At 41.4% G+C, this 1153433-nt stretch overlaps 1 protein-coding gene and 1 long non-coding RNA gene across 9 annotated transcripts; both read right to left on the reverse strand.

Annotated features, from left to right (window-relative positions):
* Nucleotides 1–130316: 130316 nt before the first annotated feature.
* Nucleotides 130317–907914, reverse strand: LINGO2 (leucine rich repeat and Ig domain containing 2). 8 transcript variants are annotated; one of them, XR_012639613.1, is made up of 5 exons: nt 907632–907914; nt 624572–624650; nt 498651–498734; nt 400676–400835; nt 130317–130400 (listed from the first exon to the last, which is right to left on the reverse strand). XR_012639613.1 is itself a non-coding variant. In XM_074953495.1 (5 exons), the coding sequence occupies exon 5, from the start codon at nt 176568–176570 to the stop codon at nt 174750–174752; it is 1821 nt and encodes a 606-aa protein (XP_074809596.1). In that variant the 5' UTR covers nt 176571–176606; nt 400676–400835; nt 498651–498734; nt 624572–624650; nt 907632–907914; the 3' UTR covers nt 161125–174749. The 8 variants fall into 8 exon arrangements, 4 of the variants coding, with proteins under 4 accessions (XP_074809596.1, XP_074809594.1, XP_074809597.1 ...); XM_074953495.1 differs by lacking the exon at nt 130317–130400 and adding an exon at nt 161125–176606; XM_074953493.1 differs by lacking the exons at nt 130317–130400; nt 400676–400835; nt 498651–498734; nt 624572–624650; nt 907632–907914 and adding exons at nt 161125–176606; nt 203507–203554; nt 256715–256729.
* A 103303-nt stretch (nt 907915–1011217) lies between these two features.
* On the reverse strand, nt 1011218–1058096 carry LOC141987063 (uncharacterized). The gene is made up of 3 exons (XR_012639433.1): nt 1057968–1058096; nt 1039212–1039346; nt 1011218–1011361 (listed from the first exon to the last, which is right to left on the reverse strand). It is a non-coding gene; the product is annotated as an uncharacterized LOC141987063 (long non-coding RNA).
* Nucleotides 1058097–1153433: the final 95337 nt, after the last annotated feature.

The following is a 1153433-nucleotide window of genomic DNA, read 5'->3' on the forward strand; positions in this document are numbered from 1 at the left end:
ATCCCCAGCCATTTTGTGCTCCATATAAGGATTCCTTTGTGCTTATTAAGCAACTTCTAGACAGCGCTTGAGTCATGCCCCAATGTTGCCTAATGTCATTCTGGCAGTTTTTTGGGGAAGCTGGAATGGTACTTCCGGTATTTGCATTCCAGCACTACTATTTTTAGGACTGGAACAGTGCTTGTGGATACTAGCGATGTACGTTATTTTACTTTGCCAAAAGCATTGTGGTATCCCAGACACAATGTGCTGAAGGGATAGCATGCAAGTCTCTTCATTGCTTCTCTGTTTTCATGAGCTTCCATATTTGGATCAGTGGCAGAACAAACAGTTGGAATTTACGGATAGTTTGAAAAGCATTTTCAAATACTGTAGATCCTCAAGTACTAAAAATTTCCTTGCCCCTCTCCTATTGTGCTTCCAAAATCATTATGGTTATTTCACTATGACTCTAATTCTAGCTGTACTTGGTCACACCAAGCAATTATGTAGCAAAAAGAATGATAGTTGCTCAGTACCACTACAGTTGCCAAGAATCATATCCTTTCCATATGGAAAAGTGTTAGAACTCTGGATACAACTCAACTATATAATGGTCTTTTGGAAACAGCCAAATGTGAGAGCATGTCTTTCATTAGAGTGAATACACTCCACCTGTAAACACATCTAGCAAGATCTTTAAGTTATATGTGGACTACTTATACTGCACTGTAACCTTTTATTAACAACAGTGCAGCTTGGATGCCTTTAAACCAATTACAGATACTGGCTTCTATCCTAGATATATTCTAGTAGAGCCCACTGTTGCAGTGCTACTCAGGCAAAACTTCCACTGAACTCTGAGCCTGGAGTGAAAGCTAAACCTAAAGCTCTGGTCATTTTGCTGTGGCTGTTTGTTCTCCCTGTGATCAGTCTTGTTCCCATAGAAGTCTGTAGCAAAAGCTCCCCTTGATTTGAATGAGAGCAGCCTTGGGCCCATATGCAATAAGAAATTTCCCACTATAGCTGTCAGGAGCGAGTTTGCCCTTTGAATGAAACCTTGGGCCTGATTCTCCATTGCCCTGTACCTTGTACAGTCATTTTCCCCACTACAAAGAGGGTGTAAAATGCTACCATGTTGATTAGGTAGCATTTCACACCCATTTGCCTTGATCTAGATAACTGCACAAGGTGCATGGTAATGGAGAATCATGGCCCTTGTCTAGGGCTTGCTACCTTGTTTTCATGTTTATTGTTTGTCTAGGTCTGTCAGATACTATTCCTTCTTTGTGCTTCAATTTCATGTGTCCCTATATCAGAGGAGGTCTGTGTGGCTAAAAAAATAGAAAAATAAGGACAAAAATAATTGAAATTGTGTTTTTGACTAACTGTGGAGACTCCACAAAGAGTAGGTTTACGTCTGATGGAAGCTACTGTTTATATCGTTTGGCGTGTGCATTTTCTGTTAGGAATGTTATTTCTACCTTATGGACTCCTTGTGTGATATCAAGGTTTATTCTGCATTCCTTGACTGTATATTTCACCTATAATGTCTTCACTGTCATATGGTTGTAAACAATACCTTGTTTATGTTCAGTGTTCTGCATAAGTATACATGCTACTCTGTTTCTACCAGTGACTCAGTTAAAATGTATCAAACATTTAAAAATTAAAAATGAATACATCTCTGTAGAGATTTGATGCTCATGAGACTTTATGATATTACCTCACTTATAATACCACATCATTGCTGAATGCAGGGCTGAATTTGATATGTGGAGAATTTTCCTTAACTTTCTTAGGGTATGACTACACTACCCGCCGGATTGGCGGGTAGTGATCGATCCCTGATCACTCTGCCGTCGACTCCTGTACTCCACCGCGGCGGGAGGCGGAAGCAGAGTCGAGGGGGAGCGGCGGCAGTCGACCCTGCGCCGTGAGGATGCGAGGTACGTCAACCTAAGATACGTCAACTTTAGCTACGCTATTCTCGTAGCTGAAGTTGCGTATCTTAGGTCGATCCCCTCCACCCCCATGTAGACCAGGCCTCAGATAGAAATTGAGAGTATTATCTGGATACCAATTCTAGTATGTAGGGGCCACGTTTTTTTGTGAAACGAAAAACACATACAAACCCAGAAGTGGTTGGATATAGATAACTATGGAGAAAATATATACTGCACTGGCATTTGCTGTCAAAAACAAGATAAACAGAAACTAGGAAAAACCGTTTTTTCCATTTTGTTTCTATCCTCAAGGGAGAAGAATTAAGACTGAAAAATAGGGCCTTTAACTCTCTTCATTCAGGCAAAAATCCTCTTGAATTCTATAGGAGCTTTTTCTGAGCAAGGTCTGTTAAATAATGCCCAAAATATTGGCATAAATTTAAACCAGACATGGATCAACCAGAAAACTGGTAATTAGACAGAATGGAGTAATCTTTTGCCCTGGAGGACAGTGATGTGTCTGTTTCCCTACAGTAAATGTCACAGGAAGTTATTGAATATTTTGTCTCTCCACTTTCAAGTCAATCCAAGGAGAATTCCATGTATCCTTGCGGATTAGAGTTTAATTTATAGTTTCCTAAGTAGCTGGCAGACTGTACAGAGCAGAGGAATAGAAGTATGTAGTATTATAAAAATAGTTTTCATAGGAGGAACACGAGAAATCTAGGTTCTGATGATGAATGTGGATGGGGTTCACAGTCACTCTCATTAAAAAGCCTAAAATACTAGATGGGACTTTGAATTCTAGTCCAACTGATTTTCTTTGTAAACACACTATCACTATTGTCAGGAAATCAAAGGAATGTATTCATACCACAGCACAAGCAGCAGACTCTTTTTGGAAGCAAGGATTACAAGGGTGCGATTGCCATCTGTTATTCTAAACCAAATTCAGACATCAGACAAGATCGGAAACTGCTTTTCAAATTTTTTTTTTTTTTTTGTAAAATATAAAATCTATTTATCTGTTCTCATACAGTGGATGTACATAACCTGTCAGTCAACATGGAGTAAACAAACAGTGGACTTCCCCTTTGTCCCTTGGCCTATTCTCACAATGCCTGCCCTCTGAAGAAAGATTAAACAACATAAGGCTAAATCCTGCAGTCCTCACTCAATCCAAGGTCTCACTGAAGCCACTGGTGCTCTATAAATAAACACAGCAACAGTGTCAGAGAATAAACCTCTCTCTCTCTATTGAAATCAGTATTGGAGATGAGAAGCCACAGCAGGGGTTCGCACAGCCTCTGCAATACATTTCTCTTGCTGATGATTTCACAACAGCCCATTGCTGAGAAGTACCTAAGGAACAAGGATAAGTGATAGCTGCTCATGAGCAGTTAGCAGCTGACATCTGAGCTCTTGTGTTTAAGAAGGGTTCACTGAATTCAGGTGGGGTTCCTTGTGTGCTGCAGTGCAGCTAGAAAAGCGGACTAATCCATTTGCCCCCATGGCCACAGCACACTCAGCATCTAGAGCCAAGCAAGGCAACGTGGTAGATCATCTCTATGCCACCAAATGCATGAGCACTTCCAGTAATTCAAATCTTCCCTGGCAGCTTGGAAGCTCTATTTTCTGATATGGTTTGCCTATGTAGCTTGTGAAGCACCACCACCACCAACAGCTTGGATCTCACTTAATAGTTGCTACTGTTTTTGTTTGTCAGTCAGATGCCATGTGAATTTACATGCTGGAGTACTTAATACAGCAAAGACGTCAATATCTCTGACAGAGGAGTTCACAGTTGAGCCAACTCCTTGAAACTCTCCAATGTCATTACGTAAAGTGCACTTACATTTTAACAGCTGCCATTCATTTGACATTTCTAACAGGAAGAAGGCTTTTTTGGAAGAAATGTAGCTGGTTTAGTTTAATATCCTCTATCCCGCACTGAGGGCAGGTGCCATACACTCAGGATATGAGCCACTGTGGTGCATTGTGAAGAGAGAGTCTTATAATCTACCATATAATAGGTGGAATTCTAGTGCCATTTGACTTGAGATCAGTACAGAGCCATCAGCAAAAATTGCAGGGTGTGAACATAGTCACCATATACTGCTAAGTGGTCTGTATAAAATGGGTTCAACAGGCTCACACAATTTTCCAGTGGAGTGGTGCTGATTTCATTAACATTAATGTGTTGGTATGAATTTGCACGGTTGTCCGCAGAACCAGCAGAGAGTCCACAGATGCAATGATCATGGAAGCTAAACTACTCTCTCACCCTGAGAGATGATTCATCCTGACCTGGTCCAGGTCAGGGTTGAGGCACTCTAGCCCCACACTATGTGGGAGCCTGTCCTTCTGGCGCTCATGCTGAGCCTCTTTTGTGAGTAAATAGAAGGGATTGACTTCCAGGGTTATCAATCGAGTACTTTTCATCAGCTATAAAAATCAAACAAAGCAAACAAACCACTCCCACCGTATTGGTTGGTTTCATATGTCTGAAAGGGAATATCTTCTTACAGAGGTTTAAATTAGTTGATCCACAGAATCCAACAATTTCTGCAGCATAGACAATTTAGAAAGCTTCATCAATGAAGACATTAAATTATTCTTCCCCCCTTTTTAAATTTATAGGGTGGCCATAGACAGACAGACAAAATGTTACTGGTACAGACACTTTCCCCCCTAAAACTCTAAGATAAGCCCCCAACTATTCAGTTATTCCAACAAGAATGCCAAATACAACACCACCAGTGGCTTTTGTGTGGTGCATACTAGTCCTCTGTCTAGTCCTCACCAGCTCATTTTACACAGGCCAGTAAACAGCCATCTGCTGTTGCCGACTTCTGCACTCTACTAACCTATACCAGATCCATTACCAATCTCCTTGGCTATCCATTCTCTCTACATGTTCTTTTTATAAATGCTTTATACAAAAATGTGAACAAGTGCACCAAACATCTTTAGTAACTAAAGTATGAAGCCAGTCTTGCTCCTTTTCAGAAGTTATGCAAGACTTGTCTGGGGATGTGTGTGAGAGGTGAGGACAACATTTTGTTGGTAAAGCAGCGAGTAAGAAAATGCTGAAGATACAAACACCATATATGCAAACACCAGCATCATATATATGCATATATATGCAAACACCAGCATCATCTAAGCACAACTGTTTTGTAGCTACTTCAGTTCCCTCTTTTCTCAGAAGTGCATTGAATGGGAGGGGTGGGAAGCAGAAAGTTTTAGCTCATAAGGTGGGGTCCTGAGAGCCTTCACTCCCTGTCAAGGTTCCTTCCCCACTCTGAACTCTAGGGTACAGATGCGGGGACCTGCATGAAAGACCCCCTAAGCTTATTCTTACCAGCTCAGGTTAAAAACTTCCCCAAGGTACAAACTTTGCCTTGTCCTTGAACCATATGCTGCCATCACCAAGCATGTTAAACAAAGAACAGGGAAAGAGCCCACTTGGAGACGTCTTTCCCCAAAATATCCCCCCAAGCCCTACACCCCCTTTCCTGGGGAAGGCTTGATAATAATCCTCACCAATTGGTACAAATGAACACAGACCCAAACCCTTGGATCTTAAGAACAATAAAAAAATCAATCAGGTTCTTAAAAGAAGAATTTTAATTAAAAAAAAAAGATAAAAGAATCACCTCTGTAAAATCAGGATGGTAAATACCTTACAGGGTAATCAGATTCAAAACATAGGCAAAACCTTAAGTTACAAAAAGACACAAAACAGGAATATACATTTCCTCCAGCACAGCTTATTTTACAAGCCATTAAACAAAAGAAAATCTAATGCATTTTCTAGCTAGATTACTCACTAACTTTACAAGAGTTGTAAGGCTTACATTCCTGATCTGTTCCCGGCAAAAGCATCACACAAACAGACCAAACCCTTTGTTCCCCCCCACCTCCAGATTTGAAAGTATCTTGTCCCCTCATTGGTCATTTTGGGTCAGGTGCCAGCGAGCTTACCTTAGCTTCTTAACCCTTTACAGGTGAAAGGGTTTTGCCTGTGGCCAGGAGGGATTTTATAGCACTGTATACAGAAAGGTGGTTATCCTTCCCTTTATATTTATGACACTCCCATTGGTACTCAGCACTTAACTTTGCATCTCAGAGGATCAGGCCACAGTCTACAAAAGCATGGCAATTCTTAGCAAAATAACCATTCACTTGTGCTCACAATAGCTGTGTGTTCCTACCAGTACTATATCTACCAATGCACATGAGTGATGGGATTTTCAAAGGGCACTAAGGAAATTCAGTGCCCAACTCCCAATGACTTTTTTTGGTGGAAAAGTTTTATCTTAATTTCCTTTTACCCATTCATTTTTTAAAAGGCTGTAGGTCCAGTGTTATTAATCTGGCACTTCTCTCCATGCACATATAACCAATGCTTATAAAATAAGGCACTTTGTCCCTCTCTAGTGGCTAGAGCACATGGAGGTATGAGTCTTCAAAAGCAATTATTATTGTATTGATTATTATTTGTGTTACTTTAGTGCCTAGGATCCTCAGTCATGGACAAGGACCTCAGAAACAATGCCTCCACGAGCTCTCTTCTGTATGCTTATACTTCCCAGTCACGAGCAAAACTCCTATTAACATCAGTGGGAATGGGATTGGGCTTTAAGGAAGGAAGGACTGATCCAAATCCCACTGAAGTAAATGGAAGGTCTCTCACTGACTTCAGTGGGTTTCGGACCAGGCTAGAAGTGCTTTGTTAAAACCAGCTAAACTGACAAATCAGGACATGGGAAGAGCAGATCCATACTGAGTATAATAAATAGTTTCTTTTCCATGATCAGAGCTATTTGAAAAGAAATCCATTTCCTTGTTCAGTTCAAATTTACATTTTGGTCCTTTAGAATTAAGAAATAATACCAAATAGTGTCACTTTAAGGAAGAAAAGGTCTGATATATTTTGGAAGGCTCTTTAGTAAGATCTACAAATGTGACACTTGTACTGTTTTTTATAATTGCATTGAAGTATCTGTCCTAAGTCAAAGTGCATTAGCAACATGAAGGTTGGCTCATTGCCACCCACAATAACTGTGATGATGTAGATCAATGGACTTGTGAAATGAATACCATAGACCTTCACATACACAACTTCTCATAGGAAATGTCCATGGATCACTTAGGACCAAATCCTATGATGCTTACTTAGACTAAGGGTTGGTCTACATGCAGTTTATGCACTGATAACTAAATCAGTATCATATGACCACATCCTGGATCTCAGGGTGCAGTCTGAACAACTGGGGCACAATCCCAATTAGAGAAAAATAACCAAATCAGTCACACAGTTGCATGGAATCCTTTGGGATTGTTGAGGATGAAAGCTGAGATATAACTCAAAGGTGCCTGATTCCAATTTCACTTTCCCCACTGGGTATCATGAATAACTCCACTCAAGTCAATGGAGTTAAGCGATTGTAAATTAGATGCAAGATCAGAATAGGGCCCAATCTTCCAGGAACAAATGCTACCAGACTTGAAGAGTCTTCTTGATCTCCTTGCCCTATCTTAGGAAGTATCAGGAGCCTGTACATTCTTGAGGCAGCAAATGCTGTTGCTACTGCACCTTAATGCTATGCTGCATACCACTGCAAAGAGTTTGTAGCAATCATGTGTGAGGAACATTTTCCCATGTTGAGCTATTATGCCTCAAAAATCCAGAGGAGCCAATCACTACCATATATAGATCCCTGACACAGTGTCTTTAATCTCTGGGTATAGTGAACAAACCAGTAGAGAATGGCACACATAGTAGGCCAATTCAGCTTTCCATTACACTGGTGTAAGTCAATGGAACTGAACTTGTGAGCCAAATTCCGCTTTCATCTTTTTCTTGTCCATAACGTCTGTTCCCTTGCAGTAGCCTACAAAGGTGCTGGAGTTCTTGCTTACGATGACTGTTCAGAAATTTACACTCTGCCTTGTCCTGACAGCACCTTCTTTCAAACTTCTAATCAAATGGTCATCGGGACTTGATCCTCCTTCCCAACTAAAGGCACACAAGTCCTGTTTCTGAATATCGATTCCACAATATGTGCTAATCACACTACTATTCAGTGTATTTATTTTGGGTAGAAAACATCCCAAGAGCAGGAGGACACCAGGATAACTGTACTGCGGGTTTTTTGCTATGCTGCAGATTGTTCTTCTGCTGAAACATGGTTTTTATCTTTTCGCGCTGACACAACTGCCAAATGATGTCTGCAGGCCAAAACCTCAGCTGATATCAATCGGTATCAAAGTTGATTTGAATCAGCTGAGGATCTGGTCCTGCATGTCTGCCCTAATGCTTTGAGATGTAATGCTGGCAATACTTTTTGTTGTTGTTATTACAGATTCTTAAATACAGTGAGTCACAAAAACAGGACTTCTAACTGTTTGCCCTGAATATTTGTAGGGCGCCAGTCATCTTCCTATATAAGCAGTATCACATCTCCAGTTATGGCCAAGTCTCGCACTTTTATATCTCATTTCCAGTCACCTTTAATTTTACAACAGTGTAGTGTTTGGGAAGTGCACCATACAGTTTCACAGAAAATCTCTGCATTTTATTGTCTTATAGTTAATGTCAAGTGATGTTACATAATGTAATATGGCCTTCTTCTTCTTCCCACCTCCATTGTATGTCCTCTCTAAAGACCATTCCCTTTATCTTCTGCCCATAGAGATGGCATGTAAATAGAGGATGGCTCAATTACAGCAATCTTCTATTTAATCAGGGTGGGACAAATTCCACCCATATATCTGTCTACAGCATCTGGTTCACATCTCTACCACTCTGTTGTCATCAGGATATAACCCTTTACAGAACCATTCCAATTCTACAACTGATACTGTAACCGTGAGCCTTCTCTGTTTTGGTTCCTGTGCTTTACAGGTTTCAAAATCGGTTCATCCTAAACAGTGTTCAAGGATGTAGTTAGCATTCAGGCCTCCATGTGGTCTAGCCACTAGAGAGGGACAAAGTGCCTTATTTTATAAGCATTGGTTATATGGGCATGGAGAGAAGTGCCAGATTAGTAACACTGGACCCACAGCCTTTAAAAAAAATAAATGGGTAAAAGGAAATTAAGATAAAACTTTTTCCCCCCCAAAAGTCCTTAGTGCCCTTTCAAAATCCCATCACTCATGTGCAAATAGCATTTGAGGACAAAGTCACTCAATTAACATGCAATTGTAGTTATTGTGTGCACAAATTAGACAACATCTGCAGGTGGTGGGTTTTTTTGTTTGTTTGTTTTTTGTTTTTAAATCAGTCCTAGGGTATCCAAAGCCAAACTCCAAAATGCAGTTTTTTACATTGCAGATATGCCGGTGACTCAGGCGTTTATATAATGTAGAAATTTTTTTTCCTTCCCACTTCAAGCCTAAAAGAATAATCAGTACCTGAGCATCTGGAAACTTCCTGTCATGAAGCCTACAATTCACCATTTAAATTACTTGGAATAATTTAGGCTTTAATTGTAGTTAGTTTTAAAATATGAATGTTACTGTCGTGGTGCCGTCTGAAAGATCTATAATTAAGTACCCTAGGTAACTAATTATGCACAGACATGCTCAGAATTAGTAACATCTGAAGCTAAAACATCACCTTAAGTGAAATATGTAACTTTAATCTACTTCCATATTAACGTTATGCAAAAACAACACACAGATGCCTAACAGAGCCTCATAACACAAGGCATTAGAGTAGAGGCATAACCAACTCAGGATGGCAGCTAAAAAGTTTTTCAAAAAGACTAAGCAAAGGTATTTTAAAATTTGCTCTGATTAGAGGTACAGAGAGTACAGAGGAGATCCTGGTGTTATTAGTCTCCCAGGTATCATAAGAGAAAGGTATGAGATCTGTACATGTTCTAGTCAAACTCCATGAAGCAAGAGGTGAATAATGGAAAAAAAACCACAGTTCATTGGAATCGCAGTAACCAAAATATAACAGATGCCAAGGTAAGAACACTAATGGGGAGATTTTAAAATAGACAAAGGGCAGTTAGGTGCCCAACTCAGACTGAAAAGTCCCTTTGTAAATATCCTCCAAAAGCCTCCAGAAAAATTCATCAAGCTAATCATGATTTCCAGGAACTCCGCCTGACAGGGCCCTGAGATGCTTACATTGCTTAATGGAATGGGGGGGGGGGGGGGGAAACCAGCTAAAATAAACTTTTAAAAAAAGAAAAATGATGAATTTGTGCCGTAAAATAATTTCTTAAAAAACAAAAACCAACCAAACAAAAAAAAAACAGGTTACAAATTTATAGCAGCTATAGGAAAACTAAGATCAAAATGCCATAGGGTTGTATTCTTTCCATTATACCAACAAGTGGTAAAAAGGGTCTTAAAGTAATGATCCTCATTCCAAATCCCCAGGTGTACAATGCTAGCAGTTCTAGACAAACTCTAAGAAGTGCATTGTCAGGAGCCAGCCAGTGCTCTGTACATGGTATGCCTACTAATTTCAGTGGGAGGCACAGTTAAGACTCTCTAACTTTTGCTTTTGTCTAGGTGAAATCTTGGCCCCAGTAAAGTCAATGGGAGTTTTGCCTGCAGGAGGTTTACAGGAGGTTTAATCTGATATTCAGGACTATGCTGAAAATTGTGTATTGGGTTAGAAAAAAAAATCTAGCAAATGTATGTGTGGGGGGAGGGAGTGGGGAAGACTGTGGAGAAGGTTGTCATAAGTTATTGAAAATAGAGGAACCGAAAGAAAAAGATTTTGGAAGAGCTATGAAGAAATTTGCAACCTCAATATTTGGCTGATTTCTTTTAAAAAGAATCAGTGTTGTGCAATTTCTGGTATCTGGTTTTTGGTTTCTTTTCATGTCTTCAGCTTGGCTTATTCCTCTACAGTGTATTGTAATCACAACATTAGGCAGTTTTAAAAGGAAAACGCCTTAAAAAGATTTAATGAAGCAGGGCGCTCATTGAAAAGAGAGGCTTAGAAACATAATTTAATGCAGGTCACCTTTCCTGTCATATTGAAAAGGTTAGAGAAATTAAGAAAATACACAGCAGTAAACACCATATATTTCTCCTGGGAACTTTTTGCCCCCACCTTCCCAGCTGAATTGTCAGATGTGGTTTTTTAAATTAAATTCTCCAGGCCAAAGTAGGCCCTGGTATAAGTGGATGCAATGCCATTTGTTTGAAAGAGGACACACTGTTGCAGAGTTCTCAGTGTGATTAGCAATCTGGCTATTAGTGAATGTTTTGAAGCTGGCTTAAAATGGAGGCCAAAAGGCTGGGTCGGCATCTTCCAGTGTGTTTTTTTCCAAGTAATATACTGAAAATGTTATGGATGTATTATGATAGAAAGTTTTAGAGCACATTTATTCCTAATGAGTTTCTAATGAGATTCTAAGGCCACTATGGTGGTAGCACTATGGATGTTACTGAAACACACACACACACACACACACACACTTTACTTACTTGAAAGGGATGGCTTATGACTTTTGAAGTCCACTGTTGTCAGAGATTTGGTAGCAGTTTATAGGGGCCTTTAGATACATGTATATAGTTCAGTCTAGTTCCATCTGTCTGCTTTACCCCCCTTCTCAGGGCTGATACCCTATTCAAGAAGGCACTACGTTAGTTGAAATGATAATTAAAATGCAAGCAAGCAAGCAAGCAGGCAGAATATACTGGAAGTTGAACCAGCCTCTTTGTTCCTTTCAGAGTAAGAATTAATATTCATGCTACTAATACTCACTTTACATTTTCAAAGCTCTGTGCAAATATTAACCAATGAAAGGAGCCCAGAAAGTGCTCTCACTTGGAGTAAGGTCTTTTCTCACGGCTTCATTTACAGTATAAATGTAACCATGTTTGAACATATCTCAGTTGTGGGTAGGGCAGGAGCCTGTATGGTTGTGGCCAAACTGTTATAACCATAAATAACCCTGCTGTAGCCCTGACCATTAAGTGGTTCCATCCTTAACAGGACCATAACATGCGACAAGTCCACATAAGCAAGACCAAATCTTGTTATAAACTCTGGGGCACACCGCTTTAACAGGATAAACTGCATAGTGTAGATGAGGACTTAATAAGGCAGCTGCACATACTCTCCGCAGCAGAAATTAACTCTTCTTATTACTGTTTTACCATAGTGCTTATGAGCCCTCGTCATGGATCCCCACTGCGCTAGGTGCTCTACACACGCAGAACAAAAAGACTGTCCTTGGACCATTATCTCTTTGCCCTGCCCTGTGACTGCCACACTCCTGCCAGTGCTCCTGAGTTCTGGCCGGTGAACCATCAGGCTAGTCCATGACTTCTCTTGAGCAGATTGCTAATCATTCCAAACTCAGTATGGGGGTTGTGAACGGGACAAAATGAGGCTATAAATAAATAAAATTTATACCAGATTTCCAAAGGCAGAAAGCAAATGCACTGCCCCACTAGTCCTCAAATATTTTACTCATTGGTGCCTGGGCCCACTAATTTTTATATACAAGTATAAAAATATTTCTGTTTGATTAAGCCCTAGCAAAATGAAATTTTCCAAATGCTGCAAGTAATAACCACCATCTTGAACTCAGTAGACAGAGTTTTAATTTATCTTAGTGAAGATTACTTAAGATTTCTCTGCCATGACTGTAAACATAAAACATCATGATGGCACTCAGTCACTGAGAATAAATTCTTGATGTTATTACCCTGATATAACTGTAAAATACTCCAATCTAATGGCTGTTAATTAGCCATTGTTCTTTGAATCTGTTGATTAACTGCTGGGTATTTCAATCAACGCTTTGTAGTAACAACTTCTGAGTTTGTGTTGGTGTTTTACAAACCTTTGTCTTGGTTTGGCGGCTGGATCCCATTATTTGTTTAAGCAAGCACCCCCTACAACAGTTCCATGGCAGTTTGCATTAGGGGGTCAATGTGGATAACCTCCACCTATAATTTGACTAATTTTTTTTTTTTAAAAGTCAAGAGTTGTTGCTATCAAAGGGCTGGTTTTGGAGTAGTCCAATGCATACACAACCAGTTTTGTTGGTGATGTACCAGTTGCCCAGTGAGGTGTGCACCAATGTAAATAATCCAATTCATGGCTACTACTCTTTCCCCATGTGTGTGTGTGTGTAATGCTGCACCCCCTAGTTGGGTTGTTGGCAACAGGGACTGAACCTGGGACCTGTGATCTAAAAGCACAAGCCTCTACTGTCTGCTTGCTGAGGCGCTCCTCCTGCAGCAGCCTGCCCCCAGAGCTCTGGATCTCCTTTATCTTCCATTTCCACATCAGCCCCTTCTTGGCTGTCACATAGGAGTTGAGCTCACTCCGGTCACAGTTCATCATCTCCTTCTGGTTCAGCCACACGAGCTCTTCGGTAGTGGCACTGATGAAGGCATGCAGGCTCTCCAACTGCCATAGATACACCTTGGATGAGTTCAGCAGTTTAGCGTGCTGCAGACCCTGCTCACTCAGGCATTCTTATTAGGCATCCTGCAGAATGGACCATAGGCTGGGCCTCATCAGCACATGCTCATTCCATTTTGGCTGGAACTCTTTGATGAGCTGGTGAAGGCCCCAATGACTGCCTAGACGAGGCTCCATATTCCCATCTCATTTGGGACTATTGATCAGCCTATGGTTTTCCCTGACCCAGGCCAGCTGGTCTTGGAGGTTTTGCAAAGTGACACTGTCCAGCTCCTGCTAGGGCTGCTGGGTGCCTGACAGGGTCAGCTGGATGACCTGTGGGGACCCTGACTTCAGGATTGGTTATACTCTATGCTGATGGTGACCAGGCACTCATGCAGATGGTGAACATTGCAGGGAGACAGGGGAGCGTGGCACTGCCTGGCTCACACAGACATGCTGTAGGGCCAGGGTAGGGTCTCTGAAGGATGGGAGTGGAGTGTGGCACTGTCTGAATGCACGCAGGCCGAGGGGCCAGATGGGAAAGGAGTCACGTGGCACTACTTGGAGTATACATATGCTGCCAAACCAAGAGAGGCCAGAGCCAGGAGTGCTGCACGGTTTCCGTTACATATCCCACTCTGATCTGCACTGTGGGAGAGGCAGGAAGATGCTTCCCTGCCCCATGGAAGATTTCTAGTTTATATTATTAATCCTTCAGGACAGAGGCTTGTCTTTCTATAAGTCTTTAAAGAACTCTGCATACCCATAACTCTGTATCAATAGATAATAGCCATGATTTAGTCCTCCTGAGTTCCAGGAGCTCATGAACACCTGCAGCCAGCATCTCTATGGCTGTGAGGCTCAGGCGGTTTTGCAGACCTCTGCGGAGGAAATTTTCCCTTTGTTAGCAAGTCAGAAGACATTGCTGAACCCCATGGGGCAGAGGGGAGGGGAGGTATGCTGCCGTTGCTTCTTCTCCTCCTCTCCCTGCTGTGACCCTCCTTCAGTCACTCCATATAACATGAGGACTAAGCCTTAAATGCAGCCACTTTGGAATCTGCAGGACCCCACTCCCGAACTTCATTTGTTCCTGGTGATATGCCTTCTCACAGTATTTCCTCTCCCTCCTTATTGGTGGTTCTGTGTAGGTGGTTCAAGCTATGGCACTGCAAGTAGAAGGCTAAATGAGCATAAACTGCGGCCTAATCAAGTGACTTCACAGAGGGTTCCACGTTTGCTTAAATGGCTATGTATATAGGTATCAGAAGACCAGATCTATTTCTCTCTTAAAAGGGAGTCTGTCAAGGTAAATTAGACCTAGATATTTACCAGCCTTTCAACCACGCTTTATCAAGTCTTAGCTGAGGATTCCGCTGATACAACTTGTCTTACCACAGTACGTAAGATTTTTATCTTGGCAATGTTTCTTTTAAATAGCCTAATATCTTCTACTGGGTTTAACTGAGAGAAGGGTTGTATTTCATGAGAGTATCACGTGTCAAGTGCAGCACTGTCTCTACAGGCACACAGCAAGTGTTCGCATGCTATACCATCAATCAGGCAAACCCCTGCTGCTGGTGTTTTGTTCTTTTGAATCTTACAAGTACACATCTCCTCCTCCAAGGATAATCAAAACTACACTAACCCTACCACACAAAAGGCCAGACTCAGACTTGGTGAAAGCAGGTGCTACTCCATTGCCTCTCAATGGAATTGCATCTGTTTACTTCAAGACTGAATTTGTATCATGTTCTTACTGACTGATATTTTGTGGAGATTTTAATATTTTTTTACCTAAGTTTATTAAATCTCTGAAATAACTACAAAGACCAGGAGTCAAATATTTCATATGCAGAATTCTATATAAAAGAAAAAAATGTCAATCCCTGCTGAGAAGGCCATAGACACAAATTTTAGCTAATATTTATATATTTCAGAAATAGAATTGAAGAGTTCTCAGCATACAGAGAAAAAAACCGAAGAATTAAAAAATATAGAGTACCATAAAATATTGATATTAGGGAAGCAAAGATCATCATGGATATATTACTTACATTCTAATCTCTCTGGGTCATAACCTGTGTGTATGGTACCCAACACAATACAGACTGATCCTGATTAGGGATTCTGTAATAGAAAGAATAAATAATAATAAAACAAGAGCATCTGAAGCTTAGTCTTCATTTGCAGAATTTGGGGTTCTTTTCATTATTATTAAACTGAGGCAACAGAAATAATTATCTCTGACTTCAATAATGCTAATACTTTTAATCTTATTAATATAATTTGGGTGGGAAGTGATAGTGAGATCTTTGGAACCCAAATAAATGAATTTACAACATGAAGTTAATACTTTTCTGCGTTGATCATGGGTCATTCTAGAAATGTCAGGGGAAATTAAAGTTTTGTTTGTACAGATGTGCAGGTTTCTTTTCTGCATCCAGACTTCAATCATCATTCAACATTGTTCATCATCTTTATTCGTGGAGGTCAGTGACCTACCAGGTGTTGAGGCTCAGTTGGAATCCCTTAGGAGGGCTTCTCAGGGGATAGAATCATAGACTCGTAGGACTGGAAGGGACCTCAAGAGGTCTTCTAGTCCAGTCCCCTTCACTCAAGGCAGGACTAAGTATTATCTAGACCATCTCCCTCATCTTCTTGTATTCTCCAGTAGCGGAATCAGGCCTGAGAAGCAGTTGATAGTAGCCAGTCCTGTGGTAGCAGAATGGGGAGCAGGCTACCAATGGGGCTCAGCAGCCCCTTTTCCTGGTATATGGGATGTAGGGTTCTGAGCCTCTTCCCCCCCATCCAGAAACTGCTTCAGGACAGCCTCCAGCCATTAAAGTGAGCACATGGCGGCCTAGTCAGTGGTTCCCTTCTTTCACCCCGACTCCCAGTCTCACCAAAAGCATACTATGTTCTGTCCCCCCTCTGGCACCTCCCTCCATTATCTAGATTAGGAACCACTTCTTGATGGATCGGGGTGTGAAGGAAAGGCCCAGAAGTAGCTTCCCTAATCCAGCTAGCCACCTCTGGGGCCAGGATCTCTCCCTGCAAGGCCGATGAAATCTCCTGAGGTTCTGCGCTATTGTTCCAGCTCCTGCTGAAAACATCTTTCAGAGCTGCTGGCCCTCTAATTCATGTCCTCAATGGATGGTGTCCCTACAGCTATACCAGGTGTGGGTCTTGCAATCAAGAAAGTGGGGAAAGCGGGAGGAAGAGAGAATAAGCAGTAAAAAATTAATTTTATTCTTTCTTGTTTGACTAGGGAGCCGGAAATGGAGAAAGACACTAAAAGAAGCCCAGACCAAGGGGGCATAAGAGAGTTAGCCCTTCACAAAGCATTACTGATGAGGTTTCTGTAATGATACATTCATAAAATTAAAAGGAGACAGTAAGTGTTACAGTCTTTCAGCTTCTGGCTCTTTTTAAGCTGCCAGACTCTGTCATTAGATCCCTTCTCTCACTCCTCTGTTGATGAGGTAATTACCGTACCGTATTTGGACCTGCTAATTCCTCTCACATAGAAGCCAACAATCCCAGATGTTGAGTCTGCGAAAGTAATGGTGTCTCTCCTATGAGCCTCAATGAAAAATAGGCCATTTGAAAAACTTACATCCAGAGGAGCTCAATGAAATAACTTATTTGTAAATGTTCATAGCTGCTGTCATGGAAACATGAGTTCATTCCAGTGACCAGCCTAAAGAAAAACCTGCTCCACAACATTGCAATCTACATAACATTTTCATTGGAATCTTGTTTACTCAGGTCAGGCCACCACAAAGTAAAACAAAATGCTGGTTTCTATTGATACTCCAAGAAACAAAGAGGTCTTATAAGGAGTAGATTGTTACATTTCACAAAGAACATGACAAGATATTTCACACAGCTGCTCTAAGAGTAAAAACAATTCTTGTCTAATATGGCTCAGCAGTCACTCCCTAACAGATATATCAAGAGAAACCAAATTATGACATGCCTAAGACAAATGTTAATGTTGATCTTTGCAGACTTGGTTATTATTTTGTTCTTTACTATAGTTTCAATGAGTTTGTCTGGTACTGAAGTCAGGCTTACCGTCCTGTAATTGCTGGGATCACCTCTGGAGCCCTTTTAAAAAATTGACGTCACATTAGCTATCCTCCAGTCATTTGGTACAGAAGCTGATTTAAATGATAGGTTACAGACTAGAGTTAGTAGTTTCTCCAATTTCACATTTGAGTTCTTCCTATTACTCTGAGAGGTTCATCTTTAGTTTCTGCAATTGTACAGTAAAACCCCTTTGACTGGAACACTAATCATTCTGATTAAGAGTTTTTTTAAAAAGAAATCTGAAAACACTTTGAGACATTTAATAAAAAACACACAAACAGAAATTTAGTTCATTTCCCACCTCTATTTGGCAACAATGTCAAAGACCAGTGCTTACTGTAACAATCTCCTACCTATTTAACATCTGACTGGCCACCACTTAGTTTCTGACCCCCCTCCAAGAGTGTCATGAGCCAAGCAGCCGTCATTGGGCCAATATCTGTGGGCTAAACCAGCTCTTTGGAAGTTATCCTAATAAAGCAGGCCCTGAGAAAGACCCTGCCATGAAGTTGGATGTGCACAGGTAGATTTCTGCATCCACAAATATCCAGTTACAGGATCAGGGTCTAAATGTAGTAAACTTTAAAACTAAACATTGTAAATACTGAGAAGTAACACTTTCAATATAGTTATTACAAAAATGGATATATCTTTCTGTCCATTCATACTATAAAGGGAGGTCACTATTAAAAGTGAATAATCTTAGAAATTTGTGCTTATTCAAGACAACTTTACAGAGCCTACACACAGAGATTTATAGATTCACAGGCCAGAAGGGACCATTGTGATCATCTAGTCTGACCTCCTGTAAAATTTCCCATAAAACAGGCCATTATTCCCCAAAATAATTCTTGGAACAGATCTTTCAGAAAAACAGCCAATCTTGATTTAAAAATCAGTCAGTGACGGACAATCTACCACAACCCCAGGTATACTATTCCAATGGTTATTACTCACTCTTAAAAATTTACACCTTATTTCCAGTCTGAATTTGTTTACCTTCCAGTCATTGGATTATGTTATGCTTTTCTTTGCTAGACTGAAGAGCCCATTATTAAGTATGTGGTCCCTATGTATATACGTGTAGACTGTAAAAAGGTCACCCCTTAATCTTCTCTTTGCTCGACTCAAAGAGCTATTTAGTTGATCATTATGAGGCATATTTTATAATCCTTTAATCATTCTCATGGCTCTTCACTGAACCTTCTACAATTTATCAACAGCCTTCTTGAATTGTGGGCACCAGAATTGGTATTCTAGCAGTGGTCGCATCAGTGCCAAATACAGAGGTAAAATAGCCTCTTTACTTCTGCTCGAGGGACTATGTAGTAATTAAAAATCCCATTAACTGCTCTTCTCCAACTTGCAATGTATAATAATGTTTTTCCTCCAGCCCTGAAGTAGCTCTGAAATGTCCAGTCTTAACTAAAACCTACACTTACTCCCTCTGATCTATAGCAGCTGTAAAAAGATTAAACAAAAAAAGGTTCCCTCATGGTGTTTTTTTTTATTGTGTTGTGAGGACTGATTGATTAATGTTTGTTCTGTACTTTGAAATGATAGAGTGCTATATAAATCCTAAGTAGTATTACTGTAAGACATCAAATGTGCACAAAAAACCCCCTTTAGCTTCATGTATAATCTCCTATCCTCCTCCACAAAAAAACATCTGAACAGAAGGGCAGCTTGACAATCTTTAGGTGACTATTCACGTATCCTGCACAAATGGAGCAATGGATTCATTAATATGACCCCTTGACTGTGCTAGGAGATATGCTTCCAGTATATGCTGGGAGGATTTCTGCAACAGTCTGCAAAGAAGTGGAGAGGAGGATCCTTCAAAGGGTGATCATTGTTAAATGGAAAACTCAGAACCACCTATTTTAAAAAGAAAACATATGCACAAAATAAAAGTTGCCACAGGCATTTTACAGCCCAATGAGCCTACGGTCTTACTGACCTTGGCAGTAACCCAGCTTTATGCTTTATATGATGACCAATGGTGGGTTTTTTAAAAAAAAAATATCCCTCCAATGTACATTATGCAGAAGCTACACAACTTCCTGTAATCGAACAGGCTTTTCTTTTCCAGCTTGAGGATACATATTGATTACGGCAAATGCAAGGAGTGGGGGTGGGGAATCCTATTTTTGTTTACAGGGTGAAGCCTGCTTTATTCAGCCATCTAAGGGGTCAGCAAAAATTGGGTCTAAGCAGAGCAGGTCTTTAGTCAAAGTTCAAAACAAAATTGTGTTAAAAAAAAACAACCACCACCCAAAGACCCTTGGGAATACTTCATAAATTAATAGACTGTTAGGCCAGAAGGGACCATTGTGATCATCTAGTCTGGCCTCTTGCATAATACAGGTCATAACTTCACTGAATTGATTCCTGCTTGAATTAGATCTTCTATTTTAGAGAATCCTCCTATTTTATTAAATAATTTCTAGCAATGGTGAATCCACCACAATCTTTGTTAAGTTGTTCCAATGGTTAATTACCCTCACTGTTAAACTGGGATGTAAGGTATACATTTTAAAAATTATCTAGCTTCAGCATCTAGCCATTGGATCATATACTTTTTGTCTATTACATTAAAGAGCCCTTGGACATCAACTTTCTACTCCTCCTTAATCGTCTCTTTGATAAGCAAAATAAATTGAGCTCCTGGAGTATCTCATTACCAGACATGTTTTCCAATCCTTTAATCATTCTTCTGGCTCTTCTCTGAACCCTCTGCAATTTATTAACATCCTTCTTGAATTGTTGACACCAGAGCTGGACACAGCATTCCAGCAGTGGTCATACAAGTGCCAAATACAGAGAGGTAAAATAACCGCTCTACTCTTACTTGGTAATCCCCAATTCATACGTCTAAGGATTGCAATTAGTCATTTTGGCCACAGCATCACACTGAGTTCATGTACAGTTGATTATACACCATGACCACTAAATCCGGTTGAGAGTCGTTTCTTCCCAGGATAGAGTCCCCAGTCCCGCAAGCATGGCATACAACCTTTGTTCCTAGATGTATACATTTACCTATATTGAAACACATTGTTTGAGTGCACGCAGTTTACCAAGAGATCCAGATCACTCTGTATGAGTGACCTGTTCTCTTCATTATTTACCAATCCACGGATCTTTGTCTCACCTGCAAACTTCATCAGTGATGATTTGATGTTTTCTTCAAGGTCATTGACAAAATGTTAAACAACATAAAGCCAAGAACTGATCCCTGTGGGATCCCACTAGAAATATACCCAGTTGATAATAACTTCCTATTTACAATTACATTTTGAGACCTATTAGTTAGCAAATTTTTAGTCCATTTAATATGCCAAGTTGATTTGCATCATTCTAGTTTCTTAATCAATCAATTTCTTATGCAGAACCAAGTCAAATGCCTATTGAAGCCAAAGTGTCCATGTTATTACCTTTATCAACCAAACCTATAATCATAGAAAAAAATCAGACAAGTTGGACAAAATCTATTTTCCATAAACCCAATTTGATTAGCATTAATTGTTTTACCCTCCTTTAATGCTTTATTAATCAAGTTGCATATCACCCACTCCATTATTTTGTCTGGGATTGATAGGCCTGTCAACCTGACATCATTACCTAGGTCATCCCCTTTACAGTTCCTAAATATTGGCACCACAAGAAATGTCTTCAAGTCTTCTGAATCTTTTCCAGTGTTCCAAGACTTAGTGCAAGCCTCTGAATGCCAGATGCTGCGACTGGTAGACAGGGGATGGATCACATGACAATTGCCCTACTCTGTTCATTCCCTTTGAAGCATCTGGCATTGGCTATGGTTGGAAGACAGGATACAGGGCTAGATGGACCATTGGTCTGACCAACTATGGCCATTCTTATATTTTTAGAACAGCTCTTTTAAAACTATGACCTATAAAGGAGGTCAGACTACATTATGACGATGGTCCCTTCTGGCCTTAAAATTATGAATCTAAGTTATGGGGACGTGCTGATTTTAAAGTGTCAGTCTTTAGTAGCTGCTGTTTTACTTCCTCCTGAATTATGTTGGAATGAAAAGTATTTTATCATCATCATCAGAGGTGAACACACCATCTGCCTTTTTCTCCCAAACACAGAACAGAAATATTTATGAACTTTTCTACCTTATCTGCATCATTGTTGATAAGTCTACCATACAGTGACGGGCCATTGCCATTGTTAGGATTCTTTTTGTCCCTAATCTATTTACACTCCTACTTTAAAGTGACAAGATGGGTGAGGTAATATCTTTTATTGGACCAACTTCTGTTGGTGAAAGAGACAAGCTTTCAAGCTTACACAGAGCGCTTCTTGAGATTTGGGAAAATTACTCCAAGTTTGTCTTTCATGAACAGAAGATGGTCCAGTAAAAGATATTACCTTACCCACCTTGTCTTTCTAATGTCCGGGGACCGACATGGCTACAGTATAACTTTAAAGTATCCACTTAAGAGTTTTTTAATTTGCTCCTCACTGCCCTTTTCACTGTAATTTACACTAAAATGTCCCTCTCTTACTATAGCGTAAGGTAACGATGAAGTATACCAGATCCAGCAGTGCTTTTTTATTTTTAAATATAGGATTCCTATTCAAGTTTCCATGTGGTAGTGTTTAGTCATCTTCCACACGACTAGTTCTGTGCTTGGGTATCAAACTGGTTCCTTTATCTTGGCACACATTAAGTATCCAAATCATTGTGTGCTGCTTGCATCATTACATAGGCGCGATCTGTGACGTGAACACAAGTGTTGACAGATGTAGCTGTTATTAGGAACTTGGAAGTGATAGCACAGCAACATCTTGTGAACAATTTATGTTTTACTGAGTCTCATATACCATCTTTAGTAAGTCAATCATCTTGTACGGACCCTGCAGCTCTAGAGATTTATTGCTGTAGACTGTTCAGCTGGTGTTAAAATATGTCAAGTTCCCTTATTTAAAGGAGAATCCAGTTGCACACTTCAAGTTCTGGTCAGGACTGAGGTCAGCCAAAATGCTCTATGAAGTTGATTCTACATCACTTACAGTCTTTACATCAAGTCTGAATGTCTTTCTAAAAGTGGTGCTATGGGCCTGATGCAGAAATCATTGGGTGAGGTTGTGTGGGTCAGGGAGAAGGTCAAACTAGATTGTCATAATGGTCCCTTCTGACCTTAAAAATCTGAATTACAGTTGTTTCCAGTTGTTTCCCACAGAGTTCAAAACTCAACCCTAACAAGGGAAATTGATGGTTTAGTTTTAGAGGGAAAACTAAATACTTCATGTTGATGGCAAAGTAACTACTGTTTTGTTGGTATAGAGAGTGTTCTGGGTTAAGGGTGGTCCCCTGCCCCTCTGGGGTGTCACACTACCAAATATCAAATGCAGTAACAGCAGGCTACTTCCCTTTGTCTTCAGATCCCTGTGCTCTTTTAACTATGAACAGCAGGCTGAGGTAGAGGAGAAATTTTAAAAAGTCAGGCTTATTCATACTTCTAAGCTTGTGGCAAAGTGACTCATCTGATTGTGCGCTGCACTGTGGTTAGGTGCAGCGCTCTCTCTCTAGTCCTGCCAACCAGGTCCACCGACAGTTCCTTTTTGTCTTGTGAATCCCCCACCCACCCCATCCTGGGTGATCTTTGCTCTCACCCCTACCAGGGTAAAACAAGGTTTTCACTCAATAGACCCAGGACCTCACACCAGCTCCACAGCCCTGGTCCATACCCAGTAGTGCTTCTGGCCCTTTCTGTTTGGGGTCTTCCCACTGGTCTTCCTGGTGAGGCTGCCTCTACTCTGGGTTCCAGCCCAGGGATCCTTACAGCAAGTGCTTAAGGTCTGTCTGGCCAGAACTCTTGCTTCTTCCTTTGGGTACTTCCTGCACTGGCTCACTTTCTCTTCAGAGGGCTCATATTCTCAGCAGAAGTCTGCCTAAGGTGACCAGATAGCAAGTGTAAAAAAATCGGGATGTGGGTGGGGAGGGTAATAGGTGCTATATAAGAAAAAGCCCCCCAAATCGGGACTGTCCCTATAAAATCGGGACATCTGGTCACCCTAGGTCTGCCCCAAGGTCAAGCCCCTAGTCCCAGTTCTTAAGGCAACAAAGGAAAGGAAACTAATTTAACAGAAATAAAAGGCAGTACCAGCTCCTCTGTGCTACCAGATTCCTCCAGCCTTCTATCCTACCCGTCTGTGCTCACAGGCTACTGAAGGTAGCTTGGTCCCCTTGCTGTGTGCCTTCTGGGGACAGAGGGTGAGAGCTCCATCTGCCTCCCTAAGGTGAGGCCTTCTGAATGGCGCATCTGCTTTTTTAAGTCTCCTCCTTCAAGACTGCCATGCTTTGCAGTGCAGTGGGACAGGGCTGATGGAGCTGAAAGGGATTCTTTAACCCCTTCTTGTCTGGTGTGATGTCTATACACCCTGTCACAAACCTATAAGAAGCTATTAGCTAAATGGTCACAAAAATGGTATTAGGAAATAGAAGCAGAACACAGTGCTCCACCCTACACACTAAATAAGAGGAAAAACAATTCAAAATTAGGCACGTACTAATACCACATAAACCTGTGTGTAAGTTCTGTGATTGTACATTTAAATCAGACGCACCCCAAGTGGGTCACTTGTGCATCGCTACCTGATTTATGTTTGCAATAGTATGTCTGCTGAGGCAGAGTAGGCAAAGGTGCATGCATAATTTGAAAAATTGGTCCTTTAATTAGCTCTGTATTCCTGCACTCATATATTATATTGCAGTGCATAACAGATTTTATTTATGTATGAGGATATATTGAGATATACCAAAGTTTGTTTTCTAACCCCACTATTAATACTGTATAGATTACCACCTCAGATTCACAAACCAATATATCTTCCATTTTCTTTCCCCACAGAACCAGGAAGTGTCTGGGGAGCTACAGGTCGGATGGCGAAGAGGAAGTTTTTAAGAGGTTATTTAAAGCTTATTTCTGTGCCGTTCCCGCCACAAAATGGTTTGTGGGGGGCATCCAGCACCATTGACACAGGGGCTTATATAAGGGGAGCATGGAGTAGGGTAGCTCCCCTTCTCTGCTAAAAGCCAAGCACCAGTTCTCCCTCTTCGGGGCTAGGGGGAGCTTTAATCTAGGGTGACCAGATAGCAAGTGTGAAAAATTTGGATGGGGCAATAGGTGCCTGTATAAGACAAAGCCCCAAATATCAGGACTGTCCCTATAAAATCGGGACATCTAGTCACCTTACTTTAATCCCACCCAAACTTCTCCCTCCATCTGCCTCTTCACGGGCTTGTGAAATCAGGACTCAGTCAAGAGTATGTGACGTGGAAGTGCCTGGGTGAGAAGTTGATGGGATGGGATTTCCCACTTTGTGGAGCAGCGCCGGCACTTGGGGTAGTGTGACAGGGTCCACTCACTGCTAGTGCTGCCTCCTTCTGGCCATTCTGGGGATTAGCTCTGCCAGGTGGTGCGTTCTCCTCAGTGGTCTCTCCACCCATCTTCTCTCAGTCTGCAGCCTTTCTTGCTCTTGGAGCAGCAGCTTCCAGTTTGTAGCTTGGCCCTAAGTCACTAAGTTCCTCCCTTTCTGCGGAATCACAGTCCTTCTGGGCCCTGATGTCTGCAATGCCCTGTGCCACTACCCAGTGTCTGGTAGGGGAACCCAGTCCTGTCCTCTACGCTGGGTTTCAGCCAGGACCCTATAACATGGAGCCAAGGCCTGTATGGACCTAGCCCTTGCTGCTTTTTCCCCCTGGGCTTCTTCCTACAAAACTGGCTCCCCTCTCTCTTTGGGTTTGCCAGTCCACTCTCCATTCTCTCAGAGAGTGACTGCAGACTCCAACCCTGCAGCCCCCTTTTCTGCTTGCAGCTCCTGGGCTTTATAACAGGCCCCTCCTGTTCCTGCCCAACTGAGCCTGCTTCTAATTAGGTTTCTGCTTTTATCTCCCAAGGGCAAGCAAACTTAAAGCAGACACACCATATACACACTTTTAGGAAGAAACCTGACTGTGAAAGGAATGCAAGGTTGTGTTATCAGAGCAATAAATCTACAGATAAAGTGGGCTTATACTAACCCTCTCCCTTCTTTTCAAAGGGAAACCGAAGTTTAAACCCACACAAAACTGTAGAAATATGCTCACTGAAATTTGTTTTTTTGTATACACACTAATGTCTTTATTCTTTAAGCTTTGAAAACGTTTATGATGGAAAATGTTTTACAGAAGATACTGGTTACTTTCAGCTTATGTTTTCACTTGAAGGTGAAAACTTGTGTTGTTTCTCAAATGCTTAAAATGACATAAGCATCTTTTAATACATATATTTGCAATCTAAATGCAAGCCTTCATATAACTGCCTGACAATGTTATATGAATGGAAAAATGTTTTATATACAAATATAGAAAGGTAATTAAATGTTAGACTAATTACTAGTGTAAGAAGCCATTTAAGTATAGAATATATTAGTGGAGAGTTAATTAATTAATTATAGGCAGTGCACAAGCCAGCCTTCACCCAATGCAGGAAGACAAGAAAATCATCCTTCTGAAAATTGTCATGTAAAGTTAAGACTCTTTTGAGAACTAAGAGCCTCTTAAACAAACAACAGGAGCATTTCGACTTTTCAAAAAGAGAATTTCATTTACTTTCAAACTCTAATAAGAGTAAAAAAAAATCTCAGAAAATGGACTGAATGAAAAGAAAGTTCTCAAAATCCTTTCTGCCGCAAGAAGAACAAAGGCAATTAAATAAAAAGGTGCGTATTCACTGGACAGACTGCATATCCAGGAGTTCAACAAGTCACCTAAGCAAACCCCAAAGGCCTGGAGCCAATGCAAGAGTAACAGCAACCAACTTGAAGGTAAAAATAAGAAGGGTATAAAAAACATCCAACCCACACTCACAACCCTGATACTCTGCTTAGACCGCAAACTCTCCACAACGTATCCTGTCCATGTCTACAAGCAAGTTTCCACAGACAGATAAGAAAAACAGAAGACTCAATGTAAAACCATCGAAGGAAACCACTCCAAAACCTCAACATGGACTGGTGAAAAGAAGTTAAGACATTGATAAGAGATTACATTTAACACTCTTAATATTCCAACACACTCATTGCAAAATACTGATGTAATTTAAGACTACACTGTTAATCACCAAGTGGTTAACCCACGTATGCCTGGACAGGAGATGGATTAATCACTCGTAAACAGAAAAAGTGGGATTTAATTGAATTTAAAATTCTTAATATTGATTAATTGTCCTGTTTCAAGACAGCTCCCTAAATGGCTTCTTCTAAGTAAATGATTTAAATATTTCCTTTGGTTTCATAGGATGGAGTTAAAATTGCTGACTTTACTCACTATAAACTGGCTGGTTATTTATTAATAGCCAATAGGTCCACCTGCTCCAAAACAAAGCCCCCCCCATCTATAAACATTCTTGGTTATCTAAGGCTACACTGAAGAACAGATTCACAATATTTTTGGAAAACAGTATATTTTGCTTTTCACAAACCAAGAGAGAAACAAACTAAGATATACTGAAGAAATTGTAACAGAAGTAACCAGTTAATCATCTGTGTTTTGTCATTTGTGTTGAATGTTTTCTTTTCTTTTCAATAATAAAATAGCCATGGTTAATAACCGTACTTATTTTGCTTGGTCTTGATCATGCTGTCACTGTCACCTAAGCTATGTAAAAAACTCCCGTGACTGAATAGTGGAAGCTGCATGCCTGAGATGGCAGCAAGAGAAACAATTACTAAAACCTGGCCTACCATTTCTTGTTTCTTGAAGCTAAATATTATTAATTTTTAAAACAAAAATACTTTGTGTTCAACAGTTTAAAAATGCTCCTTTCAACCCCACAGTGCCAACATCAAAGAGGGAAAGGAAACATTAAGAAAGGTGCAGGAAAATGTAACTTGCCATTACAGTAAGAAATTGCTTAAAGAAAACCCCCAAGACTGTGGAATGAACTGCTAAAGTCAGTTGTGCAAGGTCTATCACTACAAATATTTAGAAGTATTCTAGAGCAGGATAGATTCAGTGTTCTTCTTGTTTACACAGAGCCTTATCCAAACTCTATTGAAGCGAATGCAGAGATTCCCATGGACTTTAAACAGGCTTTAGATCAAGTTCACATTATACTGGAGTGAGTCTGGGTCCGGATTCAGGAAAACAGCGTTACTCATAAAAGCACTTAACAACTTTTAAAATTAAACATGTGGTTAAGTGCTGTCCTGAATCAGGGCCTAGATGAGCTATTTTTCTATCACTAAATCCCAACTTTCTACGATTTTAACAAAAGACGCCATCTCCCTGCAAAGACCTTTTATGGTAAAAAATAAAACAAGATGTTCCTCTGCCTATTATTTCCCACAGCGCCCAAAAGTATGTCAGGTGCTTTACTATACAGATTAAAAAACAAACCATTATTGCTGCCCAAGACACTAACAGGAGACATAATGAACAAGGATAAAAAACAGGACTGTAGACGATTGCTGGGGAAAAGATGTTGGGGTAATGTAAGATTATGCAGTTACTCTGTGAGGATTAGACACTCTGATATCAGAATGACAAGAGCAGTGTATGAACCTGTATAGACTAGACTAGACTAGAGAGTTGGTACACAAAATAAAGGAATAAGGACTTACTTTTTTGTAAATGAAGGCACAAAGCAAATATATAGCATAAGAGAAACACCACCTCTCCCCAAATACACCTGAGATTTTTTGGTTTTAATTTGCATTTTAATGTCAAGACGTTGATGAAGGGCAGTGGAATGCAACTTCAGAGAGCTTTGCTAATCATCACAGAGTTCACCTAACTCATTGGCATACTTGCAGTCCTTTTTGTTTAAAATGCTGCAAAAAGTTGTCTTGGACTTTTCTTCTTACCTAGGGAAAAAAAGAAGTTTCACAGTTTTATTTCCATAGTCATGAAATGCAGCCTCCTGATGACATCATTGCTATCAGATGTGGTTTTTATTTTATTGGCCAGCAATGGGATTTCTGCCATTGCTATCAAATAAAAACATAAGTATACACACACAGAGACATTTTCTTATCTACTTCATTAGTTATAGTGATTATGGTATATTAAACATATCTGAGGATGCATCATAATCATAGTCCATAAGTGGTTTCAAGAGTTCCCAGCATTATATTTCATCCATCTTGCATCACAGCACTGTTTCCTGACTGAGAAAAGATAGGCCAATTATTTATTTACTAATTGAATTATGGCTGGTGCATTCTAAATAACTCAGTAAAAATCTTATTTATTAGGTACAATCTATTTCCAAGTAAGTGACTGTAAAAACCTCGATTACATGCTGAATAGGAAATACCAAATTTGTTTTAAATATCTGGACCCAAAACTCTGCATAATGGACATGCTCTGGTAAGGCAGCCAAATGATATTTATCTTATGAGTTAGGTTCTCACTTTTCTCAGTGGATAAACTGAGCACAATAGATATAATACAGCTATTTTTAGTCATACATTTGATACATCATCTCCTGAAAACTTACTTGCATAGATCAGACTTGCCCTCCATTCTCTCCATTGGTTTCCCCTGAGAGTCAAGTTCAAGGGCTCAGTGGCCTTGGCTCAGCATAGCTAAAATCTCTCTTAAAGGTCTGGGATGAGGCCTGTAGTTAACAACTCTGCTCCTCAGGAACAAGGGAACACTGTACCACAAGGGTAAAGCTCATCTCTGCAGAAGACAGAGCTCTAGGGAGAGACTAGAGAACTCCCACAAGAACTAATAGCCATTGCAAACTGCACCTTCCACTCCAAATGTACTTCTTTGACCTGCCTTCGCTAATATAGACACACAGCAGCATGTACACATTTGTAACAACCCCTCCTCCCCCGCAAAAAACCCCCAAACAACCCCACCCCAGCCAGAACATTGCGTTGCCTTGGAGAGAAAGAGAAAACGTACCACACTTGACAGACGTTGGTCACCCCACTTCATATATTACTGGAAGGGATCAGATACTACAGTGATTGGCGTAATATAAGAACCTACATAAAATAAAATAGAATATGAGCACTGTTACATGGATGGAAAACTAGTTGCATGAAAACAAAGAAGGTAATGATAACTGGTAGTATATTGACTCCGGGGCAGAATCAGGGAGAGGTGCAGTACTGCAAGGATCTTTGTTAGTGTTATCGAACATCTTCATTAATGATCTGGAAGAGGCGGGAAATTGCAAGTCAATGAAATTCACAGGCTATGAATTCCAATCACCAATAAGGGCAGAATTAAGAAAGGAAAAATTTAGACTGACTATCATCAAGAAAAAACATTTGGATAGTGAGCTCTACTAGTCTGTAAAATATCCGAGGGCAGTGATGGAAGCCTCATCACTACAGCGATACATACAAGTGTGTTGGAGAAATCCCTAGACAGTGATGATCTTGTATGTCTGCTATCTCTATTTTCCATGATTTTATGCCACTGGTGAAAACAGAGGAAGGAATATGTAGGATATCTAAACAAAAGGACATCCAGCAGAGAGAAGCGTAGCATATGAACTGCCTGGGCTATCAGTTTGCTATTTTTTGAGACCCATATTCATAGATATACACACTGATGCCCATTTGCAGTTACGCACATTCACAATATATGAAAGAACTAATCCAAGAACAGGCTTAAAAACAAAAAAAAACCCAAAATACATTCTCAGTTCCTTTCTATGTAGTTAAGTTGATAAGGTAGCAAAAGGAATATCGGGTATTAGAAAAGTAACTGGAGTGTCAACATCTGAAAGACTGCCAGCTCCATTCACCGACAACATAAAATGAAGCACATTGCTCGAAGTGCAACAACCAATGCATTTTTATTACCATAGATCAAATTGCATCAGCGTCAGCAAGAAGAAAAATATTACACATTCTCAGGATGTATGATCCATTTTGTGTTCTGCTCAAATATCTGGAAACATGTTTAACATTGTCAAGAGGCCATGGCAAGCGAAGAAAATAAAACCTATTCCCCCTCAGTTGCTGTGCGACATACAAAATGGGGACAGGTTGCTCTATTCCCTGCAGACAAAATAGAATCACCACACTTAGAGATGGTAAAGACCTAGTGTGCCACTGTTTCAAAAGGGCAGCTTCAATTTTGCCAGGGCAATTTGTCTTAGGTTCATATAAATGTAATGCATTATTGCAACACAGCCAAGCCTTTTCTTCTGTATTCGATCTGCGTAGCACTTCCCAGGAACTCAGTCACACACCGCCCAGTGAACTAGATAGGAATGACAGTGAATTTGTCCATGTCCCATGCTAGACCCAATAAAATGGAATGCCAACGGACTAACAAAAGTTTCTCCCCACAAGCCTCTCAGTTCTACAGCAAATTCCTGTGGTGCAAAAATGCAACATGTTTAGATTTGCAAGAAAAAAAAAAAGTCCACAGCATTAAGAAAACAAAACAAATCTACATCGCCTGCACAACTCATGTCTCATGGTGGGAATACAGCATAACAGTCATCAAGCAACAGACATTTCACAACATGCATGCTCTACACTGCATGCATGTGGATGGCAAGTTTCACAATTCGCACATCAGCACAACAAATTACATGGGGCTAGAATGAATTGGGCTACCGTCCACCTCTGCTTCTCAGAGAGCTGCCTGGACTTTGGGTCCTGGCACACAGGAATAAGCAGAACAAGTGAGCAGAGAGGGGTGGGGAATGGGCCTTGGCTTCACCCTGTCCATTCACTGGCTAGTTTGCTATAGGTCAGCAGTACACTATGAAGCCCTCTCCGTTTCTGGAAGAAAAACAGGAAGCAGAGGAGAAACTGATTCTGAGGTCTGGTCTGCACTACAGACATATATCAGTATAACTACATTGCTTAAGGGTGAGACAGATCCACACCCTTGACCAATATAGTTATAGCAATCTACGCGCACCCCCACCCCCCGCGTGTAGACAGCAGTCTGTTGGGAGGAGAGCTTCTGCCACCAACATAGCTACCGCCTCTCAGGGAGGTGGACTAACAACGCTGACAAGAGTGATCTCTCCTGTTGGCTCAGAGCAGGGCTGGGCAGATTGTTGGCCCGAGGGCCACATCGGGGCTGCAAAACGGTATGGAGGGCCGGGTAGGGAAGGCTGTGCCTCGGCAAACAGCCTGGCCCCCGCCCCCATCCACCCCCTCCCACTTCCCGCCCCTTGACTGCCCCCCTCAGAACCCCCAACCCATCCAACACTCCCTGCTCCTTGTCCCCGACTTCCCCCTCCCGGGACCCCACCCCCATCCAACCCCCCCGTCCCCTGACTGCCCCGCCCCCTATTCACACCCCCGCCCCCTGACAGGCCTCCCAGGACCTCCGACCTATCCAACCCCCCTGCTCCTTGTCCCTGACCACCCCTTCCATGGACCCCCCGCCCCCTAACTGACCCCCCAGGACCCCACCCCCTATCCAACCCCCCCGCTCCCCGTCTCCTGACCACCCCTGCCCCCCCAAACCTCCTCCCCATCCAACCATCCCCTGCCCCTTATCCAACCCCCCCGCTCCCTGCCCCCTTAACATGCCACTCAGAGCAACAGGACAGGCTTATTGGAAAGCCTGGGAGGTGGGCAGGCGCAAGCTGCACTGCCCACGCAGCGTCGTAGCTGCGGGTGAGGGGGGACAGCCGGGGAGGGGCCGGGGGCTAGCCTCCCTGGCTGGGAGCTCAGGGGCCAGGCAGGATGGTCCCATGGGCCGGAAGGGGCCCACGGGGCTGTAGTTTGCCCACCTTTGGCTTAGAGTGTCTTCATTAAAGCGCTACAGCAGTGCAGATGTGCTGATGAAACATTTTAAATGTAGATTTGCCCTCAGGCACAATGCTTCTGGACAACGTCTGGAATGGTGCCATTTAGGCAAGATGCATTGCTCTATGCCGGTAGATTCATTTAACTCCCTCTAAGTGGTCTCGGTGCCACTAGCCGTTGTCCATCCAGAACAGAGCACTCAACTGCACTACATTAAGCAGTCCATTCTACTTTGCAGCCAGTTGTGTCTCCCTATCTTGCTGCATTGCCTAGTCTGGCGGTGGTGGTCATGGGACGGGGGGCTGCTAGAGGAAGGAAGAGACCTACCTCTTACTCTCTGGGCTTCCTGCTTCTGTGTTCCTCCCCTTCAAGAGTCCATAATTCAGATGCTACCAACGAGGGGACAGTTGTAAAGCACAGTGTTGTTTGGGTTCCTGTCATGGGGTCTGCTCACCACTAGAAGTGCCTCCTCCTGGCCACTCTGGGGGTTAGCTGTTTGCAGGTCTGACTCCCCCTTCTGCTGCTCCTTCTCTCTCTCACTTAGGGTACTCTGTTTCCATGGCTTCGCCCTCTGGCCAGGTCACTAAAGTCTTCCAAGTCTTTCCATACCAACAATCTTAGGCAGTCTTCTCATGCACTGCCCTAATGGAGCCACTTCCCCAGGTGCTGATTGGGAACCCAGGCCCACTCATGACTCCAGGTTACAATTCAGGGACCCTATACCCGGCAACTGTGGCTATACCTCAGACCCTATATCGCTTTCCCTGGATTCCTGCCTACACATTCTGGCTCCCCACCTCTCTGGGTGTACCAGTTCAAACGCTCTACTCCCAAAGAGGGACTGCAGACCACTGAACTCTGTAGCCTCAAAACACACCTCCCTATTTCCAGGAAGTGACTGCAGACTTTTTAGCTTCCTGACTTTTTAGCCTAGCCCCACCTGTTCCTTCTCAGCTGGATTCCAGTTATCATTCAAAGGGATTACGTAGGCCACAGCTGAGGGGAATTATATGGCCTATCTGGTTAACTGGCCCCGTCTCAGACTCATTAACCCCTTTCAGGCTGGTGTGGGGTGAACACCCCATCATAGTTCCCTTATTGCAAATGGCTTCCTCTTAGAAGGGTCTACCTGCAGCGTATGTTGTTTTTCCACATCACACCCCATATATTAAATCTTAGGTAGCCATAGATTATTCTCTGCACCTGTCCTCTCTCTCTTCTTGGTCTCTCTCCTCATCAATTCTGTTCTTACAGCTCCTGACCTACTCAATGAGGCCAAAACTAGTGAGGAGAGATTTAAACTAGGCTAAAATAGGGCAGGTAGCAAAAGCCCACAGGTAAACAAAAAAAAAAGTGACCTTAACAGAAAGCTTGATACTGAGGGTGACATGGAAAATTACAACTGAGACATAGAAGCAACAAGACTGAAATCTGCTCAATATCTTAGAACAAATACAAGGAGTAGTATGGGTAACAAACAGGAAGAACTGGAAGTATTAGTACATAAACTAAATTACGACTTAATTGGTGTCACAGACTCAGTGGAATAAGTCTCATAACTGGACTACTGGTATATAGAGGGATATAACTTGTTCAGGAAGGAGAAGCAGCATAAAAAGGAAGAAGGTATTGCATTATATGTCAAGAGTATACACACTGGTTCTGTGGTCCAGAAGCAGACCAGTTGGAAGTCTCTGGTTAAACATAAGGAGTAAAATATAGGGAAGATATCCTGGTTGGGGGTCTAGTCTGGGCCACCAAATCAGGAGGAGGTGATTGATGAGGTATTTCTAGAACAAGTAACAAAAATAACCAAAAGACAAGATCTGGTAGTTGACGAGGGGCTTTAACTACCCAGACATCTTTTGCATCTACAGCAAAACATAAAATATCCAGTTAGTTCTTGGAAGGTACTGGGATCAACTTTTTGTTTTAGAAAGTGGGAGGAACCAACCAGGGGGACAGCCATTTTAGACTTGATTCTGAACAACAGGGAGAAATTGTTAGCGAATCTGAAGGTGGAAGGCAATTTGCGTGACAGTGATCATGAAATGGTGATTTCATGATTCTAAGGAAGGAAGGAAGGAAGGAATGAGAGCAGCAGAATAAGGACAATGGACTTCAGAAAAACAGATTTTAACGAACTCAGAACTAGTAAGTAGGGTTCCATGGGAATAAAATCTAAGGGTTAAAGGAGTTCAGGAGAACTGGCAGTTTTTTTTAAGGAGACAATATTAAATGCTCAACTATCAACAATTCTGATGTGAAGGAAAGACAGGAAGAACAGTAAGAGGCCAATATGGCTCCATCAGGGGCTTTTAGTGACCTGAAAAATCAAAAAAGAATCCAACAAAAAGTGGAAATATGGATGAATTGCTATGGAGAAGTACAACAGAATAGCACAAGCATGTAAAGACAAATATCGTGAAGCCCAAGGCATAACATGAGTTACACCTAGCAAGGGACTTAAAAGGCAACGAGAAGAAGGTTTTTAAATATATTTGGAGCAAGAGAAAGATGAAGGAAGAAGTGTAAATCTTTTACTTAGTGAGGAAGGATAGCAATATTTGATGTCAAGAAGGCTAAAGTGTTTTGCTTCAGCCTTCAATAAAGAAGTTTGGGTTGAGTATCTGATCACCGCAGTTTAATATTAAACAACAAGGGGGAAGGAGCACACGCCAAATAGGGAAAGAACAGCTTAAAGAACATTTAAATAAATTTAAGGTATTCAAGTTAGCAGGACCTGATGAAATTCATCCTAGGATATGTAAGGAAATAGCTGAAGCAATCTTGGAATCATTAGCCACTATCTTAGAGAATTCATGGAAGATGGGTGAGGTCCCAGAGGCCTGAAGAAGGGCAAACATAGTCCCCATCCTTCAGAAAGGAGAACGAAGGGTACGACTACATAGAGATAAAAGCCCTGTGGCATAGCCATGGTTCACCCAGGTCAGCTGACTTGGCCTCTGGCTGGAGGGTTAAAAATTGCTGTGTAGATGACAGGCTCAGGCTCCAGCCCGAGTCTTAGACTCTCCTCCCTTGCAGGGTCCAAGAGCTCGGACTCCCACTCAAGTCCAAGTGTCTACACAGCAATTTTTCAGCCCTGGAGCCTGAACTGTGCAAGCCTAAGTCAGCTGAACCAGGCCAGCCATGGGTATTTTTTATCCTGGTATAGATATACCCAAAGAGGACCCAGGGATTTATAGACCAATCCACTTAACTTCAATACATGGAAAGATACTGGAATACATCATTAAACAATCTATTTGTAAGCACCAATAGGGTTATAAGGAATAGCCAGCATGGATGGCAAGAACAAATCATGCCAAATCACCACTGTGACCTAATTGACCAAGTGGACGGGGCGGGGGAGGGAAGAGCAGAAGAAGTGATATATTTTGATTTTTAGTAAAGCTTTTGACACAGCTCCACATGACACTCTCATAAGCCAACTAGGGAAACATGGTCTAGGTGTGAGGTGGGTATACAACAACTGGTGGAAAGATCATACTCAAAAGAGTAGTTATCAATGATTTTCTGCCAGACTGGGAGGGTGAATCTGGTAAGCTTCTGCTGGGGTCAGTTCTGGGTCTGATACTCTTCAATATTTTCATTAATGACTTGAATAATGGATGGAGAGTAAACTTATAAAATTGTTGGATGACATCAAACAGAGAGGGTTGCAAGTACATGATTAGAATTCCAAGTGACCTTGACAAATTAGAGAATTGATCTAACATGATGAATTGATCAACATGATGAAATTCAATAAAGACAAATGCAAAGCACTACAATTGGCAAGGGAAAAAAATCAAATGCACAACCACAAAATGGGGAATTACTGGCTTGGGGGGTAGTACTGCTGAAAAGGATGATGGGGGTTAGACTGGATCACAAATTGAATGAAAGTCAATAATGTGATGCAGTTGCAAAAAAGGCTAATGTCTTTATATCTTGGGGTGTATTAATAGGAGAGTCATATGTAAGACACAGGAGGTAAATGTCCCGTGCTACTCGGCACTGATGAGGCCTCAGCTGGAGTACTGTGTCCAGGTCTGGGCACCACTGTGACCTAATGCACCCTTACACACTACTGTAATAATATGCCTACAAAATATGCCTTGTGAGGTATCTTTTGAAAACTAATAACTTGCTGGTCAATGGTGAAATGTGTGTAGCAACATTAGATGTAAAGTTATAACATAAGCTGAAATCATGACTGAAATACATTTACCAGACAAGTCTGGGGAGTGAGTAAAACCAGTTTCTTGAAGACAAAGGACAAGCTGGCACTTTTAGCCAGGTGTCAAAGTTGACTGGCAGTCACTGGTCAAGTGGCTATTCTTTGGCAGCAAAGGAGGGCAAGAACAGATCAATTTGCATTTTAGCAAGCATCAGATGGAACCTCTTTTACTGTGGGACTCCATGTCTCCATCCTCACAGCTGGAACGAACTTTATCTAAGGGTATCCCTCAGAAAATGCATTTCACAGGGTGACAGGACTATAAAAGAGAGGGGCAAACCCACCCCAGGGATATTCTCTCTCTTTCACCTGAAAAGACAAAGGAATCAGTCTTTGGACTTTGGTGAGAGATCCTGAGTTGAAAATTTGATCAGCAATGTTGCTGGGAACCTGTGGTAAGAATTTTACTTTGAACTGAGTTTAGTTTGTTAAGTTTTAGTTACTAAAAAGCTTTTTATCTTTTTTTTTTTTCTTGTAACCATTTCTGATTTTAATGCCTTATACTTGGACTCACTTAAAAAATCTCTTTGTAGTTAAATAAACTTGTTTTATTCTTTAAAGACAACAATGGATTAGTTTTGATTAAAAACTTAACCATGTGGGTAACTTCAGTTAAATTAACAAACTATTGTACATTAACCCCTTACAGGGCCAACAGATCTGCAATATCTGGACTATCCAGGAGAGGACTGGATAATGCAGAACACATTTTGCGGGGGGCGGAAGTCTGGAACTGGGAGTGTGTTGGGGTCACCCTTTAAGTGCTAACCAAGGCTCGTGGAAGCCAGAGTGTGACTGGACTGTGCTGGCAGGCTGCAGGTACACACAGACGCTCAGGATGTGACCTGCATGCTGTTTGTGAGGTAGGATATTACAAGAAATAATGGGCTTAATCTGCAGTAAAGGAGATTTAGGTTAGATACTAGGAAAATCTTTCTAACTATAAGGATAGTGAAGCTCTGGAATTGGCTTCCAAGGGAGGTCGTAGAACCCCCATCATTGAAGGTTTTAAAGAACAGGTTGGAAAAACACCTGTCAGGGATGGTCTGGGTTTACTTGATGCTGCCTCAGTACAGGAAGCTGGACTTGACTTCTTGAGGTCCCTTCCAGACCTACATTGCTATGAATGTCATCCTCTCCTTCAGCTCCCATAAATAATGGACATACCACTACACACCAACTAGTTAGGGCTGCAACTGTTTTTGTTATTGTACATTGAGCCAAGGATGGCATAGATAAGGGAACAATGCATCTGAAAGGGTTTCTGAATTTAACATATTTAAAAGCACTGAAAGAAACCAAAGAACGCAACACAACACTACAGAACAATTAGCAAAGGTGCTAAGTCAACTTGATAAGCAATCTGTGATATCAGTCATGCAATCAACATGGGAGGCAATAGAAAGGAACTAATCAGTAATTAGGAAGGGCTGCAGAGATATTAAGCTCAGGAGGGTCCCTCATTAACTGAGTTTGAGAGAGCAGATCTTTTTGTTACAATGTCTGTTTTGAAATCTAATATTTCCTCTGATATGATTAAATCCAAGAATGTAAAAAAAACATTATAGAAAATCTGAGGACCAGCAAAGGCTGCTCTCTATAGTACTTGTGCTTTAAAATTTGATTTGAGGGTAAATAGATGACAGTTATTTTTATGATGGTATCCAGCAGCAGAGGACCCCAGAACAGTGGCACGCTCAACAGCAACACCACCCCTTTTTTGGCCTGATTCTCTTAAAGGGCTGAGCACACCCTGCTTCAGTTGACTTCACCAGGATTTATGGGAGCTCAGCAGCTCTGAAAAACCAGGCTGTTGATGTAGCGCCTTTCATAGCACAGGGCCACAAAATGTTTGACAGAAGTAATGTTGCTCCATTAAATAAAATGAATAATAGCTACAGAATATAGAAAAAAAAACTCAGGAAAAAAGTAACAGGGATTAAGAAATTAAGAATAGTCAATGGCTGAGTGAGTTTTTAGGAGAGGCTTAAAAGGAAATGCATAGTCAGCGAGGCAGAAAAATACAAAACGTTTCGGCAGAGGCCAAAGGGGATGCAGAAAAGAGCACCGACCAGAGGTACCTCTTTACACATCCATGTACTAGATTTGTATTTGCAATCTTGCTAATATATGTGCAATTGTGCATATAGTTTTCAAAATCAGACCTTTTATAGAGAAACGGTACATATAATCAAATGCACAGATACAATGACTTGCTCTTCTGGACTTACTCCAGTGTGACTCCTTTGACTTCAATGGAGTTACTCCTCACTTACAGTAGATATACCATGGAAAGCATCCAGGTTCAACCATTCTAGTAAGAAAAGGCAGTGCACTGAGTCCATGGGATGCGACTCAGTATAGACTGTATTCCAAAGCACATCAAAACTGGCTTCTGAACTATGCTACATTTTTATACAAGCTCTGAAGCTAGGCCCACAATTGGTGGTGCCTCCCTATTCAAAGCAGGGAATTGAACCCAGATCTCCAAAGACCCCTAACCACAGCACCATACTTCCAGACTGAGTCAGAATAATGATCCAGTTTATTATCTGGAACATCAGATTCCATTAGCCTTGTTATCTTAGCATGCACTAAACAACATGTGGGGTTTGCTGCCTAATAGCATTCTGTAATTTCAGGCTTTTGTTCAAACCTGTTATAAAGATTTGGTTTTACGAAGGTAAATGTGAAGTTCCCTCTCCTATGTAGGTGACTGCTGCTGCTGATTATTTTGTTTTTTTGCATATCAATGACTCATGCTGTTGCACAGTAATAATATGCTAAATTCATGTTAACAATCAGAACAGCTTCTGTATTCTGAGGATATTAGAATACTGTCCTGAGAGAGGCCATATCACAAAAAGGGTCATACAAGGAAGTGATCAGCATAAACCCCCAGTTGGCCAATAAGGATCAACCCTCTGAACTTGCAACTATGGCACAGGACAAACGCATCCTGGAGAAACTCCTTGAGGCCAATAATTATACCAGGGATGAATCTGGCCTCAAATGAGGGGTCTCACTTCACAGAAAGGGTCACCTAACTGAATGCTAATGGTAAAAAAATTATTAATGCTGTAAAATTATGAAGAGTACAATGGAGACAAGGTCATCCAGAAAAATCTCATCTTTTGCCTCATTGGTAAAACAGCAGTCAACCTGGTCATTTTCTACAGGTGTCTAGGTTCCATTCCAGACAAAGCTCTTTTTCCAAATGCTACTCTTATGAAATTTAGCAGAGGGACCACCTCCCACCTTTTCACTCCTTACAGCAGTTGTGATAGGTAGCTGAGCATTTTTGATCAAGGGTTCATCATGATAGAGCTGAGCTAAAATTAGCATTTCTGTCCCACATGAAATTCTGACTTTTCAACATCTGTTTTTGTCCTGAACCAGTTCAAAAAGTGGAAGTAGCAAAGGTTTTCAATGGAATGAAAAGTTCCAAAAAAATTTCAGATTAGAAAAAGGCAAAACATTTTGTTTCAGCGTTTTCACTGGAAATAAAACATTGGTACTCCTGAAACAAACTGTTTAATGTTGTACTGATGTTTTGGATCAGTTCAACAAATTGAAATTAAAATGCATTTACTTGTGGTGCCTCAGAGTTGTTGTAATTCAGGAGCCTCATACACTAATTATCCCCTATAAGCAGAGCTCCCTGACCAGACTAACTCCCAGTCATATGATACCCCCCGTCCCACAGTGAGATGCCTTGCAGCTCAGTCAGAGGCAAGCATGTTGCATCATGGGAGATGTCAGGGGGCCCAGACCAGTGACAATTAAAATTACAGAATTCTCAGCTCCATGAAAACCTACTTCCTCCAATTACCCACTCAGCCAGGTGCTCTGCTACTCACAAGAACTTTCCTCAGAACAAGATGTCTCAGATTGCCTTGCACAGAGTGTGCATAAACTAACGCTACTATGCATGTATATAGCGCTTTACATACTCTCTTTGAAAATCTAAAAATTGAATGAGGAGACACCAGGATCTGATAGAAAGCCTGTCACAGCTTCTCAGTTCTGTGGCTTTATCAGTAGAGCAAAAGGGCTTTTGGGAAGGGCGTGGAGCAATATACTTACCTGTGATCTAAATTAATACATGTTCTATTTAGATTATACCATGCTCACCAAAAGCTTTAAACTGGCTTCAAAGCAAGGTTCAGTCTTGTTCTTAGTCTACCCAAAAATAGTTTTCCCACTCCTGGTAATTATGTTTTGTATTCCTACATAGCACATTTTCTTCTATTAGAACAAACTTTTCAAACAAACAATTATGGAGTAATTGCTAGTATGTTTCATGTCTCATGTTAGCAAGCCTGCTTGCCTGGCTTCCTATATATAAATCACATGGCTGATTGTGTAATGACACATCCTCTCATTATTCCATAAAGTAAAACTATTTCCCCATGTTCGTTTCCCCCCTACTGTTCCTCATACGTTCTTGTCAACTGCTGGAAATGGCCCACTTTGATTATCACTACAAAAGGTTCCCTCCCCACCTCCCCACTCTCCTGCTGGTAACAGCTCACCTTACCTGATCACTCTTGTTACAGTGTGTATGGTAACTCCCATTGTTTCATGTTCTCTGTGTATATAAAATCTCCCCACTGTATTTTCCACTGCATGCATCCGATGAAGTGAGCTGTAGCTCATGAAAGCTTATGCTCCAATAAATTTGTTAGTTTCTAAGGTGCCACAAGTACTTCTTTTCTTTTTGCGGATACAGACTAACACGGCTGCTACTCTGAAACCTTGGATTCCTCTGTGTCATCACATAGCACACCACCACCATAGTTCTCTATTTAACATGAACTTCCTGAATGTTTTTACTATGGCCAACCCTTCTACAGGGCTATTATAGAGTGAGAATTGAGGCAAAATTTCAATTTATATTTTCTCTCTACAAAACAGCAGTGACTGAGCAAACACTTGATTAGCTCATCTACTGGTACAGCAGTTTTGGCCTGCCCTTGAAGAAAATATACCCTTTACAAAAGCATCTCTTTCTCTCTTCCTCTCCCACAGTGTAAGTCAAACATGCAGATTGTTAGAAGAGATGGAAAGGCAATGTTTTGCTGAGATAACAGGAAAACCATAATGACTTTTCACTCCCAACAAACTAAGATGTGGATGGGCATAACTTCTTTGATAAGAAGCTAAAAATGGCCATACTAAGTCAGACCAAAGGTCCACCTAGCCCAGGGTCTTCCAACAATGACAAGTGCCAGATGCTTCAGATGGAATCAACAAAACAGGGCAACTTATTGAGTGATCCACCCCCTGTTGTCCAGTCCCTGCTTCCGGCAGTCAGAGGTTTAGAGACGCCCTGAGCATGGGGTTGTATCCCTGACTATCTTGGCTAACTGCCACTGGTGCACCTATCCTCCATGAACTCATCTAAATTCTTTTTTGAACCCAGTCATACTTTTGTCCGTCACAACATCTTCTGGCAATGAGTTCCATAGGTTGCTTGTGGCCTGTGTGAAGTGCTTCCTTTTGTTTGTTTTAAAACCTGAGGCCTATTAATTTCATTGGGTGACCCCTGCTTCTTATGCTGTGTGAAGGGATAAATAACACTTCCCTAGTCACTTTCTCCACACCATTCACGATTTTATAGATATCATATTTCCCCTTAGTTGTCTCTTTTTGTAAAATGACCAGTCCCAGTCTTTTCATATGGAAGCTGTGCCACTCCCCTAATAATTTTTGTTGCCCTTCTCTGTACCTTTTCCAATTCTAATATATCTTTTTAGAGATGGGGTGACCAGAACTGCATGCAGTATTCAAGGTCTGGGCTTATCGGAGAGTTATACTGTGGCATTATGATATTTTCTGTCTTACTATCCATCCCTTTCCTAATGGTTCCTAACACTCTTAGCTTTTTTGACTGCTGCTGCACACTGAGCAGATATTTTCAGGAATTACCCCCAATGACTCCAAGATCTTTCTTGAGTGGTGAGATAATTTAGACTGCATCATTTTGTATGTAGAGTTGGGATTATATTTTCCAATGTGCTTTACTTTGCATTTATGAACATTAATTCCATCTGCCATTTTCTTGCCTAGTCACTCAGTTTAATGAGATCCCTTTGTAACTCGATACAGTCAGCTTTGGACTTAACTATCTTGAGTAATTTAGTATCATGTGCAAACTTGGCCACTTCACTGTTCACCCCTTTTTCAGATCATTTTTGAATGTTGAACAGAACAAATGCCAGTGCTGACCCTCATGGGTCCCCGGCTGCTTGCCTCTCTACACTGTGAAAACTGATCATTTGTTCCTACCCGTTTTTTGTCTCTTAACCAGTTACTGATCCATGAGAGGCCCTTCTTTCTTGACCCATAACAACTTACTTTGCTTAGGAGCATTTGGTGTGGGAATTTGTCAAAGGTTTTCTGAAAGTCCACGTACACTACATCCACTGGATTACCCTTGTCCATGTGTTTGTTGACCTCCTCAAAAGAATTCGAATAGGTTGGCAAGGCATGATTTCCCTTTACAAAAGCCACGTTGACTCTTCCTCAACATAGTGCGTTCATCTATATGTAAAAAGAAAAGGAGTACTTGTGGCACCTTAGAGACTAACCAATTTATCTGAGCATAAGCTTTCGTGAGCTACAGCTCACTTCATCGGATGCATACTGTGGAAAATACAGAAGATGTTCTTATACATACAAACCATGAAAAAATGGGTGTTTACCTACAAAAGGTTTTCTCTCCCCCCACCACACTCTCCTGCTGGTAATAGCTTATCTAAAGTGATCACTCTCCTTACAATGTGTATGATAATCAAGTTGGGCCATTTCCAGCACAAATCCAGGGTTTAACAAGAACGTCTGAACGGGGGGGTGGGTGTAGGTAGGAAAAAACGAGGGGAAATAGGTTACCTTGCATAATGACTTAGGCTTGAATAGAGACTGGGAGTGGCTAAGTTAATTGTATCCAATTTGCAAATGAATTCCAATTCAACAGTCTCTCGCTGGAGTCTGGTTTTGAAGTTTTTCTGTTGTAATATCGCAACTTTCATGTCTGTAATCGCATGACCAGAGAGATTGAAGTGTTCTCCGACTGGTTTATGAATGTTATAATTCTTGACATCTGATTTGTGTCCATTTATTCTTTTACATAGAGACTGTCCAGTTTGACCAATGTACATGGCAGAGGGGCATTGCTGGCACATGATGGCATATATCACATTGGTAGATGTGCAGGTGAACGAGCCTCTGATAGTGTGGCTGATGTTATTAGGCCCTGTGATGGTGTCCCCGAATAGATATGTGGGCAGAGTTGGCAACGGGCTTTGTTGCAAGGATAGATTCCTGGGTTAGTGGTTCTGTTGTGTGGTACGTGGTTGCTGGTGAGTATTTGCTTCAGGTTGGGGGGCTGTCTGTAGGCAAGGACTGGCCTGTCTCCCAAGATTTGTGAGAGTGTTGGGTCATCCTTCAGGACAGGTTGTAGATCCTTAATAATGCGTTGGAGGGGTTTTAGTCGGGGGCTGAAGGTGACGGCTAGTGGCGTTCTGTTATTTTCTTTGTTAGGCCTGTCCTGTAGTAGGTGACTTCTGGGAACTCTTCTGGCTCTATCAATCTGTTTCTTCACTTCTGCAGGTGGGTAATGTAGTTGTAAGAATGCTTGATAGAGATCCTGTAGGTGTTTGTCTCTGTCTGAGGGGTTGGAGCAAATGCGGTTGTATCGCAGAGCTTGGCTGTAGACGATGGATCGTGTGGTGTGGTCAGGGTGAAAGCTGGAGGCATGTAGGTAGGAATAGCGGTCAGTAGGTTTCCGGTATAGGGTGGTGTTTATGTGACCATTGTTTATTAGCACTGTAGTGTCCAGGAAGTGGATCTCTTGTGTGGACTGGACCAGGCTGAGGTTGATGGTGGGATGGAAATTGTTGAAATCATGATGGAATTCCTCAAGGGCTTCTTTTCCATGGGTCCAGATGATGAAGATGTCATCAATATAGCGCAAGTAGAGTAGGGGCGTTAGGGGACGAGAGCTGAGGAAGCGTTGTTCTAAGTCAGCCATAAAAATGTTGGCATACTGTGGGGCCATGCGGGTACCCATAGCAGTGCTGCTGATTTGAAGGTATACATTGTCCCCAAATGTAAAATAGTTATGGGTAAGGACAAAGTCACAAAGTTCAGCCACCAGGTTAGCCGTGACATTATCGGGGATAGTGTTCTTGACGGCTTGTAGTCCATCTTTGTGTGGAATGCTGATCATCATACACATTGTAAGGAGAGTGATCACTTTAGATAAGCTATTACCAGCAGGAGAGTGAGGTGGGGGGGAGAGAAAACCTTTTGTAGTGGTAAACACCCATTTTTTCATGGTTTGTATGTATAAGAACATCTTCTGTATTTTCCACAGTATGCATCCGATGAAGTGAGCTGTTGCTCACGAAAGCGTATGCTCAAATAAATTGGTTAGTCTCTAAGGTGTCACAAGTCCTCCTTTTCTTTTTGTGAATATAGACTAACACGGCTGTTACTCTGAAACTTATCTATATGTGTGATAATTTTGTTCTTTACTATAGTTTTTACCAATTTGCCTGATACTGAAATTAGGTTTACTGGCCTATATTTGCAAGGACTGACTCTGGAGTCTTTAAAAATTTGTGTTATGTTAGCTATCTCCCAGTAATCTGATACAGAGGCTGATTTAAGCAATATGCTACATACCACAGTTAGTAGTTCTGCATTTTCTGAAGGAACTCAAATATGAACTCTTGGATGAATACCATCTGGTACTGTTTAAATTATCAGTTTGTTCTAAAATCTCTTCTATTGACCTCTCAGTCTAGGAGAGCTCTCAGATTTGTCAGCTAAAAAGAATGGCCCAGGTATGGAAATCTCCCTCACATTCTCCGCAGGGAAGACCAAAGCAAAGAATTCATTTAACTTAGCCATAACAACCTTGTCTTCCTTGAGCACTCCTTTAGCGAGTCACTCATCCAGTGGCCCTCACTGACAGTTTGGCAGGCTTCCTGCTTCTGATGTACTTAAAGAAAATTTTCTGTTAACTTGTGTCATTTGCTAGTTGCTCTTCAGAGTCATTTTTGGTCTACTTAATTATACTTTTACACTTGACTTGAATTTCTGCTCCTTTATTTTCTTTAGTAGGATTTGACTTCCAGTTTTTAAAAGGATGACTTTTTGCTTCAAACTGCCTCTTTTTCTCTGTTTAGCCACGGTGGCTTTTGTCATTTTTTTAATTTGGGCTATATATTTAGTTTGTGCCTTTATTATGGTATTTTAAAAAGATTTGCATGCACTTGTGGTTATTTCACTTGTGACTGTTTCTTTTAATTCCCTTTAACTGGCTTCTCATTTTTGTGCAGTTCCCCTTTTTGAAGCTAAATGTAACTGTGGTGGATTTGTTTGGCATTTCTTTCCATCTTCCAGTGTAAAAAACAAAACAACGTGTGTACTGGGGGAGGGGGGAAATGTGAACTCTAGACACAAAATCAAAAACATAATCCGTGTGTGTGTTTTTTGTTTTTTTTTTTTTTAAGTAGTAGGATAGACAGGGTTTCCATGCGGGGGGGAGGGGAATATCTATTTTCTATTGTGAGCATAAAGTAAGGGGCATTTACATCAGCTGGAAGACTCTGCAGTACACAGAATGCTTGCAGAAAAGGCAGAGATAAGACATGCTTTGATCATACATTTTTCGTTCAGATTTTTATCTTGTTTTAGTTCCCGGACCAACTTCAATGTATTGGGCTAGTGGGTTTTGTTTTGGTTATTTGTTTTTAAATATCATCAGTTTTTACTTAGCCCAGATAGGTTTTATTTGCACTCTTCTTTTCAGAATTGTAGCAATAGGAATATGCCCCATGTTCTCTTCTTCTTGGGCCCACACCCTTGGCAATACAATTAGAATGAAAGAAATTAGAGCAACACCCCTCTTTGTCCTCCTCATCAACTAATTTCTCCTTTTTAAAGTTTTGGACACATAACTGGGATGGATTTGTTAAGAGTTTAATTTTTTTTTTACTCCCATACCTCTTAAATGTTGTGTAGTTCTGAAGATTCCAAAGCAGTCAGTGCTTAGAAATACCAATAACTGTCATTACTTCAACTCTCCCATGACAACTAATTCAGTCTTACATCAATACCTCTTCCCTGCTATCCATAATTCTCTGGTCTAGAGCAAAAAGGCAACAGGAAAAGTCTTCTACAAGTTCTGCAAGCACAATCTAATACATAGTTTATCTAAGAGGCTGCAGTCCTCTCTAATCGCACCATGACAACATAGACTCCTCTGGAGAAGCTCTTTGTCTCAACCAGACACCTTTCCTTCACTACCTCTTCTCAGAGGTTGTTTCATCTCTCTTGGACAGTCTACGTAAGATTCCCAAACGACAGCGTAAGGAGTCCTTTTATTCATTATAAAAAAAACATTATATTACTCAACCAACACGTTGCTGTAGCAGAAAATGTATGCAGTTCTGACACATGCTAATGCGCCCTGGAACTAAATTAGTTTTGAGCTCTTTAGCGCTAATTAAACAGCATGTTATCACTTCTGTATATACCCAGCAAGGTGATACTATTTCAGAACACAACAAGGCAGGCATAGTTTGGGTTGGATGGTCAAGTACAACTTGGTTGGGGTTCTGGGAAATAAGGGATTCAACCGTGTTGTATTTCTTCATATGCCAATTTCCAAAGAGGCTTATGCTTGTGAGACTTTTTAAATAGGTAGAAAGAATTATTCGATTGAAATTATAATCCAATTTCAGCATGTTAGGGAAATTCCCTTGATATCTACTTTAATCTTGTAGAAACCTTTAGTGTTTGAAGTCCAACAAGAAATGAAAAATTACAATTTCAAAGTAAAATTAAAATGTTTCATTTAGAAACTTTTTCCACCACAAATTTTGAAAACAATCTGAGGTAGACATGATATATATATATCTATATAGATGAGACTGCATTTTTGCCGAAAAAACTTCAGTCGAAAACATTTCAGTCAGCTTTATTACTAATTAAGTATCCGGTTTACTAAAGCTGGGCTTTTTAAAGTAGCCTAAGGGGAAGTGTCTGGTCTCCAGTTTTTAATTAGTGGGTAGATTCACAGCTTAAAAGGTACATGATAGACTTTTCTCTGGAACAGAAATCAAGAGTGGGGTGTTGGCTGAAGAGTGAAGATTGAAATGGGACCTTACGTGAGCATTTCCAAACCTTCCGATAGTTGGGTTCTTTAAACTAATGATACAACATTCTAGCTTCCCAGGTCCCAAATATTTTCAGTTTTCTCACCCTTACTCAGAATTTTGCCTTCAAACTTTTGCTGTGTTTTTATAAAGGGGTGTTTCAAAGGAAGAGGAGATCTATTTACAATCCTAGCTCCCTTAATGACAAAGGGATCCTGTATGCCGCTGAGAGCATCCCACGAGGAGCTGAGAGTCCTCAGCTTTCACCGTCCGCGAAGGATTGACGACACCCAACACTTTGCAGAATCCAGCCTTTGTTCCGTCTTCCTATGCTCCGAGATCAGAGTGGAAGCACAAGAAATATGCAGGCTGAACCGCAAACACTATTCCATTCTTAAGCTAAGCTAGCATTTTAAGTCTGTCCCGAGTCCCCTGTAGCAGTCGTGCTTGCAACTTTGACTCCAGTAGCTTTCCGAGATCAACAGCATCTGCCTTACCTAGCTGTCAGCTATAATAGGAGCAGACAGTCTTGATTCTTAGTTGTTCCCTGTGTAATTGTCATATTGCTACGTGTCGTCCCAGGTAGAATCTCATGGAAGGCTTAAGTGAATGGAATTCACTAACCTTTAAATAGAGGACACGCACTCACTGGAGCTTTTTGTGAAGCAGATATTTTCTTTGTTGAGAAACATGTATGGACAGGCTAGCAGAGCATTCTGACGGAACAGAAAATGAGGATTCATTTCCATTATCAGTCAGAATTATTATACCCAAGGAGTGGTTTATGACACAACTGGCACCTATGTTCACAAGCATATGCAGCATGGTAACACGCTGAGCGTATCACCCCAGACTGGCCCTAGGATGAATTATAGTAATGCCTCCAAGAACTGCTCGTTACAGTAAGCTTGTGTCAGCATTTCGGTTTTTCCATAAAACCATTTGTTTCGGGGATTATAACAACTCAACCATAAACATTATTTTCAGCTTGAATTATTATTATTAGCAGTCGTAATAATACCTTACATTTATATTGTGCCTTTCCTCCAGAAAGATCCCAAGGCACTTCACCGACCGCATAAACAGCAGAATAACTTCAAGTCCCAAATACAGGTACTTGAAGGTGGAACAAAGCAACGGTTCTGCACCAGTAACAATACTGGGTTTTTTTGTAGGGGTGCAGGAGGAAAAATGAACACTCTTATGGACAAGAAGCTGTGTGTAGATGTGGATTTTTTAAAATAGGTATTAACTTGAGATCCAGACTGCGCACATTAAATTCCCACACCCCCACACACCTTAATTTCAACCTTTGACATTAATATTTTGAATTATAAACCAGAAAGTACTGCTGCTCATATTCTCAGCAAGACCAATATTACAAACAATTAGCACCCTAGTAAGAGAAATAAAAATCCACTTCTCTGAACAAGAACGAACAGAAGCAGAAATATTCCATGTCCATACAAGTCAATGTTCAGGGGAAAAACCGACAGATATACAGCAGACTAGCAATGATGGGAGGATAGGTTGGATTAACCTGAGAGAATAGAAGAACTCTTAAGGCCAAGTGGGGCCCTTAGATGTCTGCTTATAGCTCCCCATCAGACTCAGAGGCAGAATTTGGCCCTTAATGTATAATACAACTTCTGAACAGGTTACAAGAAATTACATACAATTATATATACTTAAAGCCACTGCTTGAAAGAGCCTGAGGATAGAAAGTTTCAGACCAAAAGGTAACTGTTTTGGAAAGCTGTGAACATTTGAATATGGAGGGTTATAAAGGAAACTGCTTAACTACCTTAAATGCATCATTCACTGCCAATGAACCTGAGGGCCCAGCTGAGGGCTGGATTTTTGAGGATTTTCTCATGGAGATTCCCGCAAAGTATACTGTGGCAGGTCAGGGTCCAATTCTCGGAAAAGACATCTCCAAATATGGCAGCACCACTGGAATATGCAGGAGGCCAGAGCCATCTTGACAGAGGCCCTGAATCACAGCAGCTCTGTCCCCTCAATAGCGCCTTACCACATTACCAGAGACACCTCACTGGCCACAGCAGTTCCTAGGACAATACAATTCTGTCCCAGCCTGACTCCAGCCTCTCCCCACACACAGACTCCACAAGGTCTGGGGAGGGGAGTGGAAGGGTAGGGCTGTGCCACAGAGGTGTGAGAGCCCTTCTTCTCCCTGGAGAAGGGAAGAGCCAGTAACGGAGGACCCTCTTCACACCCCAGTTTTTTTTGGAGGGTGGGGGATATAATTTGGACCTAGTAGAATATTTTGCACTTTCTGGAGCACCTTCCAGTAAGGGATTAACACACTTTGCAAACATTGATTTATTAATCTTCTCAACAGCCAGTCAAATGAAGTAGTATTTTTGTTTCAGCTGTATAGGGGAGGAAACACAGAGGTTAAAGACACCATTTTCAGACTTGTTAGCTTAAAATTAGTCCCTAAATCTTTATTTAGGTGCTGAAATAAAAGTGATTCTCAGCAGTGGTGAGCATGGTTCTGTGACTGCTCAGCACCATTTGGGGGCGTGGAAGGAGCTGGGGAGTGACAGCACCTTATTCACATGCCTAAATATGGATTCAAGTGCTGAACTTTGAGCATCCATATTTGAAAGTGACATCCTAAATGACTTTCCTAGAACCTCAGAATGAGTCAACAAAATGGGACCTCAGAAATTCCCAGCTCCCATGCCTATGCTCCATCAATTATTCTATACTACCGCCTAATTTTCTGTCAGAGTCTAAACCTGACATATGGCAAGTGAAGTACTGTTCTTGTGATCCACACAGGTCCAAGACATGCATCCCATCTAGATATGGACCCACATCCAAACACACCCAAATTTGAGGCATAAACAGATCCAAAGCTGAACTTTTCATCTTGGGTCCATCTCTAATTTAATCTTCCTAAAGGGGGGCATTTATTATTATTTCTACTACTACCACAAAAATCATCAACATCAGTCTTAAAATATACACTAAACAAAGACAGCTGGGATAACATACTTCGTTTGCACTGACAGTTACTTTTACAAATTGTCATCGGAGAAGTCCCAGAAACAGTATTTATCATAAACATAAATCATGTCGCTAAAAGAAAGAATGGTTTTTAATCTACCACTTGTTCTGCAGCCATTGCAGCGTGGGACAGCGTTTGTGCTTTAACTCACATTTCTTTGCCCTGAAACTTTGTCATAATCTTACAGTTACTTCAGTATAGCTTGTGTACATCAGTTCTAATAATGAGTATCTCAGTGGTGTGGAGAATAAGTAGCATTTTATTGTAAAGAACATTCTGTTCCTGCTACTAGCAGGTAGTCTTTGCGTGTAGCCTACTATTCTATACCTTTAGGAAACCCTAAACAGCTAGCCAACATAATTTTGCACAGCATCTACAATGAACAATCGTTTCTTTCAGTTACCTGTTCAGTTTTTTTCATTCCTCTCACTTTGATGGCTGAAATTTAACAAAATGGGTAACATTAAAAAACCTAATTTATACTCCATATTTACACTGGTAAGCCTCCCATTTGCAGGTCGTGGAAAAAGAACACTAGACCACATGAACAACATATACACTCACTTGCAAACAGCCAATATTTATATCTTAAGGCATTAAACTATTTAAGGATGTAAACTGTAACAAACTCACACATTGATTTCATATTTTTATTCTCTTCATGTGTAATTTGTCAAGCATTGACAGTGCATTCAGAGCAATGCAGAACGCAGAAGACACCATCCCTGCTCTAAGAAGCACCCATTGAAACTAATGTCAGAACTCCTCATGAGCTCAATACAGCTGAATAGGAGCTTAAAAATAGATCATTAAGGGCCAGATTTACAAAATATATAAAGATGCAGATGGGTGCCTGTCAAGGTTCCTTCCCCACTCTGAACTCTAGGGTACAGATGTGACCTGCATGAAAGACCCCCTAAGCTTATTCTTACCAGCTTAGGTTAAACGCTGCCCCCACCAAAGTGTTACACAAAGAACAGGGGAAGTGTCCACTTGGAAATGTCTCCCCCGCCAAAAAATATTCCCCCAAGCACTACACTCCCTTTCCTGGGGAAGGCTTGATAAAAATCCTCACCAATTTGCATAGGTGAACACAGACCCAAACCCTTGGATCTTAAGAACAATGAAAAAGCAATCAGGTTCTTAAAAGAAGAATTTTAATTAAAGAAAAAGTAAAAGAATCACCTCTATAAAATCAGGATGGTAAATACCTTACATGGTAATCAGATTCAAAACATAGAGAATCCCTCTAGGCAAAACCTTAAGTTACAAAAAGACACAAAAACAGGAATATACATTCCATTCAGCACAGCTTATTTTATCAGCCATTTAAACAAAACAGAATCTAACGCATATCTAACTAGATTGCTTATTAACTCTTTACAGGAGTTCTGACCTGCATTCCTGCTCTGGTCCCAGCAAAAGCATCACACAGACAGAGAGACCCTTTGTTCCCCCTCCGTCCAGCTTTGAAAGTATCTTGTCTCCTGATTGGTCATTTTGGTCATGTGCCAGTGAGGTTATCTTAGCTTCTTAACCCTTTACAGGTGAAAGAGTTTTTCCTCTGGCCAGGAGGGATTTAAAGGTGGTTAGCCTTCCCTTTATATTTATGACAGTGCCAAACTCCCGTTGAAAATCCATGGTTCATTTTAAACTCCCATGAGGTGCCTATCTGCATCTATAGGTGCTCGAATACCTTTGTAATTGTAAATCTGCCCCAGGTGACTAGAGAGGGGAAACCATGAAGTTTTGTTCACCCCCCTGCAACATTCTTAACACATTCAACAGTAATCAATTACTATGAAAGCCAGCCTTACAAAATTCCATTTACTCACCCCAGGCAGTGAAACTTTTGTTAGGTAAATAAAATTTATTTTTATCTATTATTAATCAGTTGTCGTGATAAAGAGCAAGTGAGACAAGTGCGTTTGTGCCTGTGCTGCCAAGCTTTCATGACAGTTTTGCAAGGCTGTCTCCTGGAGAATTAGACTCATTGAAGTCAGTAGGATACTAGTTACCATGGGTCAGATTCTACTACCCTTTTTCCTAACGAGTAATACCTCACTTTGCAGGAAGTCCCATTAAAATCAACAATGGCAGAATCCGGTCCGTAGCAATTAGCATCAGATTCAGGTACTATTAAAGATCAATATTTTGACATCTCTGTCTTATGCATTTGTTTTAGAAGAAAAACATGCCCCAGGCATTCATCTCTGTCATACCTCTCTCAGGGCATATTAAACAGGAAGCTGTCACCTCTTTGATCCCAAGCATTAGCCAATCTAAATGGAGCCCTGAGGACTTTTCATACATTTGAATTTTAGCCCCCCTGTCGGCTCTGGTATAAGTTCCCTGATCTTATGGCAATCATTATGAGTGCTGCACTGCATTCATAGCTGGGAGTACCCCTCTCCTAGCACAGAATATGTAGATGAAGCTTATTTAAAGGCGATATGAGTATAAGCTGAAAAATACATACCAGGATTTAAAAAACAAACAGACCCCCAAATCAGCATGAAGTTCAGGGGATTTTGGATGTGTGATTTTAGTGTAGGCTCCATCTACAATTTGAAGCGACCATGCAGGAAAGCAAAGTAATATCATTCACCTAGCTGAAGTGTTATAGAGGAAACAAAATTGTACTGGAATCTACACAAGGACCATTTAAAGTTGGTGCTTAGGACAGTCTTAGGTGCCTATTTGGAAGTGGTCCTTAAAGAGTTTTAATTAATTATCTTCCAACCAATAGAGGGTGAAAAAGCATAACAGCTGCCCTCTCCTAGACTGAGAGCATCACCATTCCTTGAAGCCTACATTAGCGTGCCAAGATCACAACCATACCTGTCTTGCCATACATTGCTCTATCCACTCATCCCCTAGAACAAGTCAGTCTTGCTAAGTGTTACAATGTTGTTTCTATCTGATCGCCAGCATATGGTTGGTGGCGAATCACGCTGCTATTATTTGCACATCTGTTGAGTAATATTAACTTAAAGCATTACATGCACAATTATGTTCAATTATATTAAATGAATCTATTTTACCTAATGCCAATTCTCCAGGGCTTGTGCATCTTTAGTTACAGGAAGTTTAGTGCAGGGTAGCAGATGGTACAACAAAAATTTTGTCAGCTAATAAATTTAAATATCAAGTACACACCAATAATTTCATAGCAGATATGTGTTTTAGTCAAGTGATTTCAGGCTGGTGCTTATAAGTGTCAGGGAAATTGCACCAAGTTTGGCACATTGGCTTCTAACCATTGGGTAGTGTGTGCTATTAGGCACTCTGCAGACAAGCAAGCAGCATGAGGCAGGAACTTTCATTCCCTTATGTTTTCACCTGTCAGTCATTCCCAAGGTCAAGAATAAACAGAACAGATACATGCCCCTTTGCCCCTCTCTTTTGTTTAAAGCTTTCCCTTGTCTCACAATTATCACTCAACCATTTTCTCTTTGCCAGGATCTGTGTTTAGGGGGCTCTGGGACCACAGCATGCCCATCAGAACCAATTCGGAGAAGGCTTTAGTAATGCATTTTCTTTGTAAAGCCGGAGCTAGGTTGCAGTCATTCCTTTTAAGTCTTTCCCTCTTTCGGAAGCCTCCTGACTGAGCATTTGTTTAGCCTTCAGCCCATCCACAAGAATACAGAAGAGCAAATGTTTTCTATTCGACATTCAGGCCAAAGGAAAGTCTCTCACTTCCATCCCATCCTCAGTAAGAGCGGAGGCTTGGCTGGTGGCAGCATGGGAGGGGTTGCTGCTCATAACTTACTTGCAGACTGATCCACTCTTTCTTTAGGACCCAATCCTGCAAGGTGCTGAGCACTCTTCCGTCAGCTCCCATTAGTGGGAGTTCAAGACACTCACCCCACCGCATAGGAACAAGCCCTTGTTTTAACATTTACTTGAAGGCTATTACTACCGCACCCCAGGGGATACAGTCCTCATTTTTCCTTCTTAATTCAGAGGGACACTGTATTGTACTTGAATACCCACTACAATGCTGATCCATTCTCTGTTTTCCTTTAAATCTGTGTTCCCACACATAATACTATCAACATAAGACCAGCCAGACTGGGTCTGACCAATGGTCCATCTAGCCCAGCATCCTGTCTTCCGTCACTGGCCAATGCCCAAAGCTTCAGAGGGAATGAACAGAACAGCTGAAGAACGGTATCATTGAGTGATACACTCTCAGCTTCCGGCAGTCAGAATCTAGGGACAACCAGAGCACAGGGTTGAATCCCTGACCATATTGGCTGATAGCCATTGATGGACCTATCCTCCTCGAACTTACCTAATTCTTTTTTGAACCCTATTATCGTTTTGGCCTTTGCAGCATCCCCTGGCAGAGTTCCACAGGTTAACTGTACATTGTGTGAAGAAATACTTCCTTTTGTTTACTTTAAATGTGCTGCCTATTAATTTCATTGGGTGATCCCTGGTTCTTATGCTAGGTGAAAGAGTAAATAACATTTCCTCCACACCATTCATGATTTTATAGACCTCAATAACATCCCCCCTTAGTCATCTCTTTTCCAAGCTGAAAAATTCCATTCTTTTTAATCTCTCCTCATATGGAAGCTGTTCCATACCCCTAATCATTTTCATTGCCCTTTGTTTTACTTTTTCCAATTCTAAGAGACCTGTTTTGAGATGGGACAACCAGAACTGCATGCAGTATTCAAGGTGTGGGCGTACCAAGGATTTATATATAGGCATATTGATATTTTCTGTCTTATCTATCCCTTTCCTTATAGTTTCTAACATTCTCATAGGTTTTTGCTTGTTGCTACATATTATCTATAGGCAGGGCTGTCCCTACCCATATGCAAAGTACACAGATGCATAGGGCACCAGGAAATTTGGGGATGGAGTGGAAAATACAGTAGCATGCGTCTGATGAAGTGGGTTCTAGCCCACGAAAGCTTATGCCCAAATAAATTTGTTAGTCTCTAAAGTGCCACAAGGACTCCTCGTTGTTTTTGCTGACACAGACTAACAGGGCTATCCCTCTGAAACCTTTGACTATGTGTGTGCGCGTTTCCTTTTTTACATGTCAGCTACAATACAATATGCAGTGATCCTGGGTTAGCCTTTTATACTGCCTGCTTTCCTTCCTGGGTTCTAAGTGAGCAGGATGCTGGCTCCCATAGAGCCCAAATGGAAGCTATTAACAGCACTCCATCGCAGGCCATGAGATAAGTGCTTTGCCAGCTCATCTTAGGACAAGTTAGCCCTTAATCAGGATCTGAGGAATACAAGGATGGCGAAGAGCCACCTTCGCCCCAGTCTGGATTTGCACCTGTTACATCTTAACTGGTCCAGAAGGTCTGGGCCACAAGTTATAGTGGGAGGGAATGGGAATATACACCTTTTCCTAAAGTCCTGGTGGTCTCACCTCTGGAAACCTGCGATACGGACATAGGGGAAATTGGCTCGTACGATAGCCCCCAAAAGCTTTTGGTCAAGGATCTGTCCATGGTGCTAGTAGCTCCCCAAGTAGGTCCTATGGAAGTGCCTGCCTTGGGTCAATACAGATTCTGATGGCCAGTACCAATCTCCACTAAATCTCTGTCCTCCCAACAATTTTCCTTCTCCTACTTCTATGCCCAGTCTTCCTCCTTCCAAGCTTCAGCTGTAGAAACAAACAGTACATATTTCCCAAATATCATGTTTCCCTTTCTCCTATATTGAACACAAGGCGGTTTTCTTAAAAAGAACAGAATTTCAAGCCAAGAAGCCAATAGTTTACAGCAGGTGACCAAACCTATCACTACTGCAGATAAATCACGCTTCATCTCTTCACAAAAGCATGAGTAGAAATATATATTCTTAAAGGGAAGCTGGGTTGCTGTGTGCTTCAGGAACTATAGCTAGGGACAGGGAAGCCAAATATAGTTTCAGAATAACGAGCTAGAGAGACCATTGACCCAGATTAATAACAAGTGATAAACGGCAGTGTCTTCTTCCATCCAAATCTTCACAATCACAACTGCAGCTCACAACAGTGTGGCTAGCCTGTTAAGTAATGGCAAACCCCAGGTATCTGCAGATGCCTTTTATTGCACAGTTAGAGCAATCTGATTAGGAGGAACTGTTCCCAGCACCAATAAATTGTCAGACGGTGAAACACTGCCTGGGTCTCTCAGGCCTTCATGAATGTAAACAAGTATTTGGAATCTTGTGCTGCGAGATGAATAATTAGCCACAGGAGTCAGTTAAGGTCAGCTATGTGTTTCTCACTAGTCATGTTTTTGGACTATGGGACTAAGTTTCATTCCAAGTCTGGCTTCCTGACCCCAAAGGTAGGTCCCTGTGGTTCTGCTGCTGAACACACCGATTGGCACATTCTTCCCTCTGCCATTATCTCAGAGCCATCCCTTCCCAGCAGCCGCAAACTGGAAGATGGATAGTGCTAAACAGCAATTGTGGGATCCACATGGAATTTCAGAAAGGACATAGTTAGACAAAAGCGGAGAGGCTTGGTGGGAGGGGTTAAAGAGGTGCTAACCAAGGTAAAGCTCAGCTCTTTGTCCAGGAGATGGAAGCACTATTTGAACTGGTGTACACACACACAGGGGCATCCTTCAACCCGGTTTTCAAATTGGTATGAATCCAATATTAGGAACGGGTGAACTCGTTTTGCCTAATTTGGAACCCACTGAAACACTGTGGGTTCAGAAGTTTAACTTGAACTCAAACTTGACTGTGTTTTTATTCCAATGAGCAGACTGGCCGAAGGAATGGAAAAGAGAAAATTGCTTATGACAGAATAGATGTGATTTTATCTCCCTCTTTCTCACTAATTTACACACACACACACACACACACACACACACACACACACACACACACACACACACACACTAACTATAGCAAGTATTTATGCCAGTGGTTCCCAAAACTTTTGTACTGGTGACCCCTGTCACATAGCAAGCCCCTGAGTGTGACCCTCCCTTATAAATTAAGAGCACATTTATAAATACTGGAGGCAAACCGGGGTTTGGGGTGGAGGCTGACAGCTCATGACCCCCCCCCCCCGTAATAGCCTCATGACTCCATGAGGGGTCCCAACCCCCAGTTTGAGAACCCCTGATTTATACCATACTATTGTAGGAGTGAGTATCTTAAATATGCAGTACAGGTTTCTCTATGGGTAGAAAACTTTGTTTTTAAATGAATCTCTTTTGAAAACAAAAGAGAAAGAAAAAGAAAAAAAGAAAAAACAAAGGACGTCTACAAATCAAATCCAACTTTGCAAATGCAAAAACCAGCTCAGGAGATTGTAAAAGCTGCACGGTTCCAGCAGCCCCATACAAAAAGAGACTTTGTACACCATCTTATTGCTCAATCTCTCTTTGGTAATCATACTTAATCAGGAACTTGAATAGATTTATGCCTTGTAGCAGAATGCAGAAGAAACCCTATTGCTCCTCTGCAGCACAATGCAAATGCTGTGTGAGCAAACACACCACCTCCAATACAAAAAGCATACAGTAGAGGCTACCCAAACAAGGCTTAATTGCTTTCCTCTGTGATTCTCATTAATAAAAATTGGTTGGTCAGTCAGCTGCAGCCCAAGTAGTTGTTTCTGTTTTGTGGTATCTTTATGGATGAGCACCTGTCCATTAGCTGGTTTGCTCTGGTGCTTTGCCGTTCTCGGCTTGCAGTGAATGCTCACCACTTGTCAGATGACCTTTTTTTGTGCACAAGTACAAGCAGAACCCAGCCATACATTCTGGTGCCATGGATGATTCCCTGGTTTGCAAATAGGCCCTATTCCAGTCAAGATGGCACACTAGGCCTGTGAAAATAATGAAGGAACAGACAAGAAATCCAAAGAAGCTTTCCTTTCTGGTGGAAGCTTTCCTTTGACCTCCTTGATTGTGTATCAAGAAGCCAGGGCGCTACATAACCTTGAATGTAGGTAGCAAAGAACAGGGCTACTGCCACGTGTTATTGTGGGCCTGGCCCAGACGGGAGTCCAGGGCCATAAATGCCTCTGCGAGTAAGTCGGTTTAGACCATGTCAGCTGTAGTATACAGGTAGAAGCAGGATCCCTCTCGCTGCCTCTTGCATTAAGGAGGGCCAGCAAGGGGTGAGTGCAATTTTGGATACATGCGGTGTTGCTTGAGTACAAATGGGTCAGCGCAAGAGCAGAGGGGAGCACAATCGGGAATCATGGAGCTTTAGTGTTAGCAAGATTGTAGGGACCTGGCTGGTTGTGTCACTTGGATCTCTTAGTAAGAACGGAAGGGGAAAACGTGGCTGAAGGAAAGGGGCATGTGAAAAAAAGAAAGAAAATAGAAAATAAAAATAAAGAGGAGGCATATGGGGAGTAAGCAGCAAGGAAAAGGGTGGGAGAGAGGAAGAGAAGCTGGAAAGAGTGGGAGAAAGGACAAGGAAATAAACTGGGGACAAATTGGAAAAATTGGTCTGAGTGGAAGGAGAAGAAAAAAAAAAAACAATCAAGCTGGAAAGATTGCAGGTTGAAGGGAAAGAGAAAGATGAAGAGACCAAGGCAGTGGGGCCTGCTTCTGTGTCTGTCTGAGGTCCTGCAAATCCCACAAGGGACACAAATTTAGATGATTTCATCTTCCCTAAGGGCCTAATTCTGTCCCGAGATGCTTGGTTGGACACAGCTCTTCCTGAAGTCAGGAGAAGCTGTGTAGACACAGCTGAGGGCAGAACTTGGCCTTAAGTCAGAAACAAGTTACACAGATATGCTATGGTGAAGTGATCATCTTATCCTGCACAGAAGCAAACAGAATACATTGCAAACAGCAGCTAAACCAGTGATCACCTGGGTATTGCTGCAAAGGTGAACCATGCTGGAATAATCCAGCAGATGGTGCTGCTGCTCCACAACCAGCCCTTTTTGCTGTGCAGAGATAAGAAAGTTGCATTTCAAATGAATAATAAAGAGAATTATGGATGCCTGCATGAGGATCTACCAGAAAGGAGAGTGCAGCATTGTGTCAGTCAAAAACCAGCTCTCTGTGGGAAGAGCTTAGCTTGGGTGACCTTGGGATCCAAGAGATACATGACAAGAACAAAAATTAGAAGGGGGGAAGTCAAAAGAACTACATTTCCACCTACCTGTGTCAGGAAACAACTCTTTAAATGCGCATATAAAGCAAAGAACTGAGAACAGTACCTCTGGAATGCTTAGCACATGAAAGCACTTGTTTTAATATGCTCTAAACACTCCATGAAATCACCTCTGATATTAATTTGGTTTATTATCCTCTTTTTACACCTGCAAGAGAACACTTTCCCCACCCTCCCTCCTATGGAGATTTAAAATTCCCCAGGGCAACAGCGGTTATTGTACCAGGAGATTAACTAGCAAAGAAAATTATAGCAGCACATTTCTGCTGTTAGAGTTAAGGTAGTGTAAGCATTTCTATTATAAACTTCTATTGTCAGGCGGTTTACGAGTTTGACCCAGCCATAAAAATTCATTGAAACTTGACCCACAGGGCCTCAACCTTCAATATTCCCCCCTCCCAATTAAAGTTATATACATATATTCTTTAAATGGGCCAATTTTTTTTTAATATATATATATACACACACACACACACACACACACACACACACACACTATAAATAATAAAAAATGTGGCCCATTTAAAGAATTCAAAGTCAAGTTCCCACATTTCAAAGAAAAGAAGATTGAGATGTTAACATTTTAAAAGACTGATTCCTGGAGCACATGTTCAGTAACACTTTCAAAATTAAAAGGTGCTAAAGCTTTGCAGTGCATTGGTTTAAGGCTCCTGCATGGCTGCTGGTTAGACAAAATGCACTCTAATAGCTTTTACAGATTTCTTGGGCATATGATCCATGCGCTAAGATAGAGCAACAGGATAGAATGCAATGGTGGTGAAGGGTTTCTTCCGTCTGGCCTTCATACCTAGAGCTGTCTCCCTCTTTTTGCATTCCAATAGACCACATGCTTCATTTGACTCCTCTCTTAGAAACCACATCTTATGCAAAAGCTTTTGGGCAGATCCTCATTTGCTGTAAGCTGATGTAGCTCCATTGACTTCCATGTCTATGCCAGCTGAGGATCTGGTTTTATAGTCCTAATATACCACTGAAAGGTGATTCTACACCTGCTATATACATAAATTACATTTTTAAAATGCATCAAACAAGAAATCCATGAAGCAAAACCACTTTTCCATTCTGTTTTCCCCACAGAGCATTAGTCCCCTGGTTTTGATTTTTTGTTTTGTTCTGTTCTAATTTTAGGCTTCAATCCTGCAAACACTTACACACTTAAAGTTCAGAGCGCGTGTAAGTAACATGCCTCCACTGACTTGTGCTTAATGTTAAGTACATGTTTGGTTGTAGGATCATGACTTTAGGTTGCAAATCCCCCAGTGCAGGAACCTAGGGCCATGTCCTGCAATCAGTTACGTGGCCATAAATCTGGAATGACTGCAATATACATTTTCAAAATTAGTTAGCGTAATTAAACACATATCAATCTGTAGGAACATTTACAGTTCACTGGGTAAAATCCAAACACCCTGACTCCTAATCTTGAATATAAATTTACTTATGTGGTATGCTGTAAGAGGAGGTGTTTTCATACTTATCAATATATTTGCACTTAAAATGTCGACCCTTTCTTGTTAATGGGAGTGTGAGAAAAAGGAAAAGATATTCCCAGGCAAACAAATACACACTATAAAAATATCTGAGCCTGTATCCTTAGTGAACCAAGATTGCCCGCTGAAGTCAAAGGGGCTTTTGGGTATGCAAAGAATAAGGAATTAAGGTTGTGGTACAAATTATCCAAAGCAAAGACAAAGTTCCAAGGCTGAACTCTGGTCTTCACTGCCCCCCAGTTCAGCTGGCCATTTAGCAAATATGGCCCAAGACATCTCTGTGCACTGAGCTTTGACTCTTTATAATAACTAACCAAACAAAGCCAGCTAGGAATATGAAGGGATAGCAGATATGTGGACCAATGGACTGACACTGAACAGTGAAAGGTTATTACCACCTGAGATGACAGAAAACACAGGGTGGTATCCTAGCCCCACTGAAATCAATGACAAAACTCCCATTTATTTCAGTGGCCCTAGGAATTTACCCAGAAAGATTCCAGATACACAGCCTGATTCTCCATTCTCCCATGCTGGTTTTACACTGTGTAACTCCATCAATTTCAGTGGAGTGGCATCAGTGCCAGGCTATTGTGACAGAATGGAAAGGTCCACAGAATGCAAAAACTCTCTTTCTGAGGTTGACTGTATGGATAGAAAGCCTACTCTCACCTGTCAGGATTGGTAGATGGGATTCTACCCCTATGTATTGCATGCACTTCTGTATATACACATGCAGGATATTCATAACAGCATGTCTATGTAAGAGCTGGCGTGGGAGCATTACTCATTTATTGTGTCAGGTTAGACTATACGGTTCCTGTGTTACTTCAAGCTGTGGAAGCAATCTAGCCATGAGGGCTTGTGTGACTGGGTCTATCTGGCCTGCTCTGCCTCCTGCTGCAGGCACCAGTGCCCAGACACCCCGGCTTAAGGGAAACCTGCTCAGGCCGGGCTAGCCATGAGCCTTAGTCCTCCAGAGGCCCAGAAGGCAATGCTGACCAACAGGAAGCTGGCAGGGCAGTTAAGTAAGTTTGCTCACTTCTTCTGAAGGGCAGTGCTGAGTGAGCTTGGGACAGGAAAAAGTGTTCCTCAGTCATAGCCCAGGACTCCTGGCCAGATCAGAACTTTGCTTTAACTGCTTAAGCACAGAGTTTCTCTTTGTGTTTGGTTATTAGTTAAAGGTACAGACAGCTAAACTTCGAGTGTGGTTATTGTTCACCATTTAAGACTGACATTGAGCTCACAGCCAGGGCTATTCTGCTCCAGCCCAGCTGCCACAGCCTCTTTACAGAATCATTTAGAAAAAAAAAAACAACAACAAAAAACAAAAACAAAGGGGGGGGATTGGTTTTAAACTTTTAAAGTGATTATGCCCTGCCATAATGTTTTGATGATGTTTGGTAACATGCAAGAACATTTTGCAGTTTGACAAACTCAACATAATCCCTTCTCTCCACAAAGAAGCACATGGATCACCAAAACGTCAAGTATTTTCACTCCTAGAATGAGAGTGACTCTAGGACAACACAGCTGTATCAAAAGGAAACACTATTGCAGCACTAGAGAGGTTTCTACATGCAAAGGAACCATGTCATAACATTGGTCTTAGTGATGGTAAACAGGCTGGATCTTAATGGCATCAGCATCTTCAGTAACAGCCAGATGAGTAGTGTTTGTGGGTGTCCATTCCTACAGCTCCAAAGGCACTTCAGTTCGTTTTGAGCTGAAAAAATATCTTGCTTGGAAAAAAAATTTTCAACTAAATCGAAACCTTTCCAAAAAAAAAAAAAAATGCCCATTTTGACAATTTCATTTTGGAAAAAGCCAAAATGAAGCTGTTTTGACATTTTCTGACTGGAATGTTTTGAGATTTTGTTTCAAAATGAATTTTCAAAACAAGATTTGTTTAAAAAAAATAACAAACATTAAAAAGGTTGAGATTGGGACAAAGTGTTTTTCTTTGATCAAATGAAAATGTTTTGTTTGACCCAAAAGATTTTCACAAATTTGTTTTGGGGGAAATTTTTTGGTTTTGTTCCATTTTGCATTATATTTTTTTTGGTGGAAACGGCAAAATTTCCTGTGAAATGGAAATCTAGTTCCCACCCGATTCTATTCATCTGCTCAATGCCATTTACCTAGGGTTCTCTCTCTCTTGTGATTGCCTCCTGTAAAGAAAGCCTTCATGTTTAGACCGTCTTTTTTTGCAGAAAGATTTCAAATAAGAATGAAATTATATTAACATACAGTCATTGTGTGTTTAAATTAATGCCCTTCCATTTCTACTACTTGAGGCTCAGGATTTCATTTGTTGCTGCACATAGATAGCCTGGAAAGCAAAATGCAGCCCTTCACACTTGAGCGTCAATAGACTATTTGAAGAAAGAATAACCAATTACAATTATGAAGTTTCAGATCTGTGTGTCTTGTACTTTGGAACAGATCAGTTTTGTCGAGGTATAATCAATTTCCTTAGGGTGAAGATAAGCCTTTCACTGGTGCACAAGTGCACAGTTTCAACTTCAGTCTGAGCTTTTGGAAAAGGATTAGCGCTTAATTCCCATAAAACAAATCAAACCACCACAGCAGCCCCAAGGTTCCAGTTACCAAGTTCCTCAGAGTTTCTTCTGTTTCCTCTACAGCTTTGACATCCTTGGCTTGCCTGTGTCTAGAATCCTCCAGGTACAGGTTGCTCCCTCAGCCTCAGTCTGTGCTTTATAGACCTGGCAAGATGAGGAAAAGGAGTGGTGGTTTAAAATATGTCAGCTAAAACGTGTTAATTAACACATATTTAAAAACCATTTAGGATCCAGAGTAGACAAAGGCAGTGATGTTTACACATGTGTTAGATAGTCATGGTCAAACATCGGACCCTCAGCAGAAATGTCCCAAGATTTTCTGAGTACCTTAGAAGCAGCAACACCTGAGTGGGTCTCAAATAGAATATCCCCCAGCTTGCACTTTTCAGCTCAGACATGGACCAAGCTCTGATGGCACTGGAAGTTACCATCATGCAGGGACCTTGAATACATACAGAAAAGGTGTCCTAGAACTTTCAGTATATTTCACTGCCCAGGAGGGAACACATCCCCTGGGACCAGCACATCCATGCTCAGATAAAGCAGAGCGCAGTCTAACTGGACAGAAGTGGGCACACATTGGGATTTTTCTTCTTCTGGGGTTTGCTGCTGCCTGTACCTGGTAGAACCTGCAGGTAGATACAACCTACTTAGAGCTTTCCAGACTGAGGCAGCTTTACTTTGTTTACAGAGGCTAGCACTACATACAGGAAGTTGCACTAGTTTAACTATATCAGTGCAACATCACACCTTGTGATATACTTGTACAGCTTCTGCATATAGACAAGCTCTTACAGGGACCTTTGGTAGGTTCCCCTCTTACTCTCGGGTAAATAAACAAAACACCACAATCTAGGTTTGGAGGCATCTGACTCTAGATTCTCTGGAACAGACAGGTCTCTAAAGGAGAGAGATTCTAATAGCATTGGGTTTCCCTCCATTCTATGGGCCATAAACTATACAAGGAAACGCATGTCACTTTCCTAATGTTTACCTCTCTTCTTTCATCCCGTAAGCATTTCTGGACGTTGCTGTAAAACAGGCCCGCCAAGTGGGCAACAAGGTACTAGACTATCGACAACTGTTATAAACACCTCTGGGTGATCAAAGGAACAGAATGACATTTTTTTTTTAAATGGCTCCCCTTTTGGGCCAGTGAACATTCAGGTGAATCCCAGCAAGCCTGAGCTGGAAGGAAGGTTTAATAGTTTTCTATATTTAATAGAATCCTTAGGGCCCTTAACAGATGGACTGTAGCAAAGACAGGCAGTTTTAGACACTCTTGTGACTGCAGCAATCAAGATATCATGCAAGTAAATAAGCACTTTCACTCCCAGAGATCTTAGGACATGAATAACTGTCAAGGTTCCTCCCCCACTCTGAACTCTAGGGTACAGATGTGGGGACCTGCATGAAAAACCTCCTAAGCTTATCTTTACCAGCTTAGGTCAAAACTTCCCCAAGGTACAAAATATTCCACCCTTTTGTCCTTGGATTGGCCGCTACCACCACCAAACAAATACTGGTTACTGGGGAAGAGCTGTTTGGACACGTCTTTCCCCCCAAAATACTTCCCAAAAACCTTGCACCCTACTTCCTGGACAAGGTTTGGTAAAAAGCCTCACCAATTTGCCTAGGTGACTACAGACCCAGACCCTTGGATCTTAAGAACAATGAACAATCCTCCCAACACTTGCACCCTCCCTTTCCTGGGAAATGTTGGATAAAAAGCCTCACCAATTTGCATAGGTGACCACAGACCCAAACCCCTGGATCTGAGAACAATGAAAAAGCATTCAGTTTTCTTACCAGAAGACTTTTAATAAAAATAGAATTAGAAAATAAGAAATCCCCCCTGTAAAATCAGGATGGTAAATACCTTACAGGGTAATTAGATTCAAAACAGAGAACCCCTCTAGGCAAAAACCTTAAGTTACAAAAAAGATACACAGACAGAAATAGTTATTCTATTCAGCACAATTCTTTTCTCAGCCATTTAAAGAAATCATAATCTAACACATACCTAGCTAGATTACTTACTAAAAGTTCTAAGGCTTCATTCCTGGTCTATCCCCGGCAAAGACAAAATGTAGACAGACACACAAACCCTTTGTTTCTCTCCCTCCTACCAGCTTTTGAAAGTATCTTGTCTCCTCATTGGAGATTTTGGTCAGGTGCCAGCGAGGTTACCTTTAGCTTCTTAACCCTTTACAGGTGAGAGGAGATTTCCTCTGGCCAGGAGGGATTTTAAAGGGGTTTACCCTTCCCTTTCTATTTATGACAATAACTCATTCCATAACTGTGGTGAGTATTCTTGGGGCAATGCACAAGCCAAAGCCCATTACATTGCATTGATATAGTGTTCCTTTTCAGGAGGATCTCAGGAGTTTCTTTAGGGGGTTGGATGCAGGGGGGATGTTGAGGAAGGCTTTGCTTAGATTTGTTTATGTCAGAAAAATCTCCTCTGTGGACAATGACTTTATATCATTGAAACTGTCCATGTAGTACCATTGGACAGTCATGAAGTTCAAAAGGAGCATGGTTTGGATTTTAAATGGGACCATATACCCTGGTACACTCAGCGTCTATGGAGATATAGCTGGGCTTATACAGCACCTTTCAGTGTTTTCATTTGGCACGACCTCTAAAACTGAGATCTAAGTATAAGATGAGATCTCGGCTGGTTTTCATCTTTGGAGGGCTGGGAAGGAACTCATGCACTGGGGACTGTGGTGCTATTTTATTGTAGGACATAGGATTTAGTCTGAACCACATCTGAAAACAGAACTATAGCTTTCCAGGCACTGGTAGTGGCACTCTGGACTCCAAAGATGGGTTTACAAAAATAGATTTATTTTCTTGTTTTACAACTGCAGCATGCACAGAAATTGCCAGTTAACCCTCCAAAGAGCAAGATTGAGCCATGAGGATAAACTATCTGCAATCTTTTCTGGCATAGTTTACGTTAAATATAAATATTGAACTATTTTTGCAACTAAAACTTCATGTACAATTATAAAATTTGCCAGTTAAATTGGTGCATGCAACCAACTCTGCATTTGACTAAACTCGCATCTGACTTTGCAAGGTATCCCTCTAACTTACTGTTGCACATTAACAAACTTACATAATAATACTCTTTTACCCTTAAGGTTACAAATATACTTCCTTAGGTTAGTCGATTATTAAATGAGCCTTAAAGGGCCAGATATTCACCTGATGTAAATCAGCATAGCGCCACTGAAGTCAATGGAGATATGCTGATATGCACCAGCAGTGAATCTGGCCTATATACTTTGAACTAGTGAGAGCTGCAGGAGCTTAGCTGCTATACAAATAAGGCTATTATGGAGAAGACTAAATGTGGCCTTAGAAGCTTAACTTTAGGCAGCCAGATTTGAGAGTTTTGCCTTTGGGCTATAAAAGCAGAAACTTGACAGTTCCTGCTTAGAAAGTTAAAAGCACATGGTTGCTGCCTCACTTAACATTTCACTGTTAACTTCAGCTTCTCACCCCTCTCCCAAAAAACAGCCTCCCTCCCCCCCACCCAAAGACCCTCAGGAACATGTACATAAAATGGAGTATTATAAACACCACTCAATCTCATTTCTATACTAAGCTAACAGGATCCAACAAAGAGGTTCAAAGTCTGGGCCACGCACCTGCAACACAGCAAGATTCACATGAGATGCAAACTGCCCTAGGGGCGTTCCTTTGAAGTTCCATCAGTCACATGACACTTTTTCATTATAAAACTGAAACAAGCAGTAACTTGGACAGCTGCAAACTACTTCTGAGGAAAGGTATCTTTCTCTTAACTGAAGGTTTCTAAAGTTAAGCCTTTCATCATACCAGTTGAATCAGCTTTATGAAGGAGCCTGGACTGGCAGAGGAAGGAAAAGAATATCTGCGTAGGGCTCCATTGGGTTGAACAGAAGAGGATGGGAAAGATCTTGCAAAGAGTTGCAGGCAGGTGGTGCCCTACCAACAGGATAGGGTCCTGAGCTTGCAAGTAAGTAAATAAGCTGAACTCGGTGGGATTCCATGAGGGAACAAGGGTCTGTTCTTAAAGGAATGAGGTCTTAGGGCCTGATTTTCAGAGATGTTAGCACCTGCAGCTCCCATAAATCTCAGAGATGCTGAGCACTCATTTGACGATTAGGCTCTTAGGACTGCATTTTCAAAAGAATTCAGCATGTTGACCACCGAGTTCTTTTGAAAATCTGGCCCCAATATTAAGACCTTAACTTAAGATACATTCCACAAAACATAAAAGATATGCAGTGCGGCCTTGTGGACATTGCTGTTGAGACCTGAACCTTGGCATTTCTTGATATTTTTGTGATATAAACTGCGCAACCTTTCCACTGCAGTAACATCAATTTTCTCCAGGTAACATGTAATTAAAGATGCAGATGATTGTTTTCAGGACACACAGTAGTGCAGCCTTTTAGCTATTAAAATTTCATTGGCAGCTATTTTATGCTTTAAGTTAGTTAATAAGAGGTTGTGTGCAGTTACTTTCCCCCATCAGGAATAATCGAGAGCCAATGTGTGTATATATTTTCTTCAATGGCCATTCATCTTGTTGCACTCCAAAAAAAAAAAAAAAAAAAAGGGACAGTATGGTTTGTGGTAAAGGAAATGGAATTAATAGACAAAGTAGATTTAAAAACAATTCTACTTTATGAAGTTAATGTAGAGCTGTTGAAAAAATTGCCAGATTCCTTAGGGTTAATCTTAATAAAAGATATATTCTTCTGTTGGGGTTTATATTAATAATTAGGACAAATGCAGCAGTAAATCCCATTTCAGCACACACACTTCAGCAATAGTTAACATTATCTATTCAGAAGCTTTCAGCTGAAAGCAATTAACCAAGAATGGAGGACCTTCAGCTGATGCTTCTGAGATTCATCAAAACCCATAATAAATATTTGTATCTGTGTTGTGTTTAAACCAAGTCCATCTCTGAAATAAAGGGGAAAAAAACACACCTCTCCACACATGGAAAAGTGGAGAGTTTTTACATCGATGCTCCTGGTCCTATACTACCATTCATTGCATGTAATTGGCTTCTTAATTGCATCTCTTTAAAACCCAATATATAGAGGGCTAGGCACGAAGGATAGTGTAGTGCACTCTCCAGCCAAATGTGTTTGCTTATACCCAAGTGTTATCAAGATTCCAATAATGAACTCACTGAGATGCTTTATTAGGGATGACTCATTTCCTGGAGCATGTCTCACTCTTAAAAGATCACTTTGTTATTTGCATTACAGGCAAGTTTAGTCAATTCAGGCCAATGGATGAAAGTAGGAATTGTGGCTGTTACCTGATTTCAGGCACAGGGATGAGGAAGAGTGTCCAGTGGTTAGGAGACTCAGATTCAATTCCTTGCTCGGTTGTGGAGTTCCTGTGTGACCAGGACCAAGTCATTTAGGCCCAGATGCTCAAAAAAGTATTTAGTTGCCTAACTTCCATTGAAATCAATGGGAGCTAGGTGCTTAAATACCTTTGAGGATCTGGGCCTTTGTGAACAATGGAAATAGCAGCACTTCCCTACCTCACGAGGGTATTAGGAGGAGGACTATAGGGGGAGCTGCTCAGGTACTGTGGGCCCTATAAGTACCTTAGCATTTTAATTCAATTCACTTTGAATACAAAAAGCAGTGCTGGCACTTGTTTCCTTGCTGTTATAAGTGGTTGTAGTTTTGCAAACCACACCACAGATCTGACAACAGTTGATAGGGCAAATAATTCCCTCAGTTCCCCAGCTGGCCACTTAGCCCCTTAAAAGGGCAGGTGGACACCAAGGAAGAAACTGGAAGAAGACAAGAAAAAGGTGTGATTTTTCATGGGGCCAGGCCTCACAGAGGAAGATTGGCGCAGGGTAAAAAGAAACTCATGCAGCATCCTGGCAGCAAAGCAAATTAAGCAGCCACTTCCCAAGTGGCATAATGCAGACATGAGGGCCCTTTCCCAATATGTACCTTGTTTTTGTGTAAGTTAGCTGCGGCTTCGTTTGCATTTATCTGCATCTTTAGGTAGCTGAGTACCTTTGAAAATCTTGGTGATGAGAGAGAGGGCACTGAGTTACCATCAGGGACTACACTTGCAGGGCAAGGGGAAGGGGAGTAGTACAGATGAAACCTCCACTATCCAGGACTCAGACACTGCTGGGGAAGGGTGAGGGAAAAAGGGGAAGGGCCAGTCCTTTGAGAGCCAAAAGCTGCAATAGCAGAAGCCAGAGCTGCTGCACAAGCAGGATGGGGAAAAGAATGGCCCAAAGAGGCTTCTAGCCTCTCCATCCCTGTGACATCAGTGGAACCTGACATGGTGTCCTTTTGATCCTGGACATCCTCAGCGATGTTTTCACCCCTTAGAAGGCACAAGCAGACCTCTCTTCCCCACCAGCATTCGTGCCACCTGAGGGATGCTGCCAGCTGTCTGTTCATGCATTCAGCTTGATTGTCTGGGTATGTGAGAGAGTCAGAAAGGAGAAGGGTGGGAATTGGGAGTTTCTTTCACAGCCCTGGAAGCCCCTCGTTTCAGGCTTGCTGTGGGGGGGAAGGGGACTTGTGCTGAGGGTGGTTGTCTGAGACAGAAGGCCCTTTGTCCTGGGAGAGGATTTTAGTTAGTTTTGTACCTGTTGTTGACTCTATCCTGTAACAAGCTTTGCATATACAACCCCATCTTCTTAATCTCCCACCCCACTCGTGTAGCTCTCACTTTTTGTGCCACATCTTCTATCAGACTATATACTCTTTAGGGCACAGCCTGTGCCTTCCTATGTGTATACAGCACTGTTGTCAACTCATCCCTTCTACCCGGGCACAGTGCTTCAGCTACCCTGTCTCAGTTTCCCCAAAAGCATTTCCAGCCAACAGTGGTAGATAGCTCAGCCCACTAGCCAGGATACTATGAAAGTTCAGTTCCCACCCCCTTCAGGGTAGTGGGCTCCCCATCCCAAAACAAACCATTTTTAGTCCCTCTGATATTATGCATCTGCTCACTCTCTGGGCTCAGACCCTGTCCTTCCCTTTAGGTAGGGGACCTTGCCATAGCCTACCTTAAAACCCCAAAGCAGGTTCCCTGATCCAAACAGGCCAGTGTTTAGCCTACCTTCTTTCCAGATATCAGAGTAGCAGCCGTGTTAGTCTGTATTCGCGAAAAGAAAAGGAGTACTTGTGGCACCTTAGAGACTAACAAATTTATCTGAGCATAAGTTTCTAGCTGGTCTGCTCTCCTTCCTAACCAGCTACCTCCTTTTCATCCCCTTCCTACAGGCCTGAAACCCACTTCAGGTGTGGCAGGCAGGGCTGATTACGCTCACCACAATTTGTTAACCCTTTCTAGTCTCTTTGAGTTTTGTACCTATCATAAGCCCCTAGCACATTTTTAGTGAGACTGTAAAATGCATAACAAAAATAATCAAACTACTCCATCTTTTCCCCTTTATTTCTACAGAGAGCAAATTGGATCGAGACACTTGTTTTACTGCTCCCTTTATACTCAGCCTGTGTAATGGGATAAAGTGTACAAATTTAGATTATTATCGTCAAAGGATGATTCCAACCCTCTGTCTGTCAGTCCTTCCCTAGTGAGCATAAAATCTCTTTGCTCTGGATCTTTCACCATGTCAGAGCAAGTTGCCATATTTGAACACACAGTGTGTTACATGGCAGAATTGTCAAAATGTGGTTTGATTGTGGGCCCTGGGGGCCAACTGCTGGCCCCTGCTCTGGTGGCGGGGGCTGCCCCTGGGGCTGCTGCTCAGGCTGTCTCCGGGGCAGCCCCCGGGACTGCTGCTGCTTCGGTGGTCCACGGGGCCGCCCCCAGGACCGCTGCTAGGGCAGTCCCCAGAGCCACCCACACCTGCTACTACATGGGCTGTCCCTAGGGTCAGCTGCCGAGGGCCGCTCCAGCAATGGCCAGTGTGCCTGGCCCTGGGGTCAGCCGCACTGGCTGCTGCAGCTGTGGAAATCACAGAGGTTGCGGAAAGTCACGGAATCCGTGACTTCTGCGACCTCCATGACAGACTCGCAGCCTGCTCCATCACAATGAGATAAAAATGTCCTTCTGGAGTATAAAGTGCAAAGAAATTAGCTAGCTCCATCAATTGTGGCAAATGCTGTTGCCAACCCCAAAGGTTAAAAAACCATGAGATTTGTGAAAAGTAATTGTGGGGTTCTTTTCCTTTGTCTTCAAGTATTTGAGCCTTTGGGGTGTGCTTGCTCATGTTTTCAAGCTTTTCTCATCAGCCATGAGGGCTAGATTTAAACAATAAAATAAAATCAAAACTTCTCTTAACTCCAGCAGCTGGGGCTTTCCAAAAAACACCAAATATCATGAGACTCATGATAAAGTCAGAGTTGGCAACACTGTCATCAAAGACCCTGGATAATATTGCATAAGGGTCATGGAGTGAGATTTTTCAATTTATTAAAAATAAACATTTAATAGCCCTTCGTTGGAAGCTCTCTTGACCATCCTGTCATTCTTCTAGCATCTCACATGTGTGTGCAGCGAAGACCTGGATCTCTGTGTGCTTCCTCGGAAGGTGCAGAGTCAGCTGGGCATCACAAATTGGCATGCAGTGTCTGCTGCCTTTTTTTTTTTTATTAAAGGGAATGGCAGTAGGGAATACTCATGAGTCTTGTAGGGCCAAATAGGTGAGCTTTTCAAGAGGAGTTTTACTGGTATTGATTCAACTGAAACATCAGATCTCCAATTAGAATTTGTCTTGCTTCACCTAGAACAGGGGTTCTCAAACTGGGGGTCAGGATCCCTCAGGGGGTCATGCGGTTATTACATGGGGGGGGGGTCGTGACCTGTCAGCCTCCACCTCAAACCCCGCTTTGCCTCCAGCATTTATAATGGTCTTAAATATATACAAATGTGTTTTTAATTTATAAGGGAGGATGCACTCAGAGGCTTGCTATGTGAAAGGGGTCACCAGTACAAAAGTTTGAGAACCACTGACCTAGAAGCTACACCTATTTTGCATGGAAGGACTTGAGACCTGCTTGAGTTTGTATGCATTTTTGTTTCGTACATAAGCTGACGCAGCAGTCTTCACCCTGGTCTGAATTTCAAGGCTCAGCATCGTGGTCTTTGGGGCCTACATGTTATGGACTCTGTCCTGGTCCCCAGTAGGGCAGTGAGAGGTTGGGAACACTCCTACTCTGAGGCATCAGCTCAGATCACACTGTGCTGGGGAACGATGGAAGAACATGGGTAAATAGCAAAATTTGCACCCCATGATCATTAGCAAAGCCTCTACATGAAGGGGTATAGGAATATACAGCACTTCTCATCCCCGGTGCATGGTTGTTACGGTACACCATTGAGCATCTTAATCACCATACTAAAGGGAATGGGATGACAATCCTGCCTACTCAGCAATGGGCAACAGGGGGTTTTCTGTACTTTATTCATGGACATATCTTTGCCCTTTAGAGAGATTGACTTTGTAACATAGTGGGCAGCAATAAAATACAAAATGCACTTTTTAGACGATGCTTCATAAGAACATCTCACAATCCTTTTCAAGATCAAAGCTGTTAACGAGTGTTTGTTTTCCACAGCAGCAACTGTGATGTCACAGGGGATTATGACTTCAGCTGAGGGAAACGAGCTGCAGGAGCAGATGGACTTTTAAGAAGAAAAGACCTGAGTTTCATAAAAGTGTTCGCAGCAGGGAGTTGATAAAAATGATAACATGGGTGGCTGATGCCTTGTGTGTGTGTGTGAGTGAGAGAGAGATATAAACAGCAACACCCCTTGGAAGTAGTAGTTTTAATAGGAAACAGATAAGTATATACATGCTCCAGTTACTAGTCTTTACACACACACGCACAATTATTGCTCTTCCCGCTCTAGTTTCATCCCATTCCCCACCCACCTGCACATATAATTTTGGCTCAACTGGGTGCTTCCGATTTTCAGTGTCCAACCTCAGACACCTTAAAGAGGGCATGTCGCTTACCCTCTGAAAATCAGTCCCCTTTAAAGATGCCTCTAGTTGAGTATCCAAAACTCCAGGCATCCCACATCACTTCTGACAATCCTGGCCTAAGTGTCTCCATTGTCCAAAGCCTTGTTCCAAAGCGAACTGAGAAAATGAACAAAATATTGAAATGAAATAATTTAATATTTCCATACTATTATCACTACTACTCAGTTTTCATAGTAGAAATTCATATAAAAATCATATTTCATAACACTTTTATGTCATCATTTCACAGTATGTCTTAGCATGTGCATAGCCACTATCATTTCATAAAAGGCAGTTAATGCCTAAGAATTTGGATGGACACTATGCTATGAACTGATTGATTTGGATTTCATACAGATGACATGGTACTGAACAATTAAAGTGGGAAATTTAAAATGTGGCTTCCACGAGTACTGAAGTATGTGACTTTGAAACGATCATGTGAGCCTTCATGACAGTCACATTTGATCACAATGTTCATGGAAAATTAGCACAAAATGGAGGGGCTGAAATTAATTCATTTAAAAGTTTTACCAGGTGTTTAGAATAAAGTTGGGAAACGGCTGCCAAAATCGTGCAGTTTCCTTCTGGCCCTTAATTTTCTTGTGCTACAGGTTATCAAAGCATGTTGATACTTCCTAGCCCCATTGAAGTCAATGGGAGGAGGCTAAGGCACCAGCCGTATAGTGAGTTGACCTTTCATCACACACATGTGGTTGACTAAATTCATCTCTGCTGTGCACAGGTACAGCTTCCACTGAAGTAAATGAGAGTAGCCTGGGGCTGAATTAATCCTGCCACCATCTCACAGAGATCTCTCTAAAGCAGATCCACACATTAATCAGGATTCCCAGCTGACTGTTCTGGCATCCAACCAAGGCCACAAAGTTTCAACTTTATTATTAAAAAGGTCAGAGGAGTTTTCACAAAGAGCTTTTAATGGAATCAGAGTTACAAGCTGTGCTTTTCGGTTTAAGCAACTCATTAATGATGTGAAACGGAGCAGTGGCTCGCTGCTTTTCTTTTCCTTTCGCTGTTCTTCTTTGAGGAAATTATATGGCAACAAATAAGATGACTAAGCCTTCACGAGGACAGTCCATTTTTCAGAACAGATAATTTCCATGCCTTTTAAAGAGTACCATGAAAACCCCTTGAAGATTGGAGGCACACTGCCACATAGAAAAGAGATTTCTGCTCCTGCATTGGTCAGGCATCCCAGACCCTCACCCTAGTAGCGCCACTGTGCACTACAAGTGCTCTTTGTATAGCCCACCTGAGCCCTTGATCACATAGAAAGCGTGCTCTCTCTCACACACCCCTGCTGTTGTGTGAACTGAAATCTAAGGACGCTGAAACCCAAACTTGCTAAAGCTATTTTACTTAATAGTGCAGTAGCAAGCATTACAATAATGCTCCATGTTTTTTATAGTGCCTTTCATTCTAAAGGCTTTTCATTAATAGATACCAGAATCACTTCACCCACTAGTGAAATGCAGCTACTTCTGGGCTGGAAAACAGCAGCTACTGAAATACTAAACAGGAATAGAGGTAAGGAGACTTAGAAAATTATTATATGCAATCGAAGCTGCAGCAGAAAGTTTAGAGTGGCTGAAGACAATCACCCCAAATGGAATTTTCTGGAGAACTAAGGTCAACACTCCTATTATGATGAAAAGTGGAAATATTTAAATAGTAAAAGTAAGGAACTATCTTTGCTCTGTGTTTGTACAGTGCCTAGCACACTTGGTCCGGATGCTATGATAATACAAATAATAAGAGACTAAGTTATAATTATAAACCCATTCTAACAAAAAGAAATGCTGTTTATTCTATAGGTGGGCAAGTCTTCTGCTATTTTTAATCACTTCTGTGATGGAATAAAATTTGGCTTGCTAGCTATCTAAAAGAAAAATATGAGAAATGCATTAAGGTAGTGTGAATGCTATTGATGCATGGTAGCTAATAGCTTTGAGTTGTCTGTCACAGATGGCAGATCATAGACTATTTCATCTTCACAGCTCTCTTGAAAGTACCTCTGATGAGTAGATTCCCCATCCCTGCATAAACATAACAATTAACAAAGGCAGGTGAAATGGTGCTGTTGGAAGATAAGATATTTCTCTGCTTATAAATTATGTGTGTGAGTGTGTGCGCACACGTGCATATGCCAGTATCTGAAAGTCTTTGCTTGGCTCTCCTCCAGTTTACTCCAGGAAGAAAGCATTTTACATGCAGTATACTACTTCAGCGAAGCTATGGTTAAGCCGTTGGAGCTGCTTCTGTTCCAAGCGGGTGTGGTTTGTGCAGGTGCAGTTTTTGGGAGTCTGTACAGTTGTAGATTATGTAATTTACATCTCTCTTTTTAAACCTAAGATTCATCAGTCTATTTGGGAAGACTCTACGTAAAAGAATAAATGGACACAAATCAGATGTCAAGAATTATAACATTCAAAAACCAGTTGGAGAACACTTCAATCTCTCTGGTCACTCGATTTCTGATCTCAAAGTGACTATCCTTCAACAAAAAAACTTTGAAAACAGACTCCAACAAGAGACTGCTGAATTGGAATTCATTTGCAAATTGGATACAATTAACTTAGGCTTGAATAGAGACTGGGAATGGTTGAGTCATTATAAAAAGTAACCTATTTCCCCTTGTTTATTCCTCCCCCCCCCCCCCCCCCGTTCCTCAGATGTTCTTGTTAAACCCTGGATTTGTGCTGGAAATGGCCCACCTTGATTATCATACACATTGTAAGGAGAGTGATCACTTTAGATAAGCTATTACCAGCAGGAGAGTAGGGTGGGGGGAGAGAAAACCTTTTGTAGTGATAAACACCCATTTTTTCATGGTTTGTGTGTATAAAAACCATCTTCTGTATTTTCCACAGTATGCATCCGATGAAGTGAGCTGTAGCTCATGAAAGCTTATGCTCAAATAAATTGGTTAGTCTCTAAGGTGCCACAAGTCCTCCTTTTCTTTTTGCGAATACAGACTAACACGGCTGCTACTCTGAAACCTTTGGGAAGACTGATGCACAGTTAGAGGTTTGAGTGGCAAGAAGTGAGCAGTAGTTTTGGGGATCTCCTTGCACAGATTTTCTAAGTATAGCTACTTCTAGATTTTTAAGTGCTGGATTTTTAAATGAAGGAGGCACACATTTGTGCCTCTACATTTGCACAAACAATTGCTTCAGGTGCATGGACAAACTGGGCAAATGCACAGGCAAGAAGGTCGATCACAGAATCATAGAGTGATGTCTAAATATCCAGCTGCTTGTGCAAATATCTGATTGGTGCATGCCATTACAGCAACTGCACACATAAATATAGGTATGTGCACTTTTGCACACTGAATTTGGTCTTGTTTTTAAGAATCTGACATTAACCGTAAGCCAAACTTTACCATATAATGTTAATGTCTCAGGGTTCAGACAACAGCTTTCGATTGATGGAGCACCTGTCCTTCGCTAACTCGAATGTTCAGTCTTCATTTTGGAGACATGACCAGCCAAAAGAACTTTCAAAAGCAAAAATATAGTGATGTGCTAAGATGTTTTCACACTTCGTACAACAACCATGCTTCATGATTTCACACTGGAGGAAGTTTCTTGTGAGTTCTCACCCTATCCCATACCCTCTCAAAAGGGAACTCCAGCAACAAAAGTTTTCAGCAGGCTATTTGCCACAGCATGTACAGAACCCCAGAGTGTTTTGTTCTGTAAGTAAAAATGGTTGGAAAATAGAACAATCAATATTCATTTTGAAGACAGAGACTGCAAGAATGAGAAGTGGATGAAACTCAACTATTCTCGCCACAGCCTTACTTATCTGACGGGATGCTTTTTGGATATTGTAAGTATGTTCCAGTGCTGCAGAACAGGAAGAGTTGTGGGCATGGCATTTTGGTGGCAACGCACGGATGCTTATTCCATGCTGTCAAGTGGCTCATGAGCATGAATCCCAACCTCAGGGCAGACTGTGAAGAAGCAAGTTACAAACTCAAAACAAGTTGCAAGTTCTATACTTAGGGATTTCACCAACCAAGTATCAAGTGGGAACTCCTTAAAGTCTACATCAGCCTTAACATGGAGTCACAGACAGCCCCCTTGGGTACTCTGGTTTATCTTGCCACCCAGGCAAGCTTGCCTTTGTAATAGATGGTCCTTTACACCAGAAATCACAATGTTCAGGTTACTTCCAGTCCCAAAGGACCAGTCACTTACCCCAGGTCAATTGCCCCTCAGATCTTATACCCAAAACAGTGCTTGTAGCTGATCCTATAATTAACTAAGGATTGATTGATTAAGAAAAAGAAAGGAGTTATTTACAGTGCTGAAGCAGGTAAACATACACATACACATGAGTTACAGTCTTAGGTTCCAAAAGGTTAATAGAGGCTGCTGTAATTGTCTTCTTTCATATGGTGATAATGGAAACAATGAAAGCAATGGCATGACTACAGTTGAATCTGAAGGTCTCTTATCCAGTTCAGAGCAGAGGGGGTAGCCATGTGAATGGCTGCGACACCTCCAGGATGAGCATAGATCCGGCAATCGTCCATGACGTGTCTGACAGTTTGCTCCATGCCACAGTCACAGTACGGTGATTTCCTCACTTTCCATCTATGAAGTAAATATGTGCATCTTCCACAATTTAGACACAATTTAGAGCTGTCCATGTGTGCTGTGAGGCGGAGAAGCCCAGCACCTGCACAGTTGAGTCATCAATGAGATTTTTGTTTAGTATGTCGGCAGCTGCCCAGACTTCACAGCATCTGCTGAGAATGCCCTTATCCTTCCACAAGGAGGGCTGTGGCATGAAACCAGATTTTATTGGTTTCTTGATTTTATTGGTGAGGAGGAGGGGTGTTAGGTAAAGGTGGAGCAGTAGTGTGGTATTTGCCATGATTTTTATGTATTCCCTAACTGTTGCAGTGTCTCATCAGATAGTTGTTGGCATAATGTTAGCCAGTCCTGATTGCCACGGAAGTGGCGTTGATGTGAGAGTGCTGCTGATTATGCAAAGAGTGGCATTATTTTTGGTGTCCGCTAAAATGGCGTGTGGGCTTCTGATCCAGATTGGGGCACAGTATTTCACTGTGGAATAGAGGAGGGCCAGTGTCAATATTCAGAGTATATGGGTGTCGCTTCCCAAAGATGTTCCTGTAAGCTTCAGTATAATGTTGACCCTCCCCTTCCTTTTGGTTTGTTTGGGGTGGTGACGGAAGTGGAGTGTGTGTTCCAGGGTTATTCCCATGTACGTGGATTATGATTGTGCATCAACACTGACCCAGAGAAACTGATGTTTAAGGTCTTCTTGGCCCGGGTATTATTCAAATGGAAAGCTGAGGCCACTGTTTGAGGCATTTGACTTTAACTGCCATGCCTTGAAATAGGTTTCAGAGTTTTCAGTTCCGTTCTAGTCTCTAGAACCTCTTCTGAGGTTTCAAATGAGGAAGGCTGAGTAGCCAGCATGATGTCATCCATGTACATGTGGGAGGATGTTGATGGAATATCGCTGGTGTAGAGAATGAAAAGTGCTGGAGCTAGAATGGACCCTTGTGGGAGTCCACTGTGCAGTTTTCGCGGGCTGTTGACAGCATCACCAGGGTACACCGTGAATCTGCAGTTGCTCAGTATTTCCGTGATGAGCCTAATGGTAGGGCCACAGGGCATGGCTACTGCAAGTTCCAGTAGAAGGCCTTTCTGCCATACTGTATCACATGTGGAATGAAGATCAATAGATGCTGTTGCAAGTTGGTGTTGGTAGATGGCTTCTATATGGTCAATGCAAGGACTTGCTCACTACAGTTTCTGCCTATTCTGAAGCTGGTTTGTTCTTTCGGGACCAGTTCCTCCAGCAATGGCTTAATTCTCCAACATACTCCCTTTAAAAAGGTGTCTGAAAAGACAGCAAGAGGCTCTCTCAAGTGTGATCTGTGAGTCTGCTGCTGAGACTCCCTCAGCGAGAGGGAGTTAGATGAGAACTAGTAATTATAGAGTTATGATTGTTATAGATGACCTCCTGAGGTCCCTTCCAACCCTGATATTCTATGATTGAGGAAAACACTTCAGCAATCATAGAATATCAGGGTTGGAAGGGACCTCAGGAGCTCATCTAATCCAACCCCCTGCTCAAAGCAGGACCAATCCCCAATTTTTGCCTCAGATCCCTAAATGGCCCCCTCAAGGATTGAACTCACAACCCTAGGTTTAGCAGGCCAACGCTCAAACCGCTGAGCTATCCCTAAAATGAAAGGGAGAATCAGTGTCATCCCATAATTCAATCTGAAAAAGTCCCTCATTTCTGGCATATTTCTCTATGAATCGCACGCGGTCAAAGAATTTACAGTTTGCCACAGAACCCAGCAAAGCTGAGAGACAGTAATCAGAGGCATTGGTGAAAAATATGGCTTTGGGATCTGCTGATGAAAAGCATTATATAAGAGCTAGGCATTAGCAGTATTACCGTTAAGTGCTGTTGGAGCACCTGAGTGGAAGATTGAGCCATAAAGACTCTGCATTCTGAAAGAAGCATATGTCCCCATTTACATTCTTTGTATTGCATGGGCATACAGCCTATATATGGTGGTGTGGTTTAAACAAATATAAAGTAGTTCATTTTCATCTTGTTTTTCTAAAAACCTTGTAGAGGTTTTTTTCTACAAAATTACTCTCAGTGGTTTACATGAGACTAATTGTAATTCTCTCTTGCTTCATGTCTGTTTTGTAACTGTAAGGAACAGTAATTAAGAAGAGAAACAGTCTAATGTTACCATAATGCACTATTATGCTGTCAGAGAGATCATAGAAACAACCATCAAGCTTTAGTATTATCTACAAAGGAAATACAGTGGTGCAATATCGTTCCATTACATTTTCCCCTCTAAAACTAAAACATACAAAAATTCACTTTTTACACTAAACTTACAGGCTCTGTAGCAGCTTGCTGTGACATAGTTAGATGCTGTCATGGAGACAATTTTGCAGACAAAAAAAGGAATAGGCACCCATCAGTTTACCACTCTAAAGCGCAGAGTGGGATTTTCAAAAGCACCTACCAACTTTAAATGGGACTTGTACTCCTCAATCCCTTAAGCCCTTTTGAAAATTCTACACTTATGCATGTTTAAAATCCCCCGAGACTTAGAACTTTTCCCGAATAGGGATGCTTTCATGAATGGTCACTTACAGAGTAATATCACTAAGGACCTAGGTGATGAATTCACTGAGACCCCTGTTTTGTCTGTTTGTCTGTCTCCTCCCCCCCCACCCCTTTCCTGCCTCAAACCATTACTGCTCCAAATAAAATGACTGGTCTAAGTAAAAAAAAAGAGATAAAGAAGACAATGCAAAGCTGCTAGTAAAGAATCAAGCTTGAAAGATGGGTCCTCAGTTTCGCTGACTGATGGATATCTTCATACTTATAAGAAATATAAGAACTCTCTTCTGGGTTATCCAACAACAGAAGAACTGGATTGGGGAAGGGAGAGATGTTGTGAGCCATTGCTGCACAGAACACCAGTAAAAAGGAAACAAAGCAGTTAAATGACATTCTCTGCATCATATGAAATACATTTTGTTCCCAAAGTGCTCTATCAATCTGGACTGGCCTATTCCCCAGCCAGTAATTATTGACTTTACACAGGAGAGCAGTGTGGAATAATTACTTTCTATCAATTGCTGCAGGAATGTTCAAAAAGGCACCAATAACAATAAAAAGAGAAGCATAAAAAGCAAACTCAGAAAAGCAGCCCTTTCAATTTATGTATTAGGTGTGGGCGTATTACTAGAGGGGTCTCTGAGTAGGTACATGTTGATGTGTCTTTCCAATTACTTTTTGCAATAACTTTTGTTTAGGGAGATTCACAGACAGAACGAAAAACGAAACGAAATCTGTTCGAGAACCTTACTGAACCGGAAGTTCAGCTCTTCCCAAGAATTTGTTGAAGAGGCCCTTCTGTAATTTCAAGGACTTCAATGGAAACATGAATACAATGGAACAAACAAAATTCAGCAGCTGAAGTGCCAGGTTACAGAATTATGGGCCTGTCTGGTACCTGCCTCATCATTTACATTTGTGCAAAGTGAAAATGCTGTCAGTTCAAAATGGCCTGGGTCAGTCCTCTAAGGGGTCAGACCCGTAAGGTGCTGAGCAATTTGACTGATCCAACAAAGCACATTCTTTATTATGGTCTAGGGCAGAGACGGGCAAACTACGGCCCGCGGGCCACATCCGGCATGCGGGACCATCCTGCCGGGCCCCTGAGCTTCCAGCTGGGGAGGCAAGCCCCCAGCCCTTTCCTTGCTGTCGCCACTCCCCTGCAGCCTCACCTCGCTGCACCACCAGCGCTGTGGCCCGCCGCTCCTGTCAGGCAGTGCAGCAGTGTGGCTGGCTCCGACATGGTAAGGGGGTGGGGAGTGGGGAGTGAGTTGCTTGAGCAAGTCCCTTCGTGTCTGTGCCTCAGTTTCCCCATGTATAAAATGCGGATAACAATCCTGATGTCCTTTGTAAGTGCTTTGGGATATGCTAATGAAAAGCATTATATAACAGCTAGGCATTAGCAGTATAACTGTTAAGTTCTGTTGGAGCACCTGAGTGCAAGATTGAGCCATAAAGATGCATATGTTACATTAAAGGCAACACAGTCTAGATTTTTTTCCCTTTTCTCAAGAAAACAGTAACTGGTAGAGTTCAGGGTTGCCTATTAAGAACAGGCAAAGACTGCAGCTTGCTAAGTTAAATTTTGTACATTAGATAGCTTGTTATTTTTGTTTTGTTTCTAACCATACCTCTCTTTTTCTCTTGCTTAGTGTCACTTAAATCTATGTTATTTACTGATATACTTATGCTTAATTTCACTGTAAGCCATCTCAGTGCTGTTATATTAAAGCCTGGGTCCTCACCTAAACTAACAGGCTGGTATTTGCACTGTCTGCTTGGAGGCAGCAGGCTTGGTAACTGCTGTGAGTGTCCAGTGATAAGGACTTGATATAACAGACACACGTCTCTGGGAACGGGGGTTGCATTGAAAGTGCAAGGTTTAGACTGGCAGAGTCTCGAAGAATTTGTTGGTGAAGCAGACAGACTGGCATGGCAAGGAACTAACACACAATCTTTCTTGCTGAGGCAGAGAGGTAACAGTGGCTTAATCTGGGTTCCCTGAGGAGAGCATCGCAAGCTATACATGTTTTCCAGAACAATGCCTTGTAGGAATTTCTGTTGCTTATACTGCACTCATGTACAAACCCTGAAATTATAGCATAGAAACATAGTGGATCAGGCCAGCACCATATACCACAGTGGCCAGCACCATATGCTTCAGAGGACAAAGAAAGAAACCCCGGTGAAGGCAGATATGATGATGCCAATTATCCCACAACAATAGTTAGAGCCTAGCTTAAACCCTGAAACCTGAGGTTTATATGCCTTCAAAATGTTTTTTTTAAAAGAATTAACTATTGGATATTCTTGCTACCCATATAAATGTCCAGTTCAAATCTTGCCCTGTCTCACCAGCACTCATTTCCCACTCTACAACATCTCAACCACTCACTCCAGGAAAATGGAAAAACTCATATAAAGACTGATTGAAAAGATTGGGATTGTTTACTTTAGGAGATGAATCAGAGGGACATGATAAGAGTACATAACCATAAATGGTGTATGGAAGGAAGATCGGGAGCTTCTGTTCTCCCTATCTCATATCACACCAACAAGAAAATATTCTATGAAATGAAAAGGTGGCAAATTCAAAATTTATCAAAGGAAACCCTTTTTCACACCATGTGCAATTAGACTGTGGAACTCGTTGTCATATTGAGATGAGGAGGCCAAGAACTTAGCAAGGTGCAAAAATGGATTGGATGTATATATGGATAACAACAACATACACTTTGGAAGGGATATTAAACATTATGCTTTGGAGTTTAAACCAATCTCCATTAGAGAACAGCATGAGATGTATGTGTGAAGCAGATAATCCCACAACTGCCTACTGAGGGGTTCTTGCAGGTTCCTCTGAAGTATCTGGTACCGGCCATTGTCAGAGCCAGGATACTGAACTAGACGGGAATGATCTTGTCTGGCAATTCCTATATTCCTGTGCTGCACAATACACACGCGACTCACTCCCTGTTTTCCACTGGAGCTAAATTGGCAAACAGCATAAGATAGGACCAGGGGAACCCTGGAGATAGTAACATTTCTGCTGTGGCACTCCCTCCACTCCCAAGATCTATATGAATGATAAGAGTGGTGGGAATGGAACTACCTGTTTGTTCCACAAGAGGGTGGAAATGCACCCCTACATTCCATGGAAGAATTTGTGGGAAACTTATAGGTTTTCTGAGGGTGGACCCTAGGTTATTGACTGTATTGCTGCTTTCTGTTATTTCTCATGTACACCTTATATGCCGTATGTGTTGTGAAAACATCTATATACTGTGAGATAGAGCTTTAAAATAATTCTGTATTTTGAATTCATTGGCAAAACATATCTTCTTCTGTTGTCAGTTTAAAATAAAAATTGTATGAGGTATGGATTAAAAAGCTTTTTAATTTTCTGAGAGCCAACACACTGGTTTGAATGAGTATGTGCAGAAAGGCAGTAACCTAGTGATGGAATCTTAATTTCATCTCAGAATTTTTCTTCATGCCCATAGAGAGTCTTGAAAATAGGGGCAACAGGGAGAGAAAGACAGAAAACCTGAGAGAATTCCCTTCTTCGCTAAACTGGAGTTAAGGGAAAGAAATCCTAGAAGAAAATTACATTTTGGAGGTGGTTTTCTCCATCAAATATTGGAAAACCATGAAATTGAAAAGTTAATAAAGACAAAACAAAAAGAAATAAATCCCACAAGCACAGGAAAGAATATGGAAATGCTGAATTAAGGTACTCTAAATTACCGTATCTCCATTTCATTACTATTTCCCCTGCAACTCTGGAGATAAGTTAATGCCTGCATACTTCAGGACTGAAAAAGAGCAATATACATATACAATATGTAATCCATAGGTGTCTACGCAACCACAGGCTGGTCTCAAATTCACCCACCTTTGACAAGACAGCAGCACTGACATCTTGCTATATATGCACCAGAACAGCATCCTCAGCATTATTCAACAATTTGCCAGTTAGCATTGTCCTGGTAAAATATATGTGGCAACATTGTATGTGAAGTTATAAGATTCCCCTATATGAGGTTATTAACACATGTTCCAAACCCCGCAGCCCTGCCCAGACACAAGCTGGCAAACAGTTCTATCCTAAACAAAGGAATGTGTGCTTGCCTTAATTTGCATTTAAGTAGTAAATAGTAATTATGCAGCAAGGGAAAAAAAAGGAAGTTCAAACAGGTGAAAAAACCAGCCACCAATATCCTTCCACATAGCTTACTCTGAAACCTTCCACATAGACTCTTTGTCTCCTGGGTCACAGCTGGAAATGTTCTTCAAGAGGGGGACAAACATGCCAAGGCACTGCTCCCCTCCTCCCCCGCCCATTGCATTCACTGCACCTCAAGAGACTAGGGGCTTGTCTACACTGGCAAGTTTCTGCGCAGTAAAGCAGCTTTTTGTGCTCAAACTGCAGACGTGTACACACTGCCAAGCCACTTTGTGCGCAGAAACTCCTCAGTTGAAGCGCTGCAAAAAACCCACCTCGACGAGAGTCGTCAGGCTATTTGCGCAGAGGCTCCAGCGCGCTATCGACAGTGTAGACACTTGATTGCTTTCTGGGCTGTAATTGGCCTCCCAGAGCTGTCCCATAATGCTTCAAGTGACTGCTCTGCTCATTGTTTTGAACTTGGCTTGGCTGCTCTGGAGACATGCGCCTCTCCCCTTTCAAAGCACCATTTCTGACAGCCCTTGTGTGCTGATCTGCTCCAGGACACAAAGCAAATTAATGTGGAATGCTGGTGCTGCTGAACACAGAGGCAGGTGTGTGTGTGTGTGTGTGTGTGAGATTGCTGTGCAGAGAGCCCACGGAGGGAGGTTGGGGCTGATGTTGGGATTTCCCCCTCCCCCTGCCTCAGGACTGCAATGCCCACGAGGCATTGCAAACCCTTCCCAAAGCACCCTGCGGCCAGCTGCACAGTGGGATAGCTACCTCAGTGCACTGCTCTCCTTGCCCTTTCAAGAGCTGCTAATGTGGATGCGCTCCAGCCTCACAAGGAGCACCGTGTGGACACGCAACAGTGGCTTAATTCCAGTGTTTTAATAAAAGCGGTATAACTTGTGGTCCAGGAAAGGGCTGAGCAGCACAGGGCATACATTTCTGGGGGAAAGTCTGGGACTGGGAGTGTGATCATTTTTAAGGCTGATAAGAGCCAAAGTGTGGCTGGCTGGAGCACACTCAGACACAGCTGGGAGTCATTCACATTGTGGAGGCTGTTTGTGAATAGTCTAGATTGGGGGCCCCCAGCAGCAAGGCATTGTAAAGGACACCCCAAGTTATAGGGAAAGGCTGACACAGCTACTTATTAATCTGGATTGTACCATGGTTATGTCTCAGGAAGTTATAACGCATGGTGAAAATACAGGCAAATGAAGCTAAGAACAGAGATCCTTCTCCTCCTATGGTAGATAAGTTCAATACTGAATACTTAACTTATCATTTTATGCAGGAGTCTCACGCTCAATTTACCTGAGGGCCAGTGCCAGTCCTCAAATCCTCCCAGCGGGCCAATAATGTCACTCATGCCGCGCAGAACCCGCACCCCAAAACTCCACCCCCCACCTGCCTAAGGCTTTGGGAGGCAGTTTGGGTGCAGAAGGGGTGAAAGGTTGGGCTCTGGGAGGGAGTTTGGTGGGGGAGGGGGTCTGGGGTGCAGGCTCTGGGATGGAGTTTGGGTGCTGGGTGCAGGCTCTGGGCTGGGGTGGGGGTGCAGGCTCTGGGATGGAATTTGGGTGCTGGGGGTGTATGGGAAGAGGGTGCAGGCTCTGGGAGAGAGTTGGGGGGCTGGGGAGTGTGGGGGAAGGGGGAGGGGTTGCAGGTCTGGGAGGGAGTCGGGGGTGAGACGCTTACCTGGGGCTCCAAAGTCTTAATATATTCCTACAGTCCAGGAAAGGGCTGGGCAGCACAGGACATACATTTCCTGAGGCCCCAAGGCGGGGTGGGCCAGGGGGCCTCTGCGCACTGCTGCCCCCAGGCACCACCCCCGCAGCTTCTTATTGGCTGCAGGGGCGCTTGGGGCAAGGGCAGCGTGCGGAGGCACAGCCCAGCCCTGGGCCCACAGGGAGCGGCCGGCAGCCCCTGGAGCGAGCAGGCAGATGCCGCTCAGCTCCGCTACGCTGCTGGGGCCCCAAAGGGGTGGGGGCTGGGAAGAGACCCGGCCCCAAAACTGCTGGAGCCCTGCAGGCCACATTGGGGAGGTTCGCGGGCCGCAGATGGCCTGCGGGCCAGGAGTTTGAGACCCTTGATTTTATGCTTGAAAAGGATAAATAAGAGAAGCTGGTCAGCCACTTGGATAGCTATGAAATATCTTCTCCTTTTGGAACTTGGAGTTATGAGAAGTCAGTACAACCCCAAATTTATTGCATTCATCCCATACTCATTAATCAGCCACACCCAACGTGAAACACAGCGTAATCAATTAATTTTCAGTTTCAATGGTTTTGACGTTGATATTTAAACCAAAGCTTTAAAGAGGAACATCCAAAGTTAATGCTATGAGAGCATTTGTGTTTTGTCTGTTTTATTCTCATACTGAATTGCTTCTAAAGAGAGTTTCAATCAACTGTAGCTGCCTTAAAAGGAGGAAAGACATGCACCTAGGATAAGAGTGCTTGTGTTCTGTAATATGTACATTTATGCAAATATCGAATTACATGATGAGGACAGGCAGGGCAGAAAAGGTGGGGGAGTAGCACTGTATGTAAGGGAGCAGTATGACTGCTCAGAGCTCCGGTACGAAACTGCAGAAAAACCTGAGTGTCTCTGGATTAAGTTTAGAAGTGTGAGCAACAAGAGTGATGTAGTGGTGGGAGTCTGCTATAGACCACCGGATCAGGGGGATGAGGTGGATGAGGCTTTCTTCCGGCAACTCGCAGAAGTTACTAGATCGCACGCCCTGGTTCTCATGGGTGACTTCAATTTTCCTGATATTTGCTGGGAGAGCAATACAGTGGTGCATAGACAATCCAGGAAGTTTTTGGAAAGCGTAGGGGACAATTTCCTGGTGCAAGTGCTAGACGAGCCAACTAGGGGGGGAGCTTTTCTTGACCTCCTGCTCACAAACAGGGAAGAATTAGTGGGGGAAGCAAAAGTGGATGGGAATCTGGGAGGCAGTGACCATGAGATGGTCGAGTTCAGGATCCTGACACAGGGAAGAAAGGTAAACAGCAGGATACGGACCCTGGACTTCAGGAAAGCAGACTTTGACTCCCTTAGGGAGCAGATGGGTAAGATCCCCTGGGGGACTAACATGAAGGGGAAAGGAGTCCAGGAGAGCTGGCTGTATTTCAAGGAATCCCTGTTGAGGTTACAGGGACAAACCATCCCGATGAGTCGAAAGAATAGTAAATATGGCAGGCGACCAGCTTGGCTTAATGGTGAAATCCTAGCGGATCTTAAACATAAAAAAGAAGCTTACAAGAAGTGGAAGGGTGGACATATGACCAGGGAAGAGTATAAAAATATTGCTCGGGCATGTAGGAATGAAATCAGGAGGGGAAATCGCACCTGGAGCTGCAGCTAGCAAGAGATGTCAAGAGTAACAAGAAGGGTTTCTTCAGGTATGTTGGCAACAAGAAGAAAGCCAAGGAAAGTGTGGGCCCCTTACTGAATGAGGGAGGCAACCTAGTGACAGAGGATGTGGAAAAAGCTAATATGCTCAATGCTTCTTTTGCCTCTGTCTTCACTAACAAGGACAGCTCCCAGACTGCTGCGCTGGGCATCGCAACATGGGGAGTAGATGGCCAGCCCTCTGTGGAGAAAGAGGTGGTTAGGGACTATTTAGAAAAGCTGGACGTGCACAAGTCCATGGGGCCGGACGAGTTGCATCCGAGAGTGCTAAAGGAATTGGCGGATGTGATTGCAGAGCCATTGGCCATTATCTTTGAAAACTCGTGGCGAACGGGGGAAGTCCCAGATGACTGGAAAAAGGCTAATGTAGTGCCAATCTTTAAAAAAGGGAAGAAGGAGGATCCTGGGAACTACAGGCCGGTCAGCCTCACCTCAGTCCCCGGAAAAATCATGGAGCAGGTCCTCAAGGAATCAATCCTGAAGCACTTAGACGAGAGGAAAGTGATCAGGAACAGTCAGCATGGATTCACCAAGGGAAGGTCATGCCTGACTAATCTAATCGCCTTCTATGATGAGATTACTGATTCTGTGGATGAAGGGAAAGCAGTGGATGTATTGTTTCTTGACTTTAGCAAAGCTTTTGACACTGTCTCCCACAGTATTCTTGTCAGCAAGTTAAAGAAGTATGGGCTGGATGAATGTACTATAAGGTGGGTAGAAAGTTGGCTAGATTGTCGGGCTCAACGGGTAGTGATCAATGGCTCCATGTCTAGTTGGCAGCCGGTGTCAAGTGGAGTGCCCCAGGGGTCGGTCCTGGGGCCGGTTTTGTTCAATATCTTCATAAATGATCTGGAGGATGGTGTGGATTGCACTCTTAGCAAATTTGCGGATGATACTAAACTGGGAGGAGTGGTAGATACGTTGGAGGGCAGAGATAGGATACAGAGGGACCTGGACAAATTGGAGGATTGGGCCAAAAGAAACCTGATGAGGTTCAATAAGGATAAATGCAGGGTCCTGCACTTAGGATGGAAGAACCCAATGCACAGCTACAGACTAGGGACCGAATGGCTAGGCAGCAGTTCTGCGGAAAAGGACCTAGGGGTTACAGTGGACGAGAAGCTGGATATGAGTCAGCAGTGTGCCCTTGTTGCCAAGAAGGCCAATGGCATTTTGGGATGTATAAGTGGGGGCATAGCGAGCAGATCGAGGGACGTGATCATTCCCCTCTATTCGACATTGGTGAGGCCTCATCTGGAGTACTGTGTCCAGTTTTGGGCCCCACACTACAAGAAGGATGTGGATAAATTGGAGAGAGTCCAGCGAAGGGCAACAAAAATGATTAGGGGTCTGGAACACATGAGTTATGAGGAGAGGCTGAGGGAACTGGGATTGTTTAGTCTGCGGAAGAGAAGAATGAGGGGGGATTTGATAGCTGCTTTCAACTACCTGAGAGGTGGTTCCAAAGAGGATGGTTCTAGACTATTCTCAGTGGTAGAAGATGACAGGACAAGGAGTAATGGTCTCAAGTTGCAGTTGGGGAGATTTCGGTTGGATATTAGGAAAAACTTTTTCACTAGGAGGGTGGTGAAACACTGGAATGCGTTACCTAGGGAGGTGGTAGAATCTCCTTCCTTAGAAGTTTTTAAGGTCAGGCTTGACAAAGCCCTGGCTGGGATAATTTAATTGGGGATTGGTCCTGCTTTGAGCAGGGGGTTGGACTAGATGACCTCCTGAGGTCCCTTCCAACCCTGATATTCTATGATTCTATGTACATTTTATTGCAATTTTTCATGTTTCTTATTTCTTTCCCCTTATATTTTGCCATTTGAAATATTGGAAAGAAAAAAATATAGAACCACTCAAGATTCCCAATTTTTAACAAATTAAAACTCAAATAAGAATTGCATTATAAATTTGAGACACACACAAACCCATTGGAAAGCCAGAGTAAAAACCGCGATAATAGATCCCAGGCGTGTGCTTTTTCAAACAGATGCAAAATGACAATCTGAAGCTTAGTACTTAAAGCAAGCAGCACTTTGTATCCTCAGAGCCCTTCACAAACATTAATTAATGAATTAATTGTTACAGCTCCTATGAGGTAAATATTGCTATCCCTAGTTGGCATGTTAGGCAGGCAGGAGAATTAAAATCAAATACTGTCTGGAAAGTTACTAAGGAACAATTGGTATTTTCATAGTCAGTTGACCTGCTCACTGTGTAATAACTAGGGCTGGTCAAAAGTTTTCTATCAAAACTGTTCTTTAATGGCAAATAGGATTTATGACTAAATGCAATTTTTCCATAAAAAGCGTCTGTTTACTATGGGGAATTTTACTTTTTCATTGAAAAACCCAAAGCCCCAAACCTGAAATATTTTAGCCAAAATAAAATATTCCAATCTGGAAATGTGCCACTATGGCTAGCAACTCTTCTGATACACCACCGCCTTTCTCCAAGAGGGCAATCCATGGTGCATCATGGGAGATACAGGCCAGGCACCCAGCCCAGACTACCAAAGAGAATAGAGCACCCGAACCAAAACTCCCAGGAGGCATTGCAGCAGCATTTGGAAATTAAAATATTTTGGGTGTTGGCTGATTTTTGGTAATCACATTTTTGCTGGAAGGAAAAAAAAATCAGTTTTCCATGAAAGATTTAGATTAAAACAATTTTTTAAAAATTGTTTCTTCAAAGTTTTCCTGTGGATCACCCCCCCCCCCACTTCCCATCATTTTTTATCCAGCTCTAGTAGCAATTGATTAAGGGACAAAAATAAAATTATTGTTGCTTTTTATTCCTGTTAGAACTGAGCGAACACAGCTATGGGAGAGTGAGCTGGAGTCTATCCTTTCTTGTGTGTCGTCAGTAGAATTACTTTACAAGTCAGTTGTATTGAATATAGTAAGAATCACAAAAACTTGGTGGAATGATGACAATCAGTGGGAAATGGTAATACCAGGGAACAAAATATATAGTAGTAAGGGTAGATAGTGCCACTCCCCCGACCAGCACTATGTATGAAAGAAAGGGCATAGAGTCAAATATAGTAAATCTTAAATTCATCAAACTGTTACATAGAATATTTATGGATAGAAATTCCAAACTTGAATAATAAGAACACAGCAATAGGAATATACTACCATGCACCTGACCAGGATGGTGACTGTGAAATGCTCAGGAAGATTAGAGAGGCTACAAAAACAGAAACCCCCCAAATAATGGGGCATTTCAACTATCCCCATATTGACTAGCAACATATCACCTTAGTTCAGGATGCAGAGATAAAGTTTATAGAATCCATTAATGACTACCTTTTAGAGCAGCTAGTCCTGGAACCCAAAAGGGAGACGCTGTTTTTGATTTAGTCCTAAGTAAAGCACAGGATCTGATCCAAGAGGTGAATACAGCTGAACTGCTCAGTAATAGTGACCATAATGTAATTAAATTTAACATCCTTGTAGGAGGGAAAATACCAAAGAAATCCACGATAGTAGTTTTTAACTTCAAAAAAGGAACACCACAAGATTGCCCACCACTGGTCTAGATAATGCTTAGTCCTGCCATGAGTGCAGGGGACTGGACTAGATGACCTCTTAAGGTCCCTTCAAGTCCTATAATTCTATGATTTATTTATTTTTATTTATTTATTTTTAAGAGCCACTTTTCAGAGAGGAAACGCACTTGAAAGATTTTGCCAAATGCCACAGAGTTCAGATTGCGTGAGTCAAGTGTCCCAGTTGGGATTAGAACAAGAGTTCCTGGCTCCCAAATCCTGATCTTAAACCAGTGTCTCTCTTTGCCTCAAAAGCATGTCTTTCTCACCAACAGGAGTTGATCTAATAAAAGATATTACCTCTCCCACTTGTGTCTCTAATATCCTGGGGCCGACACACCTACAGCTACACAGCATACAAGAAAGGAGCGTCAGGTGGGGCTTACCCCACTGCCAACTTGGCAGGGTGCAGCAACTCAGGACATTCGTGATAAAGGAAGTCACTTACAAAGCACCACACTGAAAGGGCAAGAGGAGAGTGAAATCTGTCAGAACACATGTTGAACACAGAAAATTCAGAAACACCTCCAAGAGCTTAGTTTCAGAGTAACAGCCGTGTTAGTCTGTATTCACAAAAAGAAAAGGAGTACTTGAGGAAGCTTAGAGACTAACCAATTTATTTGAGCATAAGCTTTCGTGAGCTACAGCTCACTTCATCGGATGCATACTCTGGAAAGTACACAGAAACTATGAAAAAATGAGTGTTTACCACTACAAAAGGTTTTCTCTCCCCCAACCCCACTCTCCTGCTGGTAATAGCTTATCTAAAGTGATCACACTCTCCTTACAATGTGTATGATAATCAAGTTGGGCCATTTCCAGCACAAATGCAGGTTTTCTCCCCACCCTGCCCCCACAAACCCACTCTCCTGTTGGTAATACCTTATCTAAAGTGATCACTCTCCTTACAATGTGTATGATAATCAAGGTGGGCCATTTCCAGCACAAATCCAGGGTTTAACAAGAACGTCTGAGGAATGGGGGGGGGATAGGAATAAACAAGGGGAAATAGGTTACCTTGCATAATGACTTAGCCAGTCCCAGTCTCTATTCAAGCCTAAGTTAATTGTATCCAATTTGCAAATGAATTCCAATTCAACAGTCTCTCGCTGGAGTCTGGATTTGAAGTTTTTCTGTTGTAATATCGCAACTTTCATGTCTGTAATCGCGTGACCAGAGAGACTGAAGTGTTCTCCGACTGGTTTATGAATGTTATAATTCTTAACATCTGATTTGTGTCCATTTATTCTTTTACGTAGAGACTGTCCAGTTTGACCAATGTACATGGCAGAGGGGCATTGCTGGCACATGATGGCATATATCACATTGGTGGATGTGCAGGTGAACGAGCCTCTGATAGTGTGGCTGATGTTATTAGGCCCTGTGATGGTGTCCCCGAATAGATATGTGGGCAGAGTTGGCAACGGGCTTTGTTGCAAGGATAGGTTTCTGGGTTAGTGGTTCTGTTGTGTGGTATGTGGTTGCTGGTGAGTATTTGCTTCAGGTTGGGGGGCTGTCTGTAGGCAAGGACTGGCCTGTCTCCCAAGATTTGTGAGAGTGTGGAATTCATTTGCAAATTGGATACAATTAACTTAGGCTTGAATAGAGACTGGGAGTGGCTAAGTCATTATGCAAGGTAACCTATTTCCCCTTGTTTTTTCCTACCCCTCTCCCCCCAGATGTTCTTGTTAAACCCTGGATTTGTGCTGGAAATGGCCCACCTTGATTATCATACACATTGTAAGGAGAGTGTGATCACTTTAGATAAGCTATTACCAGCAGGAGAGTGGGGTGGGGGGAGAGAAAACCTTTTGTAGTGGTAAACACCCATTTTTTCATGGTTTGTGTGAATAAAAAGATCTTCTGTACTTTCCAGAGTATGCATCCGATGAAGTGAGCTGTAGCTCACGAAAGCTTATGCTCAGATAAATTGGTTAGTCTCTAAGGTGCCACAAGTACTCGTTTTCTTTCTCCAAGAGCTTAGTATACTTCCTGGAAGCTCCTCTGTGCAATTAAAAGAAGGCAGCTGTGAGGCAAAGAAGGTTGAATACTTTAATAAATCTTATATTCTGCTTATTATGGTAGCAGTTAGGGGACTAACCAAGATTGCAGCTCCATTGTGCTAGACACTGTACAGAATAATAGATCGTCTTTGCCCAAAAAGCTTACAGAGATGTTACTGAATGGCATGAATGCCTGACTGATAACAGAATATAACTGTTCATATACTCTCTTGGTTTGTATGTGATGTCCATCACCATAGCATCTGAGCACCTCATATAATGAATTTATCCTCTGGAAGATAGGGAAATATCAGTATCCAAATTTTTCAGGTAATGTGCTGATGCACAGAAAAAGTAAATAATTTACCAGCCCCCCCTCACCCTTCCTCCCCATACCAGTATTCATGCACCAATCCAAAATAGACACAACACTTAACAAATCCACACTGAGGGCGGCGCCACCTGGAGCACCCTCCTGTGACCGGCCACAGCATAACAGGCATGTCTGCCTCAGTTTCCCCTCTCAGGTGACCCTATAACTTCACTTCAGGCTGTCTTGTCTCAATACCACCCCTCCTCCAGGCAGGTTTATTACAACAAAGTAGTCCAAATAGTCCATCACCTGAGTCCCAAACATATCACCCATTTCTCACTCCAGTGCAAACAGTAATTAAAACTCAAGACATCTCATCCCTCAATGGCCCACATACTGGCACCTTCAACCATGCTGGGACTCTCCTCAGTCCCCTCCTTTCTTTGTACCAGGACAGCCATCCTAGCTATTCCAAATGGAGTGCAAACCTGCTGTTGCCAGCAGGAACCTCACAGCTTTTCTGCTGGGAGCATTCCCTCACTTCCCCAGGCCCTCTCGTGGTTCCTCTGGGTCCAACTCTCCAGTCCCGGACATATATGGGCTTACCCACTGCCACTGTTCCCTTGCCCTCTTCAGTCCTCAGGTCTGGTTCTCTGGCTTAGAAGCAGCAGGCAACTTCCCTCTGCTGCTTCTGCTCTCTTCTTGACTTCAGCTTTTCCCCAGGAACCACCTTCTATTTCTTTCTGGGGCTCCTCCAGTTCCCTGGACTCAAGCAGCTCCTACCTGCTCTTGACTGAACCAGTCTGGGCTGATTCAATGGAACTTCCCCTCTATGGGTCTCTCCCTGATTCTCCACACTCTCTTAATGGCCAAATGAGAGCATCCGCTCTGTCACAGGGGAACTGGATCTACTTCATTTACAGGGGCCAGCTACCCTGTGATTCACTACATGGAGGGTATGGAAATATACACAAAGAGTTATTTTTCCTCCCCAAAGTGGTGGAACAGTATTTCAGGTAAGCTATTACTCCAATGTGGAATACCATTTGGGGATAAATTCTGTGAGAAGCAACCTTTTCAGTCCTTGGTTCAACATCCAATATGTTGTTAATTGATATTTCTCTGAATAAAATGGGTGTGTTTGAAAGGCAGCTTGTTCTTTTGCATCTACTTAATTTTCAAGTCAAACTCTAGCCTTGCCACAGAGTTTAGTTGCCCCCCCCCCCCAGTCTAACTTTTACCAATGCTGGCAACTGGCAATTTACTGACACTCATATCATTCAAATAGGCACAGCTCCATGATAAATGGCTAGACATCCATAAGCATAAAATATCAACACTATAATATCTAACCTAGTCTACTTCTTTGCAAAACCACTGGTGATCGATTATTTACTTTAATATGGGGTTTCCCCTGTATCCATAGTTTTAAATATAATTTACTTTGCGCTACAGATAGCTAGCAAATGTACATTTTGAATTTCCTTGATGGTCAGCAATGACTTATCCAGTGAAATCTAACTTACAGTTTATCACACGGCTGAGGATTGAAAAGAAAGAAAAGATCTGTCAAGGTGATTTGATATTCTTTCACATAAGGGACTGAATCAGCCGTTTGAGAGCTCATGAGAGCTAAACTCTAGGTAATAGAGCAGCCATGGGGTTTAACTTTAAATGATGTCCAGTAACACTGCACACATACCAGTCACTTTTGTTGTGTTGTAATGGCGGAAGGAGTAAGGACCATGGTTTATGGTTACAGCAAAGGGAAGTGCTGTATTAGTAATTATCCAGAACAGTACACAGTCAGCACTACTTCTGCATGTCGCAAGACTGATAGTATTATCTCTTCAACTGTTTTCCAATACCTTTATTCCCATGGGCCATCACTTAGGAAATTAATTATTTCGGTGGCTCTTGCAAAGCTGAAACACTGGCCTGTCTAATTAAGGTGGTAATCTGAATGTTAGCTGCATAGGTGCAGGCTTTGAACTGAGCTCCATGTGGGTGGATCCCAGAGTCCACACTCAAACTGTGTGAATAAGAGATTTTTTTGGTTCCCAGGCAATGGAAGAAATCATTTCAACCACTTTTAACCATTTTTTTATTTTAAAATAAATTAAAGTTAAAGGACATTTTGAAACAAAACGTTTCTAACTGAAAGTTGAAACCATCTCATTTCAAGATTGTCAAAACGAAACATTTCGATAAAAAAAAAAAAAAGGTTTCTTTGAGCTGAAACTGACACAAATTTGCAAAACTTTTGGGTGTCTCCTGTGATGCTGGCTGGCCAGCTCATGCTAAAGTGTATTCAGGTCAATTCACTTTTGTAGATCAAAATAATGGTTAGCTGTATAAGTGTGTATTGAGATGTTTAAACTTCATGAAAACTAGTGGAATGTTACTTGTATTGTTTTCACTTATCTGTTCCTGTCATAATATAAATACCAAATGCTTACATGCTAAATATCCTTGTAACTAAATTACCCATCAAAGAAATCTTATGAAATGCTAATGAAGGACATAATTTCAAACCAAGGGCCATTATGTATATGGACAGGGGTCAAAAGTTTAAGTGCATTCCTCACTCACCATCAAAGGAAAAGCCCACGTGGGTAGAGACACTGTCAGCTTGCTTTCTGTGTGAAGATACTATAAATATGGATTCAAAGAAAGATCCTTTATCGCTTGACTGTTTGGATTCTAACAGAACAGAATAACTGAATGAGAAGATGGAGATCCCCAGAGTTATTCTGGGTAGCCCTGAGAGACTTTTGGGAAACTGACAGGTTACCACATCTCTGCTAACATTTGGAATTATAGACTGTGATTCACCTGTACATATCTTTTCCCTACTTTAACCTCTCAGTAACTCATTCTTTTTTCTTAGTTAATAAACCTATAGTTAGTTTACTATAGAATTGGCTGCCAGCATTATCTTTTGTTTTCTGACAGTCTGGCCTGAAATAGGTCCCCTCAGTTGTGAGCCACTCCAGACAGTGTGACATTGCCGAATCTGCATTTTTCATGAAAAAAAAAAAGTTTCTGCTAATTTTTTTGCTCAGAACAAGTCCACATGGAGTCCTGTTGTCTTCAGGGCCATCACGGGAATTTGCAACAATGATCTGTGAGTCAATCACATGACCATAAATAGAAAGTTCTCTTTGCCTTTGTACATCTGTGCTTTCATCTGCAGGGATGCTGAGAACAGCAGAGCCTTGCACTTTTCATCAATTTGCTTTGAGGAGAATGTAGCCAATTTCCCATGAGGTAATTTATCAATATTAGGGCACTTTCATTCAGAAAAAAACTGCATTAAACTCTCATTTGTGCATGGGAAGGCTTTCTGTTATTAGTTAAGCAATTTTAAGACCTGCAGTGATAGCTCTTTGTCTGCAATGGCTTTAATGCAGGAATCATTGTTCATCCTCTCAGAAACGGCAGCTGCTTTGTGATCTCTAGAGCATTGACGGCCAAATTCATCAGCCAGACTCCCTTTGACCTACTTACACCCACTCTGCTCATAAGCAAGGGAGTCCAAGTTGGCATAAAATTTACATGCTAGGGCACCCAAAAAAGATCTAACTTAAAGCAATCTTCACAATACTTTAGACCCCAATTCATCAGTTCGTCTCTGTTCAGCAAGGCACATATGCACATACTTAACTTCATACATGTACTTAAGCCATATTGACTTCAATGGAATGTCAGCACATTGGTTTGCTGAACTGGAGTCTTAAAGTACATCTTCTTCCAGATCCTTGCCATACAAGTTATACCAAGAGACTCCTGTGCTCATCAGTAGAGTAGTTGCAAGAAAGTCTAAAAAACAATGAGGAGTCTGGTGGCACTTTAAAGACTAACACATTTATTTGGGCATAAACTTTTGTGGGTAAAAAATCCACTTCCTCAAATCTGTTAGTCTTTAAGGTGCCACCAGACTCCTCGTTGTTTTTGTGGATACAGACTAACACGGCAACCCCTCTGATACTAAGTAAGTCTAAGAGAGTCTAATTTTACAGGTGTCTTATTTACACCATCTTAACACATCAGTTTCGCATCTGGTCTTGCATGTCTTTGCAGAGTACTGTTCTAAAGACTGACATCAATAAAGGTATTTTTGTTCTTACAAGTTTTGCATATAATACATCATTTTATTTTTACCTGCACTGAAATACAGCCCCAAGAAAAATCACAAAGCCATCAAGGTTGGAAAAATTATCTTTGTGGCTGATTTGATCATAGTGGAACCTGACTTAGGACCCAGTTCAGTAAGGTACCAGCACACGTGCTTTTTTGTCACTATAACGATATCTACACTAGGAGTTTTGCTGCTGTAGAAATGATGTAAAATAATCACAAGCATAAACAGCATTGCTATACTGGCAAAAGTTTCTAATGTAGACCAGGCCACAGCTGGGACCGGCTCCTGGTTGACAAGTATACGTAGACTCTACAGCAATGCAGACTGCATTAGCGAAAGGTTGCAGTATACTTTTCCAGACGGTTTTCACAGATTGTAAAGGATACAAACAACTCCCCTTTCCTGCTGTGGCTGAATTGTATAAAACACCCCTTTCTCTATTACTACTTTTCTGAGGGGTTTTTAGCAACTGTTTTTCATGAGCAAATTAAGCTCCTTTTAATGTTTCAGGCTTTCAGCGTTATTGCATTGCTGAAAGCCTGAGGAATTCATTTTTTTAACATATTCTTTGTCCAGCCTCAGATAGTCTAACAATGTGTTAGTCACTCTTCCCAACCTTTGGGCTTTTCAGTGACATTCATTTTGTCAACATTGTGCCTAGCCCCTGTGTGGGTGTAAGTGTACAAGTGGGGGAGGTTTCAAAGATACTGTCTCTCACAGTCTCTGTCCTGGGGTGCTCTATTCACTGCTGAAGGATCTCCTTCTGGCTGCATCTTCTGGGGATTAGCTGTGCTTGGCTAATGCCCCTTCCTATGGCAGCACTCCGTCATTCGCTCAGTCTCGTTATCTTGGGATTCAACTGCTCTCGCTTTGTGGCTTGGCCCTCCGGCCAGGTCACTGTAGTTTCCCCTTCCAGGGGATCGTGTGCATTAAAGTCTCTCTGGACCCACGGGCCCCTTGATGGTGCCACTTTTCCAGTGGCTGTCGGGGTATCCAGGCCCACCCTATGTACTGAGGTCCAGCCCAGGGACCCTGCAACAAACAGCCAAGGTCTGCACAGTCCTATCCCTTAGTGCTGTATCCCTGGGCTATTTCCTATCTTGTCTTCTCTCACCAGGACAGTGACTGCAGTTTCCCTCTCTGCAGCCCCCTTCTACTCTCAGCTACTGGGCTTTATACAGGCTCCTCCTGTTCTGGTCCAGCTGAGCATCCTCTTTAATTACACCTCATTATTCCCCAGCTCCTCCTCCAGGTGCAGCGTAGGCAACTAATTGGCCCACCTAGCCACCTTAACCCCTTCAGGCCTTGTGTGGGGTCAGGGACACAATGCCCCCTGAAATCTCCATGTGTCCCTGCAGCCTGGGAAGGGAAGAAGCAGCAGGGCGTCTGGCTGCTGGCTGAGCTCCTCCTCCTCACACGCCTACAGCAGCAGACTGCTGCTTCTCCTTCCCTGCTGCTGGAGTCCCACGCATTGCCTCTGCCTTCCCCCCTTGACTCACCTCAGTGGGCGGAGGTCTGCCAAGCCGGCAGCAGTGCTGGGACACCAGCAGCAGGGAAGGAGAAGCAGCAGCTGTCGGGGTGCGGGGGAGAAGGCACTCATCTGGCAGCCAGCCACCCTGCCGCTTCCTCCCTACCCTGGCGGCAGGGACATGGAGAGTGCTCCTACCACGGGGAGCCACTGCCTCCTCACTGCTGGGTGTCCCTGCCAGAGGCATCCTAAGAAATCGGGAGCGGGGAGGGGAGAGCGTCACGCGAACCTTTCCTTTGTGTGTATTTAATGTGCCCCTCCAGAAGTGTTCAAATTTAAATTCCTGCGCATGCCCCTGTGTGGGGTGGACACCCCATCACACCCCCCCTCACTCTGAGGCGAGGAATAATGACACTCAGAATCAGGGGATGCCAATCTAATGCTGCAATGACCACTAGCCTCCCCAAAGGATTCGATGGCCTTAAATTTGGGTATGTCTTCACTGCAGTCAGCCCACGCTCTTAACTAGGTGTTGGCCATAAACCCTCTCCCATTCAGATACAAAACTCTCTTCCCTGAGTTAAGTGGGGCCTTCAGCCTAGGCTAGCTGGTATGGCTCGGGGTGGGGTGGGGGGAGTTAGAGCCTGGGTTCCATATTTACTCAGGTCATGTCTACACAAGCCGCAGAAATGTGCCTCCCAGCCCGGATTGATAGACTCACGTTAGCAGGCTCACACTGGCACTCTAAAAATAGCTGTATGGACAGTGCTTTGACATCTGGTTGGAGCAAAGGCTCTGAAGCCTAGGGAGGGGAGTCTGTTGACCCAGGCTGGGAGGCTCACTTGCCTGGGCTGCATAGAGGTACCCACAGGCTGGGTAATCCATCTGCTTTGCAATAAGACTAAATCACACTAGGCTGGTAGTCCTCCATTGCACTGCAAAGGATATGCCTCCAGAACTCCTAGCAAATGCACTGGTGAGTGCAGTGCTAGCGAGTATGAACCAACAGGGCAGGGCTTTGCAGTGTGGCTGCTTACACCTTGGCTAGGCTCCCTCGGGGGGAGGGATAGCTCAGTAATTTGAGCATTGGCCTGCTAAACCCAGGGTTGTGAGTTCAATCCTTGAGGGGGCCATTTAGGGATCTGGGGCAAAACTTGGGGATTGGCCCTGCTTTGAGCAGGGGGTTGGACTAGATGACCTCCTGAGGTCCCTTCCAACCCTGATATTCTATGATTCTATGAACTCGGGTGCAGAGCACATGGGTTAACTGGGCAATGAAGGCGTACCCAAACTCTTGGCACTGGCAAGCTCTGGAATGAATGCAGCACTGGGTAAGAAGGTGATACAGCAGCCACATTCCCACTGTACTCCCAGAGCTCCAGGAAGCATTGTACTTGCTTTAGGGAGCTCCATACAACCCCTACATTTGGGATGAAACTTAAAGGTACATTATAGCCCTAAATATCTGCCCCCAGCCCACGGTACTTTTGTTTTAACAAACTGGATGGAATGTATATGGCCAAACTTGGGCTGTTTTGTGACTGTTCTAACCAAAGTCAATTCGTTTTTTGCCCTCCTACCCCTCATGTGCTGATAAAAGAGAACAAATAAATTTGTTCCAGGTCTCCTCTGTCCTCAGCCAGGATAGAGAATTACAAGATATAACAGAATCCAGTGTGTCTGTCAGGAAAAAAACAGGTCGAGGCAGAAATAAAGATTCCAGCAAGCACTACAAATTAATGTGAAAACTCATCAGATGCATCGTCCAAGTGCAAATTAAAAATCAGCCATCACTATTTCGAAAATCTCCCCTTCTCCCACCCACCCATACATGTTTGAAAACTCCAAGGCAACCAGCTGCCTGTTTTGGAAAGGGATGGATGATAATGGCAGTGTGCAGAAGTGAAAAAATTTGCAGTGCCAAATTGTTGAGATATGCAACATGTGCACCACCACAGGTTACCAGTGGAATCAGAGGCCAGCTATGGCACCACTGCTGAATATCAAGATTATGAATAGCCTTGGAAGTCTAGATTTCATATGAGACAAAGCCTCAGTTGCCACCACCTACAGCTGGTGTAGTCCTGAGAGTATCTCTCTGCCCCATTTAGCAACTGCAGCATTGATTGGGAAGGTCAAGGGTTTTCTCTTCTTATTTGTTGATTTTGGCTCAGGTCCAGCCAAACATTTAAGCACATTTCAGACATGTGAGTAGTCTCATTGAAGTCAATGGGAACCACTCATGTGCTGAAACTTATCCACGTGCTTAAGTACTTTACAATCAAGGTCATGTTCCCATAGAGAAAATCTCACTTAACACAAAAATACAAGAATCCAATAAAAATTTAGAAACTCAATGTGATCAAATTTCTTGCTGTTTTTTTTTTAAACGGTCTGTCTCAACCTGTCAAAAATTTCCACCCTGGTTCCTTTTAGAATATTCATAGAGTTGTATATTTTTTTTTTAAGGCCAGACAGCACCACTATGATCCTCTAGTCTGGTCCCCTCCACAGAACAGTCCATAGAACTTCACACAGGAATTCCTGCATCAATTCCAATAATTTGTGCTTGAGCAGCAGTGTATCTTGGAGAACAACATCTAACCTACGTTTAAAGATTTCAAGTAATTGAGAATCCACCACGTCCCTTGGTAAGTTGTTTCAATTGTTAAATATCCTCACTGTTAAAAATTGGAAAAAAAAGTAGAAACTTGAGAAGTTGGTCCTCGATCAAGCCTTCTAGTGAAGACATCAATAGCCCCTGAAGGCCAAATCTAGCAGTGAAAGCGCTGTTGTGTGCAAAGCAGCTCTTTCTGCCTTATCACACAAGGGAAAGGAAGTAGACTGTAAGGGAGAAAAATGCATGGTTTCAGAACCACCAACTTCCCCTGTTAAATAATTCAAGGAACAATGGTAGATATAGCTCATAGACTCAGATAAGTAACCAAAGTGTAATTGGCATAAATAGGAAGAGTATGTTATTAGCACTTGATCTCAGATAATCTATGCCCAGACAGCCTCACAATATTATCAATCAGCCCAACTATGCAAAAGGAAGACCTTCATCTCTGTCACACAACCTTCCTTGGACAGATTGTAAGTGCCTTGCAGTTAACAGGCAATCACTCAGTCTATCTCTGATCGTTATCTTGAATGCTTGATGAATAACAGAATGATTTTAAGTGGTGAAAAATCTCATAGCTCATGCATCAGCTTCCACCTCTGACTCCTACAGCCATCTCTGAACTCTCAGCCTGGGTATTGAATGCTGTTCTCTTCTATATTTCTATACTCATTCTCTCCTGTAACAGTGTCTCCTGCTGGTTTCTCCTAGGGCTTTGCTATTGGAGAGAGCAACAACACATCAGTTCATCATCCCACTTCAACTGATGTTGCTCTTTCTCCAGCTGCTGAAAAAGGGGGTCCAGGCTTTCCCTCTCCAAAGCCATGGACAGGTTAAGTCTTCACATCCCTTATTATGCTGCCATGTTTCTTGGAGTCACACAACCTTGCTCCAACTTGCTGAGTAATCACCAGCATGGCTACTTTCTGATAATTAAACTAATGACTATAGAAACCCAAATACTAAAAGCTGTTTAACCTTGCAATATAGTAATAAAACAGTAAAACCTGTAGCTGCAAGCAGCTAAAATTAACCTAGAATTATAAGACAGTCTATAAAGCTTCCTGTAACTCAATTATTCTGTGACCAGAGGCAGGTAATCCATTGCTACATTTGACCTTGAATGTCCAGTTTCTCTCCCACTTGTTAGAGTAGACAACAGGGAAATTAGCTTTAAAAGAACTGGTGTGTCATATAGATAACCTTATCATTCCACAGAATTTTCTTTCCACTGCTTCCTTTGTGGAAGAAAGATACTCTGTTTTTTTCAGGAAACATGGTAATAATCAGTTGCTTTGACATAAATGCTTTATGGTAAACACTTCCCCAAAATCACTACTCTCCTGTTTTTCTGGTATATAGGACAGATGTAGCATAAGTGTAAAATTTTCAAAAGTGCCCAAGTGGACTAACTTTAAAGGGGACTTCGGTGATTTTGAAAATTTTATCCTCAGAGTTTAGCTGTGCTGATGAAATGCTTTACACAGTACTTTTTGTATGTGGTATTTAACTCTACTCAAAGTTGTCTGCATTGTAAATGCTGACAGATTGAATCACGTTAGGCCTAATTTGTTTACTTGTAATTTTCATTGGAAGCTGCCAGAGCTTTAGCACCAAAGATGATAGCATGGATGAATCCTATATGAAGGTCTCTGTGCTGGGTTTGTATTAAGAGCTGATTCTGTGAGATGCTGAGGATTTTTTTAAAAATTAAAATGGTTTACAGAAATGTATTTCACTCTTCAACAATACATGTAGTTTGGATTGTTATTCTTCCCATTTGTTACTACAAATGGGAGGGCAAGTTCTCTTAGGGGCAGGAAGCTGGTTGTAGCATGGTTAACCGATTCATGCAGAGTAACTTCCTGCATATCCCTGATCTTTACCCATAATGTCCTATTCTCTCAGTGGAATCCAGGGCCATTATCTGGGCCCACAATAGTCATATTTTGTCTTAGTGAATCCTGAAGGAAATTGCCTTCAACTAAATAGCCCTCTAGAACATGGACTCTTTGCATTGTACAGCATTCAGCACACTTTGTGTTAGCACAATACAGTCATAATGGTCGAATGGCAGGATTTTATTGTTTGGAAAAAGAATTCAGCAAAAGCTTCTGCTTTTATGTTATAAACAAGCTGGAAAACTAACAAAAGTAACACTAACTCTCCATATTTGTTACAGTTCTGATGCTGCATGTTTAAATACTGCAGAACACACCCATTAGCCCTCTCCACTTCCTGTGATTTGCATATTTTGCTACTTCCTCCTATAGAAACAGGTGACATGTACACTACATACTTCAACAGGAGCTGCATGCATGAAGACCTGGCCATTTACGTAGGTGTCAGAGGCCCTGATTCAGCAGTCCATCCCGAATCAGCAAAGCATTTAAGCATGTGCTTAACTCCCACTGAAGTCAGCAGGACTTAAATATGTGTTTAAGTGGTATGCTGAATAAGGATAGATGTTTAAGTACATGCAGCAGTGCTTTGCTGAAAAGGAATTTAGGAGCCTCATTTTAGGTCCCCATTTTTGAAAATCTTGGCCCCATTTGATCCTCTAATTTTTAGACTGCTCATCAACCCAAGCACACATGGGACTGCCAGTTCCAATATTTCAGTTCAAACTCTCATGAGGGGAATCTGTCTTTACACAGAGATGTATGTGTGGCTTAGCCACATGAAGTCAGTTTTGTAAAGGTAGGTAGGTGTCTAGAGGGATTTTCCAAAGTGTGTAGGTGTCTAACTCATATTGATTTCAATGAGGGTTAGGTATTGCTACCCATCTTCACACCCAACACACTACTGCAATAATATTTTCACAAAATAGGTCTTGTGAGGTATCATATGAAAGATAACATGCTGGTTATTAGTATCATTATAAAATGCATGTGTTAATGTAAAAGGTGAAGTTATGAATTCCCTCTCTATGAGATTACTAAAACATATTTAAGGTCAGACAGCCCAGCTTAGATAAAGGCGATAGACTGGTCTGTTCACAAAGGAATCATCACAAAGGAATGTGGGTTTACCTCAGTGTACATATTAGCTGTAAACAAAACCATTGAGCTAAACTGGCAGGCGTTATCCTGAACTCAAGAGACAGAACTCACATGGCTCCTGTACCCCAGGTTGAGACAGGAGACTGAATTCCCAGGAGGCCTGTCTGACTTGTAAGACACAGACATGCCTTTGGGAATCTAAACAACAGAGAGGCTCCATCTTTATCCTTAGGAGACAAAGAAACCAACTGGTTACGTGTCCTGGCCAGTAAAATCTGAAAAGAAGACTGTGCATGAGAAAAAAACATCCTGAAGAAACACTGTATCTTGCTAGATCAAGTTTTAGACTTTTAGATGCGCGTTTTCACTTTTATTTGCTTGCACTCCCTCCACCATACTTTCTTTTATTTGGCATCACTTAATCCAGGGTATTTTGTTAATAAAAATTGTTTCACAGCAATTCAGTGCTGTGTTTGAAGGGAAGGGTATATTTACCCCAGTTAAATTAATAAACTGTAATTTACTGACTTTTTAACAGAGCAACGAACTTAATATCTTCTATGAATGTACAGTGGTAGGTGCTGCACATTGCAGAGAAAGATCTCTGAGGAGCCTGGGGGCTAGAGTTCACTGATTGTTACCTGCTAAGCCCAGTTTGGGCTGTGAGAGCCCTAAGAAGTTTGCTGTTGAGAAAGACAGACAGGTGCAGAAGGAAGCTGACACAACAGTCTAATATCTAGCAAAACTCACGCGAGCTGAGGCAGAGAGGTAACACAATGGCTCACAGCTCTGGGTATCCCAGCAATGTGTTACAGGTACATACCTAGGTACTTCTGCAGATTCCATTATTGACCAGATTCTCAAAAGTATTTAGGCACCTAAATCAATGGAGGTTAAGCACCTAACAATGAGGATCTGGCCCTGGGTGCCCTGCACCTTTAGGCATCTAAACATCTTTACAAAAGTGGCCCAAGGGGTTGTTTTGTGCCCACTGTATGGAAGCAGCTTGGATTTTGATTTTTTTTTTGTTTTTTTTTCACAGATTTTAAGGCCAGAAGGGAACATTATGGTCATCTAGTCTGACCCTCTATGTGACACAGGCTATAGAACCCCATTCAGTAGATCCAGCTTCATCGGGAGGTCACTAAGCTTTTTGTATGCACTTGCTGTAATTATGTTGTACTCAGCTCCAGTATCTGTTTTGAAATGTATGGTTTGTTCATATTTTTCCATTGTCACAAATAATTCTGCCGGAGAACCTCGCTTTGTACTTTAGTTCAGAGACCCAGCCACGAAAACCCTGTTTCTGGATTGTTATCACCACAGCTTTGTCCATCAGCTACAGTCAGGAGCATGTTTTGCTTTTGTATGTCTTCGCAGTTCATGCTGAGCATGTCACCATTTTCCAAAATGGTGGCTTTTTTCAGTGTGCATACCGCTGCTACTCTTGTGCTGAGCACACCTTTTTATCACTTTATGATTGTCTCCAAATTTATTGTAGCCAGCTCCCTTCCTACCCTCAAGCAGCAGCCACCATAGCCGTCTGCACCATTGAGTCCCTCTCTAAGTCCCCTCTCCTGACCCCCAGTCTAGAGCATCAATATAAAACTCCATCGTATATCCCTCCCCAGGATGCAAGCCCACACAAATCAGAACTGACATGTTTAGCAGGACATTAGTCATGTTTTCCCCAGCACTGAATCTTAATAGCATCTGCTGCAGCTTAAGCCTATTGTTTCTTGTTCTGCCTTCATTAAGTAATGAAAACAATTGACAGAATAACTGACATTCAGGACCAAATCCTCAACTGATATAAATCGGAAGCGCTCCCTTGACTTCAATGGAGCGAATGCCAATTTACACGAGTGGAGGATCTGGACCAAAGTGCATGATATATTAAGAAAATACAAAGGAAAAGGAACTAGCTAGGTTCTGAAGCACAAGCCGAGTAAACCTCAGTTATCAAGTTGCTTGTTCGCTAGACCTGCATTGTGAAAAAGTGATGAAAGAGACTGTGATGCCACACATTGTTTATCCAAATGCTCTGATTAGGAGAATCATCCACTCCACACCATCTGCAGGCTATAAAGAGAAATACAACAATGTGTCATTATGAGTAATTACATTTACTATTTTAACAATGTAATTCTTTAATGGATATGGTGTGTTAAATATTACCAACATTTAAATTTTACACAACCATATATTGGCTAACTTAATTACCTTTACAGAAGAGAAATTATTACAGTACATGTAATAATAGACTCTTTATTTTATATTTTAAATATTCCAATGTAAAGTATAAAGTGGACCAAGTATTCAGCTTCTATTAATCTCCTTCTTTGCAGGCCCAACTTGGGTTATTTAAATATCCAATTTAACCTATTAAATATTAAGGCCTCCATCCTGCAAAGACTTATATACCTGTTTAACATGAGGCGTGGAAGTAGTTTAATTGAATTGAAATAATTAATACACTTGAAGTTAAGCACATGCTTAAGTCTTTACAGGATTGAGGCTTAAATTGAGTACTTATGTCTAAATTACCAAAATTGTATCTGCAAATAATTGTAGGTGCAAACAATGGAGTGCAATGTTTCAAACTATAGTCTAATATGTTTAGCAAGAAGACTATGTGAAAACAGCCATTTTACCCCCTAAACTGTCACAATAAAATAATTGAGAATTTTCTTGAGGGGCCATTTCACAGCCTCATCACTTCACTTCATACAAAACTGGCAGTTTTGGCATTGAACCACTGAATAATACTGTCTCTTTCAAGACACAATCTGATCACTGTGAAAATGAAATTCTGTATTTGAGGATCAAAAACTGTGGGTTTTAGATTGAAAATAAACCCATTTTTGAAGTAAAAATTGTATGTGAAATTGGGGTTGTTTCAGAACTCCGTATTTTCAAATATTGTTGCAAATATTTTTCACGGCCCCAATTACCCATATAGCAATCAACCCAAAAAACCCACATCAATATGTGCTTAATTTTAAGCATATCTGTTCCACTCAAGTAAGTGAGGCTACTCATGTGCTTTTGCCGGACTGGGGCCATAGTACAGTATATATAAAAATAGTTTACACTAACCCTAGAACCACTTCAGGAAAATGCATGAGCCACTATCTTTGGCTTGCAATTTATATTCCCAACTGCTACCGGGATGTTATTTGATAACACATAGGAGGGTCTATGTGGTTGTTAAAACGAGGGGGCATGGCAATATGACTTCACTTTATGAAAAAGATCCGATAACCCCCGGTTTAAAGCACACGTGTTGTTAAAACTGTAAGTGAACTGTTACATAAACATTATTTCTTAGTTTAAAACATGTATCTTGGTGTTAATGCAAATAGAATTCAGTACATCTGTGGTGTTCTCAGGTCATTCAAAGACAAAATTGTTAATATCACAGTTTTAAGTTCATTAGAGAGGGGGAAAAACCTTTTAGGTGATTTTATCCATCCCCCTGTCATCACAGCAGGATCATTCCCGACAGTGTATTCTTGAGTGCTTTGTCTAGTTTTAAATGACTCCATCTTTCACAACTTCCCTTGAAAGACTGTTCCACAGTCTAACAGACTTCACTGTTAGATTTCCAGATTTAACCTATAATTTGTTCAATTTCACCACACAATTACAGATAGTGCCCTCTTGGACCACCCTAAACAGGTGCTTGGTCTTTACATCCTGCTCAGCTACTTGTAGACATTTAGTAGTCCCCCTTTTCAAGGCCCAACATTACATTTTATGTACATCCAAACTTTTATACATCTAGACTCAATACTAGATTCTTTAATGGGAATTTGAGGGATGCTAAAACGCAGGGTGCACGGATCCTATGTTAGGAATAAATCTTTTTTTGTTTAGCTAAGCTATAAATTAAAGATGGTCCTACCCCAGAACAGAGGATCTGACCACCTAAACTTTGGGAAAGTCCAGATTTAGCCATGATCTTCACAGCTTCAGTCTGTATCTGAAATGGGCTGAAGCAGAATATTGAATTTGAACTTCCCTGAACTCAGAGAAAATTTAGAGTCAGGATAATATACCTACACAAGGATAGCAAATCTCAGATTTAAGAGTGGTGTTTTCCATACCTTTTATCAGGACTCTGACACTTTGATCTGACTGTGCTTTTAGGGCCAATCCAGTGGTCACTGTAAATCAATGGGAGTCTTTACACTAATTTCAAAATGCTTTGGCTCCGATTCCTCAGAAATCAGTCCCTTAATCCATTGTGTTGCTCTCCTTTGAACAGCTTCATTTAGGTCTCTTTTGACCAATAACACAGTCCATCTTCTACTATCGAAATAAACTTTTCTATATGACACCTGAACAGATTTTCTTCAGAAGAATAAAGAAAATCACTATTTCTGGTGTCAGAGTAACTCTAAGAAGGTAGAAAAATGCAGACCCACCCTCGACCCCTTAGAGTAATAAGATGCAGAGCTCTATTCTTTCTAAAACAGATACCCTTCCCCCCATACTCTTATAGAATTAGGGATAGTAATTTTCTCCATTTGACTAACATTTTAATTATATGCAATAAATATTCAAGACATGTACAGTTCTTTTTATTGTAATCTTCTTTTCTAATGCCTACTAAACCTGGTTTTATTTAAGAGCTTTGGATCCAAGATAGTTTCTCAGTTAATTCACTGCAGTTCATTCACAAGAAGTAATGTGAATAAGATTATACTTTTCTACCAAATAGTCAAGCATGATAGATCAGAACTGAACTTTTAGTTGATTCCTTACCTAGTAATGTTCCTGATGGGAAGATAGCTGAAGTAGGCAGGTCTCTTATGAGAGAAATAGAACATTTCTTTCGTCCACAGAGGTTTGCTCTAAAAATCTACCCTCTGGCATGCTTTAGGATATGTGGGTCACTCGTGCACATAAAGAATATGTGGAGGTATTCTGTCAAATATTAAAACTGTACAAATCTGACTCACTCTGTATACCTGAAATCTTACTGTTGGGGGATCTACCAGCTCTTAATTAAATTATATCCAGAATGACTAACTTTGCTGTTAAATTTAATAGAAAAAATATCCCCTAGCACCTCACTACTATTCATTAGTTAAAGCTCTTAAAATAATTTCCATATGAACATCAGCTGGTGATTGCATGCCAAAACCAGTGAATAGCCTTCAAAATACCACCGTTTATCTTGATCGCTTTGTACCAGACAAATGTCTATATAGAATCAAGCATTATTCATTTAAGTTATGCAAATCGAGGCTGTAACAATGTAATAGAAAGAAATAACTTAGGCCACGCTAAATTAAACTGTTCTTCAAGAATAATTTAAGCTTGTTTTAAATGCTTTAAGCAGCCATGCATGTACTTCACCCAGATGTAAATGAAGTTCAATAACGAATTGATTAGAGCGCAAAAAGTTGTGCTGTTTATTTGATTTTTTAAACTTTCTCTGGGCTTGTTAAATGTTGAAGGTTATTGCTGATGGAATTTAAGTTCTTTGCTGAAAATGAGTAAATGCTGTTCTGTCTACTGAGACTGTGGACTCATGCAAGTTTACATAGCTCCATTGAAGTCAGGTAAATTATGGTATTTTGCACCAGAAAAGGATCTGGTTCTCATTCTGTATCACCTATTATTCAATCTTTGTTTCTTGGTGTAGCATAATTCCCTTTCCCATCCTGTGCAATGGTTAAATGATTTATCTGCTGAATTCTCATGGTAGCTTCCACCTTAAGAGGGGAAAAATGCATAGGGTAGAAAGATACATGCAAACAGATACTACTTTGTTTAATGTAAATTGACCCTATTGTTTTCTTCCTTTCCACTTGAACTGTGCTGTGCAGGGGTATGTGTAAATTGCTGTGGGTATAGTTAATAGGGACACTTTTCCAAAATAAGGAAGCCATATAGAGACTTGAAGTGCAATAAAGTCAATGCAGCTTCTTTACAGTAGGATCCTGGGGCAACAAGTTGCCAACATTAGCATGGAGCTTGTGTTGCTGCTTGAGGATTCCCTTACCGGTAACAGGGTGCAAGGTGCAACAGGGAGCATCAGCACAGCCTGAGCATGCAAATACTCCAAGTGCAACTTCAGCTTCCCCACGGTGTTTTCACCAAGTGGGAGCCTGTAAAACGAGCAAAGAGTTGACTAAATTATTTTTAAGAAAGAAGGTGGAATCAGTTGATATTTTTGTTAAAAATTCAAATCTTTTGTTTATTTCAACTGTTTCACCCTCACGTAACATTTAGGTTCTTGATCTCTAAAGAAATATCTTGCTGTTACGGTTAGCCGCTGTCCTACTTCGCATGATGGAATATTTTATTTGATTAGCCTAGGAGGGAACAGAAGCACTGCCTAGTGATGAGAACACAGTCCTATGTGTCAAGACTTCTGGGTTTTATTCCTAGTACTACCTCCCACTTGTTATATGACCTCAGGCAAATCATGTAACCTCCATGCCTCAGTTTCTCCACGTGTAAAACTATGGTAATATTTACCTCCCTTGCCAGGGGGCTCTGAGACGTAAGACTCTTCAGAGGAAGCTGACTGAAGTCAACGTGACTCATAAGAGGCTAACATCCCTGCCCATCCTGGCTAATTGCCATTGATGGACCTATCCTCCATGAATGTATCTAGTTTTTTTTTTTAACCCTGTTACAGTCTTGGCCTTCACAACATCCTCTGGCAAAGAGTTCCAAGGATTCCACAGTTCCACAACTGTGCATTGTGTGAAGAAATACTTCCTTTTGTTTGTTTTAAATCTGCCACCTATTAATTTCATTGGGTGACCCCTAGTTCTTGTGTTATGAGAAGGAGTAAGTAACACTTCTGTATTTACTTTCTCCATACCGGTCATGATTTTATAGACCTCAATCATATCCCCCCATAGTCATCTCTTTTCCAAGCTGAAAAGTCCCAGTCTTATTAATCTCGCCCCATATGGAAGACGTTCTATATCCCTAATCATTTTTTTGTTGCCCTTTTCTGAACCTTTTCCAATTCCAATATATCTTTTTTGAGATAGGGCGACCACATCTGCACGCAGTATTCAAGGTGTGAGCGTACCATGGATTTACATAGAGGCAATATGATATTTTCTGTCTTATTATCTATCCCTTTCTTAATGATTCCCAACATTCTGTTTGCTTTTTTGACTGCCACTGCACATTGAGTGGATGTTTTCAGAGAACTATCCACAATGACTCCAAGATCTCTGTCTTGAGTGGTAACAGCTAATTTAGACCCCAGCATTTTGTATGTATAGTTGGGATTATGTTTTCCAATGTGCATTACTTTGCATTTATCAACACTGAATTTCATCTGCCATTTTGTTGCCCAGTCATCCAGTTTTGTGAGATCCTTTTGTACAGTGGTGGGCAATTTGCGGCCTGTCGGGGTAATCTGCTGTCGGGCCGCCAGATAGTTTGTTTATATTTGCATGGCTGCCCACAGCTCCCAGTGGCTGCACTTTGCCATTTCCGGGCAATGGGAGCTGTGGGAAGCGACGGCCAGCAAGTCCCTGTGGCCTGCACCGCTTCCCGCAGCTCTCATTGGCTGGGAACAGCCTACCATGGCCAGTGAGAGCTGCGGGCAGCCGTGCAAAAGTAAACAAACTGTCTGGCTAAAGTAAACAAACTACTGCTTCTGTAGCTCTTTGCAGTCTGCTTGGGACTTAGCTATCTTGAGTAGTTTTGTATCATCTGCAAATTTTTCCACCTCACTGTTTACCCTTTTTTTCCAAATCATTTATGAATATGTTGAATAGGAGTGGTCCCAGTACAGACCCCTAGTGGACACCCCTATTTACCTCCCTCCATTCTGAAAACTGACCATTTAGTCCTACCCTTTGTTTCCTATCTTTTAACCAGCTACCAATCTATGAGAGGACCTTCCTTCTTATCCCATGACAGCTTACTGTGCTTAAAAGCGTTCGGTGAGGGACCTTGTCAAAGGCTTTCTGAAAATCTAAATACACTATGTCCACTGGATGCCCGTTGTCCACATGCTTGTTGATCCCCTCAAAGAATGCTAGTAGATTGGTGAGGCATGATTTCACTTTACAAAAGCCATGTTGACTTCTCCCCAACAAATTATGTTCATCTAGGTGTCTGACAATTTTGTTCTTTACTATAGTTTCAATCAGTTTGCCCAGTTCTGAAGTCAGGCTTACCAGCCTTAATTAATAGACTTAATTGATGTTTCAAGTACTTTGAAAGCCTCCTATGAAAAGTAATACAGAAGTACAAATTTAAAGGATCAGGCTACAACAAGGATTTAACAGTATGTTATTCTGTCTTAATTTAAGAAGTACTTCTGAAACATATGGCGATTGTCAAGCCTTCAGCAGCTATATGAACAAGGCTAGTAAACAACTTCTGAAGTGCTCATGAAAGAGAGATACAGTCCTGTAAACAATTGTAAGTGTGTACTATATAATTCCTAAAAGCATCACGTCAGAGTTTTGCCCCTTTATTAGGCTAGTACTAGAAATGTTTGACAAATATACTTAGCATCTTTCAAGGAGAGTTGTAAGACATCTTTGGAAATACATTCTCTATCATATAACTCATATAAATTGTTTATACATGGACAGTAGCTCTTTGCCTTTATTGCAGAGTGCCATTATTTTTATCCCATGCATTGAGCCAATTTCAATAGCTTGTAGCTTTCTAGCAGATAGGGCTGCTTGGTCTTCCTTAAACCTTGTATGCCTTGACATTGGGCCTGCTGGGAGCTTGTCCATTGTGGTTTGCAGACCAGCCTACTGCATGTAGCCCTAAGAGTTTGAACTTTGTCAGCTGCTCTGCAAACACAATGGACAAGACTCCAACTGGAAAAAAGGGCATCACACACGCCTAGCGTTTCAAAATCACCAATCATTTGAGGCCTGTGAAGAGACTGTGGGAGGAACATCTTTATTTTTTTACTTTCTTTTCAGCTTTTGGGGGCGTGTTTAATTACTTTGGTAAGGGTGGTTGGCTACTCATTTGACATCCTTAATTCCCTTACCAGTTCACCATCCTTTCTTTTAATCTAACCCTATCTTTCCCTAGAATAAAATGTTGCTTGTCCATAAACTGTTGATCCTTGATTCCCTTTAATGATAAATTAATAGCCCCTGTGACATAATTTATGCATTCTGCCACTAGGTAGAGACACCGAGAGCACATATGGTCCCAAAGTGAGTCAGCTAGCTCCTGAGGAGGAAGAAATAAAGGTGTCTCCACCACACTTGAGGATCAGGGTTGTCCCAGGAGGGGGCTACGTTTTTCCTTTTAATCAAACTGAATAAAGTGTGCCCAGATATTTCAGAGATGGGAACCTTCTAAAGGCTTGTAATAATAGTATTAATGCCTCCCTCAAACCAATACTTTAGCATCTTTTGGAACAGTGGTGGGTAACCTGCGGACCACCAGGATGAGCCGCTGGCGGGCTGCCAGACAGTTTGTTTACATTTGCACGGCCTCCCGCAGCTCCCAGTGGCCACGGTTCACTGTTCCCGGCCAATGGGAGCGCGGGAAGTGGCGGCCAGCAAGTCCCTGTGGCCTTGCACTGCTTCCCGCAGCTCCCAATGGCCGGGAACAGTGAACCATGGCCACGGGGAGCTACGGGAGGCCATACAAATGTAAACGAACCATCTGGGGGCCCGCCAGCAGATTACCGCGATGGGCTGTGTGCGGCCAGGTTGCCCATCACTGTTTTAGAACATTATGGGTTTAGCCTTCAGAACTTTGAGGCTGATGTAGTATTTAAGGCTTATAGAGAGGTGTAATTAAGCACAATCCCCTAGCACTGCAGTCTGCACCAGCTAACAAACAAGTATGCCTCCAATCAAATTGTCATGGACTAAGGTATACGGGCCAAGTCAAAGGCTAGGGTGCATGATGACAGTCAAGGTCCATCATGTGCAGTCAACAACCCTGAAGAGAAGAGGACTATATTAAACACACTTCATTTTGCAAATAAAGAGTAAATAAACCTATACTAATAAAAATAATTGCAGTGGAAATATCATCATCCATGCAGGTGTATCCTACAGGAATCCATTCAAAAATGTGCATAAAACTCCTCTCTGATTATATTGTAATTGTTATCTCAGTAACAGCTGCTAAGAGTTTCTATCCAGCCTGAGTTTCCCCCTCCACCCGCCACCACGTAACTCACTCTGAACTCAGGTAAGAGAGAGAAATAATCTTCCTGCTTTCCTTCCACACATATATTTTATATTGGACTAACCTCCACATGCTGAAGCTTGCACTATTTTCACAATGACTTATCTCCAGCAGCAGCATACTACCTTCATTACTAGGGAATAGAATTTAATGCAATGCTTTAAAAAATCTAACCTTTTATGAGTAGTTTAAAGTGCCAGACGAAACATCATTCAAAAGATATAATTTTGCAGAGAGTTAAACACTACCCACTATGATACCTTTGGAAAGAGTTTATGATTAATATTTCATATTATTTACAGTATCTTCCAAATCCTCCTTCAGAACTGAACACTTTGATATGTTGCCAACTCATCATTTTGCCTATAGTAGTTCAAAAACAATAGGCCTAATGTGCCTCAGTTTTGCTGGTGTAAATCAGGAGTAACTCTACCAAAGTCAATAGAGTTAAACTCCTATAAGTATTGTTATGGCAGTGTCACCAGGTGGCACTATTACATCATCTTCCAAGTTCTTTTTCTTAGTGTGCAAGCAAGTTTTGACTCTTGGGAAGATATGCTATGTTAGTTCTGGGTTGCGTGAGATTTTTTTGTAGCGATGGAGCTTTGGGAGACATGGAGTTGTACGATTAGCAAGGAGAGTTTATTCTCTGCTTTGGGCCCTGTTTAGAGTAAATTCTTGAGGTGGGCATTCATGGAAAATGGGATTGCCCTGCAGACTACTTGACCATCTCATTTCAGGACTGGTGTAAAACAGTATACACACACTCCACGTCATTGATTTCTCCTCCATTGGGAAGCAAGCCTACAGGCCTTGGTCATCTGCTACTGCCTCTAGAGGGGTGATCCTGGTGTCAGCATAGGTGACAGTTTTAAAAAGGAGAGCCCTGGACCAGGAGCCTGATTCTTCACTTACTCTGGTGTAAGTTCATCTGATGTAAATCAGAGCAATTGGGAGGAGAATTGCACCCAGTGATTTTCAGGTTTTAATTTATTTGCCTGTCCACTATACTTCTCTCTGGAGCTTCACACAAATAAAGGAAATACTCAGTTTAATAGGGACAGTCTCCTCTGTGTGCACTGTGATGCAGAGACGCTGAAGACATCCGTGTGCACCTGCAGTTCTACCGTATTTCCTAACTAACGTTAGAACTGAATTATCTACAGGGCAATATGATATATAGTTTACTGAATGACAGAGATACTGCATGCAAAAGTAAGGTATTTACAGTTGGGTCAATGAGTAGGATGTAGTATGGCAAATCTACTTAAATCCAAAAGTAAGTACTCATAATGAGGCCAGATGCATGTTTCATAAAGTCAAGAAAAGAATTTTTTTTGTTAGCAATTGGTGTCACCATTAGATCTTGGGGAATCCTGCCCAAGTACTTAATATAAACTACTAGTAGCTGAAACACAGTGTGTAACTGTAGAGCCAAGGAATGCACGAGCTGTACAGTCTTGCTCAAACAACCAATGAAATTGATTCATGCAAATTAGCTGTAGAGTAAAGGTGGTGATTGGCTGAGTTGCCTCTGATATCATAATGGTTTAGAACTCTCAGCAAGGCAGAGATAGAGGACTTTCTGTGGCTGTACACCACATAGGTGTAATTCGTAAAGAACTTAAAAACTGGATGGTAACAAATCCCTGTGATGATTAACCTGGTGATATTCTGAACAAAACAAAACAAACAAAAAAAGAGCTGTCAGCCAGGCTTCTAGCTGTTTCCATCACTTCACACTGACTCAGGCTTCAGAGTGACAATCCTAGAATCTAAATATACAGATTTTTGGTTTTAAATATATCCATATTAAGCAAATTATATGCCCATCTACTGAACTGTTTTTGCTCTCTGTTACAATAATTACTGGATAAAATTCTATGGTCAGTGTTACATAGGACATGAGACTAGATGATCCTATCGGTCCCTTCTGGTCTTAAAAATCTACAGGCCAATCACTGTCAATCATTCTAACAGCTTTGCATGCAGAGAAAGCTCATTCTTTCCCCCAAATGAGCTGCTCTCCCTTAGGCTCTCATTCTGTCAGACCTGGCTCCTACTGTACCTTTGCTGGTCAGAGATTTGCTAATATATTGGCTCAAGAGCACAGATTTCATGTTGTATTTGCCTTCTCATTTGTCTTGCCCTCAAGTTGCATCTCCTCTGAGGAAAAAAAATCATGGTTTCTGCTAATTACTCTGTTTGCAATATTGGACCCAGAATGGTGGTAGAATAGACCGAGTGTGTCAAGGACTATAAGACAAGATCCTGTTTGGCTTGGTTAAGTGCTACATCTATAATCATTTGCTGTTTAGAGGACAGCTACTTAGCTTAGCAAGGTTCATAAATACCATGAGCTAAAACAAGACAGTCTCCCTCTCTCCTTTAAAAAGTGCTTTCTTTATTTGCTGTTTCTAATATAGAGCAAGTTCTGTGCACTTGGCCCTTGTGTTCAGGAGGAAGCCATTAATTTTAAAAATGCTTTGGAAGGGAGTGGGAAAGGGGAAGCTTCTGTATCTCCAAAAGTATGTAATCTGAAGGCGCTATGCCCATTGTCAGAAACCCGTGTTGCCTGTTCTCAGGAGGACCACTGGGGAGAATTGTGTTTCATTCAGACAAACTCTCCTGGGGCTACTTCATGGACACAGGTTGAGTGTGCAGTCCATAGGTAGAGGACAGGGATCCATGGCCCTACTTACAACTCATCCCCTTTTATGCCGCAAGAGGGACAGAAGCAAACAGTGCAGAGACCTGTACCATTTTTCTAAACCTGTAGCAAGAAGTCAGGCAGAAGCAACAACAGCTTTAGGGAGGATGCTCTTCTCTTTACTCCAAAATAGCGTTCCTTCTTCAGTGTTAGAAGAAAGCAGTTCTTTCTCTCTCTCTCGCTCTCTTTTTAAAAAACAAAACAAACAAAAACATTGTTCCATGGCATTAAGGTCCATCTCTAGTTAGCAAAACCTAATTGTTTAAATAGCTCATGGGATTGACAATATGTTTTTGTTATTTCATGAATATGTTTTTCCTTGCACAAAGACCATCATGCACTGAATGACTTTGTTTCAGGGAAAAGAGCAAAGCAAGAAAGAACAAAATGGAGACTATCCATGAGCAAATACAATGAATCTGAGTCAGTCTGTAATGGCTACCGTATAGAAACTTCTCTCCAAATTGGAGGGCCTCTCCGCCGACAGATTGAGCTTTCTTACATTTAAAGCTCCAGTATACAGGAAACTAGACTAGGACAACTTCTAATATATAGGCACATACACCACAACTGTTAGTTGAAGGCCACCTCTGCTAGGCAATTCATTTTTGTTGGTGGTTTTGGTAATTGATTGACAGGTTTAATTGTATTTTTTGTTTTTTAAATCCAAGATAGGTTTTCCCACTCCTCACGTGACCACTAGTTCACTGAACATTGTTATTGTTGTAATGGCAGCAATACACCAACTTTAATCCTTCAGAAGTGTGAAAGATTTTTTTTTGCCATCATTTAGAAGGATTTAGTCAGAGCCTCAGTGCACTGAGTAGTGAGGGCAGGATAGAGCATTTGTCCAGTGATCAAATCTGTTTCCACACTGACCGAAAGTGCATTTGAATCTTTCACATGGAGGAAGTTTTACAAATTCACATACAAAGGTGCAGTTTTACAAATTCACACTTACACTGAAACTATGCATCAATTTGCAATGTGGATTTTTTTCAGTCCTAAACATGCCTTGTACATATTTTCCAATTAGAAAGACTTTGTACACTGAAAAATCCAAGAATAAACAGTTTACTCAAACAGCTTTCTTGCTGCCAAACAAAGAAGTCTTGACTGTGTTGCTCAGGGCAAACAGAACTTACCTCATCACGACTTATCATGGAATCTGCTTGATAATTCTAACCAAAGCCAGGAGATGTCTGCTGCGAATAAACTTCTAGCTGACTAGTAATCATAAAGCATCAGTCCCAAAAATCAATATCTAACTCACACAACCATATCCTTTTACCTCACATGTGAACAGATAGGATGACTCAGCAGAGTGGAAAAAATACAGCTGCAAAGTCAGCAGTCTTGTCTTGGGTTTGCATTTATAACAAGGAAATAAAATAGAATAGTCAGAAAATAAACTGCCCAGATTAGGGGCTCGACGACACTGGGTATAGAACTGCTTTTGCCAAAGGCTTGTACACAACTTTGACCTTGTATGATAAACAGACAATTTAGAAAACTTCTCCTGAGCATCTCTGGAAGGCAAGGGGAAAACTGAGCTGGAGCTAACTCCTTCATTGAGGTTCACTGAGTCTCCCTCTACTCTATTGTACCTCACCACTGTGGGTTGTGAAATCCTATAAACCTGGCATGACTTTTTAGCTGATTATTGTGCATCTACTGCATCCTGAATCTGATGGATGTGGTCTCATCATCATTAAATTGGACTATTAGCAAGTTAGAAAAAAAACCCAAAACGCTAGCATCTCAGAGGACCATTTTTCCATAGAAGCAGGAGGCAGTCATTGTTCAGAAAGCTTACAGCACAAAAGTTGTGTTTAGACAGTTACTGGATGACGAGTCAAAGTCCCCAATTGTTTGCATCTAAGGACATTTTTTTTCCTTGATGAAACCACTCTGGCATTTATCTTAGCTAAAATACTCACAATTTTGCATCAGTAAATTCCTTTTATTGGCCTCTAATTAGGGTATCTCACAGGTTGAACTGAGGTGCTTACCATATTATGCAATCATTTCAGACTGAATTTCAGAAGTCCTTGTCTTCACATGGGAATGATTCAGGACTTGTAAGCTAGATGCAATAAATAATAAATCAAGTTCAGTTAAATGAATTATTCTTGCAGCAGATGCTGTGAAAAGCCATGCATTTGTGTGTCACTGAAGAGAAGTCAACCAGTTGGCCCTGGGGAGAATGAAGAGGTGGAAAGTGTAAGGCAGCTCCCAATGATCATTCCGGCCAAAGATTGGATCTGATCAAAGCTACAGTAAGCAGGCAATACAAATATAATAATATCTTGCAACCAGAAGGAATATTTTTCTTTAAAATATATATATATATATTTATTTTAGAGTAGGAGCAGTAATTTAGCAATGTAAAAACGTCATGCTTGTAAAAAAAAAGTTTGTATTGTTAGGTTTGTGAATCCTCAGGTAGCTGTCAGTTCACTACCCACAATGTATGTTTCTGAGGAGGAAAAAGGGAATTTAAGGCCAATGGAAGGTACTGGAATAATAGCCCTGAAACTGAAGGTATTTTTTAAAAAAATCCAATAAACCTATCAGGAGTGAGGAGGGTGAAGATCCATGCAGCCCCTTCTTGCCAGCTCTGTTGGTGGGTGGGTACCCCACTGGCACAGCCCACAAACTGGGGAGTAACAGCCCAGAAAAAAGTGGGCCCAAGCTAGCTAGAAGCTGCATTGATTCATCACTTGTCCTGGGGACAGAGGTAAAAGTAAGCCGGTATGGCATACCGGCAAGAGCCAGTACACCGTGCCGGACTGGACCGGCTTCCCCAGGCTGGCAATTTAAAGGGCCCAGGGATCCCTGCAGCGGCCGGAGCCCAGGGTCCTTTAAATCACCTCCGGAGCACCGCTGCCAGAGCACTGGGGTAGAGGTGGCAGGGCTCCGGTGGTGATTTAAAGGGCCCCGGGCTCCGGCTGCTGCGAGGAGCCCCGGGTCCGTTAAAGTGCCACCCGAGCCCCGCTGCCAAAGCAGTGGTGGCAGGGCTCCGTCCATGATTTAAAAGGCCACAGCTCTGCCGCGGTAGTGGTGGCTGCAGCCCTGGGCCCTTTAAATCGCCCCGGGGCTCCCAGCCGCTTCTGCAGCTGGTAGCTCTGGGGGTGATTTAAAGGCCCCGGGTATTTAAAGGCCCCGCCTCTTCTGGTTGAGGCCACACCCCCTGCTCAGGACTCCAGCGTACCAGTAACTCCTTTAAGTTACTTTCACCCCTGCCTGGGGAGCCTCTGCCAGCAGGATTCCCATAGAACCCCAGCTGTAAACTAGAGCTGTCCTTCCCCAAGAGAAGAGTGGATTTTATATCATTTTGCTATGGAGATGCTGCTTTACCACACACTGTTATATGTAGATTTTCTCCAGGAAAACTGGGCTTTACAAGTGAAATCGTTTTTTAAAATGCAGTTGTAGAAGCATGTTGCCAGCTTTTGCTATTTTAATGGAGGGAGTATGGTCCAGTCAGTAGTCAGGGCAGCAGTGTAGGAGCCAGATCCATAGCGGTTCATGTTCCTCCTCTGACACAGCCTTCCTGTGTGACCTTGGGCATGTCACCAAGGCCCAGATTCAGAAAGGGACTTAGGTGTTGTGATGCTGAGCATCACAGTGCCTAACTTTTAGGTGCTTAAAAGAAACACAGGATCACCACTGTGACCCAGAAAGACTGAGTTAGACACCAAAGTTCCCTATACAATGAATAGGGAGAGAGAGGCACCTTGGAATGTGATCCACAAAAGCCAGCATGTTAGGTAGGGAGCCACCTAGTTTAGCCAATGGGAGATGCCAACAAGAACGGTCTGTGCTAAGCCCTGCCCCTCTCTCTAAAATAGGTGCCTATATCTGCTAGTGATCCATGAACCGGGGGATGATAGGTACTCCTCTGCCCAGTGCACATGTGGGGCACAAGATGGGAAGCATGCTCAGTGGCCACCTAGGTCTACATAAAGCAACCAAGAGGCCTTCTCTTATAACCTTTAGACCAGGGGTTAGAACATTCACCCAGACATGCAAGACCACTGGTTCAAGTCCCCCCTCTGCCTGATGAGGGAAAAGGAGCTGAGCTGGGATTTGCTGTCTAGCAGTGAGTGCCCTAACTACTGGGCTACAGAGTCATTCTAACTCTGGCCCCATAAATATTTAAATTGGAACAGTTTCAGTAGGGGAGATTGAGGGAGCCCCACATCAGAATATCCCATTGCCCAGTGGTTAGGGCATTCACTTGAGAAGTGGCAAATCCCTGTTCAAATCCCTTGGGCAGAGCGGGGGACTTAAACGGAGGGTCTCCCACATCCTGCATGAATGCCCTACCCACTGAGCTACAGCTTATAAGGAAGGTCCTCCCTGCCCCAGCTACTTTGTGTGGTGTTTGGCGGCTTCTGAGCACACCTACTGGCTGAGGCCCTGCATGTGAATTAGGTGGGTGAGTGCTGGTCTTCCCCCAGCTCATGGTTCGCTCGAAGGCTCAAGGGGGAGATTATGCACCCAGATGCCTAGAGAGAGCTAGCAGGGAACATGCCCAGAGGCAGGAACACAGACACCTAGGAAACTGACTGTAAAATCTTAGGTGCTGACCAAGGTGGCAGCTGGGCAGGAGTTTGGTGGATCGTTGTGGTGCCTAAAAATGGGATTTAGGCACTTACACCTGCCGCTTAGGCACCTATGTACCTTTGTGGATCTTGGGCTTAGCTTCTCTTTGCCTCAATTCTCCATCTGTTTAAAAATAAAAAAAAATAAAATAAAAAAGAGGATAAATAATACTTCCCTGCCTCACAGGGGTTTTGAGAAGACAAACACATTAAAGATATTGTAGGTGCTCAGATACAAGTACCTAAAATAGACACTGCAAGTCTCACAATAAATGCTGTTTTTCTTAAGGCCCCAGTTGCTGGAATTTTCTGAATATTGGAGAATCTCAGCTTTCATTAAAAAACATGGTAAGTTTCTAGCCCTTACAGTTGGAGAAAAAAGAATGGAAAATAGTACTCAAGTGCCCTCTGAAGGCTTAAAAACCGCAAGACCAATAAATTTTGGATTCTTTCTATGATTTAAAAAAAAAATCTCATGACTCTTAAGCCACACTGACAGTTTGAAATCTTGACTCATGATTTAAAAACAAAAAACAAAACAAAAAAGCAACCCAAAAAAGCCATTTGGGGTTCATAATTCTGGAACTAGGAGGAGAGTAGGATTTCAGTGTGGAGCCAGAGCTGAGCAGGGGACCAGAACAGATTCCTGCGGATTTAAAATCACCCCATCTCTAGCTCTAATGCAGCTGAGCATCAGATGCACTTGGCTGCCCATTTCTGGGTACAGGTCCATTTTGTTATGGCATGTGGCCATGGCCCTATTATGCCTCTTGGTTCCATTGTTTTATACTTTTATATGGTGTCAGAAGGAGGCTTGCTTTGCTCACTGAAATGTCTTGCTTTGCTCACTGAAATTGGGGTGAAGGTTGGATAGTCTGCTGTTGCGCCTGCCTGGCACAGTTTTGTTAAAGGAAAAGTGCAGGGGAATAAGACCTGCCTGAATGAATACACCACTTCTTAAAATGGTTCTTCTCCATTAAAAATGGTGACTATCTAATAATTAAACACGAAGCCGCCATACTGCCATCTGGAGGCTGTCTGTCAGGACAGGCCCGTAGTCTTTGGAGCCACCAGCTGTGAACAGCAGGCTACACTGCTGAACGCTCAGAGAGCAGCAGGCTCCTCTCTTTCTGTCCTGATAGACATTATCAAGCTGCATTTCTTGTTGCTGATACAGAGGTTATCAAACTGTGCTTCCTGTTGCAGTTATTATTAAAATGGCAGCCCCTCCCCCCTGGGATTACACAGGTGCCCCTTTCAGATCAGTGATGAGTCAGAAGAATTTTCAGGTGTTTTTAAATACTGCTTTGAAATGCCCTCTTATTTTTCATTTTATGACTAGGTCAGCATTTCTAGCCACATAAGGCAGGGCTAAGACAACTGCAGTTTTCTTTTGCTCATCTACAGTCTCTCTGTGTAACCTTTGCAGGTCATGCTCAGAAGAATTATATATATTGCAATAACACACAGGGGCCCCACAATCATGGAGCAGGACCCCTTTGTGCCAGGCACTGTACAAAAACATAAGAAAAAAACCCCCACAGTCCTCTCCCCATGAAGAGCTTACATTCTAAACCCTGGTCTACACTACAAACATATGTTGGTATAACCACATCGCCCAAGGATGAGGAAAATCCACACCCCTGAGTGATGCAGTTATATCACTGAACTCTTGGCATAGAGAGTGCTATATTGATGGGAGGACTTCTCCTGTCGACACAGCTCCCACTTTTCATGGGGGTGGAGTACCTATGCTGATGGGAGAAGCTTTCCCGTCGGGATACGTACTGCTGCAGTACTCTAAATGTAGACAAGCCTTTAGTAATGCTTTGATTACCTGTGAAAGGGTCCATAACCAAACATTTTGCACTAAGGGCCAAATTTTTAAAGGTATTTAGGTACCTAAGATACAGATAGGCACCTACTGGGATTATCAAAAAACCCACTCAACAACACATAGGTCCCTAATTGAAATCACTAGGAATTAGTGGGGTTTTCAGAAGTGCATAGACACCTAACTCCCATTGATTTCAATGAAAATTATTACCTATGTGTTTTTGATTGGCACTTAATGGAATTATCTTTTGGAACTTCCTTCCTGTGGAATGTTTGAACATATCAAAATTACATTTGTTCTGAATCGGAATCAAAAGTTGAAATTTAGAGATTTCCCATGAAGCAAAAAAAAAAAAAAATTCTAGAAAATTTTTGATTTGAGACCATCTACATATTTCGGTAAGGTCAAAATGTTGCGTTTTGATAGTATATTAAAATTTTAATATCTTATATTTAAAGTCAAATCAAAATGAAACACTATAAAAATAAAAACGAAATTATACTGACAAAATTAAAAGGTTTTGACTCCCCCATCAAAAAAATTAGTTGAAATTGACAAGTTCACCCAAAATGTTCTGATGTTGACAAAATAGCACTTTTCAATGGAAAACTTTTCAGCTGAAAGTTCTTGGATCAATGCTACTAAATACCTTTGAAGTCTGCCCTCAAAGCCCTGATTCAGCAAAGAATTTAAGCATGTGATGAATTTTATACACATCTTAAATCCTGGAGCCACTTTCTTAAAACCTTTTCTGAACAGGAATACTCTTAACTTTAAGCACATGTTTACATGCTTTATTAAATGAGGGCCCAAGATGGGACATCTAACTGCCCCTGTGCTTTAAATGCATGCCGCTGAGTCAAGCACCTGCTGGCTCTACTGTAAGTGGAGCATGGGGTTAGTTGTGTGGTCAGGTTCAGGATTGAGTACACATCTGTCTGTGGGTGCTCTTGTGGTGTATCCACATTGCTATAGTCTAACCGGCTGCATGCTATCCTATACCCTACATCCTGTGCATTAACTATTATGGGGACATTGTTTGAAGGCACACATTTCGGTCAGGTGCTTAACTCACATTGACTTTTAAAGGGTTAAGTCTGTCACTTATGTCTGAAAATCTTCACCTACTTTGCAAGCCCCACTCACTCCTCATTCAAGATGAGGTATCCTCTAACTTTGGACTTTCTGTCCTTGAGTCCTCCACCATCAGTTGCAGCCGCACCTTCCTTTTCCTCCACTCCTCCTCCTCCTCCTCCTCTCGCTTCCACCACAATAAATGTGTGTGTGAGCATCTCTCTATAAGTTATGAGTATTTCCACTCGTATCTCCACCACCTTCTCTCATCCCAACCAAAGAAAATTTTCAAAGATTGTTGCTACCCCAGCAAATCGTTGAGACTGCACAAAAAAGGTGATTTGTGCTACCCCTCCCCCTGAGTCACCACAGAAAATATACATTACACTGAAATCTACAGAAAGCAACATTTCACGTGTAGAAATTCACCAAAACCTCTTAATCTGAGATGTAATGGCCACCTACCTGATTTTTGCGCCTCTCCATGGGATTTTTCCCAGGGGATGTTTTGTACTTTGCAGAAACTCATTGTTTAACCTGATGTGATTTTTGAAATACTGCAGCCTCTCTTGGATCTGTGTCTTCATAAGTGTCTGTGCTGTTAGCAGGATATGTGGTTTTGGTGGCAAGTTGATTCTGGAAAAGTGGAGATTTTCATAATTAAAATTCATAAGTGAATAGAAACTGGCATTGAAAGGGTTTTCCCCTGCCTTCCTTCTCTTTTATATGCTGTATAATTCCAAGCCACTGATTCACATATAAACACACACCCAATGACTTCAGAATTAAGTTGGGCCTGAATCAGAGGACCAGCTCCGAGCACTCTCAAATACGCAGCTGGCTCTTACAGGCCGAATCTTGTTTTCACTGAAGTCTGTGGCAGAACCTACATTTACTTCAAGAAGAGCAAGGCTGGCGTCTAGGCCTATAAAGTGGGGAAGCCAAACACGGGACCCAAGCACCCTTTCCCAAACTTCAGGAAAGGGCAGAGACAGAAACTGATCTGAACTTTTATGGCTTGGTTTTATTTGAGCTCTGCTTCACTGGGAGTTCTGTATGTGGAATTACATGATGCTGGCTTTACTGCATGTATGGTCAATGTTCTCCTCTAGTGACTGGCCCAGCCATGATAAAGCCAGTCATCTAGCAACCAATGGAGCTACTCTTTTAGCTCAAATGGTAGGTAGGTGCTTGTGCTTTTGGACTGGAAGGTCTCAGGTTTGTTCTCTTTGACAACCATAAAATCTATAGGTACTACACGCAGCTGCATTTCACTATAGAACAATGGCAGGATGGGACTTATGGGATATGCTAAGCATGTAAATTATGATGGAAAAGCTGCAGCATTTAGAGAAAAGAAACCTGAAAACATAGCGTGACAGTGTTCACTCACCAGAGCAGCGCCTCCTGCCGGGAGTCTCGAGGATTAGCTCTCTTAGCTGGCACGCCCTCTTTCTCACCCTCGTCTCTGCTTGCAGACCTGCCTCAGTCCAGGAACCGCAGCGTCCTTCATGACTCAGCCCTCCGGCCGTGCCATCATCTGTATTTTCCCCCTTCTGGGGGAGAAATATCTCCCAGTTCAATAGTCCGGCCACTCCCCCTGTGGTGAATAAGGGGGACCCAGGCCTACCCACTACTTTGGGTCTCGGCCTAGGGGTCCTGTAGGTAGAAGCCTCTGGCTGTCTCTCCTTAATTTCTCCACCAGTGCTCCTTCAATTCCCTGGACCATTTCCCCATGGTCCCAGCACTTTCTTTGCCCTCTTCTCAGGACCTTCAGCCAGTACGTCCCAGCAGCCAGCCAGGTGCTCCCTCTTGTGTCCCACTGTTCCTGCCAGCAACTGCTCTGTCCAAGGTGCTACCTTCCTGTAGCCCGCTAGGAACACAGTCCTCTCTCCTTGGGCTTCCTGCAGCAACTGACCCTGCTTTGCCCTGCAGCTTCCTTTTATGTGAGCCCGCTGGGCCTGGATTGGCTGCTTCATGCAGCCTCTCTCTGATTGGTTGCTCCCTGCACAGCCTCCCTAAGCTGCTTTTAACCCCTGTGAACAGATACTAACGACATTTTTTTTCCCATCTTTAGGAAAAATAATTTTTACTGAATTGCTGCCAATTACAGTTAAACACAAGTTAATATTTTAATCAGTGTTGCCCTATTCATTCCTCCAGCACATCCAGCTCATCACTTACTGAGATTATTCTGAAGTTTTAGCACCCAGTAGACACTGTTCATTTATGGAAAGATTTCTTCCCCCCTCAACTGTAATCCTCCTTTTCTCTTATCGGTGATGGTTATTATAATGCATTTTGCATTGTCTTATTTTTAATAAGAAGTGAACACACAATCACTTATAAATGTCTTGAATCAAAACTTTTACCAAACTGCACTCCAGCAATTATGCAAATAAGTGGACTGAATGATTTTAGCATCCCCAAATTATCATACTGTATTTAAGAATAAAAAGTTATAATGAATTTTAAATATTTATGATAAGTTTTTTATCATGCAAATCAGCACAGTATCTATTTGGTGGCATTGTGTTCCCTAATCATTTTTCTTGGTATAAAGTATGCAGTTCTGACTAAGACTCTGGGCCAGATCCTCAGCAGGAGTAAATCAGTGTAGCCCACTGACTTCAATGGAGCTCTGTGGATTTATATCAGTGGAGAATCTGGCCATCTGTTTTGTATAGCTGCCTTTTCCATAAAAGCTACCACATATGAAAGCTTATGCTCAAATAAATTTGTTCGTCTCTAAGGGGCCACAAGTACTCCTTTTCTTTTTGCGGATACAGACTAACATGGCTGCTACTCTGAAACCTGTCACATACCGTGAGTAATCCTCACAGAGATCTGGACTTCACTGAATGTCTTTTCATTGAGATTCCTTGTGTTTTCACTTGCATTTTGTCTGGCTTTATTCAGTGATGATTTAGAGTTCTGCAGCTCTCTAACCTATGATTTATGGACCAAATGTAGGCCTTTGCTCAGTCAGTCCCTGGAATCTGATAGCCTCTCTTCAGCCACCACAGCTCCTTACCCTAGCTTCCTCTTCCTGCACCCAGATATGGAAAATGAGTCACATGACAGGCATCAGAAGGACTCAACTTCTTACATGCAACTACTGCACAGCAGGGACCATATCTTTAATGGTTGTGTAAAGGAATTATATGCATGGGGATACACGCAAACGTTAACTCACAATGATCAGGGACATCCATCCACTGGCTTCAATAGCATTTTGTCCAGGCCCTCAGAGCCTGGCTTAACACCAAACAGCTGATCAGCCTTAAGGGAAACAGGATTGGAGCAAATACTGGAGAAGGCATTCCTTCCATGTCAGAAGGCATTTTCAGGTTCTGAATCCTGATAGCTGCCATATGCTATTTTGCTGGCACCTTTAATTGTTAGACATGTTCATGGCCCAATGGTGTGAACAGAGTTTGTTCCATCGAGAATGAATGGAGCTAAAGGCTTCTATGACCAGTTTCAAAAGTTCACGTTCAGGGGTCGGTTAATAATACCTACCAATCTGAAGTGGTCTCAAGTTGCACACTCTAAATTAGTGGCCACTTTTGAAATTTCTGGCCAAACTGATTTGCCCAAGGCCACAGAGAACATCATTGATCCATCCAGAAATAAAAGTCAGGTCTGCTGATGGCACATTTGAGACGTAACCACAAGATAAACCCTTCTTCCATCCAATGAGCTCAGGCAACACAATGAGAGGGTATTTACGTTGACTTTCCTACCCATGAGAGGCCTTCTATTTACCCAGTAGAGAAGGAGCTGGATTTCCCCCCCACACACACTTTTGGCAATTTTCCGGCCTCTCAAGATCTGTTCATAGCATGTGTTTTGGGCTCTGTCACCTTGATGCATGTGTACCGGTTCCCTGGGGCCTTCTCCTGGCATGGGCACACCGAGTGCATGCAGGCAATGCTTCCTCTTATTCTACAAATGCATCCCGTGCATTCAAAGCAGCTTTAGCTGGCAGTGGCTCTTAGTGTAACATAATAAGCAGCCTCATATGTCTACATTCAAGTTGTTCCAGTGCCAATAGAGCTGATAATTGCTTTTTCTCTAAGGGCCTGATTCAAAGTCTCTTGAACCCATGGAAAGTCTTCCATTGACTTGAATGGTCTTTGGATCAGGCCATAATTCTTCAGTGTTTTTCTAGGGAACACCAAGACATAAATACCCACCTGTCTTTCTCTTACCTTTGGTGTTGTGTCTATATCTAATTTACGGTGGACATTTTCTCGCCTTATCTTCATTCTCCAAGTTGATTAACAGTTCCTCCCTCTGGGAACAAAACAAGCATTGGCAGAATCATTAACAAAATGTCCCTGAAGCAGAAACTGCAAAAATCAATTAATTAGCATGAGCAAAACCCTGACCTCTGTTGATACAGCCGCAAAGGGTTCCTAAGCCCCTGACTGTTGTATAATTTGGCTCAGTCCCATGCTGAGGATGGTTGGGCCCTGCTGTGTTCTAATGCTGACGGGACCCATTCCTATACTGTGATGCAGAGCTCCTCAGAAGTGGGGCATTGAGGAGATTATGCAATGAAATCCTTATGCCTCCCTAAGTAGCCCTACTGGCAACCTGATCCCCTCTCAACCCTCACTTATTTGGCCTGCAGAGGTTCCTAGAGCTCTGTAGTGAAGCCTGGGCTAGGTGGGGAGAGGAATTTATAGACAGGGTCAGAGCAGTCATATTATGGGCCAGGGGGATTGGGCAGGGTGTTTGGGGAGCTCTCTGCTACCCCTTACCCTGAGAAGCATGGAGCTGGGGTATGGTTTCCAGCACTTGTCCAACAGCTCTGCTCTGATGGTTGTATTCATTTTTAAAGACCAGGAATACTATATGCCCATGTATTTCATTCAGGAATTATTTTTTGGGGTGGGATTAGTGTTTCCCACTGAATTGTAGTAAATACAGTATTTTTTTAAATGACTCTATTTGGCTCTTAATGATTTTATTTTGAGATGTTTAAAGTCACATTTTGTTTTAAATAATTTTTTAGCACTATGACTGCCATAGTGGTGTGGGGCATAGTTTATGAAGAAAATTATTGGGCCAAATCCTAAGGTCCTGATGCTGGCAAAACTCCCACTGGGTTTTTGCCTGAGTAAGGGCCTGGTGTAAACTCCACTGAAGTCAATGGAATGACTCCCATGAGCTTCGAATCTGGCCCTAACTTTGGTGTGAGTTTTTCACTGCTCTCCTGCTTGGTAATGTCTCATTTGACTGAACATGTGGACAAGATAAAGAAGACGTGAAGTAAGACATTATCAGAATGTCCAGAAGAAGAAAGAGCTACACACCATGTAAGACAAGGAAATAATCTCAGTAATGTGAAAATGCTTCAACAGACTGTGCATCCCTCTCTCTAACTGAAGAAGAGCTCTGGGTAAGCTCGAAAGTTCACCAATAGAAGTTAGTCCAATAAAAGGTATTACCTCACTCACCTTGCATCTTTCTCTACACATTTTAGCATCCCTGTGCTGTAAATATGCTATAGCTAAGCATAAGGTTTCTGTTCTCACGCCAATCCCCACTTTTAAAGTTACACTGAACTTTCTCAGGTAAAAAGTGTGGGGCTTACATCTTAGATATTGATCTCATCCAAAAGGTGATCTTTTTTTTTAAGTTTGAGCAAAATTGGTTCAGCCATTTCTGAGTTATGCGAGTAGGAGGAAAATAATTTTATGTAATTGGCATTTATGGGAAAAATGTATTCTTGTCTAACGCAAAAATGGCTGAACTTAGAAACTTGCATTATAGGTCTCACTGAGGACACAATGCAAGTAGTCTTTTTAAAGTTGTAACATTTACAATCCAAACCTTCTTGTGGGAGCTTAAAATGCATTTTGTTTTAGTTTAGTGGCATACTTATCCTAGAAGGGTAAAGATCATAGGGTCTGACCAAGATTATCTTGAGATAGGAATTCTATATTAAGGACATCTCAGTTAAGAACGCATCCTTAACGAGGGCTTAGACTTTTGTAAAGGACTCCTGTATTAAGGATGGCTCCATTTAGATGTATTTGTCAGGAATGCTTCAGTGAAGGCCTCAGTTAAGAACTTCCATATGAGAATGATTCAGTTAAGGGTTCTCACATCAAGGATAGCTTGGGCCCAATTCTCAGCTGTGCCAAGGGTAAGCTTGTTGCAGCTGAGTGGAGGCAGAGAGAAAGGTGGTTCTAAACTACATTCCTCCTCCCCTAATCTTTGGCCCTCTGGAGTGAAATTTAGGTGTGTTGTAAAGGACGCTGGCTTCAGGCAGCAGTGGATGAGGCAAAATGCTATGTACTCTGCCCTGCCCCTGGAACACCCCATTCCTGCTACAGCCATGCCCCCTAGATCAATCAGTGTGCTGGAGACAAATGGCTTAGAGACAGCTGCACTACATCAGGTTTGCAACACCCAGGGTGTTTGCACCAAACAAGGATTCTCCTGTTTCATGGCAAGACTTTGGCTGTCCCCCTAGGACAGCTTCTATCTTCTTTTTCATTATTTAAAGTAAAAACCATGTGCCACGGAATTATACACGTGAAAGCTAACATTACTGCAACATTAAGATTGAGAAATCCACAGCATAAAAGACAAGAAATTCAAAATGTCAGGCTTAATTCAGCAAAATTGCACAAATAGACTACATTCTATTGTTTTTCCCCATTTGTGAAATGTAAACTTTAATGCATTAATATTTATGCCTCTATTTTCAAGACACTATCTGTGATTTTGCACCTGCAATGAATTGTGGGCCCAAATAGGAGACAAGAGAAGAAAAAAAATCCAGGTAGTTGGCTGCCTAGTTGCTAATGTTTTCAGTTACACCTCATATGCAGGCAGACTTTTATGGACACACATTGCACCTTTGGAAAGAGTATAGCCAAGGCCCAGCTCAAAACATTGTGCCTATCTTAAACTATTGATAACTAGAGCGTGACTTGGACTACAGACCTCCTCGTAAACTACTCAGACGGTGGGTCCAGGTGTAAAGGTGTAAGCAGTTTTCCTCACCTCAGAGCAGATGGGCAGGGAAGATCCAGAAGTGAGGAAAGGTGCCGGGGGGAAGAAGGGGTCACTCCACTCCCCAATGCACCTTCCAGCACAGCTAAACTGGTGCAGGAGGATGTTGTAATTTGTTGCTGCTATAGGCCAGCAGTAAATTACTAACCCCTGCCCATGGAGAAATGAGCAATTGTGACTCACAAGTATGTTTCTGCAGTGTTGCTGTGGCCATATGGTCCTAGGATATTAAAGAGACAAAAGATGGGTGAGGTAATATCTGCTTTTGGACCAGCTTCTGTCTCTCTCATGAACAGCAAGCTACCTACTCTCTAGGGGCTTCAGGCCACAGGGCTTACAGTATAAAATTCACATTTGCTTTAGATTTACACCATTGTGATTTCAAATAGAATTTGGCCAAAAATAAGACACAGTCTCTCAGGACCCTGTCTCATTCACTGCATATCTTTGGCCATTCAATAGTGAATAAGGCAATCTGCATATTGAAATAGGCAGAGGTCCCATGGGAAAAATAGTATATGATTATTTAGATATTGTACCATAATCTACGTATAAGGGGGCACCTAACCCTGTAGTGTAGGCCAGGCCCTAGACGCCTAAGTAAGTCCCATTTTCAGCAGTGACTTAGGCACTTAAGTCCATTAATTTTAATGAGATTTAGGTTGCTCTGTGCCTTAGTCACTTCCAAAACCAAATCTTTTAGGCCTTGCAACGGTGAGTAAAAATCTAGGCCTGAATGACTTGCACAAGATCAAATAGAAAGCTTATGGCAGAGCAGGGAGTTGGGTTTTCCAAAGTCCCAGGCTAGCACCCTTCCCAATGGACCATTCTTCCCCTCTCACTCCAACTCCAGTTACTGCCACATAACTCCATTATTTCATCTGAAAACCTTCATGGTGAGTCACTGTTAAAAGTAATTTAATTCAGTGAACCCAGTACAGGAAGTGCCAGTTCTTTTGTGCCTCCCTGATTATAGGTAGCTATGGGGAGAGGTAGAAACACATAACCATTTGGCAAAAAATACCTGCAGCAAACGAAAAAGCTTCTGGCCTGGGGCTCAGATCTTTACCCATCAGTCTCTGAACGTTAAGTCTAGTAGCAGATGGCACTCTATCCCTCTCAAAGACTAAGTGGCTCATTGTGCTAGCACCAGCCAATTTTGAAAATGAAATGAATCACCTTAGCTGGGAAAGGACACTGTAAATACCAGATAATCATCATAATGTAGCTATTATGAAAATCACCTATAGCAAAAGAAAGTCACCTATAGCAAAAGAAATTGCCTTGATAGATGTTAAAACATTTGGGACTCTTTTCTATGGGCAAAACAATTAGGAATCTGCCTGAACAAACGAAATTATTGATAGGTATTTTACAGCTAAAGACAGATAGCTAGATGATTAGATTTAAGTCATGAAGTAAATTCAAGGGACTTCTCAAAATTCGTTCCTACTTTTTTGCAGCTAATGTACTTGCTCTGGGTACTCTGATAAATAAATAACATACTGCCTTCCTCTGTGATTTTTTTTTCCTGGGGCACTGGGGGAGAAAGACACATCTTTTTGATTATTTTGTTGTTACTTTATACATCATTTTATATTTGTTTGCTTGCTCTTTGGCAAAATCTGACCACGTATTTTGTGAACTGTTAAATGCTAATGATGTATTGCTGCTCTCTGTTGTATTCACCCCTTCAATTCATGCAGGTACTTATAGGGGAAAAAATAGATTAGAAATAAGTGATCAGAGGAAAAACACACTGCAGACACAGTTTCCCTGGGGACAAATTCTATACAACCCTTATACCAATGTTCAGTTTGGGAGAGGGGATATGTAGCCTTCTTCGCTCTTGTGTGGGCCATATGAAGGCCAGACAGAATCGCTGCCTTGGCATAGAGGCAGCTCTGCTTCTACTCTGCGGAGCATATACAGCACACCAAAGGGGACAGGGAAGAGGCAGGGCTTTTCCTCCTCCCTTCCCTTCTCCACAGTCCAGTAGGGCTATGCAGCTGCATGGCGGGGAGCAAGCTATCCTGGCCAAAGTGGTGTAACAGCTGGTACGCAGTCTCTGCTCACCTGGGTGCCCTGGGAGGCATTATGCATCTCCTGGCAGACCAGATAGCAGCCACCTCCCAGTGGCCCTGCTGGATTAGTGCAGCTCTACATCACCCCTAGGCAGGACTGTGCCTGGAAATACATCTACACCAGTGGTTTTCAAACTTCTTTTCTGGCGACCCAGTTGAAGAAAATTGTTGATGCCCGCGACCAACAGAGCTGGGGATGAGGGGTTTGGGGCTTGGGAGGGGCTCAGGGCTAGGGCAGAGGGTTGGGGGGGGGTTCAGAATAAGGGGTTCAGATTGTGGGAGGGGCCTTCGGGCTGGGGCAGGGGGTTGGGGTACGGGAGGAGGTCAGGGCTCTGGGCTGGGGGTGCAGGCTTGGGGCTCTGGGTTTGGGGGGGGGGGGCTCAGGGCTGGGGCAGGGGATTGGGGCGTGGGCTTACCTTGGGTGGCTCCTGGTCAGCTGCACAGTGGAGGTGCTAAGGCAGGCTTCCTGCCTGTCCTGGCACCGTGGACTGCGTTGCGCCCCGGAAGTGGCCAGCAGCAGGTCCAGCTCCTAGGTGGAGGGGCGCACACAGCTCTCGCCTGTGGGCACCACCCTCCAGCTCCCATTGCCAGAAACCAGCCAATGGGAGTGCAGAGCCGGTGCTCAGGGCAATGCATGGAGCCCTGTGGCCCCCTCGCCTAGGAGCCGGACCTGCTGCTGGTCGCTTCTGGGGCGCAGCGCGGCGTCTGGACAAATAGGAACTAGCCTGCCTTAACCGGGCAGCACTGCCGACGGGACTTTTAACGGCCCGGTTGGCGGCGCTGATCAGAGCAGCCGTGACCCAGTACCTTACATTCCCCGACCCAGTACTGGGTCGCGACCCACAGTCTGAAAACCACTGGTCTACACTACATACTTCTTTCGGCAGCATGCAGAGTCCATACATGGGTGGGCCCCAGCACGGGAGTCACTACGATGAGTCACTGCTTAGGCGAGTAGAGGAAAGACATGCCCGAAGCCTGTTGCTATGTACCTGGATATATGCCCTACACAGCTCTCTACACAGCCGAGCAGCGGCTTCCCAGCTACGCTGCTATTTTTAGCAGTGTCGTTTCCTGCTGCCTCCCTCTGCCAGAGACTTTCCCTGACGTGTAGCTATGTACTGCAGCGAGGGCACAGCTTCCTTTTTACCGCCGCGTGTAGCTACGCCTCCCTACATGTCACCAGCATTGGTGTGTGGTGCAGACATAGCTGGAGCCCTCAATGAGCATACTAACTCCACTCCTGCTCTCACCCTATCCAACTTTATTTGAACAAAACGTGGTTACATTAAATTAACACTTGTTTTATTTAATTGGCGTAACCTGAAATGGCCAACTTCCCTGATGTTTCTGTATTGCCTCACCTATCGCTAACCGGCATCACACCCAGACACTAAAGGAGACGTGGCCAAAGAGCAGTTGCGTCTGTCATCAGTGTAACTTTACCAAGCCCTTCCCTTGAATACTGACAGGTTTCCAAAGCAAGAGTTCTGATGTGGTTATAATATTCCTTGTATTACCATAGCACGTAGGAGCCCTAGGAATGGACCAGGAGCCCATTGTACCAGGCACTATACAAACACAGAATGAAAAGACGGTCCCCCGCCTCAAAGAGCTTACAATCGTAGTATAGGCCAAGAAACAACAGATGGATACAGCCCCATGGGGAAGAACAAGAAAAGAGTGAGATGATATTGGTCAGCCTGCTAGCCTGTGGTCTCTGCATGCCAGGAGCCTAATCCTTTTTAAGTTTTATTTGTAGGCAACATGGCAAAGGAGAGTTTTAAAGAGGGAACTGAAGGAGGATAAGGACGTAGTGGATGTTTCAAGGCAGCTCCTCTCATGTGTGAGGGGCAGCACGGGAGAAAGCATCAAGGTGCTTTTTTGACAATTTAACAAGCAGGTGAGGGAGGCGGGAGTTGACATTTCAGCAGTGAGTGAGAGAGGATGGGTAGTTTGGGGATAGATCATGAAGGGCCCTGAAAGTGAAGACAAGGAGTTTATGTTTGATGTGACTGGGAAAAAGGAGGCGAGAGCTGTAGAGGAGAAGGGAAGGCAAGCCAAGGGAAGGGGGGAAGTCACATTGTATTTGGTCAATTTTCTGTTGGAAGAAATTTATGAGATCCCGTGCAGAAAGAAAAGTGGAGGCAGGAGGAGGAGGGGAAAGTTTGTGGAACAAGTCAAAAGTGCAAAAAGGCAGCTGGAAAGCTGGGTGTGGAATTCAAGTAAGTTGGTGAAGTAAAGTTGTTAAGTTAAGAAGATGGCAGAAGTGAAAAAGAAGAGCATGCATCTGTAGTTGAGGAAGTCAGCATGGTCACAGGATTTCCAGTAAAGACACTCTGCAGCATGACAGCAGATGTTGGAGGTTTGCCAGAGCTGCGGGTTGGCAGAGAGGACCTTGAGACAGGAGAAAGAGGAAAAAGGGTTAAGGGTGGAGGAGAGTGAAGCATGGAGGGAATCAACCACCAACTCAATGGAAGAAAGGAGGAGATGGCAGGGAGAAGAGGGCTCAGAGCAGATGAGGAGTCATCAAAGCTGATGGACTAGATGTCTCCGAAAGGCTGACAGGCTGTGAAAGGCAACTGATGAGTGATGCTGAAGCAAACCAGGGATGGTCAGAGAGGGGAAACTCAGCAACAGCGAGATTAGAGAGAGAGAAAAAAAACAGTGCTTGGTGGAGACCAAATCAAGTGAATGGCTCTTTTGGTGAGTGAGAGAGTTGAATGAGGTCTGCAGGTCAAATGAAGAGGTGAGGGCAAGTAAACATACAACTAAGAGGTCAAGCGGGTCATCAATATGGAAGTTGAAGTCACTGTGGATGAGTGTGGCAGATTGTGAGGAGAGGAGAAACAGTCAGGAGTCAAAGAAAGAAGAGTCAGATGCAGTGTTGTTCAAAAGATGAGAGAGTGGGAAGTGGGAAGAGAGAGGGGTTGGAATGGGAGAGAAGAAGCCCAACACACCTACCTCGGTCTGATCCAGGTCAGGGAATCAGAGAAGGAAAGGCTCCCTTAAGAAAGTGCTGGGTGACCAATATGCCACTGCTCTGCTCTTCCCTGTGGTTAGGCAAAGTATTCACATGGCTGTACATGTCAAAAGATTTCCATACCCTCCCTCCTCATGAGCTGAAAAGACAATGAGAATAGAGGGGTGGTGCAACATAGAGACATCCAAGATCATAACAAACCCATTATCCTTGTTTCCCTTGAAGTTCTCAGCATTGCTGCAAAACCTTGTTTTGAAGGTGGATGATAGATTGCTTTAAAAACTGCTTTGAAACTGCTGCTTTATAGGCCAGACACATCAGGAAAAATTCTCCTGCCAGCCCTGCCTGAGGTACTAGTGACCCCATGATGTTCTGCTGTGCTTCCAGTGGAACATCAATAGACCTTGCTGTTGCTGAAGTCATGCCAGTGATAAAGTGTTTTTCAAAAATAATTTTTTAAAATTTAATTTAAGGTTATCTATTCAGCCATGACAGGGCCCCTTTAAGTGATTATGCATGAGATGAGGCAGCTTTCCAACTCAATGATCTATCAGAAATACCTGCAGTGAACCTTAAGATACACACTCACAACCTCAAAAGACCAAGATATTGTCCTAAACTGATCAAGATGCAAAACGCCATTTGTATAGACTGCTCTGTAAATTGAAATCGGATATTGCTGCGCATTCATGAGTGGAGAAGCTAGACATGAGCGTATTTCATGAGGATTCAATTCAGATAAACACAGAAAAACTTCTGATCCTTCACCATACTCCTCTGAGCCTCTCTGGTCTAGAAAACAGACTGCATAGTGGGAATTTTGGTCAGGGTAAGCGGTTTTTCATGGAATTCCTTTACTGGAGAATTTTGGTGATTGTTTTCTGGTTCAAACATGGAAGTGAGACGAACTGTTTAGGTTTTGCTCTTAAAATAAATGAATAAATAATGTAATCCTAGCAGAAACCCAGCATTTAATCCAAATATTCAAGATGTACAGTTCATGGTCTCGAGAGGAAACACACACAATTATAATGATACTAGTGATGGGCTCAAGCTGGTGAATTCTAGTCTGGATGTTGCAGATCCCAACATTGGAGGGAATTCAGACCTGAGATTTTACTTCAGCCCATTCTATAGTCAGGGGTCATTTTCTAAATTTGGATACTGACCCAGGTGTGGATTTTCAACACCGTCAGCATGCATGGACATTTGCATTTCAACTGCATTATACATATATTAGGTAAATTAAGTTGGTATATGAACACTAAGTATTTTTATTGCAAATACACTCAAGCCCTGTATACTATAATATACTCAGCACTCATGGTATTGGGTTTCTTGCTGACTTGAGACGTTTATATATATGAGAACTTTTTATAGTCAGTGGTGTCATAAGGCTCCAAAGTAAGGCTTTTACTGGAGTTACTGATCTATGTTTTCTACCCTAATCATGCATTCATGGCACACCATGTCGGGGCTTGAAAGGAGTACACTGTGAATATGTAATAACAATTTTATTAAATTTACTAATGCTTGCCATGACCAGCTCTAACTAATGCAAGACACCATGTGGGAGATGTGCATGCAGTGTGCTCATTATTTAATAAGGAGGTTGTACAGTACACAGGGGCTGAATATGAATGAGTTTTCTAAATATAAGGAGCACACATTTTGAAATAAACCACCACCAATAATAAAAATGCAAATGACTGCAGCGAAGGATTAGGCCAGTTGATAGGGTCGGGGGAAGGATTTTGAAAGGGCAATTTGGGGATTGGGGGAGCTAGGTCCAGACTGTCAATGGGAAAGGGAGTATGACAAGAGGAAAATGAGTTTTGTGGAGAGGGGAGTTTGGAATAAAAGAAGGCTAGTGGTGGAGGAAGTGACAAGGAAAGAAACATTATGGATGAAATTCACCCATGTGTAGAGAGCTAACACACAGCCTATCTGCTGCTTAAAGCCCTGTATTGAGCACTCAGGTGGGAGCATGGCCCTCTTCATGGGGTGATTTTCACTTTGTGGGAATGAGGGTAGAGATGCAGCAAAGTACACTGGACTAAGTTCTGGGATGGTATAAAATAAGCCCTCTGCAGAAGTGTCTCATGTGCAAGGGGTTGCCCATTTGAGTTGGGATTTAGTAGCGTTCAAGGGGAAAAACAAAACAGGTGTGGCACATGGCTAGTAACTGCCAGTCTCACTTAGCCACACCATTGAGGTCCTTGCCTTAGTTATAAAATATTGCCGTAGTCTTTCTACTGTCAAAGTCCAAAGCACCTGATTCTCCTCTCATTTACATGGATATAAATTGGAGCAACTCCACCGAAACCAATGGAGTTGGACGACTGTAAAAGAAATGTGAGTCAATCAGGATCAGGCAGAGTACCTTGTAACAGCAATACTGCAGTGTGTTGGGTGATTACTGTAGAACACTGCACGTGGAGGAGTACCCATTAACCTGAATCAAAGGGACAAAAAGAGACACGTAGGAAATGTGACAATGTTGGAAAGAAATCCATGGGATTATTTAGGTAATGAACAAGAACGTTGACCGATCACTTCTTTGCTGTGTTTATACTGGAGGAGGTTAGTGGTGTGATGCATGGTGAGATTTAGGACACGAAAGGTCTAATGGCATACTCAGCTAGCGCTAAAGGTAGGGTATATTCTCAGGCAAAGCGAGAGACAGGGGCTCAAACAAGCTGCTTATTCTGCATGGGCATGTGCTTAACCAGATTGTTACAGCAGCACTGAGAACTTCCTCCATTCCCACTACTTTACCTCCTCAAAACCCCTTCCTCTCTTAAAGAGCCAAATCTATTTAATTGTTTGACTAGGCTGCTGAACAAGGAGGAAGGAAATTGCACAAGTAGAGCTGGGCAGGAACTGGACTGTCATTTCACAGGGAATTGTGTACTTTTCTGTGAAGTGAAATTCTAAAGAAAAATAGTGTTCTATTGTCACTGCAAACCCAAAACAAAATGTTTTGCTCTGATTCTTAACATTTTCCTTTTTATCTCCTAGAACAACATTTTAAAAATTTGAAACAAAGAGTTGTTTGAAAACTGACAGCAGAAATATTCCATTCACAAGAGGCCAAAATGGAATATTTTGTCCTTATTTAAATGCTTTTTAAAATTTTCATTTCCTAAATAAATTGGTCAAAAGTAACTTGTTTCCACAAAATGTTTCACTTTTGACAAAGATCTCCGATTTACTGCACTTTCTATGCTACCAGTCAGAGGTGGAGGAGGGGTGTCATGTTAGATATTCTGAACGATAAGGTGAAGTTCACTTTACAGCCAGGTACCACAGGGCTGGCATCTGATCTTATATATGGGTTTTACACCAGTGCAATCGATTGCTGAGGGTCACTCCCAATTTACATCTGTGAGAGATGAGGATCAGGCCCAGTATGTTGAAAGGTGTTCAGAGAGAGAGATGGCAAGAAAAACCTTGAATTTTACTGCTGCGTAGGCAGGCCATTCACCAGTTTGAAGCTAGACTGTCATCTTTTTTTGAGATTTGTCTGGTACTGAGACACAATAGGATGTGGTTTTGTCTGATATCAGAGGGGGGACTCCATTTTGAAGAGCATGCTGTCCTGCCTCTGAATGGCGCATGAGGTCATCATGGTGGGGGTAGGGTGCTGTTCCTCAAAATGGTGTCCTGTATGCAGTGTGACCACACACATGGTACATGTGAGGTCACACCAATGGGAGGGCCCACACCATTCCTGGAAGTAGTGGAATGTCCACTATTCTCAGGATGTGGCAGTGGCCACCCCCCCACACGCGCTGCTTCATCACCGTTGCAGAATCACAGACTAGGACTGTATTTTGAGAGGGTGAGAAATGTCAATTTACTGTGAACCTAAGAGTGTTTGCAGCAAAAAGCATTACTTTCCTATTTTAATTATTTTAAAAGCATTCATTTAAATAGACTGTGCAGTCTATAAATGTGAGAAGTTTTTCATATGAGTACTTTCACTGAGCTTCATTGAACAAAAGGTGCAGGTTTCTTTTAACACACTTCAGTGGTTTGGACATAATTAGGGCGAAGCTATTGTATCTGGTAAGGAATGAGGTGATGACTTAGAAATAGCTTCCTGGACTGGGGGGTTTATGTAGTTGGATTTTTCACATTTTCAAAGCTCTCTTGATACCTCAGTTTCAGAAAAAAAGATTTCTAAGACTAATAGAAATGTCTCCAAGCAGACATGTGACATCCATAAAAATGCATTTGTGGATGAAGAGTCCTAAAAGAGAAAACAAATACAGAAAAACTGGTTTAACTTGGTTTAGATTGGGCACAAACTGAAATCGCTATCAGTTGGCAGCCTGTTTAAGATGGTGTCTCTCGTAATAAAATCTTCTGGCAGCTTCTCTCCAGTATAGATTAGAGGGCATCTACTGGGCTTAAATGGTTAATCTGGCCCTGCAAAAATAGCCACCCAAAAGAGCTTATTAGGCAAGGAGAATAATAAATTTCTCCTATTGTTAGAACTCATCGAAAAAATTTTGAAGGAGAAAGTAGTTAAGGACATTGAGGTCAAGGGTAGATGGGACAAAATACAACATGGTTTTACAAAAGGTAGATCATGCCAAACCAACTGATCTCCTTCTTTGAGAGAGTAACAGATTTTTTAGACAAAGGAAACGCAGTGGATCTAATTTACCTAGATTTCAGTAAGACGTTTGATACGGTGCCACATGGGGAATTATTAGTTCAATTGGAAAAGATGGGGATGAATACAAAAATTGAAAGGTGGATAAGGAATTGGTTAAAAGGGAGACTACAGCAGGTCATACTGAAAGGTGAACTGTCAGGCTGGAGGGAGGTTACCAGTGGAGTTCCTCAGGGATTGGTTTTGGGACCAATCTTATTTAATCTTTTTATTACTGACCTCGGCACAAAAAGTGGGAGTGTGCTAATAAAGTTTGCGGATGATACAAAGCTGGGAGGTATTGCCAATTTAGAGAAGGACCAGGATATCATACAGGAGGATCTGGATGACCTTGTAAACTGGAGTAATAGTAATAGGATGAAATTTAATAGTGAGAAGTGTAAGGTTGTGCATTTAGGGATTAATAACAAGAATTTTAGTTATAAGCTGGGGACGCATCAATTGGAGGAGGAGAAGGACCTTGGAGTATTGGTTGATCACAGGATGACTATGAACCGCCAGTGTGATATGGCCGTGAAAAAAGCTAATGCAGTCTTGGGATGCATCAGGCGAGGTATTTCCAGTAGAGATAAGGAGCTGTTAGTACCGTTACACAAGGCACTGGTGAGACCTCACCTGGAATACTGTGTGCAGTTCTGGTCTCCCATGTTTAAGAAGGATGAATTCAAACTGGAACAGGTACAGAGAAGGGCTACTAGGATGATTCAAGGAATGGAAAACCTGTATTATGAAAGGAGACTCAAGGAGCTTGGCTTGTTTAGCCTAACCAAAAGAAGGTTGAGGGGAGATATGATTGCTCTCTATAAATATATCAGAGGGATAAATACTGGAGAGGGAGAGGAATTATTTAAGCTCACTACCAATGTGGACACAAGAACAAATGGATATAAACTGGCCATCGGGAAGTTAGACTTGAAATTAGATGAAGGTTTCTAACCATCAGAGGAGTGAAGTTCGTGAATAGCCTTCCAAGGGAAGCAGTGGGGGCAAAAGACCTATCTGGCTTTGAGATTAAACTCGATAAGTTTATGGAGGAGATGGCATGATGGGATAACACGATTTTGGCAATTAATTGATCTTAAAATATTCATGGTAAATAGGCCCAATGGCTTGTGATGGGATGTTAGATGGGGTGGGATCCGAGTTACTTCAGAGAATTCTTTCCTGGGTATCTGGCTGGTGAATCTTGCCCCATGCTCAGGGTTCAGCTGATCGCCACATTTGGGGTCGGGAAGGAATTTTCCTCCAGAGCAGATTGGAAGAGGCCCTGGGGGTTTTTTCGCCTTCCTCTGTAGCATGGGGCATGGGTCACTTGCTGGAGGATTCTCTGTACCTTGAAGTCTTTAAACCATGATTTGAGGACTTCAATAGCTCAGACATAGGTGAGAGGTTTATCACAGGAGTGGGTGGGTGAGATTCTGTGACCTGCATTGTGTAGGAGGTCAGACTAGATGATCATAATGGTCCCTTCTGACCTTAATATCGATGAATCTCATTTGAACATTTTTCAAGGATAATTCCTGATCCAAACTCTAAGTCCTGTCCATTGCTACTCCCACCACTAATAAAAGTATTCTTTATTTAAGCACTTACTGAAATAACACCCAACAGAATTTTTCCTTTTGTTTCCTTGACTAGTTCAAATCCCCATCCCCACCCCCATTTTTTACTTGTGTGGAAAAGAAATGCATTTAGTCATTTAAGTCCTACAGAATAAGTTACTGTAGTATGTAGAAGTGGCTCAATATTGTTGACACTTGGCAAAAGCTGTTAGCCAATATTCAGGGCCTACCTGACTTGTTTCTGTTAGGAGGAGAAATTGATGGAATAAGTAATTTCTGTGGTGTAATCCTGTTTATTTACAAAGAATGTACACAATGTCCTGTTTCCCTGAACATAGTAGGAACAAACAGGGGGAAGTTTCCTTGTTCTTAAATCCATGCCTGCTTTCCATCCAGTCCTTTTCCCCAAGGAGTTCTCATTCTGCTCACTCTCAGGGTCATACTTCCCCCATCTGTTTTTCTCACTTTCTGCTTCTGACAGAGACATAGACAGCTCCACCCATCAAAGCTCTAGCTCCAGCTTTTGCTACCAGTCCCAGGGAAGAACCCTCTTATTCTCCCCAACTTCTTGCTCAGGCCTTCCCATGTGGTCCAATGTCTTGGGCGGTGGTTTCTATCGTTTTAGTTATCTCTACATTAAGGGACATTTAATTGCTCCCTCATTTAACCTGAATGAAAGGACCACCAGCTTCAGATAGGTCAGTGATTGCCTATAGATCACCAACACCCTCCAGCAGCCACCAGTACTCTCCAGCAGCATAACAAATTGTTCTTTAAGGGCCTGATCCCACATCAATTTAAAGCAGTGGAAAGACTTCCATTGATTTTAGTGGGCTTTGGCTCAGCCTATATGATCTTGAAAAATGGGGCCCATTTTCTACAACACATTTTCCCCCTCAAATAGTGGGATGATGTTGATTCACAAGATGAACTGGTGAATTCAGCAGGCAATTGTTGTCTATTGTGAATGGTCAGGCTGGTATGGCTTCATTCCAATTTCAGGCATCTTTTCTTTGTCCTAGGCACAATGTTGCTGTTTGCTGACATAGTCAGATGTTTGTCTTCTCCTGGGTACCTGGCATTGTGGTGAACTGCAAAATGAGTGAATTATTCTAGTAAGTATTATAAGTCAACATTTTGGCAAACAATTAGACACCTCTCTTCTCAACAGCTGGATCACCTGCATCTCCTTTTTACATTGTAGGCTCACTGTGCTTCAGTTAAGATAAAACTTGGCTTGGGCTCTTTGCAGCTGTTTAGATTTACACGTACACTTTAGAAAATATTGGGACAGTGAGCCACAAACACCTGATCCTCTATTCCTGTTGCCCTACCTCACCCAAATGGTATTTTCTGATCTCCCTTTAAAACACATTCTTCAGGTGTTAAGGATCAATATTAGGGATACATACTACCATCAACCCACACATGCAACACCCATTCTTGTCTCCAGCAGTTTATTCTCTACATCACAGAAGGTCCAAAGCACAGATGTTTGCCACTTGTCAAAACCTTAATGGTTCTGATTACATCTTTGACATAAAAGAAATGAACTAAAGGGCCAAATCTTTAGTTAGTGTAAATCTGAGTAACTTCATAGATCTGAATGGAGCTATGTTGATTTCCACCACTGGTCCAGAACATCTAAAGTGGGGGGAATTCAGGCATAGTATAAATCCAACACATGAATAGACAAATTCTTCCTCTAGGCACATATACATTATTTCACTTGAGTTCCATGAAGGTTGTAGAGATGTGTCTGAGAACAGAATTGGGCCAGTCTTATCATTCAGTACTTATACTGGCTTCCAGAGAGGGAGTATGTAATGAAGCACATTTCTGTGCTTTGGCTTCTCTGAATCTCCAGTTTGGCCTCTGTTGTCTATTTATTTGTCCCCTTTACTAGTGTTTCTTTTTAAAAATTCTTTACTCTCCACCTTTCCTGGGATCCTCTGTTTCTGTACCAGCCTTCTCTCTTCCCTGGGTTCTTTTTTCCAGTTGTAGTCACACTCCAGTTTCCATCCTATTCTCCTCTTCCAAATTGCCAGGGTTTTCCATTACCCAACTTCCTGAATTCACTCTTCCACTGTGCCTTTTCCCTTTCCTGTTTGTCATTTGTTTCTTTTATCCAGCTTGCCTAGTGATACTTCTAGCAGATGTTCAATGGTAATGCACACGTTTGCCCTACCAGTGCAGATGTTATCCAATAGCTATGTTCTGTCTTTTCTCTACAAGGACTAGGTGCTCTGAGTGTTACATTGCTGATTTTTTGTAATAGTACTGCACAGGCAAAATGTTAATCAATTAGAGCAGCAGGACTAATTAAAAGGCATGCATTATACATCTTCTAGACACATTCTTCATTATCTTAGTACTGTCTCATTACAAATTCATGTCACTAAGAATCAAAACAGGCAAACTTAAAAAAAGAACAACAACAAAAAAGAAAAAGCCATTTGCTTCTGCCATGCAGTTGGCTCTGGACCAGCGATAGAGTGGCATGTGATCTTTGTAACTGAATGAAGTACTGCTAAGAACAAGAGTTATATTAAAGGAGAGAAAATGATCAATGTGTTTCATAGAGCTCAGCCCCACATCTGCTCAACACTTGCTTCTGTCAGGCAGCCTGAAACCTTTAGTGTGACAGTTTCAGAAGTGCTTAGCATTGGCCTTACTCTGCTCCCATTGTAGATTGAGGCTAATGTTAAGTGCATGCCCTAGGTTTCGCTACTGAAGAACAATTTCTTTGTTTTTTCCTCAGCTAAACACAAAAGTTCCTGATAATTGCTGGGGCTGTTATTCAAACAGTCTCCTATTTGTCCTGGATAATGAGAACAAACAGACCCACCCATGCAGATTTGATTTTGTCATGCACATCCGCAAAGTGAACTCACATAAAATATTGTGTGGATAAAGTGATTTTTAGATTATGGGTCAAGATTTACCAACAGTTTCTACACAAGGATATCGGAGATGCTAAAGTTTCTCCTATTACTCCCACTATGGGGTAATAACCACAGTGTTTCAGACATCACCATATGGTAAATGATAAACACTGGCTCCCGTCTCACCTACATTCCAGGATGCTTTGTGTTGGTGCAAAATTGCTGTAAACCAGCAGGCCTGATACAGATAGTATTCCACCATTCCCACCTCCATTGTCAGTGTCTATGGACGAGTAAAAGAGGGAGAGTCTTGGACATATCGGCAGACTTTCAGATCTGACCCCGGGGGCTTGGGCAACCAGGTGTAAAATAGAGCAGTCTCCTCCTAGCTGCCTGTTTTATGCCAAGGACAGTCTGGCACCCAGCAACCTTGGGACTGGGAAAGTACAAAGGTGATTTAAAGCCCCTTTTCCCCTTAGTCTCGGCTCTGCAGTAAGCACAGCTTGGCTGGAGCAGTGAACGTGGGCCACTGGTTTTTTTTTTTTTTTAATGTCAATCAATGTACATGCATTTCTAAAGTGCCCATCATCATATCTACAAGGACAGAATCCAAAACGTAGCAGCATAAAAATAAAAATGGATCACTGGAACCTAGCTAAAAATCCTGACATCACAGGCTGGAAATATAGTTACAAAGGAAAGCAAGAAATAAACTTAGTAAGACTTGCAAACACCAACTGGTAGAACTCATGAGCTGTCTTTTGTCCAAGTGATGGGAGCAAATACACAGCTATAAGGTCAGTTGCCCCCTGAGCGTCCCCTCATGGTCAGGCGTGGCTCTGCGGTACCCTGCCTCAATTTCCCATTGGTCCAGCCATAAAAGAAACAGTGTTTCTCAATGTTTGGTTAAAAGGCCCACCTCTGGATGTAATTTATTCATATACACATACCATAATCCACAGAACCCTTATGATAAAACTGTTATCGCCAAAGTTACAACACAGAAGCTCTTCAAACCCATTCAAGGATCACTATTCCTGGGTTGCCCAGCTAAGAGTCATCAGCCATTCTGTCCCAGTTCCTTTTGACTCCTGTTCCGGGACCCCACTCTCCAGGCTGTCTACATGAGAGTTCCAAGACCTGCTTCTCTCCTCCGAGTCTTCTGTAGCCCCAAATCAGGTCTCCTTCAAGAGGGCTCCCCACAATATTTTACTCCCCCAGGCCTCCTCGCCTGTGCATCAGATCCCTACTCAGGGGAACCTCCCTTCAGGACCAACCTTTTGTTCCTCAGCTCCTCTCACAGCCCTCCACTTTGGGTCTTCTGCCAGCAGGCTCCCTGCCATGTTACACTCCTCTGGTCTGCTTGCCTGTGAGTCCTAATCCTGCTCCTGGGGACTTCCCTCCAGAGATAGCACCTTGTTTCTGGGCCCAGCTTACACTGACCAAGCTGGATCTCCCCTCATTACTACTGGCCTCTCCACAAGACTTCCTGAGACTTGGCAGGCTTCCACAGCTCTAACCAGGCCTTCAGCAGCTTTCCTCAGCACTCACCACCAGCAGCTCACGTTACTGCACTTCTGGGCATTTTCCCTTGGGGACTGCTCCCTTGTGCCTCTCCTCCGTTCTCAGGGAGCTCTCTCCTGCTTTTTCCCTCAAGGCCCAGGAGCCTTCTCCTAAGCTCAGCTGGGAGGCAGCTGAACACTCACAGGTGCACTGGCCCCTTCTCCCTCTTAAAGGTGCCAGTTACCCAGTGACAGCTCCATACCTGTCTGTGTAGGTTTTTATGTAATTCATCGCTTTAGAGTCTGAGTGCCTCTACAACATTTGTGCATAGGTGCTGGAACTAGGGGTGCTGGGCTGCTGCTGCACCCCCAGGCTTGAAGTGGTTTTCATTGTAAACAGGGTTTACAGTTTGGTTCAATGGCTCTCAGCACCCCCACTAAAAAAATGGTTCTCGCACCCCTGTATTCCTGTGATAGCGTAGGAGACAGACCTGTACAGCTGGGTTATATTCCCCTTCCCTCTGAATTCATATGGCTTTGCAACCTCTGTCACACCTGAAAGGTTTGTTTAAAATATAATTTACCTTGTAAGGCCCCCTTTGTAGAGGGAATGTTGTCACTGCAAAGCCTGTGTCAAGGTTCCTTCCCCACTCTGAACTCTAGGGTACAGATGTGGGGACCTGCATGAAAACCTCCTAAGCTTACTTTTACCAGCTTAGGTTAAAAACTTCCCCAAGGTACAAACTATTTTACCCTTTGCCCTTGGGCTTCCACTGCCACCACCAAACTTTATCTGGGTTCCTGAGAAAACGTTGTTTGGAAACATCTTTCCCCCCAAAATCCTCCCAACCCTTGCACCCCACTTCCTGGGGAAGGTTTGGTAAAAATCCTCACCAATTTGCATAGGTGACCACAGACCCAAACCCTTGGATCTTAGAACAATGAAAAAGCATTCAGTTTCCTTACAAGAAGACTTTTAATAGAAGTAAAAAAGAATCACCTCTGTAAAATCAGGATGGTAAATACCTTACAAAGTAATTAGATTCAAAACATAGAGAATCCCTCTAGGCAACACCTTAAGTTACAAAAAAGACACACAGAGAGGAATATTCATTCTATTCAGCACAGCTATTTTCTCAGCCATTTAAAGAAATCATAATCTAACACATACCTAGCTAGATTACTTACTAAGTTCTAAAACTCCATTCCTGTTCTGTCCCCGGCAAAAGCATCACACAGACAGACACAGACCCTTTGTTTCTCCCCCCGCCTCCAACTTTGAAAGTATCTTGTCTCCTCATTGGTCATTTTGGTCAGGTGCCAGCAAGGTTACCTTTAACTTCTTAACCCTTTACAGGTGAGAGGATTTTTCCTCTGGCCAGGAGGGATTTTAAAGGGGTTTACCCTTCCCTTTATATTTATGAGAGCCTGCCTGAAAGGATCCAGATACTGCCATTTGTATTTGTGGTTTTGTGAGTCACACACACATATACTTAAACCAACACATCTCACATAGGTTACTTGTCAAAAAGGGGCTGCCCCAGCATGCTGCCTCGTGGCTGGAAGTGGTATTGTGGCAGCTCTGCCTCAGTTTCTCCAATGTCTTCTCTGGTTCACTCTGGCTCTGCAGCCAGTCCACATAAGAGAGTCCAACCCCTTTCAGGCCCTCAGAATCTTTCACTAAAACTCCAACAGAAAATAGCAAAATAACCTACTCTTCAGTTCAGCTGGGCTCAGCTGTTAGACTCCTCCTTTGCAGGCTAGCCCCTACTCTAATAAACCAACACCAACTCCAGGGCTTCAGCCTTACCACACACAGGCTGGTACTCTCTCCTCTTACCCAGGGTTTTCAGGCAGGCTGTAGTGCCTGTTGGCTCCTGCCTCCATCTAGGTTCCTACAGACTGGTCAGCCTCACCTCAGTCCCTGGGAAAACCATGGAGCAGGTCCTCAAGGAATCCATTTTGAAGCACTGGGAGGAGAGGAAGGTGATCAGGAACAGTCAACATGGATTCACCAAGGGCGAGTCCTCCCTGACCTACCTGATTGATGAGATAACTGGCTCTGTGGATATGTGGAAAGTGGTGGACATGATATACCTTGACTTTAGTGAAGATTTTGATACAGTCTCCCACAATATTCTTGCCAGCAAGTTAAAAAAGTATGGATTGGATGAGTGGACTATAAGGTGGATAGAAAGCTGGATAGATCGTCGGGCTCACCAGGTAGTGATCAACGGCTCGATGTCTAGTTGGCAGCTGGTATCAAGCAGAGTGCCCCAGGGGTGGGTCCTGGGGCTGGTTTTGTTCAACATCTTCATTAATGATCTGGATGGTGGGATGGATTGCACCCTCAGCAAGTTCGCGGATGACACTAAACTGTGGGTAGAGGTAGATATGCTGGAGGGTAGGGATAAGGTCCAGAGTGACCTAGACAAATTGGAGGATTGGGCCAAAAGAAATCTGATGAGGTTCAACAAGGACAAATGCAGAGTCCTGCACTTAGGAAAGAAGAATCCCATGCACTGCTACAGGCTGGGGACCAACTGGCTAAGTGGCAGTTCTGCAGAAAAGGACCCAGGTATTACAGTGGATGAGAAGCTGGATATGAGTCAACAGTGTGCCTTTGTTGCCAAGAAGACTAATGACATATTGGGCTGCATTAGTAGGAGCGTTGCCAGCAGATTGAGGAAAGTGATTATTCTGCTCTATTCAGCACTGGTGAGGCCACATCTGGAGTATTGTGTCCAGTTTTGGGCCCCACACTACAGAAAGGATGTGGACAAATTGGAGAGAGTCCAGCGGAGGGCAACGAAAATGATAAGGTGGCTGGGGCACATGACTTATGAGGAGAGGCTGAGGGAACTGGGCTTATTTAGTCTGCAGAAAAGACAGTTACCTTTTCCGTAAATGGTGTTCTTCGAGATGCGTTGCTCATGTCTGTTCCACAATAGGTATGCATGCTCACCACGTGCACCGGTGCCGGAAATTTTTCCCCTAGCAGTACCTGTAGGGGGGAGCACCCCCGCAACCCCTGGAGTGGCGCCTGCCTGGTGCGGTATAAGGGGAGCTGCACGCTCCCCCCACCCTCAGTTCCTTCTTGCCAGACAACTCCGACAGAGGGGAAGGAGCATGGGATGTGGAATAGACATGAGCAACACATCTCGAAGAATACCAGTTACGGAAAAGGTAACTGTCTTTTCTTCTTCGAGTGATTGCTCATGTGTATTCCACAATAGGTGATTCCAAGCTATATCTGTTGGAGGTGGGTAGGAGTTCACAAATTCCCAGGAAGGAGGACAGCCCTGCTGAACCCGGCGTCATCCCTGGTTTGGGGGACGATCGCATAGTGCGAGGTGAATGTGTGAACCGAAGACCACGTGGTGGCCCTACAAATGTCCTGAATGGGGATGTGAGCCACGAAGGCAGGCAACGAGGCCTGTGCCTGAGTCGAGAGTGCCCTCACAATGGGTGGCGGGGGGACACCCGCCAGCTCATAACAGGAACGGATGCATGAACTGATCTGACTGGAAAGCTGCCGAGTGGAAATTGGCTGGCCCCTCGCATGCTCAGCTGAGGCGACAAACAGTTGCAAGGACTTTCTAAATGGCTTGGTCTGCTTGAGGTAGAAAGCCAGAGCCCGCCGCACATCGAGAGTGGAGATGGCGCTCCTCACTGGATGTGTGAGGCTTGGGGCAGAGGACCGGTAGAAAAATGTCCTGACCCGTGTGGTAAGCAGAGACCACCTTTGGGAGGAATGTGGGGTATGGGCAGAGCTGGACCTTGTCCTTATGAAAGACAGTGTACGGCGGCTCAGAGGTCAGGGCCCTGAGCTCTGAGACTTGCCTGGCTGACGTGATTGCAACCAGGAAGACCACCTTCCACGAGAGGTGAGACCAGGAGCACAGGGCCTGTGGCTCAAATGGGGGACCTGTGAGATGAGCCAACACCAGGTCCACTGTGGGACCAGAGGTCTAGAATACGGAAAAAGATGGTCCAAACCCTGAAGGAACCGGCCAGTCATAGCATGGGAAAATACTGTGTGCTCTTGCACCGGCAGATGGAAGGCCGATATGGCTGCCAGGTGCACCTTGACTGACAAGGGCGTCAGGCCCTGGGCCCTCAGGTGGAGGAGGTAAACAAGGATAAGCTGAATAGGGGCGGTCACCGGGGAGACACCCTGGTCCGAGTGGAGGGCCGTCTACTTTCGAGGAGGACACGCTGAACCTGCTCTGAGAACGTCCTTTCCTCTCCACCTAACCACTGAGCAGCCATGCCGCGAGGTGAAGAGCTGCCAGGTTGGGGTGGAGGAGGCGGCCCTGGTCCTGAGAGAGCAGGTCAGGGCAGACCGGCAACGGTCACAGCAGAGCTACCGCCAGGCCTATGAGGGTCCTGTACCAATGCTGCCTGGGCCACGCTGGGGCAATCAGGAGGACCTGGGCCTTGTCCGTCTTTATCTTCTCCAGGACCCTGCTGATTAGAGGGAATGGGGGAAAGGCGCAGAGAAGCCAGCCTGACCAGGATAGAAGAAAGGTATTGGAGATAGCGCCCCTCCCCAGGCCCCCACAGAGCAGAACCAGGGGCATCGTCACTTCTGCTGAGTCATGAACAGGTCCACCTGGGGAGTTCCCCACCTTCGGAAGAGCCGGTGGGCCACTTCCAGGTGGAGGGACCACTCGTGTTGCGAGGAAAAGTCCCTGCTCAAGCGATCTGCCCTCTTGTTCCAGGCGCCCGGTAGGTGGAAGACCTTCAGGTGGATGTTGTGGGCTATACAGAAGTCCCACAACTTGAGGGCTTCATGGCAGAGGGCAGAGGATCGGGCCCCGCCCTGCCTGTTGATATAGAACATCAAGGCCGTTTTGTCTGCGAGGACTCTGACTACCTTGCCCTCCAGGTGCGAGAGGAAGGCCATATACGCCAGCTGCACTGCCCCGAGCTCCTTGATGTTTATATGTAAGGTCAGGTCTCGAGCCGACCACAGGCCTTGGGTCTGAAAGTTCCCCACGTGGGCCACCCAACTCATCGTTGGACACCAGCTCCAACGATGGGGCCCTGTCCCTGAATGGGACCCCTTGGAGCATGTTGTTTGGGGAGGACCACCACCATAGGGAGGTGATCACAGAGTCTGGCATGGTGAGGACCTTGGCTATCCTATCCGTGGCCTGGGAGAACTTTGAGGCCAACCAGAGCTGGAGGCAAACCCTGGCTGTTGTCACCGGGAACCTTGTGACCGAGTTGATGAGACCTTTCAGGGTCTCAAATCTTCTGGCAGGAGAGAGGCCCTGGCCAACACTGCATCCAGGAGTGCCCCAATAAACTCTATGCATTGGACTGGGACTAATGTGGACTTGGTGTTGTTTACCAACAGGCCCAAGGCGGTGCACATGGACAGGAGGAGCGCCACGTGATCCCTCACCTGCGACCTGGAGGTGCCCTTGACAAGCCAATCATCCAGATAGAGAAATATCTGGACCCCCGCTATCTGAGGCAGGCCCCTACCACCGACATGCATTTTGTAAACACCCTGGGGGCAGTGGACAGACCAAATGGGAGGACCGTGAATTGGTAATGATTCTGTCCCACAACGAAACGGAGGAAGCGCCTGTGCCCCTGAAACATGCAGATGTGAAAGTACGTGTCCTGTAGATCGAGGGCAGCGTACCAGTCCCCGGGATCCACGGAGGGGATGATGGAGGCCAGGGAGACCATGCGGAACTTGAGCTTTACCACGTACTGGTTCAGATCTCGGAGGTCCAGGATGGGCCTGAGCCCCCACTTTGGCCTTTGGGATAAGGAAATAACGGGAGTAATACCCCTTGCCCATGAACCCCTCGGGCACTGCCTCTATTGCTCCAAGACCTAGGAGCCGCCCCACCTCCTGCACAAGCAGAGCTTTGCGCAAGGGGTCCCCCAAGGGGGATGGGGCGGGGAATGGTTGGGCGGGGAGGAAGTAAACTGGAGGGTGTAACCCCGGGAAATGGTGTTGAGGACCCATCGATCCGAGGTTAGCTGCAACCATTCCAGGAGGAAAGCACCCAACTGGTTGGAGAAGGGAAGCTTTATTGGGAATGGATCCCTGATGAGGACTGGTGGAGTGCCCCCGAGCGCCTCGTCAAAAATGCCTTTTCCCCGCCTGCTTGCCCTTGGAGGACCCAGGCAGGGGGGCAGGCCGAGACTGCCTCTGAGGGCATCTCTTATAGTCCCGCTGCTTCTTATGGGTGGCCTCACACTTTGGGAGGGCGGCCTGGGCGGGAGTCTGCTGCAGATTGACCTTAGGTTTTGCCGGAGCCGGGACATAGAGGCCCAGAGTCTAGAGGGCTGTGCGGGAGTTTTTTATGCTGTGCAGCCTTGTATCTGTTTCCTCTGCAAACAGAGTTTTCCCATCAAACGGGAGATCCTGTATGGAAGACTGCACCTCACTGGACAGCCCAGAGAGCAGAAGCCATGACGCCCATCTCATGGATACCGCGGAGGCCATTGATCGTGCGGCCGTGTCCGCAGCATCTGAGGCTGCCTGCAGGGACGCCTTAGCGACTGCGGCCCCTTCCTCCACTAGCACTCTGAACTCCTTCCTATCCCGCTCCTGGAGGGAGTCCTCAAACTTGGGCAGGAAGCCCCACAGATTGAATTCATGCCGGCCCAGGAGAGCCTGATGGTTTGCCACTTGTAACTGGAAGCTCAAAGATGAATAAACTTTCCTTCCAAAATAGTCCAGTCTCCGAGAGTCTTTGTTCTTTGGGGTCGGGAATGGCTGACCCTGCCGTTCCCTGTGGTTGACCGACTCGACCACCAGGGATTTGGGCACTGGGTGGGTATACAAGTATTCATGCCCCTTAGCAGGTACAAAGTACTTGCGCTCCGCCTTCTTAGAGATGGGGTCCAATGAGGCTAGAGTTTGCCACAGGGCATTTGAAATCTTAGCCACCCCTTCACGGAGAGGCAAGGCCACCCTACCCGGTGCCGATGGGGACAACACGTTAAACAGGGAGTCTGAGGGCTCCTCCATCTCCTCTGGAGGTAGAGGCTTGCTGCCACCCTCTTTATTGCCCTCTTGGTGGGCCCGAAATCCTCCTGCGGGACGGAGGTGGGCGGGGCCGCAATCACCTCTGGGCGGGGCGAGGAGGCCGGTGCAGTGCTCTGGGTATTGGCTGGCACCAGAGGGTCCACCACTTGGTCGGACTCCGGGCATGGTGCCGAGGACGCACGTCCCACTGCCTCCTTTCTCGGGGGTCTGGAGAGGGAGGCCAATGGTGCCGCTGAAACTCCGGCCACTAAGCAAGCTCCCACTGGGGGCTGCACCAGAGGCCACGGTGCCCACTGGTACCATTGGGCCGGCCACGACGCTCAGTGCCAGCTGTTCGGGTTGGCTGGCCTGGCCCATTGAAGGACGGCTATGAATGGAGACCGGGCTGGCATAAGATCTGCTGCTGTCTCTGGACCGGGAGGAGTGGCGATGCCGGGATCTATGACAGCCACGGGACTGCGATCTCAATGTGGAGGACCGATTCAGGCAGAAACAGCTGCTCCGCGAATGGCCTCAACAGGCAGAGCCGCAACGGTGAAATGCCAGCAATCGACGGCTGGGGCTGCGATGTCTTGGCGGAGACTTGGAGCAGGAGTCCAAGCGGGAACGGCGTCGACGACCGTGCCGTGATCGACTGCGGTACCCTCTCCAAGATGAGGACCATTGGCGACACCCGCCGCGGTCCCACCAACATTCGCCCCTTGAGGAGAAGCAGTGCCGCGAGTCCCAGCTGAACGGAACCCAGCCAGCCAATTTGGTTGGCATCGAGGACGATCCACCTGGACTCTGCCCCGAGCAATTGCTGGGCAGTGATCGGCGTCGGGAACGTTCCCTCGACCGAGACTGGTACCAGGCCGGAGGCAACTGTGGAGATCCCAGCAGTGGCTTGCCTCTGGAGCGCAGGGCCTATATCGGCGGCACTCCAGGCACCGACATGGACATAACGTCCCGGGTTGCCTGGAGGGCTTCAGGCATGGATGGCATCCGGACATCCGGAGAGGCCTGTTCTGAAGGGGCTGGGCTACTCAGCTCAATGTGAGTCGGAGGCCTGGGGCCTGGTGGTGATCGAGGACTGCCCGACATGGGTCTAGTCTCTGTCCCAGACTTCTCTTGTTGCTGTTGCAAAGAGGGAGTCTTCCTGGCCCTCTTGACATGCCCCATGGACAGGGAGCTGTGCCAACTGGTCGATGGCACCGGAGGGTTGCTGTGTACTGACGCTACGGTGCCGGGTACCAGTTCAGAGCTGCGTGCTGAGGTTGGGCTCAGTGCTGACTCCATTAGGATGGCCCAGAGCCTAATGTCCCTTTCTCTTTTGCTCCGAGGCTTAAACGACTTGCAAATCTTGCACCTTTCGCTGATATGGGTTTCTCCCAAACAGTCTGCCTGCGGGTCACTTCTTGGCATAGAACGCCTACAAGAGCTGCACAACTTAAGGCCTGGGGCATGCCCCGGCCCAGGCTCACTGACTAACTAAACAGCTAACTAACTACAGGTACTAACGCTGAACGAACAAACAGTTCTGGGGACGAGCTACAGCAAAGCTGGAGCAGAGCAGTTCCGACGAACCTTCACTGGTGGCAAGAAGGAACTGAGGGTAAAGGGAACTCACAGCGCCCCTTATACCGCACCATAGCAGCACCACTCCAGGAGTTGCTAGAGATGATCCCCTACGGGGTCTGCTAGGGGAAAAACTTCTGGCACTGGTGCACGTGGCGAGCATGCACACCTGTTGTGGAATACACATGAGCAATCACTCGAAGAAGAAGGGAAGACTGAGGGGGGGATTTGATAACAGCCTTCAATTACCTGAAGGGAGGTTCCAAAGAGGATGGAGCTCAGCTGTTCTCAGTGGTGGCAGATGGCACAACAAGGAGCAATGGTCTCAAGTTGCAGTGGGAGAGGTCTAGGGTGGATATTAGGAAAAACTATTTCACTAGGAGGGTGGTGAAGCACTGGAATGCGTTACCTAGGGAGGTGGTGGAATTTCCATCCTTAGAGGTTTTTAAGGCCCGGCTTGACAAAGCCCTGGCTGGGATGATTTAGTTGGTATTGGTCCTGCTTTGAGCAGGGGGTTGGACTAGATGACCTCCCGAGGTCTCTTCCAACCCTGATCTTCTATGATTCTCCGAATTTACCTACTCTTCTTCCCAGCCAACCCTCGGTGCTGGCCTTTCCTCCTTTTAAGTCCAACCCTGCACAGGTTTAGCCAGGCAAGGCTGATTGGCCCCAAGCTTCCTTGCCTTTATAGGACGGGCCACCCTGTTACACCACTGAATATCCTTTGGATGGTAATAGCTGTCAGATATTTCTGGCCTAAATTGGATTAGAACTGGTGAGCTAGAGAAGAAAGACTCCATATTCCATTAAAAACCTGCTGTGCCATCCATTCCCTCTTGGTATCAGTCTCCCTAGTGAGCACTTATTTAGGTGGGTAGACCCATAGACTTCAATGGGATCATGCAGAGTGGGCAAGGGCTACACAGTCTGGCCCTACATTTATATATGTTGCTAATTATATCATTGCCTTGCTCTACCACCAAAAACCCTTCTAAAAAGCTTTGGGCCATATCCTGAGTGGGGCTGGGCATCTGCAACTCCAACTGAATTCAGTGGATTTGTAGGTTCTCAGTTCCTCTCAGGATTTTGCCCTTTTTAGTTACTTTTAAAAAAATAAATACAGGCAGGACTACCAATATTAGATCTGTAAAACAAGGCAGAATTGAATTGCTGCAGATTGGAGCAGTTAAATGGAGGGTTTGCATAAACAATATGTGCTGTATTGTAAAGATTACAAAAGCACAGTGGGATGGCCAGCTTTGTCACTATTTACCATGCAGATGTTTAATTGGAAATCTAAATAATATATTAAGCTCTCAGCTTCAGAATCAGTTTCCGCCATTCACCATATCTGTTTCTGGATCAGTGAAGGGTGAGATGAATTTCTCGAGATGAATTCCAAGACTGGTTTGCTAAACACTAGGCAAGCAACCCTCTTTGCTTGTTTGTGAGTAAATACAGGGCTTCAGGAGCCCCTCCTGGGCACTGCATCTGCACATGGTCTCGATGTTCAAGCAAAACCAAGGACAGAACACAGCATCCATCCAGCTCCTACTCTGGCATAGCCTACAATGGCTACCTGAAGTGCTCCCAACCAGCCAGCCTGCCTTGTAAGTGCCCAGTGACCCAATCTGGACCTGGACACCACAGTATTGTTCCTGATAATATATGCTGATCGCTGACTTCCATGGGACCAGGACATAGGCCATGGACCCAAAATATAATTATGTAGAATTCCTGATTCAATAGGTTAATTTAGCTACAAATAAGTAGCCTTTCAAAGTAGAAGGTGAAATACTGATTCCCACTGTCACCTTTTCCTTTGTAGTATGGCTGGATGAATCCAGACATTAGATTGCCAAATGGCACATGTCCCTTATGTTCCATGTCAGAGCTGTTATTCCAGCCACCAGCACTCTGAAGTCACTAACTTTACCTTTTACAACTGGTCTCATGGTACATGTACATGGTGCAGCTGTGTGCATTTCCATGTACCTGTTCTTCAGGGGCAATTTTAGTATAAGCAACACTGCTTCCATAGCTGGGTGTGGATCATATAAAGCATCCTAACCCTGCCCATGCACCTGGAACTGAGTCATACACTATTGTGCAAGCGCTTTGTGCTATATGTGTGTAAACCATGGAAGTGTTCGACTAAAAAATTATCTGGCAGGCTGCTGCGTTAGCGTTACAGTTACAAACGATTTAGAGGGCAATGATGTTTTCATCTTGGTATTTAACTGTGGCATATCCTGTAGGTATGTTTGCAATCACACAGCGCCAACTCCATCCCCGGTGTAATATCAGTGACCCCACTGGCATTACAACAGTGAGTGACTCACATTCGGTAAAATATATATACACACACATATACCATAAGGTAAATACAGTGATGCCCTGCACTTTCAGTAGGCATTTATACTTTTGCAGTGCATTACATTACGGGTTTGGTAGTATTTTACATCCACTTCCTACAGAAGTAAATGGATACACAGTTTGCAGGGCAAAGGAGAATCAGCCCTAAGTGACTAGCACAAAGTCACAGAGAGCTTTAGTGTGCAATGAATACAGGATCAGAAGCTTGGGGAAAAACAGACACACTTAGTTTGATTACTGACAATTCCCCCTCCCCATCCTCTACACTTGTCCTGATTCTGGCTAATTACAGGTAGTGCTGCTTATAGTTAAGGTTTTCACAATAAATTTCCCATGCTGGGTGTCTGCCTCAGGCCCAATGTGTGAGGAAAATTTCAGCTAAAATGGTTCAGCCATTTCTCAGAATGAGATTAGGGAACAATACATTGTTCTGCCCATGTTATAAAAATTCTTACCGCTGTTTCATTGAGGAGCTGTGGTATCTCCATGCTTTGGAATATGGACTTGAAATTTGACAGAGAGGGTCACGGTGGTGTCAAGCTTGCCTTTTGTCACCTCAGGCAAATCTGTTCAAGTTACAAGGCTCTGAAAAGCTCAGGTCACATATGCTTAGTAGACACTTTTATGGGTCTGGCAGCATGTTCCAGCCCCTCACAGCTCGTACATGCAGCCCTGACTGCACATGCCTTATCCCCAGAGGGTGACTTAATATACTCCAGCCCAGAGCTCATGGCTCTGAGTAGACATTCCCTTCAGTTTCTCCTCTCAGCTGCCAGGGGCTGCTGTGACACCAGGCACTGCAAATGTGAGCAGGCAGCCTGTCTCTTCTGTGCTTCCAGTGCTCCCGCAGCTGGCACCCAGGCAGTGAGGGGAGTAGAAGGAATATGCCGCTTGACTGGAAATGCGAGGGAGTGGCAATAATAGCATGTGATCATGCACTAAAGACTGTAGCACAATGTACGTATACTAGGGGGCTGAATTAAGGTTGCGCTGGCCAACTTAATTCTGGCATTTTCTAGCTTGTGAGTGCTTGACTTTGCAACTTTTAACTTTCTTTTCTAAAGTAGTTTTGGATGCAACCATTATACACAGGGAGCACTACATGTGTGGCTAATACTGTATTAGTCAATCACCACCACCACACTTATTACTCAAGCACCTCAAACAAAACACAGGAGAAGCTTTATTTTCATTTATTTTTTATGAAAGTATTTTATTTTTGCGTCTCAACAGATGAAATTCATAACCTTGTTTTCTGATAAGACAATTTAAACATACAAAGCAATTACAACAATGTGCCTTTCAGCTTTTTTAATTTTATTTAATCAACTGACAGTTTGGAAGGACACAGACAATAGGGCTTTAGCAGAACAATGTTACAATTAAAAATTGATTCCTATGAAAAACAATTACAATAGTTGTTGAAAAGATGGAGTAGAGGTTTGTTCTTTAGATTAGCACACACTGAATTAAAAACCATTAGTAATGAAATGAGGTGGTCTGTAGCTTTCCTTCCTGCGGAAGGAGAGAGGGAACTCATCATATTAAAACAGGGTCACAGAGGAGTGTCAGTGTTAGCAGATTTAAAAAAAAATCTCCCAGTCAAACCCATCTGTCAAGTTCAGTTATGACTTTTCATTCATACTACAACAAAGACCACCTGCGACAGGGAGTGCTTCCCCCCGTATTCTCTCTCTCTCTCTCTCTCTCTCTCTCTCTCTTTTTTTTTTTTTGCAGTAGTCTGAGTCCCCTGGGTAAATAAAATGCTTAGGTTTTTGAAGATATTGTTAAAAATAGAGATGGACCAATAGCCAAATTAATTCTGGGCAGATACCTATTTTCCGTCCAGACCTGAGAAGTGCAGTATATCCTCAACACCCATTCACTTCAGTTCTCACTGACTTGAGCTGAAGGTGTTCTTGAGTGGCAGAAGTGTACACACACACACACACACACACACACACACACACACACAGTTTTTTTGTTCCCTTGTAGACAGCTGAAGAGGCAATTAAGGACCAGATTCTGATACTTCTACTCTTGTCAAGTAACATATTACTTCACGAATATTCCCATTGACTGTAATGAGACCACCTGAGGAGCAAGGTGCTACTCAATATGAAAAAGGATATTGGAATTTGGCCCTTGGTTTGTGTCATTCTAGCTGATTACTCCATTGCAGAATAGGATCCAAAAGACAGAAGCTGGGGAAAAGGCAGTTGCAAATGTTTGGCTCATGGCTAATTAAAACAATCTTCATGAAAAGATCAAGGCCATCTTGGCCATGGTTCACCGTGGCGGCATATACAGCAAAGTAAATTGTTAGGTTAAATTTTGTAGAATAAACATTGAGATCAGGGGCCATGGCTTATTTGGAAACAGGGTACCTGTAGCTATTACAGCTTCGGGTGTATTTGTGGGTCTGTTTACTTTCAAAAAACCCCGCAAAATTTGACTACATGATCAAAAACCTGTACAGCACCTCGTTTTTCAGCATTCTTGTAGAAGGAGATCAGCCAAAAGGAAAGCTTTCCAAGTATATTTTCTAAGTAGTGTTGTAAATAATATTTCTAAGTAATATTCAGTTCTGAGCGCTCTCTCTCTCACTCTCTCCCTCCCCCCTCTTTTTGTGTGCAGGTGACCATGTGTGGCTTGCATTCACTTTGGCATCTGTTCTTTACAGTCAAATGTACACATAGAATTTGTGGTGAAATCTATAGAGGGTTTACTCAAGCCCTGCAAAATAAATATATATTTTTTTAAACTAGACATTTAACATACCTGTGTAAGTGATAAAGCATTGAATTGGGGAAAAGGGAAAGGCTGGTTAATGTGTTTCTTTGACACAAAATGTCAGGTCATACTTTGCAATTTCTCTGCAAACATCATTATTCCAATTCTAAATATGGAGGAACCACTGAGTATAGAGTAGACCACTGCTACCACCCCAAGCATAATTTCTGGGAAAATTTTGTAGTGCTTGTGTTGGATTTCTGAGCATTTATCAAAGTATCTGTCTAAATGTCTTTTCTTTAATGGTACCATGTGTAAAGAATTTTCACTCCTTAGTGTGCAATTAGTAGAACACCCTCAGCTCCCTAGGTTTTTAACCCTTGAGCTCAGCAGAAGACTATTCCCGATCAAAGGTAGATATTGTTATCCCAATTTACATAGGGAAACTGAGGCAAAGGCACAGACTCAGTGTTAGTGCTTTGATTAAAACTTGGAAATATCTGGTTCCTAGACCTGGGCTTATACTATTAGGCCTCAGCTCGTTCTGACAGCTAGACCATCCCAGAGAAACACAGTGCTGATCAGATTTCTTTTAGCAAAATGTGACAGCCTGCCAAATCCACTATAGCAAAGACAATCAGACTCCATGAACCCCATTAAAATTAAAGCTCTTATATAAATCAAAGGAGTGTATTGTGTCTGTAAACTCTTTGCAGTGCAAGCCTGTTCTCTGCTCAAGAAATGAATTACCAACAGGACATTAGAATTGATGCATTGTGCAGAATTCAATCTAGTGTGGTAGCTTTGTAAGCGGAAATGTTGTTTGGTTTTAGTAAATAGCGACACTTTATATAATGGATGTAACCTATTAGTCTTTGTACATACAGCTAATAGCTCGTAGAAAAAGTAATAGATTAAATTTACTAGCATTGTCTTCCTATAATAAATAAGTGTGCTCTATCACTGGTGCTTTTGAAAAATATAAACTGCAAAGTTATTGGAAAATAGCTCACAAAAATATAACTTCCACTTTACAAAGTGATGAAGTAAATAAGATCATCCAGCTGGTGATTACAGCCCTAACTAGCTAAATGACTCCCTTAGGTGTTAATTGCTGATCCAGGTCTTGCAACCCTGAACAGGATCCCAGTACTGAGGCAAGGTGTTAAATACCAGTGTCACATCATCTTCTATCAGAGCTTCAATATCATTTGCTCTCTATCATCAGACTTTGTGTTTCACTAACTCATTACTGTACCATTTTTTCTCCTTAATTACTAAGGGTGAAACTGGGCCCTCCCAACACAGAGACTAAAGACTCTGGCTTTGTGTGTGGAGCTCCATGGAGCTTAAGGGAGAAGGAATTGACACCCCAATCTAGAGGCACGACAGAGGGGAGCTTGTTGCCCTCTGTGGCCAATGCATGTAGTTTCTGGATCCAGGAGTCTGACCCTTGGTCAACACCCAGTGGATCCTGGAATAAGCGAGCACACATTCCATCAATCCAGAGAATGCAAGGGATACACAGGCCCCCCTTGTACAGCCACTCCAAACGTGACCCCAATATGGAAGGCTAAATACAGGCGTTATATGGTTCAAAGGATAGTGTGAGCTCTCCACACACAGGAGTATATAATCTTATGGGACCAGGGGTTATTAACAAATGTGCCGCATTCTACTCTCCCTTCCTCCCTCTCCTCTTCAAAGACTGCATTCACTTGAGATCTGACAAACCTTTAGGATGCATTTTGCCATTTAAACATGAAAGGCTTTCAACTCTCCCATACCTGTCTTCCCAGCTCACATGAAAACATGTTGAATCAAGTATCTGGTAAGAGAAATAGTAGTTGATGTGGATGCAGGGGGAAAATATCCAAGTATTTCATCCTCCCCTTTCTTTTTAAAAGTTTATTTATTTAAAGGCAATTTCAATGATTTGATAGTCATGGAGACTGAAGTCTTCTATGCATCTTGAAAGAGATTTTTAAAATCCCTAGGGCCTCCGGGCACATAGAGACCACTGATTTTCAATAAAAATTGTGCTCCTAGATATATTGGGTGCTTTTGAAAAATCTCTTGCAAAACTCCTACAGCCCAGACGGAGATAGCAGAAACCTACTTATTATGACTTGCCAATGTGTCTCATACCACTTCTGAAGGGGTCAGCTTTATGGGAGAGAGGAGTTCATTCTCCATGCCCATTCAGTCCCTGTGCTGAAATTTTCAAGGAGGTTGCCAGTGACTTAGTGCCCGGGGTGGTGGTGATGGTGTTCTCTGACCGGTCTGCTGCAAGATCTGGATACATCAGACAAGACCAGATGATAACTTGTGATATTGGAACAGGTTATATTTCTGGAGACAACATCAGGTAGCCCAGAAAAGGAACCATAACGATATAAAAGAATCATAAAATTAGAGGTGGAAGAGCTCTTTCAGGACATCTTGTGCATCTTTCCAAACTGCAGCGTTCTCAGCTCTTTGGGAGGAGGTGGGATGGTTCTTCTGCCATGTCATGCTGAAGCTGAATGCATCTTTGCAGACTGGCAATGGTATTCTCAGATTGAAAGGAAAAGAAAGGAAAAATAAAAATAAGCCAAATTCACCTCAGGTCTAATACCAGCTTTGGCCAGTGTAGACACTGGTGGAGGTCCCTGGCATCGACACTGCCAAGGGAGGAGACTGCAGTGGCAGAAAGCAGCCAAAACATTCCTTCTGCTGAGGAGAAGAAAGTAGCATTGGGGGTGGGGGGTCTCAAAGATGTGTGGAGATGTTGTCAGGACGACTGAGGAGAGCACTGATTCAGCACCTCCATATCACTGCTCCCATCAATGAGATTCCAGTGGGTGTTCAACCTGCTGTGATGATAACACCATGCCTATCATTCCTCAAGCTAAATCCCTTGGGGTGCAAAGAGCCCTGCTTGAGCCAGTAATGTTTTTACAGCAACAAAGCAGTTAAATCTTAGTTCAGTTACCCTGCAAATAAAAGCTCCAAAGTGAGCAAAGGGCTGTGCTGTATCTGACAGAACAGCCTGATAAAACTCTTGGCATGTAGTTCTCCTTTCCTCTAGCTCCTTCTCACTGTGCCAAGGGAAGATGAGACTTCTGACAGTCGGGATAGGCCAGGACACTACCTATGGCTCTTTCCAACAGCACTGATCATGAGAAAGACCTAAGGAGAAATCCTGGCACTATTGAAATACATGGCAAAACTTCCTCTGGTTTTACCCCTGCTGAGTAGATATATGCTGAGTACAGCTCTTTGTGCTCTAACTTGTTTCTCCCCAGCAGACAATTTGATCCCACACAAGGGACTGTATTTTGGAAAACCTCTGTGAAGATAAGATTAAGTCTCTGGGCTGGACTGCCTCCTCCCTCCATAAAACTCCTGAGATGGGACTAAGATGGAAGAAAACGCCACAAGATTCACATCCCAGAGAGAATGGGGGTGGCAGAGCTTGCCCAACCTCAGAAGGAATAGAATTTGGGATCGCTTTCAAATCCCGTAGAGTCATCCTACCTCCTGGCAATGTGTTTCCAATGGAGTCATGATAGTAGGGCTTCTCCTGGGACCCACCTTTAAGGAGGAGATTCCTCAGCACAGAAGGCTCCATAGAAAAGGCAATATACAGTCTGTGGCTGTCTTACCTTCCCGCTGTAATCTCTATGGGGCTGGTGTGCAGGGGTCCTGCCTGCCTCTTCCCATCATGGGCTTAATTGCTGCTTGCCCTTAACGCTGCAGAGGGCACTATGTAAGGTAGGGATGGAGGGTTGAACTTTGTACATGGAAATCCCCCCTCTCCATACCTATCCTGGGGACGTGACTTGTCCATCTTGTTTTTCCCATGCCTGGGAGTTTTAAGATGTGGCTAGCTGGGAAACAGAACTCAAAAGCAATGAAGTCCTGTGCTGATGGCTGAATTATGCCATCAGCAACATAAGAATTTAGATATTTATCCAGCAGGCAGATAAATATCCTTCACTTTGTTGTCTAACATTATGTGAACCCTGACCAGTTAGCTTACTTTACTGAATCGTGGCAGAATGCTTTTTTAAAAAATACAGAATAATAGAAACAAATGAGAGATGGAAAAATCCTGCTAGGTCATACAATCCATCTCCCTGCTCTTTCATGTTCTCGAGTGCTTTATCTGGTGAAGTTCTAAATGACACAAGAAAAAGAGTTTCCCCTACTCCCCTGGGATGACTATCCCACAGTCAGAGAACTCGTAATGAGGACATCTTCCTGATATTGGGGCTATATTGTGAAGTTCTTTATAACCCATATGCCACATTGTGGGACTTGGTCTCCCACTAGTGACTGGTGCACATTAGAGGTTAAAGGGTTTATTACACTTGCCAGCTTGGGAGTTTTAGTCCTTTACCTCAAGCAGGACAGGCTCATACTTTTAGTTCAAAAGGTCATAGGTTCAAGCCCCCCAATAACCTATAGCGGATGATAGTGATAGGATCATAGAATGGGAAGGGACCATCTGGATCACTAAGTCCAGTCCCCTGCTATCGGAGACAACCTCGTCAAATAATCGCATTCGTAATCCACTTTAAGATGCATTATGTTGTTCGTCACACTTTTCTTAACCTTCATTTAGAGTTTTGACTAAGGACTTCAGGACTCAATGTGAGTAGACTACAATTTTTCTTTGCTTGGTTACATTTCATTACCCCCCTGGAAGAAAGCAAACAGTTATGATGGAAGTGTAAACTTTCTTCAGTTTTCTCAGTAAGTTTTACAAGTCCATGGAATTATTTATTTAGGATTGGTTATTTTGGCTATGTATGATACACACTGTGACATAAGCCCTAAGAACAAAACAAAATGAAACAAAAAATGACATTCAGGACAGTTCTCATGAGAAACAAAGCTCTTTGTCATTAGCATTAGCAATATTTTGAAACAAGCTTTCAGACAAACCCAAGTTGCCATCTGCTTCACAGATCATAACAACAGGGCTGTTTCATTTCCAATCTGTAATTATGACCATATATATTTAAAATAAAATACAACACAACTGTTTTTCTGCTTTACCTCATCACCTTTTAAAAATCACATTTAAAAAGTTAAATCACATTTTAAAAAAATCACAAGTTTAAAAAACTAAATCAAATGTAACTTATTTTTGCACACACAAACATATACATATGAACTACAGATGCTTGCAGATGGATTTCAGTATGTGTGACAATATTATAATATTTATATGCTATGGCAACCCCTCCCTAAACAATGAAAGACTCGTTATCATATATACTTGCATATAAGACAGTTTTAGATTGTACATTCTTTTGGAGCAGGGGCAGTCATTTACTACGTTTGTATAGTGCCTAGCACAGTGGGTGCCCCATCTTGCTGGCCGCTATTAACTACCACATTATAAATGTATTTGTTATTAAATAATAATTTGCATTCTGAAATAATGCTGTATTATCCCATGTATAAACTTACCCCTCCCCAACAGTTAACTTGAAATTTTAGCTTAAAATTCTGGGTTTATACATGAGTTTATATGGCAGCTGATTTGCTATTACCGCACATAGCAATGTACAGCTTGTTAGTTTGGGTCTGTTGTATTTATTTATTTATTGCAAATCTGAATATTCAGCTCCTACTCAGCCAGCAATGGTAACTATTAAAGCAATCTGAACAGAAGGTATGCCAATGAAGTGAAAAATAAATAAAACATACATTCTGCATGTTTTTCATGCTAGCCCTCTTAGTATAGAAAACAAAGGGCCAGATTCCAATATCAGCTTTACCAATGTAAACCAGGAAGGCCACCATTATAATGATTGGAATTACTCGTGATTTACACCAGCCTAATTGAGATAAGTCTGGCTTCAGTTCTTTTGCTTATCTAACACCTTTGCTCACTGGATACAGACATTTTGGCACCAGTTAGAATAAAATGTCAATTAGCAAGTTACAAGATGAAAATCTGCTCATCTGTTGTCTTCTATTTTGCAGATCAGGGACAAAGTTTTCCTTAAAAATAAAATAAAATGGAACATTTTCTTGACTATTCCAGTGCTTTTCTCATTCTGTTCATGCTATAAATAAAGATTTCTATTTCAGGCTGGCATTCTATCAAAGCACCTGCTTCTAGTAAAAGGGGAAAAAATCAGAATCATTCAACCTACAGATTGCTGTCGGCATGTGATTATCTCAGTAGCAAGGAGAACTGTGCAAACTTGGCTGGTTTCATTGGCAGGGAAAGTTAATTCAAACCTAGTTCTTGGGCGAGGTTCACACACCGTAAGATTCTACTTGGAGCTCTAGGTCCCAAATACTCAATGAAACTCCTCCAAATCTGTACTTGGGGTCAAAGTCATGTGAAGGGTGCATGTGTGAAAGCTAGAAGAAAGACAAATGGAGAGGAAATCACCTAAGCAACCAACTGAGATTTTTATAACTGCTTAAAGGATTTGGTGCACAAGTTCTATTACATTTAATGGGAGCTGGGCATCCAAATTGCTTATATGGCTTTGAAAAATCTCACCCATTCTCCTCAGTGACTCTCCAGCAACCAGCCCAATGATCGGTTGATCTATCACATAGTTTGTGAGTGAGCTGGTGACCTTTACCCACCTCACTCACTCCTCAGCTGAGCTGGTAAGAAGAGAGAGGAGGCGGCAGGAAGAGGAAGTGGAGAAGAGCCACAATTGCCACCCCATAGGCTGGAAAGAGATCACAAAAGAAAGGGAGTGATACCATGGAAGGATTGGAGTAAAGAAAGAGGAAATAATTACCATTAGCAGAAAGATGGAACAAGTGGATTCACCACAGTGAGGGATACGGGAGGAAGAGGCATGCCTTGAAGACGCCAGAATGGAGCGCAGGACTACTGGCCTCCTCCCAATCACAATGGAAGGGGTGCTGGCAAACATGAATTCCTCAGATGGGGAAGCCAGGGGTAGCTGGAGGTGCCCTTTTGTGAGACCTGGTGGTTGGGTTTGGAGGAGCATCCACATGTTAGACTGCTTCACTGAAACAAGCCCAAAATCTGCAGCAAATGATGGCTGAGCTCACTATGGGGGAACATATATTTGTACATAAATTGTGTGTGTTGGCATTTTCCCCAGTTAATAAGTGTTATCTGTCTTTTTAGAATATGAGCTCTTCAGGACAGAGAACACGTATATATCAGTGTATAGAGTGCCTAGCACAGCTGGTGGCTATCCTTACTGGGGCTTCTGGGTGCTCCTGTTTTATCAATAATGTGCAATAATAATGATGAGTGTTTAGAGTGTCTCCCATAACTGGATTTCTATGTAATTTCACAATGTTGAGGGTGTGATTTCATATCTTTCTGCATGGTGATGTTATCACTTGCAGATCCATGTCATGATGCAATATATGGGAAAGAAAATGTATATTTTGAGTCATGTAATAGAGGGAAATCTTTAGAGACAGCCTCAAATGCCCCCACACCTAACACACCATATTGTACCACCACCCCTCTAACAGCTCCTAATTGCCTGCCTTATTTCAATAATGGTTTCTGAAAACATTGCCAGCTATTGACATCTGCAAGCAGAATATAGAACAAGGATAGTCTGTTCAGGAAGGCTGGGCTGTCTGGATGGGAGGAAACTCGGTGAGTCCAGCTGAGTTGATGGGTGGGAGAATGTTGGCAATGGATGTTGCCTGGCTGAAGAGTAAGGACAGAACAAAAAATGTATTGTAGGGTGTCATAGAGCTCTCAGGGGACCAAGTGGTCTAGTGGGTAGCACACCCGTATAGCCTCTCAGCAGGAAGGCCTTTCAGTCCAGTTCCTCACCAAAGGATGGGTTTAGCTTCACCTTCGGTTTGCAGCATCCTTGCCCTCCTTGTATCAGAGGGGGAGTGAGACTGGAATGTGCTTATGCTCCCAGGCAGCAGGGGCAGTTGGCAGGGGAGCCTGGGCCCTCCCACCCCACTGGGCTGCGACCCAGGGCCCTGTGACAGTCAGCAGTTTCCGGCACCCTGGAGTGCCCTCAGAGTTGCCCTCCCTGGGGCACTTCCTACCATCTCTCTCTCTCCTCACAGCTCCAAGTCCCATATCGATAACAAAAGAACAGTCAACTAAACCTTCAGCCCTAACCGAGCTCAGCATGCAGCCCTCTTCCACACAGGGATACTTCTGAGGCACCCTTGTCCAGAAGACCTCAAAGTAAGTCTGTCTTCTTCCCCTTCTGAGCTGAGTTGCTCCCTCTTAAGCTTTCGCTCCAGCTGGAGCATGCTCTGCAGGTCTGGAGAGGTGAGGCTACCTGGGCCCAGTACTGTCCTTTAACTGCTTCGGGCCCAGTGTGGGGTTTGTACACCGTATCACACAGGGTAGCTGAAAGTCTAGACATGTCAGTGTACTTGGGTGCTGGTTGCCCTTCATCCTGACCCTAGTGTCATGCTGTTCTAATATCACCTGGTGACTATTTCCTTTTGATATTGCTTCACATTCCTTTTTAATGCAGTTCTGGGGAGTCACAGTATTCATGCACGCTGTAGATTACAAGGCAGGAGCACAATGTGACCTTCGCTTGTCAAAGCAGGGGGATTAGTTTGTTTGGGAGATGCAGTCTGGGTCTTACAGATTTTAGAAGTGGGGTGAGTGATGAGCCTCCTTTCTTCAGTCCCTCTGATGCATTCTCCCCCTGGGACTTCTGCCGCTCTCAACTCTTCCAACTTCTTCCTTTCAAAACCCATGGACTGCATGGCTGCAGCTCACAGTTCTGGTGCTTTAATCACCACGGGATGCCACTTGCATTTGTACGTCTGTAAGTCCTTACAACCAACTCTTTCGAGGTAGACAAAAGACAAGTAAAAGCTAGGGCTAAGGGTTCAATTTGTGCTCACTTTCATTCACTGGCAGGCCCCACTACCCTACACTAGGGTAGACCCTGAGCAGCAGCAGCAGCAGTCCCATTAAACTCAGTTTAATTCCTCTGAAACTAAACTGGCCTGCAGTCAAGGAAGCTGCTTTTACTCTCTGCTTTCAAAGGAAGGTGAGCAACTGGTCCAAATTTACATAGATTGGACGTGCATAAGGGGCAGAATAAATACTCCTCTGGTCACTGCTCCCGTATGTTTGCAAACAGAGCAGCGAAGTGCTTACCTGGAGTCAGAACCTGCATTCTTTACTCACCCAGTGAAGTCAAGGGCAGATGCCCAAGAAGTATAGGATCAGGTTTATGGGAAGCCAAAAAACAAAACGGGGATAAAATGATTGGTGCCCTATTCTGCCATCTTTACTCATGTTAAGTGGTATCTTACTCTTTGCAAAGTCCCAATGAAATAAATGGGGCTGTCTAAAGGAGTAGTGTACTACCGAATGCACAGGAAATAGAATCAGGCCATGAGCAAACAGCGGTGTTCGGACAACAAAGCCCAGAATGTACTACCATCCTCTATCTCTTGCTGCGTGTAGTCCTATGGACTAAGTCTCGGCAAGGCCTGCATAGTTATGGATTTTACTACCCACATCATTTTTCATTTAAGTTGCCAATTCCAGTACCAATCAGATACCCTAACAGCACAATAACTATTTCATTACTTCTGAGATACTGTTTCCAGGTGGGGTGGGGAAGAAGGGGGAAAGGGAAGGGTTCAGCAATGGGGTAGTAGTTAAACTTGAAAACACAATACATTCTAGATTAGTTTCTATGAATACAGCTCTTCCTGATTTTCCCATCACTTTCTTTTTCCTTTTTTGTGTAATTTAAAATAAACAAACAAACAAAAAAGCCGTCCACTTGGATTTGTACCAACCACCTAAACCAGAATTCAGCAGCACTTTTGCTCAAAACGTTGATTTTATTGTCAGAGTTAAATCAGGTCATCATCACTACAGGGGAAATGGATTGCTAATGGATAAATGATAATTACAAGGGAAAGGCAAATGGAAATGTCTCCAATTGATAATTCAGCCATCTTTTCCCCCTCATTTATTTATTTATTTATTTTACTATCCATATAAACGTACAATAGCGTTTCAGTGGCTCTGCTGTTTGATCAGCAAAAACAATCTCTCTGTTGTCACGTGTTTATTCAGGGATCACTTCATTTCATTAAAATTCCATAGAATTTCAAAGGACAAAAGGATTAGTCCCCACCATATAAATCCCCAGTAATCTAATGTGGTGCCTTAAAAAAGGGAACACCCCCTTTGTCCTCAACTACATGAAATATAGCAATGATTTAAATGGAGATCAACCACTCAAAACAACAGGTTGAGATTTTCAATGCAGTCTAGGTCCTGATCCTGCATCTGAATCAGGGATCTGCCTGGACAGACTGTAGCCTAGGGGAGTTAGACACCCCTCTTTATTTATAGCAACAGAAGAACTGTGTCTAAATCCCATAGCTCTGCTGTGAAAATCTCAGCCAAAGAACATGGGTAACATTTTCAAAAGTGGCTAAGTCCCAATCAGAGTCAGTCAATCTGATTTATGCTCCGAAGTGTCCATGTCAAATTTTCAAAATGAGACTTAGGCTCCCAAGTCACATAGGCACTTTTGAACAGTTTACCCTACGTTGATTTTATGCTTATTCTCGTTAAACACATTGATAATTATTCTTACTCAAAGTTGTTCCAAATAATTTATAAATCATATATAATTGCCAACCAAACATTTAAATAAATTAATCTATGGCTCATATTTATCAGGACATTACAAGGGGGTTAAACACTACTCCCTCCCACCAAGAGTTGGAAAATACTAGTACTCTGAAATATCTTTTTTGATACCAACAGTACAATGAGTTGACATTACAGTTCCAAGCCCTTTTTGCATGATCTTTAGAGGAATAAAACCATCACACATAGAAAGATAACCAGTGTTCCCCTTGCCTTTTCCCCTCCACAAAAACAAACAAACTAAAAAAAACCCAACAGATTGCCACCTTGTGCTCTGGGCCATTGTCCCTAAAAAACCCAAGACAATACAATTATTAAAATGGCAGATTGAAGTAATCTGTTAATGGAAATTAGCTTTTGTGTTTATATGTTATTTATTAATAGATGGGATGAGATTGACAGTGGCTAGAAGTTCATTATAATTGGCAGTACTTTGGCCTTTTGGAGGCTATCATGTTTTAAACATTTCTTTAGGAGCATGATCCTCGTATTATGCATGGATACCTCTGGTTTATTGGCATTGGAGAAGAGTTCATTCCTATCAACAGAGCTTTTGTACATTTTAATTCACTCCCACAAATACTAAGGTGACCATATGTTCCTAGGAGTACACAGAATGCATTACCTTCTTTCTTTTCCCCCCAGTACGCATTAACATTTTAAGAATGGCTTGGAAATTAAAACCAGGGGGTGACAAAAACAGATCTCTTTTTTCAAAGTTTAATTTATCTCATTTATAGGTCTGTTACGCCTAGTAGGTGGTGCTCTCCTGGGTGAGAACCAGGGCTTTGTTACAGTAAACTGGTCCAGTGTGATATCACAGATATAAAAAATATTCCATTCTGTATCAAAACTAGGCACATGCCTTTTATTTATATGAAGAGAAGATCAACAGAGCAGGACATTTGTGCCCTAAGCTATGTCTCTCTGGTCTTCTACATGAGAACAAAAGTATCTTGTGTTGTCTCATGAGTAACTACAGAGGTCTAATTTTAGGTTTGACTGTAGTTAAGGGGAGGAGTGACATCACACTTGGGTCAGTCTCGGTGGATATCTCAAAGCACAGCCTCTCATTCATATTGCTTTAAAATGTACACAGTATATATGTATATTAAAAAAAGATAAGATCAATTTCTTTGTGGTGTTGAACCAACTATCAGGTATGATGCAAGGCTTTAACAAATGAGATCTATAGATACAAATTTCACTGTAGAGTATGTTTTAGACAAATGTGTCTTTTTTAATATGTAAATCCTACACTGTAGGTTTTTTTTCCTTTCTTTTTCTTTTTTGTAGTGGTAGAAAATGTTGAACAACTGTCCATGAACATGAGCCAACCGTTCATTACTGAGATCCCCAGAATGCCAATATTTGCAATGCAAACAATTAGTACCATTTACCAACTATTTGAAAGGCCCTGACACACATGCCTCAAGGTTAGGAGGCTCTACTTTACAACCCCAAATAGTCTTTCCATTTCCACATAACCATTTGACACAGTGACAGCTGCATTAAGCTGCCTCCGCCTAGCAATTCCACATGCCAGGCTTGTTTAATTGGTTATAATGCCACAGAAAAACCACTGCTAGCAGTATACCATCAAATCATTTTCATATTGAACCTCCGTGGTCCAGCAACCTCCCCTTCAACTACAGCACCGTTGTTTTTGCGGGGGACATACTCAAGGTCAATGCTGGTTTTGTGCTTGCCTTTCCCTCGGCTCCACACAAAAAGAAGTAGGAAACAAAATAAAACAACTCCGAGGAATGTGAAACAGCCCATGGCTGTGGACACCAGTATTGTCTTAAGGTCCAGAGAGAAGGTGTTCACATTGGTTCCATTGGAACTGGTGTCATTGGAGTCTGTCATATACATAGGGGTCCTATTGGCGTAAAGGAAACGGTCCGAAGTGAATCCTTTTACCGTAAGGGAGGCTGAGTATGTGTCATTCCCAGCTGCGTTACTTGCAATACAAATGTAGATTCCAGTGTCTTGATCTTGAGCAAATCGGATCTCCAGCATGCCATCTCCCAGCACCGTGGCTCTTCCATTTGATTTAGTTGTGATCAGCCTCCGTCGTGGCGTCACCCAGGAGATGGTGGGTTGAGGGTCCCCATCGGCATTGCACATCAGCTGCACTGTCTGTCCTTCCTCCACTACCAGGTACTGCAGTTTCTTGTCTCGTATCTTGGGCTTCTTGCAGGTGAAATAAAAGGAAAGGGCGGTGCTGTGAAAGTCTTTGAACAGCTTCTCTCTGACGCTGTCTGGGCCGGCACACATGGGCTGCTGGCTACCAAACTGTAAGATAGGCTGCCTTTGTAATAGCCAAAGGAGGCGGCAATCACAAGCCAGGGGGTTATTGTTAATGCAGAGGATCTCAAGAGTCTGGGGGGAATGGAATACATTCTCTTCTAGCGTTTCTAACAGGTTTTGGGACACATTAAGTACACGCAAGAACCGGAGCCCTTGGAAAGCATGTGGTTCAATGGTACGTAACTGGGCCCCCACCATGTGCAATTCCTGCAGACGCACTAAGTCTGCAAACATGCCTGCCTCAATGGTGCTTATGGGGTTGAAGGAGAGGTTTAGGTGTGTCAGGTAAACCAGGTGTTTAAGAGCAGAATAAGGTATTGCAGACAGGTTGGTGTTGGTGACAGAGAGAGAAGTGAGGTTGAGACCATACAGGCTATTGGCAGGCATCATGTCCAGTAAAGGCCAATAGTTGATCTCCAGGTCTTTTAGGCGAAACAATCTCTTAAAGGCATACACAGGCAAAATGTTAATGTTGAGATGTCTCAGATGCAGACTGATGAGGTTGTGAAGGTGGGAAAGGGCTTCTGTTGGTACAGCTGTTAGGTTGCATTTCTCCAGGGTGAGCTGCTCCAGGCTAAGCAGTCCACTGAAGGCCCTGTGGGATATATAAACCAAATCATTGTCCCCAACCTCAAGGGACTTTAGGTTATGCAGATCCTGAAACATGTAGTCCAGCAAAATGACAATCTTGTTTTCACTTATATCAAGCTTGGTTAAGTTTGACAACCCTGTGAATACCCCTAGCGGGACTAGCTTCAGACGGTTTCCTTTCAGTCTCAGAGAGCGCAAGTTGAAAAGATTGTTAAAGGCTCCAGGCTCTACATTGGCAACAATATTGTCACTGAGGTCTATCTCCTCGAGCAGCGGGTAGGATGTGAATTCCTCAGGGTTGACGCTCTTCAGCCGGTTCTTGCTTAGATCCAGGATTTTGGTCTCGATGGGGATACCCTCAGGGATGGAGATCAGGCGCCTCCTGTGACAGCTAACAGATTTGTTCTGTGCTGAGCACTCACAGCGGGCTGGGCAGCCTATGGTGGACCCCATGAAAACGAGCAGCACAGCCAGACCTAGGAATGGCTGCCAGCATGATATGGCCGTGTGAAGCATGACTCCACCGATGTTGTTTACTCCTCGGTCACGAGCCTGGCGGAAGAGTGAAGAAAAGGGGGAGAAGTTAAGTTAGTAGCTAAATACTGTTTTAACCAGATTTCTGGCATCCATTTCAGAGCAGTCTCATATATTTTCATTCAAAACCACAACAAAAGCCATAGCAAATGGAGACAAAAGGAAAACATATTTCCATTACAAGTCAAGGGACATGTCTAAGAATCCGTTCATTTGGCATTCTGCCCCCAGATTTCAGATACATCATGCAGCAGTTTTTCCTACTGGATGCAGTGACGGGGGTATTTTTTTCCCATTTGAGTCTCTGCATGACGGTGCTGCTGCTAAATCAGACACTCTATGCTAACAGGTCTAGCAATAAAGTGAATCACGCTTACAAAATGTATGCAGCACTGGGACTCAATGATGTGATATTAAAACTTTTGTCTTTCCTGTTTCAATATTTTAACTGTGAACCTTAAGTTGCATTCACTTCATTTTGTATAGAAAAGAGAGTTTCCTAGCAAGAGAAGGATTCCAATTAGCATTTATTGTACACATTATAGTGATATACAGATTGATGCACACTCTCTATATATATGGATGATGGAACTGGTGCATATATATACACACACACACACACACACACACACACACATATCTATATGGAACTGGTGCACAATAGACTGATAGATAAATAATAGAACTGGCACTTCAATTAAGAACAAATCAATTCTTGCTGAAACTTTGCTTTAGCTTCACAAAGAGGTTTTATTTATTTCTCGGCCCCATTGAGATGACAGCTATTGCAAAGGGCATTGTTTACAAAGTACCTTTTTCATTCTTAAATATGTAAGTTAATTGTGATGGGGAGAGAGGAGCAGCAGCAAAAAAAAAAAGAAAAATAAAAAAAGAAAGAATTGTTTTGTTTTAAATAACACACATTCCAGATAGGGACAATAGATTGCTTGGCAGCCATAGTGTCTATTAGATTTATTTACTCCCACCTGCAGATTAAAATTGAGGGTAGCTTAACAAAGGATGCCTTCTATTACATTTAATTACTATCCCGTGAAGCTGTATTTTAAAGGGGCAGCTACCAAAAAGGTGGGTCCTTCTATCAGGTGGCTACTCAACAGAGCATCTCTATGACTTGATTCCATACAAAAAATAAGAAAACAGGTGTTCTTAATTCTCATGACAGTGAATGACTAATAACAGTTTCCAGAGCTAGGCACACTGCAAGCAGGGACAGTGCAAGCTTCCTCTCATAACTCTGTGAGTGCACCTTAGTCTTGACCTACATGGCCTCCCTATTCCACTCCAGTGCTTCTCCTAGTCAGAGAGTGATAATGTACAGCAAATTGTGTGGTGGTTTTGTGATGTTGCCTGGGGACTAGGATGAAGACCACACTTTGTTACACTACCTATAAAAGTACATTTCAACCTTGTCCTGGAAGGACAAACTGCTGAGATTCATTTAGTTTCCCCTTCAGTAGAAGTCTTGTGAGTAAAGATTACTGGTTATGTCCAACTGTGACAAAGGTTTTCCAAGATAAACTTCACTTCATTATGAACTAAGTTAAGACTGAAAATCTATCGGCCTCTGTGATTTGGGTCTTTCCACAGAATTCTGATCAAAGGAGCTTTCAGTCACTCTGATCATTACATTTTTAACTCCGTCTGTGTGGTTAGCACTTTCGTACAGACACTTCTGGTGTGCAGGGAATTCATTTCCCATCTTATTCACCTAATGTAGGAAGCATAAAGTAAATAGGTTCAGTGGAAGACAAGAACCCCCGGAGTGCTTATTTTAGTTGGCAAAAGTATGAAATGTTTCTCTGCAGACATCCATGCTACCTGGTAACTAAAACTTCTAAGAAGCATAGAAGCTGCTGTTGAGGAGAATAAAAAGTGATAAAAGGATTTCTCCACCATGTCTGAATCAAGAAAGGGAAGTGGTGTTTGTAATCACTTTTGTGTATGTGCATGCATGTGCATTGGAAGATCTGTGTGCATTAATACATGTGTGTGTGAGATTCAGAGCTGAGGTTTAAGATGGCATAAATTATATGTTAGGAAGTAGTAGGGGAGTCTAAAGGAGTAAAATTGATTTGATTCACACGCCAACAGCCCAGAAGAAAATGTGAATAAAAGCTGAGAGGATAGAATAGAGGGGACACTTTAAAATTCTATCTGCCCAGGCTGTTCAACCCCATTCATCACATCTTTTCCCTCCTGTTAGTTATTTTTGTGGAGACTCCCCTCCCTTCCAGCTCCTGTGTGTGCGCAAATGACACCATTTTAGGCCTTGCCTTCATTAGGAAAAAAAGGTGTGCTCTGACCTCATGTAATCTAACACATGGATAACTAGCAGGAGGAAAATCCTTAGGAAGATGAGGCAGTTTGTAGTTTTCACATGTGTTAGTGGGTTCCAGTAGGCTCCCCCTTAGTGTTTACCTCAACCTATTAACATGTGAAGGCACTACAGTTTCTCGTCTTCACTAAGATTTTATCTCGCATTGGGTACTATGTGTTAGCCAAGAGGAGGTAAGAACATACCCTTTTCCTTAGTATAAATGCACACTTAAAGTTTGACTTGATTAGGATTTAAAGGCGTGTTTTCAGAATATGCTAGCTAACATCCCTAGCAGGTTTGTCCCTAGGGTTCAATTTGATCAGCTAGCACATGTTAGAAGTGTACACTGCCTTGCCTACATTAGACAGTGTGTTAAATAATAATAATTTGTGGTCAGTCTATCTGTTAACACCGACAGTTCTTTCTCTCTTCTCTTTGGGCTCTGATATTACGTCCATTGCTGTGGGGTCTGGGTTTCTGCTCACCATTCTACTGAAACGTGAAAAGGTTATAGAATCATAGAAATAAAGGCCTTGTATGGATCTAGAGAAGTAATCAGGCCCCGCCTCCTACACTGAGGCAGAACCAAATAAACCTAGACCATAATCTGGTTGTTATAATCTAATAAAGAGAAACACGAAACAAACAAACAGTGTGAACCACAGGAAGGAGAAACAGAAGGTTGTTTTTTGTAATTACTAGTAGGCATTGCATGAATGAATCATACGGGCAGACTTGAATGCATTAAAGCAATGGTTACAGAAATTTCAGTTTCTCATCCAATCACCCCACATCCACTGAAGTTTTCTTTGACTGTATGAATTAATATTATGCATTCAATAAGTTATCTTCCGCAAAATGACTCTTCTGCAGGTGACTATACATTTAATGGTGGCTCATTTCTCTTTACACTTCTGTGATGTTTGTTTTATTAGCTGACAAAGGACTCAGCTTTCACATATAGTTACCTAACAGGGCATCGACATCCCAGAGCGGAATACTGAAATTGGCACTTATTTGTCTGCTTGAGTGCCAATTTAAGCATCCAAATGCCAGATCTGGATCAGCCATATCTGAATTTTGGTCTCCCATGTTTTTAGTGTTTTTTTGTTTTTATTACAGAATGACACATTTCAGGATATTATTCCTTACTGAAGAGTAAAAATTAACAAACTTCCCCTTCTTTCATTTCTCGCTCTCTGACTGTGCCTTTTAAATCCATTGTTAAGAATCAGGTTACCTTTGGCCCATATTCTGTTTCAACATATGACCTTACCCAGGGTTCAGATGACTGATTAACAATTAACAAAGCTTGTTTTAAGTCATTAGTTAATAGTTCTGTTTGATCTCACCCAAAACACTTGAGACCTCTTTTAGTTGGTATTTATTCCAGACCTTTGAAATACAAATCACTTGTTCAAAATCCTGCAGCTTTGACTCTCAGTTCCGACTACATGCAAGTGTTCGACCAGAGTGAGTATACCTGTATTTCTTAAGTCTTTAGCGTGAAAATCAACCCAGTGCAGAAATCTTGCACAAAATCCTATGTACCACTTAACAAACTGTGTAAGATTGTTTGGGACTTGCACAGACCCTCTATACTGCAGTGAATTTCACCTTTAAATAGGAATAATTTATCTAGCCTTGATGCCTAATAGCTATTGTGCTGCTGCGCATACTCCTCTTTGATCTGGCTATTCCTTGTCCAGTCTGACTCTACATCATTACACAGTGTCAGCATCTACCCAGAGCCAGTAAAAGACTAAAGACCAAATTCAGCCAGTGGCTAAGCATGCTTGTATTCAAAGCCATAAGTACTTGTTAGTGTTGAACCCACAGCCAAACAGGCAAATCAGGGATAACCGTGTTATAGGCAGAGCTGGCAGTGTGGCCTATAGGTAAGGTCACCTAACGCTTGCTGTTGTAAGTCCCTGTTTTCAGTTGTTTCTATGTTTGATAAACTAACCATCTGGGATGACATTTTCTGTGCTGGGTGTCTGTCTCAGGCCGAATATTTTTGGATTGTTTCAACTAAAATAGATCATCCATTTCTGAGAAGAAGATCAGGGGGAAATACATTGTTTTGCCCGTTAAAAAGATTCTGTTTTGCAGGGAAGCAGTAGCACCTCCATTCTTTGGAGAGGGGACTTGAAATTAGGCAGGGGTGTGTGTTACTGTAATGTCAAGGTCTGCCTTTTGCCATCCCCATAAGGACCTGCCCAAATTATAAGCTTCCAAAACATCTTAGTTAGCACATTCGCAGTAGAAAATTGTTGGAGTTTGGCAGCTAAATTCTCTGAAGAGTCTAGCTGAACTGAGCATGCTCCATCTCTGGACTGCAGGTGTGAAGCCAGATTTTCCCTGCAATTTGTCCTCCCAGCTGAGGGACAACTGAGCACTGATGCTGAGAGCAAGGTGACTGAGAGGGGAGTAGAGGTGTAGGGAATGGGGTAGAGGAGAAGGTAAGAGCGGATTGCAGGAGCCAGAGTGGGGATAATAGAGGGAGAGTGCGGACAGGAGCAGGTGGCAGGAGTGGACAAGAGCAGAGGTGGTGGGGGGCAGGAGCAGACGGGTAATTATGTAATTAAAGACTGTATCATAATGCATACATCTAAGAGGGTTGACATAAGATTGCACAGTTCTAATTCTGGCATTTCCTAACTTTGGAATGCTTGACTTTACAACCTCAACATTCATTTAATGTAGGGTTTTTTCAATGTAATGTCTTACATAGTGCACTGGGAAAGGAGAGACCTATCTTTGCTTCCTGCTCTCTCAGGCCCTGAATCAGGAAAGCACTTAAGCAAGTGCTTAATTTTGGCACGTACTGAAATCTCATTGTCTGGATGACTTCAGCATGTGCTTGAATACTGTCCTGAACAGGGATGCTTTCTTGAATCAGAGTTTCACTGAAGTAAGAGCAGTGGCACATGGGTACCTTTGGGTCATCATTTTTATTCCCCTCTCCCCCATCTTCCTCCATTACCCTTCTTCATTTCTGTAGGGAGTTTATCATCTTCTCCTTTCCTGGCTTCACATACATCAGAGCTTTAGAATACATGATGCTTAAACTAAGGAAGTGGACTGTTATTTCCCATTAGAGCACTTGCTGTCTATGTAGTAATCAATATACAATCCAATAATTAATACACAAGTAGAAGCCATATGTGCTTCTATAGCATCTTTCATCCAAGATATCAGGACATTTTACAAACAATGTATTAAGCCTTACAACATCCTACTGAAGTAGGTGAGTGTTAGAGCTGTAAGAATACTGCACAAAACATTTCTCTAGCAATTCATTCAAATTTGGAAGAAAGCTTTGATTCAATTATGTCCACAATCCGATGTTCATTCTTCACAAACATTTCAGCACAAAAAGTCTGGTAGGCTGAATACCCACAAAAAGCCCAATTTCTAATGTTAAAATGATTAGTGCTGTAGTAGCAACATAATTTGAAGATTTGAATAAGGTAGTCACTTTATGGATTATTTAGGGAGGGTAGTTCATGCACAAGGGAAGCAAAGAAGAAAATGCAGAGAGTTTGTCGGAGAAGTGGACAAATGGGCTTTTAAGCTTGGTGTGCTTGGTAAATTGGAGGGGGACAGGAAGCAACAGAATAAGAGACAGGATTAGAAGTAGAGCGGGGGGCAGAGTCATAAAAGGGCCTCAAAAGTGAAGTCAGATTCAAAGTTTGCTCTGTGCTGATTAATTCTCTGAGTCATCCAATAAAGGGACAGGGACAATACCAAGCAATCTACCTATTTAACAGACAATGGAAGTTGCAATTGTTCCCAGAAATTGTTTGCAGGCAAAGAATTATGGGCTGAAGAAATACTGAATATCCAGTGTATGTGAGAATTTCACAATCTGTTCACAGACAATTCAGAAACAGATAAAAAAAGTGAAATTCATCCAAATTATTCACTTGGCTATGTGCCAGTTCAGGGCAACTCCACCTGTATTCTCCCTCTGTGGTTCATCAAGGACACCCACTCTAGACTCCCAGCTCCTCACTGTCACCTCTCTTGGAGAGAGACCCACGTCTCTCTTTCTCCTGACCAGGGTTTATCCAGATTGCACAGTTTCCCTGCCTACTCTGTGCTATTCACAGCAAGCTAGACTGCCTAAACAGGCCAGCGTCTGTGCGTTGCTTTCTCTTCAGAGGCTATAAACAGCATACTGGCCCGCATTTATATTTTACGACACAGCTCTTTATAGGCAAGGTGAAAGCATTACAGAGAAAACATTAAAAACAATAAAAGAATCTACGCACATGTTAAAAAGCTTACCAGAGGTCACCCCAGCTCCAGCCTCAGGCTCTGGTAGGTGTCAGACCTTCTAAACCCACAACTGGGTTTTCCCCGTGGCTACAAGTTCATAACTGTCTCAGAATAAGAACCAGAACCACCATGACCAGTTCAGTCTTTCCTTTTATACAGCATGGGGTTTTGATCATAGGCTCATGTAACAGGTGATCAGCAAACAATGGCCCACTCCTCAGGGCATAGCTTCAAAAGACTGGGTTTTTGCATAACCAGAGATGGGGAATTAGATATTCCCCCAGGAAAACCACCTGGACACTTTTTGTTCCAGAAGTCCATTCTTGTCTGGCACATTGTTCAATATAGACCTTTGAATCCCCAGGTCTCCCATCTGTCACATCTCCCCCCTTCAAAAGGTTCCATGCAATCCCAGCCCACAGTAATACATAAACCATTCATTTAAAACAATGGATCCCAAAGATACTTAAACATCATTCAAAAAGGCCTCCCAAGGATATGGCAGGAAATCGTCATATGTGTCACAAACTGTGTAGTATTATCTGCATTTTACATAATGGGGAATGGAGGCACAGAGAAGTGAAAAGTGTACCCTGAGGTCACAGGACAAGTCAGTGGCAGCATCAAGAATAGAATCTAAGTCTCTTGGCTCAGATAGATAATACTTATAACTGAGGCTGTGAGTCTGTCATGGAGGTCACGGATTCCGTGACTTTCCATGACCTCTGTGACTTTTGCAGTGGCTGATGCTGGCTCAGGGGCTGCCTGATGCTGGGGGATGTGGCCCGGGACCCCCCCTGGTATTGGGAGGGAGGTTGGCGGGGCTGGCAGGGTATTTCTACCCAGCTCCGTGTCTCTGCAGCTTCTAGGCAGCGGAGGCAGGGGCCAGGGCAGGAGCTCCGCTGCTCCCGCCACAAGCGCCAGCTCCCACAGCTCCCATTGGCCGGGAACCACAGCCAATGGGAGCTGCAGGGGAGGGGCCTGCAGGCAGAGTGTGGCGCAGAACCCCCTCCTCCCCGCCGGCCCCTCTGCCACCTAGGAGCTGCAGGGGGGCCATGCCAGTGGGAGCCAGGGAGCCCCCCTACCTGAGGTAAGTGCTCCCCCCACACTCCACAATCTCCTGCCCCTAGCCCTGAGCCCCCTCCCACACACCCAAACTGCTGCTGCTGGCCCAGCATCGGATGCATCCGATGAAGTGAGCTGTAGCTCACGAAAGCTTATGCTCAAATAAATTGGTTAGTCTCTAAGGTGCCACAAGTACTCCTTTTCTTTTTGCGAATACAGTAACACGGCTGTTACTCTGAAACCTGTTTACGGCCCGTGACCTGTCCATGACTGTGACTAAAACGTAGCCTTACTTATAACAGGAGACTAAGCATTGTGCAAAAGTAAAGTCCACCAAAGACTGGAACATTGATAATGATGCTTATAAGTTTTTAACATTATTTATTTCAGATGATTTATTTTGGGGAAAAACTTTATTGAAGAGGTGTCCTCATCTTGACTTGAACACCACCAGGCTTGATCATAAGACCATTTGCAGCTGTCCCATGTTTCAATTAAAATTAGAAACAACAGCTAAAAGTCCTTTCATTTTTCTTTCAGTATATATGTATCAGTTATTATTACTTTAGGAAGCATAGCTGGAATCACCAGGAGGCTGAATATGGGATTGTGTGAGAGTTATATATTATGTTCTCTCATAGCTGCACTAATTAACCCCATTTGACTAAATTACCTCAAAAACCAGACCAGTAGGAGGGCTGAGCACTCTGATTAAAATAAGGGAAGGTTGGCTTTCTGTCATCAGATCTATGTAGAAAATAAAAATAAAAAGTGAAAAATTATTCTCTTCCTCCACGAAAGAGGTGGTCCCTCTTCCAGGACATATTAGGTACAGGAAAACTTGCATTAATGCATACAATAAACAGAGGATTATATTCTCCAGAGAATTTGAATTTTGATATTTGGCATCATCTTAGGAAAGTTGGGTGGAACTCTAGGCGAGGTACTCTTGGTACCTGAGTTGTTGAAGAGGGCTGCTGCTGCTGCAATCTGCATCAGCTGCAGATTTTTCAGAGCTACTGCTTTTGACGTTAATTGAATCACACTGCAATATTCCAGTTGGGCAGTGACAAATGTATGTATGATAGAGTCTAGGTCATCAGCAGAAAGCATAGGATGCAGATTCCTTTGTGAATGACGGAATATGTTTCTTCCATGTGAAGCTGTACGAGGGACCTGGATCTGTGAGGAGTCAAGACACCTTGTGGATGTATGGTTTTGACTGGTAGAGACAGCACTGTTTTGACAACCTTGTCAAAGTGTTTTCCTCTGCCAACCACCATAACCTCCATCTTGCTGGCGTTTAACACCAACCAGCTCTTCCTTATCTAGACACTGGGATAACTGGGTGACAGTAATGTAGTTGTCAGTTGTGAACAACACAGTGATATGCCATTGGCATACTGTTGGCAACCGAGAACACTTTTCTCAGCAGCTGTGTGTAAATATTGAATAGGCCAGGGAAAACACTATGATACTCCACAGGGGATAGGTCTGGTGGTAGACATCTAAGTGTTCATCACTACCCTGTGGGCCCTCGAGGAAGGATTCTATTTCCGTGCCCTGGATCCCTGTCATCTTCTTCTTCAGGTAGGATAGCTGTATCCCATGACCAATCATCAAATGCAGAGAGGTCTAAATGTATAAGTATGGATGTTTGCCCTTTAACTTGGGAAAACAAGAGACTGACCATTTGCATCCCTAATGCTGTTTCTATTCCAAATGCCAGCTGGAGGGTCTGGTCTAAGGAGAATCTAGGCAATTGGCTGTCAACAGATATGTTTGCATCAGTGAGCTAATGTTTTCAGAAACTTTTAACCCAAATATGCCTGTAGGAAAATACATGCACATTAGGAGGGTGTCACTACTCTACCGGGGTGCATGTGTGGACTGGGACTACATGTACTGTAAGGTTTATAACCATCGCAGTTTGCAAACTGCTAAAAAACAAAACCTAAATCCTAGTATGGAGGGCAATTTTAATTCAGGGCACTGGAAGTTTCGGCAAATTAAAAATTACCTATAGTGCTAAGGAAAGAATTTTAACAGTAATGAAAGCATCTCAGTATTGAACATTGAAATGGGAGTGAGAAGGTGGATACACCTAATGAAACTGGTAACACATGCATATGGACAATTGAATTACATGGAGAATAAAAGAAAAAAACAACAAACAATCCCATCAGTTGTGTGGGCCTTTCGCCCTCTCCCCCCACCTGGATAAGTATGTTAGCAGCTGTTCTGTTTGTAACTTGTGCAGAAATACTGTCAGTCAAGGCAAAGAATAAACTCACCAGGGGCTCTCTGTCTTTGAACTGTCACATGCAGAGCCTACTGAGTGTGGCAAAGGAGAAAGCTGTCGAGCGTCTGTTGGGTGCTGTTTCCATACTGCTGGAGGAATTAGAGGGTATGGGAAAGACGACATTGGATCTGTTTGCTGTTCAAAATACTAAGGACTAGGGTGATCAGATGTCTCGTTTTTAAAGGGACAGTCCTGTTTTTTGGGGACTTTTTCTTATATAGGCGCCTATTACCCCTCACCCACGGTCCCATTTTTGCACAGTTGCTATCTGGTAACCCTACTAAGGACCAGTACAATATAGTACATTTCTTAGTCCTTTTCAGAGTTCCCAAAAGTTCTCTGGCCCCAGAATTCTGGGCCACATTCTCTGTTAGCATAACTCCGTTAAACCCAACAGTGTTAGGACAGCAGAGAATTGTGGCCTATATGATGGGGATGGCAGAGTGGGGGGAAAGAATACTTTAGCTCATCAGTCACCACCTAATAGGTTTTGCAGAAAGAGATCAGGTAATCCAAACACAATTAAAGCCACTTAATGGCTCAGATGGGAAACAAAGCCATCACTGAGGTGGCTGCAGAAAACTGGCACTCCTTGCATCTTAAAAAAAAAAAAGAGCTCACCATAGTATATACACACAGCAGACTGAAAATGTTGGCTGCCTTGCAGATTCCTTATTAGCTAAAGGGGTTCCTAAAATATCTTTAGATTCAAAACCAGCCTGCAGAAGGGCCAAGGCAGAAATACATAAATTACAACTGACATTTTGTCTGGTGCCCTAGACAAATTCTGTTAAATTTTACATTGATGTAACTCCAGGGACTTCAACAGTTATTCAAGTACTGGTATAAATGACAACAGAATTTGGCCCATACTGTACAGTTTTTCATATATATCTTTCGTAGTGGTGGGTACAGATATGTGCCCACCAGTAAGGAGGATTTATGGAGAACATGCACTTTTTTTGTTCAGTGGCATCCAAGGCACTCTTTGCAGAAGGCAGCCAGTCTGCTCTTTGAATTAATGTATGTTTTCTAAATGACATTTAATCATTAACAAAGGTTAAAGGATACATTCACTGTGTCCTAGGCATGCTCATTATTCTAGTTATTGACATCAAAACGGTGATTAAAGAGCCATTCCTTGATTGTGTTTGTCTGTCTTACTGTGCTAGCCTTCACTATGTATGGATTTTTGGTGTAGTTTTAAAAGGTCAAGTGAGAACTTCATTTTTTAAAATTTTTTATTTTATTGGGTGAGGGTATTCTGGGTCTCTGGATACTGCAGCCGCTTGTTAGATAAATATGTACAGGAGTCCTTTTGCAGCGGGTTCTCTGTTCCAAGATCACTTATGCGCACCTGCATGCTCTCACTAAAGTCAATAGATCCTATGGGTGTTCAACTCCTGATAATGATGATGCTCTTGTAGCATACTGTAGATGCTGTAACTATTGCACATCCTAACTCCACTAACATCCATTTTGATCTCATCCCTATAACCCACTGACTCCTTGGAAGCCTAGAACAGACCTCTAACAAAATGGAGGATATCATTTTAAGCCTTGACAAGTCAACCCATTACATCTCAACCAAAGCACTACATTTGACTCCCTGGAACAGATTCTCAGCTAGTGTAAACGGGCACAGCTTCATTGACTGTGTGTTTGGGAAGAAGGGGTGGAATAGAGCTGGCTGGAAAATAGAAGGGGTTCTCGCTATGGAAAATTTCAATGTTTTGCTGAAAAGCTGAAAAAGTCAAAGTTTTCCACAGAAAGGAGGAACTTTCTGTGAATATTATTATAGTTGAAAACCCCATTTTCTGTCAAAAAAGAGTTTTAATGGAAAATTTTCAATCAGCCCTCTCTCTCTCTCTCTCTCTCTCTCTCTCACACACACACACACACACACACACACACAGAGAACTCTTGAAAAGAAAAGGCAAACTCTGTTTATTTGATTTGTGTTAACCCTATCCCAGAATCACCACATGCATCCATGCCCTAAATAAAATTAAAGCTAATATGTGCTTCTGTATTGGTGGATTGTGTTCATATGGCCTAGTTAAAAAAACCCAAAAGGACAATATTTGATTCTGTATGGTTACTTCCATCCATAATGATGTCTCAATTATATTCCCAATTAAAAACTCATTAATATCAAAGACAATTGTGAAAAACACTACAAACTCAGATGACAATATCTCATTTGGGATCCTCATTTGGTTAAGGTGGCACCAGCACTAGTAACTGGAACTCACTTGTCATTCAGAAACTGGGAGCAAGCAGCTGCATGACAATAAATATTATAATGCTCTATCGACATAACTATATCTGGAGAATCTCTGTCATAATTCAGCCTTTCCATTAGCTCCTGAACCTGAAATCCCATGTAGGACAAACAATTACCATGTGACAAATTGGAGATATGCACTACTAGTAAAGACCCAAACTTTATTCTGAGGGAAGGAGGAGAATTGGAGCAAAGCAACAACTGGCAGTGAGTAAGGACTGAATTCATAGATGCCAGGGCCAGAAGGGACCAGTGTGATCATCTAATCTGACCTCCTGTGGAACATAGGCCATAGGACTTCCCCAAAAATAATTCCTAATTTCTTTTAGGAAAACATCCAATATTGATTTAAAAGTTGGCAGGGATAGAGAATCCATCATGACCTTTGGTAAATTGCTCCAATGGTTAATTAATCTCACTGTTAAAAAATTACGCCTTATCTCCAGTCTGAATTTGTCTAGCTTTATAGTCTTCGGATCATGCTACAACTTTTTCCATGGGATTCAAAAGTTGCTGAGCTCCCCAACCACCATAGATTTCACTGGGAATGGGAAGTCTTTTTACAGCAAAGAGGAGGATTTAAAAAATAGGAAAAAAACTCTGTTGAAGCTGCACTCCAGGGCTCCCCCGGTAACAATGCCCCATGATGCACCCTACTTCCTAAGAACTGCAGACCCGGGCCATTCCTGAGCAGATAGCAAATTGTGTGGTGACTAAGGCAAACTAGGAGTATGATGAGAGCATCCCACCCACTTCACCTGTCTTAAGGGAAAATTTAAGTCCATGTGTGAGAAGGTGAAGGGCGTCTTCTTGAAGCTAGAGGACCTCCTAGTTGCTGACAGCATTTCCTCCCCACAACTTTTGAATTCTGAAATATGCAACATGATTTTCTCCAAAGCCATTTTTAGTAAAATATAATTCATCTAGCTTGGAAAATTCACCAAGATCTTAGGTCTTATTATCTACCCCCAATGACCAATATAATGATCACAGGAACCAACTGTTTATTTCTGTATATGAGGATGATGGTAATTACTTGGTAATTGAAATTTCCTTTTCAGGCAGTGTCCCAACTTGGTCTAATTATGATTTTGCTCTCAGTCATTGAAGGCTAGTAAGGCCTACTACAGTAAATCTGGCATGGGGATTCCAAATGAAAACTCATTTTTCAAAGATATACTTCACATGTCTTTTGAGGAATGATAAACTAGGAAAAGAATTAACTGGCTAGCTGTAATTTCATTCAATGTGTACAATATATGGCACTTGGGACCTGTCTTTGCAACACATTTGATAACAAGCAAAATTCCAGCGTTCAAACATTGTATCAGAGTAGCAGCCGCGTTAGTCTGTATCCGCAAAAAGAACAGGAGTACTTGTGGCACCTTAGAGACCAACAAATTTATCTGAGCATAAACTTTCATGGGCTTCTGTGTTTCTATGCATCTGATGAAGTGGGCTGTAGCCCACGAAAGCTTATGCTCAAATAAATTTTTTAGTTTCTAAGATGCCACAAGTATTCCTCTTCTTTTTGCAAACATTGTATGTTACATTCGACACTAGTCCACAGGAACTTCACTAAGCAGAAGCATTAACTTTATTGGAATTATTATTCCTTAGCTTCCTGTAGGATGTGAAATTGCTAGACTGGCACCTGCTCACGGCTCAAGGGCAGGTAAATGAAGTGATGATTTAAGAGAGACAAAAAAACACCAAAGAGGAGAAATTTACTCTTCCCTTTAATGCAAAAGCAGAATTGGTACCAATGCCCCTTTTTACACAATATAATGAAGCAGTCAATCAGGAATGTGTATCTGAAAAATTCATTCAATTTTTCCAAATAGACAGTATAGTATTCATCACCTCTGACCTAAACTCATGTTCTATGTTAATGGGAAACCATAAACCTCTGGGCAACATTTCAAAAATCCCCCATGCCCAAGGTGCTCACAAAAGCCCCTGTACAGAGTCATGAATCATAGTTGATGTATTGTAGCTTACAAAACAAGATAATTCAAAACCATTATACTTGGTCTGTTTCTCACACTTGCAGCTCAGCTTCTTTGTGTGTATAAAGAACTTAAAAGAATGTATATTCAAAAAGAACAACTGTGCTGTTCCTCCCCACATCTGTTCTTTGTTAGGGGGCCAGATTTTCATTTGACACCTTTTAGACAACTTATAGCCCCCCAGCAAATCCTTCACAAAACAATAATCCCTAGTATTTTATGTGACAGATATATAATACCAGTCCTTCCTCTTCCAGCACCAGGTTTTCACCCCCCAGGAAAGCCTTCTGGTGTTTCTCTTTTTGATATCACTTTGGTGCAAGCATATGAAAAATGTGCAGTAAAGCAGCTCCGAGGAAATTTTGCCAGCATTTGAAATGAAAGCCGGGTAGAAAAAAAATGAAGAGTTTTCTGCTCATTACTGAAGCAGCTGGTATGGGAATAAGGAGAGTCAGAAACAAACACCTGAAGGGCTATCAAAATACCCAATCTTACTAATTATTCTACTTTAGTAAGGAAAGAGTCCAGGTGCTGTGCAATAGTTAGCAGACTTGCACATTTTTTTGGAAAGGAAAAGGAACAAAGAGCTTCTCTTTCTGTCATTCAACCCTGCCCCGTTCCCCTCCCTTTCCCCCTCCCCACCTTTGGTGGGGAGGGGGAGTAATCTGCTGCTCAAAGGAAATCTTGCCAAAGTCAAACGAGGCTGCTGGAATATTACTTACACTCTTCCAATTGACTAGTTCACTTCTCCAGGAGATCCAGAACTGTGAGGAGAGCTGCATTTTTCTGCAGTACTGTCTTTATCTCTCTCTAGTCTGCAGAAAATGATTTGTTGCTTTCCTACTTTCCTGGGGTTACCATGACTCCCTGGCTAAAAGCGTCAATAGGTAAAGGAGCATAAGAATAATTTTGTAGGGAGACCCATGAACTCTACTCTCTGAATAAAAGTTCCATACCCCCCCCCCCGAAAAAAAAAGGCAGGCTGGGGTGGAGAGAGTTTAAAGAGTAGTTTGACTGCAGGCGGCTAATATTTTCATACCTTGTTGGTGAAATATCAAAAGCCATCATCCCTACTATTCCCGTGTCACACTGAAGTTTGAGTTTATTGCTATCCAATATATAATTGTCAGACATTTTCAACCCAGTACAATACCTTATGGGTTAAGAAAAGGGTAAAAAGGGCGCCAGAATGTGGGAAGAATGTTTGTGAGTTTCTCGCTCGCCAGCCCCCATGAATATAATTGATCAAAATATAAATAAGCACTATGAAAGCAGGCCACATTGCCACCCTGCCTCTAAGAAAGCAGACATCAAAGCAGGTCCAACCCCTTCCACATGCTTGGCTTTACTGCCAACTCACAAAACAACAAAACCACATGCCTCAGCCCAAGGCATTGCTAGGGCTTTCCCCTGCCGGAATGGTCTCTACCACCAGTTCCCTTTGCCTCTGAGATAACCCACTCTTTCTTATGCTCTTATTGGACATGCCTGAGCAAACCTACTAATTCAGCAGAAGCACCTCTCTCCATGCAGGGTTTGAGAACCTGTGAGAGGAGGTGGACTTAACAGAAAATCTTTGCATCGAAATGCCTGGAATCTATCGCCTTGTTACGCAGTATGATTGTATGTTAGCGATGCAGCACACTGCATGTCCCAGATTTCAGGCTTCTGTGGGAAAGGTGAACATATTCTACTTGTCATGGGGTCCACTAACTGCTAGGGCATCTCCTCCTGGTTGCTCTGGATATTAGCTCTTTCCAGGTCCTTCTGCCACTTGGCAAGTACCTCTCTCTCTTCTCTCTCTGAGACTTCATGGCTTAGCCCTCCAGCCAGGTCATTATAGTCCTCCCCTTCCAGGGTAACAAAGTCTTCCTGTACAAATGGTCCCAAGCAGTCTTCTCATTCACTGATCAGATGGTGCCCCTTCTCCAGTGGCTGGTACGGCAACACAGGGCTGCCCTCTACTCTAGCTTCCAGCTCAGGGACCCTTTAATCAGCAGCCAAGGTCTGCACTTGCTGTCCTTTTTCTAAGCCTTTTCCTACACTCTCTTTCCTAAATTTCCTTCCTTCCCCCTCTCACCTCCAGAGAATGGCAGCAGGCTCCCTCACTGCAATCCCTTCCTGCCTTATACTAACCCCGCCAGCCTGTTTCTTCTCAGCTGAGCTCCATCATCCTTCAGGCTGCCTAATTCCGCTCAGCTGGGGCCTATCTGGTTGACTGGCCCCTTCTCAGCCTCACTAACCCCTTCTAGGCTAGTGTGGGGTGAACACCCCACCACACTACTCCTCTGCTAGCATGTCAGTCTTTTACCTCCCTGGCTTTTACATTGCTGTTCTCTGAAAACAAGCCTGAAGACGAGGTGGCCATGAGTCCGCCCAATTGCAGGTCCCATTCACATGGAGCCCCAAGAACCAGCCTCTGCCCCGAACCCATGCATGTTGGACCCTCTGTTTCAAAGAATGGGCTTGGAGACTAGGATGCTTTGACTGAAAAACAGGGATGTGCAGTTCACTTCTGTTCTCAGAAGGAATTCATTGCCAGCAATGAGGACTCTTAAGCTCTCATCCCTTTCAGGATGAATCTCCTGAAGCTTTGATGTTGCTTTGATGCACTAGCCTGAATGACAGCCACTTGATACTGTGCTCGAGTCTATGTGGGCCTATTTTCAGGTGACAAGTCTTGCTGCTAAACGTAATTTTTGAGGTCTGCAGTAAGCACTGAGGCCCACTGCTGTGTTTTGTTTTTCAGTATAAAATATCTGCTCTTCTTCCCAAACAGTAAGAGTATCTTCCAGAATTTTTTCTCCCCTTTCCAGTCTACAAACAAACAAAAAACCTTTTCCATTTCCATGGTGTGAGAATGGCAACACAGCCTGACTTGGCAAGGCATTTAATACAGGTGACTAATCCCTCTGAACTCAATGAGAAGACTCACATACTTAAAGTTAGGCATGTGCTTTAAGACAGGTTTCAGAGTAACAGCTGTGTTAGTCTGTATTCGCAAAAAGAAAAGGAGTACTTGTGGCACCTTAGAGACTAACCAATTTATTTGAGCATGAGCTTTCGTGAGCTACAGCTCACTTCATCGGATGCAGACTCTAAGGTGCCACAAGTACTTCTTTTCTTTCTTCATGTGCTTTAAGTAGCTTGCTGAATAGGTGACTTGGTCCCTTTTGAGGGTTTATCTATCTTTGGTGCTACTTAGAGCATTTTTGACAAAATATTTTTTCATGGGAAAATGTCGATTTGTCCATATGGAAATATTTGATGAGAAAAAGTTGGTTCTGCTCATTGTTTTGACTTCAAAAAGTTTTAGGAAAAAAGTTTTCAAATTGTCAGAATGTTTTGATTCGACATTTTTGAAATGCTGGTTTGAAAGGACTTTTCACTTAGAAATTTAAGCTAACTGTAGTAAATAAAATAATAAAAAAAGTTTGAAATCAAAATGAAATATTTCAATTTCCCTGATACCAAAACTTTTTGGGGGGCATTTTTGGTTTTCAAAAATCTTCAAGATATCAACTTTTCATTCCAATTTGGGTCAGGAAAATTTTTTGATGTCAAAAAGTTTTGTGGGATAGGAAAAATTATTCCTATCCAAGGTCTGGAATTTAAGTGGCCTCCATCACTGAAGCATTTGGTTAACTTGTAATCGTTAATGTACTTATCATCACAATACCCCTGTGTGGTAGGGTAGGGCTGTTATACCATTTTTACAGATGGGGAATCTGAGGCACAGAGTGGCTAAGTGACTTGTCCAAGGTCACACAGAAAGTCATTCTGACAGCAGAGGTTGAATGCAAGTATCCCGTGATCCCAGCTAGGGCACCAGCCATTGGACCAAAGGGAAACTGGCTACAACAGGCCAGCAGAGAATTCTGCTGTCAGAGGGGATCTTCTTGCTGCTGAAAGTGTGTGTTGGCTCAGGACTCCAATAATGCCATCCCCTTCCGGAAGCCTTGTCAGGATGAGCAGAGGCTGTATCACAGATAGGTAGGGGGCAACTCTCAGCTGAGCTCTGGCATAGAAGAGAATTGAGCCCTCTAAGTACAGAGATGCTCTTTAACAGTGTTGACATCTCTGGTGATTTTATCATGAGTCTCCAGCTACTGGGTATTTTTCTTAAAACCCTTGCTCCTGGAGTCATGTGATTTTGGGAGAATCTCTACTTTCATAAAAAAAACCCTCCATACAAACAAAAAAACCACAACCATGTTTCTAGACCTCAAGTTTTCAGAGGAAAGTTTGAAAATGTGCACCCCTAATGGTTCAAACCCAGGAGGCAATTAAAAAATTAACCCAACCTTTATTACTTTCATTTTTACACCAATCCCATGATTTTTGATTGCTCAGGCATGCCAGTGCACCTGAAGTATTGCAGCTATCACATTGTGGGAATGGACGGGAAATGACGATGTATTACACTGTGATTACCTGCATAAGGCTGTAGCACTATTGTGGCCTTAATGACTACTGTCAAGGCTGATTCCCGACTCTGGCACTTCGAGTGCAGAAGGGGGGGGCCTGCAAGGATTTGAAAAATTAATACTGGCCACTCCAGGCTAGTACTAAGCTCCCAAGGTCACAGCTTCTCTCTGACCTTGGATGGGTAGACGCTGCCACCACCCAAGTGCAGAACCCCTTTGAGAGCCCAGGAAGGCGCACTTGGGAATTCCTTCCTGTGGGGTACCCTCAAGCCCTTTCACCCCCCCTCCCCATTCCAGGGAAGAGCTGAGAAAGAAAAAAAAATAAATCAGCTGTTGCCACCAGCTAATTAAACAACATGTGCCCAGACCGCTTCAGACACAAAAATCCAATTCTGTTCTTAAAAAACATAAATTTTGTTAATAAAAACAAACAAAGAAAATACATTTGGGAATTTAGGCATTTACTAGATTAAAAAAAAAACAACTACAAGGATTAAGCATCAAGAATAGCTTTCTTGAGTCCAGCTTAAAGGTTACAAGCCAAACAAAGAGCACAGAGGAATCCACAAGCCATAACGAAATAAAAGGAATAAACCTAATCGCGTCTTCCTAGACATTTCCTGATCTACTTACATATCTGGGGTTTTTAAATGAGTAGTTTCTAGGTATGATACTGATGGGTTTTCATACCTGGCCCAAGCTTCTTACAGCCTAGCTCTGCCCTATCCACCTCTTCCCGGAGAACAACAACAGACAGACAAAAGGGGAGTCTTGTTTCAATTTTAAAAAGTTCTAGCCTTCCCACTGGCTCTTTTAGCCAGGTGCCCGCTCACTTCCTTTTACCTAAGCATAGCAGTGAGACTTTTTAACCCTTTACAGGTAGCGCAATTAGAGAACAGCTACTAACACGGATTTTACAGCTACTGGCTGGCTGGGTGTCCATAAAAGGGAACTACCCCACCTCCCCTTCATTAATCACAACTACTACGGTAGAGAGCTGTCTTGTAGGCAGAGAATTATCATACTTCATCATCATAAAAAGCAGGGTGCTTATCTAATATAAAAGCTTCCTATGCATGCAAGTGATAGAAAAGAGTGGTATAGATAGTATCTCATTGTTGTGGTTCAATAACTTCCCCCACAGTTGCATTTTGTATGTTTGACACCTTTGGTAACCATTCGGATAAGGAAGACTGCGTACTTCAATTACCCTGGTCTGTCCATAGAAGTGCACAAACTTGATAATGGGCATTATGTCTATTTCTTCTACCAGCATTCCAGAGTGCCTTATCCTGCATTTTACATTCTGACAGCAGGTTTTGCCTTGATCGTGGGAACTGAATCCCCAAAAGGATGCTTGTGACAAGTATTCTAAACAAGAGAAAAATCAGACTTGGCAGCAGAAGACAGAGTGAGGCACAACGTAGGCTGTTTAATTAAAGGTGAAGGGAAATAAAAATAAATGAAATAATGTTCTGTAAAAAAGTTTCCAATCCAGAGTCCAGGCTACCAGGCATTTGTGGAGTTAAGTCACACACAAATATAATTTTAAGGCAAATGAAAAGACTGTTTGCTACTTAGGACCAGTGACAGGCCCAAGTTGGTATCCCCAGTATGAATTCTTTGGAGAAAGCTCAGATGTTAAGCCCAACTTCATAACTTAGGCCTCATTCTCATGGTCCAAGTCAGAACCATGGATTTGAACAGCCCCAAACTTGGAAAAGTTTGGATTCAGATCCACACCCAGCTAAACCTTCCCAGATCAGGCCCAGCTGTATTACTATATGGCCTGAATTTTGGGACTCAGGTGCTGTGTTTGACTTGCGGCAGTTTTTACAGTGCTTCATGGTAGAGAAAAGGGGCCAGATATCAATAAGAGCTCAGGGCCGGAGTTTCAAACACTCTGTACCCACAACTAGGGCCAGATTCTCCAAAAGTTCTCATCGCCCAGCAGCTCCCATTGTGATGCTCTATGCTGAGCACTTTTGAAAATCTGGTCATTGATTTTGGGGCCTGAATGGGAACTGAGCCCTTGAAAATTCAGACCATAAGGGGAATTATACATTGAGGCTGCTGGACCTGTAGTTCTCTCTAGCCCCCAGAGAAACTAACACACTCTGTGTCACTCAGGAACCTACCATACACTTGACACCATGTTGTAGGCAGATGCCTGCTGCCTGTGTGGTGACTCACTGACTCAACCTGGGATGGGTCAATGGCTGGGCAGCGGCATTACTGTCATCATGCAGGGTCTCCCTGAGTTTTTGCCTGAGCTAGAAGGGAATGCTATCTACACTGCACAGCTGTCAACCTCCCAAGCACCTAAAACGGTGTAGGGAATTGCCTTACCGTGCTATAGGGGTTTGCAAGGTTAACAGATGGGGAACGGAGGAACAAAGAGGCTACATGACATGCCCAAGGTCACATAGGAAGCCTGTTGTGAAGCAGAGAACTGAACTGGGTCTCCCAAGTCCCAGGTTAGCACTTTAACCCCTAGATGATCCTTCCTATCATCTATATTGGGAGGCTGACTATTTAAAATCGTGCTTTAAAAAAAAAAGTATTGGGTTCTTTTTCTCTTTGCTTCTGGGTTTTGAGCCTCTATGACAGAGGTGGGCAAACTACGGCCCGCGGGCCACATCCGGCCGGTGGGACCGTCCTGCCCGGTCCCTGAGCTCCCGGCCGGGGAGGCTAGTCTCCAGCCCCTCGCCCGCTGTTCCCCCTCCCCCGCAGCCACGCGGGCTGTGCAGCTTGCACCCGCCCACCTCCCAGGCTTTTCAATAAGCCTGTCCTGCTGCTCTGTGTGGCATGGTAAGGGGGAGGGGGGAGAGGGAGGGTTGGATAAGGGGCAGGAGGTTCCAGGGGGTAGTCAGGGGACAGGGAGTGGTTGGATGGGGCAGAGGTTTTGGGGGGGCAGTCAGGAGACAGGGAGAAGGGGGGTTGGATATGGGATGGAGTCCTGGGGGGTTGGGGTTCAGGGGGGGCAGTTAGAGGGGGCGGTCAGGGGACAAGGGGGGGGTGGATAGGTCGGGGGTCCTGTCAGGGGGTGGTGGTGTGGATAGGGGTCGGGCAGTCAGGGGACAGGGTGGTTGGATAGGGGGCGGTTAGGGGTGGGGGGTCCCGGGAGAGGGTGGTCAGGAGACAAGGAGCAAGGGGTGTTGGATGGGTCGGAAGTTCTGAGGGGGGCAGATAGGGGGCGGGGGCCAGACTGTTTGTGGAGGCACAGCCTTCCCTACCTGGCCCTCCATACCGTTTTGCAACCCCGATGTGGCCCTCGGGCCAAAAAGCTTGCCCACCCCTGTTCTAAAGTTTGCCCTTCACTACTTAAAATCCAGGTGGAATATTATTAGACCTTGCAAGCAGAAGGCAACCTTGTCGTGCTGACTGGTGCTACTTAGCTGTTCAGACCAAGTTTTTGCAATGTGTTCAGAGACAATTTATAGACATCTAAGCGTATGCATTGCATTTGATAGTTTGAGGTTTAATCAATAAAACTGACAAAGAGTCTGTAACGGAGAACTCAGAAGCTATTCTTGCATGCTACTAGCTTAATACCCTGAGGTAATATATTGCTCTTTTTTTTTTTTGCATGATCTGCAGCTGTTTCAGTGAAAGCTATAACTTTTCCCTATTGTCTAAAATTCTAAATTACAGTTGCATGATATGAAATGTACAGCCAGATTTCCTTGGCAACCAACTTCTAGAAGCACAGGGATTTTAATTGAGAAACCTTTTAATTAAGATTGCATTAGAGGTCAAAATTTCACATTTCTGCTTCATGGGCTTGTTCAGGACGTCACAAACCCTGCTGAATTATAGGGTATACAATTCAACTACCTTTTCCATCAAATCTATCCTACTCAAATATGCTGCTCCAATGCCGCCAGAAACATCTCCTTCCCGATAGGGAAATAAAGATTATGAATTTAACAGGCCATGTAAGAAATTTCAATTACACTTGGGAAATCAACTATTTGATGAATTCCCCAGAAACACCCAGATGTATCTTTATAGTCCACTCCAATAAATACATACATACTCATGCCCTCTAAACAAGAGGTGAACACATATTTCTCAGCTCCCACTCAGAACCAATTCCTGAATAGCATCTCAGTATCGCTTAAAATTAGAGCTATGCGAATAACTGATTCTTTTGTTTTACTAACAGTTCTGAAAAAATTGGAAAAAAACTTCATTTTGAGCCAACCTGAAACCAACAATTTTCAGAATTTTCTATGAATCAAAAAGTCAGAAATAGTTTTCTTTCTGGTCAAACTAAACTTTTATTTGACCCAAAACTAAACATTTTGTTTTGATTTTGGGCATTTTAAACTGTTTTTTAAAATAAAAACAAAAGGACATTTGTAAATGAAGGGCTACATCCACAAAATGGAGGAGGAGGTGCCCCCTTTATGCCCAATAGCCAAGTGGTTAGGGCATTTTGGATGTGCCCAGGTTCAAATCCTTACTCTGGAGCAAAGATATGAATGGAGGTCTCACTGGGCTCCCATATGAATGCCCTAAGCCAGTGGTTCCCAAACTCGTTCCGCCGCTTGTGCGGGGAAAGCCCCTGGCGGGCCGGGCCGGTTTGTTTACCTGCCGCATCCGCAGGTTCGGCCGATCGCGGCTCCCAGTGGCCGCGGTTCGCTGCTCCAGGCCAATGGGAGCTGCTGGAAGTGGCGGCCAGTACGTCCCTGGGCCTGTGCTGCTTCCAGCAGCTCCCATTGGCCTGGAGCAGCGAATCGTGGCCACTGGGAGCCGCGATCGGCCGAACCTGCGGAGGCGGCAGGTAAACAAACCGGCCCGGCCCACCAGGAGCTTTCCCTGCACAAGCAGCGGAACAAGTTTGGGAACCACTGATCTAAAGCAGTAGGCAATTCTAGAACAGATCGCTGTCAATCATCTCTCCCGTTGAAGCTGTTCCACTTTGTATCGATAATGAAATATTCAGTGGAGCTGTGACTAGAACCCAGGTGTCCCCCCCCAGAAGTGACCTAACTACCAGGCTATAGAGCCCTTTTCTCTCTCTGGTCCAATTAATATTTAATTATATAAAGTGGAACAGCTTCAACTGGAGAGAGGTAGAGAGCATTCAAGCCTCTGCTCCAGAGTGGGGATCTGAGCCTGGGTTTCCCTCTTCCTAGGTGACTGCCATGATCACTAGGCTACTGGAGTGGGGCGAGGGGGTCATACCCCTAACCCAAAGAGTTTCAGTTTTTCTGAATTTTTGCTTTTTCTTTCGACTGAAACAATTCACTGACATCTACACAAACTCAGGACATGTTTTGGTCAACCTGAATCAGCATTTTCTGTGAATAAAACATTTGGCTGAAACATTTAATCCAGCTCTACTTGAAATAGCTTAACCAGGATTTTGGAAGATGTTGATGAATGAGTATTTCAGTAGATAACATTGGGCCTGATTCTTGTTTGCACTATGGTCGCTCTACACTGCTCTGGCAGAGTAAAGGGCCCTTAAAGTGGGTGTAAATGTAATTTACTGCCAGAGCAGTGTAAAGGCACTTAGCGTAAATGAGAATCAGACCCTTTTGTTCTTTAGTTCAAGTCATGGTAATTAATTTTTGTGATGCAAAAAAGCCTCTTGTTATCACACTATGCTAACTACAACCAGTTCAGGGTCTCACACAGCACTGTAAAGCCAGAAGCAAACTAAACAAGCAGAACTTGCCAATTGTAGCAATAATAGCCTCAGCGAAAGATGACAAGTAGTATATGTGTATATTGACTGTGATTACTGCGGAGAAGAATTTAACACATCTTTTCTTTTAAAGCTTGACAACTAACTTTTTATTATCTTAATAAACGTATAATATCCTAAAAGCTAAATTCAGACACACCAAGTCCTAAAAGTGTTATAATAAACCATAATCTACTGCACAGAAATTGTGCTGTTGTGTACTGAATCCTGTACTTATTTAGGGGAGAAAAGTAGGGGAAGAACAAAATGGCATGCAATGAAAGCAAATCCCCAACAATTTGAGAAATACTGTTTTTTAAAACTGTCCTTAGGTCATTGTTAAGCAGAGCAAAACAAGCGGATACAAAGACATGTAACAGACAAGTTCACAGGTTGTAAAGTTGCAGAATACTAGACGTAGCACTACTGAGAACTGTGAGAGCAGGGAGAATTGTGGGCTTGCCAGCACCAACAAGCATGTAGGTTTGATATACAGTGGGAGATATTTGTGTATGCAGCTGAGCTGCTTTATGCTGCTGATCATTTATGTTGAGAATAATATACCCGTACATTAAGGCCGATCTATGTTATGTCACTGATTTTATGAGTGAGGGAGGAGTAATAATAAACCAGTCTCTTCTCACTTGTGAAGATGAATGTCATAACACAGACCAGCCATCATGTATTGTCTATACACAATTTTTTTTCTATCAGTTCTTCAGAAATAAAAACTACTGGAGGGTAACATTTGTAGATCTTTTTTTAAATTGTAAACAAGTGCTTTGAATGTATAGGAATGGTAATTAATACCATTAAACTTGTGAGTCGTCCCATATCTTCAGTGAAGTAAGACACAGTTTTACATTAAAACCAGAACAAAAACAGTCCATGGAAAGATAGTAAAGTCCAAAGCAGACTACGAAGAGTTACAAAGTGATCTCACAAAACTGGGTGACTGGGCAACAAGATGGTAGATGAAATTCATTGTTGATAAATGCAAAGTAATGCACATTGGAAAACACAATCCCACCTATACAATAAAATGATGGGGTCTAAATTAGCTGTTACCACTCAAGAAAGAGATCTTGGAGTCATTGTGAATGGTTCTCTGAAAACATCCACTCAGCGAGCATTGGCAGTCAAAAGAGCTAATCGAATGTTGGGAATCATTAGGAAAGGGATAGATAATAAGACAGAAAATATCATATTGCTTCTATACAAGTCCACCGTATGCCCACTTCTTGAATACTGTGTGCAGATCTGGTTGCCCCATCTCAAAAAAGGGCAACAAAAATGATTAGGGGTATGGAACAGCTTACATACGAGGAGAGATTAATAAGACTGGGACTTTTCAGCTTGGAAAATATATGACTAATGGGGGATATGATAGAGGTCTATAAAATCATGACTGGTATAGAGAAAGTAAATAAGTAAGTTTTTTTTACTCCTTCTCATAATACAAGAGTTAGGGGTCACCAAATGAAATTATTAATAGGCGGGAGGTTTAAAACAAACAGATGGAACTATTTCTTCACACAACACACAGTCAAGCTGTGGAACTCCTTGCCAGAGGATTTGTGAAGGCCAAGACTATAACAGGGGTCAAAAAAGGACTAGATAAGTTCATGGAGAATAGGTCCATCAATAGCTATTAGCCAGGATGGGCAGAGATGCAAAGCCATGTTCTGAAGGGTCCCTAGTCTCTGTTTGCCAGAATCTGGCAGTGGGTGACAGGGGATGGATCACTGGATGACCACCTGTTCTGTTCATTCCCTCTGAAGCACCTGGGCTAGGTGGACCATTGATCTCACCCAGTATGGCAATTCTTACGTTCTTACAAAATCTGTATACATTAGCTCAGTGGTTCTCAACCTGCGGCCCAATCAGCACACAGTTGCGGCCCATGTGACATCCTCTGGGCCATATAGGTAGTATATATATTGTGTGGATGAGGCCCACGTAACAAATAGAGAGTTGCATATGTGGCCCACAATGGTAAATAGGCTGAGAACCACTACATTAGATATACAGCAGAACACTCCTATGCAGAGTGAATTTCACAAGGACTATGCATCATGGATGTCTTATGGAAGTTCTGTTTTGAGGATTTAAGTGGGAGGTAAGCAGCGCATGTGTTAATGATGGCCCTGCACTTAGGTGTACATTTCACCTACATTGAAACTGTTCTTTTTAAAAGAAAAGCTTTTTTTTATAACCAAAGATTAATTATATATAAAGATTCACTATAATTAAGTTCTACTGTGGAGAAACTTTGCTTGTCTTACTCTCATGAGTAGCCCTTTTGATTTCAATGGGACTACTCACCTCAAGAAGATAAATGGAATTTGGCCTTATATCGTAGATATGTGAGAAAACGAAATCAATCATTAGGTTTATATAGGAGAGGGAAAATTTAACACACACACAAAATTTAATGGCTTATCCATTTAATATAGATCAAAATAATAAAGCTAGTGCATGGAATTCATGTTTAAAGTGGCCTCCTACCTGCTTTTCTCTTCTCTGCAAAATAGCAGCACCAGCAGTTCGCAAACACTGAAAGAAAACCCTCAAAGTTTATAGCATGGAAATGCAGAATCCAGGAAGGAACAGGAGTGCTGTACAAAAAACCTGAAAGACAGCCTTGAAACAAAGGCACAGAGAATCCCCCCCCAAACCTAAAAAGAAAAGGAGTACTTGTGGCACCTTAGAGACTAACAAATGTATTGGAGCATAAGCTTTCGTGACCTACAGCTTACTTCATCGGATGCATTCAGTGGAAAATACAGTGGGGAGATTTATATACACAGAGAACATGAAACAATGGGTGTTACCATACACACTGTAATGAGAGTGATCAGGTAAGGTGAGCTATTACCAGCAGGAGAGCGGGGGTGGGGGGGAGGGAACCTTTTGTAGTGATAATCAAGGTGGGCCATTTCCAGCAGTTGACAAGAACGTCTGAGGAACAGTGGGGGGGGGGGCGCAGAGGAATAAACATGGGGAAATAGTTTTACTTTGTGTAATGACCCATCCACTCCCAATCTTTATTCAAGCCTAAGTTAATTGTATCCAGTTTGCAAATTAATTCCAATTCAGCAGTCTCTCGTTGGAATCTGTTTCTGAAGTTTTTTTGTTGAAGAATTGCCACTTTTAGGCAGATCTACCTATCACTACAAAAGGTTTTTTCCTCCCTGCTTTCCTGCTGGTATCACCTTACCTGATCACTCTCGTTACAGTGTGTATGGTAACACCCATTGTTTCATGTTCTCTGTGTATATAAATCTCCCCACTGTATTTTCCACTGAATGCATCCGATGAAGTGAGCTGTAGCTCACGAAAGCTTATGCTCAGATAAATTTGTTCGTCTCTAAGGTGCCACAAGTCCTCCTTTTCTTTTTACGGACACAGACTAACACGGCTGCTACTCTCAAACCTAAAAAAGTTCATCAGGCGCATGGCATGAACAATACCCCTTACAAAGCTACTAGGTGTCTCTGTTAGCCTTTTACACCATACCTAGTGCCAAAGGCTTGCTGAGGATACAAATTCACTTCGTAAAACTGTCCTAAGAAAATACAGAATCAGATAACTGGGCTCCACAGCACCATTGGTCCAGTTGTGCATAACTCGCCCATATTGTCCATCATCTTTCCTCTTGCAGCCTTTCAGGGATATAGTACCTACAGGTAAGGTCAATGCTAGTCAACTGCATCATCTCCTTTTGATTAAATAAACTGCTTACGTCCCTAGCAGATGTTTAACTTTTGGAGGCCACGTATAGAGTATGCTCAGGAAGTTAGAACACTTTCTGTGGTGTCCACCACAGCATGCATATCATGAGAATTGTAGTTTGGGTTACAGTTCCCATTCTCTTCTAAAAGTTGGCTGTCTGTCTGGACTTCATCTCCCATGATGCACTATTTTCTCCCCAGTTGGAAAGGGAAAAGGAGGCTTCATCAGATGTGTAATCTGGGCAGAGAGCTCAGCCGATCAAGGAGAATGGAGATGAAAGGCAACAAAACTACAGCACCCATGAGGCAAATCAAAGTATGTCAAGGTTTTGCCAAAATCTTTATGGATTTTAGCCATTCATTTTTTCAATGAAATATTGAAAATTTCTGTGGAAAACAGGTATTTTTTGCAAAAAGTTGTGTGTTATCAAAAACCTAATTTTCCATTTCAATGGAAAATTTTTGACCAGTCCTAGTACGGAGGCTTGGTTTTAGAGTAAGAAGCCCACCAGACAGCTGAGAGACCCCATGCTGCTTTCACTTTTGCTACACGTAATGCTGAGGGTTTATTTATTTATATGAGACCTGTGTGCCTATATATTACTTATCTTCATGTCTTTGATCTTGCGATGCGGAGAAAGCTGCAGCATAGCTGGAAGCGTTATTTAAAAAAAATTCAGTCTAATTTTTAGTTTTGGTTGACTATGTTACTTATTGTTTCTCCCTATGTCTTGGGGGCATCAGAGGTAGAGAGAGGGATGGGATTCAAAAGAGAGGAAAATACATCTGTGGAAGGGCCTTATCTTTAGACACAAGAGTCAACTGCGCACCATATTCTACCGTCATCCAAGTTCTACTGAAACCATTAAAAATTGATTCATTGGACCGAGCGCCTTATCCGTCTTCGAGGGGGGTAGTAAACCTTGGTCGCATCAGAGCCATATGAAACAGTCTACATGTGTTGATAAGCAATTATCACTGGGTAAAGGGAGATGAGAAAGATCTGGGCCTATCAGAGGTCAAAGACAGTGAGATTTATTTCCAGTGTGGCAGTTGCTTCTGAGGAACAAGCACATGGGAGCTTAGAATTTGCTTGAAAGTATTTATCTAACAAAACAAGGAGTCTGAATGCAAACTGAAACACATTCACAAAGAAGGGACCCCTTATACCGCTCCTATTAAAGTTAATAGCAAAACTTCACTGGACTTTATTGAGGGCAGAATCAGGGCTTGGGTTTTAAAAGGTGGGATGGGGAGCGGGGGGAAGGACCCACAGAGCACACGTAATAGAGGACTGTAAAAAATAGCACAATAGAGGAAAAATGGATAAGAGAAAAGCCATGAGTGTGAAACAGAGTGCTTTTACAGATGCTTTCAGATTGGAGTACTTTATACAGCCATTATTCAGCTAACACAGCAAGCTGGGGAATTTATAGAATTGTATAAAGTGGTTTGGATTATAGAAAAACCATGTCAAACAGCACAAAAGCTCAACTTGGGAAACTCAGCACGATTTTTATTAGGAAGGCTAAGTCCAGTAGCAAAATGTATCTTTATTATAGGGGAGGATGATGTTAGCACATATTAATTCTATCGCTGTTTTTCATATAGCATCTTTTTCTAAAAGTATCTCAAAGATCTTTTTAGTGAGAGGTGCCATCACTCAACATATACCATCAATTCACTGCAAACAACATATTCTCTCTGAAATGAAAATGATCAAGGGGGAAAGCCTGCTTATGAGCTCCTGGGCTTTTCAGCAACAGTAAGAAAACGTCAGAGTCACCTTTCACATGCAAGCTTCAGAGACCTGCAGTTCTAGAAATTTGATCTGCTAAAACCTCACACCTCTGCCAGCTGAAAACATTAAAGACAAACACAACTGAGGCAATGAGTGCCAGCGCTAGCTAACATCTACTGTGCTGGATTGATCTAGTATTCTGCTGACAGGAGCACTGAAGATAAAAAGAATCCAGCATTTTGCAATTTGTCTTTCCAGCTCCAGTACCTAGACATGATATTGGACAAGTCCTCTTATTCTGGTTGCCTTCTCACTGATAATTACTTACAGATTATTATGCCTGGTTAACAGAATTGACTAGACCTGAGATTGTAGCTAATGATTTGATATAATCCAGCTAAAATCTTTTCTTGTGCATTTTGCTTTCTGAATGTCTCTCTTGCCAGTGCAAGCAACTGCAGCTTATAAGTAAGGACAATAGAATTGAGCTTCTAGATTCAAATCTGCAAGAGCATTCGGAGCAGGTATCCCAACTGTCCATCATAATGGATGTCCTATATGCTGGGTTCAGATTTACTATAGTGCCATCTTCGACAAACTATTTTTTTTGGTCTCATTTTTATTATTTCAGTTTATTTAGAATCATTACTTTCATGAATCATGAAAATTAGTTTGTAGAAAATGTTACTTATAAAGGAACACCTTATGTTTTCTTCCATCTGTTTCAATGGTCCTACAAACATTCTTTTTGAGTTTTGCAGAACTCATCAGTTTTAGTTTGGTTGGATCCCTTGAGTGTCATGCTAAACCAAACGTCCTTTTCAGTACAGGAAGCAACAGGATTTCCCATCTGGCCACTGTAATTCGAGAGAATTACTAAAGCCTGGACTACACCTAAAAATTAGATAGACCTAGCTACATCGCCCAGAACTGTGAAAAGTACATTGCCCGGTGTGATGTACTTAGGTGGACCCCAGCGTAGATGCAGTTAGGTCAATGGAAGATTTCTTCCACTGACCTTCCTCTTTGAAAGGTGGATTAACTACATCAATGGAAAACCCCTTCTGTCGCTGTAGGAAGTGTCTACACTACAGTGTTCAGCGCTGTAGTTGTGCTGCTCCTGTACAGACATACCCGTCGCTATTTTAGTAGCTACTGGAAATATTACTCCAATGCCTTTTTTTTTAAACCTTTACCTGCCTTGTTGATTTAAGTGTCCAAAACGCACACGATCCAAAACATGAAGAACAGGAATGTGTCATTCTGCTATGACTGAAATCATAGATGTGGAGGTGTAACCTAGGCTATGTCTACACTGGCACTTCCATTGCTAAAATTTTTGTCACTCGGGGTGTGAAAAAACACTCCCTGAATGACAAAAGTTTCAGCGACAAAAAGCAACGGTGTGGACAGCGCTTCAGCGGAGGGAGCTGCGCTCCTGTTGACAAAGCTACCGCCCCTCGTTGGAGGTGGTATTATTTTGTCACTGGGAGAGCTCTCTCCCGGTGATAAAGAGCAGCCACACAGCGCACCTTACAATGGCGTGGCTGCAGCGGCACAGCCAGGCCGTTGTAAGGTGCGCTGTGTAGACATAGCCCTAGTTTTCCTCATCCCAACCATGCCAGGAGTCAAACAGAGCCAAGATATTAGCCTAGATCTTCTGAGTCCTCCAGTAAAGGAAAGAGATATCAACCACATTTATGGTATTTGACAAATACCTAACACATATTCCTCATTTAGTGAAGGGTCTGTACGGTGCAGCCTGTTCAAACCTTCCCTAATCTTATCTACTGTATGTTGCCTGTTACTGGCTTCATTTTATTGTAGTAAGAGCCTGCAAGAGGATACATTTCCTCCCCCTGTCTCAAATTTCTGTCTGATACAAGCAGCATATTCCTCCTCCCCTTATTTCCCAGTCACACATAGAGCCAGCACGGAAAAACTATTTTAACTCAGTACCCAGCAGGTTCCAATCTCATGGAGACTGTATGCATGTATCTGTGCGCGCGTCTTCTGGGGAGTGTTTTGGTATTTGTTTTGCATGTGTCCTAATCAGAGCCTTGTCCTTAGGTGCTAAGTTGGAATTCATTTTCATTTATGTACTTTTGGATCCGACAGGCCAGATCCTCAACTGGTGTGAACTGGCATATTTCTGTTGAAGTCAATGGAGGTACATGGATTTGCACAAGCTGAGGATCTGGCCCAACGCCTTTAAAGCACAACAGAACACTGAGAAACACCATGTCGTATTTGCTAAAAGAAATAATTTTACCTTGCAGGAATTCATAAGTCCAAAGGAAATACCATCCTATCAGCATGCTTTATATTCACACAGTACATCTCATTCAATTTACAGATGGTAGCTCAGTGTCTCTGTAACCAATGTATTCATGTCAGCAATCAGACCCATGAATATTTTTGTGTTTAATGGACATAATTTCCATGAATTGCTAACAGGTGCAGTAGGAGTACATAGTATGTATGCAAAACGAAGATGAGGTGATGCCCTTCGGAATCCTGGAGGGATTTCATCAGCGCAAAACCAGTCTGTTTCTTTACTTTGAGCATCCAGTGGTTCTCTACCAATTAGAAATTTCATGGCAATCTTTAACATAGCTCCAGGAGGCCACACTGGATTTTGTTTCCTGTTTCATGCTTCCTGCACGCTATTAAAAGTACGACTATTTCAGTAGGGTTGGCCTGGTCAAATGGTGATTTGAAAACAAAACTGTATTTTGGCCTGATAAGCTTTTGTGAATTTGGTCATCTGCTTATAAAAGCCAGTTTTACCCAAATTAATGCAAAAGCATGCATGAGAATGCTAAGTTTGAAAGGTCAGTTCAACTTGCTTGCAATCAGTTACTGCAATTACTGGCTGATAGAGTAATTGAAAACACAATAATTTAATTGAGGCACCTGAATTTTAACTATGAAATTAAATAATTAGTAATAAGTAATTTGGGTTAGTTTAGCTAATAGCAATGCAATTCAAGACAAAGAAGGGAACAGTCTTACAGAATAGAAGGACATCATCAGTAGGTGGACAAATTACTGCTCTGATCTATACAACCACCAGACAAATGGAGATCCTAGTATCCTACACAGCCCAGATTCAACAGAGGATGATGACTTTCCAATACTGTGTGAAGAACTGGAGACAGAAATCGCTCACGAATGGTAAGGCTACAGGTATTGACAATATCCCAGCTGAACTGATGAAATTCAGAGGAGAAATAGTAATAGATGTACTCACCAAGATCTGCAACAAGATCTGGCAGACCGGTGAGTGGCCCTTCACGTGGACACAGTCACTAATCATCACTCTGCCAAAGAAAGGAAACCTGCAATTGTGTCAAAATTACCAGACCATAAGCTTAATTAGCCATCCCAGCAAAGTGATGTTGAAAGTCATATTGAAGAGATTGAAGCCACAAGTGGAGAATATCATCACTGAAGAACAGGCTGGCTTTTCGTGCTGGAAGAAGTACCACAGAACAGATTTTCAATCTTTGTGTTCTTTGTGAGAAGTACTTACAACACCAGCAGGACAACACCAATTGGGGATTGGTCCTGCTTTGATCAGGGGGTTGGACTAGATGACCTCCTGAGGTCCCTTCCAACCCTGATATTCTATGATTCTATGATTCTATGACATCTACCATGTCTTTGTTGACTTCAAGAAGACGTTTGACAGAGTATGGCACGAAGCTCCCTGGGCAACCATGAAGAAGTATAATGTTGGTCGTCAGCTTATTCTTACCATTAAACAACTGTATGCCAAGGCCAGCAATGCAGTTCTCGTCAATGGCACAATAGGAGAGTGGTTTCACACCACTGTTGGAGTCCGGCAAGGCTGCCTTCTTTCACCCACACTGTTCAACATCTACTTGGAACACATAATGAATGATGCCCTAGAAGATCACATATGCACAGTCAGCAATGGGGGCAAACAATCCCAAATCTTCGGTTAGCTGATGACGTTGGTGGCCTGGCAGGCTGCGAAGGTGAACTTGCAAAGCCTGTGAAACAATTGGATGAAACCTCCGCAAAATACGGCATGGAAATCAGTGCAGAGAAAACCAAACTGATGACAAACAACCATGATGGGATCAGCTCACATATCACTGTCAGTGGACAAGAGCTGGAGACAGTGAAACAGTTCAAGTATTTGGTGGCAATCGTCACTGATGAAGGATCCAAGGCAGAAATTCGGGCAAGAATTACGCAAACAGCAGCAGTGGCAAAGTTAAAGCCAATTTGGAGGAAAAAGAACATCTCCCTGGAATCCAAACTGAAACTGCTGCACATACCGGTCATCTCCATTTTTCTGTATGTTTGTGAGACATGGACCCTTATGGCAAAACTTGAATGGAAAATACAGGTAGTAGAGATGAGATACCTCCGTAAAATCCTGGGCATCTCCTACGTCGACCACGTCACTAATGAAGAGGTCCGCAACATCATCACCCAACGCGCTAGGTCATATGAAGACCTTCTGATAAGTGTGAAGAAGCGCAAGCTGAAGTGGTACAACCATGTAACAAGACAATCTGGCCTATCCAAGATCATTCTCCAAGGGACAGTACAGGGAAAGAGAAGAAGAGGTAAACGGAGGAAGAGATGGATTGACAACATAAAAGAATGGACAGGAATGGACTTTGTGGAGACTCAAGCACTGACACACAATCATCAGGGGTGGAGACAATTGGTTGATTGCTCATCAGTGATGGTGCCCCAATGACCAATGTGGTAATGGGAGTGATGATGATAATGAATAAGTAATTCAGTCATGCAATAAAGCTTCTGGTTCCATTAATTAGTGGTAGTTATTAGAAAGCATAACTACTATTTAATGTTTATCTCTGTATCGTAAAGTGTAACCAAGATTCCTGTTTGTGGACCTGATTAATGACCACATTAGCTATAGTGGGCTTTGGATGAGGGTTTATACAAAGGGTTTATACAAAGCTTTTGGAGATTTTTTGAGAAGAAAGGGGCTATATGAACACAAGCTATTATTTTGCCTGTTGAACTGAGCACCCAGCTGGGAGTTAAGAGTTGTGTATTGTACATTATGCTCTCTCACATATGTATAGATATGTGCACCCTTCTCAAAATATTTTACAAACTTGGATACAAACTTCACTGTACATAGGAATTTCTTCTCCTACCATTTAAATACAATTATCTCTTTGGTCGAATACAGCAGCTGTTTAACAGTGCACAGCAACATTATGGAACAGTTTGGGACATGATTTTAAATTGAAAAAGCAAGGGGAGATTCAAGTAGGCAGAATGTGAATAGCAAAGCTAGAATGTAGCCAGGCATTAGCACTGGCATTTAGTGCTGGCATTAGCATTCCCCATTCTGACAAAATATGCCATGGGATCTTTAATAGCTACAAGTTCAACATCTCATTTGAATGACAGCACCTCCTTCAACACAGTGGTCCAATATAATAGTGGGGCATGAGTTAAGTACTAACTGAGGAGAGCCATTTAATGAGTGTTCCAGTACTACTCCCTGCATCTACAGTAATTGTCAGCATTTCCCACAGATATTTGAAATTACCACCATTTCCTACTATGCTTAGGAAAAATAATAATAGTATATTAATGGCTGATACAGTTGACCTCTGACTTTTTTTTTAAACTATGCAGTGGGTGTTTTTTGAAGGTTTCCCATCCTAGAACTGACCAAACCCAGCCATCCCTGAAGGGATGAGATATATTCTTCAAGAGTTCACTGTACAAGTCGGTGACAGGTAAGTGTCTGGTGAACTCAGCTGAATGTTTCATGTAGAACAAATGGGTTTTATTCTCCTCAGAAATGAATGAAAAAACCCTTCCACATTTCAATGAAACTGTCAAACCATTTTCTCCGTTGACATTTTCTACGGTGTGAAAATGACCTCAGGAGACCGAGCTGAATACTGGAATCTCTTCCTCTGCCTCTGTAATCTAACCTGACAATTGCTAGATTGCAAACAGTTTGGCAGCTTTTCCCACACCTACCACTGTATATTAGTCAATGGAAAACTTCTAACAGCTTTTGGGAACTATTTGAGGCAAATGAAGGAGTACAAACAATGAGTTAGACCAATAATTGTACTGTGGACTAATGGTTAGAGCAGGGGAAATTGGAGTCAGGATGTTTGAGTTCTATTATTGACTTTCCTACTGATGCGCTCTTCCTCCATTTCCACAGCCGTAAAATTGGTATAATGATAATATCTACCTCACACAGATTATGTGAGGTTTAATGTATTGTTCTGTAAAAGTGCTTTGTGATCCTTCAAAGGTGTGGAAAGGGGAAGTATTGGACAGTCTTTTTTGTTCTGCGTTTATACAGTGCCAAGCACAATGGGGGTCTGGTCCCTGACTAGAGCTCCTTGGCACTATGATAGTACAAATTAATAACAAGAAGTATAACAGATTAAATATACAATGCTGTGTAAGATCACCACCAAGTGCAATGCAGCATGTACTGTAAATCAGTGACTCCATCATGAGCTGCATTCACATCACATAACTGCTCTGTATGTTTCCAGTGGGTATCTGGGCCTCATCTGGCACTCATTGGAATCTCACTGTTTTTCACACTGTGCGTTTTGCACACAAACTTAGCAAAATAATGGGGGAAACCAATTTAAAGGCAGCTTTTCTATTTGGTGGGATAAACTTTAACACTGCTTTTGAGGCAGTGCTCCTGCCATGTAACAAAGAGCTCCATGTATACCTCTGTTTCTTCACATGGCACAGCTAATGGTTGGTTTCCCCTATTTCATCGCTATCTTGATACAATGGCTGGGCTCACATGCCTGCTGTGGCAACCTACCCTCTATGGATTTCGTGTCCCCTTTTTGTGTTTCCTTACTTTAAATAGGCAGTTAATCATGAGTTCAATTAGAGAGTCAAGGTGTCTGAGGTAATATCTCTTATTGGACCTACTTCTGCTGGAGAGGGAGAGGCAAGCTTCTGAGCCGCACAGAGCTCTTCTTCAGGTCTGGAAAAGGTACTCCCAGGGTCACCACAAAATGCAAGGTTTCAGAGTAGCAGCCGTGTTAGTCTGTATTCGCAAAAAGAAAAGGAGTACTTGTGGCACCTTAGAGACTAACCAATTTATTTGAGCATAAGCTTTCGTGAGCTACAGCTCACTTCATCGGATGATTTTCCACAGTATGCATCCAATAAAGTGAGCTGTAGCTCACGAAAGCTCATGCTCAAATAAATTGGTTAGTCTCTAAGGTGCCACAAGTACTCCTTTTCTTTTTTCACAAAATGCAAGATGGAACAAATTGTTTAGCATAAGAAGTTAGCACATACTGTAAGGGACCATCCAAGGTAGCATGGCCAGTTAAAATATATTACCTCACCCACCTTGTCTGTCTCATATCCTGATACCCACGTGGTTACCGCTACACTGCATACAATCAGCTCAATGACGTTTATCGCTTTTATTTCCTTATCAGTGTTACAAATGGCGGACTGTAGTAATTATTTTTCAGCTGGTTAGATGGAAAGAAAAGATTTCAGGGTGCCCTGCTCGTTGCCTTTCATTATTTATGCAATTTTACTTTTTTGTCTCTTTATGCAAGCGTCATTGAGTTATGTGCGTCTTAGCTACTGCAACAAATAAAACAATTCTGAATGCCATCATCTAGGCTGGTGCTAAACAGAAGCCGTTTTCACATGACCTGACCTGCTCGTTACAATGTGTTCTGGGTAGCATCCATTGATAACATGGAATATAATCTGAGCATGGTATTGATTTGTTTGTAGGAGCACAAACACATAATGGAGTTATTGGAGTATTTGAAGAGTTAAATTATTCCAAAGAATGATCATTTGGAGCTGATGGAATAAATACACAAAACATAACTGATCCACTTTGGTAAGAAAGAAGCTCTTTTCTACCACTAAATATATTTCAATTATAATTGTCACAATAGTCTCTGACATAAGTACAACTCTTTGATAATGGTTGCCCCAAATCCATTAGTTGCCCCATCTCAGACTTTTATGCCAGTGCCCACAGAATGTTGGAGGGTTCCATGATTGCATGATATGTGCACAGCATTGGATCTCCTAGAGAGAGTTTGGTGGCATGCTTCGCTAACTAGCCCATTAGAAACATGTCTGCACGGAGTGAAGGGACAGTAATTAGCCAGAGTTTTCCATTGATACTGCAGTTAGTGTCACATAGGTCTTCTTTTGTGAGACCAATACAAAAGATAGACAGGATGCAAAGTAATTGCAATTACATTATCTTGTCAGGGCTCATTTCATTGCAGCTTTTTAAAGATGGTCTTCCATTCTTTAAGAGAGATTGTAGATACAAAACTAAGTGGGATTCACGCAAATACACTGTACCAAATTCACCCCTGAAGAAACTCCAGTGGAGGCAGTCGAGTTACACCAGGGGATGAATCTGGCCCATTGAATCCAGTCATAAATGTAAGATCTATGGAGTATTAAAATAAGGTGTGTGTAAGTGTTATTTTCACAAGGAAACAATTTACAAGAATCCCATGATACAGTGTCAGATCAAGAGGCTGCCTAACAAGGTCACACAAATATGTATTGACTGCTTTGTAGGCATCTCTCAAGAAAACTCATTAAATTAGAGATTCAGTTCAGTAACAGGCAGCAGAGAGCATTAATGAATGAGCTGGAGGAAAAAGGGGACAAACTGGGGCACCAGGAAGATGGCAGTTCTGACCAAACGGAATTTCAATATCTGACAGGCTGATTGTGAGGAGGGATTGGTTTCATGCAGTTCACATTAAAAACTTGTTATCCTTACAAGAGGGAAAGGAAATCTACATATGATGAAACACAGATTTTATTTTGCTGTGTTCATTATAAACAAAAAGAGAAGAGCCTTACTGAGAGCCATTTCAAACTACTGGCCACTATTCTTGTGAGTCTCACGTCCCTGACCATAGCAACTTCACTTTGCAATGAAGCTTGAAAGTGATGAAAAAAGAACAATAAAATAAAGACTATGACCGCAAACTACTGGGGGGACTGAATTTTGTCTAAGTATGGAAACCAACAGACACAAAAGCTCAGATCCTCAGTCAGTCCACAGAGTTGGGCTGATTTATACCAGCTGAGGAGCTAGCCCCAAAGACTTTTTGTAGAATAAGCATCGCTGCTTCCTAAATATCTTGTTTTGAACATGACTTTTTTAGTGTGTTGTATATAAGCTGAATTAGGACTTGGGGAAAAACTGAAAGAGAAAGGGAGAAAGAATGGAAGAGAAAGTAGCACACTGAAGAAGGGATGTGGCGGCGGAGATATTTGGAGAAAATAAGAAATGTCCAGAATTTTTCATCCAGATTTGGTGCCAGACCTGAACCTTAAAATAAAATAGTCCAAACTCTATTGTATATTTATGTAACACTGTTCATCCCAAAGGAGCAGAAAAACTTTGTGAACTTTATATGCACAGGATCACTGAGATGGCACCACCTGTGGGATACAATAAAGGTGCAACAAATTGTACACTGCAGGCAGGGTTGGGGTGGGGGGAATTTGGGCCATGGACACTGGGAGAAAATCCTTACTCTTATTTTTTAAAAAATAAAAGCTACTGGATCTGTAGGACCAGATCCTCAGGTGCATCAGAGCAGTACATGGCACCTCTGAGGGGGAATGGAGCTAAGGAGACTTTCTTCCACTCCAACACCCAATCTTGGAGGTTGGTTCACCCTGAAGCGTAATTCAGAGCTGTCTCAGGACTACTTTATGTTGAACTGGCATGTAACAAGCCCCAAGGAGCCATCATGCTGGTTAGGATCTTGGGAGTGCTGTGGACTCCCAGCCAAATCCCTCCTGCCTCAGGCACAACCCCTAATGTCAGAGATGGGAGTGGGGAAGATTACTGGCTAGCAAAAATGCCAGGGGACATTCCACAGAGCTCATAAAAGAGAGGATACAGTAATACTATCTCAGTCTGGGACCACGCCAGAGAAGGTTTCGTTACATGTAACTTTTTCAGATCTGGGCCTCCGATAGTTTTTCTAGCAGCTGTGGGGATTATGGGATACAAAATATAGTCAACCTTTTATTATGAAAAATATAGGCAGCAGCAGGAAATTTTGTACATCTCTCATTAAGACACTTTGCTAGAGTCACATGGGAGATCATCCAGACTCAAATCCATACAATGCCTGCTGGGATTTTAATGTTTCCTTTTATAAATGCAGGAATAAAAAAAAACTCAATAAACAAAACAGCACAGGCAGGGTAAGAAAAATTCTGCATTTTACTACCAAGGTCTGGACACGTGTTCCTGATACTGAATGATCAACCCCCTCGAGAGGAAGTTTGAGATGGATGTCTACTGAGTACTGCACATTTTCCCAAATTAGCAGAAACCACTACAGTACCCAGCCCCCTGTCTAACGAGTAGAGTTGTGTTGGTGAACTGTGTTTAGTTACCTTTGGGTTTGCTTTCTCTTCACTTGATTGTGGGGGATCTAGTGGTTGTCTATTGAACAACCATTTTAAAGTATATTGGAACCTCTTAATAACAAAACCTAGCTCTTTCAGTGTGGTTTCATCCATGAATCTCAAAGCACTTTGCCAAAGGAAGTCAGTATCATACCCATTTTACAGGAAACTGAGGCACATGGTGAAGTGACTTACCCTAGGTCACTCAGCGGGCCAGTGGTAGAGCCAGGAATTGAACCCAGGTCTCCTAAGTCCCCCTCCTATCAAAGGACAGGATGTTGTTTACACTGCGTGCAAGATACCTGACACACTGCTCTTCTTTACCTGCAACATATGCTGCTTTTGAAAAAGCTGCATTAAGAGCAGTTTCCATTATTGCACCTGGTCCTGTCTCTTCCCTGTGGTTTTACAATCACATTTTCCTACTTTTTTAAAAATGTGTCTCCCCTGCTGAAATGTGAAACTGATTAAATGAGTACACAGGGGGAAACAGTTAAACTGACTCTACACAAAGGGCCAGATTCAGAGTAGCCGAACAGCCCTGTTGTGCTAGCTTGGCCACCATGAAGGGGCAAGTGAAAGCCCTCCCTCCCCAGGAACCAGCTCTGCACTCTCTCAGCAAGAATCCCCAGCACAGAGGTTGTTCTGGGGTGGGAACATGCTGCAGAAGGGAGGGGTCATGTGAGCCTGCACCCCAGCTATGAGCCTCAGGGGTGACTGCAACACGGGCACGAGTTAGGGCCGCCCTGAATCCCTGGTTGCTTGTGAAGTGGGAAAGTCCAAGCTGCCTTTTTGTATATTTCTGTGCTGATACCAGGGCCGGCAGAGGGTTGACTGTGCCCAAAGTGCTGTCAAATGTACAACGCACAGAGCATGAAAAAACAGACATGAAGAGCTCTATTTCTCTCATTTCTTCCTGCTACTTTGATCTTAAGCCTCACTTGTAACAAAGTAGGTAAAAAAAAATTCAGATGACAGTGTCCCCCCTTTCAGGTGATTAAAATATAAGCATTAGCCCAGAGCCATAAGGTAACAAAGAAGAGTGGGGAGACATACTCACTGAGTGACAGCAGGACGGGACTGATAAAGCTAGCCTGCATGCATATCAACTAAAAACACCACGGTTTCATTTTGAAGACATGACGATAGCTACCTCCTTTCTCCTGTCTCCCCATATGGTTAGCTAGCATTACATCAAGCACGTCTCATCAACATTCTGCATCATCATGATGGTATTTAGGAGAAACCACTTCCAGAGAAACACAAGCGGTAGGATAGAGAGAAGGAGAAAGTCATGGGTGACATGAAGCCTGCAACTCTTAATTCATGGAAACACCTTTCCAATGCAGTTTGTTTCTTTGCTCTCTTTGGTGCGAACCTTCTCTAGAGTTACTCTGGATAAGCAGCACACACCAATGCACTGGAGGTGTGTGGTAGGTGATATTTTGTGATGCCACGCAGAGCCACACAGAAACATTTGAAATTGTTTCATCCCTTTGTACAACATGAACAAGTACCAGCCCAGATTGTCTTCTCCACAAAGCCCAAAATTGTGAAGGAGAGTATCAGAGGCAGACATTGTTGTCTAGTGGCTTGAGTGAGGTATAGGAGCCAGGAGCTCTTGAGTTTGAATGCCAGATTTGGGCTTAACAAATTACTTAATGTCTACTGTTCTCATCTTCCCCCATCTTGAAATAGGGATGGATAGTAATACTAGCATACCATGCAAGGGAGGATTGATTCATTAATGTTTGCAAAGTGTTTGAAAATGTATAGCCCTATTGTGATGGAATGCACCCCTGTATTCATACCCTACACACTATTGTAATAATCTTTGTAAATATGCCTTGTGAGGTCTCATTTGAAAACTAATAATTCCCTGGTCAATACTTTCATGGTGAAATGTGTGCAGTAACATATGTAAAGTTATAAACATAATCTGAAATCATGACTAAAGTGTGTTTACCAGACAAGTCTGTGGAGTGGGTAAACCTGTTTCTCAAAAAGAAAAGGAGTACTTGTGGCACCTTAGAGACTAACCAATTCATTTGAGCATAAGCTTTCATGAGCTACAGCTCACTTCAAAAGCTTATGTTCAAATAAATTGGTTAGTCTCTAAGGTGCCACAAGTACTCCTTTTCTTTTTGCGAATACAGACTAACACGGCTGTTACTCTGAAACCTGTTTCTCAAAGACAAAGGACAAGTTGATGCCTATAGCCAGGTGTCATCAAAACTGATGGGCTATCACCTACCAAGTCACTATTCTGTGGCAAGGAAGAGGGGCAAAAACACCTCAAGTTATCACTTTCTATCCATCTCTCTCTCTGTTTCACCTAAGACGACAAAAGAAACAGCTGGTGGACTTTGGGAGCAGATCGTAGCATGAGAGTTTGGTCAGCAATATTACTGGAAACATGTGGTAAGGGACTTCACCTTGAACCAAGTCTAATTTCTTAAGTTTAGTACTAGGAAGTATCTGATCTTTATTTTTCTTGCAGCCATTTCTGACTTTAATGCCTTATACTCACTTAAAACCTCTCTCTTTGTCGTTAAATAAACTTGTTTTATTCTTTAATTAAAACTAATCCAGTGTTGTGAATTATTTGGGGAATTTCATTTAAGGTAGCGGACTGTTATATATCTAATATATATCTAATATATCTGGACTGTCAAGAAAAGGCCTGGATTGTGCAGAATATTTTTGGGGAAAATCCAGGACTGCAAGTATGTTGGGGGTCACCCTGTGAATGGTAACCAAGGCTTGTGGAAGTCTGAGTGTGGCTGGTGTTTGCTGACAGGCTGCTGGGGTCAGAGCTCCCGGACCATAGCTGTGGCTATACACAGACTCTGTGTGTGTGACCTGCACTCTGTTTGTGAGTGGCTCAAGTGGAAGCTACAGCAGCAAAGCATTGTGATGGATCCCAGGTGCAGGGCAAGCACGATACAGACCCTCACTGGTATGGATTGCACCCCAGAATGCCAGACCTATACAAAGTGTGAGGCATGATGATGATGAAGATTAAGAGTGAAGTACAGATTCTGAGCAGTGATTTAGTCTTGGACAGAGGATGGAGGAAAAAGGAGATTAATGATAGTAGAAGCTGTGACTCAATCACTGAACTGCTCACCTGCAGCCACGAGACCCCTTTATCACACCCAAAGAAAATTACAGCAAGTACAAAGTCAAATGCCTGTATGCTAGATAGACACAGCTGTGCATGCTCCATGATCATGTCATAAGAACAATGGCTCACATGCTTTGCTGAGGGCTCATTATTACTTATATTGGGGTAATACTCAAAATGTGCTAAGAACTTGCCATACAAAAAGGAAAATGCAGCCCCTGCTCTGAAGCCCTTGCAAGCTTTAAAAAAAATAAAGAAATTGGTGGAGAAAGTCTGCAATACAACTAAGAAGGGGTCTTTTCTTTGTGCTTGCTGTCTTACAGTAAGTATGTATGCAGTGGGCATGGGGTAACATTCCCAAAAGCGCCTACATGACTTAGGAATCTACGTCTCATTTTCAAATGTGACGAAAGCACTTAGGGACAAAAGTCCCATTGACTTGCAGGGGAAAACTGTGAAACAGATGGACTCATCTGACTTTCAATGAGCCTAAGGCTCCCAAGTGCCTAAATCACTTGAAAATGGGAGGTAGGCTCCTAAGCCACTTAGATAATTTTGAAAACTTTACCCAGATCTTCAACAGTATAAGTCAGCATAGCTGTGTGTGACTTTATAGAGTTACTCTCTGGGGTTCGTTAATTGTGCTGGGCCCACGGTACTTGAAAGAGATCCGCTTTATTCAGTGACGCAGATCCGCAACTGCCTCTGCGTAACAGAACATGGAGTGGTGTGGATCCTTTCCCCCAGACTTCGAGTCTGGAAAACTAAACCACTTAATGGTGCAGTTCCCAATACCCATGCTCCAGCTGCAGTTCTGACCCAGCATATATACATACTTATGACTTAATAAGGCAGCATAAAGGAAGTTTCTACTCTGTGCACAGTGTGCTAATTGGGAGAATCTGGGATGATTTCTGATGATTCCTCTGGATTATTCTTCCTTTCCATAAAAAAGTTTGAATCTCAAGCAAATAGTAAGATACACTGAAGGAGACAGCAATGTCACCATTTAATCTAGCACACCACTGAATTTTGGATGAGCACCTCCTACATCATTTAAAGACTGCAGTAGCAGCGAATAAACATTTCACAGTGGTGCTGAAGAGTGCTGTTCCCTTAAAAGCACAGCCCCCCCTTGTGGAGCATTAATGAATTTCATTCAGCAGGACTGTCAGCAGCCCTTGGAACATGAGTTGGCTATTGAACTCCATGAATACTCATTGCATTTTAACAACTATCCTGACCATCCCGCAGAGTACCAAAGTTGAACATGAACCAAAGCCAAGGGAGGAGCATGCACTGGGCAGAGATGTCTGTGTCACTCAGGGTAAAAAAATGGGATTTAGTGAGTTCTCACCATGCTTTTAGTTTCCTTTAACAATGGACCATGCAGATACCCCAATAATTAAATCATTTACTTATTCGGGGTTACAGTGACTTGTAATGATCCAGACCGTGCACAATCAGCAGGCTGCACTCATTTGTTCTACTGCTTAACATCACCACTGTGAGATCATCATTGTTTATTATGGTTTAAAGGCAGTAATCACTTTACATAATGTGAGGATTTTTTTCACTCAATTACTTACATGCTTTAGGCTGATGAGAATACTAATTATGCAATAATTACTTATACCTCTACAGATGATGTTCAACAATTCAGGTGACCACTTTTTAAATATATGTACTTTTTGTTGTCTGTGGTATGTTTTCATTTTATCCTTCTAAAAGGATATTTAATAAAAATCTGGATTATTATCCTGTTCTTTCCCCCATGCAGAGCCTTAATTGAAATCAAAAGGAGTTTCCAGTATCAAGTTCAGAAACCCCAGAAACATTCAGAAACCATAGGAAGGAGCTCAGATAGTAAGGTGATGGAGGACAAGGTACATAGAGAGAGAGAGAGAGAGAAAGAGAGAGAGAGAGAGAGAGAGAGACAGACAGACTACTGTGGGCAACCAATGTGGACACAAAAGAAATAGCGGAAACCCCAGGACACTGCTTTATTTTCAAGATATACTTAAAAATAATTCCCATTCTATACACTTGAGTTACTGGCTGTCAACAATACTATCTCTGGCAGCCCTTTCAGAAATTTAGTATAATAAACATTTCATACTTCAGTGCACACACTTTTCGCTTGGCTAATAGTAACTATGCGTAAATGCAGGCCTCATCATGACAGAAATATATCTGATGGCCCATTCAGCATCATTTTATTTCTTAAGCACAAAATTAGCTCATTATCAGTATCAATAACAGGTTTTGCTTCAAAGAAGCAGGCAAAGCATGAATGGGCATGAAAAGTATTTAACTGAAACTGTGACGGTCTGATTGGAAGAGATCCAGGTTGAGGACATGAGCATAATTCTTTCCCCAGATCTGAGAGAGGTTGGGAACACTGTGGCGACAACTTGGTCCTAGGGGAAGGAAGACATTAGGCCAAATTCTCTGCTGGCATAAATCCAATGAAGTTATGCCATCAGGGAACATGGACCTACATCATTATAATGCATTGTTTTTCCAGTGTCCGAATATGTGTTGGACACCTCATAAGAAACCAGTATAAAACACTGTTCTGTCGTGAAGAGCTTAACATCTAAATTCAGCACGACAAAGCAAGTGAGGATCATGAACAGACAGGAGAAAGGAAGGATGGGGGAGGGAGGAAATACCACCACATGGTTATTCGGCGGCATGCTCACCGTTTAAAAGTTCCAATAAAATTTTTGGTGTCATTTCTTTTCTTCTTGTGTCTCTTCCTGCAGATGAATGGCAGAAGTGAGTTTTTAGGAGGGATTTGAATCCAGCAAGGAAGATGGTTGGGCAAAGAGATTTGGGAATGAGGGGGTTCTAGCATGAAGGACACCATGGAAGACCACAGATAAGACTGTGATAAGAGGAGATGAAAGAGGGTACCAAGACTGGCTTCATTGCCAGAGTGGAGCAGATAGAAGGAACATGAAAGGAGGCCAAATCACAGATGTAGGCAACATATGGTCTTGAAGGCAAGATGCACTGAGCAAAGGGGAACCAATCGAGTAAATTTAACTAGGAATGGAGCAATGGGTTCAAGTGATGGAGAGGCAGTATTTTAGATGGACTGGAGGGTGGTGAGATTAGTATCAAGGTGTCTCGTCAGGAGGAGACAGTGCTAATGGAGACTTCACTTCACACTCTAGTTACTTCTCTAGCTAACTTTGGAGCAACACTGATGGGCTTTGCAGAACACTGTATTCATTCCTCTTTGGCCAGAAGCAATGTCACTTTGATACAGTGGAGCAGCTGGAGAGAGAAAGAGAGAATGTACTATTTGATAGTTCAGATAAGAAGAAGGGATGAGCAAATGAGTCACTTTTGGAAATATTAATATTTGGCCAGAACTGCAATACTGAACCCTCCTTCTAGATAAGAAAATAGTGGACAAGTACCCCATTTCCTCTCCCTGGTGCCCAGGCAATGCATACCCATCTAGGGTTTTGGCCAATCTGTGATTAAAGCACTGGACTGGGTCTTAGGAGATCTGAGGTCTACTCCCAGCTCTGCCACAGTCGCACTGTGATACCGTGGGCTACCACAATCTCTCTGTGCCTCAGTTCCCAATCCGTACAATCGGAATACAATACTACACTATCTCAGCCCTAGTGTATGGCTCTTAGACGCTACAAGAATGGGTGCTATGTAAAAACTTTCAGAGATAGTATTGGGTTAGATTAGAATTTCTGCTTTGATGCAGCTTGACTCAAATGCTGTGAATCCTGCTGCTGCTGGAAGGAATTCATTTCAGGGTGCTTCTGGCCTGCAGAAGCTAAAGGGTGCAAAAAGTTTGAACAGATCAGTCAGTAATCATAGCTCAGCAAGCCCAGACATATTTGAGGCTGCCCACGAAGATGGAACATCAAACCAGGGCCTCCTGGGAACTGGGGAGAAAGAGAGAAGATTTGGTTCTCTGGGGAAAAGAATGAGATTTGGGGAAGGGAGGAACTAGGATCCAGATGGCCTGAGAGGTTGGAGAGAAGAGAATTGTTCATGGAGAAGCTGGGGAGAGAAGGGACAAGACGACAGATGTCAGATTAGCAAGCCACAGTGTGTGTGTGTGTGGAGTTTCTTGGTGATCACTCTTTTATGCAACGATAATATGAAGAGAGTAATAGTTAAGTGGACTGGTTGACAGAGGGAAATTGTAGAGAGGAATGATGGAGAGACTGGAAAGGAAGCAAATGAAACACAGTTGGAATTGTTGGAGCACACTGCGGCAGTGACATCAAAACCTTGGAGGTAGGTTTTCAGATACTGGAGACAGGTTTGTGTATGGACATGTGACCCAGCACTCCCATTATTGCACATGGAAAATGGGTAACTGCATACACAAATGGGTATTTGTAAAGGCAAGGGCATTTGGATGTGCTAATGTGGGTCCATGCACTCTTTTTTTATGCTCAAGTTGGTCTCTGTAGCTATTTAAACATTGGGCATTTTTGGTAGTAAGCTAGCCCTTCACAGTTCCTGTTTCCAAAGATCCCATTAGCCAGAGACAAGGGGGGGTGGGTCTCCTCTTTGTTGTTTCTGGTGCCATACTTAATAAAGACGCACAACACTCTGGGAGAGGGGTAGGGAGTTGCAAACCTAACTGGTGATAACTGCTTCAGATCTGGATCCCAGTTTGGCCACAGCACTGAAGTCAGCTAGATCCAGATAAATACTTCAGATCTGATTAATCTTTAAAGAAGGGAAATATTTTATCCTGTTCACTCCACGATAGGACCCTGGAACCAGCTGAATATTGTTCGGGTGCGGGAGGCAGTGGCACTCAGAAGAAAGGGGAGCAGCGCATAGGCCAGAGGTAAACTACAAACAGAAAGCAGATGAGCTAAGAGCTCTAGATCCATGGCACACTGGCATTTAGTTACAATCCTCTCAGCCTAAAATTGACTGTGTTTGAGTCCTTTGTTAATTGATGACATTGATTCACATTTCAGTTCCCTCAGATATTATATGGAGCCAGTCGATTCTCATACCCCCCGTCTCACCATGCCCTGCTTAGGCTCGTTGAGTGAGAGAAACAAGGCAGCTCTTCTGCAGTCCTATGCTATTTCAGGCACCGTAGAAAAGGCAATCGCCCATCATAAAAAAACCGATAGGAAGATGATATGAGGGGTTCCATTGTGAAACCATTTGGTGAAGCCATGCTTCAATGTAATCCCCTCCCCCTCCAGCCACCCCCAAATAAAATACAAGCAATCCACCCACCGTTATTGCACTAGCCAATCACAGAGAGGGAAAGGATAAATTATTCAATGTCGATTGGAGATTGAGGCTCAGGGCATAGCTGGGTACCTCTGTTATGGGCAGCGCTGACTCAGGGCTAGTCTACATTACACGGCTTTGCAGATATAGCGACATCAGCAGAGCCCCCCCAGTAGAGATGCAGCTTATGCTGGCAGAAGGAGTTTTTCTGCCAGTATAGTAACATCACCTTCCCAAATGACATTAGCTATGTTGACAGAAGCACTCTTCTGTTAGCATAGCTGCATCTACACTCGGGGTTTTGCTGGCATACCCCGAGTGTAGATGCAGCTATGCTAACAGAAGTCAGGGTATGTTGAGTCAGGGTATGATTTTTTTACACCCTTGTCTGATGCAGCCATGTCAACCGTACTTTGTAATCCAGAATTGGCCTCAAATGGATAGATATTATCTTTGGGAGGCAAAGCAGAGAGATGCTGCAAAGATGGTAAATGATTTAAACCGAAGACAAAGGATTTGGCTAATATGCCCTGGTATAAACGTTCACACATTCAGCATTTGCCTCAAATCCAAACCAGTGTTAAATTCCCTAGAAAATATCATACTGTACAGTGTACCCAACTGGAGTTTCTTTTGAGGATACATTATTTTTACCCTTGCTTCATTAAACTGCGTACAACGTTCTCTCTCTGTTCTCTAAGTACTATAGAGTGTTGAACAGTAAAAAGCCAAGTGCCCCCAACCAGGAGTTCTTGAAAAAAATGAGAGTGATGTAAACAATACAATATGGTTTACACCTCATATAGTGTCACGTTATGCAGCCATGACCTCAGCACTATGGATCTAGGAACGTATTGACTTTTCTTCAGTTTTATGAACCATAAAGCAGGGCACATGTATAACGTGACTACACAGCCACTTAAACAGCAATATAATTCCCCATTTTAAAAATCCCCCAAATTGTGTATCAGAGTTTAAATTTCATTAAAAAAAAATCTAGCTCTTCTAGTTGTGAAGTTAACCTTAAAAACGCGAGCGAAGTGTAACCAGCATAGGGCCGTCTGCCTGAATCTGCAGAAAGCCTGAAACAACAGCTGAGAAAGTGAATTGATTCTATTCATCCCCATAGAGTATTAGCTCTGAAACTTCTGAAGAGAAGAAGCAGATGAACGCCCTCTCCCAGATGCCAAAAGCCTCAACTGCCTCTTGACTGTCAAAATTACAAGACCACATCTAATGCATTCCTAGCTGACAAAAGCCCCAGAACTCCTCCCTTTTCTGATGATTGAGACAATGCAGTTACATGTTACAATACAAGAATTTGCATATGGAAAGTTTGTGGGCAGAGTATACGAAAATGAATTCAAACCCAAATCAAATCTATAACAGCATAAGAGATTCTGCATTGATTGGATTGGACTGAGGGGATAGTGAACAGGAGAGCGTTTTGGGACAGTAAAAAAAAATAAAAATAATTCCAGGATCTCTGCTCCTGGATCAAATTGGGTCAAATGGGCCAGAGAGGATGTGAGGCCTTGATCATCATGAAAAGGATGTATGTAAAAAAAAAAATCAAACCTCAGAATAAAAAAAGTTAATTTTGTCATTCTAGGCCATGTATTTGGATAGGAACGAGGGCCAAATTCTGATCTCTGTTACCAGTGTATAGTTAGAGAAGGTCCACTGAGTTATATGGATTTATTCCAGATTTTAAAACAGATAACCAAGAGACTATCTTAGACTGGAATATGGAAAAGACATTTTAAGTTGGTTTAAACAAAATTAATAGATTTTAGATTCACAGATTATAATGCTAGAAGGGACCATTTTGATAATCTCTTCTGTCCTCTATCTCCATTTTCCAAATTCCAGCAAAACTGGTTAACAGATTCCATAATAGGTTCCTTATGCCAGTGTGGAATTAAGGCCTTGTCTATATACAAAGTTGCACCAGTTTAACTGAAATTGGTTTAAAAAGCCAAGCTGTTAACCAAGGTTATGGTTATTACCAGACCTGAGCAAACAATCCACAGCAGATAATTAGATCAATTGAAGCGCTTTTCATCTTCAATTTTTCCCAATCAGATATACAAAAAAAAAAGTGTAACTTTTTCAGCCCATTTCTGGTTATTATAAAACCCTACCAATTTTCTACTTTGGTTTAAATCAAATGTTACAGGCAGCTAACGGTTTTGGGTTATAGCTTGATGCTTAATGAACAAATATTGTATGGCTCTTGTGACTTTGGGCCTGACCCTAAGAGGTTCTGAGCACACAGATTTTCCACTGAAATTAATGTCACCCTGTGGTCTCCAAGGAATCCATTCACAACAATAATTCAGCAACATTTGCAATCTTCACAATTGTTATTTGCTGTGGGTATCAGTGTAGCCCCTACTAAGACTGAGCTCCCATTGCACACTGTACAAAGAATATAGTAAGACACAGCCCTTTCCCCAAAGAACTTCCCCAGAAGAAATAGACAAGACAGGCAAAGGGTGGGAGAAATGAAATATTACCCCGATTTTACAAATGGGGAACTGAGGCAAAGGGAGGTTAGGTGACTAGCCCAAGATCCCACAGGGAGTCTGTGGCAGAGCCAAGAAACATGCCCAGATCTTCAAGTCCCAGTCCTGTGCTTAGCCACAAGACCATCCTTTCATTTAATCAAGGACAGTTTTGCTCTGCATACTTAATACACCCTCTGCTAAGGATTCTTGTTGGAAAATAAATGAAAAGAAATAACACAGACCTTTAATAAGTGACACGATCTATGCTCAGGACCTTTGTTTTGGCCGTAGCCAAATTCTACTTCTTTAGAAAATGGTCAGTGAATGCAACTTTTCTGTCACATTTTACTTTTCTCTCCCAGTTTGCTCTTTGGAGAGATTTGGGTAGCCCAGGTTGGAGAAGCATTAAGGGAGCTTACAGGACTTATTTAAGATGTGGCCTTTGAACCTGTGTTTTCTACCATAAAAATCAATGTGTTTCTTAAAATTCGATGCGAGGAATAATCCAAAGGGGCCTAACTCAATTAAATGGAAGGCAAGTGGGTTTTTGCTCCCGAGCTGACCATGTGGGAAAACAAACAGTGCTCTTTGTTTTATTTTATTTCTTTCTTTAGCCAGTACTTCCAAAGCTTTTAAGCCACTGCAGAGTAAGTCTTGAAACTCTGGCTAGAACAATAATTAATAAATAGATTTCAACAGGGGAGGAGACAGACTTGCCATTACAGACTCACTAAATCCAAATATTTATTTTATGTTGAGCAAATAAAAAGCTGTAGCCCTATACTCCGTATTATTCTGTTGATTCAGCAATGCTGAACCATATCCTGGAATGGCAGCTTAGGAAAATGAGGCCACATTTTGTGAAGTGATCTAGCCCACCTGGGAAAAGATTCTAAATTCAATCTGTTCTTGCACTGTGTCCTCACTTTGAGCCATTCATACTGCAAAGAAAGAAAGTTCACTCACTTTCAGCTTCATGGCTGTAGACAGTAACTCCCTGACATACTGAATACATTGGAATTTCATTGCTGAACAGTAGTGTGAGTTAAATTTTGGTCCTTAAAGTGTTCTTTAGCAGAAGAGATACCTGTTATCTGGACAGTGTGATAGCTCCCTTTTCAGTATTGTTTATCTCTACTCACTTTGTCTGTGCAATCCCATCCTACCATATTCTAAAGGTGGGGTTTTCAAACAAATTGGCCTAACTCTGCTCCAAATGAAGACAAGGAGTTTTATTATTTACTTCAGTGACAGAACAGTCAGGTCAATGCTCAGCATTTTTGAAAATCCCACTGTCATGGGATTCGGGGTGCAATCCAGACCAGTGAGGAGTTGCGTTACCACTTGCCCTGCAACCCTGAGTACTTTACCATCCCTTGCTGCTGTAGCTCCTAGTCTGGCATGATCACAGCCAGCCTACAAGCAAGCAGGTCACACCCTGAGAGTCTGTGTGCTAGAGAGCCTTGGTTCAGCAGCTCTGACCCCAGCAGCCCCACAGGCCCACTATGGCTTCTACCAGCCCTGGTTACAACCATCAAGGTGACCCCAATACACTCCCAGTCCCACATTTTCTCAAAACTGTACATCCTGAGGTGTCCAGCCCTCTCCTGGACAGTTCAGGGAAATAATAAGGTTCGTTTGCTCTTTTAAAGAGACAAAAGCACATCACAGCTTACTAACTTAACTTAAATATACCCTTCCTTGCAAACACAGCACTGAGTTGGTTTATAGCAAAAATAAAACAAATTTATTAACAATAGGACATAGGTTAAGTGACGCCAAGTAAAGGGAACAAATTTAGAAATGGTTACAAGCAAATAAAAGTGAAAACATATCTAAAAGTGTACAACTTAATCTAAGCAGTTTTCTCACCTATATTCAGTTTCCAGAGACTTTAACCTCTCCTTGGGTCCATAATTCTCGCTTGCAAGAGTTCTGGCCTCTTGAGTCTGTGTAATGATGGAGGCCAAAGATGGCTTCTGTTCTTGCTTATATCTTTCAAAGTTCAAATACCGTGTTTCAAGAGGTCAGATGGCCTCATGCTGTTACTCCCGTCCTGTGGGCTTCTCATCCCCCAGTATGTAAATAGGGTGTCGTTTGCTTTGATTCTACCATGCTTAATTTACATAGGAGACTGCTGCTTTCTCTCCTGTCTGGGCGGGAACCTGTTTCTCCATTTGGTCACAGGCTTAAAAGCATGGTATCATTAAGTATCCATATTTCCTCATATAGTGTTAAAATTTATATATCACAATGACATTAATCACCAGTGTCATCAGCTTTTAGAAAAAAACGCACTCTGTACACTATTATAATATAGTAATATTGTATACAACCAGTTGATTCAACTGCTTATCACTTGAGGTTCAGCTCCCTTGTCTTTATAGACTAGTAAAACTTTAAAATGGATTCTTCTGAAGATTACCTCTCAAAGTGAAGTTTATTCAAGCTGTCAGGAAGGCCACATGGAGTCTGGTGGTGAAGGACCCTCCATGTTCTTTCTTCCCCTACTGGGTTTGCTAAAATGCAACTTGTTCTGTTTCCTGCAATCTCTCCACCTTGTTAGTTCATTTACTGCTTATATGTAAATTGATCTACACCCACATTCCTTTGTCTAAGGCATACTGTGCTTATGCATTGCTTGCCAAACACATTTTAAGAATATAATTCTAGTACATATTCAAAACTTTCTATACACACTCTGTGCATACATCACACAAGAATATTAATGATCAGTGAATTATTAGTTTACCAATTATATCTTACATGAACAGTGTGTTAGGTGTAGTGAGTAGGTGAGGACTGACAAGTTCTGCTGACAAAGTAGGGTAACCCAAAAGGGCCACTGTCACATCTACCTTATATTTTCACTTTAATAAAAGTGAGACAAGATTATAAATGGAAGAGCTATGTGTCGAGGATGTATATTCTGCCGATACAAAGACGTAATCCTAAAATCTGCACATCTTGCATGTACAAAGCTTGTAGGATAAACTGTTGTGTAAGCTGAGTCTTGAGACAAGTGTTTTACCAGTGGCTCTTCTAAAAAGGTGTCTTAAAGATATAACACCCGTTTGCCAAATATCATTTTTTTTTCGGATTGTGATGAAGGTCTTTGATTTCTAGTCTGAAACTGTAAAGATCTTATCTCAATCTGAATTCCCCCAAAGCTCAGGGGTGCTCACAGGAGGAGTTGGGTTCATCTGAAAAGTTTGAATACAGATTCCAAACTTCCTCTACGTTTGAATGTGATTGGAGCAGTTAAGCCATCTCTAGTCACACTCCCTATCCCTCTGGAGACATTTAAAACTAGTCTGGAGAAAGAACTGGAGAACAAGAAACCAGCTCTACTGGGATGGGCTGAAATGGTGGGACGGGCTGAGCTGATAAGTCTTTTTCATTTTTAGTATTTATGGTTTGTTTTTCTTTTCAGCAAAAATCTGGGAACACAGAAGCACATCAGAATGGAACATAAAAGGGGGAAATATTGAACCAAACTTTTCCAACCCCATGACAAGTTCAGCTGAGGTTTGGTTAAAAATTTGAAAGGGGGGGGAGCTTTCATTCTACCAAATCCAAGCCATCCCTTCCTAATAACCAGTAAAGTGGATTTTGATTCAAGTAAAACTATTTTTACTGCAATGAGCCGATAATGGAATTACCACACAGTAGGTGCGCCTTTCCTTTTGGGGAGTTACTACCTAACTGAGCAATGCTTAAGTTTCCACAAGCTGACATTGTAGTGTATTTGGGTAATACTGTGAAAACAAAGGCATTCAATTCAATGTGTTTTTTCACATAAGAAGTTGCAAAATGCAGTTTACAGTATTTCATTCAACCTGATATGGGCTTCATTCTCCTAACCCAGAGAGAAAGGGCACTTTGATAAGTGATAAGAAAAAAGCAAACCCTCAGATACTGCCAAAGTAAAGTGCAATAGGATATATCAGAAAATATGAAATGTCGAGTACCATGTATGGGAACTATACCTGTGCTTTTTTTTTTTTTTTTTTTTTGGAATGACAACCAGTTGCCTCTATCAAAGAGTGATTTCAATACCATCGAGTAGAGAACTGCTTTCATGCTTCTGGATTTTGTTAGTAATGGATTCACAAATTTTGTGTATCCTAACCAGTAAGCATGACTTTGCATGCTTTGAAGTTCAAGGCTAGTTCAAATAAACCGTGGTCAAATATTTGTGCAACGCTATTGGCAAGGTCTGGGTTTTATAGGTTCCTACATACTCGTTCATGTTCGCACAGATTTGCCAGATACGACAGTGGAATTTATGACTGTTTTAGAAAATACCACAAGTCTTGCTGTAGGTGACCTTCCCCATGAACACTGATTGGACTCAAAATGCACTGGCAAGTGGCAGCTGGAAAATTTCTCTGGAAAACTAAATAGAACAAAGGAGTTCGCACAAAGTTTCCATTCAACAATTCTAACAAATCATTGTTGGGTCATAAAATACCATCAGACTCTACGTGCTTTTGAGTACTTTACAGATCGAGTGAAAACTGTAACTCAGGTATAGCTGGCTGACAGTGATAAACAAAACACATTTCAGCAGGCATTTTTAACAAGTATAAAAGGATAACTTGCGCACATACAAATTCAGCCCTAGCCTCATGAACACATACCAGTATATTTCCAGTTATTGACTGTCAAGGCTGAATCCCCACTCTGCCACTTCAAGTGCAGAAGGTAGGGGCCTGCAAGGATTCTAAAAATTAATACAAGCTACTCCAGGCTTGTATTAAACTCCCAAGGTTACAGCTTTCCTCCTCTGACCTTGGCTTGGTAAACGCTGCCACCACCCAAATGCAACAAAACCCCCTTTGAACCCAGGAAGGAGCACTTGGGAATTCCTCCCTTTGGGGGTGCCCTCAAGCCCTTTCACCCCCCCCCCCCGGGGAAGAGATGAAAAGGGGAACAAAGGAAATTAGGTGTGGCTACCAGCTAATCAAAGAACATGCACAAACCTCTTAGGACACCAAAAATCCAATCCTGTTCTTAAAAAAGGTAAATTTTATTAAAAACAAAAAGAAAGAAAATACATCTGGAACTTAAGCTTTCGCTAGATTTTAAAAGAGCAATTCCAAAAATCAAGCACCCAAAATACCTTTCTTGGGGGTTCAGCTTAAAGGTTACAAGCAAACAAAAGCATCTGGGGTTAGCACAGAGGAGTCCGCAAGCCAATGAGAAATAAAAGAAATAACCCTAATTGCGTCTAGTTAGCATTCTGATCTGCTTACACATTGGAGTTCAGATAAGGAGTTCTAGGCATGATCTGAGGACTTATAATCATACCTGGCTTAATTGCTTATAGCATGGCTGCTCTGACCCTTCAGCCCAGAGAGGACAGACAGAGGGAAAGTTTCTTTCCCAATTTTAAAAAGCTCTACCTTCCCATTGGCTCTTTTGGTCAGGTGCTCACTTTTTTTTTTTTAACCTGGGGGACTTTTTAATCCTTTACAGGTAAAGCAAGTAAAGAACAGCTACTAAGAGGGATTTTACAGCTAGCTGGCTGGCTGGGTGTCCATCAAAGAGAGCTATCCTCCCTCCCCCCTTTATTTATTACATTGACAGATCAAGTTATTTGCTAAAGTTCAAATGCTTTATGTTAAATGTCAGGGAATAGTTTTGTAAACAGACAAAGCGTAAATTCCCATAATGGATTTGTGATGGGTTGGATCACAGAAACCCCTTGGGTCTTCCAACTGATGTGCCAAGACTACTTCTGCCCCTGCTTTCCCTGACAGCTTGGGACTTCAGAGCCCTGCCTGGCTATCCCAGACATGCTTGCTAGCCACAAACTGCAAGCTTAATTGAAAGCAGCTTAAGAAGTGTTCCTGTCTTTAACACTCAGATGCCCAAATCCCAATGGGGTCCAAACCCCAAATAAATCCATTTTACCCTGTATAAAGTTTATACAGGGTAAACGCATAAATTATTCGCCCTCTATAACACTGATAGAGAGATATGCACAGCTGTTTTCCCCCACCAGGTATTAATGCATATTCTGGGTTAAATAATAAGTAAAAAGTGATTTTATTAAGTACAGAAAGTAGGATTTAAGTGGCTCCAGTTAGTAACAGACAGAGCAAAGTGAATTATCAAGCAAAACAAAATAGAACACGCAAGTCTATGCCTAATACAGTAAGAAAACTGAATATGGATAAAACCTCACCCTCAGAGGTGTTCCAGCAAGCTTCATTTTACAGACTAGTTTCCTTCTAGTCTGGGTCCAATCACTCACTCACACCCCCTGTGGTTACTGTCCTTTGTTCCAGTTTCTTTCAGGTATCCTTGGGGGTGGAGAGGCTCTTTCTTGAGCCATCTGAAGACCCAATGGAGGGGTCTCCCATGGACTTAGATAGACCTTCTCTTGTGGGTGGAGACCCCCTCCTCTCTCCTATGCAAAGTCCCGCTCCAGGGTGGAGTTTTGGAGTCACATGGGCAAGTCACATGTCCATGTTTGACTCAGTTTTTACAGGGAGCAGCCATTGCCCACATGCTATCTTTGAATGTCTCCAGGAAGACTTCTTATGTGGATTGGAGCATTCTAAGAGCCATTGTTCGTTAAGTGTTTCTTGACTGGGCACTTAATTTGCACATTCCTTTCTCAAGAATGACCAAATGCTTTACTCAGGCTACTTAAAAATCAAGCAAGTACACAGCCAGTATTCATAACTTTGAATAAAAAAATGATACATGCATACAAATAGGATGAATAGATTCAGTAGATCATAACCTTTACAGAGATATGATACATGGCATATGTAGCATAAAACATATTCCAGTTATGTCATATGTACATTCATAAGCATACTTCCATAAAGCCTTATGGGGTACACCGTCACAGGATTTACATAAAGACAACCTATCTTTGCTATTGCTAACAATACATGTGGCTCCCATTCATTTATAAGTCTTACATTATTTATCACAACACAGTCATTCTTAGCTTCTGCATCTATCACTTAATGCAAATAAGATGTATTCTGTAATCTTCCTGGGGTTCTTTAAAATCCAGGGAAGGAATGATAAATATAACAATTTGTTTACTGTTCAACAAGAATTAGACGGCATGAATAAATCGGAACAAAACCTTACCAAACAACTTCTAAAGGCCATCTCCAGATTCCCAGATCATCTATAAATACACTAATGTTCAATATAGTGCATACAATTATTACATCGACCCTATATAGTTCTTAAAACTTTTTCCCTGGACATACTTACATTCCCTTTTTTTCTTACTGTCCTTCCTGCATGTGGGCACTGCTGTAAATAAGTGATAATAGACTGTTTGGGGGGGAAGTGTCCTCCTCTTAGGCCTGGTCTACATTACGAGTTTAGGTCGAGTTTAGCAGCGTTATCTCGATTTAACCCTGCACCCGTCCACATGACAAAGCCCTTTTTTTCGACTTAAAGGGCTCTTAAAATTAATTTCTTTACTCAACCCCCGACGAGGGGATTAGTGCTGAAATCGTCCTTGCCAGGTACTGTGGACGCAATTTGACGGTATTGGCCTCCGGGAGCTATCCCAGAGTGCTCAGTTGTGACTCCTCTGGACAGCGCTCTCAACTCAGATGCACTGGCCAGGTATACAGGAAAAGGCCCACAAACTTCTGAATCTCATTTCCTGTTTGGCCAGGGTTGCGAGCTCACCTGCACAGGTCACCATGCAGAGCCCATCAGCACAGGAGACCATGCAGTCCCAGAATCACCGAAGAGCTCCAGCATGGACCGAATGGGAGGTACGGGATTTGATCGCTGCATGGGGAGACAAATCCGTGCTGGCAGAACTCTGGTCGAAAAGAAAAATGCCAAAATATTTGAAAAAATCTCCAATGGCATGAAGGACAGAGGCTATAACAGGGATGCGCAGCAGTGCCGCGTGAAAATTAAGGAGCTCAGGCAAGCCTACCAAAACACCAGAGAGGCAAACGGCTGCTCCAGTTCAGAACCCCAGACATGCCACTTCTATGATGAGCTGCATGCCATTCTAGGGGGTGCAGCCACCATTACCCCAACCCTGTGCTTTGACTCCGTCCAAGGAGTGGGAGGCAACACGGAAGCGGGTTTTGGGGGTGAGGAAGATGAGGAGGAGGAGGTTGTAGATAGCTCACAGCAAGGAAGCAGAGAAACCAGTTTCCCTAACAGCCAGGATCTGTTTATCAACCTGGACCTGGACCCAGTAAGCCCAAACCCACCCAAGGCGGGCTCCCGGACCCTGAAGGCAGAGAAGGGACCGCTGGTGAGCGTACCTTTGTAAATATTATACACGATTTAAAAGCAAGCGTGTTTAATGATTAATTTGTCCTCGCATTCGCGGCCAGTACAGCTACTGGAAAAGTCTGTTAATGTGTCTGGGGATGGAGCGAAAATCCACCAGGGACATCTCCATAAAGCTCTCCTGGATATACTCCCAAAGCCTTTGCAAAAGGTTTCTGGGGAGGGCAGCCTTATTCCGTCCTCCATGGTAGGACACTTTACCATGCCAGGCCAGTAGCATGTAGTCGGGAATCATTGCAGAACAAAGAACTGCAGCATATGGTCCTGGTGTTTGCTGGCATTCAAACAACATCTGTTCTTTATCTCTCTGTGTTACCCTCAGGAGAGTGATATCATTCATGATCACCTGGTTGAAATAGGGTGGTTTTAGTAAGCAGACATTCAGAGGTGCCCATTCCTGCTGGGCTGTTTGCCTGTGGCTGAACAGAAATCTTCCCCGCTGTTAGCCACGCGATGGGGGGAGGGGTGAAGCCATCATCCCAGAGAATTTTGTGTGTGTGTGTGTGTGTGTGTGTGTGTGTGTGGTGGTGGGGGTTAGTTGGGTTTCTGCTGCACGTGAACCCGGGAACCGCAGCCCCGCCTCTTAAATTGCCAACCCATTTTTAATGGCCAACCCAACGGCTACTTCGTATGGGAAAAGAGGGCGCTGCTGTTTGAAACCATTCCCACATGTTATGAAGGTTAAAGAAGCCAAAAGACTGTGGTTTACCATGGCTGCCTGCAAGCCGCATTCTGTTGCCCGGCCCTGCATGAGTGATCTCTCACACCAAACTGGCATACCCTCAATAAGAGGCAAAATGCGACCTTGTAATGAAAGCACATGTGCTATGTAATGTTAACATCAAGGTTTACTGTGAAAGAGTGAACCCATTGTTCTATAAAATGTGTCTTTTTAACTACCACTCTCCCTTTTTCCCTCCAGCAGCTGCATATGTTTCTCCTTCCCAGAGGCTAGCGAAGATTAGAAGGAGAAAAAAATGAACTTGCGATGAAATGTTCTCTGACCTCATGCTGTCCTCCCACACTGACAGAGCACAGCAAAATACATGGAGGCAGACAATCTCAGAGTGCAGGAAAACACAATATGATAGCGAGGAGAGGTGGCGGGCTGAAGATGGTAGGTGGCGTCAGCTTCCTGAAAGAAGGCAGGAGTCAATGCTCAGGCTGCTGGAGGATCAAACTCATATGCTCCAGCGTATGGTTGAGCTGCAGGAAAGGCAGCAGGAGTACAGACCGCCGCTACAGCCCCTGTGTAACCAACCGCCCTCCTCCCCAAGTTCCATAGCCTCCTCACCCAGATGCCCAAGAATGCTGTGGGGAAGCCTCTGGCCACCCAGCCACTCCACTCCAGAGGACTGCCCAAGCAACAGAAGGCTGGCATTCAATAAGTTTTAAAGTGCTGTGTGGCTTTGTCCTTCCCTCCTCCACCACCCCACCTGGTGCTTCCCTCCTCCACCACACCTCCTGAGCTACCTTGGCAGTTATCCCCCTATTTGTGTGATGAATAAATAAAGAATGCATGAATGTGAAGCAACAATGACTTTATTGCCTCTGAAAGTGGTGATCAAAGTGGGAAGAGGAGGGTGCTTAGCTTACAGGAAAGTTGAGTGAACCTTGGCGGGGTTTCCATCAAGGAGAAACAAACAGAACTTTCACACCGTAGCCTGGCCATTCCTGAAACTGTTTTTCAAAGCTTCTCTGATGTGCACTGCGCCCTTCTGTACTCTTCTAACCGCCTTGGTGGCTGGCTGCGCGTAATCAGCAGCCAGGCGATTTGCCTCAACCTCCCACCCCGCCATAAATGTCTCCCCCTTACTCTCACGGATATCATGGAGTGCACAGCAAGAAATAATAACAATGGGAATATTGGTTTCACTGAGGTCTAAACGACTCAGTAAACTGCGCCAGCATGCTTTTTAAACACCCAAATGCACATTCTATCACCATTCTGCACTTGCTCAGCCTATAGTTGAACAGCTCCTGACTACTGTCCAGGCTGCCTGTGTATGGCTTCATGAGCCAGGGCATTGAGGGGTAGATTGGGTCCCCAAGGATAACTATAGGCATTTCAACATCCCCAACGGTTATTTTCTGGTCTGGAAAGTAAGTCCCTTGCTGTAGCTGTTGAAACAGACCAGAGTTCCTGAAGATGCGAGCGTCATGTACCTTTCCCGGCCATCCTACGCTGATGTTGGTGAAACGTCCCTTGTGATCCACAAGTGCTTGCAGCACCATTGAAAAGTACCCCTTTCGGTTTATGTACTCGCTGCCTTGGTGCTCCGGTGCCAACATAGGGATATGGGTTCTGTCTATCACCCCACCACAGTTAGGAAATCCCATTGCAGCAAAGCCATCCACTATGACCTGCATATTTCCCAGAGTCACTACCCTTGATAGCAGCAGCTCAGTGATTGCGTTGGCTACTTGTATCACAGCAGCCCCCACAGTAGATTTGCCTACTCCAAATTGATTCCCAACTGACTGGTAGCTGTCTGGCGTTGCAAGCTTCCACAGGGCTATCACCACTCGCTTCTCAACTGTGAGGGCTGCTTTCATCTTGGTATTCTTGTGCTTCAGGGCAGGGGAAAGCAAGTCACAAAGTTCCATGAAAGTGCTCTTACGCATGCGAAAGTTTCACAGCCACTGGGAATCATCCCAGACCTGCAACACTATGCGGTCCCACCAGTCTGTGCTTGTTTCCCGGGCCCAGAACCAGCGTTCCACACCATGAACCTGCCCAACTGACACCGTGATGTGCACATTGCAGGGGCTCGTACTTTGTGAGAAGTCTATGTCCATGTCCTCATCACTCTCGTCACCACGCTGCAGTCGCCTCCTCCTTGCCTGGTTTCGCTTTTCTTGCAGGTTGTGGTTCATAGAATCATAGAATATCAGGGTTGGAAGGGATCTCAGGAGGTCATCTAGTCCAACCCCCTGCTCAAAGCAGGACCAATCCCCAGTTTTTGCCCCAGATCCGTAAATGGCCCCCTCAAGGATTGAACTCACAACCCTGGGTTTAGCAGGCCAATGCTCAAACCACTGAGCTATCCCTCCCCCGAATGGGAGAACCATATATGTTCTGCATATCCTGCTGGATAATGTGCGTGGTGTTTATCGTGCTCATAATTGCCGCGGTGATCTGAGCGGGCACCATGTTCCCAGTGCTATGGCGTCTGCGCTAAAAAAAGACACGAAATGATTGTCTGCCGTTGCTCTGACGGAGGGAGGGGCGACTGACAACATGGCTTACAGGGTTGGCTTACAGGGAATTAAAATCAACAAAGGGGGAGGCTTTGCATCAAGGAGAAACAGAATGGCGCCCTCAAGAATAGAACTCAAAACCCTGGGTTTAGCAGGCGTTGATTTCACGGAGGGAGGGAGGGAGGGGGGAGAAAATGAATACAAATGAATACAAAACAAATCTGGTCTATTTCTTGTTTTGATCCACTTCATCTATCTTTATACATCTTGCTGGCAGAAGATGGTGAAGTACGACTGCTAGCCATCGTCATTTCCTGGGTGCTCGGCAGAAGACGGTGCAGTACGACTGCCGGCAGGACTGAATCGCCATGAGATGAAACTCCCATGTCTTCCCAGGCGCCCCTGACCGACCTCACTAAGGTCGGCTAAAAGAGCACCCTGGAGTATGGCGACGATGGCTACCAGTCATACTGAACTGTCTGCTGACAAAAGGCAATGAGCTGCTGCTGTGTAGCAATGCAGTACCGCGTCTGCCAGCACCCAGGAGACATACAGTGATGGTGAGCTGAGCGGGCTCCATGCTTGCAGTGGTATGGTGCCTGCACGGGTAACCCAGGAAAAAAGGCGCAAAACGATTCCCTGCCATTGCTTTCATGGAGGGAGGGAGGGAAGGGAGGGCCTGACGATATGTACCCAGAACCACCCGTGACAATGTTTTTGCCCCATCAGGCATCGGGATCTCAACCCAGAATTCAAATGGGTGACAGAGACTGCGGGAACTGTGGAATAGCTACCCACAGTGCAACGCTCCGGAAGTCGACGGTTGCCTCAGTACTGTGGATGCACTCCACCGACTAAATGCACTTAGAGCATTTGTGTGGGGATACACACAATCGACTGGCTAAAAACGCTTTCTACAAAACCGACGTCTATAAATTTGACCTAATTTCGTAGTGTAGACATACCCTTAGTAACAGTTTTTTTTAAAAAAAAATTAATTGGGGTTTGATTAAAAAAGCATGACGTGCTTGTGTGTTAATCAGCATAAGATAAGATGAATTATTTTGTGTCTTGGAACATTTTTAAAATCCATTTGCTGCCTTCCTTTATAGCATTTCTCAAATATTGAAAGATAACTGTTACCCTTTTTGGAACTTCACTTCAGCTCTAATTTCCAATTTCTTTATTATCATAAAAGCAGACTGATTCACTAAAAGTTAGCAGAATTTACTCCAGCTCCCTAGCTGGATTTACATGTTGTGCAATCAACTGCCGTAGAGTTGCTTTTCCATCATGAATATAATTAATTATTTTATATGGGAGATGGAAGGGATTGGTTTGTACTGTAGCCCTGGAATAGAAAAGATAGCCTAGACTTCCAAGAGAAAAAAAATCTATTTTTCCTGTTATTTACTTTATAAACATTTCTTTTTGTGACAAGTTTAGTAGTCATTAATAGCAATGATCTTTTGTCAGGCTACTTCCTGCACTGAATAAAACTGTCCATTACTTCTATTTTTAACACTACCATGCGGTGAACATTTGTTAGTCTACATAGGAAGGTTTTAGGCTACTACTTCAATAAAATTCAGAGTACTCACAGTAGGATTAATGGAGTGATACAATCAATGCCCCCAGAATAATGAGTTAAAGAAAAATGAAAGCCCAGTACATCTATGGGTGCATGCTTTCCCAGCTCTCCCCTCATGCCATCACCTTCTGGGAAAAATAAAGCCGAAGGAAGCATTTAAGTATGTACAAGGAGGCACTTAACCAAATTATGTTTATCTTTCAGGGGATGGCAATACTTGATATAATAATGGTCACTCCTATGGCTCGATTTTTCACCAGGGGCTAATGGATCAAGAAAAGTTGCAAGAACACTCTTGCAAAATGCCAGCTACAATATTTAGCAGCACCCTACAGAGTAATATCACTCAGGTGTGTGTTTCTTAGTTTAAGTAAGGATCTTTAAAAACATATCCTTTTTTTGTTATACTCTGCAAGGCATGGATGAATCTCCACTGAATTCTAACATCAAATTCTGATCACATGCTTAGACAATATTATTCTTACAAAACATGTAACTGGAGCATTACACAGAGGTACACGTGAGGTCTGAGTATTGTACTGTATGAGTATTCTAGCTGAATTCTGCAGAACCCAAAGTCCGAAGTCCAAGCAGCTTCTCTGAGGCAACCCAAGAATGCACATTTCCATGCATCTTTTAGTTAGAGTCTAATTACTTCCAAGTTTCAGACTGAGCTGGAAGCTATAACAATAAGGCGTTCAATTGCTCCAAAACCTGGGTAGGGAAGGGTGTGAATACTTAATAGTCTGAGAGAGGTTGGAGTCTCAGTCTAAATGTCTTTTTGAAACTGCCTGAAAGATTAAGGTGTCTATGCTGGAAATTCTCTAATGGTTATGAAAGGACATACAGGACATCTCCAGGGCAAGACACTCATAAGCTCTTGTGAGAAGCAATGGGTAAGACTTCATATTAACATAAGAGATAATAAGGAGCCATGGTCATTTTTTGGGTAATGAAGATGTTCTTGAATTATTTTCCCTTTCTATACAAAGCGTTTTTCCTTCTGTTATAATGTGTTATAATTTAAATCTTGCTTTTATCAACCCCTTTCTTTTCGCAGAGTCTGTACATATGTATCTCACAGTGGCTCTACTAGTTTTGTAGTTATTCCTGACTTTGTATCTACTCTTTAGTTAATAATACTGAACATCACTGAGTTTCAAGCTCCTTTTGTGTGGAGCACAGGCCCCTCAGGATCAGGTACAGCACAAAAGGAACATTAGGTTCCAGAAACCATTTTGAAATAATTTGTTGACTCAAATGTACAAAAGACGTTTTAGGCCCTACAAAATTACTGTAGCACATATTCCAGCATTTTAGATATATCATTCTTAAGATGTATTATTTAAGAAGATTAAAATTTAAAACAGGAAACACTGGCAAAACTTTTTGAAAGGACACATGCTCCCTTTACTGGCTTTCCAGCATCAGTGGTAACCAGAAATGGGGCAGTTTAATCTCTGGCAAATTAAAGAAGATTATTGATGCTATTGTTTGGACCAGTCCATTTAAATTTAGAAGGGTGAGGTCTCAACAGCAAATGGAGAGTGTGGAAGTGTCGCTGCCACACCGGGTGTAATAAAGACACACTAACTCAATGGCCAAAGACTCCAAAAATGTCTTCCTGATAAATAAGCAAGTTCCTTCTTGTTAGGGCAAGGAATAGCTATGCAGGAAGCTAATGAAGCTTGTATGTGAAAAAATAGGATAACTTCTCTCATTAAATGTACTCCCTTCATTGCCCAGCAAAGCAGACATTCGTGGGGGAGATATACCTGCTGTTGAGATTCTCAGACTCCTTTCCCCCCATCCTGGCTATTCACTTTACACTATTTTTTTTCCCTAGAGAGAAAGCAAAGGGCATAATTCTAATTTCAGATGTATGTGGAGGGTTCTCTGTCTAAAATGGAGCAGCTACACAAGCATCTGAGAGATAAATATTTAGCGTATTCCGTAAACATAAGAAACAGGCCTATTATTTTATTCTCCTGGATGCTTTAAAGGATACATTTTTTTTAAATATGTATACAATATACATGCTTAAAAAGTTGCTAACAAGTGTCCTGCACTTACTTGCTGAACGAAGTACTTTTAATCCCCATATTAATTTGTAAAAGGAGCTTGATTTTCTTTATTTTTTTACATGTAAACAAACACTAAAAACTTCCCTTTCCTCACAGTAAATATAATTAATAATAATATATGGCTTTGCACTTCTAACACACCTTCTATGCAAGGATCTCAGTGTGTAGAAACTTGAATGAACTAACACCACTGTCAGGACAGAAACAGTTGAGGCACAATCAGATAAATGACTTGATCAAATACATGCAAGAAGCCTGTGCATAGGTGGAAAGAGAAAACAGATCTCCTGAGGGCCCCCCTACCCCCAATCCTTAATACAAATAAGGTAGTGACTAAAGGTCCCAGATGAGATTGGGGCCCTATTATACAAATATCTAGCATGAAACAAATAACTAGCTTTCTAAATAGGCAAGTCACACAAATGGTAGAAGGGGAAAAATTGCCGAAGATCAGTGGTGGAGCCAGAATTAGAACTAAGGCTCTAGAGTTCCAGTCTTGTGCCCTACCCATGGCTGTCTGCTTGAGCCAGAAGACCATCCTACCCCTCTTTGACAACTCTTAAGGCTTTCATATATTTGTTTTTGTTTGGTGTAAATCACACTGCAAAAAATAATCAATGTGGTGTGACCAAACCTAAGGGACGCTGACATTGCTTTGGCTATAAACTAGAGATGATCACTCATTGGAATTTCTATACTGTGGCAAATTCCAATGTGTAGACATGGATTTTCATCATGAATAGACACAAAAAAGTCAAAATGTCACAAGTTTTCATGGAACAAAAATGTCTGAAAAATTTTAGTTTGGAGATATTAATATTTTGTTATGGTTTGTTGAATTGAATCAAAACATTTCACTTCAGGTCAATTTGCTATTTAAGTGCATGTCCCTAAAATGTCCCTGTACCTCATGGAGTTATAGTTTAGATGCTTCATGCCCCCATTCTTCCCAATAGACTGGAGTCCTGGATGGACTACATTTCCCATAATGCACCTCAAATCATATGTTCCCCCAAGAAGCATCATGCAGCTCAGTCAGACGGGCAACCATAGCAAGTCTTGTAGTTCAGTCAAGAAGCCCTGAGTGTAGGGGAGAATAGAGTCATGAGACACGCAAACTACGACTCTGAAGAGTAATTGTGGCACCTTAGGCAGATGATGTTTAATGTGAAACTTACTCAAAATTAAATGTTTTGGTTCAGCTCAACAAATGTTTCCATTAAGGTACAACCGCCTCAAAATGAAATCTTTTGTTTCAATTTTCCTGATGGAAAATAGAAAAATTACTTCAAAATTGAAATTTCATGTGGAAAAATTTTGATTTTGTGGTAACTGCATTTTCTGTTGAAAAATTATTTCATTCGAAACCAGCTCTAATATAAACCTTCTCCGAGGGGATGGGTGTCATTAGAAAAACTGGAAGGAAGTCTTTTGCAATCAGCATGCTGCATGGCATTAGGGATATTTAAAATAGAAACCTCTGTAGCGTTTACTATTCTCGGATACATGCTTGAAAAGTTCAGCCCCAGACTTCCATATGCAACAAAAGTTTTTGAACTCAAGACCTTTGGGACTAGGAAGGGAAAATCTATTTAGATACTATGGGTATGGATGTCAATGGAAGAATCAGGATAGATGGATAATTTAATCAAATACAAACTGGTTGAAAAAATGTAGTCGGGCTTTCTGGTTTCCATGCCTCATAAAACTTCCTCTATTGCTAATTTTCTATATTAATTTTATTCCTTTTAAAAAGCCACACTTAAAGATTTCTAGACTACATAAAGATTGTGTATGTTTTATGAAAAAAAAAATAACAGCGATCTGCCCCCAACTTTGCGATCCAGCATGCAATAGTTAATCGAATTGCATCAGGAGTAAATTCTGAAAGTCTAAAAGAGAAAGCCACACTTATATCTTGTCTGATCAAGTATACATGTGATCCCTTTATTCCTGTGAAACTCACAGGATTGCTCATTATATCTACCTAATCAGAAACCCTGATAAAAATCAGCTGATATTGCCAGGAGAATGTTGATCTGCATGAATATTCTTCTTAGGTAAGACACCCCTCTGCATAAAATTCCAACATTTTCTTGCAAATAGTAAGATAATTGAATTTGCAACAAAATTAGAGTGCACATCTTTCTTCCTTTCTTTCTGTGAATCCAGTAGGAAGCAATCTGCAGACCAGTGAAATCCCATCTTGGAAGAAATTGGCAAGTTGCCCCCAGAGTGTTTAGTAAACAGAACATATGAAAAAGTCACAGGCACACAATGAGAATCTGATGTGATATGTCACAGAGAGATCATCATCTGAATAGATTTTAATGAAATGGGGGCCCGGTTCATTCACCTTTTCATTAGGAAAGGCATAGAGAGAATGTTTTGAAAAAGCTTTGGAGAACAAACATACCTTTGTTACCACTTTATGACACCTTGCTGCCTGGCACCAGTTTGTTGTAGTTCTCATGAAACATTCCATATTATATCTATTTTAATTCTGTCCCAGGCCTTCTAGAAACCTCACATCTTTAATCTATTTGTTACAGTCTCCATTTCAGACTCCCTTTAGAATCGTGAGACTATAATATCCTCTCTGCATTCACACCCTACTGCAGTAAATAATGTCTCTCATTCTTTTCCCCTCTCTGTCTTAACAAGTATCAGTAATTACATGGAGGACTATTTTGAATAAAATTGTGAAGATGGCAGTAATTAAAGAAATATTGCTGCCTGTCATTTCAATAAAGCTGTGTTAGCTAATTACATGGTTCAGTAGCACAGAGGAAAAAAGGAGAAAAAAAGGGGGGGGGGGAGAGAAATCTAGCGTGGAAGTTTCTACAGAAACAAGCACTTTTTCTGTCCTGATGAGATTTTAGCATATTCAAGAGGAGTAATGGGAATACTGTACCTGTGCACATGCTTGAGTCTGCAACTCACAGAGGTTTGGCCAATGATGGAGCCCACAGGCTCTCCCAGCACACATCATCTCCTCCACTGCGCAAACATTATACATAGAGGACATCAGTGTATATCTTGAGGGCATTTAAAGCTGATGTTTACCATGAGGAATAAATTGCGGAATACTCAACTTGCCTAATAAGGGAGTCACTTCCTCATACGTATGAAACCAGTTATTGGTCTGCAAGGATGTAAAATGTGCTAGCGTGTGTGGACATAGATGCTTTTGTGCTAAGCCCACTGGATACATTTACTTAATGACTTGACCAGACAGACACAGTAGGAAAATTGCAGACTGCTTCATATCTGGTAAGAATCACAGCATTACAAGCATAGTCTAAATGGAGTTCCTGAAATTCATCAGAGAACATACAAGAGAATTTTTGGGAAAAAGCTCAGCTTTTTGCTTGCTTAATAGCATCAGTAGAAAAAAACCCATCTGTGCTAGTAAAATGCAGAAGGGAATAAGTGTTGGTTATTACTTCACTTCCTTTTGAAATCATCTTCGCATGCTAAGCTTCAGAGATCTGCACCACTATCGTAAAGTCTGCCTTTAACAAATCTCATTATAATTTATCAAAATATACAAATTTTAATTTCTAATCAGGCACAACTTTTTGGGTTGCAATTGCTTCTTGTGGATTTTCATAGTAGGAAAGAGCATACATGGTGATAATTTGATTTACTTATTCATTTCCCCTACTTTTATTTTAATTTAATGGAAAGAGAAGGCAAACGGTGGATACAAACCTGGCTCAGATAACCACCAAAGGAACCAGCAAAAATCAGCTGCTTAGTGGAAGGACTTTCTTCAAAAAGTCAATCGAAACTATATTGGAAATCGTCGTGGCTACTTGAGAGTGGTTGCTTAGGACAGATGGTAGCCTATTTGCAGTGCATGTCCTGAGGGTTGGTTTCAATGTCTGCGGATGTTTATATTTATAAAGCTGGGCTCTGATTCCACATGCTTTACTCAGGTAACCCTCAGCAGACAGTAGCCATGTTGCCTGAGTAAGGCAACCACCTGTGTTCCCTCTAAGTTGCGCAGTTGGGCGGGCGCCCAGGAGAGATTAAAGTGCTCGGCACTTGATCAGCAGAGCCAAGCGCATCCAGCCAGCAGTGTGTGTTCAGGTGCCCCTTCCTCCTGCTGCTTTGCTGCGGTGCAACCAGGTTAGTCCTGCAGCTGCTACCGGTACCCTCCTGCTGGCTGTGCAGAACCGGGGGGGGGGGAGAAAGGAGGAGGCTGATGTCAGGGTGTCCCCTTCCCCCAACCCCTGCACCAGCAGGGGACAGGGCTCAAGGCAAGCCTTCTGGTGAGTTAGTGCCTTAAAGAGACAGCACACAGTCTCTCAGAGACTTCCTCAGCAGCCAGCACATATAATCTCTCTCTCTCTCACATGCGCATGTGCGCGCGTGCACACACACACACACACACACACAGAGTCTCTCCCCATCCCCCCTGCCCTTGTACCCCATCTCCACTTGGAGGGGGACATGGTTCAGGAAGAGGAGGAGAGCTTTCAGTGAGTGCCTTAAAGAGACAGACAGGGGACATCTTTTCTCAGAAATTTCCCCAGGAGCCAGCACACACACAGTCTCTGTGTGTCACACACACTCAGTCTGTGTGTGTCACACACCGCCCAACACATACTTGTATTGTTGTTGTTACTTCTTGGTACTTCCTGCAATGCACATATAGTCTCTGTAACTTTATTCTTTCAAAGTGTCAGGTTTCAGAGTGGTAGCCGTGTTAGTCTGTATCAGCAAAAACAATGAGGAGTCCTTGTGGCACCTTAGAGACTAACAAATTTATTTGGGCATAAGCTTTCGTGGGTTAGAACCCACTTCATCAGATGCATGGAGTGGAAAATACAGAGGCAGGTATAAATACACAGCAAATGAAAAGATGGGGGTTGCCTTACCAAGTGGGGGGCTCAGTGCTAACGAGCCAATTCAATTAAGGTGGAAGTGGGCTATTCTCAACAGTTGACAAGAAGGGGTGAATACCAAGTGAGGAAAAATCACTTTTGTAGTGCTAATGAGGCCAATGTAATCAAGGTGGGCCATTTCAAACACTTGACAAGAAGGTGTGAGTATCAGCAGGGGGAAATTAGTTTTTGTAGTCACCCATCCACTCCCAGTCTTTATTCAGGCCTAATTTGATGGTGTCCAGTTTGCAAATTAATTCCAGTTCCGTAGTTTCCCGTTGGAGTCTGTTCTTGAAGTTTTTTGTTGAAGAATTGCCACTTTTAAGTCTGTTACTGAGTGTCCAGGGAGACTGAAGTGTTCTCCTACTGGTTTTTGAATGTTATAATTCTTGATGTCTGATTTGTGTCCATTTATTCTTTTGTGTAGAAACTGTCTGATTTGTCCAATCTGAGTTTTTTGACTGGTCTATGCATTTCATAATTTTTATTTCTCTCTTAATTTAAATTTAATTCTTTGAGTAGTGAGTTCTAAAATGCCTAACCTGTCCTGACTGGAGTAATTACCCCTAATGGTAACTTTTAAAAAATATATCTTATATCTAGGTTTTTTTGTTTCTACTAGTGGCGCACATCCACACATTACCTTGGTGCACAGAATGAAATGTATTCCGCACATGGGTGGAAAAAATTAGAGGGAATATTGGCAACCACTGCAAGCAACAGTGGTGTGTTTCAGATATTATTATAGAAATCAGATGGCTCTAGAAACTAGGAGTCAATCTCAAAATCTGCAAAATCTTCCAGAAAGGCTACAGCTGCCACTTTTCCAAGGGACTATTTCTGGTGACCATAATCAGCTTCAGATGCGACCTTTAATCTTAATTTACCATCTTAAAAAGACAGGAGCTCAGAATCTGACACCTATTTAACAACTGGATAAACACTACTTGACCCTTTAGTAAAGGCTCAATGCATTCTTATAAAGATTTTTTTTTTTGGCTAATATTGCTGCATTCACTGTCATTACTCTAAACTGGTTTCCTGAGAGACAATGGTGGTATATATTTTCCAACACAATTAGTGAAATTTGCTACATACTAACTGTAATAGATAACTGTGGTCCTTTAGGTTCGAAATGGATAACAGTTGCATAAAATGCAGAAAGCCAAACAAAACAAAACAGAAAATGCAGCATGAGGACTGTTACAACCATAATCAACTCCTGATCAGGGCTGAGGAAGGTTCCTAAGGTCACAATGCATTTTTGATTAATAAGGGCCCAGAAATGAGCTGAAGCATGAAGAAATATCCCTACAGAAGAACATGAGTGGTACAAAGGAGAACTGTGATAAATGGATGTGACTATCAGTTATTGGGACCCCGTAAGTGCAATGTAATTCATATCCCTCTTTTCCCCCTTTCTGCCTCAGAACACAATATTCTCTCCTATGCAATACAATAGAAATTATTTTGTTTTAGTAAAAGGGTAAAGGGTAGGTCTTCTTTCAGTTAACCCCTCACTCTTCAGGTCTCTGCTGTACCAGGGGCCAAATTCTCTACCCTAAGGGGTACTACTCGACAGAATTAAGGGTAGCAGAATCAGACCTTAAGCAAAGCACTCAGTACATCACATATAGCAGCTCTGTTTTACTTCTGCTTTCTCTGGACTCCCTCTTCCACCACACTCCCTCTCCTGTTCTCACATAGGTATTACATAAGATTCCCCATGTGATTTTATCACAAGTCTCACAGTATTTGATATTTGATTTTAGCCCCAGTTCCTGGAGTCATGTGATTATACCAGAATCTCAGTTTTCATTTAATAATTTAAATGACAATTGTGGACAAAAGCTGGAAAAATAGGAACCCTAAAGGCTCAAAACTCAGAAGGCAAATACCAGCCCTGCCCTGCCCCCACCCCACATGTACTATTTTTTAAATTGTATGATTTTTAAGCCAGTCTCATGATTTGAGAATCTGACTCAAGATTGACTATTCATGTTCTCCTGCCATATTCATTTAGCTTTAGCAGCAACAGTCTTCTTTTGTAAAAGAAAATGAATCATAGTTTCATTATTTTCTCCAAGGTCTGGGCCACTGGGTATTGGATGCACAGAAACTGTCACCTCTCAAACTCAGGTCTCTGTTTTAGTACCACAAGAATATTCCTATCAGACTGACATACCTCCCTCATGGTTCTATGCATCATCAATTCTCCCATTAGGTCTTTGCAAATATCTTTCACTCTCTATCTTATAACAGCGGGGCAACTGCAAGATATCTGTGACTGATGTAATATTCCAACAACCTGGGATATAGTATGCAAGCATACTGTGCACAGGATCGGGACCCATGAACTCCTGAGCTCTAGTCCTAACTCTGACCCAGTCTCTGTTTTCAGCAAGTCACTGAATGTCTCTGTTTTTAAATAGCTTCCAGGCAGTTTGCAGGCATTTCACTCTTGTGACTGTTCCTGTTAATTTTCATGTAACTAGCATCCCCATTTTTGTGAAGTTAAATGCTGCTGTAGTGAGTTTCTGTGGTATTTTCTCCACTACAAGGATGTGCAGAATCCCGTACTATAGTCATATAAAGAGCTGGGTCTGAACCATAGTTTGTATCCAAATGCCATTAAACCAGGACCCGTATCCATATTTTGCAACAATTCTCCATCCAACCCCCTACCAGGACAGGGACTGAGAATCTCCATCCAGATTCTCGGTCCCAGTCATCCTCCTCCCCTCCCCCACAATTCCAGGCTCCTCATCTGATCTCATTCGTCTCTCATACCAGGCTCCTCATTTACGTCTCCTCACACAGTCAGTCCAAGTCGCCAAAAAAGTTCAGCATGAGGCAGACACCTGACACAGAGACTGGTTAAAGTTTGGCAAAATTATTGGCAATTGAAAACAAGGTTACTTGACAGTTCCCATTATAAAACCCTAACTATGGGCAGCACTAGGAGCTCTGTTTCTGATTAAGAATTCCCATTTGAATTCCCTGAAACCTTGGTGGATCTTACTTCTGAAATAAATTTCAGCTCCAATTTACTCATAATTCTTCCAAAAATACAAGGATTTTTTCTTCTATATTTGTTATAGAATATGCAGTACTGCAGATTTTATTCTACTGGGCCATCCTAATTGTGACAGGTATATATTAAACAATCAAAAAGGTAAATAAAATAAGTAAACTACTTTCAGTGGTTGACACGGAGCACTTTGAATGGCAAATACACTCTGTAACTGGAGGGCGAGAATGCGGGGGAATAGCTACACCAAGTTTTGGTTCCTGTTGTGATGAGGTTATAAACAAGGTGATTTAAGAAACCAATGTATGCAGATGTTAAGGAACGGCTGTAAATTAATTGCAAAAGATCACTCAAGTATACCGGGCCACATTATAAATAAAATGAAGAGTTTTGAAATCCAGGTGAAACTGTACAGGAAGGAAGTGTACAACATGATTGTAAAATAGAAGCGATATGCTGAGACAACCATATTCCGGAATGAATGCAAGATGCTGCATTCTGAATAATCTGCATTCTTGAGATCATACTCTAGAAAATAAAGAATTATAGTGATCCAGCTTTGAAAAAACAAGGGCATCCAGCAGCAGTTCTAAATCTGTCTTGCTGAACAATAGTCTCAGTCTGCCAATATTGCGTAAATGATAAAGCTACGTTTAAATCACAGATTGAAGGTGTGTAGCCATTCATATACCTGAGGACAATGCAACAGCCAGGCTTTTCATGCTGGAGGGTGGAGTCAATCGAACACTGTCATGCAAAATTAGCAGAGAGGGAGTGCTGCTCATCTGCAGTGCTTTGAGACTATATCTCAGGGGTGGGGAATCGTTAATTCATTTCATCTGGCCCGCGGGGCTGGAGCCATGTGCGCCAGCTCACCTTGCTGTGGGGGGAACCGCATTGGCATGGGAAGTAGGGCTGCAGGGGGCCCTGACTGCCAGCCCTAGCCTTGGCCCCTTTACCCCATCCAGGTCCCCTGCTGCTGACTATAGGGTCCCTGGGCTGTGACCCGGAGTAGGGAGTGGGTCTTGTCCCCCTTTTTCCCCCCCACTTGCCACCGAGGGGAGTGGCCAGTGCATGGACTGCAGTTTGCCACCGATGCAAGTGGGTGGACTGAGGACTCTCAGGGCCCCTGGAAGGCGGAGAGAACCGAGTGGGGAAAAGCCAGAGGGCTGTGTCCAGAAGAGGATGTCACGGTCCGGGGAGCGACGTGCGTCCTAGGGGTGGAGGCGAGAGTGATGATGGGTGAGACACCACTAGATGAGGGCGCTCTGGCAAAATGAGAGCTAATTCCCAGGATGGCCAGCAGGAGGCGCTGGAGGGGTGATTAGAACCCTGCCACATAATTATTCACTTCATACTTAAACATCTGAGACATCTCATCCAGGGCTACTCATTTTATACACATGGGCTCAGGGACTATAATTTCTGGCATATTCCTGACCACTGTGCTGATTTTCATGCTCGCAACCATGACATCCATCCAAACCTCCTCGGACCGTTTGCTGGAATCTCAGAGAACTGGCTGCCTTGGTTTTGTTCCCATCTATCAGAGTCTATTTTTTTTCCCAGCATGCAGCAGAGAGAGAGGCTGGCCTGCTGGATAGGGAGCTAGCGCCGAGAGACCTGGGTTCTCCTCCCCACATGGACTTCCTCTATGACCCCAGGGCAGTGCCTTAAGGACAGTGTTTCAAAACCTTTTAGGCAGCTAGGCATCTAGTGGGGCTGACAAAGCACCTAACCTTCTAGGCGCTTTTGAAAATCCCACGAGGTACCTGAATACCTTTGAAAATCTGGTTGTTAGTCTGTGTGCCTCAGGGCCTCATCTGTATAAAATGGATAACAGCACTTCTCTACCTCACAGAGGGGCTGTGAGGAGGAATAGGTTAGTCCTTGTGAGGTGCTCAGATACTATGGTGATTGGTCCACGTAAGTGCCACAGGTAGAGTAGAACCTCTCTATACCACTGCTATCCCTTGCCCTGGTTTTGACCACTTCTTTTCACCTGTGCCTCCAAACCACTCCCTTTTCTGGATGTAACTTTGGCTCAGAGGACTTGGCTGTATTTTTTTCTGAGTCCCCTGTGTTCCTTCTAAAACAACCCCTGTACCCCCATAGAGGGATTCCAGTTTTGCAGGGTCATCTAAAAGAATTCCAGATCCTTAATTTAATCACTAGCCCTTTCTTATCTTAATCACCCTGCTTCTGTTTGTAAGTGAAATACTGACTCCCTGCCCCAGCGGTAACTCCTCTGTACAATTTACAATTCACAGTAATGCTGTGCTGTCATTAAGAGCTCCACCTGGGAGCTCTCTCACCTCCTGTATGAAACTTGGGGAGGAGGTCTCCCTGACCCCCTAAATGATGCCCCTGAAAACTGAGTCTGCAACACACAGTGGTTAACTATCGGAATGGAGCAAGGGGAGGAAGGATGCTCTTGTGGTTAAATCCTCAACACAGAGTAAAGAGCTCTGGGTACACTTTCTGGCCCTGCACTTTTTGTGTAATTTTGAGTAAATCCCAATGTCTTTGTGCCTCAATTCACCATCTGTAAAATGGGGATACTGCTTACTGTCTCTCACTCTATCTACTTTGTGTATTTAGACTGTAAACTCTTTGGAGCAGAGACTGTCTCTTATTAAACGTATGGACAACACCTGTCAAAATGGGGCCTTAGATTCCACAGCTGAAATGATCTGTTAATGCATTACAAGTTAATATTAATAATTTCAGGGTCAAATTAATATGCACCAGTAATAGGTTGACAGGGTCTACCATGTAGTCACTATGGTAGACTTATTGCAAGATAGTTACGCTTTCTAACTCTTGCTGTAGCAGGCCAGAATCTGTGTAAGATTAAAAATGAGAGATGGGCATCTCTCTCAAACCTGTTTTTCCCTGTAATTTGACCCCATTTCCCCCCAAAGATGAAGCCACCTTTTTGAGGAACACTCCAAGTATTTTTCTAGTTCAAGAGAGTTACCTAGTGGACCCAGAACACCCTGATATCCCCTGCCAGCTTCATTCCTAAAATAATGGTACAAGTTGGTTGCACTCTATATACAGTAAAGAGAGAAACTTATTTTTCACGAGAATTTCCTTCCTCTCACCACCTCTCCCTATTTTTATTCCTTTGGCCATTTTTCTCTCTGCCCCAGAACTATTTCTCCTTTCACAGTATCCCATAAGCAGAAAGGGACTCCCCATTACATTGGAAGTTACGTTCTAATTTGTGAAACTCACAATCCTGAGTAAGCTAACCCTTAATGAACATCCAGACTTCATTTCTCCCTGGGCCAGATTTTGGTGCCCTTAAATGCAAAGAATAGCAATTTACTCCTGCTGTAGTGCCACTGAAGTAAACAGTGAGTACATTATTATTCAGTGTAAGGGCATCGGAATCTGGCTCTTTATAAATAGAGCCAAGTATAAGCATTAAGGATTACAAAAAGTTGTAAAATCAGTTCTCCAGGGAACGTCACTCTGCTGGGATTTTGCAGTGCTCCCTGTCCTTTTTTTTTTTTGGTACCCGTCTTTTAGACTTTTCGGCCAAAGACTGTCTTTATCTGTGCCTCTTACACAGCGTTGAGCACACACAACATTTAACAAATCAATAAATCATAACTGTAACACCAGCACAGCAAACAGAAGCAGAATTGAGGCTACAGTAATCTAATGAAATCAAGAGCAAATAATGCAAGTACTGTAGTACTATTTAAACTATGCCACTGCTGTACCCCCAAATAAGCCCAGTAATAGGCCCTAAGAATGTTAAAAGGATGCTTCGATCAATAAGGTTAAATGTGATTAAGAGCTCTAAGGACACCAAGAGTGACAAAGAATGTGAATCAGGATGCAGGAGCGTTACTCAGGATGCACAACTGCACAAATATCTCATGACATCAATATTTATTCCATGAAAGAAAATGAGCCACTGAAAGAGATCATCAGATCTCCCATTAAGACTCTGGTTATATCTTGGTCATTCTGCAATTACTGTTTGTCAGCATGGAATTAGTTACTCCGATTCCACTGCTGGGCTGCATCTTATATGAATTCAGCTCAGACTTTTTTCCCGGGGTTATATACAGTACATGCTGAAGAAAATGCAGCGTCTCTCTTCATGGAATTTTTGAGCCTGAATTCCCTCCCCACCCTGGGAATTCTCCCTGAGAGCCTCCCCACCCCCAATTTGTTCTTTAATGTACTCCCTCCTTTCATAAAGGTCACGTCAAGGGCCTTTTCCTGCAAAGAAGTTTGACTTTTCATTTTTGGATTTCAGCCAAAAATTGACAACTTTTTGGGTATTTGTTTTTTCAGAGAAAAGTCAAAACCATCCATGGACAGCAGACACTTTGCTTGAAAAATACTACCGTAGTCAAGATCTGACAGAAAATTTTCAACCAGCCCTTCCCATCTAATGACTGGAAGGGATTATTGCATAGCACCTCAAGGTGCCTCTGCAGAGCTCCTCATTTGGATGAAGGAGTCTCTCACATGGTAGCGTAAAGACTAATTAGCCAGTTATTAGGCTGGCTCCCTGCTCTCAGCTTTATAACCTAACTCAACAATGCAAACCTAAAACAAAACATTTCCTACATTATTCTCTTGAAATATATATATTTTTAAATCCCATAAATGCTCTTAGCAACATCAATGAACCTATACAACAGAATCCCAAATGTATTTATTCCTTAATATGTTAATAGTAAATACAGATTTATGGTAGTAAGTATCAGCAAAATCTGAGCAAAGAGTTTGCAGCGAATCCCAAAACCAGGCAGTCAAATCTACTCCAGAGGTTTGCTAAGGTCATGAATCTTTCCAGAGGACCTGGACCCACCTATGACACCCCACTGCAGCCATCTGAAATGTGCAGTTTTGCTGTACAATCAGGTGAAGCTAGGTGGTGTAAAACTGAGTTTTGCTTTGAGTTTTTGGATACTCAAAGCAAAACGGGGGTGGAGAGAGAACAGAATGCACAAGTGATTTCAAAGAAGTTATTTCCTGATGATGGAATTTCACTAATTCATAACTAAGCACAGGGGGGTGGAGAGAGGAGGTGGAGCCTCAGGCCCCAGTTCAGCAAAGCACTTATGCACATATTTTGCCTGGAGAGGTGCTAAATTCCATCTGTATTCAGCAAAGCACAGAGGCACATGCTTAACTCTCACTACCTTCAAACACTTGGTTAAGTATGCTGCTGAATACAGAATAAGCATGTGTTTTAATGCTTTGCTGAATTGGAGTCTCAGATACTTCTCTTTTTTCTTACTCATGTTGCCTCCTCACTAAAGACAGGCCTGCCTGCAACCCACCTCAAAGGTAACTAACTAATTGTTTTGGCCAGTGCAACCCAATCCCATTTAAGGATTGGCAGAGCCCACACAGAGCAGAATATTTTCACGAACATCTGTAAACTGCAGTGTCTGTGCTTAGCACAGCTGGTGTGCCTATGTTTGAATTAAACAGCTACTGCAAGAACAATGGTTTCCTGGCATAAAAATACATATTGCTGTTATTCCTTATCTGCGTTCGCCACACAAATATTAAAAACCACACGAGCACCTATTCCATTATTAATTATTTCTCTGAGCCTGCTCTCCTCTTCCACTCATGCGCTCCTTGATGCCTAATTTCACATACCCCCTCCCCCTTTCGCATGGATTCACTGCAATTAAACAACACAATTACACTGAGGACTGTGTAGCCACAGCCCTTGAAAGTCATGTCATATCAGGTCAGACCACAGTGACAGCAATAAAGAGAAATCATAAAAAGATGTAATCACCTTACCATTCCTTTTGGCCTCCCGCCATGCTTAATATGTTGTGAAGTGAACAGCAGTTAAGTGACAGCTCTCCTGTCTTTTAAATGCCTTTCGGCTGAAGGCACAGTCATTTTCACAAGTGCTGCACCTTTAACCTTGTCAGGAAACAACCTTTATGGGAAATAAGCCTGGATGAAAGCAGTTTAAGTTTCCGGAGCCTCATGAGGTCCTCTGTGTGCAGCTGCAAGGCCAAGTCACGAAGGGGAATATTGATGGATCGCTCTGCATTGTCTTAGTGTAGTAACCTAATAAACTTGAGAGGTAAAAGACACCACTGGTGCAGAGCAACTCTATTGCTTGTAGTAACAATAGTTTCTCCTGTACGGATGGTGGAAAATTCGGGTGGTCTTGTCTACTACCAAGATCTGGGCACTACCTCATCCATTTAATTAACCACTGGGGAATCAGCTACAGAGCTGCTCTGATTACAAAGTAATGGGTCCATCAGGCACAATTAGTGCCCAAGTGAAACACTGTAGTTTGCATGAAAACTATTGAAGTAAACAGTTCCTGGTCCTGAAGGCGGCTCCCTTCCTAATTAACCCTTAGAGGACTGAACTATTAGCCGTTCTTCACCCAGACATTTCCTAATGTGCCATACTGGTTTTGCCTGCACATTAAGTCTGCCAGTAATTACAGGTGGATTTTCACATAGGTATCCATTACCTGACTGTGCTCCCGGGAACTACCTATAAACTACTGCACCTGTGGGCATGCCAAACTGCGAATACATTATTCCCAGCAGTACCACAAAGCATGATGTAATAGCATCAGGGGAGAAAAAAAGTGATCATGGTAACAGTGTTCCAGAAAATATTGCTTTGATGGGGAAGCAGCATTTCCAGGAAAGAAAAGCACAGCTGCTTTATCAGTGGAGAGGACTGGGGGAGGATAGAAAGTGACTCTGCTCATGGCTTAGGCAGTGGCAAGGGAAGACAGGGCCACTGAAACATTTGGAAGTACTGGATTCGTCAGGTTTCATCAGCATCACCAGTATATGCATATACATTGCAGAAGTAGATATCTGCCCTCTCCCAGCACAAGGGCACTGAAGACCTGATTGAAAAGTGCACTGAAGTCAATGGGAGCATCTCCACTCACTTCAGTGGGCTTTAGATCAGGCCACAGGAGTCTAAGAAGGGCTGTTACTTCCAGCAGCAGCATCAACCGGCTAGAGTGGATGAAGACATAGCCCAGAATGTGAGACAGCTCCTATAGGGCTGCACTAGGGCAAACACCTGCTATGTATGAACATGCTACCCCTAACAAAGCTATTAACATTATAATGTGACTATTATTGCAATATGCAGATAATATCTTCTCTTACACAGCACTTTTCACCTGTAGCTCTCAAAATGCTTTACAAAGGAAGGTAAGTATCATTATCCCTATTTTATAGATCTGAAAAGGGAAGCAAAGAGAGGAATGACTTGCCTGAGGTCATGCAGAAGGCCACTGAAAGAGAGAAGAGAACCCAGGCCTCCTGATTCCCAGTGTCCAGTTTCCTATTCATTGCATGATGCTGATTCCCACATCCTCCTGCCCAAGGCGGGCATAATGCCTCCAGCCACCACAGTTTGGGCAGAAATGCATCTCTCCCCCATGAGTGCAGTTCAAGCTCTACAAGCCATAATGAAAAATTAAATTGTAAGCCTAGCTACCAGCCATATTATTTTTTATTTATGAATGGGATTTGTATTACTACTACAGGAAATGATAAAATTAAGGCCAAGTTAAAAATTATAGACAGGCCTTGACTTCATTCTGCAAAATCAGAACAACTCTACCTTATTGACTCTCTTAAATAATCAGGTTCTGCCGTTCTCCTCTAGTGTATCCTCTAGTTGTATCTAAGATGATACCACATGAAGAACGACAGCCTTAAAGTATGACAACCTACGGCATCAAATCTGAAAGCACAGGTTGGGTTTAAAAGAGCAGAGATCTCTGCTGGTTTCCAACAATCCTGACAGGGTTTGAGATATTGGTACTTTTCCCAGACTGGTTTGACTGATTTCCAACTGTGCTGAACTTAGTGTTGAGCTACAGCAGACCAATCTGACACAACAGGTTACGTTTTCACTGATCTCCATTTTTCCCTTATATATTCTGTACATAAATTCTGTATGTTTCATCTTAATCAGAGAAAGAACTAAGTATGGGACAGAAAAATGGACTAAATGGCTCAGGGGATTGGCAACCTTTAACTCCGAGGTCACCAGGTTGGTAGTGACAAAGTTGGCCCCATCATGGCTGTTAGATGGCTGCTGTGAAATGAGTTGGTGCTCTCAGTCCAGTTTCCAGTGGAATAATATCCACACATACTGTTGGCTGTTTCAGAGGAGATTCCAGTGACTGAAAGGACACGGACAATTAACTACCCATCCATCCGGAGCAGTCCCTGCCTGGCCAGGGGTGAAGTACACCAGTAGAGCAGTGGGGAAATCTGTACTGCTTGTTCTTTGGACAGAGAACGCTTGTTCTTAGGTGTGTTAATTCAGTACATTTCACTACATTCAAATGAAATTAAAAAATTGTGCATTCTTCATGATGATAAAATAACAAAGGTGGTTTGAATTATGTGTGACAGAGAACATGTTTATTTACTGTTTATATCCAGACACTGTGCCATGGTAAGAGTTATTTTGTACCATAATGTCATGCACTAAGATCAACAAGGGAGTAGATTTCAACAGGGCTCCACCCTCCTCTGAAACTGTATCATGTCCTCATGCTCTCCTGGGTGTCAAGCCAGAAGCCTGGGTTAGAGGAGCAGTAAATCCTGCAATACAATCAGTCAAGTACCATAAATTAATACAAAGTTCTCTGTGTGTGTGCATGTGTGCCCCCTGTTTTTATATGTAGTTTAATAACATTTGTAGAGATGAAAAACCTTCCTTTCTTCTTGGAGAGACTTCTCATCCCCCTGGGCTGAGCCTCTCTTCCCCAGAGCCATTGAAAGTGATCTTTCAGATCTCATGGTGAGACCTCCATCTCCAGATCTGCGATTGAGAAAACCATTCTGGGGCTCCCTAGCATCCTTGAAATGTATGTCCCCAGGCCAGTCATCATGCTGTTGATACATCTTGAGCAGTAATCTGTTATTTATATTTCTTTGAATTCACCAGTCTCAGCTTGTTATTTCATTGTTCCCCAGAATTAATAGAATTTAGTGTGGTAATTTATCCTCAACTTCTGCAGTGTATGTACTAAGTAACACTCTCTTCAAAATATCTTAGGGAACAAAACAGCAACTACATCTAACCACCAGCCTTCCTCCGCAGATTTAGAACAGACTACAGTTCTCTGTAGCTGTTCTAACTTACCTGCTTTTTAAATAATGCTGCCCTGTGCAGAATTGCTCAACAGCCTCACCCAAAAACAGAACTTGCCTCACCTCATCTTAATTTTGCTTCTGGTTGCACAATAAAAGACTAGGGGTGTGAGTTTCTTCTCACACCATGAAAATCAGGAGTACCTTCACTGAAGTCAAGGGAATCACCTTACCTGATCACTCTTGTTACAGTGTGTATGGTAACACCCATTGTTTCATGTTCTCTGTGTATATAAATCTCCCCACTGTATTTTCCACTGAATGCATCCGATGAAGTGAGCTGTAGCTCACGAAAGCTTATGCTCAAATGAATTTGTTAGTCTCTAAGGTGCCACAAGTCCTCCTTTTATTTTTGCAGATACAGACTAACACGGCTGCTACTCTGACACCAGTTTACGTAAGAGGAGAATCAGGCTCTAGGTGTTAAGCACCATGTAAGGAAATTTTTGTCTATACTTAAAACTGTATCATAGTGGTGCCTGTTAACGTGGCTTTGAACTGGCCTTGACACAGAGACACATGGAAATCTCTATGGTGTTGAAAAGTGAAATTTTATCATGTAGATTATGCAGAGAGCCAGGCTGGGAACAATAAAACATTATAATGAAGTTTCTCTAGAAGAGGCTCCCACAGAACAAGCCAAAATTTTTTTTCCCCTGCAATCTTTCACACACACACAAAAGGACCATGTAACATGAAGCACAAACAGAGCAACAATCAGGTACTGTAAGATCCTAGTATTGATCTTTTGCCAAGTGACAGTTCACATATGCTTCTCCCACAACAGAGATTCATGAAAAGATTATATATAGACACATTATGGCCGTACAATTTTTTGGGATGGGGAGTAGATGAAAGTTAAAAGCAGCATAATGCACAGGTCATCAGCCTTTCTCCATTATAATGATACATAGACCTTCTATAATTCCAAACCAAACGGGTTAATTTAAAAGGGGGGAAAAAAGAATTTTCACTAAGTTTGGAACTTAAAAGCCAAAGGTTGTTTAGGAAAAAAAACCTAATCAAATGAATATCTCTAGTCCAAGAATTTGAGAACATATTTAATGGGCTACAAGATAAAATAATGAAACACCCACTTTGTCACATAGTTAGACAATCTCCCTCTATATAAACTTTCTGGGTATAGAGAATGGAATGAATGTATGGAGTAGTTTTCCTCAGATCAACACATGCAATGCACAGCATGGCTGCAGAATGGAAGCAATTTAACAGCACAACACACAGTATGAGCTTTACCTCTGGGACCTGGACTTTCCTGCTACTGCTGTTTGATGTGACAGAGAATCCAAGTAAGAAGAAGGGATTGTCAATGGCCCCTCATTTGCCAACCTGCTGCCATCCTCTAAACGATTACAGTCATTGATGGGCTAAAGGCAAGTCTGAGACTCCTGCTCTCTGTTCACCATCATACATCCTTTAAGGGTACTGTGCCACAACTCCAATATCTAGAAAGCCTAATAGGACACATCCCTGTTATATAGTGGTATGGCTGCTATGCTCCTGTACATGCTAGTGCCTAATAATCATATGAATTGCATACCTGTGAGATCATCTCCACTGAGATACTCAGTCATTTAATATCAGAGGATATATTTATATATTTTAAATGACTTTTCAGTTGATATCTATGTATCTTTCCACACATGGGCATATAAGGTACCTGAAAACTTAACGAATAAGCCTGGCTGAAATAATTTGTCTGGAGCGCCTATTGCTGCAGCTGCTGCACTAAATTAGGCCAACGAAGTCTCTTCAGTTTGATACCTGCAAGACAGTCCGCATTAACATTGAAATGAATGCTGCAAAGACTAACCTTAATCCCCCGTTAAAAATATATGTATGAAATGGATTTAGTGCTGCTGAGGTCCAGCCTTAATATTCGGAAGCAAAGCAACGAAGGAAAAAACATCTGCTCCTAAATTCTTTCCCTCTGGCTTTACCCAAATGTTTGCCTTGAGATTTCTGAGGACACAGTCATCCATGACCTCTTGGCTATCAGCATTTTGGTACAACATAAAAACCGCTCAGAAAGAGGAGCCATCTTTGACAGTTTGTTTATTGCTGGAGTCCTGAGGAAAGATGCATCGGTGCAGCAGAGCCTGCCAGCTATGCAAGTTAAAGGTTTGTCCATGTTTCCATTATACACTCTTATTTTCAAGGGTTTATAACTCAGCCATAAAAATCACTCCAGTCAAACTCAGCACACGAGGTATAAGCTATGCATTAGAATGGATTTATACCTTAGATAGCAAGGGCTGAAAATAAACAATTCGGGTCTATCAGGCCATTTCTCACTCACAACCAGGGGATTTTTTTTTCCTTTGGTCTTTCCTAACTTGCCCATATATAAAGGATGCTAATGGCGCCTTCCTTCAGAAGCATTATGGATGTGAGTATAAATAATCACCTTTGAAAATGCCCAAGTACACTTTTACCTGATGGGCCATTTAATAGCCTGTTAGTGAATATAGGGAATAAACCACAAGGACTTTTTTCCCCACAAATGCTAATATAAACTGCAATCTCAAATCCTAACAAAATTTGCAATCCACAAGAATTAATATATTGATATGTATATACATTCTTAGCAATTCAGCACCTCCAGCAGTCCTCAGCACCTTGCAGGATCGAGCCCAATTTAGGTTAACACCCATACTTGCATGTTCATTATTTATTCTATGCAGCCTGATGCTTTATAGAAGTAGGCACAGACACCATCACTACACTAGACACCATAAAATCCAGTTTAAACATCATCATACAGTGAAAGATCACTAGAACTGGAGAGAGATCCCCGGCCGGGCAGGGGGGGGAAGGTGACATCACTTCCTCCGCTTCCAGAGCCGCCTGCAAGCCCCAGCCCCACCTGAGCTTGGGGCGGCAAAAAACCTAAAGCCGGCCCTGGTAGACCTACTCACAGATGTAGGAGCAGGGTTCTCTCCCTTATGTAATTGGCTTCCCCTGATGGTCTGCAAGCTTCCCATCATGATGCAAGATGTTGTTTTTTTTTTAAACTGGGTTTTCTTGGGTCTAATTTTTTTTAAAAAGTCATTTTCTCTTTGTCTTTATTTCTGACAAAAGGAAGGTTGTTTTGCTGTTGACTTTTTTTTTAATATTATGCATTGTGTGTGATTTCGTGTATTAATATTTTAAAAAAATAAATAAGGCTTTTTTTTAATCATAGATGGATTAAAAAAATTCACTCGGGAGATCATACAAACTCTTTTGCATTCTGGCGTTTTACAACTGATGAGGTAATCATTGTTTCGGGTAATTTAAATTTCTCTTTAGGATGAATAATGGTGGTTCAGAAAGGTTGTATTAACTATCTTTAGTCACGTCACAAAATGAGAATGACTTGAGTTTAACATAATTGACAGGTATCCTAGGCAAAGAAAAAAAGAGATGAGATTTGTTCTCTGGTAACCTGAATTGTTTAGATTGAGTAGGATTGTGAACATAGTGCCGTTCAAATTTTTATACAGCAACCTATTTCCTGATAAACTTACTCCAGCTTTACAGCTCAATTCTGATGGAGCAAAGGGCAGAGTTTTGTTTAGGATAAAATGTGTCATGAAATGTGACAATTTTTTATTTCTTCCTTTTATTCAGATTCCACCTCCTGAATGTAGGACCCATCAGCGTCTCAAATAGGACCAAATGCTGTGGCTCAGATTATGCAATCTCTTCCATGCGGGCGGATCCCTGTGCCTATGCAGAGCTCCGCTGGCTTTAATGGAGCGCCACATGGATACAGATAGCTGCTGAAGTAGAGCAGTTGGCAGGAGTGAGGCCTGAACAGACACAACTGAGGCCTGATCCTCCACTGTGGTCTTCGCAGGTGGACTTCTGTGCCTGAGCAGAGCTTCACTGAAATCATTCCTTCCAAAATGTTGTTCTTTATTATCCAGCATTAAATTCTTTTCTCTACACGTTACGAAGGCTGAGGATGTATTAGTGGAATGAATGGTGCATTGCTACACCTTGGCACACGATTGCCTTATTAGGCACCATCTACTTAAAATTAGCATGTTCAGAAACTTCAGTCAGCGCAGGGAAGGTATTCAGCTAAACATCTCTTCCCATCCTTCATCCTGACTGAACTGTACTTGCCACATGATTCCTTACAGTATACACAGTGTTATTCGCCCGAACAAACTTGAACAGATGATTATAACAATAATTTCAGAGAAAGAGTGACATTTCCCATCTAAACACAACCAACCTTCAGAAATCATCCTAAGGATACAGTATATTGGCCATTTTTGGCTAGCTTTCCCACACAGATTGCATTCAATTTGTCATACAGGTACTGTGCTGCAGGCTGAGCATCATGAATGATTGCTACTGTTTTAAAGTTCATAAGCATTCTATGAATGATCACTAGAAACTTTTAGAATGTCCTAATGTGAGATATTAAAAATACAGAGGCTTTCATAAATAAAATCCTGTTCCCTACCACCACCCACCTATAGCAGAGATATTAAAAGATCCTGTTCTATTTTATTCTGCAGTGTACTGCAAAACATTGCACAACCTTCTTACAGCACTGAAGGCATTTTCTGTATTACACAACCTATAGCCCTTAGTATACAAGATGCTTTTAAAAATGCATGTTGTGGACTGTGAATGATTTGAGTAAAATCCTGTGACCTGAATCTAGAGGAGCTGAACACCATCACAGCCTAGCAGCTCCCATGGTATTTAGTGGGAGCTTAGAACCTCAGGGGGGAAGGAGAAGAGAATCAGGCCACTAATTTGCATCTTCTGTAGAAGAGACTGAGAATTAGCTGAAAGGCAATATTTCTGTTTAACCTATCAGGAGAGGGTTTGTTCAGGATAGCAAATTAAAGGATTGTAGAGCTGCAGATCAATTATGAACATTATTTTAACTAGTTCTCTAAAAGGCTATTGGCAGGGAAAAGCGGAATTGCGTCCTCTTATGTAAATTAAGGCACATTTTAATATTTTACTCTATATGAAAAGCATAGAAACATAGAACTAGAAGGGACCTTGAGAGGTCATCTAGTCGAGTCCCCTGGACTCAAGGCAGGACTAAGTATTATCTAGACCAGGGGTCTCAAACTCAATTGACCTTAGGGCCAGTGCCAGTCCTCAAATCCCCCCAGCGGGCCAATAATGTCACTCATGCCATCCAGAACCCGCCCCCCAAAACTCCACCCCCCCCCAACTCCACCCTCCACCTGCCTAAGGCTTTGGGAGGGAGTTTGGGTCTGGGAGGGGGCCTGGGGGTGCAGGCTCTGGGATGAGGGTGCAGGAGGAGAGGGTGGGGTTGAAGGCTCTGGGCGGGAGGAGGGGTGCAGGCTCTTGGGGGGAGTTTGGGGGTGGGAGGGGGTGCATGGGGAGGGGTGCAGGCTCTGGGAGGGAGTTTGGGGGCAGGAGAAGGTATGTGGCAAGGGGGTGGGGGTGCAGGCTCTGGGAGGGAATTTGGGGGCAGGAGAGGGGTGCAGGAAAGGGATGGGGGTGCGGGAAAGGGATGGGGGTGCAGAGTCTGGGAGGACAGGGGAGTTTGGGGGCTGGGATGTTTGGGGAGGGGGTGCAGGCTCAGAGAGGGAGTTTAGAAATAAAGAAGTCATTAAGCATCTCTGCCATTTCCACATTTTCTGTTATTGTCTTTCCCACCTCATTGAGTAATGGGTCTACTCGGTCCTTGGTCTTCCTCTTGCTTCTAATGTATTTGTATATGTATTTGCATCTGACAGTAGATAGATGTTTTAGTTCTAATCACACTTTTGTCCTCTTTGCAATATTTCTGTCTCCCCCCCCCACTGTATGTTCCCATCTTGAATTTATTAGGTCCCATGGAGCTAAGTAGATTTACGTCAGCTGAGGATCTGGCCTGATGTATATTGTGGCTGGGGGGGGGGGGGGGCTGACCCACACAGGCAGAAGAAGGGTTACAGTAGCTTTGGGGAGGTTGCGCAGAACCCAGCCAATTAGAAGAGGGCTTATGGAGCCAGCCAATAGGCAGAAGTCTTAGTGGAGCAGCAAATCAGGGCCAGGCTGGCCCATATAAGAAGGGCTGTTGAGCCGAACAAAGGCAGTCTCTCCCTGGAGGCCAGGGGAGAGAGGACTGGCTTCCCTGTAGGAGGGTAGAGAGAAACAGCACCATGGACAGAGCAGTGCTGGGCAGGGTCAGGGGAGCAAGAGGGAGCTCCAGCTGGTTCATTGCCAGACTGAGGTCCTGATAGAAGGGTGGAGAAGGTGCTAGGGCTCTGGGGAAGTGGCCCAGGGAAACAGACAGCAGAGTAGTAGGAGGGGCACTATGTGGCTGCCAGCTATAGGGTCCCTGGGCCGGGACCCGGAGTAGCGGGCGGGCCCGGGTCCCCCCATCCATTTCCCCCACACACACTTGCCACTGAGGGGAGGGGCCAGTTCATGGACTTAGTTCGCCACTGAGGCGAATGGCTAGACCGGATACTGCAGTTTGCCACCGAGGCAAGTGGGTGGACTGAGGACGGTTGGGTCCCCCCGGAAGGGGGGGAGAGAACCAAGTGGGGCACACCAGAGAGCTGTGTCTAGAAGAGGATGCCACAGGCGAGAGTGACAATGGGCGAGACAACACTAGACAAGGGTGCTCTGGTGAAATGAGAGCTAATTCCCAGGACAGCGAACAGAAGGCGCCGCGGAAGCGAGTCCCGCCTCGTTATAGTGGCTCTTCTCGCATTGAGAATCTGTGGCAATTTTGCAGTTGACTTTAATGGGAAAAAGATCAGCTCCTCTATGTTGGAAAAACTTTGCTTTTAAGGAGGGCTTAAAAAAAAACCCCAACCAGAAAAGCATGTAAACTGTTGAGTGCTGCTCTAAAGGGGTGAGGCGGGGGCACCGTTTCAGAAGTTGTTTGCTAAAAGGCATGAACTCAAGAACAGTCAGCCCTGCTAATACATTATGTTTGCTACTGAATAAAATATTTTGACATTTTTGTGGCTTAAGTGAAAGCTATACACAGGCAATTCAAACTCTAATGTATAAGCCCCTTAGGCTGGCATGAAACATACCAGCATGTCCCCCTCCAGTTACCTGTCAGGCCTGCCTGCAGCTCACCTTGCAGCAGGGTAGATCTAAGGGGCAGCAAGGTCAGCCAATGCTGACTGTCTCCCCCTCCCCAAATCTATGAGCTCGGGGTAAACAAATGGGCTGCTGGCTGGATTCAAACCCAGGTCCTGCTCCTACCCTTCCTTGTCTAAGGGACTGACTTGAGCACCCAGCAGCTGGTTTGCCAGTTGGAAGCACATTAGGGCTGGGCCTAGGACACTAGACTGTCTTGAAGCCTGCACACTGGCCCGTGCCACTTCCCTGGCTTTGCCTCCAGCACTCTGCTCTGAGCTAGCAAAACACTGCATGGGGCAGATGGCCTCTGCCCAGTCCGGCTGACCCTCCCTTCCTGGGATGCACATGTCAGTGGGTGTAAAGCAGGAGAGGCTCCTCCTGGTGCTGCAACCATGGCTCAGCAGCACCTTTCCTTTTAATAAGCTGAAGTGGGGGCCCAAAGAGACAGGAGAGAGCCCGGTGGCTGGGGGAGAGAGATAACAGGGTAAAGAGAAACACAGACCTGGAGAGGGCTGAGAGAACTGGGACAAGGGCTCAGAGAAAGGGGTGGGAGAAAACTGGGGGAGGAAGCCATAGGGCACCAGTTCCCAAACGGTAGGTCACGACCCCAAATGGGGGTGTGCCACCAGCAGATGGGGTCACGGCGATCCCTACTGTGCAGAGGATGCCATTTAGCTCTTCAAAATTGTCTCTTCCATGCTGTTTGGGGCCCAGAAAGGAAATACTTCACTGAAATGGGGTCGTGCTGGTAAAAAGCTTGGGAACCCCTGCGTGGGAAGAGGGCGCAGGGACAAGAGAATTAGGAGGGGATACAGAGACAAAGAGGAAATATGGTGGGGAGGGACTGAGTATGGAGTCCCAAAAGACAATAGTGTGTGCAGAGGGAAGTGCAATGTGGGGAGAAGAGTGGGTGAATGGAGTGGAACAGGAAAGGGAGTGGCAGGTTTGCAAGAATGCAAGAATGGAGGTGCCAGCATCAACTTCACCCATTGCCCCACTCTCAGGGCTAGGGAGAGGGAACAGAGATCAGGGTCAGATTTCCAATTAGGCACAGTAGGCACACGCCTAGGGACGCCTAAAATTTTAAAGTGGGTTAAAAGTTTCATTTTTTATGGAAAAAACACAAAGGTTAGCTGTAGGTAGAGGGGCGCTGAAAATGCTCTGCCTAAAGGTGCATAAGATGTAAATCCGGCACTGATTGAGATGGGGGATTTATGGAAGAAACAGAGCTCAGAGAAGCCTTATGAAAATGAGAAGGGAACAGAAGTGGAGGAGCCTGGAGTAAGGAAGATGGAAAGAAGACAGAAGATGTTTGGGGACCCTAAGGAAAGTGAAAGACAATGAATCTAAAGGGAAAAGGCAAGAAAACTTAAGGGACTCAGAAAGAAAGGAAAAAGATCAGGGAAGGTTTCAGAGGAGAGAGAGAGAAAAGGAGATGGGATGGCCAGGCAACAGGGGGAAGAAAGGAAAGGATACAGGGAGAAAATGGAGACCAAGAGAAAAGGCAGAACAGGAAACAAAGGAGAGAAAACTGAAAGGAAGTTTGGGAAAGAAGGCAACAGGTGCAAAAGGAGTGAGGACGAGAAGAGAAAGAAAGGAGTTAGGGGAAAAATGAAAATGAAAGAGGAGCAAGAACTAACAACTTTGAGTGGTGAGTGAACTTCATTATATTTATTCAGGCTCCTGATTTTATTGTCTTATTGATTACAATTTATAGAAAGCCACTGGGTAAATACTACCATAAAGAACTGTAACAAGGCAGGACTTTGCCCTGAAGAGCTCACAACCTAAACAGACAAAATACAGAAAGTGAGGGTGGAAGGAATGCAGCCTGGAAACAGAGTGATTGAAGCAGTTAGATCAGACAAGGTCAGCTTTAAAGGTTGGGGATTTTTTAAAGATGGAAATCTATTATTATCTGTACTGTGAGGTAAATTAAAGGATTATGAGGTGAAGCAAATGAATAGGCCAGTTGTTGCTGCCAGAACGCTAGCTTGAAAAAAAGAGGTTTTAGGATGGATTTGAAAGAGCAGAGGGAGGCTGTTTGGCATAATGGAAGGAGGAGGCTGTTCCAGATGGAGGAAGAGGTGTGAAACAAAAGTGTAGTGGGAAAAAAATTTCCCGGGAGGGGGCAGAGTTATGGCCGGATGCATTTCAATCAAATGAAAAATCAACAAACAAGTCACCAAAAGGCACAGTCATAGTAAAGAGCCAGTGTGCAGAGCCTTGAAAAGTGAGGCTGGTATTTGAAATTGGGGTGGAATGGGATCAGAAGCCAGTGAGGGACTTGAGTGTGTAGAACTGTATATGACACGATCAGCTTAGAGGGCAAGGAAGATAAGGTTAGCTGTAGTGTGTTGAATGGACTAAAATGGGAGAAGGTCAGAGATCTGATGGTTGGAAAAGATGATGTTTCATTTCTATGGCCGATGTCTCATAACCCACGATGGGTCTTGCTATTTGAGCCTCAGAGTTCATTTGCTCACAGGGCTTTTATCCTTAAATCAACCTGGCCTTTTTCATTTGCATTGAACCTACTTAGTGCTTCACCTGGGACAGGAGAAGACTTTTAATCATCTTGAGCAACATTCATCCCCCTAACACAACTCTGCAGTGGATGACTGCAATGGAATTATAAGAGAGAGGTGAATTTGGACTACTGCATGTTAGTATCATGGCTGAAAAGGTGTTGGATAGAAACCTGTAGCCCAGAGGAGGAAGGTAGAAATGAAGATGTCTTTTAATTTTGTCATGAAATGGGGATGAGAGATGGCAATCTGTGGAAGGGAAGAGGGTAAAATATTATTAATTTCAATATGTATTTATTAACTCTTGCCTTAAAACATAAAATGGCAGGTGAGAAGAGAGGGCAAAAATGCTCTGTCTTTTTAGTTAATATATGCATTGAATCAGGCTGAAAACAGGAATTAGAAATAAGACCCTGAAGCTGGAAGGCGAAAGTGTAAGAGTATATTTTAAACTGTGCTGTTTCACATCATGCACCTTTCATGCAGTGTCAGAGCAGAAACCTCTCAAAAGCAGGAGTGAGTGTATTTTAAGGTAACGATACTTTAATCTCTTCTGAAGCTGAGGAGGTTAGCAGGGTTGCTCACCAAAGCTTGTTTAAATTCTACCAACTGTGGCCTTCTAACAAGTTTTGGAAACTGTCAAGCAACCTTCAGGAAGTGCTACAAGGCCCAGATATTCACCCAGACCTTTGCCTGAGTCAGGGTTTGCATGGAAGGCAAAGTACCATTTAGGTGCTGATCACTGTAACCCCCACTGGAGTCAATGACTGTGCGGAGCACTTAGCACTCTACTGCACCTTTCAGGTTTGGGTTCTGTGGGTCCAATTTTCCACAGCACCTAAGCAGATGCCCTTGTAATGCTAGGGCCATGATCTTTTAAATAGTAACCCGTGATTTTGGATGTCCAACTTGAAACACCTTAAAAAGCCCTGATTTTCAGAGATGGGATGCTTATCATTTTCTGAAAATCATGACCCTTGAGGTGTCTCAAGGTGGGCATCTAGAAACTAAGGTTCAGCCACAATCACTGGTCCTTTCTGAAAATCTTGGTCTAGAGCTAGTAGGAGCTGCTGGATGCTGAGTTCTTTTGAAAATCAAGCCCCAAATGGCTGGCTGAAATCAATGGGAGTTGGGCACCTAAATACCTTTTAGGAACTGGGGCTAAGTCACTTTTGTAAATTGGACTTAGGTTGTTTTTGAAATTTCTGCCCTTAAACACTAATGATGGGCACTACAGGAAACCATAAAATAGATAGGTAGAATAAACATGCAAACAAAAAGTTAAAATTCTCTTTCACTTGCACCATGCTGATACAAATTAGTCCTGAAGATTGGTTGGTCATGATTAGAAGTGACATTCTTTATGCCTCTCAATTATTTATATATATAATATATAAAGAATCCTCATATAAAGAAGGCTGCTTTGTTAGACTCAAGATTGAGTATTTTTTTTTTGTAAATTGGGTTATAAAAATGTAAATTCTGTGTATGTGTGTTTGTGTGTGTGTGTGTGTGTGTGTGTGTGTGAGAGAGAGAGAGAGAGAGAGAGAGAGAGAGTGAGAGAGTGTGAGAGAGAGAGAAACAAAGGTCAGCATCAGAGGCAGTCATACATTTTTATTATTAAAGATATGCCAGACTGATTATCATACTGTATACAATATTGCTGCTATAATTCCATAGTTTAGGCAGCTGGAGTTTGATTAAAAATGTAAATGAGTGCATTTCTTACTCAGCTAGAAGGGCACACTGCACAAATCCTAAATAGAAACGTTATACAAAAGGAGAATTTCTTACCTGTGCCCTGGTTCTGAAAATACAGGAGGAATGAGAAGCTCCTCCTTTTTTGGCAGACTGGCAAATAGGCCACAGTCAATATTTCTATCATGATGCTACCCTCCTCAATCTTCAGATTAAGGTTAGAGAGGTTGGCCTCTAATGGAAGGGATGAAGATATCCATCCTGATCCAGTAAACCACAAAAGCACTTGTGCCACTTTAAGTACGTGAGTATTCACAGTGATGTCAATAAAAGGCATGCATATGATTAAGTGCTTCTCTGAATTGGGGCCTTCATGCATAGTGTCATAGAAGGGTCCACCCAAGAAGCCGTTAAACAAGTATTCAAACATTTTTCCAGCTAACTGTACTTATTCATAGATGTGCATAGGGTTAGTCACATCTTTTGTCTTCCAGCAAGCATGAGCTATCTCTTCTACCTAAGAGAAACCAGAAATATTTTCAGGTTTCGGAATAGCAGCCGTGTTAGTCTGTCTCCACAAAAAGAACAGGAGTACTTGTGGCACCTTAGAGACTAAAATTTATTTGAGCATAAGCTTTCGTGGGCTACAGCCCACTTTATTGGATGCATATATACAGAGAAGGTGGAAGTTGCCATACAAACTGTAAGAGGCTAATTAATTAAGATGAGCTATTATCAGCAGGAGAAAAAAACTTTTGTAGTGATAGTTTAGATAGTTGACAAGAAGGTGTGAGGATACTTAACATGTTAAGTATCCTCACACCTTCTTGTCAACTGTCTAAATGGGCCATCTTGATTATCACTACAGAAGTTTTTTTCTCCTGCTGATAATAGCTCATCTTAATTAATTAGCCTCTTACAGTTTGTATGGCAACTTCCACCTTCTCTGTATGTGTATATATCTTCTTACTATATGTTCCATTCTATGTGTCCAATGAAGTGGGCTGTAGCCCACGAAAGCTTATGCTCAAATAAATTTGTTAGTCTCTAAGGTGCCACGAGTACTCCTGTTCTTTTTGCAGAAATATTTCTTCCCACTTCTTATATTCCTTCAAAAACAGCAGATAACTAGTATTCTCCTTTTCTACCACAAGCTGCATTTCAAACATCTTAGCCTCGTTCTTAATAAGGAAGATCTGCTCCAGAGAATTCTGGGAAGGTCTGAATATGACTTGGATGATTACAGAAGATTCTTTCCAGGACAAAATATTTATCTGACCTAAGGTCACTGGATGGAAAAGGGTCCAATGTTATGTCCCAGTCCTCAGCTGTTGACAGAGCTCAGATCCAGAGGGCTTCTTAGGGAAAATTCATGGTGAAATTATCCATGTGAAATCATGAAAATAAAAGTTTTGTAAATAAAAAAATGGTTGGTTGGCACAATAATATTTTGAGACCTCTGGGATCATGATAAAAGTAATTTTGAAAGTTTTGTATAAGTCTGAAGGAAAGTCTAGCAGATCATTTTCATAGTTCAAAACACAAGCTGTTAGTTTATCTTTCTATCAGAAAGTTCAGCAAATGGCAAGCTCAGATATGGGATATTCACATGTCTTTAGGGGCCAGTTCTACAAGGTGCTGAGTTCTCTTTGTATGGCGCTGGGCATCCTCAAATTCCATAGACTTAAATGAGATTTGAAGGTGCCCAGCACCATGCAGGTAGTGCTCTGCACAGCTCAGAAGCAAGCATTAAATCTCCAGTGAAGTATTCTGTGGTATTCTAGTTACAGCTCCCAGTCAGGTAGGGTATCAGGACCGGAGATAGTGGCATGATCCCTGCAAATCAAAAGGGTACAAAATGATTGTCCCCTAGCAAAATAAATCAGATCACCAGTCATCTGTCCTGCTAAATTTCTGACCTCATCTCATCTCCCCATTTCAATTTCTTTCATTGCATCTTAGCCTTCTGTTCATATATTTCATTCTGGGACAGAGGCTCTCTCATTGTAAATCTTACAACAAATTAAAGTAAAGCTATTCCAGACAATATATTTCAGGAGAAAAGCAGTCTGAATCATAATGTGTATCATCATTCTAACCAGGGGCAATTCACAAATACAACTCAACTACTCTCCTTTGGAATGCTATTATCCAAGTTTCACAGCGAATGGCTACTGTTACGGGGATTTTTCTAACACTGACTGCGCCGATTCATCCACAGAGCAACTCGATGTACACAAAGTCATTTGGCCCCCAATCTGTATATGTTTTCCCAAAAAAGACTATTTGCTTTGCATTGTTACCACTGGAGAGAAAGAAAATAATTGAAGCCACCCACGTCGTATTTCAGACAACCAAGGGCAAATAAGGGGGCTGTCTGAAGGACCATCCTTCAGGTTTCACTATGGGGAAAACAGATCTGAGATTAATAGAAGCAAGACTTCATTGTGTGTACACAAACACAAATTTACTTTCGATGCACTGAATCTAAAGAACAATGTTCCCGTTGATATAATACACGGAAACATAAAGCTGCTGTGAAGGTGAAAACAGCTTCAGCAACTTAAACAAAAATCTAGCAATGTTTAAATAATGTTTTTCCCATGAGATTGTGGGAGCAAGGGATATAAGGTAAGCAGACTCCAAAGAGTCTTGAGACAGCTTACCTAACATGGCTGTAGTTTTGCTGTAGCTATAATAGCATGGTACATCTGATGCAGTAGGCTAATGCTACGCTAGCCATCCATAAGGAAGTGCAGTGGAAAATGTACATTTTCAGTCTGGCTGCTGATTTTTCACATTCAAATTTTCAAGGCGTGTATATCAAATATAATCGGGGTGAGGATTTTCAACTCTCCTGTCAGTCACCCATGCATGCTTCCAAGTCCTTCCTGTCCTACCTTCTCAATAACGTGCACATTTCCATGAGGTGAATTATGTAAAGAAAACCCTTCTGCACTCCTGGTTACACCCCTCTCAAGACTTTATTATAAAGGCTTCAAAAAGAGAGTAGTCTTGCAACCCTCAGTCTGCAGAGGAGGCTGACTGAAGTCAAGCTGACTCATAAGAACGGCCATACTGGGTCAGACCGAAGGCCCATCTAGCCCAGTATCCTGTCTTCTGACAGTGGCCAGTGCCAGATATCCCAGAGAGAATGAACAGAACAGGTAATCATCGAGTGATCCATTCCCTGTCGCCTATTCCCAGCTTCTGGCAAACAGAGGCTAGGGACACCATCCCTGCCCATCCTGGATAATAGCAATTGATGGACCTATCCTCCATGAATTTATCTAGTTCTTTTTTGAACCCTGTTATAGTCTTGGCCTTCACAACATCCTCTGGCAAAGAGTTCCACATGTTGACTGCTTGTGGTGTGAAAAAATACTTCCTTTTCTTTGTTTTAATCCTGCTGCCTATTAATTTCATTTGGTGACCTCTAATTCTTGTGTTATGAGGAGGAGTAAATAACACTTCCTTATTTACTTTCGCCACAACAGTGATGATTTTATACACCTCAATCATATGGCCCCCAGTCATCTCTTTTCCAAGCTGAAAAGTGCCAGTCAACACAAAAATGGCCCTACTGGGTCAGACTCAAGGTCCATCTAGCCCAGTATCTTCTCTTCTGACAGTGCCAGTGCCAGGTGCCCCAGAGGGAATGAACAGAACAGGTAATCATCAAGTGATTCATTCCCAGCTTCTGGCATTATTAATGTCTCCTCATACGGAAGCCGTTCCATACCCCTAATCATTTTTGTTGCCCTTTTCTGAACCTTTTCCAATTCTAAGATAGTTTTTTTGAGATGGAGTGACCACATCTGCACACAGTATTCAAGGTGTGGGAGTACCATGGATTTATATAGAGGCAATAGGATATTTTCTGTCTTATTATCTATCCCTTTCTTAATGATTCCCAACATTCTGTTCGCTTTTTTGACTGCCAATGCACTGAGAGTGGATGTTTTCAGAGAACTATCCACAATGACTCCAAGATCTCTTTCTTGAGTGGTAACAGCTAATTTAGACCCCGTGATTTTATATGTATAGTTGGGATTATGTTTTCCAATGTGCATTTCTTTGCATTTATCAACATTGAATTTCATCTGCCATTTTGTTCCCCAGCCACATACTTTTGGGATATCATTTTGTAGCTCTTCGCAGCCTGCTTGGGACTTAATTATCTTGAGTAGTTTTGTATCATCTGCAAATTTTGCCACCTCACTATTTACCCTTTTTTCCAGATCATTTATGAATATGTTGAATAGGACTAGGCCCAGTACTGACCCCTGGGGGACAACACCATTTACCTCTCACCATTCTGAAAACTAACCATTTATTCCTATCCTTTTTTTCCTGTCTTTTAATCATTAACCAATCCATGAGAGGACCTTCTCTCTTATCCCATGACAGCTAACATTGATTAAGAGCTTTAGTGAGGGACCTTGTCAAAGCTTTCTGAAAATCTAAGTACACTCTATCCATGGGATCCCCCTTGTCCACGTGCGTGTTGACCCCCTCATAGAATTCTAGTAGATTGGTGAGGCATGATTTCCCTTTACAAAAATCACGTTGACTCTTCCAACAAATTACGTTAATCTAAGTGTCTGACAATTTTGTTCTTTACTACAGTTTCAACCAGTTTGCCCAATACTGAAGTCAGGCTTACTAGCCTGTAATTGCCAGGATCACCTCTGGAGCCCTTTTTAAAAATTGGTGTCGCATTAGTTATCCTCTAGTTATTTGGTAGTACAGAAGCTGATTTAAATGATAGGTTACAGACTCCTCAGGTGAATAATAAATTATAAATAATAATACCACCTAGTTCTTATATAGTGCTTTTTATCAGTAAAGCACAAATTAAGCATCATTATCCCCATTTTACAGATAGGAAGATTGAGGCACCAACAGAAGTGACTTGTCCAGTGGCAGAGTCCCCTGAGTTCCAGGCCTGTGCTCTATTCACTAGGCTAAGCTGCTTAAAGGCTGTCAGAGGAAAATTAAAGTTGGAAAATTCGGTAATGTCAACCCCAAATGTCCAAAAAATATGATTATTCAAAAAGTATCATGATGAGATTAAAATTAATAATAATGCTAGCTTTGTATACTTTCCATTTGCCTAATGAGTCTTGAGCCACTTTAGGTTTCATGACAGGTTTCAGAGTAGCAGCCATGTTAGTCTGTATTCGCAAAAAGAAAAGGAGTACTTGTGGCACCTTAGAGACTAACAAATTTATTTGAGCATAAGCTTTCGTGAGCTGTACTCCTTTCCTTTCTTTTTAGGTTTCATGTTTTCAAGCTTTTGTCAGCAACCATGTGGGCTAGAAACTTAAAAAAAAAAAAACCCTGAAAACCTCTGTTGATTATCATATAATCACCTGACTCCAGGAACTACACACCAAATATTGTGAGACTCACAATGAAATCATGAGAGTGGGCAACAATGAATATCTCCCTTGTTAATATGCTGCACTGAGTTTGTTTCCTCAAAAAACCCAAAAAGGAAAATAAAGGAAAAATAAGATTAGTTGAAAGTTTTGCTTTTGAAACGCACTTGTTTAGAGAAAATATATATTTCTTATGGTTGATATGACTGTAGTGAACAGAGTGTCTCTGCACGAGTTATAAAGGCTTATAGGCTCAGCTGATTGGCCTACTAATTCTCCATAGAAAACTCCTATTAGGAATGCAGGATCAAAAGATGACTATTTAAGTAAAAACAAATGGCATTCAAATTGGATATAAGAGCGTCATAATTTTAAAATTAATTAATTAATGCAGGAGGTTCATTATTACTGACAGTATTAACACCTTAAATTCCAGGGAGGCATAAGGAGCAGGGAGAAGCAGTCTAACGGTCTCTAATTTTCTAAAAGACAGCTGGAGAGTCCTGGAGCCAGGGTTGCCAGTCTTCCTGTTTTCACTGGAACGCCCACTTGAAAAGGGACTCTGGTCGACAGTGCAGCGCATCTAAGGCAGGCTTCCTGTCGGTCCTAGTGCTGTGCGACTCCCGGAAGTGGCCACCAGGTCCCTGCAGCCCCAGACACATGGGTGGCCAGGGAGGCTACATGCACTGCCCTCACCCCTAGTGTTGGATCATATTAAAGAAGTTCTGTATTAAAATCACAAATAAGTTTGATTCCCCATAGTTTAAATTCCAGGGTATTACTGATTAAGAGGTCTCTTGGGTTTTGGTACTGTTTCTCTCCCTCTATGTGTGAAACTTGCAAGCTGCTAATTGCGTTAGTACATTCTAAGACAGAGTCTGTTCTCAAAGCAATTTACACAGAGAGAGACTCAAAGCAATACTCTGTAACAACAGAAACAGCACCCAGAGACTCCCCGCCCTTTTGTTGTATTAACAATTGTGATTAAAATAGAGATAGAGGATGTATGTGGATGGATGCTTGGTGTGGATAATAACTGAATGATCAGGGAGGTGCCAGCCTAAGAATCCAGGGTCCATCGGCTGAAGAAGATGTCAAGAGGACTCCTGGAGGGCAGACTGGAATCCACCCAACAGCCTCAAGAATGGGAGAACCAAAGAACAAGATAACATCTAGCAGCACAGAGCCGTCAGGAATGTGCCATCTGCTGATTGATTCAGCAACAGCATGATGAAGCAATTCCCATAGACTGACATAGGAAGAAATTCCTATAAAAATGGACTCTAGAAAGTGAGAACTTTGGGGTCTGATTCTTCAAACCAACTTCCAGGAGCATCAGATGAGCACCTGACAAGGCCCTGCTCCCTCCTCATGTCCAGGCCACCTGGCCATTGGCTTGGCATGAGCAACTCTAAGGCTGGTAACTATGATAACAACCTTGCAGAACCTGTGTGTGTGTTTGTAGGAATGAATGTGTGAATAAATATGAGATTGAATGGAATGTTATAGCTATAACTAACTGCTTACTATGATTCTTTCTGTATTCACAATAAATGTGGTATTTTGCCTTTTCCCCTTTAAGAAGATCCTGCTGGTTTTTATTTTATTGGTATAACACTAGGGCCAGGTCCGCAGTTCCCATTGGCTGGGACCCGCACCCCGAACCCTCTGCCGCACCCCAACCACCTGCCCTAGCCCAGAGTTTCCTCCCACACCCAAACTCCCTCCCATAGCCCGCACCCCCCTCAACCCATTGCCCCAGACCCATCCTGTACCCCAAACCCCTCATCCCTGGCCGCACCCAACTCCACACCCCGAGCTGGAGCCCTCTACCCCTCCGCACTCCAACCTTCTACCCCAGCCTGGAGCCTCTTCCTTCACCCCAAACCACTCGTCCCCGGCCCCACCCCAGAGCCTGCATCCCCAGCCAGAGCCCTCCTGCCCCTCCCACCCTCCAATTCCTTGCCCCAGGCCGGTGAAAGTGAGTGAGCGGGGATGGAGCAAGCAGGGCTGGAGTAGGGGTGGGACCTTGGAGAAGGGGCAGAACAGGGGTGTTCGGCTTTGTGCGATTAGAAAATTGGCAACCCTACCTGGAGAGCCACGGTCCAGTGGAATTCCAGGCAGAATGTTCTCTAACAGCGGCTAAAGAACAGAAAAATCTAAGCCTTCTAAAACTGCATACTTCTTTGCAATAAGAAGAGATACAACAGTAATAGATTATGCTGTTCAACTGAATCAAAAGATAGAGCGGTTGGTATAGTGAACAGAAAGTCCCACTAGTTGAAAGTGATTCACATAGCCTGTGTGTTAGTGATTATCTGCCAGACTCTATGTACTGGGGGCACATTAATGCCTGCCACAATAATATGGGGATAACAATTTATTAATTTATTTTCTGCCTTTAGTTAGCAGTTTAGAAAGAATAGAAGGGAGTCACTTGAGTAGAAGAGGGATTTCTGAGAGCTTTCATATGGTTATCGTTGCCAGGGAAACCACTTCTTCATTTGTGCATCATGGTCGACTGCTGTAGAGATCAGGCAATAAAGAAACAGAAAGAAATCTAATTTTGTACACCAATTTCAGTGAGGAAAACCCACCTGCCCCACTGTGATTGCTACATTTGTTGGGGATTTCAGAAGGTGTGAAATGCAAGTATGATGCATTGGAGGAAACTTAACATTATACAAAATACTACCTTTTTCGGGGGGCAGGAGGAGGGGGAAGAGGCATTCTCTATGTATAAGTTTATTTCTTGTCTCTCCCTGAGAAACATCTAACAGGTAGGCCAGTCAGCTGTGATTGTAAATTAGACAAATATTAATTCTATAACTCCTCCTCTGAGAAAAGCCTGCAGCTCAGCTTTGAGCAGGGGGTTGGACTAGATGACCTCCTGAGGTCCCTTCCAACCCTGATATTCTATGATTCTCCTTTGCAAAACAAAGCCTATGTGAGAGTTTCTATGTTTGGTCATCATCATTACTTGACTCAGACTGCAAAGAAAAATGGAAGCCTTTATTCCACAAGTTTTTGTAGCAAATGCATGAAGACATTACTTTCTTTCAGTGTTTCCACATCCTCCTTCTCCAGGGAGCAGGCTAATTGTATCATATTCAAATTCAAACACAAAGTAATTTCCAGCAATAAACCCCCCTTATCTGACTGCAAAAGGAATAAGAGAGACAGCAAAAGCCACAGTGACAGGAACAGTGATGTCCTCTTCAATTAAATAGTACAAAGAGGAAACATTTGGGATAGTTGGGGTTTGGAAAACCTTCAGAAACTGAGTTAATGTTCTGAGCAGAGGTTAATTCTACTTTTCAGTTTGGTTAATCTCACTCTTTTGCAGATGTTAAAAAGAGCTAAAGAATCAAAGGAATTGATTGCTGTTTTATGGAGAAAAAGGCAGTGAATTTGTAACCTGGTTATACATGCAGTACATAACTTTCAATTAATTACAAACATATGTAAATGGCATTAACACCAGCATGTTCGTCCAAGACTGGATCAGAGCTCCTTGTGTTAAAAGCACATAGCCTATTCAGTAACTGTTCTGTCTGGACAGTTTAAAAATCAATTTTACCTAAACCAGTGTGACTCTCTCAGACTGGCAATGCCACAATCTTAAAAATCTTCAACTCTCTTTTTTTTCTCTTTTTCTGTTGGGAATATACTCCACCTCACTTCTTATTTTGTGGCAAAAATTTGTTCTCAGATCAACGTGGCAGACCATGACCTGGATATTCAGAGGCTCCTACCTGCGGGGAACATCCATTTACCTTCCCCTATGTGTCAGGAAAGTAGGGCACCAAATCAGGATTCACCATGTGGAAATGAAAGCAGGATTTTGCCCTGGATGGTGAATCATCCACTCTAGTGCACTCTCCAATCCTGGTCTCACCCACCAGCCCTGTGAATGGGAACAGTCACTCCCAGTGCCTCCTAATGGTTGGGTAGGGGGATAGGTGGCAGGTTGCCTTCCTCCTGGGTGTTCCCCTTTCTTTACTGCAGTTCCACCCTGCAGTGGTCGGTCCTTTCAGTGACTCAGCCCTCTGGCCAGGTCACGCTTTCAAGTCCACCTCTTTCAGGGTACATACAAAAGAGTCCAATACTTTTCAGAATTCAGCGAGAGATTCAGGGTCAGGGTCTTGTGGTGTGGACCATTGTATCTTCAGGGTCTTTTTCCAACTAGATTCCCAGCCAAAGGAGAGACGTCTGTAGATGTCCCTTTTTAGGGGTTGGCAGGAGAGCCTGGGCCCATGCTCTCCACCAGGCTCTGATCCAAGGCCCAATAGTAGGCAGCTAAACCCTGCACCTTTGGGTGCTATACAGCTACCTTCCTGGATCACATTCTACCAGTCCACTCTTTTCCCAAAGGGCAGAATAAATAACTAAAACACCTTCTGGTCCCGTCTTTGTAGGCTTGGTCAGGTCACTATTGACAGGCAGGAAGAGCCCCTGTGGAGCTCCTTCCTAGGAGCTCAGAGGGCAGGCCAGGTCAGCTCACCTCCCCCTCTGCTGGTGAGCTGCTCTACTTTTGAGCTCCTCCTCTGAGCAATGCATGCTTTCCAGCTGTGGTGCAGTGGGGCTGCCTGGGCCTAGAGCAGCTGCTTAACCCTCTTCTTTACAGATGTGGTGTTTGTATCACAACCCCACTACCAGGTCATTATTAATTTTTAAATTCGATAACTCCAAAACCGGCTAACTTTTCTAACATTTCTAAGATATTATAATAGATTATCAGGCTTTAGGACCCTGGATGGAGATGCAGTCCTATTCTGCTGACTCACCCAGACAACTTGACCAGGTACAGAATGTCTTATTAACTTCAACTCAGAGAGAAGAAAGGCTGAGTGTCTCTGTAAGAAGAAGGAATTCAAAGCCCTGCAGAGAAAAGCCATGGGAGCAGCCGGGGGACTCAGGAGCTAATGGTTATGTTGAACTATTTGTAAGTACAGTCCTGAGTCAGAATTTTGTGTTTGCTCTTTGAGTGAAGTGACTGAGGCAGCTAAATACAAGTCAACCCAGGGATAGGGACTTGAGAAGAAATTACCTTGTTCTTGTGCATTTGTCTGTATGTGATGCTTTATTTCTTATAAGTCATGTGACGGGGCAAGGCCAGATGGCTATAGAAAAGTAGTGGGAGATAGATACACTAGCTCCAGGCTAAACAAATCCCTGGTACCAGGTTAAGTGAAATGGAAGCTGCTCCAGGTCAATTAAGACACTGGAGGCCAATTAAGAACTTTCCAGAAGGCAGGGAGAATGCTAGGTTGATTGGGACACCTGAAGCCAACCAGGGGCTGGCTGAAACTAGTTAAAAGCCTCCCAGTTAGTCAGGTTGGTGTGCATGTCAGGAGCTGTGGGAGGAAGTTGTGCTGTTGGAGAGACTGAGCAGTACACACCATATCAGGCACAAGGAAGGAGGCCCTGAGGTAAGGGTGAAGTGGAGCTTGAGGAAGTGAGGGCTGCTGTGGGGGAAGTAGCCCAGGGAGTTGTACATGTCATGTTTCTAAAAGGTCAGCTACCATAGCTGATACTATTAGGGTCCCTGGGCTGGAGCCCAGAGTAGAGGGTGGACCCGGGCTCCCCCGCCACTTTTGCCCCCTGATTAATCACTGAGACTGGGAGACATCAGAGACTGTGTAAGGAAGGATAACTTCTCCTCACCTCCCTTGCTGGCTTATGATGAAAATGGCTCAGTAGACTGTGACCCTTGTTTCTAGAGAAAGAAGGTTTATATGGAGGGTCACAGTCAGCCTCTGAGGCTAGCGAAATCCGCCAGGAAACGCGGGACCCATGGAGGCAAGGACAGAGCTTTGCCACAGTCATTAGACTTGCACATTTATAATACACTATATTTACACAGATTGCATACTTCACCATTTGCACATTCATTATATGGAGTGATAAAATACTGCTCTAAAACTCTGTGGATAGAGTGGATACATTAATTAAACCAGCTGGCCTGAAGATGTGATGGCAGACACCTGAGTTTGTATCCAGATTTGATTTTCCAGCCCCTTTGACTGGCAGAGCTCAAGCTTGCCACCAAGGTGAAAATCTCTACCTGTGGATGGAAAGAAGCCGCTTCGAGCAAGAGTGTCCCAATAGCTATCCAAGGGACTGGATAGCTAGAGAGGCAGCTACTAGCTTTCATTAGGAGCTGTAGCAAAAGTGCTGGGCAAGGGGCCCACTGCTGGAGATGGGTGGGCTAGAGGGAAACCATGGACACAATGGCAAGACATATCACTCTTCCCCTGGCTGCCCCTTCTAGCGCACACTGCATGCCCTCCTCTTTGATTCAGTGTCACTTGACCAAGCATCCTGCGTGGCTTAAATAAACGGTACTGTACTTAACAGCAATACGATGGGGACAGAATCCTTAAAAGACGATTGCATGTTGTGTCAGAGAAGATAGCACTATGCATTATTCACACTTCAAATGCTATAGACAAGATAAAGATGAAAAAGGAATGTGTGCCATGCCAAAGACAGCTCAAATCCCATTTTCTTTATGGATTTTAACTGGTTGACTGACCAGTTTCCTACAGATCAAACCGTCTCAAATGACTTTGTGTCAGAAAGACTCGTGCTTTCCCACAGAACTTCCTCAAACTTTAGATGTGAAGAAAACAAGTCAGGTACATATTAAAAAACAAACAACGCTCCCCCGCTCCCCAAACACCAAAAAAACCAAACCCCAAAACAGAGATACTGTGATTTTAGCTTCTATAAGAGCTGAGGGAAGCTGTGGCAATGAATTTTGAAAAACCTTTCAACGGTCCAATAAGCATGAAAATCCTTTGGCTTAAAGGGAAATAAACAACACAGTCTCTTCCATTACTAAAGATCACTGTTGATCTAAGCCAGCTCTCCAGTCCTATCTAAACCGTGTATGTTTGAAAGAGACAAACACACAGAGGAAATCGTGGGTGTATGTGTGCTGTACATATGAAAGTCTATCTATCTATCTAGCGATATGAGAGGTATGTAGCCAGAAGTGCTATCTGAAAAAACGCCAAGACTACTGGAGAAGATGGATTCCCCCCCCGCCAAGATAAAATAGCACTGTGTAAATATATACAATTGGGCAATGAAAGAAGAGTTTTTTTAGAGTCTGGTTTATGAGATAGAAGAGGTTTCAGTTCCAGTTGGTTAATGTGCAGTTAGATTGCAGAGCGCTGAACTCAGGGGAAATAAGAAAAGGAGGACAGAGGAAGAAATTGAGTGACCTTCCTCTCTGTTGAGCTGGCAGAACCCATGAACCTAAACAGTGCCATTAATGAAAGGCTGAACCACTGCACAGGGCTGATCAATCACTGAGAACATCTAAATCAAATTCCAAGGGCTGAGCTCTTACATTTCCCAAATGTCTCCAATTGCCAGCAATTGCCAGTAAATGTGATCTAGTGAAAAATCGAGTACACACCGAACAGCACCTGAATGTGATCTCCGACCCTCAAAATCCATATTCAGTAGAGTTCAGTTCAATCTCAGCATACTTTAGCTAATTTGAGGTTGGACTATCATAGTCCTTACTCGGCCACTCTTACCCCCTTGCTCAGATTGCAACTCTGGCTCAGATAGGGAAAGCAAGAAATACCTGTCTAAGATTCCCTGGTGCGAGCAAATGGGTGGAGAAGGAGCCTAGAGTGCCAGGGAATGGGCAGACCCTTGGCCAAACACGCAGGAGGGAAGTAAGCTGCTCTAGGAAAGTAACTTCTTCCTCCCCACAGCAAGAGGGATCAGGAGGAAAATCTGGAAATGATTCATAAAGTGAGTGCATTATCTTTTCTGATATCAGGGTGGTGCAGCTATACACAGCTCCTTACTCACTGCAGATCTTGCAATGGAATGGAAACCTTACATTAGATTGTAAAGATACAATGCTGCCCTTACAGAGGAATGCGCCATAGTCTTCTTAACAAACAGAGCTAAGGTTTTTTTTTCTCAGGAATATCCATTCAAAATCAAAAGTTAATTTTGATTTAACCATGTTTGCATGTCTGTTTGCTTTTCACAAACATTCAAATGTAGTACCACTCTACTCGGGTGCTGGAGTACTATGTCCAATTTTGGTCACCACTGTATAGAAAGGATGTCTAGAGAAACTCAAAAGGATCCAGAGCTGAGTGACAAAGCTGATCCAAGGGATGCAATGCAAGCCATATGAGCAAAGGCTGAAGGAACTGGGTATGTTTAGTTCAGAAAAGAGGAGATTCAGGGGGCGGGGGGAGGACATGATAGTTGTCTTCAAATACTTGAAAGGCTGCCGAAGAAAAGTTGTTCTCTCTTGCTACAGAGGGCAGGACAAGAAGCAATGGGGTCAAACTGCAGCATGGCAGATTTAGATGAAATCTCAGGAAAAACTTCCTAACTGTAAGCACAGTAGGACAATGGAACGAACTGCTCACAGCAATTATGGATGCTCCTCACTGGAGATTTTCATAAAGAGGCTGGATAGCTGTCTTGGATGGTTTAGACACAACAAATCCTGCATCTTGGAAGGCAGTTGGACTAGATGACCCTTGAGGTCCCTTCTAACCCTCTGGTTCTATAATGTTCCAACTTTTCTCGCACAAATAATCACAAACAAACAAAATGAATTTTAAGATGGATTACTCAAATATTGGAATTATATATGTGATTGTAAAATTTATCATTCATCACAGAAGTCATCCAGTCAGAACAGAATCAACAACATGTGACTTCTGCAGCTGAATTACAACACACATTGTAAATGTTTGCCAATAAACTTTGCATAAAAAATCTGCCGACCAAGAATTATTCACTGAAGAAATCCACAAATAACTTAGAATAATGAGTAAATATGAGAATTTCATAATCTGTTTGCAGACAACCGATAAACTGACAGAAAAGCAAAACTGCTGATTAAATTATTCATTGCTAATTATTCATTCAGCTCTAATAATGTCTCGATTGCATCATTAGGGAGAAATCAAAGTGCCGTTTTAATTTGGCAAGGAGCAGGGGCGGGGGAAGGAAGGGACATTAGCTGTTTGTGCTTCTATTTTTATACATCATGATGTTTATTTCATTTTTGTATCCTGTCCTGAATTCTGGTGACAGGCATCATATCAAGTCTTAAGAACATTCAGGGTCCAAATTTCCAATATAGGTGCCTAATTTGTGACTACAAAATTTTTGTACTCGTCTGTGTTATTCAACATGAACATGCTCACTGTATTAACAAAATGGATAACTGTGTCACAAGCTGTTCAAAAGGCATGAGTCTGGCTCTCAAATATCATGAAATTGGCTTAAAAATCTGGGGCTCAAGCTGAAATTCTCAGCTAAACACATGAATGTCGGAATATTGCAAGACTCAATTGAACTGAAATAGCAACTGTACCTGCGGAGTACTCATCTGCCTGGACAATGGCATGCGTACCCATTTTCTGGTACAAAGTAGGTGCTTGTTGTAAAACGTTTAAAAAGCCCGCAAAGCTTTTGAGTGTGAAATAGATAGGAAAGAATCAACCAGCATGACTGATCGAGATCTGGGGTTTGAATTCTGCAATCTTGAACCTTATATTGTGCTGTAGTCTGCCATTTATACTCCTCTTACATCAGGCTCTGCAATTTACTGCACTCCGTTTTGGCTGCACACTCCCCTAATAAATGTTATAGGAGATCAGTAAGCCAGCGACAGCTCTATTATTAGGGTTATGCATGCACCCGGAACAGAGTTACATGTATGCACATCGCAGCCCATCAGAAAGAGAATGTAAATGACACTCGTCCTGTCTATTTCAGGAGGGCCCAAAGAACCATGACAAACTGAGCTAGCTGGGAGCAGGAGCAGAAACATGAGAAAGTGCCTCGCTTCTTAAAGAAAAATAATGTAAACCTCTTCAGGGCTTACCAGCTCTGCGTCACATGTTATCATTACTCCAGAAAGTGCACTGTGCGATTTTCATATTTGATTTTTTTCATAATCATAAAGCAATTGTTCTTAGCTCTCATCTCTGTCATGCCACAGAATGATGAATGCAAAACTGGGAAATGTTCTACAAGGTGATCTGATTGTTAAGCACTGTCTTACACTGCCAAGCAATGAGATGGAAGACCTACTGTAGCATACACTTCTGCTTCATCAGGGGTTCTGAGAAAAACAGAACCCCTGCCTGCCTTTCATATTCTTTGTCCAAGAGCCAAGCAGAGTGACAACTCCAGAAAGCTTCTCTAATTTGAAATAGTTAGGCGTTGACATCCTTGATTAACAGTGCAGCAATTCAGAGGAGACTTGACAGCTAGATGACTACAAATATCCTCTCAGAGAAACAAACAGTTCATTTACAAATTACATTCATTAGTTTGTAGGCTATTCCAACTGGAGATGGCAAAATGTAACTAATGCTGAATAACTGTGGTGGAAGTACCAATAAAACGTAAGTTTCCCTAAAATTACATCTTTAGAAATGAGTGCCCGCACCGCACCCCTCAGCTCCTGCCAAACTACAGGAAAGCACAAACTTGTTATAGCCTAGAGTCTGGAGATAAATTTAATGGGACCATGAGGCAAAGAATTATAAGGTGTTCCAGCAACAAACTTACTTACATCGATTATTTCATTTAAAAAGAATGCACCCATCACCATGTCTCTGGACTTGTGTATGCAAATTAGTATTATTGCTAATTTAACCTGATGGCAGCTTAACTCTACCAAGACTAAGCATGGAGCAATCAGGGATACAGAAGTATCCCGAAATGGCAAACCCCAATTCAAAGGGCAAGCACTATTCCTGTCAGTCAGTCAGTCTCAAGCATTTCAAAGGCCACTAACACTGTGGTATTGATCTTCAGCTCAGGTCTCTCTAGATGATGCTTCTAACCAACAAATATCACTTCTATTTCACCTGCACTTGGCCCCAGACATCTCATTCTCATATACCCCAATCATGTGGCTTATTTGATCTTTCACATTCCCTCATTCCTGACCTGTATATTAACTCATAAGCTCTCATGTCAGTGACTGTGTTTCTGCCTGCAAGATGCCTGGCACACTGTGGATAAATATGGTAATACAGAAAAGAACTACTCCTAATAATGTTTTACTTGGTTGATATAAACATTGTCCCTTGAGGAGCACTATTCCTGACTGCAATTGTTCTTCTTCCAATGAGTCACTGAACCAGCTTATACTGTATCAAGGAATAAAAGTTTTAACATGTTAACTGGCTGCATCCTTGGGTCTGTATGGGTAAATCTGATTTCACATTTTAAGTTCTAAAATTAAATTTATTTTTTTTAAGAATGACAAAAATGAATATTCCCCACAATATACCACCCAAGAAAGCGGATGATTTCCCTCACAACACCTCCAAACAAACTTTATGGCCTCTTTTATACAGCACCTCATAGCACAGACAGACAGGACAAGGGCCATCTTGACTGTGAGATGCTACAGAATGGGAGGAAGCTTGATGCATGGTCCTGCAGCAGCAGTTCCTGGATGCCATTTGGTCTTTGTGTAATAAGCATAGTTTCCATTCCCTAGATGTTCTGCCAAAGGACTGCTATGCCCAAAGTAATGGACTTTATACCAAACTGGGTTATACTCCAGTTCTATGCTGGTGTAACTGCTGATTTCAAATGGAGTTACTCTCGTGTAAAACAGGAGCAACAACACAGTGAAGCAAGATTAATATTTCCCATCTTCTCCTACCATCTAAACAGATATGGCTCATGGACAGAGTGTTTAATACATTTCTTGATACTCTTTCAATCAAATGACTTTAGCTTTTGGATGGTATACTATAGGTTTCAGAACGAACAACAAAGAGCTAAACTCAGCCTTCTTTTATTTCAGCAGGAAGCAAGTAAGTGCACAGCAACTAGCTGCTACATGAAAGACTTCAGAGACTGAGCTGTTATGCTGACTGACATTGCTGCTGGTCAAAGGGGAACCTCAACATTCCTATAGTGAGCCGACAGTGCCATGCGTGCTTGATGCACACATCCCATCCATTTCTAATAGAATTGCCAAGGGGGGGGGGGAGAGAGAAGAGCAGACATTATGAACACATAGAACCAACCCACACAAAACTAAACAAAGCAAAAAACCCAGTACGGAAGGCTGGTTCATTATGTCAACTCATCAGAGGTCAGAACACCACATTTGGTAAGACATTGGCTTTTTGACATTACTGAGAGATTGTCTAGCCAGTGATCAATTGACTTGCCTTGTGTCAGTTTTTTACAGGCCTGTTCCAGAAAACTGAATTATTTCTGGTTCAGCAATGAAAAGAGAAGACAATAGAAGGGTCAGACTGAGGAGAAGGCAGCTAGATAGTAACATGAGCCAGTGATCAAATGCTAGCTTTAATAATAATGGTTCCCACTGCAAAGTCCTTATTTATGGCCATACTCTGCCACCCTTACTCAAGTGGAGTAGTGCCTTACTCTTCAAGTAGTCCCATTGGACTACGCATATACTAAGTTACTACTCACACTGAGTAAAGGTGGCAGACTCTGTCCCTATGTGAGGAACAAGTAAGTTTTCTTCAGGATTGAGCCCTTTGCCATGCTTAGAAGGCAGCACATTGGATTACAGCCACTAAAGCAGGATATTTAACAAGATTTTTGTTGGTAATTAATAAATATTGTGGAGAGGAAGAGCTGAAAGAAAGATTTTTTAAAAATTTAAAATAGAGATACTTCTGAATCCTGGCATATTAACAGGCTTGTAGGTTGGGGGCAAATTTTGCCCTCAGTTACATATACATGGATACAACTGTAGGAAGAATTCAACTCACAGGGCAAATTCAGATCAGGTATAGCCTGATCAAAACCTATGGAATTCTCTAGGCAAAATTCAGCCATGATGTAAACAGTGATAAGTTAGATGCTGGGTCTGATCTTCATCCCCTGATATATCACCCTTTGTGACAGAGAGGGTTCCCCTTATGAAGGCCAATCCTTGGCTTGTGTGATGGAGGACACTGGGTGAGCATCTTGTGTTTGGGCCATTCCAAGCGTGTAATGGCCCCCATTACAAATTATAAATGAGGGCAGCTAAACCAACTAACGGGAGGGTGTAAGATTAAATACACCTCAAATCCCCTCAATTACTCTTCCTAACTGATCTCCCTTCCCTCCCGCCCCCCTCTGAAAACAAACTGGGTGCACTTTACTCTGCATTCCTATTTATCCCCTACTTTCTGACCAGCTTACACCCACTGCACAAGTCACACAGCCATTTAATTCACTACTGAATTTGGCCCAGAATAGGAAACATTATCCACATCTCCTTTAAACAATGTTTGCTATGTGCATGGGTTCCAATATTTGTAGTTTGGATGAATTTGGAATTAGTAACGAAGAAATTCAGTAACATTTTTGTTCAGGAAAGGCAGGATTGGAATAGACACCTTGCAGGGAGAGGATCTTAACAACAAATGCATTACACACTTCTCTAGATGTGCTATTGAAAAAGGACAGTCTTTATATGTGTAGTTGAAAACATGGCTCCATGTATAGGAAAAAGGTAATGAACACTCTGGGAGGTTAAGGCAATAAGGAGAAAGGTCAGCAGAAACATCAGTGCAAAGGAACTCTGGTCTACGGTAATAGTAATTTATAAAGGAATAGTTCTAGAATGCTGAAGATTTATTTCAAAACCCTTTACAAACATTCAGTCAACCTATTCACAACTGGTGAAGTAGAAAAATATTATCAGCCCCATTATACAAACAAGGACTTAAGCATGGAATGATTAAATGACTTGCCCAAGATCAGGGAGTGTGACAGAACCAGGAATAGAAGAACCCTGGGATGAAATCCTGGCCCATTGAAGTCAATGTCTGAACTCCCACTGACTTCAGTGAAGTCAGGATTTCACCAGTCTCCTGACTCAGGCGTGTGCCTTTGCTGAAAGACCATCCTCCCATCCATGCTGGTGTACATGACCCCATCCATGGTACTTCAAAAGTTTATGAGAGTGAAGAGGAAATACTGCAGTTAAAATATAGATTTAATATTACATTATTTAGTTTGGCAGAATTTTGCTGTCTCTCTCTATTTTACTGGGCTTTGCCTCACCTTTCAAGGTCTTCTTTTCCATGTTTTTGGCAGGTGCAAACAAAACACCAAGACCCCTGTGTGACAGATATGGCAATGTCCTGCAAGATCCTTGAAAATTCTTACTGTATTAAATTTAAGTATCTTTGGAGTCCACTGTATTAAATACAAAAGCTATGTATTACTGTGGGCTGGGATTGTATATAACCTTTCTCTGGTGGGAGGTGGGAAGTGTTATGAACTTCAAAGGACTATATTGAACATTGTCCCAGATAAAAATGGACTTTTGCGACAAACAGCGTCAAGTGGTTTGCCTGGGGAATTTCTAGGGGGAAAATACAAATTCCCCATCACCCATTATGCAAGAACCCAACTTTTCGACAGTACACCCTGAGGAGGGGACCATTGTCTGTTGATTATCTGCTCCCAGAGTCTCAAGAACCAAGGCCCTACCTTTACAGTGGAAAGACTAACCTACTCCTGGGGCTGCTGCTAGGTCTGAGCAAAGGATGTTATGAACTTAGGCACAGAAAAACACTCTGTGGGATTTGAAGGATTTATGCCTGCCAGAGCCCTGGTTAGAGTTGGAGGGGTGATCTCTCGTAAGGTTATTAGTATATGTGTAGGTTCTTTTATTATTTTAAATATATTTTTTCTGTAATGCTTTCACCTTAAGAATAAATGCACTTGCTTATTAAAAGGCCTGTGGTAACTTGTAGCTGCTGGCAACTACAACTGTTCATAGCCTTTGAAGAGAAAGCAAAGGACAGATGCTGGCCTGTTTAGGCAGTCTGGCTCACTGGGAATATCACAGTATAGGTAGGGAGCCTGTGCAGCCTGGAAAACCCTTGGTTAGAAGAGAGAGAGAGATGTGGCTCTCTACCCAAGAGAGCTGACAGCTGAGGAACTATGAGCCTAGAGTCTGTGCCATTGGGTGGACCAGCAGGGGGAAATACATGTGCAGTTGCCCTCAACTGTGACACCTTGTTTTAAAAATGATGATAGATGTGTAAATCCTAGAAACAATGCTGTTCAATTCTGGAACATGCATCTCTTGGCAAGAGTCTTCTAGTATGTGGCTTCATATTTACCTGTTCAATTTCTAGCCAAACAATCTACCAGCCTGTGGTAGAGAAAGGTGGAGAATATATGAGAAATGGAGCTACAGAGGTAAGAATGGGACAATAGTGGCTTTGGCTTCTTATGACAAAGGATTACTATTACAATTTGTACCAAGAGTCAGTATGGACATGCGGCTTCACCTCATCTCCCCTGTTATCTGAGTATTTGTATGGGTGTATGCCTGGGAGGTAATAGTAATTTCTTAATAATTTCTTAATAGGAATAAGTAACGACAGTCAATGCATTTCTGTGAGTTGCTGCCCTACTCAGCAAGTTAAATTACCCAACTTGATACATGAAATGCACCCAATCATTACAATAACTCCTACAAATACACAGTGTGTCATGTCTTGTACTTAAATACAGTAGATCAGACTCTTTTTCTAACAGTGTATTCCAAGGAAAGTGGTATAGTACGACACACACTTGGTATTGTGCGGCAGTGAACTTTGATATTCAGTGTTTCTTTGATTCCTCTGAATACACTGTGATGACTAGGAGGCATTCCACAATATGCGCCAAACTGGTGAGCTGTCCCTAAAAGGAATCCAAAGGACATAAAAGTCAAAAAGAAGATAGTAATGCCCGAGCTTCCCATAGACCTTGTTTAATGCAGACTTCAGAAGCTAATAACATCTATTATTTTATGTCTCTGTAGCCTCTGTCTGCCTCATGAGTCCCAGAGAACTTCAACAACTAACATATATACACAGAGCTGGACTTTGGGACCCAGAAACCTTGTAGCCATAGGCCTTTCATGAAAAGTAAAGGGAAATTTTTAATTTTTAAAAAGAAGGCAATGGGAGTCCTTCCATGGACTTTGGATCATGCCCTTAATCCACAACCCTTTTCCTTGTGAAGACAGCTTTTAAAAATAACCTGATACAAAGTGACCACCAACGTAAAAAGGAACAAGCAGCTGGGTTCTGCTGTTGCATCATAAGGCTGACAGAGGGGAAATCAAAGATTCTCCTCCCCTTCCCCCTATAAACACTGTCTGTGTAGAACAAGCCAGTTACATTTGAGTTGTATACCAAAACATCACCTCTCTGACCTACCCAAGATTCTTAGGTTGGACATGGGGATAGTGAACATAAGAACGGCCATATTGGGTCAGATCAAAGGTTCATCTAGCCCAGTATCCAGTGGCCAATGCCAGGTGCCCCAGAGGGAATGAACAGAACAGGTAATCGTCAAGTGATCCATCCCCTGTTGCCCATTCCCACCTTCTGGCAAACAGAGGCTAGGGACACCATCCCTGCCCATCCTAGCTAATAGCCATTGATGGACCTATTCTCCATGAATGTATCTAGTTCTTTTTTGAACCTGTTATAGTCTTGGCCTTCACAACATTCGCTGGCAAGGAATTCCAAAGGTGCATTGTGTGAAAATGGTATAATAATGGTGCACAGGAATTGGTTGTATTTGGGATGGGATAATAACAAAAATTGATTCACAGGCTTGCCTAATCATACCAAATCCTGGTTTGTAAGGGCTTGATGTTGCAAGAAGCTGGGCACTTTGGCTCCAGCGAAGGATTTAAGCACATATTTAAGTCACAGGAGATGCTCAATGTTTCACAGGTTTAGGCCCTTAAGAACTGGCATATATCTTACCTGGAATGGTTAGAAAACCATGCAATCTGATCCAACTGGAATTGACTTATTTTCTCTCTTTTCTCCTATAACTGTCACATGCAACTTATTGACCTGTGCAAACTGGCACAAAGCAGGACAGCTGTTTCCACTCCTACTCAAAGTTCCTGGAGTCTCAAGGTTATTATTCATTTTGATTAGACTGACAATCGGTGGACAAATCGTCTTGTGGTTAGCTCAAAGGATTAGGAGTCAAGAGACCTTAGTTCACTTCCTACCTCTGCCACAGGCTGTCTGCCTCACCTTGGGTAAACTACTTCATCTCTCTGTACTTCAGTTTCCTCATCATCTGTAATAACACTTAGCATATGTCACAAGGGGATTGTGAAGATTAATTAATGTTTGGAAAGCACATTGAAAGTCAATTGATTGAAGGTGCTATAGAAGTGAATTATCATTAATTGGTCAGTCTGATAGTACATTGTAATTGTCATAACTAGAGATTCCTGGGCAAACTATTGAGGAGGCTAGTGAGGTTAGTGGAGGAAGACAGCTGTATTTGTACTCAGCGATGCTTGCAGAATGACACAAACAAGGTCAAGAACAAGGATCGCTGCTGACTAGATTATGAGCATCATTTTGTAACTTTTGTTTTAGTAGTTTGGCATTTTGTTGATTTGTTACAACACTTTTTTTCATCTGTAGACAGAGAATAGAACTTTTGATCACACAATTAATGCCTTGTTGTGACTACTCCAAAATAAAGCTGTCAGTAATGTCGAATTCCCATCAGGCTAAATTTCAACTCAAAAAGCCTTAAATCAAAGTTGATTACATGTTGGCCAAAGAGAGAGAGAAACTACAGGCTGCAAATATTGCATTTCCATTTCTGGACTCTTTGAAACGTTGCCTCGTATTGCAGCCTATTTATTAGAGTAAGGCCTAGAACAGAATATATATTAGTTCACTGCTAGAGAGGAATGGTACATTGTTCATAGTTTATTATCCCTGTGGGTATCATAATGACTTTCTACCTGTATTAAATCCCTATGTTTTGGTAACGAAATGCATGCTCTTATGCCCTAATGAGCACTTGAACATAATTTATAATCAAATGTTATGAATTTGCAATTTGCAACATTTCCCATCGCAACACATAAGTACTCTTAATATATATTCCAAGTTCTAACTACCTTTACGGATGGATCAGTCACTCATGTTAACATTGGCCAAATCTTCAGCTATAAGGATAAAATGGAACCCAAACAGAAATGGGTCTCAGTCATACCCCTCAACAGGAATACACACAAACAATGGGAATTTGAAATAGGTCTGACAAAATCACTTATGTAGTTTACACACACGAGGGATTCCCCGTTCCTCTTTACGTGGTAGTGGATAAGGGGCTTTGCCACTTACTTTTGGCCAGATTCTGCCACCCTAACCCTGACATTATGGATGATCTATAGTTGAAATACATTTGGATTGCTGGCTTGTCCTCCCTTGTACCCTAAAAAGTGCAGGTTTGTTTTTTTGGCATCTGAATCTTGTACTGCAGCCACAGGGTGGATAAATTGTATTTTAAATAATGGTGTTATTGGATAAAATGAGACAAAGAAAGAGATTGTGTGACTCCATAAGGATTCCAAAGCCCATAAGCATACTTCCTGTGCTGATTTCCAAATTTATCCATGGAGAGAAAGCATTAGCAGTTTGTGATGTATTTCTTCAGAATTCTGCTGGACTGCATTTAGCCTTTCCCCATTTAGGGTTACAGATACATTATCTAGAACTACAGCATGCTATCGACCTCTCTTTTGACTCCTGTCTGAGAGAAAAGAGGTTCTCAGGGTGTGTAAAATGCTACTTTCTTGATGTGAAAGTTCTCATTCTTTACACAAGGGATGATATCCTGGCACTATTAAAGTCAATGAGAGTACTCCGATCAATTTCAACAGGGTCGGAATTTCACCCAAGTCAGTTATTTCATTGGAGTGATGTCCACACATTAATAACATGGAAAGAGTTTCCTTCCCAGGATTTGGAATTCTAGCATGACTCTATTCTGTATATATTCTAAGATTGCCTCCATCACTGCAGCATCTGAGAGCTTTCCACTAGCACATTAAGTAATGTGACTAACATCTGTCACATCTGGTTTATTCTTTCACTCATCTCCCCAATCAACATTTTGATTCAAAATAGCTGATTATGTACAATAGTCAATAGAAGTATGTGGTTGATTTATGACCTCTGTTATTAAAATGAAAACACTTGTTTGACAAGACTGCAAGCTGTTGGGTTTTAATTTTAAGATTTGTTTTATCTATTGGTGCCATCATATAGTTACTGGTTCCAAGATTCAATACAATCTTGGGATGAATGGAAAAGGGGTACAGGCAATTAGCAGGTTAGAGAACCCAAGATGAAGCACATAAGAGCCAGGTCCACAACATTCTTGTTCAAGGAGACCTGGCGATGCAACAAATTTCCAGAGGAGATAAAGTGAATCTAGCATCTAACCATATTTAGGAAACACTGCAAAACCCTCCTCTCTGTAAGGGTGGTTCTTCATAAGAGTGACACACTTAACTCTAACACCTACTTCCGCCCAAATGATCCCAGCCATCAATCAACAAAAAATAAATGCTGTAACAAATCAACTTAAAAATAAAAAGCTTATTAACAAAATCTAAAGCAAAACCCCTATCCCCAAACAAAGTGTTAACCCTGTGAAGGGAAAAAGTGAAGAAATCCCATGAAGTCCACTAGGGACTTCTCTATGGCTAAGATTTTATTATAGAATCATAGAAATGTAGGGCTGGAAGGAACCTCAAGAAGCTATCTAGTACAGCTCTCTGCACAGAGGCAGAACCAAGTAAACACAGACCATCCCTGACAGGAGTTTGCCCAACCTGTTCTTAAAAACCTCCAGCGATGGGGATTCTACAGTTTCCGTGGGAAGCCTATTCCAGAGCTTAACTACCCTTATAGTTGGAAAGGTTTCCATAATATCTAACCTAAACCTCCCATGCTGCAGATTAAGCTCATTACTTCTTTTCCTACCTTCAATGGAAAACAAATGATTGCAGTCCTCTTTATAACAGCCCTTAACATATTTGAAGACTTATCAGTCTTCTTGTCTCAAGACTAAACATGCCCAGTTTTTTAAACCTTTCCTAAGGTCAGTTTTTCTGTACCTTTTGTCATGTTTGTTGCTCTCCTCTGGACTGTCTCCAGTTTGTCCCCAGCTTTCCTAAAGTGGGGCATCCAGAACTGGACACAGTACTCCAAGCTCAGGCCTTACAAGTGCTGAGTAGAGTGGGACAGTGTCTTACGTACAACACTCCTTCACCCCAGAATGATATTAGACTTTTTCACAATTGCATCACATTGTTGACTCATATTCAATTTCTCTGTTATTGTTTATATTAATTGGGTTGAGTATCTGGTCACCATTAACCCTTTTAGTGAAGACTGAAGCAAAATAGGCATTCAACACCTCAGCCTTCTTGATGTCATCAGTTATTAGCTCTCCTTCTCCACTAAGTAGAGGACCTACACTTTCCTTCATCTCTCTCTTACTCCTAATGTATTTAAGAACCACTTTTTATTGCTTTTTTCCCCCTTGCTAGGTGTGACTCATTTTGTTCCTTAGCCTTTCTTATTTTGTCTCTACATGCTTGTGCTGGTCTTTTGTCCTCCTCCTTAGCAATTTGTCCATGTTTCATTTTTTTGTAGGATTCCTTTTTGATTTTAAGGTCAATAAAGAGCTCCTGTTGGAGCATCTTACTACTCTTTCCAACTTTACTTTGCATCGGGATAGTTTGCAGTTGTGTCTTTAATATTGTCTTCATGAGAAACTGCCAGCTCTTGTGAACATCTGTTCCCCTTAGATTCTCTTCTTATAGGATCTTAGCTACCAGTTCTGAGTCTGTTAAAATCTGAAATCTATCATTTCATGACCACTTTCACCCAAATTGCCTTCCACCTTCAGATTTGCTATCAATTCCTCCCTGTAGGTCAGAATCAAATGTAAAATAATTGTCCTCTTGATTACTTCCTCCACTTTCTGAAACCAAAAGCTGACCCCAATACATTCCAAGAATTTATTGGAAATATTTTGTTTTGCTATATTTGCTTTTCCAAGAGATATCTAGGTAGTTAAAGCCCTCCACCATCATTAACTACCAGGTCTTGTGTTATGGATATTTCTGTTATTTGTCCATTACCTACTCCTGATTTTGTGGTCCACAGTAGACCCCACCAGTATGTCATACCTGTTTTATGTTTACACAGAGACTTTCTACTAGTCTACCTCTCACCTCCTTCTGTGCCACAGAACAGGGGTATATATTCTTGATGTATAATGCAACACCTCCTCCCTTTTGTATGCTTCCTGTCCTTCCTGAAAAAGCTATACACCTCTATACCAGCATTCCAGTCATAAGACTTATCCCAAGTCTCAGTGATGCCAATTAAGTCTGAATTTAGCTTATGTTCTAATACTTCCAGATCTTCTTGTTTATTCCCCATACTGCTTGCAGTTGTGTATAGATATCGAAAATGTTGAACAGATTATCCCAGTGATTTCCCACTTGTTGCCGTTATGACCCTATTGTAATTTTCCATGTTCCCCACAAATCTAGCCCTCTGTGAAGGTCTCCTTTTATAGGGAAGGCTCTCAGATACTATGGAATGGGCAGCAGTAAAAAACATCAAGATAGAGAGTTGTTTTCTTGTTTGCATTTTTAAAGATATAAACAATCATAAGATGTTTCTGTCTCTAAATCCTGCTGCAGCTGCCTACCCATCATTATGCATATCCTTTCTGTATTGTTAAGGATTTGAAAACACCTGGTGGCAAACCTTGATTAACATACTATTTGGGAGGTCCTTTTATGCTACTTTTCTAACCCCAACAGAATGAAGTTCTTTAGATCAAGGATTTAATTGTCTAAGTGCTTGGTGCTGTACGATACCCAAAATTAGAGAATGTTTTTTCCCTAAAGAGGTGAAACTCAAGAAAACAAATACTGGATGTACTAGGAACATAGAGGAGAGTTTTTTTTATTTCTATTAACTAACTTCACCAGATAGAAATTATTTATTTGAAAAAAATCAAAGACAGAACCGAAATAAAACCCTGAGAAATAAAGCTGGACATACTTATCACACAACAAAACAAAAACAATTAATGGACTAATAAAGGCTACTGGTGGTGTACCATTAAAAGCACTGATTTAGGAATTGTTGCCTCTGTTCCCAACTTTGCCTCTGTGTGACCTTGTGTTTTTCACTTACCCTATCTGTGAAATAGGGATAATACTTATATACGTGTAAATGGTCTTGAAAAAAGTGCTACCTAATTATAGAGGGAGGCAGTGTAGCCTCATGGATAAAGAACTGGTCTGGGACTCAAGACCTGGGTTCTATTGCTGGCTCTGCAACTAGTCTCCTGGGTGACCTTAGTCAAGTCACTTCACACATCTGTTCCTTGGTTTCCTCATCTGTAAAATTGGGCTAATGATACTAACCTCCTTTGTAAGGCAGTTCGAGATCTAATAAGAGCTAGGTAGTATTATTATATAAGTCTTATGATCTGGGGGACCTGACTTAAGATTTTTTTAATGCTTGGGTTGGCAATAGTTCAGTACATTTGTATTGACCCAGGGTGACAATGCACACAGTTCAACTTTCCTCAGAATGTCTTATTCCTGATGTGATGGGGAGGAGAGGGAGTTTGAGCTATGAGATTTTATATATTAAAGACTAAATCAGCAACACTATGCAGCAAAATATTTAGACAAAATCAATCCCTTGACTAAGTGAATTATGTATATATAATATACCAAAAATCATCTCTTCGATATGCACACTGAATAGAAGATCAATATCATTAAAAAGAAGACCTCAAAGATTTAAAATTATAGACTTGGAAAATTCAATAAACTAAATTAAAATGATATTGTTGAACATCTAACATCATGTGCATATGTTAAATGGGACCTCCTAAACACCCTCCCATCACCTAATCACATCACTCTTGAAATCCTGCTAGCAATTCTGGATGAGATTCAAAACCATCACCAGAGTTTAGCATGTTTGTCTTTGTGACTTCTTACTTCTACAATGATAGGGTCTGAGTCTTCTGTCACTGTGGACTAAATCAAGAGAATCAAGTTAACGGAATTACAGCAGCGTAAAGAAAATGTGTTAGAGGAAATGGGCTAGATCATCTCCTCTAATATATATATATATTTTGTAAGCAAAAGGATGTGGAATATAAAAGGATTTACTTAATGTACCACCTTTGTTTAAATATCTATATCTGTCTATATTGTCTATGATCAAATTTGTTTTGAATTAGAATCAACATATTTAAATGTCTAAAACAGCCACAGGGATAGAGTCCTTCTCAAGAGTGAATCCAAAATGACAGAACTAATGAATAGGTCCTTGAGTGGTTTAGGTTGCATTTATGCATACCTAATCCGGTTAAGACAGATTTATTAGGCAAAGGTTGTTGTAAGTGAACCTGTGGTTTTTCCAAGTGGGAAGGAATGCCACACTGGGGACCAGCAAGAAGTCTTTTTTCTAGTACAGAGAAGCAGTAGAAGGAGGAAGGCAACAGAGGGACATTGGAAAAAACATGCAGGACAAAATTATATTCTGCACAATTTAAACCAAGAAAATACCCATACAGAAAAAACGGTTTGGGTTTGAAAACTAGGGTTTTTTTTTTGTTCTTTGATCTGTATTGTCCAGATAACTGGTGTCTTGTTAAATGTATCTCATATATCCTAAAGCACAAAAGTGATGCCAAAATAAAAATACTACAGGATAGATTCAGCCCTATGCTTTGTGAGGAGACCTTGGAAGGCCCTGAAAAGATGAGGGAGGGTGACTCAAGCACAGGGAATCTCCAGGAAGTCAGCCAGAATTCCTCCAAAATGCTCCCTGACAACACGTAACAGACCACTGGCTACATTACTTGGGAAGAGGCTGCAGCATACTTCCCCTTCTGCATGTCCTCAACTCTGTTAGCAGGCAGAAGGGAGAGGAAACCATGCCCCTGGGCTCACTAGAGTTGGGTGACATTTTTCAACTGAAAACTTTTCTCCAGCAAAAAAAAATAAAAAATAAAAAATAAAAATGCAGATTCAGCTACACCACAATATTTTGCAAATTGGGTGTGAATTTTGCCAAATGGTTTTGGTTGGAGAAACAAAAACAACTTTTCCAAAACAAATAATTTTGAAAAAAACCCCAAAACATTTTGTTTTGACATATCCTACATGAAATGTTTTGATTTTTCAGTTAAAAATGACTGTTTCAAATGTCCTTTAATTTTCTTTTAAAAATTAAAAAACACATTTTAAAAGCTCAGAGTTGAAATGTAATGTTATGTTTGACCCCAAATTATTGTTTTCTTTCTTTGAGATTCACCAAAAAAATTCCTTTTTGGTTCAAAATTGTTGGGGGTTTTTGGTTTGGTTTTGTGTTGTTTTTTTAATTGCCAGTGAACTGAAAAATCTGGTATTCACCCAAATCTAGTACTAACCCTGCCCCACTTCAGACACTTAGTATCCATGGGATAGCTAGGAGTGAACGCTCCCTGTTTGGACTCTAGACAACCACTCAGCCAGTGGGGCTGGAACTAGGGATGCTGTCCCACCCCCTATTTTGTAGTAGTAATAACACCAAGAACATATAAAAGCAATGGGGAGTCCTTGTGGCACCTTAGAGACTAACAAATTTATTTGGGCATAAGCTTTCGTGGGTTAGAACCCACTTCATCGGATTCATGGAGTGAAAAATACAGGAGCAGGTATAAATACATTGGTTGGGTCATTACAAAATGACCAGTGGTTGGGTCATTACAAAACCTAAGCTTAATTTCCCCAATACTAATTTCTCCCTACTGTTACTCATGCCTTCTTGTCAATTGTCTGTAATGGGCCACTCTCTTACCACTTCAGAAGTTATTTTTCCTCCCTTGGTATCCTGCTGTTAAACGATTTATCTCGGTAGACTGACCTCACACTTGGTAAAGCAACCCCCATCCTTTCACGTATTTATACCTGCTCCTTTATTTTCATACCATGCATTTGATGAAGTGGCTTCTAACCCACGAAAGCTTATGTCCAAATAAATTTGTTAGTCTCTAAGGTGCCACAAGGACTCCTCGTTATTTCTGCTGATACAGACTAAACACAGCTACCACTCTGAAACCTGTCACCAAGTACATAGTTTCCATCATCAGCACCTCCACTATAATAATTGTTCCAGCACCCCTGCACTCAAAACTCCTTATGTCCCTCTTTCTCTTAAGCACAAAAGCTGGTCAGAGTCTGACATTAAGAACAATACATAACTATGTTATTCTAACACATCCTGAATTTTTTTAACAGGTGTTCTGTAGAATGACATGCTACTAGCCATATAGTACATCACAGCTCCCATATGGTCTGATTTATAAGAAACTTGTCCACTTGCAGAGGTGATTACCCATATTCTTTACTGATGTCCTCCCCCCTTCTCCCCAGATGCAAAAGGCACCATGCAGACCACCATGAACCACATTATTGGACCCACCCCTGAGAAGCAGTAATGTTATTTTCTCTCCTTTAAAATTAGCTTCTTGAAACAGAATCCATACATAGTTCAGTATCCCAGTGTTTTCTCCTTTTGCTTTAGAGAAACTGCTAGTTAATCTTGCAAGTTGCCGTTGCCATTTACATTATTGCTGGCATAGTATTTATATGTTTAAAAAACTGAATTAGAAACTGAACGTTTGTATATGTCTTTAAGTAGCAGGAAGATCACTCTTTGATGTGAACAATGTTTCCTGTTTGTTTTGCTTTAATGAAGTGTATATCACAAACATGAAGGGAAGGGAGGAGGTACGACCCTATTTCAACTCCATCCACAATCCTAAACCCCACCTACAATTCCCCAGTATGTTTTCTCCCACTAAAATAGCTAATGTTAACATTTAAATAATCGTCAGATTTCAGAGAGTTTGGAGTAAAACAAATCCTGGTCCCCTCCCAATTATTTGGTGCAAAGCAGTTATGTAGCTCCTCCATTGCTCCAGCCTCTCTCTCACTCTCTTTCTCACTAAGAAAGGCATGTTATGTTCACTTCAATATAGGTGCAAAAAGTACACAGGGCCAAAGAAAGGGGAGGACCTGTACCAGACAGTGTGCTGCCCCCTTCAGACAGTGGCTGATCATCAGGAGGTGGCACGGAGAGATAATGCTGCAAGCAGGAATTGTTTTGGGGAGGTTCTATGGCCTGTGCTATACAGGAGATCAGTCTAGATGACCCTTTTGGCCTTCCATTCTGTGGGAGGAAAAAAAACAAAAAAGTTGAAACTTGAAGTTAATTTTCAGAGTTAAAAAAATATCCAAGCAATTCTGAGCAAATCAATTTTGATTTGACTATCTCTAAAGACAAACAAGAACAGAGCAACATAAATTCAGTTTCTGAATTAAATGAGCGGCAGGTCTGATCAAATCAAGGCCATTCTATATAATGCTTTGCCTGGTTCTTATGCCATACACTCTCTTAATTATGTATACTCTGCCTTAAAAATGAACATATGCAACAAGTCAAGTGGAAAGGTATATCTATGTATTCATGAGGTTACTCTTAAAATTCACATTGTTCTTGCCAAACAAAGTAGGAAAACCTTAATGAAAGCATCCAAACAAGTTGGCACTCAGTTTTGTTAAATCAATCTGCCTTTCACGATGTAGTGACTGAACATATTTTTCCCCCCTTGCTCTGATACAGATAAACCTGAAAAAAATTGCAACTGCAAAAGGGTAACAATGTTTTGATGGTGGCAGAGCTACTTCATTGCACATTGCTAAATCAAATTAGGGGCCCTGGGCTTCCTTTGCTTCTGAACATTACTTAAGAAGTTTAAAATAAAAGACATTGCATACATAAATGCACCAACAGTGAGTGGTGGAGTGCAGCTGTGTTTTACGCAAACCGACTCGGCATTTGCTTTCCCCCTCTGCTTCAAGCGTCATATCCTTAATTCTCCAACCTCTACTATGTGGAGCCACAAAGCACAATCTCACATGGAATCTCTCTCTTAAACCAAAGCCCATGGGGAGATGTTGTATCAACCAGGCAAGGTACTAACAAGCTTCAATAGGACTTCATTTTCAAAGTGGAAACCTCTTTACCAAGCTGCTGCCGCACCCTCTGTAGCTTTCTCCCAGCCTCTCAACTCCTCCCCACTCCTTCCTGTTTCCTGTCCTTTCTGACTCCCAACAGCCAGTGCTCCCAGTTCTAATAATTACAAACAGCATCTAAACACCACATTCCCTCCTCTCAAGAAACTCTCCCAATTAAAATAAACGTTATTGTTCTAACCACAGCAACAAATATGAAACAAGACACTGTTGGCAGAAATATTACACTGAAAACACTGTAGATACTACATAACAGTCTCTAGTCCAGACAGGTGGTCGTGTGGGTCTGACAGGCCGTCTCTTAAGCCTCGGTACCAGTGCAATGTCTTGTTGTGTTGGTACTACGGTGAAGTCATCCAATGCAGACTGGGTGTTGGCATAATCTCCTCTTGGTGCATAGGCAGTGCAAGATAAGAAGCATTCCATACCACCCATCAGAAAGTCGATAGGTGTAAGGTCCCTTCTTCTCTATGATTTTAAGAGGAGCTGTGAATTTATGGTCCCCTTTGCGTAAAATTCCAGGTTTTCGTATTCTAATGAAGGAACCACACTCGAACTTTGGTTCCTTAGCACCCCGCTGCTTGTCTGTGAAAGCCTAAGACTTTGCTTGGTTCCGTTCAACTGTTTTTCTCACATCATCCTCATTTGGGGCATCAGGTCGTGCCTTTAACAATCCAGCAATGTTCAGTTTAGTATTCATCTGTTTCCCATGCAGTAACTCTGCGGGTGATCTTTGCGTTATTGCATGTCATGTAGCCCGGTATGCTTGCAAGAAATCAGTTGTGAAGGGTATCCATAATCGCCCTTTCAGTTTAGCCGTTTCCAAACTGTTTCAAACTTATGTTAAACCGTTCGATTTCTCCATTGGCTTGAGGGTAATATAGGGATGACCTTCTGTGTAAAATGTTCCTCTGTGCTAGAAAAGTTTCAAACTCCAGGGAAGTATATTGACTACCATTATCTGAAACCAGTTCTTTGGGGTTACCTTCCCTGCTAAAAACTGAAGAGAGGAACTTAATTACTGTAGCAGAAGAGATATGCAATGTAAGCACTACCTCAGGCCATTTACTGAAATAGTCTATTAAAGTCTATGGCATAACGGCAGTCAATTGGAGCAGGATCAAAGGGTCCTACAATGTCAATCACCACTTTTTCCCATGCAGATTCAGGAAGAGAAACAGGCTGTAATGGAGGGGTACATGTCACTGCTGTCTTATCATGCATTTGGCAAGTGACACAGGATTTGATGAGTGCTTCAGTTTGAGAGTCCATCCCTGGCCACCAATACAGATCCCGTAGTCGTTGTTTGGTTCCGACAATTCCTTGATGAATATCGTGTGCCAAGTGTATGAGTTTTGACTGTAATTCTTCTGGAACAAGTAGCCGGTGTGTACCTCATAGCACATAGCCATCAAACAAAGAAAGTTGATCCCGAACTCTAAAATAAGACCCAGTTTTGCTGCCAAGGTTTTTAGGGTGACTGGGCCATCTCTTTGTCAGAAATTCCCATAGTTTTTGTTGAATTGGACACGCTGAACAAGCAGCTTGAAATTGTTCTCTTGTAACTGCAGTGAGAGTGCTTGTAATAAGCACAACCACTACATCCTCATCCTCCGGTGGACCATCTGGTGAAGGCACAGGCAGGCGAGAAAGGCAATCAGCGACCACATTTTGGTTTCCAGGCTTATATTCATAATTGACAGAGAGTAGTCTTGCAGACCAATCGGGCAATACGGTATCTTGCTCTTCCCAGTCCTTTCATGGTGAGCAATGTCGTCAAAGGGCTGTGGTATGTGTGCAACTTGAGCGTCCGGCCCCACAGGTAAGTTCTCCATTTCTCTGTAGCCCAGACACAAGCAAGTGCTTCTTTTTCGATTGTAGAATATTTTCTCTCAGCGTTACTTAGTGTCCTTGAAGCAAATGCAACAGTCCTCTCTGTGTTGTCCTCATGCAGTTGTGTGAGAACAGCCCCAAGTCCACAATCAGAAGCATCAGTAGTTACAATTGTGGTCAATGCAGGACTGAACAGTGCAAGTACTGGACTATGTACAATCAAGTCTTTCACTGTTTCAAAACTAGCTTGTGCATCCATTGTCCACACTAAGGTTGAACTTCTCCATAGTAATTCCTGTAACAGTTCAATGACAGAAGCATAATTGGGAATGGATTTTGCATACTAGGAGGTAAGACCCAAGAAGGAACGTAAGGTTTGCAAATCTGTTGGAGCTTTTGAAATTGCCAGGATATGATCCAGATCAGGTTTTAGTCCAGCCTGTGAAATTGTATGCCCCAGAAAGGAGAGTTCAGTTTGTCTAAATTTGCATTTGGACCTATTGAGCTGGAGGCCTGCTGTGCTGATGCAGTTTAGTACAGACTGCAGGTTATTGTCATGCTCCTCAGAAGTATTTCCAAACACGATAATATCATCCAGATAGCACTGAACTCCATGTTGATTCTTCAGAATCAATGACATTTTTTTGAAAGGCACTTGGGGCAGATGCAAGACCGTATGGAACACGTTTAAAACAAAATAGTCCCTCATGTGTAATAAATGCTGTGAGGTCTCGCTATCTTCATGCAACATCACCTGGTGGTACATGCTCTGCAAATCAAGAATAGAAAACACCTTTGCTCCACGGAGTTCTGCAAATACTTCTTCTATGTGAGGAAGAGGATGGCTGTCAATCACAACAGCTTATTTGGCTCCCTTAAGTCCATACAAAGGTGAATGTCTCCACCCTTCTTCTGTGTCACTACTATAGGTGAAATCCATTCCGAGGAGTCGATCTCTTCAATAATGTCCTTTTGAACAAGTTTGCTAAGTTCCTCTGAAACAGCTTCCCTGATTGAAAATGGTAAACACCATAACTTCTGTCACACAGGCATCACATTATTCCACATTTTAATTTTATGCAGAAACCCCTTAGCACAGCCGACTTTCTCCTCAACCTGGCACTGGGTCCCAGCTGAAACTGGTGTGTGTACCACAAGAGTGCTTTGCCGAGGAAGATCAATTAATCCATTAACTACCCTGAGATTTAAAGCAGCCAATAAATCTCTTCCAAGGATAGAAGTGCCTTTGTGGACAATGTAGAACTCTGCAGTTACACAGCAATCACCAAAAGTAACTATTGCTGGCAGGCAGCCATGTACTGGAATATGGTTTTTCAAATAGCACACCGAGTGAAGTTTGGGTTCAATAAGAGGCACATCTTTAAAGTAATGCAGATAGATGGAATCAGGTAGTCTAGATACTGCTGAGTCAATGTCCAGCAGTAGCTGAAAAGAGTGTGGTTTGCCTGAGGGTAACGTTTACAGTGCACTTTATCTGTTCTGGGCTATGTGCAGTAGTGATTTTGTCCACGCTCAGCACAGTAACATCTGGTATTGTAACTGCATGCACCTGTTGATTGAACTGGCTACTGCGACATACTTTGCAAAATGTCCAATCTTTTTGCAATGATTGCACTGAACTACTTTTGCTGGACATCCTGTGTAGCTTGCAAGGTGTTGTGGGGATCCACAGAGAAAGCAGGCTTTTACTGTATTTTGAATTTGCTGATTCAGTGGTTTTTCATTAGTTTTCCTCTTGCAATTGTGTGTCTGCAGTGGTAGTGAACTTTTCTGCAAAGGAGTCACAGCCTGGACTGTGCCTCCTGTATCCATGCTCATTATTTTGGCTGCAGCTGTAGCTGACTCAATCTGAGTAGCAATGGTTATTGCTTTTTCTCGTGTAAGTTGAAAGCTGTAGCTCACGAAAGCTTATGCTAAAATAAATTTGTTAGTCTAAGGTGCCACAAGTACTCCTTTTCTTTTTGTGAATACAGATTAAAACAGCGGCTACTCTGAAACCTAGTGTAGGTTGTGGCTCTAGAAGTAAGCATTCCCTTACATGAAGCATGGTTGTTTTCTCAATGAGCTAGTCTCTAATCATCTCATCTGCCACATTCCCAAAGTCACAAATTCCAGTCAGACTCCTCAGGGAAGCAATATACTGCATTATAGTTTCCCCTGGTTTCTGCTCACTCTGGCAAAATCTGTAATGATTAGCTATTACATTCACTTTTGGCACAAAAAAATTCTTTAAAGCAGTGAGTGCAGTCTCATATTTATCATCTGCAAGGGGAAAAGTGTAAAATATATGCTGCCCTTCTGCTCCAAGGCAGTGGATTAGCAGAGCATGCTTTCTTACTTCAGAAATCTCTGTAGCACTGATTGCAAGCAGATAAGTCTCAAACATATGGATCCAGGTAGTAAAAGCAATTGGTGGCGCACCTGGGCTTTGCAGAAAGGGTGCAGGTGGGTTCAGAGGCGGAAGATCCATCCTCGTTGCCAAATGTTGTTTCAACCAGGCAAGGTACTAACAAGCTTCAATAGGACTTCATTTTCAAAGTGGAAACCTCTTTACCAAGCTGCTGCTGCCCCCTCTGTAGCTTTCTCCCAGCCTCTCAACTCCTCCCCACTCCTTCCTGTTTCCTGTCCTTTCTGACTCCCAACAGCCAGTGCTCCCAGTTCTAATAATTACAAGCAACATCTAAACACCACAGGAGAGAACTGTGTTTTACTCATTTTGACTCTACAGGATTTTGGTGTGTTTTCACTTTTAATTGTTTTCTCTCCCTTTTAAAAACATTTCTTTCCTCTCGAGTTTTTCCCTTCATTAGAGCAGAGGGAAAGTGTCCTCTTCCAGTTCACTGCACTGATTCAGAATAGACTTCCCTCTCCAAGTTGCTGCCCCCTGCTGTAAATACAGATTTTTCTATCTAAAGCACAAGAGCATCAATCAATGAATTACAGACCAACACCATTCAATCCATTCTTACGCTCAGGACACATCCCCCCCTCTGATACACTTGCTAGAACACCGACACAAAACAAAGGAAACATGTCAATAAACAAAGCTCCTTTGTAGCACAGGCTTAAAGGCATGCCACAAGCCTGCCGAAGACTGGCTTTAAGATTATAACATCAACACCAGGCATCTGGAGTTCAGTTCTCCCAGGCCTTTGATAAACAAGCAATATAACCTCTCTCCCACTTTGGGGACTCTGCTGGGATTCTTACTTGAAGTTCTCTGAAGCCCCCTCATACCTCAAACATAACTTGGAAATCAAAATATTCTTCTAGCAAGCCCAGGCAATTAACTGTGCTCTGACCCTTCTGCAGAGGGTAAATCTGTTTTACAAAAAGAAAAGGAGGACTTGTGGCACCAGAGAGACTAACACATTTATTTGAGCACAAGTCCTCCTTTTCTTTTTGCGGATACAGACTAACACGGCTGCTACTCTGAAACCTGTTTTACAAAGTGGGCGGCAGCATCCCCTCAGTGTTTCTTTTTCTCTCTCTAGTTCAGACGAGTTGGGCACAAAGAAGCCCGAAGCCAAAGAACTCTGAAATGCTGCTTTAGGAGGGGGAACTATTCAAAAGGAAGTGCCTACTGAAGCAGGTAGTGGAAAAACTGCTTGATCTTCATTTCACACCAAGTTTCCACACGGAAACAAATTGTTTTCAAAGATTGCACCAATGCAAAGAAATGTCAACATTGTGCTTATGTTCTTGAAATTCAGAGAACTCCCAGAAAGCTTAACGAATAAGCAAAACTATTGGCAAAACTATACTTTAAAGAGCTACACTGATACCAATATTATGCAGATTAAGCATTCAGAGATACTATATTCTGTCAAGGAACAAATTAACATCTCCATCCTGGAGTGCGCATTGATAAACTACGTTAGAATGGCTCCAAAGACTCTGAATATGGATTTTTAAGGCCAGATTGCTCAAAATGGTGAGCAGCTACTCACATAAGAAGTTCCAATGACTTCAGACCACCCGCATCAGTAACTGCTGAGCAGCTGGAATAAAAGGCTCACAATCTGGCCCTCAGAAAGACTGCAGCTGGTTTCAAATGCTTCAAAAATTATCTAGATTCATGTTTATATGATAGAGCCCAGTGGTTCCAAAGGGTCCCTTGGTCTTCCAAGGAATGGGGGGAGGGTCCTAACTTTGGAAATTTCTTTGGGATTGTTTAGAATAAAAAGCAGCAAAATGCAACTTATTGTTACTGCCACAAATGGCAAGGGCTCAGGTTTGCCTCTCAATCAAAAGATGCACAAAGACAACATGGAAATAACATTTAGAGACTGGATTAGCCTATATACACTACAGGATCTAAAGTAAACACTGAAATACTGTACTTCACTAAGCCTATTTTGCCTGCAGTCCATGGAGGAGAGTTTATTCCTTGTTCTTGGGCCCTCTGAGATACTGACTTGAGCAAAGGACACAGCATCAGCTTCGATTCTTAGCCATTGGTGGCTTAAGTCTGACTCAAACCCATTTGAACATGGATTTTAGCATGCAAAACTCTGCTTTAGTGTGAAATGCAATCCCTGTCTACTGCATTTACTTAGAAAAGTCACAGGCTATTAAGACTCATGTGTAAAACTTTTTCTTTTGCAGTGAGTTACTGCAGGACAGAAGAGGTCTAAAACAACTGCATGTACGCATACGGCAAGAGAGGAAAATAGTCTGTTTTCTTCAGTGCCCCTTAATGCAAGTATTAATTCTGCAACACCTGAAGTGCATTCAATTGTCAGAAATAAAAATGCAGTAGTTTGTGATGTAAAAGTTATAGGTGATGGGCTATTCTTTCAACAGTTTTACTACTCTGCTCTCTTTATTTCACCACCTCTTTCCTAGTAGGACAAACCCCGCAACTTCTCCATGCATGCAGAGAAGGCAGAGGTTTTGCCATAATGGGAAACTCCTCCGGAATATAATATGCTTCTGCAAAAATTACTCTAAAAAGCAATAGAATTTAATGGAGGAGAGACTTTTTTTTTTTAATACCCTATAAACTTATATTGCCTGGATATAATTCTCTATTAAATTCTATATGTTGGTACAAAACATTCATACAGAATAATTAATATTTTCTATGAAATTGCATAGGAGTTTTCTACAAGGTCAGGGAGCCTATTCAGAGGGCCTGCACTCTCTGAATTCCTTGGACCCTAGTTCTACAGGTCTTCCCGTGAGTACCCATCCAGCATGATGTGGGGATCAAATTAGGGACAGGTTGGGGGGAAGTGGAGGAAGGGAAAGTGGCTCCACCACTGTGTGGATGCATGGGCTATGCCCCCAGGGCTACCATATTATCCCTTCGTTTTTCAATGTTTATTTTGAAGTAGAGACATGTTTTCAGATTAACCCTGTGTCACATGGCAAATGGATCCATATGGCATGTTGTAAATAAGGCAGGAATTAACACGCTCTCACAATGAAGAACTGGCTGCACGACTGGGAGCTGAAACAATAAATGTTGCATATGGCTGAAATCTATGAAAGCTATGGTGAAACATTACATTATGGCGAGGTCAGCATATTCACTTTAACCTGTGCTGACAGATCATCAGGGAAGGGTCAACAGGACTCTCTTGCCCTCTATCCACACAGGAGACCCTAATCCCATCTACTTCTAAACTGTCCCTGTCTTCACAGAATCTTTTGGGTGCCTTCATTGCATTTAATAGCATCCCTCCCTGCTAACAAGATGATCAGATAATGGTTATGGAGGCTACATATGTACATACAAAGACTCAAGAAAAAGAATAGTTTGTATCTTCATTATTACTGATTATTTGATTACTGTATTGCCCAGGAGCCCTATTTATGGACGGGGCCCTCATTGTGCTAGATGCTGTACAAACACACCTGTCCTCAGGCACCCAAGACAACCCATTCACCACACCTCAGATGGGTCTTCAGTGAGATAACCCAACTGCATACTTTCTCTTGACAAATTTTGTTAGTGTATAGGGAGATATTGACCAGTTGTAAATTACTCCTTTTTGAAAGTTTATTGCTACTTTTTTTTAACATCCTTTCCCTCCTCAAAGAAGAGGATTGACAATTCTTCCCTAATAATTTTAAAGAAAGGCAGAATATACAGCATCCCATATGAAGCCACGACTGTCTCGTGGATACTGTTGATTCAGTTTATAGTTGCTGTGGTTGTGATGCTTTCAGAAATAAGCTTCTTTTAACAATTACAATACATAAATAAATTTTAATATGAAAAAGGGGGACTGGAAGGCACAAGAGATTGTTAATGAGCTGTAGAGTCTTTCATCTCTAGGTGGCTAGTTCAAATCCAGCCCACGTAGGCTGTGAACAGACATTGTTGTCCATTAGATGTTCTGTGGCTGACATTAACCAATTTTGTGATTTCAGTTCTGTTTCCAGTGGGCCAGATATCCACATTACAAAAGCCACTACCACAACTAGTAGTTTCAGTAGAGAAGGCAGACATTAAATTGATGTGGAGGATTAATTATCTTCTCAAGATGTGCTCCAACCAAATCAGGGTTGTGGCATATTGATGGAGCAGCATTAAGAACCTTGCACTGCCGTTACTTGAGCTGTATGTTCTGCTTCTAAACACAGGCTGTTTGTCACATTTCACAAGCCCTAAATTACACTATAAAAACAAAATGACAAAATAAAGAGGATGGTCCATCACAGAGAATAGTTCCATTGCTCTGGCTGTATTCTGAAGCCTCGTCTCCACTACAAAATGTATTAATTATTGATAATGGACATTAGCAACAAACGCAGCTGAACCAGGGTTGAAAACATTTAAGTCTTTTTCAGCACCAGTTCAGTTGCCTCCATTGATGACACCCATTGTCAGCAGCGGGTACATTTCCTTCTGTAGACAAGGCAATGCAGAACTATGTTAAAGTGAAATAATCCTTTGCATCTGAAAAAGGCTAGTATTTGATAGTCCATGTGTGAATTCTCAGCTAACCATCTGAAGTTCAGCTCACTCTGAAGAATCAAGAGCAAAAAGGAATATTTTCCTCTGGAGCTCAGGAAAAGCTATTGAAAAGGCTACCTCTTTAAAACAGACATTTTCCTGAAATTCAGAACTGCGTCATTGGAAACAATGCTTCTCTCACACTTGACAAAGCATTTAGATTAGAAGATGGGTGTTTATAAGCCTGTGGTTTCATTCATGTACAAGTTACCACTACATTTGGATTTTTATTTTCTATATTGACAAGGCACGGCAATTCAGTCTGGAATCCAGAGTAATTCACAGGAAGTTATTTCACTACGGGGAGTTGTTAGGACAACTAATTCAGACTGGTACTGAATTAGCAGCAGACAATGTGTACTTAAGAGTCTGGAAGGTTGAAAAACTATCTTACTTGAAAAACACATTTCAAACAGGGCCGTGAATTCAACAGGCAATATCAATAGTAGATAGCCTGTTCTGTAATGGACTACATACATTTCATGATTAATAGTGGTTTTGATGAAACAATGAGATATATAAATCCCATGACTGAATTACTGCAGATCGCTTCCTGACAAACAAGGACTGTGAATACACATTTGGAGGAAACCTATCAAATTCCTCAAATGCTATCTCGAGTATCAACCATTTTTTTTTCTTTAATTGACCACTCAAAAGTCAAGCTGTGTCTGGAAAGAGAATAGGTAGGGTCAGGAGATGACTCAAGTGAGCCATAGGGCTGGAAGTCTGTCTGTCCCGAGGGGTTACATACAGCATTTTAATAAAACATTCCCGCAAGATTACAACACTGGGTTAGTAAAGGATGAAAATATTGTGTGCTATAGTCAGGCATATATTTCTTCTTGCTTCATAACACTAATCTTCTTGCACTATATCTTGTAAATGATTGCATTATTTATTTTTGCCAAACCTCCTTGTAGTGATCTCTCCCACTCCAATGGGGAGGGAGGCCATTCTGCCTCATTATATTGGGCGGTAACCTTTGGGCTCAGGTCAACTGAGCCATAAGTAGTCTATAGTTCTGGGCCCATCTAACAGAGGCAAACAAATAACAATAGTCTGGTGCTCTTGCCTCCACCCTTGGGTGGGGCAGCGCACTGAGTAGCCTTTAGCTCAGGGGTCGGCAACCTTTCAGAAGTGGTGTGCCGAGTCTTCATTTATTCACTCTAATTTAAGGTTTCGTGTGCCAGTAATACATTTTAATGTTTTAGAAGGTCTCTTTCTATAAGTCTTATAATATATAACTAAACTGTTGTTGTATATAAAGTAAATAATGTTTTTAAAATGTTTAAGAAACTTCATTTAAAATTAAATTAAAAGGCAGAGCCCCCCAGACTGGTGGCCAGGACCTGGGCAGTGTGAGTGCCACTGAAAATCAGCTCACGTGCTGCCTTTGGGGCTGACAGCTGGGGCTGACAGTAATTGACAGTCTGGGGCCCTTGCCCTTAGGGCAGGGCTGAGCTGGGAGCAGGCTTTAGCCTTAGCTTGTAGGCTAAGGCAGCCAGCAAACACACACAGTCTCAGAGTCCAGGAAGGGGTGAGCACCCACACAGTCTAGGGGTCAGGAAGGGGGAAGCACCCACCAAGTCTAGCATCCTAGCTTGACAGATGGTAGCTCCACAAAGGCCTCCTGGTCTCTTTGGGATGGCATAGGTAAGAGGAATGCAGGCCCTCCCAACTCCACCGCATCCCAGCCCAGGGCCCTAACAGCAGCGGAGTGGGTCGCCACTGGGTCAGTGGGGATCCAGCCACAACACGCTGACCTGGAAGCAGCCAGCCACGTAGCCAGACCATTGTCAGCTGCCCTTGGGCTACTTCCTACCTCCTGTGGTTTGGTACCACTGGAATCCATAGGTCCTCTGGGTACACAGCAGACAGTAGTCCTGACAATTCCCCTTTTGGGTCCATCTCCTCCAGGGGCAGGATGCTGCAGGGTACGGACTCGGCTCCAAGGTGCTGCGGCAATGTCCATCTCCTTCCCTGGCTCCCGCTCAAGTGAGCTGCAGAGCCCTCTCTTTATGCTTCCTGTCCCATCCCAGTACTTCCAGCAAGAGGGGGCGGGGCAGGGTTGGCTCCACCCACCAGGGGCAGTGTTGTGATCCCTCACTCTCCAGTCCGGAGGGAAGCCACTCTGCCTTGCTACACTCCTAAATAAGTACTTTTGATGATATAATGTTACTCAGTGTAATATAACAGTGTGATCTGTCAGTTGGAGATACAAAAGGGCCATCTACCTATAGAATTTAGAATTAAGAAGACAGAAGGCTGGTATGGGTCTTGCCACCTGCATACCCTTTGGAAACGGTCAAATCTTTTTGTGGCACCATAGGAACCCCACTAGTGGAGGCTGGGGCATCATGCTGGATCAGCACATGCCTTGGTCGTGCCCCTCCCCCAGCCAGCACAGATCCATTGAAGATCCCTGGCAAAGAGGAAGTTGTGACTGATCTCTGCTGTAACCTCTGACCATTTTTTGAACTCCCTGTGCCTGGGGCTACGCTAAGAGAAGTGGGCTTTACCTGAACTGATCCTATACACTGAACAAAAGAAAGGTCACATTTCCCACTTTCCAGAAACCATATCTGTTAGCTTTTTCTGCATGAGATGCAGGCCAATAGAAACCAAACCAAGTAACAATGCAACACTGGAAAGGATTCACAACTGCAACTAAACTCCACTCGAATGCACTTGGTGGGTGGTCCAGTAGGCAGCTGGAGGCCACTCCCTGATCCCAAACCACCTGGTATGAGATAGGGCTGCAGGGGAGCAGCTGTTATTTACACCATTGGTGTAAAGTCCTTGAGGGAAGTTACTGGGAGTGTAGCAGAGCTCTAATGCACCAATCGGGGAAGCTTGCTAGGTGAGAGGGGGAAGTAAGTGACATGTTTAAAGAGGTGGTTTTACTTCCCCCCTCAAAAGCAAGAGGGAGAGCGTGGGAAGAATTGTGACTCCACATCACAATTCTTCCCTGGGGAAGAGCCTCTTACTCAGGGTTCAGAGAAGCAGCCATGTTAGTCTGTATCCGCAAAAAGAAAAGGAGGACTTGTGGCACCTTAGAGACTAACAAATTTATCTGAGCATAAGCTTTCATGAGCTACAGCTCACTTCATCGGATGCATTCAGTGGAAAATACAGTGGGGAGATTTATATACACAGAGAACATGAAACAATGGGTGTTACCATACACACTGTAACGAGAGTGATCAGGTAAGGTGAGCTATTACCAGCAGGAGTGCGGGGAGGAAAAAACCTTTTGCAGTGGTAATCAAAGTGGGCCATTTCCAGCAGTTGACAAGAACGTCTGAGGAACAGTGGGGGAGCGGGGAATAAACATGGGGAAATAGTTTTACTTTGTGTAATGACCCATCCACTCCCAGTCTTTATTCAAGCCTAAGTTAATTGTATCCAGTTTGCAAATTAATTCCAATTCAGCAGTCTCTCGTTGGAGTCTGTTTTTGAAGTTTTTTTGTTGAAGAATTGCCACTTTTAGGTCTGTAATCGAGTGACCAAAGAGACTGAAGTGTTCTCCAACTGGTGTTTGAATGCGTTGGAGAGGTTTTAGTTGCTATCAAGCATTCTTTCAACTACAATACCCACCTGCTGAAGTGAAGAAACAGATTGACAGAGCCAGAAGAGTACCCAGAAGTTACCTACTACAGAACAGGCCCAACAAAGGAAATAACAGAACGCCCACAGCCATCACCTTCAGCCCCCAACTAAAACCTCTTCAATGCATCATCAGGGATCTACAACCTATCCTGAAGGACGACCCATCACTCTCACAGATCTTGGGAGACAGGCCAGTCCTTGCTTACAGACAGCCCCCCAACCTGAAGCAAATACTCACAACCAACCACACATCACACAGCAGAACCACAAACCCAGGAACCTATCCTTGCAACAAAGCCCGTTGCCAACTGTGTCCACATATCTATTCAGGGGACACCATCATAGGGCCTAATCACATCAGCCACACTATCAGAGGCTTGTTCACCTGCACATCTACGAATGTGATATATGCCATCATGTGCCAGCAATGCCCCTCTGCCATGCACATTGGCCAAACTGGACAGTCTCTAGGTAAAAGAATAAATGGACACAAATCAGACGTCAAGAATTATAACATTCAAAAACCAGTCAGAGAACACTTCAATCTCTTTGGTCACTCAATTACAGACCTAAAAGTGGCATGTCTAAAACTCATGTCTGGATCAAAAGTATCTACTTAATCAGCAGCAGTTAACAAATAAACCAATTTACCTGAATGCTTTTAGTACCAAAGGTAATTGTTAAGGGTGAGAAGGCTTTTTTATGGCTTCAATTACAATGATTAGGTGGATTTTTCAACCTGCCTCTGTATCTTTTGCCAACCTATAATAGAGGAACAGAAATTTGGGTATTGCCCAATGTATGACCCTGGTATGTGTTTCCTGTGTGCTTTGTTCAGCACAATAATCATTACATGCTGTAATCAAATCAGTTTTCCTCACTACTCATCTCATTATAAGAAAGAAATAGATGATGGAATAGGATTGAAAGGCAATAACCTGCAGGCCGAAGATTTTCAAAAGTGACTAGTGATTTTGGATGCCCAACATGGGAGACCAAAAAAGGCCTGATTTTCAGAAAGTACTCAACACCCATCCTTCAAAAAGCTCGGCCTAATTCTTTTTCTGCATTGAGTCTATTTCAGTGATTCTCATGCTTTCATACTGGGACCCTCTTTTAGCAAGCTGAGCAGGGCAGTGTGGTCATGATCCTCTGGCTGAGACCTATGTCACTGCTACCCTCCCTTAGCTAGAGTGAAATCTGATGTATTTGGGGAGCTGACACGAGGCCACTTAAGCCTCACAGTAAGGCTTTGCTGGGGCTGGGGTGGGGAGGGAAGAGTGCTGCGCTTACCATATTCCATGAGGGGAGATCTCATTGCTGACTTTGAACACAGAACATGTTTGGTGATGAGCCACAAGAAGAATGACTCCCCAGATTCAGTGCCCCAATTCCTTGTGTGAATGAGTGTGGCTGCTGTTCCATCCTGTGGGACTGTATTGCAGCCACTCTGTTCACGGGCTGCAGGGATGAAGTCATTCCCCACACCCTCCTTAATGTCCTGAGTCACTAGGTTTGTGGGGGCTGCATTTCACTCCTTCTGAATAGCTCGCTATATTAACACTCACATTAGAAATGCTGTACACCTGCACATGGTTCTATATAAACATGTAAATTACCATGTACAACACGCTATTAGTTCTATCCCATTGTATATAAACAGGCAATTGTTCGCTACCTATTAATTTGATTCTGTTCATTAATGTCTTTCGTTTACTTGTATTCTACATAAAAGCTCTTACACAAATCTGTGAATTGGGGTATGGGGTAAATATACAATTTATAAAAACTACATCCCTAGGAAAGACTTTCTGCTTTTTCTACAGAGCACTCTATGAATCGAAAAGGATGGTGCTTAGTTCTGTGCCATTGAAACAAATGGGTGTTTTGCCATGGACTTCAAAGATAGGGTAGGGCTTATCACACCCACATGAACTCTAGCACAATATGGCTACCCGCATAACAAGTAAAATGACATTTTGTACATTGCAATCACAGCAGTAAGTCTTTTTATTTTTGCCTCCATCTTCCTCGATTACACAAATCCACCCTCTAGACTTCAGCTGAAAGCAGGAGTCTTTCCCAATGCATTTTTTTAAGTGAAACATTGGATCACAAAGTCAAACGGATCATGACTTGGGGGGAAAAACAGAAGTTGCATCTACACCTGCAAGCTAGTCATCCTTTAATCCAAGTAGTTGGTTTGGGGTTTTTTTGAGGGAGACAAATGAAACCGCTGTCTTCTACAATTTTTCCAAATAGTATAAGTATATGTTAGAGATAAAAGAAATAATGACTTGGAGAGTAGCTTCTCAGAATGCATTTTTAACTATGGAAAGCTGTCATTAATTCCTGACTGCTGTCAGAAGAGATGTTCTTTTTGAAAACGGCTATATTTAAGGGAATTCTAGTTTTTTCAAGTGTTTCTAGCAGCATGGCATCTAAGAGAACCCTCCCCCCCCACCAGATTGAAAAGACTGAGGAGTCTGAGAGAAAGCCAGGAAATAATTCCACAGTCTAGATATCTTAAATTACAATAGTACCTCACTAACTCACACTAGTGCCCGGGAGAGCTTTGCATTGCTGCTATGCTTGCTTTAAGCCAGCAAAGGCCACTTTTTTCAGTGCTGATTTGGCTGCTCTGAGTCCCAGGCCTGTAGGTCCTGGGGCTGTTCTATGCTGACCTGGACCCTCCAAGGGACTACTGCAGCAGTCAGAGATTGCCTAGAGATAGAGATGCCCCAGCCACATCCCGGTTCCCTTGGCCACATCACCAATGCCAGATTTCAGCAGGGGCAGCGACATGGGATTCATTATAGCAACTCTGTGCCACCCAAGGATTCCTCAGTCAGGAATATTCAAGAGGGTGGCTAAGTCAGCTTTCCACTGAAGTAGAACACAACATCTAGAGCGGCTTTAGGATTTAGCCGTTTACCTTGCTATTGAGGACACAGGCTTTGTTTGCTGCAGGTTGGGATTAATCTTAATTGTCAGAAGAACCCTAAAACACAGTGCTTGCCTATACGATCTAACACTAGTCAGGGCTATGACACTTTTATGAGCCTATAAAACTCACTGCTGTCAACAACAACAAACTATATGATTATTTAAGTCCCGCTGTCAAGGTCCTTCCCCACTCTGAACTCCAGGGTACAGATGTGGGGACCTGCATGAAAGACCCCCTAAGCTTATTTTTACCAGCTTAGATAAAAGCTGCCACCACCAAAGTGTAACACAAAGAACAGGGGAAGTGCCCACTTGGAAACGTCTCCCCCCCAAAAATATCCCCCTAAGCCCTACACCCCCTTTCCTGGGGAAGGCTTGATAAAAATCCTCACTAATTTGCATAGGTGAACACAGACCCAAACCTTGGATCTTAAGAACAATGAAAAAGCAATCAGTTTCTTAAAAGAGAATTTTAATTAAAGAAAAAGTAAAAGAATCACCTCTGTAAAATCAGGATGGCAAATACCTTACAGGGTAATCAGATTCAAAACATAGAGAATCCCTCTAGGCAAAACCTTAAGTTACAAAAAGACACAAAAACAGGAATATACATTCCATTCAGCACAACTTATTTTATCAGCCATTTAAACAAAACAGAATCTAACGCATATCTAACTAGATTGCTTCTTAACCCTTTACAGGAGTTCTGACCTGCATTCCCGCTCTGGTCCCGGCAAAGGCAACACACAGCCAGAGAGAACCTTTGTTTCTCCCCCCTCCAGCTTTGAAAGTATCTTGTCTCCTGATTGGTCATTTTGGTCAGGTGCCAGCGAGGTTGTCTTAGCTTCTTAACCCTTTACAGGTGAAAGGGTTTTTCCTCTGGCCAGGAGCGATTTAAAGGTGTTTACCCTTCCCTTTATAATTTATGACACCTGCTAAATCAGCATCCCTTGCTTTTAAGAAAATCAGCTGCCCAATTCTATACTTATCAGAAGACTGAACCCCTTCTGGATACTCTTGCTGATTCCTATTTGGGTATATAAATGAAGCTCAGAATGAGTGGCATGCTTGGCTATAGGTAGCACCTTTCTGATGTTTTCTAGAACTGTTTGATTGCTGTAGTATGGGGAAAACATACAATACATAACAAGAATGTCTGCACAAAAGATTGTTTTTGCTTTCCCTACAGCGCACACTGCATAGGGCCAAAGGTAACTCTCAATTATACAGGGCTGCTTTTATAAGGTAATTCAAAAACAGTCATGTTAGCTTGCTATAAATGGATTTTTCCTGGAGCTGACAAGTAACTAAATCTCTCTCTCTCCCTCTCTCTTTAAGGTTAGGGTCCATCCAGACTTTCCCTCAGCACAAGGAATCTGCTCATCTTGATTCCATGGCAATCTCAAGGCGCAGCTGGTCAGTGCTGCTGCACCATAACTAAAATAGCTCTAGGTTCTCAGATGAATGTTACTGTTTCAGAAGCACTTGGCCAATCATTTTAAAGCTAAGCAGTTAGTTCGGACAAGATAGGCTGCAAGTGAGAAGTCTGGGTTCAAAAGAAAAGATCAGAAAGGATTGTCTCTGCTTCAGGAGCCAGCTGGATTAAACTGGAGACCTCAAAATGTTGAAATAAAGCTATAACACCACAAAAATATCTACTGCTTGCACAGCCTTCCCCCCTGCAGTCATTGTGTCCAAACTTATCATTAAGATGCTTGGGACCTGGGGCTTACAGTTTTATTGTTTTGACGTATTTAAAGAACACATTACAAAGCAAGGATAACAGGAAAAATCAGTGGACACATTTCAAAAAAGGAAATAACCCAAAACACCCAGTGTTTTGTTACATTGTTTTTGTGAACACAATGTTTACATAGTGAAACATGGACAACAGAGCACCAATACTGACAAGCTCCTGGCCTCAGGGTCTCCTTAAGCATACTAGGCAATATTCTCTGCTTTGTCTTGAAAAAGCTGGGTGCAGCAGAGCAGAACACCAATCTATCCCCCATTACCATAGTACCTGAGCATCTCACAATCCTTAATCTATTTGTCTGCCCAATACCCCTGTAAGGCAGGGTTACTTGACATTTTAATGATAGCCCCTTCATGATGTTAGACCAGAATATACAGCTACATGCCACCTGCTGCCCCACTTCTCTTGCATCTGTCATGCCTTTTCACCTTTTTGTTGCAGGGGATCCAATATGCTTTAAAAGTTATTCAAATCAAACTAATCAAATCCCTGGATCTAAAACTTTGCCTGTGGTTTTTGATTTGACATTGAATCCAAAAAACTGGAAGGGGGCTATTTTCTCGATCCAGTTTGCATGCAGCCTACATTAGCAGAGCTCTTGTGAGAACAGCAGATCGGATTGTTTTGATTTTTCAAGACACTTACTGCACACACTTAACAGGTACTGCTGTAGCTAGGCACACTTTACACAGCTTGAAGATGGGTTTAGTCATGTTTCCCAAAGTAGATTGATCACATGCTACAGTTATAGAATTAGGCCTTGATTTACCTCTCGCTTGCACTATTGTAAGACAGAAGTAATTCCAGTGAAAACAGGGCTATATTGGTGAAGGGAGAGCAGAATCAGGCTGCAAGAGCAGAAAGTGAACTGGACAGCGTGTCAATGTTCAGTATTTCACATTAAATGGAATAATGCCTTTGTAGAGAGGTACATCTTGCATTATGCATCTCTTTCTAAAACTGGCCATTTTGAGCTGAAATCCTATGAGGCCAGCTCATGAGATTTCAGCACCATCAGATCTGAACCCAGACCCTAGCTCTGGTGCAGCCTCAGACTGATACCACTGGCTTAACTGAGCCTGAAAGGCAGATTTTAGCCCTATGTATACATATGCATAAACCACAGACCAAGCTTTGTTGCAGTGCCACAGCCACAGGTTAGTCACATAGAGCCCTGAAGTCTGTTTCCAGTCACCTTGCTGTTTGAGCAGCCTGTATTCACTTGCTCCCAAAGCATCTAGCAGTCTTGTTACAGTACGACCTCAGAGTCATGACACTGACAGTTCCTCCCAGTCTAATCATAGTCAAGTTATACTCTACATAATGCTCTTGGGGTTACATCCCTATCAATCTCCTTTGTTGTTCAAAATTCCCTGCAGAGTTTCTTCCTCTACGGAAAATACAATGAAAGAAGGAAGAAGAGGGAAGTAATTTAGAGACTACATGTATTTTGCTAGGGGAAATTAAAGGGATTGTGTTCAGTGGGTATCCATATGAGTTGCTTCTGTTATGAAGAGAGCTGAAATGAAAAACCGTAGTAGACAAACAAATTGGAGGGAAATAAATGGATGTGCTAGTAGTGAATGACAGCATATTTCAGGTCTCCTAAATATATCTGATGGTACTAAACTGAATGTTGTCTCCAGTCAAGATATTGCAAATATTGGCTTCATTATGCATTTGTGAAAACTACCTTGGTAATGGTTGTATGTTTTTCATCTTTTAAAACTGCAAACCAGAACTCTGCAAAATTCAAACATTTAGTTTTCCTGAATTTTGCACAAAAGTATCTGTCATCCCCAGTGTTCACTTTCACAGTTCCACAGGATTTAAGGCTGAAAAGGGCCACTAAAGTCATCTAGTTTGTCCTCTAATATCATAGACTCATAGGACTGGAAGGGACCTCAAGAGATCATCTAGTTCAGTCCCCTGCACTCATGGCAGGACTAAATATTATCTAGACCATCCCTGACAGGTGTTTGTCAAAGGTGCTCTTAAAAATCTCCAATGATGGAGATTCCACAACTTCCCTAGGCAATTTATTCCAGTGCTTAATCACCCTGACAGTTAGGAAGTTTTTCCTAATGTCCAACCTAAACCGCCCTTGCTGCAATTTAAGCCCGTTGCTTCTTGTCCTATCCACTGAGGTTAATGAGAACTATTTTTTCTCCCTCCTCCTTGGAGCAACCTTTTACATACTTGAAAACTGTTATGTCCCCTCTCAGTCTTCTCTTCTCCAGACTAAACAAACCCAATTTTTTCAATATTCTCTCATAGGTCGTGTTTTCTAGACTTTTAATCATTTTTGTTGCTCTTCTCTGGACTTTCTCCAGTTTGTCCACAACTTTCCTGAAATGTGGTGCCCAGAACTGGACACAATACTCCAGCTGAGGCCTAATCAGTGCAGAGTAGAGCAGAAAATTACTTCTCCTGTCTTGCTTACACACTTCTGCTAATACATCCCAGAATGTTTTGCTTTTTTTTTTTTTTGGTTATACCGTTGACTCAGACATAGCTTGTGACCCACTATGACCCCCAGAAAGCATGAGCTTTAAGTGCCTGATCCAAAAGACCCAGCTCTTTTACATCAAAGCTAGTGGCAGACATTAACCTCCAAGATCCAGCCACTAGAGGGGGACAACCGCACTGTAAAAGCATGGGTTATAGAACTATAGAATTTCATTCCACTTCATGGATCATCAGTACAATTGTGGTCTTAGGAGCATCTGACAGAGTGCAGGGGTGTCACCTGCTCCCTGGTAAACAAGGTATTAACTTCAGCTTCTCCCTCCCCTTGCACAGGTGCTCAGGGAAGGGCTATCAAGGGCTACTTGGCAGATAAATGGGGAGAGTCCCTTAAGGAAGGCTGAGCTCCACTGCTCAGGGGTCAAAGCAATGGGTTAAAGCCCCAACCTGGGATGTTTGCTGCTCTTTCTGACTCGGTTGGCTCATATTTTTTTTGTTATAAACAGTGTCCTTTGAAGACAGACCATCTTGAATTGCAAATGTGCTTTCCACAACCCTGCTAAGTCATTTCACCAGGTTACGAGTCTAAGCCTGCAAAGCTCACTTTTGCAGTAATGAAAGTAATGGGCATATACACATGAGTCAAGCATCTGGTGCTTATTTCTGATTCTACATGCTTTATTGTTCCTTAAGATGTACAAAGCAGAAAATAAGTCTGATTCTGATCTCTCTTCCGTTTAACACTGGTACCATTTCACGAAATTCAGTATTTTCCACCGGGGGAAGTGAAAGCAGAAAGAGACCTGTAGCTCTTTTTTCAGATACCAAGCTGAGTTTGCCCTTGTGGCAGCTAGACATATGTTGGTTTTGAATGTACATTGAGCAGATTCAATATAGAAATCACGGAAGGAGAATAAATATGAATGACAATTTTCTTACTATAATCGCTCTTTAAGGAGAGGTTATTCTTAATTTTTAAAATGAAAAACCAATTCTCACACTAGGACAGAGATTCAGGCAAAGAATGTGGGAAATGGATATAGCAGCATCTCTCAGTAGCAAATAAAGTACAGAACTTTTATGCAAAGGATTTCTTTTTGTGTGTGTATATATATATATATATATATATATAGTGTGTGTGTGAGTAAAAGCAATGGAAAGGCAACTGGAGAAATAAGGAATGGCTGATGGACTGCAACATTGCTGCTGTTTGCGCGTGTAATCCACCGACAGTTGACGGTTATTAAAGTCGTCCTGATGTTTGAGGGAGTCATTTCCAATTGCCCATACATGTAAAAGCTTTCATGGGAAATATATTGTATCACTCCAAGAGTTCTGCTATTTCAAGTTCTCAGTTGAACTTCTGCTTCACACAAATGAACCAGACAGACTGAGAAAGGGAAAGCTGAGCTGTTGTGACACCTTATATTTAAACCTCGATCTGAGGTCTCTCATGCCCTACAAATGTCAGATTTTTTCTTAATAATGCCATTGAAAGAGTGCTATAACATGACTCTCTCATTTTAAGTTATTTGACGTCATTACTTTCTCTCCAAAATCATTTCAGGACATTTGCAAATTATGTAAGGAGAGAGGCACATATCGAAGTATAGAAATAAGCAAATAACAGGCCCACATGAGCAAGTTATATATCTGTCTTGTTCATCAAGCATTTGGAAATCTTGAAAAATGGGTGTGACAGATATAGCAATTTCCCACAATATCTTTGGGACATCTTACTGTATTGAATTTATCTATCATTCTGGGCCACCCTGGATTGTACGTAATTCCACATGGGTGGATGAGCACAGCTCCTCCAGGAATTAAGAACAGAGTGTGTGTATGTGTGTGTGTGTGAACACCTTCAGAGAAGTACCACCACCTGGAGAGACTCACATACGCTAGTTCAAACTGGATTCCACAGACACCAACAGAAAAAGAACGGACTTTTGGACAAATAATTTAAACTCAGGCTAATTCTGGTCCTTCTTTCTGATTCAACAAATAGACAGGCCATTCTGTCTAATAGGAGCCCCAGTCCTTTCTGGGAAGTAGTGGAGGACTTGGCCTACCGAGGCTCCGTCAGAGTGATGGGTGACCTCTGGTAAGTTTTTAGCATGCATATAGGAACTTTCATTGTTTTTATATATTCTCTCTGTAATGTTTTCACCTTAAGAAAAAATATGCTTGCTTATGAAGAGCTGTGTGATAACTTGTGACTGCTGGGCATTACAGATATTCATAGCCTTTGAAGAGAAAGCCAAGGGCAGAGGCTAGCTTGCTTACGCAGTCTGGGAATATCACAATGTAGGCAGGGAACAGTGCAGCCTGGAAAAACTCCAGAGATAGTGCGATGCGGTTCTCTGCCCCAAAGAGGTGACTGCTGAGGAGCTGGGAGTCTAGAGTGTCCTTGGTGGACCAGTAGAGAGAAATACAGGTGCAATTGCCCTGAACTGTGACAATAAAGTATATAAGTTAGACCACCATTCAGACATGCTAGATCTGGGCTTGCATTAATGAAAACTCATTCTAGAAACACAATGGACAACTGGGTCCTATCATAGGCTTCTCTACTAATTCATATGTAACTTAAGGCACTTGTGAAGTGCAGTTATGGTCAGTAAAGAGATTGTGTATTATTTAGAATTGTATCTGCTTACTTATGGGCTAAAATACATTTTTGACATTCTTTAATCCATTTACCCCTCAAGAGCCAAAACAAATTAAGGAGTGAGTTGGACTGTACTCTGGCAAAAGCATCAACATAATTGTTAACTAAGTTTCAATTCTTCGTCTTCTTCAAGTGTTATCTCTGATTTGACACCTGTTGACTGTTGCATCTTTCACAGTTGCAAAGGGAGTTGTAAAACTTCCACTCTCCTTTGGATACCAGTCCATCTGGTGATGTTTCCCCACTTAGCTGGCTCTCTTTCTTCCTGTTCTTCAATTGCCTGTGATCTTGCCCCATAGTATAAGCACTGGAATTGAATCACTTTGTGACTGGTGAACAATGTGTCCGGAGAAAGATGTTATTGTCTTATGTAGGATCTCAAATAATTGTGCTCTTTTTAAATTCATCCTTCATCATTGTCTCATTATTCATAGTTTTGGTTATCCAGCTACTTTTTAACATTCTTCTGTAACATCAAAACTTGAACACTCTGACCCATTTCTCAGTGACCTTTTTAAGTGTCCAGGTCTCACTTCTGTACAGGCTGGTTGACCAAATGTATCACTTCAGCAATCTAGTGCAGATGTGTAGTTTTAACTTTAGGCAACACGAAGTCTTTGGAAGTTGTTGAGTGCCTATTTGGAAGAGATATCCTTCCCTTGCTCCACTTATAGAACCTTTATGACTAGTGATGAACAAGATAGAAAGAACCCAACTTGACTCTCAACTTCCAGGTTGAGTTTCCAGTGTTGGCAGTTGGAAATCGCGTTTTACTGGAAAATTCAGGACATCTGATATGGATCTCCTCAAGGCACAATAAACATGGAACCCCACAAGGACATTTTTATAGTCACTTTCAGAAAAGAATCCCATTTTCGATTGTCCAATTCTTCACTTTATTCAGAAAAACTGCTATTGAAATCAATGATTTTTTTCTGTGCAAATCTATGGAAGGGAGCATACAGTCTTCTTAGCGAACATTCTGCTTATACTAGGTAATGTTTCTTACCAACATCTATAGAGGTATTAAGTAATACAGTGCATGGTAACAAAAAAAAAAAAACAAGGAGAAGGGCAAAAAAGGAGTAGCAGCAATGTGGTTCAATATGAACCAGATGGCACTAATGCAGAAATACTTAAATGGCAACAACCGACAGCATCAAACAATACCACACAAACATTGACTACTCTTTCAAGAGATTGGTTGAGTGGGGTTTCCCACAATTCCTCATTGCAACTTTAGTAGCAGCAGTGAAGAGGAGGGAGATTGTGGTACTTTCAAACCTACATAATTCCCCAAATTATGAACTGAACCAGAGAACAAAGTTTTATATGGTGTTGCCAACAGCAGCATGAGATAGAGCAGGGATTTGGAAGAGAGCAAAGTTCTGAAAACTAAAACTTCTCCCTGCCCCCAGATTATAGGAGTGAAGTTGAGAGAGAAAACATATGCAATCAAAGCTAGTGATAAGGAACAGAGGAAGAAAGGAGATGCTGGCATGTAAAGAAAGCCAACATACCTGAGACAAACTTGAACGGGAGCAGAGGGTCAAATCCCCTTGAATTCTGAAGAAGATTGGGTTGAGAGGCAAACCTCACAGATTATATCAAATTGGAACACTGAATCTAATCCGACATTGCCCCAAATACACACACCAAAGTTATGATCTGGATCCAAACTCTGGCTTGGACCTATCCCTACAACATCTAATGGGTAACCTAGAGGTATAACCCCTCTCACTTTTCATCAAAAGGACATCAGTGTTGATAAACTGTCACTGGAGGGAAGAAGAATAGGATTATCAGCTTCAAGATACCATTTGAAAATATAAGCGTGACTACAAGGGACCAAACAATAGTGTAACGTGAAGCAGACCACATGTAGTAGGGAAAACAGAGGAAATGGAACATGCATGCTACCCTGAAAATAGGTCAAGGAAAATCATACTAACCCAAGCATAAATCTACCATACGTGACTCCTTTACATATCACACTCATACTCGGATCCAATGGCACAGCTAATAGAAGAAACATTATGATAGAGGTAACATGCAGGAACAAGGACAATATTACATGAGCAAATTAGCCACAGGAAAGTAAAAACATGGAGAAAAGTAACACAATACAGCAGAAACCATCTTATAGCCAGTATGTTAAATCTGGGACAACTCACAATCCTCATCATTACGTTAGCGAGATATCAATGTACAATAGCAGCATGTAGTGTCATATTCAAGGAAAGGGAGTTCAGTTATTGAACAAAAAGGAAGAAACCTTTAAATGCTCCTAAGCTGTTTCAAATCAAAGTACAAGAGTAAGGACCAACTTGAACACACATCTCCATTGTTGTCTCCACTTTGTTTCCAGAAACATACAACTGGATTAAACGAGTGTGATAACACTTGAGTCCTTCAGATTATTTTCATAATTGCCTGGTAAAAGTAGCTGATTTAATTGCAATATTTTTGCAAAATGATGGTTGATAGTTGTTTAAAAATAAAAAGCAAAAAAACTCAAGTCCCAGATCCATATCCAAAAGGAGTTCAAAAGAAGATAGATGCTTATGTGCTGACATGTACCTGCAAAATTAGTGCAAGACTGAAAATAATTATTCTTATTATACAGGAGAACCTACTGGAGGTCAGGAGATCATGTTAAGAAGGTTGAGGTAGTTTTAATTACTGTGGATGTAAAGAATGTAGCTTTCTCCCTTATAGCTCGGTCCTGTCCTGGGCACATGCCAAGTACATGGCAAGAAAATACCCTGAACATCTTGGAGCTGCCTTTGGTCAGCGTTCCCTCCCAACACACACCTAGCACCCCTTTATCCACCTGGAGAGAGGAGTCAGTACCCTGATCCCATTCTCCTGCCAGCTCCTAAAATGCAACCCATCTCCTGTGAGAGAAACAATCTGAACCCCACACTGAGCTGACAAACCATTCCTGACATCCCCCCAGTAGCATCAACTGATCCAGAGCTCACCCCCTCTGCCATGCCTTCCAAGTAGGTTGCAGAAGTCTGCTTTATGCCTCTACCAGTCCTCCTCACCAGAGAACATCACCATACATAGGACAAGCGCTGCTCATAGTGAGATATGACTGCAGAAGGTTTAAAGGGATTTACATCTCTTCATGGGGTTACCCGTCCTGGTTATAGGAGAATAATATATACTCAACAAGTGGCAGAAAGAGTTACACACATGGGAAAAAGCAAGACATCAGCATATGAGCAAATGTTAACCCTAAGGGGATGGGCATTATATCTGTTATGGCATGGTTTTTGATATTTGGGGAGGGTACACCTTCCTACTACAGATGCAGCTGCCATTGTGTCCTGATACACCCTGCTCCAGAAGTGACACCCATACACAATACACTACCAAGGCAACCTTACTTTCGTTCTTTCTTGCTTTGTCAGTTTCTAAATACTAAATAAATGTTATTCTGACTACAGATATATGGTTGCTCTGCTTATGAACAAACCTGACAAGGAGAACAGTAAATAATCAGAACACATGGTGAGAAACTTAGGTCTCCTCAGGATGTAAGAAATGGTCATCATCATCATCACCATCATGTTCCTATTACAACTCTGGCGTTTAGGGCAGTGACAAATCTCCTCCACTTCTGTCTGTTTCTGGCAAGTCTTTCAGTGGTTCCCCAGCTGTGCCCCAGGTTTTTCAGATCGGCTTCCACAGCGCTTCGTCATGTTGTTTTTGGGCGGCCTTGTTTTCGCTTGCCTTCAGGTGTCCATCTTATTGCTACTCTGATGATGGAATCAGTTTCCATCCGAAGCACATGACTGATCCATCTCCAAAGCCTCCTGGTTGGTTTTGGTGTTGTATTTTGATGATTTTCAGACTGTATTTAAGCTCCTGAAGGGGTTCCTGGCTTTATTGATTTTGTTCCGGATGTCCTGGCTTGTTCCACCATCCTGACTGATGGTGCTGCCCAAGTATGTGAATGTTTCTACATTGGTGAGAACATAATCCTCTATCCATACTGGTGAGGCAATATTGAAGGTCATGATATCGGTCTTATTGTGGTTGATTTTCAGTCCAATTTGCTGGCTGAATGCATTGAGTAAGAAATGGTAGAGGGGCTAAAATTTCCCATAAACATTTATTGGGCTTTCCCTCAGTCTGCCACAGCAATGCCAGGGCCTGCTGAGTCAAGCCTGGGATAATGAGCCCTCCATATGCAACAACAAATCCTCAACTCAAACAGCAGTGTAACAAACAGGCTGTTAAATTGCCACAGTAGCGGAATACATAAATGTCAACATTACTTCGGAATGATTTATTACATCCTCAGCCATTAAGATAAATAACTGTGGGTTTGCAGATGGCAACTTATGAATTATTTTTCTAATTCATAGTTTGCATTTTCAGTTAGCAGGATCCAAGGTTAAAACCTATGTGTTTCTATATATTTAAGTCTACGCATTTCAAAAATGATTAGGGAGCTTAGTAATAAAATGTCAGCCTTCTGCTATATGGGATAAGTGGCCTGCATTAGGGGAAGAAGGGGCATGATTGTATTCCTCCGGCTAAATTCAGAGTTGAGTCTAAATGAGTGTATTGAAGATTTAAGAGTGACTGATTCTCCACTGCCTTTCATCAGGTGTAATTGTTTTCATCTGTGCAATATACCACCAGATAAGGATGGCAGCATCCTAGACCCATTTTGTTCAGGCATAAAATACTACTCAACAGGCAGGCAGTGGAGAATCAGGCCCAGTGGTTCTAGTGGGGTCTAAATTCTGCAATTTACACCTTTAAGACTGACATGGACTTCCCGTGTGCAACTTACACTTCCCCCCTTACGCATCACCTCGGCACTTGGCCCACTGATTCTAAGACGGTCCGAGTTGGTGCAGCTCAGATAGTACAATGCCAGAAGACAGGAGTGAGCCAACAGAGGAGCACTCTGTAAGGAGTCAGAGTAGCACTGGATGAATAACTGACTTTTCAGTTCTTTGGCAATTTTGAAAAACAATGCTTCTTGTTGGACCAAAAATACATTTTTTGGAAATTTTTGGTGAATCTTGAAATAAAAAAAGGTTTTGGGAACAATAAAGTTTACATTTGACCTGAAATGAATCATTTCATTTGATTTTGAGCATTTTCTAAAGTTCTGTATTTCAAAAAAATAAAATGGAAATGTCAGTACAAAAAGTTCATTTGAACCAAAAAATGAAAGTGTTTCATTAAAACAAAAAGTTGAACAAAACATTTCAACATTCTAGACTTTTTAAAAATAAGCAATTTGGCAAAAGAGGCATGAATTCATGAAACGTTTCAGTGTCACTGTATCTTCATTTTTTGACAAAAAAGTTTTGTTGAAAAAAATTCATCCAGTTCTACTTAGAAGGTGTTTGCTAAAACAGATCAAACACCATTTTAACTTGAATTTTCTTACACCTCCTCTACACCAACTTAGACATCCTTACTCCCCATTAAACAACAGTAAGTAGGTATAAATAGGCTGAATGGAGTGTTAGAGAGGGTGAGAATGCTAGATCCTGATTCTCTCTTACATCGGTGTAAATCAAAAGCAATTCCAGTAACTTCAGTGATGATAGTTACATTGATATAAATCTGGAACCTCTCTTTTGAAATCATGGGAGGGTCTGTGAGATCAGAATCTAGCCCAGGGATTTGCCTTACACATCACCTTTGAATTTGGCGCCGTTTCCCAAATGAATCTCCATTTGAGAGATTAACTTAAAAGCACTGCATGACATTTAAGACTGGCTAGAAACATTTTTAACTCAGTTCATTACTCATACTTGGATATCATCTGGCAGTTTAGAGGATAGAAGATTTGCACAGGTTCAGAACTCATCAAGACAATTGTTCCCATAATTGTCCAAAATTCATTTAGAAATGCACATGCAATGCCAGACATATGAAACTCTTGCAGTTATTAACATTAAAGCACTGCAAAATGTGCTTTTTGGCAATCACTATCTTGTTTTAAAATAATTGACTCAAACAGCCATTTCAATTTGATTTTTTCTTGGATCAAGGTCTAAAGCAAGACTAGATGCAAATATTTCATGTACATTAATTTACAAATATGAAATCATAAGCTCTCTCTTTTGTAAATGCTTTGCAAGTCGCACAATGCTTTTCAGAATTTTTCTCTCTCTCCTCTTTTTAAAGTAACTTTATTGCTTGTGAAAGGTGTTGGACTAACAACCCTGGAACTGAAGTGCTTTTAAGCCTTATTACAAATACAGTATGGGCAATGGCCAATATGCCTCAGCTTTGATTTTCAGGGACCCCTGTGACGGATAAAAGGGCAGTGTCTTTTCCAAGCTCATTTGCTCCTTTGCCTCTCTGTAAGTACTACCAATGAGAGTGCCAAGCAGTGTCTTTTGAGATACAGACAGTCATCCATTAGGAACCTGACTGAGTTCATCAGTTGATTCCTGTTTGGCTCTAAATAGGTCTATTTTCCTTTGAAAATCAGTGCATTTTCACTATTTAAAAAAATCTCTTTTTAAACACAAAAATGAGACCTATTTCAACATTTGCAACAAAATGAACAAAAATGCTCACATTTCTTCTGTGAATATTTCACATTTCTCTAGTGTGCTCCAGTACTGCTTCATACTGGATTTGAACTAATGACGAAGAAGTGAAAGGCTCTTCACTGAATTACCAGTGCCCAAAGCTCCTACACTACAGTGTTCCTTACCTTGTAAATAACAGTGGAAAAGTCATTCATTCAGCTCTCTGAAATCAGGATGGGTCAGGATAGAAGCAGTAATTTTTTTTTCAGTATTATGGTTACTACTGTGTGCTCTAATAAAGGTTATAAGCAGCCACCTTCCCTAATCGTGTGTGTGTGTGTGTGTGTGTGTGTGTGTGTGTGTTTAATGAAGAGCATACACACACACTTCATTAAACATTCAGGGTTGCAAAGCAATGTGCAATAACTCTAAGGCTGCTTAAAGGATGGATCTTGTTCCCAATGATTTCAACTGTGTGTGATCAGGCACTAAATAACGCTGCTTCTCTGCAGCACTGCCATAAGCACAGCAAACACATTGCACTGGACATTTGAGTCCCCGCGGCTGCAGCAAATCCACCGCAGCAACTCGTTAAAGCATCCTTACTGGATTACCTCAGGCATGTTAGGTATGACTATCACCTAGATTTGTGATTCACGGGTGAAAAGCTCTCTAGAAAAGCAAAGTATTTATTATTAATGATTATTATTACTTTCATCCTTTGTGCGTATGACCCCGGTGTTAGCAGAGATGTTCAGTAAACCATGCTAGAGCAAATAAAATTGAGTTTCCATTAGGAGACTGGTGAGAGATCCAAGTTCCTTAAGGAGCAAGAGGCTTTTCTCCTAGCCACACTTATCCAATTTTTCCCTCTCCTGAATGGTGAGCAAGGGCAAGAATTCCTTGCCCAGGGGTTTAAATCTTAGCTCTCTATTTAGACACACCATAGATTGTTAAGAATGGAGAGAATCCATGCTGGACCACAGGTTGAAATTCTGTAGTGTATCTAAATATAGATTGGTGGCTTAAATTTATCTTTCTCTGGCAGCTGAGTGAGAAGTGGCTACCAGAAGGTAGATCTGGCTGTAGTCTTCTGAAAACTATTCTGAGTTCCTGTAACCCTTTAAAATAAAACACACTTCCTCATATCTAGCCTAAAACCTCTCTCTTCCTCAGTTTTGCATTATGACAGCCAACGATGCCATATCCCTGGAGACTGGGGGCATTTCCTAGGTCTTTATGTTATCCCTTAGGGGATTTAAACCCCATAGTGAAGTCACACCCTCAGTCACCATTTCTCCAAATTCTGCATGTTCAGCGTCCAATTTTCCCCTCAGAAGACAGCTCCTCTAGCCCCCAGATGAGTTTTATTGCCACCCATCCCTCACCAGGTCTTAACATTATCACTGTCTTTCTTGAGGTTCATATTAGGTTGGGGCTGCTGTTAAATTATGTGCATGAATGATAAGGTTCCATTTTTATATTCTGCCCAGGAGTGCAAGATTTCAACTAGGTTAGGCTGATCACTCTACAGTGGCTCATGAGAAGGAAAAGAGGGAAGAGAGATTTTAGTGTAACCATGCTGCAGGAGTGAGAAGATTGCTTTTGGGGAAGTATGGGGTAGAGATGTAATTGGCCTTTGTAATTTGCGCAACATGTGATGTGGAGGCCAGCAGCAGGACAAAATTTTAATGATTTGGGGGGAAAATCCACCAGATGTGCCCTTTTGTGGAAAACCACCATAGGGATGCACAAATCAAAGCTGGACCTGAGAGGAAGCACCAAGGACGAAGTCTTGCCTGTGACTTTACAGAGGCTGTCCCGTGCTATTCTGCTACTCCAGGAGGCAGCATTCCAGGGGTGGGGTTGGGAAGACTACTGGGTGTGTGTAGTCCTCCTTTGATATAGAGCCCTGCTCTACAGTGGTTCCTGGCATGGCAGTGCATGGGCGAGGGGTGCAGGATGGGGACAAGTGTGGCGCTAGTCGATCTAACTCTGGATGGATCCTTTAGTTTTGGTTTCTGTGGGGTCAGGAGAGGATGCATCAGTGCCATGGATGACTCCGAGGGCTGAAAGAAGCATTCCTTCCTCCTGCTTCTTGCACATATGTCCAGCACAGAGGCAGCTGCTCCAGCCACTAGTGCAATCATTTTCAGGTACCCAGTAAACAGTTTCCCCCTGAGCTGAGAGATGTTCCCCCGGATTCAGATATTTTTTTAAGTCCATTTCAGGCACACATTTTATTTATTTATATCATCACCGTTTCTTACCCATCTGAGAGAGAAGGATTTCACAAAAGAAACGACTTTAGTTGGTCATATTCTCTTTGCAGTTCCAGATCTTCAGCAGGGTTTTCCTGTTTTATACTGGGAATTTAAAAGCTCACAATACACAGGCAGCAATCACTGATATGAAGCCATGGAAAAGTCATGCTGGGCTAGGAAAGATATTAGGGATGGTGATTCACCTTGCCAAGTTTAGACCAAGGCGTCCATTAACTTCGGCTTCACTAAAAGGTCTTCTAAAGACAGACTCAGAGTTTCAGTAAGATGCCCAGCAGGATTCTGCTTTGTCAAAACTGAAGCAACTAATTGCCACTGAAGGCACACTGGCTTAACAAGACACTAAAATAGAGATAATCAGTGCAGGCGGATAAATTCAAGTGAGGACTTGGGGCTGTGTTACTACCAAAAGGGAAGCTGGTGGTTCAGAAATAACCCATGCACATACTGAAAGGGAGATGTATGCAATGGAGTTTGGCTCAGAGCGCTTCTATCAATTATTGGAGAGATGTGGCAGTGGAGTCTCTCACCCTCTGACGGCAATGATGGAAAATGCCCCTATAGTAGCACCTCTAAAAAACTATGAAGAATGATATAGTTCTTGTAGAAATACAACATTGTGGTTCAACACAGTCCAGGGAAGAATACTCCAGTCACAGGAAATGTAATCAGGCTTCCTTATTGTCACCTACTGTCAGAAACAGTCTTTAGAATCACAACTTAATTCAGTCATGCCCAGTTTACCTCTGTCAGATAAGAAACCGAGAGAGCTAAAGCCTGCCAATAAGCAGGATACACATTATCCACATTGCTGGGAACTAGAATGGCTACCTGGCCAAAGGAAAAACAACTGTCATGTCTACCAGCAGTGACAGAGCGTTAGCCATTCCATGAATTAGGAACGATCCAATCTTTGAAACCAGAAGATTTATACCAAGACAACTGAGATCAGAAATGACAAAATGCATTCATACGGGAGCAGAAAAGCACAACTACAGAACAAAGGATTAGCAGATTGGTACAAATGTATCACTTGCAGAAGAAGTTCTATATGTCCAGTTTGTTGTAGCACTGCATATCAAAGCCTCAGATCCCATGGTTCCTCTCCCGCCCCAGCGGCATTCTATCCCATCCATCAAGCCTTTTCATACTGGATAACAAAGACTGTGCTCTTACAGTGGATTATAATACTCATTATTATGAATTGGAGAGGAAGAGACCCAGATTCCCACAGATATTAGTAAGCACAGAGGCATCTTTGCCTGGCATGAAACACTGGAGAGACTGGTCCCCAGCACAGTTTACAAGAATTCTCACAGTTTTTGCTATGCACAATCAAATGGGCAAATGAAGGGAAAAATGTAAACTTTGAAACACCATCTAGTAAAAGCCAAGCACAGCAAGGAGATCCCTGCTTTTCTATGCTGGAGATAGTGATTTTGATACATACCTTCCTTTGTGAAGTGCTTGGAGATCTATGAATAAAAAACATCACATGGTTTTAATCCAAAGCTCACTGCAGTCAATGGAAAGGCTCCCACTGACTTCAATGGCCTTTCAATCAGGCCTTGTAAGAGTCAAACTTTCTATTATTTATTATTGTTTGTTCACTCCTTTGTCTGTCTGAATGAATCATTTCTTAGGTGGAGAACTTCTGCTACAGCTTATAGTCAAGCAAACTAAAATATAATATGGTGTCAAAAACAGACTATTTACTTTTGGCTCTGAGCAGCTGGTGAAATAATCACATATTTATAGATTCCTGGGCAATTTAACCACTTCACAATGGAGGCAAGAGGGTTGTTTTATTGTTATTTCCTATGGGTGGAGGGGTGGGTGAAAAAAAGAAATGATACCGAAACCACACTTGTTATCTTGTAGTGCTTGTACAGCTTCATGTATTTAATCCTGTTGAGGAGGAGGAGGAGGAGGAGAATCCAGAAAAAGGCCCTAGGCTTTGACTGAGTGTTTATGTATGATAGATAAGCAGTGCTCTTAAAAAAAAAAATTGAAGCTAGAGTGAAAACACCATATATAGCCTTCCTGCAAACAAAAAGTTAATGGTGCAGTTTATGTCTTAGACATTGGATCATTACCTTGAGTGCGAGGTGATCTAACAGGCCTCTGTCAACTCAAGAATAAAACATATGAGAACAAATAGCAGCATTTCAGTTTCTTCTGGTGGCTATATGACAACTAATTTTGTATGCTTAATATTATCACATGTGTAAGTAGGAAGAGCAATTTTTTATGATCAGGGATGAGAAAGACCTAAAATTGTAGCACTACCAAAAATTGATGTTTGCGTTGTCGCTCTCTCTTAATGTTACCTGTCCATTCAGGCATTACTTTGGATCCTTTGCACGTATCTGTGTATTTTAGGTACTTAAAAGGCCCCCATTACAGTACTATCTGAGCACCTCACAGTCTTCAATGTATTTATCTTCACTCCACTTCTGTAAAGTAGGGAAGTATTATCAGTCCCATTTTACAGATGGGGAATGGAGGCAAAGAGAGATTAATTGACTTGCAATGGTCACACCGAAAGGCTGTGTCAGAGCAGGAACTGAAGAAGGGTCTCCTAAGTTGTAAGCTAACCACTAAGCCGTCCTTCTTCTCTAAGAATGAGAATTTCCTTCAAATCACAATTTAATTCCTGTTTATATGCAACTTTGTGCTGTGCACTTCGTATCTGATTTATACTTCGTATTACTACTGGTATCCAGTGTAGCATTCCAGATAACAGACCTTTAAGCACATAGGCCCTGAGTCATCAAGATACTTCATCATACCTCATTTTAAGCACAGCAAGTTAATTAAGCATGCTTAACTTTAAGCACTATAGATTTAAATGGGATTACTTATATACTTAAAGTTAGGGCTGTTTAAGCACCTTGCTGTGCTTAAAATTAGGTATACTTAAGTACCTTGCTAAATTGAGGATTTAATGCCTTATCTGGTATAAATCCTTTTTTAAAAAACTTTGTGTTATCTCTTCTTCTTCTACATTTAAATGTCATTTGGAAACACTATTTTCTTTCTAAAAAAGAAAAGGAGGACTTCTGGCACCTTAGAGACTAACAAATTTATTTGAGCATAAGCTTTCGTGAGCTACAGCTCACTTCATCGGATGCATTCAATGGATTTCTCTTTCTAGTATTGTTTAGAGACAGGCCATAATACAAGTTACAAATCTAAACAATCCTGTAGTTTGGACCCGATCGTTTCTTGCTCAGAATTTCACAGATGGATCTAACAAGAGGTTAAACCAAACTGCTCAGTCTGAGTCATTCTGGGAAAGTTGAATCCTCACCCAAACTTCAAGACTTTATTGCATCCATATACATTTACATTGTGCTTTCCCTTGCAGTGCTCTGACAACTGAAAAATGCCTTACACATAAATATAATAGAATAATAATAATAAAAGGGTCTGACTAACGTGTCTTGAGGGTTACGTGATGTCAGCTTTGTGGAGTTTCTTTTGGGGGCGGGGGGATGAACGACAACAACTTGCCATGGAGAGGGATATATTTAAAAAAATAGCACTGACAAACCTACAGCAACAGAATTATCAAAGTTATTAGTCTTATTATAGTCTTAGTATCCAGCAATAAGCTGAGGATGTACTGAATTGCAACTGCCCCTGAAGAGATGGAAATACTAAGGTATTCACTTCTTTATAGGATTAACTCTTTATTTTGGACTAGATTTTTGCCTGCTTTCAACCAGTGAGAAAGGCAAAACCCTTCCCAAAACAAACACACAACCCCTTTTACCCCCAACATGAAAATGTAAGTGTTACAAACAAACCCACTGGGAACGAAGCATTCTGTTAAATTCAGAAGAGAGCACAGATAACTTTCAGTTTTATTTTGTATTTACCGGTGGCTTCATCACTCCATTGTTTAATTATAAAAAACAAAACAAAGCAGTTTCTTTCCCATGAGCTGGATCACATGAGAATTCTGTGTAACAATCTTACGAGTCTATGTATTGGACTTCAAATTAATTTTGAACTTTCATCCTTTATATTGCTGTGAACATACCCCATTTAGGGTCTCCCTCTATATTAACCCTCCCTAAGGTCAGTGGATGGTGTAATAAAGGTTTGACACACGTAGGAAGGCTGGTAAGAGAGATTTAACTCTATTTCCTGGTCCCGGTTACCTGTCCTGGATCAGGGTTCCAAAGATCATGCCCCAGTCACTTAATGTAATCTGTCCAGGGAATCTGGGCCATTGAGGAAAATGGGGATTTTAAACTTAAAAAACAAAAACCTGTTTTCCATATTTTGTGGAAATTTTTGACTTTTTTTTCATTTTCATCGAAATTTTTCATGTAACCCGTCCTTCCATTTTCTGACAAGCTCTAGTCAGTATCTTACAGGTACTCTTACAGATGGCATGGCAGGTTTTTTTTTTTAAACAGAAGCAGCATTTTCTAGTGGATTGAGCATGAAGTTGGGGCTCCAGTACTCTCCTGAGTTCTAATCACTACTGCTCATCGAATGTCCCTCAGTGGCTCTGGGCAAATCACCTAAACTTTCGGGATCTCAATCACCTAATTTGTACAATGAAGATAAAAGTACTTTTACCTTACAGAGGTGTTTTAAGGCATAGTTAGTTAATGTCTATATAGCACTTTGAAAATGTAGATTTCAGAGTAGCAGCCGTGTTAGTCTGTATTCGCAAAAAGAAAAGGAGGACTTGTGGCACCTTAGAGACTAACCAATTTATTTGAGCATAAGCTTTCGTGAGCTACAGCTCACTTCATCGGATGCATTCAGTGGAAAATACAGTGGGGAGATTTATATACATAGAGAACATGAAACAATGGGTGTTACCATACACAGTGTAAGGAGAGTGATCACTTAAGATGAGCTATTACCAGCAGGAGAGCGGGGGTGAAGAAAACCTTTTGTAGTGATAATCAAGGTGGGCCATTTCCAGCACTTTACTGTCTGAGGACCAGTGCGGGGTGTGGGGGGGGGAATAGTTTTACTTTGTGGAATGACCCATCCACTCCCAGTCTCTATTCAAGCCTAAACTAATTGTATCCAGTTTGCAAATTAATTCCAATTCAGAAGTCTCTCGTTGGAGTCTGTTTTTGAAATTTTTTTTGTTGAAGAATTGCCACTTTTAGGTCTGTAATCGAGTGACCAGAGAGATTGAAGTGTTCTCCGACTAGTTTTTGAATGTTATAATTCTTGACGTCTGATTTGTGTCCATTTATTCTTTTACATAGAGACTGTCCAGTTTGACCAATGTACATGGCAGAGGGGCATTGCTGGCACATGATGGCATATATCACATTGGTAGATGTGCAGGTGAACGAGCCTCTGATAGTGTGGCTGATGTGATTAGGCCCTATGATGGTGTCCCCTGAATAGATATGTGGACACAGCTGGCAACGGGCTTTGTTGCAAGGACAGGTTCCTGGGTTAGTGGTTCTGTTGTGTGGTGTCTGGTTGCTGGTGAGTATTTGCTTCAGGTTGTGGGGATGTCTGTAAGCAAGGCCAGTCCTTGCTTACAGACAGCAAATACTCACCAGCAACCACACACCACACAACAGAACCACTGACCCAGGAACCTATCCTTGCAGCAAAGCCCGTTACCAACTGTGTCCACATATCTATTCAGGGGACACCATCATAGGACCTAATCACATCAGCCACACTATCAGAGGCTGCCGCCACACTGATACTGACAAACCACATCATTTGCTGTTTTAGAAACACACAGATTAGATCTGATTATTACTACAGTGCAGTGGAAAGTTAAGACAAATGTTTATTTCTGGGAATGAGTCCTTTCGTCTTGGAAGAACCCCCCTGTAGTTTGGAAGCAGAACAGTTTAATCAATCCAAGCACCAAACATACCCTTGTTTATATCTGGTTATTCATACAGCTGGTAAATCAGAAACAGGATGTATTAACTTGTGATAGAATACTTATATTCCACAATTTTAAAAAATGTGTAAATATTTCACCATCCAGGATACAACTAGAAAATATACCCGAGCATTGGAAATTGCACTTAAACATTACCATACAATACTCAAATGGGTAAATTTGCATAGTGTCTGAAATAAGCTATATTGTTCAAGTCAACATAACTCACAGTCAAGGTCTTGGTCACATGTCAAGAATTCATCAAATCAAATATCTGAGACAAATGATGCATTTTTAATGAAAACGTCATTTTCTCTGAGCAGCAGCCAAAGAAATGTTTGACATATTTTATCCATGATTCTCCGCTTTTGATCTAAAATGAATTATCTGGTGAAGGTTAGAAAGCACAATATTTGAGCTTTTATTGTGTTTTTAAAAAATCACATGTTAAAGGCCCAATCCTGCTGGTCTTACTCATGTGAACAGTGCTACTGGATTCACTGGGTCTCCTGACGAGTGTAGAATAAGCCAGAGCAGGTCTTAAATTTAATTTGGATTTACCTCTAAAAGTATCCTCTTTTACCAACCCTTCGAATATTAATTATTTAAATATTTCCCCAAGAAATAATTGTTATGTCAATATAATGAGTCTTAAAATTCCTCTGAACATGGGAATTCATATTTTCCCATGAATGACCACAGCTCAGCTGATAGTGTCTCTTTATAGAGCAAGGCTCAAAGAGCTTGTCAAGGTTCCTTCCCCACTCTGAACTCTAGGGTACAGATGTGGGAACCTGCACAAAAACCCCCCTAAGCTTAACAGCTTAGGTTAAAACTTCCCCAAGGTACAAACTATTTTACCTTTTGTCCCTGGACCTTATTGCTGCCACCACCAAGCGTCTAAGAAAAACAACAGGGAAAGAGCCCACTTGGAAACGTCTTTCCCCCCCAAATCCCCCAAAGCCCTACACCCCCTTTCCTGGGGAAGCCTTGATAAAAATCCTCGCCAATTTGCATAGGTGAACACAGACCCAAACCCTTGGATCTTAAGAAGAATGAAAAAGCATTCAGACTCTTAAAAGAATAATTTTAATAGAAGAAAAAGTAAAAGAATCACCTCTGTAAAATCAGGATGGTAAATACCTTACAGGGTAATCAGATTCAAAACATAGAGAATCCCTCTAGGCAAAACCTTAAGTTACAAAAAGACACAAAAACAGGAATATATATTCCATTCAGCACAATTTATTTTATCAGCCATTTAAACAAAACAGAATCTAATGCATACCTAACTAGATTGCTTACGGACTTTTTACAGGAGTTCTGACCTGCATTCCTGCTCTGGTCCCGGCGAAAAGCATCACACAGACAGAGAGAACCCCTTGTTTTCCCCCCCTTCAGCTTTGAAAGTATCTTGTCTCCTGATTGGTCATTTTGGTCAGGAGCCAGCGAGGTTGTCTTAGCTTCTTAACCCTTTACAGGTGAAAGGGTTTTTCCTCTGGCCAGGAGGGATTTTAAAGGTGGTTAGCCTTCCCTTTATATTTATGACAGAGCTCTCTTTAGCTTAACAAATCTGTTTAGCTTAACAAAAAGAAGGTTAAGGGGTGACTTGATCACAATCTCTAAGTTCCTACATGGGGAACAAAAATTTGATAATAAAGGGTACATCAGTCTTGCAGACAATGGTATAACAAGATCCAAAGGTTGGAAGTTGAAGCCAGGCAAATTCAGACTAGAAATCAGGTACACATTTTTAACAGAGAGGATAATGAACCACTGGACCAATGCACCAAGGTTGGTGGCAGATTCTCCATCATTGGACATTTTAAAACTAAGACTGGATGTTTTTCTAAAAGATATGGTCTAGTTCAAACAGAAATTTATTCAGGGAAATCCTATAACCTGTGTTATAGAAGTTGGACTAAATGACCACATCTGTTCCTTCTGGCCTTATAATCTATGAATCAATGATGTGTGAAGAATCAATGATGTCAGGACAGTGCCAAGTCTGGTTTTCCCTCTCTAGAGTGGGCGGGGGGTGGGGGAAAGATGCTGTCAACACTGAGAAGTAACTCCTATACCCAATAGAATAGATATTTGGAAATTTTCAAGAATTCTATGGGCAGCTTAAGGCACTGATGGGGACTTGAACATTTAGGCTTAAGCCTAGTCTACACTACAAAATTAGGTCAACCTAAGCCGCTCTGCGTCGACCTAGCTGTGCTTGTGATCTGCAGTGATCTGGAAGCCGACTCAAGGAATATTTTCAACACACCACTGAACAGAGCACTGACCTACAGGAACCCTCCTACCAACACTACAAGAAGAAGAATTCTGCATGGACTCCTCCTGATGGTTGAAATGACAGACTGGACTTCTACACAGAGTGCTTCTGCAGACGTGCACAGGCTGAAATTGTGAACAAACAGCATCACTTGCCCCATAACCTCATCTGTGCTGAACACAATGCCATCCACAGCCTCAGAAACAACTCTGACATTATAATCAAAAGGGCTGACAAAGGAGATGCTGTAGTCATCATGAGCAGGTTGGATTATGAAGACGAGGCTGCCAGACAACTCTCCAACACCACATTCTACAGGCCACTATCCTCTGATCCCACTGAGGAGTACCAAAAGAAACTACACCATCTGCTTAAACTCCCTGCTACAGCACAGGAACAAATCCGCACAGACACACCCCTAGAGCCCCAACTAGGGGTATTCTATCTGCTACCCAAGATACATAAACATGGAAATCCTGGACGCCCCATCATCTCAGGCATCGGCACTCTTACAGCAGGATTATCTGGCTATTTGGACTCTCTCCTCAGACCCTACACTACCAGCACTCCTAGCTATCTTCGAGACACCACAGACTTCCTGAGGAAACTACAATGCATTGGTGATCTTCCATAACACCATCCATGGATGAAGAAGCCCTCTACACCAACATTCCACATAAAGATGGACTACAAGCTGTCAGGAACAGTATCTCTGATGTAGCCATGGCACATCTGGTGGCTGAGCTTTGTAACTTTGTCCTCACCCACAACCATTTCAGATTTGGGGACAACATATACCTTAAAGTCAGTGGCACTGCTATGGGTACCTGGATGGCCCCACAGTATGCCAACATTTTTATGGCTGACTTAGAACAACACTTCCTCAGCTCTCGTCCCCTAGCACCCCTCCTCCATTTACTCTACATTGATGACATCTTCATCATATGGACCCACGGGAAGGAGGCCCTTGAAGAATTCCACTTGGATTTCAACAATTTCCACCCAACCATCAACCTCAGCCTGGACCAGTCCATACAAGAGATCCACTTCCCGGACACTAAAGTGCAAATAAGTGATGGTCACATAAACACCACCCTATACCAGAAACCTACTGACCACTATACCTACCTACATGCCTCCAGCTTCCATCCAGGACACATCACACGATCCATTGTCTACAGCCAAGCCCTAAGATACAAACACATTTGCTCCAATCCCTCAGACAGAGACAAACACCTACAAGATCTTTATCAAGCATTCTTAAAACAACAATACCCACCTGGAGAAGTGAGTAAACAGATTGACAAAGCGAGAAGGGTACCCAGAAATCACCTACTACAGGACAGGCCCAACAAGGAAAATAACAGAACACCACTGGCCATCATGTACAGCCCCCAGCTAAAACCTCTCCAATGCATCATCAACGATCTACAACCTATCCTGGAAAACTATCCCCCACTCTCACAAGCCTTGGGAGGCAGGCCAATCCTCGCTTACAGACAGCCCCACAACCTGAAGCAAATACTCACCAGCAACCACACACCACGACACAGAAACACTAACCCAGGAACCAATCCCTGTAACAAACCCTGTTGCCTACTCTGTCCCCATATCGACTCTAGCGACACCATCATAGGACCCAACCACACCAGCCACACCATCAGAGGCTCATTCACTTGCACATATACTAATGTGATATGTGCCATCATGTGCCAGCAATGCCCCTCTGCCATGTACACTGACCAAAATGGACAGTCTCTATGTAAAAGGATAAATGGACACAAATCAGACATTAGGAATGGTAATATACAAAAGCCAGTAGGAGAACACTTCCATCTCCCTGGACACTCAGTAACAGATTTAAAAGTAGCCATACTTCAGCAAAAAACTTCAAAAAGAGACTTCAAAGAGAAACTGCTGAGCTACAATTCATTTGCAAAGTTAACACTTATCATTTTGGACTTGAATAGGGACTGGGAGTGGCTGGCTCACTACAAAAGCAATTTTCCCTCTCTTGTCTCTTGGTATTGACACCTCCTCATCAACTACTGGGAGTGGACTACATCCACCCTGACTAAATTGGCCTTCAACATTAGTTCTCCACTTGTAACTCCCTTCTCTTCATGTGCTAATATATATTTATGCCTGTATCTGTAATTTTTACTCTATGCATCTGAAGAAGTGGGATTTTTAGCCATGAAAGCTTATGCCCAAATAAATCTTTTAGACTTTAAGGTGCCACCTGACTCCTCGTTGTCTACCTCCACTATTTCTCTGTACTGCAATTATGTCTGTTACATAGTGGTACACTACTGGGTGTGGCATCAGTTGCTGGTGACAGATCTTTTCCTGATTTGTCAGGTGTGCCACATGACAGCACAAAGACAGCATGTAGGTAGATCTCTGACATCTCAGGACAAGCTCACTGTGTAAAATGTAGGTAATTGCTGTACAAGTCAAAAATACCTTGTTTACATTTATTTTTCCATGGGCTCCGTATCAGAGATGTGGTTCTTCCTTTTATAGGATAGCCTGTCCGTTTGCTGGCATTCACACCCATTTTCCAGTCACCTTTTCCTATGTATCCTTCCATCATGCAATAAAACCTACAGCCATTTCTCTCAAATAGCAGGATTTTGGTGCCTTTTATTTTGACTTCATTACAGACTTACACTGTTTAGGAGGGTGTATGTTATTCTCTTTCCCCTCAAGTAAACACACAAATAGCAACACTGAGGAACTGGCCCTTAGGACTTGTTCCTGTTGAAGTGGATGGTAAATCATCGGTTGGAATATGTGGAGCAGAAGCAGGTTCATGTTGTATTGACTCACCCAGCCAGGTGAAATGCAATGGTGTTTTAATCCTTCCACTACATCCTTTTCTGTTGAGATGAATGGGATTATTCTAGATTTACATCGATCCAACTCAGCTCAGAGTCTAAATGCTCAACACATGCGGTATACATATCAAGCAATACACAATGTGAAATTCACTCCTGGGCTGGGCCCTATTTTGAGGCTTCTTTGGGAGTTAAGTGGTAGATCTGAGTGAAAATTTTCAGCTGAAGTTTTTTATTTCTGCACCACTGACATATAGCAATTTTGTGTCAGTTTCATGGAACTGTTAATGTTGAACCCTGTCACATCCCACCCCCATAAAATAAACTCCCCCAAAGCAAAAATGTTTAATTTTGACCTTTTTAATGTGAAATATTTTGATTTTTCAATTCAAAATTACTTTTTGTTTAGAAATTTCCTTTAGTTTTACTTTTAAGTTAAAAAAACACTCAAAATTAAAATGTTTTGTTCGACAAATAACCATTTTTTTCCCCGGACAACACAAATTATTTTTTCAAGTTTGCCAAATTGCTAGAGAACAGAAAAAAAATCAGTTATTCACACATCTTAGACCTCATGCTGCCTTTCTCTGTCCCTCATTACATATTGTGTAGATAATGATGAGCAAAAAGTGCACTTTCAGGTACAACCCAGGTTGGCAGTCAAACAAACGAAAAACAACAAGTCACAGAAGTTTCTATCCAGAAGCACTGTTTCTGTTAAAAATCCAGCGTGATCCCACAAATAACACTTCAAATTTAATAAGAAGAGGTTAACATGAGTCCTTCCAGGTTCTGCTGATCTCTGCAGAGCATTCAGAATAGGTTTCCATTGAGTGACAAATTTATTCAACTTATCTTCCTTCCTATTGATTATTTTCTTCCCCAAACATTTGCAGCAGAAGTTTCTGTGCTATGTATCTAGGCTGCATTGTAAACACGAATGCAAGAAAAAGTCTTACTACTGCAAAAAAAAGATTCCGTTTGCTTGGGTGGTTAACTAGTCATATGTTTCTTATTCCATTCACAATATTTTCAGGAAAACTAAAGGTAGGTGTCACAGGCAGAAAAAGTAATTTTGCTTGGAAAAGGTAACAGATGTTTCCTTTTCTCTGCATTTCTAATGATTTGATCACTGTGGTATTTAGGTACCTTAATATCCTGTATGTCTATATAATGCCTTCCACACCAGGATCCCAATGCACTTAAAATATCAATTAATTTAACCTCACAGATACAGAAACTGTTCTGAGCCTCATTATCAGATGACTAAACTGAGGAAGAGAGAAATTAAGTGTGTAACTGACATGCATTCTCCCTCATGCACAGATACAAGTATCCTGCCCTTCCATTGCAAGCAGACACCTCTCCCTTCTTCCTCCTCCCTCCAGTGGCAGAGCCAGGTTTTGCAACCAGGAGTGGCAATGGCTCCTTGGTGGTGCATCCCTATTGAATGGGTGCACTCCTCCCTCTCTGCTGCTGTTGTCACCTTCTCTTCACCCTACTGAGAGGGAGCCAAGCACCTGCAGCGGCATCCTGCCTAATTATACTTTTACATTTGACTTGCCAGAGTCTATGCTCTTTTCTATTTTCCTTACTAGGACCTCCAATTTTTAAAGGATGCCTTCTTGCCTCTAACTGCCTCTTTTTCTCTGCTGTTTACCACTGGTGGCATTTTTCAGTCCTCATTTTTTTTTTAAATGTGGGGCTATATATTTAGTTTGAGTCTCCATTATGGCATTTGTAATAGTCTCAATGCAGTTTGCAGGCATTTCAACCTTGTGACGGTTCCTTTTAATTTCTGTTTAACTAGCTTCCTAATTTTTGTGTAGTTCCCCTTTTTGAAGTTAATTGCTGCTGTGGGTGGTTTCTTTGGCAGTCCTTCCCCCCCTCCCAAAATGATGTTAAATGTAATTGCACTATGTTTGCTATTATCCAGCATTCCAGTTGTATTCACCTTTTGGACCAGATTCTGTGCTCTATTTTGGACTCAGATAAGAACTGCCTCTCCCCAAGTTCTATGATCCAGAAGAGATACAACAGTGGAGGTGGAAATAGAGGAAATACAGGCCTTATTTATCTTTTAAACATTATTTTACTTTATTTCTTGTTATACTTCAATATGCGTACACACACACACGAACACACACACACAGAGAATTTTATAGTATTCCATTCTCACCTGCTGGTAAGTAATTATAGCTAAAGATGCATTACAGTAATTATGGCTATAAATATCAATCTAAAATAAATCTAATCCAAATAATTTATTAAACACAAAATTATTTAAAAATAACTAGCACTATCCTTAATGAATATAGTAAAAGATTGACAATATTTATTCCTTTGGCTCCTGATATTTTCTCAACTTATATTCATAGAGGTGATGTAGCTCCTCTTGAATGTGAAAAGAAAAAAAATTCTTAGGATGGCAGCACTAGAATGGAACTGAAATATTCTTTCAGCACTGGCTGAGAGAGGCTGTGGTGTGCATATTAACATTTCCTTATGATGTGTACAGCTACTGAAGATTTTACGTGATTAACTTTCAAGAACAGCTGATAAAATAAACTACAATCTTACATAAAGCCAGATAATTCTGATTACTGGCTTGCCTTTCATTTTTTAATAGGGAGAACAAGACAATTCCAGCATGGTAACAGGAGTTAATATTCTCAGGAACTCATAGGGTGAAATCCTGATCTCATTCAATCAGTTACAAAACTCCCATTGACTTGAATGAGGCCAGAACCACACCGCTAGTTTTAAGAGTACAAGTGGTTAAAAAAAGTGGGGGGAAATTGTGAATATTGTTGAAAAAACAATGTCCTTTTCACTTTTTTAAAAAATGCCTTTTTAATGTAAAAAAGTTATACCATTCGAAAAATAGAATTACATATTTTGAGATAGGATAGAGTACTGATTTTACCTGAGGTTAGATTAATAGATTTTAAGTGCAGAGGGAACAATGTGATCATTTAGTCTGACTCCCAACATTACAAAAGCAAATGAAACTCACCCCATAATTTCTGCATTAAGTCCATAACTCCTGTATGAGCTATAGCATATCTTTTAGAAAGATATACAGTCTTGATTTAAATACTTCACATGATGGAGTACCTCTACATCCCTAGATAAGTTGTTCCAATGATTAATTATTTTGTTAAAAATTTGTCCCTCATCTCACATCAAAATTTGTCTAGCTTCTGCTTCCAACTTTTGGATCTTATGTTTTTCTAATAGATTAAGGAGTCCTCTGTTATCAGATATCTCTTCCCCATATAGGTACTTGTAGATCAAGACCAAGTCTTTTCTTAATCTTCACTTGGATAAACTAAACATAGAGAGTTCTTAAGCATCTCACTCAAAGGCATGTTTTCCAGACTTCAAATCATTCTTGTTGCTCTATACTCAATCCTATCCAATCTGTCAACATCCTTTTGGAGGCGTGGACACCAAAACTGGACACATCTTTCCAGTATTTCCCTCACTAATGGTGTAGAGAGGAGTAACACCACTTCCCCCAATGCTACGTGACATTACCTTGCTTATACATGTGAAAATCATGTTAGCTTTCTTAGCTATAATCTTCAGCATTCCCAGAGACCTGAATCCATCTGTTCATGATTGATATAATGAAATGTAAAAATATAATTAGGAAGGTCAAAAATAATTTGAAGAACAGCTAGCCAGGAAGCCTGCTAAACTACTATGGGGCCACTGGATGATCGAGATTCTAAAGGAGTACTCAAGGACAATAAGGCCATTGCAGAGAAACTAAATAAATTCTTTGCATTCGTCTTCACAGCTGAGGCTGTGAGGGAGATTCCCAAACTGAGCCATTCTTTTTAGGTGACAACTCTGAGGAACTGTCCCAGATTGAGGTGTCATTAGAGGAGGTGAGTCATTAGAAGAGGAACTCAAATGTGAAATTGAAGAACTACTAACTGTAGTCTGTAACCTATCATTTAAATCAGCTTCTGTACCAAATGACTAGAAGATAGCTAATGTGATGCAAATTTTTAAAAAGGGCTCCAGAGGTGATCCTGAAAATTACAGGCTAGTTAGCTTGACTTCAGTACTGGGCAAACTGTTTGAAACTGTAGTAAAGAACAAAATTGTCAGACACATAGATGAACATAACTTGTTGGGGAAGAGTCAACATGGTTTTTTAAAAAGGAAATCATGCCTCGCCAATCTATTGGAATTCTTTGACGGGGTCAACAAGCATGTGGACAAGGGGGATCCAGTGGATATATTGTACTTTGATTTTCAGAAATCCTTTGACAAGATCCCTCACCAAAGGCTTTTAAGCAAAGTAAGCATTCATGGGATAAAAGGGAAGGTCCTCTTGTGGATTGGTAACTGGTTAAAAGACAGGGAAAAAAGGGTAGGAATAAATGGTGAGTTTTCAGAATGGAGAGAGGTAAATAGTGGTGTCCCCCACGGGTCTGTACTGGGACCACTCCTATTCAACATATTCATAAATGACCTGGAAAAAGGGGTAAACAGTGAGGTAGCAAAATTTTCAGATGATACAAAACTACTCAAAATAGTTAAATCCCAGACATACTGCAAAGAGTTACAAAGGGATCTCACAATTTGGGTGACTGGGCAACAAAATGGCAGATGAAATTCAATGTTGATAAATGCAAAGTAATGCACATTGGAAAACATAATCCCAACTATACATATAAAGTCATGGGGTCTAAATTAGCTGTCACCACCCAAGAGAGAGATCCTGGAGTCATTTTGGACAGTTCTCTGAAAACATCCACTCAATGTGCAGCGGCAGTCAAAAAAGCAAATAGAATGTTGGGAATCATTAAGAAAGGGATAGATAATATCACGTTGCCTCTATATAAATCCATGGTATGCCCACATCTTGAATACTGCGTGCAGATGTGGTCACCCCATCTCAAAAAAAATATATCGGAATTGGAAAAGTTTCAGAAAAGGGCAACAAAAATTATTGGGGACATGAAACGGCTTCTTTATGAGGAGAGATTAATAAGACTGGGACTTTTCAGCTTGGAAAAGAGACTTTGAAGAGGGGATATGACAGAGGTTTATAAAATCAAGACTGGTGTGGAGAAAGTAAATAAGGAAGTGTTATTTACCCCTTCTCATAACACAAGAAGTAGGGGTCACCAAATAAAATTAAAAGGCAGCAGGTTTAAAACAAACATAAGGAAGTATTTCTTCACACAACGCACAGTTGTGGAACTGTGGAATCTGTGGAACTCTTTGACAGATGTTGTTGTGAAGTTCAAGATGATAACAGGGTTCAAAAAAGAATTAGATAAATTCATGGAGGATAGTCCATCAATGGCTATTAGCCAAGATAGGCAGGGATGGTGTCCCTAGCCTCTGTTTGCCAGAAGCTGGGAGTGGACGACAGGGAATGTATCAGTTGATGATTACCTGTTCTGTTAATTCCCGCTGGGGCACCTGATATTGGCCACTGTCAGAAGACAGGATCCTGGGCTAGATGGACCTTTGTTCTGACCCAGTATGGCTGTTCTTATGTTCATTTATAGACCTCTTGTGCAGGTTAAGGGCCCAATTGTGCAGCCCTCATACATCTTGGTAAGTGCATATTAGATAAGCAAACCCATTGAAGTCAATGGAATGGCTCAATGAAGTATTCACAATAAGAATTCCACAACTGAACCTGTACAGTGAAATCCTGGCCCCATTCAAGTCAATGGAAAAACTCCTACTGACTTCAACGGAGTCAGGTTTTCACCATTAATATCTAGACTACTGTAGTAGGTATACAATTACATGATGAGACCATCTGGGTGGCTGAGTGACAGAAATTGTGACTAGTGGAGTTTTAAAAAAAGGAATTGTGGAAAGAGAAACTGTTTTTCCCTTAAACCCTGATTTAGCAAAGCACTTAAACCTGTAATTGAATGCTATGCTGGACTGGGGGTTTAGCACTGAAAAGGAAATAAAAAATATATATTTGTCTTTTTTAAATTTACTAAAATTATACTTTGTAGAGGGTGATTCTTTAGAATTTGGGAATTTTCCCTAGTGTGTCTCCCATTCCTGTTAGCACGCTAATCTGTTTATTTCACATAATAAAAAGTACAAGCAGCTTTGTATAATCCAAAATGTGTAGTACAGAATGAATTCTGGCGTGTGCTTTGACTCTCCTCTTCTGCCAGAGGAATTGTGCAGACTATCTCGGCCAAATTTTCAGAAGTGCTAAGCACCCAACATCTCCCACTCAAAATGTGGCCACAGAATCTTAGTGATAAACCTATTGAAAGAATGTTGAGTCAGAGCCCATACAGTGGGTGAATGAAAGATGAAAGGGCAGGAATCGAATTAATTCACAATACTGCCCAGTGATACCTGTAGTGAGCAGAATTTCTCCTGACATTCTTTCAGCATAAAGTCTCAAGCTTTCCCCACAGCAGACATCAAGAGAGTGATGCTTTTTCAAGTTACTCACATTTACTTATCTCCTGTATACAAAGATGCAACAGTACAACACTCAGCCTGTAGAGGAGTGTTCATGAGGGGGAGAATGATTTTTTAAATCCATCAACACTGCTCCGATTAAGTATGCATTATATATGGCTACACTCTACAAGTCGGAAGAGAATTCTACTGTTTACACCTAGTGCTTCTCAGAGAGAACATCCTAGCTTCTTACCACCACTGCTGATACAGTAGTGTGCCATCAGACATGTTCTTTTGCACGTAGCGAGAAGGCCCCGTGTCGTCAAGGGAAAATCTGTTGTCCTGCCACCCAAGACTACCAACAACTGGTCTCCGCGAGAGAAATAGAACATAAACATCGTGTGACAGTGACCTGGATGGCCCAGCCTTCTGAAAATGGAATACAGAGCTTTTGCCCACTTCTTTACTGGCAGGATTCCAGCGCAGGCTATTAGTTATCTGGTGGCTGCTTGATGGCTCACGTTAAACCAGCTCTGCAGTCTGAATTTAACTCCCACAGGACAGGGGTCCACAGTGCAAGACACCACAGTCACAATTACTACCTTACTGCCAGCTTCATCAGGCAAGGAGGAGGTCTGGGTGGGCTTGTAGAATGAACGATTTTCTCACCCTCAGAAGAGGTCTGAGCAGCTCACGTGGCTGAGACACGTTGAGCAAGCAGCATGGAGACGCTTGTGGTATAGCTGCCTGTGCTGGACGTCTTGATACGTTGACAGAGAAAACTCCAGTTTCCAGATCTGTCAAACTATTCACTAGCACGAAACATTCACAAACAAATCAATGATTGGTTTTTTTTTACCCCACAGACTGCCATCAGGGCTCTGGTCTCATTGTTAATAACCGCACTGAGAGGAGAAGCACCTTGACAGCAACGACAGGTTTCAGAGTAGCAGCCGTGTTAGTCTGTATTCGCAAAAAGAAAAGGAGTACTTGTGGCACCTTAGAGACTAACCAATTTATTTGAGCATAAGCTTTCGTGAGCTACAGCTCACTTCATCGGATGCATACTGTGGAAAGCACAGAAGATCTTTTTATACACACAAACCATGAAAAAATGGGTGTTTACCACTACAAAAGGTTTTCTCTCCCCCCACCCCACTCTCCTGCTGGTAATAGCTTATCTAAAGTGATCACTCTCCTTACAATGTGTATGATAATCAAGTTGGGCCATTTCCAGCACAAATCCAGGTTTTCTCCCCACCCCCCCCACAAACCCACTCTTCTGTTGGTAATAGCTTATCTAAAGTGATCACTCTCCTTACAATGTTATGAATGTTATAATTCTTGACATCTAATTTGTGTCCATTTATTCTTTTACTTAGAGACGAGAATTATAACATTCATAAACCAGACGGAGAACACTTCAATCTCTCTGGTCACGCGATTACAGACATGAAAGTTGCGATATTACAACCGAAAAACTTCAAAACCAGACTCCAGTGAGAGACTGTTGAATTGGAATTCATTTGCAAATTGGATACAATTAATTTAGGCTTGAACAGAGACTGGGAGTGGCTAAGTCATTATGCAAGGTAACCTATTTCCCCTTGTTTTTTCCTACCCCACCCTCCTCAGACGTTCTTGTTAAACCCTGGATTTGTGCTGGAAATGGCCCACCTTGATTATCATACACATTGTAAGGAGAGTGATCACTTTAGATAAGCTATTACCAACAGGAGAGTGGGTTTGTGTGTGTGGAAAAAAAAAGGGGGTGGGGGGAGAAAACCTGGATTTGTGCTGGAAATGGCCCACCTTGATTATCATACACATTGTAAGGAGAGTGATCACTTTAGATAAGCTATTACCAGCAGGATGGTGGGGTGGGGGGAGAGAAAAGCTTTTGTAGTGGTAAACACCCATTTTTTCATGGTTTGTGTGTATAAAAAGATCTTCTGTACTTTCCACAGTATGCATCCAATGAAGTGAGCTGTAGCTCATGAAAGCTTATGGTCAAATAAATTGGTTAGTCTCTAAGGTGCCACAAGTACTCCTTTTCTTCTTGACAGCAATGCCACTGAACTTGATACTTCATTTCACTCGAAAAAGAAGTTGCTAATGTTGTCACAAGACACAGTTGAAAAGGTGATGTGCACATTCACATGGATGAGTGGAAGGAATATGTTAAAGATTCAGCATTTCCCTACGAGAACAGGAAAAATCCACGTGCTTCAGCTAAATTAGCTTTCTTTTTCAATTCTGTATTGATAAAAGAACCTGCAGGAAGAAGCATAAAAGATCCAAGGCATCAAAATAAATGGCGAAAATACCAATTGGTATTGATTTTTCTGAAGTGTTAAATGTCCATTTGTAGAGAATAAAAATCTAGTTGCAAAACCTCTGCAGTAGTAAGAAAAATACAATAAAGAAAATACAGTAAAGAAAAAGATCAGCCTTAAAGGCTATTGATGGGATCTGGAGCCTTTTCAACTTTAGGTCACTCGTTTAAATTTGACTCAGGTCAGTAATGACAAAGTCAGAACTCTGGTGTTCAGCAGTCACTCGGTGCTTAAGGTACTCGGAAGAGATCTGCTTTATTCTGTATCCAATTCCAAGTTGGCATACCAAGAGCAGCCACAGCACCCAGCCCAGACCCTTTGGGTATATCTACATTGAAACCGGGGTGTGTGATCACAGCATGTGTTGACATATGAGAGTGAGCTTTAATCTAGCTCGCAGGGATACTGATAGCAACGGAGGGCAGTGTGAGCTTGTCTGGGATGCTGGGTAATTACACTGCGCTGAAGTCTGTGCTGCTGCAGCTTCGTTGCTGCAGGTACGCCAGCTAGCTAGAGCAGGCTGGCTTGGGTAATTACAGCCCCCAACTGTGATCTGGGAAGCTCGGCCTTTAAAGCCTTGGCACAGTCCCCAGTGCCACAATAATCATCAAGAGCCTGCACATGAGGCTTTGGTGGGCCCAGTCCAGTTTCCAGTGTCCACATCACAATTGTCACTAATCAGCTCAACCTAAGTGGGCTCTCCAGACAGACACAGAATCGAGCAGTTTGAAGAGTAAATGCTCTCACCCTTAGAGGATGAAGTTCTAGGAGAAATTTTGTTGAAGTAGCGAGATGTAAGGAAACTTGTACTGCCACTGCCCCATGCTGTACTCACTGTGTACGTACAGTACGTACAGACGTCAATCTCCAGGGCTGGCAGTGCATCAGCTTCTACCAGCCCTGAAGTCATTTGAAAGAGAAAAAAAGTGGCAAAAAGGTAACTGATTTCTCAAGTGTTTAAAGAACAAAACAACTCAGTGGTGTGGAAGGTTGTGTCTTTGGAAAAGAGGGCACAAAGGCCTTGATTCAGCAAGTCACTGAAGCACACGGTTAAGTTGAAGTCAATGGGATTTCTCACATGCTTAATTCTGGGCATGTGCTAAATCAGGGTAAAAATTCTCTAAAGTGAGATCAGTAACAGAGATGAGTGAACAGGGCTCCAATAAAAAATAAATAAGAGAATGTCCCAGAGTTTTATCCAAATTTCAATAAAAATCCTCTCTCAGGATCAAAAAGGGCAGTTAATTTTCTTCCCCTTGATTATTTTTTCTAATGTTACACATCTCTGCTTCCTGCTTCCAGTAAAGTGTAGAAATGAAAGGGACATATTACAAATAAAGAGTGTTCTCTTGCTTAGTTTTCTGTAAGACTTTGTTTTACTGCTGTTAATTGTTGTTAAAAGCCTTTTACAAACTCAGTGAAAATTAGAAACCAGCCTGAGAAAGTTTAGATTGGGACTTCTCCAAATGTCATAGGTGCTTAGATCTGGGGTTTTGTTTTGGCCCCTCTGACAAAACCGTTGATACGGTGAGAGACTGACTGTCTTGCCTGACTGGGAAGTAGTAATATTGGAAATGTTTCAGAAGTGCATATTTTCATGAGTTTCCCCATATAATCTCCAGACTGAAGCTACCAGCTCCTCAGCCAGTTCAGATCTGTGTAGTTCCACTGACTTTCAATGGAGCCACCTCACTTTACATGAGCAGAGGGTCTGGCAAGAGAAATTTGGAAAACTTTAGTTACATTTTTATTTGCTTATCCAAGCTGATCCCAAACTGCAATTTTTTTGAAGTTCCTCCATACATAATCTGTAACCAGACAAGGAGTGAATGACAGAAAGCGAGCTACATTAAATTTGTTACAGGGTTTGAAATTGTTTATTGCTAATTTTCTGGGAAAAGCAGAACTACTACCAGTGCTATAGATTTGTTAAGTAGCTTTATAATTTACCTTATACTAGGGAAAATTCTTCAGGAGAAGAAATCCATGATTCTGAAAAACTCTTGAAATAACAGCAAATCCAAGGCCAAAGTGGGGATCTTGGGATTTGTACAAGCAGCAGATTTAAGGATTTATGGTAAACCAAGCACCAATTAAGGTCTACAGATAGTTTAAACAGCAGGCAAATTTTATTAGCTCATGGTTTGGCCCTGCAGAGTTATATCCTATTCAAAGAGTAATCTATATTACAGCCTCAAAACGGATCTCAAAAGTTTCAAGGAAAATTCCAGGGTGAGTCATCAGGATTTCAGCCAAAGACTTTGGTAGATCATAACAATAAAGTAAAAGTGTAAGACCTAATGAAGTGACTGAACCATAGGAGCAATTTACTACCATCAGGAAATACCACAGGTTAGTTAATGGACACAGCACTCAATGTGGAGGCAGAAGACTTGGGCTTTTTTCTCAGATTTGCCACTGGTTTATTGTATGATCATGTGTCTCCATTTCTTTAACTATAAATGAGGGTAACTTTGAGTTCTATGGATACAGAATGCAATGCAATTCAGCTATGTACTCAAGTATGTTCCTAACCTTAATCACGTGAATTGTCTCATTGAAGTGAATAAAATTATTCAAGTACTTAAATTAGACACATGCTTATGTACCTCACCAAACTGAGGCCTAATTGTTAAGGTCACTATGGATTGTACAAAAAGAAAAGGAGTACTTGTGGCACCTTAGAGACTAACCAATTTATTTGAGCATAAGCTTTCGTGAGCTACAGCTCACTTCATCGGATGCAAGTGAGCTGTAACTCACGAAAGCTTATGCTCAGATAAATTGGTTAGTCTTTAAGGTGCCACAAGTACTCCTTTTCTTTTTAGTAAATGTTGTTGGCACTAGAGCTGGGCAAAATATTTCAACCAAAACGTTATTTTTTTAGTGAAAAATGCACATTCAGTGTCCCTGAGATATTCCTCAGATTCGTGTTGGTTTTGCAAATTTATTTGTTAAGGGAACCCCCCCCCCAAAAAAAGTCAAAACGTTTCAATTTTTCTGTTCAAAAGGACTTTTTGTTTCAAAATTTCCTCCAATTTTATTTTAAAAATTAAAAATGTTTAAGAAAGCTTGAAAACAAAACAAAAGGTTTCATTCAACCCCCAAACCATTATTTTCCGATATTTCAATTAATCAAAAAATGTAGTAAATGTTCACTTTTGGTTTGAGCCAAAAATATTTTTTTGATCTTTTGAAATTGCCAATGCACCAAAAGATCAGTTATTCACCTAGCTCAGGTTGGCATTCACAGGTTATTTTCTTCAGCCTCGACGGGTTATTTTCTTCAGCCTTGCAAGGTGTGACAGCATTATCTTGAGACAAAAAGGGTTATCTTCTCAAACTCCCCCCTCCCCTGCTCATATTCCCAGCTCTGGCTAACTTCCATTCAGCTCCTCTGTTGCAGCAACAGCAGCAGCATTAGTGTACACAGGATCCGGAAAGTTGTCAGCATTTTTAGCCCAGTGTCATCTAACTCTGTTTAGACCAGGTCTATAAGACACAATGCTTAAAATTCTGTCTACACTCATCCTTCCATTGCTGCCACCACCAGTAAAGCTGAACAGGTAGTAGCATGAATAAGAAAAGTCTACTGCAGATCAGGCAAATGTGTTTTAACCCCCCACTGCCTTGTACTTTGTGTAGTCGTTTAAGCCTTGGTTCAGGAAAGCATCCCTACTCAGAAAGACCAGTTAAGCATGGGGTTAAGACCCACTGAAGTAAATGGAACTTAAGGATGTGCTTAAATGTTTTCCTGAACGAGGGCCTAACATTTGTATGGTTTGAATGCAAAAGCAGGTGTCAAATGCTACCAAATCAGAATCCCCCTGATACCAATGTAGGCCTAAAGTCCACAAACATAGTTAGATTCCAAGCTCCTAAATTTTTCAAGCTGCAGTGAAACTATTAAGGTTACAAGAAAACTATCCCAGATGTTGTTACAAAAAACTGCAGAAATGAGGAGTTAAAAAAAGTTAATTTTAATAAAGATGAAGGCATTTTAAAATGCAAAGAAGAGAAATATCTAATTCACTATTGAGCAACTGAACAATACATTGGGAGGAATGCCAACCTGCACATGTATATCAATCTCGCTTATGGTTTTTGAGGTTTCCCCGCCCCGCCATTCTAGTTCAACTGGCTTATCAAGAAAGGCTGTAAAATGTGCATATCACAAATGAAGTGCAGCAAGAGTTATATAACCCAGAAAAGAAAGAGAAGAAAAAGCAGGTGGGAGAAAGTGACGATCTCTCTGAACATCTTTTCAAACAATCATGGTATGAACCAAGAAGCATCACTACATTACTAGGCCATAAGAGATTTTCTGGACTGAAGTGGGTTGATTGAATAATTATATTCCAAGGCCTAATGGAAATAATAAACCTTCTAAAACTCGTCCTTGCAACAACAAAAAAAAAAACAAAAAAAACCACTTAGCGTTTTTATTGGAGAGATTTTTACATCAAATGCTTAATGAGATGGCAAGCATGCATGAATAATTATTTTACTTACCGTTCCCATTAAAGAAAAGATGAATTATATTTCTTTCAGTCAGAAGGAAAATTTTTTCCGTGATCATTAACGTTAAATTGACTTTTTATTTTACATTCAAAGAAAGCAGCACTTTTAAATTGAGCTTCAGATAGGTTGAATGAATGTCTGTCTAATAAAAGGTTTCAGAGTAACAGCCGTGTTAGTCTGTATTCGCAAAAAGAAAAGGAGTACTTGTGGCACCTTAGACACTAACCAATTTATTTGAGCATGAGCTTTCGTGAGCTACAGCTCACTTCATTGGATGCATGCATCCGATGAAGTGAGCTGTAGCTCACGAAAGCTCATGCTCAAATAAATTGGTTAGTCTCTAAGGTGCCACAAGTACTCCTTTTCTTTTTGTCTAATAAAAAACAATGATATTTTCCCACTTGCTGGCCTTATATTTTAAAATTACTAAAAGAAACCAAAAGGTTAAAGCAGAAAAAAATTCACCTTAGCCTCCCGTAATTAATTAGGAGGCTAGTGGGAGAATATTGTTTTCTTCCAGAATTGACTAAAAACTATTTTATTTTTCTGAGGTGCCAGTACTATAGCCTGATACTCTAAGAGTATGTCTACACTGCAAAATAAAGTATGTTCTTTACTTGGGTTAGCTAACCTTCATTAGTTAACTTGGGTTAAAATAGTTGTGAAGACATGGCTTTTAACTTGGGTTAACAGCTCAAATTCAACCCCAGGCTGCCCTATAGGCATGCATTTGAGCTACTAACTTAAGTTAAAAGCTGAGATAGCAGGTCTTCACTGGTACTTGAAACTGAGTTGGCTAACTTGAGTTAAGAACACACCTCTTTGTGCAGTGTAGACATGTCCTAAAAGGCTAATGCTGTGGAGTCTGTTGCTTGGAAAAGATCTCAGGACATCTCTTAATTCTGCTCTAATGTGGCAGGGAAAGGCTGCAATTATAATGACTAGGCACACATGTGGATTTCAGTGCACAGTGAATATCAGTTCCTCAATATGAGGGATGACAGTGTCAGTATTCAGACCCCTAGAGTTCTAGCCTGAGAAGTAGAAGGAGCAGGTCACTCTAGACCCGGTGCATCGCAATACCCTTTTAAGCATCCTCAACTCTCACTAAACTGAGTTTGAATTTAGGGCACTCAGGACCCTCCAGGAGGTACTCAGGCCCCACCAGATGGAGAATGATTTTTGTTTGCAAGTCAAAATTGCTGGTAGTGAAAACTGAAATCAACAAATTTACTTTTCAAATCTGATCATTTATTTGCTGAATGTTTGGAGCTGAACTGTCAGATGGCAGTGTCTGCCCAAGAAAAGAACTGCAACCATGCAGAGAATTATATAATTTCCTAATAAGTAATATCCAGCCTCCCTCCCATTACAAGAGAATCTACTTCTGCAGCATTTGATAAACTTGGCCAAGATGAAAAAATGGAGTGATGTGTGCTTATTTCAGATAAGGTACAGAAAACACCATGGATTTTGATACTAAATGGGAAGGGCATCTTATATTTTGCAAGACTTGATAGATATACTATCAATAGATATACTTCAAACCCCATGGGAAGGCATGCCTCTTTTCTATCATATCCATCCTCTAACTCATGTAGAAAGGGATCAACAAATCTGGCCTTCTTTGGTGAGAGAAAAACATTTTTTTTTAGCTCAGATGATAAAGCTGCACAAAGGCTGTCATTCACACACAGCTGCTATCCAGATAAACAATAGCAAGGCACATTTTTATACCAACATCAGATTTTTTTTCATAAAATCAGCACTAGAGCTTACATTTCCTAGAAAAATATTAACAGTTATTTTTCCTTTGATCCTTCCCTGAACTGCAAAAGTAACACTCTTGCCATTATCCTCTCCACTAGGAAGAGCTAGTCCAATATACGACAGCTATTGCAATATAAAATATTTAACCATATAAACTACAAAGGCCTCAGCTCCAGGGCTCTCAGTATTGGCTGTAAAATGTTGGTTTCCTATCTATTTTAGGTTCTGACATGGCCCCCAGTACTGCAGTATCCGAGTTCCTCCCAATCTGTAATGTTTTTATCTTCATAACATCCCTGTGAGGTAGAGATGGGCTATTATCCCCATTTTACAGATTGGAAACTGAAGCATAGAGACACTAAGGCCTCTAGTAATGGACCAATGGGTATTGATCCAAGATCTTTTCCTTCAGTGGTAACAACTAATTTAGACCCTGTCATTTTATAATTATAGGTGGGATTATGTTTTACATTACTTTGCATTTATCAACACTGAATTTCATCTGCCATTTTGTGAGATCCCTTTGTGACTCTTTGCGGTCAGCTTTGGACTTAACTATCTTGAGTGATTTTCTATTGTTTACAAACTTTGCCATCTCACTATTTACCCCTTTTTCCAGATCATTTATGAATATGTTGAACACATGAATATGTTTGGGGGAGCTTGCTATTTATCTCTCTCCACTACGAAAACTGACCATTTAGTCCTACCCTTTGTTTCCAATATGTTAACCAGTTGCAGACCCATGAAAGGACCATCCCTCTTATCCATGACTCCTTACTTTGCTTAAGAGCTTTTGGTGTGGGACCTTGTTAAAGGCTTTCTGAAAGTCTAAGTACACTATATCCACTGTATTGCCTTTGTCCACATGTCTGTTGCCCTCTCAAAGAATTCTAGTAGGCTGGTGAGGCAGGATTTCCCTTTACAAAAACAGACTTGACTCTTCCCCAACATAGTGTGTTCATCTATGTGTCTGATAATTCTGTTTTTTATTATGGTTTCAACCAATTTGCCTGATACTGAAATTCAGTTTATCTACCTGTAATTACCAGGATTGCCTTTGGAGGCTTTTTTTTTTTTTTTTTAAATCGGCATCACATTAACTATCCTCCAGTCATCCGGTACAGAGACCGATTTAAGTGCTAGTCCTGCAAGTTCATATTTGAGTTCCTTCAGAAGTCTGGGGTGAATACCATCTGGTTCTGGTGACTTATTACTCTTTAATTATCAATCTGTCCCAAAACTTTCTCTATTGACACCTCAATCTGAGACAGCTCCTTGGTTTTGTCACCGAAAAAAAATGGCTTCAGTGTGGGGATCTCTCCCACATCTTCTGCAGTGAAGACCAATGCAGATAATTCATTTTGCTTCTCTGCAATGGCCTTGTCTTCTTTGAGTGCTCCTTTACCATCTTGATCATCCAGTGGTTCCACTGTTTGTTTGGCAGGCTTCCTGATTCTCAAGTACTTTAAAAAAATGCAGTTAGTTTGTGTGTCTTTTGCTAGTTGCCCTTCCATTTTTTTTGGCCTGCCGAATTATGGGTTTACACTTCATTTGCAAGAGTTTATGTTCCTTTCTAATTTCCTCAGTAGGATTTGAGTTCCAATGTTTAAAAAAGATGTGTTTGTGTCTCTAGTATCTCTGGAGGATGCTAAACAGAAGCAACTAAAATCAGACATTTAAAAATAAGCAGGTCCAGAGAACGTGCAACCAAGAGTTTTAAAAGAGCCGGATGAGGAGCTCATTGGAACGTTCATGTTGATTCTGAATAAGTATTGGAGCATTGAGGAAGTTCCAGAAGCTGCAAGAAAGAAAATGTTGTGCCATTTTTAAAAAAGGTTAAATGAGATGACCTGGGTAATTATAAGCCTATCAGCCTGGCATTGATCCCAGACAAAATAATGGAGTGGCTGATATGGGATTATATTAGCCAAGAATTAAAAGAGGGTAATCTAATTAATGTAAATCATCGTGGTTTAATGGTAAATAGATCCTGTCAAACTAAACTGATGTCTTTTTATTTTAATGAGATTACAAGTTTGGTTGAAAAAGGTAATAGTGTTAATGTAATATACTTAAGACTTCTGTATGGCATTTGACTTGGTGCCGCACAACATTTTGATTAAAAAAACTACAATGATAAAAAACTAATCTGACACACATTAAATGGATTAAAAACTGGCTTACTGATTGGTCTCAAAATGTAACTGTAAACAGAAAAATCATCATTGAGCGGTCTGTTTTCAATAGTGTCCCTCAGCAATCAGTTCGTGGTCCTATGCGATTTAAAATTTTTATCAGTGACATGGAAGAAAACATGAAATCATCACTGATAAAATTTGTAGATGATAAAAACTGGGGGAAGTGTAAATTATGAAGAGGACAGTTCACTGACTGATTGGGATCCGGATTACTTGGTAAACTGCGTGCAAATTAATAATATACATTTTAATATGGCTAAATGTAAATTTATACATCTAGGAACAAAATAACATAGGTCATACTTACAGGACGGGGGATTATATCCTGGGAAGCAGTAACTCTGAAAAAGATTAGAAGTGGAGGGTGGATAATCAGCTGAAAATGAGCTCTCAGTGTGACACTGTAGCCAAAAGGGCTAATGCAGTACTGGGACGCATAAGGGGAAGCTCGAGTAGGAATAGAGATGTGACCACTGCTGGAATACTGTGCCCAATTCTGGTGCCCACAATCCAACAAGGATGTAGTAAAATTGGAAAGGGTTCAGAGAAGAGCCAGGAGAATGATTCAAGGATTTGAAAATATGCCTGATAGTAATAAACTAAATAGACTGAGCTAAATCTATTCTAATCTAAATCCTTTTTTAAGATGAGATTTAAATACTTAAATCAGTTTGGTGTTGCAAGTGTCAGAACAGCAATGCCTCACTACCCTTGAAAACCTGGACCTAAGTGACTTGGCCCAAAGCCATACAGGAAATCGGTGGCAGAGCAGAGAACTGATCCTGGGTGTCCCAAATGCTTGGCTAGCACCCTAACTTCTGGACCATCCCTCCTCTCTTCATCACTCCACTCCTAGGAGCAGAGCTGACTCTGTCTAACTCAAATTTCATGTCAATGCCATACTTGAGAATGATTATTGGGGAACACACTTGCACACTCTTATTTACTGATAGAAGTGGGTATTCACGTATGACTCCGCTAGGGACGGTGCATGTCCTGCACCCAGAAATGTATCTCTTGCTAGAAGCTTAATGCTTCTCAGACAGAGAGAAGGAACAAGCCTATTGGGCAGAAGATTTACTCTTTTCTTCCGAAGAAATGACAATTGGAAGCTTTCCCCCTAGATTTTTCCCCACAAAGGTCTGAGGCTTCTCACCACTTCCTGACAGCAGGGAGGGAGTTCCTTCTAAAAACACTGTTTTTGCTGAGAGAGATCTGGATATTTAACTGGGCATGGGCTCCATATATCTCCTCTTTCTGTGTTGTGCAGGAGAATCTTGGCACCAGTGAGTCCCCATCCTAGGAGTCGGAGAGGGACTGGCCCAACATAGGGAACAATAGTGTGTGTAAAATGCTGTGTTTACTAGACTGTAGTCTCCTTTCTCTGGGCAACTCCTAGCTCTGGTTTGCAGAGCCCTTTGTGTCTTCTGAAGATGGCTGATCTTTCCACTGAATGGACTAGCTGGGCAATGGACTTTCTCTGGGCAACTCCTAGCTCTGGTTTGCAGAGCCCTTTGTGTCTTCTGAAGATGGCTGATCTTTCCACTGAATGGACTAGCTGTAGTGAACCTCCTCCATAGCTTTCTGTACTCTAGGTGACTCAGAAGGTCTCAGATACCTTGTGCAGGATAGGATCCTATAAAATAGAATTCATGGGTCCTCCCTAGTTCTCCCTTTCAGGAGACAGCTCTAAGTTATTGCCAATGCTCGATAGTAAAGGAGCTTTCAGTGCACAGACATTAATAGCCTAACTGCCACCTGTCACCACTTGTTGAATTGTTATATACAAATAGACACAGAACAGGAAAAGTGCTTCTTTTGTGGGTTAAGAAAATGACAGTGAATTATTTGTGGAGAGACTTTCCACTCTCAACTAGCTGACCTCCAATTCTAGGAGTTCACTAACTTGATATCTAGAGAATGTTTCTTCTCTGTCTCTCTAATATATCACTTATTTATCGTTAGCACTTTTATTTTCTTACTTATTGCTGAATATTTATGTAGTGCCATGGGTGTGCACGGTGGATCACAGAACAAATAAAAAATGATGGGGCCTCCTCCATGCAAGTTTCTGTCGCATTCAGATGTAGCAAGCATGGAAAAAACAAAGGTGGCAGTGAGAGTGGTGGTAATTGTGGGATGTCTGAAGAGGACAAGAGACAGAGTGAGCAAGAATGGTCTTATGATAAAGGAACTCGAGTAGACCTCAACATATTTGAGTTCAATTTTGAACTCTGCCAGACTTCCCATATTCTTGGTAAAGTCACATACATTTCTCTGTTCCTCAATTCCAAAACCTCAAAATGAGGATGACAACACTTCCCTACTTGGCTGGGTGTTGTGAAGATAAATCCATAAATACTTCAAAGGTGCTCAGATATAATAGTGACTAGCATCATGAGTTCTCAGATAGATAAAGCTGGGTGAATAAGGAAAATGTGTCTGAATATTCTCTCACATTTTTAAATTAATTAGTTTGGTCCATGTTTGTGCTCCTTGTATATTTGCTCTATGCAAATTTTGTAGCAATTGAATTTTTACTAGCACAAATGATTGCAGAAGATGAACTTCAATGCTGCACGCATGAGTATTTACAGAAACCAGATTTTAGTGCAGTCTCAACCAACTAGGGAAAAGAAAATAGACCACATGACTTCTTTGACCAATCACAATTAAGCAATGCCTTTTGACCAATCACAATTAAGCAATGCAACTCAAATTTCAAATATTTGCAATCAGTTCATACACAGTTCGAAAAGATAAAAGATATCGATAGAATAAATGGGGAAAAATACATATGAAGAAACTGATTTGCTCAAACTTTCTACGAGCACAGAAAGACGCAACATTCAAACAAATTACTGGTTGGGAATTATTAGCTTAGCTCTCAATTCAACAGTAAAAGATCATGAAATATGCTTATATTATTGAAGTTCAACTAGTTTCCTTTTTGAAGTAATAGCAAATTCAGATCTTGAAGGATATATTTCATACAGCTAATATACTAATGGAAAAATTAGAACTTAATACCATCAACTATGGCCAAGGAGGTCAGAGGAGAAGGTGCAAAGGGGGCCTTCATGCTGGTTGTGCCTTGGGCCAAACCCCAACATAAATTTACAGCAGCTTGAAAGCTCCTCTTTGTTATGGTGGCTGCAATGGTCTCAAGGGGCTGATACAGCAGTAGGAGATCACCAGGCTGGAAGGAGGTGTTGGCCACATCACATTTTCCCCGCCCACACCACCTATGTTGGCACCATGAGAATACTGACAGTCCTCCTGGGGCCAGCTACTCAGTTGTTCAGTCCAGTATCTGGCCGCAGGGGAGAATCTAGTTGGCTAGATTGTCGGGCTCAACGGGTAGTGATCAATGGCTCCATGTCTAGTTGGCAGCCGGTGTCAAGTGGAGTGCCCCAGGGGTCGGTCCTGGGGCCGGTTTTGTTCAATATCTTCATAAATGATCTGGAGGATGGTGTGGATTGCACTCTCAGCAAATTTGCGGATGATACTAAACTGGGAGGAGTGGCAGATACGCTGGAGGGCAGGGATAGGATACAGAGGGACCTAGACAAATTGGAGGATTGGGCCAAAAGAAACCTGATGAGGTTCAATAAGGATAAGTGCAGGGTCCTGCACTTAGGACGGAAGAACCCAATGCACAGCTACAGACTAGGGACCGAATGGCTAGGCAGCAGTTCTGCGGAAAAGGACCTAGGGGTGACAGTGGACGAGAAGCTGGATATGAGTCAGCAGTGTGCCCTTGTTGCCAAGAAGGCCAATGGCATTTTGGGATGTATAAGTAGGGGCATAGCGAGCAGATCGAGGGACGTGATCGTTCCCCTCTATTCGACATTGATGAGGCCTCATCTGGAGTACTGTGTCCAGTTTTGGGCCCCACACTACAAGAAGGATGTGGATAAATTGGAGAGAGTCCAGCGAAGGGCAACAAAAATGATTAGGGGTCTGGAACACATGACTTATGAGGAGAGGCTGAGGGAACTGGGATTGTTTAGTCTGCGGAAGAGAAGGATGAGGGGGGATTTGATAGCTGCTTTCAACTACCTGAGAGGTGGTTCCAGAGAGGATGGTTCTAGACTATTCTCAGTGGTAGAAGAGGACAGGACAAGGAGTAATGGTCTCAAGTTGCAGTGGGGGAGGTTTAGGTTGGATATTAGGAAAAACTTTTTCACCAGGAGGGTGGTGAAACACTGGAATGCATTACCTAGGGAGGTGGTAGAATCTCCTTCCTTGGAAGTTTTTAAGGTCAGGCTTGACAAAGCCTTGGCTGGGATGATTTGATTGGGGATTGGTCCTGCTTTGAGCAGGGGGTTGGACTAGATGACCTCCTGAGGTCCCTTCCAACCCTGATATTCTATGATTCTATGAATCTGAGTATAAATACCCATTAACTAACTAGAATTGAAGGAACAATAATCGATAACAGTGAGATCAGCATCAGATGGAAGGAGAATGTTGGGGAAGTGGAGGAAGGAAAAGAGAAAGGCTGAGTAGTGCAGAAGATCACAGAAAATATTCTAGGGGTATGTGGTGTGCCACTGGCAAACCAGGTGCCTGGGCCTCACTTGAATACTGACAAACCCACAACTGGAATCAGACTGGCTCACCTGTGTGTTAGAATTGTTACAATAGGTATTAGAGTTATAAAAATGTGTTTAGTGTTTAGACTTTATTATATGCTTGTAAGTTGCCGAATGCATCAGTCTCACTTACAACATCTGTATCCCATATTGTAAGATATTCGAGCACTTGCATTGTAAGCCTCTGTAACTGTGTAAATCACCAGGCAGGAGAGAGAGATTAATCAGTGAAAATGCTGGCTTCCCACAGAAGGAGTCATGTCTTGCCCCACAAGAAAGGCCCATTGATACCAGACAAACTATTGTGGAACAACAAAGAGGACAAAAAAAAAGACTTGGATGATTGTTCTCCCATCCCCATGAAGAGGAGACATGCAAGTGAATTCCTCCCAATAGCTGAGTCTGCAACTCAAAGCGGAAGGGGGGAATGGATAAAACCCTCTACAAGGAGGAACTGTATCTTTATACTGCTTGGACTCTGAGGTGTAAGGATTACTGAGCATAAACCAAAGATCCCCAGTGCTTAGCCTAGGTTAGCCCTAAAGGGCATATAGGGCTTGCTTATTCTAGAAGTTTCTATTACTTTTTGAAACTTAAGATTGAAACTCATTTGTGTGTATATAAGTTTGCCTACTTTAACCTTGTAAATAACTCCCATTTCCTTTTCCTATAAAATAAATCTTTATTTAGTTTATTACAGGATTGGCTACAAGTGTTGTCTTTGGTGCGAGATCTGAAGTGCAACTGACCTGGGGTAAGTGACTGGTCCTTTGGGACTGGGAGTAACCTGAATACTGCTGTACTCTTTGTTGTAAGGGACCATCTATTACAAAGGTAAGTTCACCTGGTTGGCAAGACAGATCGAAATACCCAGTGGAATTGTCTGTGACTCCATGTTAAGGCTGTTACCATGCCTTAGGAGTTTACACTGGATAATTGGTTGGTGAAATCTAAATATAGAACTCATAACCAATTTCACAACCATGTTTCCTAACAGTTTGCCCTGAGGTTAGTACCCAGGCTCTTGAGCCAGTGCAAGACAGCTTGACGGGGGCAGCAGAAAAAGGGTGCAGTGTTGGTTGTGGGAGAATAGAAGGCTGATCCAAAGCCTGATGAAGTCAATGAGAATCTTCCTATTGACCTCAATGAGCTTTGTATCAGACCCTAACAGAAGAACACGGAGAACCACGTTGGCAAAGCACAGTATGGCATAAAATAGGTAGCCAGGGAATTCAGAGATAAGGTCCAAGATTTTAAAGAGATGAGCTTGTAAGTCTTAGCTTTTAGGTCTAGGGAAAGCTTAGGAGACCTGATTCTCAGAGGATGGGTGCTCAGTACTTTCTGGAAAGCAGGCCCACTTAAAGCAAGTTGGGCACCAAAAAATCACTAACTAGTTTTAAATATCTTAGCAGGGCAGGGCAAAGGACCTTGAAAGTGAAGTGGAGGAGGTTGGTATTGATGTGAAAGGAAATCACAGGTCAGTTTATGGAGAGAGAGTGTGTATGTGTGTGGTGACCTGGGTGAAACAGGTGAGGAAGAAGAGTAAAGATGCCATTATTCAACTCAGCCTTCAGCTTTGAAGACCTTCCTCCTCCTCCTCCACCCAAATCCAGGAGCAATCACAGATCACTGAGTAGTGAAAATGTCAGGGAGAAACTCTAGAGGAAATATGTCAGCAGAATATTTCTGAAAGCACTTTTTTTGGGCTGCTTTTCTTTAACATTTGCAGTAAAATTGTCTTAAGAAGTCTATTGCTTTCATTTCAATATGAGGCACAGATAAGGATATGCTGCTTTTTTTGCTTCATTAAAATATCTTCCAGGAATGGTTTTTTTTCCCAGAGGAAGAGCAGTCTGCAGAGATTAACATCTATCTCACCAGAGAGTCTTGTTAGTGAGGTACAGAAATAAATCAGATTTCTGCATCACGAAAGCTGCGAGCTACAGCACAGAACATCTTTTTCAGACCCTCTCCCTCCTCCTGCCATCTCATCTCTCACTGACTCAACAACCACACCAAAGCTCACACAATGAATATAAATCATAACCAGGAAGAATTTCTCTTTATCCTAAAGGCTCAGAACAGAGACAGGAGTGTTGTTTTATTCTTCAAACAATCTGCTGAATATTTTATAAATTAGGAAGATTAACAATTCTGTGAAGGAGACACTGAAGGGAGGCTTGGCCTTCCCTCCTTCCACATCTGTCTCCCACTCTCCTAAGTTAACTTTTACACATGTGAGTGACTGGGCAGGTCCTTTGCCAGGCCTCACCAACCAGCTCTTCAAACCCTACAGTAATGAAGTACACCACAGAATCTAGGTCATAGAGGGGATTTATACTATGGAAGAGGGCGCAGGAAGCAGTTTCCCTGACCAGCATACCTATGCAGCCCTGGTTTGGTTGCTTCAGGACTGCTAACGGAGTGGACCACAATACTATAGAGGATGGAGCACGAGGCATGGTCACAGTTCTGCTTTCAGAGCATCAATGTGCAATTTCAGATCAATACTGGCGGAGTTCAGACTATACCCCGTGCAAATCAGTATAGCAAATACTGATCTCAGTTGCATTCATCAGCAACCGTAAGGCATTATGCTCTCTACTTCTATTGCAAAGGCATGCCATCTCCCCTTCTCCCAGCATGACTCTGGCTCACTGAACCCTACTGTAGTCCATAAAATATACCTGGCTACTTTGGGCCTGATTCTCCACTACCTACCACCTTGGGTATCATTCATGCAAAATGGATGTCAGCGGAAAAGACTGATTTAGTAGCACTTTGCCTGGGTGAAAGTGACTACAGCACAGTGACAGACAGTGGAGAATCAGGCCTATTTTCTTAAGAAAGTAACTAAAAAAAGATCTCTTTCAGAATGGTACACTCAGACCCTAGTCTTGGTGTCAGAGCCACACAAAGAATGGCAAGGGCCAACAAGGGGAAACTTGACATGAAAGGTTCTCTTTCCTTTGTTCAGACCGTATGCGGTAAATACACACGCTGCATCGCTCAGCTAATGACCTTGTTTCCCCCTCACCTTCTTCCACTTCTGGCAGCGAAGACAAAAAATAGGAGAAACAACAAGTTCCCTCCCTTTAATACAAGGAAGGAGTTTAGCTCCCTGGCTTGAAAGTGGGTATAGTTAGAGACTGCTAAACACTGGGTATAGTTTAGAGACCGCAACACACATGTTTGTACTGTGCAACTTTGCTACAGAGCCAAGTCTAGAAGGACTGTCAGCTGAATTCTTGCTGAATTCAAGGGAAGGGACAAAGTCCTGGGAAGGGAACAAAGCCCATGTAAAAAGATTTGTCTGTATACGTAAAAGATGGGGCTAATAGAAGGGCTCCTCGGGCCCAACTGGATGGGACACTTACCCAGCGCGGTCACAGATGTTTCACTAGAAATAACTGATGTAGCAGGCAGAAACAATGTGAAAGAGAATTTTACTGAACATGAATAGAGCCCAGTGTTGCATGCTGTGGGACCTGCATTTGCCTGGTGACCGCCTGGCCCCAGCCTGCACTTCTGAGCTCCAGGTTACACGCCAAACTAGGTCCCTCCTGAAACCTGTCCAACTTTCTCGAGTCCTACAACATCAGCCACCAACACAAAGGAGGAATACCTGTTTCCTCCTTATACTTCCCTGGTCTTGGACACTAACCACAGCCAATGCTGCAATGTTTGGGACGCTAAAACTGCAGATAACTTTTTAAATCTAAACAGCAAGTCTCTGCTAATTTTTAATTCTATTAAGTTTTTTCTATTAATGTCAGGTATTGGGGAAGTGACAGCACCTTTCTAGCATTTACAAAGACAAAATTATGTGAATGACAATAGAGATCACCAAGAGCATACCACCAACGGCTTATTACCGTTTTTGGAGCTAAACACACCAAAACTGTTACAGTTAATGGGAATTGGCTAAATCTCTCTTTATTACACCTTAATGAAAATTCAACCCTTATGTTAGTAAAAGTTCCCGTACTGCATCAGATCATGGTCCACCTTGCACAGTATCCTCTCTCCAACAGTGGCCCGTACTAGCGCTGCAGGGGGAGTGTACACAAGAGGGCAATTATTGAGTGATCTACTCTGTCTTCTACTCCCCATATCCAGCAATCATAGGTTTAGGGTCACCATGAGTACGGGGTTGCAGCCCTGATCACTTTAGCTAATAGCCATTGATGGACCTATCCCACAGGAACTTATACAGTTCTTTTTAAAACCCACTTATATTTTTGGCCATCACAGCATCCCATGGCAATGAATTCCACATGTTAGTTGCTTGTGGTACGAAAATTTTTATATTGTCCCTACTGCCTATTAATTTCATTGGGTGCCCCTGGTTTTTGGGTTGTATGAAATGGTAGATAGCACTTCTCTACACACTTTTTCCACACCATTCATGATTTTATAGGCCTCTCTTATATCTTCCTGTTAGGAGGTGGCTCTCGCTTCTTGTGAGTGCCCCCGTCTGAGTGCATGCGCCTGCACATTCTCTCTGGCTTGCAGTGGAGTCTTCAGTGACTCAGCCCTCTGGCCAAATCACACATTGTAAGCATAAAATCAAACCCCCTCTGGGGTACAAGTCCAACAGGGAGCCTCCGTCAGTGCCCTCTGTAAGGTTCCTTTATCTGTAGCCCTATCCCTAGGCTCCATCTTCAATCTGCCCAGCACCCTGGTTTGGACTGTCTCTCAGCCCCTTCTGGGCTCTATTCAGTTGCCCCTGCTCTTCAAGCAGTCCTGGCCCTGGTGTGGGGCCGCATCCCCCAGGACTCCCTCTCTGGGCCTTTCTGGCCCCAGATCTCCAGCTGGGCCACTAAAGAGTTCAGTTTTCCTTCAGGGGGTGCGTCAAAGTCCAGCCCATTTCATCAGTGGCTGATGGTGGGGGGGGGGCGGGGGGGACCCAGGCCTGCCCTCTACTCCGAGTCCCAGCCCAGGGACCCTAAAGATAGCAGAAGTCCACCGTTTCTCTAGCTAAGCTGCGTTGCTGCTATGATTCCTTGGGTCACTGCCCTGCAGTCCCAGCACATTCTTCACCCTTACCTCAGGGCCTTATCCTGGTTGAGTCCCAGGCGCCAGCCCGGAGCTGCTTCTCACTAACGCCAGTCTCTGTTCTGTAATAGCACTGGTCTGTCTGAGGTCCTATAGCTCTGCCCTCTGCCAGACCGGTACACCATCCATGCTCCTCCAGTTCCAGCAAGGAACTGTGACTCTGGCCCTGCAAATCCTTTTATGTGAGCTTTCTGGGCCCTAATTGGCTGCTCCCTGCAGGCTCCATCTCTGGCTGCTTCCTTGCAACCACTCTAGGCTGCTTGGAGGGCTTCTCTTTTGCTTCTCTCTGGGACAGGGTGTGACAGGGCCTTATCCACCCCATCTCACATCCCTTAGTTCTCTCTTTTCTAAATTAAGCAATGAACCCTAATCATTTTAGTCTCTCCATATGGAAGCCACTCCATACCCTTGATCATCAGAAACTTTTCCAGTTCCACTATATCCTTTTAGAGATGGGGTGACCAGAACTAGACACAGTATTCAAGATGTGGCTGCACCATGGATTTACACAGTGGCATTATATTTTCTGTCTTATTTTTAATCCTTTCCTAATAGTTCCTAACATGCAATTAGCCTTTTTGACCACTGCCATGCATTGAGTGGAAGTTTTCTGAGGACTATCCACAGTGACACCCCGATCTCTTTCTGGGTGGGAACAGCTAATTTAGAAAGTATCATTGTATGTGTAGTTAGGATTAGTTTTTCCCCATGTGCATTACTTACTTACTTAGATAGGTGATCACTCCCTAGCCCAGTGCCCAGTTCAGTTCCCAAGACTCAAGCCTTACAGGCAACAGCCTCCCGGGAGAAGGCTTGAGGGAGGGAAGAGATAGAAAGGGAATACCAATATCTCTATTCCCATCTGTGCATGTATAGTGCCGTATGTGTCAGATAGTTGTGTAAATCCTGCAGTGAGCAACCCTATCAGAATTTACTTCCACCCTCCTGGAAAGCTGTTAAAGGAAAGCAAAAAGAGTGCTAGAAATTAGACTTTTTACTGTTCTTTAGCTGTTCAAATGCGATGTAAGAGACATCAAGTTTCACTTTTTAAAATATTGGCTAAATGACAAATCCCATTCACTATCTAGAATTGCTCCATGAATGCACCTGCCCAACAAATATTAGAGAGGAAGGGACACAAAGGGGGAATAGAGAGAATGGAGGTTGGAGAGATTACTGACAAAGAAAACACCCTGTTAGCCACAGTAAATATACTGCCTGGCCTGCTTTGGGTCACTCGGGATTGCTCAGTGCTTCATAGGATTAGCTCCTGTCTGGGTAAAAATTAACTACCCCGGTATCTGTAATGGCATGGCTCACGAATGCCTCTTCTGGTCAGTTTTTAAACAGTCCCAGCCCTGGTATTGGGCCTTACCACCAGAGCTTCCCTCCCTAGAGGCAATGGTTTTGCCCTCCTGGTCTGTTCTGGTCCCAGATCTTCAGCTGGGCCTCTTTAACAGTTCAGCCGCACCTTATGGAGGTTTATTGCTCTCTAATTGTAGGCCATCCACTACTCTGGATCCCAGCCCACGGACCCTAAGTATAGCAGGCATGTGCCACCGTGTCCCTTCAATGAAGCTGCTTTCAGATCCCTGTGCCATTTCTCCACAGCCCCAGCCTTCACCAAAGCTTCACCCTTAGCTCAGGGCTCTTCTTTGTTCAGGCCCAGCAGCCAGCCAGGAGCTCTTTCTCACTCCCGGAGTCCTTGCCAGCACTGAGCAGTCTATGGTGCTGCAGTTCCTTTTGGCTTGCCAGGAACCACCTGCTTCTACTCTGGCTTCAGCAAGGGACTGACTGTCTCTAGCTCTGCAAAAAGAAAAGGAGTACTTGTGGCACCTTGAGACTAACAAATTTATTAGAGCATAAGCTTTCGTGAGCTACAGCTCACTTCTTTGGATGCATACAGTGGAAAATATAGTGGGGAGATTTTATATATACAGAGAACATGAAACAATGGGTGTTACCATACAGAGTGTAACAAGAGTGATCAGGAAAGGTGAGCTATTACCAGCAGGAGAGTGGCGGGGGGGGGGGGAACGACACACTTTTGTAGCGATATCAAGGTGGGCCATTTCCAGCACTTTACAAGAACAGTAGGAGGGGAAATAAACAGGGGAAAATAGTTTTACTTTGTGTAATGACACAGCCACTTCCAGTCTTTATTCAAGCCTAAGTTAATCGTATCCAGTTTGCAAATTAATTCCAATTCAGCAGTCACTCATTGGAGTCTGTTTTTGAAGTTTTTTTTGTTGAAGAATTGCCACTTTTAGGTCTGTAATTGAGTTACCAAAGAGATTGAAGTGTTCACACCATACGATCCATTGTCTACAGCCAAGCTCTACGATACAACCACATTTGCGCCAACCCCTGAGACAGAGACAAACACCTACAAGATCTCTATCAAGCATTCTTACAACTACAATACCCACCTGCGGAAGTGAAGAAACAGATTGACAGAGCCAGAAGAGTACCCAGAAGTTACCTACTACAGAACAGGCCCAACAAAGGAAATAACAGAACGCCACTAGCCGTCACCTTCAGCCCCCAACTAAAACCTCTTCAACGCATCATCAAGGATCTACAACCTATCCTGAAGGACGACCCATCACTCTCACAGATCTTGGGAGACAGGCCAGTCCTTGCTTACAGACAGCCCCCCAACCTGAAGCAAATACTCACAAGCAACCACACACCACACAACAAAAACACTAACCCAGGAACCTATCCTTGCAACAAAGCCCGTTGCCAACTGTGTCCACATATCTATTCAGGGGACACCATCATAGGGCCTAATCACATCAGCCACGCTATCAGAGGCTCGTTCACCTGCACATCTACCAATGTGATATATGCCATCATGTGCCAGCAATGCCCCTCTGCCATGTACATTGGCCAAACTGGACAGTCTCTATGTAAAAGAATAAATGGGCACAAATCAGACGTCAAGAATTATAACATTCAAAAACCAGTCGGAGAACACTTCAATCTCTTTGGTCAGTCGATTACAGACCTAAAAGTGGCAATTCTTCAACAAAAAAACTTCAGAAACAGACTCCAACGAGTGATTTTCACTATAAAAGGTCCCCCCTTCCCTGCTCTCCTGCTGGTAATAGCTCACCTTTCCTGGTCACTCTGGTTACAGTGTGTATGGTAACACCCATTGTTTCATGTTCTCTGTGTATATAAAATCTCCCCACTATATTTTCTACTGTATGCATCTGATGAAGTGAGCTGTAGCTTACGAAAGCTTATGCTCTAATAAATTTGTTAGTCTTTAAGGTGCCACAAGTACTCCTTTTCTTTTTACGGATACAGACTAACACGGCTGCTACTCTAAAATCTAGCTCTGCAGCTTCTTTTATATGGCCCTCCTGAGCCCTGATAGGTTGCTCTCTGCAGTCTCTCTCACCGGTCGCTTCCCTCGCAGTCACTCTTGCCCGCTTGGAGGACCTAGCTCCACTGTTCCTTTCCTTGGATGGGTGTGACACAATGCTGAGGCCTCCAGCAGAGGGCTTCTGAGCCTAGTCCACCCCATCACAGTATCAATCTATCAAAACACATTAAGTGTGAGAAGACTTTCTGGGAGGGGGTTGCACTTTTAATTAGATGTTTAAGTTAGTTTTGCACTTACATGACTATTAAATTTTTATTAACAGAGTTGTCTAGTGGCACATATACTGGACAGCAAGTGTTCACAGTCTGAATGGGTAGAACTATTAGATGAAAAGCTTATGTTTGTTTATATTCTGATAAGGATGGAGATGCTGTTTTTTTCCCCCAACAGGCACTCTTGCCTAAAGGCCAAAAAAAGATTCAAGGCAATAAATAATGCAAGGAGACATCATTCTCTCTGGAGTGGAAAAAGTGGTATAATAATATGTAGAAATAAAACATTTTGTCTTAATAACATGGATTAAAAATAAGTTTAGCAAATCAGCTCTATATTTAGTAGCCCAAGGTGAAATGTTAACAAAAGATTTCCCTTTCCCCTATTCCAAAAAACCAGAACACAAGTCAGTATTTCTGACATTTTCCTGGGATGTCTCTGTAAATCACAACAATATGGTATTTTTGTGGATAACTGCTAGAGGAGAGAAAGGAAAGAGTGACTTTGTCCTTTTTAAAAGTCAAGGTTGTGGCTATCTTCATAAATAATATGACCTTCAAATTCTGTAGGGCCATATGTTCTGACATGCTGTTGCTTCAGTTCAGTTTTCAGGATGAAAGCAACGGGCATGTATCTTTAGGAATGAATTCAGACTGCTGATGGTGTGCTAAATAATTCAATCTTAAAAAATGGCAGCTATATGGGAAAGCATAAACTCACAAAAACTGGATCATTTTAATGGGGGCAGAACTCTTATAGCATTTAATAACATCCCATAAACATCACCAGGCAGATCTTTTAGGGTATGTACTATCTGTGATATTTGGAGGTTTCTGCTACATAGAAACATTTCAGAGCTACATACAAGAACATAAGAAGTGCCACATGCAAGCAGACCCAGTGGCCATCCAGTCCAGTATTCGGTCTCTGACCGTGACCAGTACCAGATGCTTCAGATGCTCAATGCTCTATTATGCATTATGATATGCATAATGCTCAATTATGAAAAAAATATGCCTGTCAGGTAGCTTTTCCTCTTAACCACATGTACTTAGTGTTTGGTCTGTCCCCTGAAACATGAAGATTTATAGTCTCAATTTTATGCAGCTCTTTTCTAATGTAACTGTGCATATTCCTGTTTTCGATATATTTGCCTAATGCTGTTATTGAATACCACTAAGCTCCTGGCCTCCATGACACCTCGTGGAAATGAGTGCCACAGGTCAATGATACACTATTTAAAACATTTACAGACATTAGTATAGCTTAATTTGCTCAAATCACATCTTGGAACCTTTAACACAGTGAGCTATATGTTTTTACCTAACAAAGCCAGTTTTCTTGATATATTTGTTTTGACATTTATCGTTATTTTATCTGTCTAAATTTGGCCCCATCAACAAAGGAGGGGAGACAGTGTGGTCCAATACAGAGGATGCAGGACTGAGACTCAGGACACCTGGTTCTATTCTTGGATCTGCCATGGACCTGTAGGATGACCTTGGGCGAGTCACTTTGCCGTTCTGTATCTCTGGCAGGTGGAGTTCATCAGCCACAGCAGGCAGTCCACCGAGGAGAAGAACTCTGATTTCAAACCAAGAAATTCATTCCTGGTTAGCTGGTTCGTAAAAGTTGTGCCAATCACACACAAACTCTATGGGTCTGCGCTGCTGAGCTCAGCTAACAGGATAAGGTGAAGGTGAAGCAAACATAGTATAAAACAGAGGAAAAAACTAGGCAAAAGAAGAACAGTGTTCTTCTGGAACATTTTGCTTACGTTAATTTAACAATCCAGAGGAAATCTGTGTAATGCTCCAGTTTCTGGCAAGAGGTCGCATATATTTTATTAATTATCATTATTTTTATTATTCAGAGAAGAACAGGAAACAAAAATATCTCAGCTGAACTGAACTGATTATAGGAACATAATTACAATTTGAAGTATAAAGAAAGTTTCCATCCTATAGCTTTATCAAGCTATATTTCTCTCTCTCTCATTTTTTAAAAACAAGAAATGAAATAGCAATACGCCAACTTAACTGTTCTGATTATATTTCTGTCTCAAGGAGAAAATAAAATGTGATTTGATTACATCCCGGGGTTTTAATAAAAATATCTTGGGGGCAAGATTCTGAGAAGCCCACTCGCATTGAATAATACTTACCTCTCAAGCAGTCCCCACTCACTTTTTTGGGTCTTCTTGAGGAGTAAAATGCTACTCAATGTGAGTAAGGGTATTGGCATCTGAACCACTGGTAGGAATGAAATTTTGATTTCTTTTCAAACCTGATTGTTGTCCCATGAAGACATAATGGTGAAACTAGAAAGTTTAATGTATTATATCCCAAGGCATTTTTCAGTGTGGAATTTTAGTCAAATGACTTCACATTTCTCAAACATCTTCTCCAGTTGCATTTGTGCAACAATTTTACATTTTAACACCACTTTACTTGTTCAAAGAACCCTAAACCCTCCAGAAACAACACATTCAAGGAAGGACCCCTTCCCTGCCGATGTGATAAGCCTAAGGCAGCACATGCCACAAATACAGTGCTCAATGTAGAATAAATTTAAATACATCAACATCAATATCTTTTTGCTCAAAATATGTCCCAGGGTCAGAGTTTGTGCGGAAGCTTTTTGGATTTATGTAACACTCAGCAAATGGCAAGCTATTAGTGTTTTTCTTTCAAACCACAAAACTATCCCCTGCCCCCAAACATTTTCTCACAATCTAGTTTCCTCCTAACCTATGGCTCCATGCATACTACAGTGTCTGGATCAGATACATTCATTGTCTCTCTCTTTCTGGTGGCATCTCCCTCTCTTTGCCAAGACCCTTTAGAAGGTTCCATTGTTGTTCCTCTGCTCTTTTGTGCATCTACCTCTTCCTTATCATTTATCTAAGCTACCACTTTTTCTAGTAATGATATTCATGTACACATATCTTTTTGATAGCTGAATCCTCCCTGTTCCCACACTCTCTCCTTATCTTAATGTAAAATGCTGGCTTCTTATTAGCCAAGCATCTCAAAGACAGGAGTGATTCTCTTGGGCAGGAAGAGCAATCTCAAAAATTTGCCACCTGCCTTGTTACTGTTCTCTATCCATAACTTTAGTGCCATCCTGGATTCATCACCTGCCACAATCAGTCTGCCTATCAATGCCTCCTCAGCTCCTTGCTTACACCTTTCTTTTTATGGATACAGACTAACACGGCTGCTACTCTGAAACCTTTTAAGATGTAGTCCTTCACATACAGTGATACTACAGAGGGATTTTGCACTTCAACTTAGCTCTCAAAACTCTGCCTTTTAGCAATTTCTCAGCTACTGAGACTCAAGTTACAGATCTAAAGTTAGAGCCCCCAACAACAGGAAGCTTACTTTTCTTTTCACACGCCAGCTGGGCCTTTTTCTGAAAGTCAGATAATATAAGTTTTGCTAGCTCTCTTTTCCTTCTTGCCCATCTATGACCTCGTTAGTCCTGAGCCTACTGGTGATACAGTAAAAATAAAATTCAGACTATTAGAGCTCTGTTTTAACTTGTTTTTCATTCCATGGTTCTCTCTCAAGTCTCTGGAAACTTAACTCAAGTTAATTTCACTCTCTATAGTAGGTTCCAGGGCTCAGCAAAGTAGAACACTGCACTGCATTGTCTTCAGAATCTACATTCTCTTTACTCCATTAATATTCTGGTATGATTCTACACTTCAATAAATAATAGCATTATTATAAGAATCTAGAGAAATTTTATTGGTGCATAGTCCAGCAACAGAATACTTGGGTTTCTGTTTTTTCTTACTTTTCTGCATCTTTCCAGGAAAGTGTACCCTGAGACATATTAGAACACCAAGATAAAAATTTGAGCCTTGTATTTACCCACTTTTAAAAAAAAAATAATACATGAGGAAATCAAAGGAGAAAGGATTGCTGCAAACTTCCTGCATCTTCTGCAGAGACAGCCCAGGCAGTGTAATACTCCCTGGACATGGTGCAAAGACCACTGAAGTCAATGATTTCAAAGGGCTTTGGATCAGACCCTGTGATACCAAGTTAAATCCTACTCTCTACTCACACAAGTAGCTCATTTTAGCTAGTGGTACTACTTGTGTGAGCCAGGTGATCAAAATCTGCCCCATCATCTTCCTGACAGCGAGTGAAAAGGAGATTAATATTTTAACTTCCTGCTGGCAATTTATGCCTGTTCTCAAGTTTCGCCCACCACTTATATACTTTCTTATTAAGCTTCTGTCATGGAAATAGTTTTTAATGTATTGGAAAGTATTTGATCTTCCACAAAATTCTCTTCCTGGTTCCTCTGATAAAAATTAAATCTGGGAAGCTTTAAAGACCTTTCTTTGCTTTTCTGCCGTACAGGTTGATACTTTTTGTAAAAAATGAGAAGTGTAAATGTGACATCATATGTTAAAAGCACACTGAGCACGGTACCTTTTTTTTTTCTTTAGAAGATGTCATCAACTATATTGGAATGATAATCTTAGGTTGCATAGCTGCATATTCTTTACACCAATGTATTGCATCCCATATTCTACAATGTCAATAGCCTTTAAAGCGGACCAGGATATTTTTAGACATATTTTATACGGAAGCTGGTGATGCTTATGAAATACGAAGAAAACAGATCAAAGAGGGCGATTTTTGAATGCATAAATAGGAGTGAGGTGCCCAGTTCCCATTAATTTCCATTGGAATTTCCTGCCTGTGTGCCTTTTATGCCTTTGAAAATCTCCCCCGAATGGATTTGTCACTGGAATCCCACAAGAGAGTATCTTAAGAATCAATGACACAATGGAATATAATGTGCTCTGAAGTAGCTTTAAGAGTGCTTTCTTGGGTGGGGGGGTGGAGGGATAAGTGTGTGGTTTATTTACAGAACATATTATAAAAGTATTATACTGATATCCATGTGATCATTTATCAATAATTTCAACTCTCATCAATCTTTGATTTTTATATTCACTGCTAATATATGAAAGCTTTCAGAATCTATATAACATGGCCTTAGAATACTCAGGTACTATCCAGTACAGCTTTACAAATTACACACACTTTCAGCCTCACAGAATCTCATGGATTTATATGTAAAGTCACTGAAAAGCTCCGATTTTGTTTCAAAGGGACTGATTGTTGCAAGTTTCTGAGTGTCTCATGCAAAGCAGCAAAACTCCTGTTGAAACTATACTGGAGTTGGTGAGGCAGAGTCCTTTGCAGGATTGGTCTCAAAATAAAGTTGAGAATTCTCTGTGGCTTAACAACATATCCAAAGATACCACAGTCCTAGAAGGAAGTTATTCCATGATTGTCCTTCATGGAAATTCTTCTGCCTTCCTCTAAAACACCTGATGCTTGCTGACAGAGACAGCCTACAAGGTTAAATGGGACACTGGTCTGATTTGTTACGGAAATTCCTGTGTTTTTATTAACAGCTACTCATCTGCTAAACAGAAGAAAAACGAAAAATGCAAAAGGAAGCAGTGTAGATTTGGAAAACATTTCATACCAGGCTGTGCTTTGTTCTCTGATCAGCCCCTTCACCTTTTTCTCTTCCTTGTGTGTTAGAAATGAAGAAAACTGCTAGAATCCTGAGCAGCAGCACATTACCGCTGATATAAAGAAGCTTCAATAGAAACTTCTTTGCTCTATCATTTAAAGAGCCTACCTAGTTTATTTGAAACCATAAATAAAACCTTAGGTAACTACCTGCACCTTTCCTTTTTTTCTTAACATGAAAATAGTAGAAATGGTGAGCACAGCATAAAAATACCCTCTTTTAACAGTGTCTCTGATTCAAAGGCTACCATAACTTAGTTATAAGGTGGGTCATTTTATTTGGCTTTTATCAGGATGAACAAGTTCTTCACAATCTCAGTAAAGCAAAAATATGCTAATATATACGACGCTGAATTCCTGTTTTATTAGACTAAGCTTACACTGGCCTGCGGGGGCATTAAATGCCATCCAAGAAAATATCTTCCCCACAGGTTACGAAACATGTTGGGTACTCAGTGATATCACAAAGACAATCTGGGATGAAGGGTCGCATCGAACACGGGAGCTCACAGTGAGTCAAATTCAGAAAACATTTATGAATCTACTTGTATGAATAATTCAAATTAAAGCTTTACGTGGGATTCATTGTAACTTGACCAGATTGAAAAGAAATGCTTTTGCATCTTAAGATAAGTGACAGAAGTTGTAAAAATGCTGAGATCTTTTTAGTACGTACAACACAGGAATATACTACTGTTATTTGTGTCCTGTTATGCGGTTAAGTCAAGTGTTAAATTGATCAGTCAAGTTGATTTGGCGCTCATCATAGAATCAATTTAGGTACAACAGTGAGAGACTCAGGAAGCTGTCATGATGGGTCCTGTATAAAAACCTGACTAGAACAGAATTTCTGGGAGATACTAGTGGCCTGAGCATCATCCAAACTCCAATTACTGTAGCTGGTGAGAGCAGTATTCACTAATAAAATTCTTATGCTCTCATTGTGGAAGAATTCTTGTTACTAAATATTTTAACAATCTGCTTGAGATGACCAAATCTGAACCAGAATCTTTCACAAGTTTAGGGACCCTTATTGGTAAGATATACTGTACATCAAATTACTGCCTGGTTAATGCAGTTGCAACCTCCATAGAAATCAATAGGAAAATGCATTTGCTTATTCCAGGTTTGAATTTGACCCACTGGAGCAACTTCCCTCAAAGATGTATTTGGACTTCAAGGTTTCAACAGGTTGTTTCTTTGCCTTGCAGCCATATTCACTAAGGAGAGGAAGGCCATGGAGCTCAAGTGCCTGTTCTTCCACAACCACACATTGACAATGAAATGGGATGATAGTGAATTCACACTATTTGATGGAAGTGCAGAAGATTGCCTGCCAAACTCACCACCAGATCTTACGATCAAGTTTAAATGGAGACCTATGAGGCACTGAGCACCTGATCGAAAGTTCTAAATATCCTCAACTCTGACTGACTGGCTTGGAATTGAGGGCACTCTCAATTTAGCAAGAGTCAAACGTATCAAGATTTATACAAATCAGATGTTCTCTCTCTCTCTCTCATACACTAGGTTTTTAAAATTGGTTTCCATCTATTTTCAAACCAGCCTATTCTTTCCATTTCCAGTTCAATATCAGACACTAGCCAAAATTTAAGGAGTGGGCAGCAATTTTGACTGTCCAATTTGACATAGCGTAGGCCTGATTTTCCGAAGGATTGAGCACTCACAACTTCAAAGCAAATCATAGGAAGGTGCAGATGATCTACACCTCTGGAAAATCAACACCCAAGTGTCTCAAGTGGGGCACTCAAAAACAGGCTCCCAAAATCATGTTTAAAATGGTGGCTTAAATGTTCATCCACACCTAGTTGCTGTATAAAACAGCTACATAAGCACAAAAGCATGTGAAAAGAAATGCCAGGGAAACTAGGCTTCTTCTAGGAAGAAAGAATCATAAGTAGTAGATATATCATTGGCATATGGAGCCTTTTGCCTCTCGGTATCTGACATTTCCTCCGGTCAGCAGTGACTGAAAATTGTTACAGTCAGTTGCCTGTTTGGTGGCCTACTGGAAATGAACTGGTGGCCTTGGTCGAGTTCCATATCCCATGAATTGACATCTTTAATTGCAGTCTTAGCTGAGAGGCCATGCTGAATGAGCATGAGAATAAATAGTTTTTTCACCCATACAAATTATTCCTCCAGGCTAGAGGTGGGGCGCATAGGGGTGAGTTATAGCGTCAGAAAATTTGCTTTATCTTTGCCTGTTCTGTGGTCAGAACATAGGACTAATCTCTCCTCACCACAACGTGTGATTTCCACTTAAAAAGAAAAGGAAAATGAGAGCCCATCCAGGAGGACTTGAATAAAATGAATTACCACTGTTAATTATTTGTATGACGGAAGCACCTAAACGCCTCAGCCAAGATCAAGGCCCCATTGGGCTCGATGCCGTATAGACATATAACTGACTGTCCTCATCCTGAAGAGCTTGCAATGAAAATAAACAGAATAAAGCATGGAGAAAGGAAGTATTATCCCCAGATTACGTATGAGCCCCAGAGAGGTGAGGTAATTTGCCCAAGATCACACAGGGAGTCTGTGGCAGACCCAGAAATTGAACCTGGAATTCCCGAGTCACTGCCCTGTAACTTACCCACAAGACTCAGTTACAGCTGACCAGAAGATGACAATTCCAAATTGTGGCAACTTTCCAGATTCCAAAATCTGTTTGTGTTTCTCATTGGAACAAAAACAAAACTTTTCAAATAACTTTGCAAAAACAGAATAGAGGTTGAGTGGGTGGTTGGGGGCACACACTTTCCAACCAGCTCTAGACTCAGAGCTCCAAACGACGACAGGCAGGGATTTGAAACCAATTCACATTTATAAAGAACAAAGCAAACTGAGTTCCAGCCACCCAAGGACAGCATGTGTGACTAAGTAAACCCAGTAACATAAACACCTAAACTAGCAGAATGTACTTCAGCTGCTACTCACAAACCAACCATGAGCTCACGAAGGAAAGACAGAAAGACAGCTATGCCCATTTAATTTCCTTTAGTGCTTTGTTTTGGCTTTTTTTTTTTTTGGTTAGTGTTGGCAAACTAAAACATGACTGGGGCAGAGACTATTTCAAACTTTTTAAGAACTTCATAATAATGATATAAGGTAAGAAAATGAAGTTACACTGATTTACCCCAGCTGGCCCAAAGGCAGCACTGGTCCTTGGTGAGTATATGTTCCTTCCTGTGGCTTAGAGGCAGGCAAGCAGCATAATTTAGAGATGATGATGGTTTCCTGGTCTGGGTATGAATCATAGTCTTCATGACCTACTGATGGTTCATAGAGGAACATGACTCCATCCCCAGAGATAGCACTGGCTCAGATCCTAAGGACTGAACCTTTTCTACCCTTTCACAGCTCTAGTTATGGTACCTGAGTTGTATTACTGCTTGGCTACCACACTGCACTGTGGCTTCCACGTCCACAGAAGTGTATACCAAGAGCAACAATCCTCAGATTAGCTTTATCCAGCCAATGCCATACTCTGAAATATTTAAAGAGTAATATCTCAAAAGGTATCATTTATTCTCAGTGAATGTTTCTACAGATGCCATCCCCCTTTCACCAGAAGTGTCTGCTAAGGGGCTGGAAGAGAATTTTAACTTATCTGTTTCTATGGTTCATTGTTGATTTATGTGAACCGGTGTTGCTTTAAAAAAATCATTCCACTTTCTAGTCATGTTAACGCTTCTTGGCGTGGTATTTGCAGATAATGAAATTACTGGTAAGCAACCAGCATTCATTTTCAGGTGTTTTCAGCTTTTGCATATATTTGATTTCTGTGGGAATCCAGCTGTTATTTGTGTACTACAGAATAGTCAGTACTAGATTCCCTCAGTCTAAAAAACACTGTTATACAAACAGAGGAATTAACATTCCCTATGGGACCAATGGACCTGCTAGTCTAGCAGGCTGTTTCCAACAATGGCTGGTACTAGACATTTAAAAGGAAGGTGCAAGAAAACCGGTAGTAGACAGTTTTGTTAAAACCTGCCTCTCGGGGAATTTCTACCTGAACTAGAGGAACTAGGGATTGGCTCATATCCTGTGACATGTTTCCTGTTTTTGGTTTCTAATTTCCTGCCTTTCAGTTTCATTCAATGTTTCCCTGAATATAGAATTAGAAGCTTTCCAGATAAGGCAACATAAATCTTTCTAATAATCTAAATTTAGCTTCCAGGACATCTCAGTCTGTGGTATCACTATGACCCACAACTACAACGTTCTATATGTTTGTCGAGATATCTCATGGAAACTACAACCTTCAATGAGATCCACTGTGTTGGTTCTTTATTGGCTATACAAAGAGCAGAAGGGAGCAGAAGATACCTCAGCTGGGCATTATTGATCAAGAGACCAGTACAGAGATGGGGGCCTTATCTCCATAATACAATGGACGTTTTCTTTAAAAAAAAATACAAGTTTTGGTGCTATTTTTGGTTTGTGCCTTTTCCTTTAATTTTTGGGATTCTCTCTGCAGTGACATCATTTCTGTGAATGGTGAAGCAGCTTTATATTGAATCCCTCCACCTCTTTTACACAGGGCTGCAGAAATGCAGATCCCACTCTCCTGCCTTTGTTTTGGCAGGTCACCACACATACGCCTATACATATTGCCCCACTCTGCATCATTCTACATTAGAAGAAACGTTCTTCACCCCTCATCCCCATCTAGTCTCCACTGTCTTCTATGTGGAAAAGCTTCTGTGCCCAATACCATCTCCTTCTACCCCCCCACCCTCCATACTTGGCCTGTCACTTGCTTCTGATCAGGTGCTAAAATCCTGTTCATAAGTAAATCATGTACTGAAAATGGACATCCATCACAAAGCCTAGCAACCCCTAGGATCATCTAACACACATTGCATCTGCACTGACCCGTGCCAGTCCCTTTCTGGCACCGTTTGCACGAGAGAATCAAAACTTTCTCACCTTTAACTGGATATCAGACTGTTTCCTCCATTCCTCATTCAACCTCCTCTGAGAACTAAGTTCAGGTTCCTTCTCTCTGAGATCCACCCCCCCCCCCGAGCATATAGCCTAGCTTATTCATATTCACATCCAGCTCCAGGGACCTTAAATAGTCTTTACATGCATAGTGCAGAAACAAAGAGAAATATGAAATTCAATCTGGTTGCCACATAGGGCTTGTCTACACACACATTTAGTTTGCAGCAAGCTGGGGTGTGAACCTACCCAGCACTAGCCTGCTGCACGCTAACCATCCATGTGGACACTGTTGACATGCACTAACAGTTAGTGTCTTTTGATCTACCTTGCTTTGAAACGGGATGAAATTACAGCGCATTTGTGAACTGGTAGTGTTCATCAGCAAGGTCCAAAGGGACAGTTAGTGCTTGGCAGGCTTGATGAGATCTAAATGTTTGTGTAGACACACCCATACTCTGTTATTCAAATAGCTCATAGGTGCCATGCTTAGATTACAAAGTACATTATAAAATAATTAAAACTACAATAGAGGACATCTTTGGTTTGACACAAAGGAGAAGACTGTGCCTCTCAGATTGTTCAAGTGGGGTTCCTTATCCAGGTTTATGTCAAAGAATTCAATCTGCATGAACTACCCATCCAGATTCAGGACCCGATAAACCCACTGCAGTCAATGGAGTCATTCCTTTAACTTCATTTGGCTTTGGATCAGGCATATGAGGAAGGGGCTCTTTTGTTCTTTCAAAAGCCCAAATTACTACCCCAGGAATCCAAACTCTGTCATAACTCTCTTGCCTCTGACTGATTATATCCTCCTCCAGTTGGTACTTCCAGAATGCATTTTGATTTGAGGAGCCAACATATTCATTACACTGTACTTCTGGGAAACACAAAAGCTTCTAAACTCTATTATTTCCTATTTAATCTGAGCAATCTTTACTTTTCAAAATGTAACTCAAGTCATGTTCTGCATCACATTATACAAACTGTGAAGAATAGGAATTCTTTAGTTTTTCTCGTAAGGTCTCATTTGTTCCCAGATTACATGAAATATTGCAACGGAGAAGCTCTAAATGGTGCATAACAACAACTGAGCTGCGTAAATAGTCCACATGCAAAAACAAACCAAGAAAAAGAGAGAGGCGATTGTATTGCATGCTGTTTCATATGCTGCACTAATTTTTCCTGAGCAATGACAACTGAGGTGTCTGTCATACAAGATATCTATTCATCATTGTGCTGGTGAAAACAAATTTATTGCTGCATTTGTTTTACCTAAAGAAAATGGAATAACGCACTGATAGAGTAACATATCCTGGACTGTAGAAAACAATCAGAGTTGTGAATTAGAAGCTATAGATCTAGCCTTACACTAAACAAGGATCAATAATAATCCCCCCAAACAGAAAAACCAAACAAGAGATTGCATATCTATATGATTTTCTAGCCCAGTGAGAAGAGATTTCCTGTGAAAAGAACAGTGTGATCTTATGTCAGTTTAGGTTTAAATAAAAAAAAGTTTTAAACATAACTGAGCAAAATCTCAAATTCCTTATTCAGTCACTACTCTTGTAAAACTCACCTTGGAGTAGGTCTGAGTAAACATTAAGAATTTTAAGATTTAGCTAAAGTGAGTAGGGAGATTACATGACTCTGTAAAGAAAATAAATATAAATAAAATAAATGTTGGGAGCCCAAATAATGCAGTAGTATAGTAAGAGAATCAAAAAGTGAAACTGACTAGACACAAAAATGGAACAGAACAGTCTAGTTTGTCATCCAAACTGAGTGAAATGCAAAAATTAAACAAACACAAAATGCTAACAAATAAACTTGAGTGGTACAGATTCATTCATTTTTAAATTCTAACGTAATCTGATTGATGTAGCTTGATATTTATTTAAATATGTTTTTATGCTGACACTATACCTTTAAACAGACTGAGGAAAATAAGTGGCTACACATGCCATTCCTGAACTAATTGGAAATTGGACATTTTCTCTTTTCTTCCAACTAAAATATCATTGCAGTGTAACATTTAGAACTCATTTACTTAGGCCAGGTCTACTCTAAATAAGGTTTGCCAATACATCTATACAAGCATAGCTGTACCGGCAAACCTTCTTAGGGGAGACACAGCTCATACTGGCAAAAAAAGTGATGTTTGCCAGTTTAATCGATACTGGTTTGGCAAGCAAAATAAGCTATACCCGCAAAATTATTTTTAACTGGTCTGACTTCATGTACACTAGTGCTTTTATCAGTATAGAAATGTGGAAGGGAAAAAAAATCACTCCCCTAACTAACATTGCTACACCAGCAAAAGTTTATTTGCTTTACAGACACAAAAGTTGCATACCAAAATATTTCTAACTTAAAGTGTTATTGATAAAAATTTGCATGCTTGTCTGTGATAGCTTGCAGATGTTGAGATATTGATTAAGCATAGTGTAAAGACATAAATAAGTACTGCACAGTGCGTATAGTGTGATTAGTCCTTTGGAACTAACAGAGTAATTAATACAACTGCTACTCCTGGGAGAATTCTGTGCCAAAAATTAAAAAAATCTGCAACAAAAAAATTAAAAATTCTGTGCTAATATTTTAAAATTCTGCATATTTTATTTGTCAGAATAACACAATATAATCACACCAGTTTCAATTATTTTTGGTCATTTATTTCAAAATACCTGTCAGCAAGTATGTCTGTAACAATACAGACAAAAAAGAGTCAGGAAATGTTTTTTTTGACAAATAGATTCCTTATTAGGCATATTAATACAGAACTCTGAGTAATAATGAATTTAAACTACACTACAGAACTGTATATCCTGCACAGAAGCAGTGCAAAGGCTTGGGGGAGTCAGGGGTAATGGAGGAGCTGAGGGAGAGGGAAGTAAATTGCTGGGAAGGAGCCTGGTTGTGAACTTGGAGGGTTGTTGGGTGTGGGTGGGAAAAATATGGAACAGATTTTTTGTCGGGGTGGGGAGGGATTGTTAGGGAACTTTCCCCATGCAGACCTTGGCTTACCCCTAGCCTCTCCCATTCAGTCAGGCACATCTGCCACTGTTCCCCCATGAGTCCTTGCATCCCCTGTCCACATTTGTCCCTCCACCCCCACTCAGACACCCCCTTACCCTGTCCCTACGTGACTCTGTACCCTCTCCCCCATCCCCGTGTCTCTGTGCCTCCCCTAATACATACCCTGTCCCTATGTGGCCCTGTCTCCCCTCCCCCGTGCCCATGTTTCTATGTGCCCCCACTCGGCAACCCTCTGTCACTATGTTGCTCTGAACTGCATCACCGTGTGGCCCTGTGCCTCCACTCCCATTCAGCCTCTGCTCCAGTCTGTCATCCTCCACTAGCTCTTATGAGCCCATCTTACCCCCTCACCACCCCATGCTGTCTCCCATAGCCCGTCTCCTGACCTGACCTGACAGGTGCTGTGAAGAAGGCAGACTCTCTTTCTTCTCTAGCTGGTTGGGAGCTGCTGCTGTGTTCTATCAGTGCCCTCTGGTGGGCAAAAGGTGGAACTACAGCAACATTTCAGAAGCAGTTTTTTCAGCTCAAAAATATTAAAAATATGCACGGGTTATTAATTATGCGCACACGCAGTAGCACAGAATTCCCCCAGGAGTAAACTGCCTGCTGATTAATTAGAGAACACGGTTTCAGACAACGTTACTTCCAAGTACAAATGCATTAGTGAATCCATCTCACTGATTGGAATGAGTTATGGTTTTATCTCAGGAGTGTGAAAGCTTCATAACTCAATAGAGTAGACTGCATGAGTGAGTTATGGGCAAATTGAGCACAAATGAGAGAAAATTATAATTTACTGCTAACCTGAGCATTTTCTTTTGTGGGGATTGGTGGGGGGGAAGCCTTTATTTGACTAAACTTCTGATTAACATAAACAATTTAACACAATATGTTTTTGTCACACATATACACACACTTAATGTGTTTCAACAATAAACTATTATTCTTCTGAGAGATCAGAGCTCACTATTGACTGAGTTTTGTTTCCAAGTGGATTTCTGTCTAAATGTGGCTTTACATGTCTATGATTTGTCATCTTAAGTTTGAAAATCTGACCTGAGCTCTAATGCTGAAACTGAGTGTGAGAAAATGTGTAGCAAGCCACAGCCATAATTAAATTTGAAGTTTTACCAAATATATTTGAAATTATGGTAAAAATGATGTGTAAAATAATGATGGACAAATATCTAAAGGTTCAGAATTGGATGAGCATTAGCCACAACCTATCTGGAGCTCTTTGGCTTCAATATCAGGATAGAAATCTTACAAGAGGTTGTTTTGTGGGATTTACAGCATTTTGTGATTTCAGAAATAGAACACTGCAAAAATTTTACCATGAAACCTGCTGATACTTGCCTGGTTCTGTTACATATTTGCCAGGTTCAGAGAGGATTTGTGTAATATTCAGGGTTATATAAACAATATCTAAACTTAGGCTTTAAACAGCATTTGGCTTTTAGCTCGTATATACCAAAATCAAAAAACTTAACCCACAGGAAACAACATTAGAAAGTTTGAGATAAATCCTTTTGAACCAAACCCATTGAGCTCTGCATACTTCCAATTAGCACTGCCATGAGATCATAGCCCATTTCCTGCTATTTCAGAGCTAAAAGTGCGCAATTAGCCTGCCCAATTTTGTGTGCAAATCCCTAGTGAGGGGCCTGTATAAGGTATTTGCATGAACAAATAGCCAATGAGTTTCCTAGTGGGTCATGTTCATGAATAAGTACATGATTTGTCTGTGTACACTGGATGTTTGTGAGCATGTTAAATACATGCAAATATTACTCCTGAGGGCATTCTGAGCCAAATAATTAAAAATTCTGCCCCCCAAAATAAAAATTCCGCACACAATATTTTAAAATTCTGCAAATTTTATTTGTCACATAAATGTGGGAGGCTCCAGCATGGCATTGGGGAGCACAGGCCACTGGCTGCACAGAGATGGGAGATCACTGTGCAGCTCCCCCTGGGACACAGACTTAGTGGTGAGTTCTGAATTCTGAGAGGGGTTCTGAGTGTGGGGGGCTCAGCTCAACAGGAGGGGCTGGATATGAGAGCATCTGGATGCATAGCGGTTGGGCGGATGGGGGAGCAGCTCCCTGTACAGTGATCCCTCCCCCTGCAGCTGAGGAGCGATGGGTGCGGGAAGCATGGGGTGGGGCAGTTTGCAGAGCTTCCTGCAGCGGGAGGAGAAATCTGGGGGTGGGTGTGACCTGGCCCTGGATGCCATGGAAGGGAAGAGGAAGTCCCATCCTCCCCAGCCCAGCCGAGCCTTGCAACTGAGCCCAGCGCAGGGAAGGAGCCACCAGCCAGGTCTTTCTCTGCCCCACAGTGATTTACCTCTCTGCTGGCTGTTCTGGGCATCCAAAACATACTTCTTGGGAGGGTCGTATGACTGCTCTTGTGGCTTTCCTTTGCTTCCCTGTCAGAAAGTCATTTTTCTGCAGGGAAGTAAAGAAATCTGCAGGGGACATAAATTCTGCACATGCACAGTGGTGCAGAATTCCCCTAGAAGTAATTAAATACATGAGTGCAGTTGCTCACATCTAACTTTGAAAAGATTGCCCCTCAGTATTCAGGTATCTTATCCAAGCCCCAGAACAAAAAAATAAAAAAAAAATGCAGTGACACTTGTTTGACAGTTTGAGTAAAATAAAAGCTGATCTAAAATGGCAGCCACGAATCAATCTAGTTCACCTAAATACTAGCTTGAGCTCTTCAATCTCTGTGTGAATGCATCTCCCCACAGCTAATCTTCCCTCCTCCCTGAAATGAAAAGGCCCTTTACCACATGCTTACAGTTCATGAACAGTAGAGACTGCATGTTCCTGGAACACCTTCCTTCCTTCTTCCATTCTAAAGAATTCACCATTCAAGGACAACAGGGATCAGTTTAAGCTACACAGTAAAGTAAGCACTTAGGCTGAATTTAGCTATTCTTTCACATGTTTAAATCTAGTAAAAATTAATATACTGTGTGGTTTATCTGAGAGAAGAGCATATGCCAGTTACAAAACAATTCCATAAATGTTTAGCTCCACTGTGTGAAGCAGAAGTAGAACTAATGTAATCAAAGTAGCAGAAGAATTCCCAATATGCAGTAAGAAATTGACCTGCCCACCTACTTTGCTGGAACACATCTATGCCAGAAAAACAGTAATAGGATCAGTCTTGCAATTGCATAGAATTCATTACTATTTGTCATTATTCTTTTCTTCCAGTTTAGAATGTGGTTATTACAGTGCTGCATTTTACAACATGAATGTACATAGGAAAGGACCGAGATTCACCTACGGCTACTCTGAAATCCCAGCAAAATATATTATTGCAAATTTTGGTCCAGAATTTCAAATAGGGGTGTGCATGTGTTTAAGTGCATTTTTATCTATACAGTCAAAAAACCCACCCATAATAAGTACCACACAGAGCCCAGATTCTGTCCTATGCTGTCAGCTTAGGGAAGGGGAGAGGAGGAAAGGGGAAGGGAGAAGCATCCAGATACTGGTTATGACTCCCTGACACTGTGGACCAATCTGTGATAATCTAATTATCAGCGGGAGGAATCCAAATAATGTGCTATGTCAATACTGAACATATGCTACCCTACTCCATTAGGATTTTGGGCCGTTACTCACATTGAGTAGTAGAATGGCATTTTTCCCTAACCAGCATCTTTTTGATAATCTGGCAAAGAGAGAACTTTTATTCACAGCATCATCTACTTTGCCTGGGATTGATAGCAGTACAATACCACTCCAGTTCGAGCACAAAGATCATCCTTTTGTTGGCAATGCCACAATGGTAGCCTTTTTCCAGTCTTGTGGTACTTTTCTTTCATCCATACTTCGTTACAGAGTTTTGTTAGTTGCTCCATCAGAATATTGCCTCCTGCCTTTAGTATCCCTGCTTGAATTCTGTCAACCACAGGAGCATTCCCTTATCTGAGGCAATTGATGGCTGTTTTAATTTCACTGGGTGTTACTGGTCCCTTCTTATAATTGGCATTTCTCTCTAATCTGTGAATGATCATTGGCTCGAGACAGTTTAATGTGGAAGGGAAATATTCTCTCCATCATCTGCTTGTTCTTCATAAGTTTTCAACATCCACCCATGAGAATCCCTGATGGGCATTACCTGTGATGGTCTGATACTTCATGAGAGGTTTTTCACTATTCTACAAAACTACTTGAAGTCTCCCCCTGCACTGCTTCTTCTGCCTCTGCAGTCCTCTCTTGGATCCAGGTATTTCTATCTTTCTATCTTTATTTCTTTGTCCTTTTCTCTGTATCTTGCATCTGCCTCTAAGAATTCTGCCTATGTCTTGCACTGTTCCTTTTCTGTCTTCACAGCTTTCCTCTAGTCAATCGCTCCCCATATTCCACATATATACCATGCATCTTTCTTCCACCCTCTTCGATGGCCCACTACTTCCTCTGCTTTGTTAACTACCATCTTCTTTTAGTTAGACCATGTATCTTTCAGACTTTCACCAGCCTGGTCCTGTAAAACACTGGAATCTGATCTACGTTTCTTTGTCCCTGAACATCTTTATTGCGAGAACAATTTTTGTCTGTCTTTGTGATTTTTTTTAATTTCAGTTGTAACGTTGTCACTAAAAGATAACATTCTGAGCCAATGTCATCATCTCTGCTAATGCTGACAGCCCTCAGAGAAGATTCCCATCTGCTAGATATACGCACATGGTCTATCTGGTTGACAGTCACATTGTCTGGTGATGTCTATGTGAGTTTATGAATCCTCTTGTGCTGGAAGAGCCTGCCTCCTGTCTTTAGGGTGTTTGTGCCAAAGAGAATCAAGAGCCATTCATCATTATCAGTTCAGATGCCTTCTGTTGCTGTGCCAATGACTCTTTCCCAGCTAGTAGAGTTGTTGCTGACCTGTGCAATGAAGTTGCCTACACTGAAAAAAGCTATTGCTTGGCAAAAACCAATCTTAAACATCTTTATTGACTTTAAGAAAGTGTTAAATAGTATCCACAGAGAGAATTTGTGGAATATTGCTAAAATCTATGGGATGCCAGAGAAACTGATCAATATAATAAGGAGTTTATGATGGAAGTGGATGGGTGGTATGATCGGATACAGATCTGGGGGCGTGGTTTGATATTGTGACTGGAGTTAGACAAGGGTGCATGTAATCACCAATCAGCTTTGCATTAGCAACAGGCTGGGTGATGAAGCAGGTGTGAAATGGATTAGTGGAGATGAGTTATGAGATCTTGACTTTGCTGATGACATTGCTTAAATATGATGGAGAACAAAATGATTGGCCTTACATTAGAGGTAGATCAGGAAAGAGCAAAAATTGGACTGAAAATAAATGCAGACTAACCCAAGATTATGAAGATAGGAAATGGGACAACAGATGCATATGAATGTATGTGGATGGAAAAGAAACTGAAAAAGTTGAAGAGTTCCATTATCTGGGGAACGTGATGACATTTGGAAATGGCTGTGATGAAGATATCCATATGAGATTAGGAAAAGCAAACTACTTTGGGGACAATGAACAATATAGGGTCAAACAGAGATCTCCACACCAAACTAAAGGTCAGATTATACCATGCAATTGTACTGAGCATGCTACTGTATGGAGCAGAAACTTGGACAATTAGAGTGCTAACAAAAAGAGATTGTAGGCTGCCATCACAGATGGTTGAGGAAGATACTACACTTTCATGGAAAGACAAAACAAATGACAGAAGGACATTTTAGAAAATATTATCAAAGAAAAGGTTCAGATGGCTGTGACACGTACACTGTATGGAAGATGGAAGACATGCTAAGCAAGCATTGAACTGGGTGCCCAAGGAAGGAGAGAGAACATGAGGAAAGCCACGGAAGAATGGGAAGAAGGCACTCATAGTGGATTTTGAAGGCACTGCCATTACCTGGGAGGAACTAGCAGGCGACTGTAATTAACAGAGGAACAGGACTGCCTGATGTGTCAGCAGCACAGGAAGGTGTAAGGTAAGGTCTAAGAGTAGTAGCAGCTATCTCGTTCGATTTCAGTAGGACTACTTGTGAAGTAAGATAAGAGTCAATAATAGTGGTGTCAGAACATTGTTGTGTCCATTAAAGAAAGATCCTAGACCTAGCAGAAATTCAGGCAGCTGAGATTTGGGCAAAGGAGTTACAGCAAAATGAAACATTTTACAATGGTGTATCATTCTGTCTTCACTCCATACAAGCAATACCTATTCATTATCGAGACCAGTTTTTGGTGCACAGGTTGAAATTCATCCTTAATTTATCCTGTTTTACTAAGCTAGTGAAGCCGGTATGGTCTGTAAGGTCATCCCACCATCCTGAGACCTGTAACAAAGGCTCAAGGCATCATCTGCAATTCCTAGATAAGGTGAGCTGGACTAACTTAATGCATAAATTCTGAATTCCTAGGCTTAAGAGAACACACACATATTATTGTCTTTCAAGTGTCTTTAATACTGTTCTTATCTAGTGTTGTTTTGTTTTCAATCATAAAATGTTAATAAAAAACCCCTTCAGAATTCATATAATTTTTAAAATATGTATTGTATTCTATCTGACAAGACACAGAGGTTCCAAAGGACATTTTAAAAGACATTTCATTGTATAACTATATAGTAAGGCTATATATATATATGTGTGTGTGTGTATATATATAGAGAGAGACAGACACACACACACACACACACACACAGAGAATTTACCCAATAGACCATGACAGCTCATCTAAAGCTGCTAAGACCTATCATTTCAAACACATATTTAGGGACTTCTTAAAATGCGTATTATTTACTTGACAGACCATGAACTATTGTGCAATTCTGGATTAGGAACTTCATAAGAAACTGATTTTTAGCTCGATATGTTCTGATGGCCAAGCATTTTCTTTTCCATTTTGTAATGGGAACAAAGATGTACCCATAGCTAAAATAACACCATCAAGCTGCATCATACCAAACATACTTTATCAGTCTTTCATTCTCATCCAATCAAAGGAGGAAACTTTTCTTGTGTACAAGAGGCGAGTGTAAAGTGTCTTTTTCATTACAATGGTACAATATGTTGGTCAATAAGGGATCAGGATGAGGAGGGGAACGACCCAAAACTATGGAAATCCCAAATGAAGAAAAAGATGCCATTATTCTAAAGAGCCAGGTGAACAATTCGTTATGGACAATGACCCAGACAGTTAGATGATTTTCTGATCCTCTGTTCTCTGCAAAAATTATCTTGAAATCTTGGAGCTGGTCAGGCTAGAAATCCAGTCGAAATAGAATATTTTCAGCAATCCTATCACAGTGCTGGCCAGAAACAGGAAATGCAGAGGGGTTCAAAAATAAAAATAGAGAAGCTGGGAGGGCATTATCCAAACATTCTGACTTAAAGTTTGATCTGACACAGTTTCCAAAAAAACCCAGAACCTATTTGCCTATTCCAAGGTACAGACCAAAATTCAGATGGATGTTCAGATGTCAAACACCCCCAAAGCATAGGGCTACTCAGACGCAGCGCTTAGGATGCAGCCTGGTTTCTAATAGTAATTCTGGGTTTTTTTCCCATTTCAGCTAGGACATGCTTTACCCAGTCTGTTCAGAAGAGTGCCTAGAGAGAAACAATCTAGGTAGCTTTTCATAGCAGCTTAATTAGTTTTATTTGTGAACATGTTGGTGAATGTATCTGACACTTTCTCTTCATGTAATGTTTCCTCCTCTGCCTGCTGAACTTGCTCAGGAGTTGAAATTTAATGATTGATGAGATGATTAAATGATGACTAGATGGATAAAGCCTGAAAGATAAAAAGCCTCATAAGAGATATAAAGTTGTGAAGAAGCTTCCCCCTTTTTAACTGACACATAAATTTCAGGAACAGGATTATGAGATTTCATTTCAAGCAAATTTGTATTGAGAGAGTATTTCAGAGGTGCAAGTACTAGGTACTGACCTGTTCTGAGCTGATATGGCCCATTCTGCAAAGATGTATCTAAAGAGGTTCTTTAAAAGCAAATAGATAAAGGGTGATAGTAGCAGTCATGAGGAATGCAGAAATCCGGTGTTTAGTTTTCTAGATAATGTAAGCACCTGCCATATCTAGCCATCTGAACATGGTTGAATAACTTTGGCTAGTCTTTGTGATAGTTGGGTTTGCTCACCCATCCCCTGGATGAAGCTTTCAGCACTGCGGCTAGCAGCAGACTGGAGCTACAGGGGGATTTCTGATCAGTGCCTATCTACTGTAGCTCTGCCTTAATTATTTTCAGTCCAGGTGACAGCCAGCCACACTCCCCCCGCCCCCCACCTTTAACAATGAATTGGGGGTGATTTGGAAGAAGACTGCTCCTGATTATCACTACAAAAGGTTTTCTTTCTCCCCTGCCCCCCGCTCTCCTGCTGGTAATAGCTCATCTTAAGTGATCACTCTCCTTACAATGTGTATGATAAACACCCATTTTTTCATGTTCTGTGTGTATATAAATCTCCTCACTGTATTTTCCACTGCATGCATCCGATGAAGTGAGCTGTAGCTCACGAAAGCTTATGCTCAAATAAATTGGTTAGTCTCTAAGGTGCCACTAGTACTCCTTTTCTTTTTTCAGTAAAATCAGCAATCCAGACAATGTATAGATCATGGTATGAGAGGAAGGGATTAACAGAAGATGTGGTTCATCTTTTTTTCAGGATCTTTTAAAACAGGACAGTTTTAAAATATATTTTGTTTATATAGTGTAGGCAAGATAGGATTGCTAGGAGTGGAAGGCAAGAGAAAAATGGGAAAGTTTGGGAGGAGCTAGAAAGGAGGATTTGATGCATCTATTTGTAGACACAGCATATATCATATCGTACACAACATCTTAGACTGCAAATCATAGTACCACCACGGCCTGCCTCCTTCCAACTTGTCCACAAATTAAGTTTCACAAAGACTTTTCATAAAGTGGATAAAAAGCAGGGGGTTAGGAGATAAGGATTATCTAAGCATAAATGGTTCTGATTCATCCATGGATTACTCCAGTTTTAAATCAATATAACTGTATTTCAGCAGAGCTACACCACAATAAAACTGGAATAAAAGAGTTAGGCCTATGATAGACACATGCTGTCGGCCTACGGCTCACCTAGTATAAAGTAACCTTAGGGCTACAGAGAAAGACCAGTACGTGATGCCCAGAGTTTAAACAATGTGTTTTTGTTTTAACAGAAAGCACTACCATTAAACTTCCTCCATACTGTACCACACGAATTTCAGCTATTTATTCTCCAAAGTGTAAACTGCCATCTTATTTCAGTCATTAGTTGTGTCTTTTTTCCTTCCTTCTGAGCCTGCCAAAGTAACAAAGTATAACACATGCAGCACGGCTTTGGTGAAAATATTTGAAACAAATATATTCATTAAATAATTACTTCTGAATTCAGAGGACAGACATTATGAATATATGATTAGGTTTGTAATCAGGTTTACAAATATGCCTCTTGCTCTAATTATTGTTTTTTATCTCCAATGCACTGATGAACAGTAAATCGGCTGTATTCCCCTCCTCCCCCCATTCATTAGAACAAAAATAGTTCTTTTGTCAAATCTGTTAAAGTACATATATACAGCAGCACTGAGAAAATTTAACAGACTTGTAAATGGCCCCTTTTACCTGGCCATGAAACAGACGATGACTATTATTCACTTTAACCAGTGTCAGATAAACATGGGGGTTCATGTCCCAAGGAGGACAGTCACTAGCACCACCAAGCAGTCTGGCACTTTGTTCATGGTGTCAGACTAATGAGTGGTTTCTACAATCTGGCTTAGCTGCAGTCTCGCATGGGGGAGGAAAGCAAGATACAGAGAATCACTCCTCGCCCCCAAACTACTGAGATGCCTGTTGGAGAAACAGCGGATGAGCTTAATTTTGGTTATATTCCGCAGTGGCTGATTGACTCTCATCGCACCAGATGACATCAAATTAAGTAAATTCATTTCTATGGATAGTTCTGAGCAGCGAGATTAATTAGCCTGGCACCAAAAGGGAGACTTGCCTGAAGGTAAGGAAGGGTTCTCAAGCTCTTGAAATAAAACAACACATATCCTGGCCATTCTCAGCTTCTACAGGCCTGAGCTTTATCTTACTTCCATTGATTTCAGACTAGTGCAATGCCATTGAGTTCAGCAGAGCTCCTCCTGATTTACGCAGATGCAAGGGAGAGCAGAGTCCATCCCACTGGATTTTTGTCCTTTGATTAAGTCGAAAACATTTTTCTTTTTTAAGAAAGCAAAATTTCTCAGGTAATGCATGAGCTATTTGGAAGTGAAATTGAATAATCTCTTTGTATCTGTTTGCGGAAAACAGATTTCCACAGTAAAAAACGGTTTTATGGAAAAACAAGTGCTTACCTTGTCACAATTTAAGACACACACATACACACACACACACAGAGTAAATATAATGTCTAAGCACATCTTTGTATTCCTCCCTATTGTTCAGAGGTATGTGATTAAAATTGTATTGTTCTTATCTAATGTGAATCTTAAGCCTGGTCTTTGCCTTATCACACCTGGAAAATAGAAGGATTAATTTAAATGACAGACAACATTCTGAGTTAATACAGTAAAGGAGCCATATAATATAAAAAAACAAACAGGGGAGCGATATATAATGCTATGAACAACTGCAGTTAATAGAAGTCCTGAAGCTGTCAACAAATTAACTGATTTCAATAGACTTACCTGTTACACTATTAGTAAAAGTCCAGTCCTTGGCTGTCTACCATATGAAGCTCTTGGCCACTGGGTGAAGTCAAAGTAGAGTATTTGATCATAATAATCCCATCCCGTCATGGACAACAGCATCTCTCACGGCACCACACTTAAACTGCTCGAAATGAACCTGTAACACAGATATTCTTTTATTTTAATTGAAAAATAGTCAACCATGTCCAAGGACCAGAGGGCATCACTACTTAATCAATAAGTGCTTCATAAAGGACTGTGTGCAAACCCATAAATGGCTCTTGATAAACATTAAGGCCAGAGACTGTGAAGCTTATGCTCCACAGAAATTGTTTTTGCTGAATATGTGTTGCTATACCATGTAGTTATCGATCTATTAAAACTGTCAGGCTTAATAATATATTTATCTTTAAAAAGTTACAGCTGTCCACTGCGACTCTGCTGCAAACACAGCTGTGGGTCCCTTCTCAGAGAGGGTCCCGTTCAACACTCTTTCCCCAGGCAAAGCTCCCATCTGAAGCCAAAGAGAATTTTATCTGAGAAAGGAGTGATGAGTCAAACTCAGTAATATTTGGCTGTTCCATGGTGGGCTTCCCAGGTGATAAACAGTACAAGACTGAATATAAACCAATATCAGGCATGTATACTTTTTGCACTATAACCTACATATAGGGGGGAAAAAAGTACATCTAAAGGCAAAACACTCAGGGCCAGATGCTCAAGGGGTATAAACCAAACACAGAGTTAATGGGGCTATGCTGATTTACATCAGCAGAGGTTCTGGCCCTCAACATTTATGAAATGTTAAGATTGCATCATATTTTAAAAGTAAAAAAAAGTTTCAGCTTCCTACAGCAACATCTACTCACTCCTGTGACACGTTCTGTAAGCTGTGTGGTAGACATTTAACAAGAAAAGCCAGAATTGAAACTGTACCAGGTGTATTTACTTTGCCTTGGGTGTTCTCTATTTTGCCCCAGGTTTTTATCAGTGGAAGCCAGGCTGTGGCTCCCAGCAGCAGTAAAACTGCCTGGAGAATTTGGCTGCAATGCTCCTATTTTTGTGCAACTTCCACTTGACTGGACAGTTCAGATCTCACTGGCAATGTCCACAGAGCAGCCAGGGAATGTTAGGGCCAAGGCACCCAGAAGAGGCAGTGATTCCTTTGGGGCCCTTCAGCTTTGCCATTGAGTTTAATGCACACACAGTATCAGCCCCTCATACGCCAAAAGAATCAGCCACATAACTAAATTTTAACAAAAGAAAGAGACACTTCTGCATCTAAGATTATAACTCTTATTGAGCCTCTGCTGGAATTTAAAGCTGATTTTGTCATTGTCTCTGGACACTCTGGGAAGCTGGCAGTGCATTCACCACCTGCTCCCTACCCCTGGAGGTGAATGTCATCTTCTTGAATATTGCTTATATTCTATTATACAGGGCAAAAGTATGTGTGTATGGGGGAGAGGTCCCCCCCCCCCCCCCCGCATTATATTCCAAAAAACCAAACAGATTTTTCCTCTAACTTTTAAATCATTCACCATTGGGAAGACACTAAGTATAACACATTTCTGATGAAAAAGATAAAGGTTACACAGCTACAAATGAGCTAAAACACAACATAACAGAAATCTAGAGTGATCGTTAGTGTAACCAAGATAAGCAAAAAGGTATTTACAAACAAAGGACAGGGCAAAAAAGAAACCCATGTAGTAAAAATGTAAAGTAAACAAAAAAACCCCACAAAACATACTTTGCCCAATGTTAAGCAGATGGTTGGTTGCATCTGATGCACGATGCACCACCAACAAAAAACAGTGGTAGATTTATTGCAGGCTTCTGGATGATTTTAGCTGAGAAGGCAGCAGTGTGCAGAGATCAAACATAGGTACTTGGATGCACCCATATTAATAATGATCAAGACTAATAGCTCTGTTCTGATCTCCTGTACTCAAGGTCAGATGAATACCTGTATTGTAAACACAGCTGGGGACTGATCCTGCACCCAGATTTTAGTGGGAATTTTGCCACTGAGTTTACTATGCACAGGATCAGCCACTAATGTGCATAAAGGATCAGAAGCGGAAGGAAATTTTAACAAAACACAGAATGAGACACCCTTGTGCATCTAAGATTACCGCTCATAATGTTCCCTAGCTATAAATGTACCACATGGGGCCTTTTCTGTAGCTAGCTATCCCGTGGTGACATTTCCACAGCGGTAGCAAGAAGGAATTAGTTAGGAATGTAACATCACACACACACACTACTCAGCATGAACAAATATGTAGCCATTTATCAATGAGTAGATCCCTCAAAAATAAAAAGGAAAACATGGTTTAATTCAATTATTGTTTGTACAGTGCATACAATGCATAACATTTTGAATATGTGCTAATTAAAAGCTGCACATATGCCCAGGCGCACATGGTACTTAAGAAAGTAAGGCCAATATTTTCAACAGTAACTAGTAAATTTGGACACCTCAACATTGTTGTGATGAGCCTGAGACACCTTAAAAGGAGATCAGAGTTGAAAAGGCAGAAGGTGATGGGATCAAGAGGATCAGTTGAACGGAGGAAGGGCAGGTAATCCAGGGACTGGAGGTTAAGAGTAGGGGAGGACACTTCTAAATCAGAGAATGGGATGAAGGAGGAGAGGATAGCTTGGGGTCCAGGCAGAATAGATGGGTGAGGCCATGGGAAGAGGAGAGCTTGCACTTGATACTGACACTTGAAAGGACAAAAAAAAAAGGTAGAAAAATCTTGTGCAGAAAGCAAAGTGGGGAGGAAGCTAAGAGTGCATAAGAAGACAGAGAGAAAAGAGGTGACAGAGGGAAGGCGTGTAAGCCAATCAAGGAGGGAAGGCTTTTGGCAGAATTTAAGGAAGAGCAGACAAATTGAGGAGTGCAGAAAATCAGTGTGGTCTATGGATTTTCACCAGAATTGTTCAATAGCACAGGAACATGAACAGTGAAAACTGATGCAAAAGGGGAGCAATGATTGCTGATTGATGTGATGGACTAAACAGTGGGAAGTGTGGGGCAAATGAGCCAAGAGCAGAGCAGAGGATGGTATTGAACAAAGACTCCCGTGATCTGGCAGAACAAAGATGCAGCAGTGCAGGTAGGTAAGAGGGACAGAGAAATCTGAGCTGCTGGACCATGACCGGAGGTCAGTAAAGAAATGTTTGATAGAGTAGGAGGATGGGGAAAGTGAGTGATAGTAAAGGACAGTGAAGTGGTAAGAAATGTAACAGGTTTACTTCAACATATTTCCTCAAGAAACAAAGTAAAGAAAAAACAGAGAGTCTACTGTCCATTACGTGCATGATGTTAGGTGTCTGTGTAGTGCACCCAGTGTTTCTATGCAATGCATTGCCAATCATGGAACAAAAATTGTGTGTTAGTATTCCAGTCACTGACACAAATTGATTATGATTATGAGAGACTCTGTTTAGTTTTCCAGAAAAGGAAAAAGCACAGGATCGAAGCTGGTTAGTACCCATTTACCTGCCATGGATTTTAGACTTGGTCCCAATGCCAAAGGTTTTGACCAGGAATGTTTTAAAAATAAGGTTCAGACCACTGCAAATGCTAGAAACAAATCAATTGTTTTACTCTTAGGATTTGATTTTGTTTGTCATCTAAGAGCTGCTCTACTGGACAGATTTGAGCTCACAACCTTTATTCTTTTTGTTAATTACATAAAATGGTCCAAAGACTGAAGCAGCTACAGTTTTCCTTCACCTCACATTGCCTTGGGGCAGATCAATGTAATCTGTTTTACAACAATATATTATTTTACTTCAGTAAAAAGGAAACTTGACCGGTCTCTCCACTCTGCCTGTACTGCTTTTAATGAAACTGTATTAGCAATGATTTTCCAAGGCACAAGCATTCGACAAAGCTGGTTTTAAAATAAGGTAGTACAACTAGGAAAGACCGAAGGTGGCACTACACCTAAAATCCCCTCCTGTGCCCCCATTAAACTAGACGGGCTCAATATCTAACTTCCAGCATTTCTTCCACTTATTCACACCTCCTGTTATGTCCATCCCACTTTCTGAGAAGAAAGTACTGACAATAGAATTGAAAATATAAGCTAAGGGCTGCGTGGTACCTTTAAAAGCACAGAGCCACAGTACAGGGACCCAGGAAGCTTGCAAAGGCACTGGGCCTGAGGCAGATGCAACAGGCCTGAATCTCCATAGCCCCGTGCCTTGCATAGGCACTTCCACCCGTGCAAAGCAGGCGCATCGTGCTACCGGGTAAGAGCAGTGGCATTATGCACCCACTGTGCACAGGTGGAGAGGGGTGCACAAGGTTTAGCGCAATGCAGAATCCAGGCCAACATTGTCCGGAGCTTTGTGGCAGCACAGGCAAGAGCAGTTCCCAATCACATCCCTTTCCCCATGCAGCGCCCATTCTGCGGGCTGACAGAGGGCAGGCAGAGCTGTGGCCTGGTCTCTCCCTTCCTTTGAGGAGGTTAGCGCTACTGATGGCCTAAGCCTTTTGCTGATCTTGCCCTGTTTACATGCAAGGAGGAGGACTGCGTCTGGCTCTTGGCAAGGGCACAAATGCGGGAGAAGTTCCTTGCCCCCTCCCTTATTTATCCAGTTTATTATGGCAGAGCGTAGGAGCTAACCCAGAACAGGGCCCCATTGTGCCAGGCACTGTACAGACACAGAAGGAGAGACCATCCCAAAGAGCTTACAATCTAAATAGACAAGACAGGCAACACGATGGGAGAGAGGAATAATACGGACACGCAGAGCGAACCGTGCAATGATGGTAAGGGTCATGTGAGATCGGACAGCTTTTTGGTTTGGCTTGGTTATTTAAATCCTTTTGATGGGAGAGGATTAGCTAGATGGAAAGGCAAGGGAAGCAAGGGGGCTGAAGCCCAATAGCCAATCAGCACAGGGGAGAGAATGACCAGAGCTAACACTGCAGAAAGCAGTCTGATGGCTTTGGTGAAACTACTTTCTGCAGCCAGCTGCAGTACCCGGCCAAACACAACCTGAACCACGGCAGATTTTGTAGTGTTTGCAACATGCATCCGGCCATGGATCACGACACACAGTCACCCGTAGTGGTCCTGGCCTGTGCACACACACACATACTGCCGGCAGTAGGGACAGTAGCCATGCAAGCTTCTTGCAGCTCAGCCCTGTCCTGAAAGGACCACCTGTAGGAATGACAGGACCCAGCACCTCTTCAGTCTTTGCAGTCTCTGACCTGATGCTGACAGCCCACAAAGGTGCCAACGAGATTCAAATGTGGTGGTAGGTTTTTGTGTTGGGGACGCCGGTCTGTTGGGAAGTGGACTGAGGACACTGAACAGTCATGGAAAGAACACCCTGCCCACTACCTGGGCCCCCTCTGTTGAGCAGCCACCAGTAGTGGTGGAAGGAATGTTTCATGTCATGCTGCTGCATAATGGAGGCTGGGGGTTACCAGACCCCCCAGAAGACACACCGTGGAGTGGGAGAGAGGGGAAAGGACCCCTTAAATGGTCTTTGAAGATGCCTGGTGAGGGGAAAGGGTTAGCCAGCAACACCATCCCACCCCCCAGGACAGCAGGGCCATACAATTAGCCCCAAAGTGTTTCACTTGGTTTGGGTTTCCCTGGCAAGACTTTCCACAGCCCTTCTCATGTGCCCTTCAGGCTTCTACTTAAGCCCAAGGAGAAGCCTCACTAGCTCAGCTGTCAGCTGGAACACTTACAGCCTGGACAACCCCAAGCACTGAACAGTCATGATTCAAACCCCCAAATCGGGTGCTTTTTAAAAAATAATAAATGTGGGGTTCTTTTTATTTGCCTTCTGGTTTCTGAGCCTTTAGGGTTCATGTTTTCAAATTTTCCTATACAGCCATAAGGGCTAGAAACTTACTTTATGCTCCGATTCTCACACATTCCACCTGATTCCAGGAGCTGGGGCTTTACCAAACAGAATGTACAATCATGAGAGTTGACAACACTGCACTGACGTTCTGCTTTCAGGCCTCTTGCAACAAGAGAGCAAAACAATAACAACAAAATCCACCCCTGAATAGGTCACTCATGTTCCATCCAGTAGGAGGGATGGAATAGATGCAACCGAGGCAGCTTGCTATGGTGGACTGAGATGACGGGTTCATTTCAGCCCCTCCATAAACAAAAACAAACAAAATATATAAATCTAAGGCAAAACCTCTGAGCTCATTTTTAACCAAAGTTTAATTACAACATTAAGACCAATAATAGACACACACAGTTATTTTATGATCAAAATCTAAAAAACCTACCTTAAACTTTGATGTGTAAAGCCCTTTGGATGATAAATGTTTCTTTTGAAACACAACTTGGCCAGTAAAGCTTGTAAAATTAATTTAGGGCAGGGCAGGCAGTTCTGTAAACTGAAATCCTTTATTGAGCCATAGATCAGATACAGCATCAGCTGCGGTAATACAAGCTTCTTCACCCTGCCCAGCAATGCACTTCAATCCTGACTTGGAAGAGCTACCTCTGAGAGATGAAAGTGTAAATTCATTCAGTCCCTGGGTCTTTCTTCTGAGTCTGCCAGCTAAAGGATCCATTGTGATATGGTAGACACCTGTTTACTATGAACTACACTTCAACTCCCAGTGCATTTCATATAAAAAGAGCTAGCACCTTTTAGGTAGCAAGAAATGTTTTTAAGGCAACAATTTTTGTGGAGCAGATAACAATATTTTGTACTCCCTTTGTAGCACTGGTTAACCAGCAAACACTATTCCCACATAAACGCTGACATCACAGATGACAGAAGAATGATTCACCAGCATCCTTTAATCTTATGGGTCAAAACCTCTCCTTTTGGGGGACAAACGGGAATATAAAAGCTGAACTTTTATTGATTAATCAATGCTTGAGTCATTTAAAAGTAGAATTAGCAAAACACTGGAGAATGTACTATTAGGAAAAATCTTGCATTTGCAGAGGGATGAAAAGATGTCTTGAAAGGTCTTATCCTGCTCTAACTTCTACAATTCTCATATGCAGTAAAAAAAGTGAAGCTACATTTTGTTCATACTGCAGTATGCAAAAGATTGGGATAGACAGGAAGAATTAGTAAGGATCACACAGACCAGATCTTAAGCTGGTGTAATTCAGGAATGGCTTCAGTGGGGAGCTATGCTGATTTTACGCCAACTGAGCATCTGGCCTCACAAGTTCTCGAATTTAAAACGCTGTGGAAATGTGCAAGTTTCTGTTCCCTTTTGGTTGGAGAAAACAGACAGAAACTTATTTTATTTTGCAAAAGTTAAAACCAATGCGTTGCCAGTTTTAGAATGTTCCACTTGAATTTTTTCTTCATTTTTTTAAAATCAATTCACAAAACCTCAGACCTTCCATATCCACTTTTCTGGAAGTATAAAATTACCTGCCATCCCTGAAAAAAAGTGGTACTCATAACCAGATGACTATACTGCTATTCTATAATAAAATCATGGGTTTAGTAATAGTATAAATGGCATGTGGGTGTTGCAGGTCCCAATGCTTCATTACTAATTACACAGTTTCTACGAATCATCCATGACATTCTTTTTATGTTCATCTCATTAAAGAATCTCTGTAGGAACCCTCTTAGCTCAGTGTAAAAACAGTTGGTGTAATCCTGTCAACAGCTGGTAATGTATTGGTTGGCACACACACACACCCAAAAATAATTCCCCAGCTTCAGAACCTAGCTCCTGACCTTCTGGCTAGGAGATAAGTGCTGATCCAAGAGGCAGGCCTTCTGAATCTGGTCAAATAAATGAGATTTGTCCATTGCACTGTGACAGATTCCAAAGATTAATCTTTGTTATGATTCCAAATGCAAGCAGGCCCACTCCCGAGCCTCGTGGACTAGAAATGTCCCCATAGTACATGGTTTGATAAGCGCCTAAATAATCCCCTGAAATTCCCAGAGCTGGGATCATAAAGCAAATATTTTTTATAGCTAGCTAAATCAATAATAAATTCTGAACCATTATTTGCATGCCAATAAAATATATATTGGAGATAGAGATTGATTTTTCAGAACAGTGAAACTTTTTTTTTAGTTTTACAAGTTTTTGTTTTTTATAAATATATAATATTTATTTAAATATAATGAAACAGCCTTGACCTAAATGGCTTGAGCTGCATTAAATTTGTACCTAGAAAAACACATTTGAATCTCAGTCTCTGAAATCCTTCAAAAGAATACTCCACAGAAGCCATACACTTGGAACTTAAGTACTAGAGAACTAAGCAAAAATGCCCATTTGAATCAACTGAATTAAAAATATACACAGAACAAGCAGAGCATGGATCACAGCAGGGCACCTCACTTTAGGAGGCAGAAAAAACCTAACAAGTGGGATAATGGGAAAAAAACATGTGGAAACCTTTACTTGGAAAAAAAGGAAATGCTCCCTCTTAGAATGCAATTCTGCTCTGAAAAATGACTAAAAATGCAGTTTTAGAATTGGGTGTATAGGGTGTGTGTGTTTCTAACTGCCTGTAAACTCAGTCTGGATTCTGAGAGTCAAGCTGGGTTTTTTAGAGCTGCTGCCTCATCACCAGGAATAAAAGTTCTGTAGGCCAGATGAAGCCCTCAGTAACACCCGCAGCAGCTGTTTTAATTTCAAAAGGTATCACTCACTGGAATTTAATTCTGTCACAATGCTCAGCAATCAACTCTTTATTTATGGCACTGTCTTCTCAAAGGTCTTCAAGCATTCAGTTCTAAAGCAGCAAGGATGGCTCAGATCCTACAGGTAAGGTAGGATCTGATCTTGAAAAGTGTTGAGTACTCACAACATCCACTCAATGGGACTTGTGGGTGTTCAGCACCTCTCAAGATTGGGCCCTGAAAGTCAGTGTCCCTTATTCTCCACTCACACTGACTTCTACCTGGCGCAAATGCATTGACTTCAGTGACATTTGTCCTGATTTCCACTGATGTGAGAGTAGAATCAAGCAGTACATCTTTAATACATCTGCCTGTATTATGATACTGCATTAAGACACTTCATTCACATCAATTTAGTTTATCCTTATCTTGAAACATTTGCTTCCACAAAAAAGATTGCCAGACACATGAAAAAAATGCCATTGTATGGTAACATACTTCACATTTCTAACTAAAGTATTTCTTACCAAGTTTCTTTCCAGCATAATTATTTATATTTACATGTTGGCACTGCTTTTGCAGAGGTGTGAAGAAATATATTGATTTATAAACCAACACGCTGCAGGATAAAGTCACATCACGGATATGGTTAGAAGTGCCATGAGTAACTCAAAAACCTGTAGAAATCTGCTTGTAGCCTATCAATAGAGCAGTAACTGCACATTAGTAATGACTAAATGCCATCCTGAAGCACAAGTGACTGAAATGGTAGAGCTGAAACTGCTTATTCTTGGCAATAGAAAATAAAGGGGGCCAAATTCAGTCCTGGTGTAACTCCACTAACTTCCATGGAACTGGGTCTACATACAGCAGGACTGAATTTGGCCCAGAGCATGCAGTATTTTGCATGCTTTCTTTTATGGGCTACTCAAATACCCGACCCTGCAAGGTACTGAACATTCTACACCACCTCTGAAAGAACTAAACAACTTCCAGAAGGTGTCCAGCAGTTTGTATGGATGGGCTCAGAGACATTAGCAATATTTACCAACTCACCATGACAGGAGATCACAATACAAAAATGAATTATTTACTGACTTTTCACAATACAGTAGACAATTAATACCCTGGTGATTATAGTTGGTTTTGGTTGTGCCACGTAATAATAAGGTTGGCTGATACTTCCTAGTATAAAGCCCTGCTTTCAGTTACTCATACATTTGCTAAACTTTAACCATTTGGGCTGAAATTTTCCATGCTGGGTGACTGCCTCAGGCTGAAAATTTTGAACAGCTCCACTCAAAACATTTCAGCAGTTTCTAGGGAAAAGGCTAGGGGAAAAATACATTGTTTGCTCTTCTTAAAAAAGCCCCATTAACTTTTCCTTGGGAAGCCCCAAGCTTTGAAGCAGAGATTTGAAATTTGGCAAGGAGGGAGTGGGGGAGGGCTGTGTATCAGGGATGTGACTTTTGCTGTTTGTGTGAAAATCCACCCACATTTGGCCAAGTTGTAAGATTTGGAATATCTTGGTTCCCACATGCTCATAGAGAGTTCTTATTTCAGCAGCTAAAATCTCTGAAGATCCCATCCTCAATGAGCATGGTTCATTCCCTCATAGCTCCTAATGCTGAGTGCATCATGCATGTGCCATCCCCAGAGAGCAACCCCGCTTATTCAGCCCAGGGTTACAAATGCAAAGCCTTGTCATTGCAGCTCCTAGCCTCTCAGGGCAGGGCTGGGGTGGGACCAGGCACGGGAACAAAGTCTTCCCACTCATGCTCTGAATGACCCCCCTTGTTGACTCCCAGGCAGCATGGAGGAGGAAGCTATCTGACTCACATGCACAGGGAAGACGAGCCAGACTGGCAGTGGGGCAGAGGGAGGGAGAGAGGGAGGGAAGGTACGGACTGGGACAAGGAGCCTGTAGAGTTTGGGACTGGAGCAGGAGGGGAAGGAGAGAGACTGACTAGTGATTGGGCTGCAGACTGGGACTGGCTAGGCAAGGAGAGTGGGACAACAGCCTCCTTCATTACACAACCGTGATTCAGAGCAGGTCCATGCTGTGCCCTGAATGAGGCAGAGGTCCTGTGATCATGTAATTAAAGACTGTTCTCTTAATGTTCTTTTACCACTGTCTGCATGTAATATATATTTAAGTTAATAGTACAATAAGCATTAAGAATACAACACAAAGCATTTATCTGCAGCCATTATTTCCACTGGAATAACTGTGATATTATCATCAGTTGTAAGATTTCATGATAGATATGGGGGGAGGGATAGCTCAGTGGTTTGAGCATTGGCCTGCTAAACACAGGGTTGTGAGTTCAATCCTTGAGGGGGCCATTTAGGGATCTGGGGAAAAATTGGGGATTGGTCCTGCTTTGAGCAGGGGGTTGGACTAGATGACCTCCTGAGGTCCCTTCCAACCTTGATATTCTATGATATGAAGTCAAGTTGGGTCAGTGTAGGAAGCAGTTAGGAGAACCGAATCCTATTTCTGGCTCACCACTGAGTCACCTCATGATTTAGGGCAAGCCACTTAAATTCTATATGCCTTAGTTTCTCCATCAGCAAAGTGAGCATAACTGCAGCTCTCTTTTAGGAGTGTTTCATGAATATTTGTATAACACTTTGGATTGAAAGGCATGGTGGAAGCACAAAGTCCAGCAGACAAGTACTATTGTGTGTCCCAAAAAGACAACACAAATTTCATTTCTTTTCCCAATCTATAAAATCAATTTGCTACATTGCCCACAATGAGAAAAATCACCAAATCTAAAGTAGTTGGCTGGGTGGTCTATAAAAACTAAATTCCCGTAACTCTTCAACTGAAAACAATTAGCAGTGTAATAATGAAGGCACTGTTCTCACAACTGCGATGGGATAATCATAGGGCTTGTTTTGCAACTGATGAAGAAAGATTCTGAATGGAAATGTAATCACTGATTTCCTATCAGACAGTTAGATGCCTAACAAGATAACATAATTACAACTGAATGGATTTATATCTTTAGCCGATATATAATCACGTCTGGTGTGACGACTACCAAGCAAAGAAGTAGGAACCTCTATGCAAGAGCAGATTTGTTGGTGCTACCACAGGAAGGTGTAAATTAAATTCCTGGGCTAGCCAGTTCTCATGAGCCATACGAGTGAGGGAGAACAGGCATTGTCCAGGCTTCTCATCAGGGTTCAATCACCAGATGTTTACAAGGTACAGCTGTGTCCCATCAGGAGTCCTGCAGGTAGGATCTGCTGAATTGTCAAATCCCCATCCTGGCCACGCCCTGTCCCAGTCAATAACCACCATTTTTTCAGTTCCCTTATTCTTCTCCACAACAAAGGTTTCTATCACTTTCTGCTACTTCCTTTGGTGGTATATTTCAATCCCTAACCCTTTATCTGTTCTTGTGGCTTTTAGATTGTAAGCTCTCCAAAATGGGGACTCTTTCTACTGTGTTTGCACAGTACCTACCATAATGGGGCCCCAAATCCTGAATGGTGCCATTGGATGCTACTGTAATATAAATGCATAATAAGCTGATGTAACCTTCATACCCAGTAGACTTTCTGCCTTGAAATTTTTTACCAGCAGCAACTAATGTAAATGCTAGTTAAACATGGCCCCAAAAGTTCTGTATTTATATGTACAGTGGCCGGGATACAATATAGAAAATACTAGATTGGCCTTAAAGCAGATAGTTTGATATAAAAACAGAACAAGTAGAAACGTAGAACAGTTGACTTTATGTGACATTGAACAAAGGCCACTAATTTTAAACGCCCAAGCTTCTGAAGAAGCTGGACCCTGCTTCACTGTTTCTGAGATGCAGTCATGTATGAAGACATAATATATCACTTTAGGCTTCCAGCTCCCGCTGTCACCTCCCTTGGGCAGAGACCCACATCTCACTCTCTCCTGACTGGGGCTTTTAAGGCTGCAACAGCTCTCTGTCTTACACTGTGATATCCCCGGCAAGCCAGACTGCCTAAAAAGGCCAATGTCTGCACATTGCTTTCTCTCCAAGGGCTATGACCAGTGTATTTCCAACACTTATAAGTCACCACACAGTTATTTTTAAGCAAGCACGTTTATTCTTAAGATAAAAGCATTACAGGTAAAACATTTAAACAATAAAAGAACCTACACACATGCTAAAATGCACCAGAAGTCACCCCCAGCTCCCACCTGGGGCTCTGGTAGGTGTCAGTCCTTCAAAACCCACAACTGGGTTTTCCCCATGGTTACAAGTTCATCCATCTTAGATCCAGAACCAGAGCGCAGGCTGTGTGGATCAGCCATGTCTTTATCCAGCTCAGGACTTTGATCTCAGCCTTCTGTAACAGGAAATCAGCAGACAATCGCCCTCTCCTCAGGATGTAGCTTCAAAATGCTTGGATTTTGCATAACTGAGTTGGGGAATTTTCATTAACTTCTCCTTAAGGATTCCCCAGGAAATCCACTTAGCACTTGTCTCAAAATTCTATACATATGTCTGGCATATTTTCAGTATATGTTTTGAACTCCCAGGTCTTATATCTGTCACATCACTTCCTTGAGAGGTTATATACAATCCCAGACCACAATAATAAATAAACTTAATACAATAAGGGCTTTCAAGAATATTTCAGGAAATTGCTATATTTGGGTCTGACAACATAAGCATAGTGAGAGGTTTTACTTTCAAACTGCAAACCCGACTGGTTGTTTTAGTTTACTCTGAACCTGATGTCACCATAGGTAACTGTCTAATGATGTCAGCTTCAGTGCAACCGTACCTGTATTCTCCCTCCATGGTCCACCAAGGACACCCACTTTACGCTTCCAGCTCCCGGTTGTCACCTCCCTTGGGCAGAGACTCACATCTCACTCCCTCCTGACTGGGGCTTTTAAGGCTGTAACAGCTCTCTGTGTTACACTGTGATATCCCCAGCAAGCCATGTCTCACTGCTATATGTTGTGATGGCGACAACAATTGCTTTATACACGTTCAGTTTTGTCTTGAGGGAGATGTTTTTGAGTTGCCAGATTTTTTGAGTCTTCCAAATGCAGTGTTTGCCTTCCCGATTTTTCTTATTTCCTCGGAACTAGTACCATCTTGGCTAAGTGATTTCAAGATATGTAAAATTGTCCACCTTCTCCAGTTTCTCTTCAATTTTGATTTCTGTCCCTCTAGTCCACATTAACATTTCTTTGGATTGTATCTCAAAGCTATCTTCTCCATTACTTCTTTTACTTGGTTTGTGCATTTCTGTAGAAAGTTGGCATCTTCATTGATAAGAGTGATGTCGTCAGCAAAGTCTAGATCAAATAGCCTTGAATTGTGCCATTTTAGGCCATATGTATCATTGTTGCATTGTTTTAATCCATAATCGATGACTAGCATAAACAAAAAAGGAGATATAGGAATAATAGAAATAAGGATGGGGAAAATCAATAGGTTGCCAGAGCTTTGTGTTCTTGTGTTCCCATGGGCAGTTCTTGGTATAAGGAGTATATTGTAGATGTGGTCTGAGAAAACAGGGTGTCGTCATGAAGTCACACCTCTGGCTGCCCCTCTGAACAGCTCACGGGGCCATAGAAAACCACAGCCTACAGACTGCTCTAGTTTGCGTTGGAGATTGGCTCAGCACCCCTGCAATCAGGACAAAGCAAAGGTGATTTAAAGACCCTTTTGCTCTCCTCTTCCCCAGTGCTGTATTAGGTGCAATATGGTCAGGTCCCTGAATCAGACCCAGTGTTTGTACAGAGCTTTGAATATACAAAATGCTATTTAATTGCAAAGAGTTATTCATAGAACAACTCATCCATTCTTTAATGCAACAAACATTCTACACTGTGTGTATGTCAGGAGGGAAAGCCTTAATTTATTGCAGTAACTCTCCAATATGCTTGGGAGAGACCAGTGCAATCTTTAAATACTATTCACCTGCCTATAGTAGCATCATATTTATGACAGTGGAACTAGTTAAATGGCAGCTGTTTTGCAGCTGCCGGTACATGGCATGCAATGACTGACAGAGCAATTAATTGTATGTAGAGTGAATAGCTCTTCTGAGACAATCAGCAGTGCACATAACCATATGCCTGTTTACATATACCAACATGAAGCAATGCTGATGCTATTGTTGCATTGCCAAACTGAAGTCTGAATAAGAGAAAGTATTACATATTCCTGAATGTATCTATGCACAAAACTGCAAAAATGAACAGAATGCGAAGGAAAAATCAGTTCTCAACAGAAATCAGCTGAAGTGTCAGATTTGTTAGTGCAATCCACTAGGCACAACAGGTTGTAAAGAAGGCAAAACTTCAGCCAGAGGGAACACCGCATATCTGGAAGAAGCCCCACGAAAAAAAAAAGTTACTTTAAAGAACAATACTACTTTAAAGAACAGGAAGTTAACTGACAGTACAAGAACCTACGAAGGAAAAGACAAGAAGAAGAGCCATAAATATCAGGTTGGAAACGGAAGCAGCCACATTGTAAATAACTAAATTTCAAAGCCGTCAACGAACAATGTGCATGGTAATGTACCCAAAGCAAGAATCAGTCACAGTTCATCACCATTATTATCTGCATCAAAAAACCCACAAGGCTAACATCATCTCAGGGGGTGAGGAAGTGAGAATGGCCAATCAAAAGCATAAAGTGTCAGCGAATGATGACGGCTAAAATTAAATGGTGGTTAAAAAAAAAAAAGCAACTAATACTCAATGAAAAGGAATCCACTTACATGAGGCAGCCAAGCAGAGACAGACTCAGTATTACTGAGCCTTCTCTCTCTGGGTTGCAGGTCTCTTTTTAAGAAACACATGCATGTGCACATACTTAGGCTACTTTACAAGAAACCGAATATCATATGGTTTCTAGTGATGACGTATATATTTTTCAAGAGACAAAGATCAGAGTAGTGTAGCTATATTTAAGTTTCACTGGCTTTTTCTAACAAGGCAAGATCAATGCATATACAAAGTCATTCATCACAACCATAAAACAAGGAAAAGGAATATCATTAGTTCACAGCTACAGCCACCCTTTCCCTCCCCCAAATGCATGTGGCTCTCCAGGTATCAGTGCTGTACAAAAAACCCCTTTTTGCTTTTCAAGTGTTTTACACACACACAAAAAGGAAAATTCATAAACAGCTTTCAAACTAGCGTAGTGCACGTGTCCCCATGTTCTAAAGCGAATACATGCATGTCAGATGACTTATTTTGGTTGGGACTCTCACCGTTAAAAAGAAACAGAAACATCTAGCCCCAATCACTGTCCTGGCCAGTTAGCTGAGCAGACAGATTTTAAGATAAAGATTTTCTTTTCAGAGTTGGTCTTTCATCCACAGGAGGAGACTCTATATTTTTCGGCGTTTCCTCCACAAATATCGTGAACTCTGCCATCTCTCTGGGAGAATGTACAAGCTCCACTGGGAGCAAAGAGAGCTAATGGGAATGGGGAGATGAAGGCCTTATAGAACCCATAAGAAAACAGAGCCACCAGGGGTTCAGCTGAAGCCTCTTTTATAGACCCCAGGGGCTGTGTCAGCTGCCTAAAGTGACCAAATCCCTTGGCAGGAGTTTGCATGATGCTGTGGTTATCCATTAAAGCACTGCATTGGGACTTGGGAGCCCTTGTTCAATGCCCAGATCACCCACTGCAATCTTGGGTGACCTAGGGCAAGTCATTTAATTTACTTTGGGCTTCATGCACGTACAAAATCTGTTCATGATCGAGAGGTGCTCAGACACTGTGGTGAGAGCCTCAGAGACTATCAGAGAATCATAGAATATCAGGGTTGGAAGAGACCTCAGGAGGTCATCTAGTCCAACCCCCTGCTCAAAGCAGGACCAACTCCAACTAAATCATCCCTGCCAGGGCTTTGTCAAGCTGGGTCTTAAAAACCTCTAAGGATGGAGATTCCACCACCTTCCTAGGTAACCTATTCTATGTAGACAGACTTCTTGTTGATCCCTACTTACGACTGCCAAGTACATATTTTAGTGAGCTATATTTGAAGGTGGACAATAAAAAAACCTAATAAATGCTTAGGTTTAAGGGCTTTAAAGTTTATGAATGTAAATGGGAAAAAGCGGTTTCATTTATTTTTAAAAGAATTCTGAAAAAAATGAGTTGTTAAAAAGTTAGGTGTTAGTTCTAGTTCTTCCTGAGAAGTTTTATTTTTCTTTAAAAATAAAGAAAAAAATTCTTTACACAAACACTTTTATGTTATTAATTATTAACATTCATTATTTGTATTAGTGTAGCGGCTACAAGCCGAAGCCACGGACCAAGACCCCACCAGGTGAGGAGTTGTACACACACACAGAACAAAAAGATGGCCCCTGCCCCAAAGAGCTCATCATCGACTTAAAGGCCATGCGTAGATATCTATTAAAATGTTTTTAGAATCTTCCTAGGATATGCGCAATGTGCGTTAGGTGGCATGCGACCAGGATTCATTGCTGAATTTTTTCCTCTGGTTGGATCATTAGCTTCCCTGGCCTGGGACAGGTACTGACGGGGAGTGCGTGTTTTAGTAAAGAACAAAGGTCAGAACATTTGAAATTCTTCACGAAAGCTAAACATTACACTGTGTGCAATTGCTAGCCTTTCAGTTCCAAACTTACGTTTGCCCACTCACCCTGACTTCCATCCCTATTCTAACAAGTTTTAAATTGCACCCCCCCCCAACACCCATGTACACACATAAGGCAACATAGTACAATAATGGACTTGCTCAAAGCAACCACAGCAAATAGTTCATACGCTGGACAAAGAAGCCAGGCTGGTTTCGATTGTAAAATTCTATACTATTTGTGATACAGGAGGGCCAGGGAGCAGTGGGAGAGTGCTAGAGGGGAAATGTATAAGCTCAAGGCTAAGTAAGGCGTGGTTCCCTGTAGACTAGGGAAGGTGGCTGCAGGTTAAATGGAGCACCTGCAGTCAATTAAGGCCCTGTTAGGAACCACATAAAACCCCCTGTGTCAGGCACACAGAGGAGGAGGAGGAAGGAGAATGGACTGGAGCTTGGAGGGGTGTTGAGAGATTTGGAAGACCAGAGAATTGGAGTAAGGGAGACCCTGCCAAGCAGGACAGGGAGACTTCCTTCCCCCCAGCATCTAAGGACCAAGGGTAACCCCACCTAATGGGGACGAGGGTAAGAAACCCACAGGGGTTGAGAGGGGCTGGGACTCAGAGCGAGGAGCAAAGGGTGGCATTTTAGCTCCCCACCAAGAAAAGCGCAGGACCCACCAGACTAAAATCGGCCATCTTACCACATATTATTCTCCTTTATACAAAGGAGTGAAAATTCACTTTGCTCCTAACCAGACTCCTCCTTGGACTACAATACTTCTGCTTGCTCTCAAGAACCATTACATTGTGAATTAAATTTTAAGGTCAACTCTTAGCTGAAGCATAATATGAAAACTCCATGGCTAGGCTACATGAGGTTGGGCATTAAATACTATATATTGTCCCCTTGCCCTAACTGTTCTGGGATAAAAGGAGAAGGCTACCTCTTCTGTTGGAGCTGGGGTATGATTCTCAGCCCACATAGACATACTTGTCCTAGCTCTCCTAGCCCTACCATGCTAAAAATAGTGTGCTGCTGCCCATGCTACTGCAGCTAAATGGCAGCGAGGTCTAGCTGTGCTGAGGATATACCCATAGGGTACAGGCGGGTTTGTACTCTGCATAGCTAGACCATGCCACCACTCCTGCAACCCTGGAGCCACTATTTTTAGCAAACTTGCTTGATGAGAGCTAGTTTGACTACGTCTACACAAACTGAGAATCACATCCCCGGCTCCAAGTGTAGACAAACCCTAAGTGCAGATCATAGCTGGGAAGCATTATGAACTGGGATTTGATTTGGAGTTGTCACTGAAATTCCAGGAGATGGGGTGTCTATTGCACAAGCAATCTGCAATAACAGCTCTCACTTATGGTTACAAGTTTCAGCTAACACAGACTAAATGATTAAAGTGTGCAGAGTATTTACAATGGTCTAATTAACACAGATGGGAAGAATTCGTTTCAATACTAAAAATAGGACAAAAGCACATTTTCTACCCTCTTAAATATATTTCATGAGTCAATTAATTTAAAAAATTGAATCTTTACAAAATTGCACTGGGCTTATAACATCTGTATGTCAATGGGTGTTGCAGGAGCACAAGTGAGAATGGACTTAGAAATGCTAAAAAAAGAAATAAAGGAAAGAGAAAGAAGAGACTACATAGCTGCCATGAAGTGAGTAAAAACAGCAGTTACAGATCATCAACTGATTAACTCAAAATAGTTTAGTGGAAGGGAATCCGAGAGTTTCTGAACATTACAATTTTGGATGTCACCTCAGAAGAAAACTCACTATTGGCCCAATCCTGTGAGCTGGAGTCAGTTAGGGCCAGATTTTTTAACGTATTTAGGTGCCTATCTGCATGATTAATCACCCAAATATCGTTAGAAATCTGGCCGCTAGGGTTCCCATTAATGTCACTGCAAATCATCATTCAGAAGGCTTGTAGGTTTAGTGCAGATATATGGACTTGTCCCATTTTCTGCGTGGAATAATCTTGTTCATATATGATGATGTGTCAGCGTTCGTAATGAGAGCAATAAAAGAAGATAGGTAAATAAAATGTCCTGAAGAGAAACAAGGCTATCCCTGTTGTAAATACTGTCACAGTTCGGGGCAACTGCACCTGTATTCCTGCTCCGTCGATGAGCAACTCTAGGCTCCCAGCGACTCAGTAGTCATCTCTCTTAGGCAGAGACCCATGCCTCTCTCCATTGTGACCGTTTTTTTTCCAGGGTATACAGTTTCCTGCTTACACTGAGTTCCCCAGCAGGTCAGACTGCCTAAATAGGCCTGCTTAGCATTCACCACACAGGCTATGAACAACATAATTGCCCACCATTAAAAGTTTCCACACCACCCTTTTTGAACAAGCATATTTATTCTGAAAGTAAAAGCATTACAAAGAAAATATTAAAGACAACAACCTTAGTCTCTGGCAAGTGTCAGTCCTTCGAACCCTTCCCCTTAAGAATGTCCCACTCCCTGCCTTGGATAGAAGGTCCTGTTCATTTGCTGGGTCAGAAAGCAGGCCCTGAGTCAGTTTAAACTCAGGCTATTTATCCCAAAGTCCTTTCTTTGTTTGTTGGTCTCTGGAGAATGCAGTTTAAACCTGTATATGTGAGCCTCTCCAGGTGGTGGTACTTCTTTGGGGATGTTACAACCTGAGTGAATTTGCCTAATCACCCCTGACTGTTTTTAATTCCTGGAGATGCTGGGGTCACGGAATTACATATAATCCCTGGCCCACAATGATGCATCAACTTAATACAGTATGGCCTCCCAAAGACATAGCTGGAAATTGCTGTATCTGTCACAAATTAATCACGATATAAAAACCAAGCAGCATAGGCTCTGACTGCTTCTGAAGCATGTATGTGAATTAGCTAGTTTTATGTTTATGTATACTGAAATCTGCTCCTCTAGGGCTAGACTGTGCCTTGCAGGCACAGCCCTGCATTGGAGGCAGTGTAGACCAGCATGTCTCCGGGATTCCCTGGTGCACAGCCAAGCATGCAAACTGCTACTCGCCTTTAAAGGGAATGCAACAGCCTCCTCCTGGATGGCTGGCACATGGGGAGGCAGGCAGCTCTGCCAGCTTCCTGATCCCTTTCACGGAGCTGAGTGTCCTGCGAAGGGAGAAATGAGGGACACGTCCCTGTGCTCCTGAGTGCATGGACTCAAATTCTGCTTGGCTATATGGGTTCATTTCTGCCCCACACCACACCCCTGCATGAGGACTAGGCAGAAAACAGGCCCTAGAGAATCTTCTTAGAATACCTACTAGTACTCACACAGGTATCTGCTCATCATATATTTACACTACACTCATCTCTGTGATAGCTAGAAACTGAATAATTGATACTCCTACTTGCCTAAAGCATGAGGCACAACGTTAAGCTTTTATCCCCAGCTGACCATAAAAAGAAACTTGGGGAAGGAGAGGTTCATCCCCAATGGCACAAAAGACAGACAGGAGCTGCAGTCCAACACTGAGTTGGTTCTATTGCCATTAATTGCCATTGTTGAAAAAATAATGGACCACTATTCAATAGGCGCAGCTATGCTAAGAAGATTCCCAGAAGTCTAAATTACCTCTGCCATTTCAGTGATTTGCTGTTCACGAGTACAGAAGACATTTTACAGGTCAGGCACTGCTCTAAGCTTTTTAAGAGGTGGCCTGCCAATTTATAGTTCTACTGTGGGAGGAAATGCTAGTCTTGGTGATGCAGAGCTGGATTTAAGAACAATACAATCTTGGATTGTTTTGGTTCAATTTCAGAATCTCAAACCGCTGCTAGCCGAGGTAACTAAAGACAAAGAACGGGAAAGCAACTTTCTAAAGACATTTCGATTTGGCATAAAAAGGTGACTCTCACAGTCTGTATTTCTAGCCTTCTATCTACTGGCTTCACCAGAGCCACATACTTTCGTTATAGCAACACCACCTTTTAAAACAGGTGGGCAAACTTTTTGGCGCGAGGGCCACGTTTGGGTATGGAAATTGTATGGCGGGCCATGAATGCTCACGAAATTGGGGATTGGGGTGCAGGAAGGCTCCGGCTGGGGGTGTGGGCTCTGGGGTGGGGGATGAGGGGTTGGGGGGGGCAGGACGGTGCTCCGGGCTGGCACCGAGGGGTTTGGAAGGTGGGAGGGGGATCAGGGCTGGGGCAGGGCGTCGGGGGGCAGGCTCTGGGCGGCGCTTCCCTCAAGCAGGTCCCAGAAACAGCGGCACGTCCCCTCTCCAGCTCCTACATGGAGGCGCAGCCAGGCAGCTCTGCGCACTGCCCTGTCTGCAGCTGCTGCCCCTGCAGCTCCCACTGGCTGCAGTTCCTGGCCAATGGGAGCTGTGGGGGCAGTGCTTGGAGTGGGGGCAGTGTGCAGAGCCCCCTGGTTGCCTCTAAACTTAGGAGCTGGAGCGGGGACATGCCGCTGCATCCGGGAGCAAGCCCCTGACCCTACTCCTCAGCTAGAGTGCCAGAGCGGGGCAAGCCTCAGACCCCGAGAGCTCGAGGGCCAGATTAAAACACCTGGAGGGCCAGATGTGGCCCCCAGGCCGTAGTTTGCCCACCCCTGGTTTATGGCTATGTCAGAAGGAAAGTTTTGGTGCTTATTTTCAGAGACTTTGGTGAGCAGAAAACTAGCCTGAATCATGGGGAAAAAGATATTAAATCAAGGATTGGGCTTATACAATAGCATGAGATAAAACAAATTGTGAGACATCATCTTGAGAGACACAGTGGTTATGCCAAGCCACAAGTAGAGCAGTAAAATTTGTCATCCTAAATTTGCAATAAAAAGTAATTCTCAACCAGAGACATTTCTCCCCCTTGGCAAGGTCAACACATTAATGGTTGTCCAAGACTTACTACTGTATTTTGTAAAGAAAGCTGCAGCCAGTTCCTTTCATTGTTGGCATGGAGATGTTGTAAACTAGATTTGGTATAAATGAGGATATGGGAAGCTGCCCATATTAATGAGCTTTGCTCTTGCTGCTCTTCAGTTAACTTTCAAAGGCAAAATATAAATCCTTTAAATAGAGATCCAAAGGAAGGAATATAAATAATAAAATTAGAAATCGACCAACCTCTAAGGGATCAAAGATTCAGTTTGGATGAGCAGCAAAGATATGGGAGCTTATTTTAAGATTATCTGCCCTTATCCAAATTTGTTGTGTCTGCAAAATTGGGAAGGAAACTAATACTGTCTGGGTCCTATCAGGCCAGCTACGGTTAAGAACGGCCTCTCTCATGGTTGCTGGACACATCAGCTTCCAGCCACAGCCAGGAATTACAGCAGAATGGCAGTTGCATGTGGATATGTGGCAGAGGAGATGGGAGATAAAATATTATCCACACTGACACTCAAAGACAGTTAGATTCAGGTTTGGTTTGAGTGAGGGCCAAGGTTGAGGTGAATTCCTGTTTTGCATGGAGCTCTTCAGTCCTTAAATAAACACCTAAGTATTTAGATTTTATTTGTTTATTTACATTCAGTTTTAAGTGGTTCCTTTCCTCCGTGTCTACACACTGGCCTAAATCCTCCAGTCCTAACTCAGTTTTTACTCTGAAAGCTCCCAGTGATCTCAATATGACTGACTTTTGCCTGTGTACAAATCAAGTAAGGATTTCAGGATTTGGCTCATTAACAGAGCAGAGAGAATGCAATGGGCCGTGGATCAGGCTCTTTATCAGCTTAAGACTTGGCACATATGTGATCAAGAAATATGGAACATCTTCTGTCGTGCATCAGCAACAAAGTTAGAAAAAAAAGTCTAAGTTGGTGAAAGCAGAAAATACAAGCTTTTCACTGTGCTCTTTGTGTTACCATGATGGAATTAAATTGGACAATGGCAGATGATAGCGGAATTATATTAAATCTAGCTCTTGCTGGATCTCCCTCAAATAGGCTCTGATCTCTCTACTTTGATGTCACCCTGATGGCCAAGTCAGTGGAGTGAACTGAGCTCACCACCATCCTTAAGAAGTCCTAACTGGACATAAACCACATTCAAAGCATTTATCAATGTAATACAGGTAGCAAGTATGCCAATGAAGTTTCTGATGTCACATTGAAACACAAAAGGCACCACTGACTGACTGGCATTTTGTATTCTTCAGACAGGCCAGCCACAGCTGACATAGCACTGTGTTTGTCAAGCACTGAATACAGGTGGGGATGGAGTCAATAAACATCAAAGATGAAGCTTGCCAGCAAAGATTGAGGACTCCAGAGATCTTCACTTATTTCACTTGGGGCAGCTTGTGAATACCTTACTCACATCAGTTAGAGGGTAATCACAAGAGTACATGTTGACTTCAATGGGCCTACTCACATGAGCAACTGCTCACCGATGAGAGTAAGAGGTATGCAAACTGACCCCTTGAAATCAGCTCCTTGAAATATTTAAATACAGATCAGCTGGCCAAATTTGGCCCTCAGTTACTCCATCTTCACACACTTCAGGTCCACTGAAGTCCAGGAAGCAAGAATAGATTTACAGGGGTGAAGCTGAGTGAAAAAATTGGCCCCAAGTATCCGTGTATATGCATACAATTCAGAGGACAGCCAAACACCAGTTTAAAAAAGAGACTGGTTTCAAACTTTGCTGTACAGAGGAGACACACTAATCTCCCATAGACTTTATTTACATTAAGCGAGTTTGGTGTTGAAGGAGAGAACCCATCATTCCATTTTTAATTTATTGAGGTGAACATAAACACCGGTACGCAGCACATGTGGATAACAGTGCAGCTTTACAGTCATCGTAAATTAGGCTTGGCAGACGGTGATAAACGTGAACATGGTGATTATCAGACAAATAGCAAGCAGGATCCCAGGAAATTACAAAAGCATTTGTCGCATTTAGTTGGGCATTTAGTCAGTTTTAGTGTTTGTGAAGAGATATTGATCCTGCAACAGACTACCAGATTACCTATGAAAGCAAGGGAATCAATCCAAAGTCCATCAGCCTACTCTGAAAGGTTCTTACTAGTGACACTTCCCTTGTGAATGCACTCAGGATATATGATCTCTTAGAAGACTATTTGGCTTGTGGTGACATGTTTTGCGCAGGGAATCAGGATTGAACTTGGAAAAATTAAGACAGATAAAGCAATAAATACACATTTCCAAACTGGATGACTTTGCTGTTTTGCTACTGTGAACTCAGATTCTACTTCTAAGATATATTGCATGAGTCAGATCCTCAGCTGACATAAATCAGCATAGATCTGTTGACTTCAATGGAACTGCTCTGATTTACACTAGCTGCCCTCATATTCTTCTACTTAAGTGTAAATTTAAGTCCTCAGTTATACAGTCAAAAAAGATCTATGTTCATCCAAGAAGATATCTTCATGTGTAGGCCAGGTTTGCCAAACACACTTCAATAGGTTATTTAAAAATTTCATCCATAAAGCTAGGCATTATTGGAAATTAGAAGGTTTTCTATATACATAGTACCAGAAATACTGCAAGTACAACAAATACATCATCTTTAAAGGTTAAAAGGACCCCCCTCAAGGTCTACTGATGTACCAGGACAAAGTCTATGTCAATGAGATGTATTTTAAAGGTAGAATTCTCTTGTGTTGACCTAACTTTGCTCCCACTGAAATCCTTGGCAAAATCCCCAAGGGTATAGCACAACTCAGACAGAAACACCACTCCCTTAACTGTTGTTGGGAGTTATCCAAATAATTCCCTTGCACATTGCTCTGAAATATGCTAAAGGACAGTGGTTCTCAAACCATGCCTAGTCCACAGAGAGCTGGCAAGTCACATGGTTATGGCTCCTCCTCTTTGCATTTAACTGCTTGAACACTTGTCTAAGGCCCAAGAAAACCTGGATCCATGTAAAAGGAAGGAGGAAGAGCCAGTTTAGCTATCCCCGTCAGGGTGCATAGGCAGTGAGGAACAGGAGCCAAAGCCAGCAACAGCTGCAGCAGAGTAACTGGAGCTGTCAGTCACCAGAAGCAGAGGAGAGAAGAGGTTGCAAATGGAACCAGGGCCACCAGTGGGAAAGGAGCCAAGAGCCATCAAAAATGGCCAGAACCAACAATGGGAATGGAACCTTAAGTGGAGCAGGAATGTCCATGGAAGTAGGGCAGAAGGGAGGGATGGAGATGGGCACTATGTGAAAAACAGTAAGGGGAAGGGAGGTCAAGACAGCTGAGCCGCTTTTGCCAGGGAGAAGGGGACTGCAGGACAGGCAAGCAAGTTCAGTGAGGAGGCAGAGATAATTATGTGAAGGAAAGCAGGGGGTAGGGGGACTAAGGCGGGTAAAAAAGAACAAATGGGAGCGGAAGATGAAATGAAGAGCAAAAGGAGACGTGCTGATTCCCTTGCCCCACCCCCCAGAAAGGGTTAAACTCTAACTGCAGTAACACAATTAAAATACATAAGTACTTTGCTAATATCTCTTTTCCACATACACAAATATAATAGTTACCACAGGGACATGAACGGGATCAGAAGTGCTAGGTCTGGAAGGGAGGAGTTCCACAGGACAATCTCTCTATGAAGATCTACACTATGAAAGTATGAGCCAACTTTTACTATAGGATTGTTTAAAACTGCAGTATGACCCAGTATAATTACACAGCTAGAAAGATACAGCTAAAATACAGGTATGGATATGCTAAAACACAAGTCAGTATTTCTTTGGAATCCATGAAAACAGGCAGTATATTAACCGGCAGCAAAGTTCCTCAACTCTGCAACATTCTCAGCATAGCGCTAAAACAATTTCAGGTTATCAGTGATTATTGTTCTGAAAACTGCAGACAGCAAGCTAACTCGTTACCTCTGTGCTTTACTTAATCTGCTGGGAACATTTATAATGTATTACTTTCTAGGGCTATGTTCAAATAAGCATCAATACATTATAAAGAGCGAGTCCGCAAAATGAATGACCTCACCTCACCTGCTTGAAGCACTTAAATAAAACATAACATCTTATCTACATACATTACTTTAAAATATGGGCATATAATCTCACTTCAAGACAAAACCTGTCAAAAACCTTCCTGAGATTGTTTCCTCCCCCTTGACATTTTTTAATGGTACAGGCACAAAAATAAATATTGACATTTACTGGTGCCCTTTCTCTTTCCGTGCCATCTTGAACTTGCATCTCTAGACCAACCGCTTTCCTAGATACTCCTACATCTGTTAAAACTTCCATCAGAGAAATGCTGTCATTCAAGTAAAGCAAATGAAATACTCTGTCCTCTCTGGGATAACTCAGAGAAATCCTGCTAACTGGAGAAGATTTTTTTTTTTAAAGCTGAACATGGTGTTAAAAAATAAAAAAAAATAAAAAAAGAGAGAGAGAAGCTGATGAAGGCCACACAGTTGAAACATCACACATTAACTAAAAGTCTGATAAAAGGAAACCTGGTGGCTGGTTGCTCACAGAGTCAGATCACAAAATGTATGTATAACTGGGAGCTCTGGAAAATAAACTGACTCACATGGGTGGCGCTTGCTTTGTGGACACAGCATGGAAGAGGATCCCCACCATTCCGCTGCCCGCAATTCAACCCCTCATTGATTGTACTTGACATCCACCAAAGTTTGATAAACTAAGAATTTTCTTCATTGACTATGTAAATGCAAAATCCTGGAGATTCACCCTCTCCATCCCATGGGGTATTTCTGATACAGCAGTTACCTGACACTTCTAATACTACAGGCTTCCAAATGATGTATCCATGTTGAATAACTATCATAATGTGTGTGCGCAGCACTGATGTCTCATAGGGGAATTACATTCTCTCTGTTTTTGTTAAACAATTTGTCTAAAACAGCATACAATCATATATATATATATATATAGAGAGAGAGAGAGAGAGAGAGAAGAATGAGTCATTTCAAGCAGCCAAGGCAGAGTAGGTATATTTATTACATTCTTCGATATTCTGCTGGAAAGTGCTTATGTGAAAATAGCTTCGTGGTTACAACTGGACTCGTAGGTTCTCTTGCTAGTTACTCGCTGTGTAACTTTCAGCAAATTATGTAACTTCTCTGTGACTCAGCTCATTGATCTGTAAAATAGGTGTAATACTACACACCTCATAGGTGTGTTGCAACTTAATTAATATTTCCAATGTACTTCGGGACTTGGACGAAAGGCTCAATTCTAAGAATATCATACTGGAACTGTTTGCTAGTGTTGTGTAATAACAGAGTTTGTCAGGTTAGATTTGCACACATCAGTTCCGGGCTAAAAGTAAAGCCCCTGATTAGGGGCAGGAAGTATTCTGAGATATGCAGCCTGTCATAAATATCAAGGGAAGAGTAACCACCTTTCTGTCCACAGTGCTATAAAATCCCTCCTGGCCAGAGGCAAAACCCTTTCACCTGTAAAGGGTTAAGAAGCTAAGCACCTGACCAAAATGACTAATGAGGAGACAAGACACTTTTAAAGCTGGAGGTGGGGGGGAACAAAGGGTCTGTCTGTGTGATGCTTTTGCCGGGAACAGATCAGGAATGCAGCTCAGAACTCCTGTAAAAAGTTAGTAAGTAATCTAGCTAGAAATGTGTTAGATTTCCTTTTGTTTAACAGCTGGTAAAATAGCTGTGCTGAATGGAATGTATATTCCTGTTTTTGTGTCTTTTTGTAACTTAAGGTTTTGCCTAGAGGGATTCTCTATGTTTTGAATCTGATTACCCTGTAAGGTATTTATCATCCTGATTTTTACAGAGGTGATTCTTTTACCTTTTCTTAAATTAAAATTCTTCTTTTAAGAACCGGATTGATTGATTGATTTTTCACTGTTCTTAAGATCCAAGGGTTTGGGTCTGTGTTCACCTGTACAAATTGGTGAGGATTTTTATCAAGCCTTCCCCAGCAAAGGGGATGTAGGGCTTGGGGGGATATTTTGGGGGGGAAGACGTCTCCAAGTGGGCTCTTTCCCTGTTCTTTGTTTAACACGCTTGGTGGTGGCAGCATAGGGTTCAAGGACAAGGCAAAGTTTGTACCTTGAGGAAGTTTTTAACCTAAGCTGGTAAGAATAAGCTTAGGGGGCCTTTCATGCAGGTCCCCACATCTGTACCCTAGAGTTCAGAGTGGGGAAGGAACCTTGACATGGTGGGAGCCGTGGGATCATTTTGAGATTTTTTTTGAACCAGAAGCACAGCAGGATTTTAAAAGGTTTTGTAAAAGAGGACTGCAGCTGTAAATTCTGTGTCTCTGCCTGCGGGATGGAGCAGCAGGCATAACAAAGGGATCTTTCTTTTTCAATTTGTGTTGAGTAGACAGACAGAAGTGAGTCTCTGAAGGGTGGTGTCTCTAGCGTACATCAGGAAGACGAACATGGTAGGTAACATTGGATTTACAGCAAATATAGGGAGGTTGACCAAGGTAGACTCAGCTGTGGAGGGTTGGTAAATGGGGATAGTTGATGTTTTTGGACCACAGCCCTGGTTTTCAGTTATACTAAAAATCTTTTTACATCATTGTTAACACATAAAAGTGTGTTGACAGTGGGTATACTTGTAATTAATGCCCACTTTGAGGTTCTCTTACACTCCAAGTGGTGTAAAGTAAATGAATAAATGAGAATAAGGATTATGTGTTTTTAAATGCATTTTACTGAAGCAATATACAAATAATACACATTTTCAATACGAAAAAACATTAATTCAATATTAAGGCTGAGAAATTAAGCAAACCGAAGGAGAGCTGATCAAAGGACAGCAATTCTATCTTGTGAAGGATTTCAAAATTTTGCTTAATTTTGAATCACCATGAAACCCCAAAATTTCAAAATTCACGGTGAAGGAAAATTCCAAATAATTTTGTATCAATCAAAATGTTTCCTTTTGATTGGATAACTTTATTTTTTAATTCAAAATTAAGACATTTCAAAATGAAAAGTGGTTTGAAAATGAAAATGCAACATGTTTTATTATATACACTTAGTTATAGTACTGTATATATAAAGTACAGTATAGTACAATTTATATGGCTTCATTCTTAATACACTGAGATTTAAAAGTCAAGCCAAGTTTGAAAACCACTGGTTCAGTTAAATTTTTAGATAAGGAAGGTTTAAATCTGAATAGCCTAGATTTTGACATGAACCCTGATTTGAGAATGGCCCAAAGGTGGATGGCTCAATGTTCTAAACTACTGTGGCTTTGGGAGATAGCATGGTTCAGAAGATAGGACACCTGGAGAGATAGATTGACCTATTTTCTTTTCTCAGCTCTATCAGCAACCTGTTGTGTGACCTTGTGCAAGTTATTTCACCGCTCTGTGCCTCAGTTACCCCATCTGTAAAATGGGGATAATGACTGTGCCCCTCCTTCGTAAAACAATATGAAATCTCAGGATTAAAAGCTTCATTTATGAGCTAAGCCCATTAATACTGACTCAATTTAAAAGAAGTTAAAAGTTTTATTAAAGGTTCATAGCTTTAAAAAGACTAACTCATACTTTCTTCAAAGCTAGACCTCTCCCTACCATTACCTTAAACATGAAATGCATTTAACACTGAGACACAGCCAGTTCTGGTGCCCAGAATTCAAGAAGGATGGTGAGAAATTGGAAGGGATTCAGAAAAGAGCCACAAGAATGATTCAAGGATTAGAAAATATGCTTTGTAGTGATAGACTCAAGGAGTTCAATCTATTTAGTTTAACAAAGAAAAGGTGACCTGATTACAGTCTATAAGTATCTAAATGGGGAACAAACAGTTAATAATGGGCTCTTCAATCTAGTAGAGAAAAGGGCAACATGATCCAATGGCTGGAAGCTGAATCTAGACAAATTCAGACTGGAAGTAAGGTGTAATGTTTTAAACAGTGAGAGTAATTAACGATTGGAACAATTTATCAAGGGTCACGGTGGATTCTCCATCACTGGCAATTTTAAAATCAAGATTGGATGTTTTTCAAAAAGATCTTCTGTAGGAATTATTTTGGGGAGGTTCTCTGGCCTGTGTTATGCAGGAGGTCAGACTAGATGATCACAATAGCCCCCTTTGGCCTAGAATCTATGAATCTATATTAAAACCAATGCTTTGAAATATGCAAACAAATAAATAGTTTATGCTTCTGTATCAACATTATCAGAGGATCTCAAATCTCTTAAAATATTAATGATTTAAATCTTCATATATTGCTGAGAATCAGATATAATCATCCCCATTTACATATGAGGAAACTGAACCACACAGAAGTTATAGTCAACAAATTATAGGTAGACTGATACTTCAATCCACATTTTTGCTCCCTAATAAAGTAGTCTAATAATCTGTGTTGCTGAGTACCCACAGTTCTTATAGACTTCAATGGGAACTATGGGTGCCTGGCATCTCTGAAAATCAGCTCACTTATTTTAGGTACCTGAATATGGATTTGCTACTCATGTGACTAAGGGTTGCTATACCAGTCCCTTAATAAATTCAGAATTCTGATTCATTTATAGCAGCTTTATATTTTTATTACAACTATTACATTTTGTAGCTATTCAAAGGAATTTATTGTAGTTAATTTCATAGTAACATTCTTTGAACTCTTTGAAAGAATCTAATAAGTCCTTTTGAGTTTTGTCACTCTTTGGCATTCAGTTTTTGGTGAGCAGCATTTTTCATCTCTCATATCTTCCTGTCTGTGAGCTGTTAATTCTTATGCCTCTTTAAAACTTCATATTTCTGCTTTTAGAGGCTTCTTTTTCAATTTTTCTATTATCCCCAAAGGGTCTTCAGTTCTCTAACACATCAGACTGTCAGTTGCTGATTATATTCAGGATCCCTATCACTGTTCAACATTTGTCTAAGGCGTCTTCACGTGCTTAGATTGTTACTATCCAATTGAGATATTCACTATAAAAATAAAGTTCTATCAATGTCGTCTTCACGCTAGACAGTCATTTGCCTACTGTTGTAAATGCATTTTTAGTCTAAAAGACGACTGGTCAATGGTCATTATATGGGCTGAATTACAGTGACTGCTATGCCTTGCCTCCTCCCCAGTGGTGCAAGTAGAATTTCTTACTGGTACGCTGCGCATAGGCGACTCATGGGAAGGACACAAAGGGAAGGGGGCACCAGCTGAAGGGGGGGGCACTTGATGCCCCACATGACTCTGCCTCACCCCCAGCCCGGGACCCTCGTGCTCTCCGCATCTCACATTACATGTTGGGGGGAAGGCTCTGTTCTCCCTCTGTGCAAACCACAACGGTGAAAGGAGCAGAACGTGGGGCCACTGGATGGCCCCATGCCAGCTGCTCCTCCGGCGGGGCTGTACAGACCCCAGACAGCAGACTCAGCTGTGTGGAAGGGCTGGGGGCGGTAGAGCTGTGCCGGATAAGCTGACGGCATGGGGCTGCCCAGTGGCCGCACGTTCTGCTCCTGTGCCTTTCTAGTACAGTGTACCAGCAATAAATATCTTAATGGTACAACGTACCATATCGGACCACCCTACTTACACCACTGCTCCTCCCTCTCCGCCTTTAAGATCTTTCAATCTGGTATCAGTTCCCTCCACTCTTCCGAAATTGCTCTTGATAAAATATTGGATGATTTAGTTGGGGATTGGTCCTGCTTTGAGCAGGGGGTTGGACTACATGACCTCCTGAGGTCCCTTCCAACCCTGATATTCTGTGATTCTATGACCTCTCCCTGGCCAAATCCCAGGGCCTCTACTCAGTCCTCATCCTTCTTGATCTTGGCAGCTTTTAACCTAAGTGAACAGTCCCTATTTCTAAAAATTGTCTCCTCCATTGTTTTTTGCTGTTTGGCTGTCCTCTCACAGTTCTCCCCAGACACAACTATCAGAGGCCCAATTTCTTCCAAGGTTCCCCTGCTACGATGAATGAAGAGGTAATTTCTAAATACCCCTTTTCAGGGTACAGCATAGCGACAGAATGTCAAACATCCAGCCAGATCTGCTGGGCTGAGCATGGTTGGGGTAAGAGGAGCTCTCATCCTACCTGTTCCAGAGATGACCATCTCTGCTCAGCCCCCACCCAATACTGTGCCGGAAGCTGTGATCCAGGGAGCCACAATTCAGCCATACAAAATGGATTTTTAATCGGCTCTAAACCCTTCCGCCACTGCATTAAGGATAGTCACATTCTGTCCCTTAGCTGTTTGCAGTTAATACAAGTTTGCTTTGCAGATGTGCTTTTGTGTGCAGCCATATGTTACTATGAGAAAAAAAAGTTACTGTTATTGACTGGAGGTCATAAACTGGTACAGTCTTTACTTAGGCAAACTTTCCACGGAGTCTGGTAAATCTTTTCTCAGCTGTTTTAGCAGCAGATACCTATTCTGTTCCCACCCAGTGTGTTTCACCATCACTGCTCAGTTCAGTGACTCACACCTTAACTTTTCTTTTCTCCAGAGTCAGGCATTTTAAAGTCTCCTTAATTCCTAAAAAAAATAAAATTTCTACCTAAAGCACTGCAGATGTTCTTGCATTTCATCCATTGGTTTATTGGTGTGAATGCTGCAGTTAAATGTGTTAGTAATGTGGCTGTGTTTAGCCTTAAGCATAAGCAAGGCAATGAAAGTGTGGGGAGAAATAAAAGAAAGACAGATCCATCCTGCTGGCAGTGGGATTGCAGGAGAGACTACTCACAGCCAGATCCCATCATATCCAGCCGTGGAACCAGGTCAGAAGTTTTTAAAGAAAAAGCCAGATAAGTGACTTTATGTCTATGTACCCTCAGCAATTCATTGCTCAAGTCCTGCAATCCAGTGGGTCCTCGCATATTATAAAATGTGTTCCAAAGAAAGTCTGCTCTATCATAATTTATCAATAAAAGTATGATGCTGAAAATATTACAGGTGATGTTTTTAGAGATGCTGCATTCCTAAAAGCTACCAAAAATCACTCACTGAATATTTTTCATGTGCTCAAATCCCAGGCTAGATAATTTATCGAATATGGTTTTACTTCTGTGAAGCCCGATCCCGCAAGTTTACGTGAACAACTTTACTCAGGCCTAGTGAAACCAATGGAGCTACTCAACTAGTGAAGTTACTCCCAGCTGTATGAGTCTGCAGGAGAACCTCATTTGTAAAGTGCTTTGAGATCGACTAATGAAAGTGCTATATATGAGCTAGCGATGATCACCATCATCATCCAGCTCATGATTTATATCATTCCTTGAACAGGAATGAGCATACAGTAAACACTGCAGACATGATTCCTTTCGACATATCAGTATTTCCATGGCCCTTGTGAAGTAGAATAACCCTGTTTAATATCAGAGAGTTTCCATCGACAAAGGAATGCCATTCTATATGGTAGAGCCTTGCAACACAACGCAAACCTGAAAGGACTCGAGTACAAGTGTCAGTTGAGTTTGGGTCAGGGCTGAAAACAATTTGACCCCCTTGGGCTTGGGTTGGGTCATCTTTGATCATCTTTTTGTGCCCATTGGATTGGCACAGAAACAGCTGCAAGCACCACCTTGCTGTGCTGTGTGCACTGTGGAGTGAGTGTGCCAACGAGTCACAGCACCTCTCACTCAGCAGCAGACAGTGCAGTGGCCGTCAGGAGCCACTCCCAAACCAACCCCCTGAACATGAGATGGCTGGAGACAGATTATAGGCATAGAGCATGGGGAGCGGGAAGCCCGATACGAAAGATTTTGAGCTGCACCATTTTGTTTCCAAACACAGCTCTGAGAGACACCGCTTTGCCACCATTAGCTCAGAATAGGGGAAGAACTGAAATAAAATTAACTAAACTGGTAAAAATGGGGTGGCAGCGGTAGACCATAACATTAAGGTTTGTAAATTAACAATTAAGCATATATGCAAGAACTAAGGTGACGGTTTATAGTTTAAAAGTTTGGTAACTTAAATGTGAGTACAACATTGGCACACAGCAAAGAGCAGTGAATTGGTAACTTCAAGCACTTTAATACATGGCTAATGTGTTGATAGGCAGAGTGTGGACTGAGGTTAGGTAAAGGCCACTCCAAAAACTACAGGGAGGGGTCAGTCAGGCTTGCTCAGTAAAAAAATAGATGTGGGTTGCCATCCCATAATGCAAACAGCCCATCATACCAAAAACTTGTGCAACAGCTTTGATAGACAGCCAGACTTAGCAATTATGATTGGTCTATAAGCATGGACCAACCAGAGAGGGTCTGAAGGTGATTGGAGGACAGGTATGCTAATGATAGGACTGAAAAATAAGCCAGTCAGAACAGGCCAAAAACTGTATATAAGGCAGAGAGCAAGCAGGCAAAAATCAAGTCAGGAGCAGGAGATGAAGAAGAAGAACCAGAAAAAAAAGAAGAAGAAACCAAAAAGAGCAAAGGAAACAGAAGCAGCAGCAGAAGCGCTGCTGGGACAGAGCAGAAGGACCCTGACAGAACAGAGAGAAAGAAGCCTATGGAGAGTAAGCATGCTAGCTATAGTATAATATATAGAATAGAAATAGGGTTAATGAATGTGTATGCTTGAAATAATAAAGATGAGTGTCTGTGGTGTGTATGTTTATGTTACTATGTATAAAGTTTACAGTTTATTAAGATTACTGTCAGTGTCCTGCATATGATTGATCACCATGTGCACAATATAATCACTTAAGCCATTCCAACTATATAACATTTCAGTAGTGGGTACTTTATCTTGTATACCTGTGCTGAGGGATTTATCTTTTAATTTAGATTTAGATTAACTGTATTATTAAAAGATTGGTTACTCTAAATAAAGAAAATACTTTGTTTGGGAAAAGTACTGCTTGGGTATCAATCCTTTGAGCGAAGGGATATGTCCATGTCCTCCCAGGGGTGAACATATCTAGTCTGTTCTAGAGAATTTCCTGGAGGGTATAGGGAGATCCTTGGTAAACCCTGGCAATTCTACTAGGGCAGGCCCCCTCCTTTCACCTTGCAGGAACAAACATTTTGGGAATCCAAAAGTAAGCAATAAGAGAGCTTCTCTGGGATCCGTGAGTCCTGAGTTCTTGAAGTAATACCCCCACCAGGCCAAGCCCAAGGATGGACAATGGCATTGACACAAGCTCTGAGGGAAGTGTCAGGCCTGGGTCATGTCAGTTCTGAAAACAACTTGACACTTTTGGGTTGGGTTCAGGTCAGCTGTGCTCAGCTTGGAATCGGGTCCAGATTGGGCTTTACAGTAGACCTCTACTATATGGTTGTCTTAGTGTCCTGTGTATGTGAGGCCTGGCTAAATGGTACTAACTTGTTGCTTTTAAAATCTGTTTCTTTATTGTACCAGAAAGACGCAGACGGCTGAATTGGAGCCATGCAAGCAGGAGGCTCACAATGAAATGGCTTATTTTTATAGGTATCTAGATGGCACTCATTGGCACATTATTTGAGCACCTCCCAAATATAAATGTATCCTCACCAGCTCTGTGACATTAGGCAGTATTCTTCCTATTTTACCGATGGGGACCTGAGGCACAGGGAGTTTACTAGCCTAATTTTCAGAAGTACTAGGACCTGCAACTCCAGTGGCATCTTCCATTGCAACTCCAGTAGGCACATGACCCTCTGAAAAGCATGCACTAATGTAAACACTTAAAAGTTTTAGTAATATAAGGCTAGTGGTGTGAATTTTTTAAATTACCTAAATAGTTATACTTGTACAACCCCTAGTGTGAATGCTTTTAAATTGCTACATATTATTTCCCTTCCCATATAGGAATACATTATACTGATATAAGCACTTCTATACTGGTATAACTGCATCCACACTAGGTGGCTTGTACCCCATTAACTATATCAGCATAGTTAAGAGAGTACAACTTTCTAGTGTAGACAAGGCTCAAGTGACTTGCCCAAGGTTACTCCTAAAGTCTGACAGACAGCACAGAATAATCTCAAATCGCCTGAATCCCAGCCCAATGCTTTAATCCCAAGGGCACCCATCCTCTCACTAATTAAGAAGCTATCAATTCTAGACAAATAAAAGTTAGTTGTCTTTGTAGTGTATAATTTGAAGAGCTTTTCCCTTTTTAGAAGACTATGTTTGTAATTCAAAATAATTATCTGTAACAACAGGTTTTGGAAGCTACATAGCATCAGCTGTCTTTGATAACATACTCCAGATTGTTGATTAGAGTTTGTTTCCATACCCTCATGGAAATACTGATTACAGAATTGCTTATAAATAGACCACTCCCTGATGGAAGTTGCAATTATCATGCTGTATATTATAACAGTAATAGACTTTTCTCATTAAAAAAATCTAGTTATCATAGTATTTACTTGAACAATACTAAATATGTTGAGTGCAAGAATGAACATATTGGGCCAAATTTATTCCTGGAAAAAGTCTACTAAATTCAAACAATACGTTGGATTGTTGATAAGGATGAATTTGGCCCATTCTATTTTATATCCACTAACCACAGAGCAGAATCATTAAGGGCTTTTCTACACACAATTTTTCTATTGATTTAACTATATTGATTTGGAAACAGATATAATTACACCCATAAAATGCCCCAGCGTGGACCCCGTTATATTGGTATAAAGATGTTTATATAGGTACAGCTTGCATCTCACCTTATGGAGTGTAAGCTCTTTCGGCAGGGGTTGCCTTTTTGCTATATATTTGTACAATGCCTAACACAGTGGGGCTCCGGCCTTTATATACTACTGCAATACAAATAGGTATCATCGCGTCTGGAATACATTGAGACCATGTGAAAATTTTTTTAAAAAAAAATTATTATGGTTATAGGCAAAAAAAAAAAAATTCCATGTTGTATGGAGATTTTCATTAAGCTTTGGCAAAATGGTAGAAACAGGCCAAATTTCTATTGTGTGCAGTTGTGAGCCCATTGCCCAGGGGCCTTGAAGACTAAGTATTGTGCCTTCCCATACTGCAGCTGTGATAAATAAGCACAATTAACGATTTCACTTCCTTTCTTTCAGACTGATCTAAAGATCCCGGAAGTTCCAATTCAGCTTGTCTACAATAAGCAAGTCCCAAGCAAAAAGCCAGATTTAACCTGTAACTAACAGGCAACTTAAACCGCCACCAAGGGCTATCTTTCTCTGTACCGGTGATGTAACATCCCTGTTGTACAGAGAACATGCTGAGCATACAAATAATGTAACAACATCTTCAGGCAGCTAATTAGACTGTTCCCAGATGTGTTGGTATCCTCAGTACATTTCTCATACTGCACTTGCCTTGCCTATGCCTCCTGGTTTCTTTTATATACAGTGCACCACTCAGTAGTCATGTTCCCTAGCCTCCCTTAACCTACATAGCAAAAGCTGTAATCTCTAAACAGATCAGCAGATTGGCTGTTGGTAGTACCTTCTTGAATGATTAATCAAAATAGGAGAGACTGGCCTTTCAGTGCTGGTTGTGTGGCTACAGTGTTATAATATTCAACCATATTAATTTAAACAAATTCCTTTAGGACAATATTCGGTGTTGTGAAAACAGCAAACATTGGCATAAAAAGCCTTTACACACACCAGGAATTTCAGTGTATCTCCACTTTATAGATAAAATAATACTCCCCAGTTTGGGGAGTCTGTAAGGTCAATACTAGTCACTGCAGACCTCAGTATTCCCATGAAAATAAATCCTGTCCTCTCTTCACAAGCCCATATAGCTAGGCAGGGCTTGGACACTTGGCAGTAGCTGGGGGTGGGAAGGAACCAACCCCACTCCACAAACGTAATGACTTTTCTCCCAGGTTCCTGGCCAGCTTATTCTGTTGGATGAGGGAAGGGGAAGACTTACATATTCTCTATTATTTGTATTATAGAAATGGTGGTACCTAAAGGCCGCATCCAAGATGAAAGCCTCAGTGTCTGAGAAACTGTACAAACACAGAGACACAGAGTGGACTTATGGACAGAGAACTGGGTGGGACTCAGGAGATCTGGATTCTATTCCTGGCTTTCCCATTGGCCTGCTGAGTGACCTTGGGTAAGTTAGTTATTTATCTATCTGCAAAATGGGGACAATCATACTGGCCTTCTTTCTCAAATGCTTTGAGATTTACTGATGAAAGGCAACATCTAAGAGATACTTATTTATTATTATTATTGTTATTATAATTATAGTAAGAAATGGTGCCAGTCCTGAAGAACGTGGCAATTTAAAAAGAGAAGCTGGACAAAACATGGGAGAAGAGACAGGAACAAAGTAGGGAAATGGCTTGCCCAAAGTCACACAGCAAAACCAGAAATAAAATTCATGTCCCTTGAGTCCCAATCCAGTGTCCTACTCACTGCATTCCTCTATCTCTCAGTTCTCTGGCCCATTCCTCATTCCTCCCTGGCGAAGCTCTACCATGCCCCCCACCATTGCTGCACTGGGATGTGGAGGGAAGTCCTGTAGAATCAGGATCTGGGATGTACAACTTGCCTGACCTTTCCAAATCCTGCCTCCTCCTAACAGTACATTGCTCAATCTGGGGCCCACAGCAGCTTTACAAGCGGATCAAGGTTTACCACTTTATTGCGCCTTATAACCTACATTTTTTTAATCTGAGTATTGTGCATCCTCATTATCGAAAGTGGCATGTTGTAGGTACAATGCTCCATGCTTTCCCACAATTTATGGAGCAATTACTTGATGTCCTTGTGGCATTTAAACATAATCTCTAGATAAATAATAGCTAGGTATTCCAACAGAAATGAATGACTTACAAACTACCTTGCCTTCAAAATCCTTGACAGTACAATACAAATATAGTTTCAACAGAGGCCCAAGGATGAACGGGCCTGGAGGATGAACTGCCTCTTGCACCTATACTTGATCTAGTCAGGCAGGGCTGATACACCATGGTGTGGGGTATGGTTGCCAGGCATCCAGTTTTCAACCAGAACACCCAGTCGAAAAAGGACCCTGGCAGCTCCGGTCACCATTGCCAACTAGGCTGTTAAAAGTCTGGTTTGTAGTGCAGTGGGGAGCCGGGGCTAAGGCAGCTCCCTACCTGCCTCCGCACTGTTCCCAGAAGCAGCTGCCAGGTCCCTGTGGCCCATAGGCACTGGGGCAGCAAGGGACTGGGAGGCTCCACACACTGCCCTCACCCCTAGTGACGGCTCCACAGCTCCCATTGGCTGTGAAAACCATGACCAATGGGAGCTGCAAGAGGTGATGCCTGTGGGCCCGAAGGCAGCACGCACCGCACAGAGCCGCCTGACCACCCATTCTGCTAGAGGCCGCAGGGACCTGGCAGCTACTTCCTCGGAGCCACGGTAAGTGTGGCCAGGACCCCGCACCCCAACCACCTGTCCCAGCCCAGAGGCCCCTCTGCACCCCAACTCCCGGTCCAGCCCGGAGCCCTCTCCGCACCCCAAACCCCTGTCCCAGCCTGGAGACCCCTCCTGCACCCCAAACCCCTCATCTCCAGCCCCACCACAGAGCATGCATCCCCAGCTCAGAGCCCACATCCCCTCTCACACCCCAGCCCCCTGCCCCAGCCCGGTGAAAGTGAGCAAGTGTGGGGCAGAATAGCAATGGAAGGAGGCGGCAATGGAGCAAGTGGGGGTCGGGGCCTCAGAGAAGGGGCAGGGCATTGGAGAAGGGGTGGGGCAGGGGTCTTTGGTTTTGTGTGATTAGAAAGTTGGAAACTCTAGTGTGGAGTCGTGCAGGGGCAGTTTGGAATTGATGTGCAAGTGTCAGTTTCCTTGGGGAAAACAACATCAAGTAAAAGGAAAGAATGAAACTGAAGATTAAACATGCATACACGCCTCTACATGTCCCACTGCTGGAATTCCTGAACGCACCAAATAGAATATGGAAAGATGAGTTTGTTTTTATAAACGCAATGCTTAACAGCAATTAAATAGGTACCGCTCAAAGATCTTTCTTGTAATTTATGTTTCAACAAAACTTGCTTCAGCACATGTATACACATATATGTTGCACTCAGGCTTGGCAAAAAGTGGAGGGGGCTACTGGAGAGGGCTGTTCCACTCAGTAGAAGGTTACTGGAGAAACATATACCCTTGGCAACACACAGGGTTTTGTATTTAATGAAACAGCATAATTCGATACACATTTTACTGCAGAGCATCAATAATAAAATACCGCTGCACTGGCCCTTCTGGGAACCCAAGCCTGATCCTGGCAGATAATTGCCTCGGAGAGAAATACAAACAGCCTTAGAGAGGCTGCAGTGTCTTTCTTCCAATCAAACATGTTCGTCTGTAAAACTGCAGAGCTCCACAGAGCAAGGGCACGGTCTACCTATTTTCTTCTGACCACCTAAGGATCACCTCTTAGACAACATACATGATAGTATCTTTGTTATCTTTCTTATCCCTCTAAAGGCAAAGGAAACACAATTCACTGATAGAGATCACAAGTTTTTGAATCTTATTGGGCTGAAGTCTGTGCTTCAGACGGCACTGATGTGTTTGTGGACAGAGATGGATCAAAAAAGTCTATCACTTGGCTCATCAAACCAAGAGGGAAAAAAAGTGTATTGTCCTGTAACAGATAACCAGAATAATGACAAAAGAAGAGCTACTTAAGGGGCAAACATAAAACACAATGAACAGTTTTAAACCTGCCATAAGCACATTTCTTTATAGAGTATTCATCCATCTACAATGAGATTCACAATACAGAAAAGAAAAATCTGCACTCAGGCTGCCTACAAATTACCGTCAGTTCTAAAACCAATACAAACAGTGGACAATTTAATAGGCTTTTTGAACAAAGCAATTATAGCTGGTCAGTCTCAATTGACATAACAGAGCCTTATGGGGTGTATGAGCATTTCTATTATAAACCCTTATTTTCAGGGGCTTAGGCAGAGTATAGAATTTGTTCAAGGCTGACTTGTTCTCTTCGATACCTATGCACGATGCAATTTTGGGGTTTGTTAAAAAATAAATGTTCACTTATTGAAAAAAGTTGCTCTGCTCTGGTTTAAATAAAATGGGAGAGAAAAAATACTTTTGTTTCTGCTGCTTTTTCTGCTCTTTTCTCAAACACACTTTTGAGCTCCCAACTGAGATCTGACAATTGATTAGTTCACTGAGTGGGGATGACTCAAAGAATCCCAGACCATCTTTGGGAAAGTTTGGATTCAGAGCCACTCTTCATGACTCAATCTCCTCTCTTAACAGGCTCGATGAGGGTACTGATTGTTGCTGGAGAACGCTTGATCCTGCTCTGAACTGTGCAAGTTGAAACCATCTATACAATCAGCTCACTTTGTGCTCTCTTGCAAAGGGATTGACCACCACTGCAGTGCTTGTGCTCCTGGCTAACACTTAACCATCACAAAAAGGGCTTAGGAAGAGTGGAGCAATGGTCTTACTGGATGAAGCAGTGGGAACAATTCACTGGGACTGTTCAGCTTTGCACCAGCCTCGCGTGAGCCAGTGCCTACTCCCTCATGGGGATGTGTAGTGCAAGCCAGAATCTAGTCCTGAAGTGTTACTACTAGATTATCGGCAAGTGCCGTGGTCCTTCTTGCTATAGAGAGGAAAAGAGTAGGGAAGATACGTTCCTTTCCAAAGGACCTGCGATGAATGCATGGTAAGTGTTTCACAGGTTTGTTGATGATCTTTACCATATACAAAAACGACAAGGAGTCCAGTGGCACCTTAAGGACTATTTTTTACCCATGAAAGCTTATGCCCAAATAAATCTGTTAGTCTTTAAGGTGCCACCGGACTCCTTGTTGTTTTTGTGGATACAGACTAACACGGCTACCCCCTGATACTTTACTATATACAATCCTTACTGCACGTGCACAGTACAGCACACATGCCAAAGTACATATTTTCTGTACTCAACAGAACATTATGGCTCTTAAGAAACCATTATGGTCTATCAAGGGCATAACAAGCATTTACAAACTTAAAACCCCAACCGTCTGCTTTTGTGTTTACATGATAGAATACAGTTGTGCTAATGTAGCTGTTTTGGTTTTGGCAGTTAATAATATGCTTTTTAAAGAAAGATTTGAATGTGACATACAGTACATATTTACATAGTAGACATGGTAACTAATATGCCTCTTACAAACGGTTTCTGTGGAACCATTACAATCTAGTTTGACATATTTCAAAAACAAATAGATTAAGGAATGTAACATATGCACAAAGGCTATGTTAAGAATACATCAGTTCTGGGTGTAACATACCAGCAGGCTCTGCTGCAGCAGAGAACCTTTGGGAGAGGCCATTGTCAATCCCATTTACCCCTCAGTTTCATTCTAAAAATATCAGAGGTGGGGGGAGCTGCTGATGCACCCCTTTCTGCCTGTATAGCTTACACTCCAGAGAGCATGACAGTGTTGTGAAATCCTCCCCTCTGTGCTGCATGAGAACCAGTCATTTCACAGGAATAGAGGGTGGGAAGAAGACATTAGAAAGCATGGGGGCAGGAAGCAAAAAGTAGATCATGTGACCAGGATAGGTTCATCCCTGTATTGCTTTTTAAGGCTATGTCTACACTGTACACTATGCCAGGGTCTGTGGGACTCGGGCTTCTGGACTAGATGTTTCCTAGCCCATTTTTAAGCATTCACACTGCATTGTAAACCTGGGCTCACAATTGTTGGACCTGGGTCTTACAGCCATGCTGACATGCACATACTGCATTACACAGACCTTCTGACTCGGATGCGTGGCTTGACCTGCATCCACATTGCAAAATTACGGGGCTTGGACCTGAGTTGCAGTGAGACTGTGGCTCTGACCCTTCCCCCACTTCAGACAAGGTCCTATGACCCAGGTTCTGAGTACTTGCTGACCTGTGTCAGACTGAGGTGTGTGTGGATGAAAGCGGGGGTTTGGGCTTAGTGTGTAGTGTATACATTCCCTAAAGATCTCCAAACCTCAAAAAAAAAAAAAAAAGGCTGAAGTAATCCTAGCTGAACCTCGAAGAATGGGACAAATATCAAAGCAGAGGATTCTTGCTTTAAATGAACTACTGGTAGTTGGCCCATCCTGAGTCTGAATCCTGTACTTCATTGTTTCACACTTTTACCATAGTGATATGTAATCATAGACTATCAGAGTTGGAAGGGACCTCAGGAGATCATCTAGTTCAACCCCCTGCTCAAAGCAGGACCAATCCCCAATTATTTTTGCTCCAGATCCCTAAATGGCCTCATCAAGGATTGAACTCACAACCCTTGGTTTAGCAGGCCAGTGCTCAAACCTCTGAGCTAATATTCATATCCATGCTTCATTTTACTCTCTGCCTACATTTTTCTGTAGGATTTCACTGAGATAGGAAATACTGTTGTAAGGGAAAGAAATTATTGTTTCATTATTCAACTGTATGCATCTAAAAGGGGAGGGGGGAAAAACAGAACAAAAACCAATCAGCAATGGAGTTCCCACCTAGCCCACTACATCAATTCACAGCTGCTGTGTTGAGGTCTCTGTACAGAGGCAGAAGGAATGCTTCATTACTGAATTAGCAGAACTAAATGTACCCAAATCCCTTTGTTCTTCTGCTCTCTATTTGGCATGAGTCAAATGCCAGATCGCTCATTATATTTGCTGAGCACAAGCAAACTGCTCACAACTTGGCATTTTACAGGTAATAGGCTTAATTTCCCCCTTCTCCTTCCTCCCCCTTTCCCTGGCTCAGTCTTTCAGCCTCCTGCAAAGGATTATATTAACATTTTTAGTGGCCTTGTGAGAGAGTCAGGGAGCCAATCAATGAAATGCTTCTCTCCTTGAGGTCTTCATGAGCAAGCGATTCAGCCTGGGTGATGTGCAGAGACATGCACTTCTGGGGAAAACTCTCTGGGTTTTTATTACTGTGCTATGGCCAAGGAAAATGCTCTGTTCACCAAATTCCTCAGTTGCAGTATACAAACAATGGGGACTGGCAAAGCATTACAATAGAGCTTGCATACTTAAAGATCCCATCCTACAAGGTGCGAAGCACTCTCAACTGCCACTGAATTCCAAGGGAACTGAAGGTTTCAGAGTAGCAGCCCTGTTAGTCTGTATCCGCAAAAAGAACAGGAGTACTTGTGGCACCTTAGAGACTAACAAATTTATTTGAGCATAAGCTTTTGTGAGCTACATCCGATGAAGTGAGCTGTAGCTCACGAAAGCTTATGCTCAAATAAATTTGTTAGTCTCTAAGGTGCCACAAGTACTCCTGTTCTTTTTAAGGGAACTGAAGGCGCACAGCACCGTGCAGGATAGAACCCTAGCCAACTCCTGTTGGAAAAAATCAACAAGGAAAATTTCACATTAATCCTTTAATTAAATCAACTAGCCCAAGAAATGGCATTTTCCATCTTTTTTGAAGCCAAGCTCTTACAAAGACCTGACAGTCTGATTCCTATTTGCCGAGGAGGCAGCTAATGCTGCATGAAATATTGTCTACAAGGTCGCTGGTTTTGACATTGAAACTTGGTAATAGATGCAAACTATTTGTCTAAAAATATTCAGCAGTGATCAAGGCCATATTCACTGGCATTGTTTGTTCTGTTCGAGGACAGACACCTGGGATCTGCCGTCAGAGCCTGTCAACAGACAGCTGTGAGGGATCCTCTAAGGCCACTCCCACCCAGAACATCAAGAACATTCTAACAGGACAACCATACATTGTGCTTTGAGTTTTCTTAGTGCGGAAGACTGCTGCACTGGACAGCACAATATGGGAAGGAGGTGAGCAGCCCTCAGTAGTGAAAGAACAGGTTAAGGACTATTTAGAAAAGTTGGACGTGCACAAGTCCATGGGGCTGGATCTAATGCATCCAAGGGTGCTGAGGGAGTTGGGTGATGTGATTCCAGAACTATTGGCCATTATCTTTTCAAACTTGTGGCGACTGGGGGAGGTCCCGGACGATTGGAAAAAGGCAAATATAGTGCCAGTCTTTTAAAAAGAGAAGAAGGAGAACCTAGGGAATTGCAGACTGGTCAGCCTCACCTCAGTCCCTGGAAAATCATGGAGCAGGTCCTCAAGGATTCCATTTTGAAGCACTTGGAGGAGAGGAAGGTAATCAGGAACAGTCAGCATGCATTCACCAAGGGCAAGTCATGCCTGACTAACCTGATTGCCTTCTATGATGAGATAACTGGCTCCGTGGATATGGGGAAAGCAGTGGATGTGATATATCTTGACTTTAGCAAAGCTTTCGATACAGTCTCCCACAGTATTCTTGGATTGGATGAATGGACGAGAAGGTGGATAGAAAGCTGGCTAGATTGTCAGACTCAACGCGTAGTGATCAATGGCTCAATGTCTAGTTGGCAGCCGGTATCAAGCGGAGTGCCCCAGGGGTTGGTACTACGGCTGATTTTGTTCAACATCTTCATTAATGATCTGGACGATGGGATGGATTGCACCCTCAGCAAGTTTGCAGATGACACTAAGCTGGGGGGTGGGGTGGGGGGCGGCGGGCAGAGATAGATATGCTGAAGGGTAGGGATAGGGTCCAGAGTGACCTAGACAAACTGGAGAATTGGGCCAAAAGAAATCTGATGAGGTTCAACAAGGACAAGTGCAGAGTCCTGACCGTAGGATAGAAGAATCCCATGCACTGCTACAGGCTGGGAACTGACTGTCTAAGCGGCAGTTTTGCAGAAAAAGGACCTGGGGATTACAGTGGATGAGAATCTGGATATGAGTCAACAGTGTGCCCTTGTTGCCAAGAAGACTAACGGCATATTGGGAGCATTGCCAGCAGATCAAGGGAAGTAATTATTCCCCTCTATTTGGCACTGGTGAGGCCACATCTGGAGCATTGCATCCAGTTTTGGGCCCCCCACTACAGGAAGGATGTGGACAAATTAGAGAAAGTCCAGCGGAGGGCAATAAAAACTATTAGGTGGCTGGGGTACATGACTTACAAGGAGAGGCTGAGGGAACTGGGCTTGTTTAGTCTGCAGAAGAGAAGAGTGAGGGGGGATTTGATAGCAGTCTTCAACTATCCAAAGGGAGGTTCCAAAGGGGATGGAGCTTGGCTGTTCTCAGTGGTGGCAGATGACAGAACGAGGAGCAATAGTCTCAAGTTGCAGTGGGGGAGGTCTGGGTTGGATATTAGGAAAAACTATTTCACTAGGAGGGGGTGAAGCACTGGAATGGGTTACCTAGGGAGGTGGTGTAACTTCCATCTCAGAGGTTTTTAAGGCTCGGTTTGACAAAGCCCTGGCTGGGATGATTTAGTTGGTGTTAGTCCTGCTTTGAGCAGGGGATTGGACTAGATGACTTCCCGAGGTCTCTTCCAACCCTAACTTTCTATGATTCTAAGTGGGTGAGAAAAATTACCAGCCAGATCCTCAGCTGATAGGAATCAACATGTTTCACTGACTTCAATGTCAATTTACACCAGCTATTGATCCTGGCCAAAGTTTCTACAACTTTACTAATTAGAGCCACATTCTTAAATGATCATTCACTTTGCGTGACAAACCTTTACAATATTATTCACTGCATAAACAACCCTGTGGTTGAGCTTTGAACCTGTTATGTCAAGAAGAACTCAGACTGAATGAAAAGAGTGAATGTGTGTGTGTGTTTAATCACACTACTTTTCATATATATGACTTCTAGAATCTAAAACTTGGTTCTTAGATTCCTTGATAGGAGTTTATTTATATTCGCCTCATCAGTTACATATTCACATAATTAAATAGGCTTCTTCAGATTCAGAATCAAGAACCGATATTTACATATTACATGGTAAGATTAAATGACTTGTCCAATGTGCTTTCTTGGTAAATCTGTATTCTCTCCCCATATCTGAAATGCATCAATGTTATGATACATCAACAGAAAGATGATCAATATGATTAGATGATCTTTATCTTTGTGATGTCAGCGGATATGGTGACATGAAACATTATTTTGTGTAATCAGGCTAGCAGAATGGTTTTTTTTTTGTTTTTTTGGGGTTTTTTTTCAGAGTATGGGCCAGGCCCCTAACCAGCATAGTTTCATTAACTTCAATGAAACGACACTCATTTACACCAACCGAGGAGTTGGGCCTGTGTGTTTACTTGCCTGCCTTCCCACATGTCTAGAGAGATTCTGTATTAGAGACCCCCTCCAATCCTACTCTATGAGGTTTTTGCCTTCTCCCTGGATGGCACCCTAAAAACTTCAGCACTACCCTAGCAGAGCATATGGACAGTCAACACCACTCTCTGAACACTAGGGATAAAACTATGCTAGTTAACCTGTAGCTCAGTGACAAATTTCATCTCTCCCCCTCACCCACATTTTCTGTGATCACACTGCAATTTTCTCTTATTTGTTACTTGAAATTAATTCTCCAAATAACTTATGTGAAGAGTTGTGTGCAGCTCTTTCACAAGCAGCTGACTGCAAATATTCAATGTTTGAAATCTGAGCCACATTGACTAGTTTGGAATGATCATCCAGGAAGTTAGTGTGCCCTGACTGGAAAAGTAACTCTTATCGAGTCCAGTTCTCCGGTGCCAATACTTGATTTTACAAATTCAAAGTTTGCTTTCCACAATTATTCTCCAACCTTTGGTTTAATTTCACCATATCTTCAAACATTCCTGCTGGCAAACTTACTTACTAGAATATACAAGGGAGAATGAAAAGGGAGGGGGAAAACACAGTGTAAGCGGCAGGTCTACATTTAAAATGCCACAACAGTGCAGCTTTAGTGAAGACACTACTATGCTGATGGGAGAGCTTCTCCCATTGGCGTTGTTAATCCATCTCCGTGATGACATAGAGCTGTCTACACCAGGAGTTAGGTCAGTATAAATGCATCACTCAGGCTGTGGATTTTTCACACCCCTGAGCAACATAGTTACACCAATGTAAGTTTATAGTATACAACTGGCCTTAACGTGTTACAAAATCATTGGAATATTATCAGAAATTATTTTGTTAATTGTAATCATTCACTTCTAGTAAGTAGTATTATCACTGTCCTGGTTTCACACAGGAAGAGCTGTGCCCAAGGACACACAGGAAGTCCATGACAGAGTTGGAAACAGAACCTAGATCGCCTAATCATGGTTAAAGTAAGGCACAATCTGAGACCCCAGGCATAATTCACATGGCCCACCTCATGGCAATGTAGCAGGTTTCCGAGTTAAGATGAATAGGGCAGTTCACATTTCTTGGAGCTCTTGTCTCAGGCAGCCTGCACATTCAGATAGCCACCAGTTACATTCAGTTTACATGTTCAAACTTTTCTTTGCATCAGTGAAAGCTGAAAACATTATTTTCAAATGAATGCTGAGATGTTGATCTCAACATCTGACTTCAGGAGCTAGGACCCTAGGCACAGGCCTGTAATTTAACCTGGCCCTGCTTCTGATTCCCATTCCATAAAACCATACTTCCACTGCATGTAAAGATTATTATTTTGGGTATTATGATATTAAATGAAATAAGCAGTCACCATTTTGATCTACTGAAAATGAGAACGATTCCTATGAACAGAGTACTGTTGCCCGATTTTTATATAATATATTCATTATATTGATTGCTTAAGAATCCCCAATTATTATTTTGAGGGTTGACAGGCTCTTGCCCCAAGATCAGGCCCAGTAAAATTTAAATTATTATGTAGTTGGGAACACTGATGTGCACAGTTGAACACTGACACTATAGGAACTCTTTTATATTTACAAATATAGTTTATTAATACATTTAGCACAGTCACAAACACCCCAACTCAGTAAGGTAACTGAGATACTTCAGAACGTACATCTGCACATCCATATACTTTCACCATCCATTGTAAAAGAACCTGAAGTGTTAGACATCGTCTTCCCCATCATCACCAGTGGCCATCATTCTAGCACCTCTCAAGGACGACATCTCTCCCCCCTACCAGTGCCTGGGATGCCACTTTTATCATATGTTTTACTGACGCTGTTATGTTTGATGCATATTCAGTAGGGGATTTTTCCCCTTTCCTCATTTGTATTTCCTCACCTTACCAATATTATTACTAATGTCTTTTTCCTATAGGTTAGTATATCAATGATCGCAACTTATTATCACACACATCAATTCGTTATCATGGCCCTTTTGTGGTTAGGTATTACGTTTGTTATTTCTGTCCTAACCAGTTATTTCGGTTCTTTCCAAGTTGTGGTGTTAGGGTTGCCAACTTTCTAATCGCACAAAACTGAACACCCTTGCCCGCCACCTGCCCTCCCCCTTCCCTGAGGCCCTCCCCCTTCCCTGAGGCCCCACCCCCATTCACTCCATCCCCCTCACTGGCTCTCCCTCACTCACTTCCAGAAGGCTGGGGCAGGGAGTTGAGGTATGGAAGGAGGTGAGGCCTACGGATGGGGGTGTGGGCTCCAGGATGGGGCCAGAAATGAGGGGTTCAGAGTGTGGGAGGGGGCTCCAGGCTGGGGCAGGGGGGTTGGTGCAGGAAGGGATGAGGGGTCTGGATGCCTCTGGGGTGGGATCAGGGATGAGGGGTTTGGGATGCAGGAGGGGGCTTCAGATTGGGGATGAGGGGTTTGGAGTGCAGGAGGGGGCTCAGGGCTGGGACAGGGGGTTGGAGTGCAGGTGGAGGTGCAGGCTCCGGGAGGGAGTTTGGGGTGCAGGAGGGGGCTTAGGGCTGGGACAGGGGGTTTGGGTGTGGGCTCTGGGAGAGAGTTTGGGTACCAGAGGGGGTTCCAAACAGGGACGGGGGTGTGGGCTTTGGGAGGGAGTCAGGGTACAGGAAGGGGTTCAGACCTGGGGCAGGGGGTTGGGGTGTGGGATCTGGGAGGGAGCTAGGATGCGGGAGGGGGTACCAACCTGGGTCAGGGTGTTGGAGTGCGGGAGGGGGTTTGGGGTGTGGGTTCCGACTGGGCAGTGCTTACCTCAGGTGGCTCCTGGTTGGCAGCACATTGGGGCTGGGGCACTGCACGGAGACTCCTTGGCCACCCCTGCACCTAGGGGCCGCAGGAACATGCCAGCCACTTCCGGGAGCTGCGCAGAACCAGGGCAGGCAGGGAGCCTGCCTTAGCCCTGCTGCGCCACCGACCAGAGTTTTAGCGGCCCGGTTGACTTTTCAACCAGGCGTTCCCGTTGAAAACTGAACGCCTGGCCACCCTATGTGGTATACCTGTTAAGTTTAAAAGGGTATGAACTTAGGAAGCCCCCTATGCCAACCTCCTTCAACGCATCCTCTATGTTAAAGGTCGCACCCATACATGGATCTTATGCTTTAGCTCATTACCATCTATCTAGGTAAAAGGTCCCAAACATATGTATGCTAACTTTGCCTTAGCTCAACATACAGGATGTGACCTGTGGGTCCCTTGTGTTACAGCCCAAATATACTTGAATATAAACCTACGCACCTAATAAAACAAATAATCAAACCCATATAAAAATAGGAAACTTATTAGAAAAGATATATAGGCAAGCAATCAGGCTACCCTTAGATGCATCTCATAGACCTGTTGTGTATGTTAGTTCGTTGCCAGGACACTTCTGTGGTTGACTCATGTACTTGTGGTCAGAACTTCCCCTCAAACTCTATTTTCAGCTCCCCAAATACTTGGGGTTTTCTGTTGGGCTGTTTATCTGTGCAAAGTTTATCTGTTCAAAGTTCATAGGCTTCAAGCCTTATGCTAACTTGCTGAAGCTAATGTCTTACAGGATACAGGCCCTGTAGGTTTCTTGCATTACTACGGAATATAATGCAAAGCAGAATATAATGCAAAGCAGTGAACATAATAAAGGCAAACTAGCCCACTGGGCTACAGTACACTGGAAGGAAGCAATGTAGGATCCTCAAAAGGTTTAGACTGAATTGGGAAGAGCATCCAAACTTGGAAGCTTATGCCAGTTATTCAAGCCCCTATCTGCAAAATGGGCCTTAGAATCTTGCAAAATCATGGTTTTCTACATGATTTCCAGCATTTCTGCTTCCACTTATGGCTAAAAACACTAAAGGGTTTCTCATAGAGAATAGGCCACCACTATCCGTTTTGGTATGTTCTATCCTGAATTTTAGCTCAGATCCAACTTATTTTTCTTGTGTTGTTTCAGAAATGCTAGTTCCTATCATAACCAGAAACTCGATTTAAAACTAAACAAAATTAAACAAAAGCAGAAATCTTAACTGACTATTTCAGAACCTTAAAATAAGTTCTATATACTTTTGGTTTTAGCCCTGGGTCAAAGGTTTCAGGCATTGGGGCAGATTCTTATTTTTCCCCAATAGGTTTTCCAGTCCCGGGTTTTATTTTCAGTTCTCTTTCAGCACTGGTTGTGGTAGAATCAGGGGACCTAAAATGTCTTTGAAATGTTTCTTCACAATGCTGCACATCTAGAGGGTGTATATTAAGGAGTATGTGTTGCAGCTGCCACATTTAGCTAAAGAGAGACAGTAAATAGACAACTTTGCTTTTCAACTTGGCTTGTTTTATTTTCTTTATCGCACTCTAAAAGCTAACACGCCCCATGGCATCACAGTTTAATCACTTGTTTTGTTGCTGAACTTCTCAACTAGCAGATTGTCGATTTCAGTCTACAAAGAAGGGGGTGGCTTCCACATCTCTTATGGAATCTTTTAGCAATTGAAAATAATTACTTACAAGTCGTTTCAGGTATTATCCTTGTCGTGTACCTGGAATGTAATGAGCCAGCAATCTCAAGTGCCACTAATTGTAAAGTTACGTATGGAACAGACCATGCTGAGCAGCACTATCTGGTCCTGACCCAGGGAAGCATTTAGTAGCTGCTGAACTTTAAGCACAAGAGTAGTCCCCCCGGAGGTCAGCTGGTGCATTCACATGCTTAAAGCATAGCATGTCCTTAAGTGATTTGCTGGATCAGGGCTTGATGCTGAGATACCACTGTGATGAGCAATCTACAAATACTACAGATATGCACTTCATACAGAGAGTCAGACTAATCAAGGCATGGTGTTCTATGCACTATTTAAAAAATGAATCTGGATAACGTCGTGGCCTAAGCATCTACTGATCTACTATCTAACATACACCTCAGTGAAGCAAGACACCCAGGTATGCATTGAGGGGGATTATGTACACTCATCATGGGCCAATCTTTTGTGTGAAATACCTGTACTTCTTCAGGGATTTGTCAACATCTTGGTATTGAAGAGTTACCCCATGCCAGCAGAAATATCTGTGCGATAAACACCTTGGTCATTGGTGATCCATCCCCAGAACATGCCATATGTGCTCGCAGGAGAATTCGGAAGGCTCCAATAAGTAGAGTGAATACAACAATTAAGATTTCTTTTCCCTTTTTTCCTAGAGTAGTAGTTCTAAGCTGCTTCTGTGACAGCCCTCTGTCTAGCCTTAAACAGTAGCTTTCAGTCACCGAACAACTCATGGACACTTCCTGGTGTCGGAGGATGGTTGGGTTATCCAGTTAACAGTGGATATTTTGGAATTGCCTACAGCGATCAAAGATCAACCTACTCTGGTGGTCAACTTAGAGAAAGAGAATTTTGAAGACAGTTCACTGTATTTCCTTCCGGCTTATGGGATGGAGTCAATTTGGTAGCCAACTAAAGAAAATTAGATCCCCCATGCTAGTGAAAAAAATTGTAGGAAAAGTCTGGGCATTGGGCAGGTACTAGTTTTAGTTCCTCAAACTGTCTTGCGCCATGATTAGGCTTGGAAGCATTTGGTTTTCTAACCAGTAAATGGCAATTTCTCCATCCACACACAAACTGTAGAAAAAAAATATTTTGACTGATAAAAAAATATACAGACAGGCAAAGAAATAAAAATGCTGCTTGAGAAAGTTGGATTTAAGGTTATTTACTTTGTATATTTTGACATGGGATGCTGACAATTTGTGTCTTAACTGTTTTAAATCTTTTGTCTTTTTGAATCTCAACAACTGCTGTCATTAACTATTGTCTGCCCCCTCCTCCCAACTGTGAAATTTTAAAATCAATATCCACAGAAGTGTATGTGTGTGTGTATATATATATATATATATATAATCTGAATTCTGCTAAGCCTATGATTCACACTCTGTCCACCATGGAACAGCTCTCAGCAATTCCTCTCTCTCCAGCTCATGATTTCAGCTTTGAGACCTTCTTTCCCCAACTGTTTCTTGCTTCAACTTCTTACTCTCTCTCTCCAACCAAGAGTGACAATTTATGTTTTGTCCCCAGTGGGCCCTCATCCTGTCCTGACCTCCCCCCCTTTCCTTCTCTCTCCCTCATTTCTTTGGTCCTATGAAGTTGCATTTCCTTTCAGCCTAACAGATCAGGTTTCCTTTCCTGCCTTCTGAAACTTTCCATCAAACACCACCGCGTGGCTTTCCCCACAAACTCCTTGTTCTATTAGACACTCAGAAAAGAGGGCACAACTAAGAGTTCCATTTCTATTTCAGTGGTCCAGTCAGTGTGGCCAAAGATACCACAATTTAAAAAACAAGCAGTGAAGTTTAACCAAACTCTAACATTAGAAGCTTTGAATTTTCCATTAAATAATCATGTAAGGGTTTGTTAATGTTGGTGAAAATTGCACTCTTGCTAATGCTTCAGGTCTGCCCCAGCAGAACTTCCTCTAGGGTAGAGAAGATAAATCATTCTCTATGTCCTTTCCCTCTTCAGCCTCGCTGCCCACCAGGGTGCCAGCTGATAATGGAAAGTGCTATTAAGTAATGATTACTATTATGACAGTAGTTTTTATGATGTGGGCAGCTTTTAACTGGGAGCCTTACTGAGGTCACTGAAGAGCTATGCAGGCTAATGACGTTCAATCACTACTGAATAAGGCCTGGATTTGAACTGTTGACCTAGACGGAAAGATTCTGTATCCCATTACTAGTTTCCTTGAGTCAGCTAGGTTGCTCTTCACAGAACACATCACAGAGTAGATGAGAGCTGTGTCACAATGACAAATAGAGTTCAGGATCCCAACTGCCACGCAGGAACAGACCCATGAGAATCAGAATTGTTGGTCACAATTCCAATTCCCCAGATTCCAAGTAGGAAAACACACCCCCTTAAAAAACAGCCCTCTAGAGAAATAAACTGCACCAATTACAAGGTTTAAAAAAAAAAAAAAACTTTAAAACACAATTTTTTTGCTCTGCACAATGAAGGTAAGGAAGGAAGCATCCCTCTCCTGCTTTTGTCCTGAAGAGGATGAACAGAGCCTGGGAGGCAGGGCATCAGCAATTCAGTAGATCTGTGACAGGCTGCATAATTTATATTAGACACCTTTTCATAGAATCATAGCAATGTAGGGCTGGAAGGTACCGCAAAAGGTCATCTTGTCCAGCCCCCAGTGATGAGGCAAGACCAAGTAAACCTAGATCATCCCTGACATGTGTTTGTCCAATGTGTTCTTTAAAATTTCCAATGGTGGAGATTCTACAACCTCCCTTAGAAGCCTGTTCCAGAGCTTAACTACTTATATAGTTAGAAAGGTTTTTTTTCTAACATCTAACTTAGATTTCCATTGCTGAAGATGAAGCCCATTACTTCTTGTCCCATCTTCAGGGACATGGAGAACAGTCGGTCCCTGCCCTCTTTTTAACAGACTTTAACATATCTGAAGATTATCAGATCCCGTCTCAGCCTTCTTTTCTCAAGACTAAACACACCCAAGTGTTTTTCTTCTAAACTTTCTTCAAAAGTAAGGGTATGTCTTCACTAGCATCGTTAAAGTTAAACGTGGCTGTGTAGTCATGGCACCAGCTCTCCCAGAGCTACAAAAAACCCACCTCCACGAGGGGAGTATCTACAAGTGCTGGGAGCGCTGAAACTTGTAGCGCTCGGGGGTGTTTTTTCACACCCCTGAGTGAGAAATTTGCAGTGCTATAAAGTGGCAGTGTAGACAAGGTCTAAAGTTTTCAAAACCTTTTATCATTTTTATTGATCTCCTCTGCACTCTCTGCAATTTATCCCCATCTTTCTTAAAGTGTGCCACCCAGTGTCACAATGCAGAACAACTGCACCTGTATTTCCCCTCAGTGGTCCAGCAAAGGCACCCATACTCAGGCTTCCCGCTCCCCTGGCCATTGCCTCTCTTGGGTGGGGACACATGTCTCTCTCCCTAGCCAAAAGTAAGCTACCCCCAGCTCTTTCTACGCAAGAGAAAACATATTAAAAACAATAAAAGAACATGCTAACAGGCATGCTAACAAGATTGCCAGAAATGACCCCAACTCCAGCATGGGCTCTGACAGGTGATTAGTTGTTCATCCACAAAGGGGTCTCCTCTCTTGTCACAAGTTCATAACAGCCTCAGCGCCGAACTAACACACTCAGAAAAGTTTAGTCCCTCCTTTATACAGTTCAGGGGTCCTTGATCTGGAGTTTCCAGGAACAGGCAATTAGCAGACAATGGGTTTTTCTCCCCAGGGGATAGCTCCAAAGGGCCTCCCAAGTAACTCCTCAGAAACCCACTTCAATGTATTGTAACAAACAGTTCGTTCAAGTTCCTCACATTTCCCCAATGTTTACATTACTCAGTCTCTTAGAAATGTTACAGACAATCCGACAATAACATATACAGAATTCCAGTTTTTAAAAAATGGACCCCAAAGGTATTAAACTTAATTTAATAAGGTTTATGCAGGACAGTGCAGGAAATTGCATTCTGTCACACCCAGAACTGGACACAGTGCTCCAGATGAGGCCCCATCAGTTCTGAGTATGGTGGGACAGTTACCTTGCGTGTCTTACATAAGACTCTGCTATTAATACATCCCATAATCTTTTTTGGAACTGCATTACGCTGCTGAGTCATTCCATTTGTGATCTACTCTAATCCCCAGATTCTTTTCATCCGTACTACCACCTACCCAGTTACAACCTATTTAGCAGTTGGGGATTTGAAGATTTTTTTCTTTCCTAATGTAACGCCGACAAACCCCGGTCGTCGGCGGGCAGGATCAAACCTGGGACCTCTGGAGCTTAGTGCATGAGCCTCTACCGCATGAGCTAAAAGCCAACTGGCTGTTAGCTAAGGCTGTAGAGCAGACCCATTTTATCTCTCTCTCTTTAAGTGGTCTCAATGCCTGTAGATGGGACAGACCATCACACCCAGGAGATGTGTGGGTTACACTAAGTGTAGCGCTTCACACTTGTCTTTATTTCATTTCATTTTGTTAATTTCAGACCAACCCTCCAATTTGTTACAATAATTTTGAATTCTAATCCTGTCTTTCAACCCCTCCCAGATGGGTGTCATCTGCAAATTTTTATGCTCTCCACTCCATTATCCAAGTCATTAATGAAAATGTTGACTAGTACCAGATCCAGGACTAACCCTGCAGTACCCCACTAGTTAATCCCTCCCAGTTTGACCAGCAAACCATTGATATCTACTCTCTGAGTATGGTCTTTCAACCAGTTGTGCACCCGCCTTATAGTAATTTAATTTACATCAAATTTCCCTAGTCTGTTTACAAGAAGACCATGAGAAACTGTGTCAAAAGCTTTACTAAAATCAAGTTTCAGAGTAACAGCCGTGTTAGTCTGTATTCGCAAAAGGAAAAGGAGTACTTGTGGCACCTTAGAGACTAACCAATTTATTTGAGCATAAGCTTTCGTGAGCTACAGCTCACTTCATCGGATGCAGTGAGCCGTAGCTCACGAAAGCTTATGCTCAAATAAATTGGTTAGTCTCTAAGGTGCCACAAGTACTCCTTTTCCTTTTACTAAAATCAAGATACATCAAATCTACGGCTTCCCCCTATCCACTTGCATATGGTGACAACACGGTCTGCTGTAGAGCCTGGAAAATTGTATCTGTAGCACTTTCATGGGAATTGAAATATTTTGCTAAAATGAATGGGAGACTGGTGAGCTGCTGCCAACACCTGCACACGTACCCACTAGTGCTTATTAGTTTGCAACATATTACACTACAAGTGTGAAAGCATGAAATGAAATCGCTGCTAGTGTGGGAGAGAAAGATGAGGTAAGAGAACATTTCTATTTTAGGAAGATAGTTAATTTCAGAGTGATCAACTGATACCCATTTCCATAAATTACACTTTACATCAAAGTGTGTTTTTCCCCCCGTTTGTGTGCAATTGTCTTCCTGTGAATTTAAAAAGTTTTACAGCATTAAATGTCAATATGATGGATTTTCAGAACCCTTCCTTGAGTGGTGTTCTTTTTGGAACAGCATTCACAGGATGGAAGAACACAGTGGGGGGGAAATCATCCATCCTTCATAAGACTTGTCACCCTGTGCCTGACGCATGAACTCCAATCATATATTTAGTAGTATTAATAAGTCATCATTCCAAACATAAAATCCCTGCCTCAGCTTAGTATACAAATTTCCTATTAAGGAATTGGTGGTCAGATATGAGACAATTCTGCTCACTAACATTCTGACAATAAGGCAATCTGATGGGCTAACAATGCAAGAACATCTTTATGTTATGAAGGATACCACTATATTTTACAGCAGTTTAAAAATAAAGTATTGCCAAAGAGATGATCTTATTGAAACAACACTGCAAACTGGAGATCTGTTTGTGTGCTTAAATATTTCACTATATGTCAATGCCATTTTAGCATCATAACAATCGAAAAGGGATGTCAAATATTTGTGGCATATGATCAGATATTTCAGTGCCAGAGCACATTTAGAACCAATCTAAATCTGATAAACAGACCAGCTACAAGTTGTTTTTTCAAAACGAAAACTAAACAAATAAATGATTTATTTTAAAAACTTTCCCCTTCTAATTTCAGCCAAATAGAAAAGCTTGGAAAATTAGAAGTTAAAAAATTAAACTAGTTATTTTGGGAGTATTCCTTGCAAAATGAGACATCCAAAAGAAACTGATCAGGTTTCATCATCAATGTTTTCTCCTCTTGCAAAATTCCAATGCATTTTCAAAATCACCGACGATCTTGCTTCATGTAAATATAGGAAAAATCCCCCTAAAACAATTTTCTTGGTGTTTCTCTTTGGGCTGAATCACCTTTGTCTGAACTGAAATCTATTACACCATCTCCACTGACTGCTAAACCCCAGAAACTACTCTTTTCTGTTCACTGCTATTGCAACTCCATCAGTTGCCCCGGAAATCAGAGTTAAAAACTCACTGCTAGAGAATTACCTGTAAGTTGAAAAAGAAACACCTGTTGGTGTCACTACATGTCTAGGTCTTACAGCAGCTGTAGAAATAGAGACAGTTAACTTCAGTTGTATGTATAGATAGCTGCAGACATGATAGTATACAAGTTTGAGAGTTTAAAGGGACTATCCACCTAAAGAAAGTTCAGCATGGGTAACCTCTCTGCCAGATGAAGATGGCTGCAACCTGATGCCCGCCAAAATTGATCATTTTGGTAAAGCAGTTCCCTCTGCTGCGCACCTAGGCAAAGTCGGTGCGTTTATGCAAATACATTATGCTCCTGAAGTCTTTCCTCCAGCTCATCACTAGATGTCAGGGGCAAGCTCATTCAGAACATACTTACACATGTGTATAAGTCTTCACTGGATTGAGGCTTAATATACAGAAATATAAATATACGGAATATAAAGTAAACGCCTCATTAATGTGCTCTCATATCCAACCCTATTCACGACAACAATTTGGCACATTATGGTCCTAATCCTGTGATCGCTTGTGCTTAACTTTACTCTACTCAGGGAGGTAACACTGAATACTATGTAGTCCAAAAGCCTTTACAATGTTAAATATGATGGCTGTAAAGTTAAAATAATATTCATAAATAACAAAGGCATAAATAAAGGCAAAGAGAAAATGGAAAAGACCTGCACAAGTTATGGTGAAATTGTTACTATACCAGAGGATTTCTGTATGATTTTTAATTTTATATAATTTAAAGATCCCAAAGTAATGTTAATTAGAAGGCCTTTCCTTTTTCTTTTCTCTGCGAGCGGTTTGCAAGGCCAAACTGCTCAGCACATCCTGCGACAGAGAGTCTGTTCTCAGAAGAGATAAGACTTTGCAAAAACAACTGTTCCTGGGAACAGCACACAGAGACTCCCACCCTTCTCATGTTCTTTATCTTGCTTGTTATGTATGTTGTATGGTAAGGGGGTTAAGCAGTTTTGTTACACCCTAAGAGTTGTTAAAGTCAGAAGAGATATATGTTGAAATAAAGCTCGAGAATGCAGGTGAATGGATGTTGTGTGTAAATAGAAGATGAATGGTTAGGAGTGCCAGCCTCAGAGTTTCCACTTCAGTATCGATTGGCCGAAGAATGCGCTAAGTGGAGATAACCAGATGATCCCTGGAGGGCAGACTGGAATCCACCCAACAGCCTCAAGGATGGGAGAACCGAAGAAGATAATATCTGGCAGCACAGAGCCGTCAGGGATGTGCCATCTGCTGATTGATTCAGCAACAGCATGATGAAGCCACCTCCATAGACTGGCATAGGAATAAACTCCTCTAAAAACAGACCCTAAAGACTAAGGACTTTGAGTCTGGTTCTGCAACCACCCTCAAGGAGCATCGGATGAGCATCTGACAGAGACTCGGCTCCACCCTCATGCCGAGGTTAACTGGCCAGTAACTTGGCATGAGCAACCTCTAGGCTGGTAACTATAACAACTTTGCAGAACCTGTCTGTGTATGTGTGTGGGAGTGAATGGGATGTAGTAAATATGACTGTTTACTAGCTTTGCCTGTTTTGGTATTTTGTGTGAGTACATGGGATAGAATGTTTATGATTACTTGTTTACTGTGCCTCTTTTTGTATTCACAATAAACACAGCATTTTGTCTTATCCCCTTTTAAAAGATCCTGTTGGGTTTTATTTTATTGGTATAACAAAATCCTGGCCCCAGCAAAGTGAATGGCAGTGTTCCTTTGACTTCAGTGGGACCAGGAATTCACCCCATAACGTTCAGAATTAAATAGAGTTCTGTGAGCTACAAAGGAGAAACACACAGTTATGAGAATGGGACTGTTCTCACTTTTTATTTTAACTCATGGTCTGAAGTACATTTAATACTTAACTTCACACCATGCCTATTATACTCTGTTTCTGTTAATTACACAAAATGATGTTTCTACCAGTTTTCAAAATAAATAATATTTTCCCCCTGCTTGAATTCACAGGCATGCAATACCACTCCCCCCATCAAACTAATCAAGCAAGTGAAAGAGTATTTACTTTCCCAAGAAATATCCTACTAGATTTTTCTGGGCTTTTAAAAATTAGTCTCTTCTATTGAATAACAGGGAATGCTCTATTTTAAAAGTATATTGTGGGAATGCAGTAGCTCAGAAGCAGAAATACCCAAGGCAAGTAAAACAGCAAGCAAGTTCATACATTTGTATAGACTGAGATTCTTCCTGAGAATGTTTTCAACTTTTTCATTCCACATGACCTAAACTAAACACATGTGCGTGTACACACACACACACTTTCTAATTCTAATCCTTCTGGCTGAAGAATATCCTTCATTCTCTGATTTACCAGCTCCAGAAAAGTAATATAGAGAAGCACCAACAGAGATGTCAATTTCCATTTAAGTATTAACTTCAAAGCTTAGCTTCAATAATTTATATGTTAACACCTTTAAGCAAACGGGTGCAGAAACACCCTGCTCAATCAACTCAAACAAAAGTTTTCAAACCTGGTATAATACTTTTCCACAGAATGGAAACTATATTTAAATTATTCTTCTTTGGGAAAAAGGATATTAAAATTTGATTTTAACATAATTTTAACCAATGAAGCCTGGGTGGTTTGAGGGGTAGGGTGGATGGGGTGATTGCTCAGTATCTTTATTAGTGATTTTCTGTGTGAGGGTAGCATGAAAAGGATCCTTCAGGATTGGGACCCCATTGTGTTAAGCACTGTGCAGAAATATAGGAAGATGTAGTCCCTCCTCTGAAATGCTTCAAATCTAAATTAATGGCTTTAAAAAGAATCTTACCTCTACATCGCTTGTTTGTATTTATTCACTCTAGGTCTCCTACAACAACGTATTCTTGTTGTTGCAATTGTAGTGTTTAGCTCTCCACATCTTAGCAATTATATATCAGGAATTCATAATAGCACTTCAGTCTCTGGGGCTGTCAAGCCAGTATTTTTCACAAATATTAGCCGACACAAACAAACTCCAAGGACAACCCCCCAAAGATTTCACATCAGATATGTATCTGGTAGAAATGGTAATCAACGTATCATGATTTACAAATCTCAGTGTTGCCAGCTCCTGCTTTTATTGCGAGTTTTGTAATATTATGCTAGAACCTCAGAGTTACGAACACCAGATTTACAAACTGACCTCAGTTAACCACTCACCTCATTTGGAACCTCAAGTACACAATTAGGCAGCAGCGGGGGGTGGAGGGGGGAAGCAAGTACACGACTGTGTTAAACATAAACTACTAAAAAAAAAGGGGGAAAGCAGCATTTTTCTTTTGCATAGTAAAGTTTCAAAGCCATATTAAGTCAATGTTCAGTTGTAAACTTTTGAAAGCAAAACCATGACGCTTTGTTCAGAGTTATGAACAACCTCCATTACCAAGGTGTTCATAACTCTGAGGTTCTACTCTAGTGATTATCTTAAATCTCCTACTCCTGGAATCATATGAATATATGAAGATCTCAGTTTTCATGTTAAAAGAAAAGAGTAAGTTTCCAACCTGCACGGTTGCAGAGACAAGTTTGTAAACAGGAGCTGTATGCAGTCTAAAGACTCAGAAACAAGAAGGCAAATTAAAAAGAATGGGGAAAAAAAGAGAATCTGATTATTTTTAAGCTCTTCTCATGATTTGGAAGGGGTGACTTATAACTCTTGGGGTTGGCAATAGTGAAATCCACAGTTCTGATATATTTCAGAGATTTCTTTGTTTGCAATGTTGCCACAAATCTAATTTTATGGAGGGAGTCTTTTAAAACCATGAAATGCTCATTTTGCAAGACAGTGATTTAAGGAGAAAAACTATGCAGACCTTGCAAGATTATTGCAAATCTCTAGCTCCTACTAACAGAACAAAACAGAAAACAAAAACCTCCTCTTTAAAGATTCCCAGTCTCTCATCAATCTCATCAGCCTTTCAAAATCTTTAGAATAACCTACCTCAGAAAACTGCCCTATTCTCAGGGACTGTAAATCTTCCCAAAGAATCAGATCAGTATTTAAATCTTGAAGTCTAGACATGCTACTGTTCAAATTGCATTTGGAAGAAGCTGTGGAAACTGTTATAAGCTCAGTAAAATATGTGGGAAAAGTTCCATAGTGCAAAAGGGTAAATTGGTCACTGTTCTGGAATAAAAAGTAAATAAACCCACAAATATTTTGCAGAAAAATCTTTTGTTTTCTTGAGATGAATAAAAATCTTCAGCAATATTATTACAACTTTCATGTTGAAATCAAATAGACAACTTGGTTTTGTGTGTTTCAATCCAGTCTGAAATTTAGCAAATTTTACAGAGAATCCAATTTACAAGTGATAACTATGGTGAAAACCTTAGATGGGAACCTGCATCACAAGTGTTTAAAGTTTTCAAAGCAAGCACTGCCATAGCAGCATATTAAGAGTAAGGCTTTAAACAGCTGTAGCCCATAGGAAGTTATTTTTGTTTGTCAGGGGCATAGGAAACAAACAAACAAACAAAAAAACCCCCCAAAACTGGTAAGAAGCAAAAGTGGAACTGAGCAGTTTAGTTTGATTGTTGAAGATAAGTGCAGTGTAGAATGTAAATGGAAAACGTGGAGAAAAGTGACATTTTAAAGTGTTTTTCAATGTTCTTGGTTTCAACAATCACCAGGAGTACACCACCACAAATAAGGAATTATTTAAAAAAAAAATCCTGTAATGAGCTTAACAGCACATCACTGAGGATGGGAAATAATTCCTAGCTCACATATTTAGGCTTTCTTCATATAGTGGCATCAGTTAAAAACAACATGTCAGCCTTGCATTTTCTAGCTTTTACCAGTTTGTGTAACTGCTTTGAAATAACCTAAAATAGACACGTTTACATTTAATGTTTTCATGATTATCTTATGTTGGACATGTATATTTTCCCCTGAGACTGAAAGTCTCAGAACACCATACAAATATCCAGTTCCAGTGTATCGCAGTGGGCAGTTCACCAACAAGACTTTGGAGGAGTAAGTCATCTTTTTGGAACCTTGATCCATAAATGCCATGATCACACTAGGTGAATAGAGTCCAAAGGGAGCATTGAACATATTTCATGTACTTCTTCCACCAAGCTTCTAATGTGCTTTTCATTACACTATTTGGGTATGTCTACACTGCAATGTAAGCCCAGGGTTCAAACTCAAGCCTAACCCCCCACTTTTGTCTACACACAAATCATGCTAACTCAGGGTCCCAGGACTTCATGGGGGTGGAGGGTCCAAGCCTGAATCAAGCTAGGACTCAGGGTTCAAGACCTATTGCTTTGAAGAAGAGACGCAGCCCCATATCCCATGGGCCAACTTTCTTTGTCCGCTGGATAGTCAAGTTTGCTCACACGGCACCGTGATCAAAGGGCTAGAGCAGTCACATATTGGGAGGACCCTAGGAAGTCTGGGATATGGGTGGTTGGACTTAGGCCCGCATAATGCATCGTAAATGCCGATGCCCCAAGTAGGGAACCAGGGTTCAAGAATTCCCAACCTGAGGTTACAAATGACTGCAGATGCTCAAGCCCTAGGTTAATAAACACAGGGTCTGCTAACTTAAGTTCTATTAACCCTAGGCTTACATTACAGTGTAGGCAGACCCTTAATGTCTGAACCACATGTCAAATTTGAAATCACATATAAAGTGCTAGATCTGAAGATTAAACAAACATTTATCTTATGCCTATTTAATTTTTATGCACGTATCATGTAACAGATACATGATTTACACTGGGGTAAATCAGTGTAGCTTCATTTACTCCAATGAACTATGCTAATTTACAGCAGCTGATGATCTGGTCCCTAGGATCCTATATGTTTTTTTCCCTGTATACTGTTAAGATGCTCCTTTAGTACTGGTATGTGTTGCAATTTTCCATATGAATGCAGCAACCATACACCCCCAGTTTGAATAGCTTCCGCTTTATAGTATGAATCAAGACAGGAGAAAAAAGGTCACCAGAACATGACAGAACATCTGAATTGAACAAACAGTGGAAGATGCCTTCTTCAGAGTGCAGCCTCCTAAAAACTTAAAGGTGCAGTAGAGAGAAAACAAAAGCCTAACAATTACATAGCTCTACTCAGTGGATAGCCTTAGAAAGTTCCATGTTTCAAAATACTTTACTGCTCCCTGTGGAATTCTCCATTTTAAAGACAGGAGATCTCTTCGGAAGTAGCAGACTCTTTGCAAAGGCAGTAATTTTTAAAACATGGTCTCTGTATGCCACATATGCCTTTGCTTTCAGAGAGGCACTGTAGTTTCTGTAACATTCCAGAAGGCCACAGTGCACAGCACAAGTACAAGGTCTAAGCAGCCATGGATTTTATACACTATGTATTCTGTAACATTATTACCTATAAAGAAAAAAGAAAAGGAGTACTTGTGGCACATTAGAGACTAACCAGTTTATTTGAGCATGAGCTTTCGTGAGCTACAGCTCACTTCATCGGATGCATAGCATATCGTGGAAACTGCAGAAGACATTATATACACACAGAGACCATGAAACAAAACTTCCTCCCACCCCACTCTCCTGCTGGTAACAGCTTATCTAAAGTGATCATCAAGGAGGGCCATTTCCAGCACAAATCCAGGTTTTCTCACCCTTCCCCCCCCCCACCACAGACACACATACAAACTCACTCTCCTGCTGGTAATAGCCCATCCCTCTTTGAAACCTCTCTTTATAATGCGCATGATAATCAAGGTGGGTCATTTCCAGCACTAATCCAGGTTTTCTCACCCCCCCCCCACACACCCCCCTCCAAAAACCACACACACAAACTCACTCTCCTGCTGGCAATAGCTCATCTTACAATGTGCACAGCAATAATCCAAGTTTAACCAGAACGTCTTGGGGGGGGGGGGGTTTGTAGGAAAAAAACAAGGGGAGATAGGCTACCTTGCATAATGACTTAGCCACTCCCAGTCTCTATTCAAGCCCAAATTAATAGTATCCAATTTGCAAATGAATTCCAATTCAGCAGTTTCTCGCTGGAGTCTGGATTTGAAGTTTTTTTGCTTTAAGATAGCGACCCTCATGTCTGTGATTGCGTGACCAGAGAGATTGAAGTGTTCTCCGACTGGTTTATGAATGTTATAATTCTTAACATCTGATTTGTGTCCATTTATTCTTTTACGTAGAGACTGTCCAGTTTGACCAATGTACATGGCAGAGGGGCATTGCTGGCACATGATGGCATATATCACATTGGTGGATGTGCAGGTGAACGAGCCTCTGATAGTGTGGCTGATGTTGTTGGGCCCTGTGATGGTGTCCCCTGAATAGATATGTGGGCACAGTTGGCAACGGGCTTTGTTGCAAGGATAGGTTCCTGGGTTAGTGGTTCTGTTGTGTGGTATGTGGTTGTTGGTGAGTATTCGCTTCAGGTTGGGGAGCTGTCTGTAGGCAAGGACTGGCCTTTCTCCCAAGATTTGTGAGAGTGTTGGGTCATCCTTCAGGATAGGTTGTAGATCCTTAATAATGCGTTGGAGGGGTTTTAGTTGGGGGCTGAAGGTGACGGCTAGTGGCGTTCTGTTATTTTCTTTGTTACCAGCAGGAGAGTGAGTTTGTATGTGTGTCTGTGGTGGGGGGGGGAAGGGTGAGAAAACCTGGATTTGTGCTGGAAATGGCCCTCCTTGATGATCACTTTAGATAAGCTGTTACCAGCAGGAGAGTGGGGTGGGAGGAAGTTTTGTTTCATGGTCTCTGTGTGTATATAATGTCTTCTGCAGTTTCCACAATATGCTATGCATCCGATGAAGTGAGCTGTAGCTCACGAAAGCTCATGCTCAAATAAACTGGTTAGTCTCTAAGGTGCCACAAGTACTCCTTTTCTTTTTTCTTTTTACGAATACAGGCTAACACGGCTGTTACTCTGAAACCTGTCATTATTACCTATGAAGCTATACACACAAGTGCAGAGAGGCATATGTTATTCCATGAGTAAATGTCAGACATGGCTTCTATGACCTCACTCATAGCAGAAGTCATTAAACCAGAGCTGACAAAAAAGCAAAGTGACTCAGTTTTCCCTTGGGCCATGTATTATCTTATGTCTAGAATGCCTCAATAAAAATGAACATCTTTAAAAATGGCTATGTATCTGCCCTATTGCAGGTAATTTTAAAATGTAATATTAATATTTGAATTCTCTTGTTATTTTTGTAAATCACATAGTTCTTCCCTTCGCTTCATGGACATATGTATCTACCAACTGGAAAGACCAAACTGTGGGACAGCATCCAACCATCAAAAAGAAGAGAAAAGAGTTCTCTTTAAATGGTTCTATTTTCATTTTGATTTGACTCCGTCACGTATTTAGTGACAGACCACTGAATACTCTCTGAGCGGGAGGGTTTTCCTCCTCCTGACCCCTCAACCTTCTTTCAGGTGCTCAGGGATGGGTGTCTCCATCCATATTTCCACTAAGTCACTTAGATACTTTTGAAAATGTTGTTTATCTTGTGTTATGAGTCAGTTCTATTTTTACTGTGCACTTGTATAACTCACTGGTTACTAAGTATTCTGCATCCCCTTCTGTACCCAATCCACAGAACTATGTGATCTGTTACAATCCTCAGCTGGTATACTTGGAGCTTCAGTGCCTGATCTAACTTCCACTGAAGCCAATGGGTATCTTTCATTGACTTCAATGGGCACACGGGCTGGCTCTTACAAAACATAGTCCCTGGCCCAGAGAGTTTATAATCTAATTTAACGTGATGCAAACAAGTAAGCCAAAGAAAAACTGGGCAAGGATGGACAAGAGTTATAGTAATTAATCCACTTACTCATATTCTGGTCTGTTTGTGTCTCCCCCATTCCTCAAAAGAAACAACCAATAAGCCTCCTTTCTTGTAGGTGACCTGGAAGTAATGCATGTTCTGCTGAAACTAATTTATATGCTGCTGCTCATTTAAAAATTGTACTAGAGATGGGCCCTACCAGCAAACCTCACCAAAAGTGATTTCTGAATGCTGAAGGGTAGAGCATGCTAAAATTCTCAAAAGCAAATAAAAACCTACCCAGAAAGCCCTTCTAGTTCAGAGAATATAAAATGAACCTGATCCTATGCTCCTAACTGAGGTTGATCTATCACTGAAGAAGTTTACCAAGTAAAGCGTACAGCATTAGACCTGTCAGAGGAACTTTGCTTTCAGAAATATTTCTGAATTATTAGAGGGTGAACTTACGCAACCCACTTGTGCCTTCACTATATTTCTTATGACACTCAGTCTACTTGCCCTTCCATTGCATATATTCCCATTTAATCAAAAATATTAGTGCTATGTTTTGAAAGTTAAGAAATTTGACAATTATTTTAGGGTGCCTTCTGTATCCAATTAATTTTTAAACTAGATTTCAAACTACAGTACATTTATTTCAGTTTTTAATAAGCAGAGTGGGGCTCCAGTCTACCCAGAACCCTGTTGATCCTGGTCCATGAAAGTCCATGGCCTAGACTGACACAGTTTACACAACTGGACTTCCCACCCACCCTTCTTTTCGAAGCCTCAGGAAGCCTCAAATCTCAATTTATCTGGGAGGTGAGGGGCTGGTAAACCGATACTGCTCGCCTACTACCACACGGCCCCCTCACTTAGGATCTTGGGTGTGCCAGAGAAATCAAGAAACACTACCACTCCAGTACCATCTAGCTCCTACACAGACAGTGTCAGAAAGCCCATTACTTCACTGGAGTTCCCCATCAATGTCAAGGATTATGAGGTGTCCCAGCCAGCTAACAGTTACTAGGAACCCCACTGTAGAACTGTCTGTCCCTGCGCTCTGGAGGTACTAGCTTCAGCAGCAGTATTCCCTGCTCCTGCTGTTCGAAGACAGCTCTGGTGCCAAGAATCTTCTTGTTCCTGTGGGGACATCACAGCAGTGGCTTTTATCTGGTGTTCCTTCCAAAGCAGGACAACACAAAACTCATAGAATTTAGACATGGGAAGGAACAATTGAGTCAGTCCACAGGCATGAGGGTCAATGTAGGATTGGTCTCTACAGCATATTTTATAGCACTTTGTCCACTCTTGCTTTAATTGTCTCAAGCCGGCAATCTTTCCACACTTACTATAGGGGGTTATAGATTCCACAGCCTTACAAACCTTACTGCCATGAACATTTTCCTGATATCTAACCTATATTTTCCTTTTATTAATTCTCTCCAGTTACTCCTGTTTATAACCCCTCACATCATATTTAATAATCTCTCTCTCATTGGTGGTTACACCATTCAAGGATAGTCAGAGTAATTTCTCCATGCTCCAACCTCTGCCACAGAATGGTCTTTTGGCCAAGCTCAGCATACTTAGATCTTTTACTGTTTCCTTGGAAATCAATCCCTCCTGCCCCTGGATTATTTGTATTGCTGTTCTCTGAGATTCCTCTAATTTATTAATATGCATCTAGTAATACAGTGCAATGCTTTGATATGCTCTGCCCACTGCCATGGTAAGAAATTTAATAGAAGTGCAGTCACTCCATGGCCATACGAAGGAGGACTATTACCTCCCTGTTCCATGATATGATCCCTTTGTATTGGTCCCGTTTGCTACCACATCACTTTGTCTCATTTGCTGTCTGCTAACTGCTCCAGGTCTCCGCCAGTGTTACTAATTGTTTTTACAACTTCCCCCTTCCATGGAATATTATTGCTTTGGATTATTTCCTTCCCAGATTTGTTAGCCTCTATTTTTACAAGTTGGATCTCACTTTGTTATTTTCTGCTTGTATTTCCAGTCCCTCTTGGTCTCTGCATTATTTCTTTGTCCTCAATACTATTTGCAATTCCACCTCATTCAGAAAGTGCTATATTAATGCAATTAAATTAAATTAAATTTTATTTGTCAGTTCTTAGGGCCCTTCATCCATTTCCTCCAATAATTAAATAGAACCACTTAGGAGAGAAATATGCATAAACTAGAAAGGAAAAAGTGGAAGCCTGTTAGAGCTGTTGTTGCAGATCTGCACACAGCATCCACAAGACACCACAGCCATCAGCTCTTCCGCACACGCAAGAATCCAGGGATAATTCACTTCTGCGAAATTCCTCTACCAGTTGAGTTTGGGGAAAATTTCTCTTAGCCGTGGCAAACATAGCATGGGAAGCAGGCACAACAGAACCCAAAAAATATTAAACTGTACAAACTCAAAACTTGACAAAGTCACAAATTTTTTTGCATACAAACAGAACGATGTTAGTATGACCTCCCAAAAAAAGAGAAATTGCCAAATTTTGCACAGTCCTGGGTTTATGGCAGGTGTTCTGTAGGCGGACAGATTAAATCGGGGTGGCCAGCCTGAGAAGGAGCCAGAATTTACCAATATACATTGCCAAAGAGCCACAGTCATACATCAGCAGCCCCCCCACCCCCCGCCATCAGCTCCCCCATCCTGCTCCCAGCGCCTCCGAGCCACCGGCAGCCCCACCGATCAGCACCTCCCCGTACCTCCCCACTCCTCCCGATCAGCTGTTTCATGGCGTGCAGGAGGCTCTGGGGGAAGGAGCGAGGGCACGGCAGGCTCGGGGAGGGGGCGGGAAGGGGTGGAGTGGGGGCAGGGCCTATGGTAGAGCCAGGGGTTGAGCAGTGAGCACCCCTTGGAACATTGGAAAGTTGGCGCCTGTAGTCTCAGCCCCGGAGTCGGTGCCTATGCAAGGAGCCGCATATTAACTTCTGAAGAGCCGCATGTGGCTCCGGAGCCACAGGTTGGCCACCCCAGGATTAAATGGTCATAAAGGTCCCATCTGGCCTTAAAACTTATGAATCTTATATCTTCTTTGGGCTTGATCCTGTATTCACTGAAGCCAATATTAGAACTCCCACTGACTTTTAGCGAGCAAGCCACAAAAGGGTAATATTCTCGACTTTCCATAAATTAGAGTGCAGGAGCCAGCATGTGCCAGTATAGTACACTATGTTCTTTCAAAACCTGATCGCTGGAAGCTTCCGAACCGCTCCCCAAAAGCCTACTTTGCTAGTTATTCATTTTTCTTGGAGTTTAATGAAAAACAAAACTGTTATAACCAACATATAAAACCATTTGGTGGCTCAATAAGTTGGCCCAGGACTAGTGATTCATCGGGGCTGCAAAAACTGTGGCTGTCAAAGCAGCAGAACAGTTTCTCCTGTTCTCCGTAAAGCCCATCTTTATTAACCAGCACAGAAATATGCTGTTGCTCAGAGTCAATTGTGATCCTAGCGGTTTGGGGGTGGGGAAGAGTAAATCAAACATGAACTACTTGGAACTTTTTACTTTTTCTTCAATACTCTATTTTCTTTGCTAGCCTTAATGACTTATACTTTTAGTGATGGGAATAACTCATTTCATTGTTATAAAATAGCACTGAAAGACCGCTCATGGAGTTCCTCATTTCAAATTTTACTCCAAAGCTGTTTAGGAACAGTCAGAGGTAAAAGGAAAGAACAAAACCAAACACAGAATTCATGGTGGGTTTCAACTTCAATCTCTTTTTAATAATATTTTCTTCTATAAGTAGAACAAATTCTCATGGTTACAATACTGTATTTTCAACAACAGTAAGCACCATGATATGTTCACATTCGTTAACTAACTTGCACTTTTACCATCATGCATTTTTGTAAGTCATGTTGGCTCTGAGGCGATCCAGTATTTCCTTAATTAAATAATCATGAAGTGATGGTACAGGCAAGGCTTTTAAATGGATTTGCATTCAGAAGACCATGACCATGATCCTGATCCTGTAAGGTGTTGATCACCCTGAGCTGAGCAAAATTTTTAAACCAAAAAGGTGTTTTAAGTTAAAAAAATTAGATTTGCATTGACTGAAACATTTTGCCAATTTGTGTTGATTTCAGTCAACTGTTTTGTTTGAAGAAAACAACAACCCCTAACAAAAATTCCCCAAAAGTCAAAGCATTTTGTTTCAACATTTCCTAAATGAGATGTTTTCATTTTTAAATTTGAAACCATTTTTTGTTTCTAAGTTACCTTTGATTTTTTGTTAAAAATTTTAAAAGAAAAAACAAAAAACCTCAAAATCAAAATGAAAGATTCCATTCTGGGTCAAACAAAATGTTTCATTTCACTCAACACTAATTATTATGATTTATTATTAAGAATCATCAGTGAACTGAAAAATCCACTATTCATGCAGCTCTAAGCCTGACCCCAATCCAGTAAACCCCGTAAGCATATGCTTAACTTCAAGTGCATGAATATTTCCATGGACTCCAAAAAGCATTGGATCAATGGGCTTTTCTGGATTGGGATCAGAGGGGCTTAATATTTTACAGGATTGAGCCCTGTGTAACAACATACCTATGACTCACAGGGGCTAGCACTTGGAAGGCCTAGCAGCTGAACTAACTTCACTGCTCACCTCTGAGTCATGGTATACCAGGCAGGTTTGGTATACCTTAAAGAGATCTGGTGTACCAAAGCACTGAGTAACTGTAATATTTACAGTGCCCGAAATCACTTTAAACTGCAGGCAGGTGCCCAACATTCAGTAAATGTCAAGGAGATTTGGGGACCTCACAGCCTTAGGCTCTTCAAAAATTGCTTGCCTTTGTGTATGCAGATCCTGGTTATTGCAAGCTATTAATTACAGTGAATTAAAAAGCCATTACTTCACTATGGGTTGAATCCAAAGCCTGTCAATGGGAGCCTTTGAAATTGGCACCAGCAGGCTTTGGATCAGGCCACGTAACAAGAATGACAATTTCATTCTTCTCTGACTAAAACCCATTTCAGACACTTGCATCATGAAAATGGTGATCCACATTACATTATATTACTATTGCATGGTGAAGAAAATGTTGCCCCCAAATCTTCAATCTTCCCTAGAAGCTAGTGGAAAATAAACTGGCAAAAAAAAAATTGAATAGCTGTGATGCTAACTAGGAAGACTATCCCGGGTTCCTATACTGTAGTATGCCAAGGAAACAGATGTGTAGAAAAATACGTATTCTTGACAACATGCTCAGAGGTGGCCTAGCTCTGATACATGTTCCATACATCCTAATTGTACCTTAATCCTACTTTTCACAGATTTCAAAACAGGGGACTTGTCAATTTAGAAAACCATGAAATGCAGCTTTTGCTCTCATTGCTCAAGAGTGGCAACTATAATCTTTCCCAGTTCAGATTAACTGTGATTGATTTGATGGCAGTTCAAATCCACAAACAATACACGAATTCGCATATGCTAATATCATTGCAGCTTCAGAAATAATAAAGGACAGTTTAAATGCTTTCAGAACGTTAGCCTGGTCTTTATTTTCACCACATTTAGAGTCATATTAATCCTGGGTGCACAAAGAAAAATGTTGTTATGAGAGACATTTTAAGCATTAATTTGCACTTTTAAGATGCAGGGATTCTGATGCTTGTATTTAATTCAGATTAATTCCATTTCCATAATGGAACACTGCAGATAAAGGAGACTAACTTCAACTCAACTACATCTACCATTTATTATAAGCTAAATGTACTGCAGATTAATCAGCATTTCGCTGGTGGAAAACTGCAGTTCTAAGCTATTTTCCTCCTCTATTATAAAAGACTGCATGGTTGACTGAAAGTTTAGCACAGGGAAAACACAGTTTTGGAACTTTATTCTTAGGAAGAGGAGTTGAATAAAGTTCAAGGGCAGAAAGTATACATCAAAGCACAGTTCAACTGCTCCTGCTCTGCAGTCAAGCGGCAGTAGGTAGGTTGGGGTTTGTTTGTTTTTCTGTAAGAATGAAAGGCACCACAATATAAGGGCTGATAGGAGAAACTGAGCTGGGATATATCAACATAAAATGTGGAGAATGAGAGTCATGCTGTGAGATAATGTGCAAGAATGCTTTTCACCCGACAAGCAACTCAAACACTCACTCCCCACTGAAATGCCATTAAGGCAGCAGATGGTAAAAATACTAACCAAACAGGAAGATGTCAAAAACCGCTGCACGCAAAAAATTTTTTAAAAAAACTAAAAAAAGAAACTTAAGGATATTCTAGACTTTACCCAAAAATATGACACATGCATCAGCATATCCTGAAAGGAATTGTAATTTTGTATGAAATACAACAAGGGGGGTAGCTGGCACTCACACAAAAAAGGTTTTGCCCTTGTACTAAGACATTTCAAGCCCAGCTGCCACACACTGTGGTTGTAAATTTGGACCCCGAGTCTGACATAATGAAAGAATAATGCAGCAGAAACAGTAAATTGTCACAGTATTGATAAGAAAAAGGTCAGCATGTAAAACGGGATACACCTTCAACATACTTTGCTGCAAGAGAGTGAGAGGGGAAAGTAAAATACAAGTGGAAAGGGAACTTAGCCCTTAAGTAACTTTACATCATTATGAGCAGGAAGAATATTCAAGCACTAAGTTTCAGGGGCAAGATTTTCCAATTTGACTGTCCAATTAGACACATCAACAATCAACATTTAGGCACCAAAATAAGTGGCCTGATTCCAAAGGTGATGAGCAGCCAATTCCACTATTTGGTACTATCAAATATTTTTATTATTTGACTTGGGTAGTGGAGTGGACAGTATGCTTATAAAATTTGCAGAGGACACCAAGCTGGAAGGGGTTGAAAGCATTTTGGAGAGCAGGATTAGGATTCAAAATGACCTTGAAAAATTTGAGAATTGGTCTAAAATCAACACAATGAAAATCAATAACACTTGGGAAGTCAAAAATAATCAAACACATAAATACAAAATTGGGAATAATTGTAGTACTGATTAAAATAATTTGGGGGTGAGAGTGGATCACAAATTGAATATGATTCAATAACGTGATGAGTTGAGAAAAAGGCAAATATTCTTGGATGTATTAACAGGACTGTCATATGTAAAACACAGGGGGTAATTATTCTTCTCTACTCGGCACTGGTGAGGCCTCAGCTGGACTAATGTGTCCAGATCTGGGCAACATACTTTAGGAAAGATTGCAGAGTCCAGAGGAGAGCAACAAAAATAATAAAAGGTTTAGAAAACATGACCTATGAGGAAAGGTTAATAAACCTGGGCATGTTAATTCTTGAGAAAGGACAACTGAGGAGGCACCTGATAACAGTCTTCAAATATGTTAAGGGCTGGTATAAAGAGGACAGGGAACAATTGTTCTCCATGTCCACTGAAGTCAGGACAAAAAGAAATGGGCTTAATCTGCAGCAAGGGAGATTTAGATTAGCTATTATGAAAAACTTTCTAATTATGAGGATAGTTAAGTTCTAGAATAGGTTACCAAGGAGGTTGTGGAATCCCCATCATTGGAAATTTTAAAGAACAAGTTAGACAAACAGCTGTCAGGAATGGTCGAGGGTACTTAGTACTGCTTCAACATGGGGACGGACTAGGTGACCTCCCAAGGTCCTTTCCAGCCCTACATTTCTATAATTCTTTTCTTCCCTGACAATTGTGGTTACTTAACTCGGAAAATCAGGCTACTTAATTTAGATTCCTAAATATGCATAAAAATATATCATGTAGCTCTTCCACTGTGGAAATGTTGGCCTTTGACTCTGTTTGGCTTTCAAGCATGTATTCCCTCCCCACCCCTCACCATACACAGCTTCTCGGCAGCAACAACTGTGCAAATACCACACTGCGTTCTAAGAAAAGATGTGCGGCAGTCCTCTCTAAAACTCAGCATCTACCAAGAATTACCCCACAGATGGTGGTATCTGAAATAAACTATTTGTGAATATTGACTTTAATAACAACAGAATTAGAAGATGTTACAAGAGATCAAGATTTCCTTTTCTGTGACTTTACATATTATAAGCATAAACTTGGGCCTTCGAAACATGATAATTTATTAATCATCACTGTGGAAAATGTACTCGTGACCAGAGGTGTGCGGAGGATGGAAGTTCCATTTCATGAAGGTTTTCAAAATTTGGCTTCATTCCAAAAGAGCAAAACTCCAAACTTATCCACAAAGGAAAGCTCGGGGGAAGGGAGAGAGATAATTTTAGGTCATTTGGAATGGTTTCATTTTGAGCAAATCTACATGGTTTGTTTCAATTTTGATTAATTTCATATTAACAAATTTTGAAACAAAAAGTTGTTTCCAATACCGAAATGTTTCATTCTGAATATGTCAAAACTAGACATTTCAGCACTGTAGGGACTGTCTTCTGGTAAAACAGAGACTGACAAGAATTCAAGTGTCAAAATCCCACCCATATAATTAACGTACGCATACTTCTACATTGTAGGTAGTTTATACTTTTTTTTTCCCAATAAGGAAACAACCACATGAGGAATATTTAGTAAAGAGGTTGCCCTTTACCTCAGTCTCAGGCCCCAACTCAACACCTTAATTTCAAATCGTTTCTATCATAAGACATCTCTCTAAATTGGGCTCATTTGGGGCTCTATAACTGGTCCTGATATAGAGTAAAGTTAATGTTCCCCTGAGCAGGACACATTACAATAGTACCTCTCTAATTTCCACTTGGCTAAACCACACAGTCCCTAATTTGCATACACAAAAAATTACGATCTCTGCTCGTTTCTTGGCAAAGATATTACAACAAGGGTGCTGGACTTAGGTCTTCATTATTTCTGATAGAACATGCTACCATATGTTCATTTGATGACCATAAAGTGTTATCAAATAAAACTAAACTACACTTGTCAAAAAATAAACCAAGTTCCCTTGGGATAGAGATGTTCGCTTTCTTAAAAAAATTGTGCTTTTCTGTATTTGCATACTTCATCAAATTTGATAATAGATAAATGATCTCATGTTATTGGTATAAATTATTTTTATTTCAATTTAAAAAAAAAGCCTGCCATAGGCTCTAGGGGCCCTGTGAATTTTATAAAAGTGATAGAATATGCATAAGAATAGCCAACCAGCAAAGTACACAACTAAAGAATAAGCTGTTCAGAAATTATGTACATTCAATGTACATATATCCCAATCCTCAGATAACCCTGTCTCTCCCATTCCTGTCGTCAACACTCACAAATGCACAAGGATTAGATTCATAGATATTAAGGTCAGAAGGGACCATTATGCTCATCTAGTCTGACCTCCTGCACAACACAGGCCACAGAATCTCACCCACCCACTCTAAAGTGGGCACTGTAGGTTAGCAAATGCCATTGCTACTCCTTGGCCTGAGCAGTTAGGCCTTGGTGGGTTCTTTCTGTTAGGAGGGGGAAACGGACATGAGTCAAGTATTTCTTTGGTACAATCCTGGTTATTTATGACGAAAGCACACAGAGTCCAATATCCCTGAGTGTAGTAGGAACAAATGGTTTCCTTGCTCACAATTCCAAGCCTACCTTTTCAACCACTCCTGTGCCCCAAGAAGCTTTGTCTCCTGGCTTCCTCCCAGGGCCATTTTCACCACTGTTTCTCTTGTCTGCTGCTCTTTTTTCTCTCTTTTTTGCAGCTCTTCTGCCTCTGCATTTCCAAGACCTGCATTTGCAATTGGTCCAAAGGAAATCCCTCTTATTCTCCCTGAGTTAGGTTCTTCTCAGGCCTTCTCACTTGGCCAATGCTTTGGGTGGTGGCTTCTATTGTTTCAGCTATCACTACACAAAGGGACATCTATTTGCTCCTTCATATAGCCTAAATGAAAGATGCTCAGTACACCCATTGGCTATAACCTGGTCTGTAGCTGATGGCAGCCATTAATACCTTCCAGCATACAGTAAAAGTCGAAGCGTTTTGATAAATTTGCCATCTAAAATTTCAAGGAGATCAATGCATTACAGCAGAACATTTCGATTTCGTCCCATCAGCCTTTTCCAATGGAAAACTGTTCTGTTACAATTTTTTTGATCAGTTTTATGTACAAGTTATTGGCCTTCATGCAAGAATTGCTGGGTGACATTCTCTGGCCTTTGTTACACAGGAGGTCAGACTACATGATCATAATGGTCCCTACTGGCATTAAAATCTATGACTAGAAAGGTTAGGAGAGTGACAGGGACATAGGAAGCAGTAAGAGTTTAGTAGTGCTAATTCCACCCCCATGTATAGATATGCCCTAGGAATTATTTAGGAGGTTTTATAGTGTGTGTTATACAGAAGGTCAAACTAGATGATCAAAATGGTCCTTTCTGGCTTTGGAATCTATGGTGATACAAACTGTTTTCAGGGTGTGTTAAAAAAAGATCAAGCATTATGGTACTAAAGGCCATCCTTTATGCCAATAGGAAGATTTACTATGAATTTACTATCTATAAATTATTTTAAAATACACCTAATAGAAGACTGCTTTTTCAGCCACTGGAGTCACATAAACATGGATTAACCGGGCCCCATCTCACTCAGGCCGGCACGAAAAGCCATCCTGGATAGTTGCTCATGCAGAGACATTGCAGAGCCTACTTTTGGCATTTGTTTAGGTATTGAGTCCCCTTTCATGCCTGCACCTTAGCTGTGTAGCCACTGCCCTATAAACCTAAACAAGCACGACTGCAGTGCAATGCATGCCTCACTACATTCTGTGTTTGTTCAACTCCAGAAGCCAAATGGTCTGGAGCACCTATGTTCTGCAAGACAGCAGCCTTGTTCCAATTAAAGTAACAGACAAGCTGTGAAGGTGAAACTGGCAGAGTTTATTCTCTCCTGGAGCTAAACAGCTCTGTTTTTGTCTTGTGGGTTGCTTTTTTTTTTAACCTCCTTATTCCTCAACTTTTTTCTTAGAAGCACCCCAGGAAATTAAACAACAATTGGGGTTAATGTAATGTTAACTTTGTGAAATCAAGTACTCAGAGTCTTCAGTTCCAAGATACAGATCTTTGACACCTTGTAAATTCCTTAGGAACTGCTGCAGTGGTGCAAAAACTGAGAGCTGGCTTAATGCAGCAGCTAAAGATTCTCTGATCAAACAGGGAGTCCTCACAGCCTTACCACCATCCATTACTTGCCAGGGAATCCTCACAGCCTTACCATCATCCATTACTGGGGTGGGCTAGGAGTGCGCCAGGGAGCTGTAATGCAATCACCTAGCACAGCTGGGGATGAAGCCCAAGGTTCCCATTCCAATATTAACATATGGAATGTGTGCTACTCCTTTTATTCCCCCTCGATAGACACAAATTTCAGGGTCTTACTGATGTATGCAATACATTGTTTGCAATGTTGTTGCAGCTGTGTTGGTTCCAGGATATTAAAGAGACAAGGTGGGTGCACCTTGTCTCTTTGTATACAATAGGTGCATTTAGGCACTGCATGAATGGGCAAAACTTCAGGCATGTGGGTAATGACATGGAGACTCTTCACATGAGTGAAGTTAATCACATACACAAGGCTTTGCAGGATCAGGGCTTAAAGGGCTCTTTCTGATTTTTAAGCTAGGCTAGTTTTCACAGACACTCCTTACTCTTAAGGTGGGGAGTGCTCCAAGATCTGTAATGAACATTTTAAGTGCCCAAAGTATTTTAACTACACAACAGATATTATGCAACCTGGCTGAGTTAGCAATGCAGTGAGAAACTCCAAAAGTTAATGTTTCTGACTTTTCAGTGCTTTACTTTTCCAAATTAATATTGGATGGATATTAATATCCTTAAGGATGGATATAAATACTCAGTTAAAAAGAAACTATCTATATGGAGAGAAAGAGAGAGAGACAGAAATAGATGTAGATATGCATTATACAGGCAGGTATGAGGGGAAACACAGGAAAACCAAAACTCTGAAAGGGAATAAAGCCACACTGAAACTCCCCAAAGATATACAAACACAGAACAATCTCATTAGTCTCAGTTGTGACTCCACAATGAGAAACTATGGAGCAGCAGAAATGTTGGGACCAGATGCAAAAATTAATCAGCTGAAACCATCTTCATATGCTTCAGTGATTACCATGAAGGTAATCATTTCTTTCCCCCTGTTCTTATGCAGATGAGGATGGGGAGATTTGATAACGTTTTCCCAACTCACCCATTCGGAGCATGTAAAACTACCGAGCCAATTATTATTACTATTATCAATCAATAATACCAACTAGTTTGGGAGAGGGAAGGGATACATTGTTAGAAAATATATAATGGCTTGAATCTGGTATGACACCTCTATTGCCAGTGATTTATCAGCTATCATCACGTGAAAAAAGTATTAACACCATAGGTGACCAAATGTTTCTAATTTTTTCCTAATCTAATGTGTTTTCCCCTCAAATGTCCAGTCTATTTTCTATTGCACCGGGAGAATGGGCATGAATGCAATGTGAGATAAAACAGTTACAGATAAAAACAAAACATTTTGACAGTGAGAACCCCCCCGACCCACCGTTTTTTCAAAAAAAAAAAAAATTCCAGCAAAATTGACTGATGTTGTGAAGTGTTTCACTTTCAACGGAACCACATATCCCAGTGGAATATAATATCCCCTGTTTTCCTATGACCAGTTGTAGTCAAAATCCTGTTACACCTGGAGACTAGATTTTGACTACAAGCAGTATTCCTAAAACAGCTTCTGGTCCCAAAGGAATTATAAATCTTTACTACTTTTTTAACAAACAAAAACAAAACAAAAAACAGAACACCTAGACAAAATGTTTCATGGTTCTTCCAAATTTGGAAGTTCTCAGGAGTAGTCACAGAAAGAAAGAAAGAAAGAAAGAAAGAAAGAAAGAAAGAAAGAAAGAAAGAAAGAAAGAAAGAAAGAAAGAAAGAAAGAAAGAAAGAAAGAAAGAAAGAGAGCAATAGAATTTGTATTTGTGTGATTCTTCTGAAGCTACTGCACTTTTGCAACTCAGTGGGGAGGTTTTACTTTCCAGTATCCTGACTCATGACTACTTTGTATATTTAAGTCCAACCTGTGTGATCTGGGAGGGATCTAAATTTGCCATTGCAGCAGGGCCTCAGTGCAGGCAAATCCTGTAGCTCTTTATAGTCATAAGGATGCTCCCATTGATTTAAATGGAACTATTCATCTGACCGAGGGATGAAGGACCAGGCTGTTTTTCCATGGACAAATCTTGGTTCCAAAGCTTCATCTCTTCAAAATCCTCATGATGTTTCATTTGCAAATATGCCTGATTTGCAGAGATCAGATGCTAATCTGGATCTGCACTTCCTCAAAGACTTGTTTTGATCTGAAATTTTGGATCAGACTCAACTCTAGTTTCATTATAATGGTACAATACAAACCACTGCAAAATCAGGAAAGGATGAGATCTACTTCAGAACAAAAAATCCTAGAAGTAGCAAGCCTACCTGTGCAGTCTTGGGTTCCTGAGCCTCCATTGTCTAGAGTGATTTTTAACAAGTTGCAATGAAATTATGATGCAATGTAAAATCCTCAGATGATGTAAATCAACATACCCTCATTGACTTCAAGTGAATTACACTCATTTACTCCAGATGAGGTTCTGGCCTATGCTTTGAAATGTACAAAATTTAACAAATACACAGTTACTGGAAGCAGAAAGCCTTCATCTTGCTGTCACTAACAAATTTTTACTATTATCAGTACAGGATATCAGAGGTTGGAAATGGCTTCTGTTAACCGCTTTCTAAGGGCACTCTTTTGCCCAGAGAACCAGCTGTTATGTTGAGAGAGAATGTGTGTTGATGCACATAGGCACAGGAGAGATTGAGGTTAGGAAATAGGAACACCGTACTCATCTGCAGAACATAATAGAGTAGTAAATTATTCCCACTGAATATTCTAATTGTGTTAATATTTGTTTCCTCTCTGGAAAGTTGATTAGGCACATTTATTGCTGGAATTTTTTGCTGCATCTTGGTAGGCTAGACATAAATTTCATTTTCACTGCACTATTCTGACAACAGTCACATATCCTTAAAGCAGGACTTTCACATAGGAACAAACTTGAAAAGATACAAGAATAAATTCATTGGGCTAATATGCTCTGCCTCACATTATTGAAAATATCTGTGTTTGCTTCACAACTCATTTTCTGCACCTAAAATATCTATGGCCTTTTTAGTGTGCCCAACTGCAATCATCCATTATCTGCCTGATCCTGCAGTGTATTCATAATCCTGTGTTTATGGCATCAGTCTGATCCCTTTAGAATAGCCATGATATAAGAAACTTGCCATTCTGAATACATGCCAGGGTCCAGTGAGAAAAGAAGATGGGTTTGCAAGAGAGAAAGCCAGTCTGCTAAGAAAAAATATGGAAAAACATAAGAAAGGTAAATGAAAGTTTATTGGAAAAAAATCAAAGAAGAAAGGAACCTGACCGAGTAAGTGTAAAGAAAATACACAATAAGAAATGTCTATGTTTATATATACTCTTCAGGCAAAGGCCAGCGTTCGTTACTTAGGCAATGACCCATTGACTTCAGACTTCCCTTCTGCTGCAAATAGGAACTCTAGAAAAGTAGCTGGGTTACTCTGTTGTGGTCCCTTGAGTACGTTAAGGCTCTCAGTTTTGTCTCTTGACTCACAAAATACATTGCCAGAATAGGAAAGTTAAGGGGAGAAAAGAAATACTTTGGAGGAAGATGGAGAAATTTTATGATGCATTTTATTATGGACATTGGGTTTGGGAAAAAAAGCCACGGGTTAGGGAAACAATCAAATATTATCCTCTTGTGTTAAATATACTTAGAGTAAAGGAAACAGAAACAATAACATCTAGTGCCAAAAATGCTACATTTTGATACAATATCCTCCCCCAAAGTAATCTAATTATTCAGAATATTGACTTCTGAATAATTATGACCATGAGCCTGGTATTTCCCCACAAGTGAGCAAAAAAATCCTCCCTACATATGAGACAAGCTCAGAAGTACCTCATTTTCTTCCACAATACCCAAAGCCAAGCCCAATGCCAAGTCACAAAGAAGCTTACTAAAGAGTTACTTTAATTAAAAACATAAAAGGATTAATATACTGAAATACTGAATAATCACCTCAACAGGCTAATAAATTAGTCATGTTAAATTATATAGTGCAAGCTTAAATCTTCACTATTGCCAGCAATTGCTGTCAATATTGCCATTTTGCCATCAAGAAAGAGCTAATTTATGTACCAGTTCTAAGAATAAAACTTCTTTTATCAGGTATTGTAAAAAGGATCAGTATTGTGCACATATTTCACCTTCATAGTTTCCTTTTCTCTTGCACCATTTCTGAGATTATATATATATATATATATATAGTAAGAAGGGTTGCTGGAGGCATAAATTTTGATTAGTAACATAACTCAGCTAAGCATTCTCTTTGAAAAGAATTAGCAATCCAGGCAGGGTATCACAAAGTGCATTTCAATGAGAATACTTTACAAGGCAAATTACAAAGGAGACTATAATTACCAATTTTGAACAATGTTTTTCAGGTTTTTCTGTAGATAGGGAGAACTCTGTTGGGAAAATTGGCTCAGTGTAAATTTATGAATTGCTAAGCCTGCTTCTCTGATACATGAACAGTAAATCACCCTTTCAATCTTGGTTCACAGCACATGCACCATATGTCAGATGTCTCATGTGTGCTTATAGTTTGTGATAAAAAGGTCTCTCAGGACTTCCACTTTTTTAAAGTTGATCTGGAACAAAGACTTCTGTATCAGGAGCCAGACATTATTTCAAACCTAAGTCAAATATTCTCCTAGTAAAAGTTGATAATGGAATATCTTTTTATTTAAAAAAACAATTGGAGGGTAATTTAATTATGAACACGTGGTTAAACAACAGCAACTGTAAAATACAGAACATGACCATCAAAAAACATGAAGTGACTGAAGAGGCAGATTAATATCCCAAAGGATGTCACCGCTCTCATGCCACTGGGCATAAGCTAATTGCTTCAGGGTTCAGGAAGAAACCCTTTACTGCCCAAATAGTGAAGTGCCCCCAGCCTTACTCTGAAGCATTGGTTATTGGTCACTGCTGGAGACAGGACATCAACGTAAATGGCTCAATGGACTGATGAAGAGCATCAGATCTTATGTTCTTATAGAGTAGAAAAGAGTCCACCAGAGAGGACTTGTAGCAGAAAAACAAAGAGCAGAGTTAAATCTTAGTCAGTCTGTCCATTTTGGGAGATTCTCTGCTTCCAACACATGAGAAAATAGTGCAGCTCCATACCTGGTAAAGAGTAAATACTAGAATACGAAGAGCAAATCTGAGAATCCTGTATTCTGGGCCATTTGAAGACTAGGGCCCCAATTCAGCAAAACACATGCTTCTACTTAAACTGAATTAAGTAAATTCAGTGTTTTGCTGAATATGGATGGAGTTAATCACATGCTAAAAGTAAAGCAAGTGGTTAAGTGTTGTGCCAATTAGGGCCCAAGTACAGACATGATCACTTAAATGTCTTATTGCTGTGTTGGTGATGGTCATGGGTAATGGGTAAACCCTGAGCCTCTGCCAAAAAGGCACTTTTTAAAGAGCAAGAAAACTTTAGCTGACCGTGAATATACATGCAAAGATAAAGTGGGGGGAAGAAGAGAGGGGTCTAAAATGAAGAGGCAGAAAATACCTCATCCTTGAAAGAGATCTTCCATGAAAACAGCTCAATAAAAATATAATTTAAAGGAGATGCACAACACTCCATACACAGCTTTAAACACCTCTTTGGCGCATAAGATTGAGACATTTGATGAACAAAGTGTATTTGTGAATTGGGGAATTTACTCAATTCAACTAGATACAGAAGAAAGTCTCATTGATCTTAAGAGGACGCGGAGCAGCAACTGCAGATGGAACTGAGAGAACGACAACGGAGTGGCGGAACAAAAAGTTAATTGAACGGGATAGCTGAAAAGACTTACAATAGGACACAAAACCTGTGACCTCTAGGTTGTTGCCATGACTCTACTGAACACCATTAGTGGTTAAAACTAATTACAACTGAATGCTTGTTCAGTGGCATATGTAAAATGTGTCAGTTTATCCTAGTTCCGTGTCATTCATGTGCACATCACAAAATCCACGGTCACAAATGGGGCATCAGTTGCAACACAGACGCCAAGAATTTAACTGTATCATGTGTACTAATGACATTTCTAGGAAACCATCCTTTCAGCACTTCCTTCTCCCAGTAGGAATGTGTGTGTGGCCTCCCTGAACTGTGCAGAAAGTAAAGTTATGGGGAAGATCTGATCTGCTGATTGTGATGGAGGAGTAAATTTTTGGGGGAAGAGAGCCTGGAAATCTGGCCTCTCTCCTATGACTGGGGTCAGACTGTGATGCTTGCTCCATGGCAGATGGTTGTCGTACTAGTGGTGAAGTGTGTGCATGTCTGTCTCTGAATGGAGAGGAGTATATATATTGCTAGATGGCTTCATTTCTCATTTCCTTGCTTTTGAGGTTTTGTGTTAAGTATGCTATGGCGTGCAGAAGCCTTAATTTATACACACCTAAAGGTATGTGTGTATGCAGCAGCAAGTCTAGATCAACCTGGCAAGAGCAAACAGGACAATACCCACTTTTGCCCAAAAAAGTTGGGACGCCAGGGACTGTCCCGGCCGAAACAGGACATATGGTGACCCTAATCATCCCCACTCTCTGTCTCCTCTCTCTTTTCTCCTCCAAAATGGTCTTCTCTTTTCCACTCCCCTCCCCTTTTGCAAGTCTCATCCTTCCTTTCTGAGCACTCATATTTTTCCTGTCTCTTTTGTACCTCCTCCACCACTCAGCCATACTGTTTGCACAGAATCTTAAAATTACATTCTCATTGCTGCTCAGCTGCCTCTTCATCACCGTTCTAAAGTGGCAGATCAGAGAGCAGCTGTCCTCTCCGCATAGCGCCGCTGATTTACACCACTTCCTCTTCTGAAGGGATGATCCAGCAAAGCCTGGAAGAGGCAGCCCTCACCTGAGGCAGTGTTAGTGCAAGTACATGAAAGTTGGCAGGGAGACTAGAAAATTTGAGATATATCATAAAGTATCACATAAGTTAGAGAATCCCCTGATTTTACTTTTTGCTTAACTGTAAATCCTAGTCAGTGTGAGTTAGCACAGCTCTATTGACGACAATGTAACTACACTGGTTTGCACCTGCAGAGAATCTGGACCATAATTCATTCCCCAAGCCTCTACAAAATATGGAAATGATACTGATAGGTAGAGCTGAGCTAATAGCTGATTTTTTGGTTCACTGGCGTTTCTGGGGAGAAATTAAAAAAAAAAGAAGAGAGAAGCAAAACAGGCTTGCAACACACCAAATTTGAAAGTTCTGAAAAAGTCCGGCAAATCAAAGTGTCCATTTCAGGTTTCACTAAACATATTGTTCAACTGAAAATGTTTTGTTTCTGGGCATTTTAAAAGAGATAGCTTCACAAAATGGTCAGACACGGAGGTCTTGGTGGTGACTGTGCCCTACCCTTCTTTATATCCAATAGCCGAGAACCACTCTGAAGAAAGGATCTGAACGCAGGTCTCTCTCCTCTCAGGTTAGCACCCTAACCCCCAGGCTATAGAATCATTCCCACTTTCTCTCCACTCCAGCTGATATTTTATACAAAGGGGAACAGATTCAAGAGGAGAGATTCAGAGAGATCCAGCACAGAAAAGCCTGTAGACTGAGGGGTGACTTGTAATCAAATCTCTGCTCCGGAGGAGGATTTGTATATGGGTCTCCCACAAACAAGGTGGGTACCCTAACCACTGGGATAAAGATTGTTTTGGGGGTAGCACCATCACCACCATCACCTCCCATTTTGTGACTCTAGCCTACTGTCAACTTCAGTTGAATTTTCTAGTGAATAAACTATTTGTCTGAAAATTTTTGCCCAGCACTACTTCTGAGTATGGTGCACTGGCTTCCAGAAGAATAATATGGTATAGTGTCAGACTAAAGGAGAAGCATTCATTGAGCACTGGACAAAGACAAACCTAGTCATGAACAAAACTTCTGTGGGCTAGATTCTGATACTCCTATTTTGGAAGTTAACTTATTGATTTAAATGGGCCTGCTCTTGGAATAAAAATTGCTGGTGAACAGGCATAAGAGTATCAAATTCTGGCCCTATACATTTCGTAATGTGAATGTGACTTTGAAGAAAAGCACAGAGGTAGCACTAAGATTTTAAACAAATTCCTCTTTTTAGAGACTAGTTATTTGTAAATCCATCTCTTCTCTTTTTTGAGTAGAGGGAGATAGAAGGGCAATGAACTAGTGACATAGGGCCAGATTCTGCAATCCCTACACATGCTGAGTGGTACTTAGATACTGTCAACTGAAAATAGGTCAGATTCTAATCTTACATTATTCTGACAGCTAAAAGGGGCACTACCAGGGCAGTGTAAAGACTTTACACCCATATTAAGGCCCCTTTTAAAGGTCAGAATAGTGTAATGGGGCCCTAATATACTCAAGAATCTGGCCCCAAGGAAGTATTTCTCTGAGTAGGCCTTCCTCAATGTGAATTAGAATGCAGAATTGTATCCATAACAGGGCAGAAAGACGTTACAGAAAAAGTAAAGACAACCAACTGTTTGGTAAATACTGATAGAACGGGGGAGAAAACAAGCAAATGGAAATCGTAGGGTTATTTCCTGCTGGAATAACACCAGGGGAATGCTCTCTAAGGGATGTGGAAGTCTAAAGATGTATAGAATTTGATACATTTTAACATGAAAGTGCCAGGAAATAAAAAAAGAAAGAAAAGGAAAGCGGTTTTCCTCAAGGAAAGCTTAATACGCAAGTAAAACTGAAATCTTGGCTACCAAACTGATAGTATGTTTTTACACTAGGAGGGTAAATAGTACAGTATAGCTAATTATAGTATTTACTGATTAAGTGTTCCCAGCTCACCCTCTCTCTCTTTCATTGAGATCAGTGTGCTTAAAAACAACTGACAGGAAAAGGTTAATGACTATAAATCATAATTACAGGTGCAAATGAAATCCTTATTACATGCTGGCTGTTTCATAAATATCAACAGACGTCCAAGGTCAGGACAAAATGTAACTTATTTTTACAAGCACAAAATGAAGGAAGATAAGCATTTGAAATTGGAGGGAACTTTACATGGCAAAATAATGTCTTAAGTGGCCACTTAGAAACACATTCCTTAAATGAAAACGATATATTCCATGATCTGTTGCACAGCAGTAGTTTAAATATCATTGCATATTCTTGTCGGTACTTTGCCACATCTTTTTTAAAAATCAAATTATTTTGTTTATGCTTTCAATGGTAATTGGCCAAATTCATCTTTCTGTGATTCCAATGACTTCAGTGGCATTACACCAAGGATGAATTGGACCTACTATGTTCTGTTCATGCTTAGTTTCTTGTTTAACGTTGCAGTGACAAATGGCTATTGCAAAAGCACAAATCACATCTCCACTTGGAGTAAATTAGATTATTTAACACACTAGTCATTTCAAAACGTACATATTGATATGTAGTATGAAAGAATGGCCTTGTGGATCAGGCACCAGAGTGGGACTCAGGAGATCTGGGTCCAATTCCTAAGTAAGCCACAGACTTCCTGGGGAACCATGGCAAGTCACTTGGTGCCAGATTTTCAGGTGTTAACACCCACAGCTGGGACCACACTTTCAGAAGTGCTCAGCATCTAGCTCTCATTTTGAAAACTATGTACATTTTTTTTCAAGAAATCAGTATCCAATATGCTGAGCTGTTTTGAAAATTTGGCCAATTATTTTTCCTATGACTTAAAGTCCTTCGACTCAAAATAGCCTCGCAAGACTCAATACCTCATTTATTTCTCTGTCCTTTACTCAAATTCTATCAGGACCTTGAATGAATCTTTCTCTAGTCCCTTCTTTTTGCTATTACTTCTGTTTAAATGCAAACATTACACATCTGTGATATGGACTTGATTTTACATGCAGTTAACTGAAACTTCTTCTCCTGTAAAGGAAATCTATGATCTCTACCAGGGTTCCTATTCTGGGAAAATACACACATTGGGCAGAAAAGTGTCTTGACCTTCAAGTCTCTGCCTTTACTTTCTTTTTAATCGTTGTTCTGACTCCATCCTGCAGCCCTATTTGGATAAGGCCACTCTCAGCCTTTTGCTTTTGTCGGGGGTGGGGCAAACATGTCTCACCCTGCACTATCCGCTTTTCCATATCTTACTATTCATCAGTGTATTAAATAAAACAAATACGATTAGCGAGCTGTTTCTAGACTTGACATACAGCATATGCTGTGCTGTAATTGAGCTGTGTTATGTCAAGAAACAGATCATCCGTATTATTGTTTTATTTAAATACACTAATTTATTATGGGATGGATTCTACCTTTAGGCACAGCCCAAGCAAGGGCTGGTGTGTGAACTGCACTGTGACTCGAACACCCATCTAAGTCACAATTCCTCCCCTGCTTTCTCTTTACTCCACTGGGTCTATACTGGCAGTAAATTTCAATAGAGTAGCACTGGTGAGCAAGTAGGATGGAAGAAGCTGTTAAGGTTCTGATTATTCCCCACCATAGCAGTAAGGACTTCTTGAGTTCATATCCCAGATCTGACCACGACTCCTGTTTCTGACCTATGGAAAATCACGAACCTCTCTGCCTCAGATTCTCCGTCTGCTAGAAGTACGCCAAGCTCTTATATAGTGGTTCGCATCAGACAATCTCAAAGCAGTTTACAAAGAGAGGTCAGTATTGTGGAGTGGCTTTCAAGCCAGACAGAGCTCTTCTTCAGGTCTGGGAAACTAAACTCCCAGACCTGAAGAGGAGCTCTGTGTAAGCTCAAAAGCTTTTGTCTCTCACCAACAGAAGTTGGTCCAATAAAAAAAAAGTATTACCTCACCCACTGTGTCTCTCTAAATCATGGGACCAACACTGCTACAACAACATTGCATGCAAGAAACATGGCAGAAGAGACACTAATTTATCAGCACAGCAGCACTTAGACCCAAATCACACACTAGCAAAAGTGAGAATACAAGGAACTACAAAGTAACAGGAACGTGGCCTACATACTAGCAGCAGAGACAACATTGAGCACATACCAGGAAGAACACTCACAGCATCAGACACTGTTTAGAGCCCCTGTTATGCAGCCAATAAGGGAAAAAGAAAAGGCTTTAGAGAAAGATGTCAAAGTCCACATTGACCTTGCCCTGGCAGCAATTCCAGCATTTGGCAGATGACTTCAGGAAATTTGAGATGAACAGCTAAAGGTTGAAACATGTAAGAAACGTACTGAACTTTGCCAAAGAGAGCAGATTTGGACGAGTAACTTCCAAAAGACCTTTCACCATATTGGCAGGCCCAAAATGACCTTCACATGGTCGATGGTCTGTTTCTGAAAAGCCAGTACTTCAGAAAGTGAGGCTTTGTCTGTGAAGGACACCAAGGTATAAACAAGTGCAGGGCATGAGCAAAACAATCTGTATGGTGGCCAAATCTGATTTCAGACTTTAGTGGAGGACTGTGACATATGTAACAAGGAACAAAAACCCCAACCAACCAAACATAACTCTACAAAGCTACCAGTAAGGACTTGGCAGTGGGTAGCAACTGACTAGTTTTTATGGAAAAGACATACATGCATTAGTGTAACTGATTACTTCTCCAGATATATTGATTTGGCTAGCCTTCATCAGCACAGGTAAGCCAGAAACCAAAGTCAATACTTGCAAGCCATGGAATTCCTGAAGTCCTCATATCAGATAATGGGCCTCAATTTACCTCTGAAACATTCCCAGCATTTGCACAAGACTTTGATTCTGAACATCGGTACTAGTAGTCCACATTATCCTGCCCTCCCAGAACAATAGGGAGGTAGAGAGCAGTGCAGACATTAAAAAGCCTTCTGCAAAAATCAGTAAACCCATGAAATACACTCGTGGCATAATGGTCAATACGCTTGCACCTGGACTTTCTCCAGCGGAGCTTGTGATGGCAAGATGACCTGTGGCACTGACACAGTTTAAATCTAAGTATCAGAGGGGTAGCCATGTTAGTCTGTATCCACAAAAACAAGGAGGAGTCCGGTGGCACCTTAAACACTCACAGATTTGTTTGGGCATAAGCTTTTGTGGGTAAAAAACCTACTCCATGCATCTGAAGAAGTGGGGTTTTTACCCATGAAAGCTTATGCCCAAATAAATCAGTTAGTCTTTAAGGTACCACCGGACTCCTAGTTTAAATCTAAGTGGTCCAGCCTGAAGGAATTTAGAAAACAGGATGCTGAAATAAAAATTCAGCAGCAATAAAACTTCAACGTTCAGCACAGAACTAAGTGTTACCTAAACTGAGACCAGAGAACAAAGTTGGCCTCAACATCTCCCAGACATTTGGAATTGTTCTGAACTGAGGGGAAACTTCCAGATCCCACCTAGTGGAAACTCTAGGAGGACTTCTCCAGAGGAATTGGATTCATCTTCAGTATTTCCCCACATAACAAAGGGGATCTGCCATGCAGGTACTCTGTTAGGAAGTGAGCCCCCTCCCACAGGCAGCCCCACATGCAAACTCAACAGAAGTGAGAACATGGTCTGGAAGACATATCAGACCACCTCAAAAACTTGATCTTTAGAACACTGCTCCGGACTATTTAATATATAAAGAAGGGGAGATGTGGAGTGGTTATAGTTCCTGGTCTTCCACAGTCACCAAAACAGGATCAGAATGTATTGCAGGGGGGAGCTTAATAAATAACACACATTTCCAGTTGGGGAGTTCTCTAGTTACTACTTTTGGGATGGCTCTTTGTTTTGTTCTCCACACACTACAATTATCCCAATTTTACAGGTGGGGAAACTGAGGTACAGAGCCATTCAGTGAGTTTCTCACGGTCACCAAGCAGGTCTATGGCAGAGCCAGGAACAGAACAACCTAGGTCTCCTGAGTCCCAATCTAGTGTTCTATCCACTAGGCCACACTGCCGCCCTATAAAAAGGGTATACTAATCTACCTCATAGGGGAATTCTGCCACCCTTCTTCACACATAGAGCTCTACTCTTCCAGTAGTCCCAGCAACTGGGGTTGCTCACAGAGTAAGGGGCAAAATCTGACTTTATCTGTGCTAAGTATTATAATAAATTGGTTATTGTGTATGTGTACCACTGCCCTCTACTGGATTGAATTAATACTTCTCAACTGCATGGCATCACTTCCTCCTAACAGAGTTTTTTCCTTTAGGTTGAGTTGTGTAGAGTTATAGACCTTCACTTTTGGAGCTAGACAGCATTAATTCTCACTCACTGGGAAGTTGTATGTGGCCATGATATGCAAGTCGTGATGTTCCTAGATGCCCACGGGTTTATCACAGTGTTATTCATATTTCTCAACCTTCCAAAGCCCAAATGGGGATCAGCATGTGAAAGTGTGGGAGATGATGGACACAAATATTATTCACACAGGAAATTGTAGAATCTTCTTGTTGATGTAAATAACCCTTTGGATAGTATCAGGTTCGCAATTGTCTATTTCTGACATAAGTTGCTTTCAGCAATAAAAGTGAGGGGATGCCAAATAACATGTATGAGAAATGTAGGTAAGCTCTGGGATTAAAGTGAACAATGTCCCTTGGAAGGCAGGACACAGTAGAGAGGCACAGTGTTGTGGTTATTCATGGAAAATAGAAAAGTTTTAACAGTCAGCAAGAGAGAGAATTAAGTATTGAATACAAATGCAACCTTTTTCAAGCAAGCCTGATTTGCTAAATAGATTTTTTTGAGTGTGTTAAAAACCCCAAACGCACCTTTTCCATTTTGTTGTTGAACTCTTAAAATGATAAATTACAGTAGATTTGAGGGAAAAAATAGTTATCTGAAGTACTCTAGAGCATTTTTCCATTTTATTTCAAACAGAACATTAGCACAAATATAACACAGGTATTGTGCAAATTTTCTTAAAAATTTCAGGGTTATTAAGCTCAAATGAGCAGGTTTTTGACAAAGTAATCTTTCTATAGAACATTCAAATTGTCTTCCTTCCATACTGAGCCTAGGAGTTTAAACAACAGTGCTTGTGCAATTGGGGAGACCTTATTCATATAACTAACAATGAAAATAGTGTAGCATATTCAGGAAGGATATTTCTGGGCCAGTCTACAAGCTTGTCTATTGTCATAAATATAAAGGGAAGGGTAAACCCCTTTAAAATCCCTCCTGGCCAGAAGAAATCTCCTCTCACCTGTAAAGGGTTAAGAAGCTAAAGGTAACCTCGCTGGCACCTGACCAAAATGACCAATGAGGAAACAAGATACTTTAAAAAGCTGGGAGGAGGGAGAGAAACAAAGGGTATGTGTGTCTGTCTATATTCTGTCTTTGCTGGGGATAGACCAGGAGTGAAGCCTTAGAACTTTTAGTAAGTAAGCTAGCTAGGTATGTGTTAGATTATGATTTCTTTAAATGGCTGAGAAAAGAATTGTGCTGAATAGAATAACTATTTCTGTCTGTGTATCTTTTTTGTAACTTAAGGTTTTTGCCTAGAGGGGTTCTCTGTGTTTTGAATCTAATTACCCTGTAAGGTATTTACCATCCTGATTTTACAGGGGGGATTTTTTTTTTATTTCTATTTACTTCTATTTCTATTAAAAGTCTTTTTGTAAGAAAACTGAATGCTTTTTCATTGTTCTCAGATCCAAGGGTTTGGGTCTGTGGTCACCTATGCAAATTGGTGAGGCTTTTTATCCAACATTTCCCTGGAAAGGGGGGGGTGCAAGTGTTGGGAGGATTGTTCATCGTTCTTAAGATCCAAGGGTCTGGGTCTGTAGTCACCTAGGCAAATTGGTGAGGTTTTTTACCAAACCTTGTCCAGGAAGTGGGGTGCAAGGTTTTGGGAAGTATTTTGGGGGGAAAGACGTGTCCAAACAGCTCTTCCCCAGTAACCAGTATTTGTTTGGTGGTGGTAGCGGCCAATCCAAGGACAAAAGGGTGGAATATTTTGTACCTTGGGGAAGTTTTGACCTAAGCTGGTAAAGATAAGCTTAGGAGGTTTTTCATGCAGGTCCCCACATCTGTACCCTAGAGTTCAGAGTGGGGGAGGAACCTTGACATCTATATTCAGTGTTGTGCCAGTTTAAACTTAATTGTGATTTAAGCCAGTGCTGCAAAAAAGATAACAAACAGGCAGTGTTGATGTTCTTATTTTGGTTTAAAGCAGGTTTAAGCTACACTTATTTTGATTCAACTTAAATAAAATAAGAACAAAGAAACCAAACACTAAAACTGAAATAAGAAGGTCTACCCAGGGTTTGAACCAGTTGAACTAAACCAGTGCAAATTTGAGGGTAAACAAAGGCTACCAGTGCTACTATACAACAATAAGCAGGGACACACTCCTGAATTCAAACATTCTTTTTCCTTTGTGGAACTAACAGAAGTACCATGAAGGCCACTTATTCAGCCCTTGGAAAATGGAAATGCTTCAGTCACTCTGAAAACACACCTCCAGCAGCACTGATTGGCTCCAGAGAGTTTCCTTCAGCCAGTCAAATAAAAAAGTTAGAGTTTTGAGAGAGAGAGAGAGAGCAGCAGGTTTAAAAAACAAACAAAAGGAAGTACTTTTTCACATAAGTGCTGGAACTAGGGGTGATGCCCCATCCCCTGGCTTAATGTTGTTTCCATTATATACACAGTTTACAGTTTGGTTCAATGGGTCTCTACAGCCCCACTCTACAAATTGTTCCACCCAACATACTGTTAACCTGTGGAACTCATTGCCAGGGGATGTAGTAAAGACCAAACTATAATGGGGTTCAAAAAAGAATCGGATAAGTTCATGGAGGATAGGTCCATTAATGGCTATTAGCCAAGATGGTCAGGGATGCAACCCAATGCTCTGGTTATCTCTAGCCTCTGACTGCTAGAAGCCGGGAATGGATAACAGGGGATGGATCACTTGATGATTGCCTGCTCTGTTCATTCCCTCCAAAGCACCTGGCATTGGCCACTGTCGGAAGATAGAATACTGGGCTAGATGGACCATTGGTCTGACCCAGTCTGGCCATTCTTATATTCTTCAGTGAAAAATGGGAAACCTGCACTCACCCGAAATGAAGAGAGCCCAAGTTTGAGACATTAAATCACAGATGGAGATTGACCAGGAGTAGTCTGATTTGCAAAGTCTAGGACAGGGTGCAGGTGGAATCCAGTCCCATTTTATAAAATAAAACAAAAGCTATAGGGGACACAGGCAGAGATAAATGATTTTACTTTGCCTATTTGTAAGAGCTCAAGTATGCTTCTTAGTCACAGTCCACAGAAAGGGAGAGTGCACAGTGATGCTGAACCATGCAGAAGCATTATACAAGGCACTGGTGAGACCTCATCTGGAATATTGTGTGCAGTGCTGGTCTCCCATGTTTAAGAAGGATGAATTCAAACTTGAACAGGTACAGAGAAGGGCTACTAGGATGATCCGAGGAATTCATAAGACAGGTTTTATGAAAGGAGACTCAAGGAGATTGGCTTCTTTAGCCTAACCAAAAGAAGGTTGAGGGGAGATATGATTGCTCTCTATAAATATATCAGAGGGATAAATACTGGAGAGGGAGAGGAATTATTTAAGCTGAGTACCAGTGTGGACACAAGAACAAATGGATATAAACTGGCCATCGGGAAGTTTAGACTTGAAATTAGATGAAGGTTTCTAACCATCAGAGGAGTGAAGTTCTCGAATAGCCTTCCAAGGGAAGCAGTGGGGGCAAAAGACCTATCTGGCTTCAAGATTAAACTTGATAAGTTTATGGAGGAGATGGTATGATGGGATAACATAATTTTGGCAATTAATTGATCTTTAACTGTTCATGATAAATAGGCCCAATGGCCTGTGATGGGATGTTAGATGGGGTGGGATCTGAGTTACTACAGAGAATTCTTTCCTGGGTATCTGGCTGGTGAATCTTGCCCATATGCTCAGGGTTTAGCTGATCGCCATATTTGTGGTCAGGAAGGAATTTTCCTCCAGGGCAGATTGGAAGAGGCCCTGGGGGTTTTTCGCCTTCCTCTGTAGCATGGGGCACGGGTCATTTGCTGGAGGATTCTCTGCACCTTGAAGTCTTTAAACCATGATCTGAGGACTTCAGTAGCTCAGACATAGGTGAGAGGTTTATTGCAGGAGTGGGTGGGTGAGATTCTGTGGCCTGTGTTGTGCAGGAGGTCAGACTAGATGATCATAATGGTCAAATATCTATGAGTCTATGAGGCATTCTGTACATTTTTGAAATGGAGTCAGCAATACATAGAAATCCAGCTGCACCCAGACTACATGTCTTTATTACCAACTCACTAATTAACATTGCAATTGACATTCAAATATCATATTATTTCACAGTTTTTAAATGCATAATACTGTGAAAGAAAAATGACTTACCTTGTCCGTCTGCTATTCCTGAGAGAGCATGTGTGCAGGATTTTCACTCCTGGGCCCCAACTACTTAGACTGAGACTGACACAACTTCCTTAGCTCTGATGTGTAGCTAAGAGCCAGCCTGAGCCACCCCTGTCAAGTACAAATGCTCCCCCTGAATATTGCAGTTTGTTCCTTTGCACAGGAGAGGAAGGTTAAAAAAGAATGAGGCAGTTCACGATCCACATAAAAAAAAAAAACTTAAAAAAAAAACCTCTCAAAAAAGTTAACTCCAAACTCTGGTAAAGGGGAGATATGTGGGTCTGGTAATCCTGCAAGATGATCTTTGCTGAGAAACAGAATTGAAAAGCAAGTATTTCCCCTTCTCCTAAGATACTATCTGTGCTGCATTTTCACTTCTGGAGAGTAAGAAGCTCAAGGGATATCTCCCAAACAAAAAACCCCCACCACTTGAAACAGACCCATTCAAATAATGGAAACAGGGTTTTTTAAAATCTATGTATCTGAAAGAGGATTAAAAGATGGCAGCATTGAGGCCAGAGCTCACGCTGAGCATCAATTCCCAGGGAGCACGTGTCGGTTGCAGAAGGTGTCACTGCTACACAGAACACTCTTACACCTGCTGACTCACGGCAAGAGAAATGCCCCAAATCCCACAGAATCAGCTGTGAGGTAGCGTCACACAACTGCACCTGATCTTCTATAAGGCCATGAAGCAAGTGCCGACTGCCAGAATCACCATCTCCCTCTCGAGCACATGAAAGGAAAAGGAGAAAGTCTGATACAGTCTCTCTCAGAGTCAGGGGAATGGGTCTGGGCCAGTGCAGGGGGTGCTGTCTTAGCCCTGGTGCTCCATCGTCTCATCTGACTCATTCAAAGCACTACACGTTGATTTGTACAGCCCGAAAAGGAGTCTCCCTAGGTGACAGAGAGGCACACCTCATGTTTCTTCAGTCCTGGCAGTGACATTTGAGGTGTGCAAAGCACCTAGTGGTTGACTCTGAGGCAGATCATGCAATGAAGATAGTATTTTGTCTATGCCATTTTTCTGCCGTGCTGATGGATTTGAAGTCACCGAATTTCCTCCTTGGATGCCACACTGGTAAAGCCAAGAAAACGCTGAAGCAGCAAAAAGAAACACAAGACTAGCTAAACACAAGCATCAATGCAGCAAGACCATCAGAGCAAGAGCCTAGTGCCGAGAAACGTATAGAAGGTTGGACTAGAAAAAAAAACTGGTTTCAGAACACTAGAGTGGGTGTCACTGCACAGAAGTGCCTCGAAGAGGCACCTAAATCTCTAAAGCAGAACATAGTGCCTGAGTGTCCGACCCACACTCCAAAATGCTGGAGACAAACCGTCCAAAATGTGGGCACTTTAACAAGACCCGACTGGAAGGCAGGATGTTAAGAAAAGAGATACCCAACAAGGCATTATTTTAACAAACCCACAGAAGGGTGGATGGGATGCCGCTGCTGTGGGGGAAGCTCCTTCATCAAACACAGTCAAGAAGAAGCATAGTAGAACGTCCTGAGGACAGCATTTATACTTGGCAAGGGGTAGTATCTGAATACCAAGGGGGGGTCCCTATTCACGCTGTGTCTGTCTGTCTCTCTCTCTCTCGCTACTGCTCCCCTCCCAGGTGAAAAAGTTTAAGAATTAAAGGACTTATGCCCATCACACATTAGGGAATGAGAAGCCTGCACAGATATTATCTTTAGAGAAATGAAATTTAGGACCCCTAAAACCTTCAGAGAAGACAAGGCATTGGCCTTTTATTCCTTTACTTTGATGTGTGCATATGTCTGTTCCCACATTGCCCTCTGCAAAGACTGTGAAGCTAGCATTCATCCCAAGACATATTTTTAGCAGGACTCCTTGCAGAATATGACAGAGACTCTCCTTTTACAAATAAAAAAGCCACATGGGTTGAGAGGAGAGCAGGTGAATCTGGTACTGATAGAGGTTTATGAGCACTGTACTGCATAGCTGCATGCGGCTACCTTTGACGTTCTTGTGAATCCCTTTTAGGCCTAAAGAAACGCCACCTGAGCCTCTCGTGCTGTTCCGATGCTGTGATACCAGCTGTTTTGTCTCTCCAGGTTATAAAGAAATGGATTTAAATTCACTAGCTGCTACAGCCTGTCCAGAGATGACTTTAACCTTTAGAACTGCCTTATAACTTCCAAATATTGTGCCTTTCTAGCCTTGGTTTGCTGTGTGGGTTCTTGGGTGCACAGTATCACAACCACTAGGTGGCCCAGTGTCCAAAGGGAGCAGGGCTACCATTCATAAATACACCTAGGCACTAGTCCCCCAGAAAGAGACAGCATCGTTTATACTGCACAACAGTCCTCCCTTCCCTAAATGGACCAGGGTGTCTGAGTTCTGGTGTCAATTATAAAATTGAGTCTCTAGGAGCTAAGCCAGCAGCAGAGACAGAATACTTCCGTTTTGTTAAAAGAGAGGCCAGCTTTCATCAAGGATAAAATAGAAAGCCAACAATATGAGGGGGGAAATCTTTGTAACATCTGAGAGGTTATTGTAAACGCAAGCAAGATCAATGATGGAAAAAATCACCATCAACAAAATAAATTAATCGAGACTTACCAGATTGAAACTGTGCATCACTCATGCTTCTGGTGCAGCTCGTCCTCTGCTTCAGTGTTTCAGAATGTACATCTTCATGTCAACCTGATTTTTAAAAAAAGGAAAGATGACATTAAAGTCTTTAGAGGAAGTAACTTAGGTAAATAGGTCAGAAATCTTCCAGTGCATTAAAGTGACCGTTCATGTTGTTTCTTTCATTATTTTTAAATTTGTGAGGTTGAGTAGATAGCACACCTTAAGAAGTGCTCTTAAGCACTTGTCACACAGCCCAGTATAATCTGTTAAAGTTACATAAAAGGTCTCTCTAATGCTCCTCTATGTACCTATTTTATTAAATAATAGGAGAAGCTTTAGAACTCTTGTATTCTTAGACAGTAGGTGGTAGGACCTGACATTTATGTATTGATGCAGATTATGAGAATAGATGCAGTCCTGGATGCTTCAATTATTTTCCAATGCCCATATGCTATTACTGCAGACTTGTATATTCTGAGGAAGGATTTCAAATACAGCTAACTCTGGTGCATTAGCAAACAACTGCGCTTTTCTTTTTGAACAACTAAATAAAGAGCATCAGAGATCTGAGGATACAAGAGGCAGAGATTGCTCACTAAGAATCTTCTGTCTTTAGGTAGTTTTTGTAGTTTTCTCTCCTCTAATTGGAAGTAGGAACACACTAAGCGCTAAATTGATGATCTGGATGTTCTTTGGACTTTCTGAGTTGGAGGTGCTGGAAGAATTAGGGAGAGAGGGAGGGAGGATGTCTAGTGGTTAGGGCAGTAGCCTATGACTATGGAGACCTGATTTCTATTCCCTGCTCTGCAACAGACTTTGTGTGTGACCTTGGGCAAGTCACTTTTTCTCTCTGTGCTTCAGTTCCTCATCTCCAAAGGGAGGGTAATAACACCTATCACATCTCTAAAGGGAGGGTAATAACACTTCCCTATTTCACATGGATGTTGGGAGGATACATACAGTAGAGTGTGATGTGCTCATATACCACTGTGATAGGGGCCTTTTAAATATAATAGGTCAATCAATCCAACCTGGAACATAAAACCACAAGCGGGTATCCTTTCAGCCTAAGTAAAGGGTGGCTGGTTTTCAAAGCCCAAATACTTAAAAAATGGTTTCCTCCTTTCAATGGGTTTTGAGCTTGTTGTTGTATTTCCTGGCTGTTTTTTCCTGTGCACTCAAAGGTTTGAGTTTTAGCTCCTGAATACTTTTCTCCAGCATAATACTGCATGTTGATCAACTGGACATGAATATTAATGTCACTACAGTACCGAAAGCTGCACCGAGGGAACCATTGTGTAACCTGAAGACAAGTAGAACCACATACTTCCGTGGATATTTGACTATATTTGGGAGCCTTGGCATATAAAGCCGGTTGATTAGGATGGGTTAGGAAAATAGAATGGGTTTGTGCTCTACGTAGGAATACCAATGGCACTTCAATGTCCTCGTACTGTAACCTGTGTTACATCTAGTATATTCACCTCCCTTCATTATACTAATCACAAACTGACCTGATAGCAAAATTGCAAGAACTCTACTGCATTTATCATACCACCCTTACTTATTTGAATGGGAGTATTTGTGGAGTAGATTGTTCCTGAAGATGAATAGAAGTGGCACTGGTGCTATATTAATCTTGCATCTGTAGGAGTGAGATTCTCCCTCCTTCCCTTATGGAAACTGGTACCTTAAATATCACTGAATTCAAATCCACCATTTACCCTGAGTAAATAATCTGGTCCAAAGCCATCTTGAGTGGCTGCCTCTCCCTAAAGCCTATAGTGTGATGCTATCACTCACATAGAGTGGTAACATACGCCTTCTGTAGTCCCATCCTCTTGACTTCAGTGGGGCTATGTGTTCAGTAAGGTGATATGTGCTCTGATTAACCTGGGTGAAATTTTACTGATGAAACATTTTTTCCCCCCTCACCAAAAAATAGCAGATTTGGACTGAGCAAAAGTCACAAATTTATGTCAATTTCAGCAATCTGTTTTGTTTGAAAAAAAATCAAAACATTCTTATTTTGGGGGGCTACATTCACACGGGGATTCTCTCTGGCCCATTGACCATTTAAGTATTTATACAAAATGGAACAGAGTCAACAGGAGAGACTGAGAGAAGCCTACCCCAAAATAGCCTATAGCCTGGTAGTTAGCATGCTCATCCAAGGGGGGGGGGGGATACCCCTGTTCCACTCCCTGCTCCAATGACAGTATAATTGTTTATACAAAATGGAGCAGCTTCAACAGTACAGCTTGAGAAAGACCCACCCCAGAATACCCAATATATTGGTGCTTCGGCACTCATCTAGGAGTGGGAGACTTGGGTTCAACTCCCTGCTGCAGAGCAAGGATTCAAACTTGGGGATCTCACATCCCAGGTGAGTTGCCCTAAAAACTGGGCTACTTGGGTAAAAGAGGGCTGCTGCCTCTACCACCACCTCTCCTTTGGCAAATCTAATCCTTCATTTTCTTTGCTTTTATTCAACCTATCACAATGTCCTGTCAACCTGAAATGAATTTTTTCCTGTCTTTTTCTATTTGATTAACAGTTTTAGAAAACGGTTTTCAGTTTGACTTCAGTGGCCTTTATTTATTTACTTGTTGGAACGGTCAGAAAACCAGAAAAATCAGTCATTTGGAGAATTCTGTTAGGGTCACCCAGTCAGGCCCTTATTGTACTTGTTATTGGTTCTCTTGATTTTTCAATGGTTTTATTCTATTCCACGCTTTTAAAAATAGTTTCCCCTCCTCCCCACCCTAGTACATTTAAATGTTCCCTTTGGTAAAGTGCTCTCCAGGTCAGTCACGAGACAGAGGGGCAGATTTTTTCATGCACAAGAGCTGTGCTTGGTGCGGGCGGAGGGGAGGAGAGGAATGTGTGTTAGGTAGCCATATTATTGGGGCCAGAAATTACTAACAGCTGTTGCTGCGCAACTTAAGTTGTGCCAATGACTTAGGGTCCTTAATTGACCCTCAGTCAGTGGACGATAGGTGTAATGGAGCAGAGCTCTGCTACAACTTCTCCCTGGCTCAGCACCCACACCGCATACTGTGTGGGAGAGGTGCACATGATGGATGTTCAGCAGAGGCTCAGATGCACCAACAGGAAGTTTCCCTAAATAGAAGGAGTTTTCTACTGGCCACCTGTAGCTCCATTACAGACCCTTTATACCATTTGATTGCAGTAAAGGGGCTGTAACTGGTTTTGAGACTCTAGTCCATGGTTTGGACCTTATTTGAGATATTTTCCCTAATTAATTTTAATATCCCTTTAAAAAGCATAACTTCTGAAATCTAACATTTTGGAAATAGCTTGTGCAGAATACATTGATTATAAATTACATAATCAGCCATGTATGCCCACTTGCTTTAAATTCATTCTCAACAATGTAAGTGTGTATTTTTGCCTTACTGCTATTACAATTTCAGTGCACACTTATACTCAAAGAGGGGTCAATCCTGATCTTGTAATTCTATTTTGGAAACATTTTGGACATCCTTCCATGTCTAGATACTGCTGCTTCTATTTCTGGGTACAACAAATTATTCAGTTGAAATTTTGCCCAGTCAAAAGCAAAAGCTATGAAGAAAAGTTATTTCTAGGCAGCTATTTTTGCATCCACCAAATTAACAATTTGGTCCTTAGCATAATGATTGATATTTATTAGGCCAATGAACAGTCTGATGTTTTTACATGAGTATCTATTTTGAATACAATCTACTTGGCTGGGATATATCAAGTCTGGCAGAATGATTTCCAGTCTGTTTCATGAATGCCTTTGCAAATATTTTACTATCAGTATTAATCAAGGAGACTGGACAAACATATCCACATAATTCGACAGACTTTGCCTTATTTTAATGTTTTAGGAGGCTAGAGAATATCAGTGTTTAAAGTAATACATTTCTGTTAAATACGACATTTTACCCACGAAACCCAGGAGGGACTCTCACAACTTATACTACAGAGATTGTGGGCTCTAAAGGACCTTGGAATATTTTACAGAATTCTGTATAAAGTCTCTGAAGACCATGGGCCAAATTCAGTCATGAAAAATCAAAGTGAATGGAAAGGGTACATTGTGACTGCACACCTACCCGAAGGAGTAACTGACCCAACCTAACACCCACCTCCAAAATAAAACAAACTACAAATACATCCCTACACATGATCTACAGAACTTTGGTCTGAGCACACATGAGTAAGCAAGGGCTACATGCCTGCTTACTCCCTGTCTGGAGCAGGTGGCAAAAACGGATAGAACTTTGGATCCACTCCAGCTACTTGAAGGTCGCAGTAATTTAGTACTGGCCTATGCAAGCAATACATTAGCAAATTACTACACCATCATCTCTCTCTCCACCCCTCCCTGGAGCAGAAGGTGACAAATCCTAGCCTTGTACTGATCTAATTTACACATCCTTCAATCCCCTTCACCATTCAATGTATATTAACAAATACCTTTAGATTCACACCCACTTGCCAATGTGCAACTTGCACATCCCTTCTGAATTTGGCCCATTGAGATTAAGGGAATGTAATTTGGTATAACTCATCTACTGAGAACCTGGAAGAAAAGGGTATACCAGGAAAAGCAACTAACAGTTTTATGTTAAAGTGAAAGGTGGTCTACTTTAATTTACACCTGCTTAACACCTTGTTGTTATTTGCTTAGACTCAACTCTGACTTTTGTGCCACATGAGTTACTGTTCAAATAATTTCAGATTTTCTCTTTCTAAACTCAGAATTCAGTCAGAATATTTCAAAGTTCTTCCATAGAAAACGGGCAAAAAGTTTCCCATACATTTTTGTGGAAAAAAATCACTCCAACCGCTTTACTTGGTATGTTTTATAATCTTCCAACGGAAGTGCATCTAATAAAACAACATTTCTGACTGGACCCCCACACTCCCAATATTGAGCAGATTGTCTTACAAACATTTAAAAGACCAGCAATGGCAAATGCAGACTAACATGCTACTACGCCATCAATGATTCTGTCGTGGAAGACAATGGAAGACTCTCCAGTAAGCATCTCTCTTAACTGGGTCTGTCCCTGACACAAAACCTTTATTTTGCATCCGCTTCCATTTGGAATTGCCTCACTCATGTGCAACTGCCTCCCTCCCCACGCTTTTTCCCAGGAGTCCCAGTTAAACAAGTCTCTTGGGCGGCCTTCCTGATGCCCAGGTCAGAGACTGCAAAAAGGAGGAGGGAGTGAGGCTTGCTCCAGACAGCCACCAATAAAACAAGCTATCAGTAGATCAGTCCACACATGGTGAGTATCTCCTCTTGGCCCAGTCACTAGAAGGAGCCTTTATTGTTATGTGCTTGAAAGCCCTTTCCTCAGGAAGAGCTTCCTTCTCCTTACTCTCAGCTCAGTACATGACACAAGCCAGTTTATCAGAACTGTAATTGAGCCCAGCTGGTGCAACTCCTAACTCTTCCTGGGCCTACATTAGCCCATTCCCTGCCCTCAGAATGCAAGGAGTTTATACACTAAAATACAAAGTCTCAAGGGACTGACATGATTTTTCTTCTATCCACTCAGGTTGTGTGATCTGACCCCAGAATGATGTATAAGGAAGGGGCATCTAGTGGCATTTTTAATATCCATTTTGAAAAGGAATACTTATTATTTTTGTTCTTGATGCACTCGTGTTTGGTCATTTACTCCATGAGGAGGCAATAGCTTTCCAGGACAAGGAACCAAACCGGGGATTTATTACTGGAATGCTCATGGCATCACACTAAAGTGTTAAGAAGTGTCCTTCTGTAGAAAATAACTACAGGATTATTTCCCCTCTTATCAAAGCTGTCTGATAGGCATTGGTGTTTAATGAAAGCACAGCAGTAATTGAATTGCTTTTATCTAAGGCATGGGAACAATTTTAATGAAGGACCCTGGAATACAGAAGGTGGTAATGGTGGTGGTTCTTTGTGGGGGAGAGGGAGAGAAGGTTAAGAGGAATCACATACATCTTTCCAGAGAAAATACTTGGCTATTTACTTCTTAATGTCAATTTTTGGCCTGACAGGTGATTTATTTTACTTAGTTTAAATGACTTTTCCTCTGCTCCCTTTTTTGCTATGTTATTTATGGATGAGTATACAACTCAGCACCTTTGTTTGCCTCCTCCCACATGCCTTCCTTATTTACATTTTATGGTATTTTAGGTACATTTCAATGGCTAAAATGGATTCCCAGACTATCAGATTAAAATACATAACCTAATTCTGCCATCCTTAAGCAAACTTTCTTGGCAAGAAGTCCCATCAATTCTGAAGAGCTAGACTGTGACTTGATCTACATGCCCTGGTAAAGGAATAGGAATAAGGGGAGCAAGCATCCCTGCTTTGTGTGGCATATCCAGACCTTGGGTCCTGGCGCTCAGGGGTGCGTGTCCATTTACCGCCACTAATCCCCAAGGTATGGGGACAGGGTGGTGTGAGAAATGTCATCCCACAGTTCAGCAGCATGTTACTTCCCCTCTCCCTCATGCAAGGGGGACTCTAAGTGCCACAATTCCTTCCCCCGGTGTGTTCCTGGGGCAACACAGCAATGCATTTCCCCTTTCTATACTCTTTGTAGAAGAGCCATGATATGGTCCAGAGAGAACCCAGAGGAGAGAATGAGGATAACCAAAGCCAACAGTTTACAGTCTGGTAAAGGGAGGCAAAAACAGGAGCCAGTGTTATTGCTTCCAATTACTTAAATAAAACATCCTGTAACTGTCAGTCTTGCTAGTAGTTCTGTAATTCTTCCATAGGAGTCATTCCAAAAGAAGTATGCAGCACCAAGTCTTGAATTTAAATATAACCATGTCTCTTGTTTTCATAATGAAGGAGAATGGGTGTGCCAATGTAGCATAGTAGAACTTAATTTTTTCTCCCTAAAATGGAAAGATGCGAACACAGATCTGCACTAGCCAGTTATGTTTCAGGCTTCCATTTTAGTAATGCAAAGGGCATTTCTGCAAACAAGTCTCTGGTTTGGAACCAAGACATCTATACACAGCATTCTTTCCCAATGCCTGTTTTGCTCCAGTGAATTTAGGGCTCAGAAGCCGTGTCACACACTTTACTGCCTCTGACAGTGATTAGACAGGTCTGAACATGTGGCTGCTTGCACACAAGGACAGGTAATTTTCCACTAGGACGACACTAAGTTGCTGCGCAACAATAATTGTGGACCTCCCAAAAGAATTAACATTTTCTCCACAGAACAGGTATATCACAGGCAGTAAACTTCCTCACACTGTCCCACCACAAAGGTCCCTGAACTGGAAAGGCATCTTCTCAACCAAGAGGTAGCAAGCAGAGGTGGGTGAAATCTTTTAACCAAAAATGTTCACCAAAGTGTTTCAGTCAAAAAATAATAATAATAAAATAATCTGAAAGTCAAAACATTGTTTAAAATGTTGAAAGCAAACATTTTGATTTTTTAATTTGAAATAACTTTTCATTTTTAAATGACCTTTAATTTTATTTTTAAAAAATTAAAAAAAGGAGAAAGCTCAAAATTAAAACAAAATGTTTCATGTCAGGTTGAACAAACCATTTCATTGAACCCAAAACTATATAAATTTTTTATTTACTGATTTTTTTTTAATTACTTTCAGGTTGACCCAAAACAAAACTTGTTTGATTTTTTTTGGAACTGCCAGCCAACTGAAAACTGCATTATTTGAACAGTTCTAGTAGCTAGTTCAAGTCTCTATTTCCATTAAACACTTGGACTTTCTGTTGAGACTATCAAAGAAGGTCCCAGTTGTGATGGTCGTTTGGTGATTCAGGCACCTCCCTAGTTGGGACTAGATTGAGATGATTGATTGATTTGGCCACTGAACAGCCGACTTTTGCCATTAAGAACATAAGCAGCATGTGAACCTGGAAAGGACTGTTGCAAGACTGAGGATTTCATTGCCAATCCTCTGATATATATATCCCCCATCCCTAGTACATACGTTAAGAGCCAGAATCTGATACCTTTACTCATTTACTACATTACTTCAGCAGTAGTTCATTTATTTCATTATTCCAAATTCCCATAGGAAGGCACTAATTCGGTGTGATCAAGGGTGTCGGAATCTGGTTTTAAATACATGCAGTGTAGAGACCTAGATTGTGCCTGCAGGAAAAGCAGCAATCACAAGTAGATTAACAATGAAGATAATAAGTAACCAGTTAACAAATTCTGCATACATCTGCTGCCTTTCCCCCGGGAATCTTCCCATTTACCAACAGCTGAAAATAAATAAATCTTATCTGGTTTGTCAAAATACATGCATACAATAGAGCCGGCTGCTACTGAACACAATTTGATTAAATTAAATATAAATGTCCCTGTCTCAAGCAGGAAGCTAAACACATGTTCTCTCTAGCTACAGCTGGTTAATGAACAAACCCATTTATGACTCAAGTGATGATCAAGCTGAAATCAGATGCGGGGTGCGGTGGGAGGGGGGCTTGAAAAAATATTTTCCATAAATGATCAAATTTAGGTAGCTAGTGAATTTCTAGCAAAAGGTCATAAGGCCTGAAGGTGCTGAGCATCCGAAACTCCAATCTACTTCAAGAGGGACTGAGGGCTCTTGGTACCTGGCATGATCAAATCCATTGTTTACAAGCTCTAGTCAGATTGACAGGATTTCTCACAGGTATTCAGCTAGGCTTTTTAGCAGCAGAAATTTTATCACTTTAGAATTCAGAAAGGCCTCAACCTTTTACTAGTTTTACTTTCTAATTTTAAAAAGTCAAGTACTATATCATATGACAAAGATGCTGTTAAAATATGCAATTTTGGAGCAAGCAGTTCATAGAAATGACCACTTCGGGTATCAGGGTTTTGGTACATTCATGTGGGAAAATAAAGAAACCACCTCTGAAAAGCAGACCTTTTAGAAATATCTTTTGAGAGTGACATGTGCTACCAGACCTTTAGACATCTGGATTTATTTAATATATACAAGTTTTCGTTGGAATTAAGATTGTTTCTCCTTAAAACCATCATCACCCCAACAGACTACATCCCCGCACCACAAAGATGCTCCCAGAAATTCACATCTGCAGAGCAATGGACGGTCTGTTGATAAAGTGCTTTTTTGTGTACTACAGGCATTTTGGAAATAGCTTTTGGATCAAACTAAATGAGTTCCTGTATAAATAAAGAACCTGAGAAATTGCAGCAGGCACTCAGCAAGATATTGGTGTGACAGCTAGACAGATGCAGCGTGACCCACTGCAATTGATGTTTTATATTGAGTGCAGGGTCTAATAAAATGAGTTCTATCATGGAGCTTGTGTGCTCACTGAAATCTGTATTAAACCTCCAATACGAGTTTTGACTGTTGCTGTTGGAGGGGAAGGTGGGGGAAGAGAGAAACAAAAGTGTCTAGAATTGTTGTCTGAGTAATTTCTGAACTTTCAGCAACCATCTTAAACACACATTTTCTATTCTAATCAAGTTTAGAGATGAAATAGTATTTGTACTATATATGTTGCCTGTCTCTGTAAATTATTTCACAATCCACTGAAACAAAACTTACAGCATTTCTCTTAAAAACCTCAGCTCCCTTCTGCTTATCCTGCAAGTCTAACCAAATTGGGGCTACACGAGATCTCTGCATCCCGTTTTCTAAATAAGTGCACTATTTATATCCACAGAGACATTTGTTCCTTTACTCAGGAATATGCTAAGAGAGAATTGCAAAGGCAGCAAAACTTTCTCTGTGAATTTTTGACATGGTGGCCTTTGGGGTGTTCAGTGGATTGTGTGATGAGCAGGCCTTCACCTCACTTCTGCCTCTGGGGAAAAGACAGATGGAATTTCTAGATAGAGAATTTCTCTCTCACACACTCTCTACACATTCGCAATTCACATTGCCAAATAGTTCAGTGCAGGAAATAAGTCTTCCACGCATTTACAGTATATATTTTTCATCTCTGTCTCTGGCTGGTATTTCCCATGGTGGAGGATCTTATAACTGTCTACAGTATCTTTACAAGAACTGTTCTTCAGGGATGCACTTAGGCTGTTAGCTGGCTTAATCTGACCAAGTATGATTCTCTGAGCATACTCCCCAACTGATGCTAAGTTGTTACTGTCTATGTTGAAGTTGTGCTTATTTCATAAACAGAGTAATCTGAGCAATTCATCACATTTAATTAAACTAGCTTAAAGTGACATGAGATAGGGTTATAGTGTTATGGTTATAACCATGCTAGTTATAATTATAGTAATAAGAATAGTACTTTGAACTTGAATAGAACCTTTCATCTGAGGAGCTCAAATACCCTTTCAGACATGGATTACTGTAACATAGCTTGAAGGAATGGGAAGGAAGCAACGGGAGGCTACGTTCCATACTCTTCTACCCCCTCTCCAGCTATGTAGCTGCCCTCTACTATCCCTCACAATCTTTTCTCTCATTCTGATACCTCACTCTCTTGTCACCACAATCTACCCAAACTCATCAAGTTTAAGTTTATACTTGGTTTCAAGATCTTGGCTAAATTCTGCAATGCCAGCCTCGACATGCTGTTTGTCCTTTACTCCAACAAATGTCTTCACACTTTTTCCTATGCTGCCCCTCTAACACAGGGCCCATAAGATAATGGCATAGCTACATAGGGTAACCTGGAATTGTGTATAGGACCGGAAAGTCAGACTACTTTTATTTAGGCACCAAAAATATGGATTTTGGTGCCTAAAGGCTCCATCACATAAGGAGGTGAACATTCTGGCCCTGAGCCAGCAAAACACGTAAGCATGTGTGACTTTGAGCATGCAGTTGTGTGGTAGGGGACAGATAACCACACAACTGCTACCCTGGGGTTCTTACACTTTTTCTAAAGCATCTGGTACTACCCACTGTCAGAGACAGGATACTGGACTAGATGGACCTCCAGTGTGATCCAGTCTGGCACTTCCTAAGTTCTTGGAAGTTGATTCCCGTTCATTTGCTTGTGAATAATTATGTTCATAACCCCCGCACGAACCACCAACACAACTGGCCACTTGGAGAGCACACACTCCAGAGAAGCCAAGGACTAAACGGCCAGGAGATTGAACTACCCTGCATGCTATTTGCTACCTAAACAGCTTCCTGTGGCAAAGAGTTCCACAGTCTCATTACACATGGTGACAAAAGGCATTTTCTTTAATCAGTTTTGAGTTTGCCACCTGTTAATTTCATTGAATTTCTCCTTGTTCTCATGTTATAAGAGAGAAGTCCTCAATCTACCTCCTCTATACCATTTATTATTTTATATATATTTTATCCCGTCCCTCTTATTCATATCCTTTCCGAGGTAAACAATCTCCGTTTTTCATCTTTCTTTGTACACGTTTTTCCATCTCCCTAATCATTCTCACAGACCTTCTCTGAACCCTTTCTAATTTCTCAGTAGAACTGAACTTACTTCAATTAAGCCACCAAACAGCTTTCATAGTAGACTTGTGGTCACTCACTAAGGCACCAGGGCAAGAGATAAACCAGTTGGCTAGAGCTGAAAGGATCTGTATATCATTGTCAATCATCCCCTGAGCCATCCCCTATTTCACAACAGACGAACTCAAATTGTAACAAAACAATTACTCCCACACTGAAACCTTGTTTGCCATGTTCCAGAGACAAATAATAAATAAAAACCCTTGAAAAATAGAAACTTTAACAATAGCGGTGCTAACAGCAATTACAGGAATAGTACTGAAGCTTCAGGTTACAGTGAGCCTGAATACGTACTTACACACCCCTGTATGTGTGTGTGAAGTTTAGTCCTTGCAAACATAGGACTTTTCAATTCTGAGCTGTCAGAACATTGTACTTGTTCACCAAAATACTTTAGTGGGAGTTTATACACACGTACACATTTAGATAGAGCGGGGAAAATATAACATTTGGGGGCGGGGTATAGAATATTAAGGGAAACGTTAATGAAATCCCCATGACATTGCAGAAGGAAGCCAAAGATCATCAGAAAAGTTGAGAGACATTAATATATGAAATGATCATATTATATCTAATTCAGGACACTTGTGCATGACAACATTTTGGTGTTACTACTGCGTCAGTGATTCATATTATTTTCCTTTTTCCTAAGGAACCTGAAACTTGTTCAGCTAGGAAGCTGGAGGGCTAATTGGCTTCAACCTCTGAGACCATGATTTATGTTCCAAGTTCAGTAGTTAGAATCAGTATGCCAAAGAAAATGACTATATCCAAGGCTAAATTCCTGTGCTCTAAATAAAACTCCAAAGCTGAAGGAATAGCTACGTATCCGAGTTGCTGATCACCCTAAAGCAGAGGCAGTACAGGAAGGGATTATACACTGCCCACAGTAGGAAGGTAGATTAGGTTAGAAATCCAAAGGCTCAGGTTCAGAGGAAGAGACTCAATGAGCTGCATATAGTATGCTATCTTTCCCCATGACCAGAGGAGGACCTACCATTGTGTAAACCGAGAACCCCCTGTCTCCACTCAGAAAAACAAAGATATAAAATCAGTATAAAAGAAAATTGCCTTCATTCCAATTCTATGCACCACTTCCATCTGTTAATTTAATGGAATAGATTTTCTAGATGAAGGCTCCATGCCAGGTCAGCCGCTTTAACGCCCCACATGTACACAGTCCAGTAAGCGACTTCAAAACAGCAATAGCATTTCAATAAACAGCTCAAATGCTATAACACACCATTGAAAGGCACTTTAAAAATGCCCTTATTCAAAGAGCAAAATAAGTTACAATGCCCCAGCAAAAGTTTAGACCCAGAGTTCCCCCACTGTAATCACAATATTCAGTGATCCCAGGTTTCTTGCTGTTTTCCAGGGATGGGGGTTCTCCATAATCGCCTTGGAACACCACAACCAAATTTGTGCCACGATACATCATCTTTGCCTCCCAATCAGAGTGGTAGGAAATAAAACCATTTTAGTTCATTTTAGTCCATTTTAGTTAGGGTTTTGTGAAAATATTTTTTTGGAATGCATTTGCTTTGCATCATGGGTTGCACTTTGAGTTTTAGATTCAAGCAACACAAAAATCTCAAAGCAATACTCTTGTGAAACTGCTGATTTCCCCCGTATTTCCCTCTGCTTCCACAGATAAATAAATAGATACAGATCTTCCCCAACACCAAAGAACCAGCTTTAATCCACCTGAGTATTTCGATGCTCAAAAAGCCTCTAAATCAGAGATCATTAATGCCACAGAAACATTTTTACCTATACTCAAGCCAATTGTGAATAGAAGACTACAGTAACTTACAAAAGGGCACAAATGCTAACTGCATCACAACTCTACATTGCTGACAGTCTAAAATTCAAACCTTTGCGTTATTGCTGACATCTATTTTTTAACTAAAAAGTGATTGTAGTTTGTGTTTATAGTGGACAAAATAAACCTTAAACCAAGAAATTAATTAAACAAATAAAATGTTGTAGATTGAATGGAGTTATTATTTTGATACAGTGAAACAAGGCAATAAACATAGCAGTAAAAAAAGCCTTTAATACACAAGCATAGCTTTCTAGTGCCATAAAATGTACTTTCAAGAGAGTAGCACATTATGGTTTAAGTGAAGCTCTTCATTAGATAGTGTGAGAAAATGAGGCATGAAAGGAAGATAGAAAAGCCTTCTTAATAGTTCCTGTGCAGATAATGTAGGCAAAAGATAATCAATATCCATGCCTCATTTATTTTATGTCTTTGAACACTTGGAGGCAAAATGTTAGTGTATGCTCTTGTTGGGAACCTCAGCTTTGCATTAGTAATGAAAAAATTGATTTGCATATTATGATGTAATTTACACAAACTTCTATTCAAATGACAGGTTGTTATTGTTAACTAATATGGAAAGCAACACAACACCTATTGTTTTATTCTAGATTCATTAAAAATCACTTCATGGAGCCATCAGAAATTGTACAAATTTACTAAGTCAACAAAATGACCCAAACAATCAATATGAAGGTCCATAAACACATTATGAAATCACATTAAATGTACATTAAGAGTCACATAAAATACCCTATTAAAAAGACTCAGTTGTTACAAACTGTACAACTAGTTCTGATATCAGCAGATTGAAAAAGTATGGTTTCAAAAACATTTTATTAATGGATGCTTTTAACAGAGTGCACTGACTTAATTTTTTTACTACATCTTTAAATATTGTAGCCTGTGATAGTTCTATCACTGTCTGGCCTCAATTACATACCATCTTTAGCTATTATTAATGGAGCAAAACAGTAGCAACTATGACTATGAGCTCAGAGCAAAATGGAAGAAAAACTAATATTCAGCACAAATACTGAGGGGAAAGACACACCTATGGTAAATGTTTAATGCTGGTATTTTTTAAAAAATGAATCCAACAATGTAAGTAATCAGCTTTGAACTATTTCATATGTTCTTGAAACAGAATAGTTCTGCCATATATAAATACTGATTTCTACTAATATCAGACCCATTAGAAAAAGGCTAGCCAGTTCAATGGTCAAGTTAAACACGATATAACTCGGACTTTCATGTCCCCCTCTAGCCCCAAACTCATATAAAGGAGCTCTGAATTGGATAGAGGGAACTGTAGGCCCAATCCTGCAAATCCTTGCCTGAATATTCCTTACTTGTGAGAGTAACCTCCTGGACTTCAATGCTGTAACTTGCTGACCACCAGCATTACCATAATTCCTCAAGAAAGACAATTATTGAAGTTTATTTACCCTGGTAATTTACCCAGAGTGGGGTTTGGGTTTGATCTCTAATTTACAATAGGTTTGAGAATTGTACAGAAAGAAAGATTAAATACAGCAGCATTTATGCTTACATAGGTAAGCAACGTTCAAACACAAAAGTTTAATGTTATTTTAACTTGTGCCTGATTCTATCAGGCAATCTTAGAATCAGTAAAGAAAAGCCACTGCGAGTTAGTGGAATGGCTCCTACAGCTCAAATAAATTTGTTAGTCTCTCAGGTGCCACAAATACTCCTTTTCTTTTTACAGATACAGTGTGGTGGTTGCCATTCCAGGGATTGAATCAGGGACCTTCAGAACTCAAAAGACTGAAACACTACAGCCTGAACTAAAGAATCTAACAGCCTCACATCCTCTGTGGATGAGGCACAGAGGGGGGCATGCAACACACACCGACCAGACTATGGGATTGTATCCAATGCTTACCACAGTCTAATGCAGAGATGGAGAAATGACACCATTGTGCAAGCTGCCATTAAAATGAATTTGATGCAACTCCCTTTTTTGCCTATTAGATTTTTCAGATCTTGTCTATCTTTAAGAGAACTCATCGTCCTAAATGACCTCAATGCTCTTTCTCTGAAGGTAATGGCACCAGATAACAATATGCTCCCCATGATAGGATGTGAATGATGTTGGGAAGTATATAACAGCAATAACCAGTTCCTGTATGCTGTTGCTACAGTCAAGGAATAGAATTCATTCCCCCAGAAAACAATATTGTAATGCTACTTAATATATAGTACAGTCACTCAGCAGGTATCACTGTGGTAGGACGAGTATAGGCACAGTCAAAAAGTAATAACTATCTACTTTAAATCAAACAAGCTCTGTTTGTTAAGAACAAGCAAAGCCGGTGTAGTTACCACAACTATTCTGTTTTAAGCATAAATCTTTATAAAATTCTGCTTAACAGTGTTAGTAAGGACAGCGGGGTTGGTTGAGGTAAAATGAGACAGCAGCAGCCCGGGCTGCAAGATAGAAGTGTTTACAAACCATTTACAACTTACTCTGCATGCACAGTACTTTTCTTGCTTAGCTATGTCTGCTGCTTTGAGAATGCTCAAGACTTACATCCGAGAAGAACAGGGGAGAAAACCATTCCTCTGGCCACCATGTAGATCAAGAGTAGAGGGGAACAGGAGCAGAAAAACATCACCGGGAGCAGTTTTTGAAACAAGAATGCAGTCTTCCTTTTGAAAGAGTGGCATAAGACAATGAATGGTAGAAAACTAAGCCAAACATGTTACTCCTTGTGCCAAGCTTCTAATGATCTTACCAACATAGGCCAGGTTAGTATAGCTCAGTGAACAACATATTTGTAACCGTGCAGTCTATCAGCAAATTCCATGGGAATCAGAAGAGATGCCGATTGCAATGCAATTATTAAGACAGCATTCAGGTTCATCTCTAAGGTGAGGGGACATTCAGCCTCACTGTCTCTCCACTCAGTGTTGATAGCAGGTGACAGTGTCTGCTACTGCCCTAACTGCTGGCTTCCTATGTTCTGGTTAGCACAACTGACTTATCACTGGCTGGTCCATAACCGGAACTATGCGCAGACCCCAGCCCAAGCAACTGGGCTCCATCTTTGAAGCAAGAGGCTGAAACACCTATAGAAATTCTGCTGTTTGTAGAAAAGCTGGTCAGCTGAATTTGGGCTACGTTTGCCCCTTCTCCCCCCCCCAACCAAAAAAAGAAACCACAACTCCTTAACCACCCTCCAAATCTTTACACTGGTCCTGTGATCAAGATGGCCAGGAACCAGTGATATCTTGGGGTGGGAGGGTGGTGAAAAGCTGTTTTGCAGAGCCATGCAAAAAATGCCACCCCTTCCTATTTGTGACCTCTTCATACTGCTGAAAATGACTCCTTGCTAAGACAGAAGGGCACAAGATATTTTCCCTAAGGCTGGAAGTGAATGCTCTAATCTCCACATAGCTATAGTACATTGTGTAATAGGTATAAGAGGACACTATATTCCAAATAAGAGCATAGAAGTGAAACTTTTCTATCATACCCTGTTTGTGTATGTACAGTGAGTAGTGAGTCTCTCTCCAACCATCTCAATGCTTCAGTTCATCTAGAGTAATCAAAGATATTAAGGTGTATCACAATTAGACATAAGATTCCCAGACCTAGTTGTAGTACAGATTATCTGTCTAGGTTACTGTGATTTCCCCCCACCCTCACGCTCTCTCTCTCTCTCTCTCACACACACACACAGTCACATAACTAATGGTTAGAATTAAAAGCATGTTGGCTCTTGTGTGCAAATCCTAAGGTTATAAAATGTCAGTCTACACGGAGGCATGAAGTACCGTGGTGACATCCATGAATGACAGCATTAGCACCAGTTTATGTGATACATTAACATAGCTTAATCCTTTGCCACAAGCCATCAGCTCCAGTGGAAAAAAACCGACAAAGAAACACGGGCCATTAGAGAGAATTTGGAGAAATTCTCTCAAGGGGCTTATAGTTAACATGTGTCACCACTTTGACCTCACCATCTGTCTATCTCTTAGTCCTTAACATGGTAGTTTTCTGTCTGTTATTTAAATCCTGTCTAAATGGATCTCCATTCCCTCATAACACCACATATCTGACCGATCTTCAAGTCAGAGGGAATACAAAGCCTTCTGTGAAGGGCATGGTTTCTAGTAATAGATAGGAATTTCCAAAGCACTCAGCAGTGGCCTAACTCTGCTCCACTGAAGTCCATGGGATTTTTTTCTATTGATTTTAATGGAAGCCGATTGAGAGCAATACTCAGCACTTTTTAAAATCCCACCATTACTATTTAGTTTGAATAAAGTTACCAGTCTCTATGGCGGCTGAACCATATCTAGGGGAGACAACACAAAATTGTCTTTATGTGAGTTTCATCTGGTTTCATTCCCTGAGGTACAGAAAGTTCTTGAACTTTGGGATAACCTGGGAGATGAACCCATGCCTACATTGGAAAATTCTATTCTGAGACATTGCTACCATTAGTGAAGGAGATTGTCAAAATTTCCCCACACAAGCATAGGCTGTCAGGAGGTCTTAAACAACTTGATACCCTTATTCCAGAAATGACTCTTGATTTTGAGAACATTACCAGTTATTACCCTTTCTGTCTAATATCCTCTAATATCCTATATTTAGGGAGGCTTAATGAAACACTGTGGTGAAGCACTTCTGATAATACCTCCCATTCACTTGATCCCTGTCAATCTAGTTATTGTTTGGCACTAGTCTTGCTAGGTGATTGTCTTCTTTTGACAATGGACAACGTGTCCATGCTGTTTCCTTTAAACTCTGCCAGTTGCCTTTGACAACCATGGCCAAGAGATAGGATTGAAAGGTGCCAAGAACCAGGTAGGGTTAGATGGGGTTATTCTTGAATGAATCCACTATTTTCTCTCTGTGAGAACCCAGTCAGTAGTACGTGGTCATTGTTCGTCTGCTCCATGGACTCTCTCATGCAGATTACTGCAAGGTTCTATTCCAACACCCATACTGTTTAACATCTATATGATGCCTTTACATCATGTAATGAAATGATGCAGGTTACTATGCCTTCAACATGCCAACACTCAGATTTATCTCACTGGACCAGGATGGAGCAGGGTTGGCTTTCTGAGGGTCTATAGAATGGGGTTTGGAAGAGAGCTAATAGACAGAGTCTGAACCCAGACAAGGTACTGTTGATAAGTTGGGGGAATGGGGGGATAGAGGAAACAGACCCAGTATTCCCCCCGCCCCTTCTTCTGAGGGAGTCTACATAATGCATAGCCAGAAGGTTGCAACCTTTCCTCTCAGATATGGAAGCCTTTGTCACTTCCAGAGTGGAATGTCTTTGTTCAAGATAGCTCACATTTTTTGACCTTCCAGGTGTACAGTAAAACCCACTTTTTTGACCAGGTATCTGGGGATGGCTGCGGTGACAAGGGTGGGAATATGAGAGGAATGGAGATTTTGATTTGTCATATTTTCTTGAGGATTCGTGGTTGTCAGATAATCTGGTGGAGGAACTGCTGGAATTGTGATTTCGTCATGATTTTTGCCGTGTAATTTCAATTGATCACATTTGTCCTTAGATGCTGTGTACTGCATTACTGAAGCTATTGAAATCCAGATAAATATTGATGCAATGCACACTATAACTAACGACCACTGTGAAGCTTCAGCTGACGCAAACTGTTGCTGCTAACTTATTTAGTGATGCTTCCTGGAGGGAACATCCTATACCTGTGTACCTCATTCTTCACTGGCTTTCCTTTTGCGTTTGGGGTGCAATTCAAGCTTTTGGTGTTGACACACAAAGTCACAATGATTTAGGTTTTTGATACCTTAGACACCACAGGTAGTTGAAGGGCTTGAGCTAACTGGCCCGATCCTACTCCCATTGAAGTACATGACAAAACTCCCATTCACTGCACCGGTGCAGGATCTGAAATATAGACACCCGTCCAGACAACTTAGCTTACGCAATGAGGCTGTTGGTAGGGAACTCCACTTTGGAAATCTTTTTGCTCTACCAGAACCTGAATCTATTGACCTTCCAGATTCCAAGGGCTTCGCCCCAGATTCCAAGCGTACAATGTCATGCCCTGTCTTCTTTGAGAAGGTTTGTCGTTCAAACATAAGCAAAAAAACAAACAAACAAAAAGTTTCTCAGCTCACCCTTTGTCCTAGGTTTCATAGCCTCTGCTCCCAGGAGTCTCTAGTGATCCTGCTCCTTGCAGCTTGCCAGTCCCAGCCACCTTTCTTCTCAGCCAGTCCTTATTCAGTCCGCTCTGCTCTCAGGACAATCTTCCTGAGCATCTAACCCCAGGAATCCACCACAACTCTGCTCCTCTGTGGTTTCTCTCTCCGGGCAGAGCCTGTCCCAATAACTCCTCCTCTTCCTTTTCTCTGACAGCCCCAGGGGTAGTCCTGCCCCCCTACCATTGGCTCAATTGGGCCCACCTGTTCTGACACAGGGACACTGGGCCTGGTCTATTCACTGGGACCGGCTACTATTGCGACAAGGGTACATTGCAAAGCTTATTTCCCAGGCACCTTCTGAGGAGAGGTGTGTGGGAAGCATCTTAGCCTTGACAGTTAGAGGATTTTAACTGACATTGTTTCACCTCAAGTTCATGTAGAAAAAGCTGCTCACAAATTTTCAAAGTTTGAAATTTCAATGAAACTTTGATTAAAAAAGTGACAATTTTTGTGAAAGTTACATCCCATTTTTTGACTAGCTCTTATTTTAGAGAGAAATTGATTCACAGCTGTGCCTAGAACACTGGATAAACACATTGTTAAAAAAACTGAAATAAAATGTTTTTTAATAGATGGATGCAGGGTGTTTGTACACTACTGAGGGTGTGTGTGAATATGAACTAACCCTGAAAATGCTGGAATGTACTTGCATCAATGACTCTTCCTCATGTCTCACTGAAGAAATAAAGGTTACTTTTATTTCTTCCCTGTACTGAGATTTCATCTGGATTGACTGGTCATCTCCTTTCAAAGATCCCCTAAAAATGTCCTTTCTTTGGCTGGCTTCAGGATCCATTACAAGGTCTCTGTTTGGGACATATAATCGTGATCATTTGAGGGGCTTTCTCACTGGCTTTTCTTTTTTGTAAAATTTCTCTTCCTTGCTCGATTTGGTTTGCATAGACAGTAGCTCTGGACATGCAGCCCAGTAGGGTATAATTTTTGTTTACATTACAGTGTCCCAGAGACTATTTTTGAGAAGAGCACCTATACACCGGGCAGGGGGATTAAGTTAACATTATGTCAGTCCTAATGGACATTGACTATTTGTGGGATAATTTTGGCTCAAAGGGGATAAGTTTTAAAGCTGTTTTTACATTTTGTGGATCTTCAGTATAAGGAAGCCAGAAATAGAATCAATGATATAGTGCCATGCTTTCAAAAATAACTATCCCGTTGTCTTTTCTAATTCTAGGGATCTTTAGGTATCACAGTTAAGCGTTTTAAGAGTGTTGATTAAGGTATAAGCCATAAGCACTGGCAGTCTAAAACTACACTTATATGCCCTACCTGCCTTCTTTCATCATATCCATAGGTGTAAAACATTCTATTATGGACACCCTATTCAACTATAATAGGTTATAAAAAAATTAAGGCACTGTTCCCACTGCCTCTGTTAAATAATCTACTGTCATACCTTACTTAGTCTCTGCTCTGCCATATCAGTTTTGTGGTTAGCACTTGATTTTAATATCCTAAAGAGTTGCCAGAGTACAGCCAATAATAACGCTTTCCATTTAAATAAGGTAGCACTTTTAATCCACAGATGTCAATTCACTTTACCAAATGCATTGCTATCCTCGAGTGAGATAGTTTAGATGCTTCTGTAACTGAAATTAAGACAATATGATCCTTTTAGCCCCCTTTTCAGACTTTCCAGCAGCTCACCATTGGCTTCATTTAGGAGCAAACGCCCCTTAACATGGCTAAGATCAACTGGTGATTATGCCATAAAAACAATTCCAAGGCAAACACTTGAACTTGATAAGAAAGTTGCAACCTTCTTTTATGCTAACATCATCCTCTTCAATATAGCACAGTTTCAGCAACTTAAAGAAGTGATTTAATCCCTTCACCCTGGTTATAGTCCCTCCAGAGGTATTTAAACGTATATGTCCACTGCCAGATGCTGCATGTGAAGAAACAGGAAAAAAAAATAAAGGAAAAAGTAAAACCCATCAACATTGATATTAATGCTAGATAGCTGGTAGAAGACAAGTGACCCGATAATGGCTATAAACATCCATACATTCTTAGTTAATACTATTGATTCCAAGTCTGAAAAGAAAACTGCAGAATATTGTGTCTTAGTTGCTGAAGATGCCACCCAAGAACACAAATATTCATGAAAAGGAAGATTTTACTATTTGCTCGGGCAACAAAACTAAAATAAAACAGGTGAATTTCTAAGATACAATCATATTACACTTTTGATATACAAGTGCTCAGCACACTATTAAAACCTTGTTGAGAAAACAGCAATACCTAAAGCAAACTGTGGAAGTTCAAAATGTCTTCTACAATTATGGTTGGCCTCTGTTCTGAAAGACTGAAAAAGAAGGCCTGATGCTTCAGTTTTTCCAATGACACTCAGGAGAGCTCTCATGAAGATTTCAGAGTAGCAGCCGTGTTAGTCTGTATCCGCAAAATTTGTTAGTCTCTAAGGTGCCACAAGTACTCCTTTTCTTTTCTCAAGAAGATTGCGATCCCTCATAAGTATGTTGAAATTTGAGCACAAGAAAGATGTTGATCAAAACTTAGCATGCATTTTGCACAATAATTGTATTTACAGAAAGATATTAGACTTCCAAAAAATAACTGAATGCTGTTTCAGAGTTTAGGCGGATGAGAAGTTATACTCATATCAGTCAAAATCTGGAGTGGTCTAAATAACAAAGAACTGGACACACAAGAGCAAAACCAAAAACCAATTCAAAGAAGCTGTGGAATCTACCCATGATTTAGCCCATGTGACTGATCCCAAATACAATGGTCAACACTGAGCAGGAAGAGGCTGAAATGATGCTTATGGAAGACAATGCAGAGTGCCTCCCATCTCTTGGCATTACATATTGAAGATCCAGATTTCTATCCCAAAGTGGAGCTTGAGAAGCTGGCTGTGTTAAAATTACAATATGTTTCATCAAAATGGTTGAAAATTGTAGAACTGAAGTCTCAGGCAATGGCACATTTGATATTGGAATTTTGCCCATTTTTAACAGACTTGCTAACCTGTCCAGTCAGCTTAGCATAAGTCAGGCATGTTTTCAGTATGTTCAGATTTATTTGGCCAAACCATCAGACTCTAGGTGCTGAAAATCAAAGTTGGTAAAACAAACAAACAAAACCCACTGTTGGTATATAAGGGCAGCTACAAAAGAGAGGCAAGGTAACCAAGTAACAGACTGGGGACTCAGTTATTGTGCTTTGTGTTTTACCTGCAGAAATGCAAGCATTTCAGCTTGGACAATGTGTACATTTTTATATTTGATGAGTAAATCTCCTTATGAAGTGAATCACATTTGATCAGATTCCAGTACTGTCAGTCTACAAATAGCTCTACAGAAGTCAATAGACGTCTTGCAGAGTAAGATGCTACTAGGCATGAGTAAGTATACCAGAATCTAGCCCACTGTATATGTTTCATTTAAGGAAGATTTTGCAGTTCTTTATTTCCCCATCACTTATTTTCCTAGGAAAAACAGTGGGGTTCTTCAGGCAGGAAAAAAATCACAGCTCTTCTCACTCAAGGTCACACAATATCTCAACAACAGAGAACAAAAAGTCTTCTGCCCTGACTCCCATCCCCAGTTTCTCTCCATTAGAGTACAGCAACCCAAATCCCATCACACCTGCTTCACCAGCTGTAGTCCAAACACCCATAGTGCATAGTGTTAGATTGTTCCAATGTCGTCTTAAATGTTTCCCTTAAATAACATTTCCACCTAGTCTTAGACTTGTGCAAAACACTGCTGCTGTGATTTTAACATGCCCAAGGTGGCCTCAGTGTGTTACTTTAGTTCTGAGAGAATTACATTGGCTTCCTATTCAATATTGAATTGATTTTAAAATTGCTATATGATGACTTACAGTATAAAGCACTGCACAATTTGGAACCTCTGTATTTATTCTGTATTTATCTGGGCTATTATCTCTCTAAGAGTCTAGCTGTTGTTTGAGACCATCTGAAGTTGTCTATTTCAAAACAGTACGCATACTTTTAGCAGTTATACATGCCAATTTGGAACTCATTCCCAGCTGGGGTCTAGAATGCAGAGTCAGACTCATTCAAACCTAAACTTTTATCTTTTTACTCAGGCATGTTCACTGAATGAACACTTCGTACCCTTTGTATTTTGTGTAGTTAACGTAAAAACACCCTAGAAAGCTTTTGCATTAAAAGGGCTACATAAGCTTTTATTTGTACTGTGTTCTAAATCTGTTGCCGATACTAAATAGTTGAGATTACCTTCTAATACGTGCCAGGGTTTGGATTATTAATAGTGAAAAGGTGTCAAATAGTCCATCTACTAAATTATTCTTGAGTCAGACTTGCAAGGATACCCATTTATAGTCAAGTGCCTTATAAAACAGATTTACAAATCAGTTGCCTATAAATACATTTCATTTTTTAAGACAAGCAGCAGTGACAATGTATTAACAGAGTATACTGGAACCACTGTGCCAGAGATGCCACTTCAGGTCAGTCAGGATGATTAGGATCTGCCTGTTCTGGAATAAAAATTAAACCCACAAATGTTTATGATTAACTCCTTTGGACTAGCCTCGCCCTTAGGATCACCCCCTAAATATGAAGGGTAAAAGCTCAAAGTGCCTAAATCCCATTGACTTTCAAGGAAACTTTTGATCCTGTGCGCCAAGGGCTTCTCTACATGAACAGCTCATGGCAAGCTGAGGTGTAAATCTACCCCACACTAGCCTGCTGCACAGACCCTGCTGCCATGCCCTAAAAGTTTCCTGGTTCGCTCTGATCTAGGCACTAGGGGACTTTTAGTGCATGGCAGCAGGGACCATGCAAACATTTAGCACACAGTAGGCTAGTGCAGGGTAGATTAACTCCCCATTTTGCCACAAAATATGGGCTAGTACACACTAGGGCTTACTTCAGTTAATTTAAGTCGCTCAGGGGAGTGGAAAAACCATGCCCCTGAGCGACGTAAGTTACACCAATGTAAGTACCAGTGTGGACAGCGCTATGTCAGTGGGAGAAGCTCTCCTGCTGAGATAGCTACCACTGCTCAGGGAGGTGGAGTAGCTATGCCAACGGGAAAGCTCTCTCCCATCGGCATGGAGCATCTGCACTAGAAGCACTACAGTGGTGCAACTACATTGGTACAGATGTGACACTGTAGCTATTCCAGTGAAGACTAGCCCAAAATGTTCAAAAGTCACTTTTGAAAATGAAACGACGTCACTTTTGGAAATTTTACCCCTACACTTTTATATCTCCTCCTTGATAAATGAGGCTTTGAACTGTTCACAAAATAAAAATCCTATTGTCTAGCACATCTAAGGAAAAACAAGTTTCAAAAACTGAGTTTGCTTCTGCACCAGAACAGAGTCCTATTTCCACATTTCCCCCATTTGGGCTGTCAGAAGATGGCAGTACATAATGCATTGTTCATTTGCTGAATTTATTCATAATAGAGATCACTCTTCTCTGTGTTCTTTCATTCACATTAGCACAATTAATGCTATGTTTTAAGACTGATAACATTACCACCACATTCTATATGATCTGAACAAGAATACCCTTCATGATTTAGCTTTCTTTGTGGATATCATTAAACATTTTCAGCATTTTTCTGGAGAGAAATGTTTCTGAAGAGTCCAAGGTCACTACAAACTGAAATGTTCAATTTGATATAAAGCTTCCATGTAACCAAAAGATTTGACTACCAACTTAAGTCCATATTTTATTATCTAGTATTAAAAACAAAACAAATTATCATGAAAATGATTCAGATTTCAAACTATGATAGTTGTGTCCTATAAATAAAATACTAATATCCAACATCCTCCCTTCGCACCTCACATCCTCGCCCTCCAAAACAATAAACTGCTATATAAAATTGCTATCAAAAGCAATGGATATACAGTGAGCCAAAGAGTGATTTATAAGGGGCCTAGTTTTATCTGCTTTCCTCATATGCAGTGAACAGCAGTTGTTTAAAAATGCCCTGTTATAGCTTTCTACTGGAGATATGAAGTTAAAAATAACATGCCAAATATAAGAAAGACTGTTAGAAGTTAAACATGGTGCAAAGATTAAAAGCAGATTTTCTAAGTTGTCTTTGAGGTGGACAACACTAAGGATAATATTTGTTGCTTTGCTATAAGCCCTGTGTATGGGGTAATGCAACCTTGTTCTGCTCCAGGACCAGATCCTACTGCAGACAGTGGTTGGCAGCATTGAACCTGATGAGAAACATGTCAGCAGCTCCCTAGAGATCCCAGGGTCTGTGGCTCTGGGACAGCCCTGCCATGCAAATTGCTCCAGGGCTTCCAAACTCCCAGGGCAGCTGGTTCCCCAGGCTCCAGGATTTGGGCAACCCAGGGAGTCAGCTGGGCCAGGAGTCTGGCTCGGTGGTGTTGTATCAACCAGGCAAGGTACTAACAAGCTTCAACAGGACTTTATTTTCAAAGTGGAAACTTCTTTACCAAGCTGCTGCTGCACCCTCTGTAGCTTTCTCCCAGCCTCTCAACTCCCCCCCCTTCCTGTTTCCTGTCCTTTCAGACTCCCAACAGCCAGCACTCCCAATTCTAATAATTATAAGCAACATCTAAACACCACAGGTGTTTCATCTGAAAATGTCCAACCAGCCGTAATGGCTGCCCTGGCACCGCCCTTCCCTGGTGCACTTCCCTGTACTAATTTTGGAGCTGATGGAGAGTAGGCCTGGTGGTTATCCTGTACCCTGCCAATCCTGTGATGTCTTCTAGGGTCTATGTGGAAGCTCAGTGGATTGAGGACTAAGCCCAAGAATGTTAAAATGCAGTTCTTCTCTGAAAAGTTTTGGGAAAATGTCATTGAGGGGTTCTGAGTTTACTGTGTCTCTGTCTGGGACTGGAATGTGGGTGATCGTGCCTAGAGGTCAGAGCAGGAGTCAAGCAGCCAGGAATCAGCATGGAGAGTCAGAGCCAGATTAACTAGAGGGCGGTAAGGCAGCAGAAAGGCTAGTGGGTAAGGCAGGAGCAGGACTGGGTCCGGGATATGAACAAGGCAAGAGCAGAACTGGGAACAAGACAGGAGCAGAAGCTAAAACATCCACAGGTCAATGCTTAGAGCAGCTGTTGAACTGGTGCTGCTGCTGGGCTTAAGACCAAGCCTGCTAGCTTCTTAGCCAATGAGGCAGGCATTCTGTCAGGCAGTCCAGCTGGTGCCACACAGCTGGGCTCGTTAGGCTGCCAGGAGACTGAGTAGGCTCATCCCTGACACACTCACATATTGCTTTGTTAAACATACTCAACTTACTACTAATGAAGATGTGCGTGTTTCATACTTATCTAACTGCCAGCCCTTCAAGCTTAGCTTGGGCTGTCCTCTTCGGAAGCATCACTACCTGTAAATGTTCTGCAGGCCAAATTCTGCCCTCAGTTACAGCTGTGCAGTCCACTGTCTTCAAAACAAGTCCTCATTGGCACCTGTGCCACCTCATTATTATTAGTGAGGCTGCACAGGTGAAGTCAATTATCCATCTAATTTTATTTTATAATAATGAGCAATTCTGCTGGTGACACACAAGGAGGAATAGAATCCAGCCCAGTCTCTCTTAGCTGTCTTGGTTCTGCAGTGCTTATTGAAATAAAAAGTAGTAAACATTTATTTTAGCCACCAAAGTAATGGGATATGACCCCAAGTACACACATGGAGCAAAGAGATAAAGCAAGTAGGTGCAGTTTTACATAGTTATTTTGTAAAGTAGAGCAAACACAGCAAAACAGACAGACAGAATTAATGGAAGAAAAATGGCTATTGAGATTGGACCCCGCAGGCCATCCTTCAGCCTGAAGCAAACCTTTACAGTGCCTTAATGAACCTTTGAAAATGAAATTTAGAATGTAAGTTTAGCATAGCTTTCACCACAGTATAGCTCTGTAAAGGGCAAAGTCAGAAGATTAGAATGAAGAGGCAGAATCTGATCAAAAATAGATGCAGAAGCTGAATCTATTTATGAATCTGTTCGTAAATGAAGGATGAGGACAATGTGATTTGACAGGACTGTGGGAAATGCTTCTTTATTTCCATCCTTTCAACATTTTTAATTTCCTAAACAAAACACATCACTATGTAACTATGTTCTGCCTAAGGGGACAGCTTAGACACAGAGATTCTCAAAATGCTCTGGGGATGACTAGGGGGCCTGCAGAGGCTTTCCCGATATGCCACAGAATAGTGTGAAAACTGAGAAAGGTGAGGTATAGGGTGTTCCTGAAGAGCACTCTCCCTCATGAAGCAGACCACAGAACGGAAAGCATGGAGAATGTTGTGTGTATGCCACGATCGGAGTGAAGTCAGATAAAAACATAAAATACGTTTGCTGAAAGACTGCTATGTAACACTACTTCATTTCTTAGAAATCAGTACCCAAAACTGGAAGCAGGCTGTTTCCTAAAATGGAGGATCACAACTCACCCCACCTTACTCTAGGCAGGCTATCTGTACAACTGACTCTGATTGCACGCTTCCCTAGATAGCCCCCTAACCTGGAAGCAGGAGCAGGAAACCCCTTACAAATTAAAGTTTAGTTTGTAATTTTAACAGTTTTCTATATACACCACAAAGTTTCCATGGGATAGCGGTATAAAGCTTACCTCTGGAACATCTAGCACTCCTTCAATTCCGGGATTTAGCCCTTTGCCATTCTGAGGTTAAAAAAAAAGTATACTATGCAATGTACTGCATAGAGATTTATTGGATAAAACGGCTTCTTCTCTTCTCCATCCCATCCCATCCCCTCCTCCCCCTGTTTTTTTTTTTTAAAGGTCACCATGCCTGCTCCAATGGACACTGTAATTCTCAAGACTCCTTTGGTAACAACAAAGGTTTTCCTCGTCATCTTGGCTAGAAATTCACCTGCTATGGTCTGACTCTGGGTTTCTCTCCCTTCCCCCTTACATCTTTATTTAATTGCCTAAATAAGCAGCCTTATTTTCCAAAGTGCTGAGCACCAAGCAGTTCCCACTGAAGTAAGTGAGAGCTGCCAGATACTCAGCTCTTTTGAAAACCAAGTCATTTAGTTGTCTAAATATGGATTTAGGAGTCTGACGTGAGGCTCCCATATTTGCAAATCTTTGTCTATCGTCCAACATCAAGGGGAAAATAATTCAATAAAACACAGTTAACTACAAGAAAGAATTGTACACCAAGTTATCTCAAGCCTGAAGAAGCTTTAAAAAGAAGACACTTCCTCATTCGTGGTTAATTAAATGAACACTGTCATCTTAAATGTCACACTTTAGTCTGAGTTTTGTTTTTTAATCTATTACTGAAAGTAGTAATACCCAAGATGACTGTAATGGAAAGATTAGGGATAGAAAGATATTTGTATCTATTTTTCTTCATTCCATTTGCTATGTGCATTTCACACACCATTGTGTAAAGCTACCCATGTTGGCCTGGAACCAACCAAGGTTTGCTTGAAAGGTTTCTGAACTTCAGTGAACTTTTGTTTATATAAAATCTCAGCAAAACCTCACATCTGATATTCACAGTTAACCATTTTATTTCTATAATAAGCTGAAAACAAAAATGCAGAATCTAAACTCTCCTGAACTTGGGGGTTCAAAATTTCGAACTAAATCTGAACTGCTCAGAAGGAGTGTTGGATCTGGCCCACAATAGAGGTGTGAATTCAGATCTGAACCCACAGTTGGGAGGTTGGTTCATACCCCACTTTTTATCAGGTTCAGCTTAGATTGAGGTTTGAGGAGGATTCAAACACCCCTGCTAGTCTATATGCCATACAAGCACTTCTACCAGTCTGCTGCCATCTTGTCCCACCTCAGTCAGCTATTCCACGCATATTCATAGAGGGTAAAAGGCCAGAAGGGACCATTGTGATCATCTAGTCTGACCTTCTGTACAACACAGGCTACAGTACTTACATGAATTAATTTTTGCTTCAAGTCCAATATTTTAGAAAAAAATCCAATATTGATTTAACAACGTCCATTGATGGAGAATCTACCACATCCCTTGATAAATTGTTCCAGTGGTTAATTACCATCACTGGAAAAATCTGCACCTCTGTTCCAGGTTATTTTGTCTAGCTTCAAATTCCAACCATTGGATCTTGTTATATGTTGGTCTGCTAGACCAAAGAGCCCTGTATTACCAAATGTCTGTTCCCTGTTGTTACATTCACAGCATATACACAGAGAAGTTAGATAAAAACACTCTAGCTGGAAAGTTGCAACACGACTATTTCTTAGTGTTCAGAACAGTAACCTAAGAGAATCCCAAAAACAGAAAACACAAAGCAGGCTGCTCCCAATACAGAGAGGCACAACTCATCCCACCTTGTCCGAGGCTGGCTTTTTCCAGACTGGCCGCTGCTAGGCCTAGATCACACACTTCACTATAGAGCTCCCCTAGTCTGGAAGCAGGACCAGAAACCAACCCTTCCCCTGACTCCACTCTTCAAAGTGATAGCTTGCAGTTCGAACACAGTCCTCAATACGTTACACACATGTAAACACTTACAGACTATGATCAAGCCTTCTCTTAGCTGTCTCTAAATTAAGCAAAATACATTGAGCTTCTTGAGTCTATAACTATGTTTTCCAGTTCTTTAATAATTCTTACGGCATTTCTCTGAATCCTCTCAATTTCTAAAAAAATCCTTTTTGAATTGTGGACACTAGAACTGGACATGGTATTCCAGTAGTAATCGCACAAAGATAACGTAACCTCTCTACATCTATTTCAGGGGTGGCCAACCTGAGCCTGAGAAGGAGCCAGAATTTACTAATGTACATTGCCAGAGAGCCATAGTAACACGCCAGCAGCCCCTCCATCAGCTCCCCCCGCTCCCAGCGCCTTCTGCCCACCAGCAGCCCTGCCAATCAGCACCTCCCCCTCCCTCCCTGCACCTCCCAATCAGCTGTTTTGTGGCTTGCCAGAGGCTCTGGCGGGGGGAAGGGGGAGGAGTGAGGGCATGGCAGGCTTAGGGGAGGGAGTGGGAATGGGTGGAGTGGGGGCAGGGCCTGTGGCAGAGCCAGGGGTTGAGCAGTGGGCACCCCCCCAGTGCATTGGAAAGTTGGCGCCTGTAGCTCCAGCCCCAGAGTCGATGCCTATGCAAGGAGCCACATATTAACTTCTGAAGAGCCGCATCTGGCTCCGGAGCCACTGGTTGGCCACCCCTGATCTATTTGGTATTCCACTGTTTATACATTCAAGGATCACATTAGCTTTTTGGCACCAGCATCCCACTGAGAGCTCATGTTCAGCTGATTATCCACCATAACCCCCACATTTTTTCCAGAGTCATTGCTTCCTAGAATAGAATCCCCCATCATGTAAGCATGGCAAAGAACATTCTTTGTTCTTAGACAGCTGGTGCCTTAGAACATGGAGCCGCTAGTGCTCCCTCACCCTTCCTCCTGAAAACACAGAGCTAGAGCAGGTGAGTTTAGAACAGACTAGGGACCAGCGACTACTACCCACTTGGCTCCCATCACCAACTGGGAGTAACACTCATTTGTCTCCTGCCAGGCCTGGTGGGGAATGCAGGATTGTATCAGATGTGGGGGGTTCCTGTGTCTGAGAGGTCTGTAATGTGTGTAAAGTCTATTCAATGTGTGGGGTCTGCATTAGCTGGGTGTGGTTCTATGAGTGAGGCGATCTGCATTAGTGGTGTGTGTGGGATGTCTGTCAATTGTGAGAAGGCAAAATTAAATGTTCTGGGTTGTGGGGAGTGTTAGAATTAACTGTGTTAAATCACTTGTTTATCACTTGGTGTGACCTCCCCATAATCTCCCCCACACACACCCAATATAGGCCTATGCACACCCTTTTACACACACACACACACACAGAGTCTTGATATGATCCCCTGCTTCCTGGGCAGGAAGTGGAGTGGACAGCAGCTGCTGATTCCCCACCTATTCTATTCACTTAATTGTTGACCAATCACTGATTGGGTCTGGATTTTCACAGAAGAGAGGAGCTTCAACAGTGGGCACAGCTTCAGCAAACAGTAACTTCCTCCCCACCAGCTGAACCCCTGGTTTTGAGTCTAACAAAATGAGGAGAGTTATGCATGGTTTCAGGGTTTACTAAAAAGACTTCTGTACAGCTCTAAAATGTCACAGGAACAGTGTGAAAAAAGTACAGATCTTCATTCCTGGAATTACATTAGGGCATTCAGGAGTGAATTTCTCTGTTAATTTCTTTTTTAATATATCAGCCAAGGTAAGAATTCAGCTATAATTAATATTTGGTTCATTCACAAAAATATATGCATTAGGGTGTCCGCATATGGGCATGGACTGCAAGCAAATGTGCACTTCTAGTTCAATGTACTCATATATATTGGGATTACATTTATTACTAGGAAATAATTACATTTTAACTCAATGAAGAATATGCATGGTACTGTAGAGAAATAAAAAAAGACTTTGGTATTGAACATTAAGTTCAAATGCTACTAAGAATAGAACATTTAAAATAACTATCGGCAGAGCATTCGCTTGTCAAGGAGACAAATGTCCAATTTTGAAGGTACTCAGTCTTTGCCTCATGAAAATATTTGTAGGGATGTCATATTTTCAGTCTAGCACCTTAAACAGAGTGATTTCCCCCCCGCCCCCGTAATTCTACAGATAAACGAAAAGTGTGACGTGCCACAGCTGACAAAGCACGCAGAATCACCCAGCAATACTGCATATGAATGATTAAGTTAGCTGATGAAATTATTGTACCAGAAATCTTACATGCTAAAGAATGGTAAAGAACCAAACTAACAGCAGCCGTAAGATGGAAAGCAACCATAGGAGTCACTGGAGTGCTTGTCTGGACTATATTGATCTACACTTAGAACAGCAAATGAGACTGAGAAAAAAGGAATGACAGGAAGAGAAGGAGCCCTTGACTCTACCATTCCTGGAACTGAGGAGCAGGAACTGTTTACACAAAGCTGCAATATACAGTGTATCCCTGGTCCTGTTGAACCACCTCGTTACACAGAGGTCAGCATAACCCAAATTGTGGGGACCAGAAGAGAACAGAGGCAGGCCAACCAGAGCACGGATATAATACTTTAGACACAACAAATCCTGCATCTTGGCAGGGGGTTAGACTAGATGACCCTTGCAGTCCCTTCTAACCCTATGGATCTATGATTCTCATAGGCAGGCTATGCGGCCAGACAGCTTATTCAACCTGACTGCCTCTCAAACGATTCCCTTGGAGCGGGTTAGTGGCAATATTGCTGCTGCCATCCCGCCAGGTGAATCCCCCTGTGATAAACAGGGCACAGTTTATCCTCAGTCACAAGGAGGGACTGAGTTTAAGATTTCTTCTCACACATTGTTTTGCTCGCAGATACTTACATCTCTAAAGCTACAAAAATACCATTGGAAACCCCAAGCATTTAAAAATCATGAGTCATGTTCCAAAAATTCATGACATTGGCTTAAAAATAATGACAGTTTAAGGATAAACTTTGAGGATTCCTTAACTATTTGCCTTCTGGCTTTTGAATCATTGGGGTTCATGTTTTCAAGCTTCTCTCCTCAGCGGTGAGGGCTATAAACTTTTTTTTCAAATGAAAGCTAAGTTTCTGGAGCAATCATGGCACAGTAGTGTCTAAAGCTTTACGAAAAACACCAAACACCACTGCACAGATGCTGTAAATGACATCTCTATTTTGTCCCAGAAAGGCCTGAGTCTGACACAGGTTGACCCCTGTCCAGGTTTTCCCAGGACCCTTTTTGAGGTAACCGTCCTGGGAAATCTGTCAGGTTGCTCAGTACACATTGCCAGTTGTCCAATTTTATGGGCTCAGGATCATACCGTATGTCCCTTTTTTGGGCCTCAGAGACTACACCCTAGCCTGGGACTAAGTAAAGAGTGGTTCACAGAAAAAGTGTCTGGAATCGGTTGCCCTCTCCACAAAGCCTAGAGAGATAAGAGCTGTAAGTGCTCCAATTTTTAGAGCCAGATGAGCATCTAACACGGAATGGGTTCTTCCCAGAAATGACATCCACGTGCAGGAATCACAAAAAACAAAACATGGAACTTTACTTGGTCTGTCTGGAATAATGTAAGTGATTTCAATAAAGCAACAATTAAAAGAATCACAGAACAGCCTGACAAACACAATTAAGAGAGCCAAACAGTAGCTATTCACAGTGGATCCTTTGTGCTGCTCTTTGTATTCAAGTAAGACAACTTAGTTTATTTATTTATTACACAACAACACACAACAGCAGCCAGAGCCTGGTGTAGGCTGAACCCTGTTGGCTAGAGTCTCACCTTTCAAAGATGGAGGATAATCTTTTACTTCTGCAGCCACATTTTTTATCTTTATAGAATAGCAGCTGCTCCCCACAAAGCTGGTTGTTCCAGGTGCTCAGGAATCCCTGTGGGTCTCTGGGGCAAACTCATCCTGAGAGAAAGCTCTTCCAACCAGGGATTCTCAAGCCTATTAGGAGACAACTTCCATCTTCAGGACCTTCCCTATTCAGGGCTCCCCCTCTCAGCTGAGAAGCACTTTACCCAGGCCTTTCCTTGCTCCCCTCAGGACCAGAAAGCTGCCACTTCTACTGCCTTTCAAGATAGCTCTGTCACTAGTTTTTCCCCCAAAAGGGATTACACTAGCTTGAGGGGAGAGACTCAGCTGTCTAGCAAAGTGTCAGTCCCTTGCTGGAAAGAGTACTGGCCCTTTCAGTATTACAATATTTAACAAATGCACATTGACAAGCAAAGTATAACAGTTATATTGAACCAGCAATCCATTTTGTACAATCACATTTTTTTTCCTCTCATGGGAGAGTCTTATTTTCCTCTCAATCCGATTCATTAGTGTTCCACTGAAGTTTAAAGATATTAATAGGAACTAATTAACAAGAATTCATCATTTCACATTGTACTGTGGATGAGATTAAATGCCCATGTTCGCACAATCTGAATTTTATTGATTTTCCATGTAGCACTGTACTGCAACACTGATTATCTTAAATTTAGTCAGAATACAATTTTAGTCTACATGTAAAAAATCAAGAACAAGGTTGATTCTCCACCCTTTTATCCCTTGTATAGTCATTTACACCTGTGCACAGAGAGTGCAAAATGCTATCAGATCAGAACAGTTCAGTTTTACCAGAGGGGCCAAGCAATGAAGAATCAGGCCCTATGATCTCTTACAAGAACTACAGTATAATAAAAAAACTATGGGCCAGATCTGCATTCTGGATTTCTGAAATCTGGCTTGATGGAATGGAAGTAGCTGATAAAAAGTGTCTGAGGGGCTGCAACATATGCTGCGAAGTGCCGGAGTACATGCTGGTTATATGTTTTCCCATGCTGAGAAGGATCCTACTTATCAGATGTTGACAATATGTAAGGAATGCTGGACTGCTCTTGCGGTAGGGGAGAAACCATCTGTACTGACTGGCCTCTTATAGACACTGATACAAAACATTATACATTGCCAAACTCACACTGCAATCTTCCTATTCAATTCTGCTGGTCTATATTTGTGAGGTGTGATATTTCTGATATGTACAATGTAAAATAATCTACCATAGATAAATCTCTGGAATTATTCATGGATATCTTCATTTGGGCCTTTCAGACAATTCCCTTCCCGTTCAGCAAGCAGATTAGTATAATTTCACATAAGGGAATGACTAAGCCCCATCTGAAGATTTGAAATGATGCCCCTCATTTCTAAGACAGAAAGGTATACAGGTCAATAATGGACTCCCTCCCAAAAACTCTCGTGAAGAAAACGAACAGAAGACTGTGTATTTCTGTCCAAGAACTGAAATGAAGAGCAGCTCTGTGTAGCTCAAAAGCTTGTCTTTTTCACCAACAGAGGTTGGGCCAATAAAAGATCTTACCTCACCCACCTTGTCTCCCCAAGAACTGTTACTTTGGAAATCTCATGGCATCCTCACAGAATTCATGATCATTCTTCTATTGGAACAAATGCTATTTTTTAAAGTACCGTACGAAATCTAGTGCACCATTATTCATATTGGTTGTGCATTTTTCTCTCTCTGTTGCTGGCATGACCCCATTTATGCTTTAAATAGTTTTATTGCATATGATTACCAATAAAAAGTCATAAAATTATGGTAGATAGAACTAGTTAGTGATTAACCATGTTTAGAAGTTTGGTTAAGCATTAGAAAAGCTAAATCTTCTTGTCTGGAAATCCTGAAGGATAATTTCAGTACTTTCCTGTTTTGGCCAGACCAGAATTGTTCCTATTATAAAACCAACCCATCTAGCTACATTTCAGTTTCTCAGCTTCTGGTCCAGCAGCTAAAACTTAAGAGATGCAGAGTTGCAAAAATAAAAGATGAAATTTCTTTTAAAAACTTCATAAAATGTTCAGAACGGGATATGGTTTGAGTTTTGACAAAGATGCAGTTTAATTCTTAATTATCTGAACTGATTTTCCCATCCTTTATTGGGATATTCTTGCTTCCCATGAAGCAAAAAGGTAGCACAAAATGAATTAGAGAATGACTCTTAGATGTCTGCTCTCCAGGGAAAATCAAAAGCTGATGTGGTAAATGTTTTAGGAAGAGGAATGATCCAATACCAGAAGGAGATCTCTCACTAGCAAATCACATACAAGGAAAAAGAGGGGTTTAACATAAAGAGATACAGAGAGCAGATGTTGGAGGCAGTGCTCTGGGACTGATTCTCAGGTCAGGTTGAGCAGTGCTTTGGTGCAGGAACAGAGGGTAATGTGGCTTTATGTCACCTTTGCTGCTCACCAAATCTGGGGCTGGCTGAGGGCCACTGTGATCTGGCTGAGGGCTTATGTTACATCAGCCCCAGGAGTGAGTAGCATAGATTCTCTCTACACAGATCTGCCAGGTTTCTGTTCCATTTGCACCGACAACAACAGTTCTATTGGTATAAACCAGCTTGGCACTGATCATGATATAGGGCTTTGAGAGTGGTGAGATCTGGATGAAAGTTTTCACATTTCAACAGAAATTGGCAACTTATTTTGTCCACAGCTCCGCTACAGAATGAATATTTGTCTTGACATTTTTGACATTTTGCAATAGGAAAGAAATAGCTGACTGGGATCAAAAGTATTTTTTTCTTGATAAATCTCCTACCCATTCACAGGGAAATTACATGAGGCCAACCCCCCAAGCAATCACTAAAAACATTCCCCAAAGGACCTTTCACCTTCTGCTCAATGAGCCCTAATTTTCCTGTTATCTAAGAGGTCAGTCACAGTTTGTTGGTGTAGCATCCTGTGCACCACCTAGTTAGCAAGAGTTTTGTCTGAGCCCAAAGTTACGAAGTGCACAGTTTTTGGTAACCATGAGCACTGCCTTATTTGTATCAGTCCCAATCAATTTTAATGATACAGTTATAAACTCTTCAACAAGGGACGATTCTTAATTCAATGCATCACTCACTGGCCATCAATTTGTCTCTATGGAATTATTCAAATAACTTCTATGCACCTTATATTCTGAACAGTTGGTAACTGTCAGATTTTCTATTAAGGCTCACAACATTATTTGTCCAGTACCCAATATGAGAAAGGCTGTTACCTCCTTCACATAAGTGGGGTTTGTTTACACGCATGCAGAATAGATTCACTGACTTGCAATACGGCACACAAACCTTTAGGAGGGGGGAGTATGCATTCATCTTTCCCAGAACACTCACCTAAGGACCCAAGAAGTGCCTGGAAACATGCTGAATAGTTTCTAAAATAACTGAGCCCTGCATTGTGAAATTTTCACCAGCATCTATCTGCCAGATAGAGCCACCTGTTTGAATGAGACAGTGTGTTTGCTAAATTATGTGTACTGTAGCTCATACCAATAACATTGATGTATAATACGATGCCTATACTCTCAACCTGGCTTATTTAATAAAGACATAGGGCGTGTGAATAAATCAGTCATCTTGTTTAGCTTATTCCCCAACGTTAAAAGAACAAGGTGATCTTCAGATTCTGTTTTTAGTAGGATTACACTGCTGTCTCCTTTCAGAGTAGCGGCCGTCTCCTTCACATTCTTCAACAGCAACTGGCCAGCATTCACTGTGAATTGCTAATTCATCTCTTAGCTGTAAAATAGTCCAGGTTCAGAGAGACTGTGACAGTAGCTGGTAAACAGTACTAGAGTTTACAAGCTTTGTCAGCTGTATGTACCTCAGTGATATCTGTGGCTCAAAGCATCTTGTGCGGTTACCACTAATTTCATGCTGTCAAGGTCTGGGTTACCTAAATGAAGAAATAATGCCCATTTCACCCAAGGCCTTCCTAACAAAGGATGCACAAACTGACTATAAGATTGAGCCCAAATCTCAACTAAAACAATGGAAGTTAACTTGAAAGTATTGGTTTGGCTTAGAAATACAAGCAGATTATTTACTTAACAGCTTTAGAGGCAATTTAAAATAAGTACTGGTATTCCTCTCCCTGAACTAAAGTCTGTTCTGCCCTTGAAAAGTTCCTCTGTCTTTGCAGTATCTCATCCAATCCATGAAGGAGTCTCAGCAGGTACAGCAGTCTTTGTCACCATCAAATCTCATGCATTTGCTCGAGGCCAGAATGCATAATGCACAGTTGCATTCTGGAGCACCTCTGAACCCAACCCCTGACTGCACAAGATCTGATGACATTAGATAGGACAGCAGAGGTCCCATCCGGGGATGTCAGAATATCAGTGAAGGTGGGTAAGAAGAACAGATAGTGGATTGAGTTGATTATGGTGGGAGGCAGGGAGGAAGGGGACCAGAAAGAGGAACACAGAAGCAGTGAATGGAAAATATGTGAACTAATGGTTTAAAAATAGCAGCAGTAAAACTTACTTTCCTTTTTGCTTTACCAATTTAAATCTGAGATTTTGGATACTTGTTTTTCCATTAAAAAAAGCCTGAAATACTCTACTGCATCCTTTTTTTCTTTTACTCTCCATTGTTTAAAATACCAAACTAGGTCACATTATTATTTATTATTTATACAATGCCAAAAGTGTTCTAGACACTTTCAACCTGTCAAAGTTTTTAACATAAACATCTTTGACAGACTCACCGTAACACTATTATTAAAAATACCTTACACTTATAAAGCACCTTGCTAACTATGGACTCTCCAAGTGCTTTGCAGACATTGAATTAAGACTCAACATCTCTATGATGATTTAATTAATACTCAGCATCCCTATGATGTAAGGAAGGCATATGGGGATTACTTCAAACCACCACTGAAACACAGTCACTCCTGAGATGAAATGCAGCAGTTGTTTATCAGTGCTCAGCAACACTACATAACAGTTTAGAACCAAAAGTGCATAACGGCAGGAGGGAATTTAAGTGAACAGAATGTAAGTATGCTTCTTAGAATTTACTCAGGTTAACCTTACTCTTGTAGAAAGTACCACAGGATCTTTCAAGTCCAAAATAGTTGCAAATCTCAGTTTAATATTTCATCCAAAGGATGATGCATCCTCAGCAGTGCCCAATGCTACTGAAACACTTGTGCAGCACCGACAGAGGAAAAAGTGCCAAATACTAAATCACCAGCACCACTTCCTCGAGCATCTGTGTGTTTCTGATTATGTCCCATCCAAGTTCTCCCCCCAAATTAGCCTGTTTTACCTTGTGATACCCAACAGGATCACAGCACCAGATGGACAGAAAATCTTTTTTCCAATGAAGATCCACAGCAAAAACATTACAATATTTTTTTTTCCAAATTGTGAGCTAAACTACACATCTTAACATGATTTTCAATCCACAGACAGCTTTGAATGAATATCTAGGGTCAGAGTTCAGTAAAGATATGGAGACTGGGGAAAGAGTTCCAGTAATTCTCATTTGAAAAAAGAAAGAGATGCTGTATGCAAATGTAAGCCATTGGTGAGTGTGTGTTACACACATCTCCTTTTGTGCCGGATACACAGAGGATATGGGTCTGGTAAAAACAGAGAGAGAAAGTTCTTTAGCTTTAGCAGTAGCAGCTCATGCTTTTAGCTGTGGGTGGTCCCTGGTTCAATTCCTGTTGTGTTGGCCAAGATGGTCCCATCCAAGTCTTTCAATTTCTTTCCACATGTCAAACTTTGATAAAACAGGAAGAGCATTCTGAACATTTGCAAAGAAAAACCATGCACCAAAGGCCACAATGTTATTGTCCATTGACTGGAAAGGAGATCTGTGTGTGGACGGAGGGCCAGCCACAGCTCCTAGGAATGGCATTTTGTTGCAGAATGTGTGCAATCATTACTTCTTGACTGAAACAGGATATACCCATGGTGAGTCTGCAAATGTGGCTGTTCACAGAGGAAGCAGGGAGCTGTAGTGGAGAAAATGACTGAAATTCAGGACGTCTGGAATCTGTTGTAGGTTCTAGTCCAGATTTGTTATTTAAGTCACTTATGACCTGATCTTTCCACACCAAAGTAAATGGCAAGACTTCCTGTAATAATAATCTGTCTCTCTTATATAGCACTTTCTCTCAGTAGATCTCAAAGTATGATTTACAAAGGAGGTCACTATCATTATCTCCATTTTAAATATGGGAAAACTGAGAAACACAAATTTGAAATGACTTTTCCAAAGTCACCCAGTAGCAGAACCAGAACTTACATCTCCCAAGTCTCAGTCCAGTGTTATATGCTTTAGACCACACTGCATTAACTTAAATAATTTTTGGTGCCTCAGTTTCTCCATCTTTAAACAGGAGATACCACCACCTATGTCACAGAGGTGTTTCAACAATTCATTAGTGTCTGCAAAGTGCTTTAAGATCCTTAGATGGAAGTTGCTATGACAAAAGCTTTCCAAAGAACTGAGCACTCACTTCAAAACCTAAATAAGGAGACAGATCTCCAAAAGAGCTTAGCACTTTGAATTGTGAGCACTTCTGCACATCTCGCCATAACTGTTTCAATGGGAGGTATCAACTGAGCATTTTTGAAAATCTGGTCCTTAAATCAGGTAACTAAATGAGTGTTGAGCTCTTCTGAAAATCTGGCTTTTAGTCAGTTGAACTATAATAGTTTATTTCTGATTACAGGCTTAGATAAATCCAATCTGTACCTGCAGAAAACTATTAGTAAAGAACGATAACTTATATACTACAGAACTGCTTATTCACAGATGTCACAAATGAAAGGTTATTAAAATAGTCGTCAGTTACTTCAGAGTAACAAAAACTGTGAGTATAATAATTCATACTCTCAGCAAAGACCTGAAACGTCTCTGCCAGTGACTTGACTCTTTTCCAGAACCTCGCTGAGATCTTACCAGATGTCCGAAAGTGGTTTGTTATTTTCAAACCTTGACTGGTGGCATTTGCAAGAGAGAGAATTTTGGCTGTTGTAATGAATGGTGAATTAAACATTTTCCATGCAGGCTAAACCAAAACCGTTAATATGGAAGATATTTACCACCCATCCCACATCTATCACCCCTTGCAATAATCCTATCAAGGTTTTTACTGAAAAACTACTTCCTACTCTCTGCAACAATTTCAATACCCAAAAGGTGCATTACAGCACCAAGATTTGTGTTTTCACATCTAGTCCTGCCAAAGGGGGTGCTGTGTTGCTCAGTCATCCCAGGAACAGCTCAGTTAAGACACTGTACATTAGAGAGACAATTCATTCCATCTTTTCCACTCGCTCTAGGAGGGAAGAAATCTGCTAATGGCTCATACCAGTAGCAGATTACTATCTTATTACCCTTTCCACTGTGCCAGCTCAGCACACTGAGGGGGCAAAGCCAAACCTCCCACTGCTTGACCTGCATGAGTGAGAGAAGTAGCAGGTCTAATGCCATAGTTCATCCATCTATACTAGCAGCTGGGACACGAAGAGGACATACTCCTCCCTTATGCCCTAGCATCAGATAAATGGTGTTGATATTTTCAAACTTCTGCAGGATTCATTTTATGAAGCTAAACCTCAGAAACATTTAAACATGAAGCACATTTTAAGCAGTTTTCATTTTATGAAAACAATTCATTTATGAAGCCAGTATGTCTGAATATTCTATTTAAATACAGTGTTAAAAAATTCCTTCTCAGCCAAAAAGCTAGCTAGAGAAGGAATGTTTGCTAAATGGCGGGCAATAAGGCAGCTCCCTCACTAGGTTTGTATCCAACTGGGTTGCCTTTAGATAGTGAAAATAAAAAAGGGATATTTTATTTTCAACTGCATTTCATTTTTTCCTATTTTTCCTCTCTAGGCTCTTTCCAATTGTCTCTCTCCTTATTACTCCCATCTCTTGCCCAACCTGGCAATATGCCCTCTTTTAGTTCATCCATATGCTCTGATCAGCGTCCCAAGTCTTGCCTGCCAATTGCCCTTATTCTCTTCCCAAAGACCCACTTCTTACTTGAAGGCCTTCCAGTGTTGATCTGCATGCCATCATTGCCCAGCATACACAGAATATCACTAAATTAATGACAGAAACTATAATGAGACAAATAAGTGAAAGACAGACGGAAAAGTGATAGACACACAGCACTGAGGCAAAAAGTTTGGCAGGATTCCAAAGAAGATTAGGCATGTATCTGGATAACAAATGTCAAACAAGTAAACAAGAATGTCAGAAGGTATACCAACTTTCATGCTTTGGGGCCAACCTCTAACTAACCGGGGTTTGGAGGGAGTTTTCCCTGGAAGGCCAATTATTCCATATCTATCTTCCTCAGGACTTCATCCATTTTCCTCTGAAACAGTTAGCACTTTCTGCATTCATGGTGCTCCATTTAAAGAACAACAACCATAAACCATCAGAAATCCATATCAAAGACAGTTTAATATGCAATAGTGAATCAATTGTAAGGGATGAAAATGCTTTAAAAAACAATAGGTAGGCTCGAGGTATCTCCACAGGCTACAAAGAACAAAAACAAAAACAAAAACAAAAACCAACCACCCCCCACTCAAAAAAACACCCCCGAACCAAGAGTTAAACTATTCATTCATTGGCCATGCAGTGTTAAGAGGGATAAATTGTAGCCTTTTCAATGGACATAAATACAAATGTATCACTTTTTCCATGAATTTTTAAATTATAACATTCTCCCCAGCTATTTAAGGCTAAATTAAATAAAAGGCAATTTAACACCCCCTCCCCTACCAAAAAAAATTTAAAAACCTGGAAAATAGCACAAAGCTACAAAAAAGCAGCCCTCCTCTCCCCCCAAAAAACTCTGCTATGGTATTAGCTACCATCCATTTTACAAAGAAGTAATTAACCTACATACATTCCTGCAGTTTATTAGCACCAGCCATGGTTTAATCCTTTTCAGATTTTAAACCTAAAATTTAAAAAGGCTTTTACTTTCCAAATTTAATCCACAAATTTGAAGGCTGGTGCTCTCAGTTGGTCATTATGTCCCATAACCTGCAAAACAACCTTCCTGACCTTAAACTTCAGTTTTAGTTTAAAGGCTGTAAAATGATTGCAAGGTGTTTCTGCTTAGACAGAAATTTGTTTCATATGCTCACAGTGATTTGACAGCAAGTGGGGATTGGTACTGCTAAGCTCTGCTTCCATGAAACGAGCACTCCATGACAATAAGATAGGAACCTCAGATTCAAAAATTCCAAGGAATGCAAATCTTATTAAATGAAAATTATAGTGGGTAGCATTTGACAATTACTTCCACACTGGAATAAAGGAGGTGTGTTCATATAGGGGACCTCAGCATTCTTTGATGCATGGCACGTTTGTGAATACAATAAGCACTTCTCCGTGGTGCAAGAGCTACCTGTGCGTTCCCCACTTTCTGATTAACACTGAGTCTCTATAGCAGTCAGAGAGAGTGAGAGAGAGATAAACAGGCTTATCAAATACTCTCGCCCTGATGCATTGAATCTCTTCCCATGCACGAGAGGAACTGATGTGGATGGATGTGTGTGTGTGTATGTGCTAATGCAAGCTATTATACACACCTCTGCATTGTACATGATTATACAGCAGTAGGAATGGCTGCATAAATTCCTGCTTTTTGAAAAATGACTGCATAAATTGCTAATGGGGATGGACTAAGGCTTAGCAGAGAGGACCAGGTGGCAGCCAATGAGTCCCCAGAAAAGGCAGACGAGCAGGGGAGGCTTTTGGAAGAAGACCAAGCGTCACAGAGTCCTTTTAAAGCAGAACTCTTTCTTTGACAGCAGAGCGTGCTCCAGCCACAGAACTCCAAGAGGGCTCTTAGACATTCTAGCAGAGTGGAGGCCAGACCAGGCAGGCAACTTACTTTAGGGGCTCTATAGGTAGGGATGCACCTGCTTTGCCAAGTTCATCAAGGCCCTGCCAGCTCCAGCCTCCCCAAGCTGAGTTTTAACTCTAAGAGCCACTGGGCTGTAGCCCCCTCCTTCTCAGGCCTCCCCACATTCCAGGACTAAATTCTCAGAAGATTCCCATTTCCTTACAACTGCTGCTGTACTCCCCGTGGAAAAGAAGGGGCGCTTAGAGTCAACTTGTGTTTGGTTTGTGTTTGGTTGCAGCCCCAAGTGGAGGTTTTAGGCTGTGGTAGGCTGGTCAGTGGTGGGGAAGGAGGCTTTGTGGCAGCGGGCTGCTGCTTCTCTATTGCTCTAGGCGCAGCTTCAGAATTCTAGGGGCTTTGGCATTTAATTTGGGTCAAATGTGGCATAACAAGCATGCCTTGCTAATATACAGCTACACAGGGCCACTAGCTGCTTTTGTTTCATTTTGTCCAGGCTGTATTTATTTTGAACTTCCTCAGTTTGTTCCTTGAAGCAGCTGCAGCATAGCAATGCATATTTTGAAGGCTATGCTACGACCTCCTTATGCAGATCCTGGGCCAGATTCACAAGCGTGTTATGTCAACCTATGCTAGCAGAAATCCTGGTTATCTCTGCTAGGGAGACAACCAGTGGGGATGAGTGGGTTGCAGCAGCACAAACTCTATGGGGAGGAGGGAGGAGAAAGAGGCATGAGGGGGCAGTGCTCCCAGGGCAGCTGGAGCATCCACAGCACTTGCTGGAGGAGCTCCTACAATGCTCTGCTGAGTTTAAATCTAGTCCTCCCTCTGCCCTTTTTATCAAAGCCCACTGGAGGGTAACAACAACAGCCCCTGCCCTGTACAGGAATGGACTTCCCCTCAGGAGGGCAGGTTACTACTAGGGCTGGAAAGGGTCATGTTCACCTTTTTGCACCACCTTTGCCAAATCTAGCCCCATCTGTATGTGTTGCTAATAAATTAATGTTTAGAGCAAAGATGTGTAAGGCTTTTTCACTGGGAAAAGATCCCACAGACCCATAAAACCCTGAGGGAAAGGGCGGGTATTTAAATTGACCAGGTTTCTTCTTGAGCCCCGTGGGTAAGGATAGGTGCCTTACACCCTGAGCCCTCAGAAGGGAAACAGTAGGAGTGCCTACATTGATTGGGTTATGCCTTGAGCCCTCAGTAGGGTATTGGGGGGGGTGCCCTAAATTGAGCGGGTAACACTACATATGATCAATATTGTAGCATATTGAATACTATTTTGATAGTTTTCTTAGTTTTTTGTTGAGTACACAAAAATTGTTCTCTATTCTTAGTTGTTGTGAATCATCATTTCTGTGTTGAAAGTTACTAGAGAAAGGCTCATTGCATATAATTAAAAACACCCCTTTCAGGCATAAAGGAACATTTTCCCATTTATTTTTGAAAACTAAATAAATCCATATATACCACATACGCAGTACTGAATATTGATGAGAACTCGCGGAGCCTTGCTATAAATTGTATTAATATAACTTAGACCACCTCACTTGTACTCTGTCTACTGCTGCATCTCCTCCAGGACTAAATAGGACTAACATTCCACCCCCGTGCATAGTCTCAAATAGCTTATTTAAAACAAAAAACCCTGCTAGGCATAAACTAACTTCTCGCCCTCTCAGACGTGGAATTTCTCCCAAAAATTACATCTACCCAGTGCTCAGGATTATTCAATCCTATCTCAGCGATATGCCATATCTCATGATCCAGTAGAACTAAAAACAGGGGCCGGATCACTGGGTCCAAATGAGCTATACTGAACGTAGGATCTAGTGCAGGAAGGATCTAGTGCATTGCACTCTCCTAAATCCTGGGGGCAGCTGTAGACCTGTTAGTCTCCCCCAGCCCCCCAGGCATAATTTAGAGCAACCTCAACTACTTGACCCTATACCAACTGGCAAGGCACTCCAGCCATTCCTCTGACAAACCAGCTTCCTCCCCTCCCAGCATGCATGCCCACCCTCCACACTGGGGAAATCCCCAGCCACCCTTTGAGATAATTTGTTTGGTGCAAAGAAGCCAGGGCAGAGGGCAACAATCAGGTTTATGAACTTCATTCCACTGGACAAGGGAGGGCAGATTCCTAGCTTTCTGCTGGGTCACACAGCACTTGTTTTTAGCCCTGAACAAACCTGAGACACTGGACTGTAAGAATGAGATATAATTATGCATGTAAAAGTTAATTTAAAAGGCTTCCAAAAATGTATTATATATTTGTCTTTTCCTCTGAGACCTGGATGGACTTATGATAACTTAGACCCCAGTTCAGCAAAGCTCTTAAGCACACCCGTGTTTTGCTGAATATGCATAGCACATGCTTGAGAACTTTGCTGAATCAATGACTAAGACACGTGACCTTATTGGTGGAGGAATAAGGGGGAGAAGCCACAAGAAAAAAAGGTTTTCACAGCTATCATTTCTAAAATATATTTTTCTGCAAAATATGCAGCATGTCCAGAACATACTGCTGTGAGGTGTGATACCAAGGTTTTACTGGCAATATTTTGGCATTACCTACAAAATTTAATTGCAGCCTTTGCATTTATGGGTATTGATGTCATCCCAAATGCAAGACAATGTTTATGTGACACCATCCTTTATATTCCCTCTCTCTCTAAATATATTGAGGGTCAGGGAGAACAGACAGACATGCACAGAATTTCAATTAAAAAAATTAAATCTGAACAGCCCTGTACTCATGAGAAACCCCACAAAACCATCCATCAAGAATGCTTGCAGGAGGAAAGCATTTTAGTCAAGAAAAATGTAAGTTTCATGCTTCCAAGGAGATATTGATTAAAACTACAGATACCTTGACAGCATCATTTTAATAAAGCCAGCTAATTCGTCTCCCTTAGTTTTATGTTGTGCCCTCGAAGCCTGTCTAATATTACAATGAGTTTTAATAGGTTTTTTTCCCCCACACATATTAATGGTGTTCCAAAACAACTAGGTAATTAGTCACGTAAATGCAATGTAGTAACTGTAAAAAGGAAAACAATTACTAACTACAATGGTTGCCTTTCCTTAAGGATGCAGTAATGATACGGAATTTGGAGGCATATGCATCCCTTTGTTCCAGAATCCATCTTATTTATCGTGTTCCACTAATACATGAAGCTATGTTGTCAAAAAACATTTTGGATGGCAGCTTTTAAAGCAAAAGTCTGGCTTTTAGATTCTAAAAAGGCTACGTGTATTTTCATTTTAATTTGTCAGCACTGGAATCTTTATTTTTTTATTGTGGTTTAAATATTATATTTTTTGATCTCGCCCTAAAATTAAATGTTCTCTCCACACATTCAGCAATGAAGAGTGGTACTTTGCAAATTTGGAGTCACCTTTGAAAAATCAGATAGTTTGGTTTATGTGACCTGTAGCTTTTTATGTTTAAAGCAACAGCAAAGACAAAAGGCTTATGTACTAAGTTTGATGGTATTCCAACCACAAACTAATAACTTGCATTTTACTGGCATGTTTTAGCATATTACATAAATTCCAGTGGAGACCTTAATGCTAAGCATCCTAACCAGTCCCCTAGGGTCCCAGCCCCACCACAAAACAGCTGATAACATTAGTGTCAGCACTGCTGATGGAATGCCCACTCTTCTGGTACCTGGTGGACCTTACTCACAACCTCTGTTCCTTCCCTATCTATTGTGACAAAGTTCCTCCTCTACCTTGGTGGGTCCTGCACTTATTGGCGGATTTTGCGCACCTCAGAGATTCACAGTAGCCCTCAGTTTGGCCACTTTCGTGGCTCAAATCTGCTGTTCACTCAGATAACCTCATCACTGGCCAGCATGGGGAAAAGGAAGGAGAACAATCCCCACAGTCTCTGCTGGTCCACCTAGTGGGTCAGGGGACAGGCCAGGAACCTTCCTCTCTGGCGGTACTCACCATCCAAGTCAACTCCTCCAGTATCAAGTAGGGAGTTGTGGGGATGGAGGGAACCCGGGCCCGCCCTCTACTCCGGGTTCCAGCCCAAGGCCCTGTGGATTGCAACTGTCTACAGTGGCTCCTGGAACAGCTGTGCGACAGCTACAACTCCCTGGGCTACTTCCCCATGGCCTCCTCCCAACACCTTCTTTATTCTCACCACAGGACCTTCCTCCTGATGTCTGATAATGCTTGTACTTCTCAGTCTTCCAGCAGTACGCCTTCTCGCTCTCAGCTTCTTGCGCCTCTTGCTGCCAGCTCCTCGCACGCACACCACAAACTGAAGTGATCTCCTTTTTAAACCCAGGTGCCCTGATTAGCCTGCCTGTTTTAATTGATTCTAGCAGCTTCTTGATTGGCTGCAGGTGTTCTAATCAGCCTGTCTGCCTTAACTGTTTCCAGAAAGTTCCTGATTATTCTGGAACCTTCCCTGTTACCTTACCCAGGGAAAAGGGACCTACTTAATGTGGGGCTAATATATCTGTCTTCTATCACTCTCCTGTAGCCATCTGGCCTGACCCTGTCACACTATTCACAGCCCAATGCCATGTGCTAACAGGGTGTTCTGTCATAGATTTTTTCCTATTGGCTCCCCCATTCCTGCTTCATTTGTATCACTTCTTTCATGTCTCTTACCTTATGTACATCCAAGCAGCATTTGCACAGGCTTAGCACCACAGGAGAGAGCATTATAGTGGCTGTGGCCAAAGTCATCTCTCTTGACCACCAATCAGCTGTGTCACACAATTCTTTAAATCCCTTCCCTCTTTACCCATTGCTCTGTGCATTCAAGCTCCTTGTCCTTGCTCTCAAGGCCCTTGATCATGCACCTTCTGACTGCGTTTCCAACCTCAGGGGTCAACATGGGGAAAAATTAGTGGTGGAATTGTCCCAAGCGCAACCAAAACTCCGCCCACTCATGACACCATCATGCTCAGAAACTAGAGTGGTGGGTAAGTGTCACCAGGATGGACACAGAGCAGGCACCTAGACTGAATAGAAGGCGACAACAAAACTGACAGATGTCACTATGATGCTGTGTTGGGGTCCCACATTGGCCTGCCTACCATGGACCCGTCACTTCCTCGGAGCAAGAGTACTAAGGTGCTCCAAAGCTGCTCCAGGCAGGGAGCAAGGACTCTTCTGTCTTGGCTTCACCAAGAGCCACTTGGGGCTGCTAGTCCTGTCCTCTCCAATGGCAGCTCCTCCTGCTACTTCCCCACCTTGGCAAGGAAGGGGCTGTAGAAGCAATGCTTCTGACTATGGTGGTGCTCCCTCTGCTGGTGGTGGGAGGTAAGGCAGTTGCCTGAACTGCAGGGGGTTTATGCCTCAGTATCAGAAAACAACAGTTTCAAATTTTTGTGCAACTGGCTCTTATTGGTAAGCAGGTCAACTGTGGCAGGGCAGAACAGTGGGTGACTCAGATAGGGGCCAGTATGGCATATGAGTACATATAAGTCTAATGTGAGCCCTGTTCAACCTCATCTCCTTCTGTGGCCCTGCCCCTTTTGTCTAAATCAATGAGATTACCCTTGAATCACCCTTTCTGGTCCTCTGACACAAGCATATCCAGGCAGTCCCAGGTGCCTGGGATGTTTTCTCAATGCCTGTCCTTCTTGTCATCACCTTCTCCCCATTTAAACCCTTCCCAAAGGCTCGTTTCTGCCTGGAAGCACAAGAAGGGAACAAGTTAAATTAGGAGCATAAATCCCCTCCCCTAAGGACAGAAAAGAAAAATTACTTTTGCCCACAAAGCATCTGAAATCAGTCACGGCTTGACCTTACTTTTGTAATTTTGATGGACCCTGATCCATGTGTCATGTCCTGTTTAAATTCTAGATTGTATGATCGCTGGGGCTGGGATCTGCTGAGCTATATATTTTGTGAGGCATCTACCCTAACTGTGCACATGGCACAAATAATAAGGAACAAGAATAGAACACAGTCCCACTCACAGGTGAGGAAGGAGCTGGATGGGAGATCCTGCAGGTTCTATTTTGCATAGAGCACTATGTAAGGTCCCATGGCTGAGGCTGTATGGGAACTAATATGCAATATTGCATGGAATGGTCCAGAGCCTGTGCTGACATTGGTGAGCCACTTATTCAGACTATCTACAAGGTGGATGTTGGGCTACCTGCTCAACCTTGCTTTGATGCCAGGTTCAATACTGTGCAGATGGCAGTTTCTGGAAGGACTGCCTCGTCAGATGCCGTACTTTTTGGCATTGGTGTTGCAAGCGGGGAAGTCTTCAACTGCTGACACAAAAACATTTATTTTCCAAAGTGTTACCTTCCAGGAGCTCCTTCAAAAAATTTAAGCTTAGCACAGATGTTTGTCCCACAAAAAAACAAACAGTGTTGTGCTTGTAAAAAGCAAATAGACCAATAGCATTGCATTACTACCCGCATGGCTCTACCATAAACAGACCAAATGGCCTAGTTTATTTCAATACAAGTTCTTTGCAATTCACAGTAAAAAATACTATCCTTTCCCCCATCTAAGGGGCATGACATTCACACAGGAATGGCATTATTAGTTGTAAGGCCATAACAGCCCATTATTTTAGGAACACTTAAACACTTACACTGAAATCTCTGCAAGCTAAAGGATATGCAGATTAATGCCTCTTATGCTCACACAGTCAGCCCCACATGTCAAATCAATGTACCTATTTATAAGTATTTCACTTTTATCACATACTGTATTGCAGTTAAATAATACCCAGTTTGCTGAGTAAATGCTACATTTGTTTTTCTATTGATTCTGCTTCCGAAGTGCCTTGAGATTACTCTGCTGAGAACAGAATATACATACCTATTATGATGATCAAAACTGACTACAGTTAAATTATATTTATCCTGATCACTTAGTGTGTGTGTGTTTCCCTAAATTTCTCAGCATTTTCCTGTCTTGACATATAATGGGGACTTTCAAGTTTTAACATTTTAGTTTAACTTGTGTGTTATCAAGAATGTGGCATCCAAGGCTCCCTTTTATGGCTAGTAGTTATATTCCTTGAGTCCCAAGAAACCCAGTTGAAAAGATGTGCTGACCTACATACACCTTCTGAACTTCTAAAGAAAGGTAGAACACTAAATGAAATAAATAAATAAATAATGAGCCTCAAAGGAAAACGGAAAAAAAACCCACCTCTGTAGCTCACTGAACTCCATGATTATATTCTGGTATTGGCTTCTGTTGTCAAGAATGCTTCTCTGTCTTCTGGGATTGTACCAAGTTTTCTGGTGGTATGTGTAAAACTAAAGGTAACTAGCAAAAGGTGAATGGGGCTGAAGTCTACTATTTATCTACAGAATTAGTTCCAAAGTCAGCAAGGACAGTGCAAGCCTCCCTGCGCATAAAGTTTTTCAGCAATGACCTGCCTGATGAAACCATCTCTAGGACTGAGTGGCTGGTTGCCTCCATACCAGCCCATTCTTTCGAAGTGACACACCAATATCCAACCCCTTGTTTTTATCAGTAGCAACATCAAAGGCTCTAAACTGGCACAGTGGAAGCAGGAAAGGGAGGGCTCAAGAGGCATGTTAGCTGAATGTAGCATGAAGGGGAGTCCTGCTGTGTCACACGCAGAATTGGACACCAACTTTACAAGACGCATCATGCAAGAAATAATCTGGGCTTTGTTTGAAGGCCACCACACAGAAAACTGACATTATTATTAGTATTAAAAATCATTTCCAGCGAAAGCCCCTCTGAATAAACAGTGAAAAGGAAGCAGTAGATTTGGATCATTTCATAATCCTGCACTCATTGGAAACTCATTTGCTTAGCTAATAAATTAATAAATAATCATCATCATCATCTCAGCACTATGGACATCCAAACTTTTATTATCATGTACAGGATCAGAAAACGTAGCTGCTTGCTGCACATCTGCGAACTTATCCCAATGCATACACAATGGCCTTGTGCAATGTTAGAGAAATTTGTTGCTGAGAGCCAATAATAGTAGGATAGTTTGATGCCCTGCTAAATTTACTTGAGTCATCTATGTGGGAGTGGAACTAGGGGTCTGCAAAAGTTTTCAGGAGTGGATCCCTCAATACAGTTTTATAAAACAAGAGTCTAACAATGTTACCAGTTGACTGGGGATTTCATTCAATTGAACCGGTTTAGGTCCAACCTCAGGATTAAGTTATCTGTAGTATCTACTGTACATGCTTCCATTTCCCCACATGCAACTGAATATGGAACATGTTATTACTAATGCATTAGTGACAATCCTCTTTCTCACTCAAATCACAGTACAGTGGTCACCATTAAAGTGTTAGTAATTGCCAGGACACCACAATAGTATCTGAGGTACTAGTTTTCCCCATATACTTTGGATAGGAGATGACTGTGGCAAGTGTGCAGGTTCAAAAATCTGGAGGTTATATGGAAATAACCCAAATATCCTGCTTTGCATATTTGATTAATATGTGATACCTTATTTACATAAGTGACAGCAAAGGTCCTGACTGCCAGAAATTAAGACTGACAAGGGTACAGCTGTAACAAGCTTCTGTAACATCAGACTTGCCACATTCATAGTTGGCTCTGGCTTCTCCATAGCTTGATATCCCGATAACTGGCAACTACAACGTTGCCAACTCTCAGGATTTTACTGAGAGTCTCACACAATTTTTGGTGTCTTTCTAAAAGTCCCAACTCCAGGAATTTTTTGATCAAGAGAATTTCAGCTTTCATTTTCAATAAATAAATGAATAAATAAATAAAATAAAATAAAAATACAATAAAATAAAATTTCTAGCCCTCATGGTTATAGAGCAAGGCTTGGAATGGGTTAGCAATTGATTAATTTTCAATTGATTAATTAATTAATAATTAAATTGATTAATTTTCAAGGGTTTGCAGAATCAGGTCAGAAAAAGGCCTAAGGCCCACTTAAGTCCTTCAGGTGGGACTGAAATGATGCATAAGCTTTCTGTTAATTCTCTGCACATGAGTAAATTTCACTGAAGTGGGAGAAATTTTACTGTGATACTGTTTGAAGCTGAGTTTCAACAGTTCCTAGTTATGTATAAGAAGGAGTTGCCAAGGTTACACCAATTGCCAAGAAAACGCATGAGAGAATGAGCAAAGCCCTCTGAAACCCCTTGAGAGTTTGTGCTACTTGTGGAAATCCATGTGGGATCCTTAATACTGCATGAGCAGTTAGATTTGATTTGTCACCTGCGGCACATAATTAAAGGTAACTGGTGAGTAGAGGTAACTTCACATTGCAATTTGCACTTTCACATGACTTGTGTGGCTACATGGGAGCTCTCCAGCTGTGAAAACTGCCCCATGTTTTCATCAGAGAAAGCAAAAAAACTGAACCAAGCAATAAAACTAACTTTTTTACAAACTCATGAAAAACTGGACTTAAAAAAAAAAGCAAGCTGATTTTTCATCTTCAGGTCAGACGAAAGACTGTTTTTATCACTTGGGATTGAAAGCTATATCTGGAAATAAGATGCATACAACTGTACTAAACCCAAGAATAAGTTTAATCACAAAAATCTATGTGACATATATTCATAAGGTGTTGAATACAAAGAATGAGGGAAAAAAATCCAACATTCTTTGCTTGCATGTGGCCTAGACAAGAGCTGCTAACTGAAGACCTGTCTTGGAGGTGTTATTTTAAAGTTTTTTGAAACCCTTAAACCAGCTCTTCAGCAGGTGTAGATCAGCTGGGCTACAATGAATTCAGTGGAGGTACCTGACTTCAGAAGCTAGATTCTCAATGGGTATAAATCCAGACAGAGGAAACAAAATGCACTTAATTTCCTCAGTGGAAAGAACATGAATTTGGAATGACCATGAAACCTGAGTCATATAAACTGGATTTTCTTAGTGAGGCTATTTTTTCTATAAAGCTGAAATTTCTCCGGGGTCTGGATACAAACAACCCAAACCTAGCGAACTACCAGACACTCCGACTAAATGAAACACATCCAATGTGCTGATGGAGACCAAGATTCCCCAATGCTTAAGAATTGGAGGCCCCAGCTGGAGTACTGTGTCCAATTTTGGGCAACCACTTCAAAAACATGTGGACAAATTGGAGAGGGTCCAGAGGAGAGCAAGAAAAATGATACGAGGTTTAGAAAAGGTGACCGATGTGAAAACGTTGAAAGAACTGGGCATGTTTAGTTTAGAGAAGAGAAGACTGAGGGGGGCCATAGCAGTCAAATATATAAATGGTTGCTATAAAGAGGACAGTGATCAAATGTTCTCCATGTCCACCAAAGGCAGGGTAAGAGGTAACTTGCTTAGTTCGCAGCAAGAGAGATTTAGGAAAAAACTTTCTAATGAAAGGATAGTTAAGCACTGGAGCAGGTTACCTAGGGAGGTTGTTGTATCCCCATCACTGGAAGATTTTTTTCAGAACAGGCTAGACGAACATCAGGGATGGTATAGGTATATTTAATCCTCCAGTAGCACAAGAGGGGATGGACTAGATGGCCTCTTGAGGTCCCTTTCAGCCCAACATTTCTCTGATTCTCTAAGTGTAATTCTTTATAATATTAGCTTCTTGCTTGCCTAGCTATTTGTAGTTATATTAATCCATGGCATGTCCGAATTGAAATACATTTTAGTGTCCTTTCTCTTTCAATAACTTGCCAATAAGATCTGACATTATTCCAAAACAAAACAAACCTTGTTAAACTACAGCTAAGGATGCTAAGCATAAAATTCAAGAGATGATGCAACATTGGATACATCCCTAAAGAAAAAAAAATCCCTGCAGATCAAGAAGTACGAGAGAGACAAGCGCAGGTTCAAACCAGGGCACTCTGTGCAGTTCTCTTAGAGGGAAGCCAAAGGAGGAAAAGGTGCATGTTGTTAGTCCTGGACGGCTGGGTACCACAAAAGCTCTGACTTTGGACTCTGGATGAAGCTGGAAAGCCACATACTTCCAGCGGAGGTGGTAGTTAGAGAAGAGACTTATGAATCTTAAACAAAGATTTTATTAATCTGAAATTGCTCTGCTCAGTGTTATGTAATTATCAACATTTTACAAGGACAATAGGAGATTAAACCAAACACAAGCTGCCATCATTCATTACAACCACAATGACCCACCGACAGATACATGTCATGAAAAGTCAGTCGTATCCCTGAGGCAGGAAAGAATATGAAGGAGGTCAGACTATAGACTTTGGTTCTTATGAACATAGTGACATACATACCCTACTGTGTAAGTAACCTAGCTATCCCTCTAGTGCCAAAAAGCAGGGATACTGTGAAAGTTGCCTGCTATGAACTGGAAAACTAATGACCAAACCTCCCATCAGATCCATTCTTTATAAGTGCTCCTTTAGGCTTCTGATGAAGAACAAGGGGAAAAAAAAACACACCAGAAAAACTCCACTGAAAACCTGAAAATTCTTATAAGCTGTAAGGTCCAATGGAGCTATGAAAGCAAAAAGCAATGCTCTGAATCTGATCACTGTGTCACAATCCCATTCTCTTTTTGTTTTGTTTTTCTACAAGAAAATTAAGAGTGAACTTACTGCTAGATTGACTGAAGAAGATATCTCCCCACAGACTCGATACAGCCATAGCAGCAGCTGGGCAAATTTATCCTCCCCATCCAGGTACTGTACCTCAACCCGGATATGAAGAGAACACTTTAAGGGAGAAAAAAATGGTTTGGTCTCCATGTCCCTTCAATCCTTGCCCTCTCTGTTGAGACTAACAATAGTGTGCCTTTGTGACCATGATTATTCTGATATAGACACCTGCTGCAAAGCTCTAGACTGAAAACACCAACTCATTTCATACGCAGGCCACTGGAAAATAGGAATCTAACTCAATGCACCTTTTTTACCATGTCTGCACTAGGGAATGTTAGCCAGTCGAAATGACATGGCAGTGAAAATGGATGTCGGAGCCAGAAAACTATTTTCCATTAGAATCTTACCAGTGCTGGAACTAAAGTGTGTGTGTGTTTTACTAAAATTCCTTAGCATAGGCAACCACAAAGTGTGTGTGCACACATGCATATATACAATATGATGGGGAAATGCCAGCAGGATTAAGAAAGGAGAGTGTGTGAATTGAGCAACCAACAAAACAACAACAAAACAAGTTCTGAACTATAAAAATATTCTTTTGTAAACTGAGTTGAGGAGAAGAAACTCTCCGTTGACTTTATAATTTCTCCAAAGTTTGTAAACCTGGGCATTGATCCTGCATTGAAGCATGTGGGCAAACCTTTGCCCTACACCAAGCCCCACTAAAGTCCATATGGCTGTGCCCAGAAGTTCAGAGTCAGCTGCAGGATCGGGGGCACTGGCAATTGAGATTTCCTTTTAAATAAGCAGTTTGTTTCCTTTTAAATAAGCAGGTGGTTACTCTCAAGCTCTCTCATCTTCAGGCTGAAACACAGAGGGCCAGATCCTCAGCAGGTGTAAGCTGCCTCTTGATTCCACTGAACTTTTGAAGATGTGGTTATCAAAAAACCTCATGGCCGCTCCACTGTCCGTGGGTATTCCAGTGGCTTCAGACAAATAGAATTTGTAAAAAGAGTGCAGGTCCCAGGCTGAATTTGTGAAGCTGAGTTTCAGAGTGATTTTTCCTCTCCTCTTTGTAACATACCATATAATCATTAATGTGTAGCATGAAGTTTCTTAGTCTAATTTATTATGGGACAAAATTTTAGGGGGCTTATTTTCCTTTTAACAATAGCAGTATTTACTATATTCACAAAAGACTTCAAAAATAGCTTAAATTAGGAGTAACTCTTCATATTATCAAAACAGATAAACACTTCCTGCTCCACTCTGAGCGCTAATATCAATCATGGCCTTCTCCAGGTTTCTTGGTGGATGCTAAATTAGAATTTTAAGAGAAAGGAAACGGGACCCAATCCAGCTACTGTTAGACTCAATGACAATAATGCCACTGACTCCAATGGAAGCAGGAGCAGGCCTATGGAACAGTTCTTGAAACTCACCATGGATTACAGGGATTCTGTAGTTCAGGGTGATTGAGATGGCACTTCCAGTCTAAACCCTGATTTTCAGTCACTTATAAAATGCTCTCACAACATTACAGTTTGGACTAAAATATCTCCTGCTGGGCCTATGGGTCAAAGGTCAGGAGGAAGTTTTAATAAAATCCCTTCAACAATTTGAGTTATTTAAGGGGTGGGGGGGGGAGAAGGTTTATTTTCAGCTGTTAAGAAAATTGTTCAGGTGCACTTTGCTATTTTAACAGCTTATAAAAAGTAGCATCCTTTTAAAACTTCCTTTCTGACATTTATGTGGCAGTGAGTGTGATGAGCAAGGCCTTCTTAAACCAACTTGATTTTGAAATAAATAAAATTAGCAGCCGGGCTCCAAATGAAGAGCAATTTTGTGGCCTTGCGAATGGCGGTATGGTTGACTCATTTGTCCAAACATTGTGGAAATCTTTTTGCACCACACAGACCCAAAGGGACGGGGGAGGAGTAGCCATTCCCCATCTCCTCAGCTTCTCTGCCTTAGGAACTCTATGGTAAGCGACCAGTTTGGGGCAGCTGAGCCGCTGGAGTAGGGAGTGGCACAAGGAGCCGGAGAAGATGTAGCAGTGTCTTCAGGACTCCTGACACATGAAGCAGAGCAGAGCTCTGCTCTCCAGCAGAGCTGCTCGGACAGTCGGGCCTCACACTACTGTTTAACTCCTAAACTACACAGGGTTCCTCTGATGAGTAACATCAGGGAAAGCTACCTACTATGGGGATATCTTGAATCCCACAGGAGAAGAGCACTGCCTCTATGTGGATTGGGAGCCCCAGACAAGAGCTGTCTCCTTCTTAAAGTCCCTCTTGGCCTCTTCCTCCCTCCAAGATAATGCTTTAGCTCCGTCTTCTTGTGCTACTGCCCCCTCTGTCCAATAAGGTTCCTGAGCACTGCAGGAGAGAACCTGTGCTTTGGTGGGTTTAAGACCTCTGAACCGCCTCCTACAAGCCTCCGTTTCAGCACCTTTGTTTTGCCTGCCTCCCACTGCACACATGGTATCGAATAATTTTCTAATCAACTAACACTGCAGCCTCAGTCCCAGCTGCCACAGAATTCAGAGGAGCTCTGCTACTTTTACAGGAGGTGGAGGAGGCTCGCTGAGTAACTTAGCTTTGCTGTGTCATAAGTCACTGGGGTCTTGCTTATCCATGTAGAGAAAACGACAAACTATTTACTGGCTTAAAGGATATACCAGTATGAGATATTCTGCACAGTCACAGGAACAACCCTCAGGACTTGTTCCCCAGTGCAGCAGTCACCAGCTGAAACCAAGGGCTCAGAGGGTCAAATCGTGGCCTTTTAGCCCCTTTACATTGCAGCAGACCCAGGGGAACCTGTCGGGGACAGCAGGGAAGAGCAGTCACCACAGCTTCCTGAAACCAGTTTCCACTCAACTAGGAGCAACGGGACTTAGGTTCATAGGAACATCTTCAATATATAATAAGTAAACTGTCTGTTTTAGGAATCGTTCTCATAGCCATCAGTGATTAGTAGTTATTGAATAGGGAATTTATATACCCTCTCAAGAGCTGGAACCTCTTACCCAGGATATCAATATCCTTTTTATGTGACAGCTACCTTCCTTAACATTTAACTTGCTATCTTTGCAGTGGTTTCTAAAACTTAAAAGCTCATAGTGAGAGAAATATAATTAATGACACTGCAGATGTATGTATATCCTAGGAAGAATAAATTATAAGTGCCATAGTAAATTGCAATGAATGAGACAGCAGCTGGATGCCTGAAAAGAAATGCTCTTATGGTCTAAATTTAAAACTCAATAGGTAAGGTCAGATTACATGGTTACCCATTTAGATATTGGAGACCTGTTGCTGAAGGCTTGTTGCTACTCTGTGATAATAATACGTGTGTGTGTGTAAATATATGAGATATTTACCTCTCCAACAAGTGATGGGCTAACTGAGTCTATTCCAATTGTGTTTAGTATGTCTGAAAATAGGTAAGGCTCTCAAGGACGATAAGAGATTTACCCTTCTTCACTGTAAAGGGGATTAAGGTTATTTATCAGTGCAGGGGCTGCCAAGAGTGGATCTCCTAAACTCTGTGTGTCGCTGGAAAAGGAAAATATTCCTTTTTTCATTCCTTCCTTTTGATTCCATCAAGGCTCTATTTTAAACTTCTACTTGAGTTTAAATCCCCTTACAAAAGCGGGAAGCCAAACATACCCATTGTCTGTGTGCATTCCTCTCTCTCTTTTTATTGATTCTAATTGCTGGACAGGAAACCTCCCTTCCCTTATATTTCCTTCCACTGGCTGTAGTCTTCCAGTCTCTTGCAGCATTCTAACCCAAGCCGTGGAACTGCATTTGCTATCAGACGTTAGAAAATGAATCCTCCTGCAGCTAAGGGTCTTAATTTGGTTTGTGTGCACACAGTACGAGGCACTTTGTAGATGAAATGAAAGGTGCTACTACGAAAACAGGACGTTGTTTTCCTTAGGAAAGGGCTTGGTCTCCAAGCACAGCCTGGGGCATTATCCACACATTTAGCTAAAAGGAAAATCCTTTAGAGTATCAGGTTATCTTTTTTCAAACAAAGATGGTTAAATAAAACCAAAAACTTTAGTTGGATCATGCGACCAGAGTTAAAGTAGTCACATGGGGCTTCAATGTGTAACACCACCACCAAAATAATCACTAGCCTACAGCCATACTATGAACTCTGATCCACACATGCCCTACATGTAGGGACGCCAAAAAACCAGTCATGTCCCTCTTGGCTAACACTCTCACTCTCTGAACTTTGAAAAACTACAATGAAAGCAAAATAAATAAAGCATGAAAATAAGACTTACCGACCTTGAGTAAATCTGAATGGATTATGGGGCTCAAGAACAGTCTTCTGCATGACCTGTAGGACCATCTCCCTATTCCTCCGTTGTTCTAGTCAACTATCATTTTCATCATAGTTGTGGCCCCTACAGCCAGAAAACTTGAGGGCCTGAGAATCCCTCCCAAAGTCTGTATCTAAATCAAAAAGCCTGAAGATAAATAGGTATGCTGCAAAAACAACAAGGAGTCCTTGTGGTAACATAGAGACTAACAAATGTATTTTTGTATAAGCTTTCATGCGTTAGAACCCACTTCATCAGATGCATGGAGTGGAAAATACAGGAGCAGGTATAAATACATGAAAAGATGTGAATTGCCTTACCAAGTCAGGTTAGTGGTTAGGCCACACCATCAGGGCCTCGTTCACCTGCACGTCTACCGATGTGATATATGCCATCATGTGCCAGCAATACCCCTCTGCCATGTACATTGCCCAAATCTGACATCAGGAATTAGAACATTCAAAAACCAGTTGGAGACCACTTAAATCTCCCTGGTCACTCAATAACAGACCTAAAAGTGGCAATTTATCAATAAAAAAACCTTCAAAAACAGACTTCAACGTGAAACTGCAGAACTGGAATTAATTTGCAAACTGGACACCATCATATTAGGCCTGAATAAAGACTGGCAGTGGTTGGGTCATTATAAAACCTAAACCTAATTTTCCCAATACTAATTTCCCCCTACTGTTACTCACACCTTCCTGTCAACTGTCTGAAATGGACCACTCTCATTACCACTTCAAAAGTTATTTTTCCTCCCTTGGTATCTTGCTGTCAATTGAATTGTATCATTAGACTAACCTCACACTTGATAAGGCAATTCACATCTTTTCATGTATTTATACCTACTCCTGTATGTTCCACTCCATGCATCTGATGAAGTGGGTTCTAGCCCATGAAAGCTTATGCCCATTTGTCAGCTCTCAGAAGCTTGTGCCAGGTCAATACTTGAGTCAGACACCCTGGAGTAATATGCAGCCTATAACATATGCATCTTTTATGGACAAGAGTGAAGGTGATACTTGGCCACTTGCAGAACCATTTCTTTTAGTTCGTCTTGAACTTCCTTTATTCCATACACCTCTTCAACCTTTTGTCTCATCATTTTTGTCTTATTCAGAAGTGCATAATTTATGTTAAAGCAACAAGTATTTATAACGTGGACATCAAACTTAGCATCTGGTTGAAATATGACACGAAAAGTTTCAAACCTGGAAGCAATTCCTCTCCTCTCCCCTCACCAAAAATTGACTGTTTTAAAATAATACATTTGGACATACCAGAGTCTACTGGTACATTCCATAGAGGCTTCATACATTCTCTTAACATAACCTTCCACGATAAAAGAAATCATAGTGGAAGAATAAAAGAGAGCATGTGTATATATGCAGTGTAGGCAAGGAAGGGGTAGAAAGTTTACCCCTCTCATTTCGTCAATAATAGTTCCATTTTTTCCATTTCACAGTGTAACCCGTTAAACCTATGCACACCCCATCACACACATTCCCCACTCTCCTCTCCCTGCTTTTCTCTTTTCCTCTCCACAGCTCAGTCATTTCTTTTTAAAGATGTTATTACTTTGCTTGAGAACTAGCCCAGCCCCCACACTTGATGGCACTTCACAAGCAATGGTTTCATATACCTTCTGAAGTTCAAAGTAGCCCAAGCTGCCTGTTAAGCATGGAGGAGGGCAGCAGTCAGGTTGGAGGAGAGACAGAATTTCCATCTGAAGTTGGACTGCCTGAGAAATGTTGGTGGTCCAACTTAAAAGAAACCTGCTGTGTCCTTCCTCCATGCAGCTGTTGTGCTTTGTGGGTAGCCTCATCCAGCCTAACTTTCTCCAAACATATTCAGGGCAGCCCTAAATACTAGGTACTGAAAGGCCATTAAACATGGGCACATCCAAGAAAGGTAGCCAAAGGCTTGGCAGCATTCTGCAACAAGAGAATTAAAAAGCAAAAACAAAAAACAAAAAATTAGTACTTCTGATTGAGCTTTCTATCAAAGTAAAACTTCTGACTGAGACCTGATGCCTCTGTGAGACTGCAGATAGCCTGGAAGAGGGGTACAGTCTGCAGATGAAGCTTGTAATTAGAGCCGGTTGAAAAAAAATTGACCGAAGAGTTTGCCATCAGAAATGCTGTTTTGTTGACACAAATGTTTTGCAGGAACTTGTTGATTTTGATGAAATTTGATGGAAAATTTTCAAGTCTTCAATACTGAAATGGAGTATTTTGTTTCAACATTTTTGTTTTATTTAGTTTCAACTTTCCTGTTTTGTTTCAACTTTTACATTTTAATATAATATGAATTTAATGTTTTCTATTATAATGTTCCAACATTATTGAAATGAAATATTTCAACAAGGTCATTTTGGTGTTTCCAAAAAGAAATCTTTTAGAATATTTCATTCTGTGAAATATTTTGAGATTTAAACTTTTCGTCCAGATTTGGATGAAAATTCATTTTGGAATCTCATTTTCCAGCAGGACAGAAATTCCATTTCCCAACCAGCTCTACTTTTATATGTACTTTAAACAGCATGCACTGACCGTTCACATATTCCCCCATTATTGGCAGAGGGAGTTAAGAACTACTTGATCTTTGTAGGGGCAGGCTCAGAAGGAGAGTGTGCAACACCTACTGCCTAAAATTTTCCTTCCCTCTTTCTGAATACAGAGAAGATTTGCTTTTATTAAAAATACTCCTAATAAAATGTTTTTTTCAAATGAAATGAATTTGTTACAATTCACTGAAAATTTTAAAAAATGGTTTCATTTAGGGTCAAACAAAAGATTAAAAATGATTTTTCAGAACTTCCAGTGAAGCAAACAAACAAAAAAAATATTACACAGCTGTAGCTCTGGTACCTTTAGGCCAGTGGGGTGTTCCCCTCTGCCAGAGCAATGCTCCCCTTACAGCCAGAATTTTGAGTGTCACAAGTGGACAGGACATACTTAAGGATCTGGCTCTTGCTACTTTGAAGGAGGAGGAAGGGAGAGGAAAAATCATAAAAAGCAGGATGTAGGAGAGCGTTTGTTTAAATAACAAAGTTCCTAAGAATTGTTAGTATATGGTAAAAATAGTTTACACATATGTGGCAACCACACTGACTTGACATACTCAAAAGAACCTGTTTCCAGTGTTATACCTGTGTTGGATCCCGGATATTAAAGAAATAAGGTGGTTGAGGTAATATCTTTTCTTGGACCAAATTCTGTTGGTGAAAACAGACAAGCTGTCAAGCTACACAGAGCTCTATTTCAGGTCTTCTGTCATCCTCTCAAAAGAACCTGTATTTCAAAGGGTGAAAGATGCCAGTTCAAAAAATTCTGTACACTGATACTCACACAATAAATGTAACCAGCTCTAAGGAAGCATCTAGGCAACTGAGCAAGTGTGTTGTTAAAAACTCTACCAGTTACTCTCCATGTGCAGTTACAGTTATGCAATTTCACATAGGTAATTTCCCCCCAGACATTTATTCTTAAATCGGAAAAAATGCCCGACCAACCAAGCAATCAAAACACACCTAAAAACTGCAAAGGGGGGAAAAAAAGGTACCTCTTTTTTGGTGCTTATACCAACAACCAATGTGTTTTATAATATACACATGTTTATGGTGTGAGCTAATATTTTCAGAAGCAACTAAGTGACTTAGGGGGCTTTGAAAGTTTTATTCTTGATCCTTTTCTCATTGAAGTCTATGGTAAAACTTCTGTGGACTTGAGAGCTAGTGTGACCCTAAAAGAGTGAGTAGAACAAAATTGTCTCCATGCCTTTGCATTTCGTGTTGCAATATCCCATGAGGGTTAACATCCAATTGACTGTACTGTTCATTCCTGCTTTACCATGCCTGAGTGTGATGACGTGGAAGAAGTGAATAAATCAGATGGCAACATTTGCAGCTGACAAAGTTATTTGTTAGTCAATTAGAAGGACAGCGAGGGACTTCAGGAGGGATCTAGTAAGGAGCAGAACCCCCCCCCCCCAAAGGTAAGTGGACAAACTGCTGAATTCAATATAGTTAAGGACAAGGTAATAACACATTGGAAGGAACAGTGTAAACTACTTGTACACACTGATGGGTTATGAATTGGTTGTTTTTCTTCAGAAAAAAAGATCTAGTTGACATTGTGAGCATGTCAGCCCTGGCCTACGTGGCAAAGTTTTGCCAGCATAGCTATGTTGGCTAGGAGTGTGAAAAAATACATAACTATGTTGGCAAAAGACCAACGTAAATACACCGATGCTGGCAGAAGAGTGCTTTTGTCTGCATGGCTAATGTTGTTTGGGGAGGTGGTGTAGCCATCCTGGCAGATCTTCTGCCAGCTTATGCTGCATCTACACTACGGGGCTCTGCCAGCACAACTATGTCAGCATAGCTCAAAGGCCAAGGCACTGAAATATAAACAAGTCCTCTCAGGGAAGATGTATGCTTACATGAAGCAGCAGTCAACCCAATTAAGCAAAAGAGGCAGCTAATAAAATGAAGAGTCAACAGCTTTAAAATAGATACAAGGAAATATGTTTTCTGGCAATGTGCAATTAACCTGTGGGACTTTCACTTCAGGATATTATTGAGGGAAAAAAACTTAGTAACGCCATGTCTACTCTATCACTTATATCGGCCAAACTTATGTCACTCAGGGATGTGACAAACTACACAACTGAGCAACATCAGTTTCACTGGCATAAACAGTAATGTGCACAGTACTATGCTGGTGGGAGCTATGTCACCAGGAGAGCTTCTCCCGTCCACATAGCTACCACCACTCATTGAGGTGGTTTTATTATGTCAATGGGAGAGCTCTCTCCCATCAGTATAGAGTGGCTACATGAATGATCTTACAGCGACGCAGCCGCATTGGTACAGCTGTGCCGCTGTAAGCTCGCTAGTGTAGACATGGCCTAAGGTTGGTGAGAAGAGAGTGAAACTGCAGTAACCAATATAGTTCCTTTCTGATGTTTGAAGAGCAGACTCATTCTTCCACATTTGCCTTATCCTTCAGTTTCCCACCTGTTTCAGTCTATTAGGGAAAATTTTGGAAAGAGGATTTTAAAATTTCTGCTTCAGTAAAAAGTGGTGATGTACAAATGCAGAAAAAGAAGAGGAGGAAGGGCTGGAACATTACGGCCTCCAACCCCAGAATTTAGACAAGCGCATTAGTTTTCTTGATCTTTGCTAGTGTGTTATGTATACTCTGAATACCAGGAGAGTCAGGAAAGTCCAAGCTATATACGGGCAAACGGGCTTCTTGGATTAGCTATGACTAGGAGTTATTGTTGAGGGAACCCATCTTCTGTCTTGGATCCTTAGCTGGAATGTATGGCTCTATTCATCCAGCCTTTAACCTGCACATTGCTGGCAGTTTGCAAATCCTGCTGCAACTACATGGAAAGGAATTTACAGCATGCAGATTCCATGGTGGAAGAAGCCCTAGAAATACCATACCACAGATAGTTTTAGGAAGACGCCCTATTAAGAATTCAGCAAACACTTCCTTCTAGGTGCAAATATCAATGCTCATAATTTGATGAGCAGCATGGTGATGGAGACCATATGATTTTCCAAGGTAATTTAGATACTTCATTGTGTTCTGTCAACATGTGGCTGAAGATCATGCGAGTCCTGGAGACACTGCACATAATACCTCAAACATTGAAGTATCTTGAATTACTTGGTTAAAGATAAAACACACAACAACATTTGAAACACAATCTTGTTTACCTTTAGTACAATAAATATCCCAAGGAATACAATGCATGCTAACCTTACAAAGACTACAGAAGAGCAATTATGTTTGCATGCTGCAGAAGTCTAAAGGTGAACAAATGTGATGTTGAAAACAATCTTATCTTTCACTAAATATTTTTTGTTACCAACCAATACTTAATATGCTATTGGCCATAATCTAAAGATAGATATGTTCTTATTTTAGGCTTAGAATAAATGTAATGCCATTGCCTTAGTGTAAACAAGTACAGTGCTTTGAAGCAAAATAGTTACAGTAAAATTCTTTACCTAGTTGCTTTGAAGTTTATATAAAAAGCTATCTATAACAGAGCTGGGTGAAATTCTGACAGTTAGTAAATTTGTTCAAAAATGCATTTTTCAGGGCACTGAAATTTTTACTAATTTGGTTCAAATTCTGTGAATAGTTTCAGCTTAAAAGGGGGGGAGCGTTTTTGTTTGTTTTTTGAAGGGAAATGTCAAATCAGTGTTTCATTTTTGAAACATTTATCTTGACCCAAACAATTTTTTCCAATATTTAATTGTGGCTAAGGAAAAAAAATCAAATTAAAAACTGAAGCAAAAAATCAATTATTCCTTCAGCATTAATTTATGGAGCATTTTGGAAAGACACAGAATAGTAAACCCATTTCAGTTAAAGACCTATCCTCTTTAATTGAACATATGTTAAAAATCATGGGCCAGATCCTCAGCTGGGATAAACTAGCTAGCTTCAATGGAGATATGCCAATTTACACCAGTTGAGGAAGTGCTCCTTTTAATAAGGCATTGGAACTATAGAAGAACCAATGTCCATCTAAAACCTGTAATTATTAAGTTTTGATGTCACTGGTTTTGCATCAGCATAACTCAGATAGACCAACTCATGATTTACACCAGTATATTGTAAACGAGATTGGAGTCAGGCTGAAAACATCAAGAGGAAGTTGTATGGTTTTGTGAATTTTAAACAGAAATATGAGGAAAAGAAAGTTCTTTATCTTATGGTATCTTACTGGAATACATACACTACTTTTGGGTACTTGCTTCCAGTTTGATAACAGATGAGGATTAAACTCATCTTTAATGTTTTTGACTCTGTGAAGTACCCAATACCTGATGACCAATACCTAAACTGCTCAAAAAGTAATAGCAAAATTTTTATAGAAACAGCAGAAGCACGACACCTGCTAAACAACCAGTGGGGCCACTAAACGATCGAGATGCTAAAGAGCACTCAAGAATGATAAGGTCATTGCAGAGAAACTAAATTAATTCTTTGCATCGGTCTTCACGACTGAGGACTTGAGGGAGATTCCCAAACCTGAGCCATTCTTTTTAGGTGACAAATCTGAGGAACTGTCCCAGATTGAGGTGTCATTAGGTTTTGGAACAAATTGATAAACTAAACAGTAATAAGTCCCCAGGACCAGATAGTATTCATCCAAGAGTTCTGAAGGAACTCAAATGTGAAATTGCAGAACTACTACTGTAGTCTGTAACCTATCATTTAAATCAGCTTCTGTACCAAATGATGAGAGGATAGCTAATGTGATGCCAATTTTTAAAAAGGGCTCCAGAGGTGATCCTGGCATTGGCAGGCTGGTAAGCCTGACTTCAGTACCAGAGAACCTGGCTGAAACTACAGTAAAGAACAAAATTGTCAGACACATAGATGAACATAACTTGTTGGGGAAGAGTCAACATGGTTTTTGTAAAGGGAAATCATGCATCACCAATCTACTAGAATTCTGTGAGGGTGTCAACAAGCATGTGGACAAGGGAGATCCAGTCGATATAATGTACTTAGATTTTCACCAAAGGCTCTTAAACAAAGTAAGCTGTCATAGGATAACCGGGAAGGTCCTCTCATGGATTGGTAACTGGTTAAAAGTTAGGAAACAAAGGGTAGAAATAAACAGTCAGTTTTCAGAATGGAGAAAGGTAAATATTGGTGTCCCACAGGGGTTGCACTGGAACCAGTCCTATTCAACACATTCTTAAATGATCTGGAAAAAAAGGGGTAAACAGTGAGGTGACAAAATTTTCAGATGATACAAAACTACTCAAGATAGTTAAGTCCCAGGCAGGCTGAGAAGAACTACAAAAGGATCTCTCAAAACTAGGTGACTGGGCAACAAAATGGCAGATGAAATTCAGTTTTGATAAATGCAAAGTAATGCACATTGGAAAACATAATCCCAACTATACATATAAAATGATGGGTCTAAATTAGCTGTTACCACTCAAGAAAGAGATATTGGAGTGGACAGTTCTCAGAAAACATCTACTCAATGTTCTGCGATGGTCAAAAAAGTGAACAGAATGTTGGGAATCCTTAAGAAAGGGATAGATAATAAGACAGAAAGTATCATATTGCCTCTATATAAATCCATGGTATGGCCACATCTTGAATACTGCATGCAGATGTGGTCGTCCTATCTCAAAAAAGATATATTGGAATTGGAAAAGGTTCAGAAAAGGGCAACAAAAATTATTAGGGGTATGGAGCGGCTTCCGTATGAGGAGAGATTAATAAGACTGGGACTTTTCAGCTTGGAAAAGGGATGACTAAGGGGGGAATATGATTGAGGTCTATAAAATTATGACTGGTGTGGAGAAAGTAAATAAGGTAGTGCTGTTTACTACTTCTCATAACACAAGACTAGAGGGCACCAAATGAAATTAATAGGCAGCAGGTTTAAAACAAACAAAGGAAGTATTTTTTCACATGACGCACAGTCAACCTGGTGAACTCTTTGCCAGAGGATGTTGTGCAAGGTCAAGCCTATAACAGGGTTCAAAAAAAGAACTAGATAAGTTCATGGAGGATAGGTCCATCAATTGGCCTAGGATGGGCAGGGATGGTGTCCCCAGCCTCTGCTTGCCAGAAGCTGGGAATGGGAGACAGGGAAAGGATCACTTGATGGTTACCTGTTCTGTTCATTCCCTCTGGGGCACTGGACATTGGCCGTTGTCAGAAGACAGGATACTGGGCTAGATGGACCTTTGGTCTGACCCAGAATGGCCGTTCTTACGTTCTACTGTGTTGCATTTTCAATTCCTTTTAACTGGCAGGCACAACATAGACAAACTGCCAGCTGGGCCACATGGAGAGGAAAAAAAAAACCAACCACCACTTGCCTCAAACCATCCAGCCATGATCTATTGGTTGTATGTGCAACTGGCACACAAAAAAAGAAACTCAGAGAATTCAGGTTGTAATACATCACCACAAGAGGAGCATTTATTGATTTCTATTAACATTACCCTTTGACTTTTCTGGGACCTTAAGGTTTACTAGAGTAAACTTGGTCTTGTGATTTGAAGTCCTTGGGTCCTGCGGTCTTTTGTCTTTCTTTTTCCTCCTCTTTGTTTCTGACCCATTATTAACAACAGCTTATTATGGGAGGACTAGACAGTCTGGGAAATTAAACTAAGGAAAATTCTGACAATTAAGAGCAAGCGCTCAAATTTTGTGCTTGTACACTCTTTATGAGGCAGAGCTACACCTAGGTGCTGAAGAGAAGCACAGCATCTAAGTTGTCCCCTGAAAAAAATTCTGAAGTTTGATTGGTCACCCACGCCTGTCCAATTATGGTGTAAGCAAAGACCTATCGAGTTAGAGATTGACTTTGTTCCCTCTGAGATAATTATATCTGATGGACTGTTATTCCTAACCCAGTAACTATGGAAAAGCAATGTATTATCTCTCTGCTAGAGTTCATTGTATACAATACTTATGCATGCTATGAGGGTGGACTAGCACTGGCTTTAGAAAATAACTTTATATGGTATCTTTACTAGAAAAGAAAACAAAAAAAATCTTCCCAAAATTTATATTTACAGGAAACTTTCTCACATAGCAGCTTTAAAGATTTACTCATTTCACATGGGCAACAGTTTTTGCTATACTTCATTAGCTCCTAATTGTTTAGCAGTGTTGAATGTGATTGTTTTTAAGAATTTAAAAGAAAGATACTAAAAGCAGGCATTTTGTTCTGATGACTATGGCTAATGCATCTCATTACTATCAGATCTCAGTAATAGTAATTGACAGTTGAAGTGTAATGTATGCAATTCATGTTCTATTTATGTATGCACTATTTTCTGGTTGAAAAAGGAGCCAAGAGCTGATAATAATTATCATTATTTTACTTAAATTGCAAGATTCATAGCAAATTCTACAAAGAACACTTTGTACTAGAGTATGTTTCCCCTACATTTTCATCCATTATTTCCCTCTTTCCTTTTAGGAGATGGGTTTTTTCATCATTAATCATTTATTTTTGGGATTTACATTTCATTAGTATGTTTTTGCTAATTCCTTTCATGTCCCATTAACCTGCTTTCATGTTACCATCTTTATATTTTTGCCTTCCTTCTGTTTTAGCCATATGTAAGGAAAGCATGACAAACTGTGGGCGCTCTACTCTCTACAAGCCCATTGTGTCACTCTTTCCAATTTTGCTTTAAAATAATTATAGCCACATGAAAATGGTCTGCACACTGGCTCTTTTTACACATTATCTTCAGTATACAATGGGTCTAGGTAATTTCAAACCCATTTTAGAAATAGGATGAAGTGTGTAATAACATTTGACTGCAACATAATTTTACATAAACTCAAAATGTATGAACCGTCACAAACAGAGCTGGTGGGTTGAATTAATATAGGTTGTTTAGTCATGTAGCTATTTCCTGCAGAAAAGCCAATTAGAGCAAAACCACATCATAAATAGATGCTGGCTATTCATGCCTATTTATTACCCAAGAACCATTTGGTCAAAAAGAGCTGAAGCTGTTCTGGTGACCTGAGGACTTCTAAACGTAAGCATTGAACTGCACTCAGAGCTGTTTTGGCCTGGGAGGCTCAGAGTGCTCATGGATTTCAGCTCATTCTCTTCCAAATTTATGAACCAGCGCCAAAGTTGCTTGCATGGTTACAAAACACACAAATGACCCTCTTATCAGTTGGCCTAACTGTTCCTTGCATAAACAAGCACCAGTGAGTTCTCCTCTTCCTGTGGCTATCCTCCAGAGGCTGTTGCTCCACTTTGTTCAGTCCTGGAGTTGGGTTTTCCTGCTAGCTTCTCCCTGGGATTTTCAGGGGACGCCTGTTGGCTGCACTTGCCATTACAATGGGTGCTTGGAGAGCTGGTATGGAAGTTACCTTCCCTAACTTTTACAGTGACCAGTAGGGAAGCACCGTAGGTATCACCACCTCAAGACTGTAATGGAACTTGGCAAAACGTTCCTTTTTGCAGCCACTTCTGCTGAACAGAAAACCTGTGGTCCTTAGCCTAATAGCTAAGAAACAGGTGAGGGGTTCCCTAGAATCCCGTAGCTACCATGTGTTAAGCATTGTGAGTCATCACTCCTATTGCATGGTGGCCAGCGACCGCTCACCTCCATCTCAGGAATACCCAGCCTAAGCACAGATTGTTTCTCTGCCGCAGCTCAGTGGAATTGGAGGAGGCAGCAGCCCATACCATACAGTCCCTGGGATGAAGCGGCCGAGAGACCCCCCAGTACTCCTTTTGCTATTTCAGGATGGTGATGGAGGGGACCCACTCAGCCCCATGAGGAAAGGGCAGCCTACCAGACCCTCCATTCTCCAAAGCTATCAAAGATAAAAAGGTGATTGTAGGCTTTACAGGGGGGAAGGAGGATTTGGATGTAAAAAGGGGCAGTTGTACGGGTTTCTCCTTGAAGGTACAAGTTTGTCAAACCCCAACATCCCCTATAGGGATTAGATTAATTACCAGTTCTTGGGGACAAAACCACAGGGTTTAGTTTCTCAAACACTCTATGGACTGTACTCAGCAGCAGACCTGATATTCCGATGACTTCCATTCACAAGTTAAGAAGAAAGAAACAAATGTACAAAATGGATATTTCTGGACACTTGCAACTTTTCTCCTGTTTCTGCTTTCTGCAGATGAACAAAAAAAATGTCCCCTAATTTCAGGGCAGCATTGGGACAGCATGGCCATCTCTGGCTTTGCCAGCCCTCTGGTTCTAGCTTTCATGGTTTCTTTGCTCCACAGTGCTGCTTTAGGCATGTCACAGTTTTCCCACTTACCATGATCTTCCCCAGACTAACTCTTGCATGCTTACAAACCTCAGAGTTTCTCTTCGCTGCTCACTTCTCTCTTTCATACACCTCTATCGCTGTGGTAACTTAGTCACCTCTACTGACCTGCTGATACCCAAATATTTGTGTTTCACTAGCACCTAGAGGTTCCAATCAGGGTTCCATAGTGCTAGGTGGATTAGATCAAGTTTCTGATTTTGATGAGTTTACAAACTAAATTATGACAAAATGCAACAAGTGGGTGCAATAAAGGAGTGGAGGTGTCAAAAGGGAAGACTGATCTAACAGTGACAGGGACACAGAATTCTGTAGGTTAGCTTTTTGCACAGTATTCAAGGTTTGAGTCAATATTTTTTTTCATATTCATCAGCAAGATAAATTAATGATAAGCAATCCCTGATGGCCACCTACTTACCCATTAACTAATGACAAAATATTAGCATATATATCTCTTGATTAATACATGACTATGTACTGTGAAAAAGCTCTGTCCTTGCCTCCGTGGGTCCCGCATTTCCTGACAGATTTCGCTAGCCTCAGAGGCTCACTGTGACCCTCCACGTAACCCTTCTCTCTCTAGAGACAAGGGTCACAGTCTACTGAGCCATTTTCATAAGAAGCCAGCAAGGGAGGTGAGGAGAAGTTATCCTTCCTTGCACAGTCTCTGTTGTCTCCCAGCCTCAGTGATTAATCAGGGGGCAAATGTTGGGGAGGGGGGAGCCCGGGCCCGCCCTCTACTCCGGGCTCCAGCCCAGGGACCCTAATAGTATCAGCTATGGTAGCTGACCTTTTAGAAGCATGACATGTACAATTCCCTGGGCTACTTCCCCCACAGCAGCCCTCACTTCCTCAAGCTCCACTTCACCCTTACCTCAGGGCCTCCTTCCTTGTGCCTGATATGGTGTGTACTACTCAGTCTCTCCAACAGCACAACTTCCTGCCACAGCTCCTCACATGCACACCCACCTGACTGACTGGGAGGCTTTCAGCCAGCCCCGATTGGCTTCAGGTGTCCCAATCAACCTAGCATTCTCCCTGCCTTCTGGAAAGTTCTTAATTGGCCCCAGGTGTCTTAATTGACCTGGAGCAGCTTCCCTTTCACTTAACCTGGTACCAGGGATTTGTTTAGCCTGGAGCTAATATATCTATCTCCCACTACTTTTCTATAGCCATGTGGCCTTGCCCCGTCACAGTACACTAGAAACATTTATGTAATGGATACATGAGCATTTCTCAGGACTACATTCAGGATGGAAAGTTTCACTTTCTGTATATTCAAACAGCTGTTTACAACACTAGGGTTAAGGTGCCATTCCTCACAACCAAGGATTTCTACACTGACATTTCAGTTCATTGCCTCACAGTCATAACAAAGCAGCATCACCACCAAATACTGAAGAAACATTTCAATTTTCACATGTTGTTGAACCAGCTGTTTCATGTGAAAGAACATCAGAGAAACAAAATCCATGTTATGGTTTATGGATCTACTTTGCCACTCCCCTGCACTGTCATTGATTAGAAAGATTTTTTTGTTTGATTTTAATATAGTATATAATATTAATTTGTTTTGAAATTGACCAAACTGCTATTTCACTTTTAAATTAAATGGATTTGAAAAGAAAAGAAAGCTGAAATATTCCTTAGACAAGTACAGAAATCTTTTATTGCTCCACTGCTAAACTCTCTCCAGCTATCAACAAAAAATATGTTTATAATTAATCAATGTTTCATATAATCTTGTAAAACGTGTAGTTTACTTTTCATTTCTGTGGCATTACTATCAATCATTGATCACTGGACTCAAATCTTTCCATTTGGGTTATAGCTGCCCTCTTTATAGTAATCCTCCTCTAAGTCTAGCTGTCTGCAAACACATATCTTAAAGTAAAGCCTTACTAAAGGGGATTTGTATGTCCACTTTTCACTGCTGCTAAAAACATGCCTGACCATTTTTGTACCATTATTTTAATTTAATCTCTGTCGAGAATTGTGAAAACATAATTTGACTCTCTTGTGGCATTTTACATTAGCAAATTATAATTAGCACCAATGTAACATACTTCATTTTGTGGGATTTCCCTGTTCCTTTTTTCAGACAGGACTCTACTCCCTTTGAAGTCAATGGGAGCTTTTTCATTGGATTTCAGTGGAAGCAGCAGGGAGTCCATTTAAAGATAAATTGCAGTTTTGATATTCTTATTTACTTACACATCACAGTGCTTTGCATGACTGGGGCCTAGCTGAAGAAGTAACCATTTTCAGGGCAAAGGGGTTTGATCCTGCACTAATGAAATCAATTGGGTCTTGATTCTGCAAGGCACTTAAGTACATAATTGACTTTAAACTAGGCCTCTCAAGCGATTAAAAATATTAATAGCGATTAATTGCACTGTTAAACAATAATAGAATACCATTTATTTAAATATTTTGGGTGTTTTCATCCTTTTCAAATATATTGATTTCAATTACAACACAGAATACAAAGTGTACAGTGCTCACTTTATATTTATTTTTGATTACAAATATTTGCACTGTAAAAAAACAAAATAAATCATATTTTTCAATTCACCTAACACAAGTACTGTAGTGCAATCTCATTTATCATGAAAGTTGAACTTAAAAATGTAGAATTATACAAAAAACAAAAAAAACCCCGCATTTAAAAATAATACAATGTAAAATTTTAGAGCCTGCAAGTCTACTCAGTCCTACTTCTTGTTCAAGCAATCGCTCAGACAAACACTTTTGTTTACATTTGCAGGAGGTAATGCTGCCCGCTTCCTGTTTACAGTGTCACCTGAAAGTGAGAACAGGAATTCTCATGGCACTGTTGTAGCCGGCGTCGCAAGTTATTTACGTGCCAGATGTGCTAAAGATTCATATGTTCCTTCATGCTTCAACCACCATTCCAGAGCACAAGCGTCCATGCTGATGATGGGTTCTGCCCGAAAACTATCCAAAGCAGCGTGGACCAACGCACGTTCATTTTAATTATCTGAGTCAGCTGGCACCAGCAGAAGGTTGATTTTCTTTTTTTGGTGATTCAGGTTCTGTAGTTTCCGCATCGGAGCGTTGCTCTTTTAAGACTTCTGACAGCATGCTCCATGCCTCGTCCCTCTCAGATTTTGGAAGGTACTTCAGATCTTAAACCTTGGGTCGAGTGTTGTAGCTATCTTTAGAAATCTCACATTGGTACCTTCTTTGCATTTTGTGAAATCTGCAGTGAAAGTGTTCTTAAAATGAACAACATGTGCTGGGACATTATCTGAGACTGCTATAACATGAAACATATGGCAGAATGTGGGTAAAACAGAGCAGGGGACATACAATTCTCCCCCAAGGAGTTCAGTCACAAATTTAATTAACACATTTTTTTTTAACGAGCATCATCAGCATGGAGCCATGGCCTCTGGAGTGGTGGCCGAAGCATGAAGGAGCATATGATTGTTTAGCATATCTGGCACGTAAATACCTTGCAATGCTGGCTACAAAAGTGCCATGCAAATGCCTGTTTTCACTTTCTGGTGACATTGCAAATAAGAAGAGGGCCGCATTAAATGTAAACAAACTTGTTTGTCTTAGCAATTGGCTGAACAAGAAGTAGGACTGAATGGACCTGTAGGCTGTAAAGTTTTATATTGTTTTGTTTTTAAGTGCAGTTATGTAACAAAAAAATCTACACGACAAAGAGATTGTATTACAGTACTTGTATCAGGTGAACTCAAAAATACTATTTCTTTTGTTTATCATTTTTACAGTGCAAATATTTGTAATAAAAATAATATATGCTTTGATTTCAATTACAATACAGAATACAATATGTATGAAAAAGTAGAAAAAATCCAAAATAGCTAATAAATTTCAATTGGTATTCTATTGTTTAACAGTGCGATTAAAACTGCAATTAATCGCAATTTTTTTTAATCGTGATTAATTTTTGTGTGTTAATCGCGTGAGTTAACGGCAATAAATCAGCAGCTCTACTTTAAACACATGTAGTCTCACTGAAGTGTCCATAGGTGCTTAAAGTCAAACATGCTTAAGTGCCTTGCTGAGCTAGGACCTTAGAGTTTTGTTATCAACATCAGTGGGTGCAGAATAGGGCTAAAAGTCCATTTCTTAATCCAAACCTGAATGTTTTGCCTGTTTGGATTCAAACTGAACTATACTGCAGAGGAGTCCTGTACCGCTGTACTAAAAATAGTGTGTAACTTACTGGCAATAGTATTCAAAGAATTCATGTGAGTTCTCAAACCAAATACTCATGCTAAATGCTTTGAATTGATCAATAGGAATTTCTTCGAAGTACCTCATGAAATATTAATCTCCAATACAGGAAAAGTTTAAGGCACTTACTATTTTTTCTTAAGAGAGCCTGCTACCACCTATAGAGACAAATCCAAAGCTTCAATGCAATGGCCAAGGTTGTCAGCAGTACTGTATCCTCTGGATTATTTTTCTATTCAACCTGAAATATCCCCCAGCTGGACAATACTCTACCAAAAATGTATCTAAGCTATGGAAAAGAAAGGAAAGACTCACTTTCCCTCCTCAGTACTTTGTGCTTCAATAACATCTTTTGCCCAAGGATTTAAAAGCCCTTTATAACCTTCCAATGCTCAAGGGGTATTATTTTTGTCCATTTTGCAGAAGAAAATGCTCATACTCAAAGAGTCCAATGGTTCCCAATGCCTCTGAAAAAATAGGGCATAAATGGTTGTCCAAGGTGGTACTGGAAATCTCCAACAGGGCCAGAAAAGAACTCAGGTCTCCTGCCTCTCAGCCTTGTGTCTTAAACCATGAGACCATTCATCTACACAGTGTGTGGAGTTATACTTCCTTTAATGGAGGACAAAACCAGCTTTATAAGCAAATTGGATGAGGTATGACAAAATGATTTACACTAATTCTTTCATAACTCAAGGATAGGTACAGAGTTGGCTGTTTGTCCTGCAATGGGACGTATTGGAGGTAGATACTTATGCTTGCATAGACTCCTGCTGTCTTGTGTGGGACTCCACACAGAAATAAGGGTTCATGTCTGTGAATCCCTTTAGAGGATCGAAGCAAAAACAATGGTCAGGAGATCACTTCAAGACTAACTGTGAACTGGCTAAGAAGAAAACAGATGCCTTATGCCTTACTGAAAGTTTATGTAAGAGCTATTAATAAAAGTATTCAAAATAGCACATAAATGCCATAAGTATTAATTAAATTGTCACGATTCATCAACAATGCAACAGAAAGCCATTTTATTAATCGGGAAATTTCAGTACTACAGGAGAACATGCCTGCTTTCTAGAAATGGTTTCTGTCAAGCTCTGTGGGAGCCACAGGAGAAGGAGACATAGCACAAAAAAAAGCAAGATAACACAATAGTTATTCTCTCTGACATATACAGTACGGCACCTTTCACCAGTGAACTAGCAATGACATGCATTGTCTGCCACGTTCCTGGGCGATAAGATTGCATTGTGGCAGGCCATTCTGAGCTGTCATTTCTGGTTGGCATTGTTTCCCCTGGAAACAATAGATTCTGGTCACTGTGAAATTATGAAACATGGCACAGTGAAAAAAGAATCACACAAGGTAACGTGTGTCACCACTGTATTTACATGGATGCATTAATCCTCTATACAAGAGGGTGAGTGTATGGTCTTCATTATAATTCTCAAAAGAGATTTTCAGGAGAAGCACACTGACAAATGGCCAAAGATGGCTCAGCACCGTCCAGTGGCACAGATTTTTAAAATGGGACAGATGTGAGCCTCATATAGACTCTAAAAGGGGACAGTGCTAGTCACTTCAGAGGAAACCAGACTTTTAATGCTTTTTGTTAATATGAAGTTACAGGTATCTGCTGCAGGAAGAATTGAAACCAAGGTCTCTCAACACACAGTACCAGACTGGCTTCACAGTATCAAACACAAGAACTGCCATTAAAAAAAAGTCTAATGCCACTTGGTTGTCTTCAAAGCTGTAGCACTGACATCCTCTGAAGCTTGTGATAGCAAACACCTTCACAGTCCCACCCTTCTGATGAAAACATTGAACTATTTTGGTCCACAAGAAATGGAACTGTAGAAGCAGATGGTCACTGAACAGTAGCAACATCCCAGCAAAAATAAAATTACACTCTTACGTAGATGGAAGCTCATTTAAAAACAAAAACAAAACAAAACCTCCTAACTTCCAATTACAGAATAAGCCTCAGTGCCCTCAGTGATCTAATAGAGTGGGATATGTAGAACAAACAAAACCAGCAATGATTTAATGTTTACCTGCAAAATGAATTTGCTAATGGAGAGGCAGAGGGAAAAGAAGACAGCATTACTAAGGGATAATCAGAGAAAAGTAGGCAGTGTGTGGAAGACGATAATGCCAAAGTTAGTGACTACACTGGAAATGTGTCAGGCAATATATACTATAATTTTACTTAACTCATCTATAGCACCTCCTACAAGGGTCTTAAACCACACTACAAACATGAATATCTTTAAATGTCACAGAAACCCGGGAGAGATGTATTATCATCCCTCTTTTACAGATGGAAAACAGAGGTTCAGAAGTCCCAATCCTGAGCATTGCTAAGCCCTTCCTGCAAACTGCTGAGTGGAATGTTGCAGCCTTGGGTAGACCATAGGCCGTGGGGGAGCAGCCTGGAACCTCTGACTCAAAGCATGAGACTCTACTGCATGAGATAAAAGTGCCAGCTGTTAGCCAAGGCTGTAGCAAGCTCATCAAGCTCTATCTGTGGCCCAGCCATCACTAGGGGAGGGAACAGCACCCCACTGGGCTGGTGAGGGTTACAGGAGCACTCTCAGCTCCCATTTCAGCCAATTAGTTTTCAGGGTATTCAGCAGCGCGCAGGACTGGGATACCACTCACTGGAGAGGAGATAGAGACCTCAGGATTGGGAGAATGGCGGGGGGGGGGAAAGAAAAAGTTTTTGTTTTGTTATTTTATCAATATCTATATCCAGATCCTCTGGTCTAACCAAGTTGTGCTTACTGCAGGATAGTTTGTTTTACATCATTTTCGTGATTTCCCAATCCTAGGGCCTAGTTCAATCCCAGCAAAGTTTATAGCAACCTCAGGTCTGCCCATGTCTTGTTGGGGCTACTTCAGAAGCTAGGTTTCAGCAAAATGCAGTGATATGCTGGTCACACCTCTACATCAAGGTGGAAACAGGAAGAAAGTGGCACAAAGCTGCTTTGGCAGCTCAACAACATTCCCTATACACTAGGAGAATCCCAAGGTTGCTGGTTAAGGGGCAATAGCAGGGCCAAGGATATGATGTTACATGCTTAATTGAAAGACCATCCTTTTTACCTACAAGGATAGAAGGCTGAGATTTCTGTGTCACAAGAAAAAAATGGACTAGGTGTTTTGATTTTTTTCATTTTGCAATAACAGTAAAATATTTAGGATACTTTAAACTGTAAAAAAAAATAACGTTTAGGAGAAATTATGCTTGAGTTAAAGCTGGTTCCCATTTCTAAAATTACTGATCTATGAATTTTCTAAGTTTAACAAGCCCTGTGATTAAAGCAGTTTTTATGGAGACATTTAATAAACCCAGTAAGTAAATAAGGAAAACCACCATACGGGTTTTATTGTAATATACTTTGTGGAGGAAGGTTGAACCAAAGCTTTTTCAAATGTACTTTGGTTATACTGTGAAGTCAGTTGATACAAATACACATTTCAAGTAGGGCTGTCAATTAATCGCAGTTAACTCATGCGATTAACTCAAAAAATTAATCACGATTAATTGCAGTTTTAATTACACTGTTAAACAATAGAAACTCAATTGAAATGTATTAAATATTTTGGATGTTTTTCTACATTTTCATATATATTGTATTCTGCATTGTAATTGAAATTGAAGTGTATATTATTTTTATTACAAATATTTGCATTGTAAAAAATGATAAAATAGTATTTTTCAGTTCACCTCATACAAGTACTGTAGTGCAATCTCTTTGTCATGAAAGTGCAACTTACAAATGTAGATTTTTTTTTGTTACCTAACTGCACTCAAAAACAAAACAATGTAAAACTTTACAGCCTACAAGTCCATCCAGTCCTACTTCTTGTTCAGCTAATCGCTAAGACAAACAAGTTTGTTTACATTTACAAGAGATAATGCAGCCCTCTTCTTATTTACAATGTCACCAGAAAGTGAGAACAGGTATTTGCATGGCACTTTTGTAGCCAGCATTGTACGGTATTTAAGTGCCAGATATGCTAAACATTCATATGCCCCTTCATATTTCAGCCACCATTACAAAGGACATGATTCCATGCTGATGATGTTCATTAAAAAAATAATGTGTTAATTAAATTTGTGACTGAACTCCTTGGGGGAGAATTGTATGTGTCCTGCTCTGCTGTTTTACCCACATTCTGCTATGTATTTCATGTTATAGCAGTCTCAGATGATAACCCAGCACGTGTTGTTCATTTTAAGAACACTTTCACTGCAGATTTCACAAAATGGAAAGAAGGTACCAATGTGAGATTTCTAAAGATAGCTACAACACTCGACCCAAGGTTTAAGATCTGAAGTACCTTCCAAAATCTGAGAGGGACGAGGCATGGTTTCAGAAGACTTAAAAGAGCAACCCTCAGATGCAGAAACTACAGAACCTGAATCACCAAAACAGAAAATCAACCTTCTGCTGGTGGCATATGACTGCTGTTGGCATGTGGGTAAGGAATGGTGTTTGTCAGAGGGTGGAGATGGATGGCAGGAGAGAGATCACTTGATCATTACCCGTTAGGTTCACTCCCTCTAGGGCACAGACAGCATACTGGGCTGGATGGACCTTTGGTCTGACCCAGTATGGCCATTCTTATATTCTTATGTTCTTACAGTTAATAGCTTTATATAATAGACTCACATGTTTGCAATGCAAATTTTCACCATCCGGTATTTGGTCCCTATCCTAGGCACAAACTGAAATCTGGGATACTTTGGTAACAAAAACAACTATGTAAGCAGGTGTAACCATCCTATTTGCTGTATTACAATAACAAAACATGCAATTTGTGGCTAGAGAGAGAGTGAAATACCCTCTTGTAGTAGTTATTGTAATATCTGGTACAGGAAATACTGGGACTATATTATTCAGAATCCTTAACAGGAAGTGGGTGCACCTGTTCTTGGACAGTGAAAAAGAAATCAGAGTAGGCTTTTAGCAGCAGTCGTCAATGGCTCTGTCTTTTCCCTACACAACCCACAACTCCCACTTGTGTACAATATACCACAATTACAAGCTTGAAACTTGAGACCTTTAGCCAAATTTTGAGTATGTTCCTCCTTCCATCCTCAGAAACAATTTATGGCATCCGATCAACCCCATGATGAAATTAATTTGTTTCTGGCAATTTTCACTTGGATTTTCTGGGTTCATTTGGATCGGAAGCTCATGGGTATGAACTTGCATAAAGCAAAACATACCAACTCTTTCAGTTAAACCACCTGGGAACTACAGCAGAGTTTCACACAGGTCTACAAATAAAGATACTATATATGAATTCGATATGGGCTCAAACTGCCAGGTTCAGGCTCAGATCTCAACTTCCCCTTATCTTCACGGACACTCAGGTTAGACACTTCAAGTCCATCTCCAATATGAATGCAAATGACAGGCATTTGTTGAGGTGGTAAAAACCCAGGGCCCAATTGTGATATCGTTTCTCATTTTGAATAGTACTTTTCAGCACAGGCAGTCCCACTGCAGTCAGAGTGACTACTTGTGGAGTACGGTCCTTACTGGATATGAGCAATGGTATCACAGACTGGCCCTCTGGCTGATGCAGGTTGGTTAATGAGAAAACGCTGATTAAGAGCCTATTCTTGGTTCATGTCCTACACTGACTGCGAGCAGCTTTCTGAATAAAAGAAGTTTGGTTTAAAGGTAACATTTTACAGATCTCAGAAAAATAGCTGCTCAAACCCAGAACACTGGCGGGAGTTGGCTAATCTATTAGCACCAGACTAACGCGTTCCCTGTCTGCTTTAAGAAGGTAGGAGGGGCAAAGTCTAATTTGTACATGATGGCACAGATTTCACTTAGGTGTCAACATTTCTGAATGTTGAATAGGCCAGGTGGGTGGCATGAATGTTTCTTTCTGTTCCAATTTACTTTCTGCTGGGCTGCAGAGACTGTTACAGATTCTTTCCCATACTGGATAGTGCTCAGATGCGTAGCTGAGAGGAAACAGTGTGGGTTGTTCGGGTAGCTTATCCTCCAGGAAAGGTCATTTCTGCTTTCTTAATTTCATGACAAATGCAGATTCACAAAGAGCTGATTTACTGAGAAGTTTGAGATAGGGGTGAGACAAATTTCAGTACTTCAGAGCTTGCTCTCCAGAGCTTATAGTATTGATGAGCATTTCCTGATGCTGCAAGTTTAAATAAGAGGCGTGTCCATCCCTTTCCTTCCCATAGTCACATCAACAAGCCAGCAACTCATTACAAGTCTTTGATTCATTCCCCCTTCCCTCCAAGTTATGGCCCACTAAGGTCACAAGACATAGATGGTTTGGTCCTTCATTTTCATCCTTGCCTTCAAGAAAGGCTCACTTGACAAGGATGTGATCCTGACTCTACTCCTGTATTCTAATTCTGCTGTATAATTATTGCATAGTAACTCCCCAGACCTTTAATTTACATTCCCTGATCATGAAGGATGACTGTAAGAGAAAGAAGCATGTGATACGCCACTAGTATTTAGAAGACTTCCATTTATTTTATTAAGAATTGTTTTATTTCTCAGGGAAAACTAATCAATCCAAAAAGCAAGAAAAATCCCTCTTCTTTCCTCCTTAAATTCAGTAATTTCACCAATTCAAAACAAAAATGTAAAGTGAAAGCTTCCCATTTTAAAAGTTTCTCACGTTTTATTTCACGTGCCTCCTAATTAGAACATAGCTCTTTGTAAAGGGACAATCTGGGGTCAGGCCCAAAATCCTAACTGGGAGCATATTGTACATGTTGTCTGCACAGCTCTGGAGAATTTGAAGAACATCTGCCTTAGTATCCAAAAAATATTGCTCAGGGGATTTTGAGAGGAGAAAATGAGCAAGTTCTCTGTCTCCTGGACATTCTATTATTACTGGGGAGTCAATATTCTATTAAACAGATGATCTGTGGTTATGGTGCATAATGCTTCTCTATTTAAACTGTAAGCTGCTTTGGGTAGGGACTGTCTCTGTTATATGTCTTATGACAGGGCAAGGCCAGATGGCTATAGAAAAGTAGTAGGAGATAGATATATTAGCTCCAGGCTAAACAAATCCCTGGTACCAGGTTAAGTGAAAGGGAAGCTTCTCCAGGTCAATTAAGACACTGGGGGCCAATTAAGAACTTTCCAGAAGGCAGGGAGAATGCTAGGTTGATTGGGACTCCTGAAGCCCATCAGGGGCTGGCTGAAACTAGTTAAAAGCCTCCCAGTTAGTCAGGTGGGTGTGCATGTGAGGAGCTGTGGGAGGAAGTTGTGCTGTTGGAGAGACTGAATAGTACACACCATATCAGGCACAAGGAAGGAGGCCCTGAGGTAAGGGTGAAGTGGAGCTTGACGAAGTGAGGGCTGCTGTGGGGGAAATAGCCCAGGGAATTGTACATGTCATGTTTCTAAAAGGTCAGCTACCATAGCTGGAGCCCGGAGTAGAGGGTGGGCCTGGGCTCTTCCTGCCCTCCCCCTCTTTGCCCCCTGATTAATCACTGAGACTGCGAGACAACAGAGACTGTGCAAGGAAGGACAACTTCTCCTCACCTCCCTCGCTGGCTTCTGAAGAAAATAGCTCAGTAGACTGTGAGCCTTGTCTCTAGAGAGAGAAGGGTTACGTGGAGGGTCACAGTGAGCCTCTGAGGCTAGCGAAATTTCCCAGGAAATGCAGGACCCACAGAGGCAAGGACAGAGCTTTGTCACAGTCTGTATAGTACCAAGCACAGTGGGGCCCTGGCCTCTATGTCTACACTGCAATGTAAGCCCAAGGTTCTAACTCAGGCTCAAACTTAACTCCCCTTCCATCTACACAAAAATCACACTAATCCAAGGCTCAGACCCAGGGTCTCAGCACCCCACAGGGATGGAGTGTCAAGCCTGAGTCAAACCAGGACCCAGGGTTTCAAGCCTTATTGCTTTGCATTGTAGATGCAGGTCACTGGACTAGAGCTCTGAGAATACTGCCAAAAGTATTCCATAATCCACAGGTCAACTGTCTTTGTCCTCTGGAAAGTCAAGTTTAGTGGACAGTCAAGTTTTTCCATGCTGCACCACCAAAGGGATAGAGTTGACACAACTGGGGAGGGCACTAGAAAACCTGGGATATGGGTGGTTGTACTTGTCCCCACATAATGCAGTGTAGACACTGGAACACCGGAGTTCAAAAATCCCCTTTCTGGGGTTAAAAATGAGTGTAGACACTCAAGCGCTAGCTTAACGCACCCTGGGTCTGCAAACTCAAGTTCTACTTATTTTGGGCTCACATTGCAGTGTAGACAGACACTGTGTGCTACCACACTATAAATACAACACACACGATCCTGCAGAATGGGAGCTCAAACATAGAAAGGGAGTGTAGAGTTGCCAAAGCTCATTAGAAATGGATTGCGTACATAAACTGTCAAGTGACTGGAAAGCCATGTACGTTCACATCTCTTCTGACACCAGGGCTTTGGGGAAGTCACTTAACCTCACTGCCTCAGTTTCTCCATCTTAAGAACATGGAAAATGCTGACCTACTTCGAAGAATGTTCTGGAGGAAAGGTTATCTAATGCAAATTAATGCATTTCACATTTGGCCTGACTGGAGAAGCTGAAGGGGATTATCTGTCAGCTATAGCTTTTCAATCTCTTGGAAATTGTGCTGGTTCATGAATGTTAACCCTCTGTGAGAGGAGTTGTTGTTGTCCAACAAAGAGAAAAAAACCCTCATCTTTCTCCAGGTACACTTTTGCCCTGGACTGGAATAGCTACAAACCTCCCCCACATTGTTTCTGATTTTCAGAAAGACTATAGATTTGAAGGTCAGACCTGATGATTAGTGGTCCTTTATGGCCTGAAATGCTATGAACAAAAAGAATCTACAGCTCCATTGGCTCCAGGAGGAGTTATGGGAGCTCAACATCTCTGCCTATCAGGCCAAATAATTACAGTATTTCCCTAGGTTCTAGGCACCTAGACACCAATTCTAGGCACCCCGGTACTTATTTAAGTGTCTAAGTACAGATATATTTGCCTAATTTTAAGTACGCAAGAGCCAGTTCCTGTTCATGGAAACGGGAGTAAGTTTCTAGTAAGAAAGCTTGGCCTGTAGGTGTTTAAAAAAATGAATTTTTGGTCAGTTACATTTTGGGAGATTCAACAGTGTCTTGTATAATTTGAGATTTTACTATTTCAGTTAGATGCTTTAGATGTCTGTTAATGAATTCTACTGGGGAAAAATGGAAATGTTTCATCTGTCTGACTGTCAAGATTCTAATAGTTTCCATGTTTCCCCCCTAGGTCAGCTTAGAGTTTGGTATAAGAAACCTTAATTTAAAAAAAAAAACAAACTCCCCCCAAAATGACAAAGACTGTGCACTTCCTTTAATCATTACAAAACTCATTCAGTTAGGAAAATAAAATCCAGAAGCAAAGTGAATTCCCTATAAATCTAATAATACTCCATTGTATTTAGTTCCAACCAATCTATTCACATGACACTTTGCCACACTACAGGGCTGTATTTTTATTCAGCAGTCAGCTCACTTCATTGTCTTTTTTCAGACAATTTGAAAGGATCTCTTAACTCAGCCTACATAAAGCAAACAAAAAAAATCAGAAATGTAAGACAGGATTTGTAACAATTCTTTGAGCAACTGAAAATTTTATTTTAGATACAGTGTTGCCTCTTCCCTTTGTTAAGATCTGTTTCCTATTCAGAAGACAGAAAAAAATGGGATAGTTCATTTGAGCATTACTGAATTTACTAGCACAAGGAAAGCTACATTTCTAGCTGTGTGCCTAATATGGGGCCAAGCCTCATAATCCCCTCCTTGATTCCTCCTCTCATTGAAATCAACAAGCATTTTGTTGGGGTTTTTTTTTTTCTGACTGGAATTTACTTTACTTCCCTTTCTCACTTATACTTGCTAACATATCTTAGCATCAAATCAAAAAGCCCTGAAGGAGAGGCCCATGTTCTCAGATCAAGAATAAGTGGCATTAGGAAGGGAATGTGCCATGCTTAGCAGCCTAGATAACAAAAAAATGATTTATTAATGTGTGAGTTCCCCCCATGATGGGACAGAAGAATCAGATTTCACCCAGCAAAGACTGGGGCTGTTTTGAGGGAAATAGCTAGATTTTCTTTGATTATGTTAACGCCAAGAAGTTCTCTGATATCTAAAGAATAGGAACACAAAGAGGATATTTCAGAGAAAGAAAAGGAGTACTTCTGGCACCTTAGAGTCTCTAAGGTGCCACAAGTACTCCTTTTCTTTTTGCGAATACAGACTAACACGGCTGTTACTCTGAAACATTTCAGAGAAAGAGATAATAAAAGATTCTTATCTCCTGGAGTTTGAACTACTTTATTGTTGGTTTTTATTAGGCTATTAGTGGGTTTGGGATTATCCTATATAGTAACCTCTCTGATATACAGTAGTTTGACCACTGATTTTTAATTATGGACAGCCATGTGGGAGAATGTTCCTATTATATTTTCAACAGTTGGCACAGATTTATGCCTTTTCTTTTTCTGACCTTATCATAAACCTCTCACTGTCATACTGTGGATTACTAAAGTGACATTTGTGTCAATGAGACCTTTTTGTCTATTTTCAAATAGTCATGTTTAAGACACAGGGCCAAATCATTCCGCCGCCGCCACCCCTTCCCCCCCCCCAGGAAATCCAGCAGAGTGTTTCATCTTACAAAGTTTCTTCTGAGTCACTCTTGCAGGGGACATTTCTCTCCTTTGTGTGTGGGTATCATGAGATCAGCAGGGAAGTGATGTGCATCTCACGGTATTTTACAGAGGTCCACTACATTCCCATGGAGGAACAATGCCTCCTTGCTCCTGCTAAAGCCCAGATTCCCAGAAAGCAGCATCATACTCTGAAGAGCATACCACTGTAATTTGTTTTTCACTCAAGGTTAGTCCAATTCCTCTTCAGTTGGGGCTGAGAGTCTGCAGTGGGATTCCACATAAGGCAGCGTGGACAGAATTGGAAAGAGCTGATGCTATGGAGAGCAGCTCTCCCCCACCTCCTCTCTCACCATCAAACACCCATCCTCTACAATATGTCGAGTCCAATATGCATTGAGAACATGAGTAGAGGTTTCTGTCAAGTTAATAGGAGGAAAAGATTATGCTACATTAGCTCAATCCCTCCCTCCTATGAATAAAAATGTGAGCCCAGGAAGCTTGCTGTCTATAACTTTTAACTCTTCTATGGAGCAAAACACAGGATAGCATCGGGCCCAATCAGATTTGGATCTTTGTTTTAAAATTATTAATGGAATAAATTACAAGCAAAATATTACGTATAAAACCCTTTGAACAGGGCATATTACATGATAAACAAAACATTAGCTGTAAAGCACAATGGAGTCCTAATTTGGTTGGCTTCTAGGCACTACCGGAAGACTGAGGTGGTTGGAAAATGGGTCTCCCCCACCCAACTCCCCTTCCCCCCAGAAACGTGAAATATTTTGATTCTGAAATGCTTGTGCAGTGCCTCAAGGGAGTTGTAGTTTGGGTCTCATTCTCCTCTGTAGTCTGGGTTTCTTAGTCAGACTACATCTCCCATGAGACACCGTGGTTTTCCCTCTTGGTGGGGGACCAAGTGTCAAGGCAATTGCATGGGTTTAGTGCATCATGGGAGATATAGTCCTTCTGTGGAGCCTCCTCTATAGGGGAGAATGGGAACATGAAGCAACCGAATTACAATTCCTATGAGGTGCAGCAGCCATATTATGGAATGAAAACATTTCTGTTTTCAGATGAAAAACCCTCAAACCCTGAACACTTTTCAATTATGGGGTGTAATTTTATTTAAAAAATCCAAATTATCCACAGAAAATAAACGCTTTTCATGATACAATGTGTTTAATTGAAAACCCAGTTTTCCATAAAAAAAAAGAGTTGATGGAAATTTTTTGATCAAGCCTAATGTTTAGTAATGAAATTGGGATTAACACATGGACCATAATACAGCAGCTCACAAAGATTTTACATGAAAGGTTCAAAGTTTCTCCAGCCTAAGAAGCAGCCCTCCTACTAGACAAAAGGAAGACCCAGAAACAAAAATTTTTAAATTAAAACAAAAGATCAAATAAATCCTAAATCAGAGGCACACCAATGTGTTCGAATTACCTGCAACATCAATGAAATGCTTGTTTTTTTCCTGGTGTACTACTAATTGGGGCAACAGAGTAGTCCTAATGTAACTAGCACTGCTAGAAGAAGAAGAATTCAACTCCCTATCTTTTCATTTGTCACTAGTAACTTACATCTTCTCCCTCAAAGATTTTTTTTTATTGAGACTAGAAAATCTAGTCACTTGAGATACACCAGCTTATACTGAGGGTGAATTTGGCCATATTCACCTGGTAAAACTTCAGTCAGCTATGTACTTTTGTTAAGTCTCTATATGCAAATGATTATGTTTTATTCATATAATTGTTGTAGGTGATTGATTACCAGACCTTTGTATCTGTTTCCCCTAAGAATGCTATGAGGACAATGATTTCACTTTGTTTTATGTGAGAATGTGTTCCGGGTGTGCAAAATTTAATTAAAAATCTTAATTCAGCAGGGATTGTAACAAAAGAAAAGAAGAAAAAGAGAAACAACTGACTGTCATTTTTATCTAAGCAACAAGGACTTGTATTGCCTTTGAAGCCAGCTACCACCGTTAAAAGTAGAGAAGAAATGAGTTGAGTGTGACCATAAATGAGTGGGTGGGAAGGGGTCAGCTTATCTTTGTATTTCTATTCAAATGTGGTCCTTACCACTGCACAGCTTGCTCTGCTCAGCTCAGCTGGATTGAGAGCACTAAAATGAACCTTCCTTGAACTGACAGGTGCTACTGAAGCAGGATATGCTTTCCCTCTTGAAGTGTGATCTTGTGCAAAATATCCCCAGCTAATAGCAGAACTGCTTGAAGTCGATAGAAATTTAACTTCCAAGGAAGTGCCTGTAGTTTTAAAAAGACATTCACCTTAACTGAGAAGACTGCCCTCTATATAACGTCTCAGGGTCAAGTCCACGGGTTGATTCAGTCCCATCAGAGTGGACTGTCAAAATATCCTTTATAAAACAAGGGGAGTGGGGGAATGGAAAGAAGGGAAAAGGAAACCCTCTAAACCTATTCCAGGTTTATCTTACCTGTCTGATTTTATATTTCTCCCTGTTTCTTGTAAAATGTGGTGTGATACAACTTCAGGAGATGTAGCTAGAAACATTCAGTCCTGAAGAAGGGATTAGTTTGGCACAGCTGTCAGTTACATTATTTATTCTCTTGAGGAAATAACAAGAGATTTGTGTGATGGAAATAAATCTCTTGGTCGGCCTTTTTAACTTTTTTTTTTTTAATTCACAGCTGCTTTTGCATGCATGAATTTCAAATAATCTATGGCACCCTTTTCCCTGGAAACTACCCTGTGTTCCATATAGTTAACATACAAAATATCTTAGGTTAGCATTGTGACTCAACCATGAAAATGCAGTGCAGTATATTTTGACATAAACTAGAAATCAGAAAGTTATAACGGTATTTGGGAGTGGTGGGGGAGAGTGGAAAGTGGGGACTAAAAGATGGGAGAAGGAGGAGAATTGCTTCTAAGCACCCCGAACCAAACTCTTGTCTCACTAGAGTAAATGGAAAAACGCTCACTGGTTTAATTTATACCAAATTTATCCTTCTAAATATATAAGCATAAATGCAATAAATTACTCTTATTGACTTCAATGGGCTTGACATAAGGCCATTAATTCCGAGTACCTGATATTTTCAAAATTGTACCCACTATTAATCATCACTCCAGAGGTGTGCATGGTATTCTAGGAACAAACAAAAGAGAAGTCTTTGACCTCAGCAACTTACTGTCTAAATTAGCCATAACACAATAAAGAGTAAAAGGAAACAAATATGAGGGAAGGTGTATGGTAGGATTAGTGCAACAACAGTACAGAGCAGGAGATGTGTTTATTATGTGCACATCTTGTCAGGTTTTTCTTTTAAAGAAAATATTAATCTTATATACTAAAATTTGGGACCACGTACAGGATAAAGTGGAACATAATATGGCAGAAGGATTGAAGAGATATGGACTGTTACCACACTTGTGCCCCAGTTCCAAAATTGTATTCAAGCCAGTGCAAGAGTAAAACCCCTGCAGCTCCAATTGCAGGATTGGTACTTTGGTTGCTAGACTCCAGCACTTAGTATAATATCCTAAATCCATATCATTCCACATGGCACTACTGCTGTCCTACTTCATTATGCTAAAGTTTACTTTAAAGAACAAGGAACCCTAAATGAAAAAGAAAAAAAAGCCCAATCCTACCAAGTGCTGAGCATCCTCAGCTCCCATCAACTTCAGTGGGAGTTGAGGGTGCTCAATTCCTTGCTGACTCAGATCCTTAAACAACAGTTTTAACAATGTGAATTCTTAGCCCAGATGGAACTATATATTCTAATAAGCTCCCCTATGGCCATAAAACTTATAAAACAGTTTCAATGTTATAACAGCAAGGCCAAACTATAATTATTTATTTGTATCAGCCAGGAATCAGGGCCCTACTGTGCAAAGTATTACATATACCCACACAAGTTCCTTCCCAAAGAGCTTTCAGTCTAAGGAGTACCAATAAAATATTGCATGTACAGAATCAGTTTGTCATATCCCAAGCTATTTCATCTATCTATTGATGATCATTTTTATTCTGATAGCATCCAAACGGCCCAATCATAATTGGGGCCCCACTCTGTTTAGTTCTCTACAAATACACATAAAAAGTCCTCTCCTGCAAAGAGATTATATTCTAAATGCAATTGTAAAAAATAAGTTATTAAAGCAAAGGTTTACACAAGTTTTGTTTGAATTTAGGAGAGAGTCCTCATAACTCCACATCCCTGCAAGAAAGGGAGAAAAGGAACACATATGATGTACTAAAAATGTGTCCCGATTTACAGCTTCTTCAGTCACATTAATCACCGGGGGAAGGAGACCAAAGCCCTGAGGTAAGTGGGAAAACGGGATACCGGGAGGAAGCACAGGCAGGAACGTCTGTGATGGGAGGGCTCCTGCCTCATACTGAGAATGAGGGGCGATCAGCAGGTTCTCTCAAGTGCTTATATACGAATGCACAAAGCCTTGGAAACAAGCAGGGAGAACTGGAGGTCCTGGTGATGTCAGGGAATTATGACGTGATTGGAATAACAGAGACTTGGTGGGATAACTCACATGACTGGAGTACTGTCATGGATGGTTATAAACTGTTCAGGAAGGACAAGCAGGGCAGAAAAGGTGGGGGAGTAGCACTGTATGTAAGGGAGCCGTACGACTGCTCAGAGCTCCGGTACGAAACTGCAGAGAAACCTGAGTGTCTCTGGATTAAGTTTAGAAGTGTGAGTAATAAGAGTGATGTAGTGGTGGGAGTCTGCTATAGACCACCGGATCAGGGGGATGAGGTGGATGAGGCTTTCTTCCAGCAACTCGCAGAAGCTACTAGATTGCACGCCCTGGTTCTCATGGGTGACTTTAATTTTCCTGATATTTGCTGGGAGAGCAATACAGCGGTGCATAGACAATCCAGGAAGTTTTTGGAAAGCGTAGGGGACAATTTCCTGGTGCAAGTGCTAGACGAGCCAACTAGGGGGGGAGCTTTTCTTGACCTGCTGCTCACAAACAGGGAAGAATTAGTGGGGGAAGCAAAAGTGGATAGGAATCTGGGAGGCAGTGACCATGAGATGGTCAAGTTCAGTATCCTGACACAGGGAAGAAAGGTAAGCAGCAGGATACGGACCCTGGACTTCAGGAAAGCAGACTTCGACTCCCTCAGGGAGCGGATGGGTAGGATCCCCTGGGGGACTAACATGAAGGGGAAAGGAGTCCAGGAGAGCTGGCTGTATTTCAAGGAATCCCTGTTGAGGTTACAGGGACAAACTATCCCGATGAGTCGAAAGAATAGTAAATATGGCAGGCAACCAGCTTGGCTTAATGGTGAAATCCTAGCGGATCTTAAACATAAAAAAGAAGCTTACAAGAAGTGGAAGGTTGGACATATGACCAGGGAAGAGTATAAAAATATTGCTCGGGCATGTAGGAATGAAATCAGGAGGGCCAAATCGCACCTGGAGCTGCAGCTAGCAAGAGATGTCAAGAGTAACAAGAAGGGTTTCTTCAGGTATGTTGGCAACAAGAAGAAAGCCAAGGAAAGTGTGAGCCCCTTACTGAATGAGGGAGGCAACCTAGTGACAGAGGATGTGGAAAAAGCTAATGTGCTCAATGCTTTTTTTGCCTCTGTCTTCACTAACAAGGACAGCTCCCAGACTGCTGCGCTGGGCATCGCAACATGGGGAGTAGATGGCCAGCCCTCTGTGGAGAAAGAGGTGGTTAGGGACTATTTAGAAAAGCTGGACGTGCACAAGTCCATGGGGCCGGACGAGTTGCACCCGAGAGTACTAAAGGAATTGGCGGATGTGATTGCAGAGCCATTGGCCATTATCTTTGAAAACTCGTGGCGAACGGGGGAAGTCCCAGATGACTGGAAAAAGGCTAATGTAGTGCCAATCTTTAAAAAAGGGAAGAAGGAGGATCCTGGGAACTACAGGCCAGTCAGCCTCACCTCAGTCCCCGGAAAAATCATGGAGCAGGTCCTCAAGGAATCAATCCTGAAGCACTTACACGAGAGTAAAGTGATCAGGAACAGTCAGCATGGATTCACCAAGGGCAAGTCATGCCTGACTAATCTAATCGCCTTCTATGATGAGATTACTGATTCTGTGGATGAAGGGAAAGCAGTGGATGTATTGTTTCTTGACTTTAGCAAAGCTTTTGACACGGTCTCCCACAGTATTCTTGTCAGCAAGTTAAAGAAGTATGGGCTGAATGAATGTACTATAAGGTGGGTAGAAAGTTGGCTAGATTGTCGGGCTCAACGGGTAGTGATCAATGGCTCCATGTCTAGTTGGCAGCCGGTGTCAAGTGGAGTGCCCCAGGGGTCGGTCCTGGGGCTGGTTTTGTTCAATATCTTCATAAATGATCTGGAGGATGGTGTGGATTGCACTCTTAGCAAATTTGCGGATGATACTAAACTGGGAGGAGTGGTAGATACGTTGGAGGGCAGAGATAGGATACAGAGGGACCTAGACAAATTGGAGGATTGGGCCAAAAGAAACCTGATGAGGTTCAATAAGGATAAGTGCAGGGTCCTGCACTTAGGACGGAAGAACCCAATGCACAGCTACAGACTAGGGACCGAATGGCTAGGCAGCAGTTCTGCGGAAAAGGACCTAGGGGTTACAGTGGACGAGAAGCTGGATATGAGTCAGCAGTGTGCCCTTGTTGCCAAGAAGGCCAATGGCATTTTGGGATGTATAAGTAGGGGCATAGCGAGCAGATCGAGGGACGTGATCGTTCCCCTCTATTCGACATTGGTGAGGCCTCATCTGGAGTACTGTGTCCAGTTTTGGGCCCCGCACTACAAGAAGGATGTGGATAAATTGGAGAGAGTCCAGCGAAGGGCAACAAAAATGATTAGGGGTCTGGAACACATGACTTATGAGGAGAGGCTGAGGGAACTGGGATTGTTTAGTCTGCAGAAGAGAAGAATGAGGGGGGATTTGATAGCTGCTTTCAACTACCTGAGAGGTGGTTCCAAAGAGGATGGTTCTAGACTATTCTCAGTGGTAGAAGATGACAGAACAAGGAGTAATGGTCTCAAGTTGCAGTGGGGGAGGTTTAGGTTGGATATTAGGAAAAACTTTTTCACTAGGAGGGTGGTGAAACACTGGAATGCGTTACCTAGGGAGGTGGTAGAATCTCCTTCCTTAGAAGTTTTTAAGGTCAGGCTTGACAAAGCCCTGGCTGGGATGATTTAATTGGGGATTGGTCCTGCTTTGAGCAGGGGGTTGGACTAGATGACCTCCTGAGGTCCCTTCCAACCCTGATATTCCATGATTCTATGATTAAGAGTTGCAGAGGGTGTCTGTTCGAACATAATATGGTCATAAGGTTTTTTTTAAAAAAACCAAATAGCTTGTAAGGATTAAATGCCTTTGATAATGTTAATGATCTTTGTCAGACATAACTGTAAACCAACAAGGACTGAACCTGGAACCTTCAGCATCAGAAGCACAAGCCCCACTTGAACAAAAAGAGTAACATCCAAGTAGTAGGCTAATTCAGAAACGTATCTCCATTCAGGAAAGCACTTTAACACATGCTTAAATCTCAGTGAAGTTAAACATGTGTTTAACTTTAAATTAAGTGCTTTCCTAACTCAGGATCATAGGCCTTGCTCTAGAATGGCACCTAAGCATGAGCAGCACCACTGAAATCAGTGTTCCGGTAGGATGGCATAATAGCGGTCAGCAACATTACTAGAATAAATGATCTGCACCCTTGCAAGTATTTATTCACCAGGACTACTCCCATGTTTAAAAAGTTAAGCACATACTTGGGTGCTATGCTTGACTGTGATTTCAGGTCAATGGGGCCAGGTACATGATAACACACACCAATCCAGTGTGTTACACTAATACTTCATTCATGTAAATATTTTCCACTGTAGTAACAAACTGTGTCAGAGGAAACATTGGCAAGTACAGAACACATTTATTGTGGTAAAGTTAATAATGGCTACTAATCTATCCATTCATTACAGCCTCTGGGTAACTGTACTGGCTATTCTTCATAACTGATGTCTAATTTTTTTTTCATACTTAAAAAAAAATACTGCAATATACTGCCTCTTTTAGCTTTAGAAACACAAGGGCCTGGAAAGAAAATATATAATTTTCCATTCCAGATTAAAGAGATTTTAGCCCAACTCCCCATTTTGCCTCTTGGATTCTTTGTAGTGCATTCTGAATTGAATTTGCACTTTTTAAAACATCAAGATTTAAAAAGACAGAAAATAGTAAACTGACATGTTTGATAAAGAGTAAAAAGGTTATAATCAATATTAAAGCATTACGATTCTTTATTTAAGAGTAATCACTGTGGTTTTTTAATATGATGCTCTCTTAGTGTGGCCTAGTGACTAGAAGACTGGACTGAGACTCAGGAGAGCTGGATTCTATTCCCAGACCTGCCACCAGCCTGCTGGATCTTGTTGGACAAGTCACTTCTGCTGTCTATGCTTCAGTTTCCCCATTTGTAAAACTGCGCTAATGGTACTGATCTTCTTTGGTAAAGTACTTTGAGATTTACTGATAAAAAGCGTTATATTAGAGCAGTGGTTCCCAAACTGGGGTTCGTGAACCCCTGGGGGTTCGCAGAACGTTACAGGAGCTTCGACAGAAAAATGTCACTAATGGCGGCCAGAAGACCCCAGGCATTGGAGGCAGGAGGTGGGACCCGGTTGCAGGGCAGACAGCCCGAGCCCCAGGGAGAGCGGGGCCAGGCAGTTGGGGCTGGCAGCCCAAGCCCTGACCCCGTCAGCAGGGGAGCCGGCAGCCCGAACCCCAGTGCTCTGAGTGCTCCCCAGTGCTCCGAATCCAGGAAGAGCGGGGCCGGGCAGTTGGGGCTGGCAGCCCGAGCCCCGGCGGTCCATGGGAACTGCAGCCCGAGCTCAGTGGAGCTCAGTTGACCGGGGCAGTCAACGGGGTCCAGGAGCAGGAGCCCCATGGAGTGCAGAGGAAATTTAAACTTAAATCCCTGGAAATATTCCTTTTTAGAAGGGAGTTCACGAGATTTCACAATTTAGTGAAAGGGGTTTGTAGGCTGTTAAAGTTTGGGAACCACTGCATTAGAGCCAGACCTTAACTATTATTTCTAGGCAAAATATTGTTAGGGGATTCCCCCCCGCCCACGTTACAGTTGCATGACTCAGATTTTATTCAGTACCCCCCCCCCCCCCGGCAGAAAAGAATTTTTTCATGACACCCTTACCGCTGCCCGCCCGGCTTCCCCCCTCTCCCCCCCGGCTCTATGGGCTTACTCTTTGGGGGAATGGGAGGGGAAGTAATGTTAGTAAGTATTTCATTGCAGTGGGCTTCAAGCACAAAGTGGCACATCTACATTACAAACCAAAATATATAAATACACCAAAAGCTGATGTGCAAACCCCAGAAGTGTTCAAACTGAAGCTGTATCCCAAAAGAAAGACCCAGCCACCTTTAGCTACATCTGGTCCCCATCATTTATTATCAAGAAAGGTGAAGTGATATCTCTCAAGGTGACAAGAGATGTCTGAGATCATCACTTAATCAATCAGCCACTAGAGCTGCCACAAAAATGTGACTGGAATCACACAACAGTTCTGCAAAGAGGTCACGTGCACCAGAGTGCACAGACATGAATTCCCCAGGCCACTAACACCCTTTGGCCCATAGAGCCTAGCAGCTGTAAGCTGCTGCTACTCCTCATGTAGTGATTATGTTTTTGAAAGGGATGAATGGATTGCATTGCAAAACCAATGAACTTAGTGTAATAGTTAAGTATGCGATTATGTCCGTCCTTCCTTCTGTGTTCATTAACTGGCACTACGAGAGAGACACATGAGACGTTATTCACAAACACAACGATATTGCTTCTGTGTATTAAATTCTAACCTGGGAATTTCCAGTTTTTGTGAAAGGGACTGATTTCTCTGTTTGCACGGCTAGTTGGGGATGTTCTTCCTGCTCCTTTTGTTTAAAATCAAATTATAAATCCATTAATATGAAATTAATAAAAGAAATAGTAAAACTGGTAATAGAACTCAAAGTATTAGAATTACCTCCGAATTGATGTGAAGATACAGCAAATAAAAGTATTTCTGATCCACCATGCATTATGGAGTTACACTGACACGAAATTAGAGTAATGCAATTGTGAATCATATCCAGCAACAGAAAAAATAGCGCACTCTTACTCAAGAGATCTACTCCCTCTGTGTCAGGAAGCTAAATCTATTTACATCTACTCACAATTCTCTTACTAGGTTTACACCTTTAACTCCATAGAATCATAGGGACCTCAGGAGGTCATCTAGTCCAACCCCCTGCTCAAAGCAGGACCAATCCCCAAATTTTTGCCTCAAGGATTGAGCTCACAACCCCGGGTTTAGCAGGCCAATGCTCAAACCACTGAGCTATCCCTTCCCCCAGTTTACATAGGGAACACAGTTATAAGAGAGCGATCTGGATTCTATTCTTGGCTAGGCATTTTCAGTTGGATTGTTGACCATGTTCTGGTTGCACATTTTTTACTACTGGCAATGCTGCATATGACAGAGAGAACACAGTTTTGATTTTTCAGGCTACAGGCTGAATATGTGAAGCTGGTAATTAGAAAATGCATTCATACTTACAAACAAATGTGAAATGGAAGGGGAAAAAAGGTGCAATTTTCCAGTTGGGTGCCTAAAATTAGTTACCCAGATATCAGTTTTAGGCATCTATATATTATTAAGTTTAGGTACTGAAGTCAGCGTTTAGGGACCTACAAGAGAGATTAGTCACCTAATTTTAGTCACCCCAACTTGGAAAACTGTCACCGACAGAAATATGGAATCTCAAAAGGCCATTTTTAAAGTCACTCTTCAGAATATGATTGTATTGTAAGTCAATTGCATTATGGGAAAAGGAAAATTTTTTTGCTTACAAAGATTCCATCTAACTACAGCATGTTCTCAATACCTTTGGAAATATTTGTCTAATGGGAAAAAGGAGGGACAGGGGAATCACAAATACATAATCTACTTTCAGTCCTGACCCTGAAGTGACAAGTTATTAATCTATTGTTCATCTTTAACTTGTTCTACATCTGTAAGTACGACCTTACCTGACTTTTATTAGTGGCAGGGCTAGATTTTTTTTTAACACAGTGATTATACTTGTATTTTACAATAAATAAGACAGTGAACCAGCAGAAAGTCCCCATTCTTTCCAAAGTGCATACTTTCACGTTGTTCCAGCCAGCCCTATCTCCTTCAATGACATTTTAAAATATGACTTATCAGTCATTGCTCAGTTACATGTAATACTTAATGCTGGGAAATACTCCAAGTGTTAGGCTTTGTCTTTACTGACACAAAGGTGGGTTTTTTGTTTGTTTGTTTTTTTTAAAGTGAGATAGGATCACCATGGAATCCTAAGTGGAGAAAAGGCACTTGTAGTTTTTTTCCATTAGATACGTAGAAGAGGTCAGTGCTATACTCCTTGCCCAAGGCTGATCTTGAGTAGTTTACCTCATAGTAAAACTACAATCCTTTGTCTCCACTGTGTTTTTACAGAAATGACTGTTGTGCATTAGTTATCCTATGGCAAAAGCACACCTTTTGGCAGTGAAGTCATGGCCTTACTTTCTATTAAGTTTAAAGGATCATTTTAAGCCTGTGGTCCATTTCTGCTTTTACACCTGTTTAGGTTTTATCTGCCTTGATTCAGAAATAAAAAAGGGGAAAGCTCAAAGACAATATACATAGTATTACTCCTGGGGGAATTCTGCACCACTGCACATATGCAGAATTTATGTCCATTGCAGACTTCTTTGCTTTCCCGCAGAAAAGTGACTTTCTGAAGGGGAAGCAAAGGGCAGGCACAAGAGCAGGCATGCGGCCCTCCCCAGCAATATGTTTTCAGTACTCAGGGCAGCTGGCAGAGAGGGAAATCACTGTGGGGCAGGAGGTGGGACTAGGGAAGACCAGGCTGACCCGGCTCCAACCCTGCACCAGGTTCAGCTGCTAGTCCCGGCTGGGTTGGGGAGGACGGGACTTCCTCTTCCCCTGCACAGCATCTGGGGCCGGGTCAAACCCACCTCCAGATTTCTCTCCTGGCTGCAGGAATGTCTGCAAACTCTCCTCCCTGACCCCTGCTTCCTGCACCCATTGCTCCTGAGCTGCAGGGGGAGGGTTTCCTGTACAGGGAGCTGCTCCCCCATCCACTCAACCCCATGCATCCCGACCTCTCATACTCAGACCCTCCTGCCAACCCTCAATCCCCCTGATAGGCCGCACTCCCTCTACACCTGGACCACCCCAATGAGCCACGCGCACCTGGATCCCCACCCCACCAAGCCCCAATCATCTACACCTGGATCCCGACCCCACTGAGCCCCACTCCCGCAGCATCTGAATACCCCACTGAGCCCCCACGCCCCTGCCGAGCTCTATCCCCCCACCACTAAGCCCCAACCACCTTCGCCTGGACCCCACCTGCAGAGTGACATTACCATTGCACCCAGAACCTCCCAATAAGTCCCTGCACATCCAGATCCCCCACTGAGCCACCAGCACCCAGACTGCCTCACACAGACCCCTCTCAACCCACACTTGTATCCCCACACACACACTAAGTCCCTCCATACTTGGATCCTGCCTTGCTGAGTCTGCCTGCCCACACAGAGGGGCAGGGCCCTGCGGTATTTCTGGGGCAGGCCAGGTCCTTGTGCAGCCTCAGGGTTGGGTGCAGCCTCACTGCTGAGTCCGTGTCCCTATGGGGGAACTGCACAGGCATCTCCCACCTCTGTGCAGCCAGTGGCCTGTGTTCCCCAATGCCATGCTGGACTTCCACATTTATTTGACAAATAAAATTTGCAGAATTTCGCAGAATTTTAAAATACTGTGTGCAGATTTTTAATTTTTTTGGTGCAGAATGCCCTCAGGAGTAACATAGTTACAAATTGACAGGGCCAGAAGGGTATCCAGAAGTCACCTACTACAGGACAGGCCCAACAAAGAAAGTAACAGAACGCCACTAGCCATCACCTACAGCCCCCAACTAAAACCTCTCCAGAGCATCACCAGGAATCTACAACCTATCCTGAAGGATGATTCCTCACGCTCACACACCTTGGGAGACAGGCCAGTCCTCACTTACAGACAGCCCCCCAACCTGAAGCAAATATTCACCAGCAACTATACATCACACAACAAAAACACTAACCCAAGAACCAATCCCTGCAACAAACCGCGTTGCCAACTCTGTCCGCATATCTATTCAAGGGACACCATCATAGGACCTAACCACATCAGCCACACCATCAGGGGCTTGTTCACCTGCACATCTACCAATGTGATATATGCCATCATGTGCCACCAATGCCCCTCTGCCATGTACATTGGCCAAATCAGACAGTCTCTACACAAACCTCACCTCTATTTGGCATTGGTGAGGCCTTATCTGGAGTACTTTGTCCAGTTTTGGGCCCCACACTAGAAGAAGGATGTGGAAAAATTGGAAAGAGTCCAGAGGAGGACAACAAAAATGATTAGGGGGCTGGAGCACATGACTTATGAGGAGAGGCTGAGGGAACTGGGATTGTTTAGTCTGCAGAAGAGAAGAATGAGGGGGGATTTGATAGCTGCTTTCAACTACCTGAAAAGGGGTTCCCAAGAGGATGGATCTAGGCTGTTCTCAGTGGTAGCAGATGACAGAACAAGGAGTAATGGTCTCAAGTTGCAGTGGGGGAGGTTTAGGTTGGATATTAGGAAAAACTTTTTCACTGGGAGGGTGGTGAAGCACTGGAATGGGTTACCTAAAGAGATGGTGGAATCTCCTTCCTTAGAGGTTTTTAAGGTCAGGCTTGACAAAGCCCTGGCTGGGATGATTTAGTTGGGGATTTGTCCTGCTTCGAGCAGGGGGCTGGACTAGATGACCTCCTGAGGTCCCTTCCAACCCTGATATTCTATGATTCTATGATGATTCTATTAAAAGAATAAATGGACACAAATCAGACATCAAGAATTGTAACATTCAAAAACGGTAGGAGAGCACTTCAATCTCCTTGGATACTCAATAACCGACTTAAAAGTGTCCATTCTTCAACAAAAAAACAGACTTCAATGAGAAACTACAGAACCGGAATTAAGTTGCAAATTGGACACCATCAAATTAGGCCTGAATAAAGACTGGGAGTAGCTGGGTCACTACAATAAATAATTTTCCCTCTGTTGATACTCACACCTTCTTGCCAACTGTTGGGAATAGCCACATCCACCATGACTGAATTGGCATCGTTAGCACTGACCCCCCCACTTGGTAAGGCAACTCCCATCTTTTCATGTGCTGTATATATTTATTCCTGCCTCCTGTATTTTCCACTCCATGCATCTGATGAAGTGGGTTATAGCCTACGAAAGCCTATGCCCCAATAAATTTGTTAGTCTCTAAGGTGCCTCAAGGACTCATCATTTTTATAGTTAGGCTTGGAAGGATTCAATTTTTTTCAGTCAGTATCAGCAAATGTTGATTTCACTGTACACAAAAGAAACCAATGAAAAATATTTTCATCAATAATAGAAATTTACAGGCAGACAAGGTAAGAAAAAAGCTGCTTCAGAGCTTATTATGATTTGGTTTAAGATATTTACTTTGTGTACTTTGACACGTGAAATTGAAAATGAGGGTTTCAGTGGTTATAAATGTTAACGGTTATATGAATTTCAACATCTACCGTCATTAAATAATTATTGTCTGACCCAGCAACAATTTCCCCCAAGGTAAACATTTAAAAGTCAATTGAAAAAAATGCCTAACACTCAGTTTTGCACAACAGTGAAAATGTAATGAAAAATAAAAAATGCTTCAAAACAAACACAGATATTGTCAAAATTAGAAAAACAGCAATAAAATTCTGCAAGGTCTATGGATAACAAATGCCCTGCAGCTGTGGAGCAGATCACCACATTTATAAATGTCACTCAGCTTCCCAAAATCTCCTAAAGGAAAGCCCATTACTTATGTTAAGGGCGCCAAGCTTTCCATTTACAGACATCACTATAACCTAAACGACGCAAGAGCTAGGACAGTTGTACCATGGCATTTATGAAGCTGGAACAAACAAACAAAGGTTTTTACTTTGGAGTTAACTGGGAATTCAGATTATGATTGGAAGGATAATTAATTATTTAAACTTGAGCCAACCTTTAGATGTTTGTATCTGAACTCTAAAATCTATGGAACGGTTCCTCAATTTGCAACTATTTCCAATATGAACTTTAAGGAAAAAAACAGCACACTTCATTCCCTTGTGTATAATTTATTCACCTTGTTCCCCCCTTGGTGCATTTTTGCTCCTGTTTTATAAACAACATATAAAAAGAACTACCTGTATGTTAAAAGACGTTAAAAATGCAAATTCAAGCACTTAAATGTTAGGAAATAACAGATTTACAGTTGCCTGTGCAAACTAAATTCTTCCCCATTGTGCATCCTAGCTGAGCACTTAATGAGGAAGGGGACCTGTTGAAGGAGTGGTATATGACCTTTTAATTAAAGATTGTATTGTAATATATACACTCAAGGTTGCATGGGTGGCTATCAGTTTGTCATTTCTCAATTTTGTTAGTGTTTGACTACAAAACTTTCTAAAAACTTTCTTTTAACAGTTTTTTCCCCATGTAGTTTCCTAGACATTTTTAAAGGAATAAAAGTTTTTGTTTTGTTCTTTTTAAACCTTATGTACAACTGTAACAACCTAGAAGTTGAGGATGAACTATGCATTTGCTGGGAAAGAATCAGAGAAAAGATACATGTATGCATATATACACTATGTATAGAAATGGTCAACACATTTTTAACTTACTCATTCCAAATTTTCTCACAAAATGATTTCAGAGGATTTTTTATTTGTTTGTTTGTTTAATTATGAGAAAGTACCCATATTAAAAAATTATGCCCCTTCCTCCCTAGGAAAGTAGGAGTGGGAAAAGTGTAAAAAGTAAAAGTAATACTTTCATTTTTTTAAAGGGGTCACTTTTGCTTTAAATAGTAGCACTTTTAAGTGAAGGTATTACTCTCTAAGGAAGGGTTACTCTAACATAACACTTTTCACGCTTCTTACTGTTTTCCAAATGGCCAAGGTTAGAAGACAATCAGAAAAGGTGAAACGAGGGAAAACCCCTTTGCACACTTGGATTGTCTTGATTTTGCCAGTAGAAAAACAATAGCAAAGTATGGAAGCAAGTTTTTCAACACATTTATTGTTTTTCCAATTTTCCCACAGGAAAATGTGGAATGGGGATTTCTTCCATGAGAATTTCTGCAAGAAAAGTCACTATATATCAGCAGGTTCCTCTTATTTCAAATGCATAGAGTTGGAATGTTTAATTTTTATAACAGAAGCCTGGCCAGTTTCATCCAGGTAGGGAGGGATGTTGGGGTGGGCTTGGCTGGGCCCCTCCAGGCAAATGGGTTCTGAGGGAGCAATGCCCTGGCCTGCATTTGCTATCTCATCCCTTCAGTCTTAATATTAGATCATCAACTGATGTACAACATCAAAGCTCCATTGACTTCAATTGAGCTCCATTGAGGACCTAGTAATCCCTAAATAACTGCACTGTAAAAATGTTGAGATTTTGTTCCCCACAAATGCTATAACTGCCTCAGCGATAATATCATTCTTCTCATTAATGATGTCCTCACTGTAGAATGAGGGAAAATTTAAAGTCTGTGAAATTAAGTCAGGTGTGCTGAATTAGTCAACAACCTCTAACAAGTTTTTGTATATGTTACATACACTTCTAGTTTGTCAAATTTCTCCAACTGTAGGACAGATACATAAAACTTAAATATGCTCAAAAGTAAAAATGCATAGCGTTCAAAAAGTCCAGTGAGAAGACATCCACCAAAAGCAAATTTAAATAAGCTACTTTTCCCCAGGGTACCTAGTCAGAATTCATTGCCATGCACACATCTTTTCTTAGGAAATCAGAAAAGTTCTCTTTTGGATTCACTTTAAATATTCTGATAACTGAAATATTGTCACTTTGAAATGACATTGCTGACAATAGCAGTTAGAGACAGAAAGTCCAGCATTCCAACCTGAAACACAGCAACAAGGAGGTCAAAGAACTCTTTATGAATTGGTGCAGTGGACATGCTTTAGACAGAGACTGTCACTTAGTATAGCAACATCAGTACAACTAAACCCACATGGGTTTTCCTTTTAAATACAATGCAATGTTGTAGGCACAGGCTATGTAAGACAAGAACATCTTGAAGATGTAAAACCCATCTTTTTGAAAGAATTATTGCTCTTTTGATTAGGGAAGTAGCTTTTGAACTTAAGTGATATGTTGTTTTTTAAATCCTTATGGATGACAGTCAAAATGAAGGTTTACAGATATACTACAGGAATTGGCAACCATGTGTAAGAATGCTATTTATTTGCTAATGGCAACCCTTGCAGAGAAAATACCAGCCTTCCATCTCTAAAGCTGAGATGAATGTAGAATGAACACAACTAAAAAAGAATGCCAAATCCTCAGAGGGCAGAAGCAGTCTATTCCCAAAATTATCAAGTATATGTCAAGATTAGGCCTGTTGATTAATCGCAGTTAACTCATGTGATTAACTCAAAGAAATGAATTGCAATTAATTGCAGTTTTAATCGCACTGTTAAACAGTAGAATACCAATTGAAATGCATTACGTTTTTGATGTTTTTCTACATTTTTAAATATATTGATTTCAATTACAACACAGTATACAAAGTTGAGAGAGCTTACTTTATATTATTATTTTATTACAAATATTTGCACTATAAAAATGGCAAACAAATAGTATTTTTCAGTTCACCTCAGACAAGTACTGTCTTGCAATCTCTTTATCGTGTAAATGCAACTTACAAATTTAGATTTTTTTTGTTACATAACTGCACTCAAAAACAAAACAATGTAAAACTTTAGAGCCCACAAGTCCACTCAGTCCTACTTCTTGTTCAGCCAATCGCTAAGACAAACAAGTTTGTTTACATTTATGGGAGACAATGCTGCCAGCTTCTTATTTATGTCACCTGACAGTGAGAACAGGTGTTTGCATGGCACTTTTGTAGCTCACATTGCCAGGTATTTACATGCCAGATATGCTAAACATCTGTATGCCCCTTCATGCTTCAGCCACCATTCCAGAGGACATGCTTCCATGCTGATGATGCTCATTAAATAAATAATGCTTTAATTAAATTTGTGACTCAACTCCTTGGGGTGGAATTGTATGTCTTCTAATCTGTTTTACCCACATTCTGCCATATATTTCATGTTATAGCAGTCTCGGATGATGACCCAGCACATGTTGTTCATTTTAAGAACACTTTCACTGCAGATTTGACAAAACACAAAGAAGGTACCAATGCGAGATTTCTAAAGATAGCTACAGCACTCGACCCAAGGTTTAAGATCTGAAGTACCTTCCAAAAATCTGAGAGGGATGAGGCATGGAGCATGCTGTCAGAAGTCTTAAAAGAGCAACACTCTGGTGTGGAAACTACAGAACCCGAACCACCAAAAAAGGAAAATCAACCTTTTTGCTAGTGGCATCTGACTCAAATGATGAAAATAAACATGCATCAGTCCACGCTGCTTTGGATGGTTATCAAGCAGAACCGGTTATCAGCATGGATGCATGTCCTCTGGAATGGTGTTTGAAGCATGAAGAGACATACAAATCTTTAGTGCATCTGGCACAAATATCTTGCAACACCAGCTAGCACAGTGCCACGTGAATGCCTATTTTTACTTTCAGGTGACATTGTAAACAAGAAGAGGGCAGCATTTGTAGGAGCAGGATTGTGTAAGTGTACTATAAGAATAGAGGTACTAATGTATGTCTTGATTTCATTTTACCAGCCACCCCATTGAACAATAGAAAGAAATGACTCTTTTGGGGCTAGGAGAGATTCTGTTTCCAGTGCATTACAAATTAGGCCCTTTTAGTTCTTTGTTTTAAGATTTAGCTAGTAAGAGACAGGATCCTGTATTGTGTCTTTGTTAAATAGATTCAGGGGTCGGCAACCTATGGCACGCGTGCCAAAGAGGCACGCAAGTCGATTTTTAATGGCACGCTGCTGCCTGCCGGGTCCCAGCCACTGGCCCTGCTCAGCCCGCTGCCGAACCCAGGCCGGGACCCTGGCAGGCAGCAGCGTGCCATTAAAAATCCTGCCCACCACGGCCTGCTCTTCTCTGCCCTTCCACGGGGGCAGGGTGAAGAAGCTTGGTCCTGCCGGCTGCTGCTGCAGGGCAGGCAAGGTCTCCCCTCCCCCGCCTCTTCCCCCAGCATGCTGGGTTCCTGCCCCTCCTCCTCTCCCTCCCTGCTGCCCATCAGCTGATGGCCCTTGTGAGGGAGGGGGAGAAGCGGAGCCGCAGTGCACTCGCTGCTCTGGGGAGGAGGTGAAGAAGAGGTGGGGATGGGATCTTGGGGACAGGAGGTGGAATCAGGGCATATCCCCTCCAGCCCCCTGCCGTGAGCCGCTCAGGGCAAGGGGTTGGGAGCACCCCCAGGACCCTAGCCCCCCCCCAGCCCTTTGCCCTGACCCCTGCACCCCCCTCACCCCCGCAGCCCTCTGCCCTGACCCCTGCACCCCCCTCACACACTCCCAGCCCTCTGCCCTGACTCCTGCACCCCACCACATACCCAGCCCTCTGCCCTGACTCCTGCACCCCCCCACATACCCAGCCCGCCCACACCCCATGCCCTGATTCTTGCACCCCTACATTCCCACCCCCACCCTGAGCACCAAATGGGAGCTCCTGCACCCCCCGACATTCCCACCTGCACCCCTCGCACCAAATGGGAGCTGCCCAGGTAAGCGCTCCACCCCCAAACCTCCTGCCCCAACCCTGAGCCCCCTCCCTCATTCTAGCTCCTGGCCAGACCCTGCACCCCAACCCCCAGCCTGCTCCTTCACTCCAGCCCTGTGCTCAGTGCACTCCCACCCTCAGCTCAGTGCAGAGAGAGGGGAAGAGAATGGGCTAGAACCAGGGAGAAGGTAGGTACCCACTCTGTGTGGGCAGGGCCAGCATCCCAGACTGGCAGCGGGCTGAGCGGGGCCGGCGGACGGAACCCCAGACCGGCAGCGGGCTGAGTGGCAGCGGGCTGAGCCGCTCAGCCCACTGCCAGTCTGGGGTCCCGGCTGCCGGCCCCGCTCAGCCTGCTGCCAGTCTCGGGTTCTGGCTACCGGCCTCTTGCCAGCCAGGGTCCCGGCCGCAGGCCCTGCTCAGCCTGCTGCCGGCCTAGGTGAACGGAACCCCAGGCTGGCAGCGGGCTGAGTGGGCTGGTGGCGTAAGATCAGCATTTTAATTTAATTTTAAATGAAGCTTCTTAAACATTTTGAAAACCTTGTTTACATACGACAATAGTTTAGTTATATAATATATAGACTTATAGAGAGAGACCGTCTAAAAAACGTTACAATGTATTACTGGCACACAAAACCTTAATTTAAAGTGAATAAATGAAGACTCGGCACACCACTTCTGAAAGGTTGCCGACCCCTGGATTAGAGGAACGTTGAAGGCCTGGGCCCCCATGTGAATTGTTTTGGTTATAAGAAGAAGTCAGCTTTAATTTACAATGTCTTTTCCTTGATATAAAATACTGCTGTTTGTATTCTTAAAGGTCTCTGTGAAAGCTTGTTTGTGTGAATGAGGAATGTATGCTCCAGGAAAAGGTAAGGTATGAAGGCCATTGTTATAGCCAGATGGTCAAGGAAGTAGGAGTGAAGGAAGAAGGAGTGAAGAGACCCACTGTATTTTCCACTGAATGAATCTGATGAAGTGAGCTGTAGCTCACGAAAGCTTATGCTCAAATAAATTGGTTAGTCTCTAAGGTGCCACAATTACTCCTCTTCTTTTTGCGAATACAGACTAACACGGCTGCTACTCTGAAACCTGTCATTAAGGACATCAGAGAACCACCAACGCGCATCCATAATGAAGGAAGGCAGATTGACAACCCTGAGGTGGAGGCTGGCACCCCTAAATGCAAGACAATTGATTAAACTGAAACCAGGACAGGATGACCCTCTCAGAGGTGTTTTGGAATGTTAACATCAAAATAAACACCAATTAAGAAGTAACCGGTCACAAACTGACAGCAAAATCCATAGACTTCAACAGAGAAAAAAGACTATAAGAACAGGGTGCTTGGCCATGGGACTTTGGGGTTCGTCTTGCCACACTCCAGGAGCATCGGATCATGACTGACAGAGCCCTGCTCCCCTCTGTGACCAATCTGGCTGGCCACTAGAGTGATCCAGACTCTGGACTGGTAACTATAAACATCAACTGGCAGGACTGTGTGCATGGAGTGTGTGTGTGTGTGTGTGTGTGTGAGAGATTGAAAAGCATATGCTAACTGTTGTGTTCTCAATAAATGCAGCGTGCTGCCTTCTCCCCATAAAGATCCCGTGTGCTTCTTATAAGTATAACACATTATCACCTGCAAATGTAAACAAACAGGTTTGTCCGAGTGATTAACTGAACAAAAAGTAGGACTGAGTGGACTTGTAGGCTCTAAAGCAGAGATTCTGAAACTATGGTCTGTTGACCACCAGTGGTCCGCGAGCTCTATTCATGTGGTCCGTGGATAGTTCCCTCTAAGGTGAGAGAATGAAGAGCCACCCATCTAATTAGTGGAGCCGCGCAGGCATGGCTCCATGAATTAGGTGCCTGGACCCTGGAGAAGATGCATATAAGGGGAGGTGGTGACCCTGGGGGAATAGGTGGGAGGGGGCAGTGGGGTGAGAAGAGGGGGTAGGGGGAATTTGGAACATGCAGGGCTGCAGTGGCCAGAGAAAGAGGTGACTTTCCCCAGCTCCAGGGCTGTGGCGAGGCGGTCCTCCTTCCCAGCCTCAGCTCTGTGAATGCTGTGGCGGGGGAGAGACCCCCCTCCTTCCCAGCCCCAGCTCGATTAACCGCGATTAATTTTTTTAATTGCTTGACAGCCCTAGTCAAGATAGTTTACAGCTGCTGTGCCTTCACAATCCATGAACATTCAGTGAAAAGGTAAATTGTGACCAGATGCTTAACACAATTAATATTATCAACAAGGGGAAGGATCACAAGCCAAAATAGGGACAGAATACGTTAATGAAGACTTAGATAAGTTAGATGCATTCAAGTTGTCAGGGCCTGATAAAATTTATCCCAGGATACTTCAGGTTCTAGCTGAAGCAATCTCTGAACTGTTAGTGATTATTTTTGCTAACTCATGAAGGATGGGTGTGGTCTCAGAGGATTGGAAAAGGACAGACATAGTACCTACCCTTCAAAAGGGGAACAAAGAGGACCCAGGGAATTACGAACTACTCAGCCTAACTTCAATATCATAGAATCATAGAATATCAGGGTTAGAAGGGACCTCAGGAGGTCATCTAGTCCAACCCCCTGCTCAAAGCAGGACCAATCCCCAGTTTTTGCCCCAGATCCCAAATGGCCCCCTCAAAATTGAACTCACAACCCTGGGTTTAGCAGGCCAATGCTCAAACCACTGAGCTATCCCTCCCCCCCAATATCTGGCAAGATACTGAAACTAATAATTAAAAAATCAATTTATAAGAACGTATAGGGTAATAGGTAAGGCCCTACTTGAATTACAGGATGATTGTTAAATAATTGCGGCTGAGTTGAGGACAAGACATGGAATATCATGGAAAAATAATAATGGACCTTTATTAATTGTGATAATTTGGAAGAACCAGAGAAGACCTATTTGATTAACAAAAAATTGCTGGAACAATATAAACACTCAAGTATTAGGTTATGCCTGCAATTTTTTTTTTTTTTTTGATAACCAGACATTTTGCTGCAACTATATTATAGTCATTAATGCACAGAGATGACAGCCCGAGCCCCAGCTGCTGTCAGCTTGGATAAATGGGGTTCTACTTAGTAATGGGGGAAAAAGTGTGTGTGGCAAATCTCAAAATGTATCAAAAATTGTGGACCATGCCAAGTAAGCTAATTAAAATCAAAATTGTGATGGAAGCCTTAATATTGCGGGATCTGCAATATCACAAATTAAGTAGGGCCTTAGTAATAGGGTTCTAAGGAATAGCTAACGCAGATTTGTTAAAAATAACCTAATTTTCTTTTCTGACGGACTTACTGGCCTAGTGGAGGGGGTGGGGGAAGCTGTAGATGTGACATATTTTGATTTTAGTCATGCCATTGACACAGTTTCACATGACAGTCTCACAAAAAAGCAACAACTAGGGACAGTGCTGGTGCTAGCCCATTGGGGAGCCGAAGCAGGAATATTTTTGGGGCCCCTGCACACATCACATACTACTGATTAATGGGTGGTGGCGGGCACTTGAGCTGCTCAGAGCCCTAAGCAATTATTTAGTCTGCTTATGCTTACCACTGTCCCTCACTAGAGAAGTGTGCACTATAGGGTGGGTGAAAACTGGGGGTCAGTCCACACTCAAAGAGTAAAAAGAAAAGGAGTACTTGTGGCACCTTAGAGACTAACCAATTTATTTGAGCATAAGCTTTCGTGAGCTACAGCTCACTTCATCGGATGCATTCAGAGAGTAGTTATCAATGGTTCCTATTAAATTGGGAGGGTGTATCTGGGAAGTGGGGTAAACTAGTATTTTGGAGAACAAATAGGGTTAGAATTCAAAACAAACTTTACTAGTTGGAGAACTGGTCTGAAATCACCAAGATGAAATTCAATATAGACAAATGCAAAGTACTTCACATGAGAAGGAAAAAAATGTCAAATGCACAGCTACAAAGTGGGGAACAACTGGCTAGGTGGTAGAACTGCTAAAAAGAATCTGGGGGTAAGAGTGGATCATTAATTGAATGAATCAACAAGGTGAAACAGCTGCAAAAAAGCAAATATCATTCTGGGGTATATTACTAGGAGTGTCGTATGAAAGACACAGGAGGTAATTGTCTAGCTCTACTCAGCACGAGTGAGGTCTCAGCTGATGTACTGGGTGCCACACTTCAGGAAAGATGTGGACAATCAGGACACAGTCCAGAGGAGAGCAACAAAAATGATAAAAGGTTTAGAAAACCTGATTTATGAGGAAAGGTTTAAAAAACTGGGCATGTTTATTCTTGAGAAAAGAAAATTGAGGGAAAACCTGGTCACAGTCTTCAAATGTGTTAAGGCCTGTTATAAAGGCGACGGGGATCAATAGTTTTCCATGTCCACTGAAGGTAGGACAAGAAATAATGAGTTTAATCTGCAGCAAGGGAGATTTAGGTTTCATATTAGGAAAAACTTTTAACTATAAGGATAGTTAAACTCTGGAATAAGCTTCCAAGAGTGGTTGTGGTTTTTAGGAACAGGTTACACAAACACCTGCCAGGGATGATTTAGGTCTATTTGGTCCTCCCTCACTGCAGAGGGATGGACAAGATGACTATTCAAGGTTTCTCAGGCCTACATTTCTATAAATCTATAAATCTAATCCTGAAAAATTAAACCCTTCATTGGAAAGATACTTTCACTGGGCTTAATTCTGCCCACACTTAAGGGCACGTCTACACATACCTACGGAGCGATCGACCGCTGAGCGCTCTCCTGTCGACTCCGCCTACGCTTCTCACTCCGGTGGAGTACCGGAGTCGACGGGAGAGCGCTCAGCAGTCAACCTACCGCAGTGAAGACACTGCAGTAAGTAGCTCTAAGTACGTCGACCTCAGCTACACTATTTTCGTAGCTGAAGTTGCATAACTTAGACTGACTTAGCTCGCCCCCCCCCACCCCCCAGTGTAGACCAGGCCTAAGACAGTGCAACTCTTAATGAGGTCAGTGGGTGTAGTAACCCCACAGTTTAGGACTTACATTATGCCCAGGTACCTGTTCTGTGAAAAACCATAAGTATTCAAGATTGCCTCAGAGACACATATAATTGAGCATTACACTTTCACTTGAAGAAGGAGGGGTGGTGGTTGTGCACAATCAAGCACTGGGTCTGAGAAATGTTGAATATGTTCCCCTTTAAGGAATTCGTCAGCTATTCCCTATAGATAAAGAAAACTTGTCTTTCTGTTGGAAACTCTGGCTGAGGTTGAAGGAAAGAACTTACAGGAGTTCCCTTTCATTTAGTGAACTAATTTAGCTAATTCTCTTCTATCCCCATAAATCTTCCAAGAAAGATTCTACCATACAGTTAGCACTCTCAGTTCAAGTCCAGTTGTGACTATTTAGGGATCCACAAAATGTGTAATTGTCACTGGCTGCAGTTCTGCTCACCGTTATCTATCTGCAGCTACACAAAAAAATATTTTTGCTGACTACAGCTTCGATAAATATTTCCTCATTTTTTATTCCCAAACAATGAATACTCAGTAAAATGAGCTCCTATAGTTAAGTTATAATTAACTGTAATGTGGTTAAATGAAGCCAGGATATCAGCAAATGATATATTTCATGGCCTATAGAATAGGAGTAGAAGAGGAGTAGATCTTATCCAGAATAAGGACAGAATACCCTTCAGAATACCCTTCAGAATGGCAGAGCCCAGGAAATTCACAGAAACTGAGTGATCAGATTGATCAGGCCTATTAATTAACATAATTTAAATGTCAAGTCCAAAGCTAAAGTTTCTTCTTTCCACACAGTGCTTCTCCTCTCCCTCCTTCTTAATGCCATGTTTCATCCCCATCTCAAAATCTGTCATCTCTGACTCTTTCTCCCACAACCATGCTCTATTTAAATCCTGTTGATTCTTCCTTTTATATCACTACTTCATACTCTACATACCTCTGCATCATACTATCCATGCCCACTTTCAAACCCTGGCCCCCTCCTCCCTGATCATCTTTCACCTGCACTGCTAAAACCTACTTCTTTGGGCCTTCCTTTCTCTCACTTCTCTCCTCTGGTGCATCCAACACAGCTGACAAGAACGTCTTTCTCTCCAGTCATTCCAAACATGTCAACCCCTGTCAAATCCATTCTCTGACTTGGTCTTCTCCTTCCACGTCAAGTTAAAAGCACTTCATTTTGTGTGTGTGTTGTGAATGTGTACAACTATAGCACTCCATAAATAAGTAATAATAAAATACCAGGTATTCAACAGCAATGGAGAAGCCATAAAGCAAATTTAGCTCTAAGATGGTCTAATGGATAAAGCACTGGGCTAGGGCCTCTCAAGATCTGGGTTCAGCCCGTGACTCAAACAGCCACAGACTTCTTACGAGACCTGGGGCAACCCATGTAACCTATGACCCTTTGCCGCAGTTCCCCATTCTATAAGAGGCATAATACTTCCCTACTTCACAGGAGTGTTGAGGATAAATCCATTAGAATGTGAGCACTTCACATTCACTACAGAGATGAGGGTCATATGAGTACCTAGAGACAGAGAAAACTGGGGGGGGGGGGAGAAGAGGTACAATTAAAAACACAAGACTAGAAATAATTTGTGCAAGAAATCACTCCTGAAGATGTTCAGTTGTGACACATTGGGAAGATGTGAGAAAAGTTCAGCATTAACGCTGAGTGTTGGGATTAGAACTGAGCGTGCAGTAAAGTTTCTTAGCACACCACATGAAGGAAGGACACAAATCTGGCACTGTATAAAGGCAACACATGCACTCTTTTAAAAGTTTTCAAATATTGTCTTTTCTCCTTCTATATTGTCAGTTTAAAATTCTGAAACCTACTTTATGTGTAAAGTGAATTTAGCAACACCAAACGCATGCCTAATCCTGCAAAAACCTACACACATGAATCACTTACTCATTCAAGTATTCTCACTGACTTCAAAGTTACTCATGTGCATAGGTGTTTGTAGGATCCACCCCTTTGACAGCATTGTTCATCTCTTTTCCCCCACCACCTCCATAAATTAAAGATTTCATGCACATATTCCATTTGGTGTGCCCCCAATACAAACCATGTTCAGTCACAAGGCTTATGAAAACTAGAAAAGCACCAAGGCTGGGATTTCAAAGGGGTCTACGGTAATTAAATACTCAAATCTTCATGAAATCTGGCTAGCTGTCTCCTTTAGGCTCCTTTGAAAATACAGCCTCAGGGTTCAGGTATGTAGTTGTGCATAGAGTCATGGCAGTTTTGCTTAGATTGTCTTTTTCAACTTTAAAGAGGTGCAAATGCTTTGTGGAATTTTTGAATTATCCTATTTATTTAATGTAATTTACATTTTTCTCTCCCCTGCTTCCCCTTCCTCTTTGAAAATTACTTTGGATATTTTCTTGGAAGAAAGCATAAGGATCATGACAATACTCTGTAACTAAAAGTAATAAATAAAATGGCATAAGATCATCTGCACCTGGCTGCTTATACTCTACCCTTGTTTGTATTTCTGTGGTACAATAACACTCATCAAAACCAGAAGCGACCTCATTGGAAAAGAAGTAACACAGCTATTAGGAAAGTGGAATTGACATCCTGGGGGAAATTCCTATATTTCAACATTTGTTTTCATTCTAAAACAGGATGAAAAGTAAAAATATTTAAAAAAAAACAAATAAAAAAATTGTAGAACAAAAAGTTCCAAAAAATGTTGACATGGAAATGTCAAAATTAAAAATATTAACCGTTTCATTCATTTGAAACAAAATGAATTTAGATTTTTCCCCTTAAAAAAGTCAGAAAGTTTAATCAAAATTGACATTTTTCCTGAGAAAAAATTTGATTTCAACAAAACACTATATTGGTTTCAATAGCAAAAAATTCTACCAAATCTAATAAGCAACAAAGGAAAATTTTAGTTCAGATTTAGGTCTTGATCAGATTTAGGTCTTGAAGTCCAGTTCTGGGCACCACACTTTGGAAAATATATGGACAAATTGGAGAAAGTCCATGGCTTACGAGAAAAGATTGAAAAAAATGGGTTTGTTTAGTTTGGAAAAGAGAAAATGAAGGATGACATGATAACCCATGTATGTAAAATGTTGTTATAAAAAGGAAGGTGATAAACTGTTCCCCTTACCCACTGAGGACAGGAGAAGAAGTTATGGGCTTAAATTGCAGTAAGTAGACATTAGGAAAAACTTTCTAACTGTAAGGATAGTTAAGCATAGGAACAAATTACCTAGAAAAGTTGTTGAATCTCTCACACTAGAAGTTTTTATGTACAGGTGAGACAAAGCCTGAGCCCCAGTGCCCAGACCTGGATCCTGGGGCTGAAGCATGAGCCAGAGCCCCACTGTCCAGGTCTGAAGTCCAAGCCCCATTGTCTGAGGCTGAAGTCTGGCCCTTGACAGACCCCCTGAAACCTGCTCACGGACCTCCAGGCGACCGCGGGCCCTCAGCTGAGAACCAGTGGCCTACGTGATTCACCTTAATCACCATCCCGATTTTAAACCTCTGGCCCTCCACTCCAAGAATTATTTCACTCATAATGAGCCAGTGGCAAAGTTAGGAATAGAACCCAGAAGTCATTCCCTTCCATTATCCAAGAATGAGATGTAAATTTATCATTAAGGGTCTCTCTCTATCCATTGTCCATGAGTTTTAAGTGACACTCTTATTGTTTTGTTTTGTTTTGTTTACCGGACAGCACAGTTGTATATAAAATACACATTTGAAATAATTTGGGACATTAAACTGTCATTACCTATATATATTTAAATTGAATCATCGTATCTGAGCATGCTGCTGTTATATAAAGGCCTTTTTGCCTTCAGGAATTCAAAAAGAATTTTCAAGCATATAAATTCTTCTCTCAAAACCACAATAACCCACCCTTTCTATTCAGTTTTAGATTGTATTGTACATTATCTTGATAAGGTCCCCATTTAACTTTTATTATTACCTCAGCTCAAGTGTCAAGCTTAGGACACTACTCTACACAAAGTTATTCCTTTTTTTTTTTTATTTTTTTACTGCTCATATACTTTATGGTTAATCAAATGTGGCATGGTGTTTTAACATGATGAGCTCTCCCTGTAAAACATTTGCCCCCAAAGATAGAACTGTGCGACTCTGAAAATGCAAAAATAAAAGACTTAAACAGTAAGACAGGGTGTGCAGTATCCTGTTGTGACTGATGCATGAAGGTAAGTCAAGGAAATACTTCATTATTACAGTAAGACACGCTATCTAAAATGTGTCATTATTTGTGACAGCAAATTGAAGGGTCCTGACACTGATTATGAAAGAAGAAAACAGGTTTTTGTATGTTTAGTGTATTCATCTGTTGAAAAAACCTACTAAATGGTTGTTATTAACATGTTGTGTTTAAGTAGCTGTAAGATGATTTAAGGTGCCTTCTTCCGTAGTCACTCCTAGTCTGTCATGTCAGAGGATGCCATAGCAATCAGATTTGAAACGGAGTGTTAATAATTAAAATGTTGAAGTTAACCATTTGAAAGTCAAGGAATAGCAAGGTCACATTAATTGTTTTCAAATGATAAATGCCCACACTTAAATGGCAACATCCCTGGAATCACACCTTCACATCCCTGTGAGGTCAGAGAATAGATTGGAAAGTCACACAGTTTGTGTTTATAAGTACTGCATATGTGTTCCATCACCCCTCTTATAAGAGTAGGTGTTTGCCTCCTCATGTCACTGGCCCAAAAATGTACACCTAGAGGTTGCTATATGATCTTTGATAGTCAGTTGGAAAGCAAAGGAATATTATTCAGTAAATTAAAAATACCCCACATTACTTCTATTATTTTTTAAGTTTCAACAATGTACTCAGTGCTGCACAAGACAAAAAATACAGACAGTCTCTGTCCCAAAGAGCTTTCAAGATAAAACCAAAACAGACGGGATGTACTAGAAAGGCCAGACAGATCAATGACTTGAATCTTTTTCTTTCTTTTGTCATAAAATATTGTTAGTTTTTTGGGGGTGGTTGTCTAAGTACTAAGGCAAAAATTTCAAAAAGTGATTTTTGGGAGTCTCAGTTTTTGGACACTCAACTTGAAACAACTTAAAGAGGCCTGATTTTCAGAAGGGATATTCAGCACTTCCTGAAAATCAAGCCTTCTTTGGGTATTTCTAGGTTGGCTCCCAAAATCATTAGTCCATTTGGGAAATCTTGGACCATGCCTTTGGAGAGATTTGAGCTTCTGTAATATCATTGCGATTCCTACAAAACTTTTTCTTTTTGAAGTCCATAACCCTTTTTTGCATATTTCTAAATAGTCATTTTAACCTGATTTTCCAATTTTCCATTTCAGTTTGAAGTACAATGGATTCCAGTCTCTAAAGTACAGCAGTTATAATGATAGCCTTTACTCAGTTTAGGTTAGGCTTTCTCTGCTACCATTCTGAGATAAGCTCTCCGTTCTTATTGAGAAATCTTAATCAATAGGACTACAAATCCCCTGGCTGAGATTTTTAAATAAGAAGCCAGTTTGCATAGCAGGGCTGTTAATAATGGCCAAAAAAAGTATCGGATACACATGCCTGGCAATAAAAGGAACATTTGATTTTATCCCCTAGCACCGTGGGCTTGGTTCTGCTCTGAGTTACGTGGATGTAACTCTACTGAAGTCAGTGGAGCTACTCCTGATTACAGTGGTGTAAATGAGAAGAGAATCAGGCTCGATGTATGAGACAGCAGAGATCAGAGTTAAATGTTGCTGCATCAGTGTTGCATTCATGTAGACACACTGCATGGTGTGAAAAATTAGTTCAGTCAATGCAGCCTACTCTGGTGAGCTGCAAAGGGCATAAAGCTGCACCTGTGCAGGTCACTTTTTACAGCAGTGCCGCGTGTCTAAAGTAGGGGTTTGCTCTGGTGCAGTTACAACAGCATGGCTACAGTGGCAGCTAGTGCCGCAGTACAGACCACTTAACATATGACGACATCAGCTGTACTCTTCAAAACTATTCTCCCAGTATGCTTTTGTGCTATCTCAGTAAGGACCCAATCCTGCAAACCTCTGCTCATGTGAATAGTTCCTTTCATATCTGTTCATGTGTGTGAGGACTGTTCACGTGACCCAGGGTTTGCAGGATTCGATCTTTGTATTGCTAATACACTTGGGCAAAGACTCATTTTTTGCCTTACAGCACTGGAATACTAGCAGTAATAAATGTTATCCTGTTCCTCAGATGATTTACCACCACTCATTGCTGTAAAGAAGACACCTTCATGGAGTCAGGGGCTTACACTGGCACTGTCAAGAAACTAACAGGAAATGTTAAATGAAACTGGCTAAAGAGAGTTGGAAAATGACCTCCCTCATTCCATGTGTTCTGCTGTTATGCCAGTGAGAATAGTGAGTTATCTCCAAAATTCATCTCCATTCTTTTCTTCTTTTGTTAATCTTCTGGCAGGAAATATGAGAGGGCAGGCAGAAAAAAAACCCTGCTAGAGAACAATTCCCCAGGAAAAGCAGAAGGAGGATAGGGGGAAACGAGTAGAACTGAGTAAGGTATTTGCACCAAAACAGGAACTATACAAAAAGCTCTCCTGTATTCTAGTTTCTCCTCTAACTCAAAACTCAGGACAAGTTAAGAGAGATATTTGCTAAGAGATGTGAATTTTTCACGTAAACCTGGGCCCACCTCCGAACAACACAGTGGGTTAATCAATGGCTTGGAAGAAGATTCATCTAAGATGTGCTGGTTTGCATCTTGGGCAGCCGGAAATGACAGTTATTTTTTTAATGAATTTTGTTCTACTATTTGATGTTCAAAACAAACTTCAGGGTCAAGGAGATGTGAGTTCACACTGATTATTTTTTCTTTGCTTTTAAATATTTATCAAAATCCATGTAGAGTGAAACCCCGAAATTCCATGCAGCTCTAGAAATGAATAGAATCAGTTAAAAGGAAATATTTAAGCCCTCCAATTGGAGCTGGGCCTCGTTTCTCCTTCCTTCCTCATAGGCACAGTCCTACGCTGGAGATGATGCGGAGCTGGCTTACCCGAGAAGCATCACTCCAGGATGCAACTTTTTTGGGGAGAGTAACTTCCCTCCTTCTCCAGCTAGTACCAGGTTTACAATGGCACGAGTGGCACCAGGCGCACACTCAAAAGGGGCCCATAATAACTACTTGGAGGCTCACAAAGGTTTAATTCAGCCCTGGCCAGCGCCAAGCAGTGTGCTGGGAGTTGTAATTTGCACACCACAGCCTTCCACTGAGGACCTTGGATCTGCGCGACCAGCTACACGACCACTCTCAGAATGCCCTGTACCATGTTGTGAGCTCCCCCAGTTGAACTGAGTGGCAGCAGAGTGGACCAAAAAAAAATGGTGCAGGGAGAGGGTTCCCGGTGCTGGGGCACTGATCCCACCACGCCACCCTCCCTATGGGGCACAGGCTAGGGGCTCCTGGCTTGGCCCTCCCACTGCCGAGTCCCCCCACTCTCCTGGGGTGGAAGCAGTGCTGTGACTCCCAGCATGCAGCCCCTGGCGACCCTGATGCCCAGACATGGGCTCCGGGGCACCATCTTGACCCTGCAGCTTCACCCCGGGTGTGTGTATGTGTGTCCTCGGCCACCATCAGGGGTTGCGTGGGGGAGGCTGGTTGTCTGTGGCCCTCAGGGCCAGGGGAGGCAGTGACAGTGGCTCTGGCTGCTGCCCCCCATCCCCTCTCGCCAGCTGAAATGCCTGGAAACTTGCCCCCGCACTCTGGGGGGAGGGGAAGAGGTAGAGCACCGTTTGCGGGGAAGGGGTAGTTGTGGGGCAAGTCCGGGTGTGGGGTTGCCAGGTGTCCGGTTTTCAACCAGAACACCCGGTCGAAAAGGGACCCTGGCAGCTCCGGTCAGCACCGCCGACCGGGCCGTTAAAAGTCCAGTCAGTGGTGCTGCAGGGCTAAGGCAGGCTAGCCCCCACCTGTCCTGGCTGGCACCGCGCTGCACCTTGGAAGTGGCCAGCAGCAGGTCCGACTCCTAAGTTGGGGGGACCACGGGGCTCCGCACACTGCCCCCAGCCCAAGCACCGGCTACATACTCCCATTGGTCAGTTCCTGGCCAATGGGAGCTGGGGTGGGGCGCAGCACCTGAGAGCAGCATGTGGAGCCTCCTGGCCCCCACACCTAGGATCCAGATCTGCTGGCTGCTTCCGGGGCATGCACAGCACTGTGCCAGGACAGGCAGGGAGCCTGCCTTAGCCCCACAGCACTGCCGACCGGGAGCCACCTGAGGTAAGCCCACGCTCCAACTCCTACCCCAGCCCTGAGCCCCCCCCAAACCCGGAGCACCCTCCTGCATCCCAAGCCCCTAATCCCCAGCCCCACCACAGAGCCCACACCCCCAGCCAGAGCCCTTACGCCCCCCACACCTCAACTCCCTGCCCCAGCCCAGAGCCCCCTCCTGCACCCTGAACCCCTCATTTCTGGCCCCACCCTGGATCCTGCAGCCACAGTTAGGGCCCTCGCGTCCTCCTGCACCCCAACCCCCTACCCCAGCCCAGTGAAAGTGAGTGAGGGTGGGGGAGAGTGAGCACCGAGGGAGGGGGAATGGAGTGAACAGGAGGCGGGGCCTTGGGGAAGAGGCAGGGCTAGGGTGTTCAGTTTTGTGCGACTAGAAATTTGGCAACCCTATCTGGGTGTGAAGCAGGAGCTAGCAGTGACTCTGTGGGTGGTGGGGTAGGAGAAGCGGGGTGTGAAGGTGGGGGTTGGGTATGGGGGGAGTGAGGGAGGGGAGTCTGGGTTGAAGGTGGGATTGGCTTTGTGTGGGGGGGCAGTAGAAGGGAGGGAGGTGACAGCCCTGGGGTGAAAGTGGGGGGTGGGCAATAGCAGGCTGACTGAGGAGAGCCCTTGTATGAAGGTGTGGGTTAATTGTGTGTGTGTGGGGGGAACAGTAGGGAGATGAGGGAGGAGAGCCCAGGTGTGAAGGTTGGCGTAGGAGCTGGAGGCTGGATTGTGGTGGTAAAGTGTAAGAGAGAGTGTGTGTCTGTCTGTCTGTCTCAGTGGCCCTTTCTCCCTGCAAAAGACAGGCACCAACAATTTTCCTCCCCATACTCCACCCCCGTAACTTTACTGTTTCACTTAAAGTCATGAGGGATGGTGAGACAAAGGGAGTAGGCTCAGAAACTAACTTTTTAAAGAGTTTTTTTTTTTAACATTATTGAATCAAAGTAGAAAATCTAACTTTCAAAAAATGTATTTACAAAACATTATTTTGGGTGGAGGAAGGGGTGGTAGGGAGATGCAGGTGCAACTCTGTTGGCTGCTACAGCCGTGCTTAATATGGCTCATAACTGTGCTAATTAAATACAAGTGTTCAGGTCCCCAAGCAGGCTCTGTGTGTTGAAACAAAAAAGACAAAACTAACAAACAATCCCCTCCCACACAAGTAAACCAAATTCAATAATATTCTGGGTATATTGATCCTAGCCCAGTTTGTTCCATACGGGCTGAGTGGAGGTCTCAATCAAGCATGGCTTCAAATATCTTATTTTGGTTTTGAATAACTGTTTTCATCCCCATCCCATCAGAACCGTGTTTACTATGGCACCAATGGTGCTGTTGCGCCGAGCCCACACTCAGAAGGGGCCCATAATGACTACAAAGGGGCCCACAAAAGGCTAATCCAGCCCTGTCCCCAGCTGCTTTCCAACTCCATTGACTGATGCCTGGGAGGAAGGAATCCATGGCTCTGCCTCTGTCAGTGGGACATTGTGTCCCCTCCTCCACGCCCCACCCACCCCGAGAGTAGGATCAGAGTGGCACTGCAATCTCCTAGGAACAGGGACTGGAAACCTGCCTGTCCATTACAGTGTTTCTTTCATCTTTGCCTTGACTTGTCCCAGTGCAAGCATCAGAAAGGGCCAGATTCTATCTATCTAGCTAGGAGTGCTAACCATATCACTGCTGTATAGAGCACCATTCAGCTACACCAGGGGTTCTCAAACTGGGGGTTGTGACCTCTGAGGGGGTCACGAGGTTATTACTTGAAGGGTCGCAAACTGTTAGCCTCCACCCCAAACCCCACTTCACCTCCAGCATTTATAATAGTGTTAAATATAAAAAAAGTGTTTTTAATTTATAAGGGGGGGTCACACTCAGAGGCTTGTGTGTGAAAGGGATCACCACTACAAAAGTTTAAGAACCATTGAGCTACACTCTCACAGTGGTACATCTCTAGCATTACTGTTGCCTCCCAATTGCCCAGTACCAGGTGTACAGACTAGTTTCTCCCTCCCTTCCCCAGCGATATTTACGCTTTCTGTCCGAAAGGGTGATTTTTTTTTCAATTTTGCCAAGGAGCCAGTGTAGCCCTTTCTCTGTGCTGCCTGAAATGTTTGGGATACCTGCTGTGAAAATGGTGGGGAAAGTGGGATTTAGTGCACTAAACTCTTGTTCGGTCTTTTTAAGCCTACCTGCACAGAACAGACTTAGCTAGATCTTACCCTTTAATTGCTCTGTTTTGGCTGGCCACACTTTTTGCATGTTACCTTCCCCTCTTTCACCCTCTGCAGATTAGCAGAGTTATACTTGCTTTGCGCATCCACACAGTGTCTCAGCTGAGCAATTTAGTCTACTTTGCTGCTTGCCCTGATTTTCTGACTATCTTGTGCCTAATGACTAACATATACCACTATATAAACCATTGTAGAATGCTGACTCTGGACTTCAGCATGGAAAGAAAACACTATTGTAGAAGTATGTTTCAAACAGGCCAACACCAGAAGAGCTTTCCGTATCATACACCTTTATATGCAGGATTGCCTCTGATGGATCAATCAGCTCCCACTGGGCATGTCCCCAGGTGGTGCATAGGGAAATGTCCTGCAGATATGCAGGACAGCTGAGAATATTCATTAAGCAGTGGCAGACCAACTGGTGACTTCTCTCAGCAGGACTTGGTGGGCAGCTGGTAGTGTGGCTACCTCTAAAAATGCTACGTAGGCCGTATGATGGAGTATGTCAAGGTGAATAAAGACCTCCTTAAATTAAGTATTGTCTGGGCAGGTGAGGTTGATTAGCCTTGGCAGGCAGCTCACCTTGGAGAAGGAAACTCCAATTTCAAACCTAAGGAGTCAGGCTTGGACATCTGACTTGTAAAGCTTATCCAACAGATCAGCTCATGTGCACTGATGTCCATGTCAAGCATACCCCAGAGGGCTGGGTTCCCCACAAGCAATGTACAACAGCTTTGCCTGACTGTTCTAACTAGTCATGGGATGCTAAAGCTAAAGAACTGAGTGAGTAAGCTGAGTAAGTGTGCAAGTTGCAATGTAGAAATGCTGACTGGAAGTGTGGAGCTACATGAGGTCTTAAAGAGAAGAGTAAATGTGGCATGTGCATAGGAGACATGGAAACAAAATAAGATTGCAAGGGGCCTAATGCGGGTTAGTCCAATTGAAGACAAATTGAAGGAGGCTAGGCTAGGCTATCCTGGTATGTGCATATTCAACGGAAATCTGAGAACAACGTAGGTAGAATAGCTCTGGCAATGACTGTGGGTGAAAGATGACCAAGTGGGAGACCAAAGACTTGGTATGTGAACTAGATATTAGGTGACCTTAGTGAGAACAATTTGTACCAGAGCCTGATGAATGATCATGAGTTTCAGAGGAAGGCTATAAAAGTCACCAACCCCAAATAAGGAAAGTGGCAAACAAGAAATAGTAGTATATCCAGGGCCAGACCTCCTAAAATGTGTCAAATAGGGTAGAAGTACAAGTGCATGACAGTGAAGACTTTTCTGGTGTTGGTGTTCGGTGAGCTCCATGACAGAAGCTCTGTTCACTTTGTCTGTAAAGTACCGAATGCTTACTGCTTGGGGTTTGAGTCTGCTCATAGATTGGGTGATGTGTCTCACTGGTGATCCTGTACAAACATATTAGGACTGACTGTTACCGATGCTCACATTGAAAAATACCTTATTCTTCAAGAGGTCTGATTGGTCTCAGTGGGACGATTCATGGAGTAAGGGGCTATTTAGCATAAGAGATGAGCCCTTAGTGAAGTTCAAGATAAAAACATTGGTACGCGCTCTGATACCCAAGAACGGAATGGGACATTTTCTTAGTTAACAAAGTTGATATCATGAAAAGAGACATTAAAAACCTCTCCTATGTATTTCTCTGTGAATCTAATTCTAACCTTGAGATTTAATCTTTTAGAAGATCAGGTAATTATTTTTATACAGATCCCCAAATGTGATAGCTTATGCACCTCACATTCACAGCAGGAAGAGATGTTTAGTTTAAGATAATCCTAACATGTTAATACAAGTAACTGTTCAAGAGGAGGTTAGGGCGTCTTTCAAGGAAGAGAAGAAAAGGAGATAATTTAATCTCTTAATAGCCCCAAATTACTGGTTAAAAACTGTGTGATTATCAAATTGCAACACTTTATCAACCAGAATGGAAGATTCAGTGAGGTGGCAGAAGATCAGAACATCTTTATCATGAGACATGTTAATGCATGTCTATTGATAGCGCCCTACTGCCCACTCAAAATGGAACACCAACGTTTTTGTATTAAAATTGCATAGTGCCATATGCTGACTTTGGATACACAGCCCCATACATGACACCCAGAAGCTAATGGAAGCTCCAAATTCAACTGTTTCAAGTCAAAGGATAGTCTATACTTTTTAGCCAATTTAATGTTCTAAAACTGTTTATCTTTTTTTATAAAAACAAAAATATTTGCATGCTTTATTTTCACCTTTCTGGCCTGCTCCTCATCAATCCCAATTTAAAATATTATTGATTCGTTTAATAAATTTTCTTGGGGGAGAGGGGGTTTGCAACTGTTTTCCTGTAGGCAGAAATATGCTTTATTCATAGAAATTAAGCAAACATGAGTTGTGGATACAAAATCATTTAGGCACTTTTGAAAACGTTACCCTCATCTGGACAGTACTGTAATTGTTCTTGCCCCAATGAAGACACGTATCCTTATGGAGCAAAAATTTAAGCACATGCTGAGATCTCATTGAGTCAAATGGGACTTAAAAACATGCTTAAAGTTGAGTTCTTATCTGTTTTGCTGCAACAGGACTTTAAATATCAACTGACAATTACTTTCCTACCTCATCTCTGCTTCTTCATTCTCCTGAACACAAGCCTCCCAACAACAGGATGGCAGAAGAGGTTTTAACATCACAATCTAACTTAAACATTTCCCGGGAAGGGGGGCACCAGCCCCTTCTGGCTGCATGGCATAGGAACACCACACACCTTTCCAGCATCCCATAACCAGTGTCTAGCCACACATGAAGAACCACCACATCTGAACTTTCCCAAATGTTGTCTGTTCTTTACAGGTTCTACGAGGTGAAACAGCAGCAGTAAGAATCAAGCTCTGACTTCAGTATTTACATTAAACAGTGGAAACATCAGCCTCCACTGTAAGAGAAATGCTAATCCTTTTTCCCATTTATAATCACCACCCACATCTCCTTGTGGCACTTCACTCACAGCAGAGAATGATTCACCTTTTCCTCTTTCTATTAGAGCACTGCAATATGTTAAATTGTACAGTCTTGGGATTCAGCTTTGTAAGTAAATGCAGAGGAGCTGGATACTCACTCTCCCGTCTTGGGAGCCAAGGGAGGCTGCTGATTCTGTTTTTCAGACAGTCCTATTTTACTTTTTAGGATATTGCTCACAGCAGCCTTCAAGTCAGGAGGCTGGAGAGATTCTCCAGCTCAACACTGAGTTTAAAAATGTGAATCAAGAGCTGCCCTTGCACAGCCTCCTATTGAGCTTTTTAAATGCATAATAAAAGCTTTTAAAAACCTCTTCTCACCCTGAGTAGAATAGCTAGATTCATTGGCAGGAAGCTGGGGAATTAATGTCACTGTCTAAAGAAAGCTAATGGAACCTGAAAATAATACTGTATATCAAGGGAGGACGTTGTGTTGGTGAAAAGACTCCAAGAAAATAAATAGAATAGATGTAACTTTAGACCTTGTTGCTCAGATTTTCCCTCAAGGTGAGGAGGGAGGTTTGGGGGATACTGAGCTGGTTTTGCCATCAAAATTGTTTTTCATCAAAAGAAAAAAAAAAGCTAGTCACTAATACCACCAGAATTAAGGTATTTTTCAAAATCCAGAAAATTGGATTTTTTTTAAAAAAAACCATTTAGCTTTTGGCATGAATAATTTTTCACTTCACTGTGTAAAATTATAATTAAAGACAGGAACTCAAAAGCTTAGTTTTACAACGTACACAATAATAAAGAATTTGGGAAATTTGAATAGAAATAAAGAGAGAGAGAGTAGCAAAGAGCTTGCCTAAGAATAAAAAGTCCCAACAAACGTAAACCGTAATGCTATATGTAATTAAATGCATTTGAAATCAATTTGTTTTCTCTACATGCATAAAAGACACGATTTTCAAAAACTCCCACTGTTGGTCCAACTACGCTCCCATTAAAGTCAATGGTTAAGCTCCCATGGACTTTAAAGGGAACTGAGTTAAACCAATACAGTACTTTTGAAAAAATCTTGCCCACGCTCTTCATAAACATCCTATGTATGTAATACAGTGCATGAAAATAATCATATACCTTAACAGGAATGAAGAAGGGTTCAAAATACAGAGGAAAGATAAAACCATAGATGCATTTAAAGACAATGAAGGTTTCCTTCTACTTCTATGCCTTGAAAATACCTTAATCAAATAATCTGAGACAGAATTTTAAAGTTCAGTCAGTTAAAATGGAACATTTACCTTGTAAGATTCAGACTCCATTGATAAAAGCAGGACAGAAAACAGCTCAGTGCCAAGTCTCCCAGGTCTTGCTTACTTACTATAAAGAAAAAGAGGGAGATCACATTAGAAATCTCACTTGCAATCAGTTTTTTAAAGTGGTGATGCTTTTAGTGAAAGATAGCCGGGTTAGAAAATATACCTTCACAACATATTAGGCCCCTATGCAAAGAAGAAACAAAAAAAATGAAGCAGTTTGCCAGACATGTGAACATTCCTGCTGAGGTAAATGATCTAAGAGGCTAGTGCACAAAGGAAGAAGTGTGGGGTGGGGTTGGGGGGAACAGCTAGAGCACTAGAAAAAACAGCAACACTAACCAGTAAGCAAGAATAATTTTCAATTTCTGATTGGAAAAATAGAAACACTTAAGCAACCTTAACTACAGCTGTTGTGAGTTCTCCAGCTGTAATGATACACTGCATTTGTATAGCACTTTTCATCCATCTGTCTCAAAGTGTTTTTCAAAGACAGAAAAGCATTGTTTATCCCCCATTTTACAGATGGAGCAAATGAGGCAGGGAGACTTTAAGGGCCTGACCCCGGCACCCATGCCAAAGTAAAATGGGGGCCTTCCCATTTACATCAAAGGGAGAATGACACAGTACACAGAGGTGATTTGCTCAAGGTCGAAGACTGAGTAAATGGCAGAGAGGAAAAGAGATGCTCATGGAGTCTAAAAGTGACTTTGTACTGGAGTGTTTTGTTTTTTTTATTATTTCCAGCATGACTTTAGCGAGAATGAAGCAGTTATAGATTGTGCAATAACTCAGGTCCCTTCTAAATTGACATCTGGTTATTATTAATGACCATCTGCCTGTAAGACTTATTTCTGTCTTGTCACACACAAAAAATATGAAATTAAGTCTAACGCAGTCCTTTTAACTCTACAGTTTTGACCAATATGTGCCCTTTGTGGATTTCAGTCTTTCATAGATATTCAGGAAATGAGTCTGTAGAACACAAGTCTTTTACACTGCTCAGCACTCAGAATAAGCTGTTCCAAGACCCTGAAGAGGTATCTGACACATGACACACTATCTTTCTGTAAGGCAGGCAATATATATAGAGAGAGGGAATCAGAAGTACCCATTATAATATTCTTACACACACACAAAGTTATGAATAAGTTTACAAAAAATGACAATTAAATTAAAATCAACATTAGGAGGTAGCAGTTATAACAATTGTTTTAAAGCCTGGAAATTTGAAGTTGTTAGGAGTTCCATAATCAGTTATTATTCTGATTCCATATTCTCATTCACCTAATTCATGGTGTAGTATGCAAGTCATTATGCAAGTTACAAACATATGGGGTACCTCAATCAATATACATTTTGTCTTTGGAGCATGGATGCCATAGACTATACTCTTTTACTAATTATGGAATGAAGTTGTTTGGGTGATTGTATATGGAGAGAGAAATATTTTTGTTGAAATAAGAGGTGGCTCTTCTGTGATGGTGATGGAGATCTCGTAAGAGCTCCGCATTTTAATATTTTCACTGAATTTACAGTTTGGTTAAGGGTTTGAGGTCCGTGTTAGAAAAGTGGATGAGGACATTTTGTTAATGATTTTATCATTTAATTCAAGCAGGGATTAGGAGGTATAATGTATCATATGGCCTATTATTTTGAGAGGACAACACTGATAGTTCCACACTCATCTTGCTTGTCATGACTTCAATTCCCACTTCCCCCAGCTAAAGACAACTATGTAGTGGTACACTGAAAAATGTACAACAGAAATGTAATGAGAGCAGTCCTCCTTGTGCAGTTTCCAATACGTCCCATTCCTGATTATACAAGTGTCCTGAGAACAGATTCTAATGGTATTTTGGCACTTCTGCCTGTGCAGAAGAAGTACAGAAGAGGCTGAAAATGAAAAAAAAATCTGGTCTATATTGCCTAAAAAACATGGTATTCTGGTTTATATTGCCTAAGAATTCTGGAGATTTTAGTTCGATTTCAGAAGGATTCAGGAAGCAGGGTGCCAGAACAGTTGACGCCTGCCAATCCAACTGCCTCTTTTAGCAGACAAGGAAGCCAGCATGGTCTTCTATAAAGAAAAGGTACCAAATATTGGACAGAAATGGGAATCCAGCTTCTTCCTAGAGGGTATTACCCTAAGGAAGGGATTTATCAGGGAGATACCTCAAGTAAACCTCAATCTCAGGGCAATTTGGATAAATTTTGCATGAACATCTAGACTTTCTGATGCTTATCTGAACCTTTTGAAATGCACCCATCACTACTAATTATCTTTTCATTAATGCTGAACCTGACATCCAGTGTTATTTTGCTGCAGGGGTATTAATCCAAAATAAATATTGCTTGACAATACCAGTTACTGCTTAAATTATTTAACAACCTACTATACTCTTGAAATATTCCTTTTTATAATCTCTACGCATTAGCTACACAAATAGGATTAGTTATGACAAAAAAGGGAAAAAAATCCTCATTCAGGAAGGTCTCCCATCTCAGTGACACATGCACTGAGCCAACCAGAGCCAAGAAGTTATCCAAAAAAGAAGACGACGACGACTTGAGAAGAAATTAGTCTGCTTGATCCTAAGTCTAACAATACTCTTGTATTTTCTGTACCTGAGCATAATCTTTGTGCCTCAGGCTCTTTCTGGTCCTGAAATCTGTGTGTCTGTGTTATCTGTAATTGCACATTCTTAAAGAAGAAGTGCTGTTGCTTTAGGTAACATTATTTCAGGTTATGCTAATCTCATGAAGAAGGATACAGGTGTGCCCGTCATTCAAAAGCTTTGAATAACTAATTTCCCCAATTTAAAAATATGCTAATTCAAAATAATGAAAACTAATAAGCTAATTAATTTCAACAAAACCTGAAAGCAAGCAAGATATAAAAATGTAATTGTGTAATGTAAGCATGAGTAAATCCAATAGATAATTAATTTATTAATTGTTATCACACATGTCATAAAGGCAGAGACATGCAACCAAAAACAATTAGCAAATGCACACAACCAGAACCCTACAAATATGCAGAACTGCTGTACCCAAATCCTATGCTATATGTCATGCCTGGAGACAAACTAATGAATCCAATGGCAAGTTAAAAAAAAATCAAACAAAAAACCCCCACATGACTTTAATAAGACGCATCTCTTTTCATTAGCCTTTGAACAATAATCTCCATAAAGATCGCAAGTTACATTACCGTAAATAAAAATTAAAAACATCTTTACCTTACACACCTTAGTCACTGCTTCACAAGGCAAGGAGGAGAATATGGTCCTGGTATACATATGAATAGAAATGTTCTTATAATTTTGGTTACACCTATATACCATTATAATGGATGCATTATAAATACCAAGATAGCTAGAGAAGACAGGATCTGTTCGGTTCAAGAGCATCAACTATATATTTTGGAGGTTTTCCTTTTTGGAGGGTAAGTGCTCAGCCAGGAACTAATGGGCTGCTGCTTCTTTCAGCCCACCTGACTGCACACATCAGGACTCCTTGCATCCTTCCAGTCCTACCAACAAGCTTCCTGGCTGGCCACCATTCTATCCCCCTCTTTTTTAGGGACTCCTTGCAACTCCCCCCCCCCCACCGGCCTCCTTCCCATTAAGAGTTGTGGGAGTCCTCATTTGTCCCATCTCCCATTCCAAAGTCCCCCATGCCAGTGGTTTTGTGTGCACCTTCATTCCCATTTCCCCCCGTTCCTTCCAATGCCAGAAGCTCTGTGTGGTTCCCTTCACCCCATACCAGTTTGTCTCAATTCCCCACCACCAAGGATTCAGTGTGCCCCTTCACTCTCCAGAGTCCCCCATTTTCCACACCATGCCAGAGGCTCCTTGGCTCCTTCCCCAACACCTTCACAAAGTACCTTTCTTTTCCCCAGACTGGAAGGGAGAGGTCAGACGTGGATGGCGGGTGTTCTCTTTTCCTCACCTGGAGCAGACTTTGAGAAGCAGGATGTCAGGAAGGAGGAAGGAAAGGAGACTTTTCTCTCTTCTCCGCCTGTGCTGGCTGGCTATCTACCCCATTGCTTCCACTAGAGAAAGCAATTATTTCTCTTTTGTCATTCAGGGTGTAAACATGTTAAACTCTATTGGGAAGACGAACAGGGGTATTGTTATGCTGCAAGATGTCTGTCATAGTTTCAGGGAAACTGCATCTGTATTCCCCCTCCATGATCCACCAAGGGCATCCACTTTCGGCTACCGGCTCCCAGCCATCACCTACCCTAGGCAGAAACTTGCATCTTACTCCTCTTTGAATGGGGATTTTAAGGCTGCACAGCTCCCTGATTTACACTGGGATATCCCCAGCAAGCCCAACTGCCTAAACAGGCCAGTGCCTGAACTTTGCTTTCTCTCCAAAGACTATGACCAATGTATTGCCCTTAGTTATAAGTTACTACATAGTTCCTTCTAAGCAAGCACATTTATTCTTCAGGTAAAAGTATTGTAGAGAAAACATATTAAAACAATAAAAAAAACCTACCCACATACTAAAAAGCTTACCAGCAATCACCTCAAATTCCAACTTAGGACTCTGGTAGATTTTAGTCCTTCAAAACCCACAATTGGGCTTTCCCTGTGTTTACAAGTTCATATGTCTTAGATCCAAAAACAGAACAAAGACTGAGCAGGTCAGACATTTCTTTATACAGCTCAGACTTTTGATCCTGGTCTTCTGTCATAGGTAATCAACAGATAACCACCCTCTTCTCAGAGGGTAGCTTCAAAAGGCTGGGTTTTTGCATAAATAGAAGGTAGGGAATTTGCATTAACCTCTCCCTAGAAAATCCATTTAATTATTGTCCCCGAAGTCCATACTTGTCTATTACATTTTCAGCATAGTCATTTGAGCTCCCGGATCTCAAATCCGTCACATCTCCCCCGTAGAGAGATTACATACAATCCCAGCTCACAATAATACACAAACTTAAAACAGTAAGATCTTTCAAAGAATTTGCCCTATCTCTCACAGTGTTAACAGGTGCCATCAACAGATGTCAGTGGCTCCACGTGTCCCTAATTTTCTCTCTTTTGATCTTCCAGTTGTCACACAAAATCAGTAAGGTTCTGGCCATGGATGCCTAGAATATTCCCTAAAACTGTGCAACTGATCAGATGTAGCATTCATATACACAGAAATGCTATCAAGATGAGAATAAGGCCTTATAAATTTGGCCAATAAGCAATTTTAAGCAGTGGATTTTTCTCTCCTGGCACTTATTACCAGGTGTAATTTTTTCTTTCTAAAATGACCTATTTACTGTATAGCAGCTTTGAAAGGCAGGTAGAACACATTCTATTTTTTCATAAAGTAAGGCAATTTGGTTTTATCATAGTTTATAAGCATAGTACTCCAATTTCCAGGGACGTTGACACATAGCAGCAACATTTGCATTGATATTCCAATTCTGAAGGAGCCCTTACGTGTTAATGGCATTATTGTCCATCTCATAAACATTTACTGACAATTTAACAACACATACAGGAGTCATTAGGATGCCAATACAATTACATGGACATTGTATCTGCTCTGTGATAATATTCAAGAGTATTGTACTCGGCTGCTTACTGTGTTTCATACTTCTCACCTCTCCCTCATTACAGTCCCAAATGTACCTGTCTTGCACAAACCTGCTGAGATATCCCTTCTATTACTGTAAATTATTTAAACAAGAAATATTGACCCAGGAAGCTTATATTATAATATTTAAGCAAAATAACTGATTTTGCATCATTTTAAGCTCTTTGCAATATTACGTTTCTTGTCTCTCACATGTGGCATTTTTGTCCCCCACTGAGCCTTGGGAGGTTGAAATCAACACTCACCTATGCTACTCCCCTGAAACAGTGGCAATTAGATATTTAATAATTTTCAGTACCAGCAGCATTGCTTAATTACATCACCACAATCCACTTTACATCCACAGGAGTTAGCAGTAAGAAATTACAACACTCACAGCTTCTTTGATAAGAACATAAGAGAGGCCATACAGGGTCAGACTGATCTAGCCCAGTATCCTGTCGTCTGACAGCGGCCAGTGCCAGATGCTTCAGAGGGAATGAAAAGTACTGGGCAATTATTGAGTGGATCCAACCCATCGTCCAGTCCCAGCTTTTGGCAGTCAGACCTTTAAGGACATCCAGCACATGGGATTGAATCCCTGACATTCTTGGCTAATCGCCACTGGGGGACCTGTCCTCCAGGAACTAGTTATACTTTTGGCCTTCACAACAGTCCATGACAATCAGTGTCACAGGTTGACTGTGAGTTCTGTGAAGAAGTACTTCCTTATTTTTGTTTCAAACCTGCAGCCAGTTAATTTCATTGTGTGACCCCTAGTTCTTGAGTTATGAGAAGGGATGAATAAGTCTTCTCTAGTCCCTGTCTCCAGGCCATTCATGATTTTATAGAGCTCTCTCATCGTCATCTCTTCGTCATCTCTTTTCTAAGATGAACATTCCTAATTTTTTTAATCTCTCCTCACATGAAAGCTGTTCCATACCCCTCATCCTTTTTTGTTTCCCTCCTCTGTACCTTTTCTAATTCTAATAGATTTTTTTTGAGAAGTGGCAACCAGAACTGCACACAGTGTTCAAGGTGTGGGCATACCATAGATTTATTTAGTGGCATTATAATATTTTTGTCTTATTATCTATCCCTTTCTTAATGGTTCCTAACATTCTGTTAACTTTTCTGACTGCTGCTGCTGTGCAGATGTTTTCAGAGAATTATGCACAATGATTCCAAGATCTCCTTCTCGAGTGGTAGCTGATATTTTCACCCAATGAATTTTGTACTTATAGTTGGAATAATTTTTTCCAATGTGTATTACTTTGCATTTATCAAAATTGAATTTCATTTGCTGTTTTGTTGCACAGTCACCCAGCTTAGGAAGATCCCTTTATAACTTCTTGCAGTCAGCTTTGGACTTAGCTATCTTGAATAATTTAGGATTATCTGCAAACTTTGCAACCTCACAGTTTGCCCCTTTTCCCAGATCATTTACAAATATGTTGAACAGCACAGGTTCCAGTACAGATCCTTGGGGAACCCCGTTATTTATCTCTCTCCATTGTGAAAACTGACCTATTAAACTGTTACTGATCCATTGGAGGATCTTCCCTCTTAGCCCATGACTGCTTAGTTTGCTTAAGAGCCTTTGGTGAGAGACCTTTCAAAGGCTTTCCGAAAGACCAAATACACTATATTGACTGGATCACCCTTGTTCACATGTTTGCTGACACTCTCAGTAGATTGGGGAGATACGATTTCCTTTTACAAAAGTTGTGCTCGTCTATTCTGAACCAATCAAATTTGAGTATCTTTGGACATTTTCTCCCTGTCATTCTGCATTCAAATCATGAAGTTCACTTTACAGATTCCCCCCTCCTCTTTAACCAGATAAAGTGATCCAGATTCTAAAGTAAAAGAAAGATGTGTCTAAGGAGAAAGGTAACTCACCATTTTATGCTTATATCTGCATGCATGCACACAAAATTTAATTGTTTACACAATAGAAGTCTACTAGTAATGCAACTTTTAACTTCTATTAATATGAATCTAGAATTATCACCGTAGCAAAATGATTTTAATAGATGTTTTTCTCATTCTAAAGCAAACGGTTATTTAGTTTTGCACTTGTTACAAGTGATGGAAGGCATATAATGCAGAGCGAATTAGTTTAACTAGCTGTGTTTATAGCACCTGTGATCTTTGTCTCCAGATTGGGAAATTGAGTTCCTACCACAAAGGCTTGATAATCTTGATAGGAATATAGTCTTGAGGTGAGTATCAATACATTTATTTTTTCATGCCTTTTGGCAATGTCACTTTCAGATTAAGAACTCTAGCCAGAAATATTTTTTCGTGCATACTTTGGACTTGGAGCAGCTAGTGAAGCAAATCAAAACACTCCTTAAACTCCAGATGCTTCATTTAATAAATTCACCCCAAAGCACATAGACTGCCATCTGAGCATATGTGACAGAAAGATAAGATCAACTTAAACTAATCTGTGTTTGATATTGTCTAGTATGCAGTGGAGAACCATTCTAAGCAGGTTTTTGTTTTGTTTTTGTTTTTAAGGAACAATGGTCTATGACATCCATACACTGTTGTATGCAATTTGGCTTTGTGATGGAGTACAAATAGCCTGTCAATAAATGAATTGCACTGACATTATTTTAAGAGCAGACTTGCTGTGAGCTGGCAATATTTTCTACTTGAACAGTAAATTAGACTTTGGGGGTGGTTTGATTGAATTCCAGTATGCTTTCGTTTGACTGATAAATACTTCATTAATGTCAACAAACTTTGATCCAGCACTGCTGAGATCATTTGAACTGGTGATTTACTTCTTCCAATTAGTACTCTCAACGGTAGATGTCCAGAGAAAACACTGAGGCTATTTAGAGCATATTATTCTAGAAAATGAACAAAAACCGCCCAAAGACATTGAACTCATTTTCTTGGGTGACTTTCACAGTACTGTGTTCTTATCTTCATTAATGGATTAAACGTCCACATTATAATTTATACAAAGCAGACGATAACCATTTCTTCCCCTATGATTGATACATGTTAATGCCACCAGTATCAATACTGGAGATTCTGGACACATAGGGTGGAATCCTGGGCCCACTGAAACCAATGGCAAGACTCCCATTGGTTTCAGTGGAGCCAGGATTTCACCCCTTATCTTAATCTTTTTTGTCATGTGTGCTTATTACATATAATTTCAATACACAGAACATAGGACATTCGATTCAAATTATATAATTCAGAGTAAGATTTTCTCAGTCTGATGAAATATCATAAACAGATTACAGTTAGGGCTGTCAAGCAATTAAAAAAATTAATCACAATTAATCACACAATTAAAAAAACTGATATTAATCGGACGATTAATTGCACTGTTAAACAATCACAGAATACCATTTATTTAAATATTTTTGGATGTTTTCTACATTTTCAAATATATTGATTTCAATTACACACAATAAAAAGTGTACAGTGCTCACTTTATATTTATTTTTGACTACAAGTATTTGCACTGTAAAAAAACAAAAGAAATAGTATTTTTCAATTCACCTAAGACAAATACTGTAGTGCAATCTCTTTATCATGAAAGTTGAACTTACAAATGTAGAATTATGTACAACAATGTATTCAAAAATATTCAAAAATAAAACAATGTAAAATTTTAGAGCCTGCAAGTCTACTCAGTCCTACTTCTTATTCAGCCAATCACTAAGACAAACAAGTTTGCTTACATTTACAGGAGATAATGCTTCCCACTTCTTGTTTACAGTGTCACCTGAAAGTCAAAAGAGGCATTCTCAGGGCACTGTTGTAGCTGGTGTTGCAATATATTTACGGGCCAGATGTGCTAAATATTCCTATGTCCCTTCATGCTTCAACCACCATTCCAGATGACATGTGTCCATGCTGATGACAGGTTCTGCTTGATAACAATCCAAAGCAGTGCAGACTGACACATGTTCATTTTCATCATTTGAGTCAGCTGCCACCAGCAGAAGGCTGATTTTCTTTTTTGGTGGTTCGGGTTCTGTAGTTTCTGCATCGGAGTGTTGCTCTTTTAAGATTTCTGAAAGTATGCTCCATACACTGTCCCTCTCCGATTTTGGAAGGCACTTCAGATTCTTAAACCTTGGGTTGGTTAGAAATCTCACATTGATTCCCTCTTTGCATTTTGTGAAATCTACAGCAAAAGTGTTCTTAAAATGAACATGTGCTGGGTCATCATCCCAGACTGCTATAACATGAAGTATATAGCAAAATGAGGGTAAACAGAGCAGGGGACATAGAATTCTCCCCCAAGGAGTTCAGTCACAGATTTAATTAATACGTTATTTTTTTAACGAGTGTCATCAGCATGGAAGCATGTCTTCTGAAATGATGGCCGAAGCATGAAAAGCCAAACGATTGTTTAACATATCTGGCGCATAAAATGCCAGCTACAAAAATGCCATGCAAATGCCTGTTCTCACTTTCTGCTGACATTGTAAAAAAGAAGAGGGCAGCATTATATCCTGTAAATGTAAACAAACCTGTTTTTCTTAGCCATTGGCTGAACAAGAAGTAGGACTGAGTGGACTTGTAGGCTCTGAAGTTTTACATTGTTTTGTTTTTGAGTGCAGTTATGTAACAAAAAAAATCTACATTTGTAAGTTGTACTTTCATGACAAAGAGATTGCAAGACAGTACTTGTATGAGGTGAACTGAAAAATACTATTTCTTTATCATTTTTACAGTGCAAATATTTGTAATAAAAATAATATACACTTGATATCAATTACAACACACAATACAATATATATGAAAATGTAGAAAAACATCTGAAATATTTAATACATTTCAATTGGTGTTCTATTGTTTAACAGCGCAATTAAAACTGTGATAAATTGTGATTAATGTTTTTATTGTGATTAATTTTTTTGAGTTAATTGTGTGAGTTAACTGCAATTAATCAACAGCCCTAATTACAGTCCATTCTCCTCTTGACTTACGTTATTAATATGAGATAGCATTGAACATCCCTCTTGTTCTTCAGTAATGCTTGGTGTTATAGTGCATGGGCAAACTTGTTCTGCCTACTTTTGAACCCATTTGAATATTATGGGGAGTATTTTGGATATTCTTTCTTATATCAAGTAGCATCTCACTCCACTAATAGTTCCACTGAATGGGACTACTTGTGGAGTAAGATGCTACTTGGGGCAAGTTAGACTATCAGAAACTGGTCCATGGGTCGCAAAATTCAGCTCAATCTCAGCTAGTATTGGATTCTTTACCTACTCAGGAGATTGTGAAAGAAAGAAGGGGAGAGAATACAGACAGCATATAAATTGCGTGTAGGCTGACCACTTGTGCCAGCCTAGCTTGTGGGGAGTGCTTCTATCATTAAGAAATAGAACAAGTTCCCTTTAGTTAAAGAACCACTTAGAACTGCATCAGCGCTGGGGAAGAAATTAGTTTAACATAACGGAAAAAAAAGTTTGTCAACTAGAAACCCACATTTATACACCTGCCCATTATGGTTGCCCATTTGGGTGACAACTGTACATGCTGAATGTCTCACTTGGGCTCAGTTTTTGGTAAAATTTCAGGTAAAATCAGCCATCTTCAAAAATGAGTGAGGGAAAATAGGGTAATGTGCCAAAGTGAACAAATCCTGGTGGCCTTTACTTTGCAAAACTCTAGTGCCCCAGGTACTGGAGCAGGAATTTGAAATTTGGCAGGGTGGTGGTCTTTCTGTAAGAGGTGTTTCTTTTATCATCACCCAGGAACATCTGCCCAAATTTGGCCAATTTATAAGCCTCTGAAAAAATGCTGTTTGCACATGCTCAGTAGAGACTTACTAGAGCTTGTCAGCTACAATCCCGGATTCTGTCCACACAGAGCATGCTCCAGCTCTGGGGTTGCAGGGAACAGAGCTATACTTAACCTGCAACTGTGGCTGTGAACTGTGCTGGATCTGGGTCTGGGCACTGGAACTAAGAGCAGGGACACTGTATCCCCTGTGCTATCAATGCTTCCCCTCCTGGCACCCAGGCAGTCAGAAGGAATCTGCCTCATATAAACGTAGAGACCCCCCAGAACCAGACTGGGTGGAGGGAGAAGAGGTAGGGACAAAGTGCCTGGGGATGGGCAAAGAGGATACTACTTCTGGGAACCAGAATGGGGGGAAGACAGGGACTGGCTGGGCAAGGAGCCAGGGAAAGAATTTGTGTAGGAAGACTAAGATCAGATGAGAAGTTAGAGGGGACTGGGAATGGCTGAATGTCAGAAGACTGAGTGGGTAAACTGGGATAGGGAGTCTGGAGGGGTGAGACTAGGACTGGCAAGGATATTTGGACTAGGATGAGAAGCCTGAGTGGAGACTGGGACTCGGTAGGTGATGAGAACAGGACTGGGACAAGGAGCCAAGGGTGGAGGAGACACAGGACTGGGACAGGGACAGATTGTAGGAGACAGGTTAGAAGGGGTGAAGCTTGGAGACAGTGGGCAGTTGAGTCAGTGCCTGTAGAGCGCACTCACCTCCAGAGCCTAGAATGGAACCCAAGATTCCCGAGTCAGGAAATACCCATGAAACCAAGTGACAAAGCGTCTCATCCCCCTTTGGTGCTGGTTCATATAGAGGATAACACTACAACCTACTATAGGTGTCATTTACTCCATTAGCTGAGGTGGCAGAGGTCTTTCTGAGGATGTCAAAGGTTCCATTTTGTCAATATATGCTGTTCCATTGTTTCCTGAAAGTTTCTTGGAGATATATTGGTTTTGTTTAAGTTTTCTTGGGTTCAGGCTTCTCCTGATGAGCAAGCACCAAAAAGATTCATATGTTATATAGCTTGGTGGTTTGGGCACTGCCTGGGATGTGGGAGACCCAGGTTCAAGTCCCTGTTCTGTCTGATTCAGAAAGCCCTAACTAACTACCAGGCTATAGACAGTGAGTGTCTCTCCCCCTGACACAGGAGCTCAGGTTTTGATCTGAAAACTGTCATTTTGACACAATTCCATTCCTGTGAAAACTTTTGAAAGGTTTGTTTTCATTTCATTGTAGAATAAAAAGAAAATTTTGAAACCTTGCAAGTTGCTGCAAAACAGAATGGGTCCCCAGCAGCTCTAGTTCCAACACTGTTGGGGACTCAGGGGCATATGAATAGGATGCCACATGATGATTTTTCTGTTTTTTTCCGTTTGCTTTTTTAAGAATGTTTGGAATTGCTAAAAGAAAAAAACCTACCTCTCCCCAAAGGCGCAATTATATTAGAAGAACATTATTAAGGTGCAAAGTGCCAAGCACTCAACACTTAGGAGATGCCCGAATTAAGGTTGCCTGTACAACTTTAATTTTGATTCTCTGTGCTTATGTATTATGATACTATGTGATCACGTAATTAAAGACTAACTTTTTCAGAGGAAACTAAAAATCAAATGGGAAAATATGTAAGGAATAAAGTAGATTATCATCCAGGAATCATGTACAAAAACATTGTAACATACGCAGTGCTTTACAAACATACAGCAAGATATCCTCATGCCCCAACAAGCTTCAATCAAAGGACACTGTGCAACTCACTAAGGTCAAAAGACAGACTCATTAAAATAGATCCCCAGCTGTTGTACATTGCCATAAAATTCAATGGAGCCATGACATGGTGCACCAGTTGAGTATCTGCCCCATTGATTTCAAAAGCTGTTGGATCGGGTCCTAAACCAGACACTCATGACAGAGAACAACAGTAAAGGAAAGGGAGGGAGGATATTGGGAATTATTGGTGAGGAGGTGAACAGAGGAAGGATTTGAGAGAGAGAACTTATCAGAAAAGAAGCAGAAGACTCTTCCAGTCATAAAGGGAAGCTTGATGCTGACACTGGGAGAAAGAAGGGTGGTCAGAAACTCAAGAAGTTGGTAGAAATATCAGTAGTGAGACAGGGAGCAAAAACAAGTGAGAGAAGAGATTTAGAGAGGAACAAGATTTACAGGACCATGTAGGAGAGACTTAAGAGTTTATATGTGCTATAGAGACAGTGAAGGGATTCAAGGTGCAGGGGTGAAATGATGGGAAAAATAGGGGAGAAGGGATAACATTAATATTGGTACCTCTGACAGAATGAAGGGGAAATAGAATACAGATGCCAGTAAGATAAAGACTATCAAGTTGCAGTGGGCAAATTTTATTAAAAACAAAAAACCAAACAAACAAAAACCAACCCCTCCTCCGGAAAATCAATTTGCACTGCTGAATAATTAACTTTTTTCAAACGAGGCCTCTTATTTAGGTGCCCAAATCATATAGGTTTAGGAGACTAGCTTCAAACACCTATTTTTTAATATCTTGGCCAAAAATGTTTTACCTGACATTCTGTACCAGAAACATACACAATTCAAACCTCTACCATAGGACCAATTTTTTCTGATGGTGTAAATTGGCATGGCAACACTGAAGCTAATCAATCTCCATCAAATTACACGATCAGAGAATTTTCTGAGGAACTTTTAGGGAACACAATGCATAATCTATCACATAGCTGCAATGCAGGTAATTTTGGCAACAGAAAAAATGACCATCTAAGTCAATACATAGATTAAACAAATGGATATAACTGCAAAGGGGAGAGAATAAAAGCAAGGTAAAAAAGCACATCTAATGAACATAACAAAATTACTATGATTATTTTAATGAACCTATCACAGTCAGACTTGTATATCACTAAACATGATGAAATGTATTCCATAGCACATTTGGAGTCAGGAATATTTGCATCTAAGTATAAACATCCATAATAACTCTAAATATAAAGAGCTCTATCACATAAGAATTTACCAGATGTTGATAAAATATAAAATAATCAAATCAATCCTTCATTAGCTCTTGTGACTTGAAAGCTAACCTTGGATTTTTTTTTAAAGTCATGCATTTCTTCACATACCAGATTTAGGGTCCTGATTCAGTAAAGTACTTAAACATGTGCATAACTTTAGGTATGTGAATAGTTCCCTTAACACCCACAAGACTACACATATGCTCAAGGCTCAGAATGTATTTAAAGCACTTTGCTGACTCGGGGCTATAGTGCAGGACACTACAGTTTATGGTATCCAAAATAGACTCAAGTGTAGGTCACATTAAAGAGCCACAGTAGACACATTAAAGAGCCACTTGCGGCTCTCGAGCCTCAATCTGAGTATCACTGATTTAAGGTGTTTGTTTCCGCTGCTCTTTGTCCAACCAGATCTTTGTAATATGAGAAGTTTCCTTTACTGAATGTTAATTTGAGAGTTCAGAGACAGGACTAAGTGGACACAGTGGACTGATTTTCATTCAACTGCATTTTTCCTGCAATCATGCCCAGTAGGGAATAGACTGACTAATCTAAAGTCACAGACATCCTCCCTGGTTCTAGGATAAAGAAAGCATATTCTGGGGTAGGAGGTTGAATTAACAACAGGCCTGTGGCAGAAGTGAGCCAGACGTGTTTGATGCAGATCAGGTTGGTGAGTCACTGATAATGATTGCCAATGGTGACAGGTTTATTGACCAGAGATCTTATGTTAATCAGCAGGAAACTGAGGCCCTCATGGTCATCTAGGCTGGGTCTGGGTAAGGTAGCTGTTGCTAGTTGAATCTGATTGAATGTTGCTGTCTAGTGAGCCACACTATCTACATTTTACAACTATAAGGAGCGACCAGGCAAGTAGTTTAACTAGAAGAAAAGCATGGCTGATGGGAAAACAGCTGGAGAAAGACAGAGCAGTTCTGAACAAACATTCTCGTAGCTAGAAGGAACTGAGGGATAGGTCGAGGCTATGACTCCTTGTTAGAGCCGCGTGAAATTTGCATCCCATTTTCACCCCAAATCAGAATGAAAAAAAAATTCTGTAGAACAGAAAAGCATTTTGATTTGGAAATGCTGAAATGTTTCAATATATTCAACTAAGATGAAAGACTGACATTCCCCAAATGGTAATGTTTCATTTTGGGTTGTTGAAATAACCCAGACCACTTCTGAGTCACTTCAACATTAAATTGCATGTCCATAGTGTGTTGCATTGCCTCATGGGAGCTGTAATTCAGGAGTTTGATAACCCCATTCTTCCTTATAAGCCAGGCTTCCTGGCCCAACTATATCTCCTGTAATGCACCCAGAGTCATGGTACATTCAGGATCGCCATCGCAGCTGGGTCAGCGGCACGTCCCTGTATTACATTTGGGGAATGTAGTCTTTCATGGAGCCTGTCTCCTAAGAAAGAATGGGGGCTGGAGCTACAACTCCCATAAGGCAATGTGTATACAATAGGATAATACCATTTAATACTGAAATGACTCAAAATGAAGTGTTTTGAGTAATTTCAACACACTGAAATACTCCAGTGTCACTATGCCTCAGTGGCTCACAGCTGAGAATGCAAAATTCAAGACAGACCACTGAGAAATAAAGCAGACCCAACCCAAACTAGTGGTTATTTTATCATTAGGTTATACCAAGCCAGTAACAAAAGTCATCTTCTGTCTCAACACACTGGTTAACAAGAAGCCAAAATGCAGTCTCCCTAGGCATTTCAGCCCTTGGCTCACCACCCGGCACTGGACTTTATGATGAGTGGTTACTGAAAATCAATTTAATCAAATATAGGATCCTTCTAATCCCAAAGTATCAGCCACTTATCCAGGTCAATATTTAAATCATATCTTGCCCAATAATCACTAATGGCAATCCTTTAGTAACTAAAAGCTAAAGGTTTAATAATGAGAGAAAAGAAGAGAGCTATAAATGGTTAAAAGATCACATACATACAGCTGATTTTTCAGTGTTCATAGATCAGGGTCATTGCACTGATGGAATAAACTGCTAGCTTGCAGAACCCTGACTCAAATTACCCAAACATATCAGGGGTCATCAGTCCTTGTCCAAAGCTTCCTTTTTAGAAATCCAGTCCAGAAAAATTAAGCAGGAAATGAAGACAAAATGAAGATATCTCAGGGGTCCTTTTATATCCTCTTCTATGTGTATGGAATTTTACTGTCCCAGACAAAAGTCACAGCCAAGGTGCATGGGAAATTACTGGCCCAACATGGAGTCCTGGGGCAGTCACTGCCTATATTCTTTCTGAGGCATCCACAGGAAAGGCCTGTTGGGTGAGATGAATTTCTTCAATGGCCCGTTGTGACCTGAGTGTCCTTAATGTGCTATCAACAATGGATATCTGGCCCTAATGTAAATTTTACAGGGGGTGGGAGGGTGTTACCCAAGAATACAACACGTGTATAAGATTCAAGTACATAGCCAATATTCGTAACTTCAGATACAAAGATGATATGCGTATAAACAGGATAATCGTACTCAGCAAATCATAACTTTTCCATTGACACCATACAAGACATACTTTGTACAAGATTTGTTGCAATTGTATAACTGTGGCAATAGCAATGATATAAATGGTCATATTCAATCATACAGCATCACATCGGGTTTGGGTCAAACCAAGCCAAAATGAAATATTTCATTTAGATTTTCCCTTCAAGAAAAAAAATACATCAGTGCAATCAAAGTTTCCCCATGTTTTCATTTTTTGCAGAAACTGCATTTTCTAGTGGAAAATCTTTGATGGAAAATTCCTGACCAGCTCTAGTCCTTATATAGCTCCCCCCCCCCTCCGGTGCAAACATTCAGTACTACAAGGCGGCGTGCAAGTGGACCCACGGGCTGAAGCTTTCAAGAGGATCCTGGCAGAAATATTGAGTGTGCAGGCTATAGCCCAAGAGCATGGATGTGTGCAGGCAGTATTTGAAAAAGAATCTGTTCAAGCTTGAGAATGTTTATTTGAAAAAGATGTCAGGTCACCATGACATGTCTTCAAACTCCAAGAGGTAGAAGAGAATGCCATATGAATGGACTCCTCTTCTCTCACACACTGCACATAAATACAGCAACATTGCATATGCCCCAGTAAAGCTCATTTTATTTCCAAACAGTGGTCAGTTACATTTTAATAGTAACAGCTCTGTATGGATCATGTGACTCTGAGCACCTCGTCTATAATGATGTCCATATAAGTAAACACCTACCTGAATTTTATTCAAGAATTAGGGCCTTTCAAACTTTCCCACGTGCATCAACAGTCTACAAAATATGAGCTGCGAAACTGTATGCATTTTTTTTCTTTTACCATCATTTTGTATCTACAAAGTGCCCATGTCTTCCACAAATGTTTGGAACATTTTTATAAACATGTTTATAAACATACAGAGAAAAATTTTGATCCATTTTTCTTTCTTCCATTTCAGGCACAAAGTGCCAATATTTTACAGTAGACTGTTTTATAAATGTTGACAGTTCTGTTTTTGTTAGCGTCATTATCATTTAAGAGATACAACAAAAACAACGGTATCTCTAGAAGGGAGAACTTATAAAGACCCACATCTATTGGGAGCTGAGAGCTAATAAGGGCCTTTGAGACCAGAAGTCAGTAACTGTGAACTTAAAGCTCGGTGGTCAAATGAGCAAGTGCTGAAATATTTGCTTTCAATGTACTTTCATTTTACAGTGCAGAACCCTCTTACTCCTCACCAAGAGAGTTTATTTAATGTAGAATTGTTAACTTAAAAAGGAAGCTTCAAACTGGAAGGGAAGGGTGAAGAAAAAGATGTCAAGAATGAGTACAGCACAACTGCAATTACCCACTGCTATCAGGCTCAAACAGCTGAAGGATTCCTTAGTTTTGCCTCATATCTGTTTCTGCAGTAGAGAAAATAGTACAGGTGTAAATTCTAATTGGCTTCTGTCTTTTATACAAGCAGAGTGGAACATTTTTTCCTCATTATATTGGGCAGTACAATAGTTAAGTTCCAACCACAAAGAACTTTTTGCCTTCACCCATTTGCAAAGATGTGTGGTCAGAGGTGAGTGAGAGCCTTGATCAGATTATAAATCTGATCTTTTTTTAAAGGATGTGATTTTAAGACAAGAGTTTAAGAGAATATATTTAATTACTATAATATCAAAAGGCAATATCAAAATAAAATGTTTATGGAGTTGAAGAAAGAGTCCATTCTTGTCCACTGAGTAAATCCCTAATTACGGACAGAAAAGTTGTATTCATCATTTGGAGTCATTATATAATTACATGATAGTCCATAATTGCAGACCTCCAGAATATGCATTCAGTGCTTCATAATAGTCTATAACTACTCCTTTGGGGCCATTGTGTAACCAAAAATTAAGAGCTGTTTATTTCCTAAGTGATATTATTGCTTGATTGTCCATGTCAGCCTCATTGTGGCCTAAAGGTTGACTGAGGTCATTTTGAGACTATGGGAAAACTTGTACTAATAGTCTGAACCTCAATAAATTTCCTTCCTTTTGTGGATTGAAGTCAGTGGGGCCAAAGTCAGCGCTTTGTAACTAGTGCCAGAAGAAGCTATTATAAGGTTTCACACTGATATAGTGGATTGTGCTCCTACTTAGGCTAGCTCTGAATTTGCCCTACACCCACATGGCCATTTGCCCTACACCCACAAGAGGAAGGAAGTTACTGAGGTAGGTGGGCTATACAATGCCTCGTTCCATGACATTCAGAGTGTGTAAAATTAGGTACTTTTGCAGTTAGATATGGGGGTGTCATAAGGACCAGGTGGAGGAGAAAAAAGTGGGCAATGTCTGAAAGAAAAGGTTTTGGTAGGTGTTGTCAGAGGTGGGTTGGAGATGCAGCAATTCATTTTAGCTGCATGCTAACATGAATTGCATTGTCTGCATTAGCTGCATTGTCTCATGGCCGGTGTAACACAGCTGCAATGGGTTGGTGCAAACATCAAACATCTATCCACATTCCCAGCAAATGCTGCAAGCTACCGAATTATCTTGCTTTGTCACCCACATAAAGTCAATGGGATTTACCCAGGTGCTTAAAATGTTGTGGGTAAATCAGGATAAGAGCTGTGCAATTTTTTTTATTAATAGGTTATTTGTTGAAAAATACAATGCATATGTGTGTTTATTACCTTTACCCCAGTGATTAGGTTACTTGCCTTGGATATGGGGGAGACAGATTTGAATCAGAACTCTGGAACAGGGAGTTGAACTCAGATCTCGCCACGCAGGTAAGCATTCTAGCCATCAGGCTACAGACTATTTTGTGGGATGGGTTACTCTCGGTCTCTTCTTTTGAAGTGTTCCTCTTTGTATAAACATTTGAATATTCATAGGAGCAAGGACTTGTACGTGGGTCTCCCCTCTACCAGGTGAGTACCCTAAGCACCAGGCTATAGGCTAGTCTGCTATCTATAAATACATAAATATTCACTGGGTCAAAGAGAGAGAGAGAGATTGGAAACAATCTATAGTCTGGTGATTAAGGTACTCACCTGGCCAACAAAAAATGTCGATACAAATTCCTCCTCTGAATCAGGCATAGAGAAGAATTGAATAGACATTTCCTACCTCCCAGGTGAGTGCCTTAATTACCAGAGTATAGATCATCCTCACTCACTCTCTCTTTGTATAAATACTTAAATATTTCCTGGGCCAAAATGGAAGAACTTCAACAGGAGAGACTGAGTGTAACCCATGTCAGAAGAGCTTGTAACCTGATGGTTAGGATGATCACCTGGAAGGGAGAACTAAGTTCACATTCCTGCTCTAGAGCATATGTCTTCTGATTTTCTGGTTTTGTTGTCTGAATGGAAAAAATAATTATTTGCTCAGCTCTTCTCAGAGGATTACAGAATTGAACCCTTAGCACAGACAGTGAATGTGCATAGAGATCACATGGAAAAAACCCACCATATTGAAATATTTGTAGCTAATATGGTGTCACAAACATTTCAAATAGAAGAATGTAGCTCAGCAGGGTTTTTTAGGTTTTTTTTGTTTTGTAGTATAGTTAAATCCTATTTTAGTGCTTTTTTATTAACCAATATTTATGTTGGTTTACAAGCTGAAACTGAAAGTGCTGGAGACTTTTTATAGTGCATATTTACTTGGGAAGCTACAGACTAATGCATATTTAGGGACTGTGCTATGTCAGTATCATTTACTTAATAGTTTCCATTTGCTTACCCTTCACAAGGTTACACGCAGTGCAAAAAAGTATGCAATTCCGACTAAACATTGTAGGCACTCCTCTTCATTATACCACCACAGCCAAGAAAGACAACATAAACCTGCTCTAAAGAAGGTATTAAGCCACCTGTTTAATGGCTGTGTAAACGAAAATAAACAGGTGTATGTGGTGGAAGTTCTGTGTAGTATTACATCAGAGAAGCTAATATTAAAACCTTTGTAGAAAGTCTGTAGAAAGTTATCTTTTACACTTCTTTTTATACAAATGCAGAGTTTTAATTTTGCCAAACTAATCCCTTTACTTTACTAGGGTTAAAGGTATGTTTTTACTCTAAGAACATGTGAATCGCCACACTAGCTAAGACCAATGCTCCAGCTAACCCAATATCCTGTCTTCTGACAGTGGCCAGTGCCAGACGCTTCAGAGGGAATGAAAAGAACAGGACAACTATTGACTCGATCCATCCCCTATTGTCCAGTCCCAGCTTCTGGCAGTCAGATGTTTAGGGACACCGGGAGCATGGGATTGCATCCCTGACCATCTTGGCTAATAACCATTGAGGGATTGATCCTCCATGAACTTATCAAATTCTGTTTTGAACCGAGTTATGCTTTTTGCCTTCACAACATCCCCGGCAATGAATTTGACAGGTTGACTCTGGATTAGGTGAAGAAGTACTTCCTTATTTTTGTCTTAAACCTGATGCCTATTAATTTCATTGGGTGACCCCTGGCTCTTATATTATGTGAAGGAGTAAAATAACATTTCCCTAGTCACTTTCTCCACACCATTCATGATTTAATAGACTTCTATCATAATCTTCATTAGCCATCTTTTTTTTAAATCTGAACACCCTTAGTTCAAGTCTAGTCTTTTTAATTTCTCCTCATATGGAAGCTGCTTCATACCTCCAATCATTTTTATTTCCCTTCTCTGTACCTTTTCCAATTCTAATGGATCTGTAAAACTAGCTAAAACTAACCAATTCCTAACAACAGGAGGGTATACATACAGACGAATGATGGAAGCACTTATGATAACTGGTTGTCAGAGTGATCTTAGACCATCACTGGCAATAAGAAGAAACTGAGGTGGTTCTATATCAGCATGCAGTGGGACATGAGGTGACAGAGAGCTCATGCCGTCCAGATGGGTATCACTTAGGGGAAAAGTTCTCTAATAACTGCATGGGGCAAGCATGCACCTACAGTGGAAAAGACATGTGCAAGCACTTGAAGAAGAATTGTTCTTTTAAGAGGCTCTGGAAAGAGCTAGTTGCAACCGGTGGTTATGTTTTGCAGAAGCCCATTAATACAAGGCTGATCATGTAGAATTCAGAAACTGAATGGAGCAGCCTCTGTCAGATTAAGCAATTACTGAGCACACCCCACAAATGTAAAGATCCACTCAGAGTTTAGTTGCAGGATCAGGGTAAACCAGTGAATTGTTTAGGCTGCAGGTACACTAACACTTTTGTCGGTATAACTTATGTTGCTCTGGGGTGTGAAAAAACAGCCCCCGGGGGGATATAATTTACACCGATATAGCTACTGCCACTCTTTGAGGGTAGTTTATGTTGACGGGAGAGCTCTCTCCTGTCGGCACAGAGCAGCTGCACGGGAGATCTTACAGCGGTGCACCTGTATTCGAACAGCTGTGCTGCTGTAAGCTCTCTCGTGAAGCCGTAGCCTTAGTATTTCTTACACGATGCTGAGCACTGTCTCCTGCCATTGACTTCAGCAGGATCAGAAACACAGATTTGTGACAACAGTATCCTTCTACAGTTGGCAAAAGACAAAGTAATCCCATTTGTGTTCTAAAGCTGATAGGAGCACACATATCAGTTGCAGTGCCACGGGATACTACTGTAAGAGTGACCACATTTCTCAGCCCAGGTTATAAACGTAGTTTCAGAAGCTACAGTGTGACTAGATAGCCTACCAATATATTTATCAGCATATACACAACTCCCATTTCAAGGCAGGAGAAAACATAGTAACCATTTGAATCTGTTCATTTAATATGTACAAAGGTTAAAATATAATAGATGGGCCTGCTGATTTCTGTGAACTTTTAATTTTACTGCTCTGTTATTTTCCATAATTAATTTGCAGCTGAATGGTGTCTCTAACAGGACACGCGAATCAGAACCTTCATGTGGTGAAGAAGTCCAGTGATGACTGAAAGCCACAATATGCCAGAATAAAGCAGCTTGCTGAAAACATTTTCATGTGAAGTAAAAATAGATTTAAAAAAAAATCTTGCCCAAATTCCATGTGTCTGCAGAACAGGGCTCAAAGTCTCATAAGAAAAGGGCCTCACGTGGACATTTCTGTGGCTTCAAATCAGGCTGTTAACACCACCAAAACAGCCTCTTGCAAGATATTATGGAATGTGTGTATTGGGTCCTGCTAGAAAGACTCCTATTTAGTTCAATGGGGTTTGGCTCAGGCCCATATGTATATTGTGGCAAAGTAACTGCAGGTATGAACTAATACAACTCTCATTTAAGCATAACGTTGACTTCACAGTCCCTGGATAAGCTGCCCCCACTGAGATTTTTTTTCAGTCCCCCGCAGCCCTTTCAGGTGGCACACCCATGGTTCTACTTCTCTTTGGGGTGGGATCCTGCCTTCCAACCATTCTCTGACCAGGCCACTGGGTTAACCGCACTGGTTGCCAATCATGTTATTTAGCAGTCCCAAAGGATTTGGCAGCTGCACAAGTTTCCCTCCAGGAGCCCAAGGGCAGTGGTAGTATGCAGTGACAGAGAAGCAGCTTCTCCAAAATGGTTTATTTAGAGAAGTGGACTTAAATTAACAATGAGATGCACATGCATGCTGTTTCATCCATGCAGAGCATTCCCTCAATCCACGAGGTAGGTCTGACTTAGACATGATGTCCCCCACCCCTACCCCATTCTCCCTGGGGACCAAGTTATAGCCTCCTTGCTGCAGTTTCTGACCCTCAGTCAGCCTCAGAATATGCTGACCACTCCCCCAACCTCTGTGGGACAGACCTTTTAACCAGATCAGTGCACTTTGATCTCCAGATTCTCAGCATTAGCAAATAGCCCCAGGGCCAGACCTGGACCTGCGGAGTCCCTCTTCATAACCATGAACCTGACTATTGTTTGAGGGAATGCTCCTAATGTAGGACACGGTTTTATCTTTCCCAGCTGCTTTCTTTTAACCATCCCTTTTGGTCTAACTTTAAGCATTCTGGCAGGGTAACATCACACAGATACACTAAGTGTGATATAGTATTAAAAAATACGACAAATATTTCCCAGTTCTCTCCATTTTACGCTTGGTGTTTTGTTGCAAGAGTTTTAGAATAGTACACATCCCCTCTCTAGGGGCGGATTCTGCTCCGCTCCCCCACCCCCAGCAACCCCATACATAGCTTTGTGATCCAGAGTTACTAGGAATATCGTCCCATTTGCATTCCAAGAACATCTGTGATATCTTGGTGGCACTTTTAGTTTATCTCACTCTCAGATTAAATCCAGAATTGCACAAGTACTTTCTTCAGGAGTCCCATTGCTGGATAGAAATAATATACTCTCCAGATTGTCGAACTGGTGAATTTTAATGACACTAAACTCCTGGCATCGCCTGGCCTATTTTAGAACAATATTCATTTTAGCAGTTTGCTGTGGAAAGATTTTATGTTCAGTTTTTTTCTTCTTCTATTTTTTCCCCAACTTTTATAAATTTGCTTCTAATGAGCCCTGCTTGAAACTTTATAAAGAACATCATTGTTTCAGTGAGTCATAGTTCACCTTATGAAACTTTTTCTGTGTACAAATTTAATTTCAGCAGTGCTTTTTTGTTGATGTTGGGGGTGGACAAGGGGAGAAGTTATTTTACTTCTTTCAGGTTTTGTAGTTTTGTGTTGACATTACACAATTTCTGAAGTCATTTTCCCCATAGACTCTACCAACATATTGCTGTGGAAATCTTTAAATTATTCCTATGTCCATAAGGGGGGTCACGTGAGTTTTCTGCTTTGTCTTACATGAGGTTAATTCACAATGGCCCTTTGCCAGTGTTGTGAAAAGCAATTCTTACTTGTACTTGTTGGCTAAGAGACCAGTTCTCATCTGTTACATCAGCTTTAAACTAGTGTAACTCAGTTGACTTCAATAGAGTTACACTGGTGTAAAAGTGGTGTCACAGAGTGAAGGATCAAGCCCTAGATATTTAATTTATTTTTCTGGACTTTTCATGTGAATAGGTGGCCATGTGTTAACATCTACTTCTTGCCCTCCTATTCACAGTAGTAGCTGAGTATTACATAAACCGCCATCTATCCTCACAAGGAGTTTGAGAGCTAGATAAGTGTAGTTATTCTCCTTTTACAGATGCATAATTGAGGCATGGAGAAATTAAGGGCATATTTTCACAAAAGCTGAACATTAGTGTCACAATTGGAGCTACAGGCTACTGAGCTGTTTTGAAAATCTAGCCCCATGTGACTAGTCCAAAGTCAAACAGGGAGTCTGTGAAAAAGCCCGGAATTGAAATAAGAACTGTGTCTCAGGCCAGTTCTTAAACTACAAAATCATCTGTATTACTGGATTTTTATTTTAGCTATAAATCATTCCCAGCCACCATGGTGCTTAGGGTGCTATAAAACAAAACAAAAAATAAATAACTAAAGTAAAATTTATTTCTCCCTCTGAGTTTTAACTTGAAATATTTTAGTATCTGAAATTGTGTCCATTTAAGTCAGTAACAAAGTTCACGTTGACATCAGTAGTGCAGGATCAGGGCCTTTAAGATTATTTGATTATAGAGTAGTTTTAAAATATATCTTTCTATGCTTTCTTTCATCTTTTTTTTGTGAGTTGGAAGGTAATCTCTTTGGAATGCAGAGACTGTCTTATTATGCGTTTTGTGAAGTGTTGTGTGCATTCACCATGGTCTATAAATACTGATAATAAAAAAGGGTTTATTTTTACTAATGAAAGTGGTTGCAGACAGAACCAGAGTTCAAATGAGAATATAGTGCCCTTGTAAATTCTACTAGGAACACAGTGCAGAGCTGTGGTGCGCCCTCACTCTTCTAAATTAAAAAAGCTATTGAGAAGCTAGAAAAGTTGCATAGAAGTAAAATCAGCATAACAGAGGGAATTATGATAGACTCAAGGCACAGTTCTACTCTGAAAAAGGACTATCAAATGGTATGCTATGTTTACATGTTCACTGTGTCTGTATGAGTCCAGATCAAAATTCCTTTAGTTCATCAGTAGACTATTTTTTTCTAATTTACAGATTCTAAGGCCATGATGTTGGTTTAACTAAGTCAGTCAGGGTGTAGAAAATTCACACCCCTGAGTGGCATAGTTAAGTCAACCTAAGTCCCTATGTAGATAGCATTAGATCGATGGACGAATTCTTCCGTTGACCTAGCTACTGCCTCGCAGGGAGGTGAATTACCTAAGTGTATAGAAGAATCACTCCCATCAACATAGGTAGTGTCTACACTGAAGCGTTACAGTGACACAGCTGCAGCACTTTAAATGTAAACAAAAATGTTCACATGTAGATCAGTTGACTGTCATCTTGAGTTATGTGCTACCCAGCGGACCAATTGCGTGTTTCATGACCTTCATAAACATCACCAGCCACACAAGAGAGAAACTTGCCTCGTACCTACTTGATTTCCTCACCAAAAATGGGATTGACATCAGCCTTTGTCGTGGCGACAGCTATGACAATGCAAGTAATATGAGTGGCAAATATCCAGGGATTCAGGCAAAGACAAAAGAGTGCAATGCTTTGGTTGACTAAATAACATGTGCTGCACACTCACTCACCCTTGTGGGCCAGACTGCCGTGGATTGTTGTGTTGAAGCAGTTTCTTTTTTTGGATTTGTCCAAGAATTGTACAATTTTTTCTTTGCATCAATTAGTCATTGGATGATTCTTAGAGATTCACTACCAAAGGGATGCCCAGTGCCCAAATCACTCCCAGGGACACGGTGGAGTGCCAATGCTGAAGCTGTGAATGCAGTTGTTCTGGGATACCCCAACATCCTTGAAGTGCTAGAGAGCATCAAGGATGGTGAATCTCAAAAATCAGCAACAAGAAAAGATGTGAAGATCCTGAGTGATGCAATGTGCACTTTGGAAACCGGTATTTTGTGTGAGGCCATTCAGCAGGTGCAGTCTAAGCTTGCAAAGTGCTCAAATTGACCTTCCACTGCTGTAAGCCTAATGAGGAGTCTTGGAACTGTTTGTCAACAAATGCGGGATAGTTTTGAGAAGTATGAAATTCAGGGGGCTTCAAGGACTGCTCACTATGAGTATAATCAGCCAAACGCCGCAAAAGACAGAAGACATGCGATGATGCAACTGCCCACTCGTTCAGCGACAAGGAGGCCTTCAGAGTTAATACCTTCATCGTAATCATCGACAAACTGAAGAGTTCATTCGAACATCAGATCGAGGCTTATGAAAATATTGACAAAACCTTTAGTGTACTGACAAATTTTTTGCCCAACATTTCAAGTTCTGAAGTCAGTGAAGGTATCAAATGTCTGTGTCAGAAGTACCCAGATGATCTCCCTGTAGATGTTACTAAAGAATTTCTTCAGTTTGTTGAATTCACATCACTCTGACATATAGAGAGAAAAGATGACAAAAGCAAATCTATTTGGATGTACCAAATTATCACTGAATCCAGTGTGACAGAATATTTCCCAAATTTTGAAACTGCCTGATGGCTGTATTGTCACTAATAATCACTAACTATAGAGGAGAACGTTCTTTCCCTCTTCTAACAAGGGTCAAAAATGTCCTGGATCCACCATGAATCAAGAGCATCTCAGTGCTTTGTCCTTCTTGAGCATGAAATCATCAGATCTTTGAATTACGATGACATCATTTATGACTTTGCCACAGCTAAACCTAGGAAAAAATATTTTTTTGTTTGAAGAACTGAATGTAGTGAAAGTAGAATAAACTTGTTAATTTTACATAAATAAATAATATGTAAATATGTATGTAGATAAATATTTGATGACTTCATAATTTTTTCGCAATATGTAATTCATACTTAGGCCCTTCCCTCCCATTAGCCTTAGGGCCCTCATATCCTAAATCTGGCCCTGCTAGTACTCCTGCTTATATAGTAGTGGGGCTCATGTTAATCTCCTTACTAGAACACCCTGGCAGATGGCCTTTCATTGTGCTTAAACAGCTGTCCCAATTGTATTGCATGGGAGTGGACGACATGCAGCACCTTGTTGAGCAGCAATTTTCCATGGTCAAGCTCAAAACGATTTACCTACGTTCACCAAAAAAGTGAAGGAGAGTCTAGAATGGAACCTAGAAATTCTGCCTCTCAGGCCTCTGCTCTAGCCACTATTCAGCACTCTAAATCCTATAGCGTAAAGGATCATTCTCATGCCATCTGCTGATGCAGGGCCTAAGTGTCTCCTGAGAAACATCACCACCCATGGAAAACAGAAGGTGCTCAGCAGTTCTCTAGAGTCATTCAGTGCCTGTCACAATCAAATCCACACAGACTTGTTTTGTAAGTTGCTACCAAGCAATGCCTGCTATACCAACCATCTGTGTAAAATCCCCTTTCTCACACCTACCCAACTAAAGTGCATGTTGTGAGATATTAGTTTCCACCAAGAATCTCTGAAGTTATTATAAAATGGCTCATTTTAGAAAAAAAATTATTTTAGTTGATATTAAAAACAATCATAATATTTTGCAGTGGTTCTCAAGATAACAAGTCATGAACTCTGCAAGCCTATTGTCAGCTAGTGACAACCCTGATACTCCTCCAAAATGTCAGAATCAAATTTGTCACAACATTTTGGAATTGTAATTTAGTCATAACACTTGAGTCTCCAGCTTGGTTATAAATTGAGAATCTATTCTTCAGGAGGTTTATACAAGGATGCTCTGTGTATGTTAATTTTAGGATATTGCAAGAATGAAGTGAGCGGACTGCAAGTACTTCAGCCCTTCCAAGGGCTCTGAATTCCTTTTCACTCACCCAGTGCCGAACTTGTTGGTAGTAGACGCAGTCAACCAAAAGACCAAGCACCAGTTTCCCCACTCCACCCCATCCGACAAGGACAGTAAGCGATTAGATCTGCTCGGATGTAAAGTATACACATCTTCTATGTTACAATTTCACATTGGCGGGGAGGGATAGCTCAGTGGTTTGAGCATTGACTAAATCCAGGGTTATGAGTTCAATCCTTGAGGGGCTATTTAGGGATCTGGGGCAAAAATTGGGGATTGGTCCTGCGTCGAGCAGTGGGTTGGATTAGATGACCTCCTGAGGTCCCTTCCAACTCTGATATTCTATGATTGCTAATGAAGATCCTTTAGTTGAATTATAAAATCCCTAAAAGAATGCATATCTTATTGTAATTCCTTCACATGAACATCTTTTTATATAAATATTTCATTCAAACTCCCCAAAAAAACCAATACAATTTTAACTTAAGAACATAAGAACACCAGACTGTGTCAGACCAAAGGTCCGTCTAGCCCAGTATCCTGTCTTCTGACAGTGGCCAATGCCAGGTGCCCCAGAGGGAATGAACGGAACAGGTAATCATTGAGTGATCTGTCTCCCATTCCCAGCTTCTGGCAAACAGAGGCTAGGGACACCATCCCTGCCCATCCTGGCTAATAGCCATTGATGGACCTATCCTCCATGAATTTATCTCTCTCTTTTTTGAACCCTGTTACAGTCTTGGCCATCACATCATCCTCTGGCAAGGAGTTCCACAGACTGACTGACTGCATTGTGTGAAAAAAATTCTCCCTTTTGTTTGTTTTAAACTTGCTGCCTATTAATTTCATTTGGTGATCCCTAGTTCTTGTGTTACGAGGAGGAGTAAATGACACTTCCTTATTCACTTTCTCCACACCAGTCTTGATTTTATAGACCTCAGTCACATCCCCCCTTAGTCATCTTTTTTTCCCAAGCTGAAAAGTCCCAGTTGTATTAATATCTCCTCATATGGCAGATGCTCCATATCCCTAATAATTTTTGTTGCCCATAACTTCCAAAACAGACTGCTAGAGAGGATATTTCAAATACAGCAACTCAATAGACTATTAGCAATTGTGAGACAGGATCAAGAAGTTTAGAACTACAAGATTATTCTCACACAAATTTGACGTCATCAGAGGATTATAATTCAACAATTGTGCAGTGTTATCAATTGTAAATAGCTACACACCATCCATCATTCTCTAGTAAGAGTAGGAATTCTCTAATATTTACTAATCCATCCTCCTGTGCACAATCTATTTCCTAAAGTCCAGACCACTACCAGGCTTTAAAAGCTACAGTAATATTATAGGCTGAGAGCTCCAGCCCACCCAGCTGTTTCAATGATAGGCAGGGAAACATGCTCTGAGAATGCTTGTATACCTCCTTTTTGGTGCTCACCCATGCTGGCATCAGTCTGTCAGCAGTCACAGAGAGGGAGCTCTGTCCGTCCCCCTGCTCCTACCCCATTTGTGAGTTTTGCACTCCGGCAGCGCTAGAATTCTCTTGTATCAGCAGTCAGTGAGTGATTATACTCCAATGGAGTGGGCCAACGCCACACTTATACACTACTGAAGTCCCAGCTAAGACCTCGAAACATGTCTTTAGTAGAACTTCAGGGTGCTGGCCCTCTGCAGGGTGAATTTCACTCAGAGCACAAGAACTATGAACATGGTTGCCACAAAAGCTGGCCAGGAATCCTCAGTCAAAATGTTTTTGACAGAAAAATGTGGTTTCCACAAAAATAAAATTTTCCATAGGAAAAATGGCAACAAAATGTTTCATTTTGGGTCAGTTTCTCCGTTAATCTCCAAATGTGAGACACTGCTTTGCCTCATTTTCTTCTATGGGCTGGGCTTCCCAGCTGGACTACATCCCCCATGATGCCCCATCACAGTGCGTGCCTGCACACAGTCAGCAACAATCTGTCCATGGCACTGTTATTTTCTTGGAGAAAGGAAAATATTTTGTTTTCTCCTAGAGGTCCTGACCTGCTTGCTCTAGGCACTGTACAGTCATATGAAATATTAATAAAATAATAAAGTATCTTTGACTGAAAGAGCTTACCATACCTCAATGGACATGTAAAGTACGATAGAAATAAAAATATTAGTAATGCCACTTGTCTTTAATGTAATCAGCCAGATTTTTCCAATGCTCTTTTGAGCTGTACTCACTTTCCCTAACTGTTGTATATCAAATCCAAGTCAGAAACAAGAATAACATTCATGCATTGATTTCAGACTCCAAGATTATACATTTTTTCTCCAAAGGAAGGGAAACCTCTACTTTATGAGATAAAGTGTGTGTTATTTTTAAATTTGTCTTGTTTTAATTTGCATGGAATGTTTCCCTGTATGAACTTACAAAAGATCACAAAAGCTCATTTTCAGAAGCTGCATTTTCAGCTCTTTGCAATGGCTCCTTTTTATGCTGCTGCCCCAGAACCAATGATCTTGAATTATTAATGCCTACTTTAAGTATTGTAAACTTATTCTCAGAAAGGTGTTTCAATGAAACAACAAATCATAAGCTTAGAAGTCAATATTTTTTTAAAGGAAAGTTAGAGAGATGGGGAAAGTGCAATTTTAATAAAAATGACAAAAAAGAATTGTTTGTGTGCATTAAATGTTTGCTTTTAATACCATGACAAAGAGCTTGCATATTTTACTTCCTACTCCAAGCCCAAGCGTCATATAATATGTAACGATAGCTTAGAAAACAAATAGGCATAGAATATTGTTAATTTATCTTCATTAAAAAAGCCTGCATTTGTGTTGGTGGGTGCGTGAGTGGAGATTTAAATATGATTTTATTTATAGATGCATAAAACTGTAGGCAAATTACTCATCAAAAAGTGATTCCAAAGGAAACACAAGAACTCATCAACAGACTCTGTGCTAGACCCCAGAGGTAGCGCTACTGCTACCAAGAATATGGCCGGGGTAGCATACTTCAGCTAGAAAATATTCAACACTTATTTGCAATCAGGAAAGAATGAAAATATAACTATACATTTGACTTGCATGAGATTTACTGTTTTTAAATCTTCAGAATAGTCTATAATTAGTACCTACCCTAAAGGAAGTAATTTTGAATTTATTGACAACAAAAACATTGGAGAAAATAATTAGCTCAAGTTTCTTGAACAAGAGTCTTTCACCAGACCACCACTGTGAAGCTACTTGAAATATGTATCATGCCAGCTCCATTTCCCATCAAAAATGCAATTCAGGAAAACTATTTTACTTCTCCAGAGTTATTCCTGTCACGCTTTAGAGAATACCAAACTAAAATTCTGCATCTTCAGTTAGGCCGTAATCCGGCAAAGCAATTGAGCACGCAAACAGTCCTATTGACTTCAGTGAAACTATTCACACGCTGTAAGTTAAGCATGTGCTAAAGGTCCAGATGTTTAAAGATATCGAGGGGTTGCTGTGCTATTTAGGCACTTTGCAGACAAAATTCCATTGACATTTGATGGGATTTAGGCTCCTAATTGCTTAATCCCCTTTTGAAAAATAGATTTAGGCTTGTCTACCCTAAAAGGCTATAATGCTGCAGTTCTCCCATTACCATAGGTAATCCACCTCCCCAGAAATGGTAGATAAGATGACAGAAGGATTCTTCCCTTGACCTAGCACTGTCTAAAATGGGGGTTAGGTCATCTTAACTATGCTCTCAAGAGTGTGGATTTTTCATACCCTTGAGTGATGTCATTAAACCAACTTAATTTTCTAGTATTAATTTTCCAGGCCTTAGGTTCCTAAGTCAGTTAAATGCTGCAACCCTAAACACAGAAATTCCTAAATATATTTCAAAGAAACCAAGAAACACTTGACGAGAATAGTAGAAGGAAATATTTTCTTTTCATATATTACTACTTCCTGTACAGAATGATGCGGACCCATGAGTAGGAAGAAGAACATAGGAGCAAAATTGAATAAAAGTACTTGGCAGTTTCATTGCAACTTTCAGCTTAGGATTTCAAATTGCTTCATAAATATCAATGAATTAAACCCCCAGAATACTGTGTGAGGTGACTGCATATTACACAGACCCATTTAGAGATCAACAAACTGAGGTACAGTGACAACGAACAGAGAGTAATGTGTGCTTTTGAAGGAGAGAAGCAGAGAAACTGAATGGACATCAAAGAAAAGTCTGGGAGCTTCTGACATGCAAAGTGGTATAAGTGGCTGGGGAGTAGTTGGAGCAATGGGAGAAAGTGAAAGAAAGAATGTTTCTGAAGATTAAGGAAAGAAATGCCAGATTCTGTCAGACTGGTGTTAAATCTTGACATACCCATGGAGGTCAGTAGTGTTATTCAGGATTTTCACCACTGTAGCGGAGATCTGAATCAGGCTCCTTATCTAATAATTAGAGAACAAAGGGGAAGACAAACTGTATGGTCAGGGAAAATAACTAATAGAGAGACAGGAAACCTGAAAGTACAAGAACTGCAAACACACTTCAAAAACCTATAGAAATATTCTACCATCAAAGCATTATTGATTACAGTACAGAGACCACATACAGTCATGCCTATTTATTTCCCCTTCTACCAGCTGGCTTTGTTCTATTTACGTCCAATAATAAGGTCTATGGACTCTCTGACATGCTATGGAAAATGCACTAACAGATGAGGAGTCTCAAATCCTGTAAACAAATGAGTTGGAAGTGCATAGGTGAATAAATAAATAAAAGTAACAAAGTAGCTTTTTCTGCATTTATTTATTCACCCTGTAATAAAAACAGCTAACATTCTATAGGCAGGGCAGTTTGGGGTGACATATTGCACTGAAGTTAGCAGTTTAAATACTCTTCAAGATGTGTCCAAACAGAAGTGAAAGGACAAAAGAACAGCAGTTTCTTTACAAAACCTTAGTGGGCAGTCCAATGGAGCGTAAAGTAAAATCAGATTGTTGGAGCTAGCAGACCACTTTACTAATAGTTAACAGCTAATTGCACTCAAAGCTATTTTCCAGCATCAAACTCCCATTTCTTTACATAGTCTTCCTTTTTATTTTCAGTTCTATTTTATGCTAAAACCAACAAATTAAAACATGCCATAAAAAGGTATCTAGTGTAGACTGGGAGCCAGGACTCCTAAGTTCCACTCCTGACCCTGCAATGGACTCCATGAACAAACGGTGGGCACTTATGTCAGCCCAGAACCTTTGTGCTGCACTTTAACAGCCTGTAAAATGGGATAATACTTTACTTACCTATCTCATAGTAGCATGTCAGGCTTATCTAGCATTTGTACGGTGTTTCAAGAATCTCTGCTGAAAGACATTAATAATCTATGACGTACTGTTCTCATGGCCCCACTCTATTTAAACACTGGCTGCTAGAATGCACTCACTTTCTCACAGGAGGCAGACAAATGATTTAGGCAATTTTTCTGCCTGGGAGCATTTTCACCTGTTACTGTAGTTTGTTATTTATTTGCAACTGATCCGAAAACAAGACCAATAATCTGAAATACAGTGGTTACATAGCTGAGGATAATGGTACAAACGTATTATAATGATTTTTCCACTTAAGTTTCCACTACAGGCCTTAGAGGCTTCAGCAAAATGTACTGCAGAAAGTAAAGATTCTGATTTTTGTTTATAAGCGATGCAACTATTGGTCTGTGTTTTCTTTTGGCCTCCCTTACCCATACAGATAGTTTTTACAGTGTTGGAACTCAGCTTTCAGTTTCCAAGCTAAAATGATCGATGGGTGTTCTATGACTCTGAAGCCTCAAAAGGAAGTCAGTGTTGAAAGAGGTCCAGATTCTGGTAAACTGTATTTCAAATCAATAAGCAGAAGCAGGTAACCCGAGCTGAAATGCTAGATTGGAAGCAGGATGGAAGACTGCCTCACATCTCTCTACACCGAACCTTGTACTGGAAGCTGACGGGCTCTTCAGAGAGTCCCAAGAAGTCTGCTTGGCTAAAAGCTGTAGGCCATAATGCTGAGTTCTTGGAGGACAAAAGGGACAATGTGGAGCCAGATGGGAATGGGGAAGGATGTAGCAGAAGCAAAATGGTAGGGAAGTCTCCCAATTCCATCATCAAGCTGTACAGCCTTGGAGATATGACATCAATGAGTCTACTGTGGAGTCAGGTACCACTCATTGTGATGAAGGAATATGCAGCTTAGTATTAAAGGACATTGCAAAATGTACCAATTTTCAAAAAAGTTTCATTTAGGCTTTTTTGGTCAAAATTCAGAACACTGACAGACAATATCAACATTTCAATTTTTGAAATGTTTTGAGCAACTTTATTGAACGTGGACAAACCATTAAGATACAAACTGATTTCTGCAAATACCAGTTCAACAGCCAAAGGTATATGATGTCACACGTTGTGGTCAAGTGGAAAGTATTTAAGTGCCCACTCGGACTGTGGAGTCATATATACACACACGTTTATAAACATTCAAATGTGCCTGCGTCCTTGAAGAGTTAGAAAAAGTAAGTGTTGTGACAGAATGACAATATCCTATAATTTCTTGAACAAATCTTACGGAATTAAGATAAACTTTATTGAATTAAGCCTCATTGAAGTAGGATTAATATCTTTGGGGTGTATTGTATTAAAATTCAGTTGTGTGTGTGTAGTTATGGCATTGTATGTACTTTCTCTAGTAGGGAAGGGATGAATGCTAATGAACATCTCTGTTACCAGCCTTTGAAGCTACCCCGTGGGGAGATATGCATATACTGGGTTCAAACTGGATTCTCCAGAGACCAACAGACATAGAAAAGACTTCTGGATAAAAGCCTTAGTTTTAAGCTTACTTAGGCCCTTCTTCCTGATCCGGAAAATGGGCAGGACCCCTAGTCCACAGAGGGCCCCAATCCTTAGGGGAGGATTGGAAGAAGTTGGCCTACTGAGGCATCATAAAACTGTGTGCTTGTTCTGAGCTGAAACTCTGGTGAACTTGTAACCACAAAATAACAACAACCACTCTAGCATGCATGTATTGTTTTAATTTGGTTTCTCTGCAGTCCTTTTACCTTAAGAATAAAGTAGGTTGCTTAGAAAGAGTGGTATGATAACAGAGGGATTGCAACAGATATAAGTTATCCGTTTCCGATGAGAAAGCAATCAGGTCTGTTTAGGCAGATTGTCTGTGCTGCGAAATAGACAGTGAAGGCAGGAAACTGTTCAGCCAGGCACTACCTCAGTCAGAAGGGAGTGAGTTGCAGGCAATGGCTGGGGAGCTGGAAGCCTGAGAGTGGGTTCCCTTGCTGGATCACTGAGAGGAAATATTTTTGCAGTTGCCCTGAACTGTGAAAACTGTTACTAAGCTTGCGGGATGAGGGGAGGTGGGTGGAGTGAGATTTCAAATAGAATACAAAATTAATCTATTTCAGCCTAAAATTTCATTTTTAAATGCAGAAACACTTCAAATAAAACAATTCTTGTGAAACAAAAATAATCCTAGAGTGTATTTGTGATTATTAATGGAAAGGAAACCACTCTTTCAAGAAAGAAAGAGAACTTTGAATGCACATCTGGATGATTCCCAGCAGATTCTAATCCATGTGGCAAGTTTTGACTGAATAATAAAGCTGGCCTGAAAATGATTAGTGTTTTTCAGTGATGCATTTTGAAAGAAAGAGAAAAAAAAGTGTTTAGAATTTTTTTCCACAGAAAAAAATTGGGTTTTGAAAAATACAAAAAAGAAAATTTTTTTTTAAAAATCAACTTTTCATCAAAAAACCTGGAAATTTTTTGCAAGAAACAAAAATTTTCCTGGAAAGAACCTTTCATTCTAAACATATGCTATATTTTGTTTTAAAATTATTTTTGAAGAAGAAAAATTTCCACTAGCTCTACAGCATAAAGAGTGTAAAACCCAGACAAAAACCTTCAAACTGTCTATAGATCTTGGCAGAGGAAAAGAGGGAGGTGAAGGATGATGTTTACCATAGATAGCACCTCACATGCTGTAGGGAGGCCAGGGGTCAAAGGGCAAGTTAAATATCTGTCACAGCAGTGGACACTTCTAGTCCAACAGCTCTACCTTATAAGCCTCCATTACAAAACAAGAATTATCAGTAAGCTACACCAATGTTTTAAGGGCAGAATTTGAAACTACACTTCCACTTGATATAAACATGGATCACTGAAATGCTGTTCTCACTAATGAGATGCTCTAGGTCATGTTATCTTGCTTCTTCTCATCACTCTTACAGACCAAGTATTGTAAACGTCATTAAACAATATATATATATTGATCCCACACACCTCCTGGGTGTGGTGATCTGTCCCATCCAGTGGCACGTAGAGCACTTAGAGAGAGATTAATGAGTCTGCTCTACAGCCTTAGCTAAGGGCCATATGGCTTTTAGCTCATGCAGTAGAGGCCCATGCATTAAGCTCAAGAGGTCCCAGCTTGAATCCCGCCCATCAACGACCGGGGTCTGTCAGCGTTACATATATAGTCTGGAAAATTCTCAGAGCACAGAAGATAGCCAAAGAGATAGTTACACTCAGCAACCCACAGCCAAAGAATCATATGCAACACGACAGCCTAGAGTCTTATGGACAGCTTGGGTTTTAATATATCATCACCAAATCATTGTGGGGCAACCCTATTCAAGCAAAAATCAGTCTGTCTCAAGAGTTCTGGAGCCTTAAAATTCTTCTGAACCTACAGGAGATTTCAAACCTATTGAATTACTTGGACTTCCTGAAGAGAAACAGAAGGCTGTGCCTTTCCTTCACAAGATCTGGAACTTTAAGACTCCAGGACTGTGTTTCAGTGGAAGATGAGATATATGGCAGAAGGGACATTTGCATATTTGAAAATAAGGGTCAGCTGTGGGTAGTACTTTTCCTGCATATGGGAGCAGAGGGCAGGAAAATAGTGTCTCTTATTTAAAGAGAAGGAAACCATGAGGACAAATCCATCCCTGCTGTAATTCAGTCAAGCCAGTAAGTTTAATAGAGAAGAGCAAGACAAATTAGGCCTGATTGATACTCAGATTTTATAACTATGTTGGTTGATTGGGGGTTTTTTGGTTTGTTTTTACTGAAACAGCTATACTATACAAAGCACTAATGTATACACAGTTATACTGGTATAAAATGTGCCTTGTACTAATATATCTTATTCACCTTCCCATATCTGAATCTTACAGTAGAGAGTTTTGTCAGCCTAACTACGCCAGTCAAGGAGGTGTTGTTACTATGCCAACAGATGAACTCCTGTCAGCATAGACTGCATGCATGCATACTGGCAGGCTCTGCTGGAATGGTTATTCCAGCAAAGCCTTCGTGGTGTAGACAAGGCCGGATTAAGCTATACTGGTATAAGAACTTTTATACCAATAAAACTGCATCCACGTGAGGGGGAACTGAACTCTTCAAACATATTGGAATAGTTAAAGCAGAACAACTTTTGCATGTGGACAAGGTCTGATAAAACACTACGAGGTAGAAGGAGATGCAATGTGATAAAGGGAATATTGGAATAACAGTAAAGTTGACCATGAATGTTGGGTTCCAACCACAAATCTTCGAGTCAAACGTCGCCAAATTTTGGATCTATGGTAATTAAATAAGGCCCATGTTTAGTGGCAAGGAAGATATAAATATGGTGAACATTTACAGAAATACATACATTAATTGGGAATCCTGAGGCAGGTTTCGGGATGTGACATATTTGTGTCCGCTTCCAAGAACTCTACACAAAAAGAAAAGGATGATGTTTAGGGGACACATGGTGTATAGAGGGGGGGACTTTATAGACTATAATTATTTTGTACTTCCTGCCACATATTTACTCTTCTATTGAAACAAGGAGTCTATTTAACAAAGCAATACATTCGAGATCAGATTCAGGCTAAGATTCAGCGTCACATTCCAGGTCTGAAACATCAAGCTCTACTCACACTGTGGACACATATGAACCTCAAAATAGGTTAATAGTTTTTAAGGCCAGAAGGGACATATGTAGTCCGATCTACTTCACACAGGCCACAGAATTTCCACCAGTAATTCCTGCATTAAGTCCAATAACTTCTGGTTCAAGTACCACATATCTTTGAAAACGTTCCTGAACCATAAAGCCCTAGCCATTGCTAGATCATGCAGCTATTATTGGGAGCATTTGTAAAATTAATAATAAATAACTCAAATCTACCAACCTTACATTGAGTAGTATTTATGTGAAAAGCTTATTTACTTAAACGATGGTATTTGCATAGTAAAGCAGTACTCGCTCTAAGAAAGGTGGCAGAAACAAGGCACAAATTAATCATTATAATATTTGTATAGCACCTTTCATCCTATACAATCTCAAAGCATATTACAAAACAAACTTGGCATACAAATTACAGCACATTTTTGAGGTTGCTGGTAGCAACCGTTATGGCTTCAACAGAACGATGAACAAGCTTTCAGAGACTGAATCTGTACTTTACTGAACAATCCAACTGTGAAAGCAGAGGGCAGAAGAGTTCTGTCAGAAGTGCCCTTCATTTAGGGGTGAATGTGGAGCTAAGAAGAATTACAGTGTCCACCTACAATTTTGACAGAGATGTCACTGACAACCAGTTCTGTTTAGAAGAAGATCTGATGTGATCACAGGACAAGTAGTTATGTTTACAGGCACTCTTCCATCCACCCCCGCCCCAATTCAACCTCTTAAATAGCAAAACTCTCACTGGCTTCAAAGGGTCTAGGATTTTGCTCTTTGGGAAATTGTTTCATTTTGAAGTGGTAGCTTTGAAAGAGGGATTTTTAACCATTTCTGTTATGCATGTTAAACATGAGTGTTATTGTATACATAAAGAAAGTTAGTGACCAGTGGTACTTAAGCCCTGATAGGCAAGCATTAAAGAACACATTTAACTTTCAGCATGTGCTTGTTTAAGTTCACCCCTATTAAGCAAAGCACCTACGCACATTCCTAAAGTTAAGTGGTTTGATGTATTGTATTAAAGAGGACATGTGGGGAACACAAAAAACAAAAACAACTTTTAAAGTTATTTTCCTGCAACCTTACTTGCTCTGATGAGTTGCTACAGATAAGGGGCATTACTCTGTAAATGAAGTGCATTTATTCAAGTCCTGGATGATTTTTGTGTGTGTGTCAGATTTATCTCATTTGACAGCATGTCCCTATATAGTTACTGGCATCTTGCTATATATTAGAGCTATCATGAATGTCAAGTTTCGATGGGCACCATGAGGGCCTCTTTTCTGTAGTCTGCAGTCCACATGGGCTGTGATATGCCTGACTGTGGCATAGAGGCTTTCTCCACACAAAGATGAATTGCTTCAGCTCCTGCCTGTTATAGGATAGTTGAACGTGACTGCTCCATTTGTTTTCTAATTTATGTGTATAAGTATGCAGCACTTAAGCTAAATTGTGTTCTTTTTTTTCCTGTACACATATGTGTGCGTGTGTTTTATTATTTATACACACACATACATATATATACACACACACACACATATATAATTAGCATGCAGGTAATGGATGGACCTCTGATGGGGACATGAATGGGAAGCAGAAGTGAAACATTACACATTTGAGTACATTGTAGTGTTCCTATTATCTAGCAGTTGGCCAACTTAGAACAGAAATTTTCTGGTACCTCCTAGTCTGTGGATTTCCATGTGCTTCAAAGGTATCTCACCACCTCAGTACTCCTAACTATACCTGTCATCAATAAGATAACGTAGCTAGGCTACTTAGCAAAAACAATGCCCTCAAAAACCCTATTACAATTAATCAGTTTCCGTTGATATGAAATAAATTGAAAATTAAGAGAGCTTATGGCAGTGCCAAAAAGCTGTTCTTCTCATTTAAAAAGGTCAACCCCGAATAATAGTAGCAGCAACAGGTTTGCATGGAGACAAAAGTAGTTTTTGCTGGAAGGAAGTATTTAGAAATATTGCCAGGAAAATATTGACTTTTCTGCCCATTTCCAAGGCACATTGTTTTCGTGGGCCCCAACCCTGTATTGGGATCCACCAGTTCAGATTCCGGCATGGAGTTTGAGGGTGTGTCTACACAGTCTGGGGCAGTAGCCTCCTAGACAGGGCTGACAGACTTCGGTTAGCACTCTGAGCAATGTAACTAGATAGATCTATTTTTTAAGTGTAGACCAGGCCTTAGTATTCATACAAGGCTTTCATCAATGGAAGGCACTATAGAAGTGCCGAGTATTATAACTATGGTAAGGAAGGAAAAACCCAATGGCTTCAGCATGGCTTCACTAAATTCGTGAAACCAATAAAAATGGTGTGGTGAGAGAGAAAGGTGGATGTCCAGTTGCCTTCGTTTGTAGGGAGGCATGCTGCATAAAACTGGAAGAGATTGATTGCATTTTTGTAGTAATCTCCACAGGATTTTGGGAAAAAACAAACAGAACAAAAAATAGCACTAAGTATGCAAAAACATAATAAAGAGTCCTACTGAAACCTCCCAACCTGCTACAATATTATCCTAAATCTATTATTCCATTTCTGCCCTGCAGAACAATATTCTCTAGTGTGTTGCAAGAGAAAAAAGATCAGTATTAAAGCAAATCAAGGGAAGACTCTTTTCTTACTGCCTCCAATTTTGTTTCAGAGTGATTATCTTGCATCTATTTCTACTGTGCTGCTGCTATTTCTTTGGATTCTACAGGGAATAACATCTCCTCCTGTCCTACATGAGTTTTCAGTCCAAACAGGCATGCGTGATGCACACAGGCACTCATGCTTCCATTTTATTAGTAGTAAGGGCCCAATTCTGATTTAATTTATTTACATGTATGTATCACATATTTTCTATAAGATTTAGTAACCCAACTATTCTATTCTGTGTTACAGTTATGGGAAATATTATGCCCTTAAAGTGAAACCATTGACTTCTGCCATTTCACCTGGGCAGTTTCCAGTGCTTCTCTATTAAATGAGAACTAAGCTTGCACATTACAGCAATTGAGAGGGCGAAACCCAAAAGGTTAAAGAGTGGATTGCCAGCTTGCTGAGAGGCATTGTCATAAGCTGCTTAGCCCATGAGGTAACAAATTCTGCAACTTTGATTGCCTGGAGTAGTTCCTTACTCTGACTAGCCCATTGATTTCATTGGTACTCCTCTTAGAGGATGTCATACTGTTCACTGTAAATAAGGGTATCAGAATCTGGCCCATGTTCAGCAAAGGAGCTCTTGCGCACCCACTCACAAGCCCTGCTGCTGAGTCCGGACTCTCCTGGTTGAGAGTACACTGGTAGAAAAGTACATCAAGTCTGCAAAATATTGGCAAAATTCAATCAAAAATTTACCAAATACAGCTAGATTAATTCATTTTAACCCTACTTCCAATGGCATTATTGCCTTCAGGATCAAGCCTTTAGATTTCATATTAAAACCCTATTTTCTTAATTTTGCTGATGGAGGGAGAAAGAAAAGGATGGTTTCAGAGGATGTTTATTTTTGTTGTCACAAAGAGAAATTTTGCACTCTTCTCTATCTTGGACCACCTGAGAATAATGCACGATTACAGCTACAGTATTCTTTTGACAAAAGCACAGAGCCCCAGGATTGCAAGCTATTCCTGTTAATCCTCTTCCTCCACCAGAATCCATATGGATTAACAGCCCAGGAGTATTGCAGCAGCCTTTCAGATACAACTGTTGGGAGTCTGATACAACTGCGTGGGATAGCAGTCAATCTACCGCAACAAAATATGCTTGCTGTGGATAGCCTCAATTTACCCTACTATGCAGGGTCTTTCTTCTTGAGTAATATTGCTGTCATGTCTTTCTTCTGGAGTAATACATTTTGCTTCCTAGGTTTTTGACAGAAAGCATCTTATTAACTCTAAAAGTTTGAAAGAATACCTTCCTTGTCTTCCCTGGAGTGTGGCCTTTGGAACAGAAAAGTCTCCAATTTTGATCTCTCCTACTGATTGAAAAGTTCTCTTCTAGTTAGTTTGGATCCAGTGTTCTGGTAAACACTCAGCTGTAATATATCTAATGACTCATAACTTTCCATAGCCCTTTTAATACAGAAATGATTTACTTGAAAGAGGTAAGAATCATTTCCATGTATATACTTTATCATCTCTCATCCAAAAGAACCAAGGAGGAGATGGAGGCCAGGAGCCCCTGGATGGCATCACCCTGCCAGCCCATGTGCTCAATGCCTGGTGCAGGGAGCAAGATGCAAAGGGAGCCACAGAGAGACAGGCTTTTAGAGGAAGTGGAAAAAGCCTGTATCTAGTATGGTTCTGATCCCACATTCCCTTTGTACCTCTTTGAAGGAAGTGCGAGTTTTGCCTGAATGAAGACTGAAAAATGGAGCCTTAAACTAGTTCCCTCCCTACGGAAATATGGGCACCTCTTGGGTGAAATACTGCATGGATTAACCATTCACAGCAGCACTTCATGACAGCTGAGAAAAGAAATCAAAATGCTCAACAAAACATTATTTTTATTAATACATTCATCTCTCTCTCATACCTCCCCCCCCCCAGATTTATTGTCAATGTTTTGCTCAGACTTTCTCACACAATCTATGAGCAAAGAGTCAGGCTAGGGAATAAGTGCTGAATGGAACAATTATCCAGCACAGGGATCAGGAACAAATATTTGGTGTTTATTGTGCAAAGACCATTGAAAGCATTGGCTGAGTGCACAGCAGCCATGAAAAGACAGACAAGATATGGGGTTGGATTAGCAGAGACTGAAAACAAAAGATGAAAGGTGATACTGTGACTATAAAAGGCATTTATTTGACCACCTCACAGGAAGGACATTGTTAGCTAGAAGAGGGTGAAAAATAAAGCAACAGAAATTATGCCAGGTCCAAAGAATTTAAATTAGATGAGGTGAAGAGTGAGATTATTCTCTCCTGAAAAGAGAAGTCTGAAATGACTACTAAGAAAAGCTGAGAGAGGTACCTTTTGCAGTGGAAGTTGATGTAACAAACAGGGACTGCACAGCTAAAAAACAAGAAACTGAAGCAGAACTACTTCACACAAAAGGTAACAAAAAAGCCTAGTATGGACAAAATCCTTAATCCTTCCTGCCTTTAATCATCTCACCAATAATTGCTGCACTCTCCCTTATTTTAATGGCCATGTTTCCAAAATTGCTCAGGGCCAGATTTTCAAGTGATCAGCACCTACATCTGGGTTCATATTTTTAAAAAAAAAATCTTTCCCCATTCAGGAACCCGGATAAGGGCCAGATTTTCAAAATAGTTCAGCACTTAGTATGCTAAAACTCTGGCTCTCAGTGTTTCCTCCACAAATTGTCTTTATGGGCCAGATTTAGTTTTAGAAGAGGATAAAGAAGCTTGAGGACTTTGAACACATACACATCTTTATTTAGGCACACAATTAATATTCCTGCATGTATAAAATATAAGCCTATTTCTGAATAAACGTTTGCTTTTCCAAATGGCTAACTTTCTGGAACAACTGCAGTAATGTGAACATTCTGCATGCGGAGTCTGAACCTCTAAAAATAACTGGCCAGGTAAGTCTAATTTAGTTTAGACTGTGAGCTCTTTGCAGTGGAGGCGGTCTTTCTGTACAGTCCCATGTAAAGTGATCCACACACGATTTAATATTTTTAAAATCAATGCAGTTGCCATGGTTTACAAAGAACTTATGAAGTACATTTTGTGTTTTGGTGCTGCAGAGTGCCTAGTATGAGATAGCTGGTGCTGCCAGTTGCTACCCAAGATAAACAGTCCCTACCACCAACTTCTGAGCTTGATTCACAGCACATTACTGTCAGTGAGAGTCTTTCCATTGCCTTCAATGGGATTTGCATCAGACTCTCTATGTTTAAGCATATGTTGGCATCACCAGGAGAGATACAGCCTGGCTGGCTTGCATGATATAAAAAAAATAACTTGAGTGAATAAAAGTTTTATTTTCCTCATATATGAAGACCAGATACTTTCAGTCAGAATGGCATTTTAAACTGAGAGAAAAACCAAATGAAGAAAAGCAAGTTTTCCATGAGAGAACACATGGTGCAGCATGTGTGTCCTCTGACAAGCTGCACTGTCTGAGATTAACATAAAATGGCTGTCTGTCACTGAGGAAAGCAGAGCCCTTAGAGATTTAAAGGTTCAATATGCAAAAATCCTGAAAGTCAGTTAGATACATAACTAAATATATCAAAGGGAAGAGAGATCAAAGTTACCAAATATGAATGGAAAAAAATTGCTAGATGAAGTAATGCTACTGCCAAACTTCAAGGAAGATGTTGTAGGAAGGAGGTAGTCAGGAACCAGGCAGGTCCTGGAACTAACAGAAGTGTCATGGGACTGACTAGAGGCTGGGTACCGTACAGATTTGGCCCACCTACCTAGCTGGATTAAATACTCCGGCAGAGGTGAAGTGGAGGGGAATGGGCAATGCTGGATCACTGTCTGGCAGTGAAAAATAGGCAGGGGCGAAACAATTTCCTGTGAGACTCTTTCTTCGGGCTATGTGACGGGTTGGATCACAGAAACCCCCTTGGGGCTGCCAACTGATGTGCCAAGACTACTTCTGCCCCTGCCATCCTTACCAGCTTGGGACTCCAGAACCCTGCCTGGCTGTGCCAGACACGCTTGCTGGCCACAAACACAGACCCAGGTCTGACCAACATCCCACAAACTGCAAGCTTAATTGAAAGCAGCTTAGGAAGTGTTCCTGTCATTAACACTCAGATGCTCAACTCCCAGTGGGGTCCAAACCCCAAATAAATCCGTTTTACCCCGTATAAAGCTTATACAGGGTAAACTCATAAATTCTTCTCCCTCTATAACGCTGATAGAGAGATATGCACAGCTGTTTGCCCCTCCAGGTATTAATACATACTCTGGGTTAATTAATAAGTAAAAAGTGATTTTATTAAATAGAGAAAGTAGGATTTAAGTGGTTCCAAGTAGTAACAGACAGAACATAGTGAATTACCAAGCAAAATAAAATAGAACCACAAGTCTATGCCTAATACAGTAAGAAAACTGAATACAGATAAAACCTCACCCTCAGCGGTGTTCCAGTAAGATTCCTTTTAAAGACTAGTCTCCTTTTAGTCTGGGTCCAGCAATCACTCACACCCCTGTGGTTACTGTGCTTTGTTCCAGTTTCTTTCAGGTATCCTTGGGGGTGGAGAGGCTATCTCTTGAGCCAGCTGAAGACAAAATGGAGGGGTCTCCCATGGGCTTAAATAGACTCACTCTTGTGGGTGGAGACCCGCTCCTCTTTCCTATGCAAAGTCCAGCTCCAAGGTGGAGTTTTGGAGTCACATGGGCAAGTCACATGTCTATGCATGACTAAGGTTTTACAGGGAGCAGCTATTGCCCACATGCTATCTTAAATGTCTCCAGGAAGACTTCTTATACGGATTGGAGCCTTCCAAGATCCATTGTTCATTAAGTGTTTCTTGATTGGGCACTTAATTTGCACATTCCTTTCTCAGGAAGCTGACCAAATGCTTTACTAAGGCTACTTAAAAACAAGCAAGTACACAGCCAATATTCATAACTTCGAATACAAAAATGATACATGCATACAAATAGCATGAATAGATTCAGTAGATCATAACCTTCACAGAGACATGTTACATGGCATATGTAGCATAAAACATATTCCAGTTATGTCATATATACATTCATAAGCATATTTCCATAAAGCCTTATGGGGTACACCATCAGAGGATAGTTGCGTTATTAAAAGCCCTCATTATACATGGAACTTCAAAGGCTACAGAAAAAAAGAGAAATTGTCAAAAGCAAAAGAAAGAATGGGGAGGATGGAGAGATTGCTGAATTCAGGACAGATATTAGACCCTCTTCTTGTACAGTGACCTTACTGGAGCACAGGTTACACACCCTCCTTTACAACCAGTTGTCCCAGAGAGAATTTAAGACAATGTTGCTGGGATGGAGATGGAACCAAATACTCCAAGTAAAACTGTACTGCCGTGTATCCTCATGGATAAAGCTGATAAATTTCCTTATTTATCTTTCTTAATTTTCTTAAGCATTATAGGCTGCATTTCTGTATACTCTGGCTTTTGAATGAGATCTTTAATGGACATAAAAACCTACGTACATTTTTACTGTTCCAACTCGTACATGTTCATAAAATATATCTGACATTTGTAGCCATTCTTTGAGTCTACAGCCATGAAGAAATCCCTGTGTCATACTTAGCTACGTGACACCTCAAATTAAAATGGTTTTGTTTCTGGTAAGATGCATTATTTACTCCTACTATAAAAATAATTTATCTTCCTGTGTAGACTAGGGAATTTTACATACAACAGTATCAGTCACTTTCCTCCTTGCCAGCTCCCCACTCATGGGTAGGTGTCCCTGGCTGGAGAAATCCAAGAAGTCTAGCAGGTCAGTGTTGCTAGGCTGCTCTGGGGGCTCCACTGTCTAACCCAGCTGGAGTGAGGTCAGCTTTAATTGCTGGATAGGAAGGCCTGCGCCAGACTCCCTTAGTTGGGCTGCTGTTTCTCTCTCTCGCTCTCTGTGACTTCAATCCAAGCTGCCTAAGTCTGCCACTGTTCCCTTCCATCTGTCCCCTTAAGCGCTGCCACTTCTGAGCTGTCTATCCCTCAGAGCTGCTGCTGCATTGCAGATGCCATCACTCTGCACTGTTAAGCAGTCTCAGCACAGCTTTTAGGCAGGGATCAGTGGTATGTAGGACCCTTGACAGAGTCCTCACCATCAACCAGGAGGACTAGCTTTGTCCCAGTTCTTACCCAACTGTGCCTGGCAGCAGTCTCACTTAGGCACATTCAAGATTGATGCCTTGTCCTTAAATCTCCCAACAAGGTCAATTGCATTTTATAGCCTCCAAACTCAACATTTTACTGTGCTTTAGCCAACAAGACCCGAACTGCCATGTAACCAAAATGCCAATGATACCGGGCACATTCAGTCAATTCTCCTTGCTCTCCAACAGGAGCCACTGCCCATCTTCAGTTCCCCTGCAGCTCTGGGCTGCTCTTGTTCTATTTCACCTACAGGTAACAGCACTGAACTCCCTCCTCTCATGCTTCAGGCCACAGGGCTTACACCAACTAAAATACAAATTAGGCTTCCACCAGTCTGAGATATATGTTACTTATCACAAATTTGCACAGAGGTGTATGAGAATATGTGTATGTCAGAGTTTATTTCCAGCAAATTTACTAGTCTAATGCAACTAATGTCAGCTGAGTTAATTAAAATGATACCTCAGTCCTCATAGACTCTTCTCCTCTCCAAATTATTGCACTAGTCTTGCTTGCAATTATTTCTCTGATCAGCATTAGCAGTGGCCATATCATTATCCAAGGAAACACAAAAAAGATTAATGAAACTGAATAAAATAAATGGAGCTGTAATTCAGGAGGACAAGCTAAACATTGTCACTAAGCACAAACTGCCAGAACTAGCAGACTGTAGCTCATATCTCATCAAGCCATGACAGTAAACATTTATCAGATGTAGGAAAGTAATATGACAACAGTAAAATGAACTCTTCCTCCTATACTCAGGATAAGTATTCTGACTAGTCTTCTCTAATTAACTGTAAATAACAAAGGAGGTTGTTGCTATTGACAGTAATTATATCCTAGCTATCATTTCAAAATGCAGAATGTGCTTAAAATGTCTGGATAGATAGGTAGTTACATGAATAAACAGATGAACAGCTAATAAACCTTGCTGTAAGGTTGACATAACTGCCCAAGAACCTAATGCTAATAGTGATCTTTCAACACACATAAGAAGAGGCAGTAAATTTGAAGCCATTATCATGCTGGCCAGCTTCCTTCCTGATCTCTGTGCAAGGTGAAGGAGTTCCTCATTCAGAAGGTGGCAGTAACAACTGTTGGAATATAAGATCAGTACCTAGTTTGGGCCATAACAATAATAGCTATTACCACTGGCAGAGCTTTGCTATAAAAGGGGTGTTCAGGACTCTGTTAAGCTGCTATTGTGGCTTCCTAACTAGATCCACAGATGTAGTTATGCATAAGCAATTGCTTTAAATACAAGAGGATAGCAACTTAAGAGAAACTGGACCTTGCCATATAATATCTGATTCACTACAGCATTACTCGTCACATTAGAGTAATACCACTAATGTAAATGGACTTCAGTTTTATGCCAGCATAACACAGTTGATTTCAGTGACGTTACTGATGAGTAAAATTGGAGTAACACAGGAGTCAATCAAGAAATATAAAAGTCATGCAAATTCTACACTAACTAGTAAATGGACGGCATATTTTTATCATACTACTTAACCCTTTCTCCACCGTCTACATAACAACATCATGTCAAATTTTCGGATAATCAACACACAGTCATGAGAAAAAAAAAATTGTGCCACCCAGCCAGCTGAGACAGAGATTTAGCAGGTATTGGGACATGAGAGGTTGAGACAATATTTGCTGTATTGAAATTCCTCTGTTTTTTATGGCTCAGTTATCGGAGGGAAAGATAAAAAGAGGAGCCAAACACCATAGCGAGTAACATCAGGATCATTGCAGGTCGAGACAGATGCATTGGCAGAGCTAATGCTAACCCTCCACAGTACCAATGGCAGTCGACAGTTCTATTACGCCCTAGCAGGCGAGGGCATTGACTACATCTATGTTAAAATGAAAAAAAAAAGAATTATATCAACAGAGGAAATCTAGTTATCCTGCAGCATAGGGCAGCAGCAAAACGCTTTCCTTAAAATACAGATATCTCTATTCTATTAATGCACACACCCCTATTACTCTCAGCCCAGTTCTATGAGCTCAGAGAGTAACCTACAAAGTTTTGAGCCCCCTCTGCTCTGAGCACCTTGTAGGAGGTGCAGAGTACCCTGAAGCATACTAGTAGCTAGCAGTCCTTGGCTACACTGGGTTTTTAAGCCATCCACCAGCACTGGAGCAAATCCCCTGGTTGCACACACTTTACATCACTGCAGCACAATATGTATTATTCTGGTTTCAAAACTGAGTCGGAGTTCCAATGGTACACCTGCATAAATTGCATCTACACCGGTGCAGTTGCACTAAAAACCCAGCATGACATGGCCTAAGACTGTTCAATCAGTTGCTAGCGCTGTAGCAATGAAGATTGCAAATCATTTGTTTCAGCCAAGCAACTCTTTTAAACAGCTTAAATGCTATATATAAAAAACCATTTATTTAGTGATTTTTAAATAACTATATAATCAAGATGCACTTTTAAAAAACTTAGTCTTGTGGAGAAGTTATATTTTTAGGAGCGTTCTTAAGAATACTTTGGTTCACACACAGACTGACTCAAGCAAGAAGATAAGACCTCCTTAAAGGATTAGGTAAGACATTTCTAACTGTGAGAAGTTCTCAGAGTGCAATTTAAATGGCTCCTTCATAGAAATCTTGTATGCACAAAATCATACAAACCCTCAACCGAGTAATGCTAAACAAGTAATGCCAATTATGACAATTGTTTTTGTCTGTTATGAGGGAATGTTCCCTTTAACTATTATAGTTTTAAAATACCAAATTTTCTTTAAAAGTTATGGTAATGCAGCATTAAGTTGTACTGTTAAAATATAATAAAAAGTCAAGAAACAGAGAAGTAAGGTTCCTTCAGCAACATTAACTTGGCCATTTTCACACATCCACATGAGAAAAGTTATGCAGGTTCCTACATTTTTATAGGACAGGGATCTTGATATGTATTTTAATATACTAAGGTTTTGGTTGTGAAATTATAACATAAAATAAACAGGATGTACAAGGTGGCTAAATTAACTTGACTGTTGAAACTTAAAAATTTTGAATTTCCTGAGGGGTGATTATGCTTTAACAGTGCAACCTCCTCGTAAAAGCTTTAATATAATATCCATGACAAGAAAAATTTAAGAGAAGATTTGTGTGGCAGTTCATCAAGCTCAGAGGCCCTTTAACACACCGTGCCGTGCTTAGGATATCTGTAATATCAGTTAGTAACACATTTCAGATCTTGCTGCATCAGCTGTAGTAGAATTTAACTCTTCTGACGAAGAAGAGCCCAAGGGAGGAGATTATATTCCACTATTGAGCTAAAATATGTTGTGGGATCAGAAGATTCCCTGGCAGGGCTATGTTACTATAGCAAAATCCCAAAGTAAAATAGCATCACAACTCTGATTCTGTTCCTGACCAGGGAATGCACTGAAGTCCTTATATAAGCAAAAGGAGAAAAGGGAAACATTCCTGGTTTGAATGCTTTTATGTTGTAGTGTTATTTTTTTTTAATAAACCTTATCATCATGTATTTATGTTTGGTGGCTCTTCTGAAGACCTCAATGAAAAGACTAAACTATTGTTTCAAACCTCACTGTATTCTCATCCAGGTCTAATGTTACTTCTGCTCCATTTAATGTAGTATTTTCCAGTAGAACTGGAAAGAAAAGTTAGCTATTGTACGATCATGACTCAGAAAAAGATATTTTCCCTGCAAAGGTTATTGGCAGCCATTACTAAATATGTGATTGAGTTTGCCCACTGAAGGAGAATTAAGCTTTTTTTTTAAATTGCACTTAGAAATTTAATGCAACTCAACACCACAGATACTCTAATGATTTTTATCCTTATATGTAGACCTAAACAGTAGTGTCAGAGCCTGGCAGACATTACCATCAAAAACATGATGTAGGGAATTTCCTCTGTTTGGTGAATTTTCTTAGGGTGAGATACATAAGTTTAAGACTGAGGGGGGGGTGGGATTTCAAAAAGAGTGTAAATGGGGCAGTCAGCAAGGTGTAAAGGTGGACAGGAATTCTCCAGTGTGAAGCAGCTCAAGTCACAGCTATTTGAAAGGGGATTAATCAGCATCTGAACCATGTTAAGAAATTGAGTGGCAGCAGAAGTGTAGTGGGCCCAGCTGCTTACTATTGGTTAACAAGGGAAGGGAAAACAGATCTGCCAGCTGTCCTCTCTGAAAAGCAAAGAGTGCTGTACTCATCAGTGCTTATACTCTGTGGACTTTGCATAGTGCCCTTTGAATATCCTCCCTCCTGAGCCTGCAAGCTGCCATGTGTCTCCTGCTGTTCATCATCCAGTAATTTCCTTCTCCTTCACTCCTCACTTTCCAAATATCCTCCTGCTGGTGATGTCTGTCCTTGTCCCTTTGTAGGCAGCCTGTCATTTAACAAGCAGTGAAATGTAATGACTCCTTCACTCTGTTGTGGTAAATGGTGAAGGAGAGAGAGAGAGTGCCTTCTCAACAGAGAGAGAGAGCCTCCTTAACATACATGACTTATTTAGCTTGCATCCAGCTCTTTGTCATTCTTCTGACTCCAAGATGGTTTAAATTTTGTTCAGGAGGAATTTGCAATTCATTTGATGTTAAGCAAATTTATTTGTAACATCTCCTCCCTGCCCTGCCCCCCCCCAAAAAAATTTAAATGTGTGCTTGGGACAGTGTGGGCTGTAATCCCAGCCTGAAATGCAAAACTCAACCTTAACTGTGGAGCTGCAACCAGAGCCATGAACAACATTAGACTAGAGCCAGGTCTTCCTTTTGATGGGCAATGCTCATGATTTTATTTATAAATGTAAGAATCAAAATCAACACAGGGCATTAATAATAATTAGATCTTGGAGAAATTATGTATGATTGCTACAGGGATGGAGCTTTTCTTTCAGAAGTTATGGCATACCCCAATAAAATGTTTTCTTCCTGAGTTTCCCCAGGGGAGTTAATTCTTAGGTGCATAGCCTACAAGATATCCATGCAAATATGTTTTCTTTCTTTCTTTCTTTCTTTTTGAAGATCCCATCTCTGGCCAGAAGTGGGCATATAGGAAGCATAAATTTGTATTTAATATGGATATATTAAACATGGATATATGAACAAATAATTGCTATATAATCTTATTTTGATGGTTCACCAGAGAGTATGCAATAGTTTGCCAGTGCTTTGTCTTATTTCTAACAGCTACCACAGTCATCTCTTCATCTACCGCAACCTTGTTAAATTGTTATCAAAATTTTAACAGCCCAGGAATAAAATTCAATTACTGTGCTCTTTGCCACAACAACAGAGAATAACAACAACTAAGTAGTTTACTTGCCTGCCAAAACCATTTACATCGCGCAAGCTGACATCTGTGAGGCTGTCTACCAGGTGAGAACTTTGGTCTGAATGTGTGTTGCATCTCCTCCGACAATCAAAGGTGAAATTGGGAGGGGGGTGCATTTCCTGGAACCATTTTCTTGGTTCTCAGCTAACAAGCAAGTAAGTTCTTGAAGTAGTTGCTCATCTTTCAGACAAGGGACACTTCTGTTCAGTCCAGTACCAGAGTTTGAGTTTACTATTTTCAGGATCAGTGTACCACTGTTTGAAGGAACTGGAGGACCAAAATTTGTCTCAAGTAACAATGTGGACAGTGCAAGAGCAGCACGATTGCAATGCTAACTTGATGTGAAGGGACAAGTAACATGTGCTGGCACAACAAACAACCTGAAAGGAGGCAGTTCTCTGATGGGCTTCGTAAGGGCTCATTAAAAACAGTTAGTAGGTATGAAATATTCTCTCTCTGGAGAGCTGACAACATACCCTCTTTGGGTAAAGAGAAGGTCTGTACCTGCATTTTGGACTTTCTTCTTGCTCCTTTCCAACGTGCCGTATTCTATAACACTCTGCTGTTAGATTGCTCCAAGTCAGCAGTTTTCTTACTGAATGAGGAATTATTTAACCACCATAACACGTACATAAATAATATTGGCCATTATCATATTGTCAATGTAGGTAAAAGAATTCTTAGCTTTCTGTATCTGGGAAATATGTTGTGTAACGAGCATATGGAGGTAACGTTTCTATCCCACCCACAAGAAATCCACTGATGTTAATACTGTTAGAGGAATGTCAGCATACACCACACTGTGCACCAGGAAGATTATGTCAAAACAAGTAAGAAGCCCTTGCCTTGGAGAGCTGACAGTCTAAAGGCATAACATAGCACAGTACTATAATGAACAAGCACTGCATGCTAAACAGGTCTTGTAGCCAAATTACTTCTCTCTGGGGGTAACCCTGTATCACATACAATATACTAATAATGTATTCATATGACAATGTGATTAGGCAACTAGTGACAGTAGCTCTGTTTGAACAATGAAACAGAAGTGAAGATAGTCTAATTTTTCTTTTTCTATTCTTCAATAAGAAGGTACTTATTAATTCTCTCTCATGATAGGTCTAAGTTTTGTGACATAATCAAGGTGGTTGCTTTAAATAACACCTTAAATCAGAAAAGCATTTGACATGTGCTGTAGTCCCATCAATGCTTGCCTAAATGCTCTGCTGAACGGAGAGACACCTAAACACAGAGGCAAAGTTAAATTGGAGTTAAGTACTTTACTGAAAGGAAGCCTAAAACTGGATTCTGAAAGTCAAAAGGAGTGAAATAATTTCTATTAGGATAAAAGAAACCCATTGACAACATGCAAGTTAAGGAGATGGACAGAAAGAAGGTGTTAGAAATAGAGATGCAGGCCTTTCTGTCTTTTGCAATATCATTTTAGTGATTGCAGTTTCTGCAGAAACTGATGAAGTCTTGGGTGGATGTGTGACAATGTACATAGTTCCAGGAAGTGGATTAATCGGGGTTCAGTTTTAAAATGAAGTGGTATTAGTACAGTGAGCAAAACTAAGGTTGTTTAAAAGAATTTTTCTTCATATTGAATTGATCTGAATCAAAATAAAAACATTTCACATTTTTGTTTTGTTCTCCCCCTGCCCCAGCTCGCATTTTTCCTTTTTTGGAGGGGGAATCGCCCCCCCGCCCGCCCCGCAATCCACCTTTGAATTGAAAATTCTCATATTGATTCAGTTTTTGATTAGCCCTATTAAAAAAGAATGGAGTTTTAAAATTAACTTCACTCAAAGCACTTTGCTACTTTTTATGATGCCATCTATGAACAATGAGTGGTTTGTTAATAGGAGGACAACAACTTCCATACCTCAGTTCCCAATGGGTTGACGTTAGCATGGCTCACCGACAGTATAATAGTAATTTTTTCATTTTGGGCAATTCCTGGTTTCCACTACCATAAGCATGAAATTGAAAGCAAAATGTCTCTCTCTTTTTTTGTCTCCAGCCTCTATATCTGAAGATGGGTAAAATGATTGCTCTCTACTTGTGGCAGTTTGTCTGGCGTACCATATGGAGGAGAGCTGAACAAGAACTAATTGACAAGAAAAGACTCAGATGAAAACACCTTGTAGATAAGGTAAGTATTCTCTGTTTCGTCAAGCTGAATGCTGGGCACACAGACCAAGAAACAACAATAATATTACAACCCACAGAGAGTTATTCAAGTTTAGACAGTTTCTTCTGCTACCTTTTCTCTTGTTCATAGGAACTAGAATTTGGTTAAAAAAACAAACAAACAAACTCACTCCTGAACTGAGCATATGTTGCAGTGGACACTTCACCAGCCAGACATCTCTTTTCATAAGACCCATTGTAATAGCTATTAGTAAATTATTTCCAGTGTTCCCCATCCAGGCAGATGTTATACCACATATTATTCCCCCTATGCTCCAGGGCTGTATTTTTTTAAAGTTAAAATGAAGACAATCATTGCTATCATATGTGCAAAAGTAGCCTTGGAAAAGGTTAAGATTTTAAAGGAATTATTTTAAGCATTCAAGTTTTGAGTCTCAGGAGTATTTGTACTTGAAATCAAAGCCTGTTTGCACTGTAATTGAAAAGCTTACAATTGTTGCAAAATGAGGAATTTTTGCATTTCAGTGAGCCTTGAGGTGTGATATCCAGGTTCCACTAAAGTGTGTGCACAATTCATAAATTCACCATGAAAACTTGCTGTTGTGTCCCATCAATGAAAATATGAGGAACTGAGCAACACAAGTTTCTGCAAAGCTTTTTTCCTCCTGATCCCTTTTTGAAGTGCACAAAGAATATATTTGCTGACAGGTTCAGGCAGAATATGCAAATGGTAATATTAAATGTGTACAGGATTGTCCTCAGTGCCCTTGGAACTGCAGATATACACACCCCCGCTCCTGTTCTCTGGAACAAAAGCTGTAGACATCTCTCCAGTTTATCCTGCTGACAGCTTGCCTCCATAACAGTGACACACTGTTCCCTCAATAATGTACTATAACAATCAAAAATGTACTAACCCGGAACCTAAAGGATTAAAACATTATGACAGCGGGTCTGATTCAAGACCCGCTGAAGTCAGTGGAAAGAATCCCAGCCTCAGGGTACAGAGGCCCTAACCAAACACCAGCCATTAGGGCATGAAGTCCCCGCTCGGATCTCCTGCAAAGCAACAGCTTCATTCACTCTACTTTTTCTTTCCTTTTTCTAGTATTCCTCTCCCACCCCCAGGTCTTTTTCCGAGCACAGAAACAAGTATAGACAGATCTTAAAAGTAAATCTTTGCGTGATCCACAAAGTTATGCTGTTAGCTCAAGAGTTATCAAAGATGTCCTATATTTTAGGGGCACATATACCACCCTCCCTGTGGTAGGTTCTACACCCTTCTATTGCATAGCCATACCATGCCCCTTTATCTGGTAAGAATGCATGTTCTTTGTCTCTTTTGCCCCCTTCGCGTACCCGCTTTCTACATCTCATTCTCCCCATTTCACAGGATACCCACCATAAAAACCACCCTTCTCCCCACAATGCTCCAGTATCCCTTTCTCCAGGACCCTCCTCCTCAATCATTTAAGACTTCCTCTCCCCCAATTCCTGTCCCTATACGTCAAGAACTCTCACACTGTCCCCCATAAAACCAGCCTCAAACTCCACTGTTACCTATACTCACCTCTGAAGAGTTCTTAGAGCTGCTGTGGCCACAGCCTCTTGCAAATCTTCAGGCTTCTGCCCCTTCTTCTTCTATGCATGTAACACATGTGCTCACAAGCATCTGCCTTGAGCTCATCCTCTGCTCAAGTGCCTCACTGTTGGAAGCTGGATTCCTCAGTGACAACTAAGTAGAGGAACAGTAGTAGTCTCGGTTTACCCACATTTCCAAAAGGCTTGCCGGTCTACAACAGATCTCTCTTAAGGCTGCCACCCCATTCATTTGTGAAATTCTATGGCCTCTGGTGATTCCCCCCTCCACACACACACAATCACAGACACGACAAGAAGATGGTGTAAGAACTAGCATGAGCAACAGAGCAATACATTCAAGTACATTAAGTGATAGATAAACAAAAGAATTGAAGAGAACCCTACAAGAAGACAACTTGAGAGGAGAGAGAATAAGCTGACTGGCATATTGTTGGCTAGCCAGGTGTGTGAGTGTCCCTCTGGATGGTAAGATTTAAACTTAAGGTTGCTGTGACAGGGTAAACTACACGTCTGGATCCTGTGATGAGGAGGTGGGTGACTGGAGAATCCTGGAGCTGGGTCAGAAAATGGTAGAACTCCAGGATTTTCAAACCCAGTCCTCCCCCTTGCCCTTCTCAAAACCCAGTTGGGTAATATAGTTGCCAAGACAAACCAAATAAGTAAATATGTAGCAGTGATAATCATAGCTAGAATTGCAGAGATTGGTTCACAGTGGAGCCTGCAGTAAGGTGGGGATAAGGTGTACAGTTTCCTTAGGGTATCGGACAACTTTCCAAGCAGGACATATTCAAGGCCTAACAACCTTGACAGTGTCCCTTATTACTGGAAATTACTGGAGTACATCTTCATGCCATTTGTCACAACAATGTATTCAGTGGAATGACTGATAAGATTGTATCTATTCAGAAATAGAACCATTGCCATCATACTGCAGTGGATGAATGCTAAAAAGTAACAGCAAATTGACCATATCAAATGGGCTAACCTGACTTTTTGACCAGCATGTATCATCCAGGATTCTGTATCACGTTATTAAGAGATACACTAAAAACACTTTTGCCTGCAGAATTCAGATGCATAACAGACAAGATGGATTTGCAGAATAAAAGCTTTTATTATACAGAAAAGAAAAAGATGTACAGGGGGCTGCTAGGAAAAACCAAGGGTGAATGTGACTCCTTCAAAATTGTTGCTATGGCTTTTAACAGCACACAGGGGTTTGTAGCTGGTTTAAGTTTCTATGGGAAAAAAACCCCATATGCTGCCAAACCATCTATTAAATACTAAATTATCACTTTCTTTTCACAGGTGAAACTCCCACTAAATTCAATGGAAGCCAGACATACATATGTCTGATGGGAGAAGTTTCTTAGACATTGTATTTACTAAAAAGTAGTTAACTAATAAATTTAAGTATTTATCTAGTCCTGGTCTACACACAAAGTTGAACAGTTTAACTAAAGGTTTTGTTTTTAAACTGATTTAATTAAACTGGCATGACTGTGTAAACACACAAATCAATATGAACCTGGTTTCTATTGTATTAGCTTGCACCAGTAAATTTGCACCAGCTGCAAGCTGAACTGATGCAACCAGTTTTAAACCCATACAAGTGTTTCCACATAAGGGCTTGCTCTCGTTAACTAAATTATTTTAACTGATATAAATTGCACTTGTGCAAATTGTGTGTGTAGATATGCCTTAAATTAAACCAGTGCACTTTTTTCTATCATAGGCAAAATCTTATGCTAAAAGGTATCTCCAGAGTTAGTTTATTTTTTCTGCTACACCCAAATTCTCCAATTATTCCCCCCAATAATTTTATTCTTTTGAACAAACAATTCACAGACCCAGAAACTAAGAGAACGCCATATTTACAGTGTCTTTTATTATATTTACTTTTCCCTATAGTGTGCCTGGTAGTGGTGCAGCTAATAAATACAAGTTGCTGCTGAAAGAAGATATACTATGTTTATATAATGTATAAATATACAGTGTGTTAGCTATATTTGCTGTACCTGTATTATAGCTTGCAAAGTGTTTTCCCCCCAGTGATAAGGATTATAAGCAATGAGTCAATCATGTAGTTTTAGAAATAGTCACCATATTCCTGAAAATTTGATTTTTATTTAATTGACAGTTGCTATTTTCTAAATTTACCAATATACTCTATCTAGCACACTCAATGTCTACATCTTCTTGCTTACTACAATACGCTGAAGTAATAAATTGTGTTTTAACACACAAAACAAAACACATTTTAAAATACAATTGCAGTATGTAGTGGTCTTATTTCCTTTCATTATTATGGTCCCAATTCAGCAAAGCATTGAAGCACATAATTAGCTTAAAGCATATGCTTAAATTTCATTGAAGTCAACTGCACTAACATTAACCATATGTGTAAGCTTAAAGTTTAAATATTTTGTTGATACAAGACCTGATTCAGCATTTATATATGAGAAAGAGTTGAATTCTATTTCCCATCTTGATCTGCTTTATTTCTCCTGAAAGAATCAAAATTAAAATCAAAAGTTCAAGAAAGGCTTATCTGATCATGAAAAATGATGTACAGAAACGAAATGTCATGAGTTTAGATACATTTAATGTTACTCTTTATTTATAGCCCATTGATTTATCAGACATTTAGAATGATAGGTTTGCGAGATCTCAGGTCATCACAGTGGGTCTAAATCATGCATTCCACAGGAAAATCCAGCAGAAGGGCAGAAAAATGTGAACAGATTTAGCCACCTCCAGGAAGTAACCAAGCACTCAGAGTCCCTCAAAAGCCACAGATGTCTTAAGAGCTGCCAGGAAACCCCTCAAAACACAGAGCACCCAATTGTTTTCAACCACTGTTGGGGCCCCCACTCACATATCACATGGCTACCAGGAGAGGCGTGCTGCCAGTGCCTCTGTGCCAGTGGCTGCCCCAGAAATCTCTTTCAGAGCATGGTGTAGTGTGGGTGTTGTGTGAGTGAGAGAGAGAGAGAGAGAACAGGATCAGCATTGTCTTGTGCTGGAGAATTCCTCCTAGTTTATTTGGGGGAATTCATTAGAGAATTGTTATCCCCTAGCTCTTCTTCCTCACTCAGACCCAGATGCAAAATGACCTTCAGCAGAGTCAGCTGGAGAGGTAGATATTGAACCTTAGGCTAACCCCTAATTTCTTCAGAAGAAAATTGCTCCATTTGTCTGAATCTCTCCTTCCCTGTCTGATATTTTTAATAATGTACTACATTTTTGCCCAGTGTCTCTAATGTTGATCCTGAAGATAAAAGATCAGGAACGGACCTAAATGAGTTTTCATTTGTTAGAAGAAATTAAAAGTCAATTTTGCAAATAAAATATGAAAGATGAATATGTCTTAACACACACATCCTCCTACGCTCCCAGTTAGTGTATGGTACATGACAGATCAAAAACCTAAAAGACACAATAGGTAAAATATCTCTGCATCTCCTCCTTCATAACATCCTGGATACGTGTTCAAAACTCCAAAGTTTTGGCTGAAAATTGGGTATAATGTTCTAGGGACCTATTATTTTTCCCATGGATCATAGAATCATAGAATATCGGGGTTAGAAGGGACCTCAGGAGGTCATCTAGTCCTACCCCCTGCTCAAAGCAGGACCAATCCCCAACTAAATCATCCCAGCCAGGGCTTTCTCAAGCCTGACCTTAAAAACTTCTAAGGAAGGAGATTCCACCACCTCCCTAGGTAACGCATTCCAGTGTTTCACCACCCTCCTAGTGAAAATGTTTTTCCTAATATCCAACCTAAACCTCCACCACTGCAACTTGAGACCATTACTCCTTGTTCTGTCATCAGCTACCACTGAGAACAGTCTAGAGCCATCCTCTTTGGAACCCACTTTCAGGTAGTTGAAAGCAGCTATCAAATCCCCCCTCATTCTTCTCTTCCGCAAACTAAACAATCCCAGTTCCCTCAGCCTCTCCTCATAAGTCATGTGTTCCAGTCCCCTAATCATTTTTATTGCCCTCCGCTGGACATTTTCCAATTTATCCACATCCTTTTTGTAGTGTGGGGCCCAAAACTGGACACAGTACTCCAGATGAGGCCTCACCAATGTCGAATAGAGGGGAACGATCACGTCCCTCCATCTGCTGGCAATGCACCTACCTATACATCCTAAAATGCAATTGGCCTTCTTGGCAACAAGGGCACACTGTTGACTCATATCCAGCTTCTCGTCCACTGTAACCCCTAGGTCCTTTTCTGCAGAACTGCTGCCTAGCCATTCGGTCCCTAGTCTGTAGCGGTGCATGGGATTCTTCCATCCTAAGTGCAGGACTCTGCACTTGTCCTTGTTGAACCTCATCAGATTTCTTTTGGCCCAATCCTCCAATTTGTCTAGGGCCCTCTGTATCCTATCCCTACCCTCCAGCGTATCTACCTCTCCTCCCAGTTTAGTGTCATCTGCAAACTTGCTGAGGGTGCAATCCACGCCATCCTCCAGATCATTTATGAAGATATTGAACAAAACTGGCCAGAGGACCGACCCTTGGGGCATGCCACTTGATTCCGGCTGCCTACTAGACATGGAGCCATTGATCACTACCCGTTGAGCCTGACAATCTAGCCAACTTTCTATCCACCTTATAGTCCATTCATCCAGCCCATACTTCTTTAACTTGCTGGCAAGAATCCATGATCAGACACCTGCACAGCACATAGTTTAGAAGAACAAACAGCACACATCTGGACTCTTTCCTTTTCCCTAAATGCTTTAATTTTTGTTACTGTAAATTACGGTTTGCCATCAAATTGTGTACACTAATGTTTCTTTAGGTCTGTGAAAGGTATAATATATGCTGATCTATGAATGGATAAGGATGAAATTGTGCTTGGGGTGGGGGGAGAAGGCATGTGCCATCCTCAGCTAGTAAAGCAGTGTTGGCTGCACACAATTCTGTATCATCTTTGGCAGGAATGAGGACCAAGAGCTGTTCCACAATAAAATGGATGGAATTTATCTCTGCTTCCATTAACTGTAACAGTGATATAATTACACATTTACCCACTTGTTTTAAAGGGATTTGAAATTTTCATTACTCTTCACCCCACAGGCAACAATGCGTCCGGCCAAGAGGACCAGATGGGAGCGGAACAGGCCACAAAACCCACATCACTGAAATGGGTATCATGAAGATAATAACTCAGCAGCACTCATTTTCAAATATTTCCAACAAAATAAATTCTGCTCACCATATGTCCCTCGCTACAATGTGCAATTCAATGCTTGAGTCTTAATTATTGTTCTAAAATGTGGCAGCCTCATTTCCCGTTCACTGATAACCTAATGCATTTGCTGGTGAATTAACAGAACCTTTGACATTGATGCTATTTCCATATTAAGTGAATTAATTCTGTTAACTCACTACAATCCATAACAATATTTCCTAATAAGGAAATAAATGTAGTTATGCATAAATAAATAAATAATTAAAAGTAAAGAGTACAGGGCCTGTTGTATTATTTAGGTGGAATATATAGGCCCCAAAAGTAAAACGTGTTAACAAAAACAACACTGAACAGTTTTAAACAAGTTATGGATTTGGTATATAGAGACCTCAGGCTGCTTAGTATCATGGTGCACACACTATTAAGAATTATTTTTAAACTTTTATTAAAGATACAGAAAAGAAGGAAAATCTAGTAAAGCATTGTTAATGTAAAGTATTAAGAAAGATTTTTATTCTAACAACATCCCGTGTTCCTTTTAGCCACATCTTTACTCACGGCAGCTACAATGCTTGAAACATAAAAACAAAAAAATCATCATCATTGAACTGGGGGAGGGGTGAGCCTAGCTAGAAGGCTTTTCAGATAGTGCAGATTGCTGTAAGCTCATGGTGAGACAAACCCTTTTGCTTTTAAGTTCACTTAGCTTGTTAAATTACGTATTAGCTTGCATTTTATTCTTATTTTCTTTTGTAACCAATCCTGACTTTTATGCATCATCACTTGTAATCATTTAATATCTATCTTTCTGTAGTTAAACTTATCTTATTGTTTTATTCTAACCAGTGCGTTTGGATTAAAGTATGGGAAACTCCATTTGGAATAACAAGGCTTGTTTATTATCATTTTCCTTTGATTGAATGACAGACTTTCTAGAGCTTGTTACTGTTCAGAAGGATACTGAGCAGTACAAGACACAAATTTCTGGGGGGACAAGACCGTGACTAGGAATTTGCAGACGTTATCCTGTATGTAATTCATGAGTGACTGGTCAAAGTACGTGTGTATCTAGTTGGGAGTGATTTTGCATGCTGAAGGCTGTGTGAGCAGGCCAGGAGCAGATGTTCGGACAGTAAAGAAGTGTAAAAAGCACCCCAGCCTAGAGAGTTAAGGGGACACAGCTGTTCAAAGGGCCAGACTGTACCCCATATACTGTCATGGATACCTTTCTTGATCAGGATGATGAAGGCCCACCAGCGTTATGGTAGATCCTGGGATCCCAGAAGATGATGGGGGAGGCATCCATGATGATGGAACTCACTCCTTTCTATTCTACTGTTCTTAGGGAGTCAACAAGTGCATTGTCTGTTCCTATCCACTCACTACCCCAGTCTTTTTTTTAATTTTTTTTTAAAAGGATGGCAAGAAGGACTGATGGGTGGAATAGCCCATACCCTCATTATTTTGTTCAAGAATTGGTTTAATTTCAGACACTCCAATTTTGGTCCATTGATTTCCAGTCCCACACTTTTCTTGTTTACCTGGCATGATCTTAACACCATTCATGAATGATATAAGTAGGCCTTTTCATTTAGACTAATTCAGTCGGTCTCCCCTTTACATCTTTTTTCCCATCAACAGTGTTATAAGTTATGGTGAGAGCTTATAAACTTTTTTCCACTTTCCCACATTTGAGCTCACAATTAGAGTAATTTGTAGGCCCAGTTATCACAACAGGCTTTGATTCCACAAAATGTGATGCACAATTGTGAGAATAAGGTGCTGTGCTCCAGTACATATATGTGTATGGGATAAATGAAGGAGGGGGAGGGGAGATAGCTCCCTTTTATGGACACCCAGCCAGCCAGTAGCTAGAAAATCTCTCTTAGTACTGTTCTCTAATTGCTCTACCTGTAAAGAGTTAACAAGTCTCACTGCTATGCTTAGGTAAAAGGAAGTGAGCGGGCACCTGGCCAAAAGAGCAAATGGGAAGGCTAAAACTTTTTAAAATTGAAAGAAGACTCCCCTTTTGTCTATCTGTGGTTGTTCTCCCGGGGAGAACAGTGCAGTTATGCTGTGAGAAGCTTCGGCCAGGTACAAAAACCCATCAGTACCATACCTAGAAACTACTCATTTAAAACCCCAGATATGTAAGTAGACCAGGAAATGTCTAGGAAGATGTGGTTAGGTTTATTCCTTTTATTTCTTTATGGTTTGTGGATTCCTCTGTGCTAACCCCAGGTGCTTTTGTTTTGCTTGTAACCTTAAAGCTGGACCTCAAGAAGCTCTTCTTAATGCTTAATCCTTGTATTTTTGTTTTGTTTAAATCTACCAGTAGCCTGAGTTCCCAGATGTATTTTCTTTCTTTCCTTCTTTTTTTTTTTAATTAATAAAATTTTCCTTTAAGAATAGAATTGGATTTTTGTGTCTTAAGAGGTTTGTGCACATTGTTTAATTAGCTGGTGGCAACAGCTGATTTCCTTCCCCCCCACCCCCACCACCCGCCTTTCTCAGCGCTTCCCCGCAGGGTGAGTGAAAGGGCTTGAGAGTACCCCCCACAGGAAGGAATTCCCACGTGCGCCTTCCTGGGCTCTCAAAGGGGTTCTGCACTTGGGTGGTGGCAGCATACATACATCCCCTCAGCAAGAATAAACATCAGCCAGCGCAATGAAAATTTAGTCTGAACATCTCTAAAGGAAATTATGTCAGGTCCTTGTTTATAATATATTTAACTTGATGAATATGCTGAAAATGCTTTCCTAAGGTTCTGAGAGATAAAGATAACGAACATATAATCAAAGGCATGTACAAACCAAATAGGTATCTATTTTACTCTAGAAAATAAATAATACTGTTCAAAAATAATCATGTTTTTAATATACAGAGAAGACAAATAGTTTTGTTTGAAATTCAGCAGCTAACAAAAAAAAAAAAAAGAATATGGGAACTGCTGGCTTAGCGAGGATAACCAATGAGGTGTTGAAATCAGTTCTGGGTTTTCTCAACGTGATTTGTAAAGCTATTAACCTCTCACAGTGCTCATGAATTTATTATACCTACATGCAACATTCTCCAGTAATTTGTCTTTAGATGCATTTAGGCAAAATAAGGAAATCATCCTTTATCTAGCACAATGTGGTAATGTATAGTTTAGAGAGCTCGGTCAAGCTAAGAGGGGACACAAAGTAATTAAAAGGTTCAAAATAATTGCCAGCCTGGGCCACTTGAAAACATTTTTTAGCCCACAGTTATGAAAACTCCTGAATTCACAAGAGTCCACTTTAAAATAAAGAAGTTGAGCTGTGTTCTCCTTGCTATTCGGGGATAACAGATACGCACTATTAAAACTCTACCTTGAAATAAGTGTGAAAGCAAGTACTGCACCCAGGCCCTTATTGATCCTTTTATTAGGATATGGCTAAACAATGAGCAAGGGGTGTCATTCCCAGTGCATGTACAGATACTAACGTTAGCTTTCATTGGGCTAGGTAGAGTATAAATAACAGTGTACCCATGGTAGCACGGGCAGTTGGAGCAATGCAAACCCACCTGAAACCAGTAGGTATGTACTTGGCATGGCTAAGCCAAGCCACTTCTACCCATGCTACTGCGGTTACACTGCTAAGTAAAGTGTAGTACAGGGAAAGCTGAAAGCCAGCATCATGTGGATTTTTTTTTTTTCCAGGAAAGATAGTCAATGTATTTTTTTTTTTAAACACAAATGAAAGTTTGGTCTTATTTCATGTCTAAAGAGTATTTTATTTATCTTAAATATCTATATGATAATTACTGTTAGCTAGAGCTGGCCAAGTTTTTAATATCCATTTAAAATATGTTTTAAACTTTGCTTTCCAAGTTTTGACCAGCTTATAACGGCTTAAAAAAATTCCCCACAGAAATTAAAGTTATCAAAAATGGATTGCCAAACGTGAAAATTCAAGACATTTCTTCTAGCTCTACCAATACCCCAATAGGAAATTACTGTCATCCTCTCTGGATGTTTAAGTTTTAAATTTGTTCCATATTTAGATTGACAATTGCACTTGATTACATATCTAACCCTGCAAGCCAATAAAATGTATATTTAATGGGTGTGATCAAATCCACAAGTGAGTAGATTGTATTAGTCTTTTCCTGCACTGTACTACCTGACTCTGTATGCTACTCAACACAAACAAAGCCCTGTTTTCTCAGTATGGGCATAATGGTCCACTTGTGTACAGCAACGTGTGGGATTGATTGGAGACTTAAATTCTGTAGCGATAGATGCGTTGAAAGAGATGGGGACTAAGGACTTGCTCTTGTGAAAGGGAATTGGGATTACTGGAATGAGCTGGGAAGCCATTCTAGCAGCAGTCAAGAAGCATGAAAGAGCCCATAAAAGCACTTTTGGGATGGGGATGGAGGTAGATGGAGGTAGAAAGGGAGCAGAAAAGCCCGTGTAGGGCATGGATCCAGGAGTCCCACCCATGAGTTATATAACACCATTCTGTTAAAGAAGGCACATTTTGAGGTAAGGGATTGTTATTTTATCTCAGGCTTCAGCTGATTTGCACAAACCATCCAAGCTTCAGTCTCAGATTTCTCAAGCTGAATCAGTCTGCTTGTTTCACTGCAATATCACGTCAGGTGACGTCTCACAGACACGAGACAAAGAACTGCCCTTATGAAATACCCTTTGGCCTAGGTGCTAGCCATGAGATCATGAGTTCTAGTCTCCCTGGTTATATTTTTGTGCACTTAAGACCTTATTGCTGACAAAGATGTCTTCTCTCAAGCCTAGAATTAATTTCCTCTGCTTTTTATAGGCTAGGCATTTCAGTTCCCCATCAAACCCAAACACACGTATATTGGTACTTGTATCGCTCACTGCCATTTATTTTTCATCTTTTGCCTCAGGGAGTCATTTACAGATACAGATTAATTTAACCTTTAAATAATCAACAGTAACTAGATACAAACCCCTCAATAATTAGTCATGCTCTTAAGCATACAAGTGAAAGTGACTTATTTGAACCTATCAACCTGTATGACAACCTAGTCTGTCAGGAAGCTTTACTTTTATGAAAAGCAACAATTTTATCCAGTCAGAAAACCATTAGAATGGTAAAATTATTTAGTTGTCATAAAGCTCCTCAACCATGTACTCTCTAATTATTTAGAAATTGTATAAGGCTGTCTGAAAAAGGAAGCAATTTCTCTCAGTTATTTATTGACGAATACTTGCCATTTGTTTAATAACTTGCAATTATATATGCAGATGTATGTAGAATGTTGTTAGTACAAGTCAGATAAATGTAGATGGGGTCTACTCAGTATTGAATATGTTTTGCTAAGCATATTTTCATTTTTTTTGCCTGTCAAAATCAAAGATTTTTTTAATTTTTCTCAAAGGCAAATCCGAATGAGTGATACCAAGCAATACACACAAAAACAAATTTTTGAAGAGTTTGCATTGAGTGCATCTAATGTAGATGAAAAATGCCCAGTTGGAGAATAAAAGCCCCAGAGTAGCCACAAAAAAGTGTACAGCAATAGAACAAGTTAATGCATGTGCATCCTGAATCCTGCCAAACAGGGATCAAGTCCAGGAGTAAGTCCCCATGTAAAATCCTTTAGTTGAGCTTGGTAGAAAAGTAAGGTGCCAGTGAGTCCCAGCTGTGATTATGGCTTCTATATTTCCCCAGTCCATTTAGGAATAGAACTAAGCCCACCAACTATTTCATATAAGACACAAAAGTAATATAATTTGGTTCTGACTTAAGTTGGAAAAGTCTGGGGAGGGGACAGAATAATGAAGCCAAAGTTCCACCGATAGTTTCTGTCAAGAAAAACACAAGGAAGATTTCAAACAGTCTACATACAATCCACATTTCTCATGGTGTAACCTTTAATAATCCCAGAGTGTGTTTTTTTTAAACAGCCATGACTTTTTGTTAAAAGAGTAAATATAGCATGAAAGAATCTGAAATATGTATTATGTAGTGTTCGAATCAATTCCAGAACCAATTTCAGTCACCTGGAGTAATACTTAATTTAGAAATTTTTTAAAAGCATGAAAACTGAACTACATAGAGTCATGCATAATTAGGGAATTTGTGAAAATGTATATTACAATATGTACTTTTTAGAGTGGTAAAGCAGCCACACCAACTTATCACAAATCCGTACAGACATTACCTTTTTACTTGGAAGTACAATGGCAAATGACAGACCAAAAGAGCTCATACAAGAGCCCTTTAAGTCTGTCCTTTAAATTCAGTTGTTTATATGTATAAGAAAAAGGCATGTTATTTATGCAACAGCCTGGGGAAAGCTTCTTCAGATCTGTTATGCAGTTATATAAATCAAACCACTTGCAATTCACAGTTTGCCCCCTACCCCCACCCACAAATATTTGTGGCAAAACTTGAGTTGATCAATAGCTCTTGCAACTTTTTCAGTTACATGAGAACCTTACTTGTTTTTATTTATTAATTTATATACTAAATTATTTATTTTTAAATACTGCAAGTAATTTAGGACAAAACAGAAGATGAATTAGATGGCCAATTTAAATAATGCTCAAGGGGGAAAATATTCATTATAACTAAGACCTTAAAACTAATGTCACAAGCAAGATTTCTGTTGTGCGCAGTACTGATGCAGAGCACGTTCTTCTCTGCATGTTCAAATATCTGTGTTCCTTCAGTGTGTAAATATGTGTTATATTTCTCTTTTTCGTAGTTTATCCAGATATTTTGTTACCTATTCTGTTTTATTAAAGTATTTACTATATTGCTTGATTTCATGATACAATTTTATTCCATTCCTCCTCCTCTTTTTTTTGTTTGTATTGTCGGAGCATCCAGAGGCCTTTATCAAGATTGAAAATCATTGTGCCGATCACTTTAACATATAAAAAAGACCTGGTCTCTGCCACAATTTACAATAGACATTATTTGGTGATTTTAGTCTAATTTTACATTTACACCAATTTGAATGCATAAATAAAGACAATCTGCATTAGGTGGTCCAAAACTAAAACCTGGAATCTAAACCTCTCTGAATTTCAGGGAGAAAAGGGACAGACTTGATTCTTTTGATTCAAATCCAGATGTAGAGAATTTTCATTATGGATTAGATCCAAAACTAGAAGGAAACCAACTTTCCAGTTCTCATGAGATTAGCTGATTTTACAGGATGTCCACCATTTGAGTATGAAATGATAAACTTGAAATTTCAGAGTCATCGAATCCAAATTTCACCATAAATAAGATTCTATCTAGAACTGTGTACTCTCAACTTAATTCATATATGACCTCCCTTTCCTATGTCTGTCTCTACTATCTGGCAAATGCAATCCTCTTGTGATCTCTAGGCACTGAGAAAAGAGAGAGAGAGAGAGAGAAATCAAGTCGACTAAATAAAATAGGTTTATACTAGTCTGAGCCCCCATGATAATTTCTGTGGTCACATTTTCCTAGGTTGTTTTTTTTTTAAATGTTCTTTTCTCCCCTCTAGCGTGAAAGATCCAGACTGGGGAAGCTGACTAAAATTATACAGAGGAACATGAAACTGACTAAAAACAAAATACACTACATAAAAATAAAGAACATTTTCCCACTTCTAATCTTTTCCAGTTATAGTAATTTTAGGTGTTACTTGTAACAAGAATAAGAAAATATTCTCACAAGTGTAATTTATACGTTGGCAGCATCCATTTAAATTGTGTGACACAAGATTTGGCCTTCAGTGCGGGTGTAAGAGGGAGGATGACTGGATTGCCCAGTTGTATGGGATTTTTTCTCAAAAGCATTCCACTCTGCATTAGTGAGAAGGTCCATGCTAGACGATCCCAGTATAGGATCAGGGCTTAAGAACAAAAGAGGGGCGGGGAGGGAAGAAGGAAGAATAGTAGTAAATTAAAAGCATCTTGATGAATGGCAAAGTTAAGATGTCACCTTGCTAGTGGCGTTAAGTTTTGTATTTTAATATTGCATGCACATTTGCTGTTCATTAATGAAATAGGGTGAGGTTATTTGTTACTTGAGAAAGTACTGATATGTCTTTTGGTGGACTTAATGGGGAAGACTGAGATCTCTCTGATTAGAGTTACAGCCTTATGGGACAGCACTGAAGACAAGAATGCATTAATGATAAAACCATTCTCCAGAAGTGTAACTATGTATTTCTCTCCCTCTCAAATCTTGGTTCATACAAATTTGATTTGAAAGGGATTTCTGAGTGTGATTTTCTAAGGTGCTCACTATTGGCCAACCTCTCATTAACTTCAAAGAAAGTATTGATAATCCAATACTGAGAACTTTTGGAAAGTTCAACTTCCTTGAGTTCCTTGTGATGGGGAGACTATACCATACAACTTCAGCAGTGTTTTATATTTTTGGCATCTTTATAATACGTTGCTATTGAATGTCTTATGCTTTTACTGGTACCTATCTAGTTAGGACTTTCATCATTGCACTGACATAACTCACCTTTCATGATAATGTAGCCTGTTTATATATTAATTAATTATATCATATTATAGTTTGTCTTTTTACTCAGTAGTTAATTCCCCTCTGCTGCCTGGATGTGAAGGGAGAAAGTGGAAACAAGGATAGAATAGAGTGCAAAAAACAAAACCTGTTAGAAAATTCTTAGAAAAACAGAGAGGAATTTAGACAATTCTGGGGAGTATTTCATGTCCCTGCCTGCAACATAATAGAACAGAATGTAATGTAAAAATAGTTACTAAGGGACTATTATTACTGATTCAATTAAAGTAAATAATGAATTCAGGTAGAAATTCTACAGTTAGATGTTGCATTACTGATTCCAGTAAAAATGTTAAGCCAAATCCAATTTATGGATTTTTTTATCATGATCAGAATATTTTAAGTGCTATAAATGGGAAGAAATGGTTGGCACTGAGCATTACAGTTTGGAAGGGATGCTGAACACCATGGGGACCATTTTAATGAGACCAAAAAAATTATTCTGCACATCAGATTCCTCTTATCCTAGTTTCTATCTTTGCATTCTGTTCCTTTTTTGTCTTCTTATTTATTATCTTTTCTTGTATTTATGTTCTCAACAGGGATGAATTGCCAACAGCACTTTACTGCTGCTGAAACCAAGGGTTCCACTTTATTTTGACAACTGCTACCTTCACTACAGGTTTGCTGCAGCACTGCAAGAAGAAAAGGGCTGCCCCATATGTGGATTGGTTGGCATGCTCATATTTAAGACACACAAGCTACTAATCCTCTTCTCAAGCAGTCATTTCCACATTCTCTCTTCTCTGTCTTTCCAGCTTGTTCTTGGAATCCCTACTTGTGTTCCCCCTTAATCCTTTTGGAATGAGGATTTAAATGAGTTGGAGGGGTGGGAGAGAGCAAATACAGTTACCTGCAGTGATAACTGAACAAATAGAATATTGCAAGAGTCCAAAAAAAACCTTTGTTCAGTCCAAAATTTAGTCCAAACCCTGCTCATCTTACTCACACAATTAACTAGTCCTATTAACTCCAGTCGGATCATAAAAATGAGTAAGGTGAGCAGAATCTGGTCAGAAAGGGTCCATGTTGGGCCCAGGATGAAACATTTTTGCAGCAGGACATTATTCAGTTTATGATTTGGTGGCTCTATATACTCTCTAAATCTCATATTGCTTTGGAAATGTTGTGTGCTGCAAAAATGATCTCATCTCTGCTCAGGAGTCATTAAGTCATTTAATATTTTTTCTTAAAGAAGTTCACATACTTAATTTTTATATAGGTTTACAAGGTAAAGAGTCTTGAATTAGCCAGGGTAGATTTATGACCAAATTTAAAAACCTATGGTGTTTAAACTGGACCCCGCCCACAAATATGAATGTGCAGAATACAAGAAAGAGAAACAAACAAGTGACATGTAAAATGTGTAACTTTCAGCCGTCTTGAACTGAACAATAGCACTTCCCACAGGGAGACAGGCAGCTGCTATGGGGGGGTCACTAACAGGGACAGGCCTGTTACAGTCAGCACAGGGCTTAAAAACCAGAGGCAGGGGCATGCCCCGCCTGGGCGCAAAGTCCCCACTGGGACCCTAACTTACTAACTTCAGTGCTTAACAACTACTTCACTAGCTAACTACTCTCAACAAAACTATTTACAAAGCTCTACTTGTTTAACTTGGCTAACTAACAGGGTTGCTCAAGGTAAAAAACAAAAACAATTTTTGATTATATTAAAGCAAATGCTCTCATTTCTCTATAAGGGAATATTAAATTATATATTTTATTTATCAAGCATAATTTTATGATAATCTTCAGGTGCAATATTCACCCATTCATGGTGTGTAAAAAGCTGAAATCTCATGAGGGATGCATAGAGTTGATGAAAAATAATTCACACAATAGATATCAAATAAAGGGATATATTCTGATGCTATTTGTACAGACAACCTTGAAGGCAACACCCACTCTGCCATAGTTACACTATTTAGTTACTAGCTGAACAGCGAGAAATGAGATGGATTTTATTTTGCCAAATAAATTAGTAATTAGCTTTTAAAATGAAATTGACAGCAAGTTGTACAGGCCTCTGCTTCCTCTTAGGGCTTGTCTTCACTACTGGGGTAAGTCAACCTAAATTACACTACACCAGCTACGTGAATAACGTAGCTGGGATCAATGTAGCTTAGGTCGACTTATCCCGGTGTCTTCACTGCACTGCGTCAATGTGAGACTCTCTCCAGTTGACTTCCCTTACTTTTCTGGGAGAGGTGAAGTACCGGGTTTCGACCGGAGAGCGCTCTGCCGTCGATTTAGTGGGTCTTCATAGAAGCGTCCATCTCACCAATAGCGAAGACAAGCCCTCAGGGTAAAATCAGCCCTATAATAAGCAATGCTTTTTATTAAATTCAGTCTTATTATATCTTTTAAAATTTAATTACCTCTTGAACTGATGATGTATTATAGTTATCTGTAATAGCACCTTTTGAAAAAAAATTACTAATAGTTTTAATTCAAAAGGTGCTAATTAGAGGCAATGAAGGGAAGTGAAGGGAAAATTATACCATTTACTAGTTAACTGCAACATTTAAAGATCCACTGTCCCATTCTTTGAGCCTATTTAAGCCTATTAAAAGTGGCTATGAAACCACAGTTTATTCACGCAATGCAGAAATTATCAAGATTTTGTGGATTTCAAGGGTAAATTTTTTCAGAATTCTTCATTTAAAAAAGAATTTGTATTTGGTTTGTATGAAGGGGGAATGTTGGGTTAGGTTTTAAGTCACAATGCTGCCAATATCTTCTTTTTGAAATGAGAATTTAACGGATATTATTCAGGGCAAGACAACAAAGTTATAAAACATAAACTTGCAACTTAATGTGAGTCACACACACATGCTCCCATCATCAACCCACTAAGATCTCAATCCTGCTCTCAGAGCACTTAGAGTTTTGACACCACAGTGAGAGCCAGATCAGGCCTCAGATTTTAATTCTGGAGCTATTTCCTCCCCTCCCCCTTCTACTGAGTGATTTTACCTGAATTGGCTCTGACTTGTATAATGTAAGACTCTGTGACCATATATCTAACAGACACCACGGGCTGTCAGCAGGAATAGAACCAGGGAGTTTCAACACAAGGCCCACCCCTGGACCTAAAGAGTAAGTCCATTAACTGAGTATGCAGCTCTTACCGTTCACCTGCACCAGCCATTGGAAGGAAACATGGTCATATACACTTAACCAGTGTACAACAATAGAAATCATGAGGCTGTACTGGAAGATGGATGCTTTATCAAATTAAATTAAGCAACAAATACCTTGGAAAGACCACCATCATAGGTAGGGTAACTAACTCTGGCCGAAGCTATTCCAGGAGATTTTTTCCCCACAACATAATATAATGTCATTTTCTTAAAATCTCCCAGATTGCTTTCAATACTCACCAGGAGATCAACACTGATTCCGGGAGACTCCAGGCCAATCCTGGAGGGTTGGCAACCCTAATCATAGGATCTTTCAAACTGAATCAGATTAGTGGTCTATCTAGTACAGTATCCTTTCTGTAACACAGCTGGTGCTCAACACTTCAAAGGAAGGTGCAATAGCCCTGTGTAGAGAGACTAACTTGCCCTCAGGGAAATTCTCTTTCAAATACTCAGATGATTTCAGAACAGTAGAATAACTTAAAGGACAATTGAAAAATAGGGCACGAATCACCTATTTAATAAAACATAGATAAACTCACTAAGTTAACTACTTTTGTTGTTTAGACAAAAACTATGGCACTGTTGACATCTGCTACATTTTCATTTTTGTTCAGTTGCTATTATAGACTCGATTTTTCAAAGATTTTCATCTTGTTTTAGATGTGAATATTGGTATGAGCAAAGGCATATATCCTGTACACTGTACATGCAATTTTCTTGCAACTTTCACAGATAATCAGTTGCACATGCACAAAGGACCAGATTTTGATACCCTCTTGCACATACTTTGTTCCACAAATAGTCCCTCAGTTTCCAGTGGGACTGCTTGTGGAGTAAATTAATGTTCAGTGTGAATCAGTCCGGCCCTTAGCTAGCAGCTTTGAACATGTCTAATGGAAGGCAAGAGAATATGAAAACCCATTTGCCATCATGTTTTGTCATGCATAACTACTGTATGGGAGGAGTAAATCGGCATGTTGAACAAAACCAAACCCAAACAAACAAAACAGCGCTTACAATTAAAAATTAAACATTTACTAAATCAGCACACCATGGTATCAGAGATGTCACATCTACCTTTAGGTAACTGTTTATGAGCTACATTAAATCTTTACACCTTGAGCAAAAAAAAGTTTTCAATTTGTCCAACTTTAGTGTATTCCTAAGTTCAGGTCTGTTTTGGAGGATAGATTTTATGGATTCTGCTCATATATCCAAGAATGACGTTTTAAACCATATCTTCTTTTAATTTTATGAAGTGAAATGAGTTTCATATCTTGGGATGATTCATCATTTGAAGGTTGTGCCATATATATGGGTCAATTAAGTACTCTTAAAATGATAGGATATTATCACTCCTTATTAAAATAATTCTTGGATGGCTATTGTAGCGATATCTCAAAAGTGAAACAAACATTGCGAGTAGTTCATTTAAGTTTTATTTAAGCTAGCATCTCTATGCGAACATTTTCTTCAATAAGCCTGTTGCTTTAAATGTTCAAACAACTAAGGAATGTAGGGCTGGAAGGGACCTTGAGAGGTCATCAAGGCTTCCTTGCTGCAGACTAAGTCCATTACTTCTGGTCCTACCTTCAGTGACCATGGAGAACAATTGATCCTCATCCCTTTTATAACAGATCTTAATGTATTTGAAGACTTATCAGGTCCCCTCTGGTTCTTTTCTCAAGACTTAACATGCCCAGTTTTTTAACCTGACCTCACAGGTCAGGTGTCCTAAAGATTTTAACATTTTTTAAAATCTTCTCTGGATTCTCTCCAGTTTGTCCTCATCTTTTCTAAAGTGTGGTGTCCAGAATTGGATACAGTACTCCAGCTGAGCCCTCACCAGTGCTGGAGTAGTGTGGGGCAATTGCCTCTCATGTTTTACATATGATACTCCCATTCATAGAATCATAGAAGATTAGGGTTGGAAAAGACCTCAGGAGGTCATCTAGTCCAACCCCAACTAAATCTTAATACACTCCAGAATATTAGATTTTTTGCAGCAGCGTCATGTTGTTGACTCTCATTCAATTTGTTATCCACTATAACTCCGAGATCCTTTTCAGAAGTACTTCCACCTAGTTATTCCCCATTTGTAGCTGTGCATTTGATTTTTCCTTCCTAAGTGGTAAACTTTCTACTTATCTTTACTGAATTTCATCTTGTTGATTTCAGACCAATCCTCCAATTTGTGAAGGTTGTTTAGAATTCTAATCCTGTCCTCCAAAGTGTATGCAACTCCTCCTAGCTTGGCATCATCTGCAGATTCTAGAAGCATACTCTCTATTTCATTATCCAGGTCATTAATGAAAATATTGAATAGTACCAGACCCAGGACTGAACCCTGCAGGACCCCACGAGGTACACCCTCACTGTTTGACAGCGAACCATTAATAACTACTCTGAGTAGTTATGCACCAATTAATAGTAATTTCAACCAGTTATTCACCAATTAATAGTAATTTCATCTAGACCACATTTCCCTAGTTTGCTTATAAGAATGTTATATGGGATTGTATCAAAAGTCTTACTAAATCTAGATAGATCATGTCTAATGTTACAGAAGGCAAAGATCTAAAAATCAGAGAGAAGTCTGTTATAAGAGATTGCTTGTAGATCCAAATGGTCTTTTCTTAGGGCTGGATTGTGTCTCCATGGTTCCATGGTGATAACATGTGGATAAATGCTCACCCTTGGAATCATGGGTACAGCAAGGTGAAGTTTTTTCATCTAAAATTTTTTTTCCACTGAAGAATGCAGACTCAAGACTGAAACATTTCACAAATTCATACTGAATTTGCTGAATTATTTTGACTGAAAATTTCAGAAAAATATATGAAACGTTCTGTTTCTATATTTTGATAATGGTTTCCTTTTTTTCTATTCTTGATGACTGGGTTTCAAAATGTGCTTCCATTTATTAAGAAATTTTTAAAACCTCAAAAATGACCTGAAAAAAAAAAAGATAGAACCAAAAAATCAGTTATTAGCACAGATCATCTGAGGGGTTCACAAACTGCCCCTAAATCTATGTTTTCATTTGTGTGAAGTCCAGATTGAATGGAACCAGCCTGTGCACCTTTTTTCTTGACAAGTCATACTTGTGCAACTATAATTAGCACTCCACTCACCCTTTACTTCTCAGTGAAGCTCTGAATATTTTCTGTAGGACAAACAATTCTCTGCATATACTCTCAAGTTCATTTCTTAAAAATGCTTGGGCACCATCAGTTTTATGATTAGCAATATATTCATGCATTCATCTGTGCAAATCATTAGTTTTACACAAGCCACAAACACCTAGTATCTTCAATTTTAGTCCTCGGTTTTCCAAGTCATGGCTGTATATCTGGACAAATTCAGAATGCACAACATCCATGCAATCCAAAATGGTGTGAGGAGGGGGAAGAGAAGAATTAAGACAGAGGAATAGTGTCAGAGCCCCACTTTTAAAGCCAGGCCCACTAGATCGTTAGGTGACATCCTTAGCCACGACTCCACAGCGATGCACTGAACCGTTGCCCTGACTGTAGCCAATAATATAACTTATTATCCATTTATTGTGAGAGGTTATGATTAATCAATCTATTATATTACATATATTCATTGTATGTCAATAAGAGTTAATTTGTAGGATTATAAAAGTTTAAGATTGATCAGTATTTAGAGGAACCAAGTATTTGACATGAGTAAGAGAAGCTGAAATGCAAGAACCTGTAGATTGAGGCCTGCAAGACTTTAGCTTAGCTATTTTAGGTCTTGGAGACAAGAAATGATTACATAAATGACCGGAAAATAACCTGATTCCCTAAGATTATGGGAAAAGAGGTACCAACTGATAAGACTGCAAAAAATTACCCAGATTAACATTAGATGTAAAAGCGCATCTATCGCTGACATGTGTCTTAACCACAGGATACATGTTGTGCGTCGATGCTAATGAGAATAAATCATACAATCGTAGGACTGGAAGGGACCTCGAGAGGTTATCTAATCCAGCCCTCTGGATGCACGGCAGGACTAAGTACTATCTAGACCATCCCTGACAGGTGTTTGTCTAACCTGCTCTTAAAAATCTCCAATGATGGAGATTCCACAACCTCCCTAAGCAATTTATTCCAGTGCTTAACCACCCTGACAGGAAGTTTTTCCTAATGTCCATCCTAAACCTCCCTCACTGCAATTTAAGCCCATTGTCCTATCCTCAGAGGTTAAGAAAAACAATTGCTCTCCCTCCTCCTTGTAACAACCTTTTACGTACTTGAAAGCTGTTATGTCCCCCTCAGTCTTCTCTTTTCCAGACAAAACAAACCCATTTTTTTCCAATCTTCCCTCACAGGTCATGTTTTCTAGACCTTTAATAATTTTTGTTGCTCTTCTCTGGATTCTCTCCAATTTGAACTGGACACAATACTCCAGTTGAGGCCTAATCAGCGCAGAGTAGAGTGGAAGAATTACTTCTCGTGTCTTGCTTACAACACTCCTGCTAATACATCCCAGAATGATGTTACTTTTTTTGCAACAGCGTTATACTGTTGTCTCATATTTAGCTTGTGGTCCACTATGATCCCCAGATCCCTTTCCGCAGTACTCCTTCCTAGGCAGTCATTTCCCATTTTGTATGAGAAATTACACAGCCTATAGAAAATTGGGGTCCCTTAAGCTTCCAGGGAACACTGACCAATAAGAGAAAAGAGGGCTGACATTTAATGGACATGCGCAGAATGTAGGTATAGAGAGAATCACATTATAAAAAGGGGATGCCCAGAATGGGAAAATTGAGCTCCCTATAGGAGTTTCCAGCAGGAGCCATCCCTCTACTGATGATCAAGCCATGAGAGACCCATCAGACCCTAACACTATTGTTAAGGATGGGAGTCTAACTATATTTATAACTTGTGCATAGGTCTGTATAGAATTTCTATATGCTTGGGTAATCATAACTAATTGTAACTTTAATAAAACTTGTAAAACAGACGAGACCTTGTACTTGTGAATGTATGAGTGGTCACCAGCCTTGGTCCTTATGTATTCCTAGAGATTCTAAATTTGAAGCAAGTAGCAAAGGTGACTTTCGCTCTGTTAAGCTTGAAACTGTAGCTGCCAGAGCCGAACCCATGGTAGTGTAATACCACATTATAAAATTCACTTTAAATAAAATAAAAGGCTACATGACCAACAGTCTTAGTGCTGATGCTGATAAGCCACAGAAGCCATGGCCAATGCCCATGACTGGATGGGCAGGCAGAACTCTCATTGGGTACATGGACTCTATAAAGGCCCCAACAGGAAGAGGAAGCTGTGTGAGCAATAGACCCCTGGAGATGTTTGGTGGTTGGAAGTGGTCATGAAAACCATCTCTCTGATAGTTTGCTTTGAATGTAGAATCTGGATTTGAATCTTTACTGCTCTCAGGGCTCAGTGAAATATTAGAAATTCAAAATTTTGGGACCATCCCACTCCAGCCATTTCTAGTGTTAGGTGAAACATACATTTCAATATTTGTCTAGAGCAGGAAAACAGAGCCGGTACTATATCTGTTGGGATACACAGTCTAAGGATGGTAGGCAAATAATATTATCTAATTCAACGTATTTCAGAGGCTTGGAAAATTGAAAAAAAACCTGTCCAACACCACACCATATTTTAAAGGACTGAGCAGGCATGAAGTGAGCAGTGAACGTCTGCCTCTCTGGTCCTACAGTTTTGCTTAACCAGTTATATCCTATGCCTTTAATGTTTCGGTGAAGATATTTAGTTACACACACGCCTCTCAGTTCTTTACATGCAAGCCATTTGCATTTCTAAGAAATCTATTTGTTTACATTGTCTTCTGAGTACTCTGTATGGTAATATAGAAAGTACTTTGCATCATATAATATTGTTAAACTGAAACCATATACAACATATGTATGTATGTTGAGAAGAGTTTGTGTTTAAGAGAAGCGTCAAAATTAGGGTTGCCAGCTGTCCAGTTGGTGGGGCTGGCAGGCTCTGTACCTGGCTCCACAAAGCTTCCTAGAAGCAGCAACATGTCCTTTGGCTCCTAGGTGGAGGCTCAGCCAGGGAGGCTCTGCAAGCTGCCCCTGCTCTGAGCCCGGGCTCCACAGATCCCATTGGCTGTGAACCGCAGCCAATGGGAGTTGTGGTGGTGGCACTTGCAGGCAGAGGCTGCGGGCAGAGGCTCCTGACCACACCTCTGCCTAGGAGCCGAGAGCCATGCTGCCACTTGCTGGAAGCTCCTGCCCCAGGTAAGCACCGCCTAGAGCCTGAACCCCTCACCCCTTCCTGCACCCCAAACCCCTGCCCAGCCCAGAGCCCCCTCCTGCACCCTGATTCCCTCATTTCTGGCCCCACCCTGGAGCTTACACCCACAGCCCATACCCCAAGCCCCTGCCTCAGCCCAGAGCCACCTCCCACATGCCAAACCCCTCGACTCCACCCCCCAGCATGGAGCACCCTCCTGCACCCCAAACCCCTCATCTCTGGCCCACCCCAGAGCCCGCACCCCCAGCCAAAGCCCTCATCCCCTCCCACATCCCAATCCCCTGCCCCAGCCCAGTGAAAATGAGCGAGCTAGTGAGAGTGGGGGACCGTGAGTGACAGAGAGGGGGGATGGAGTGATCGGGGGCGGGGCTTTGGAGAAGGGGCAAGGCAGGGGGTGGGGCAAGGGTGTTCAGTTTTGTGTGATTAAGAAGTTGGCAGCCCTACTCAAAATATGTTTCTTGGTTATAAACACAAGCTTTTAAGCTTACCTACCACCAAACAGCTCACATTTTACATAAGTCATATTCTACAACATAATACAATTTATTATGGATGATTGATAATAGGACTACTAATAATATTCCCAAACTGCTACATCTGAAATTATAGATTTGTTTCATTCCTTAGGAATAAAACAATTGTTATAGCCTGCCATATTAATCATTGTGCAGCTCTTATCTATATCTATATGGGGTCAGCCTATAGCTCCTAGAATAGGATCATGTCAAGTGACTTTGAATGCACATTCAAATATGGTGATGCTTTGGAATTCGAAATACAGGTTGCTTTACTGTCAAAAGCCAGTGTCTTGAAAGGATAGGAAAGATGTGGTTGTGGTTTTATTTGTTTAAAGCCCCTCCCTCCCCCCGAAGGCTAATTATGAATTGTGTGTTTGAAACCTCTAGCCTGCTTACTAGCATCAGAATGGAAAGTTTGTATTACACTTTGCTCGATTTCTACCTTTGAAAGATCATAATTTGAATAATGAATGTTATTCATTAATAGTGTCCACTTGGATCTTACCCAATGAGTCTTGAAAGATCTGTTTCTACTAATCTGCTCCATTATTGGCATCTTAGAAAGAAACTGGAGTGAATCAAAGCCATTCATGCTACATTTATTAAGTTTTGGTAAACATAAGTTTGCTTATTTATGGATTTCAGTCATCTTCAGTTATCTGATAACAGTCCTTGCTCACACAAAATCTGAAACAAATCAATTTAATTGTGAGACACACACATAGTTGACAGCTAATTTACATTGAAAAGCAGTGATGCTGTAATCGCATTCTAAGTGATTTTTATACCAAAGTATTCAGCTCCAAACAAACTGATGCTAGCAGTTCAATATACCATGAGAGCAGAAAAGCCAAGGTCACTAACTTGCACTGACTTTCTATAGTCAGAAGCCAGATAATTGTAGGATCAAGGCTTCACAAAAGATAGCAGGCATTCGGGGTCAGACTTTCAAGAAATGTAAGCCATATGAGCAAAGGGTGAAGAAGATGGCTATGTTTAATTTGGAAAAAAAGAGATTAAGAGGAGTACATGATAGCAGTCTTCAAATACTTAAAAGGCTGATATAAAAAAGATGGAGAAAAGTTGTTCTCTCTTACCACAGAGGACCAGACAAGAGGCAATGAGTTCAAACTACAGTATAGCAGATTTAGATTAAATCTGAGGGAAAACGTCCTAACTGTAAGAATAGTATGACAATAGAACAAACTTCCTAGGGAGGTCATGGAAACTCCTACACTGCGGGTTTTCAAAAGGAGGCTGGATAGTCATCTGTCTTGGATGGTTTACACACAACAAATCCTGCATCTTGGCAGGAGGTTAGACTAGATGACTCCTGTGGTTCCTTTCAACCATATGGTTCTAAAAGCAGCAACATTTGTCTCTCTCAGATCTCCTGAAAACAGCTGTGTTCAAAACGGTTTCCCTCACAAGATGTTGTCCAGCTCCTGAAAGGCATTCTTTGTCTTAACTCCTTCTCCCCAAGCACATTTAAAATCCTCTCAAGACCATAAGCCAAGACACTCAGTCACCACTCCAGGTATCTGACTTACATGTCAGTCACAGACACATTTTACAACCCATGCCAAACCATCTGGACTTGTCTAGCAAGCCAAAAATCTGTTTCTGGACGGCAGGGAAGAGGGGACAAGACAGGACTTCTGGGCCAGATTATGAAGCCCTTACACATTTTGGTCATCCACACTCCTTTGTGCCCCAAACCTCCCCGCACCCCCCAATGAACTTTTGCTACCTCTTTTCTTATGATCTAGAAAAATAAAGTCTGAATTTATTCATACTTCTTGGAAAGTTTTATTTCTATTCAATGCTGAGGAACTAGACTCATTATTTCTGATAAAATATGACGTTTAACAAGCCATGTCCATAGAATCAAGTTTCTTGAAATGAAAGGCTATTATGAACAACAAAGCATGTATACAGAATACACTGTGTTGCTCCCTGATGCTAAATTGAGTAACAAGTGCCTGAGATGTGGAAGCAAAAATTTCAGTCCTTTTTACATCCAAGAGCTGAGAGACCAAGTCTTGAAATTGAATCTAACCTCCTCTCTCCAGGGAATTAAAATGCTAGGAAATTTAATTCTGGTTGATCTCAAATAGAATTGTTGGGTGCTAATTGAAGACTGATCCCCATGTTCTGTGCCAAAGTGAATTAACAGAAGCAACATACCTGAGTTAATAATAGAAAGTTTAATAATCTCAACACAAACCCCACCAAGTGCTGTCAACAGACAACGTTATGCAGGCTTATCAATGGAGTAGGACTGTAACCCTGGTTCCTAAGCTTCAGAACCAACATTCCTATTGTGAAGGGTTCCCCCTGGATGCCTGGGGTACCATTGAACCCTCTGACTCACCAGCCTGGGTTTCCTCTCAGACTGTGTTGCTGTGACAAGCTGCAGATCACTCCCAGTCCTGCACTCTCACCAGCATTCACACAGGCAGGAACACATCCAACTGCAGTTGCATGCAGGCTGCATGAACCAACAATAGAGAGGCTACAGCCAAAATAACCAGCCTAAGAACCTAGAGCTGTACCGTCCTACCCTGATCAAATCCCCGATCAGTATGAATGTATTACTCAGTTCACCCCTCCCTTGATGTGGAGAGAAATATGCAACAAGCCTGTGTTAACCAAGCTGAGATTTCCCCCCAGACACTTCATTCGAAGGCACACTGGTTTAGATAAAGCAAAAAAAAAAAAAAAGTTTATTAACTACAAAAGATAGATTTTAAATGATTATAAGTGATAGCAAACAGATCAAAGCAGATTACCTAGCTAATAAGCAAAATGCAAATGAAGCCTAACATACTAGATAAATTACTAATTCATGGCCAATCTCTCAGCCTGAGTGGTGACACAAGCAGTCCACCAAGTTTCTTACACAAGATAGAAATCTCTTGGCCTGGGACCAGCACTTCTCCCAGTTCAGTCTTTGTTCCTCAGGTGTGTCCAGTTCTCCTCTTTTGGGAGCAGTGAGGCCATTAGATGATGTCACACCCCACCTTATATAGCTTTAACATATAGCGGGAACCCTTTGTTCCAAAGACCAGTTCCTAGCCCAGTTTATGGAAAATTACAAGTACCCAAAATGGAGTTTGGTATCATGTGGTCTGGGCACATGTCCTTACTGAGTCATAACAGCCACTATAGACTGGCTGAAAAGTTTACAGGAAGGCTAAACTCTTCCATAACCCATTGTCTTTGCCGATAGGCCATCAACACTGACTAGCTTCTTCATTGTGCCTGAAAGGCTAGCTGCACGTTTTACTCAGAGTAAGCCCACTTGAAATACAGATACATAGTTAATATTCATAACTTCAGATACAAAAATGATACATGCACACAAATAGGATGGTCATATTCAGCAAATCATAGCTTTTCCAATGACACCTCACAAATTGCATCATAATTATGTCATAATCATATTATAATCTTGCAAATATGAAGAATATGGGGTGCAGTGTCACAACTATCACTTGAGCTAAACCAAACCTCCATTAGTTACTATCTTTAGTCGGTAATGCTCTGTGGGCCTGATGTTCTGAATTGCTAAATGGAAGTGGAGGGCACAGACCAACTTTCAGGAGTGGGTGTTTTTTAGCCAGGAAAGACTGCCAACCAATATGCACAACCAGGAAAATCATAACCTCTTAGATACCTCAAGAGAGAAGCCCAAGCAGTGAAGGGCTCGAGGGTTTTGATTCAGGTCTAGCTAGTTATAACCCATCTGCTTGCATATTGTGCCTCACATCAACGTATCTGTGGAGTCTCCATAAAATGTGTGTGTACTGTCATATTTTTGTGTTAATAAGCACAACATATTTCAAGATCTCTTGACTATTATCCTGCATGAGTACATACTTTATTTGGTGGATTAGAAAATAACTGTCAAAAAAATAAACTTGCTCATCCATTCACACCATAGAATATGTAAAATATACTAAATATAGAACTCATGACTTAGCCTTTTGTTCTGCATTAAAAAACACTTCCTAGCATGACCTCTCATGGCCTTTCATGCATAGCTGCTTTTTATAAGCATTTAAAAACAAACAAACTTTTGTGATTAACCATACAGGTGTCACAGCATTCTCATTTATCTCTTTATGGCTAGATTCTGCCACCCTTACTGTCATTGGGTAGTACTTTACTTGAAGAGCAATCATGTTAATTTCAGTAGGATCACTTGCAGAAGAAGGGCACAATTGCACAACTTAACGAAACCCAAGTTTCTGCCAGAAGTTTAATTACATCCTTCTTATGTTGGTTAGGAATATTGCTCTGGAAAACTTCCAAGATGAAATATGTTTATCTAGTCTGAGCCTAAGATGAGACGGTTATGTTTCTTTAAAAAAGACTTTTCTATGCAAAGCTGTTGATATACAAGGAAAAACAAAAAACAAAACCCCACCACACACTGCACACACACAGAGTGTGGGTTTCAGTTTTTCTATATTCCACCCATTCCAAAAGCAATTTTGTTATATAAAAGAATTTGCTAGGCCATTAAACCAGATCCTGGATTAATTTCCTTGCAAAGTTTTTAATAAAGAGAAAGAATTTTTTATTTTTTATTTATTTTAAAAAGACTGCAAAATTGAAATAGAGTTTTCATAGTCTAAACCTTGATACTCTATGTTGTTTGTAATATGTGCGGTTTCTCTTCAATGCAAGTGTGGCATTCAATAGATTAATAACTTAAGCATTACTCTGTGCACACATTTGTTTGTTAAATCATAACAAGTAGTTTAGTGTTTCTTAGCTGTGACTAAATTTGAGCATCTTCCTCCTTTAAGAGTCCCTTTAACAATTCTGGAGAGAATGAATGTGTGGGTGAGAAAGAGGAAGGACAGGAGGGGTAAACCAAAGGAAAGAAGTAATGTGTGAGAAATGGACTTACTGGAAATGAGGAGGAAAATGGAAAATGAGCAAAGGAGATGGAGGAAAAAAGGGGCAAAAAGATGGAAAGTTGCAAAAATAATGAAGTCTGCTGTGTGACGGATTAGAATAATAGAATATCAGGGTTGGAAGGGACCTCAGGAGGTCATTTAATCCAACCCCCTGCTCAAAGCAGGACCAATCCCCAACTAAATCATCCCACCCAGGGCTTTCTCAAGCCTGACCTTAAAAACTTCTAAGGAAGGAGATTCCACCACCTCCCTAGGTAACGCATTCCAGTGCTTCACCACTCTCCTCATGAAAAAGTTTTTCCTAATATCCAACCTAAACCTCCCCCACTGCAACTTGAGACCATTACTCCTTGTTCTGTCATCAGCTACCACTGAGAACAGTCTAGATCCATCCTCTCTGGAACTCCCTTTCAGGTAGTTGAAAGCAGCTATCAAATCGCCCCTCATTCTTCTCTTCCGCAGAATAAACATCCCCAGTTCCCTTAGCCTCTCCTCATAAGTCATGTGTTCCAGTCCCCTAATCATTTTTGTCGCCCTCCGCTGGACTCTTTCCAATTTTTCCACATCCTTCTTGTAGCGTGGGGCCCAAAACTGGACACAGTACTCCAGATGAGGCCTCACCAATGTCGAATAGAGGGGAACGATCACGTCCCTCCATCTGCTGGCAATGCCCCTACTTATACATCCCAAAATGCCATTGGCCTTCTTGGCAACAAGGGCACACTGTTGACTCATATCCAGCTTCTCGTCCACTGTAACCCCTACGTCCTTTTCTGCAGAACTGCTGCTGAGCCATTCGGTCCCTAGTCCGTAGCGGTGCATGGGATTCTTCCATCCTAAGTGCAGGACTCTGCGCTTGTCCTTGTTGAACCTCATCAGATTTCTTTTGGCCCAATCCTCTAGGTCCCTCTGTATCCTATCCTTACTCTCTAGCATATCTACCACTCCTCCCAGTTTAGTGTCATCTGCAAACTTGCTGAGGGTGCAATCCACGTCATCCTCCAGATCATTAATGAAGATATTGAACAAAACTGTCCCCAGAACCGACCCTTGGGGCACTCCACTTGATACCGGCTGCCAACTAGACATGGAGCCATTGATCACTACCCCTTGAACCTGATGATCTAGCCAACTTTCTATCCACCTTATAGTCCATTCATCCAGCCCATACTCTTTTAACTTGCTGGCAAGAATACTGTGGGAGACTGTATCAAAAACTTTGCTAAAGTCCAGGAATAACACATCCACCTCTTTCCCCTCATCCACAGAGCCAGTTATCTCATCATAGAAGGCAATTATGTGAGTCAGGCATGACTTGCCCTTGTTGAAGCCATGCTGACTATTTCTGATCACTTTCCTCTACTCTAAGTGCTTCAGAATTGGTTCCTTGAGGACCTGGCTCTATGATTTTTCCAGGGACTGAGGTGAGGCTGACTGGCCTGTAGTTCCCAGGATCCTCCTTCTTCCCTTTTTTAAAGATGGGCACAACATTAGCCTTTTTCTAGTCATCCGGGACCTCCCCCAATTGCCATGAGTTTTCAAAGATAATGGCCAATGGCTCTGCAATCACATCTGCCAACTTCTTTAGCACTCTCGGATGCAGCACTTCTGGCCCCATGGACTTGTGCTTGTCCAGCTTTTCTAAATAGTCCTGAACCACTTCTTTCTCCACAGAGGGCTGGTCACCTCCTCCCCATGCTGTGCTGCCCAGTGCAGTAGTCTGGAAGCTGATCTTGTTTGTGAAGACAGAGGGGAAAAAAGCATTGAATACATTAGCTTTTTCCACATCCTCTGTCACTAGGTTGCCTCCCCAATTCAGTAAGGGGCCCACGCTTTCCTTGACCTTCTTCTTGTTGCTAACATACCTGAAGAAACCCTTCTTGTTACTTTTAACATCTCTTGCTATCTAAATTATTTAATATAATTAAGGTGGCAATAGTTGTTTGAAAGGAAATACCAGCTGCCCCTTTGGGAGTATCAGCTCTACCTTTGGTCTGCCAAAGGTGTCCTTCAAACTTTTTACAGTCCCGTAAAAAGCCTTCATAAAAGTGGAAAACATAATATTTTGATCCAGAAACCTGGCAGGTGATGTGTATAACTAACTGCAAAATATAATGGTTTAAAATAAAACTCTCAGCATAAGCAAATGGAGACCTCGGGTTAAAATGAGAATAAGGATGGTGATGTGACTAAGGTGATGGACTGGGACTTTGGGGGACCAGAATTCAGTTCCCAGCTCTGCCACAGACTTCCTGTGAGACCTTGGGAAAGTCACTTAATTTCTTTGTGCCTGAGTTGCTCATGTGTAAAATGACAATAATGCTGCCTTTCCCCTACCTGTTATCATGTCTGTTCAGTTTGTAAGTTCCCCAGGACAAGAGCCATCTTAAATGTATGGGTCTATACTGCCTAACAAAATGGGGTCCTGATCTCTATAGGGGCCTTAGGACTACTGTAATAAACATATGCAAATCTATATATTGCATGTATCTTGAACTGAAGGAGAGTTGCATGTGAAATTCCTGTACTATTGGATATGGAATCAAACAGGCATGCATGCATCAAGTTGTTAATTCCTACGTGTGTATGTAACATACGTGTGTATGTTAATTCCTACGTGTGTATAAGCATTATCAAAAGTAGATTAGAATGAACTGGGCAAGCAAATGTCATGGATCTTTTATAATTTCAGCAAAAAATAATCTGTTTGATTAGAAATGAACATACATAAACTAACTAAATTGTCCCTATTAGGCATTTCATTAAGAGGCTTAGACAGAAGAGGTTTTATTAGATATTGGTGGGCATGGATTTGGGAAAACATATTTATCCTCTTACTCAAGAAGTATATTGTGGAATGTTAAATGGCAACATTTGACATTCATCTTCACAAGAAGATCAAGGACTGGTCCTCCACAACTAAAGTCAGTGTGACTTTTGCCATTGACTTCAGTATTTCCAATCTCAAACCCAAAGTGCATTAGTGGTATAGGTTAAAATTTAATAGGGAAGCTAGGCTTTGTTCAATTGATTTCTGCCTTTTCTAGACTGATTTTTTTTGCATATTGCATTGAAGGACTGAATCAATTTCCAGTTTCATTTGCTGTGTTGTCTCTTGTACTGGTTTCCTTTGGTAACTCAGCAAAAATACAAAGTGATGTCAGAATTTATAATAAGTAAATAACTCATTATTGTTATCAGATTACTTAGCATTATACAAAACTTAAAACAAGACTCTGCCCTTGAGCCTAAAATTTAAGGACCCAATCTTGCTCATTGGAGTTCTGCCATTTGCTTAACTTCAAACACAGCAGGATTAGACCTTAAAAATGTGAGCACTTGGATATCAACAAAATGGATAACCAGCTATTTAGAAAATCCATTTTCAGAGTGGCACAGATACTTTTTCACTTCTGAAATTTGTTGAGCCTCCAGTGAAGAGTAATTTCAAATCGGATTTGCATGAAGAAATGAATTCTGTAAAGATTTCCAGCTTTCAATCTGCTGTAGTCCTTAAAGATTGTAGGCACACTCATGTCTAAATGAATGGTTGCTATAGGAACCCCAAGTTCAGAGGTTATAAAGCACTCCAATGTTAGTGCGTGTCTCAAGAATGTCGTCACTCAGGGTTAGCAATGCTGTACAGTCACAAAGTTCCCAGTATCCTGTTTTGATCTCTTACAAACTGAGAACTGCATAACAATTTATTTTGAAATAAACTTGCATGAAAAACAGTTGATAACTACTTGTAAATATGACAGCCAGTAACAGCTACTGTGCTTGTACAGCATAATTAGATGCAGTTTGTCTGTGGAACTGACTTGATCAAGCCATGGTAGGCACTTGATATGGCCACCATTACTACAATATCTCAGCACCTCACAAACATTCATGTATTTATCCTCACTGCATGTCTGTGAGGTAGGGCAATGCTAATATCCCCATTTTACGGATGAGGAAATGAAGCACAGAGAGGCTAAGTGACTTGCCAAAGTCACAGAGCAGGGGACTGAACACATCTCCAGGGTTCAAGGCTAGCACCCTTACCACTGGACCATCCTTTCTCTCTCTGGATATTGACACCGTTTGCATGGAGCTCAGCTCAGGTCCATGGAGACCTCCTGTGCAGTAGTACATGGGAGGTATGGGGGGGGGCAGATGAAGACCATGCAAGGAGTAAAAGTGGGATAATGCGAGACTTCACTGTGCTTGCGTAGAGCCTCACTGGTTGCCGGTGAGGAACAACTGTTAGATTGGTGGTTTAAGCCGACACTTGAGGTGTTTTTATGCTGGCCTTTCCCCTCCCTTTTAAATTAAAGCCCTCCCAGCAAGCTGTCTGGGCATAAGCATGGGACCATATCCTGATGCTGCATATGAAAGCACATAAAGGCTTAAACCAATGGCAGCAATGAGTCTCCCCTTTCCAGACATACACATTACGAATGTCCTATATGTATAAGGGAACATACCACCCACTCCTCCCTATTACACGCTATGGTGATATCTCCATTGACATCCACTCACTTTTCCCCCTTGAGTTGTTATCCCATACATCAAATGTCTTTGAAATAGATAGGTGTCAGATTTATTTTCCTCTTTTACAGAGCACACAAGTGTACAAGCTGCCATTATTTATAATGGCAAAAAATATGTAACCCATAAACCCATCAATGCAAGAATAGCCTGATCCTGGTTCACCAAAAAATGCTTTATAAGGTATCAAAGGAAAGCCGTTATGAATATCAACGTAAAATGTATGAACTACTAACTACTACTTGAGGAATTGTGTGTGTATACTGGAAATATATTCCTATAGTTTGTATCAAGGTGTTAATCCATAGGAGAGGTGAAAAACTGATTTCCTGTCATACCAGAGATGTTTATCCATCTGTCTGTTGAAAGGAAAACTGAATATAGTCTCTTTCAGAATCACCAATTTGAGCTAAAGGCAGATGAAGGACTTTGAGCTTTAACAGAAATAGAAGAACAGCAGGGGGGGGGAAGAGCCTTATCTGGGGGTGCTTACTGGACTATAACTGGGGGATAAGGAAAACACCCTGTTACTCCTGCACCTAGGAAGTAAACAAACCACATGCCGCATGTTTACATTTAGGAAAACAGGATCTCAGCCAGACTTGGTTGAAAATGCTGCTGAAGACATTTGGGTGAGATAAACTCATTGGATGTTAACCTGTTTTAAATTTAGTCTTTAGGAAGCATGTTATAATTTTGTTTTATATATAACCTGTAGTTTCCATTATCCTTGCTCACTATCTCTTGAATCTTGAGCCTTTGATAATAAACTTAATGTTAAAAGAAAAGGAGTACTTGTGGCACCTTAGAGACTAACCAATTTATTTGAGCATGAGCTTTCGTGAGCTACAGCTCACTTCATCGGATGCATCCAATGAAGTGAGCTGTAGCTCACGAAAGCTCATGCTCAAATAAATTGGTTAGTCTCTAAGGTGCCACAAGTACTCCTTTTCTTTTTGCGAATACAGACTAACACGGCTGTTACTCTGAAACTTAATGTTGTTTTCACTATAAATCAGTACTGTGGTAAAATCCACAGAGCTGATCCTGAGCTGAATCATTCAAACTGGGATGTACAGTGTTTCCTTGGGGACAGCAGACCTGGTAGTGTTGTGAGTGTTCAGTGGATATGGGCTGGACACTACCGATGAACTTTTCCAAGGGTCTCAGGGACTGGAGTACACCTATTGTTAACCTGCAAAGCAAGGCAAGGGCTAGTATAGCTCACAGCACATTGTTTTGGTAGCTAACAGACAGGAAATAAAAGCAAGTCTCTCTCTCAGGGCTTGTCTACACTTACAGGGGGTTCGACGCATGCTCATCGATGCATCTCAGCTGTCGATCTAACGTGTCTAGTGAAGACCCTCTAAATTGACCGATGTGGGGTTTACTGATGAGTAGAAGTCACACAGTGGTTGAATGATATCAGCTGAGGACTACCAATGAGCTGATACTATTTTCTGGGGGCGGGGGGGGGGGAGAAAGAGAATATTTTGTGCTTTGGAATCTAATATTTTATTGTAAAAGCATTAAAAGGTGTGATTTGTAGACCTCGTTAACTGTAACAGGGTGCTCTGTGCAACTGTAAACCAGGCCACACGCACAAGGGCCTACGGATTTACAAAGATAGCCTTAAAAATATCATCTGAGAATAACCAAAACAGTGATGTCTGATAACAGATTTAAGCAATAAGTCCAGGGAAGATTAAACTATTGCTATTTATTATAGTGGCATATTAAATGATTGTTGTTAGATTTCAGAGTTAAGTGTGACTATTTTTAATTATTTCACAGATTATCTCAGCACAAAAGACAGAAGAGTGACAATCAGGTATCATAAATGGGTGAAATCTGAGTTGCATGTGCAATATGACAGACCACTACCACTACCACTTCCCCAGTCCAACCCCTGAAGATAGGAGGGACTGCCAGAAGAAGAGGGGTTTAGAAAAGATGGATCTGAAAGAGGAACTATTGTTTGGTGAGAATGGGGAAACTATGGTAGGTGAAAGGGGAAACAACTGAAGACGTGAAGGAAATGAAAGGACAAAAGCAGCACTAGGAATAGACAGTATTAGGAGTGGAGAGAATGGAAGGGAAAGATGGGAAGTTAGAGCAGGGATGCATGGCAGAAGCGGAGTTTGAGTTAGATGTAGTAAGGCCTTTGTTATGCAGGAAATCAGGCTAGATATCACAACAGTTCCTTCTGGCCTTAACACCTCTGAATCTAAGACACACAAGGCCAAGTGAGGGAAAAATTGCAGATGATACTAAACTAGGAGGAGTGGTAGATACGCGGGAGGGCAGGGATAGGATACAGAGGGACCTAGACAAATTGGAGGATTGGGCCAAAAGAAATCTGATGAGGTTCAATAAGGATAAGTGCAGGGTCCTGCACTTAGGACGGAAGAACCCAGTGCACCGCTACAGACTAGGGACCGAATGGCTAGGCAGCAGTTCTGCGAAAAAGGACCTCGAGGTGACAGTGGACGAGAAGCTGGATATGAGTCAGCAGTGTGCCCTTGTTGCCAAGAAGGCCAATGGCATTTTGGGATGTATAAGTAGGGGCATAGCGAGCAGATCGAGGGATGTGATCGTCCCCCTCTATTCGACATTGGTGAGGCCTCATCTGGAGTACTGTGTCCAGTTTTGGGCCCCATACTACAAGAAGGATGTGGATAAATTGGAGAGAGTCCAGTGAAGGGCAACAAAAATGATTAGGGGTCTGGAGCACATGACTTATGAGGAGAGGCTGAGGGAACCGGGATTGTTTAGTCTGCAGAAGAGAAGAATGAGGGGTGATTTGATAGCTGCTTTCAACTACCTGAGAGGTGGTTCCAGAGAGGATGGTTCTAGCCTGTTCTCAGTGGTAGAAGAGGACAGGACAAGGAGTAATGGTCTCAAGTTGCAGTGGGGGAGGTTTAGGTTGGATATTAGGAAAAACTTTTTCACCAGGAGGGTGGTGAAACACTGGAATGCGTTACCTAGGGAGGTGGTGGAATCTCCTTCCTTAGAAGTTTTTAAGGTCAGGCTTGACAAAGCCCTGGCTGGGATGATTTAATTGGGGATTGGTCCTGCTTTGAGCAGGGGGTTGGACTAGATGATCTCCTGAGGTCCCTTCCAACCCTGATATTCTATGATTCTAAAACCTGGAAAGTTTATAATCTCATGCCAAATCCCAGTATTGCTGATCTCTTCACATTCTTTTCCACCATTGCCAGTTAAGAGGCTACATGTGTCTAAGTAGAACTTTCTCCTTCAAAGCCATACTACAACTAGTAGATTCCACTAGTGATTCAAGAAACACTCGATTATGACCTCACTCTGAACAATCAGGAAGGAGGACGCACCATATTCGCAAAGCAGAAAGTTTCTTCTTAGGCAAAAATACTTTGACAAATTTTCAAAAGTGACAAGTGACTTTGAATGCCCAACTTGAGACACTTTAAAGGGGGCTGATTTTCATTTCAGAAAGTGCAGAGCACCAGCCTTCTGAAAATCTTATTGCTAAGTGGTGTTTCAAAAGGGGCACAATAAAAAGGAACACCCAGAAATCACGAGTGACTTTTAAAAACACAGCTCTTTCAGACAAGTTGGAGCTGGACAGAACCATTTTCTACCAAAACTCCTTCTGGATGGAAAATCGGTTTAAAAAGGGGAAAAAAAGCTATGGAAAGGTGCTTTTCTTTTACTTTTGGCTGGAAAACGAAATACTGGATTTTTTTTTTCCTTTTACAGCTGAAAACTTTTGGTCTTTCAGTGAAAAGTCAACATTTTCTGTTGGAAATGTTGAAGAAAACAAGATGGGTTTTTTTCTTTTTCTCTTTCCATTGAAAATTTCTGTAGAGGAAAACAACATTTTGAACCAGTTCTAATGCCACATAATAATGAAGACACTATGAAATATTGTATGTTACATACCACTTGAATTGGGTTTTGGAAGGTGTATATGTGCATATGTCATGAATACACAAACTGTATATATTTTAATATTATCATTAAATTAGTCATACCATTTTGAAGAAAACTAACCATAGCTATTGACTGTAATAACCATGTCTCAGTCTGCCCAAGAGTAATATTGATAGTTCTATTAAAAGGCATTCATCCTGAAGTGTATTCTCTGCATTCTCTTCCTGCAGGTATTACACATGAGAAAAAGCAACTACTCCGACCATATTCAGAGGTGTCAGACATTTCTCATCTTTGGTCACTACTTAATGTAATCTGTCTTTGCGGCACATAATACAATATAGATTTTCATCATTTTAAGAACTTTTAATACTGGTGAAGATAAAATAAAACACCTTGCCCAATTACTTTAGCTGCAGTAATTTCAGTCCCCAGAGTCCCAATTGTAAGGGCATGTTCCCAATCTATCTCAATCATTGATGCAATTTGCCCCGTACAGTAAATGGAGAATGGAAGATTCTACCTCATTTAGGTCATTGAAAAGCTGGGACAGTCTAACGTGATCTCAAATGTCTTCATATAACTGACACAAAGGCTTCAGAAATGATTGCCGTTCCCTTGAATAAAAGATTACATGTGAAAAAATTAAATTATAAAATATTTAAATATTTTATGCAAATACAGATAATTCAGAGGGGAAATAATTATAAGGCTGAGTAAACTGGGTAGGAGGCCTGTACTTCAGAAATCTCAGAATTTCATATTAAAGTAAGTACAGCTTAAGTGAGAAGAATATTAATTGTCCATATTCCAAAACTGGGCAATCTAACGTGTCAACTAAAAGGAAATTATTCATATTTCCATTTTTTTTCCAGCTATAGTAGGGAAGAAGAGTAAAGCAAAACCTGATGTTGATGTATAGGGGGAGAAAATACACCCATAGGCTTGTGAGGGCCCTTTCAGGATCCCTAATATTTGGAGGCTGCAGCTACAGCAGCTATTCAGTGCAATGTTTCCCCAGCATTTTTTTTTTAAATGTAGACCACTGCTCCATGGGCAGCCTTTTGAGAGCCATTGATCCAATATATTCTCTGCTGCATAGAATACAGAATTATTTCTCCTTTCTAATAAAAGATATGACAGCTAGGTTTCATTCTCTCTCCCCTCCCCAAGTCAATCTCCTAAAGAGAAGATCAAGACAGTATAGAAATAGAGAATGAGCCAGAAATGACAATACCTTGAATGAGCATGTTGTGTGCACAGCACAGGCCTCCTTCAAAAAAAATCACACAGGCTATATATCACGTGGGTCAGACCTTTCTCCATAGATTTCAATAGAAGATTTTTGCCATTGACTTCTAGGAAGTTTAACTCTATATGTCCATCATGTTTTGGTTGAGGACCATTTTAAAGATAATGGCGAGGCTAGCCACAGAATTTGGAGCAAGGGTGTGAGTTCCCCCAGAGTCCCAAGGATTTTATCCAGGCCCATCTCAAATCATACTGTTTTCACTCTTTCTATACTCCAAAAAAAGTCAGGCCACAATGGTGCATAAAATGTGCAGTTAGCCAACAGTTCCATTTATCGTAATTAGATTGATGTTATTTTAAGGAGGGTTTTTATAGACAGGAGCTGCTCATGCCCCATTAGTCATCCGGATGGCTACACTGTAAATCTAAGAGCATAAGATGCAAATGGTACATTTATTTTAATGAAGACAACACAACTAATATAGATAGCAAGCCAGCTGATGAATTGATTGGGTGTTGAGTGTACTAGTACTTGGTCTAATATTAAAGAGGACTCTTTGCTTTTGAGTGTTACTGATCTAACAACATGGAGAGTCAGATTTTCATAATTCAGATGTCTTTCTTCTCCCTGATTTCTGTTTAACACATTGTTAATAGACATCTTCTTGTAAGACACAGTGATTTCATGTAAGATGCAGTGATTTCGCTGTTGCTGAATGCTTAAGATAGGATATGCCTGCAGTCTGCATATTCAGTTAAAACAAATGGAGTGTATAAACTAAGATGCTGTGTAGGCTCTTGATAACGGACCTAAATAAGAGAAACCTGAAAGTTAGAAGAGTCAGCACCTTGCCTTTCATCTTCCTGTCTTCAAAGGTACTAACATCTCCAGGGATACATTTTGATGCAGGTGAGTTGTTCCACATTTTCTGTCAATTTAGTCTTTTCTTGTTGAGTAACTGCACTATCGCAAAAGATGACAAGGGAAGGAAATAAAGCAGAAGCTGCTGAGCAGTATTTCTACAGGTGCCAAGTAAACAGTTATTCCAGACCTGGAAGATGATACAATGAGAATATTAAACAAAAGATCAAGTTTCTTTAGAAAACCAAAATATCTGAATAGCAAGGGATCCCTCCTAAAAGGAAAGGAAGGTTTGCTCATTCTTGTCTACTGTATGCCAAGATACATGAAGCAGACACATCAGCAGCAGCACCAAAGATGATTGAGTAGGTGAGTATGCAATAATGCAGGCATTGTATCACAAATAAAAAGGGGTGCAGAAAAAAAAAATCCAAAGCTGAAGGATTGTCACAAGATTGAACAAGATCTGCAGTAATAAAAGTTTGGCCATGTTGCAAGGAAATAAAATTAAGTGACACTTATAATGAATGGAGAATAAATACAGAAAAGACTAGAGGGAAGAAGGAAATCTAGAAAATGGAAAATATTGGTATAAAAGTTTTCTATGTCCTGGTTATTGCAACTTAGGAATTCAGAATTTCAGACACACACTTGGCCAAAAAAAGTATGCATTGTGACTATATCCATATCCCCCAACTTTTGAACATCACTTGTCTTTTTAGATTGCAGGCTTTTGAGAACAGATTCTACCTTCCTATGTGTTATACCTCAATTTTGCCTGTATAGTCCCCATTGCATCCAGAGGCATTCCACAGACCTAAATAAGGGCAGAGCTTTGCCTGCAGCTGAAACTTACTTAACATTTGCATTCACAATGGACAAACAGGAACAAAATCCAATTAATTCTTTTAGCTGTATGAGCCCTGCTGTGCTATCAGGAGTGAAGTGTTGTAAAACATTACCCCCCAGCCATCACATATAATCAAATAAAGTACTTTCAGTAAACCCACAAACTTATTTGTTGATAAAGGTGCCTTTTTACATTGCCCTTTTTGAGAGTTGTTGCCATTGTTGTAAGGACCTGGCTCTGGGCAGCCTTTCTGCACCAGTCAGTTACCAAGTTATGGTCAGGAGATCAGTAGAAGAGTCACAGTCGAACCCAGTCAGGATACCAGGAAGTCCGGGTCTGGTACCCTACACTCTGTAACCTGGAAGTAGTAGAGTTGGGTGTTGAACCAGGTCAGGATACCAGATAGGGTCAGACACCAAGTTTCAGGCAATGGGCAACTAGCAGAATTGGGGACCAACCAGGGTCAGAAGCTGGTGTCCAGGGTCCACAGCAAGGCAAGGTTTGAAGCAGAAGCAAACAGTGACAGCTCCCCATGATGGCTTCCTGGTTTATATACGAGCATGTGCCAATTAGTGGGCTGCTGGGAGTTTTCCCAATTTGTAAAAGATAAGGAAATTAGGTACGGAGAGATGAAGTGACTTGCCTCATGTCACATAGAAAGGCTGTGGCAGAGTTGGGAACTGAACTCAGATATGAGGAATCCTAAGCCATTGCTTTACCTACATGACCTTCCAATCATCCTGCCTTTCTAAAAATAAGACAAAACAAAAACAAAACAAAACAAAAAAAAAAAGGAAAAAGCACCCCAACAACTACCACACCAGATGCAAGAAGTGAGAGCCCACAATACTTTTCTGGCTGGATTTTGAGATGCATCTAATATTAGATGGAAACAGTGAAATCAAGCCTTCACTGATTTCTAGGGACAAACCTTGCAACAACACTGAGTTTTCAAGGGTGAGGGGGGACTGCCCAGTTTTGTGGAAAAATCACAGTATGAAAAAAACAATTTTTCTGGAATAGAAATAAGTAATGTTATAATTGCAGCTGATCTTCATGAGGTCTAGTGGCAATTGTAAAGCTTTAATCAGGGATCCAAGAGGATAGCTCTTAGGTCATGCAATACTCAGATTATAGCATTACATTTAAAAGTTCTCATCTTCTGAATTTTAATAGTTTCCACCAAGGATACAGCATCTAATCTTCATTGCTTTTCAAAATGATTACTCACCTACATATTGTACTTAACAAGTCTGAGGTGAGAAATGACCTACTTAAGAGCGTCCATGCAAAGCATATATTGTCCCTTGGGTGTCTGCCTTGAGAGGATAGAAGATAATGCGGATGGTTCCCTGCATCACCTTGTGTTCTAACATCACTGACCATACTCTAAGCAATAATCAAGTGCTGCCACCTTCTGTATCAATACACTCTGCAAGTCTGATGCATACAATAAGTCAATTCCACTTTCTGTACTCCTTTTCTTTTAACAAGAAATTCAAATGGATGGATATTTCTGTATTGAAGGAGAGATAACTGGATACTACTAAATGTTATTTATTGAATAGTCACAAGATCAAAGATTTAGCCTAAGTTACTATGTAGGGAAAATTGCTTCCAAATGCAGCATTATGATGTAGCTGATACATAGTTTTTCCTAAATAGGGTAATATTTAAAATGGATGCACAATTTTACATTGTCTGAGAGCCCATCTAAAGAATAGTTTAGCCTCTCTATCCCAATATGCCAGTTAGTTATTAGAGCTCGCTGAAAATTCTCAGATGAAACAGTTTTCTATCAGAAAATGCTGATTTGATTAAATCAAAATGCTTTGTGGGAACATATTGGGGTTCTGGTCCATGATTAGAGTTCTTTGGCGCTATGATAATACAAACAACAGATAGTCATTTGTACGTGTATTTACTAGTGTTTCATGTTCCGTCATCAAGACTGCCTGCAACTCTAAATGTATTTTTTGAAAATTTGGTTGTCTTTGTCAATAATTAATCAGTTTCTTCCAGATCAAAATTATTTAGTGAAGTAAGAGGAACAATGGACGTGTCTTTTTATATATATTTTTAAAATAATATGAGAACACCGTAATAAGTGTATTTAAGCAGAACATTTACATTTTACCAAATTCTCCTTGTCGGTCAACTTAATTATCAAAACTCCTATACATATTTTTTTTAAATCAACATAAGGATGTACCCAGGCAGCACACTAAGTGACCTGTTCACATGTAAAGAATGGTCCAAAAGTTTATCCTGGAGATCCCTCTCTGTGTTAGCACCTATGAAGTATGTCAGGTGCTTCATCATTTTCATCACCGTTTAAAAGATGTTAGCCCACTGCAATGTCTTCCCATTCATTAATATGAATAATATCACACAAATGTAATTCAAACTCAAAAAGGTTGAGAACTTATATTGGACAGAAACAGACTGCGAATCCCAGTGATGATTGAACCTGGGGATATTCTGAACTAAAAGAGCTCTCAGACATGCTTGTAGCGGTTTCCATTGCTTCACACTGATTCAACAGACATTCTAGGCTTCAGAGTGACAATCCTGGAATCTTACTGTATAAATACTTAAGAGATTTCTGACTGAAAAGTCAAAGGTGCACAGGGGCCGTAGAGTTAACTTGATGTTTTGCTAATGCCAAACAGCATTCATATTAGAGGAGTGCTCAGATATTACAGTGATGGTCACAGGATCAGTATCTACAGAGAATAATCTATGTAGTATGATTGACACCTGATGTGTTTAGGTAACTCGGGCTAACGGTGTCACTCTATGCTCCCTCCCCCGCTTACTGTGATTAGACCTATACACTGTTGAGTTAATGGACCTTGTCATCAAGCTCAGGCACACAAGTCGTGTGCTTTCAGATCTAGAGTCTAATCCCCACAGGCAAGCCATCCAAATGTGTCGCTACATTTGGAATGGAGCCAACAGAAGTTTTCTTCAGCTTTATCGCTCTAGAAACCTGGATCTCCCACTGACAAGACACAGGTCTCTACCACTTGATCCCAATAGTCTAGTGGTTACCATTTATTCTTTTTTCCAGGGCAGCTATTTGAGAATAGCAGTCACACCTTGGTGAGCCTAAATTCAACCAGCAGAGGACAATGGTACACAGACACACATTGAAAACAATGCACTGAGGATAAAAATACCATGGGGGTTTTGGTTCAGCATTTTAAGATTTTGGCCATGTGTCTCAGTGATTGCATGAATGAAAATTATAACAGGTAAATTATGGGTCCCATTCTTATATCACACCTATTTCACAATGGTTAAACTCCATTGGCTAGAGAGCTACTCCTCATTAACACTGATAAAAAATATGGAGCAGAGTGTTTTATGGTGATCTTTTGGTCTAAAGACTATTATTTATATTACAACAGCACTTAAAGGTCTAATCTGATATCAGGGCCCCATTGTGCTAGGTACTGTACATAAACATAGTAAGAGACAGTTGCACAAATACACACGGTAAGCAAAGAATAGGAGAAAGGACTCTTATGGATGGGAAATCAAGGCACAGTAAGATTAATTGATCAGAAGTCTGTAGCAGAGTCAGAAATTCAACCCAGTCCTCTCAATTCCCAGTCCTGTGCCCTACCCATAAGACCATCCCTTCTCTCCAATATCTTGAGATATATGTATAGTACTGAATATATTTCATGCACGCAATACTAAATAAAATGGAATTTTATCTATGACAGGGGAGCAAAAATTGATGTTTTAATACTACCCAGAAACCAGGATTTCTCTTTTGTTTCAATCTTAAATTAGTTTTCAACTGGTTCAGATTTAAGAATATTGTCATTTCGCCTACAGACACACATTGCCTGTCATTTTTTCAATGATTTTGAAAAAAATACTGCAGCACATGCAACAATACAGTTTCAAAGAAAATGACAGCAACAGACAATTGAAAACAGCATTTATAAAAAATTAGGCACACTAATATAATATGTCTACATCTGTTAATTTTCAGTTTGTATGTGTCCCAGCAGACAGCTCACATTGTCTTGCTTCTATTTAGCTACTTATTTTGTTGCTTGTGCAAGCAGTTTTATACTTCTGCATAGCAAGCTACGTTCTCTTTTGTCTAGTCTCATAAATTACAAAAGCTTTATTCTCAGGGGATTGAGAGATAGACTTGCATACTCTCCATAATTCTCCTTAGTGTTATACTTCATTAAAGAGATGGGGGGAAATCGTAACATGTTCTTTATTAAGAATATAGAGCTCTTTTTTCAATGGTGAGGAAACAAACTTGGGGGAAAAAAAGAAGATTATGGTATCTTATAATTTTCAGATATTTTTGGCTTAGATGAAGACATACACAGTTGATTACAGGCACCCTAAACTCTATGCAATATAAATAAATAGAAACAGTAACCAATAACAAAAATATGTTCAATTTACTTAAAATAAGATTGGAATTTTACAAAATACTATTTGTATATCTAATCTAAAATTGTTTCAATTCCATCAGTGTTTGTGTGAAGGAGGATTCACCTGGAAATGAACTGAAGCAGTATTAATAATATATCTATTGCACAGTGAAGAGATTCATCTCCATAACTAGGCTTTTCATTTAAAATTGAATGTTCTCAATTTTCTAGGTGGTCTGGAGGTTACGTTGAATTTGATCTCACCGCCGCATTGTATCAGTGCTCTAAATTTTATCCTTCATAAATAGAAAACTTTTTAAAGTCTCTGTAGACACATTAGGAGATCTGTTTAAAACTCCATTTCACAAACTATAAACTTGTATGTTGAGAGAAAAAAAAGCAGTAGACACCCAGTGTGATGAAGTGCAAATCTGATGCCCATAGACCTGGGTGGGATTTTTTTTTTTTTTAAATATCTGATTAGAGATATGCAGTAGCTTTGTGGTAAGGACACTCACCTGGGATGTGAGTGACCCAGGTTCGAGTTTCGGATTCAGAGCATGGACTTGATTTCGGGTCTCCCACAGCGTAGATGAGTGCCAGTGGTGCAAAGCGGCGGTACAGTACAGTACGCCGTACCAATAAGATATTTATCGCTGGTACGGAGTACCGGAAAGACACAGGAGGAGCCCACCCCCAGCCCTTCCACGCAGCTGTCCCCTGAGTCCTCCTGCCCAGGGGTCTGTACAGCAGCCCCACTGGAGGACAGTACTGGGGGCGGTGCAGCAGCCATGCCAGAGGAGCTGCACGTTCTGATCCTTTCGGCGCTGCAGTTCCCGGGAGAGCCCTGTGGTTCAGGGCTCTCCCAGTAACCGCAGCCGTGAAAGGAGCAGAATGTCAGGCCTCCAGGCAGCCCCACACCGGCAGCTCCTCAGCCCGGCCCCCAGCCCTTCCACGCAGCTGCGTCTCCTGAGGCCTCCTGCTTGGGGTCTGTACAGCAGAAGTCTCTGGCTCAGTGGAAGGAAGGCAGAGCCCCGCCCCCCCAGGTAACATGGTATGGACGTGGATCATGGGGAGGGGATGGGGAGAGGGCAGGGAGGAGTCACGTGCGGTGGGGTCGTGTGGGAAGGTCACGTGCCCCCACTTTGTGTTCCTCACCTGAGTGCAGCGTACCGGCAAGAAATGATTTCTACTTGTACCACTGGCGAGCGCCCTAACCATTGGGCTATTGGCAATTTCAGAGTGAGCATCTCTCTCAGATTTCAAGGCCTCGGTTTTGTCCTAGTGAGGAACAAAACCAAATGCCCAAACCTTGAAACTATTCATTAAATGGAATTCTTGTTTTCCAGAATGCTGTAGCTCCTAGATCTGCTGTATGGTTTTCACTGTTCATTTCTCTGTGCCTGTTCCCACTTCCACAGAGGCTGGTGTTATGAACTGGGACGGACAGTTTTTTACTATGCATTTGTACAATGCAAAGCTTAATGGTTTGCTGATATTGTTGGGGGCCTCTATCTGCCACTGTAATTCAAAGAATAATAAACTAATTAAAATCTATGTACATCATGTAAGAAATAATTTGTGCAGCAATATTATTAGGTTAGCTCCATCTTCTAAATTAGGGGCAATGACTGCATTCTGTGATAACAAGGACACGACTCATCAACTGCAATGTTTATTTAGCATGATATGGTGATTTCTCTAAGTAGAAAATCTCCATAATTTATATCAGTGGTCCAAATAGCAAGGTTACTTGTACAAAACAAAGAAAATATTTGCCTAGAAAAATAACTTATTACTCATTCTGTTACCAATGGAAGCAGTTTTTCAAATCTGTAAATATATATTTTAAATGCCATGGATTGAACAAATGGAAGAGTATAACATTATAGACTTTAAAAGCAGCAAAGAGTCCTGTGGCACCTTATAGACTGACAGACATATTGGAGCATAAGCTTTCATGGGTGAATACCCACTTCTTCAGATGCTGAGCTTCAGTTCATTTGCAAATTTGACAACATCAGCTCAGGATTAAGCAAAGATTGTGAATGGCTCGCCAACTACAAAAGCAGTTTCTCCTCCCTTGGTGCTCACACCTCAACTGCTAGAAGAGGGCCTCATCCTCCCTGATTGAACTAACCTCGTTATCCCTAGCCTGATACTTGCTTGCATATTTATACCTGCCTCTGGAAATTTCCACTACATGCATCTGAAGAAGTGGGTATTCACCCACGAAAGCTTATGCTCCAATACGTCTGTTAGTCTAAACGGTGCCACAGGACTCTTTACTGCTTTTACAGATCCAGACTAACACGGCTACCACTCTGATACTTGATTATAGACTTTGATTTTCCATCTATCTAACTTTATTTTTCTGATATGTTCCCTCTATTTGAATATTTTTGTTTCTGCTCTGCTATCTGTGAGCTCTTTCATATGTAACTTTCAATCCAGGACTGGAGGTTTACATTGACATGTCACATGAAGATGTAGCTTCATCAGCTGAAATGCCTTATGTGGAAGAAGAACGGGATGAGCATCACTCATAATCATTGTTCTCTCTAAGCCTTGCGCATGTGCGCGCACACACAGATCCTAAACCCCGCGCACACGGCAAAACACCGCACGCAAAACAATTTGCACAGAAGAAATTTTTTGCACACACGGTCTGTCAAAAATTAGAGGGAACATTGCCCATAATACGAGCTAAACTCAAACCATGGGGTTTATGACTGCTGAAGCCAAATTAAAAAAATTTCAGGTCCTAGAAGGTAAGAAGTTAGGATAAGGGGAAGGGAGAAAGTAGAGCTTTAATACACTTTTTAGCAGAGACTACAATTCTAGCAAATAAGTTCATTTAGGCTTACATTGAATAATTATGCAAAAACTCAGTGAGACTAAACACATTCTTGGTCTAATCCCAATGGTTTTAGTGGAGGTATATTAGAGGACAAATTTGGCCTAATGTATGAGCTAATAAACCCTGAAAAACACAAATTTATAATCTTCCCGTCATATGAAGCCGTATGACGAGAAAGAGAAAAGCTTGGCTAAAACTGAAGTAGTGCTTTTAGACAATTAATTTTCTTTTTTAGGAATTTTTCTATTGGCTAGGTGTCCTGATGAAATGGTAGCTTAAGCACATGCATAACTAACCATGTGAGTAGCGTTAATGGTTTCAGTGGGGCTATGCAGTGCTTGAAATTACACATGCTCTGTACACTGCTGCATCTGGGCCTGTATGAGAACTCTATGCTAGAGAGCTTGGAAAACTATGTTCTTAACATCAACAGTTGGAACCACCTAGAGTTGACAGCAACTGTGTAAAGTATTTGTAAAAAAGGATAATTTTGCTCCAAGAAATGGCTAGTCTAAACCACAGCCTCTTGTTATTCCTCTATCTGGCAACCCAGGTTTTGTTTGATTTGTTGCAGTAGCTCTTCCCTGATGGGGCTGGTACTTCCTGGGGTCCATGTCTTTGATAAGTATTGCTGCACTTGTGAAGTAGTGCTGTTAGTGTGCAGTATAATATTTCAGTAGTCATCTCAGTTGATTATTAAAAAGGACAAGACTCGAGACAATCACGAGAGCTCTGCTGCAGAAATAAGTGAAGACTAAGGGAGTGCGGTCCCTTACAATAGCTATTTCAGTATTTCCTAGGGAAGCAAAGCCTATTTTGATATTAAAATGGGGAATTTCTCTTATTTTAAATATTTCATATAAATTAGCCCTTTCTACAATTCCCATAAACTAATGATATATATGAATTATAATGCAGCTGGGTCAGATCTACTTTAAGATAGTAGCAATTATCCAATTAAGTGTTGGCTTATTATTATGCACATTATGGTAGAATTTGGAGACCTCAGCCAATACTGGCGCCCTTTTGTGCTAAGATCTGTACACATACATTAAGAGACAGTCCCAACCTCAAAGAGCTTACAACCAAAACAGACAAGATAAAAGAAGCATGTTTATCAACCGTTGGGGGCTGCTCTAACTTACAGCCTGCACAGCTTCCTGTGGGAGGCTGCAGCCATTCCCCATCACCTTCTGACACGTACTCTCCCGTCCATGTTTCCAGCGCATCCTTTTATTAGAGGCTGCAAGGCAGGTCAGCAAAGGGCTGAATATACTGGCCCTAAGTGCTCTCTTCCTGGGAGTCCTATCCACGCTCTTTATATCACTGGAATCAGGGCCGGATTAATGCTGGGGCTTTAGGGGCTGCAGTCCAGGGCCTCGGGCTAAGGGGGCCCCTGCACAAATAAATCCATAATTATATACAATTCAGCGGTCACCAACCTGTCCATTGTGCTCGACTGGTCGATCCTGGAGCCTCTGCCAGCCTCCGAGCCGCTAAAAGTCCAGCGGTGCAGTGGGGCTCAGGCAGGCTGCCTGCATGTCATGGCCTCACACCACTCCCAGAAGCGGCCAGCTGCTGGCACGTCTCTGCGCGTCCCTGGTATGTGGGAGGCAGCGCTGCATGCCAATGGGAGCTGCAGGGGTGGCACTTGCGGGTGCAGGCAGTGCATGGAGACACGCTCTCCCACTCCCCTCAAGGGCACGCAGAGACATGCCAGCAGCTGGCCACTTCCAGGAGCGGCATGGGGCTATGGCAGGCATACCTAAGCCCTGCTGAGTTGCCAGCCGGGAGCCACCTGTGGTAAGTGCCTCCTGGCTGGAGCCTCCACCTCACACCCCCTCCTGCACCCAAAACCCCTGCTCCAGGTCTGAATCCCCTCCTGCACCAAACTCCCTCCTAGAATGCGCGTCCCTCACTCTCTTCTGCACCCCAACACTCTGCCCCAGCCTGGAGCCCCCTCCTGCACCCAAACTCCTTCCCAGAAAGAAACTAGTAGAACAGCTGTTCTAAGGTCAGAAGTAGGCTATTTTGAATTAACTTAACTATATTCTATGTTTTAAGACTGAAATGTAACCATAGAACGGCTTTATGTTAATTAAAAGGCAAGTTTAGTATAGCGTTAATAGCCTCGATGTCATAATTCTGATCATTTTGTTTTAAATTAGGAAAGAGACTTGTATACAGGGGCCCCACAAAATCTAATAGCCCTGGGCCCACAGGAGAGTTTATCTGGCCCTGACTGGAATGGACAGATGGGGGTTGCAGCCCTAGGTCAGATCTTCCAACATCCATCTCAGTCAACGTTTCTCTCTCCTGGGGTATTGCTGAAGCAATCCTTTAGCTCCAGACTTTTAAATCAGCTTTCCTACCTAAAAAACAACAAAAACTCACTTCATTTTCAATGCTTCCTAGAATTCTTAACAATTCATGTTACTGTAAAAGTAGCTTCTCCTTGCATTCAAACAACATCTCTCCCGAACACTTCCAACATCTGACAAACCAAGTTACATGGAAATTAGAAATAGGCCCAAACCAAAAGGCCAGAACACAACACGACACCCTGGAACTTTGAAGAATTCCGAATCTAGAGCGCTAATACACTTAAGAAAGCTTAGGTTTTTGCAGTTTCATCTCAAGTCTTGCGCTGTGTCACGTATTTCATAATGATACTAAGAATAATTGTTTAAGAAAGTAGCTTGAGCATTTACCCTACAGAACTTTTCAAATTGTCTTTAAAAGCTAAATAGCGTACTGCAGCATTTGCAGAATTCCTTACGTATAGGGAATATTATAGTAACATCTAGTTATTAAAGGCCAAATTGAATAATTTTCAACTTTATGAAAGAAAAAGTTTGAGGCAATCATTTTGAAACTCTGAAGAGGAAACCATGTAAATTGGCTTCCTTGACACTAAGTCTGTAGTTACACAAAGGCACTTCAAAATACTCTGATATGAATCTGTTTTCTATTCAACTGACAAACTTCAACAGATGTTTGTTTTAGGAATATTTTCTGACTAAAAAGTAGGGTGTAAAAATTGTATGCGTTTCAACTGTTAGCCTCAATTTTATTGGCATATGGTACTATATTATTAATTACAATAAGCTCAGAATAAATAGGAGTTGTCCACAAATTCAATATTTTGAAAGTGGTCAATATTTTAAATATTTGAAAAGTAAATTGTTCCACCAACAATAGAATTGACCACTAGTCAACACGTATGAACACATATACTGTTTCAATATAATTACCTGAAAAAGTAAAAGTTTAGTGATGGCAAATATTTGAGGAGGGAATTGCATTTAGTTGGAGCTAAAGTTATTTGGTTGGCATGTAACTGAAGGTTTCAGAAGTCTCATGCACAATTAAGTCAAGAGGTCTCCTTATACTGGTTCCACTCGCCCAGACCAATGCAGATATATTATTAGAAATACAGTTTCTAAGGACATTGCGTAGTGTTCAAAATATGGAGCAACTGCATAGAAAAGGGTGAATGGTTGCAGAAAAATGTGCAAGGTCAGATTTGATTAGTTTCTATTTATTGCTCATATATACAGAAGATTTTGAAACCTCATGGTCCAAGAAGAGGCAGAGCATACTAAATCCTGCTGAGTCTCAAGGAGTCCACAGCCAAATTCCACTGATCACATGGAGGTGACTGATTCCCCTGGCATCTCCTATAGAAGTCATGCTCCTGTTGAATTCCCAGAGTGCATGAGTCCTCCAGAGATAATGCAGGACTGAGCACAAGTTAAATACTACACTAATCGGTACTAGTTGTGTCTGCCCTTTGTGGGGAACCTACAGATTTTAGAGTTTAATCCCTTCAGGAGAGTGATAGAAATTATTCTAAAAGCAATTTACAAGCCCTCACTGAAAGTCTGATTCATCAGTTTCTTCAGATTTGGTCACCATGAATATTGCCACATTTGAAGAGTGGCTGGTTTAATTGAACTTTAATGATAGGTTCTCCCAAAGCATTCAACATCAGTTTAACTCAGCTCTCACTGAGTTCAGTCAGAACAGAGTTAGGCCAGTTTGGGTCAAATCACTCAAAATGGACTCTGCAACCAACCCTAGAAATAGCAGTAATTAACTGGATGGTTACATCTAAAGCAAAATATGATCTGGAGGACAGTCAACATCTAATAACTGTATCTTCTTCCTCTTTCTATATACATAAAATATATGTATAAAAATTAAAATAGAAGTTTTAGCTTGTTAAACTTACACATTGTTAAGCTAAAGAAGCAAAGAAAAGGTAAAGGGATGACTTGATCCAGTTTATAAATACCTACACAAGGAATAAATATTTAACAGTGGGCTCTTCAGTCAAGTAGAGAAAAGTATCACATGATCCAATGACTGGAACTGAAGCTAGACAAATTATTCAAACTAGAAATAAGTGTAAAATTTTAACAGTGAGAGTATTAACTACTGGTACAATTTACCAAGGGTCATGATGGATTCTCCACCACAGACAATTTTTAAATCAAGACTGGATGTTTTTCTAAAAGGTGTGTTAATTGGGAGAAGTTCTATGGCCTGGGTTATATAGGAGGTCAAGACTAAATGATCACAGCGGTCTCTTCTGGCCTAGGAATCTATGGGGAAAAATAAAATATATAAAAAAACCTCAGTGGTTTTCTTCAAGGCTCTTGCTGATTTATGGTTTCAAAGCCTAATCGAGTTTTTATTTCATCTGGCCCAAAAAAAGACATTTAACTAAATTAGATTAGCAGCTGACATCATAATACATAGTAGTGCCTACGGGATCAGTGGCTCAGATAATCATGTAGATCTGCGGACAGACATTCCATTAACAGCAGATTGTCCCTATTTAGCTGGAAGCTGTGGTATAGCCAAGGCTCCTGCTGCCTGCAAAGCTTTATTTGACTACACAATGCCAATTTCATAGGCTGCTCTCTTCAGGACTTGGACAGGTACCTAGAGAGTTCTGCAATTAATTTTATTATGCACTTTCTGCCTGAAATGCCCTTGAAACTATGAAAAGTTGTCTAATGTATCTAGAAGAGAGAAAAAAGGCTATGGAGGAAAAAAACTAATTTGGTAATGGAGCTCACTTGGAGGCATGGAGTGGCAAAGTACTTCTGAAAGTACTCAAGCTAGTCATTAGCAGCATTTGAGCTACGAGGCTCTTAGAGATTTGTGACCAGTGTTAGAGTAGGCAGATTGTCTTGACACATTCTTTGGAATCTGCAATGACCAGTAGTTTCATTTACATTCTGAGCTACAGGTTTAATTATACCAAGTATTTTCCACCTCTCCAACATGCAAAGGGACAAGTTACATTTGTATTTCTATTTCACTGATTATAAGATATGTCTAAGTCCAACTTAATGTGGACACCCACGCACCTACCCTCTCTCCGCATTTATGTGGGCACACAGTTGTGTAGCAGCACTTCATAGTTATCAAATGCAATGTGTTTAATTATCTCAAGACACTTTTTCAAAGCAAAAACAAGTTTTAATTAACATTGTAGTTCAAATCACAGTGCAAAGCGGCAGTGGTTTCTGACACATTCTCGTGTCCCAGTGGTCTTAGACAAGGATTTTAAAACCTATCATTTTACCACAAACATTAGGCGACCAGTCAGCTGGCATCCTCTTAAAATGGGTTTGTGTAAGTAATTTTATTTAAGACACCCACACACAAATGTGAATGAATTTCAAACTTCTGCATAATAATTTCCTTTTTGAGTTAGTTATATCTGTAAACCTTTCCCCCCAGATTATTCGTCGTTTCCCTTAGGTGTTGCTCAGCAATTGCGGGAAAAAAAATTGATAATAGAGGGAGAACCCAATGATTTAACAGAACACAGAAATCATCATACTGTATCAGAGTCTATCTAGTCCAGTATCCTATCTCTGACAATGGCAAGCATCAGCAGATTTCGGGTGCTACAAGAAACTCAGTAGCAGGTGATTATTAGCTAGCCTACTCTTGGAGTTTCCTCCCAATTTCCAATAGTTAGACGTTTGCGTACATTCTGAAGCGTGAGAAATTATATCCCCTCCCAAACCACTGTAATATTTACTATTGTACCTCTGAATATTCTTATTCATAGACCAGCTTCTCTTCTTGTATCAGATACAACACCAAGAAGCCATCTAATCTCCGCTTAACTCTCCCTCCCTCCACCCCAACATATAATACAGTTTGTGAATACTCCTTTAAAAATGTTATAGTACTTATTAAAGCAGGTGTGTATTTGAGCAAGGACATTTAATTCTTCAGGAATTTTTCACATATACTCAGAAATGCTTCTCTCATTAAGCGGTAGGTAAACCCAGCGCCACTACCATTGACACACATTGCTTCTGTTTTCCATAGACTGTCATAGAATTAAGTTGATGTCAGAGAATTTGCTATTTCATGTTATTTTTCATGTTTTGTGGACCTCTTTTTTTCTTTTGAAGCAAAACTGTAAAGAGACCATTCATTTTCATCATTCTTCCTGGTGCTCTCTCCTTAGGTGTGAGAGACTCCTATGAGCAATTTAATGGGGGAAAATGTATTCATTCTGGCTAAAATTTCAAATCTGAGTGCCTGAAGTGAGGCACTGATAGTCACATTGGGGAACCTAAACAACCAACCTGACTTTCCAGGATGCTGAGCATTTCCTGCTCCCACTGACTGAAGTGACTCAGTCTGTTTTTATTTAGCTCCTTTTCTGTAAGCCCATAGCATCAAAACAAAATATGGTCCAGTTTCAGAAACAATGTAAACAATGGTGAAAATTACATGTCATTAAGGGTATGTCTACACTACGAAATTAGGTTGAATTTATAGAAGTCGATTTTTTAGAAAACGATTTTATACAGTCGATTGTGTGTGTGCCCACTAAGCACATTAAGTCGGCGGAGTGCGTCCACAGTACCGAGGCTAGCGTCGACTTTCGGAACACTGCACAGTGAGCAGCTATCCCACAGTTCCCGCAGTCTCTGCTGCCCATTGGAATTTTGGGTTAAGCTCCCAATACCTGATGGGGCAAAAACATTGTCATGGGTGGTTTTGGGTACATGTTGTCAGTCACCCCTCCCTCCGTGAAAGCAATGGCAGACAATCATTTCACGCCTTTTTTCCATGTGGGTACCATACTGCTTTCAGCAGACGGTGCAGTAGGACTGATAACAGTCATCATCAAACCACCGCTTCCACTGCCACTCTGCTCTCCTGGTGGTCTCGCAGGTCCTCTATATGACCATCGTGATCTGCCACTTCCGCTGTAACTCTGCTCTCCTGCTGTTGTCTCACCATACCACGGTAAGCGTGCAGCCCGCTCAGCTGTTGTGTCCTGGCAGCAGACGGCGCGGTAGGTCTTCAAAACTGGTCATCCAACCACCGCTTCCCCTGCAACTCTGCTCTCCTGCAGACGCCATACCATGGCAAGCATGGAGCCCGCTCAGATCACCGCATCAGTTATGAACATTGTAAAGACCTCTTGCATTATCATGCAGTATATGCAGAACCAGAACCTACATAAGCAGGCGAGGAGGCGACAGCAGCCCGGTGACAATAGTGACAAGGACATGGACACAGACTTATCTCAAAGCATGGGCCCTGGCAATTTGGACATCATGGTGATAATGGGGCAGGTTCATGCCGTAGAATGCCAATTCTGGGCCCAGGAAACAAGCACATATTGGTGGAACCGCATAATGTTGCGGGTCTGGGATGATTCTCAGTGGCTGCAAAACTTTCGAATGCCTAAGGGCACTTTCTTGGAACTTTGTGACTTGTTTTCCCCTGCCCTGAAGTGCAAGAATACCAAGGTGAGAGCAGCCCTCACAATTCAGAAGTGAGTGGCGATAGCCCTCTGGAAGCTTGCAATGCCAGACAGCTACCGGTCAACAAGGAATCAGTTTGGAGTGGGCAAATCTACTGTGGGGACTGCTGTGATCCAAGTAGCCAACGCAATCACTGACCTGCTGCTATCAAGGGTAGTGACCTGGGAAATGTGCAGGTCATAGTGAATGGCTTTGCTGCAATAGGATTCCCTAACTGTGGTGGGGAAATAGATGGAAATATCCCTATCTTGGGATCGGAGCACCAAGCCAGCCAGTACATAAACCGAAAGGAGTACTCTTCAATGGTGTTTCACCAGCATCAACGTGGGATGGCTGGGAAAGGTACATGACACTCGCATCTTCAGGAACTGTGGTCTGTCTGAAGAGTTGCAGCAAGGGACTTACTTTCCAGACCAGAAAATAACCATTGGGGATGTTGAAATGCCTATAGTTATCCTTGGGGACCCAGCCTATCCCTTAATGCCATGGCTCATGAAGCCATACATAGGCACCCTGGACAGTAGTCAGGAGCTGTTCAGCTATAGGCTGAGCAAGTGCACAATGGTGGTAGAATGTGCATTTGGGTGTTTAAAAGCACGCTGGTGCAGTTTACTGACTCGGTTAGACCTCAGCAAAACCAATATTCCCATTGTTATTACTGCTTGCCGTGTGCTCCACAATATCTGTGAGAGTAAGGGGGAAGATATTTATGACAGGGTGGGAGGTTGAGGCAAATTGCCTGGCCGCTGATTATGGGCAACTAGACACCAGGGTGGTTAGAAGAGCACAGCAGGGTGCACTGCACATCAGAGAAGCTTTGAAAACCAGTTTCAGGAATGGCTAGGCTACGGTGTGAAAGTTCTGTTTGCTTCTCCCAGATGAAAACCTGCCCCCTTGGTTTACTCTACTTCCCTGTAAACCAACTGCCCTCCCCTTCCACCTTCGATCACCACTTGCAGTGGCAATAAAGTCATTGTTGTTTCAAATTCATGCATTCTTTATTAATTCGTCACACAAATAGGGGGATAACTGCCAAGGTAGCCCGGGAGGGGTGGGGGAGGAGGCAAGCACCGGGTGTGGTGAGGGAGCAGAGGAGGACAAGGCCACACTGCACTTTAAAACTTATTGAATGACAGCTTTCTGTTGCTTGGGCAGTCCTCTGGGGTGGAGTGGTTGGGTGCACAGAGAGCCCCTCCCCCCTGCGTTCTTGGGCATCTGGGTGAGGAGGCTATGGAACTTGGGGAGGAGGGCGACTGCTTACACAGGGGCTGCAGTGGCAGTCTGTGCCTTTCCTGCACCTCAACCATACGCCGGAGCATATCACTTTGATCCTCCAGTAGCCTCAGCATTGCATCCTGCCTCCTCTCATCACGCTGCCGCCACCTCTCCTGTTGTTCCAGCCATCTGTCCTCGTGTTCATTTTGCGCTTTCCTGGACTCTGCCATTGTCTGCCTCCATGCATTCTGCTGGGCTCTTTCAGTGCAGGAGGACTGCATGAGCTCAGAGAACATTTCATCGTGAGTGTGTTTTTTTTTTCCCCACTTTCTTATCTGCGCTAGCCTCTGGGATGGAGATGGTAGTGGCAGCGTTGAAACATTTGCAGCTGCAGGATGAAAAAACAGAGAGTAGTATTTAAAAAGACACATTGGCCATTTAAAAGGAGGGGCTGATGTTTTCGGGTTAACGTGCAACACAAACCCAACTAAACCCCCCATACACCCAATTCTCTGGGATGATCGCTTCTCTCCTCTCCGCACCGTGTGGCTAGCAGCGGGGATGATTTCTTTTCAGCCACAGGCAAACAGCCCAGCAGGAACGGCCACCTCTAAATATCCCCTTAATAAAATTCTCCTATTTCAACCGAGTGACCATGAATGATATCACTCTCCTGAGGCTAACACAGAGAGATAAAGAACGGATGTTGCTTAAATGCCAGCAAACACCGGGACCACACACTGCCATGCTTTCTTATGCAATGATTCCAGACTACATGCTACTGGCCTGCCGTGGTAAAGTGTCCTACCATGGAGGACGCAATAAGTCTGTCCTCCCCAGAAACCTTTTGCAAAGGCTTTGGGAGTACCTCCAGGAGAGCTTCACTGAGATGTCCCTGGAGGATTTCTGCCCCATCCCCAGACATGTTAACAGACTTTTCCAGAACCTGTACTGGCTGCGAATGCGTCCCAAATCTTCAGGGCAAATTAATCATTAAACACGCTTGCTTTCAAACCGTGTATTATATTTACAAAGGTACACCCACCAGAGGTGCTTTCTCCGCCTTCAAGGTCTGGGAGCCCGGGTTGGGAGGGTACTGTCTCCAGGGTGATCAACAGTTCCTGGCTGTCGGGGAGAATGGTTTCTCTGCTTGCCTGGTGTGCGCGATCTTCAACCTCCTCCTCCTCCTCCTCATCTTCCTCGTCCCCAAAATCCTTATCCCTGTTGCATAAGACTCCCTTGCAGGAGTCCACGAACAGGGGTGGGGTAGTTGTAGGGGCACCCCCTAGAACTGAATGCAGCTCATCATAGAAATTGCATGTCTGGGGGTCTGACCCCGAGCGGACGTTTGCCTCTCTGGTTTTTTGGTAGGCTTGCCTTAGCTCCTTAAGTTTCACATGGCACTGCTGCGGGTCCCTGTTATAGCCTCTGTCCTTCATGCCCTTGGAGATTTTTTTCAAACATGTTGGCATTTTGTCTTTTGGAACGGAGTTCTGATAGCACGGATTCTTCTCCCCATACAGCAATCAGATCCAGTACCTCCCGTTCGGTCCATGCTCTTTTCCAATTCTGGGACTGCGTGGTCACCTCTGCTGATGAGATCTGCATGGTCACCTGTGCTGATCAGCTTGCCACACTGGCCAAACAGGAAATGAAATTCAAAAGTTCACGGGGCTTTTCCTATCTACCTGGGCAGTGCATCCGAGTTGAGAGTGCTGTCCAGAGCGGTCACAATGGAGCACTCTGGGATAGCTCCCGGAGGCCAATACCATCGAATTGCATCCACACTACCCCAAATTCGACCTGGTGATGTCGATTTCAGCGCTAATCCCCTCGTCAGGGAGGAGTACAGAAATCAATTTTAAGAGCCCATTAAGTCGACAAAAATGGCTTCGTTGTGTGGACAGGTGCAGGGTTAAATTGATCTAATGCTGCTAAATTCAACCTAAACTTGTAGTGTAGACCAGGGCTAAGTCATTGTAAGAGCTTGAGTTGGTGCACACTTGCTGGTGGGGCAGCAAGAAAGGTGGTATCAGAAAAAAACCCACCAACAAGAGCTTGTAAGATAAAATGGGAGGTTGCTTAACTATTCTTATTTTATACCCTCCTGCTACAACGCTGCCATTTGCTATATTCATGGCATATACAAGAGAAGTTAGATTAAAAACATATATTCCTGAAAGAATGTTGAAGCATTCCTTTATATCTTAGAATTCAGAGCGACAAACAAGAACCACAAAAGAGAGAGACAAAAGCAGGCTGCTGCCAAAAACAGAGAGGCACAACTCACTCCATTCTGACTCTCTGAAGTCTGATAGCTGTTGCTAGGCCCAAATCACTCACTTCCCTACAGAGTCTCATAGCCTGCAAGCAGGATCAGGAATCCCACCCCTGAAATTTAAAGTGACAGACTACAATTTTCACAGAGTTTTCAATACACCATACCTTTCTGCCCCCCAAAACACAAGAAGTTATTACAACTTACATTAACTTATAGCAGATTACTCTTTACCTGTTACCTCCTTATATTACCTCCAAATTTGGTCCCATGTTCCTAGTGTGACCAGATGTCCCAATTTTATAGGGACCGTCCTGATATTCAGGGCTTTTTCTTATATAGGTGCCTATTATTTCCCTCCCCTCCTCCCCCTGTCCTGATTTTTCACACTTGCTGTCCGGTCACCCTATGTGTTCCCAGTGTATGCATTGTTCACCAGGAAAAAAAAAAAAAGGAACAACATGTCCACAGCCTCCCTGCCCTTTGGATTCAGATACTATGGATATGGGGACCAGATAAGGAGAAGGATTTATTTATTTTTAAGTGGTCCTGCCCCCAGTACACCCCTTGCCACCCAAAAAAGAGAAAAAAAATTTTTGGAAACAGCTTTCAAACAGGATTACTTAAGTTGTATCACAATTGTGCCCATGTTCAGAAGTGTTACGAACTGTGTTATAATCACATTCAGAGACAGTACTAGGGTGAAGACTGGAGCCAAAGTTGAGCAGATAGCTTGAGCAAAGTGCTGTCTGCAACGGAGCACACCACCATTCTAGTTAGTATAATTGTGCTTGACAGGTGTTTAGAACATGGATATAGCTTCCTTAAACTGCTTGCTTCCAAGGTTTAAACATTACTGGTGTGCACTAGAACAAGTACCACCTACACAGGGATTTTTGGAACAACTGTTGGGAGTGCATTTTTTCTCCTCTTAGTAAGTTACAAAGCCCACATATAGCTGAGGGATTCTGCCACAGAATCTGTTTCTAAACTGCCTTGTAAAAATAAGGCCCTTGAGCAAAGACAACTCTCAGGTAACTGCTTCATTTTCACTTCTAAAGAGCTCATTAGGCAAGACTTTTATCATGCAGGTTGACATCAAGGTGCAGCATGTTTCAAACAGAGAAGCAGCATACAGCCACAGTGTTAAAGAGGCAGAAAGATCAATATGAAAATAAAGAAGCATTTCTAAAAACTTGCATCTGAGCCTACACTGTTGTTAATTATTTGCATCATTCAGATACATATAAATTAATGTTTGTAGGAGCAAATGACTGGGTAAAATTGTTTTTTTTTTTAAATTTTACTGCTACATGATGAACGCAGCCTCGTGTCACTGCAATGTTATATACACATCTAACATATTTTACAACTTTTAGCTTTTAACATTGATCCAAGCAATTCAAGGGAGTCTAAAGTCTCTTTGATCTTACCATAAGCAAAGTGAATTTTGTTTTCATTACACTGCTTCAGTCAGGAGATGTGCTTATAGTCCAGGGAGCAGAGTTCTACATCTTGACACAATCTCCAAAGGATTACCACTTAGGAAACAAAGAAATCTTGAGAACTGAGGCTAAGCCCTTTAGCTTTTCCCTCACTTCTAGTTCCTTACCATGCCCCTATCCTTTGCCTTCTTTGCCCCACTACTTATGTGTACACTATGCAGTTGCATTCATTGATACTCCCAGCTGTTCCATTAGTTCTTAGTATTCCAGTGATGTTAAAGTAAGGCAACCTAGTGACAGAGGATGTGAAAAAAGCTAATCTACTCAATGCTTTTTTTGCTTCTGTCTTCACGAACAAGGTCCGCTCCCAGACTACTGCACTGGGCAGCACAGCATGGGGAGGAGGTGACCAGCCCTCTGTGGAGAAAGAAGTGGTTCAGGACTATTTAGAAAAGCTGGACGAGCACAAGTCCATGGTGCCAGATGCGCTGCATCCGAGAGTGCTAAAGGAGTTGGCGGATGTGATTGCAGAGCCATTGACCATTATCTTTGAAAACTCATGGTGATCGGGGGAAGTCCCGGATGCCTGGAAAAAGGCTAATGTAGTGCCCATCTTTAAAAAAGGGAAGAAGGAGGTTCCTGGGAACTACAGGCCAGTCAGCCTCACCTCAGTCCCTGGAAAAATCATGGAGCAGGTCCTCAAAGAATCAATTCTGAAGCACTTAGAGAAGAGGAAAGTGATCAGGAACAGTCAGCATGGATTCACCAAGGGCAAGTCATGCCTGACGAATCTAATTGCCTTCTATGATGAGATAACTGGCTCTGTGGATGAGGGGAAAGCGGTGGACATGTTGTTCCTTGACTTTAGCAAAGCTTTTGACACGGTCTCCCACAGTATTCTTGCCAGCAAGTTAAAAGAGTATGGGCTGGATGAATGGACTGTAAGGTGGATAGAAAGTTGGCTAGATTGTCGGACTCAACGGGTAGTGATCAATGGCTCCATGTCTAGTTGGCAGACGGTATCAAGTGGAGTGCCCCAAGGGTCGGTCCTCGGGCCGGTTTTGTTCAATATCTTCATAAATGATCTGGAGGATGGTGTGGATTGCACCCTCAGCAAGTTTGCAGACGACACTAAACTGGGAGGAGAGGTAGATAAGCTGGAGGGTAGGGATAGGATACAGAGGGACCTAGACAAATTAGAGGATTGGGCCAAAAGAAATCTGATGAGGTTCAACAAGGACAAGTGCAGAGTCCTGCACTTAGGATGGAAGAATCCCATGCACCGCTACAGACTAGGGACCGAATGGCTAGGCAGCAGTTCTGCAGAAAAGGACCTAGGGGTTACAGTGGACGAGAAGCTGGATATGAGTCAACAGTGTGCCCTTGTTGCCAAGAAGGCCAATGGCATTTTGGGATGTATAAGTAGGGGCATTGCCAGCAGATCGAGGGATGTGATCGTTCCCCTCTATTCGACATTGGTGAGGCCTTATCTGGAGTACTGTGTCCAGTTTTGGGCCCCACACTACAAGAAGGATGTGGAAAAATTGGAAAACGTCCAGCAGAGGGCAACAAAAATGATTAGGGGACTGGAACACATGACTTATGAGGAGAGGCTGAGGGAACTGGGATTGTTTAGTCTGCGGAAGAGAAGAATGAGGGGGGATTTGATAGCTGCTTTCAACTACTTGAAAGGGGGTTCCAAAGAGGATGAATCTAGACTGTTCTCAGTGGTAGCTGATGACAGAACAAGGAGTTATGGTCTCAAGTTGCAATGGGGGAGGTTTAGGTTGGATATTAGGAAAAACTTTTTCACTAGGAGGGTGGTGAAACTGGAATGCGTTACCTAGGGAGGTGGTGGAATCTCCTTCCTTAGATATTTTTAAGGTCAGGCTTGACAAAGCCCTGGCTGGGATGATTTAGTTGGGGATTGGTCCTGCTTTGAGCAGGGGGTTGGACTAGATGACCTCCTGAGGTCCCTTCCAACCCTGATATTCTATGATTCTAAGTAGAAACAGACACCCACAAAGTGCATGGTAGCAGACATGCTTAGTACACTTGAAGTTGCATAAGCATTTCTATTCTAGTACCCAGTTATCATTTGCTTACACCTTTCACCTGCCAGGCTGTGATATACTTGCTTGATCTAGGCCTTAAAGTGAATTTTTTTTGGAGCATTTGAACAAAACCAGTTCCAACATATAAGATTGTACATCCAAACCTCAAACTTTTCTGCCCTTGTTCATATTCATTAGGATATTCTCTAATTACATATTATTCACCCTATAATAATATTTTTTGAATATATTAGAGACAAAACATTATAGACTGCTACATGTGTGTATGTCAAATCAAACAACCCATTCTTTTTAAACTACGACTTAAGGTTACGGAAGGGAAATATCTATTAATACAAATTGAAATGACAAGGAAATACCCCGTAAAGGCAAAATCAATGTTATGTAATCCACCTATTGTATATTCCTATTATTCTACACACCTTTACAGCATAGCACACCTATGGCATCACACTAACATAGGTACTGGAACTAAGGGTATTTGGGGTGCTGCCACACCCCCTGGCTTGAAGTGGATTCCACTAAATACACGGTTTACAGTTTGGTTCAATGGCTCTCAGTACCCCCCACTATACAGATTGTTCCACTTGCACACTTACACAAATACACAGTTGTGGTTAAGATTGCATGTTTGTGGAGTGTGAGGCTGTGGGTCTGATATGTTGTGACTGCTGCATGGAGCAGTAGGAATGTTGAGGAAGTAGTTAATATAGGTGGATTACAGAAAACAGATTTTGCCTTCACTGGCCATTTCCTTGTTATTTTAGAGTTTTCATTAGTGGATATTCTCTGTCAATGACTTTAACTCTTGTTAAACGGAACAGGGTTTTTTGTGTGTTTCAATGTACATAAAAGATGCAGTGTAAACAATGAACTGGTGGCCAGGTAAGAAGATAAGGTGTGATTTTTGTATGTAGAATAATATGGTAAATTTCTCCACTTGTGAGGATAAGCAGTACTTTAATTAATCAGATGCTTCTAGAAAAAATACAATGATTATGCCATTGTGAAGCAACAGAAAAATCTTGCAGGAGGAAATCAGTTTTTCCAGTGGTCTCATCACTATCAACACTTGAGCTGATTTTTTATACATTTTTTCTCCTCTTTTTTCCTCTGTTGCCATTACTGGAGCCATTTTATTGTACCCATAAGAGCATTCCAAACCAAAGAGGATAGAATTTAGATGGATGGTTCCGAATTTAGAGCTTTGATAAATATGCATGCATATTGGAAAGAGTTCTTCTACAAATCAGTCGTTCAGAAGACCATGAATATAACACACCAAGAAGGCACTTTTTATGTATGCTGGCTCAATGTTTCACTCATGGCTTTTCACACATGAACACTTTCATGTCACCTCTCTCTTCAGCAACATGGCCACTCATGAAGAGAGCACAAGCTTTTGTTTCTAATGCACAGCATTCTTTGTTCTCAGCATTTCTATCATATCACTCACATGTAGCCTTCAAAAGCACAAAAGCAAAGTTGATGCATTTGATTAGCGCAAAAGCAATTACTGCAAATACATTTGGCCAATATGAACATTCCGATTAAAATTTCTTAAAAAAAAACTGAAAAAATTCATAACACTAAAAATGCATCATTCTCTCTTCACAATCTAAATGTGCTGGGGGGCATCTCATTTGGCTTTTACTTTTTGGTGCATGACTAAGGAGAAAAACTTTGTGGAAATGGCTGAAAAGTGAATAACTGTGCAAGGATTTTTTAAAAGTAAATAATGCATTAAATAACCTAGGAAGAAATGTTTCTATGTGATTGGACAAGTACAGTATCAATTAACTAGATTCAGGGATAGTTTATTCCCCTTGTAGATGAAAATCAATTTCTGTTTTGAATTCATATCATGTAAGGTACAATATCAGCCCTTCAGTGATAAAAATTAATATAATACAATATCTGCATGCTTAAGTGGCTGATAACACAAGGCCTGATACTGTATTGCATACAGCACAGAATTCTGCCACCTCCCACACACCTACAGACCCAATGAAGACAGTCAGGTTGAAGGGTTGTAAGTTAAGGTAGGATTTACTACATTACATTCATTCGGATTCTGTCCTTGGCTCTTTCCCTCCTTTAGACTCACCCTCTGAGTGACTCCATTCACTCCCCCAGATTTCAGTTATTGCCTTTGTGTACTTATGAGCCTAGCATATAAAGCTGGTGGATTTTTTTTTTGACAAAACGTCTTCCAATAGAAAAATGCCATTTTGCGAAAACATAAATGGTTTATGAAAATATAATGGGTTTGATCAAATTTGATCAGGAAGGTTCCTCAGGTCCAGGATACAAGAAAGGAGTTAGGGTGCTCAACTGGGATCTGGGAAAACTTATGTTCAAGTTCTTGCTCTAATCAATAGGCTATTGGCTATTCCGGCATGGATGGGGGTTCTCTCGTTTTCTCCCCTCAATATATTGAAAGTTCTTGTTTTCATTCCACACTGGACCAAGAAGAAATTTCAAAACCTCAAAGTTTTTAACAAAATTGAATTGTTGTTTGCCAGCCAGCCCTACTAATCTATAGCACCCAAACTCTTTCCCTCCTTCACAGTCCCTTTCAGATATCCCCTCTCCATTTACTTAATGTTTGAATATGAAGTTCTCATTTTCCCCTCTTAAAACTGGCTTCCTTTACATCCCCACCCCATTTCTCCAATTTGGAATATCTGTTCAAAATCTGACTCTCACTGGACAAGAAAACAGTTGTCCACCTACCTCTAGTACTGTGCTGTATGTACTAGTGTTTTAAATAAGGTAGAATTGATAGAATTTGGATGAACATTGCCTCTTATTTACCCCCCCCCCCAAAATCTCCAATCCATGACATCCCATTCACTGCCTACTGCCTTTTGTTCAAGCTCTCCTGGTTTTGACAGAATAGTACTGTATTTCCTATTTTGTAGATCCTTCTCTCCCCTTATCTGTACCTGTATGATTGCATGAAAGGAAAGACTCTCGACTCTTGTTTATATTGACACATGCACACTACAGAGCTAGCTACAGTCAACCTTTTAAAATTTCACACTGCTAGCCAGGCTTTCGTGGAATGAGGAGCACTGCTACTGTCATGGTTGAACAGTGCGAGTATCAACACAACACCAGACACACTCTCATCAGCCAAAACAGCAGGCAGCACAAAATCCAACAAGCTGCTGCTCAAATGAGGGGTGTGAGATTGAGAAGTGCAGTGCCGAAAAGCAGAACAAGAATGAGCAAGCTGCTGTTAACTGGCCTCACAGCAAAAACAGAACAATAATTGGAAATAGTCCCTGTATGCTAATTTTTTTTAAATAAAAAAATTTAAAATTTAAGAATATAGCAAACCTCCAGCTCTCCCCCACACATGTACAGTGACTATTTTCAGCTGCAGAATACATATCACCCTACCTCACCTTTCCTTGGGTTACCTGCCACTTTGTCATAAAGTTTTTAGGTAACAGTCAGTTCTACTCAACATTATTCTATCCACTTCTTCGAAGATGCTTTCCCGTATGCTTTCCTAGATAACTGCAACACAGTTTTAAACCAGACACTATGATCATCAAAGTAGGTTTTTCTCATTCTTTTGTCTTCACAGGATTGACAGAAATAAAAAAGGCTAAATCTTGGACTGTGGATCACAGATTCCAGACCAGTAAAAGACATTCACGTAGAGCCTGATCCAAAGCCTTCTGAAATCATACCACATTCCATACTGCTGGAATCTGATTTTGCTCTTAAGTAAACATTTGTACATTTTGTTCATCTCTCCTGATAACTTTCCACAAACACACATTATCATACACTAATCTCCATTCAGCATTTGCCAATGGCCATGTTGACCAGTTTCCCTCTTTATACAGAGTAGGAAAAGTAACTGATTACTGTGTGTGGTATCTGTGGGCAGTTGTTGACTACTTACTCACTGTAAATGGTATTTAGCCATTTCCAGACTCACAACAAAAATGTGTGCTGATGAATACATTAGGATCTTTGCTTCTCAATATGTCAGTGATAAATGCATCGTCTGAACTAATTCATGCTTTCATCAGGCATTGAGTGAATACAGTAACTGCATTTAGTAACAACCATAACGTGCCAAAAATAAAGTGCTGGCTAAGTGCTATTCAGAAACTAGAAGAACTCATAAAAGGCAATGTGGTGCACGGGACAGACTAGCTGACCTGTTGATAGGAGACCTGGGCTTTATAATAATTCCTGCCGCACACTCACAGCATAAGCCGAAGCAACTTGATTTTTACTGGTAGCACCCAGAGGCCTCAAACAAGATCAGAATTCTAATCTGCCAGGGACAGAAACACATATGAAGAGATTACAATCTAAACAGACAAGACAGAGAGAGGAAGTATTATCATCAACCTCATTTTGCAGCACAGCGAGATTAAGAGACTTGTCCAAGGTCAAAAAGGAAGCCCGTGGAAGAGCTCTGAATCGAACGCAACTATTCCGAATCACAGTTCAGTGACTTTACTGCAAGAACATCCTGCTCTCCTCACATTTCAAAATGTTTTACCTCACTTCCTCAGCTGTAAAATGAGGATAATGAAATACAGCTCGCCTTTGTACAAATGCTAATCTCATGGGTAAAAAATGTTAGGAATAATGACAAGAATTCGGTTTTGACTATTTCATTTTGTTAACTGTGCCAAATGCTGCACGTAGTTGCACCTATATACAGCTCCACTGAATTCTGTGAGATTGCATCAGACCAGAACATGGCTTTTCCTTCCCCTGCCCCCCCCCCCCACACTTCTCTTTTTAAAAACCCTAAAGACATTCATAATTCTTAGTAAATTATGTTTACTAAATTAAATTGGTCAGGATTAAAGAGATGAAAAGGGGTTATTGTTTGCCTTTTTATTTTGCTAACAACATTTGAGCATGTAGTAGGCTCAAACACAGCAATCTAATCAAGAGTAAAATATTGAAGATTTGTGCTTGTTCAAATTGATTTATGTTTAGGTAAATGAATTTTCCATTTTTTCTGATGACATCTGACCTTCAGTTATATAATTGGGTAGTGACATTTCTTTAAATTAAATCAAATTACATTTAACATTTTTAGGGTAATTGTGCTGCTGTTCCATTACAAAAACCATCAAGCAATCATTGGCGAGGGTGGGACTGTTATGTTGTGTTAGCCCTATAAGTGCCTGCCAGAAAGCGCAAATCAAAAGGCAAAGGCTAGATTTTCTCCACATTGTGTGCATATGCAATTGACAGCTTCTCAAACAGTATGTTTTTTTTAATCCTTCCAAAACATAAGTGCTCATTTATTTATTTATACTTTCATGCACAAAAGGGTTCTGACCCAGTAAAGACATATGTGGATTAAAAAAAAAAAATATGATTTTTGTGAGTAGTCCCATTTACTTCAAAATGGGACTACTCAACTGAGTGAAGTTACATACATGCATAACTCTTTGCAGATTGGGGCCTTTTGCCATAACAGTTTATCTGAGCGGTCATAAATGTTTCCATATAACAGTGTTGTTGTAGCCATGTTGGTTCCAGATTATTGGAAAGACAAGGTGGGTGAGGGAATACATTTTATTGCACCAATTTCTGGTGGTAAGCAAGACAAGCTTTAGAGCTACACCAGCTTGAACAAGAGCTCTTTGTAGCTTGAAAGCTTCTGTCTTTCACCACCAGAAGTTGGGCCAATAAACCCACCTTGTCTTTCTATGTAACAGCTCAATCCAGATCCCATTGAAGTCAATAGCAAACTCCCATTTTCCCCCATTATCCATGGTTTGGGACAAGGTCCTACATGAAGTCCTTGCTCAACACTGTCAGAAAACGAGACATGAAGGGGCAGTCCTAGTGGTTGGAGCAGTGGCAGTCATGCCTAGTAGTGATACAGCGGCAGCCTTGCCAGGAACTGGAGCCAAAAGGTCAGTGATGGAGTCAAGAACAGGTTTGGAACAAAACAAGAGTATGGCTCAAGCAGGACTAGGAACAAGGCAGGAGTCAGAGGAAGGCTGAAGCAGCCTAAGGCCTGTGGAGTCTGTCACAAATATCAGGCCAGGGAGAGTTCCAAGCCATGAACTGATGTTGGGCAGACTAAGCTTGTCTGGGTACAATCAGTGTAATTTCCAAATGAGGTCAGATGCACAAATGTTACTGGATGGTCCCAATGAATGGTCAGCTAGGCCACATCTTCCCCAGTCCACCAGGGACATGAGTCATCCACAGAGGAGCTTAGAATCCTGCTCCTGAACCATGATGTGGGGTGGAGTTATCCACATTATCCCTTCAACAAGAAAACATTGAATACTGGATGTCTTTCATTGGTACAGAGTATCTGGAGCTTGAAGGCTACTGGGAGAGATGATATAACCCAAAAAGTCCACAGAGGTGTGGTCAGATTTACATTTCTCAGGTTTCCCATACAGACTGTTTGCTCAGAGACATTCAAGTATTAACTGGACATGCTATTCATGCAGGCTTTGGTTCTCTGGAAAAAGAAGAAAGTCATCTAGGTAGATTATAAACTGGTCCAGAACATTCCTGAAGATATTAACCAAATGCTGGAATGTGGTGGGGACATTTCAGAGTCCAAAAGACATAACAAGGTACTCGAAATATCCATACTGAGTACAAAAGTCTGTTTTCCACGAATTGCCCTCTTGGACATGGACTGATATAGTCACCATGTAGGTAGAGCTTAATGAAAATTTTAGCCTAGCTGACTCTCTCCAGTAGTTCATTTATCAATGGCAAGGGATATTGATTCTTGATAGCGATATTGTTCAGAGCTTGATAATTTATGCAAAGGCACAAATTACCATTCCGTTTTTCTAGACAAAGAGGAGTGTGGCCCTGGAGGTGGGGGGAGGGGAGGAGAAAGGGAGGAATAGGCGGCGGGAAATGTAGAAGGATAGGTAAAATATTTGCTAGATTTTCATCAAGGTATTTTTGTTGGGCTCTGAGATCAGGTTCTGATAAAGAATAAATTTGCCCCAAGAAAATGTTGGCACCTTGCTGGAGCTCTATGATGCAGGCATAAGGCCCACGAGGGGTGCATGGCATCAGCATTTTTTTTAATCTAATATGACTGCAATTTCCTTCTATTTTTCAGAAATTGGTGACTGACCCTCACTTGGAGCCTGCCACGTTCAGAAAATGGTGGCCTTGCCCAGATTGCATATAGCATCCTTGAACTAAATTGGAATAGACACAATCAGACTTGACTCACACTTCCTGGGCCCTCCAGGAAATTCTCAGATCATGGATGGAGAGCCAGGGGATGCCAAACATAATTGAGAAGTAGGATGAATCAAAATGAGGTTAAACAGCAAGGTTTCTTGGTGGTCTTAGCTTACAGCTTGGAGGGATGAAGTCTCAGATGACTGGACCCAGGGACAGCAGGCTGCCACAGATTGCCTCCATCAGATCGAGGGTGAGTTTCCTTTGTACCAGCAGTTTAGCAAATCCAGTCCATAAAATTACTAGAGGCTCTGGAATCTCAGCAGAAACTGGGTGAAGCTCACTTCAACAGGACCTGAAGACAGGGCCTGAAACTGGAGTTTGATATGGAGATAGAATTGGCCATTTGCTGGTGGCAGTTACGATGCAGTTGTTCTGTCCAGCTTTATCCTCTATAATGAGGTTGAACACACCCATCTTCCTGGAGGAGCCGTAGAACAAGACTTGAGGGGACAGCTGGTGGCAAAACAGCCTCTTTTCCCGCAGTACCGGCAGAGTTCATACAGACAATGATATTCCTTCTCTCAAGCTGAGAAGCACCTTTGTGTCATGTCTACCTGTGTGGGTTCAGCTCTAGCAATTGCCTAGTGGGGTGGTAGTAATAGGACAGGGGCCAGGTGTATGCCTTTTTCCTTTTCTGGTATTGCTCAAATAGTCAATTCAGACACACAACTCAATGCTGGGGTGCAATGCAATGCCTCTGTCACGCTGCCTGCAGCGGCTCACAAATGTGAGTGCCAACCTCAGGGCAGACTGTTACAAACCAGGGCACAAACCCCAACCTGATTGTGAGTTCTGTACTTAGATTTCACCAACCAAGCATCAAGTGTGAACTCCTCAAGTGCTATAACAGCCTTAGAATGGAGTCACCGACAGTCCCCTTGGGTACGCTGGTCTATCTTGCCAAACTTACCTTTGTGATAGATGGTCCCTTACACTAAGAATCACAGCAATATTCAGATTACTCCCAGTTCCAAAGGACCAGTCAGTTACCCCAGGTCAGTTGTACCTCAGATTTCACACCAAAGACAGCGCTTGTATGCCATCCTATAATAAATGAACTAAAGATTTATTAACTAAGAAAACACAGAGTAATTTACAAGGTTAAATCAGGTAAAAATACACACACATATGAATTACAGTCTTTGGTTCCCAGAAAGTAATAGAAACTGTTGTGATACACAAGTTTTCTATGTCCTCCAGAGCTAACCCCAGCCAAGCAGCACAGGGATCCCTTGCTCTACTTACAAATATTGCCCTCTCCAAATTCCAAGCAGCATAAATGATACAAGTTCCTTCTGCTCCGGGATTTTTATTCCTTTCCCCGAGAGTTCAGACTGCTGGGACTCGTGTTTGCACACATCTCCTCTAAAGGGGCTCCTAAGGGGGTCCTCAGGAAGCAGCCTTATTGCTGCTTTCCACCATGCCTGCACCAAGGCGATCCTCTCTGGGTGGGGAACTAGAGCTTTTAGGGCCCCTTTACATCACACTGGCCCTTTTACAAGGTGGAAAGGGGCAAAAGGCAAGGGTAAGTGAAATCCAAGGGCCAATCTCAACCCCACTGAAGTCAATGGGAATTTTGCCAGTGACCTTAGTGGGGCCAGGATTTCACACAAGTGTTCTATTCCCAGCTCTTCATGAAGAGATCTTGTGCAATCTATTAGTCACCTTATTTGTACAGCATGGAAGAAGGTGGTTAGTTGTCTGCTTCCTGGGGTAGAGATGAGAAGCTCTGGTCAGTAATCAGGGTTGTGAAATGTACAGAAATATAAAAACCCCAGTTTGTAGAAGAGGCGATGACAGAAACAATGGTTTCCTTGAACCCAGCCTAGGGCACTTTCCTCACAGCCAAAGGGTAATTCTGTGGACTGGTGTGACAGGGCTGCCAAATGTGTAAGAATCCTGAGAGATGAGTGACACTTGGAAAGTCTGTCTTACAGTCCATTTGTTGTCCCTCTAGGTGGGATTCTACAAATTCTTTACTCATGTGGATAATTCCTTTGGGTTCAATTGCTTCTCCAGGCTGCCACATATCTTGTGAGTGTAGTACCATTTTTCACTTACATCTCTGTGCAAACAGAATAATGAAGGTCATATGGGAAACATGATAATCTGTACAGAGTTTAGAAATATAGATTAGGAACACTATTGCGGAAAAGTTTAATATGTTTGAGCAGAGTAAGAGTAACATCTTTAGTTGCTATCATGCAGAGACTCAGATTTCAGGAACACATTTTTCTGAATGGTGAACTACAAAGAGGATAAAATTGGTCTCAGGATACAGATGTCAGCTCTCTCTGACTCTGAAGCAAGCATGAAGTACAAGCCACGTAGCAGCTTTGGACTTCCTCAGAGAGGTATCCCACTGGGCTAAACGGTGCTACAGTGAATTGTCAACAAAAACGAAAAGCCACAGGACTAGCATGATACATGTCAAACAGTACCACTCATACACTATGCTTTATGCCATGTCCTTTGCTCATCCCCATCTTTTGTACTTTTTATTTTTCATCTTTTCATCTATATGTGGTAGGTGATAAGATATTTGCTTCAAGGAACCTCTATTTTTACAAATCTGTAAAGTGTCCGTGAATATTTTGCCATTACATAAAGAATAAATAACTTCCTCATTCCAAGATGATCAGATATGATGGTGTTGGTGGATTTACAAATAAACAAACAGAGTCCTAAATGCGAGATTCTAATCAGGTTCAGCTGTCTGTAAGACACAAAATATTCCCTATATTCTGAGAAACCAGATTACGATCTTTAAAAATAGAGTCATATACATATTAATAATATCAGCTGCTGTACTGACATTTCAGTGTAACAATAGAGTTGACATTTTAAGCAGAGTACCTTCTTTTAAATCATAAGTTCAGATGATAAACCAGGCACAGATCATAAACTAAATTTGGCAGGGAAGGTCCATTCGCATTCTTGACTTTCATAAACAAAATGTTTGTATAAGCTGAAACTAGACATTTGGCTAAACAAAGTTAAAGGACATTTAAATTAGAATACAAAATCCACACTTTTACAAGAAATTTAAAATACTTACATTTAAGGCTGTACAGACTATGTTCAAAAAATACCATACCAAAACCTTTAAGAATTTATTAAGAGTTTATTACACTAACCTATAAATCTCTAGACCCGTGGTTAAATTCAATTTAGGGAGCGCTCAACACCTCCAGCAAACATCCCTTTACCTGTAACTTACCTCCAATAGGGTCAAAGTGAGGGGGATATGTTAACTATTATTAATTGGCAGGCAATTATTAGCTCTACATGGGCAGTTCATTTTATTATACTGTAACCGTTGATTATATTTTACAAATTAAGAGTTTAATTTATGTGATAGCACTAGAGTCCTGGATGGACACTTCTATTGGCTATATATTGGAACAAGTCTGCATGAATGCAATTAATGAATGAGACATGAAATCCAGGACTCAGACTTATCCCAAGGCATTTTTCTCAGAGTATTTCTACACTGTAATTAAAAACTCTCAGCTGGCCTGTGCTGGCAGACTCAGGCTAAGGGACTGTAATTGTGGTGAAGGTGTTTGGGTTGAGGCTGGAGCTCAGACTCAAGGACCCTGCAAACTGGGAGGGTCCCAGAGTTTGGGTTGCAGCCCCTCAGCCTGAGCCCCACAAGCCCAAGTCAGCTGGCAAGGGCTAATTGCAATGTAGACATACCTCCTGAGGACTCTTTTTCCCCTCCTCCATTTATAAATACTTGTCTATGACATGAAAGTAAATCTAAGCACAGCTCCTTTTCAGAAGTACAGGTATTCAAGTAAGTTCTTAGGTCATACTCCAGTGGATCAGGCAGAGAGGACATCTGAATCAACATTTACCTCCCAAGTGAGTGCCTCAATTATTAGAGAGAGAGTCATTTTCACTCTCTCTCTTTGACCCAATGAATACTTACATTTTTATACAAAAAGGAATAGCTTCAACAGGAGAAACTGAGAGCAACCCATCACACAATAATCTAATGATGTTCACTTGGAAGGAGTTGGGGGAGGGGAGTGGAGAGAATCTGAGTTCAAGTCCTTGCCGCAGAGTGGGGATTCAAACCTGGATCTTCCACATCCCAGGTGATTGCCCCAATCACTGGGCTAAAGGTTATAAGGGACAAATGCACAGAGAATTTTCTGAAGCTGGCCCTTTTTTAAAAGGGAACATTTCATAGGACCTGAAAAAGGCTCATCTGATTTGCGGACAAATTCCAAACTTTTCTGGAAACAAATTTTTTTATTATTATTTTTTGGTTTGCTGTCTGAACTGGAAAAATCAATTATTTACCAAGCTCTTTATATGAGTACTAATGCAGCATGGTGACACTCAGCACCACAACAGAAGAAAGATATATGGAGAATCCCGTTTCCAAAAACTTAAATGCCAAAATAGGCCAAAGGCAGGGAAAACATGGAGAGAAAGGGAGAAAACGAATGAGAAAGAAGAGACTTGTCTCCTGAAGCCAAATGTTAAATTTTACATAACCAGTCACCAAGTGGGTCATAGGTACACGCTACAGTACATCAGAGCATTGGCAAATCACGTGTGGCATCTTACCTGATGCTTTACAGGAAGATGAAGCCAAATCCATAATTTAACCAAGCAACGTATGGGGAGACATTTCCTACCTGAACACGGTATATTATTAACTTACACACAGAAACTAGAGGTTCGATTACCCTTATCGGTTCCTGAGATAACATAGCTGCAAAAACTAGTGCACATATTATTTAATTTTTCCTAAACGGAATCCAGCCAAAATATTTGTCTCCAGGGTGAGCATCAGAGAATTCCACATACTCCTTTTAGGGTGAAGTTTTCAAGAGTGCTCAGCATTGTCCTAACTCTATTCCCATTCAAGTCAGTGGGAGTGTCACTCCATTTTATCACACTCTTAAATACTATTAGTGTTTTATTTAACTATATATAAAATATATGCTCCATAAACTGGGGAAAGCAAGTGAGATCTCTAATCCAAACCACACTCAGCTATCAACAGTTAGGAATGGCTAGGTTTAACTTCTGCCCTCAGATGCAGATGTTCAACTCCCATTGTAGCAAAAGGCAGATACTGGCCATCTCTGGCAATCTTATTTTGGTGGTGTTTAATGGGGGTAAAGCTGAGTAAACAATTCATAATGAATAACTTACCTGACAAATTTAGCCTCTCTCTTCAGCCCTACCCCCACTGAACGATCATAAGCAAATTAGGATTTCTCAAGCATATTCAATTTATTTTGCAGAGCTTCTCTCTCTCTCTCCGAATTTTCCATCATGCTGTTCATCATACTATCCAATTTACTGTACGGACTGATTGTGAACAGTTTAAACAACTATCTCATATTCAATATTTGAAATTTGAGGTGTGTTGTTTAGTGGTGACTGTCAGAAACAATACATTATGACTTACCGCCCACCACTGGGTGAACAAATCTTGGAACTGAATCAAATAATTTAGTTTGGGATCAGTTCAATATTAAATTTGTTTCTGCCTGAGATACTGCAGTGCCTCATGAGAGTTTAGCTTAGGGGGCCTAAGGGCTCCATTCTCCTCTATGGGCCACGCTCTCTGGATAGACTACTACTCCCCGCCTCTTATACAATGATTCATTGCAGCAGTTCAGCCAGAGGGAAGGCTTTAGTGAATCAGGGGAGACAGACCAGCCAGGGAGCCTAGGAACGTGAACTACACTTGCCACAAGGCACTGTGGCAGCTTGAATGGATCCAGTTCAATGTCAAAGCAACCTGAAGAAATTCAATTGACATTTTTGACACTTTCCATTCTGTGAAAAATATTGCTATTTCGACATTTCATCCTGATTCAGGAAGAAAACACAAATGTTGACATATCTGAATTTCCTGTGGGATTTCTCAACCGCTGTAAGCTCAATTTAGGACATGTCTACACAGCCACATGCTCCCCACCACCAGCTGAGGGTCTTTTCCCCCATTTGTGGCAAGTATAGGATAAAAAGTGTTTTCTAAAATGAGGCGTCAACGATTCTGAAGTTGTGAAGAACTACACAGGAACTCCAACAAGTTCTACAGATTAATGCTTCAATTCAACATCAACCAAGAAGTCATACACATTAGACACTTCTTCTTTTTGCTTTTCTTTTTTATATACACAACTCTTTTATAATGAGCTTCCCTCTCTACGGAAAGCAAACGATCTAACTTCTAAATTAAATAAAGACAAGTGCAAATTACTTCACTTAGGAAGGAAAAAAATCAAATGCACAACTACAAAACGTGGAATAATTGGCTAGGTGGAAATACTGCTGAAAAAGATCTGGGGGTTATAGTGGATCACAAACTGAATCCGAGTCAACAATGTGATGCGTCTGCAAAAAAGGCCAATATTCCTGGGTGTATCAACAGGAGCGTCATATGGGAGGCACTTGTGCCATTCAACTCAGCACAGGTGGTCCAGTTCTTGGTGTCACACTTTAGGAAAGATGTGGACAAATTGGAGAGAGTCCAGAGAAGAGCAACAAAGATGTTATAAGGTTTAGAAAACCTGATATGAGAAAAGGTTAAAAAATGGGCACAGTCTTGAGAAAAGATGACTGAGGTGGGACTTGATAACAGTCTTCAAATATGCTAACGGTTGTTATAAAGAGGACTGTGATTAATAGTCCTACCTGTGAAGGTAGGACAAAAATGAATAAGCTTAATCCTCAGCAAGGGAGAGGTAGATTAGACATTAGGAAAACCCCTTCGTAACTATAAGGGTAGGTAAACTGGATTAGGGTTGCAAAAGAAGCTGTGGAATCTCCACGAGTGGAAGTTTTCGAAAATAGGTTGGACAAACACCTGTCAGGGATGATCTAAGGTTAACTTGGGCCTGCTACACCGTAGGGGGCTGGACAATGACGACTTCTTGAAGTCCCTGCCAACCTAACAGTTATATGATTGTGTAGAAGTTAAATGTTCCTACTGATTCATAGAACAGATCAAGGGCACTCCAAGGAGCATTTAATACCAACCTCCACTTTCTCCTAAGCGCAGCCATCCAATTAGTCCAACTTTATGGCCTGATCCCACAAATGACTGCATGTGGGCAAACCCCTTTGGTATCACAGAGCCCCAATGACTTCAGTGGCTTCCTGCCCCAAAGAACATGCAAACTTAGTTTAAGACAAGACAGAATAGGTGCATGAAAAACAGAGGGGAGGATGGTATAGCTGTAGAAGGAGCATGTTGTTCCTTAGACTATTGTACACACAGTTTAGAGGTTTGGTCATCTATGGTAAGAATAATCAGTGGTGGTAGTTTCACCAACAGCACTGCTTATCAGTTTTAGGTTAGTGACTCCTGTGCAACCCCACTGAAGGGGATAAATGTGCACAGATGTAACTGAGGATGTACTTAGGCCCACAGAACCTTTATTACTGATGATAGTGAAAGGAGGAAAGAACCCAACATGATTCTTGGAATTTAAGATTAAGCTGCAGGGTTGGCTGCTAACAAAAGATACATTTTACTATAAACTAATCACACTCAATATATGAAACACTGGGACCCACGATGGAACCCCATCATGCTATTTTTACAATAATTTCCAGTGTGGCCAATGCAAATTGGTACAATAGGTATAAGGTTTTTAAGAAGGCTCTTTAGTTGACATTGGTTCACATGCATCGCAGGTTTAGTCTGAGAGGAATCAGCAAGACAGGTTCAGACATCTAGAGAGAAGGAAACTTTCAAAAGCACTAAAAGGAAGTAGGAGCACAAGTCCCATTGAAAGTTGCCCTTACCTATGCTAAACAAAACTAGATAACAGCCATTTTCCAAATCCACTTCCAGACATCCACTTTCTTTGATTCGCACAGCAAACCACAAGGCCCAAGAATCATATGGGAGCAGAGAGCCTAAATCAAGGGCACATGTTTCAATGTACGTACCATATTTCCTGTATGACTGCCCACTGGAACAGAAACTCCAGACTAAGTGAAGATGCTAGATCAGCTGCTTCTTCCTGGAGTCACGCTGATCTATAATCATGAAGGTAGCTTTGTGGAGGCAGATTCATGAATGAGGGCAACCTGGCTAGTTGTTATTCTATCAGACTAGGAATCAGTCCACATGAGTCTAAAGAGAGCAAGAAGATTGTAGAAGAGAGAATGAATTCTTGTTTCACTGCTGAAGTAGATGTGAAAAAAATGAAACGGAATGCAATCTGACAGAATGTTCTCTTATATTTCGTTCAGCGTTCCTTTCACACAGAGAAGCAAGCAACACTGGCAGAATATGTTATATTACTCTTAAATTTCTGAGTTCTGCCCACCTATATCATGCAGTTTTGCTTTACTGCTTTTTATTCCCCTCAGCAATAAAGTTGGCAAATTAGTCTGAGTTGTCCTTGGGACCCTGAAAAAAATATTGTGGAACTCATAAGAGTCCCCCTTCCCTATATGGGCTAAAATGTATTTGTAGATCTGTTTGATGCACACTCCCCCACCCCCCTGAGGCCCATTCTGTCCTCAGCTGCACCTTTACATCACCACTGATGGGGTTACATGAGAGTATCCAATGGCTGAACTTCGCACACAGTGTTTAAAAATCAGTCAACACAAAATCATACAGAATACAATATATCTTTTTAAGCCAATAAAGGTAAGATGCAAGAATGATCAGGGCTGCCCTAGGGACATCAATTTCACACACACTCCTTTAAAAAAATGAAAGTGTCTCCAAAGCAAAATTTTTTTACTTTAGTCTGCCTTTCTCTTCACTTAGCCACAGCGTCTCTCAGTTATGCATAGTTTCCCTACAAGCTGTATATTATCTATTGTGCATGGAACTTACACTGACTTATACTGAATTACATGGAAAGGAGCAGCATTCAAGAACAGCATTTTGACCCTAATGCCTAAAATTAATTAAAGCTGGTCAGAAATTTGTGATTTCCAAAATGTTTCCCATTATGAATCTGGACAAATTGGGAATTTTTTTGTGAACAAAGGAAAAGACAGTCTCTCCAGAATAGCCAATATCCCAGCGGTTAGGACATTCACTGGGATGTGGGAGACCCACATTCAAATCTCTGCTCTGAAATCTGGGTTGCCCACACCCAGGTAACTACTGGGCTATTGGCTACTGGGCGGGTCAGTTTCTCGGGACCTGAGAAACCTTCTCAAAGAAAGTTTAATCAAAACAGATATGTTTTCGCAAGAAGTTTTTGTTCAATGAATCAGTATTTTCTCACAGAACCATTTCATCCAACTATTCCAAACCACTTCTATTAAGTAATCAACATCCATGTATGTCTAAACACAAAAAAGCACACCTTGTCAATATATGACTTTTCAGAAACATTTATATTGGAGTAGATTAACAAATCTGTTCCTGACTTTCCCACCCAAAACTATGGTGGTTATTCAAATTTTCAAAAACAGACATTGTACATATAAATAGTGAAATTACTGAGGCTGTAGCTAAATTATTAAAGTTCAACCTCACCAGGAAAGAGACTATTTAAATTTAAAAAGTGGTGTAGGCCTTTATGAAATAAAGAAATGATTTATGGAAATATATGTGCAAAGTAATCTGGATTTCTTATTACAGAATTGAGATGTCCTCACTATATATCAGTTAGTTTAATCGTATTTATTGTTATTTAGCTGACATCCGTTCCTTTTTTAAGCTGTCTGCTGTAGGTTGGTCTGCCATCCCAAAGCAATACATTAAATCCCTCTCATGTGTACTTGTGTAGAAGTAAATCAATAATTCCATTTACCATTTTCTCAGAGTATTTTATACCAAAGATACCCATGAGAGACTAACAGTAGGTGCAGAATAATTTGGGAATTTATAACCTATTAAACAGAAAGCATTCCAAAATTAAATCTCACTTTCTTTTTCTTGAGTAGTTTTCACAAAGGGAGAGGTGAAGATTTTTAACAGAAACATGGAAGGTCATCTGTTTTTAGGTTATTTATAATTTCAAGTACTGACTGACCCGAAATTTACAGAGCACTGAAATTCTGTGGTAACGCTTTGATAATGCTAGTACATAAATTCTCTCTTTTTGTGATCTAGTAATTTGACGTATGTTGTTGCTGTCACTTGTACAATGCTTGCTTATAGTCATTTATATACAAGTATCAGAGTAGCAGCCGTGTTAGTCTGTATTCACAAAAAGAAAAGGAGGACTTGTGGCACCTTAGAGACTAACCAATTTATCTGAGCATAAGCTTGCGTGAGCTACAGCTCACTTCATCGGATGCATAAATAAATTGGTTTTATAAATAAATAAATTGGTTTGTCTCTAAGGTGCCACTAGTCCTCCTGTTCTTTTTGTATATACAAGTAGTGGCACTGAAGTCAGTGGAACTACTTGCAAAAGTGAGTCCTCGCTAACATGAGAAATGGTTGCACACTTGAATCTGAAGATCAATGTACAACTGTTGCTTTATCCAACAGTTTTACAGTTACAGTAGTTATGCAGCACACTCCAAAGCACTAGGGAAACAGCTAGTTAAAACTCAATATCCTGTTAATACCGGTAAATAAGTATTCTCTAATTTACAGTTGGAGGGACTAAGAGGTCAAATAACTTGCCCAACTTCACAGAGTCAGTGGCAGAAGAGGGATTTGAACATAGAAGATCCTGACTCCCATTTTCCTGCTTTAATCACTGCACTCAGCCTAGAAACAACTTATTAAAAGGATGCCTTCAGAATAGTTTGACTAGGTTTTTTTTAGTATACAGTTTATACAGTAAGGCCAAAATACAACTTAAGGGGACATAACAGTACACAAATATTTGCAAGGTGTAAACCCAGAGGAGAGGAGTTATTTAGCTGGATGCATGGCAATATCACTAGGAGTAATGAGATGAAGTTAATACAAGGAAAACTTAAGATGAATATCGGGAAAAGCTTTCTGATGGTGAGATGTACTAGCCTGGGTAATGGTTTCCCAAAACAAGAAAAAACCCAGTGCTTGGGACACAAACCTAGATTAGGCAAAAAACAAAGTTTGCTTAATATTAGAGAGACAAGATAGGTGAGATAGTATCTTTTAGTGGACCAATTCCTTTTGGTGACAGAGACAAGCTTTCGAGCCCAATCCTCCAGGGGGGAGGGGTGATTTAACTCACATTTAAGCCAGTGAATGATTGAGCCCTAAAACAGGAACTATTACTTATAATATCCATATACAATGTCAAGCCCTGATCCTGCAACTGGTTGTGTGGGAAGACCCCTGTACTCAATGGGGCTTCACACAGCTATGTAGGATTGCCAACTCTGGTTGCATGTATTCCTGGAGGCTTCATCGCATGACAGAGATTAATATTTTAATTAAAAGTTAATTCCTGGGGATTCCAATACAATCCTGGATCTGTGTGAGTGCAGCTAATTGCAGGTTCAGGGCCTGATAGATCTCAAACAGACCTGAACATTATGGACTATAAACTTGGTACTATTACTGAGTGATCATCAGTGTTTACTAGTTAAACAATAAGGGGAAATTCCTGACATCACTGTATTCAAAATAAAATGTTACTCTTAAAAAAGTTTCTTGACAAATATTTACGTTCGCTGCATGTCTTCCCCCCACCCCCGATTTGGAGGAAAAAAGTGTACAGCATTTTTAGTAAAATTGAGGTAAATTCTGTATGAGGTGCCACACAGCACTACTGTAGCTACACATGGAATAAAAGCTATAGGGATAACATGATTTGCAATGTTGTTGTAGCCGTGTTAGTCCCAGAATATTAGAGAGACAAGGCAGGTGAGGTAATATCTTCCATCAACAGAAATTGGTCCAGTGAAAGATATTGCCTCACTCACCTTGTCTCTATAAGGAAAATGACATTTTTCCAAAGACAGATTTTAATTAATTTTGAAAGACCTTGAAAATACACTCACAAACACAGAGTTGTGCATTAATAAAGTCTCCATAAGGACCCAGGATTTGCCCCTATCTCAAGAAAGATGGATTGATTTTTATTGGATTTAGCTGAAAGTTAACTTAGAAGGGAAAACCAATTTAACAACTATTTCTTTAGAACAAGCCACAGAATAATTTCATCTGTTTGAGTTCTTTACAACCTGATATGTATAATTCTCAAAAGGACTGGCATGTCAAAAGTGGATGTAAAGGAGAATAAAAAGGCACTGCCTTAATAACACCAAGATTTAGTCATATTAAAAGGTCAAAATCCTGCCAATACATCATCCCAGGGGCAAATGACCTGTGGTCTGCAATCTTTACTAGTATTTGAGCTAACTCTCTTTTTCAGATGTAAAGTAACAATTTAACATATCTTGACAATACACCCCCATGCTTTTTTTTTTTTAAACGTATCCAATTTATACATAAATCCCTAGCCATATCAGAGGCATTAAGGCATTCTTTCAGTTTTATTCTGTGATAAGAAAATGAAGCCCTAAAAGGTTACTGTGGTAGATTCATGTCAGTAGACACAGTTAAGAAAGAGCAAGTTTCAGCTGAGTTTTAGGGACAAAGGTTATATATTACTTACACACATAGATAGACACAGATACATCAATGGAAAGAATCCCTTGCTCTAACTTGGCACTACATCCTAGCAACCAAAGACTGGCACAAAGGATATTGCAAACAAGGTGTATTAACACATCCCTACCATGCTATGCAGTTTAAAAGGCAACAATTTAATGACTAATGTAAACTTTTTACATTAAAATAAGACATGTGAGTAAAGTTTCAGAAGTGCTGAGCTTTAATAAAAGTATTTAAAGCTACTGTTCTGCTTTAAACTGTAGCACTGAGAAGATACTTATATTACAAGCCAGGGGTTCTCAACTTTTTTTTTTTCTTTTTGAGGCCCCCGCAAACAGGCTATAAAAACCTCCATGGCCCAGCTGTGCCACAATAACTGGTTTTCTGCATATAAAAGCCAGGGCATATATTTGTGGGTAGCAAGCTGGGCAATTGCCCAGGGCCCCATGCCACAGTGGGAACCGTGAAGCTAAGTTGCTTAGGCTTCTGCTTTGGCCCCAGGTGACAGGGCTCAGGGCCCAAGGCTTCAGCCCCCATGCAGTGGGACTCCAGCTTTCTGCCCTGGGCCCCAGCAAGTCTAACACTAGTCCTGCTTGGTGGACCCCCTGAAACCTGCTAGCGGCCCCCCAGGATGCCCCAGAGCCCTGGTCAAGAACCACTGTTAGAAGCAAAATGAATTATCTAGCGAGCCAGTATTTACTCTTGTGAATAGAGAGGATGTAATGGTCCATAAATCCTCATTAGCATAGGATAGAAGAAAAACCTGCTGGACTCATTGGCAGATGGCTCATATAGCTCAATGACAAGTTATTAAACATTATTCGTAATTACTTTTCAATTCAGGGGGAACTACTATAGAGGAATGGTAATGCTCTGCATTTATACAGTGCCTTCCATCAGAGGATCTCAAAGCAGTTAAAAGGTCGATAAGTACTATTTATCCTCTATTACAGAAGCAGAAGCTGAACACAGGATATTTGAGTGCTTTGGCCAAAGTAAAACAGTGGCAGAGACCAAAACATGATCAAAACCAAGAAAGGGGTAGAGGGTTCCTTTTCAGGGATCTGAATCTGAACAGATGAAAATTCATAAGGTTTCAGATTTGAGGTTTAGCTTTGGCCCAACTCCAGTTTATGGTTTCACATCTTGACTTGACACCCCCAAGAGTAGGTGAAAAAAGGATAAGGCCCCACCAAATGTGATACTGAAGGGACAATAAGAGATTGGAGAACCAAGACAGGTCAGAGTCCTGAGGGCCAAGGGAGAACAAAATTTTGAGAAGTGTATGATGGATGATATCCATGCTAGCCAAGCAGTCAAGGAGGAGGAAGAGGGAGTAGATGCCCTGGGATTTGGCCATGAAAAAGGCCATTTAAGATTCTGGTGCGGGCAATTTCACTGAAATGGAGAGTGTGAAAGCTGAACTAGAGAGCTTCCAGGATGGAGGCGGAGAACAGGAACTCAAGGCAGTAGAATTAGATGGTATTCAATGAATTTTGAAATGGAGAGAACTGGACAATATTTGGAGAAGCAGGTAGCAGCAGGGGTGGAAGATCAAGGGAAACCAAAGAATGTTTCTCTGTGAAAGAAAGAAACTTGAGGACAGAGAGGTTGAGGAGAAGAGTGAGAGAGGAAGCAAGAATAGAGGTGAATGATGTTAGGAGAGGTGCAAGAAGATTTCATCACACACAAAAAATAAGAAAGAATGCGTTGTTTTTGCTGCCTCACTGGTACATTTTAACAGATTTTTGCAATCCTGGTCTATCATGCAATATTTCGCACATAAAGCAAAAGTCACATTGGCTTTTTCCAAATCAAACTGCAGACATCAGTAAATTGCTACCATCACTGCTTTCCAAGAGTTAAGTTTTATTCAAGCAGCATTCCTAATATATACCCATCTCTAAGCACACTTCAGAGATAACTCTGAGCTCATTCATAATGCTTCACTTTACTAAAAAATAGGTGTGTAAATGTTTGGGTCAGATAAAAGGTAGGATTTTAGGTAAGGTAACAAATAAGTGGTGAGATTGTAGCTGCTCATGGTATGCTAACACAACAAACGCAACAATCTACCTCCCAGCATTTTAAGTGGCTAAAGCGGGATGGGTCTTGTCCTGGAGGTTGGGATGGGGCAGTGGCAGAGCAAACTTTCCCCCTACTCATCCTGTAGCTGCAGCTCCTGTCCCTCACAGGGGGCAGCCTGGCCAAATTTAAGTGACTGGCACTGTGACCCTGTGCTCCAAGAGCCATGGCACAACACCCGGAGTAGGGAAGTCAAGCCTAGCCAGCCCTGTGGGATGGGAGTCGCTTCCAAACCCTGTGTCCCAGTTGAAAGCATCAAAGCAGGAGAACATGGCAAAACTCAGGACTGTTGGGAGTTCTGAGAAATACAACATTAAAAAAAAATTCAACTATGTCAATAATATTTGAATGTTCAATCTGACAGATATAAGGGAAACTCATCAGGTAATTTAGCTGCACAACCAGCCAATAGGGAAGCTAATTTGTGGGAGACTTTGATGCCTCATTCCAGAGGCTAATATGCTTCCCTGAACAAAGCATTTGAAAGATAGAAAACAAAGGAATAGTTCAGTCACTATTTTACCTGCTAACCCAAAGTCTTCATTCACTGGTGACATTTTTTGGCTAAAAGCTTTTTCAGCCAAAAAATGCAAACCAAAATGTTTCATGAATTTGTATCAGTTTTGCAGAATTGTTTGTGACAGAAAAGACAAAAACCAACTGCAACAACAAAAACTCAAGCCAGACAAACCGTTTTATCCAGGCATTTTCAAAATGAAACATTTTGATTTTTTTTTTCAAAATAGCTTTTCATTATGAAATTTCCTTCAGTTTTATGATTCCTCCCAAAACATTTACAATGGTCAAAGTTCACAGATTCCAAGGCCAGAAGGGTGTATCTGCGTGCAGATGTGGTCGCCCCATCTCAAAAAAAAGACATTGGAATTGGAAAAGGTTCAGAAAAGGGCAACAAAAATGGGGGTATGGAATGGCTTCTGTATGAGGAGAGATTAATAAAACTGGGCTTGGAAAAGAGACAGATGACTGAGCTTGGAAAAGAGAGATGACTAAGGGGGAATTTGATAGAGGTCTATAAAATCATGACTGGTGTGGAGAAAGTAGATAAGGAAGTGTTATTTAGTCCTTCTCATAACACAAGAACTAGGGGTCATCAAATGAAATTAATAGGCAGCAGGTTTAAAACAAACAAAAGGAAGTATTTTTTCCACACAACACACAGTCAGTCTGTGGAACTCCTTGTCAGAGGACGTTGTGAAGGCCAAGACTATAGCAGGGTTCAAAAAAGAGCTGGATAAATTCATGGAGGATAAGTCCATCAACTGCTATTAGCCAGGATGGGCAGGGATGGCGTCCCTAGCCTCTGTTTGCCAGAAGTTGGCAATGGGTGACAGGGAATGGATCACTTGATTATCTGCTCTGTTCATTCCCTCTGGGGCACCTGGCATTGGCCACTAACAGAAGACAGGACACTGGGCTAGATGAACCTTTGGTCTGACTCAGTGTGGCCATTCTTATGATCATCTAGTCTGACCTCCTGTTAAACACAGGCCATTCAGACCTTATTTCTAGTCTGAATTGTTCTGGCTTCAACTTACAATCATAGGACTGCGTTTTACCTTTCTCTGCTAGCTTGAAGAGCCCACTATTGAATATTTGTTCCCATATATATATATACTTATAGACTATACTCAAGTTACCCCCTAACTTTCTCTTTATTTAGATGAATAGACTGAGCTTTTGGAGCATATCACTCTGAGGCATGTTTTCTAACACTTAATTGTTCTTGTGGCTCTTCTCTGAACCTTCTACAATTTATCAACATCCTTCTTGAGTTGTTGGCACCAGAGCTGGACAAAGGATTCCAGCAGTCATAGCACCAATGCCAAATATAGAGGGAAAATAACTTGTCTTCTCCTACTAAAGATTATATTTTTTATGCATCCAAGGTGTGCATTAAGCCCTTTTTGCCACAGTGTCACACTGAGAACTCATGTTCAGCTGATTATCCACCAGGCACGACCCCAAAATCTTTTTCAGAGTCACTGCTTCCCAGGATAGAGTTTCCTATCCTGTAAGTATGGCCTACATTCTTTGTTCCTAGTTGTATATTTATAGTTAGCCATAATTAAAACCCATATGATTTGTTTGCACCCATCTTACCAAGTGATCCAGATACCTCTGAATTAGTGACCTGGCCTCTTCATTATTTACCATTTCCCCAATTTTTCGGTCATTTCTAAACTTTATCAGTGATGATTTGGGATTTTTTTCTAGGTCATTAATAAAAATGTTAAATGGAACCAAGAACCAATCCCTGCAGGACCCACTAGAAACACATCTATTGAATGATGACTCCCCATTTACAATTACATTTTGAGACTGATTAGTTAGCCAGTTTTGAATCCATTTAATGTGTGTGCCTTGTTAGTTTTATATCGTTGTAGTTATTTAATTACATTTCATGCTGTACCAAGTCAAATGCCTTACAGAAGTCTAAAGTACCGTATATCCACACAATTACACCTTTATCAACCCAACTTGCAATCACAAAAAAAAAAAAAAAAAGACATGATGGTAGTTTGACAGGATCTATTTTCCATAAACTCAGGTAATATAATTAAATTATGCCACTCAACATTTCTTTAATTCTGTATTATCAAGTTTCATATCAGCCACTCCATTATCTTGCCCAGGATTGATCAAATGCCAGACAGACAGACCCAGGTCAATTGAAAGACAACATTTTGGTTTGGGTCAAATGAAATGCTTCATGATTTTTTTCAGAATTGCAAGAGAACCAAAAAAAAATTACTACTCATACAGCTCTGTTCATTATATATAATCTACAAATATAAAAATATTCACACACACACACACGCTTCATTTGCTATGTACTCTGGTTCCTCAAACAAAAGATTATGAAAAACAATGAAGGTGTGTTTGCATTATCATTACCATCAAGGAAATTCTCACCATGGGTTTTGAGAAGCTGCTCATCTTAAATTTCCACAATTTTTTTTGCCATAATTAAATATTGTTGGGGTATAGCATGTAAGGGTGTGACCCTTGCAGACCAGATGTCAGCTCATGCCAGGGCCCCTCTGGCTCACTGAATGCATAGCTGGAAGCCCGTCTGGCTCCCCTGTGTGTTAGTTTTAAGAATGTGTTTAGATTTTATGGAATGCTTGGAGGATGCTGCATGTACTAATCCCACTTATAATATCTGCATCCCATGTTATAAGGTAATGTTTAAATGTTTGTTGTAACTATAAAAAAAAATGTTTGCTAAGACTGCAAATCTCCCACAGTCATGGGAGAAACATTACCAAGTATGAAATACTAGTTCACCACAAGAGATGTTCTCTCCTGCCCAACAAAAGAAGATGTACAGACATCAGACAAGCCATTGTGGACAAAAGACTGTTGATTTCTTTCTCCACAGCCCTGAAGAATGTATGTACCCAAGCCCTCATCCCACCCCAGCTTGAATGCTGGGGAAGGGAATAAAAATGCCTGTTAAGGAGAATTTATTATTCCTGTACTGCTTGAACTCTGAGGGGCGAGGATTTAGGGTTAGCCCTAAAGGATATTTAGGGTCTGCTTACTATAGAAAATACCTAAACTCATTTGTACATGTATGCTTAGCTGCTTTAATCTTGTAAACAACTCATCTCTTTTTCATAGTTAATAAACCTGTAATTAGTTTGTTACAGGATTGGCTGCAGGCGTTGTCTTTGGTTTGAGATCTGAGTACAGTTAACCTAGAGGTATGTCTATACTACGAAAATGTCGAATTTATAGATGTCGATTTTTAGAAAGCGATTTTATACAGTCGATTGTGTGTGTGCACACGAAGCACATTAAGTCGGTGGAGAGCGTGCACAGTACCGAAGCTAGCGTCGACTTTCGGAACACTGCACAGTGAGCAGCTATCCCACAGTTCCCGCAGTCTCTGCTGCCCATTGGAATTGTGGGTTGAGCTCCCAATGCCTGATGGGGCAAAAACATTGTCCAGGGTGGTTTTGGGTACATGTTGTCAGTCACCCCTCCCTCCGCGAAAGCAAAGGCAGACAATCGTTTCACGCCTTTTTTCCGTGAGGGTGACATACTGCTTTCAGCAGGTGGTGCAGTAGGATTGCTAACCATCAACATCGAACGACTGCTTCTGCTGCCACTCTGCTCTCCTGCTCTGGCAACAGACTGTGCAGTAGGTCAGGAAAACTGGTCTTCCAACCATCGCTTCCGCTGCCACTCTGCTCTCCTGGTGGTCTCGCATGTCCTCTATATGACCATCGTCATCTACAGCTACCACTGCAACTCTGCTCTCCTGCTGTTGCCTTGCCATACAATGGCAAGAGTGGAGCACGCTCAGCTGTTGTGTCCTGGCAGCAGACAGTGCAGTAGGTCTGCAAAACTGGTCATCCAACCACCGCTTCCCCTGCAACTCTGCTCTCCTGCAGACGCCATACCATGGCAAGCATGGAGCCTGCTCAGAACACCGCGGCAGTAATGAGCATTGTAAACACCTTGCTCATTATCGTGCAGTATATGCAGAACCAGAATTTGCAAAAGCCGGCAAGGAGGCGGTGGCAGTGCGGTGACGAGAGTGATGAGGACATGGACACAGACTTCTCTCAAAGCACGGGCCCTGGCAATTTGGATATCATGGTGATAATGGGGCAGGCTCATGCCGTGGAATGCCAATTCTGGGCCCGGGAAACAAGCACAGTCTGGTGGGACCACACAGTGTTGCAGGTCTGGGACGATTCCCAGTGGCTGCGAAACTTTCGCATGCGTAAGGGCACTTTCATGGAACTTTGTGACTTGCTTTCCCCTGCCCTGAAGCACAAGAATACCAAGATGAGAGCAGCCCTCACAGTTCACAGGCGAGTGGCAATAGCCCTCTGGAAGCTTGCAACGCCAGACAGCTACTGATCAGTCAGGAATCAATTTGGAGCGGGCAAATCTACTGTAGAGGCTGCTGTGATCCAAGTAGCCAACGCAATCACTGAGCTGCTGCTATCAAGGGTAGTGATTCTGGGAAATGTGCAGGTCATAGAGGATGGCTTTGCTGCAATGGCATTCCCTAACTGTGCTGGGGCGATAGACGGAATGCATATCCCTATCTTGGGACCGGAGCACAAAGCCAGCCAGTACTTAAACCAAAAGGGGTACGTTTCAATGGTGCTGCAAGCACTGGTGGATCACAAAGGATGTTTCACCAACATCAACATGGAAAGGCACATGACGTTCGCACCTTCAGGAACTGTGGTCTGTTTGAAGGGCTGCAGCAAGGGACTTACTTTCCAGACCAGAAAATAACTGTTGGGGATGTTGAAATGCCTATAGTTATCCTTGGGGACCCAGCCTACCCCTTAATGCCATGGCTCATGAAGCCATACATAGGCACCCTGGACAGTAGTCAGGAGCTGTTCAACTATAGGCTGAGCAAGTGCACAATGGTGGTAGAATGTGCATTTGGGTGTTTAAAAGCGCGCTGGTGCAGTTTACTGACTCGGTTAGACCTCAGCAAAACCAATATTCCCATTGTTATTTCTGCTTGCCGTGTGCTCCACAATGTCTGTGAGAGTAAGGGGGGAAGATATTTATGACAGGGTGGGAGGTTGAGGCAAATTGCCTGGCCGCTGATTACGGGCAGCTAGACACCAGGGTGGTTAGAAGAGCACAGCAGGGTGCACTGCACATCAGAGAAGCTTTGAAAACCAGTTTCAGGAATGGCTAGGCTATGGTGTGAAAGTTCTGTTTGCTTCTCCCAGATGAAAACCAGCCCCCTTGGTTTACTCTACTTCCCTGTAAACCAACTGCCCTCCCCTCCCCCCTTCGATCACCGCTTGCAGTGGCAATAAAGTCATTGTTGTTTCAAATTCATGCATTCTTTATTAATTCGTCACACAAATAGGGGGATAACTGCCAAGGTAGCCCGGGAGGGGTAGGGGAGGAGGCAAGCACCGGGTGTGGTGAGGGAGCAGAGGAGGACAAGGCCACACTGCACTTCAAAACTTATTGAATGCCAGCTTTCTGTTGCTTGGGCAGTCCTCTGGGGTGGAGTGGTTGGGTGCACGGAAAGCCCCTCCCCCCCGCGTTCTTGGGCATCTGGGTGAGGAGGCTATGGAACTTGGGGAGGAGGGCGGCTGGTTACACAGGGGCTGCAGTGGCGATCTGTGCCTTTCCTGCACCTCAACCATACGCCGGAGTATATCACTTTGATCCTCCAGTAGCCTCAGCATTGCATCCTGCCTCCTCTCATCACGCTGCCACCACCTCTCCTGTTGCTCCAGCCATCTGTCCTCGTGTTCATTTTGTGCTTTCCTGGACTCTGCCATTGTCTGCCTCCATGCATTCTTCTGGGATCTTTCAATGAGGGAGGACTGCATGAGCTCAGAAAACATTTCATCGTGAGTGCCTTTTTTTGCCTTCTTATCTTCTGGGATGGAGATGATAGTGGCAGCATTGAAACCTTTGCAGCTGCTGGAGGAAAAAAATGGAGAGTAGTATTTAAAAAGACACATTGGCCATTTAAAAGGAGGGGCTGATGTTTTCGGGTTAACATGCAGCACAACTAAACCCCCCACACACCCAATTCTCTGGGATGATCACTTCACCCCTCCCCATGTGGCTAACAGCGGGGATGATTTCTTTTCAGCCACAGGCAAACAGCCCAGCAGGAACGGCCACCTCTGAATGTCCCCTTAATAAAATCCCCCTCTTTCAACCAGGTGACCATGAATGATATCACTCTCCTGAGGATAACACAGAGAGATAAAGAACGGATGTTGCTTGAATGTTAACAAACACCGGGACCATATGCTGCCATGATTTCTTATGCAAAGATTCCAGACTACGTGCTACTGGCCTGTCGTGGTAAAGTGTCCTACCATGGAGGACGCAATAAGGCTGCCTCCCCAGAAACCTTTTGCAAAGGCTTTGGGAGTACCTCCAGGAGAGCTTCATTGAGATGTCCCTGGAGGATTTCCACCCCATCCCCAGACACGTTAACAGACTTTTCCAGTAGCTGTACTGGCCGCGAATGCGTCCCAAGACTTCAGGGCAAATTAATCATTAAACATGCTTGCTTTTAAACCGTGTATTATATTTACAAAGGTTTCAGAGTAACAGCCGTGTTAGTCTGTATTCGCAAAAAGAAAAGGAGTACTTGTGGCACCTTAGAGACTAACCAATTTATTTGAGCATGAGCTTTGAGCTGTAGCTCACGAAAGCTCATGCTCAAATAAATTGGTTAGTCTCTAAGGTGCCACAAGTACTCCTTTTCTTTTTATATTTACAAAGGTACACTCACCAGAGGTGCCTTCTCTGCCTTCAAGGTCCGGGAGCCTGGGTTGGGAGAGTACTGTCTCCAGGGGGATCAACAGTTCCTGGCTGTCGGGGAGAATGGTTTCTCTGCTTCCTGGTGTGCGCTATCACCTTTCTCATCCCCCAAATCCCTGTCATAGCCTCTGTCCTTCATGCACTTGGAGATTTTTTTCAAATATTTTGGCATTTTGTCTTTTGGAACGGAGTTCTGATAGCACGGATTCTTCTCCCCATTACAGCAATCAGATCCAGTACCTCCCTTTCGGTCCATGCTGGAGCTCTTTTGTGCTTCTGGGACTGCATGGTCACCTCTGCTAATGAGATCTGTACAGTCACCTGTGCTGATCAGCTTGCCATTCTGGCCGAACAGGAAATGAAATTCAGAAGTTTGCAGGCCTTTTCCTGTCTACCTGGCCAGTGCATCCGAGTTGAGAGTGCTGTCCAGAGCAGTCACAATGGAGCACTCTGGGATAGCTCCCGGAGGCTAATACTGTCAAATTGCGTCCACCCTACAGCAAATTCGACCCGGTGATGTGGATTTAAGCGCTAATCCCCTCGTCAGGGAGGAGTACAGAAATCGATTTTAAGAGCCCATTAAGTCAACAAAAATGGCTTCGTTGTGTGGACAGGTGCAGGGTTAAATCAATCTAACACTGCTAAATTCGACCTAAACTCGTAGTGTAGACCAGGGCTAGGAGTAAGTGACTGGTCCTTTGGGCCTGGAAGTAACCTGAACATTAGTTGCTTTACACCAAAAAAATCACAACATCTATGTCGGTGGCAAAACAGACTGGAATGCCCAAGGGTACTGTCTGTGACTCCGTGGTAAGACTGTTCTAGTCTTTATGAGTTAACACTTGTTACTGGGTTGGTGAAATCTAATTATAGAACATACAACCACTTTTGGGTAGTTGCCTTGTTTCTTGAGAGTCTGTCCTGAGGTTGGCACTCACAGCTGTGAATCACTCCTGACAACGTGTTGATTCAAAGCCACTCCTTTCTATGGAAGTCTTTCTACTGAAATTGATGGGCTCTGGATCAGGATAATAGTCCCTTAAAGGCATAATATTTATTATGGGTGGAATGAATAGATACAGTAGTTCATTTAATCTAACAAAGCAATTGGATGCTGCAGACTACTGATAAATGCATTATTTGTAATCATTGTATCTTTCAGAACTGGAAAACCCTATCACCTCTGAGAACAGAAGACTTGCACAAGAGTTTGAGAATCTGGTTGTACTAGGGAGAATTGCTTATTGAAACAAGGAAGCAAGACTGCAAGGCTTCGATAACATTTAGACTATTTTAGCCCACTACATCTGAGTTTGAGGACACATGTCAGGCTTTGTACATTATTCCCATCCTTTTCTCTTAGTGTTTAACCTTTCACCATATTTCTGATACCTAATTTAGTGAGAGAGAGGACCAATATATACACATGCACACCGCGAAATCTCATCCTCCTTGAAGTAAAGAGGAATTTTTCTATTGACTTCAGTGAAGCAGGATATCATCCACAATCTTATCATGAAGGTTCCTACAGTGCTTCAGAAAGCTTTACACTGAAGGCATTGAAATGAAGATACTTCTGGTTGTCAGTGAGTGTCAACTAGCATGCACCACACTGTGTGATGGCCACCATGCTGTTTTTGACTAGGAATGGAACCAGGTACCTCCAGAGCTAAAAGCAGGAGTCTGTACAGGTTGCCAATATGACAAACTCCCATCTTCCATGGCTTGGACACATCAGGGGAAAGTATAGCATGTACTAAACAGGAAAATGGTGGAAAATGGTAGAGGATACCAGCACAATCCCCCACTTGACTAAAAATAGTTTCTCCTTCTGTACCATGTACAGCCATGACCTTGTGATTTAATCTCTCATTTTGGAAGAATATGCACACAGTTTAAAGTAGCTGAAATATATTTTTTAATGTCTAACAGTAAACGTCCCTGGGTTGAGACATTATAAGCATGGAGCAAATTTTTATATACGTATTGATTTTGAAATCCTCAAAAGAAAGGGTTATTGTAAAGACGGTAATACAATCTTAACTAAAGCAGTTCTACAGCACCTATTAATTTAACATAGATGTTGGTATCCACAGAGAATGCCACAAGACAGACAGACTTTCTATAACCCCATTTTGGATAAGAATATTTAGCAAATACTTGGGCTTTGGAATTGTATAATTCTGATTTCAAACTGAAATGATACATCGTGAAGAAAATTAACAGACTTTTTCATGGTACAATCTATACTATTTTACACCTTGATTTAGTTACACAGTGGTCTCTGGTTTATATAAACAAATCCATGTAGAGTATACACAAAATATCTTCCCCAAAATCAGTATTTTTAGTCACTCTAAAAGCTGCACAATTATGAATAGCATTGAAATGCATGCTCTGCTAACAAGTGTTGTCCAAAGATTTTTTTTTGTAGAACTACCAGCCATATTATGAAGTAGGCATTTCCATTCAAGCTGCAAGCGTAGTGTGAGCAATTAGCTGTCCAGTTTCGCTGATGTACATAGAACTTTCACAGGCCTTAGAAGGCAGGCCAATCCTCGCCCACAGACAACCCGCCAACCTGAAGCATATTCTCACCAGCAACGACACACCGTACCATAGTAACTAACTCGGGAGCCAATCCATGCAACAAAACTCGATGCCAACTCTGCCCACATATCTACACCAGCGACACCATCACAGGACCTAACCAGATCAGCCTCACCATCACCGGTTCATTCACCTGCACGTCCACTAATATATGCCATCATGTGCCAGCAATGCCCCTCTGCTATGTACATCGGCCAAACTGGACAGTCCCTACGTAAAAGGATAAATGGACACAAATCAGATACTAGGAATGGCAATATACAAAAACCTGTAGAACACTTCAATCTCCCTGGACACACAATAGCAGATTTAAAGGTAGCCATCCTGCAGCAAAAAAACTTCAGGATCAGACTTCAAGGAGAAACTGCTGAGCTTCAGTTCATTTGCAAATTTGACACCATCAGCTCAGGATTAAACAAAGACTGTGAATGGCTCGCCAACTACAAAAGCCGTTTCTCCTCCCTTGTTGTTCACACCTCAACTGCTAGAAGAGGGCCTCATCCTCCCTGATTGAGCTAACCTCGTTATCCCTAGCCAGATACTTGCTTGCATATTTATACCTGCCTCTGGAAATTTCCACTACATGCATCCGACAAAGTGGGTATTCACCCATGAAAGCTTATGCTCCAATACGTCTGTTTGTCTATAAGGTGCCACAGGACTCTTTGCCGCTTTTAAGAAAGTTATTAACTTTTATTCTGAGATCAGCTATAGAACCTTTATTCTCCTTCCTCCATGCTTATGAGTGGTACACTCAGACACAGATGTCGACCGTGATGTCTAAGGAGCTTTCCTTTTCAAGAGTCACTTGGGGCCTTTTGCAGCATAATGAAGGGAAATTCGTGAGGGAAAGCAAAATTTGCTCCAGCCATTCCCCTCCAAAAGAAATAGATCACCAGCAAATCAATCTAGCCCCATCAAGTGCCTCATGCTCCTGAGCCTCATCTTGGACAGCCATTTCCTCAATGCTCTCAGGGAGAGCCTTACTACCCTACCCTCTGGAAGCCAACCCTACTTCTGTCGGAGCTTGTAATTGAGCCCAGCTGGACCACATCCTTCCTGGACCTGCATTAATCCTTTTATCTTTTCTACAGACGCATGGAAATGATACACAGCCTCACTCAGCATTCCATGCTGATTTTCACACTTCCTTTCCTGTCTATGGCATTGGAGGAGGGGGAAAGAAAAATCTGTAGGCCCTGCAGGGAGAGTAATATTACAGAAAAACTGAGAAATGCAAAAGTTATTGATCTTTCAACAGCACTGACTTGGCCATATTTTTATTTATATATATATATATATAGGCAAACAACATTTTCTGTTACTGTTTTTCTTCTTAAATATGGACCAGCAGATACATGTGATGTGTCTTTGGGAACAAATTAATGTTGCTGTGGGAACTTTCAGTGTAGACATTTTAATAATATTTTCAATGAAGTTTATTTTTTTCCTATCTTTATAAGGCGTTTAGAAGACTGAGAAAGGCAGGAATTATGTGGATAAATTATATTAAATGCAACACCCCCCTTCTCCTTAAACCCTTTCTTTTCTGAGCCCTGTATGCATTGAAAACAAATGCATAGTTTGGAATAAAGAATACAGGAATGTCTACACTGCAACTTGCATAGTGCAACTGTTTCCAATTGAATGGAGATTAGATTTAGATTCCTGCTTACACTGGAGTGATGTAATCACATGTCCATGGTCTCCAATCTCGACTGCAGAGGGTGTGGATACAGATGTTTCCCTGCCTAAATCTACATAGTTGTCAATCCAGGATTCAGTCACTAGCTACCAACATAATGAAATAAAAATGTTACACCTGAGACTATTTAAATCTGCATTTCTTTCCTTCATAATTGTCTCTGATGCACAAAGAGGACAATTCTATGCTTTGATACCAACAACCAGGTGCAATGACCAGGGCATGGGTTATTAACAAAGTTCAAACCAAGGACCCTCAGATCCATAGCCTAGATCTCCACACCACTTTGGAGAAGTAACTCTGGTAGCTATAGTAGGCTGCTCTCCACTTTGTGGACTAGCTGTTAGAAGAACAAAGGACCACATAATGCACAAGTGAATACTGTGTGGACATGCTAGAAAAACTATCAAAAGGCCACCAGGGAAGAAGAATGATGGAAGTTAGTTATGGTGTACGGTGGAAATTGAAATACATAAATAGAATAAAAGACAGGCAATTAAAATGCATATCCTGCTAAAAATCATTGTCCAACGATTTTTTTTAGAACTACCAAGCATATTATGGTAGGCATTTCCATCCAATAGTTCTAATTATTATAACTACTGTAATCAACTAATTTACACCCCCGCAAAAAAAGAGAGACTTCAGTTCACAATCACAGAAGGATAAGCATTGTAGAGAACTGCATTTGTGATTTGATCATATATTAGCTGTAAAACCACCCAACTGAATATCTCTCTATTTTGCCCCTTGGAAGTTACAACTATAACTACAATTATGTGTGTGTTTTGTACTTAATTTTGTTGGGGTATTTATTGTTCCAAATTCCTCAGAGGTATAAGTATAGCTATCATCATATAAAAAACAAAAGCAACAATGTTTTAAATAAATCTTAGCCAACATATTTATATCATTCTATATATGTGTTTTGTTACAGTGAAAGATACATGGTCTCAAATATATATCTCCTTCATTTCTCCAAAGATATATAGATATATCCTGTTCCTAATCCCACTGATATGAATGGCAAAACTAGACATAGAACTGTGTCATCAAAGCTCTGTCCATCTGCCTAAAACGTTTAAGTTCTAGAAGAAACAAAGGATGACAACACAGCACAAATTTTAAACAGGCCATTTAAGACTTTTTTCTGGTGGCTTATTTCCAAGTTTAACGGTTCTACGTGCAACCATTTCCAGTGCATAGAATCAACTTCAATGGATTCTGAAGAGGGGAATGCATGAGCTGTGAACAGGGCTCAGATTGCTTGAACAAAAGCAGCAAAGTACTGAAAACAAACTGGGTAGACATTTATTTATTTGCATAGTCTGGCCTTAGCAAACTCAGAAACTCTCCTGGTTCCTTTCAATGATCTGAGTGCTAAAATCAGTGTCCTAGCGGTGGAAGCATATGCCTGGGAGTATCTAGCACTTGGCTACTGATAACTGGATACTCATAGTCTACATCAGTGTTGGGCCGCACGCGGTCCGTCAGGGTAAGCCATGGTGGGCCGCAAGACAGTGTTTACATTGACCGTCTGCAGGCACGTCCGTCTGCAGCTCACCATTCCCGGCCAATGGGAGCTACGGGAAACAGCGCAGGCCGCAGGTTGCCCACCACTGGTCTTCTTATTGTCTATATTCACAAACACAAAGCTTCAGTTCACATTAGTTGAAGTTGCTCTCATCAATAAATTAAACCATGAAACATTAGGAAATACAAAGTTAAGGATTAAAGTACTCTCAAGTTAGGAAATGCCAGAGTGAATGTGGTCCATGAAATTTTAATTCATCCCCCGATGCATATGCATTAGAAAACAATATTTTATTACAAGATTTAAAACAAAAAACAAACAAACCACACAGGACTCCTGCCCCATTCAGTGCACCAGAGGGATCTCCTCTGGGGATGAACCAGGATCATACAGTGAAAGAGGCTTTTATCTCTAGGATCTCTATTTCCTTTGTTGCAGAAGTTGGGGGGTGTATAGTGAATGAAGCAGGAGGCTGCAGGAAGAGGAAAAGATGGTCTCATGGTTACAGCAGTTGAATGCCGCCCTGGAGACTTGGATTTACCCTGTTTTTGCCACCAAGTTCCTATATGATGCTGGGCAAGTCACTTACACCAAACATTTCACAAGTAGTCACTTTTTCCTGTAATCAAAAACTTAATCAAGACCATAGTATAGTCTATCATTGTAATTATTCCATAAGGAACAGAAACTGCCCCACATTTCCGCATTCAGATTACAGCTAGCCTGGGTCCTCTCACAGTAAAATCCACCCTGGAATTCCACAAGTAACACCATTGAAATATTCTGTTCTACCTGCAAAGTGAGTCTGTTCACAGCCACAATGAAGAACTGAAGCATTAAAAAAGTTTTGCTTCTAATACCGCCAAAAGAGCTGATACAAAGAGTGGCACTAAGAAAGTCATTTGCAGTACACAACAAGTCTTACAGGATCTACAAAACACAGGACCTATGCTACATATTCTTGAGTGCCACAAACTGACATCTTAACAGTCTACGCACATACAGATACAAACAAACACTCTCTCTTAACAAGTATGGAAATGTATCTCATAGTGCTTCGGCACTCCAGAACGTTATCTTTGTTGTCCAATACCAATGATATCAACTGTGCAAGTGCTGGTATAGACTCGTCTCAGGTATTTTAGGTAGAGTATCAAAGGGTTCAGAAGAAGCAGCAGCAGAAACTGCATGGTATATTGCACAAGATGTGCAGGGAAGGGAGGAAAAAGCTACAAGAAACAACAGGATTAACATAGCATCAGATTTGATGGCACCAAGGAATGAAACAAACAAAATTGCTGTTTATTTTGTTCCACATCTCCTTCCTCTTCTTTAAATCCATCTGTTCTTTTTTCAAAATAATTACTCTTCCAAAATAACACAGGATTTCTGTCAGCTGAGGACATTTTAAAATTCTGACACTGGCACTTTCTGTTGATTTTCCCTGTATGAAATATGTAAAACTTTATGTTTTTACCGACTGTACTAGAAAAAACTTCAGTGACACTAAACTGAGACAAGCAGTAATATAAAGCTCAGTATCAGCACCACCAGTTTACATACGGTAGCATTAGGATTACCTGATGGAATGAGGTGACACCACATTGGGACTGATATTTCTCACTGACCGGCAGCTTGTGCTGCCATTCACACAGTGCTGCCAATTCCAAATATTAAAAAAAAATGAAAAATAGTTAGTCAGCCCTTCAAAAAACTTGAAATTATTTTAAATCTCATAATTTTTAAACCAATTTGTGGGTCTTTTCATTTGCCTTTTGAGTCATTAGAGTACACTTGGGTGACATTTTCAATTTTCCTTTGCAAACGTGAAGGGTAGAAACTTTTTAGATCACATGATTCCAGATGCTAGCACTTTCAGTAAAGATGTGATATTGTGAAAAAATAGTGAGAATGGGCAACACAGTTTACATCTGTGCAAAGTGGGGATAAATCACTGATCTGACAGCTAAATATTCAGTGTACTGGGCAATGCAGACCTGTTTTCTTGAAATCCAGCAATCCTTTAATATAGCCAGAGTCCTCACATAAAAGTGTCTGTCTGCCCTAGGGCTATCTCCAGGCACCAAGAATACTTTTCTGTTCACTCTTCATGCCCTTTCTAACCCACTCTGCAACATTCCTGAGGGAAAACACCATCACAGTATAATAAAAAAATCTTCTCTATGTATACAGTTACATATGGTGTCCATTTTTACCCAGGCTTTTGGTACAATAAGAGCTGGTATTTACAGCATAGCAAGGTACGGTTTGGATAACAGGGATAGTCTGATGTGATATCTGCGGATGGCAAGCTTTTATATCTAGTTCTTGCAACAGCTGCATTTTTTATTGCCATTGTATTTTCAAACCTATGCAAGATGCACCTTGGGTTGAGGAAAGATGCTTTCTTCCCCCACCATCATTATAAATGTAACCCTTCTACCTGTCAGAGTCGGCAGCAACAATAATGGGGTTGAGTATCTAGGGATTCTTTTTCAACATTACAACATAAAACTGGCTTGAGCCCCCACCCAGTGACCTGCGACAATTACACACCACCTCCTGGGCACCTGTAAGAGGCAATACTTCCCCTCTCACAGGCACAGAGTCTGAGGGCAGGTCTACACTTCGGGGCTAAGTCAACCTAAGTTACTCAATTCCAGTTACTTGAATAATTTAGCTGGAGTCGACATACCTCAGGTCAACTTACTGCAGTGTCGACACTGCGCTGGGTCACCAGGAGAAACTCCTGACTTAACTTATGCTTCTCTTTCTGGTGGAGTACCGGAGTCAACAGGAGAGTGATCGGTAGTCGACTTAGTGGGTCTTCACTAGACCCATTAAATTACCCCCGGTGGATTGATGGCTTTCCTTCGATCGCCGGTAAGTGGAGACAAGCCTTGAGTGTAGCAAAAAAAAAAACCCCTTATAATAAAAGGAGGGAACTAACTCGGCGTTAATTGGGAGAAACACTGCAAACAGGGCTTATAAACATAAACCATGAGCAAAAGGCACACCCCCCAAGTAAGTTGGGCAGTGTCCTTTTCCCCTCAGGTTCTTAAGTCCAGCAATCCAAAAGTGCCTTTAACGTGCCCGTCCCTTCTCTGCACCCCACTCACAGTTGCTTTCCTTGGAGTGCAGATCCAGAGTTCAGAGGTGCATCTGCAGAGTTCAACTCCCTGAGCTCCTCTGCTCAGGCACTCACTCACTGCCCCTCTCTGTGGGGCTCTGCTCTGGCCCTCTCCATCAGCCACCCTGTTGGCCACTCGCTGAGAGGTCTTCAGTGCCCAACACTTAACACAGGGCTCAGTGATTCCAGCAGTTAGTGGGAGAGCCTCAGAGACACTGTCCCAAAGCAGATCTAATACTTAGATCTAGGTATCATTAATTTCAGCTCTGCAGCGTGTAACAAGACACTCACTTGAGTCTAAATAAGCTCTGTTATTACACAGTGGAGAGAGGCCCTTATGCAGAGCCCACATCACCAGGTACAACTACCTGTCCCCACCCTGTCTCAACTCACTGGGGTTTGGAACCCATGTCCCCTGCCTACTGAGTGCCATTCACTTGAGGGTGAGTCCCTCTGTTGGGGTATGCCAGCTACAGTTCTGCTGCCCTGGTTTCAAAATCCTTTATTACTGCTGCCCCAGTAACAAGGAAACTGGGGATCCAACACAGCCCAAAGCAATCATCTGGCCAAACAATCCCATCATGCTGAGCATGTAGGCAGAGTGGGAGTGCTCAGGCAAACGAGATCAGCTCCTGAAATCCTCTTCCACAGATCATCACTAGATGTCAGCAGAGAGCTCATTCAGACTCTGCTGACACAGAAATCAAAACAACTGAACAGCATATATGTGCCTCATGAGGTAAAACTATGACTAAGGAAAGAGGAGGTGGAGGAAAAGGTCTTTTGATATTTCATGTATTTTTTTAGTAGATGTATTTGTGCATGCAGTTGATTATTGTATCATAATGAAAGAGTAAAATGGGTAGCATTAAAGGTTAAAGCAGTTGTTCTCAAAGCCAGTCTGCCGCTTGTTCAGGGAAAGCCGCTGGTAGGCCGCACCGGTTTGTTTACCTGCCGCATCCACAGGTTCGGCCGATCGCGGCTCCCACTGGCCATGGTTTGCCAATCCAGGCCAATGAGGGCTGCGGGAAGCGGCATGGCCAAGGGACATGCTGGCTACCCTTCCCGCAGCGCCCATTGGCCTGGAGTGGCGAACCGCAGCCAGTGGGAGCCGCGATCGGCTGAACCTGCAGACGCGGCAGGTAAACAAACCGGTCCGGCCTCCCAGGGGCTTTCCCTGAAAAAGCGGCGGACCGGCTTTGAGAACCACTGGGTTAAAGGATGCACGTACAATTCTAACACTGCCATTGCCTGACCTTTGAGTGCTTAACAGTGGTAACAACCTCTGAATTTTTTTATTTAATTATATAGAGAGGCTAAGTACAGAATTTATTAGGAAGTTTGATATATGCAAACACCAGTATCTTAATTTCTATTTTGCTTGACTGCATCTTGAATAGAAATAAAAGACATTAAAACAAATTATCATTTCACGATGTTTAATTGACCATAATTATTTCAGCAATCTGTTTATTGAACAACTTTAATCTTTAAGCTACATTTTCTCTCTCTCTCTGAAATGAATTACTTATGATACATTGATAAAGAGAATAGTCTCGGGGTAAAGGAAAATGCTATTGAATTTTATTATTGGGACCAATTGTTCAGCCCTTTTTCATGTTAGCAGTCTCACTGGCTTCCTATGAGTAATGGCTCAAACTGCAGCCTCAAATGTTTTGCTTAGGTCCCATTTTATCAATTTCTGGTGGCTTACAATAAGCAAAAAGTGTATACATAAGCAAATCTCCTGTTAGCTTATTAAAACCATGCCCTAGCACATCCCTATAAACCCTACCACAGTACGGTATAAGCTTGTCAATTTGCCTCCTCCTGTTATGCGGATTTGCAGAGACATATGCGCTGGAGCAACAGTAAATCCACTTTGATGAAAAGCTTGTTTCTTTCCAGCAAATTATGATTCTAACTTTGTTGTAAATCTCATTTCTACCACTTGGCTGCTGCCTTTAGCTGTATTGAACCTGTCTGCTGGTAAAATGGAAGACCTCCCTCCTTATTGAAATCACAAAATGACTCATATAGTGAACCAAAAGTGTGTGTAATTTTTAGTAAAAGACCACCAGCTACTGTGCCCCAATGGCCAATCTGTATTATCACCACTGAAAGGTGTGAAGAGCTTTGTTTCACTCACTGAAATTGTTCCTTAAATATTAATGACAGGCTCACCTTAATAAAAAAACCCTCAAACTGCAGATCCTTTGGTTCTCTGGGTAAAATAAATAGAAGAGTGAGTTTGCCCAAACATTTCAACAAATTAGTTCAAGACTGGTACATGTAATCTTATGGTTTTCTTAGAAGTAACATTACTAAAACAACCTTTAAATCTTTAGTTGCCTACAATTCCACCTCCTGTCGTTACACCACAAGTTTCTTATACACACATCAAAAAGTACAGCTGGTTAAAATTTTTATCGGAAATATTTGTTTCTATAGCAGGGCCTTTTTTTAAAATGAAAAACGAAAAAAACGTGTGAGCACTCTTTGCGGTTTTTCCTCAGCCTCATTTCTATTCCTTCACTTGTTTCTTCCCTTTTCATATTAGTCACTGAAAAGAAGGGGGGGGGAGGAACTGAAAACTTTTGGTTTGCAAAACTAAAACAAAATCAAACTTTTTTTTTTAATTTTGTTGTTGAAAATCAAAAATTGTCAACAAAATTTTACTTTATAAATGGAAACATTTTCAAAAAAAGAGATCTTCAATGATCTAAAAATCAAGAGAGAGTCCTAAAAAAAGTAGAAACTAGGTCAAATTAAAAAGGATGAATATAAACAAACACCACACGTATGCAGGGAGAAAATTAGAAAGGCCAAGGCACAAAAATCAAACTAACTGGAGACAAAGGGTAACAAGAAAATTTTCTACAACTACATTAGAAGCAGGAGGAAGACCGAGGCCCCATTACTCAATCAGAGGGTGAGAGGCACGGAAATAACAGAAAATATGGAAATGGCAGAAGTGCTTAATGACTTCTTTGTTCCAGTTTTCACCAAGAAGGTTGGTGGTGATTGGACATCTAACATAGTGAATGTTAGTGAAAATGATGTAGGATCAGAGGCTAAAACAGGAAAAGATCAAAGTTAAAAATTACTTAGACAAATTAGATGTCTTCAAGTCACCAGGGCCTGATGAAATGCTTCCTAGAATACCCAAGGAGCTGTCTGAAGAGATATCTGAGCCATTAGCGATTATCTTTGAAAAGTCATGGAAGATGGGAGAGATTCCAGAAGACTGGAAAAGGGCAAATGTAGTGCCAATCTACAAAAAAGGGAAATAAGGACAACCTGGAGAATTACAGACGAGTCATCTTAACTTCTGTACCTGGAAAGATAATAAAGCAAATAATTAAGCAGTTTGCAAACATCTAGAAGATAAGGTGATAAGTTACAGTCAGCATGGATTTGTCAAGAACTAACCATGTCAAACCAACCTGATAGCTTTTCCTGACAGGGTAACACGCCTTGCACATGGGGGCAGGGGAGCGGTAGTACACCTTGATTTAGTAAAGCTTTTGATACTGTCTCACAAGACCATCTCATAAACAAACTAGGGACATGCAAGAGTAGTTATCAGTGGTTCACAGTCATGCAGGGATCAGTTCTGGGTCCAGTTCTGTTCAATATCTTCAGCAATGATTTAGATAATGGTATAGAGAGTACTGTTATAACTTATAAAGTTTGCGGATGATACCAAGCTGGGAAGGGTTGCAAGTGTTGTGGAGGATCGGATTATAATTCAAAATGATCAGGACAAACTGAAGTAAATAGGATTAAATTCAATAAGAACAAATGCCAAGTACTTCATTTAGGAAGGAACAATCAGTCGCACACATACAAAATGGGAAATGACTGCCTAGGAAGGAGTACTGAGGACAGGGATCTGGGGGTCATAGTGGACCACAAGCTAAATATGAGTCAACAGTGTAACACTGTTGCAAAGAAAGACAACATCATTCTGGGATATATTAGCAGGAGTGTAATAAGCAAGACACGAGAAGTAATTCTTCCGCTCTACTCCACGCTGATTAGGCCTCAACTGTAGTGTTGTCCCCAGTTCTGGGTGCCACATTTCAGAAAGGATGTGGACAAATTGGAGAGAGTCCAGACAAGAGCAACAAAAATGATTAAAGGTCTAGAATATTTGACCCATGAAGGAAGACAGAAAAAATTGGGTTTGTTTAATCTGAGAAAGAGAAGACTGAAAGGGGACACGATAACAGTTTTCAAGTACATAAAAGGTTGTTACAAGGAGGAGAGAGAAGAATTGTTCTTCTTAACCTCTGAGGCTAGGTCAAGAAGCAATGGGCTTAAATTGTGTTAAAAATAGTAGCACAGCATGGGGAGCGACAAGATGCAGCATCGACTAGCTGCTCCGAGAACATACTCAAAGGGTCTAGTCGGGTTTGTACCAGGGGTAGCTAGCTTGTGCTGCCACTCACTGTGCTGCCATGGCTACATTACTATTTAGTGTACTAGCTCAATGAGAGAGATACCAGGGAGTACGTCTATGCAGGATGGGAATGTTACATTGCATGTGTAGACATAGCCTAAAGGTGCCTAGATTTGGGCACCCAAAATTTGAGGTAAGCAAAACTCATTGGTCACTTTTGAAAATCTTAGCACAAATGCCAAGCACGGATATGTAAAAGTGATGGGTAGGACCCTAGGTTTTCTGCTTACAAACTAGCATGACAAAGCAAGAGAGACATGATGCAAGTGAAATGGTAGAAAAAGGAACCACATAAACTATCTCCCTTGGGTACATGTAGAATGCAAATCTAAGTGCGTTAAGGAAATTATAAATATGTGTAATATAACATTAAAGTAGTGCCTTTGCATTGTTGTTTTTTTTTTTTGGCCTGCTCTCTCAGGGTCAATGGCAACTACCGAGTGTTTTATCAGTTGTAATCCCAACAGGCAAATACAAATGTAAACTTGAGGCTCTGCAGTAACATATGTGACCCTGTATGCCACACAGATGTTAACCAATGGCTGCAAATATGGTGTGTTCCACGGAGAAGGGTCTCTAGAAATCAACAATGACAAGAAAGAGAAGAATCAAGTACCTCAGGGGATCTTAGAATAAGTAGTAATAAGAGTGAAAGAGGAGAGTGTAGAATTACATTTCTATTTCCTATTAATCTCTTTTCGCCCTGCAGTGAATAGTTTTAATGATCAGATTTCAGTATTGTATCTGGTGCATATGCAGATAACACCACATTACAATATTCCCCAGGGCTGCCGGTTGAGAAATACTGATATTCAATAATCATCGCTAGAAAAGTGACAAAATTAAAATAAAGGTACATACATAGGTAACAGAGCAATTGGATTGACTTTCTCTATATGCTGTGAATAAGAGGGGTGAGAAGGTGGACCCCTGTACCACTCCACATTAGTATTTTCCAAGCTGAAGAGCAATTGCCAGGCAGGCAAGTCAGCAGTGTCTCTTGAGTCATGGTAATAAAGACAGTAGATGTATTATGATTTTCTCATGGCCCACAGAGCCCATTGTAATTGCCATCTTGAAAGTCTGTAAGACTACTCGTGTGATTAAAGCTAAGCTCAGTTATGTGTTTTGCTGGATCAGGGTCACAGTGATCAACATCTTTCAGGATCAAACCCTAATTTTACTGTGAGAGACCTTTCTTTACTTTGGACCTGAAGATTTTTCTGGAAGTGAACCACTGGCTAGGTAAGTGGTGCAGGGTTTTGGTTTTGTGAAACATTGGTTGAACCTTCTATGGGGAGAGAAGGCCGTACAATTTGGATGGCCTCCACCTCAGTAGAAGGGGAGCCAATATGCTCAGGAACAGGCTGGCTAGCATACTCAGGAGGGCATTAAACTAATAACAGAAGGGGAGTGTAAAAAGAGGGAAGATATGAACACTCATTTAGCACAAAATTGAGATGTTAAGAATAAAGGCAGAAGGAGCGGCACTCTGTCAAAGATGGCATTATTTGAATCACTGATAACTCAAAAGAAAATGATCTTGAATACTTATGGATCAATGTCCTAACAGATAAAACACAAGACCGGGTATTAACTGGTGTCTGCCACAGACCACCAAACAACACGAGGGAAGAGGATGACTAACTCCTTATGAACCTATCTAGAATGTGTAGGGGGGAAAGGCTGCATGACCATAGAGGACTTCAGTGTGAACTATATATGTTGGAGGGTTCATGCAGTCAGCGCTAAAAAAACTACTAGAATTTCAAAACAGTATAGATGGCAATTTATTAACTCAAAAATTGATATGTCCAGCACAGGTGAATTCCATATTAGGCTTTTTCTTGTCAGCTAAAGAGGAACTGATAACAGAAATAAAAGTTACTGGTAACTTAGGTACAAGCAACCATGGCTTAATGACATTTATAATGTGCAAACAGAATCAAGTCCAAACAAGTAATATGCGGGCTTGCTATTTTAAAAGGGTCAGTTTTAAAGAACTGAAAACAGTTATAAACCAAATCAGATGGGAGGAAGAGTTTTATCAGAAAAATGTGAATGATAATTGGGAACTGTCTAAGAACTCTTTACTAGATGCCTCAAAAGCCACAATCCCCAATCTTCCACTATCAAGGAAGAAGGCTGTATTAGTTAAAGCCCATCTGGTTTAGGGGAGCAGTGAAGGCAAGTATATATATATATATATATATATATATATATATATATACACACACACACACACACACACACACACACACACAACTGAAAGAAAGGGAAAGTTGATAGTAATGAATATAAATAAGAAGCTAAGAACTGTAGAACACTGAAAAGGGAAGCAAAGGAACACAAGGAGAAATCCATGTCCAGCAGAGTTAAGAACAATAGTAAGAAGTATTTTAAGTACTGGTATACTATGAACAAAAAGAATACTGACCTTGATCCATTATTAGATAGAAATGGTATCATCATCAATAATAATACAGAAAAGAAAAGGGTTCGATAAGTATTTCTGTTCTATATTTATTTAGGGGAAAAGACAGATGATATAGTCTCATTATATGTTAATGATAACATTCCGTTCCACTAGTATCTCAGGAGGCCAAGAAACAGTAGCTATTAAAGTTACATATTTTAAAATCAGCAGATCCAGATAACTTGCACCCAAGAATTTTTAAAAGAGATGAATGAGGAGTTTGCCAGATCATTCTTGTAAATTTTCAATAAGTCTTTGAATACTGGGGAAGTTCCAGAAGACTGGAAGAAAGGTAATGTGACATATTTAAAAAGGGTAAATGGGATGACCTGGGTAATTATAGGCCTGTCAGTCTGACATCAATCCTGGGCAAGATAATGGAGTGGCTGATACAGGACTCGATTAATAAAGAATTACAGGAGCATAATGTAATTAATGCCAATAACATGGGTTTATGGAAAACAGATCTTGTCCAACTAACTTGATATCTTTTTTTGATGAGATTACAAATTTGGTTGATAAAGGTAATAGTGTTTGTATAATATACTTGAACTTCTTAAGGTGTTTGACATGGTACAGCATGACATTCTGATTAAAAAACTACAATATAAAATTAATATGGCACACAATAAATGGATTCAAAGCCAGCTAACTGATGGGTTTCAAAATGAAATTTTAAACAGGAATTCATCATCAAGAGGGTATGTTTCTAGTGGGCATCAGATCTCTTAGACTTTGGGATAAGACGTGGTATTGAAATAAACAAAAAACAATTAAAAAAAACTAACTATAGCAGCGGTGGGCAAACTAGGGCCTGGGGGCTACATCCAGCCCTTTAGACATTTTAATTGGGAGCTCAAGCTCCCGCCAGGGAGCACGGTCAGGGGCTTGCCCTGCTCCGCATGTAACATGGCTCCATGCAGCTCCTGGAAGCAGTGGCATGTCCCACCTGCGGCTCCTACACTTAGGGGCAGTCAAGGGGCTCCGCACACTGCTCCCATCCCAAGCGGTGCCCCCACAGCTCCCATTGGTTGGGAACCACAGCCAATGGGAGCTGCAGGGGCAGCACCTGTGGATGGGGCAGTGTGCAGAGCTGCCTGACCGCACCTCCGCGTAGGAGCTGGAAGGGGGGACATACCGCTGCTTCTGGGAGATGCTTGAGTTAAGCGCCACCTGAAGCCTGCATCCCGACCCCCTCCCACAGCCCTGATCCCCCTCCTGCCCTCCAAACCCCTCGGTCCCACCCCAGAGCCCGCACCCCCAGCCAGAGCTCTCACCCTCCCCCCCCCCCTGCATCCCAACCTCCTGCCCCAGCCCGGAGCCCCTTCCTGCACACTGAACTCTTCATTTATGGACCCACCACAGAGCCTAAACCCCCAGCCGGAGTCCTCACCCCCTCCTGTACCCCAATCTTGTGAGCATTTCTGGCCCACCATACAATTTCCATATCCAGATATGGCCCTGGGGCCAAAAGGTTTGCCCACCCCTGAACTAGAGCAATTTGACAACATAAGAGTGAAAGTCCCACAAACACTGCAAACAGCCTGAAAAGCTGACCACACATACGCTCTACCCCATCTCATTTATTTAAATTCATATTTGGATTACCTTCCAACTGCATGCCATTATGAAGTCATACAAATGATCAATGAACTCTTTAGAAGTGCTCACAATGATAATAAAATTACATAAACATGACCCTACCACATGAGTAATTTTCATTAATATACACATTTTTATATTAAGGCTACTGTATAAGTACATGAATTTTTGAGACATGACTATAAAACCTGCTATTTTAAACACCAGCTTTTATTACAGATGGTTTAGTGGTTAGAGCAGAGAACTTGGAAGCAGCAGGGCCCAACTTCATTAACTTGATTTGAATTGCTCTCACCCTGGGGCTAAATTTAGCCCCTAGAAACTCTTCCCATCCATGTCATTGACTTGCCATATAATATTGGGAAAGTCACTCAACCTCACTGTCGGATGAATTACTGTTTGTCTGTTTTACAAAGTGGTGTGAAGTTCAATTAAATGTTTGCAAAGCGCTTTGAGAGTCTCATACGAACGGCACATTTCGCATGCCATTTACAACATAATGTAACAGCATGACAATGCAATGCTTACAATATTTAGAAACTATAATATTGCAGAGGAAGGATCAGGGATGGCTCTACCAATTTTGCCACCCCAAGCAGTCGCTGCCGAATTGATGCCGTGGGAAATGGACTGCCGCCCCATTTTAAATGCCGCCTCAAGCACCTGCTTGGAAAGCTGGTGCCTGGAGCCGGCCCTGGGAAGGATGGTCTTCCCCTTCTGTAAACTAGGGATAATAATATTTCCTTCCCCTCTCTGTCTATTTAGATTAAATATATATTAAGATGATGACTGAGCACAATAGGGCTACAACCTCAGGGTGCTATCATAGCAAAATGACAAACAATACTTGTGATGTAATGGTCACTGAGAATATGTGGATTATGGTGCTATTTGTCAAATTCACAAAGAAACCATGTTTATTTCAGGGTTTACCTCAATAACTAGATTCAAAAGCACAAGTGATTTAATTAGTAAATTAAGCTAATACGGTGTGCAATTCATGCATCTAAATACGGATTAAAGACAGTGATGATTTATAGTCTTGTCAGTACCAGGGGATGGTGAGACTTCTATTCCAGAGGGACAGATAGGAATTAAAAGCCGTCACCAGAAGGCATGCTGAGAGGGGAAGAAATATATAGACTATTTTTTTCATTTGTGTACTTATGTATCTTTCATTCATAGGCAAAGAACTGTATGGAGCATTGATGCCTGCAGAGAAGAAACCGTGGCAAGAGGAAATTTGGGGACTTTGGGCTGCTTTAGCTGCCAGGACTTTTGAGAAGGACCAGGAGAAAGGAACCCCAGGGTAGAGAAGTTTGGTTATTTGAACTTTTGTATTAATTGGGGGTGCGGGGCGGGTTGAGGCCTATTTTGTCTTTCAAGCAGAGATAGACAAGCTATAAAGACTCTGAGCCAAAAGAGAAACACTGGAGCATGAGAGGCCTTGAGGCTTAGATTGGGTGTCTGCTTCCTTTTCAGAGTACCAGGCTAGAGCTCACCCCAACTTCCCATATCTAAGTAGGAGCTTGTCAGAGTATCATTCCTGAAGAGCATACTTTTGATACATTTACTTTCATTACTATTAAAGTGCCTTGACTTTTAAACTCATACCATGCAACATTAATGTGGCTTTATGTGCCAAATTGACTCCTGATGTAAACCCACTAAAGTGAATGGAGTTACACCAGGGATATGTTTACCCCTCTTTCTGTTCCACAAATAGGCTCAAACACATGTATCCACAGCAAAGTTTTGGGTCCATCCCTCCCCACCTTTTAAAAAACAAAAAAAACCAAAAAACGTTGCCATGTGTCCGTATACCTGTAACCTGTCTATCCCTACCCCAATTGACCAAAATCTCACGTGTACTAAGGCTGGATGGTTTCCTTGTGATGTGACGTCAGCACAAAGATTTTGTTGGGCGTTCACCATTGCAACTTGTTGTTTCTTTGCTCTGGAACTGGTGGACTAGGAGAGCTCACAGCCTTTGCCAGCACAGCTCGTAAGCTCCACAGACATTTCTGTGTAAACTTGGAGCCCGATGAGGAGAAACATTGACTCTAGCCACACTGCACGCAAGGGTCAGGGAAAACTGCAAAATCTGTGCAGAAGGGAACACCGGAAATACTCTTCCCTCCACATATCCCTGAGAGCACACATCCTCCCAAAAGCAGAGTGGGCAGGAGACAGCCACTTATGGGGTGGAGAAGGCTGCCTCGTCTTGTATACCGTGGAGCTGAGGGGAGGATGCTGTCTCCTTGAATCAAATCCTTCCCTTAATTTCACGGGGGCACAGTCCTCAACTTGAGGCTGTGCCTCAGTAGCATAATTTAGCTCTTTACTAGTCAAACATTGCCTCACACACTTGCTACACATCTAGTTCATCATCTTCTGCCTTGTTTTCCACTGTTCATTTACATGCTATCTACTCCTCTCTTCTTATCTACTTCTGTTGCTTGTTAAAGAGATAAGAACTTTAGAAAAAATGATTCACTTGCTCTATAATACGATTCACATTTTAGTTTTAGCTCGTTCCCTCTGTTCCTGCTACTTCATTCTTTTTGTCTGAGAGAAGTTTGGCTTCTTTTTTTTGCCAGGGCTGGTGATTGGGCCTTTAAAATGACACTGCAGTTTTCTAACAATACCCCTGATCCCAACAGGTGCTTAGTGTTCTCAAATCCCGTTCAAGCCAGCAGGAAATGAGGGTGTTCAGCATCTTGCAGGATTGTGCCCAACTTGAGTACATAGACATAACCAAAGCCCTACCGCTCCTATGTTTCCCACAGAAAGCTTTTAAGACTTGAATCTTACCTCTGTGTAAGAATTACTGGCTTTGTACCTCTCTGACCTGGAACCTTGTCATTCCCTTCACACAGACCATTTACTGCTACTCACTGTCCAAAAGCACTTAAGACTTCACACCTCTAACTTTCACCTACACAGAGCCAGCAGCTGCTATGACTATTCCAGATGTACAGTATTAAAGTAAGTCATGAGGATTTAAGTATTCATGACACACTGATGTGCTAATGCTGCCACCGTCCACAAAAGAGATCCACTTCCTGGACACTCCAATGCTAATAAGAGATGGCCATATAAACACCACCCTATACCGGAAACCTACTGACTGCTATATTTACCTACATGCCTCCAGCTTTCATCCAGACCACATCACATGATCCATTGTCTACAGCCAAGCTCTACGATACGATACAACCACATTTGCTCCAACCCCTCAGACAGAGACAAACACCTACAAGATCTCTATCAAGCATTCTTACAACTACAGTACCCACCTGCTGAAGTGAAGAAACAGATGGACAGAGCCAGAAGAGTACCCAGAAGTCACCTACTACAGGACAGGCCCAACAAGGAAAACAACAGAACACCACTGGCCATCATGTACAGCCCCCAGCTAAAACCTCTCCAGCACATTATCAACAATCTACAACCTATCCTGGAAAACGATCCCTCACTCTCACAGACCTTGGGAGGCAGGCCAGTCCTTGTTTACAGACAGCCCCCCAACCTGAAGCAAATACTCACCAGCAATTACACATCACACAACAAAAACACTAACCCAGGAACCAATCCCTGCAACAAACCCCGTTGCCAACTCTGTCTGCATATCTATTCAAGGGACACCATCATAGGACCTAACTACATCAGCCACACCATCGGGGCTCGTTCACCTGCACATCTACTAATGTGATATATGCCATCATGTGCCAGCAATGCCCCTCTGCAACAGACATTGGCCAAACTGGATGGTCTTTACGTAAAAGAATAAATGGACACAAATCAAACATTAAGAATTATAATACTCAAAAACCAGTAGAAGAGCACTTCAATTTCCCTGGTCACTCAATAACAGACTTAAAAGTGGCCATTCTTCAACAAAAAACCTTCAAAAACAGACTTTAATGAGAAACTGCAGAACTGGAATTTGCAAACTTGACACCATCAAATTAGGCCTGAATAAAGACTGGGAGTGGCTGGGCACTACAAAAAGTAATTTTCCCTCTGCTGATACTCACACCTTGTCGGCTGTTGGGAATGGACAACATCCACCCTGACTGAATTGGCCTCGTTAGCACTACAAAAAGTAATTTTCCCTCTCTCAGTATTCACTCCTTCTTGCCAACTGTTGGGAATAGGCCACTTCCATCTTGATTGAATTGACCTCATTAACACTGATGCCCCACTTGGTAAGGCAATTCCCATCTTTTCATGTGCTGTAATATATATACTTGCCTATTGTATTTTTCACTCCACGCATCTGATGAAGTGCATTTTAGCACACAAAAGCTTATGACCAAATACATTTGTTAGTCTCTAAGATACCACAAGGACTCCTCGTTGTTTTTACTGATACAGACTAACACGGCTACCCTTCTGAAACTATTGAACATGGCTCTTAAATTATACTTTGCTATGCCATGGAGCAGAACTACATTGTTTTGTCCAATTTCCAATTATTACCCTTAAAAACTTTCCAGTTGCGTTAGCAGATCCCACATTATCTTGAAGTCAGAATAGACAGACTATTGCAACCAGTGAGTTTAGAGATATGTAGGTTATCATTATTTGTATTACAGTAGCTCCCAGAGGCCCCAACTCAGATGGTCACTAAAGCGGGGGGAAATTTTCAGACAAAACTCTCCCCCCCACACACACACACTTAAAAATGTAGATTGGGTTGACCAACATACATCACAAATGTGTGTCAAATTTGCTGAACTGTTTCAGCCAAAAAGAGTCCAGGTTTTCATGTTTATTATTTTTTTTAATTCAAAATGCCCTTTCATGTAGAATATCACTTCAGTTTTATTTTTGAAATACTTAAAAATTCTAAAACAAAAATTAAACGTATTTTGGGTTGAAGTAAACAATTTTTTCTCCTGGTTTGGCCAGAGAAACAAAAAAATCGATAGTTTGCACAATTCAGATTGTGACTCCCATCATGGTAAGTGCTGAAAGCAACAGTTCCTGCCATGGAGGGTTTAAAATCTAATTAAACAAAGATTTGCAGAATTTACAAGACGGCAATGTTTCAAGTTGCCTTTGGCATTATAGTTTCACTGCAATTTATGAAATTAAGTTGTCTCCTATCTGGTTTAAAGTTAAAGTTAATTTGAACTCCTGAATCCAAATAATTTGTGATTACCTGCCTGTTGATGTTATTTGTATACAAAGCAGACAGAAGACAACTTAATTGTTATCAAGTACAACAAGTTGACAGAGCGGACAGATGTAGGAAAACATGATTGTTCATTAAATTGAACAAACATGTTATAGAATTTAGGAGCATCTACTCATGTTGGGTCAAAAAGGGTAATTTTTCATTTGGTTTAACCAAATAATTTCATTTATAGAAGAAAGCATCTTTCAAAACCACTGCTCAAACGCAATAATCAGTAGAAAGGGATAGAGTGGAATACTGACTGGTATTATTTCTATTGCAGTAGCACCAAGGAACCCCATTGCTCTATGTACTGTACACACACACACACACACACACGCACAGAGTTTAGCGGTAATCTAAACAGGGCACTAATTCCACCAGAATAAAAGGAAACTTCTGTTTCCCCCAATCGTCCCTTCAGTTTAAAAATACTGTCCTTTATTTACAAATTCGTCAAATATGCAGCCATGATTTCATTGCACATATAAAAATAATATCATGGTAACCTAAAACAGGAAGGAGGAAAAGGATACAGAGGTGTCTCCAGAGGCCTGAACAGAACCAATGCATTTTAATAGGTCTAGTATGGAGGAAGAGGGGCATTCCCAGACAATATTTTGGAAGACTATTCAGAATTAGTGGTATTGTTGAGCGGTAATACTTGGGACATGTTGGCTCCAGTCTTTAAAAATAGCTACATATTTCTGGATGACTAGACTTCAGAGCTAGATTAGTGAAATCTAAGACACTGCATGCATGCCTGTCGTACTGATACAATAGTAAAGCATCCCAACTCAGGACTATACACTCTAATTGAAAGGTACCAATCCTAATACAAAAACTTAAAATATTCATAGATTTCAAGACCAGAAGGGATCATTATGACCACCTAAGTTTTACTTCTTCGAGAACACAAAACACAGAACTTCCCCAAAATAATTCCTAGATCATATGTTTTAAAAAACCCATATAATCTTGATTGAAAAAATTGTCAGTGATGGAGATTCCACCATGACCCTTGGTAAATTGTTCCAATGGTTAACTCTCACCATTAAAAAGTTGCACCTTATTTCCAGTCTAGCTTCAACTTTTAGCTATTGGATCTTGTAATGACATAAAATATAAAGTAATTGATCTTCATATAGCTTAACAAACTATGCCACTGTGCAGAATCATCTGCTGCAGAGGGGGACTGTGTGACAACTTGTTACAGCTTCAGGCTCCCTGATTCTTATGGCACCCTAAGCCCTGGCGTTGGTTAGAGACGCTTGGGGCTGTACTAGCTTATACCAGTTGTGACTGTATACAGTTGAGCATAGCTGGAGCAAAGCAAAGCATACTCCAGCCACACCCTCTGCCTGTCCTGACATGGCCCCCTCAAAACACCCACATGCCACAGCCTGGTAGGATGAGTGGTGCAGTGGCTAATGATATATTTTCTGCTAGCTCCCCATGCTGGGGGATTTCTTAGGTGGTCACATCCATCTTTTTAGCAATCCCTTTGCACTGCCTGAACCCAGGGCTGAGCTGAGTATCTGGCCCACTGTTGCTAACAAATATTCATGTCCATCAGATACATTGCATTTGTTTTGCAGTCTATAGAAAGTTTGAGATTTAAACCTTCTCTCATTATGGCTACTGAGAACGAGGGCCTTAAATTTGGTTGAGATTTGTTGTGGGAATTTTTGATTCAGATTCGTTTTCAGCAGCACACCTTTCTTAGACGCCTAATACCAGCCCTCGGCAGTCATCAGGGATGAACTGAGATAAGCAATTAAACTGCCTATCATGAAACAACGAAGCATATACCTCCACATATGCCACTGCCTCCATGATTGACATTTTTTTTGTTTGTTCCATGATCTACTTAAGCGCAAAGTAAGTAGAATTCAAATAAAATTATAGAAGTTAGAAATAGAAAAGATGTCTATCAAATCTTCCTGCTCCAGATGTGCTACATAGTCCCGTTAGAGGAGGCATCTGATATTTAGTTGACACAACATTTCATTTTAGCCAAAAGATTTAAAAAAGAAAAAGAAAAAGAAAAAGAACCTTTAATTTCAGCTGAGGTTTTAACCAGTTGCAGATACACCTCATATTGGGTCTGATTTTTCTAGCTTTGACTATTGCAAAGCATGAAGAGAATTGATACTTTTTCAGTGTTTGCAGTTAGAAAGCAAAATGACCATCCCAAGAAAAACTGACAAAAAGAGCTGCTTGATGCTGTCTTTTTTGCATATTCACCAGGCAGAGTCTCCAGAACTGGACTGAGCACCCAATTCAGGAAAGCACTAACTCAAGTGCTTGACTCTGGTGGACTTATTACTTTCAGAAGGTAGCAAGGGCTTAAGTGCCTTCCCAAAACAGGTGGTGCTTTCCTGAATGAGAAAACAGAATCCTCTGCTCCCAAACAGCTGTGTGTGTCTTTCAATTTTAATTCATTTAGAAATCTTTGCTGTATTTTAATTGTTATACTGTTTAAAACTCCTGATTGAGTCTTTTTAAAGAGAAGATAAACTTTAGAAGGGGCAAATTAAAATTGGGAGGGAATAAGTACATGAAGTCTCCAGGGTGAAAAGAATAATACTGACAGTGTGGATGGTAGGCTTGAGAGCAGGAATTCTCAACATCTGTTCACTGGGGCAAGAAGAGGCGTTGGTGATTTTGTAGGTGGCACTATTCCCTGTGAGTCAGCACTGAACCAGTGCCCAGGCTGATAGCACTATGGATGTATGAATTTTGCAAAGTGTTTGCGGATCATTTTAGATGGAAGGTGCTAAATAACACAAAATATTGGAGGACTACATATAATTACGCCAAGTAGACATAATTATCCAAAATATATAGAGAATATAAAATTTTTAAGAAATTTGCACAGAAAAGACTATAGGAAGACATTTTGCAAGCACAGTAGTTTTTTAAGGGAATGTTTTCTTTTCAAACCATCAATATTGGATGTATTTGTCCCAATGTTCATTTCAGAACTCATGTTCTTTTCAAGTTAATATAGTCTGGAGATCCCCAAAGACACCTCTTCAAACAATTATGATGGAAATGAGCCTTGTACTTGTTCCAATATGCATGAGGTAAGTAATTAAAAACACATCTTATATATTCTTAGGGACGAACCAGCATAGGATTTCTCAATCTACTCTAATTCCAGGAAAAAAAAGATTCCCTATGTATTTTACCCATACAGTTCTACTTGTCATATCAAAGGCCCCTAATACTACCAAGTTTTACACACATGCTTAACTTTAACTAGGAGAGTATGCCAATCGACTTCAAATGGGACTACTGACATACTTACAGTTAAGCATGTGTGAAAGTTTGCAGGGTCAAGGTTTTAATCATGACAGCCATTAAAAAAACAACCTGAGATGAAATGTACGAGCAACAATAGCTTCTGATGCTCTTCATGGCTACACAAGGAATTACAAAGGCACGCATGATGTTTGTGTTTTTCTGGGACATGTGTCATTGTGTAAGTACCATGCATGAAATCCGGGCTCCACTGAAGTCAATGGGAGTTTTTCCTATTACCTGTCAGCCATGATTCATGTATTGCAAGAAAACAGGTCTTGCTCCTGATGCAAACAACTACCATTACTCTCATTCTAAGTAGTATTTGCTCACATGAGCAGTCTCCCTAAAGCCAATGGGAATCACGTGAATAAGTGGTATTGCAGAAACAAAGTGGGTGAGGTACTATCTTGTAAGAACTGGCACTGCAGCAGTATGTGAGTTAAACTGGGTTGCTAAATACTTTACCCCAACAATTTACATTTTACTTCAGCTTAAAGAGATATATCCTTCAGTGTAATGAAGATATACCACAGTTTTATGGTCAACTTTAAAGCATATATTATTAAAATGATATATTTTCATTTTTTACTGAACTGTTGTATCAGTCCACACGAATTCATAAGCAGATGGTGTATAAAAGTTACAGTATAAGTGCAAAATACAATAATTATAGAAAGAATAATCTTCTGTGGTTATGACTGAAACCAGCTTCTAATTTTCACCCTGATTTGAAGCCATGTTCAATTTAGTGTGCCACATCCTACCACAACATGGAGATTCTTCTTCCTCCCCATCAAACTTTGGGGTAAAGGGTCCCATTTTCAAAAGATCCTAACTGACTTAGGAGCCAAAGACCCTTTGCCGCATGCTTTGGGGGCCCCCGAGCTTCAGTGTGTGTCCGTCGTGCTGGGCCAGGTGCTGACTTTTCGAACTGCTGGGGGGAGAGGGGGGTTGACCCCCCTGGCTCTGCCCCAGGCCCCACCCTTACTCCACCCATTCCCCAAGGCCACTCCACCTCTTACTGCCCCGCCCCAGGCCTACCCCGTCCCTTCCCTGCCCAGTTCCACCCCCTTCCCCAAGTGTACCACATCCTTACTCCTCCCCACTCCCTCCCAGCCTCCCTGCATGCTCCAAATCAGCGAAGGGAGGGAGTGGGGAGGCGCTGATCCACGGGGCCGTGGGTGGTCAGGAGGCGCCGGGGGTGGTCAGGAGCTGATGGGGGTTTGCCGGTGGGTTCTCAGCACTCACCATTTTTTCCCCTGTGGACCACCCATGGAGTCGGCGCCTATAGGCTGCCTCAGGGGGTGTGGGGTTAGGGTGAGGAGGGGCCCTAGGCCAGCCTGTGGGAGGTGGGGTTAGGGGTGCCCATACAGGCTGATTTGTCCTGGGTCCTGCACCCCTCTAGGGATGGCCCTGACTCCCAGTGAGATTTATACTGCCAAGTGCCTACTTTTGGCAATTGGATGAAGGTGCTTTAAAAAACAAATTTTACTTAAAGGTATTGCATACAAAGTTTTTAGTGACTGAAATTTTTAAAAATTCTTCTAATTTTTTATTTATTTTATTTTTGGTTCTCTCTGTTGCAGGTATTCATTTACCTCCAGACTCAGTAATGCTTTGACCTTCTCCCCCAATGTCTTGCAGTTTAGCTCAAATTAAAAATACTTATATTCCTAATAACCCCTAATCCTGTGTGCCTGTGATATTCAGAAAATGAGTGCCTAAAATTAGCTTCCTAGATTCTTGCTTAGGTGCCTACATAAGAGGTATCATTTTAAAAAGTGATGTGTATCCAGCAGTTCCAATTTAAGTAAATGGGAGTTAAAGGTGTTCATCATCACCACTCAGGAAGTGACTAGCACCTACAGGACTTGATCTTAACAGAATATAAATGTGGGTTATTCCACACCCATGGAAACTAAAATCAGAAAAGAGGTGAGAAAAAATAATTGGATCTGAATATTCTTTAAACAGCAATGATAATAATCATAGGCATTTCACACATGGATCACTCCACATCATTTTCAGACTTACCACCTCCTCTGAATGCTATGCATCCGATGAAGTGAGCTGTAGCACACAAAAGCTTATGCTCAAATAAATTTGTTAGTCTCTAAGGTGCCACAAATACTCCTTTTCTTCCTGTAATGTTTTGTATTCCTCGTCCAGTTTGCCAGTTTCACCATAATTTAATCCATGCTTTTTAAATAAGACTTTCTTCCAAGCTGTAATAGTTAGAGCGGCTATATGCCGATAGGGAGCTCTAGGATTCATGAATACAGGACACATTTCCTGTGTGTTGTAGCTGCTTGTTTTGAGTTAATTTACTCACTCAATTTTCCCACCATTACGCTGAGTAGCAGTTACTCAAAGTCCCAGTGAAGTCCATGGGACTGCTTGTGCGACTAAGTGTTACACAGTGAAAATACAGGTTGCAGAATTTGGTATTTAGATAGAACTGAGTAACTACAGGCATCAGAAGTAGGGTTTGGGCAGGAATGGGATTTTCGTTCTGCAATAATTTCAAGATTTTGAAAAAAATAGATCAAAATTGGAACAAAAACCTGCTACGTCTCAATATTTTTTAAGGAAGAAAAGGCTAGAAAATTCAATTTCAGGAGAACGGAAACCATTTTTTTTAGCTTGCTATCTGCCCACCTGGTAGGTAGGCTATATGACTGCCCACCTTCTAAGTAGATTGCCTGGCTGCTGGGCTGCTTGCCAAGTAGGCAGCTAGGGAACTGAGCGGCCTGGGGAGCTGGCCAACCCAGGAATATGGAAGCCCCATTTCCATGGCAGCCCACCAGACTGGGAGCTGGGGAGCCAGTTATCTTGGAGAATGAGTATAGGGCCATTTTGCCAGCCCACCTGCCTGGTTTCCTTCAAAACTTGCGATAGAATCAACGTGCTCCCACAGAATGCTTCATTTCCATTGGATCCATTTTCTGACAGAATACTTTTCCACCAGACCATTTTCAGCCCAGCTGTAGTCAGACGCTATGGTATAGCAGCAGCTAGGACAGCAGCACATTCTGGATAAAAGATCTCGGAGAATCACCTAGGTAAGTTGCTTTACAATTTTCATTCTCATCTTTTGGTAATGAAACACCCATGTCACGAATCTATCCTCGGCAGGGAGCCTCCTTAAGGAGCTACATGTGGAGTGCAAGCACCCATCCCAGCAGGCTTCTGTGGCACAGGTCAGTCTAGTGGGGCTGGTGCTTAGCTCTCAGGCTGAGGCCTTCTGGCTGTTTCTTCCCCTCTCGGGATCCCAAGTGAGCCAAACCAAACTGTCCACAGTCAGCAAATGAGGTTAAATAAAAGCATGAAAAAAAAAAAAAAAAAAAAAAAAACTTGTAGGCACCTTTAGTTGGAATACTGGCCTCTCCTATTTCAGAGGGCCTTGGAAATATCCAAGTCCAACACAGAGTTCACTGGATCTCCAGTACAAGTCCCAGTCTCTTTCCCCTTCTTAAACCAGGGGATCTGTGTACCCCTTCTGCAAGGGCAGAGGCTATCTTGGCTGTCAGACCTTTATCTGGGAGCTGGGGGGCTCATCACCCTCTTCCCTGCCCAGGGTTGCATCCACCTGTGTGTGTGTGTGTGTGTGTGTGTGTGTGTGTGTGTGTTTTGACACAGTAGCCTCATTGTACAAGGCTACGACCACCACTTTCTTCATTCATTTTCAGCCAAGGGTTTTTATTCCCCCCCTTCAAATCCTTTCACTCAGGCAAGCATTCTTAAGGAAATGCAGCAAGAGGTGTGCGCGTGTGCGCGCATGCGCACACACGCACACACTATTACATTTTTCTGACATTCTCACAATTCCCAACAGGGAAAAATCTTTGATTCCATGCCAATTCCATTTTGCTTTCCATAGAATAGTTTTTGCCATTCCTTTGGAAGCTCCTTCATGATCACACTCACATTCTTGTGTACTTAAGGGTATCTTAATATCCATTCTCATGTTTTCGAGCATTTTTTTTTCACTGCTTTGTCAGCCATCTCATTTCCAGGTATTCCACTATGCACTGGAATCCATGCCATTGTTAAACAGATACCTACTTGCACTATTTCTGTAGTTAGGAAATGTCATTTCTACTTTACAGTCCCTGTTCTGATCATACTGCCTGACAAGGAATCAGATAAAATTACAGTTGCAGCTGGTCGCATCTCTCTTACCCAGATAAGTGCCAACATTATCCCCATTAGTTCAGCTGTCAGAATGGTCACATAATTCAATAGCCTTTTGGACTTCTGGATTCCAACAGTAGGAACTCAGAAGGCTGCTCCACTCTACCAGTGCTGCCATCTTTTGATCCATCTGTATAGACTTGGCAAAGCTGGCTCCAATTTTCATAAATTTTAAATTCAGATCTTTCAATGGCCATCATGTGTGGATTTTATCCTTCCCTTGTTTTGTTCCCCCATACCATTCCAAATTCACCAATGGAGGAAAATAACTGACCAGCTGTACTTTGATTTCCCAAGGCTAAATAATTTTTGTTCTCTCAATTTTTCTTTGTTACCTATCTCCTTTACTCCTTTTTTGACCCTCATAGTCAGAGGCAATCCATACCATTTTGTCTACTAATCTCCCAGAAATCCTCCTAAATCTGTTGTGTATTTCTGTTTTCAAGAATCCCTTTTACCTTTGTCCAAAAAGTTAGATCTAATAGTTTCATCCTTAGATTTATAGTGCTTCTCCAGTGGCTATTCGCAGCACACGTTCTGGTGTTATCAGTTTGCCACCTTCCAATTGCACAGCTTGGCCCTGGAGCACTTCTAAGTTTCTACAGGCAGGTCTACACTACACAGTAGGTCAACATAAGGCAGCTTATGTCAACCTAATTATCTCAGTGTCTACACTACAGCCTTCCTCCTGCTGATGTAAATGCCCTACTATACTGAAATAACTCCACCTCCATGAGAGTTGAAAGGCTTATGTCTGTTTAGTTAGAGTGATGCAGTGTCTGTGTAGACACTGTGTCCCTTACATTGGCTGTTGGCTGTCTTGTCAATTCACGGCAGAAAAATCCCTTACTCACCAAAACATTTGCCCTTTTATTCCAATTTTGGCTAGTTTATAGAGGAGGCCCTCCATAGCATGTCATATGCTTTTTCAGTGTCCAAGATGACTTATCAACGTTTTTAGTCTTTATGCTTTTTTGTACCTTCATTTCTAGACACACCATCTTCCTTTTCTGAAACCACTTTGTACCTCAGTTATATTTTTCTCCAAGTATTCCACTAGTCTTACATTTACCTTTTTCCCATGATTTTCCCCACACATGATGTGAGGGCAAAGTGTTGTCAGTGTTGATGGGAACTTTTCTACTAGCCCTAACAATGACCATGTAACCAACATATATGCACCTGAGATTTGGTGTTTTGGCAAGTTCCAAGTTTTTGCACAACTGAACTGCTGGGAAGCAGTAGGTCCTCGAGAGGTCACATGCACATTGGGAGCACATCACAGGAAATGATGCTGGCACAAAGGAAACCAATTTTCTATATAATTCACATAAAACACATTGTTTACTCTTAAAAGTAATGCACTACATTTGCCTGAAAACAAACAGGAATAACATAAGCATCACTAACAGGAAGGTCTGTTTATTGGATTAGATATAGTTAGAAGGATAAGAAGATTTATTGTACGACTGAGTCCATCTCGCTGTGAAGGGAGAAATATATTCTCCCAACAGACTGTATTCTTTAATTGATATCACACTTTATCTTAACCCTGGAAAGTTTGCAAACCTAGTGGCACATGAAATCCTCCTAGCATTCCCAGTTTTCATTTATTCTGTGGATAGTTTTGGATTTTTTTGGTGCCTCCTCAGATTTCTTCTTTTTTTTTTTTAAACCTGTGACTGAGTCATCACAGCCATCATCCATTTTAAAAACCTTTTACCAGAATGGTAAACAGTACCACGCTCCAGCAGTTTCAGATAATGTGCAAAAAATAGCACCTATGTAAACCTTCCACCTTGCATTGCTTTTTACACCATTTCCTTCAATTTAATTGGTAATGGAATAATGAAAAAAGGACAAAAAGATGCTGAAAAGTGAACTACAGACTGAAACAGTTTTTAACTTGAGGTTCAGTTAACTCTGGACATGCAACTTGTGCCCAGATTTTCAAGGTTAATATACCGTGCTTTTTGAATGGCAGTTGTATTGTCATAGGAGTCAAACCTTCCCCCACTATAATGAGAGTAGCTGGGCAGTGCACAGAGCAACAAGCTTTCTCCTTGGATAGGTGAAATAGGGACTCTGCCCCACCAACCCAGAGAAGTCATGCAGTTTCATTTTAAGTGGCGGCTTCTACGAGAAGAGGGAGCTCAGGTTCAGCACAAGCAAGTGGGTGAGGGGAACTTGCTTATTCCACCATCTCACGAAAGGCATTTGGCAATGGGACCCAAGCAAACGGGAAGCATAATCCATCCAAAGAAAATAGCAACCCAACGTGGAATGAAATGTTTATAATTCTGTTTCATTATCAGCTCCTGCCACAGTAGATTATCGGTGTGGCTTTAGAGTTCCCAGTAGAATAATAATGAAATCAAGGCCATATCTTCCACACATTACCACTGACAATTAAATATCAATAAATATGAACCAATCTCCACTGAACATCCTCAGCACAGACAGTGCTGTGGAAAACAAGCACTATGCAAATGCTCCTTTGGCTATTATGACAAAGGTTTGCTATTTCTCTTCCCAAGGAAAAACAGTCCCCAGCATCATGGCCATGCAATTGTGGTTTATAGAAGATGGATCCCACACTACAAAGCATCCCAGAATGCCTTACAGAGAGAGGCAATGTAGGTTAGAGTAGACGGCTTTACAGAATTTGATGTTGAAATATGGTATTGAAGTCGTGTAGTCCAAAAGGAGGGATAAGGGCAGAAAAGCTTGAGTGAAGGAAAAAACCAAGCTGACACTAAGAAGCAATAGTGCTGTAAATAATTGTTCTTAAGATCAAAGACAAGCCTACAGATTTTGAGAAGACAGAAAAACATGCAGTTGTTCCAAGGACACCTGATTCTCTCTGGTCCCGTTCAGCACAACTCCCACCACCACAAGCGATACCCCCCGCCTCCGATAGCCCCAGTTCCAAACCAATCAGTCATTTCCCTTCTCCCGTCACATACTCTACCTAGAGAAAAGAGAACTTACTGTTCTCCGTTTCATGCAGCAGCACCACGGTCCCACTTTGGCTGGAAGGGTGTGCTCACAGGGCCAAATCCTAAACTGGGGTGAACTGCCAATGCTGCTGTATCTCTGGGATACTGTCCCCTCTTAACAACCCATCCTGGAACACAGCTTAGTGTCAGGGCTAACTACCAAACCGAGAAAACACATCAGCCTTTTGAACAAAATAAAACGTTAGAGTGCAAGCTGAATGACTGTACAAGCTGTCCACGGAACAGACTGAGGAAGAGGTGCCATAGAGATAAGAGCTAAATAACTCTCAGCACATGTTAGGTGTGATAGCAGCAATCTGGCGATAATTTATTGCTGCACTCTGAATCCCCAGAATATATCCAAGGCAATGAATCAGAGATTGAATAAATCAGTGGTTGTCCTGGACAAGAAATGAAACACGCTGTTGGGGTTCCAGAAATGGAAGGGAAAAAAAAATACCCACAACAACTGCATCCCTCTGCTCTAAAGTGTCCTGATCTGATGATCATCCCGAATCTCAAAAGCATCTTTCACTTTTATTTACATCAAACACCCCTTATAAAAAGTACCATAGTATTTCGTTTTAGCATAATGATCTAAAATACAACAGCGGACAATAGGGATACTGCAGTGGCTTTTGGAATGACTGGAGAATGCTGTAGTACTTACATGTAAAACAATGTCTTCCAGAGATAGTGTAAAGTTTTGTTTGTTTTACCCCGGCACATATCTATCTTTTTATTTGCTTGGTGCCTACAGTGTGTTAGTATATCAACATGGAAGCATACATAACAATGAGCTAATGTTGGAATAAAAGAAAAAACCATCAAGACCCACTTTCCCCATCCTGACTGTTTAACCATGTTTGCCAAAACAATTTTAAAACCACATCAGCCAGCATGGTTTAAATGCCACTCTCCCCAGAGCGTATATTTCTTCCAGCTCCTCTCCATACATAACGGTTTTAATGCCAGACAGAACAAACAATAGGTGGTATTACTTTTGCTGCCTGTCTCTAGCTCATCTACATCCTCTTTATTGCGAAGGGTACAGAAACAGATCATAAACTGACGTGTAAGAAGCGTAAGTGGTCTCATAAGTGCAGTGAGCCAGTTTCTGCGGTTCCGATTCTCTCTTCTCTCACTGGTGACATCAATAGCTATTTCTGTTCTCACATCAGTGTAAATTGGAGTAATTCCATTGAACTACAGAAAGTTAAAACAGGGTAAAATCAATGTGAAAGGAGAATCAGATCCTGCATCTGCTAACACTGGTGTAAAGCCAATGGAATTATTTCAGTAGAATTATTCTGGTTTTTCACCACATTGCTGAAAGAAGAATTTGGCCCAATCAATCTGCCACAGAGGAAGATTACTACTTCTCGATCACCTTCTCTGGACTTGCACATCTATTCTAATCAATCCCCTAACCCACCATCACGATTTGCCCCTCAAAAAGGCAGATTAACCAACCAAGATGGAATGATTCTTTTTCAGATATGAAAAGCTGCTTGCATGCCACGGAAGATTCGTCTGCCAGCATAGAGCACTAGTTACTTGGAGTTCAGAGGAATACATCAGAGAATAGATAAAATGCAGTTAATGGATCTCAGGGAAGAGTGCTGCTAAATGCAGAAGTGTTCTGTGTGTCACATCACTCATTTTTCAGTTACCAGTCTACCAGATCAGTCACCTGTCTGCACGAATTTAATTACCACATACTTCCACACAGGATGCATGGGTCAACACAAGGCCCTTTTCATAAGGGTTGGTTTTATTCCAGAGAGAAACAATGCAACACAAATGCACTTTCTTCAGTCACACAGCCTCTCTCATAGGGTTCCTTCCCAATGACTGTTCAGCCCAAACCCTAGATCCACTCTCGAGAGCTACTTCCTTCTCCATTAGGTCTGAGTTGGATAATAAGCTACTTGCAACATGAATTCAGTAAAGCCAGCCAATATTTCCCTGCAGGAAACAGGGTGTCTTTTTCTGTGACACATTGCCAGTCTATTTCACTATGGTATGCAGTTACTATTGGTAGTTTGATGGTACTTAGAAGATAACTGGTGAATAATCTGTTGCAATTCTTTCTGCTCTTCATATCTCCAATGAATATGTTGTAGTAGAATAAAGCATATTTTGTTGATTTTATTAAATTCACATATGGGGAGAGTACATTTCACTTGATGTGTGGGAAGCTACCAGCAGAAGAAAATGAAAAAACAAAGATTGCAAAGATTTATTTATAACCAAATTGCTTTTACCTGAGAGGAGTATAAAAGGTAATACTTTTATGTTCCCATAAAAATGAATTGTTTCTTGACAGAATGTGTGCAAATGACAGCTCATTTTATTACTAGAAAGCTATAATACACCAAGTGTACACTACATTATGAGACAAACAGAAGGCTGACAGATGATTCAAGCCATCTGATTAGCTAAAATACAGTAGATCAATTCTCTAGAAAGGCCTTGTATAAAACCATTGAAACAATCACCTTTAAAAATATCCAGACATATGGGGTTTTTAACTCCCCATTTTCAGTTTAGAGCATAACCAGAGCTAATTTGGTGCAAAGCCTTTAAAGGAGAAGAATGACTAGTTTGGGTTAATGGCCCCAGATGCTACTCCTCCCAGTCTAGGGTTTCCCACTGGTGCCGCTTAATATTTTCCAACCCCTTTGCCCCTCCAATGTTCTATTGTGAATTTTTCAGTCTCTGTCATTTTGGAAGCTTCCGTGCTGAATAGCTTTTGTGCTGTCATGCTGGGAATCAGGTATGACATTCATTATCAAGCAATGAAGCCACAGTATTATGGAGTTAATATTCTTTCTTTTGGCTCTAAATTTTCAGTTGAAATGCTTCCCTATCATTGAACTGGGCCCTGCTATTTGGAACAATTGTTCTCCATCACAGGAGAGCCAAAAAAAACTATCCAAAGTTGCAAGGATGGCCATGAGCAAGCTGAACCTCTGCCAGCCTCCAAAGCAGTTCTACAGCTACCAGACCCGCCAAGCATACAGCTACACACACAAGCCCAAAAAGAGGTCTGTCAGAAGACCCATATGTCACTGCTGGGAAACACATTTAAGAGCTTCATATCTAAACATTACAGTTGTCAGTACACTTCTTGAACTATCACAAGCACTGGCTTTAAACAGGGAATCATTCAGAGCAGGAAAACAAAGTTTAGTTTTTTTAAAAAACACCAACAAGAGATGGCGGCAGAGGACAGGAAGTTAGAGAGAGGAGAGAAATATTGGAATCACATTAAAAAAGTCTTTGCTTTACATTATTATATAAATTAGATATATGTTTTTATGTCACTGTGCCTGAATATATCAGATAAGAGTATGTATAAATTGCATATACTTAGTTGTTTCGTCTCAAAGTTTTACTCATAGCGTGTCTCGTCATAGTAACATATTATGTCAACAAGACATAATATCCTCCTAATAGAGTGTAGTATACATTTATATATTCTACCGTAGCGTAGTCAGCACTTAGTACAAGGGCAATTTTGATTGCTATGCCAAAAGTCTCTTGGCACTACTGGCATATTCTTAGGGAAAAAATATTTTGTTTGCTTATACATATTTACTTTATCTTATACACAGAAATCCTACATTAAATTAACATTACTAATGTTGCAAAGCCAAGCAGTAAAAAGTCGGGAAATGCCAGAGTGAAGCTTGTCTATGCAACTTTAATTCAGCCCCCTTGTGCACATACATTATAATACGGTCTTATTACATAATAAACTATTTTTCCACAAGGACTCCTGATTCATTCAGTGCATGGTGTTGTTGCTCAATTAATGAGAAGTTTGTCAATATTTTGTTCTCCTTATTTTTCAGTGTGTAGCCCCAGGCCTAGTTTTCTGCACACTGTTCAAATCCTGCCATGATGACAGGATGATTAACTTTCTCCTGGACTTTTCTACAGCCCTCATCACCATAGCGTCTGAGTGCTTTGCAAACGTTAATGAATTTATCTTCACAAAACGGTTCTGAAGTGAACAGGTGGTATTACCCCCATTATATACATGGGGAGTTAAGTTAAAAGTACCCACTAATTTTACATGCTGCATCTGGAGTTTCCTAGGGTGTGATTTTTCATTCTATTTATGCATTATACAGTATCTTTATATGTTGAAGCACAGCTCCCACTAACTTCAGCTGCAGCAGTGAGTGCTCAGCCCTTCTGCAAATCATTCATCAGGGTCTCAAGTTACGCACCTAGAAAATGAGCACACAGTTAGTGACTAACTACGAAAAGTTTTGGTTTAAGCACCTTACTAGCATCACATACAAATTCAGTGAAAGACAGGGATAGAATTAAGTTCTCTAGGGCAGCATTCAACAGCCTTAAACCTGAGACCATCTTTTCTCTTCATGCAGTCCTCTCCCCTAACCACTATACACTTTTCCAATATCTGGATACACATGATGCAGGAGTCCCATAGACAACAGCTTCCTTGACTAAACTTGTTCATTCCCATAACAAGTCCATCCTGTGCACTGAATAATGTCCTTTTAATACAGTTGTATGTATGTGTATGTATACGATTTTTACTAGGTTTTTAAAAGCAAATGGGAAAAAAAATTCCACCATGTGGCACCATACTGATACCCACATGAGTCATCAACGGGGTTGGAACCACCACTCAGTTCTCTGAGCTAATGGAGTAATTTGTAGCACTACTAGGTTGTCATTCTCTGTGTGGACCAATACCTGAGGGAGATGGATACTCTGTCAGTGAGTTTCACAGATAATTTGTTGACAGCAAACAAATGGTGTGATTCAGGAATCACAGGTTCTATTCCAGGCTCTGGCGGACTTCTGTCCATTTCCCCCCAGGAATGATGCCTTCTGCCTGTCCTCTCCAAGTTGTCCTTGTCCCAGTCCTCTCTATTCCCCACCCCGGCTTCTCATTCCAATCCCAGTCTCCATGCCCAGCCGTTCCCAGTTTCCCCCCATGACAGAAGTGGAGCTGACATGTAACTAGATTATGAATACTGCAAGAATTGCTTTGTATAAATCAATGAATATTGATTTGTAATAACTGGATGTATCCTGCATTGATCAGGTCACTGAGGGGAAGTTATTCTCTATAATGTTGTAAGACTTTCCTGTGTCAATATATTGATCCAACTTGTATTGGGGATAGTTATCTCCAGTATGCTAGGAACTAGAGGTCAAAAGAGTCAAAGAGCCTGTCTAAGGGGGAGAAAGACGCATTGCCCAGATAGGGTCTGTGGAAAAATCTGAAGGAACTGGACTTGCCAGATCCAAGGAATGGTAAGCTGTAGGGAAGACCCAGATACATGTGCAGTATGTTTTATAGTTTTTAAGGTATGTTTTCTCTGAAATGCTTTTGACCTAAGCGAGTGATACTTTGCTTTAAGGAGGCTGTTTGGGACTAATCAGTCATTACCCTGGGTGGAATAGAAGCATAGAGTCTGAGCTGAAATCAGACCTGCTAGGGCGATCACAGTTGATACACAGGGAACTTCCACCCATCGCCTGGTATGAGGATGGGAGAAATGTGTATTTCCACCCCCAGAAAGAGGTGATGGGCTAAAGCCCAAGATCTAGATTGTGTATGTACTAAAGGCCAGATGTAAGAGGTGCAGTTAGCTGATTAACAGTGACACCTCCCAATCTCCTTGCCAAGCCAGTGCCAGTTCCCCCAAACTCCTCATTCAATCTCTCCTTCCCACTAGCTTCCAGTCCCAATCTCACTCCCAAGACTCCTTGTCCAGTTTCAGCATCCCCCTCTTCCCCACCCAGCTCTTTTCCCCCGTCTCCTTGCCAACCAGTCCCCGTGTCCCCACCACCAGCTTCCTGCCCCAGTTTCCTTCTTACAATCTACTCCCCCCTCTGCTTGCAGGTCCAGTTTTTGTCCCCTCTGCATTCAAATCAGGAAGCTGCTTCTTCCATGCTGCTCTCAGTTCAGGTGCCTGGACCTGGTCCCTGCCCAGAGCTGCAATTGCAGGGGAATTCATCTCTAGGATAGAGTATGCTTGGTGTGCATGGAATCTTTGGGGGAATTTGGCTGTTAAAACCTAACAAATCTGTGAGCATGTGTGAACTGCATTTTTCCAAAGACTTATAACTTGGTTAAATTTGGACAGATTTTTTTTATGGGGTCAGCAAAAGACCCATACCTGACACAAAGGCCACCCGCTACCAAACATCAAGTCCTTGCTCCAGAGCCTAGGGGCTCTAGAAAGCAAGACAGGTCTCCACTGAGTTGACAGCCTAGGCATGCAAAGCCACCAGTTTTCACACTGTGAAAATGGTTCTTTAAAATTTGCCCAAGAATGACACTTTGCTATTCTTATCAGGAAGCAAAGTGAAAAGTTCTCTCCCTCCCTCCTAATATCTATATAGAAGTAGATATAACTGTAGATACCATAATCTTAGGCTGTATTTGTAGATGTAAAAGAAGAGATTGGACAAACAAATATTTTTCTAATTTTTTCCAGGAAGTTTATTTTGCTCAGTAGATAGTATGTTAGGTCTATTCAGTTTCACTGTCACTGACTTCCCCCCATTGTTTCTGTGGATCATTCATATAGCAAAAAGGGAAGAGGAAGATAAGAAGATGAGGTTCCAAAAATTGCAAACACCTGCAGAGGGACTGAAGAGCAGCTGAAGTCCTGAAATTACTTTTAACTCATATTTTAAAGCTGGCTAGATATCAAGATCATGGTGTCCTCTGAATTTTTGTGAATCTGATCCAGATGGGAGTTTGACATTGACAGGAAAACGTTGCTGTTTTCATGGTGATAACTGCATTCCATGACAATACAGGTGTCTGCTGTATTATGTCATTTAAAAATACCACTGTTTTAAATCATGTGGATCCGTCAGCCAACCTATATGGAAGCTACTTTCTTTTGCTCATAGGATCAAGCAACTACAGTGGTAATATCTGGAAAAGATTTTTCTCAGTTTTTATAGCTTCTGTCCCTTATACAATGTATGCTTTAAAACTTCCTTCCTTCAAACATCACTGTCAGGGCACACCTTCCTGTGGTCCTAGAAACATTTAAAATTTGACCTTTTTTCCCCATTATTTGATTCCTGCAATATGGTGAACAAATGAAGGTCCTAATCTTGCAAACACCTAATCGTGTTTGCGTGACTTTATTCATGCACTGTTTGCAGGATAAAGGCTATAGTGTTCATCAAAAACTAGGAGATGTGCAATGTTTGAGGCACGAGTGCAGCATAAGTATAATCTCTCTCATTCATCTAGGGTTTTATACTGTCACCCATCCCTGTAGTATCTGAGAGCCTTCCATATAAGACCAATAGCAATAATGGACTTCATGGAGTCTCTTCGTGTCACAGGTAAAACATAATCTGTGTAGGGTAGGGTTTTAAAGTGTTTACTACAGGATCTTTCCTGCAGTTAAGTGGGCTTCAACATTAATATTATCTTGTGCTGAAAATTATTTATTTTAGATCTCAAACTTATGTGACTATTAGCCAAACTTTAAATTTTGATCAACTAAGGTTACAGTGCAGTAAACTGATGATCTGGCTGGACCCCTATTCCTGTGTACAATTGCAGTGAACTCAGCAGAGCTCCTCATGAGGACAGGGCTCCACACCCACGGATCAAGGCTTATGAGTATGATCAGCTAGAAAGGCACAACTACACCTTTGTTTTAGGTCACATTTCCTTGTTTACATCCAACTTTGTTTTCTGTTGTAAGCCACAAAGGGTACGTCCATACTGCAAACAAACAGTCACAGCTGGCCCATGTCAGCCGATTTGGGCCTGGAGGGCTCAGGCTGTGGGGCTGTTTAACTGGGGTAGAGAGAAAGTTGGATCCCAGGCTCTTGGACCTCATGAAGGAGGGGCCCAGTCTCCAGCATGAGTCCTTACATCTACATTGCAATTAAACTGCCCTGCAGCTTGAGCCCAAGTCAGTTGATGCAGGTCAGCTGTGTGCGCTTAATTCAGTGTAGACATACCCAGATATACAAATGCTTATACTCTACATATGGCAACAGATATTCATTCTCAGCAGCATTCAGAAGATTTTTCATAATATTTTGCAGATGCGTTTCTAGAAACTTATTAGCAAGGGTTCCTTGTGTTCACATCCTACATACATTAAACATTTTGTTTGAACTCTGTAGCAATTACTCTTTAATATAAATATTCACATTGCTTAATGGAACTGAATTAAGTCCTGTCTAGTGACTGATTTTAGCACTGTGGTTTCCCAGCAATTTGCTGGTGTTGTGTTTGCATTGAAATGTCTAACATTTTTCCATCTTCAGAGTTTTGTTCATTTAAATGTATAATCTTAATATTACATTAACCTACTTCCCTGAAGTTAATGTCTTTTTTGTTTGTTTCTTTAAAAGAGGAAGAAAGAAACTCCCTGTGCTTAATAGCATGTTTAAATACATTAGCACTTAAATGGTCCCAACTAGACTTCAATGTTTGCACCTCATAGTGGTAAATGGCTTGAGGGAAGGGTAAATCCCTACCTTTATTGCTACAAGTCTGGGTTAACAGGACATCAGCACACTGATTTACATAGTGATGACACGATCTTCATGTTGATAAAAACAGCGTGTGTGTCTGTGTGTGCGTGCGCGCGGGGCGGGAGGGGGATGGCATCTTAGAATTTGCTGAAAAATGTGTGCAGAAATGGCAGCAAGATGCTAATACTGAGGAAGTCATTTTTTTCTTCACACATGATTTCATCGGTTACACGATCCCCTAGTCTGAATGTCTATAGAACACAGGCCACAGAAAGTCAACCAGTAATTCTTGTGATGAAGGGAATTAAGCTTCCCTAACATTTCTAATGTTAAGTTTCATTTCTGGATGATTTTGCTGTATATGTTGCAACAAGACATTTGCAATCTCCCTTAGGCAAAGATCCCAGCAGTCCTCCTTAATTCCTTCTGTCTTTCTCCCCCACCAAAAGCTGGATAAATATGCACTTCTCCCAGACTCCAACTGAACTCATAAAGCAGGGGCATGGAAGAAGTTCATTAGGTTTTACTAAAATCTTGAGAAGCCTATTCTGTATATATACACTCATACATAAAAATTTACTTTTATATTTTTAATGCACCACTGAAAGCACTTGCAGACAAGTCCTTCCTCCTGGTGGTTTAGCCATATGCAGATGCCTCAAGCCAAGATTTTTGAAAAACGTGACTCTGAAATTAGCTTTGTAAATAAGTGGCTTGATTTTCAGAGTGCTGCTGAGCATCCAATAACTCCTCACTGACTTTTGAAAGTCAGGGCACTTATTTATTTAGGTGCCTAGATATGGATTTGGTTGCCTAACTTTAGCCTCCTAATTTTTTAATTTTTTTTTGAACGTTGGCCCCAACCATTTTTCAAGTACTTATGAGGAAAAAAAAATATAGTCTCAACTTTAAAAATGTATTTTCCTACCCCACTTCACCAGCAACATGGTGGACAGGATTTTATTCAAAGTTAAGAACAGAACCAAACCAAACCAAACCAAACCAAAACCAACAGCATCCTAAGCACGCACATTGAGTCGAAGCAGGGAACATTTAACCAGAAAGAGAATATTTGAAAAATGTCATAAGAATACAAACACCCGGTAGTTATAATAAAAAAATGTTTACTATTGCTATAAAATAGAAATTAATAGAAACAGATACTTAAAGTATATATCAGTCAATATATAAAATATGATTTTAAAATTGCATATTTAAAATATACTACAATATAATAACTATTCTGTTAACATAAGATATAAAGCAAAGGGACCCCCAGGGCTGCTGAACCTGGCCCTCCACCATCAGAAGGATACCATACTCAAATTTGTCCAGCTCACAACTCCTCTCGAGAGGCTGTTCTATAAACTCATCCCTTTGATGGTTAGAAACTTTTTTCTTATTTTCAGCCTGAATTTGTTATTGTCCAGTTCATACCTATTTGTTCTTGTGCTTTGTCCTTTAGTGTAAATAACTCTTACATTCTTAACTCTTCTTCCCTGGTATTTATACCCTGATGTATTTGTAGAGAATAATAATCGCATCCCTTCCTCACTCTAATTTTTGCATGACTAAATAAGTCAAGCTTTTCCAGTCTGCTCTTATAAGATAGGCCCTCCATGCCCCATATCATCCAAGTAGGTCATCTCTGCACATGTTCCAGCTTGGATTCATCTTTCTTGAACATGGGTAATGAGAATTGTACACAATATTACAAATGAGGTCTTACCAGTACCTTGCACAATAGTATTAATAGTTCTCTATTTCTGCTGAAAATGCCTTGCCTGATACATCCTAGGACCGCATTTGTCTTTTTTTTACAACTTCTTCACATTAAGCTCAAAAGATTTTTGTCATATACAATTGTATGTGAAACATTTATTTTGAAAATCAGTGGATCAGATCCAAACACACTGAACATCTAACTGCTGACAGAATATGAATTTTATGGCCTAAGCCCATCTGTGCTCATGGGATTTTATATCTAATGATTCTTTTGGTGCCTGGCTGCAACGTGCTGCAGCAAATGTGATGGCAGCTACAAAAGAAAAACTATCATACTCTTAATTGAGCAAACAAAGAGCTGTTGGTGACACCAATTAATAAGTGTCACTAGACAATTTTACCAACTGTGGACTATGAAAGCAAATACATTATCTAATTGATGGTGTGCAGGACAGAGTGCACACACCCCATGCGGTAGTTGGCAGAGAAAGCCTTAAACCCCTCTTCCCAAGAAGCTGAAATTCTATAACCGCATGCCCCCAAAGCAGGCACTTCCTGGGCTCAAGCCAAGATGGAAGTAAGGCTGCCATATTGGAAATAAGTTTTAGAGTGGTAGCCGTGTTATTCTGTATCAGCAAAAATAACGAAGAGTCCTTGCCAGGCAACTCTCCAACACCACATTCTACAGGCCACTATCCTCTGATCCCACTGAGGAGTGCCAAAAGAAACTACACCATCTGCTCAAGAAACTTCCTGCTACAGCACAGAAACAAATCTACAGACACACCCCCAGAGCCCCAACCAGGGGTATTCTATCTGCTACCCAAGATCCATAAACCTGGAAACCCCATCATCTCAGTCATTGACACTCTTACAGCAGGATTATCTGGCTATTTGGACTCTTTCCTCAGTCCTTACGCTGCCAGCACTCCTAGCTATCTTCGAGACACCACCGACTTCCTGAGGAAACTAAAATGCATTGGTCATCTTCCTGAAAACACCATCCTGGCCACCATGGATGTAGAAGTTCTTTACACCAATATTCCACATGAGGGTGGACTACAAGCTGTCAGGAACAGTATCCCCGATGAGGCCACGGCACTCCTGATGGCTGAGCTTTGTGACTTTGTCCTAAACCCACAACCATTTCAGATTTGGGGACAACTTATACCTTCAAGTCAGTGGCACTGCTATGGGTACCCGCATGGCCCCACAGTATGCCAACATCTTTATGGATGACTTAGAACAACACTTCCTCAGCTCTTGTCCCCTAGTGCCCCTCCTCTACTTGCACTACATTAATGACGTCTTCATCATATGAACCCAAGGAAGGAGACCCTTGAAGAATTCCACTTGGAATTCAACAATTTCTACCCCACCATCAACCTCAGCCTAGACCAATACACACAAGAGATCCATTTCCTGGACACTACAGTGCAAATAAGTGATGATCACATAAACACCACCCTATACCAGAAGCCTACTGACCGCTATACTTACCTACATGCCTCCAGCTTTCATCCAGACTACATCACATGATCCATTGTCTACAGCCAAGCCCTAAGATACAGCCGAATTTGCTACAATCCCTCAGACCGAGACAAACACCTACAAGATCTCTATCAAGCATTCTTAAAACTACAATACCCACCTCAGGAAGTGAGGAAAAAGATTGACAGAGCGAAATCGGTACCCAGAAGTCACCTATTACAGGACAGACCCAACAAGGAAAATAACAGAACACCACTGGCCATCATGTACAGCCCCCAGCTAAAACCTCTCCAGCACATTATCAACGATCTACAACCTATCCTGGAAAACGATCCCTCACTCTCACAGACGTTGGGAGGCAGGCCAGTCCTCGCTTACAGACAGCCCCCCAACCTGAAGCAAATACTCACCAGCAACTACACACCAGGCCACAGAAACACTAACCCAGGAACCAATCCCTGTAGCAAACCTCGTCGCCTACTCTGTCCCCATATCTACTCTAGCAACACCACCACAGGACCCAAGCACATCAGCCACACCATCAGGGACTCATTCACCTGCACGTCTACTAATGTAACATATGCCATCATGTGCCAGCAATGCCCCTCTGCCATGTACATTAGCCAAACCGGACAGTCCCTACATAAAAGAATAAATGGACACAAATTGGACATCAGGAATTAGAACATTCAAAAGCCAGTTGGAGAATACTTCAATCTCCCTGGACAGTCTATAACAGATTTAAAAGTTGCTATACTTGAGCAAAAAAACTTCAGAAACAGACTTCAAAGAGAAACAGCAAAACTAAAATTCATTTGCAAATTTAACATCATTAATTTGGGCTTGAATAGGGACTGGGTGTGGCTGGCTCATTACAAAAGCAGCTTTACCTCTCCTGGAATTGACACCTCCTAATCTAATATTGGGAGTGGACTACATCCACCCTGATCAAATTGGCCCTGTCAACACTGGTTCTCCACTTGTGAGGTAACTCCCTTCTCTTCATGTGTCAGTATATAATGCCTGCATCTGTAATTTTCACTCCATGCATCTGAAGAAGTGGTTTTTTACCCACGAAAGCTTATGCCCAAATAAATTCTTTAGTCTCTAAGGACTTGGTTACACTTGCACAATAAAGCCTCCTAGAGTGCTCTACCTTTCTCCCCGTCCACACTGGCAAGGCACGTAGAGCGCTCTAACTCCCTGGCTGGAGCGCTCCTGGTACTCCACCTCCACGAGAGGATTAACGGCTGTTGCATATTGGGTGAGATGCTGCAGCTCCAGTGTAAATGAGGAGTTACGTTACAGCACTCTGATTTACCTCCGGAAATGTCCCATAATCCCATGGACTGAAGTGGCCTCTCTTGTCTTGGTTGTGAACTCGGGAGGAATGCGGAAGTGGCCCTTTCAAAGCTCCATTTCGGAGTGCCGGCTGCTTATCTGGTCCGAGAAAAAAAAACAAACAGCTAATGTTTGCTTTGAGTGAGTGAGAGAGACGCAGGGGAGGGAGGGGGGTCTGAACTTACAAGACAGCGTGCTGAGACACTCTCAGCACCCCAAAAACCCACTCTCTCTCCCCCCACATACACACAACACACTCCACTCCACACCCCCTCCCCATTTGAAAAGCACGTTGCAGTCACTTGAACTCTGGGATAGCTGCCTATAACGCACCGCTCCCAATGCAGCTGCAAGTGCTGCAAATGTGGCCACGCCAGGGCACTTTCAGCTGTCAGTGTGGACAGACTGCAGCGCTTTCCCTAGTGTGCACTCCGAAGGCTGGTTTTACTCAAAGCACTTTAGAACTGCAAGTGTAGCCAAGCCCTTAGGTGCCACAAGGACTCCTCATTATTTTTACATTGGAAATAAGGCTCTCAGTTGTAGGAAATAGGGCCACTCTCAGGCTCAAGAGCCTGATGCTGCAACACGCTCAGAGCCTCCTGAGCGATGCATAGTGCCCTCAGCTCTTTTATGCGCCCAAGACTATGAGATGAATAATCGTGTGCTATGACTGACATGCTGTGATAACACTGCACTGAGTCTCTAATTGTGGGAAATGGGAGAACTTTTTCTTCCCAACTCTCTGATAAGAAAGGGAAGGTCAAAGGGGGTAACACAGTGGCCATCATTTTAAAAATCAACCAACATTTCCCATATAGTGATATGAGATGCCACAGTTTTTTGGGTTGTTGGGGGTTTTTTGTTGTTTTTTTGGAGGGTGGGGTGGGGGGGATTTGTAAGAGAAAATAAGGTAGAAGAGACCATAGACCATGGTGTAGTAACTCGTGGTAAAATATTGACCTTGTAAATGGTAGCCAAGAAAGGGAGAAGGAGGTGGAGAACGTGCTGGGGAAAAAAGAGTTTATGAGGGTGATAGTAATGTGAGAAGACAGAAATACATAATATGAGACAGGAAGAGAGATATAGATCATTTGATTAGAGCAGGGTGATCTCCTTAATTTCTGCTCATTCTGCTTTTCCATTAACAATTAACTAGAAGAACTAGAATAGAGAGTGCCCTACCAGTTCTTGTAATGCGCATATCATGAAGTGCAGGGTAACTTCTTTGTGATCAAATGGACAGATGGGTCTGTCATCTTGTCTATCTTCCAATTTAATAGGAAAAAATATTACAACATAATGCATCATAGTTCTTACTTTTAATAAATGTATGGTAATAATCAGAGGACAATACCTTTTTTGAAGTTACTTTAAAGGACAGAGGAAAGGCATAACTGTTAATAGTGACATATTTTGAACCCACTCCCCACAAAAAAAAAGAAACAAAAATAAAAATATAAACCCTGGCAGAAATGCAGGGGCATGTGACACCCCCCTCCCCCCCCCCAAAGGTTGCCTCTGTTAAAGAAAATACTTTTATTTTTAAATTAACCTGAAGAGAATGGGTTCAAATAGATTATTATATATCAGTCTGCAATGAAATACAATTGAGCTTGTCTGTCTAGTTTATGATTGCATACAAAAATTCCTCAGGATGATTAATGGCTGTAATAACTGTTTAACTGAAAAAATCATTATAGGGAAAAAAGACTAAATAAAATCCAGAGCTTCACACTTAAAGAGTTAGCTCTTTTCTTGCAATAGAATTTAGGATTTTTTTCTGAGATGTGAAGTACAGATTCATAATTAAAGGTTTTATAATCTAGTAATTATATATCAAATTATAGCATCATTTTAAAAATAATTCTCATGAATTCTCTCTCATGTAACTTTAATATACAAGAGATTGTAAACAACCAAACAAATTAAAGCACGAAGATGTGATTAGATCCAAAGGTTTCATTCTTCTTTCACTTAGACCAGTTTTACATCAGTGTGACTCATTTCCATGTAATTATAATACTTGTGATTAAGTCTCTGGCCTAGAATGCATTGCATTCAGTAAAGCATTTACGCACATGAATATGAGAAGCGTAACTGACTTCAGTAAGCACTGGATCAGGTTGTTAGTCTCACACCACCTTAAATATGACCTCTGAATTTGGGCCCAGATTTTTAAAAGATAGTTATGTGTTGCTCTACCCAAATTACTTAGATAGCTAAGGCCCATTTCAAAAGTGATATAGGAGACTAAATCCCCACTGACTCATTTTAAAAAGGGATAGAAGTATTTAAGAGCCAAAATCCCACAGACAGTCAATGGGATTTAGGCTCCTAAGTGCTTCAATCCCTTTTGAAAATGATATATAGACTCCCATATATCATGTGCATTGGGACACTGAGTAAACAATACCTAATAGTTTTAAAAATCTGGGTCTTAGCCTTACAATGCTGGGTGGAGCAACACAAAAATACCTTAAAAAATCTGGACTTCTTTTGCTCTGGTCTGGTCAGCTCTCCCAAAACCTAAATTTGCCAAACTCGCCACATTGTCAGGAGAGATTCCTAATAAAATTACTAGTTGAAGAAAAAAACACAGAATCCTCCACATTAGAGAAATTTGCTCCGATGGAACTATGCTGACTCCAATGGAATGACGTTGATTTATACCAGCTAAGGTTCTAATATTCTTGAAGCAAAAGAGAGACAAGGATGTTTTCCACTGAAGTTATAATAGGAAGACTTATTTTCTCTCTCTTTGGTGGAAGAGGAAAAAAAAAGCATTGACAGTAAGATAATATCTACAAAATGTAATGGACACTTTAATCTGTAGAGGATATGCCTTGAAGTCATTTTTTTCCTGGGGAAAAAATGGTTAATTATGACTTTCTACCTTAAATATCCAGCAGAGCAATCCCCTGCATTTGGTGCAGATGGAAAAAGGTCTCATATCATATATCAGAGTTTGACTGACTGCTAGTAAATGAGGTAAAAAAAAGTCATTCTGAAAAGAATGAGGATTGATATGACAAAGAAATCCTATTTCTTTGCATCAAGCTTGGAAAAAGTGTTCTTTCTGCTGAATCCAGAGCAATCAGAAGCAAAGATGTCCTTAAATTCATGAGGGAAAAAAAGTCTTTAATAGTAAACCAGCATATCTAATCTAAAAGATCTGAAAAAAGAAAAGATATATTACGAAAAATATGGTCATAAAAATATGTGGTTATACTCCTCTTGATTTATTTAACCTAAATAAGTGCTTTGTATCTGCATCTAAAGAAGAGCGAAACCACAATAGCAATTGAAAGATAAAAGAAAATAAGTATAATGGAACAGGTCTGTAACTGCCAAGTATCAGAGATTGCCTGAAAGGCCCACCCTGCTAGCAGGTGATGGTTTTGTTGGGAAGTGTTAAATGTGTTTTACTGACTCACTGAAACAGATAGACCATTACCTCTCTTATATAGAAGATAAATAGGGATGGCTCTTTAGACAGAGAGGACATAAGGTGTGGGTTGAGCAATTGTGAGAGGAACCCATGGACCAGCCATGCCTAGGGAAAAGCTTGGGCTGGATTTTGTGTATCATTTAAGTTATTTTTGTCCATCGAGCAAAAGGATTACAGTGGCCTACTTTTCTGACACGAAACACTGATTTGCTAATTTGATCTCTGCATCCCAAGAGATGTTACATGCCATTCTTGTTTTTAAACAAACAAAAATGGCCTTCTAGCAACACAAAAGCAATAATGACCTTTTAGGTAAGTTAATAGGACAAACACCCTAGAAATTACTCTCATTTTTGTAAACATAAATTGCATGAAATATCTATTCATTTTTCATGGAGAAAAAAGGCAATGAAAAACAGTTTTCACAGTTATACTTTTAGGGCCTGGTTATACGAAGTTCTGAGTACTGTCGGTGCTCATCTACTTTAACGAGTGTTCTTCAGTAGGGATAGCAGGCTCACAGAACACACCATGATCTGGCCAGAGACATCTTTAGTTTGATGAAAACCAGAAATGAGGAAAACAACACTGCATCATAAAATAAATGCGTGAGCCCATTTGTGCTGTGCATGAAGAACCATGTTCTGTCCAAGTATCAAGGGGCTGGCTTGAATCAGCCTCATTAACTGTCTTTAAAAGTTAAATGAATCCTGGAGGAATACACAATGGTATTTTAGTCTCAACACAGAAGGTCAAGCCATGGTATTAAACTGATTGAGCTTATATTACATAAATGACTAATTCATCCCTGCTGACACTCCACTGAAGTCACTGAAATTACACCAGGGTCAATGTACCTCTCCTTTTCATGCTTATTGGACAAGTTGGATTTGCAGCCTCAGAAGAATTTCAAATATTCCCTTATGAAACAAAAGAAAAGTGTCTAAGTGAAATATGTTCTCTTCTAGTGACAGATCCTATGCTGTTGTACATTGACTAACTCTGTTTCTGCAGTGGAGCTATACTAATTTACAGCAGCTGAGAATCTGGCTCTAAACAATTCACTCAGGCTGGAGGAATGAAGGACTAAACATCTTTTGCTGAACCCTTAGTGTCTGATCCTCAAAGGGTGCTGAATGTCCTCAATTTCTCTTGATATCTGTGAGAGCGAAGGACACTTGGCAACTCTCAGGATTCAACCTTTACAGCTGAATTTTTGCTCCGTGATATCGTTGAGGGCTGATCCTGTATTCCGTGGGTTTTGGTGCATAAGGAATACAGAACCAGGCCCCAGGTAGGCAAGCGGCGCGGGGGAAAGGAACTCACCAGAATTTATGCTGGTTAATACAGGTGGTAGCATTTCAGATAATAAGAAAACCTGAACCATAAATTTGGGGTCAGAGGAGATGTGAATCTGATGCAGAATGCCCTCCGCTCCCTGAGTCATCTTACAAGAGATTATGTATCTAATTACCTTTCTGAGCTTCCAACACCCTCTACTGCTCTGATAGAACAAAACAATATTAAAGAACAGGATTATCAGACACAAACATGATTTGTTGGGGAAGTGTTTTTTGTAAAGGGAAATCATGCTTCTCCAATCTATTAGAATTCTTTGAGGGTGTCAATAAGCATGTGCAAAAAAAGAGTGACCCAGTTGATACAGCGTACTTGGATTTTCAGAAAGCCTTTGACAGGGTCCCACACCAAAAGCTCTGAAGGAAACTAAGTAGTCATGGGATAACAGAGAGGGTCCTCTCAAGAATCAGTAACTGTTTTAAAAAGATAGGAAACAAAGGGTAAGAATCAATTGTCAGTTTTCACAATGGAGAAAGATGAAGAGCAGAATTCCCCACAAGGATCTGTACTGGGACCTGTGCTTTAAACATATTCATTAACAATCTGGAAAAGGAAGAGAACAATGAAGTGGCAAACTTTGTTGACGATAAAGTTATCCAAGATGTCAGTCGGAACTCAGTGTTACTGGAGGAATCTCAATAAACGGCGTGACGGGCTGACAAAATGGCAAATGAAATTCAAACCTCATAAGTACAAAGTACTGCACACTGCATTATAATCCCAACTATACTTATAAAAGTTAGCTGTTCCCACTCAACAAAGAGAACTTGGAGACACTGTGGATATTTCTCTGAAAAACTGCTGTTCGATGTGCAGGAGCAACACGCAAAAAGGCTAACAGTATATTAGGAACTTTTAGGAAAGGAATAGAAAAGAAGACAGAAAAAATATGCCACTGAATACTGTGTCCAGTTCTGGTCACCTCATATGAAAAAAGATATAGTGGAATTGGAAAAGGTTCAAAGAAGGGCAACTAAGATGATCCAGGGTATGGAACAGCTTCCATATGAGGAGAGATTTAAAAGATTGGGATTGTTCATCATAGAAAGAGATAACTAAGGGGGACTATGATAGAGATCTATAAAATCATGAATGGTATCTAAAAATGAACAGAGAAGTGTTATTTACCTTTTTGCACACACACAAAAAAGCCAGGGTCACCTGACGAAATTGATAGGCAGCTTGTTTGTGTTAAACCTGAGGAAGTACTTCTTCACACTACACTGAATTAACTTGTGGAATTAATTACCGTGAGATCTTGTGAAGACCAAAAGTATAACTGGGTCCAAAAAAGAATGAGGTAAGATCATGGAGTATATGTCCAGCAATGGCTATTAATAAGGCTGTGAGTGTGTCACAGATTCCGTGACTTCTGTAGAGGACGGTGCAGTTGACCCCTTAGCTGCCTGAGCAGCTCAGGCAGCCTCTGGGCCAGGTGAACTGGCCGCTGCTGGGGCTCTCTCAGGCCACCGCGTTCCCTCCAACAGCAGCAGGTGTTTGGGTTTGGGAAGGGGCTCAGGGCTAGGGGTTGGGGTGCAGGGGGGGGTGAGGGCTCTGGGTGGCACTTACCTTGGGGGACTCCCTGGAAGCAGCAACATGCCTCAGCTCCTAGGTGGAAGCGGCGTGCAGCCTTCGCTCGCAGGCACCGCCCCTGCAGCTCCCATTGGCCACAATTCCTGGCCAATGGGAGCTATGGAGCCAGTGCTCGGGGCAGTATGCAGAGCTGCCTGGCCACTCCTCTGCCTAGGAGAGAGGGAGGGTGATGTCGCCGCTTCCGGCAAGGTGTGGAGCCAGGTAGGTAGCCTGTCAGCCCTGCCACCCCCCCCCCCAACACACACACAATTTAGTCAGGGGTATATAGTAAAGTCATGGACAGGTCAAAGGTTGTGAATTTTTATTCACTGTCCGTGACCTGTCCATAACTTTTACTAAAAATACTCGTGACTAAAACATAGCCTTAGCTATTAGCCAAGATGGTAAGGGACGTAACCCCATGCTCAGGGTGTCCCTAAACCTCTGAATTCCAGATGCTGGAACTGAACAACAGGGGATGGATCACTCATAATTGTCCTGTTCTGTTCATTCCCTCTGAAGAATCTGCATCAGCCACTTTCAAAAAGACAGGATACTGGGCTCGATGGACCATTGTTCTGATCCAATATGTCAGTTCTTACATGTTTAAACGTTCTTCCAATCTACTCATAGCAGGGAATCCACCACATTTAATATTTCATACCCTAGAGTATTTTATTTAAAAAAAAAAACAGACAGACATTTTAGTCACAACATCACTAAAAACATGGTGTAACTAACCATATTTTTTCCATCCAACTGCCATACAAATTCAAACAATTCATAAAGTATAAGAAGCATGAGCTATTCATCTTCCAACTGACAACACAGATTTTCTATAGGCCATTTCCATCCTGATTAAGGAGGATATCCTGGCACACAATCTTCGCTATATTGACACTACTGCACCTTTATAATACAGTAGTGTTAAACTAGCCTTGATGAAAACATGCTTCTATATGGAGTTTGACTTCAGGCTGATGCTACTTGAACTCTTATGACACACTCTTAGGTGACACTAGAGAGCGGGCAGGACAGATACCTGAAAGCTACTTTGGTGGCTAGTGTCCATTTCTGTATGCCATGGGACTGGGATTCAAATTAAGACTGGTTCATTTAGATGAGTACAGTAGTCGCAACAGAAGTTTTAGGTTGACTGAAAGCTTCATTTTCTTCTGCAATCATTTAAATTGTTCACTTCTACTTAAGTCCACAAACTTCACACGAAAAGGAACTGATGCTGTCATTCTCAGCCACCACTATCCTTTGGTCACATTCACCTTCTTTTATCTTACACCTTCCTCACATCTAAATATAGGTGATCAGTGATTTACTGGATTGAGCATGAAGTTCTATTCCCAATCTGGCTGTATGACCTTGGACAAATTTCTTAAAAGTCTAAATTTTGGAAAGTGAGTGCCTATGTTTTACACACAGATCCACAGCTGTATGCAATGTAGTTCTAGCCATGCCAGTCCCAGGATATTAGAGAGACAAGGTAGGTGAGGGAATATCTTTTATTGGACCAGTTTCTCAAAGGAAACCTGCCCAACACTTTCAAAATATGAGCTTAAATTCATAACTTTCCTAGACACTAAAAATCATGGACTTTATATACACACTGGATTTATGGCTTATTACAACAATCTGTAACCAATCCCCCGTTTTTGTCCTATAACTACAGGTGTGGGAATGGGCCATTACACCTTGAATGGTCTCTTTGAATATGTGCTAACTACTTGTTCAACCTTGTATTTAGCTGTGATACCAAGTACTTTTCCTATACCTGAATATGACCTCTGTGAGGCTCAAAAGCTGGTCTCTCATCAACAGAAGTTGGTCCAATAAAATATATTACCTCACCCACCATGTCTCTTTAAGATCCATAGTTGAGCACTTAAACACAAGTGGCCTCAATTTCAGAAGTATGGAACATCTGGAGTTAATATGGATTTAGGTGCCTGATTTTTGCCACGCAAGTCTTCCACATTAGCTGACAGAATGAGAATAGGAAGGATGAACGGTTTCAATAAAGCCCATTGGAGACAGGCCATGGATTGCCTGCTGAAATGGCATTAGCAAATCTACTACTGCTTTATCAAAACCCACCTCTCAATAACCATAATGTGAAGAACTATTTCCTTCTTACACAACTGAGGCAACATAGAAACAGGGTTGAATTCCACTGAGTCACAACGTCCTCCATAAGGTGGCACTATGTAAATATATCCCAAAGCTGATCTGCATGGACATTTTTAAACTAAGGGTTGGGGGAAAGCCAACAGGTGTGGAGGAGCACACGGTTTGGACAGATATATCTCTGAGGGGAGGATTTATTAAAGGGGATACTCTATAACTTAGTAAAGAGGAGAGGATAGAAGTTAATAAAGTACAGGTAAGAACTGAAGAGACAGCATCAAATAAAAACAGTCCCATTCAATCACATCACATGAACTAAACTAAATATTGACAAATTTTACAAGTGCTTATAAACACAGGGAAGAAGTCTGAATACTAAGATGGATGAATTTGAGTGCCTGGGTATTAAAGGAGGATATTGATATAATAGGCATCACAAAAACCTTGATGGCATGATGACCAATGGGACATTGTAATACCAGGTACAGAATATATAGGGATGACAGAGTAGGTCATGCTAGGTGGGGGAGTGGCACTACATGTGAAAGAAAGCATAGAATCAAATATAGTTAAAATCTTACATGAACCACACAGTACCATAAAACCTCTATGGACAGAAATTCCATGCCTGAATAATAAGAGCATATCCATAGGAGTATATTTTCAACCCTCAGCAGAAGAAGCAAAACTAACAGCAAAGTCTGCCAAACAAACATCAATGGGGCCACTAGACAACCGAGGTACAAAGAGAGCGTGCAAGGAAGACAAGGCCATTGTGGAGAAGTTATATGAATTCTTTGCATTGGTCTACACTGCAGAGGGCATCGGAAGATTCTCACACCTGACCATTCTTTGTCGGTCACAAATCCGAGGAACTATTCTAGACTGAGGTATCAGTAGAGATGGTTTTGGAACAAATTGATAAGTTAAATGTTAATAAATCACCAGGATAAGATGGTATTCATCCAAGAATTCTGAAAGAACTCAAATGTGAAACCACAGATCTATTAACTGTGGTACGTAACCTATCACTTAAATCAGCTCCTGTACCAGATGACTGGCTGAGAACTAACGTTATGCTGATTTCTAAGAAAGACTCCAGAGGCAATCCAAACAATTGCAGGCCAATAAGCCTGACTTCAGTATCAGGCAAACTACAGTAAAGAACAAAAATGAACCTGATATGTTGGGGGAAGAGTCAACACAGCATTTGTAAAGGAAAGTCATGCCTTACCAATGTATTAGAATTATTTGAGGGTGTCAACAACCATGTGGAAAAGGGTGATCCAGTTGACACAGTGTACTTGGATTTTCAGAAAGCGTTTGACAAGGCGCCTTTGCACCAAAGGCCCTTAAGAAAACTAAATAGTCATGGGATAAGAGGGAAGGTCCTCTCAAGGATCAGTTCAAAGATAGGAATCAAAGGGTACAAATAAATAGTCAGTTTTCACAATGGAGAGAGGTAAATAGCTGGGTCCCCCAGCTATCAGGTACATAATTGAAAGCAGGGTACTTTCTTAGGTTTTTCATTGATGCACTGCCTGTTCTGGATAGTGGAAAAAACAATGCAGCTATTGAAATGCCCAACGTAATTCTGCTCTTTGGAAAGAAAAGTGTAAGTACCTGTTCAGCTTTTGAAAATCTATTTGTTGAATATGTTGTGTATCATGTTTGGTATACAGAAATATGAGTGTCATTTATGTTAGATGGCTCACCCCAATAGCTTATTTTGACAGGGGATGGATCACTCGATGGTTACCTGCTCTGTTCATTCCCTTTGAAGCACCTGGCATTGGCCACTGTCAGAAGACAGGATACTGGGCTAGATGGACCTTTGGTCTGACCCAGTATTGCCGTTCTTATGAAATTTAAAAAACAAACAGGGAATGGCATTTTAATTCCACTTACAAATAACATACATTTTTGTATACTTGTTTACGCTTTAAGAGTGTAAACCAAATATAACAGAACTACCTGCAAACAGAGATGGGGTAGAGGCTTTTCAGTAGGGATCAGGTCTATATACAATATTTGTACTCTTTTTAAACATTTTGTACTCTCCGTTACACAAATACACCTCTCAGAGAAACAATCCAACTCTATGTAGCAAGACAAATTGCACCAGAGTACACAATACATTTACACTGACTACTGCAGGCACTGCTAAAAACTTGCCTAAAAGGTTTAATACGCCAATAGTTAATGAAGTGTCCAAATAGCTGAACCTTCTTTGAACTCAGTATGCGTGTAGCCATGAACAGACTCAGGGAATGGAAACCAAATCCTGACCTTCTAATGAGAAGATATACAATAGAAAAATTGGGGGAGCATCACTAGATTTTACTAACACAATTTCTATTGCTTACAAGCCACTTCATTATTCATTTCAGTTGGTGTGACAATAGGACAGTAGTTCCCCTGTAGCCTGGCCAATAGTCAAGTGCTCCTGCTTACCTTTATGCATGGTCTAAACTGGATGCATCATATCTCATCTTGTATTGACCTATTGTATTGACTTTCTCGTCTGGCTCCAGCACCAGGTGCTTACAGCTCAGCAACTGGACACAGCATTATCCAAAGCACAATTGTGTTTCTACAGAAAGACCCAGGTTCAAATGGATAAATGATATATTATTGCATGACGGATCAACCCTGGACAAACTATATTGAAAATGGCACATCTCACAGTATAGTCAAACCTACGACAGACTTGGACAGGTCAGAAATGCTGAGGCTGGCTGAAAGACCAACAACCTACACATTTACTACATCCAGATTTCACCAAGCTAAATCAAATCGGGCACCTTAAAGCCAAAGTTCTGTATATCGTCTGAAAGGCTTCTTATACAGCACTTGCAGGGTCACAGCTAGTTTTCATTCAGGGGGGGCTGCTGGCACCTACTGCAGTTCTATCCAGAGTGGCAGATTCTCAGGAATTTTAATAAAGGTGAAGGTAATCCCCCCGCAACTGACACAGCTTTATTTCCACAACTCCTTGCAAATACTGAAGTAAGTTTTGACTTAAGTACATAAGAAAACTGTCAGCATCAGGATATATAATTGTTTCCTTCCAGCAACAGAAAGGGAGTTACCCTCACAAACCTATTTATCATGGTACAGGTCTAGGAGGTATCTTCATACCCCTTAATACCTGGAATGTAGGTACCCAGAACAAGAAAAATAAGGATCCATAGTGAGTCAGGGTGCATGGTGGGTTCAGAATAAAGACAAGGGGTACATCTTGGTACCAGAAAAAAAAAAAGATAAAAAGCTAACTAGTGTCCACAGTATGCATCCGATAAAGTGAGCTGTAGCTCACGAAAGCTTATGCTCAAATAAATTGATTAGTCTCTAAGGTGCCACAAGTCCTCCTTTTCTTTTTGCGAATACAGACTAACACGGCTGTTATTCTGAAACCTAGTTAAATGTAGTTTCAAATGATGTATTTGGTACCTTTTACTGGTAAACAGGTAGGGTATAAAAGGGTAGCTTTAGAGGTATAACTTTGAGGAGCACCTTCTGCATAAGGTGAATGTAACATTGCTCCAAGGGACTGTTCTTCAGAGACTGGTAACACGGAATCTTTTTCTTGTACCATATTAATAAACCTGACTGACATTATTAAATATACTCAAAGACCAAGTAACTAAAGAACAAAAGTGTGATCGAGCAATTGACTATACGATGCATTAAGAAAAGACAGTTTAACTATGATGGAGGAGTATTGGAAATGAAGCATATTGGAGAAAACCAAGAGCCTGACCCAGGAAATTGACTTCAATGTGCTTAAAGTTAAGTGTGTGTATATATTTGAAAGATTGGGGCCTATAATGTTATTCTAAACGTTTTCACTTAAGCGAATGTGAAAAATGTCAAAGCACTGTTATCCTGAAGATACAGAAATATGAACCTAACTCCATAAGTTGGTATAAAATCAGTTTGATGAGGAAAATCAAACAAGCCATAAGTTAAGTAATGAGATATGTCTGATCAGATCAGAATGAGAGAAAGCTTAACGTACTATTTATTCCTACAGTACAATACAGATGACAACTATTTTTTAATTACCTACTGAGTTTTTAGATTTGAAAATTCAGAAGTGCCACAAATATGCAGGTAGAGAGGATCCCTCAGAGTTAGGTTTTAACAATATCATCTGCCCTGAATGAGGGCCAGTGAATAGGCGTGTGACCCCTGGAACACGCAAGGGAGGGAATTTTGACTAGTTCCCTTCCTGGTCCAACCCTATCTTGCACCAAAGGGGGAGTGATTTGCTACTGATTTATACCTGCAGATATATATTTATTTTCCCTTATATACTCATTCCATAAGATTCTCTCTCTCTCTCTCTCACTCACACACACACCCTCCCCGTAACCTCCTTTCATTCAGTAGCAAACATACTTAATAATTAGGGGGTAGCTGTGTTAGTCTGTATCCACAAAAACAACAAGGAGGGAGAAAAAAATTGAGCTGTGCAGAGTGCCCTGAAGGCCACCAAATTCCAATTGTTTTGGTCCAGAGCAAAGGAAGTTCCAAAGTTGGTGGATCCCCATAGAAAACATCCTGCCACTGCTCCCTCTTTTACATGAGTGGGGCCCCAGCTCAGGTACCTCTGCTGATCCCAAATGTGGCAGTATGTCATGGGGAGAAAGATGATCTCCTAGATAAGTAAGTCTAGTAGAACATTACTTCCAGTGGTGCAAGTAAGCCGGTCCGGTCCGCTACGCTGTACCATTAAGATTTTACTGCTGGTACGCCGTACCAGAAAGACAACTCGGTATCTGCTGAACACCGCAAAGCTCTCCCGGGAACCACAGTGGCGAAAGGAGCAGAACGTGGGGTTCTCCAGCGTGGCTGTACTGCCCCCAGCCCTTCCACACAGCTGCGTCTCCTGTCTGGGGTCCATACAGCTCTGCTGGAGGACAGCGCTGGGGGCAGTACAGCCGCGCTGGAGCAGCTGCTGGTGTGAGGCCGCCCCACGTCCTGCTTCTCTCACCGCTGTGGTTCCCGGGAGGAGCCCTGTGGTTCAGCGGATACAGATTTCTATCCGCAAATATCGGCATCCGCAGGTATAAATTTGTATCCATGCAGGGCTCTAGTCATGGAACATTTTTTGTGAGGGGGAGGGGTCAGCTGGTTGGTACTGTACCGGTAAAAGTTAAAATCTACTTGCACCACCGATTGCTTCCCCCTTGATACAGACTCAGCTCTGTCAGCCCCCGTGCACTGGGAGGAGAAAGAGAAGGAACTAAGGCAGTAACCATTTCCTCATCCCTACCCAGTCATTTCTCCTCCACTTGCATGAGTGGGCACGTACTGTGACCCACAACACGGGTAGCCTGCCTAGGGGAGTATAGGGGATGACATAAGTACAAGTCACATTCCTGCCCTTAATTCATGGCCTCCCACAGTTCTGTTTTATTTACATATACTGATTTACATATATGTACCAACTTATGTGCATGCAACAACAAGCTGATGAATATTTAACCAACACATCAATGTGAAAGCACAACAGGGTCCTTATATTAAATTGCCTTTAGATACAGTCTTCAGTATTGCCAATTCCAAGCGCTCAAAAAAATACTGAGTCAGGCCCTCAAATCATGAGATTCTACAAGCTATTGGGTTCCTTTAATTTGCCTACTGGTTTCGGAACCTTTAGGACACACGCCGTTCTTGGAACTCCCCTACCTATTTTGATCTATTTGAACGAATGCATATAGGCGGGTGATACGGCTTTATTGTTTGCTCCTTCTCCTCTGACCCTACTGCTGACTGAAAAGAATTAATCAGTTCATTGCTGTTGGCAATACTGGTCAATACTTCATACAGATAAGGAAAGTTTTATTTTATCATTCTCAAAGTCTGCCTAATGTTGTGGGGAAATTATGAGAATTGGCACTGACAAATTTGATAACTGACACATTCTCATGTAACTACATTATCATAATGCATACACAAAAAAGGACTGAGTTAATGCTGGTCCCTTATCTGTTATTTCCTCATTTTTGACTGTTTAGTGCATCTTTTTATATAAAATGTATATACACAGTTTTTATTACATAATGTAGGTCGTAAAGAGTTTTGATATTTGTAAAAGGCATTGTGTAGGATAAAAAGTTCACTATTATTTATCTAGATAGTCGATACCCTATGTGCAAGGGGTTAGCAGTCTCAGCCAAAATCTTTATGGATGCCTAATAACAGACACCATCACAAAGGGTAATATAGCTGGCATCACTTCTGATATTGCCAAGGATTGCTTGGGTATGGAGGCCAAACAATAATCCTTTGGCCCTCTTGGGAAAGTCCCTCTATAATAGCACACTGGCAGGAGAATACTATGGTACGGTTTTTCACTGGCACATCGTGTGCTGTTCCCATTGTCTGGAAAAAACAAACCATTTGTAGCTCAGGCTATCCAACCCCAGCACCTTTCATGAAAATTAAATGCCGTTTCAAAGCAGAAAAGAGAAAAGAGAAAAGAAAAACCAAGGATAGAGCACTCTGGGGCAGAGAAAGCGAGAACATGTAGCAGGGGAATTCCTGGGATAAATGCCTCGAGATAGGCCTGTAAAGTGACAGAACCTTGTGCTGCAGAACACTTTTAGTAATTCCTCCTGCCCTATTTGTCTGAATACCCTTTAAATAAACCTATTACTTGAAATATTGATGGCCTCTACCAAGACATCCAGGGGCCACCATTAAAAAATTTACGACAGCTAGACCTCCTTAGGAGAATTGTATTTCCTCTTGGGAGAAAATGTTTCCTTCTCACACAGCTAGCTTAGGAAGCAATGAAAGTAATGAAGCAAAGCAATACAGTTTGCATCCCAAGTGTTTAAAAGACTCAGTTAGATCCATTCCCCAAAAGTAATATATAAATGTCAAACTCCTTATTCCCAGAATGGGGAACAGGCTCAGCCCTCAAAGCAGATGGATGTCAGATGACTGGATGGTACAGTTGGCCAGGGACATTCCCCACTGGTCGCTGACCCAGAGAAGTTTTACTGTTCAATGGGACAGCTGGCATAAGCCTAATGCTGACAGGATTCCTGTGGGTTTGCATGCATGTGCTGGGGTAGAGAAAAAGAAAAGCCCCAGAGGCTAGTTAAAAAGAGAAGCAGAGGTCAGAATCTGGCTCAGAGTTTGGTAACGGTAACTAGTGGCAAAATTATAGGCAAAACAGCATCGATCATTTCAGTAAACTGAATTCAGCTTAATTGGGATTCAGCTTAATTGTTCTTGGCTGCTTTTATTGGACTGACAGCCATAGCAATTACGTGACAACTATCTCTTTGCCATGTGTAAGTAACATGAAAGAACAGAATAAGTGTTGTCTCCTTTTCTTTTAGAAATTCAACACTTTTAGGAACTCAATCTATCTTGCTTTCCTTTATTTTTGACAGCTTTCTTAAAGTGACTAGGTATGAAGAGGGATGAGGGGCGCGATGCCAAAAAAATCTGCATATGGGCTAACAACTTTATGCAAACTTTAAGTGTGTTAAGAAGTGCATTAAAAGTGGGTTTTGGTTTTTTGAAGGAATCATGTACTGGTACTTAGCTATAGCACTGAGTGCTTCCCATCCCACTCCCTAAGAATTTCCATTCATTTTGGAATAGCATATTTTAATAATCATTCCTATTATTGTCTAGTGGTGCTCTGAAACAAAGGATAAGAGATTACTGTCTTCTGAAGAAAAACTCATGGGCCTAGTTTCTGTGCTTACATTGAGGGTGTAAATCCACAGTAATACCACTCAACACATTGAAGCTACACCAGCTTAAGTAGGAGCAGAACCAGGCCCATGGATTTTTCTGAGTCATTATGCAGTTTTGGGACATGGCCCTCAAACCTCTCAGCTGTCCTTACATCTGGGGATAAGTCCCCTCCTCCTCACTTCCCAGCACTCTACTTCCCAGTCCTCTTCGGCAATTCAGCTTCCTCAGGAGATATGCTCCCAGTGCCCCCCAGTACCTTGTACACCTCTCTCAAGGGGATGTGCTGATATGGTCAATATCAGTTTTCAAGGGAAATCCCACACTATTGCTGCAGATTAGCAGGGGAATAATGCCATGTGATAGGATGAATATAGGGGTGCAGACTTTTTACAAGACCATGATAAATTTTGTCCTGGTAAGATATGTGGATCAACATTGTATATAAAGTTATAAGAGTCTACAGTGTAACACTGCTGTAACATGCTCCAAGTTTAGAAAAGCAGGCACAAACCAGTTCCTCAGAAACAAAAGTCAAACCAACACCTTAGCCAGATGTCAACAAAGGGGACTACCACCTAGTTAAACGACCATTCTTCGGCAGGAGGAAGGGTATAAGCAAGAACTTTACATATTGACAATCGAAAAACTGGAGGTTCCCATGTAAACAGATGGCTGTCACTTGGATCCCAGCTGAAGATATTCCTCAAAGAGGGAAGAATAGTATAAGAATAAAGCATGCACACACGCACACATACAAAAAATTACCTCTTCCCCCGCCTCTCTCTCTGCTCATGGCATCAGCGGTGCCTGGAAGAACACTGAACTGAGGGAGAGATCCTAGCCCAGAGGATCCCAGCCAGACAAGACTGCAAAGAGCAGGTAGAGAGAAAAACCTTTTCTTTGAATCCAGTGAGCTTGCTAAGTTAGGTATTAGTTTGTGTTTTATCTTTTTATTTTCTCTTTCTGACCAATTCTGATTTCTATGCCTCATTACTTGTAATCAATTAAAAGCTATCTTTTTGTAGTTAATAAACTTGTTTGTTTTATCTCAGTTAGTGTGTTTGGATTGAAGTGTTTATGAACCTCCACTTGAGATAAGGTTTGTGCATAGTATTTTCCACTGATGAAAGGAAGACTTTATATGAGCTTGCATTGTCCAGTAGAGAGCTGGGCAGTACAAGATGCACATTTCTGAGGGAAGGTCTGGGACTAGGAGTGTCGCCCTGTATGCAATTCATGAGTGGCTGGCCAGAGCATCCATGTAATTCAGCTAGGAATAATTTTTCATGCTAGAGGCTGTGTAAGAACTGGACAGGAGTGGTTGTTCTCACAGCAAAGCAGAGAAAAAGGCACCCTAGACTGGAGAATGGAGGGGAGACAGATGTTCAACAGTCCAGATCGTACCATGGCGAATGTCACTGCTATGTAGACTGGTCATCATTCAGCTCCAAACCTCCTACCTGGTTTTGCCTGAAACTTGTGCGGCTCAGACAAAGGGGCTTCCAATAATACTAAAGCTCCTCTCCCACCACATGTGCTTTCTGACTCATTTTCGTCAGTATTTGCCTGCTCTTCACCCCCTCCTCATCTGAAAGTACAATAGGAAATGATTTGGCCCACAGTCTGGGAATAGAATCAGGTACAGTTCTTGGCAAACAAGTCTCTCACTGTAACACGTAATGTCCTCCGAGTACATTTTATAATGCAAAATTTTATATTATGGGCTTTATTTTAGCTTCTGGAGGAGATGAAGCTACCATCATTGCCTCGATAATGTATGCTGTAAACATTTTGAATCATTGCTAAGACACTGCTACATATTAGCTGATGACTTGGATATTGGTTCTTCTGTTGGTTTTCACCCTGATGTCAACCCTGCCTCTAATAGCTGCTAACCGGCCAGCCTTCCCAGAAAAAAAAAAAAAAAGTATTCCATAGATATTTGCTACTAAAGAAATTATAGCCATGCCATCAACAATATTACATATATATTTAAATAGGATACCACATTAACTAGGATTGCTTGAAAACCTTCCACTGAAACTGTTTTTTGATGAAAAATTAGGTTAACTAAATGAATCTTATTGCAAAAAGCACTCATGACCACCACAATATTTGACTTCATTGACAAATTGAACACCAAAAAAACCAAGGTTTTGTCTGAAAAAAGTAAAAATAAAGTTCTGCTGAAAACTGAAAAACTAATTCGGAAATGCCATCATGGTATCTCTAGGGAGCAGTAGTTCATATACCTCCTACACCCATTCTCTTCAATGGACCTGATTCCCTAGCCAGACTACATCTTTCATGCGGCACTGCGGCACCTTTGCCACAGGGAGACCGTGGTATACTGTGGGAGATGTAATCCAGTCAGGGACTCTGGTTCATAGAGGAGAATGGGGGCATAAGGGATCAGAATGAAAATTCCCATGAAGCATCACGGTGACATTTCTAAAAATCAAAATGTTTGGTTTTCAGACAAGTTTTTGGCTGAACATTTTTGGGTTTGGACAAAAGGTTTTGGTTTTCAGTTTGTTGCAAGATGGCTGAAATATTCTGCTGGGGGGGAACCCGAAACAAAAACAAAACACCTACACCTTCCCAGTCCCCCTCCTCCGCACACTACTTTCCACACAGCTCTAGTGATAAATTGGGGTGTGTTCTGGAAACTAGATTACACAGCCAGATCAGGATAATCCAACTACATTAATTAAAACACAAGACTCTCAGGTAGAGAGCAAAATTAATTTTAAGCAGATGACCCATCATCAGCTCATCCAAAAGAACTACGATATACTTCTCTCTTTGACTAGGGTATTACAGCAGGCTGCAAACTCAGTCTTGGGTCATTTATTTGCCCCTTGTTTTGAAATTCTGTGTAATATATTTTGTTGCACAAAGTAATTTGGTTAGGCAATGTAGGCTATTGCAAGAATTATTTAGGCAGATAATTAAAATAAAACTACAGAAATTAGGTAAAGGATTACCATCTCCCTTCTTTTGAATAGTAGAGTGGGGACAAAAGTAGCTGAATTTAACTATTATTCTGTATAGACCTATAATTTTATTCTAAATAGACCTATAGTCTGTGGCACTCATTCTGGAGTATTTAGTTTCTTCAAATTTTAGTACATAAACTTTGAACATTCACAATACTGAATACAGCTATCAAGTAGGGATTGTATGTATAACCAGACTAGATTTGATTTGTGTTTAAAACCAACTCCCTGAAATGGTATAGAATTGTTTGGTTGCTGACTCCTGAAAATGTGTAGCTGAAAGAGTCAGCAGGCCATCATTTCTATGCACTGCACTGTCTGGTCAGTCTAATTAAAATTAGCCAACCTTTACCTGTTTTCTACAAGGCTTCTATTTTTAATCTCTGGAGAGGAAAAGAAATAAAAGCCATTTACGTGGTTCCTTGCTGGTCAAAGTAACCATGCCAAAGTTGGCCAAGTTCTCAAAGCTGGGATTTCTCAAAGGGCTGTTAAATTGGACAAGAAGAGGTGCCAATACCTGTGAAAACATCACAAATGTTGTGATTTGGGGGCTAACTTTGGTGGCTGCTCACTATTTTATGAACAGCCACAGGCAGCTCAGGAATAAAAATACCGGTTGAAAAAACCTGAATTATGGATTTTGACGGAAAGGGGACACTTTCTGCATAAAAATTCATCCCATGTGTCCAATTGGTTCTACTCAATACGTTTGTGAGAGTCACCCTGCAATGGGCATTCACAGAGCCAGCTGCTGCCTGCCGCTCCTTGTAGCCCCTGTGAGCTCTGGATGGGACAGCACTCTGGAGCAGGCATAGCAGTCACCCCTTCCTTCCTTCCCATTGTGGCAGCTCCAGTCTCCCACCACTCCTCCCTTCCCCGAGCCCTGTTACATCACAGACAAGGCACTAACTGAGCAAAGAGGGGATCCCAGCCAGGAAGCTATCCCATCATTATTATATACTATAGTAGTGACTGGCAGACAATCACACCATGAGTCCATCCAGTTCAGTATCCCATTTCCAACAGTGACCAGTGTCGTTGCTTCGTAAGAACATAAGAGCAGTCATACTGGGTCAGACCAAAAGGTCCATCTAGCCCAGTATCCTGTCTTCCAACAGTGGCCCATGGCAGGTGTTTCAGAGGGAATGTACAGAACGGGTAATCATCAAGTGATCCATCCCGTCGCCCATTCCCAGCTTCCCAGGAAGGTGCAAGAAACCCTGCATAGGCAGTTATGGAATATAGTTTCCCACTGGGCAGGTTATCTACACTTAGAGCTGGGGGGCTGATTCCCAGCTCAAGGAAACATGCGCTCATCGAGCTAGAGTGCTAAGAACAGAAGGTAGCTGCGAGCAGGGCTCTCCTCAGGGCAGGTAGGCTATTCTGCGGGCTGTGCTGTCACAACTACACTACTTTTTAGCACTCTAGCTTGACCAGTGCTAATGTGGGTATGTCTCCTGAAGCTGGGAATTGTATACCCAGCTCCAAGTGTAGACATATCCTTACTGGATGGCTTACGCTATCTAGCAGGAGTTGTTATATCAGACCCAAGTGCTTACCACAATATACAAAAGAACAGGAGTACTTGTGGCACCTTAGAGACTAACAAATTTATTTGAGCATAAGCTTTCATGAGCTACAGCTCACTTCATCATACAATAACTAAAGATGTAGATGTTTCCCATTGTGTCTTTAACTCTACTTTTAGTAAGTGATAATGTGGTGATATAAACCTCTCAAAATTGCAGAATTGCACAAAATGGAAATATATATTCCACATTCAGTCTGTGTTCTATGGTTCATCTCTTTGTTAATTAAGCATTTCTATTCCAATTAGTTTACTGCAAAATTTGTCATTTTTGTACTACTCTTTATTCACTCTTATTTCTCAGCATTGAAGTGTCCTTCAGAGTGATACTGCGATCATTTTCAGCCTCATTAAATTATTTTTATAGATTGTAATTGCTTATATACAGGTGTAAATCAAGACAAATCTCTTTGAAGTGAGAACATTACAACAGAATTAGTAGTATTGTCTGAGTATTATGACCAAATTAAAAGCCTGAAGATCTCAATTTCTCCTACTCGTTAGCAGTCATTTCTATGGTCTGAAAGTCTCTTATAATTCAGTAAGTAACTCCAGTGATCAGAGTAAATTCATTGTCTGTGAAACATCAAGGATGTCTTTGTGCATAATTAGTATTTTGGTCTGGATATAATAAGAACACATAACATTCTATATTCTGCACAAATCTATAGTAAAAATCCTGCCTTTACTGATGGAAGCTGTACAGTATGGAATACAACAATATGCAGAGTCCAAGCAAAGTCCAGCCAGAGCAGAGTACAGTAGCTCCGGGTGATGCTAAACAAGCCTAACTGTTGCTCTGATGTTCATGTATTAACTGGGTGGGGGATCTGGGCACATCAAATAGCATGCTTTCTTGGGGCCACGGGGATCGATCATGCAGCACAGGGCGCTCTGGCATTGATCTATTAAAACATCTAAGCATATCCTTAACTTATGCACATGCATAGCATTATTTATTCCAATGGATCTTGAGACATTCTATACCTTGGGGGAGCATACTGTAACCCCCATATTCCTCATTTTCATATAATCGTAATCTTACTTATAAAGCATGCCTTGTAAGGTATGAGGGGAAAGGTTATGATCTGCTGAAAGTCATTTCTCTATCCATAGATGTGTATCATTAATGCATATGAAGTTATGAAAATTGTGTTGTATGGTGGTCACTAAAACATGCTGCAAGTTGTGGAATCAGCCAGATATTAGCTCCCCAGAGGCAACAGCAAGGAAAGTTGACGCCCCGCCCGGACATTGGTTAACAGCCCTTGTCCAGCAAGGGAGCTACAATGCAATGACTCACCTGCGTGAGGCCACGCCAGGGGAATTGCTTAACCTTGCTTGGAGAGACTCAGCAATGCCCCCCAGAAATACCTGGACTTGTGTTCTACAAGCACATGGACTGAGGGTATAACACAGACAGAGTGGACACATGCTGGGCCCTTCTCCTGCCCCCACCTATGCTGAAAGGAACCAAGACACTGAGAAGAAGACAAGACTCCACCTCAGGAGATTGTTCCTTAAACCTGGGCCAAACCTGTATATTAAGAACTGCAAAATCCAGTGGGGTGAGAAAAACTGCTTAATCCAGATGTTGGGTTGAGAGCTTAGATTGCATGCTTATATATTCTGTTTTGGTAACCACTCTGACTTGTTATGTTTTGACTTATAACAACAACTTAAAATCTATCTTTATAGTTAATAAATCTGTTTGATTGTTCTACCTGAAACAGTGCATTTGGTTTGAAGCGTATCAGAGACTCTCCTTGGGATAACAAGTCTGGTACATATCAATTTCTTTTTGTTAAACTGATGAACTTATATAAGCTTGCAGCATCCAGCGGGCATAACTGGACACTGCAAGATGGAGGTTCCTAGGGTTGCCTCTGGGACCGGAGATATTGGCTAGTGTCATTCGCTTGCAGGTGGCTAGGAGCTGCTTACATGCCAGAAGGCTGTGTGTGAATAGCCCAGGAATGGGGGTTCTCACAGCAGAACAGGGTAAGGCTGACTCCCAGAGTCAAGGATTGGAGTGACCTAGCAGATCACCGGTGCAGATAACACCAGAGGGGAACATCACAGATCTACTCACTCACTTAAAGTTAAGCATGCACGCAAGTGCTTTGCTGAATCAAAGACAAAAAACACAGCCTTGAAAACTGGGCACCCTCTGGTGAAATGTCAGGCAGAATTCTTGTTGTGTTGCTGAGCAGATGTGTGAGAAGAGGGGGCAAGTATCTCCCTGTACTCTCTTTACTCCCCCTATGTAGCCACACAAAATGGACAGAATATGGGTGAAAATCCTCTCGCTCTGCAAAAGGCCAACCTGACGTCAATGCATGTAAGGTCTGATGAGAGATTAAGTGATTAATAGACTTTGTGCTGTGCATCCATACAGGGTGTCATAAATATAAAGGGAAGGCTAACCACCTTTAAATCCCTCTTAGCCAGAGGAAAGACCCTTTCACCTGTAAAGGGTTAAGAAGCTAAGATAACCTCGCTGACACCTGTCCAAAATGACCAATGAGGAGACAAGATACTTTCAAAGCTGTAGGGGCGGGGGGGGGGGAGGGGACAAAGGATCTCTCTGTCTGTGTGATGCTTTTCGCCGGGACCAGAGCAGGAATGCAGGTCAGAACTCCTGTAAAGAGTTAGTAAGCAATCTAATTAGATATGTGTTAGATTCTATTTTGTTTAAAATGGCTGATAAAATAAGCTGTGCTGAATGGAATGTATATTCCTGTTTTTGTGTCTTTTTGTAACTTAAGGTTTTGCCTACAGGGATTCTCTATGCTTTGAATCTGATTAACCTGTAAGGTATTTACCATCCTGATTTTACAGAGGTGATTCTTTTACTTTTTCTTCTATTAAAATTCTTCTTTTAAGAACCTGATTGCTTTTTCATTGTTCTTAAGATCCAAGGGTTTTGGTCTGTGTTCACCTATGCAAATTGGTGAGGATTTTTATCAAGCCTTCCCCAGGAAAGGGGGTGTAGGGCTTGGGGGGATATTTTTGGGGGGAGACGTCTCCAAGTGGGCACTTCCCCTGTTATTTTTGTAGACACTTTGGTGATGGCAGCTTTTAACCTAAGCTGGTAAGAATAAGCTTAGGGGGTCTTTCATGCAGGTCCCCACATCTGTACCCTAGAGTTCAGAGTGGGGAAGGAACCTTGACATAGGGATAAATATCACTCTTTATTTCTTGAATATTCACTACTTGGTGACAACTTTTTTTAGTTCAAGTTTAGTGAATGTCTCTAATTCCTTTCTGCTAACCTACCACTGAATGTTTCCAATAGCAAAATCTATTACAGTGAAGAAATAGAATGTGGTCACTCAGTATTTAGTTCCACTCTGTCTCCAGAAGTCAGGTTTTCAGTGTTGATTCAAATTATTTACACCGATTGGGAAATAATCTATTTGTGGAAATACAGGTAACCATTCAATTTTTGTGTTTGCAAATCATTCCAAAGAGGTCTGAAATATTACTGTAACACATGGTACACAGAAAGGAAGTGAAATTATTTGGCTGACAGTAGTTTTGGATGATGCAGCCCGGGCAATTTCTGCCGGGTTTTCAGCCCTGATTTGCTCCATTTTGAAATCTATCATACTTCAGCATGAGATTGCCAATGTGCTTGTAAGCACCTCTTGGAGGTCAGGAATACAATACACAAATAATATTGTGGTTTGAATTATAGAGGCAGGCAAAACCACCACCAGCACTTCCTTTTTGACCCTTTATTAGTTTTCATAGAATAAACAGAAATAATTCAAATATTGGAAGTATTTCTAATGTTTCCAGGCTAGCTATCCACTAGAAAACAAGATGTGCACTCAGTTAGCAACACTGTCATTCTGTGAAGGGGACACTGTACCCATACATATCATTTCTATCCAAGTCTGATTTATTACACCTGTGTTGGTTAACATTAGGTATTTTCAGACTGCACAGGGGTAAGAAATAAAGTTATACAACCATGAAATAATATCCTGCAATTTGTAATTTAAAAATGCTTAATAGAAAATAGTAAACATGTGAATACTGGGAATACCTCTTGGTTCAAAAGTATTGCCATCTCTCACAAATCTTGAAATATTTTGTGTTGTTCTTATAAGTTCCAGCTGCTGTAATCAAGTGATTTCACAAATATATCAGATTTCATTTAAAAATGAATAAGTTCTTAGCCAGATACTACATTAATGTGCACTAGGGAACTTTTTAGTGAGCGCCTATAGGATCCACACAGGCCAGTTAGCAGGCAACATTCTAGAGTGCATTAGAATTCATTCCCAAACTAGTGAGGATTAAGGCATTGTGTACACAAGTCCTTTGTAAGGAGATATGTTTAGTGATTACAGGAAAGCAAATAAAACATGCAATTTAGGAATGTGTAACAAGCCTTATCAAGCCATCACAAAGTAGCCAAATGTGTAGGTATATTTTCTGTGTTTATATGTTCTTAAACTAATAATGGTGGTTTATATAAAATTCTTCTAATGAAAAATTTTCACACCAATGAAAATGTTGTGTGCCAGGAATCTACTGGGTTTTTTTGTTGTTGTTGAATTAAAATGACACTCCTGGCTTTGTCATGGCAAGAAAGTACTTTGTGCAGTGCAAACTAGGAAAAACTGTTTCACTAGGAGGGTGGTGAAACACTGGAATGCGTTACCTAGGGAGGTGGTAGAATCTCCTTCCTTACAATTTTTTAAGGTCAGGCTTGACAAAGCCCTGGCTGGGATGATTTGAGTGGGGATTGGTCCTGCTTTGAGCAGGGGGTTGGACTAGATGACCTCCTGAGGTCCCTTTCAACCCTGATATTCTATGATTCTATGAAACAACCAGCTTTAGCTCGAAGTGAAATACAAGGATTTAGACTGTTCAACAGTCACTGTCCCTCCCATAATGGTCAGATCACCCCATTCCACTGGATTGGGCTAATACCGAGGAAGTCTGAGATCTCCCAGTTGCAGAACCATCCCAGGTGTTTTCTGTTGGCTGGGAGGAGTTTGGCAGGATACGCTGCAAGTCCAGCTCCCAAACCTCACAGATCCTGGAGTCCACCTTCCAAACTTTAATATTTGCTCCGGGTTTGTAGAGCTCCCTATTCCTATTCCAATGACTACAGTGGTTAAATATTTTAAAGTTTATTTTAAAATTAAATATTTTAAACCCAGATTTACCAAAACTGGTGCCTAAATTCTTTTTTTTTTTTTTACTGAAAGAAATGAAGAGCCATTTAAAAATATTATGGAATTTACATCATTAATTATGGTCAAGTAAAAATAAATAAAAGAAATTAAATTCCTGAAGGCCCTGATCTGCAAAGACCATACAGACCTTGAACCTACAAGCAGCCTCCACTGATGTCATCGGGGCTGCGGGAGAATACATTAGTCAGACCAGGCAGTGTTCACTGCCGGAATTCGGCCTTAGTTTCAAATACAGAAGCTTTAGAAGAAATTCACGATTCCTTCCCCTTAGATAAGGAAATTAAAGATTCATTTTTATCCAGTTTTGAATTATTATGTCTTGCTACAGTGGCATATTGATTTCTTTTTAAGTCATATTTCTAATTAGCGTGTATTTAATTTGGTAACAAGTTATATTCACATATTGGCAGCGTTTTTTTCTATGTTTTCTTTGGCAGGTAATGATTTAAAAGGTATACAATGAAAGTGTCTTATGAGATAAATAAGATCTTTTATCCCTGGAACTGTGTAACCTCTGTATTTCTTTGAGTACTGTAGTAATGGGAATCAATATAGGCCCTCATAATGAAAACCTGACTCATGCAAGTAGGCTCACTGGCTTAAGTGGGACTTGGATTGTAAACTTTGGGGCTGGGACTGTCTGCTCTATGTTTGCAATACCTAGCAGAATGGTGTGCCAATCTTGTTTGGTCCTTAGGCAGTCCGGCTGTGGCACATGGCACGCATGCTCACCTGCATTTGGAATGCATATAGGGACCATCATTTGAAGAAGAATAAATAATATTCTCAAGAGAAAATGCTCTCCAGTGTGCAAATTGGTTGTGCATTCTGGACATAAGAACCTCTCCAGGTGTGCAGAAAGTTCATGAAGGAGCTATTGTTAAATTAAGTTCTAAAAAGTTATAACCTAGTTTTTTGGAGGCCATAGATGAATTAAGCTGTGTTCTGGACCTCTGAAAAATCAAAAGAGTTGCTGAGTTTTGAAACTTCTGTCAAGTTGTTTTAGCATCAGGACTTCAAAAAGGAACAAAGCATATTGGGTTAAACATTCTTCTAAATATTAAAAAGATTTCATATTTCATTCAGGTTTCCTCCCACATCTTGGAATCCTATTAACAGAGCACCTGACACGTTTTCCCTTTAGAAATGTGAGTCAACCCCCACCAGTTCCTGGGCATGTCAGTTTCTGAAACTGAATAGCAAGATCTGACACTTATTAGGAAGTCCTGGATCTTTCCTGTTCAGATGTTTCGTCATCTGTCATAATTTGACTATGAGACCCCAAGGAGGCTGCTAAGTTTGTTATCCACTGTCTAAAATACTTTATACACAGAATCAAAATCTCTTGCACTAATAAATTTTAAACATACATCTGTTTCTTTTTGGGAGAGAGAAAGGAACCTAAAAATTACTGAAGATTTCTACTAAGAAAGTTTTATATAATAGTGTGGTGGTGGTGGGAAGATGTTTGTTTTTTGTTTGTTTCTTTCGAAAGTAAAATATGCTAGTGAGAAAAAAAGGTGTGGTATATTTATGGAGGAGAAGATGCTGATTAATTTACTGTTGCCCCTCACTTGTGTGGTTATTTATACCTGTTCAATGCAAATAACACTACCAGATCAGAATGCTAACATTTTAAACCCACTTTGCACTGATACAAAATGACCACACAATAGAGCTGACAACTCCAAAAAATTGTGGGGGGGGGGGGGAGGGAGGGGGGAAGGGGATTGGTTCAGGTTGAACCAGTGACAAAATTTTCAAAATCTTATTTCAAATATTTTTCAACATTTAAAGTTATTTTTAAAATTAAAAATTAAATAAAATCACTTTGTTTTGAAATTTAAAGTAAAAAATTGAAACATTAATTTCAAAAGCCTAGAAAAACAAGTTGTTGGTGTGCTTCCCTCCCCCAACACCACAAAAATCAACACGAATTTGTGAAACATTTCAGTGTCATCGAATCTGCCTTTTTGCCCCCCACTACTTTTTTTGTGGTTAAAAAAAGTTTCACCCCATTCTACTAAGTAAGCTGCAGGGCAATAGCATACTGGGGCCTTAGAGCCCTTGTAGCGGGATGGTCACCCTGCTCCAACCCAGAAGGGATTAAAACAGCCCTGGGAGAGAGCTGCCCGGGGGGGGGGGGGGGAGCCAATAGTAAAGGCAGCCCTGGAGAGGGCTGTGACTGGGAAAAGCTAGGCTGATTGGGGGGAAGCGGCCACAGCTGGGGCCACAGCTGGCCCTATAAGAGGGCTGAGGGCCAGTAGCTGTAAGAGTCTCACCCTAGCCCTGGAATGGGAAGGGCTACCTGCCAGGGATCAAGGTACCTGAGGTGGAGCAGTGCTGGGGAAGGGCTGAGGGAGCTGGGGAACTCCAGCCTAGTAAAACCCCAGGCTGCAGGCCTTGCTAAAAGCCAGAAAAGATAGTAGGGCTACAAAGGTGTAGCCTGGGAATAGGCAGAGGCAGCTGGTCCTAACCCCTTGCCAATGATGAGTGGCCGTTACAGACTGCAAACTGCCCCAGTGAGTGGGGGTTAGATGATGACTGGCAGTAGCCACTGAGGCAAGGTGGGTTTAGAGAGTTGGGGGTTCCCCTGGGAGGGGAGACCTGGAGTGTGGGGGCACTGCCAGGGGGCAGCACCTCAAGGTAAAGGGTCACAGAGATCTGGGAGGGATGCAGGGGACCTGTGGCAGGTGAGCCACTGGCCTATAGAGGGTGCTCCGGGCTGAAATCTAGCTAATTCCCAGGATAACCAGCAGGAAGTGCCGCACTGGTGAATCTCGCCTCACTACAGCCCTATATTTTAGGCAAACAGTAATTACTGTAAATCCCCTATTTAGATGATTAACATGCTGTAAGAGATTTAAGATAAATGCTTTTGAATTAAAATACAAAACCTGTTTGGGACATTAAGGGACAAATCCCACCCCTTCTATAGGTTCAGTAAGCCCCTTGGCTGCAGAACTGATGTTGTTCTGCTGTATGAAGTGAGGAGCAAAAAATGGGACAGATAGCTCCAGTGTGTCATGGAACCCAGCTCCAGGGTACATCGGGTCTGGGCTGGGGGAGGTAGCAGTTAATGCACTGCTATGCTTCCATTGAAGAAAGGTTCTTGGGCTGCAAAGGCAACTTGAGGCTGGTACAGGCATGTCACAACACAACCATCTCTTGAGCACACACAGCAGTGAGAGTGCTCATTTCATATTGACTTTGTCAGTCTCTCTCTTTTAAGCTGGGCATCAATAGTCTATTATACAGATAATGTGCTTTGTGCTGATTATTGATTACCGAGGGAATTGATGCGCTGTGGTAAATAAGTTTTAGGCCTGTGGAAAATATTCCTATTATGCATGCCCCAGGGCTTTGTGTGTTTTGAAATGAATAAACTAAACTTAATTTACCTAAATATACAGAGCAGTATCTCAAAGAGCTTTGAGAACAATGTTTTAATGTCAGGTGTGTCCAGTACAGCCTGAAATATTTCAGGCTTCTTACACATGTACTTTACAGTATGATGTTACACTATATAATTACACACTATATCATGAGATGTCATGAACTGTAACATGACATTTCACTGAAGAGCAGGATGTCAAATCCGTCTCTAACTGTCATAGTCTGTACACTGTATTCTAGTGCACTGAAAAGAGAATAATATGGGTACTAGGGGAAAGTTGTGTTATATATTGCATGGAGAGGACCAAAGTTATGTGAGATCTGAAGTTTTTGATCTACTGTATTACAAAATTCACTGTGAAAGGAATACAAACACAACTGTGTGAATATTTGATAGAAAGGCACGTAGGCCTGAAGAATGATAAGGAACTGTTAAAAGGATAATATTATATCAGCAGATCAGTTTAACAAAATCAGGTGATTTGTTATAATCCATTATTAACTGGTTCAATGGCATACTCTGACCTGGTTTGGGGAGTTAGTTTATTGATACAGGTGATGGGGTATATAAACCACACACTGGAGTGCAAGGGGTTAAGGAGCAGCTCTGGGCTCAAGCAGCCATGCCCAGACATATCTGCAAAGCCTGAACAAGCTGGAGGCAAGGATCTAAAAAGGAGCACAGAGCAGCTCCCAGGGTGGTAGTGAAAGACAGTTGCTTTAAGGGAAAAGTACTTCCTCAAGCCTCACAACACAGACCTGTTCAATCCAATAAAAGGAGAGACAAGTAACTAAGCATGCAGGTCAGAGACTAGATTGAAGTGAGTTGGTCCACGAAGCTAAAGGAGACTGGGGCTGGAAAGGATCTGGAAGGAGGGTAACTGCTTAGCACCCCCAAGGTGCTGAGTGGTGCTACCCATCATTCAGCCCAGTGGAGAGGGCAGGCCCGGGCTACCCTAATGGAAGGACACTACAACAACAAAAACTTTCACCTAGGGTGAGATGCCAGCTAGAGGAGACCTTGACTGTTCAGTCCCTCTGCAAAATCCCTGTGATAAAGGGGAGGTCTGGAAACCCTGGGGGTGGGAGTGTTGAAGGACAGAACTGTGTTTCAACGGGGAGACCACATGCTAACCATTGGGCTGCACTCTTGGTGGTCATTCACCTTCTACAATACCATATGCAACTGCTTCTGGAAAAGGATTGCTTTGGCATCTTAGGGGGCAGGAGGAAAACAAAAAACACACAACAAAAGGTGACCGTATACAAGCTCTGCTAGAATAGCGGAGCGTAGAAGCATCACTGAGCAATTGTCATCACTGAAAAATTGGATTAGATATCCACACGGAGGGATATTCCTCTAGGATTTATACAGTTAGGATGATCTCTCAAAAGGGCAGACTTCAGAATAATGAGAAAAATGATGAAGAGCAGACTGAAGGGCAAAATAAAACAAACACACAGACTCAGCCTTGAGGCTAAACATGGAAGGTGTTAAGAGGCCCAGAAGGTTTGTATACTTCTGACCAAAAAATAAAAGTTAAAATGGAGAGTAACACAAGACTGAAACATGCACGTGTAGCGGGGCTAAAAAAGCAACTCTTAAAAAGGGGAAAATCTTGACAGAACAACAAAGAACATGAGCAACTTGGGTCAAGGTACAAAGAAGAAAAGGTCCAAGACTGAATTAGCATGGATGAGGACAGAACTGTCATTTCTTCCCTAGAGTGCTGTGCTAAGGTCCCAGCTGAAGTGCAGAGAGGTGCAGTACAGGGGAGAGCCACCAGCTATGCTATGCCTGTTCTGTGACTAGTAATGGACTTCAGTCTTCAAGATTATGAAGACAGCACTTTTCACTAACAGATGCCCTTAGAAAAATCTGGGGAGGGGGGTGTACCTCTGTAGGTGGCAGAAATTCAGTCAGGCAGAAAACAAAGTTTCCTGCTCCCAGAAAGTGTCAGAATGAGATTGATTTAGGAACCATAACTGTTTCTCATTATATGGGTTGCCTTTTCCAGATTACTGCAAGTTATACTTAATGTTATCACTGCTGCAGGAGGGTAAAAGTCATAAGAAAAAAGGGACCTCCCTCCCCATTTTTGGTGTCCCCCCTCTTTTTTTTTTTTTTTTTTTTTTTTTACACTACACACACTAGGATCACAATGAGAGAATGTGTCTGACTGAACTGTACTGGGACAGCTGGAATTCAAGGCTTACACTTAATGCAACTTCTTTCCCACAAAAGCTGTATCTATTTATAGTCCACAGAGGAACTATATTATAAGCTCCGAGGCCACGAAAGTCATACTACTAGACAATTGGCAATTATCTGTTTTCCTTTATGCCATTAAACTTGTGTCTTTGTGTGTGTTTGGCTAGTACACAAATAGTAGAATACACTTTTCCCCCCCTCATTCTGTACAGCATATTTCAACTATCTCTGAAAACATCTTAATAAGCCATTTCCTTTTTGAATTCCAGTCAAGGCTATCAAGTCACCCTGGACTATAGTCCTTGAGAAGGTCTCAGCCACACGTTTCCTCCAGAGGCAAACGCAGGTTATCAAATTGAAGATTTTTATAGTCACAGTAAAAGGATTCCCCCCCCATCCATAAAACTATTCAAGCTTTTAGGATAAAGATAGACACAGACTACTTGGGTGCTACTTTACATTTAAAATTATTTAATTCCTGGGCTGCAATCAGAATTTCCAAGTGAGAGACCGTTATCCAAGGATGGATGGCTGCACCTTTTCCCTTTTTATACTCTTCATTTACAGATGGCTGGTTCCAAGCATCCAGCTTTACCCAAATCCAGACATAAGTCTAATCTATTGAAGTGTGCCTCTAGTTCTCACAAAAATGACTTTAGAATGTAAGATAAATCAGGTCACCTTTAAGCATGTCAAAGTATTCTATAGTTATAGACAAGGAAACCAAAATAAATATTCAGGAAAAACAAATATCTTAAGTAATCTTTCTGTGGCACATATATAGCCCTCAACCACAGTATCTGGGCACTTTACATGTGTTTATCTTAACTCCCCTTTTTACAGAGCTAAGGCACAAAGACAGACTAAGGCCCATATCTTCAAAGTATTTATAGCACTTAATTGTCTGGCTATACCAAAAGGAGGACAGAAGATATCTGACATGGGTTTAATCAGGTCACAGCTTTATTATTAGAGGTCTGGGACTACCTGGCAGATAAGTGTACAGTGCAGCTAACCCCATGTTTATTCCGTAATTACCAGGGGGGCTTTTACCAGCTTCCCCTCTTTCCACCCAGATCCCTCCAGCAAATCCATTGCTGGGACCTTACCATCCACCCCCCTCGTAGGAGGGTTAAGGTGGGCTTTCAGAATGGGGGGTTGGCTCGCTGCCATACCACTCATAGGAGTCCCCAACCACCCCCCATTAGTTCCTTTAGTGAACATCTCTTTTTAAGTCCTTTTCCAAGCCATTTATCTGGTCACTGTATATCTTTCTTGTGGAGTACCTTCACTGGACATCTGCCACATTAGCTTGGCTGCCTACCCCATAAACCTAGTCCAGTTCCCAGACATCTTTTACTGTCCCCCCACTTTTATACAGACCAAAACAAATGGGCTCCAAAGCTTTACATGGGAGCCCCATCCTCCCTCAATAATTTGGTGCCCCAGGATGCCCAAATTGCTGAGCCTTTTATGACCCCAAGGGATTCCATCGCCCCCCGTTAGAATCTGTCAAGCCTTGTCCAGCTAGGTGGCGCTCCACAGCTTTCAGCCAGACCCTGTGTGAATGAACACCTGACAACACGGCTCTGCATCAAGTCCCTTCTCATTCTGGGCAGTAATTTAACTCCTTTACACATTCCCAAATAGTGTTCTCCAAGGTGTGCCACATCATGGCGGTGGCTGCTGACAGGCCCCCTCAGTGCACAGCAGTGGCATGAGCTGGTCCAATAATACGCTTCTCCTTCCATTCCAACACTGCCCTGCCCCATCACTGGACCCCAGTTTCTAACCCTTAAGGCCACTAGCAAGTCCATCTATGTGCATAAGAAAAACGATCCTATGCCCACAGATCCACACTATTGCCTCCAAGGCCGATCTGCCAACATCTGGAATGGAATCATAACACATTAATGGCGACTGACCATCTGAGGTTGCACACCATATTGTATGTTTCCGAATACCAATGCCCAGTTGTAAAAATTGCCTGTACCCCACTGCACCACTGCTGTTGTGGTCCTTGATTGCAAATGACTGAGAACCAAATTTCATAGTGCAGAACCAAGCTCCCAGCCTTTCCAGAAGATAATAAATGCTGCCCAGTCTCCTTGATCAGTCATTCAAATCTATTGTCTAAAATTAACTGTTGTTTTTAAACCTTGATTTCCTGGATCATTTTGTTACATTTTCACAAACCAGTGATATCCCTTTTAGATATAGCTAGGCAATCAGAAGAATAACTGGTGTCTCAAATAGAGCCTAACTGAAAATAGATATATGTATCCAAACTAAGGAGTTTAGTCTGGTAAATTATGAAAAAAACAGTAAAGAAAAAAAAATATGCTGACAAAAATTATTCTGGAAGGGAAAATGCAAGTTGTATACATTACATGAGTGTACACAGCAGTGGCTGGTTCACAAAATAAGTACTGGGACTTCAGGTAGCAAGGTGCACCCCTTTCCTCTTCTCATCCTGCAGGTGGGTTGTACTTTCAAAGTGAAAACCTGAGACACTGGGGCTGGGAAGTATCACATGTGAGTAGCAGATAAAGGATGCTGGTGGGGAAGCAAGTACGTATCTTTTCCTCCCCTCTCCCTTTTAGGGTATGCCAGGAGGGTGTACGTGGGGCACATTGCGTAGAGCACAGCACATCAGTGTGCTTTACAAAGGACACACCCACCTGGTGCACTTTGCCATGCCATGTAGACTCACCCTCAATCTGGTTCTTACAGTCCGACCCCATCCTGTTCAAACAAGTTTTGGTGCTCTCTATGCAAACAGGCTCTGCTTTCTGGAGGTTGTGGGGGAAGGCACATTTTCCCACCTTTCCTGGCAGTACCCAAAGATTGGATCACAGTCAAAGACAAACACATTAATCCAGACTACCCTTGGTACCCTTAGTGATATTTCAGGATGTTCCTGTGAAAGGAAACTACCACTAAAACTCTAATCTCATTTCTCATCTCTTGGTGGCAGCAAGATGTGCCCTTCTCTCCACCTCTTTCCTTTGATTGGCAAAGTAAGAGAGAAGTGGACAGGACACACGGCCCTTCAGATTTAGTAGCATTTTACACTCACTGTGCAGTGGAGATGGAAAAATACACAAGATGCAGGACACTGGAGAATCAGGCCCAGATATCTAGCCTATTGCATGCTATGGTTTAGTGTCTCTTCCATGTTTTCTTCGTTGTGTTGCTCTATTTATTTATTTACCTGAAGAGCAATCAAATCAAAACAGAAGAAGAAAAGAAAAAGGTTTCTTGTTCTTCTCAATCTCTGCATGAATGCAGGACCTCTCTTGTAATATCCGAGATAATCAGGTTTATTTTCTTACTACTTCCCCTTTTGGATAGGTTAATGGCTAGATCCATTTTCAGTCTGGTTGCAAGCATATTAGCCTCTTGCCTGCTATTAAATCAGTGGTATTCACACAGCTAAAACTCTGACCTATATCATGTCATATCATATCTCACTGATTTATATGCAGACCATGGTCATTTCTTTAGATGAAGATTTGCCTAAGAATATTTATTAACTACAGATTGTAAAAAATAAAATAAGTAAAAGATTATCTAAAAAATCCCTAAGCCATCATTGCCAACCTGCCTGACAGTATGGTATGGGTAGCTTTTCTGAAGGAAAACTTCCTGGAGGTCCAGCTCATTACTAAACGCACAGCCCCCACTAGGTCTTCACCCACTATAAACATCCATTTTATATCTCATTCAAATGAGTGAGGTTTGAAGAGGTGTCTCTTTTCTCTCACTGGCAGTAGTCCATTAACCTGGAGGTGGAAGATTCATTGCCATTAAAATTAATAACGTAAGACTGTCCACCTAATAGCTTTAATCTTTGCAGTTCTCCACACAGATCATAAAACACGAGCAATGAGCCCATCATTCTCTTTTTGAAAACTGCCACGGTTTAGTCTCAGTCCTGAAAAGTAGAAAGCAGCAACAACCATGTTGTTCCTGCTTTATTAATCTCATCCATGGGCCCAATTCTGCAAAGGAATCCATAAAGCATATCCTTACCCCTCATATGGAACCCCATTCAGGGTGATTACATGCAGACCTAATAGGTTTGAACTTGTCTGGATCCTGTTACAGGATCAGGCCCCATTCTTGTATTTTGGGCACAGAATATAAACAGATGTGATACAGCACACTTTTACTCCTTTGCCTCACCGGATTCTAGTGATTCGTATTCCTGAGTGAGTGATAAGAAGGCACAGTATAACATATGCTCGACAACTGTGGAAATCCTCCTCTACCTATCTCAAAACTGCCGCATTACCATCCTGAAGACTGAACACATTTTTAAAACAAGGAAAATATATTAAAATCTGAAAAGGGGAAATTCAAGACTTCAGCTGTTACTCGTGAACTAAAACGGCACTACCCCTCGGGGGAGTTGTTCACCTGCACTCTGCATGTCTCTTCATATAACTTAAAGAAAAAGAAAAAAAAAAAAGTGTTCATTTTCCAAAATAAAAATCAGTATTTTCTCATTCTCTTGCTTGGAAACAGCAAGGGGCCCTCTTCAGACACCAAACTAAGCTCAGTTTGCAAGGCACAAATCAAGTGTAACAGAAGTCACCTGTTTCTAAACATACACCGTACAGAAGTAGTTGCTACATGCTGCCATGCCTGGATGGTCACTCATTTTTTTCCAAATTCAACCACAATCAACCTGAATTACTTAGGCACTCATAGTTTAAGACGTATGCCCAGCGCTCACCCAAGGGGGTGGGGGAGGAATATGCTAGGGGTGGAGGGGTAGCAAGTTACTGCATATTATGGGGTTTCTTGTACCATCCTATGAAACATCTGAAACTAGCAAAGCTTGAAAATGTTGTCACCATCTTCATGTGCTTGAATTTGAATGCCCCTTCCCCTCCCCACTTTGTCTGTTTGTGTCTAGATTGTAAGCCCTTCACAGCAGGGATTGTCTCTTTTACAGCATCCAGCACAATGGGGGCCTAACCATGCTACCATGATATAAATGTTTATTTACTACTTCTACTGGTCTGATACTGGCCATTGTCCAACAGAGGATACTAGAGTAGATGGACTACTGGTCTGACCCAATATGGGAATTTCTTTGTTCATGTAGGAGCTTTTCCTCCCAGCGAGTTAACAAGCCTTTTGAAGAACTACATACCAGCTCCATGAGTAAAAGTTATAGCTCACCAGACATGGCATGACAGAAAGAAGTTTTCCTGTGTCTCCCAATCATGACAACGTTTTAGAATCCCAAAACTGTATACTTTTAAAATGAGGGGTGGCAGGCAAACAATACACAGTCACTAATGTTAAACTTCAGGGTCTAACTTTAGGCACTTAAAGTCCCTGTTTAGGAGCAGGATGATTTCACAAGTACCAGGCAGCCCCCTGTAACTCCCTCTGAAATTAGTACTCAACATCTGCAAAATAATGCCAAAAAGTACCTAAATAGGGACATAACTCCTTCAGTTCAAGCCCCCAACTTTAAGTTTCTGTTGCAATGTTATTATCGGCGATCTCTAGTTATTACATGTATGTTTTACAGTCATTGAAAAATAATTAGCTGTTATATCTATCATCTCTGTATGGTAAGCCCATATAAAGTTATCATCACAAATAGGAAAATAAAATTGTATTATCAGAATTACAAAAATTGATTTCCCTCAGATTTAAAAAGCATGATAAAATCATAAATCAGATAAAAAGGCACACATTCAGAAGATTTTAAATAATTAGAGTACAGATTCCACTCAAACCTACAATATCAAAAGTAATTGCTAAACTTCCTTACACAATGTAATTATACACAGCATAGTGTGTGGCTTCAGATTGTACAAAAATACTAATGTCTGTGAAAACTATGGAGGCCTTCACATAAATCAAAACTCCAAATGAATTGTGTTTAAAAGGCAAATCATATTCCAATGCCAGCAACAGCATTAAGATCCCATATCAAAATTAGAGAAATGTATTAATCTTCTGAAAACATGATTAAAGTAAACAAGTGCTTTATATTCTGAGATGTTTAAAGTTAATTGTTGTACAATTGGCAATACTTTGATGTTTTGTTAGTAGTTTGGAGCAGACACGATTGTCCTTTGGATCGATTATATTCTATTAGTTAATTAGAAATTTTTCTCCTTCCAATGCATATAAATTTTTAATATACTGCATGAGTACAGCTTTCAAAAGTGTGGCTTAACTCTGTTCCCATTCAGAGAAACATTGGCATCAACAAGAGAGGAGTTAGGCCAGCACTGAGCATTTCTGAATATTCCATTCTCTATGGTTTATGTAATATTTATAGTGTGGCCACATATGTCCAAACACCACAATCATTATTAAACATGGGACTTTCAACCCCCAAAAGGCAGGCCTCTAACCCTTAGCTAAAGGAAAACTAGCAGGTTATTATAATCACTGGGATCAGCCACGGGAGGGGGACACAGTCTCTCAACCGTGTATCACAATTTATGATGAGGACACCAAAAGAGAAATTATGACATCAAACTATGTTTCAGGCACCGCAATGGCTGGCACACTTTAAAAGAAATTGTATATTGACAGGTACAATGTACTAAGTCCAAACCCTTATGCAACTGCACAGTACAGCTTTGTTTCAAATTAAACAATCTTTGGCTCATCAGCTACTGATGCCCAGGATGTACTTTCATGCACTCATTGCCTCAGCACTGCCCACTACTGCAATTCTATTGTGAATCTCATGATATTTGGTGTTTCTCTCTTAAAGTCCCAGTTCCCAGAGTTAGGTGATCACCTGAAAATCTCTCTTTCCCGCTCTCTACATTTTTATCCCTCAAATTTGTGGAGAAAAACTTGAAAACAAAGCAAGTCAACCCTAAAGGCTCAGAAACCAGAAGAGAACTCAATTTTTTAAAACAAACAAAAATCTCATTGTTTTTGGAGCCTTGACTACACTTTTTCCACCCTTGAGGTTGGTGATACTTTTTGACCATATTCTGAGGACCTTCACTGGGAAATATGTAGATTTATGTACCAAGCCAAGTTTTATCACAGAATAGTGTCCCGATATGCACAGCGATTACCCCTACTTTCCACAGCAAGCTATTTTCCTTTACAGACATGACAAACCTCTTTTGATGGCAGCATGAACTGATATATTACATCTGATAAGCCATCTACTTTTGGCCTAAGTAGGCATGGCTTCTTTGCCACATTGACAGAGTAAATTTTTCAGTATTTGTACACTGTCTATCTTAGCCTTGATTTGGAAAAGAATAACTTTACTCAGGTGAGTAGACACATTGAAGTCAATTGGACTAATCCATGAACAAAGTTAAGCATGTGCATAGACCCAAGCCAGCAAACATTTATTATCTGAGTCTTTAAAGTTACAGTTAAGTGTTGCATATACAATGGCAGGATTAGGCAGTAAAAGAGCAAAATAGATTATCAACCTAATAATCCTAAGCATTATTGTTTGATAGGATATTACTTAAAAACAATATATGAAGAGAAAAGAAACAAAGCACTGTGTCTAAGTCATTTACCAGTTAGTTGTGTTTCCCTGAAATGGTAACATTTTCATCCTGGTATTTATTTGAAATAAGCATAAAAGTGTGATGGTCCTCTGATGACCATCTAGATCAATACCTTCCGTGTTACATTTTTGGTAAATGGAAGGGTTATAGAGAGGTTAACAGGTTTGCACTGTTTCATGAATGCTTTAGATTTTCTGCATTGCCTTACTGCTTTCAGAAGTGTGCTTTCAAATATTTAGGGGCTCTCAATTTCTCCCCCTCCCCTTTCTTTATGTATGACTCAGATAATAGGTATACAGGTGTAAAAATAAAGGACAGCTTTTAATAAGGACTGCTTTTTATTTCTTTAGCACTACACACTGAACAATGTAAATGTGTTCATTCTGAAAAATATAATATTGAATTAACATTGCCAGTGTAGCAGCATTCCAAGACAAAAATCTGACATCCATTCTTTAGTTACCTGAAGTGTCATGGGAAGTGGTCTTTAATAATATGTAACACAAGAGACAGATTATGAGACTCTCCAAAAACCATAAAAAGAACAGGAGTATTTGTGGCACCTTAGAGATTAACATATTTATTAGAGCATAAACTTTCGTGGGCTACAGCCCACTTCATTGGATGTACAGAATGGAACATATGGAAAGAAGATATATATATATATATATATATATATATATATATATATATATATATATATATATATATATACATACACACACACACACACACATATATATATATACACACACACACACACACACACAGAAGTTGGAAGTTTCCATACAAACTGTGAGAGGCTAATTAATTAAGATGAGCTATTATCAGCAGGAGAAAAAAAACTTTAGTGATAATCAAGATGGTCCATTTAGACAGTTGACAAGAAGGTGTGAGGATACTTAAGGAAATAGATTCAATGTGTAATGACACAGCCATTCCCAGTCTCTATTCAAACCCAAGTTAATGGTATCTAGTTTGCATATTAATTCAAGCTCAGCAGTTTCTCCTTGGAGTCTGTTTTTGAAGCTTTTCTGTTGCAAAATTGCCACCCTTAAACCTTTTACTGAGTGGCCAGAGAGGTTGAAGTGTTCTCCTACTGCTTTTTGAATGTTATGATTCCTGATGTCAGATGTCCTGATGTGTCCATTTATTCTTTTGCATAGACACTGTCCGGTTTGGCCAATGTACATGGCAGAGGGGCATTGCCAATGTACATGGCAGAGGGGCACATGATGGCATATATCACATTGATAGATGTGCAGGTGAACGAGCCCCTGATGGCATGGCTAATGCAATTAGGTCCTATGATGGTGTCACTTGAATAAATATGTGGACAGAGTGGGCATCAGGCTTTGTTGCAAGGATAGGTTCCTGGGTTAGTGTTTTTGTCGTGTGGTGTGTGGTTGCTGGTGAGTATTTGCTTCAGGTTGGGGGGCTGTCTGTAAGCGAGGACAAAGACCGTCTTCTATGGTGTATATGTACGATGCCCAGTACCATAGGGCCCCAATCATAACTGAAGCATCTGGAGCACTAATCCTCAACTGCAATGTTGATCAAATAGCCAGCAGTTCAGCAAGAAAAAGTACCATAACCCTTATACTTTAATTCCTGAAATAATTTTTAAGGTTAGAGAAATCTCTCAGCCTGGCCTGATTTGTCAATAGCATCAGATCCAGTATGTAATCCTGCCCCATCCCCATCCCTTCAAACAGCTAATCCTTTACAGATGTCATCTCTTTCAAAATACGTGCCCAGTCACGAGTCTGAAAATAGTGTGTTTAAAGTTCTATCTTCGCTATTATTTCCACATTCATTCTAGTATGAGAATTCTGTAACACTTCCCTACAAATATCTAGTTTCATTTTAACACTCGCTTCAGGGAATGTTTTCCAAAAGCCCAAAAGCATTCTACAAAATTAACTGGAACAGATAATACATTGCTAGCAAGCAGGCACCAAGAGAATTCTTATAGTGCATCGTCCTGCTTGCTTTTCCTATTGCCTGATCTTCTTCCATGTTGCAAACTTTAATGAGAAATTTGGTGTATACAGCACTCTCAGGACCTATTTCTCATTTGCACCACTTCTGCAATATAAAAGTGGATGTAAATATAATTTATACCTGAAGGGCCTAATGTAAATGAAAATCTGACCCTCAATATTTTTTTATGTTTTTAATTTCAGTGTACATCTTTCTTACCACGTTTGAAATCCCGTAATTTTTTTTAGGTATTCCATCTGGCAATTTGGGGAAGACACTATTTCAGATTTACCTATAAAAATATTGCTGATGGCCTATTCTAGCTTATCTCCTCTAAACTTCATTGTGGAGAATTAATTCAATGTGGCAATGAATGCTTCTTTCAGGCCCCTCTGTTCTTTAGTACTGTAAAGACAGATGACATGTTTGGTGCTGGATGTAGAAAAAAGGAAAACCCAAATCCTTCAAAATACACCGAAAAGTAGAAGAGGAGACACAATGGGAAGTCCAGAGGGAAACATCAGAATTTTGTTCTAAAATATTTAATTTGGTTTATAAATGTTTAGTCTATGAGTGAGGCCTGGAATTGGCTGCCAGAGATGTAACAACATTATTCTGAAATAATCTACATTTCTACTCTTCGGTACTGTACCGCCAATTCAGCGCTCACTCATACCAGCATAACTCTACTGACTTCAGTGGAGTTACTTTTTAATACCAGTGTGAAGGTGAGGAGAATCAGGCCCGATATCTTCATTTTCTCAGTCAATTTTTTATGCTAGTTTTTAATTGTAATCCATGTGCACTTGTCAGATAGTTCTTGTGCTTAAGATTCCATCAGGAAATGCCCAATTTGTGCGAATTTAAAAACATATGCCTTCAATCTTCCATGCCCTGCCCCCCATACTTGTCAAATAGATGAGGTATTTAGGGCTCATTCATGCCTCCTCGGTTCTGTCATCTCCTAGAACTCTTTTAAAGATGATCAACAGGGGGGAAAACAAACAATCTAACCTTGTAAATATTAACAAACACATACAAATAATGCCATTGTAATACCTCCACAAGCATGGATTATTTCTGGGAAAGGTCTTCACAGTCAAGTATAAATCAGTAGGAAGAAGTCATCACTCAGTGCATTTTTGGCACGTTATATTTCACCATCTGGATCATTTGTAATATGCTTAGAACAAAAGGGACAAGAGGAAAAAAACATCACGTGCCACTCATATGTCTTTTGTTTTCTTCTTGTCAGACTGGTTCATTTCTTAATGTGCCATAATTTCAATTATGCTTCCACATAATTTACATGAAGTAAAGAGGATGTTATAGCAGCTGCTGTGCAGAGCAATAAATCATTCTAAGAAGCCCTTATGTGTAATTATAACTTCATATTGTTCCGATGTCATCCATCTCTTGGTCATGCATTCTGATTGTCACAGTCACACATTGTTGTGATCCAGGTGTAGAGTTAGAAGTCTCTCTGCCCAATTACCTTCTCCATTATCAGATACTCTCATTTTTCCCCATATCTAAATTTGAGTGAGAAATCTCTTGAAACAGATCCACACCACTGTGATAGCTCTATAATTCTACAATATAAATGAGAAGTCTTGTTTTAGTTTTCCTTCACAGTTTTGTTTTGTTTTTTTAAACAAAGCTGTTTTTAAATCAGTCATGCATCTTTGCGGGACAAAAAGAAATAAGATAAAGTGATATAACTTAGACTGCAAGAATGGCAATTCAGAGTCCAAAAACAAAACAAAAAAACCCATAGCTAAAAATGTGTGGGAAGGCAATAAGGGCTGGGGATGGAAGTAGAAATATTATTTCCTTGCAAACATTGTCAAGTCTGAACAAGTGCATTGACATGGGTCTTCTGAACTTTTGTAAACATTGGTCAATGTTTGTGGATTTGACCAGAATCCAACCCCTCTTGACTTCTAGTAGATTGTGGGGCGGGGGGGAACTTTGCCGGTTTTGTTCAATATCTTCATAAATGATCTGGAGGATGGTGTGGATTGCACCCTCAGCAAGTTTGGAGATGACACTAAACTGGGAGGAGAGGTAGATACGCTGGAGGGTAGGGATAGGATACAGAGGGACCTAGACAAATTGGAGGATTGGGCCAAAAGAAATCTGATGAGGTTCAATAAGGATAAGTGCAGGGTCTTGCACTTAGGACGGAAGAACCCAATGCACAGCTACAGACTAGGGACCGAATGGCTAGGCAGCACTTCTGCAGAAAAAGACCTAGGGGTTACAATGGACGAGAAGCTGGATATGAGTCACCAGTGTGCCCTTGTTGCCAAGAAGGCCAGTGGCATTTTGGGATGTATAAGTACGGGCATTGCCAGCAGATCGAGGGACGTGATCGTTCACCTCTATTCGACATTGGTGAGGCCTCATCTGGAGTACTGTGTCCAGTTTTGGGCCCCACACTACAAGAAGGATGTGGAAAAATTGGAAAGAGTCCAACGGAGGGCAAAAAAATGATTAGGGGACTGGAACACATGACTTATGAGGAGAGGCTGAGGGAACTGGGGATGTTTAGTCTACGGAAGAGAAGAATGAGGGGGGATTTGATAGCTGCTTTCAACTATCTGAAAGGGGGTTCCAAAGAGGATGGCTCTAGACTGTTCTCAGTGGTAGCAGATGACAGAACGAGGAGTAATGGTCTCAAGTTGCAGTGGGGCAGGTTTAGGTTGGATATTAGGAAAAACTTTTTCACTAGGTGGGTGGTGAAACACTGGAATGCGTTACCTAGGGAGATGGTGGAATCTCCTTCCGTAGAAGTTTTTAAGGTCAGGCTTGACAAAGCCCTGGCTGGGATGATTTAATTGGGGATCGGTCCTGCTTTGAGCGGGGGTTGGACTAGATGACCTCCTGAGGTCCCTTCCAACCCTGATATTCTATGATTCTAGGATACCTTAAATAACCTATTCACACAGCCCTACTTCTGACACAAAGTAATGTCTACTTCTGTAGAGCGTTACCTGAAGTACCCAATTTCCCAGCACTAGCCCTAATTCCATCACCCAGCAAAGATGGATGAATTACACTCAGTAAATAAATCATTTGATTAATCTTGTTTCTTTTTCTGTTTGCGATTGTTTGAACACTTTTCCTTTTTTTGGAGGATAATTCTTGGTTTCTAAGACTGTGATATCCCCCTCTATTGCATAGAGAAATACTAAGGTCTAAGAATAAAAGAAAACATATTGGCAACCAAAGCAAAACAATCAGAACATTTGACATTACATAAAAGAAATCCTAGGAAATGTTTATTTTTTAAAAGTCCTGTAACAAGTTACTGTTCTAATATGATGAAAGAGAGAGTGGAAAGAAAAGTTAAAGATTGAAATTCACCTGAGCAAAGGGCTGGAACCTACCTACTACTTCCACGGCTGCATGAAGCCCTCATCGTACGCTTTAAGTGCTGCAAGGACTTTGTGGAGGCCTGCACATGGGTAAATTTCACCCATGCTGCCTACTGGAGAAGCACAAAACTAGAGAGAGTTTTGATGACTTGCTGTATTTGCCAATAAATATACGGATTGATCCTGCGGCAGAAAAAACTTATCATTAGTGAGCTAATGGTCATTGTGAGGAAAAAGGATCTCAAGTATTAACTTAAAAGCCTACTCAATGGAAAGATGAGTCTCCTTATAATTATCTGCTTTGGAATATTCCTGCTTAAAGATCATTTGAAAGGTTTGTCATCCCTCCCTCCCTCCCCCCGCCTGAGTAGAAAGGAAAGAACTATATTTAAGCGAAAATATGCTCCTTTTCATAGAAAGAAAGCATCTCAGATTGCAGGAAATAGCTTGCACTGCTATCTCAAGGATGTAAAAGAGCATAAAAAAGAAATCTGCATGGCTTCAGTGATTCTTACTTTTACACTTGCCTGATGCACAATTAAAACTACTACTAAATGGAGACTGAGGTATAAATTTTAATATTAAGAATTAATTCGTTTAGTTCCTGTCTCACAGCCTGCTTTCCAGAATGGGATTGAGTGTCACAATTTAGAAACTACAATTTTTTAAACAGTCCCACCATTTAAGTGTGGTTTCACCAGTTTAATATCTTTGTAAATTGTTTCTGTAAATACACACTGTAATGGCATATTATGCCACAGAGCTATCTCAAAACAGGGCTGCACAATGCTACTCCTCACCATGACAGGTTAATTATGAAAGCAGTAAGAGACTTCGGAATTAGCCAATTGTCCTTGGCGGATTGGCAGCAGAAAATAAGTTCTCTGCACCTCAGAATATACTAATTAAAAAACAGTGTTTCAATTTTATGTTCATGGTTAACAACAGGCAGTGTTCCGCTGAATGCACTGTACATTCAACAATATTGTTGTGGGTTTTTTTTGTTATGTTACCTTTCTATTCATAATACAGCCATCAATCTAAAGAAAGCTTTAGGCAAAAAAGAGGAGATAAAATAATTGGCTTTCATTTAAGCTCGCGGTCTCTCACAGCTTCCTCAATCTGAAACAGCAGGTAAAAGGTAGTTTTCTCTAAGATTACATTTTATTTTTGCATGTTGACTGGGAATCGCTAAATAAAATAGCAAATTCTGATGTGTTGTTGCATTCCATTAAATCTCTCTTTGGTAACATCAAAGGGTGAAGCACTTCAGAGAGTCATTTGTATCCTTGGTAAATAACATTTCTAAAGTAAAATAACAGTTCATTTAAAATAATGCTTGGTCTTCACCATGTTGGGCATTTTTTCCGAACAAGTTTAATACAGGCAAGAAACATTACAGCTATCAAATTAGTATCCATCAAAGAAACAAAATAAAAAAGTCAATTTATAAGCACCACATGCTAGTACGTCAGTTTTTCAGTCAACATAGGCACACAACAGGGTTGTATGCCTGGGGCAAAAAGCACAGGTTCTGAAAAACATTTAAGGGCATGCTTAATATTATTCAGGTGACGATAACCAAAATCAACCAACCTTCACCTGAGTAAAGTTAAGCATTTGTTTTCAGGATCATGTATATCCTGATTCCTGGAGAATGTTATAGGGTTTATCAAGGGCCAGAGTGTGACACCTCTGTCACAATAAGCATTTAGACTCATTGGCTCCAATGAGGTTATTATTATGGGTAAATACTCACCCATGAATTGGGTTGAACAATCTGGCCTTAATTGGTTATTTTCTTTATTCAATTATTTTTGTGAATTTCTGTACTGACGGCTTTTGGTTGCTGGTAGCTGAACCATAGATCTCTTACATGAAACTTGGTAAGTACAGTTGTCCAACTAGGTGAGGGTGGACCAGTCTTTAATAAAATGACCCACTATTTCAGCAAGGAAATATTATTACTTTTCTCGGACATTATTTGCTCCATAACTCCCAAAACATTTTGTCTGGGTGATGTAGGAGGCAGAAAGGAGATGGCTTAGGTTGGTAATAAGCATCTCATTCTAAAAGACTCTGCTGGCGACAGCCCCGCCAAATCCAATATACTAAAGCTTCTTCAGCAAAAATTAACCTTTAAAAAGTTATACAAATTTGAAAAAAAAAAGTTTATTCAAAGAAATGTCACTGATGGACTTAAAATAGCATTGAGTGCCAGAAAACAGCCACATACTATGGTGTTTAAACAAAGATTATGGGTAAAATTACCATCCCTACTCCAGGTGCTATTTTCCAGGTAAAAGGTCTGTAGTAGCTTAAAGTAGCCCTAATACCATATGGGGCAGGATTCCCTCAGCAAAAGCTGAAAGCTGCCTTCTAAGGATCTCCTCATAAGCTCTAGAGTAGAGGCCATGCTGGTGGTGGGGCTGGGGAGCAGGAAGAACATATCGGGGTCAGGTCTCAACACATATTGTTGCAAGGAGATTCCAACTAGCGTTGCAGCCCTTAGAGCAGCCTGGGGAAGCTGCTGTTAGAGAGGACTAAATTATGCTGAGCGCCTCTCCAGCCTTCACAGCAGACCAAGATCAGGAGAACTCAAAGATGATTAAAACCATTTTAGCCCAGTTCTTCTGGGCTGTGAATTCTGTGCTGTAGCACTTAAAGGTGCAGTAGACAATCTCCCTCAAAGAACCAATGCTGAGAAAATGAGATTCAGATAGTCAAATTCATATATTCAGCACACCTGATCTTGGTAGTGGAATACATGTTCATGTTGGTATTTAAATCCAGTCATTGATAGTGTAGAACTTTGGTCTGCATAGTACATCAGAATATGCTTGTTCTAGGGCTTGATCCTGCATTTCAGTGGTTCAGGATCGTGTGTTGGATTGGCAGTGGGCAGAAGCAGTAGTAGTACTATGGGTTCAAAGAAAGAAGCCACCATATATATTTCAAACAATTGGCATTTTGAGACCTTTTGACATGAAAGGTGACACATAAATCTCTTAAAAATCAATGGTAACTTAATAAAGTGCCAATTTTGGACTAAGAAAATGATCCAACTGGATTAAAAAAAACCAACATGCTCCTTCACCCACCCTCCTATAAAAGCAATGGTATGTCCCAATTCTCCTCTCCCCCACCCCACGCCATATTAATAGTGCGGAGAGGAGATATAGCATTAGATTTACAATAAAGACAGAGCATGCTCTGTTATGACACACAAAACCACACATTTACTACAAAACTAGAAGCAAAACTTCCTCTTCTCATTGATGGTGCTTTGACGTCACCACATACATAGATGCGGAAGCAGGTAAGTACAAGGTACTAATGAAATTTAAAATTTCCTGTCTAATGCTCTTTGGAATAGAAATATTTCAATATATTTACAGAAAGTTCATAGGTGCTTGAACTAGGGGTGCTACTGCACCCCCTGGCTTGAAGTGTTTATAGTGTGGTTCAATGGCTCCCAGCACCCCCATTATACAATTTGCTCCAGCACCCCCAGAAAAGTTGTAATCACTATTAAACCAATTTATGCAATAGGTTTTCCATTTAACCTGTAAACAGATGCTGTGTATTCCTGTGGTTTGCACCACTGCTGGGCTGAGACAGGATGTATATTATATTCCACCATCCACCACTCCAAAAATAAATTAATGCCAAGATACAAACTCACTAAAACACTGATTTATAATAGAAACACTGACAGACCCTTAAATTAGATGATCTTGAACAGGAGTGCTATAATGCTTACATGAAATAGAATAATTAATAAATCAAGCAGGTTTAAGAGAAATGCAGTTAATTATTAGACAGCCTGTTCAGTTTTTAGAGTCTGAAATAATTATATTTCAGTCTCCAGCTACATTACTGAAACAGGTTTGGTAGGATGCTGGAAATCCAACATAGCATGTAAATATTAATATTCTTGAAGTCAGTGGGGCTCTGTGTGGGTGCAGAGATCTTTGTGGATCTGATTGCAGGAGAGAGGACAGTGATTAAGATCTTTGGGGCAGGGACTGCATTTACTTACAAACCCAGGCAGCCACCTAGTTCAGTGGGGCCCTGATCACAACTGGGACCTCTGGACGTTACTGCGATACAAATATTATTATTATTATTATTTATTATTAATAATAGTGAGAACTTGTTGCTGATTTTAAAGACATTGCCATCATGTTTATAGAATTAGTTTTATTTTACCCACTGGGTTATTTGTAAACATGATATTATCTGCAATCTGAGAACATCACACAAAAATCCAAAACACTTTGGCATTGGGGGTAACAAAACATTTCAATATACCGTATCCGCTGAGGATCTCAAAGGGTTTAACTCAAGTTAAGTTCCACGTTACTATAAGATGAGGCAATATCCCCATTTTGCTGATGGGGAAACTAAGGCACAGAGGGGGTTAACAGCCTGGTTTTCAGAGGTGTTGAGTTTCAGAGGTTCTCACTAACAGTGAGAGCAATAGGTGCTTGTCCCCTCTGAAAAAAAAAATCAGACCATAAGTTACTTGACCAAGGTGATTATAAAAGAAGTCAGTGGGGATGGCTGGGAACAGACCACAGTGTGCCCGGTCAGCTCCTCAATCTCTGCATTAGGCTCCACTCCCGTTTAAGAACATATGTATTGGTTTCCCCCACCCCGTGTAAAGAGCTAACTATCATGAAGGATTTTTTTTCCCCTTCAGGCAAGGCAAGGAGAGAAGGATAAAGTAAAAAAAGAGGGAAGCAGTAATATATTTTCACAGCAACACTGCCAGAAACCAGAGTTGAGTTGGTAGTTTTATCTCGCTCTCATTTCCAATTCAGCAAAAAAAGATGCAAAGATGTTGACTAATGACCTGAAACGCAGCAGGTGACTGCATAAATCAAAAACCGTTTCAATTCCAATTTTAAAAGTTCTAAGGTATCTTTAGGTCAGGAGTATCAAAATCTTGTTTTAATATGAAATAATACCTGTATCATAGCAAAATATGATCTTTGGCAGGAATAAAAATATCAAAGGATAACTTAGATAAACGTCATGCTAAGCCCTTTTTGAAAAGGCACACTACTAAGTACTGCAACTTAAAACCTAGCTAAAGGAAAAAGAATCTTAAATTCTGAGATAAGATATTCTAGTTTGATTTGCTCAGACACCTTTTAGATGATTGCAGTTATTTTAAGAGTAAATATTTACCTTTCCAGTCCCATTTTGTTTCAGTGCCTGCCAGTGTTTATTTTCCTCCCCTCAAAAAAAAATTACGAGAGTCATTCCAAGAATGCAGAGAGAAGATACATTCAATTCATACTGCGTCTGCAAAATGATCACTGTCCTCAATGGCAATTGGCTGTATAAAATGAAGACTATACCCAACTAGGAGCAGGTATATTCAAGTGCATGGAAGCTTTGCCATTGCCTTTAATGGGAGCACATCTGTGGAGTGTAAGGGTGAAATTCACCTCTGTGCAGAGGGCCAGCACTAGCACTGATTGGGAAATGTATTTCGTTTCCTGAGAGAAAATCTTGAATGGAAAAAAAACCCTTAAAATGTTATAGAAATTTTTGCTGAACTCTTGGGATTTTCACTGACAAGCTCCAAGCCCTGCCATTTTTCAGTCTTAGGTTTTTGGTTTTTCAATTTAAAAAAAAAAAATCCACAAAAAATTTAGACAAAAATGAACTTTTTTTAGTTTCTCAGCTCTCCTATGTCAACAACGCCCGTGCGCTTCCCCCCCCCTTTTTTTTTTGGTCAAAAATGCTTAGTGAAAATTTCTCAAACCAGCTCTAGCTAGCACAAGGCCTAGGTATAGTTTAAGCTCCACTTAAGTCCTATGGCCCAGATCCTCAAAAATACTTAGGTGCGTAACTGCCATTTAAACCAGTAGAAGACACTTAAATACCTTTAAGGATCCGGGTCTATGCGCTTACTCTCTGCAGAGAATTGAATTTTAGCCTAGGTGAAATAGAACCCTTCTGCTTTTTTATCACTCATTTGTTCAAATTACAAGGCTATATATCATGAAACTAGTGTATTTTGACACTTCAAATCTGTCAAGTGCTCGTGGAGTTACGAGTTATGTGTCTGCTCTCTTAATAAACCAACCTCACAAGGAAATCTCAAAATGACCTGGTTAATCATTACTATTAAATATTTGTACTGCAGTAGCATTAGAAGCCACAATGACCCCCTGTACACAAAGAGAACAAAAAGATGGTCTCTGTCCCCAGGAGCTTACAGTCTAAATCGTCAGTTTGAAATTTTCTCATCATCGAGGATATTCTCCAACCAAACTGTCCACTGGAACGCAAGAAAAGACCTCCCAACACACAAACCTGTTTTTTTCCCAAATGCATTTTTTTGTAGGTCATAGCTTCAAAATTAGACACTGAGCTTGTGCTTTCAAAATATGAGTATTTGTGCTTAAACAGCTAATTCTGTACAAATATATATAGTTCTTTCTGTACTGTTATAGTATTTTTAATTACACCCAAAATGTTTTTGCTTTTACCTTCAGATTATAGATTATGCAACATTAGCAGAAGTACTTTTTCCAGGTGGGTAAATGTGACTAAGTGCCAATTTATGTATGCACGTAACCATTTTGCATACAAAAATTTACACTTTACATGCACAAAAAACCTAGTTGTGCATGCATCTCTCTTATGGAAACAATTCAGGCATCTAATTTTGATGATTTATCCCAATGGGGCAAGGAAGCAAACAATAAAAAAAAATCATTTGTGCAAAATGGCATATTTTTAGCTCCTCATAATCCCAGTGACCATGACAGCCATTTCTGACAGAAGATTGTGTTCTTACCAAGAAACAAAAGCCAACAGTTGCCCTATTAAATTGTACATACAACCCTTTTGATGTTTTATAATGTCACTATTTGCTCTACTCTTTTATGATGGGAGCTGTTAGTGATCTGAAAACCAGGCCACTTGTCTAAATATGAATTTAGACGACTATCTTTAGGCACAAAAAATTGCAAATGTTGGCATCAGATTTTAAAAGCTGAGTATTCTAACAGAAGGAGAAATGGTGTCAGAAGAAGGAAAGGAAGTTACCATGCTTAGAGAGAGAGAGAGACAGAGGGAGGGAGGGAGGGAGAGAGGATACTTTTCTAAGGATACCGCTAAACCAGGTATTAAGGATGATTTTAATCCTTGACTTGGAAAAAATCCCAAGAAAAATTCTTGGGAAGTGATTTTACATCTTTGCAACACACTAGATTTCAAAATATCCACAAAATATCCAGAAGTATGACAGGTCTCTGCATAATGACTTGAGCCCTCCCCCATTATTCTTTGTATTTCAGTAGCATCTAGATGCCCCTCTCACGCTTTGTCATCTTTGGAAAATGTCTCAATTCAGACACTGCAGAAGATCCCCACATAGTGAACTGGAACTGAAACCAGTGACTCCAAATAATTTAGTCTTGCTGTTTAGATCGCAGTTTAGGGATAAGGGGTGAAATCCCGGCCACATGGAAGTCAAAAGGCAAAACACCTTTACTTCAATGGAACCAGAATTTCACCCAAGTCATCCATTAGTAGTTACACACATACCAATGCTATTTTAAAGCATTTTAGAATAGCCAGACGCTGGACTAAAATAGTTCATTATTTTGGTTTAGTACTTAATATACGTTTTAAAATTTGTGGTTATAGCAAGGAATGTTCAGCAAAATGTGTGTGGAAACATTTATGGCACATTAATGGAAGCCATTTTAAAACCTCTATCTTGTGAGTTTTAAAGACACTAAACATGATTACAAAAGCCTAATGTCATAACAGGTTTCCTGCCCCTCCCCCTAATCAAAATCCTTTTAGCTATATGAGCAAGAAATGGCTCAATCCCACTTGCATGAACAGACTACAGAAATGAGTAACGGATGCAGGATCAGGTACAAGGAAGACAGGAAGTTTCTCATTGTTGTTGCCTGATGTTTGTGTAAAATGGTTGTCAGCATAAGACTTTCCATTTTTAAATTCCTGAAACTTACTCAATAAAATCAGTTTCTAAACAAATTCAATATCACAGGAATATTTTCATGAGTTGGATCAAATTTAAGTAGTAAATAATTTTCGGATACTCTTACTATTCTGTTATAAGAGTCTGAATGCCATTAAAAATAGTAATGGATTTTTAAAAGACAACTGGCACAGAGCCTTCAATCATAACATATCACACAATATTTACAGTTGTATCACAAAGAGTAGTTATGAGTTAGAGCAAATTTGCAAGTACCAAAAGTCATGGGGAACTCTTGTACACACCTGTTTTCTTCATAACTATAATTAGCAAAGTGTTTATGGTGCCAAGGTGGGCCCTTCAAAAGTGCTTCAGTGACTTAGGAGCCTGGGTCCCATTAAACGTCATTGGGATTTGTGCTTTTGAATTACTTAGGTACTTTGGAAAATTCTAAAGACTATTACAGATTTGTGTTGGGAGTAACTCTTAGAGATCGATTGACGAAGCTCAGAAAGAGCGTATTATTCTGAGTAGGTCTGTGGACCTTGCATAGAGCCACTGTTTCACCTGCTGGGCCAGATTCAGGGGTATACTGCTTAGTGCGGCTCTGGTGATACAAAGCAACCACAAACGTGGCCTCAAGGACCGGATAAACTGAAGATATTGCTACTTGGCTTTCCCAAAGTGTTTTAAAACTGCCAGGGATCCTAGAGAAACTAGCCCATCTTTTCTAAAGTCAGGAAATGACAATCCTATTTCTCAGAATGAAACTGCAGTTTTACGAACAATGCATCACCCTCTTCTAAAGTTTGCACATGGTCATTAAAATGGCTATAAGACCACCACCTTCTTATTCAACAGATCCATTCCCAGTTTGCATTCCATATCCAGTCTCCTTACTTTACTGACAAGTTTTTTAAACATTTTTGTTTACCCTTATTAGCTCTGCCAATCTTCTACAGCTCAGTGCAGCTGGGGTTGGGAGACAAACACATAGGTTAGAGAGTCACCACTCTAGGGCATCTGGCTACAGTTTGGCACCTGGTGCAAGTTAAAACAGTCTCAGAACCGTTCTAACTTGGCCATATAAGGGACCCCAAGGGGCCAATACACTGGATGAGATTGTCAGACCACACCGCTCTTCTGACATACCCTCACCCATTCCCTATAACCTGTAAAAGGAAGCTTTCTGCCCCCTTTGTACTACTATAGGACTAGCACAAAGAGGCTGGATTAGTAGCACGGCTCGCTGTATTTAGGCAGGTCAAAGTACAGTATTTTATTGTGCTGCAGTCCTATATTTGGCTTGCAAGAAGGCACAATCTGTAAAGCTAGCTAGGTGTACAGTTAGTTCCAGATGTTCCAGTATCTGTACCGAACACATCTTAGGGTCCAGGGGTGTAGGTTTTATACATACACACTCACACCCTTTTATTTCTTATTTGTTCAATACCATACCAGCTTTTATACATTGGCACACACTTTGTAATAATTCCGAGCAGCATATGGGTAATAAGCCTTTGAAAATTTCACTTTCCATTACATTGGCATGATATTTTGTGGAGAGAAAAATTGTCTAAATCTATTACAATTAGATTTGGTCAAAATTTTTCTAGTTTTCAAAATTTCAAGCAATATTTTGATGAAAACTTGTCACCATTTTTGACCACTGATTTCTGTGATCAATATAAGTCTCACTCATGTTAGTCCATAATTAATTTAATCTAGTTTCCTTCTAGATAATAGTGAAATCTCTAACACATTTATCTTCTAATTTAGATATTGGTTTGAGGGGAAGTGTTGACAGACAGCTGTCAGTCTCTTTCTTGGAGCAGGTGGAGAATGAGATGGGGAGGAGAACAGTTCAGAAGACATTCATATTTTTAAATCGCTCCCCAAAAAACTCTCTTATGTAATATCACATAGCCGGATGTATTGTTAACAGGTGTTTGATTATTGCCATTTATGATCAGCTTACTCGAAAGTAAAGAATTTCCCGTTTTCAAAATACACCATTAATTAAAAACAAGACGTGTCTAGGTAGGATTTCCCCAGTCTTCTCAGGTAATTTGCGGTCTCTCTGAGAATCTCCATGTTAACATGCTGCCATCCAGATCGATGGCTCATCAGTAATCCCTTTGAATGCAAGGACTTCATTCCAAGTATTCCAAATTAATTTTTTTAAAGATTATTTTAAGTGTTAGTGCTTATAGAAGTGAGAGACTAGCTAGAACTCCAAAGTAAGTGAACAAGTTTTAAGACCCTTTCTTTCTTCCCCACTTGGTTTGGCATTGGCTACTGGGGAGGCTCCAACGGGATAGTGCCTTTAAAAAAGAAAAAGAAAAAAAAAGCCAAGTCTACCATCATTACTTAGCTCTTACTCAGACAAATATACCACAGCTATTCACAATTTTTTGTTTAGATCCTGAAAATGCCCCTTTAATAATGCAGTAGGAAGAGAGCCTGAGACATAAGCCCTTGTAGTAGAGGCCTGTTATGAGGCAGGACCTGCTCACAGATCTTGGTAAGAACAGGGTTGATATTGCAGAAACACACATTTTTAAGAAGTGCTAGTCACAGAGTACGTATGCAAACACATTCCAATATTAAGGATGGTGCAAAAACTTTTCCCAAGGATAACAGGAACATATTGACACCTCCTAAAAGATAAGGTCATGGCAACGGTGGTGTGGCGGGGGAAGGGAGTGTAAGACATAATGGAGCATACAGACCTATGAAAAGCCTAGTGGACAACTGACCTCTTGCCTGATAGCAAGTGATGCTCCTGATTTAAAACTAAATAAGACAGAGGCAGAGCAATGAAACACAAATGGTATGGCAAGGAGAGCCAACATATAAAGCAAGGTAAAAGGAGAAGTTATTCTGAAACAGCTGAATAAGAACAGTTAACATACTAAGACTTCTGTGCACAAAGGAGGATGGGAAACCAAACTAAAGAACTAGAAGTGAAATATGATCTAGTGACACTCTTGAAGCTTGCAGTTCCAAGATTCTTACAATGTCAAGTCAGCATAGATGAATAGTAAAGTCAATAGGCCCAATTCTGCTCAGATGTACCCATTTACATTAGTGTCAATCAAACAGGATCAACTGCACTGAAGTTATATCACTGCAGAATGGCACCTGCTGATCTGGTGTCATACAGGAAAGGGAGGTTGGGCGAGGCATAAGGAGAAGGCTGATGAGAGTTTCCTGGGAATGGGTGTCAAACTCTGTACTGGAACAAGAGAGGGAAGAGGTTCATGGTCTCTTCTGGCAGAGTCCACTGGCTTCAGCTGAGTTACTCCAAAATTATTCTGGTGTCAGAAACAGGAGAGTTAGGCCATTTATTTCATTTTAATTGAAAAATGAAAGATTATTTTTTTTAAATAAGCCAGAGGCTTCTAAACTGGTAGAAGACAAATACTATGAAAACTCAAAAAAAGCAAAAGATTAGTGTTGAGATCCTTTCACATATAATACAAAGCTTTTTTCTTATATACACTAAAGCAAAGAAAGGAGATAGACAATATTACACATGAAGTAGAAATTAGAGTGGCATAACACTAAAAAAAAAGCTTAATTTCATTCATAATTCAAAAGCATTAAAGAGTATAGGAGGTACTCTAAAACATGCTTTAATAAGCGTTTCAGGCTGTAAATTGGTTTAATTGAAGGACTGCAGGTAAACACTTAATTCCCCCTCAAATATGTTTAGAAAAAAAAAACCCTAAAAAAAACAGAAAAGAAGCTTTTTAACCTTCTACATCCACCACAGAAGCTTTTATGGCAACAGGAGCAAGATATTACATTTAGTAATAATAGTACTTAATACTCTTAGTTCTGGGAAATAATGCCAAGTAGCTAGAAATGCTCATGTTAAGCTGTCTTTTCTCTGTTGCGACAGCTGTACACTTTACCTCATATCTGGTGAAATGTATTTATGTGCAAGAGAACAGAAACAAAAAAGTGCATATCTACATTTAGAGAGGTGCGCATGTGCGTATTTTGGAGCGAAAATAGCTGTACAATATTGCTGTATTATAGTGCCTTTTCCAATTCAAAATTGTTTTACAAAACTATACTGCATGTCACTTCACTGGTCATTGTATTGATGGGTGAAATCAGCCACAGGGCAGCTATAGGGAGTATTGCAGTGGTTATAATAATGACAATGAGGATATTAGGACATTTGTGCATAATGTTTTCGTGAAAAAAATGTTTTTAAAAAACTAATGTCTGGGTTTGGTTGAGGTTTTTAAAAAAAAAAATGGAATTTCAAGTGATTTTTCTCATGAAAAAATCTCAAATATCATGAACATTTCTCTACATGTTTTGATCAGCTCTAAAGAAGAACAATTTTAGAGACAGGAAATGGAGAAGAATCTTATAAAAAAAGAGGTCAGTTATCAGTAATTCTCCATGTTCACTGAGGGAAGTACAAAAAGCAATGAGCTTAATCAACAGCAAGAGAGATCCAGGTTAGATATTAGGACAGTTCTAATTATAAAGGGTTATTAAGTAGTGGAGTGGTTATCAACGGAGATTGTAAAATTCCCATCACGGGAGGTTTTTAAGTACAGCTTAGAAACACACCTGCCAGGGACGGTCTACAAATTTACCCCAACTGGGAGCTCAGATATAAGAAGTGAGTGAAAGTTCATAAAAATGTCACAAATAATCTATAACTACAACAGTTAATAGGAAAAGCTGAAAAGGGGAGACAGACACTGAATCAATCCAAACAAAAAAGGCTTAAAATGATAAAACTCAAGAATGGTGTTAAAATCATGCCTGGCAAACAAGAAAAGCATGGGACCAGAAATCCATGACCCAAAATTGGTGTGTCAGAAATCAGGCCTAAATTGGTCAACAAAACAACAAGGGGATGAACAGTTCTGCCCAGCAATCCCATTTGGACACCTTAGGCGTGGGGGCGGAGAATTTGGCTGTATGACAACAACTGCTGTCTGGAAGACTGTGGACCGGAAGGAACAAGGTTCATCACCATGGCTGCCACACCCATCTCCTGTGACCCTGGGATCCACCACGACACTGTTGGGCCTGCATCGTCCTGAGCCTGAGAGGTGTCTTGATCACACCAGGCCAAACAAGGACCCAGATGAGATTAGCCTAAGCCAGTGGAGGCGGCAAATACTGAACACCATCTGGGATGTAAAACTTGGTCTCCCTCCCTGTTCTGTGCTTCTCTCTTTTTTCCCCTTCTGTTTAAAGAAGACCAGGCTTAGCTAACCAAGACTATATATTTTGCAACATTGTTGTGAGCCTGTGAGCAGAGAGACAGCAAAAACAGTGCTCTAAACAGCCCAATGCAGGTATAAATTTGCCCGATCTCAGAGTGGCTGATAAGACCGCGAGCCACATCTGTGTTTCTACAGCAGTGAAGTTGCAAGTAAGAGTTAACACCTACTCAAGCAGAGCAGGTGCAAGGACTAGAGTGGTGGGGATTTTTTCCCCTCTTCCTCTCCTTGGAGACTGAGAATGGAGAGGGCCTTCAGTGGTCATGGATGAAACAGCTCAAGAATATTAGTAAGAACCCTTAGCTCTTATCCGTTGTGAGATATTTGGGATGAGTGACCGTATTTAAAAACGATCTACTGGTGATAGCTCAATGGTAATCATATTATAATAGAGCTCTGTCTTGACAGATGCACACAACTTAGTGGTGATCTGGTTAGATTTCCCAAGATTAGCAAGGTCAGTGTGATCACAGCCAGTATTTGGATCAAAAAACTCCAAGTCAAAATTAGGGGGATGCAGAAAGTGGCAGTTTTGCCCCCTCTGTCACTGAGGTGTGGTACCGTGATTTAAACCATGGAGTAAGGAATCAGGAAGCCACGTTCTAAAGATTGTCTGAAGCTTATCTCAAAGCTTCTCTCCTCAGACACAATGGAATTTTCTACCATAAGGGTAAAGCTAGTGTGTGCAGGAGAGAGCTTTTTTAAAGCCTGGTCTGAGACTGGAATGAACCTGCCACAGAAACTGAGGACCATCACAAACCTCACCACCTTCCACTCCAAGTGCTAGGCCCATTTCTTTGGCCTTGTCTTCTAACATGAACACACAGTAATTTATATCTGCTGTTGTCAAATACTGATTGGGGGTATGTATGTAAAATAAAGATATTTTAAAAAACCATCAAGACGAAAACACTCCACTGCATATGCTTCTCCCCTGGGAAGGGAATGAGAGAACAAACACATGGCAGATGTTCATGTGGTTGAATGGAGTGTTGGCCACTTATGATTTCTAAATATAAAAAAAACCCTCATCTCTAAAGATGTTCCCACTGTTTTAATATATCTTTTCCACACTTTGAAAATCTCCCCCATAATATTCACAAAGTGCCTAAGGAGTTTTAGGAGCTCGTGTCCTAATTAAAGGTCATGGGACATGTGCTCGTAAAATCCCTTAGGCTTTTTTGAAGATCTCCCCCGAGTCTTTATGTTGTTGATACTTCATCTGGGGGCTCCAAAATCCTAAAACTGATACACATGACTATGTATTGTTACAGGGTGGCATTGGAGTACCAGTGTCCTGTGCTCAGGGAAGAAATAACTGTATGTGTGTATTGGAAAATGGAGGTAATATGAATCTTTTTATGCCTGTGTGTTGATAAGAAAAGCACACCAGTATCTGAAGCACCGTGGCTTTGGTACGTGACATTCATTGATTATGTTAACTTAACATAAATTGGCCACTTGCAAGTTATTCTTGTTAGAATTTCAAATAAGTACCATGCTTACTTAGTTTTGCCATGTTTTTTTCCAGGATGCATCGTCTGAAATGCAAGAAACTGCAACTGCAGCATTCCCCCTCACCTCAGTTATTTTAATAGATTCCCCAACAGGTCACTGCAACTACTCCATTTTTCATGGCTCACTGCAGGCATGAGTGCAGTCAGCTATCCATTTTAGGATTTCTGACTCCAGGCCAGGACTTAGAAAGTGTGTTAGACTTTGGGGTATCACAAACTGTATTCCTCAGTCTTCAATCTAAAGAGCAAGGGAGCTATAGAGTTTGTGTGTGTCCAGCATCCTAAATAAATAATCCTGTGTGTTTATTACAATGGACTCCTGTCTCTTTTCTATCTTGAAAAACAGAAACATGGCTTTTGCCACAAATTCTTCCTGGGCAGCAGTCCAGGCGCTAACCTGAACTCTGTATATGCAAGTGCTAGGACTTGTCAGCACGGTTAGTACAGCTTGTCAGTTATAGAAGGCAAACAACATAGTAAACCAAACATCAGCAAGAACTGATAGGTTCTGGGTACCGCTACCACTCTCACTCTGAATGGGAGGAAACAGCTGATGGAGCAACCGATGATGATAGAAATTTTAAACAGTTCATTATTTTAAATAGGGAGAATGTTATAAGCCAGGTCCCCAGCTGATGAAATCAGCATGGCTCCATATAGGTCACAGGAACTATGCTAATTTACACCCACTGACCCTAGTTTTGTAAGCAACTCACAAACTGCTAAAATAGTTGTTCCAAATCAGTATTGTTTCATCCCATCCATAAAAAGAAACTTATGACTATCTGCATTTGACAGTCGAGGAGTATCAAACAAATAGCCAGTAAAATTATGTTTTAATCTTTATACTACCCTCATACTGTCAGCACTAATCTTCTTTAAGAGGGAATAACCACCTCCTACCCCCCCATAAAGTGCCAACTGAATTTAAATAAATACTTTCAAGTGTATTTAAATAAATACTACATGAAGACAGAATTTCTGAGCCATCTAATTTCTGCAATACATTTCCAAGTCAATCTCAACATCTACTTGCACACAGCACAATACTGCTTAAAGCAAACACAGATTATAAGTGAACAGGTCCATTTTAGCCTCTATGCAACAGAAAACAGTGGTTGGTATCTAAACAGTAATGCATTTTTGTAACATGGTGAACTTTCTGTGTAATTATTAGTTTTCATTCTGTCCATCTTGTATTAGTTTTTGCTTTTGAAAAATTCCTAACATCCAATTTTGTCCTTTTTTCTTTCATTGGCATAGGTTTGGTCTTCCTTTATAGATGTGATCTGCTGCTTACTTTGCTGTAGTTCTGACAGAGGTGGACAAAATATCCAACTATGTTCCACACTAGTCATTGAGATTTCAATGGAACCATATTTTGTCAGAATATACGCTTCTGACTAAATCAAAACGCTTTGCAAAATTGGGTTGATTTGACTGGAATTTTGTTTTGGAAGTAAACCAGACTGTCTGAAAAGTGAACATTTCTGGAACAAAAAGTTCCGATTTTTCATTTTGAAATGACTGTTTCAATTTATTTATTTTGAGTTATCACATCATAAATTAAGTCAAAATTTAAATGAAACATTTTGATTCACGTACAACAGTTTCTTCAGAATTTTCCTGTGTAAGGTTTTGAAATGTTTAGTTTCTGTTCCAATTCAGAACAAAGCCAAAATTTCAAAATCCTCTGCACAATGGAACTTCTATCCTCCACTCTCCCCCAGTATGGGGTGTCTTTGACCCCCTCTGGTGGCTGATCCAAAGGGGAAGTCGACAAGTCTGCTACAACTACAGTCAATTAATTCAAGCCAAAAGAGGCTCATGCTTTTCACACTGAAAGTCCCAATTTCAGACTCCACACTCAGCCCAAGCAAGAGCAGTTGCATGTGCATTTCCCCTTTAGAACAGACATTGATCCCCATTCATTTGCCCAATCAGCCACATAGTGATTGGAGAGCTGTTTCTATCACATAGGTGGCTGAGATTTTTTCCCCCTCCCCACAACTATCTTACTGAAGATCACGTCAGAAATTGGCCTCTATTTTAAACACCCTCAAATCAGCTACTTGGATATCCAACTAGCCTAAATTGTAGGTACAAATGATTGTAGGCCTTATCTCCAGATAAGCTGAAACAACGGCACTGACTTATAGGGAAGTTACACCAGTTTACTCCTGCTGAGAATCTGGTCCAGGGCCTATAATTACGTTCTTTCAGTTCACATGTGTACAGCTGGCAACTCAGTGCTGGCAGGGATGATAGTTTATCACTACATCCAGGCCATTTCAACTTGCCACATTTTGTATTCTTTTAAAAAACAAAGCCTTTCTACACACCCTAACTGTTCAATATTTTCTATCCCTGGGGGGAGGGGAGAGGACGTGGTTAAGCTTTACTTTTGTAACATATTTGGGTTTTGCCTTTTAAATCTTCCAGTTGAAATGCTTGGGATGAAACAAACAGAAAAACCAAAGTGATTATACAAATGGTCAAATACATACAGTCGATTCTCTTTTTAATTTTACATTGTGAAAAAATGATAAGCTCCAGACTTCGCTTTGGCTGTCTACTGAATTAAAACCTGTGGAATTTGTTGCAAAAGGATGTTGTGAAGGCCAAAATTATAATTGGCTCAAAAAAGAATTGGGTAAGTTCATGGAGGATAGGTCCATCAATGGCTATTAGCCAGAATGGTCAGGGACACAACCCCATATTCCAGATGTCCCTAAACCTCCAACTGTCAGAAGCTAGAACTGGACAACAGGGAATAATTGCCCTATTCTGTTCATTCCCTCTAAAGTATCTGGCATTGGCCACTGTCAGACAGGATACTGGGCTAGACTGACCATTGGTCTGACCAAGTATAGCTATTTTTGTGTATCTTCTTAAAAAGGTATATTTGATACAGACCAGGAGACAGGCTTCCAAGGGAGCCTATGGCTGATAGCCAATTTATTACAGCCTTTTTGTGGTTCTTCTTGAAAAGTGGTGTCCAACATGTAGCTGTTGAAGCTCTAAATTGTTGCTCTTGAATTTTTTTTTTTAAAAGGTATTCTAGGTTACTACCAGGTTCCCCCCCCCAACAGTTTAAGCAAACTAACATATCAAAGACGTGTGTGTGTGTGTGTGTGTGTGTGTGTGTGCGCGCGCGCGCGCTTTAACTAGATTTGGATCAAGCTTTATCAGAATAAAATAATTTGACCTTCTAGTCTATTTCTTGTATTAAGGTCATATCCTGTACATTAAGACAATACTACCGAAGAGTGCCCTTATGAGGAACCAGTACTGGAATCCCTGCACCTGACAGGCGAGAGCCCATTCCTAGTATAAACAGATGATACTCAGGCAAAAAAACAAAAACAAAACAAAAACACAAACAAAAACCAATCCTTCAACACTCAGTAGGCAAAGGAAGGTGGGACAGATCAGTAACGTCTTTATAGAGCTTAGGGGCTCCATCCAAGATCTGTGTCTCATTGCACTACGTCGCTGAAAAAGTATACAGTATATTGTATATCTCTGCATAAAAACATTGTAAGCACTTTTGGGTTGAGACTCTTACTATCTGAATAGCTAAGACAAACAAAAGGAGAAGAAAGGAAGTATTATCCCAGTTTTACAGGTGGAGAAATAAGGTACAGGTTGCATTCAGTGAGTAGCTCAAGGTACCAGAAGAGCAGAGAATGGAATTCCAAATCCCAGTCCAGGGCCTTAAACCCAAGGCCATTCTTAGGCTGTTGATGATAGCAATAAATGACAATGTCATTTACTTTACATTACTAGAAATCCCACCTGAATGAATTATTTCAGGTGCCTCTTGTCATACATATCTTGACCTACTGAACAATAGTGACAAATGTATATCCTGGTTCTGATAGTTTCATTCACCACTTCACACCCAGTTCTTAATTTTTCTGTTCTGAAGGGCAATAAAACTGTCTTCTTTCAGTTTCAGAAGGCAGCGTGGAAGTATAAAATCTCTAGGGACGTGTCTGCTTAATAATTAGTGACTTGTCTGACAGCAGGGGAAGGTCCTTGAAATGCTGTGGGATAACTATGTCATTGGTGCTAATTCCCTTGTTGCACAGGTACCAGCTCCTTGTTAGAGAGATTTAATAAGTGTCTGATACCAGTTTCTTTTACAATGTTCTGGAATAAGGAATTTCATTTCTGCAACTGCAGATTATAGGGATAGAGCACATTGGTGAGCTGAGTAATAGGTTGGACATGCAGAGAATTGGCAATCACCACTACTTGGCTCTTTTTTTTTTTTTTTTAAATAAAAGACACCTCCCCAACACACACACACACACACACACACACACACCTCAGTAAACAAGAGGTTATTGGCTAAGTATCTGAGGCACTTATTACACACACAGAACTATGTTAAAAGAACTTTATTAAGATTGTGAAGTCAAATCCTGAAGAGTTGGGAATCATCAGGAAATGCACACTATTCAAACAATGCTCTGAATATGAATAAATTTCCTCATGGTGCTCATCATCACTATAGTATCTGAGTACTCCACAAACATTAGTGAATTTATTTTCACAACACCCCTGTGAGGTGAGGGGTATTACTATCCCCATCTTACACATGGTGAACTGAGGCACAGAGAGATTAAGACCAAAACTAATATCCACTAGTTTTAGGTGCCCAATTTGACATACCTAGAGCCTGATATTTCAGAGTAGTGAGCATTATATAGCACTTTATATGTTCAAAGCACAGCTCCCATGGACTTCACTTGCAGCTGTGAGTGCTCAAGACTTCTGCAGATCAGATCACAAGATCTCAAGGTCAAGTAACCAGAAGATGAGGAACACACAATTAGCAACCACCAATGAAATGTCTAGTGATTTGCCCAGCAACACATAGGAACTTTGGGATGGCAGCAGTCTCTATTCCTACCCCAACTCCCTCCTGACTTCACCAGTTCCCAGTTTCAGTCTTTATCCCCAGGCTTCTAGTCCCAATATACTCCCTCAAGCCCTCCCCTTCAGGTCCAGCTGTTGTCCATTCTGCATTTGGATCAGCTAGCTTCCTCCTCCTTCCCACTGCATGGGTGCCATCAGTGAGAGCAATTCGAACATGAGAAAGACCCCCCTTTCTCAGTTCCAGTGCCCAGCCAGCAGCAGTTATTGCAATTCCAGGGAAATACTGATTCTATCCGGGGGCTGAGCAATCAGGGAATTTAGCTGTTAAAATCTAGAGTCTCTACTGAGCCCATGGGAACTGTGATTTGTCGAAGACTTAGAACTTGGCCAAATTTGGGTGGATTTTCAAAGGTACAGCAAAAGGCCTGCCACAGAGGCCAACCGATCCCCACACACATATACACACAAATTTCAAGTCCCTGTTCCAAAGCACAGATCTTCTGAAAGAAAAGGGCAACAGAGTAGGGTGGGTTTTTTTTTTTTTTAAACACCGGGAAGAAAAGCTCTATTTTTCCTAGCCTCATTCATGAAAAACAGCTGAACTATTTTGACTGAAATTTTCCACAAACATTCAGTCAGAGGCAGATACTCAGCATGGAAAATTTTGGCTTAAATGCTTACAGTTTGTCTTCAGTTGCTCATAACTTTGCCAGTTTTATAATGTGATGTGTCAGTAATAGTAGGTGGTACTAACAATCCAACCTATAAATTATATTTCCAATTAAATGATTTGGTTTTTAGAAGTGCTAAAGGTCAATGAAATCTGTAGGCGCCTAGCTCCTATGAGAATAAAACCAGTATAGAGAACATACCCGTCGGGCAGAAAATAAGAACAGTAATCAAGAAAATACACTTCTATTTCATACATCTAAGAAGTCCTTAAAGCAACATTGACAAAAAGTGATCTACAGTCTTATTTCCCTGTAAAACTAAGAAGTGTTTATGCAGGGAATTCCCTTCAGTTTTGACTTTTGTTTGCTCATATTTGGAGCTAACCTGAAAGAGCTGGGTTCTGAGTACTACAAGTCAGATTCTTAGCTGGTGTAAATTAGCATTTCTCCACGGACATCAATGGAGGTGAATGGAGCTAGGCCACTTCAAAACAAATGATGGATCTAGCCCATTTATTTTTTGTCTCTTTTGGGCACAGATGACAGTCACCTTTGCCAGCTGGCATGCTGCATACTGAATCAAAAACTCTGTTGAACAAAAAAGAGTGAAATTCTACTGGCACAACAGTTTTCCGAATCAACACCGTTTGCAGAGGTCTGTGGCACAGACAGAAGAGTTTTCCAAGATCAGCATTTTGTAGTAAGCACTACATTTGACCTTTCTATTTGATGAGAGTATTGAAAAATAAAAATTGAAGCCCAGGAAAGAAACAAATGTCTAAAACAAGAGGCTGAATGTGTGCTTTCTCACAATGGTCACGGCAGAACATTAGGAATCCTACAATACTGATCAGCTAAGTTTAATTTTGTATTAGTGAAGATTATTACATAATAGTGTATACTTCCCTTGAAAATAATGCCATAAGAGTGCATTTTGACCTACAAGAGATTTGCAACAATTAGATAGTCTAAGCAGAGAAAGGAATAACCTGCAGCCAGAGAAGTCTGTAGAGATCAGGGAATGAAATCTAAGCAGATCTAGAAATGGGAGCTGCATGATACGAGAGAAAAATCAGTGATTTGAAGATTGAAGGAGAGGGTGAACAGCTAGAAAAACTGCACTTTCCTGTAACTAGCTATTCTCGAACACTAAAATGTCCCCTTTTCTTTTGCATCAGTGGTGTGACCCAAAGCCCACTGAAGTCAATGGAGAGACTCCGATTGATTTAATGAGAGCAGATCCTTAGCTAACAATGTAAATGACTATTTTAATCAGCAGAGGATATGCCTCAATGGCGTTTGTATCAGGCCCTCCAGCTCCAATTCAGTGAAGCAATTAAGCACATGTTTAAGTCAACTGCTGAATTGGGGCCTTGATTCTCAAATCCTTGCTGAGAAGAATTTGCCCCTTGGGTTTGGAGGTTAAATTATCTTTTGCTAGTTATGTTACAGCTTCCAGTCCTAAGTGTGCCTCCCTCTCCTTCCAGGAATTCACTAAGAAATGACTGAATACATTGAACTCTGCAGGTAGTGGATTGGAGAATTTTACCTGTTTTTAATACATGGAAGTTGATTAAAGCACATTCATATGACATGTGGGTTTATGCTATTTAGTAAGCATAAACTCATCAGGAATGAGCTTTAAGATATGGTGCAACTCATACTCCATAGGCCATCAAACATCTGCAGGCAATTTCCCAAATCTGCCTATAGTTTGCACCAAGCTATTTGCCCTGTTACAGTGGTCACCACTGAAATATTTACTTTTAGCCTAATTAACATGATCCTGCAGGATTTTCTGTCCTTGGGACATATATCTTACATTCTCTATAATATCACGAAAACCTTACTTGCAAACAGCATTTGTTGTTTTAACAGCAACTGCTGCACACACAATAATTGTATATTACTTACCACATATAGACCTTCTAAGCATGTCATATACTAACATTTTAAAACGTAATTAATTACATGCACTCTGCCTCCAACAAATTATGACTGTAAAACTGTCAGTTTGCCCCCCTGGCCCCAGGAACAAATGCTTTAGTATCAAACAAGTACAGCTAGTCACCTTTTTTTATTTTAATTTTGGTATTTTTGATGGAATTTTTTGACAAAGACATTAAAAATCCGTTGTGGAAGATATTCACTGTTTCCCAAACAAACAGCTTAAGACACAACCTAGATCAGTATCTAAAACCAATTAAACAAAAAATAAATACTAAATAAATCAAAAACAGTGAACCAAGTTCTCGGGAGGGGAGGCAAGGCAAGCCTTATATCCTCAACATCTTGGCCTCTAGCTTTAGAATTCACTGATCTTGGTGATGAGAAGGCCCTCAAAGGAGAGAGGCCTGTCAGCAGCTTCAGAGAGTTTTACCCCAGCAGCTGAGTGCAAGAGAGTGTCACAACTATACTCAGCTGCCACAATGGGAGTATGGGATACACGAGAGAGTTTTTTAAATTTGTAGCAGAAAGGGAGGCCAGAAAGAGAATTGGGGAAAGATTTTTGGCAGAATCTCTGTAGTCAAGCAGAGAAGCTTTTAGGGATAACCATGTTTTCCCTAAGCTAGTTAAGTTCTTTGTTGAGTGTTAGAAAGCAACTCTTTCTGTAATTCCTTACCATTGACACATAATAGAGATGGTCTCTTGGATAACTGGGTCACAGTCCATTCACTTGCTTTACAGATTTTCTGAGAACTGGCATGACATGCTCACAGAGGCCCACTCAGCTGAAGAGTAGGCATCAACATTCTGCCCCAATCAGATCTTCTGTATAGTTTTCAATGGCAGTCCTGAACAAAAAGCACACTGTTGTGAGCTCTTAAGAGGGGTGCACGACTACTGTTCCTCAAAGTGCAGCAGTGGCAAACTCCTAACTAAATTGTGCACTACTGTAGCAGAAGGGTGACATACAACCTCAACAACTCTTGCAGAGGATTCCTCAGCCTCCTCCCTTAGCTTCACTTTGGTCTATATCATCTATCGCTCAGGTTTAATTTGGATGTAATGATGAAAAGGACACCGAGCAAAGCATCAGCAGCATGCTAATGAGAATACAACCAGAAGTATCCCACCATTTTTTCAGAAGCCTCATGTTAAACTGAACATGAGCAATGAGATGGAACTCTGCAGAACCCAATACAGGACATCCCTTGGGAAGGACCAGAAATTGCCCATCAGTGCTCTCAGAAAAAAATATTTTCTTCCAGCCCACACTAAAGCAAATCACAAGAGTCCGTGATAGGTTTGCAGATTATTTCAAAAAAAGTAATTTTACAACAGTAACCAGATAAAATAATTGTATAATGAAACATGGAGCGTCAAGCTTAGTAAGTAATATAAATACAATTATTACTTTACATTTCAATTTATCCTTAAAAAAGGAAAGCACAAAGTCTATGTTGGCAAATTAATTCATCAACAACATCAGTAAATATTTTCTCTCAAAGAATTAGAGTTTTGCCTTCTAAAAATATGCCCTGTAAAGCTATGGCTAAAAAGAACATTGTCTTTCTGTGCCAGCCTCCAGTGGTGGCAGGGACATAGAAAAAGAGATAAAGAGGTGCTTTGGAGAACTAATAGAGACTAGTAGCTATATGCTCTCATAACAATTAGTTAAATATCTCAACTGCTAGCAAAAGGTTTTCCTTTTATAAATCAGACTGATCTTTATATTACCTCCCATATATTCATATTGCACAACTTTAATTTGCGCTCTGAACCAGATTGTAAAATTCCTTGTCCTTCAAGTAAGGGCCAAAATATCATGCATCATTTCATCCAGTACTGTAATTCCAAAGGGTCGAATTTAAAGGATATTCCATCTAAATCTGATGGAATTTAGCACAGATATTTTTCAAAAAATACCGTTTTCAAATGAAAGACTTTAAAAGACTACCTCACTCCTTAATGATTCAAGATGCCACAGCAGGGTAATCCTTATTGCCGGCAATTACTGCCACCTGCCCTAGAGATTAACCCAAAGGGTATCACAATGTCAGTATCACACAGAACCTCAGCCAATTCCTGGTAGAAGGAAGCCTTCTAACATTTCCAGTCTACAGGGTGAAAAGACACTCCAGAGACTTTGCTTGTACTGGAAAACACAAACCAATTCCATTTATGTGCAGCTATTAGACAACTGTTCTAGAATTCTTCACATAAACCAGGTACCAGCCAGGGTTGGAGAACTCAATGTACCGAGTGCCACTATATTAAACAAAAAAAAAAAATAAAAACTCAACTGGGGGGGGGGGGGACACAAATCAAAAACATTAAGAGCTGTAAGTCTCTGCCCTCTGTAGAAAGCACTGCACAGCAGCAGCAGCAGCTCCAGACAGGCATTGTGACTCAAGGCCGGCACATCAGACTTTGAAAGTATGCAGTATGGAAACCATGGCAATCCCCCTTTTCCTCATTTTGGAAGGTCATTGCCATGGACAACCCTAGTGCTGAATAGTCCTTGTGCTCCGAGTCTGCTTGGCCCCTCTCTTCAAGGCACAAGGATGAAGGAAGACTTCTCGTATCCTTCTGCTCACCCACTACGTGCTGGGCACAATCTTGTGCAGTTCTTTTGTGTGATTCACTTAACTAGGTTTAAGACTCATGCAGGCTAGAATTGCAAGCTGGTAAACTCACAATATTGTTGCCCCTCTGCCAAGCCCTAGGAGATGCTTGGGTCTTTCAGGTCAGCTTTCTATTGTAGGGGAAGTCAGTGACATACAAACGGAGTGTGTTCTTTGTGCAACTTGTTTATTTTACACTGTATGGACCAGTCCCGAAACAGAGATGGTGAGATACAGTCCAAATGCATTCTCCCCTTTATTAGTCTCAGCCCAGACAGGAATGCCTGTTTCCCAGGGAACCACCCTCACTCTACAGAGTTAGAAGTAGAGCAAACTCCCTTGCTGTTTGCCACAGCTCCCACAAAAAGATTTTTTAATCACAAAACTAACAACAAAGAAGCATTTCTTCAAAGAGAGCTCACATGTTAAGAAAAGCAACATGTAAACTAGAATATATATTTTTTTTAAATAAAAAAATAAACAGTGCCATCTAGTGACTCCCACCATAAAAATACAAAGATTTCATAGTGCATCTTGATCTTCATGCCCATCTTACATTTGGAAACAAAACATTTGCGTTTAGTAACAAGTTGTGAGCAGAATCATTGCAATAGTGTTTATACTTCATATATACAGTGTTTAGGGATAGTTGAGCATTCGCATTAGGGGAGAAGCTTTCAAATGTAGCAGATTTACTGGAATACATCATACTTACCTTCCATTATTAAGCTACATAGTAATTACTGAAGAGCTTTGGGAGTTAATTTTCCCATGTCCTGAAGAAACAAGTAGAAAAAGAAGGATTCTAGTCCATAGTACTGCATTTGTGACATCAGAAAGTCTAACGTTAAACATAGCATTGTAATACTGCAGGAGAAAGCAAAAGGAAACAATGGAGCTAACCGATTACTCTCCTCTGTTAGCAGCAGCTACAAGAAAACCTCCCTGCTGGTATGCTAACACAGTGTCTAGTGTTTTGTTAGGAAATTAGACAAAGGAATTGTGTACTTACCCAAGCACAAGTGCAGCAAACATGAGAAAGTGACTAGTCCACAAAATTTCTTGTGTGTACAAACAGTTTGTTTGCACCTGTTGTGAAAAAAAATTTTTTTTTTTTAAAAGCCATCGGACTATGGAAGAAAAGTAATAGGTGATAATTGTTGTCCACTTGAAGTAATTCCAAGATTTTACCCTATAACTGTAAATTACAGAGGTCTGAGTTTCAAAAAGGTGTGTGTGTGTGTGTGTTAAAAAAATACAGATACAATTGTGCACCTAATTTGCCTGCACTGTTTTGGCAGTTGTGCTTGAAAATTATTATAAGTCAATAATACGTCAATTTCCTAGCTGGGTAACTGCTCATTTGCATGTGCAAATACACAGCTATAGGGCAAAAACTTCAAAAAGGCCTAAGCTATTTAAGAACCTCTTATCTTTCAATGGATCTTAGGTTCTCAAGTCAGTTAGCACTTTTTAAGTTTGTGGGTTTTTTAAATTGGCGTACTTTAAAGTAGGGCTGTTAAGTAGGGCTTAAAAAAATTAATCGTGATTATTCACACGATTAAATAGTTGTGATTAATTGTGCTGTAAAATAACAATAGAATACCATTTATTTAAATATTTTTGGATGTTTTTCATCATTTTCAAATATATCAATTTCAATTACAACACAGAACACAAAGTGTATAGTGCTCATTTTATATTTATTTTTATAACAAATATTTTCACTGTAAAAAACAAAAAGAAATAGTATATTTCAATTCACTTGAGTACTGTAGTGCAATCTCTTTATCATGAAAGTTGAACTTACAAATGTAGAATTATGTACAAAAATAACCTGCATTCGAAAAGAAAACAATGTAAAACTTTAGAGCCTACAAGTCCAATCAGTCCTACTTCTTGTTCAGACAGTCACTCAGACAGACAAGTTTGTTTACACTTGTAGAAGATAATGCTGCCTGCTTCTTGTTTACAATATCACCTGAAAGTAAGAACAGGCATTTGCATGGCACTGTTGTAGCTGGCATCGTAAGATATTCTCATGCCAGTTGCATTGAAGATTGATATGTCCCTTGATGCTTCAGCCACCATTCCAGAGGACATGCATCCATGCTGATGACGGGTTCTGCTCAATAACAATCCAAAGCAAAGCAATGTGGACTGATGCATGTGGATTTTCTTTTTTGGTGATTTGGGTTCTGTAGTTTCTGCATCAGAGTGTTGCTCTTTTAAGACTTCTAAAAGTATGCTCCACATCTCAGCCCTCTCAGATTTTGGATGGCACATCCGATTCTTAAATCTTGGGTCGAGTGCTGTAGCTATTTCTAGAAATTTCACATTGGTATCTTCGTTGTATTTTGTCAAATTTGCAGTGAAAGTGTTATTAAAACGAACATGTGCTGGGTCATCATCCGGGACTGCTATAACATGAAATATATGACAGAATGCAGGTAAAACAGAGCAGGAAGCATACAATTCTCCCCTAAAGAGTTCAGTCACACATTTAATTAATGCATTATTTTTAAACAAGTGTCATCATCATGGAAGCATGCCCTCTAGAACAATGGCCGAAGCATGAAGAGGCATATGAATCTTTAGTGCATCTGGCACGTAAATATCTTGCGACCCCAGCTATAACAGTGCTACGCGAACACCTGTTCTCACTTTCAGGTAACATTGTTATTAATAAGTGGGCAACATTATCTCCCATATACGTAAACAAACTTGTTTCTCTTAGCAATTGACTGAACAAAAAGCAGGACTGAGTAGACTTGTAGGCTCTGAAGTTTTACATTGCTTTGAGTGCAGTTGCACTTTCATGATAAAGAGATTACACTACAGTACTTGTAGGAGGTGAACTGAAAAATACTATTTCTTTTTATCATTTTTACAACGCAAATATTTGTAATCAAAAATATAAAGTGAGCACTGTACACTTTGTGTTCTGTGTTGTGATTGAAATCTGTATTTGAAAATGTAGAAAAACACCCCAAATATTTAATAAGTTTCAGGTTTGTATTCTATTGTTTAAACAGTATGATTAATCACGATTAATTTTTTTGAGTTAATCGCCATTAATTGACAACCCTATTTTAAACCACAATGAAGGCACACAGTTGTGTTCATTTTGAATGTAAACTTCATCAGAGGTCCTTAATATGTTTTACAACATACTAAATATCTGGTAAACTACTGTGCTTTCTCAATCAAACAACCTGTGCAAAACCATGAAAAGTACTAACTTTCCAGGAGCCAGATGGCAATGTCTAATTCGCATATGTAAATTTCATACAATGTATTCAGTGTTTGTTTGGTTTTTGAAAGTCTTTTACATGCACTGTATCCAGCACTTTAAAAAACACACCGCAAAATAAAACATACTTTGAGGGCTATGGGAAAAGGAAGATAGAGGAGAAAGCTCTTCAAAATTGACTTTTGGGTGTCTGGCTTTATCTGTGAGGCAGCCACATGCATTATGGAATGCAGGTTGTAGTCTGCTAGGTGATGGCAATCTCTGATGTGTTCCTATTTATTTGTGTGCAACCTGTTTGCCTTATAAGTGCTTCCAATGAGGTGCACACAAATCTAGTTATTTGTCTTAGGTATTTCTGCAGCACCCAGCACCACAGCATCTAATAACCCTCATACATAATTCCAGACAGGTGTCACTTGGCAGGTATTTGCAAAAATGCAATGTTTCTTTCATGAAACTTTGATCAGAGCCTTGTCTCAGTCAATAGCCAAACTTTTGCCTCATATTTGGGATTAGCTGAAAAGGAGATTATAAATAACTGAGTTTTTTAAAAAAGAAGTCTGTATCAGTTGAATCCCAAAGTTTCCTGATCCACTTAAAAATAGAAACAAAACAAAAAACCTACCTTTGTACAAACATACTATGCAACATACCTCGCTAGCTGTGCCATAACTTAATTTATATACTGCTTTCTACTTTCCTCCTACCCCCTGTGCTTGAAGAGAATGAAAATGGACAATGACTCAACTAAAAGTGGAGGGGTTCAGACACATACCAGTTACTTGCCTACCCTTATCTACAACTAATGAACTGAAACACAGTAGATTTCCACTTTTCCAAGTCGTCTGTGAAATGTAGCATCCCCCACCAATATGTGCTAACCAACCAACCATAACAGTTCAAGAAAACACAAATATGGCATTAATAAGATCCCTGTTGTAGATCACTTCCCAGTCCCATGCTAATAAAATATTTTTGTCACTTGCCATGCCCCATTTGCCATGTATTAAGATGCTAAGATTTCCAAAGCAAGGACCTTGTATTCTTATTCATCTATGAAGTGCTAACTACCCTTTGGGTGCTATGTAAATACATACAATTAAAATAATAATGCACAGTCTCAGTATATCCCAAATGCTAGCTGAAATAAACTGCACGCAATAGCTTAATTTCACTCATAGTTAATAGGCTGCTGTTTGTTATCATGTAAATGACACATTTTTCAGTGGGGTGTCACATGTCACTGTAAAATCCAGGAGTCAGGAACACAAAGCAGATCTGTGATGCTCTCTAGGGGCTTCGAGTCTGTGTACCAAATCAAGAGATCTCATTCACCTATATGTAAGTTTTCTGCATCTTGGATTAACATAGTAAAGGTTAAGTGGATCCAGTGAGCGAAGGCTGCCTTCCCTGCACGAGGATTGTGGAAGGGCAATGTTTAGAGGCAAGAATAGTAGCCACGGATGAGACGGTGTTGCATTCTTGGGATCTGCCTGTCAGTTGGAGGTGCGGTGTGTAATCCTCCAACTCCTGTTAAATTCCCTGTATGAAGCCTATTTACTCATAGTAAGTAAGGAAAGCTGAATTCATTATGGATGAATAACTCAACAGAAGTGAATAAATCAAATGACTTTATTGTGCATTTTACATGAATAAAGACTTCAGAATAGGGCTGTAAAGGATTAATTCTGATAGCATTTGCCTACATAATTTCAAATACTTAGCAGTATGCGTAATTCAACAGCCATCACTGTGCTAGGCTCTATTTTCAGATAACTCATCTCAAGAACTGACATAGCTGCGTGAGCTACAAAAAAAGAGAAAGGGTCAATACTAGAAATGTTCTAGTTATGTTTACAACATTCTCTATACAGCAGTAGAAAAACAGAACCTTATCAGATTGTGACTGGTGCAAGTAACAGCTAGAAGCTCTCAAACAAGATAATCAAGTTAGCTAGAGAGACAGGGACAGATCCTAACCCTCCATCCAGGCTCCTTTGGGCAAAGCTGCATTAAAGCCAGTTTAACTGGCTGCATAGCATTCTCCCCACTGTAGGGGAGAATCCTTGGGAAGTTCAGAACCAGTGTAGGGAGCATGTCGGAGAAGGATTACGGGCTAAAGGAGAACAGTGGAGTACTGCAACAGTCTGGCTGGGATTGCGCTAAAGCATGCTGGTGTGTTGGCAGCGTGGAAAGAAACATGAGACAATTCACAATATTAAGAGCCCTTCCGAGATCTTTTGAAGTCTTCATCTCAAAAAATAATTTAGAAATTCAACAGCTAAAATGTTTTCTGATGAAACAAATCTAAAATTTTAAATGCACTTGTGAGTTATGAAAGTCCTCAAATCACGATTTAAAGACTTCAAGTTACAGAGACTCCACCATTTACACTAATTTAAACCTGCTAGTGACTAGTGCCTCATGCTGCAGAGGAAGGTGAAAAAACCCCAGGCTCTCTGCTAAGCTGACCCAGGGGAAATTCCTTCTTGACCCCAAATGTGGCAGTCAGTTGGATGCGAAGCACTTTGGCAAGACCCACTAGCCACACACCTGGGAAAGAATCCTTTGTAGTAACGCAGAGCCCTCCCCATCTAGTGTCCCATCACCAGCCTTTGTGGGAATATTTGCTAGTAGCAGTCATAGATCGGCTACATGCCACCGGAGTCCGTCTCATCACACCATCTCCTCCATAAATGTATCAAGCTCAGTTGTGAAGCCAGTTAGGTTTTCTGCCCCCACTGCTCCCTTTCGAAGGCCGTTCCAGAACTTCGCTCCTCTGATGGTTAGAAACCTTTACTAAGTTCAAGCCTAAACTTGTGATGGCCAATTTATATCCACACATTCTTGTGTCCACACTGGTGCTTAATGTAAATAACTGCTCTCCATGCCTAGTATTTATCCCCTGATGTATTTACAGAGAGCAATCATATCTTCCCCTCAGCCTTCTTTTGGTTATGCTCAACTAGTCACCTCTCATGAAGTAGGTTTTCCATTTCTCTGATCATCCTCATAGTCCTTCTCTGCACCTGTTCCAGTTTCAATTCCTCTTACTTAAATGTGGGTCACCAGAACTGCACACAGTATTCCAGATGAGGTCTCACCAGTGCCTTGTATAACAGCATTAACGCTTCCCATCTCTACTGGAAATACCTCGCCTGATGCATCCTAGGATTGCATCAGGTTTTTTTTTCCACAGCTGCATCACATTGGCAGCTAAGTCATGTGATCAACGACTCTGGGTCTTTTTTATCCTCTGTCGCTTCCAATGGATACATCCCAAGCTTATAGCAAAAGTCCTTGTTGCGAGTCCTTAAGTACATGGTCTTGCACTATTAAATTAAATTTCATCACATTTCTATTACTCCAGTTTTCAAGGTCATGCAGATCTTGTATGATAGTCCAGTCCTCCTCCATATTGGCAATACCTCCCAACTTTGTGTCACCCACAAAATTTTATTAGTACACTCCCACTTTATGTGCTGAGGTCATTAATAAAAATGCTAAATAAGATTGGTCCCAAGACTGATCCCTGAGGCGCTCCACTAGTAACCTCCCTCCAGCCTGACAGTTCACGTTACAATATGACCCACTGTAGTCTCCTCTTTAATCCACTTTTCAATTCTCATGTTAATCCCCATCTTCTAATAATTTCCTATGTTGGAACTGTACCAAATGCCTTACTTGGATCCAGGTAGATTAGATCTACTGCATTTCCTTTGCCTGAAAAATCAGTTATCTTCATAAAGAAAGAGTTTAGGTTAGTCTAGCATCATCTATCTTTTGTAAAACCATGTTGTCTTTTATCCCAATTACTGTTTACCTCTATGTCCTTAACCACTTCTTCAAATTTTTTTCAAAGACCTTACTTACAATTGAGGTCAAACTAATATACCTGAGGTTTCACAGACCACCGCCTCCCTCCCTCCCCGCCCCCGCGCCTCCTTTCTTTATAAAACAAAGAGTTTAAATTGAACTATTATTAGCAGCACTTTCCCTACAATCTATATCTGGAAAGGTAAAGTCTCCCATAATCACACAATTCCCGGTAATATTTATTTCATTAAAAGCATTAGAGGTCTCTATCCATCTCCAGATCAGATCCTGTAGCATACCCCAAGAACTATCCCAGGGGAGCCTCTAGTAATGGTCTTCCCCAAAGTGATTTTGGCCCAAAACACTGTTTTGTCCATTCCATTATTTTTAGTTTCTTCACTGTCTACCTCATCATTAATAAATAATGCTACTCCACCACCTTTATCTGGTCTTTATTTTTGTCTTTCCTGTACAGCACATACAGTTCAATACCTGTACTCCAGTCATGACTACTATTCCACAAGGTTTCAATTCTCCCTATAATATCTGGTTTCACCTCCCTGCATCAGTAGTTCTAGTTCCTCCATTTTGTTACCCAGGTGCCTTGCACTGATATACAAACATATTAGTTGCTTCTGCCCCGGACTGCACCCTTTTGGCATTTCAACCATTCTGCCTCTCCTCCTCTCAGTACTTGTGGTATGGGACAATGGTGACTTGGGCCTCTGGCTGGGTCAGACTATATTTCCACCCCTTCCAGCGTATTAGTGTCCCACACAAATAATGTCTGACAAAATTATGGCAACAAACATCTTCCACCTCGCCTCAATCTTACTCTTCTTCCATGGCCCACTGGACTTCCCCTGGGAGTCCCTCATCAAAAACAGAGTAAGCACCTTCTGCCCCTCCCACGCTTGAGCTTTTAGTCAATCTTAGGTTCTCACCAGTTCTCTTGTCTAGTACAGAACCCCTAGCACAGGGCTTCATCCCTGGAATCCTGCCCTTCTTTCAAGGCCCACCACAGGAGCCAACTCTGCTTCTGTAGCTTCTCTCTCAGTTCTCACTCTGCCTGGTTCCTGTCAGGGTCTTCCTACAGAGCAGAAACTCCAAACTACCTCTCTCCTGGTCTCCCTCTTTCAGCTATACGGAACTTTTAATTCCTCCAAATCTGAAGCACCCACCAGGTGTAACATGGTGAGGCTAACAGAGCTATCAGGCTCTACTTAGCCCCTTGTTGGCCAGTGTGGGATTTATACACTCCATAGCAATCTCCCTCTAGTTGGAAGTCCTTCCCTTAATTATCTACTAATTTGTAATGACCCTCTCTTTTCTACCTTTGCATGTTTTGAGGAGAGTGGACACAAACTGATAAGCAATTCAAAGAGCAGAAGTGCAGTTGAAATAATCTCTTAAACATTCCCAATAAAAAGGCTCAAATGATTTACTCTAGTTTTCAGCTCTAGAACTGTTGTAACATATCTTCCCATTGTATTCCCTGTTGAAAGATATGCAGTGTGAGGACTTTCTTACAACCTACAAAGTAAAATGCCTTGAAGCACTTTATAACCAGGGAAGATAAAACCATTGGTGTTCACAAACCAGTATTCCAGAATCCCAGCCATGGAACACAATGAAGAGAAGAAGGTTGCTGGCAAAGGAGCATTGGAATCCATTACTATATAGAGTATCATCATTTAGAGGACTGATCCCTTGGGATTCTCCACTATTAAGCTTCCCCGTGCCCCATCTCCAATTATGGAAGGAAAAAACAAAAACAAAAAAACCACACACCATTTTCCCCTACTCTGCTTCCTAGGCCTTACGCATTTATTAATCCTTGACGGCATGTTCCCAGTGCTTACCAAGCTTCCCAATAGCCTCAGGAGAGCCTATGAGGCCAGTTAATAAAGCACTTAAGCATGTGTTTAAACTTAAATAAACACTCCACTCCCATTTATGGCAATGGGATTTAAGCAGTGCTTAAATGCTTTCATCAATCGGGAAGAGGGGATGCTAGCATTAAATATTTGAAAGTTCAGTTTATGTCAACTGGTTCACTTTTATGAATACTATTGTGATATTTTTCAAAGAAGTCCAAACAGGCTAGAGGCATGATTAACCACATTCAGAAGCATGGGCGGCCAGTGACTCGGCTGTTGGGAGAGGCCAGCCCCCACCTCTCCCATTTTGCCTGAGGCCCCACCGCACCCCACTCCACCCCTTCTTCCCGCCCATCCCCCGCAGGAGCCCAGAGCACCCCCACCGTGGCCCCCAGCCCTGGTGCCCCAGGTGGCACAGCTGCAGCACCCTCAGCCCCACAGCCCCAGGCAGCTGGGAAGCACAGTCCAAGCGCCAGCCTGGCAGCACGACCCCAGTGCCAGCAGGCCTAGGCCCTGCAGCAGGTTGGCCAGCCCACTCAGACTGGGCCAGGGCAGAGCACGGGGATCTGCAGAAGACGGTCTTTGGAGCAGAGCATGGGTGGCTCCATGCCAGGCTGTTTGGAGAGGCACAGCCTCCCTCAGCCTATGATAGCTGCTGCCCATGTTCAGAAGCTTTACAAGTTTTCCCCCTCGTCTTCATCTAAATGCTCCTGTCATATGCTCATCTGATGCATTGTAAATTTTCCCTAATGATTTTTTAATTCAGTTATTTACAAGGTGCTGAAATAAAATATACTCACTGGTAGTTCCTAGCCTCAACCTTAGCAGCTTTTTAACAGATGGATACTCTGTTGGCCACCCTCAGGAGTCGTCATCATCATTTTTAATGATGAATTACAGATTTTTATTAGTAGCTCAGCTATTTTGTTCTTCACTTCCTTTGGAATTTTTGGATGAAAGCCATTCAGTCTGTATGATTTATTGCAATTTAATTTCTCCAGTTGTTGCATCGCTATCTCTTCACTGCCTGTACAGAGCAATTCCAGGATAATTATTTCCCCATCATCCTGCATGGAGAAAACTCTGACAAAGATATTTTAGCTTCTCTGCAATGTACTTATCTCCTTTATAGCCTGGCTGTTTAGCAGATCCACTGAGCTTCATTCTCAGTTACACTGAGGTCCCTTTGTCTTGCTCTGGTAAAGGACCTTAATGCAAATGAAAATCAGGCCCATTGATTCTCTGTAGGCGGACTACTTTTGCTCTCCTTAGTGAATGTTTTGCTCACTTTATACACTCAGATTCCCTCATAACTTGTCTAATACCATTTTCACTGCCAAAGCTGAATAGGACGAAGAATGCAAAATTTGAGGCTGAAAAGGATTTTTCTGAATGTAGAGGATGGGGATAGAGAAGGAAAGGACAAAATCTCTCTTAGATACTGTGGTAAAACCTCCATCAGTCAGAACCATGGCTCTCTAATAAGGGCAATCAAAGTTATCATAACCTTCACCTATTACTATATAGAGGAAGTTTAACTTTTTCCTTCTGTCTCTAGTGAATCTATCTATCTGATCTAAGCACTCCTCATTACTTTCCAATTTCCCCCTTCCCCTAGCATTAACAGTCGCAACAAATGAATTTTTTTTGTTTATTAAAAGTTGAAAGCTATCACTTCTATTCTAAAAAAATTACAACCCTCCTCCCCATACCATCTTTTCATTTACAGATGGAGGATGGTTAATTGCTCTAGTCTGGCTGGCTGCGTGTGGAGTTAAGTATTTCCAAAGAATTGCTAACAGAGAACTTTGAATTAAATCTTGTTCCTAAAGATTGCTGTAGTCAATCTTCCTGCAGTTCCTTGCATCATTGGGAGACAAGCACCACAACCACAGAACCAGTTCCAGCTCTCAGAATAATTTTCCTCCATATCTCATGAGGTTTGACATCCCCATCCTTTTAGGCAAAATTACCTTGAGGCACCCATATCCGCCACACATCTAATACTACAATCCTTACCTATACATCTTATTTAGTACATCAAAAGTGGCTCCCCTTCTCTCAAAAGTGCTTGTACAGTACATGAGGAAAAACACATCCTTTTCCACATATATTGGAAGACCAGTACCACATGTGAAGATGTCCCTCTTCTCCTCATTGGTCTCTTTGTGTCATGACACTAGCTTCCTAATGGCACCTATTTATGAAGTATTCTGATGAGCATCATCTGTAGAAGTTTATTAACCTTGGACACACGTGTTGTTTTTTTAATCCGGGCTTTAAAAGTCTCACGTTCCTTGCACAGATATATCCCTCCCCAACACACATACAGATATACCTAAGATACATCGGAAGCAGTTTTATATTCTCCACTCTTTGCAATAAACTGGGTACAAGCCGGATACTCTCACTGACTTCACTGCTGCAGCCACCATCTCCTGTCCATCGGCTTCCACCCTGGGGACTGGTTTCTTACATCGCCTTATTCAACACACCAAAACCACCAAGCTCACCAATTTTCAACTCTGTTTATATGCTCAGCTCTTACTCAGATGCCGTGAATAGATTTAAAGCAGAAAGTCAAAAATTAGGAAAAAAACAACAATAACTGACCTAGAAAAGAAATTAGGGATTTTTTTTATTAATCTAAAAGTGGTTAAATAAATCTGTCAAAAGCATATTCATTTCTTAGGGCCATATTCTGGTACATAAGCATTGCCATACTGAATCAGACCCAAGATCCATCTAGTGCAGTATCCTGCCCAACAGTGGCCAGTACCCGATGCTTCAAAGGAAGGTGTATGAACTCCGCAATAGGCAGAAGAAGAGTAATCTCCACCCCCACCCCCTTCCCCCACCCCACAGGTCTCATCATTGTCTCCAATAACTAGAGATTGGCTTAAGACTTGAAGTATGGAGGTTTAATGTCCTTCCAAGTTTGTTGTGATCAATTATGACAACTCTGGTCTCAGACCAATATAAATCTGGAGTGACTCTAGTAGAGTCGGTGATATTCCAAATTTACTGGGAGCAGAATTAGGTCTGTAATTTAGAAATAATTCTTAACTGTAAGCCAAAACCTGTGCATTCACAGAGTTTTCACTTTTCCCTATAGCGTTATAGCCCTTACAGCAAGTGAGGTCCCTGAAGGAATGACTGTAAGCAGCTTCAGTTAGAACAAATTACCAAAAAGTCTGATGATGACAACAACATTTTTGAAGGAGAATGACGGTAAAGTGGATTTAAATAATTGAATTACAAATCTCTGCCCCTTCCCAACATGGATGATTGGGAAATAACTAACCGAAAGCCATGAGCAATGGTCTAAAATCCTAAAACATCCCCCCCACCCCCATAATGTTAAAGAAAGGTGAATTTTCAAAACAGTCACTATGCCTTCAAAAATTCAGATCAATCTGTAAGGTTCTCTTGATAGTAATACTGTATGTTCTTGTAAGAGGAAAACATAGCCTCTAAGTTAGTTATGACATGTTTATAGACAAATGGTTCTCCAAATCTAATGGAGACTACATGCAACCACTGAAGTCAGAAGACCACCAATGTGCTCACACATTTCCCATCAGATGGGCACAAAAGCAAGTATGAATATACAAAAGCTAAATACAGCCACTGCAAAAGCTTCTTTTAAAAATGCCACCAGCTTCAACGTTTCAAAAGTCGTGTTCAAAACACACTGGGCTAAATTCTCAACAGGGGCGAATCAGGGTAGCTCCACTGACCTTGATGGAGCTACACTATTTACACCAGATGAGGCTCTAGCCCTTTATTTTCCAACCAAAAATATCCCTCTTCGCTCAAATAGATCATCACCCTCCCTTCCATTCACAAGCAGATTCCCCCAAACCCCAATCCTCCTTCATGAACATGCTTTCTAAATCTATAATAAAGCAGACATGCATTAGATAATTGTTTTAACACAGCATGTATCAGAAAGCGACAAGGAACAGAGAGCAGGTCACTGGGATCCAAAGACGACAGGGCCTGATGAGAGAGGTGGCGGTTCAGCGGGAGCAACAGAATCTCTTCCCCCCCTGCCCCGCCCCATGCTTCCCTGTTAAAACTAAATAGTATGTTTTACTCCAAACAAATCAGCAGCAGGGGGCTGGGGAGCTGCTATACTTCACTTCCATGTTCAAGTCAGGGGATGAGGCAAGGGTATCCTTGAAAAAGAGGGGGGAAAGCCTGGGGACAGGAATCACTCCTTCTCCTTTTCCCACTGGATTCAGCATAAGGCCCTTAGAGCACATCATTGTCCCTCTTGACGAAGGCTTTGAAAAGGGAGGTCCGGGGAGGGTTGAAGGCAATAGGTAAATTCAAAAGGTTATTCATATTTAGGGGAGAGGAAAATCACCCTTCACTGCCATAACCACATATTAGTAGCTAAACTCAAAACAGCTAAACATTCCCAAAGAAAGAAAGCCTAGCCAAGTTCTCCATTGCTTGTCTCTGCTTTGTGTGGCACATTCTCATCACTGCCCCAACGACAGTTATTTACATTACCGTAACCGTGGTTCTTGCAGAGTCAAGGAAGAACTAAAGCCTTTCTGTTTTGCAGGAGGTGGAAATTTTGGAAAGCGGAGGACAACAGTAGCAGTGCTAAGTTTTTCCTGACTGGGATTCACTCTTGGATCAGCCTGAAGAAAGCAAGGTACATCTTCTAGAATTGGCCACCATGTATTTCTATCCCACCAGGACTTCATCAAGTCTCTAATTCAAAATGTGTCAGAATAACCGCAACTCTAAACACCATTCACTATGATGCTATCACATTTCATCAGGAATAAGAGAAAGGGGAAAAGTACAATAGGGGAATGATATAATAGGAACAAAGTAATTAGCAGCTAGAATGGAGGAAAATGCATCAGGCAGATGCATAATGGCAGACGAAGGAAGGTCATCCCATCAAAACTTAAAAGGGCCATCAATGAGCACAAGAACATTAGGAAACATTCCTGTGTGTGTGTGGTCCCACAATGAAGATTCAGTCATGACAGGGCAGTCAGAGAAGGCAGCTGCTAGGGAAAGGGCTGAAGTGAATTTCTACTTTTTTTCTGAGAGGCAGGGATTTGGGACCTGAACTACCAACGATTGTACTCAATGTGAGCCTCTGCATGGACTTCAATGGGCGTTAGATTGGACTTTTGCCTGTGATGTATTCCAAGGTTTTCAAAACTGCAGCCTGGTGTGTTTGAAATAATTCTGTCTGTTTTCCTTTGCTATTATATTTCTATAACCAAAACTGAGCAATTTCTTGGACACCAGCTTCGTTATGTCCTTTAAGCATACCATCGCAGCATTGCATGGACTATCTAGCTTCCTCAGTATGTTAGCTTCATTTGTGATGACTAAGTTTAAGAGAAATTAGATAATGTTTTGTAGAACGCTTATGATTCTGCTATGACCCCTCTGAAATATTTCAAACCCAGATATATTCAGCTGGAAGATGGTTAAAAAAAACCCCCAAAGCTCAGAAGTTGTAATTTTTAAAAACAACTTTTATAGAGAGTTGGCTTGTTTGTTTAAAAAGCATTTAACGTAAATAAACTTATTTACTTCCTTGCTACACAGAAGCAATACAGTTTGTATACTAATTATGCCTCTTCATGCTGGTTGTAAGACATACATCTTGCAGTTAATCATAGTAACATTATATTAAAATGAGACTGAACAAAAGGATTTGTGGTCTTCACAGTCTAATTTAGACTATTTCAAATTCACTAGTGTGGCTACAAAAGAGAAAATTAAGTTAGTGTTTTTACATACATTTCTGTTACACCATGCATTTGGTTGAGTTTGAGAGCAAAAAAGAGTCTCCCTTTAGACAACTGAATATTATGTTACATCAATTCTATAACTTAAAAGTAATTTACTTTCTTTCCTAGGAACCAGGCGATAAACAAGTGATATGGAAAAACTAGATACTCATCTTATTCAGTCATTCATTTTACTAGGGAAAATATAATTTCACTTTATTAATATAATGTCACCTGAAGTCTGGGGAATATATGCCACTTAATGTCTCTTGCATCCTACAATAAAAGGCTATTTTTCCTGTATATTAAGGAACAAGTATTTACAACAAAAAGCAACTAAAGCTTCATTCACAATAAGAACAAACAAAATAATTTACCTTATATAATAAAAATATCTACATTTCAATGTGGTATTTACATTTTTGTAAAATAGTGGTCTTAAAAAAAAAGTCACTCAGTAAATCCCTTCCCAGTGTAAGGTCTATTAATCAAATAATTGTTTGGACCCACAACAACTTTTATAAGAATCACTACAATGAAATAGCTAACAGCACATCCATATGTGAATGAAACCCTCTGCAATATACAGATAGTGACGTCTATTTTAAGCATCAAAGGGAATTAAAGATTAGCCCTTTCATCAAATAGTCACACGAGATTATTTCAAATGCTGTTTCCTGAAAGAAAACACACACACACACACACACACCACACACACTCCACCAACAGAAATTGGGTCACTGAAATGTCACTATACAGCACTACTTACAGTTTGGTCTTCTATGTCTTTTTTACATATTGACTGAATAGCTAAGAAAATAGGAGCATCCTCAGGGATCCGAATGCATATGAAGTTGTATGCAACCTAAATTAGTTTTTTTTTTTATTTGAAAACTACAAAGCATAGCTCTTTAAAAAGAACTTTAACACACAGAAATAATGTATTATTATGAATAAAATCATCATGTGACTTTTACGTTGCATGAAACAAATCTTGAGAAGTGTCTATAGCATTAACCATTTTAGCTTCATTTGTTCTGAAGTTCACCACATTTATTTTAATAGATTTTAAGTAGTCATTTGTCTAACTGGTTCTTCCAGAAAAAGTGTGTACTTGTTTCTAATTCAGAAGAAGTACACACAAATAATAAAACCCCAAAGATTTATTCCAAATAGCTGACCTGAAAAAAGTAATGGAAAATAAATAGTTAAAACAGTTACCATACCATTTAGAATAGAAAACCAATCCATTAGAATTCATAATTAGATACAGGCTTCAATAAAAATCAGTCTACTAATGACACAGGAATGTCAATCCATGATTAATTAGCAGTTATAAAAGATACACCAATTTTTTAAATATCCTGAATATACATACTGTATCTGAACTGATAAGTGTGTTGAGAAATATACTTTATTTAATGTGATCTGCTAAAAACCCACTAAATTACAATTAGTGTCATAACACAAATGGCCTGTTGGGAAGAGAACTGCATTATCAATGAAGTATTAACAATGTGTGTCATTGCACTGAAACAGATCCACTTCATTTGCCCAAATCTGATTTTTTTTTTTAAATGTTGCCAAAAAAGTTACAAGATATTGCACCTGCTCACTGACAACTAGTTGATCACACAACATATGGCCAGATACCAAGCCTACTGAAATCAATGGGCTTTGGCTCTGTCTTCTAGATAGACTCATGGAATAAAAATCAAGAGACCACGGTCAAAAACAAATGTTCTACTAGCACACATTGTCAATGAATAGCAACATTCATTAGATTTTTAGGTCCACACATAATAACTAGATGCCATGTTTCTAAAACAACCAAAAAAAAATAAAAAATTTTACAAAGTACCAACATGCACAGGAGTTGAATGTCTAAAATGTATCATCAGGTCTCTGAGCCCATTTCCCGCACACCCCCCCCCCCTTTATCTTTTGATTTTAGAAGAGGAGAATAATTTCACAAACTATGAAAATCAAAATTAATCTGCTCTTAAGTCTTCACTGTATCACATTAAAGTGTACAGTATTATTCATAACTACGTTACCATTATGAATTTAGAGTTTACAGATAGCTATCTGGCACTGACAAGCTTCTCCAGTACTTTGTATTTCATCACCTCCTCTTCCGACTGCACAGGAAAACATTTCCACCTAGAGCCCTTTTATAGAATGTCTAGGAAAAAAACGCAGCTCAATATCAGTTATCATAACACACAGCTCATATCAAAACACACAGCTCACATGTGGCCCTATCACAGATTGTTATGTCTTCTTGGTTGTTAGTCTTAATCAGTGACCAGATCTCAAAGAAGTTAAATATAGTGTTCAATGTCCTTTGTTCATCTTATATTAGAGACGTAACAGACCTGCAGAGATTAGCCAATTTCAGAATGTTTAGCTTTTAAAGTAAGAAAGAAATTGAGAAGGTTGAGAATCATTTCTGAATTAATATTTAACAACCAGAAAGAGTCAGAACATTCATAGATATATCACCTACACATACTCTCTATCAGAATAGACCATGCACCAGCCACTCACTTACAGGGATGCCCACTCCTGGAATGGGTGTTATCTCTAATAGAACCCTGTGTTTTGATTTTGGGGGAGCAGTCAGTTCCTTTTAAATTGTCTAACTGTTTTGGCATATGAACTTTGCAAAATATTTACTTCCTTCTGCTGCAACTTTGCTATGGTGTTTTTTTTGTCTGTGCACGATCATGGAGTGCCTTCACTTCTAGGGCACATAATATACAGTTACCACAGAATGGTTACCCTGTTAGCAATATTTCACACTGTGGTTCTCGCCATCTGTTGAACACACTTGTACAAAGCATGGTGAGGCTTAGGAATGTGTGTGTGTGTGCGCGTGTGTGTGTGTGTGTGTGTGTGTTTTACAAGTCCTGGTTTACTTTTCTCAATGATAACTAAGTTATTTCATGTGTGTAGCTTGGTATTGTAGTTTCAACCTAATGAACCATGCACATCTTTTTAGTTTTCATGTCAAAGCCATGAACCTCTAATGTACCTCCCTCTTTTGCTGGCAAGCCTCCCAATTTACAATGATATGTATTTTGGAAATATTTGACCTTTTACTATTAAAAAAAGTTAAAAGGGTCATCTTATTTTTGACATGGCAAGGATTTGGAATAGTATGTCAAATCTGACAGTCACATATGATAATGGTGAGAGCACACTGATTCCTCTGTCCTGTCCTTTAGAAAGTTGGGAAAGAAATGTTTAAGATCATCTGATGTGTATATTACTCCAGACAGTATTTCCCAAATGTTGACATTTAAACTTTGCACTCAGCAAGACTAATAGATGGTATAATGGCCCCTGGATTGGTTATTTGCTTGTCTTCTTAACATCCTGTTTCATGCAAGATCTAGGCTCCAGCACTTCTATTTGGAGAGGTCCTCCTTAAAATACCACCCCTGCAAAATCTGCAGTGTTGTGTCAGATCACCACCAGCACTCAGAAGTAATTAAACATGCAGGCTCTGAGGGGCTCATTTCCCATCACACTTGGCACAGGTGTGGCAGCCCCTTTATGCCAGTTAAAAAGAATTTTTTAAAATAAAATAAAACAACACACACCACCACACACCTGCATCAGATCAAAGCCCAATCGGGGACTTGCTCCTGCTCTCATTGAAACAGGAACGGAAGCCAGCTCCATTTGCCTTGGTTATCGCTACAGGTTTTTGCCCTTCTCCTTTAACTCCTTTCCGCCTCCCCACCACCAGCACCCCAATGGGTGGGGGTTACCCGTTCACATTCCTGTCAACCTGCACCGTCCACCAGCCTCCAGGATGGAGCGCCTCGGTGTTTTTGGCAAGAATACCTGGCAGTAGAGGTTTCCTCAGGCCCAGGTTACAACCCACGACCCCACCTCCCCTCTCTCACCTGCAGTCATCTGCGTCCTGCCAGGCAAAGGGCAGCACAGGACAATCCCTCCTGTGGGCCCCACAGAAGCCAAGACCTGGGGAAACGTATAGACGTGGAGGAGGGGTGAGGGGGAATGGGATAGGAAGGGAGATGGGGGGGGGGGGGCAGGGAATGAAGCCCCAGCCCGGACTATGCTGCCCAGGAGGCAGAGCAGAGGTTTGAGCCGCTCTCCCGGGCAGCGGCAGGGTCCCACGTGCGGAGCGGGGCGGGAGGCAGCGTCTCCGAGGTTCCGGCCAGCGGGGACCGCCCGGTGGGAGCCCCGCCGCGCCGTCCCCGCCCCAGCAGGGGCCGGTGCCGGTGCCGGCCGGACCCTGGTGCGCTCCGCAGCGCCTCGGTCGGGTCCTCTCCCCGCGGCCACAGCGCTCCCCAAGCGCCTCTAGCGGCGGAAGGGAGCAGAGCAAGCCGGGCAAGGTTCCGGGGCTGAATCCCTCGGACAGCTCCCGCCGGCGCTGGCTGCCGGGCGGATGGGTGTAGGTGCAACCCTTGTGCGCTCTCACCCTTCCCCGCCACCCTGCCCTTTGCAGGTCTGCTCGACGCGCGTGGCTGCCTAAGGGCAATAAGGAGATGGGGCTTCGCTGCCAGCCACACATGCCGAGAGCCAAATAAATGGGGGTGGCAGAAATCCTGCTATTAAGATTGCACCGTCGTCATTGAGCACCCAAAAGTGCAACGCCAAGACACTTCTCCATCCCTCGTAGCCACCTGCAACATCCTTTCTAATTAGAATGACAATAACGTTGATTGCAAGAGCAGAGAGGAATCTGCCAACAGCCAGGGAGCGGATGAGAGCGGGGAGGGGCGATTTCATTTGATTGCATTTATTCTTACCCCCCCCCAAGTTATTTCTTGTCTAAATGGCAGAAAAGGACCCCAACGGTGTCGTCCCCCCCCTCCCCTTCCTTCACTTACCTTGAGGCTGTCCTAATTAGCCTTCATGTCCTTAAACGAGGTGGGACGCAGTGGCAGGCAGACCGTTGACTTGCTTCCGAGTCCACAGTTCCCCTCCTCGGGTGAAAGGAAACAGGACCAAAACCAGCCGAGAAACCTTGGCAGGTCCGAGTGCTACCAGGGATGCGCCAAACCCGCAGCACGGACGCGTCCCTCTCGCCTCCTTTACAACTTGGCTTGCATTTAAAATTCGCTTCTTTCCCCTTCACAGAAAATCAAGAGCAACTGGCTAGATCAGACAGGACCGAATGGGGGGCGGGGGGGGGGGGTGAACCACCCCCAGCCTTGCCTTCTCCTCTTCTTTAATTGAGGATTCGCTCTTCCTTCCCCACCGCTCAGCCCCGATGTGTGTGGGGGGGGGCACGGCGGTCCCCAGGCGAGGGGCTCTCCCAATGCCCTTTCAGGGGAGCCCTTACAAGGAGGAAACTTTCAGCAAGAGCAGAAGCAGCGCCAGCCCTAGGGTGAGGCTGGGAGGGGTGTGTGTGTGGGGGGGGGGGGGTGAGACCCAGGGAGAGCTGCTCTTTCCAGGGCTGTAACGCGCACACCTGCAAGTCCCGCAGCAGCAGCAAGAAAAAAAAGGCGGGCGGAGGGGAGGATAAATGAAAAATAAAATAAACGCACCCCCCACACACAAAAAAAGCAAGCCAGCGACCAAGGACTCTGCGGGAATGACCAGACTCTGCAACAAGGCACCTGAAGTCTTTCCCCCGCGAGCCCCACCGGCTTCTCTCAAGCTGCTGCCTGGTCTGGCAATTACCGCCCGCTGCGCTCGAGGAAGGCAGGCGGCTATTAACCCCTTCCGTCCCACCCTACCCAACCCACTTCTGCGGAAAGGAACCGCGGCGCCGGCTGCGGCCGCTGCTTCTCCTCCTGCCGCGGGTGCACTTTGCATTGAAGTCCAAGGCAGCCCCGCAACCCTTAGAATAGCGGCGCCCAAGCATCGCCCAGCTTCGCCTCCCACAGGTTCTCCCCCTTTAGAAGCAGCTCAAAGAGATCCGCCTCTGCCTTAGCCCACCCTGCCGGGTCAAGTCGGTTGGGACGGGTGCGTGGCAAGCCGCCTGCCTGTTTCTAACTTTTGGCGTGCGGGACTATAGCGGGTGAGACGGTAGCAGGTGGAACGCTCAGCGGGTAAAGAGGAGGGGTGAGGCGAGGGAAAGACCCAGCCACTTTAGCAGCCATTTCCGAGCCATGCGCGGGGCAGAGCTGCCGGGTGCGGGGCAGCTCCGGGCTCGCACCTCCCTAAGTTTATCCTCCCCTCCCGGCCGCCACGGCTCGGGCGCTGCTGCGCCGAGGAGGCGCTCGGTTTCGCCAGCCGATGGCCGGAGGAGTCAGAGGAGCGACTGCTAAGTAATCATGCAAAGAGCTCCCGGCCCACGGCTGGGGCGCGGTCCGGTTCCCCCGACTCGAGGGAGTCTCAGTGCAGGGGAGTCTCCCCCGAGTGAAGGCTGCAAGAGTCGGCGTGCAGTCCCGCGGGTAACACTTCTGGTGACTATTGCACGGGGGGGGCACGCGCGCGTGTGTGTGGACAGTGCGTGTCCTTGCACGGGGATGGCCCGAGCGCTGGCAGCTGAATGGAGGTAATAGCTTTAGCTAGCAGACCCGCACGCCAGGCTCCCCTGCTTCCTTCCTTGGGAGCCGGGAGGGCTTTCTCAGCCCGATCGCGTTCACTTGCCCTGCAGGTAGCTGCCAGCGACGCTGCTCAGAGGGATGGGAGAGGCTGGTCGCTGCCCTCGAGCCCTGGCTCCATCTCCGCCACGAAGTCCGAGGAGCGCAGGCCGGGGCCCCCTTGGAAGCGAGAGGAGGGTAAAGAACATCGTCCTTCCTCAGGCGGCAATGAACGTGTCAAGGGAAGCCGCCAGGGAGAGGAGCTGCAGCGGGGGAAGCTGGCGGAAAGCTGCTCGGCTTGCGTGGGGAGGATGCTGCCACGGGCATGCAGTCAAGCCTGCAGCGAGGGGCAAGGGGGGTGGGGGTGGGCAAAACAAACAAGCGGTGCTAGCAGGAAGCGAAACCGCTGCTGATTGCGTTGGTTCCCTCTCTGAGCTCCTGTTAGCTTCGCAGGGCAGGGACTGATGTGCGCAAGATATGACGCCAGCGTCTCTTTCCAACATCACCCAGAACATTTTGGACAAAGACACGGGCAAGCACTCGCCAGCCACTGATGAGTGAGTGCTGTCAGATATAGCCTCCAACACGCGAGGGGAAATCTGAAACGGTCTCCGGCACAGCTGGGAAAGGAAGAAGCAAGTTTCTTTGCGGTGTCTTAAAATCCTGCTCGTGAAGAACTAGAGCGAAGACATGTGGAAGTTGACTTTTTCCAAGGTCCAGCACTGGACCCAGCTCATTCTACCCACCCGGGGTTTAGCTGAGTGTCCTTAACCAGACTCTGATCATTTTTAAACAGCCCTAAACCATCTCAATTTTGCATAGGGGAATGCTTGCTTGCAAAAATTGTTTAATATTAAATAAGTTGTTTGCAAATCACTCCACCTAGAAAACTGTAAATCAGATTACATTTTAAGATTTCCACTGTCCTCTACACAGAGGACCATTTTGAGCCCTGGGAACGGTTACCACATCCTTATTCTTTGCTGTGGAGTGGACTGGGACATCCTCCCTTATATCATCCAAGATCCAGCAGCTCCCACTTCCCCCTCTGAGGCTTGTGACAAACAAAGGCACTTACAGAGGGATTCTTATTTGCAAGACTGTTTAACTTCTCGTTTGATTTGCACGACTAGAATCACGTGTTTCTGCCACTTCCTCTTGTGCAGATTCTAACGTCCTAACTTGCAATATCCATTTACTTAAACATTTCTCTAAAAGAGAGCTAGAGCAATGTTATTCCTTCATGAGGATAACTAAGCAACTGCTGTTCTTGGATGTGAACACTTAAAATTATAGGATGCATGTTTAGGGCTGCATATCTAGCATTTTTACAGCCATTTTGAGGAAAGATTCTTCAACCAGTTGTGAAATTGACAGGTTTCCCTTTGTCACAGAGTGTGGGGGGAGGCAGGGTCCTACACCCGTCTTCCCGGGATTCACCCTGACTCTCAGCCTGCCAGTAAAATGGAAGGTTTATTGGACGATAGGAACACAGCGCTAAACAGAGCGTGGAGGTACAACTAGAACCCCTCAGTCAAGTCCTTCTAGGGGGCAGAGAGCTCAGACCCCAGCCTTAGGGTTCCCTGTGTTTCACCACCCAGCTCCCAAACCAAAAACAAAAACCCCTCCTGCAGGCTCTCCCCCCAGCTCATCCTCTAGCCTTTGTCCAGTTTCCAAGGCAAAGGTGTCAGCTCTCTCACCCCCTCTCCTGGCTCGTGTTACAGCCTCAAGTATCTTCCTTCAGGAGAAATCTTCACTCCTGAATGCACAGTCCCAGTGAACCTCCCTGGCAACATGCCCAGGTCAAATCTGCCCCACTCCCTGCTGAGTTACACCCTTTGAAACCACTGGAACTTTACACGCAAAGTAAAACAATCAGCAAAATTGGCAGACTCTTTAGGAGAGAGGCATGTTTCAGGAATTTTCTGCTCAGTAAGAGGAAGATGATTTACTGTACATCCTTAATTATTCAACTACTGGATATGTGTAAACAAAGGTTAACTGCGCTCCCCTTTATTCTGGAATCTTTAAAAAAAAAATCAGCATGCCTTTTCTTCCCCCCCTTTAAAAACCAATCACTACACCTCATGGGCCCTTTGATATAGTGTTTCATGGCTGCCTACAGCTCTGAAAGTTGGATGAAAGGTGCAGCTGAGTGTTTCAGCTTCCAAAACACCTGTACAATATGCTTCTCTGAAAAGCAACACTTAGGGATTTTTTTTATCCATTATATAAATCAATTTAGTTAAACCAGTGAAAGCAATGCATGACAGTTAAGTCAGTCAGTTTACAAGGGTTTATATCTACTTAGCTTCATGTGCCAGTTATACAGGTTAAAAAGGAAGATGTCATGGGAAAAATGTTTATTCCTGTTCAAAAACCAAATGGTTGTTTTTGGTGAAAAAAGCTATCATACAATTGTGAGCTATAGTTTCCTTTGCAAGCAGAGATAAATAGTAGTTCTTTTTTCTTGTAGTGAAAAGTTTTTGCAAGGTAAGTAGTAATTGTCAATTAGTAAGGGCAGCTTCAGTGATAGGAAACAACATTTCCTTTCTGTTCAACAGAAGCTCTTCCTTCAGCTGCTATAGTCAACACCACTTGTCAGTACTGTATCTGAGGTCTCCTGTGTCTCAACCTTTGGATGTGAGTGTACCATACTGTAGCTTGGGGGTGTGGCTTTTAACTCCCATATTCCTCATCTGTATAGAAGTGTGATATTGCATATAAAGCATGCCATGTGAGGTATCAGGGAAAAGGTTATGATCAGCTGAAAAAACAACACTGCTCTATCTAAATATGTATATCTTTAGTGCATATGAAGTTGAGATTTTTATGGTTGTCACTAAAACATGATGTAAGTTAGGGAATCAGGCAGATACTAGTTTCCCAGAAGCAACAGAAATGAAAGTAACCAATGCCCAGGTATGGTGTCAAAACAACCCATCAGTAGCCATTGGCCAGTAAGGGAGCTACAATTCAATGACTCACCTGCATAAGGTGACATCAGGGGAATTGCTCAACCTTGCTTGGAGACTCAGCAGTGTCCCCCCAGACATGCCTGGACTTGTGCATTCCCCATGCACATGGGACTGAGGGTATAAAAACAGAGCAGGCCCATGTTTGCCTTTCTCCTGCACCCACTCATGCTGCAAGCAACAAGGACACTGAGCAGACTTAAAGCAGAGGAGGCTGGCCAGATTTCACCATTGAAATCTTTGTGCTATGAACTGCAGTATCCAGTCATGTGAGGAAAACTGGTTAGTCTTGTTGTTTCCCAGTCTAATAGGGTTGAGAGTTTAGACTGCATACTTATTTTATTTCTTTTGATAACTGACTCCCCCCCCAATCACTTAAAAACCTCTCTTTTGTAGTCAATAAATTTTAGTGTTTATCTTTACCAGTGAGTTTGTATGGAGTGTGGGGCACAGCTGCTCAGGTTTTGCAAAGGCTGGTGTATATCCACTTTCCATTGATGAAGTGGTGAACTAATTAATAAATCTGCATTAGTCATCTTGAGCAGTATGTGCTCCAGTCCCCTAATCATTTGTTACCCTCTGCTGGACTCTCTCCAATTTTTCCACATCCTTCTTGTAGTGTGGGGCCCAAAACTGGACACAGTACTCCAGATGAGGCCTCACCAATGCTGAGGAGAGGGGAATGATCACATCCCTCAATCTGCTGGCAATGCCCCTATACATATTATAAATATACACACACACCCCCCCAAAATGCCATTGGCCTTCTTGGCAACAAGGGCACACTGACTCAAATGAATGGTGGTTGGTAGACTATTACTTGCAAAAAGGAAGGTTTTTCTTGGCCTCCTAAATCTTGTGGGCCTGCATTTACAAGAGTGACTTAGAAATTTAGGAACCACAAGTTTGGGCTATCCGATTTGAGATGCTTTAATGGGTCCTGATGTTCAAAGAGTGCTGAACATGCATCTTCTGAAATTAAGGCCCCTTTCCTGGTATAACAAGTTGAGCACCCAAATCATTAGTCAGTTTAGAAAATTATGGGCACAGTTCCTAAGTTTGTAATTTACAAGGAAGTGCCTAAAAAAGTTGCGGCAGTTTTAGTCCAGGCCTGGTAACGGAGAGATTACTGTTTTAAAAGGATTGCCCTGATGTTTTCAGACTGGGTGGAAATTGAGGACTGGATATGGGTATGTGTACAATTTGCCAGTAAAATATTTTTCCTGCAGCTTTACAAACAGCAAGACAAAGTACTCCTACTCCCAAGAAGTACACTGACAACAAGATAAATGGACGCCTCTTCTCAAGGCTGCCACCTCATGAATGTTCCTCTAAGTGGGAGATAAAGCCACATAACAATAGATAGCACTGGGTAACTCAGTCTAAAACAGAAATAGCAGAGTTATAACTAAGGCTATCATTTTGCCCAACAGGGTTTATTCTCTAAAGGAAACAAGAGGTACAATTGAGATTAAAAATAAACCTTTAAACTTCGCATTAGAGATTTTAAACAAAACCAAACCAGAAGTTGAAGAGTTAACCAAAGAAAACTGAATAATTTGTCTTAGAAAAGCTGAAGCTTGCTTTACAACTCTGATCAATCAACACCTATAGATAATAAGATTGCTTCATTATATATATATTCCACAGATCACGAGAGATGTTTTTGCAGTGCAGTACAACATGTTGAAACTTGAAATGTTTTGATTTATCAGTAGATGTTTGGCTTTCAAAGGAGGTGGGGAATTTGAACAGCTGGAGCGTGATCATTACTGAAATTATTCATGCAGGTCTTGATGTAAAACCCATTGAAGTTGATAGGATTCTTTCCATTCACTCCAATGGGCTTTGGATCAGCCCTTTGACACAATTTTGAAAGAGCCCATCAGGCTTAAGTGGAGGATTCCTTTAATTCAGTTTCATAGCATCAATATACATATTGAAAGCAAAGTCCATTATGAGGAAACCCCCCCAGACAGAGTTTAAATTGAAACTATGGAAGTGTAGCTCCTTATAGAAATATAAGAGTCCTATTTTGCATTTATCTTGTATTATTAAAAACATACAAACCCTTGCCACAGGCCACTAGGTAAGAGTCGATAAAAACTTGGACATAGGTGAAAATATCTTAATGTGACAAACAATGACCCTAAGCCACAAATTTATCTACATTCATTCCACCAGAGGTACAAACATGGATGATAGAATCTGGTCCTTCCTAGAGAGCACTCAGTTGTTATAAGTGGCAGATACATTTCATATGAAATGTATCTGCAAGAAAGTGAACCTAGTATTTTTAAGTTAGCATTTTCAGGGCTTGACTTACCACTGTATTTCTCCAACTGTATGCAGAGTAACTCCACTGAAATCAATAGAGTCACTCCAGTGTGCAAATGGAATAAGTTGCAAGTTATGCCTTAAGTTTTTCCAGGTACTGTTTTCTCCCCTATGATTGCAGATTGTTTGCACTATCCTAAAAGTCACAGTATGTAAATCACTATGGTGATTCAAAAGTTGATATCATTTACAGCTAATTTTGGAACACAATGTTGTTAGGCTTCTTATTGTGCCTAAAACAATGATTATTTTTATAGGATTTTAAGGGATCAGCAAGTATATCCCCCACACGTAATACCCACTATTTTGAAGAGTGGGTAAGGCTAAGAAACAGTATGACTGATAGTGGAGGGCAAATAGGATGGAGGTTTGAGATGGGCACCGGGAGTCAAAACTTGGAGCGTTTCCATTGGGACTCAATGCTTTCATTTCCATTCTCTGCTGACTTGCTCCAAGACCTTGGAAAAAAAATCATGGGTTAGCTTCTCTGGGCCTTGGTTTACCAACCTGTAAAATGGGGAATATCCCAACTATCTCACAAGTAAGGGAGATGAAGCTTATTTATACCCTTGCAGCCTTCTCAAAAAACACCCACTTGTAGTCAGAAATCATGACAAAAAACAATTAATGGACCTTCACTGATTGCTTATTACCTGAAATTATATTCAATTTATGGTATTGTACAGTTCTATTAAATTAGACATGATCTATACAAATATACTCTTTCCAACTTAGAATGTACTCTATTGAAATCCATGGCAAAGGCTTTGTGCTAAACTATTCATATGAAAGCATCTGCATCGAGGTCTTCCACAGACACACAAAAGGATTGTGAAGTATGCTGAAGGCCAAAAATCGTGCATCACATGGCAATGGAGGACACAGTATGTGGATTTCACCAATTCTTTCTGGGTGGCAACATCCCACAACTACCAAACTACTTGAGAATCCTTATCTGGTGAATCCCCATGACGACATAATCAGAATCATTAATCATCTCCTGGTAGTATCAAAGAGAAGAGTTTTGTTTTTGCAGTTCCTTAAGTAGAAGCCAGATGGTGTTACTAGGGCTGATAAGAGATTAATGACATCGTATCCCTGCCCCTATGCTGCGTCCATATTTCCAGCTATTGCTCTGGAAACGTTAGCCCATCTGTTCACATACAATACAGTTTTTTGGACACAAGTTTGATGAAAAACAGCAGCTGAAAAGTGTATCAAACATGCATCTGCCAATAGTGATAAACAATAATACATTTAGACAATGGGGGTCTGTAGCACCAAATGTTGATGGCCACACTGGACACCTGAAGTAAAGCCATACAAATAACTCCACATGGTTATTACTGATCTGCTGCAGCCAGGTTAATTGTGGGTGACCATGTGGCCACCAGCAGTCCATGGTGAGGTAGTGTCCTCCTGACATCAAGTCCAATCTTCAGGGCTTGATATGCAGGGACTATCTTCCAGGTGGGCTATATGCTTGGTTTTACCCACATTCTGCCAAATATTTCATGTTAAAGCAGTCTGATGAAGACCCAGCACATGTTCATTTTAAGAACACTTTCACTGCAAATTTGACAAAATGCAAAGAAGATACCAATGTGAAATTTCTAAAGATAGCTACAGCACTCAACCCAAGATTTAAGAATCTGAAGTGCCTTCCAAAAATCTGAGAGGCATCAGGTGTGGAGTATGCTTTCAGAAGTCTTGGAAGAGCAACAATCCGATGCGAAAACTACAGAGCCTGAACCATCCAAAATCTCAACTGTCTGCTGTCAGCATCTGACTCAGATGATGAAAATTAAACATGCATCCACCCGCTCTGCTTTGGATCATTGTCAAACAAAACCCATAAGCATGGACGCATGTCTTCTGGAATGGAGGTTGATGCATGAAAGGACATAGGAATCTTTAGCCCATCTGGCATGTAAATATCTTGCGACGCCAGCTACAACCGTTCCTTGTAAACACCTGTTCTCACTCTCAGGTGACATTATGAACAGGAAGTGGGCAGCATTTTGAGCAACTGGCTGAAGAAATAGGACTCACTGGACTTGTAGGCGCTAATGTTTTACATCATTTTGGTTTTGAGTGCAGGCTATTTTTGTACATAATTCTACATTTGTAAATTCAACTTTAATGACAAAGATAGCACTACAGTACTTGTACGAGGTGAATTGAAAATACTATGGTTTTTTCAGTGCAAATATTTGCAATAAATACAAAGTGAACACTGTACACTTGGTATTCTGTGTTGTAATTGAAATCAATATTTGAAAATGTAGATGACATCCACAAATATTTATATAAATAGTATTCTATTACTAACAGCACAATCAAATCAAGATTAGGTTTTTTTAATTTTTTTTTTAAATGTATGCTTGTAGCCTTCTAGTGCCTTGTTTAAACATCTATGTTTCAGACCTGTATTAGAAGATTTCAGACAGATTAGTAGTAGTAGTAGTACACAGGTCTGATGTACCAAAGTACTTTTGTACATAATTTCACCTTTTTTTGGTTCCCAACTATACAGGTTCTTCATGGCTGAGGCTGCTAAACCAATTCCCTTTAGTTTGTCTGGCTCGCTGCCTCTATTTGATGACAATTGCTATCAAGATAGATGAAGTCATCTGCTACAGCCTCAGTTTGTCCAGCAGCACAGATGTCTTGTACCAAGATTTTTTGCGCCAAACACTTTGTATTTGTTTTTGCCCAAGAAATCTTAGCCCAAGGGCAGCTGTCACATGCTGGAAGCTCCCTAGTGAGTCTATAAAGGTCATTTGCATCCAAGCTGAAGAGGATGATATCATCCACGTAATCCAGGTTGGTGAAAAGTTGGACAGTTATACCAGTATTTGAGGAGATATGACCTTATTTAGGGTTAGTACATGCCAGAAGGCAAAACTGGTGGATACTCACATATCAGTCATGGATGCCATTGGGACTATGGTGTTCAGTTTAAAGAGTGTACCCCATTTTATTTGATTCCCCTTGATTCATGCTCTCTCATTAGGACAGGGGAGATGTAGAGTGTTTTGGTGACATCAGCCCTTTTCCCAGAATCACTTCTGCATAAAGCAAACAGTTCATAGCTCATTCACCACCATTTGGAGAATATTTCTTCTGTCTCCACTAGGTCCCCCAGTGGCTTTCACTCATAGCCCTGGCCCCACAAAGTAAGAGTGTGTGTGTGTGTGTGTGCGCGCGCGCCTAATCTTATTACATTTAAAATTATGAGCTTTATCCCAATTTGCAGAGCTTACCAACATTAAGGAACTTTTGAAGTCTTATTATTCAGAAATAATGTGTCTGAGCTCTGGGTGATGAAAAACCAAACTGCTAGAGCATTTTTGGGAATGAGCACACCATGCCTTTGGATAAATGTAATACATTACAATACTATATAGAGTGCAGGGATGACTTATTTCTAACCAAAATGTCTTCCAAGATGCCTCACAACATTGATGTGATCTTCAATTTGAACAAAAACAGAAGACACGTTTCTGAATTATCCCAGTGCAAAGAAAAGATCTGAAAGATCTCTTACTTGGTACAAGCATTATTTTGAATTTAAATTGAATATATAAATTGCAGCTGGAAGCCACCCATTTACTGGTTAGATCACTCATTGTCAAGACTTCATGTCCAACTTTAAGAAAATTTGCCTTTGGGAGCTGACTGTACAAGGAAGTAAAAATTATCCTCACACGTAATTGCCATCTACCTTGAACTTCCCCCACGAGAAGCACACCTGGTTCGACAGATAATGTCTACAATACACATCCTCTCATTTCCCTATTACCTCTTATGCTGTATAGAGCAATGGATGATTTCTCAGCTAGGTCATATGACATGTATTTACTATACAAGTTTGGACTTAAATAGTTAGTGTTCAATAAGACATGTTAACCTACGATGGAGAGGGTCAGTTTCATGTTTTATAAGGTAATGAAGCACTCTCTCAAAGAGAGATGAAAGGCAATCGATACTGAATGTGGACTACAGAAGATCAGCTTTTTAGGTCTACATATCTAAATTACATTTGAAAATAGGATTTAAGTGCTTTTGAAAACGTTACCTCAAGTGACTTGCCCAGCACTCTACAGGAACCTTTAGGCAGAGCAGGAAATTGAACCGGGATCTCCTGAGTCTCATGGAAGCACATGAGTTACTGGACCATCCTCCCTCCAGGCTGAACATGGAGGGAAAGGAAAATTTCTTTGTACATGCGTCATTAGGTAAATGTTGAAATATGGCAGGGGGAAAAAAATGAGAAGCCGTATAAAACAGCACAAGGACACCTACAAGTGTAAGTTAACAAATTTGGCCGTATAACAGGATGATACACATTAGCGCGTGTGTGTGTGTTCGTTCAGTCAACAATTAAAGCTAACAGACAACCCAAGACAATGCAGGAAAACAGAAAAAACGAGGGAGGGAGAAAGATAGTTCTGTAGTAGTGTCTCAGTTCACAATTCTTTCATTTTGTAACCATTATACACACACACACACACACACACACACACACACACACACACACACACTATTCTGTCAGGCTCTGCTGTTATTTAAGATACTTGGAACTGGATATGGAAACTTCAAAGCAGGGTTAAATAGGGTTGAGAGACTTGCAAAGAAGGAACCTAATTCTCAACTCAAAAGCACAGTCTGAAGTGGAGTAACAGCTTGGGCCACCAGTTTACAGCTAAGGAAAATGCAAGTTCATCCCCCATGAGTAATGCTTCAGACAGACTGGAAGAGGCCAATGTGGGGAGAACCGCAAGATCAGAAGAAGTTTGATTATAGATGTCCATTAGTTAGGGCTGACTTGGAAGTACAATTTAATTAAATACTAGTACTGAGAGACATGAAGAAATCTTAGCACTATATACTGATAGCAAGTCCATAGGTCCTATGCATTATCAGAGGACAATGCAGCCTGAACTATCATACAGGAGTCGATTTCACTTACAGTATGATATTAAAACAGCAAGTCGGTCTTCAGAAGTAGATTACTGTGACATGGTACCCCAAAGTATGCTGGCACCCCAATATTTACCATGGTGATATGATTAGGATATGTTTTGTACAAAGTATGCCTTGTGAGGTATCATTCTAAAAGTCTTTATCTGTTGAACATTAATATCCTGTTGGATTTTAGGTGCTATCATTGTATGGGAAATTATGAAGTTTGCTATGTGTTACTGAAATATGTTGTGAGGTTGGGAACACCCACAACCAGCCTTTCAGGCACAACAATGGATCAGCCAGACACTGGTAATGGTCTATTAAGGGGAATGCACACAGGACCACCCCAAGAACTGTGTACAATGGAGACTTTTGAGGGAGAGCACATTGACTCACATCATAGCAAGAGACCTTTCCAGCAAGTTGGAAGAACCTATCAAGGAGGGGAAGTGACATTTATCCACACTCCCATCACAACTCAACACTTGGAAACACATCTAGGTAACAAAGACTTGGAACAGGGGAGGTAGTCCCAGGCTGAAAAGAGGAATCCCAGCCAGTGTATGAAAGAATGATATCAAGTGAGACACTGCTTGATTCAAATCCTGTCTAGTTCATAGAACTCAGGTTGCAATTTTACTTTTATTTATTTCTTAAGTAACCAACTTTGATCTGTATGCTTGCTAGTTTATAATCACTTAAAATCTACCTCTGTAGTTGATAAATCTGTTTCAGATTTTACCTAAAAACAGTGTCATGCTTGGGGAATCTGCTCAGAAACAAGAGCTTACGGTTGTCAGGCTTCTGGCCAGGGCAGACAACTCTGGGGTCCAAGGCAGGAGAACGGTGGGAAATTGGCTGGAGCCTCTCCATTGTTGGTTCATGAGTGGCTGGCAAAAGCCTTCATGTAATTCAGTTGGGTGTCCCCCTGCCTGTGGAGGTCTGTACAAGTGCAGGAGCTGGAGGGGTTTGCAGCTTGCCACAGCATCACAGTATGAGAGGGAGCCCAGGTTGCTAAGACCGCAGGCTTAGCAGTACCCCAGTTCCAGGTTGCACCCTGGGAAACATCACCATTACCACATTCGTTATGCTCACTTTTCCTGGATTTACACAATTCAGTTTTAGCTAGGTACTGGAGACTGGCTATGTGGATTTGAGAGAAACATCTGGAAAGTGGGTGCAGGTAATGATCCGTTTGTCCTTTTCCAGACCTGTAGAAAGAGGGACAGTACAGTGGGAATCCAGTTACTCATTTAAAGGGTTGAAGGGTACTGTACTGAAATAACTGAACACTGAGAGAACTGTGATCCAGCTCTTCAAAGATATTTAGATGCTCGACTGCCATTCAACTCAGTGCTAGGTACTTAAATACCTCAGAGGATCCATCCCTCTGCGCTTCTAATGTGGGCTCAGTACTTCATCTATGCCCAGTGTTCTAGAGAAAAACTCCCCTTCTTCCCCCTACGTCATGCCAGTATTGTACCGCTATTGGAGGCCAGGATATTCCTGTGACTCAGGACATTGTGAATCACCAATCTTGTGACATCCACAGAGGTTTTGAAATGATCCTCAGATATGAGGTTTGCATCAAGTCTGACAGTTACATTGTTTCCTACAAAGCACACAGGCCATGAAAAGACATGTCATCTAATAGACTGCAACCCACCCACTCACCAAGCACTTTGTTTCACAGGAATGAAACAGTGCAGGGCTGCGTCAGCATCAGTAATGCTCACATGAGACAGAAATGACACATGCATTCATATTGACAAGTCCATGGTTAGGGTAAAGGAAGACTCACTTTCCCCAAGTGAGTTACCACTCAATGACACTGACTAATGTAGTCTAATGAGTCGATTTTCAATTTTCACAGTCTCCTCAATAGGATATGGTTGCAAGTCCTTATGAATGATGTCAGCAGAAAGCAAGCCACAACTTTTTGTTGTTGGACGCCTACATTGTGGTTGTTGACAAAGAACCTCACCTGCATCAAACAAAAGGTTTTTTCAGAGCACCCTTGGAAAAAAATGAAGTGTCTCATAGATCAGTACATTTTGTGCCTTTGATCTCATTTCCAGCATAACGTGGCCAAGTCATATTTGTGACAGATCTACAAATTCATCATGATCAGGTGTTTGAATTTCAATATCTGACACTGTCATATACAGGGAAGGGTAAACACCTTTAAAATCCCTCTGGCCAGAGGAAAAACCCTTTCACCTGTAAAGGGTTAAGAAGCTAGGATAACCTTGCTGGCACCTGACCAAAATGACCAATGGGGAGACAAGATACTTTCAAAGCTGGAGGAGGGGGGAGAAACAAAGACTCTCTGCCTGTGTGATGCTTTTGCCGGGAACAGAAAAGGAATGGAGTCTTAGAACTTAGTCAGTAATCTAGCTAGATATGTGTTAGATTCTGTTTTGTTTAAATGGCTGATAAAATAGCTGTGCTGAATGGAATGTATATTCCTGGTTTTGTGTCTTTTTGTAACTTAAGGTTTTGCCTAGAGGGATTCTCTAGGTTTTGAATCTGATTACCCTGTAAGGTATTTTTTACCATCCTGATTTTACAGAGGGGATTCTTTTAGTTTTCACCTATGCAAATTGGTGAGGACTTTTATCAAGCTTTCCCCAGAAAAGGGGGTGTAGGGTTTGGGGAGGATTTTTGGGGGAAAGACGTTTCCAAGCGGGCTCTTTCCTGGTTGTATATCTGTTAGACGCTTGGTGGTGGCAGCAAAAAAGTCCAAGAGCAAAAGATAAAATAGTTGGTACCTTGGGGAAGTTTTAACCTAAGCTGATAAAAATAAGCTTAGGGGGTTTTCATGCAGGTCCCCACATCTGTACCCTAGAGTTCAGAGTGGGGAAGGAACCTTGACAGACACCCAGTCATAGGTTGGATAGAATAACGGTAAACTGAGATGCGACAAGCTACAGTATTCAAGCTATTGATACTTCTAAAAGAATAGCAGTGTACATAATGGAAAAAGGCATTTTTGGTCATACAATTTACATTAAGCAGGAAACTCAGAGGTCAGTAAAAAGACTAAAGTATAAAGGTTGAGAAACACTAATATTGCTGCTGAGACAAACCAACAAGTTAGAGAAAATGTGATCCTTTAAAAATCTATATAAAGACTATTAAATGTGTGGAAATGGTCTAGTATTTGAGCCCAAACTATTTTCTGATACTGTTTTACTAGAACTGCAAAATACAAATGGTATTGAACTTGGGATTGGACTTCATTCAAGATATAGTACTGAAATCATTGATACGCAGAAGAAAATCTATTAACACATTGAAGATAATGGTGAATAGATTCTACTAATTGATGAGTCATATTTAAAGTAAAGAATGAGAGCTGTTTTGATAACTAAACTAGCTGAAGTGATAAACAGAGAGAAGCCTACTGCTGTATACATTTTTAGATCTAATTAAAGTTGAGAGGTAATTCAATACTTCAGCAACTACTTGAATACTCTAGTGTTATTGATTTCATGACCCATACACGAAAGAAAATCATGTCCTATTCATGAATACAGCTAATGTTATACTCCATTACACTTGGCTGAAGAAAATAGGTGTTTCTCAAGGTCTATAGATGTACCTAAACATAATTTGTGCTTTCTAAATCAAAGTTAGTAGTTGATCAATTAGTATTGAAAACTATTGTAGTCAAATTACTTGACTGGATAAAATTGTATTTGATTTACAATCTCTCTGCGCTAAATCTACACCAGTTCTGGATGTAGACTGATAAACAAAACACCTCAGGAATTGATATTTTACACCCACGATGGATGCAATGAGCAGCAGCAACAGATGATCATTTCATAGGGCACTGTACAGTGGATTCTTAAAACAAATTGTTAAAACAATTTCTGCTGGACCTTGCCACTATGTACACCACTTTGTAAGCCAACGTTAAGTTCAGAAATGCTTCAGTGAAAAGCTACATCTATCATTTATGTTGACAGCTCATTCATCACTTTCACATTTATTGAGAAAATGAAATAGTGGCCTGGAAAAAACAAAAATCACATGAGCAGTGAAGTAACTTCACCACTCATGAGTACTGCAGCCCTCAAGCTCAAAAAGCATAAAGTTCAACAGAACAATGTACCAGTACAGCAGGTGTTCTCTTCACCTAGACCCATATATGGATTAAATTTTCCAAAACGGGACTAGTGATTTGAGGCTCCTCAGTTTGGGAGGATGGCCTTGAGACACCTTAAAGAGACCTTATTTACACCAGGTGCTGAACACCAGCCCTCTGAAAACATTATGCCCTGTTGAAAGTTGTCTTTCGGGCACCCAACTTGAGACAAGTCACCAAAGATCACTAGTCAGTTGTCAAATGTTGACATAATATGTGGTGGGAATTGTGTCACAGGAAATACATGGCATGGCACACAAGTTTTCTCTCAATAATCACACTACCCACAGGTGTCAACATTGTGAGTTATGCAAATCGTCCCATGCACATGATGCCAAAATCTTAATTTCACAACACATCATCATCAGGCATTCTATACATCAGAGTTTCTCAAACTGTGGTCCACGAGCTCCATTCCGGTGGTCCGCGGATAGTTCCCTCCAAGGTGTGCGCCTGGGTGGCCGCACACAAAAAAATGAAGGGCCACCCACCTAATTAGGGGAGCTGCGCAGATGTGGCTCCACTAATTAGGTGCCTAGACATTACATTCACATGTAAGGTGAGGTGGTGGCCTTTGGGGGTGGGGGGGGGAATAGAGGGTAGGTGGAATGGGGATAGTGGAGTGAGAAGAGGGGGTGGGGGAACTTGGGATGTGCAGGGCTACAGGTGGCCAGAGAAAGAGGTGACTTCCCCTAGCTCCAGGGCTAGAGCTGCTGGGGAGAGATGCCCCTCCTTCCCAGCCTCAGATTGGGGGTGGCCACAGCAGGGGAGAGAGGGCACATCCATCACATTAGAAAGGTATGACTACCGATATTAAAATATGAGTTGTGTGCTTTTATTTGTAGAACAAAAAAAATTGTTTAATATAGTGCTTTTATCCAAAGCGCTTTACAATAGTTAGCTAACAGCACAAACATTTGGAAAGATGATTAAGTGGTCCGCTGAGACCCTCAGTAATTTTCAAGTGGCCCTCAAAAAAAGTTTGAGAATGAACCACTGCTGCAAATGTGATGTATGTTACAGGCAAAATAAACTATTGGACAATTTTTAAATAATTCCATCGAGACTATTTCTTGTCTCTCTCTACCCGTTAAACCAGTTTTACAAGGAAGAATGATTAGAACTAGACTTTAAAAAAAATGAAGGGGAGATTAACCTTTACTTATCCACTTGTTCTAAATGTACAGGGGCAGGACAGAAGCACTGATCACAAGGGACCCAACTGGTTCTACCACACTGAAAAAACAACAACCACCTGTTGTGATCAAACTGTGGTCCTGCTTTGACTAGGGGGTTGGACTAGATGACTTCCTGAGATCTCTTCCAACCACAATCTGTCATTCTAAGACAAACGGAGGCATGACTATACCCTTCATGGAGAAGAATAAGCAAAACCTAACGACCTACAGCAATGGAGACAAACATTTAAGGATCAGTGAATAGATTTAAAAAACCCACATTCATGTTCTAATCAAATCAGATTTCATGTCAGTCAATGTTTACTCTTTTTTTAGAAAAATCATTTACTTTAAATTGCCACTAGTTTAGCAATATATGGCCACTGTATTTCTGGAGTATGGATTGTGTTACAGTCCCTTCTCACCTCCAATAGTAGAGGCCTATTCCTGAAATCAAAAGGTGAAAATATGGCTCTCTGCTATGGTGGAGTGCATGGAAATTTTGAAGTCTGCTGGGTAGGAATGGGTTTCTGGTACATGCATTTTCCCAGGGGGGCTACTGAAATAATCTGTGATGATTCTGGCTGACAGATTTCTCAGGAAGGACACACTGAATGGTAGAAGGCAGCCCTAGTTATTACTGTGCTGTAGATCTAGATTCACAAGCAGTTCAATATTCAACAGGAACTATCTGAGAATAGAGAGTTAATTTAACCAATTGAAAAAAGTTTTGAATCATGATCTGTAGGCTTAAGAACTAAGGTTTCCCCCCCCCCCCTTACAACTTCAATTCAGCTTGCTAACTTACTGTTACAAAGCCTGACCATTTTACAGTACTATTGCACAAAATCCTACTGTCCATAGGCTAACTTCCCACTGAACTTTAATGAGAGTTCTGCCTGAGTAGCGAGTGCAGGATCTGGCCTTCATAAAACTTGATGATTTTGAAAACTTGTTAAGACCCCAGTCCTGCAAAATGATCTGCCTGGCAAAAGAGTCTCAGTGACTAATTGAGTTCAGTGAGACTCTGCATTGGTATGAAGGCACAGACAGGCAGACCCCTTTGCAATGTCAGATCCCTAAAGACATCCTTATTTCAGATCACATTTGAAAGCGTTTTCTCCATAGCCAAAAAAGAGTTAGAAATTGATTAGTCCACCCTGCTGTTAGCAAACAGGAGTACAACTAAAGTCCAGATTCCATTAACTGTATACACAGCAAATACCCAAACTTATATTGAGAGATTCCTTCTGTACAGTAGATCCTGATGCAGATTCCCCACTCTTCTCACAAATGACTACTTTAGTGGCTAGCTCTAGCCTCCCCTTTAAATAGCTTTTAGGTCAGCCATTATTACATAAACAGTAACTGAGATGTGAAAAACCACAGTAAGCCTACTGTGAAGGTCAGATCAAAGGACCAACTCCTTTAATCTAACTGCTGAATTTCTTTCAGACAAACTGCAGCTTTCCTGTTACAGCATTCTCCATGCATTATGTCCAAATAAAAGGATGGTTACACTTCTGTAACTGGCTGGATATGGTCTTTGCAGAACAACGTTTTGGGATCATTCACTCCCATGCTACCAGCACAGGAACCACCTAGAAAATGGTGGCCAGTGGCCCTGTTCACAATCCATCTTGCAGATCCAGAACTTCTGTAAGTGGTTTCTATGAGGGGCTGAAATTCAAACTGCCCATAGCTCCTTCTCTCTATTCAAAGTGTCCTTTTCAGGTTCTGAGGACCTGGAGAAGAGAGGAAATTAAGTATATACTACTTCTGCAGATACATAAAGTCATTGCCAGTTACAGTTAACTGTTCTTTCACTGTTAAATGTCTGGACAGATCCTCACTCTTGGTGGACCAACTGTCATTAATAACCTCCTGGCAGAGGACTGAAGAACATTATAGCAGAGCCTATACTTTAGGCTGCTCAGCACTAAGTCCCTGTATTTATTTGCTTATAACTTCACCAGACTAATAGCTTGGGCTGAAAATTTCCATGCTGGGTGTCTGCCTCAGGCTGATCAGTTGAAAAGTTTCACACAAAAAAACCCCCCAGTATTTGACCTGTTTCAGAAAATGAAAACTTGAGTGTTTGCCTTGAAAGCTTAGTGTCCTGTTTAATCATTTAAAAAAAAAACACCCACAAAAAAACAAACACATTCAAGAACTGTTTCTGGGTGGAGAAGAGTGGGATCATGTGCCAGTGCCACAAATACAAGAGAAAAAACAGAAAAGGAACTAGACTCTTAATGGCTGACAAGGAGCGAGTTGCAACCTGCAGAAGTGGGGGTTTAGCACTGAAGCTGGTTCTGGTTTCCAGATTCAGAAAGGACAAATAGAGACAGTAAAGATTAAGCACAAATTCCAGAGTTCAGTGATCACCAGGCAATCTAGAAGCAGGTAGCTCTTAGAAAAAGGAACTTAGATTTTTCTACAGCCCTCTGTCCATATGAAAGATGGCCTGGAGACAGCATAAGAGCCTAGCATTCTAAATAGTTGAACTAGGTATAGATTCAGATTCCAAGGCCAGAAGCGATTACTGTGTTCACCTCATCTCACCTCCTGTGAGCAATAGGTCATAGGACTTCCCCCAAATAATTCCTTTTAAACTACATCTTAAAAATCCAATCTTGATTTAAAAATAATTGGAGATGGATAACTGACCAGAACACTTGACAAATTGTTTCAATGGTTAATTGCCCTCAAGGTTAAAAAAATTACACCTTATTTCCAGTATGAATTTGTCTAGCTTCAGCTTCCAGACACTGGATCTTGTTTATCTATCATCTTTGTCTGTTAGATGGAAGAGTCCATCATCAAATATTTGTCCCTGAAGTAGGTACTGAGAGACTGATCATGTCATCCCTTAACCTTCTCTTTGTAAAGATGAATGTGTGTCTCTAGGGTATGAGCTCACAGTGAGCTAAGAAATAGCTAATTCCCTTTTGCCGTCAGTTACTTCCTCAGCTGAAGGTTTACTATGAGTAGTGTTGAACAACACACTAAATAGCTGCTTCACATACTTGAAAAAAAAATATTCGTCTTTGAACAGGTTATAGCTGTAACCTTAGCTCAGTATCAGGCCCAAAGGCTGTTATTGAGGCACTGGTTTGTTTTAACAGGACTGAACACAATCTAATCTATTTAGGGGAGAGAGGGGGGAAAAAGAGCCACCACTCCTCTCTCAGACACTGGTTCCCACTTTCACTCTGAGCTCGGAGGCCTGGTCCACACTAGAAAAATAGGTCAGCATAACTAAGTCACCCAGGGAGATGAAAAATCCACACTAAGCAGTGTAGTCAAGCCAATCTAAGCCCCTGTATATAAGCAGCACTAAGTTGGAAGAAGATTTTTTTCTAATCAACCTAGCTACTACCGCCTAGGGAGGTGAATTGCCTATGCCAATTGGAGGACCCATCCCATCAGCTTTGGTATAGTCTACACAAATTGCTGCTGTAGCATTTTAGAGAAGCTTTGACTCTGGGTTCAGCTAGCCCTGTTCCCCTCCCTTGTACTTCCTTTCTGTGCCTTTCAATTAATCCTCAGCTGATGAGGAAATTCATCCTTTAGCTCACCTAGCCTGCTATCCTAGTTAATTAACTTCAATTTCCCATCTAACTGGTGGCAGAGTGATCAGAGTGCAGGTTCACTTGTTAACTCCCTGCATTCCATCACAGGACAGTTGTCTTTGCACTACTCAGTCTTTCGGTACGCCTAATCCATTCATTGTGGGGGTATCCCAAAACATAGTTCAAAGCCGGTCAGATTTTTCCACTAAAATCCCTAGTATTCAGTGGTTTGTAACTGGGCTATTTCAAACCTCATTGGGCTGTAACTTGGCAGCTACTGCTGTCATTCCCAAAAGTACCAACTCCTAACATGGTTCAGGGCTTAGTTGTATTGTGTTTGTTTTCAATTAAGATTTGCTGTTATGTTCCCTGCTGATGAATTCTCACCTACTACAGTGCTGTACCTGAACAACTTCAGCAATCAACTCCAGACAATTACACACATTTAAAAAACAGCAAGAGCCCTTGTTCAAAGCTTTTTTTAAAAAAAATTGTTTTACAATTTTAATCTTTGTTATTTGTCACTGAAGGCAGCCAGTTAACTGGAAGTGACCAAAAAAGGAAATCCATACTTCTCAAACTGAAGCATAAATGCTATTGTAAACACAGTTATCCTCCTGTGTTGTGGAAAACACAGGAAGTGTGCACATTTTAATAGAAGACAGTATGAAAGTTACCGTTATTTTATTTAAATACTGCACAAGTATATAGCTCTGTAATGCCTACCTGGTAAGCTACCACCACATTAAATAAAAATATTCTATATAACAAGCAAGTTAACTAAAGCCCCTTGCATATTATTCATTGATCATTCATATCAGGTTCCTCTTGGAGGTTGCTACTGCACAAAACAATTTCAGAAGGCCAGAAGGGACCAATCATTGTGATCGTGTAGTCTGACTTCCCACATAACAGGCCAGAAGACTTCCTCAAAATAGTTTTTAGAGCATATCTTGCTTTTAAATTGCTAGCAATTTAGAATCCACCATGACACTGACCAAATTGTTCCATTGGTTAATTACTCTCATTATTGAAAATGTATACCTTATTTCCCATCTGATTTTGTCTGCTACAACTTCCAGCCAGTGGATTGGTCTAGACCTTTCTTTGCTAGATTTATAGGCAAATGGATACTTAATAGGCTTTCACAGTCACCCTTTAACCTTTTATTAAAAAACTAGATTGAGCTCAATGAGTCCATCACTATAAGGCAGGTGTTCAAATCGTTTAATCATGCTTGTGGCTCTTCTCTGAACCCTCTCCAATTTACCAACATCGTTTTTGAATTGTTGGCACCAGAACTGGACATAGTATTCCAGCAGTTGTCACACCACTGTAAATCAAATACCCCAGAATTCTGTGCCCCCTCTGATGGGGGGGAAGGTGCCCCTGCTAGTTACATGCTTTTGGTAAGTCAGAGTGGTGGCATCTCTGGCCTTTGCACACACACACACCCCTCCCTGCAATGTGACATGCAAGTTTGAAGTACAGTGTAACCAGTTAGGGAAGTGACCATTTTCTGGAGAATTGGGAGGATGTTAGCACCTGAGCTATGCAAGTGTGAGCACATCATCTCCTAAATGTGTGAAATGTGTCACTACCATACTTTGAGCCATTTGATAGCAAGAATATTTAACACCAGAGTAAGGACAGATTTAAAAAACACTAGTATTTAAGGGAATGTAACATTTTCAGAAAGTTGGGGATGTTGTGATGAAAAATTGCCTAACACAATTATGCCCATAGGCCTAAATTCTGTGACCTCACTGAGGAATTCAAGAGGGCAATGGACAAACATACAGGGAGACATCCTTCCCCACAGGAAAGGGGATGCAGATGGTCTGCTGCTGTAACATCAGCCCAAAGGGCAGAGAAGGATATGAAGTTCTAATGCCCCTTCTCTATTGTGTAAGCAAAGGATGACTGGCTGTGGTGGATCTGCCAGCCCAGCCCACAAAGAGCCATTATTGGTGACCATACTGAAGCCCCTCAAGAGCCATTAAGGATACTTGCATGGGCTCCTGCTGTCACTTTGGGTGTGGGGGACACCATAATGGTGCTGCTGTGTCAGAACTCCTCCATACATGAGAGGGTCACCTGCAGAGGGCTGGATTTTCTTAGGTCCTGAGCACCCAAAACTCTATCTGGAGCCGATGGGAACTCTGGGTGCTCATCACCTATGACAAAAGTTAGGCAAGAGACCAATTGTACACCTATTATGTGGTTATCACTAGCATGACAACCTATTTAAGTGTCTTCTCATCCCAAAGCATCTTTACAGACACCCATTGGGTTCCCTGCATGTGCTCAGACCAGGTAAGCGGTGCCACCACTATCTGCATTACTGCAGCTACCCTGCTGTTTCTACCTACATGAAGTTGAGAGTTAGCACGAGAATGTGTACTTGATCTGGGAATCACACCTAGCTTGTAGATAAACATAGGCTAGATTTCAGATGTAAAGATTTCTTATGGGAATGCCATGCGTAGCCTGCTGGCCTTCTAAGAAGAGGATGGAACCACTGATACCAAGTCCACTTGCTAATGTGCTTTGATTACTCAGATCTGAAATAAAAGAAAACTTGCCTGATAAGTCTAAGTGAGCTCTGCCCCAGTTTGAAATCAGAGTTTCTCTTCTCCCATATACAGTTGGTTCAGGGCTCCTTATTCTGTTCTATTAGGTGCAACCCTTCTGAGTTTCCTGGGAACAGGCTACCCCCATCCACCATTGTATTCTAACCTGTTTGAGTAGACGATTATCTTTTTAGCTTATAGTAATACTGGTTGTGAACTCCTAAATTTAGTTGGCATATTTCTGCATGTAAGCAGTGATGAAACCATTCTGGGATAGATTTTCAAATGCCAAACAGCAATGGATGGTTTCTAAAGTGTGTAATTCCACATTTAGGTACAAACCTCATTTTCACTAGATACTTGGTTTTCTCTTCTGAAAATAATTTCAAGTTTCTGCCTGTGCCATGTTGTGTTCTGTCTTCAAGACTGAAATTCATTTGTGTGTATAGGAAGGCACAAGATCCACCCATCACTTCAGCGACACACCGATCTTTCACCTTTGTAAAGATGATAGGTATATTTTACCTTAAGTTCACACTCTTAAAAGGTACTCTGAAAAAACCCTCTGCTCTTCAAGGAGTAACATTCCATGGTCTTAAGTGTTTTGACCTAGTATGGACTGGAGGAATAAGAATGGAGCACGGATTAAGGAACAAACTTGCAGTAAGGACTGCAGAGACCATCCTAGATAACATGGTAAAGGACTACATCTCTGACTAAACCAAAGTATTATTGCCAAAAAAGGTTATATATGTAAGCAGAGTCAGGATGAGCTCTATCCTGAGATCTGGTGGTGAGTCATGGTGGGTTGTGGAAAAAAACTTCAGGGGCTGATCGCATAGGCATAGGCACAGGCACACCCACCCTGCCTACATGGTCACTTTGGCTGCTGTAGGAGCCCCAGTTTCTCTGTTATTGGGGCAGAAATAAACTATTATCCTGATTATGTGAATCAAGGACAGTGGAACGGTACTTGGCCTTTTCTTATGATGGAGGGACTTGCCATCAACTAAGCAGCACTTGCTAGGCAAGGGTCATGCGTTCCAAAACCCAGTGAATGGAGAGGCTGGGGACAGGTATTAATACTTGGTGGCATGGGCCCCCTGGTGAGGGCCTTACACGCTAATTGCACTTCCTTCTCTCTCCACTGTGGAATATCAGAGCTAATTTTGATTCCATTAAGAATCTAGCTACAGGCTGCTGAGCTGAATTCACTTTGGGCTAATGGTGCACCAGCACTGAGGCTCCCCTACTACAAGCTGAAATCACAAAAGAGCTAAACTGACTAAGAGCTGAAATCACTGAGTGTTGTGTTAAGTAGTGGGGGAGCCTGAAGATACATGGTGGAGCAGTTTGTGGGACAGCTGGCAGAGCAGAGCAGCTCTTGGAGCAGAGTAGTTTGTGAGATGCCTGGAGGAGCTCATGGGGGTGGCTGGCAGAGTGGAGCCCCTTGGAGAGGTGGGGCAACCAAATCTGGAGCAGGTAAGGTGCCCCTTAACCCCCCCCTCCATCTCCACCCAGGTTGGGAGGTAAAACTCTGCAGATAAACTTTTGAACTCTGGGGCTGCCCTGACTAGGGACAGAGACTTTTGGGATTTTGGGTTGCTGGACTCAAGAACCAAAGGGAAAAGATGCACCCCAATTTGCTTGGGGTGGGTTTTTTGCTCATGGGTTGTGTTATGAATCCTGGTGGTGGTGTTTCCAACATAATGCCACATTGTTTTTTCTGTTATTAAAAGGCTTTTTGCTACACTCCGACTCTGTGCTTGAGAGGGGAAGTATTGCCTCTTGGAGGCACCCAGTGGGCATGGTGTATATTTGTCCCAGGTCACTGGGTGGGGGGGGCTTGAGGCAGTTTTGCATTGTGTTATTGGAATGGAAGCCCTAGATACTGAACCCCACCCTTGTTGCTGCCAACTCTGATGGGCAGAAGGGTTATATATAAAACAATGTACTTGACAAGTCATTTTGGCAATTTTCTCAAGAAAAGAAAATCACTATTTGAATTTGCTATTCTTATGTTTCAGTTGTATCAGAAGTCAGTAATACAGTACATAGGTAGTTTGTGATAAACAATTCAGTGGAAAAAAAGAATCAGGAAAACCTACAGGGAGCAAGTAGATAAAAAACTTAAATGTCACAAGCAGAGAAATGATTTCATTTTATGTAGCATGTGGCTCAATAAGGTTACTCCAGGTTTTACTTGAATTTAAAGTCTCAAATGTCATGGAAAAAGAAAATATGTAGACTAACATTAATATAGGCTTAATAGAAGATATAGTGAGTGTAGGATCTTAATAGTCTAAATGCCCTAAGGTTCATAATCTATTAGAAATTAGCCAGTTAAGGCATTTGTTTGCCTGTTTTAAGCAAAATTGTAAGGGTTCTTCCTCCAATTACTTGCTACAATTAGACATGCCCTTCTCAAGAAGTCATGACCAGGAAATTCTGGTGAATTTATACTTGTGCATTAAAATTTCCTTGAATACATTTAAATCTTTCAATGGATGCGCCTTTTAGTGCATGGTTAGATATCTAACCATTACAATATTAATTCCTTCCATTGTTTGATTCAGTGAACAGTACCTGATCTGTGTTGTAAAAACTTTGCTTAGTGTCAACTGAGCAATATCAGTCTGGAGATGGGACTCTTACCCTTCCAGCCTCCAGTATACAACTGAATCTCAGTTTCCCCCAATGCCCTGCTATGCCCATCACACAACTAGAGTTCCAAAATGGAGCCTTCCCTCCTGCTGTCTGGATTACCACAAAATACAGCCTTGTACTGGCAGAGAAATGCACTCCTAATTTCACCTGCCAATGGCTTCCAAAGCTCTATCAGAGAGATCTGGAAATAATCCTTCTTCCTTCATCTCAGGCTTCATGATGCCACTTTATGAAGTGCTGTTCAAGACATTCATAAAATTTTAAAGGACAGGAAGAACAAGTATGATAATCTATTTTGGGTTCTTCCATAACATGGGCCAAAGAATCTCACTAGGATTCCTGTGTCAAGCCCATAACTTCTGGTTCAGCTAGAGTTAGAGACAAAGTCTTGTTTCTTCCCTTGTACCAGGGCTTGCAGCAGTCTTCGCATGCTGGATTTACAGGTGGTCAGCTCTGTTCCAGCAGATCCCTGACCCTTCTCACCAACTCCTTGCCACCCTGCCTCAGCCATCCATTTGGCTCAAACCCTACCCACTCCCCTTACTTGTGAGGACATTGCAGCAGCTGTCTGTGTGCTACCCAGGTGCTACTTATTCACAGATCCCCCTCTTTACTGAGAAAAGAGCCGAGTCTTCACATCCTGCTTGCTCTCCTACAGGGTTTTGCTCTCAGGTCACAAGCTTCCAATATGAGGTAGCACCCCAGAGTGCCTGACCTTAAAGGGTCAGAGAACGTGCACCAGGAGCACTTACTGACGTTGAGCTCTGTTGCATTGGGTCCTAATTTGGCAGTGTAACTTATTAGATTGACTGGAAAAGCTCTCACTGAATTTAATGGGAATTGGATCAGGACTATAGAAGACATTATATAGATTTCCGTAGTAGATAAGTAGAATTACCTAGAATGTAATTTGCAACACTTCCTGTAAGCATAACATATAGTTATACTCAAGCAGTAAAGTATACCCTTCAGGGTGTATTTGAACTGTATGATGCATAGTAAATTCTCTTCACAAATTACTGCTGTAAATGTTACCAGTTCTTTTATTGGCAAAACACTTTCTCCTTGTGCAAGAATAAGTCTTTAGTTATACTTTATTTTGCAGATTAACACTTGCCTCTACCTCTGATGTAAATTCATGTTATGAACTGATATTTCTGCAATAGTCCTAAATCCTTTTGCCATTTAAAAAAAGGTATATAGAAATCCTTAAAGGAACAAGATTTTTTTTTGATATACAGAAATGCAGCACAAATGAAATACAAAAACCCTACCTTAAAAACCAATAGACTCAGATTATCAGATGGTGTTAAACTACAGTGAAGCTACATTGATTTATACCAACTGAGAAATGGGCCTATGAAATTCAGCACTTAAATATATTTTTTTTTTAAAAAAAATGCTGTATCCTGCCCCCACCACACAAAGACACTTTAAACCACTATTAGGGTCTAAGATGATTTTATGCACTTTGGCCCAGATTGTGGACATCTGAACAGGTTCTCTGAATCCTGGGACTGGCTAATCATTGGGACATTCCCCAGCATAAGTTAGAGGAGACTCATGGCTGCCCTCATTTATCTGAGCTGTTAACACTCCTGGACCCCCAACAGCCTGACTGGACCTGGGATGGGGGCAATCAAGACACAAGGGGAACCTAGACCCCACCCTGCCCCCTAGCCATGCCATCAGTTACAGGAGCTCTACAGCACCAGGGGAGTCTCCTATCAGAGGACCCATGAAGTTGGCTTTGTGGCTACTTTCTACCACCAGAGAGGGCACAAAGCAGTCAGGGTGTGGAAGAGGCCCTGGCCCTCTACCTCTGTTTAAACTGAAATAGCAGCACTTCCTTTCCTAGTACCCAACAGCTGTTGCAATATGCAAATTGAGGTGGTGTTGGTGTCATCCATATTTTGTGTTCACACTCGAGATTAACAAAGCAAGGTGCATGGGTATTAAATACATTCTTCTCCCCCCCTGCCCACACACAGAGCTGAAAAGTTGCCCCACAAAGTGTCTTTGCAATGATGTTTTAATATCTAGGATTCATCTAGCCAGCTGCAGCTCTGAAGTTATCTCAGGGCAGATAAGGGCACATTTGACAAACACCTTTTCATGTACAGATAGAGCATTCCAGTGGGAAGTGTGGGTTATGGGGTAATTGAAATGCAATGAATGTCACAAATCACTGAAGGCCAGTGGTATTACTTTGTTAGCTCTACAACAGCAGAAGAGCTACTGTTATGCTCTCCACCTCAGCTATTTATACACAGTAGCATAAAGCATGTCATTCTATCTAGGTGTTCTTCCACTTATCCAAGAAAGTCTCAAAAAAAAAAAAAAAAAAAACCCCACACACAAAACAGCATGGCTCTGATCTACCAGTAAGGTCAAGGGAATGAAAACTTGGCATTCCTGAAGTCTAAACCAGACTTTTACTTAAGACCACACAGCATGTCAGTGTCAAATCACTGAGGCCTAAATTGTCAAGAGTGTCCATTAATCTTGGATGCTTCAGATTCTGAATTTGAACCACCTAGGGCCTGATTTACAGAGCTGCTGCCGTCAAAAGTGATCAACAATTGTAAAAGAAAGGGGATGGGGGAGGAAAAAGGAAGCTCTAGAGGTCTTTCAACCTGAGCACCCAAAGATGGAGTCACTGAAGAGTCACAGCCACTTTTGAAAATGAATGCATTAACCCCATTGTTAGAATATAGATATTCAGGCCTGTCTGTAAAGGCCTATACTCTAAGAATTTAGGTGTATTCTTATCACTTGGCTAGTTCTAGAGGTATAAAAGAAAGAATCAAAATCACTGTCTGCTGGTGTAAGGGCCTTCTCTTACTGTCACAGTCTGAGGCCCTGTTCTTAGGCTAAGGCTTTTGGCTAAGCAGCAGAGGCAGCCATAAGCTAGGAAGCGACCGGTCACATCCTCACATTCCAAACTAGTCACATTGAAAGAAGGTGCTATTGGGCTGTTAGGAATACAATCCTGTCCTGATAATGCCTGTCACCTCCAGAGAAAGGGAAGTGCCTAGAAAACGTAAAAGGAAACAGCATCCTGTCTGGCAAGAACTCACTTATCAATAGCTGGGATGTGAAATCCTCACTTCTGTATAGTTTTGTCATTATAGTTCCCACTTTGCTATTGTTTGTCTGTATAATCTCTCTCTGGTTCTGTGATTGTTCCTGTCTGCTGTATAATTAATTTTGCTGGGTGTAAACTAATTAAGGTGGTGGGATATAATTGGTTACATAATCATGTTACAATGTGTTAGGATTAGGTAGTTAAATTTCAGGAAAATGATTGGTTAAGGTATAGCTAAGCAGAACTCAAGTTTTACTATATAATCTGTAGTCAGAGCTGGGAAGGAGGATACTAAGGAAGGAAACTGGAATCATGCTTGCTGGAAGTTCACCCCAATAAACATGGAATTGTTTGCACCTTTGGACTTTGGGTATTGTTGCTCTCTGTTCATGTGAGAAGGACCAGGCAAGTAAGTGGGTGAAGGAATAAGCCCCCTAACACCGATTGTATGTAACTCACCTATAAGAGAATAGTAATGTACCCACAGTGGTGATGGGAAGATCAACTTGTTAATGACATGAAAGGACTCTGAATGTGTAAAGCATTCATTGTTATTCTTTCCCCATATTTATTCCTTCATTGTTGTAAAGAGGAAACAAAACCAAAGATTAGGTCCTATTCTCATGAAGATTAACCTCTGGAAGCTTGGGGCAACCAGGACAGCAGTTCATAAAGAGAGTTATCTACTGGGATGCAGACGGGGAGCAGAGTCTGATGGGGATAGGTAGATGGCTGATGGAAGGGAAAGCTGCTCTTTGTGGGGAATAGAGCATGAAATTGTGAGGAAGCTGCTATTTGGTGAGAGAAGTTTTAGTATTTTACAAAGAAGGATTCTGTTTGGCTAAGGACCTCTTGTTTTGAGAGAGCTAGCTCTTCCCATGATACCTTGTGGTCTCAGAGTAGGGGAGCTGTGACTTCTCAGTGATTTGGGGGTATATGCAGCATTTTGGGAAAGAACTGCTCATTTGTGAGGGAGGAACTATGCTTCTGGCAGTATTTGTGTTGCCTTCTCATGACTCCTGTTTCCATGTGGGTAGAAGGAGCCTCCTTACATCCTTCCCCATACAGTCTATTCTACATCCGAGCCTGCTTGCATACACCTCCAGTGACTGGTTTCCTTATGGCAGCTGCATTATTATAATATATATTTTACCCAGCTACTTTCCCTTGATTAATCCAGTTAGTTGATCCAGCAATAGTATACTGTCATGCCTGAAGCAGTCCAAGTTTTAGTGGATGCACTGCACTTCAGCTTTTCCTGTTTGTCATGACTTACTTTGTGCATCTCACCTCCTCTCCCCCTCCCCATCAGAATTTTATTGAAAATATCTGAGAACTCTCAGTTGCTAGAATTTTTGAAGTATTTTTATAAAAAAGAAGTGTTAGAAATGTGGTGGTTGTGTCCAGGAATTAGGCAGTTTGGGGAGGAAATTATTAAAGATATTAATCTTATGACAAAATGCCAGCTTCAGGGAGATCCCATGACCTGCTATCTTAATGCTCTAGGGGAGGATTGGCATTTTAAAACAGAACCACTAATTGCTTTTTCTTTTATTAGCAACTAGATTCAGCATTGCACACTATCAGAAAAAATGTGACTGCTCTTCCCATAGAATTGTGGTTAAGTAAAGTATGGCTGATTCTTGTAATGCAAAGGCTTTCATATCAAGTACATACACAAGACAAACACCAAAAAGAGGATGTTATTAGAAAGGTCATCTCCCCTTCTAGCCTACTCAGTGGAGGTGGGATTCCCCAGCTGGCAAACCAGAACCTTTAACCAGGTTCTCTGAATGTTAAACTACATGTTTAGGAACAGGTTATCAACATGTTACTGCGACTGCTCTGCCTTAATTTAAAATGAAAAATGAGCTGTAATTGAATATTTTGAGCATGCACATTTTATCTTTTTTGATCTGTGTGGCACTCTGATCCTGAAAGATTTTAAAAAGGTATTTAGGTGTCTAATGCCTAAAGCCTAGAGAATCTGGGTGTAAGGGGCAGAATTTTACAAGAGCTTACCACCTACGATTGGAGTGAGAATTTTAAAATTCAGCTCCCATTGAGAAGTGGCCAGATTTTTAAAAAGATTAGTTGTGGTAGGGTCTGATTTTTTTTTTTTTTTGAAAAATAAGAGATCTGTTCCTTTCAGTGGGGACTGCTGGATGTTGAAAATCTGGCCTTTATTTAGGTGCCTAAACGGGAGCGGAGAAACTTTTTTTGCGGGGTGGAAATCTAGCTGTAAAATTGTGGGTGCTAAGCACTTTAAAAATGTGGTCATAAGTGGGTTCCCTTAAGCCTGAGCAGAAGAGACTGTCCAAATTCACATGCTCAAATTTGCACAGCTTCCCATCTTTCAAATTCTTTGACCTTAATCACTTCAACACCATGGACACTATTAATGCTACATTCTCAGAGGACTGTGTTGTGCTGAACTCACTGTTTGGAGATAGAGCTCCCTCATTCATGGAAAAAACAAAGGAAGCTTAGGAACTGAGCCCACAATCTAAGGGAGAGAGAAAAAAGTCAGATAAAAGTAGCTGGCTCAAACTCAGCCAACGGAGGCAATAGGAGTAGGAAGGGAAAAAATACTGTCACTAAGTAGTGAAGCTATGACTCATTGACACTATAGGGTTGCCAACCCTCCAGGATTAAAGATGGTCATGATGAAACCTCCAGGAATAAGTCCAACCAAAATTGGCAACCCTACATATGCCCTATACTTTTTACAGCAGCAGGTTTTGATTCTACCAGATACAAAAGAACAAAACATATCCTCATGGATAGTATCTGTTTCACATTACACAGATTATGGCCAAAATTCTGCATTAGGATACATGTACCACCCAATTCACTTCAATAGAGTTGGATGAGTTAAAAGCAGAACTTGGCTCACTGTGTTCAATATGTATTACAGCTGTACATTTACTGAAGTGTCTAAAATGTTCCCAACATGATCAATGCAAAGAAAATGAAAATAACGAACTGACACTAAACACTACTTTACTTTAAAAAAAGTTAGCTGAAGAACCGGAGATTTAAAAAGGGATAATAGCTCTATTTTAGAAGAGTATCAACCTCTAGTTGTGAAATAGTGGAAAGTGAAACTAAGTGACAGAGAGGGAGAGAGGAAAAAAAGAGTAAATTCAGAACTTTTGTTCATTAACCTTTAGCAAGGTGACTAAGTAGGTGGCATTCCAGTCTACTTTTATCAAAGGTCAGCCAGACAGGATATTGTCCCAACTTCCCCTTCCTGGGCTTTGCGTTTATATTTAAACTAAATATAAATAAAAGTACCCAAACTCTGAACACCCTGCCCATAGTTTAAAATTACAAAAACAAATGCTTCAGTCACATGTGCAGAGCTTCCTCATGCATTTGGCACTGTATTCTCCCAGTGGTCTGTCTTAGATGGGAGTATTTCAAGCTTTTACATTTTTTGGGTGGTATTCAAAGGACCCATCTGGTGCGGCTGTCAGAATGAGTCAGCAAAACAACTCATAATTCTGCATCTCTGTGCATGGCCCTAGCATCTAGTGTCCTGTCACAGGGATCTCTATGCTCAAATTGAGTCTTACTTAGCCTGACCTTTAAAACAGTTTAATATGTATAATCTTTATATTTGGAGGTTTTTTTTTTTTAAAAAAAGGACTTGTTTGATTATATCCCTTGTCCTTCCAGAGCAGCATCCTTCAGGACACACATTAAAAGGATAAATGCCAAAAGAAAGCTGAACTGTTTTTTCTAATGTTGACTATTTTCATGTGTGAAATATTCACTCAAACACAACACTCCAGGAGTGCCAGAGGAATGAGTGCTTCCCTAAGGAATAAGACAGAACCTTTCATACGATTTGCTACTTTGTGGTGGCACAAAATAAAACATCCTTTAGCTTGTTTAGGTTGAAAGTTGTAATATTGAAATGTATTACTGAAAATTTTTAAACCACGAAAGATAGTATTTTTAAGTGCTCTGCACAACTGTACCAAAAGGAGCTTGGGGCAAGGTAAACCATAAAAACAAACAGTGGAACTTGCTTTGGAAATTCACAGCTTTTGCATGTCTCCCACTCAGTTCTACCCACATGAGTTATGAAGCTCACGTACAGGCAAACTCAATTAACCTGCAGCAATCAGTACAGTGAGCCTTGAAGACAACACTAAAGTTGAGACCTATGCTTTTTTGTCAGCTGACTAATGGGGCCATCTTAGGAGGGGGAAGAGGAGGCGAGATGCACAAATTAAGTCACTGGTTCAGCTCCAGTCATCATTGTATTAGCCACATATACTAGTTTCTCCACAGACTGTTTTCTTGGCCTTTAAGAATACATTGTTGCTAAGTGCATCTTGTTCTGTCTATTTATGTATGGTGAAAAAAAGTCAGAAATGAGCATGTCAACTCTGAAACCTACTGTTACAGTTACAGGGTTACCTGCACCTCTGACCCCTTCTCTTGTGACTGTCTCCCCACCCCGCAGATTTCGGACCGCAAGCCTCCACTGTCCTTAAAGAGGAATACCAGGATTCTCACTCTTAGATTTGGTCCTGGACTACAGTACCTTGTGGATCAACCATGCTTACCCAGCAGGTCAGATAGGGTTTGAGAGCTGCAGTTCTTCCCTTTGGGAGCTTATGACTAGTGAATTACAGTGACCAAAAACAGCCTTCTTAAGCTAAAGAGCAAAGGAGTTTTAAAAGACAACAGGAGGTCTACATGCATATTTTACCTAGAGTTCTGTCTCTTAGGTCTGGGTCTCAGTCTAGACCCAGACCAACTAGAGCATCAAAGCTAAAGGCCTTCATGTTGTCTTTCAAATGTTTTGCAACAACCTCCTTGCCCTTGTTTGTTGAAGGATGCCTTCTCTCAGGTTTGTGTGTTGCCTTCCTGTTTGTTTTTCCAGCAACTGTTTCCGTTATTAAACTAAACCAATGTATTCATACAGTAAATATCCCTTACAAGAGTCAAATATACAGAACAAAGCATTCAAAAAATGTCACGCCTACATCACATTAAAGTCATTTACCAGTGTTTTTAACAGGACAAGGAAAGCAAGTGCCAAAAATCAAAGGGTCACTCTACCATTCTTACTCATGTTGGATAGTACATTACTTCAAGGAGTTTCATCAATTTCATTTGGACTGCTCATAGGTTAAAGTACTACTCATGGTGAGCAAGGGTAGCAGAATCTGGCCAAGAGGTTTATTTTTGCATATGACAAATATTAGGTAGTTAGCTGTATATTTTTCCTTTCTTGGAAATAAGGATCTTGCTACTCAAAAGGAATTCTTATGATGTCTAAGTCCAATAATAAAAAAAAGAAGAGTGGAGAGTCTGAAATGGAAATAGTTCAGAAAGTTGCTGCCAGTTAGGAAGATCCTGAGGATAAAACAGTACTAATATAGTTACAAGAGAATAATGGACAAGCTAGATGTTTCGATCAAGTATGTAACCACTTAGTTAATTCGAACTATTTGGGGTGCTGTCTCCCTGGCATGGCAAGTTAACCTGCAGTTTAGTTTTGGACTTTAAGGGAAAAAAAACCCTAGATAAATCCAAACCCTTGTTGGGGAATTAAGAAAAAGAATGATCTGAATCCATTTTCTGATTGGACTCCTTTCCTAGTAAACTTTACAAAGACATGATGGTTGTCTATCAGATCAGAGGAAAGGAATGTTCCAACCAGCTTCTTTGGAAAGCAAATTCTATGGATGTTGCATTTGATGTTAAAATGCAAATATGCTACATTGGGTACAATGGCCACAAGCTACTGTATGTGGGAAAAAAATATGTATATTATGAAACTGGTAGGCACTGGGTTTTAGAAAGAAGGAGAAATTCTGTACAAAAAATCCCAAAGCAGTACAAGAGGATATCTTGCTCTTAAAGGAAGTATTTTAGGAAAGGAATTGAATTCACATTTCTATTCTGACCTAAATGTAGAAGATATTCAATTACTGAAGACTAGGGTACCTAATCATTGGTGTCAATGAAGCTAGTGTGCAACAGCTGAGAATCTGGTCTATAATTTTTTCATCCTCTAGCAAGATTTAGAATCAAGCAAATCAGGTGTGTCTGTTGGCTTACAATGTTTTAGATTTGCAAGCTGGATCTGGGTTTCTTAAAAAAGCCCCCCCTCAAACCTATGACATTTATTTAGGCCATTTCTGGTCTATGGGTCATTTTCAATTTTAAAGAGCAGATTTGCCTCTGGGAGGAAAGATATAATGGTGTAAATGATGGTTAAAATGGTTTATTGTGTTAACTATCATTTACACGAGGTTTTTCCTTAATGCTTTGCAGACAAATAAAAATGACAGCCCTTCCATTGATAGTAGTTTTCTTGTTTGTGTTCTCATTGGAGCAGTTGAATGCAAATGTGTGTAAGAAGTGGGATCATAAGGTCACAAGACCCTATACAAGCAATATGATATTTTTTTGTATTTATACTGCACCACAGATGTACAAAGATTTACTGTAGTAAAAGATTTTATATAACACACACAAGGTTCCCTGGCCTAGAGAGCTTATTCCCTAAACTCACTAGAACCGTATACACTAGAGACTAGACATAATTCATGTAGATTTAGGATCTCATACAAAGAAATAGCTACCTGAATTTTTTCCCTAGCTGATCTCCCTGCTATGCAGCAACTGCTCTGTCTTCGAAGGCATTTGGTAATGAATCACTGTACCCAGATATTCCAGTGCTACATCTGCCAATAGATACCAGTGAAGAGAAAGGAAATCGTTCCTTAGAATCAATGGCCCCCAAGTCTGAGTGATTAACTTCCTGCAGTACCATCTATAGAATAGCATTGCACACGGAGCTGACCAAATTCCAACATCTCAGTATCACTAACTGGCTTTGATTTGTTATTTATTGAAAGGGGAAAGTAGAATATACTGATAACACACTAACAATTTGTCAAGTGCTTTTAGCTTCTGCTATTCTCATGATGACCAGTCACAAAATCATCATAATGAAGAGATCGATCTCCTGGATTGTGAAAGGGGTAGTGTGGGGAAAACAGGTAGGAGTAATAAGAAAAAAATAAATTGGATGCTTAAAAGCTTCTGCTTAGACAAAGTGTTATCTGTTAGAGAAAGTGTCCTGGATTGGAGACTTCATAACAATCTACAAGTAAGGGGACGAGATTTCTGATAGTAGAGGCTCTTTAATCTACAAGGGGGAAAAGGTAGAAGATCACAATAGTTAAAAGCTGAAACCTAGACAATTCAGACTAGAAATAAGTTTCACATTTTTAAGTGAACATAATCAACTTGCCTCGGGATATGGTGGATTCACCATCACTTGAAGTCCAAGTCAAGACTGGAGGTCTTTCCAAGAGATCTGCTATAGCGCAAACAGAAGTTACAGCCTTGATCCAGAAGTTAAGGCGGTGACATTCTATACCCTGTGTTATGCAGGAGGTCAGACTAGAGGATTGTAATAAGCTCTTCTGGTCTTAAATTCTAAGAGTCTATTTCCAGTTCTGTCAGTCACTTGCTGCCTGACTGTAGTCAAGTTACTTAGCCACTCTTTGCCTCAGCCTCCCTTCTGCACAGTGAGACAATACCCACTTTTGAAAAAGTGCTTTGAGGTCCTCAGATGAAAGACAGCCAGTAGGATTCAGTTTTGTTGTGGACCCTCAGTGCCTGAACGCGATTGGGTGTATATAGCTGAGCATTGGGTGGCCTCTCACTTTCTAGTTTCTCTTGTATTTCCTACTTCAAGATTCCCCCCCCCCCCCAGGAAAAAAAAAAGGGATAATTTTCTACAGGTAAGGGCATGTCAAACAAAGTGTGTCCTAGACATTTGGAAGCACCTCAACAAGTTTATTTATTATGTTGGACCCCCCCCCCCCCACCAGGGGCCAGTTAAATGGAGTGACTGTGAAGAGTGATGTTAATACAGAAGAGGCAGCTTCTTGACACAGTCAGGCCACAAGTTAGAGGCATCAACACAAACCTAAGGCAAAGCTCTTGGAAAGGAAGGGACAGAAAAATCAGAGAACGTGCATGAGTGTGCCCATGCCATTGTCTCTTAATTACACACAAAATATCATTGTCAGGTGGTTTACCCCTTTGTAAGAGTAGTTCTGTTTCCCCCCTCCCCATCATGAATAAGGGATACACCGTCCCATGTGACTATAGGTCTCAGTTCTGCCACTTTTGTACTGACTAGCACCTTGCTGCATGAATAGACCCATTGAAATAAGTAGGACTTGAAGTAGAGTGAAGTATTACACAACGGGTGAAAACCTGGCTCCACGGAAGTCAAAGGTAAGACATCCACTGACTTCTGTGGAGCCAGGGTTTCACACAACACAGGTAAGGGTGATCAACTCATGACCTAAGGCTGCATGGTTAAAAGATTCAGATCAGGACAGGAGCATAGCAAGCTTGCATGTGCCACCTTTTGTTGTCTGTCAAAACCAAAATTTCACTGGAATGTCAAAAGGCACTTCCATATTTCTAATACTTTTCAGCTTTCTATTCCAGCCACTTGAATTCTAGAGAGGTTTAAAAAAAGCAGGGTGTGTGTTGGGGCAGGGAGAGAAATAGTTAAAAGATTTTTCTCCTCTACAGATTAAGAAATGGCTAAATCATTTTTACTAATATTTTTAAAAAACAGTCATCTTTGGGCAGAGTCCAAGGCTGGAAAATTTTCCACCAGGTTTGAGTATAGCAGAGTCAATTGCTTTTTTTTTTGGGTTTGGGGGGAGGAGAGAAGAAAGCCACTGGAAGAACTCAGTTTATTTTGAAGAAAACTGAAACACACACACACACCCCAGATATTTGCCCTCCAAACTCACTTGCCAGAAAAGAAAATAGACCCTGAAAGTTTCATTCGGGTTGAACAGAGCATTTTGAATCACTGTTTCTAAAGAAGTGTTTCAGAACAAAAATGTTGAAATGGTTTCAAAAAAGTCCAAAGAAAGCATTTTAACATCTCCAATGGTTTCCTCATTTTTATTTTTGGCCAAGCTATTCACCAAATTCACAAATAGTTTTGGTGCCCCCAAAATGCATTGGGGGGGTGAGGAGAATCACCCAGATCTATTTATGGGCATCAGAAGAGATGTTACTGTTCCTGCAGATTACTGGAAGAAGAGGTGGTAAACATTTGGTAAGCCAGTCATATACTTCAAAGATAGAAGTTTTTAAAAACTTTTCTAACTCCATTCAAAGGAACATGAAAATACTAGTAGGAAGGTAAATGACCAGAGACTTTTTAAAGTTTTCCAAGATGAAACAATATCAGGTGTTACAGAATTACCCCTTTTCATATTCTGTCTGTGTCCATCAGAGCAAGCAAGCAAACAAATTAAACTGCTATCTTGTTAAGTAGTTTGACCACTGCAAAACCATTTGTCTGAGTGACACTTGTTATTAACTAACATCTTTTTCCTGTCAGAGACCTGAAAGTCAGTTTTATATCTCCCATCTTTTCTGTAAATAACTTTGGATCTGACATCTGGACACTGGGATTTTTATTAAACTCTTTCAAATAAGAAACAAGAACTCGTGCAGATTGTATGAGCATTCTACTAGTTGCAAATCCTTTGGCATAAACATTTATAAGATAATAGTAAAGCTACTTCGTAGGTCCCAAGCCCATGGAAAAGTGGACAAGGCTGAGTCCTGCTAATTGCCACATTTTCATATTTGAGTAATAAGCACCCTTTATTGAACAAATGGCAGTTGCTTTCTAGCTGCACATAATTTACTGGGAAATAACCATTAGGTAACAGAAAATTGTTTTTATACCACATTCACATGAGGTTTTGCCATCTGTTCAGCTGAGCCTGTTATTCTGTTGGCGAGAGCCCCAGGGTAGGTGTATCCCCATTTTGGTGCGTAGAGCCCTTTTGGCAGTGGAACTGGTGCAGTAGTGCTGTTCAGAGAGGGGGTCTGTATATCAGGGTATACATGTCACCTGCAAGACATTAAGTACTCCTCTGTGACAACTCCCTCCATTGCAGCACACCAGCAGTAGGCTGGGAAGAGTTGGAGGTGTAGGCAGTGAATCCACTCCTATATTGATCCTGCTATCCTTTTTAGGGGAAGGTGCTTACAGATTGTAGAAGCTGCTTCAGCCCACTGACATATTGAGGAAAGATATGCAAGAGAAAAATCTTGGCTCCACTGAAGCCAGTGGGAGTTTTGCAATTGACTTCAGTGGGGCCAGGATTTCATCAGCAATCTAACATAGCATGCAATAATGTGACAGTCATTCGTATTAGGCATTAATGATCATGAGGATGGTTGCCCAAACTGAGAAGGTTTAAGGACTATTGTACATCGAACACTATTTGTGACCTGGGAATTAGAGTAGTTTTTAGTTTTGTTAATTAAATGTTTTCTATAAGTGAGTTTTTAAAAAGGGGGAAAGAAAATGGACTGTAGAAATAGGTGTGGGTTTGCTTTTTATAAGCCTGATCCAAAGGCCATTAAAAAAGTAGAAAGTACCCCCATTGACTTTAGTGGGTTTTGAATCAAGCTGTACATGCTCCAGATGACTGGCTGCAAACCAGCTGTGTTGTACATCTGCAATGAGCCACCAGCTTGGGATGCAATTAAGGTTGAGACCAAAACCTAAAGATTCACAGACCTTTTGGTTCCTCCCTACCTCTCTCATGAGGAAGGTCACTAAGAGCAAGAAAGTCACTCCAGCCTTTAGGTCCTGAATCTAATCAGATTCAGGCCATCAGACATGTATGCCCATGTGCCAACCTAATGAAATCAATGGGTATCTACACAGACAAGGGTCTGCCTGCATAGATTCAACTGCAAGACTGTGGTCACAGTTGGACCATTCTCCATGGATTGGTTCCATTCCTAATCCATTCTCTGGGAGCAGGATCTTTGTGGAACTCCCAGACAAGTTACCCAAGCAGGCTGGGTGCATGGTAGATTTGAATTACACTCCAGTGATATTATCCAAAAGATATCATCTAACTGGCATTATATCACCAAGTTACCAAATAGTAACTTAGTGCATAGATATTGAGTGCTTTGGAGCTTTTATTATAGAACCCTACACGTATCGCCCAGGATGATTGCAATATTTGGTCATAAAATCTTGGGAGGAGGGGAATACTGTATAATTCTGAGTTATTTCCCCAACTGAAAAAATGGGGCTTTTTGGCAAACTGTCATAATATAGCAGTTTTTATGATAGAAAATCGCAAACCTCCTCCCCCTATTCCAAAAGTGGATATGTTGCAATATTAAAAACAAAGCTTAATCAAAATAAAGTTTTAATATTTAGTTTTATGCTCCCTGCTATCAATTTTAATTACCATTATGCTAATTTACCCTCAAAATGGACTTTTTTGCAAAAAAAGTCCCAAAAAATAAACCCTCAAACTTTCCCGATTTCCTCTCCTCCATATCCCAGAGACTACTCAAAACGGGAAATCTGAGGATTTCCCAGTTTTCTATTTTCATTGCAAATATTGTGCCCAGTCCAGGCATTGGGCAGCAATTTCATTTGTGCAGATCACATTCAGCTATAAATTGTCATGCTTTATCTCAGTGCAGTCACCTTATTGTCTCATTCTGTTGAGAGAGACTAAAACTGTAACAAAGCTTTGTCTCCTACATATAGGCCAGGGGAAAACTATGAAAGAGGAAATTGGCCACAGCCACTGCTCACTCACCCAGGCTCCATGGTATTATTGAAACTGTGACCACTGTCTGAAAAGTGCCTACCTTATATAAAAATGGCACTTTCCTGATTCAGTGATTCTGCCCCCACTGTATACTCAAGATCAGTCATCTAGAATGAAAGTAATTCACATGGCAAGTACACAGTAAATCATATTTATACAGTGTACTCCCTGTTTAAAAATGAAACAGTGATAATTGCCTGTCATGTGTGAACCAAAGTTTGTATCTAAGTTAGTTTTGTAGTTAAGCTCTTCAATTACACCTGTGGTGCTGGTTGAAAAGAGAACCCATGGACGTGCTTCTTGATTTAAGTGTTGATCCTTTAGTGGAGGACCCCTGAGGGGGATCCTTTTAAGACCTATCTGGCTTCAAGATTAAACTCGATAAGTTTATGGAGGAGATGGTACGATGGGATAACATGATTTTGGCAATTAATTGATCTTTAACTATTCATGGTAAATAGGCCCAATAGCCTGTGATGGGATGTTAGATGGGGGTGGGATCTGAGTTACTACAGAGAATTCTTTCCTGGGTGTCTGGCTGGTGAATCTTGCCCACATGCTCAGGGTTCAGCTGATTGCCCTGGAGGAAAAATTCCTTCCCAACCCCAAATATGGCAGATTGGAAGAGGCCCTGGGGGGTTTTTGCCTTCCTCTGCAGCATGGGGCACAGGTCACTTGCTGGAGGATTCTCTGCACCTTGAAGTCTTTAAACCATGATTTGAGGATTTCAATAGCTCAGACATAGGAGAGAGGTTTATCGCAGGAGTGGGTGGGTGAGATTCTGTGACCTGCATGGTGCAGGAGGTCAGACTAGATGATCATAATGGTCCCTTCTGACCTTAATATCTATGATTAAGTCTGGTCAATGAAGTCAGTGTAGATATACTCAAAAGAGATCACCAAGGTATATTACACACAAATAGCTTAGGTTACAGAAGTGTGCAATCTAATCATTGAAGACTGTACTGTAAAATGCAAACGTGGAAACCTAAGTGTACAACTTTAGCTTTGGTTGTATGCTGAGTTTGGAATCCCCACCCATACAATTTTAATATTCCACATCCTTTTCCTGTTAACAAAAATCCAAGGGAGATCATAAAAAAACCTAAATCCTAGATTGTGAATTATTTGGCTAGTATAACTAGTGTGCCCTGTCCCATACCCCTTATGAGGTCTGCCAGAGGAGGCTCCTGTCTTTTGTACCTTAGGAATGGTAGAAGGTCTGACTTACTTTGGCTTGTGGCTGGACATAGCAGATCAGTTCTTTCCTCACATAGCACCTCCAGCTGATAGCTGCTCTGGCCCTGCTATGGTCTCATGCTGCAGTGAGGTCATTTTAAAGTCTCTCCACTTCCAAGGAGAGCAAGGAGTCCAATAAACTAAAAAAACAAAAACAACTTCACCCTACCCAGGCTCACTCCTGGGCTCAGCAGGGCTGTCCTCCCTCTGTTGCATAGACCACCACCTTCTAGGGCTCTCTCTCTGGAGAGACAGTTCCAAAAACTCAGTATTTCTTTTCCTTCTACATCACCTTTCCCAATGGCTTGTAGAGGAACACAGACCTTCCTTCTCCTCTGCATATCAGTCCAGGGACCCTGTGGTGAGCAGCTAAGGTCTGCTCCCTCAGGCTCCTTCCTAGATTTTTCTTTCTAACTTTGTCAGTTCAAACCCTTTCCCACAGCACCTCCCTGGGCTTACTATACAGCTGCCTCTCTAGACCTATGCTTTACTCCATAACCATCAAAAAAGGGTAGGGGGGGAAGAAGAGGAAAAGACTGCAGAGTTCTTCTCTCCCTGCAATCTCCTTTTCCTCTCAGCTTCCTCTCTTTATGATCACCTCCCCGCTGAGTTTCGTCTTCAACTGGGCCTGACCCAGCCTCCCAGTGCAAGCAAGTGTTTTAGTTGATCTCTCTAGCTCCTATTAACCTTTTGTGAGAGGGAGGACTATATACCCTTCTTCTCCCCATCACAGGAACACTGATATTCCATCCATAGTTTAATATTCTTTTAGTCTGTGATAAACCACTGAGTCCCAGGAGTGCAAATATTTCCAGAGAAAAGTAGTGAGGGACTGTCAATCTTCTCCTTTGCTTTCCCATTTAAGCACACTTGCTCATATCCAGCACCAAGGAAGCAACACCACTTAGCAAGCAAAGTATTTTAAGTACATTAAAGAAGCTTCTATGCAGTGTAACTTTATTGGATGGCTATTTGCATGCCAGAAAAGTGAAACCATGGAATGTTAAGTGACTCAAATCAGGAAACTTATGAAATCTTAACAAGAGCGAGTGCAATACCTGCAGCTGCTCTCAAATTTCAAGGGATGTCACTCCTTTTACTTTAACAGTTGCCTTCCAAACAAGGTTGGTGGATCCTCTTTTATTGTTGAAAAGGATTCTTTACTTCTGATATAAAAGAGACTATAAGAGGAGTTATTTATATTAACATAACATGCTCAGTTTATCACAAATAATTTTCTCATGTCCCTCATTTTGGGTTTGTCACACATTGCATTTCACATTTGAACATTGGCAGGTTAAAAAGTGTGGTACACACTATAACACTTTGCATTTGTTCATACTTAATTCACTGCCAGATATTTTCACGATTTCTGTTAGCATACAACTACCTGGGACAATGTGCTGGATTCCATTCTGGCTATGCATCATTGGAATCATCATTTAACTTACAAGTGTTAATATCTTTGTTACTGATAATGTTTGAGTCAGAAAGATGATCAGTTTTACTTGTAATCTTAACAAGACTGGGATGGAGTGTAGATATTAAGACACAATCATGGAACCCCATGAGGTTACTTTTACCGAGTCACCTATCAGAGAGGTCACACATTTTGCACCACCAAGTAGAGATTGTCCCCGCCTTCTCGACTGAAGAAAATGCTAAAAACAACAACAACGTTTAACTTAGCACTAACTCTAATGTGATGTTGCATTCAGAGGTGTCAATGGCACCAACTGATTAAAATAGTCTTCTTACTTAGCTGTTACTTGTCAATCTTATTGAGTCAGTATTGAGGAGACTACTCAAGATTAGGGGTCTTGATTTTCTACTATCTTGCACTTTGTGCAGTCACTTCCACCTAATTTGCACTACCTTAGTGCAGGTGTAATAGTATCGGAGCATAATGGATGCATTTTATACCCAATTTTCAATGTTTTCAAAGGTGTAAGTGAGCAATGAAGATGCAAGGTAGTGGAAAAGGTGGAGTAAGTTTCTATTTTTGATGACCCTTTTATAGCCTCTCACAGATGTATATTTCTTAGTAGACGGTGGTTTTATGACAAACCCCTATTATATTTTGCATTAGATGACTCTTATTGCCGGCCTCAGATTTAGTACAACACATGAAGGCAAACAATTGAATATTGACAAAATGCTTTGTGTGTACATACATACACACACACGCTTGCTAGAAATCTAAACACGAAGATGAGTGAACTAGAGTGCCTGACTTTAAATGAGGCTCTTGATATAATAGGTATCACAGAAAGTTGGTGGAATGAGGATAATCAATGTGACATGATAATAACAGGTATAAAATATACAGGAATGACAGAGTAGGTTGCACTGGTGGGGGGGAATAGCATCACATGTGAAAGAAAGCACAGAATCAAAGGTAAAAATCTTACATGAAACAAATTGTACCATAGAATCTCTCTAGAAAGAAATTCCATGCGTGAATTATAAGAGTACAACAGCAGGAATGCACTACTGACCACCAACCAGGATGGTTGCAATGTTTGCTAAATGCTAAGGGAGGCTACAAAAGTAGAAAGCACAACAATAATGGACAATTTCAACTATCCTCATTTTGACTGGGTAAATATCACCTCAGGGCACAATGCAGAGATAAAATTGCTAGACACCATAAGCGACTGCTTCTTCGAGTATCTAGTCCTGCAACTCAGAAAGGGAGAGGCAATTCTTGATGTAGTCCTGAGCAGAGTACAGGATCTGCTCCAAGAGATAATTATAGCTGAACAGCTCAGTAACAGTGACCATAACATAATTAAATTTAGCTTGTAGGGGGAAATTAAAAAACAAAACAAGACACCCCCATAGCAATGAGGTGACTCACCAGTGCAGCACCTCCTGTTGGTCATCCTGGGAATTAGCTCTCCAGAGCACCCTCTGCAGGCCAGTGACTCACTTGCCACTGGCCCTCATGTCCCTCCCAGACCCCAGTGCCCCTTTACCTTGGGGTGCTGCCCCCTGCAGTCTCTGGGTCTCCCCTCCCCAGGGAGACCCCACCCTCTATCCCCACCTTGCCTCAGTGGCTACTGCCAGTCACCATCTAGCCCCCGCTCACTGGGGCAGACTGCAGTCTGTAAACAACTCATCACTAGCAAGGAGGATTTGGACCTGCTGCCTTTGTCTAACCCTGGGCTGCCCCTCTGCAACCCCAGTACCTGCTTCAGGCCTGCAGGTTCTCCAGGCTAGAGCTCCCCAGGCCTTTCCCCAGCCCAATTCAGCTCCCAGACCGCTAGACCCTTCTCTCAACAACTAAACCGCTCACAGCCCTTTTATAGGACCAGCTGTGGCCTGATTGGGGCATGGCTCCAGCTGCAGCTGCTTCCCCAATCAGCCTAGCCTATTGGCTCCCAGGGGAAGCCCTTTCCTAGGGCTGTTTGAACTCCTTCAGGACCGGAATGGGTGACCACCCCGCTACACCCCCCACCCCATCACAGTAACATTGAAGTTTAAGCAGGGGAACTACGCAAAAATTAGGATGCTTGTTAGAAATTAAAAGAAGCTGTCGCCAGTATTAAATGCTTGAAAGGAGCATGGGGACAATTTAAAAACACCATAATAGAAGCTTCAGCCTAAATGTATACCCCAAATCAGAAAAGACAATAAAGAAGTCCAAAAGAATGCCACCAACGCTAAACAGCAGACCAATGAAGGTCCTCAGAGGCAGAAAGGCATCCTTTAACATTTGAAAGTCAAATCCAAGTGAGGATAACAGGAAGGTGCACAAACTCTGGCAGGTTAAGTATGGAAGTATAAGGCAAGCCAAAAAAGAATTTGAGAAGCAAATTGCTACACGTGAAAAAAAACAATGAGTTTTTTTTTATTTTCAATGTACATCAGCAGCAGGAAGCCTGCCAAACAGGCAGCGAGGCCACGAGGTGACCAAGGTGTTAAAGGAGCACTGAAGGAAGACAAGGCCACAGAAGAGAAAACAAATGAATTCTTTGCATCCGTCTTCACTGCAGAGGCTGTGGGGAAGACACTTCATATTTGTCACCCAAAAAGGATAGCTCTGTTGTGTGTATTGTCCCACACTGACGTGTCAAGAGAAGCGGTTTTAGACCACACTGATAAATTAAACAGTCACCAGGACCAGACGGAATTCACCCAAGAGTTCTGAAGGAACTCAAATATGAAATTGCTGAACTGCTAACTGTTGTATATAACCTATTGCTGAAACAAGCCTCTGTACTAGATGGTTCTGGCAATTACAGGCCAGTAAGCCTAACTTCAGTATTGGGCAAACTGGTAGAAACTATAGTAGAGAACAGAATTATCAGACACTGAGATAAACACGATATGTTGGGGAAGAGTCAACACAGCTTTTGTAAAGGGAAGTTAGGCCTCACCAATCATAATGCCACTATATAAATTCATGGTGCACCCACACCTTGAATACTGTGTCCATTTCTGATTGACCCATTTCAAAAAACAAATAGTGGAACTCGAAAAGGTTCCGTAAAGGGCAGCAAAGATTATCAGGGTATGGAACGGCTTCTATATGGAGAGACGAAAAAGATTAGGGCTGTCACCTTAGAACAGTGATGACTAAGGGAGGGCGGGGAGGATAAAAATAGAGGTCTATAAAATCCTGAATGGTGTGGAAAAGTGTTATGTACTCTTTTCCACAGTACAAAAACCTGGCGTCACCTGAAGAAACTAATAGGTGGCAGGTGTAATACAAACACAGGAAGTACTTTTTTTTCACATAGTTAACTACTGGAACTCATTGCCATAGGATGGACAAACGTATATCATAACAGAACTAGATAAATTCATGGAGAATAGGTCCATCAATGGCTATGGTCAGGGATGTAACCCCTTGCTTGTGGTGACCCTAAATGTCTGACTGTCAGGAGGGAAAGAGAGGGGTGAAGCACTCCAAGTGCCCTGTGGTGTACCCTCCCTCCTGAATCTCTGGCAATGGCGAATGTTGGAAGGCAGGATACTGGGCCAGATGGACCATTGGTATGACTCAGTATGGCCGTTCATATTTATTTTATTAATTTAGATATAAATAATAGTTAAATATGTTGATCCAAGGCTCTAAGTGCCTTGATTTTGACAGAAAATGTAGAAACACCAACCATCATGCGAGCCCCTCGCTGAATGACCTGGAGTGCTTCATGGGAGTCATATGACTACATTGCCTTATGAGAGACATAGTCTGCCCAGGAACCCAGGCCACAGGGGACAATGGAGGCACAAAACACAGAGAACTACATCTCCCAGGAATTGTTATGATGCTACGAGGAACTGTAGTTTAATGTTGAACTGATTCAAAATAAGGCATTTTGACATTTCTGAATTAAGAAATATCTGAAATTTTCATTCTGTAGAAAATTCTAATATTTTAGCTGTTCAGCCCAATGTGAGATGAAAAAAAAAAAAGTCAAAATATCAGAATTTCCCACCAGACAGAAATTCCAATTTTCACTCACCTCTACTCACCAGAAACCCCACATATGCTCGGGCGTATCCTGGTTCAAGACAAGCCTTTTTTTTTCCTCCAGTGAATGGTAGACTAGAAAGGATATATTAGAAATTATGAATATTACTTCAGTACTGTGTCATGGACTAGGTCCACATTGTGCTAGATGCTGTATAAACACAGAACAAAAAGACAGTCCCTGTTCCACACAGTTTGAGGTATAAGACAAGAGAGAGACGTTGGCTATAGATAGACAAACACCAGGAAAGCAATGGGACAACATAAGTGAGTATGACAGACAGTGGTTTCAGCACATGAACTGCCTGTTGGGGTTTTTTTGTTTGGTTTTTTTTTGGCAGGCTGCATGGAAAAGGACATGTGGTACTAAAATGTCTTCTGGTTTGCATTTAACTTTCAGTAATGCCTTTTTAAAAAGAATGTTGTTAGGATAATGTTTGCAACATAGTTTGATGTCTTAGCGCCAAATTCTGCTATGAGTTACATTGATGTGAATTGGTGTTGACTCCAGATTTAGTTTGGTGTAACAGAGCAGCATTTGACACTGTTATCCAAAGCAATAACATTGTGTGCTGAAATTAATATTAAAGCAAGCTGATTTAGCTGCTAAATGTTTTATAAATACGAGAAAGGATCAGCAGGTAGATATTTTTTTTTTTGTTAAAAATAAGCAAGCACTAAGACAAATTCAAAGGGGTCAGAGAATTCCGCTCTTCGCTCCTGCATTATAAATACTATTTGTGGTGCAACAATATGGAAAGATTCTTTCTTTAATACTTGCCAAACCAAAACTGTTCCAAATCAGCACGATGCCACAAGACATGAAATACATTAATAATTGGAGGGCAAGTTTGGCAAATTCTTATACCCTGGTGGAGCACTCCTAAGTTAATCACTGAATCATAGAATATCAGGGTTGGAAGGGACCTCAGGAGGTCATCTAGTCCAACCTCCTGCTCAAAGCAGGACCAATCCCCAACTAAATCATCCCAGCCAGGGCTTTGTCAAGCCTGACCTTAAAAACTTCAAAGGAAGGAGATTCCACCACCTCCCTAGGTAACGCATTCCAGTGTTTCACCACCCTCCTAGTGAAAAAGTTTTTCCTAATACATATGTATATTAGAGTATTTTAATGTGAATGATTTTTTTAAAAAAATTTGTGTTGTTTACAAACTCGTTGGAATGCCAGGATGTTTTACTGCACCCTGTCCCTTTAAGGACTGGAGTTCTACCAAGAGGTCAAAGGGGAAACACACTCATGAATCTGAGTAGGGTGTGGTCCGTGGAGAGATGGTGTGCTCCTAAAAGGCTCGCCAGTAGTGACACTTGAGCAAACTGTGTTTTTTTAAGAGTCTAGGTTTAATAAAAGTCCAGTTTTACCAAACTAGAGTAAGGACATTAGAAACTGGCCCTAGGAAAGCTTACAAATTTCTGCAGAACACATTATTTATCTGACAAATGAAGGGCTAGACTGTGTCACCGTTATTCATGTGACATAGTATCTCACTCTTCAAATAGTCCCACTGAAATTAGAAGTTACTGTTGGCCAGCACCAAGAAGGCACAAGAAGCTTCACTACCTTTTGTGCCTCTGAAGAGGAATCCTGTTGGGAGCTTAATCATTGCTTCCTCCTGTTGAGGGTCTAGGTATCTGAATAAGAATGGAGTAAGAGTCAGGCCACGGCTCCACTGGTTCTCTACCCACAACAGATAGCTCAGCTAGCTATTATGGCGGGGGCAGCACGTTTCACATTCTTCAAGAGTGGTGCAGCAAGCACACTGGTGTATGGTGAGAGCCTGGGGGAAATTCTGGCTGTCAGCTGGAATTCCTATTCCTCCTGTATTTTCCAACTGCTGCATAGCCCTTCTCCACTGCCTGATGGTGCAGAAGGCAGAGTTTACCCCTGTAAAGTTAACACTCTTGCCTTACTCATCTTTTCTGAAAATAAGTTTATATGCCATATAATATATTACAGTAGGAATATCCTTCTTGAACTTTATCTGCATTTATATATATATATTAGGGCTGTTGATTAATCACAATTAACTCCCAGGATTAACTAAAAAAATTAATCACAATTAATCGCACTGTTAATACCAATCAAAATGTATTAAATATTTTGGATGTTTTTCTACATTTTCAAATATATTGATTTAAACATAAGGACATAAGAATGGCCATACTGGGTCAGACCAAAGGTCCATCTAACCCAGTATCCTGTGTGGTGACAGTGGCCTATGCCAGGTGCCCCAGAGGGAGTGAACCTAACGGGTAATGCTCAAGTGATCTCTCTCCTGCCATCCATCTCCACCATCTGACAAACAGAGACTAGGGACACCATTCCTTACCCAACCTGGCTAATAGCCATTAATGGACTTAACCTCCATGAATTTATCTAGTTCGCTTTTAAACCCTGTTATAGTCCTAGCCTTCACAACCTCCTCAGGCAAGGAGTTCCACAGGTTGACTGTGAGGTGTGTGAAGAAGAACTTCCTTTTATTTGTTTTAAACCTGCTGCCCATTAATTTCATTTGGTGGCCCCTAGTTCTTATATTATGGGAACAAGTAAATAACTTTTCCTTATTCACTTTCTCCACACCACTCATGATTTCATATACCTCTATCCTATCCCCCCTTAGTTTCCTCTTTTCCAAGCTGAAAAGTCCTAGTCTCTTTAATCTCTCCTCATATGGGACCTGTTCCAAACCCCTAATCATTTTAGTTGCCCTTCTCTGAACCTTTTCTAATGCCAGTATATCTTTTTTTGACATGAGGGGACTACATCTGTATGCAGTATTCAAGATGTGGGCGTACCATGGATTTATATAAGGGCAATAAGATATTCTCCGTCTTATTCTCCATCCCTTTTTTAATGATTCCTAACATCCTGTTTCTTTTTTTGACTGCCGCTGCACACTGCATGGATGTCTTCAGAGAACCAGCCATGATGACTCCAAGATCTCTTTCCTGATTAGTTGTAGCTAAACTAGCCCCCATCATATTGTATGTATAGTTGGGGTTATTTTTTCCAATGTGCATTACTTTACATTTATCCACATTAAATTTCATTTGCCATTTTGTTGCCCATTCACTTAGTTTTGTGAGATCCTTTTGAAGTTCTTCACAGTCTGCTTTGGTCTTAACTATCTTGAGCAGTTTAGTATCGTCTGCAAACTTTGCCACCTCGCTGTTTACCCCTTTCTCCAGGTCGTTTATGAATAAGTTGAATAGGATTGGTCCTAGGACTGACCCTTGGGGAACACCACTAGTTACCCCTCTCCATTCTGAAAATTTACCATTTATTCCTACCCTTTGTTCCCTGTCTTTTAACCAGTTCTCAATCCATGAAAGGATCTTCCCTCTTATCCCATGACAACTGAATTTACGTAAGAGCCTTTGGTGAGTGACCTTGTCAAAGGCTTTCTGGAAACCTAAGTACACTATGTCCACTGGATCTCCCTTGTCCACAGGTTTGTTGACCCCTTCAAAGAACTCTGATAGATTAGTAAGACATGATTTCCCTTTACAAAAACCATGCTGACTTTTGCCCAACAAATTATGTTCTTCTATGTGTCTGACAATTTTATTCTTTACTATTGTTTCAACTAATTTGCCCAGTACTGACATTAGACTTACCAGTCTGTAATTGCTGGGATCACCTCTAGAGCCCTTTTTAAATATTGGCGTTACATTAGCTATCTTCCAGTCATTGGGTACAGTAGCTGATTTAAAGGACAGGTTACAAACCATAGTTAATAGTTCCACAATTTCACATTTGAGTTCTTTCAGAACTCTTGGGTGAATGCCATCTGGTCCCGGTGATTTGTTACTGTTAAGTTTCTCAATTAATTCCAAAACCTCCTCTAGTGACACTTCAATCTGTGACAATTCCTCAGATTTGTCACCTACAAAGGACGGCTCAGGTTTGGGAATCTCCCTAACATCCTCAGCCGTGAAGACTGAAGCAAAGAATTCATTTAATTTCTCCACAATGACTTTATCAGCTTTAAGCGCTCCTTTTTTATCTTGATCGTCCAGGGGCCCCACTGGTTGTTTAGCAGGCTTCCTGCTTCTGATGTACTTAAAAAACATTTTGTTATTACCTTTTGAGTTTTTAGCTAGCTATTCTTCAAACTCCTTTTTGGCTTTTCTTATTACATCTTTCCACTTAATTTGACAGTGTTTATGCTCCTTTCTATTTATCTCACTAGGATTTGACTTCGACTTTTTAAAAGATGCCTTTTTATCTCTCACTGCTTCTTTTACATGGTTCTTAAGTCACGGTGGCTCTTTTTTAGTTCTTTTACTGTGCTTTTTAATTTGGGGTATACATTTAAGTTGGGCCTCTCTTATGGTGTCTTTGAAAAGTGTCCATGCAGCTTGCAGAGATTCACTCTAGTCACGGTATCTTTTAATTTCTGTTTAACTAACCTCCTCATTTTTGCATAGTTCCCCTTTCTGAAATTAAATGCCACAGTGTTGGGCTGCTGAGGTGTTCTTCCCACCACAGGAATGCTAAATGTTATTATATTATGGTCACTATTTCCAAGCGGTCCTGTTATAGTTACCTCTTGGACCAAATCCTGTGCTCCACTCAGGACTAGATCGAGAATTGCCTCTCCCCTTTTGGGTTCCTGTACCAGCTGCTGCAAGAAGCAGTCATTTAAAGTATCGACAAATTTTGTCTCTGCATTTCATCCTGAGGTAACATGTACGCAGTCAATATGGGGATAATTGAAATCCCGCACTATTATTGAGTTCTTTATTTTGATAGCCTCTCTAATCTCCCTTAGCATTTCATCGTCACTATCACTGTCCTGGTCAGGGTGGTTGATAGTAGATCTCTACTGTTATATTCTTATTAGAGCATGGAATTACTATCCATAGAGATTCTATGGAATATGTGGATTCATTTAAGATTTTTACTTCATTTGAGTCTATATTTTCTTTCACATATAGTGCCATTCCTCCCCCCCTCCTCCGCGCGACCTGTTCTGTCCTTCCGATATATTTTGTACCCCGGAATGATTGTGTCCCATTGATTGTCCTCACTCCGCCAGGTTTCTGTGATGCCTATTATATCAATATCCTCCTTTAACACGAGGCACTCTAGGTCACCCATCTTATTATTTAGACTTCTAGCATTTGTGTACAAGCACTTTAAAAACTTGTCACTGTTTATTTGTCTGCCCTTTTCTGATGTGTCAGATTCTTTTTTATGTGAATGTTTCTCATCTGATCTGGCCCATACTTTATCCTCTTCCATCCTCTCCTCCTGACTAAAACCTAGAGAATCTCTATCAATAGACTCTCCTCTAAGAGAAGTCTCTGTCCAATCCACGTGCGCCTCTGCAGCAATCAGCTTTCCCCATCTCTTAGTTTAAAAACTGCTCTGCAACCTTTTTAATGTTAAGTGCCAGCAGTCTGGATCCACTTTGGTTTAGGTGGAGCCCATCCTTCCTGTATAGGCTCCCCCTATCGCACAGTTTCCCCAGTTCCTAATAAATCTAAACCCCTCCTCTCCACACCATCGTCTCATCCACTCAGCATACAAAGTGCACACTGCTCACTTATTATTTTTGATTACAAATATTTGCACTGTATAAATGATAAACAAAATAATAGTATTTTTCAATACACCTCATACAAGTACTGTAGTGCAGTCTCTTTATCGTGAAAGTGTAACTTACAAATATACATTATTTTGTTACATAACCACTCTAAAAAAAACACCCAGTGTCAAACTTTAGAGCCTGTAACTCCACTCAGTCCTACTTCTTCTTCAGCCAATCGCTAAGATAAACAAGTTTGTTTTCATTTATGGGAGATAATGCTGACTGCTTCTTATTCACAATGTCATCTGAAAATGAGAACAGGTGTTCACGTGGCACCTTGGTAGCCAGCACTGCAAGATATTTACATGACAGATATGCTGAACATTTGTATGCCCCATATGCTTTGGCCACCATTCCGGAGGACATGCTTCCATGCTGACAAGGCTTGTTAAGAAAATGATGTGTTAATTAAATTTGTGACTGAATTTCTTGGGGGAGAATTCTATGTCTCCTGTTCTGTTTTACCTGCATTCTGCCATATATTTCATGTTATAGCAGTCTCGGACGATGACCTAGCACATTTTGATTTTAAGAACACTTTCACAGCAGATTTGACAAAACGCAAAGAAGGTACCAATGTGAGTTTTCTAAAAATAGCTGCAGCACTTGACCCAAGATTTAAGAATCTGCAGTGCCACCCAAAATCTGAGAGGGATGAGGTGTGGAGCATGCTTTCAGAAGTCTTAAAAGAGCAACACTCAGATGTGGAAACTACAGAACCCAATCAAACAAAAGAGAAAACCAGTCTTCTGCTGGTGGCATCTTATTCAGATAATGAAAATGAACATGCGTCGGTCCGCTCTGCTTTGGATCATTATCAAGCAGAACCTGTCATCAGCATGGATGCATGTCCTCTGGAATGGTGGTTGAAGCATCAAGGTACATATGAATCTTTAGTGCATCTGGCACGTAAATATCTTGCGACACCGGCTACAACAGTGTCATGCAAACTCCTGTTCTCATTTTCAGGTGACATTGTAAACAAGAAGCGGGCAGCATTATCTCCTGCAAATTGTCATCTAATTTGTTTGTCTGAGCCATTGGCTGAAGTAGGACTGAGTGGACTTGTAGGCTTTAAAGTTTTACATTATTTAATTTTTGAATGCAGTTATTTTTTGTACATAAATCTACATTTGTAAGTTTTGTTTTTTACAGTGCAAATATTTGTAATAAAAATATAAAGTGATCACTGTACACTTTGTATTTTGTGTTGTATTTGAAATTAATGTTTGAAAATGTAGAAAACATCCAAAATATTTAAATAAATGTATTCTATTATTGTTTAACAGTGCAATTAATTGTGATTAATTTTTTTAATCATGTGATTAATCATGGCAATTTTTTTTAATAGCTTGAAAGCCCCAGTATACCCACCCCCTAACCCACCCCCCCACACACACACGAAAGGTAAGGAAACCCCTTTCAACATAAGAAATAGAATTGTGATAAAAATCAATTTTGCACTGAATCTTGAAAAAAAATTATGAAATTTCACATATTTCAGTAAGAAGATTTTTTGGGGGGAGGGGGGAACTCATGGAAATTTTATTTTGCGGTAACATTTTGGCAAACAGTTTTTGTATAGCCATGATGGTAGCATCACATGTGTATGTTAAATTGCAAAGAGTGCCATTTCCAAGCCTTTGTAGAAATTCAAGGACATATTTTATTTATTTGTTTTATTTAGCGTGTGTTTCTAGGGTGCCCACAACCCTACTAGCTGAGACTCACATACATTAATAGATTAATTCTAGCACTCCCATGAAGCAGAGAAAAGTATTACTATCATCCTCACATTACAAATGGGGAACTGAGGCACCAAGAAATTAAGTGACTTGTTCAAGGTCACAGAGAAGTCTGTGGTAGAATCAAGAACAGAATCTAGTTCTCCTGAGTCTTAGTCTAGTGCTTTAATCACAAGACAATCAGCCCTCTCTTTATTTTGGCCATGTAAACTGATTTGTGAATAAAAAGCTGATTGAGGGAAAACTTATAGCAACATATCAACAGTCACATGTTGGAAACTTTATTTAGAAAGCCATTTCTCTTCAGCTCACAGACCATCTGGTGTATGTAGGCTTCAGTGGCACTTTACAGGATATCACACTTTCAGGTTTGCAGCCCTTGAGCCTGTCCGATTTCACAGCTGGTTGATCCATCTGCTTAAATAACAAACACTGATAATTATATAAAGTTTTCACAACTCTAAAAATGACATCAATAGGTGAATAAACAAATAGAATAAGATTTTCTGAATGTTTATAATGTACAAAGGAAACCCACACACTAAGGCCACAATTCTGACTTCACTGGGACTCTGTCTCGGCATGGGGGCTGCTCATGTGGTTCTCTTTGCAGGCTCAGGGCCTCACATCTTGATGTAGAAAGCAGACACGCCCCATTTAATGTCTATAACTTGACTCCTAACCTGGAGAAAATACATGACTGCCACCTCTATAGATTTTGATTTAAATGGGTCATTTGTTTCATTAATTTATATGGACAAAGCATTTTTCACAACCTCTGTACTTTACTCAGTAGAAGTATATGCTACCACAAGCTCTACTAATTATTACCTGAGACAAGTGTTTTCTCCCCTTTTAAAATAAGGATGCAATTGCTCTGAATTGCCCCATTTCTTAAAAAAAACAACAACTGGCCATGAGCTGAACGTTAAGGACATTAGTAATCCTGTTAATTTCAGATGGAATTAAAATAAAACATATCCATAATGGTTTGCTGGACTGGTTGGATTATTTTAATATAAAGTTTTAAATGCTTCAGACAACTCTAGATTTTTATTATATACTTCATGTATTCAATATGTGAGAAAATCTATTTAATCTTAAGTACATCCTGATCCCAGCAAACAGCTTGAGTAAACAGCTGAGAAAAAGATCCCAAGCTAACATACCACCTCCAAGAGTACTTTCTTCCATACTCAGTAGCAGTTGCACGTGGTTGGTATGACAGAGTAGATTGGACAGTGGAGGGAAAGTAAATGATGAATGGATGCATAAGAGTTGCTGGATGTGGGAAAGAGATACACTGTGGATTTGAGGGAAAAGAATGAGTATGAGTGTGTGGAAAAGAATGGATGAGTGATGAGTGTGTATGTGGGGAGAGAGGACATATGTGGTATGAAAATGAGTGGACATATATGGGGGATGAGTGATGGATGGGGAAATAGGGCTTTATTGAGTAGAAAACACAGATCAAAGAGGAAGGTACAGACAGAAATACTGAGATTGAAAGGGTGCAAGAGTATAAGATGGAAGGAGAGCAATTGGCGATGACACAATACAAGAGAGTGAGTAAAGATAGGAGAGAATGCATAACAGGAAAGAAAAGACAAAAGGAAATGCGAGCAAAAAATCTCTGAAAGAGAGACGAATAGTACTATGGAAAGATAGAAAATGTGGATTGAATGGAAAAAAGAGAACAAAAACAACAGAGACCTATGAATTATGTTTAAATAAAACAGATCAATTAATTTTAAAGGTGAAACCAAATATGCACACAGGGCTATGAACCACACTTTGTTCTTTGTGACAAGACACATGAAGAGCAGTACTTTTGTTTCTGGAATGTATCAGATTGCGCTATCACAAGTTTCCACATATAGAGACACAGGATACGAGAAAAAGCACCTTATTCAGAAAGGTTTCTTTGATCATTTTCCTAGCAATCTTTTATTAAAAAAAAAAGTCAGAAATATCATCCTGCTTAGTGTTTTCTCACAGCACTTGTGATTTACATAGGTGTTAAAACCTTAGCCAAGTTATGTTCACAATCTGCTTCTTGGTTTGCAGTTGAGATCTAGAATGTGGTATCATTTACAGGAAAGGGGAAAAAAATCCAGGAAATAATATAATCTAAATTAAACTTTCTTTAATGTCCTTAAGTAGTAGCTCCTTATTTCCTTAAAATAAAATAATACCTAACAAGAGAGAGGGACTTATTGTACCTAGCTGATAGGGGGGCCTAGAGCCCTGAAAGGGCTTCAGGAAATGTAGATATTGGCTATACCAGAGCCTCTGGCACTAGCAATATTGATGGTAAGGCCAGAGGTTTTTGCTCAGAGAGAGTGTTGACCTCGTGGGTTCAAGAATCAGCTGAAGGATGAAAAGTGTTCCAACTGCATCAATGGCTTCACCAAGGACAAGGGGTATGAATCCAAGCCGACAACGAGGACTTTATGGCCACCTCAGAAGACCAGGTACAATCTGGCAATGTTGCCTAACATATATCCATAGTTGCCATTCCCCTACAACTGTCCTTAACAAATAAATAGCCTTCAGAGCTTGTCAGATAATGGGATATTTTTCCCCATGGAAATTTCTGATTTTTCAGAAAAAGAAAAATATACACTGAAAATTCTTAACTCAAAATTGAACATTTGGATTTAAAAACGTTACAGTGGGGTCTCACAGGAGTTGTAGTTTGTATGGCCCTATTGTCCTCTGTGGGCTGGGTTCCCAGGCCAGACTACACCTTGTGTGATGCACCATGGATTCCCCTTTGCTGAGGCCATGGCCCTGGTATGAGTCCCTTGCCATGGTATGTCATCGGAGATGTAGTCCTGCTGAGGAACCTGGGCAATGGCGGGCATGAGGAAACAAACTACAACTCTCATGAGGCACTATGATGGCATTTTCAAATTAAAAATATCAGTTTTTGTGTGTTCAGTTTGAGGAAAAGTTGAAAGATTATGTGGAAAGCAGAAAATTTCTTCGTCCAAAACTAAATTTTCCATCAAAAAACAGTTTAGATGGAAAATATTTGACCAGCCACACTAGGGAGTTCTCATGCTAAGGTCTGTTAGAGAATTTTGAGTAGGTAGTACACTGGCAGAGGGCAAACCAAGCCATGACTCACATCAGGCCTGACACACTCATTGTCCCAACACACTATTGTCATCATCTGTATCTCAAAAGTGTCATGTAAAGTATCATATACAAACTGGTATCATGCTGGTCCTGAAAATTATTGCATGATGTATGTACAAAGAGTTTTAAAGGCATGCTGGAAATCTGTAATTAAAATGTGTTTGGCAGGCAGCACATAAAGCCTACCCTGCCTTAGAGAAAGGAATGCATATGTACTTGCATGACCAGACTGATCACAGAGGACAATGAAAAGTACATTTTCATGTAAGGTCAACAAAGCCATCAAGTTAGCAAGTAGGGGAGATGACTGCTTAAAGATCATGATAGAGGAATGGAGTCTGCAGAGATTACTGCTTTATGATCATGATGGAGGAATGGAATCGGCACACCCAGGAAGCCTTCCTGGCTCTTGAAACAGAGACAATGAACTTTGGCGTAATATAAGGAGCAAAGAGACATTCAAGTCATCCATCACCTGAGAGAACCAAGAAGAACAGTGCTTTGTATTTATGAAAGATTGGTTCTCCTGCCAAAACAGACTGGAACATGCTGACAACTTGATGTGAATAAGAAACTATGCTAAGCTAAGCTACATCTTTCTAGAATTAAGTTCTAGAGACTAGCAAAAGTGCTATTTTTGTTTTGTTGATAACCCTTCCATATCTCTTTCACTATTGCTTGAAATCACTTGAATCTATTTTCTTTGTTAATAAACGTATTCTTAGTGTTACTACAAAGCATTTCAGTGCTGTATTTTCAGGTGAAATGTATAACCCCTGCTGAGATAACAGCGGTTGTGTGTACTGACTCTTTGGAGGCAGTGAAGTTGGTGTTACCTCTGTGAGTGTCCAGTAGGAGGAACTGGGAAATGCAGGAGAGATGATTTTGAGGAGGCTTGGTACCCAATGTGTTGTTGGGTCATCTGCAAGGCATAAATGGAGCGGTGAAGTCAGGATGAGACCATTGTGTTGTGAGCATGTTGCTGGTGTCAGCACTCTGAACCAAATCTGCCTCGTACAGGGAAACCCATGGACACAAGGCAGATAGTGACAGAACCCCATATTGATGTTCTGAGGGTTCACCCAGATCACAGTAATATCTTTACGGAGTAAGTTCCTTATAATCTAAACGGTCCAGTCATGCTCCCGCTTAAATAGCAAAATTCAAATGGGATCAGGATAAAACTATACCAAACTAGTATGAAAGTCACCATTTGAATGAATGGGACTGCATTGGGGATTCAATAGCTATTGACTCTGTAGCCATTATAGTATTATAATCCACAGATGCTGCAGTGGTATTTCATTTTAACTGCTTTGGGATCAGGTTCCCCTTTAATGATCCTTTAAAAATTACTCTTCACTTTTTGAAACATGGTTTTGTAAAGGCTCAAGTGTTCAGATAAATATGCTAATTATTTTATCTCTTGCTTTAGGAATGATGTAGTTTTGGAACACTGCCAAACGCATTCTGTCACACCAGATAACTAGTTTTGCCTCAGCCACCGAACAAGAATATCTTAGTACAATCAGAGATCTCAGAGACAAGTTGCAAGTCATCTTAAGATTCCAACATCAAATCTCTGGTGCACTTTTTATGTGACCTTTGGCTCAAAAAAACCAGCACAAAATGATTCCAAAATAGAGGTGACTGCCGTTCTTTAACTGTAGCTTTAAGAACTAGAATTGCAATAGATTCTTTAGGGAAAAAATTATATCAAAAGAAAGTCTTTAAATATAGCTCTCTCTGGTGACTGTGCTGCAGTTTAATGGGTTTCATTTAGAAAGTAGTGAATATTTTTCTCTCCCTTTATTATTGTAGAGCTCTCAAAAATGTTCTAGGGTCTTTAAAGGCATGCATGACAAGAATCTGCCCCAGAGAGCTTGAAACTGCATACACAGGTATGTAACATCAAGGAAACTATTCAAATGAGCAGTCACACACATGGCCTCATCTAGGCAAAAAGTTGCGCCCAACAAGAGACATGGAGATTTTATTTTATAGGAAGTAGTTGAAATTTTATAACACATCTGAGATCACCAAACAGAAGCACAACCAATAATGAATTAACCCTTAGCAATACCACTGGGGAGGTAGGTCTCAAATTCTCAAAGGAATTTTGGTGCCTAAGTCCACCACTGACATTCTCAAAACCAGCACTTAGCAGTTGCCGAACCCCAAAAGTGCCTACATTTCCATCCAAAAGCATTTGCAAAGCCACTGAAGCACTGACCGCGAACCCATAGCTAACAAGTTACTTGAAGTCCTAGTTGAAGCTGAAGCCCCAGGGGACCTAAAGTGGAATTTTCTAACTAGACATTTCCCCCAGCTATCTCGGTGGAGGGGGGACTCAGACCTTAGGCATGCCTAAGAACTGATACCTGTCAGATCCCACTGCAGGAGGGCCAGATGCAGGCTACCAATAGGTGACAGAGCAGCAGAATACCCTCACAAAAGACAGCCAGGGACGAGCAGGTTGGGAATGTTGAGGGAAGAATGTTGATGCAGCTGTATAATAATTCCCTTGCCAATCTGCTAGCAGACAATTTAAAGGGATGCAATCCATTTGTAACAAACTATATCTTTTTACACTGATTTGTTTAAAAGCATTCATAGTTTCATTAATAGTTTAGATTTTGGCAAAGACTAAAATTTTAGTAAACACAAAACAAAATATGCACACACTTCCTGTGAAGGGTTAATTAAGCATTAGATGGTGAAAAATTACAGTTGGAAAGAATGCATTTTGTATGTTTAAAAAAAATGATCCACTTGTGAGATATTTTTGCTTTCAGATTCTTGTGTAAGACATGCAAATGAGTTATTTAACATACAGTAGCTAATTGAAAAATTGACTGAGTTCTATTGACGTTGAGGAAGGGATTAGCCTATAAGCAATACAGGCAGAATTTCTTTACACAAAGTGTAATTAAATTAGAACTTTAGAAGATAAAAACCTCTAAAAAAGTGAAGTTTTTTCGGCAAAAGCTCAAATGAGCACAAACCCGCTACTCTTATCGCCATTAGGTATTTTGCAGTGATGGCCAAATACTACACAGTTGCTTTCAAGTAAGCAGTTGATGTGGAACTGAATTGAAAAATAATTATATACTGTTATTGTCCATTTCATGTAGCAATGGAGAAAAAGTTTTAGTGAGAGAATAATTGCAGACTGAAATCTAACCCCTGGAACAGGAGTGCAAGATGGAGGACTTGAGAGTGCACTTGTTAGCTCACTGCTAAATACTCACAGGACACCTCTCATGCCCATGGCTAGAACTTGTTCTCTGCTGTATTTGGAACCTTACAGCGGTTGATGGCATCACTCCTATTTCAGGTATCATAGGGGAAACATCTTTATTATAAGTTTGTGCAATGCCTAGCACAATCGGACCGAAGCTGCTAGATACTATTGCAATATAAATATTATTTATTGTCTGTATTGTGGTACAGTCTGTGAGCACCAGTTGTTGACCAGGACCCTGTGGTGAGAGGCACTGCACATCTAAAGAAAAAGACGGTCTCTTCCCCAAAGAGCTTACAATCTAGGCCTATACTTTAGTTTTGACTGGTAAAGGACAAATGAAATGAATGCATTATATGTAAAAGAAAAATGAAATGTATTTGTCATATTTAAATCTATGTGCATTTGATTAATCTTCTAGGACTTTAAATCATTTTTAAAGAAAATCTTTTTTGGCTGTTTTCACATGACTTCTGCTTACTTTGCATCACTCCACTAACACATACTTTAACTTTCACCTTGCAGGAATATTCAAAGTGTGTGGTTCCTAAAAGAGTCCTTCAAGAGAAGCTGTGTTCTATACCATATGTGTTAAATATAGCAACAGAATGGTTAGATGCTGAGGGCTTCCAATACATCTTTCATTTACAAAAGTGTAAATCAGCAGTAGTGCCATTGAACCAAAGAGTCAAAATAGTCCCTAAAAAGAAAAGGAGTACTTGTGGCACCTTAGAGACTAACCAATTTATTTGAGCATAAGCTTTCGTGAGCTACAGCTCACTTCATCCCTGTGTTTTTAAGGTGCAGATCTCTCAGGCTTTTAAAAATATATGAAATACTTTAATTAAAAAAAAAACAAAAAACAACCCCCCCCCGCCCCATTTAATGGGGGCCACTTTCACTAAGTTGAAAACAATTATGAGCCAAATAAACTAGGAAGAAGAATTTAGTCAGAAAAATGTAAATGATAATCAGGAATCATGTAATAATACCTTTCTAGATATCGAGAAAGTCACAGTCCTACAAATGAGGAAGGAGGAAGGCTGTGCTGATTTAAAAAAAAACAACCCACAACAATCTGGTTTAGTGGGACGTGAAGGCAGCTATAAAAATATATATATATAACAAATGAAACAAAGGGAAAGCTGATAGTAATGAATATACATTAAAATTTTGGGAAGGGAAGCAAAGGGAAACAAGGAGCTATCATTGAGAGACAGAGTTCAGGACAATAAGGACTTTTAAAAATATGTTAGGAACAAAAAGAATCCTGACAATAGTATCGGTCCATTACTATATGGAAATGGTAGAAGTATCATTAATAATGCAGAAAAGGCAGAAATATTCAATAAATATTTCTGTTCTGTATGTGGGGAAAACAGATGATGTAGTCTCATCACATAATGTACATAATACTCTTTCCATCCTACTAGTATCTCTGGAGCATGTTAAACAGAAGCTACTCAAGTTAGACATTTTAAAATCAGCAGGTCCAGATAACTTGCATCCAAGAGTTTTAAAGGAGTTGGCTAAGGAGCTTGCTGGACCATTAATGTTGATTTTCAATAAGTCTTGGAGCACTGGAAAAGTTCCAGAAGACTGGAAGAAAGTTAACATTGTGTCAATTTTTAAACAACAAAATAATCTGGATAGTTATAGGCCTGGGCAAGAGAATGGAGAAGCTGATATGGAACTCAATTAATAAAGAATTAAAGGAGGGTAATGTAATTAATGAAAATCAGCATGGGTTTATGTAAGATAGATCCTGTCAAATTTATTTGTTTTTTTTTCAAATGAGATTACATATTTGGTAGATAAAAGGTAATAGTGTTGACATAATAGACTTCTGTAAGGAGTTTGACTTGGTATTGCACGACATTTTGATTTAAAAATATATAAAATTAACATTGTACACATTACATGGATTAAAAATTGGTTAACTGGTAGGTCTCAAAATGTAACTGTAAATGAGGAATCATTATTGAGTGGGTCTGTTTCCAGTGAGGACCTGCCGGGGTCAATTCTTGGCTGTAGGCTAGTTAACATTTTTATCAATGATCTGGAAGAAAACTGATAAAGTCTGCAGATGACCCAACATTTGGGGACTGGTAAACAGTCACGATTCAGAGTGATCTGGATCACTTGGTAAACTGGGCACAAGCAAACAATATGCATTTCAGTACTGCTAAATGTAAATGTCTACACCGAGGAGCAAAGAACATAGGCCATCTTTACAGGATGAGGGACTGTTTCCTGGGAAGCAGTTACTCTGAAAAAGATTTGGGGGTTGTGGTGGATAATCAGCTGCTCTAGAAATTATTTGGGTGGAAATTGTGTTATATAGGAAGTCAGACAATATGAGAATCACATTGTTTCTTTATGGTCTTGGGATCCATACAATATATGCACCAAAGTTTTAATTTTAAAAAGGCAAACATCCTAATAAAAATTCTGATAAAAATCTAAGGTTTGCCAGATAAAGTACCTTTGCTTCACTAATCCTTTGGCTAAATGATTTCTTTTCACAGGGACTAAATCTCTATGTTTAGTCTGCGTGAAGAAGGAACGGTCCAGGACATTGAATATTTTTGCCTTTATGGAGGATTTGTTTACCAGCTTACTGAAAGAATCCTCTCTGCAGCCTGGAGAGAGGATTCTTTCAGTAAGCTGGAACAGTCTTCTGTTGGCCTTTAACCTTTTTGTTTGTTTGGACAAGTCAGTAGATAATTTCCCTTAACGATCGATAGGTTTGGCAGAATTCATTAAAAAAAAAAAACCCAACCATGTTTATTTTAGGCATCTTTTTCATTTTAATAATTTAAATTGTCAGCATTGCAGGAAATTGTCAGGGAGTCAGGGAATAGGGGCTCTGACAATAATTAGTAGATGTTGAGATTCAAAAAGTTAAAACACAAATTGTCAATATCACATGCCAAATATACCAAGTACATATCCTTAAATCAAACTCTAATAAGTTCTCAAGCAGCTTGTCTTTCTCTGCTTATCAGTAAATTTTGATGATTAGCAATGGAAATATTTTTTGTCTGTGTGGGTTCAGTGAAATCAGGGTTTTTTTTCCCCTGACAATTACCAATAAAAATCTAATCCTTCCAAGTCTAACTATAGGTTTATCCTTTTTCTATAAGGAAACAAGTCCAGGTAGCTACCTCAGCAAAAAGGCTCAAAGTTCCACTCCTTGGTCTACTGGAAATCCAAGCAGTCCCTAGTTTTTACTATAGGTAAAATTTAGTTTACTACAATAATTCCTTTAATTTTTAATCATACTATTTATCCCAATGAAAAACTACAGAAACTAGCATTTCCCTCCTTAAATCCCACATCTGTGCAGAAGTTCAGAAGGAAACAAGGAAAATCTGGGATAAAATGAGCCAAACAGGAGATGTGTTCTGAAAACAGTTAAAGAGATTATGACTGACAGCCTCATGGACTAAACTCGTAGCATCAGTACGCTGGGAAGGCCAGTCTTCCAGCCCAAGATAGACTGTGTCTCAGGAAGACAAGCAAGATCAGCCTAGTTTATCCCATATGCTGTGGCAACTTCTTTAAAGACACCTGAGTCAAAGCCATACAAGTTTCAGCTGTATGAACACTGAGTAGGAAGCAATTAAAATGATTACCTGAACTAGCAAATGCAAGCTGGGCCTTTATTTCTTTTCATTTCCTCCAGCAAAACACATACAGGTAAATTATCCTTGTGTGCTGAAGAATTGCCAGGAAACTCACTCACAACCACTTATTTCTCGGAAGACTGACTGTGGCTATGAGGATAAATACTCAAGAAAAATCCTTCTGTGCCATTTTGATTTTGCCATTTTTCATTACCCTCATCTGCCACAGAAACAATCAGTGTTTTAAACAACAAGGGTGAATCCTCTTGGTAGCTTGGGTCCTGGTCCAAACCCATAGGAGTCAATAGAACAACTCCATTGACATCCATGGGCTTTGAATTAGACCCTTAATTGGAATTTGAAACCATTCTGTAGATTTGCAATCAGAGACCCAAGGAGGTGAAACTGCTTTCATCAATTGCCAGTTCCCATCCTGACACTGGCAATATCTGCTGTCTTGTGAGTTGATAAGGCTCAAACAATCTGTTAGAAATATTATACTATTAACTCTGCAACCTTATGGCTTAGCAGGTTTTATGATGGCTTTATAGGTAACTGGTTTTGGAAAAAAGCAAACTGTTTACCCTATTCATGGAAGTACTTCTAAAATCTTGTTTAGTATTAAAAATGCTAATTTTATGGACATTTTAGTTATAAAACAGAATAATGACTTGCTCAGTAGAAAAAGTTAGTTTGGTCAACATTAACTTAAGTGTATATTCATCTAAGAATTCAAATGATATCAATTATGTTTTCTCTGTTGAAAAAAAACCCTTAAATCTGTTGCGCAAAAGTCTTGCCAGCGGTGATGTGACATTTTAACAAATGTTTGAATGGATTTTGTAACAAAGTAACAACTAGTCTAATAAGTTTATAATAAATCTGATTTGTAAATTCTTGCACAAATTGAAAGCATTATGGATTTTGCTAGCCAAGTGTCTTATTCATAAAAGTGGATTGTACTATGGCTGTCTGCGCTATACCAAGGGACATTGGTAGCTACATAACCTCTTCTTGACGTTTTCAACAATAGAATAGGTGCCTTGCTTAAAGAAAATATCCTTTATTTTATCTTTATAAGTGAGCATATTGAAAATAATTTTGAATCCGTTTCATCAGCCTAAGGAATCAAAATGGAATTATTTTCCTGTGGCTTTTCATGGCCTTAATTTCTGGCAGATTGATTGAAGATTGGTTGCAATGTTTGATGGGAGGGCACACTCACTTCCAACATCTTCTATCTGATGTTCTAGTTGAGACCTTTATTAAATCATGGTACTTGCCTGCCTGCTCAGCGTCTCTGGCACAGGATAAATACAACCTTTCTGGGAAACAAACTATATTTTAGAGCATGTTTTGCAGCAAGGAATTTAACTATTTTCCCCTTTCTAAGTAGTTCTATTTATAAAACCTCTCTGATTTTTTAAATCAATATCTGTTTGGTTAATTGGTCACATGACCAAAATTAGACTTGTGCTCTTGTGAGCGGGTGACAGTACACAATGGAAGACAGTGAGCCATACCTACTGTCTCACTGACATCGTATGGAGACTTCTGCAAAAAAGTCATCTTTGTGTACTGAAGTCCTTATGCCCAAAAGTGTCTGAAATATGGCTTTAAAAGGCAGCCCATGTAAAGCAGTGCATGGAGGTGCAATGAGCCAGCAGGAGCTCCCCTTGGCTTTGTGCATGACTTGAGAGCTGAGGCACCAGGAGTGCTGAATATGGCCACTGCTGCATCATTTGAAAAATATAACATTTGCTGCTTCCTATGTACCAGGTCAGCTCTGCTGGCCAGTGCTGGAGAAGGTGGGATCTAGGGCTCTTTCTCTGTAGTGTAGCCCGTACCACCATCAAAGCTGGAAACCCCAGATCCTTGCTCTCTGAATGCACGTAAGAACAAATATTGTGTGTCACCCTTCTCAAGGGAGCAAACAGGAGGTGAAGCTTTGTGCACATTCTCCCTTTGTTGTGCACCCAAATCAGCTGTAACCTGGTCCAAAGGCATCAGTGCAGTAAGTAATCGAACAGGAGAATAAAATCAAGCACAACTGTCTCCAGGGGCAATAGTATTTTTTAAAATGACCATATACATCATTCAATCAGTTGAGTGTAATGCCTCTGACTTTAGGTAATCTCAGGCAATAGATCTACCCTGAGCAAAATTCTATCGCTATTGTCATTGCACCCTTTCACTATTTGCATGTTTGACACTTGCTCATTGTTTACTTACACCAAATACTCTTCAGAATGTACCAATCCATGTTTGTACTTACATATGTTTTCATATTGCTTGCAAATGACAGTAAGTTCCCAAGTAAGCACAATCCTAAAAATCAATGGAGTAGAAATACTGACAATTAATTTTGAGGGACAGGTGAATGGTAGTGATTTGAGGTGTAAAACTACAATCTTGGATTTACTTTTCTGTCTTATTTAGTGGTGGGAAATTATAGGGTTCTGATAGTAGGATAGCCTAGAATTTAGACTGCCTCACTCATAAGGGTGATTTGGGTTCAAGTGTGGGGGAAAAGTAGGTTAACCATTGTTAAGTCACTCCCAGCCTTTACTAGCCTCACTCTGTCAACTTTTGACTGATGTCGGAGGAGAGGTAGAATATTGCCTGGTATAGTCAGAAGCACCATAGGTATATCCTGATTAGACACAATGGGAATGATCCTCAGCAGAAAGGCTGTTCAATGGCAGCCTGACGTAATGTTTCACACGTCAGCAGCTACGGAGCCACGCTGTAGAGAGGGAGCTGGATGGTTGCAGATAAGCAGGTTCCCCAATGACTGAAGCTAGGGGCACACTTTAATTACACACACAACTTATGAGCTACCAGCAGGCAAGACAAATTGCATGTTGATGGGGGTAACAATTCTGGACTACCCAACTGAGCTGCTACAATGGAAATTTACAAATACACAATGTTGCCTACAACTAGATGGTAAAGGCCTCCTCTGGGATAGGAACTTCCCAACCTACTATATGTCTTGTGATCTCTCTCTGAGTTCCCGTCTTATCAGGCTGTCCGTGTAGTTATTTTTTTGCAGCTTTAGACTGGCAGCATCTAGTATATCATGTCAGAGACAAACACTTCCATATAACATAGCTTATAAAAAGCTGTTGAAAGGGGAAAAGAGGCCATATCTATCTACGCAGGTTTTCCTCACATGTTTTGATATATTTTATTGCTTTGAAATATAGGCTTTAAAAAGGATATCAAGCCTGCACAAAATAGGGCCCTCTTGCCCACAGCTGCAGCCTATATGCTAGCTGGGGTGAGGAAAGCCTTCAAACAGGTTGAGCAATCTCCCTTTGATAGCTAGTTTATTTGCTTGGTCTTTTGATGGAGACGTTTGGGAGTTGGGCTTTTCTGGCTGCATCTCAGTCTCACAATACAGCAAATAGCACAGGACAGCAGTGATTGCAAAACATGGTCAGCATGATCTCTGTGCAATATGTAGGCAGGAGTTTTTCATTTCATGTGTCACCCACAACTTACTTCTGTGATTTTCACTCATCAGTAGACTTTACCAAGTTAATGAGAGGGACGTAGGTTGTTTCTCAAAGTACTGTAGTGTTTAGGATCAGCTATTGTATGCTCTCTGATTTTATTTGTTACCCTTACTCACATTGAGTAGACCCATGGAAATCAGTAGAAGCAAGACTGAGGTCAACAGGTACCACTCAGGATGAGTAATGGTGACAAAATCTGGTCTAAGTAAATAAATAATTAAAATAATATTTTTCTTTGAGAGTTCTTTAATATTCCGCTTGCAAGCGTGGTACCAGTTGACTGGATGGTCATATACCATCAAGGCCGATGGAAGCAAAGTCCCATGCATTCTGTGATTCTCCGGCATCTACTTGTTGTTGTAGAATTGTGTTGTAAAGCTGAAGCTTTCGTTGAAAAGGAAAACAAAAATCTTTCTAGCCTTCAGAGTTGTGAAAAAAGCCTTAAAAATGTGATACAAATGTAAACCAATGCAAGTAGTTTCTTGGAGTTTCCAGATAGCCTGAGGTAAGAGGTCTAGGACAGTTCTGTCATATTCATTTCATGGATTTGTTAAATCTGAAACCTAATGCTGACAATTAAAAATGTCATTGTTGATTTTTCCCCCCTCTGTTGTTCGCTTTATCACTAATATCTACTTAATGTGCTTACCCTTATAAATAGCTTTCAATACCTGCCTGGATCTCAAAAATTTGAACTTTCAAGCCTTCCAACTCCCCCTGCCCCACTAACAACTTTGGTGATGCACTGAAAATACTAAAATCTGCAGCCAATAAAAAATGGACAATGTGGGGACAACCACCATACCTCACGCAATAGAAGCCAAAGGTGTTTTATTTAATTGGAAGACACACAATTCCAAGTCTGGCACTCCAAATACCACAGGATCCAGGCCTTTGCTGCAGAATTTAGGCCAGTTTGCCATGGAGTATATTGGGCTTTACCAACCTAGATACAGCTCTTTAGATTGCATTTATATTTGCCCCAGCTTTACTGTGGAGCATACATCTAATCATTCACCTGCCGGTCCCAAACACAGCATGCCAGTCAATTAATGTTGTTTGGGGAAAAAGGATTCATGGGTAAGTAAGTTTATATCACATTTTGTATATTTTCTTTCTACCTATTCTTCTTGTTTTATCATTTATGGTTGTGGGGTTGTTTCTCCATCCCAGAGAATGCTGGTGACTTCTCTGGAGTTCATCCTATTTAATAAAGAGGTATTCCTAATTCTACTGTATTGTGTCTGGTAATGACTATATGAAACCTAACTGGATTAATACTATCTGAATAATGGAGGGTGATGAATGAGTGTGCCAATGAAATAATATCTTCCAAACTAATCTAAAGCTCTTTGTTATGATTTGCTCTTTCATTCTGGATACTATTTTTATTTAATGTGATCATTATTAATAGTTCACTTGCTGTCCTAAACACTCTCTTCATTAGATAATTATGTCTCTTGCACCTTGCTTATTCCTTTTGCTGGATTTAGCTGAGCCTCAACTTGTCATTGTAACTTGAGTCTTAAAGCTATTTGCTACAACTTTACTGTTGATGGCCCCACTAAACTTGTTGCTACTCTTGTTTCAAGGTTCAGTCTATGTGTCTTGTTCAATTTTGAACTGGATCAAATTCTTTGATGAAGATGAGTATTGAACCAGCTCTTACAATGAAAGATGTTTAGATTAAGCTGCTGAACAGATGCTTGTGACTTTCTGGTGAGACCTTGGCCATACATCTAGCAGACACTTTGTCAACACATAAACAATTAGCTCAGTCAGTGGCTGGGCTGCTCATTTCTCAAATATAATCACTTCAGATTAGAATAGACTAAAATTGACCTTTATTTCCAGCACATATGCCTTCCAAGTCTATAGGATCTAAGAATAGCCCTGTTGAATTAGATAGAGTGTATGTGGGTGCAGACATTATGCATCATAAATGCCCCTCAGTTAGACTACTGACTGCTTTAAATTTCTTGGTGAATTAGGGACATGTGTTTAATTATTCAATAGGAATAATCCTGTCCCTGAGTTGCTTCCAAGAATTTTGTGACTTGGTGGAGTTTGGGAATGGTTTGTAGTGTAGTTTATTTTAGTCTTTGCTGTTATTTAGGCTGAGATTTTCAAAAGGGGGGCTGTGGGCAGAATGGTGCCTAAAAGATAAAAGTGGTGGGGTACCCCCACCACCTGTGGCAGTTAGGAGTTCCAGGCCACTGTGGGTGGTGGGAGTACCCCATGGTGGGGGGACCCTGAAGCGACAAGCTGCTGTAGGCAGCAGGGCGGAACTCAGAACCGGCATGGGTGTCAGGGGGACCCTGCAGTTTCCTGATGCCATGAGCGGTGGGGGCGGGCTCCGAGGCCATGCCTAGAGGCATCTAAAGTATAAATCCAGTCCTGATCAGACACACAAAGAGCATATGTAAATGAATAAGGTGTCACTTTTACATAGTCACTTTTCAGAGAACAAAATGCAATTTAAGATGAAAAAATTGGCAGAGCAAAACAATCCTTGCATTCCTATTATGCTGCCCAAGATCATGTGAACCTGTCCCAGCCAATAACTGATCATTTGAATAGAAAAGCATAAGAATGGCCATATTGGGTCAGACCAATGATTCAAGTAGTCCAGTATCCTGTCTTCCAAGAATGGCCAATGCCATCTGCTTCAAAGGGAATGAACAGAAGAGGGCAATCATCAAGTGATCCATCCCATCGTCCAGTCCAAGCAACTGACATTCAAAGCAAAAAAGAAAAAAAGAAAGATTATATATACACACACGCTCAGCAGGGATTCATACAAAATTATTTGTACATGCTCCTGCTTCAGCCAAACATGTTTGATAATTCAAGAGGTGAGAGGGCCTCACCTACAAGCAGTCCTGCCCCGAGGATTCAGGGGGCCTGGGGCAAAGCAATTTCAGGGGCCCCTTCCATTAAAAAAAAAAAAAAAAAAAAGAGTTAGTTTTGACACCTCAAGCAGCGAAGAGAAAAAAAAAGAAAGAAAAAGAAAAACCCAAGTCGTGCCGCTGAAGAAAGAACAGGACAGGAGGACCCGCTGCCGCATTGCCACAGAAGACTGAAGTGGAGCGATTGAGCTGCCAAATTGCCCCCGTCCTGTCTGCGGGGCCCAGGGCAAATTGCCCCGCTTGCGCCCCCCTCTGGGTGGCCCTGCCTGCATGACCTTTTTCTCTGTTTGTGTTGACAACTGGAGTTGTGTATTAGCACTTTTGAAAATCAGGCCCACAGACCTTAACAGAAGTTAGTGGGAGAGAGAGAGAGAGGGGAAAAGAACACCCATGATGCTACTGATAGCACCGGTTCCAAGCAGAACTCCATGAATGGCCTGAACTGAATTTCTCTCAGGTATAAGTACTATAGAAATGCATAACGGACTCAGTGTTCACAATCATTTCAATAAAAATATCAGTAAAATAATTTTTGTTGGTACTTGAATTCTTTGCTGGAATATACTGCAGCTACTGATTCCTCACTAAGTCATTCCTACAGTATATGAATTGCCTTGCCAGTGATTTTACAACACAAAACTGCTCTCCCCTCATTTTGGTGTGATAGTTTATGGAATAAGTAAAACAAAATATTTGTTTACTATAGTAGGTCAGAATTCATAGCCCTTCAACTTGACATGAGGAGAGAAAACTATGAAAAATCTGTGAAGTAGCATGTTTTAGTTTCTTCTTTAGTGTATGTTTACATTTAACAATAAAGCTACATGACTACAATAAACTACATGACTATATTTCTCCTTGGAATAAAAGATTCATCCATACATGTAAAAAAAAAAAAAAAAGCAACTTATTCTTGTCTGGTGCTTTTAATGGTGGCATAAAAAAATCCGCTTTTGTGGATTTATGCCAATGAGTAGCATGTAAAGAGTGGATGCCACCTTGGCTTATTAAACTGTTCTTAGTATTTCATTTTACTGGAATATAGCTACTCAACTTTAGAATGCACGAAATATAAATAGGAATGAAATCATTACTTTTAAATGCGCAGATACAGTATTTAATTAGAACTATTATTTAGGCAACACCAGAAAGTTAGATTACTCCAGCCATGGAGCATCGGAGAACAGTGGCTGGTGTATTTTCATATCTGCGCTGCTTCTACCCTCTATACTAAATAAATTGTAATGGTACACTCATTACCTACCCTTGTGAATACACCAGGGGCTAGAATTCATTCTTTATTTGCTTAATGTTAGTTTCTGGTAGGTAATATTTTTCTGCCTGATCAAGAATCCTCTCTCGGTTACCACTAAAATTGGGAACATATCTACTGACCTAAAAGGTATGTAAATCTCTGCGATCCATGTTCCCACTGCTTAACAGAAACAATGATAATACTTCCATAGAGCCTTTCATTCAAGGACCAGAAACGTCAATGAGTTAGGTTTTAATACCCTTTGAGGTAGGGAAGCACTGGGAAACCGAAAAAAGTTGAGGACTTGATCCAAAACTCACTGAAGTCAATGTGAGCCATTCCACTGACCTCAGTGGTTAGAACACCCCTAAGTGAGTTGCCTAAGGTCACATATTCTGGGGCAAAGCTGGGATAAGAAACTACATCTCTTGGCTCCCAGTCTTGTGCCATATAAGAAGAGATAGGAGGGATGGAATGCTGATCGGTACCTAGCAAAATGATAAGGGATTCTGGATATTATTGTAATACAAATATTAAATAAAACCTATAATACATTTTTCCTAGGCTCCAACTCTTTGCAGTTAACTACACTATCTTCCTGTTGGGAGTTTATGATGTTACTTGTCAAACTACATAAAGGGAACTGAGAAGATAAAGATCACAGTAGGACACTTGGAGAACATTATAGAATTAAAAGGACAGAACTAAAAAGGCAATAGAACATTAAAAAGTTACCACCAATTAAGTCACACTCTGAAATACATCCTTGTAGATATTCATGTGGTCAGATTTTATATATATATATATATATATATATATACATATATATACACATATATACATACACACACACACACACACACACACACACACACACACACACAGCGAGAGAGAGAGAGACATTGTTGTACTGGTTTACTGGATCTGAGCAGTAGCATTGCAGTTTTCTGCCTGACAGTGAGTGACCAACTACAAGAAGCTTTGTAGTGGGCAATTATGGAACACACTATCCACAGGTCAAGTGTCTTCCTAACCCGTGTCAGTTAGTGATTGGCTTATGCCTGAAAGCATAAGCGGTTCCTCATTTTTAAAATAAATCCTATCTAATGTAACTATGGATGTTCCAAATCTCTCACGTACACACATGGCACAATATGCAATCATGAGTTTAAGAATGTCACAGATGCTTGGGATTTCTCTAAACTGATCATATAGGTACATGTTGACTGTGGTTTTACATTAAGGACTAATTATTTGCCATATATTGCAATGCACTAATCAAACAAAAGTACACTTTTTTTTAAAAAAGGCAATTGGGGGAAGAATGGGAGAAAGAAAAAGTTTTGTTTAAAGAAGTCAAAAAGTTGATAAGCAACAGCATTTGATTCCAATGAAAATATAAGTAGGTCAAAAGAGGTTATTTTAATGTTAAGCTTTGTTCTTCTCCTCATCAGGCTACAGAAGTGGTCACTTTGTTAGTTACATGTAGAATATTCATACACTAAGAGTTAGTATTGTTGTATTTGCTGATTCCTGACTCAGAGGTAGGTAGACAGGACTTGCCACACCCAGTATCTATCGGCAATGGAGAAAGCAAGTAAGTGTGTGTTCACACATTGTCATTCCTGAGTTGTGTAATGAAAATACATTTAAATACTTGCAAGTAATGACTGTGGTAGGTTACCTACCATGCTAGCTCTTTATTCAGTAATGACAGGAATGAGTTACCATGGACATTTCTAATGAGGTACGTTTCCAAACTGAATGATTTCTTCTCTCTCTCATTTTTATATGACAAAAGCCTGACTGATGGTCAGTTTTAGAACATTACACATGATTTAGAACAACTTTAAGCTTAGAAAACTAGAAAGCAAAAAGTAGCCTTCTGCTAGCAATCTTCCATTTATTGACTGACGGAGTTTGCCCAAGTATAAGTAGTATTAATTTAAAAGCATACAACTGGTTATAGCTGCATGTTTTATTTCTCTAACATGGACTAAAAGTTATCATACTCTTCTACAAATTTAACTTTGTTTCAAATGTATCAGCCTTGCGACTGTAAGTCCAGTAATGAGTAGGGACCAGAAGAACAAAGCCTGCTAAAGTAGGAATTGCATGGGTGTCATGAAGGCAGGATACTTTGTCTCTTCATTAGTACTAAGGAGTTTGGTTTATTTGATCCTTCCAAATAGCTTACAACAATTATAGATAAGCAGAGTGGGAAATTATTGCCATCTGTTTCCTGTACTAGTTCTAATTAACATCTTACATTTTACACAGCACCTTTTATCCAAATTTAGCAAGCCAATATAGTGTACAAACTATATATAGGGATTATTTCACCAGTAACTGCAGGGTAACAGATGTTTAATGGCACTAAATCATCACTAGGCAATACCTACTGGTATAGAAATTTTTTTTAAAAAAAAGTTATATACTACCTTTGAGAAAGGTTAAACAAACAAACAGCATTTTACTTAATGTTCTATGATAAAAAGCAAATGTTTTCCCAAAAGGCTGCATTATGTCTATCTTTTAAAAATCAGTTGGAGTCTGTAAAATTCTCAGGTCTTTCTTCTCCTCAATTTGACTCATGACAAAACTCTGTCACAATATAAGCCAATTTATATTTTCATGAGCGAAGATCCACAGACCTTCTCCTCAACCATAAACCTATTCCCTTAGCACAATTGTTAGATGAAATTTTAGTACTGGATACATTCTCTGAGGTATGCGAGCCTCTGACAACTTGCTTACATGAGAAAATTTAAACTTGACTTTTAAGAATTGAGTTAGGGACATGAAACTGACCTTGATTGACTGGTCAGCATAGAGAATGGTCAGATTCAGAATCACATCAGCTAGCCATGGCTAAACTCTACCCAGACCAGAATTTAAACCATAATTTGACACAATTTTTTTGTTTTGTTTTTAAAAAGAACATTTTCTATTGAATGGGATTTCAAGGGAAATTCAGTTTTGGGAGAAATGTAACAGAATTTTTTGTCTGCTCACCTGGAAGGCTCTTGTTAAATGTATTTACTGTGTACCAGTCAAGCTGTCATTTTGATTTTCCTGGGGGAAAATCTCTCTTTCCCCCCTTCAAAACTCTGTTTTGTTCAAAGGGTATTTTTTGGTCAGAAAATCATTCCCATGGAAAAAGGTCCTAGCAACTCCAGTAATAAGGTTATTGTTAAAATAATTACTTCCTATTTAATAACTATCTGCAATCAGGATACAGCTGAAACAGTAGTCTGACACTGCAATATGTAAATCTATTTACTCTCAGACTCTGGAGTGCTAGTTTTCATCTGGTACAAGCATAAAAGTCACTAAAGCAACATTTAACAGATATATATTTTTCTCATCTGTCCCACATTCGGTAGGAAAGTATCACTTGCTAACAGCCACTGACTGTGAGCCATTTATTTGACTTACATAACAGCATATTCCCACTGAACTAAAACACTCATAAAAACAAATGCTAAAAAGGACACTATTTTTAGCTATAATTATTTGCTGCTTTGAATATGCTGTGGAGAAGAGTCAAACATAAGTGGAAAGAGTGAGCCACATAGGAAAGAGAAAGGAGGAACAAAGCAACCTCCCTTAATTATTTTTATTATGGTAACATCCACAAGCCCAACTTCGATTAGAGTCCCATTGTGTTAGGCACTGTACCGGCATGTAAGAAGAGAGAGTCCTTGCTCAAGGATCTTAATATTTAAAAAAATGAGACAAAATGTGGAAGGAAGGATATATTATTCCCATTACACAGGTAACAAACATAGGCACAGAGATTAAAGGACTCACCCAAGATCACACAAGCACGGATTGAAGATAGATTTCCTCACTCAGTCCAGTGTTTTAACCACAAGACTATCCTTTCTCAGATGTTTAGGCCCACATATTTAAAGATATTTAGGCATTGGTGTGCTCAGTGTTTTAATACCCATTTGATTTAAGAGCCTAAAGCTTATTTTCAAAAGGGATTTAGGTACACAGAAGCCAAAATCCCATTGACAGTTGATGTGATTTAGGTTCCTAAATCCCTTTTGAAAATAAGATGTAGGCATTGCAATGCTGAGTGCAGCAATGTGTAATTACTTTTATAAATCTGACTCTCATAGCACTGTCAACCCAAATATCTGAACCCCTCAGATAATCTTAAAAAGAAAATATATTCTGAATCCATGATGTAAAGGAACATTCACACAATTCCTAATAAATTTAGTTCACTAACAAAATCTTACACAACACATCAGCTGCTTCTGCAGCAGATGTACTAGTTCAAGGTTCACAGAGAAAGGGCTCTAATTAATCAGATGGCATACCTGCCAACATCCTCAGAACAACAACAAATAGTTTCCGATTCACATACTTCTGTGTACATTTACATACATTCAGATGTGTTTGCACAAATTGGCATTGCTAGGTCTAGAGATTCAGAGAAAGGTGTGTGGAGCAATTTCTGTTTTCTTTCTTCCCCTCAGCATCAGTAATTTGTTCCAACCTCTGCACCTGAAATCCAGCTTCATCACAAAAACAATCCCCAACTGAATTCATGGCAAAACAACAAACAAACAAACACCTGACTCGTCGACCAGCCCAATCCGCTTCATTGCGAACACCCTTTAAGTTCCTAAAACAATTTAATCCCAAAACAGTCGTCACTGCAAAAAAACAAAAAAAACTCCCACATTTCCCCCCTCTTTCCCTTTAGAAACTTGGAAAGAGGGCAGCACAAGCATATCCTCACACACCTTGCTTCCCAAAGCACAGCAACACTGGGAGCTAGAGTTGGAGCTGCACTGCTGATAGGAGCAGTTGCTTCCCAGCTGCCCCTCATCACAGAACTGAGAGAGAGGAAATAGGATAGGGAGTACAAGCTGCTCCATCTGCTGAGGGACCCTATAGTTCATCAGCAAATACAGCCTCTCTGATTGGATGCTGGGACACAGGGGAATGAGGAAGGGTGGCCAATCAGATGGGGATTTCCCCCAGAAGAGGGCTTTTCCTTACAGACTGGTAAGAGGGTCTGAAAAATTGCAGTCTGTGAGGCAAACCTGTCATTTTGGCAAGTCCATGTGCGAGTGAAGGGTTGGCACTAGGATTGTAAGGCGAGCTGCTAAGAAACATTGGCAGGAGCAAAAAGTTCCAAGCCCTGTATGGCTGCAGGTTTGGCATATACCTGCTCAGAGAGAGCTAGCTTTAGGGAAGAAGAATTTTACACCAGAACTATACACTCCAAGAAGTCACTTTGGGGAAAACGCACATCTATGGACACTGTCCTGACATACATGGTGTGGGAAAGTGCCTGAATAAATTTTGTACTCATAAGAGCCATCACCTCAATTATGGGAAAATGAAGGATGCACAGATGGAAAAGTGAGGCAGAGAGAAATTAAGTGACTTGCCAAAGATCACACAGAAAATCTAAAGTAGAGGCAGGAATTGATGGAATCCTTGTCCAGTGTCTTGATCACAAAACAAACATTTTCAATAGAACAAAACGTGACATCTGCTGTTTCTTGATTTCACCAATGAGCTACAAAAGCTACGGTAATTTCCTGAAACATTAACAAACCATTCACTGTATGAACTATTACATAAGGGGAAGAAGTTAAATCATGGTAATGGGAGCTCTGTTACCTCCCTCCCTCCACCCTCGGAGCACAGAAGAAAAATGAGAAGATTGTTGGGAAAGCCCACACCTTTAGCATATAAGATGACAACTGAGGACAGGCATCCTTTTTGTTACATAATTCACCCAATGGAACCCCTGACATACACCCTAATTATTATTATGGCAATAACTGGTAACCATGCCTAAGGTGAAGGTTGTCTAAAATTTTCCATGATCAGACCCTGTTTTTCAGATATTAATAACCTTGCTAAACTTTAAATAGTTTGGCAGATATTTCCCATAACAGGTATTTGTATAACATTACATTTATTTTATATTTTTAATGTTTTAGCTAAAACAGTTCAATTATTTCCAACAGCAAGGTCAGAGACAAATATGTTGGTTTCCCAATGTTAAAAATGTTACTACCTTTTTTAGAGAAAAATTCTAGCACCTATATGCTTTGCAACCGGGATGTGAAATTTGGTGGGGGTGCGATCCCTCAGTGCCCAGGAAATGGCTTTAGCCATATCTATGAATATCAACCTAGATTTGATTAAGTTATATGCCTCCTGAATATGGTCATTTGTACATTTGCCATAGCAGTTTGTAAGAAGGAGAGTGGAATTATTGGAAGGTTCCACTGTCAGTGAGCATGCTCCAACCCTACAGAACAAGCTTCACTCCCCCAGAGCTTACTAAGCATGGTCAAGTCCAGGGCTGAGCAGAATTTTTCCTGCAATTGCTTCACTGAACAGCTAGGAACTGCTATGCTGCTCGTTAACTGGACTGAGCACAAATAAACGTTCTATCTTGTGTTGTCAGTGATCTCACTTCTGGCACCCAAGTGGCATGGAAGAGAAGAAAGAAGCATATACATTACGATAGTCTGTAGTCACATGATCATGTAGAATCGACTCAACTCAAAGTCTGTGTGATTTGGCGTGGACAGGATATGTATTCAGTGCATCCTCAGTTTTGAGTAGTATTAATAAACACACAGGTGAAAGACTGATCTGATGGTTGTGAGAGTGATCAATTCTAGGGTATTTTTAATGCATTTCAATAGCAAATTAAAAAGAAGCTCTTCAGAAATTTTTTTCTGGAACAAAACAAAAATCAAATTAGAACAGTATAGTAACACAATGACAGTTTATTTTGGAAAGGAAGGAGGCCCCTGTTAACTTGCTATGCTCTTTTCCCTTCCAGCCTGTTTTTCCATTCACCTCAGTTTACTTCTGGTTTGCTTGGTTCTGACATATGACTAAACAAAATTGCCAAGGGCACATAGATGATGGATGATACAATGATGACAGACTTATTTCATTCCAATTCTAAATTTTTGTAAATAGGACATTTTTCTTTCTAAGTTCAGCATTGCACATGCATCAAAATAAAAAAGTTAACTTGATGTGGCTGTGAAATAAGAACAGGGGAGTGGGTGGGAAGGATGCTGGACTACAGTTTGCATCCATAATTGGAATCTAAGAGCCATCATCCCACACTTACTGCCCAGAGGCATTGGCATGTGCTTTTACTTTCTGGTGTGTTTCATGGCAATGTTAATTACTAGTGCCTTTGTCCACCTTGGTCAGAATGAAAAGGAAACCACAGCAGAAGTGTCACAAATTTGAAATTGAAGTCAGAGTGGGGAATAGATTGCTGGAAATAAGTGGCAGTGGGGCAGCAAAGCACAGCAGAACTGACTGCTATTAATGAATGTGGAGTGACAGCTAAAGAAATTAAGCTCCATTTTTCCTAGTGCATGGTAGCTAAAGAAAGCCAGAGGGTTCCCGAGCTATTGTGTTAGGCCTGACGGGGTGCTATCTGTACTTGCAGATTAAGACAAAGATGCTTTAAACAGGACAGAAAGGATTTTTCATTCCCCATGTGCTATTTAGGAGTGGGCCACGCCACTTCATGTCTCTCCTCCCGACCCCAAAGATCTCTAGGACTGAAGCACCAGTAACTGCCCACTATTTCCTAAGAATTAAAGATGGAGGGGGGAGGGGTAGCTGTCAACTGGCCCTTGAACACCTAGAGGCAAATTATCTGCTGGTGTAGATTAGTGTAGCTCCAAGTCAATGGCACTGTTGCAATTTATACCAGCAGACAATTCGGTCTTAAGGGCATAAGCCACTGGACTCAGGATCCTGTTAGGAAAAGAGATCAACTGGATCCCCTGGAAACACCACAAGTAAGGAGGGTGGTTCCTAGGGTTTGCTGGAGAAGGCTGCATGAGGCAACCTGGGTGCAGCTGTGAAGGAGGGGAGAGATATCCCCTTGAGTTCACAATCTCAAACCTGCATGTGAATATGAAATGGATTTGATGCCAACCACTTGCAAACTAAGCTGCAGGGTTAAGTTCCCAGACCATGATGGTGACTCTCAATCAATAGGGTTTGCATAACTCCAACACCAGCTGCAATCCTCCTCTTTTCTGCCATGAGTACTGACGATGACACTGAGATTTTAAACACTGATCCTAACAAGTGATTTTCCCCACTGCTATTTAAGAGAAAATTTCAACAAGTATTGGGAAAATGGAACTGCTGTGCTGTCTCAGACTCCTGTGTCATCTCACAGCAATTTCACTCTTACTCAAGAAGCAGACACAATTCTTACTGAGTTTCCAGTGTTGGAAAATGTTATTATCTGGGCAGTTATTACAGGCCAAACCTTGCAGTTCTTATTCAGGCAAAAGTGAAGTCAGCAAGGACCACGGGATTTGGGCCTAACTGTAGAATGTGTACGTTTCACCGTGCCCCTAAGTGAGTCTTCAGCAACAGGTATGGAACCTCAGTTCCTAAAGCACGAACCTCTACATCCCAACCTAAAAGACCCAAGACTGTAAGCAGGCTCATTAACTTCTACCTCTGGTCCAATCACCACAAGAGGGAGACAGTGCACCACCGTTAAGTGTCACATTTATATAGTTTCCCCTCAGAAAAGTGATTTCAACAAAATTACCTACATGATTTTTTATTTATAATACAGCCTTAGTTCTACTAGTTCTAAATATTATGTAAGCAGGCACACAGGGAAGTAGATAAGGCAGCTTTGTATTCCACACAGATATATGGGCTATTGATCAGACACTGTACTGCATATCCCTGCTCCTCACTGATTCATTCCAAGTGTCACTAAACACCATAATAACTGCCCTTAAAGTAACTGGTGATTAGCTTAATCCTCATCTGACCTGTTCTAAAGATACTAGAATACATGATTTTTGTCAGAGGGACTGAAATAGGAATGACCATTAGGACAAATATTTTCAGAGACATTATGGATGGTGATTACAAGTACAATTTTCAGAAGCTCCTAACTAACTTAGTAGCTTACATTCTCCTGACTTTCAATGGGATTTAGGCTTCTAAGTCATTTAGGTACTTTTAAAAATATCTATAAGCTTCTAAGTACTTTTGAAAATGGGACTTGGGCTCCTACGGTTTTGAAAATTTTACCCTCTTATATCTCCCCTCTTTGTATAGGGTCCCCGATTGATAGCTGGTGGATATCTGGAGAGTGAATGCCAAGAGCCTTACAGTAGGTAGATTAAATTTCTTCCTGTGCCCCAGAATATCATTTTCAGTTACTCAGAGCATGATCCCTTAAATTGTGCAATTATTAATTTGTAATATTTGTATTGCAGTGGCACCCACTGGCCCCACTATCCTGGCGGTCTTACAACCACATAAAAAGTGCTTACAGTCTAAGTCGTTCAAGCACTTGGACAGCATGGTTGGAAAGAAGAAACGGATATCAGATGTTGTTATAAGGCAGAATAGCAACCTACTCTACTTACATATGACAGCACCTTATCATACTGGAGTAGATTATGCATGAATACCATTTTAAAGAAAAAAACTTTTTTTTTTTTTGCAACCACCTGTGTTATTTCTGGTCCAGAGAAATGTAATGGAGTAGAAATCGTTAGGTCTATTTCTCAATCCACATGAAATTCTAACGAGTACTTTGCTTCAGCCACTTTGGCACAGGGTTATACTGATTGGAAAGTTGCTTGGGCAGCATCAAGGTTGTCAAAATGCTGTTTTCTTCCAGGATAAGTGCATGAATCAAAATAAGCATTTGGCTATAGAAGCAATTTGATCGCAAGAATACTTGATCTTTTGAAAATGAGTGACACAACGGAACAGGAATTTTAACATTAAGGGTCAAACTATTAACGGGCCATTTCTGTGCGCGTGTCCCACCCAAGCTGTGTGCAGAGCTGTGGTAAAACAGCACATAATGATAGGCACACATTCAGACCGCCATCTTGGAACTTTAGCCCTGAACTTTGCAACACTTCTATTTCCTCATTTCTAGGCCTCACAGCTCCCCAGTAGTTCAAGACATGACAGTATATTAATTCTGGATGTTCAAGACATACGTAGGCTGGAAAATCTGCTTGCTAGGCAGGAATGAGCAGCTCTTTGAAGAAGGGCTGGCACTTCCAGAGTGTCTTTTTCAGTCAGTCCTCTCATTGTCTCACAGCAGCAGTTCCCTTCTTCCAGACTTCAAACTGAATACCTCAGCCTTTGGGGAAATCTTTCATATATGGTTTCAAAACCAGCACTAGCAATCAGTTCCTGCAATGCAGCACAGTGTTGTCTAGATTAACACCTGATAGATACTGCAGGCTAGCCGGGTAAAAGATGCGTGACAGGAAATCCGACAATCTAGCCTTACTTCTCTAGATGAATTCTGAATAACTGAATTCCACAAACAGCCATTTTCTGAGCAAGGGGTTCTCAACCTTTTCCACATTTTCCCCCCACTCCCAAATAACCTCCTTCTTCCTTTTATGATCTCTTCTCCTTGTCTTGCTCTAATTGCTTATCTGCTCTGGGCAAGTAACAAGATCATTTCCCTAGGTGTTCTGTGGGCTCTAGCCTGAACCTATTCTCCTGAACCCATTTCCTCATTGGGATAAGAGAAAAGGCATGAGGAGGATTTATCCATTCTGGGCCTTCACTGCAATGCCTACTTCACTCGGTCTCTCTGCTCTAATCTCATATGGGCTGAATTAACAGGCATGTTGAGCCTATTGTGCAGGGCTGGACAGATCCTTTCCCATGTTCCTTTTGGAGGTTATAAACTTGTTGTTAAGGGTTGTGTGTTCTCCATGACCCATGAACGAGTTATGTGTACTCCATGACAGGCTATAAAAATTCCACCAACACTCATCTTTCCCACCTTCCTGGGAAACAATTTGCAAATTACATCATTACAATACAACACACATTTTAACAATAAATTTAGACAAGATGATACTAAAATGCACTAACAAACCCAGTGCACTGTTATAAGTACGTCTCTTTCAAACACATGTAGAGTTTACATTCAGATAATGCAAATAAGGCCAGATTCTGATACTATTCTTTGTGAGCTAGGGTATCTAACTCCACAAGAAGTTATACTGAGGAGCTGATTTCAACAGGATTCCTTGCAGAATCTTTGTACCCAAGGGTATCAGAATGTAGCCTAAATCACTACATATCCAAAATAAGGCTTTGACATTAAAAAAAGTTTAGTTTCACCATTATGATCTCCTGCAGTCAGAACTGTTCAATAAGACTTAGTTTACATTTGCATGCATGTCTTAAATGGTAGGTATGAAACTCATCCTTGATGGTTAGCTAGCTAAAGCAAAATAGATCAAGAGACTTAATAGTTATGTTTGGAATAATATTGAATTGAAGCAACAGGTAAATTGTATTCCAAAAGTTCCAACTCTTCTACAACATATAGACTACGTACCTGATTTTAGAAAATGTTAAAGGCAGTTTTTCTTTAAAAACGTAATGAACATATGCCAAATGCACTCTGGGACCTATTTTATTTTTTTCCTAATGGTTCTGCCTTTTAACTGACTTTGCATACTCATGAGACCTGTTGTTAAGTTTGGCAAATGTGTGCTTAGTATTTTGAGGGAAGAAAAAAGGGGCAATATGATTTCAATACCTTTTTGTTCAATTCGCATACTTTTTTTTAAGTTTAAGTTACATTTTCCCCTAATGGCCTGTGCTTCTATTCGGAACATGGATTTCATGTTTTGAAACTAAGAGAAAAAATTCAGAAACTTTATCCATATCCTTGAGCACAATGAGCTTTAATTCACATCTTAACTATTTCAGACCAGATCCTCACCTCTGCTCTGGCCATGTACAAGAACTGAAGAGATGTAAAGGTGTTCTAGAAACCACATTGCAGCTACGGGAGCATTCCCTAGCACAGGCACTGTGGAAGACACCCATTGAGCTACCCTCTAATGACCCACTCATAAGCCCTGGAATAGAGGACATGTAGCGCAGGCCTTGGAGCACGAGGGGCATGTCTAGGGCGGGCCACAGTATGCAGTGCTGTAGTCTATATGGAGGCAGGAAATGCTGCCATAATGTAGAAAGGTGCCCATAACAGTTTAAGTTGCACTAGGGTCCTTGCCAGTCACCGAAACAGCCCAGAATCTTAGAGGTACAGCACAGAATTGCACCCTGTAAATCTGTCACAGACCTTAAATTGAGAACAGTCTTTTTTTTGGGGGGGGGGGGGAAAGAGCTCAGCCCCTATTCCTCTGTGTCTGTTTATAGGATGCAAAATATTTCATACCCAGGAATGTCTAGAGCTGATGTACAATATGGCAATAAAAATATAAACTGGCTGGTGTCTTCCTTTCGATCAGCCCTTTCAAGGTACAATAAAAAGCCTTCATGGCATTAGAATGGAACTCAAGGTGTTGTGGAAAGTTGAGTGAATCACATATTTAGTCAGGAAACTGTCTGCCATTCATACTGAAATCAGAGACAGATTTCAAACCCAAATGTTTATCAAGACTATACCTACCATCAATAGTGGACAACTTGGGCTCCCTGCAAGATTGTGATTGTTGATTCCCATGATTATCAAGAGAAGAAGCAGAACCAGAGGGAGCAGAGAAGACAAGAAAACAATCAATGGTGCAGTGTGCCAGCTGCCAGTGAAAGAAAAGGCAGAATGAGGCTGGGAATGATACAACACCTGCAAGTTTCATTTTATAAAGAGTAAATGAGAGGGGCCAAGACTGATCCTTTGAGAACAGAGGACTGATTGCTAACATGCCTTTGTGAAATACTGCACAAAGCTTTCAGGACACAGTTTATACCCCGAATGTGATGCATATTATAATCAAGTGTAAAAGAGTTGAAAGAAAATGTTTACTACTTTATCATCAAGAAACCCCAAAACAAAAGGTACTTTAGGACAAAACTCTCATTCTGGATCTGCAGACTAGATTTGACTCAACACCTCCTGCCCCCCTGCTGATTGTCTATGTATATTGGGACTGCAGAATACTGGTAAAAATTCTATTATGCATATCCTAGAGGAGAATTTTACTTTAAATTCGTTACTATGTGGTACTTTTTTATAGGCATCCAAACGGACATCTAGCCAGCAAAGGGAACGCAAGTTAGTGAGCACATGGGTTCTTAACCTGTGAGTTGTACCTCCATCCTTCCTTCCTTTATGGCTCGACGAGAGGAGGGTCCTGAAACTACTGCAGCGGGGAATCCTGAAACTTTTCTTTTGTAACATGGGATCACGGTATGGGAAAGTTGAGAGCCATTGAGCCTACAATGAACCCAAAGGAGACAATACCTCCCAGCAAATATTAGAGGCTTAGTGGGATTTTATTACTTTAGAGTCTCTTTAAAAATGTTTGACATTAAGTTCACTGGCAGAACAAAATATACTGCCCGAGGGAAACAACAACAACATAGCTATGCTTTGGAGGTGATGAAATGTTAGTGTTACAAATTAAGATGAATAAGTGAAATACAATGGTATATTAAAAGATATATGTTCAAGTCAAGCACTTGAATGCATTTTAAATTTGGGCTGTAAGTCAATTCCATGAAATTATTGTTTAAAAAATACATAAGACAAAGCAAGTGAAAAAAATCTATTAACGATTTGCAGCTTTGGAAACTTCCAGCCATAAACTATAGTATCTAAATTACTTAATCTGTTGTTTTTTTTTTTTACAAAGCAGTACCAAAATCATAATCAGTATAAAAAAATCATTAGTTGGACACTCTAATAACTATGGTGTTTTGAGTCTTTTGAAAGCTAAATTGCTGCAGGTAAAATGATGAACTATATGATTTGGATTCAGGTAGTACAAGGGCATTCCACATGAAGCAAAGGGGGAAAAATATACTTTTCAGCTGACCTCCTGTAGCTGACTTACACTAGTCAAAAGCAAAGCAACTCCATTTAAAGTTGCTTTCATTTTTTGTACTTTACACTTGATTAATCATAAGAATTTTTGAAAGAACAAACGTTTCTACCTGCTGATCAATGGGACCTAGTACACTTGCTGCATGCAAAAAGCATGCAAGCTGCTTATTTACATTTCAGCAAGGGAATGAAGAGGATACCCTCAGGGGGAACAGAGTGGTGCCTTGTGAATGACTGATTTATTTGACTCAGATCAGCATGTACATAGATTATTGTGCATGTTTATATGCATTTGTGGGGAAGCACATAGAGTAAGGACAGGGTCTGAAAGTGCACAACAATGCACAAAAGTGCAATGAGATGTTAAAAACGTCCACTGAGTATTTCAGAAGTTGGCATGTTATAAAGTTTTTGCTCACCTAAGAAAAATGATAAATGCTAAACACACCAGGATTTCACTAGGGATGAGTCAACTGGTTTGGATAAAGAATGAGAACCTGAACCGTGACCTAAAGTTCTTAATGAACTCAAATTATATTTGGCATTGAAAAATATTCACCTTTTATTTTAACTTTTCCAGTGCACTTCCTGATTTCATGAGGCCCGCAAAGCAGAAGCCCATCCTGTGAGTACCTAGAAACTCCACACATCACAAAGCTGCACTTCATGGCTACACAGAACATTGCCATGACAATAGAGAGAGAATGCAGAAGCTCCAGCTAAAAAATAAATAACTAAAAAATCATATACCCTACCACTTGAACTAAGGGAGAGTCTTCAGGTATTAATGGGAGTATCATATGATACAAGAGGTAATTGTCCCATGCTACTCAGCGATGGTGAGAACTTAGCGGGCACAGTGTGTCCAATTCTGGGTGCCATACTTTAGGAAAGATGTCAACAAACTGGAGAATCAAGAGGAGAGCAACAAAAATGACAAAAGTTTTGGGAAACCTGACCTATGAGGAGAGGTTTAAGAAAAAAAGAAAAGGGCCATGTTCAGTTCTGGAAAAAGATGACTGAGAGAGGACCCAATAACCGTCTTCCAATATGTTAAGGGCCATTACAAAGATAATTTTGATCAGTTTTTCTCCATGTCCATTGTAGTAGTGGACTTAATCTACAGCAAGGGAGATTTAGGATAACTGTTAGGAGGGGAAAAAAAGCAAAAAAAAAAAAACCCACCCACCTTCAAAACTATAAGGGTAGTTAAGTTATGTAACAGGCATCCAAGGGAGATTGTGAAAGCCACATCACTGGAGGTTTATAAGAACAGATCGACAAACACCTGTCAGGGATGGTCTATGTTTACTCGGTCCTGCCTCAGCACAGGAGGCTGGACTTGATGACCTCTTGAAGTCCCTACCAGCCCTACATTTCTATGATTAGCAGCTTATGACATGCAGTTCCAGCTCCATCCAGTAGAAGGCAGTGGTGCATATTCACATTAGCCACTTTATTAATATTACTTATATGTGTTACAGATAAGTAAACAGAGGCCACAACCAAAATCAGGTCCCCTTTGTGCTCAGCGCTGTACAGACACACAAGATTTAGTCCCTGTCCTGAAGAGTTTATAATCCGTAACTGACAAGACAAACAGAGTGAGAAGGAAAATAGATATACAGAGGAGTGAAGTAGAATGCTGGACACTCAAAGCCAGAAATGGATCCCAGATCTCCTGACTCCCCATCCTGTGCCCTATCCACTGGAAAATGTTGCTCCTCAACAATATTCTTTAAAGTTCATTTCGCTACACCCTGAGAAAGTCTGCTCTTACACTATTTCCCAGCTGGAGACAATCAGGGGGCACTGGAAATCTCATAAGAAATCCTGTCTCATTTGGTCTATAAAGCATTGAACACATTTTGGGGCACTGAAACAGGGTCAGCACCAGCTTTTCGCAAGTGCCCCCTTTCTTTGGCCAGTGTGCCTGCAATCACAGTCTTCTCATGGGGCAGTGCCCACCTCTCTCAGGCAGCCCCCTTCGGTTGGGTGTGACCTCCACCTAATGAGCGGATCTCTTTCGAAAATCTGAGGCCCTTGTGGGTGCTGAGAGCTTTAGAAAATCTGACCCCATGTAAACAGCCATGACCACAGACTAGGTACAGTACAGGTACTGACAATGCAAGGTTCCTGTCAAGGTTCCTTCCCCACTCTGAACTCTAGGGTACAGATGTGGGGACCTGCATGAAAACCTCCTAAGCTTACTTTTACCAGCTTATTTTACCCTTTACTTATTTACCAGCTTATTTTACCCTTTGCCCTTGGACTTCCACTGCCACCACCAAACGTTTATCTGAATTATTTTTATTAGGAAAGCGTTTTTTGGAAACATCTTTCCCCCCAAAATCCTCCCAACCCTTGCACCCCACTTCCTGGGGAAGGTTTGGTAAAAATCCTCACCAATTTGCATTGGTGACCACAGACCCAAACCCTTGGATCTTAAGAACAATGAAAAAGCATTCAGTTTCTGAAAAGAAGGATTTTAATAGAAGTAAAAAGTAAAAAAGAATCACCTCTGTAAAATCAGGATGGTAACTACCTTACAGGGTAATTAGATTCAAAACATAGAGAATCCCTCTAGGCAAAACCTTAAGTTACAAAAAGACACCCAGACAGGAATGTCCATTCTATTCAGCACAGCTTAATTTCTCAGCCATTTATAGAAATCATAATCTAACGCATATCTAGCTAGATTACTTACTAAGTTCTAAGACTCCATTCCTGTTCTGTCCCCGGCAAAAGCATCACACAGACAGACTCTTTGTCTCTCCCTCCCTCCAGCTTTTTAAAGTATCTTGTCTCCTCATTGGTCATTTTGGTCAGGTGCCAGCGAGGTTATCCTAGCTTCTTAACCCTTTACAGGTGAAAGGATTTTTCCTCTGGCCAAGAGGGATTTTAAAGGTGTTTACCCTTCCCTTTACATTTATGACAGCTCCTAACACTACCTCATCTCAATTTGCTTCAATGCTAATCGAGAGTGACTTCAGCGAGAGATGAGAGAGGTTAGTTCTCTCTCTGTAACCATCCAAGTACTGGACTTCTGTGTGGAGACTACCAATAAGGTTGTCACTTGATGTAGTTTTATGATATGGATATTCATACACTAGGAACTGGGCTAAAAGTATTATTACATTTCATATAGATCCCACAACTTCCAGCATATGTGATATTTGATCATTTCTGTCCCAGGGCTGGAAAGTAACCAGTCCCAATCCCCTAAACCATACAATCCCCCTACAGTGATTGCTATGAAGTTTGTAAATCACAGTAACAAGGAATGGGTGGAAGGCAAGAACAGGGACTTGGAAGGGTGAGAGGGAATGAAAAAAGATAGTTGGACAAATACAATGGAAGAAGTTTATTTAAATTATAGACTACATTGTATTAACAGAAGGAAATCATCATTTTCTTTGAGGGAAAGCTCATCTTTAGCCTTCCTTCCTTGTAATCGACACATATAGTAGATCTCTCTTCACATAATCCTGCCTATGAATAAAACATGTCTACCGCCTGACAACTTTGAGGGGAGGGACTGTGCATTGTGTATTACACAAGGAATATTAGACCTTTGCCTATTTTATATCCACCCATCCCTGAGCTTCACAATACCATGTATCAACTCATTTCTTGTCTGTCACTTCTATCTTCTGCCAGATATAGGTAGAAGACCTTCTTGAATAGTTACATTGCAGACCTACACTGGCAAAAATAGCAACAACAAAGAAATCTTTTCTAAATCCCATATGACTACTTTACAAAAAAAAGTCCACCTTGTACATTGCAAAGTATTATTCCTGTACTCACTGACACTGCAGAACGTGAAGACAGACTAACCTACTTTTGGCACAGCTATACCACATGATTGCACAGATCAGTGTAGATTTTTTCCCCCTTGAGTATGCAGCATTTGATGCATTTACCAGGAGGGTTTATTAAAATTCACGAAATTAGGGAAAGTAGCTCTGGATTCTATCTGTGCTTGAAACTAGATGTATAAACTCCTGTGGAGATTTATGCAAAAGCACCGTGTATCCTGCAGTATACAGTTCAAAAGGAGCTGTCTGTGAATCATCTCTTTCATGTTCACTTGGAGGTTTGAATTTTACCAAGTGAACATCCCACCTCCCCTTTTTCACCACAGTGGGACCCACCCTCTCTCCACAAAGCCCCAGCATGTCTCAACTCTCCTCTATGGGTCTTCCAGCTGGGAGTTGGGGAGCAGCTGTGACTCTGCCTGGGTCTCCAAATTACATTTTCAGATCACAAACACCCTTGGTTCCAGATGTCAGCTTCTCCAGATTTTCCATGAGAGGTGTACAGCAAGAGCAAAAACCATGCTGCTGCCCACTTACTGCAGGTCCCTTGCTATATAGCATGACTCATGAAGCACATGCCATTGCCAGTGTAGGCAACAATAACAATCTGCAACCTCTCCTATAGAATGGGGCAGTCTAGGGGTTGGGACAGGAGGGAATATTCCGTTTGCTACCTTTGCTCTACCACACCGAGTGGAAACTACAGTAGATTCCATTAGCTTCCTTCAGCTGATCTCTGAAGATTTCTATTGTACTCTTTGGGGACCTGATTCCACTAGGGTACTTATGCAAGTATCTTAAACACAAGAGTAGACCCATTGAAGTCAAACGAACTATTCGCATGTCTAGCATGAGGCATGTGCTTATGTATTTGAGAGGAATCAAGGCCTGTTTTAGTAGAGGACCAGTAGGCTGGGAAACCAAGATTAGTAGCTGTTCTAAAAATCACACATCATGCAAAACAGGTATGAAAAAGCACAAAGAGGAAAACAGGAAGCTGCTGTCACTGTGTGTGTCGGGGAGAGAATTAAGGTTGTTTGAATGCCTTAACTTTGATCTTGGCTTCAAATGTTTAGTGTCTTGTATGCTTTTTTATTTTTTAATATTACCATTATAAATATAAATGCTTGTTTTGTTTTTTTAAAACAGGCCTTTTTGTGATACTTACTTTAATTTTCCCATTTTTTTTCAAGTCACTAATATGTATATTCATGATTAACTCCAGTTTAATACAGTTTTTGTAAAGGATTATTTTTGTATTTGTTCATGATCTCTTTTTTCCACCATGGTCTTTCTAATGCAAGTGTTGTTGCTTTGACCTTTTCAGTATTCTTCTGTACATTTGGTTGACTACTCTGCCCTCCCCTACGTGCTCAAACAGGAATGTAGGAGAAAGATCTGTACCCACTCATCTGAAGGTCACCGTGGTGTTGTGTTAAAAGCCCTGGAGAGTAGCAGGGAATGTGTGGAATATGATGAGATTCCTTTAGGAGACTGAAATGATAACTAGTATAATTTTCAAAATGTAATGGGCAAGTAAAGGTGATAACTGTGTCCCCCACTTTCATGAAAAAGGTACGTTGTTTCTTGTTAGAGCAGGGAATAGGAATAACTAGTCATAGGTGCTATTTCTGAACCTACAACTGACTTGGTCTGTGACATCAGACAATCACTCAACCTTGCTATTCCTCAGTTTCCCCATCTGTAAAACCGGCATAATCTTTACCTACCATTGAAAAGTTTAATGCATTAATATTAATTCCAGATAGTACATAGTGTGACAAAGCTCTGTCCTTGTCTCCGTGGGTCCCACATTTCCTGGCGGATTTTGCTAGCCTCAGAGGCTCACTGTGACCCTCCACATAACCCTTCTCTCTCTAGAAACAAGGGTCACAGTCTACTGAGCCATTTTCTTCATAAGCCAGCAAGGGGGGTGAGGAGAAGCTATCCTCCCTTGCACAGTCTCTGTTGTCTCCCAGTCTCAGTGATTAATCGGGGGGGGGGGGGAGGGCAAAGGGGGAAGCCTGGGCCCGCCCTCTACTCCGGGCTCCAGACCAGGGACCCTAATAGTATCAACTATGGTAGCTGACCTTTTAGAAACATGACACGTACAATTCCCTGGGCTACTTCCCCACAGCAGCCCCCACTTCCTCAAGCTTCACTTCACCCTTACCTCAGGGCTTCCTTCCTTGTGCCTGATATGGTGTGTACTGCTCAGTCTCTCCAACAGCACAACTTCCTCTCACAGCTCCTGACATCCGCCCCCACCTGACTGACTGGGAGGCTTTTAACTAATTTCAGCCAGTCCCTGATTGGCTTCAGGTGTTCCAATCAACCTAGCATTCTCCCTGCCTTCTGGAAAGTTCTTAATTGGCCCCAGGTGTCTTAATTGACCTGGAGAGTTGACATTTAACTTATCATGGTACCAGGGATTTGTTTAGCCTGGAGCTAATATATCTATCTCCCACTACTTTTCTGTAGCCATCTGGCCTTGCCCCGTCACATATCCCCTGCGAGCTCCCCTCCCCCGCCCCGTTCAACCCCATAGAGTTGGGTAACTTGGGACCCCAGGCAATATGCTCATGACAGACCATCAGCGTTGCCATGGTGGCATACAGCCCTGTGCCGTATATGGAACTGGAATGGTTAGAGGGATAAGAACCACCTGGTGACCCTTGCATTCTTTTCCTTATTCCGCTGCATCCACTGGAGGGGTGCATGGTCTGTCACAAGAGTAAATCGTCGGCCTAAGAGGTAATAATGCAGTGTCTCCATAGGCCATTTGACAGCAAGGCATTCTCTCTCGACTACTGCATATTTCTGTTCTCTTGGGAGAAGCTTTCTGCCTAGGTAGAGGATCGGGTGTTCCTCTTCTCCCACCATTTGCGACAGAACCGCCCCCAACCCCACCTCGGAAGTGTCTGTTTGTAAAATAAATTCCTTGTTAAAATCCAGGGCTATGAGTACGGGCCTTACAGAGGGCTGTCCGAAGGTCTGTGAATGCCCCCTCTGCTGCGTCAGTCCACTTTACCATGTCTTGACCTCGGGCCTTCACCAGGTCCATTAGGGGACTTGCCCTAGTGGCGAAGTGGGGAATAAAACATTGGTAGAAGCCTACCACACCCAGGAAAGAGCGACTTGCTTCTTTCGGGTTGGCCGGGGCCAGTTTTGAATTGCCTCTAGCTTATTTGTTTGGGGCTTCACTATGCCCCTTCCCACAATATATCCCAGGTACCTAGCCTCTGCTAGCCCTATGGTGCATTTAGCAGGATTAGCAGTGAGGCCAGCCCACCGGAAGGTGCGCAGTACTGCCTCAACTTTCTCCAAGTGGGTTCCCCAGTCTGGCATATGGATGACGACATCATCTAGGTATGCCACTGCATAACTACTATGGGGGCGCAGCAGCTTATCCATGAGGTGCTGGAATGTGGCTGGAGCCCCATGTAGCCCAAAAGGGAGGACGGTGTACTAGAATAGCACGTCCGGGGGTGGAGAACACTGTCTTTTCTTTAGCTTCTTTGATCAGAGGAATCTGTCAGTCCTCTTTTGTCAGATCCAGTGTAGTCAAGAATCGGACACTACCCAGTCGGTCAACCAGTTCGTCAATGCGTGGTATGGGGTATGCATCAAACTGGGATATTTCATTCAGTCAGCGAAAGTCATTACAGAATCTCATGGTACCATCAGGTTTAGGCACTAGAACAATTGGACTAGACCACTGACTGTAAGGTTCTTCAATAACCCCTAATTCTAACATTTTCTTTACTTCAGCCTTGATTTCTTCTCTTTTGGCTGCTGGGATTCGGTAGGGTCTCAATGTTACCTTGGCTCCGGGGATCGTGTGGATATGGTGATAGGTCTCAGTCGTCCGCCCTGGTTTTGTAGGGAACACATCTCGGTTTTGATTAATCATGTCGGCTGCCTCAATCTTTTGGATCGGCGTCAAGTCAGATGATATCCTCACTTTCTCGTGTAAGTTATCCTCCTGGGGAAGGGTCCCCTGTGTGACTAAGCTTGCCTCTCGATCGTGCCAAGGTTTTAGAAGATTGATGTGGTAAATTTGCTCCGGTTTCCGGCGGCCTGGCTGCCGCACCTTATAGTTCACCTCTCCCACGGCTTCGATTACTTCGTAGGGTCCCTGCCACTGGGCCAACAGTTTACTTTCTGCTGTGGGCACCAGTACCATCACCCAATCCCCTGGTTGGAACCGATGAAGCTTCGCTTGGTGGTTATAATGGGTTCGTTGGGTCTCCTGTGCTCTCTCCAAGTGTTCCCGTACAATGGGCATAATTCGGGCTATCCGATGTCTCATCTGCAGTACATGCTCAACTATGTTCCTTCCGGGATTTGGCTCCTCTTCCCAGACTTCTCTGGCTATATCCAATATGCCCTGGGGGTGGCGCCCATATAGTAGTTCGAATGGAGAGAAACCCGTGGAGGCTTGCGGAACCTCCTGGATGGCGAACATGAGGTAAGGCAATAGGGTACCCCAATCTTTCCCATCCCAGCTCACCACTTTCCTGATCATGGCCTTGAGGGTCCTATTGAAACTTTCCACAAGGCCATCTGTTTGCGGGTGGTATACAGAGGTCCAAAGGTCTTGTACATGGAGCAACGAACAGAGATCTTTCATCAGCTTGGACATGAAAGGTGTCCCTTGATCAGTCAATATCTCCTTGGGTAGCCCAACTCAGGCAAAGATCTGTACTAGCTCCTTAGCTATTGTCTTAGAAGCTGTGTTGCGTAGGGGAACAGCTTCCAGGTATCGGGTTGCGTAGTCCAACAAGTACAACAAGCACATGTTGGTGACCCCTGTTAGGATATAGATATTCAGGCCTTTCTGTAAAGGCCTATACTCTAAGAATTTAGGTGTATTCTTATCACTGAGCTAGTTCTAGAGGTATAAAAGAAAGAATCAAAATCACTGTCTGCCGGTGTAAGGGCCTTCTCTCACTGTGACAGTCTGAGGCCCTGTTCTTTGGCTAAGCCGCAGAGGCAGCCATAAGCTGGGACGCAAACGGTCACATCTTCACACTCCAAAATAGTCACATTGAAATAAGGTGCTATTGGGCTGTTAGGAATACAATTCTGTCCTGATAATGCCTATCACCTCCAGAGAAAGGGAAGTGCCTAGAAAATGTAAAAGGAAACTTAGTTTGATAGCATCCTATCTGGCAAGAACTCACTTATCAATACCTGGGATCTGAAATCCTCATTTCTTTATTGTTCTATCATTTTAGTCCCCATTTCCCTATTGTTTGTCTGTATAATCTCTGTCTGGTTCTGTGATTGTTTCTGTCTGCTGTATAATTAATTTTTCTGGGTGTAAGCTAATTAAGGTGGTGGGATATAATTGGTTAAATAATTATGTTACAATATGTTAGGATTGGTTAGTTAAATTTCAGGAAAATGATTGGTTAAGGTATAGCTAAGCAGAACTCAAGTTTTACTGTATAGTCTGCAGTCAATCAGGAAGTAGGGCGGGGGGGAAGAATGGGAACAGGGAACGGGGATGGGGAAATTGGAATCATGTTTTTCTAAGGGGGGGAATGGGAACAGGGACACAGGTAAGGCTCTGTGGTGTCAGAGCTGGGAAGAGGAACACTAAGGAAAGAAACTGGAATCATGTTTGCTGGAAGTTCACTCCAATAAACATCGAATTGTTTGCACCTTTGGACTTCGGGTATTGTTGCTCTCTGTTCATGCGAGAAGGACCAAGGAAGTAAGTGGGTGAAGGAATAAGCCCCCTAACAGCCGCAAGCTGTCTTCTCTAGGGGCCCTACCAGATCCATGGCTATCCGTTCGAAAGGAACCTCTATTATTGGAAGAGGTATCAAAGGAGCCCTCAAGTGCAGGCGAGGGCTATGTAACTGACACTCCGGACAAGAGGTGCAGTATCGCCGGACATCTTCATATACTCCTGGCCAGAAGAACCTCTGCAGGATCCATGCCTGGGTTTTCTCTACCCCTAGGTGTCCTCCAAACAGGTGACTGTGGGCAAGACTCAATATGGCTTCTTGATGTTTTCGTGGCACCAGAAGTTGTTGTATCTCTTGCTCCTGCATTTGCACCATGCAGTACAGGAGATCTTTCTTCACTATAAAGTAAGGTCCAGGACCCAGACCTTCCCATCCACTGGTATCCCATTGATCTCAGCCACCTCTTTCCTGGCTTTATCATATCTGGGGTCCTCCGCCTGGTCCCGCCCGAAAGTCTTTCTCCTGGGACTAACCTGCCCGAGGTCCCAGGGGTCGGCTTCTGCTTCTTCCAACGGCTCGCCTCCATTATGGCTGGGGGCAGCCTCTGGCTCACCTTCTGTGGTGGAAGTTTCTCTGTTGGCTGCTCGCATCCATCTGCCTACTAGGGAGGTCTTCTGGCCCTGGGTCAGGATCCGGGTTCCCAAGGCCTTTGCGGCCTTCCTTTCCTTTTTTTGTCTTCCGGGTCTTTTGGGGGCTGAGAACAGATCCTCAGAAATCTCAGCGAACATCAGGGGTTGACATTCCTGTGGTGACGAGTCACTGTCCTCAGGGTCCCCACCTCCCTCCAGCCTCGCCGGGGGGAGTAAATTATCAAACCCTGGATAGTCCCTCCCAATGACTACAGGATATGGGAGTTTAGGAACTACGCCCACTGTCACCTCAATGCGGTTCCCCTGAACCTCTATCTCCACCAGGATGGTGGGGTAATGGCTCACGGCCCCATGCACGCATGTCACTGCTATGCATTTGGCTTGTAGCAGCTGACTACTTTTTACCAGCTTACCAGATATGAGGCTGATAGCACTCCCAGAGTCCACAAGCGCTGTAGTCTCTGCTCCATTTATCCTCACTGGCCTGGTGTAATTATGCGGGGCGAATGCAACCCCCATGAGGTGGATAAGGGAGCATGGGACCTCCCAATCCCCCAACTTACATTGCATAGGCTCCTCGGTGCTGGGACACTGTGCTGCTACGTGTCCCCACTCCCCACACGCATAACATCTATAATTGCTTTTAATCACTTCCCTATCCCGGGGGTTAGGGGGTTTAGTCTCAGGGTTTCCCCCCCTTCTTCCACCTAGGACTCCCCGGGGGTTTGGTTGCCCAACCTTCCAGGGTTGGGGTCAGGTGCTTGCTTCGAAAGGGGCCTTCCTTGGGTAGTCGAGTCAGTTCCCTGGCTGTCATCCGTCTTTCTACCAGCATGATCATCTCATCGTAGGTGGACGGATCGTTCTGACCCACCCATTTGCAGAGATCTGGCAGCAGTTCCCGCATGTAATGGTCCATGACCAGGGTCTCCAAAATCTCCTCCAGGCTGCACACCTTGGGCTGTAACCACTTCTGTGCGAGGTGTATGAGGTCAAATAGCTGGGACCTCGGAGGTTTGTTCTCCTGGTATTTCCATTCATGGAACCTCTGTGCCCTTACCGCTGCCATCACCCTGATCATGCTAGGATCTCTGCCTTCAGACGGGTATAGTCAGTGGCATTCATGACAGGCAAGTCAAAGTAGGCCTTCTGGGTCTCTCCACACAAAAAAGGGGCGAGAATGATGGCCCACTGCTCCTGGGGCCATGCCTCACGCTGAGCAGTCCTTTCAAAGGAGAGGAGATATGCCTTTATGTCATCTCCTGACATCATCTTTGGCAAACAACCAGTGGCCCTCAGGGTTTGCATCCTGTTGGACCCCCGGGCCTGGGTGGTGAGGATCTTCAGCTGGTCCACCACCTCTCTCAAGAGGGCATGATCTTGGGTCACCTGGCTCATCAATAATTGATTGGTTTCCTGCTGTAGCCGCATAGCCTCCTGTTGCACCATTGCCTGAACCAGGTGGCCTCCTGCTGGGCTGCCATGGCTTGTACCAGAGCTCTTACCACCTCCTCCATTGTGGTACAAAGCAAACAAACAAACCAAACAGAAAAAAAATCCAAAACCCCAGTGCACTTTTTTTTTAAACCTCTTTCTTCCACCACGCTGTGAACGACATCCCACCGCTAACACCAGTGGTGACAAAGCTCTTTCCTTGTCTCTGTGGGTCCCACATTTCCTGGTGGATTTTGCTAGCCTCAGAGGCTCTCTGTGACCCTCCACATAACCCTTCTCTCTCTAGAAACAAGGGTCACAGTCTACTGAGCCATTTTCATCATAAGCCAGCGAGGGAGGTGAGGAGAAGTTATCCTTCCTTGCACAGTCTCTGTTGTCTCCCAGTCTCAGTGATTAATCGGGGAGGGGGGCAAAGGGGGGAACCCGGGCCCACCCTCTACTCCGGGCTCCAGACCAGGGACCCTAATAGTATCAACTATGGTAGCTGACCTTTTAGAAACATGACACATACAATTCCCTGGGCTACTTCCCCACAGCAGCCCCCACTTCCTCAAGCTTCACTTCACCCTTACCTCAGGGCCTCCTTCCTTGTGCCTGATATGGTGTGTACTGCTCAGTCTCTCCAACAGCACAACTTCCTCTCACAGCTCCTGACATCCGCCCCTACCTGACTGACTGGGAGGCTTTTAACTAATTTCAGCCAGTCCCTGATTGGCTTCAGGTGTTCCAATCAACCTAGCATTCTCCCTGCCTTCTGGAAAGTTCTTAATTGGCCCCAAGTGTCTTAATTGACCTGGAACAGCTGCCATTTAACTTATCGTGGTACCAGGGATTTGTTTAGCCTGGAGCTAATATATCTATCTCCCACTACTTTTCTATAGCCATCTGGCCTTGCCCTGTCACAATAGGTATTTTTCCCCATCACAAAAGATCTTTGTGGACATCCTCAACACAGAGTTCTCTGCTTATCTCTCAATTAGATACCAAGTACTCATTAGGAGGTGCTTCTTAACCTACAGTATGGAAGGGATCATGATTTTGATTTTAATATTCTCTATTTTGTGTTTAAAAATGACTTAAGCTTAAAAAATTCCCTATGTTTACAAGGTACAATTTAAAAAGTAAGTCAATTCCCCACTAAGTAGCATTTAAAACTTGGAATGCATCTTTCCAGGCTACAAGCCAGGTAAATTTGAATTCTATGGAATCAGCAACAGCAGGATCAAAAACATCATGTATACATTCATTTCTCCTTAGATACAATGGTACTAAGCCGCTATAATACTTCATTAGTCATATTTTACTACTTCCCTGTGTGTACCAGTTTGCAAAATAAGACAAGTGCTAGCATATCATTAAACCAGTGTATGGCTTCTCAGGTGACTTTGAGCTGCAGAGGAGTTATTCATAGCATTCCTCTCTCCTTTGTCTACAACTCTCCCTTGTTAGGGCAGTACACCAGTACATTCTCTTTTGGCTTGGAGTACCAATCTTTACACTAAGTCTTGTGTCCTGGGGTGAATCCCTCTGACATCCCTGTATAGGCTACATGGACCCTGAGTCCAGTCATGCAGGGGTAGGGGGGTGCACATGCATTTGGGCAATGAAGAGGGGGTGGGGGGGTTAGAAGGCTCTACTTCTTCAGCCCACACACTGGCCAGTGCAACTGAGCTGCTGCAACTGGTGTCATAATCTGCTGCTAGGGAACTGAGCCTCAGAGTGATGTCTGAGGGACAATGACATCGGGGTCTATTCCTGACAGTGTTGCAGCTCATACACGCCCGTTGTTCACAGCTGTGACGAAACTCAGTGTAGCACTAATTTTGTCTAACCTCTTTCTTACAAGCATACTGGAGTTCAGTGACAATGGATCCTGTCCAAATTATCATAGAATCATAGAATATCAGGGTTGGAAGGGACCTCAGGAGGTCATCTAGTCCAATCCCCTGCTCAAAGCAGGACCAATCCCCAATTAAATCATCCCAGCCAGGGCTTTGTCAAGCCTGACCTTAAAAATATCTAAGGAAGGAGATTCCACCACCTCCCTAGGTAATGCATTCCAGTGTTTCACCACCCTCCTAGTGAAAAAGTTTTTCCTAATATCCAACCTAAACCTCCCCCACTGCAACTTGAGACCATTACTTCTTGTTCTGTCATCAGCTACCACTGAGAACAATCTAGATCCATCCTCTTTGGAACCCCCTTTCAGGTAGTTGAAAGCAGCTATCAAATCCCCCCTCATTCTTCTCTTCCGCAGACTAAACAATTGCAGATCCCTCAGCCTCTCCTCATAAGTCATGTGTTCCAGTCCCCTAATCATTTTTGTTGCCCTCCGCTGGACTCTTTCCAATTTTTCCACATCCTTCTTGTAGTGTGGGGCCCAAAACTGGACACACTACTCCAGATGAGGCCTAACCAATGTCGAATAGAGGGGAACGATCACGTCCCTCGATCTGCTGGCAATGCCCCTACATATACATCCCAAAATGCCATTGGCCTTCTTGGCAACAAGGGCACACTGTTGACTCATATCCAGCTTCTCGTCCACTTGTAACCCCTAGGTCCTTTTCTGCAGAACTGCTGCCGAACCATTCGGTCCCTAGTCTGTAGCGGTGCATGGGATTCTTCCGTCCTAAGTGCGGGGTTCTTCCGTCCTAAATGCAGGACTCTGCATTGAACATCATCAGATTTCTTTTGGCCCAATCCTCTAATTTGTCTAGGTCCCTCTGTATCCTATCCCTAACCCTCCAGCGTATCTACCTCTCCTCCCAGTTTAGTGTCATCTGCAAACTTGCTGAGGGTGCAATCCACACCATCCTCCAGATCATTTATGAAGATATTGAACAAAACTGGCCCAAGGACCGACCCTTGGGGCACTCCACTTGATACCGGCTGCCAACTAGACATGGAGCCATTGATCACTACCCGTTGAGCCCGACAATCTAGCCAACTTTCTATCCACCTTATAGTCCATTCATCCAGCCCAGACTTCTTTAACTTGCTGGCAAGAATACTGTGGGAGACCGTGTCAAAAGCTTTGATAAAGTCAAGGCACAACACATCTACCGCTTTCCCCTCATCTACAGAGCCAGTTATCTCGTCATAGAAGGCAATTAGATTAGTCAGGCATGACTTGCCCTTGGTGAATCCATGCTGACTGTTCCTGATAACTTTCCTCTCCTCTAAGTGCTTCAGAATTGATTCCTTGAGGACCTGCTCCATGATTTTTCCAGGGACTGAGGTGAGGCTGACTGGCCTGTAGTTCCCAGGATCCTCCTTCTTCCCTTTTTTAAAGATGGGCACTACATTAGCCTTTTTCCAGTCGTCCGGGACTTCCCCCAATCGCCATGAGTTTTCAAAGATAATGGCCAATGGCTCTGCAATCACATCCGCCAACTCCTTTAGCACTCTCGGATGCAGCGCATCCGGCCTCATGGACTTGTGCTCGTCCAGCTTTTCTAAATAGTCCCGAACCACTTGTTTCTCCACAGAGGGCTGGTCACCTCCTCCCCATGCTGTGCTGGCCAGTGCAGCAGTCTGGGAGCTGACCTTGTTCGTGAAGACAGATGCAAAAAAAGCATTGAGTACATTAGCTTTTTCCACATCCTCTGTCACTAGGTTGCCTCCCTCATTCAGTAAGGGGCCCACACTTTCCTTGACTTTCTTCTTGTTGCTAACATACCTGAAGAAACCCTTCTGGTTACTCTTAACATCTCTTGCTAGCTGCAACTCCAGGTGTGATTTGGCCTTCCTGATTTCACTCCTGCATGCCCGAGCAATATTTTTTTACTCTTCCCTGGTCATTTGTCTAATCTTCCACTTCTTGTAAGCTTCTTTTTTGTGTTTAAGATCAGCAAGGATTTCACTGTGAAGCCAAGCTGGTCGCCTGCCATATTTACTATTCTTTTTACACATCGGGATGGTTTATCCCTGTAACCTCAATAAGGATTCTTTAAAATACAGCCAGCTCTCCTGGACTCCTTTCCCCCTCATGGTATTCTCCCAGGGGATCCTGCCCATCAGTTCCCTGAGGGAGTCAGTCTGCTTTTCTGAAGTCCAGGGTCCGTATTCTGCTGCTCTCCTTTCTTCCCTGTGTCAGGATCCTGAACTCGACCATCTCATGGTCACTGCCTCCCAGGTTCCCATCCACTTTTGCTTCCCCTACTAATTCTTCCCGGTTTGTGAGCAGCAGGTCAAGAAAAGCTCCCCCCCTAGTTGGCTCCTCCAGTACTTGCACCAGGAAATTGTCCCCTACACTTTCCAAAAACTTCCTGGATTGTCTGTGCACCGCTGTATTGCTCTCCCAGCAGATATCAGGGTGATTGAAGTCTCCCATGAGAACCAGGGCCTGCGATCTAGTAACTTCCGTGAGTTGCCGGAAGAAAGCCTCGTCCACCTCATCCCCCTGGTCCGGTGGTCTATAGCAGACTCCCACCACGACTCCCACCACCCTTGTTGCTCACACTTCTAAACTTAATCCAGAGACTCTCAGGTTTTTCTGCCGTTTCATACTTGAGCTCTGAGCAGTCATACTGCTCCCTTACATACAGTGCAACTCTCCCACCTTTTGTGTATAGGCACTTGAGATAACTCGCTGATTATCCCTCTTTCTCAGTATGAGGCAGGAGCCCTGCCCTCTCATGCGCTCCTGCTCGTGCTTCATAGAATCATAGAATCATAGAATATCAGGGTTGGAAGGGACCTCAGGAGGTCATCTAGTCCAACCCCCTGCTCAAAGCAGGACCAATCCCCAATTAAATCATCCCAGCCAGGGCTTTGTCAAGCCTGACCTTAAAAACTTCTAAGGAAGGAGATTCTACCACCTCCCTAGGTAACGCATTCCAGTGTTTCACCACCCTCCTAGTGAAAAAGTTTTTCCTAATATCCAACCGAAATCTCCCCAACTGCAACTGAGACCATTACTCCTTGTCCTGTCATCTTCTACCACTGAGAATAGTCTAGAACCGTCCTCTTTGGAACCACCTCTCAGGTAGTTGAAAGCAGCTATCAAATCCCCCCTCATTCTTCTCTTCTGCAGACTAAACAATCCCAGTTCCCTCAGCCTCTCCTCATAAGTCATGTGTTCCAGTCCCCTAATCATTTTTGTTGCCCTTCGCTGGACTCTCTCCAATTTATCCACATCCTTCTTGTAGTGTGGGGCCCAAAACTGGACACAGTACTCCAGATGAGGCCTCACCAATGTTGAATAGAGGGGAACGATCACGTCCCTCGATCTGCTCGCTATGCCCCTACTTATACATCCCAAAATGCCATTGGCCTTCTTGGCAACAAGGGCACACTGCTGACTCATATCCAGCTTCTCGTCCACTGTAACCCCTAGGTCCTTTTCCGCAGAACTGCTGCCTAGCCATTCCTCCCGGTATCCCACTTCCCCACTTACCTCAGGGCTTTGGTCTCCTTCCCCCAGTGAACCTAGTTTAAAGCCCTCCTCACTAGGTTAGCCAGCCTGCTTGCGAAGATGCTCTTCCCTCTCTTCGTTAGGTGGAGCCCGTCTCTGCCTAGCACTCCTCCTTCTTGAAACACCATCCCATGGTCAAAGAATCCAAAGCCTTCTCTCTGACACCACCTGCGTAGCCATTCGTTGACTTCCACGATTCCTTAGCAAACGTCCTGTCACTACAAAACAGTGCAACATTTCAAGATTTATTTAGTAGTTGTTAGTGTAAATAGCTTTCCAAACAGCGATGTTGTCAAATATTTCTAAAAATAAACAAAATACATCCTATATTTTTCTCATTTGACTGTGAATGTTATGCCTAGTTTAGTATCAGTTCTGGGAATCTATCCAGCCTCACAGATCTCTCTCTCTATACTGCTATGTTGGTGACTTCCATTCATTTCACAGTAACTTTCCTTACTTAATCTTATTGTCTTTTATTTTCTTATTTGTGCCAGTCATGAAGTATGGACTCTTTCAACTGGTTGATATGTACCCATGTGGTCTTAAACTGTGTGTAGCACCTCCTTGAAGCAGATGTAGGTAAAACAGGCCTCACAGGTGCCTGGGGTTTGAGCCGATTGCGCCCTTCCTGGCTGGGTTGGGAACTTGTCCCACCACACCATACCTTTGCACTGTCCTTAGCATTCTCCAGGCAATTTTCTACCTAAGTTTCAAAGTCAACAGAAGGACCCAGGAAGTGAAATTTCTACATTCTCTTCCAACCATCTGTAAAATCTTTCTATATTGCACCAATCTGGGATATTTGATCCTTTGTTAGTGTACTTTCAGACAGTAAAAACTCTTTGCCCTCTACTTTAAACAAGAAACTCTGTGACATTATATGAAAGATATAATTTCAGACTACAAGGAGAATTAACTCTATATATTCACTCTGTCAAAACATTCACTGTGTGCTTTTTCCACAATGCAAGCAGAGGGAACAAAATAATGATAGATTAATTTTTGTAAGAGCCTAAATTCAGACTGATGTTCTTTGGCAATCAGGCCTATAACTGGAACCTTAGTGCAGATGATGTTCCAGTCCCATTATTTCTTGACTACAGGCCTGAACTGCTGCAGTACAATTTGCCTTCTTTTGACCACAGTTTTAGAAGCAATTTGTTAGACTGATGTTAGGCTAATGTGATCTAAAACCACACATTAAAATCCTAATCCAGAGAGAGCCTAGAATCCAATTTTTAATTAATTCATGTTAATTGGCAATCATTTAACTCAAGTTGAAACAGCAGCACAAACTCTAGTCTAGAAATACCCATCGGTCTTCTCTTGACTAGGAAAAAGGTCAAGTCTAGATATGGCTTCGGTAATGTGAGAGAGTGAAGACAAATGAACCTTAACCACTTTTTCTAATCAATACAAGGGCATAGTCAAAAGCTGGGTCTATCCAGAGACATCTTCCCTACAGAGCATGTGAAGATCATGTAGGAAGCCGATCCCAATATATTAAGTGCCTTTTAAAAACCCATAGAGTTTACCTCAACCAGCTATCACATAATATCACATAATATAAAATATTTTGTCTTCCCACATTAGGCTTGTAAAACAGGTTATTTAAAACATGTTCTAACAATGGGATAAAAAGCAAAAGCAAAACACAAATACACTTTTTATCTTAATCTAGATAAGGCCATAATCACCCAAGGTTCAGGGTCTGATGGAGAGATAAGGGACCTCTTGGTAGTTGTTACTGTAAAGGACTTCCTTCCTTTGTCTGTTATATATACACAGATATACAGTGCCAGTAGATGGTGCTCAAGAATATGTAGCTTAGTTCCCAAGTTTTGTAGGACCAGTAAAATGGCTTCCTCTTAGCAGCTCTTGATATCATCTCTTAACTGTAATTGCCCCCATCTGATGCCCCGGAGAGGAGGTACAAAGTGCAGAGGACCACCTCAAGGACCAGTTGAACTATGATGGCTGTGCTCCCTAGCTACATTAATACTAAATTGGTTAAAATCCAACCAATAAGGGCAGAGACACCCACAAGATTTACTTAGAGCTCATACAACTGTAATGATATTAGGAAAGATTAGTAGCACTTTTGTTCATGGACACATTGTGTTTCAGCAGTGTTCCAGGTGCTTAAACCAGTTCTTGAAAACACCAAAATTTTCTAATGTAAATGGGCCTGTAGATGTTTTTGCCTTTAAATTAAAAAAAAAAAAAGGCAAAAGAAGTTACCTGGAAACACATTGGAAAACAGAGGGAATGCAGTGTTACTGCAGCCCCTGGGCACCATTGTAAACCTAGATACAGACATTTTATGTGTATTTTATATACCAAGTGTATTAACTCTGATAGCCAATTAAAAAACATATTTTCCACTGCAGCTGCCATGCCATGACTAATACTTTCTTAAAGAAACATATTCTGCAATTCATTTCCAGGCTATATTGTCTTTAGCTGTCAAAGCTCAGTAATTTAATAAATTATTGGTTCCATTCTCACATTGACCCAGATGTTTGCTAGATTGTTTGCTCCTTTATGCTTCTCCCCCACCCAAAGTAATTATGTACAGGTTCAACTAATCAGAAAGAGTAACAAAACTCCACCAAGTAGAGTAGTCAAGGTAACAATGAAACTTCCATTCAGAATGGATTTTATGCTTTGAAGCAGCATTCCAATGCACTCAGTAATGCTTGTTGTAGAAATAATACATAAATGAAAGCCAAATATAGACAAAATAAACTAGACATATTTGAATATTTGCATTAACTATCACCTATTCCATGTTAGAAAAGAAAAAAAAAGAGTTGGGAATTATTTTGGATCAAACAGGTGTTTGGGTAGTTGGAATTAGACTGCCAGAACATCAAGATCCACTTTCATTTAGTCTGACATCCCAGCTCAATACGAGATGAACAAGCATGGTCAAATCTTGGCATCATCCCAACACTGGTTGATATGGTAACCAGGTAGAGAGATAACAGTGTGTGATGTGCTTGTTATATCTGCACTGTATTATTATTGCTATAGCATTGTGATTATTATAAATAGAAGCATTTATAAGGGAGTATTTCTTGACATGCGGGGGCATAAACCAAAAAATGGAAGATGTGAGATGTTGCCTGTTGGATGACACCCCATGAATGTGGAAACAAACAAATGAAATGGGTGCTAGGATCCAGAAGGAGGAAAGGAAGAGAAGGAATGGAGAAACTTGTGCCCTTCCTACTTCTGTTGCTCCATTCCCACACTGCTTTTGCTCTTGCTCCAGAACTATTGCAGTACTCTGCCTGCACCATACTCTATTAATGAGAAGGGCAGCATTTCAGGTTGCCATGGTGTTGATGGCCACTAGATCATTACATCAGATCATTAATGATTTGTTGCATTCCAATAGCACCTCAGGATCCATTTGTGCTAGACATTGTTCATACACAGTGAGAGACAGTCTCCAGTTCAAGGAGATTACATTCTAAACGGACAAGACAAAGGCATGGAGAAAGGAAGTTCTGTTGTGTCCATTTCACAGACAGGGAACTGCGGCACAGAGAGATTAAGTGACTTGCCCAATGGTACACAGGAAGTCTGCGACAGAGCAGAGAACTGAACCAGAATATCCTGAGTCCAGTCCTGTGCCTTAACCATAATCTCACCCTTCCTCACTTACCTTGCAGCAGCACTTTCTGTGGTAGCAGAGCACAATGCAGGTGGTGGGAGGAAAAAAACATCACAGTGGTACATATGTAGGTGGCATTTTTTTTTGCCTGAACAGATCCTTGGGCCCAGAATTCTGATGACAGACCAAGTGAGCCATCTACTCAGTCTGAGCTCAGTGATGATAATGGTGAATATGAGCCCGAAGAGAACAAAGAAAACTTTGGAACAATTCAAAGGAATTTCACAGATCAAATAATTTCCCAAGGAAAATCTCTTAAAAATACATTAAAGCCAGTTTCCCTTCCTAACCTGAATTGTTTATATCTTATAGTATGCAAGAAATAATAAGCATCAAGTGTACATGTCTTCTTGCCTGTACAGATCTCAGAGGGTTAGACACATTAGTAATTCTTTCTAACCACGTCATGCTCAGCCTAGATAGTTCTTCTTCCTCTTCCTTTCCCTCTCCCCCATTTTCTCGAGGGAGTGATAAACCAAACTTTTCACACATCTATATAAAGGCCAGGGCTCACGTAGCATCTTTTTGTTGCTGGTAGAGTTTCTCTCAACTGTTCTCTAGCGGTATAGAGTGAGCATAATGAATTATCCAGTCTGCTGGAAAGACTCTGATTAACAGCTTTAAATGTTTCTGCTGATTTGCTTAAGTCACATACTCCAGATTTTTAGACCTTTCCCCAAGTTAGTCAATCACAAAAATATTTATAGTTCTAAAAGAGCTATGTATGGTATAAAAACAAACCAGCCCATTTGAAGAGATGACCCCTGATCCAGTCCTATACTTTCCAATGTCCTGGCACTATATTGGACACCCTGCTCCCTGCCAGCTGTTTCTCTCTCAGCAGCCAACTACATCCCTTTGCCAAGCTGAGCATAGCTCGATAAGCAGAAAACAGGTCGCGGAGCAGGGGTATGCTAGGCAGTTGAGAGAAGAGCAGCCTATACTTGGAGAAGAGAGTAGGGTTAGTTCTGCATTGGAGAAAGGGAGATGGAGAGACCAGAAGGAGGAACAAGTTACAGGATAGGGAGAGAATAGAAGTCAACATGGGATCAGGGGTAGAAAGGTGAGAAGGAAAAGCCAAGGGGGGGCACAGAAGTATGTGGACAAAGGGAGCATAGAAAGATTCCTGGAGAGGGTGGAGAGCATAGCAGGAGGCATGAGGACTGTACCAGAAACAAAGGATGGGGGAATAGCAGGAGCCATCTGGTGCCATTTCAGGAAGATAGGGAGCAGCATGTTCTCCTAGGGAAAATTTTCAAATAAGCCTGGTGTCTGCTGAAAGGCCGCATATACACTCTGGTGAAATTTAGATTATTTGTTGCTGCTCTTTCCTCTCCATTTTCTTAGAATAAAGTAATCTACAATTTCCTACATGCACACAGGACCCTTTAAATGCTAGGCATTTAGCAGACCCCACGTGATTTGGAGACATGTTCCTGGCAAAAATTCTTTGCACATTAGCCCTCATGGATTCCCTGGGAAGTAGCTGCAAAACGAGCTGTGGGCCACCATTTTTATTACATTAGCATAACTCCACTGTCTTCAAGGGCATTGTCCCTGACTTACACGGCTGTTACAGGAAAATCAGCACCACTGGTTTTTATTCAAGGAAGTTTGCCCACCCTCATTGCCACCCCCACTCCCACACCTCCATTAGTGAAGGCATATGTTCTACCAGTTGAAAGAAAAAGCTTTATCTCTAAAGGAGCAGATTAGAGATCTAAAGACAGAGTCCATGTAATTGAATCTGCAGATCGGTCTTGTTGAAGGATGGAATTAGAACCCAATATATCTCCCATCAAAGTCACTGCAAAACTTTCTGTGAAGGTCAATGAGAGATGGATTGGGTAGTTCGTAGAGGAGCTGTGCTGGAATCAAAAGTTCTGTTTTGTAGGAAATGCTGTGATTCTGATATTTGTTTTTGTCACAGATCAGAACAAAAACAAAGATTTTCTAAGGCGCCTGGGAAAATAATCATTTCAGGTCAATTAAAACATTTTGTTTTGATTTTGATTGTTTTATTTTATATTACATTACAATTTATATTTGCAGTGCTGTTGTAGCTGTGTTGGATATGAGAGTGACAAGGTATGTGATCTAATTTCTTTTATTGGACCAACTTCTGTTGGTGAGGGAGACAAGCTTTCGAGCGACACAGACTCCTTCTTCAGGTCTAGGAAAGGTAATCACTGTGTCCACACCTAATTACAAGGCAGAACAGATTGTTAAAACTAAGGAGTTAACACATGTTGCAAGAGACCATTGAAGATGAAATGGGCCCACTGGACCTTGAATGGTCTCTTGCAACATGTGTTAACTCCTTAAGCTTAACAATCTGTTCCACCTGGTATTTAGCTGTCGCATTCTGATAATAATTTATAATATACTATAAAATAAAATAAAATTTCTGAATGAAAAGTCAGAACATTTCATTCCAATAAGATGAAAATGCTTAAGTTTGGGTTTTTTATATTGAAATTTCATCAAAAACCAACACGTTCCCATGGAATGCTCCATTTTGATTAATCTGTGTTAAAAAACAAACCATGAATATTGTTATTTTTCCATCATTTGTGGAAACTCTAACCCTAAAAAGAAATGTTTTTACTTTATTCTCTTTTGTTAAAGTTATCCCTTCTCCCCACAAAAGAATATGGGGAACTGGCTGTCTATATTTTCTACTGAAAATACTGAAAGTGAGAAAAAAAACCTCAGCATCACTTTTTCAATTTCAGTCACTAATTTTAGTAAGCGAATCAGTTTGCAATTTTTCCAAAATGAGAAAATTGCAATTGGACATTCCCTAATATTACAGCTGGTTGAACATTTTCTGTCAACACTGTTTTTCAGGAGAAAATTGTGCTTTCAACTAAACTACATTTTTCACTAAATGTCTGCTTCTGCTGCAGAAAATTTTGATATTTCATCAGAAAAAAAACCAAACAAAAAAACCACACACGAAAGCTCAAAAAACATTTTTACCCCCAAACCAGAAACATTTGGATTCAAAACTGTACTGCGGTGTCTCATGGGAACTGTAGTTTGGATGCTCTATGCTCCCATTCTCCTCTACTTGTTGGGCTTTCTGTCTGGACTACATTTTCCATGAAGCACCATGCCTAGGAATTCCTATGTTACAGCCCCTCACCTCACCAAGAGCGGAGGAAGAGGTGCATCATGAGAGATGGCTAGAGAGCCAGGTATGTAGAAGAGAATGAGAGCATAAGGCACCAGAACTACAACTCCCATGAGACATTGCAGAACCATTTTGAATAAAAATATCTACTCTTGGATAAAATATTTTTAATATGTATTTTACTAAAATGTCAAAATTTTCCCAGGGAAAAGTTATCTTCTGACCAACTCTACATAGTATATATGAAAAAATGCATGTATGAGTGGCCCCAGGGCTTGTCTGTAAAGAAGTATGCATTGTACAACTCCCACAGATCTGAGTTGAGGCATAAAACACTGCTGGGCAGCTATCTACAAATGATAGACGAGTATGAATGTAAGAGCAATGTCCAAAATTTTAAGGACAGTTATCTTGCAAAATAAGCTAATTTATTAATACTACCACTCCACCACCTGGAAATCATATAATATCTTTAGAAATCTCAATATATTTGGCAAACATTAAAGAATTAAGCCTCAAGACACTGCTGTGAGGAAAGAATCTCCAGTTCACAAATAGGGAAATGAAGAGAGAGAGATTAAATGATTTACCCAAAGGCACATAGGGACGAGAATGTCAATCTCCTGACTCCCAATCCACTTCCTTAACCTCAAGACAATCCTTCCTCTTTAAAACCAAATGCCAATTTGGTGTAACTTTAAATTTAAATAAAGAAAGGAGCAGTATCACCTGGTAATAATTGGAGGGACCTGCGATATGCTATCACCTTCTTCCAGACTCTAATACATCGGCTATCCCTGAATTGGCAGCAACTCTCAGCACCGTGCTCAAACAATATTATTAGGCACCTGAAATATGCTAAAGGGACTAAATCACTTTTTTTTTTCCTAGGCCCAGATCTTGACCTGCCAATTCCTCAGTGCAAAATTCAGCCAGAGATGTGAGAGTTGGCTGGTTTCATGATGCAGAAACACCATTGGTGGCTCAAGGACAGAACCCTTTTCATGTAAGTACTATGTGGTTCCACCAACTCCTACCCCTACCCCAGGGATGCAATCTTGGCTCCCTTGGGCTCTGGAAAAGGAAGTTGAGAGGCTCTGTGTACATGCAATGGAAGGTGGGGTAAATTTTCCAGTCAGTGACAACCTTAAAGCAAGCACCTGCCTCAGGGCATTCCTGTAGATCTCCAGAACACACCTGTTAGCTGGGAAATAAAATGGGGCCCTACTGGGTCAAAGATCTCCCCTTCTTGCAATCAGAAAGGAGAGAGGAAAAAGACCTTCACCTAATCCCTCAAAAGGAAGATTAAACAGGAGTGAAACCTAAAGTTTCCAGGGCACTAGACTTCCAATTTGGGATTATGGCTTGGTTAGAGATTTACATGGTTACCTCAACTTTTTAGGTATCACTTGTAGGTATAGGGGGATAGTTTATTTCTATAACCCTTCAGTCCTCAGCATAGCACTCTGCTGGGTGCCAAAAAATGGCAGATGAACAGCGTACAAGTCACATGCAGTTTACTCTGGGAAGCTTTTTATTAACATATCCCTGTCCCCAGAGGTGATCTCCAGCCTCAACTATTTGCTATAGCTATGAAGTGCTGAAGTAAGGGTAGCCATTAGTAGTAGTTTATTACTCTTCTTGTATTTTAATCTCAGCAAAAAATAAGTAATTCAATGAAGAAATGTTGTTTCAGCCAAAAAATAAAATCCCCCACCCCCGCCAGTTTAATTTTGATCCTGTAATTTGCTGAAATGAAAATTACACTCCCCCATAAGAGAGAGCGGCTTTTACCCCCCCAGTGATAGCTTGTTTATTTTTCTACAGCTAGAAATAAATAAATAAAATTAAATGAAAAGTAACAGAGTCAATAAAAAGCCCAAGCAGTGCATTGCATCCAAGCATAGAGGAAAGGAGAAATACCAAGTGGGCCTAGTCCATCTTGTTGGTGATACAGTGTAACAATCCACTTGGGGGAGCTACTGGGTTATTCATTGCCCAATGGATAATGGAATGTCAAGTAATTAATTAAGGGGAAGTAGCTTGCTTGCAACCTGGCTTACACTGGAAATTAGCCCTGATTCCAGCAATCTGTGGCCTCCTTCTGATATAGCTGCACAGGTACATATCCCAAGTGTGGACCAGGGAAGTTACTCTTTGCTCCAATGGAGTTTACCCAGGTTTGGGGATAAGCTCAGCTGATGCAAATTGTGGCTTTCCTTGTCTGGAGAACATTTGGAATTCACAGTGGTGCATATTGTGATGCTCCCAGGCGTACCCTGAGGCACATCGCTACCACCTGTCCATAGCTTGCGGAAGCCTTGTCTGTGCCTGCCAGGGGTCAGCTCCCTGACATCACCAGCCACATGCAACACAAGCACCCGCCTCTCAGCCTATGCAGACTCCACCATCCCTTTGTAGGTTAGCTATAGATACACTCTAACACCCTAGACCTCCGAGCATTTCTGTGGTGTCCAGCCCCAATCTTACTCCCAGAATTACCAGATCCTCTGTTCCTAAATGAACAGTACACCAAAGCTTATGAGTTATGCACTGGATCACTCACACCTCCACTTAACACAAAGCTCTTAGATGTGTTTGTAGAGAAAACAAGCATAGATTCATTTTACAAAGAACAGGGGTTCACATGATAGCAAACAAATATTGAAAATAAAGGGTTACATATAAAATAAAATCATAACACACATTCTAGAGCTAAACATAACTAATAAGATCCCCTCTCCTCTAATAAGCCATTGCTTACCCAAAGTCCTTCTCACAGCGTTTTTCAACCAGGATATCTGAGATCCTCCTCTCGTAAGACCAAACCCACTGTCAGTATGTCTCCACAGACAGAGGATGCCAGGGCATCTCTGTGTACCTCGAGCTATATTAGACCAGCCATTTGTTCTTTGCTGGTAAACAGCTTCCCCCTCATCACTGTTCCCATCTTCCTGTTAATTTCTTCACCTTAAATCCCCACAGTCATGTTTGACTCTGTATGCAAATATACTGCCATTGTGAGACACACAATATATGCAATGCTGTGGCCACTTCACCTTGAATGGTCACTTGAAATGTGTGTTAACTCCTTATGCTAAACAATTTGTTGCACCTCATATTTAGCTGTGACACTGAATACATTTCCTAGACCTGACCAACAGCTCTGTGTAGCTCAGAAGCTTGTGTCTCTCTCTCCAACAGAAGTTGGTCCAATAAAAAGTATTACCTCACCCACAATATACAATAGTCAGCCAGGAAAATAAGTGTCTCCCACCTCGTGTCTGGTGGAACCTATCTTAAGGCATTGCCCTTAACGTCAAGGCATTAAGAACATATTTTCCAAATTCTGCAAACACTTAAGCATGTGCATAACTCTACTCACAAGAATACTCCAATTTAAGTTAAGATCAATAGAACTATTCAATGGGTGAGTGGGTAAGGTTTGGTGTTGACATACGTATGTGGGTTTGTATGTGTAGATCCATCTATTTCCGATTTCTGTGTGTGTGTGTGTGTGTGTGTGTGTGTGTGCGCGCGCGCGTACTCCTGGCTCACCATGAGCATTTTGACAGGAAGTACCAAGCAGTAATAACAACAACAACAACACAAGTGTGTGTGTGTGAGATACATATACACACATACACACACATTCCACACAGAAATCAGAAATAGATACATAAAATTTATCTTTGTGTACATATGTATATATTCTATTTTCCCTCCCCCCCATTTTGTCCCTCTACATTTGTTTTCCACTCTGCTTGCTCTGTGCCCTCTCTTCACCATAATTTTTCAGCTGCTCTCCCCCTCAACCCAAGTCTTACCTGTATTTAAAGCAAAGCCAATAACATTTGAGTCCAAATCTTTGAACCTCTGATGTGTGAGTGAACTCGTAATTAGGCAACAATGAGTTCACCTTTTCTTCCCCTAGTTTCTCCCACTGCCTTTATAACAGTGATGGGCCACATACTTCCCCTCTTCCTCACTCTGGAGGTGAGTCAAGGTCTGGCCAATGTGGCCTTAATTCATGGAAGGAGTAAGAGGGTCCCTGATACCTCATATTTCCCTAAAGACTAAAGAAGTCCCTTTGTACCGCACTGGGTGGTTTAGTCTATGCAGGATTTTAGGGATTATAGCCAGCCAGAGTGGGAGCATCCTGGAATTAGCTAGTCAATGTTCCATGTTCTACTTTTGAACTCCGAGGATTTTGCACCAAAGTGGAGCTGCTCGGTGGAATCAGAGAGGGCAGGGAGAGCAGGAGAACATGGCTCCCTAATTTGTTCTTAGACTCAGCATAGACTTCAAAGATCACTTTGCCCCCCTACATGAACTGAGGACACATTTTTCAGAAAGGGAAAATGAGGTCAGAAAGCATTGCAGACAAGCTGCCTCTTCTTGCCATTTCCTGGAGACTGACAGAGTGGGAAGTGGATTTCCTGACAAATCTTTTGGTTCTTCATGATCAGCTGGCCATATCTCATCCTCCTCCATATCGCCGCACACCCAAAGGCCAAGGGGGTAATGCAGCGGGTTGTGTGTGGCAGCAGTTCTACACTTGACATTTCCTTTCCACAGAAAAAAATGTGGAAGGGAAATGTCAAAACTTAATTTGGCCATACCCTCAGGTCCCTATTTCTGCAGCAAGTCTGTTGTTCACAGGAAAAGAGAGAAATGCAGTATTTGGTACTATATAGTAGCTCACATTTCATCCTCGCTTAGGATATTTTATATAGTCCATTAAACATTTCCAGTTTTGTTCTGGGCCACTGCAGCAACAAAAAGCCGTCTATTACATCACTTCCTTTCTTTTGTGGACTTAACTATTACCTCTATCAAGAAAGCATTCAGCAGTAAAACAAGGTAAAGAGAAAACAGTCTCAATTACTTAAAACTGACAGACTTGAAAGGCTGCCCACAGTTAGGGCTACAGTGGAATCCTTTTATAAGAAGGATCAGTTTCGGCAACCCCAATCTAAGTGACCACTACATCCAGATCTACAGAGCAGTGAAATTCTTAAATCATGCATACAAAGAGAACCTCTGTCATGCAGGGACAGCCTGAGTTCTATTATCCATTTTAATGCCATTGCAGAACAATCTGGTCAATCTTATTACTGGCTCTAAATAGCACTCCCCACAAGATAGAGCTATAGCAGACAAAATGCATTCAGGGTAGGTTGACCAGATGTCCCGATTTTACAGGGACAGTCCCGATTTTGGGGTCTTTTTCTTTTATAGGCTCCTATTACCCCCCACACACCTCTTCCTGATTTTTCATGTTTGCTGTCTGGTCACCCTAATTCACAGAGATGTTAAATGCTCATCTATAAAGTTTCTGTAAGGTTAAACTGTGTATTTTTGTCTCGTAAAAAGAACCATGTGCACTTACTGCAATGCATAAATATTAATTACTTGCAGACAGTAAGGCATCAAGCTAAAAAACAATTTCAGGGTCATGCATTAAGGAGGCACCCTAGTTGAAGCCATGTTCAAGTTTTCCCTTTTAATGTAGGAGGTAGATACACTATTCAAACATACATTATTCTTAAACGTAGTCTTTCAAGCCAGAGGACAAGCATTAATTTTCAAAGCCTTCTTGGTAAAGGTCTAAAATAAGTGTTTATATATATATATATATATGTGTGTGTGTGTGTTTGCACAACTTGGCCATAATTTGCATATACATGCATATAATCACCCACTTATTCCAGCCTAGGTTGTTTTTTTGGAAGTGGGGAAGGGTGCATACCACAGGCTTCCTTTTAGCTAGAAATACCTATGCTTTAAAGTGAATCATACTTGGAACAATAAAGAAAATAACAGTAGTTTAAAAGGCAAGAAAGTAAAGATGTTGTGACCCTAAACAGAGTTTGCAAACCAATCTCACTCCAGAACTCATCAATCCCTAACTGTGCACTAAAATCTTATCTTTTAGTAAACAGCATTGTAGTATAAAGTACTAAGTTGGATAACTCTGTGCAGGGGAGTGTTGGGGCTTCCATCATGAGTATAGGAACTATCTGTGGTCAGTTGTATTTTGCAACAGAGTACTGATATTTGTCATTTTGACGTACAGTATGTTGCTTCTGAACCTTAATCAGCATCTTCACATCTTGGTATGTAGTAATGATGTGACTGGTGGGGAAAAAAGCCCATTCCAGTCTACCAATATATTTTGATAAAAAAGACTTTAATAAAAGAAAACAATAGGCTTGATCAGGGCCACCCTTATGGGGCCCTACAGAATATTATTAAAGTGGTGCCCCTATGCTCCACTGAAGCACAGCCACCACCCCTGCCCGCGGACCCCCAGAACCCTCCCCATTGCTGACACACACTCCGAGCTTCATATGCAGCAAACACTGCAGCAGTTGCTCAAGGCAGGCTTTGAGCTGTCACATGGGGGCTGCATCTTGCCAGAGCCCACAGCCCTCCTGCAGCCCCTCACCACTCCTGGCTCACCATGAGCATTTTGACAGGAAGTACCAAGCAGTAATAACAACAACAATAATACGAGTGTGTGTGTGTGTGTGTGTGTGTGTGTGTGACAGAGAGCCAGTGCATATGAGAGAGACTGTGTGTTGGCGGACTGTGTGACAGTGTGTGTGTTGGGGAGTGTGAGACTGTGTGTGTGTGTGTGTGTGTGTGTGTGTGTGTGAGAGAGAGAGAGAGAGACACAATCTGTATTGGGGGACTGTTACTTGTGAGAGGCAGAGTGTATGTGGGTGTGAGAGCCAGTCTGTGTGTGAGAGAGACTGTATGTGTGTTAGGGAAGTGTAAGAGACACTGTCACTTTAAGTCCCCCCCTCCTTCACACCCCCTCTCCCCTGCTGACTCACGTGGAAGTTTCACTCCTCCTGTCTTGGCCCCAGCCCCCACCAGAGACCAAGCGGCCCAGGCAGGCAGCGTCCAGGGAGAGACTCCGCTCTGGGTGGCAGTAGGCCATGCCGCCCCGCCACGCCACCAGTGGCCAGCCGCGCCGCTCTGGGCTCCCCAGGGCTGGGGCGGCAGAGCTGGAGGCTGGAGCCCTCAGGTGGCCGGCTGAGGAGTGCAGGAGGGAGGGGTAGGGGCTGGGGCTGGGGAGAAGCCCGCCGGCTCAGCACAGGGGAGGGGCTGGAGAAGAGAGGATTCCACCCATGGCCAGCAAGGGGAATGGTGCCCCAAATTTTCTGGTGCCCTAGGCAGCCACATATGCTGCGTATGCCTAGGGATGGCCCTGGGCTTGATTCTCCACAGCCTTGCACATAGTGTTTACAGAACTGTAAATGACTGCACACACAAATCAGAATGGGGGTGTTTAATATGCACTTTGCACAGCTGTAAATGAAGGTGCAGAGCTGTGGAGAATCAAGACCAGTAGTCCAAAAGATTCTTAGATAATAGTACAGTTAGTCTGCATTTGTGATTTCCTTCAACTTTGTTTCAGCTGCACATTTGGCATAGTAATTACTTAAGAGCTGCATGGCTCACAACAGACTGACTGGCAACCCTCCCACGAAGTGTCTTGTCTTTCAAATATAATGCAACTTTCAACCCCGTTTTCTTGGGGGCACGCCAAAAACCAGGCAATTACTGCTATTGTTCACATTTGACTGAGGCTGAAATAAAAGGGAAAAAATGAAAAGGGAATGATTTGATATACATTTTTTTTCAAAAATCAGGTATTGCACTGATTAAGAGATAAATGGCAAAATAAATTTCAAATAGTAGCAAAGGGAAATCCATACAGTGCATATAATCAGTATCAATGATATTCCTCGCGCTGCTTTTGTTCAAATTAGGCATCAGTTCAGAAAAGTATCCCTCTTGAGGACTTCACTTAAATACATGCCTAAAGTTAAGAATGTGCTTAAATTGTGTTCTGAATAGGAATGTATTGAAGCACATACTTAAGTCATTTCCTGTCTCAGAGCCTTACAATATATTCCTCTCAGGGCAGAGACCTGAGGCCATACTCTCCTCTCATGTATACTAACTGGAGTAAATCCTGAGAGTGGCTACTCTGGATTTGTAACAGGCATACAATTTGACCCCTGCTCTTGTTACAGTCTTTAAAGCACTAGGGGTACTTATGACAAGAAATACAAGTGTATCCAGTATTACTGTTATTTATTATTTAGTTTGGGGCAGTTATTAAGATGGGCTAGCTCAGTGGTCCCCAAACTGTCGGTCACTCCTAAGGTTGCCAACTTTCTAATTGCAGAAAACTGAACACCCTTGCCCTGCCCTTTCCCTGAGGTCCCACCCCTTCTCTGAGGCCCCACCTCCATTCACTCCATCCTCCCCTCCCTCTGTCGCTTGCTCTCCCCTGCCCTCGCTCACTCGCTCATTTTCACTGGGCTCAGGCATGGGGTTGGGGTGTGGGAGGGGTGAAGGCTCTAGGGTGGGGTGGGGATGAGGGGCTTTTCGGTGCAGGAGGGGGCTCTGGGCTGGGGCAAGGGCACAGGAAAGGGTTCCGGGTGTGGGCCCTGCGCAACACTGACCTCAGGCGGCTCCCAGGAAGTGGCAACATGTCCCTCCGGCGCCTAGGTGGAGGGGCGGCCAGAGGGGCTCCGTGTGCTGCCCCCCTCTGCAGTTGCCACCCCTGCAGTTCGCAGTGGCCAATGATCCACAGCTGTGGCCCTGCCTGTGGCCCCTGCCTCCTGGGTGTGGGGCTGTGGGGTGGACCATGTAAGGGGGGGTGCAACTGAAAAAGTTTGGGGACCACTGTTCCTTTCCTAACTAATGGGGAGACATGGTCCCTGCTCTGACATGTTTACAATCTACCAGCTCTCTCTTTTTGGCACTCTGATTTTCTGCTAAGAAGTTATGGTGTAAGGGGAGAATTTTCATGTGTTGAAGGACATTCTCCTTTACAGATCACCTATAAAATCTGAAATGGGCATATAAACCTATCTCCAAACCTCTCCACCACACGCCACAACACCTTCACCAAGTAATGCATCACTCATCCATCTAAGAGTAAGATACATAGTAACTTCAGTAGTTCTCTTCAATTCCTGTTAACAGCACTGTACATTGATATACCAAATAAGCAGCACTTTCTCAGGCTTGCCCTAGCCAGCTCCTGCATAGAGGAGGCACAATCTACCTCCCCTTTGTCCCTTTACCAGTCCTAATCTGGCCCAAAATTGTATTGTCTTGCACTGCACAGAAAGCTGTACAGTGTAAGGTCATGAAATTCACTCCCTCCCTGAATATGGAGGAAGATATGCACAGCTTTTGGCCCCCCAGTTATGAATTGCACAAACTGGGTTTTAGGAAACAAAACAAGTTTATTAGCTACAAAGGATAAATTTTAAGTGATTATAAGGGATAGCAAACAGACCAAGCAGATTATTGAGTAAATGAAACGAAACACACAAACTACGCTAATACACTAAATTAACTGGTTAATAATAGCAAATTCTCACCCTAAATGTTGTTTTATGCAGGTTGCAGAGTTTCTTGAAGGTAAATTGCACTGCTTGCAGATTAAATCTCCAGGTATTCCTTTCACACACTAGACCTTTCTCACCTGGGCTCAGCCCCTGCCCCCCAGCTTAGTTCCTTTGTTTCTTCCAGTGTTCCTTCTTGAGTAGAGAGGCAGTGGAGAAGAACCTTGATTACCTCACTTTCCTGCCTTAAATAGGATTTATATATGGTGGGAAGCCTTTGTCTCTCAGTGTGATTTTCTCCTAGCGCCCAGTGGAAAAATACGAGAAGTCCAAGATGGAATCCAGTGTCAGGTGACATGATCACATGACCCTGCAGTGTCAAAGCAACATCCCCAGAAGTTTCTCAGGAAGGTGGGAGATTAACATCTTCAGAGTTCTATTGTTTTCCCAAATGGCCCATCCAGGCTGATTGCCTACTGTCTGCTGGGTGTTCCCCAAATGTAAACACAGTTGCAATTGTTACATAGTCAATATTCCTAACTTCAGATACAGAAATGATACATGCATACAAATAGGATAATCACATTCAGTAAATCACAACCTTTCCAATGATACCTCACATGACCCATCTTGCATAAATCATACCTTAGTTATGCCATATTCATATCATAAGCATATCTTTATGAAGAATATGGGGGCGTAGTGTCACACATATCTCCTGCTTCCTATTATAATAGGAAGGATTTTTTAAAAAGCCAAAGTCTATGGTGTTGTTTTAGGGATTAAGAGATAAAGATTAAGAGATAAGAGATATCCTGCCCTCGGGTATGAGAACCCAGTTCCCAATGAGTTTTATGGAATAGCTGAGGTAGAATTTAGCTTTTAGGTTTTTATTTCTTTAATAATCTCTCTTGTTTGCAACTTTAAAAAATCTGCATGTCAGGGTCATCCTTTGTACATGTTTCTAGCCATTACTCAGCCACCAAGCTGGTGCTACTCAAAGTTTTGTGGCTAATGAGGCTTAGAAAGAACTCTAAACTATTAATTGGATAGCAAATGCCTAGCTTTCTGCCCAAACCTACTCTGCCTCTCTCTATTCCTGTAAAAAGCTTACAATGCCTTCAGAGAAGAGTAAAACTGTTGCCATTTTAGTTTGGCAAGCAAACTAAAAACAAAATAGCAAGAGTCCTAATGCAGTAACAAGTCCTAGTATTACTCCTGCTTCAAAGAACTACTTACAATGTCCAGATTGGCAGGGGCGTTCTCTAGCCACTGTCATCCAACTCAAAGCTGCAGGTTCACAAACAGGAGCTGCTCCTGCTGCAACAATAAATATGGAAGCAACAATAAAGCTTCATCCACCTGTCTTTTGCATATGTTATTCGAAACTGAGCTCTTAAAGAATTCCATCTTAAGGACGGAAAACAGTTTTTGTGCCCCATATGGGAACAAGACTGCCTATGGCTTATCAACTGGCCATGACTGTGTCTTTCAAATCAACAGTAGCCTAATAAAAAAGCCTAGGGCTGAGATTTTCAAAGCATTCTAGAGGATTTAGACCATTATTTTCCATTCACTTTAATGGAAGTTATTTGTCTACATCCCCTAGACCGCTTTGAAAATGTGTTTACATTCAGAATTGTGTTCTTAAATGTGAACCAAGTTAAACAGAATTACAACTGTGCAAAAAAGTAATACTCATACCTATTAGGTATATTTGATTTAGAAAAGGAAGGATTTAGGGAAGTCATTCAAGGCAAATAAATATTAATTTTATTAATCTGGAAAGATGAGGGGAGAAATGCGCTTATGCCCACTAAAATAGATTTTTAAAATACACATGATGTCTAAATTACCTAATTTCTGGCAGTAATTTTGTAATCATTTCACAAAAAATATGGGAAGTACTTTTAAAAAAATCATATAACTCTCACAGTTAACTAATGTTTTGTATTCACCGAGGAATGAGAGATGATCTGTTCTAATAAGCCTGTAAAATGCATCCAAGCATCTGTAAACCCACTACAATACCACCATAAAGAAAATCTACCATCTTTTAGGAACCATATAAAACTTTAGACAATGTCTCTTTCCAGAAAAAAATCATGAAACAGAAGCACTATAGACATATTTTTACATTGCTTCTTCCTGCAGAGGAAATCATCACCACAAAACAGCTAAAAAAGGGCTTGTCATTTTGGAATTCTAATCAAATAGTGTCAGATGGAAGTTTTCTTAAACTCAGATTTTTTATTTTCCAAGAGTTTAGGTAAACACAATTACTTAAACTAAACAAGCACACTTAGGCTCCAGTCCTGCAGGGGTTTACACAGTTAAGTAGTTCCATTGGCTTTGATGGTGTATTCATGTAAAGTTAAATACTTAAGTCTTTGCAGGGCATTAAGCCTCACTCCTACAAATTGATTTATATGGCCAGCTCCACTTACCTCAAAGGTAGAGCTGGTCAGAAAATAGTCTTTTTCCCACTAAAAATTTTGACCCAAAAACCTCTGCAACCAACCAACGCCCACCTCCACAAAAACACCAAAATATTTTAATCAAAATTTTTCATAGAAAACTGACTTTTCGGAGAAAGATCAAAAACTAAAATATTTTGATTTGGCAGTGCTGCTATGGTGCCACATGGGAGTTGCAGTTTGGGTGCCTTTTGCTTCCATTTTCCTCTGTAAGCCAGGATCCTTGTTTGGACTACATCTCCCATGTGGTCAGGAGGTGGTTTAATCATGCAAGTCTTTGCTTTGGTGTTTCATGGGAGATGTAGTCTGGCTGGGGACTCTGGCTCATAGAGGATATACTGAACAACAACTTCCACGAGGCACCCATAAGCGATCCAAATCAACATGTTTTAATTTTTTGCTGAGATATTTCATTTTTGGTTCATTTGGGGTGGTGTTGGCAATATATATATATTGCAAAAAGTGTCTGCTTTCTGCAAACTAGTTCATTTAGTCAAAAACTCAGATATCTATCAAAAACAGTTTTGATGCAAAATTTTCTAGCAGCCCTACTCAGGAACTCAACAATCTCTTGCTTCCCACCCAAACACACAATATGCTGAATGCTTTGCTGGTGCCCATATGTGAACACTAATTATTTTTTGTTGTTGAAGTTGTAATTAGGGTTTTGCATTATATTGTGAGGCAGCTAACTGATGTGTCATATGTTTCCTTATCTGCTGCAAGCAAGTGGGACTTCCCTATAAACATGTGGACTCTGGCACTGTCAGTGGGAATTTGACGTGTGGGCTTTTAGTTAAGGTTCAAATGTAGAGTGACAAGATCTCTCATTTTTAAAGGGAAAATCCCGTATTAAAGCCCTTCTGCAGGTGTCCTGACTTTTTCTTAAAGACCGGTAAATTGTCCCATGTTTTCTAGCTCCCCATCCCCAATTAGTAATGGCAGGTCCTGCTGCTGGCCGGATTTCTGCTTGCTAGCCGCCCACCCACCAGCAGTGAGTCGGGGCAACTAGTCTCTGACAATGGGGGTGGGTGTACAAGGCTGGTGGCGGGGTGAAGATGCAGCACGCAGAGCCAGCTGCTCCCCCTGCTGGTCCATCAGCATAGCCTATGCTGTGTGCCAGGTCTCGGCCAGCAGGGCCCCACACCTCCATCCCGTTTCCGGCTGGTACTGCGAAACTGTGAGCTGCGGTGGTTGGTGAGTGAGGGCAGGCACCAGGCCAGTTACCTGTCACCTCTTCTGCTCACCCATCAACCCTTTGCCAGGGCATCCCTCCCCACCCCACAGCTGGAAGCAACTCCTGTCCCTTCCCTCCTGCACAGTGCCAAAAAGTGGCTGCTGGCCTCATTCTTTTGTGAACCCTTGCAAAAATCTGGGGAGGGGGCACATGTGACCCTGCATGTCCCCCCTCCATGTGTTGACTTGGGGAGACATGGGGTCAGGTATCAGGAGAGACGGGTCTGTCCCAGGGGCCTCGCCAGGCATGGAGGGAGGAGAGTGCCTGGCAGGAAGGGTTGGTCGGTCAACGCCCACCTCCACTGTGTGAGAAGCGTACGAGAGTGTGTGTGTCACCTCTCCCTGTGTGAATCCTTAAGCCTTACAGATAAGAAGGTAAATAAAAAGTTTCTTTTAACAGGGGCTCAGTCAACTTGATGTTAATTTGAACATTTGTACTGCATAGTTCTGATTGATTGCCATAGAACTTGCTTGAATACGAGTAATTTTACCAGGTGTCCTGTATTCAGCATAGGGATATATGGTCACTGTGTTCAAATGTGTCTCATAACGTGGCATGTCCTTACATTTTAGTGTTTACATAGGTTGGAGGTGGGGATGGTTCACTTAACCCACCTTAATCCCTTTTAAATAAGTTTTTGTGTGTGGAATTACTACTTAATTCATCTAACTATGTGACTTGAGTGAGTACAGTGTAAAACAATAGAATTAATGTAAGTAATTGCTAAAAATACACCCATAAAAGTTCATTTTCTGTGCCTCTCACCGTAACCCACTCACAGTGGTTGTCCTTAGTCAGTGAGGACCCAGAATTCAGAGGTACAGCTGCGTCAGTTCACCTTCCCCCAAGGTGGGGAAGACACCTTGCTTTCTCCGCCATCTAAGTGCTTGCTCTGGCTGGCTGCCCTGCCAGCCACAGTTCCTCTCCACTGGCTGCCTTGCCAGCCGCTCATTCTGCTCCTCTTGCCACCTCGCCAGCCACCATTCCACTCGCCAGTCACCTTCTGCCACCTGCCTCTCTGCTGTGACCTCTGCAGTTAGCCTCTTGAGGTTTCACCCAGCTCTCAGTAAAAAGAAAAGGAGTACTTGTGGCACCTTAGAGACTAACCAATTTATTTAAGCATGAGCTTTCGTGAGCTACAGCTCACTTCATCGGAGCTCTCAGTGATTTTCTGCTCTTAGGCTGGGCAGAAACGCTGTCCCCCCACAAGTGATTGTCAGCTCTTTTGAGCACTTAAAATAACGAAAGGCTGCTCGTGGAGCCTATTTAGCTCAGTCTTTGGACAGTGGGGAGGAACAACTTAAAGCAGACGAGGGACCCTTAGGAAGAGTTCACTTCTCCTGGCTGGGATATCTGTCCCCACCTCTCTTACTTTCACAGGGTCTGATATTCGAGCCCCTGGCTTACCAAGGTCCTTTCAGCTGAGGGTGACTCCCTCATTTGGGATCAGTTAAGCACAGTTCTGTTCCCCTTTATTCATACAATAAACACAACATTGATAACATTTCACTACCCCTGCGTTCAGTACTAAAAAGTGATTTGTAACCCAACACCTGCCAAAATTGATCACTTTGTGCTACACCGCTCTATCTGCTGGATATCTGGGCAGAGTAGGTGTGTTCATGTAAATACAATTTGTTCCTGAAGTCTCTCCCCCTCTCAGCTAGAAGTCAGGGGAGAACTCATTCAGACCCTGCTTACAATTATTAATTTAAAAGTAGAAAATTTTCTCCAAAACACAACACACATAAGAACAAACAAAATCATGTTTACAAATAACTTGAAATGATTAAAACAAACCAATAAAACTATTTATTTCTTCCCTATTGTGCTCTTATTTGAATTAAGAGAAATGGTTCAGATTCATTTTCAGGTGAATCTGACATTTAGGTGGCATTTTAGGTGGCATTAGCAATTTCTACATTCACTGTATTATTAAGGAAGAACATTTATCATCATACCACTGGAATACTTGATATTAAAAATAATAAGTGTATACTGCAATTTCCAAGTTATTTAATTTTGGGGGGTATAGTTTAGATTTTATACTTTGTCATAGTAAATGAGAAGATTAATCATGCGCTAATCATTTTACTTCTATGATGGGTTCAGACATATAATGACCTAAATTCACCCTCTGTCTCGCTTTGTTTGGAACAATGTATGTTTCAGTGGAATTGGATTTATTAGCATAATAAATCATACATGTGATCAATGAAAGAAAATCCTATCTGTTAAGCAATTTTCTGTTTTGCTTTTTAAAGGAAGTGGCAGGATGCAAAAAATCCCTTTAATCTTGATTCTGTGCTAACAAAAGCCTTGCCGAGCAAGATATTTGCTGCTGCGTGTACAGAGCTGCTAATGGTTAAGCTTAGGTACATTTTCAGATTACTTCCTACTCTGGGTGATAATATATCAGTGTCTCTTGAACACTGTGCTGTACTTAAGCATATGGACATTTGATTGTTCCCCATTACAGCAGGTACAGTACATTTTGTTTTTGCACTTAGAAGCTTAAATGACCCCCCTTTCTTTTCTGCATCCACTGGGAAGAAGTCAACACATTTAAGTAAATGCTTTTGTTACAAGGGGAGTTGGCAGGAGGGGCTGAGAAAGGAGATTTAATAATTTAGATGTTGAGAAGAGAAACCCCTGTTTGACCAGTGTATTATTCCAGCAGATGAAAAGGATACATTTTTGGATGAAGCTTTGGTCAGAAAGCTGAGGTACAGGCCAAATTATTAGTTTTTGGCCAGTACAGAATACAGTAAGGCCTTGGTCCTGCAAAACATTTAACTTTGCACAAATGCATAGCTCATTAAAATCAACGAGACTACATGTTACACAAAGTTAAGCACATGTGTAACTGTTTGCAGGATCACTACCTACCTAGTCTTAAAAAAAGACTGCATGGTTTCATTCTTATTTTTCCCAATTTAATAGTCCTCAAGAAAGAAAGTGGAGCAGTCAATGTCGATAAACTAAATGCAAAGAATAGCCAACTTCTTTTCAGGAAGGACAGGAAGAGTCTTAGAGGTAATTAATTAATATTTACCATGGTGAAAAAGTCCTATTCTATGTAATTGTTATGAAGCAAATAGGGTTCTATAGAGATTTAATATAGAGTTTTATAAAAAATGATTCCCTATTAAATTATCTGTCTTTTCAGAGTCATGTCCCTTCTATATGTTTTTTAATTTTTGTTTTTAAACCAACCTATAGAACTACTGTTGCTGCACTGCTGAGCTACGATAGAAGTTAGTGCCTTGCAGGTCAACTTTTTATTGGAGGAGAAATCAGCAGTGCAGAGTCTGGGTATACTATGGCAACTTGTTTTATTTACACACCTACAGCAGCTCTGGAACAAGGGTGGTCACAAAAACCACACGTAGGCAATCTTAGCCTAAACGTCAACGACGAGTTCCAGGGAGCAACCCTGTCTCAAGAACTGACTTCAGTTAGAGAGTAAGGATGAGAGCAAACTCACTCAGCTGCTTACCACAGGTCCCCTAAAGAAAAAATTACTCCCACTCAGCATGTCTTCCAAGACTTGCTCACGCAGTTTAAAAATATATGGAAAGGTTTTATAATTTAATAAATAATGATAATGGCATTTGCATCGCTTCCTCTCTCTGCTGTTTTTCTACAGCAAAGGGATGCCTCTCAGGTCCTCTACTGGAGATCAACAGCTCCAACTCCTTTCCAGTCCCCCACCTCCATTATAAAGAAAGTGAGCTGATCTTTCCCTCCCAGCATGCCTTACTACAGTTGTCCTCAGCACCCAGTTGTCCCCTTCCAGAGTACTTTGGTGCTGAGCAGGGACCAGGAGCAGCGGCATGCTGGATTCCTCACATACTTTAAAGAGCTTGTACATCCTACTCTAGTATACAATTCATCATCATCATCATCTTAATTACATTTTTATTTATAGTGTACTGATGCCCAAAGTACTTATGGCAATTAACAACACATGACAGGAAATATAATCCAAAACCATCAGGACCGAACAAACCACTCAGTGTGGCAGAAAAACAATAAGACAGATTCTCTAGCTACAGCAGTGATGCAAAGGAGCCATTCTCTAGCTGCAGACACTCAGAGAATTCCCATGGCCAGGGGAAATCCCTGCTGAGCGTTTGCACCACAACTGGACCCTATGCCTATGCATTTAGTGTCTGACACTGTGTCTCTCCCAGCATACAGGGCATGTCCAGGGCACCATCATCAAACCCTAGAATTAGTATAAAAAAAAAAGTTGAAATCCTGGCACATTCAGGTAAAACTGTACACTCAGATGTTTCACCAAAAATGTGGTCAGTTGTTTTCAGTTTTGTATGCATGTTTTCTTAAAAACAAAAAACAAAAAAGCCCTTCAACATTCCACACAGCGCTAACGGTGGTCACACTAATCTGGTGCTGCTGGAATGATAGTTCCATTAAAATAGAGCAAGAAATAATGTAATGTGTTTCTGGCAGCAAAACCCTACAGCCCTGAAAGCAGGTTCCAAAACACTGATTTTTTTCTAAATGTATTTTTTATTGAACCTGGCCCTCTAATTGAAATTCTGAACAGATTCTTAGATAATTAACTCCAAAAATAGAGAAATCTATATTCTCTCTGGTTCCATGTTCTAAGGCCCTGATCCTATCAAAATTCCCTTTGGATGCACTGAGTGCAGGATTGGGTCCCTAAGCGAGAGAAGTAATGTCTTCTGAGTAAGACTTGCTTTTGAACATCTTTATTAATGCCACTTCTAAACGTAACTGGCTTACAGTTAAGAGTGACTTGATGATATGTTTCTTGTGCCAGCTAATGGGGAAATCAGGAACTTTGCAGTTGCAGGAGGAATGAATTTGGCCCAATTTCTCTTCAAGCAAACATTTCCTATAGTTTGTCTTGTATAGGATTTTATTTAGTAGGCAGAAGACTTGGGGTATGTCTACACTGCAATATAAGCCCAGAATTAAAAAAACTCAAATTAGCAGATTCAGGATTTGTTAACCTAGCACCTGAGCATCTGCACTTAGCTTTGAAAACTCATGGTGATCGGGGAAGTCCCGGATGACTGGAAAAAGGCTAATGTAGTCCCATCTTTAAAAAAGGGAAGAAGGAGGATCCTGGGAACTACAGGCCAGTCAGCCTCACCTCAGTCCCTGGAAAAATCATGGAGCAGGTCCTCAAGGAATCAATTCTGAAGCACTTAGAGGAGAGGAAAGTGATCAGGAACAGTCAGCATGGATTCACCAAGGGCAAGTCATGCCTGACTAATCTAATTGCCTTCTATGATGAGATAACTGGCTCTGTGGATGAGGGGAAAGCAGTGGACATGTTGTTCCTTGACTTTAGCAAAGCTTTTGACACGGTCTCCCACAGTATTCTTGCCAGCAAATTAAAGAAGTATGGGCTGGATGAATGGACTATAAGGTGGATAGAAAGTTGGCTAGATTGTCGAGCTCAACGGGTAGTGTTCAATGGCTCCATGTCTAGTTGGCAGCCAGTATCAAGTGGAGTGCCCCAAAGGTCGGTCCTCGGGCTGGTTTTGTTCCATATCTTCATAAATGATCTGGAGGATGGTGTGGATTGCACCCTCAGCAAGTTTGCAGATGACACTAAACTGGGAGGAGAGGTAGATACGCTGGAGGGTAGGGATAGGATACAGAGGGCCCTAGACAAATTAGAGGACTGGGCCAAAAGAAATCTGATGAGGTTCAACAAGGACAAGTGCAGAGTCCTGCACTTAAGACGGAAGAATCCCATGCACTGCTACAGACTAGGGACCAAATGGCTCGGCAACAGTTCTGCAGAAAAGGACCTAGGGGTTACAGTGGACGAGAAGCTGGGTATGAGTCAACAGTGTGCCCTTGTTGCCAAGAAGACCAATGGCATTTTGGGATGTATAAGTAGGGGCATTGCCAGCAGATCGAGGGATGTGATCGTTCCCCTCTATTCGACATTGGTGAGGCCTCATCTGGAGTAGTGTGTCCAGTTTTGGGCCCCACACTACAAGAAGGATGTGGAAAAATTGGAAAACATCCAGCAGAGGGCAACAAAAATGATTAGGGGACTGGAACACATGACTTATGAGGAGAGGCTGAGGGAACTGGGGATGTTTAGTCTGCGGAAGAGAAGAATGAGGGGGGATTTGATAGCTGCTTTCAACTATCTGAAAGGGGGTTCCAAAGAGGATGGATCTAGACTGTTCTCAGTGGAAGCAGATGACAGAACACGGAGTAATGGTCTCAAATTGCAGTGGGGGAGGTTTAGGTTGGATATTAGGAAAAACTTTTCAACGAGGAGAGTGGTGAAACACTGGAATGCGTTACCTTGGGAGGTGGTGGAATCTCCTTCCTTAGAAATTTTTAAGGTCAGGCTTGATGATGATTCAGTTGGGGACTGGTCTTGCTTTGAGCAGGGGGTTGGACTAGATGACCCGCTGAGGTCCCTTCCAACCCTGATATTCTATGATTCATTGTAACCCCAGGTTAGGAATCCTTGAACCCTGGGTCCCAACCTGGGGCTCCAGTGTCTATTCTGCATTATGCAGGCCTGAGTCCGACCACTCATACCCCAGACATCTTTGTGCCCTCCCAAAATATGGCTGCTTTAGCCCTTTGTTCATGGTGCAGTGTGGGAAAACTTGGCAGTCCACCAAACTTGACTTCCCGAGGACAAAATGTCAGACTGGGATACTTTTGGTGGAGTACCAGAGCACAAGTCCCATGGGGTTGTGTCTACATTGCAAAGCAACAGGGCTTGAACCCTGAGCCTGGGTTAGCGCAATGTATGTATGTAGATAGAAGGTGGGTTAGGCTTGAGTCTGAGTTCAGACCTTGGGCTTACACTGCAGTACAGATATACCCTTAGACTGTAAAAAAAACAAAACAGGGGTTGTTGAATGCAGAAGCTCTCTTTGATTTGGTAAAGAAAGAGTAAGGAGCAGGATCTCAGGCTGCGGAGAACTAGTGAAAAGGCATACAAAATAAAGATAAGGAGTACTTGTGGCACCTTAGAGACTAACCAATTTATTTGAGCATAAGCTTTCGTGAGCTACAGCTCACTTCATCGGATGCAACTGTATAAATAAATACAGTTAAATAAATAAATAAAAATAAGAGAAAGAGGATAGCGAAAGGAAGTATGCAAGAGTTTACAATGGTTAGTCATCCTGTTATCTGGTCTGTCTGTTGTAACCACCTTTTGTATCTCATCTTATTCTTAGACTGTAAGCTATGGGGACAGAGACAATTTATTTTGTTACATGTGTGCACAGCACCTCGCCCAATGGGGCTGGGACCTCAGGGCACTAGTGCAATACAAATGATAATATTAACAGTTGGCAACCCTTTATTCAAAGTAAAAAGAAAGTCACAATTCCCCTTTATGTTTACTAAAAGAGTAAAAAATGAGTCGATGATGAGAATGATCAGCCCATGTAATACAGCAAATGTATCGGACCACACAAACGTTGATGTTTTAGCTGCCACAAAGTTATTCTGGAAGTTTAACTTTCCTTGCTTTAGAATTGCAATGAAATTTTCAATGCCTCATGACTTCTACCTCTTGGGGTCATGCCCAACAGTTACGAAAAATAGTTGTAAGATAATGGGTGCCCTGAAATCCCACCGGAGTTAATGGCAAGAACGCTCTGTACATTGCTGAGTTATGTTCTGTTTTTTAAATGAAGCATTCAAGTAATTACATGGTGTCCTGGGGTTTTAAATGCACCACAAAAATACTGCCCCAAAAGGCTGAGAGCAAATTCAATGAATCCTCCCACCATTAATTGTTTCTTAATCTTAACAATCATACATTCTTAGAGGACATGCACTTCCCACAGACATGATATATACACATATTGCAAGCACTGCTACCCATACTCACAGTGGAAGACTATGTCAGATTTATTGTTCTATTTGCAGCTACTGTAGCTTCAGAAGGAGATTCCCCCTCCACCCCCACAACAAATATTTTTTTTTGTGGCAGCAAAATATTGAGTTACAAGAGCCCCTCTCTTTGGTCATATAGTTTCAGAGTAAGAACAATGGCTGCATTTCCTGCCTGCAAGGCTTATGCTTAAAATCTTCAAATTGGAAACTTAAAAAGGAAAAAAAAAAACGTCATAAGCAGCAATGCAGATTTAAAAGACACTTACATTTTCCAGCAGGCATCTGCAGTGAGAATTGGCCTGGAAAGCTCATGAGAACATGCTCGCTCATAAGTATTTCCTTTTTTCTGGCTGAGCCAGACATTGTACAGAACTAGATTTTCTTGCCAATAAACTCGTATCCTAGGCCAGAAACAAGAAATGCAGAATTGTTTTAAAATGAAAATTAAATTTAAAATACATGTTCAAATATTTTCATACCTTAAGCATTTGATTCAAGATTTAGCCAACAGTTCTGATCCATTCATTCATATTTTAGCCTAAGTGGCTTCCTTCTCCCTAGCTGTTGTCGCTGACTAGAAGGAAATGATCTGTATTATAAAATGCTTACCAACATAAGTAGTAGTGCAAGTAGCAACACAACTTCACTAGCCATGGATCACCTATTACAACCATATTTGCAGATACTGGAATCCCTGATAATCTGCCACTGTGCCCATTGATTTAACGGAATTACAGCGATGCAAAACTTGTTACATTGTTCACCGATATAAAATGGCAGACTGTAAAAGGAAAATTTGAAAGTAATAGTACACTTTTATCACCAATATCTTTGGCAGTGACTATAATGATGAGAGTTAACTTTGACATAAACACTTAGCATCAGTATCAAAGCAAGTACAGATGAGCACATCTTATTGTATAGCCAGTGAATATAAATTAGTCAATATCATTGCTTCTAATCATTTTCTGTTCTGGCATTGCTTCTTCTACTATAGGATAGAGAAATACAAGCAAACACAAAGATATAGGAAAGTCTACATAAATATATTCACCGGGGGATATAGATTCTAAGGAAGATTTATCGTATTCTATCCATACTGTGTCTGAACAATAGGGGATGGCCTGTGTGTCCTTACTGCTAACTTGTGGCATTATTAATTCACTAGGTATTCCCCGTAATAATGCTAATTATGATGAACTAATGCAGTGTTAATGTAGAAGATCACTGAAATTTAACAATTAAATAACATGGCATTATCTTCACATATTACTTTTACATCCTAATTAATTCATATCAGTGAACAAAGTCACAAGTCTTGCATTAATAGCCTGAGTCAGCGTCTCTGGAAGTCAATGAGAGTCTTTCCACTGACTTCCAAAAACATTGCATCAGGTCCAAAGATAATCCTGTGCAATGGGGACACAAAGTACTTTGGCATACAGACCCTTGAACTCATCCAAGTTTAACCTGGATACTGTAAGCAAATTGACATAAAAGGAAACTAAAAAGCAGTATTCTGTTCTCTTTCATTTCCTCTTTGCATGTTACTGATATTTCTAGGCTCCCACCCAACTTCTTAGCAGGCAAGAAAAGGAGGAAAAGTATCAGGGACATTAGAAGTCAGAAAACAAGTTGAAAGGACTATAGCATCAGCAATGGCAAATTTATTTGCAGGGTTGGGTGTGTGTGTGTTTACTCTTACAGTACAATGACTAATGAGTACTGAACATCCCTATTGCAACAGGGCCAGTCTTTCAGAGTATTTGATGACTAATATTAACAGATCTGAGATTTTCAAGATGCAAGGAGGAGGGGAAAAATCTAGCAGACAATATACCTCACTGGTGGCGCAAGATCAGCAGAGGTGTTATCATGTAATCTTAAAATTCCCAGCATCCCCCTCCTGGCTAGCATTGAGAGATAGTTAGTAAAATTCCCATAAAGCTTTGCAAAAAAGTAATGCTAAGCACTATAATACAGAATTACTAGCAGACAGAAGTTAGACTGCTCATATAGTGAAAATCAATGACCTTTTTATGACCTGTCTTTGCAGCCTGCTCAAGGGTTTTTTTGTGTTTGTGATTAGCTCCAACTACTGGAGTAACAAATTATGAAGTGAGCTGTAGCTCACGAAAGCTTATGCTCAAATAAATTTGTTAGTCTCTAAGGTGCCACTAGTCCTCCTTTTCTTTTTGCGAATACAGACTAACACGGCTGCTACTCTGAAACCAAATTATAATGTAGTAATACAAACCACAAGAAAGGATTAACATTTAAAAAACTGTTGAAGGAGAAACAATATTAATTGTGGGTAAGGGTGGCTAGTGTAGACATAGCTCCAAAGTCCAACCATGTTTACAACACTTTCATGGTTGCTTTCTGCAAACGTTTAAAATGCTCAAGCTGCTCTAAAACATATACTTGAGGGTTTTTTCACTCAAACGCTCAACGTTTTGCCAAAACCAAATCTTGAATTGGGTATTTGATAGTAAAATCCACAGTTTACACTATTGCTTATAAAACCACCACAGTGTGAATCACAACTGTTGATATATTTAAAAATGATTGCAGTAGTTCATATCTCTAACTTATGCAACTCTTATATAATTTGTTACATAAGTTTCAGCACAGATGTCAGAGTGTATACTCTATTATACATCAGAATGTTGGTTTAAGCCAGCCTCCAACTTCTGTTACTCAATCAGAAAGTTAATCTACATCTTTTATTAGTTCTGGGAAGGAGGCTGTCTTCTCAGATATCACTGATTTTATTAAAGACAATAATTCACTAACATCTGCCTTCGTGGCAGTCAGTCCTATCTTTCTCCGTTGTACCATGCTTTGTTTACAAGGGGAACATTGGCCCAAGGAGAACCTCACAGTGGTTTGATTCTTCTCTTTGGAAGCTTGCAATTAGGTGTTAATATCAGACCTGTGCTTCAGTGCAAGCAACAGGATTTGAGGATCTCCAGACACTTGTCAATTGAGGTTTTGGAATTGCCAAGCCACTTATACTGGCACATGTAAAGACCGCTGCAGTGGAGTTCTAGTGTTCAGTAGATGTCTTGCTGGCATGATGTAACTGGACTCCTTCTCTGCCATGATGTAGGTTTAGTATGTTACAAAATAGAGAAAAAGAAAGGAAGAAAGAGAAAATGCGAGGGAAAACCTGTAAAGGTTCATGCCTTTTTCAGCACTCTGCAACCCTGCTGGTGAAATCTCCATGACGGGAGGGTGGGGGGTGGAGTTGTGATGTTTTGGGGACCACAGTAAAGAGTTCTGTCACTGCTGGTCTTGTACCCTTGGGTAACTTTATGCTATGCAGGTTTCATTCAGATCCCCGATAACAGTAACCTGCCCACTAGCACAAGGTCTCATTGTGACTCTTATGAGCTTAGTTACGCCTTGCAAGGTGACTCCAACAACCCTTCCAGTTCTGAATCTCCCCAAATCCATCCACTCCAAGTTCTTAACTATCAGGCACTTGGACTTTTCCTCTCTGGTTCTTCACCCCTGAAGGCGTGAACCCAGCCCCCAGCATACTTTGGCGCACACGCTCCACACCATTTGCACCACAGGCACCTGCTTGGAGCAAAAATAAACCAAAAAATGAATAGAAAACCCACAGATTCACTGATGAAATAGTAAGGAAAAGCAAACGTATACAAGTTACACAGAAAATAAACAAACATGCAACCTCAGGCTTTACACTTCCAAAATTAGATAATATCCCTTTTCTAATACAGGCTACCTATTGTCTCTGAACTGTTTCCCAGCACACTCTCTGCCACAAAGGGGATGCCACTTTTCCTGGACAGCACCGACCCAGTGACTCCCCCTCAGTTTCTAGATGGGCTTCAGTTGAAACCCCTCCTTTTTAAAAAGGGCTCCTTTCCCCCCCCCCCCGGCTCTCTCTGACTATGGTGACTCATGGTTATGCAGATTGATACTTTCTGACTGGAATTTCCCCAGTGTCTTCCCATTAACGCTAATGGGCCATCATTTATCTTTTTCCGGTTTGTAGAAGAAACCTCTAGGAGGTTGGAGCTAGTCTTTTTTGGTTAGAGAAAGAGATCTTCTCTGACTGCCCACTGCTCCGCTGAGAGATGGAGCTGAATGTTGCAGCACAAATTATGAGCACAATTTAATAAATTTATAATGACAGTCTGTATGCATACCTTGTAACTACAAAGTTTAGAACATTCCAAGCTTACATAAAATACCTTACTCTATATACTTTTATAGTCCAATAACATTGTATACAATTGTATACCCCAGTGACATTGTATACAATTAGTTAAGTTAGCTGCTTATCCTTTGAGGGTCAACCTCCATGTTCTCCCTTTCAGGTGTCTAGACCCTGATTATCACAGGAGAAAGGGTAATGCTTCTGTCCTATCTCTTCTGTCATATTACACTAAAGTGTATTTGCTGTTCAGTGAATGACTCCAAGATTTTGTTAACTGTTTGCATAGGGAGGAATTAGTCAGCTGAATTATTGATTGAGAATTATTTGCCCTGTTCATGACACACAAATCAGTTTTTAGCGTGCAAAAAAAGCAATTAAAAATAAAACAATCAGCAAGAGGCAAGTCACATCAATTGAATAATTATAACAAAAATGAAAAGTTTTTTTTCTTCCCAGGTTCTTAATCTGCCTGGCCCCTTCCGAGACGGATTGCCTACTATGATGGGGTGTTAACCCCACACAGTCAAGGAACGGGTTAAAAACAGCCTTGGTTGCCCTCTGTGCAGCCCCCAATCAGAGAAGCTGCATGAAGCAACCAATCAGGCTTACATACAAGGGGGCTGCAGGGCAGAGCAGGGGCAGTTGTGTTCCCAGCAGGCTGCAGGAAATTGCAACCTTGGACAGAGCAGTTACTGGCAGGGACCAGGGGTGTGAGAAGGAGCTCCTAGCTGGCTGCTGGGACTTATGGGGTGGAGGCCCTGGGAAGAGGGTGAAGAAGGTGCTGGGGCCACAGGGAAGTGGCCCAGGGAATTGAAGCCGCACTGGTGCAGCAGTTAAGGAGAGGCAGCTGGAGACTGCTAGCTACAGGTTCCCTGGGCCATGAACCAGAGTAGTGGGTGAGCCCAGGTTTCCCCGCCCCACCACCTCCAGTGGGGAAATGGCTTAACTATAGAACTGGGAGATACTTCCCCCCAGAAGGATGAAAACACGGATGGTGGCTTGGCCAGAGGGCTGAGTCAGGAAAAGAACACTGCATTTCCTGGGCTGAGATGGGTCTGCAGGCAGAAAAGGTGGTGGGAGAGGCACCACCATGAGAGGGCATGCCCACTGAGAGAGCTAATCCCTGAGACAGCCAGCAGGAGGTGCCGCTCTGGTGGGTGAATCCCATCACATCTATTCAAAACCTTTTTTGCTGGTGTATGGAAGAACACAAACAAGCCCCCAACATTCCAACGTGCTGGCTTATTTTCCCCTTTTTTTGGGAGGAAAAGAAGGGTTTTCTCCAGCTTTCTCTGAATCTCCCTATTCTGGATAAGGGTACTCTCTGCCAGTAAGAGCAATAGGGATTTTCGTACACCACCTCCCTGAGACCACTTCCTCTAGCTCACTGACCATGTCGCCTGCCACATAGATCTCATTCCTGGAATGGGGTAATACTGGTTCAGAATAATTCCCTTCTGTGACAGAGTGCTGAAAGATAGCAAGTGAGCCAGCACTCTGATCACAAAGGCACCAGTCAGTTTCCTCTGACAAGGCTGACCGGGGATGTGCAACCTAATTGACTGATCAGATTGGGAAGTTGGATGAACAAATTAGTCCACCAGCAGGAAGAGACAGGAAGGAAGTCCAGGGTGGGGGGAGGAAGGGAGAGAGGATCTGGGCTCGCTGAGCCCAGTGTGTTCAGAGATTTCAAGAAAGGGAGACCCTGTTCCTCTTAGTCCCTGTGAGCAAAAAAAGGGGCTAAAGGCAGAGAAGCACTGTAAATAATTTGCTGCACAAGACTGTATTAATGTTGGCCATGGGAACGTAATGAAGCGGCCACTTACTGGACAGAATCTGAGAGGTTTCTGAGGCATCAGAGGATGGGGATGGATCTTGCCCCATTACACCTTCCTAAAACCTTAAAGAGTCAGTACTCCCCACTTCAGACTGCTTTTATAGCTACTGTGGTGATGAGTACAGACTATTTCGACTAGATAAATACAACTGCAAGCCACACAAATAACCTTCTGTGATCACCCAACTTCCAGTGCAATTAAACTATTTGCATACCATGACACCATATCATGCAATTAGAAGCAACGTTTAGCTGCTAATTATCCTGCATTGCTTCTTGTGCATGATAATTATCACAGAACTCAGCTACCTTAAAATACTTTATTTTAGAGGAAATTTAGTATGGGGGGGGGGCTGAAGGAGAGAGATGGGGGTGAGGGGAAAAGTTTCCCCAATAATGGATACCCATGAACAGTGAAAGTGTCCAAATGGGCATCATGCTTGTAAATACATTAATCCCAAGGTGTTTTATCTGAATATACACCTACGCAGAAGGTGAGATTGATGCCATTTTGGTTCACGGCTCAGTGCTGCAGATGACTGATTATGCTAGAGGTTGTGATTATGACATCCAAGCTGAAGAGCTAGGGGTAGGAGGGAGGGAAGGAAGGAAGAAAACTACAAGTATCAGCACCCCGTTGCCTGACACCTTTGCATAAGACAGTGAAAAATGCTCCTGGTAATCAGTGAAGTACAGATAGAGTGGCTGATTAAATTTCTTAGGCTTTTTTCAATCAGAAATCCTTCAGCGGGGGAGGAAATGATCCTGATTTCCTATGGCCCTTCTGCAATGATGCCTGTTCACATATAACCTACCCTGACTTCATCTTGCTGGAGGCACAATTTGGAGTGACATGCAGCAGCAGCAGGTCCAGAATCACAGGTGAGACTAATGAGATTGTTCTGCAGGGCTCACATTGCTTCTTGAGGTTTCCTTTTGATTTGTTCCAGTCTACAGGGCCATTCCTCTGTTTCTCATATGCCTGGATGAATTTTCTGGAAACATGCTAACAGCAGAGTTGACAGTCTGCTTCATGAACTCAGATATACTATTATCTCTATCACAGGCAACTCCTAGCTTGAATGTTGTTTCTTTTTCCATTGTAGTTTTAATCCCTGCACCACAAAAGGTGAAGGCCCCGCTTCTGCCAGCAGCATACATTATCCTCATTCTTGGATTCTCTCCAAATGCTTAAAACTCTTTTTCCCTTCTTCCCAGTATTTTTTTATGTCTTCCTGTGAAGTTAGCACTTTGCCATCTGCTGCCTTGATGACACTGCAGTAGGGAATGAGTGCTTTGGGTGATGTTTTCTGAACCATGAGGAAAAGCGTGTCTGCAGTCCCCTTCCTTGCTGTGCCACTTTAAATATACTGTGTTCTTTCTGCTGATGTATTACCGCCTATCTTCAATCATTAACTTGTGTCTCTTTCAATTCAGACCCTTGCATTTTAAGATCTATTCATATCATTGTCCTTTCTCTACCAAGTCTATTGGATCATATTCTCTTTACACATCAATGCTACTCTGCATTGTTTCTTTATCACATTTGTTGGGTCCAGGATGACATCTTTGTCTTCCGATCATTGTTCATTAAGTTTTGGATATACGAAGTGACTTCTGATTATTATTATTATCATCATCATCATCATCCTGCCCACCTCCTTGGGTTCAATTCCCTGCTCTTCCACAGATGTCCTTTGTGACCTTGAGCAAGTCACTTAATCTCCCTGTGCCTCAGTTCTCTAGCTGTAAAATGGGGATAAAAGTACACTGATTGCCTAGGACTGTTGTGAGGATACATTAAAGATTATGAGGGGCTTAGATACTATCAAAGAAAGATACTACCCTGAAAGATAGCTTTATGCTGGTGAAACCACACTGATTTCAATATTTATACTGATACGACAGAGTGGAGATTCGGGCTCTTGAATTTTACAAAAAAAAGATACTATAATATGTAAGTACTATCAACTATCTAACAATAAACTAAAATACATCTGACAGTATTATTGGGAGCCATGATAGTGATTCTATAGTTAAGGTTGAAAATCATGTTCATCATTTAACTCTCTCACCTGCCAGCCTTCTAAGACAGTTCCTTCTAGCCTGCGATATTTCCTAGTTAGTCTGAGGACAGAGGAGAATTGGTTGAAAGTCTAAATTATATCTTGTGTTCTGTGTATGAGTTTTGGGTCTTGAAAAGTTAGTGAGCTTTCCTTTCCAAAACCTAATGTCGCCATTGCTTGCTCACTTCTAGCTCAGAAATAAATTGGTCTATGAATTTCAAAATTGTCTTATTCACTATATGTCAATGAAAACTCATCCAATTTTATGAATCCTGAACACCAATTTTTAAAGCTATCAAAAGACCAATTTTTAATGTGGAGAGAACCCGGAAGGCTCTTACTGAATGTTGCAAGTACCATCAGGCATCTAGTGAACATTGTTACCCCCTCTGACCTGATCAATTAGTCAAATTCAGAGTGTTATGAATTGTTTGAGTTTGGAGGAGAAATTGATGATGGAATCAAGTATTTTCTTTGTAATCTTACTTGCAGAGATTATAGGGAGAGTCCCGTTTCCCTGAACGCAGTAGATCAAGCAGTGGGAGACAGTACCTTCACTCGCTGTTCCAAACCTGCCTTTCCAGCCAGCACTCTGTACCCCAAAGATTTCACTCTGAGCTCTCTTTCTGGGCCACGTTACCAGTGCTTCTGTTCCCGTCTACTTAGCTTTCTCACTCTTTCCGTCTCCCTGTCCTGCTTGTTGCTCACAGGCACCCATCCCACCCAAAACAATATGCAGTCAAGCCCCTGCCCACATAGTTCAAATTCCTAAGTGGCCTTTGGTGCCTTTGTTTTGTCTGGAGATAGGGCCCTGCATTTGGGGTGGAGGCTGCCTAACGGTTTCAGCCACCGGATTACAATGGCTTCTTTGCATTTACCCTGAATGTAGTTACACCCAACTCATAACAAGGTTTAACCCAACCTATGGCCACATCTACACTTAAAATACTACACGGGCACAGGACAGTGCTGCCACTTAGCGCTTGAGTGTCAAAACTTATAACAGCAATGGGAGGGGTTCTCCCATAGTTGTAGGTTATCCACCTTTCCAAGAGGCAATAGCTAGCTCTATGAAAGAATTCTTTGGTAGACCGAGAGCTGTCTACACAGAGAGTGAGGTCAGCTTCATTATATATCTCACGGGTGTGGATTTCACACCCATCCAGGGTGTGGATTTTTCACACCCATGAGAGACTTAGCTGGGTCAAAGTATTTTCAGTGACCAGCCCTAAAACATTATAAATGTCAGCCCCATTCCAGATATAGTGGACTTGATTCTAATCTCTTTTATTGACTATAAATCAGGAGTAACGCATTGGGAAAGCTAATTAGAAAAATGTCAGGACAAGAAAAAAAAGTGTGATTTTCTTTTGAAAGTTTTTCATCAAAAGCTAGATTCTTTAAAAAAAAAAAAAGTTAACCCTTGTGTGACGGGTCCGGCACTGCAGCACCCCTTTGTGGCAGGAATGGATGGGGTGTCGGGGCCTCGCCACTCTTAAGTTCCCATGCCCGTTCCTTTAAGGGCATCCCAATGTGGCCCAATGGCCAGTTTCCCCATGCTAGCCCCTTGGTCGGGGTAGTGGGACCTAATGGTCCGAATCCATATGGGCAGTACGGCCCAACGACCAGAGTCCATAGCCTTCTCCCTCTCAGGCAGGGAAGTGTATCCCAATGGCCAGAGCAGTAGGGGGACTGGGGCCCGCCCTCTCCACCGGGTCCCGACGAGGGCTTGCCTATTGGTGGGGATCCGCCTGCAACACGCCGAGTGTCAGTGCAGCTTTAACGCTGCTTGTCTCTAAAGTTCCCCTGGGTCACTTCCTACCCTCAGTGTCGTGTTCTCCACTCCAGAGGGGGTCCTCCGATCCATCCCCTCCTGTTGAGACCTCCGTCTGGGCGGCCGGGTGCGTCCCGCTTGGCTGGCCCCTGGAGCATTGGCTGTCCCTGCTCAGGAGCTGGCGGCGTGCCGCCTCCTCCTCTGGTTGTCAGCCCAGACTGAGCACCTTTGCAGCCTTTTATACCTAGTCTCCAGTTGGAGCATGCCCAGCAGGGCTTTTGGGGCGGGGCTTCCTCTGCCAGGAAGGAAGCGTTAACCCCTGCGGTACCAGTGTCGGCAGGGGTGAAAGTAAGTTAGAGGATTTACCGGAAAGCTGGAGTCCTGAGCAGGGGGCGTGGCCTTGACCAGAAGAGGCGTGGCCTTAACCGGAAGAGGCAGGGCCTTAAATCCCCGGGCCCTTAAATCAAGATTTAAAGGGCCTGGGGCTCCAGCTGCAGTAGTGGCAGCTGGGAGCCCGGGGCCCTTTAAATCACCCCCGAAGTACCAGCTGCCTCTGCAGCTGGGAGCCCCGGGGCTGGGGCGTGATTTAAAGGGCCCAGGGCTCCAGCTGCCGCTACCGCAGTGGAGTCCCGGGCCTTTTCAATCACTGAGGAGCCCTGGGGGCTCCCAGCTGCCACCACTACCCCCGGGCTCTGGACTCTGGCAGAGCTTTAAAGGGCCTGAGGCTCCGCTGTGGTAGCGGCTGCCGGAGCCCCGAGCCCTTTAAATCCCCGCCTGAGCCCTCCTGCCCGAGCCATGGGGTAGCGGCAATGGAGCTCTGGCAGGGAATTAAAGGGCCCCGGGGCTCCAGCCGCCACTACTGCCCCGGCCCTTTAAATCCCTTCCGGAGCCCCACCGCCGCTACCCCAGGGCTTTGGCAGCAGGGCTCCGGCAAAGCTGGTCCTGGTACGGTGCACCGGCTCTTACCGGTATGCCGTACCAGGGCGTACCGGCTTACTTTCACCTCTGAGTGCGGGACCACTCTGCCCGGTCACACCTTGGTTAAAAAAAAATCATGAAAAATATTTAAATTTTTTTCCCCACGGATATTTCAAAAATGTGAAAACATTGGACCTATTGTGTTGAACAGTGTTATAATATTATAGAAGCCGGTCCCTCTGAGTGTCACCAGAGCCTTTATAAAAACTTTGCTGGCATCCTGCTGAATATTATAAACTGATGTAGGATGTGTGTGTTGAACTTTGTAAAATGTCACCAACATGTCAGTGGTGTTCATAAGAAATGACAGACATTATCCTCAGGCACATAGAAAACATTATAAATGTCAGTGGCATATCGACCATGTTTCTTAGCACTATTACCATAGACAAAAGAACTCTTCATGGTTATAAATGCTGCTGATAAAGTAATATTAATTTCAAGGGCTTGTCTTCACTGCAGTGTGTGATTCCTCTCAAATTAACTCCTCTCGAGTTAGCCTCCCATTGGAGGGTGATCACACTGCAAAACGCAATGAGATGCACAGGCTGACTGAACTAGTAGCACTGAGTACCTGAGTCCCCACTTCATTGCTTTCTCAAGCATCAGCAGCGCTGGAGTTTCCACTCACACCACCTGACAAGTCAGCTAGCAAAAGTTCAAAGCCCAACTTAAAACTGAGCTAAAATTGAGCTGTGGGAGCCCAGGAGTCAGGTTACGGGCAACACTTCAATGATGTAGGTCAAGCTAATACTGCAGTGAAAACAAGCCCTAAGTGGTTTGAGCCCCTCATTATACCACTCACTGCCCTTGTACGTAGAGGAGAATTGCTCGTGACTATCCTTGTCAATGGTATACTGACAGCACCTTTAAGCACCTTTAAGCATCCGGTAATTATAGCCTTGCCAGTACTTGCAACTCTGGCTATCCTGGACAAATGAACTCTTGGAAGTCCCAATAAGGTGTCCTTAGTTTCTGTAACCGGTATGAGTCAAATCACTGACAGAAGGACCATCCATAGTTTTCGCGGCTATCCATATGCTAGGGGTGTTTGTAGGTGGTGTGAACCATTAGCAGCTCTGCAGGCTTTCCAGCATTATTGACAGCTGTTGTGGACTTTTAAGAATGTTACTCACTCAGTTGTTACAAGCACCAGTGATCTCCCAGTGTGGCAGCTAAAGGCTGTGAACCCTGACGTATATTACTCAAGAGTTACAAGGTCTACCACTTTGCGGCTGTTCATTGTGACAGCCACAAACCATGAAGTGTGTCATGAAAGATGGTTGTTAGTGGAGCTTGCAACCTTCATAGACTCTGAAAGTAATGAATAATAAAGCCATAAACCCAGAATTATTGGGTTACAACAAGCTGCACCAGGGTAATGTTCTCTGCTGCCCTTAAGCTAGTATCTGCTCTGAGATCAGTACAACACTTCTAACTTTTGGGAAACTCCATGAGCTTCCAAATGGTGCTTTTAATATCCACGAGGATTGCGAGATTATCTTCAATGCTCATGGAAGCTGGGCTCGTGACTACTTAAGTCATATGGGGCTTGATAGGGAACAGTTAAAATCTACTTCCCTACCCATATTTTTTCCTTCACTGAAGTGTGCCCAACCAGGCTATTCCACCTTATATTCCAAGCACAGAAATGCCTCTATTATTTTAATAATCTCTCTCTCTCTAGCTTCCCAATCTAGTACCAGCAAGCGGAATCATCCAGAGAACACATTACCTCTCTAACTCCCCAGCCAACTGCCCAGCTGAGAAGGAAAAATAGAAATTCTGATGAATAAATAATACAAAAGAAGATTAGCCATCTCCAAGCAGGAAACTATTTTATTATACAGAACAGTAATGTAGGCGTACAGCAAAGCATGATCCCAGTGTGAGAGAAATGTGACTCTAAAAGCCAATCTTTATGCCACCTGGCATAGGGAGCACTCAACACACTGTTGTCAGAATATTTAGCCAAACAGTGTCTTGTAAGGTCTCATAGGTAAACTGGTTACACTCTGGTCATGAAAACCACCAGAAAAAGAAATGGCAGGCAGAAATCAACACAAAAGCTGAGAGAGAGTAGGCACATGCACACCCAAAAGGAGGCACTCAGCACTCAGTACTTGAGGTGAGTGGCCCCTACTACAAAATCATTAATACAAATTGTCAATGTCACATTTCAAAATATACAAAGTAAATATCCTAAAATCGTACCTGTTTACACTACTTATTCTCTAATCCATTTGTAACCAGCCTAATGTCAAAATCCAGTGATTTAGGCTTTTGACTCAGGGAGCATTTTTCTCTCTCTTTGCCCTTCTGTATATTTTGATTATTATTGATGGGAATACTTCTTGTCTGTGTGCATATGTGTATTCAATGAAATGAACATTTACCTATTTAAAAAAACAAATCCTTCCAAGCCTAACTATTATCTAGTCTGTTAGGGAAAGGGCACTAATTAGGAGCTGCATTCCTGTATTTGTAGAAAGATAATAAAAGGTCAGGAAGGGGTGGTTATTGTGAAATGGTCATGGAGAATAAGATGTATAGTAATATCTGGCTTTGAAGAAGAATTTGGACAGGTTTGATTCTGCAACTTAAATTTCTGTTTCTTTAGCAGTTTGTAGGCATCAAGTGTTGATGGAAAATTTTCTGCCTGACTGAGGCATAAAATTTGGTGCTATCATTATGTTGAAATGGGATTTTTTAAAATAATGTTTTAAAAGGAGTTATACATGCAGCCTTAATTCTAAGATTTTTTTCCTTGGGAATTTGCTTTGAAGAGAAATGTACATAGTAATCATGTTGGTGTATGTGTGCCAGTCTTTATAAACTCTCTCTGAAGTCAATGGTGTTTTAAATAATGTCAGTGCTATGATTCAGGGCTTATAATATGCCTGATGTAATTCCTATGGTGAAAACAGAGCCAATTGAAATTTAGAAATTCTGTTCTATTAAATTAATTTTATTTCTTTAATTAAAAAAGCAAAAGTTACCACAAAATTAAATTTAAAAAAATCACTTTTATCAATACATGATCACAATTTTGACTTTTAAAATAAAAATATAAATTTAAATATTAAAAAGTAAAGGTTAGTAATTAAACTATAAAATAAAAATGGTGACTGGTATTGTAATTGGTAAGTATTCTGGCCATTGATAGTTTAGTTGGGAGAATATAAAAAAAATTAAAAAAAAAAGTAATGAAAAGTCCTACTGAAACATCATATTACAATAAGGTCTGAATTGAACATTTTGACTTTAACAAAACAATTCATTTTGGGTTCATATTGTTTCTTTAAAACAATACATTCATGTCAAATTTTTCTTTCGAATTGGCCTATCTGTAAGTGAAGAACTTTTCTCCATCAAATGTTCCATGATCCATTACAACTGGGTTACTGCTCCTCATCTTGCAAGTACAGAGAGTCATCTTCATCTACTACTATAAAACCTCTTCAGTGTTGTGATGCACTACTAACTGGTGAGATTTTGTGTGCTCACTGACACTTACTAACTAATGTGTCACCTCCACTCGAAGCTGGAGAGGACCAAGTTGAGGAGAATGTTGAGAAGAAATCAGAGAGGTAGGTTGGGACAGACTTCTGTCAGACCTTTAAGGTAGGTACAAGGAGGTAAATGGCATGGAAAATTTTGGGCAGTACAATAATTCCAGAAATATATGCTGAGTTACTCCTGTTAGTACATAATAGTAAGGAACTGGGGAATCCACACAAAAGCCAGGCTTCTCCTGACACCAAGATGTGATTAAAAAGTCAATGCAGAATTTGAAATGCCAAAAGAAAACCAAACAAAGCCAAAAGCCAATGATGGCAGCAAGAAAAATAATACAACATGTTTAGATTTGTAAACCTATTCAAGGATAACCCAGAATGACTGAGGTGAGATACAACACCCACTGAAGTCAATGGAAAGACTCCCATTGACTTCAGTGGCCTTTGGATCAGGCACTTCCAACAAAGGGATAAATCAAGGATGGGATCAATCAAGGAAACCAAAAGTCGTACAATAGCATTATTAATGAAAGGAGGCATGATCTATACATATACAGGAGTGGGAGAGGGAACGCCAGCATTCTAATGTCAGCTCTGCTACTGATTGTTTTTGTGGCTTAGACAAGTCATTTAACTGCTTCAGTGTCCTCATCTGTGAAATGGGGATCACTGTACTTCAATCACAGGGCTGAACTACTGAAAAACATTATTTTTGAAAGCCAAAGAAGTAGGGGCTCCACTGGTCACCACCCCTTGGAAAAGTATAGATGTCAGGTATGTTTGCATTTCATTTTGTGGTTGCCCGATGCTTGGTATTAATGATAGAAATCTCCCTCTGTGAAAACAATAGTGCTCTGTTTAAGGGTGCACAATGAAGTTTGGATAAAACCAGAAACTGAAGTTCATGCTAAATTGAACCTTCTTTTCCATTTAAAAAAAAAAAAAAAAGATCAACCCTCACTTATCCGCAGTTCCCAGGTTTTGTGCTACTAGAAGCAGCAAGTACGAGAAAGCTCGTGATAAAGCCTGTTTCCACCAGATTTCAAAGTTCATTTTATATCCCCATACCCTGGATTAATGTAACCAACCAAATTTCTCCCTGGTGTTACTCAGCTGAATTAAGTCGGGGGAGAATTTAATATTTAGGTGCTAATCGAACTCCAATTTTTTTTCTTATTTCAGCAATAGTCAATGTTGTCTCAAGAAGAACAAACATGTAAGGGTAGGCGCCACCTTTGGAACATTTAAAAAAAAAAAAGGAAAAAGTTCAGCAATTTGTTTTTATCCGATTGGCAATAAAATGCCATGGCCGGCCTTCAAGTCATTCATCTCCAAGTAAGGAATGTTTCTCTTGGCAGTGAGGGCGGGAGTGGCAGAGGGGAGGGTGAAGATCTTCAGTGCATGCAGGTACGGTCTTATGAGACTGATTCATACAGGTCTCTCTTTCATTAACTCAGAGACTACTTTAGCTCAATAAAAGTAATACCTTGGTCTGTGTATTTAAAAAATATTGTGCATTACTTTTATTACACAAAGGTTAATCAAATGTGGTGATCAGTGTGCCCTGAGCCATGACAAGGATCAGGAAGGATTTCCCCCACATCTTCGGGTATGTCGACACGGTAGCTGTGAGTGACCCTCCTAGCATGAGTCTGTCTGCCCATGCCAGCAAGGCTCTAGCTAGCATGCTGAAAACAGAAGTGTGGACTCTGTGGCTCAGGCTGAAGCTTGGGCTTTCCAGCCTAAGGGGTCAGGGTGGGCTTGAGAGCCTGACCTGCACCCTGAGCCACAATATCACACTGCTTTTTTGCGGGGGTGGGAGAAGCGTGGATAGGCAGACTTGTGCTAGTGGGGCTAGAGGCAACTTCCAGCTGCAGTTTAGGCATACCATTTATGTATAGCATTGCTAGTTACATTGTTTTCATCCTCCTACCGTCAGATACTCGCCACAGGTGTCACAACCTCAGGGGTTCCCCTGGGGAAGGCAGATCGGCACTGCATGTTGCTAATGCTGTTGCAAACATCGCAAAGCATTTTGGGGCGGGTCAAAGGTGTGAGTGAAGAGTGAAAGATTCTTTTACGGGCTGCAAGAGGCCAAAGGGAGATGAAGAAGAGAGCAGAGAACGGGATAACTCAACATTTCAGCTAGCTCAGTCAGAAGATAAGACGCTGGCCACAGCAGCCCAAGGACACTGCTCACAGCCAAGACTTGGTTGACAGCCGAGAAAGACAGGGGTTTGAGGCTTTCCCAAGCAGCCGTGAGAAAGAAAAACCCAACTGCACAGACCTGCAAGGCAGCGAGGCCAGCAAAGAAGAAAACAAGGTCTAAGGCTGCAGAGATTTAAAACACTGGCGAGACAGCAAGAGGGGGAGCCAAGCCTTGCATCCCTGGAGACAGGGTGTTTTGAGAAAACTGAATACACCATGGAAAGCCGGTTTGGACTGGCACAGAGGGCACCAGGAGCAGAGGTCCCTGAACGAAGCACACCCTCCTTCCCCCCCCCCCCCCCACGGGAGCCTGGGACTTAAAACCCTCCTGAGAGCTGGAGCAACTTGGAGATCACAGTGGATCCTCAGATGACCTGGGCCCAGGACAGCACTCCCGTCCACACTTCCCCCCACCCCCCGCTTCTTCTATTACACCCAGGCTTGGCCAGTTTTGGGTAGGGCGTATGAGAATATGAAAATGCGTTAGGGCTTGGGGCACTAACGTTTTCTTTCTTTCCCTGAGTGACGTGGGGGCATTCCCAGCACGCTCTGGTGTTATTATTTTATCAATAAAGCTTTAAAATTTAGACACTTGGTGTGTTACGTCATCTCCTCCCTTAATGATCCCGTGGCCTCAGACTGATCACCTGATGCTTCAGGCAGATTGGTAACAAAAATCTGCCACACAGGCAGAGGCAAGTCAGGCTTGATAGACCAGTAATAGTATTATTAATGAAGTATCAAACTGTATTATCTGCTGTTCCTATTACCAATCACCGACACTTTCTCAGGGTGCCCAGGCTTGTGAGTCACCTTGTAACCTGCGAGAGAGAGAGATGCTGACTTGCTTGTGCTTAACTGGGTGTCAGCTCCCTGACACGATCAGCCTGTTACAATCTCCTCTCAGCTAGGTCAGCCCTTACTTGGCTTTGCAGGTTAACAATAGGTGCACCCCAATCCCTGAATCCACTTTGAAGTGTTCCCCTGTAGAACCCAATCTCTGTAATGGGACACTCTCAGAAATTACAAGATAAACTGTCCCCAAAGGAATAGTGCACACACTAGTCTGTTTGATTTAACTGAGCATCTCAACTCCAATTTAATAACACAGCACTGATATTTATATTGAAATTTTATCATGAAAACAATTGTAAGATTATTATCAAAGACTAAAATTTAAGAGATAGCGAGTAAGGACACCAAGTGGGATCAGAAATGCTTATCTATAAAACAAGTATAACATGCTTCTTAGAGTCTAAACTTTAAGAGGCTAAAATAATAGTATTTAGTGCTGCCTCAGTGCAGGGGACTGGATTAGATGACCTATCAAGGTCTCTTCCCGTCCTATATTTCTGCGAGTTGATGAAAATCCTTCTATATGGTAGTTTGTCACCTGAAGCAATCTTCCAGCATCATCAACCAGCATAGCTGGGATTCCCCTTTCATGAATGCAAAAAGTGCTGTCCTTTTTGCTTCCTCAGTGAAGGATAAATATGTATCAATTTGCCTTCTTAGAACCCACATTTTATTGTTTTTTCCCCTCAGAGTCAGGATGACTCCGTGGTTTATTCCTGTCACATACAAACAGGTTTCCATTGTGCTGGCTTACAATGCTTATGTTACATCTGAACATATATCCTCTGTCTGGTCAAAACCTGCTTGACAATCCTGCTTTGACACAGGCTTTAAAACATTTCCCAGTATACATACACAACTCCTTAAATATCATCTGTACACACATCTCACAAAGATTATGAAGATCAGTAGGACACATGCTTTTATTAAATAACTTACTTGACCCTCTTTGGATAAATACTACACTCAGTGCATTGCTTTCATAGTATCAGGCTTGTCAGGGGCTACTGTTACAGAACAGAGAACCCTTTACCAGCTGGCATTGAGATGTTCTTATGGTCACACTCTTATCTTCCGTATGAAAACAGGACCAGATCATCAGCTGAAGTAAATATGCATAGATCTGTTGAAGTTAATGGGGTTGCATTAATTTACACCATCTTAGGATATGACCCTCCATTTTTATATTTAAATTATGTCCGTTCAACATAATTCAGATCAACATGGAGCATAACAATGTTAACTTCAGCGAAGCTTTGTTTGGAATAAATGCTTGAGGGAGGAGAGCTTAAATACTTGACACTAGATGTAGTCACTAGGCAGGCCATAACTTTTCATTTCAGGAGCCAGCAGGTATAAGTAAGGTGTCCCCTTATAAATAATAGTGTTTTGTTCTAATTTTAGAAGGACATAAATGTCATGTTATTTGACCTTTTCTGCGGAAAAAAGGCTCAAGGTAGCGACAGCAGCAATTTCATACATCTTTGCTCTGATTATCATTTTGAAGGTGTAATTGCTGGAAGTAGTACAGGCATGGGAACCTGCTGGCTTAGGAGGGCTATAGAGCTAATAATAGTAACCAAGTATTCCTCACCTGCTCCTTGATTTCCGTTGCAGGACTCCACAGATACAGATAATGGGGGTATTCCTGTCAGTCTGCTAGATGGAGTCCAAACAGTAGAAATATTTGGGCTCTAGTTCCTCCCTCATGCAGGCTCCCAGTTTCCACAAACATCCTGTGGCGAAAATAAAATTGTAGTTAGCCTGCGGTCCATCACTTAAGGGACACTCGCGGATAGGACATGTGGGGTATCTGTAATGGAATTGTAATGCACAGAAGCCACATAGCAAATAAGAACATTTTGTTTAATCTCTGATGTTTTTGCCACCTGCACAGAATGAGCCTCATAAGCCACATTCCAAAATCTTGAGTAAAAACTAGTAGTGCCTGGAGTGCTGTTCTAACCTGTACTGGAGCTAGACAGTGAATCAGGGGGTATAACCACCTGATAACCCTCCTTGCACTCTATTGCATCCAGCAGATACATGAGAAAACAGAGCATTGGGGCCACAGAGTCTAAACGTTTCCTGGCATAACTGGAAAGAAACAATGATCCCCTCACAAGTCTGACTCAGCTTCCCCTCAGTTTAGGTGTGCTACTTCTGTGCTATTTGTCCACGAAGATGGGTCTGTGACCATGGTGTCCCAGAAGAAGGAAGGCTGGGGTAGAGCTCAGAATTCCAGTATACTGAGATGCTACGTCATTTGTCTGCTGGACCACCTGGCTTGAATCAAATTTCAGGGAAGCAACCCCACCCTTAAACACTGGTATCTGTCATCACATGGAATCAGGAGTTTTAGCTTTGTTTAGAAATTTCTTGACTGACAAGAAGATCTGGGCAAGCAGTTACGGATTCTTATTTGCCACCCAGAGAGAATGTAATAAATTGTTGAAAGGAACAGGAGCGAACCTGAGTCCATGTAATCAGGTACTGGCAGAGGACAGACTCACATCAGTAATACACAGACCTGGACAGAGATCTGTCAATTAACTAGAACCTATAATTCTCCAAGCTGTCTGATAAAGAACCCAATCTGAGAAATGTTGAACAAATGGACCACAATCACCAAGACTCATCTCCTTCTTATTCCTAAGTGAAGAACGGGAAAGGGAAAGAGACTGGATATTGTGACAAATGGAAATACAGAGGGTCATAAAATAACTGCCATGTAATATCCATATCTTGCTGCAATTTTTTGTCACAATAGCCTGTCTCTGCACACAATGATATTGGCTCGCAATGATGCAACTTCACAAAATAAGTGTAGCAACACTGCTGAGATGTTGAATTATGATTATTATGTCTCTCTAACTGACCTCAATAGATAATGAAGTTTGCTATCAAGATCTTCAAAAACAGAATACTACTGATACTTAGGTAGATAAGATGATGCGGGAGGAGAATTTGGATTTACATATTGGTAAGGAACATGATTGTATATTGTGTTATGGAGTGGTATGGATACACAAGCTGAAATGCTCTTACTGTCCTCAGGTACCTACAACTCCCATCCAAGTCAAGGGGAGCTGTTTGAGAACAGTTTTTGACCCTACAATATTTGAAAGATGTTTAAAAATGGGGGTAACAAGAAATGCCCCCCTCACACACACACATTCAGTATTTTTTTTAAAAATATAATACAATATTGTGATTTTCAATAAAAGTTTCTGAAGATGAGTAAAACCTCCATAAAATGTAATTTACAAATTCTCAGTAAGTGGCTCTTTATTAATAATAATGTTTTTTGAGAATACGATGGCACACAAAGCCTTCACATGGGCTATGCAATCAAAGAACCCTGGGAAAGCAAAAAACTACAAAATAAAGTAATTAGTGCATTCATGTAAATAAATCAAAGTAAAAACATTTCTAGCTTTCTCCAAGTGTAAACCTTGATGTAAAACAGAAAGTCACCACAAGAAGCAATTTTGAACAGCATATACAGCAAGCATATTAGGCCCTGTGTTCTCCCCTCCTGTGGGGAAACCTGTGGGAGGATGGAAAAACTCATGAGGACGTGATGTGTTTAAAGTGGGAATTCTAGCTGCATACTTCCCTCAAGGATCAGGGATTTAAGGCTTTGTGGCTCAGGAATCCTGCAGAGATGGCGTGTCATGGGGCTTATTCACCACTCACTCCTGCTGGCCGTCACGGGGATTAGCCTTGCTAGCTGGTGAGGACTCTCCCGGTGGTGCCTCACTCCTCATGGTCACCACCTGCAGACCTGCCTCAGTCCAAGTACTGCAGCATCCTCTTCTTGACTTGGCCCTTTGGTAGTGTCACTCTATTTTCCCCCTTCCAGGGGGGAGGTGTCTCAGTTCTAGCGTCCAGCCACTTCCCCAGTGGAGAATGGGGGGGACCTGAGCCCACCCACTACTCTGGGTCCCAGCCCAGGAACCCGCTAGCTAGCAGCCTCCTGCTGCCTCTCTTTAACCTCTATCTCTCCATTGCTGTCTCCCCCTGGGCAACTTCCCCATGGCCCTAGCACCTTCTACAGCCTTCCTCAGACATGCAACTATCCACTCCCAGCAGCCAGTCAGGAGCAACTCTTGTTCCCCTGGTCCCTGCCAGCAGATGCTCTGTCCAAGGTACCACAGGTGTCAGCCTGCTAGAGACACAGTGCTCACCCCTTGAGTTCCCAGAAGCAACTGGCCACTTTTGGCTCAGCAGCTCTTTTTATATGGGCCTGCTGGGCCCTGATTGGCTGCTTCTTGCTCTCTTGGATTGGCTGCTCCCTGAGCAGCCTCCCCAGGCTGCTTTTAACCTTTTCTCTGCCAGTGTGTGGTGGATGCCCCATCACACAGAGGAATGGCAGTGATATCCAGACCCATACTATCTTGTCTCCAGTCCTTTGTGCCTCTTTTTGTACTCCCAGACTTTAGGCATTCTGGGCAGTGAAATGCCTAAATGAAATGAATGGGCAATGAATGACTCTCAGCCTTTGACGCTCTAAGGACCTTTGTGCTCCTCACCCAGCACCTACTCTCTAAGCTCCCTGTGAGGTAGGTGTATGCTCAGAGATGAAACAAATATCTTTTTCATAGCAAATCTCTGCTCTGGTATCTAAGGGTATCATGCTGCCAGTAATCTCTCTCTCTCCCGCTCCAATTCTAACAAATCAGGGCAGAGAGATTCAGGGGCAAAGGAGGGGCAGGTTGGGTTGCTGAAAGCCCATCATGTTTCCACCACTTCCTTTTTTCCCCACTGCTTTGTATGTTTTGGGGGGAATCCACTCTGTATTCCCGTCACTCATTTTTTTCTGCATCCCAAACTTCTGCAGTCACATCTTTGTAAATAAACTCTCCCAGGTCAAAAAGTAGGGGTGTCAGAAGTGTAGAGTGCATCCGATGAAGTGAGCTGTAGCTCACGGAAGCTTATGCTCAAATAAATTTGTTAGTCTCTAAGGTGCCACAAGTACTCCTTTTCTTTTTGCGAATACAGACTAACACAGCTGCTACTCTGAAACCTGAGAAGAGTAGAGGTGAATCTAAACACCAAAATATCTCAGTCTCCTTTGTAACTAACCCTGATCCCTAATTAGCCCCCACATTAAAAAATATTGATTATTAGCACTGCATTAACTCACATTTGTGTACTCATGTAGTCTTCAATGGAGAATGCTGAAGAAAAAGAGTTTCCCGCGGTATTATCCTCCCACCCAACTCCAACCCCAGCCCCACTCCCACTGCCAAAATTCCAGATGGTCCTCCACAGAATTGCATTGAGCAGCACGCTATGGAACTCTCAGTCTATGCTGGGTTGTTCCAGGTTTAAATTCTCTCTTCTCTCCCCTCATGTTAGAAGAAAGAATATGAACCAAATTGCAATATTTGGGTGAGTTTTCTCCTGGATCATATTTGGCTTTTACTTTATGGCCTTTTGTCCTTTTAGAAAACGCTGGGAATTTTATGGGTGGCTCTGATAAGTGACAAATGGGAGCATTTTTACATGTGCCAACCAGAAGATATGTAGTAACATTGATAGACTGAAATAAATGATGTGGCTGGTAGTTAAGAGGGGCTTTAAGAAGCCCAAAACGCAAATGTGTATTTCTTCCTTTGTACTGCTTGTCTGATGTTATCTTCATTGTCATTTGTAATAAGACCAGAGTAAAGATCTTGGAAGGCAATCCAGACACTTATTTGTTCTTGAAGCTTTGCTGCTATGCGATCATTATTAAGCCCTGAGCTGTTAAATGCAATGTCTGGTTGAAAGTGGCTGTGAGGAGCAAAGAAAAATGCTTCTTAGAATAACAGAGAGTTGTAATAGGGCACATTCAAAGCTACATTCCTCATGTCCATTCCTAGTTATGTGAATACGTGGGAGGAGTTCTGCCATTGGTTGCGTGCATGCACAGTTCCCATTGAATTGAATGGAAGACACACGTGCAGAGTGTAGTTGAAGGGACAGGGAACAGACTGGGACTCGGACCTAGATTCTAATTTAGGCTGTTCCAGTGCTGCATAATCATTGGCAAGTCTCTTCATCTCTGTTGCCCCTCTTATCCATCGTCTGTCTTGCCCATTGCCGTCATAAGCTCTTTGTGGCAGGGACCGCATTTTACTGTGCGTTCTGCAGCATCGAACACAATGGGGGCCAACATCAGTTAGAGTCCACAGACACTCCTGTAAAATAAATAATAAAAGATACATAGGCAGAAGTTGGATTTGGCCATATAATTTCACAGACTCGAAGCTGTTAATATGGACAGGGACGTGTTGTCCAGCTATTTCACCGTGCGAGAGAGTTTCACGTTGGTACATCAAACTATAGCTGCTACTAGAGATAACCTGAGGGTGTGTCGACACAGCAAAGAAAATCCTGCTGCTGGCCCATTCTAGCCGACTCAGGCTTCTGAGGTTTGGGCTGTGTGGTTGTTTCATTGCAGTATAAACTTCTAGGCTCAGGCTAGGGCCCAGGTTTTAGGACTTCTGCGAGGTGAGGTCCCAGAGCTCAGGCTGCAGCCCTAGCCTGGAAGTCTACAAAACAATGAGTCCCACACCCTGAGCCCCGCAAGCCCAAGTTGGCTGCCACCCCAGTTTTTTCTTTGCTGTGTAGTCATTCCTTTATAAATTTTGGGGGGGGGGTATTTGACAAATTTAGCTTTGTTCTAGTTTGTAAATTGTCTGAGCAATTTACATTGTTTTCGCATTTTGAAGTTATTTCTCAAATAATTTTTGGTCTGTAAGTTGTTCCTCAGCTGTCCGTTATGGTATCTAATATCTAACACTGGATCTCTCGATTAATTTTAGTTCAACAGCCAGCTGGATTTGGTGCAGAGAAATTAAGTTTGGATTCAATCCTGCAGACCTTACTCACATAATACGAACAATCAATTTAAATTTCCAGTGAGTAAGAGTTACCAGACCGGTCACTTTACCTGAACTTGTTTAAACTTATTTCCATCTCAATTAGGGACCGAAGGAAAGATCACAAGAATATGTTCTCTTATGTTGTATCTGGCACTTCTTTGGTCTGCCCAGGTTGGAAATACCCCCAACAGAGATTTTTCAGTTGTATTTCAGTAACTCCATTTCTGGCCATAACCATAAAGTAGCAAGGTACACAGAAACAGAAGTTTTAAAATACCAGAAGGAGAAAAAGTTAACTGCAGCTTTTGAAACTTAATATTGATTTGAATTTGCAACAGGTGTTCAGATTTTTTTTTCCATGTACTCAGACAGCCCTTCCTAATCATAGTGCCAAACCATGTCAGAAGCATTTTGGCCCATCATTGTGTATTAGTTACTATGGAAGGGACTCCGTATCTACAAACAAACAAACAATCTTTAAAATTCATTTGCACTTAACCCCCATGAACATTAGAGCTGTTACATGTCAAGATGACCCTACACCTTATAATCTTTGAAGCCACTGGATAATTAGTGGAACCTTGCATTCCACTCTAGGGCAGCTCTTGATAGTTAAGGTTTTTTTTCAGTAGCATAAATGTTAAGTTAGTGCTTTAAAAAGTTAAAAAGACATTTATGCATATCGGTAAGTTGTCAACCAAACCAATATTCAGCACCTAATTTTCCACATTTTAAATTGTTCTGCTTAAATTACTAATCTGACGCTCCACATTCTTTCCTCTATCGCTCAATTCTTTAAATAAAATTTAAAATACTATTATGGAAGCTAGTTCACAGTCCCATTCTTTCCCTTCAGTGTCTCTTATTGACTTGTAGAGTTTGCGTAACTATTTCACCCACCTACACAGATCATGTTCAGAATGAAAATCAACATGCGGTAAATGTTAAGGCTTTTTTTTTTTTTGGTCTGTTTGTTTTGTTTTTAAATCCACTGTGTAATTATGCATCACTGATCACATACTTTTAAGCCACACATTTGCACATGCACTCACAAATTTTGCATAGTTCAGGGGACAGAACCAGTCAGAAAGGGGAAAGTTAAGTGTTTAAGACAACCCTGAAAAATTAAAAGTATTCTTATATATTAAATAGTAGGTGATTCCTCCCCTACTCCCATCAGAAAATATATCACCTTAAATATATACTAAAATTAAAATGGTCATTAATATTGATCCCCCAAATAGCTGAACTCAAGTTTGCAAACCAAATTTTGAAGGAAATATGGGTTTTGGATCTTTGCTGCAGGTCTCATAGCCACAGAGGATATGTATTGTGTAGACTGCAGTAATATTTACAGCACTCTAATAATTGTGAAATAATAAACTCCTCCATGTCAATGGGTTTCAAGAGACATGCTAAGTGAGGTAAACCAGCCCAGAGTTTGTGCCCAGTTTTTACTCAAATTGTCATTTAACTTGAGCTGACACAGTAGTGATGGTAAATGCTAGTTTAGACACTCCACAAATGTTTGAGCCAGGACAAAAACAGCTGATGACTGTCTAGACTAGTCCTTACAATTGTTAGTCAAATTCTGGTAACTGGCACCCAAAAGGAACAGACCCTTGAAAATGTTGATCTCAGTTTCTTGGAGAACATCTATTAAATTTGAGTGGCAGTTGAATTAAAACTAATACACACACACACACACCCCAAGATTGGTATGTGAAGGGGTTCTCAAAATTTTAAAAATTCTGGCACTTCTCAGGAAGTATCTGAAATAAAGTTCATTTTAGAAGTTGCCTATATAGGGCCAGACTGTACCACCCTTACTCCTGTTGAGCAGTATCTTATTTTGTGACTAGGTCTATTTGTTTCACTAGAGCTACTTGTACTAGGTATTATTCAGCATGTGTATTAGAGTCTGACCTATAGTTACTGAAGTGGTTCAATTAAAAGTAGATGTTTAGCTTTATTTTTCAGAACTCCCCAAATCTTATCCCTTATGATTTTGAAAGCAAAGCTGAATTGTTTATAGGTCATTTATATATCATAGCACCGGTTGGCCAAAAATGGGCATCACAAACTTGCACGAAAAAAAAATAGAAATAATTATACAAGAAATCATTTTAAAAAATGGTGTAATTTATCAGAATAACCACCATTAGCATAACGTCATAATAATCAATTCATTTTGTCTGGAAAGATTGTTTAGTAATTCAAAAAGCTGTCACGGTTTTATAGATTAGGCAGTGAAAGAGCACAGGTTTTCATTGAGCGTAATTACATAATAAATGTGATACAAACCAGTCAGCTTCTTATAAAGTCAATAGATTGTACATTATCAAGCATGTTTCAGCCATTTCCCCCACACACACACACACACACATTTGGGACACAATTATTAGATGAAACCTTATTACTTTGTATCTCTACCTATAAGGCAATGAAAATCTTGCAAAAAGACATTTGTTTACATGAGTAATATTTTAATTCTACAAATGTTATATCAAACTGGGATGTGTGTTTTTGGCCTGGCACTTCCTGTTTTTCTGAAAGATAAAAATCTGATGCTCCAAAAACTGGATTTCAAGTTAGGTTTATTGGCCACTGAAGAACATTCAAAGAATGGATTTCATTTTTGTTAAGGTTTATTGTTTGCTAAAATGCAAAATTGAACTGTATCCTTTAGAAAAAAAAACTGTACAGGTATTTCTAACACACCTATCACCGCAGTTTCTGGTTAAGTGACCTTCCTGGGAGCTACAGGACTTAAATGCTCTAAATGAAAGACTCTGAAGGGATATCCAGGGTTATTCTAGCATTAGTTTAGCGTGAATCCAAGGCTCTGTAGTTGAGGGTCCCAAAGGATATGCTTCAGAGTAGCAGCCGTGTTAGTCTGTATCCACAAAAAGAACAGGAGTACTTGTGGCACCTTAGAGACTCACAAATTTATTTGAGCATAAGCTTTTGTGGGCTACAGCTGTTCTTGCAGAGAGCTTACAATAACGGTGAAACATGTTTTCTTTGGTGTGACTTTATTCGATGCTCGCTAGACCTATAAGCTTCTTTACAACCAAACTACCTTCATTCTAACAACCACATGGGCACCTCAGCTTGCTATGATACAAACAGCAACATTCACTGCTCTTCAGTGCTCTAAACCCATCTTCCTCCTTATACCAAGAGAAGCCCATTTGTTGATTTTTGCCTGGCCTTCCGTTGTGCCAGAAGTCAGTTAATAATGAATGACCTTTTCATCATACAGTAACAATGAGACAAGACCATGAACGTACACGTAATATGATGAAAGGATACCAACAATAATGGAGGCAAGATTATGGATACCTGAACAAGACAATCAGAATCACAAACTATACTCTGCAAATCAGCCTCTATGTCCTGTAAGACGTTAGCTACATTGTTGTAAAACAGCAGAACATTTCCTTTCCACTAACTGGGATTACACCTCACTTTTTCAATCAGCGTATATTGCTTACCCACTTTTTTAAAAAAAATATAAATGGCTTCTTCATGGTAGAGGTAGTCAAAATTTAACAATTGCTTCCCACATCCCTGCCCCAAGCTTTGAACTCTATGACTTGGTCTCATCTTGAATCCTAGATTTCTCATGGCTTAAAAAGGCGTTAAAACCTCATATTAAGCCACCACCTACACCATAAAATCATATATGCCATGATTAAACCTTAAATCGTTAAGTTCTATTTTGACAGAGCATGACCCATTTCTAGGATAACTGGTCTTTGTAGAAAATGTATCTGTTTTCTTTTCATTTAGTGAAACAGAGAAGAAAACTAGATGCGAACTTCTCCAAGAAGTATATTTCAGGGTGTAGCCATGTGCCAAGTAGTTAAAGCCATCTGACAAAAAGCTCATGGTAAATCATGCTTGTATTAGCCACTAGAAGATTTGATCTTTTTCAACAGTTCTTGTGGTGCTGCTATAAAGAAACCACGAGGCTTATTTACCATACTTACAAACACATTTATTAATAAGACTTGGGGGGTGGGGGAATCACAGCTGTTTCATGTACCATAACAGCAAACAATCTTGGGTTGAAGCTGGAAGTGAGCATGATTTAATGACAGTTGGGAGGATAAAAAGGCAGAGCACTCACTTCTGTATAACACTCAGAAAATCCCATAGCTGCGGTTATGTTAGGGTAGCCATATCCTGCTGTTGAACCAATTGCTTTTTGATTAAAATAGGGACAGATGCTTCCCTTCTTCAGAAGAAAAGGAATAGCAATACTTCCTTTTCATGGAGTTGGAACTTCATGCTCCCCTCAAAGGGAAGAGGGCTTGGGCTAACATTTTCCAAGCATCTAAAGAACAGCAGCCTGCTGAGCACATGCAACTGCCCTGACTCCAATGGGAGGTTTAGAATTTTACTCTTTGTTTACAACACACACACCAACGCACACAAATTCAACAGGGAAAGCAGAGCACAAGCAAGTGGATCTTCAGTCATCCAGGGCATGACATTCCCTTCCACACTATTCTCTGAGGAGTCCATGCTCTATTAAAGCAACACTCTTCCCACAACAGCGTACCCCCCTTTGCTTCAGTGGCATCATTCTTAATCTACGTTATGTGTGAGGAGAACAAGGCCCTCCATGTGTAACATGGACCTAGCACTATTTTGCCAAGATTGTAAAACACCTGGAGATCCTGGGATAAAAGGTGCTGTGTAAATACAAGGTATTAGCACAGCAACAGTAGCCAATTGTGCTAAACTGCATCAGCACGTGTGACCATTGATTTCAATTATTGTTACCAATGGGTGAAAAACTGTCTTCAAAGGCAATAGACAATATGTGGATTTGTGGCTCTCTGCTTATATACAGATACTGTAATCATGGCCAGAGCAGTGAACGGTTTGTTGCTAGTTGAGTAGCACATTGAAGTCACAGGCCAAATTCTGCCCTGAATTACATCCCATACAAACAGTGAGATCCCCTGCGGTGTAAATTATGGAAGAATTCAGCCCAGGGTGTTTTGTTCATATCAAGAAGAAGTGGTGATCTCTGAAGAAGAGGGAAATAAAATGCCCTTCTTCCAAGAATTAGCTGAAAGGAAAATAAAGATTTTTTTTTTGTATAATATATCAACATAGACAGCTGCGGTGGCACAAATAAGAAATAAATGTGTACTAGCTGCATTGTTCACAGTACAGAGGACTGCCTAATCTACCAGCAGTAAATGATAGGGCCAAATCCTGTGCATACTACTCACTTAAGCAGTCATGTTGAGTCAATTCCACTTACATTAGAATCTAGAGCAACTCTGGATTTACACCATTATTATAGAACAGAATTTCATCAACTGACTAATGGTGAATCGGCAGAACAAAAATCAAATGCAATCACTAGTAATTTGTATTGTACTATATAAAGCAGTTGGGTATATTTTAATTTAAAACATGTATACAGTTATGCCATACCAATATTTTGCTTTTGTTGATGTAACAAAGGAGTGTTTCCAGTATCCTTTGCAAGAAAGATTAGCTATGACTCATTTTTACACATCAGAAGATAGTAGACACAGTGCAATACCACCTGCCGCAAAGAACATATGGGATAAGGCCACTTTTGAGGTCAATATTAGACAGCCAGATTGTTCTTGAGATTGTAGATGACTGAACTAAGGGAGACCGCATCTTTGACAAAGCACTCCAATCAGATAGCAAGTCAGAAACCTATGAGGTAATGTGTAGATAACCATTTTGCCCTAATAGTTCAACGAGTAGAAAAGGGAGTCTGCTGGTGATCACCACCCTACCCTTGTTGCAACGAGACAAGAAATAAATGTAAAAAAGTGTAGTGGAGTCTTTTAGAAGATAGACATTATATGTCTATGTTATTGAACATACAATTCCTTTAAGAAGTCATTGGGCCTGAAATTCCACTGGCTTGCAGTCATTTACCCTTGGGCAAAAGGAGTGTAAAAAAAGCCACCATTCAGATTTACATCCATAGGAATGAAACTTAAATTAGCAAAGTTAAAGTTAAAATAGAAGCAAACAATTTAAACACTATATTAGTTCCTGAACCTTCCCCACATAAAAAGGGCTTGACACTGAACAAACAAGATTAGTAATATTTTTCAAAGGTGGCAAATATCAAGAAATACACAGTCTAAAAAATACACGTTTTCATGTAGCCAGGACAGTTGCCATCTGCCATCTAAAAAGGTCATGAACCTGTTTATTTCCCCTAGCCTTCGAGTGTTCGGCTGAAGTGAGTGTGATCAGCCACTTGGAACCAATCCTTCTCAGAAACACCATACAAACTATCGCACCAATTCGCACCCACCCACCCTCCCTTCTGTATGTAGAGGCACATAGGGTTTTGGGGTGCACAGGAGTAAGATTGGTTGCGAGCAGCTGAATGTGAAGTATTAGAAAATCCTGCCAAAGGCAATCTCAGCATGTTTTGGACACCAGTCATTTGTGCATGATGGAGAGCAATGTTAGAAGAGCCTAGTTACAGTGAAACCATTAAACGGCAGATTTAAAGGAAGTACTAGCAGAGCGAAACCTAGTTGTCTCAGTATCTTTGGATCTCTGCATCTTAGAACTGCAGAATTCAAAGCTTGATGACCAGCTTCCTCATACGAGAGAAAAAACAAAACAAAACAAACATTCTCTGTTGCTGACCAGCTTTGCCCAAAACAAGATGGCTCAGTCTCATCCCCCACCCCTGTAACTTCTCCTCAGCAATAAGAAAGGGAAAACATAACAGGTAGGTTTTCCCTCTGGAAAAGAAAAATGCAACAAGGAGCAGTCAACAACAAAAAGGCCACTGCAGGAAGAACTGGTCTCAGTGCAAGCTACCTGGTGGATGCAAGCTAACTTCAGAACCATCCCAGAGGAGGTCATTACTGGTAGTCCAGTTCCCCCATATCCAGAGGGCAGCTTTCCTCTAGATGTTCCTTAGCTGCCAGTTGGCAGTCTTTTCCAACTTTGGGGAACATGGACCTTAACTAAAAAAAAGTAAACAGTGGAGGTCAGCTATACTCATTCAGAACAACTCCAAGGTAATGAAATGAAACTTCAATTGCCTTGGATTCTGGTTATTAAGTCCATACTATAATACTCAGTGCACAGTGATTGCTTGAAACCTTTCAGAAATTTGCACTGATGTTTTATTCCAGGGTGAAGATGCACATTTAATTAATTCTGGTTTCCCCATGAGATATTTTGGCATGCATCTTCCCTTCACATGGTGCTCTGGTACATTTTCAGAGCATGTATTTGTCTGTTCAATGCGCCTACCATTGCTATGTATAAAGATATTAAAGTTATAAATACACAGTACACACTGAAATATGGAACACTAGCCAATTTGCCGATCGGTGCTGTAGCCTATAACTAAAAAGCTGCCAAATCAGATTAAGAAAATAATTAAAGTTTGATAAGTTAATTTTCCCCCAGAGTCTTTATTTTGTCATCAGGTAATTTCCACTTTAAGCACAATACCCCTGCTGTCACTGGTGACATTTCCCAGTTTTCAAAATCCTCATGCTGGATAAAGTCACTGTTATTGTTAATACAGTATAAAAGCTTAAGTCACTACTTCACACTCTTTCAGGTTGCTCAACCCAGTGTATTCTTGCTAATGCTGTATTCTGCATTCAAATCATGAATGTGTGCTCTTCACAAGAAAACAAAACTGCATAGATCAAGAGCTCCATAGAACTGGACATAGCCATAACTAGCAAGCTGTCCGAGAAGATGGATCAACCTGAATTCAAGTGGCCTTGTTTTCAAACCAAAGAAGAAAGTGATAAAAATAAATAAATACAAATGAGAAAAGTACTCTTCCCTCAGATTTATTTTGGATAGAGAGAACTCAGAGGCTGTTATATTTCTTACAGTTTAAACTGTCACACACACAATACTCAGGTCTAACTGGTTTAGTTTATTCATATTTCCAATTTATGGATAAATTATGTCTGAGAGCAATTTAGGAAGGGAACATCTCGTGCACCTCAACAGCAGCGCGGGGAGGCATGAAGCCTGTGGAAGTCAATGCCCATAGGGGTGCCTCTTGACCATAAACAGCAACAGAATGTCTTGCTAAAGATACAGGAAAGATGTAACCTGCTCTAGCTCATCTGTCCCACTGTGTGTAACTGCTAGCACTTGGCTGTGAGCAGAGGCTTGGAAAACCCATCCTTCCTCAGCTCTGATATTTGCCTTCAGGCACCAGTTAGTACAGTGGGCAGCACTAGATTATCCTTGCCATTAGTCAGTGCTCCTAACTCATGATGGCTGCCTCCAGAGCAGGTTTGCTGAGAAGGTAGGGGAGGGCTCTTCCAATAATGCCCTCTACCTCCTCAAGAGCACCAGTGTGAAGCCAGTTATAAATTGGCCCTTAGAGACCAGGTCCTCAGCTTGTGTAAACTGGCATAGCTGGGTTGAAATCAATGGACTTACCCCAATTTACACAAGCTGACAATTAGCCCCCTAACGTTTGGAGGACACAAGAGAGAATTTTTGCAACTGGCAATTAAGCTTTCAATACATTAGACTTAATTCTCTCCCTCAGTAAGTGCATAATGCTCTCATTGTTAAAGAGTCCCACGCAAATGCACTGACTAAATCAATATTCTAAAAGGATATATTCTCCAGACAGAGGAGGCTAAATTTTCAAAGAAAGGCAGCTGACATATAGCAGAAAATGGGTAATCGTGAATGCAGTTGGGAGAATAAGTGCATTCATGCCAACCTGAACATTTTCAACAGGTAAGGAGTTGAGAACACAAGATCTAGCGTGTGCCTAAACAAGACACTCCAATAAGTAGTCGGGCCTGGTAAAAGGCCATGTGTTTAAAGTGTGAGTGCATTTTCAGCTATTGAGAAGCACAATGTGGTAGATCATGTTTAAAATACTCACAAATTATTGAAGAGTGCTTTGTGATGTTTTACTCCACATTCCTGATAAATCAAATTACTGAAAGGATGTATTTGGTTAGGAACATATTTGATGATTATTTTGCTTTCTTCCTTTTGTACTTAAAATGTGCAAGTGTCTAACACAACACTCCCCCACCCCAACTAATCATTGAAGAATATGTGAAACAAAAGTGAAGTAAAAATCAAATCTAGTAAACAGTTGTGATAAAAAACACTAATCTCCACATTTCATTTACTTACACATATAATATTCAGTCAGATAACTTAATCACTTATTGGAAAGCGATCCCCAATTCAATTTATATCTCAGAGTGCAACTCATGAAAAGGCTGCCAAATCTTTCTAAATACATCCCACTGATCTTATACAGTCTCATCTTACAATATTGTGACAAAATAAGTGTAGCTTGTCTGATATGAATTTTACCTGTTGTATAAATATTACTGGTGATTTGAACACTTCAGTTTATAAATAATTATGCATTGGAACATAAGTTGTTCTCCTGGTTTGCAGTACCTGAAAAAAAGCCAATTTTCCTTTGCCTGGTAATGAAGAAATCAATACTCCAATAAGCATCTATGCACAGATTCCAAAACATCACTCTACTCACTGTTCAATCACAAATATCACTGTTAGATCAAAATATTGGCTGGCAGTGGAGAACACCCATTGTTAAATAGACAGGGGAAAAACCCAAGAATTTAGCATAAAGCGGTATATATAGAGAGGGCACAATGTTTTATGAAGGCTAAGGTGATAGCCACATTGGTTGGATAGCATGAAATGAATTGTATTATCCTGTATTCATTCAGAATAACATCCTTCCAACAACAGTGTACGGAGCCAGATGCATTTACCAGGCCAAATCCAGGTCCCACTGAAGTCAATGGGATTATTGCCACTGGCTTCAATAGGAGTAGGATTTCACAGTTCTTGATAGATGAAAGGATTATACCTAGAGGATTTTCTCCAACACAGGAGAATGCGGCCTGCTAGAGTCACAGGTTTAGGTCTCAGACTAGACCAGACTCAAAAAGATGTACAGATTATACCCCTAATTACTAAGAAGGGCTTGCTTGTATTTAAAGCTTCTTACCCTGTTTTAGAGTGCAAGTTCTCCATTTCGCCTCCTGAGACATGATCTTTGAAAAGCAGGGTTGCCCCGCTGATGATGGGACAACATTTGCATATTATGTAGAACTATGCGATCTTTTCACACCCTCACATCCATAACTCTGGTAATTTATGAGGAGTCCCTTTTATCACCAAGGTTTTTCCTGTGTTGCTGACCCACATGTTCTTTTCTGTTCATCAAAAGTTGTTCTCTATTCCAGAGTTCAACCAAGAGTGTTTAGCTTTTCCTTTGAAATAGCAGGAAGTTGTTTTTGCCTACAAACTCCCATTCCTTTATTTTTAACACATGTTCCAGGAGCCAGAGCCATCTGTCTTCCAGTTTGTTTAGAAGACATGAAGGTATCATCAGGCTTTTTTTTTTTTTCTTTTTTTTTTTTACCAGTTGCTTGCTTGTTTATCTGTATTTCAAAAACGCAGGCAGTTCTGATATCCACTCGCAGAACTGTTCCAAGAATGACTCTTCTCAAAGGTTGTGCCACTACAATTACTCCAGCTGCAAAATAGGAGTTTAAATTGCACAATTTTAACATTTCTTGTATTTCTCATAATGTCCACTGTTATTTGTCAACTCAGAGGTATAACATTCTTTCAGAAACCCTTTTAACATCTTAGATAGTTATTCTAACTGTAATATTAGCTTTAAGACTCAGCCAACTCCTTAACATTCTCATTAATATTCCTATTTTGGGGTTGTCTTGAATGGGAAATCAGAGGGTTTCTCTTTCTAAACCTGCCTCCCACTAGTTACTGTAGAAGCCCCAAGGTGTTTCTTGAGCAATCTAGTACGAAGAAGAAGAAAGAACATATCTTCGAGGGAGAGGCAGGCTGGCTGAGACTCAATATTGACTTAGAAGTCTGAGCTTGCCAAACTCAAACCTCCCCACTCACCTGAATGGGATCAATAGCTCCCAAGTGCCTACAGACCAAACACCTGGGATTGAGTTGTATTCATTCAGTGAGCCAAACCTTGAAGTGTTTTCACATGTGAGTCTGCATTTGCTATTCATTTTAATCAGTCTCAAAAAGCCTATTATTTACTCAAAGGAAGAGAAGAATGAAGCTGCTGCAAACAGTAGGAAAGATCATGTATGTTAGTGAGCAAGAGGATGTGTTATCAATATGCAATCGTGAACATTTTCACACATAGTTGCCTCTTATTGCAATTTGATTTTCAAAACTGCAGTCTGATTGGTTGGACCTTTCTGACGATGGCACTTTTTTCAATTATCAAAAGTTCCTACAGACCACAGGAATGACCTCCCTAGCTTCCGCCTCACATCATCTCATGTAAAGAATAGATCATTTATACATTTGCTGAAAAGGGAAAAAGATGTGAGAGAAAGGAAATGGGTATTCCCTACAACCCACATTTTTACAATCAGGTCTCATGGACGAACTGTGCAAGACATGGTAAATAAGGACAAGATGGTCCCTACTCCCAAGGAATTTACAATCTAAGTGGACAAAATTCTACCCTGAAATATATAGCATGCATTTTATTGATAAAGGTTTCAGTTTCTCATCACAGCTGGCCAATGGGTGTTGTGCATGTATTTGCAAGGGCAGAATTTGGCTCACTCTTTTTATGCTGTCCTCCTTAGGAATTGCTACTTATTTCCCACTTCTCCTTGTCCCACCAGCTTCAGTTTTAAGTCTGCCTTGGTGTTTAAGTTTCAATTAAAAAAAAAAAAGTAAGGGCAATAATGTTCCAGTTGTTTTAAGTGTGAATCCAAAAAAAACCATCATGTCAGCAGAACCTGCCATCTCAGAACAACTGAGCACACAGGCAAATGGTACATCAAAGAAAGGGACTGTGAATGAACAGTTGCTCCTATAAGCATAACCTTTGTTACCACATTTGCCCGTTACTTTGAGGTATGCTCATTTATTAGGGTTACTCTTCTGGGGTGGGTTCTGTAATTCTATCAATGTACTGCTTGTGTCACTTGTGTTCTCATACCAAACTCTACTTCTCCCTGCTGCAAGTTTCCTCCCAGTGGAGTTATCCTGCAGGACCTAGGTTCCCCAGGGCTGGGTTCTTCCAGCCCAAGAATCAGACGAACACACACATTAACAGAGCACATCTGAGAGGACCGGGTTAATCAGCACTCCCAAGCTGACCCCTTATATGTCCCTGGACTCGGCAGGCTGGGCCGAGCAGCACTTCCAAGCTGCCACCCTCCTATGCCACAGGTTCAGCATATCCCTATCCCCACTTTCATGTTACAATTGTTCTGGTAATAACCCAGTTGATGAGCAAACCCCACAGGATTTTTGGGTGCTGCAGGGATCTTTAGCTTAGGTACAAGGAACATTGCTGGAGAGCGAATAAGGAAGCCAAGAAACACCAATGGGGGGGGGAGAGGGGAGAGAAGCAACCAGCTTAACCATGGAAGTTATTTATTGCCTGGTATTAACCGTAGGGGAGCCAAACAAACAAAACAGTTATAATATTAAATCTAACTTAAGTTTGATTATAAAAGTCAGGTTTAGAAAACTATAACTGATCACACAAGTCTGGGTCAGAAGGCTATACCGAGAGAAAGAGAGAGAGCTGGGTTCTCACCACTCAGTGAAGCTTGAATCGATCGGGGGTCCCAGTGATGGTGGTAGCTGGGGGTCTGGTGTGCTGGAGACAGGCAGAGCTCCCAGCATGATCAGTCAGGAGAAGATGAAGTCCCAATGGAACTGATTCAGATTTTGGATCCAGGCATCTGAACACTTACCTGAGCATGGGTAGGGGTTTTTGTAGGGAAACAACAATGGTTCAAGGGAGAACACTAGATTTGTATATGGGTAAACTGATGGCTCAAGGGAGTATACCAAAGTTGTTTTGTTCTGGCTAGACAATAGGAATTGATCATTCCTGGTTACGGGTGGTGTTCCTTGGAGGGAGCTCACAATGCAATTAGGGAGCGTCACTATTTTGGATACCGATACAGGATTTATTACTAGAATTGGTCTGATAACCACTGAGCTGGGTGTATGCAGGCGTGGGTTCAATAACATCTGGAGCAGAGATCCCCCATCATGCAGTGCTTCCCTGTTTTTCTGGTCCCAGAGTTCCATGCATTCTTGCCTTGGAATCTCTGTTCTCCATTCTGCATGCTAATGGAGATGCCTCCCTATCCCATCTTTGATGCAAATGAGGCTCAGGGAGTTTCCTTAATCCTGTCACCCTTGGGATTTAGGTGTGTCTCCCACCGCCTTTTCATTCCTTTTTTTAAGTCTTTCTTCTGATTGGTTTTGGTTCAAGCAGAGGCGGGGGCGGATGGGGAGGTGTTTTTTGAGTCAGACAGGCTGGGTACTACGCCCTGGTTCCCCAAGAACACAGAGCTGATAGGTAACACCTTTGTAATAAGAAAAGTAAAAGTTGAAAACCTCTTGGATGTCAGTGAAAAACTGGTTGATGTAACCAGCCAAAGATAGAAAAAGGTTCCATAGTAAGGGTACAAGAAGCTTCACTAGGAAAGGGCAAAAACAACAACAAAAACTAAAAATATTTTAAAAGTAACCAGCACCAAAAAAGAGTCTTTAAAACATAGCAGAAAAGGCATCTCTATTAGATTTTTCTTCCACACAGAGAGCTCTTTTCTCTTAAAAAACAAAAACAAACATTGCAAATCAGCCCACACATGCTGGAAAAAGATTTCAGAAATATTTTAAAAAGTTTTCAAAGATTTATAATCAAAATGAAAAAATGGGAGATGATAACTCTGAACCTCTGATAATTTTACCCAATATGCTACAGTGTTATGCTAAAGACAACAGCATTCACTTGGCAGAATTACCAGGAAAGTCTGCCTTTTTAAAATGAACATAGGCAAAGTAAACTTATCACAAGGATGTTTTCCAGATTGTGGTTTGCAAATATGCTCACATACAGAGATGGCTGAAGTTTTTCCAAAGACTTATCGTCAGAAACTGGCTCCCCAGCCCCTCCAAAAGAGTAACAAAAATGTCAGCCTTTGTTTGTTTTTTTCCCATACCTTTATGTTCATTTTTTAATCCAAAAAGTTTGTATTTAATTTGTGTTTAGCAAAAAGAGGTTTTCAGCAAAAAAATTGCCATTTTGATAAAAAAGTTTAAAAATATTTTTAAAAGATTTAAAAATAAAAATAAAAATAAAAATGAGTCTGCATCCAACACTTTGAAATGAAATGAAAACAACCTGGCAAAATTAGTTTTTTGTTGATTTACCAGTCCTACTCAAATAGCATTATACACAGGCAGCTCATCTACACGGTGATTTGGTGTGTGCAAGCAAGCCAAGGTTTGACTATACAGCAGCTTGTCACACACTAACTCATTGTACAGACACTGCTTCCGCTCCTTTCCTGGTGACAGCTTTATCTTTCCCCTTGCTCCTCTTAATCTCTCTTCCCATTTTTGTCAAGTATCAGAGGGGTAGCCATGTTAGTCTGGAACTGTGAAAGCGGCAAAGAGTCCTGTCTATAGGATGCCACAGGACTCTTTGCCGCTACCCATTTTTGTATCCTCTATCTTTTCACTAATTCCTTCTCCTCCACATCTTTCCTTAACCCTTACCTGTAACATTATCTATTTCTCCCAGCACCCCATCTCCTCTCTGTTCCCTGTTTATTCTCCCATCCTCATTCCAGAACCCTTTCCCTCTGGCTTCCTGCATCCACCACTTCTCCACAAGACCTTCCTTCCCATGTTTTCTCTTTTTCCCATGTTTTCTCTTTACTCTTTTTTCCTCTTGCCCTCAGCCCTTACTGGAACCTCTGTCTCTCACCCTCTTTCCCATACTCTTACAGTCTCAGCAGTCCCTTCATCCATCCAGCTTTTGCCCCCCATCTCTCCTCAGCTTCCTGGCCCCTGCAGTCCTCTGTCTGCAATCAAGTCCCCTGTCCTCCCATTCCCCGGCTACTAAAATCAATTCTGTTCCCCTCCAACCCACCTGCTGTTACAAGAACACTCTTTACATGCAGCTCTTGATACCAGCATGGGATTTTTTTCTCTCCATGCAAACAGGACGCTCTCAAACTCAACAGCTGGAGCAATTTCCCAGAGCAGGGACGAGTGCTTATGTGTTGAGAGGAAAGCAATCCTACAATAAACATTTCTCTGCCTGGGCCTGCACAGAGTCAACAGTTTGCCTATCCTGTTTCCCTTGCTAGGTCCTTGGGGTGCTCCTTGCCCAGCAAAAGGAGCATCCCAAGCAGTTCTCCCACCTGCCTCAAGGAGTCAGCTAGTAGCCTGTGGCGCATTGCTGAGCAGCTTCAACAAGGGCAAGACAGAGCGGGTGCAGGAGTGTGTTTGTCCTGCTCCTGCAGGCAGCATCTACAGAATGTTCCAGAGGCCATGAGGTAAATAAGGAGCTTGCTGTGGAGAGTCAGTGGCGGTCTAGGTCGCTGGTGCAAATCAGCCCTGCAACAGCAGTAAATAAAAATTCTTACAACTGGGGGCTGTTTGCTGGTTTATGTGAAATGAATTGGTAATCTCAGTCTAATGCCACTTTGTTAGGGGCGGGGTGGGAGGATTCCCCCCCCCATCAAATAGTGCCTCCTCCCCTCCCCCTTCATCTCAAGAGAAGGAATTTGAAGCTGTTCCACTTTTTATAAATCATTAATGAGCAGTTGGAGTAGGGACTTGAATCTCCCACATCGTAGGTGAGGGCTCTTAACACCTTGAGTGCAGTTCTCACTCTCCTTCCTGGCCTAATGACTATCCAATGTCATTATGAAGGATATGTAGTTTCACTATGAAAGACAATGAACAGAGTGGGCCATGAAACAACAACAGCAACCCACAAATCACAAGAATGACTCCGCAGCCTGGGGGTTAGTGCCCTTAGCTATACTGCTGCTGACCCCATGTTCCAGTCCCTGCCTCAATAACCATTTAATTCTTTATAAAGAAGTGGAATAGCATAAAGAAGAGAGATTGATAAAGGTCCCACATCCGAATAGCCCAGTGGCTATGATGACCCCCACACCCCCATGCTGCAGGAGACTCAGATATCTTCTCCACATTAGGCAATGGGAGGAAACTGAGCCCAAGTCTCCCACATTCCAGGTGAATGTGCACTAGATTAAAAGTTATAAGGTGACTTTGCGCCTCAGCTGGCCATTTTGTCAATCTAGTCCTCCTTTGCTCTTATTAAAAGTGACCAAAACCTAAAAGAAGAATTTTGCATTGGGTCAAAATCAAACATGTTGCTTTGACCCAACTCAACATTTTTTCCAACTTTTTGATTAGCCATAAATAAATAAATACATAAATAAGCTTCCATTTTTTTTTTGCCTGAAACCAACGTTTTTTGATATTTCAGAGTTGCCAGTGAACTGAAAAATTCATTATTCACCCAGTTCTAGTCAGGATTTTGTTTCAGAAATTCTACTGTTATCAGTGGCTTCTTTGTTAGAGATAGGCAACTGACTGTATAGCTATGGAGATTGAGCTACCATCTCAGCCCTAGAAGTGATCCATCAAGGCTATGACCAAGTCATCCTGGAGAAGGCTTGGTTTGACAAAACCTTTACTGCCACTGTACAAACTGTTCAGGTTCTGTGGCTACCTACAAGTCTGAAGTGACGAGGTACTTTAATCAATACAAAACACATAGGTCATATTTCAAAGTAACAGGAAAAAAGTGAATAGTTACATTGGTCCTACAGAAAGTAGGACTTTGGCGAAGGTTCTAGAAGGGTCTGTCAGAGATGTCACAGGGATCTGGGGAGAGTGTTCTGGGGTTTTAATGGGAGCTAGAGAGAATGAAATTGTCAAACAACAAGGAGCCTCCAAGTCAGGATCAGAAATAAGGGAAACTGTTGCCAGAAGTGCATAGAAAGGTGCACTCACTCAGGCCTGAATTTTCTTGACCCTAAAGGTAGGCTGGTGTCAATTTGTTACTAATAATTATTTAGGCATACGGGGAATGGTATGGAAAGGTTTAGGTATTTCCTTGGAATTTTTATGGACCTTTTTTTTTATTATATAAGAGGGTTAATTTCACGGATGGCAACTCTGTTTCCCTGTTGTACATAGACATACTTTCAGAATCTGTATAAGCCTATGTGCAAATTGCTAAATTGAGAGGAAACCTCAGAAGCCAGCTCACATCTGCTGCCTTTATTATATAGAGCACCACATGTGATTATGAAGGTATATGCATGGAATGGGTAACTATGTGTTCTTCATCCCTGCCTTATTTTAAAATTCCTATTGCAAACACTGTTGACTCATACTGTACATGTGGTATTACACTGACTAATCCTGTAACCATAAATTTTAAAGTTTGAATGGTTCTATTCTAATAAAGCATAACCTATAATCTTGTCTGACAGGCACCAAATGCAATTGCAATATTTATCAGTACACAGAACCCATCATTTATTAATTTTGGTTTCAGTTTTGCTAGCCAGGTAAGTACAGAGAATAAAATTGTATTTCCCTGTATATCTCAGTAGTCAGACAACACGTAAATAGACAAAAGTAGAGAGCAACACAGGTGATCATCAATATATTATGCAGTAATACAGGACATGCCATCACAAAGTCAGCTTTTGCCAACATAGTTATCATACAGAACTAATCTTGATATCACATTTTTCCTATACTGAAAATAAGGAATAAATGTGATAGCAGTATGGCATCTGTTGGTAAATGTTGACTTTTAAATGGCAGCTCTTCTGAATCACGATAGTTTTATGGCTGTTGTCATCTATAGGTAGTGCTTCAGTTGGCGGGGGGGGGGGCTGCTAGTGAAATGATTTTTGCCTATTGTCAGTTCTGATTTCCCCCCTCCCCCTTAACTTCCTTCAACAGTGAACGCCACAGGCTATTTACACTTTACATCGGACATTCCGTGAAATGGAGCGGCCACGAGAAACCATCTGCATCAGTTAAGCCCTGCAGTGCCCCTGCCAGGACAAGGGGAGCATGTTGCAAGCAGAACAGTTGTGCAGCAGGGAGTCTTTGTGTAGAGAGGAATTACACTTACCTATAAACCCTACCATAAAACCAAAAAGCCTTGAGAATCAATAGTTGATGATATTAGTGTTACTGTGTCTCTTGCTCCTGGAGAGAACTAGGGACTTTCATAGGCTGCTCCTTGACGTGCCCTCTTTATTTCTATCGGGGATGGAGAGGGGAATACTGAAATCAGGATGACAGCACCACAACTGTTACCCGGGGTTATCTGAACCAAAGCTATGGTAACTATTCTCTGTTTTCCAGGCAGTGTCAGGAAATAAATCAGGCTGGGGGAGGGGAGACCGCACCTCTATCTGATAAATGGTTGGTACACACAAGTGATTCCACTCAAAAAAATCTTTGTTTTTCTTGAGTACAAAGCACACATCTAAAACAGCGACAGTCTCAGAGTACACAAAAATAGTTACCCAAAGTCTGAGGTGGCACTGAGGGACAGCAGCAGGATTTTGGTGGCCAGCTTTTCTCCTAGCCACTGGGGAATTAGGTGTCCATCTCTTGGCTCATAGAAAATCTCTTGAACTTCTCCAAAGTAAAGTCTCTATCTAAACTCTCTTATAGATAAGTTAAAATAAAGCAACAACTCGTAACCGCTAGTAGTGGGCTAACTGTTTCCCTAGCAGCAGAAAAGAATTTGTAATCTTTACTTATCAGCAAAGCAACTCCTCAGCAAAAAAAACCCTTAGAATCACACAGACTCAAGGTTAGCTATCCTTGTCAGTAATACTGCAGCTACAGCGGTTGGCCTAAGCAAGGCCAGATTCTTTCTCGCTATGTGGCGTCCTTGCTTCCAGCTCATGGGGAGAGGGGGGAGGTCGGGGTCGGGTGGGGGGAGGGTAAGTGCACAAGATGGCTGTGAGTTATATCAAATCCAATTCTCTCACAACACAACCACTACATAATCTCCCCTCACCAACAATGCAGATGTCATCTATTTGACCAATCACTTAGATTTCAATCACCATTCCATCCACTTTGCATATAGCCTGCGTTAACACACAGTATAATTGGCCAACAAATTTTATAACCAAAACCCATGCAGGATCATCCTGAAGTAAGTTTATGGCATTTGTCTTTTTGTCTGACTTCAAGATGTGCATTGCCTGGTGACAATAGCAAGAATACCATACCTCAGTGCTTTGAAGCAAATGTAAGTGACAACACTCTTTACTTGATGTTCCTTCATATTGTGACACTCCATCCTTAGTAATTGTCTGCTTACAATTAAACAGTGAGTTCAAAATCATTTATTTCTGAAATCTTTATTAAAATCCAGCACTGAGTCAAACACACTGTTCACATTCAATAACTACATGTTTCAGGCTAAAACACTTGTGAAAGAGAATAACCTGTGATTCCATTCTGAAAAAAACAGCCTCCTACTACTTGGATCCTAAATAAGCCAAAAACATTTATAATCCCACATAGTCGTCAACTATGAGGTAGAGACGAGTAATTTACATTTCTATTTTCATGCAAGCAAAATCATTCATCTCTCTTCACATTTTGATGACTTCACTTTGTTTTAAAAAGCATCCTTCTAAAACCACAGGACTGGGTTTTCACTTGCCTACAAAAGCACTTCAAACCCCAACAGCATGGAGTTGTAGACTGCACTCATCATAGAAAAGGAAGATGATTCTCAATTCATTATTCCTTCTCTCCATTAATTTTCTTGCTATCATTGGCAATCACACTAACTGCATGAGTTCTCCTCACCAGTTATTGCTTTGGTCTGACCCAGTATGGCTGTTCTTATGTTCTAATTTTTTTCCAGTTTGGCCACTGAACCAAAAAAACTCAGTTATTTGCACAGGTCTAGAGGAGAACAAGTCACGGAAGCAACACTTTCCTGACTTCTGCCATCCAATTATAGACACAGTACTTAAATTGCACCCTTTCCTCTTTCCTTCTTCTTACACGTTAGGTGACACTGTATGCCAGTCTTCTTGCTGATATAGAGGTTGATCAGAAGGAGTGAAGTCATGGCCCCATTTAAATAAACAGGAGTTTTGCAACTGATATCAGTGGAACCAGGATTTCACTGTGCATGTCACAGGTAACACCACGCTCCAAGTTTCATACCTTTATTCCTGAAATTGTCATCTAAAACTACAGCTGAAGACCAAAGAAATCATATGGGCAATTTTTTCGACCATCAGCATTAATACAGATTGAAGAAACAAGATAACACACCAATGATTCTGGCCACAGCTTCAGCAACCAAACTTTATTAAAAAGTTAGTAGTAGCATCCCCAGTGATGTTACTACCAGCAAGCCTTCCCAGTGCCGTATTCCACACTGGACATCTGGCCATGAAAACACCTCATTCCTGGAAAGGGAAGCCTTCCTCCTTTGCAGCTCATCATTGGGGATAAAACTGAGGCCAAATTCCATTCCTCATGTGAAGAGTTTGGGCATTGACAAGGGTGCTTCAATTCATGCTTGCTCGTGCAGTCCAGTATGCCTGTCCTAATCCTCAGTTTATTCAGTCCCAAGACTATTCAGAATTTGGAGCAGTTTAAGAGCCTTAGATAATAAACCACTGCTGACAATGGGATATGGGACACCAATAAATGCACCCACAGCCTTGAAATTGCTGGGTACATCTGTCTCCCCAACCTGAGAATCTGGGTGGGAAGGGCTCCAGCTCAAAGACCTCAGGATGTCTCTTTCCTTGGTGATCTTCCCAAAGCCCCACTTTGAGTGAAAATTGGCAAGACATATTATTAGCTCTCTCTTTAACAACCCCAAACAATCTTTTTACAAAGAACTTGTGTTGTTGCTGTTCGTTTCACTGAATTCTACCTTCTACCATCTCTTAATCAGGCAATGGTATTTTTGTTCTTTTCCTTAAACAGGCAGCATCAATTCCCTTATTCTTTAAATCTAACCCAGAGCACCTGCAGCCATAACTGATAATACTGTGCTACATGTACCTTATAAAGGAAGGTAAGTTATGGGTATGATTATACCTATTATGCAGGTGGGGAGCAGAGAGAGATTAAGTGATTTGCCCAAGGTTCTCTCTCTCTCTTTCTGTTAGAAAAGAGCATATCCACATATGTGAAACTAGCAAATCTCTATTTGTTCTGCCAAATATTTTGCTATATATTGTGGAGGGAAAATAGCTCCTGAGACAGCAGTAGCATTTAATGGCATAAATCCTGCCTTGTGTGTCATCTGGAGTACATTGAACTTGAAGTACTCTCCAAGTCTGCAAATAAAAGGTTTGTGTGGTTGTTGTTTTAATCAGCTCACTTCCAAAGCGGATATTGGAAGCAAAAACTAATGTATGCAGTCATGACAGAACCCTCTGTATTCTTTAGCAGATCATTTGATAATGCAAACATTACCCACATGGAAAGTAGCATCTGTTAAACATGGGAAACAGTTTCAATTAGTTTCTTCATATACATGTCTAGACTCTAGTTGACAGGGAAGGTGAAAGAAATTCTTAACTAATGGAAAAGTAAAATAAGCCCACACAGAATGGACAAGAGGAGTGAAATAATTTTACAGTCCTATTCAATTACAGGTGGAATGTCATCAGCATTCGGCGGGCAGGGCAGTTGTACAAGCAATTCCCCAAAGCCATGCTTTTGAGTCACAACGTAAGTTAGGCTTTGATGCCATCTCCCCTGGACACAGACTGACGTGTTTAATTATCACTTCAGTGACAAAGTAATGGGGGAGGCAAGAGTGTCCCTTTTTCTGGTTTTCTTTACAGACCATAAGGCAGACTATTTAGCTGGTTTAAGTCAGCATAGTTCAATAGAGTTTGCCAATTTACCCCAGCTGAGGAGGAGGTCGTATTTGAGCAGGAAGATGGAAGAAACTCATTTATATCTTCATCTCTGGAAAGACTGATCATAGGAATTGCCACACTACATCAGTGGTCCATCTTGTCCCGTGTCCTGTGATCAACAATGGTCAGTACCAGAAGCTTCATGGAATATACATGAAACCTTGCTGTAGCTAATTATGGGATATCCTGCCTCTGGAAAAAAGGTTCTGCTTAATGTCCAATAGTTAGAGGTTGGCTTGTGCTCTGAAGCATGAGGATTTATCTCCTTTCTGAAATTGTTTATTTTTAATATTTACTATTTTAACACCTAACTTTCTTGTTATTAATATAAAAAATGTCAAATTCCTTTTAAAATTTCCTTAGATCATGGCCTCAAGAGCCTATTGTGGAAATGAGTTCCAGAGGCTAATTGTGTGAAAAAGTATTTTCTATTCTTAGATGGCATGTTAAAATCTATGTTAAAAACTATCAGTTTCATTCAATCAAGACAGGGTGGATAGAAGTTCCTAATTTTCCTTCTCTATACCATCTATGATTTTGTATCTTTTCAAAATGTCCTCTTTTATTCATCTCCCCTCTAAAATAAACAGTCCCGATCTTTGCAATCTGCTTTCATTTGAAGATTTTTCCATATAAGAACATAAGAATGGCCATACTGGGTCAGACCAAAGGTCCATCAAGCTCAGTATCCTGTCCTCTGACAGTGGCTAATGGCAGGTGCCCCAAAGGGAATAAACAGACAGGTTATCGTCAAGTGATCCATGCCCTGTCACCCAATCCCAGCTTCTGGCAAACAGAGGCTAGGGACACCATTCCTGCCCATCCTGGCTAATAGCCATTGACGGACCTACCTTCCATGAATCTATCTAGCTCCCTTTTGAACCCCATTATAGTATTGGCCTTCACAACACCCTCTGGCAAGGAGTTCCAGAGGTTGACAGTGCGTTGTGTGAAAAAAAATACTTTGTGTTTGTTTTAAACCTGCTGCCTATTATCCTTAATCATAATCTTATGCAGTCTCTGAATCCCTCCTCCCCTTAATTTGGCTATATCCTTTTTGAAAGGGATTACCTAGGACTAAACTCAGTATTCTAAGTGAGAGCATAACGTTGTCCGTTTCGTAAAACTGGGAAAGCAAGGACAAAAGCAGGTGCTATAAAGCTACGGTATAGGTGCTGAGATAGCAAAGAATAATATCCCTGAAGGTCACAGGAAAAGCAAGGGGTTAAAGTGTCCTGGTGGACAATGAGGCAGAGATTTTCAAAGGTTTTTAGGTGTGTACTTTTGAAAATCCCTGTGGGCACCTAGCTGGATACCTAAGCACCTTTAAAAATCTGGTCGCAAGGCAGCCTTAATTCTTCTCCACCATGAAAAATAAGTTAAAATAAAATAGAAAAATCTAACAAGTTTTAAAAATGAGTAATTTAATCTGGGCCCACAGAAACTTAACTGTATTCATTATAAAATAGCATAGTAATTGCATGGAATCACTGTAGGACAGAGTTAAGGTTACCTCTGTACCTTAACATGTTTGGGGGTTTCTTTTTAAGTGTTCTTCTGAAGTTAATTACAATGTCAGTGCAACTTTTTTTTTTTAAATCCTCAAATAACTTGTATTCCCAGACTTAATTCCATTTTACGTTTCTTTTGTTTGTTTGTTTTTTGGTGGGTGGAGGAATGAGTGTTTGTGCACACACCTGGGAATTATATTATCTGAAATTTTGCTCTTCAAGTACGTAATGAAGATAAGGAAGGAGAAGCTTACTATTAGGAAGTGGTACTCTTCTGAAGATTAATTGAGACACTCAACTGCATACAACTGCAAATTCAGAATGTCCTAATGATGCTAAAGATGTGAGATTAATTACTCCCACATATTAATTTTTAATGAAGAATAACAATTGTGTTGACAGGCTAATTATTATAGCAATCCAGGTCCCTGCAAGATAATAACCGTCATAATGTACTTGTCAATCAAAGTGTAATTCTTATAAGACTTTTGTTCTTGAATACCCCAACATTTTTTTTTGTCATTTAAACTAGATGATCTCCTTGATCTGGATTTCAAATGAAATCCTTCAAAGTTAGGAGGCATTTGGACCCAGTTTTTGTTTGGGCTAATTAACAACATTACCTACCTGAAAAATTTGGAGCCAGATTCCAGTTCCAAACCCTTGCAAAGTTCAGGAGTATTTGCATCCAGGGTGTTGTTTCAAGCAGTTTAAAGAAAGAGCCCAATGTTAGCTGTGGGAGTGATGTAGAAGCTACTATGCTTGAGAATTCCAACTCTAATGTGGTGCTGTACTTATGGTTGGTTTAGAGCCACATGTGTGGCTGTTGTGGCCAAATGAATCAATAATGGCTGGTCAGTTATAAATATTTCCCCCTTTTCCTTTCAGTAAAAAGACTGGGTATTTAACAAATGTATTAACACATAGAAGGCCACAAGACAAATTGGGTGTTGGGTTTTTGGTATCTTCTACCCACAGTGTAGTCTACCCCTACGGGAGAAGGTTAAAAGAAAGTGTTAAAAAAATTTCACAAGTCTGATCCTACTCCATTCAACTCCATGGCAAAACTTCTGTGGTTTTCAGTGGGAACAGGATAAGGCCCCACAGACAATCTCACCAATTAAATCATCTCTATTTTATATTCTGTCTCTAGCATCATCTTAATTTGATACTCATACTTAATGAAACAGATGGAGATGTGCAAAAAAAATTCCCTAGAAAGACGAAAACACTTTTTTTTTCTTAGAACCAAATGAAAGAAACCTACCTCTTCATTTATTACCAAAAAACCCGACAACCAAGCGACAAACCACTTCTTCCACTTACCACACCACTTGGCTCATGGACTGGGGGGGAGGGGAAAGGGGAAGAGGAAGAAAAGAAATGTACATCATAGCCCAGAAGGGGTTTGAAGGGCAGAGGCTAAATTCCTCTTGCTCTGCCAAGTTTTCAAGGTCTGATGTGTCTTTTTTTGCCAGCTGTGCTTACATCAAAGAGGGGGACAGCGCTAAGAATGACAGAAACTCTTTAAAAAACGTATCTCCAACATTACTGCAAGTGACTGAGTTGGCCTGATGTTCTTTTTCCTTAGAAGTTTAAAGGAAAGTGAGCAACATTCATCTAATTTATGTTGGGAGAGTCTTTTTCTTAAAATCCTCGTGTCTGGTCAACTCTGGGTGTAACCAGTAAAACTCAGAAGTGAAGCAGGGAATAAAACAAGGGATGGCAAGAATTTTGCTACGGCATGTATTGCCACCTTCAAAGCTTCTTTCAGTATGAATTATTTTTTTTGTATCGGTTTATATTTCTTCATTCCCCCCATCCTCACTTTCTAGATGCCTAAATTTCTTTATCTTCCTGGTAAAGGCAAATTTTAGAAAGAGATTCACTACCCTCAGCCATTTTTGACAACAGTTTCATGTCCTTATGCTTATTGATGGTCTTATCTCTAGTGCTTCTTTTGCTCACTTCATTTTTGAAAAGTCTTTTTAATATCTGTAAGCCTGTTGGCAACAATACTTTTATATGCTCCTTATTCTTTTCCCCATCTAGGCATCAACCATAAGTAACAGAGTACTCATTTGATTATCTCCCCTCTTTTCCATTCAAACAGCCCTACCCATCCCCAAATGCTGGCCTTTGAACATTTCCTTGTAAAACCATATTAGCTTCTTGCCATGTAACACCTAAAATTTGACAAACATGCCAGCTATGTGGTTGACTGGCAGTGAAATTAGAATGTATTAAAAGAGTTCAATTGAACCAGCTTGTTTATGCAATTCCTTCATTACTACTTTACAGATAAATTACAGAGTGAGTAAAACAAAGTTGCCAAAGTCACTTCCTTTCTCTTAAGGCACTTAGCCCTTCTGGACTTGCATTCCACACCTCAAAAAGACACTGTATTTTAGGGACTCAGTAGTTAGAGCTTCATCCTATTCATTCTCCCTTTAAAGAGAATATTTTAATGTTCAACCACTGCTGGCCTCACTTGCTTACTGCCTTAACTCTTACTGCCAAATACTGTCTAGCTGTGTTCCGAGGTGCTGTGCACCCCCAGCTCTAATTGAAGACTGTGGGAGTGGAAGGCTCTTGAAACCTGTTTAAAAAATGTAGTGTGATAACCATACATTCCCCACGCCCTAAAATTACCACTAGCAGCCAGCCATCTTCCAAAAGGTGTGAGGAATGCCTAAGGACAAAGAGCTTTCTTCTTCCAAATGGCATGTCTTGTGCAGATGGAGTGAGACTGGCTAATGGAAGTTGGATGTGGAATTCCCACATACCTTTGAAGAGTGACCTTCCAGCAAGGAGGTGATTTTTTTAATTTTTAAATGGCTATAAGAGGTGTCCCTTTCTAATAATATTTAGATACCAGCTATGCGATTTGCACAGTTATCTATTTATTGGTATTTAGAGGGTATTTCTCACCACAGTGTGTATGCACTACATGCTTACTTTCTCGCCTCCATTATAGGGATAAATAGTCTCTGCCAAAGTGAAAACAATAAGAAGTCCTTGTGGCACCTTAGAGACTAACACATTTATTTGGGCATAAGCTTTTGTGGGCTAAAAAAACACTTCATGAGATGCATGGAGTGAAACATACAGTAGGGAGGTAAAAATACACAGCATATGAAAAGAGGGAGTTGCCTTACCAAGTGGGGGGGTAGCGCTAACGAGCCATTTCAATTAAGGTGGAAGTGGGCTATTCTCAAGCGTTGACAAGAAGGCAGTATATCTGGAAAGGAAGTGATTGCCCTTGAGGCAGGGAAAGAAACTTAACTCTCCCATCAGTTTTGTGGCAGAATTTTATTCGGAGCTGTCTAGAGACTGTTCACACCCAGCACGTTCCTGTTCCCGAGGTCCTTTCGGCTCTACCGATTTCTTCTTATAGGTATTTCTCTGGGAGGGGGTGATCCACATCACAATAATTATAGAATTGGCCACTAGACGCAAAAAGGAATGACAAAAGACACATTTACGCTTTCTATGTATGTGATTTCAGAGAACAATAAATACTATTTCTTTGATCTGTCACCTAGTGAAGTTTCTCTTTGGGGGGAGGAGGAGGCAAACAAAGACTGTTTTGTTATTTTTTAAAACCCTTTTAAAGATGAAGTTTTCCTCAGAAGCATTTTTAGCTAACTTCTGGCTTCCAAGAATTAAACATGATCTGGTCATATAATAATGATGAATACATTTGCTTATCATAGGAACTCTTTATCTCCTCAAGAAAGACCTTCCAAAGTATCTACAGTAACCTCGCAAAAAAAAATAGTTAAATAAGGAGGGAGGACATCCAATAAAAGTGAATCGTATTTATTATTTTAATTACTAATGTATTTGGAGGACTGTTTACACAAGTTGGCTATCATTCGTATGGACTTTACGTCTTGTAATTTGTCAGTGAATATGGACATATTGTACTGATGTTAAATATGAAAAATATATACAAGGTTTTTTTTAAAATGGAGCAAAAAATTGGAAATAGTATGAGGTAGTCTCACAATAGGAAGGGTGAGCTCCAGGATTTCATTGTATAGACACAAAAATAATAGAAAATAGGTCTTGCCTAACATTAGCTGAAGAAATAACCACTAAGCTATTTGACCGGTACTTTAAACTGATAACTGCAGGATCAGAAGGCTAATGTGGCTGAGGTTTTAAAGAGTGACAGCACCCACGTGAAAAACAGAAGACGAGACAGATATGAAGGGCATCATCAAAACAGACAGTGATGCATGAAATGGAATGTTTCATTACTGGGGGCAAAGGCCAAAATTCTAATATTAATGTTATCCACTGCCATATGAAGTACAGTGATTCATATGCTCAGAGGGGGATCTGGTGACACCTGATATTAGGCAAAGAGACAACAATATTATGAGAACCAGTTTGTATCATTGGGATCTCTGATCTTTGCAGTGCCCAGACTCAAGAAGAGACAGTAGGGGCAATGCTTATCAAACCAATCCTGAGGAGCTGCCACTGCATAAGTGGTTGTGTGCCTTGTAATGGAAAATGTCAATTTATGTAAGGAGTCTACAGATTTGTTGTGACATGGCAGTCTGTGAAATCAAATTCACTTACTTCGAAGATGCCATTGGTTTGCGTGTTTAACATAATGTTTGCATAAGTAGTGTACCTTTCCAAGAGATTTACATTGATTTGTGTAGCTCAGATTAAGTAGATTTTGAATTAGTCTGGTTGATTTTCTTTTCTAAGTGCATGCCATACACCTGGTGAGGTTGATACATTGCCTTGACCTCACTTCAGTACCTGCCACATTTTCTTCTCAGAAATACTAGAGCTACTCTTTGCTTCTGCCACCAAGAGTTATTCCTGAATGCCCCAAGGGAGCAGAGAACATTCTTTCTCCTCTGCCTCATTTTCCCCAATATGGCTCAAGCCAAATGCTCTTAACTACATGAATGGTATGTCTATACTACCTGCTGGATCAACAGGCAGCGATCGATCCAGCGGGGGTTGATTTTATGGCGTCTAGTCTAGACGTGATAAATCGACCCCCAAGTGCTCTCCCGTCGACTTCTGTACTCCAGCGCTGTGAGAGGAGCAGGCAGAGTTGACGGGGGAGCGGCAGCAGTCGATTCACCATAGTGAAGACACTGTGGTGAGTAGGTCTAAGTACGTCAACTTCAGCTACTTTATTCACGTAGCTGAAGTTGCGTAACTCAGATCGATCCCCCTCCCCCAGTGTAGACCAGGCCAAAGTTTAGTCTTTCAGGGAAGCAGAACTAAAACTATGTGGGTTTTGTGACTAATCATAGGAAACCCAGCTTGAAATCTGAAAGTTATGTCTGTGTCTGAACAGTCATCATGTGTGTTACACAATGAACATTTTCATTTTACTTCGAGAAATTACAAATTTTACTAAATTTGCTGCTATTATTTGGACCTTTTTTGTCCTTGAAAACAAGCAATTTATAAAACAAGAATGGGTTGCAAATTGTATAGACAGATTAAGTAGAACAAAACCAAACTCCCTACCTCCTGGTGTACTGCAAAGCAAAAGTAAACAGTTTACTGTCACGTACAAGAGACCATGACCTATCAGTGTTGACTTCTTGTGGTGTATCTAAGTATTGTAGCACTGGAAATCCATTGTTCTGTTAAATTTTAAGTTGCTGCTGTAACATCTTGCCTATTAGACTTTTACTGTTTTTTGTCTGGTCCCTAGCCTTTGACCTATCTGGTTTGGGTGGCCCTACCAGGAATAAAAATTTCTGCCAGTATAGGCACGCATGGTTGGTGGAACACACAAGCCTTTCTACCCTGACAAAGTGCAATGCCCAGGGAAGGTATATGTACAAAAGGCCGAATTAAGGTTGCATAGGCAGCGTTAACTGTGGCATTTCCTTACTTTTGAGTGTTTGGCTCTGCAACCTTAATTATTATCTTTTTAATGTCACAACTATAGTGGTATCTCCCACTATAAAAATGACTGAATGCAGGAAGTTGAAATTTGGCATAGAAATAGACAGTCGTGAGAAATGTATTTGAATGTTCTAGTGAACATTGGCTTGGAGTTGACCATATTATCATGGGCAGCGGGTGGAGCCCCTCTTGGGAGGCTAGCCCCCAGCTCCGCCCCTTCCACCTATGCCCTCCCCACAGCCAGCCAAAGCCCAGAAACCCCTGCCCTCCACCTGCCCGGAGAAGCCCCAGGCCAGCTGCAGCCTGGGGCGCCAGGAGGAGACCCAGCTGGGCTGGCCAAAGCCCTGAGCCTCTCCCACACCCCCAGGAGCCCTGGCTGGGCTGGCCAAAGCCCCGAGCTGAGCCCCGCCTGGAGGAGCCCGGGGCTTGCCCCAGCTGCGCCTCCCCTTCCCGGACCCAACCCGCCCAGGGGAAAAGCATCTGTAGAAGATGCTTTTGATATGCCCCATGCAGGTTCCATGGCAGCTGAGGAGGTGGCATGTGCCTCCCCAGCTGCCCCAGAACCTGCATGAGGCATAATAAAAGCAAAAACTTCACCACCAAAGCCTGCAATGGCAGAGCCTCCCCTGGCCTACTATACCCACCACCCATGCATGTTATGGTTCATCGGGGTTAGGGGGCAGGGCAGAATCACATTTTGTGCATGCACAGTATAGTTTGAGCAGTGTTTTCAGCAATAATAAATCTAGACTGATACATCTGGACAGATTTATTATTGATGGTCCTATTGTTCTTGTTACACTGTTCCACACATGAAGATTTGATAAGCAGCAGGTTTAAAACAAGCATAAAAAGTACTACTTCACACAATGCATGGTTAACCTGCAAAACTCATTGCTGGGGGATGTTGTGCAGGCCAATAGTATAACGGTGTTCAAAAAGAATTAGCTAAGCTCATGGAGGATAGGTCCATCAATGGCTATTAGCAAAGATGGTCAGGGACGCAACCCCATGCTCTGGGTGTTTCTAAATCTGACTGCCAGAAGCCGGGACTGGACAACAGGGTGTGGGTAACTCTATAATTACTCTGTTCATTCCTTCTGAAGCATCTGGCAGTGGCCACCTGTTAGATGACAGTATATTGGGCTAGATAGATCATTGATCTGACCCAGTATGGCCATTCTTATGTTGCTCAGATGTGGGGACCTGCATGAAAACCTCCTAAGCTTACTTTCACCAGCTTAGGTTAAAACTTCCCCAAGGTACAAATTAATGTTATCCTTTGTCCCTGGATCTCCACTGCCACCACCAAACTCTAACTGGGTTTACTGGGAAAGGTAGTTTGGACATGTCTTTCCCCCCAAAATCCTCCCAACCCTTGCACCCCACTTCCTGGGAAAGGTTTGGTAAAAATCCTCACCAATTTGCATAGGTGACCACAGACCCAAACCCTTGGATCTGAGAACAATGAAAAAGCATTCAGTTTTCTTACAAGAAGACTTTTAATAGGAGTAAAGAAATCCCCTCTGTAAAATCAGGATGGTAGATACCTTACAGGGTAATTAGATTCAAAACATTGAGAATCCCTCTAGGCAAAACCTTAAGTTATAAAAAAGACACACAGACAGGAATAGTCATTCTATTCAGCACAGTTCTTTTCTCAGCCATTTAAAGAAATCATAATCTAACACATACCTAGCTAGATTACTTACTAAAGTTCTAAGACTCCATTCTTGGTCTATCCCCGGCAAAAGCAGCATACAGACAGACAGACCCTTTATTTTTCTCCCTCCTCCCAGCTTTAGAAAGTATCTTGTCTCCTCATTGGTCATTTTGGTCAGGTGCCAGCAAGGTTACCTTTAGCTTCTTAACCCTTTACAGGTGAGAGGATTTTTCCTCTGGCCAGGAGGGATTTTAAAGGGGTTTACCCTTCCCTTTATATTTATGACACTTCCTAAGTGGAGTACTTGGCATTTGTCCTTATTGAATTTCATCCTATTTATTTCAGACTATTTCTCCAGTTTGTCCAGATCATTTTGAATTTTAAATCCTATCCTCCAAAGCAGTTGTAACCCCTCCCATCTTGGTATCGTCCACAAACTTTATAAGTGTACTCTCTATGCCATTATCTAAATCACTGATAAAGATATTTAATCATAATTTGACCCAGGACCCAGCCCTGTGGGACCCCACTCGTTACGCCCTTCCAACTTGACTGTGAACCACTGACAACTACTCTCTGGCAATGGTTTTCCAATTAGTTGATGCACTCACCTTATACTAGCTCCATCTAGGTTGCATTTCCCTAGTTTGTTTATGAGACGGTCATGCAAGACACTATCAAAAACCTTACTAAAGTCAAGATATACCACGTCTACCGCTTCCCCCCTATCTACAAGGCTTGTTACCCTGTCAAAGAAAGCTGTCAGGTTGGTTTGACAGGATTTGTTCTTGGCAAATCCATACAGACTGTTACTTATCACCTTATTATCTTCTAGGTGTTTGCATATTGATTGCTTGATTATTTGCTCCATTATCTTTCTGGGTACTGAAGTTAAGCTGACTGGTCTATAAACCCTCGGGTTGTCCTTATCCCCGCTTTTATAGATGGGCAAATATAGTGCCATTTTCCAGATCTCTGGAATCTCTCCCGTCTTCCATGACTTTTTAAAAAGAATTGCTAATGGCTCAGATATCTCCTCAGTTAGCTCCTTGAATATTCTAGGATGCATTTCATCAGGCCCTGGCAAATTGAAGACATCTAGTTTGTCTAAATAATTTTTAACTTGTTCTTTTCCTATTTTAGCCTCATAGCCTCTCTCATTTTTACTACTGTTCACCGTGTTAGACATTGGATTGCTACTAAACTTGTTGGTGAAAACTGAAACAAAAAAAATGTAATTTAGCACAGCTGCCCTTTCCACATTTTCTGTTATTGTTCCTCCCCTCTTTCCAACTGAGTAATGGGCCAACCCTGTCCTTGGTCTTCCTCTTGCTTCTAATGTATTTCTAGAATGTTTTCTTGTTACCCTTTGTCTCTAGCTAATTTAATCTTATTTTGTGCCTTGTCCTTTCTAAATTTGTCCCTACAGGAGTGTGTTGTTCATCCTTTGTAATATGACCTAGTTTCCACTTTTTGTAGGACACTTGAGTTTCAGATAATTGAAGATCTCCTGGTTAAGCCAGGGTTGTCTCTTGCCATACTTCCTATCTTTCCTTGGCAGTGCCCTTAATAATGTCTCTGAGAAGATGCCAACTCTCTCGAACTATTTTTCAAGAGCAACACAGCTCTTTTCAACACAGCACTTCTGTTAAAAAATAAAATAAAATCAAGAGCGTATGGGAGATGTACAAATATTATAAATTATTTGTATTGCAATAGTATCTAGAAGCTCCAGTTAGGGATCCAGGCTGCATTGTGTTATGTGCTGTATAAACACACAACAAAAGACTGTTCCTGCCCCGAAGAGCATACCATTTAAGGTCCTGATTCAGCAAGGTACTTAACCAAATACTTTAAATATAAGTATGTGAGTAGACCCATTGCATTCAGTGGGAATACTCACAGTGTATGATGTTAAAGCACAACTGTATTTTACTGTGTGCATGTTCAATACAAGCAGAATGGGGTCCTCATCTTGGCTGGGACCTACATATCTTACTATAGTATACATAGTAAAGCATTAAATCTGCTTAAATTCTATGTTCTATAATATGCTAAAATAACCATTAAAGAAAAATTTGTGCCCTATCATTCTTAAATTTGCTTTGAAAAAAATAAAAGTAATTCCAAAATTCCTTACTAATGGCCACTACATGGTGATTAAATATATATATATATAAACCAGATATACTTTGTGCATGGTTGTCCTGTATGAATGAGTAATAAAACTGAATTCATGCACAAGTATATATATTTCACAATAATAGTTTGGCAAGTGTACACTTATTTTACCATTCCATTTGTGTAATCTTTGTAAATTACAAAACATCTGTTTTCATGGAAGCCATTGCTTATTCAAAGCAATATAGTTTGTGTACTCTCTACAGTATTTGAAAACCAGTTTATTTTTATATCAAGCAATTCTGTTCACACCTAACCATCTGCTATCACTTTATATAAACTGTACACTTCTCGCAATATCTAATCTAAACCATTAAGCACCATTCACACAAGCCAGTGTGTTTCATGTTTTACTCTATTGAAGATAGAGGCTAAAGAACCATGCACTTGAATCAGTAAAGGTCATGAAAAGCCAATATTAAGAGTACATTTGATTTTTTGCACCCCGTTTGTTTTGTATGTATAGTCCTTTCTTCTGAATATATGCCTATTAACCAAAAATACCTATTCCAAATACACCCACAACTTTAGTGCCATCTTTATTCCTAGTAATGAAAGTAATAAATCGTGATGTGCTTTCCAGCTTTTACATTCTATCTAGAAAATTCACCATTTTAGCTGTAAGCTAGAAATCAAGAGACAGCAAATGTTACTCCTTGCATTATTGCTCATATGCAACAGACCTCACGTACCTCATTAATTATCATTCTAGGCTCCTATATTGGTGCCCATCAGGTGGGATCCAAGAATTCTAGGAGTCCTGGTCATGTGCTTTGCAAGGAAAAGCTGGGTGTGTACTGGAGGACACAAAAAAGGAGGAGGTTCTCCAGCTGCAGCTCATGAGTATTTTCTATATTACCCATTGTACCTTAAACCCTGTGTCTGATTTTTGACTTAATGAAGCAGCTTAAAAAGATGGCGGAGAAAAGTCATAATTAAACTAGGGAAGGCAGAGCCACTAGAGGAATCTCAAATGGATTTCTTAAAGCCTTCTCAAGACAAGGAGAGTGAAATTTCATTACCCCACTGAAAAGGGCACTCATAGTATCTTCTAGCTCGGCAATCAGCTTTTTGAGGGAACATATCTGTTTCAATGAAAGTTTAGTGGAGAAAGGTTTCACGGGTCTAGGACAGAACTGTTTGAGAGGCCTCAAAATAGTCCAGTATTTAGGACATTCACCTGGGACAGAGGATATCCAGGTTCAAGTCCCTACTCTCAATCAATTGGCCTCCCAATTTGTAGGTGAATGTCTGAGGTATTGGGTATTCTAGGGTGGGAAGAGGTCTCTTCCTCCAAACTTCAAGAAGTCTGTTTCATCCTGATGCAGAATGGGAAAACGTTCATAGGATGGGAAAGGAGTTTCCTGCCCTCCTCATAACTCAAACTTGAAGAATTTAACTTTCACCTCAGCATCCACGTGAAGAAAGCAGATGGGACCTCTGTTCATCTCATCCATAAGATAAACTAAGAATGAAATGCCCCTTCAGTGATGAGCACTAGTGTCCACATCAGACATGACCGCAAATCATATATGCTCCACTACCTTTTGATCCAGAGACAGTAGTGAGCCCAATTATAATGTGAGAGTACCCATGGGTTAATTTGCATAGCAGACATTTTTCCCCTTCATGCTGATATCTAACCCGATCATTCTTTCTATCTAGAAATGGAACTGAATCTGGATATGCTCTTTTCTGAAATCAGGGTAAAAGGCTAGGATACAGATCTGAATCTATCTACTCTGTGTTGGATCCAACCTTAATACAATAGCTAAGGTTTGAAGATGGGATATTGGTATTTTAGAAGCTGTCCTGCCCTTGGGTCCAACCATCATCTCAGCCCACCTAGGTTCTCTCCCTCCCCCCACAAGACACACCTCATTCACTCACCATTAGAAATCATCATTATGTTTTTTACTCCCTTTCACCACTTTCTGATGTTGGGACATTTGACTGCTCCACTCCACTAGCAGCTGTGAGGAGAGACATGGATGATGGGGCTACCATTGCCCCATTCCCAAGCAGATGGGTGGGAAATAAGACATAGCTAGCCTCGTGCTTGCTGCTGCATGTGGGGGTGACATTTTGGGGATCACCCAGACCGGTAAGGGGTTCTGTCAATGCCTGCCTTGTAACTTTTGGTGCCTTTATGCTGTGCAGGTTCAGTACAGACCCCTGACAGCAGTAGCCTGTCTACAAGCACAAGATCTCACTCTGGCTTCTAGCAGCTAGCTTACTTCTTTTATGGTGATCCCAACAGCCCTTCCAGTCCTGAGTCTCCCTAAGTCCATCCACACAGAGTTCTTAACTACCAGCCACTTGGACTTCTCCCCCTCGTTCATCACCCCCCAAAGTCATGAAACCAGTCCCGCAGATACCAGCTTATTTTGACATACGTGCACCCCACACAGTTTGCACCACAGAGATCTGTTTGGGGTAAAAATAAGCAAAAAGGCTTATTTAACGGAAAAAACCCCCACACATTCAATAGAAATAGTAAGGGAAAGCAAACACCTAATTTACATAGAATATAAACATAAAGATGCAACCTCACGCATTACACTTTACTCCTGAAGGAATTCTGTGCCACTGCTCATGTGCAGAATTTATGTCCCCCACAGATTTCTTTGTTTCACTGTAGAAAAATGACTTTCTGATGGGGAAGCAAAAGGAAGCCACAAAAGCGGCCATGCGACCCTCCCCAGCAGTATGTTTTGGGTTCCCAGGGCAGCCTGCAGAGAAATAAATAACCATGGGGTGGGGGTCAGGACTGGGGAAGACTCTGCTGGTGGCTCATACCCTGCGCTGTGCTCAGCTGCTAGTCCTGGCTGGGTGTGGGAAGACGGGACTTCCTCTTCCCCTGAAAAGCATCTGGGGCCAGGTCAGACCCACCCCCAGATTTTTTCCCCAGCTGTAGAAAGCTCTGCAACCCCCTACCCACAATTCCTGCACCCATTGCTCCTCAGCTGCAGGGGAAGGCATCACTATACAGGGAGCTTCTCCCTGAGCTGTCCAACCCCTGTGCATCCAGACCTCCTCACACCCAGACCCTCCCGCAAAGCCTCACACCTCCCTTGCACCCAGAACACCCCTGACAAGCCCCATTCCCCCTGCACTACCCTGATGAGCCACCCGCACCCAGATCCCCACCCCACCGAGTCCCAACCAGCTGCACCTGGATCCCAACCCCACTGAGCCCCCACATCCAGCCCCTGCTGCTGAGCTCTATCCCCCCACATTCAGACCTCCCCCCCACTGCACCCCAACCACCTTCACCTGGACCTCCCCTGCAAAGTCCCATTACCCTTTACCCCTGAGCCTCCCCAACAAGCCCCTGTGCATGCAGATCCCCCCAGCCAGATCCCTCACTGAGCTACCTTCACCCAGATTGCCCCACACAGAACCCGCTCACCCCACACCTGGATCCTCCCACACTTAGTTCCTGCCTTGCTGAGCCTCCCTGCCCACACCTGGTGCATCTGGCTTGGAGGGGCAGGGCTCTGGGGATTTTCTGGGGCAAGCCCAAACCCTGTGTTGTGTCAGGGTTGGGTGCAGCCACACTGCTGAGTCTGTGTCCTGGGAGTGGGGAGCTTCACAGTGATCTCCCACCTCTCTGCAACCAGTGGCCAGTGCTCCTCAATGCCATGCTGGAGCCTCCCTCTTTATTTGACAAATAAAATTTGCACAATTTTAAAATGTGTGCAGAATTTTTAGGCACTGTATGCCCTCAGGAGTAACACTTATAAATTAGATAAAATTCCTGTGCTAATACAAATTACCCATTGCCTTTGAACAGTTTCCCAAAGTCCCCTCTGGCAAATCGAGTATTTCATGGATAGCCCCTGCCAAGTGAGTGTCTCTCAGCTTCTAGACAGCAAATTTGAGACACAAGCTTCTCTTTTTAAAGGCTTTTTTCCATTTTTTTCTTGGTCTGTGATGACTCATGTTTAGTCAGAGTGTGGAAATCCCCTCTGTACTTGTGAAACGGGATGTCTCATTGATTTTCCATTAACTCTAATAGTCCACCATTGTCTCTTCCTGGCTGGATAACAGGTTGGTACTTGGAATTGGTTTAATGTAAACACCTGGGTTGGGAGACCTAGCTGAAATTATAGTTCAGGTAGATTCACAGCCCATTCTGCATCGCTATCTCATATTGACCATCAAGTTCGGAACATTACAAGCTTTCATATAAGACCTTACTCAATATACTTTTCTAGTACAACAGTATATAGTCAGTGGGTTCAACTGCTCATTTTTGGTATTTAAATCTGGTCTCCTGTTGGGGTGTGTAGAACCTGATTGTCACAGTGTGGAGTTTAGACTCTGGTATCCCACAGAATTAGGGTTGTGGTATTAGTTGTGGGGGGGCAATATTCAGCTAATAATCCCCAGGAGCCCCCTCCAGGACGGTCTGCATAGGGAATGGGGTCAGGAGCAAGGAAAAGTACTATGAAGGGGAGAGACAGTTTGGTGTAACCAAACTCATACAAATTGCTGTAAGGGATTTAGATAAGCCTCTGAACTCTCGATTCTAATTTTGGTGGTTTCAGGATCTCTGAATGCCACCTCCACAAGCCATTTCTGTTTCTTTTAGAAACATCAGAATGAAAATCTGAAAAGGTTATTTTCCAAGGAACAGCGTCTTTATTTTTGTGGTTTCATTTTTCCTCTACACAGATTAGGATGGTGTGAATTGATGTGACTTAATTGAGAAAGGAAAACTCTATGCAAATTTGCTCAGTGTGTCGGAGACCTTGTAAAGATTTATAAGTTCACAAGTGACTGAATAATTGGTGCTATGCTTATACCTTGATAGCATTCTTATTTTATAACCTAATGGCTAGCTTCTACTTATTTGAGTTAAGAAGCTGCTCCTCACTTGCTATAGTCCAAGCTCATTTTCATATAACAATTTAAATGTTTAATTTTCTTCCTTGTTTTAATTCTAGCTGCCTTTGTGCATTAGTGGAGATAATAGGCTTAGGGCCAGATTCTACCACTCTTATTAACTCAGAGTAGCCTCTTACTCCATGAGAAGGAGTATTTACTTCAGGGGGGATTGTTTAGAGAATGGTTCTGCTCAGCACAAATAGCTGTGAGAAAATTAAACCCTTCATGTTTGAGTAAATCTGATGAAACTATTATTCCTTTGGATTTTTTCCCGCACTACTGAAATACAGTAAGTGATTACTACAGTATACATTCTTTGGGTGGAATTTGCAAGATGGACTCAATAGAATTTGCAAAGCTTTCATCTGAAATTTGCTTTATAGAGTCAGTTTCTTAATGGACTTTAAAAACAAACAAACAATCGAACAGCCACTATCTGGCATAAGTTAAAAACTCTGTTTGAATGTTATTACTAATGCAACTACATCTGTCTCTACAAAAAGAACAAGGAGACCGGTGGCACCTTTCTCTACAGTCACCCTAGCCTCCCTTACCCAGTTTATATGTCTGTTCACCTGCTGCATATTGTCCCAGGTGGCGTGCTCTCTGCAGCAGGGACTTCTTGACCTCAACCAGTGGTTATGGGTTTCACGTGGGAATAAGTGGGATATGCACAAGGTCAGATTAGCTGATCATTATGGTCTAGTGCCTTCTGACCTTAAACATTTACCTATCTTGTGTGTTTTTGTTCACTCAGGTTCTAGTTCCTGTGTGAGGTCGTTAGCTGCTACCACTCTAGAAGTAACAATAGCAATAATTATTTCCAACTGAAACTGCCACACTAAAACAATTTTACATGAATTGCTTTTGAGCCCTTAGATGGCAATAACATTTGGTTGCTGGAGAGTGATTCTGAGGTGGAAGTAGAGTACCATAACTCAAGTCATGTGTTCTCTAGCTGTGGTTCTATTGACTTGCTGTAGGGCTTTGGGCAAGTCAGTTAACTTCTTTGTGCCTCAGTCTCTCACACTAAAAACTTGTTCACCGTGGCGTTCAGGGGCTTAAGTTGTTCATATTTCCAAGACATTTTGCAACCCAAAGCTGTAAGGTGCTATAGAAGTACAAAGCATAATTGATGTTAGACCTGGTCTACACTACGAGGTTAGGTTGAATTTAGCTGCAATTTGATAAGAAATATCTCTACACAACCAATCCCGTTCCGTCGACCTAAAGGGCTCTTAAAATTGACTGCTGTACTCCTCCCCAGCGAGGGGAGTAGTGCTAAAATCAACCTTGCTGGGTTGAATTTGGGGAAGTGCAGATGCAATTTGATGGTATTGGCCTCCAGGAGCTATCCCAGGGTGCTCCAATGTGACTGTTCTGGACAGCACTTTCAACTCTGATGCACTAGCCAGGTAGACAGGAAAATCCCTGGAAAATTTTAAATTTCATTTCCTGTTTGGTCAGCGTGGCAAGCTCAGCAGCACAGGTGAACATGCAGTCCCAGAATTGCAAATATGCTCCAGCATGGACTGAACGGGAGACACTGGATCTGATTGCTGTATGGGGAGAAGAATCTGTGCAGGCCAAACTCCGATCAAAAAGACGAAATGCTAATATATAATGCCAAAATCGCACAGGGCATGGTGGAGAGAGGCTACAACAGGGACACACAGCAGTGTCGCATGAAAGCTAAGGAGCTCAGGCAAGCCTACCAAAAGACAAAGGATGCAAACGATCACTCTGGGTCAGAACCCCATAGATGTCGCTTCTGTGATCAGCTGCGTGGCATTCTAGGGGGGAGACCCTACCACTACCCCACCACTGTCGGTGGACAGCTGCCGGGGGGAGTCTCATGCAACAAGGAGAAGGATTTTGTGGATGAGGAAGAGGCGGAGGTGAATGCGCAGCATGCAAGCGGAGAATCCATTCTCCCCAGCAGCCGGGACCTTTTCATCACCCTGGAGCCAACGCCCTCCCAAGGTGGGTTCCCAGACCCTGAAGCCGGAAAAAGCACCTCTGGTGAGTGCACATTCATAACTACAGTACAGGTTTTAAAAAGCAATTATGTTTAATGTTTGATTTGCCCTGAAGCATTGGGATGAATTCGCAGCCAGTACAGATACTGGAGGAGTCTGTTAACGTGTCTGGGGATGGAACAGGAATCCTCCAGGGACATCTCCATGAAGCTTTCCGGGAGGTACTCTGAAAACCTTTGTAGAAGGTTTCTGGGGAGGGCTGCCTTATTTTGTCTTCCCACAGGAGGACACTTTAGCATGCCAAGCCCATAGCAAGTAGTCTAGAATCATTGCAGCACAAAACATGGAAGTGAATGGTCCTGGGTTTTGGTCACATTCAAGCAATATTCAGTCTATATCTTTCTGTGTTAGCCTCAGGAGTGTGATAACATTCAGGGTCACCTGGTTGAAATAGGGGAATTTTTGTAAGGGAATAGTAAAAGGACCCCGTTCATGCTGGGCTGTTTGCGGTTGGCTAAAAGGGATCATCGCTGATAATAGCTGATAAAGAATGCATGGTTTCAAAACAATAGTGACTTTATTTCCTTTGCCAGCTGTGATTGGGGGGGGGGAGGGAGAGGGTGATTGGCTTACAGGAAATTAAAAATCAACAAAGGGGGCGGGTTTGCATCAAGGAGACACACACACACACACACACACACACACACACACCCTGCTGCACTGTAGCCTGGCCAGTCATGAAACTGGTTTTCAAAGCCTCTCTGATGCGCAGCATGCCTAGCTGTGCTCTTCCAATCACCCTGGTGTCTAGCTGCTCAAAATCAGCCATGAGGCAACTTGCCTCAACCTCCCATAAACATCTCCCCCTTACTCTCACAGGTATTGTGGAGCACACAGCAAGCAGAAACAACAATGGGAATATTGGTTGCACTGAGGTCTAACCTAGTCAGGAAACAGTGCCAGCAAGCTTTTAAACGTCCAAAGGCACATTTTACCACCATTCTGCAGTTGATCAGCCTATAGTTGAACTGCTCCTTACTACTGTCCAGCTCCCTGTGTACGGCTTCATGAGCCACAGGAGCTAGGAGTAGGCTGGGTCCCCAAGGATAACAATTTCAACATCCCCAGTGGTAATTTTCTGGTCTGGGAAGTAAGTCACTTCTTGCAGCTGCTCAAACAGCCTGAAGTTCCTAAAGATGCAAGCGTCATACACCTTTCCCGGCCATCCCACGTTGATGTTGGTGAAACGTCCTTTGTGATCCACCAGTGCTTGCAGCACCATTGAGAAAAGTACCCTTTGCGGTTTACATACTGGTTGGCAAGGTGGTCCGGTGCCAAGATGGGATATGTGTTCCGTCTCTCACCCCAGCACAGTTAGGGAACCCCATTGCAGCAAAGCCATCTATTATGACCTGCACATTTTCCAGAGTCACTACCTTTGTTAGCAGAAGGTCAGTGATTGCATTGCCTACTTGGATCACAGCAGCCTCCACAGTAGATTTGCCCACTCCAAATTAATTCCCAACTGACCGGTAGCTGTCTGGCGCTGCAAACTTCCACAGGGCTATTGCCACTCACTTCTCAACTGTCAGGGCAGCTCTCATCTTGGTATTCCTGCACTTTGGGGTGGGGGAAAGCAACTCAAAGTTCCAGGAAAGCAGCCTTACACATGCAAAAGTTTCACAGCCGCTGGGATTCATCCCATACCTGCAACATTATGCGGTCCCACCAGTTTGTGCTTGTTTGCCGGGCCCAGAATCAGCGTTCCACTGTATCAACCTGCCCCAATTGCCACAGCCCGTGCTTTCAGGAACGTCTGTGTCCATGTCCTCCTCACAATCGTTCTTGTGCTGGCAGCTCCTAGCCAGGTTCTGCACATACTTCAGGGTAATGCACAAGGTGTTTACAATGCTCACAACAGCAGCGGTGAGCTGAACAGGCTCCATGCTTGCCGTGCTATGGCATCTGCATGGGTAACCCAGGAAAAAAAAAAAAGGCGTGAAACGATTGTCTGCAGTTGCTTTCATGGAGGGAGGGGAGACTGACGACATGTACCCCAAACCACTTGTGACAATGTTTTTGCCCGTTCAGGCATTGGGAGCTTAACCCAGAATTCCAATGGGCAGCGGAGACTGTGGGGACTGTGGGATAGCTACCCACAGTGCATCGCTCCATGAGTCGATGCTAGCCACGGTATTGAGGACTCACTCCGCCGACTTAATGCACTTAGTGGGGACAGACACAATCGACTGTATAAAATTGCTTTCTAAAGATTGACTTCCATAAAATCAACCTACTTTCGTTGTGTAGGCATACTCTTAGGTATAATTGCGGACACCCCTTCCTGGTCAGTTAACTTCAGATAAAGCACAGCTACCAACATTCAGGCTTTCCAATTGCTTGATGAGGAGGGGTGGGGCTTTAGCTATTTTGGACAATATTAGAAAGTTCCAGGCACTGATTTTAAGTGTGGCACCATCACGCAGGTTACTGGAATGGTCTTTTTGCAAGATATCTGTCACTGAGTCCACTCACCAGTAGGGGTGCCTCCTATTGGCCGCTCTGGGGATTAGCTCCTTCCAGCTGCTGCACTCCCCTCTGGCGGTCTCTCCACCCATTGTCCTCTCTCACTCCAGGAGCTGCAGTTTCCTCTTTGCGACTTGACCCTCTGATCAGCAGCCAAGGTCTGTACATCCTATGCCTTGTTGCTTTTCCCCTGAGCTTTCTCCTACTTTTTTGACCCTGCCCCCTCTAGGTTTGCCAGTTGCACAACTCCCTCCTTCCAGGGAGTAACTATAGGCTACTTGCCTCTGTAGCTCCCCCGCCCACATCTCCCGGGAGTGACTATAGACTGCTTCCCTGCAGCCCCCAGTTGTTCTGGGCTTTATACAGGCTCCTCCTGTTCCCATCCAGCTAAGCCTCATCTAATTAACCCCCATCACAGTTTCATTGGTCATTTTCACCTCACAGCAGAAAAACTCTGCTGTTTCAGCTACAAGGACAACTCACCAGATTGTAACAGGTAGTTGACTTCAGTGTCAACACCTTCACATCGTGAACATAATGTGCCCACCGTGGAGGTTATTCCAACACTACTGGACAAAAGTGAAGTGTGGGTGCCGAGGAAGGTTGAAGAACACTGGACTGACATTTTCAGTTCTCATCAGGGTCATCAGCTACTCTGTATCAACTGGGAGGAAAAGATCAGAAAGGAGGCTATTTGAAGCTGAACCCAGCAATTGCCTCCATCAGCACTAGTTCAGTTTTAGCAGCTTTCTTGGTATGGACATATTATGAGAATGGAAGACCAATGTATTCTGAAGCAGGTGTACCAAGAAATGCTGCTACACAACCGGCAATTGAGCTGGTGCCTAAAGCTTTGGTGGCATAATCAGATTGCCAGTGATAGACAAACTGAATATAGGGCCAGACTACCTCAAAGGACCTAGCCAGAGAGCGATCTGGGGGACACTCGAGCTTCAGAGAGACCATATCCCTTTGGAATTTGCCTTGATGATGGCTGATACAGGCCACACTTAAATTATTGAGGTAAAATCATAATGGGATCTGTCTCAGAACCATCCTGTCCCATAATGAGAATTAGTATTGTTTCAATTCACTGTAGATTATTCGTAGGTAAAGAACTGAGGAGTTATGTTAGAGTCAAACATTTATGTTACGCTTTGGATTAATCCACGAGAATTTCCTACATAAAAAGGGAAGAGGGATATCCTACAGTGTATAAATTTTTTGGACAAAAAGGAGTGCACAGGATGCTGCGCTGCGGAACACAAAGCCAGATTCTGATCAACAGCCCAACTGTGCACAGCACAGGGTTTCAGGGTGTGAGAACAAGATGCTAGTGTGCCACCCTGTCTCTCTTCTGGACTCTTAAATGCACTCTGGGATGATCGGGGACACAGAAGGATGGGGAGTGAGGGGAGCTATTGCTCTTCCCCTCACTTTGCCAGCCAATGGAACTCACTTGCCCAAGGGGCAAATAAGCTGTAGGAAGTTACATTCCCACAGAAGCAAAGGGTAACCAGGGAAAGACTCGTCATATGGAGTACCAATTCCTTTTTTGGGCTCCTACAGACTATACACAGTGCTGAGTCTAAAAGGTTTGATTCTATCCCGTGGGTGCTTGATATAACATGTTTACTTAGCATTCCAATTGCAGCAACATACTCCGTTATTTCAAATACCGCAGTGTAGTAACTATTGGTAGATGATGATTTAAAAAAAAAAAAAACTAAACTACAAGAATGAACTGTCCACATACTTTCACACATTGCTTTGTTAAATCAGTGGAGGCACAGTCAGATACCTTGCAATATTTTCAGCATCATTGCCTGCTGAGCCAAGTTTATTCCTACCAAATGCTGGCCTGTGGAAAAAAAAGTTTCAAAACTGACTGAGCAGTCAACGAGGGAGGGGAAAATAGAAAGATGCTGCACCGGGGGGGGGGGGGGGGGGGGAGAAAGTTACCTACTGAATTCTCTTGCAGATAGTGACTAAATACATAATTTAAGGAAAATAGTGAGAGATGATTCTGTGTACATGTTAGGAGTTCAGCCTGAATCAGTTAGCAGCCAGCAACAACAAAACAGGTTTGACATTTTTTAATAATGTATCGTAGCTTAGATGAAGGGCCTTTCAAATATGCTCCACTGCATAACAAGTTGAGCAGCCTGTGACAAACCAAGTCAATAGAACCTTCAACAGGGGAGTCAATGTGATCCTCAGTATCTCTGGCACAAATGTCATTCAAAATTGATGATGAGATTTCTGACCAAGTGCTATTTTAGGGTAGCCTTCATGATTCTGTCTGATACTACATGGTGTGACTTTTGGCCTGTCTCACAGGCATCACAAACGCCAGCGAAAGAATTAGCTTCTCACTTTGATGTGTAGAAATTAACATAATGAAACTGTAGTAAAATATAGAAGACATTTTAGAAAATCCTCTGTAAAGTACACTGAACTAACAATTAATCTTACTACTTTAACTGCTGCCGAAATACAGGGGATAAGAGCCTTTTTAAAAAACAAACAAAACAAACAAACTCACTCACCCTTTTCCCCTCACCACAGATGGAAGACTCTTTAAAGATTTTTATGTTTGAAATTATTTTGGAACCTTTATTAAGGGGGAAAAAAGCCACCACAAATGCCATGCAAAAAACATTAAGACAGAATGGTGAAACCTATTGGCTTTTTGCTAGACAATTACTCAGACTGCTGTATGAAAAGTTTTTCCATTAAAAAGAGTACGTTACTTCTATTCATATAAAAATTTACACAAGAAAATAATAATTTGAGCTACATATAATGGAAAGGGCTGTCATAACCAGGTGGTATTCACTTATATGAATGTAAATTTGCATCCAAGCAAGCCCCTCTCCCGCGCCCCAACTTTGCATGCATGCGAGGGAATTAGTTTTACACATGCAAATTGTGTCACTGGATTACAGACTGCAAACAAGGACTGGCAGACACTAGTTCAATCCCTTGTCTGTGTGTTTGGTTTCCTTCCCCATCCCTTATCTTTTTTTGTCTGCCTAGGCTTTGATCATATGGTTGACAATGTGTGGGTGATCTGCCTGTATAGAGCCCCTCTGAAGTCAACAGGAGTGTGTGCAAGCAAAGGCAGTTACCCTCACATTGTACTCCAGATTGAAGGCCTTAGATAATAAGCACAGAGGCAGGGAATGGTCTAATTATATGGCCCTTGAGCACATACCACACTTTTAAGCCCTGTAAAATAAATAGTAATTCCCTTTTTCAGTTGCTTGTAGTTTTGACAAACTAGTTCTTTTGGATTGCTTCAGTTCTTGAATTTTGCATTACCTGACCTCAGGCAAAGGAAGATTTTTGGGACAGTTTCAGCAAAACTGGTTCAGCCTTTTTGTGCTCTCACTACGCAAAAGTATATTCTTGTCAGAAACTTGACTCCCATTCCCATACCTAAATCATTCAATTACAGTGTCTCCTGGCAAATGATTTCGTCTCACTGGATTAGGTTTATCCCTACAGTAACTCAACTGAAGCACCTTGGTTTCCCCTTCGGTAATACAAGGATAACGTAATCTGTCAGAGTTTCAGGGTAACTGCACTTATATTCCCCATCCATGATCCCACAAGGGCACCTTCTTAAAGGATTCCAGGTCCCAGCCATCACTTCTTCCGGGCCGTGACCCACATCTCACTCTCTCCTGACTGTGGGTTTTAATGCTGCACAGCTCCCTGATCTACACTCTGATACCCCACCAAGCAAGACTGCCTAAAACAGGGATCTCAAACTCAAATTACCACGAGGGCCACAGGAGGACTAGTACATTGGCCTGAGGGCCGCATCACTGACACCTTTTCATATAAAGGTGCAACCCACCCCACTGCTGCCCCCGTCCCCACCCCCACTCCACCCCTTCCAAGAGGCCCCGCCCCACCTCTTCCCCGTCCATATTGCCATCCCTTCTCCAAATCCCCACCTCTTCTCTGCCTCCTCCCCTGAGCGTGTGGCTCCCTGCTCCTCCCCCTCCCTCCTGGAAAGCGCTAAGCGCCGCCAAACAGCTGTTTGGCCGCAGGAAGTGCCGCCAAACAGCTGTTTGGCCGCAGGAAGTGCCTGGAGATAGGTAGAGGAGTGGGGACGTGACACACTTGGGAGACGGAGAGGGGTGGTGGGGGAGGGGAGCTTGGCGGCCGCAGGAAATAACTCTGGGGTTTGTGTGGGTGTGAGCTTGGCAGGCTGCAGCAAATAACTCCACAGGCCGCGTGTTTGAGACCCCTGGACCACTAGCCTAAAAGTTTCTATGTTTTGCCTTCATGCTGATATCTATTACTAGCATATTGCCCGCAGTTATAAGTTATCACACAGCTCATTCTAAGCAAGCATATTTAAGATAAAATTAGTACTGAGAACATATAACAATGAAAAAACATACATGCAATGCTAAAAGCTTACCAGAGGTTACCCCCAACTCCAGCCTAGGGCTCTGATAGTCCTTCAAAACCCACAACTTGGTTTTTACCCATGAGTACAAGTTCACCCATCTTAGATCCAGAACTAGAATGAAGGCTGAGCAGATCAATTGTTTTGTTATACAGCTCAGGATAGTTATCTTGACCTTCTGTATGGGTAATCAGCAGACAAATCACCCTCTTTAAAATGCTGTGTTTTTGCATAACTGGAGTTGGGGAATTTGCATTAATCTCTCCCTAGAGATTCCCCAGGAAAAGCACTTAACATTTGTGGTCTCCCCCCCCCCCCCAAAAAAAAAATCCATGTGTGTCTGGCAGATTTTTTTTTTTTTAAATATGGTCATTAGAACTCCCAGGTCACACATCTGTGACATCTCCCCCCACAGAAAGGCTCCGTGTAATCCCAGCCCACAAAAATACATAATCCTAATACAAGAAAGTCTTTCAAGGTTATTACATGAAATTTTCATTTTGTCACACAACCTTCCTCATAAATGTACTGCACCAGTGTCCCTCTTGCTTAAAAATAACCACCACAAAACAGTGGGTCAGCTTTGTTTATTCGGGGAAATATATAGGTATGAGAGTAACAGCCGTGTTAGCCTGTATTCACAAAAAGAAAAGGAGTACTTGTAGCACCTTTGAGACTAACCAATTTATTTGAGCATGAGCTTTCGTGAGCTACAGCTCACTTCATCGGATGCATACCGATGAAGTGAGCTGTAGCTCACGAAAGCTCATGCTCAGATAAATTGGTTAGTCTCAAAGGTGCCACAAGTACATATAGGTATGAGATTTCATCTCAGTCACATGCACCAATTTTCAGATTGATGACAGTATGGACCTGATTTTAATAATCAGGTCTTTGAATTTATAAATGTACAAGTTGGTTAACCAACTATTGTTTTATTTGTATTAAAAGAGCATCCAGAGGCTCCTCTCAGAATTGACACCTCATCATTCTAGGTGTTTTACTCACTCAGAGAGACCCCCTGCCACCAAGACATTATTGGACACACAAATGACCAGTTGTGTATTTAACAGACCATTTACTGGTTTATGTGCACAATGGTTACTTGCTTGTGTGTATTACACCTCTGCACATGTTATTTTGCACAGCTGAGTTTAGAAATTGGGGCCTTATGTTTGAGCACACCTGCTGGTTCAGCTTTTGGGGAGGAAACTTGGATGGGTAGAAATGAGATTCTCTGTTGAAACAGTAGACACCAGCCTGTCACATTACACACCTCCCGTTGCATGAATGACTGACCAGCTCCTTTATCCCTCCTAATTTCATGGCTTTGACAAGTCAAGTCCAAAATGTAGTTTTTGGCATAGGATTGCTGAGGAAAATTGGACTCAGGGAAGTTAAGACACTTATCGCCGATTATAAGGGCAGGGGAAAGGAGCTCTCTCAGGTATCACTGTAGGGCAGTAGTTAACCTTAGTCCGTATTTTCCACAGGTTATTCCAGTGTCAAATCCAAAGCCAATAGAGCTCCATAGAAACATTTCAATTTACTTCAGTGGGCTTTGGATCAGGTCCATAACTGCAAAACAATATTGATATATTAAATATTACACTTCCCTTAAATTGGATTAAGCCTGAAGTATGCAATGTTATAGAAGAAATTCCAGTTAGTATCTTCTTCCAAACAAAAAACTTCATTCCAAAAGTACAGCTCAGGTTGCTAAACAAAATCATTACTTCGCACACATCATTTACATAACACAAGCACTTAAACAAGAAAATGAATAGTTAAGGACATCAAGTCTCACTCTGTTATGTGTCACACACGTGGCCATATCAGGCCACCTGTTTTTAAGTTGAAATCAGTGTAGAGATCTGCTTAAAAACAGGTGGCACAATATGGCCCATTTTTCTTGTCAAGTATAAAGAAATGTGTAAATCACAAAAAACAGTGTTTGACCTATCCTTTATTGGGGTTATTAATATTTTGTTTGTGTTCTCTTTTCCGGGATATCTAATATTTCCTTTTAAGGGATACTATTTCCCATTAAATAGTATCAATTAGTAGGTGACCATTATAAGTGCTGTCTCTTAGCAATATTAAAGGTGTATAAGGGAATACAGGAAGAATAAAACATGTTTTAAAGCTAACCCAGGCATGTTTGGAGGTAGATGATTAAAATATCCGCCATGCTCCAACGTGTTCTGTTGCTCTGTGAATAGTAGAACTGGTAAAAAGATTTAGAATTTTAAAACTGGGGATGGGGATGTTTCCCCCTTTTTGAGCCTGTATTGCAGCCATAAGGGAGAGGGGAAAGGAAAAAAAAAGTGTTTAAAGATCAGTTTTTTCTAATCTAGCCCCGCAAATATTAAGATGCCTTAAACATAACCATATGATATGCAATAGGCTTATTTCATGGTCATTATAGGGCAGATTTAAGTTTGTTTGGATGCCTGAAGTATACATTTCTTGCTATAGCATGTTTGGATTTCTTTTAAGTGTAACCTTAACTTTGAATCTCCTGGATTTGTAACACTAGGGTTTAGAATAATTAAAACATCCATGCCATGTTTCTTTTACTCTTCAATTAACAACAGATAACTCTCAACTTTAACATTGTTATTGTCTACTTGGAATAAAAATGTGAGGGGCTTACAGAGCCATTAGTGCTGTGAAGAGAGTATATTCCAACCTCCCTCCAAATCTTTGGCAACAAACACAGGCTGAGCAGAGAGCCCGAGTTGAGACAGAAAATACTCCATTGCTGGAATTGCTAAACTGTGGTCTACAAAATTTTTTTTGTGGACTGAGGTGAACTAGCTGGCCATGCGGTGCTGGCTCCTCCTTGCTTCCAGCATCTGCTATAAGCATCCAGTCTCTTCATTGCAGAGAAAAGCCAGGAGACTGCTAAAAGCAGCGGGGCCAGATGTAGAGGGGAGCACCTAGTAATCAGTACAACAGAAGAGGATACAGAGCAGAGAAAACAGAAGCCACCCTTGGAGACCCAAGCTAGAGCTGCCAGCCACTAGTAACAGGAATCCCCAGAGCATAAGGCCACCAGGAAGTACGTGCATGGGAGTGGGTGGAGAAGAGGACTAGGCGGCTGGGCAGCATATCCAGAGGAGAAGGGCAATACAGAGCATGAAAGCGTGCAGAGGAAGAGGACCAAGACAGAGTGATACAGATACACATGAAAGGCAGAGGAAGATGGCGGGGGGGGGTGAGAGTGTGAGAGTGAGAATGCTGAGCAAAGCTAGGCAGTGGGTAAAATTGTCCAGAAGTGCCTACATGCCTTCCCATTGACTTTTAAATGAGACTTAGGTGCTTTAGAAGATGTTACCTAGTGCGATCAGCACCCCCTCCAAGGAACAAGAAACACTTATCACAAAAATACATGCACACTTCCCTAGTGTTACAATTACAGCAGCTGGCATATAGAAAAGTAACAGGTGTTGTGTGATTGTGAGTGGAAGGCAGATGGTCTGTGTCACTGTAAATAAGAAGAAGTTCCTAAAACCTGTCTCTAAGATGTGGTCCAACCTATGAAATAATATGAGATACCCCACTCTGTAAGGTGCAGTATTCTCTTCAGATTGAGTCACTCATTTACCCTCAGTTCCCTCCTGTGAGGTTTAAAAAAAAAAAAAAAGTCAATGATCAAGCCTCTCCGTGGGGAGAGAAGCCAGACTTTCTGCAAATAAATAAAGCTTGATGATTATAGACATTAGCTTGAAGTGATAACTCAGTTAAGCAGAGCGCCTTCCATGAATATTTCTCACATATATGAACACAATATAGAACATCTGCACTAATATGAATAGCACGCAGATCACTTCCGTCTGCTCATGGTACTTACTTTATTCTATCTGCTTGCAAAGAAACCCGATAAAAATGCCCAACTGAACTTCTTGCATAAAAAAGTCAGAGTATCTCTTGGTTGCCTATGCCAATGAATGGTTTTTTTCTTTAAGACAATCCGCTTCTTATGAAGAAGCTATTTCAAAAGCAGAAACTTCTACATAGGACACACTGCACTGCTACTGCGGAGGAAACTTCTGTTTTTGTCATCCATTCTGAGTCAGTCATCATATTATTTGTAATGCTCTTCTATTTCATTAAACAATCTTTGAAGCCAACACCAGAAACAATATTAAGAGAATTTAACAGGATATTACAGAAATGTTTTACTGAAAGCCTGATATTTTGAGAACTATTTAGGAGTGAAACATATGGACATTTCATGAAGTGGAAAAAAATCATAATTGCCAATTTTTCTCAAAATTCAATTTGAGAAGAGGCCACGTTTTGACAAAAAGTCATGGAAAATTTTTGATCAGCTCTCTTCAGCATGGCCTTATGGCATCAGTAAGATAACAGATCAGTCTAGTGTCAAAGGCATAATTTTCCCCTTCAGTGACAGAAGGGAAGAGAACAGTACGTTGGAGAAGACATTAGTACTTTTGTAGACAATCCACCACGGTGAATTTTAACACAATAATTTCTTTAGACAATCCCATGGTGGTTGGCCTGAACTAAAGAAGAGTGCTGCGGCTTACTAATAAATTACTACATTAGCTCAGCTGGTATGAGTATTTGGTGTTGATATTACAGGTTCCATTTCCACTAATGATCATGGAGCTTGTCCATATGGAGTCACAAATACATTGTACAAGGCTTGTTTATAGAGCCATAGCTATTTGAAGACTACTTACGAGTAAAACATCACTCTTCCCTTCCAATTTTGGACTGCAAAACAAATAGGTGGCTAAGCTACCCAATCAATAAATACATCACACAGTTCTGTTACTGCGTACTACTAAGTACATAGAAGTGTCTAGAACAATTGCAATACACATGCAGTTCTCCTTTTCCTGCCAGTCTTATTAGCCAGTATTAGCCTTCAGAGATTTTTTAAAAGAAATCTCTCAAATGTAAACACACAAACGTGTGTAAGTATTTACAGGTTCAGGACTACACTTTGCCATTTATTCCAGAGGACAAACCCTTTCAGCCTCAGCAGCAGTGTTTTTTCTGCAACCACAGAAGACATGAGAGAGATTGGAGATCTAGCTATTGCACTTTAAATTATAACATGTTTTGGATTCCAAGTCCATCAGCAAGGAATTGAACTGGGGGCCTTCATTCTCCGGTATTCACAACTTCACAGAAAGGTAAAACATTTAGTGGTACCCTTTTAACTTGATAAAGGAACCAGATCACAACGCCTTTATTCTTCTCACTCAATTCTAATAGCATAAAACCCCTTAACTATAGCAGTAGCGTATTATCTATACTAGTATAGCAGGTTCAGTATAAATTTCCCAAAACAGGTTATTAACAAAACAATTTGTTTGAGTTTACACTCTATACAATCATTCATAGATTCCAATGACAGAGGGGACAACTGTGATTATCTAGTCTGACCTCCCATATAAACACAGGCCTTATGGAACTTCCCCCAAATAATTCCTAGAGCATAACTTTCAGAAAAGCATCCACTCATGATTTAGAAATGGTCAGTGACGGAAAATCCACCACAATGCTTGGTAAATTGTTCCAGTGGTTAATTATTCTCGATACTGTCAAAAATGCATGCCTTCTTTCCAGTCTGAATTTGTCTAGCTTCAACTTCCAGCCATTGGCTTGTGTTATACCTTTCTCTGCTAGACTGAAGAGCCATTTTTAAATATTTGTTCCCCATGTAGCTATTTCTAGATTATAATCAAGTCACCCCTTAACCTTTTCTTTATTAAGCTAAATAGATAGAGAGGTAGACATTGAGCTCTAAGACGTGTTCCAATCCTCTAATCATTGTTGTGGCTCTGAAACCTCTCCAATTTATCTATATCCTTCTGGTGTCCACAATTCAAGAACTGTGCACAGTATTCCAGCAGCATCATACCAGTGCCAAATATAATGGTAAAATAACCTCTACTCCTGCTTGAAATTCCCATTTATACATCCCAAGATTGCATTAGCTTTTTTGGCCACAGCAACATATTGGGAGCTCATACTCAGCTCAACTTATTCACCATGACCCCCCAAATCTTTTTCACAGGATGGAGTCCCCCATCCTGTAGAGATAGCCTATTATTTGTTCCTAGATGTATAGTAACCTACTCAGTTACACTAAACGACTCAGTCTTTTTAAAAATATAAGCATAATCTAACAAAAAATTGGGGTTAATGCTAGCTGCTTCACTGAGATTTAGTTCTTCCTTATTTCTTGAGGCACTGAAAGCATTGAATAGTTGTGATTTGTGAAAGAATGACGACTTGAAAAAGGAATGGAAGAATTTAATTTAACTGGTTAAATTCTATCATAACTTCTGTTTATCCCCACTGGGTTAAAAATGTTACAAACATATTTCCACCTATCAAAGATGAAGAACGGGAGGGAGAACAAACATCAGGCAACCAAGGACTGATTTTTTCCAGAATTGATTAAGAGTTCAAATACTTCTCGAAGCTGAAAGGACTGAAGACTTTTCCTTATTTAATCACAACACTTCACTTTTAGTATATTAAGCCTCATAACAGCCTTGAGAGGTAGGTGAATTACTATTTCACTCATTTTACAGTGAAGAAACAAAAGGTTAAGTTACTTTGCTGAAGTCAGACAGTGATTCAGAATTTAAGTCAGGGATGGGAGCCAGTGGTGAAATCCTGGCCCCACTGGAGTCAATGGCAAAACTCCCACTGATGTCCTGGGTGCCAGGACTTCACCACAACAATCCCCCTGACAACATATTTCCTCTCTTGGAGGCTTTAAGTGCCCTGTAATTTCTATTGGATATATAGCAATATGCACAAGCAGCTGTATTGACCACCAGGTCATTAACACAAAGATATAAAGGACAAGTTTTTCAGTTAAAGTTACTGTTTCTGAAATTAGACAAATACATTGTGTTTGGCTTTTCCTCAGGGAAACTGAATTTCTCATCACTTAACACATGAAAATGAAGGTCCCTTAATGTGGCTAAGAAGATTAAACTTTTTAACAATTATGGCAAGAAGTCATTGGAACAGATTACCAAGAAAGCAATACACTAATCAGCGGTGTAATATAAATTCTTTCAAAAATACATCCTACTTCATAGGTTGAGTTGGATAGAGTTCACTTCTACAGTAGTGAAAGAATTCCCTCATTCACAGTGCAAGAATTACTGGATGAGATTCTATGGCTTGTGTTATGCAGGTGGTTAGACTAGATGATCGTAGTGATCCTTTCTGGCCTTAAGATTTTAAAATCTCTTAATTCTTGCATTTGTGGATGGGTGATGGAGGCAAAGAATTAAAAAAAACCTCACTTATCTATCAACGAAGTGCCTTTGTGAAAGTCCTTTCTCTTTAGTGTCTAAAATTTGAAAAAAAAAATATGTAAAGTTAGCCAGTAAGCACCAGCTGGTAAGAACCATACACAATTTTAGAGCCTGACTAAGATTGTCTAGGAGTCTTACCTGCTGGCGATTTCTACTTCTTTGCAGAACAATGTACACAGACTGAAATATTGTTTTGAGCAGTTTGATTACACCATTTTTTGTTACGTGATTTAATAATGTGAGCCAGCAAGGTGAAATAAATGGAGAGATAAAACCTAACTCTACATTATTCACTTTTTAGACAAAAAAGTGAAATGACTTTCATGAGGACATTTCCATGACAGATCATAATAGTTTTTTAGTTCTTTGTTCTGGGAATGTATGTTCCATTTGCTAGAATGCAGCTATTATAACATTGTATGCTCTATAACTTCTGGGAGCAGCCAAGATCTAAAATCCATTTGCTAGCCAATGGAGTGACTTGTATTTATTATTGAAGTAATTTCTCTTCAGCCCTCTACTTCTTTAAAAAAAGTTAGAGCTTTACAAATTCCAGTGCCTCAGACTTTTCCCATATCAGCTAGGCCAATCCTTTCTTACCATCTTAGAACGGAAGAACAGAATTAGTCTGTAGTCTCTCCTTAACATATTATTGAGTATGAAACATGCTATCTTGGTATTACAAGCATGTACAGAACCTAACACGATGGGGTCCGATTCATAATAGGGTTAGGAAAGAAAAAGATTAGGAAACTACTATACACACCAGCATAACAAAAGGTATTCTATTAATTGGAGAAAGAATATTATACATCAGTTGTAACATGGAATTGAGAATTAGGAGTGGAAGGTTCTATGCCTGGCTCTTACTCTTACTCATTGTTTTGCGTCAGACTGTTCATTTTTCTCTGCTTCAGATTTCCTATCTGCAAACATTAGTACTATATTACAGTTAAACAATTTGAGTCTTCAAAACTTTTATCAAGGGCACGTGTCATCAAATGAAAGCCTGTGGGCCAGAGCTTGTCCAAAACTCATTATAAAGACCTGATTATTTGACCCTGAATATACCTCAGTCAAGGATGTATTTGCTAAGGACTCTCTCAGTTAAGGCTACATGAGTAAAAAGGCTCTTTGTGTAAGAAAGGGGACTCAGAAACACTTATTAGCAAAGAAAAAAAAACTTCAGTGTCACCTGAAGAAACATTTGTAGTTCCCCTTATGAACTAAGTTGGGGTTGGTCCTGGTCCTGGTCCTGCTTTGAGCAAGGGATTAAGATGACCTTCTCAGGTCTCTTCCAACCCTAATCTTCTAGGGGAAGCACATTCACAGTGTGAGTGCCTGGAGTGGCTCAAGACCATGAGTGCCTACCTCAGGGCAGACTGTCAGAAAACAGGGCAAAAACGTCAAACGAGTGATATGTTCTTTAATTAGATTTCACCAACCCAGTGACAAGTGTAAACTCCTGGATCACCGTAACAGTCTTACCATGGAGTTACAGTCCTCTTAGACTCTCCTGTCTATCTTGAAACCCAGGAAAGCTGGACATAGTGATAAATGGTCACAATCACAAAATATTCAGGTTGCTTCCAGTCCCAAGAGACCATTCACTTACCCCAGATCAACTGGCACCAAAGAAAGTGCCTGTAGCCAATCCTGTAATAAACTAAAAGTTTTATTAACTGGGGTGGGTGGGGGTGGGAGTTATATAAAGGTTAAAGCAAGCAAAAATTGCAACTCATTTGTATTCATGCCTTACTCCTAAAAGCGATAGAGTTGTAGTGATTTGTCAATTCAAAATGTCTTTCACGGCAGACCGGGGTAACCCCTGGAGATTTCTGACTTCAGTTGAGTGTTTCTGGCCCTGTGAGAGTTCAAACAGCAACGAGATGGAAAGTTTTCCTGTGACTTATATTTCCTTCACTCAGCCTCCAAGTCCATAAGACTAGCTTCCTTGCACATAGCATTTCTAAAGCGGGACAGGGCCATTTACCAATCCTTTGTATTGGCAATGTTCCTTCATGGCCCATCTGACTTTGATAGTTCTTCTGGATGGACAGGAGGAAACACACTCCTCCAATCTGAGTTCACATGTTTAGAGCAAACATTTTCAAAGTTATAAAGCAAAGTTTACATATTTCCTGACAGCATGGAATACAGACATTGCAAATAAGATTGTAAGTAGCTGCACAAATTAAACATTTTATAACACATTCTTATAAACACTAATACTTATTTTGAACAACACTAACCATCATGGGGTCTACCCACTGCAGGTGGCACATCCTCCTGGCCCCTCTTGGAATTAGCTCTTTCCAGTTCCGAGGCCCCCTGGTGCCACTCACTGCACACCCTGCTGCCCCTCTCAGCAACTCAGTGTGCTCCCTTTCCACAGCTTTGCCTTCCAGCCAGGTTCCCATGTGTGTTTCCCTCTGCCAGGGAATGAAAGTCTTTCCTTACTGGCAGTCTTCCCATTCACTGGGCATTTGGTGCCACTTCCCCAGTGGCTGGTAGGGGAAGCCAGGCCCACCCTCTACTCCAGATTCCAGCTCAGGGAGCCTCTAATTAGCAGCTGAGTTCTGTTCCATACTAGACCTTACTGCATTTCCCTGAGCATTACCTCACCTTCTGGCTCTCCCCTTTCTCTGAGTCTGCCAGCCTCAGAACTCCCTCTTCTCAGGGAATAACTATTTGCTTTTGTAGCCCCCCAATCACTCTTCCTTTCTTGCAGGAAGTGACTGCAGCCTACTTCCCTACAGGTTCTCTCTATTAACAGCTCCCTAGCTTTATAGAAACTCCACTTGTTCCCACTTAGGTGATCTTCCCCTAATCAGGGCTTTCCTCTCAGGCTTAATTCATCCATCTTGCAGCCTAATCAGTTAGTTGGCCCATCTGGCCTCCATTAAACCCTTTGGAACAAATGTGGGGTGAACACCCCAGCACACTAACACATAAGTGAACTTGTCTGATCTCCAGCTATGAGTTTGTCAGTTCTTAGCTCATGCCTGCAGCTTTGGTAAGAGCTGGCACCTGGCTTGCCAGCATCACATTGGCCTCTTAAACTGCACCAGAACTTTGTCCTCCTGACCCTGTTATAGATGCCTACTTAGGCTTTTAAAGTCAAATGGAACACAGGATCCCACGTTCCTGGGAAACATTGCCTGTCCACCCTTCAATTTTCCCTAGCTGAGCCAGCTGCATCTTCTCAGGCTTCAGGGTTTTTGGATAGGAGAAAAGGGGGGTGGGTAGATGAACTTGAATAAAATGAAAGAAAAACAATCCAAAACCTACATGCATTAAAGGGATTGGGTTTTTTCTACACTGAGGGTGGAATGGAGAAACAGATGATGTGATTTAAAGAGAGAGCAGAAGGCATTCATGCATACCAGGAAAGGTTCCCTTCCCTGAGCAGACAGCATTACCATTAAAAAAGATCATCACAAGTGTCTTGGAGAGGTAGGAAAATAGAGCTTTCTCAAGCTCCAGCTAAATACCAAACAAGAATACCCATTATCCCTATGCTGACTGCCCTGCCGCACAGACACGTCAGGAAATATTTTTTTGAAAATAAAATCCCACTAAGGAATCAAATGCAGACCTGCTGAAAGCAGGCACTGATCCATTTGCTTCGATCATTAACTAATAATCCTCACACCACCTCTCCTCCTTTTCATATCAAACATAGGAGATACTGAGAACAAGGCCAACATTTTCAAGTTGCGTGCCTACAGCTGAAACCCTCAATCCATATTTAGGAACAGGGGGAGGGAAAGAAAAGGCCCCATTTTCAGAAGCTCTAGGCACCTCCTGCTTCCACTGACACCAGTGTGAACTATGTGTGCTCAGTACTTCTGAAAATGAGGCCACAATGATGGATGCCCAAATATAGATGTAGACAAACAACCAAGTTTAAAAGTTTGGCCTTAAGCAACTTCCCACCACAATTAAGGCTTGATCTTGCAGTGAGCCCTGCGCAGGAAAATCTTCATTGAAGCCAATGTAGCCCGGCACAGGAGCAGAATTGGAACCATTACAAGAACTCTAGAATTGTTGTCTCTCAGACCTCTAGATCAGACCTTTTCTGATCACACCCTTTTAGAGACAAATCTGGCACCGATAGGAAAGGAATGGTTTTAATATCAATATAATCCAATTTTCAGAGTTATGTGAATTCATGTTGTATGTTTTGGGGAAGGTGCCTGAGGACCAAGAGTAAGAGAACCACAGTAAATGGCTTTATATTTTTTTTTAAAAAGACTGATATCAGAAAAAAGTATTCCATACTATGCAACTCTTATTTGATAACAGAGTGAAGATGCTTGTGTAAAGTAGGGGTGAGTGAAAATTGGGATTTCCATCCCACAGGAAATTCTGATATTTTAACATTTGTTTTCATCTTGATTTGGGATGAAAAGTCAAAATTTGGATTTTTTTATGGAAGAAAAATTGGTGAAAAGTTTCATTTCAGATGTTTTGACATGTCTGAATCAAACGGTTTGGTTTCTGAGCCAGTTTAACATTAAGCTGCGTCTAGGTATGGTGCCCTCCATCCTCCCATATGGGCTGCCGCACATTAAGAGGTGAAACTGTAGTGCACCATGGGAAATGTAGTCCTTCCAAAGATTCTGACATACAGGAGAGAACAGGGTAATGAGGCACCTAAACTACAACTCCAGTAAGGCACTGCTGAGCTATAGGTAGATGCAGTTTAATGACAAACAGACTCAAAGTAAAACATTTTGGGTCAGTTAAGCACATTGAAATGCTGTGATGAATTAACTATGAACTAAATATTTTATTTAGATTTTGCCAATGGAAAAGAGAAAACAATTAGCAAAATTGAAATTTTCCATTGGAAAATTTTGATTTTGCATAAACTGTGTTTTCCATCCTCCCTCTCCGCAAAAAATGATGGAAAATTCCTGGCCAACTCTAGTGGAAAGATATTCTAGAACAATTTTCTGAAAAGTGTCATTTTCCATCTATAATCATTAACGTCTTATATTTTAATTTTGAGAAGTAATGATTTCCATCAAGTATTAGAATATTTTAAGATTGGGATGAATTATACCGAATTTTTGAACAACTGCTGTCTTTAAAGGACAGTGTATTCCAAACAGGTATTGTAAATTGGGGCGGTTTACTTTGGAAAAAATACTTTGATGCTTGGGATTCTGAATATTAAAAATATAAAGGTTATCTAAAATTGCCTAACGTACATTTACGAGGAGAATCTTTATTACTGACAGAGATTCAAGGGAAAAAAAACCCCTCTCTTTCCTTTCTATTCCAAATTCAAAGTAGTAAAACTTGCACTGTTAAGCATAAAGATTTATATAAAAAGATCTTTGAGAAGGTCAGGTTTAAATACCAGAACAACCAATGGGGAATTTAAATTATGGCAAAACACTAATTATGGAGATTCATGGTTAGCAGATATAAATGAGGAAGATAATAAAAACAACTTGTTTACCATGAAACAAATGTTATTGATAATCGATGGTGGAAAAAGTTACACCCAAGGCCCATTGAAATCAATTGAAGCTAATATGCAAACATTTGATTACTTGAGTATTGCTTTCATAAACACTTGTGGAAAGTAAGTTTTAAACTAGTCTTCTGAAGTATTCACACCAGAAGTGGAATACTGTATATGGAATGGGACATTGCACGGGAAGACAATTTTCTAAATCCAATGTCAGAGCCTTGGCAGAGGCAATTAAACAAGGCAGGCAAATATATGACTGACTGTGGCCTTCACTGCTAGAACCATGTATCACATTTACTTTGCCAATTATTGTGATTCCAGTAGCATATTTACAGATCAGCAAATGCAATAACACACTTGATATATTTAATATGGTGTGTGATATGGCTCAATACTCCAGGGAGCAGAAGTCCCAACCCCCTCACGAAAGAACTGTTAGACAGGCAATTAGATTAGCCAGACAAGGATCTGGTCAAAATCTTTGCTACCAGGATGGCACGTGCACATGAAAATTACTTTGTATCAACATGACAATGCAAAATTAAATATAAATGATGTCCATGCTGTGTTTGCTCTTTGGACAAAAAGGATCTAAACTAAAACTAAATCCAGCACATTCATGAGCACTTAAATGTACTAAAAATTTTTTTTTAAATGAACACACTCTCTAAAAGCTTTTTAGTATTGCTGAATCAGACCCTAAGTTATCAGCCAAAACATAAATTGAAGAAAGCTGCTCTAAGGTGATACACTGTGTGCGCTGTCTGTTTTCAGTTATACTCACCTCCCTTTCACAGTGTTCTCAGAAGTTGCTTTTCATATCTGGGTGGCTCATACACTTTGGAGTTGCTTCCATTTTTTTCATCATTTATGCTGGAAGCTCATTCTGTTTTGCAAATCTAAAAATTATTTAAACCAAGTATCTCAAAAGTTTGGTTTATTTTAATAGTGTTATAGCTACAAATGCCACACATTTACCATGCCATGGAAAGAAACGGGGAAAGGTTTTCTTTCTGCAAAAACAGATATTGGTTCTTCAGAGATTTAAAGTTCTTACCTGTCCCATCACCTCTCTTTGCTGAAGTTTACAGATTTATTCCTTCTAGGTTTGGATTGTTGCTGCTGGCAGAAATGACAGGATGTTCCAAAATAAAACACACTAAACATTACATCACCAGGCCAAATTCTGCTCTGACTTACATTGCGTGTAGTTCTGTAGTCAATAGAGCTACTCAGGATTTGTGCTAGAATAACTTACTCAGAACAGAATAAAGCTCACATATTAGACTTTAAACTCTTTGGGGAAGGGACCATGTTTTCCGGTGTGTTTATATAACACCTAGCACATTGGGGTCCAATCCTAAATGGGGGGTCTACATGCAATCACAATACAAATATGTTATAGTCAATAATATTCATATATACTTGTACAGTTGTAACTAAGAGGAAAGTTTGCCCCACATACTGCAGTGAAAAATTTTTCAGGGTTTTCAGAGATTTATTTTCATATGCTGATTTTCTGCCTGTTCATAATCTGATCATAAATATATGTATTAATTGCATATTTTGATGTTTCAGAGTAGCAGCCATGTTAGTCTGTATCCACAAAAAGAAAAGGAGTACTTGTGGCACCTTAGAGACTAACCAATTTATTTGAGCATAAGCTTTCATGAGCTACAGCTCACTTCATCGGATGCAACATGTGTCCCAACATGTGATATATGCAATTGGCTTTGGAGATGAGATAGTTTCAGGACTTTCACCTACAGAAAGAATCACCTAACAGTTGCCAATAGTTGCCTACCAGCTTACCCTTAAGTGTTATTAAGAAGAAATGCCAAAGCACCTAATGGCTCTAGTCAGCTGTCCTTGGAGAGCACCCAAACCAGTCGGAACAAAATGTCTGAACATCATATAGAAACAGGATGATCAGGGCTTGCTATAAGTTGGTTCTGTTCTTTTCCTGATGCTTAAGAAGAAAGCCTATATAATTTAGCTTGTAGTGAAGTATAAGATTAGATTAGACTCTACATGAATATAGGCAGTTTGTTGTTTTAAAATCTAGCTGCTATAAAATTACTTTGTTTTAAGGAGCCTGTTGGCCAAAATCCTTGGTCGCAGGTTCCCCGAAGGGAGGAAATGTAAGTATCCTAAACCAGGTCAAGAGCCGCAGGATGATAAACTGTTGGCATACATGCGATAATGTTCCTGGGTCCCAGTCTAGAGTGAAAGAAGCATGAGGTTCCACTCTGAGACAGGCCAGGTCAAGAAGCCCAACACCTGTAGGGATCTGCTCTCAGAGCAGCCAGGCAGGGGCCAGAGGCTAGGCTATAACCTATAACCATGACATTCACCATTTTAAATCTTGCCTCAGCTCCCTAAGAAAAGAAAAAGCCACCTGTGCTTGGGTGCGTATTAAAACGTGTATAACTTTGCGTGTGTGTGGCGGGGGAGGGGTTAAAGCAAAGAGAAAATGAAGGAAAGAATCTCTCTCCCTGTTTTCTGGCACCATGGTGCTGCAGCACAACAGAGAAGTAATCTTCACTATGTGTCTGATCCAAAGTCAACTGAAGTCAATGGAGGGGATTCCATGTCAACCTCCTCCACGCAGCACAAATGAGGTGCAGGGTGACAATCCATTGCAGAACGCCCTGGTGCAAGGGGTAATGGTGACTAAATGATGGTGTGCCTGGCCCACTGCAAGGGATAAGGACATAACACCTTTGAGGTGACATGTATCTTTAGGGCATTCCTGCATTCCCCTGACAGCATCTGTGAACAGCCCTTGCATAATGAGGGACATGGTGTGGGGGAAAGGCTCTTTGTAAATTTCCTCTGCCATTGCAGGCCCCAGTTTAGCAGATAACACCATTTTCCCTTTCATACTTCCACACAGAATGAGGGCTTGATTCTGTGCAACACTTGCATTGGCTTCAGTGTTGCAAGATGAGGCTTTCAGTAAGGGGACGCAAGTCACTAGTTTTGCTTAACAAACTTAGTAGAAGTGCTGATCTAATAAGGAACAGGAAAGTATTAACGCAGCCATTTAAAAACTGGGCATGCTGAGGCGGTAAGTGATCAACTTGCTTTGTGTCCTCTCCTAGTCATTAATTACATATTTGGTGTTGGAGAACCATGGTAGGGACAGTGAATTGCAGGAGGGTTTCTCACTTGAACGGATTCCCTTTGCCTTAACAAAAGATGCACACTTACTGATCTTTACATATAAGTAGCTTTTCCAGGTTACTTTTTTTAATACTGATTTTACTTCACATAATTAACCTAATTTGTTAATCATCTGAGATTGATTTTTTAATCAAATACTCCTCTTGCACTCCTTGGTCTCTCAAGCCTGGTAAATGCACATTCTTTACCCTATCCCTGCCCACCTTCCCGCATGGAAGCAAAAAAGATCCACAGAAAGAAAGAACAAATGATACATTGTGTGAAAGTTAAGAGTAATTGAAAATAAAAAGGACATGTGACTAAGAAACCAACATTAATCGGCATTTGTTTGCACACCACTTCAGTCTCTCAGTGTTCCAGAGTGTTTTTCATTTCCCCACTTTTGGAAGAATTAATACTAATTACATTTAGCTCTGAAACAGATGAATTAGAAACATGATGAAAACAAGCTGAAACACATCCAGGAACACATGGTAGTTTGATCCTAATTATACCATTCTTTATCAGAAGATACATATACTGAATTAAAGTAGTTAACCAGCATAGTGTTTCCCAAAATGCTAAGCATATTTACTGTGGCTTTGAGTCTTGTGTTAGTGAAACAACAACAAAAAAATCATTTTTGTGACTATGGGGAAGTACTGTTGCTGCCAAACTCTTTCGACTAATGTTCATTAAAGGCTTATCAGCCCATGTAATCTTCTTTATATGCTCCTGGACCATTTTTGGAATTGTTTCTTCCTGAAATAACATTTTAATTTCCTTTACAATAAGAAGCCATTAGAAGTTTTTATGAACTTAATGAATACTTCAGCAATCATGTCCACAAAGCACACTTGGAAATAAAAAAAATAACTTCCCCTTAAATGCCTGTTTCTGAAAGTTCTCTCTTATTACTGCCCAAGAGCTTGCTCTTTTAAATCATTTGGTAGGTTTGTAGCACAGAATGGATACGTCAAAATAATTATTCTACTATAGTACAATTGAGATTTTGGACAGGATGGAAAAGCATCTCATCTTCAAAGCACAAGTATCATTTTTCTGTGAATCATATAAGTTAGAGACAGAAAAGAGCTATTAGATTATTTGGGCTTGATCAGATGACTTCCATGGACTTAAATGGGCTTTGGACCAGGTAGCTAGTCCTTCCTTGCCTCTGAAGAAATTTTCTTTTGCAATATATTTTTCTACTGTTTGCTCCAGTCTAGTGACTTGGGTGAAGTCTATTATTTCTCTTTGAAGACTATTCCACATTCTACCTCATGGTAAGGTAGTGCTGAAGGAAGTCTAAATGGATACTTAATAGAGCTGTTTCAACCCTTTGGGGTTCATCGAGTTTATGAGCTAAAATAAACATACTTTGCATTACTATAGTGCTTTTAATCAGAGGCTCTCAAAGCAATTTACAAATATTAATTAATCCTTCGAACACCCCTGTGAATTGGATAAATATTATAAATTTCATTTAACAGAAACTGAGAAAGGTTAAGTGGCATAAGCAACGTATCCTTCTTAGGACTGATTTAATCTTAAAAAATAGATCAACCTAGCTACGTAACTCGGGGATGTGAAAAATGTCATGCCCTGGGTGCCACGGTTAGGTTGACATAACCCCTGATGTACACACAGCTAGGTCAACAGAAAAATTTCTGTGTTGAAATAGCTACCACCTCTCAGAGAGGTGGATTGACTACATACCTAGAAAACCTCTTTTGTTGATGTGGGAGGCATCCACACTAGCGTGCTACAGAGGCACGGCTGCACAGATGCAACCGTGCCGCCGTAGGGGGATTTAGATGCAACCTAAATCAGTGGCAGGGCCCACAATAGAACCAAGAGCTCTTGAGTACCAATTCAGTGCTCTAACCACCAAAACCTCTATTTCCCCTATCTGCAGTTTGGTTCACAGGGCCTGGAAACAAATGACTGCAGGTTCACTTAGACATTCAGTCAGTGAACTTGACATTCTAAAGCAGAGTGCTCAAACTGTGGTCCGTGGACCACCAGTGGTCCACGAGCTCCATTCAGGTGGCCCGCGGATAGTTCCCTCTAAGGTGCGCACCTGGGTGGCCACACGGGAGAGAATGAAGGCCCACTCACCTAATTAGCGGAGCTACACAGGCATGGCTCCAATTAGGTGCCTGGACCCTGGAGAAGACACACATGTAAGGTGAGGTGGTGGCCTTGGGGGGATAGGGAGTAGGTGGGAGAGTGGGGTGAGAAGACGGGGTGGGGGGAATTTGGGACGTGCAGGGTTGCGGTGGCCAGAGAAAGAGGTGACTTTGGGATGTGCAGGGCTGCGGCTGCCAGGAAGAGATGGCCCTCCTTCCCCACCCCAGCTCAGGGGCTGCTGCAGCAGGCGAGAGAGGGCACATACATCACATTAGAAAGGTAAGACGACTGACATTAAAATGAGTTGTGTGCTTTTATTTGTAGAAAAAAATGTTTATTATTATTAAGGTTTTTTTATATAGTGCTTTTATCCAAAGAGCTTTACAATAGTTAGCTAACGGTTCAAACAACAGTTGGAAAGACCATTAAGTGGTCCACCGAGATACCTCAGCAATTTTCAAGTGGTCCATGAAAAAAAAAGTTTGAGAACCACTGTTCTAAAGCATGCCTCCCAACCATTGCTTTCTTTTCTAACCCCCTACCCAAGAGCTTCTTACTACAGTGGGTTGGTTTCTTTTTTCAAATAAGTTTCTAATTTGAAAAAAATGGCACAATATGGATGTCCTGACCCTTTCACGGTGTGCTTGAAGCCCCCGCACTTAGGTCTCAGGCTTCTTGACATCACCTTTCCTGGGGCGGAGTCCTGCAAGTGTCTTCCTCTACTCCAGGGATTTAGGCTGAAATGCCTCTTGCAAATCACTGTGATTATCCAGCAGGTCGGAGCACCTGCAGTTCTACTCTCTTTTAGGACTGGGGTTTTCAAACATTGCCATAGAGCCTTCCTGAGCTATGAAAAAAATTACTGCGCCTCCCTATAGTTTACTAAAACAATATGACAAACTGAAAATCCTGTATGTTGCAACAAATGAATACAAAAGTAGAGATTTGATCAATTATAGATCAGTATGAGTTTCAAAAATATTAAATTTAAGTTCAAAAACAGTACAAATGGAAGCAGCTAAAATAAAACTTCACAAACATTTTAGGAAACATGACCCAAAACAATGATATATTAAGTCAGTATAATATCCACCAATCCTATCTTATCAGTGGGAAGGGTGTGTTTGTTTCCTCACTGTACAAAGTAGTGGCACTCAGGGTTTCAGTGTAGAAAGGAAGAGCAGTAAGTCATCTTCAATAGAAAGCCAGGAGCAATACTTTTTTTTTGATTGGAGTTAATCCTGAGAAGCCTGACTGGCCGCGGTTCGCCGCTCCAGGCCAATGGGAGCTGCGGGAAGTGGCGTGGGCCAAGGGACATGCTGGGCCGCCCTTCCCGCAGCCCCCATTGGCCTGGAGCGGTGAACCGCAGCCAGTGGGAGCCACGATCGGCCGAACCTGCGGCGGCGGCAGGTAAACAAACCGCTCCGGCGCACCAGGGGCTTTCCCTGAACAAGCCGCAGACTGGCTTTGAGAACCACTGCTTTACCACCCCAGTGTGTTAACTCACGGAACTCAGATCCCACTGATAACCAAAAGTCTATGACTGGCATTTGTGAAAATTTGTGCTGCAGTTCCTTGTCACTTGACAGGTCAATAAGGCTTCCTTCTTTTTAGGACAGCATACTTGTAGGGTTTGGCTTAAAGCTGAATGAGTTCTTGATCCATTGACTACATTTGTCTTTGCCCACTTCAGGAGAGTATTCACGAAATTGCTGCTGCAGACCCCATAAGTGCTGAAGCATTTCAGCCTGGGTAGTGTCAACTGACAGTTCACTGCATCGTTGCACAACATTCTCCGGTGTTGAAAACATGGATTCAGATCCCTGTTGCGCATGTGGAGACCATAGTTCAAGTTTGTTAATGAATGCTGCTATCTGATCATTAGCAATTCTAACATTTGCATCTCATCCCTGGAGTGACACATTCAGAGAATTCAGTCGCTGGAATATGTCAGGCCCATATGACAACAAGGGTATCCAATGCATGTCACTGAAATGCCAGTAACTCTCCACTTGTACAGCAAGACATACATGAACTTCCTCACACAATTCACAGAGTCTTGTGAGCACCTTAGCCCTGGACAGCCACAAACTTCTGCACGTAACAACTGTGTGCAGTTTGCCCCCATCTCTTTGCATAAAATGGCAAAAATCCTTGAATTCACCAGGTGTGACTTTATACAGTTCCTAATTTTTACTGCAACTGAAAGAACATTGCTCAACTCCTCTGGCATCTGTTTAGCAGCCAGTGACTGTCTCTAGATCATAAAATGATTCCAGATTGCTATAGGGGACGTGTCTTTTACCCTTGCGATAAGCCCTCTATGCCATCCCGTCATAGACCATGCTCCGTCACTGCAAATTCCAAAACAATGTCCCCAAGCAAGGCCTGTGTCTTGGACAACATTTTTAATACCTTAAAAAGCTCTCTACCAGTTGTTTGTGTCGGAAATGGACAGCAAAGCAGCAATTCCTCTTTTAATTCTGTTGCTGTACCAAAACGAATATACACTTGTAGCTCTGCAGCATTTGATATATTGGTAAACTCATCTATCTGAATTGAATAATATGGGCTCTGATGAACGTTTTCCAGGAGCTGCTCTTTTACATCAGTGGCCATCTTCGCAATACGGCATGAAACTGTGTCATTAGAAAGTGGGATCATGTCTAACAGTGATGCTGCTTTCTCTCCTCTCATCACTGTGCACATATGCTGGATATAAGAATTAAACTGTACAATGATGCTAATCATTGGGTCAAGGGAAACACCAAAGCATTAAGACAATTGAGCGATCATACATATAGGAAAGCTAACATGTAAAATGTTTATCAGATGACAGCAACAGGATCAAGATTTAAGCCAGGAATAAGGTTGACAAAATATAAAATACCCTTTTCTGGTTACAAACATGGACAGCTACACACATCTGCTATTTCTTGCCATGTGAAATAATTACAAGACTTGGCTTGTGTCATCAGACCTTGCTGCTATCAACTATTATGCTCAGTACAGTGTTGAAAAACCTTCTAAACTGAGAATTTGTGGTAAGCAAACAACAAAAGGTTAGGAAGTTCAGCTTGGATAAGCATGTGGCATTTATCCATATTGTGTGAGCCTTTATAGGGGATGGGAGGGAAAGCAAAGAGACCCCTCACCTTGTGCTTGTCCCATAATACTGTTGTGGTAAATTGGTTTCCTCTTCTCCTCTAGCAGCAACAGCAGTTGTCAAGGAATGATTGCCTGACATTTCTATCTATCATTTCTGTTCCAGAATTTTCTTGAAGCCCCTGTCCCCAACCCATGGCAGTAGTCTTTGGGAAGGGGCCAGAGTCTGCTCTGAGGTTCTTCCCAACTCCACCACTTTTCAGGGATGAAGTCTCTACACCCTTTGGACAAGATATGGGCCACTGCAGTCTCTAAAAGTGTAACAAGTCCTTGCCTCTCACATGGCTGCCTGGGGCAGAGTATGAAAAGAAGGGGAAGGTAGGTGAAAGGGGACCTAAGGTTCGCATTCATGCTAGCTCTCATTGACTAAGATGTGCAACTGCAGCTACCCTGCTATTTATACACGTGCTCAAGTGCATGCACATAAGCAGGGGCACCACAGCCCTAGCTCACAGTGTAGATGTAGCCTGAGAGAAAAGGTGTGTTCTGTTCCCTTCTGGCTGGCTAAAAAGGAGAATGCTTATGGGAATTATTGCATAGTGGTTCCCAACTGATTTACTGGGCTTTTTGTCAACAATGAAACAAGCCCTAAAGAAAGGACCTTAAAAGATTAATGGCTGAAGGTTTATTTCCCTTATCTGACTCATGAAAGATCCCACTATTTCCATAGCTCAGATGTATGACTTATTGGCCACAGTTCTAGGTCCACTACTGACCCTTTCAAATTCCATGTGAGAGGTGAGGCTTTCTAGGAGCATCATGCAGTATGAAACATTATTAACACCAATAGCATGAGCAGCAGCATCCAGAGGATACTATTAAATATAATAAAAGTAATTGATAAAGCATTGGTACCCATTTAAGGGGATAACTCAAAGCTGTAAAGTAGGATTATGCTTTCTGCTGAGTTTGCCCTCATTGCTCATACAGACTGAGATTGTGGATATTGCCTTCCTTGTAAACATTACCCCTTTTGGCCATTAGCCAAAATTTGAAGTCTAGGTTTCAATTAGGAGGAGAAATTGATATTGCAGTCAGATATTTCTTTGATGCAATCCTCTTTATTTACAAACCGTGTGTCGTCAGATGTTTGGCTACATCTGTGTGTTCTCTCTGCGTGCTGCACTGGCTCTGGCCAGAGAGCCCATATAGCAGGCTCCGATCGAACTGCCCCAATAAGACCATAAGACTTGGTTTAGTAGCGAAGGCGTCCGGCCAGGTTTATTGTTGATGAAGCACGGTAATGGCACCTGGCAGACTCTACAAGGATACTAAGACATGTATGCACATGACAATGGACGCACCTCAGTCAGTGGCGGGACTTTCCACTGTTCCCTAGGCTGGCCAAAGACACTCCCTCTGAGATACATCTTTACATACTAACGCAAACAAATTACGTATTGCCCCTGATGTATCAGGCTGCCACCCTCTGACATAGTAGGGTGCAACCCATTACCTTGTATATGTTGGTTTGATCAAAACATCTCTATCCATCATGCTGTCATCCTGACCTTATCTTTAGGATGGGTCAGTTTGTTTCTATTATCTTTCGGAAATGTGCTGGTGTAGAGGTGTTCTGGTGCCACCTTTCTGGAATGTGTTTGCATATATCTTCTTGTGTGCCTAGAACTATTTAGGAATGTGTGTTTCTGCAATATCAGCCCTATTCTTGCCAGATTCTGTGAGTAGGGACTGCCTCTTGCTCACAGCTTAACTTTGCTTTATATCAGCAAAGTTTTGACTGCTTTAGCCCAGGCTTCAGGCCTCATACCAGGCCTCTGATCCATGGGCTTATGTTTCAGGCCCTCTTCTTACTACACCATGTACAAAGTCCTATTTCTCTGAACACAGCATGAATCAAAAATCAGGAGACATATCTTTCCTCACCGTTCCAAGACTCTTTCTATCCAGCACTTAGCTCTAAAGTTCTCTTTCTTGGGGCCACATTCCCAGTGCTTGCTCTGGCTGCATCCTTGGCTTTCTGCTGATTCTCTCTTAGGTTCTCTGCTGTTTCTCCTTTCTGTCACAGTGACAGACACATACAACGTCATCAGACAATACTTGAAAAATCTCTGTTCATATGTACTTGTGTTTTGGGCGGAGGCGGCTATTGTTCCTTAAAGGTGCTTAATTGTTTCTTAGATTTATCAAGACTGAAGAGCGGTGCCTATATCCAGCAGTTTTAGCAAGGTTTAATCCGATCCATAACCACAATGAGAACACATAGCAGTGGTGGACATAATTGAAAATAAATGAGGTTGGGTCATGTTTTTTGCTGCACTGAGACCCACTTCGCAAAAGACTTTATATTTGAGCCTACTGTTATCTTTTGGTAATGTGCTCTAACTTATGAAATCTAGCTACATTCCCTCAGGAACCATATGCCAGATGCAAGCTGACTGAACAGAGTTGTGTGCTGCTTAGATAGGGCTCCCTCCTCCTCCCAACATACGGCACAAAGGAACTGAGAGAGAATCTGGCTCATATTTTCACAGTATTGTTATGATTCATCTCATTTGTTTATTCATTTAAAATTGAAGGAGACAGTTTTTAACAGTATAATTTGTTGGAAAATTAGATAATTTTTTCCAAATCCCAAATATGACTTTTCCTTATTTTAGCAACATGTGATTCATTTGGGTGAATGTCATCTTCAGTAGATGCAGTAATTTGCTTTACAATGAATGTCTCATGATCTACTTTGATTTTTAAGTAAAGGGTACCTACTTTCTTTAGTATAAGTTTACAGTTTATCCAAAAAAAGCTGATGCTTCTTTCTCAACTGACATATGAAATTTTCAAATCGTTGAAATCATTTGTTACATTCAGTGACATGTTTACCAGAAACTTTTAAAGGGCAAAATATTGAGTGCATACCATATCCAAGGGAGTGCATTCATCTTTGTGCATTTTATTTTTCCCAATAGACTAAAAATTCATCTGTTTTTATCAACCTAATTCAATTTTAATTGTATTCTATTGTGGGTTTGAATTTAGTTTAACTGTGTCTTTTGATTTATTACTGATGAACAAACCAAAGTACTTTAAATCATCAGGAGTGAATCTGAATTGCCACTTCTCAAAACAGGCTTTGAATCAACCTCTGACAGTCAGTAAGCTTCCAGTTTATTTATTTTATAATTAAACAATGTTCCAGATTTCTTAATGAATAGCAATACTGCTGGAACTGTTTTATTTTCCAGTTTCAGAATGAATAGTAGAGTGTCATCAGCATAAAGCACATGATTTCTCTATACAGTAGTAATTTTCACCTATGTTGTCACCTGAAATTAGAAAAAAATTCTCAATGGCTTCACAGCATTGTTTTAGGATAACACTGGGCACCCTCTACAGCCAAGGATAAAAGATATCAGGTATATTTATGATATAGAAGTAAAACATATGTATTTAATTAATGTTGTAACACAGGCCTCAGACCAACCAAGGCCTCAGGCCTAAAGAAAGACTTGACAGATCCAATTAACAAGTAAGTGACTCTAGAACTTAAGTTGTCACAAGATAGCAATGACAGTATATAACAAGATGTCATAAGAGAATACTGAGTTAAGGAAGTGTTGCAAAACTGCTGATACTTAGGAAATATACCGGTATATTATAATGTACCAGTTAAAGCCGGTTAGTATATTTTCAGGATTTTTTGCTGTCATTGGGTGCCCACAATGTTCTAACCACAAGTTATGATGGTGATTGAGTAGCATAAATGTTAGTGAGTATAAGGAGAACTAACAAGTTAACCTATAAAAAAGGAGCATCCCAAATTTAGTGACGTGTGGAAGTATAGAAAAAGAAAAAGGGTTGAAACTGCCATAAATATGTATGAACCCCAGCGGGCATCAACTTAGCACATTATAAAACCTGTATCCCAGCCTGAATGCCTTGGGAGATGCCAAGCTGACACTCACTGGTGATGATGACCATGATGAGGAAGATAATGACACTCCAGGGTTCCACAGCAAAATATGTGAGCAATGCTCGTCAAAGGGCTAAACACTGTGCACTAACTGTATATCTGCTGAGATATTGGTGGGATTGTTTATCTGCTCCGTGGATTTGTTAATAAAGGGACTGGTGATAATTGCAATTGTTTCTCATGTGCTTCTTGGGTCTCTCAGTCTAATGATACTGGTGGTAATCTTCCTGATGCTACAGCCACTCAGGAGACCACACCCTTAGTGACCTCTGTGGTCTAAGGTTAATCAATCTACCAATCCATCAATTAGTCTACACCCCAGGAAGTTCTGGTAGACAGAAAAAAATATTCTCTGTCCTAATCCCCTTTTACAGGCAAAAAGATCTCTCTGGACCTGGTCAAATCTCTAATTGTTGGAAATTTAAAGGCACCAGATGTTTACCCAAAATAACTAGAGGGGATAGAGGACTTCTTGATGTGTGCCCCTTTTAAGATCTAAAAGCTATTATCCCATTTGTAGATATACTAACTATGCTTTGGCGTACAGAGGCATTGTCCAATCACGGGAAAAAGTATCCACTTCCACCTGTAAAATATGCAGTAGAAAATTCCAACCTACACTACCAAACATTTTTTTTTGTTGGCATCTAGAGAGACCAGCTCAGATTTTTAAAGATATATCGCTGCTGAACCCCTTGGAAGTTAGACACCTAAATATCTGTACAAATCTGGCCCACAGTAACTAAAGGAAAAAGAAAAGGAGTACTTGTGGCACCTTAGAGACTAACCAATTTATTTGAGCATGAGCTTTCGTGAGCTACAGCTCACTTCATCGGATGCATCCGATGAAGTGAGCTGTAGCTCACGAAAGCTCATGCTCAAATAAATTGGTTAGTCTCCAAGGTGCCACAAGTACTCCTTTTCTTTTTGCGAATACAGACTAACACGGCTGTTACTCTGAAACCAGTAACTAAAGGCTTTATTTTATCCTCACATAAAATATCAACTCCCTTGCATCCTCCAATATCATCTACTTTCCATATAGCCCATTTGCTTAGGAAGATTTATATTTGGGTGGACCATTTCCAGTCCTCTCATTAAATTCCTTTCTATTATTTTGCAGTCTACTCTTAATAAAATTATTGGCTGCTAAATTGAGTAACACCTATATTTTCCTAGATTTAAGAATTTTACCATATTGTAGTAATATTTGTTTAACTGCTTGTTGGAAAAGTTTTTTACCTATTTCTTTAGCAAATAGGCATTTACTCTACTGAAAACCCTTGTGATGCAGGCCTTTTGCTACTTTTCACGGACAGAACCACATTTGTTATTTCTTATTCTGTTATGTTCAATGAGAAGCCTTTTTTTTTTGTTTCATTAACATGGACATTCTATTTAACAAACAAAAAATAATCTCTTGATGTATGATTTATCCCTTTATTTGTGATCCTTATGATGAATGGTGGTGGTAACATTTTTTATTATACTTTTACCAACATTTGTCTAGAGAACATGTAAATTATCTTATCTTGAAGGAAGGTTTTCATTTAATCCAATTTTCATATCTACATTGGGTTTTCCTTAAGGGTTTGTCAAGGTTCCTTCCCCACTCTAAACTCTAGGGTACAGATGTGGGGACCTGCATGACAGGCCCCCTAAGCTTATTCTTACCAGCTTAGGTTAAAAACTTCCTCAAGGTACAAACTTTGCCTTGTCCTTGAACCCTATGCTGCCACCACCAAGCGTGTTAAACAAAGAACAGGGAAAGAGCCCACTTGGAGACGTCTTCTCCCCTCCCCCCCAAGCCCTCCACCCCCTTTCCTGGGGAAGGTTTGATAAAAATCCTCACCAATTTGCATAGGTGAACACAGACCCAAACCCTTGGATCTTAAGAACAATGAAAAAAGCAATCAGGTTCTTAAAAGAAGAATTTTAATAGAAGAAAAAGTAAAAGAATCACCTCTGTAAAATCAGGATAGTAAATACCTTACAGGGTAATCAGATTCAATCACAGAGAATCCCTCTAGGCAAAACCTTAAGTTATAAGAAGACACAAAAACAGGAATATCCATTCCATTCAGCACAGCTTATTTTATCAGCCATTTAAAACAAAACAGAATCTAACGCATATCTAGCTAGATTACTTACTAAGTTCTAAGACTCTATTCCTTTTCTGTTCCTGGCAAAAGCATCACACAGACAGAGAGAACCTTTGTTTCTCCCCTCCCTCCAGCTTTGAAAGTATCTTGTCTCCTCATTGGTCATTTTGGTCAGGTGCCAGTGAGGTTATCCTAGCTTCTTAACCCTTTACAGGTGAAAGGGTTTTTCCTATGGCCAGAGGGATTTTAAAGGTGTTTACCTTTCCCTTTATATTTATGACAGGGTTTATTTCAACATTTGATCTGAACCCTTTTAAAACAATGGCCTCCTTGTGGAAAATCATATGACTTCTGTCCATTTCTGTATAAAGTGGGTCATGAGATGAGAGGTAGATGGTTTCAATTTTCTAGAAATATACTGTTTGTGACAGGTTTGTTATCAGTTGCTTCACATACTATATACTGCACTTAATTATGGTATTTTTATTACAACAGATTAAGAGCACTATATCAATGATTCATTATGCTTGACATCACTTTTCCCCATCGCTATTGTTTATTTTATCTAGAATTTTGTGAATTCTTCTTGTTTGGGCTTGCAAACACCAGTCGGTTAAATTTGCAGTGGTTTGAACTGCCTGGATTTCACTTGGAGGCTTGCTAGAATCTTGGGATTCAGGTAAACTCAAGTGGATATTCTCAAAACTCCCCAGTTATCACATAGTTTACAAAATCCAAGCATTTAGAAAATAGGAAATTAGTATTTAAGTACATCATAAATCATTCACTGCCTACATAAAAGCTAACCACAAACACAGTAGCTGTATTATTATATTATGACACAATACATTATATTATGCACACTCTTTTGCTTTTCCTCAGTCTGCAAGAGCAGACTAGATACTGTTTTAAATGTAGGAAGGATGCCATTTCTAAACAAGCCTGAACATTTAAACTTGTTCTCCTCTTGTATTCACACTGGCATCTACAGATTCCAAGTCCCGAAGGGACCGTTGTGATCATCTAGTCTCACCTCCTATATAAAACAGGCCATAGAACTTCTAGAAATAATTTATAGAGCATATCTTTTTAAAAAAATCCAGTCTTGATTTTAAAATGGTCGGTGGTAGAGAATTCATCACTACCCTTGGTAGGTTGTTCCAATGGTTATTACTCTCACTGTTAAAAATGCGTACCTTATGTCCACTCTGAATTTGTCTAGCTTCAACTTCCACCCATTGCATTGTGTGTTGCCTTTCTCTGCTAGATTGAAAGCCCAGTATTAAATGTGTTCCCCATCTAGATATTTACAGATTATAATCAAGTCACCCCTTAATCTTTTTTTAGCTGAATAGATTAAGCTCCTTGAGTCCATTCTTATAAGGCATGTTTTCTAATCCTTTAATCATTTTTGTGTCTCTTCTCTGAACCCTCTCCAATTTATCAACATCCTTCTTGAATTGTGGACAACAGAACTGGACAAAGTATTCCAGCAGAGGCCACACCTGATATTAGTATGTTTATGCATCCAAGGATCACATTAGCCCTTTTGGCCACATCACACTGGGAGTGGATGTTCAGCTGATTATCCACCACAACCCCCACATCTTTTTCAGAGGCGTTGCTTCCCAGGATAGACGCCCCCATCCTGTAAGCATGGCCTACATTGTTTGTTCCTAAATGTATGCATTTACATGTAGCCATATAAAAAACACATTTAGTTTGCTTGCACCCAGTTTACCAAACAATCCATATTGCTCCATATTAGTGATTTGTCCTCTTCGTTATTTACCACTCCCCTAATTTTTGTGTCAACTGCAAACTTTATCATGAGGATTTTATGTTTGCTTCCAGGTCATTAATAAAATGTTAACTGGTAGAAGGGCAGGAACCAATCCCTGCCAGACACCACTAGAAAGACATCTGTTCAATGACAATTCTCCATTTACAATTAACTTGTTAGCCAGCTTTTAATCCATTTAATTAATGCCATATTAATTGTAGATCTTTCAAGATTTTTAATCAAGATGCCATACAATACCCAGTCAACTGCCTTGCAAAAGTCTATGTATATTATATCATCACTATTACCTTTATCAACTAAAGTTATATAGGTTGTACAGGATATTGCTATTTTATATGAGGTATGAAAATGGTTTATTTTACATTATTTTCTTGGTATATTCAGGATGTACTGTAACATGCAATCTTTATACAATATTGCTGTTTAACAAATAATAAATTAGTAACAATATTTTATCTTGAAAAAAGATTTGATTAAATACCAATGAAATGAACTGGAAGGCTGTTTGTAAGTCTAAAGTCTCCTTGTATCTCTCTCTCTCTCTCCCTGTGACCAAGACCTACCAAGTTAGGTACCCTCTTCCAATATTAAGTGTGAAACTAGCAAATAATAAGAGTGACACTGTTTTGAATGGGAGGCAGAAACATCTTGTGGGCTGCAGGTTGTGGAAATCTCTCCCTCAAGATTTAAGCTTCACTACAAACCTTACCACCTACAAAACAAAATACAAGACTCATCTCTTCCCTGTAAAGATAATATGTAATTTACAATGAATGAAAACTCATCTGTAAGTGCAGGGAAAGAGAACCTGTGTCTAGACTACCTAGTGAAATAATAAAATTCCATGAGGCACTTGAATATTATGGTAAAGAATGTGGAATAAATACCTGTCAGGTAATCTTACACTAGGATAAGAATAATATCTCCTGGAGGCTCTAGGAGGAATGTGCTCATGGCAGGCCTACTGTCAAGGTTCCTTCCCCACTCTGAACTCTAGGGTACAGATGTGGGGACCTGCATGAAAAACCCCCTAAGCTTATTTTTACCAGCTTAGGTTTAAAACTTCCCCAAGGTACAAACTATTTTACCTTTTGCCCCTGGACTTTATTGCTGCCACCACCAAGCGTCTAACAAATATATACCAGGGAAAGAGCCCGCTTGGAAACATCTTTCCCCCCAAAGTCCTCCCAAACCCTACACCCCCTTTCCTGGAGAAGGCTTGATAAAAATCCTCAATTTGCATAGGTGAACACAGACCCAAACCCTTGGATCTCAAGAACAATGAAAAAGCAATCAGGTTCTTAAAAGAAGAATTTTAATAGAAGAAAAAGTAAAAGAATCACCTCTGTAAAATCAGGATGGTAAATACCTTAAAGGGTAATCAGATTCAAAACATAGAGAATCCCTCTAGGCAAAACCTTAAGTTACAAAAAGACACAAAAAGAGGAATATCCATTCCATTCAGCACAACTTATTTTATCAGCCATTTAAACAAAACAAACTCTAACACATATCTAACTAGATTGCTTATTAGCCCTTTACAAGAGTTCTGACCTGCATTCCTGCTCTTGTTCCGGCAAAAGCAACACACAGACCGAGAGAGCCTTTGTTTCTCCCCTGCCTCCAGCTTTGAAAGCATCTTGTCTCCTCATTGGTCATTTTGGTCAAGTGCCAGCGAGGTTATCCTAGCTTTTTAACCCTTTACAGGTGAAAGGGTTTTTCCTCTGGCCAGGAGGGATTTAAAGGTGGTTAGCCTTCCCTTTATATTTATGACACCTACCTAAACTTTTTTTTTTTTGAGCAGTGAAGCCTGGCTTCATCCCTGTTCAACTCTCCAAGTGCTCTCTGAGGTGTGTGAGAGCACTGGGGACATGGCTGCATCCTCATAGCCATTCAGTTCTAGTGACACCCACTTCTTGCACCTTGTCCTTGGGGAGTGCAGACACACTGTCGCTGCCTCCTCAATGGGACCAATCAAGGTAAAATGTATTCCTCACCAACACAGTCGCCCTGGGGCAGCAGTAATATGAGCCATAGTTATCAAATCAAAACAAATATTTACATTAGTTCACTGGTTTTATGATATTGGGCCAGCTGCTCAGCTGAGTTTACACTCAGTGTAGCTGAGCAGAGAAGGAGCTGGGGGAAAAGAAGCTACCTTGCTGCTGGCCTGGGGACTAAAACAGCACTGGGTTCAACTTACAGCAACTCTTAGACCACTTTAAGTTGAACTGGCTGCAGAAGTTCTACAGGACTGCACTGCAAAGCCAAGATTAAGCATTTGGACCTCTTTGCTCCAATAAAATAATGTAGCTGGTACACAGTTTTCAACATTTATACTATAAATGGAAAACTTGGCAGAAATTAAGTAAATAATAAAGTTTCTGTGGCTAGGATAATTGAACAGCCCAAATGCAGAATGGTAAACTATGGCACTATAAAGGTAACAGACTTACCTGCTAAAGGTTCTTGAGTTAGACTTTGACAAAACCTCTAATAATGCCTCTGTGTCCCAGTTTCCTCTAACCAGTAGACTACAGCTATTGTACACTAAGAAGAAAAAGCTGATAATGGAAATTAGAAATTCCTTAATCCCTATTTTGTATGTCTAGTTAGATCAAACTAATATTTAAGGCAGAAAGATATATCTGAATCTCTATAGAAAATGTTACAGATTAGTTAAATGAATCATAGAACATTAGGGTTGGAAGGGACCTCAGGAGGTCATCTAGTCCAACCCCCTACTCAAAGCAGGACCAACACCAACTAAATCATCCCAGCCAGGGCTTTGTTAAGCCAGGTCTTAAAAACCTCCGAGGATAGAGATTCCACCACCTTCCTAGGTAACCCATTCCAGTGCTTCTCCATCCTCCTAGTGAAATAGTGTTTCCTAATATCCAACCTAGACCTCCCCCATTGCAACTTGAGATTATTGCTCCTTGTTCTGCCATCTGCCACCACTGAGAAAAGCCAAGCTCCATCCATTTTGGAACCCCCCTTCTGGTGGTTGAAGGCTGCTACCAAATCCCCCCCTCACTCCTCTCTTCTGCAGACTAAATAAGCCCAGTTCCCTCAGCCTCTCCTCATAAGTCATGTGCCCCAGCCCCCTAATCATTTTGATTGCTCTCTGTTGGACTCTAATTTGCCCATATCCTTTCTGTAGTGGGGGGCCCAAAACTAGACGCAGTACTCCAGATGCCACCTCACCAGTGCTGAATAGAGGGGAATACTCACTTCCCTCGATCTGCTGGCAATGATCCTACTAATGCAGCCCAATATACCATTAGCCTTCTTGACTACAAGGGCACACTGGTGACTCATATCCAACTTCTCGTCCACTGTAATCCACAGGTCCTTTTCTGCAGAACTGCCACTTCGCCAGTCAGTCCCCAGCCTGTAGCAGTGGATGGGATTCTTCCGTCCTAAGGGCAGGACTCTGCACTTGTCCTTCTTGAACCTCATCAGATTTATTTTGGCCCAGTCCTCCAATTTGTCGAAGTCACTCTGGATCCCTATCTTCCAGCGTATCTACCTCTCCTCGCACAGGTTAGTGTCATCTGTGACCTTCTTGAGAATTCACTCCATCCCATCCTCCAGATCATTAATGAAGATGTTGAACAAAACTGGCCCCAGGACTGACCCCTGGGGCACTCCGCTTGATACTGGCTGCCAACAAGACATCAAGCCGCTGATCACTACCCATTGAGCCCAATGATCTAGCCAAATTTCTATCCACCTTATAGTCCATTCATCCAATCCATACTTTAACTTGCTAGCACGAATACTGTAGGAGACCGTATCAAAAGCTTTGCTAAAGTCAAGGTATATCACATACATTACTTTCCCAATATCCACAGAGCCAGCTATCTCATCATAGAAGGCAATCAGGTTGGTCAGGCATGACTTGCCCTTGGTGAATCCATTTTGACTGTTCCTGATCACCTTCCTCTTCTCTGAGTGCTTCAAAATGGATTATTTTCGGATCTGCTCCAAGATTTTTCCAGAGACAGGGGTGAGGCTGTCTGTAGTTCCCTGGATTCTCCTTCTTCCCTTTTTAAAAGATGGATACTATATTTGCCTTTTTCTAATTGTCCAGGACCTCTCCTGATCACCATAGCCAAGTAGCTTAAGCCAACCGTCCTTAACCTGTTCTTTCACCATTGAGAGCTGCTCACCTCCTCCCCATATTGTGCTGCCCAATGCAGCAGTCTGGGAGCTGACCTGGTCTGTGAAGACAGAGGAAAAAAAGCATTGAGTACTTCAGCTTTTTCCACATCATCTATCGCTAGGTTGCCTCCCCCATTCAGTAAAGGTTCCACACTTTCCCTGACCTTTTTCTTGTTGCTAACATTTCTTGTTACCCTTCACATCCCTTGCTCGCTGCAACTCCAATTGTACTTTGGCCTTCCTGATTACACCACTGCATGCTCGAGCAATCTTTTTATACTCCTCTCTAGTCATTGGTCCAAGTTTCCACTTCTTGTAAACTTCCTTTTTCTGTTTATGCTCAGAGAAGATTTCTCTATTAAGCCAAGCTGGTCACCTGCCCTATTTGCTATTCTTTCTGCACATTGGGATGGTTTGTTCCTGCGCCCTCACTAAGGCTTCTTTAAAATACAGTCAGCTCTCCTGGACTCCTTTCCCCCTTCTATTAGCCTCTCTGGGGATCCTGCCCATCAGTTCCCTAAGGGAGTCAAAGTCTGCTTTTCTGAAGTCTGTGGTCCATATTCTGCTGCTCTCCTTTCTTCCTTTTGTCTGGATCCTGAACTCGACCATCTCATGATCACTGCTGCCCAGGTTGCCACCCACTTCTACTTCCCCTACCAATACTTCCCTGTTTGTGAGTAGCAGATCAAGAAGAGCACGGCCTATAGTTGGTTCCTTCAGCACTTGTACCAGAAAGTTGTCCCCAACACTCTCCAAAAACTTCCTGGATTGTCTGTGCACTGCTGTTTTGCTCTCCCAGCAGATGTCAGGTGATTGAATTCACCCATGAGAACCAGGGCCTGTGATCTGGAAACTTCTGTTAGTTGTCTGAAGAAAGCCTCATCTACCTCATCCTCCTGGTCAGGTGGTCTATAGCAGACATCCACCACAAGATTACCCTTGTTACTCTCACCTCTAAACTTAAAACAAAGACTCTCAGCAGACTTTTCTCCAGTTTCATACTGGAGCTCTGAGCAATCATACTGCTTTCTTACATACAGTGCAACTCCTCCACCTTTTCTCCCCCGCTTGTCCCTCCTGAACAGTTTAAACCCATCCATGATAGTGCTTCAGTCATGTGAGTTACCCCACCAAGTCTCTGTTATTCCAATCACATCATAATTCCTTGACTGTGCCAGGACTTCCAATTCTTCCTGCTTGTTTCCCAAGCTTCTTGAGTTCATGTATAGGCACCTAATATAATTACCCGATTGCCCCACTTTCTCATTATGAATCATGAGGCCTCCGCTGTTGCACCCTCCTCCTTGTGTTTCCTCCCGGTTATCCCACTTATCTCTGGGCTTAGGTCACTGTCCCCTGGTGAACCTAATTTAAATCCCTCCTCACTTGGTTAGCAAGCCTGCCTGCGAAGATGCTCTTCCCTCTCTTCATTAGGTGGATCCCATCTCTTCTTAGCAATCCTCCTTCCTGGAACAACATCCCATGGTTGAAGAATCCAAAGCCCTCTCTCTGACACCACCTGCGCAACCACGCATTTACTTCCACAATACAATGGTCCCTACCTGGGCCTTTTCTTCAACAGAGGAAGGACGAGAACATAACTTGCACCTCAAACTCCTTTATCCTTCTTCCCGGAGCCACATAGTCTCAAGGTCATTCTTGGCATTATCATTGGTGCCCACGTGGAGAAGTAGGAATGGGTAGCAGTCCGAGGGCTTGATCAGTCTTGGGAGACACGCCGTCACTTTCTGAATTCTAGCTCCAGGCAAGCAGCACACTTCGAGTTTCCCGGTCTGGATGGCAGATGGAGGACTCCGTCCCCCTTAGGAGGGAGTCCCTGACCACCACCTCCCGTCTCCTCCTCTTGGGAGTGGTGGTCGTGGAACCCGCACCCCTAGGAGAATGCATCCCATGCCTTCCAGTCCTTCTCATCTGTTCCCTCAGATGGCTCTTCCAAACCATTCTCCACAGTAGTACCTTTGCAGAAAAATCTGAAAACAGTTTCTTACCTCTATCTGCATTGGGGGTACATGGGTTCTCCTCTTTCTGCCAATTTTCTTCCCCGCTCTTCATTTCCTTCTCTGATTCCTCAGCATGCTGTGCCTGCAGTACCAAATGCTCACTTCTATCCAGAAAGTCTTTGTTTTCTCTGATGCAACACAGGGTTGATAGTTGGGTCTCTAGTCCTTGAACCTTCTCTTCCAATATGGAGACCAGCTTGCACTTCATACAGACAAAGTCGGGTCTATCCTCTGGGAGAAAGACAAACATGGCACATCCCGTGCAGGTCACAACAGCTGATCGCTCACTATCCATATTGTCTTTCTTCTAAGAGCCTGTTCAGACGTTCTATTTACTGCTCTCAGAAGCCTGAAAGGCAAAAACTCTGTGGGAACTCCCCCCAGGCGAACTCCCAGGCAAACTCTCTCTGCTACTCTGAAATCTCTCTGTTTGCTTCCCTTCTGTTCGCAGCGAGTTCCTTTTTTAAAAGCATGCTTTTCATTATCATATTTGCAGGTCTGGATGTGAAATGACAGAGCTATTATTGGTAGCTCTGTTTTTTATCTTCTGAAGGACATTTGAACTAAAGCCATGCAAAACTTTTGTAACAAATTCTGAAACCAAGCCTTGCTGGGCTTCAGGTCTTGTTACAAATGAGTTGTACAAAAACTAAGACTCATTGAGGCCTTGCTTTTTGGGGGGTGAAAGGGAGGGTGGGGGCTCTGGCAAGCTCTACACATCAGTTTTTGTAACATTATGATCTATTTCCTTCCATCATAAAAATGTTGCAGAGTTAACAGGAAATTAAAGTATATTAAAAAGTTATCAATCTGAGGGTATGTTTAAACTTAAACAGCTACAGTGGCACAGCTGCAGTTACACCACTGTAGCCCTTCAGTGTTGACACTGCCTATGCTAATGGAAGAGGTTCTCCCAGTGGCATAGGTAATCCACCTCTCCTGTAGATCTAGCACTGTCTACACTGGGACTCAGGTCGCCCTAGCTCTCAGGGGTGTGGATTTTTTACACCTCTGAGATACACAGCTATATGGATATAAATTCCTAGTCTTAAATTTTCAGCTTCATAAAGCAAATAGGTTTTTCTTCCAAGTATAATCTTGAAGAATTTTCTTAGTAGGCATGAGGCTTTCTAGGTTTATACTGGTTTAGTCCTCAGAAGAATAGAATAAGAAAAGGCTCTCATTAAATATACCACATTCCTTCAGGTCTCATTCAAATTTTTTTTAAATAATCTAATATGCAATATAGTATTTAAGAATATTCATCTGAATAAGGACAATGGATTTGATTTGACATTCACTATCCTTTTTATTTTCTGTGAACATCTGTACAAAATGACTTTTTGTTTGTAAGAGCATTCAAGGAAGGCAAAAGTCTTCTGACTTTTCATGCAAATGTGTTTGTGGCCTGGTCTACAGCTAAAACTCACGTAGATGTAGCTACGGCACTCAGCACCCATGAGCAATGTAGTGATGCCAACCGGCAGTGTAGACACAGCTAAGTTGATGGAAGAATGCTTCCTTTGATCTAGCTACCATTGGTGGAGTTTGTACAGTGAAAGAACACCACCTACTATTGCTGTTGTCTATGTCTACACTACTGAGTTAAAGCGCCATAGGTATGGCACTGTAGGTATCCCATTGTAGCGCCTGCAGTGTGGACATGCCTGTGTAAAAGTTCGTGCTCAGTATCCACACAACCATCATGACATCTTTTTGACTTCCCTATTGCTGTTGATCAGCGGTGAAAGTAAGATAAAATACTTAACAGTACGGGAGCCTGGTTCTGGGCCCCTGGAAGGGGCAGGGCCTTGGGCAGAAGGGGCGGGATTTGGGGGGGAGTCAGCTTCCCCCAGCCAGCCCTTCCACGCTGCCTGGCTCATGCCACCCAGGGCTCCAGCGGCGATTTAAATCGCTGGAGCCCAGGACAACTGCCCCTTTTGCCCCCCTCCATCAGCAGCCTTGGTGATGGGGAGGGGGAGCAAAAGGGGCAACGACATTAAAATGCTGTCACGGCAGCGCTTTAACGTGGGCGGCGTATGGGCTGGTACTGGCAGCCACTTCTTACCGGTACCGGCCCACTTTCACCTCTGCTGTTGATATAAGTTTGAGTTATCCAATGTAGCAGCAGAAACAATGCAATATGACTTCTTGTGACCACACATGAATAAAAAACAAAATCAAGCAGGCAGTTTTGTAAACACCATAGAGGCTAAAATTTGTTTGCATAAAGGATTCTGTTAATACTTATGACTAAAGAGTATCAATCACCAAAAGCAGGAGTATCAGCAGAATATTCATGAATAGAAGAAAGGCCTAAATTCATAAGCAGAAATGTTGCTGACAGCCAACAGGTGATGTAAGTAACACAGTGTCTACACAGACACTGTCACCCTAACTATATCGGTCTAGGTGCTATGCCTCTCACAGAGGTGAAGCTATTAGGTTGGTGTAGTGAGCGACTTACACTTATGGGAGCAACATTGTAGTGTAGACACTTACATAGATGGTCAACATAAGCTGCCCTATGTCCACCTAACTATGCAATATAGACCAAGCCTGAGAAAGAGATAGCTGTATCCTTTCTTCTCAGCCACCAATCTAAGAGCTCAAAAGACAACGGGCCTAGGTCTCATTTACACCAAGGGCTCTTTACATTTACATCCACTGTAAGAGGGGCTTACTATAGGCAAGAATAAGGGCCTCTGAAGCAAATGTCACCAGAGATGTGTCCAAACAAGAAAATTTTGATTCCGATCTAAATTTACCAGAACTTAAAGGTTGAAAATAGTTGGGAAAGGTCAGTATCCAATTCTTATTATAGCTAAAATCCTGAGATTCTCCTGCAGCTGTCACTTTGTCCTAATTCAGGCAAACACCTTTTAAATGCTTTGGGAGTTACCTGAGAAATGGCTACATAATTATCACATAATCTGTATGGCAAGCAAAACAGAACAAAAAAACAACCAAACAAAAGCAACCAAATAAAATAAAATCCTACCCTCTTAAATAAATAGCTAAATAAATCAATGAATGTGGTGAACTATATTTGAAAATAAAGTTTGTCATTCCAATAGGCATTTGAGGGCCTACTGTAAATGGCCAGCACTCTTGCTAAAGAAATGACAATGTGTTATGTCTCCACTTCCTTGATATATTGGGAGCCCAGATGGAGGGAAAGCAAGCAAGCTTTCACCTCTCTTTAATGTGGCACTTGTTTCACAATCATCAGAGGAACTCTAATTTACGTTTATCAATTAAATATTTAAAAAGACTGTCTTACTGGCATGATAAAATGGGCTGGAAACTTGGTTACAGTCTGTTGTACTTTGCATTTATTGAGCCAGGATCATACATGCTGTTCTGCTCTTAGCTAGATGATCACCACCACCTATGCCACATGTAATGATGCCCTTTCCCTCTCCCAGTATGCTTTGCAAAGTTCAATTTGTTTTTCACTCCTTACATTTTAAGTATTTTGAGTTTAAAATTTTGTATTTTTACTGTTTGCTCCCTCCGATTGCTAAGACAAACAGTGCTGCCTACTCAGGCAGTCTTTCCTGATCTGAACTTGTGTGTGAATGTGACACAAATGAAATGTGAATGAGATCTGCCTGGTTCTCTTATTTTTTTCCTTTCTAAATCCCAGCTATATCCTATCCACCCACTTAACCCACAGAGCAGAAAGAAAACAAGCCTCTCTCTTGCTCTCATTCGTTGTTCGTTCTTGTTTCATTTACACCCCTTTTGTCGCCTTTCTTTAGCACGACTGGAGTACTGGGGAGAGGTAGCAGACTCAATTAGGGGCTTCAGCGGAGAAGCAACAGTTCCCAGGCAACCAAGGACATGTGATCCCAGTTACATATAAAATCCTGAGCAGGTGAGCAGAACTGTCTAAGGGAGGTATAAGGACAGCCTGGGCAGGATTTTGAGAGCAGAGGGATGGTCTTATGTTTATGGCATGAGCTTGAGATTTGGGAAAGCCAGGTTCAATTCCCTGTTCTGCCACAGACTTCCGGGGTGACCTGGGCCAAATCACTGAGCTACCTATAGACCGCAGCTTGGAATGTGTTTCCCAGCATGGGGAGACAGACACGTGCTATATCTGCTTAAGCTAGAACACTAAAAATAGCAGCATAGTCAGGGCGACCACGGATGACGGCTTGGGCCAGCTGCCTGACTACATACCCCAGGGGTCCAGGCTGGTTTGTACGCAGGCAGCTAGCTCAAGCTGGTGCCCATGCTGCCCCGGTGAGACTGCTATTTCTAGCATGCTAGCTCAGACAGAGCTAGCACCTGGCTGTGTACCTGTGCTGGAAAGCACATTCCCAGCTGCAGTGCAGACATACCCTGAGTTTCTCTATGCCTCAATTCCCTGTCTGTAAAAATAAATTTAAAAAAGAGATCATTCTTCCCTGTGTCGTAGGGGTGTAGTTTGAATAAATGCATTACAGATTGTGAGGTGCTCACATCCTATGACAAACTGACAGAACCATCTCTGTAGCCAGTGCAAAATGTGTCCTCTCCTCAAACCTTTGGGAAACTAGCAAAGCCTGCTTGAGGACTATAAAGTGGTTTTCATAGATTTTAAAGCCAGAAGGGACCATTATGTTGTGATTGTCTAGTCTGATCTCCTGATTTGGATATTTTTTCTAAAAAAATACACTATAGTATAAACAGGAATTAATTCAGGTAAATCCTATGTCTTGTGTTATGCAGAATGTCAGAGTAGATGACTGCCCTCCCTGGTCCCTTCTGGCTTTATAACCTATAACACTGGCCACAGAACCTCACCCAGTAATTTCTGCTTCAAACTCATAACTTCTGTTTGAGGTACAGCATATCTTTTAGAAAGATGTCTCAATTTAAAGACCTCAGTGATAAAGAGTCCACAGCATCCGTGGGTAAGTTGTCCCAGTTGTTAATTACCCTCACTGTTAAAAACTTTGCACTAATCATTTCCGGTCTGAATTTCTCTCGCTTCAGCTTCCAGCTATTCGCAGAAAAAAGTCACAATTAGATATAACTTAAAGAGCATTTGTCTCCTAAATCTATTGAGGCATCTCTCTGTTTTCAAAAGCACTGAACACACAAAACAGGTGCTATTGAGGTCAAAGGTCCCTAATACAGATTTAGGAGCTTAATTTTAGGATTCTATTTTTGAAAAATTTGGTGTAAAATATTGTGATCCTAAATACGGTTTCCATTGGAGTCGCTGGCAAAACTTCCATTCGCTTTAAAGGGAGCCTGATTTTGTGTGCGTTGGGCACTGAACAACCCTTTGTGCCCTCAAAAATCACCCCATTAGTCTGATGTTTCTGGATTTGATAGTCACCTTACCTTGTGAGTTTCATTGCAGTAGCCAGTGCCAAAGGAACTGGAAATGCTGAATGCCTCTAAATAAAATAAGAGGATAGCAGGCAAACGTGACATCTGTCACTCGCTGTTTGAATACCTCCATGAACTATAAAGATGAATCAAAAGAGAAAAATGCTGAGGATTCACTCTCAGTAATCAATGACAACACATCACATAACCGATCCTTATAATATCTTGCAGGGCCACTGACAGAGCACTGGATTTGCTGAATAACATTCTTCCTCAAAAGAAAAAAAAGGAAGTGATTTTATTTTAGGATCAGTACGTATAGGGGAAGCTATACTCCCTACACACACTACTAATCTGCTGCTAGAAGTGAAGCCACACATTTCCTTCCTTGCTTCCATGATGGACAGCAGAGCAGCTGGCTGCAGGAGCAGATTTACATACAGGGCTTCATAATGACCACCAGTCCAAGCTTCTCTTTTCTGCTCCCTTGAGTCAGCTTTGGGTGGCACTAAAGGATAGGTCCATCCTGGCAGCATCTAGCCTTGGGATGAGCAGAGAAATGGGGAGAGGGAAACAGGGCTCCCAGAAAGAAAGACTGAACGGGGGGAGGAGACAAGTCAGCAAACATAAAAAGCAAAACAGTGAATATAAGAAAAATACCACAAACTAGGAAAATGACTAGGAGGGGAAAGAGAAACATAAAAGGAGAAATGATAGAGAAAAGTAACAGAAAAAAGGAGAGATGATAGCAGCTGTGTCAGCATATGAAACAAAGCAATTTGTGTTACCCATCCACTAACCTGTTCAAGGAGGGCACCAATAAAGAGATCGTAGACCACATCAGTGAAGAGAAACCCCTGTTTTTCTTCTGTCTTTGACCCACAATGTGACTGAACTTTTGTTCTTTTGGCACCTTAATTAGTAAATAATAGCTCTTTGGTAAGGTGAATTTGTTTCTTTTTAGGCTATTGAAATATTTGGTGAAGATTTGGAAGTTCATTGTTTCCAATGATTTTTACATTATGAATGGTAAAATTCACTCACTTCATATCTCCTGCTGGCAGACTCCGGAGTATTGGTCATTATCTTCCTTATCGGTGCCATCATCACCTAGGATTGTCTTCCTGGCGTCTCCCTGTGTGTTTCTTCCTCCCAGCACACAACTGGGCAGTGTATTGCAGCCTCTCCTCCATGATGTGCCATTCAGAATTCCTCAGTGATTTCATTTGAAATGAAAGGAGTTTCCATCTCAATAAGCTCATTTATAGTTCCACTGACATTCACTCCCGTAGACACTGGTGGAGCTTTAGGAGTTTATTTTTTCTGATGATCGTACTTGCTGTATTTTGATGCCTTTATTTTATTTTGTCTTTCTTAGCGAATGTTTGGACCTTCTAATCTTAAGAGTAACCTGTCCAAATCCTCTCTCTTGTCAGCTGACTTTAGGATACAGTGTGCTGACAAACACACACACAAATACTACTTCTAGACTAGGATTTCAAGATTGTTCAATTTGAGCCTAAATCTGCTTGTAGTCCGTTGCGGGGAGTGGCTCCTCCTCCTCCGGGTCTGCGGGCAGCCAATCCGCTCCACTACGTCTCCGGGGGTCGCCTGACATGGGGAATCAGTGGGGCGACGGGAGACATGAGCTCGGGCCTGTAGTCAGAGCTGAGCAATAAATGCAGTTATGGAGCCCCAGCCCCTGGTTGGGGAAGTGCAGCAAAGAGGCTTGTGCTCAGGCCTGTACTTAGGCTGGGCAGCAAACAGTTAATGAGCCCAGGATCTAGTTCAGTCACTCAGCTCCAACCTGCACTCAGATGGGGCTGCAAACCAAGTCAGTTAACTCAGGCTTTCCTTCAGCCAACTTGAGGGAGGGGGAGACTGCCACTCAGTGCTTGGGTGACAGGGGAGACGCAGGCCCTCCCACTCCGCGTCAGTGTGGAACCAAGCCACAACACGCTGACTCACCCTCTGCCAGTGTTGCAGCCGGACAGGGGTCTACTACCTCTAGGTCACTTCTACACTCCCCCTCAAAGGGAACCTGCTGGTCCGGTGAGGTAAGGTGATCAGTGGGGGCCTCAGTTGCCAGCAGAAGCTCTGCCAGGGTTGGGCCAGCTGGTGGTCCGGAACAGCCGTCTGTCTCCTGTGGGGTCAGGTCATCCAGGTGTCCAGGTGGTCCGGGCCAGTCATCTGCACTCTGCAGGCCTGCTGCCATCTCCCAGTGCGAGTGCTCAGGGGACGCATCTGTCCTCTCCAGTGGCTGGGGCCCTACTGAGCTTCAGGGTCCCGCCTTTATACTTCTGGCCCCACCCCTTGGCTTCCGGGGGGTGGAGCTAGGGGGTAGGGTTCCACCCACAAGGGGGTGGAGCCACCCTCTTCCTCTGTGTCTGAGGAGGAACAGTCCACCTCACTACACTGCTCCCACTAAAAACAGGCCAAAACTGAAAATCCCAGCCTAAGGTCCTGATACAAACTTTCAATCGACTTCAATGGGCTTTAGGTCAACCCTTAAATGCCTTTCTTGTTTGCCATTCACTGTACATAGAATTGGAGCTGCTTTTTGGTTTTATTTTTCTATTTAAAAATTTGTTAAATTACTAAGCGGACGTCTACACTACAGGGACTATACCGGCATAATTACGA

The sequence above is a fragment of the Natator depressus genome, chromosome 5 (genome assembly GCF_965152275.1).
Source record: "Natator depressus isolate rNatDep1 chromosome 5, rNatDep2.hap1, whole genome shotgun sequence".
NCBI lineage: Eukaryota > Metazoa > Chordata > Testudines > Cheloniidae > Natator > Natator depressus.

Excerpts from the sequence above, each read along its gene's own strand:
- LINGO2 (XM_074953493.1), bottom strand. Across the intron at positions 176,607-203,506 it reads TGCAGAGAAGAGAAAAGCAG|GCTCGTGACCGAGGAGTAAA; the intron begins GTAGGAGGCCAC and ends CTCTTCCGCCAG.